This window comes from Tyto alba, unplaced genomic scaffold, assembly GCF_018691265.1.
Source record: "Tyto alba isolate M040663 unplaced genomic scaffold, T.alba_DEE_v4.0 Super-Scaffold_1, whole genome shotgun sequence".
Taxonomy (NCBI): domain Eukaryota; kingdom Metazoa; phylum Chordata; class Aves; order Strigiformes; family Tytonidae; genus Tyto; species Tyto alba.
The window spans coordinates 39,785,547-40,929,428 of record NW_024881261.1 but is presented as its reverse complement, the minus strand read 5'-3'; the positions used below and the strand labels follow the sequence as shown (position 1 = coordinate 40,929,428).

Sequence of the window (1,143,882 nt, the reverse complement as noted above, 5' to 3'; positions counted from 1 at the left end):
AAAGATTTCATTATAATCAAATTGTGCTAGGCACTGTGGATGTGTAGGCAAGTACAGCATTCAGTTCAGTGAGAACATGGGGAGCAATGATTACCAATATGTTTTGTCTTTGGAAAATACACACAGGTAGTATTCTTCAGTGAAAAATTGGTTTTGAGAGGAAAAAATAGGCAGATTTATGGCTTGTCAGCATTTAATAATATTTTTTTATTTTGTTGTATTTGCTGAACTGTTCATATCAGAAGAAGAAAAAGCCTAAAACCTATGATGCTACATTTTAATACTGTGAATTGGAATACCTCTTGAGTTACTTTTTAATTTCGAATGTTCTTTGCTTTCATTTTATGAAAGCATAAACCAAAAAATTAAAAGCTCAATATTCACATTTTTTTTTCGTTATCACTACTGCCAGCAACTTCAAAACTGAGCTCTTGCACAGGATCACTACTGTTTTCTGCCTCAGCACCTCATCAGAACACCATGGTCTGAACCCAAGTGCACTACTCCAAAAGCACATGCCATTTCCTTACTATGAGGAAGCCTGTTGTTTCAGACTCTGTGTGCTTTCATTTGTATACAAGCATATCGTCTACGGTTTTCTTTATGTCTCATAGACATACATACACAACTGGAAACCAAAATGATTTAAATACATCTGCTCCAGCAGCAACATGTGAAAGATTAGGTCTGGTGAGGAGGAAGACCTTGAACTACATGCTGTCAAACTGCTAACTATCTCCCCAGCATGTCACTTGGAGTCCTGAACGTGGAGGACTAAAGCCCGGAAGGGCTCCCGGGGCTGCCGTCAGCAGGTCTCTGGGAAGCGCTGCAGGATGCCCAGCCTCAGGCACCCTTGTTGGGACTTTGAGGGATCCACTGGCCTCTCTCACCTCTGAACTGTTCCCAAGGCAGATAGTTTCTGGTTTGTGTATCTTGGCCATACAAGGATTTTGCTGTTGTGGTTCACAGCATCAAGGAGACTTGGGAGATAAACTGATCTCTAAGGAACAGTTGTAGTATAAGTGCTAATCTGTTACAGAGCATTATATAATTAAGCCCTCTAGAAACTGGTAATTATAAAGCAAATTAAGAAAGGTACACTACAATCCTAGATAGGCTGTGTGTTTTATTTACCTGGCAAGTGGAGTTGGTTTTTTATTTATTCTTGGTAGCTGAAGGTCTGACTTGATAAAGAGTCTTCAAAATACAGATCAAAATGCATTTTTAAACAATGATAACAGAGAAGACAAGTCTTGTCCAATTAAGGATCTTAAAAAAAAAAAAAAAAAAAAAAAAAGTTATTATGGTTATTATGGCCTCTTTGAAGATATTTTCAGTTGGGTTTGGGAATTTGTGTGATTCCCCCCACCTCTGTCCCTGCCCGCTATTGAAAGATCTGAGCAACTGGAGTATAGAGGCTGTCCATAGTGAAATTAGAGATGCTTTGATTCTTTATAGCTAGAGCTACTATCAAGCAAACAGTGAAACAGCAATGTTGAATCATCGAATGCATCAAATTTTATCCTTTCAAAGTGGATGGTGGTACCTTCACTGAATCCCTAAGACATCAGTTAAGTAAAGGTTTGGGTCAGTGCAAGAGCTAGGCTAGTAACTGGAGACAAATTTTTCAGTAGTGTGATAGCACAGAAAAATATATGGAATGGCCTACCTTGAAAGTAAAAGTTTGAAAAATTTCCTTAGCTGTTTTATGTTCTGCAGTTTTCAGTGATCCTGTTGGTAATTTTATGCTAAGGGGTTATCTGATAACAACCATTTTCAACCTCCAGCCCAGATAAAACAAGATGGAGCAGGGAACAGGGCATACAGAGCCCAGCAATGTAATTCTCAAGAGTCTTTTGTCTAATATTTAATTGGCATGTGTCAAACATTTCAGCTACCTTTTAAAGCGTAAGAACATTGTTACAGGCAATCTGTGTGTAACCAGTGTAGCTTAGTGTCCTCTCTTTGGCAGTGTCCAAGAGGAAGGGGTGTAAGAGTAGATGAAACATTGAGGGGCACTTCCCTGGAGTAATCTCCCTGTAACTATTTGTGCCTCAGTTAGTTTCTGGGTTTCTTTTGAGAGATTCCCCTTCCATTTGGCCGTTAATTTGCCCGGTCTCCCTTACACTGCCCACAGCACCCTGTGGCAAAGTGTCCTGTGGCTCACCCACATGTTGTATGAAGAACCAACCCCATTTAGTTGTTCTGAATCTGTTACTTGCAGCTTTGTTGGATGCCACCTGCTTCTAGTACTGGAAGGTAAGTAAAAAAAAAAAAAAAAGGAAAACAGAAACAACACCCTATTCCCCCTTTCCATGCCATTCATGACTGTACAGGACTCTGTTGTCTCTTCCTTAGCTATCTTTCTGAAGCAGAAGGATCCTAATTTATTAATCATTGTTTGCATAGAAGACATTGCAAAACTTGAGCATCTTTTCAGTCTTTAGGTATTAAAACAGTTTTGGTTCATACTCAGTTTCATATGTCTCTACCCGCTCATTGAGGACTTCTCTGTAGAGTTCCAGAAATTCCAGATAGGACTTCTACATGTCCTGTTCATTTTTCTTTTGTAATTAAGTTCTCATTTTTTTTTTTTCATATATTATTGTAAACATCATTGTACAGTATATCAAACTTATACCAAAGATGTCCAGCTTCTTCATTTACTTTTAATTTAATGACTAGAATTTACTGAGACTGTTCCATGGGTTCATTACACTGGAAATAGAGTTAAGGCTTGTCTGTCTTGCTGTCTTCTTTACACTAGTTTGAAATGAATCATCGTGTGCCACAGTAGCATATGACAGCTGTAAAGAATCACAGATCTTGCTTGGAGCCAGAATTTATTTTAAAAAATAATCAGACAACAAAACAAACTAACACAATGTTATTTCAAGAGCTTCTTTTGTTGGTCTCTATTTTCTCTGCCCCTGTAAGACCTTCTAGCTAGAAATGTCCACAGTGTTTTAAGAAGCACTATCTGTGGACTTAACCTTCTTCTGTGAATTCTGTCCTGGGCAAGGTATATTTAAAATGGAGAGATTTGGGCCTATAAGCAGGAAATTACTTAAGTTTAGTTGTGTGATTGTCACATAGCTCTCAGTTTAAGTTGTTTCTGCACCCCAAGCTACATACAGACATTAAGGTAAAACACACAGACAACCCCATTTCCTCTACACACACACCCCAGCAGACACCATGGAGAGCCTAATGTTGCACAAAAAATGATTAAAAGTGTGATGTTAGCTGCAGAAGGGTTGTCTGCTGTGTGATTTCAGTATTAGATGATCAAGTTCACTGGAGAAGTCAGACATTTGAGCTACTTTTTAAAGTGTCTCAGATATAAACTCTGAAGTGTGTTTGCTATTGTACACTATCACCTATCCAAAATAATAAAATATAAGCTATGTAAATAGTACAGACTAATTCTAAAGGCTGATTCTCCTGGATTTTTGCCTTTCATATCTAAAAGCCTCTCTTCTTAATACTTAGAAATGGTTGTAAATTCCCCAAATGTGATTCTGCTCACAAAAAGCCAATTCTTTGACCTTTGTTTACCTTGATTTGCGAGTTTCAAAAAATGTAACCCCTCTTGAAGAATGAGATGGAAAGAGGAAGTCATTATAGCTTCTTAAGGGTTGGGGAGTTGAAGAATTCTAACAAGAACTTCAAGCCTTATTGGTTTGAAACAAATACTGTCCAACATGTGCAGTTCTGTTAGCTCCACTTAGTATAACTTAGTAATTTGGTAAGATAATATGTCAAAAGCAATGGAAGAAGTTGCTGCTGAATAATAAAAGGGAAGAAATTGCTAGTGCCCTCCAACAATGCACATGCATTTTAGGATTCTGGTCAATTCTGTCGATCAGCCCTCCTGGTGTCACCAGCAATTACCGTTTTCAAAGACAATTATTTTGGGAAAGAAAAAGTATTATTTGCAGAATTGTGGTTCCAGCATTGCGCAGCATAGGGCTGGATATGCCTGTCAAAAGCACCATGGTCCTCAGTAGTCACTGTCCCTGAAAGGCTGTCCTGGGTTTGAGTGAGTGGTGGGGTTTTTGGTGGCAGGGGAGGGGGCTACAGAGGTGGTCCCCTGTGAGGAGCTTCTCGAAGCGCCCCCAGCTCCAAGTCAGCTCCACTTCTGTTTGGGAAACTGAGCCCATCAGCTGCGCCTCTGCGAGAATGTATTGAAGAAGGGACATGGTGAGGAGCAGTGGGACTGGTGAGGAGGAGTTGCTGCAGCTGTGTGAACACCAAGGTCAGTGGAGGAATGGAGGAAGAAAGGAGGGGGGAGGTGTGCCGGAGCAGAGACCCCCCTGTATCCTGTGGGGAGACGGCAGGGCAGCCCCCCCTGCCACCCATGGAGATCTATGGTGGAGCAGACACTGATTTATGGCCTCTGCTTTTCTCCTGGATAATCAAGATTCTGTGCCCGAGGAAGGCCGGGGTCTCATGGGAAAAGGCAGCCCCGCTGCTGTAATTCAGTGCTGGGAGGATTGCAGCATGCGGGGGTGTCCCACGCCGGAGCAGCTCGGGAAGGGCTGCAGCCATGGGAGAGAATCCAGTTGGAGAAAGTTAGTGACCCATGACGGAGTGGTGTGGGGAACGCTGCGGCCCGTGGGAGGAACTCATGTTGGAGAAAGTTTGTGGAGGACTGTCTCCTGTGAAAGGGGGACCACGCTGGAGCAGGGGTAACAAGTTTTGGACACTCCCCTCACCGAAGATGAAGGAAGTGGCAGCACTGACTGCACCCCCCATTCCCTGCCCCTGTGCCTCTGGGGGAGGAGGTAGAGATATCGGGAGCAGAGCTGAGCCCGGGAAGAAGGGAGGGGTGGGGGGAAGGTGTTCTCAAGATGTAGCAATGCTTCTCACTGTCCTACTCTGTTACGTGTTGTTAGTGTCTGTAAAAAATGTATGTTCTTTTTTTCTTTCCTTAACAAGTCTGCCTTTTGCTCGTGACCATAAAGGGGGATTTTTCCCCATCCCAGTCCTATCTTGAACCCCAAGCCTGGCTCTCTGTCCCTTCTCATTGCCAGAAGAGAAGGGGGAGAGAGTGGCTGTGTGGTGGTTGTCTGCTGATCAGGCTCAAACCATGACAAAGGTATAGCCTAGTCTTTGGAGATAGCATTCCTCCAGAGGATTGTCTCATCTCCACATGCTCTTCATTGTAAAGCAGACTGATAAAACATGCTTACCCCAGACAAGATCCACACCTGTTAAAACAAGTTGTGTACAGTTCCTGAAAATATCAAAAATTGCTCATAGTGAAAGGAAGTGCATCTTCTGGGCAGCTTCAGGATGGGAAACTTCTGTTGTTTGTGTTTATACTTGTAGACAGTTATAGAGTGTTTGCTCTTAATCAGTACTTGAAAGAAGAAATTGATTTAAAAAAAAATTTCAAATGAAGTAATTAAACAGAAAGTTAAAATCAAAGTAGCAGCTCCCTTAAAGCACTGGTAGGATGAACAGGGGAATAAGAGAATACAATTAACTAAAGTACCAAACAGACAAATGTTTGATTCATTTTAGGATCAAAGAATATCTAAGCGGGCTCCATTAAAGCTGAAATATATTTACCTCTTTCTGTGGGATTACTATACTAATGCAAAAAGAATGAACAGTAATGCTTATGTGTTAAACTTAATTTCATCATCTTGAAGTGTGTCTTGCTGTAATGGTATGTTTACTCAAGATACATGCCACAAACAGAAATTATTACCTTCAAATGGGGTCAGGTCTACATCCGGTGTCTTAATGGAATTGAAGTGATTCTGTAGTTTTTCAAGAGACACTTGAAACACTATGAAAGGGTTTAGGATGTTTGTTCCTGTAAAGGAAAAAAGAATCTCTGTGAAATTTATTTTTCTTCGTGACATCAATCTACCAAAACTTTAGGTATCTGTGAAATTCAACAAGTCTTTAGTATTTTTTAAATTATTAATATTTTTAAAGATTACAAGGATGTTTTACAACTTGCTAACAGTGATTAGAACTAGTACATGAAAATAAAAAAAATGTTATTCATATATCAACGAATATTTAGTTGAATCTAATACAATATATATCTTCTTGGAGGTATAGTCCTGTTAACTTCCTAATGAACATTTAAATGAGCCTGTAAACACTCACATGCACCCACACAAACTGCCTGCTGTATTGAGTTTCATAGTCTATATTGAGCACGTACTAGATGGTTTCTTTTTCAGTATACATTTCCAGGCCAAGAAAAAAAATCTCTGCTGTTCTCTGCTTAAATCTGTAATTTTTTTTAAAGTATTCTTGTACTGGGTCAGATCAAATTCGTTCTTCAGAAAACCCACAAGGGAAAGTTAGTGTCACTTCATTTGCTGAACCTCTCCGCTGGCTCTCAAGCATGGTATAACCTCCTCGAACTTTTCTCCAAGGACTCTGCACGCTGATGTCCATCTTAAAGACCCATTTCTGTCATGCTGCCTACAGTGAATTGAATTAACTTACATCCTGCTTCTGTTCGCCTTCCTTTAACCGATATCTCATTCTCTATTGCCTTCAGATTTTTGAGCATCTTGAAATGGGGACTGTCCTTGAGGTTTGTGGAAGGCATGTGGGACAAAGCGTGTACACAGGAATTAAATGAAAGAGTTTGTGTTTGACCAATTCCTAAACAGGTGTCAAGGTTTTAGTAAAGTGGGGAGGTCTACTCGGTGTAACAATTAATTTTCTCACTGTCTCTTGAGGCACATGGTGTCTGTTCTTTCACTTCTACCATGGCCTGGATTACCACAAGAAAGAAGACTCTGGCAAGAACTCCAGAGCTGCTTGATTTGTGCTCTGTGTGCTCAGTGTTTGAATCACAGGGTTAGAGAGGATCTGAAGAGACAATTTGGATCACTGCTCTTTCTGGCAGATAGCTATCTATCTATCTAATGGAGGTTCAGTAGAATATTTGATCAGTTTGTTTGGTCTGTACCTATCCAAACCACCAGAAAGATGCCCTAATAACTAACTTAAATCCCAAGCAGTTTACAACTGTTTCTTCTGTCCTGTTCATAAGAATAGGGCGGGGAATTGTGATCCTGTTAGGATCCAGCACGCTGGAAAGACAGTACTGCCCCGCAGTCGCTGCTAACTCGCCTTCCAGGGTGAGGTCAGATGAGCTCTCGTTGCCTGTTCTGTGCCGTGGGGTATGTGTGAGCTGGTATTGCTGGTCTTCACTCTTTTTTTGAAGGCAGGATACCCGTAGCTTTGGTCGTTGGCTTGTGGATCTCAAGCACCTGTTGTAGAACTGGCTGGTAATGCTACTATCCAGTTCCTAGCCTGCACTGAGATTTGAAAGTGGTGACTAGAGTTAAACATTATGTTTTACCTGAACTCTTCTACTTAGTGGATTTAGAACTATTCTATATGTAAATCACTTCATAAGACAGAGAAGTGTGAGCTAAGGTGATTGTTACATTATTACTTATGATGCTTTTCTGCTAAATTCATTTTCATAGCTTGGCTGTGTTTAGGAGGGGATGGGTTGTTGGGTTGTTTCTTTTTTTTTTTTTTTTTTTTTTTCCCAGGTGGGTATAAGGAAAAACTTCGTCTCAGTCAGATCTTTTAATCAGTGGAATACATTGCTAAGGGGGGTGGTGCAGCCTCTATCCTTGGAGCTTTTCAAGACCAGAGTGGATAAAGGCATGAGTCCCAGTGTTTAACCACATGCAGCTGACCCTGCCATGAGAAGAAGGGTGGACTAGAAACCTTCTGAAGTCCTTTCTCAGCTGAATTACCCTATGCTCCTGTGTCTCTTACTGAGCTTATCAGCTGAGAGGTTTCTTTTCCTGCCTCTGATGGTACAGAGATGAAAGACAATACACACACACACCACACACACTCCCCCTCACCCCAGTATTTAGAAACCTATTATTACAGTGTAATATATGATCTGGTTACCAAATTCACACACAGTGTCCTCAGTGCAAGACAAATTTAAGTATATTCAACATCAAGAGAGAGATTTCTGAAGAAATTATTACTGTGAAGTGCTTCTGAACAGAAGGCGCAGGGCTGGAGGGGTTCACCTGTCCCCACAAGCCTTGTCTCCTACTAGTTTAAGGCCATCTGTCCTTTGCCAGCACTGTGCTTCAACTTCTTTCACCTTCACTCTGTATATTGAACACAGCTATATCTCTTTGCATCTGGTATTTTGCTGGGCTAAACAAGCCATTCTTTTAGTCTATTTTCATCTCTTGGGGGAGAGCCTCTAATTACCCTCCTGCCTGCCCTGGTCTGGTCCTGACTGACATCTGGGAAGCAGTTTTGCAGCTGTGTTCTAGAGAAGGTCTCACTACTGTGCTCTGTTTTCTTGTAGTTTCCAGCGTTTCACAAGAATTCCTGTGATTAGTCATTAAATGACTGACTTTGTATTTTACATTATTTTCTCTCTTTCTCCCTCCTTCTTGACCAGTTCCTTGTGTGTTTTACAGATTTACCTAATCGCCGTATTATTGGCTTCAGGTATTTTTTCACAGCAGTGTTATTTTGAATGCTTCATACAAGTCCACATGCATGAGGTCTATCACATTTCCTTTGTCTTAATTGCAAGCCAAAACATTACAGAGCTGCTGTACCCCATCAGGCTGCCCATTCAGTTTGGTGCAGCCTAGCATGCTGAATCTCACTGCTCTGTTTACCTCCGTGTTTGCGATTATGCTTTCCTACAGAATGTGTTCAAGAGCTTTGAGTATCATTGAGATAAAACTAATGGATCTGCTGTTGCTTGGTTCACCTTTTGCCCTCTCTCTGAAGTGTAAGTACGATTTCAGCTCCTTTTGAGTCAGGCAGTGCCTTAGCTCCATTTGATAGAGGCCTGTCCTGTTTCACTTGCACTTCATCTCTGTATGCTTTCATATGTTCTGGAATGGAGACTATCTGGTCCTCACAGTGTAAGCACATTAAACCCTTTGATCTGTGTTTCTTCAACAGTGGTAACCTCCATTTCAGTACTTTATTCCCATCAGACAGTGTGATTTTTACCTTAGGCTCTCCTTTTTTTTTTTTTTTTTTTCCTTACTGAAAGCCAAAGGAAAGTATTCATTCTAAAAAAAAATTTCTAAAAAATAATCCTAAATCCATTTTCACATCATCTTAATGTATTTTCTTCTTTTTATGTTATCTATTATAGGACTGAAGACACTTGTTACTATATAGAAAACATTTGATTGAGGACCATACTCAAATTATTCTTACACTTCTATTTCTAACATGTAGTTTTCTCGTGCTGCCTATTTTTCTTCTAGTATGTATCTAATATATCTTTAGGGATAATTATCATCCAGTTAGGGCTGGAGGCCTTCTGAAGAAGCTCTTTCCTATTCTTTAGAAAAAAGTTTTAAGAGGATTTTGAATTTCTGAGTTAGTTTAAGTCCTGAGGCTTCTTAGTTCATTCAGGTACTAAAGCTCTTAATTTTTCATGTTGTTGGGGGTATTTTGTGTGTGTGTGTTTATTTTATTATTTTAATTGAAAACCTTTGTTTACAGACTGTTTTTATTGTCCTTTAAATGGCCATAAGTGGAACCAACTCATGATCTCATCAGCTATTTTCCATGGTGGGTGATAACGCTAATAACTGAAAATTTAACCAAGTTAATGTTGATTAATATTGGCCTAATATATATTTCACTGTGTGCATATATTGTGTGTATTATTTTGTTGTGTCTACCTATTGTGTAAAATATATTTTGTTGTGCTGAAGCTGGTGAATTGTCTAAGGAAATAATGAGGCCCTACCACTAACCCAGACAATAACCAGACCCTGCTGTTATTACGGACCTATTTCTCCATTGTAAACCAGGGATGCTGCTCCTTCTATAACAATGCAAGAGTCCATTGCTGGTTTGCAGTAAGACCTTACAAGAGAAATAGCTACTCCTTCCCCTGATCAATATGTCTGCAGTATGCTGTATTATCCATTTGGTAAAACAACAGGCACTCAGGAGCAAACCAGCAGCAGGGCACTGATCTCTTGATGCTTTAGACTGGCTGTCTTGGAATGCCTCCTGGGTGACATTAGTGACCTCTGCCTGTATCCCATGAGATTTATAGATGTCTTCTAGGAGACTGTCTTTTACCAGACAGCGTTGTTCTGCCTGTTTTTATACTTATGTCTTCACAGTTTACCCAATAACATACTTAAAATACTACATCCCACCACCACCTTTATTTCTTCTCTTTCCTCCTTTCTGTTCTTGCATCCCCATCATGATAGACATTATCTTTCTGTTATCTGTTTCCCTGTCCTATACATTATTTCTAGTTCCTCTGTTCTGCTCCTGAAGTGCACTGCATTGGTTTACAAAAATTTTAGTTTTCTCCAGCCTTGCCCAGTGCATTATCTAAACTGAGTCTAGACCATGGAGTAATCTCATTGACCATTCCCCTTTTACTTTGGTCTCTATTAATGCTTTCTCTGTCTTTCCCCTTGTCCTTTGGTGTTCGTATTCTGTATAGTCTTGCATTACCTGAGTTTCTTCTTCCTTTAAAAAGAGTTTTAAAATCTCCCACATAATTCATAGATTAATGCTCTTTTCCAGTCTGCCAGCTTTGATTTTGGAGGGGTGAGAGACTGGCTGTTGTGCTGAGTCTGTCAGTCACAGTCCTCCTTCCTGCCTGGACATCTTGGAAGGTTCCTTGCAGAAGGAGCTGTGAGCTGTCTGTTGACCTGTGATAGCTCAAGGCCATGTTTGTCCCTCTCTAGGGACCAGAATAGTTTCTCTGAAAATCATCTGAATCCTTGTTCTGTCCATAAGATCATATTTGCTTTCCACTTCTTAGTCAAAAGGTGTTTCTAATTCTTCAGTTACCTGCTATCTTCCATGTTCTTTTATAGCTGGCATATTTTGAATACATCTTTTGTCTCTAGCTGCATACAGATTCTTCCGATCCTTTCTTCTGTGAGCATCGTCAGGCTGCATTATACCCAGTAATATATATCCACCTCTCTTAAACTTGCATGAAAAGACAATTTGATAGGACACTTTAAAAAGCTAGTTAATATTAGTCTGTGTATTTATTTGAAGGCGTTATATCCACATTTATTTGTATTGCCTATTAAAATACAGCATTTGTGAGAGTATCAGGTGAATGAGAAGCCACAGAACACTTCATTAAAAAGGAAATAAACCTCCCTGGTAACAACTTGTTGCTATTTTTCAGCTATCTGTAAGTGTTGTTTTTTTATAGCTGGGAAGATCATATTTCAACAAAGTACTAAATAGGGTTTTACAGAAGTGTTTCTGTACCCTCTGAGTTTTCTTATTATTAGGTTATGCTATTTTAGATGACAATTCAGCAAAATATTTAGTATTCTACCCTTAAATGTTATGCATGTGCTTAAATACTTTGTTGGGTTGAGTCCTTGAGGGAGAAGTTTCTACTATTAGGTAGGGCCCCAAAACTTATTACCATGGAGGAGGTTATCACTATTGAGCACATTGTGGCTTCCCAATTAGCAACAGAAATGAGATTGGAAGATACAAGCCACTATACAAACCCCCTTGTTGTGTTCCCTTTTCTGTGTTACCTCAGGCTCTGCATCAAATGCCAGAAACCTTAAATCTTGGCACATCCATAATTTTCAAGATAAGAACATGAAGCAGAAGAGAAATGTCTCTGCCACTATATGTATGAGATTGTTCCTGTAAGGTGAATAAGGAGAGGACATGGTCCTGATCCCCCAGGTTCCAGCAAGAATGCAGTGCACCCAGACGGGTGTGAGGAGGGAGATGAGGGTGACCAGAGGTCAGGACAGCTTCCAAGCCAGCCAGAGTGGGGACTCTGCAATGTGGCAAGGTGACCTCCTCGTTCACATCTTCTCCAGTCCTCCCTCAGGTTCCCATCTTCAGATGTTGAAAGTCTGCTTACATTTGAGCCTGTGGAGCTGTAGCCAACATAAAACGTGAAAGTTTGACCCAAAATGTTCACATTCATGGGAAAACATTACAATGAAGATCAATTTAAGTAACTAATTTGAATACCAGAAAAGTTTTAATGATGTCATTTCCTTTCCTCTGATTACAATAGCTGATGTACTTTCCGCATTAAAAAATACTGTGTATGCAGGTATACTGCATAAGACAGAAATGAAACTGCAGGTGAAGCATTCATGGTCCAGGAAATTATCCTACAGTTAGTGGTGCAGTACTCTCTGTTCTTCCTTATTCTATATTCTGTCTACACTGTATGTATTTCACACCGATTTTTCTCCTGTGATCATGTTGCCTCCAGTTTGAGATAACAGAGGAGCCACATGGTAGATCAGTTAGAGAGTTTGTTCAATAATTTTGCATGTACAGATAACTGTGATGTATCTTGTTTTCCCCACTGAGAACTTACTGTGTTATTCCATCCTGAATTTGTATTAAAACACGATTAATGCTCTGCAGCATGGTTTCTTACACTACCCCCAGACTCGTGTCCCTTCCAGTACTGTATTAAGCAGCATGACAAACATCTGTCACATATTGGCTCTTTCATCTTCTCTGCAGGAGGAGTGTTTGCAAAGGAGTCTTTTATTTTGGATTTGTTTTGGTCCATACCTACACATATGTGCACAGAAAGAGACATACGCACGCATGCATGGCTTGCTAAGCAGTTGTTAAAGGACATGGAATCAGCTCAGACACGCCTAATATTTAGGCTGGAAAGTGGAGATGTTTGATATGTTCTGTAGTTTCTGTGGGAGCTCGTTGTGAAGTGTTATGTTACTTTGCAAGAAATCTATGACAGAAGTGAAACAAAAATCTTTATGCCCTGTCTGCTGTATGAGAGACAGTAGTCAGGCTCACTACTTTAACCTCTTAACAATTCTGTATTTTATTTTGTTGGCCATTTTATCACTTTTTCATTAGTGCTGAGACTATAAAAGGAAGAATAAGAAGGACTATTCAATAAAATTATAGAACATTGAAAAGATCAAAGGGATATTGTTTATTGTTATCTTTCAGAGAACATACAAGGCTATAAAATTACAATGTCTTATTCTTTTGACAAAGATTGTAACAAGGACAGAAAGGCCTGTATAAATCCAGTCTTTTGACAATGACTACTAGAGTGTACAATTTAATCCATTGTTGTTGCAGCTTTTCGATTGTAATCAGTTGATTAACACCCATGAGTTTTTAGATGACTTCTAGTTTCCTTCAAGAGACCTGATATTTGTTTTGTGACTATTTCGAGGCACGTTGCAAGTGAAAAAGTGTAATGTTTTATTTATTTTACTTTAGTCGAGAGTCCAGTGAATTTATTAAGTTGAAACTACAGGATGTCTGAACTTGTCCAGGTCACTTATTTACTCTTAGCTCACAGCAGGAGCATTTCCCATACTTCATTTCCTATACCAACTGAAGCAGTGATACAGCATGATTATTTCAAGAGCCATCAAGCTCAGGCTATCTCTTTTTATGGCCTCATCGACAGCCATCTCTGGATTCTTCACATGGTATGCCAGCAGAGCTTTTGGTTATTGTTAGGGATGAGAATTAGACTGCAGAATTTGAAATGGAAGCGCAGCTGGGGGGATATTTGGGAAGTGTTGCTTTCTGCTGTCCCTGGTTCCCTTCCCAAGGCAACTGCTATTGATGAGTTGGGGAATAGACTTAGAGACTAGGTGGACACTGGGTCTAACTTAGTGAGGCTGCTCTTAAGTTTGTATAGGATCCACTTTTCTCCATCTAATTTAACTGTCTTAAATATATTCTCTTTAGTAGCTCTTTGGGTTTCTTCTAATGAGTTACAAATGCAAACAGGCACCTCCGAAGGGAGATGGCAGACGTCTGGTAGTTAGCCCATGTGATTATACAGGAACCTTAAGAAGTAGATATTTGTCTTTTAGATGGCTACCTTTAGGTGAGATGAGCACTAATGCAAAGGATGTAATACATGTCCTACTCCTTAACTTTGTAAGGACTTTGACTGAATATTTCTTGCTGTAAATTTCAAATTCAGTTTTGGCCAAAATCCATTTTGTCTGATACCTTTAAGAATGAAGTAGAGCACTCCCCTTCTTAGTAAATCTTTTATTATCTGTAATGAGAAAAATATCCCATTACTGTAATACTGCATCTTTGAATCCTGAACTCGCCAAAATTATGGTTGAATATGTAAGACTGTAGATTGTGTTGCTCAGTAGTAGAAGTAGCACAATAGGAGCCAGAACTCGGAGTCTTAGATGAAGATTCTGTTTTAAAAGCACTGAATTTAAATGTTGCTACTTACCCCAGAGAGTTTCAGAACCTGTATAAAGTAACAATCAGATATAGACCGGGGCAGACGGGAGAGTGTGAGAATGAGATAATAACCCAGTCAGCGTAGCAGGCAACAGTCAAACTGTCTGACGATTGCCCTGTGAGATTTTTGTTTGGTGAATGAGTGCTGAACAAAAAGCAATTTTAAAGACAGTCATGGCGGACGAGAACTTGGCTTTGCAGGAGATTATTTAGGAGCTTTTCTTTGGTACCACAGAGCATGTGGGGATGTCAAAGCCTTCGTGTGAAGCCGTGCCGAGTGAGCAGCGGAGGAGCTGTGGGCCACGTGGTGCAACCACTGACCTTGGGATACAGAAGGTGGCGAGAGCCGGGGCGGGAGGGGTCGACTGCCCAGTGGGGAGCCAGCCAGCGGGGCGCTGGCAGCCGGGCAGCAGCCCTGTGCCGGCCGGAATGCCGAAAGGGGCCAGGGGAGGGAAAGGGGTGAGCTGAGGTTTGACGTGGCCCCAGTGGCAAGTGGAGAGTGGGTCTTTCCAAAGGCCTTCTAGACTGACATCAAGGCAGCAGCATTACTTTTAGTAAGGTCTGAGAAGAGGCTGCTGCCATCCCTGAGACTGGATATAATGAGAACTTCAGCTGTGTGCACAGATAGGATTGGCGGGGGGGTTGTTCATTTGGTGGGTTTCAGTTTGTCTCTCCTCAGCTTTCTGAAATGGTTGATCTGATGTGTCATCTGGCTTATTGAACTTTAGTTTTCAGTGGCTTTTTGGAACTAGAATATTTAAATTAAGAGTAATTTTTTCCTGCTGCTGTTTTCTTGAACTACTTCTAATCCTCAGTTGGTCTGAAAAGATATTCACATACCTAAAATGCTGTCATTCAATAAGACAATCAAGCTTTTAATTAAGAAGATTTAAAATAAAGTTGTTTTAGAAGGCGATAGTGAAATACTCTGTATTTCTTATTTAAATCTTGTCTTTCAGATTTTTATACATGGTAAATATTATGCATTTGATCAGTATGTACAGATATAAGAAAACTGATAAATCTTTTAAAATAACCATACATACCTTTAGCATAACTCAGTATTTGCTTTAAAAATGAAATTCTAATAGCTGGCAATATAATAAAAAGGACTGTACCATCTGCTAGCTGTATATAATTATATTAAAAACATCAGTCTGTACTTGATTCAACAATTTTCAAGAGCTTGTTAACCTTTCAAATTAGATTTGTACTATCAATTATACTTAACAAGGAACTTTTTATCCATGGCTTTTATATTTCCTTAATTAGTTCCATAACTCATTTTAGGCATTTTTCTAATACAGTAATGTCATACAGTTATACAGCCCTAGCAGGATTTTCAGGGATGTCTTGTTTCATCTTCCCCCTTTTCTTTCCCCACTACCACCCTGTAACAGTTTTGTAATGACGAATGTTATCACCTCCATCTCTACTCCAATCAGCCCACACTCACTATGTGGCTCACTTGAAATATTCATATTAAATAAGTAAAGGGCCACACTTTCTGTCTCTGAGAGTACCGGTGTGAATGGGCTCTGCAGTTACCCAGCTTCAGACCGTCATCTTGAAAGAATGGATTACATGTATTCCATAATTATGTCTTGGAGCATCCCTGCCATTTCTAAAAAGGTGTGAGAAAGTCTTTTTTGCCTCTGAAACTTTCAGATAATTCTCTTCAGACAATTGTTCTCACCTTGACCCTTTAGAGGCCAAATTTAAGCACACAATGTATGTAATAACAGTTTCAGCACTACCTTAAAATGCACCAGTGGTGGATAGCTCTGTCTCCATAGCATTCATAGCAAGTCAGAGATGTAATGGGATTGGTTTCCAGAGGGCCTTTTTTACAAAAAAAATAAATGAATTGGACATGGAAATGTAGAGAGATTCTGCATCTTGCCAAAATTTTCAATTATGAAAGTGGGAAGGATCCCGCAGTTGTTGTATAGACAGTGAATGCTGTGTAGACCATTGCAGTCTGTTCAACGGAAGAGGAGGATTAATTTTCACACCAAATCATTGTTGTTAAAAATAAATCTCCTTAAAGTTTATTATTTTTAGGAGTGAAGGAAAAGCTTCTCCTAAGCCACTGTTATGATTTGGAAAAAGAGAAAGATGACATAGCATTAGAAAATGTTTTAAAAATCAAAGTGTTGCTTTATCAAAACAGAAAACGTAAATAAGTCATAGTTAATCTGGATCCAAATACTTGGATATTACAATTTCATTTCATATTTGGAAAATTCTCATCACTCTGGAGAAAAAATCTTTTTGTAGCCTCCCGCTTTTTTACACTTCATTTTACCTTATCATATTTTTTGTGTCTGTTTCCAAAATACATTTTAGAAAGTGCATGTTATATGTGAGAGTACTATACTGCAATGTTATTTTTCACTGACGTGCCTATCAAATTCACATTAACAGCATTGAGGTAGTTATATCATTTATCATAGCTTAGCCTTGCTCCTTAGCTCAGAGCTGTAGGATGGGAAAGGACAGGGAAGATAACTTCTTAAAATAGCCTTGACAGTTGTTTCTCTAGCCTGTCATTAAAGGTGTCCCCACGGGCCATATGCTAAAGTCCAGCTTGAACATTCTTTACTGTCATTTCAATCCATGATCTCTTGTTGCATCAACTGTATGTATGGAGAACAGATTATTTCTGTCTTCTTTATAGAGACATTTCATATATTTGAAAAGTGTTCTACTTCCTAGTCTGTAGGCAAGGCAGTCCCATTTCTTTCCACCTTTTTTTGTCTGTCACATTTTCTATGCTTCGGTTAATCTACGTCTTTCTCAAAGGGTGGTGCCCCAGCTTGGATGCAGTGCTCCAGCTGAGATCTCCCTGCTGAGTGAGCGGAACAGAAGAGAATTACGTGTGTTTAGCAGTCTATGCTCTTGTTATACTTTTAAGTCTGCATGGTGTTTTTCAGTAGAGTAATGCTGAGTCTTGCTCATTTTGTGACCCACACTAATTTCTGTACCCTTAGTCTGTGATGGTGACATCAGGAACAGCTGACTATCCACCAAGCTAGATAATTCTGCTTTCTTGCAGCCTATTTGCTAAAAGTTGTCATCATGTTACTAACATCCATGTTACCGAGTATTCAGTAGTGCTGGCCATAGGATGGAGCCTGCAGAACTCTGCTAGAGTCATCTCTCCACTTTTATAGGGAACCATTGATAATGAACTCCCATGTGCAGGTTTTCATGCAGCGTTCCATTTTTAAAGAGATTTTGGTTCTGTGTGTGCTGTTTTCAGTCTCCTGGCATTCCATCTCCCAGTTCTCTAGAAAGATTGTTTAGTCTAGCCAGCCTTGCAAATACGTAGGAAAGAGCTTATCAAGTCCTACTGTTTTGAAAATTTAAAACTAGGTATGCTGTAACCCATGTTTCCTCACAGAGGCTGTGAGCTTATCCTTTTGTCATTGATCTTTATTGCCCTCAGCTCTCTCTAAGGCCTGATAATTCTAACAACAACAACATTTTAAAAAAGGCTTTAAACACTTTGGCCTTCAAAATGCTGTGACCTTAAACCCATTGAAAGATAGGTTATCCAGCCTAAAAGCCTGTGGCAATTCTGTGCAGTAGCATAGAGATCATACTGCCCTGCAGAGGTAGGTAGCTTTTATGCCCACCAACAATTCAGGCTATCTGGGAGCAGGTCACTGAGTGCTGTTCCTGCTGTCCTGCTATTCCTCATTTTCCTCCTGCCTACCTGGGAAATATCAGGAAAGCAGTCCCTGATGTGTCCTTGTACAATCTCCGCCTAAACAACTCTTATTTGGTGGCTGTATATTTAAATAATGTTTAGGGGAATATGCTCAAAGGAAGAGACACATGAAACATTTCCAAGAAACTTTTAAAGGTCTACAGTGAAGTGGGGAGGAAAAAAAAAAAAAAACAAAAAGAAAAGGAAAAAAAAAAAAAAAAGAAAAAAGAAAAAAGCCCAACTGTTAATTGTTCAGTGAATGTCGCCTGTCCCTGTACTCTTGTTATTTCTCATGCTACATGGCTTTGGGTTTTTAAAAAACAATGAAGTGTTTGAAGATGGAATAATACCAAGTGTATTTAGTCATCTTTGTTTCACAGCATTGTTCCCTAAAAAGCTGCTTCAGTTCTGGATAGATCAATAGGCTGCAATACATTTTAAGTACTGTTTTAAGTGTTTTAAGCTGTACACCTTGCATCTAGTCTTGGATAACCAGCCCGCTGCAGTAAAGTAATAATTTGCAAGGTTATCCTCAGCTATTTCCAGGTATGAAACACAAGAAATGGCACCAAACTTCCAACATTGGCTGGTGCTGCTGGTGTGTTGCAAGCCAAACTGGAGCAAGTAGAACATAGTTATCCATAGTTGAGGTTTCTAGTAAACTGGCCAGCAACAAGAAATAATTTGAAGTAGAGGTATTCTTGGTCAAATGTATTTAAAGGGTTCCAGTGTTGATATTTCTGAGGTCAGCATATAGTCTTCAAAGGCAATCTGTGAATGTGAAAGATCAGTGTAATACGCAAATGCTCTTACTTTGGAAGCCAGAGGGAGCTCTGTATTAAAGTGAAAGGCTATGGTAAGAAAAACATGTATTTTACAAATGGATTGGGATGGATAAATTGGAAAATCCCAGAGTGCTAACAAATCTGTTTTTTTGCTGTGCTAAAACATAAATATATTGAAAGTTTTACTAATATGCTCTTATGCCATCTTTTTTTTCACCAAGGCTATAAAGAATATGTATAGAGAACTGAGATTGGCAGTTTCTAGTCATACAGACCTTTACTTTTATTGTACCTGTAAGTTTATTCTGGTGGATGGCTTAAATCATAGACTAGAATCATGGAATCATTTAGGATGGAAAAGTTCCTTAAGATCATCGAGTCCAACCACAAGCCTAACACTGCCAACTCCACCACTAAGCCATGATCCTAAGCATCTTCAGTGACGTCTTTAAACACCCCTGGGAATGGTGACTGAACCACTTCCAGGGGCAGCCAGTTCCAGTGCTTGACAGCCCTTTCAGAAGTGAGGAAATTTTTCATAATGTCCAATCTAAACGTCTTGAGTTCTAAACCTCAGCACAGCTTGAGGCCATTTCCTCCCATCCTATCGCTTGTTACCTGGGAGAAGAGACCAACCCCCACCTTGCTACAACCTCCTTTCTGGTAGCTGTAGAGAGCAATAAGGTCTCCCCCAGGCTTCCTTTTCTCCAGGCTAAACAACCCCATTTCTCTCAGCTGCCCCTCATAAGTCTTGTTCTCTAGACCCTAATCTCCTGATCATCTATTAATTCATCATTAAAATGGTGGGTACTGTAAGTTAGAATCACATAATGTTAAAAAATAAATAGCATACCCAAGCCTTTCAGCATTGTCTTAGTCCATACTTACCATGTTTTTTGCAAGTTAGATGAAAATCACCATGAAAATGAATCACCTGTGTGATATTTAGCTTGACTTATGGCTAGGCTAAATAATGTGTAGAACTAATGGAATTACTAAAAGCAGAAATTAAGACAAGGCTGTCTAGTACAGCAGGCAGTCTCCAATGAAAACTCCAAGTTTAGTAACGCTGACAACATATGAAACTATATGACATTATTATTTCTATTATGATTGTTAATTCCAGTAGTTTATTATTACATTTTTGTTCCCCATCTAGGTAATTTCACTTGCTTCTGACAATACAATCAATTTCACAGCAGTATTTTACAGTAAAATGTAGCTTAAGTGAAGCAAAAGGGCAACAGAGCACTGGAGACCTTCCTTAGAGGAGCCATGGTACAGAGAAAGGGAGCACATCCCTTAGGGACAGGCCCATGGCTGAAAGGGCGGGGTTCTCAGCCTGGAGCTGTGGGTATCTTCTTCATCTATTGGTACATTTCTTAAGAAGCATATCCCTAAATTGGATTTTTGTTTAACTTGGTCTCCTTCACTTGAATTCTATTGAATCATGTCTGTAGCTAAATTAAAACATTATTTTTGCATGGCATTTCAGTGCAGATTGATTATATTTGAAATACAAAATAGGGCTTTAACTTTTAGCAGCCTTAGAAATTCCACCATATTTTACTATTACAGAAATTAATAATTCACTGCTGCATTATTTAATGAAAAATTTTAGTACATTTAGTGAACAAAAACAGTCCTTGAAAGCTTGTCTGGCTTAACTTCTCTCTTCATTTTTCTCCTGCGTGACTTATATTCCTGTCATTTATATTATTTTACAACACCAATGCTGGTTTCATAAGTATTAAACACAAATGTATTTAAAATAATTTAATTTAGCTATGCCTTCTATGGAGCAAAAAGATATTTAAATGTAATAGAAAAATGTAAAAAATATTTAGTAATTTTTAGTAACTTAATATTGGTTGTTCTGTAAGAAAGTTGATGCTTCTAATCTAGATATCTGTTTCTGAAATAAAGAATTAAGGCACAGTTGTTGAAGCAGGTGGATGTGTACATGCCAGGTTCAAAAAGGAAGTGGGCATCTGTGTTTATATAAGATCAACTATCCAAATTTATTTCCAATAATGAATTTTGTTAGCAAATCAGAGATAGACTATATGAATTAAATCCAGAGCCTGTACGATAGCAGAATTATTTGTAGTCATTAAAATGGCACCAGAATTCAGATGGAATCCTTTTTGTCAATGAAATGATTATCTATCTTTTCTGCTATTAAAAAAACCCCAACAATGTTAAAGACATATTTGTGTATGAATACTGGATATAAATTGCATAGAATTTTTCAGATTGCATGCTTGCAGAAGAGTGTAAGTTCTTCCAGAAAACCTTGTAAGAGCAGCAACAGTATCTGGGATTCATGTACATCATGTTCTGGCCAGTGTTATACCTTAGTTGAAAAACAAAAATGTTACCCGTAGTTACAGTATGCAATGGGCTACTTGTAACTTTATTGTTGAAACTTCTCCTTTTGTATCTGGTATCCTGGGTACAGATTTCCTTGCTGAAAGGGCTTAGTGCCAGATCTTAATTAATTTAATTTACAAAGAGTCAAAGAGTGGAAGTGGTTCTGAGCCTTCAGGAGTTATCACCTGGAGAGTTAGAATTAATTATCCCATTATAGTATAGAGCCCCTTCTCCTAGGGTACGACCTTTAAAGATGCTCACTGGAGCACCATTCTCCTTCTGGAAGGTTATATATGAATGGAGTAAGGTCAGAAGCTAAACCAAGTGCTTGCTCAAGAGAGTCCATTTGTAGCTTCTTACCTGAAGAGGATGGTCTGAGCTCGTGTTTGTTTACATGCCCTTCAGATGCCAATGCAAGGTAATAAATCTGCTGTCTCTGGACCTAAAGAGGAACAAATAAGATGAGTAATAAACTGAGTTAATAATAAATACAAAAAGCAGGACATAAAGATAGGTTAAAATATTTCTTAAACTGGGTATTTCAACCCATTTCAGTGAGTAACTGCACAAATAAACTGTTATTCATTTTGAAGGTTAAGCTGTAATAATACCTTTAAAACACTCAAGTATAGTTTAAATGCAATCTACTATTTATGATAAAGCATTCCCAGTGTTAGACTCAACTCCTTCCCAAATTGATTATATTCTCTTTTGAGCAGAAGTAAATTTCAAGCATCTAATTCATGAAAAGTCATCCATCTTCCTTTCTGCTAGTCAGACAGCTCAATATTCCAGTTTCTTCAGAAAGTCTAACTTGCCAATGGAATGGATATTTCTTTTTCTTCAGCAGTACATGCTCTTTTTGAGTAGTTCCAAGCCTGCTCAGCATTTGTGTTGTTCGTGACAGACATTCATTTTGCAAACAAACTTGTATATGCATCAGAAATGAGAAAGAAGAACAATTAAAAATAAAAATGCCAAATTATTTATAGGGGCATTTTAAAGATTTTTAAGGATTGCTAAAGATTTTTTTTTTTTTTTAAGATTTACAGATATTTTACAAGAAGTCTACAGACAGAAAGCAATTACTGTAACCTAGGAATGCATAGTGTGAATTCATATTAATTTTTTTTTTCTTAATTAGTGATAAACAACTAGAGGTGATGGTCATGAATCTTGTTGGGAAGATATCCAGGTAATTGTTTATAAAATCCTTTTATCTTAAGTTTTAGGAAATGTCATTCTTCTTACATAACCCTGAAATAATGATACTTTATACTACAGAGTAAATTGAGTAGAAGAGTAAACAGGAGTTAACCAAGTAACTTCAAATCGCAAAATTGTTTGGTATTATGATTGAATCTATCAGTGATGTCAATCATAAAACTGGTATAACTTGTGTTTTGCAATGAACTTGGCAAGGGTACATTGTTGTCTTTCCAAACACAACAGCCAAGGAAGAAATACTGTTTTCAGATTCCTAAGTGATCTAACTCTGTATTTTTCACAGTTAAAATTGGACATCTCAGTTGGTATTTAAATTATTTACTGTCACTGAGTATGAACCAAATTCATCCTGGCTGAAAAACAAAATATGAAGACTTTCTTTCAATAAGTAATCACCTTTATTGTTATTTTCATTGTTAGAATTTCTCAAATGATAAATGAACTTGTCACCATTAAGTTGCTTCTATTTTGTTCCAGGATGCCCCAAGTGCTAATGTGATCAGTCTTTTTCCAGAGAAGTTGAAAAGATGACCTTTAAATTTTTGTTCAAGTACAGAATGCTAAGCAAAAGTCATAAAACCTCTGTACACTTCAGGTGTAAAATCGCCCAGTATAACACTCAGAGTCCAGCATTGCTGCTCCCTAGACTTGAAACATGGCTTTGTGACGCTACCCAACCAAGTGTAACATCAAAGTAATAATGCTGTAATTAAGGTGGAGGTGGCACTTTAACTTTGACTGTACATTTTTGACTGCTGATGCCATTCTTCCAAAAGCTCCCTTCAGGTTTAAAATTTCTCATCTTGTTCTGCCACTTCTAAATGTGGCTCAAAAAACATTTCTGACCCACCAGGAATTTGTTAGTGATATTTGAATGTGATTTAGATCACAGTCTAAGCCCCTGTCGGGAGTGGGGGGAGACTTAAAAACTCGGAGATAAATAGAAACTGAGACACAATTCAACACAGATTTAACTTCTGTGTCCTAGTTTCATGAATGACTCTGATGGGAAGTGGGATTGTGCTGCTAACCTTTTCTGAGAAGGAAATTAATAACATTGAAATAGGAAGTAATTCTGTAGTATGCAGTTCAAGATGGTTAATTTAGAGAATAAAGACAATTTCAGGTGGAATTTAGCAGTGATGGAGGAGGAGGAGCGAAATTCAAGTGAATGAATCCTATTACATGATGGCTGTGACTGACTAATGAGATACAAAACTAAAAGATATAAATGAATCCTAGGAGGCCTGTCAAAAATGACCAGAGATGTGCTAATGTGCCATTAGACCTCATTGGCTTAAGAAGTGATATGATTGCAGGGTGAGAAAATGGCCTTTTAAGCTGAAAGCTAGTGCTGATGAAAGTACAAAAGGCTTGGAATTGGAGTTGACTATGTTAAGACTGGATGTCAGAGTAAGCTTTGGACCATTTCTGTACCTTAAGAGCACTGGGATCCCAGAACAGCCTTCTAACCAGAAAAGGGAGAGCAAAACGAGTAATTATGCTGGTTGGTGAAGTAGCTCAGTCTGTAGAAGAAATTACGCGTGATGTGATCTTGGAGTAAGATACCTTAACGAGCCAGGTAGGAGTCCTGCTCAGTTCCAGATACCTAATTTTGGGGGAGCTGGGTTTTGTATTGGAAAATCCCTGTACATCCTTTGAGTGCCCTAAACACCACTTGTCTGGTTGTTCTGCAGGGACAGTGCAGCTCTTTTTCCCTTTGTTGTTCAGTCCCTCCAGGGCCCAGGGTTCCTTCCCGAGCTCTTCAGTAGGTTGGCTTGTAGCACACAAAACATTTTTACCAGTAAAAGTAAGGCTTAGAAGTATGTAACCTAGATAACTCTGTAACTGTGTATAGCATTTTCTATGCCTTCTGTGTTTAAGAAATGTTATTGTGCCAAAGCTTTTAAAAATACTTGATTACTATGTTCTATTAAAGGACTTCAACAATTAAGAGTTTCTATCTTAAAAAAAAAATTGTCCTGAGTAATGTTGGTTTTACAAACATCTACTTAAATATCTACTTAAAACGAATAGACCTAAAGACAGTTTGTCTTCCTTGCTGCACTCACTAATAGCAGATGTGTTTTTTCAATGGCATCACTTCTATTTGCTTGTGGAGGCTGAAAAATATCAGCATACCACAACAAAAAATTTAGGGAAGCATGTAATCCTTATATTTGGCAGTAAACCAATGATGAGCATGTTCAAAAGTATCCATTTTTATTGCTAGCCAAGACCTGTTGCTTCATGATACGAAGTGCTTCATGGTGCTTGAAGTACCAAGATTATCCTACCTTTCACCCCCACACCCAGAAAGAGAAAATAGACCTGCAATCCAGCAGAAGATTTTAATGTCAAACAGAATTGTATCTAGTCTAGCAAACAACACAGACCTTTCATTAATACAGGGATAATGGTACCAAAACCACAATGAACTGTAAAGCTTCTGCATGTTACATATGTTGCACCAAGTACAGGAAGCAATGCAGTGACCCCTGTGGAGGAGTTTTAGATTTGCAAAAGGGAAAATTTAGACTTAATATTGCTTGATACAAGTGAATTACATTACAGGTTGGTAGATACTCAGAAGGGTTTTGATTACCCTGGAAGGTTGAGCTGACCCTGTTTGCTAATTAGAAGGTAAGACTAAAGACAAGGTCATTTTGCTGAACCGGAACATTTGGTGTTAATGATGTGGCAGGATAATTTGTAATCATAATAACCATGGTGATAGAGAATGGAAAGTAGTATCATAGTAGTCAATGAGATTAAGAAAAGGTTGTAAACTGAATATGCAAAGAATCTAGAATAACGTGAAAAGCACATTTTAAGAACTTGTTATTTAGATCTTATGGTGATATTTTGGGAGATTGTGGCACATTGCTGCTTTTTTTTTTTGTTGGTAGGAACAAAGAACTCTGATTCTCTTTCTGTTTACAGAAGCTAGGGATGTAATAACTTTGGAATGATTGTTTAGACTGAAATGGATAAAAGAAAAGGAAGGGCTATCTAGGCTACAACTAATTTGACATGTAACACGTCATAGGCTATGGAATAGAATTTTCTCTTAATTACTCTTTCTATCTGAGGTCTTTGGAGGAAGTGAATTCTATTTAAAAGCGGTTAAAACTAAAACAATTGTTTTTCCAGTGGGTTTTAAATCCAAGTGACTTTTTGTATTTATAAAATTCATCTGGAAGAATTAGTTTAGAAAACAAGAGACTTTTACAGAATTGTCCACAAACCCCAATTTTATTTAAACTGAGATAACAAAATGTTAAACTGAATATAAGCTGTCTATATCACTAATACTGTTGGTGAAATTTTCTTGAACCCTGAAATGTGTATCATAATCCCTATAAATTTGAATTAAGTTTTGAAAGCATTCTGTGAAGTTAATGGAAAAGTTGGTATTCAATTCAAATAAAAACTCTTGTAGATTCTTGGAGTTATCACTTCTTTTATTTCAGGAATAGAGCAAATATGTTTCCATTGATGTCTGTGAAGCAACACTGGTCTGTAAGAGCTGGCGACATTGACCAGCTGAATCAGTCTTTAAAAAGTGAAGTCTTAGAATAACATTTCATTACTGTTTCTTTTAAGTAAAACCCTTTATGAGGCTGTAAGATCCATACAGATGGTACTAATTATGTCATTTTATTCTTTTTAAGATGTTTTTTTCCCCTAGATTTATTTTTTCACCTCTAAGCAAAACACAGAAGACTGTTATGTATAATGCACAGTCATTTAAGCAGAAAATTGTCTTAGTTAATTAATTATTGCATACACTATATCCTTGGTAACACAGTTTAGGAAAAAAAACAAAAACAAAAACAAAAACAGGCAAGCAGAAGCTTTTTTCCATAAACTCCATTCTTAAGTAACATTGCCTACTGTTTTCATTGAATTTAGGGTAGATGAAAATCCATTCAAATGAAGATAAAAGTCTCATTTTAGAACCTACTATTTGGTTAACTTGGCTGTATGTAATACATGTAAATAAAAGAATAGAATTGTAGAAAATGGCACCTCAAGAAAATTTCTGCTCCTGCCTGCAGGGAGTCAGGATCAGAGACACTTGTTTAACTTCATCTGATCTGTTGCTTCTGTGGAAGGAAACTCCCCTATTACCTCTTCTAGGACTTCATTGTTCTTATATTAACGTTATTATGTGATTTGTTTTCCTTCAAGTGAAGCTAATGTCACCGCCCCAGAAAGCAAGCAGAACAATGCACTGCTGTCACTTGTATGAGCCAGAGCGAAGGTTAGACACCTTGGTGACCAGCTGGGCACTCCCTGCCATCTCCCTTGTCTCCTTCCTTCTTGCCACCTTTTTGACCTCTCTCAGCCCAAGAAATGGCCGAGTCTTCTACACCACAGCTTCACCTTTTCTATATTAAACCAGCTTGTTTCACCCTTTTCCCAGAGCAATCAAGAGTGGTTGCAGTTTCTGTTCACTGTGTCAGTGGTCTTTCACTGCCTGCCTGCTCTGTCCTCCTCTATAGGGTGAGCAGAGACACCAGCCCTGGGACAGCACATGTGCCTTGGCCCTGAAAGCTGTTGTCATTCAAGAAGGTGGCATTGTTGGTTTTGCTGGTTTGTTTGTTTTTTTTTTTCCCCCAATACCTATTTCTCTCAGTTCCTTTAATATATGCAGAAATATAAGCAGCAGAACAGCTCAATGCCAAGCATACCACTGGCCAAAAGAGATGAGCAGCACCTGACGGATCACCAGTGAGACTCTGCTGTGCCTTCTTTGTCATATGGGATGTGCACTCCAACACCTCACACAGGATGTAGCTAGTGAGCTACCAAGTCGCTTTAACATACTTGACACACACACACATACCACTCAACATCTTGCCTGTACTTTTCCGTCCCCCACCTCATGCATCTTGGACATGTATGGAGCTATTCAAGCTTACAAATAGTGTTTGAAATAAGGTTAAGATCAAGCTATCTGCAAGCTCAGCTGAACAACATCAGCATCACTCAGCACTGCTCAGCACTGTAGCACCAGCTGATGATGGCTCTCCTGTTGTCATGTAATTTCTCTGAGGAGCTGTAGATCTTCAGTGGTAAGAGTACAGTGGATGTTACCTGCTGTATGCAGACTTAGTATCTGCTAATGAAGGTTGTGTTCCTTTAAAAGGTTTTGATACCAGACAAACATCTCCGCTGCTTGATGGCAGCGTATTGTCCTGGCTACTGTGGGTGGAGAAGATGTGTGGCAGGTGCACCCACATGATGAAAACGTGGCTTCCTGGCTGTTGAACCTTCCCTGTGCCCCTGTTCTCGGGGCTTTACAGTAATGGGGGCCCTCGGCCAACCCGGGCTGGTATTGCCCACAGGGCAGATTCGGGTGGGTACAGATGGAGCCCCTGGGGCAGCCAGTTTGAGCTCGTTCCTCCTGGGGCAGCGTGCTGTGGGTAAGGACTCTCCTCTTGGGTTGGGACACCACCCAAGGAAACTCCTCGGGGTTCCTATGGGTTGGGACACTGCCCTAAGAAGCTCCTCAAGGTTGAGAGTCCTCATTTTTTTAGGTGAATGATTGAGCGTTTTGGATTTTTGTTAAACCCTAGGAGTTTGAGTGGTTTTGTTTGTGGTTTGTGTTTTGTTCTCTCAAGGACATTTGAACCTGCTGTTTGTAAGTTTGTGGAGTGTTGGTTAATTGTGCTGAAAAATAAATTTTATTTTGATTGTTATTTGTTTATCTGAGAGTTTCTGTAACAAGATGGGATGGAATAGGATAAGGTAGGAGTGCTCCTTCCCTGGCAGCACTTGAGCATTCTTCCTTGAGGGAGGTTTGCCAGATTCTGGGCAGGATTATGCATGTAAAGGGCAACCTGCTATCTCAGCAAGAGAGAAGCTGATGGCACTGTTAGAGAAAGGGTAACTTTGCAGAAAAGCTGAAGGCAGACTTGCAACTAGACTTCAGAGAAGATAGAACATTTATTTTGATGGGCCCAGAGGGTCTTAGTGTGGTCTGTTACAGCACAGAAAGTTTCCAGAGATTGATGAAATGGGAGCAGGCCTGGAAGAAAGACTCTGTGCTGTGAGGATACAGTGGATAGCAGGGAGATTACCTAGCAAACCTTTTTTATTTCTGTTCAGTTGTTTTAGTTCGTAGCCTAATGAAACATATCACTAGAGATAACAAAGTTTTGGTGTTATTTTGGGGGTCTTGCTTGAAGGATAACGTTTAGGTCATGTCAAAGCTTTTGTCAGTTTAGGGTCACATCCTAGCCAGTGTACATAGAAAAATGTGTGCCTGACTTACCACCAAGGTATCTTCTTGTGGCTCTGCTCCTGGAGATGGCTTTTAGGTTTTTCTGGATAAAAGATGAATGCTAAACTTGATCTCATGTTCAGTTACTTGTAAATCAGAGAATCTTCTGTATGGTCACACTGGAATGGAACTACTTAAACTGCTTCAGAACACGGACAATAGCTCATCTTATGAAGGACTGTACAAGTTTGCTTTGCTTCAGATCTAATGTGTTTGGAGTTAAGCAAGTGCTTTCATTGATTGAACTGAGACCTGCACACATTTGCTGTTATCAGCAGTGGTAAATCTGGGGATTAATTTTGATCTGATGTAAGAAAGAAATCAATAATTGTCATAATCACTGACAGTTAATTACAGGTTTTAAAAGTATGGGGGTTTTAAACTATGTAAATATTTGGGTGTATGGGAGGGGAAAATACCTTCAAAATTTATGGTAGTATTTTTCCCTAGCCCTGTCAAGTCCTCTTTTTTTTTGCAAGGAGAGAAGCTGCGCCAACTGCAGATGGGCAGAAGAGAATTAAAGTTAACCTGGAACAGAAGTGGCTGTCACCAGCTAAACCTAGAGTGTTGATTTTCCTTCTACATTGGGCTCTTTGTTTGCCCTTGGGATTTATGTGTGTTATCAAGGCAGAGTGGCTTCACTGGCACCATGCCACAGAGCCCAGAGCTTGGGGGTCCTGTGTGCAGGTCTTTTGAAAGGGCCTCCAACATGGGTGCTACCTTTAGGTAGTCGTTTGGTAGCTTTACAACTTACCCTACGACTACACAGCAATTACCTGGAACAGATTATAATGCTAACACACCAAGTAATATTAAAATCACTAGTGGTTGAAAATAAAGAGTTTCAAATCATGTTTTTTAAGGCAAATACAGACATCAGCTCTTCTGCTCAGAGGCACCTGTGAAGTAAATAATGAGGAAATACATAAAGCTATACAAAAAGCAGCAAGTTACTTTTGTTGACAAATGAATTCTAGTTAAAAGTAAAAAGCTCTTAAAATGTAGCTATGGGGTGTGGTTGCTACGTTATTTTCATACGCAGTCTGGCCTTTCTCTTAAGTGCTCCTGGTAATGGCATTTACCATGACAAAGGCATTCAACAAGACTGTAGCTTTCCTAAGTGGCATACCTACAGCCTTTCCCAAATGAGTTGTGGATTGTCCTTTACTGCTATTAGTACATTAGCTGAGATAAATAGTGCTGTGTTTTCATTTGTCATCTCAGTCTACGAATGAACTGAGCAATGTTCACTGGCAGGATCTCAGTCCTGTTCAGGACTTACAGGAGTTGTCAAGTGCTTCATTATATCGAGCCCCTCCTATTTCAATTTCATTTGTATCTCAAATGCTTTCTAGAGCTGTGTAATGTATTCAGAACTTTTAAAAATACCTTTTAAAACAATGTTTGTATTATGTGCCCATGCCCAGGGGCTGGCAGCTGAAGCTGGGGGGTCTCTGTGAGAAAAGGCTGGGGCTGGCCCACTGGTGGTGCCTCTGGGGAGACAGATTTAAGAAAGGGGAAAATGCTGGAAAGAAGAGGAATGAGGAAAAAAAGTGTGAGGAGCAGCCCTTTGAGCACCAAGAGGGGAGGCTGAGGAGGTGCTCCGAACGCTCAAGCAGAGACTCCCCTGTGGCCTGTGGGGAGACCACGGTGGGGCAGGGAGAGGTGTGGGGAGAAAAGAGCGGGAGAGCGGGGCTGTTGTGGACTGACCATATCCCCCCATTCCCCACCCCCTGTACCACCTGGGTGGGGAGAGGAGTCAGGAACGGTGGAATGAAGTTGAGCTTGGGAAAGGTGGGGGCAAGGGGTGAGTAAAGTGGTTTTATTTCTCGGTTTATTGGAAATACATTAATTTTCACAAAGTCAAGTCTGTTTTGCCTGTGATTGATCAGTAAGTGATTTCCATGTCTTTAACTGGACCCACAAGCTGATTTTGTCCCCCTCTCCTGTTGACAGCTGTCCAGCCAACCAAGGTCAACTCACCACAGTTACGTAGCGCTTGCAGAACACATCCAGCTTAAAGAATGTGTGCAGTTTAGAAAAGGAAATCAAACACAACCCACAGCTTTCCAGAAGCAGGACAGATATCATTCATGCATTTTATCAATGCTTTCAAACACCAGTGACAGCTGATGTCTATGCAGTGAGTGTAAATGGCTTTGTATCTAATGCTGTGAAATAACCATAGATTTGAGTGGTAAGAGTACATCCATGCTGAATGAAAGTTCCTGAATTTGGATTTTCATCTTGGTTGTGCACACTGAAGTCTGAGGTGGTCGGAGAGAATTGTGTCACATGAAGATCATTAATTCAGCGAGAGAACAGTCTGGAGAATTGTGAAATATATATCAGTAGCACTGTGTTCCTTCGCTACAGTACCCTACAGGTCGGGAATCAAAAGATTTGACAGATTATGGGTTAGACTGAATGAGCCAAGATTTCAAATGTTCTCGGTCTAAAATTGGAGACTCAGACTTGTCATAATATGGCTACGGAGTTAAATTTGAATGCAAATATGTATGGCAATCAATTAGTGACAGTAATAAAGTTATTTCTTCGATTACAGTGAGAGTGGGTGATGCAGGCAAAGCAGAAGTGGGAGGCAGATGCAGCACTAGAGGAAGGAAAAAAGAACTCATTTGCCAAAGGTCAGGAAGACATCCCACAAAAAGTTTAGAAATTAGGGTGATTTTCCTGTGCTTAATCAAATGTAAAAAGCAGTGTTAAAAAACCCAATGTCATTTAAAAATCTTTTTGATGTGAATTTGAAACTGTGGTTTGATAGCTTCTTAACTGGCAAGATGTAGATTGCTATTTCATAGGAGATGGAGTGCAATTAGTAACTTTCCACAGCTGAAGACAGTCGACAGTAACTTTGAGGCTTTTCTGATCTTAGCTGCATCTGAAACAGTACTCTAATGTATAGTAGCCTTGCTGGTACAAAATTCCCCATAGGTCTGTCTCCACAAAGTAAATGTTTTTTACACTTGCTGGTATGTTTCTCTCACATCATCTTTGGCAGGGACCACTTGGAGTTTTCCCTTGCTCTGTATTCTGGGGAATGGTTGGTTGCCTAGGAGCATCTGTAAATTTCATCTGAAAAACTCCTGTTATGTCAGGGCCTTGGGACCTGACAATGCTTGTGATTTTGCCTGGTCTCCCAACAGGGATTTGGAGAGCATTTTTTAACCCATTGTAGGTAGATTAGAGACACATTCTGCAAACTGTTCTGGACTGAATGTCTGTTAAATGGTTTTAAGTGGATCTTACAACCATTTGCAGTCATAACCACTCGGTTTATCTTGAGCTGTACTAATATATCATCCTGATGCAATCTATATAGATCAAATAGATATCAATTTATAAAAATTTTCAGCGTTGTTCCTTGTATAGAAAAGCCATTATGCACTTAATATGTTTTAAAATTGATAATTTGGATTTACAAGTTTTCAGATTGCCTTTTGACTCAGCTATATGCTCAACTCAGAGCAATGTAAGACGCTACTACCCATCCATTTATTGTTTTCTTTACACATCTCACTAGTATGGTTCACAGTTTGGGGCCCAGAGATGTTTCTGGTTTGTCTGATGCCTATTGTTTCTTTCTATATGATGTGGCTGATTGACAGTGTTACACAATTGGAGATACAAGTTTGTGTTGACTGACTCTCAGATAGCTACCTTAATATATTTAGACTTACCAATCTACCAGTCTGTGCAGAATATGGCATCTGCTCCCATTAATTTAGTTATTCTTTATCTGATCTTTAGCACATGTTTGTAATAAATTATTTTGGCACAGTCGAAGTGCACTGAAATGCATATTAAGAGCTGGAATGAGTGGGGAGGGTAGGGACTTCATAAACCAGATTTATGGAATCACATCTCTTTGTTGGTTTTTGTTCTATACAGAAGCTAACAGAAAGTTATCTTAAATGCTAATTTTATGACATACTTCAGCAAATTCTTTTCCAAGTCCACTGATTTTGTATGATTAATCTAATCTGTTTTCTGTGTTTTAAATAAATATCCTGCAACTACAGCAACTACTAGTCTATCAGATATCAAGAAGCAGTGAGGTCAGAGACTGTTTCATCATGTCTAAGTCCAGTGCATTCATGTGTTTATTATTTTTATTAATACTTTCTTCACAGAGAGCTTTCTAAAATGCTGATTTCATTTTGATTTGTCTTCAGCCTTTGACTTCAGGCAGATAGGCTAGCGCAGAGGAAGTGAATGTACTGCAGCCCCATCCCAAAGTCTTCTTCTCTCAGGGAGACACTAGTGAAGTGTTGCTCTTCAGTGTGTGTTTGTTTAGTACTTAATCTGGATTAACAAACTAGATGCTGAGCTTCATGTTTTCTCTTAAAGGTAACACTAATAGGCTGTGTGTAGCCTTGGTGGCACAGCAAGAATGGGGAAATAAATATTTGTAGAGCTAAATGGAGATTAGAGAACACGTGTAATCATGCTAGCACTTAGAGCCCCTAACTACACGGCAAGTCTTAAAAGGTTACAAATCCAGGAGGAGCTAAAGATCTGCTCAGTAAACCGGAATGCAGAGAATGACCAAAAATACCATTCCATGGGTATGAACTAAAAGAGCAAATGTTGGGTAGAAGGGTTGTGAGCTTGAGAAGAAACATCATTGTGGACTTGCTCAAGGCTTAATTTACAAAGGAATGCTGAGCAGGACAGTTGCATTCCTGCAGAAGACACGTTACCATAGATTGATGAGGAGAAGCATAGTCTGACTGCATTCAATAAAGGTCCATTAAAGGCAAAAATAGATAAACAAAAAACCTTTTTTGGGCAAGAGGCCTTTGGAATGAAAAAAAGATAAACTTCAGTCAAACAGGGATGATGGGACAAGAGATTCTTCATGCTCTATTTTATCTCATACGTTTCAGTTCAGCAATTTGGCAATTTATTATACAGATATATCTCTCTTGTTAATTCTTAAAATTATTGCCAGAAATACTTCAAATTCTAGGTCTATAAAGAGGCTAGGATGAGTGAGTTCAGGATGCTTAAAATTTGCTGATTCTACAGAACTTTTTTTATTTAACCCTCAAAGTTGAATTCATGTGTCAGATGTTGGATTCTGGAAAGCACTCATTAAAAGTGAGTCAGAAATAATTTCTGTTTGTTTTTCCCAAATACACCTTATGTAAAAGCAATTTAATTTTTATTAAATTTAATAGTTTTTCTTTGCAACAAATCAAATGGATTGACAGGTTATCTAAATTGTTACATTTGTTTAAAAGGTCATAAACTATATTGCCCATATATATTGTGTGTAACTAGTGAAACTAAAAGACTGCATTTACCAATTTTTAGAAGTTGATCAGTGATTTTGACTGTGTGATGTAGTATAAGACTGCATGTGCTGTGTTGTAAGAACAGAATTTTCTTTAAGTGCTTCCAGTAGTTCCTGGTTCAGGGAACCTGTCGTAATGGCCTTTTGCACGGTGGATTTTTTTTATCTGTCATGTTTAATCTAGCCACATTCAAGAGAGCGAAGGAAATAAAAGTGCAGAGGGACTGTACAGTTATGTACAATGTCTCAGATGAAGGCAGTGATTCTTACTTAATTCACATCATTGCATTCATCCTCATGGTCACTAAAGGACCAGAATAAATGGTGTTTCTCCTGTCTGGAATTCTCTTTTTCTAGTGACTTGCCATTGTAGCACTTAGATAAAAACACCTGAAGCTTAAAAAACAGAGTAGGAGAATGAGTTTTTATGGTCTCTCACCCTTAAGCTGACAAACATTTATCATGGACAAGACCCACAGAGGTAATACAGCATAGCCTTAGATAAAATATCTTATGTTAGTACTGTACAGCAGTAGTACTGCTGTGTTTCCTATAGAAGCACACAATAACAAGCTAATGAATGCTCCCTTAGGTTTAACAACTGGCCAGTTGTTTTTTCATTCATTAAGAAAGTAGTAAACACTCATGTTCCTTTTATCATGTCCATTACGTAGTAGTGATGTACAATATAAAACATTTCAGTCACGTTCTTAAAAGCCTGCAACTCCAAACAAATGGTTTCATATCTTCCTTGTTTGTAATACTGCAGAAGTTCTGAAATGGTTATGTGTTAATGGGCAGTTGCTATACTTCTAAATGCAGACATGGAAGCTGCTAGCTGCATATTTAATTGATACTGATGTTTTGGCAACAAATTCTAAGTTAAATTAATAACTAATTACAATTTAAAAAAAAAAAAAAAAACAGCCTAGAAAACAAAAGCAACTTTTAAAGGTACTTTATACAAATATTTGCTTTGAAACAAAAAAATGTCTTGTTTACAGCATAAGGAGTACACACTCTAGATGTCTTCATCTATTGTTCTTTGAAATATTTACCAAAAAGTTTTCTCAAATAAATAGAAGGCTATGGGGATTTCACTGATAAATGTTGCACTACAGCCTGTTTCATGTTTGGTATTCACTGGGGAATGGGTAGCCTTCGGAAAAATTGCTGTTGTAATGCAAGAAAAAAAAAAATGGGAAGCCTTTAACAGATTAAAAATACAGAACAGAGTGGTACAATAAAAAGGAAGACATCACCCAGAGCTTGTCAAATATTCTGGTTTGGTCCCCAGAGTTTCAAATGGAAAAGACATCAAGAAAGAGCCAACCAGTGGTTAGCAATGCACATAGTAAAAATGAGTGATTTGGGATTTAGCTAAATTTGATTCCCATTTTCCCTTGTTACTCTATTGAATTCCCAGGCTTGACTATAACTTAGTATTATTGGTGGGGTTTTTTTCTACAACTTTCAATACCTAGTTCAAATATTTTACAGTGTGTATGTGTTGATCAATTGTTCTATGCTTAATTTTATTTTAAAATGCAAAACAACAGAAAAAAAAGCTTTATTTGACTCAGATTACTAATTTATCCTGTAACCAGTGTGAAACTAGTGAAAAAAGCCCAAACATTTTGGAATCAACACTATGACTACAATATTAAAGGATTAAATGGAGACTATAAATACAATATGAAGTGTTAATACTCCATATGGCATGTAATGTAAGAAGTGAAACAGTAACTGCAGAGAAGTAATGGTACTACAAGATGTGAGGCTTGTGAAATCTGGATAACTTCTTTATGCACTTAGGGATTCTCTGGGTAGAAAGATGTTCTTGCTACATAACTTTGTTTACCCAAAGTTGTGGGTCTGCACTGTATATAGAGCCTGTGTAATGTATGGGAAGAGATGCTTCCAGAGGATGATGTCAAAAAAGCAATTAGGAGCCTAGCAAATACTTGCCCTGGACCTCTGCGTAACCTGGGGAGGTCCATCTCTCCCCACTCTACCGAGAGACTGGGTAGAGTGGGGACCTGACTTCCTCCCCATCTGCTTTCCAAGGTATCACCGGGTGTGGTGGTGTATTGAGATTGCCACCCCGACTTGACGTGACACTCACCATGAGGTGAAGCTTCAATCTCACAAGCACAGCTTCTCCTCTGGGAACATCACTGGCTGTCATATGGGGGGAAAATCTGCATATTTGTACCTGCTAGTGTGAGGTCTAGCAGCCCACAGAGTACTGTTTGTGTAATGCTGTGATGTGTCTCTCCATGCCTCGATCACACTCAGGCTTCTGAAGATCCAGCTACTACTTGTCTACACTTATGTGTAACGTCACTCCTAAATGTTTCTGTGTTTGAGTACAACAGCATTGCCTACTGCTGACTGAAGTGCTGCTGGTGATGAACTCCTTCAACAGAGGTACGTAGAATAATGTAATTATATGGGTAAGCTCAAAGGAAATGTTACGTTGTATGCAAAATTATTGACCTTCCTATAACTCATGTTTAATTAGCTCTGCACTACCATTTGCCTGTCTTTCCCTGATGGCCATGGTATGTGGCAATGGAGATCAGTGGGGGCATGCCACACGCCAGTAATGCGTACGGGGCAATTGCAAAGAATGCTTGTTGATGTTTGACTGGATCTGTAACTCATGGGAATCTGGAGTTTTAGCAAGGTATCTCAGTCCTCCTGGGGGGTTGACTCCTCAGTCTCTCAGTGAAGTGAGTTTTCCTCCATTAGTGGAAGTAGTTTTCTAGACAGGACTGAAGGACTTCTCCGTTTTTGGTGAAAATAGTACAAGTTCTTCACTATGGCCTGCATCGTGGCATAAGGTTACAGCTCACTCCATTATTTCCAGCTGTATAACTGATTTTCATCTGACTTTATTGCTTATATTTAATGTTTTATAATTATAAAGTGAGTTTAGGCAATTTTCCCAACACTTTGACTGTTTTGTGTCAAGCCCATACAGCCCCCTCTGGTCAGAGAATAAGCTACAGAATTCTGTGCAGAATTCTTAGAAATATTTTCCAGGTTCTCATAGAAAGATTGACAGGGGTTTTTTTGATATTTCAATGTAATCAGTTTTTTAAAAGTAGTTTTATAAAATTGTGTTTCCTTTGCAATTCCAAATAACAAAGAGAATGGGGTTTCCTAAAGCAAAGGAGCTAATTTCTTTTTGCTTCTTAACCATTTAGCTATGAGGAATGAAAGAAGTACAAATTCAAACAGTTTTGTGGAAGAAAAAAAGAACAGTGGAATGTAGCAGCATGACAGCAATGCTAATTACATATGGAGCAGAGAAAGGGATCATGTCAAATTAGTCTCAATCACATGAATTTGAATTTTTCACTTATGTAGAATAGTGCAGTAGTGGGAGAAATACCCTGCAAGAGTATTTCTTTCAATCTGCCACTTGGAAACAAAGCTGAAGCTCTTCAGAAGTGCTTGGGTCAGGACTTACCTCTCTGAGATACCATGTTATCGCTGGATGGCTTTTATGTGTGATTAGCAGAATGGAGGGTTACAAAGAACTGCCTTCCACCATCTTTTTTCCCCTCTGAGCTTTCATACAGTTAGATATGCACACATGGATAATGTGCATATACAGCACACAGGTCCTGCTAGAGTTTCTACCAAAAAAATTGATCATGATATATTGTGATAGAAACGTTTGAATACTGTAATTTTATGGAATATAAACATAAGTCTGCGCCATACATTAAAGACTCAAGTATCCATAGGTGTACAAGATTAAAATGTAAAATAAAGATAGTATATTGTTACTATTACTGAGGTAATACTATGGGTTTAATTCTTAAGTAATTATTAAGATAGTAGCAACATAGCATTAGATGTCTTAAGAATCTGTAATTAACTTTTAGGCCTGTTTGGTTTTTTATATTCTGCCTATATATAATTTATGAGGGACATAGATTATTCCGATACTCTGGAGATCCTATGATCAATGCAGGTAAAGCTGGAGGAAGCCTCAGGAGGTCAGGTAGTTCAGTCCCCTGCCCCAGCAGGAGCAATTATACCTAAACCTTGCCTGGCAGTTAATTAGCTAGCCTGTTCTTAAAACCCTCCTGTGATTGAGATTCCACTCTCCCTTGGCAATTGATTTCAGTGCTGAACTATCTTGACAGCTAGAAAGATTTCCCTAATGTCTAAACTAAATTTCCCTTGCCGCGGTTTAACCCTTCTTGTCTTATCCTGTGAAGAATAGTTTTGTCCCTTTCCCTTGACAGCAACCTTTTGCATAATTGAAAACTGTTATCATGGAGGTTTCACATCATTTTAAATTAAAAAATCCCAGACTCTTCTGTCTTTTCTTCTGGCTCATGCTTTTTAGCTCACTGATTTTTCCTGTTGCCTTCCTCTCGGTGCTGTCTGAACGATCTGACTCACTGGCCTGCTGCGAAGCCTTAGAGAAGCCACGTCAGCGCTCAGCTTGGTGCTGTGCGTGGGGCAGGGGCCGTGCCGGGGCCGGCGGGAGCCCCCGGCGATGGGCTGGGGCAGGGGTGGCACCGGCTGGGTGCTCGGCTCTGATGGCAGAGCCACTGTGGTGGTGGGGCTGCGGGTCCTGGGCCAGGCTGCCACACCTGCTCAGGCTCTGCTGGCTCCTGCGCTTCTGCACCGCGTTTCCCGTGGCAGAGCAGCCAACGTGCCCCCTTACTGACTTCCTTAGAGCACTTGGTGATCTAAAGACAAAACGTCCTTTGAGAGGTGTCATTTTTCTCTTTACAAAACCAGGGGTCTGTAATTTACATCGCTTAATGTGACAAGCACAAATCAATCCACATACTATGCATTTTTAAAGTGTTCCAGGTTTATTATTCTACATAGTTAGGACATATTTTAAAAGCATTTATTAGGACCAAATGTTGGCAGTTAAAGAATGCCAGCCCCACTCTGTTTCATCCACATGAAAAGCAGTGATAGGTCAAGATTATTTAAGCAGGACCTCAATATGGTGAGGCCGCTTGGTTCAGTAGCACTGTTTGGGTTTGTGGCTTTTCGTCCCGAGCTCTATGTTGAGACATAAGGCCCTTTCTTTCTCTCTTTACAGAGCTGAGGTTTTCTAATGGCCTGCTGCAAGCCCGCTGAGGTCGGTGGCAGTAAGTCTCCATGATGCTTTTGCACCCCATCTATTGCTTCTTCAGTAAATCAGCTTTGGCCCATTTGTTTCATATGGAATTGAACAATCCTTGTGCACAGCAGGAACAGAAGCAAATGAGCAGAATTGAAAATCATTTTCTGATGTTTTTAGTAATTTTTTAAGATTAAAAAGTACATTAAAACCATCTTCAAGACCAAAGGGAGGACTATTTTCATTACAGGATTTATTTACAATACATATCTTTCCAACTTTGCTATTATGCTAAAAAGAGAAGTTCAGACTGACCATTAGAGTCCAAAATTCTGATTACTTGTTCTCAAAGGCTTGCTGTAAAAACGGTCACAAGCTGCTTGTCTCAGCAAGCAGGCCCCAGGAAGGCAGAATTTTGATGAAAGAGGTAGGTCTCTAACAGCTGTGGTGTTTGCACTTTCAAGAGTGATGCAGTTTTTCAAACAGGTCCATCAGCGTCTGAAGAGTCAGTGTCCACTAAAGTTCCTCTCAACTTCACCACAGCCTATGCTGGCAGTTGCATACTTTGCTGTATATATATACTCTTCTTGAGGGAATGAATAAAGGGCAGATGGGGAAGTGGGGAGAGAAGGGGAAATAAGAACAAAAAAGCCTATTCCTCAGGGAAATAATAGGGCTAAGCATTGTCTCACTATACATGTATTTTAAATATTATGAAAGACAAATTTTCCTTTTTAATTTATCCTTTTAATTTAAAATAGATCACAGATAATCCTGCTTTATTCATGCATCTGGCACATAATAGTAACAAATACATGAATTATCCCTATTTTAACCTCTGGGCTTCCCAGTTTACCCTTGCATATCTACATTTTTCAACACCTCAGCATAATTAAGCACCCCGACTGCGTAATCTGTCGAGTTGGGTAAGTGTGAGAGGACATATGGTACATTTCTCCAGGAACTGAGCTCTCCATTGCTTTTATTGTTCTGTGTCACAATCTTAATGCTTTTTTAATGGAGTTTTCAGAGGGTGAACACCATCAGCCCATTGTCTGCTATGCTCAGCATAGAGGAATGAAAAGTATATGCTTGATGGAAGCAGGGTAGAAAATTAAAGGATAGGATATTATTAAAGTATGGGAGGAAGTTTGTTGATGACATGATGATGCTTTCTGTTCTCAGGCATGACTTCTGCCAGTTTAGCAGTGATTTAGACTGAAATTATTTTTCATTATGTTCATACCAGTCGGGTGGCCTGCAGTAAGGACGTGGAACAAAGTCATTCCAGAAAAAAACATTGAAGTAGTTTATAAATAACTGAAATCACTGCATAACACATTAATAATTTGGATGATCCCTGTCATTTCACTGCATATTTTCTCACTTGGTTTTCATTGATAGGAAAATCAATGCTGACTTCTACGGACTTATGATCTAGAATATTTCACAGGAAGGCTTTATGGAACAAATCTGTTTTTAAATGAAATAATACATCTGGTTTATTTAGTCCCCTGTCCAGCAAATCACATAAGCTCTTGACTTCTGTTTGACAACTCACATATTTAAAGTTCTGCTCAAACTGCTGTGTGTTTCTGGAGTGCTGCCATACTTGGTTGAATAGATCTTTAATATATGATCAGTTCCTTTGTTTTGCCTTTTTCCTTGCTTTTCTTTCTTTTTGTCTCTTGTCCAACAAGTCTTTCCATCTTAGCTTTTTTGGTTCATTGAGCATAATACCTCAGCCCTTATGTTTGTAACGGAGCCTAACAAAACTAAAAACATTTTACATTGCTCATATATTGGATACAGGCATGTGGAAGATGAATTTACAGCAACAGGCAAGGGTTAGAATTTCAGGACACAGCTGTCTGAAAAAAAAACAGAAAGTGATTACATTTGGTACAAAATGAGCACAAGGTAAGAGAGCAAAACAGATTGCTTTTAATGGCTCCATGTAACACTTCTAGATTACACTTTAGGAAAATTCACTGCACAAGCTAGCCTTCATAGCTAAAAATCACAGGTTAATTAATCAAGCCCAACACACATACGTAAAGACATATCCATAATTCTAATACAAACCTTGACTGGAGACTGTAGGAAAACAGCAGCACTGTAGACTGGGCTTGGTAAGTCTGACACATAGTTCATTTGCTTGGGCAATTATTTGTAACTAGCAATGCCTTTGCTCTGAATCAAAACCTGACCATTTCTCAAGTGGCATCAACTTCCTTGTAAATAATTGCTGCAATGAGGCAGAGAGAGATTAGTTAAAATTTGGATTTGAAAATGAAACAACCTAAAAAAGTTACACAGGCCTTCACTTACAGACTGTATGTAGTTAACATTTACTGATGTCATAAACAAAACAGGTTTAATTAATACCAGTATAATTTTATCTATACTGGATACCAGTTCTTAAATATGAATTAGGACATTATCTACCCAAGATCTGTATTTAAGGATCTTGCTCTTTTACTAATGAAGAGATGGAAATCTCTGCTGGCTAGGCACCTCCCCTCCCCCCCAAAGGAATACTGATAGAGGGGAGAAAGTAGGTGAAGCAACACTGCAGAGGAAAGATAACAGAATATTCTGGATGTTTGCTGCAGACAGGATCAGAAGTGTTGGCTTGAAATTGCAACAGGAGAGCTTGGCTTTAGGGAAACTCTAATGATAATGGGGATAGTGACCCGCAGGAGAGGGCTGACTAGAGAAGGCAGAGAGGATGCAGTATGCCTTCAGGCAGGGACCTTTAGTGTCAGTTCTGGGACTGAATTCTTTAGGTTGTAACTGTTCTAGGACCTATGCAGAGAACATGCAAGTATGTGCACATCCATATGAATGTAAACATAGGTGGAACAGAGTTGAGTTTTAGAAATTAAATTGCATTGTTTTGTTATTCATGGACATGGCAATTTTATGTTTCTACTGTTTTCTTGTGGTTTTTGTTGCTGTAAATAGACAAGTCTACCCTTCTCCCCCAGAATACTCCCCTCTTTACCAATTAAAAGCTTCTACCATAGCTTAAATACCTCTTGAATCTATAGAAATGTTAATGCATGAATGTTTGATGACTACTTGCATATATTCATGACTGAAACATGTCGTGAATTGCTTGTTTACAGGTCTTGAACCCAGTATTATTTATTTCTCCTTCTATTCCTCTGAATAAATAAATACATTTCAGGTTGTAAGTGCAGATTCTGAAGAAAGGCACAGCAGTTTGGAAGGCCCTGCAAAACTTTTCAAAGGCATCCTGGAGTCATGTGTTGGAGTATACACATATTTGTGTTTCTTCTCCCATTACTCTCAGTTTCTGTATATTTTGAAGAAGTATGTAGGCATGGCTTTTCTATGACCTTGCTTCTGCTCTTCTGCAAGGAAAAAGAAAGTATGGAAGTTATTTCAGCAAGAAGAAATCTCCATGTGGGATATCTTTGTTGGTATTTCCCACATCTCTGAAAAGGCTATGGGACCAATTCCTAAACTAGACAAGTCTCCAGTTTGTTTTCTGTAATTGCTTGTTCAGTCTCACCTAACATAATTATCATCTAACAGCTGGCCTTGGCAAGTGCTCTGGGCTCGCTCAATAATCAATAGAAAAGAATAGGCACCTCTAGAGGATGGCTTATATTATCCTAAAGTACTTACCTAAAACTGGTGGGCTGAATCACCTCTGGTGGTATTTATGTCTTTCCATCAATTATAGCAAGAGTCTGATGACTGGCTTAAACTGGGTGATTAAAGAGATGAATCCTGCTCTCAGGTAATGTTACAAGAGGTCTGCTTCTTACAGTGTCTTATTTCTCAGCGTTGTGGAAAATCACCTTTCCTGTAGCTCAAAAATGGCTCTTTCAGATGCAGTCCACCACTCCCAGCTCTGGGTGCTGCCAGTTTCCACCCAGTCCTCCCAGCTCGCCATGAGCTGGCACCCACTTGAGCCCTGCAAGCAGTGCCCCGCACCACTGCAGCTGCTCCCCAGACCTTCAGGGGTGATGAAAAAGGAGGATACAGTGTTCCAGCTCCGATCCTGAGATACTGAGGTAGCGAAAATAAGCAGCACCATAAAGCTCCACAGTCCCATATGCTTCCCCGTATAAGTCCCAAATGCCAGAATAGACGTTTCTTTTGCATGGCAACAAGTTATGGTGTAACTTTACATCTTCACCCAGCTACTCCTCTGCTGTTTCTGGTGATCAGATTTGCTTCTCTCTTCCTCCTTCTGGACTCTCTCTTATATTCTCATGGGTTGTGTTTACAAGCTACTAGTGCAGCTTTTGAATCAAAGTGACCCTCTTCCCTAATACTATAGGTGAATTTATTCCACTTAACTGTAGCCATCTACAAGTTAGATGCTTGTTCTAACTCAGCAGTCTGCATTCCCTGATAATCAGCAGAAGAGATATCACCAGAAGACATTCAGCTTGTCTAAGTCATGTTCTGATTTGCTGGGCATGTCCGCCTATCACCTACAGAGCAAGACTGGGGTTTGGCTGGACACCTCTTACGTGGCTCTTGAGGTGAGAGTGTTGTGACCTATATGCTGATCCTTCAGGATGGAGTGAGCTGTACGGAACTTTGTCATCCCTCCCATAAGGATGTGCTAAGCTCAGAACAGAGGGTTGAGGGAAGTGGTTTCTACCCTTTTTGTCCTAATCACAGAGACACCACAAGTATCTGTGGGGAAGCTGCTGCCTGTTGGAGCAGCCACTGATGTTCCATAACTTTCAGCCTGAAGTGTACTTGAGGCTAGCAAGAAAGAGGTATGAAAAGGACTTTTGTTCCCTGTATCTTAGGTTTTCTATTCTCCTTCTCTTTGATGCAGTTCTCAAAAGATTCGTGGAAGAGCCTAGCTTTCATGTTCCACTGTTCATGAGAGTTCCGTTGGAAGGATATTTTGCTGCCCACAGTATGTTGCCCAGTAAAACGTTGTTTTCAGTGACCTACAGGAAATATAGTGACCAAAAATGGTATTGCCAAAGATGAACATCAGTTGTGTTTCTGCAAGACCGTGTTTCAAAGGTTTGTTCAGATAATTTGTTTTCAACTCATATGAGGGACAAAATATTCTCAAATGAGTTTTTCCTCACTCTGGGTTTTCTTGCAGATTTTAAAAACTGGGCATGCACATAAAAGTCAGCCAAAAGAAGTTACACAGTCCTGTGGTAGATTTATATCATCAAATATTGCCATGTACCACAGCAGTCAGTTCTTACTGGCATGTCTTGATGTTTCTGAATTTACCTGGACTGAAATAGTAAAATCAGATTTCTGAATGCATTTTGTTTCCATGTACATTGCATTATAAATCAGTTTCATTTTGTTCTTGATGTTATCCTGATGCAGAACACAGAGAAAACACTCAATAAATGAAATTGCATCTGTCTGATTCCAAAAATCGGAGTAATACTAAAAGTCTTCAGCTGGATTATATCTATTTCTGCTAGAAAGTTTTTTCAAACCTTTCCCCAATAAATTCTGACTGTTATTTTAGCACAGATAAGATAATACTCTCAAAATATGATTGCAAGAAAATCCATAAGACGGTATGACAAACCCTGTGTACATCAAGAAATTATTTTTTTCAGCAAAAACAAATATACAGTATAGTGTATGTCATCCAAATGGTAAGAGGAAGGAATTGTGTTCCATGAAGTAAAAATGTACTATCAGCAAGCTCATACATTTCTTAGTGGCATCATTGGGCTTTCTAAATTTGGACTTGGGGGATCATAAAACCCCAATCTGTGTACAGTGAATTTTCTACAGAGCAGTGCTGCATTCAAATTCTGAATATTTTCACCAGTATGTGTAATAATATATCAGTTTGTAATGTTTAAGTGACTTGGTAAGAAATAAGAGGAGGAGGATTAGCTACTAAACTTGTCAAAAATGTATTCCAAGTAAATACCAGGAGAATGGAGGAAAAAAAAAAAAAAAAAAAAAAGATTGAATTTAGTGTTTTTCCACTGCAACTGCACAGTGAGTTCTAACAGATTTACAACTTTCTTTTCTAATATGGAAGCAAAACTGTTAATCTTACCCAATATTGTACCTTGATAACTTGCACACAGAAGTATTTTCTGAGCAGCTAGCACTTTGGGTTCATGATGAGTGACATACTTCACTGTTCTGTTTGTTTTTCAGTAAATTTCTGTTTGGAAGTCAATTTATATTTATTTCATATGTCTCATCATGTATATGTGTGTATATTAAGACTGTAGTAAGTTGAGAATTCTTCCATAATAAAGGCTAAAATTGCCTTCTACTGGCATATTCTTCAATGTCTTCGCTGTTTGAAACTGATACTGTTTTTTTCAAGGGAAGAAAAGAGTATTTCTGTAAGTTCTCAAAATTTGTCAAAAATCCTATGTTTACAATCTTAATTTTATTCCATAATTTTGTCCCAGTTTAGGAAGAAAAAGAATTCAGTGTCATATAATTTCCTCCAATGTCATCTAGCTAAATCCCCTTGAGAATTGATGCTATCCCTCTGGGAGGCTAAGTGTGAAAGAAACAAGCAAAAGGGCGTAATGCTTGTTTGCATATTTCACATTTCACCAGAAATGATGTTTCTGTTGAGAATAAACTAATTTCATCTAGAATTTAATGTCTGTGTTGCTTTGCTTTTCACTTACCAACTCTCAGAGCAAAATAAGGCTGTGCCAAGGATGAGTAATTTGGCCATGTAGCCATCCTAGTTGGAGATTATAAAGGCAAAAAGACTTCTGCTTATAATCCTGTTAGATCTTCTATATAACTAGACTACAGAGCTCATGCAGGACAGTAATTGATGGCAGGCAAAATTCATTACTTGCTGGGTATGTTTACTGAGAAATCCTTTGTGGTCAGATGTGGTAAACTGTGCCTGGCTTCCTCTTGATTAATATTCTACATCTTTTGAGAGTCAATGTTGACCATAGAATATGAGGATCACTTAATTTATAAAATTCTAAATGAACAATTATTGAGTCCAAATCTGGAATTTTTAGGAGCATTGACAGGAGAACTAGCTGTAAAAATGTATGAATGTCAAGTAGAAAAAGAAGAGAAGAGGAATATTAAATGAAGTTCAAGCAATTTTGCTTGAAGTTTACCAATAAAGCATATGATAAACCTGAAAGTAATACTTCTCTCAAAAACTCATATTCCATCTCTTACACAGTTGGACCACATAGATTTGGTTGTGATTATTCTCTCTGAGTAGTGTATTCTCTGTTTAGCTAATATTTTGAATAGTATATTGTGATTGTTAGGGTCTTTCTAAAATGCATTTTTTTCAAAAGTGACCATTTTTCTTCCCTGCTGTTCATTTATAGACTCCTGGGACTGAAAGCCTCCTGTGAAGTTCATTGTGATTTCAATAGATTTGGTATTAAAGTCTCCTGTGTTTTGAGTGTTCAGGATTAAGATTCAAATACACAGGGCAAGTAAACCACAAGCAATAGTAACCTGCGAAGCTATTAAGGAAATACAGAGTTCAAATACATTGACAATTGTGTAGATACGGAAAGACTCCATCATGCCTCTGATTAATTCTAGTAAAATTACCCATTGTGCCAATTCTTGCCAATATAATAATTATTTTCTCTCCAGATAGGTTCTCTTATCAGCTATTTTTCTAGTTTGAGGAACTGGGAAAGTCATCACGTAAGTTAGATTCAAACCAGATGGCTTTTAAAAGTGTACCTCTAAAATAAAATCTTTGCTTTAAGGGAGAAAAAAACCAAACCACTTCTTGGTCTGTTTTCTCGATCTCTGACTGTTTCAAGACAAACCAGGTACTATGTATATATTTTTTTATTATTTTATTTTTAAGATTGCAGACAGACCAGCATCTGGGCTATAAACTGCGTTTCCTAGCTATTCTTTACAAACCTTGATTTATACATATTCCCCATTCCTGAGAAAGTTGCTGAAAAAGCTTTTCCAGGATGCAGTAGAAGTGCTACACTGACAGAAAATCACAAATCTCACATGGACAATGGACAGGGAGAATCTTGAAAAAAATAAAATCCTTATTGAAATATTAGAAGAAGGTTATGCCTGCACAAGAGAAGCAAGTGAAAATGAGGCTTTTAGTTCTTGAAAACATCCTCAGATTTTCCTGCGAGTTCCATTTTTCACTTTAATAGCTATGTGACATGTGCTTGGCACATCTCTCCTGTATAGGATGATTTTCCATCTTTATTTCCTGGGAAATGTCTCACTAGTGGAGTTACATTTAAGATAGATGCAATGGAATGTGGATTTGTATAATTTTGCACAAAAAAAAGGATTCAGAAAAGCTGCCTAAAATTCCTTCTGTTAAACGTCGTTTGTTGTACATTATTATTCTCTTTAAGCAGGAAACAAGTGTCTTTTTAAAAGGGGAATTTATAGCAGTGTCTCAAGCAGAGAGCGTATTGTGTTCTTTGGAGGAAGCTCAGAAGTGCTGTCTGAGCACAGTTTGGAGAAGAGGTCTTAACGGCGTTGCATTCACACAGTGTTTCTGAATTTGGCTATTTGTTCCTGTGTCTGTATTTCTAGATGTCAGTGTTATATTTGGCTAAATTACTTTCAAGTCAAAGGGTTTCTACTGCCAGGGAAGTGACTTGTTTTCCCTGTAATTCTCTCTTCAACTGGAGTGAATAGGCAAAGCCCGATGATACATCTGTGAATATACTTAAAGAAACAGAAAGTGTATTGTGGCTGCATTATTATTTTCACGTCTTTAATATTAACTTAGTACTGCCAACATAGTAATGCTTTTTCACAGCAGAAAATAATACTGAATAGTACAGAATAATTGGTGAACTGCTGAAGAAGAGCAATAGCAGCCATAGCTGTGGGGGACTTATGCCAGAAGCAAGGCCATTTGTGCAGCAGCAGATCTCATCTGTTAATAGACCACCTTTGGGGTGGTGTGTGGTAGTCAGAGGGTCTAGAGATTACAAATCCTTTGAGGAAAATTCTGTATTTGTTGCTTAAGTTTAGGAAGTTGGCATCTCATTAAATCTATTTTATTTTCTTCTGTAGGCTCTGTAGCCTCTATTTCAAATGATACTTTACAATATCTACTGGGTTAGATTAGTTTTCTTACAGCCATGACAGTCAATGTAAAATTTCTCATCACATATTACTCAGTAGAATCAGTGGCATTATCAAAGACAAAACAGTTTCAGGTAACACCATCTGTTATAGAAGCTCCTTTATGAAATTGTACCTAGCAAGTGTTTAACATGTGTGTATAGGATCTACTAAGTGTGTTCTCTATTTTTTTTTTCTTTTAAGTTTCTTGTGATCTTTTATTTGTAGCCTGGCAAAGAAAGAGATTACAGTGTTTTTCTAATGGTCTTTTAAAAAGTTGGTTAAACAACATATGCAATTACTCTGTTGGGAAATACTGCTTAATTAAAGCACAAAGTCATTCTATTATCATACGCACCTGCTGCTCATGTGGTTCATTTCTTCCAGAAATAACCAAATTACTGAACAGAGATTGTTCTATAGTTCAGCCACCTAGAATGTGTGCTTCAGTGTTTTGTCTTGTCCTCCTGCTGGTGATTCATTGTTGGCTTAAAAATAGTCACACTGCATGCAGATAGAGATCTGCTGGGACTCAGCTACCAGCTGTGAAAGAATAGTTTATCTTGACTGTTTAGGGGGGTGGGGAACCAAAGAAAAAGCCAAACCAAAAGCCGATAAAGTTTTCATAGACTTTATCTGATTATCTGTGGGGGAAAACTTGCTCTTCAGATTAGACACAAAAAATATCTACTTCCCTCACGCCATCATCCAAAAAATGTGGGAAACACAGTTTGTGAAAAAAGCCTGAAAATGCTTTAAAAAGTTGTGGCTGCTGTATAGGACTTAATATATTCTTATTATACATGTCTCTAGGATTCAGCTTTAACCACAGCTCAAGCAAAAGCACAGGCCTGAGCTTTTTGAGTGTTCTGAATCGTTTTTTTTTTTCCCCTTAAATTGCTGTTTCAGAGTATGTGGAATAAAAGAGGAATGCTGGCGTTGCAGTTGTTTCTTTGTGGAGCATTTTATCATTTGGGTTTTAGAAAATGCCAGAGTGTCTGGAGATCTTTGTAACTTCTGCAGTGTAGATGGAGATACAAAAAAAGTCAATCTAAGAGTTTATGAATTGTGTATTTAAATCAACTGATGTCAAGACATCGCTTAAGCTCCCTGAAAAGCTGTTTCAGGTTAGATTTTCTTCATAAGAAGCACACTAATTTCACTCAGCTACATATTACTTGCTTTAGCTGATAAAAATTCAATCTGTAAGGGAGGAGAGAACATTAAAAATGTCCTTTTATGGAAGACTTTAAGTTAAAGACTTAATTTTCCAGTGCATATATTTAATAGGACCTCATCTAATTACCAATCAAAGTACTGTTGACTGTTACAAAAGCAAGATTAAATGACATGAGTCACACTTTACATGGCTCTGTACCATAGAAAATATGAACACAATCTTCATTCTGATTTCTCATCAGAGATTACATAACTTTCCTCATCTATTTTTAAGAGGCCTTTCTTCTCTGCTCTTCTTTTCTATAAGAGAGAAAGTAATCAGGAACAGCAACATGAATTTCAGGTAGCGCTCGGTCCGTGACAGCTTCACTTCTCTCTGGTTTTTAATGCGTGCAGTTAAACTCTTCACAGTTCAGGCTATCACTAAACCCCACGCTGCTAGTGAAGTACGAGCGTATCTCTGGTCCCTCTTCCTCCCTTCCCCTTCAGCATCTGTGTTACGTTGGAGTGATGAAGCCAAAATTTTTAGGAAAGGTCCCCTGAAGAGCAGGAGATAGGGCTTCCCTGGGAATCAAGAAGAAAATTTCACATGTGCTGCCAAAATGGATTAGAGCCTCTGAAAATTTGTTGAGAAAGTAGTGCCGAATTTATCCTTACACTTCAGGCTGCAGCCTACTTAAGAGGAAGAAGCAACAGAAAGGTGTGGCAGATAATGAGATATGGTAGGGGAAAAACATATTCAGAATACTTGCTGCTAGCAGATGATTCAAATCCCCCACATTAGTTTTAGATGCAGGTATAGGGTGGACAAATAAATAGATAAATACCTTGCTCCCTAAATGTCTTCCAGCCTACCCTTTTTCTAGTTACATGGTATGATCGTAACTAAGCCTATAGTTACTGGAAAAACATATTTAACAAATATATCTGCCTCTCACAGAGAGGGGCCTCTAAATTCAAGGTTTTAGGTACACAAGCAAGCTAGATTTTAGGAGTTGTACAGAATGCTTTAAGTTCACTTTCCAAAGGTTGTGGCACGTAATTGTTTCATTGGTATGTGGTATTAATAAGGGCAGGAAAGTTTCTAGAAAATTAGTAGGAGTGAGATCAAATTTAGTCTGCAAATTTGAAGCGTAACACTGAAAAAAAGTATCGCGAACAAAAATAATTGAGGGAGAAAAGAGGGACAGAGAGAAATCTGATTTAATAGGAAGAAAATAACTAGTAAACTTTCTAATAGTATACTTTACTCATCAACAAACTCCAGCCAAGGATGATGCTGTACTGCTGAAGTGGAAGGTGTCAGAAAAAGCTCCAGCTTGTGATTAAATACCTATGCACGAGCTTTTCTGTGCTTTGCATTCTTTTGTACTGGACCTTGTGCCAGATCTGGTGGGCCTGAATAGAGTTTGGAAATCCAGAACAGGTTTGTATTTCGCTCTCAGGTTATCCATGAGTTCTATCACAATTTCTGAGGCTTCCTGTTGTTCAGCATGATTGATGAATAGATGTACTTGGTGTCTCCCTCCCCAGCTAACATCTCATTGTTGAAGCCATCACATGTAGGTAATGTCAATATTATGCATCCCGGCATCCTGCCTGCTGCTGACATACTACAAAATATCTGGGCAGTAGTCAGCCAGGCATCTGCATGTGTGCTAACTAGCCAAGTCATCTATTTATCCAGTGGAAAAAGTGGAATTCTTTAAAACCGAAAGTCATGCTTGAACCTTGTAATTTTCTTTCTTGTCTACAATGTTTCGTCATAAGTGCTTTAAGGGAAAATTTCATAGGCTGGATTGTGATCAGCAGAGGCCCCCTCCCTTTGAGGTACCCTGCATATGAATGAAGGCTTTCCTGGAGGAAGAAAGAATGATCATGTGCTTCAGGTGTGGAAAAGTCTGCTCAGACATCCTGAAATAGGTGGGGGATTTTAGACTTAAGTATGCAGAAATAAAGCATGAAGCCTAAACTTGCATTTAGGCTTCCTGAGTAATAAGAGGGAGAGACCGATTGACTTCCAGTATGTAGTTCATCCTATCTCTATTAGACATTTTGGAATGTAATTAAGTGACCTTTGGAAGTGCATTCCCTTCATTAGCTTTTGAGGGAGCTTTAATGAATGGCTTGGGGTAGATGCCCAGCTCTTACGTGGCAATGTTCAGTGAAGTTAAATCCACCCTCAAGCTTTCTGTAGCTGAGCTCTAAATCTGTAAGGTAAAGACTATACTTCAAAGAAGGTTCATTATTTTTGTCTGAGGTTCTCAGATGTTATGATCATGGCAGCATATAGGAATACCATATTTCAGTTCAGGTACCTTGAAAAACACCTGTTGAAATCGTTGCTTGTGATGGATACCCCAGCAAGAAAATACAGGGACAAGTATGTTTATTGTGTTCTGGAAGAACATAACAGAATTGGATAGCACTTATGGTGTGTGGTTATCATAAATCAGCTTATAGATCCATGCATCATTGTATATGTTAAATTCTTTTAAAAGTCTGTATATTGATTTTGTGGATGCCACCAAGGCTGTCTTGTTCTGTTGGTGTGACTATGACTACACTAGAAATCACTGCATGTCAAAGGAGCAAATGTGAAAAAAGGTACTAAAACAACAAAAAGTTAAGGCATAGATCATTGCTGGTTGTGCCAGGGGTAGGAAGGAGACATTGACTATGCAGACGCCAAGCATTCATACACAGAAAAATCTTTGAGCCATAACTCTTCTATGCCTTTGGCCTTGGAAGCTGGGATGCTCCAAGGCAGCGCAAGGTGCCTGTGCCAAGGTGCTGAACCTGCTCAGTTAAGAGAATTATTCTGTTTTTTGTCTGTCTTGTGCCTTCTAAACAAACCTTCTTCTCCACAAGGAGCAGGCTGAGTCACCAACCTGGAATCTTACCCAAGAATTCATCCCCAAAACACTAGGCATTTTGGATGTATTCAGCATTTAATTCCTATTGTGATGACTCTCTGGGGCAATCTTTGCATTCAGTCTTTGGGTCCTCTGCCAACTTGAATTTTCTAAGGTCTTTTGATGCATTTGTTTCTATTCTTTGCCAAAATGAAATTAGTATAAATATGAAATATATAGGGTGGCATATTCATTCATGCATTAAAGACCGCATTTCTCAATATATTTCCCCCCCTCAGCGTGTGGCTAATTCTTACCTGTGACTTTAGAGAGGACTCATTTGGGGGCACAAACCAATTCTGCACAGCCCTTTTGACCTACCGTACACCTAAACAATGTGAAAACTTGTTCTTTTTCTTCTGTCACTATTTATTGTTTCATTTCACTAGCTATAAAAGCCAGTAGTATATCAGCTTTTTCCTCTCCTTGTAAGAAAGCTGCCTAAAGCAATGTTTTAGTGCTGAAACTGGCCTGACTGATTCACAGGTTTAATGCTTTATAATTTTTGCAAGAAAGAAGTTGCTACATCATGCTACAGATTGCATTGGATTGGAGCTGTATAACAGTGCAATGTTTCTTTGTTATTCCTCTCAGTGTCAGGCTGTGTAAGTTACTGTAGAAGGAAAGCTGCCCTTAGTACATTGTGTTTGTCATGACAGTTTCTTTCCAAAACAGAGATTGGATAGTTTGTCCTGGTATTTCTGTCCTGTATCCTCTGGTGCGCATGTCTCAGGTTTGGTGGTATAGGTGATGTGCTGAACTTAAAAATGGGAGCCAGCCTGTTTCCTCAAGTTCTGTGACAGGTTTCAGAACGGCAGAGACAAACTTGACTATGAATTGGTTTTTTTCAGACTATGTATCTGGTTTAGTCCACCATGCAGGAAGCAGGTGGTATTTTACAGTCATCTATATACTGAATTTTCACATGCTGGAGACTGCATGGAAAAGCTTTGTGGATTTTGCTGTTAAATTGCGTTGAATAGAAGGCTACTGCTGCTATTTGGGAAGGCTTTTTACTCCAATCCACGGTGTTACAAAAGTGCAAGGTTCCCTGCAGCTTCGTCAGTCTATGATCCAAAGACAGTGAGTCCAACACACCTCTCATTGGTGTCAGAAGATATGAAGCATAATATACAAGCAGTAGTAGAAGAAGCACAATGTTATTCCTGGAGCAGAGATCCAAGCTCACCTGTGGTAATTGGTTTAAGTTTCTTCCAGTTATTTCAACTGAACAAGAGCCTGCAGATGAAAGTGTGTTCCTCAACATGCAGAGAACTTCAAACCCCATAACAAGGTTGAGCATTACATCTAGCTTCAGATAATTCAACCAACTTTCTCACCTTTTACTCCAACATAACTATTTCAAACCTTCCGTCGATATTAGATGACTATGTACAGCATATGATGTCAAATTTTACCTTACTGTAGATATCCAAGGTTCCCTGGCATACTTGAAGTTATTTAAAGTCAGCAGATAAGTACAATTCACCCATTAAGTCTGTGTTTCTCTTAATTCATAGAAAAAAATATTATTTCTCTTTGAAAAGGGAAAGCTCTAGCAGTGATTTATGGCACATTGACTTCACAGTTGTGTATTTGCAGTATTATCTCTTATTTAGGTAAATGTTGAATTAGAGATACATTTCTTCTTAGAGATGGGAATTACTGATTTGTTTTATGGCGTGTGATGTAGTTGTATGCAAAGCAGTCTCGAAAGGTTACATGCTCTGTGTAATAATGCTGTGAAGCTGCTTTCCCACACCTTATTTTGGCAATTCCCTCTGCCTTGCTGGTTGTGTGAGGAAGGTGATTTGTTTAAAGGCTGTGTTATGAAATACAAATGACAGGAGATAAACCACCTATCAACCTGCATGTCAGTTCCAACAAAAAGATAATCAGTTAGCCAGAACTAGGTTCATGCCTGTTGCTGTGTTGCTGGTGTGTCTGCAATGTAGTTTCTCAGGATCTAGGGGTGGACCCCTCATCTCCCACCTATCAGCTAATGAAATCCTTTCCAGTAGCACACAGGCTGCCATGGTGCATGCCAGCCTGTTTTGCACCAAGTCTGTAATCTTGTCAAAGTTTTGGGAAGTTGATCAGATTTTTGCTCCAACTTGTGTTGTCAAGCATCGATTCACCTGTTTGATTAATGCAGTGGAATGCATGTTCCTGCAGTTGCCTGTGCCCCTAAGCAGAATATCTGCTGCTGCTTCCTTCCTTTTTTTTTTTTTTTTCCTTTTTTTTGAAAATATTCTGGTGTTTTCTGGCCATTGGTACGTGTTATTTTTTTAAAAGTCTCAGCAGAAGAGTTTTATGTAAATAATCATTTATTTTACTATTTGCTTTTTTCTAAGAATCTGATGGGCAGGTTTTCTTACACATACATTTCTGATAGCTGAGTGTAGCTGTGTAAAGTCAACTGTTTTGAAAGCAAATTCAGAAATGAATTTGATTCCAAATTGAAAGATTCTTCAGTAATCTCTTGGCTTGAACATGTGCAGCCTTTTGATTAAATTAAAGGGTTTTTTTAAAAGATTATGCTGATTTTCTTGCCTTCTGCCAGGCTGGTTTATCTGAGGGCTATAAAGTCTGGAGGCTACTCTGAAGCCGGTTCAGCGTGAGGAAAAAAGAAAGGCAGTATTGTCTTTTCTTCTGTGCACGTAGATCTTTGCTTCAAAACCACCTATGGACTCGATTGCAAAAGGGGCCAATTGCTGACTACCAGAGTTAAGCTACTGAGGAGGAAAACATATATCTGAAAGGATCTCAAATTAATTGGTCCTGGTGGCTTTAATCAGAGAGGATTTCTTAAAGTGACTAAAGCCATCTCAGATCCTTTAATAAGCTTATTTGAAATCTTAAATAGGATGAGAGGAATCCAGTAAATAAATATGTTGGTAGTCTAGTGACCATCATAAAAGGAGGGAATGGATGAGCAGTAGAAAATTCAGGCCAGTCTGCTTAACTTCAATTCCTGAAAAAACACTGGCATAAATAAGCTATTTGTGAGCACCTCTGAGACAATTAACCTCTGATAGGTGATCAATAAAAGGCAACATAGTTTTGTTAAAAGCAAATTAAATTGCAGCAATCTGATTTCTTTCAATGATAACACAGAGGGCTTTCCTAGGGGAAAAGCAAATGAAGTCTGATGCTTAGATTACAGCAGACATGAAGCTCATGAAACTTCTGGCAGTGTTGCATATGGCATTCCCATAAGGAAAATAAAACATAGATAAATTAATATAAGATGGATGCAGTGTCCATACTCGGAGCAGCTGTCTGTGGTTCTCTTCTAAAATGCAAGGCCTATTATAAACATGATTCCTCCAAAGTCAAGTCTTGGATCATTTTCATGAATGACAGGTGTGCTGGAATAGATAGCACATTTATGCAGTTGCAGATAGTACTGGTTTAAAGGGGCTACAAGATTAAAATTCAGAAGGAAGTTGACAAGTTTGAAAAACTGTCTGGCCTTAAATGAGAATAGGATTCAGTGAGAAGTGTAAGCTATTACACTTGGGCAGGAGTAATCATCTGCTCAAATTCAGGTGAGGGGAAAAACAGTAAGCTACAAATGTGCAGGCAAGAATTTGGAGGGTATTATGTATCATAAACCCAGTAATGTCAGCAGAGGCAAACATCCGATGGAATGCTCAGACAGGACAGCCTAATCTGCAAGACAAGTGACATGATCTTTTCGTGCTACTCACAGTGTTTGTAAGACATCAGCTGGAGCATGCCACTTGGTTTTGGGCACTGCACACCAAGGAAAATGGATCATTTGGAAAAAATGGAGGAGAATGAGTAGAACGGTGACAGGTTTGGAAGAGTTGTTTGCTTAGTCAGGAGTGGACTGACAAAAGCCATTATAAGCCATCAAGTATGTAAAAGCTTAGTCTAAATGATATAATCTGTTCTCAGTGCCCAAAGTACATCAAATTACTAATCAGAGGCTTAAAGCTTGCAAAGGAGTTGGTGAAATCTTAATTACTTCTTCACTGAGAAGTCTTCATCAAGATTTTTAGGAACAGTATAGACAAACATTGCCCAGGAGTCATTTTGATTGTGGTCAGTCCAGTCTCAAAGCAGGCGAATAGGCCAAATGGCTTTTCAGGCATCTCCCATGTTCGATCTCTTTTAGTTGCAGAAAGACACTCATTTTCAAATACTTTATATGTACACTGAAATAGCTTATTCTAAAATCCATGTGATTGCATCCTTTCATCTCTCTTTTGTAAAAGTATAAATTCGGCTGTTAGAGTGAACATTTTTGTTTCACTTTTTATGATAGTGCTAGATGAGTTGTTCTTTTTTCTCTTTTATGCTCTTTGAAATGTTTTTTGCCAGTTTCTTTTATGCTATATTAAAATTGTTAAGTGTTTCTAAAAGCTGTGGGATTTTTAAATAATTTTTTCTCTGGTGGCTTTATCTGTGCAGGGTTTTTTTTACTTTATTTTTTTTTTCTTGTGTCAACTTTTCTGTTCTTCTAGTGGATGTGCATACTGTTTTCAGCTCCATTGGATTTCAGAAAAGGGAGGGAGCAGAGGAAAGCCAATGCATGATGTAGTGTAGACGTTTGCCCCAGCTCTTTGTGACTTTCTTTAACGATGTGTCTTACTTCACCTTCCTTCCTCCCATCTACTACTTTTCTAGGATATTGCTTTGATATGTCTCAATGTTTTTTTTAAAAAACAATGGTGACCATCATAAACTAAAGATCTTGGCACTCTTGGCTTGTCCGGAGGGTTTCTTATACTCTGAATTGCAATGGCATAGCTATCATAAAGAACAAACATTGCAGAAGTTGCTGGTGTGACTGTGAACAGTAAATGGGACAGATCCGTGACACTAGCAGTGTGCTGCAGCTGGATTAGGCTTCATACCTCACCAGCACTGAAGGAACCAGGCCTTTGTGAACTTAAACCATGAAAGGAGATGTCCAGATACAATTTCCAAGTGGGTAGAAAATGCTGATCACATACATATACTCTGAAACACTGTAAATATTATCCGACAAGGAAATTATGACAAATTCACATTTCTACTGACTCACACTGCTACTGTAATGCTTTAATAACAAAAGACTACAGTGCCCACAGTTTCCTTCCCACTGGAAATGGAATAGACTGCAGCATATGCTTTCACTGATAGAAATTAAAAGTATTCTGACATTAATTATTAACATTTAAATCACATTTTAAATATTAAATGCAAGAGAAGTCATTTTATTTCCCTGGGAAAGCTAACTGCATTCAGGGTCTAATGACAGTAAAATGAGCCTTCAGTGCTGCTAGCCTTTTCGGCTTCTTGCCCTCCCAGGGCCGCAGAGGCCCTCAGTAGATGGTAAGGTGTCCTGCCTGCAGTGGCACTGAATGTGTTTGAGCCATTCAAACATGTTCATGTCACCTAAAACATTCTACCGGTGGTGATTAGGCAAAGGATACAAAATGTTCTCCTTTTTCAAAAAGTCGGTATTCAAGATACTCCTGTGGGATATGTAAGTATTTTTTGGTGAGTGTGCTCTCCCACCGTGTGTTCTGTGGGTCTGCGAGTGCCTTTCATCACACAAGTGAAAAGGCTGCTGAGTAAAGGGCTGCAGGATGGGGAACATCGACAGTATTTGGTTTACACAGCTTTTCGTTCAATTATTTTGCTTAGTTATTTTTTTTTTTTTTTGGTAGTGAAACAACAACACTAGATGAACCCATACTGTTTCTTTCAAGATAACTAGAATTCAGTAATTCAGTTACTGTGGAGAAACCTAGTGATTCCCTGTACAATTAAAAGTCATTAGACTAAACATCTGGCATTTTAGTGCACCAAAATCAGAGACATTAGATGAACAGGATTTTAGATACTAGAGAATCTGCCAACCAGGATGGCCCTGCCCAGTCAAACCTTCTACATACTGTAGATGGAGATAAAGTCCCTGTAAAGTATGTTAAAAATATGCCGGGGAAGACAGCCTGGGTTATTCCTGCCTCTGGTAAAGGTAAACTCATGTGTGGGATTACTTTTGCCCAAGGACCTGGGTGCACTTCGTGGGTAGAGCAGAAAGACAGGGAATTCCAATGTGTGCTTCAAGGAGATTTGATTTGGGGTAAAAATAGCTGATGAATTGAACTGTATGATGTTAATTGCTAAATAACCCTGTTATTGAAGATCGTCATCACTACAGTTGGTACATATTATACTAACGACATCATATTAAGAATCACCCAGGTTAATGAGAAATGAACTTTGATAGATTCAGGACTGAATCGGTGCCCAACAACTTCCTTGAGATCAACATCTTCAGCCCGCAATCTGTGAGCATGGACCACACCAGATACAGCAGCTACGAGCACCAGATGTAGCAGAGGCTACGTGCCCTCCTCCTGCTGTGCCCAAGACCACCCGCTCCACCCACCAAACCAACGCCACATCACCCCGCCTGACTTAACAGACTGTCATGACAGTGGACCCCAAACTTATGGACTATATGAACTCACTATACATGTTGGAGGGATGGCCTAGAGCCTAAGGGAATGATATTTGTGTGTATACCTCAAAAACCAGGAAATGGTATGGTGATTCATTAGAACATACTGGGAAACGTGGAACCTGAGCATAATGTAAATGGTATGGAATAAGGGGTGGATACTGTCCTGGTTTTGGCTGGGATAGAGTTAATTTTCCTTCTTAGCAGCTGGAGTAGTGCTGTGCTTTGGATTCAGTATGGGATTTGGTATGAGAAGAATCTTGCTAATACACTGATGTTTTCAGTTGTAGCTGAGAGCTCAAAGACTCTCCAACTCCCCATGTCCTGCCTGTGCATGGGTACACAAGAAGCTGGGAGGGAGCAGAGCAAGAGCACTGGACACAAATTAGCCAGTGAAATATTCCATATCATGTAATGTTGTGCTCGGTGTATAGAGGAGGGGTGGTCGGGAAGGGAGGGCTCTCGCTTCTGGGATTGCAGTTTTGGGATCTTCACTTCTCTGGGATCACTGACCAGGAATGGGCTGGGCATCAGTGGGCAGGTGGTGAGCAATCACATTGTGCATTACCCCTTTGTATTTTATTGGAAAAAAAAAAAAAAAAATTATACTGTTTTTATCTCAACCTACGAATCTCTTTATCTTTACCCCGCCAATTCTCTCCCCCACCCCCGAGGCAGAGGAGGGTGAGTGAGTAGCTGCGTGGTGCTTGGCTGCTGGCCAGGTTTAAACTACAACAGTCACTATCTCAAAAATCATTATTGGATTAATTAAAATATGCCCACTCACAACTTGAAAAGCAGTCAGTCAGAAAAAGGAAAAAAAAAAATCTTGGTTTTGCAATTACCATAAGGCAGTATATTTAGACATCTGTAAGGTTCCAGTTTCCAACAATGCGAGCCGCCTTTTGATTTTTTGAGATAAGTACTGTTAGCAGTAAAATAAAATGTTTCTATTGGAGTTGCTTTCAGGGCAAGCATTCAGTATTCAAGTAGTTTGTATTTACCGTAACAAGTCATTCACTCATTCATTCATTTATGTAAGGGCTTTGCCATTCTATATATATTGTGAACTCCCTTGGCTTTCTTTCCAGTTTTATAAAGGACTCTTGTGAGAGGTTTCAGTGATAGCAGATACCACAGACTGCAAGGGAGCCGTTCCTTGTGTTGCCCTCACTGCAGATGAAAGCCCTTTGTAACAGATAAGGACAGAAGCAGGTAAAGCTTTATTCCTATTGGGCAAAACACTAAAAAATGTCTTCCACAACCTCAAAAAATGAGAATGGAGTTGTCTTTTAGATGTCATTTTGTTTTATAAATAAACAAATTAGGGTATTGAGTTTTCAGTATCAGCACCTAATTTGTCTTGTTTTTTCTCTATATTCAGCTAAAATAATGTAGAGCTTTCTTAGTTTAAAAGAATATCGGGTCTTGCACCCCAGACTGATATCAGGTATTTCTATTTGTGGCTTCGGATGACTGCCTACAATCCATATTCTTCAAAGTGAACTTCTGTTAACTGTAGACCCTGGTATGGCCTGCAGCATTATGGAAATATTTCTCCTTTTTTACATATTAAGGGAGCTTTTAGAGCCAGCATCACTCCCACGGGGTCTTTGCCTGTGCCTCTTTAAAGAGAATGTTTCTTGGACCATTCTGGAGATCTCTTCCCACCTTAATTGTATTGTGAAGCCAAGAGAAATTTTGCTTCAGATAGTTTCTGTCAGAAAATCTAATGAGATTGTTTGGATTGAAATTGTAAGAAGTGTTCTTGGCCTGTAAAGTAGCATTGCTGGAATTGAAGGTTGCTCGCACAGTCATTTTCCTTGGAGCAGAGCATTTTTCTGCACTTCATCACCACGTTCTCCAAAGGTTACTCTCCAGTCTTAACAGGTACCAATGTTCACATATGCAGGAGAGGAAGAAGTGCAAAGCTGCTTTCCAACTTACACTAATTAGCTAAGTGTATGTCAGATACGTGTTACCCTCACACTGCAAATAAGCTACACTGCAGCAACTGGCAAAGAGCCTTAAGAAAATCACCATTAACAAGTTCACGGTGTCTGGCATTGGTTTTCTGTTTGGTATATGGAATAAAGCCCTGAATCAATCAGTGATCAATACTGTTTTCTCCAGTTTTGTTAGATGTATCAGACTGAGCTATAAATACCCAGTGTGAATTCCCCTAGTATCATTATTTTATTTCTTTGTTTTCCAATTGCTCTAACTATCTGTGAAGGATTAGTCAGTGGAACAAGGGCTGTGACCAAAGTATCACTCTGCTAATTGGGTGTGCTGACTGTCATGCAGTGCAGTCATTACTACACGTGTTTATCCTAGCTTAATCTTGGAGTGACTTTGAGATGACAAACTGAGAGTCCTTCTCCAGTGTAAACTGTAGCCATGGAGTTAGCGCACTTGTCTGGGAAGCAGAAGACCAGTGTTTAAATCCTTGCTCCAAAAGCCTTAAGAGGGCATTTGAACCATGGGGTTGGTTGTTCATGACCTAGATGTCATGCGTCTGTGGAGAGCACTGGAGTTTCCGTGTTCATCAGGCTTCTTCTTTCCCAACTTTTATTGCTCATGTTAAATGCTCATGCTCATGTTCAGTACATGCAATTGAAATAAAACAGTGCTTTCCAATACATGCAATTGAAATAAAACAGTGCTTTGGGTGGGAGAGGGGAGGACTGGACAATGTGCTATTTCTAATGCGGATGTTTTTATGTTACCCTGGAATATTCTTAACTACAGGTGTATTTGAAAAATCATTTATTCACACAGTTGTAGTTTGAAGGGATTCAAAGTGGCTCTTTTCATGTTGCTTAAAGGGAAATACTCTATCAGCCCAGGTTCACTGAAAATTTGCTGCAGGTTCATCTGAAATGTTCATGAACCTTAGATAATTTGTCAACAAACTTGCCTTGGTTTTCAGCCATGTCACACCATTTGACACCAGCAGACTCTTGTATGTGTTTGGAGCAGACAAAAAAAAGTTTCACCCCTGTGCCCTGCTGTTTTAACTGCATTAATTAACTTAATCTGTAAACAAAGATGCTTGTAGGTGATCTCTAAATAGTCCAGCAGAGAATATGCATTAAGTGAAATAATGGAAACATAAAATGTGTGTTTTGAAGGCTTAAACACTTACAGATATTTGCATAAAAAACCTATGCAAATCCTACCCTGCAGAGTATTATTCTTACATTATTCAAGTTACAAATTCACTGTTAGATTTATTTAAGAAATTATCTGCATCACCAAAAACAACAGAGATGACAGCAAATGCACAGGTGAAGCAAAGTCTTGCAGAGAGGTGTCATGAGGGGCTGAGACTTGTAACAGGGGGAGGTGTCGGGGAGTTGCAAGGCATGACCAATGAATGTCAAGCAACACAGCCAGCCTGGCTCACCCAGTACTGTTCTTTCTGAACTCAATTTCAGAATCCAAATTGGACAGAAGAATGGGCATGTGTAGAGTAAAATGCCAGTCAAGTCAACACTGAACAACACCACAGTGTTCTGATGGGAACTGTAAACAGTATTACAAGCAACTAGTGAAAGAAAAAGAATTAGAAATCCATAATGTATGAGAGAAAACCATAACCATGACTGTCTTCTATTCAAGTTTTATGTCTAATGATAAACAACTGATTGCAAGGCGTCTTTGTATGGAAAATTACCTTCCTTGAATGAATAACTAACAAAAAGATAACCCTCTCACTGCTTCCCTTCTTTGTTCCTTATATTTCATAGTTCTCAGTTGTTTGAGGAGCTGGACCATACTTGGGGCATTTTCTCAAGAAGATGGCAAGGAGGCTAATGCAATTGTTGGATTTAATGATGGACTGTGAGCAGTGTAAATTACATGTTTTGGAGAATGTATTGGAGAAAAATAATATTCACCCTGATTCTTCAGCTGAAATGGGCAATGCTTCTTAAATTTTATGATGTTTTGCATCAGTTAAATATTTTTTGTTCTTCTCATTTAGAAATTTTAACAATCCAGTCTAAAAGAGAACTGCAACTTTCTTGTGTATCATAGAATCATAGAATTATAGGATGGTTTGTGTTGGAAGGGACCTTAAAGACCACCCAGTCCCACCCCCCCTTTAAGCCCTGGGAGGCCACTCTCAGGTCCCCCCGGAGCCTTCTCTTCTCCAGGCTGAACCGCCCCAACTCTCTCAGCCCGGCCTCCCAGGGGAGCTGCTCCAGGGCCCCGAGCGACTTTGTGAGCCGATTCCTGGCTGCTCGGACAGTTTCTCTCTATTCCTCCCAGGCTCCCTGTCCTTGCTTCCACCCTCTATAGGCTTCCTTTTTGTTTTTGAGCTCATCCAGGAGCTCCTTGTCCACCCATGCAGTCTCCTGGCCTTCTTACCCGACCTCCTCTTTGTCAGGATGCATCATTCCTGAGCTTGGGGGAGACGATGATCCTTGAATATCAACCAGCTTTCTTGGGCCCCTCTTCCTTCCAGGGCGTTATCCCACAGCACTCCGCCGAGCAGATCCCTGAAGAGGCTAAAGCCTGCTCTCCTGAAGTCCAGGGTAGCGAGCTTGCTGTGTGCCCTCCTCACTGCCCTAAGGACCTTGAACTCCACCGTTTGTGGTCACTGCAGCCAGGGCTGCCCTTGAGCTTCACAGTCCCCACCAGCCCCTCCTCATTGGTGAGGACAAGATCCAGCACAGCACCTCTCCTCATTGCCTCCTCTATCGCTTGGGTAAGGAAGTTATCAAAAATGCATTTCAGGAACCTCCTGCTGCAGTGTTTTCCCTCCAACAGATATCAAGGTGGTTGAAGTCCCCCATGAGGACTAGGGCTCATGAGAGATGTAAAAATCCATAAAGATATATAAAAAATAGACTTTTACATTTGTTTAGGAGAATGTTTATATCCCTAAAATGTATCGAGAGGTAAATGCTCAACATTTTCATAAATGTCAAAATATATTCTCTTGAGTCACTGTCAAATTCTAGTTTCATTCTTAAAAGAATTTCTGAAGGAATTATTTGGATTATTTCTTTATAATAGGAAAACTTTTTTTTTTTTCCAAAGAAGGTTTTATCAAATAGCAATCATTTTTTTTTAGCTGAAGAAAAAAAAAAAAAGGTTCTTGTGCAGATACTATGTGTAGCAAAATTGAACAGATGAGGGACCAATTCCTGAACCAGGAATGAACTGGTTTGCATCTATGCTATGCAGGGGAAGAAGCCTCTAAAACAAACTGTCCCCATCCACGCTGCACAGAATTTTGCTGTGGCCCTCCTCATGTGGTTCCAAGGTAATAATTATTATTATTTTATGTGTTTCAGTTCAGTGTCTGCAACACTGCAAGATCTATGTTGCAATCTGCCAGGATGTCCTTATGGCACAATGCTGAGCACTCGCTGCCTGTGCTGTGGTGTGGCCTGCAGACCTGCAGGAGTTTTAGGGTGTGCAGATCATATGGGAGAACGGTGCAGGGCAGAGGGACTTGAACCTCACACATTCCTGCCCATGCCACCTTTCTGGAGTGTTTCATAAGTAAACTAACACCTGAATTTGCTCAGGTGGAGTGGTGGTTGGAACAGCTTAGAGTAGGGTCAGGGACACATCAATCAGTTGCAGAGTCGAGGGTTGTGGTGTTGCAGTCACTCCCCAGCCCCTTCATTGTGTGATGTGGTTGCATCCATTAAGATTGAGACAGCAAAAGCTTTCCCAAAAAAAGTGCCTTCAAACAAGAAGTAAGGCAACCTGATAATGTCAATGAAAAAGCTGCTTTAATGTTCTTATCTCTTCCTGAAATACATGGGATACTTCTGCTTTGGTGAGTGATGACATATTTGGGGGTGGATTACAGCTTGCCAGTGTTTAAGCTCCATGGCTCAGTTACAGTTCCATGGCTTCCCATGGTTATCACACACAAAGGAAGGTGGGAACGCTGATTTTGAAACAAAGGGTTGGTATCTGCAGATGCTTCTTGCATGTGCCAAAGCAGAAAACAAATCCAGAGGCATTTTTCAACAGTTTGGCCCATAAACTTTTCAGTTTGTGAAAGCCATAGGGGATTGTGAGAGACTCTAGATTAATTATAAAAAGCTGGCATATGAGATTCAGCTTGCATAAATTTAAAGGTAATGTGCACTGGCAAAAACAATCAAAAACCTCTCATGCTGCTGAGCTTTAAAGTTTCCTGTTCCTCTGAGAATAAGAAATTCTCATTGTCACTAGTAAACTAGCAAAGTAAAAATCTCTCCAGAATATATCAACAGTAGGAAAAAGCAAAAATTAGATCTTCAATTCATTAGGGAAATGGAAAGCAATGCAGAGGAAGTTAAGATTTTATTGTCAGTGACAGTCACGAACCTTTGTTTGGAACGTGAATTCCACATTAAAAAAATACAGAAGTAAAATTCAGAAATAATTCTGAAAAGATCCAGAGGACAGCAAGGCTAATGTTGTGTTTTGAATTGCATGTAAGCACTCCTTGCAAGTCTTGTCTTAAACAGCATGAACGAAAAAGACCCTGTATTAGGAGAATCAGTCATAATTCAGTGTAATTGGTGGCAGGTAAAGTAAGATCAATTGAAGAAGTATTTCAGTAGAGTACATACAGTCAACTTGTGAAATTCACAGCCAGGTAGAGTGAGAGCTGAATGTTATAGCTGAATATTATCGCTCTTCTTAGGATAAGACTAGTGTAATTTTTATAGCCAGTAATAATATTCAGTCATGTCTATTAAGACATATAGAGAATCAAATTGAATGTAGTAGACTGTAAGTTGCTTGCCACAAGTATCAGCAAATACATTTTTTCCGTCTCTCTGTATAGGAAACGTAACACAAGTTGTCATTATCACTGACCTGTTTCCTTTTTTATTTTTCTCATCCTTTTTTCTACATCTCTGTACCCTCCGAACAGGAGATTGTTTCTCAAAGAACCTTTAAGATTTTCATGTGTCACATGATTGTGAGGGTTTTGTCCTATGAAAAATGCAGTTGTTCCTTGCCAGTTGTGAAGTGTGCATTCAGTCATGCAATGAAGGACAATTACGTTCATCTGACAGAAGGGTTGCCCTTCATTAGGTGAAACTGCCTAAATCTCCTGTTGCATCTGGTCATGCCATGGGACACAGAAGGTGCCCCAGTGACAAACCAGATGTACATGGGTACACTTCATTATATTACAAGGGAGTATTTGCATTTTCTTAGTCACGCAGAAGGGAAGGGGTACAGAGCACTTGAGAAAGGATCTGTCAAACCTACTATCTCTTCTTCATTTATGCCAGAGCCACCAGTTATAAAAAGGCCAGATGACCTCGTTTCAGCATAATTGCTCTAATGACTGCTCAGATCAGTACTATATACTATTCTACTGACACATTTTTCTGAGCTGTGGGGGAACAATGACAAGGATAAGTTCATGTTCATGTGGTTGTTTTATTTTGCTTCACATCAAAAATATCGAAAGGCAAAAAGCAAAATCATCTTCCTGAATGTGTTTATGGAGGTGGGGCTTTTGCTGCAGTAAAATTTATCTGCCTGTTGGATTTTACCATTGCTGTTCTCATAAGTATTCTAAATTACTGGAATATAGATTAGCTTTTGCACCTTCTTAAGGAATAATCTTTTCCGCAGTGAAACATGTATGTTCAGTTATTAAACCTGATGATTCTAAACTGCTGAACTTTGGGCTTGCTGGGCTTTAAAACATGTGAAGATCAAGTGGCTTTCATAAATAACTCCTTCTTAGCCCACCGTGTCTGTAGACCTGCAAATCTTGTACTTATTTTCTCTTCCCATGCAGCGTGGAGCCCTGTACAGGCTTGCTCAGAGATCCAGGAGGCTATACCTGTTTTTAGTAGACTGTTAACTTCTACCTAATCTTTGCAGTATGAAATGAAGAATCAGTAGTATTAGCTGTCATTCAACATGGCCATAGGTAGGAATGGTTCATGTAGGGAGATAATTTTTCCCTACTTCAGCTTGCTTCATATTTCCAGAGCAGTTAGGAATAACGAACAGTGAATTCATTAGCACACTTCCCACTGACTCTGTATTACATATCAATAGTAAACCCTAATGCTGAGGTGAAACCAGAATGTCTGATCTAGGTGAAAGATAAACTTGGTGACTCTTTCAGTCAGTCAGTAAGCTCAGACAGACATTCTGGTCCCAGGCTACATGAGGCTTGGAGGGATTAACTTGCACAGCAAACAGTGCGTGATAACCCTAAATCTTCACGATTGTAACTGACACTGCTTCACATTCCATACCAGCATTCAAACTCCTACCAGATTCCCCTACCTAATCACCCAGTCCCTCTTCTCAAAATTCCAGGTGCTAACAGAATAAAATATTCAGCTGAATAAAGGGATGGTAACTAGTAACATACCGAACGGGCAAGCCTGGTGTCTCAGTTGGTCACTGACCAGCGACCTTCCTTTCCAAGGGAAGTAGGAGCATTTGTGTCTGTGAACACTGGACACCATACAGCTTCATTGAGAAGGAATCAGAGTTCTTATTTTGTAGTAATGAATTATTATATAAATACTGAAAGTCATCTGCTTATGTTGTAATTTCCCCAAAGGTTTCTCCAGATAAACCGATAGTTTAAGTAAACATTTCCACAGAAACTAGGTTTTTCAACCCTAGGCCTCTCCAGGCCTTCCCGAATGACTTTAATTCACTAAAAGAAATCAAACATAGCAAAATACTTAAGTAAAAATTACCACTGTGTTTGCATTGTAATATTAAGATATCATTAAGCACAATAAGCATAATCATAGGATATAATAAAATGACATTAAAAAAATGCTGAAGAATTCTGTGGACTTCTGCTGTAGTTAACATCATGGATTAGTAACTATTCTAAAACATGCTTAAATTTGAGATTACAGAACTAAATGTACAGAAAAAAAACATTTCAAGTATAGCGGTTTGAAATAGAGTTAAACTGAGCTTGTGACCACACATTGAAACATGGACATTAACATGAAACAAAAGGAAATTTTTTTTTTTTAAGTATTTAGTACAACCCATTAATATTTTTGAGTATTTCACTAGAGTTTAAATTGTACTGAGCCATAATTACTGTGTAAATGCATATTTAAACTGAATTAACTTTGGGACAAGCTTTGGCTAAGAAATCTTCAAGCTTGAGATAAATTGAGCATATGAGTGCTTACTGCAGTGCAAAGAAATTCATCATTTTGTTTGACTAAATGTCAATTCTTTTTGAAGGATTGAAATGGTTTTAAGTTGAAATCATAAAATTAAGAGAGTGTGATTAAAAGATTTGCTGTCATCAAAATTTAGAGAAATACTTTAAGCTGAGGAATATATTTTCAGGCCAATGAACAGGGAAATGGTTGGATACTTCTCCATTCAAGTACAAATAGTATTTATGAATTATTAATTCAATCAATTCATTTGTTGTGTATTAATTTGAAGAATTATGTGGAAACACACACATTTCTTACTTCACATCATGTGAAGGCCACTGAAGAGTGTGTACTTGTCAAGGAAAATACTTCAGCAAAGAACAAAACCCGTGGAAACTTTTCTAGTTCAAGACCACAGATAAAGAAATGGAGGAGCTGAGAGAAGTCCCTAGTACCTGTCCCCTTGAATAATATTAAGCTTTTCTTTTACCCCCTTTTTCACCCTCCAGCAGAGTAATTCTACCTTGAGACCTCGTAGATTATGTGATTTCTCTCTACTCTTGCGGCCCAGGTCATCGGGAAGACAGACCAGGCAGCTCCAAAAAGGGGCTAATGGCACCAACCACTGCACCTTCATGTGCACAGGAACCCCAGTGTTCAGCAATTCAGATAGTTAAAGCAGTCTTTTTTTCTTACTGAATTATCAAATTAGCTATTTTTGCTTTATGATCTTTAATTTGGAATAGAGCCTCAATGTCTTATTCTCTTTGGTAGAAAATGCTTCAATGTCTTATGTGTTGCTCCGTAGAGTGGGAAACCCTTCACGCAATCCTGCAGCCAAAAGGCCGACAGCGAGCGAGCACCAGGAGCCCGCGATGCTGGGAAGGAGGGAGGGCGGTCCGTGTGCTGGACCAGGCACATCAGCATCTTTTCCAAGCTGAGATCAGGGCTTCTTCCTCCTGCACTGAGAGTTGTCAGCCTGTTTCTATGGTGATCTCCAAGACACTGAGGGATTTGCTGTGGTTATATAACATGTTCCAAAAAAAAATCAGCTTAACTACCAGGATCTATGAACACTGTCAGTATTTTTGAGTGTATCCTGGACATTGTGACAGTCAAAGGGTTTCATCTGCTTAACGGTGTGGGTATTTAAATAGAGAGAGAGGAAGGCGATCTGTCTGAGGTAGGCTTTCACCAGGCATACATGTCATCTGGTGACTGCTGCCTCTGGGCTTATCAACTGTAACTTGTCCTGCTGAAGGCTCTGCTACAAATCTGCGTGGAGATTTTTTTGGCGAGCACAGCTCATGCACGTTTTCTCTGATGGATATGAACCATGAAGTGTGTAATCCCCGGGTACTCCCTTTGACCTGGCGCTCTCATTCTTTTTTGCTTGCTGGATCCACAGAGTTACACACCAATCATTGGTTACATTCCAGCGTTCTCCCTATACCTTTGTCGGATGATTATTTCCCTCCCTTCTCTTCCCTTCACTTTACCAATACTTGTAATTTGATTGTAGTTTGCACTGTATTTGGGGCAGGTACTTTTTTTAAACCACGCTCTCCTTCCTCCACCTCCCTCCCTGCACACACACACCATCTGCCATTCCTGGGTTTATTTGGTTTCATGAAAATGTCATCCTTCATTTTAAGCAGACGGGCCTCTCTGATTCAGGTGGATACTGCTCTGAATTAAATGCCAGGGAGGGAAAGCGTGCTGTGCAGCCATGGGGATGTGGCAGCGTCCTGCCATGTGGCAATACATGCCACACCAATCAGTGCTACTGAAGGGGACACTTTGCAAAGCCTTCATGTCTCCTGTTGGTAACTCCCTGTTTCCCTGATCCTAGTGGTGACAGAGGAAAAGCTCAGAGAGTTCAAACCATTCATAGTTGTCACGATCTAAACTGTCAGCTAAATGCTTGGATTTTGGCTGTCTTTGAGGCCTTTCACCTCTAAAATGCTTTCTTGTTCTGCATGTCGCCCTGAGAAAGTCTGCCTGCATGTGTGAAATAAAGGGCTTGTTTTATATTAAAATGAAAATTCATCAGTGGTCATCATGGCATACACCTCACACTAAATGAACAGTGTGGCATGTTACTATTTTTAGCTGTAGTTAGAACTTCTTAACACGGATCTACCTCTATCAGATTATTAATGGGTGTTTCTAAATTGAATGATGAGTGCTTTGGAAGAGAATGAAGCAAGATCTGAGAGGAAATACAGATGGGCAGATGAGACAGGCATGTTTTCTTAAAATACAGAGACCTCCCAAGTTCTCTCTGAATGTGTCACTGGGTCAGATGGCCCACAGCCTCACTAGATACAGCTGCTCTTGTGTTCTTACTTTCTTAACAGATGCTGTATAGTAATTGTATTTCTGCTCCTTCTTCCTTACAGGTACATTTAAGCACAGCTTCAGCACTCTTTTACCAAAACTGAGGACCATTGCTGACAATAGCATTGAGCAGCTGCCATGGTGTGCCATCATAATTTAACTTTCTAAATTACTGTTTTGTACATTTAATTGAATAATCTTTTCCCTAGTTGCCTAAGAGTAAATATGCTGTATCTCTGACACAAAAGGGCAATAAATAGAGGGCCAGAAAATCGTTTGTTATTCCACATCACCTGCATTAAACATACAGTCTTAAATTAATCTCTACGCAGCCTCCCTAAGTGGTGGAAGGATAACTTTTCTAAAGGGCAATTTATCCCACATTAAAATTGTTCTCGCTAAGTCAGGTGAGTTGAGTTGCCCTTTCCATCCAGCAGTGAGCAAGTCTGAGTGAGTGGTTTTGACTGACGGTTTAATCTATAGATGGCTAAAGTAAGGCAGAATGGATCTGCTTATGGAGAGGAGTGAAATTCATAAGAGTATGCAATTGAATCCTTGAACACCTCCTTCTGGGTAAAGGTTGACCCTTGATAGTGACTGGGGAACCGGTAAAAAAAGGAAAGTCCCACTGGCATCGCTTCAGCATGGAAACAGAACCTCCTCCTCCACTGCTGGACGCAGGGGTGCATGGCAGTGGTCGGAGCTGTGGGCAGCAAGCAGCTCACCCAAGGTGAGGAAGAGCTGAGTGCCAGTGTTGAAATGCAGATGAGCAGGGAAGCGTGAGAGAGGCTTTCCACCCCTCACAGGCTGCAGCCAAATGTCTTTCCCCTCCCCTAGGCTGGCCGGTCAAACTTACTGTTGCCTTTTTCCTCTGTACCCCACACGCTATGTTTTTGTACACAGAAGAATGACCATTCCCTAAACTTCCTTGTGTTTTTCACTGGGCTTGCCTGCTCTAACCAGAATGAGCACCATTAGCAGGGGGAGATGCTAATTTTCCATGGAAACAAGTGGAAAATGAAGTTGGTTTCAAAATAATCTCTCCACATACACTTGCAGCATCTTAGTGCCTGTTGTGTTTGTTTTAGAGATGGGAAACCAGGCACAGCATGCTTAAATGACATGCTTGGTGTCATGCAGTATTAAGAGCAGGAAGCTGAGGACTTGAATCTATGCCTGTTGTCTTAGTCACAGCTTCTTCTTAGTAATTTTGTGGGTTTTGATTGAATTTTTTAAACATTAGTGGTTTTTTTTTCCTTGCAGTATATGCTTCAGCCTATGTTGTGTTTTTTCCTGTGAATGATGTGCACACATCCATGAATAATAAAATTACTCATCATTTCATAAGTAACTAGATCAGGTATTGAATATTGAAACAGGGGGATGGAATAGGATTTAGGGAAATCAGAAATTTATCAGTTGCTGGTTTTTATCATGAAGCAGAAAATGAAGTTTTTTCAAAAATGTCGTCCTTTCTGGACTGGAAAATATTTCTTTGAGTGTACGCGAACTGGATGTGTTTGCCCATAAAGACAAAATCTCCATGCATAAATCCCTCACGTGGCCAAAGAGTACTTTGCTAATACGGAGTACGTGTGCTAGCTGGGCAGGTTCCTTCCACGCCAGCGCTGCTGTGTTGGTGTCAAAAGTTTCAACTCGTGTTCAGGCAGTGAAAAAGTCATCCCTCTTAACTCATACACTGTGTTGGAAAATGCACCTACCCCGTGCAGGTCGGGCCTTAGCTTTATACAGAGACTGCATTTGGGAGCAGCTTTCCCCAGATGCTGCTCGCTCTGGTGCTGCAGCTGCTTTCTAAGTGTTTTCAGCTTCAACTAATGATAGTCATGAAAGCAAGAGGTACTTCTTCCTCCAAACTGATGTTCAACATTAAATTGGTCCTAAGTAATTATTTATATAGCAGGGTTTTTTTCATATGGCATGCTTTAACAAAGTGCAGAACAATGATACAGAGGAAAAGCAGATAGTGTTTCATTTGTGCTGTGTCTTTGTCACTACATTGGAGGATAAAAGCAATGGTGCTGTATGCCCAAGACTGCAAACAACTTTCACAGCTTGTTAAATGCTGAAAAGAAGCTTGAGAGTTTAATCATTTACAAAAGCTGTTGGGTTTATAGCAGATAAAATATTTCCTGCTACAGAACACACTGAAAATGCTCATTTTCATAATATGATAATTCAGAACCAGGAAGTTGCAGCTCCATCTTTTGATGTTATTACAGTGATGCTGAACTTTCACTGCTAACACAAACCTTTGTCACTAACCCAACTCCAGGGCATTGTCCTTGCTTTTTGCACGATGGCATTGCCTATCCACGTCATAGATATAAGGTCTGTGTGTTCCTGGTAACCAGTGGAGGAAGTTGCAGGCTTTGACCAATCTTTTGGGTTTTTTGTTTTTGTTTTTGTTTTTGTTTTTTTTCCCAAACAGGGAAATGAATACCAATTAAATATATAAAAGCTTAATTTCAGTTGTGCAGATTACTTAAGTGCAAAGACAAAGTGAGTTGTAATTAGCCACTTGAAAATAAGCACAATGGTTATGCCAGGGCCATTAACTCAGAGGTACTAGGTAACAGTTGCAGTGATTGGAGAAGAAAAATCCATGATTATGTGCATTGAGAAGTCTCAACTGACCAGATTCTGAAGTGGCATTTGCTTTTATTTGTATTGGTAATAATCATCTGCTAAAAATTACTTGTTTTCATTTTGTGTATGGTCAAGACTAATTACACTGTAGCCTTTTGACACTACTGCTGACTTTTCTTAGAGCTGGAGAATCTGGAAGAGTCTCTGTGTTTGAGCTGCTTCCCTCTGATTTAGGTTGTTCAGATGTTTGATAGAGTTGGTGCAGGATTAGTGTTCAGGCCACTATTTCTCCTCCAATTACACTGATTTCTTTATTTTTTGCTCACTTAAGACTGATTATTTTATCTCCTGCCATTATCACAAAACAGCTTTTTCTCTGTCTGACCGAATCTTGTTATTGATCCAACTTGAAAGAATAATTTTGATAGTCTCGTCTATGTATTTTGTATAATCTTTCTTTTACTGAAGTTAGGAATGTTAATCCATCTGTCATTTCAAGATTGCATTGAAAATGTTTCTCTCCACCTATATCCTTATCCCTGTGTAAGCTTAATGATGTGTAGCTACTACATTGCAGCAACTCTCTCTCCTACTTTTCCAGTTGACTAATAGCCCTGTGCCCCAAACTGCGGATGTCCCCAGGTGCCAGGGAGCTCAGCAAAAGTGGCCGGGCACACAGCATGCCATAGGAAATGTTTCACAGCTCAGAGGGAGAAACCGCTCTGGGAGCAATTCAGGACACTTTGTTTCCTATGAATTCATATTTTCAGGCAAAGCTTCTGTATCCATTAATGTCAGCTTTTTCTTCTACCTGACTCCCTGTTAGCGTAAAATTTGTACAAATGTTAATGTCGTTTGAGTCTCAACTTCTTTTTCAGTCTGGTTGGAATCAGATGACAGATTTTAAAATAAGCAGGTAGGAAATGCCAGTGCATGCACCATACGCCATGATCACACAAGCTTTGCTTCCAAACTGAGCTAAAAATGACTGCTGAAGGATAATGAGACATAATTACAGATCTGAGTGAGATCTGTCTGCATTGTTTCACTATGAATGTGGTTACTGCTAATGCACGTCTGTTTGTCTCTAATGTGGATACTATTACCAGGAAACTTCCTGTAGCAAACTACAGCTAAACTATGCGTTCACTGAGAATTGCGATGAGTGTGTTTTTTTATTGTTCAATATAATCCACCATCAAGGTAATTTGGCTTTTTTCTGCAAGTCATTAGCATAATAAATTGCCTAATATGCATCTTTTATTGTGAACTAATTCATCCTTTGAGGGGAAAAAAAAGGCAATCGCTAGTGTCAAATCCTAAATTAAAATAAGCTTGGGAGCATATTTGGCAAGATAATGCTGATGAAAGTGAGAATTTGAAATCCAGCTAAAACAAAAATCATTAGTTTAGCTGTAGCATTTACAATAAATAAGCATATTCCTTATAAACTGCCTTGTGACATTGTTCAAGTAATGAACAGATTCATTTTTCAGGTTCAATACCATGATCTCTTTGCACTTGTTGAACTGTTTTTCTCATACATCTTTGTCTTGTCAGTCTGCATAAATCTGATCTTAAATGAGAGGAGCAGTGAGGCTGTGACTTTGCATACGGCCTCTGTTCTGCTGGGCAGTTCCATCATCTTTATCAAATATACCAATTAAAAGTAAGCAACAAGGGTAAGACTGAACCAATATTTGATCACCCCTACAATTGGCAGTGCGTTACTGTAATTAATAAGAAGCCTTTCCTCCTCTGTTAATCATACCTTCCACCTTCAAAAGCTCAGCTGAGCAGCACTATCTAATGGAATACGTAATAACTCAATCACAGGGAGAGAGCTATCTCCTCAGCTGCTTCGCAGCATCTGTCACTACGTTTGCTTGATATTTGAAAATGTAAGAATACATTATAAGTGGTTGAGATATCTCATGAAAGAAATCATCATGTACAAAGCTATTAGAGCTTGTAAATAGAAGTTTCTTCTAAAGTGATCCCTGTCCTGCATTCTCTATCAAAGAGGGAATTAACATGTGTGGAAAGGCTATTTTAGCTCTTCAGTTGAATGCTTCTTCCTGGGGGATTGTTCGTCATTCCACACCCTAAGACACTCTCTTCTAGAAGAGGATGAACAATATTTCGATGCACCAGAGAAAACTGTTCTTCATCCATTCTTATTTTTAAAAAAAATTCTGCACAAAATATTGCTTTCTACTTAACTCTTAAGCAGTAATTCCTGTCACATAATAACCATCTCATTACCACATCACATACCTAAAAAGCCCATGAAACCCCAGTGCTTCAAGTTCCAGTTCATGCCACCGTTTCAAGTATAAAAAGGTATGTGCTTCCTGCTGTGTCTCTTTTTGAAAATATGTCAAAACACAGGTCATATGCCCAGGACAATTAGCAGTTTCTCGTCCTGCTGGGCCTAATACTGTATAAAGAAACACCATGCACACTGCAGACTGCACCAGGTACTTTAAACGCTATTTACATTCCTCTCCAGATGTCTGGGGGCTATTTTATTTCTATTGTCTTCCCAGAGGAAGAAAAATCCTCTTGATTAATAGCTGTCTTTTAAACAAAAAGTTCTTTAAAGATGTTACCTGCAAAGATAACAATCTCTCATTTGAAATACAAAAAAAAAAAAAAAAAAAAGGCTACTTTTCCTTCTAATACTCCCTTCCAAATTCCCCCCAAAAGCAGCAGAAAGGGTTTCAATTAAAATATTACCTTTTCACTGGTACATCCAACCTTTGGCCGATTTGGGGGTGGGGTGTAAGGGGAAGGTTGGTTGCGGCTTTGCTCCTATTCTGACCTGATTTTTTAGTAGATAAGTAAAGTTAAGCATTTTTTATGGAACCAACTGCTGATACCCGATGGTTAGTCTACAACAGCACTACTCTTTCAATGCACTTAAGTGACTCCTCCAGCTTTGCGTTTTGGAGGAGAAAAGATCACTCTTCTCATCCATTTCCACTTAGTGAGTCACCCAACTGTTACACTTCTATACACAAAATGAGAAGATGGGAAAAAAAAGCAAAAGCAAAATCTGCATGCAAAATCTGTTTGCAAGTTATACTGTTCAATAACATGACCTTCACACAGAGAGAAGAAAAACAATGTAGAGATTGTCATTAAAAAGCTTCATTAATAGAGCCAAGTGTGCCTGTGAAATGTTTTTATCAAGGTGTTCAGATGAGTTCCTGTAACTCACACTGCACCACTGCTTTTCGCCCTCACTTACCTATTTCGTACATGTAATTTTTCAAGGCATCTGTTCATCCAGACTGTCTGGCTTCGGTCTCCTCTGGGTCCTCTCAGCTTATTATTCCAGCTGGGTGGGATTTGATTTTTCTCGGTATTTTTGTCAATGAAGCCGAAGGCTTTCAGGACAGGTATTTTGTTTAACAAGACAGTTTAGCAGTGATGTCTTGCTTAAACCTGCCTCCCGGCTCTTTTGTTGCTCCTTTTTTATCCAGAGTAAATCTTACAGGTAGTCACTTCAAGATTGTTATGCAAATAAGTTCTTCATCGGTTTACAAACTCTTCAAAATAACAGTTTATTTTTTGTTGTATTTCATTTTCTTCCCTGTGTTTCAGATTTTTTCCTGAGTGACTATTCTTCATCTCTTGTCCCATGACAGACTTGTCACTGTGCATATATATAACTCTGTATACACACTATACATATAGTGTGTGTGTGTATATGTGTATACTATATATATACATCTGCTAGTCAACAACCTGCCAGACTATGAAGACTAGAGTGCATGAGTACTCTGGTCCCTGAATTTAAAGGAAATACAAGCAAATTAAACAGAGCCCAAAGGAAAAATTAATTTAAGAAAAGGAAACAAAAACCTGTAATACTTTAAATTATTTAATTCATCCAGTTTCCATTCCCTGCAATGCAATTCATGTTGACAAATTACCCTGTACATAAAAAAAAAAAAATGTCAGTTCTGTAGTGGTCACTCACCCATTAATCGCAGTTGGTTTTCTCCATATGAGAAAAAATGGATACATCAGCTTTTATAATTAGCTTTAACTCATTCCTTCTTTTTTTTTTTTTTTTTTTTTTAAATCACCCTCCAACTACAGAAAGGCAGGTATTTAAGCACTGATATAAATGCACCCTTCCTTTCAAAAAGATCTACACTTTAATATACAGTACCTGACCTTCTAATTAATTATGCTGCTCTTATACTGAGTAACTATTCCCCAAATTTCAGTGAAGAGCTGGTGTGAATATGTGATGAGACTGGCTGTATTACCCATACAGCAGAGAGGAGTCCTCCCCCTTCTTGATGAGAAAAGAGCATGAATCCAGGTGGGAGTGTGTTGCTGTTGGGAGGAATGAAACTGGATTTGTCCCCAAGAGAGATGGAGGAAAGCATGGGATGCTGTGACTGCTCTCTCCCTCTTTAACACCTTTCCTTCTGCGTGCACTCAGTCTGTTGACTTGTGTAAGGAAGCAGAGCCTAAATCCACCCTGTTAAAATCCATACAGTGGACTACTGACCATCAAACTTCTCTGTCCCAGGATGGGAGGCTTTTGGTTCTGCAGCAGTGACTGAAATCTTCCTTTGTTTCGTTTAAACTGGGAGGTGTTTGTAATGGAGGGCCGATCTTAGCAGGTTCATGGAGAACGGTGAGGTGCTTTTGTCGTTTCTGTCTCAGCAAGGGAACGGAATCTTCAACCCATGGGAGACACCTGTGGTACTACTCACCCGTACAAATTAGTTGATATAATTATGTCTGCATAATCACTGAAACAATGCCAAATTGATATTTTTAACAAGAATGGAAGCAAACTAAGGTGTTTATTCCTGTGCTGTGGAAAATGATGACACTGAGCTCGGATTAAAAAACATTTCACTGTTAGGAAAGGTTTTCATTGACAATACACAGGAGGAAAAAGTCTTTATCCAACGTTTTGACTTAATTTAAAGGAACGCTGATTCAATGTTAGTTTTACTAATAGTAAACTGAGGTGACAGTTAATCTATTGTAGCATGCAATGTAGGACAAACTTTCTCGGTGGCAGTGGCAAGAGTCATGTTCCAGTTTCTAGTACCTGATGCCATAGGCATGGCTGATGCTGTTTGGCAGGATGCTGCCTCATTTGTGGCTGAAGTTTCTAGCTTTCTTGTGCTTTTCTGGTGTGGGACCTGAAGATGATGTAGCAGGTGATGGGCACCTGCTAGACGGCTGTCACTTGTTCAAGGCCATTTAATGTTGCCCCTGGAGTGGGTTTCCAGCCTTTGCCAGCGACCTGAGTGAGGTGAGAAATCTGAGAGAGGGTCACTAATCACTTGTCCCTGATGACCTGGTACCTGTCTTGAACCCCTGGAGCCTGGTTGGCAAAGTCACCATGCTCTCACAGTTGAAAATGAGCTGTTTAGGTGTGTCGTGGTTTAAGGCATCTGATTACCACCCAGCCACTCCTTTGCTCCTTCCCCCTCGGGAATGGGGAGGAAGAAATAATAAAAAAGGCTCAGGGGTTGGGGCAAGGACAGTGAGGGCTCACTCACTAATTATGGTCATGGGCAAAAGGCATACTCAACTTGTGAAAAATCCCGGTCAGCTTAATTTGAATACCACCACCACCACTAATTTACCAATCAAAACAGAGTAGGACAGTGAGAAATACAAACACATCTTAAAAATACTTTCTCCCCCTCACACACATACACATCTTCTTCCCGGGCTCAGCTTTCTCCCAATTTCTCTCCCTCCTCCCCCACCGGTGGCACAGGGGAGCAGGAGATGGGGGTTGTGGTCAGTCCCTCACGCCTTGTCTCTGCCACTCCTTCCTCCCCAGGGGAGGACTCCTCACACTCTTCCCCTGCTCCAGCATGGGGTCCCTCCCACGGGAAACAGCCCTCCATGAACTTTCTCCAACGTGAGTCCTTCCCACGGGCTGCAGCTCTTCACAAACCACTCTAGCTTGGGTCCCTGCCGTGGGCTGCAGTCCTCCCAGCAACAGACTGCTCCAGCACGGGCTGCCCTCAGGGTCCTGCTCTCCTCTGGGCATAGACACCTCCTCTGGCTTGAGGTCCTCTATAGACTGGAGGTGGTATCTGCTCCACCAGTGACTTCAGTGCGTGCAAGGGACAGTCTGCCCTCTCACCACAGGCTTCAGTGGAGTCGTCTTCTCCTCCTCCTCCTCTCATTGACCTTGGTGTCTACAGAGGTATTTCCCTCGCTGGTTCCCCTTCTTAAATACATTATTACAGAGGCGCAGCCACCATCACTGACTGGTTTGCCCTTGGCCAGCAGTGGGTCCAACTTGGAGCCAGGAGAGCTTCTAGCAGCCTCTCACATGCCCCCCCTGTAGCCCCTCCCCTGCTACAAACACTCTCCCACACACAAACTCAATACAGTGTGGTATAATTTGAATATTGTAATGGTTTATGAAGCAGCAGGTGTTCCCCAAAATCAAGAGCCATATTGTTTACACTACACCTGTGGCTACTATCTATTTCAGTGTGTTTCAGTTTCCACATGTAAAAAAATGAGATGACAGTGCTGTATAACAACCTGTCTACCTGCTTAGAGAGCAATCTGGATTGCTTTTCAGCTCAGGGTAGGATTCTCACTCTGCTTTCTTTTGGCTGAGTGCTAATTTATCATGAAACTCAACCAAATTTCAAGCAAAACAGCCTCTTTATCAGAGCCTCGCACCCTTAGTGCAGATGCTTCTTCCCTCATTCTCCCAGCTGAAAGCTCTCGTCTCTTCTATCTGTCACACTCAGCCCTTTACAGAGAGCACCTCATGGTTTCCTGGCTGGAGCTGGTGAGGTTGTTAAAAGGCTGACCGCTGCCCAGTCCAAAACAAGCTACCTTCTTACTCATCGTATCATCTCACAGGGGTGTTGTACAAACAGATGTCATTAATATTTGAGAAGCTCTCAGATATTACATTGTGAGTGCCAGAGAAAACCCTTTGAAAAATGAATAATTCTGTCTTCAGAGCAGCATGCAATAAATAAGGCATAGAGCAGCATACTGGATCTCTAGGAGAAAGTGAAAATATGGAATTTCTGCTTATTCAGGGAGCAGTGTCCATTTGGAGAGACAGAGGGATCCTGTAGGACAAAGTGAATATTCATGTCCTGAAGACTCTTCTGGACTGCATACACACAGGAGGCGGGAGCAAATTGTCATCATACAAATAAGATGAATTCTGGCATTTTCTAACTTTTCCAGGGCTTGGATTCACTGCCTTAATAATGCTGGTTTATTACTGTTTGTATGATGGCCATGTGCACTCGGTTCCCTCTGTGGTCTTCTGTTCCCATAATGTAGTTTTGATGGAACCATTCAAGAGAGCTGTTCTCTTTCCTGTGGGCCCTGGTGGAGCCATGCTTATTATAAATGTATTTACGTAACGAATAAGGTTACTTTGGTTTGGGGTAAAAATGTTTTCTACGTCAACAAACCATTCCAGGCAGATGCCATGGTACAGCTGAGGAGCAGTTTCGTGGTACAAAGCACCATTCGCATGTGAAATGATAACTGGGGCTGTTCTGTCAGTCCTGCAGTCACATCACCTGCTCATATTTCAGGGCATCATAACTGTCAAAGTTTTACGTCTAATTACCCAGGTCTCCATAGATTGAAACGTTGGAATGTAATTAAAGGGCGAGTGCAACCCTTGGAGCGAAATGCAGGTGCAGTGTGCTAGCCAGCTGTACGGCTGGCGTGGGAAAGCTCCTGCCAGCGCCGGGCAGCTGCCGGGCAAGGAGCTCTTCTGCTGGATAACTGCCCCTGGTGACTGCTGCTCTTGCTTGGAACAGGCATGCTAACAGGCTGATGAGCAAAGCGCGCTGCACTTCCAGCCTCCGAGCCCCCCAGGAGAAAGTTGATATGTATCCTGCAGATGTAGCTTTGCACTGCGCCAAGTGCACCCTGGAGATGGAGCTGCTCGGCGGAGTTGCTTGTGTGGAAAGCGAAGGCACTTTGTGCTCTCTCCCCTCCCGTTGCAGCGGTACTGCGACAGTGTGGTTCACCACAACTTCAGGTGCGGTTTTGTCTTTTTCAGGGCCTTTCTGTATCCTTGCCCTGGCTATGTGTCTTACATATTGAATCCATCAGTAATCGTGCTTTACTTTCCATTTAACAAATTCATCCTGATCTTCCCTGTCAAAAGCCATCTGTATCTGCTCCGTAACATCTCAGGCTGAAGAGTTTCTGCCCGGTGAGACTGGCCCAGGCTAATCACATTCCACGTAGGGGAATTTGGATTTGCATTAGAAAGCAGCAGTGGTGCATCTGTTTCAAACACTGGGCCAGGAAGAAGAGGTTGAGATGTCTCTTCCCAAGAAGCAGATTCTGAAATACCTGCTTGTAAAGTTTAACTTCACTGAACAAATGCACAGGTAAAAGAGAGGCAGGCCAGTGAAATGCCACGTGCGGTACAAGGTCTGTGAGAGTACGGAGCACTTGAGCTAACTTGGAGTTAGAGGAATATCTAGTGCTTGGGGCGTGTTTTAACAATTTAGGAACTATGTGATGTTTACTACATTAAGGTAAAATTTAAGATTGATTGTCCTTCACAGTAAATAGCAGCCTAAAGTTTGCCTCAGTAACTGTTTGGCTTACACATACTGATGTTCACCAAACCAAGAAATCAGTACATGTATTTTAGAAATACTCTCACGGTGTTAAGTCACGAGCATGCAGCTATTCTGCTACAGGATTTAAGTACTATAACAGATTTTACCTAGTGTGAGATCCAGGAGAAAATTACTATTCACCTTCCGAGATGCGATTTATAACTTTCCCTTGATTTATCTGCAAGACCCATCATGTATTTTTCCCTTAGTGTCACTTGGCTAATTGAGGCGGTGTTTCCCACTCTAATATTGTATGCTGGTGTTGGGTGGAGTGGAGTTAATTTTCTTCACAGTGGCTGGTGTGGGGCTGTGGTTTGGATTTGTGCTGGGAGCAGCGCCGATAACCCGGGGATGTTTCCGTTCCTGCTGAGCAGGGCTCACACAGAGCCAAGGCCTGTTCTGCTCCTCACCCCATCCCGGCAGCGCGGGGCTGGGGGGCACAGCCGGGACAGTGACCCCAACGGACCCCGGGGACGTCCCCTAGTGTACAACGTCATGCTCAGCATGTAAACTAGGAGAGAAGTTGGGCAGGGGCTGCTGCTCAGGGACTGGCTGGGCATCGGTTGGTTGGTGGTAATCAGTTGTTTTTCATTTACATCTCTTGTCTTTTTGGGGTTTATTTCTCTCTTTTTTTTTTTTTTTTTGTTATTTTCCTTTTCATTACAATTTTTTACTAACATTTATTATTGTTATTATTGTATTTCATTTATTAAACTGTTATCTCAACCCACAGGTTTTCTCACTTCTATGCTTCCAATTCTCTTCCCCCTGATCCTGTGGGGTGGAGGTGGGGGGAGGAATGAGCAAGCAACTGTGTAGTACTTAGTTGTCAGCTGGGGTTAAACCACAACATATTGCTAATCTCTTTGGAGATGAAAAGGAGACTGAATAATATCACTTGATTATTTTTGGCCATTGCTATGGCAGGATTTTACTGCAGAAAGAAACCACCCCCATTTCTTTGCAGTTGTATTTATTAACTTGAGAAGGAGAGCAAGAACAGTATGGTCACATCTCCTGCAAATCGGGCACACTCAACAGCCAAAAATGTTATATTGATGCAGCCTGAAGTAATATCGTCATTTGGTTTGTCTCTGAAATTACCTTAACAATATTCATTGCTGTCTGTAGTCATTTAGACTTGCAGTATTACAATTAATATGATGCAATTTGAGTAGTATCTGTGAGACTTCAGTACCAGATTCACGAACCAGTAAAATAAAGAAATCTATGTTATAAAAAGTCATTAAGATACTATATTTCCTTAAGTAGATAGGCTAAATTTGCATGGGCTTGCATAGCCATTTTTCACCTCTACCGAGTGAGGATAAAACATTAACCTATCAGGCCTTATATGTGACCTTTCGGTTTTACTTGATGAAAATCACTGACATACTTTTGCAGTTTAATAGGACGAGTGCATGAGGCTAATGCTAAGCGGGTACGTAAGACTAGGGGAGGGAGGGCAGCTGTGGTTTTGGTCTGCAAAGTCTGCTTAAAGAGCGGGAAAGTGGCTAGACAGAGTAGGAGGTGCTGGAGTGGTACATACCTTGCTCACACAGCATCACTTGGGCTAGTAACTTGGAGTAGGTTTTTTACCTTTATTGTGAAATTGCTTGAGGGCCATGCATGAGTGCATGTGTACACTGCTCTGCTGCCTGTGAATGCTATGTGAAAGTTGGGGTTTAATACTGCCTGTTCTTTCTATTAACTACTTTTAAAGTTTTTAGTGTTCTGTAAGCAAGACTCAAAAAGAGAGATCAGGAGGAAGCACTTCGTCAGAGGAGGCTCCTCAGAAGGTTAGTGCAATATGCAAGAGTACCATGTTGCTGCTGGTATGATTAAAGAACTCACTTAAAGCCTGCAGAAAAAAGAAAGCAGCTTTCCCAGTTTAAAAACATCAAAAATGGAAAGAAAAAAGAGGATTAGGAAATAAAGCTGGAAGGCTGTAATAAACAGATTAAAAAAGCATAAACTTTTAGTGAACGGAAACTTGCCAAGGAAATAAACAGAAACAATAAGATTATATTAAGTGATCTGTGTGAAAAGAGTGGCCAGCAGAGAGGAGTGTGTGTGTGTGTGTGTATGTGGCAGGGGGATAAGTGAAGAGGAGAATGGAGAGAGAGAGAAATTAGAAATTAAAATCAACTTCTCTGTGTAACTCTTGTTGTCTTTAATCTTTAACACCCAGCTTTTCAATAATGTATGAGAAGCCACTGGATACTTTAAAAGTATACCATATTATCTCCCTATTAGAAAAATGATAAAACTGTAATATATATCCACAAAAATAAATTAAAAAAAAAAAAAAGAGCAGATACTACCTTACACAGTCATTCTAGTGACCATCATTGGACAACGCTGCCAAATACAGTGCCATATGCGATTTTAAATTCTCCTTCTTGTGTTGTTCTAGCTCAAAATAAGTCAGATAAATGTTAATGAAGGGCATGTTCTGTGCTAGAAAGAAATTATTCTCCTAAATTAGGAATCTTATAACAAGAGAGAATTAATAGAAACATGCCTTTGTTTATCTTAATACAAGATTGGTACAGGGCTTCTGCATATGGCAGGGTGCTCAGACTTGAATAGGTATAAAGGGGTAAGTATAATTTAATGATTTCTTTCTCCTCAGACTAGGTCTGTCATGGATTGATTATTTGACATGGTTATGATTTAGCAGCAATTTGGGATTTATTAATGGTGTGAGGTGGATCAAAAGGTTGAATTTTAGCAGCACTTAATGATTGACCAGTTTAAAGATCAACAACGTGTTGTGGTTTGAGCTCAGAGGGCAACTGAGCACCACACAGCTACTCACTCCCCCCTTCCCCCCCAGTGCTGAGAAGGAGAAAATAAATATGGGCTTGGGATTCGAGATGGGACTGGGAGGGATAAATCTGAGAAGTCTGACTTTGCCCTCGCCTTTTGTTGGCTTTGTCAGCAGATGGTCTTCAAACCTTGAGGCATCTGTGCCTGGGAAGTGTCCCAGTTCAAGGGACATGCTGGTCACAGCCCGCTGCCATCCAGGAGAGCTCAAAGGGTCTCACTTAGGGTTGCTATTTAGGGTCCGAGATAATTGACTTTCATCAGGTAGTTTTTCATTTCAGTCCAACTCAGATGACAAACTACTCTCATACTTTCCACTAGATGCACAGCCCAGAACCTGCTAGATCTTGAGGTTCTGGTATCTCCCCCTTTGGGCCACGATGAAGGTGCAGAGGTATGGGGCTGGCAGGAGGTGACTGATTGTCATTCCCATTCCCAAGTGGCAGGGGAAGCAGGAGCTGGGTGTATCAAGGGGGTGCCTTAATGCTCTGGTCTGCTGCCTTCCCCAAACCATCTTGGGTTGGTGTGTGCCCGGGGTGAGGGAATCGCACCAAGCACCGAGTGGCCCAAGAGCCAGGGGGATTTGCATTACCACAAGGCCCAGAGGGAGGGGAGAGCATCTTGAAACGCTGGTGACTGCTTGCCTCTTCAGGAAGCTCACTAAGCCATGTGCTTTAATTGAGCTGTAATGTGGCAGTGCCTAAAAAAAGCTCAGCTTGTGTGCCAGGGCACAGAGACAAATACTAACAAGATGCACTTTGCTTTGCAGCTCAAGCTTTGTTTTTTTCTACTTTGAGTACTTTGTCCTCACAATGAGTCTAAATAGCACAGAGATCTTGTTGTCCTTTTAACTACCATCTCACACAGTTCCTTCTGACTCATATCATCTTCTGCAAGAGGGTGGGGAAAAAACGGAGCAATAACTAGAGAAATGGTGCTGGTAAGTGTCTGTGTAGAAATTCTGTGGACAGAATGCTCTCACGCTCTCAATTGCTCTGTGCAGTAGAGGTAGCCCAGCACATGATAGTCTTTTTTTTCAGGTGGGTTCAACCAGGAGCCTTAGGTTTGGTGTGTGTATCCTGGATCTGTTCTCTAATCATTAATGAGTAGTGAATTAAAGCACAAGAAGTGTGAAATTCTGCAGGGTTCTACCTACTGTTGTGTGTCTCACTCTTGTGTAGGGTCAGGGTTTGGTGAAATAGTCATCATCAGTTTTCTTAGAGCTGTCAGAAAGGAAAATGGTGCAAAAGCTAGTTTTTCACCAAAGACATATTGCCTGTAAGAGGGCAGGTGGGTGGTCATCACCAAGATACCTCTCATTCTTTTTCCTCAGTTGTCTTAACCACATGGAGATGGGCTTCTTCAGTGTGACAGATTCCTGTACCTTTCCTGTCAATAGAGTTGCCTTTCCTTGTAGGAACTACGATGAAACAATCATATCCCAGTTTTTCTTTTCCTCCTCACTTTACACCTTTTTGCCAAGACATTTTTAAAAAAAAAATATTTAGCCATGCAACATGCCCTCTTCCCCTTCCAGCTTGACACCAGCAATGCTTTGGCTAAAACATCATTTAGCCCATGTTGACTGCTGCTGAAGCTACAGCTAGAATTAGGTCTTTCACAGATTTCTTTAGTAGCTCTTATTGAATGTTGGGGACAGTAACAGAGTGAAATTTTACAAGTTAGATAGCTCCTTCAGTCCATATTACATCTTTGTCCTTATGAAATAGCTGTTAGAGCTGGTATGTTGCCATCTGTTGAAGTGAACTTCCAAGTGATTAGACACTAGTGGTGTCCCCAAAAGCACACAAGGAGCTTCATTCCTTTTAGCAAATTATAGGAAAGAGAGCTCTCAATGATCATCAATTACACTAGCCTCTTTGAAGTGCAATTATATGACATTTCTGACTCATTATCAGGTAGAGGTAGTGCAGATCACACATAAGAAAGAGGAAGGAGAGAAAGTGCTTAATACAGAGTGGTGATAGCACAAGATCATCTTAAATTTTCACCTCAGGCTATTGTTTGAGGCTCTAATACAGCTGGTTTTCCCCTTGAAGGCTAGAATGTCTTTCTTATCTGCAGTCCCACGTTCACTGATTTGAATGGTGTCCTGACTAACACCCTTCTGATCCTATTGACTTCAGTCCTCCCCCAACAGAACTTTGCATCCACTTTTTAGAAGGATCAAAATGTGGCTTTTCTTACTTTATAGACACCAGGTAACTTTTCTCTTAAAATGTTGCACCATCTTACACAGTCAGCAAGTTCCACTCCTAACCTAATTAATCTACAGCCATTCTTGTACTCATGTTTGCTCAGGAAATCCATCAGGCTTTTCTGCCTCACTCATCCAGTTTTCCAATGTAAGGAATGTCCTTTGTCATGGCCCTTCTCTGATGTTTTATACCTGTAAGGTATATTATTTTATTTCTATTCGAATTAATGTTTCTTAATTTAGTGACTAGCAATTGTCTGTAAAGATTTTACCAGATTAGTCATCCAGATTACAATTGAGATTACTAATCCTAATAAAGACCAAATCAATGTCAAGAAAGTGGCAAACTGCTCCAAGTGATTTAGCAGACTATTTTAAATCAGTTGCCGGCCCAAGTTCTGGTAGTTTAGTGTCCAAATAATAAAGCAGAGCAAAAGATGTTATATTTGGTGATGGATATAACTGAGGCTATAGGAGTCTAAACTGTCTCTGGAAAAAGTTGTCTTGCACTTTGTGAGCCTTAAACCAGTCCACATAGCTGTTTGTGAGAGCATTCAGCTTTTACAGAAGAATATTATTTTTCTGTGCCATTCTTAACAGGTGCAACACAGTATTTACTTTCATGATAACAGCAAGACTCCTTGCTTAGGTGCTGATGATTGAAAGATTAATCTGGACAGTATGGCATTACTAGGACTGCTAAGCAGAGTTTCTCTAATACAGTGCCTTGCTGGCATAGCCATTAATCGAGGAATGGTGGAGAAGTAAGAGATTTTACAACCACGGCAGGGAAATCCTTTTTTCACTGAGATTATAATGTTGGTACCAAATTATTCTCTTTCACTTTGACACAGGGCATCTAAGGGAAGATTTTGGAATGCTCTTACATGAGCAAACAGGCAGAAAATACAGAGGAAACGACCCACAGAAAAAGTATTTTCTCTTCAGGCAGAGTCTATGTCATTGCATAATTAGCTAGATTACTCTCCCAGGTTAGTTTTATTTTTCTTCCAGGAAGATAAATTGACTACTTGTGCCACGAGGAGCCCCCTCATAACTCACATTAGCCTAGAAAGGCTTTAATTTCCCTTCTGGCTCACTTAATGTTCTCTGTCCCTTTCCTTTCCCACGTTATGGCCCAGCCGTTAGTTTCCACAGCCCTCCTTAGCCCAGCATCTTCACCCATATCCTTTGCTCTCTGCTTATTTTCTGTGACAGCATGTTCTGCAAAAGCTCAGCAAACCTCCTTCAGGAGCCAGGCAGCCAAGAGATCTACCGAGTGTTGCACATGACTGATTTCCCACATTTCCAAGTCTCTGGGCTGATCTATCAGAGTCAAGAACTACAGCAAGATTAAGTGCTTTGTGCAAATACCTGAGGGGATTACCCTAGCTCTACGGTGCTCATTAAATATTATAGGAAACAGATGTTGTTTAAATTATTTCACAGAGAGTAACAAAGGAGAGTGTTGTAATATTCTCGTGGATTTTCAAACCGTTTTGCCTTCCATTAATTCTCTGTCTTCTTTTTTGCTTTTGTTAGTATTAACATTTAATTCAAACCAACCTGGTAACTCCTCTTTTACATTTTTTTTCTCAGCACTTTCTAAGTACCTGATTATTTAGAAATTAAATATTTACTCTTTGGGAGAGGTTACAAACATCGAAACATTTTCCAAAATTGATTACTCTTTTTCTTCCTTAACATGACCTAAAACATTGGAGACCATGGCCTTCAGCTGTAAATTTTATCTATTCTCTACCTTCAAAATAACATCTAGGATATTGACTTTTTCATTCAAGTTTGAGGAGCCAGCATTTAAAAAATACTTCTTTGGATAATAGAGTAAATAATTGAGACAGGAACTGAGTTACTCAGTGATCAGCCAGCATAAAAACTGGATTTACAAATTGCCAGTTCTAGAATGGGAGAGATGTGATATTTACCATTTTCCTAATTGCTGTCTTTTAGTGTTTCGCCACATTCACTCGCAACACAGCATGCTTCAGTTTGTTACTGAGGGAAGCGTAATGACAAACTAGCTGTTATTAGATTCTTCCTGATGATACTCTGTTGAAATCAGTATAGTAGCAACAGGGACAAATATGGCTCAGTGGGAGGGAGAAGGAAAATTGCTTTTACCAAGAACATGTCTGTGCTAATAGAAAATTCTAAACTCAGGAAAAGTGTCTCTCTTCCTCTCTTTTTGTCAAGTTAAAAACTGTTCTCTCCTCATTTGTGATGCTTCAGTTAAATTGTGCACACATTAACATGAATTTATCTTCTCCATTTATTTACTCAAAACAGGCTTCAACTCACTGTTTAATATATTCAGTGGCATTCTTTTTTGTGTTGCACCTTGAGTTCTTGCTGGGCTTTTCTGAGCAAGACATTTTACAGCACATAACAAAAAGACAATCCCTGCCGCAGCCAGACTTTTTGTATCATTTAAATTGACCAGAATTTTTAATGTAGTTTCTTTGTGTGTCTGATGTATTTGCCTGTAAGCAGTTAATGGCTTTGCATGAGTCTTACAGCATTGCCTCTGGACTCTGGCTCGGACTGAGGTCCTGCTGAGCAAAGTGGTGCCAGCACTAGGAAAGGCAAGTGGTTTGCAGGTACAGCTGCTGTACAGCAAGCATCTCTGCTCTGCCCTGACGGCTGCATCAGGGCAGAACTCAAAGCGGGGAGGTCCGCAGATGAAAAGTGGAACCAGTGAAATTCACCCCTTTTTTACTTTTTTTTTTTTCTTTCTGCCGACAAACCAGATACCGGATTTCCAGCATGACGTATTAACTGTCTTCTTTGCTCTGGCATCTCTTGTGCAAGACAATATTGCCTTAGTCACCTGGTTCTCAGGATTTAAATGGCATGCTTTGTCATCATGGAGATTGCATGCTTATGTGGGATTTCCTGTGGTTCTTCCTTTTTGATTCATCTTCCCAGACATCGCAGAAGAGGCTATTGCCCTCTTAGTCTCATTCAATAGTTGTTACATCTCACTGTTGTTAAGAGCTAAACGTTCCAAAACCTTGAACCTGGGACCAGACCTTAGAAATTTTTTATTAACTACTTATTCATACACCCCACCACTGCATAGTGATGCCAGAAGAACCTCTTTCACTTTTAAACATGGTGACTGTGGTTTTATCCAGAAAATTAAAAGTACAGTTGACATTATATGAGACAGCCTTGTATATGCATATCCAGTGTATGACAGAGATAATAGTGGAACATAGATCGTGATCATCAGCAAGAGGCTTGAGAGGCAGGCCTGTGCAAACTCATGGAGTTCACCAAGGCCAAGGGCAAGGGCCTGCCCGTGGGTCGGGGCAATCCCCAGCACAAACCCAGGCTGGGCCCTCAGGAGTGGCTGGAGAGCAGCCCCAAGGAGAGGGGCTGGGGGGGTGGTGGGGGGAAAACTGCCCGTGAGGCAGCCCCGTGCGCTGGCAGCCCAGAACCCCCCTGCCCTGGGCTGCAGCCAGAGCAGGGGGGGCAGCAGGGCCGGGGGGATTCTCCCCCTCTGCTCCGCTCTGGGGAGACCCCCCTGCAGTGCTGGGGCCAGCTCGGGGGCCCCCAACAGCAGAAGGACCCGGAGCTGCTCGAGCGGGGCCAGAGGAGGCCACGGAGATGCTGGGGGGGCTGGAGCAGCTCCCCTGGGGGGCCGGGCTGAGAGAGTTGGGGGGTTCAGCCTGGAGAAGAGAAGGCTCCGGGGAGCCTTCGAGTGGCCTCCCAGGGCTTAAAGGGGGGACAGGAGAGGGGGGGGGACTCTGGGTCAGGGGGTGGGGGTAGGACGAGGAGTGACAGTTTTAAGCTGACAGAGGGGAGATTTAGATGAGATCTAAGGCAGAAATTGTTCCCTGTGCGGGGGGAGGCGCTGGCCCAGGGTGCCCAGAGCAGCTGTGGCTGCCCCCTCCCTGGAAGGGTTCAAGGCCAGGTTGGACGGGGCTGGGAGCCCCCTGGGCTGGGGGAAGGGGGCCCTGACCGGGGCAGGGGGGGTGGAAGTAGAGGGGCTTTAAGGGCCCTTCCAACACAAACCAGTCTGATTCTGTGATTCTATATTTTTTTAATGGCTTTAAAATTATTTTTTGAAATTAAACACAGGTAGTCATTGTTGCTATTTCACATGCAGTAGCAGTGTACAGTAAAGATGAGGATCTGAGTTAACCCAACAGGCAGACAAAAAGAGGAGACTGGTGGCAGTGAGATAGATCCTACAGAAGGAAGCAACTGGTGTCATGTTCTACCCAGTACAAGATCACCACAGACAAGTTCAAGAAAGCAGCTTCCCCTCTTCGTGTAGAAAGGGGTTTATTACTGCTGTGCTTTCTGGTAAGAGAGAGATAATAAACTCCAGTCATGTAGATCATAGGTTGATTAGGATCAGATAGAGAGGCTGTAGCATATCTAGGAGCAGGCTTTGGTTTTCGTATTGACTGCTCAGATGAACAGCCCCAGCACGCCATTTTCAGTAGCCTGCACTGAGCAAACGATTTCACATCGATAACTCCAAGAGAAGCAGTTCATCTGAAGAAGTAGTACAGTGCAAAGGCTACAGAACCAGATCCAAGGTTAACTGGGGTGTGGCATAAATTGCACCTTTCAAGCAGATAATGTAATATATGTTTGATTTACCCTAATTGAGGGCTTTCCCTGTCAGGCATAATATTATCTGCCCTTGAGTGGGTTGTTACAGGAGTCCTGGGTGGCTCTGCACCAAGGAGAGAGAGGTGGCACATCCACATGCCATCCCCACAGGGCTTGCAGGCGGGTGAGAAGGAGCCACATCTGGCTCGAGTGAGGGGTTTCAGGATTAACAATTCTGCAGGACCTAAGGCAATACACCCAGGTGCTTTGAGCAACCAGCAAATGTTTTTTTTTTTTTTTTTTTCTCTTTGTCATTTTCTACAAGAGAGAAATTTTTGCAAAGGGAATGAGAAAGACCACTCTGCAAGAATTTTTTTTTTTTAATGTTGTGACATAATTTTAAAAAACAATGTGTTCTCACGGTTTGTTTTTTACAAAAACAAAAAATAGCAAGTCACAGCAATTGGCAGATCCCTGCTGTCAGTATTTGGTGACGCCAGCACTAGCTGCAGCAGATGGAGAGATGCAAACATTCTGGAAACTTGGACAAACTGATTTTCCTGAGCGTCAGAAAATAGCACTGTTAGATGCTTCTTCTTCCTCAAGTGCAAGCTTTCTTAATAAATAACACTTTCTGAGGAAAGGAAGTTGGGATGTGTCAGTGCTTTTGGGACCAAGCCAGCTTTCTATCCAGCAAGCTGCTCTTTCTGTTGATGGTGGCTATTTATGAAGCATATGCCAGGAACATTGCAAAGGCAGCAGCAAAAGTCAGTTTACTTATAGTTAAAAGGAAGGAGTGTGTTTGCTTATTCCTCTTGCTTTAGTAATTGTAATCATTGCAGAATCTTAAAAACATGGAGGCTGAGGCTGGATAAGCATCAGGAATTACAAACCTGAGGATCTACAAGCACAGCAGCTGGATGAGAGGCACCTACATCATCAAGAAATCGCTGATGGTCATGTGTTACCACTTTAATACCACTGACATTTGCTGGTGAATTTAGGGGTGTCACAGAGATCTCACTGTACCAACAAATGTCAAGGATGTAACCACAGACCTCTGGTGTCTCAAATTGATACCACTTAAGAGTGAAGTGAATGTTGATGAACTACCATATGAAAGACAGCCTGAGAAGTCTATAAAAAACATTTGCTCTTATGGTTTCTCTAGTACCGTCCTGACTTTCTGGGAAGTTGACTGCCATTTCTATAAGATAGCAAGTATGGTGGGGGTATCAGAGAGGGCAAAATGAGGAGGTTATTGTTACTTTAACAAAAGCACCAAAAATAGACAATGTTTATAGACAATTCTGTTTGGAAACTCCTTCTCAGAGACTGTAGCATTACTTTGTTTGCTCTGTAGACCCCCAGAGATCTAACCCTAAAACCCAGGTGATTTTGGGGTTGCTGAAGGTGACCTGTTGGGTTGGAATGGAACATGATATAGGACTAAGGGAACTTGACAGACCAGACCGCTGGTTACTGGATCTGCAACGTTACATGCAGAGTCCCCTATCACAAGGAAGCACATAGGTCCTCTAATCCTAGAGTTTAGCAATAGGGAAAATGATCTGAAAGTGCTCAGATCAAACTAAGCTGGAAATATATGAGATCCTACTCAGTGGACTAATTTCAAGTGGCTAATGGCACTAGTAAAAGAATATCAGCAACCTCTGTAATATTTGCATGCGGTACTGGACTGGTTGTCTCATTCTGCGTCGTGCAGTCCCCTGGTTCATCTTTCTTAGGAACATAAATAAGTGAAAAGAGTAAAAAATCAAGGGAAAGTAAATCAGAGCTGAGGAATACTTAACTTTTCAGTAATGCCCTAAGAGAAGTGATGGAAGTCCTTAAAACTCTGTCACTAATAAAGCCTTTCTCCCATATCCAGGCAGTTCGTTTCTCAGTGTCTAGAAAAGGTGGCTTAAAATGCAGAAAAATTTGTCTCCCTCTTTCCTCTGTATCTTAATTTTCTCACCCAGCAGGGTTCTGACTCCATGAGGAAAATGAAATTCCTTGCACTGGTTAAACAGCCAGCAGCCACAGAGGATATATGGAGGATGCATGGGCTTATCTAGTCATTGCTTTCTCTTTTGGGGACCAGCCATGGACATATTTTATATTTTTTACATATAAATTTATATTATTGCCTAAAGCTCACTTTGGAGTGTGAGTATAGACTGAATAAAAGAAATATTTACATCATCATTATTAATGGAGATTACTGCTGCTTATGCAAAGTTGTTTATGCTTTCTGTTATAGAATTTATCCATGTAATGGTTCTTGTCATAAACTAAGCCATGATCCCACATGTGTTTTAATTCCTACAAACACCAGTGACAACGGGAGAAGCTCTTCTGGTTGTGTGCTCCTATCCCTACAGCCACTCCTGAAAGTGCACCAGAACGGATGTTTGCAGGGCAACCTGAGGAACCAGACAGAAGACTTAGGGAGAACCAGAAATATTCCCTCTTTTTTAAGGTTAGTTTTAACATGGACCAGTGATGGCAGGCACTGCTGCTGGAAGAATATCTGAGTCCACTGGGGTAGAATACGGAGCTTTTAGTGAGCAAATACTAGCTTTTTTTAATTCTCTCTAGTCATATTGGTGGGATTCTTATTGCTGAACTATCCGTTACATGATTCTGTATTACAGAGAAGATGAAAAATTTGCACGTTTTAATGAAACCTACATATAGAAATAATATATATGTAGGTATGTAACATATACATGATGCCTTTTCATTAACTTTGGAAAGATTATTCTCTTTTTGTTGGAGCAAATAGTGGGTTAGGGATGATCTGCCATGAACTGCTCTATGTGAATAAGATTGCTGTGGAGGAACAGTGAAAGACTTGACGGCTAATTATTATAAACTTTTGCTGAATACTGGCCAAGGTGATAAAACTTGATTGGATCTTGAAGAAAAAAAGGATGTAGGTGACCTGACTTGATGTGTCAGGACAGAACAGGCAAAGCCGCAATCCTAGGGCACTGTCAGTGAATTGTGCTGACAGTACTTCTGACTACTTCGGGCTCTTCTCTCCTGTTTGAACTTGATGTATTAACTGAGTAAGTGCCAGTGACAAGTAGAGTACTGTAGGAGGCCTATGCTGCAACTCACTCTGTTTAACATTTCTATCAGTGACCTGGAGGAGGTGAGGGAGTGCATTCTCATCATAACTGTGAATGACAATAAACTGGGGAGGTGGAGGGGTTTTACATCTTTGAGGGTTCTCAGGATTTGAGTAGGATAAAGCCCTGAGCAGCCTGGTCTGGCCCCAGAGCTGGCCCTGCCTTGAGCAGGAGATTGCCTACAGGGCCTCTCAGATCCTTTCCAACCTAAATTATCCTATGAGCCTGTGTCTCTAGATCCAGTGCTCCTGTCTTTTTAGAAAGGCTGATCTGTGCCACTAGAAATTTCCATTCTTTTCCGGTGGCTTGGTGCTCTTGTATGACACTCTGAACTGCAGCAATGTGACCTGTGGTGCTGAAATCAAGAGTAAGTTGTAAAGTAGGAGTACTGTAAGGCTTTGCTTGTCTGATGTGGAAAGCCAGAGCACAGCATTCAGAAAGGCATGCTCCCCAGGAGACAGGCTGAACCTGAAATACCCTTCCCAGGTCCTTGACAAGTAGGTTTTACAGTCTCAACTGAAGCTGATGTGGTTAAATCTGCATTTTTTTATTTTGTCCAGGGTTATGTTCCCACAGTCAGGAGCTTTTCTTAGAGAAGTTTCTGCCTCCTGCCCTCTGGGGTCTGTAGCTGCATTTCTGATGTACATAGTGTCCCCAAATGCTAAAGCTGTCATGGCACAAGAATGCGAAGAAGTTTAGAGAAAATTATTGCAGTCTTGCTCTTGAGGGTTTCAAAAACGGGGTCTGAGAAGAGGCAGGACCAGACAGCAGAAGGAGTGAGAACCAGCTTCAGCCCACCGACATTTGATAGATAGAAATATATTTACGGTTTATTTTACCTAAGAGTTGGGAAACCATAGACTATGAAGCTTGCAACTTTTTTGTGATTCTGTTCTTTACATTAATAACTTCTTTGGCTTTTTCTATTGAGTTTTATGATTAAGATCCAGTCTTAGGCTATTTTAACTTACCTCGTAGTCTCTTGTACTATTAGGTATCCTTGTTTTTGTTTAATGTTTTCTGGTATTAATGGTGAAGGTGATGTCTGCTGGTTAGCAGTGGGATAGAACAGTATCAAGATCTCAATTGTTGGTTTCTTTTTAAAATGCTTTGTGAAAAAAATTTCTTCCAGGTCAGAGAAGAGCTGTACTGTCTGGTTTGAGCAATAAACGTAAGCCAGTTTGTCTTCAGAACTTCAACTGATGTGAATCCCTAATGTTATCGGGTGTTTATGTTATTGCTCTCCAACAAATTCTTCCCAAGACACAGGAGCTGCAAACTGGACAAGACCAGAGTTGCCCTAACCTGTCTCAAATGGCAGCTGATAGCAGCCTCTGCAGAGGGATACCTGGAAAATCTCTTATGCATGCTTCTGGAAAAGCATCTACTTGGAGGCTCTTCTGCTCTGAAATAGAAGGTGAATTATTAGACAGACTAAAATTAAGAGAGCTTATGGATAATTGATGGTAAGTGTTGTGCCTGTAGAAATGTGATGAAGAGAAGGAAAAGAATATGAGAAGTATAATTTTATGTTATGTGGGGAACAGAGCAACATATCTCAGTGAAGAGTGACAATATTAAAAAATAAACAACTCATATAATCCAGCATCTTTAAGGAAAAAAATAGAGCATGAAAACTTCTCAAGACTTTGGCACATTTTCAGCATTGTCTCGAGTCACCATAAATATTTTGAGTCTATCTATGCAAATTTGAAAATATTCTTTTTTATATTCTTGGAGAATTTGCATTGAAAGGACTCCTCTGACATACGTGTTCATCCTTATCTGCATGGCTTTTGGTGCACGCAAACAAGTTGTCCCCTATGGCTGTTTAGATTTTTATAACCTCTGGGGGCTTGCTCTCCAGGAGCTCTTCTGTACTGCCTTGTGCTGTGCACTTACCTGTCTGCAGTGCTCAGGGTGAGGGAACAGAGTGGGTGTTTGTATAAATGGAGCTCTCTGTTTGCGTAGAGCTTTCAGTTGCATCTTCAAAGAGCGGTGAAGTGCATCGGATTGTGTGTTCATGCACAGATGAAATAGGCCTAGTCAACTTTTGGAAGATGCCTGCTTTATTTATTTCATGTTTAACTGTAATAAGCAATTACCTCATTTTTTGTTCAGCACTTTACCTGTCTCACGTTGATGGCAATGGCTGATCTTAAAACGTTACTAGTTCACAAGCAATTAGGGCAAAGATATATCAACAAAAGCAACTTTTTTGTGTGTTAAAAATTAGTTACAATTCAACCCAAATAGTATTAGAGAGAATGGAAAGTGTTGAGAACATGACTTTTGGTTGCTTTTCGTCAAAACTATTATACAGTCTGATTGATTTCAACTGTTGAGTGTGGTAGGACTGTCTACAAATGGCAGAATCACAAGAAAAATTAACTTCTAAAAATGCTGATTTTAGTTGCATGCACTAATTAGGAGAACAGTGAACTCTCGGGCAGATAACAAATCATGGCACATCCATCATTTCACACCTATTTGGTGAGGTACTAATGAAATTTGAACACTACACAGGTCTGGTTCTGGCCTCTGCAGTGAATCAGGCAAACACTTCAGAAACATTTATTCAGTAGCTATATTAATTCTATGTGATATCAGTTACTCCTTTAATAATGCAGCTTTATGTTTATTGTACTGGATCGCAGACCTGCTTCTGTATGCAGAATCTTTTCTCTTGCCATTTTTTCTGTTGGCAGGCCAACTTATCTGGTGCTAGTACATCACCAACCACCTGCTGTGGGCTATGTATCTGTTTTCGTAATTGCAATGAAATCATTTATGCCAAATAATGCCACATTACAACAGCATAATTTAATTTCGAGCTGTTCATTATAGTTTTATTACCCTTCAGCTTTGGCACCCTCCCAGAAAAGGACCCATGAGTAGCAGGTTAGACAGTTTCCTGAAGTGATAAAAATGCACCCCACACAGCTCGCTGCCAGGTCTTTTCTGCTGCAGAATTCTGGCATAATTGCATTTCTTGGGTACTGCTTGTGTCATGCTAAAAAACAGTAATAATAGCGGGTTTTTTTTCTTAGCCCTTCAAGTCTATATTGCAATCTCTTGCTATTCTAACTTAATCATGCTGTACTATGAAAAATAAGGGGGTTTAAGATACATTACAAATGTTGCTTACATTTGAACAGTGTGGCTTTTAACTTAAAACTTGTACAGAATTATGCTCTACAATAATAGACTCTAAGGCTAGAAGAAGTTCAGGGTGCTTTGCAATTATTCCCTAATGAGAATAGTAATGAAAGTTGAACTTGTGAGCATTTGGCTTTTTGTAGTACTTTGAATTTAATGTACCTGGTTTAAGGCATTTACTCCATTATAATTTAAGATATTACCATGCAGAATGTAGTTTATTAACCATTCCACTGTTTCTCTAAAGGTATTTACAGAAAACTTTTTACAATTAATGAAAAGCAGACATTGTAAAATGAAAATCAGAATGTAATTTATTAACCATTCCACTGTTTCTCTAAAGGTATTTACAGAAAACTTTTTACAGTTAATCAAAAGCAGACATTGTAAAAACGAAAATCAGATTTATTGCCAAGTTCATAAATGTCAAGTATACTGTTATGCAGGCTTTGTATTACTTCACTTGCAACTTTAAAGAACATTTTAAGTGATTGGAAAAAGGAAGTTTATTAAAGGCTCAGCAGGTCTTCTCTGCACTCTACTGTTATTAATGTAAATCATTGCATCATGTGATAGAGGAGCAGGCAACATGGTAGGAGCAGTTTTTAATCAGGTTTTCTCTGTGACTGCCAGTGCCTTCAGGAAGAAGGACCCTGTTTCCTCTGACAAACAAATGCAATGAGATTTCAGAAGAAAGGATAGTGCAAACTAGCCAGGGTAGTTAATTGCTGAACTTGTCTTTGAATATATCCCCATATCTTCAAGTAGCAGCTGGATGGTTAAAATATACAGACAGGTTTCCCATTCACAGACAAAATATTCCGATGTATTTCTTCCCTATAGCCAGTATCTCAGGGTGGGGAAATCTCTGCCAGAGATCTTATCAGAGATTTTGTGCATTGTTCTTTTGGTAGTAGAGTCTTGCTCTGTCTGTGGAGAAAACATTGGCCCATACCGAGGATTGCTATTGCAGCAGTTCCTCAGAGCTGCTGAGGAGCACTTGTGAAAAGGCAAAAGCTTCACATGCAGAAAATGTGTGATGTCCATGAACCTGAATGAGCAACTGTATTTCTTCCCCCGCCCCATACTGGAAGCCTTGCAGTTTGATATAGTTTAGTGCTGTGAAATGCATCTATGAATAAACCACACAGACTAACACAGTACAGTGAACTGGAGAGCAGCTCTTTGCAAAGACCGGAGAAAACAGCTGAGCATGAGAGGGGGAGCTCTGACTGTCTATAAAAAAAGCAGTTTAATGACATAACTTGGTAATGAGCCTTGTAATCTGCATGGGTATTAGAGGCTGTGGAAAAGAACTGTGACTCTGGTGGACAAAGGGAATAGTTAGAAGGTGGAGCTGGAGAAAATCAAAGCAGTTGATGAGAAACAGCATTACCTTCTAGGACAGTAGGTGTACAGCAGCTGAAGAAGTTGAAAAAAAGACTTTGGGAGATTGCTTACCTGCATTGCTACTCCATGTAACATGACCTGAAACACATATATACACCAAGGAGAGCTGAAAATAGGAGCTATAAATTTCTTACCTTGCACCATGGTCTTGCACACTGGGACACAAGTTAGCAGACAGACTTTGTGATGTTTGTAAGGAAATTCAACACTCCCAACTTTTTTCCAGTTTGTAGTTGGCTTTATCTTCAGTCCAAGATAGTTTGTAATGCTTGAGACAAAGGTTGCTTGCTTTTCTTAGGCACCACTAATATGTTCCTTTAGCTACTAAGCTAGGGAAAAATATACTAAGAAAGTTAAATTATTTTAGCACATGATCTAAACTTGAATTCTGGTTGGTAGATTTTTATTAATTCTGCCTTGATGGAGACATGATGAGGACTCAAACATGACCATAGCACAGAAGGCCCTGGGCTGGGATTCTGGCTCTGGCCTCAGCCTCTCCATGTTTCATTTTATATGTCTGTGAAATGTGAGTAAGAGCCGGCATCTGCTTTGCAAAGATGCTAGTAGATTAAAAATGTCACTGAAGAAAAGGACATTGTTCTACTGTTCATATACACTTAATTAAGTTATATAGAGGACAGAAGAAGAAAGTGAACAAGTTTTCCTCCATTTTTGTGGCTGTGACTTCTAAGCAGGGAGGACTTGGGATAGGTATAGAAGGCTAGAGAAATACTGTGATAGCTCTCCTGTGGACATTTTGGAACCTTCATCTTTGAAGGTATTTATAACTGTCTGAGAGATAAGTATAAAGGATCCTGTTCTAGAGCCAGGTATGGATTGACAAATTCTTGAAATCGGTTTTAGTCCAGCTCTTCCATGAAATACAAAGTAAGGTAAGGAGGTAAGCTGAGGAAGATAGGTAAGGAAGAAAGAATAAATATTTAGGTTAAAGACAAAGCTATAATTTCAAATGTTTGATTCCTATAGTAATGTGTGCTTTCAAAATATTGTAGTCCATAAGATGATTTTAAGTGCCTTTCTGATTTGGAAAGCCACTGATCATTTCCATTGAAGTATTAAACACAGTTATTTTCATTATCTGAGAAGCTTTATCACTAAGAGGTGTTAGCTAACACTAAGAAGTGTTAGCTAACACTTAGAAGTGTTTTGCGCTGTCAGTGCAGGGAAATCTACTTAAAGATGGAGTGAGCAGGACACATGCAAACAATCCAGATTATTTGGAACACTCTTACCATTGATTAAGCTGATAGGAAAAGCTGCTAATGGGTCAGGGAAGTAAAATGGATATTTTACTGATATTTTGCCTGTTACAGAAAAGATTCTGGCAAGTGATACATTAAGTAGTTTTTGACACTGTCATGAGAAGTCCTAGTGTGCAAGTGATAGCTGACTTCTGCACACCTTGGAACTCCTCCTACTCACAGAAGCTCCAAGGCCTGACCAAACCTGTGTCAGACTTATCAGGTTTTGCCTCAACCAAGGTGTTCACCCCTTTCTCAAACACACACAGAGCACTGCTTACAAACCAGCATTGCCAGGGATGTAAATAAAACCAGCCCTGTAGAACAGATCCATTCCTGGGACACCATTTGGTTGTTTTTCTAAATGGTGAATACCCGTATCAGCATTAGACTTGACTTGGAGTCATGATTTATCAGCAAGAATTAATTTGGTTGTGGCTTTCCACAATGCCATTCTACACCCAAGTAACTCACCTGTAGAGTCACTTTTAAATATCTAAATGGAAAGATATGAACAGGTTAGGTTTTAGTTTGAAGACTAATTTCTTCATAATTCTACCAGTTTAAGATGATATTTAGAAGATTTAAATAGGAAGTATCAAGATTTTCAGAGTTGCCCTGGGATAGAACTACAGCCCTGCAGCAAGGCCTTAGCTCCAGCACTTTCCTCTTTTACTTAGGTTCCTACAAGGAAACATACTTCGGTTGAATTCCCCTTGATACTTGTCTTGCAGTGAGAAGCTTTGAAATGTCTTACAGATTCTAGTTGTGACAAAATGGGACAATTTGGACTTTCAGTCCTTCAAGAGGTCTGTAGCATTTCAGCACCTCCTTTCATGTAAATTGACCTCAACTTCTGCGTGTGGTGGGACAGTTGACGTCACAGCCAACCCAAGCTGACTTCCAGTTTTCTCTTGGATTTTCCCCTGACTACAGTTAAATTACCTACAAAGCGAGGTGTCAGCTGAGATGAGTAGAATTGGAAGAAAATGTCTCTGGTTGTCTAAGGTACACTGCCATATTTGTAATCTGTGGATAAGCAGCAATCAGCAAAACTCACAATAAGCGGTAAGTACTCTAAATGTCATAATGAGCTCAGTCATTGAAATCTGAATGCCATTTATGTTGCCCTTTGGTAATAATTTGTGATTGCCACTCAAGAAGGCAATCATGTATCCAGTACAGCTAAAAATTCGATGCATAACCCAGGCTTTCTGTAACAGCCTGAACTGCTGTGAAGTATACTAAAAAGATCTTTGCATTCATATTTACATGGCTTACATCCATGTCACGTATTAAAAGAGAAGAGAATCTTAAATAACAGAATTTATTTGGGGAAAATGTGTGTAGATTACAGGTGTTCTTTGGAGAACTCTACAGATAATATTCTAGCTCATAAAATACATGTTACGATGCTAACAACATCTGGTCTCTTTCATGCCCACGTTCTTATGCTTTGAAGATCTTGCTAATCCAGATCTGTCATACTAAGTACCTCATTTGGAGGGATGGATTTTTTTTTATTTTTTTATTTCTTCCTCCTTTCTTTTCTAGTTATTTATTGATGACTGCTGAGGTGTTTTGGCTTGATTTTCAGACTATAACACCTTTTGTTTCTTTTCTGCCTCTAGACAGAACAATTTTTTAGTATTTTCTTATCTGCAAAATATCTTGAAAGGATATAATGCTATTAGTCTCTTTTTGGCTGCTTTTTATCCTTGTGTGTAAATGCCAATTTAATCACAAATGTAATATAAAACCATGTTTGATACTGATGGGCAGGTAAAAACATGATATTGTTGGCAGAGAGGAGAGTACATGCTTTCTTCTTCAACATAAAGGAGAAAGACAGGAAGAAGAGACTGGATGTAGCTCATTCAGTGCTGACATGAATTATTCCACTGAATATCAGTAGGTAACATGCCCTGTGCATGACACACTAAGTTGATCACGTGCTACTTCATCTGGTGGTAATGATAACCAATTGGTAAGTAAGCTTAGCATTCGAGGGGCTTTAGCAGACATATGACAGAACAAGTCCTCTAGAGAGGTATGCAGAACCAAATTACTGCACTGGTTGCTCAGCAGATGCAAAGAGAGGATGTGAGTCTAATGTTCATGCTGCAGATCTATCCCAGTCCCCCACAGTAAATGGCTAAATAGTTTTTCCAGGCCTAAATTTAAACCTTCCTCAGGGAGTGTGCAGACAGTTTGCTCAAGTGGCTCTTCTCTAGCAAGTTCATTCTCTGTTTTTTACATCATCTGTGTTAGGTAGGATCTTGGCAAGAGCTATGCATCCACCTTTGGCTCCTTTTATTCTGCAAGAGCACCACCACATAACAAAGAACATTTTGAGCTGCAGAACTTGCACGCTTCAGTGTTGCAATACCGTGTATCTAATTCTTAGGGCCATTGTTTTAAATATAGGGACATAAAGACCAGCATATAATTCATACCAACAAGACACTCAGCACAGTAGCCGGTGTTCTACAATAGCCATGATTCACAGAACCACGATATCTGGAGTACCTTCCTAAATGGTAAATACTTTTCACATGGGGGATCTCTTCTAGAGTCCTCTAACTAGTAGCTTCTTGAAAGAGCCAGTCGCAAGTGGCAAAGTGAGAGAATTTCATCTTTCCTAGTGTAACAGTTTACCAGGGGCTTTGGAAGTCTCCCAGTATCCCCATATCTCCTCTCTTGCTGCTTCCTTCCACCCAACAGCTCTTCATCATCAGATAGTGGAGTTTGGCCTCTGTAAAAATTCTTTTGGGACTTCCTGCCATTAGTTATCCAAGAATAAAACTTCCCAAGGTCTTGGAGAATGATTGACCAGATGGTTGTCAGCCTTGCACTTTTTGGGAGTCTTCAGTACCATATTTAGTAGTACTTCAGTACCTACTTTTAGGTATCTGATGCTATCTAAGACTATGCTAAAAGTTACAGAATGAAGGGGTAGTGAGCAAAAAAGGGATTCCAAAGCAGAAGAGGCAAACTGATGGCAAGGTTAAATCATCTCTGTAGGAAACAACTTGTAGAGGGTGTAAGATTTTCCCATTAATGGTCTGTTGCTTCTCTGAGAGGTAAGTGTGGACATGTCACTCCAGGGATCAGAGGGAAACTCTTTCATGCAGAAATCAAGAGTTCTTTCCCTGCAATTACAGTAAACATTTCCATGTTAGTCACTGGCAGGTCAGATGCTGTACATAGCCTTCTGTGCCCTGGTTTGGCTTAAGGATATATCAGTAGGTGGGTACATTTCAGTGTGATAAAGGTGATTCTGAATTCCTGAGTTTGATGGAGTTTATCTACTGGAACGGGTGCAGAGAGGTGAGCATTTACTCTGTTCATAGCAGTACTGTGCCATACTCAGCTGATCAGTCCCCCACACCCTGACATGTGTCAGAAAAACTGTCAAAAATAAGATTTGGAGAGCCTGGAAACAACATGAACTGGACTCTGGAGGAGTAACACGTGTATGCTGTTTGCATCTGAACAAAAAGACTGAGAGCTCATTCAAATGATTTCAGAAAGCCTACTCCTATTTTTGAAGTAACAGATTTGCTTACCATATTTACCAGTTGTTCATTCCTAGTACGACTGGGTTTTATTTTTTTATCATAAATCTTTGCAAAAAAGCCAGTCACTACACCACATATACAGCAAAAAGAAATTGTGTGTGAAAATAGGATGCCAATCTTAGAAACATAAACTTCTTCCCAGGCCACAGGGCTTCTGCACGGAGTAAACCTTATTTCATACTTTCTGGATTTTGCAAGCAGCCTTAGAAGAAAATCTGTATTCAGTAAGGGTGTAAAAGTGTGCGTCGAATCAGATGATCATAAGCCACCTACATCAGAGCAGCTTTCCTTTGCTGTGGTGGCTCTTACATATTTTGCATATATTATGTAAACATTGAGACATTGCTCAGCAAGTGAGGTAAATGTAGAAAATACAACTTGGGTACTAAGTACGACCATTTGATAATGAATTTTGTGGAGTTTTCATCCACATTATTGCAGCAAACCTCAAAAGAGACTGAATAAAGTAATTACATTTGATACTGAAAGAGAAGTATGCTGCAGTAAGGAACTATCGAAAGTGAGCTTGTAATTGTGTTTGCCCAGAGGCCTGAAAGATGCAAGATTTATAGGAAGAGATACTGAGTATCTTTTATTAGACCAGCTGATTATATCTGGAAAAAGCAGATGAGCTTTGGGTCATGCTGTCGCTTCTTCAGACAAAACAGCAGCAAACTTCAAGCCACATCTGACTGAGACAAATTTGATAGGAAAAAGATAGCTGGCTCTTGCAATAGGAAGAAACTGTTAACAGTGGAAAAGGTGATGAGCTGTGCCTCTAATTAGTATATGTGGAACAGAAAGGCATTATTAGGGGCTAAAGAATGAAGTTTGTAGTATTATAAAACTCATATTACTGTTGATTCTTGTGATTGATTTACTTTTTTAATCCAGCTGTAATTCCTAGGCTTCCAAAGCCTGTAAAGGTAAGATCTGAGAGGGCAGACAGAAAGGTAGTGACTTTGTGAAAACATTCTCCAGCTGGTCTGTGGGAGTTTCTGTTTTTAGACAATACGTGTTCCCTCTGGTTCTGCCTAGCTGTTTGTTTTCACCTATGTGCTTTCCAGGGAGGTGAGGTAGAAAATCTAAACAAGAAAATGTACTGAAATGAAGACTTTGGAAATCTACAGGTAGCAAACCAGTGCCTGTCTGTCCCTGGGATGAAGCAGTAACTGCCTGCAGGGAACAGGAGGAGCAATGCCTGCCATATAAATTGGCAGTAAAATGGATATTGATACTCAGATTTGTGGCTTAAAATCTGGGTCTTATTGGAATAGTTTTGGGTGCATGGGGTCAAGTAAAGAAGTCTGATGAATTGTCTTATTTTTTTAATCAATGTTAATTCCAAATAATTTGCTTCTTCATGGAAAAAAGCAACCAAACAAAAATCTTCTCCCCCCCCCCCCCAAAAAAAAAAAAAAAAACAAACCGAAACCAAACTGTTTGAAACAAATTCTAAGAATGAAGAATCCATGTATGAGAGCAATAGAATAGCCCCTGGCTCACTTGGCAGGGTGCATCCTTGGGATGTGAAATATTTAAGGGAATAGAGCAGGAACTCAAATATTCACCTTTCATATGCCAGCAAACATGTCTCTTATGTACTCAACAGTAGTTACTAACTTAATCTATTCTTTGAGAGAAAACATGCTGTGAAGACTCAGGATTACAGGTAGCATACGTCCCACAAGAAAAAATCTTGAAGGGAAGAATAATTGTTTGTTTGTTTGTTGGTTTTTCTTGTGTTTTGGTTTTGTTTGTTTGTCTTTTTGTTTGTTTGTTTGTTTTTAATAAAAACAATGAATTTGCTTTTTTTTCTTCAGTACTAACATGGTAGATAGTAATAGTAGAGGGACTTTCCCAGCCACAGAGATCCCAGGGAGAGGTCGGTAGCACAGCACTAGTGTGCAATGAGAAGCCTCTCCAGTGGTGTGTCTTGTCTTCTGACAGTCCAGACAGGCTTCAAAGAAGCTATTAGAAGACAGATACTTATTAGAAAGTAAAGACTTGTTTATTTGATAGTGTATTTCAAAGATTCTTTTTTTTGAGTAGTTTATATTTCTGTCTGCTAAGCATGTACGTATTTGCAAAAGCCCAAATCTGTAACTTTTTGTCTTGCTCACTGTTCATAGTCTGTTGTCCAGACCCACAAGTGTCTGTTTTCACTTTTTGCCAGTTTTGACATATCAGTTGCATTTGAAATTTATTATTCTGGGCTCAGTTTTGGATGGGTTTTACAAGCCACTAACTGTAGAGCTACTGCATGGATGTTCTTTTCAGCCTCTAAGTGCCTTAATGCAACTTGGTAGAGCTTGTAGGGTTGGGGTTCTATTACAAAAAATGCTTTACTTCTTTCATCACAGTATGCAATAGGTCGCTATTAAGTAAGAATTATGTTTTACAATGTACTGCCCAATACTGTCAAGCATAACAAAAATGCACTAAAGTAACCTGATAAATCAAGTTCACATGGCTTTATAAACTTTTTTGATTTAATTGAATTAATTATTACCTCCCATATATGTAGTAGATATTGACACACAGAATGAAAACAGTTGTCATACTCAGTCTAGGATAGAAATTAATGACTAATGTGTTCGTTAGTCATGAATGCATAGACTGCTATGGGCCAGTTTAATTTTCAGTGTGAATATTACTCATTGAAATATTTAATCCAAATAGTTTCAACACAGTATCTCCCATAGGGTTAAATATCTACCTTTGGGTATTTTACAATATACTTCTCTTCAAGCATAGTGCACTTTACCTTAAGTGAAAAAGACCAAATGTGAAAAAGGCCTTCAGTGAAAAGACCAAATCTAACTCCAAGGGAGTCAGACAGGGAGCAGAGCTTTCAGAAGCTAGGGTAAGACTGTCTCACCTATTACAAGACAAGAGAAGCATTGTGGTCTTTAAAGTTAGTTCATGTATTTTCATTTTTTCCAAGCCCTTAACCACAAGGTTCCAGAGTTGTCAGTTAATATTCAGTTAATTTAAATTATTTATTTGATCATCTAAGAGAAAAAAGGTTTGAAAACATCTAAAGGACCTTTAGGAAATGTAATTTTTTTTTTCTCCCAGAGTAATTTCCAGCTAATTTAATCTGCTGTAGATGTTTGTTGCTAAATGTCTCATAGTCACACAGAGAAGATAACCAAATCAGGGAATCTGAAGCTTTATGAAGCTTTATTCCCAATATGGCAAGGGACACTACCTTAAAAATTGATCTCCTGAGCCTATTTCAGATATAACTAGTTAAAAAACAGACAAAACAAATAAAACAAAACAAAAATATTTCTTAATATTTATCAATGATTCTGCCTTCAGCATTTAATTTTTCACTTTGGAATACTTTCCTCCTTCCATGCTAGAGTTTAAATTGATTTGTCACTACACAGAGTAGCCCTATTTAACATTTCTTTTTCTTTTTTTTTTTTTTTTTCTTTTCTTTTTTTTTTTTTTTTAAGATTAATACAGCAGTCCTGTGGAATTCTCTTTTAATTTGTTTGAAGTAATTGTCCTGGAAAATGGAGTTCTGAGTTGTAAAGTACTCAGTCTGAATCAACAGGTGAATAATACTGAACTATATTAGGAAGAGTTAAGTGTGTTTTCACTGTTGGTATGTCAAGCTGATGCTGTGACTTTTCTTTCCAAAGTGATCAGCTGTACAGATTCCCTTAGGCAGGTTGGTGGTCTGAAAGTCAAAGTTTCTCTTTGATGACAGCCTGGGAAATATCCCTCTAAAAGTATCTGTATATCAGACAGACCCTAAATGTATTCCTTTCTTTTCCACTCTTTTTCTTCATTCCAGTCTGGATTTGAATATAGGGGGAACACTGGAATGGTCTAATTGATATAAATTATTAAAATGACAGTATGTCTCCTGTATGTGGAAACTTTTTTACTTGTAACTGTCTCTCTAAGATGGTGAATTGCATTTTGGTACTGAGTTAGAAGTTACACAGCTTATCTTTGTGAATCTTCATCATCCTAGAATTCCATGTAAATCATTAAGATCCTGAATTTTCTGTGTAAGATCTGTATCCAATAAACTATTTAGTAATGAAAGCATCTAAGGACTGGAATATATAAACTGGAAATTCTGCTGGACTTTAAGATCTTTTGATTAAAAATACATATCGGGATGAAATATTAATAGAACTGTAGATTGCTGGGTACACTGTGTATGTCCTGGTGTTCTGATGGGCTGAGTATCCAGAGAACCTCTTGGATACAGTTTGTGTGGCAGATGCCCATCACATGTGAAACTTCAGCTGGGTCCTCAGCTGCTCACAGGAGGGTGGGCTCCCTTCTCCACCCGGAGTGCCTACACGCACACGATGCGCCCGCTGTGCATGGCCCCATCGCAGCCAGTCTCCTTCCTTCTGGCCAGGGCACTACCACCGGGATATCTCCACAGCCCCTAGGGAGATGGGGAAGTTACAGATCTTCCTTTGAGTACTACATTCAACACTTACTTGCAGTAAGTTCCAGTCCCTTATGTAGTCCAAGACTACAGCTTGGACTGATTCCTACTATTCCAACCTCAGGTCCATATGCTGACAGAGTTGGTTCTTTCCAAGCAGACTTCGTCATCCTCTAGTAGAGCTGTACACAGTGAGTATTTAATGCAGTAGTGTTGTAAGGGCATTAAATAGACAAGAATGAGAAAAACAAAGCATTCATACAAGCGAATGGGAGAGTTTGTGGTATTATGTTGTGTATTTACATTAAATAATAAGCTAACTTTATTCCTTGGATGTTCATTTCAGCTTCTTCCTCAAACATTCTTATTACTTGATTTTGCTTATTTTATTGTCATTCTGGTGGCAGAGGAACATGTAACAGTGCTATTGAGTGTACTGGCCTGGGTGGTCCCTCATGCTGAGAGCCTGTTGTTGAGTTTTAGTGTAATTTTTGTTTGTAGGAAGATCAAAAATAGTGGAAAAACAAAACAAAACAAAACAAAACAAAACAACCCAAACCTGTACCAGAAGGCTTACAGGTGAAACAGGAAAAGTTGTGAGCCTGCTGTAGTTATTTGATAGTAATGAAGCTCAGCAGAGGAGGAGAAGGGGATGAGGGGAGAAAGGCAAAGTAGTAGGGTGCTGTAGATCCAAATATTTTGTTCATGTTATACCTATCTGTCTATAACATGCAATTTTTGCTAGTTTTCATCCTCAACCTGTTTGTATCTATACCCAATGTAGAATTAATTACATTTTAAATTGGGAAGATATGATTTTTCTATGATGGCAGTTAATAACACAGAGTAACTCTCCCTTTTTATCCTCCAAGATGATCATCGGTATTAGAAAATTACATTCCCTGCAGGGACTGTAGATCTTCCTTCATTCATTATTTAAGTCCTTCTCTTCCTGACTTGTGTATTCATGTCTGTATTGGTTAAGCCTGGCCTGTTTCAGATTTTCTATTTGTTGTATTAGAGCAGTATGGGCATGAGATAATAAAGCTAAGTTTACATCCACTCCTCCATGTCCTCTGGCCACCATCTTTGCTCTCTCTCTCTACACAACCAGTCTCTGGGTTTATTTATAATTTCCTTTCTTCTTCTCTCTCCAAACAGTTCCTCACAGAAAGAACAAGAACTGAGAAATGTCCACAGCTGCCAGGATGTGAAAGCTTGCAAATATCTGTGTACCTATTCACTGCTCGGATTCCTGACTTAGCTCCAAAGGCTGGGGAGGCATTAGAGGTTAAGACCTGTTTCGGATCCAGTTCATAGACCAAACAACACAGTTTTTTCCTTCCCCTTTTGTTAGTGTGCAACCACCTGCTCAGTGATTAGATGCATTCTGCTCACAAAAGACAGAGGGAGTAGGTAGTCTTTGGGATACAGCACTGAGGTGGGAGGCAGGCATGTTGGATTCAGGTCTTTCTCCCCGCACTACAGAGATGCCATATTGGATCAAGTGAGGTTGCAACTGGTAGATGTTAGTGTAGTTAAAAATAATGGCACTTAAATGCCATTTTCCCAGTTCTACCTCAGGCAGGAGCTTAGAGTTAATTCCAGCCTGGAACAATGTTCTTTTATATATGATGATTACGGATGCAGATATTGCTGTGAATGAGCAGAGCTGATGCCATGAACACTTGGGAATAGACCAGTAGTTGCTTTCCAAGCTGAATATGGATTTGAGCCTCAGGATGGAATAATATGGGAGTTGATGATAAAAACTTAAGAAAAGGTCAGAGGTGGTAAACTGGAAGTCAGTTCAAATTCCATTCAATAAAGTAAAGCTTGCTAACCTGGACTTCAGGAGAGCAGTCTTTGGCCTCTTCAGGGATCTGCTCAGCAGAGTGCCGTGGCATAACACCTTGGAGGGAAGAGGGGCCCAAGAAAGCTGGTTGATATTCAGGGATCATCGTCTCCCCCAAGCTCAGGAATGATGCATCCTGACGAAGAGGAGGTCAGGTAAGAAGATCAGGAGGCTGCATGGGTGGACAAGGAGCTCCTGGATGAGCTCAAACACAAAAAGGAAGCCTATAGAGGGTGGAAGCAAGGACAGGGAGCCTGGGAGGAATAGAGAGAAACTGTCCGAGCAGCCAGGGATCAGGTTAGGAAGCCCAAAGCCCTGATAGAATTAACTCTGGCAAGGAACATCAGGGGCAACAAGAAAAGCTTCTATACATACGTCAGTGATAAAAGGAAGACTAGGGAAAATGTTACCTGGCATATGGAGACCTTGTTACCTGGTATATGGAGAAGGCTCAGGTACTCAATGACTTTTTTGCCTCAGTCCACCAGCAAGGGCTCCAGCCACACAGCCCAAGGGGCAGAAGGCAAAGGTGTGGACTTAGAGAATGAAGAACCAGCCACTGTAGGAGAAGTTCATGTTCAAGACGATCTAAGGAACCTGAAGGAGCACAAGTCCATGGGACCTGACGAGATGCATCTGCGGGTCCTGAGGGAACTGACAGATGAAGTGGCTGAGCCACTGTCCATCATATTTGGGAAGTTGTGGCAATCTGGTGAAGTTCCTGCTGACTGGAAAAAGGGAAACAGAACAACCATTTTTAAAAAGGGAAAAAAGGAAGAGCCAGGAAACAAAAGGGCAGTGAGTCTCACCTCTGTGCCCAGGAAGATCATGGAGCGGATCCTCCTGGAAACTATGCTAGGGCACATGGAAAGTAAGGAGGTGGCTGGTGACAGCCAACATGGCTTCACTAAGGGCAAATCATGCCTGAGGAATCTGGTGGCTTTCTGTGATGGGGTTACAGGGTTGGTGGATAAGGGAAGAGCAACTGATGTCATCTACCTGGATTTGTGCAAAGCATTTGACACTGTCCCGCACGACATCCTTGTCTCTAAATTGGAAAGACATGGATTTGATGGATGGATCACTGGGTGGATAAGGAAATAGCTGGATGGTCACACTCAAAGAGTTGTGGTCAATGGCTCGATGTCCAAGTGGAGAGCAGTGACGAGTGCCGTTCCTCAGGGGTCGGGGTTGGGCCCGGAGCTGTTTAACATCTTTGTTGGACTTTTTTTGCATTATTTGCTTTATTGGGAGATGGAGATCTGTGGTCTGTCTTTTAAAAATTTTTTGGTGGAAATTTAGTTTTACAGAAATTCTTCAGAAGCAGCTGATTTAGCAGGAAGTGATTAAATGGTTTAAAAGGAAGTGTCAAGAATTACATGGACTGAGGACTGGCCTTTATTGCAGTGTGGAAATAAAAGCCCATAAAATGCTGACCACCTTCTCTCTCTTCTCTTTTTTTTTGTGCAGAAAACAAAGTTAGAACTTTACTTGTTTGTCTGAAATGGAGGCAAATTCATTTGCTTTTTCTCCTGAGTATCACATTGGCTGTGCTATATAAATTTACAATACATTTTTCAGTTGTCTAAAAAAAAAAAAAAAAGAAGAACTATTTCATTTGTGTTTCATCTTAAACACAGCAGTTTTGTTTGTAACAGTACTGGCTTAGTGTTCCTATTCTCTACCAACATTAAAAAAACCTAAATCCAGATAATAAGTAGCCATAAAAATAATTCATAAAATGTATGAAAACTGTTTCAGTTGTGAAGCCCTTAACCCAATCCAAATTTGCATGCAGTGATTTGTACTTACAGGAAGATCTTTGCTCACATAGTCTGGGTAAGTAGCTATCTATGGTCATCATTTATCTGTTAAGCACAAATAGAACATTCATCTGATAAGCAATGAGGTGAAACTTTCAGCTCAAAAGTTAGACTAAGATTAGAGAGAACCTACAAAGAAATGCAAAAATAGTCTCAGTAAGGAGGAGTGAAAGAATTTAACAAACACAGACAACAGACTTGCAAGAGGACTTCAAAATTGAGATAAAGACTCATCTGAAATACTGGCAGGAGGTGATGTGGTGCACAGTCTTACACAGCTTGGATGCATGTTTTTGTCTACACAGAGTTTCAGAAGGACAGACTCAGCTAAATAATGGAGACCCTCTCTTGATAATCTGTGACTCTGAGAAGCAAGAGACAGGGCTTAGTCTCCGTCCTTTAGGATACACAGAATTCTGAACTTGGTTACACTGGCATCCTGAAGGACACATTGAAAATGCCTTTTCCACTGTATTTGTTTTTGTGAATTTTTAAAATACCTTAAGTTAACTAAATTCTAATTAATAAAAAATCTTCCCCTGTAGAAAGTTTGCCAACTAATTAGATGTATACACTTAAGTGATTGCTCAGTTTTTCTTCCGACAATAAATTATGGAGCTTTTTTTTTTTTTTCCTTTGGCTGAAAGCAGTGCATTTACTTCTGTTCTTAGAGAACATTCAGCCCTCTTTCTTGACACTCTGCCAGTGTTAGACTGATAGGATGCTTGTTTGTATCATGTGTAGGTATCTTTGGAGCTGCTTGCAAAGTTCTGTTTCTGGGAACTAAAATGTTCTAAAAATACACTAGTACAAACTTTCTTTTACTTCTTTTATTTAATGATCAGAACTTGAAAGAGCATATGCAAATATTTATGGATATGCTTTGAAGTTATGGCCTTGAATTCCATCTTAATCCCTGTTTTATCAGGTTTTGACAGGCTGGAACCTGCTCAGCACCTTACACAGGCCCTCTTTTATAGGTGCATTGCTGTGCCCATTAGCAACACACACAGGCCTGCAGGCACATACGGGTGAATGGTCATACTTATGTATGCTACAATTTGGTCTGAAAAGTTCAGCAATACAGATATAATTTGCTTATAGAAAATTAGAGGCTAAATAGGCATGTTACCCTGAAAATTACAAATACAGGAATACCTGTGTTCACACTCATGGCCTTTTTATGGGGCATCATTTCCCATGATGGCTGATAGATGATGAAGCAGAGGATGAGGAGAGTCCCCACTGACTAGTTGAATGGTCCATTCCATGGGAGAACAGCTTTTCTATATCTGTTTGTATTCAGCTCTAGTACTGAGCACAGGACTAAGGAAGCTTGTTTAACTGCAGATATTATTTAATGTCTCAAATATTTTGGCTCACCCTGATAGCTATTTTTGTCAGGTGAACTACACGTGTTCTTTAAAAAGTCTGGATTTCAAGCTGTTATGACAGTTTTAATAGTGCTGATTTGTTGTTAAATGTAGCCCTATTGCTCAGAATTCAGTACAGAGACACAAATTTATCAGAGAACTTGAGGCTGCTGTGGGTATAGAATTTTTCATCTACCAAAGAGGAAAGAAAAAAAGAAGACCATATTTCATAATAAAACAGATATTTTCTTATTCCTCTTTCATTCTTGTTTGTCATTCTCAGCTTTATCCTAGTATTCAGAATTCACAAGGCCTGTATAAGGGTGTTTATTTCTATGTACATATATGTATATGTTCTTGGTATCATACTACAGTGGCACAGTAATGTATACTAGAATCACTGCTTTGTAGAATACAGCATTCCTGGCTAGGGAAAAGAAAGAAAAACACTCATACATTTTGAATTATTGTCTGGCAAAATGAAATGAGGTTACTTGTTGCTAGAGTGCTGCTCCAAAAATCAGTGAGATAATTAAAAATTACTACCTTTTCCTGGAGCTTGAGTAATATTTAAGATCTTTTGTAAACTTCTGTGCACTACTGCTTCCTTTTGCTTTAGAAAGTAAGCTGAACATTTCAGTGAGATTGATTTTTGTAAGACATATCTCTTCTCTTGGTTAGAGTTTGGCATTTCTAGCTCTAGTCCTGGAAGAGGAGTGAAACATGTATATACAAATACATGTTAAAAAAAGCAAATGCAAACTTAAATATTTTGAGAAAAGGCTGCTGTGACACATGGGAGACACATTTGGTAGTAGCATTTAAATGAAATGGACCCTTTCCAGCTCATGGGAACCTAAGGGAGGGCTATAAATGAAGTTGTTAAGGTGGTGGGAGGAGAAGAGTGACTCCTCAAGGAGAGATTTGTACCTGAGAGAGCAGGGATATCTCCAAGAATGGAGCTGAGGAAGCATCTTGCTGCAGACTGAAGAACAGATACAGTCAACAGAAATAGAGTCTTAGATGACATTGCCAGAACTGGGGTGTGTGCTCTTGGTTTGGCCAGTAAAATTAGGAAGGGTGTGTTGCCTTAACAAGAATCTGGCATGAAAGGTCTTCTTGTGTTTCCATCAAGCCTTCTAGCAGACAAATATGAATTCTCAAAAGATGAAGTAGTTCAGTATCAATGAAGGCATGACTGGCTATTTATGGTTTGTTTGGGTAGGTGTGGCAGCCTGCCTTGTCCATGTCCTGTTTGTCCATCAGGGAGAATCTGGAGCTGGACCTACTTTTTGGTAGCTGGCTATGTATGCTGAGCAGATGATGGTCCTGTTAGTGCTTAGTTAACCTATCACAGTTTCTTCTGCATCTCTGGCAACTACTGTTGCCCAGTGGAAACCAGTTACACAAGGAAGATTTCTAAGTTCTTCAGCAAGGTCATGTAACAGTGAAATTCTTCAAATACAAAGGGATAGATAGACAGCCAAAAAAGTGCAAAAAGGAAAATTAGTACTGATTAACTTCTATTTTATAAACAGAAATTTCACATGGAGCTTTTTCCAGTTAGTAAACAATTTCAGTTCTCACCACCTACTCATTCAGCAGAACATTGTCTCTAACTGAAAGAATGTTTCACACATGGAAAAACAGTATTTGAGAAGGCAAAAAGATAGGAGCTTTCCTGGGTGAGGAGGGGGAAGATAGTATTTCATCATAATTGGAATCACGCAAAAAAATCCTCTGGAGGTGAACTGCTCCTTGTCACAGGAGTGAGAGGAAGATTTCATTTGGAGCATTGCCTGGTTGTTGTAGATTCACTGATTCCTGTCTTACGGATACTTGGTTGGTTTTGTTTTGTTTTGTTTCCTTAATTTCTCAATGGCATAGTTTTCAATACAGTTTTCTTTAAATCTGGCAAATGCAACCAGTGTTTTCAAGTGATCCTACATCTCAGAGTCCACTTCTTTGCAAAAGAAAACTGATGACAAAATTTCATACTTTGCTTTTTTGCATTTGTCATCGCAACTGTGCCTTCTCTGTTCATCCTGGTGACTAATGGCAGAGTTTAAAACTTTTGCTAATATAATTCTATGTAGATTATGATCGTATATCGTAATTCTATCTAGCAAAAGCTGTTCTGTGATAAAAGGGAATGTAGTATCATTTGTATTTACGGTCTTGTTCAAAGGAGTGATGTGAGGTTAATTTGAAGGTTAATTAGGAGAGGTTTAATCTAAAGGCAACAATTCTAATCTCCACTTTCAGATTCATGATAGAGCTCTTTTTGCTCAGCTATTCCAATAAAAGCAACATTCCTTAGAGATAAAGATCTCTGTCACAGCAAGCATTTCCATTTATTTTGAGGTAGTATAAATTCACTGGAATACTCACCTGTATGCGGATTGTAGTTGCTCTGGTTGTGCTGTGCCAACCAGACACACTAATTCCTCTTTCATGTCATCATGGAAAATAAAAATCTTGAAAGGTAACATGGGAGTCAAGTTAGTCTTTCTGACAAAGCAGCTATAGGTGAGTGTGACATATTTTGCCTTTCTGGCAACCACAACAGAATTCCCAAGGTCAGTAACAATGTCTGGTACTCTACATTTTTTTAATCAATAAATGTGAGAAATATTAATTGCTTTTAAGATTAATAGCCAATCAGCACTGTCAGTGTAACAGTCAAAGCCTGAAAAAATTATATGCCCTTTTGCTGAGTTGACCTTCATAAAGCCCAGGTTTGCCTCAAGCACCTGTGGATATTTCTGCAGTCAGGGATTAGATGGTATAATAGTTCCTTTTAGGCCACAGCAATAAATAATGTTCTAGATAGTGAAAATATAGGGCCTCCTGTAGTTCAGTAGCTACTGCTGTGCTTCCTTCTGCACGGCTGCCAGTCTTGAAGCAGCGCGATGGAAGTGGGGCCAGGAAGCCTTTTCCTAAACTTGCTTCTGGTCCTGTTACTTCATCAAGGCAGAATTAACCAGGTGCTTTTCTTCCATTCACCATTTAGGTACCTGTCTCTGCCATCTCACTCTTTTTCCTTCACTCTTCTTTGTGAGCTCTTAATGTACAGCAACAGTGAGGAAGGGAAAGGAGAGGAGAGATAAGTTCCAGAAGTGGCTGAAAGAAGTGAGAAGAAACCATCAATGGCACAGATGGAAGAGGCAGAGAAAGGGGCACGGGAGGGGGAGAAGATGCACGTGGGATGTAAATCAGAGAGCATGCAGCCAATCCATGTGCTTGGCCACACCACTGTTGCTGGGATGTTATGGCTTAATGTTCCAAGCTTTGAGGTCACCCACCAGGAGTTTCAGGCTAGGTAGTTGTGACGTTTCACATGTAATTTATGATCTTAATTCCCATATTGATTTAGTTGTTTATTGAATTGCATAATTATAGCATTAAAAAAAAAAAGTTCAATTTAGATGCTAAATCACAAAAGTCTAAGTGATGTATTCCATCAGAAATGAACAGACATCTGAATGCTGAGAAGGGTAAAGTCTGCAAAGCAGGAGGAGGAGGGACATGGCATTTTAGTTCAAGCATGTGTCTCTACTGCAGATTCCTAAAACCAGGCAGCAGGGTAAGAAGATAAAAAGATGGTACTGAGGGCTCTTAAGTCTTCAGTGGGTTCTCTAAGAGTACACTTAAAGTCAAATGGAGCACTCCAGGAAGTCAGCTGATGTAGGCAATGAGAAGAGGCTGTTTTTGAAGCATACCTTATATTTTTCACAATAGCATATTAATTCCCTTTTAGTTTTTTAGTTTCAGAAAAATATTCTAAAAGTATCTCACTGTGGACACATTGTTCTACAGGCAAGAGCTGCCCTTGCATTCTGGAAAATTCTGCTCTGTATTTAAATATTTCCTTCCCATCATCACAATTTTCATTTTTGCCTTTACTTATGTCAGCATTACGTTTTTTCACACTTTCCCTTTTTGTGTTTGGAATTATCAGCTGTGTGTATAGCTTTAATTTATACCTGTTCTTAAAAAATCAGCAAGATATGATTTTTTAGAAGCTTGTTTCTCATGTAGGGCAGAAGTGAGGATGTTGTATCTAGTATTGCTGCATGACAGTTCTTGGTAGGTGTTAATCTGTATTGATATTTGCTCTGCAAAACCATAGTAAGCCTGTGGCCTGTCAGCATGAAGCACCATGGCAAGTGGCAAGTGTACAGGCAAAGTGTTAGAAGATGTCTCTCTTCATTACAGCACTAAGGCTGTAATTTGTCTTGTCTAACTAATCAGCAGTTCACTTGTGAGAAGTGTCCTTCCTCCTCCAGGTGATACTGAAAACCCCCAAAAATCCATAAGCAGGACTTTGTCAGGCAAATCCTTTCTCTTTAGCCTTTTTTGTATTTCAGTCCAGCTCAAGTGTTTAGGTGAGCTCATAACTGCCAGAGGCTCGAACCCCCTCATACCTTCTTCCCTGCTTACACACAGCTGTTCATTTCAGTCTTGCCTACTGTTATGCCCTACTCCTAAAACCCTTACCTCTTCTGCAGCCTTGTCCTTGAAAAGACACATGCAACAGCCCAGTTACAGCATATATGTCAAAGGAATACCCCACGCCTTCCCCTGCTGAAGACAGAAACACAGTTCACTTGCTACCAAGAGCTAAAACCAGTGCCTTCATCTTTCTCCACATGCTGCTTGCCTGAGATGCTGCCCTGGGGGACATAAGCATCCCACTACAGGTGCCAAAAGGTGAAGGCCACCTTATGCCAGCAATGTCATAAGCACCATTCAGATGCCTTGGCAGAAAGGAAAGAGTGCTCCAGGGCAGAAACAGCTCCACTTGTTCTGGAATAGCAGCCGTCTCAGTTTCACATCAGATGTGTACAGTCCTGTGGCCTTTCTCAGATATGTCTGAAAACAAGAGCCTAGACAACTTGAAAAAACAGCCTAAAATCTCATTCTGACCATTTAGGTAAAGAGCATGGTCTTTCCCAGGTCCCAGGTAAGACTGTGCTCATCTCAGCATGCCATTTGTTTCCTCTTTGCCTGGAGTGTGACCGCCCTGGTAGCCCAGCACTAGTACTGCTCTGGCAGTCAGAGCTTGCCATCAGTGTCAAATGTAGGTGTGGCCCAGCCCTTCCACCCATGAAAAATCTGCACTTCTGTCTTAGAGGACTTGCCTTCATAATATGTCAATGAATGGCATTTTGATGATGGGCAAAGGCACCTTTCCAGATTAAGAAGAAATTGCTCCCCTCACACTTCCTTCCCCAAATGCACAGACAACCAGGCAAAAAAGACAGCTGCTTAATCAGCCCAAGATTTCCTCCATGTTGTAATCTACACAGGAATCTCTGGCCCTTTATCTGTAACTCTTTTCATCTTTTTCTGGTCCCTCTTTTCCTTTATTTTCCCCAGGCTCAAATGTTTCTCACATGGGAAGGGTCTTCCCTCTTTTCCTCTTAGCCTGTCATATCAATAAATAGGGCAGTGAACCGCACAAGTCTCAGAGGGGATATTCAGGCCACTCCAACTGTCGGCGCTTTGCCAAAGTGTATGAAGAGGCAGTTCACTCCTATGCCAAGTGCCAGCCAGGCTGCCAGTTGCTGAGGTTACCATAGCCATGTTCACATGTGCTGTGGCACTGTAAAGGCCCCACGTGGGATGACTTCTAGGGCTTAGGAAAAGAAAGAAACACCTCATTCATTAAAAACCAAAAGTCTGAATACGAGCAGAATTGTTTCCAGCAGGGAGGTGGCCACAGTAGTTGTGATTGCTGCATTCAGGCACTGCCATCACCAACAAAAGAGTGTAGCAAGACTTTGAGCGTGCAGCTGTGTAGCTTGGACCATCAAAACCATAGCAGGAAAATAACGGGTGGGAGAGCATGACCTCCAGGGGAAGGAGGCCCATGGAGGGGTGGGGCAGAGTGTACTGGGCAGTCAGAGCAGGTTGGAGCCCTGTCCCAGAAGTTGATGGTGGCCTCCTAGTAAACAAGCTGTGTGCTGTCACTTTGCTATGTGGTACGGCACTTAACGTTTCTGCTTTTTACTTAGTTCCAATACTTGAAGTCTTGGAGCTTGTTTTTCTTTTGAAGGTGAGAATTTTGAGAAGTACTTGATTCTGGATATCCATGTCTCTCTGTTTTCTTTCTTCGCTCAACCAAGACAGCATAGCATATTGAAATTCCTAACTGACTTTTTTTCTTCTACATTTAACTTCAGGCATATGTTTTGTATATGAGTAATAGTGAAAAATGACCATACACTCAGAAATCATTCTGGTAACTCTGATAACAGCGAAACAACAAATTTCAAGGATCATCGGCCTCTCCAAACATTCATTTTGTTAACAGACATAACAGCAAAGTAATCATCATTAGAATAGTAATTTTGTTTCAGCAACCCTTAAACTCCTGCTGTGCCACTGTATTGCCAGTCTCTGTGCTGAGTTGATGGAAGGAGAGGGTGATTCTATTAACTAAGTTTCAGAATAATTGAAGAAGGTCTTTTAAGATACAAACCTTTCTTTGATAATGGAATTTCGAAGTTGAATGGAAGCTTCAAAGGAGACACTGGGAATGCAGGGATGGCAGGATTGAGTTCTTAGTGGTGGGTAGCTCCTGACTTCGAAATATTTCCTGTAAAGATACTGGTTCCTTCTTTTCACACCAAAAATATGTCAAAACAAGAAACTTAATTTATTCAGTTCTCTTGGATGCCATATGTAGCTGTCTTTTTCATGATTTAATGTATAAACATGAGAATGCATCTTTGTCACTAAATTATATTAGCAAACACTGTCTTTTTTTTAAGTACTCCTCTGAAAATTTACTACATCTTTGGAAATCAGAACTACAGAGACTGTGTTAAAACAGTAGAGGCACTAATGTGAAATGCCTTTGGTCTTGTGTAATTTCTAGACTGAGCTGTGAAGAGTTGCCCTGTAAAGGCAGAAAACTATGGAAAGAGAAAAAGAAACTAAAAAAATTAAGAACTCTTACACTTCTATGGATTCTAGGAGCTTAGATTTCTTGTCCTACAAGTACCTTTCCTTCACACCTCTTTTGAATTAAGCAGCTGTGGAAAAGCAGCACCCCAAAATAAGAGGTTTTTGAAGTCACCTCCATGCGAGATCCACTCAGCCTTTATAATTTCTGAGAGAATGATAGAAATCTCACAGTGTCCCCAGCATATCTATTCTAGTACTTCGCTATCTTTGTGGTTAAAAACATTATTCCAGGATCTAGCCAGAGACTTCCTTTCCATCTTCGATGTCAGACTGTTGTTCTATGCTCCTGGTTGTGGAGATAAGATTATTCATCTTTGCTGTTTCCTCTTTGCAGTTGGTATATACGCAGTCAGCATTCCCCTATGATTTTTTTTTTTTTTCTTTAGGGTAAGCAACTCTAGTTCTTTTAGTCTTTCCACAATGGGTCACAATATCTAAATTTGTGTTCGTGTTCATTGGTTTGATTGTGCTCTGCTCAGCTGGTTCACATTTTTTGGACAGGCAGAATGTAAAGTAAGCACAAAATACTAACTGTATTTATCAATCCTAACTGCAGTGGAAAACTTAGCTAACAGGTAGTGTAACTTATATTGCTTTGAATGTGTCTTCCTTTTTTTGTGAAGGAATTAAATTGTTGACTCCTGTTCAATTCAGTGTTAAGACTAGTGACGGATTCTTTTCTGCAAAAATGCTTCCTTGCCAGTTGCTCATCAGTGCATATTTCGTCAGATGATTATTCTTTTTCAGGTGTAGAATTCCACAGTTCTTTTTAAACCTACTTTCCAGACTATTTCTCAAGATTTTGAGTTCTAATCACGTTCCTTATAGTAGTGATATCTGCTGGTCTTTCTGTTATTAAAACTATGTGGTTTTCATTATGACATGAATCATCGCTAACCGACTGTAGGTATGGATATTCCACTGGTGTTGCCCTCACCCTGTATTGATTCATCCAGTTAATGTTTGTCAGACTTGTTGGGAAGAAAGTCATTGGAGATGTTGTTCCTAATTTTGATCTGCTGAATCTAATATAACCCAAATATACCTACACTCAAGACAAGTTATTGGTGTGACTTGTATGCACCTGGCCATTTGTATTATATGTGTGCTCGAAACAGAGTTTATTAGAAATCTAACAAAGATTCTACTTTCCGCCACAGAATAGTGTTTAACATCTGCGTTTTAACAAAGTAGCTGTTAGAAATCTTCTACTTTATTAAATATCAACTGCCTGGCCACACATGAATATTGGAAACTGTTATTCCTCTAATTTGTATGGCTGGATTGAAAAATATATACTGATATTTTTAGTATTCTACACAAAGCTCTTCCACCATTAGCATTGATTTCAGATTTTTTACTTGTCTAGGGATTGCTAAGATTAATGAATAAACTTTGCTCTTTTGTATTACAGCTCAGTCAAATTGTATGATGGGATTAACTAAGTCAAGCAGCCACTGACCACTACGATGGTGTGTCTCTGACAAGGGTATAAAAAAAAAAAAAAAAGAAAAAAAAGAGTTTTTCTGCATGTTCAGGAAGAGAAGGGACAGTATGGAGCACTGTGTTTTGCTGAGGACAAGAAGAAACTGGTGGTGACTGTGGAAAGAACAGATGTGATGAACGTGAGAGGAGTATGACTGAAGGAAGAGATGGTTGGACACATGACACTATAAAGCAACTGACATTTTCTTTAAGAAATCACAGGGAAGAGACCAGAAGTTTTTAGAAGCTCAATAGCAATCATAAAAGTTGTTCAGTGAATAGAATGATGCTTTTAGTGATCAGGAATGCAAGATGCTTTTCTGCATACTTCCAGTATTGCAAAACTCTCGAATTTACAAACATAATAAAATGCTTTTCCTAAAAGCAAGAGGAGACAACAGTATCAGAAATAAAACATACTAAATATTTTCCTTTGGAAAGTCAGACTTCTTTTCCCTTCCTAGATGTTTCTTTTTCTGAATGTAAGCCTATATGCAGTACTCTGCATACTAGCCCACAGTTCATAATTTTTTCTCTTGTGTTACTCTTGTTTTAATACATGCCACAACAAATTAATAGTGCATTGAAACACACTGGTTACATTTTATTACTAATTTATTTTTTTTTTTTTTTTTTTCCCCTAGAGGTTCTTTTGATACATTTGCAGCCTGATCCAAATTCCTCTCTGGGCAGCCTCAGGGACCTTTCTTCTTCTCTAGATGGGGGGCAGTTTGCTGGCCAGCATGCTGGGAATCCGGCCGTGCTGCTGGTGGTGTGGGCACTGTGTGGCGTGGCTGTTCCGAGCTCTGCGGCCGGGCGTGTGCCGTGCTGCACCGGCACTGATCATGGAAGAGCTACTGCTCCCCAGACCCTGCTCTTTCTCCACTGTTCCCTCACCCTTCCTCCACTGCCCTGACCTCAGCAAATCCACCCCTGGACTTGTGGCAAGGTAGAGTAATTTAGAATTACTGCTTTTCTAGCCTTCCAGATAAAAAAAAAAAAATTATATCAAAGTTGGAGAACTTGAATCATTTTTAAAAGCTCCTTCAGATTGTCTTTAGTAGCTTATGTAACTTATGTAAGTATTACCTGATGTTTTCTTTTTGAGGAAAAGCCATTGTTATGAGAAGCCTGCCCCAGGCCAATGTCAGACAGATGAAAGCTGAATTAGTGCCTCGCAGCATTCCCACGTGTCTGCAGCAGCTGTGTTGTAAAGTAAATGGACTTGTGATAGTTAAAGACAAAATGTTGAGCTATAGAGATGTTACAGATGCAATATCTGTCAGAGACCGCTATTTCACTTCATAGAGGAACAATAATGGCGAATTCCTTATGATTTGCCTGAAGAAGAGTTGCTGTGGCAGGGAATTCAGCAGTGTCTTTTGTCAAATAGGTATATTTTAAAAGATTTTTGTGCATTGGTTGGGGAAACCAGCAAGAACGAATCTACAGAATGTGTTTAGATAATGTGTCATTATGATCACTTGGCCCCTACTGATAAATCTCAGTGGATATTTCTATTTATACACAATGAACTTTGGTTTTGCATCCAGAGCTTCATTGGCATAGTAGGGCTTCAGATCACTGCTGTGAAACTGGCTTAAACAGATATCCAAGATAGAAAGTACCAATATTTTAATGTTGAAATTCTTCTTTGAAACAGCAGGAGAGCATAATTAGTGCCAATCAAAAGTTTTATGGAAAAAAATATTGTCTCACAAATCTTGCATAGTTTTGAAGTGATTACAAGTTCAGATGATAAAAGTAATGGCGCTGACACAGTGAATTTAGACTGTTATAAAGTGTATGACTGAATGATGCATGACATCCCTTTAAGAGATCTGTTCTTAATGCTGAATACTATCTGTATTAATCTTTGTGAATATAGCATGATGGTGTGGCTGATAAATACACAGATGACAGAAACTGGTCAACTTTCAGATAAATTTATGCAGTCAGATCTAGTTCATATACTTAGATCTAGGTGATATTATATCTGTATACCTTAGAAGTTAGATTTCTTTAGGTATATCATGTCCAGTTCTTGTACCTAAGGCTATACCTCCTGACTGAGCAGGAGAAAAATTGCAAGAATGAACTATGCCCTACAGTGAACAGGAAGGAACTAGGCTTTTGTAGGTAACCTTAAAATAACAAGTCACACGCTGTGTCAAGTCACTGATAATATGAAGGAAGCTTAATGGTAGCTGGTTCTCTATTTCAGCTGGAAAAAAAAAAAAAAAAAAAAAAAAACAACCAAACCAAAACAAACCAGCAAGCCCTTCTGTCTAGAAATTGAAGTACTGAAACAAATGCAATATTTCAGTTGTGAGGAAAATTAAATATTGCATTTAATTTAAAATTAATTTATCTAGGGGTAGATCCTCCAGGAATGCTGCTGATCTTTCATAACGTCAGTCAGAAAAGATGCAGGATAGCTGATCCTGGGTGGAAAAATTAGTTAGATGGTGTATCAAAATCACTTCTAGCCTTACAACTCTCTGATGCCACAGATTATCCAACATTAAAGTGTTGCTGATGGCTTTTTGTAATGGTAAATGCACCTAATTTGATATCTTGTAATGTTTCTGATCATAGTGCTTTCAATGTAATGATCAAACCTTCAAGGGAACATTTCAAACACATTTGTGATGTGCAGAAAATAAATGCCCAAACTTTTCTTGCAGATTTTGTATTGACTGTCTTTCATTGGACATCTTGTGCTATCGGCAGGATTTTCAAATGACAAAGCAAGTTTTTGTCCGAGAGATATGTGTCAGCAGTGGGAAAATCATAACAGTTTGAAAAGATTTGAAACAAACCACTAAATTAATTGAAAAGTGGATGCTTTCTGGCTGTGAAATCTTATTACCTGCAGATCTAACTTCTCTGTATTTCGTGTAATTAAAAATTTAAAGCATAATTCTGAATTCCTAAAGAAATCATTAATAAAGCCTATTGAGCTGAACTACTGTTTCCCATGAGAAGCTGAGGTAGCCTTTAGTTGATTTTTCCATTTAATAGTTTTGTGTCCTTTCTGGGAGAATCGCTGCTTTTAAGATAGGTTTGGGGATTTTTTTGTTTGTGCCTGTCTCTGTAGGAGGGGGGTTAATACCACAGTTGAACTTTGGGTTTCCAAACATGACCAAGTAGCTAGCATTGAAAATAGCCCAGTGTGAGCAGATAGCTTTGAAGTCTCTTTGTATGGTTCTACCAACTTCTCACAAACCAGATTCAGTTGTTTTCAACTATGTACAAATATGCTGTGGTGAAATGTGGAGTCTTAATTAACAGGTTTTGTCTGTCTGCCCTGTGTTTTCTACTCTGCAACCAACAAAGCCCCCACAGAATTCATGTTATTTTTGTTTCCAGCCATTTGAGTGTTTCAGCTCTTTAGGTGCTATTCTCTCTGAGTGTTTGTAAATACCTAATGCAGCGAGATTCCATCTCAATTTAAGCCTCTAGACACTAAACCAGAGTGGGTAACAGAACCATCAAGCAGAAATAAGTTAAAACTTTATTTTGTTATAGACTGTGATGCTTTTGGCTTGTGACAGCAATGTTTTACTTGCCACAGGTGTGACAACATGATGCTTCTGAAGTTTTTTCTTCAGCAGAGTTGGAATGGAGAGGAAATAGAAAGGATTCTCCTATCCCACCTGCTGCTCCTAAATTGCTATAAACACCCTAGATTTCAAAATTTACCTTTTTTTCTCTTGATCTTCTGTAATAATGTTCTATGGCTGGAATGTAGCTTTCTTACATTGTTTCGGCTTCTAATAAGACTTGCCTCAGTCTGACTCACATCATCCCTAGCAAGTCTTCCATGACAGCTTTGCTGTTCACCTTGCTTTTACTTTGTCCTTGACAACATCTAGCCCAGTGATAATAATCCTCAAGGAAAGACATGAAGGGAGCTGAAGGAGGTTCTTGTGAAAACACGTCTGCTGAGTCAGGTGAAGTGGCTGTGAAGAAGGAACTGGCTTCCTTGTCTGCACATGGACTGTGTCCTTTGCTCCTGTTTTGCTGGCAATTCCTAAGTAAGAAGTTGAGACTGGTGTTTAAAATGTTTCATCTTTTTGCCTAGATAATATATTTCTCTTGCTGTCATAAACATGTTAGAAAAAAACATATTACTACAGCTATATTTCATACACCAATAATTGTGTTTCACTCATAAAAGTAAATTGTCATATTCTTCCTCTCTTTTCTTATATGATCAAGAAGTTGAGTGTTTGTTTAGAAGAAATAAAGGGCTCTCAGCATCCCTGAAACTCAAATCTCAGGTACATCAGAATGATCCCTCAACTATGAAGGCATTCAGAATTCAGGGGATACCTTGTCAGTTTTGCTCTTTCACTCTCTGGGGAGCACACAGTAAAGGTGAAGATGGTGTATGGCTGGAAGCAACTAAAGGGTAGGCAAGCCAGAAGCAGAGACAAAAAGGAAGACACTTGTCAGAGCACTTGAGTCAATCCTTCCTATGAAGAACAGGAACCCTTAGAAATGAAGGGGGGATGAGCAGGGAATAAGAACAAAAGTTGAATGACGTGGTTTCGGTGTGGAAGAGAGGAGGAAATTACCTTTGCAAGAAATAACGAGCAGTGTGGAGGATCCGAAGGAAAGAACTGCATACCAGGAATACAAGAAACTGTTACATGGGGAACAGAAAGTATAATAACCAAGTAATAGACTCAGTAGCGTATGAAAGCAATAGGGAATGAGAAGAAAATAATGCTTCTGTTTGTATAGAAAATGGGACACAGAAAAATAGAAGAGCACAGCAAAGAACAAAACAAAGGAACAAGCAGAGAGAGATCTCAAGTCACCCACAGCTTTTGTGTTGGTGAATTCAAGTACAAGTGAAGTGATTGCTGTGTGCTCTTAAACAGATGTGTGCTGCGGAGGAAAGAAAGCCATTCTCAGCAGTTCTATTACATTAAAGTTGCTGTCTGCTCTTCTCTGACATTTTTATGATCATGCATCAGCTGCTCCTCTAGAATGAAGAGCCAATTCTCAAGGCTCTTTTCCTCATCTTAGACCTATATTTTGGTCCCCATATGCTCACCTTCCCTTTGGTAAACTAAGTGAATGAATAGTACACAGTAGTATTTTATATCTGATATTAATTGAATGGAGAAAGTTTAGGGCACTAAAGATATTTGCAAATCCAGGATGAGTTTAATGAATAGTTCAGATGAAAAATAAGTGATGGGATGAGGCATAGGGTTGGGATTTTTTTAAAAGGTCATTTGCATTTGAGATTGACTTAACATTAGAAAAGGGATAAAAGAAACACGAAAAACTGAAGAATCTAAAGGTAGACTATTTGGGTTTAAGATAATATTGTGAGTCCAGCTAAGCAAAATTTCTTTTAATTTTTGGATTGTCTATCATCTAAAAATACAGAGATCCTGTGCTCTCACAACACTTTTCTCAAACTGTTTTCAAAACTACTGCTTCTCCAGATAGAATTCTCCATTTTGGAAGTTGGGCATCCTTTTTTTTGATATTTGTTTGACTTAATATTTGCCTATGTTATAAAGTATACTGTTTCCTTGTCCTCACCTTACGAAGTCATCCAAGATGCTCTCTACAAGTGATTCATCCACTGATATTTGCTGTTGCACCACTGTTTGTGTCAACCTCAAACTTTGTCACTAGTTATTTGGTTTTCGCCCCTCCTAGTCACTAACACAGACAACATCCAAGCTATGTAAAGTCTCCTAGTGATTCCTTTTGATTATTATGGTCTGATGGTCATCAGAACCATCTGTCCAATGTGGATGATAATAATAATTTATTTTTGAATGAATCCCAGTCACTCACTCGGAATGAAGTATGCTCACTGCATGTCACTGTTTAGGGCGGGACTCTGCATTGTGTTGCACTAGAGATCTTTGAAATGCTGTATGAACACTTTATCTATACTGCCATTACTTACTTCAGAAAAAAATAAACCATGTATATCTAAAGATTGGGGAGGGCCTTTTTTTTTTTTTTTTTTTTTTTTTTTGTGCCATTTCTTGGCTCCATGCAATTAAATTAACTTCACAGATAACTGTTTGTTGAATATTCCTAACCATCTACTCTCTCAGCACTTGCATAATAGTGAAAAATATTAAATGTGAAGCTTCTTTTCACCTTTCCTTTTCTCTTTGTCTTTTTTCTCCTCTGGCTTATACATGCTGTGTTCTTATAACACAGATCCTTAATTTGTTGCTGCAATGAATAGCATGGAAATAACACATAGTTTATGAAAACTGCTTACAGGATTTGTCCCTATTTCCTGACAGGTTGTTCCGAACTATGATGATAATGAATGATATTCTAGATTAATGATATAGCGGGAAGCTTTGTTACTACTGAAGCCAAGAGAAGCTGTTCCAGTGATCCTTCAGTGCCAGGATTTTGCTCTAAGAATTAAATTGAAACTGAAAATTAGTGTAGAGACTTGGGCAATGGCTTTTAGGATTATTTCTTTCAAAATCCTGTGTGCTAGAATCTCCCCTCAGTGCCAACAACTAAGGCAAACCATGTGTTTTATGCCAGCAGTGATTTTCAGTGCACTTTCTCTAGTTTTCAGTGCTTCGTACTCTAGGATATGTGTTATGTGTCCTATCATTTATTTAAAAACTATATATCCCGTAGAAGTTTTCTTCATGTATATGCACATCCAAGTTAGCAAATGCTTAAGTTTTTCAGCTCTCAGTATGCCACCAAAGGTATTTGTCTGTCTTGTGAGTTGAGTTGTTGGAAGTAGGAATCACTAATGTGCTACTTAAAATATATTTAAACTTTTACAAAGAATATTATATAAAAGATACTGCTGGAGATTAGGATAAATTCTTTCTGAAGTGGTTTTGAGCTAGTAATTGATGTTGAGCTTGTTTCAATAGCTCTCTTGCTTTAGAGTTCAAAATGATATTGTGTCATTTCTTTAACTTATGTTGCAAGCAACTAAATAGTTTGTTTAAATATTTTGTGTAGTTAAGCAAATAAATTTTGAACAGATAGCTTCCATTAACAAACTGATCAGAATATCAAACATGCATCCTATTTCCAGGGGTTCCAACTGTTAAAAATATGCATAACCTGAATTTTAAAGATACCATGGTTTTTTTATTATACATGAAGCTTCTTTAAATAACTATGGTAAGCCTGGAATATTTGGTGCTAAGCTGGTAATTTGTCCTTCAGAAAGGTGTGATTTATTTGTGCTAATGCTAAAAGAAAAATAAGAAGATTCCCTTCTCTTTTTCTTTTATTACACTTGGTAATTTCTGTTTTATTGCAGCTGTGAACATCATAGCTGTGGTACTCCAACACATCCCAAGTAATATTTTGGACCGCAAAGATTAAAATGAGGTCTTAACTTTGAGTGACATCCTGTTGTGGCCCTGGTGGCTAGTTAGGCAAAGCAGACCCTAAATGGCATGACCAGAAGCCATGGCCTACATGAGGACATCACACACAATTCACCATGGTGCCATCACGTAACAGACTGATTAACTGACTGAAACAGCAGATCACATGGTAGACACTTTGCTGCGTGTGCCCTGCTTTTTGTGGTTACCTTCAACGACCAGATGACTTTCTGGCTCTTAGTGAGTTATTGAAAATTTAATTTAGGATTATTTAGTGGGTTGAAAATTAATGTCTTCATGTTTGAAATCTAGCCACTGGATTTTTTCATAAAATTAAAACATCAAGAAGAGTGATCACTTAGTGTAATGCATTATAAAGCAATGTCCAGACCAGTCTAAAAATTGAAAAAGAACTTTATGCAACCCCCCGAGAAAAACAAAGGTCTAAGGAAGATTTCCTTCCAAGTTGAATATGGATACTCTGTGAAATTCGTTTACTGAAGTATATTCTGCTTATGTTGAGATATACAAAAACGTCATGGCTTAGCATGAGGGAGGGAAGGGAGAGGATACATTAATGTTCTTGACCATTGCCTGAGACTTTATAGATGAGATGCATTGGCAGGCTGAAGAAATTTGGAAAGAAAAAAGTGAGGGAGGATGCTCAATACATTAATATAAAGTATAAGGAAATGTCCTGGGTTGAGTGAGTGGTGGAGTTTTTTGGTGGCAGGGGATGGGGTTATCGGGGCAGCCCCCTGTGAGAAGCTTCTCGAAGCTCCCCCAGCTCCACGTCAGCTCCACTTCTGTTTGGGAAACTGAGCCCATCAGCTGCGCCTCTGCGATAACATATTTAAGAAGGGATGTGGTGAGGAGCAGTGGGACTGGTGAGGAGGAGTTGGGGCAGCTGCGTGAACACCAAGGTCAGTGGGGGAACGGAGGAAGAAAGGAGGGGGGAGGTGTGCCGGAGAAGAGACCCCCCTGTATCCTGTGGGGAGACAGCAGGGTGGCCCCCCCCTGCCACCCATGAAGATCTACAGTGGAGCAGACATTGATTTATGACCTGTTGCTCCTGCTCAGATGATCAAGGTTCTGTGCCCGAAGAAGGCCGGGGTCTCATGGGAAAAGGCAGCCCCACTGCTGTAATTCAGCACTGGGAGGATTGCAGCATGCGGGGGAGTCCCACGCCGGAGCAGCTTGGGAAGGGCTGCAGCCGTGGCAGAGAATCCAGTCGGAGGAAGTTAGTGACCCATGACGGAGCAGTGTGGGGAACGCTGCGGCCCATGGGAGGGACTCATGTCGGAGAAAGTTTGTGGAGGACTGTCTCCTGTGAGAGGGGGACCACGATGGAGCAGGAGGAACAAGTTTCAGACACTCCCCTAGCAGAGCTGAGCCCAGGAAGAAGGGAGGGGTGGGGGGAAGATGTTCTCAAGATGTGGCAATGCTTCTCACTGTCCTACTCTGTTATGTGTTGTTAGTGTCTGTAATAAATGTATGTTCTTTTTTTCCTTCCCCTAACGAGTCTGCCTTTTGCTCGTGATCATAAAAGGAGGATTTTTCCCCATCCCAGTCCTATCTTGAACCCCAAGCCTGGCTCTCTGTCCCTTCTCATTGCCGGAGGGGAAGGGAGAGAGAGCCGCTGCATTGTGGTTGGCTGCCAATCAGGCCTAAACCACGACAGGAAAACATAATGACAACATTAGCAAATAAATCAAATACAGATGTAGAAGTCAAGTTGCTAAACCTGCTCATTAAATATTTACAATTTACACTCAAAATTGGAAAATATGTCGACATCTCAATTTGTCTTCTTGAACAAACTGTCATACCTGGCATGATATAAAATTGATAACAAAGAATAAACGGGTCTGGAAAAGTCAATTATGCTTCTTGAATTAGTGAAAATGACACTTACTGAAAAAATGTAATGTGTCTTTAGAGTCTCTTTTTGTTTATACCTTGACCATTTTCTTTATACAGAATGATGACAATTGCATGTGCTAGGGTACAAAAAGCTTCCTAGATCTGACTTCTGGAAAAGTTCTTCATTAGCATTTTCTGCTTCTACTCCAGTGCGGAAAAGGATAAATGTGATGAACATTAGCCATGAAAGCATGAAGTCTTGTCTTGTTTCCACCTGAATACAGAAGTGAACTGCAGGAGGCTGCAATTTGTTTTGGTTTGTTAGTCATTTTTGGAATTAGATTTTTTTTTTTTTTTCAACAGGGAAGGACAAATGTTCAGATAATTAAATGCACCTTAAGATTGCATTCATAAATTTATTTATATTTGAGAGGGAGGGGAAAAAGAATTATTTAGACTGTCTGTTTTTCTTCTTTTTAAAATCAATCCCCGTTGAAGTTCACGTTTACCTGTACCAGTGCTCTTCTTCAGCCAGGATCACTGTATCTGCCACGGGATTTCCTTTCCTAATGTTATGGAAAATAAAAAGTAGTCAATGTGGAAAAAAATATAGTCACTATCAGTTGAAATTTTGGTCCTTGGTGAAAGTTGAGGGAATTACGTTTTGAAAAGGTGGGAATGTATAGAAAATATACTGGTTGTGTTTGTAAATGAAGTGGGAGATAGGTGTCCTGGAACTGATAAATTCTCCAAATACTTGTTTAACCACTTTATCTTGAGCTGTTCCTTTTCTACCACAGAGGAGAGCCCCGAAGAAGCCCCTTCCACATCGTTTCACATGGGATGTGTTGCGAACAAAACAGTCTTAAGTCAGGGAATCCCCTGCAGTCCCCACAGAGGTGCCTCCTCCTTCCCAGAGCCGCCACCAGCCATGTCCCCCTCCCCACACTCCTGATTCCCTCCTGTGCCCCTGCCAGCACCCGCCATTTTGTACCTCAGCAGCAGCACCACAAGCTCCTCTGATTGGCTGGAGCACAGAGGTGCCCTTCTCTGATTGGCTGCAGTGCCTCAGGTTGGCACCCTCTGGCAGATCATGGTGACCTCCCTCACAGCTCACGCTGTCGTTGAGGTCTCTCCGTTTATGCCCAGCACAGTACGAGATGTGCTTTGAAATAGGCTCTTCCCTCTTCAGTTCCCCTCAGCGGGGTCATGTCTGTTTGCAGAAACGACCGTGGAGATGGGGATATCACGTGTGGGCCACAGTCATCCGGTACGTCAAAAGGCAGCTCTTGCGCCTTGTTACTCCTCTCTTACCTGAGGTTGGGAGGAGGCTTTGGTTTTATTACATGGCTTTTGGCATATGGAAAGTGCATTTCTTCCAGCAGAATGATGTTTCTAATCACATTAGTTCTGTATTAAAAGTTTCTAAATTGCACTTCTTTTTCTTTTATTTAGTGGCCTGGAGTCACAAAGTTTATGTGGACAGGCATGAAACGTAAGGAGGTATCAGAATATTTTGCCTCTTATAGGTCTGTGATGTTATATTCATTACAGGTTTTATAAATCACTGAGTTCAGAAATGAGATTAATCTGATATTCAGTCCATTCTCACATGCCATTTGGCTCTTTATGCCATAGTGTCACATTTGTATTGATTTTAGTATTGACTAACTGAAAAACAGGACAATCTGAGTTGCATCATCCTCATACAGGCAATGTGATGATAATAGTAAGATAGTCTTTAAGAACAAAAATATTCACAGGGAAAATATATGCTGTGAAATAGAGTATCTTTTTGGACACTTACCAATGCATATATGCATTAATGACTTGGTGATGGTCACAGACTGTGCAAATAAGTGAGAAAAAGCAGATAATTAAAATTACTACCTCAGCAGGAAAAAGTCACAGACCTAGCTGAAAAGAACTTAATCCATAAACAGGAGCTCAGCTGGGCGTTTTAAAGGACTGCAAAGAGACAAGCAGTAGGATGAGAACAGAAAGGAGAGCAATTGGAACTCTCTCAGAAAGCAAGAAGAAAGATGAGGAAACTGTGGTGAGGGTTGTGTGGTTGGGGGGGGGAGGTTTTCTCCATTTCCATTCTGATTTGCTGTAGTGAGGGCCTTTCATTAGGACATAGAGCTCTTGCTATTGCAAATGTCTGGGTAGAAAGGAACCAAAGTAATTTAGATTTCTGAAACTATAGCTTGAGAATCTTGTTTGTCAAGCTAGGAAGGGTAAGAGAGCATAAAATAAAAGCAAGACAGACAGTTTCATTAAACTGTAGGAAGGTTGAAAAAAAAAAAAATAGACTGCAGTGGAGATTATTTAAACCTTTTGTAACAGAAATTGGCTGCAGTCAGGATGTAAATAGGCATGATCATTGTTAACAAAAAAGAAAAATGTCCGTGAAAGAGATTTTGAAGAGGAAGGTGAGAATGGCAGTATTTTGTAAAAGAGACTTTAGAAAGGAGTAAATTAAATGCTGAGAACACGAGATCTCAAGTAGAAGGGGTGAATATTTTAGACAGTTTGTCAATTTGTGATGAAAATGCTGTAGTTAGACATGGTACCCAGCTTACACTGAAGCCTAGATTTTAATTATTAAAGATACTAGATCATGCAGCTGTATAATGAAACACAACTCTTTTCAGAATAATATTGAGAGCATGTTGTAGATGTGATTCATTGGGATGAGCTGAACAGTCTAGCTCTTATGCCGAGTTTGACTAGTATGAGGTGCAGCAGCAAAGACAAGGAGTTCCCAGAAAGTGTGTGAATATTGATTTGAATCACTAATTTACCCAATCATGGAAGCATGCCTGTGAAAAAACATAGTGAGCATGTTCCAGAAGGTGTTAGTGAGGGGTTAACTAATTTTCTAATGAACAGACAGGAACCTCAGAGAATCATGTTCCTAGTTATGATCTGAAATTCTTTCTCTCCCTTTGTACTACAGAATGTTTTGCTCTAAGTCTGTAAGAATGAGGGAGATGGTAGAAGGGGAAGTAGGTTTTGCTTTCTGTTATTTGTAAAATACTAATTGGACCTTTGCCTTCAGATGTAACAGGTGACAGTGGCATCTGTACAGCCTGCCAGGATTGCCTCCTGCAGTTAGTTTCCATGCCAGTGAGCACTTTGTGTGTTGGAAAAGGCACTGTGACAGCCTAGCTCCCTGTCTCAGAGAAGCTATGCCTCTTCGATGCCCACTTCAAGTACATCCTGTTAAAAACAGTGCAAATCAAGAATATTTGAGGGGTTTTATCATACTTTATTTTTCCTGAGCAGTAACTTAAAATCCTTGAAAGTTATCATAAGCCTGGCTGATTTACAAGTAGATTTTCAAAAGGCTGTACATTCTAGTGTTTTTATTGGATCATCCAAGACAGGTCTAGGGGAATTACAAATAGAGGAGTCTAACAAGACACTTTTTTTTTTTTTTTTTTCTTATTGGCTTTCTCAAGAGCATGAAGTAGTTTTATGACATTTTCCGTCCTTCTTTCATCTTTGTCACAGGAATGGATTGGATTTTCCTTCTTCAGTAGGTTTTCCTTTTTCTTGGAGTGTATTTTCACAGACTCTTTCAGTTCTCACTGGACGTTCTCTTGCTTCCCCCACAGCTGGTGAGATACTAAATGAGGGAAGCTGGTACACTGCTGAAAGGGTGAGTCCTTCAAAATGTATCATATTGAAAAGGTCAAAACAATTCTATACAGCACTGTGGTTCAATACATACTGCAGGTATTAACATTCAGATACCTTCCACTCTAGCAAAATTGAAACAAGAGATGAAAACAATCCCTTCTCATGACAAGTATTGCTAGTGGGATGGAGGAGGGAAATAAACACTTAACTGGTTCCTGTAACTCTTTTCACATTTTCATCATTTTGTGCTTGTCTTAAAAAACAAAATCTTATTTACAATTTTTTTATTTTACTAAGTTTCTAAGTTTTAGTTTCCTAGTTAATATCTGAAATCTACTTTTTGATCTGCTAGTGATCAAAAATCAAACTTTAAATTGAACTCTTTTTTTTTCTACTTTTCTGAATGAACCAGAAAAATAAACTCAAAAATTTATATTCCTAACTACCACCCAGCCATTCTTTGTCTTCTCCTCCCCTTTCATCCCAAAAAAATACATGAAGAATTGTTTTGATGTAATTTCTTTTGATTGGTTTAGCCTTCAAAAATTAAATAAACTTTAATTTCGAATTTTCTATCTGAAACTAGTTTTTGAGACAAGATGCTTGAAATTGAAAAACTAAAATGTTTTGCTTATTTCAGACTTTTTTCAATAATTGCTTTCCAAGTGTAAAGTATTCACAAATACTTTTGATCCACCTGAAACTGCTTTTTTGGTGCTTGAGAGGCTGGTTCTGGGCTATAGCCTGCCTGGCCTATAAAGCATGATATTAATAAAGCTTAGTCAGGTGTGTTGCTGTGCTGATGTTGGGCATGTGCATCAGCTATATATTGTGTCCAGGTAGCCATGGGAACATGAATTATGAACTGCTTAGAGCAGGAGGGGAAAAAATACCTCAGTGACATGTTCAGTCTCTCTAAAACACTTTCTCATGCTCCAGCTTACCCTAGTCACTGTTTTCTGTAAATCCGTAACAGTCACAGACTTGTGGTTGATCCAGGACTTTATTTAAAAAAAAAAAAAAAAAACAACACAAACCCACGACTATATTACCATGTCTCACTTTGTCAATGCAAGTTTAATTAAAACCTTTCACCAAGTGGATTCTTGTTCAGCCAAGTAACCCTTTTCCATTCATCAGAGCTGCTTGAATAAATACAAACTGGGATTAAATTACTAAGGGTTTTATGTTACAGTATTGACTGCTGAATGTTTTTTCTTCAGCCAAGTGTTGATTTTGCAGTCCCATCTGGATCAGTTTGGGGCAATAGTCAGCGCTGTTTGAGGCAGCTAACTTAGTCGCTTTCAGCATCCTCCCCACAAACAGAGAAAGGCAGCATCTCTCATGCAGTGTGCTCTGACCCACCGAGTTAGGTGACACGAGCATGTTTAGAGCTGCACTCACAGCACAGATTGCATTCAGATAAATTGCACGGAGGTATCCAAAACATCCTGGGTTTTGGCAATCTTGCATGGGAACCTGATGCACGCGTTGCTCCAGCATGCACTGACTGAGAAATGGTCTGCAAGTGGTAGCTGTTGTCACAGGCGGATGGCTGGCTCTGCATGAGAGATAATGCACAGGTACTTGGTACTCTTACTATCCCCCACCCTGCATTAACGGTATGATTGAGTTCACAGGGACTGTTGTGAGGCGGCGGCTGCAGCGGGAGCACAACAGGCAAGGTTTTCTATCAAGCTTTCTTAGCAGCTGAAGTGTTAATTTTCACTTGAGTGTTTTGCAGAGCTATTAGGTGCATTATGACTAATTTGCAGTGTTCTCTTATGCTTATTTTAAGACTAAGAGACTGGGCTTTATATTAGTGTTTGCAATTGACAGCTTGTGAAGTTAGAGAGCAGAATGAGTTGCTGTTTAGGATAAATAGGAAGCATTATTTATAAATAAGAAGGAAGAAATTTGACAGCTGCAGTAGCATGAAGAAATCCAAGAAGGGTATATTTAATAACCTAGTGTTAGACTAACCCATTCCAACATATAATAAAATAAAGCAGGAAAAAACTTGTCAAGAGGTGCTGCTTTTCTGTGGAAGCAGCAGGTTTTGAAATTCAGGCAGGAGATCCTGAACCTCCTCCTGTACCTGAACTGTTGAAATACAACTAGCTCAGGCCTTAAATACCTGAATTTAGGTATGCTACACTGTTCTAATATGCTAGCCAAAGGCTTTCTAAACATGCTTCCACCAGGTTTGGTGTAGCAGGACTTTTCAGAGAGCAGGGAGTCCTGGTGTTCGTTGCTTGTGCCTTGAGAAGGAATGGTTGAGTGCCATAACTCTGTGTTGTGGTTTCAGGTCAGAGAGCAATTGAGCACCACACAGCTGCTCACTCCTCCCTTCTCCCCCCAGCACTGAGAAGGAGAAAAACACAGGATCAGGATTCGAGATAAGGTCAGGGCGGGGTGACTCACCTATTACAGCCACGGGCAAAAGACAGACTCATTAGGAGAATAAAAAAAAAGAACATAATTTTAATAGAGACACTAACAACAACACTTAACAGACAGAGTAGGACAGTGAGAAGCATTGCCACATCTTGAGAACACCTTCCCCCCACCCCTCCCTTCTTCCCAGGCTCAGCTCTGCTCCCGATATCTCTACCTCCTCCCCCAGCGGCGCAGGGGCAGGGAATGGGGGGTGCAGTCAGTGCTGCTGCTTCTGCCATCTGCAGTGGGGGGAGCTTCTGGAACTTCTCCCCCTGCTTCATCATGGTTCCCCTCTCACAGTAGACAGTCCACCAACTTTCTCTGACATGAGTTCCTCCCATGGGCTGCAGCGTTCCCCACACTGCTCCATCGTGGGTCACCAACTTTCTCCGACTGGATTCCCTCCCACGGCTGCAGCCCTTCCCGAGCTGCTCCGGCGTGGGACTCCCCCGCATGCTGCAATCCTCCCAGTGCCGAAATACAACAGCGGGGGCTGTTTCTCCCCACAGGGTCCTGGTCTCCTTTGGGTACATTCACCTGAGGCCATGTGGGGCCCCCCAACAGACCGCATGTCAGTGTCTGCACTACTGTACCCCTCCATGGGTGGCAGGGGGGGCCGCCCTGCCATCTCACCACAGGACATGGGGGTCTCTGCTCTGGCACACCTCCCCCCTCCTTTCCTCCTCTATTCTTCCACTGACCTCGGTGTTCACACAGGTGATGCCATTCTTCCCCACTCCTCCTCCCTTCTTAAATACATTATCACAGGGGCACAGCCACTGTCACTAATTGGCTCAGCCTTGGTGCAGAGGTGGGTCGGACTTGGAGCAGGGGGAGATTCAAGAAACTTCTCACAGGGGCCGCTGCTGTATCCCCCTCCACTGCTACCAAAACCCCACCACTCACTCGAACCCAGGACACTCTGCCGTCAAGTAATGATGAGAGAGCACTTGAACGTGTTTTTGTCATCCCACCCCAGGTTAAGCAGTCCCAATCCTGCTCCTGAACATGCATTTTGGGCACCCCATACACCAGATCTGGCGCTTCTCTAACCTTGTGCCTACCCCAACTAGTTCACTAAGCCTGCAGCTTACTAAACTGGCCCTGCTTACAGCTCTAACTCCTACCAGCGTTTAGGAAAATCCCAGCCTGAGGGAGAGGAGGCTAACATTCACCTTGTGTAAATATAAGTAGAGATTGTTTTCACACAGCCAGTCAGCGAGCAAAAGAGAAATAACTTTAATTGGGGAAATGGACAATTTGAGTGGATTTTCACTTCTGCCCACATAGCAAAATATTTACTGTCAGATCTCAGAGTGATAGCTGCATTAGGAATGTCTGTAATGAGAGCTAAAATAAATGTATTGATCTGAGGCTCATAATGAAGCCTCTTATCCATGCAGCATCTTTTCAATTAACAGAGTATATAGCATTTTAAGCTCACCAAAGGTTAAATTATATCAGACATTCAATACACATGTTTTAATTGGCTGTCTTGATTTATGATCGAGGTGGAGAATCTTGAGTTCCATTTCATGGTATAATAATGAGACCTGTCCTAAAATACTACTATTAAATTACCTTTTAGGTACTTACCGAAACTTGTCTGACTTTGGCATTAACTTATAACAAAGCATGGCATTGATTAAATATTTTAACAGTGAAAATTTTTAAGTAGCTGTAATTGCAAGCTTTTCTTTTGGTATTGGAAAGTTATCTGTTCTATGCTATTAATAACTTATTTCTATTGTAAAAGTTATGTAAATTGTCTTTCTAGTGAAAATTATTCAATATTTTTGTGGCAAGGTTAAGATTTTATAAGCAATTTAATTGATTTTGATTGATTTGCCAGTATAAAGAGGAGTATAACTAAGAGTAGCATGACTAAGAGGGGCTGGTGAGTATGCCTGAGAGACAGAAACTAAGAGGATGTTATGTGAAACTGCTTAATCTGAAACATCATTCACCTGTTCTTCTTTGAAAACAATCCCAGGAAGGGGTACATGTGAATAATTTTAGAGGATATGTGTTAATTAGAAATGACATCTGTTTGAGTCTGTGCCATTAATGAATGGCACGCTATATTTATTCCGCTTCTGGAACATTTTGTTCTCTTTGAAAGAAATTACCTCAGAAACGTAAATTGTAGATACTAGATTACCAGTCATGTTCCAGTAAGACTTACCAGCATCACCTGTCATTGTCTTTGCCCCCCTCACATAGTTTAAATCTCTCCTCTGACCCCCTTCCCATGTGAAAATACAGTCTTTTTGTCTTCATCTTTACAAGCTGTTGGCATGGATAAGGAATTCTGTAACGCCCTGTCCTGAGATCATTGCCGTGACTATTGCTGTGCCCATACTGTTTATCTTAATCATCTGATCCCTCCCCACACTTTTCACACCATCACTTCTATGGGGTTTTTTATATATAGCTGCTTTGGGAGTGCGGATTTCTGTCCTACACGATCCTTGTTCCATGTCATTCTCTCTGCATTTTGTAGTCCCCCTTTAAAACCTGTCTCTGTCTGATGTCTGCAGTTTATTGTTATCCAGCCTTGATATTGGGCTGTTAGCAAGCTGGGGCCAGTTTGAGCATAGTGAGCACTAAAATTATTCATACTTATTGCTTCTTTGCTTCATACCTCTCTCTCATCCCTTAATTTGTTTACATACTTGTCATAACTATGGATTTTGATTCTAAAAGCTCCCAGTCTATTTCCTATTTTTATTTGTTTTTACAGCACCTTCTGTTGCATTCTTTTGTGGTTATTAATGGGAACTCTGAATCAGATTTTATAACTGTTGGGATGCTGAGTCTTGAACTGTAAAACAGGCAGATTACCTTCTGTTGGGAGAAAGAGCTTGCAAGGAAAATGAAGATGCTGGGGCTTTTATGTATCTCAGATATGCTGCATACTCAAATGTTCCCTCCAACCAACAAGTACTTGCCAGGATGCTTGAGGGACTGTATAATTTCAAATTATTCAAGGGTCAGTTACCCTTACATCTGTAGCTTGATGCCCCCACATGCATTACAACTTTTAGCAGCGTGTGTAATTACCCTTCAGCAATACAAGTAATCTTTGTGATACTAAACCAAAAATTTGGTATCAAAGAAATGCAAGGTGTTCCCTGGTTCAGGTTGGCCAGCTAGCTAGCCAGACCTCTGCCTGCCTCTACTCCACCATATCTTTATCACAAATCACACAGATTGCCTTTGCTGAGTAAATTTAAAGGAGATCAGAGTTGTCCCTGCACACGGAGAATCCCTATTAAAAAAAAAAAAAAAAAAAAAAAAAAGAAAAATAAGAGAAATGTCTATTTTGGAACAAGAAGAAACAGTGCTAAAGTGTCATTCATTAGGGAAGCAACATGAAAATGTGATCTGAGACAGGAAGACAAGAAGTTGCCAAGCTGAAACAATTACAGGGAAGGAATTAAAAGTGGGATGCTGTAGGTGGAGCAGAGAAAATGCTACAAATTGACAAAAAATAAAAAGAAAAGGCTGGAAAGCAAAGGAACAGATGTCCCACTTAGCCATTCAAGAAGTTCAGTTCTTTGGCATTTAATCACTACCTCTCATATTCTCAAACACTAATTCATTATCTGTACCACCAAAATTCTCAAGTCTTCCTGTATGTTAAGTGTGTTATACATAACACTCATGTAGATGTACACTACTCTGTGAAAAAAGAAATGTAGACGTACCACTATTTACATCTTTTAAAAATTTATTTGAACACAGAATATATGCTTGCAAATGCAGAGTTAACCTCTAGCAAAAGCATGAAGAAATATGACCTTTTTGGTTATTCTAATATGACCTCAAATTCTCAGATTTCAATTCTCTTTTTCATCTGGAGAATGAAAGAAGTTTCTGTTGCTTGAGCCCATTTCACTTATATTGCTTGAATAGTAAAAAAAATTAATGTTTGCACAAGTCATTGTTAATGATGGGCTAGGAAATAAAGGAACACAAAGTAAATGTGTATTTTTTCCTATGTGAAATACCAAGTTACACATGAAAAAATGGCTGTATTTGCAAGGAATACTTGCATACAGACATGGAGACCCCAGTAACTTATATATGATAACTGTGTGTTTAACTGTAAGAGAGAGAGAAAGCATTGCATCCTGAATGCAGTGCAGGTAGCATTGGCTGATCTTGAGGCCAGATCAATAGAAACAGAAAATGTAATGGTGTGGCATGAAATGCGAGGTTATGGATTATGCTGATGTGAAGTAATGATGATGCATACCAGAATGTGGCAAATCCTGGGATGTGTTAGTATTTTCAGGGTCTCCAACTCAGGGAAGTTTCAGAAGGAAAGGCACTTTTAATGCCCAAACTGCATGCAACTACTAGGACCTCTTCCTATATGGTGCTTTTCAGAAGCCAAATTGCTGTCCACTTTGCTGTGTGCTGGTGTACGCAGCATTTTTTTTTTCTGTGTTTTTTCACCCTTTCCTCAACCCCAAATGACTCCTGTGCATTCCCTTTTTAAACTTAATTAAGCACAGTGATTTTGGTTTCACTTAAGCTATCTATGGATTTGCTAATGTAATACATTTTGTACAGCATGATTTATACAAACTTCTATGTAATCATATCTTTTGGCCACTGTCTGTTCATGAACTGGTCTTTCTGTCAGATGTTATCTCATGCTGACAGAGTAATTTGTCATATGTGTTGTGAGACAGCCAGTAAGGTAGGAAGATCTTCCTGGAAGAATGGAATCATTATAGCAGTTATAAAACTGTGTGAAATCAGCATTCACAGAGCCTTTATTAGCTAAGAAAAGACTTGATTATGGGCTACTGTTTATTTTGGGTAATGGTATTTATGCTTGGGTGACTGGGTTTTTCTCATGTAATCAAAAAAATTATCTAGAATCTCTTTTACTGAAAACATATTCCTTGTGGTTAACAGAGAGGGGAGGTAGTATAGAACTCTTTAGCAAAGCTTGTCCATATTCAATTCACTGAGGTGATCAGTCCTGGGCTGGTGAATATGAGAGGCTTTCATTCCACTGTTTTGCTTCGGAAAGGTTAAGATGCCTAAATTTCTTTGCTAGAGATCGTTGACCGGTTAGACACGCCTTTGAACGGATGCTGATTGCTCATCTGTTTTCATAAGATTTGTGCTACAGCTGGAGCTCTACTCCTGGCCTTTTCTCAGCTAGTCCATACTGAGAGCTTTTGGTGAGATCAAAACTAGATCAACAGACACCCAAGGTAAGCTTTATGTCATGGGAACAGTTGAGAAGCAATTTTTAAACTGTAAAGCAGAAGGATATTTTCAGTTTTGGAGGTGACTAGGGAGCTTCAAATAGCTTGTTTATACAGAGAAAACCCACAAAACCCTGTGTCATCCACTCAACTTTTGATAAATGTAGCTTTATCATGCTTCTCCCTAGGAGCACCTTAACAGTGACTAGGTGTTTCTCCCACCTTCCCCAATTGACTTGGTGCATTGGGAAGTTACTACTTCCACTGGAATTTATTTCCTGTACTGTGATTGTGTGTTAGAGATCAGTATGTCTGATATGGCACTTCCCATGCTTTTAGCCATAACTCTATGCTGTGACTGCTTTTGCACTAATAATGAAAAGTTTTTAAAAATCACTGTATCTTTTTATTTGCTCACTAATGCAGTTCTCTATAAATTTTATGTGTGACCTTCATCTCCATGAAGAAAGTCACAATTTTCAATGTTGCCTACCTGTTTCTCACTTCATCCAGCTCAGTGAAGCATCAGTAAACTTCAGAAAAGTTCCAGACTGATTCTTAAAAGTTCTGTAGTACAGACTTTCTCTTCTCAAAATTGCCTGCATTCAGATTTTAAGAGAAATATAACATCCGTTTCAGCTGTTACATATCATAAATTTCATATTTTATGTATTTTCTCTAGAGCCTAGTGAATTAGAGGGCGTTAACTTTGCCATCTGGGGGTACAGCTGATAATTTTACCAACTGCTGCTCAGGCTGTAGTACAGGAGTAGTGATGAAGTCTTGACATTTACAAGCTCAAACTTATTTACACATTTAACAAAAGTTTTAGCAGTGTAAAAAGTGTTTGGCAGTGGTATACAAGGTAACCTGTGCCCTTTAATGTTATTACCTCCCAAAAGCTGCCAGTCCTAAATGATTAAACGATAAAACATAACACACTGAGACAACAGCAATCACTGGAGCCATCTGTAAAAGACAGGCTTCTTGAATGTTCTTTTATTTCCCAGACATAGTTTGCTCTTTAGAATGGTTTATCAACAAGGACAGTTGAATTAGAGGTTTTCTGCTGTTCCTGGTAAAATATTTTATCTCTAGTGTGGGAGGGTTTGATTTAGGTTTTTTTGGGGGACAGTTGTAATTTGGAAGTTTATATTCCCACGTTACTAGAAGAGCTGTAACTTGAATTACCTCATCTGAAGTAAGTAGCACAACTATGGACAGACAGTTCAAACTAAAAGAGAGAAACTCTTCTGAATTCAGGAACATGCTTCTCATTCACATAAATGAACTTCCCATTCTGATAAAGTTACATTTTTTTATAGCTTTTATATAATATGAGTGTGCATTGATTATGTCCAGAAGAAGTATGTTTATGTTTCTGCTTGTGTATGATTTTGTGGCTTTCCAGTCAGAAGTATAAAACTCTGTAAAAATAAACTTTGTAAATTCTTCAAGGCATTAGGATGTTAGGATGATTATAGGTTTTCATGGAAAGTTATTTATTTGTATTGGGCTGAAAAAAAAATAGTTAGATCACTTTAGCTGGGTTTGTTGGATGAAGTGTCCAGTATTTTACTTTGTTTCTCCAATTGTTAAATATTCTGCGTTCTTAAAGTGCTGTCTCTGAAACTGAGATAATGGTCATGGCAAGGAGCAACTTTCAGTACTTATGCTGCAATCTGCTTGTTGTGGCATAGTGTAATTAGAGAGGAAACTTGCATATATTATGCATTAACACACACAGTAAAATGCAAACAAATAAATTCAAAATTTTACTGGGTGGGTACCTATGAGTCCCCACAGTCAAAAGCAGGGAATTAATTTATACCTGTACAGACTAAGAAGAAGAAGAATCATAAGAAGCATATTAGTGTCTTCTCTGCAGAAAATGGCATATATGGCTGTCAGGAGTTGAATTGGTGAATAGCATTTTAATCATAGATTGTTAGAACGGTTTGTGTTGGAAGGGCCCTTAAAGCCCCTCTAGTCCCAACCCCCCTGCCCCGGGCAGGGCCCCCTTCCCCCAGCCCAGGGGGCTCCCAGCCCCGTCCAACCTGGCCTTGAACCCTTCCAGGGAGGGGGCAGCCACAGCTGCTCTGGGCACCCTGGGCCAGCGCCTCACCCCCCGCACAGGGAACAATTTCTGCCTTACATCTCATCTAAATCTTCCCTCTGTCAGCTTAAAACCGTTACCCCTCATCCCATCCCCACCCCCTGACCCAGAGTCCCTCCCCCCCTCTCCTGTCCCCCCTTTAAGCCCTGGGAGGCCGCTCGAAGGGCTCCCCGGAGCCTTCTCTTCTCCAGGCTGAACCCCCCCAACTCTCTCAGCCCGGCCTCCCAGGGGAGCTGCTCCAGCCCCCCCAGCATCTCCGTGGCCTCCTCTGGCCCCGCTCGAGCAGCTCCGTGTCCTTCTGCTGCTGGGGGCCCCCGAGCTGGCCCCAGCACTGCAGGGGGGTCTCCCCAGAGCGGAGCAGAGGGGGAGAATCCCCTCCCTGGCCCTGCTGCCCCCCCTGCTCTGGCTGCAGCCCAGGGCACGGGGGGGTTCTGGGCTGCCAGCGCACGGGGCTGCCTCACGGGCAGTTTTCCCCCCACCAACCCCCCCAGTCCCTCTCCTCGGGGCTGCTCTCCAGCCACTCCTCGAGGGCCCAGCCTGGGTTTGTGCTGGGGATTGCCCCGACCCACGGGCAGGACCTTGCCCTTGGCCTTGCCAAACTCCATGAGGTTTGCCCGGGCCCCCCTCTCCAGCCTGCCCAGGTCCCTCTGGGTGCCACCCCTGCCCTCCAGCCTGTCCCCACACCACACAGCTCGGGGTCGTCAGTGAACTCGCTGAGGGTGCATCGATCCCACTGTCTGTGTCACCAGCAAAGATGTTAAACAGCTCCGGGCCCAACCCCGACCCCTGAGGAACGGCACTTGTTGCTGCTCTCCAGTCAGACATCGAGCCAAACATTAATGCTTTTCTGGGATTTGTTTCTGGGTAACATACTGGACTCTAGCATGTTGAATGCACTTCAGCCACTGAAGTGCTGTGAACCCTACGCCCTTTGTCATTGCAGTACAGCCTGGTTCCTGCTTTCAGTGCCCTATGACTTGTCTCTCTGAGCCATTCCTCCCAAGCTGCCACAACATCTCCTCTTTCTAGTTCCCCTCACACACCTCTCTGTCCCAAGAAGCCACGGGCACAGGCATGTCCTTTCTTATTTTTCTGTCCAGCCAGGCCTTTCCAGGTGCCTTCTGCTGGAAATGTGAGTAGAAATTGCATGTGGCTATCTCTACACCACCACCTCTTCAGGCTTCTGCCGTTTATAGTGAAGTATGTGGGTAGGTGGCAGGCAAAAGGAACATGCATGAAAATAATGAAAAAAAACCCCTTTCTCTGACAGTGTTGCTAAGCTTATCTGTTGAAGTGCTCTTCATTGAAGCACTGAACATTTAACATCACAAAGAAGTACCAAAATTCCACTCGTGGGAGATGTTATAATCCCATCTGCCAAAATATATGTTTGTTCTTTATAATTTCTCAAAGGAGAGTTTTGACTGCCAAAAACCCATTTGATCTAAATTTTCTAATACTCTTTGACATTATGCTAATTAAAACTAACTTGGTCTAATTCCACTGCTTGTGAAACAAATTGCCAAACTGACCTCAAATAAGCGTGTGTATATTTAGTAAATGTCCTTAAAATAATTAATTTTTATTGGACATGACATTACTGATTCTGAAAAATACTTTATTGAACTGTTTTGGGTTTATATTCTGTTAGAATCAATATCTGCTTGTTCATAATAATGGTACATGTGTACAGTCCTTTAGAATTGCAGTCATAAGCCTAGTACTACTGCTTCTATTAAAACAAATTGAACAAATTTGCTTTAGGAAAGAAAAAGTATAAATATAAAAACTTAGTAAAGTGTTATATGGACTAGATTAACATTTTTTTTCTTTTCATCTCAAAATCTTTATGACAAAACAGTAGAGTTCTATCAAAATAAAGGTATAGGGAAGGTATGATTAATACTGATTTCAGTAAATGCATTTCACTTCATACATGAATATAGTCTAAGAATTCAATCTGGAATAAATATTTTATCCATTTTCAGAACATTAATTCCTTTATATTTTATGAGGTAATGAAGGTGGTGAGCCACAGAGATTGTTCCTATAATGTAGAATAGTCCAGGTTCAGTTCCACAGGTGAGGAAGGGAGTCAGCTTCCACAGTCAGAAGAATCTTCTATCTGTGACAGACTGAGACAGGCTATAGCAATGCTGATTTACAGAGTCCCTGTCCTGCAATATAAATTTTGTCTCTTTCCTGCTTTTATTCTATAGTTAGATCTTAAGGCTAATGTAAGTCTTCACTTTAAAGGCAAGGTTTAAATTTCTACCACAGCGCTGTATTCTCTTGTAAGTGTGAAGTGAAAAGCAATCTATGAGATACTAATAATTTTCACTGGCTATGGCTCTGGGTGGTATCTTGCACTGGGGTCTTTGATGGCGGCTACAAAAGCAGTGCTAAGCTGGTTGAGGGGCAAAAAGCTCTTTCCTCTCTTTTGCTCAAAAATGACCCTTCAGTGCACTGGAAAGATGTGATGAAGGTGCTGATGATAGTGTTAAGACACTACTGATGATAGACTAGATTTCTGGCAAACAGATAAATTTAAATATGGTTTTCTTTCAGGAGCAAAGTCAGCATTTTCACAAAGGCTAACATCTTTGGTAGGCAAAATATTGCTTATTGCACCCCCACAAATCTGGCTCAATTTCTTTTCCTCTCCTTGAAGTGCAATGGAATAACTCCCCTTAAATGGGCAGCAAATATACATTCTATTCATACAGCTAATTGACTTTTTCTTTTGTACAGTGGTGCACTGTACAAAAGTGTTGCACTGAGCAACTGTTTTGTAGGCATACAGGGAACTTCAGTGGCCAAAAGCTAAGAAGTTAGATTACAGAATGAACAGACATAGACTCGTTTTGTAGATCTGGACAGTTAAATACACTCTTTTCTTTCCTGTTTTCTTTCTCTGTTGCTATGCTGTAAAGCACGACTTGTTTTCTCCTATGCTCGGTGGGCATGTTTTCTTGCTTACATATTTCATTTAGATATGTGATCTTCTTGGATTTAAACAGGCGTATCCAAGTGCACAGCTATATGACTGACCAGCTCAAAAACTTGACAGGCCAGGTCTTTACCTGATGTAGATCACCTGTGCATCTCAATATTTTTTTCATTTGACTAATTTTAAAGCAGAGTTATATAGAAAGAAAATTTAGGAGATGCAGAACTGTTTTAAAATGCAGTACATATGTGGCAGACTCTCTTTACTGTATTATTTGCAGTTCACTGCTCTTTTATTATAAGGACAGCCCTGGCTGCAGTTACCACAAAACAGTGGAGTTCAAGGTCCTTAGGGCAGTGAGGAGGGCACACAGCAAGCTCGCTACCCTGGACTTCAGGCTTTAGCCTCTTCAGGGATCTGCTCGGCAGAGTGCCGTGGCATAACACCTTGGAGGGAAGAGGGGCCCAAGAAAGCTGGTTGATATTCAGGCATCATCGTCTCCCCCAAGCTCAGGAATGATGCATCCTGACGAAGAGGAGGTCAGGTAAGAAGATCAGGAGGCTGCATGGGTGGACAAGGAGCTCCTGGATGAGCTCAAACACAAAAAGGAAGCCTATAGAGGGTGGAAGCAAGGACAGGGAGCCTGGGAGGAATAGAGAGAAACTGTCCGAGCAGCCAGGGATCAGGTTAGGAAGGCCAAAGCCCTGATAGAATTAACTCTGGCAAGGAACATCAGGGGCAACAAGAAAAGCTTCTATACATACGTCAGTGATAAAAGGAAGACTAGGGAAAATGTGGTCCCTCTCTGGAAGGAAATGGGAGACCTTGTTACCTGGTATATGGAGAAGGCTCAGGTACTCAATGACTTTTTTGCCTCAGTCCACCAGCAAGGGCTCCAGCCACACAGCCCAAGGGGCAGAAGGCAAAGGTGTGGACTTAGAGAATGAAGAACCAGCCACTGTAGGAGAAGTTCATGTTCAAGACGATCTAAGGAACCTGAAGGAGCACAAGTCCATGGGACCTGACGAGATGCATCTGCGGGTCCCGAGGGAACTGACAGATGAAGTGGCTGAGCCACTGTCCATCATATTTGGGAAGTTGTGGCAATCTGGTGAAGTTCCTGCTGACTGGAAAAAGGGAAACAGAACAACCATTTTTAAAAAGGGAAAAAAGGAAGAGCCAGGAAACAAAAGGGCAGTGAGTCTCACCTCTGTGCCCAGGAAGATCATGGAGCAGATCCTCCTGGAAACTATGCTAGGGCACATGGAAAGTAAGGAGGTGGCTGGTGACAGCCAACATGGCTTCACTAAGGGCAAATCGTGCCTGAGGAATCTGGTGGCTTTCTGTGATGGGGTTACAGGGTTGGTGGATAAGGGAAGAGCAACTGATGTCATCTACCTGGATTTGTGCAAAGCATTTGACACTGTCCCGCACGACATCCTTGTCTCTAAATTGGAAAGACATGGATTTGATGGATGGATCACTCAGTGGATAAGGAAATGGCTGGATGGTCACGCTCAAAGAGTTGTGGTCAATGGCTCAATGTCCAAGTGGAGAGCAGCAACAAGTGCCGTTCCTCAGGGGTCGGGGTTGGGCCCGGAGCTGTTTAACATCTTTGCTGGTGACACAGACAGTGGGATCGATGCACCCTCAGCGAGTTCACTGACGACCCCGAGCTGTGTGGTGTGGGGACACGCGGGAGGGCAGGGATGGCACCCAGAGGGACCTGGGCAGGCTGGAGAGGGGGGCCTGGGCAAACCTCATGGAGTTTGGCAAGGCCAAGGGCAAGGTCCTGCCCGTGGGCCGGGGCAATCCCCAGCACAAACCCAGGCTGGGCCCTCGAGGAGTGGCTGGAGAGCAGCCCCAAGGAGAGGGACTGGGGGGGTTGGTGGGGGGAAAACTGCCCGTGAGGCAGCCCCGTGCGCTGGCAGCCCAGAACCCCCCCGTGCCCTGGGCTGCAGCCAGAGCAGGGGGGGCAGCAGGGCCAGGGAGGGGATTCTCCCCCTCTGCTCCGCTCTGGGGAGACCCCCCTGCAGTGCTGGGGCCAGCTCGGGGGCCCCCAGCAGCAGAAGGACACGGAGCTGCTCGAGCGGGGCCAGAGGAGGCCACGGAGATGCTGGGGGGGCTGGAGCAGCTCCCCTGGGAGGCCGGGCTGAGAGAGTTGGGGGGGTTCAGCCTGGAGAAGAGAAGGCTCCGGGGAGCCCTTCGAGCGGCCTCCCAGGGCTTAAAGGGGGGACAGGAGAGGGGGGGAGGGACTCTGGGTCAGGGGGTGTGGGGATGGGATGAGGGGTGGCAGTTTTAAACTGAAGTAGAGTAGATTTAGATGAGATGTAAGGCAGAAATTGTTCCCTGTGCGGGGGGTGAGGCGCTGGCCCAGGGTGCCCAGAGCAGCTGTGGCTGCCCCCTCCCTGGAAGGGTTCAAGGCCAGGTTGGACAGGGCTGGGAGCCCCCTGGGCTGGGGGAAGGGGGCCCTGCCTGGGGCAGGGGGTGGCACTGGAGGGGCTTTAAGGTCCCTTCCAACACAAACCATTCTATGACTCTATAATTTTAAACAACCCAAAGGGTGTGAAAAGACTTCCTCGTAGATATTTCAATAAGATCAATATTGCAAAAAGGAGAGCAAAGATAATTTTTCAGGCAAATATCAGCAAAATATCCAGCAAATATCAGTAAAGTTTTCATTAGATTAACATAATATTTGAATTTTGTATATTTTTTCACATTTAATATCAAATGGCAAAATAATCTCTACATATCAAAACAATATCAGCTGTCTTGTACTAGGAAAACCACTAGGGAGAAAATAAAAAAAAATTTATTTGTTCATTTTAAAAGCGTTGTTAAAATGAGCTTTCTAAAAAACACAAAATAATATGTAAACGACCTCTGGGAGGTAGAAAAAATGTAATGTACTAGTTAAAATTTTGAACATTTTAAACTCGCATTCAAAATAAAGATTCCCGAGAAACTGTGTATACAGAAGAAATGCAGAACATGCTACATTTGAAGAAGAAATTTATTTCAGTGAGACCTGTTTTTTTAAAAAATCTTGATTTAAAATACTTCATATCTTCAAAACCTGTCTTCAATTAATCTGAACAGCAAATAAGAGAACTTAAACATCTCTGTTACCTTCCTGTTCAGCCCCACTATTTCTGCTGCAGTTGATTTGATTTGGGTACTCAGTACCCAGTTCAGCTAGCCACATAGCTAAAGCAGCGAAAGTCGGAGGAGTAGCCGGCTATCCAGCGGGCTTCCACGTGATGCTTGTTGCCAGGGAAACCACTCCCCTGGTACCCATGCACTGAACACATACGCCTCTTCAGGCGCACAGACACAGAAGCATCAGTCTATCGGTTGATGGAAAGAAAGCAAAACAGCTGCGGTGGAAACTTAATACAGAGAAGTAATTAAAGCATTTAGGTACTTCAGGTGTAAAAGTTGCCGTGTTTTTCTTAAGGAGCCCCGCCAAAGGGACTGCACTAGTGCGTTGGGAAGGGAGCTTTCACCAGCAAGCTGAAGGCCTTGGAGGAAGTTACACTGTGCTCTCCTACATAGGGATAGTTGTCAGCTCAGGCTGTACTAGTCAGTCACTCTGTTGTTTTAAATTGTATGTGTGTGGCACAGCCTCCAAAGGGAAACGGACATCACAAGGCTGTAGCTGTGCCAAAACTTACCTAAATGCCTGCATCTTTGGAAGGCATTATCCCTGCGCTAAGCACAAGCAGACATCTGACTCGTAGGTATCCCTTAAAATGTGTCCCACTGGATGGCATGACTTGCTTGTCCATAAACTATTGGCAAGGGGATCCCTCTCACTTGAGTGTGCAAGCAGTGTATTACCAATAGTAGACTTGAAAACTCTCACAAACAACTGATCCCCAGGACTCCCAATCACAAAAGATCTACGTACTACCAGCTGTGCCTCTGAGAGACGTTTTCTTCTGGTGAGTGGGTGGTTTCAAAGGCCTATGGGGGGAGATGACCTTCACTAAAAGTAAAATGTTGCAAGGGATACAAGTTTGAATGAAGTAGTCTCCTCCAAGCATTATTTAAAAACAACAGAATTTAGAAACTGAGATCTGTTTTTTTGGTTAAATACTTCCGTAGAAATGCCCATTAAGAACACAGATTAATTGCTTAATCACTGGAGAACTAGTAAGCATATTTCCCCTTCTCTGCAAGCACCTGCCTAACAGCTGATCTGAGGCCAAGGTCTAGGTATTTCTTAGTTTTCTAGCATCAAAGGAGCTGTTAGTATTTTATATTTTGTAATGAGTTGACTCAGATGATATATATCTTACATTTTTTGTATTCTATGGAACACTAAATGCCTAGTTTTGAAAATCTTCTGGAAAACATGACTGGAAGAGTAAGAGCTCTTTTGTCAGACCCAGAGCTTTACTTTTGACCAGATTATCTCACCAGACTCTTTTCAGTGAAAGAGAAGTCTTCATGTGCCCACCTGTGAAGCCGCCTAGCTCTACAGATTTTCACAAAAGGAAGAAAACAAGCTCCATTAAGCACTTCCCTGACAACTTCCTCCAAGTGAGTGATGATTTAGAATTACAAGGAAACTTGGGATAATAATTTGGGGACTGATACAGTCATTTCTGTCTTGTTTTCCATAAGATGTTCCTCTGCTTCACATGCTCCCTGTTTTTTCAGTTGTGCATATTGCATATAAAAGATGGGAGAAGGATGTATTTGGTTTTGCTGCATTGGTGTCACCCAAGCTAAGTAATTGAAGAATATTAATTTCATTATTTTGATCCAATTCTAGGTTTGATAGTTATGCTGTGCGCTTAAAACTCTCTTGGCAATTCCAGATGATTCATCTTTCTCTCACTTCTTACTAACTTTTGCATATCACTGTTGTGTATAGTAAACTTTAGCTATCTTTCTCCCATGAGGGGCTGAAAATTATTCCTGTAAGGCATGTACTTAGAAAATCCATTTGTAAAGTGCATTTGGAAAGCTCATGAATGTGTTGGGGTGGTATCGTATAAATGGAAAATTATTCATTCAGTGTGAATTTAGTTACACATTTTCTATGCAGTAGATTTCCCTCCTGGAAATAACCCATAAAGTTTCTACTGGGGGGGAGGGGAACCCACCTAAACTGGCATCTGCTTTTTTCCACGTATTCATGGAAATATGGATTACTGAATGTATTATCATTATTTTCTCACAGCATGCTATTTTTTGAATGATGTTAATACTTTGCTGATTGATAGTCAATGTAGATGGGAAGGCATTAAAAGTAAATACAACTGTTTCATTTCCCTGTCCATACATACATATTGTATTTTACCAGAAACAAATATTCCTGTAGCCTTGTTGTTTTTAAATACTACCACATTATAGTGCATGACTTGAATAATTTTTTTAGAAATATAATTTGAGCTGAGTAATTTATAAATTAAAAAATACCTATATTTATGGCCTAATAAAATTTGCTAAATTTGTTTTAGGTTTGAATATAAAATTTTGTGAGTAATCATAGAGGTAGGTGCATACCTTATATTTTGAAATGGCAGTGATTTACTGAAATACCTGTTTACATAGACAAATGTTAAAATGTGCAAAGTAATTGCCTTTGGACCTTCAGTCTTAAAAAATAACATCCTATATGAACAAAAGATAGGTCTTATTAATTCTTGTTTTTCGTGTTCACAGTCTGTGTTAGTCCTTGTTTCCAGTCTTCTCCTCTTACGAACTTCACTTCATTCTATTTTCTGTTGCATATAGGTCTTCTATATGAGTGTGAAATGTTAAAAATAAACAAACAATGGCATGCTTTCCATTTATAAATTAAATTGCCCTTTTAGCATACAACTACTCATTAGCCAGTGTGTAATTAGTTCTGCAAGAGTTAATCTAAAATCTGCATACCTTGATGCACAGTTTATTTTGTTCTTCTCAATTAATGTGTTTGTAGAGAAACTACTGCAGGCCACTGCTGGCTTATAGCAAGTCTAAACATAAAGTAACCTCCCGTGTGGATGCCCTGGGAAAAGGACACTGAGCCTTATGGGACTGGCATTTCATCTTTACCACTAAACTCTGTGGAGCTTGAAAACCTCAGTGGCCTTCTTAACAGATCCAGGACTTACCTTGCTTTATACTTACATGGGAGTCAGTATGCTGAAATAAATACCGCTCTGCCCACCTGCTTTCTGCATTGCAAACAGCTCCAGATCACCTTGAATTAGTCCCACTGAAATTATCCATAAATTTATTTCCATGAACAACGTACAGTAATTAGCTTGATTTTTTTAAGTAGGCATTTGCTATTTCAATGCTTTATTAGTAACGGATGGAAGTTACTCCTAAGGATTGGTGATGGCATGGCACTTGTGTTATTTAAGAAAACTGGTTTACTCTCTACAGTTGTCTCTATAAGTATCAAGCTGCAGACCAGAGATGTGACTGTACAACTCAGCACGGATTGCAATTCTGTTTTAAATTAAAACTATTTGAGTTTAGTATTTCTAGGCCAAAATATTTCCAACACTACTTTCAATACATAAGTACAGACAGCAACCTGTCTGAATGTCCAAAAGGATGTGCCAAATTGCTCTTTAACATCATTGCTAAATATTGGGTTGATTACTGTGCTGGCTAATTTGAAAATACCAACTTCATTTAGAACATGTGATCGATTCATTTATTTAGGGGAAAAGGAAAATTTCCCCTACTTTTGCCTTCAGGGAAGTTTCCACACTGAATGAGTACTACCCCTAATCTGCCTCCTGCCAAACCCACAAATTGCTGGAAGACTTTGAAGCAGGAAGCAAAAGGTGATCACGGGATGCCACTGAATTAATGAAAACGGAAGTGCTGTTGTAATCTTACCTGTAATGAGCCAGAGTGGTATGGAGTGAAGCAGGAATTCTTCTGTGCTAACATTGTGATCATGACAACGTCTTCTGAAACTGGTATATTTTGCCTCTTAGGGCAGGTATGGGACTGTCAGAGCTCAGGGTTCCTTTTTATTTTTTAACAGGAACTTCTGTTTCTGTCTGCATAGCTCTAAAGACAGTGATGGCTCCTTCATCCTTTCTTTCTACAGTGAGTATAAACTGCAACTTGTGTATCATAAAGCCCCCAGGGCATGAAGAGGTACATGGAAAAATTTGGTCACTGAAGTGCTCAGCACGACCAGGGAAATAGCTTCCTCGGGGGATCCTCATGCTTTTGAATGAGGCCTGGCCATGCCCTGAGCTGTCTGGATCCCAGCAGCAGTGCCAAGCTGATGCTGGCAGAGGTTCTCCCGCTTAACTGCACTTGAATGTCCTTTTTGGATGGGCTGCTGCAGTGCTCGGGATGTGTGCAGGTTGATTCTAACTTCTCACAGACCAAATGACAACCCCATGAAGGCAGAGAAGCATTTAGGATTATGAGGGCTAAAATTAACCTCTGCACCAAGCTGGCAGACTGTCTGTCAGGAAGCCCTGCAGAACATGAATATCACTTGTTCTCCCACTGGTTGGAGGACATGAACACGATTTAGTGAACAGCTGCAATGAAGAGAACAAATAAGTCTGGTAGAAAAGATTTCTGTTTGGGTTATAGAAAAACAGAAATTATTACAAAGTGGCTTAGTTACTTACAGATTAGGTTCAGTGAGTCAGTTCTTTTGCTAACATTCAACCCTACTTTACCCACTGAAGTTCAATAAGGGTAATTGATAATGGTGTTTGGCCAATGATAATCATTCAGTCCAGCGAGTTTCACTTGACGTATTTGAATCTGATCATTCAGTTGTCATTCTTTGTTAGGCAGAAAGCAAAAATTTATTTTGCTCAACACAGAGAGGCCTCAGTAAAAATTTATCATTGAAGTGTGTTAGCCCTCAGACTGAGAAGAATGTAAATGGTTATTTAAAGCCTTATTTGGTGAAATGTGGAGAGAATTAATCAGAGCAATGGAAGGTGGCCTGGAGTACTAGGAAGTACTCTCTCCTGTCCAGATGGTTGTGTCTGTAGCTATACAACAAAGGATTTTAATTTTTTTACCGAAGATATTTCAAAAGGTCTCGTGCTCAAAACAATTGTTAATTGTACCATAGCAGGCTGACTGTGTCAAACAACACCTTAGATATGCTATAAACAAAAGGTTGGCTCTATTGATACTTGAACATCCGTATCAACTTCTTTAAGGATGAGCATCTTAGTGTGGGATGGACCAAACCTGTAATGGACAGCTTTAAAATGGGATAGATTAAAACAACTTGGCAATTTGAAATGTGAAACGTATTTCCTGCCCAAGTCTGGGGTTTTTTCTGTCTCCATGGACTTTGGAGCACCGCTGATTATTTTGCCCCTTTTTTATATATTAATTTTTACTCAGGTTTTTCTACATGTGCTTTTAGTGGATAATAAATGTTTCTATTGATTTACTGAACTCAATAAACTAGATTTTGATCGACATAGCTGATGGAACTTACAGATGCTGTCAGGGAACAAGATGTTAAGCTCTTCCCAAGAAGAGCAAGACAAATGAACAGGACTGTCTTGCAGGAGTTTTCCAAGAGTGCAGAGACTGTGGAAAGCTTCCTCTGAGCTGGGCCAGTTGCCTCAGAATTAGAAATGACCATTAAATAAATTAACACTGTGAAGAGATAGGATGCAGTATGGATACTGTTGTGAGGAAGGAGAGCTGTGTAAACATTTCCCTGTTGCGAGATAGTACTGATGGACTGAGGGAAGCACTGGACTCTTCACTCTGTGTAAACTAGTATACACATGCTTCTGTGTACTAAAAAGAAAGCCAGATTCCTGGTGGAAGCATCTTCAAACTAGTATAGTTATCAGTGATTGAAGAAGCAAAGGCAACTTCGTTGAAGTATATGGGGGAGGAAGGATTTTTTTGTTGTATAAATCTTATTGAAAATATCCTGCCAGTGGCTCTTTCTGTTGAGTTTTACATTCTTCATATAGCATAATCTACATTTATTTTCTGTGTGGCATTATTAGTATTTATTTAATGTTTACACACAGTCATGGAAAAATTACTTACCATATACTTCCTTACAATATTTACATGCCTAGTTTCACTGAAGCTTATGAATGTATTTTCTTATAAGTTAACAGGGTTTTTTCCTCCTAGATAATAAAACATCACATTTCTAAATAGAGAAGATCTTCACATTTCCACACAGACTGAAACATACTGAGTCCTAATAAGTATTTGATGTTCTAGAGACATAGCTACTAGGCTTGAGTGAAAACCTAAAAAAATACATTAAATTACAGCGATGTAAATTAAAATAGATACACTGTCAGACCCGGCATGGTACAGGAAAGTAGTATGATTATTTTCAGTCTGTATAGTACAACTATAGGTTTTAGTGATTAATACAGCTAAAATAATAAAACTGAATATAACTGATGACTTTAAGCAACAAAAACCATTTCAAGAATCACAGGATGAAAAGAAGCTAGGCTAAAACGTCCTCCTCTTCAGAGGCAAACCTCACTCTTTCTCACTGTCCAACCAGATTTATTGGCTACAACACAAGTCTTTAATCAACCTAAACAAAACGGTCAATTAGCAAAGAGCTTACCACTGTATTAGAGCAGTTTTTATGAAAATGTGTTGCTCTAAAGTTTGAATCCCTATTATGTTTTGGGTTTTGGGTTTGGTTTTGTTTGTTTTTTAATTGACTTTTGAGTTCAATTTCCTGATTTTGAGTGGTTCTTCCCAATTATCCAACTTTTAGGCCTCATCACATACCCTACTTAGTTTTGGGCTAATGCTGCACTCATCATTCAGCAAGTTAGCACTGCAGTAAGAACTATTTCACTGGTGTAGTGTAAATGTCTTGCTTAATTTAAAAAATAAATAGAATAGCATGCGTTACCCATCAAGTATAATAACATGGAGGAAAATGTTTCCGAGTGAATATGCTTGCTTGTATTTCACAGTTAAGGTACTTCTCATTTTGGCTTCATGTTATCAAAAGCAAGAATCTAGGAATTGTGATATTATATCAGACTAATGGTTCCTCTCATCCAGAGTCCTGTCTCAGGCAGTTTGCTGAATCAGAGGCATTTAAGAGAGATGCAGAAAGCACCCCCTCCCTGCCCCCATGTAATTTGTCCATTCTTCCAGCTTCTACTTGGTGGTAGTTGCTTTACTTCCTGCAGCACGAGATATGTGTCCTCATGTTTACAATTTTATTATGATCTGATGTAACTTCATTTTCATATAAATGTAATTTAAACAAAAGTATTGGCTAATTTGTTTTCAAGAATGTCTTTCAGATGTGAAATCTTCGGAGTAACTTTTTGTTACATAATATTACATTCTCTTATACCACTTCCAAATTAATTGCTTCCAGTGATCCCTTGCTCTCCTGTCATGAGAATGGTATCTTGCTATGACCAGTTTTAGTTTTGTTTCTTTCATTAGCTTATGTATCTTTGTTTCCCCTCTATTTGTCTCTTCTTTTAGCTAAATATTTCTAATCTGTCATTCTTCCTTCATTATGTCTGTAATAAGTTTTGCTGCTGTATCATTTCCCCTTTTTTTTTTTTTTTTTTTTTAATAGGGAATAACCAGAATTTATGACAATAATTAAACCGTCTTGATGAGTTTAATCAGTGATGTAGAGTCTTACCAAGTCTGGAATTCTTGGAGGCAGTCAACCTTATTTAATTTCAAACATAAAAGCAAACCAAACCTCCCAGAGGACACACTTGTGGAGGAAACAGATTCAGGGAGAGCGCGCTGTGAGTTAGGCTTTCTAGCATGCTGTTCTATGGACCTATTTTTAGCACTTCACATTGAATAGAAATTGTAATAACTATTCCGGGATCAAGGACTACAATGCATGCAAACAGCCATTCCCTAACAATTTCTGTGAGTCTAAACTTACCTGAGACAGGATGAGCTGAATATTCAAATTGAGCTTGTCCAAATACCTTACTGCATTGGTGAGAGACACTGAATACTTTGGTTAGTCAAGATTCAGCCAATTCTTGACATCCAGCTTTGTAGCTCATCAATACATAATTCAAGTCTTCAAAGGTCAATCTCATAACATTGAAAATCTATATCCTCATGCTGCAAATATACAAATAACACAAATACACATTCCAGCCTTGTAAGTATCAGGGACAATGACACAGTTAGTTTAAGAAGATTCCTGAATAAAGGTTCTTCAGGGATATAGTCAGTTGTCAGTGGTAGTGATAGAAGATTCTGGAAGGCTGCGAGAAGTAGTTTCAAAATGAATTAATTCTTTAAATTGTTTTATCCACCTAAAATCCTATCTCCATTTCTCCTGATTAAGAAAAATAAATGACCTGTTTAGATTTTTGGTTTGAGCTTTTATCTCTGTTGTGCCCATATAAATCAAGGGTAACATCAGTGAGACTCTTACGCATTTATACTGATGTAAACAAAGATTAGTATTAATCTGGCCATCAATCTATAAAGGGAAAATGTCATGGGTTGTGTTTCAGATGTTTATATCAAGGGTGTTCAGCATTTAATAGTAGAGAATAGACAGCAAGTGCTTTTAAAGAATGGCTGGAGTAGACCAGACTTACTACTCCATGGTTGGGAGTGGTGTGATGAATACCAAAGATTGCTCTTCTCCCTCAGGCTAATGCGAAGCAGTCACCAGAGGAAAGACAATCACCTTTTTGGCCATTAAACGTTACACTTTTCTCAGAGTAAAGGTTATTAGCTTCATGGTCCTGGCAGAATTCCATTTTGCATAATTGTATTCTAGCTCCTTAGTTGCTTCTGTTAGTGGCTAAGGGAGTCTCCACTTCCTGTCCTAAAGAGGCAAGGAGAAACTACTGTGTGACATTTACTGCTACTGAATAATTGGCTTTGACAAAGTCTTCAGTGGAATATTTTTGGAAACCATTTCAGCTTTAATGGGATGCCCATTTGCCCATCTAAGAGATTTGTCCTGTATCTGTTAGACCTTTTATAGCTCTGCAACACTTGCTCCTTGTCTGTGAAAGTCACTTATCTGACTTTCACCTCCCTGTTAGACCAAAACACTTCAATAGATTAAAAACTTGACTTTATTCCCAGCTGTGCTTTCTCCCTTGCTTGGTGCTGAGGTCTGTGTGCTAGAAGGCGCCAGCTGTGCGCCCCACAACAGGGAGCTGTAGGACCCTGGGATTTCTTCTCACAGCTTGCTGGGCAGCTTGAAGGAAGCAGGGATTTCAAAGTTACAATCCTTTTAGGGCAGATGGAGGATCTGATATTCTTGCAGTGTTCTCCAGCTCAAGGCATTGTTCTTGCTGGTTCTTCAAGCACAAGACATTGCACTTTGTGCAGAATTGTCCCTAAGTAATAAGGGAATGCAGATTGCTACCGTCCTGATACTGTAGTATGATCTTGATTAGCTATTTCATAACTTACTTGATACTGAATATAGATGAATTCATATGGAACTGGGCAATAGTGAGTCAACCCTTTTGTCCATGAGTCCAGCACTGCACCATAGACATATAAAGATCATAAACCATTGCAATTTCCTTTATAGCTTAATATTGATACATCAAAATATCAAGAAACTGAGATTCTACTGTATCTTTTGGGAAGACCTGGTCATGATTTGGTGCTATCATACCGTAGTCACAGTTTATTTTTAATGCACCTTTTTCGAGCTTCCATCAGCGGCACAGAAGAGCAGCCTTGTCCACCCCTTTGAACCATTCACGTATTGTGATTCTGGGAGGAAGCGGTACGCTCTCTCCCCTAACAACTTCCCATGCATGCCAGAGTGGCCTTGTCTAATGAGTCTCTGTGTTAGACTGCCTGTGGTTTTCCATAAAGCAGTGCAGCAATGACATTGCATTTGCTTAAGCCAGGGGAGGGTTATTACCACAGCTGCAAGTGCCTCGTCTCTGGCATAACAGTACAGACCCTGTAGCACAGTTGTCTGTATGTGTCTTATTAGGAACGAGGGAGTAGGGCCACAAAACATGTCTAGTCTGTCCATTTATGCTTGTGTCTTTTCTCTTACAAAGTGCTTGCCTCATTTTTTTTTTCAAGATTATCAAGCTTTATTTCAATTCCTGGAAAAAATGCTGGAATAAGTTATCCATCCTTGTAAGCTCCTAGAATTACAACATCCAGAAGGGAATTGTCTCAAGGGGAAAAATCACATCCAGCTGATCTAATTTTCTCCTGAAACAGGGAAATGATTCTTGTGGATAGGGCAAACACAGTATATGTTCTTTTCTGTCTCATGGGGAACTATCCTCTAAATTAAACTACCAAAGAATAGATACAAACCTGGTTAGATAGCTGTATCTGAGAGGAGTTATCCCTAGGCCACTATCAAAAGAGTAGGGTGCTGTGCATGAGACGTGGAGAGCTTTGTGCAGGAGCCAGTTCTGTTCAGTGCTTCCATTACAGACCTGGATGATGGCATAAACAGCACACTTATTATATTTATTTGCTAGGAGAAACTGCAGTATGTTGTAAGACAAAGTGATAATAAGAAATTACTGTAGAAATTGAGTAGTTTAATGAAAAATAGGGTGAAATTAAACAGGGCATAATGTAACACTTGAGTAGGAATAACTAACTGCACAAAGATATTGGAAGGTAACTGGCCAAACAGCAGATCTGTAGAAAAGGAACTGAGGGAAACAATCAACCACAGGTTGACCAGGGATCAAAAATATTGTGCTCTTTCACAAAAAAAAAAAAATGACACTGGGGTATAAAAAGAGAAGGACACTTTGCAAGAAGTGTAAAGTGATCCTCCCAAATTACTCAGCATTGATAGTATTGTGTCTGATTTAAGGCAATCAAAAAGAAATCAGGAGGACTGAAAGTAGAATTTGAGGTGCAAATACTTACAAGACCACAATGAAAAAGAATGTGAAATGTAAAGATAACAAATACTTGATGACATTGCTGAGCAGCTAAGTGGTTTGGATCATCACTCTCTGCTACTGGTAAGAGTAGGCAAACCCTACTCAAGACTGGCTGTTTTCCAGAAACTGAGGTGCAAAATAAGGAGATACCAGAAGATAGATGCTGATTTGAAAATGCAGTAAATTGGTCCAGTTCCAGGAGCTGAACTATGAAGTAGGTGGGTTAATTAAGAAAAAAAAAAAAAGTTGATGGGGGGGTGACGTGTCCATTAAAGACAGCAACTGTACGGTTTGGGGTTCTTTTTTTAAGTTGTGAAAGTGATTCGGGGAATTAAAAACCTGTAAGATTTACACCTGGACCTGGCAAGCAGGACAAAATGTTAACTCAGAATAGCTAATAGTCCTATGAAAGGTCTAGCCAGGATGGATTCAACAAAGGCATAACTGTGCCACCCCTCTCTCCAGCCACGTAAGTAAAGTAGGGGATATAGAGGCTACACCTTAATTAATTTAGCTAAGTATTCAACAGGCCCTTCACACAGCCTCCAGAAGACTATTAAAGAGACTATCTAATCACAGTGAAGGCACAAAGGACATTTTGGGATCAGAAACTGAGTAGGAGATGAAAAGTAAGAAGGCACATTTTTGGTGAGGTTTCAGTAGGGAGAAAAATGAGAGCAGGTGTTCTTTTGTTTGATGTATTTATTAATCTCAAAATACAGATCTGTGCTGAAGCAGAAAATTTGTAAAAGTTTTGCCCTGACTTGAGCCAGAGTGGGGAATTGAAAAAAAAGACCTAAACAGAAGGGTGAATAAACAGTGTGCAATATTGGCAAATGAATTAGAAAAGGTTCAAAGGAGCAACCATACCTAGCTGCGCCTTGTGGTTACTATGGTTAAGTGATGTCAGCTCTTACAGCACAGGAGAAGAGCGCTCATGTCCTAGCACCTCTGAGGCCCCAACCCGAATAACTGTGGCCTTTGAGACAGATGACAGTCTTCATCAGAGAATAACAGACATTTCTCCTGGCCCCTAGTGGGATGGCTTCAGTGTGCTGTCTCAGTTAACACCAGCAATGCTGCTAATGCTTTGCTACAGGTATTGGTAGGCTGAAAGATCCCCTCCTGGGAGCCAAATGAGTGCTCCCAGAAAGGACAGTCTTCCTGTTCAGAAAGGATTCCTCCTACACATAATCTGGAAATGAGGTGTATGCAGGACGTGCTACAGGGCATCCACCTCTTCCAGGTGTCTCAAGGGTTCTTCCTCAGGCTGGTGTGAGGAAAGACCAGTCATGTTACAAGAAAATCTGCATGAAAAGCAATCGTACCATATTTCTGCTGTTAAATGGTTCCCGTGATTATAAACACACCCCCAACATGGGAGCAGCTACTGGCATCTTCTCACAGAAGCCACCACTACATTCCTGCCCCGCATCCCCATCAACACTTTACCACATAAACCCAGTACTGTAGCCTTTTCAATCTTACGTATTATAGTAAAGTTTTTACTTCTCCTGCTTTCCTTAATTGAAGATAGCGGCATTCTGGTGATAACTGACCACACCCAAATACTGTGCTGGACCTCATATCAAGATTTCTGAGTATTTTGGTGTAGATTATAATGACCTTAACGCTTTCTTTCACATTTGTATAAAATGTCCTCTTCAGATTACAGAAAGGAATTACATTTGGGTTACACTGGAGTAAATTCCTTGGGTAAGTGAAAATATGCTTGTTAAATTTGCACCAATTATTGTTCACATTTCACAACTCTGAGGAGTTTTGCTGCATTTAAAGGTGAGGGAGACGTGCATGCAGGTTTCTTCCCTGACCTGAATCTACCTACCTTTGGGTCTGCTAACAGAGCAATCAACAGAAATACAAAAATGCTTATGTTGAAATTTCAGCTGTGGCTGTGCTTGTGTTTCCTCCTAGGACTGTTCATTTCCCAACTGCTTAACTCAAGGGGTTAGTCCATATGCTTCAGACAGTGGAAGATAAGTGTGTCTTTCCCAGCCACTGAAAGCATAGACTATCCCAGGCATGCCCTATCAGCCTGTCAAGGCTGCTCTGGAAGATAGGAAAAAAATAACATTCAACTTATTTTGTAAAAAGTAATGTGTAGAATATTTAACAAGACAGCAAGTCTAGATATACCATATTCAGGGAGCTGCAAAGGTCAAACACCAAACAGATTTATAAACAGGGCTTCTGAAAGAGAAGAGAAAAATTTCCTGTAAATAATCCTGAAATATTTTAAAACCACTCTGAAATGTAAGAACAACGTGGAAGGCAGGTGAGGGTCAACATATTGAAATACATACTGAAACTCAGTTTCCAAAATGACTGGACAGACCCATTCTGGTGGCCAGCAAGGGGGGGGCACCACATTCAGAGTGTGATGGATAGGAACATGTTTACTCCTCTGTCATTAGATCCGGAGGGTGAAAGTTAGCTGCATGTTTCTGGGCTTTCCAGAAGGCTTGGCAGAACTGGGTAGAAAATTAGATAATGGTGGAAATTATTACTTCAGTAGGTGATCATGAGTGTTTCTAGGCATTGTTTTAAGATACTGAACACAAATTTCAAACAAGGGGTAATGTTTTTCAAAGTTCTTACATTTTATTTGCAAGTAGGTAATTTAAAAAGCTATACAAAGGTGTTTATGAACCACAGATACAGAAAAGTTCCCAACTGATAGTAAAATGATGTAAGCACTAAACTTCTATTGACTTTGAAAAGAGTATACAGGCATTTTACTTGTTTTTACTCTATGCATCCTGCATTTGTGTTTTAACTTTGTAATTCAGTTACTAGTAAGGTGTAATCACTCTTGATGGATGTGTCAACGACTAAGCCCTAAAAAAACCTGCCTAGTGCGTTGTGGAAGCTGCTAATTATTCTTAGCTCTTACTAGCTTTAGTACCAGTCACAGAGATATTCAACTCTTGACTTCAGTATTTTCTGTGTGTAAGAACAGAAACCTTACTAGTGTCAGCTGTCAAAAAAGTACACCTGATTTTGACAGCTGTCCCTAGGCACTACAGAAAAGTAGGGAAGTAATGGTCACTGATGCAAATCAGCCCTTTTCCTGGGAGAGGGATCAGTAGCTCTGAGTGGAGTGCATCCCATGTGAGATGAGCTTTCCAAAACCTCCGTTTGTGCAGTATCACATTTTGGAAAAGTGGGACTATGTGCTGTACTTGTTAAGAATCATAAGTATGTTCTTCTTTGTACAAAAGGCTTTATACTTGCTATTATCCAGTTTTGATTTCTGGTCTGAGCACAGCATATTTATTTCAGGTGATTAGAATTTACCCTTGTAAGAGACTCTGACAATGTTTTTTTAGAGGCTGAAGCACCTGTGTTGTTTTCCATGAGCCTTTGGAACTTGGCAGGGAAGAAAATCTCCAGAACCAGAGAAGAGCATTTATTACTTTACGAAATTCTGTTCAGTTCTGGCTGAGATCTAAACTTGGTAATTTCCCTTTTTAGCACCTGATTTCTTAGCAAAATGCTGGCAGTTTGTCAAAACATAAACAGTGTAACCTGGCACACTGTGCTGCTAGGAATAATGGCATCTCACACTGGCAGCGACACAGTCTCTACAGGGAACAGAGAGGAAGAGTCTTGGGTTGACTGAAATTCTAATGAAATATTGTCTTACCTATTTCAGTGATTAAACCAACAAATAACCTCAATTCCCAGTTAGGACAAAAATCTCTTCTCTTTGGCAGGTGATGTAGTTACTCTTGTTGTGTGGGGTTTGTACGCAGCTGGTGATAGGTAACTGGGAAGTGTTGTGATTTCTCTTTCCCCTGCTCTCACTTGAAGAAGATACAGGGGAAAGAGCAGCCCTCTGTTACATCCATTTTCTTGTGTTAAAAGCTGCTTCGGTTGTGGAATCAGACACACAAAATTCATGAAAAGCCAGAATGGCAGTCATCGGTGTAACCTTTTAATTCAATCTCTGTGTGCACTGGTGAGGCTGCACCTCTGGGCCCCTTGCTACAAGACACTGGGGTGCTGGAGTGTGTCCAAAGGAGGGCAACGAAGCTGGGCAAGGGTCTGGAGCGCAAGACTTATGAGGAGCAGCTGAGGAAACTGGGGTTGTTTAGCCTGGAGAAAAGGAGGCTGAGGGGAGACCTTATGGCTCTACAATCACCTGAGAGGAGGTTGTAGCAAGGTGGGGGTCGGTCTCTTCTCCCAAGTAACAAGCGATAGGATGAGAGGAAATGGCCTCAAGCTGGGCCAGGGGAGGTTTAGATTGGACATTGGGAAAAAATTTCTTCACCAAAAGGGCTGTCAAGCACTGGAACAGGCTGCCCAGGGGAGCGGTCGAGTCACCATCCCTGGAGGCGTTTAAAAGACATGGGGATGTGGTTTGGTGGTGGACTTGGCAGTGGTAGGTTAGGGGTTGGATCTGTTGATCTTAAAGGTCTTTTCCAAACTAAATGAGTCTATGATTCTATGATTTTGACATAATCTTTAGTTACAGCATTTAAGTCTCTTGCAAGCTTTCACATACTAGTATCTAGTTGTAAGTATATTTATGTGCATGTCAGGAAGATCCTCGGTTCCTGTGTAGAGATCTGAGAGTGCATGGAAAAGAGAACAATGAAGGGGATTGTTGAAAGATAAAGGATCATCCTGTGATTAAGGCAGGCGAATGAGAATTATTCTCTTTTATCCCGGTTTCTGCTGCAGTCTTTGTGCGTGATGCTGAGCAAGCCACTTCAACCAAAATACCTTTTGTGGCTACTCTCTCTTTGTCTCATCTCCTAGACCCCTCAGGCCTAATGTGCAGAAGTGCTGAGCACTCACAGCTGTGAATGAAATTGATGGGAAGGGTCGTCATTCAGCATTTCTGGAATTAAGGCAGAGTGGATTGGATATCTGGCCACGGGGAGGACAGTAGGTTCTGGGTGCAAGCCTTTCCCCTGCAAATGATTTGCAGCAGGGCCTCTGGCGTGGGTTGTTTGGGGTTTTTCTGTCTTAGTGTCTCTGCCATGTACACAGTACTTCTTGCAGTAAGTGTAAATTAATTAATGTCTGTGAGACACTCCTGGCTAAAAATTCCCCACATAACACAGGTGAAATTAATACCTTTTCTATACATAGCAGATTTTGGATGGTATTGAGAATACAGTATTCATGCAGAAGTATACTGTACAGAGTATACATGTCACACAGGTTAGACACACATGCACAGGCATCCCTGGATTAATAAATATGTGTACATTTTAAAAGATGTAGATGTAAAGATTGCTTTCTGTTGATGGTAGAAGAGTTCTGAATAACTACCTGGATTGCCTTTACAAACTTACAATTATGAGGTCTTACTAATCTTTTTTACAAGACCTCATCTACTTAGCACGTTTGATGGCTCACAGTCATCACCTGAATACACTGCTTAATGCTTTTATTTTGATGTATTTATAAATGTATTTGAAATTGATTTTTTCAGCTTGATTTCCAGAGAGAAGCTGGATAATATCTCTTTTTCCTGAACAGATGTCATTCTTAATTCAAGGGTTAAGGTGGAGAATGTTTATTAGCAAACAGGTAGAGTCATTGCCCTTTGTCCGGCTCTGTGTGAAGCTGTCAGACTAACTGGTGGAGGCTGCTTCAGCCACTCCTCACATTACATCTGGGAGTACTTTCAAATGGTTTTAATTAACTTCAGGAAGGCAGGACAGTACTCGGATGGTATTAAAGAAGAATAAATAACAATCCATAATTAAGGGTGAGAGTTGGAGTCTTAGAAGATAATGTATCTTTCTAGTGGACAATTGAATTCTGTCAGTAGAATTACTCTGGATTTATACCTGTAAATATCAGACAAGAGAATGGCCTGAAATGGGCTAGCACATAAAGGAGCTGCACCTGCTTTCACTGAAATCAATATCGAAATTTCCATTCACTTCAATAGTGCTAGGAGATGATGGATTAGGAGAACTTAATTTGGGGCTCTAGAGAATTATATTCACAACTTTAATTGTATTTAGATAAAATGCACATTGATCCTTGAACAAATTCTCTGTACAGCTTGTCATTGAAAAAAATCAGAAACCTTGCAAATGCCTCTGCACATTCTTCCTATGATTAACTGTTCTTTAAAAGAGAAAATGTAAGGATGTAATAGTAGGCATTGCCCTGTTTGCAATTACTTTGAGCAGTAAAACAGATTAAGCAGAGGCTTAAGGCATGAGCTTAGTGAATGTAGCCATATCTAAACAAACAGTGGAGAATCTGCTCTTTCACTCTGAATTTTAAGATTAAATAAATGGCAGAGTCATTTAAATCATATGTAAGCACATACAAATATTTAATTAATGGGGTCTTGACACTTTACCTTGTAATTCCCACTCTCTTATTAAAATCATCCACCAAATTTTGAAGCAGAAATTAAATCTTTTTCTAATTAAAAGCATTACTTTTCAAATACGATTGTGCACTGTGACAAGTACTTCTGAATTCTGCATTAGTACAAAAGCTCCTGAGCTCTCAAATTTGTAGGTCTTCTGTATAGGCAAACAAGATTCTCTGCAAAAATCTGTGACTCATCCAGTAATGGTGGCAAAAAAGTACCTGAGTAGTGCATCAGCTGGCTCTAACGTTGCTATATATTTTCCTCATACTCAACCTCCCTATACTTCTTGTTCTTCCCCTAGTACTTAATTTGAAGAATTTGGATGTTTAAGAAACCCGAGGGAAGGGAAGTATGGCATGAGGGGAGAGAGAATAAAAGTAACTACGCAGGTTTTCATTCACCTGTGTGCTTGCAAATGATGCTGAGGCATGAACTGTGAGTTTATTTCCTTAGTGCACATTGCCATGTACATATTTATAGGATTCCTATAAAGCACCAGGACATAACAGGGATTAAAATTCACACTCTCACCACTTTTGTAGGGGAGAAGAACATAAGGCAGCCCCATCTAAATCAATAGGAGTTTTGATTTTGACTCCAGAGAACACATGGAATGAAATTCTGGACTCAGCTGCAACTGGGGGATTTAATCTGGATTTACACAGGTGCAATTGAAAAGAAGGGGTCACAGGGTGGCTGAGCAAATTTAACTACTCCTGGCAACTGAAGGGGATGGTCCTGCACCACCTGCGTGGTCTCCTCGTTCCCGATCTGCTCAGTAATGGCTTTGCTGTTTATCTGACTCCTCAGTGATCCCACTTGGCTTGTTAAAGATGAAGAAAACTCTGCTTTTCTCTGCCAGGTTAGTTTTCTGCTGATTTAATGAGTTGAACCAGTGTGCCACAGGGTCAAGCAAAGTTGCTGCAAGGAAAAGAGCAGAAACATGTGGCTTGGGAGTTTGAGGGACTTTTCTTTTGGTAGCAGAGCCGCTTTAAATGGCTGCCATCCCCTATTCCCACTTATGTCGCTTGCTCTTGCTCTCTGTAGTTGCACCATTGCAATTGTTTGTCCACAGGGCCACTGCAAGAAATGAGATCGGGGGATTGATCCATGTTAAACTTGATGCAGAAAAAACACAGGTATTTTTAACCTCAGTCACTTCCCCATAGTAGCATGGGAGATTGACTTTTTAAGCCAGTCCTGAAGAAAGCCAACTGGACCGAACCTGTTCTCTGAGCAATGCCCTACTCATGTTCTCATGTGATCAAGTGTGCTGGGAATAGAAAGAGCACTGGGGTTGCTGAAGTCTCGAGCCAACCCAGATCTTCTGGGGATTTTACGGTTAAATAATTGTTCTTTGTATCCCATACGGAGTGGAGGAGCCTGGCCTGGTCTACTGAATTGATCATGGGCTCAAGCTAATGTTCCCCCTGTGATAAATAATAGAAGAATTTTGCTTTCGCTAAAAGTAATTAAACAATTACTTCTTAGGCTAAAGCTATTATTAGTACAATGATCCCAATTTTAAGAAAAGTAAAAGACTTTACTACTGGGAAAAGAAAAGGGGGGAATTGATCTGAGGAAACACCAACCCAACAGCCCCCCCTCCTTGGGATGCTCACCAGATGGTCCATATCAAAGGGCGGTAACTCCTTTGCAATGGGATGAGAAAGACCAGGACGGGCCAGCTCTGGTATCCCTTGTCCTTGAGGTAAGAGAGGAACTGAAACCACTGAGCCAGAAAAGACAAAGGAGCTGCAAATTGGCCCAGACTTGAAGGACAAGGTGTACATGACCACAGGACTGAAGAAAGAAGAAGATAAGATCGCAGAAGAAGCCAGGAGGCGTGCGGAAGGTGTTGAAACCGGCAGCTGGGTGGATAAAAGGGGGTTTGAAACTTAAACAATTTGGACGGAGCTGCGACTCCTCGGCCACCCCAGCGCTGCATTTGCTCTCTTACCTTAATAAAGATTCATTAATCCATATTTGGATGTGATTTGCCTTAATCTACCTATAACACCCCCAAAGACAGGGGAGAAAATTCAGTGTGTGGTTTAGGTTGTAAATCTTGAAGTAAAAAATTAATAATGTCTGATTCCACAGTCTGCTGATCCAGCCTGTTTGAGATTTTTCTTAAGATAGTTCACTACAAATCTCTTATTTACGCCCACAAAGCTCACATATTAAGGAAATACTCATATTTTAAGCAAATAAACTACTACAAGAAAGCATGCGTTCTGCTATAAGTAATATTAATTTTTACTTCATGAAAACGATTCCCCTTGTTAACTTCCCAGCCCATGCCAACAGTCCCAAACGAATCCCACTCATAGAGTTCGTAGCTGGGGCAGCTCACTACTATTTCCCTCTATTTCAATTAAGCTTGCAGTTTGTTTTTTTTTTTTTTTTTTTTTTTTTTTGTTTGGGGGGTGTGTGTGTGTGATTTTTTTTATTTATTTATTTATTTATTTCCCACCCCCCCCCCCCAAGGCAAACTGAAGTAAGTGCACGGCCTTTGTGCGCTCCTCCAAGCGGCTCAGCTTCTGAGGTTAGGAGTCACCCGCCGGCCCCACGCAGCGTGGCGCGGATCTACCGCCCCGACGGGGGGTGCCGGGGCAGAGCAGGGAAAGAGGCGGCGGCAGCATCACGGCAGCGGTTTGCGGCTGCAATTCCCCGGCCCTCCGAGCCGAGAAGGGGGCACAATCCGCCCGCGTTTGCCAGCCCTGCCGCCTCTCCCCTCCCCTCCTCGGCTGCGCTCGGCTCCCCGGGGCCCGGCGGGAGCGGAGCCGGCAGCGGGGAAGCGCTGCCCCCCCCCCCCCCCCCCCACGGCCCCGGCTGGCGGGGCGAAGGGGCACCGAGGCGGAGGTGAGGGGCGCGGAGGGTCAGGGCAGCTTCAGCTTGGAAGCCACCCGGCTTGGGGAGCCGCGGGGTGAGGAAGAGGCGGGCAGGAGGAAAGTCATCTTGCCCGGGCACCTCCCGGTTGGGGGCTGAGAGGCTCGCGGGGGGGTGAACGCTGCTTAAAGGGCGCCGTCCGGGGGAGAAGCGCTTACACGCAGTCACAGCGGCATCCCCTTTGCGGGGGGCCACCTTGCATTAAACTTCCCCCCTCCTTTTCTAATAATATCCAGCGGTCTTGAGCTGCTGAGGACTCTAGAAGTACGGTTTGAGCCCTTCTGAAGGCTGGGTTTAGTTACTAGGCTTCTAAACGAATTAGCAGGCTCATCTGAAAATCCTTGGGGAAACTCAAGATTTTATTCAGGTTCTGTGCAGAAAAGTTGTGGTTCATAAATCTGCTTTAACGTTTGGATCTGAGATGATATTGGGACAGTAAAGATTTACGTGGTCATCTTCACTGGAAAGGTCAGGAGTTATTATTTTCCTTTTAAAAAGGTTTTACAGAAAGCTGGTAGTGGTTTAGGTGATGGAGTTGCCTGCAGCAGTTTAAGGAGGGAGGAGCACAGGTAAACCCAATAGAGAGATTTGAAGGCGGGAGGGGAGGGGAGTTCGGTGTCATTAAAGAGGCAAACTCGGGGGTTGTGGTAACACTGCTTAAGGAAAGCTCTTCTCGAAGCGAGGGGCCACAAAGTGTCTGTTCTGTCCCCTCTCGGAGACGAGTAGAGGCGGGGTAAGGTAAAAAAAAAGTGAATATTTGACTTTGAAACCAGCAGTGTTTTAGCTGCTGTTCCCCTGCGAGGGGTCTTCCCCTCGCGAAATGGCTGATTGAGTTTGGAGTTTGTTTGCCGAGGAATTAAGGTATCATGCTTCTTTAAGGTAACAGGCAGAGGTTTGCCGTTGCGGGGCCTCGTGTGCTGCTGCTGCTGCAGCAGGTACAGCTCGCCACAGGTTTGCGTGGGACGTTCGCGGGGAGGCGTGAGAGCCCGCCACGCCGAGAGCGATCCGGACAGCCAGCAGGTCCCCTCGGCGCCGGTTCACCACCTGAAACTTTTTTACGCTGAATTCAGACGGGTGGTAGGCGAGCCACTCATCTAACCGGGGGAAAAAAAAAAAAAAAAAAAAAAAAAAAAAGGCCTACAGGTGGCATTTGGGGATAAGGCATCACCAGCAAATACACAGACTTGGCAGCCGATGCCGCGGCGGTCCGGAGCTGGGATCAGTAAGTGCTGAGAGGGGTTTTGGAGGGAGTTTTTCCTCCTGGTACCGCGGAGCATCTCCACGTACGGCCGCGGCGGGCAAGTGAAGGGAGCGACCCCGGCTGCGGCGGGAGGCACCGAGCGCGGAGCCCGGCGCCTTGCCCCCTCTGCCCCCCCCACTCCTTTCATACCCCCACGGGGCGGGGGGCAGCGCGGTGCCCCTCTCCCCCCCCCCCCCCCCCCAGGGCGGGGAGCAGCGCGGTGCCCCCTCTCCCGGGCGCTCCCCTCCTGGGGGCGCTCCCCTCGGCCGGGGGGAGCGGGGACGGCGGGGCCGTGGGGGAGTTGGTCGCTCAATCGCGGAGGAGAAGGAGGCTGCAGAGGGCTGGCTGCCGAGGCGGGAATGCCCGGAGCCCTCGCAAATGCTTGTGTTTTGTTGGTTTTTTTTTTTTTTTTTTTTTTTTTTTTGGGGCGATTCGCGAGGCGGGTATGAGCAGCCCCTCAGCTGCGGCGTAGCGCTTTCACCGCCCGCCTGGCTGAGCCCACGGCGCTCCCCCGGCCCCCTCCGCCGGGGGTAGGTGCGGGGAGGCGGGGGGAGGTGGGGGGGTCGGTCAGCTCCGCCGGCGTTTCCCCCCCCCCCCCCGCGAGCCCCAAAGTTTTCCTCCCGCCCCTGCGCGCCCCAGCGCAGCCGCCGCGCAGGCAGCCGCAGCCGGCGGGAGCGGCGGCAGCGCTGCCCCCCGCTCCCCCCACGGACCCGGCGGCGGACCCAGCCCCCCCCCCCCGTCCACACCGAGGCGGAAAGTTTCCCAGCGCCTGGCGGAAGGGGGTAAGTGGGGGGGGGGGGGGGGAAGGGGAAGGGGAGGTGCAGGTGAAAATGCCTCGGGGGAGGGCTGGACCTCCGCTGCCGCGGCTCGTTGGGCTGCCCCAGCCCCGAGACTCTCCCCCCCCCCCCCCCCCCTCCCCCTTCTGGGGCAGGGCTCCGGAGACTGGAGAGCCTCCTCCGGCGAGGACAAACACCCATCTATCTCCTCCCCTCCTTCCCCATCGGTCCCTGCCGCCAGGCAGAGGAGAAGCGGTGACCTCGAGTGTTGTCGTATTTGCAATGTACGGTTAATTTGAAAGGGCTAGTGGAAGAAATGCAACGTTTAGCCTTTGATATCCGCGTATGGTAATCGGTAAAATACATGAACCGGTTAGTATTCCGCGCCTGTAATACTTGGCGCGGGAGAGAGGCTGCTGTTCCATCTCATTTCCGAGCTCGTTTGGGGGGAAGCGGAGCGATGCTGGGTGCCGTGTCTGCTGCCTTTGCCCGAGTGCCTCAGCCCTTCAGGTATCGGGGAGTTCTGCGGGGCGGAGAGGGGAAGCTCCTTGCCTGGTAACGGTAAAGTAAAGCTGCGGGGAGACGCCTCCTCGGGCTCAGAAAGCCCCGGGAACGCTTTGGGAGCGGGATTGCAGCGGCGGACCGAGAGCGGCATCGGCAGGGTGACCCCCTGTCTCCCGACTCCTGGTAGGTGATGGGATTTTTAACCTTCCTCCGTGGCTGACCGGAGCCCTGTGTTCGAAATGTTGCGCTAACTTGAGAGATGCGCGGCGCAGTCAGCCCTGTGGGCTGGAGCCTGAGAAATACGAGATTGCTTTTTGGAAGGACGAGCCAGGCGTGTGGGTGGTGTCGACTGGGGGGGGCACGTACCGGGAGGGGCAGGCCCCTGCTTTCCAGCCCCTTTACGTGTTTCGGCAGTGGCCGTTAACGCCAGCTGCGTGGATGTCGATTTAGGTGGAGGTGTGTGCTGGTTGGAGGGGTGCTTAGATGCAAGGCAGTTCGCGTTGACTCATTCAGAGTCCCTCGAAGTGGGGGAGGACCCCTCCGTGTTTGCAAGGCAGGTTGCTCCCACCTCCCATCCTTAAAAGTTAAGGAGGAAACGTTTCCGTGTTTGTTCCCACCCACCCCCCTGATGGGAGGTGGCTCATGACACCTAAAACTGTCGGACTGCTCTTTGGGGTGCCTGCAGGTTAAGTATGTTTTTCACTTTGGGAACTGTTTTGCTTTCTGATGGCTGGAAACTGAAGGGGGGGGGGGGGGGGGGGAGAGAGAGAGAGATTTAAAAATAAAATCAGACGGTATAGTTGAAGTGGCAAAGGAAATGTTCTCACGATCCCACGTAGCAAGCTGGGAATGAATGCAAACTGTTCCTGCTCTGTACCTCTTCCAAATTCAGTTCTCTCTGAAAGCTGCTTTCCTCCTGCTTCCCAGCAAAGCCCAATCCACACGGCTAGCCAATCTCATAATGTAAACGGGGTGATTTTTCTCAGCCTCCTAAAGAGGCACTAGGAATGTGTTGGTACTGCAGGAGTGATAGTCTTGTCACATGCATAGCCCAGCATGTACAGTAACAGGGTGGCAATCCATCCTGCTTGAAACTTTTTGGTGTGTCACAAATTTGAGGCAGGTTGCTTCAAATCAGAGACTACTGCCTCTACCCTCTTGCTTCAGCTGCTGTTGATCTGGCAAGCCCCCTTATGCCACCCTCTGGAAGGCACAGTGACTGTAGTTGACACTTATTTTCAAGAGAAAACTGTAGACTGGTAAAGGGATAGCATCATATTAGGCTTCCTTAAGTTATTATTCAAAGTTTAATAGTGCAGCATTTCACATCTGGCTACGATAAATACTTTTTCTGTAACTTTCAAATGATAATATGTACATGTTTTTGGAAAAGTGTAAGAATGTCTAATTCCTTTGTTAAAATGGCAATAGTTACTAGAGCAACCTCCTGAATATTTTTTAATGTGAGTAATGTGCATTTTGCAGATAAAGAGTTTCAATCAGCTTTTTGGGAACATTGCTGTTGTTTACTGGTCCCCCATCTACCAACTAAGCATCGTACCCGTTGTGTAAATGTGTGTATGAGTGTCTGAAATCTGTTCTTTAGGCACTGATTTTTTTTTTTTTTTTTGTATTTTACTGGAAGTCTGAAGCACGATGTCTGTTGAGTTGCTACATTGTGTATCTGTGATGCATATGCATTTTTACTTGTAGGACAGCCCCGGGTTGTCACACATGCTGGTGTCTGTTTGCAGCGACAGGTACACTGCAGTGCTGGGTTGGGTGCATGGGAGCCGTGGAGTTCAGAAGCAGATTCAGGGACTGAATTACAGGGTATAGAACTTTACCAGGGTTGATTTAAGAGCGTGGATATCAGACAGGAGTTGGAAGTTGGCCCGAGTTCTTTTCTCTCAGTTTTAAAAATAAATCTTCCATAAGTTCATTAAGTCTTGCTGCTGGGATCTGTACACTTCAGGACGTTTGTGCTTAGTGAGACACATTTTTAAAAAGTAGGATCTTTCAGGTCTCTTGCTTCTGGCTCCTTTCCTTCTTCCCATGCTGTTAGCAGCCTGGTATGCATGAAGATTTACCACTGACCTCTGTGATTTAAGTAATTTGTGAACAACTTCAAACCCAAGGCATGATTTGTTGTTAAAACTCTTTTGCTTGTTGTTAGTAAACAGGTGAAGGAAACAAAGCCAGTAGCTTTACATTTTTCCTTTAATGGATTTAGTAAACTTTTGGAAACAACTTCACCTTAGTTAGAATGCTCTTGAACAGGAAAATGGTATGAATGTTAGCCTTCCTTTTTTTGTTTTGTTTTTCTGTTTGTGCTTGCATCAAAGCCTTTATCCAGCTAAGCATCAACATCTGAAGATAGGTCTTAGTTCAGCTGTAACGGTAAGTCTAATGTAAAACCCACTGGTCTGGCAAACCGAACCTTTTTACCCCATGAAGGTGGCTTTTGGATCTTCATCATAACTTCAAGTAAACTTAACAGACCTCTGGCAAAATGAGGCCTGGCTTTTGTGTGAACCAGCTAGTTTTCTCCCAAACTTTGAGTGCATAGCTGAAAACTGAATTAATAGCCAACTAGCCCAGTATTTAAAGCATGCAGATGGGTAACTCTGACTAGTTCAAGCTTCAGGCCTGGATCTAGCCAAATGGCTGTTTGAGATTTTAAACCAGGTTTTCTAGTTCTGTCCTATTAATAGTTTATGAATTCAGTATGTGAACCACAGAAACCAGTAAAGTGGAGCAGATTAATGCTCAAAATCCTGCAATCAGAGCTTCATATGTTAATTAAAAATAACTAATCAACTGATTGATGAAGGGAAGAAAGCACCTTGCAGGTATATACTGTTCATTTTGCTGCTACTAGAGCATTCTGCATTTGTTGACAAGAAATCTTTTGGGGAAGGATGCATTGAGTGCCTGAAAAGCTTGTAACAGTACAACAGAGCAGCCTTCTGGGGGAGAAGATGCTCCTGCAATTTTGGATGCTTACGGGGTTTACTATAAGATTTTACAATAAATACTAAGTCAGCAGTAATTGGAATTGATTTGTCTTTTGGCAGTTGGTATAATCCTGTTGGCAGTGGGTTTGTGTGTTTCCTAGCTGCTAGGATTACATGCTGTTCTTTGGTGACTTCATACCTGACTGAATTTTTTTCAAGCTGTAACACAAAAGTTAGAACAAGTATAATCTCTGGTGACAGACCAGCTATTTTGTTACCAGCTGGTGACAAAGAGCTAAAGTAAGTTAAAATACTGGTTGTTTTGTATATATAAAATCTATCTATCTGATCATTGTATGACACACATATATGTACAAAGCATATATCTTTGGGTGTGGGAAGGAGAAGGGAATTCTTTCTGGATTAACCTGGGAAGGGAAAAACCATTAGAGCGTTTGGGAAGGGTGACCTATAGCTGTAGAGTGGCTGCATTTGCTTTGGACCCCCAGAGATGCCCCTGTTGTCAGATCCTCAGCCTGGTCAGTGTGATTGTCCAGAGTCCTTGGCTGGAGTTAATGAGCTTTCCAGGAGGTGTTGGATCTCAGCAAACCCCAGCGCTGCGGAGGGGGGGACGAGCAAGGCAGCCAGCCCCCTCCCGCCCTCCAGCCTGTGTTGGAAATGCAGACGATGGTTCTAATTAGGGCTTTTTGGTTTCTTTTGGGATTTTTGGAGGAGCTTTGTCTGCTGGGTAGCTCTATCGAGGGTTTTTTTGAGGGCAGCTGATGACCAAGCAGCCTAGAGGTATATCTCCATTAGGATGCTGCAGCTGCAGTGACAGCACGGAGCAGTGGGGAGCCAGGTGCCCGCTGTGCTGGCTCATACTGGGAATAGCTACTCTGAAATAATGTGGTTACTGAGAGTTTATGTTGGTAGCACCAAGGTTAGAATCTTAGCGTAAAGATGAACAGAGGAATCTTGGGCTTTATCCTAATTTTGCTTGGAACTTCAAACAAACCAACCTTGCTGTTGTGGATGTTTGCCTCGGGAAGGGCCACGGACTGCTGTCCTCCTCCAGCTTATTTTGTCTGCCATCATGAGAATGCCCTGCAACATAGAAAGACGCAGTCTTGGTTCAAATGAATTCCCTGACATAGTGCAGTATGAAGGGCAAAGAAAGAAGAGAAACAGAGGAAAGTTGAAAGTGAAGTGTCACAAAGATTGCGGTTATCTTCTGTCACTTGTAAACTACTATATTATTTTTTTAGTTCATACGTTTCATTTTTCAACCTCAACAAACCATTCAAGATATCAGGAGAAACAACAAAGTAAAAACCCAAGGCTGACTGATAGAAACTGGTAGAAAGATTTTGGAAGGTGTTTGGGAAGGATGTAAGGAGAAAAATACTTCTGATAAAACGCCTTCAGGGGGCACCTACTTAGTGTAAAATTGAGCCCTTTCTAATGTGAAGATCATGTTTAAGCAGTAAAATGCTGTTCTTGCTGAAGTGATATAATTAGTGGGAGAAAAATACAGCCTGCTACTTTTATCAGTGCTTTTATTTATTATTTTGGTTATTAGGCAGTCGGAATTGGATAAGAATTTGTGAATAAAAAAACTTTGTTTTTCCAGAAATACACATTTCTATTAGAACAAAAGCACACCCCAAAATCAACAACAAAACACTCAGAAAACAAACAAAAAAAACTCCGTAAAAAACCCCGAACATTTTCTGTAGAAAGTGGCTTAAGACCCAGATTGTAAGACCGAACACATACATGGCCCTGTGTGAGGATCTGGGAGGGCTGTGTGAGCAGGGTTGTTAATGTGTCCATTTTACAGACTTTTATTGTGGTAGCTCGGAAGCCTTCCTGCAAAGCCAGGTTGTTGGTTGTCTCCTTTATTTCATTCGTGTCGTTCCTTGTCACATATTTTAAACAGAACAAAGATGCTTCTTCTTGGTTTCCGTTCAAATTGTGGTTCAGAGCTCAACCATTGGAGAGTGTTAGTGATTTAATCTTTTGGATGAAATGTAGAACTGCAGTCTTTTATCACTCTGTCATTAAATTTCATGTGGTGCTTTTTACAAAAATATGAATATTAATCCCAGCATGCCAGTGTAATTTGAATAGTTGATTACAGCTTTTTCTGCTTGCCTACTGTTTCCTCCCTTGCTGTATCTTAAGAAACAGTGCTGCTGTCTCAGTGCTTGCTGTCTTCCATCTGGCACTTGGTTGCATTTGGTAAAAGGGAGATAACCCTGTAGAAATTCCGGGTGTCTTGGGAGCTATCCCCCCGGAAGGCTCCACGAGCGGCGCCGGGCCGGTTCCCAGCCTCGCCGGCAGCAGCTCCGGGGCAGTGCACGGAGGTATTGATTAGCACTCTGCCATCTTGCAGCACTTGCGTGCCACCAGGTGATTGTATGATCCCAGATTTCTCTGATATCCCTCCTATATCATAGCAATGGGGGGAGCCACCCTATTTCCAAGCTAACAGTTCTATTTAAGTATAAGGGTATTACTCGAACCAGCATCTTCAAATTTTGCCGGCCAATGAGCAGCAACATAGGGATGATAACAGGCAGCATTGTGCTCTCTTCTTGCGGATCACAGTTTTAACTTCTTGTTTGTTAGGAGTATCTCCCTAGTTAAACAAATGTAATGATAACAGGTCACCGTAGCTTGCTTGCTACAAGAACTGTTAAAGCTTCACAGCAATGTTCTTTAGAGTAACGGGCAGAATGCTTTTGTGAAAGGTGTTCTTCGTGACTCTTGTGGAGAAAATCTCTTCTAAACAGCGGAATTGGTTACATCCTGTCAGAAGTAGGAGAGAGATGCTTTAAAAAAAAAAAAAAACAAAAACACGCACACACACATAAAACCCCAAACAACAAAAACCCCAACAAAAAACACTGAAAAAAACCACAAAACCAACCAAACTAAAAAAACAACACTTGAGTATTGATCTGGTTTTGGTCGGGCTTTCTTTTAACTGCATTTTGTGCATTTTCTGTACACAAGGGTATGTGTGACTATGTAACTTCAGAGTGTGGTCACTCTGGTACACAATGGTGATGAATGCGCTAAACCTCACAGATGATCCTGGCTGGGTCAGGGACAGCTATGGACGCTATTCCTCTGGGTTTCCACTAGCTCGGATCTTCTAGAATAGCTGTTTAAGCTAATCTGATTTTATTGAAATGGGGTAGCAGTAAGGCTGGCTGGGAAACAGGTCTTTGGGAGCAGTGAGTGATGGGCATGTGGAGAACAGCTGGGGAGTTTTTCAGCTGAATCTGGGAAAGGTCTTGCAAGTGCTCAGCCACCAGTTTCAGTTTGCGTAGCAGTAAAGTCACTGTGTTTCAGGTCTGTGCTAATCCACGCTTCGCTTGGCAATATCCACGTTACCTAGCTAAGCATATGAAAATAGGTACTGGTTAAATGTGATGGTTTGAATTCTTGAGTACTGTGGTAGATACTGATTCCCAAGAGTCTTCCTTGAACAGACCTGTGCTTTATCTAATAAACTGAATTTATAGCTTATGAAGATTTTTTTTGTTTGTTTGTTTTTTACACTTGGCTAATATCAAAACTTGAAATAATTTACTTGGAAATCTTTCCTGTTGTATCCAACAACAGGAAATAACTTGTGTCTGTCTTCTCTGCTGTTGTCCTCAAGCAGAGGTTGCAAATTTGAAGAAAGAAAATATTTGAGACAGCCCAATGAAAGTAATTATATTATGGTATACTTTATATTTGTTACATCTAAGCTGAGTGTAAATACAAGCTAGAACTGAAACTGGCACTTTAATGGGATTAACTATTGACAATTTAAGTGCCATGTGTATGAGAAGGAAAAATTAACAACTTGAAGCAGAAATACAATGTTGCCTTTGAATTTTGTTCTTATTTTTTAGTCTCTGTCAAAGGAAAGTGGTAGATGGGTGAGCAGAAGTTAAATGCGGTAAATGAAAACCTATATATTCTTAAAGTATTAATAATCTCTGCCCATAGCAGGGGGGTTGAAGCTAGGTGACCTTTAAGGTCCCTTCCAAACCATCCTATGATTCTATGGTAAAGAAATATTTTGATTGGCGTGTTGTAGAAACATGAAAGTCTGGGTTTAGTCTCTCTGCGCTGTAAAGGTTTGGTTTTTGTAGTATTTAAATATTCATGTGTTCGTGCAATTTTTGAGTGCCACATTGTGCAATCTATTAAGGCAATTGTTTCTTCCTTTATTGAATCAGAACGGTCTTTTGGGGGGTGGGGGAAAGCTCTGCTAAGAGAACTCCCAAACCAAATAGGAGGTGCTGTGGAAGGGTCACGGTGAACTGCAAATGAATTCTGTGTTTTGGTGTAGGTTTTACTGAAGCCTGCCTGCGTGACATGAGTGGAAGTCTTGTCTTCAATTACATAGAAGGCAAAGGCAATCTGTGATACAAGGCCACAAGTGGGATCCGGCAAATGATTTTGTGGCCTCTTCCTAAAACACCTGAAAGTAAAATTGAAAAATATCTGAGTTGTTCTGAAATGAACTATCTTGGTTTTAAGGCTTCAGAGCATTTGTAATACTGAGAATATCTTGGACTCCTTCACTTGTACAAATCGCACTTACATACCTTCTTCAGCTTTCTCTTGTCTGCTAAGGAAGGTCTCCGAATAGAGCTTGTTACCTTTGAAGAAACATTGATTGGTTTCTGAATCCATTTAGCTTATGAGAGCTTTATATTATTTAACATTCACAAATAGGATCTTTAAATCTCTCAAGAACAGTCTGAACTGCTACTCATATGTCCACTAGCATAAATTTGTTCATAATAACTATCAGAACTGCAGCAATTTTGTTAAGGAACTTTCTAGTGCTCACTCATTTTACTTAAGTTGGAGGTTTTTTTTTTCCCCTATAGGTGCCCAAATCAATCATAGTCTGCGGAATAAGATTATTGACTGTCCTTCCTTCACTTCTCTTTTTAATTTTAAAAATTTTCTTTCTTTTTTCCTACCAGGATCTGAGAGCAATGCATGTCATGAAAATGAAACTTCTGTTGGGTTTGATGTTTTTTTTCTTTCTTCAAATCAGAATTTTAACATTTAATGTGAAACAAGGTTATTTACATAAGTACTTACAAGATCTGGATGAATGCACCTGGTGAATTTCAGATGGTGGCTATATCACGGTTTTGGTTTTTTAAAACTGTAGACTCTTTAATAAAATGGGATTTATGATGGGTGAGGCATGGGGCAGAACTTGAGCTCATAAAAATCTATTTGTATTTAGAAAAACTCCAGAGAATGAGTTACTGTTAACTTCTGTTGAAAACATAGTCGCTGCTACATTTGGGAGTAGAAGCAGAGTGTACAGCCTCCAGGAATTCAGCAGCATCCTCTATCACAATATGGAATTTTGTATGGCAGCCAACATGGGAAGCAAAATAAAGGGAGGTGAAAGGCTGGTGAGGAGTGCTGTTTTTCCTTTTTGTAGCAGCTTATCTAGATTTACCTAGGGGCTTACCTGGAGAAGAGATGTTTAACAACATGGCAGCTACAGAAGGGTCAGAAAAGCTGAAGTACTGTTGCTGTGGTCTTTTTTTCGTTTAGGAAGGTGGTCTGAAGTACGCTGGTGGGATTGAAACTACTGAACAGATGGATCAGACTGTTCATGAAATTTGTAATGGGTTGAAGCTTTGTCCACTGGCACTGCAACCCACTTCCCTTTTTGCTTTATATCTTCCTGATTGTAACTTCAAAGAACAATGAAGCAGTGGAAGGTAGTGCCTAGGACTGCCTCATTGAAGGTAAAGGACAGAGGATTATTGAAATCCCTTAACTCTCTTTTTGGGTGTACAACGATCTCCCTTTGAGTCTTTGATGATTTTCCTGTTCTTATATCTTTGAAGGCAGATTAAGAAAAATAATAAAAATCTTCCAACTATTAAGGGAGTCTCAAACTAAAGGGAGCTATCCATCAGAGATATGGATGTTATGTCCTCTTGCCCTCTCACCAATTATCAAGATAGTGACAAGTTTATGACTGGGACTGTCAACCACAGAGGATGTCATCAAGGGCATGAAATTCCACGTTCTTTCTGGAGATGTCTTTGTAGAACTCCTGTGGAAGAAATTAGCAGATTATTTTGATGACACAACAGGTAGCTAAAATGTCGAGGCTAGTGCAAAATGCAGTCGGTCCTCTGTGGGGCACACACACCTAAGACAAGTTGGGGATAAGAATTTGCTTTTTGGGTAGAAAGTAATCTTTTCAGGGCAATTGCTGGACTGTTTTGAGATTCATTCTGAACTGATTTGAGGCTGGCATTGGTTGTGCCAGGGCTAGTCACTGTGTGCTGGGTGATGGTAGTGATTTGGTGAGGGCATATAGAGCTGATGGAAGAAGCATCATGTGGCTGGAAATTTTTTTGCATTCTAACTTTGTGTTTGCCAATATGGATGCTACTGTATGACTTTTCTATCTCCACTTCTTAGAGCGAAGCAAGTATTTAACTTGTGGTTAAAACCAATAGCTCCAGTTCATCTAACAACTTTTCCTGCCTCTGCACATAAATATGTCTCTGTCCCTGTGTCAGCAGCATCTTCACGTTACTGGGGCTGTTGAAATACTTGAGCTGGTCTAGGAGACATCCAGCCTCCTGAAACGAGCAGAACTGAGGACACTCAGTAGGGAGGAAGTTCCTGAGACAAGAGTAGCTAGTACTTAAGGTTCATTAAGAAATGTGGCAACTAAGGTTGTGCAGTCTTGGAAAAATGCTACCTTTCCAAGACAAAATTGCAATTAAATGGTCTCCAAAGTTTACCTGTATCTGCTTAGTGTCTGCTGGAATTCTGCTTTTTTGGTTTTAACGTGAAGCCACCTTCTGTTTCCCCTGACACTGGCACATACAAATGAATGGGTGCATATGCTCCTGATCTTTCTAAGTAGATGGGCATTTTTTTGTAATGCAAAAAAAAAAAAGAAGAAAATTCTTTTGAATTGATTGAGTATAGTTGCAGGCACAGCACACAAGTAATTCAGTATTAAGACTGTGTAGATCCATCTTGTCAACAAACATTCGTTTGCAGTTCTTACATTGCTATATATGATCTTTTACCAAAATCAATTACAGTTTAAGATTACGTGGAAAATTAATAATAATTAAATCCATCACTAAGGTTATGTTGCAAGCAGGCAGGCCGAGATCATTGCTAGTGTGCCGGTTTACTTACAGTGATACTCTTCCCCTTCCCTTCAGTCTCCTAATCAAATTTTAACGTGAGGTTTGACATTTACATGACATTCACATCTGTAGAAACACTGCTTCCTTCTCCCCATTGCTCAGTTTCCTTTGAATTAACATTATGCTCAAAGCAGCAGACTTTGAGGTGAGAGAGACTGTAAAAGGGAGCTGGTAAGAAATTATGACTGTAACACATTGGGCATGTTCTCAAGGCTGGCTACGTTTTTGTTTTTTTTTTTTTTCGCTTTCAGAGTGGTGGGGGAAAAGACTTTAATCCCCAGACTGATAGCAGTTAGCACCACAGACTTCTGTGCCACAGAAAGAGTGTGCCCCCTTTTTTGGTTGCTAGATTGTTTTTAGCATAAGTAATTTTACAGGGTTAAGGATAACATGCTGCTCATTGCTGGTATAGACTGTGTTGATGCACTGACCACAGCGGCAGGTAGTTTTCTAGCAGGAGATTTAGGAAGCCACTATTGCCCTGTGAGCGGAGCTTTCTCCCCCACACCCCTTTTCTACCCTGAGAAGAAAATGTGCCATCGCGTATTCAAATGCAGTGAGGCAAACCACAGCGTGTTCTGGTTTTAGGCTGCCTGCGGAAGCAGTTTGTTGCAGTTGGTTGTGGAATTTTTGGATGAGGCTGTGAAACTCCAGACACAGGGAGGAACTTGCAGCCTGGGATCACACCCTGTACCATGGACCAGTGCCTAATACCCTGGAGCAGCACCCCTTGGGGCCGTGCTGAGGGGTTGGTGCTGAGCAGGGGGGTGGGGGGGTTCCTTTCCCCCGGGGGAAGGACAGGGGTGGGTGATGTTGCAGCCTCACTTGCTGAGCTGCCTGGGGTGTTGGGGGGACCTTGGAAACAGAGCAGGGATGAGACATGTGTGGTGTCTTGTTCACAGCCGCTGTCGAGGTCAAGGTGCAAAAGGAGCTCCAACAGTACATCTTGTTTCATGTGTTTTTAGTTATATGACCACTCACGCATGCTTAAATGGTCTCTAGATCCCCCTAAAAGCCATGGAGAAATTTTTAGTTTTTGTTCTACACCCTCTGTTCAAATCAGAGCTGATAGATACGTACGTGCTCAGTGTACATATAAGAGTTTATTGTTTTCCTGCAAAACGGTGGCATTCCTGGGCTGATGTTGAGTTTGTTGTATGTAAAGGAACAGCTTAATACGAAAGTTTTGATATATGAAATCTGAAGTAGCCAATGAAGGAGCGTAGCTGCCCTGAGCATTACCAATACCAGGGTAAGAAGGATTAATCTGCATTACTCTCTCATACATGTATTTAAAGATTCCTTTTCAGATGTTGCTAGTTCCCCAGTCTGATTGCCACACACTGTTCTGTGGAGCTGTATGCCAGACTTGTCCTGCTGCATGTTCTTCAGTAACTGTATATATGTTTAAATCTAGTTCTTTGTTTCATCATAATGATATCATGTCTGTCAAGTAGATTTAGAAGTCGAGTAAAACAAAGTGTATCTACTTCAAAAATATGCATCCAAATGCAGATAATTAAAATCTATACATTTCACAAATGGCAGGGTCTGGAGTTGTTGGCAGGGACTTGTTCTGTGGTTAGAATGGAACCATTTAGTTGGACGTTTTGACTGGTCTATGTTATCATACTACTTTTAGAACAAATGCTAAATTCTGTGCAGCAGGTTTTTATAATGCATTTGTATTTCATCGTTTTAACATCTGTGCTTGCTGTTTTCCTTGAGTGTTACATGGAGGAAATAGTTTGAAATGGCGGACCTGTGGACAGAAAAAATTTGGTAGCCCCACTTTGCAATCTGGAGAGTGCTAGCTGACTTAAATGTAGCGGGAGAGGGTACTGTGCTTTCATTACAGGAAGGTGGTCCCTGCACGTGGGACTGCCTACAGTGGTGTTAAATGATGTGTCACAGTCATGCGGAATTGGGGGTGTGGAGGGGAACCCTACAAACACATGATTTGCTGCTGCAAGTAACCTGTTGGAAAGAAGCTTTAAATAGCTGTGTGGTACGAGTGTCTTTAATGCTGCTGAAATGATGTACGGTGTTAGAAATCATCGGGCTGGTAATGAACTGTGACAGCAACATGAACTGCAATGTGGGTATTTTGGATTAAATAAAGCATCCCAGTCTGTTTGTCCCTTTTACAATTTCAAGCAGACCATATACTTGAATTTTTGTTAGCAACTGAGAGTAAGCTTTGCTGATATGAAGATCTGCTCATATATTTTGAGGTTATTTCCCCCCCCCCCTTCCCCTCCCCCTCAATCCTATTTCAACCTGTGCATTGTTTCATTGCTGTCATTATATGGAAAAAACCAAACAAACAAAGCAACAAACTTTTTTACATTCTGTACTTGAGAAGTGTCGGAGCTTGAAGGAATGGATTATATTGTGTAATGGTATCAGTTGGGAGCTGCCGAAGCACAACTAATGAATTTTGGACTCTGAACAAATGTATAAAAAGGAACTCAAAACCTGGAAAATTGTTTTTGAAAGTTGTTAGAAACAAAAATAGCACCTTTCAACTGCAAGGCTGAGTGTTGACTCTAAGTTAGGTAGGCATGTCTAATGGCAAAAGATTGTTCATTAGCTTTTAATCTGCTTTGAGATAGCTGTGCACACTGGCTCCTTTTGAAATGGGTAGAATTAGAGAGGAGGAAGAAAAAAAAAATACTAGGAAAAACAAATTTTTTCCCTTCAAATATTTCGTTAGGTAGCGGAACAAAGTCCTGTTCCCTGTGTTCTGTGCCGTTCTCGTTTTTCAACATTATGTTGTATTGTTTTGGGTTTTTTTTTCCCAAATGTTCTATTATGTAAGGGTTATACTGCTCTTTAAAATAATGTGAGTTTTAGTTTCTTGGTTTTTCTTATAAGTACTTGAAACTGAATTTGTTCTTGGCCTTTTTTTTAAACCAAACCTCCTGCTACTTTTGCAAGAAGACTATGAAAAAGTAAATGGGAAACGTTGGACACAGCCTTTAAAATACAAACCAAAGTGTTGGCAGGGTCTTTATAAGAGATCCCTTTTTATTAGATGGCCTTCTGTGCTAGACTACCATAAATGCGTTGCTCATGGATCTGCTGTGTTCACCTGTACCTTACTCCTTATTAAGCTCTCCTTGTTTTCTGTCTCTCTTGAGTGATCATTTAGAAAACCGTTTCATCCAAGTCCTCAAATAAGTGGATTTGTTGTTAAAATTCTCACAGGTATATAATGCTTAAAGGGACCTTTTGGGTCATTGAATCTGTTGCATGCTACTGCAACTGCCGCACTGAAAATTCCATTTTGCAAAACAAAGCATGTCATGGTTAATATTCCATCTTCTCTTCTTGATGCAAGGCTGATTGTTCAAATGACTGTGCCTCTCATTTATAATCTATGCCTGTTTATGGCCCATATATTCATAATTGTTATTGTGCTAGTGTTGTCCTTTTGCTTAAGTAGTTTTCTGCCCTCTTTGGTGTCCCCTGCTTCCACAATGCATTTTGTAGAGAAAAGGGTTACATTGCATTTCACCTGTGGTTTCCCAGAGTAAGCAAACCACTCTCCTCTTGTGAGATCTGCTTCATTCCTAGCATGACCTATAAAAGGTGTGCGCTTAGGTTTCATCTGGGGGCTTGAGGATTTTCTGCGTTTAAGAACTTGTTAAATCAATGAAAAACTCAGTTTTTGAACAGTGTAGGCAGTCTGCAATTTTGCCATTTCCAAGGATTAAACCAAACATTTTTCTTAACAGCTGTTAGTGGAGAAAGGGTTGAGGGAGCATTGTCAGAGGACAGTGCCATTTAGGGAAATGCTAGGAAGAGTTGATACCCTTTCTCCCCAGTCAGCTTACAAAGTATAGGGGCTTCATGAGGAAACTGAGCAGCTCTCCTGTCCCCAACCAACCCAATCTTTCTTTTCCTCCTTGGACAAAAGAGGCAGAACTAGTGCTGCAACCTTGCTTGGTTCAGGACAGTGCAAATGTTTCTGTGCAGAACAGAGCCCGAGCTAGTGGTTTGCCCTGTGCATCCAGTCCAGCTCCATGCAAGACCAGCGTGTATATCTCATCATCCTATCGAGTCAGTAAAAAGCTGTGGGATTTGCTGATATGGGCACAGAGCCAACCGTGGCCTCATGCAAACTGTGAGTGGGTGAGCATCTCCAGAACATCTGTGGTTCTGAGCAGGCTTGTCATGGGGCCAGCCAGAGGTTGGTGTCTGTAGCGTGGGCAGGGACCCTTCCTGTTATTTGCAGTAATGTGGAATATGATTTAGAAATACTCTTGAGTCTTCAGAAAACCAGTCTGGGTCCATCGTGGCCAGGGCTGGGGCTAATCAGCCTGATGGTATCTTAATCAGCTTGTCAAAGAGCTTGTGTGTTGTGCCTTTCTTCAGGGTACTCTCTAAGCTCTTCAGGATCTGATTAGCTTTACTGGAGTATGTAGAGCCAAACTGAGTTGTGTGTACATCCAAGTAATTAAGCTCACTTAAAACCTGAAACGCATCAAGGTGGGTACATCTTAAAAGATCCAGAGGAATAAACTTGCTTTCTTGGGTGGACAACCCCTCATTTGTCTGCTTTACCTTCCCTAAGACTTCTGTGTGGGTTTTCCAGTGCTGGCTAGGGGAGCTCTGCTGTATCCCTCCTCCAGGCTTGTTCCTTTCCAATTCTATTCCTGTTTTTTCCTCAAACCAGCTCTTCCAGTTCTGGTTTTCTCTGGAATAGTTTCCCCTATGATGTTGTACCAAATATATCACTGTAGTTCTGATGGGGGTGGAGGGAGCATCACATCTGCTTTGTTTTATTGCTACCTTAGTAATATTTTTGAAAAACTGTTGTTTGCTTGATGCTTGTGGGTCTTGGGAAGCGAACTCCTCTCGTGTTTGCCAATTCTTTGTTGACCTTGTGTGTCTTTTAGCATAGTCTTCCCTTCTAAAGCTCTGTACACACGGGATACAAAATTGTAAGTTTAGTTGCTCAGATATTTTTTGCTATTTTTTCTTAATTAGAAACGTGTATTTCCTATCCTGTAATCAGTGATATCACTGTTGTTTTGAAATGTTTGAAACTACTGTAGTGACAGGATATGCAATTCATATGTTAGAATATTCTAAAGTTGTAGACAACCTGACTCTACTGTTTCAGATGTTCTGAACTTTGTCTTCCACGGAGTAATTGTATTAATTACCATCAGTGTAACCTCAATTTCTGTCTTAACTGTTCATCCTTCGTCAGAAATGCTTCCCCCAGTTTTTGATGAGCTCTATTACCTGGATTTTCTCTCTTTCTGTCACCAGGCTCCATTTCTTCTCTGGCTGTAATGCATGGCAGGAGTAATTTTTGCTGTATATTGTACTGCTCTGCCTAATGTGCAGCTGTAGCCTGACATGTAACTGAACTGACTGCTGGCAGTTTTCACTGTTTTTTTATGCTTTCTTAATCTCCGAGGGCTCTTTCAATTATTTGTAAATGCTTCTTTTAAAGTTACTGGGAGGTTTTGAAGGCAACAGCTGGATCTTGATCCAATGATTTGGGTGAGAGCTGCTCATTTACTGTGCTTCTGACCTTGGCCTTCATTTGTCCCAGGAAAAAAAAAGGGGTTGGAACTAGATGGTCGTTAAGGTCCCTTCCAATCCAAACCATTCTATGATAGGGGGTGGGGGGCCACAAATGTCTAAAAGTGATAATACGACAGAAGTGTGGGAGTATCTTGGTACATGTTCATCTAGCCTAGACTATTATATGGCTATCACAACTAATTTTGTTTCAGAAGAGTGCATCAAATAAGAGATAATAGGAATTTTAAAAGCAGGGTTCAATCAAAATAGCTTTCGCTTAATCCGTTGTACTAGAAACCATATACGGAGAACACTGCTATTTGCCCAACAATTTTGGTGATAATCTGATTTTAAAAAGCTCTTTGACAGCTGTAGCCAGATATATGCTTTCCTCTGGCTTATTACTGCTCCAGGATGGCAATTACAGCCTGGCAAATAGGACAGATTGTGGAATACAAGACCAGCAGAACCTTCATGTTTAAATTATATTACCAGTTAACAGCAGGGTTACCTCTGCACTTCTGAGCTCTTCCTCATTTATTGCTTCTAAGAGCCAAGCATTTTTACAGTCTTTTAATTTTCTATGTCTTTTTAAAACACACAAGAAGCAACAATCAGAAGGATCATTAACACCTCAGCTACGGACTAATGAGGAACAAAACTTCTGTACTGGAAATAATGATTTGCTCAGTTCCACTGTATTTCTCCCCTTTAATTTTTTTGTGTTCTCCTTTTAGCTGTGGTGGCTGTTTACTCACAGTAGACCCCAGTGAAAAGATGAACTACTGAAGATGAGTGAAACATTCCTTGCAAGGATGTTCCTGTTATTCAGGACACACTCCCTCACATGCAGTAACTTCTTTTTTTTTTTTTCTTTTTTTTTTTAAATGCTGCTACTCAGGCGTTGTTACATAGAGGTCTTTCCCTCTGCATTTTTTAAATTTCAGAAATCGCCTTCTTTTATTCAGAATATCTTTTTAATCTCTTCCTTCATAGAAGGAAAGAGCTAAATTTGAGAGTTAACTTCTATCGCCTTTTCCCTCCCCTGCGGCACTCTGAAGGTGCTTCTTTCCCAGCAGTTACCCCTTTCTAGCCTGTTCCACTTCTGAGATGAGAAAGCAGGCAGAATTTGTTGTGTATGTGGATGAATTCCCTTTATTTTTTGATAAAGCAGTTTCATGTGGGTGCTTCATCTGGATTTCTTGATTGTGAAACAGTCGTGCATTTGTTCTGACCTTCATTTTAGCTGTGTGGCATTAGGAAAACAAAAGGATATAAATTAACAATAACAGTGAATAATGCTGTCTAAATTGAAGAATAAAATGGAAGAGGATAAACCATCGGTACATGCGTTGGTAAAATGCCCTGAAATCTGCTATTTACCTTTTTTGATATATTGCATTTTCTGAGCTCTGACAAATATTTATTCCTTGAAAGCAATTTCAGATTCATTTATCGTTGAAGGGTATAACTTTACCCTATAAAGTCTCTTGTGACTAAAATATTGTTTTAGAGGAAAAACATTATAGATATATATATTTATATATATAAAAAATAACCTTAAGCTCATTCCTTACTGCTTAAACCTTTTGCTGCTGCTTTGTGAGTTTTATGAGGTATAAGTTGGAGTATAATGGTTTTATGATGTTTGTGCCAAAGCATGATCACCTGCTCCTTCTGTCTCTGCTTCCCAGTTTAATCACTTGGGTAGTTTCTTACATTCCTCATTATATGTGAATTCCAAACTGTATTAAATCATCTCTTTCCCCATTAACCTGTTTCCAAAACGTTCTTAAGTCTTAATTCTTAGCACAGGTGTATTAGTTTACCAGATGACTGAGTCTAAAGAAAATAAATATATGTAGACAACAGAGTATGAAACTAGCAAGGCACACTTTATTTTGACTTGTCAGTTGTGATTTCTACATTGTTTCATATTTAAATGCATTGCTTAAATACAGGCTCAAACTTTTTTTTTTTTAATAAAATAATTCTTATGTTTGTATCTTTTTTTTTTTTTTTCCCCAAATTGTACTGGCTTAGTTTACATAAAAATGTGTGGGTGCTGGCATATTGCAGTGTTTTGCAAACTTCTGAGAAGTAGGTAGGCAGCACTTTTAATCTCAGAACATTGTTTTTATTCCCCCCACCCTGGTGCTTCATTATGAAATAATTGCAAACTAAAGTTGCTTAGAACTGAATGCTATTTTTTTTTTAAGCATTGATTTAAGATTGGTGAGCTATCTCCCTACATTTGTCTCTACTTTAGGATGTTCCTTTCAAAAAGAATTGGAAACAGTTACGTTTCTGTAGAAACGGCTTGCTAGGTGCACAATGCCTCCACCTTCTCACATGGTTAAGAGAAAAATGATGCCTGTAATAAGAAATGTTAGAAGGGACCACAGATCAGGAAAAGGCAATATAGTGGCAAAGAAATTAAGTACAGTTTCAGAAAGTCAGATATCTTGTTAAGTCTGGGCAGAAATCAATAAGCACTTTTGAAAATGGTGGTATTGAGTATTCTATTTTGAGAAATACTTCTATCTCTGGAAAACTAGTGTAAATGACTACAGTAGAGATGCAGATGTATTTTGGAGCGACTTTTCTGGGTATGCACCCTGGGAAGTCAAGGATGTCTGTCTTGCCAGACTTCCCGAGGTGTTGCTGTGCCTGGATTTCCACCAGCCTGGTGGCACTTGGGTTCTGAGGCGGTTTCCTGGCCCAGGGCCCGTCACCCCCCCTATTGCTGCTGCTCTGCCCCAGCACGAAGTACAGGAGCTGCCCTGGAAGTGATCTGTGCCCACCATCTGCTCCCTAGCTGTTTGTCCCAAAAACACTGCATCGAGTAACTAACTGCAGGCTTTTCAGGACTGTATAACAAGGTTTACAATGTGCTTGTTGGCTAATAGGATCAACAGTGTTTCCCCTGCCTCCCCCCCCCCCCGCCCTTTAGCAGTGCTCTTCTGTTACAGAAGGACAAATGGTACTGTTTTTTCCATTTTCATTAAAGCTCAGCTGTGACTTCTGTTTTGACTTTGCACTGGGTGAGAGACGTTGAGTTTGAACCACTGAAAAAGCTGAACCTGAGATATGATACAGGGCTCTTCTCTTCCCTCTCGATTGTAGCTGCTTGTGACAAAACTGCTCTGTCTGCGGGGCTTGGCCAGTGCTGCTGTAAGTGAAAAACAGGAGAAAATCCTGGAAATCAACTGCAGCATGGTTAGCCATAACTGCATGTTTTTTGCTGTTTGATACTGCTGCAGTTGCAGCTTCTCTCTGTGTCAAGGCCAGTTCTTGCAAAGAAGTGCTTCAGGCTGGAGGAGGGGAGGGGTAAGTAGGAGGTTTTAAGTGTCTTTGGACCTCACTGCTGCTCTGAGTTCATTGTAAGAGGAATATCTACATGGTCTGCAGAAATTAAACTTGACTTGTAGTGGAAAATAAGACTGTGAATGGAACCAACTGTGCTGAAGTCAACTGAAATAGGAGTTAGACTATATGCCAAATTGTATACAGTGGGTCTCTAAATCATCACCCTAGTAAGCAGACTATAAGAAATCTTGCTTTATTGCAAGACCCACAGAAAAATGTATGTTCTCTTGCACTTGTATCAGTTAATGATACAAATCTGCTGACAGCTTGAAGTATTTTATTTGCTGTGAAAAAAATTGCTTATGTTGCACTGAGTGTCATGGTTGAATAGAAAGTAACAGGATTGTATATTATAGATGTAAATTATAGTGGAACATGCATTATTGACACACTTATATTCAAGGGATCAAGTTAACATTTCCTGTTTTTTTTTTTTTTTTTTACTGGAAGGGTAGTTGAGAGGATTTTGATCCTAAGCTTATGGATTTACATTGCCAGACAGGGTAAGATGTTGATGGGTATTGGAAGATCCTGGGATGCCACTGGTTTTAGTGGGCCCAGTTCGTGCAGCGGGAGGGGGACCAGCTTTATTCCAGGGCGCAGAGGCTTCGGGCTCAAGGGTCTTGGAGATGTGGTTTCACTTGGCTTTTTCCAGCTGTGGCAGTCAGTCCCTGTGTCTAGCTGGCTTTTTTAGTGTGGAGGGCATAATTGTTACGTTAGTTTTGCTTTTTTTGCTGTTGTTTGTTTCCCATTGTTGGGGAAAGACATGTTCTCAGATGAGCAGGTGTATATTTTCATAAACCTCAAGCATTCCTTTGTGGATGAAAGTGTTGTAAAATATCTGAAGGCTATTTTCTTTGACATAAACTTCTCTGTTTAAAGAATATGTGGAATCATTTCTTATTAGAGCTGAAGTAGATGAAGTTGTTACCATGTTCTGATGTAATGGTCTCTGTGAAACAGAAATTTGGGCCTTTTTAAATCACTTTTTGAACTTGTTTTGAGCTGTGAAACAACTCAGATTGAAGGGAAGGGAAACAAATAAACTGAAGTACCCTACCAAAAAGAAAAGATAATTTCCTACAATATCCTGAGAAATGTGTGCTAGTGTTAAGGAGTGTGTATTTAAAGGGAGTTGGCCCTTTGCCTTTGGGGTAAGGATTATGTTGTTGGTGATATGGTGTGAGAAGTTGCATTGTGCAGTGCTGCTATTAAGAACTATGTAAACCATTAATGCTAGTAAATGGTTTAGCTGATTATTGTGGGAATAGTACTTATCTTCGCAGGGAGATGCTTTTATACTAGATTGATTAGAACTTGTGCAATGTTATGGTAGAGTGAGGCAAAATAAATTCTCAGTTGATTCAGTTTTGCAAATAAATCCTGGATATAATTCTTGCTAAATTATCGATCCACTAAGTGTAATGGTTGGCATGCCAGCAGTTAATATATTCTTTTTTTTTTTTCCTTTTAAATTGCTGTTGTTCACTGCTGTCCGTGCGACTTGCATCCCTGAGGGGTGTTGCTGCTAAGATATGAATGTGAGAGAGAGATCAGATGTTCCACGGAAATTTTGGGAAGACTGGTAGCATTAATTAGCATGAAGGCCATATGCTTCTAGTCAGAAGGTCCTGTCCAGAGAATTGAAATGCCTGATCCTGAGCGGAAGAGAGAAACCATCTGGGGAGCTAACAGGGGTGTTGAATTTCACAGTTTGCAAATCGTCTTGGCCTGACCTGCTGCGTGTTGTGCAGATTTCTCTTCTACCCAGATGCTCTGTACTGAGCATCAAGACTTGAATCTGGCCGAGAGCATTTTGATCAGCAGGCCTGACAGTCCGCTGGTGACGGAGAGCAGGAACAGCCATTTAACCTGTGCTCATTCACCACGCTCATGGTGGTGAGAGTATGATACTTATTTGTCTCTTGCTTCTGGGGCCAACATGCATTTATGAGCAACCAGGGTGTTCCATGCTCTGTTTTTCACCTATGAATCCAGGCATTTTAATTTGTATTTTTTGTTACTCTTTTCAAGGCAGAGTATTGCAACTTGCCATCATTGCGGCTTTCAGAGGTGAGGGGAACTGCATTGCACAGCAGTACAGCCGCTAAGCAGAAAGAGCAAAGATGCATTTGAGCAGTTCTGTGTGTTCCCCCCAAGGTGAAGTCCTTGATTTGAGGTCAGGTTAAATCACAGCTGTGTTGGTCAAGAGACCAGAGCCTGTTCCTTTCTCCCAGTACGCAGTATTTCTGTAGTGCTGTTGGCCTGATGTTTGTGAGACATATCGGAACCTCTTTGTACTTCGGGGGACTCTGTCTATATAGGCAGTTTTATCCAGAAGCACTGAGTGGAGGTGGCTGTTAGAGAAGGGCTAGTGAAAAAATCAGTATAATTACCTGACATACAGGGTTTGTTTTTCAGTGTTTGGAGGGAATAGCTGCTCAAGGCATTGCTGTGTCGGTATTGCCAAGAATGGTGGTTGCACCTTTTGTACAGCCCAGCAGAACCTGGGCAGTGCTTCCACCATTGCCAGCTTTTATTTGTGTAATAAAAAAGTCTGTATGAAAAGTAGTTCTGTTCGTGTCTTGAAATACCATGTTGTTGTTTCACTTTGTGCCTTAATTTGCATATTTTGCATAGATTGGGGCTGGGGGAGAGGAAGCAGTAAAATATGGCTTTAAGTGAAACCACCCTGTATCACTAGCTTTCTTCATACCTTATTACTATTTGGTATGGAAGGGGGGGAGCCCTGTTAAAACAGATGAGCCTGCTAACAAATGCCCCCAGCTTCACCATTTTAAGCAATAATTAAAATCAGGATAAAGATAGTAATAGTTAAATTTACCATTAAAGGCCTTTAAAGGTGATGTGTATACCAGCACATCTGAACAATCATATCTGTGCTTTGGTGTCTGATTGGAATAGCGTGACTTTGTACATGAAGCCTTGCTGTTGTAGTTCAAGGTGAAGCACTCTTTACTGTATTGAGGCAACGTGTATTGAAAGACATCTTTCCCCTTTGCAACACCACTGAAACACAGATGGGATGGCTTAAGTAAAGCCTGAGGTGTATGTAACCCAACTGGTTAATGGTCTGTTCGTCAGTGCTCTGGAAATGATGAACAAGTGCTGTCCTGAAGGAGGATAGCTTTATCTGGAAGTGTTGAATCGCTGTTGGAAGTGCAAAATGTAGCTCAGACTTGAGCTGTGGCTGGTGCCTGCCTTATCCAGGTATGTGGCACGGGAACCAGAGGTGCTGGCTTGGACTCTGACCGGCAGATTCAAGCTGGGAATGGGAAGAGTTTGTCTGAATTCTTGCCTGATTGTTTATCCAGATTTGATGTAGTCTTAATTATTACACAGTCTCCTAATATGGAAGTTGAGGGCTCTAGATTGTTGTGCTTCTTTCCGAAAAGGTTAAGTGCTTATTTTTTGTCTTCATTTGGCCTATGATGTTCAGACAGGGAGACTAATTTGACCCTAGAGATATGAAAGGGTTGCGAAGTCTTCCTAGAACCTAGTTGGATGTTTAGATACTGAATGGTTTAGTTGCCTATATGTGATAATTTGCAAAAGATCATGAATTATGTTTCATCTGTTGGTGTATGTCACAGTATCTCGAACGTGTTGTGGGAGGCCAGTTGATTGCAGCAAAAATAACCCATCACTGGTTTACATCTACAACAATTTAGTTTGTGAAATATGTTCCAAGACAGTATTAAAGATCCTCTCTAGAGGAAGCACAGTATTTAAAACAAACAAACAAAACCCAAGCAACAACAAAACCAAATAAACCACCACAAAGCAACTCTCTTCAGCACAGTATATTGGAAGGAGAATCATCTGCCTGCACTGTTTAGTTGTTTGCCGTGCTGAAAGACCTGATATATTGTGTGTGTGTGTGTGTGTGTGTGTGTGTGTGTGTGTGTGTGTGTGTGTGAGGGAATGGATTGGCAGAGACAATAAAATAAACTCTACAAAGCTGGAGGGTCTGGGGACTTCACATACCATAATTCTATACAGCATTTTGATTGTTCTCCCCCATCACCTCATACCCTCTTTCCTTCAAGGATAAACATCTCTCTTCTCTTCTTACTTTGTTTTTCCTCTCAAGTTTTATTCTTCAGAAAGCTCTTCTCAAAAGCTGATATCAACTCTTGCAATTATTTCATAAATACATATATATTTTTTAATGTGTATATATGTATATACATATATAGTAGTATACTACAACTGGATTAATACACTACCTTGCAACTTGGAAATTTTTTGTTTATAACTGTGTTTTTTCTCATGGAGATTTCAGTTATCCAGTAATCTTATTGATGCTGAAGTGAGGCAACTTTCTGTTATGGCACCATAATCTGGTAAAGTGGTAAATAGGAACTTCACAGCTATGGCTTTTTGCACCACCAGTGGCAACTGCATTTGGTCTGGAACATATTTATTTCAGGCAATTAAGAGTTGTGGAGCAACCTGATTCCAGAACTGATAACTTATAACTTCATATTACTTTACTTTGGTGTTTAGGATATCGTTCTGAATTTTAAAAGAGATTTTCCTATCAAAATAATATTTCACATGCATGTTACTGTTCAAGAGGTAAACACTTCTTATATGTGTACATGCAGGTGTTTTGTATCTGTCTACAAATGACAGAATGACACTTAAAATTTCTGTTTCTTTGAGTTTCTTGTTTTCATAACCACTTTTTCTTCAATGTCTTTATGAATAAAGCTACCTTTCATTCTGAAATGTTGTTAGGGAAACTCAGTTACATCTTCTGGGATTCAAGATCTGTATACTGTGCTGCAAAAGAATATTTTCTTTGCTGTGGGGAGCAATATTAAATTGACCAATGTGGGGAAAGTTGTATCCGCTTTAGCAGCATGCAGATGTGGGTAAAACCTGGGTGTAGAACCTCTTGTAGCAAGAAAACTGGAGGGGTGTGTATGTGCTGAGACCAACTTATGATTTGCTAGTTTGAGCATGTCTATGGGCAATCCCTTTCTCCATCTTTGTTCTTTCAATGATAAATGATGGTTGCAGTTGCAACCTTGTGACACAGCTGCTAATTTTAAATTATAGTTCGATAGACACAGAAATTAACAGTATAAAGATCATAAGTGTGTTCCTTTCATTGCTTTCTGGTGTTTATTTGGTAACTGCAAACTTTAGTTAAATTAACTGACCAACTCGACATGCAGGAAATTGATTTAGAACTTCAATCTTCTGCTACCATGCACTGTTAACTTTGCTCTACAGCTCTTGTATTACACGATCTCATCTCTAGTCTAGCAGTGATAGACCTGCAGAGAAGAGGAAAAGCACTGTGCAAGAGATCATCAGTTCAATGAAGGCAGAAACGGTCCTGTAAATAGGCCCTTGCTATCAAGTGATGGCTGCCTCTTCATTTGCATAGAGAATACCCCTTCAGTGATGGGGATCCTGGCCAAGAGGAGGAGGGAGGATGGTAACGTAGGGGCTTAATTGTCAGCTGTACGGCTACTTGGATTTTTGGGAATCATGAGGTAACTTTCCTGGCAAGTACAAAAAATTTTAGAGCTCATTAGATGACTGGACAGACTCTTGGGCTGGGGATGAGCCAGTGGTCATGGTTCGTGTGTGTATCGGTGATTTAGGATTTGGACTGTTGAGGTGAGGCCTCGGTGGTGTGTGGCTCGGACCTCAGTAGCAACATCCTCTGAAATGCTGCCTGTGTTGCGCACAGGACCAAAGAAGTGAAAAGCAGTGGTTGAAAAATGATACCAAGAGATGGGGAGCAGGGGAAATGTCTGAAACAGGGGAGACCTGTATGGCATGTTTAGATGGCTTTGTCAAAATAGCAGTGGAACTAGCTGTTGGTGCTTAAAGAAGGCACGGAGTGAAGCATAATTGAAAAAGAAAAGTGGCAGACAGCTATTGCATGTGGAACTACATGTATTTTGGGATGAAGCACTGTCCAAGAGTGGGGTGTGTTTAAAACTTTCTTCAGTAGAAGAAAATATGGCAGATACGGTAAAACTCAAGTAGGAAATGGTGAGGTTTGAATAGAACACTGTTTAAACAGGGTATGATAAAATGGATGCTTAGTTTTAAAGACATAGCTGTCCAAGAAATAGGATGAGGAACTTAAAATGCTACAGCTGCTGCAAGGAGTCGCTGCTTGGGGAATGCCAAAAGAGAAATGGGTCTTTACCTGCCTCTGAGAAATGCAGAGGGTGCGATTTCCTAATGTTGCTGCCAGAGCTCTTCTGGCATTGACCACACCGTCCTTATTTATAGGAGTTGGAGCCAATAGGAGTTGGAGCCAAGAATCCGTAGCAGTTGGGCTTGGTATGGAACATAAAGACACAATTGAGAAAAAGGTGGCTCTTAAAGTAGTTCAGAGGTACTGGATGAAACTATAGATCAACAGGTCTTACGTCAATACTAGGCAAGCTGGTTGAAACTAGTAAGGACTAAACTAGTTGATGCATGGACGCACAGCAAAATATGGAAGAATCAATGTGACTTTCGCTTTCGTAGTGGGGAGTTGATCCTAAGGCAATTATTGAAGCCTTGTAAAGGGATCGACTAGGGCTATTAAGGAACCAAGGGGAATAACAACAGAGGGGTTTGTACTGGTAAAAGATGATTATAAAATGTAAGAAATTAAAATTTAGAAATAGAATCAACTTTCACAATGCAGAAAATTTAGTAGCAGACCTGTGATGGTCTACTATTCCTTGTTGCCTTGGAAGAAAGTAGTGCTGGTATGTTGATAATCACTATTCTAGAAAAAAAAAGATGAGCTAACTGAAGAGATACAAAAGGGCCTTGGAGTATTGAGTGGCTGGGTAATAAAAAAGCAGATGAGATTCAGTATAGATAAATGTGGAGTGATGAACACAGGAATCCTAATTTTCATATGAAATCTGGGCTCTGAACTGACTGTTATAATTCAGGAGTGAGATCTTTGTGTTAAAATAGGGAATTCTATGAACATATCAGATTGGCGCTTGGCAGCTGTCAAAAAGCTGGCTCAAGGGTTGGGAATTATTAGAAAAGGAATAGAAAACAGAAGGGAGCATTATATCACTGCATAAATCCAAACGTTGCTTGTATCTTTGCACAGCTATCATCCTTCCAATCTCAAGAAGAGTAGCAGTAGCAATGGAATCAATTCAGAGATGGATGAAAGGCGTCATTTGTATACAGAATGGTGTCTGTGCAGCACAATTAAATAGGCTTTACTTGTCAGTCTGATAAAGAAATATGGGGGAGAGGAGGAAAAGCGTGTGTTAAGAGGTCTGTGATGTTATGAGTGACATGGAGGAGGTAAGTAGAGAATTGGTGTTTCTTTTCAGAGAGGACCTGGAGGGTGTTTGATGAAACTGAAAGTTTCAAAATAGCTAAAGGAGTTAATTCTGTACACCCCATACAGGTGTGCTGTGGGGCTGTGCCGTGAGGTGGGGGGGTGCAAAGAAACTGTACTTTCCCATACACATGAAAGCAAATGGACAAATTGAAAATTCATTGAGGTAGTTAAACACAGATATTCTCTCTTGTTCAAAGCCCTTGGGCTGCAGGTTTTTGCAGCCTAGGGAATGCTGGGAAAACTTTCAATATGTGCTTGCCTTAGTCTTACCAACTCCCTTTGCCATCTCTTCTTGGTCACTTGGAAACTGGAGAAAAGGCTAGAGGGGTCTCTGGTTTGATCTGATACTGTTGCAGATTTCAAGGTCTAAATCAGTTTTAGTGAGGTGGTCCACCCCACAAATTACTTTGTTGTTAGTGTTATATGTAACTGTGGAAAGCAACATATGAGAGTAGCTCTTAACCCTGGTGCAAATGTGCCTAACATTGTTCATTGTTGATGTTGGAGCTTAAAAATGTCAGAAATAGTGATGAAGTGCATCCATTACTGCTGAGAACAAGGAATCCCAGATTTGGATTATTATTTATGCAATATTATTTGGAGTCTTAAAAGAAGAAAATACAACTGAAAATATTGTAATCTGCTTTCCCCTCCCCCTGCCTTCTCTCAGCCTCCCAGTATAGGGGTCATTTTAAAAGACATTTTAAAAACAAACAAACAAACAAAAAACAAACAACCAAAAAACCAACCAACAAATAACCTCTTAAAGAGAAAAACTTGCTCTACTTTCTCCACTTGCTTTTCATGGCTTCCCTGATTTGCTTTGGTCTTAAACTTATTCCTCATCTTAAAGTAAGATTTACATATTGGCGAGAAGAACCTATAGAAGTCTTATAGCAGCTATAGTGAGAAGGGAAGAACCTAACCCATGAACCCTTACTCAGGCTAAAACTTGAGAGCACTAATTGTGGTGGACACAATGAACTCTTAATGTCTGACTAGAGCATACTGGAAATTATTCATAGTTTGTGAAATTAAAAAGAAAAAAAATACGTTTTGAACGTGGGGAATACTGTGATAAAACCATGTAAGTTAATAAAATAAACATGGGGATGAATTATGTATTTTCACTTGGAAGATGTCTTACAGATTTTAGCAAGACAGGACACAGCAGAGGTGAATCGGTGAATCAGAACTAAAAATAATGACTTTCAGTCACCAGAGTTACGACAGTGGAACTAGCTGACAGTAAAACTTCACAGTCTGTTTGCATCATCTTCGTTTAGGTTGATTTATACTGCATCTAAGATCTTGGTTTTTTTCCCCTCTTAGAAACAGTGACCTAAATAGCAGAAGTTTAATGAGTTTCTTTCTTCTCTTAAGTGAGAAATTATGCAATAGCTGGTTCAGTCACTGCAGTAATTTCTCTTTTAGTGGTTTTGTATCAGCTATGATTTTCAGAAATCCTTCTCTTGAGTGAAATGATTCATACGCTCTTCCTGTGTGGAGAGATAGCACACAAGTGGTCTCAAGGGAATTGCTGCTGGAAGCATAGGCTTTACCAGCTCTCCACTGGCCAGCCAGTGTTGATTGGCATCGTTACCATTTTCCCAGGATAATTAGAGATGCACAGTAGGCAAAGACATATGTAGCTACCATCTGATACTGGCAGCAAGGCAACTGCAGTCTGCTTCAAATAATCTTAGTTGTATACTCATCTTAGTGAGTCACAAATGAATTTTTTTTTTTTTTTTTTTTTTTTTTTTTTTTAAATCTGCCATACCAGAATTAAAATGTGAGCACGAAAGTGTTTGCCTTAGCACTCTTTACTGGATTTGGTTTATATTTTTCCCTTTGATGTTTTTCAAACTAAAGTAACTGGGGGGGAAGTTGCTCATATTTCTTCAGTCCAAGCAGGGTGAAATGATTTTTTTCAGTGGTGTACACTCCAGTAGCAAAAGCAGAGAGCTTCCCTTATCAGGCTGGTGCATTGATCCTCAGCAGGACGCTGCAGTGAAGTCTTCTGTTTGCGCTATAATTTTAAAAATGACACCATGATTAGGAGAACAAAACAAAACCCCACAAAACAAAAAGCAAGGTGGAAATGTGAATTGGTGCTGGGAAGGTTTGACAATAAAACACAGTTTGTTAAAATTGTTCTTGTACATCATAGCTGCTATATGAAGACTGAAGTCAAGTTTTTGTGTGCATTTCTCAATTTCATGGTATGGTGTTGAAGAGTGGCTTTACGTTGATAGAAATAAAAACTCGGTTTCTACATGAGGTTTCTACTTGAGGTTCTGGCTTGAGAGTCTATAATGGTTTAATGATTTTTTTTTTTTTTTTTTTTTTTTTTTTTTAATATATTTAGTGTATCCCTTTGACCATGTTTTTCTTTGGCTTAGAAGTACCCTGTTATGAAACTAGAACTTGGCAATTCTAAAATGTTAAAGATTTATTTAGAAAAAAGGAAAAGCATCTTTCACTTATCTTGCATTTCTCCATGAGAAGATGCGAGTGTTGGATTTGCACTTGCTTTACATGTTGAGCTGTAAACTGTGGCAGAAAGAGGCTGCTCCTGAATATAGAAAAGACTTCTCTGATGCAACACAATATACAGTTCTGCCTCATTAATTGTTAAGTAAACAGTGCTTGAATGCAAATGAGAATAATCTTTTAAAACATGAGAAGTGCTCTGAGTATGTAACTCCAATAATTAGCAGTAATATCTCAGAATATTTTCCTGAGGAATACCATTCATTTGGGTGGATTTCCTAGGGTTCTTGTTTGTCAGAGTTCATCTCCATAAGCTAATACAAGGAAGGATGGCTGAAACAGGTAGCAAATGGTAGGTTCACTTCCCCAAACCTATTGAAATATTATAGTACTACTAGCTTGGCTAATTCAAAGAAATGTCTGTGGGAAGACCTCCAGGGATAGTTAATTCCATAGTAACAGTATTAAGTTTTGTAATTTTTTTTCTCAGTCTCCTAATTAAAACAGCAGGGGATCTCATGAAAATTCTTTAAAAATTTTGTTCTTGTAAATGACCTATATTTGGATTTTTTTTTTTTTTTAAAAAAAGCTTAAATTTTATTACTGTTGGGAAGGAAGAGTACAATTATGCTCTGCTTTCTTTTCTCAAATCATCCTTTTACTCTGCTGCTCACTTCCCCTGTAACATGTCACACTGCTGTAGAATTAAAAAAAAAAAAAGTTTCTGTGCCTGCTGCTAGTGAAACATCAACTGTGTGATAACATTTGTCATCAGAGGAGAGCAAGGGCTACTCTCATCCTTTTTTATTCCAGCCAGTTCAGTGTGGTGCTGCCCAACAGAGGGCCAGCTCTGTAGGAAGAGCTCAGATGTTCTCAACAAATTGAGATTTCTGTTATGAATCTTTCATTGACAAAATACATGGGGGAAATAAAAACTTGTATATGGCTTTGAGGGTCAAGACGTGGTCAGGAATCACATGAGGAATGTGAGGTTCTGTACAGAGAAAGATGGACCAATTCTGAAGGAGCTCTGTAGCCAGTGCGCTCACCTGGGCAAAAGAGCATCAAAGAACTTGGAAGCATTTGTCTTTTATTTTTCCCCCTTTGAACATGAAATGGGAGAGAGGGCAGAGTCCTTTATCAATGAGATTCTCCAGTATCATTGGTGCTAGTAGTGAGATCCCAGTAAGAGGTTTAGGTGTTTGTTTGGTTTGTTTGTTTTTTTGTTGTTTTTTTTTTTTTTTTTTTTTTTTTTTTATTCACACTAAGTGGAAAATATTTTTTCCCCCCTCCTTATACCATGTTACTGTCCCTATCCTGGAAGACAAAGTATAAAGGTGCACTGCAAACTGATGAGTGATATCCCTTAAAACTGGAAGTATTTCATACTTGAAATGTCAGGCAAAGTCTCTTGCATTGTTCAGTTGAAACTGTTTGTCATATATGACCTGGTTTTGGAGAAGTTTCAGCTGCCTACTGCTTGGTAGGGAAAAAACTGTTTAAAAAAAAAACAAACAAACAAACAAACCCCAAACCTCTCCTAATACAACTGATTTGAGGACTTCCAATATAGCAGTTACAGGCTGAATTAATAAGCTGTAATAAAAAAAAAATCTCTAACAGATTTGCTAGCATGTGATGGGTGCAGAATATGTGTGTACTTATCTTTATAGAATCAGTCCACAAACTTCTTTTCTAGAAGCAAGTAAAAATAATGAGCTTGACAGAAAAAAAGATAGATGAAGCAGATCAGGATGAACACTTCTATTGTGATACCACGTAATTAGGGACTTCACCCCCAGCTCCTTCAAACTGAGATATAGATAGATATGTGTGTGTGTAGATCGTAGAATGGTTTGTGTTGGAAGGGTCCTTAAAGCCCCCCCAGTGCCACCCCCTGCCCCAGGCAGGGCCCCCTTCCCCCAGCCCAGGGGGCTCCCAGCCCCGTCCAACCTGGCCTTGAACCCTTCCAGGGAGGGGGCAGCCACAGCTGCTCTGGGCACCCTGGGCCAGTGCCTCACCCCCCGCACAGGGAAAGATTTCTGCCTCAGATCTCACCTAAATCTGCCCTCTTTCAGTTTAAAACTGTCACCCCTCGTCCTACCCCCACCCACCTGACCCAGAGTCCCTCCCCCCCTCTCCTGCCCCCCCTTTAAGCCCTGGGAGGCCGCTCGAAGGGCCCCCCGGAGCCTTCTCTTCTCCAGGCTGAACCCCCCCAACTCTCTCAGCCCGGCCTTGTGTTCATACAGCACAGAATGCTTTGGGCTGGAAGGGACCTTTAAAGATCATCCAGTCCCAACCCCTTCCACCAGCCCCGTCCAACCTGGCCTTGAACCCTTCCAGGGAGGGGGCAGCCACAGCTGCTCTGGGCACCCTGGGCCAGCACCTCCCCACCTGCACAGGGAAGAATTTCCTCCTTATATGTAATCTAAATCTGCCCTCATTCAGTTTAAAACCACTACTCCTCATCTTATCCCTACATCCCCTGACCCAGAGTCCCTCCCCCCTTCTCCTGTCCCCCCTTTAAGCCCTGGGAGGCCACTCGAAGGGCTCCCCGGAGCCTTCTCTTCCCCAGGCTGAACGATCCCCAGCCCCTCTCCTTGGGGCTGTTCTCCAGCCACTCCTCGAGGGCCCAGCCTGGGTTTGGGCTGGGGATTGCCCCAACCCCCGGGCAGGACTCCGTGTGTGTGGAGTTAGCCTGATCCTTAAAAATTTGGGTGAGACTGTACAGAATAAGTTTAGCGTTCTAATTGTTCTCTCTGGATTCCTCTTTTGTTCTGGCTGACTGGAACTTGCTCCTGTTTAGAGTTATCTGCCTTTTTATCCCAAAGGGGGACATTGTCCTAAACTGTTTACTTGGGTAGAATAACAGACAAGCCACAAGACTTAAGCAGAAAGAGTGTTTGGTTGTTTTTTTTTTTTTTGTTGTTGTTTTTTTTTTTTTTTTTTTTTTTTGTTTTTTTGAGTGCAGGAATTAATATTAACTAACAGATACGTGGAATGGAAAACCCATCTGCAGGCTACAAGTCGGGGGGGAAAAAACCCACCAACTAAACCAAAACAAAAAAAAAAAACAGAATGGAAAAATTGAATTTTTTTTTTTTCCTATTTTCGGGTTATGAGTGTCCATTTCTTTATTTTGTGCATGCAGAACAGGGATCGGTAAAAATAGTTATTTATGGGTATGAAATTGTAAGAAATACAGAGCAATATGATAACCTTTTTTTTGGACTCTCAGCAGCTGTTTTACTCAATTGGTTGATCCAAAGTTAGACTCTGTCTTGCAGTGTATGTAGAAGATCAGTATACCATTAAATTCATTTTACCTGGCATAAAGGAAGGAGGAAATGGTTGCTGTTGCCATAGATGCAGATTTTAGCAGACAGTAGCAGAATTGTTGATGCTAGTCTCAACAGACTGAATTTGAGTTGGAGGGTGCTTTTAAATTTTCACTTGAGGTTTTGGTTTTTACTCTTAACTGAGTAGCTTTGAGGTAGGTTTGTATAGTCAAGGCCAAAACAGAGGGTTTTTTTCCCTCTTTCCTACCTCAGACCTTAATAACTATTAATTCAAGATAGTGCCACCACAATGCAGTTCCCTTTTCTTTAGATATGTACTACTGTTTGTTAAACCTTTTGTGGGAATGTACTTTCAGCTGTGCAGCCTTTTTTGTGATCAAGGGGGCACAGCAAATCTAGTAAGAAGTGAAAACATCTTCAGAGTTGAGACAAAACTTAGAGAAAAATGCTCCGAGAACGTGTCTAAAAATACACGTTCACACCCGGAGTACTTTCAGACATGCATTTGAAGTCTGGTTGTGTAGTTTCATAGGCTAGTGAATGACTTGGTTAAGGTTTTTTTTCTTTTGTGAAGATGCTTTATGGAACATCCTCACCAAGTCTTCACAAGATGGGACGTGTTGCTCATTCTCGAGACCTCATGGAATTCCTCCTGTGCATCATAACCCAAGAAGGCTTTTCTGCTCTGAAGTGCTTTCTGTCTTCTACTTTTCCATCTTCACATTTCAGGAGAGGAGAACCTCATAATTGTTTCCTTACTGAAACTGCTGTATGAAACTGAGCAAGCACATTCCACCTGAGAAATCATTTTCAGCTGCTGGAGTTGCTCTGTGCCTTTTTTTAGAGGAAAACATTTTACACAATGGTGTGACTGTGTCTAAGTAAAGTTACTGATCTAGATATATTTAAATTTTAATGACAATTACCACACCTAATTCTTTATTTTTAATAAGTGCTGTATAAGATATTTCCTGAGTTTTTCTTTACAGTAAGGCATGCAAATGTCTGACCATATCACCATGTACCAAAGTCTGAACAGATATGTTATATAAGAAAGCTATATACATTATAAATGTTTGTATGGAGTGAAGCCTTGTTTTATTTCCTCCCTCAACTGTTTTGCTGGTCTTGGCTGACATTCAGAGAAGCACTTACACATATTTCAGTTCCTTCAGATTCGGTGGAAATTATTTTCTTCTCAAGTCCTTCACTGAACCCTTATGCAGATATTTAAAATTCTTATCAAGAAACAAAAAAAAACCTTTGCATGCATTAATTCATTTATGGAGATGTTCTATACAAACTCCCTTCCTATAGGTGAAAGTAAAGGCCAGTTATCTGTAGTTCTGTGACATCAGAGTCAGTTTTTAAAATAAGTTTGTTTTTTTTTTAATGGAACATGAACATAAAAGGCAAAAATAATTTCCCATAGGTTTAAATACTTCCACAAGATCTTGTTTGGTTTTTTTATCATCTCTTTCTTCTCTTAAGAAAATCATTGTGCATGGTAACCAAATTGGATGAGGCAGATGCAATAATGGAGAACAGGATGGCTAAGGAAACTGGAGCATGCTTTCTGCCTTGCTGTGAACAGAGAGAATTAACCTCTTCCCTTCTGTGTTCAAATACGTGCACATGCGCACTTTTAAGGTGTTGCAGGGTGGGTTTTTTTTTTTTTTTTTTTTTTTTTTTTCCCCCCCCCTTTTCTGTATAATCCTTTATTTTTTGCAGAGGAGACTTCTAAAAGCCTCCGCCTTTCTTGCTCAGCCAGTGCATGTTTTCTCCTCTGCTGGTGCTGTTGTCAGGACAGTACTGGAGGCATCTGCAAATGATACAGAATCCTAAAACTGTAAAATTACACACAATCTAATCTGCTAGAGGGGGCTACTCCCCCTAAGTAAAAAAAATATTTCCAAGTTCTGTGTGGATTAAGTTGCCCTTGGCTAAATTAGTGAGATTAGTTGGGAAGTTAGTCTCATTGTCTGTTATGGCTTAGTATTTGTCGCATTTGTGGTGAAGGCAGCTTCTAGTGAGGTGTAGGAGAAGCAATTCATACATTTGCTGTCTCTCTACATAATGCATTTTTGTATGTTCTTTGCATGGAGGAAAGGTATAATGAAAGAAACAATCTTTTTCTGGAGGCAGAATTCTATTTTGCATGTAAATGGTCTGCTGTGTCCACCAAATATGTTGTGTTCATCAGCTGGCTCTTTTGCTGGAGACCTATAACGAATTCAGAGTTTGTAGAAGAAGAAATTTGCTATCTACTTTGAGACTTTTTTCACTAGGACTAGATTTTGCCTGCCTTGTGCAGAATGGAACAATCTGGAGATGCGTGCAGAGAACAAATGTGTGTATTACATGTGTGGGGTTTTTGTGGTGTGGTCTTTTTCTTGTCTTAAGTCTGGGTCTGCCTAAGCAGCATGGGGTGGGTGCAGTAAACATTTATTGTGATCCAAAGACTTTTGAAGTCATCAGGTACCAGCTGGTAGACCCCATTTTCTACTTTGTGCCTCTAGAGGATGATACAAAGTCTTAAAAATACTAAAGTCAGTAGTCTTCTGCCTTCACATGCAATTAAAACGTGCGTATAGGCACTTATGAAAGTATCAACAAGACAAGCCATATTCATCACAGGTATTAGAATGAATACCTACATGGTTTTATAAACATGTAACAATGCTAAAACTCCTAAAATTTTCAGACATGCTCACTGCTACCATGACTCTACTTCAACTGGTACCACTTGAAATTTCTGCTTCAAGCTGATCAGTCGTTCAAAACTTCCCTGCAAAACTCTGCCATTTTAAGGCCTCCTACACATGCATTTATCAGTTTCCTACTTACCTACAGGGAGGTATCTAGTTTTTACTGATGCTGGATAAATCTTCATTTTTTTGGTGACTGCCCTAAGGGCTCCAGTTATAAAGAACTTGAATTGTCCTTGTAGTCCTGTGGTAGTTTGATACCTGTTAAAGAATTCAGTTGAAATCACTGTTTTGAGAGCGTTGCTTTTACTACAAGGAAGAACTTGGAAAAAGTATCTGTTTCCTTGTGTGAAATTACAGCATCTATGAATTGCATCATACAGGCAGAATATATATGATGAACCAAAAAGTGAATAAAACTCCAGTGTTTGGGACCACTCTATATCTAAACGCTGAATGAACTGAAAACAAAACAAAGCAAAAGTGTTACTATTCTTCAGCTATCTGTGCAGAAGGAATTTACTTTCTGATTTTATTGTTTCTTAGACTTCAGTTACAGTTCAGAGATGCAATAGAAATATGGATTGGGACAATATATGGATGGTTCAGATGGAAAGTAGAAAATGGAGGATTAGTGTGTTTTAAAATGCTTTTAGAAACACTTCAGTTAATTCTTGGATCTGTATTTGTCAGCACTGAAGGGCTTAGATTTCAAATACTGGATTACTTTTTAAAACAGAAAAACTACAAAAAAAATCTCCCATGGGAATAAATGCTTGTATCTTCAGTTTGAAGTCCAAGAAAATCTATAATTTTCACAGCAAAGACCCAGACCAAAGCTGTGTATATGAAAAGAAAAACATAATTAAGAGATGTAAGCTCAATAATAATCTTTGTCCAAAATGCATTTATAATCATACTGTAGTTGGAATAGGGATAAAGTTATGGAAAGTTAACCAATGAAACCAGAATTGTTCTTCTGTTTTCAAATCAGAATTGTCTGCCCTAGCAGAAAGAATGAATCATGCTTAAAAATTTTTTATGCATATGTAAAAAAAGAGTAATTAGCATGTATAAAACAGGATCAGTGTGATTGAGAAGTAAAACATGACACTAACCACAATTTGACTGAAGCTGTTTAGCTATGCAGACTGCCAAGTGCTGTCTGCTATCCTATCAGCAGCTACTTGAAAATGGGGTTGGAATTGAAGCTTGACTCTGCCATTGCTGGAGCATCGATGTGAAATGATGCGCAGAAAAAGATTTAATGCAATGATCAGAAAACTTGTCAGAGGATGGGATGCAGGAGCATTTAAATTGTTCTTCCTTGCTTTGATGAGGCACTGAAAGGAAAATACCTGTAAGAGAAGTGAATGAGATTGGTGAAACAGATAAATGTAAGACTTTTCGAGCCAAAATATGGAATGAAAGGGAAGTAATATAGCTGATTGAAAGGAAACAGGTACCTACAGAAACAGTATTATTTGTGTGTCTGAATTATGGTAGAATCAATGTAGGCTGATTCTGTATTCTTTGCACACTAAAAAAAAAATAGACTTCATAGAAATTTTGACTGGTGAACTTAAGGTGATAAACATTTTTGCACGTTAATAGTATGACTATGAAATATCAAAACAATGACTGGGAGTAAGATAAACTTATCACTGAGTGAGGTAAAATTTGAGCTTTGTGTGGATCATCTACCCCAGGGTAGTTTTTCTTATGTATGATCTGGCTTTGGGGTACCCATCAGTAAAGGTAACCCGAGTTTGTTTCTCAAGCTTTAAAAAGGAAAAAAGGGGTGGGTGGGAAGGGAATAAGGTAACAGGGGCTGAAGCACAATGGCTGATGTTCTGTCCGTCTGCATCCTGGCTTGCTTGTGCTGAAATGGTGGTAGGGCCATAACTTCTATCTGGGGGGCCATCGTGTCGCCAGGGCAGAGAGTCAGCATTGTGTGAGTGACGCTTCCACTAGTGGGGAGTGATTCCTTTTAAACCCAAGTTTACCTTTCACTGCAGAATGAGGAAAAGTATGTCAGTTAAGGAAGAATAACTGAGAAGTTGGAAATGGTTTGAAATTGTGCCACTCACATAGAAGCCAAGTTGTCTTTGGAGAACTGTCTCCTTTTTTTGGTGCTTTACCCAAAGCAAGTGCTTAGACACGCAGAAGAGATGATGACAAGCCCGAAGTGCATCTTGCTCAGCCCTGCTGGGAGGGATAGTATTCCGTCACCACCATGGAACGGGGCAGTTGGAATAGGACTTTAAGCTGACTGCTGGTCTTAAAGCTGCAGGAAAGACTAGAAGGAGTTTTAAATTGTAAAATGTAATCCTGAAAATAGACCTTCAGGTTTGGGGCTGGGGGAAAAAAAACAATGTTATTTTTTAGTATATTTGGGAAACTTGTGTTGTTCTGTTACAGACTGCAACACGTGAGTGCCTGTCTGAGTACATTGTACAAGCTAATCTTGAAAATTTTTAACCAGTTGTTTTGGAAAAATGGGGAGAGAATCCAGGATCAGGCTTGATTACTTCTGCTTGAAAATCCAGATACAGGGAATGTGATTACGTGTTGTGTAGTGTATGTGTTGAGTTAAATCCATTTCTGGTGAGTCAGGTGGCTTATGTGATCAGCCAGCCTGGCTTGCTTATATCAGAGCCCTGTAGGGCTTCAAAGTACTTCTGGATCTGTTCAGCTTTCTGCAGCCCATCCGTTTTAGCCATCTTCTCCTTGTCTCTTTCCTTCTGCTAGTGACAGTAATTATTCTGGTACTTGGGATACTTTAGGCTTTCACAAACCATCACATTAGCTGAACACGTGTTGAGGGTCAATAGATGCTGTGACTGTGCCTCTTCGGGAAAGAGACTTCATTTTCTTTGTGGCTTTGCCCAGGACACTTTTTTGTACCTTACTCAGCCAGAATTTGTTGGGATGGAAAGTAGCGGGCAGAATTTTATAGCACTAAATAGAGAAGCTAAAAGCAAATACTCCTTTAATTATCTCCTCTAAGAAAATTCAAGATTGAATTGGATATCTGCCCTTTCTGTGTGCATGTAACCTTGATTTAATTGCGCAGCACGGGGATAGCTATGTTATACTGGTAGGCCAGCATCTATATCCCAATTCAGAACTGTACTTTTTTTTTTTTTTTCCTTTTTCCCCCCTCTGTTCCTATTGTGAAAGCTTTAAAGCTAGTTTGGGCTGTTTCTTTGCCAGCTGAATACAAAATATCACCCTTTGCCAGGGACCATCCATTGTCTTCCTGATAAGGCTCTTGTTTCTGTCTCATCTGGGGCAGAGGCAGGACTTGCTGGGAACAGCCATTAACACACTAGAGATTCTGATGATGCACACAAGTTTCTGGACATGTTGTACTATGAAGCAATGAAGGAATTTCAAAGCCAGCTAGTTTGCTCTCTCAATGCTTGTTTTTGGGTTGTTTTGTTTTGTGGGTTTTTTTGTTTTTTTTTTTTTTTTGGCATCCACATTGAAAGCAGCAGATGATTGCTACCAAATGCGTTGAGGGCTTCAAGCAGTTTTATATGTATTTAGCCCTGTGGTCATCAATTGTCAATGCAGTGAATGATCGTCCAAGGCAGTCAGCAAAAGGATCTATCAGAAGACAAGGAAGTTGAGAAAGATGACTGATTGGAAGACTTTTTCTGCATCAGCATGCAGAAGACAATTGGCAGTTACTGGAACTTCTTAACAAAGAACAATTATTAGCATTGAGCTTCTAAATCTAAATTTAAAGAGACCTTTCCCCAAAATGAGGACCAAATTAGCCTTCATTACCAAAGGTAAATTTAGTAATGTTACAACATCTAAATTTAGTCTTCCAAATAAACCATCATGCCAAAGATATGGCTTCTAGACATATGGGCGCTCATGAACACAAGATCTGCTTGGCATTTGATAGCAGATACTTCTAGTGTGATAGTAGTTACAACTGGGAATATTCCTCTGCTTCAGGTTTCTGATGAAACTTTTTCCAACTGGACACAGTGAGGACCTTTAGGAGTCCTATACTCCAGCTTAAAGCAGAATCGTTTTTGAAGTTTGAGCACAGTTGAGATGATCAGCTTGTACTTAATATAAGGAAATTTGAACCACCTAAAATAGCCAGTAGTTTCAGAGAAGGAATGAGTCTGTATCTACTCTGTCCTTCTGAAGGATTGATAAGGAGACTGATTAAAGTCCAGGAGGACTTAATCTGTGGCCTGGGCCTGAGAAATATAAAGGTGGAACGTATTATCTGTTTCTCATCCCCTTTCAGGGTCTGCTTTTTGTGCTTTGTTAGGTATTAAAGATGCTTCAACACTGCGTAAATCTATTTTGCAAAGTATTTCTTCAGTATTCTGCTGCAGGGTTTTGTTGGAACCAACATAATTGGTCATATTAATTTACAAGAAAAAGTGAGGTTGATTTTTGCCTTGTTAAGTCAAACCATAGAGCTATGCTGATGTTAAATGGTCTCTATCTTCTGGACTCTTACTTTGTATAGAAGGTATTTGAAATACCCAGTGCTAACTGCAGTATGTGCCACCCTGATTTGGCCTCTTCATATCACTAAAGATACTTGTGAAATTCTTGATCACAGTATGGATGAACCTAAAGTCCATATCTGATGTGCATTGCCACAGAGATGACAGCCTCTCTTGGGAGAAACCTATGTCTGAAGATTACAAAGATTAATCCATTACTCCTTTGATTATTTTTCCCCTTCCTTCTGAAGATGAAAAGTCAACAAACAAAAAAGTGATCAGTAACTGGTATTAGGAATTACAAGTTGTGGAGTTTTGTGTAAAACCACACATGGGTATTAGTACGTCTTCTCCTAGTAGTCCTGTCGTAGCTATTGGTACCTGAAGGACCCTCTGAAATCTTTCTAAAGAGTCTTCCCTCTTTCACTGCTGGTGTTGTCAAGTTTCTTTCTTTTTGCATGAATATTGGAAATTCAAGAGAAGTCTGTTAAGGGTTTACACTGGTCTACCTCCTTTTGCATTTATCTGAAGGATCACTTTTACCAAAGAAGTGCAATAACTTCACAGGTGGATATAGTCAGATGCTCTAACAAAATTTAACCCTTGATCAGAACACCGTTTGCCTGTGGAGCAGTATGTTAACATTTATTCCACAACAGAACGTTTCTCAGGACTGTGAAATATGCTGGCAGATCACCCGTTTTCAAGCTGTTTCTTAGCGCTGTTAGTCAGTAAAGGACATAAATCTAAGGTGATCTGATCATAGTAGTTTCCTTGGCACTGTGCTGGCAGGAAAATAAGTTGTAGAGCACCACAGGACAAGACACCAAGGTATGTATCATCTGATGCCAAGATCTCTGGCAGAATTGAGCTACATTAAGCAAGGTATCTCCTATGTGACCATATCATTCCTTGGACTTGGAGGGTTAGTGAGCTGACCTTCAGCAATGTTGCTTTTCTAGCCAGTTCTCAGTGACACATCCTCCCAAGTCATCTATAGGCACAGATGTTCGCTGGCCGCCCTCAGTAGAAGAATGCTGTTCAGCAGCCTTCCAAGGGTCTGAATTTTCAGTGGTATGGTCAAGGAAGTTTGTTTATTTTTTACAATAATCCTGTAGCTGGATAAAACTGCAAATTGTTTTACAGACTCTGAGAAGTGTTTTCATCCATCGTACCTTTATGGCATTTTAGTGAGCTCAGAGAAGATTTGTCTCACAGCTCTGACACTCTTTTTCCGTGTGTAGGCTTTTCTGCATTTTTGCTCTGTATTGTACCTAGAATTTTACAAGTTTGTAATCTGAAGGTACTATGAATAATTAGCACTTGGTGGCAGGCTCAAGCAGCTTAAAGATTTATAAACCATTACTTCTGATTTTTGTAGATTTGGGAACATTGGTTCAAAAAAATAGGTTGGATGGGTTTTTTTGTTTGATTGGTGTGGTGGTGGTTTTTTTTGTGTGTTTTTTTTTTTTTTTTTTTGTGTGTGTGTGTTTTTATGGTTATGATACCAGTTTAATGCAAATGAGTCCATCAAAGTAACAGCTGAAACTCGTCATTGTATCCAAACTAGAATTGGGCACTGGTGTCATTACAGTAATGCTACAGTTGGGATAAGTAAAAAAGAGTAATGTGAAACTAAGGAACAAAGCACATCCTCCTAAATGCTTAGTTCTGGAAGTGCAGTGAGCAAAACCTGCTTTACAGCAGCAGCTGTGTCCTTTGGTTTTGTAGTTGGAATATGTTTCACAGTTAACACTCTCCCTAAAGGTTCAGTTCTAATACAGAATGACTTGGATTTTTGTTGTTTTTTACTGTAATTACTAATTTTTCAATCTCTCTATGGTGATTTGAGACTTTTTGGTCAGGTGTTTGAATGTGTGCATCCTGCGATATACCTCATGTTCATGAGCAGCAAGTACTATTCAATAAAGTACAAAAGGGAAAAAGAAGGTTAACTATTAAAATCGTAAGGTGCTGGCAGCATCAGACTGAGTCTTTGGTTCAGAAAAATGGGTTGGTGGTGTCCTTGCTGATTTGTATCTTGTGCTGGTAGACTTAAGTTTTGTCAAACTAATATAGCTTAGAGTTGTTTTCTCCTAGCCTGGTGCCCACTTTCAGGCCAATACCACTGATCATCCTTGGTTGTATGACCCAAGACCTTCTCACATAACTATTTTGCTTATTAGCCATGTTTCCAGATGATACCTTCCTCCTGGCTTTTGAGAGCAGATGGCAAGTCAGAGATTAGCTGATTATTCCTACACTGATTAGCTGATTATTCCTACACTTGACCGGGGGGGGGACGGGGGGGGGGACGGGGGACGGGGATGGACTTCAGCACATGCTACCAAGATGTGTCTTATCTAAATAAAGCAAATGGCCCTTCTGTCTCAGAAAAATGTCTGCCATTGATAAAAGTTCATTACTTTATGAAGAGTGCCCCACATAGCTGAAGTTCAGATTTCTCTTTCACCACTGAGTGAAAAATTTTCTCTTCCTTTAGTAGTTTGAATAGGAGCTGAGAAATGCAGTTCTGCCACTTTGGTGGATACTGAGCGCTTCACAGCTCTCTGCTCTGCTGAAGTTGGGCAAATGATACAGGATTCTCTTATAAAGTGCCCTAAGATCTGTTGATGCAAGAAGCTGCACTGAGACTTTGATGAAATGGTTACTCTTCACAAAACACCTCTTTGGGTATACACATTAAGCTTTGTGTTCCAGAATAGGTAATTGGAACCGAGATCTGTTGTCAGTCCGAGTGGAAGTGTGCAACAATACTTTGCACAGGAAACGGAAGAGAAAAAATTCCTATTGATATTGATTGATCTCATGAAATGGTCAACTATGCTATTAAATTAGGAAGAATATAAACACTCTATTTTAGTACTGAGGAGAGTATGTTTAGGGCCATGCCACTTGACATGCTAAGTTACTAAGCACAAACTAATTTTTAAACTTTGACCCTGAGGTGGACTGAGTTACTGGTAGTTACTGAAGTCGGCTGGGAAGCTGGGGCTGGAGGTTAGAACTTGTGATTCTTAAAAGTACTTTCAGGTTAGTGTTCATTTTCAGCTTTTGATGGATTTATTTATGGGCCCTGAGGGGTAAAGAGAGGTTTTAAGCAAATTCAAATTCACTAATCACCTGTCATAGCTGTTCAGCAGCCGAAGAGATCACATATGTTTTGTGTGCAGTCAGTGTACTTGAGGATGGCACAAGATCTCCTGAATGAGGGTAACTTGTCCAGGAGTCTTATAAGGAGTTGCTGTTAGGATGTAATCAAAGATTAACTCGGTGCCCTACTGAGTTGTCACTGAAAGCTGAAGGAAATTTCAGAGCAGAGAACCACATGTGTTTATAATGATGGTGTGAAGTTCTCTGTGTCTATAAACTTACCTACATATGAGTGTGTCTTTCTTACTAGTTCTGTTGCCATGTTTCGTGTTTTTATTTTGATTAAAGTATTCTTTGGCTTTGCTATCATATTCAAAGACCCCAAATCTGTACTGTAATTTAGAAAATATTTCTCAATACAGGCATTGTTGACATATATAATGAATTTTCGTGAAATATTGAAGCTTTGAACTTAAATTTGAGTGGCTGTAAATAACAACGTACCAGGGACACTTCTGCCTTGTGGATATTGAGATGTGGGTTATTCCACATTGATAGTTTGAATTTCCTAAGACCCTAGAGGATGTTTATTTATAAAGACTTGGGAGTGTTTAAAGGGATTCAGACTAAAAATCAACTTTCTATTAATTTAGTTGCAACCATTGATCTTATCAAAGCTGGGAATATGAAAGATGTTGATGGCTAGAGGGAAGAAATTGGCCTCCTCTGAGGGAATGAGCAGTCTGTCGCTTGTTTTATCACAGAATTCAAACACCATAAATTCTCATGGAAGCGTTGGGTGTTCCTACTGCTGGTTCTTTCAGAAGACTGTTTATGTTGGAAGTCCAAAAATATATGAGAAATATAATACAATCCTTTTCCTGAACTGGAGAAAGAGCGTATGTACCTTCATAGATTTGGGGTGTAATGAAGATCTGAGGAACTCTCCTGTTGTGCTTTGTCTTCCTCTCTTGCTGTAACAAATTATGGGTGTTTTTCTCTCTGTCTTTAAAAACGTGTACCTGATCAACAAGAACCTGGTCTTTTGTGGGACATTTAGAGACTTAAGGACTGGGCTTTGTTAAGGCATCCATTGCAAATAACATACACTTAGATATATTAGCAGTTAAAATATGTAACGTCAATTACATTAGAGTTGTTACAGCTTGAAAAAAATAAACCAGGGGTTCTTTTGAGAGCCTTCATAGCCACTACACATCTTAAAAATAATGTCTTGTGTTGTAAAGGGAGACTGCCTCTTGGTGGCTTACAGTACTGGTCTTCAGCCCCTGTGAAAGCCCTTTCTTCCCCACAGTTTTTGGAAAAAATCTCCTCAAATATCCATGAAAACATGATTTAAATGTCTCCTTTTAACCCTTTGCCTTTGGTCTGTCACCTGCAGGAAGACTGGAATATAACGAGTACAGGTGGTAACTCATTTGTTTTTCTTCTCAGTTGGCTTGTCAAATGCTGATTGGCTTGTAATTACATTTTTGTGCTATTATTCTTTGCCTTCCCAACCAGTGGCTTTCATCCAAATTTTCACTTAATGCTCTTTATTCTGCCCATTCCTCATACTTCTGCAAATATGACTTTTTTTTCTTTGACACTTCAAAACTTGTTACTGTATAAATTTCACATAATTACAAGGTCCGTTTCATTGCATGTGTATAACTTTAATGGGGGAAAAGAAATCTTAAACTAGCGTTTGAAAATTAATTTATATTAGTCACCACATGGAATCTAAAATGTTTTAAGAATTTTCTATCTTGAAAATACAACTGTTGGTGGAGCCTATTCTTCTTGTCTGTAGTCATTTGAAACCAAGTTGGAAAAAACGTTAGATCTGAAACTTCTCTGAACTGACAAGAAAATTTTTTTCTCTTGAACTTGATGCAATTTCAGTGGTCTTCATACTTTGCCTCCTCTAGAAAAACAGTTTTTTCAATTGATGTCTATGTAAACAATCTTATTTTGTCAGGTATTACCTGATGGAAGCCCACAAGAAAGGAACCGGAGGTATGTGAGAACTAAAACAGGATTCTAAGATTTGAGATTATGTATTGGCAGAAATACGAGAAGAAAACTGATTTTTCTAGTGGGGATTTTGAACTTCAGGTTCTAAACTTGTCCCTGACTGTTAAAGTTAAAAGTTGTAACATCATATTATTTTGAAAAATCGTTTGGGGAAACTTGGGAGTAATACCATTAGGGGGCTTGTCAAGTGAATAATCAAATTACTGCGTCCCTCAGTTGATGGTAGATTTTTTTTTGCCTGTAGTCAGAGTTCCGTGAACTAGCTCAAGAGATGTGTTATGCTCCTCTGCTAAATGTATTTTATTTTATAAAAGTTATTAGTTAATAAAATCTTTCACATCTTGAAAGACTGACAAATATCAGTAGAACGTAAGACTCTGTCCATTTCTGTTCTTTCTAAATGACAGTTGTTTTTCCTGCAGAAAGTTTATGTCTTTTTCTTTAATAAAAATTATTATTCCAGTAATTCATTTCAGTAGACAATGTTGGACTCCCCTAACTGCATGTGTTCTTAATCTGAAAAAATTCAGTAAGCAAATCAATGAAATTGCTATATGAAAAAAGAAAGGAAAATAAGAAAAATGCTTTTTTTTTGTGCATGTTAGTGTGGCTTCTGTCGTGTGCTTCTCAGATTGTGTGTGCTGTGTTGCCAAAATAAAGGCTTGCTCTTCATCTGAAGACAAAGATTGATAAAGAAGCACAACGCTTTTTGTTTTAAAGTACTATTATAGGAAAGAAATGAGGAAAAAAATAAATGAAGTGCTTAACATTCTGCTAGTTCATTTAAGTACCATTTTCTTCCATGTAACTGCTGTGGACAACCATATGAAAATGACCATATTGTGTTTATACTCTCCTTAAAAATGTAATTCCACCCCCCCCCCTTTTTTTTTTTTTTTTTTTAACAACAGCAACATTTGGCTTCTTAAAAGCTTGAGTAGTTGATACTCATTATTTCTTCCATTTACTCATGGGATAAATTAGGCAAATTGAAATAGTTCAAGAGAGATTGAAACTGCCTATAATCAGGACAAACAAATGAGTAGCATGTAGTAAAGGAGCTACTGCCAGCTCTAGCTTTTCATAATATCTGATATCTCCTACTCCCCCCCTACCCCCCCTTTCTTTTCTTTTCCTTTTTGTGGCAATGGCTTGGATTCTTCTGTTTATTAATACCATTTGTGTAATGCTATCTTCGTTCACAGGGACTTTGGGCAAGGGACACTGGCATAAGCAAATCTTACACGTTTTTTTCCCAGCCACCCTCCCAAATTAAGAAGAAAACCAACAAAAAGAAAATCCCCAAACCTTTGATTGGTTTACCTAGGCAGCTTGATTAACCATGATTCTAGTGAAATTTTTTTGTGCCTAAGCAACAGCTAACTCTCTAGAAATGAAGGCACAGAATTATCTGATGAGCTTTTCTTGTTGAGCTGAACCTCAATAAATGTATGTATGTACTAAAGTAGATCAGGGGTCCTCCTCCAGGTTTTTGTGATGTTTCTGTTTTCTGTACCACCCCCCTTGGCCTCCATTTGACTTTGATGCTGGACTCATCCTTTTCCATATGTAATGGGGGCCTCTACTCCTGAACTTTGTGTTCTTTAACTTCTTTGGGGTTTGTTTTTAGGCTATGTTTGGCAGCTGGGATTTTTTTTTTTTTTTCCCCCTCCGCTGCTAACTTCTATCAGGAAGAAGCAGCACAGTCACTTGACAGTAGCTCTGTATATGCTGGTCTTTGTGCAGCACCCATCTCAAGTGTATGTCAACAGATAAAGGAGTACAAAAGCAGAAAATACCTATACACTCCTAAGTTAGGATCCTTCAAGCCTCTGCATCTGGTAGAGCGTTGATATCCCAGGGAGAGTCCTGGTGCTTGTAGTGGGATTCTTGCACTGAGAGGCAAGAATTGGATCTTGTGTCTTGTGCTTAGTATTCAGGAGTTTGTTGTTGTTCTGACATTTTAATTTGTCATTATTGTGGTCTCTATGCTTGTTCACAGGGAATAAAACCAAATATAAATCATGAGCCTCTTTGGACCTCATGATCAGCTACCAGAGCATCAGACTTATTACTGCACCAAGAGAAGTGATTAACTTACATACAGAGTGGAGATTTTTTTTTTCCTTGTCTTTTTCAGAATTAAGAGTTTCATATCATTTTAGAGCAGGCAGGATGGAGTACAAACTATGTCCTCCTTGAGAGAAAAGTCAGAACCTGGATGGTTTGGAGTTTTTAGAGGAGTGTTTTGGGGATTTTTTTTTTTTTTTTTTGTGTAGTGTTGGTTGTTTTTTTTTTTTTGTTGTGTTTTTTATTTACTTATTTTTTAAAGGAAGGGCTGAAATTTTGAACCCCCCTTCTTTGATCAGCAGACATAATGTTAGTGTGTTCTTTTGGTTTGGTGTTTTTTTTGTTTTTTTTTTTTTTTTAATCTTCTGATGCTTAAGTGAAGGTGAAATCACACATCCCATCTGTTTTCTGTGGTGTTATTCTGCAAAAATAATAGAAAACAGGTAGTAATTAGCTTTTCAAAGCTGGTAGGTAATATCTACAGTCTCTCCAGCAGATTACAAGGACTTTTTGGGATAGAGGGAATTTCCACCCTGAATTCTGTGTGCAGTTCTCATCTTGAGTCATATTTTAGACTGATACTGCATTATGGCTGTCAAGTTCTTTCTGCGGCATTTAAATTTTTGAAGGATAGGCAGCAGGAACTCTGAAGCAACGACAGAGCAAGAACACACAGTTTAACTTTTTGCTGTAGAGATGTGATCTTCCCGTAATGATGGGTGAAGGCTGCTCAGAGATTGACAGATGCTTTCAGTTAGTCCAAGGTGATAAACAAATAATCCCTGACAGGATGTTGATGCTTGTTGAGTTTCGTGGTCCTTTCTTTTGTTGTCTTCTGAGTAGAAACTTACAGACTTTCCTTTCCCTGAATGTTTTCCACTGGAGAGCTTGTGAAGGAAATTTAGAGAGTTGACTTGGTTTGGGCCTCTTTTTGGGAGGTGTCTGTGTTGTGTTCTCTGTGCCTTCAGACTCCCCGAGTCCCTCCCTGCCTCTCCTCCTCCAGGACTGCAGTTATCCCGGGGAGCACTCAGAGAGGTGAAAGAGTTGGCTCTATTGTGTAGGGTATGTTCACATTTGAAATGATTTTTGTGTGTTTGGGAATGGGGAGAAAATGTTCTGCTACTTTCAGTCTCTCTTTGGAAGAGTTCCAACCCTCTGGGGAGAGGAATGAGTGAAGGTGTACCTCAGTTTTGTTATTTGTGCCCTTCGGTTCTCCATTTCCTTAACCATACATGTGATGTTTGATTATAATTTGTTTTGGAAGATTGCAGGCTGAACTGCATTTTTTCTTGGAGGAACTGCAAAATGACACATACTTGTAGCAGCGTTTGTAACAGAAATGTCAAGTTTCATAAAGAGCAGCTCATTTGGATAGATTACAGTAAAACATACCTATTGTATCAGGTTTTAGATTTGGTCAATGCTTTTTAGCTTGAGGGAAAATAGAGAGTGCAAAGGTTCCATTAGTGACTTGTAATTATGGGTGACCTCCAGGGTGTTCAGTAAAAAGGAGTGACTTTCTAAAGACTTTCAGACATCAAAATTGCATGTTCCCTTCTGGAAATCTTGGTAAGTAAATATTGTTGGCTATTGGGAGTTTACTTTCCATGGACTTCTGAGAGCTTCAGATTTTCTGTGTGGGATCTGGTCTTTCTGTACTTTTCATTTCCTGGAGCAAAGAGGACATGGTATTTCCTGAAATGCAAAATGCAGCATGGTTACTTTAAAGTTTTCTTTGTGATATTTCTCAAAAGTACGTAGATTGATCATGGTGACCAGAGCTGGTGTTTTAAGGATGCTTGAACAGATAAAAGCTCAAGTTCTGTTCTTAATGTTCATTAATGTAAAGATCTACATCATGCATAGTTATCCAAAAGATGATCAGCAGTAGTTTCACTTAGAGGAAAATACTAGATCAGAGTGTATTACACATGTAAGTTCAAATACTAATACTTTGTAACTTGTTTGAAGGTGTAAGGACGATAGGGTTTAACTCTGCTACCTATATTTGAACAGAGACTTGTAGCTCTATAGCTTAACCTTCTAGGATGCTGACAGTTCACATCCGTTAATGGTAACTTTAGAGTTAAAGGCTTGATTTTTATTTATTTATTGAACCAGTTCTTGTAGAACAAACATCTTGTATTATCAGAGTGGGTACTGAGAAGTATATGCTGAAGGTAGGACTTGTTACAGCCAATCAAGTTACCTGGAGTGTGGCTTGTGACTTTCCTTTATGACAAGTGTAACACTGTGTAATGATTCTTTGTAACTTAATTTCCTTCCTATGCAGGATAGCTTTACTGAGGTGAAAAAACAAAGCACTGGGAGTACCAAAACAAAACAGAAACCAAAAAACCATCACACACAAAAAAAAACGACAAAAAAAAACACAAACAAAACCCCCCAAAACCTTAAAAAACCCTAACAAAAGCCCAACAAACCCATGAACCAAAACCCCAAACCACACACAAAAGAAATACCCCTCATTTACACCTAAAAATAGATATGAAAACAGTGTTGTATATGCTATCAATAGGATATCTAACTTTGAGTTGCAAAGTAAATGACATGTATTGGTAAACATAAAATGGATGATACTCTACATACATGAATTCTAATTTCTAGTGTAAGTGTAAATTCTTATACTGTTAAATTCCCAAAGAAGTTAGATTTTAGTGAAATTGTCAGCACCATGTGGAGAGAGCAAGTTTATTGTCTGTGTAGGTACGAAGAAGGACTTCTTCAGTCCTTTACCTTGGAGAGGAAATGATAAAACATTATTTTCCTTACTGAATGAGCCAGGGATTTTTTTGTCCCTAGAGGGTTTTAAAGTTATTTTTTTTTGTTTGGTTTGGTTTGTGTTTGTTTGGGGTTTTTTTAGGGTAATAATGGTGCTATAATATTTATTGTTCTTCCCTATTATCCTTGTGACTCACTATTTATATTTCAACATTATCCTTTGTTTAGCCAAGAAAAGAAGGGAAAGGATCTCTGGAAAAATAACACGGATTCAGTTGTGTATCTGTGTGTGCACAGAGCTGAGCAAGTCAGCTCAACAAGGGGCATAGAAACTTCTAAAACCAAGCATGTGATCCTAGTGGGAGATGTAAAATTACTATTTTTGAGATTTATTTATATTTTTTTCCCCACTGCTTCCATTATCAGAGGCTCGTCTGCTACTGATGTTGCATTCTTGCAGCTCCCATGCCTCAAACAGCTGAGCAAAGCAGCCGGGTGTATTAGGAGAACTGTAATGGTAAGAGTTAAAAACAGCCTTGTGAATGCACTGGCTTGTCAATGGAAGATGACTGTGTACTAGTTGTACCTTTCTTCTTGATACAGGATTACTATTCCAGCTTTATTTAGAATGACATCTTCCTTTATTAGGGTAAAGGTTGATCCCATTGCAATGCAAATGTCTAAGCCTGGAGGAGAACTAGAAGGAAAGTAATTCTCACCTGAAGAGGCTGCCCAACCTTGGGAATTAACTGAACTGCTCTTAACTGTGGTTCTGTCATCACAAAGAGACTAGAGGCAAAAACAAATGTGAGTTTATACTGTATTTTTTCACCTGCTGGCTAACAAGAGCAGAATGAAAAAGAAAAGGGTAGGGAAGGGGAAACAGCAATCTTTCTCTGGGAGGAATGCACAGAATTTTTGCTTACAACTCATCCCTGTTCTTACAGACCCCACTTACACTGTTCTCTGCATGCACAAGTATGTGCTCTCTGAAGAAGCTGTGTGGAAATCTCTTAAAAATTAAGAATCCTGAGGTAATGCTTTTTGAGGCTCTGTGTGCCTCTGACTCTTTCAGAAAAAGTGAAATCCTGTTTTGTGCTTAGGCAAAGTTAAGCAGGACTAAAAGGAATGTCAGAATTACATAGTATTTTTTTTCTCAGTGTTCCCCAGCACCTTTTCAGTTTAGCTTTTCTGCTGTCATTAAATCCTTAGGATGATGATTAAATACCACCTCATTTAATCCTTCTTTCAGAGACCAAATGGCAATAAATAAGTACTGATATAATGGACCTGGCAGAGCTTGAACACTACCAGTGTAAGTGATGGTACATGTGCTTTAATAAAAGGTTCTGGGTCCTGCACTCTCTGTGGCTGATGCTTCCAAACGGCTGGGTTTGTAGGGGTGGCCCACAGAGGTGAATGTGCTGGAGCTGACAACAGGCTCAAGGACTGAATCAAGAAGATGCTGCACAGCAAAATTCCTTACAGATGTACCTACACCTTGCTGCACCCTGGTTTAGGTCTCCAGATTTCATATTTCATTTGAATATTGGCTCAATACCCGAGGAAGGAAACAGTTCTCTGTGCATCAGTACCATCTCTTCATCATCTTGCTTTACCTAAACACAAAGGATAATAAAAGCAATCCCTTCTTGCTCATCTGAAGAAAAAATACGTTGCCCAATTTCCGCTTGTTGAGTCTGCTTGCAAAGCTTATCAAAATAACAAATATAGTATTTTTTAAGTTACTGTAAATCAAACATTGCCTTATAACAATTGATCAATATGTTTTAAAAAGACCCAACCAAACTAAACCCAAAACTTGCCATCTGCTAAGCTGTCACCCTTGTGACCAGGGTTCTCAGATTTTCTGAAGCATTCACATAAAAATGAATCAAAATATAATTATTCAATACATAAACACAGCAGCAGTTGCTGCATAGGCAAAAGGAAAATAAAAGGAACAACGGAAAGCAGCTCTTCCCAGTGCCTGCGGTGCACTTGACTTACTCTGTGTGTGGAAATCAATACCTGTGTGTATATCTGTGCATATATGTATACATATAAAAAATGTATCCAGTAGCAAGTTAGTTTCCCAGCTTCAGAAGCCTGCCTGTTTTCCCACCTGGGAGGAGTAGCTGTAGTTTGGCAGATGCGCTGCTAACAGGTGATGTGCTGTGCTGGGTTTGACCTCTGGCTGGCGTGGTGGTCGGATGGTGCCTGAAAACCCTGTGCCAGGGTTGAAGTGCTGGGTGAATTTGTGCCTGCCGCAATTCGTTACCGTCCCTCTGATTTTTCATGTTAATAGCATCTGTGTCAAAAGATGGCCTTTATCATGCTCCTGTTGCTGCTTTCCTGCATTGGATTTTCAAAACCTATGCATCTAGGCACTTAAGCTGATGTTGCATAATTGGCAGCAGAGCCACTTAGATGCCACGTACGTGAGTAGTTACAGTCAGGCAGCAAGTGTGCTTCAAAACTCCTAAAGCAGCAGGTGAGTGACCCAGAAGTGGTTTTCACCAGCTTTTGTCAATCAACTTACAGCTCAGCGCTTTCCTTCTGCAGCTCTGTTCTTGTGCTGAATTATAAGGCTGTTTTTTTCCTTTATTGTCATTTAAGTTCTTCAGCTTTTGATTTGATTTAATCAGACCCATCAGCTCACTTTCAAAACTACACAGGAGTCCCAGTGGAGCACCAAGTACAAGCATGTTAAATCCATTTGTCATTTAACTCTATCATGCATAATCGTAGAGATGATAAAGCTTGTGTTATCATAATGTATTAATGTCACTTCTGTTACTCCACTACATTTCTTTTTCTTAATTTTTTCCTGCTACATGTTTCAACTGGTTCTATCAGGGACTGCATCATGTGAAGTATGGGAAATAAATAAATCCAGTTTTTCTCTGAAATATTAAAGGTCTGCACTAAGAAGTTGTCTCTTCACAGAAATTTAGTAGTCTTATTGTAATACAAACTGATAATTTAGTCCTAGATAGTTTTGTAATTTGAATACTGAACACTTATTTCTCTGCGTAATGGTCTAATCCACCTCTTTGTTGCATCCCTTAGCACAGAGACATGCAAATATAACAATGCCCATCACTTATCCATGGGTATTGTTATAAAAGATGCTTAAAAATTGAGGTTGGGGTAGCATTTAATAAAAATGAAATAATCAAAGCCAGGTTTGACAACACAGATGCTGTTGTGTAAGTCTGTAAATTAGTCTCAAAGTAGTTATTTAAAGAATTGATACGGCATTAGGATTCTAGTTCTTGTTTTGCATAGTGAGCATTAGCTGCATATGAATAAATAACACATCTCTGCTAACACCAATATTGGTGCCTTGCTCCAGTTCGAGAGAGGAAAAAAAAAGGAATAGAAATAGTTTTGGCAGTAGAATTCACCAGTGAAAGCTATGCATATCAGTCTTTGATAAAAAGTGTGATTGTGATCCTTGTTCTGCTTTCAGTTGCTCAAGTTCATTTTTATTTTCCTTTGGGCATAATTTGAGTACTTAATTTATCTCCAGGACTCCACTGGAGTATTTCAATAGCAGACAAATTATTTGTCAGATAGCTTTTGATGGGAGCCTTTCTCTTATTACTCTCAAATGACTTCCCTGTAGGCTTTTTATATTCTTTTTAGAAAGTCCCAGGGACCAAAAGAGTGCTCTGGGATTGAGATTTACTGCTTCTTTAGCCTGGAGAGAAGCTCTCTAGGAGAAGCCTAATCTTTTCAAGAAAACTCCCAGTTGACTGAGGGTGTGGTTCCCTCCTGGTTCCTCCAGTAATTAAATTTGTAATTTTACAGCATCCAAAAAGATACAGAATATAGAGTCCTTGAACTGGGTACCAATTTGTTATTTGTGACCTGAGTTCATAGATCTTACGCTTACTGGGCTTAGTCATCGCGCCAAATCAAAAGAATTTCCCGAATGCATGAACAGTAAATGGTACCTTTAGAGCAAAGACAAAATTCTAGTCTCTTGCTGGGAGACTCGGAGAGGGGAGAGCTGAAAGCTGTTGCTGAGACCAACACAGACATCTGTGGGCTTGCTGAATTTGAATAAGTGCATCTATATTTAGTCCGTAACAACTTTATTCCTGTGCAGCCCCCACTTCAAAAGGTTTTCTGCTCTGTCAGGTAATGGAACCAACTGCACAGCGTTGTGGGCTGTGTGAGGTATTGTCTGGGCTCGAGTTCAAGGAGCTAAAGCTCGCGTCAGGCAGGAGCCTCAACGCTGCTCATCTGGAACGCAGCTTCTGCTGCTGAGGCTGTTGACGTCACCAGGTAAGGGGTTTGGCCGTTTTATAGATCTGAGACATCGCCAGATACTGTCAGATCAGTAAATAACAGCAAAGTGGTAATTAACAATTTTCATAATGCGCGGTAGAGAAGGGAGGGGAGTTCTGAGTGAAAATTAACTTCTTAAAGAGACCGTAGAGGAGCAAAGGGATTATTCTTCTGTGGGCTGCAAGACTGTAAAGGCCCAAGGGTGATACATTCTGAGGATGAGAGAAAAACTGTGGTTCAGAGACTGCAAATGTGGAGGAGGCCTTTTCCTACCATACTGGTAGGATTTCTCAGAAATTGTCCTTGGAGGATTTTGCTGTCTGAAAGATGACCCACAAATTCTTGGGTTTTTTTGTGGGTCAAAAAAAGGCAATTCTGTGTTGCTTCACAGATCTATTCCACAGGCATGATGGAGATCTGGGGGAGAAAGGGTTATGTGCGGGGACATGGATTTGCTGCTGCTTCCCTCCTTTTATTTTTTTTCTCCTCAATTCAATATAAATTTGTGAGCAGGGCCTTACCTCTAGTTATTCCCCTGGGTTGAAGCCACTGCTGGCTGTTCTCTTTTCTGCCCTGTTTGCACACCTCCATCCCTATTTCTTCCCAATTCTTTTTTTGCCTTCTGGTTCCTGGGTCTGTAGGGACTTCAGGATTGAGTTAAATTTGGGTACTGCCTGACACTTCAGGTGAGGCCAGGTCTGACCTTTAGGGTTTTTTTGTTTTGTTTTGTTTTGCTGCTTTTTTTTTTTTTTTTTTTTTTTTTTTTTTTGGCACCTAGGAATCAGGGTAGATCTGTGCTCATCTGGTTGTTCAAAAAAATATACCACGTTCACATGAGTGCAGTAGTAGTACTAAGTGTGAAATTGTTCACTTAGCTACTTGGTGGTTTTCTATGCATTTTTTGTGGGTTTGTTACCTGTAAACATCATCATTGGTAATTGTGTTTTCTCCACTACCTTGGCAGAGTTGGGGGCAGAGGAGGAGGTAGGGCAAGGTGGGAAACTGGTTCCCTGGAACAATGCTTGCATCCTTGTCTTCCTTTACAGCTGCATGTTGCAGCCTATCACAGTTTTTAATCCCTTTATGAAGTTGCAGTGCTTTTGTTTTCTAATCAGGATGGCCTGAGGTGCCAAGTAACCAAGTCTGTGATTCCCATTGAAAGGCTGCATAATGATTTATTTTGACAAGATCTATTTACCATGAAACCATGACCAGTGATGCTAATTTTACTGTCATTTTCAATTCATAATAAATGAGCCCTTATTAGCTTTTCTAGCACTTCTTACTAGAAATGCTGACAAGCCTAAAATTGCATGGCTTTCAGGTTTTGGCACATTATATTTTATTTCTCTCATCCCCTGAGACCATTCCCTCTCAGAATTGTCATATGCAACAACACTAGACCAAATGAACAAAGCCTGCTGTTGCTCAAAACTGAAGATTGCTTAGGCACAGATGTACTCAAAGTCATTACAATACAAAAAAACCCAAACTTTTTTGAAGTAGTTGATAATATCTTGGACTGAAATTACAGTTTCTGAAGACTATTCCAGCAGTTCTCTTGCCTCATGCATTTTAGGTTTTTTTTTGCAATAATGTGACATTGATACTGACTGACAAGTTTGAGTAGTGAGGCTACATCTTTTCTAAAGATTTTAAGTGCTAATATTTTGTAAACCAAATTATCTGAAAAGGCTTGTTCAGCACCTTCACTAGAGGAAAAGTTCTCCCTACTCGTTTTAAAGCGAAATTTTGATTACCAGTGCTCTTCCTGGTAGCATAATGTAACCTCTTCATTTAGCCCCTGATCCTCCCTGCTTGTGCTTAACACAGGCATTAGCATAAAACTAGTGTTACCACTAGATGGATCTGTTTCTTTAATAAGTCATTGACTACCACTTGTTAAAGAGAGAAATCTTTTAAGACTTCTCTGAGCGATGTAAAGTAGACATTATCTAACTGCTCTTCAATGACTACAGTTACTTGTAGGAGGGGCCATTAAAAACTGTTGCTTTTATTTATTCAGCAGCCTATACTACTGCTTTCCATGTATGGAACTACTAAGAGCTCTAGGATTCTGGAAAAAATAGTGGTTTGGTTTATGTATTTTTTTAATTGAGGGATCAGCACCAGTAACACCTTGCTGAAGTACTTATATGTACATCTGAAAAATTTATCAGAATTTTTCCTATGTAAACATAGGTACTTTGACCTGTGACAAATTGAAATGTTCAGTTTCAGTAAATATATGTGGTCATCAGTTTTTATTTAAGAAAAAAATAATCTATTGTCTTATAAATATTGAAAGCACATGAACATCTACTTTGTTTTACTCAAAACCATCTGAAATGGAATGGCAAGGCCATTACTAAAGCGTTTACAACAAAAGCTAGCCTTAAACAGGAAAGGCAAGGGATATTTTTAGAAGCAGGCACTTTATCAGGTCAAAGATGTGACAGTTACAATTTCTTAGAAACTTTCATACACTAAGGTAAGAAAATTAAATTTGTATTTGATGCTTTGCACTGTATCTCTATGCCAGGAGATGTAAACCAAGAGATTCTCCCTGTCCAAAACGGACTAGTTCTGACAGAGGCAAGGGAAAAGGACTTACCTAGAAAAAGGTGTCAAATGACCTGGGTTGCTGTTGGCCATGGTGGATGTTGGTTTAGAGATGTCCCTTCCAACCACTACTGCTACAGTTTTATAAAACAAATTAAAAGCATTAATAGATATCTCTTATTCCACAAGAAGGAAAATATCCCCAAACCTCCCAAAGTTTTCTAAAAGTTTTCTTCATACATAACGAGGCACAAGAGAACTATTAGATTAGATTCCAGAGAGTTATAAGTTTATTTATTGAATTGATATTTAAGTACCACTTCAACACTTTTTTTTTTTTTAACCCCTGGCCTTGAAAGACCATTCCCTGCTCTCCCTGGCAGTTTGTGCTTAGATTTCAGGTCAGCCTGTCTATAATGCTTGCCTGTTGCCAGTTCCAAACTGTACTTGTTTTATGGAATTAGTATGGCACCATCATGCAAAACGGGCAGCTTTAATCAACTGCAATGAGACATCTTATTTACCAGTGTGTCTGAACTTCACAAATTAATTAAGAGGCAATTAATTTCTACATAGGTGTTTCTCTGATGCTTATTTGCCAGAGCAGTTATACAAAATGCAAGATGCAGTTGCGCATCAGATGATGGTGGTTTTCCTCCTGGTTCTGCAGATCTTCCAGCTGCTGCCTGAGACAGGTGTCTGTCTTTTAAGATCATACTGCAAATGTGTATGAATTTTTAGAAGGCACAAGTGAAACTGATCTTTTTGTGGCATCTAAAGCAGTAAAGTGGGGAAATAAAAGAGGAGTAGATGACACTGTATTGTGTAGTGTGAACTGACCTTGAATTAGCAGTATCTTGAATAAGTACATGCTAGTTAATACAGAAGTTGTGCATGTGTGTCTAACCTGAAAGTTCTGTGCTGGGATTAAGTGCCCTTGCAAATCACGGACCTTTCATATGCATTTACTGTTCTTGAATTTTTAAGCTGTCAAACAGGTTAAAAGAATCAATAGTAGTAGCTGCTTTAATTTTTCAAACAAGCCAGAGTATTAGGATTCAAGTTACTGTTTTCTTCTATTGCTGTTTTCAAAACAACTGTTGTAACACAACTCCGATGCTGCAGAAGGGCTGACAAATTTGACTTTTGCTAGGAAATCCGTTGCAAATTAGTAACAGCACAGGTATACTCATTGCCAGTATTCATCCTGCAGTTTCTTTAGCCCAATTGCATTAACCTAGTTGCGTGTGATTACACAGGTATGTAAAGTTCATTTGGTTTACATGGTAGCCTGCAGGTGCTTTTTAGCTCACCTGGCTGCACTCTATCCAGTGTTCTTACTTGTAAACATTAAAATAGATTTTATAGGCTACTGATTTAAATCTTGCAATGGTACTTAATCAGTAATGTATGTTTGAGAGGGGGATTTTGATCAGGATTTATTAGCTTAAATTATTGTTTTCTTGTGGAAGCTTTTTGTTAAAATTTTGTAGACACTGTAGTTATTGATATCTGAAATTACTTCAGTTCATTAACAGTAATGAATAAAATAATAAAATACAACAGCATAATGATATCTAATTGCAACAAGCTAGATTACAATCTTTTATTTACAGATAGGCATAAATGAATTGTAGCAGTACAACTCAGATAATACATATTCTTCTGGATTTTGCAAAGATTTTCTGCTTTAGAAAAAAAAAACTTTTCAGCAACACATAGGTGGGTGTTTAAGTGCAGGGCATTCACTTGCACTGGCATGCTTTCTATTCTTAATTCGGCATAGGCGTAATTCTTGACTACATGTGGCTATATAGAGAGGTTGTAGTTCACTGTTTGCTTGCCCTAGCTATGGTATTTGCAAGTTGGTTTAGATGTGGGAAAGCGCTTGGTTTTTTTCCCCCTTAAATTATTTGAACTAGATGAATGTCTTCATTTAAGTGTTAAAGCTCTAATTTTAGTTACTTCTACAGCGTATAACTATGTTGGAGTTTCAGGGTGACATGTAGCAGGCAAAGGGTCTGCTATATACTTGAATGTCTATTCTATGGCATGTATGGAAGCTCCCTTGCTTTTGTGCAACATCAGTTTGAGGAGGCGCAGAAGAGCTGTCATTAAAAATGTAAGCATAGTGGTTTAGTAAAGTGCAGGTTACTGTTTAGACTGCAGACTGATTCAAGTTTGTCTCAATTGTGACATGGATTTTACATAAAGTAAGAGCCTGAGGTTTCCTCTGAAGAACCATGCCATGGTTAGAATTGTATGAAACTGCTAATTTTCACCTCACAAGTGGTGTGTAAGAATAATAATTTTCTGTCTTCAAAAACTGCTTTTACTTTCAAAAAACTCCTGTGCTTTAGCTGAAAATACTGGTCTATCTCTAGCTATGTAGTTTGCTTCCACAGAGTCGTCCAGCTATTAGCTGGAGATAAGATTCCTAATAGGCTGTTTCTCCTGATGTGGGTCTTCTCCTGTGTGTATTTTTGTTCACCTGTGATCAAGTAGACTCTTTGGCACACCCAATTTGTCACTCCATTCATATACAATTAGCATTTGTGCTGCCATTTTGCCCAGGGAGAATGATAATGTGTCAAACACTAATTACCTATCTACTGTTCCTAGGAGGTGCAAACGATGAAGCAGTAATAAAACTAGGTTTGACAGCGCTATTTAAAGTATTTTCAAAATTCCTCTGAATTTTTACTTTAAAGTCGGTTAATGATGGTATGGTCAAGACTGTCATAGGAGGATGGCATAACAGGCTTTGACTCAGTATGTCAGCTGTTAATCATCATGTCGTCTTCTGTGGGAAGAAAAAAAGACAACTATATATTTCAGTATAGTTAAAATATGCATGCCACTTTTACGGTAATACCTCATGTATCTCTAGAGGAGGTAATGAAGTTGCAAATTGTCTAATCATTCTAATGCATGCATATAGCAATTCTGTTTGGCAAATTTGCAATCAAGCCATTGATTTGGTTTAGCTAATGCTAGCTAATCATGAAGGGTTAGAATTTCAGCTGTGACTGATAGGCTCCATGAGCAGCTTTCTGTGGGTGACAGATTGGTAAAAGCAAGAAGCTGTGAGAACAATGCTGTGCTTTCCTACTTTGCACTGCAGTGTTACTGTTAAAGTTGATTTAAATGATCCTAGACCCCTGGCTGCTACCAGAGACATCTGTCTGTGAGCCTGCGATGGTGAGAATTCTGTGTTGCTTAGCCTCATGCGCATGTTCTGGGGAAGTGAAGGCCTGCCAGATGACATTCCTTGGAGATTCCCGTACAAGTACTGTCAGTCCACCAACTTCATAGGTTTTTCTTGTAGTTGGACTATAACTATGGTAAAGACCCAAGCCCTGTTCAAGTAGGTAAATGCCTGGAGCGATTGTGTTACTTTGAGTAGCTCTGTCGCGTTTCTTACAGAATGCCAAAGATTCATGGTGCTGTATAACAGCAAATCAACAAGAGAGAGAATTTACTGTGACCTTCAACATCTCTAGCTACTGTGTTTCTTAGGCTGTTTGGTTTAGCATTGTTTTAAACTGTTAAGTAACGTGTGTTCAGGAGGCTTGTGTCTGATTGGTGTGCTGACATAAAAATTCTATTAAAAGCATTGAGTTTTACTCTAGAGAAAGAATATCAATGTCCTGGAATCATCTGTTATTTTCAGTATGAAGTTGCTAACATGGAGTTAGCATCACACTTGGCACATGCATGCAAGTAGAGTTTTCAGTTCTGTAGCACTCCTCCGAGCTCCTTTGCTGCCAAGGTTTTCCCCAGATCTTGCACAAAACCCAAACTCTAATCCCCGTTCTTTTAGTTTGGCTTATCTTTTGAGTCTGCAGTAATTTTAACCTCCATTTGTGCATGATGGCTTTTCTCTGTTCTGTGGTTTCTTTTAGGAAGGCAGTTGAGGTCTCAAAACTCTTGCTCTGTAGAAGTTATGCACTGAGGCCTGAAGAAGAGAAATCCCATTTTATGGTATTCTTCAAAATGTCTGACCAATGTATTGAACCTGGTTGATTCTCCAGTACCCGTACTGATCTCAGACACATCTATATACCTTAAAAAGGAGAACTGTCTATTAGATTAATAGGCCTAGAGCTGATTTGGATACTGCAGCTTTGGCCATCAGTTAAAGCTTTTATGGGCATTGTTAGCAGCCAGTAAAAGCAGACCAGGCATAGTTTAGTTTTGAACTTGGCTTTTAGGAGGATACTGCATTTAGCAAGTAGGTAGGTATCTTTTCTGTCAGCACTCATTTGTGGCTCCCTTTAAGACTTTGTGGCTATCAGCAGCCCACAAATTTCTTACCGTAAATACTAATGAGAAATAATAGATGCTCTGAAAAGGTAAAGCCCTGGCATGTTATTCAGGTTTCTTTTTAGCTGAGGACACTTGGTGGTAGACTTCTGTGCCATGAAAAATGACAGATAAAATGTGTGTTGTCCCAATGAGTCAAAGAAATTACCCCCTTAATAATAGTAATTACACTGTGCATCTGTGATGTTCTGCATGCTTAAGACTGTAGAGATATTAGCTAATTAATCCTTTCAACACTGCTGTGCAGTTGATATAGCTGGTACTATTATCTTCCTTTTGTAAATGAAGGAAAAAATAGGTTGACTGATGTGCTTAGCAGCACAGAGCAACCTCAAACTTCAGAAGTTTATTCCACTGCACTGCAGTGCCTTGAAGGCACAAGCAAAATGGAGATGCACCTAGGAGCATCACTGCAGAGGCAGACAGTTAAAAATTCTGGCTGCTGTTGCTCTTTTTCTTCATTATTACTATTTTTTTTTTAGAACTACATTATCTACCAAAGTAGTTGGTCTTAAAATGATGGTAGAAAAGACTTTTCTTGTGGCACAAGAGCTACTAAAACAGCTACTGATGAACACAAATTCAGCTTTCAACCTTCAGCAGCGCTGGGGACTTGTAACGTGGATGTCAGCTGTGACAGGGTACACTTTGTCTGCCAGCTGCTTGGGAAATAAAAGCAGCTGTTGGTAAGTACCAACTGTGAAGCTCATTTGGTACAGAATTCATTCACGGAGTGAATGAACAATCAGTGTTGATACAGCATCTTCTGTGAAAGCAGTTGAGGTATGGTTGTCACATTAAATGTGCTGGCCACAAAAGTCAATTCTAGCTGAACTCAAGGTGGTGTTGCATAGTCTCCTAAGCAAATTAATTTCTTTCAACACTGCAGGCAGTAGATGTTTCATGTTCATCTACTGTTTGAACTCTGTAAAGGGTGTGTAGTTTAATGTAGTTACTAATATCGCACCTTGATAATCTGGTGATAAACGGGCTGTGTCTTGCATGGAGATTTCAGTTCTTATGACTAGGTTGGCTTTGGAGTCTGTCAGCTGTCTGTAAAGTCCCAACTACTCATTGCCTTCATAGCCCTAACTATATTTTTGTAAGCAGTTTTGCTGACCCAGCTCACGTGTATACAGTGTGCCAGAAAAGCTCCTGTGCAGTAGGCTAATTTCCTCTAACGCAGCCCTCCTCTGCTCTTCCAGTTCAAATGTCTTCTAAAGCCACCTGGCTGCTTCTGTTGTGCCACAGTGGTGGAACAAGGGAAACTTGAAGCACATCTGAAAGCTTGTTATGTTTGTTGGAACGACCTCCTCTGTTGCTGAGAGACAAAGCCTTCTCATTATACGTGTCTATATGGTTGGCTGATAGTTCCAAAGTTATGAATACTCTAATTGATGTTCTTGGATCTTTTTAATGGTAGCAAATAGAGACATCGCTGGCATCTTTCAGCGTCTGATTTTTCCTCCTTGACAGCCAGCACAAAATATGCTGATGTTGTGCAGTACTGTGTAATACCTCCCTTCTTGCACTTGGAGAATACTCAGCTTGCTTATGTCAGGGAATGGTGTCGAAGGAAAGAACACAGAAGAATATAGATCTGAGAGATCATCAGCCTTTGGAACCTCAGCTGATACTTTCCTACTATGCACTATCATGAACAAAGATGTTGGCCCTGACAACATTTTTAGCCTGGGTTTTCACTGCAGTCTAAAATATCTTTTCTTCCTTCTGATTTGTCAGCATCTTTTCAGTGATTTTTGACACTGTCATCCGTTTCTGATCAGTTTTCACACAGGTGTAGATATATCAAAACTCACTTACTTTGAAGGAAAATTGTGGCTGGCTATAGGAAACATACTTAAATTAGTATCTCCAGTAAGAGAGAGACTGTGGTGGGTTTGGCAGTCACTGTATTTAACTTTTCTGCCCCTGTGGGATGCGCAGCTCTGAATCAGCCATGCTTTATGCCACATCCTAACCAGTGGTCATTTCTGCATGTCAGAGAGAGCTGAGAATGCTGGTTTATGTTGAGGGAGTTTGAGGAGATGTGTAGGGGTAGTTAAAATATTGCATTAAAGAAATTCATGGGGATCGTAAGGGTAGTTGGTGATATTGCATTGAAGTGTTGGAGCAGGTCTTAGAAGTCTGGTATCCTAATTTTTCATCACTTGGAAAGCGTTAACTTCTTTTTTTAGTTAATGAGTGTGAAGGGAAATTGACTCTTGATTGAACTGCCTGTCTATTTTCATAGCTATTAACTTTGTGCTGCAGCATGTAAAGCTACCTTCACAAGCAACATTACCAAAATAACACAACCTTTAAATTGAAGCAATAAATAGTATTCATCTTTAAAATGGCACTTCTCCCTTTTCCTCAATTTCTGAATTCTTTTTAATGAATGGTCCCTTAAGCAACCTGTTTGGGTGATGAATGCCAGTGGATATAGATTAATAACAACATATGGGTGAGCGCTTCTAATATTCTTTTCCTTATGTCTGAGCTAAACTGCCTGGCCCGCTCCAACACACTGCTTTTGGATGCTGTTGTGAACAGGCATGATTTTAAAGAACTATTGAATGGGTTTGTATTGCTAATATATATATATATATATATTTTTTTTTTACTGTTACTTGAAATATTTTATTGAATTCCTCTCTAGCTTTTTGGAACTTTGAAGTTTGGGAGGTGATGGATCTGTAGGTATGTGATCTGTAAACATGTAGCAAATTTCTAGGTCTTCGAGTTCATTCTCCCCAGGTCACACTTTCTCTTGTTGAGCCTGGGTATTATTAATTACTCCCTGATTTTGGGCTGTCAGCCTTGCCACCTAGCCTCAGGTTTGCAACCCTCGCTGAGGGGTGTTGTCTGGTGTGCTGGGACACCCCAGCTGCCATCATTTCTGTATGTTATCCTAGATTATACTCCTATTAACAGGGTGTTTTCTCATGTAATTGGAAGAGTCAATTCCAGCATATGTGTGCCTTACCTAGCACTAAGAGTCTTAGTGTCTTAGTCTTTTAGCTACCCTTCCCAACAGAGCACCTCTTGTGGAGCAGTTTGCTGGATCCAAACAGAAGATAGACGCTATTTTTTTTTTAATCTCCACCCCCACCCACCCCCCCCCACTAGACCAGTCGTCTGTTTACTTCTGCAGAGCAGCCAAGCCCAGGAAAGAGCCAACACTCCCAACTGGTGGGGCTTTCAAAGTTAATTGAAAATATTAGTTAGCATTTGTTCTATTCATCATGAACCACTTTGCTAGAAAGCCTTCAAAAAAGCGAGTCTTCACATCGCTGCAGCATTTGGGGTTGTAGAATTCTGTGAAAAAATAAAGCAGGTTCAGTTTTATAGTGAGTGTTAATGTTTTGGAGGGCATAATGACCACCGACAAAGATTTATTTGGATCTAAGCTGGTCTTCACAGAGGCTGTGACCCAGCCCGGGCAGCCTCCGAGAGCTGCCTGTGAGTGCCACCGTGCTGAACACGGGGAAAAGTTTGTTCCAGAGAGAAAGCTGCTGAGCCTTCTATGCTGCTCTGACCCAGGATTTTGTCATTCACCTTTTGAAAAGTGCCCCTGTTTATAAAATTTCCTGGGTTCTGAAAAGTTTTCTAAGAGTTGTTTTAATACTAGCTGTGATACTTCTACTGTTTGTTAGGTCTGATTAGAATGCTTTTTAGCCTTTCATTGTTTCAGTGAAATACAAGATTCAAGGCTATGTGCTAATAAATAACTAGGGTTTTCTTTAGGTCTTTGTCTTCATAGACAGCGCTTTCCCCATATAACTAGGCAAATTATTTGGTTGTGCAAGGCAGTAATAACCAATATACCTTTTTCACATGCGGTGAAATTTGCCTCCACTCTGACACTCCGAATTTAAAGTAATTTTTCTCAGCCTGTGGATTTCTTTTTTCATTTTCATCCTTTCAGTATGTTATGTTGCCCATGACAATTTATATTGTTTCACATAAAAAGAGGATCTGTGTTAAAGTAATTGTTTTTTTTTTTTTTTTTTTTTTTCTAATTAGTGTAAAACAGATAATGGGTTATGTTACTGCTGGGTTGAAAGTGGGAGTAAAAGGATAAAAAGAATTCTGATTCCGAACACCTGATGTTTTTATCTAGAATTCCCTTTACACCAGTAATAATAAGCTAGTATATGTTTTGAATGTGTAGTCAAGTGGACTGATTATTTTAGGATTATAGCATTTATTATTGCATGAAAACCTTCCTTGCTTCTACCAGTAAAATTTTATGTTCTAAACTGTCAAACAAAATACTGCTATGACTACATTATGATAATGTAACCAATGTATTTTTTTACTACTCCCCAGAAGAGTATTTTTTCTTTAAAAGGAAAGATACTTTGTGTATAAAAACCCATGAGAATAGACAATAGTGGCTTGTATTCCCTAAAGCTTGTGCCTGGGGAGAGAAACACAACTTTATGTAACTAGTGCTTAACTGAGTATGAGACTAGGAGTGAGCAATGTTCACTGATCCCTTATTGGTAACAACAGAAATCTGTTTCAGTATATGAGCAGCAGAGACAGTCAGACCTATTCCTAAGCGAGGAAGCAAAAAGCAGTAATTGTAACATCATTTAAGAAGGCTTCTGGTTTTCTTCATTAAGGTAATCTTTCTATTTTACGTAGCCGTTGTTGTTAATTCTAGAGCACTGTCTTCTTTTGCTTTGCAGCCCAGAATTCGTATGAAGGGTTGTGAGCAGGGCTGCAACTTTTCTGTCAAGTAATTCATGTTGAATGGCAATTTAAAAACCGTGCAGTGAACTGAGAAGCGTACACGCAAATCTGAAGGCCAGGTTGCGTTCTACATTTCCATGTAAGGTACAGAGGGAAGGCTAGTGTGTCTCTGCGTGTAAGGCGAGGCAGCCTTTCACCTTGCTGCAAGGCATACCTCCCATCATGAAAATTTTCACATATGCTTAACCCAAGGGAGATGAGGTTTTCAGTCACGATGAAGCCATCTGAAATGTAGGCAGCGTTCTTGAAAGTGTTGATTTTGTTCTTGTTTTTCAACTTAATAATTAGACAAAATGCCTGTTGGTGCAGCTCTGCTGCCACAGGGAGAGAAAGCCTGGTTGTCCTGTCTGAAGCAGTCTGTGAGTCCTCTTAATAAAGTACCTGTTGCACGGGTACTGGGGCACCACTGCATCCAGAGAGGGAGGGGAAAGGCAGAGTTTTGTCCTGGATGCTGCCTTCTCCAGGAAAGCGATGAAGCGATCGCTCTTTCTATAGGGTATGTTTTTGACTGTTACATGACACGCTTTTATAGCCACCTATAAATACAGTTTGCTCATTCATCTAAAATCACTAATGGCTGTGATGAGGCTATGATGGACCACTCGGACCCAATGTGTTTAATTTCCCTTATCTTAACATTAAAGAAGAAATCGATGGCTTGTAAATGAGACTAAAGACAAATGTCCTGTAAACAAAACCAGTTTATGATTAACATACTTAGGTGTTGTTCTCACATTCTAATCAGACACGAATCAGAAGTTAGGCCTTAAGTGTGTGATTGTAGGAGAAATGCAAACCCTTACTTCCGATCAGTTGTTCTGTGAACAGCTTTTAGATCTTTTTGTATTAGAATTCTGTGGGATAGTTCAGAATTCACAATTCTCTAGGAAGCTGGGGCTGTGATGGTACCCTGCTTTGGAGATGTTTTCTTACCAATTTTGTGTAATAGCTCATTCCATGAGGCCAAATGTTGTCTGCTAAGAGATGAGATGTACTGATGTATTTCATTGATCTGTTGCTAAAAGTTAGAGAAATTTTTTTTTTTTTCTTTATCTGTTTTTCCCTGCAGGATCATGTTGACAACAGCTACAGAGCTTAGACTTCTTCTTGAGGGTCTTTTTTGATGTGCTGCCGCTTTGAATGGTTGCCTTAGCTAAACCAAAATACAGGTTCTTTATAATAATATCTGTACTGCTGCTGCTTTTGGAGTCCACAGCTAATCTCCTTCTAAATTTGAGGTGCCCTTTGTCACAACTACACCTTGGTGTGCACACTGGAATTTTTGTGAGTGCCACAGTGCCCCGTGTGTCGTCTGCATGCTCGGTCAACCCCACAAGTCTTAAAAGTCTTAACTGGTTGATGGAAGCCAATATCCTCCCTATTAGTGCATCATCTTTTATATCTACCCAGTATGAGTTAAAATACTGGCTTAATAAGCAACATGTTTGCCAAATAGCTAGAAAAGAAAGACAGGATTTTTGTTGGCATGGAGAGCTGGAGAGCAGTAACATGCAAAGGGGAGGAGATGGAGAGTCCTTCCTTGATAATCCAAGGTGGGGAGAATAGTGAGATACACTACAGTAAAAAAAAAAGAGGGATGGCAAATGAGCAGACAGCGCTTTGTCCTTGGTATCAAGCAAGGCATGTTGAGCCTCTCTGGGCACTCTGATCATAGCTTTTGTTTCTTGCTATACTTGCTGGGCTCTGACCCTTCACAGAAAAGCTGAGGAAATCTACAAAGATAGTCTAAGAATATTCTTTTTGAGCAGAGGAATACTTGAATGGTTTAGATTGCTGAAGAGAACTATTACGTATTATAAAAAACATGTGGTTGGTTTTGCTTTTTTAGTTCTGATGATTCAATGGCAAGCTGCTGTTGAAGAGTTACAATGTGAGTGAGCTGACACACGGTGTGCTGCTGTGAGGTGTCAGCTAGTTACTTATTTGGACTGATCACCTCAAAAACCTGAAGAGTTATTTGAGCATATATGATCTCCAGTTTTCTTGTGGCTCCACCTGAGCTACGTTTGCTTGCTATGTAAGTCCACTTAACTGTAACAGAAACTTGTAGTGGTGGCTGGGAGTTTTTTTTTAGCACATAACAGTCTTCGTTATCTCGCAGCCACTGAAGAATTGAACTGTAGTGAGAATGGTGTTTCCCTAGTTTAATGATGTGAGGAAAGACAGGGGATTGCATATAATTTTATTTGTGTTTAGCACAGTGGTTGATGAATCGCACCAGTATGCCTTTCCCATGGCTCAGACATGGGCAAGGATGTTTTGATGCAAAAACTAACTTGATGTACACTACTTTGGATAATCTTTTTGAGTTCAGCGCCTCCGACAACTGCCGACAAAACTGTTAAGTAAATCTTAGATTTTTTTTTTTAGTACTTGAAATGCATCAAAAAACTGTTCATTTATGATAAAGACTTTTTTTCCTAATTTCTTTCCTGAGCTGTCTGGTTTTTATCTTTCTAAGAAGATAACTGTCCGTACTTTCTGGTAGCAGAACTGGATTTTCTGGATTACACTGGTTTCCGTTATCTATGTCATGTACTTACCAGAGAATCTCTCCATATTTCTTGAAAGCTCTCCATTTGTGATATAATTTCAAGCAATTTGAAAGAATGAGCTATTGGCAAAGCTGTGCTATGGTGGGATTTTTTTTATGCCTCTTCTATGGAACAATTTAGAAATGGCACCTGGCCAAATTTAGCTGTGATGGCACTGAGTTTTGAGTTTTCATGTCTGAATTCCAAACAACTTTTACTGAAATATATACAGGTTTTCTAGGAATATTTGTTACCTGAAGCATAGCTACGTCAGCTATCTTGAAAACGAAATAATGATGAAAACAGTGTGCCTGTGTTTCTAATGCTGTTTTTGAATAGCACTATGAAATTCTGTTCTTTTAAGACAGATAGCAGAGACACTACCACTAAAGCGCAAAAAAAGAATTAATGCTTAATAAAAGTATTTTTCCTTTTCTGATAGTGAAGCACATAAGGTTTCTATTAAATACCCTATGAAATCAGAATAATGAGGGGACAAAAGCATGCATGAGATTCTTGAAGTTGTTAAAATCAGTATTTAGGTCCCCAGTAAAGTAATTCAAGTAATTCAAGTAATTTTTAAAATATTTCTTTCTCCATCTTGTGATAAATAATAGAAGAATTTTGCTTTTGCTAAAAGTAATTAAACAATTACTTTTATTGAGCTAGGCTAAAGCTATTATTAGTACAACAATCCCAATTTTAAGAAAAGTAAAATAATTTACTAGTGGGAAAAGAGAAGGGGGGGAGTTGATCAGAGGAAACACCAACCCAACAGCCCCCCCTCCTTGGGATGCTCACCAAATGGTCCATATCAAAGGGTGGTAACTCCTTTGCAATGGGATGAGAAAGACCAGGACGGGCCATCTCTGGTATCCCTTGTCCTTGAGATAGGAGGGGAACTGAAACCACTGAGCCAGAAAGACAAAGGAGCTGCAAATCAGCCCAGACCTGAAGGACAAGGTGTACGTGACCACAGGACTGAGTTTGCACAGAAGTGAGGGTCAACTGGTGAACACAGTGAAGAAGACTGTGAGCCTTCATCTGCAGACCCCTGCCCACGACCACCAGGGAGCACTGCGCAAGCGCGACAGGAGGAATTTGGGGTGGGGGGATATGTTAATGATTTCTCAGACCTAATTGTAATATTCCCTCCATATCCTTAGAAGTAGTGATGCATATGTATTAGAGTAGATGAATATGTGACCTTTTATACAATAAAAGGGAGCCCCTTTTTGGCTCCAGAAGGCGCACCATTGCGCCCAGCCCTGTATTCTTTGCTCCACTGACTTTGTCCCCAATAAAACTTTTTTTATCTATACGTGGGCTTGTTTCTCACAACTGGGGGCTCGTCCGGGAGGACAGAAGCCTCACCACCGTGGGGCCGGAGGGCCCTGAAGGGAAGGCGCGCCCCGCTGAGTTCAGGGGTCTCTTCGGTTCCCTCCGGCACCATCGGAGGTCGACGGTGACGATCCCGGCGGGGGACTCGTGGGCCAAAGAGGGGGTAGGGCTCCCTGGAGACCCCGTCAGCCGTTACACCTTGTGCACAAGACCCGGGCAACGAAAAGGGGACTGTAAGTAGGGCCCGGCTGGCGGGCTGGGGGGAGGACTGAAAGGTGTGTGTGTGTGAGACGCGAGGCCCAGGTCGCACTGGCGAAGCGGTTGTGGAGTCTTTGTAACCGCGGGTCCGTGCTCCCGCGAGGGGGACGGCCGGTGAAGAGACCAAGCGAGGGAAAAGGAGTGAGCGGCTCCCCCGGGAGGGAAGGGGAAACAAGACACTTCAGTTAGTCTAGTTGAGTGAACAAGAAACTAGGAGCTAGGCAGTTGAGTTCCCTGGGATTGGGAAGCAAGATACTTCAGTTAGTCTAGTTGAGTGAACAAGATACTAGGAGCTGGATAGTTGAGTTCCCAGGGTAATAGAGAGCCAAGGATTGCCATTTCCCATACAGTCCATTAGGGAAAGGCTGGGAGGATAAGAAAAAAAAAAAAAAAAAAAAAAAAGAAAATGGGACAAGAAATTACCAGGTGGTATTCCATCGGACAGTCCATTAGGAAAGAAATTATCAAATTGGGATTACAGCCCATATACCAGAGGAAAGAGTAAAATCAAGATGTTAAATTATTGTATGTTTGCATGGACTAAAGGACCTATCAGGGAAGATTCGGTGTATTGGCCAAAATATGGATCAGAAGAGGATTGGATTTGTTAACCTCTTAATATTTATGTTAATTCAAAGGAACCATTTAATCAAGAAGAAAGTGAATATGCCTCGTGTTGGAGGGGGTCATGGATTTGGGATTTTTAAATTGAAGCAGGAGGAGCAGGTTGAAAGAGGTGAAAGGGAAAGGAAGGAAAGGAGATGGGACCCTTTGGATAACTTACCCCCCCATATAACCCAGCACACCTAGAAAATCAAGGGGTGCAGCAGGAAGATGTGGGTGAGGAGGCCCCTGTTGTTAATATCAGACCTGAAACCCGGCAGCAACGAAGCGGGGAGGAATTGTTAAAGGGCTATAGAAAGGGAGCAGGGGGAGGCTCAGAGGCTGGGGTTAATCCCTTGCGGGAAGTTCCAGTGACAGGAATTTGGGGGGGTAGGATTTGTGAATGTGCTACTCACTAATGTAGAAGTGAGGGCGTATAAGAAAGAAATTAGGAAGTTATTAGAGCACCCTGTGGGGCTGTCGGAAGAGATTGATCAATTTTTGGGACCCAGTGTATACACATGGGAGGAGATGCAGTTGATTATGGGAATCCTTTTTTCCCCTGAAGAGAGACAGATGATCAGAATGGCTGGAACGTGGATATGGGAGAGAGAAAATCAGCAGGGGATACCCGGGGAACAGAAACTCCCTGTAACCCATCTGCAGTGGAATCAGAATGAACAAGAGGGGAGGAGAGATATGAGTGACTCTAGGTCATTATAATAAGAGTCTGGATGAACTCCTGAGAGAAGCACAGAAAGTATATGTTAGGAAGGATGAAGAAAAGGCTAAAACTAAAGCTAAAATTGTGATAACTACACAAGAAGCTGTTATAAATAAACACAGGGAATCTCAGAGGGGAAATCACAAATTTGAAACAAGCAAGGGAATGAAAGGGAAAGTGGGACCAAGAGGCACCACTGGCTAGGGAAATTACAAGGGAATGTTTTTATTGTGGGAAGGGGGGGGCATTATAAACAAGAATGCCCCCAGAGAATACGGGACCTGTTGGTGTTTGAAGAAACCCAACAGGATGAGGGTGGTAATCACTAGGGGTATCAGGGGCTCTACCTCCTGGGGGATATACCAACAGAAGAGCCCTTGATAAATTTGAAATTAAGACCCCAGGAGGAAGATTATGTAAAAGATACAACCTGGGCTGTAGGGGCTAAAGGCAAAGGGGTTTTCAGTCCCAGTTATAAAGAATGTGTTAATACAAGGGGAAGATCAATATGCTGTTAATGATCTGTTAATGCCAGGGGTAGGATGTAATTTGCTAGGCAGAGATTTACAAGTACAATTAGGAATAGGTGTGGTGCTGGATGAAGGAAAACTGGTGGTTAAATTACTAGAATTATGGGAGGAGAATTGGGGAGGATATTCAGGAACCAGAGCATGACTGTTTGGATTTTATAAGTTATCAAACGAAAATAAGAGAAGATCTGTTAGATGAACCTTTGCCCTATGGGGAAAAACTATTTATGGATGGGTCCTCTCGATGCGTAGAAGGGAAAAGAATATCAGGTTATGCAGTTATTGAGGGGCAGAAGATGGAAGTGTTTGAAAAGGGGAAATTACCTGCTGGGTGGTCAGCACAAGCCTGTGAACTCTGTGCCCTAAAACAGGCATTGGTATATTTGAGAGATAAGGAAGGGACAGTGGACACAGACTCAAAGTATGCATTTGGAGTGGTCCACACATTTGGAAAAATATGGGAAGGAAGAGGGCTTATAAATACAAAAGGGAAAGAGCTAGTACACGAGCGGCTGATCAGAGAAGTTTTAGAAGCACTGAAGCTCCCTACAGAAATTGCAATTGTGCATGTGAAAGGACATCAGAGGGGAGCATCGATGGAAATAAGGGGGAATAATTTAGCAGATTAAGTAGCCAGAGAAGCAGCTACAGAATCATCATCAGTAGTTTTATTGGTAGTAACACCAGGGGATTATGAGAATTTAGCCCCAAATTTCACAGAACAAGAAAAGGATATACTTAAAAATAAGGGGGGGGGGGGGGGGGGGGGGGGGGGGGGGGAAGATCCAGAAGGAAAATGGACTTTAGCAGATGGAAAGTAGATGTTAAATAAAACATGATCATGAGAAATTCTGTCATTAATACATCATAAAATACATTGGGGAACGCAATCATTTTGTGATCATTTTCTTAGACAATATGGGTGTACAGGAATATACACGGTGGCTAAACAACTAGTTGATCGATGTCTGATTTGTTAAAAAGTGAACAAAAAGCTAATGAGAAAAAGGTGACTGGGGGACAGGAGCTAGCCATACAAAGCCTCCAGGTAGACTTCACAGAGCTACCTCGAATACAAGGGTGGAAGTATTTGTTGGTATTAGTGGCTTACTTAACTCATTGGGTGGAAGCAATCCCCCACACCAAGGGCAATGGCAAGCATGGTATCCAAGGTGTTATTGGAAAACATTATCCCCAGATATGGATTAAAAGAAAGAATAGACTTGGACAGAGGAACACATTTCATTTTAAAAATTATGCAACAGCTATCTGAAGCCTTAGGGATTGAATGGGCATGGCACACCCTATGGCATCCTCAGAGTTCTGGAAGAGGAGAAAGAATGAATCAAACTTTAAAACAAACCTTGACTAAGTTAATGATTGAGACTCAGATGTTTTGGATTAAAGGCCTGCCGTTGGCCTTATGAAGGATCAATACTCAGCCACGAACAGACCTGGGAATTTCTCCCTATGAAATGATGTTTGGATTACCATATATGAGTAATGACAGGGATATTGTCACCCCTGAAGTAGGAGATCAGTATGTAAGAAAGTATGTAATAGGAATAGCTAACACTGCAATGAAACTAAGAAAGAAAGGGCTTCTGCCTCAAACACCACCATTGGATTTTAATATCCACAATGTAAAACCAGGTGATTGGGTATTGATAAAAGCAAGGAAAGATCAATCATTAACTCCCAAGTGGGAAGATCCATTTCAGGTGCTGCTGACCACCGAGACAGTGATCCAAACAAAAGAAAAGGGGTGGACTCTTGCCTCCCGAGGAAAAGGACCGGTGGAAAAGCCTTGGGAGTGGACTGTGGTACCATCAACTGATCAACTACAAGTCACTCTCAAAAGACTAAGTAAATTCATCAGGAGGGGATTGAATGACTCTTAACCAGTGGTTTGACTGGGTTTTTGACTGGGTTCAGAGGTAACACTGCGAAAATATACTTATTCATTTACTTACTTGCTGTATGGGGAACCACAAAAAAAAAAAAAAAAAATGTCAGGGAAAAGCTGGTGTTTACCGAGCATTAACTGGCAGACATGTGACAGAGTGGTTTTTGGTAATAGATTATGAGCATTTTGGATTCGATCAGGCATTGCTAGAAAATCAACCTAATAGGGTAATACCTTGTCTCGAGTGTATGTATGGATGTCGAAGTGTGGGTTTTGTGTGAGAGTGAAATGTGTCACCGGAGGTGGTATTTCTTACAGATGGAGAAAATTGTGTTATAACTGTATAGGGAAGGGTCATGAACTGTAACCTTGATTTACGGGAAAAAGAGGTTAGTCCCCATAATCTGGGATGTCCCTGAGAGTTGATGGAAGAACACTATCAGAAAGTGCCAAAAAAATTTGCTTTGCTTAGAAACAAAGGAAGAGGCTACAAAGGAGCTGCACTCGAATTGACTAACTCTTAACACACGGATTTGTTAAACAGTAGAGGGCAAGACCAGGTTAACCTCTGTGCTCGCCACCAGGAAGACTTTTATCTCAGCTGTGGGCTGCAACCCCATAGGCATGAGAGGTGGGAGTATATGTTATACTGGACCTCTGCTAATCATCCTGGTATGGTTTGCTTTAATAGTGGCAAATTCGTGCAGCAAGTGCTTTACTGTTATGTCCAACATCAGAGTGGCTTTGCTTTCCCAAAGACAGAAGGGTGGATGGAGATATTTTTAGTGGGAAGAAGAGAATCCAAGTAAGAGATGTGACAGAAGTAAAACAGCCAGTACCAAAACCGCCGAAAAGACCTATAACAGAATTTTTTACATGGTTAACCAAACATAGACAAGGTAACAATAACAGTAACACTACCAGTCAACAGTTTTCTACCCAAACCTACTTAAACAGCATGTGTCTCAGGCTGGGCCGAGGGATGTGCTCCTGGACTTTGGGGATGGGGAGGGGAAGGAGATGGTTTATGTAAGCAGGTACAACTACATGGGCACTTGAAAGAGGAACATTTACAAGGGCAAAAGATATGTAGTAAAAAGGCAAACAAAGCGAGGGCTACCAACATCAAGGCTGCATAATAAATTGCTACCCATACATAAGCACGCTCCATTGTTTTCGTGGTTTCAGAGGTACAAGAGTGAGAGCGCAAGTGGTCAACCCGCCTGGTCCATAGGGATTGGGAGTCAGGGTCCACATATGCAGCAGGAAAATGGATTTCCACGCCCCCAGTCCAAAGCGCATGTGTTGCTGGAGGGTCTCGAAAGTTCGGCTATACCCGGATGGCAAAAACAACTGCCAGGCCCGCCCAGATCTAGGCAGCACAGGCATTCTGGGTGGAAGAGAAACTTCCGCTCATTGCGCACTTGGACCTTCCTCGGTCAAGCCGCTAGCCTGGGGCTGGACTATCCCACTAATCTTACTGATCCCGCTGGATTGCAATCTTGGGAAGATGGGAGTAGGGGACGATCCTGTGTGCGCCGCCCTGCTGTTGGGATTTTTCGTTATATTGGTGGTGACCGTTGTTGCCATCACAGTATGAGAGGCAATGTCTTGTGGCTGGTGTCGGAGAAGATCACCTCCTCCCCCCAATCCTGCAAGATCACGAGGACAACTAAGACGCACTCGAAACCTTGATGAGGTGATGGAAACAGACTTACAGTTCAAAGAAGAAAATGTTATTAATCAGCGGAGTTACCACTCGGCGCATGACTGTTGTTCTTGGACTCTTTCTATCTTTCTATCGCTATTGCCCCCGTGAGCAGGGGTAACAAGAGCTCAAAGGACAATATATTTGTTTCTTATTTTCTCTCATTCTGATTGTGTCGCGTGGGACTTTGCTGGATTGTTATACAGTTAATTATTTCAGGTTCTTGTTTGCTAATAAATTGTTGATTATTGTTTACAGAGTGTCTGATAGTTCATTGCTGTATAACCCGTACGGTCGACTGTGCAGTTTGGTGCACAGCTCGAATTTGTTTAACGCCATCAGGTGAAACAGTAGTAGCAAATTGCATGTTGGTCACAACATGTTGGATTAACTGAACAAAGCAAGGAATAACACATGGCAAAAACATTAAGGCGACAACTGCACATAGCAGATAGAATAAAAGCTGTTTTACCCATGGTGCTCCGGGTAACCAAGACCATAAAACACCCTCAATGTTAGACTCAAAATGATGGGATGATCTATTAGGAACTTCCTGGTGGAAAAGATTGAATTTTTCTTCCTTTGTGCCGTCGCAGGCTTACTATTTTTGCCATGTTTAATACCTTGCTTTATACGGCTAATATCTCATGTTAACGAGGGGATGCAAATAACAGCAATGCCAGTAAACCCTGAAATGGCAGCAGTGTCTGGTGCCCACAAAGTTATGATATTAAGAAAAGAATGAGACTAAGTGTTAGTAAGCTCAAGCAAAATATGGTATTAAAAAAGAAGAGGGGTGGATTGTGATAAATAATAGAAGAATTTTGCTTTTGCTAAAAGTAATTAAACAATTACTTTTATTGAGCTAGGCTAAAGCTATTATTAGTACAACAATCCCAATTTTAAGAAAAGTAAAATAATTTACTAGTGGGAAAAGAGAAGGGGGGGAGTTGATCAGAGGAAACACCAACCCAACAGCCCCCCCCTTTTCTTTGGGATGCTCACCAGATGATCCATGTCAAAGGGTGGTAACTCCTTTGCAATGGAATGAGAAAGAACAGGATGGGCCATCTCTGGTATCTCTTGTCCCTGAGATAGGAGGGAAACTGAAACCACTGAGCCAGAAAGACAAAGGAGCTGCAAATTAGCCCAGACTTGAAGGACAAGGTGTACGTGACCACAGGACTGAGTTTGCCCAGAAGTGAGGGTCAACGAGCGAACACAGTGGAGAAGACTGAGCCTTCATCTGCAGACCCCTGCCCACGACCACCAGGGAGCACTGCGCAAGTGTGACGGGAGGAATTTGGGGTGGGGGGATATGTTAATGATTTCTCAGACCTAATTGTAATATTCCCTCCCTATCCTTAGAAGTAGCGATGCATATGTATTAGAGTAGATGAATATGTAACCTTTTATACAATAAAAGGGAGCCCCTTTGGGCTCCAGAAGGCACGCCATTGTGCCGAGCACTGTATTCTTTGCTCCACTGGCTTTGTCCTCAATAAAACTTTTTTTATATATACGTGGGCTTGTTTCTCACAATCTGTATATGCAGGTTTGTGTGTTTTGGTCTTTTTCTTCTTGGTAGAGTGGTATTTGTATTCCTTTTTTGCATGTGAAAGTGTGAGGTTTGTAGTATTTGTTTGTGTAAACTGGATCTGTCTGCATTGGAAGATACGGGCAGTGCAGCTTGCAGAGGTGTTTTTCACCTACAAGGTCTGCATTCTTCACCTGGGGTGGGAAGCCCCACCCTGCCTATTACTTCAGATAATGAGGTTTTTAGAGTGAGTTCATTCTAAAAGCACTTTACAAACTATACGGACTGTATTTTTCTGGATTGAAAACCACTCCAAGGAGAGAACAGTCATTTTGCAGCCCACATGAATTCTGTGGAGAGCTCTGGAGGCAGAAAGTTAGCACAGGAGTTGGTACCAGCTTACGGTGCTGCTAACAGGGTTCTCAGACACATACATGCCTGTGGGCAACCGGAATTCCAGAAATGGGTGCCAGAGCTTTTAACGGAATACAAGCTCTGAATATGCTAACTTTTTTTTTTTTTTTTTTTTTTTTAATGTGTTGTGAAAGTCTGTTCTTGCTGCTGTGTCCTTCAGCTGTGAGATTTCAGGTCTCAGTGCTTTCTCTGCGCGTTTCTCCCCCCGCCCCCCCCCCTTTCCAGCTTATGCCTCTTTCCCTGCTCACAGGTTAATGTGATGACTGAATGAAGTTTCATACTTCACACCTGCATCTGCACTTTCCCACTGCTTACATCAGCGCTGAAGTGGTCTTTAACTAGACTTTCCTCTATGGCTGCTCTGGGTAGGATTTAACCAGAACACATTCCCTCTTCCTGAGTGTTTTATTGCCTCATCTATATGACTGCTGGAGTCTCATCTTTATGTGAGGAAGGCTCAGACTGCTGCTCCAAGTTCTTTTAGTGCATCTGTTGTCAGGGAGTTCTCTGTGAGATTCTCAGCTTGTCTTTCAGCAGCGAATCTGGACATTTACTTTCTACTAGAAGGTCACCGCCTTGTGCTTGAAACCAGTTTGATATGTGCTGGCGCTGGGTGCACACGCTTCTGGAGGAAGCACAGACTTGTGAGGAGGTCCTGGGTACAAATCCAGTCAGGCTCTGCGTGTATTAACAGATACCCCAAGCATGGGCAACTGTCTAAATAGTCTTCCCTTCTTTTTTTTTTTTTTTTTTTTTTAAATAATTATTTATCTAGTTTTTATTAATTATCCACGCTATTCAATCATGCTTTCAGTATGAAGAGTCTTTTCCCTAGGTCTTGCTTTCAGATTATCCCTTTGGCTGCCAGCTGTAATATCAGGTGTTGAAGGGGATGCGGGTACCTGTCTCTCGTTCAGCACCCCACACCCATGGAAAACGGAGCTATTCTCCCTCTTGAGAGGCAGTGTAACTTCAACAGCCAGGGAGGCTGATGGCCCAGCACTGCTGTGTCTGATAGTGGCTAATTCAGGTCATCAGTGGGAAAAACCAAACAACAATTTGTCAGTGCCTCACAGTGATAGAGGCAGAAATCTGGGACTGCAATTATACCGCGTTGCATAGTGAAAGCCATCTTAAAAATAAGACAAAAGAGAGAGAAAAGCCAGAAGCAGCTTACAGCTGGGTGTAATCAAACAGTCTAGACAAGGTGTCTACACTGAAAAGGATAAATAATATAGGTAATTAAATATATGTATTAGCAGAGTAAACATGTCCCCACCTTCAGATCTGAGTTGATTGATCTCTTCAGTAATCTAGAGAGCACACCAGTGTCTCCTCTGTTTGTTCTCTTATTACCAACACCCATTTTGTTTTTCCTCTTATTATGAGCTGCTGTGTTTATTCTTCCATCTCTAGCACTTTGCTGCTGAAAGAAATACCAGCCTTTGCTGTGACCAATGGAGTTTTCCTCACTTGAAGTGATGTAAGCTAAAAAGACATCTTAAGTGGATCCCTGAGATTTACTGTTGGGCTGGAGAAGTCTTTCTCCAGAAGTAACCCTGGAGGGGTTGCACAGTGTGAGGCTCACCGTGGGTACGCACAGCCCCCCTGAAAGCTCTGCCTCTTGGGAGCTCCTGTTCTGCCTCCGTCTGCAGTGCAGCTCAAGTTTCAAAGTAGCGCTCTATGAATTGTGGGGCTGTAAAAGTGAAGTTCAGTAAGGTCTTTCATTAAGCTTATAATGTGATATTGTTAGCGGTCGCAATCACAAATAGAACTCACCTACACAAGGCAGATAAGCAGGCACTTCTTTATTCCAGCACTGGGGAACATGGGGGAGAGCTCCACCAAAGACGTGTTCGCCAACAGATACAAAGCACGACCTATTTATACAATTTTTCTGCAGAGTCATGGTTACATAAGATCAACAAAATTCATAAAGTTTAGTTTGACCTTAATAATGATTGTCTTTCAGTTACCTCACCTTACCTCTCTTCCTATTCTACAGAAACCATTGGGCATCTTTACTGATTGATTTGAATAGAATGGGGGGCGGGCAATGATCAGCATATTCATGCTATTTCCTGGAAATCACTATCATATACAAATGTCCCTAACGCATGTGTGGTTATGTTGGACGGGGATCCTCTGGTGCTCGTCGATAGTCTTCCTCACTGTGTCGGCTGACTGAACTCCATCCCTGCGCGTGCTCAATTCATCTTTGGCCGATGCTCATTTCTTCTTTGGCCGATCTTCCAAACCAAACCCAGGCCCTTCTGGCACCTATTGTTTTGACTCAAGATCCATAACCAGTACCCCTTGTTTTGATTCAGAGTCCCTAACGATTCGTACAGTGTTCAAGGCACACACCATACCAGCTACCTACTCCTAAGGGCCTTAGTGTGCTTTATGTTCTCATAGCTGCTATAACTCCATTTTAAATCAAAGCCATATTTTAAACTAAAATCAAAATAATATTCTAGGAGTGAGGCTATTTTGTTAAGGTAAATGAAACAATATAATGAAAAATGATGCTTTGGGTGCTTTCTGCTTCTGTTTTGTTAGTTTAAAAAAATAATTACTATCTTGACTGAACTATTGTCCTGAATGTAGGAATAAATTATGAAATAAATACAACTTGTGTTTATTATGTTGTTGTTCTGTATCTGTTACTTGTTTACCAATTATATCTTACCTCTAGGGTAATCAACTTTAAATATCCACCAATAATCTCAACATCAAATGGTACTTATCCTAGAAGTACACCCAAGTAATCCATGCACATACATTAATGGTATGCCAAAGTGTTTACTTAGATTTTAATGTGATGTTCTGTATAATTTTCACATAGATTAGATACTGCAGGAAGTTTGCATGTATTTTTTCCCTAAAAGCTACATTCAGTAATAATGGGTAGTATTTATAGCAGTTGTGGTGAATTAGGAAACTGATTGGGTGAACTACTTGATTGCTGCTCATTTAGCAGTTATGCTCCTGCCAAATCTCTCAGTGAAATTTTGCATGGAAGTTTGTGTGTTGAAATATGGCTGCACCAGCCGGGAGCATCTGAGGACAATAGGAATTGCCTCATCAGTGCTGAAGTCAAAGTAGTGTTTGCGGTGTCTGCAGTTTTAGTCGGCAAGAAATATTATTTGTTTGTAGAAGTGACTTGGCAGCCGTCTGTGCTCGAAATAGTTGTGTGTTGTTTTTAAGCCTGTGAAAAATGACAATTGTACTATTCCTCCAGGAGTAGACATTTCAGGGACAGAGATACAGTCCCACGAGTACCTTCTCAATTGTAGAACTCAAAATCTTTAAGATCCTGAAGTGTCTACAGGTGCTATTCTTCTGCTAATCTTGCATGCCAGCAGCAAGATGCATTTTTATCTCTTGTCCCAAGGTGTGACACAGGTCTTGTGTGAGGAAGGAAGTATTTCTCTGCAAGAATTTTTGGCATACTGTTCACTATCAGCTCACTTTGTGTAGCGTATGTAAGTGGATAGGGGGTTCTTTAGGATCTTGAGTGAAAGAAACAGCTAAGTCTTCTAATCTTCCTTTCAAGATGAGGTACTTTGGTCCATTTCAGAGACTGGTTTTGAAGATTCTCTTCACAAGAAGGATGTTTAAATTTTTGTTACTGTGACTTCTGAGATTATCTTTAACTCTTCTTGCCCTGCAGATGTTATGTGATATGATTGAAATGTTTTTGAGCACAATAAAATTGGCAATGTAAAAAAAAAAAATTCACAAAGAAATAAATGTTTGCATATTCTTCTGGAGGGAGTAGAAGGCTTATAAAGTGTCACAAAGTAGTATTTCTACTATGTAAAACTGATCAGAATTGCATGTATTCTGACATGCCTAGCACAATGTGGTGGAGTTACTTTTACACACTGAAAATATGTGTTCCCCTATATTATCTGTAGAAGGAAGAAGATCCTTTTTTGAATATTAAGGGAATGTTGTTTCTCTCTGTTTTACTGATGTACCCAATATCTATATAATTGATTTCTTTAAAGCTAGGTTGACTATTTTTGTAAATAAAATGAAATATCACAAAGCACAACGTACAAATTAATTGCAATATCAACACATTATGTAAACACATTTAAGCAGACAGTTAAATCAGGTTTATGGTGGGTTTCCATTGCTGCAGTTGTAGTGTAGTCAGTGTGCAGATGGATCTGGTACTCCTTTTTTTCTCTTAGCTGTAAAACCTGTAAAGGAGAAAAAGATAAAAAGAAAAAAAAAAAGAATAACAAATATTTTGTTGTGGTTTTATTGCTTAAAAGTGATGTTAGTTTTGTATTTCTTCTTCTCCATACCTGTTAGGAATAGTTCAGTGGTCACTTCTGTGCTTCACCGGTCACTTCTCAAGCTAGATACAGTCCCTGACTGCTGCTGGTGGGGGTGTCTGTCTTCCTGCCTCTTATGGAGCCACCTGGAGTTTTGCATTCTTTTTTCCCCCGACACAGGTGAGCTGTGCATTACCCAGAGCCTTGCACTTCTGGTGCCTGTGGCTTCCCCACTGAGAAGGCTTTGGACAGATGGGGACAATCTGCCTTTGGCTCGGCACCTTCACCAGGTCCACTGTTCTGCTGGCGGGCATTGGGCTGTGCTAGTAATTGCACTGGAGCTGAAAACGAGCTCGCGGGCATCTGTAGAAAAGGCAAGGGAATACATGCTTTGAGTTAATGCCTAGGGTGTCGTCTGCCCAGCAAAAGGACCTCCAGTGTATTTCTTAGGTCAGGAGAAAGGTTGTCATTACTTGGGTTGTCACAGTGTGCACTGCTGGCTTTCTCAGGCTCTTACTGTGGCATTTGAACCTAGATGTAGGTACCTTTAGGGTGAAGTACAATCAATATCAGTTCCTTATACAGACTATTAATAATACTAGCTCTGTCAAAGCTGGACTGGTATCAGTGCTGCCCACCCTGTGGACAGTGTGCATGGTGCCAAATTGCTCATCACGGCTTGCTGGCTTGGCAGATGTGGGAGGTAGTCAGGTGAAGTAGATGCACTTTGTGCTTCACGTGAGAAAGAAGGGAGTGCTTGTGTTACTGTGTGAACTAATCCTGCTAAGCACGAGGCAGTCCCGCGAGCTGCCGGGGTGCCTGCATCTGTCCCCAGGAGAGCCTGATGGGCAGAGATAACCTGATGCAATGTGACATTCTCCACTTCACTGGCACGAGCTGTTACTTTTTCACATTATGCCACACTGGTGTCCAATTGGAGGATTTGGGGATTTGAGAGCTCATCCATTAGTTCTGAGAGAGGAGGGGAAAAATAAATTTCATTACTATTTAACAAAACTTTAATAAGAAAGAATACTTTAAAACGTCCAGAAATTTGGGACTGCGAGGAAGAAAAGGATCAGAAGTATACGCCTACATTTTTTTAGTTTATATTTACTGTTTTACGTAATTAAAACAATACAGCACAGCACAACTTCTCTCCCATGCACTGCGGTGATCCCTAGCCATGCAGAGGTGGCCAGCGGTCACGGTCACCCAGGCAGAGTGTGTCCTCAGGAAGCACAGCTGCAGCACCGTGCATTCCTCCTTCCCCTCGGCCGTCTCAGCAGCAAGAGCACATAATCCTGTTAGGTTCCCTGGCTCTATCTCATGTTGATTGCAGTGTCCTTGTTTCGTCTGGCATAGAGCTATTTTTTCTCCTTAGTAGCTAGAATAGTGCTGCACTGAGGTCTGTGGTTACTGTCAGCAATCATAGCTCAGCACCGGGAGGAACAGGTTGCTTAACGGGTAACTAGTTATTTAGCGGTTACCCTGGGAAGGCTATCCAAGGGTATTGTGCAGTTTTAGGATCTGGTTCGTGATTGAATAATGAGCAGCTTGTAGTTCCTACCTATTTTTGGTGTCCAAAGAAATATGAGAGAAGGTTCAAGGTTAAAAAAGAAGAGACCTGTTAAAAAAGGAGCAGATCCTGCTATTTCTTTGAGTTTTAGTGAAAAGTAGGTGTAAAAGGTTCTTTTGGCAGTTATTTTTAGGGTACAAATTAATCCATGTGATTCTATTGTAATAGAAAAACAGTGATTAGTGAGTATGTAGTCTTTAAAAAAAAAAAAAAGTTGGTGAAAGAAATCTATAGATAGCTGTTTGGATCAATTCAGTTGTAAGAATGAAAGTAGAGTGACAATTCACTTTGCATATTTGCCAAATCGCATTGACATAATATTATAAGGAGCAGATAAAGTGAATACAAGATTAAATTTATGCTTTTGTCCAGAACACTGCAGAAATAACAACTGCTAGGTCCTGTTATTAAGTCCTGGATTAGTGAAAAGGCCATGCAGTAAAAATTGCAGGAAGGAAAACAAATGTTAAGTTACATTGAGAAAAGAGTGTGCTAATGGGTATTATGTGGCATCTCCGCATTATGTTCATGTGGGAATTGAATGTTTGTGGTTGGAATTGGAGGAGTAAAGGGTTATAATAGTGACACAAACTGCCAGTTGGGGGAGGACAAATAAACAAAGTAAGCATTTAAAAATCCTGTCATAGCTTTCATAAGAACAATGTGGCACAGTGGTTAATAGATTTTTTTTAATATGATGAAGCTATAACAGATTATTTATGTCAGTTCCTGTATCTAACTGTTTGCAGGAACCACAGTAAAACTAACAAACAGGACCACATCATGCTTACTGCTATATATATTTATAATATTTATCTCACAGCATTCTTACATGTTTTGTTTTTTTTTTTTTTTTTTTTTTTTTCTTTTTTTTTTTCAGTCCCAAACCCTTTCTTTTTCTTAGCAATTCATAAATTTTTGCTGGACAGGTGTGGGATCTGGTGCTGTTTGTGTTAGTCTGACTCAGTGCTTCTATTACCATCAGTTAATGAGTAAATAATGAGCTTAAAACATCCTTTCCCTCAGAAAAAGGAGCCATTAATATACTCCGTTGCATTATATTGATAATATGGCGGGGAGATGGTTATGTCAAAACAATTCTGCTGGTTCTCACTTTTGAAATGAAACCATTTATATAAACTGTTAATGTGACATATGTGCATGTATGTGTATATGCATGTATATGGGCTCAGGTGTGAAATTTAGTTTATTAAACATCTGGGAATGTCATCCCGTTGAAGTCAGAGTGGCTGGTGCCCTGTACAAAACCTGCAATTTTACATGCAGCTATATTTTGACATAAAACAGGCTTTTTGGTGCCATGGGTATGTTAGGAAATGGCTGGCTTCTCTGACTGGTGGTAGTTTCACAAAAAGCCAGGCTTTCATTGTGTCCTTATAGGTTCCTGTCTGGCAGCACCGTTGCTCTCCTCTCCTGGGAGCTGATGTGCCACTTTTGCTCTGGGGACTTGAAGGAAGCAGGAGGCTGTTCTTATTAGAAAAAACAGTGCCCCTAAATATGAGTTCACTGCAAGCCCTGTGCAGTTCTGAGGGAGATAGCAGCTCAGGTTTGGGAAGGTAATAAGCCCATCACTTGTTCTAATTCTGCAGGGTAATTGGTAGCTGCACGCACCCAAGTCCTAACCAAGGCTGGGATTAATGCTGGACCAGTCGTAGGTGTACAGGTTGGCATCTCTCCATTGCCAATAAGACACTCCCAGCTTTCTGCCTCCTGTTTTCACAGAGGGTACTGCAAATGAGCCCAGATAATTTGTAAAATCCAGTATCCAAACACTTTCAATTTTATCTTAATATGACACATTAAAAAGGCTGTGTTATTTATTTCTCTGAAGGTCGTGCCTGCTGTTTTCCTTGTAACCAGTCCTGTAAGTATTCTCCAAGTATAGTCATTCATCTTGTTACCTGGGCTGAGGGATACAGCAGGTTAACTGTCAATGTCATGTGCAATAATTACCTTGTGGCAGGTCGACCTAAAGGAAGAGTTTTTTGAGGGCAAATGCATGAAATTTCCCGGATTTATTGCATTTTAGAGACCCAAAGAGATTTCACTGAAAATTCTATGATCCTAAAACAAATAATTAATTAATTTTGTTATCCAGATTTTCCAAAATGAAATCTAGTGCTGGAATTTCAATATTTTTGTGGAGACTTTCAATCTGTAAAGGTATTTCCACAGGGAGAGGGTATTATGAAAAGTAACTACATATATATATATGAAGTATAAGTAACTTCTGAAAGCTGCTCAAAATTGTTTGTGTACAAGTGTTAACCAAAATCCGTGCCTGCTTTATGCTGCTGAATATTGTGGCTCTTATCCACTCAAGCATTTAAGCGGGGACAGTTTAATTTTATGTGTGTAAGCTCCGTTCAGATCCTATTAGTTCTGTAGTACTGCACATGCCAAGACATTTAGCTGTGTTTGGGCCAACAAGTCTGGAGACTCGGATCAATCGTACAAATACCACACCAGGGAAGACAACAGCTACAGGTTCATTTAAGTCACAGATTAATAATGGAAGTAAATCATGCTTAATTTTATGCAGTCTTCTGAACCAAAACTTTTGTAAATGCATTGAAACATCACTTGCTGCTTGGCTATACTAGTGTCCATAGCATCATCGGGTGGCCTTCTGTGAGTTGGTGGGCTTCTGCTCGTTTGCATTTTCCCTTATGGCAAACTACCAGCATGTTGAAGAAGAAAATCAATGATCTTATCGAGGAAACATTAGTATAGAAGTTATTGGCCCCAGACTATAATGTTAGCAAACTATAGGGAGCTGCTTTGGATATTTTTCTTATATGGCTTTTGTTAAGCTGGATGAATGCACAATACTGTGAACTTTCATGGAGCTAAATGGTGAAGTTTAAGCCTAAACTGGTATTCACTTGTAAGAAAAACTTCACCATTGTATTTTAAAATGTATATACTGTGTTTATTATGTACAAGCCAATCTAAAAGTTGCTACTGGCTACATATGTACTAGGGAAAGGTGTAACAGTTCTGCAGCAGTTCGGAGCTGCTTGGTGCATGTGGATGTTCAACTTCTAAAATATTTACTGAGATGTTGTAAATAGTTTAAAATAAGCACTTTCTTTGTATGCTTTTTCTAATAAGCTATAAAGTGACCATATTTTAACTAACAGTTTTTCAGCTCTGTTTCTGTACTTGTTTTGAAAAATAAGCTGTGCATTTTCAGGAGGCACAGTCCAAGTGCTTCCCAGAAAGGTACTGAATAAAAACTACATGAATAACCTATCTACATATGTGCTTTCAGCCCACATTCAGGGGACCTGCTACTGAATTCTATAGGGGCAGTATTTCCACATAGGGCTTTCATGCCAACAGAACCTGAATGATGGCTAAAGTGAGTTTCTTTTCTATTATTTCCGTATGAAAAGATATGTGTGTTAGGTGGATGGGAGGGAACTAGGATTACAGCAAAATATATGGAATGGTGTGAGTGGCTTTCTACTAACCAGTTACTACTCAGAGAGCAAATCCTCATGCTTATTATAGAAAATAAAACAGCAAAAAAAAAAAAAACCCAAACCACCCAAAACCCACACATACACAAGAAACAAACCCACATAAGAGAAACAATGTTAGTGTGGGAATAAGCAAGGTATTTTGACTGCCAGCATGCGTCAGGCTGCTTTTGCTGGCATGCCAGATGCCCATGATGGGGACAGTGTGTGAATGTCACTTTGAAGCACATAACCAAAATAAAACTTATTCTTTAAGCTTGGAACTGCCAAATAAAATTTTTACTTGTTTCATGAGAAGTCTCCCAAAAAAACCACAAAGGCAGCTATATCCAGTAGCACACAATGGTAATCTACAGAGATTTATTTACTTAAAATTTGCTTCAGACTAAACTTAATGTGAGTTTTTACAAATTCATATCAATTTTTATGTAGCCTGCCTCTTTGGAAAGTATTTTTTCAGAGAGAGGTAGCTTCTCTTCCTACCCAGGTTACTGCCAGCAATATGTCCGTTTTGGGAAAAGGAAGCAGGAATTGGATGAATTCTCCAGTGGAAGTGAATAGTGTTTTAGACCCATCCCATGAAGTCTTAAATTCTCTGTGCCTTCTGATGAAGATTAATGCTGATAAATGCAGGTGCAAGGACTTAAAGACTAAGGTTGAATGATGAAATTGGTTTTTTTTTTTTTTCTTCATTGTTCTCCAGAGATGTCTCATTTGCTGCTCTGGTTATACCTGGCCTCTCTAGACCTTACTGGCCTCAGCTTTGTTCTGTTTCTGTGAAACACTGTTTCTAAAGGTAGAGAGTTCTGTACCCAGTCTGCTTGTATCACCTTGCTGAAATTTGTTCTAGAAGCTCTTCTGAGGAATACAGAGATTGGATTTAAGATTGACCATCATGTGTTTCTGTTTGTTAGCTCCCTCCCTGCCTGGTCATGTTTCTTGTCTCAAAATGTATAGGAGTCATCTGGTGCATATCTGCTGAGGTCCTCTGCTGGAAACTAAAATGGAGGTCACTCATTAACTTAATTTATCTCAATCTAACCGTTGAATTTGTGCTTCCTTATGTTAAGATTCCTGGTGTCCTTCCTTAGAAGAAGAAAGACACTGGCTCAGGGCAGAGCCCTACAAGTGCTGTGGAGGGGAGAGGGATGTCCATGTTGTTTAGCATTAGCTGTTTGACTATATCTGGAAGTGCAGTTTTCTATTGCTACTTGCCCTTTCCAGCTCCAATCTCCACCTTCTTGTAAATCCAGTTGTTTCCATCAATAGAGCTAAAACTACAGTGCAAATAATTGTAGGGCCAAATTCTACTGTTACTGAGATGAAAATGGGGTTTTAGTGCAATTAAGAGTTTGCTGGAAGTAAGGCAAAGTGGTCTTCTCTTCCATTGCTGCCTTGTTCCAGTGGCTGGTTCTTAGTGCCCACAAGCATTCCAGCAAAAAGGACTCTTGGCTCTTTCTTGGGGGAAGGGTTATAACAGCTGGAACAAGGGAAAACAAGTGAGCTGGAGCCTGCACTGGGATCTGGCGGTGTAGTTAAGGGTGACAGAGGTGACAGTGAGGTGCGGAATAACGACTTTACAACCAGTAAGGTTATAAAGTAGGTATGTTTATTCAGCGCTGGGCGCACGTGGGAATAATTTCCTCCAAATTCGTGCTCACCAGGAGCCAAAAGGGGCTCCCTTTTATTGTATCAAATGTTACATATTCATTATCTATCCTAATACATATGCATCACTACTCCGAGGACAGGGAGGGAATATTACAATTAGTTCCGAGAAATCATTAACATATCCCCCCACCCCAAATTCCTCCCGTCACGCTTGCGCAGTGCTCCCTGGTGGTCGTGGGCAGGGGTCTGCAGATGAAGGCTCACAGTCTTCTTCACTGTGTTCCCTAGTTGACCCTCACTTCTGGGCAAACTCAGTCCTGTGGTCACATACACCTTGTCCTTCAAGTCTGGGCCGATTTGCAGCTCCTTTGTCTTTCTGGCTCAGTGGTTTCAGTTCCTCTCTTATCTCAAGGACAAGAGATACCAGAGATGGTCCATCTTGTCTTCCTTCCATTCAATCTCAAGGGAGTTACCTTCCTTTGATATGGATGATCGGTGGCCCATCTTGTTCTTTCTCATTCCATTGCAAAGGAGTTACCATCCTTTGATGGATGGAGGCCATCTGGTGAGCATCCCAAGAAGGGCGGGGGGATATCGGGTTAGTGTGAGCATCACCTGAAAAGGGGGGCAATCGGTTAGTGTTTCCTCAGATCAACAGTGCCTGAGCTCCTCTCCCAGTTTCTGAAAGCGATTAAAAATTACTGAGAAGCAGTCGATTCCTCAGGCCCTGCTTCATTTTTGGCTGAGTGCACCCTGACTGTTTCTCTGGCGGAGCCACAGCTGTTGAGAGTTTCTGGTCCTGTCGCATCCTGGCACTGTACCTGCGGCGTGCTGCTGGGGAAGGACTGTCCGCCGTTATCTGGGAGGTCCTCCAGCGCGGGCCTACACTGTTCCGAGAGTATTTTGGGAGGAGATGGCCTGCTTGGGGTGTTTGGATTTTTGTTGGGTTTTTTTGTTTGTTTGTTTGTTTTTTTTTTTTTTTTTTCTTTATCCCCTTCCAGAAGTTGAACCTGCAGCAAATCAAATTTGATTATGGCTTAAACTATAGACCCACTTGTCCTGTTGTTTGGATTTCCCTCTCAAGAATCAGAAGACCACAAGATAAGTTGAGCTGGCTGGTTTTGGACGACGTTATTTAAACCCACTGCTGCAGAATCATTCAAAACTTCCTGCTGTGTTTGTTCATTTTGCTTTGGTTGGAATGCTACATTCTGGTCAGGTTTGACCTCCAGATGGGGTTTAAATGGGATTTAAATGATGGGATTTCAAATTGTTCAATGAGCCTGCACCAAAGAGTAGCTCTTTCAGTAAAAAATTAAAACTCTGTGCATTTTAAATTACGTAGTAATTAAACAAAAAACAAGGCAGTGCAAAACAGAAATCACATATGATATTAGTATACAAATTTCCCATATATGTGTTTTCAGGTTATGTTGATGCTAGATGAGACTAAAAATGAACTCTGAAAGAAGTAGTCTGTACCTAGAGTGAAACATTACCTGAAAGAACGCTAACAGTGAATTTACTTTCTGGGACCATATATCTTGTGTATTTAAACTTTCAGTGAAAGCTTTGGAATATTTTCAGATAAAAATATCTGCACTTGTGTTGCAAGGTCACCATTTTGTTGTAGAATCCTTCTTTTGTTAACGTTTCTTTACTGTTAATGTAAAATTATCGTTACCTAAAGTAACAGGATTAAACTCAAGTCATCTCCGTAAGGTAAAAGTTGCATTGGTTGCTTGCGTTGTAATTAAGGTGCTGCTCTAACCTTTTGCCAGTGTAAGGCACTGACTGGTTTCTGTCTTCAGAATATCTCCTCTGGCATTTGCTTGTCATCTCATTTCCTATTAGCCCAGCAAAAGCTATGCTAAACCTGTGCTGCCTGCCACAGTTTCTAATGTTTGCTAACCCAAGTGTGACTAATGTCATTGTCACTTTTTGTCTCTAACAGTCATAGTATACTATTTCTGGTAGTATCTTTTTGATAGATAATACACTTAGCCTACTAAAAGAGTTGAAAATTAAATGATTGGATTCCAGCCATTGTATTTTTGTCTGAAGAAGGCATACTGTGCCAGGTTCATGCATCCTTCAGTGCTTTATAAGTCAATAGGACAGCTGTGGACTAAAATTATTTTTAATGAGAAGCGATGACAGAATTTGGCAAAGAAATAATGGCGAGTTAATCAGTGAAGTTCTGCATTTTTGTAGCAGTCTATTCTATGGAGTCTTAGTCAAATGATTTGAAATAGTGTTCCGAGCAAGACAGTAATAGTTCTGTATGTAGATACGGCTTTAATTGAAAGAAAACCCTAAACATCTTTTTCATTTGCACATTCATAGTTGATCATGTAGCAGAATGCCTTTACAAAGAAATTACTCATTTGGCAATGCAGGATCCATTCTTTCAGGCAATGTTATTATGTCTTGTTAGAGTTCAAATCCATTGTCCAGAGTGGGGTGTACTGCTGGGGACTCTTGCAGTCACCCTTCATTTGTGAGTACATAACTAAGGTGATGGCAATGAAGCCACTAACGCTATGCTCTAGAAAGGCAGCTGGGAGAAGGCAAGCCAGAAAAGGTACAAAATGAAAAATGCATACCTTATTTTTGTAATGACTTTGACCATCAAGTCAACAACTCTGTTTTAAATGAAGAAATGAGAAAGTCTCTTTTCATGCCATATTCAACATTAATATGAATTTCTTGTATTTTTTTGCAAACTTGCATAGGCAACTCTGAGAGGATAGTGGCAGATGAGACACACAGATAACATACTATCAAGGTCACGTATACAATTGTAGCATTATGCAGTAGTAAAAACTGCAGCTATAAGCAATATGTGATCAGAGGTTTTTGCTGAAAACAAGAAAAGGGTGAAAAACCCCCTCTGACTTCCTGCTGAATCCTCTTGCATTTGAGTTAGAAAGATGATTTTTCCATCAGCTTCCTATACCTAAAATGGTATAGCATCTGACACACTTCTTTCTTGTGCCAGCCATTTGAGAGCCAATTAAAACTGGTCAGTGCTTTACCAGAGTTGAGAAAAATACCATACATGTGCTAAGCCATTGCCAGATAATTAATAAATGAATCTGTAGCCCAGTTAAATGTATATTAGCTGAAGGAAAGGTAGAGCTCTCGTAGTCATAAAGTTTTCTTGGGTGTTTCGGTAAAGCAAATGTTATGTTTGCATTTCAAATAGTATTGCAGGAAGCCTCTCAGGTAGTGAAGAGTTGGCTTAGTGGGTAGGAAGGACTGAGGTCTTTGCTCAAAGTGGTAATATTAGGTGGGGTTACACTTTTGTAAGAGCAGTGTGTTGGATGTAGGGTGTGTGTTGGACTGCAGGGAATGGAAAGGTGTCGTGGTTTGAGCCTGGTTCGCAGCCAAACACCACGCAACTGCCCACTTCTCCCTTCTCCCTAGCCATGAGAAGGGACAAATGAGCCAGCCTTGGGATTCGAGATAGGGCCAGGAGGGGCAGATCACCCATTATGGTCACGGGCAAAAGGCAGACTCGTTAGGGGAAGGAAAAAGAACATCTCCTGCTCCATCGTGGTCCCCCTCTCACAGGAGACAGACCTCTACAAACTTGCTCTCATGTGAGTCCCTCCCACGGGCCCCAGCACTTCCTTACACTGCTCCGGTGTGGGACAACCCTGCATGCTGCAATCCTCCCAGCGCTGAATTACAGCAGCGGGGCTACCTTTTCCCACAAGACCCCGGCCTTCTTTGGGCACAGCACCTTGATTAACCAGGCAAAAAACAAAGGCCATAAATCAGTGTCTGCTCCACCGTAGATCTCCATGGGTGGCAGGGGGGGCCGCCCTGCCGTCTCACCACAGGATACAGGGGGGTCTCTGCTCCAGCACACCTCCCCCCTCCTTTCTTCCTCCGTTCTCCCACTGACCTTGGTGTTCACGCAGCTGCCCCAACTCCTCCTCACCAGTCCCACTGCACGGCACCACGTCCCTTCTTAAATACGTTCTTGCAGAGGTGCAGCTGATGGGCTCAGTTTTGGTGCAGAGGTGGAGCTGACTTGGAGCTGGGGGAGCTTCGAGAAGCTTCTCACAGGGGGCTGCCCCTATAGCCCCCTCCCCTGCCACTAAAGAAACCCCACCACTCACTCAAACCTAGGACAAAGGGACCATAACTGTTCACTGACTTTCTGCTTTTTCTTTGCAAACATGACAAATAATTATTTGCTCTGTAAAAGCAAAAGTTGTGTGTTGCATGCACTCAGAGCCACTAAAAACACTTCTGCTCGTAGATCTTGAAAAATGTGGAATGCAATGGGTGGGATGGAGTTTGTTCTAGCCCCAAAAAGAGTATCTGTCATGGGATATCTAGTGGGAAGAACGATGCCTTAAAGGGAGAAGCCTCAGCCCAGCCCAGTCCTGTAACAAGAGCCATCTCTGGTAACTGCAGTGCTGGGGGGGAGGGAGTTTTATTTGGAAAATTCCTTTGGTGGCAGAGACTGAACGAGAAACCCAAGGTGCCACTCACCTCTCAGGTCTCGCTGTTTTGATTCCACTTAGGTGATTCACCGACAGGGGTGCTGATCTCACTGTTCTTCTCGTCGTTGATTTATGCCATTCCTTTAATATCACTGGGTTCCTTGGCAGTGGAACAGCATGACACCATGCATATTCATAGCAACGTTCATTTATCAAGTGACAGCAAGGCAGATAACTCTTGGAGGAAGGTTGTGTAATAGCCACACATCTGTCCATTGCCACTAGTGCCATCCTGCTGGGAAATAAGTTGCCGAGGAAGCCTGCTAAATATCTTTGGATTGATAGCTAATGCCTACGTTCAGTGTTCCGGCTCTGCGTTGTATCTGTCCTGCACATTAGCTATACTTTTTCCTCTTTAGATTTGGTGTATATGAAAGTTATGTATGTTAGAAGTGCAGCAGCCTGTAATATGCTAAAAGTTGAACTAAGCAAATACTAATGCAGTTCGCTCCACAAATAAAGAATCATTTAAATCTGAGCTAAGATTCTAAGTTGTGACAGAAAAGCTGATAGTAATAAGATTGCCTTGTTATACACTTCAGAAATGTGTTTAAAACAGAACTAACTTGGCCATCACAGGTGACTTTCTTTTGTGATTAGAAAATGGTGTTATAAGTAAGGAGGTGAATGAGAAGGAGCTTGGAGATTGGGTAGGATATGGCAGTGGTCTTTGTAGAAAATAGGGAGAAGGAAGATGAAGTTGAGCCTGGAGGGCATCAGGGTCAAGTGTTCTTGGTCAAGGGGATGGAGTGTTATTAATATGCACTGAGCTCAAATGCAACACATGCAGGATGTGTTGTGCTGCCTCTGCAGTGAGGACAAAAATGCTGGAATTGTCAGAAGTACTATTCTGTGGTCATTGGTCTATGTTGTGTTTCAGTGTGCGGTGCAGTGGTATGATTACACCCTTCTGCCTTTGTTTAATTACCTTGCTGTAGGATTAAAAACCAGACTTCTGAAGCTTTTTTTTCCTTATGATACTTGGGGAAAGCACACCGCTTGCATAATGCTAGCTTTTCCCTAATCAATTTGAAGACTGCATTCAAAAAAGTAGTTCCCATATTGATGCTTATTTCTTTATTCTCTGTTTTCTGCTTATTCCTTATTCTCTATTCAGTCATCTCACAGGAAGTAGGACTGAGAAGTATGTTTTTGTCTTTTCAGTTTCTTCTTCATTCTCAGTACTCAGCCAGATTTCTACCAAAACATTTGGTAGTCTTCTGTATGGCGGAATATCATCAAGATGTCAAGTCTGTAATTTTTTTGATATATGTTATGCTTCTGTCCTTTGGAAAATTATGTGTTGCTGCTGTATCTCCTGGAGATTTCCAATACATTTCTCCCTGCCACCATTTAATATGGTGGTAACGCCTAATGAGGAAAATCTGCTGTTCAGCAACTCTTTTGCCTTGCTTTACAGAATCACTATTTGTGTTCCCATCTTTACACAAATACATTTGATTTTATTGCTGATAAAACTTAGTGGGTATTTTTTCAACACGTGTTCTGATTTTGGAGTTGGAGAGAGTTGATGAGGCCTAAGGTGGGTTTATCAACGTTCAGCTTATTCCTAATTTGTGCCTTCACTTCTCTTGCCTGTGCCTCACTACTGTAAATAATCACCTATTTCGCCTCTGTCACTTGCCCAAAGTAGATGGATTTATTTTTTTATGTATGGGGCTTGAATTTTTATCTGGAAGAGACTGAAAGCCATAAAGCATTTTTTTTTCCTTGTCACTTGCCCAACATCAGAAGAGAAGCGTTACAAACAAAATACATGCAAAGGTTTGATGCTGATACAACACATGTAAGATTTTCTAAAAGTGGTAAGATCATACAATCAGTGAGTGAAAGCTAGAGATGTAACACAAAGTTTCATGACATCTGCATAAGGCTAGTTTTTAAGAGTTTCATGAATATACTTGTGTCTCATTTAGTTTCCCAAATATGCTCTGGTGAGCAGCTCTGATGCACTGATAGTGATCCTGCCAGAGCTGGGTGATGTGCACAGGGTTGCAGACATCATCTCCTCATTCCATGGTCCACACTGGGAGATGAATGTTAGAATTAATTACAGTACTGAGTCTCAGTGTATGTATATATATATTTATTTGTTTTTTCACTGTTTGGTGCAAAACCATAAGATGACTTTTATTTTCCTCCCCTCAGGGCATCCTCTGGTTTGTTCTCTTTGTTGCCCTTTCTGTGTGCAAATGAGTGAATGTTCTTCTCTGACCACATGGTTGTCACCTGAGGTTATACTCAGGGACTAGACAAAATCATTAATATGTGAATTAGAGAGTTTAGATCTTCTCTGGAGCTGCAATCACGGTCTTGGTTTTTAGAACTAACATTTCTTTAACTTTAGTTTCCTATGATATTGGCTAACTCATGCTTTATTTATGTGATGTAGCTCCCAGAGCTAGACAGGAGTCAAGGGAAGGGAGAAATGAGTGATGTTTTCTGTTCCGTAAATAGAAAAGAAAGGGCTCAGTCCAGCAAGGCTAACTTATTTACATCATTCTGTCTGGAGTGCATTTCTGTAATAACAGTTTAATCTTGTATTGTTTGCAGTTTTTGTTTCCTCCCTACCCCAGAAGTGTGTCAATACGTATCGATAAATAATGTATTTAGGAAATGTGATGGTAACTGTGTCAAAGTGAAAGCCTGAAAAACGTATCACCGAATGGATGTACAGTGAATGGTGGGAACCCAAACAGGATCTCTGTGCAGGTCTGAGGTTGTAGCTCCCAGGTTTCCTCCTCGGAGATACCCAGGCTCTGAGCACTCAGAAAAAGTCCATCAATATGTGGAGCGGTACCATCCAGACGAGGGGGTAAGGCGAATCGTTTCCACATATGTGGGGAAATAACTTTACTAATTCTGGGCCTTTGTGTTTATATGGCTGTATATTGGATTATTTTTTTTTGTTTTAATTGGAAAGAAACCGCTTTATAGCTCCCCATTTCAAAAGACTGCTTTGTCTTTGCAAGAGAGGGTGAACAGTTTTAAAAGTTGTCAGAAAAGTTAAGCTCTTAAATCTTAAAGTTAAGCTCTTGTCTTAAACTCCTTAATGCAAACAGTATTCCATGTAATGGTGTGACTTTCTGCCAATTATGATACTGGGCTTATTTAAAAGTGATCCTGACATGCTCTGGAGCCTGTACCTTCTTACATTTAAGAAGTCCAGCCAGAAATTTTTCAATAATTTAAACCAAAACCATACTTTCAAATATTCTCAAGTGTCAGTAAAAAACAAGGCTTTGTTCTGTATCGCAGTCATCATTCTGAAGGTTAAAATTTCAGCTGTCTAGCAGAGCTAACAAATTAAACATAGCAAAGCAAACAAATTAAAACCATGACAACTAATGAATGGGTAGATGAAAATCATTGTATTATCACCACATCGGAACAAGTAGTTTATCTTCTTTAAATATAGTCCCTAAATTTGCATCTGCTTGTAATTTGATAATTAGCATGCTAAATTAAATGGAATACATTAACTAGTTATTTTTTTTCTCTTTAAACTGCTATTTTCCTTCTTTTTCTCTGTAAATCACATTACATTCCAATAAGTATATGTATTGGAAACCTATTTATACGGATTGGTTATTTCTGGAGTAGACTGAAGTTATTAATGAAGCAGTACCTGCTTATATGAGACATTTTAGATGAGACTAAAAGGAATTCATGCTGCAGCTACAATACTTCATTTAAAAGGTGAAGATTAATATGGAAACTATAGAAGTAGTTTACAGAAAGAGTTACTCTGTCAGATTGCATTTACGTATAACTAAATCAATAGTATGTCCTGCATTCAGAGAGGAACACAGTTTGTTAATAAATATCCATGAATAAAAATTGTAGAGCTGAAAGCTCCTATTCTGATCCAAATCAAATTACACGACATCTGTGTTCTCATCTGAACATAACAATAGCAGTCAGCCAGACTGCATATGGGTGCTAATAAGTGCTATAGAAATAATGCCTTACCAAACTTGTTGAGGCTGGGGAAAGAGCTGCTTAATAAAGTTCTTTTCATTGATAGATGAACTTCTCAACGTGATGTTAAACTTAAAAATGTGGTATTTTCATTCTTTAGTTTTCTTACTGATGATATCTCAAAATACAGTGTGGGAGCAGAACGGCTTTGTTGTCTTCCATCTTTTCTGAGGAAAAAGGATCTGTTTAAACAGCAGCAAGCTGACTGAGTTCATATAACTGTTAGAATGACCCAAAACCTGTAACATATTCTAACAGTAACTTGAAGTCCAATCTAGAACTTGTGTTTTTAGCATAGTTACAGAATTAAAAGGGAAAAGTATTGTAGGTACTTCTGTTACTTTTATGTGTCTTCTGTACCAATATATTGGAATGCACACTTACATTATTAAAATTTACAAGCTGAAATAAGAGTATAAGTTTTAGTCAAGACAGGCATTTACAATGATGGGCAAGCTGATCGTGTATCCTCGTGTTCTTACTTTGTGTATCAGCTCATGAATAGCTGCTCTTGGCAAACTGGGGCTTAACCGGTTTATCCTGTAAAACCAAGTGAGTCACCTGAAAATATTAATCTGATACGTTCAGTTTCTTGAAACCATGTTTGTAAACCATCTTGGTTTACAACTGGAAGGCTCTTTGAAAGTTCATCATCATTTTTCTCCCTCTCCAGAAGCAGGAACACTGACAGATGTTTGGCTAAATTTGCTCTTATAGAAGAGATTTGCAAACTCCCCAAGTGACTTTTACTGGGGCTGCACTGGCCTTGTGCACAGAAAGTTTTGTCTGAATTCCAACCTCAATAATCGCTCTTGAAAAATGGAGCCTGTTCTCCTGCCTGCTCTTTCCCAAAGGAGTCAGGAATGGGGCTGATTCTTCTCCTCTTCATAATAACCTTTATATGGTTGAAGACTTAAATGCCACAATTGCTGTGAGGTTTTGTTTGGTTTTTGAGAAGAAACAAACTCGGTTCTTTCAGCTCTCTTTAGTATGCTCTTTAGTTGTTATTCTTGTTGGTTTTCCTCTGAACTTTTCCAATTAATTCATATCATCTTTTGTAATGCAGTGACACAGTCTGGATGTGCATTGAAGATAAGGGGTTGTGAGTACAAGATGGAGTTTGCACTTCTGCTTACGGTGTGCAATGTTCCTGCTGGCATACGCCCAGAATGAGATGGTTTTGCCACCATATAACTGTGTCATACACACATTGAATTTGCTGCTTATAGAAAGTGCAGCATTATCCCCTTGCTATGGGGTCACTAATATATGTTTTTGTTTCTGATGGATGTAACTTTTCCTTTGTGGATCGTTGGCTGTTTGGATAGATTTTTGGCCTTTTCTTCCAGTTTCTCAAGATAGCATCAAATTTCGATCTTGTTCTCCAGAGTTATTTTTACCATTTTCATCATCATCATCTGCATATTTTTGTAAGTCTACTCTACAATTCATCTTCTAAATCATTAGTGAAGATATTAAAGAACACAGGATGTATCTCTTCAGAACTGTACTTAAAACATCCTTCAGGTTAAAAGAGAACATTTTAGAAACTGCTCTTATGCCTTTTTGCCTAATTGCGAACCTTAGTTCACTTTTTCTAAAGAAAATGTACGTCACTGGTAGAAGCCTTAGTGAAGACATTTCATATTTATGCACTAATCTAGTTACTCTGTCAGAGATGGAAATGAGGTTGGTTTGACATGATTTGCACTTGACAAATTCATGCTGGCTGTTTGCTATCCATTTATTATCCCCTGGGTGCCTGTAAATTGATTAATAATATGGTCCAGTATCTTTCTGGGTAGCAATGTTAAGCTTCCTGATCTTTAATTCCTCAAGTCTTCCTTCCTTCCATTTTTAAGATAGTCCTAGATTTGCCCTTCTCTAGTCCTTAGGGACATGTCAAGTCCTTTGTCAGTTTGAGGTTTGCTTCTGCTAATTCCTAAGATAATTAATTTTTCGCTAGCTCTACTGATTTGAATAATTCTTAATGAACTTTATATTCTGTAGCTGGATCTTTTTTTCCCCACTTTTCAGACTTGAGCTTCTAAACTATGGTTAGCTGGACTGAATACCTGGTCACGTCTTAATATTTGTGAAGAATGGCACTAAAAAGATGTAAGCATTTCATACTCCTATACAGGATTATTTATCTTCCCCGTTAAACAGTCATTAGTGCTTTCCTTTGTCTCTACTTTACCGTTCTTAAGATACTGTCATTTTGTATTTTACATCCCATGCTACTTGTGATTTATTTTATCCCTTAGACTTTTGGTTTTATGCCTTTGTGCTTGTACTGTTGTCTTCTGTGTTGGGTGGGTGGAATATCCCAGAAGGAGCAGTCCTGCTCTCCCCTGCCCTGCCACAGATTTCTGTGCCCCTTGTCTAGGTTGACTTTCAGTTGTTCGTATAACAAGACTAACTAATTCGGTTTCATTTTCTGATGGGTTTTTTGGCAGGTTCATTTTCCATCACATTGGTAAGATGATTACTTCATCCTGCAGCTGCACGATCACTAGGTCCAACACAGGAAGGGAGCAGGAATTGACGGTGCATAGTGGAGGGAAGAACAGATGGCCTGTTTGGTGGCAGCCCCCACCTAGATTGAATGTGACATGAGAATGCATAGTTATTCGCTGATGTGTTTTTGTTTTTATTTCTTTAAAAGAAAATTCTTTCTGGGTCCTTATGAAGCTGCCCCAGTATGCATACTGGGATTCCTTTCTTGAGTTGGAATTGCTCAGCTTTTCCTTAGTACAGTCCCCTCCAGGTATGGCCAACCTTTCTGCTTTCCTTCATGCCTCAGCTTGTTTCCAGTATGCCCAGAATTTTCCAAAGTCTATAGAGTCAGGAGTTTTCAACCACTGAAGCTTTATAATTGAGATAAAAAATGTTTCTCCTCCTATACACTTACAATGTAGTAAGATAATGAGGGCAACAGAATGGATTTTGACCGGTGGCAAGGAAGCATGGAGTGAAAAAAAAAAACACTGGGCCATGTGAAACTACTGTTTTTCTTCACAGCCTACAACTTTTTGAAGGTATTCATGGAGCAGTTATCAGGAGCTCACAAATGATGTACAGCAAATATGTGGTGAATAGTGTCTTTTTTTTGGTCTAGTCCTATTCAGCTTTTTAATTAATGTCTTTCCTAGTGGAGTATGCTTGCTACGTTTTTGAATATTGAGCATCGAGGAAGGAAGAGATGGAAGTGTTTTCAAAGGGTGACTTACAGTTCTGGAGGATATTCACTAGTTAAAAATAGCCTGAAATAAATATGATGTTATTAAAGAGGGATATGTGCAGTGTACTGAACTTGGGAAACATGATCCACATAAGCATTACTTGGTGAATGGCTACTAGATATCAGTTTTGGATAAAAACTTTTGGAGAAAGTAAATAAAAACTGAGGCAAGTCAGTGATCAAGCAGTTGCCAAAATCAAATGTCAGCAAAAAATATTAGAAATCTAGAAAATATGTAAGAACCGTAAGAAGTTAGGTATATAAAACTATCCTGAAAAGTAGATCTCTCTTATTTTGGCTGAGAAAGAAGTAGCAGGGGGAGAAGTTAGCTGTTCAACACAGAGGCAAGAAAAAAAGGGTGCTAAGAGTAGGCAGAGTTAAGCATGGAAATAAATGATCACAACTGTGGGATCTCCACTATAGATGTTTTCAAATATTGGACAAATAGTTGTCCAGAATGTTTTTTTTGGACATATCAAACCCTACTTTTAAAAGCAAGAAATAAATATGTGAAGGTACTTTCTATTTCTGCCATTCTTCTGGTTTTATTCTGTTGCTCTTAACTTACCCTACATGTTTTGGCAAACCTCTGTTGATTCAAATAACTTTTTCTTTTAGAATTCTATTAGTTGCTTCTTAGTTAAAATTAAATGTGAACTAGTGGGTCTCTCTCTTGGTAACTTCTTCAGCCTGTTGGGGGGAAGCGCTGTGCCCATTGTGCTCTTGGACTCATTGTGTTGGCTTGAGCCTTTTATATCATTTTTTAAGAGCAGTCTAAAACAATAGCTGTTGTCATGCCCTGCCTAGAAGATAATTCTGTTGTGTTTTCCTGCTACAAACAAATGTGCCTGCCTTGTGACACCTGGCAACATGCGTTGCTGCTGTGCCTGCCTTATGGTATAGTGGTACTCCTTCGTCCTGTTGTTATTCTTGGCAGTATTGTCATTTGTGTAATAAAATGTCAGCTGATACACGAGATGTTTATTTATCTGTTAGTCTGTTATTCTCATTCATCTCTTATGCACTTCAGTTTCTAATTTTTTCTTCTTTTTTCTCATATTCCTGTATTCCATTCTTATAGACTACATTTTCTTTCATTTACCAGTAAGCTTTCACTGAAAGTATAGAATCCTAAAAAGTAAAATAAATCTAGTCAGATTATTCTTATGCATTTTTATTCATAAATAAAACAAAATTAAATATTACAGTTTCTGGACCAGTGTATTATATAGGCAAAAATGCAAGGAAAAAGGGGAAAAGAATGAACAGAAATGGACGTAAGGCAAGCTGGTATCTGAATGATTCGTGATGAGAAACATAACTGCTTCTTGAATTTATTTACTATATGATAATTGCTGAAGCAGGAATTAAATACACTGGAATGTTCTCTTAGTGCATCCTGATTTTGTGAACAAGAGTTTCACGCTCTTGATAGCGTATAATCCAGAATTGAAGAAAGGACAGTCAGAGTTTTGCAAGTCAAATGCTGTACAAACTGTAGCTCTGAAGAATTTTATTTGTACTGGAACATGTTTCGCCTGCATAGAAATCTTTATTTTTCTCAGTCAGCCCAGTCTGGATAGTAGGAGCAGTAAATTTTAATATGTGCAAAGAGATGTTGATTTATTAGAAAATACATACTTCAAGAAAAGATACTAATATATACTTTAACCTAAGCATATCTGAAGGACATGATGGGTTGAGTGCCTGTATTACTGGAAGACATAACCCAAAACATGCTAACTGAATTTATTTTCTTTCAATTTGCATCATTTATAACATGACGGTGAGTGGTATGGCAGGATGACTTTGATGGAGATCGTGCTTCCTATTGTAGACATGCTGGAATTGATTCACTCCAAAAGTAAAACAATGGAACAATCTTCTGCATTTCAGTCCTGTGGTCAAAGATGTAGGGGACACTTTATCTAATCTTAATGATTTCTTGAGCCAGAAACTGAAAGACACGTTTGGGTTCATTGACTGTAAGCAACATATAATGGATTAACTGACAATACAGCTATATCAGAAACAGCAGCAGCATGATATATGTTTATATGAAAAGCTTTTCTTGATCTGCTGGTTATTTGGGTTTGGTTTAAAATAGTGAAATCATGCATATGAGGTTGAAAGACTCAGATAAACTGCAGCAGGTATATATAAAGTTCTGTCTGAAGTAGACTCACATGAAAATACCACTATTTAGCATTTTCCAGCTTTGCAAGTGTGCAGCTTTTTCCTCCTCCTGTTTCTCAGTTAAACATTCCAGACATTGAATAATCTCATCTCAGAACAGAATACAGGTTAGCAGTGAAAGCTTAATGTTACACCTATGGACAGCAAGTTAAGCAGTTGGGGTATCATGTTTTGTGATGTCAAGTTTCATACAGTTGGGTTCAACTGTGGTTCTTGTACCCTTCAAGACATTTTCTAGTGAGGGTGACTAGTGTTAAATATGCTTGCTTTTAGCAGGTTCTTCACTGGTTAATGCTGGGATTCACATTACTTTTTTTTTATACAAGTTGTGGGAGAAAGGAAGGTATTGTGGCTTGCTAATTTATTTGGTTTTTTTTTTTTTTTTTTTTCAAAACAGCTCAGCTTACATTCTTGTTTTACTCTAATTGCCATAAGCATGTGAACATGGAACCAGCCACTCTACTACTTATGCAACCTGTTTTTCCTCTTGCTGAGCATAGGATTAGGAATGGATTTATATCCTAAAAACAAATGTTCACAATTAAAATAGAGAGGAAAGGCTGCAGATCAGAATTGATTTTCTTCAGGTTGTATTGACAGTTCTTCAGTTAGAGAGCTTTTGTTCTAGGGTGCAGTTTGACTCATCTTTTAGATATCAACATTTCATTCTTAGGTATCCTGTGAGGTTAGCATGTCTGTGCCTCTGCATGTCAGCAGGACAGAGTTGTGAATGTTAGCTGATGTTAGAATCCGAGAGAGTTGTTATAAATATTTTATTGCTGCTCTGTTAATATTTTACCCCTATGTTATCTTTGTGTCAGTTTATCATAAGTGAAAAAAAAAAAATCATAATGGCCTCTTGTCGATGGAGTTTAGGCATTTGGTAAAGGTACAAATACGACTCACCTTTTTTTATTTTATAGCAGTGGTAATTTGTATTCATATACTTGTAAATATGTTAATATTATTCAGATTTGCTATAGCATTCTGTACTGTGATCAGGACTGCACAGTGTGTTGAGTTCATACTGCCTTTTAGCCTGGAAGGGCTTGACATTATGAGTGTCTGGGCATGGATTTCTTTTGGTGATATGGACTGGAGCAATATTTTTACAGGAACTGACTGTGACAATGATATGTCACATGCTTCAAGGATTAAAAAGAAATAGTTACTACAAAATATAAAAGTTAATGTAATGCCATGATTTTATAGCTGACGGATTACTTTTTCTGGAATGTGAGAAATACTTGGTTTGTTTTCCTACACGTTGTCAGAGTCTCCAAGGCAAAGAGGGCAGGAAAAAGGGGTGCCTTCAGAGGAGGTAGATAGCGGAGGTTAACTTACTTCTGTTGTATGATATTCTTCTTCCTTTCTGAAGGCAAGAAGGTACATAGTCTACCAAGTGAAAGCTGATGGTTAAGCTAAAGGAGAGGGGGTATATATATTTCTTCTGAGAAGCATATGTGCAACCTAAATGGATATAGGACAGGAATGTTCCTGGTCTTGGCGTGGCAGGGCACACCTGTATCTGCTGTTGGAAGGTACAAATCTTGAACAGTGTTGCTTACTGGCAAATAGTCTTCCTTTTTTTGATTGTTAGTATTTTAATAAAGTCTGTAGAATGTAAAACTGCAAAATAAAGCCAGAAGTATACATGGTTTTTATTGTGATGCTAGGTCTTGAATTTTGGCAGCAAAAATCCAGTATTCCAGGGATATGGTAGGTAGTCTTATCTTGAAGTAAAAATTTTGCTTTGAATTCATTATAAGAGGAGAATAAATGAATAATTTATTTCAGTCTGTAAAATGTATTTTGAGCTTTGTCAGCTTGTTGTTAGCCTAGAACCAAAATCTGGAAGTAGCACAACAAATGCAGTTGGATCTCATGGCCTGATTCTTTAGGCTAGCTTTCCAAATGGCAAGCTAACTCCCTTGTACCCTAAAAATAAGGAGAGGATGCTTGCATTCTAGAAATAGTAGAGCACTCAAGATTTTCTATTAACTTGATAATTCTTTTCTGTATTGAGTTACAAAGTGAAACATTCTCGCTATTAACAGAGAAATGTGTTAAGTCGAAGTGCTTTTTGAATTCCCCTTCAAATAGGCTATTGAAGCCAAAAAAATATTTGATTTGGAGGTAGCTACTGACATTTTATTTGAAAAGGAGTAATTTTTAAAATCTTGTTAGGCTAGAGGTTATTAATGCTCTTCTCTATTATAAAAACTAAACTATTTTTCTGAGATCTTACTTGGTATATATAACAGTCTTGTTCATGTCATTCAGCTGTTTCTTCAGCTAGTTAGGGATGGATTTTAGGGTTTCATGAATATAATAGCATGAATATCTGACAGTGAGTAAAGCTGAAAGATTTGTTAAGAAAAACAGTTGAAACTTTGAATCTTTTTCCACCAAGTGGGTGCTCCTCTCCCCTTCCACCGTATGTCAGTGCCACTGTTGACCTGCTGCAGCCATCCAATATTTTTCCCCATTTCTGATATATTTGAAAGTTTGAGTAGAAACTAAGGGGTATTTTCTGTGGTTCATCTCCAAGCATGTGTAAACTCAGACTTTATTTTGGTGCAAACTTTGTCATCTCACCATCCCACCCCCCTTACAGGTCACTTTATGAACACGTTATGTGGCTCAGACCTCAGGACAGATCCCCAGATAGTCCAGTAACTATTTCTTCTTAGCATTTACTTTTATCGTTTTCTAACAAGCTGCTTGGAGAGACCATTAGGGACCTTTCCTCATGTGTTATGTCAACACGGAGTTTGTAGGAAGACCGTGCTGAAACTTTTAGAAAAAATAATTAGACTCTGTCAACCACCACTCACTTGTTTTCAGGAAACTCCAAGAGATTTGAGATGCATTTTCACCTTATAAAGCTGTGCTGACTCTTCCCCATATATTGTGGTTACTAATTTCCCCATTGTCTCTGCTCTTTGCAACAGTTTCTGCTAGTTTGCCTAACTTTGGGTTAGACCTACTCATCTGTACATTCTCACATGCTTTTTTTCATACATTAGCCTCTTGTTAATGCTTTCCTGTTGGTACATCCAGAGTCTGGTTTGAAGCAAGTGGTTTAACTCCGGGTTCATAATCCAGTTTTTCCATCTCCAGGTTCTTTTGCAGTTCTCTGGTGAACAACATCTGGCCCTGCTCACTTGTTACTCATGTTGACTGTTTGATCTATAAGTTTTTATCCGTAGTGAATTGTTGTTGAGAGAAGTTCTCACATCTGTTCTCCCTACCTAGCCCTAGAGGGATTCTGATATTGGCAGTCTTTTCAAACCTCAGGTACATTTACCATTTTTGGGGGAAAGCTGTCAGAGACATTTAAGATAATAATTAAGATAGGAATGATATGATGGATTATTCCAATGTTATTTGATTTACTAATTTTGAAGGTATAACTCTTTTGAAATACTTTGAATTATCTTATTTTTAAAAGAAGAATAACGGCTTTAGACATTGAGTGTTTTGAAGGGATAACTATTTAGAAATTTAAATAGGATAATGAGACTTCTGCATCCCTTTTTCGATGCTGCAAGAAAAACAGTAGCAAAGCTGTTGGCAAGTAAAGAAATGGAATTCAGGGAGGACAGTGCGTGTTGAGTATCTGTAGAAAAAAGTCTTTGGCATTGATTAGGTTTACTAGTAGCTATTACTCCAGATGAAGATTTTTGGTCTCAGTTCTAATTGCTAACCATAATAGTCGAGCTGATAATATAAGGTCTGTGTAGCAGTGACATTTATACTTGAGTAGTACAGTAAGGTGCTACACGAGTTTCTTTTTAATTTTTACATGTTTGACATTGACTTAAAAGAGTACATGGCAAGAAAATAAATAATTTAAGCACAGAAATTTTATCTGAAATCTGATCCTTTTGCTTTTTACAGTATCACAGCAATGCTTAAATGCAGAGGTGTCTTACACAATCAAATCATCTTTTCCTAACACATGCTTTATTTAGTAGTTTGATTTTTTTTTTTCACAGTGCAAAATCAGAGAAAGTAAATCAGAATCGTAAAAGCATGAGTTTGAAAATAATGGCTTGATTATGTTGATCAGTGAAGAAGTTGCTGTGAGGAAATTACTTTACTTTTTTAAATGTTGGTGTAACACGTGTTGTCATGAAAATCACCGCTTGCCAATGCTTCTTGAATTAAAGAGTAAACTCCCCATTGGGTATCCTAGACTTTCTCATCTTTTTTTTTAAACAAACAAACAAAAAAGAAAATAAAAAGTATAGTGCTGTACAAGAGAATGTCCTTACTAAATGAAAAGGGAAAAAAAGGTCATGCATGAATCTTTACCTGAAAGTAAAATCACATCCTTTACGCAGTTTAGTTTAGAATTGCAGCCGCAGGCACAACACAGTCCATTTTTGCTTGGCAAATTCCAGCTTCAGCCCTGTAATGTAAAACATCTAAAAACTGTATATTAATTCTCCCCACCCGCATGCTTTAACTGTTGGTAATATCGACACAATATTTTTGCCTGTAAATATATTGCAAATAATCGTTGAAGAAAATATGAATCAAAAAGGTGTAAGAAGGTGTCATGATAGCTAAGCCCTTGCCATAAGTTAAAAAGGAAAACTACCAAAAAATTAATCCAAATATTAAGACAAATACGCTTGTCAAGTGGCTACCAAATGCTTCCTTATTAACTTAAAATAAGGAAAAAATAATCAACAGGAAGATCAGGCTGTAACAATGCATTGAATGAAAACACTGTCTTGCCAGATGTTGGTACCACAGCTGAAATTGGGAGTAAGTTCAATGCATCCCTGGAGTCCTAAAACGTGCCAGCAGAAAGGAAACAACCTTTTAAATTAAAAGAATATAACAGGGGTTTTCTTCACTGTAATAGTAAAGGACGTCCTCAGTCTGTGTGCTTTGTAATTTATTTCAATTGGAAGGGAGGTGGGAGGAATCTGGGATGTAATGCATGTGCACGTTCGAACCAGGTTGCAATGCATGTCAAGAAAGAAGTTTTATGGTTTTGTACCTAACAGCTTTTACCGAGGCCCAGTGAGAGCAAATGAATCTCTTGAGCTCTATACTGGTTCAAAAACCTTTCTCAAAGGTTATAGACACAGCTATTAGGGAAGGGCAGGAGGTCTTCAGAGCTGAATTTTAGTCAGCTTGTGCAGAAAGAAGACTGTGAAAATGAAGTTAGTAAGCAAGAATTAAAACCAGGCCATGTTGCTGCCTAAAATGACTCTTTGAAGTTGTTGGGAGAGAGGTGGAGGAAAGGATGGCGCCTGCAAACATTTTTGTAGTAGGAATGGGGACTTGGACCCGTTTGAAAGAAGTATTGGAACAGTGACAGCTCTCGACTTCAGGAGATACTATGTGCTTCACTGAAATCTTGACACGGCATTTGCTGGGATGTTTGTGCACGCTTCCTCTGAGCATTTCACCGTGTTTATCTGTTCAAACTGGGTGATAGGAACGTTGCTTGAGTGAATTTGTGTGTGCGCTTTAATGGTGGGGTCTTCACCCCCTTCATGAGAGGAAAGAGGAGGTTTCCTGGCAGAGTCCCTAGAGAGAAAGCACTGCTCGCTCTTTTTCTTGTGCTTCTCTTATGACCAAGACAGAAGTCTCCCCAAACCTATTAACTACTTTTTCTCCTCGAGTCCACTGCTGATTTGGAGAGTTTCCTCCATATTCTTGCAGTGCAAATGATTTTTCTCTCCCTTTTGGCCTCCAGACCCTTTCTCACAGGCCTCTTCAGGCCTGGGACTGCCTCTAAGGGTTGTTTGTATTCCTCCTCCATACTTCCACCCTGGAACAGCCTCAGGCAAGCCTGACAGCCCAAGCTCTTTCCCTGTTGTTTATTCAAGCCTTGGACAAGACATGGAGGGGAGCCGAAGCTCTGATGTTTTTGTTGGAGAGGTGCCATGAGGCACCATTCCGATTTAAGCACCCCAGGTTGTTCTGTGGACAGTTTAATATACATTAAGGTAAAAAAATTGTATCTAGGAAAAGTGTCTTACACAAAATCATTCCTATGCTTACTACACTTATGTATAACTTTCTTGTTTCTATTTTAAAAGGTCTGAATGTCAATATAGAGGAGGAAAATACTGTACTTTAGAAAATTAAAAAATTCACAGAACCAAAGAAAAGCTTAATTCTTTAAGTGGGAGGATGAGCACTAACGAAGATCTGACAGCACAGTTGTCCCAAAGAACTGTCCTGGAGCAGGTTTTTGAAAATTGAGATCAAAAGATAATCATGAGCCAAAAAGTCCCAAATTTTTCAGATATCCTTTGCTGTCTGAAGGGCTTAAGCTATTTCTAAAGCTTAGTTTCTAATCAGATTAGTAAAACTGCTGTCCAATTCCTCCAGACAAAAATCTGATGTACTGGTTTTCAGTTCTTTGTATTGGATCTAGAGTTCTGCTACCAGTATTAGGGACAGTTTTCTAGATTGTGGAAAGGATCATCAATCATTTTTTTTTCCCCTGTCCACTATGCTAAGTTTGTCATTTAACCTGACTCACGGAGATTTTCCTGAGGGAGAACTAGGTGATTGCAGCCTGTGAGACCCCTGCTACCCAGAACTGGTATGTATCCCTTGATAATACGTACATACTTTCTTCCGCCCTAGTGCATTCATACCCAACAAGAGCTGCCTGATAAAACTTGACTACAAAGCCTTTCGCCGTAGTTTGTTCCTGCTCGTTGTGGTGCACTCTGATAACTGCAGGTTGGTAGGGGAAGGTCGAGCGCGGGTCATCCCCATGTGCCTGCGGTGCTGGGGGAAGCGGAGGGCGGCAGCCAGGGCTTCGCCTTAGTAGGGGAGAGCGGGATGTTTCGGTTCCCTTGCCGAGTACAGCGTAATAAAATACAGGTGAGGTTGTGTAGAGGACTAGCTGGTATTAGCGTCTCAGGAGGGACAGGGAGCTTCTTGGCATGCAAACGTTTCTTTAATTAGGTTTCAAGGCTGTTTGGCAGCTCTCTGATTTGGATGAAGGCATACGTTCTGGAGAACCATAACTTAAGCTGCTGAAGCACTTGGATGCATTTTTTTCAAAATAAACATGAATTTGCAGTATTTCAAATCTGCCTTTGTTCTGGCAGAACATGAATTATTGTCTAGATTTTAGCAATGTAGCATGTCAAAAGGAGAGACCAGAAGGGTCCAGGGTGTTTAAAATTTTACTTTGGAAAAGGCTGTAAAACCCAATTTAAATGCTCATCGTCAGCCCTGCTGTAGAAATCCAACACAAACCCTTTCCCTCCTGGTGACTCTGACCGATCACTTTGCCTGGCCCATTGCTGGCATTTTGATACTGTCTCCCCAGCCCTTTAAATGACTTCAGATAAATTTTGGCTTCTGTGGCATTTTGAATGATGGTCTCTGTTGTTCAGTCTTCTGTTGGCATTAGAGTTAACCTTTTTTCCTGGATGAAAAAAGAAGTGTCCTTTTTTTTCTCTTTGTTAAATATGTTAATAGGATATTTATGGATAGACAGATACTATCAGTTATTTATTGTTTCAGTGGAATATTTCTTTAAATTACATTTTGGAACCTGTTTGCTAAACTGATATTTTGTCTATCAAAAGGAAACTGCTGGAAGTATGTTTGGTCTCTTTTGCAAATAATTTTTCCACCTGGTTTGTTTATTCCTTGCTCTTGAAGAGGGCCGGTGGGCTTTCCTCATTATTTGTAGACATATTTAAAGATTATGCTGATGCTGCTGCTGATGGAGTAGACAGTATGAATCATAGTGGTAATTCCTAGGGGCCTTTTCCATGAACTGTGGTCATTTTTATAGAAAGCACTGCAAACCCAGTAAGACTGTAGTATAAAATGCTCCTGGAAACTGAGCAGGTTTTACTGTTGTTTTGTTTGTTTTGTTTTTATTTTTTAATAAAACATGTGTATGTACTTAGTGAAGCATGAAGAAGGGGGAAAACAAAGTAAAAGCAAAAAGCATTGTTACATTTCATGTAATTTCTCCCGAGATCTATGGAAGAGTTCCATGGTTAAGAAATGCAGGGTTTTTTTTTTTATTATTTTTTTATTCTTTTTCTTTCTTCCTTCAATCTGAATGTTTTGAGGATTTTTTTTTTTTAATTTTTTTGTTAGGGGGTGGGGGAGACAGACATTTACCTCAATTAAAAGGAAGTGAGCCGTTATTAGTTTTAGGATTTCATGATACTTTTTTGTTTCTTTTATGATTTCCAATACTTAATATTTCTTTTCACCCTCTGCAGCAGGGTGCTTCTCGTGATAAGGCAAGCTGATGAATTTCTTTAAGGTAAACATTCCTCTGATTCCCAGCAGTCTATGGCTGCTTCTTATATAGCCCAGTGTTTCCCAGCTGTGATGTGGCATCTTTAAGTAACAAGCTTTGTATTTGTATAAATAAATATGTATCTTTGTTAAGTATATTTTGCATGTAGCCCACAGTTCAAGGAATCAGTACTTCTTCTGTGAGGTCTCATTTCTGGATTCACTGGGCACTCCTTCCTTTTTGTCTCCGTATTGGGAAGCTGTAGCGGACTGAAGGTGACCCACTGGTTTGTGTATGACAACAATATATTCTTTTTGCTCCTGAAAGAGAAGTTTGTCTTCCATTTGAGAGCTGAAAAAGTAAATCATTTGTTTTGACTGGAGAGGGAAAGTCTGCTGCTCATTGTTGCTGTACTGATGTTCTTAGCATTATACTAAGTCACGCAATTATTTTACCTTGCAGTTTTCTCTTGAATCCTCAGTTCCATGTCATAGGTTATTTGACATGAAAGTTTGGACGGTAAAACTTCAGAAAAATCTTCAGTTGAATATTTGGGGAATTGCTGAGGCATAAAAATCTGATTTAATTTTGTCAAACTTCTGATATATTTTTTTCTATGAAATTGATGTAACTTGACAGTTAATAATGTAGGTTCATTGGGATTTGGCCAGAAAAAGGTAATTTTTTTTTAGAGTGGCTTAACACAACGTTCAAAAACACTCTTTAAGATGTATAGACTCAATTTAAAGTAGGTATACAGTGTATGTTTTGGGCCTCAACAGGACTCGTGCTCACTTGGTTCATAACAAAACTGATGGAATAAGACAGTTTCTGTCCAATTTATTTTCACTGTGGCCCTTCTGTTTTTCTTCCCTCATGCATTCCTATTTTAGTTCATCTGTGGAAATAAGGCTTATGTAATTATACAGCCTCTTGTGTGCCCTTACCTGTTTTCGTTTCTCTTCCTTGCACTAACAGGTTTTGAATACGTTGAACAGTTCCAACCAGAATTGACAGAAAGGTAGAAATTTCTAAAATTGATTTACTGAGTTCTATGAGAAAAGCCATCTGGATAAAGGATGATACTGTTAGAGTCCCAGCTGATTTTAACTTTTAATCCTTGACTTTTTTTACTCTTACACATGCATCTGGTTTAGTGTCATGTAACTCATTATCAAATTTCATGCTAAATGCTCAATGAAAAATCTTTTTCTCAGTGTGAATATCACTCCCTTTTTTTTGGCAAGTCCTGAAATCGTGTTAGGATAAGGTTCTGATGTCTACCAGCAATGACAAAATCATAATGTATTAGGCTACACTTTCCAGGTTCTGTTTGGTTGCAGACACAAGTTTAATGTATTGGGTTTTTTCAGCATGAACTGTTTAGAAAAGGGAAATGAGTCCCTTGTTGCAGGAGGAGTATCAGGCCAGAGGTATACTGGGGTAAACACAGAAACCCTTGGGCTTCTGGACAGAGGACTGTTCCTGGTCAGCTTGTTGAAAGGTGTTCTCATGTTCTGTAACTGTCATCGTTTTAAGAAATCTTCCCTTCATCTTTTTGTCTCCTGAGTTATTTCCACTTGATAATGTCCTCAAGGATTCGGAGAGGGAGGGGAAAGATAAGTCTTTGTCTCATCCTTTCTTTTTAAGATGACTTGCATGGACATAAAAGCGTAATTTGGGTGTAGATCCGAGTCTCTTTCTTGGTCTGTTCCGGGTTCAGTTACATACTCTCCCTGAATGGGGCGTGAGGGAGCAAAAGAGAAGTCCTTATCACAAGTGCTGTGGTGCCTAATAGAGTTGTTCATGGGGAGAGAGGAAATCTGTGATTTTGAATGGTTCAAAATCCCCTTTACATGCATGACCCATGTACAGAAGGAAGCCTGCAGACATTCAGAGTCAGGTTGACAGAGTGATTTCTGTAGCCACAAGTATCTGACTGGAAATTGGTTTGATGACTTCATTCTTTCTTCAGTAAACAGTTAAGAGGGGAAAAAATGTCCTGCAGTACTGCTGCATTTGAACCACTGATCTAAACTGGTGGCTTATATCCCATTAGTCTCTGCTTGCTAAGTTGCTAGTTATATTTGCTCATAAGTACAAACATTGAAATAAAATATGTATGCAATCTTTTTTCCTCTCCTGTGGATCTCAGGCTTAATTAATTTAGCACTGGATTACAGGTCTCTCTTCCTCCCTTGATTTGCTGCTGTAAGAACTGTTCTTCACTGGGGAAGAAACAGGCTCAAAACGTTTGCCTGATCTTATGGATCCCAAAGGTGAAGTTAACAAGTGTAATTTATTCTTTTGGCCAGTGTAAGTTCTGTGTTTTAACTGCTTTGTTAAACCAGGGAAGTTCATATAAATGTTTCCATAGGACATCAAGTTAATTCCAACTTTGCAGGTCATAAATGCGCGACCACGGAAGCCTTTACTGCCTCTGTGGCCGTACCTGCAGTAATCACCTCTGGGAGATAATGTTATGCTTCTTCCTAACTGCTTGCCCGTGTCCCAGGCAGTGGGATATTTTTATTGCATTGAGGGAGATGGGGTTTTAATCTCCACCGTTATCTAAACAGACATTCCCTAAGCCCATTTGGGAAGGATCCTTTCTTGTGAAAGCATTGCGTCTTTTTAGGCATTGACAGTTTCAGTGGTAATAAAGTATGTCTCTGATTTTTATGATCTGTTAGACATGTTAGTCCACAAAATTTTGATTGCTGATTGTTCTGTTTTAGCAATTTTTATTGGCAGAAGTCTTTTTCACACCTTTGCACAGAGGAATTAATACTACACAATTTTCATCATTAGATGTCTGTTTTTATTGGATGATTTTGCTGCTTATGCTGAATACATGCTGCTGAAAATGTCCATTTACTGAATCTGCGGATGTTGCAACAAAGATAGGAAAAATTGTTCTAGCATATCTGAAAAATTAAGTTATTTTCTTGTAGTGATAGGTGACAAAAAATAACGTTGGATCATTTTTATAGAAATTTTCAGCCAGAAAGAACTTCAGAGGGCGGGATATAGTGAATGACAGGTCTGCTTCTGGAGTAGCCTTTAACTTTTTTTTTTTTTTGAGGAATAACTTAGGGCCCTTAGTCATACTTTTCTATAGTAAATAAAACATCTTATTTTCTGAATTTAACAGTGGTGTAGTTTTACACCAAATATAGATGATGTTGCTCTGTGCTCTTCCATTGCTTGCTCCCAGTCTTGATAAAGTCAAAAACCTATGGTGTCTTTTTATTTTATTTTTTTTTTTTTAATTTTTTTAAAATGTCCATAGCCTTACTTCTCTCTGGTTAGTTTTCCCGGAGTGTGTTGTTTGACAACTGTGTTCAGATGATGGCTCTGTTGGCTTTCTCATTGTCTTATCTATTCTGGGTTCTCACTTATTTTTAATGAAAAGTTCTGCTGTGGACAAACTCAGTGCTAAAATTCTCAGCACTTTTCCTCTTCAGCAACTTGCTAGTCTTCAAGTAACAAAAGCCAAAAGCAGATTTTGTTTTCTTCTGTTGTTACTATATGGTGTCCTGTAGCGTTGTATATCACAACTTGTTGTTTCTCACCAGTGGAGTCCTTGATAATTCCTTCTAGTGTGTTTTCAGAAAGAGAGGGAAGTTCAATATTTTCATGCTGTGTGTGGTGTTTCAGATTTTCCAGCAGTGTCTGGAGTTCCTGCCCAAGAGAAATTTTCCCCACAGGCTACAATGAGTAACTGTCAGCATTGCTTGCTACTAATGATTACATGCAAAAATTAATCTTGGAGCTGCTGTAATTTAGTTGTACTGCTGTGCACAAACCAGATGACTTAGACCTGACACAGTTTGAGATGATTCTTCAACCAAATGCTGGCTGTGGCTTTAGAAGTGAAGCAAAGCAGGCTATCCTGAAGCTATGTGTCATTCAGATGTCAGGAAAAGCTCGGTTTAGTCAGTGTGGTGGGGAATAACCACTCCACAAACCACTGCTTGAAACCCAACAGTGTGTCCAGCGAGGGCTTCAGATACACATTTCTCGGTGGCTTCTGCAGTGGGGTACGGGATGCTGTTGCTGGCCAGTGCCTGAGAAAGGTGGGTGAGAGCTGGAGTCAGCCCCAGGTAAAACTGACCCCAACTACACTGCAGACTTGTCTGCTGGTGTAATTCCCCTGCTTCCTGTGAAGAGTTAGGCCATCAAGAGGAATGTGGTCTTTCGACTCTCTGTTCTCAGATGTGCCATTGCTGTTGCTTGAAGTGACTTCAAAAATTAGAAGTAAAACTTGAATCTGTTAATCGTCTGAAATTTTCCACTGTTATCCAGATATGTGACCATGAGTACTCTATTCAACAACAATCGCTGCTGAGTACGTTTGGAGGGATCCACAGCTAAAGACTAATGAGAATACATCACCAAAAAGTATTTTAATTTGCTGATTAGTAAGATTAGGGTAAGGATCTTTCTCCAGAATAGCCTCTCACAAATAGGAAATCTGGAAACATTTTGTGAGGTGGAAATGAACACTAAAGAGGCTTTTTTATTGATGGTAGTCTTTGCACATGTGTTTAATTTTCAAATACATGTTCACTTTAGCAAAGGAGAGTAATTTTAAAGAATGAAAACTGGTTTAGATCATAGCCTTTTCTCAAAGACAGGTCTTGGTGGCACTTTGAATTTCTTTCTAAAATGCATACAATTTCTGTAACTGCTATCCCAACTAAATTCACTTCAATCTGTGAAAATTGTTAATTTCAAAGAGTTTCTAGTAGCCGTAGAATTACAGAATCCATCAGATGGACTCTTTGCTCTTCAAAAGTGTGGGTATCCATGTGCCCATCTTAAGCTTGAAAAACCTCAACCAACAACAAAAAAAAATCCCCCCAAAACAAACCCAAACAAATCACACCCCCTCAAGAAAATGATAAAGTTCTGTGCTGAAAGTAATTGGGAACTGCATGTGTATTTTTACAACATTATACTAAAGCTGATTCCTGGTGTAAACATGACTTATTTTTATTAACCGCTGATATTGAAAAACATTTTGTGGTGATTAAGATTTTGTTAATGAACTTTTGGGGTAGGTTTTTTCTAGAAAATATTAAATATTTGAAACTACTTCTTATTGGTTCATAGTATTCATGATGGCAGGGTTTATAATTATTATTTTTACTAGTATTAGTATCATTTAGCCTTGCCAAGCCTTGAAAGACAGTATGAAGGCTTTGTTCTGAAATCTGGGAGTCAGTCCAGATGTAGGGGGACCTGGGAATGCCTTACCAAATAAACTTTATAATTGAAGTAAGGAAGATACCGTGGCATTAACATGCTTTAAAATAACCTGTCATGGTTGTAATTAGAAGGTTTCCAATAAAAACGTTCTGCAGCAAGGATGTTACTTTCTCCACTGAAAGATGATACAATAAGAGCAGAGAAAGAAATACCGGGTGGACAAATTCAAAGTTTGCAGTTCTGTAGCTTTATTTTGCTGCAATTGATCAATTGGTGTGTCAAATACACCCATCTTTCTGCCTCAGGCACGACTTGTTGCTGGCACTGGCACTTACTGGGGCCAAAATGCACAGACCCTAGCAGGCTCTGCTACATGTCGGTATGGTTCTTGTACTCGCATGCTGACAAGCGTGGTGAGGTCAAGTAGAGGTATTTGAAAGATCGTTTCTGTGATGAAATTGAGAGGAAGCTCCTCGGAAGGAGGTGCCTGAGACACTTGTTCCACGCAGTAACTGGCCCTGGATCCCAGTCTCCCCAGTGGCTGGCAGGGTCCCACGAGCCCCCGAGGACCACAGCTGCACCCCCAGTGCTGGTGCAGACCCCCGGCCCCACCACCGCAACTCGCGCCTGTGCTGCGGAGCCCCCCGGTTCCTGGCCTGGGGCGCCTGGGCAGCCCCGTGCCTGCCCCTGGGGCCCGGCTGCCTCCACTTGCCTCATTTTGCAAACATAATAAAGCCTTTGCTGGTTTGCAGGCAGACGCAGCTGTACTGGGCCTGATTTGCATGGAGTGAGAGAGTTTTCTTTTATATATATTATTTTAAGGTGTGTTAGAGGTATCTCCAATCTCTTAAATTATCCATTGCTTTTGACGGATCCTAGGTGCCATAGGATGGATAAGGTGTTCAGAAAGGAAGACTTCAGTGACATGGCCTTTGGTCTGTCCAAACCTGTGTTAAAACACAGAACAGATCCTCAACTACTCTTTTATACTTGCTAGGAACCTGATCCTCAGTTTTGAGGAGTAACATTAATTAGGAAAAATGACTGTGTTGTGAGTGTGTAGCTGTGAGCTGTAGGAATGCGGGACTCGCTAAGAATAAATAATTTTTTTTTTTTTTTTTTTTTAGTAGCAGATACCACAAATGATGTGCTTCGTTGTACTCTCACTTGTAGAAATAAAGAGAACTGTGCTTTATGCTTCTCTTCCTTAGTGTTAATTCTGCTGTTTCTTAGTTTTGGTTAAATACTTTCATCACCTTTTCAGTTTTGTTAGAAATCTTGAACCCTTTTTGATTGCTGTCTAGCATAAGCATCCTTCTTATCAAAAACAAATAACCAGGACATAGAGAATATCAAACAATTTCCTCCTTAATATAGATCTGTCAGTGGTGTGTGAACAAAATCAGTGCTGTGACTGGGGTCCGCAGTTGATCTGGCAAATAGACGTATGCTGTTTAGCTGAGCAGAATTTGCTGCAGCATTAATTACTGGGATATTATAAATACTTGCCCAGTATGTATAATTACTTGCCTGATATTTGCATTATAAATACTTGCCCACTGTCAAATTCTGTTCTCAGCATATTCTGTCCATCTTCTAAGACTTTTCTAGGGAAGATCACTGAGAAGCATGTAATTTCACAATCTTCATGGTGCTGTAACTAGCCACAAAGCAGCAAGGGACTAACCCAGCAGATGAAGGGACATGGGGAACTCATGTCTGGTTGATAAGAGGCAAGGTAGCACACGTAAGGTACATCCTTTTCCTTTTTTCTCTGGGTGAAAACAGAGAGAGATAACACTTTGTATCACTGCAAGCAATAAACTTAATGGGCATTTTGACTTGTTCCTAGCCAAAGACTGCTTGGGGCAGGGGAGATTTTTGTCTTTTCAATTATTGTTTGACAGCAAGAAATGCAATGAGAAGGGGCATCTCATACTTGGAGCTCTAAAGCCACCTCTCTGTTACCCACCCAGGTGGGGCCTGTGTGACTGCCCCTAGTTATCCAAGAATTGATATTATGACTGGTCAAGCGCAAACATGAAAAGCTCCATGCTCTCTTACTTGCCCCCCCCCCCCCCCCCCCCCGTATGATGCTGGTCATGGCTGCTTGGCTGGTGTATGATTTGGGGGATGCACAGACTTGTCCTGGATCTGAAATGTGTCAGTCTGTTGTACCTGTTATTATTATCTCTTAGTCCTTCTTACTCTGTCTGACTCCACTGTTCAAGCCCTGTTGAATTACTCATGCTGGTAATGTTCTGACATAAGCAAACAGAGAAGAACATAAATAAGTGAAGAAGAATCTACTTAGCATCTAATTCACAGGAAGGCTGTGTTTCAGACTATGAAAATTGCCCTCAGCAAAGGGTAACTGTGATTATTTCACTTACTGTAGCAACAGCGAGAAACTCACTGTTAACTTCTAAAAAGTAGGCTGCTGTGTCAAAGGAGGAATAGTCACTGAAACATTTTTGTCTCGGGCATCATAGCTGGTCACTGAGAAGGATATGATTTTTTGTGCCAGGGAGGCTTGACCCTGGGCTGGTAGATGAATGTCCTTCCTCCCTGATTCTGTCAGGGGCCTTGCCCATCTCTGCTTTGGAAACATCTGAAAAGGGGTAAGACAGTGCTTTCCCAGAGGTGTATCAGACACTCTCCTTAGTCTTTCTGGAAATAACATCCTAGAAACAAAGTCAGACTTTGGGCTTAAGCTCCGTGTTTGGTGAGATGGATGTTGTTGGCTGGCAGAGGAACGCTTCTGGAGAGCGGTCTCCCTTAATTCTCTGATGTTAAATGTGTTGCTGGGATGAAGAATCTGTACCGTGTGCTCCTCTAGCTGTGTATGGGCTCAACAGTTATTTCTTTCAAAGTTCACGTGGTCAGCTACATTCCTCATCTCCTGAAACCATTCTAGACACTAGAGCAGGAAAAGATGGACAAAGTAGACACACAGGGCATTTTTGTCTGCAAACTTAACAGAACTGAGCCAGCTTGATTGGCTGGTTCTTTGCACTGAGTCTGTCTGAAGGTAAATGTCCCTTACCGTAGATACTTTCCAGGTAGATCATGCAGACGTTGTTGTACCGGGTGGTTTGTGAGCCTTTTCTTTCAAACACTACAGTGTATTCCAGCAAAAACAAGTCTGAATCTAATTTTTGCTTCAGGGATACTCATATGAGACCTTTGGGGCTCATCCTGGGTAATTTCACAAGTGACTTTATAATTCTTCCTGATATCTAATAATATGAAGGGATATTTATTAACAATTTGGTGTCTCAACCACTGCATTTCTTATGCCTTATAAAAGAATTGTGTGGAGCTCATATGCATAGCCTTGATGAACACAATGCCTGCATGGCTGAAGAATCCCAATAACTGCAAATACTTTCCCACGGAAGCAAAACAAATAAGTACTCTCATCTCTTAAAACTATTGCCCTGTAGACCTTTTTTGTAGAAAATTTTTTATTAGTACAACACTTTAAAACTTATTTTTTTAAAATATATTTTTTAATGTTTTCCTTTACTCTCTGGACTTTGGACATTGTGTTTTCTCCTTGTACAGGTAGAATGTTCTGCTACCGTTGTTTAATAGTGATTTTTAGTTTTTGTGGTTTTTTTTTTTTTTTTTTTTTTGCTGTCAAGTGAATGAGAAAGATTAAAAGAGTTATTTTGGAAATTTGCCATCTTGTTATGAAGTTTTACTTTTAACGCTACAGTGCGTTTCTGTTAATAGTGAAAAAGTTCCTTGAATAATACAGGTGCTACCATGATCCTCTGCATTTTTGTTCAGGTTAGATGTGAAAGTAGATGAAGAAGCACTGAAATATAAAGTGCTCAGGCTCCCTTAGCCTTGAAATAAATAAAAATCTGGTCATTAAAATTGAGCTTTAAAGTTCACCACAGCTGTGAGGCTGCTTGCTTGCATTCTTTCTTGCCACTTCAAAATTCCTTAGAAATTTGAACTTGAATAATGAATTTTAACAACTCTGTTAAAACTGGATTATGAATATAAATATTTGGATTTGGAAAAATAAGTATGTGTTTCTGCAATGTCAGTTAGTTGAGTTTCTCACAAGTGCCATAATCGGAGTTTCTCACAAGTGCCATAATCGGACTCTGTCTGAGATGGTAGGTTTTATTCTTCACTATAAACCATTAAACAAAACAGTTTCTCTACTTCAGCTTTTGTTTCCTGTCTCTTCCATTTGCTCCTTCCTCAGGTTCATAAAGAGAATATTTCTCTAGCTCTCAGCTGCTTTCTGCAATATTATCTGCTTCAACGCTCTTTCTTACGAAGGGTAAGAAACATAATAGTCTGTTAATAGACTGCTACATTTTGGATAATAAGGCTAAAGGCTACAGCCAGTTAAATTTGTCTGTATTTTCTCTAGTAGTCTTAAGAACAGACTTGTGTGGATGTGCATAATAATAATAAATAAAGAGCAATATCAACCTGGACTCAGAAGTGGTAGTATTTCCATATGAAGTAGTGGCAAGATCATTCCTAGGCTGGAGAGTCTGCTTTGGGTATCAACATTGTAAAAAGATAATAGAGTTGGTGCAGAAAAGAGCAACAGAAATGATTTGAGGGTGCTTGATTTGCTGCAAGAGAAAAATTGTCTTTTTCGTTCAAAGAAAAAGTCATGAAGTGTTTTAATGCAACTTCTGTCTGTGTAAGTACATACAGATTATGCGATACTAAAGGACTCTTCAGTTTAGTAGATGAAGGCATAAATAGGCCTGTTAAATGTAATCTATAGCTACAGAAACTCAGACTGCAAATAAAGCCTGAATTTTCAACAGTTATATTTAATTAATCACTGACAGAATTTACGGAAGGACATGTTACTTTCTTCACCAGCGGAAATCTTAAGAAATGAAGACATTCACTGCATCCCTCTTTCTCCCTCCCAGTGGATAATAGGAAGAAAATCTGTCCCCTGTGCTATCAAGAAGTTATTCCAGGATGGTCATAAGGAAGACTTATGCTTTAGTCATGGATACAGCTATCTTTACAAGAAATACAAAAAAAATTTGAAATATTCAATCTACTCATCAGTAGTTGGAGAAGTAGATTTTTCCCACCGTAGTCCATCTTTATTATGATGATACTTTTTAAACAGATTGTGTAGATCTTGCTTGGATCCTTTCAACCAAGTAGTTAAGGTGTTAATTTTTATGTAGTTTGAACAACAACAGAAGTTAGTAGCATATTAAAGTAGTTGTGATAAAGAAATACCAGGTAGAAAGGTTCTATTTGTATGAGATAAAACATGCTTTGTCACTGGCATAACAAAGACAGGCAGTAATCTGACCATGCCATGTATGTTCCTTTATTAATGTGATCAGAGTAGAGTCAAGCTAGTATGTGCTCAGCAGTGAATCTTGCTATTTGCTAATACTGTTCATGCAAAGGTAATATTCTTTTTCATTTCTTGCAACCTAAATCATGGGATCATTGAGGCCTTTTCTCTTCCCTCACTATTATTTAGGTCCAAAGTGTAAGGTGCCTTGTGTTGTCTACACCAAAATACTCCTTTTTTTGGAATAATTCTTACAGAGTTTGAGTTGGCCCCAGCAGCAGTCATAAATTGGAGCTTTATTGCCTGTATATGATTGCATGTATGATTGCAGGCCTGCGGCCAGAGTGATATGCGAGTCCCTTCTTAATTTTCTCTTCTTCCTTCCACAGGGTGTTGTGTCTCCTTGACCTATGGTTTCTGTCTTCTTCCCCTGCCCCCCTCTTTTTCTATGACTACGCACTGCTTTCAGGTTTTTGCCACTTGAGCAGTATTTAAGGATTCAGGTTCAGAACCTTGAGATATATGTGACTTTAACGCCAAGATACGGGCAGAAGTCAGAGCTTCTACTTCTGTAGCGTGAGGCTGGGACCAGTTCTAGGTCAGTGTTTTAGTACAGGTAAGTCTTAGTTCTGACTTCGGCTCTCCTTCTTTCCCTGCCCTCTGTGTTGAGGTACATTTTTCTGAGTTGTTATTCTTCAATGGAAGTATGATAAGATATGGAAGAATCTCATTTTGCAGTTTCTGTTGCTGAAAGCATTGTGATTGTTTGGGAGTCAGAGTGGAAGAAGGGCAGTTAAGGGAAGGAACCACCAGCAACATTTGTTTTATTTGAAATGTTTTCCAAAGTAACATTTTGAATTTAGAAAATTCTCTGATTATCAGTACTAATAGGGGATGGTTTGGGTAGGCAAGGCTGTTGATTAACAAAAAACTTGTAAGCCAAGTGGAAAGTGCATGAGCACTGTGTTCCTGACGCTCTAGTTGTGTGACTCCATACTAATGATGGAGCAGCAGTGGCTGGTGGCATTGGCATTTTAGTGGCTTTTGGAAGTATAAGATTGATTTTTCTCCTTGTTTAAGGAGCAAGGAAAGGAATCTGAGTTCCCTTGACATACCTCACATGAACATGGGACATAGTGGCTAGAGTGCATCTGGACTTGGGGAATTTGTACAAATTAGTGTTGCAAACAAAGATGGCATTGTTCAGTGTACAATAGTAAGCAAGCCGACTAAATTGTCCGTGGACAGTAAACCACATCTTGAAACATGAAGGAATGTTTGTGGGATAGGCAGATGAATAGAAAATGTGTGTGTATGAGAGGCAGACAGTATCAACACCATAGTTAAAAAGCCTGTTTCCAAAAAATACCTTAACTGCCAAAAGATCTTAATTAGAGTACACTGAATTTCAATTACTATTTGCATTTTAGCTTTCATTACCCTGCCCTTCACGGTGGTTCTTCATCTCTTTTATCCTGAATAACTGGATATAGCTTGGTCGTTCAGGGGTGTGTTGACCAGACTCCTTTGGTAACACTGGAAGAAGTGACTCCTTTTTTTTCCCTTTCTCTCAGTGAAGGGTGAGAAGTAGGCCTGATAACATAGGGCAAGAGAATCTTTGGAGAACTGATCTGAAACACTGAAAAAAATATAAAATTCATCACATGGCATACTTGGTTTAGTAACACATTGAACAGGCTTGAGAGAGATGTTTTCTTTTCAGATAAATTAATACATGTTTTGAAGGGAATGCTTGCACTAATAATGAGCTTGTAATAGGTAAATGCCTAGATGTGAATTGTGTGGGTTTTGTAGTAATTTCCCCTCCATCAAGGCATTTCAACCACCATGTCAAAAGGAAAAGTAGGAGGGAAAGAAATGACACAATTAGCAGTTAATTTAAAGTAACTAAAGTGTATTAGGCCCAGTCAAATGAACTATTTTATCTTTGTTCCTTGTTGTCTGTAATCTTGCGAGTATGAGTCATTTAAAAGCCAATCTGGCCTGGTACAGTGCGTGCTGTTTTATAGTGTTTTCTTCGTGCCAGCATGAGCATTTCCTTGTTAATGTTTCACATCTGTTCTTTGTAATTTAGTGATTATATGCAGGCCTCCGTGTCCTCCTTTTTTTATTTTAAAAGGACAATGGGAAGCTTCATTTATGTGAGATTAAATCAATGACTATGATTTATTAAAGTTTGGGCATCCTGGCCAGCTTCTTTGCTGATCTGTGTAAATGAATATTTTTAGCAGAAGATGAAAATGAGGATGGTTGGAGAAAGTCAGTAATCTACAGTTAGAATCAACTGAATGTTTTAGAATTGAGTTGGCAAATGTATACCGGAGATTTATATTGCTTTCTTATCAGACATGCTTGGTCTCCTTGCAAGCATCTCTGATGTGTTTTTGTTTTAACAAGTATTCAGAGAACAAGTTTTCGTTCTGTGGGTATCTATATTCACTCAGGCACAGGGCTTTAATTTCTAAACAAGAATATTTGCTGTTAAATAGAAATCCTACTTATAGCTGATATTATTGGCCATTCGTTTTTTTGTATGGAAAATGTAATTTCGGTGACTCATTGCATATAATAAAATGCAATACGAAACAGCTAATGACCAGAGTAAACTCTGTTCAGATGTGAAAATAAATTATTCACTGATTTTGTAAATGCTTTAAAACCTTCTCTGGCTCTGAGATGCTTAAATCAGATGACTTAATAATTATGGAGCACAGAATGAGCTTTCACGTGCTATAGAGGAGGGTTTATTATTTCTAGTAGAGTAGAACCAAGAAAAATAAATCTGGTTGTGGAGTTGATACTTTGCAATTAAAACACTACACAAGACTGGAGTCTGATTCTGACCTTTACCAAAGCTACCTGCATAACCTTCAGCAGATTCATTACACCTCTAGTCTTGGTCAACCCTGGAATTTAGATGCTGGGCCTTGAGAGCCAGGTATCCTGAAAGGGAAGGACATATATCCTCAGATAATCAGTCTCTGTTTCACATGTACTCAGTATTTATTCTTTTTCATATGCTTCTGTATTTACATGTATATACCAACCTGTTGTTGCAGACTTGGGTGTTGATGTTTTGGCCCAGGGATAACTGATGCGAACAGGGAATTATCTTCATTGACAAAAAGGGTGAGAGGATATACCAATCCAAAAGGAGTTTACACTGCATTTGGGTGAAGACTGGAGCAAGGTTGAGGGGTGTTTTGGGAGTAGCAACTAGGTATTGCGCTTGGCAGAGATTAAAGAGCAGGGCTCGGGCTTGCAGGAGTCAGACAGAATCAGTTTGGAGCACTGCTGTGTCCAAAGAGCATTTGCATGGGTCCTGCCACCATGAGTGGCAGTGGAAATCACCAGTGGAGTCACAAACCAGTTCTCCAGTGAATGCTCTCTCCAGTAGTTGAGGCTGACCAAGGCAAACAGCAAGGCTGAGTGCGATCTTTACTTTTTTTTTTTTTTCTTTTTTACATTCACAGTTTTTATATACTCACATTTCATATTGAATGCTGCAGTTGACTCACAACTGTTTTAAGCTCAAGATGGAGCGTTCTTCTCTGCTACTCTTGGATGCTACTTGATTTTCTTGCCTTTCCATCATTCTTAATGTTCTTCACTTGAAAAGCAGATACCTGTAAGGCAGTATGAGTTTAGATCAAGCATGTAATAAAACTTCAGAAAATTCTCGCAGCCTCCACACAGGCAGCCTGGGGAGCCAGAGGTACACAGACCCATGGTACATACTCTTGGTATATTGGAGCAAAGTTCCCCAGCCTAATTACAGACCATGTAGGAAAACCCACTGCCTTTTATTCATTTTGAACTGTTGTCTCATGCCCCTCTAGCTCTGATCTCGAGAGGGACAGTGAGCACCAGGTTGGGCTTTCACTTTTTCCATCTTGCTCTGGATTTGCTAGACCTCTGTCATCCCTCTTCTGATTCATCTCTCCTGACTGAAAGGTCTCACCTTTCTTGTCCTTCCTTGAAATCTTGTCTTGGGTTTAGTGAGTGGTGGGGATTTTTGGTGGCAGGGGAGGGGGGCTATAGGGGCGGCCCCCTGTGAGAAGCTTCTCGAAGCTCCCCCAGCTCCAAGTCAGCTCCACCTCTGCACCAAAACTGAGCCCATCAGCTGCGCCTCTGCGATAACGTATTTAAGAAGGGACGTGGTGAGGAGCAGTGGGACTGGTGAGGAGGAGTTGGGGCAGCTGCATGAACACCAAGGTCAGTGGAGGGACGGAGGAAGAAAGGAGGGGGGAGGTGTGCCGGAGCAGAGACCCCCCTGTATCCTGTGGGGAGACGGCAGGGCGACCCCCCCTGCCCCCCATGGAGATCTACGGTGGAGCAGACACTGATTTATGGCCTGTGCTTTTCGCCTGATGATTAAGGTGCTGTGCCCGAAGAAGGCCGGGGTCTTGTGGGAAAAGGCAGCCCCGCTGCTGTAATTCAGCGCTGGGAGGATTGCAGCATGCGGGGGAGTCCCACGCTGGAGCAGCTCGGGAAGGGCTGCAGCTGTGGGAGGGACTCCAGTTGGAGAAAAGCTGGTGACCCATGATGGAGCAGTTTGGGGAAAATTGCGGCCTGTGGGAGGAACTCATGTTGGAGAAAGTTTGTGGAGGACTGTCTGCTATGAGAGGGGGACCACACTGGAACAGGGGGAAGAAGTTCCAGCAGCTCCCCCCACCGCAGATGGAGGAAGTGGCAGCGCTGACTGCACCCCCCATTCCCTGCCCCTGCGCCCCTGGGGGAGGAGGTAGAGATATCGGGAGCAGAGCTGAGCCCGGGAAGAAGGGAGGGGTGGGGGAAGGTGTTCTCAAGATGTGGCAATGCTTCTCACTGTCCTACTCTGTTAACTGTTATTGTTAGTGTCTGTAATAAATGTATGTTATTTTTTTCTTCCCCTAACGCATCTGCCTTTTGCTCGTGCCCATAAAGGGTGATTTTTTTTCCCCATCCCAGTCCTATCTCGAACCCCAAGCCTGGCTCATCTGTCCCTTCTTATTGGCGGAAGAGAAGGGAGAGAGAGTGGCTGCGTGGTGGTTGGCTGCCGACCAGGCTCAAACCACGACAAATCTTTATGAGTCTATCATATGCTTTTTGAGGTGGGGGAAGCAGAATTATGTACAAGAAGTATGCACTGTGGGTTTTATACAGAAACACATTATTTTTTTTCCCATTGTTCTCTATTCTTTCTCTAATGATTTCAGTTTTTATTTGTCTGCTAAGGAATATGAGCTGAATTTAGCATAGAACTAATAGTTGCAGCCCTGCATTATCATTCCTGCATATTAATATGCAGCACAGTGTCCATCATTTTGTATGTAAAGCCAAGATTTTTCTTCCCCGGGTACATCACTCTACATTTATCCTGTTGCGTTCCATCGATCATTTTGATTGCACCGTCACTGTAACATGGAAGGTCCATCTGCAGATCTTCATGGGTGGTCCTCATCTTTACCATCCTAACTATCTTAGTATCATCCACAGAATGTCACCTTCCTAGTCACTCTTTTCCCAGACTAATTATGAATATGTTGTACGGCACAGCTCCTAGCTTGGCTGTCTGCAAGACTCCCTTGGAAAGCTGACTCTCCTATGAAAATTTTGACCATTTAATCCTGCCTTCTGTTTCCTGTCGTTATAACCAATTATTTATCCATGCAAAGACCCTAACTTTTCACCAGTATTCTTTCAGTTTCCAGGAATGGAAGCATTCTTGACTTTTGTGGAGGGACTCAGATGGAGAGTTGCTGAAAACTATCTGGCTCATAAGAATACAGTTCTTTGTATTATAGATGTAAGAGAAATTTTTATTTAGTGATTATGGCTTCCTTTAAAATATCCAGTATGCTAGGGATATAATAGCTTCTGGTTTATTGTATTTTAAGCTCTAATACGTCTTGATTTCATCATGGTTTTAGGTTTTATGATTACAATAAAAAGGGTCTTGTAAAATTATTTTTATCTGTAATACACATTTCCATTTATAGAGGGACCGCTGACATCCTCCAATGTTAGGTACAGTAGTCTCATATGAAAGGGATTTAATTTTGTTTCTTAGCCAAGTCATCACATTAGATATACAGTGCACATACTTCTTCTATTCATGATATTTAATTTTTTTTTATACCCAAGCTGACATTTAGATAGAAAGAATAAATTTACTTGGCTATTTCTCAATATCCTATGAGAGCTACATCAAGAATCATATTTGAAGTACTGACATTTCCAGCAACAATAGCTGTATTGTAAGCCCACTGGATATGTTGACAAAATCAAATTTTATTAGGAAAATATGTATAAAAATTATTTGTAATAAAAGCAGGGAAAGGGAGGGACATTAGCAAAGTACTGTCAATCCCAAGCATTCAGAAGCTATATTAAATCTGGCATTTCTCTGCTGATTGACTATGTCATAGCTAATGCTGGAGAAATGCCAGAAAATTATTTGAAATCTCTTTTTGAATCTGAAATGTGCAGGCACCAGTCAGAGGATTCCTTGAAGACAGTAAGCAGAAAAGCTGTCTGTGCAGCAGACAGAGCGAACATCATTCTTAGCACTGGTATATTTTTAGATTCAACCTGGCGAATAGACTCACTATAGAATATATTAATTGCTGGCATAGTCAGAACTATTGAAAAACTCTAGGTTTCCAGCCATGATTAAGGGTGATTTCAATAATCTTTACTTTGATTATTGCTTTCAGAAATGTTTTATCAGTAAAATTCAGTCAAATAACATGTCAGAGGTAAACTATCTCTTTCTTTGCACCCAGTTGACTTTATAAAGTGTTCATGATCTGACTAAACACAAGTATTGTCAAAAACATACGTGATAAACTGGGTACGTGGGCTAATAGGAAGGGTTTGGTTTTTTAAACAGCTCCCACCTGTGGTGTTGCTCCGAATAAAAAGCATGGAAGTCAATGAACTGCCAGATTAAAGAGAACAAACTTGTCAGGAGGCATAGCATCCTCAGTTTTCCCTGCTCAGCATCTGTGGTGCCTGTGCTCTGTTTACCAGCCATCACTGACTCAGCTGACAAATAGAAGATCACGTAGTACCTGTTGTTGCTTGGAATTAACCATTGGAAGATACTTCTTTAATATTTTGTGTACTTGTTCGCACTGACAGCTAAATTTAGCACAAAATGTGGGGTGGGGAGTTACCTACAGAAAAGTCCAATATTTATTTTGATTCATTGCGACTTGGATGAAAAGTTTCAATATCAAGAGGTATGATGGGCAACTTTGTGAGCTTGCAAGAGGCTAAGTATTTTGGGTTTGGTTTTATTTTGAAATGTGATTTTTTCATTTTACTTTTTATTCTGGCTCCAGGTTAAACTCTTTTTGAACTAAATTAGGAGTAGAAAACATATTAACAATGTTAAAGTTCAAATTCAAGTAGAATACAATAAAAATTGTGGAGTCCGACTTCTAGATTTCCATAGAAACTTTAACTGACATAACTTTGGTGTTCTGTGTTGTATGTGGAACACAAAATCTGTTAGGCAATACATTTAACAAGAAAACCAGAGAAAATACTGAATATACTTGTGGTGCATTTCATGCTGTTCTTGAAAACTTAATTTTTACTTGTCTCGATGTTTTTCAGATGGTCAGGTAGCAAAACAAATCAAGCATATGTATATAAGTCATCCTGTGTCTCTGTGTGCTCTTTGGAAACACTGTAATTTATTGCTGTTTGTGAAGCAGAAAATCTGTGGGATGTCTAATGTATGGTTCTCAGAATGCAATTCTGTTGAGTGGCAGGAAGAGAAGGTAGCTGGTTATGCCACTTCGGAAGTGTACGTACCTTCACAGCCCTTGATTTGAGTTTGTCTGTAAAATAGTTATATGACTGAGCTTAATTCATCAGTATCTCAAAGCTTATTCTGTAAGGCATTTCAGTATTCTTCAAAGAAATGTCTGAAATTTTTAAACATAAAATAGATGATGTACAATGGACTTATATTAAAATACAACCAGGTATTCAGATGTAAAATTTATTGAAAACCAGTTACACCTGAAAATCCTTTGCCTCTGCCTGTATACCAAATACCAAAGTAAAATTTATTTTTCACACAATTAAGCAACACTCCACACACATACAAACAGCATGTTCAAATATCTGAGAGGAGAAAAAACTATCACTACCCAAACTCCTAGAGTTTAACGACAACCCAAAATGCTCAGTCACTCACCTAAAAAAAAAAAAAAAATACTCTCAACCTTGAGGAACTTCTTAGGGCAGCATCCCAACCCTTAGGAACCCAGATGAGTTTCCTTGGGGCATCCCAACCCAAGGGGAGAGTCCTTACCCACAGCACGCTGTCCCAGGAGGGATGAGCTCAAACTGGCTGCCCCAGGGGACTCAGTTTGAACCCAGCCAAATCTGCCCTGTGGGCAATACCAGCCCCTGTTGTTGAAGGACCCCAATTATTGTAAAGCCCTGAGAACAAGGGCACGGGAAAGGTTCAACAGCCAGGAAGCCACATTTTCATCATGTGGGTGCACCTGCCACACTGCCTTAACTTAATAGGTCCTGGAGTTGGTTATTTTTAAATCGTACCCAACTAGTCTAGAGCAAACCCACTATCATTAAGCATTTAAAGACTATGAAAATCTTGGTAAGTTTATGGGATAAATGATAGTGGCATTATCTGCTCTATTTGAAGGACAGGTCTGTGATAGATCACTTTAAGCAGACATGGGGCATTTAACTGTTTTCCTAATGTCTCCTATTCCACACAAAGAAACAGCAACAGGACTGCAGATCCTGAAAAAAGTGGGCTGTAGAAAGCTTTCTTCGTCGCTTTAAGACTTTTAAATATATCAGCTCATGGCATTATTGTGGTCTGACTTAATACCTGCATCAAGGCAATATGAAAACACAATATGCTTTTACTACTGCTACAAGTTATATATTTCCAAACAGCATGTTTTTATATAGGTCTTGGTGACACTGGAAGAGATTGACAGGAAGAGGTAGAAATAAGTCACAGCCTGCCTATTATGTGCATCCCATATTTCAACCCAAATGGTCAGGCTGATGTTAGAGAGCTTTGTCAGTGTCTTGGTGATGCCCACCCTGTTATTTTCTTTTTCTTTCTTGTTTGCTTTTTTAGTACTGGTGTTTTGTGGATGTCTTTTGGTTGTGTAATTAAGAAAATAGTAATTTTCAACAGATACCTTCGAAAGCTTACAATATTGGCCTGGTTTTCAAATCTCTGCTGGGGCCAAAATTTGAACCATTTGAACCTCACATACGTACTTTCATAATACATGATGTGTTTTGAGGAATTTCAGAATTTTCCTGATGAAAACGTTGCTAGTAATATCTATTTTTAGAAGGGTGGAAGTTAGGAAGACTATTCCAATGTGTAACAGTCCTGTGAACAGTATTTTTCTTCAAGGGGTAGGTCATAGCTATAGTCCTGGAGTTAAAATGGAAGAGGTAACATAATGGATCTGCCTAGTCCCATCTGCAGCTGGCTGCTGTTTACTGCATTACCTGCTCCCTTTCTGCAACCTTCAGTTTCACATCATCTCCATTTTGGCAATTATTAACTAGATCATTTCAACATATACTAATTCTAGCTAACTATTTCAGCTCTATCAGCTGACAATATAGCTCCTGTTGGTGAATTGTTAAAAAAAAAAATATCCATTGCTGTAGTTGCACTGAATGGTACTGGAAGCCAAACATTAATAAAGTTTATATATTCCTTTTTGCGTTTTTGGGGAATTAAATGTCTGTGGTGCAATATTGATGAAGAAGCCTGTATCATAGTAGGAAGAAACTGAAATCTGTAGTTGGTATAAATGCATAATGTTAATTAAGAAATCAAGTATGCAGATTTGGCTCACCTCTAAAGAAAAACAGATTGTTTGGCATTTTTCTGTTAATGAAGAATTTTACATTAAGATGAAAAAAGACTTGGCGTGCAGCAGATGTATTAGTAATGAGATGCAGGCAGAATTCTGGGGGGAAGATTTCTTGCCAGAACACACACTTGAAGAGGAGAACAAATAGGAGATACAGTAATTGAGTCAGAAAACTCTGCTCCTTTCAAAGGTTTCTTTCCATGTCACTGCTGCTCTTTGTTTGGATTTGGATACTGTCACCCAGACTCTCCTTTCGATCTGTGCTCATGTATTTTCTTCCATCTTCAAACCTGCACAGCCAGTGCTAGTATGGCACCAGAGGGAGCCGGGTTGCACTTTCAAGCCTTGGATGAGGTTTGTTCGGGAGCTCGGTCTTCAGTCTTTCGTGTTCAAGCACAAACTAGACACCTCTTCAGAGTTCCTGGTGTAAATCAGCTCAGTCTCCACCTGTCATACCTTTCCCAGATCGTGCTACCCTAACCAATACTTCCTAGCACTGCGTTTCAGTGACTGGGCAGACAGTTGTGCACATACTTTATTTACATTTCTTCCTCCTTCCCTGTTTACTTGATCCTTCTCTTTTTGAAAAGTTAATTATCCTAGTTGTTCTCATTGAGTTTCGCTTTTTCCATGTGTTCAAGTATCTTGCAGGCACCTTTAGGAGGCTGACTATAAGGAAATTGTCTGGATGGGTCCATCTTAAAGTTACAGGCTTTGTTTATTTCTCATGTTAACATATTTCTGAGCAGCATAACAATCATTTGTTCAACTCTCAGTAAATCACTCCGTAAAGTTGTTTTCCTGATTTGAAAACAACCCTGGATTTCTACCCAAATGAGTTTCATGCATTCGCATTATGAAACTTACATTCCTTTTTCCAGTTGATAATGCCTGAGAAAATAAATCAATTAAAGGTTACTGAAGTTCTGAAGTGTGTAATTCTGTTATAACTGAATCCAGGAGTGTCACCAGGCGTAATGAGATGATTTGTCTCTACCAGTATTAGGGTTGTTTTTTGTACTTTATATTCATTAAACTTTTACTTAAAAGTTGCCCAAACTATAGTGCATTTTCCCATAGGAAACATTAAAATAAGTAACTTCATACAAGAAAAAGAACTTCTGGTGTTTGGACTATATTTTATTTTGTATACTTCTAACCAGTTGTTAGGAAACATGCTCTTCGATGAACCTTGGCAATCCCAATCCTTAAATTTTAGAGTTTTAATTTGGTTTCAGCCAGTTTTTAATGTATGTAGTAGTTTTGTAATGTAAGAACTATCAAAAAATAAGTCTAATTAGTATGTGGAAAGCTAATTAATATGCATGTAATGAAAAATTCTATACTATATTTATTTAGGATCCAAATATACCTGAACCCATTGGTTAATTTATGTTTTGGGAACCCCACTCTGCAAAGTTTATCGTGTTTCAATTAAACACAGGCCTGGTTTTTTTTTTGTGTTTTTTTTTTTTTTTTTGTTTTTTTGTTTTTTTTTTCCACCCCCACCACCCTCTTTTTTCCCTCTTGAGTGCTATGAAGTGATTTTTGTTAATTTTTTATTCTCCCTTCTAGGACAAATGACCCCATGTTTAATTATTTTTTTTTTCCCCCTAATATCTCACATGATTTCAGCAATCTGTATTAATTAACTGAAGCCCTTTATATCCTGAACATGTATTTGATGGAGATCTGAAAGGATCTGACAGATTGTAATTTGCGTCTTAGTTGTATAGCAATATTTGGTGGTTTTCTGAAGATCGCACCTTCTGGATTTAGTTGATTACATGAGAATCTACTTAGATCTCTGGGAAGTTGAGCAGTGAATCTAAAAGATTATGTGAAACTGAGAAATTCTCAGTGTTTCCCCCAAAGAGACAGGAGTTGCGTGTCCTCGCATCTCAGAGCGCTGGTGGAGTCTGTAGTGCTGGTGGTTATAGGCTGAGCTTTAGATTTGTTTTGCTAGGATTTAAAGGTATCCAGTTGCTTTTAGGTTTTCTGTCTTCTATAGACTATTTCTATATTAGAGAACCAGGTACTGCATTAAAGAAATAAGCTAGTGACTTACTGTTAGTAAAAATTATTAAAATGAGGTAGTAAATACTTGTCAGATATGCAGTCAAATAGCTGTTGCTCTTATGTCAACTGAAAAACAGATTCCCAGGCCTTTTGTAATTGTGAATGTACTACAATTATGTCATCCCTTTCATTGAGAAAGACCAAGCTTCTAGCATCCTTCCCCTCTTCACGGATGTAATCCGTTAGCCATTGCTCTTATGAAAACTTCGGAACCTTTGCACTTTGTAGACTGCTCTACTCTTTTTTTTTTTGTTTGTTTGTTTTTTTTTTTGTTTTTTTTTTTTTTTTTTTTTTTTTTTTCCCTCCTGCCTAAATTCCCCAAATTTCTTGCTCTAGGGTGAGTATTCTAGCACTTTCTTGAACGCTTCCTTGTTGAACTAAGACCTACAGATAAAGAAGAAAAGGTGGATCAGTTGGGGAAGTCTGGTTGGGTGAAAATAGGGAAGGAGAAAAATTTTTTTAATAAATGCCTTAGTGTTACAGCTTCTTTCCTCCCTCACACACATGTGCATACACGCATATTTCTTTGGAAAACAGAAGAAAAGCATGTCTCCATGTAGATTTAAATAGAGAAAATGCCTGGAATCCAGTGTTCCTGGAAAAAGTAATTCAATGTCTCAATTTTTTCATATGTTTGTTGAATTATAGGATACTTTCAGATACTTTGTGTCAGGAAGAAAGCTCGGAAGGTCTCTGTTTCTCCTAATTCTTTCCCTTCTCTTTGTTTTATTTCTTACAGATAAATTTAATAAGGCAATTTGATAGTCCTGCAATTTGAGAATCATAATTGACTTGATCTTGTCTTTCATTTTTTTTTAATTGATTTTCCTCTCTAATACTGCTTTTCTCCTCCAGTCCTTGACATATTTCTAAGAGTTCTTAACTTAAAATTTTTTATTAATGTTAGCATACTTGAGCAGTGGAAGATTGCCAGAGGAACAGTGGGCTAAAAGTCACTTGTCTGGAGAAAAGGTTCTGTGCAATTTGCGTTAGTTTTTATTTTTCATAGCACTGATAGCCAGAGGAGGATATTGGTGAATATTTTTTATGGAAAGTAAGTCTTGGAGAGTCATCCTTTTCTGGGAGGAATCTTTATCTTTGAACTGTAAAACATTTGACAAAGAGGTGATACATGCCTGTATATGTACGTGCGCATTTTGTACAAAGGCTATAATCAAAGAATTTTTTTAAGTTAGGGATTCAAACACTCAGAAGTTCTGGATGTGCCATTACTTTTTTATTCCCTCTTTGGTGCTGAGCCTAAGACAAGAGCCTTTTAAAGCAAGAAACGTGATACCAGATGGTTTCATGTTAAATATGTACTTCAGACATTAATTCATTATATTATAGATTTCACCAATAACTATAAATCTGATGTTCCCAACACCTTGACTGTGAGACTTCACTTCTTAAATGTTCTTTTACTGTATCTTTTTGTAGGTAAATTTAAGAAGCTTTAGAAAAGTTCTACTACATACTGCTGGATGTATTTAGGAGAAGGATCAGTTTTCTCGTGAACTGTTGTTGAACTTCATGATTATTAGAATTTTAAACATATGAACAGTGGTTGAGGGATATCGTGTGTTATTCAAGTGGCTCCAATTTTCTTTGCATCAAACAAGCGGGGATTATTATTCTTCAACACCAGCTCCTTAAACTAGCATCTTAACTCCATGACAGAGAATTAAAGAACTAATTCCTGAATATTTACTGAAGGTTTATAGCAGTTTTAAAGTATTTGTGGATCTGAAGTAATTTGGAAGCTGGTACTTCTTTCAGGCACGATTTCCTGCACGGTTGAAAGAGCTCTACTGTTCTACCCTTCTTCCCTACCAGCAAAACTCATTATGGGTTGTGTTCCTAAGGTTTTCAGCTATAACACTGCAGTTTTCTTTCTCTCCTCATTTAGACTGAGGCTTTGTTCTTACTTACCTATGAAAAGAATGTTGCAAATCAATTTTTTTTTTTTTTTAAAGAAAAAGTGATTGAAAAAGATATTAATTGGCCCAGCTCATCCTCTGCTTCTGCATTTGTTTGTGCAGCAGCTCTGTGCTCAGCTCAAGGCTTCCGTGCCCACCGCAGCTGCCTGGGCTGGCAAAGCCCACTGTAGCGGCCGGGGAAGGGGCTGCTGCTCACTCTGAGCGGTGCCTCCCACGGTAGCATCCTGACATGGAAACAAACAGCACTCCAGTGGTAGTGTTTTGTAAAATAGATTGGAAGTCGTGATGGCTATTGGTTCAGCATACTGGGTACGTGTTCTTCACTTGCAGACCATATGATGCGTAGATGTGATTAGACTCACTTGATAGACTGGGTGTATGTTAGTTCATCATTGAATTTGCTGTAATCCCTTCTGGTGGTTTTGAAGTGTGGCTAAAACTTCCCTGTTTATGTCTACGAAGACCACAGATGTGCCCCACTGTGCCTTTTGCCTGTGGTATGTGGGTGAAGAACAATGGCTTAGTAGAAATTATCAGCTGTGCATTAATTGGACATTAGAAATGTATTAAAGTATGTTTCACTAAATTTTTCTGGGATGAAATTATTACTATTTCAAGATGCATATTTTTTCAGATATTTTAAAGAAATTTTAACTCATAATTATCATATTTTTATTACCGGCTTCATTGAAAAAGAATAATATTTAAACAGAAGTCTTGCACTCTTTCTTTTCTTCAGTATTTTTGAAATGTCTCCACAAAATGATCTTTATTTAAAGTGCATTTTGTTCAGATGAGAATATACAAGAAATGTTCCCATTGTGTTTTCTGTATTCTGATGTAAGCTGTTGGACATCAGTTTACTATCAGTTGGGGTTTACTGAAGAAACACAGGTTTTTAAGTTATAATTAATGCAAAGTAGTAAGAGTTTAGGAGTGTTTTTCACATCTGAAAAACAGTGCACTATTTTTCTTTTTCTAGAACAACTACAGGGATTTTCATGAGATCTTACTGCCAGTCTAAAAAGTCTAAAAAGAGAAGAGATTTGGTTGGGGGACAATGGGGGCAAAGTCCTTTATTTGGTCTTCGGAGTAACGACTCTTTTGCAAGGCACTCCCCTTGGAATCATTCAGGCTAACAAGCTCTGTGCTGAGCATCTGCTCTGTGTCCACCTTACACAGTACAATTCCTTATCGGATACCAGATCTTGCTTTCTCTTCTGAGTTTTATTCTCTTTTCTGAAGTTTTTTATGCTTTTAAAGCAGTTTTTCAGCAATGACCTGAATTCACAGATTGTCGTATTTCTCCAGAATGCTTTGCTTGATCCTGTCCAGCTTTCGTTGATTTCTCACACGGGCAGCGTGGTTGGGATGTATGAAGCTGAGCACCCTGAGCTGTGTCCATGTGCCCTGGCTTTATTCTGACTTTCTCTTTCACAGAGCTGATGCACGGGCTTCTTACTGGCTCAGCTACAAGTAACATGCTGAATACTGCGGAGAGAGAGTGAAGGAATTGAGCTGCTCTGTGGATAATGCATTGGATTCTTCTGCACACACGTAGAATAAGGTCCAGCTAGCAAGCCAGAAGCGAAGAAGTCACAGAAGAAGAATGCTCAGAGAAGCCAAAGGGATATAGTACGTTCAGCTGGAGTTTTTATTGGAAGCCATATCAGTCCAGGATTGAAAGGTGAGATTTCCTGTGGGTTTTTTTTTGTTTAATTTTTGGTTTATCTGTTAGATTCAGGGAAGACATTTTTCAAAAAAAAAAAAAAAAAACAAAAACAAAAAACAAAACAAAACCCTGCAAAACAAACAATTGGTGATTTGTCTTTAGTACAGATAGAAACATAAATACATAATTTAATACATAAAGATAAATACATATCGTTATGAAAGTTATCTGAAGAAGCACGCACGTTCATTTGCTTTAGTTTGGTCACTTAGAATTTTGCTTTAGGGCAGTTCTAATGATCAAATGTCCTTGGAACAAAAATTTCCAAGGAGGCGACTCTTACCTGACAGCTTAGTGAGGAGAACTGGAGAGGTGCAGAGACTGAATAAAATGCTTGAAAACTGGAGGCAGACTGGAATGACATGAATGGAGCATGACAAAATCCTTGGTTAGGAGGCTGAAATCAGACAAATACAGAATAGAAACAGAGAGTAAGAATGATGTATTGGAAAAATAACTTCAAGATGAAGTCAGTTATCCCATTACTTGATGCTTTTAAATCAAAATTATGTAGTTTTCAACAAATACCACCATGGGGCTAGCTAAGACATCCTTAGCTGTGGTTTGCAGGGGATGTCCAAACAGATGAAAGTAGAGTTCCCTTCTTGCCATTTGTTACCTTGTTCGAAGCTGATAGAAAGCGTTATTTAGATGGTTTAACTTGTGGTGTATAAACGTAGAGCTGGCAATTAGAGGTGGGGAGGAAGGCCACGGTAAGGAAAGAGGAACCGTTGCGAAGACAGTGTGAATTGTCTTACGTGCATTAGAAACGTTGTTCCTCTTGTTATGTTTTAAGCGGGCAGTACCTGATGGTGGAAGGCACAGCATGTCGAAAGGGAGAGGGAAAAGGGCAGAGAAGAACACCAGATAGAAACACAGTGCTAGGAATGGCACCATTCTGAGATGTTGACCTGTATCTGCATTTCACTGGTAAAATAATCTTTTTCTGGAACCACTGACAAAAGGTAGGTGTTTCATGTTATGTAACTTTCTAAGTGTGGCATTTAAATAATTGCTCATCAGGTGGTTGCCTGAAAGGCTGCTAATGCTGCTCTGTGGGGAATATGTGTTATTAAATGTTATAAAAGATTTATGGTTTCTGTTCTTGATAATCTCAGTAGTACAACCTGAGATTTATTTGTGGTATAATCTAAAACTTGATGTAATTAATTTCAGTGCATAAGATTACTATATTCACATCTATTTCCCTTATCAGTCAACCTGATTAATTAACTTTCATGCTATTGATTCTCTGTGGGGCATCTAAATATATACAAATGACAACACAAAGATGTTTCTTTTAATTTTTTTTTTTTAAATTCTTTTAGCACACTCTCTCTTCATTGATATTTTTTTCTGCTAGGGTTTGCCCCATGATCCTGTTAGGTCTAGCTTTTAGAGAAGAAAAGTTCCACAGATGTTTTTATGATTGTACTTGCACTTTCAGTTACAAAGGGTAATGTATTAGTAGTAAACTGACTGATATGTGGAAGAGTAGAACAGCAACACCTCAACATCATCAACTAATGAAAGCTTGTCTATGAAATCTAACAAGTTGATCCTATTTTCTGATAGGTTAATGTACTAGGTACTATGTACACAGTATATTTAATTTATATGGAGGAAACAGGGTTAGAATGTGCTTAGTTAGAAAGTTTTAGCCTACGTTTTATGTCACTGTTTTAGCAGCATGTCTTAACGTTCATTTGCAAAGTCAAGTGGCAACACAGAAAAACAGAAAATTCAAACTGAAGAGGCTAATCTTTATTAATAGTTTACATCTAAATTAATTTTGTAAAGACTGACTAGGATTAAACTGTATCAAGGCTATATTTGTTGGGCAAAATTAAAACCCCCAAGGAATTTTGAGAACCTACTGAGGTTTTTCTAATTAGCATTACAGGTTTTTTTCCTCTTCTAAGTTTAAATATTATGCATAGCATTAAGAAATAGGAAAATTTAAAAACACTTATTATGTTAAGCAGTACGTATCGACTCACACTAAAATATGCAAAAGATCATTCTGTATTCTTTTACAAAGAGAAAGCTATTCTCATGAGCTTTCATTCTACGTATTTGGTTCTTAAATCAGAATAAAATTTCCCAGTTGTTTCACTGGATTGGATGCTACTCTTAGATATTTTTTTAAAAAATATTTTAAACCTAATTTTTATGAGAAGCATTTTTCTCTCCAGTTATTCAGTTCATTACTGAATGGATAGTACTTGCCTGTCTCTATTTGTAGATAATAAATAGCACATCTATTTAGATGATCAAACCCAGGATGTTAAGGGAAATGCTTGAGTCTTCACAAATGTGCTTTAGGAGCTGGGACTGAACTTTCCAGAATTTGCATTTGTAAGCAGCATGACCCCTACCAAGATTTTGACCATTTTGTTGAGACAGAAGATCTTGGTCCGTAGCTGCCATCTGAGAGCAAAGAGATAAGTTTCCAGAAATACCATCTTACTGGCTGTATCTTTCTGCATAAGTTACAGATCTGGATCCGTTCTTTTCTGGCAATACTTTGTCAATGTCCTAAGAGTGGGCAATCCCCTTTAGTTTTGTATCTTTTTTTTTTTTTTTTTTTTTTTTTCCTCTCCCTTTACATAATAATAAAAAAAACAAAGCAAAACATTTTTTCAGTCTCCTGATCTTACCACTTGGGGCTACTTTCTCCTCCTTTATCCAGTTTACAAAAAAAAAAAAAACAAACAAACCACAAAACACAACCACCAACATAAAAAACCTTGGTACAAAACAAAACACAACCACTACCAAAAGAATACCCTGGTTTCTCACCCCAACATCCTAACCAGTTATGCAAGAACAATTCTGTGGGTTTTAAGTCATTTTAGCTAGTTGTATTTTCAGTCTGCTTTGAGCTGAATAGCTCTGTATTTCAAGGTTACCCTGTTTTCATGCATTGTTTAAGAATGGAGTAAAAAACCGCAAACCCTGTGTATATGTTGAATCTGCTTTTATCTTTCATTTTTGGACTTGGTGAGAGAGGACTGCCTAGAGTCTCAGACACCTGCTGCTTTTTATTTCTGTGGAAATGCAAAGTGCAGGAGTGGGCTCAGCAGCACGGGGGTGGCTTGGCCTGCAGACACGCTGCTGGCGGTTGTGCTGTGTTGGGTACAGTCTCTTGGGTCCTTATTTTCTGATCAGTTTGCAGCATTGCAAGCAAGATGCGGTGAAGTATCTGCCTGGGTGTGTTGCAGGAGGCTGAGGGTCCTCAGGGCTCACTCAGGTCTGGTTTCAAGAACACAGTGTTAATGCTGTTTCTTTGTGGGGTGAAACTGTAAAGAGTGTCTTGCTTTAGGTTATGTTCATTAGGGAAAAGCAAAGGGGTTTGTGGATATGGTAAATGTTTCTGAAGACCGGAGGACTGTAAGTGGATGAAGGCTTCACAACAAACCACAAGAAACCAAATCCAAGGTGGATTTTGAGTAAAGGTCTTCCTAACTCTTTTCCTTCTGTTTCTTTTTTCGTTATGATTAACATACCTAAATAGATTTTTTCCTCAATATAAGACGCTTTCCCAGCAATATGGGTTAAGTTGTCATGGCAAATCAGTATTTGTATGAAGTGTCTCTGAACTATTTTTTCCTTCTTCTGGGCATTCCTTGCAGAATGTATGGGTGAGTCTGTTTAGTTTTATGCTTTTTTGTGATGACATTTTTAGTGCCAGGACTTCTGGGTTACATCACAGGTGTTCCAAAAAGATCTTTCAGGTGGACTTATTGTTGGTACTGCTCTGGTTTATTAGCACACCAGTGCAAGTAAAAATGATACTTCAGAAATTGAGAGTTGTAGCAAATTCCTAGAATAATTCTTTTCCCAAGTGCTTTGCCGTGTATCCTTATACAGTTTATGCCACACCAAAAAAAAGGTGAAAAGCCATTATGTTAATCTCTAAAATGAAGCATTATTATAATAAATATCCTTCTTATAAACTTGCTGTTGATGCTGGTTTTCAGTCATGTAAATAAGATGGTTTTCTTATGCTGTGCTCAACCATACTGTTTTTAAAGCCAGATGGATTGTTGTGTTGCGTTAGCGCTACCAGTGATTAGCACTTCAGTCACGGGGGAGGTTTGTAGCAGGAGTTTTATGAAATAAAATAATTATATTTTCACCTTTCTGGTATCTTCCGTATCTAAAGTTCTGTCACGTGGAATCCCTCTCCCTTACATTCATGTTTATATCAGAGTTCAACAAGAATTTCAACTTCTTTTGCGGGTGCATTAAGCTCCCATTTAGTTGGTGGAAAATCTTTGTGCACACCCTAGGGTATTCCTGTCCTGTCATTTCTAGTGTGACTTAGCTAATATAGGTTGTACTTGTAGTGATGGCAGAAATATGGAAACTCTTATTTAATGTATTTGGTGACCTGTGGTTTATGTTTGATTTTATACCACTGTTTGTGGGTATTGCAAGAGCTTTCTCATGATGCTCTCTCTCTTCTCTTGCTCCCTGACTATAGTAGTAAGCTGTGGGGCGTAAAAATTTCCTGGTGCTTCATTTATATGTAGGAACTTGTTTAGTGTGGAACAGGTGCCACCTGTATGCTCAGCATTCTGGTTTTGTTCTCAAGTAACACTTCCATAAAATTTGTGTCTGAGGAAGTACCTCCACAGCTGAACTAGAGTCTGGTTGGTGGTCTGGTTGGTGTGGTGGGGTGGTCCTCACTGCACAGCAGATACTTTTATGGTTAATTTGCATAGAACTACTGCATTATTTTTCATCCTTTCCCAGATGCTTTTTTTAATCTCAGTTCTACTCTACCAAATGTAGTAAATGAATTCCAAAACTCACAGTCACTGTTTTCTTCCATCCTCAAAATAAAAGCCATCACTTATACTTGAGGTCACAAGTAGCAGCAAAATTAACCTCTTCCTACTTATTTAGCACAGACTGATCTCATGGCTAGAGATGGCTGTTCATCTTCTACCTTCAACCAGTTTCAAGTTCTAATTAAAAAAAAAAAAGTTTTTTTTTTTACAGTATTTAAACAGAAAAATCTGTTATGAATACTGGCCCTTTTACATGCTTGAGTAATGTAGTTTCATCTTTAGTTGGTTATAAAACCTTGTATTGGAGAAAGCATCCCAAGTAGTGGGTGATAATCTATTAGTACTACATTTCTGCATTTACTAGCATGTGGATTGCACACCTCTTTTCTTTCTTTCTTTTTTTTTTTTTTTTTTTCTTTCCACAAAGCTGGCAATCACTTTAGATTTACGTACAGATTTCCTGGAAACTTCTTATTTCTTAGCAATGGCACCTATGCTGACGTGCAGAAGCTTGATTTGAATCAATAAATTTAATGAGTAGTAAGATTAATTTTCCCAGCACTCCAAAATCTTTTGGCAGTTGCATTAAACTTTCAAATCTCATATAAATTTCTCAAGCAAATTTATTTAGTGGACTCCACTTATGGCTCCCTTGGATAATATAAGAATTTAATAAAAACATGCTTCAGAAAAAAGGAGGGGTGGTGAAGCAACAGGTGACCAGTGCCACCCAACCCAAAGTCATAGGATCAGCAAAATGCTGTCAGCTGTACATGGTTTCTAATGTGCTTCATTTGGAAAGAGAACATTTAGTGAACTCACTTTAGGGGATGGGAATATTTTTGTGTCATTTCTCTTTTGTCTATGAACAATAAGTTGTTTAATCTTTGCTTTAAGGAAACTTGCTGTATCATGCAGAAAAAGAGTCAGGTATAACCAGATAAAGTGGCACTGCAAAAACTGATAAAGATTTCATCTTTCAGATTTTTCAAGGATTGCTTTCTCTTTCAGACAGCTGAAAATTATTAACTGTTATCCAGTCTGAAACCATCAGATCTTGACCGAATCACAATAACTCAGTCTTTCCATTTTTAGTTTAAGGCCATGGGTGCTTCTTGAGTTGTACAGGAAAGACAAGTAGATCTTTCTCAGTTGAAAAAAAAATACGCACGTGTGGATGAGTTGGTTTGACAATATGCTGTTTTGCATGTGTAAAATAATCAGTAGCAGGAGGGAATATTCAAAATTCTGCTTTAGCAGCTGAGGTGTTTAAATAATGGATTTAGCATTACTTACTGTATGAAAAAAGATTAGATGCCAATAGCTCTGAAGTTTTACAGTTGCCTGTATGATACCTAAATTATCAAGAACAGTTGCTGCTTCTGTTCCCTTGTAATAATACTCATGCTTTAGGAGGGAAGATTATTTACCCATTTTTGACAACAAAAGAATTGTATTTAGCATAAGAAGAGTATTGTGGAAAAATACTGGCTCTGTATTAGCTGAAGGTAATTGTGCTCACTGTGGCCTGGCCTATCATGAAGATATTTCCTGTTTTTTCCAGTGAATGACACTGTTCATTACATGGGAGATAAAAGTTAAAATTCAAACCTGAAGCCATCCCAAGAAGTTAGGTAATTGAGCAGTCAGTTTGTGGTGGAATAGGCAGTGACATAAGCCAACAGTACGTAGGCGGTTATTACCACTGTGCAATAAACTGCTTAGTCCAAGTATCTTTTTCCAACTGAAGATAATCTGAGGTTTGGTGTTAATTAGCTGTCATGTTCTGTTGCTGTAATCACATGCACATACTTTATCTGTTTACATACATATCCACCTATATGTATATTTGCTTTCATTTGCACTGCGTATTTATATTTTATTTGCGTTAATTTTAATTTCCTTTGTTTATGTACTGTTCAACTAACTCTATGCATCTCAGAGGTTGAAAATCGTTGAAGTTTTATGCATTCCTTCAAGTCTGGCATTCAGGCCATAGTAGTTCCCAGATTACTGCAAGGAATTTATTACATCTTAGTATCTCCAAAAGGATATTGTGTGCATTTCTTCCGCGTAGTTACTGTGGTATACTATAATCAGAAAGTTAACATATGCAATATGAATAGAATAATCCTCATGCTTATTGTTATTTGATTGTTGATGCTTCCTTGTGGAAGGAGTGGGCAACCTGATAGCCTTTGATTTATTTAGTTATTTTGCCTGAAAAATGTATACTGGATATCTGTTTGTTCTGCCCATGTACAAGTCTCTCTGAATTTGCCCAAACCAGCTTAGAGGTAAGGTTTCTCCTTGGTACTTTATAGAACTTGAAGGGCTGTTGGACATAGGTTATTGTCTGTCTGTGACACAACAGGTTGTCCATTAAGGCATTTTTTTCTAATTCAGTCAGTAGGTTTTCACTATTAATAAATGAATAAATAATTTTTTAAAATCACTTTAACAACAAACTGCCCTTAGCCTAAGGAGTGTCAAATTTTTTTAATCTGTGAAACCAGTTATACCTGTAAACTTTCAACTGTATGCGGTGTCTCTTAGAAGCAGTCAAAGCATTCTGTGAGGATATCCACTAGCAGATTTCTTGAGAAAACAATAACCACCTCTTCCTCTCTGATTTAAGGTAAAAAGAGGATTTTTGTACAAAAATCTAGCCTCAGTAGACTGTCAGAGACTTAAAGGCACTATTTTTTGTCTGTTGTAGAATATAGTGATACAGCTTTTCCAGATCTCATAATGACCACATCTAGTATGTCTGTCCCAATTTGAGCCGCTAACATTGTGTGGATCCTCTTGTTTTAAATGGCTTATTGGGCACCAAACAGTGGAGATTTTTGAGAAGGATTCTGTATCAAGAACTTTTGGCCAAATTCCTCACCAGTGTTTTTTGAAAAAGTTAGGCAGCTGGGACTTCAGCAGAGAAATCCTAACATGGGAAATAAATGATTAGGAAGTAGGAAACAGATGTGAAAAGTCTAGGATCAGTCCACATGAAGGAAGGACTTCACTACTGGAGTGCCATCAGGATCTCTGATGTTCATGATATTAATGAATGACCTGGAAAATAGGCTTGATGGGGAGACGAGGAAAATTTAGTAATGCTATTACGTTGTATAAGGGGTACTAAAGATGAGAGCTGACAAGGAAAATCCACAGAAGACCCTGCAAGAGTGATTGCCATTAAAATACTGAATGAAATTCCATGTAATTAATTGGCAAAAGATGCATGTGTGAGAATAATAATTGGAACTTCATCTCTGAGCTGATTGTTAGCATTTGTGAGCAAGAGTTTAAACTTGCAAGAAAGAGGTCTGTGAAAAATGTCTGGACAATGTTTATCAGTCGGTAAATTAAAAAGTTGTCATGAAGATGGTAGATAGTTGTTCACTGCTGCTTTGAGTCTAAGAACCAGGTGACCTCAGCTGAAGCTTGCAAGAACCAGGGCTCAGTGGAAACAGGAGGGGTAATTTTTTTACCGCACTGGTGTTTGAGCTGTGGGACACACTTCTAGGGGATGTTGTGGGTGCTGGAAGTTCACACAGGCCAAAGAGCAGAGCAGATGTGTGTTTAGGGGAGCTATCCATTGCAAGTTATGGAGCAACTGAACTGAATGTGGCTTGGCAACTGCCTGATCTGGAAATGGTTGGACATGGAGAAAGGTTTGAGGATGCGTGTGTTCTCTTTTCTTATGCTACTCCCTTGGCTTGTGCTTTTGTCATGGTCAGAAGCAAAGAACTGCCCTACCCCCCACGACTGCTCCAGTATGGCCTTTTTAATTTCTGGCATTGTGCCATGTGTTGCCATAGGATCTGTATGAGTGGGAGTAGGGATAAAATTCCTTAATGCCAATTACCCATCTCAGCAGCAAAGGCATTTTTATTACTTTAATCCAGCTCCCGAAAAGAAATTAGAGCTCTGTTGGGATGGATGTGCATGTTGGATTTTTCTGTGCAAAGGAAAGCTTAAATAGGATGAGCTAACCAGAGGAATCAAGCTCCATGGATGAAGACTTAAGCTAACTATCTCTTCTGCTTATTTGTCTGCAGTTTATAGGAAGGGATTTTGACTGATGATTAATCTGTCTCCATGAGTATTCACTATAGCCATATGTCTGAGCAGGAGTGCTTGCTACCTTTCTGATGTTTGTCCCAAATGTCAGGCTGGTGTTTGCAGTTTGACATATACCTGAAGGTAATCTGAAGCTTATATAGGTAGATTGATTCTCCTGAACAACAGGGAAGTCAGTCTCATTTAGAAAATGTCATTCATCTCATTTAGATTTGCAGAATCAGGATTATGCTCTGTTGTTTGACATTGCAAAAAAAAACCAAGGATTGCTTACTCCTTAAAGGTTAAACCTCTTTACTACTGAATGAATTAATCTTTTTGATGGCTTTATACAATCTTTCAGACATGACATAAGACCCTTGTGGATCAGTGAAACGGTAAATCTTTCACTGGCGTTAGCATCAGGTGTTCTCAGATCATGTTTAGGTATAGTTGGAAGCTTTTGCATTCTCTGTCTGGCTCCATCTCTGTGGACTGAGCTCACTGCTCTTTGAGAGCTGGACTTCTTGACAGGGAACTCTCCAGCTACAGCTACTCCCCATCAACTCAGAAAGAGCTAGGTTGTATGGCAAAGTTTCCGGAGAAATGGTATTCTCTATGGCAGATGTTTTACATACTGTTGCCTTCTGTGTTTTGTTTGTTTGTAGATGGGTTGATGAATCTTGTCTTTCTAGCCCTTTTCTTATAGATGCTTCCTTAACAGAGAATACGATTTTCCAGTGGAAAATGGGGAGGAACGTACTTTGCTGAGAATTGATCTGATTTGCCATAAATTAGGATATTTTTCAGCTCATTCCACAAATACTGAATTCTCCGTTGTTGCCGGAGCTGTGAATCTGGTTTGTTTTCTGGGGCCTTAAGTCAAGGACTGCATTTCCCTTCAAGATTTTGAGTGCAAGGTCCATGTTGGCAGCTGCATGCTGGCTGCAGGGCAGGAAAGGCTGTTGAGCCGTGTGGGCTGGCCATAGGAACGGCTGTGAAATGGTGTCACATCCCTAGGGAGGCAGAGGAACACTTACTAAAGATACATTAGAAAGGTTGTTGATTTTTCTTAAATGTTAACTTCTCTAATGCTCGTGGGTCTGCTCTCCAGAAAATCATGACTTTTGGAGTAGTTATTATATTTAGAAGGAAACAGAAATTTCAGACTTTGTTCAGTTTAAGTGCAAGTCTTCCCTTCCGGGTCTGACTCGTAGAAAGTCTCTTGGTATATGTTTCAGAGCAATTCTGGATGAAATGTCTGGCCCAGGAGATACTCTTAGACCAATTTAGCATTTTCATGCCCAAATCACACCCATATCACCATTTCTGTTTCATTGAGGAAATAAAAAAGAAATAAATTTTATATTCAATATACTTAATTTTATAAATAAGACAGTGCTTTTTTTATATACTTCAGACCTGTCTTGTTGTATCAGAAAGATGGTTAAATGGCAGCCTAAAGGAAGTCCCTTAAGCGGGAAGATTTTTTCCATCTATTTAAATGCAAGCAGAATGTCAACATAAGAAATAGCCATTATGTGCAATAATGGTGTAAATCCTGTTGCTGTCCTTACAGCTGTCTTGGCATATTGCTGAGAAGAGTAGATACATTTCCTGCAGAATACTTAACAAGAGATTGTATGAAATGCTTAAGAAATGTGCATCAATATGGGTTCTAAATGCTGCAGTTAGGTCAGTTAGTATCAAGTTGGAATACGAAAAATGAGATTTTATTCAGAAGTACTTGTATCAGCGGACATTGCGTTACTACTTTCTGAAAACAAATTACCTATTAAAAAAAATTCTGAATAAGAACATTTCTGTACATAGTTCTGTTTCGGTGTAGCAGAATTTTCCCCTTCAGAAGCACTGTTGAAATTGCTGTTGTTTTGAAAAGCCTTTAAGGCTTTTTCTGAGATTCCTTGTCTGAATGGATAAGGATTGTATGTCTAACGGTTCTTCATTTATATACAGAAAGCTTGTGTTCCCAGATCTTATACAAACCCCTGACTTTGAGAACATCAACCTAAATCTCTTTGTCGCTTCACTTTGGGGAGAAAAGAGAGGGCAAAGGAGCAGAGTCTATGGCATGTAGCTTTCATTTTCAGATAAACAGCTTGTACCCAGACATAGCCTAAGTTACAGGCTGTCCACTGGTTTAACACCACACTCACCTCCCAGTCAGACACTTCAGAAGAGCGCACCTTTAGAAGTCAGGCAACAGACTCACCTGGGCTTCAAGAATTTTGAACAGGTTCTGGGTTTTTTGGGTTTCTGTCTTGAATTTCCTCTTGCTTGTAAATGTCTAGGACTTAGGCAGGCCCAGAGCATAGAGGCCAGAGTCCCTGCTTACTGTGAGAAATGTGCTGGTTTACTTGCAGCATAGGAGACAGGTGCCACGTTCTTGAGAGCCTTGGAGCTGGGAGCAGGCTGGGAGTCATATACCTCTGCCTGCCTGCAGGTTGATGTTTGGAAAATGGGCAGTGTATAAAGGGATGAGGCAGGAGAATAAAGCAGTCAAAAACTGCATGTATTTTAAGCATGCAAGATCAAATGATTGGCTGATATCCTGCAGGCTACTGCAATGTCAATTTGTGCTCATTGATAACTTCTACTCAGTTGTTGGAGACAAGGTGGGTGAGGGAATGAAGGTCTGACAAGAGGGTCAAAGTTATCAATTCAATTTCTTGGTAGATTATCACAAATGTTCTTAAATTATCCATGTGTAATTGATCAGAATTGCAATGATGGTCTTGCTATTTGTTAGTCCGTGCCTCCTAAAAGTAGCATGTGCTTGAACTAAGATTAGACTATTGCATTCAGTTCCCAACTCAACCATAAACTTAATTCTATAATAAACAGTTTTCTCAGTCTGCCCTGTGTCCCGGTCTCTTTCTGTAAAATGGGAAGAACAGTTCTTTATTTCATGGGATTGCTGTAAATACAGAAGTTATAAAAATTTGTGATATATCCTGTTCTTGTAATGATAGAGTTGAAGAAAAGCGTTATTTAATCAATATGTTAAATTCTGGCAGTGCAAGAGATAAAAGGTTACGTATTCCTTATTTTGTGCATCTTGAGCTTGCAATCCAATTTGTGAAGAGCTATTAATAGCCACGTGTGTACTTCATATCTAATACTTCATATTAGATGTGACTTATGCCTTGTCTATCTGTCTCACAGTCTGCTTTCTACAGTTGTTTTCTACAAAAAAAGCTGTCATATGATGATCCAGCAGGCAGCGTAGTTCAGTTCTAATGTTGCTGGCAAGGAAGAAATACAAAAAGCCCTTTATATTACTTGTGTTTTCAAGGTAAGAAAATATACAATTGTGCCAATGTCAACAATTCTCGGTATCATACAAAAAGCTGAAGTAGAATACTGTTATGAGTAATATATAAACAGGCAAGAACAGCCTCTCAGACATCTTTTTTAGATTGTTGCCTTTGTGTTTACACTGGAATTGTTGCTTTGTTGTGGTATCTGTGTGGTCCTATGTAGCTTTAAAGTGTAAAAGCAGTGTGCTGCTTTTGGCTGGGATAGAGTTAGTTTTCTTCACGCTGTGGGGCTGTGGTTTGGATTTGTGCTGGGAGCAGCGCCGATAACCCGGGGATGTTTCCATTCCTGCTGAGCAGGGCTCGCACAGAGCCAAGGCCTGTTCTGCTCCTCACCCCACCCCAGCAGCGCGGGGCTGGGGGGCACAGCCGGGACAGTGACCCCAACGGACCCCGGGGACATCCCATAGTGTACAACGTCATGCTCAGCCTGTAGAGCTGGGGGAAGGAGAAAGGAGCGGGGGGACGTTCGGAGCGATGGCGTTTCCCTTCCCCAGCGACTGTTACGCGGGCTGGAGCCCGGCTGGCCTGGGGACGGCTGAGCCCCTGCCTGCCCCTGGGAAGCGGGGGTGAATTCCTTACTTTGCTCTGCTTGTGCGGGCGCGGCTTTCGCTTGAACTGTTCAACTGTCTTTATCTCAACCCACGCGTTTTGTCGCTTTTACCCTTCCGATTCTCTCCCCTGTCTCACCTGGGGGGAGTGAGCGAGCGGCTGGCGGGGGCCTGAGCTGCCAGCTGGGGTCAAACCATGACAGGCAGAAAGATTCAGGTAAAGAAATCACTTTTCTATGTAGTGTTTGCATTATAGCTTGCAGTTCAAAGGAGGTTTTGCAGTGATTTACTGTCTCTGTTACTTTATTTTTCCTTCTGTATAAAACCTTTGGTTAAGAGAAGTATATGGACTGTCACATATTTGTAAAGTTTTGTGTAGAGTGTTCTTGTAATGAGAATGTTAAATGCTTTGCTCCCACTAGGCTGTGCTCCACAAGGAGATAGGCACAAAGTTTGCATTTTACTGGAATAAGTGACCTTTCACGTACACAACCAAATTATCATGAAAGCAAGTAATGAAAACAGGGACCTGAAGGATTTCAGCTATTTTTAGAGGAGGATATTGTGGTAAGAATAGGGAAAATATGAATAAGAAAAGAAGAATCTGTAAAAATATGTCTTATTTGTGTAGTTTGGGCTAGTCAATATCTAGTATGCATAGAAGAATCTGCATATATTTAGTATGCTTTTGTATCTTCTACAGGCAACTTCAGAGGCCTTGAATTTTCATTTTTACATTGGAATGAAAAGAAAAAAAGAATATACTTAATGGAGAAAAACTAGTAAAGGTCAGAGAGAACAGAAATATTTGCACCAGGTGTGCCCTGTAGCACTGAGGCTTACAGCACTGTCTGTGGGTGGGATAAAACCAGCATCACAGCTCAAGTAAGGCAGGGGAGTAAGTTTAACCAGTGTCATACTGTTATTAAAGGTGATGCTGTGGCTCTAATATCCTGGTCAGAAAGATTTCCGTTCTTAAAATTGTTGTGTAACACACCATAGAACATACAATGGTGAAAGAAAATGTATCGCTATTAGAAAGGCAAATGTTAGATGGTCCCTGCCAAATTTATTTGATGTATGGTTTTAAGAAGTCTAGGCCAAATTATGTGCTACTTCATGGGGTTAATCTGTAAGTGTAAAGCAGTCTTTAGTTCTTTTCTTGATGATTTCTTGTTGACTTTAGAGTCGATTTCCTTTCACTAGTGGCCTAGTTAATACTTCACTTGCTTCTGGTTCAGATGTGCTGATTGCCAAGGTCATGATTTTTATCGGAAGTCCAGAGGTAATGGGAATTTCATAGCAATTTTAATCACTTTTTTTCCTCAAGTGATTTTTTTGATTTCTTTATTGCTGTCATCAAGACAATGTATATTCTGACATCCACTTTAGACCAAGTAAATGACATCTTTATAATCACCAAAGGTAGTAATGGGTACATTAATTTTTCAGTGAACAGTTGGAGGAGATGAAGTGACAGTATTCAGCTGTGCCAGATTTCTTCTGGTATCCAACCATTTGCTTTTACTTTCCCTTAGGTTGACTGTGACTTTCTGGTACAAACTGAGTGCTTGGTTAATTAAATTCATTGAAATGCTCAATTTCTAAAATAGTAAACCAGAATTTGTGCATTGCTGAGAAGGCAGACAGATGTGATTCAATTTCTAAAACTAACTTTGCATCACAAAAAGTGCCTTAAAATATATTGTATTGTAATCTCATGAGTGTATGTTCCTATCCAGTGTGGCTGGTAGGGCAAAATGTTTCAAACCCTGTTGATGATAGGCAGCCACAGAACAGTAAGTTGTGAGTGTGTTTGGAAGAAGAGATTTAATTGTTGGTGCAAATAAGATATATGGCTGTTGCTAGAAGAAATGCTTCTAAAGAAATACAGTAAATAATACGTGGACACTGAAATGATGATATCTTATTCACAATCCAGACGTGATATGGTGATATTTCCAAACATGCCTATATGTTATGTATACATAGCAATCGTGGTATTCCACTGAGAATTGGCTTTGCCTTTGCCTTTTCTCCCAAGTGAAATTTACCACCAAAGTCAGATTTTTTTAGTGATACTGTAGTTGCTCCTTTCTGAATGTCTTTGTCTTTCTGTCAATTTGTGTATGTATAAACTATCAGCAGTGGACAACCTTGCCTTTATTTAAGGTCACAATTGCTTTATATTTGTAGCCTTCAAATTCTTGGATACTTTCACGGCTAGCCTTCAGAATTTTTTTCCTTTTTTTTAATTCTTTACCTTATTTGTTTGTTTAAAAATTTTCAATGCAGAAGTAAAGAATAAAGCACGTTTTCTTTACATTTATCAAATGTTACATGCATGAGCAATGTGTCAGTGCTCTAAAGGCTGGGATGGCTTAAATTTTAAAGTTTGAAATTAAATATAAAATGTTTTTTGGGATGGGTGCATGGACAACCACACTTAGACAATTAGATTTGATTTAACTGAGTCATAACTAACATAAACAAAGACACAAACTTCACAATATAGTAAGAACATTTTAAAAAAATAAAAGGTGTTGAGTATGTATGCATTGTCAGATACTTTAGTTGGGGACATTGCTCTGGGTAGGAAACTGATGTGATTAAGAAAAAGTAAGCATCAAATATGGATTTCCAAGGAGGGAAAAAAAACATGGACTCTCCAAACAACAAATGTATCATAAACACCAGGGTGTTGTAATGTATTGGAAACATGATAGGTTATCATACTTTAAGGATTATATTACATTATAAGGTACACGTTTAAGATCATACGTATGTATTTTTTCTTAAATAATGCTTCATTATATTCAATTCACTTCTTGGCAGATCATCTCTCAAGGGATATGCCTGCTATCATTTATTCCTAATAGCTTGTCTTCTGTAATGCAGCTATTATCTTAAGGACAGAGCATTAATCGAGCAGCTGTATAATATCTGATGTCATGCTGGGCTTTTTGTTTTCTCCAAACTGTGACCTCTTCCACAATAGATGGAGCACCTTTGTACTTCAATTGTATTGTTCATGACTCTTCTCTAAGCCACCTACACTTTTTTCCTGCTGAGATTCTCAGAATCATAGAATATCTCAAGTTGTAAGGAACCCATAAAGATCATAGAGTGCCACTCACTGCTCCTCGCAGGACTACCTAAATCAAAATTGGATGACTGCGAGTGTCATCCACATGCACCTTGAACTCTGGCAGTCTTGGTGCCGTGACCATTACTTTCCTGGGGAGCCTGTTCCAGTGACTGACCAGTGAAGAACGTTTTCCTAATGTCCAGCCTGAACTTTGCCCTGACGCAGCTCCATTCCATTTCCTCGTCTCCTATTGCTGGTCACCAGAGAGAGGAGATCAGCAACTCCCGCTCTGCTTCCCCTTGAGGAGGGTGTAGACCATGATGAGGGCACCCCTCAGCTTCCTCTTCTCCAAGCTGAACCACCCAAGCGACCCAACTCCTCCTCATAAGTCTTGCCCACAAGACCTTTCACTGTTTTGGTCACCCTCCTCTGGACACATTCTCATAGTTTGTTGTCCTTCTTCTTGAGGCACCCAAAACTGCATACAGAACTTGAGGTGGGGCCACACCAGTGCTGTGTAGAGTGGGACAATTGCCTCCCTCAACCAGCTAGCCATGGTGTGCTTGTTCTTGATTTCCACCAATGTGGAAGGTAATGCTTGATCTCTGTAAGTTGTGTTGACTGCCCAGTACTTGTGTTCCCACTAATTTTTCTTGCAGTTGTTGATGTTTGTTCCTTTAAGCTGGTGATTCTTGGCATATAATTGCTTTAGTTTGCTCATTGCCCTCACTTCCTCTGTTAGTCATCATCCTGCCTCCAAGAAATATTAGTCACTCAAATGACTGGTAAAGTTTTGTAATCTGGTGAAAACAGGCTATTATTAGTGGATATATGGGACAAATGGTATTTCTCTCTTATAAATTTCTGATGTTTCAATTCATAATGGTTTTTGTTTGTTTGTAATTCAAGGAAGATAGAGAAATTAATTTATGATTCCTCTTTCGGATAGGAAGAAGAAAACCTGCAGTTTCTTGGTATCACCTAGCCTAATCCTTTATAGGTAATTGACAGTTGAAGCTTATCTTTTCTGTAGGCCTTCAGTGGCTCTGCAGCATAGGTTACACTGCACAGAAGAGGGAAGCCCAAAAATGGCATACAAACTTTCTTTCTGGAGAACAGTTCCTATTAAGGATTTTAGAAAAAGGAAAAATATTTGAAAAAAGATTCTGACAAAATTTTGAGAAGATAATGCAGCCAGTCCTGAGGTCAAAGGTGTACCGTGACTGATAGAAATGAGCTTACTGAGTAGAAGCAACAGGATTCAGATATGTAAGTGCTCCATATATGGCTATTAGAATATTTTTTTTTTTCTAGATAAAGATCTAATTCTGTTTGTTATTTTAATGTCTATGAAAACACAGAGGAAACGATGAAAAACTTGACAGATGAAAAATATTTTTGGGTATAGTACAGGATTCACATTGGTATAAACAAGTTGTTCTTTGGGCAAGGGTGAAGCCTGGAGATCCAAGTCTCAGAGTACATCACTCCAACTCATTCCTCTTCCATATTCTATGACAGAGTAGCTTGATGACATTCAAATGTGTTAAATACCGTCTGCTATCAATGTGACTTCAGAGTAAAAATATAGCTGGGAGCTTTTTTTGGATGTTTTTCCCATTTTGTGCTAGACAGTCTAATAATAAACACCCCAATGAACAAACAGTTCTGTGCTTCTGTTAGGCAGAATGAAAGGGGAACAGATTTCAAGCCCATAGAAACTGGATTTCCTGAACCTACCAATGAGAAAAAGTGCTATTACAAATATGCATTGTGCAGTCGAGAAAGATATGCTGATAATCAGGTTTGCTTTCCAATTATAAATAATTTTATTTGATAGTGCAGAGGAAATAGTGAAGGGAGTGCGTACGCCTCCCAGGGTGAAAGGAGAGTTCTTTGGTAACCACCTATTGTAGCAGTAGGAAATCTCCTTGGCTTCCAAGAGTAGTGACCTGGAATGGATAGCTCTAATTCCCGCTTTCAGAAATGCACTGGTAACTTAAACAGTCCTAGTTGTGCTTATTGAAGCATTTGCAATTGCAGGAAATGCTTGTCAAAAGCTTGTAAGTTGTTACTGCTTATAGAGCTTAAATTATTTAACGCACAAAGTTTATCTTCTTCCCTCAAGACTAGAGCTGCAAAAGTACTTTCACAGGGTTTCGCTTTTTATTATTTTTTTCAACTTTGCATAGCTTTTAGTACGTGAATCAGAATAGCCATTAAATAAGTGAAGTCGTTTTTCAGAGAGAAATTTTATTAGTAAAAAGAAATTAATGCCACATACTTCTTTGTCTAAAACAGATGAAGCTGAAAACCTTCTAGAGCACTCATAAAGTTGTTAGATTTTTCCTCCTTTCTAAGCATAAATCTTTAGTGAACCATTGAAGTGTCTAATGTCAGAGTTTGATATAGAGATGTGTCTGTGAGGAAGTCAGGATATTTTTCCTGTCAAAATCTCGGGTTTTGCCCCCTGTAACCTGTTTTCTAACCCCCTTCCTTCCCTTGTTCAGGAATTGCTTACCAAATTCCAGCCGAGACCATTGGTTGGTAGAGCTGCCAGTGTGTGTCCCCAAGGCTGTAATCAGGTTGATTGAACCAATTACAGTAATGCACGATAATTAAAAATCCAGTAGGACTTTTCAGTCTTTCCCCTAAGTATGTCAGGATTTACACCTCAGGGATTTTTTTAATTAATATTAGTTGGTACTTTTATTTCAACATAAAGACTGAGCATTTTTGAGCCAGTAACTATGGAATACCACAAATTTGAACCTCCTTGGTGACATTTTTTATGATTTAAGTTTTCAATTATGAGCGCGCTACAGAAAGCAAAGGGATTTGCCATAAAACACTGTTGGAATCTAGCTGGGTTCAAATACATTTTAGAAGCTTAAGCCCCAAACTTAAGAAAGGTCGATAAAATCTGTTCCTAGAGATTTTTGTGTCGAACACACTGGAAAAGAAACTTCTTGTTTCTCATAACATGAAAAAAGTTTCTACAGAATTCTTCTCCCTTCTTCAATACTCCCCAAATGATAGATTTTGTTAATATTATTAAACACGTGACAAACACATGGTCACTCAGTATGTATATACGTATGTCATTGGTTCAGAAAAAGCAGTAGCTAGTGTTTTCTCAGCAGCTAAGTCATTTTATAAATGATATAGAAAGCCACTGATTTATTTTAACTGATAGTTGAAAGTAATAGAAGGGGAGGAGAAAGGGCTAGGAAACTGAGTTGCTGCTTTGTAGCAGGAGGTATACTAGGGTGAGTGGAAGTCTGTCGTACAAACCAAGGCTGGTCTTGTGTTTTGTTTGACTCCAGGGCTGACCTGCCCTTTCCGCAAACACCAAATGTGAGTGTATGTGTGAAGACTGAGCTGGGTAAGAGATGAAAGCTATAAGTTGGTGTGTGCTGTGTACATTTAGTTTCAGAAGTTTGAAATGTGCTGATCTGGGAGCTCCAGAGGGCCCAAGAGCAGTCAGAGTACTTTTATCTTTGACTTATGCTCTTAATGGAGAATATTCCTGTCTGGTGCTGCTTTAGAATGACCCACAAACAATATCAATAAATTTTTAAATTGCATTGAGACAGTGGTTTGGGGAGGCAACTTACAGTATTTCGTTGATGATTTAGCACACTCCAATCTGGCTTCACTATATCTCCAAAATGAGTGTATAATTATATGTAAAGGAATGAAATAAGGTGTGTTTCAAGTTAGAAGTTGCAAATAATATGGCTTTGTTTTTCTTGCATGTGTGTTAGTCTTCCATAATCACTCACATAGTGCTTTTTTTTCCTTCATGGAACACTTGTCCTAGCACAGAGTGGATAGGTTTTATCTCCCTGTTGCATGCTCTGTTTTGATTGGGTTGTGGATTGTACCTTGTTTACTGTATGCTACTAAAACACTACTTGTGAGATTAAACGATTTACTTATGGACTTTCCTATATTGATTATCTCTGTGTTAGCTTATGTTTTACACAGGCTGAGTGATTTTTGGTTTTGTTGTTTGTTGTTAATATCCTTATGAATAAAGAAAATAATTTTCTCAGTTTAGAGCCCAATATGAGGCTCTTAAGATTTGATAGTTAAGGGTACTCTGTGCCCTCTCTCTTCTCAGGCCCTTTTTGCCCTTTCTCTCCTCATTCCGTCCCCCTGCCCCTCTAACGCCATGTACATACGTGTTCTAAGCTGTCTGTAACTCTCCTTCTCTTCTCATCCAGTACCAAATTTAATGCCTCAGTTTGTTTCAAAATCTTTCCTTCTAACATACAGCTTTTTGTCTGCTGCATTCATTTAATACACCTTCTTTTCCTGTCTGGTGTGGCTGCCAGTGAAGGAGTTTTCACTGAGGACAGGAGACATGTCTTTATTTTCATTTCTAGTTGTGGCCTGCTGTGTAACTTCAGGGGAAATCCTGGCAAAATATGCATGAAAATGTATCAGCATACCAGCATGGTCCTAATCTTTGGAGATTTTAGCTAAGTTTTATGTTAACTTTTTTCAGCACCTGTTCACTTTGGAGGTGCTGTTGTTTTGTTTTGATTTTTAATAGACATGTGTCTCTTGTCGCAATCAGGTTTTCATGAGGTAGGGAACATTTCCTCAACATAAGGTGCATTTTTGTTCAAAGCCTGTGCTTTGAGAGTGGAAGAACCTCTCATTGAAACATTGTTTCTTGCAATTCCGAATGTAAAATATGATACTTCACAACTGCTGGGGATTTGAAACAACTCCACAAAAGGAATTTGATCTATTTGAAGTTTTATGAACCTCTTTTTAGTGTCCAGGAACCAAGAGTGCTTTTTCTCCAGAGTATAATGGTAAGGGGGTACAAAAATTATGCTTATACAAAACATTTTGTCTTTTGCCTGTGAAAAAGGGGTCAATCTCAAGTCTCAAAATTGTTCTAGTTGAATGGCCTGGACATTCCAGTCATAATAAGAGCTGCTGGGTGCTGCCTGGTTTTGAAGATATGATTCCTAGCTGCCTATTGATTGAGTCTAATACATGCTCAGTTAAGAAGAATATTTAAAATTCTCTTTGAGAAAAGAGGCCGTTTCAGCTTAAATGCCCAATGCTCAGCAGGAACTTAAAGGTAATGGGAAGAGCTTTCCTTTTTCTTTCTGATGTTTTTTGTTGTCTTCTCTGTTTCATGGTAGCAAAGATACATTGTACTATAGAAAAATGAAAATCAACTTTGCAGTTGCTGAAACACTTCTTCTTAAATGATTAAATGACATAGAACATTCTCTCCAGTGCCTCTCTGAATACCGATGACCCCTGTTAAAATAGTTACCAAGTTATTCTTCTGAGTTGCATAACCTACATAGTCATGTTAAAACAGCTCTATAATTAACTTCATTTTTATTAGTCAGGCTCTGTAAGTTCAGAAGGATTTATGGCTGAACGCAGTTACACAAAGCTCTAGATTGGAGGCATATGTCTTCCATTCGACTCCTGCAAATCTCACTGTGGTCTAAAATTGGACTAGCAGAGTGGAAGTTTAAAGGCACTTGTGAAGGTTGTTTGAGAGATTAAATAAAGTGTAACGCTAAGCAGGATTGAGATGGGTTTGTAACAGGTTTTATAAGGCAATAGGGGCTTTAAAATATGAAGAGGAGTTTTGATAATTTCCATATTTCTCTTCAGATGAGAAGGATTTCTATATTTTCCTCAGGAAAATATTATTAAGTCATCCCTAGGGCCTTCTTATCACTCTCCAACCTCCAAATTTAAGAGATGTTTTTTAGTACTTAACTTATTATAAGCATATGACAAGTTCTCATAAGTTCTAGAGGAAAAAAAAGTTCCGTTCCTCAGTCTTGTGGTAAAATCTTTATGGTGATTGTGTGAGAAAAGAGGGGTCTTTTTGTAATACAGAGAGTGGTCTGTTTCCCTAATAGGCATTGCACAAAGGATGTAATCTCAGTGAACATTTTTTTTACTAGTTCAGGTGTTAGCTTGAAGCTGTGAAGTCAACCGTATTTCACAGTAGCTGTATTTTCACAGTATTTCACAGATTCAGCTGTTTGTGAGCAGCTCTGTAACTCCAAGGGAGCCGTGTCCATGCATGCTGGCAGCATTCCCTTTTCCCCCTGAATGGCCACCAGCAAATGGTTCCGAGGAAGAAGGATGATGTTCAATGACTTCACCTTCTTCAGTTTGATGTCTGTAGGGGCTGTCCTTGACAGATACCTCAGTTAGTGCTCAATAAGTAAATAAGCAGGTAAACAGGGATAAACCAAGTTTTGTGCTAGTTAAACTATTTGATTTCTAGGGCTGCTTTTTTCAGAAAACACTGACAGGCTACAAATCTTATCAGGCAGTTTTGCCTAACTCATCTAAGTTCAGAGAATAAATTTTGGAGAAGATGAAAAAGCATTTGCAAATGGGCACTTTGCCACAAAGTCTGGTTCAGTGCTAGAGGAACACTACCTTATAGCAGAACTATTATAATCACTAGTACAAAGCCATCTTGCTCTCTCTGTGCTTTTACATCTTCATTTGCTCTTCTCAAGCCAGGCCATTCCTAGGATGCTGTTTCAGTGTAGAAGTTGTTTATTTGTATGAAACAAAATGATAACCTGTTTCTGAGACCACAAAAAATATTTTTCATTCCTCTTAGTACAAGATTAGACTGAAAATATCTTCATGTTTATTTTCATTATTATCACAGAATTGTCATTCCAGTTGTCATGAAGTTGTTACTAATTAGCAGTTGTCTCCTCTGTTCCCCTGAGAGCTTTTCCTTCAAGTGTAAGCAAGGTTTTCATCTTAAAAAAATTCTCATGAGAGATTTTTGGATGCAGAAATTTCTCTGTGAAGGGGAGTTATGTACATTAAGCAAGTACGAGGTGGCATTGCCCTTGAAAAATTCATCAGAGATTCCTGAATGGAGAGGCTGGGTAGATTTATTCCCCTTTGGGCATCTCCATACTCAATGTACTGGCATGTGTGTGAATGATATACATATTGACTGCCTTCTACATTCACTGTTAATTTGACCTGCAGAACTCTGACATCTACTATCACTTGTTGAAGATTCAGTATTTTTGCTGCAAGAAGGGACAAATTTCTACCACAATGAGAAAAAGCAACATGAGTAAAAGAATAATGTGTCCATCAACTACAAAACCTTAATGTCTTGTACTGTTGGTCCTCACGATAATAATGTTAGTCATCTGTCTAGTTTTAATGAGTAATTTGTGCTGTCTTCTGGATTCATGGGAGAGACCGCTTAAAGCAAGTAAATCCTTGAATTATGGCTTCAGCTCTAGCTAATGTTTTGCTCATACTATACGTGAAATATGCTCACATAGTAGGAGTAAAAGGAGAAATGGGGAAGTGTTCAAGAGAAATAATTAAAAGAACAAAGGAGAAAAAAGATTTTTTTTAAAAAACTCCCATCCCTTCATTGAGAGCATTTATACCTACTGAAGCCAGATATGGAAATTCCTTTTATTTTATTTTTGCTTGTTTGTATTGATTCTGTTCTGATTTTGTAACAGTAAAAGTGTAAAGTCAAAATGTCTATTTAGCTTCTCCAATGCAAAATTCTGTGCAGTATTCCATGTAGTCCTACAGAAGTGGAACTGGAGAAAGTTAGTTCCCCTGTCTTCTGTTTTCCTCCATTGAGGTGAGGAAGACACACAGGAAAATGTATGTGTTTACTTTGGTAAAAATACCATAATCAAATCTGTTTTTTTTACATTTCCAATTTCCTTGCATGCATGGGATATGTCCCCATTGTAGCATGTTTTCAGATACTGTCATTTTCTTGATGAAAAATTAGTTGTAAGAAGTTGTCAGACTTGGTATGTGCAAAAATGCTGTCTGTAAGAACAAGTAAGGGATAGTTGTAGATGGCTACTAGTCTCTGAGCTGACTGGATTGGGTACGAATGGGGATTGCAGCATGAACCCAAATGTACTTGAGAGAAGAAAAAAATAACAAATGGAAGTCATACAGTAGAGATTAAAATACTTAGCGTCTGGTGCTCTCATTCAGTATCAAAAGTGACTGTGAGGAACAGGATGTCTCTAGCTTCGCTGATGCCAGGACACAGGTCTAAATACTAGATTTCTACGTTTGTGAAATCTAATGACATTCCTGAAGGTCATTATTCCAATGCGAAGCTGCTGGAAAAGCAGCTGCTTGCACGGCGCTTTCTAATGGTGATGTCCTTTAAAATAAAGCCTTGAGCCCTCAGTGACCTCTGCATGGTGTCACAGGTGAAATCTCTCAGAAATTATGGCATCTGGATATTCCTGTGCCCATGGGGAAAATATAGAATAGAAATCATAACTTCTCTATTGGGGTCTCTAAAAGTTTCCAGGAAACAACTTTCATGGAGACATCTTCAGCTTTGTTTCTATATAAGGACAGATTTATACATCATATACGTATAGAAGTATCAAGTAGCGGTCTTAATGAGTAGTTATTCTTTGATACTAGCAATTGTTTTAGTGGAAGGGGTGGGGGTAGTGGTAAAGGGGAGAAAAAGAAAATCCAAGAACTTTCAGAGAGTATTGGTTCTCTAAAGTCAGACCTGATGTAATGGACTATAAGTAAAATTCCTCATAACACAATATCAATAGCTCCTCCTCAGACCATCCCCAAATAATCATTCAGGCTTGTTCAAATATTTTATTGAAGCATAAAGGAAATTTTAAACTTTCTTATAATAGAGATCACAAACAAGCTAAAGGCCTGCTAATATAAATAACACACAGTATTGTTATATTGATTCTGACTGCCTTTGCTACACCCACCGCTGTCCCCTATCCTTTAGCAATTTTCGGGGACAGATAACTAATTTTGCTGAGATCCTTCCACTGAAATGGCAATTTCACAGCTCCATCTTGGGACAGTCATGAGTGTGATCAGATTTTCAATCTGCAAACACTTATTGATTTGTGTTCTAAAAACTTCCCGAGAAATCCCACGTGGGCAAAGAATTTCTCTGAATTCTATCATCCTCTCTTACAAGTTCTTCAAAGGAATAGTTATCTTATAAATAACACTGTAGTGGTATGTTCTTGAGAGAATATGTAATTCAATTACCTGAGCTGGAGTGCAGATATTACATTAGGTTTAAAATGACGCATAAAAATAGATTATCTTCCTATATTTAGGATATATACACGTTATATAATTAAAAACATATGCATCTTCCTCGGTTGTTGTGTGGGCTTTGTTTAATAATTGGACGGTTGATGGTATTTTAGGGCTTTTATTCTGGTATCAGTTAATACAGATACAGCTTGTATTAGAAAGCCATTTAGCAACAAAGAAATGTATATTGGGCAAAAGGTGTGATAAATTTTTAAGTATTAATTTATATATACAAAATTTTCTATACTCCTTAAGAAATATGATGGAATAGGCCATTAGAGTGTGATATAGCATTCTACGAATAAAATGGTCCCTCGCTTTCTCACAGAACACAGTGCAGTCTGGTTTAGTTTGTCTCTCTCTTTATACACCAGAATACTTAATCTTAAATCCTGAATATGTGATTGCATTAATCCTGATGATGGATTCCATTAAATAAACACGTGAGTGAAAATGTGAATTAAGACTAGAATTGGGTTTGCTCATTTTCACTGAATATCAGGTGCACTATGTACATTTTTTTCTGAGACCTCCACTGTAAGATGCTGGGCAGTATCCTTGTTCAACTCAGAGCATCACTCCAGGAGGTGAAATGACAGCCATTCTCAGAGAGGTTTTGAGCTGTATGGATTGGTTTAATATTTTGCTGTTAGTATTCAAAGGGCAATTTGGTCTTGGAGCCATGTCTGTCTGCAGGGATTATTGCCCGAGCTCCCTGAGGGATAAAAACAACTTTAAACAGTGAGGAGTGGTTTTGCCAAACAGGGCAAGTCCTTGTGATATGCTTGGGAGAAGGTTTTGTGATGTGAGTTGCTAGAGGGAGTGAAGAAGGGTCTGGGTTGGAATATTTTGTTTGTCTTGTTTGTTGTGTGTTTGTTTTGCTCTCAGAGAAAGTTAAAATTGTATGCAAGTCTGAGTAGGGGAGACCTGACAGCAAACCTGAGCACTTCAGGTGTAAAATTCTGCTAACAGTTCACTGAGAGAGATTTGGATTATGCTGAAAAACATCAATTGTGACATGTTAATATCTTAACACAGAAACAACTTGGCGACTGTGATGTGTGTGTGGGTGTCATGTAGTCAGAGTTTTGCTTCAGTGTCACCCCAGTCCACCAGCATGCACCGGACGAGATTGATTTTTAACAGAGGGAGGAAACAAAATGCTCTTGTGATTCAATGTTCCATCCTTTGTCTTCGCTAGATGTTTCCTCAGTTGATCTTATTCATATACTTTGTGTGGTGTGGGGTACCAAAAACTAAGTCAGAAGAGCTCTTAACAGATGAGGAAAATTGAATGTGGAGCTTAAAAAATAGTCAGCTTTGAGCAATGGATGATTTGATTTTGAAGTTTTGTAGAACTCTTCTGAGGATAAAAGAATTTGGTAACTTAAAAAAGGTCTTTCTTCAAAAAAACTTTTCCAGTTTTGAAGTGATGGGAAGATGCAATTCCAGAAAAGCTCTGAGGAAAGTAAATTTTCTTGTGGTTCTAAGATATCACGCAGAAGGCCACAGGTGACTGAAATACAAGGGTAGATGATGCCTTTGCATGGGATATGAGTATCAGTTGGAGGGCAGAGGTCAGGGGTTTTATTTCTTCTGCACAGAAGACACTCAGACATAGAACAAATACTGTCTGAATTGATGTGAGGAAAAAGATCACGAGAGGAAGTGATAAAAATGGCATTTTTTTGATCATTGCACCTCTGGTTTTGAATCTAAGACAATGCAATTATCTGGGTTAAAAGCTGAAATTCAGAGCTGCCCTGCTTTGTTACTAGTACAAGGGCAGCAAGTGCACAAAAGTAGTAAAACTACTAAGCGAGATGAACAGCAGAAGACGGGGAAACCAGAGCCCTCTCTGAAGTTTGCCTTATTTTGATGTCAAGCAGCAATCGCAGCTGCTGCCTTAGGTTCCTCTACATTATCCTGTAAATATGTGTGAGAGATTCCTGGTTCGTTATCAGTCCCTCTGCGATGTGCATCCTCAAACCTGTATACTCTGTACCTTTGAAGTTATTCAACGTTGTGGAAAGTATAGTTATTACAGGATCTTTGTCTTACTCTAAGTCAGATAGCTATGGCACAGTGGTGGCTTTGGACCTGTCTTGTATTTACTTTGATCATTTGGGTCAAGTTATCTTTCTTAGTACTTTTAAATGGAAATTTTGTAAGCAGAGGTTCTGCTGCACTGAGAGCATCACTGCAGTTTTTGTTCACCATAAATTCTGTCAAGTAACTGGGGAAACCTTTTGAAAACAAAGCATTTAAAAAGGAAGAATTGTAATAGTTAAGATTAATCTAAATCTTAATCATATATATGTGTGTGACTCACACAGTTTATAGCTTGTAAAGCTAGTCTGGATGTGGCATCAGTCTATATGTATTCAGGAAAGACTGTGTTTCTCTTTGCACTGCAGAAAACTAAAAGCAGTTATTGTGGCTGTGAACCTGAGCTAATAAGCTCTGTGGAGTGGTGAATTTTATCACCAAAATCATGAACTGTGGTGATCGTTTCTGCAATTTTTGATGGGCTTGCCAAGCAAAGCAAGCTCTTGTCTGCCTGCAGCATATTCCCTTTATTTCTATAGTCTGCAAGATGAGTATTAACCACTCTATTTATAGTCACATCTGCAAAGCATGCAAGTTTTGATAACATTTTAAATGCTTGAAATGTCTTTTAATTCTCAGCGGAGAAATAATAAGGAAAATACCAACACATAGTGTTTTATGACTTTCTGATTATCAGTTTGACAAACATGTTTAGTCTTCAGAGAAGTATCTCTCTTGCCTCCTTTCCCCGTGATTGCTCTGCCAAACAATACCTCCAACCTTAAGAATAGAATTTGACTGACAAATTGAATATTTTGCTTCTGTGTAGATTTAGTAACAAACAAATAGTAGCTGAACTAGGATGAAATTTAAAGGCAAAAGGACACAAAAATGTGATAGATTCTGGTCTTTTCAAAGGGATTGTTCATTATTTGCTTGACGTAAACCGTTGCATTTTCTGAATCTTTTGATAGTTTCTGCCTACCTCAGTATTTAGACCTTCTTTCCTTGTTGGGCAAAGTATGCATGTGATACATTGTTTATTGTGAACCTATTGTGGCTTTCAGTTCTCCCTTTTTCCTTTTGTGTCCAAACACTCTTTGGGATTTGATTTACATTTTTATTAATGTTATTAATTCAGTATTGTTTAAAAAAGCTTAAATGGATGTACAAGAGATTCATGTGGTACCACAGTTTAAGGAAAATTTGAGAAGTTTGAGCATTACTAGTGTAGTGTGTGTATCTACTATTAAATTTAGGACTCTTCTAAATTAAGTTTCTTAATTAATTTCTCCTCAGCTTGAAAGATTGTGCTGAACAGCAGGTCTCCTAGCTATGTTAACTTCTTTTAAAGACTGCTCATATGTAGCAATTTGCTCATTACATTTTCGTATTTCTTGGATATTAAACACTAGCTGGTCCTTTCTGTTTGCACCTTTGTAGCTGACCACGTGTTACAAGCCTATATGAGAAGCATTTATGCTTTTTTTAACATGGTTAAAATTAACTTTTAACACACTTAACAAATCACTGATGTTGCATCTTTTCACAGTTGACTGACTGCATCTTTTCATACTTCACTTCAGTGTACAATACTGTTGTACAATACTGTTGTTTTATGTACTAAAATCCCTGATCTGTGTAGTGTGCTAGTATTTTTTCCCCTGAACTTTACAGGTGTAAGCACAAACTTTATTGATCAGTCCTCATACTTTAGTAGTTTTATTTAATGTGCACTGCTGACTAAGGTATATACCTTAGGAGAGCCCTTTGTGTGTTTTAGATTTTAACTACAATTGATGTAACTGCTAGTCATGCTTTAAGGGTTTATTATTTTACTGTATTGTATTTTCATAAATACATAATTCAATGTACCTTTAATATTTTAAGAATTTAACTCAGACTCAAATAAAAAGAAACATATACAGGTTTCATTAACCCGCAGTTCTAGCTTGCACCATGATATGAGTGGTGGTTTTGAATGAAGTAAATACAATTTTGATATAATAAATAGGAGTACATCACAGGGTTTTACAACTGCCAACAAAAGTTTTGTGTTACAGTGCATTTGATGCAAATAAAATGAAATCATAGACAGGGTATAAATAAAAACTTAGAGATTCTGTAAACCACAAATATGTGTGTGTAAATAGTAGAGGTTTGATAGATAACACCCAACAGTGTTCTCATCTGTATCACTTATCTCTTGCTGCAGAGACTAGGAAATGTGGCCAAAAAGTTCACCTAGTAGCTTCCCTTGAATATTTTTTTCAAAAGGAGCTCAACATGGATGAAGTCTGTGGCCACGTAAGCGTGTTGTGTCTTTACTCATTTTCACAGTTTGAAATAGCTTCTAAAAATTCTTATCTTAGTTCTTACAAATGCAGTAGGCAAGCTTGGCAACTCAGCACTGTGATGTTTTTATTGTTCCTAAATCTGAGAGTAGCAAACATGATATGAAAAAGGATTTCAAATCTTAACTAATTTTCATGCCAAACTCACAAGATAGTATTTTGCTAATGGCTGGAGGTCACAAAAGTAAAAATGTAATCGTTCATTTAGGATCTAGGTGCTGTGATAAAGTGTGTGTTGTTTTGTGCTTATTGCAAGTGCTTGGTAAGAATATTTGTTATGTGAGATCTAACAAACTGATGAAGTTCCTAATTATTAATTCTGTACTTTTAATTGCTTTGTAATGGCGTGATAAGTATGCAGTTGTCTCTTTGCTTCAAGGACCCAGCTTGATGTGCTAAGTTACTTCATATTTGGATTTATCTTAGTTTTAGATGATAATAATGTGCTATGATCTGCTCATACTGGTAAACAAAATATAATTTCATTGCTACTGGCAGTCATGCATCTTTACTGCAAAGGGAAATTGGCCAGCCACATTGTACAATCTACAATTACATACTCTCTTACCCTGTTTTGTAAATATTGTAGGCATTTCTTTAATTGTCACTTGGGCCTTTTCCAGCTTCTCTTCCTGTACAAACATCATCTTTAGTTTTGACTGGAAGTTGGAGGGACTTTGCAGAAAGCAGTTTTAAGGAAGACCTTCACAACACAGAATAATTCATAATCTCGCCAGCTTCTAGGAAGAGTGCTATAGTAGTGAAAAACTAAGGACGGGAGTAAGAATAATTTGGGTAGAAAGGAGCCTGAGGAAGGCTCAGTCTGCTCTCCTGCTCAGCACAGGGCCAGCTTTGGGGTCAGACCAGGCTGTTCAGGGCTTTATCCAGTTGGGTCCTGATAAACTCTGAGGACAGAAACTTTACAGCCTCACTGGCAACCTGCAACACCACTTGCCTCTCCTCAAGGGGAAAAGTCTCACAGGGTTGCTGCCCAGCACATATCTCCAGCCTGTAGGAGAATATCCTTTTCCAGTGACATTAAAAACAAAGTCTCTCTCTAGCAATAGGTTATTCCTACAGTTCAGGTAGTGAAGAAGTGACATTCACTTTTAAAAAAGTCTTCAAAAACTAGCATTGAATCTTTTGTATCCTGGGATATTTTTGTTCAGAAAATCATTATTTGCATTGAGGGTATATAACTATTTCTGGAGCTGCAAGATGTGTTATATTTATTTCAGTGCAAACATATTGAACTGTTCAGTGTCTTGAAGGTTGGAAGAGTATTTCCAGACAGGGGTTACTCAGAGAATAGAAAGGCGGTGATAACCCTCCACAAGTATCTTTAATGATATGCATATCATCTCTGTCAGTGTTTGCTTGGAGTAGCTGCAGGATGAATGTCTGTATTAAGTCTCAGTGTGCATGTGAGATTGTTTTAATACCGCTTTTCAAAAAGACTTGTTTGCCATTTGGTATGCAGCATGATCTGGGTAACTTGGAAACACCTCAGTGCTATGAAGCATTCTTACTAAAGTAGTAACATAAATGAAACAGAAAAACCCATACCTCTTTTCCCTTCCAAATAGAAGGCCACTCTTTATTAGGTGGTGACCTCTGAGTGATTTACAGAAGCACTTCAATTAGTGAACTTCAGCTCCGGTGATTTCCTTTCCACCTGGTTTTCTGGATGGGCCTGAGTAACTGCAGAACACCTGAAGGAACTGCAAGACAAGAAATGAAAAGCATTAAAGAAAAAAAGTTTCAAATTAATAGAGGAACCAGCATTTGAAAGTAATCCATAAAAAGGTGTTGATTACATGTATATTACTAACAGTCCTTTGGTCCAATGAGGTGTTTTGAAGGACTTAAATAATTGAAGAATCCTGCTACTCTTCTTGGGTTATTTCAACTCACTTGTTGCTTCTACCCTCTACCAGCCCCCAAACATATGGTGGATTTTCTTTTGAAATGGCTGTCTGTGATTTTATCTGCTTCTGCAAACTGCTTCCATTACCATGTACAGTGATGAATTGCTACTAGAAACCCCATAAAATGTGAGGAGAATGTTTTAGCCTAATGTCTTCATAGTTCATGTAACAATGACTTCTGTGAATATATATATATATATATATATTTTTTTTTTTTTTAATTTTGTGACTTATTACCTCATATCTGATAAAAACTCAGACTGTGGTCTGTAGAGCAATATGTTCAGCACTGGGTGAACAGGCAAGAAGGATGTAGTGGTGCTCAAAGCTGCTACCTGCAGTTAATTAAGTAGCAGTGGAGGTGCACGTTGAAGGTCACCCTGCTCTTCCTTAGAAGAATGAACATTGACCATAAAGTTTTTAAAGCTAGGAAGAAGTGCCTCACTCAGTAAGAACTCAGAGAATTGAAAATGAAGGATGAAAAGGAAGTCTTTTTGTATTGTAGCCAATGTGTCTGATAGGCCTTATCCAGTACTTGGTCAAATAACGCTTTATTTAGCATCCTCTTTAAGAAGTCTGGATTAATTGGTCTGAATAGTCTGATTCTACTCTCCCCATTACTGTAGATCATCCTGTCACCATCAAATGGGCTGTTGAATTCAATTCTGCTCACTTAATGTCTTTCATAATTGTAACTGTGCATCATTCTAGCCTGAATACTGCCTCTTGTTTTTAATATCAGCTGCAAGCGTGAAGAGGATCAGTTTCTTCTTGGTAAACAAAATGATAAACTAATGAGGTCATGGAAACTGTAGCCTCTGCATGCATGTGCTGACTTGGCCTGGGTCCTGTCACAGGTTTCCATTTAAAACTGTTATACCACAGAAGTTTTCTGTGGTATGCATAGAAGTTGTGAGCACAGGACTTGACCTGTGTGTTCTGCAGGTACTTCTGAATCGTTTTCTAGTATGTATTACTGTGGCATGCTGAAAGTACTGCTTCTCTAAAGCTCCAGAGGGATGTATTTGTCCAGGCCATCTGGTAAGAAAATTACTACCATAAATATGCTAGTGTAATTTATGTGAGATTTCAATAAGTCATTATCATTGCGGATGATGAACCTGCATTTTGTGGAACACCATCTTGATATTTGTAAGCAACTAATCTAAATGTTCCCCAATTTGCAGTTAGTCTTACAGTTGTTAGTGGTTCTGTGCTGTACTGTGAAGTCCTGCTTCAGTAACACAGCTTCATCTAATCTTCTGTCCGCCTTTAAGGATTCACTGTAACTGTAAAGTTGAGTTGTTAAAAAGCAGCAGCCAGTGGGTTATATTGTACAGCATGGAAGAGACTTGTTGAAGTTACCTGAATAACATTGTGTGCTTTCACAATCCTTTACTTCATCAAAAGTCTCCTTGCTAAAAATACATGAGTTGACTTATCAGTGTCTGTCTTCAAATTAAGAATGCATAATAACATAATACTATAATAACTGACTGTCTCAGAAAGCTGTGTTTACACCTTGCTCTCATCAGAACCTTGCTGGACCAGTCTAATCTCTGGATTTGTCCCTAAGATTGTACTTTTAGCAAAATAAAAATTAAAAAAAAAAAAAAAACAAAACAAAACAAAAAACAACACAAAAACAAAAAACCAACCAAACAAACAAACAAAAAAAAAAAACTGAAAAACAAAACCAAACCACATTTAAAAGTGAGCTTTTGTATGTGCAAGCACAGGTCATATTAGTCTAAATCTTCACTTTGCAAATTCTTGCAATGTGAGACAGGATAATAAAAGACTGTATTGTTATAAAATGTATATATACTAACCAGTACTCTGTAGCTCATATTTATTATGCCATATGTGCAGAGTTGTTTCCCCCTGCAGATACTAATTTAATACAGTAAGGATTTTTGTTTTGTTTTTTCTTTTTCTTAGAAATGTCTGTTGGACGGCCTTGTAAAATTGACTGCAAATATTGTGTGGCACATTGAGAGACATCAGGCTTAAAAAGAGCCCCTCCCAGTCAGAAGGAAAATTTAATTTCAAAAGTTTTTTTCATGACTTTTTAAATTCAGGCATACAAAGAAATTTGTCAATGAAAAGCAAAATATGGGTGATTATGTAGGTATTTTCTAAGAGCATGAGCAACGCTGTCAGTGTAGAAACGGGAAATGATAAGGCGAATCAAGGTATTAAATTGTTCACCAGCTTTTTGCATGACTTGGTGTTAGCTGAAGCTCAGTGCAGTGCCCAACCAAACATGTGCACCTGCGTGCATCTTTAAAGATGGAACTGGTGAGGACAAAGCACGAGGTATTTTATTAAGTTCATTGATACTGTGGTAAGCCCACAGCTCCTTATCAGCAGCCAAAGACTGTATTCCTTGCTTTGGGAAATTTAACATATTGCCCCATTCTGGCAAAGGAATTTATGGGCTTGAGTGGGAGAATGTAGTCTTTGGGAGAAGGTCATTTTGGGAGAAGGTTATAGGATTTGGCAGACATCCAACACTGTATCCTAAAAATATTAATGGTAAAACAGTAAGTGATGTGAGATGTATTGGAAATACTGGTATAAATACCTTGTCAAGACTTGATTTTGGAAAAGGAGGTGTATTTTATGTGGGCAATTTGAAAAAAAAAAAAAAAAAATCTTCTGTATGCTATGGATATGGACATGTATGTTTACAGATTTAATAGATCTCCTAGTGATATCATATCCCTGTGGAATCAGCAACTTACACAACAGTACCCGATTTAAAATAACTGCAGGATAGTCACTTGTACTGAAATGAGTGTGTTTATCTTTTTGTGTACTAATTGCTTCACTTAAGAAAAATATCGGGACTTAGAGCAACATATATGCCATTCAGAGCCTCACAATCCCAATTTGTCTGTCTGTTTCCTGTCTCAGTGGATTTCAGACAAAATTTCCCTGGTTTTGTGCTGTGCTAATGGAAGAAGTGAAATTGAATCTACTATAATTTATCTGCCAAACAAGATGAGTTTTCTATCAGTACCGTACAGTATCGTTATGCTTCATGTAATGCCTCAGAGGAACAGACTGACCTTACTCGATTCTGAATAAGAATGGCTAAACCAAACTCATATAAAATGCTTTTTAATTTCCATGTGCTGCTTTCAATTCTTGACCCTTGTTCATGTATTTTGACAGAGGCTAAATTTGACAGCCACTGGGAGCATGTGGGTAAGTGAGTGTTTTCATGGACATGCAAATTCAGCCACCCTTTTGGTTATATTTTAGTTCAGTTTTGTAGTTAAGATCAGGCACTGTTTTGTAAATGTACACATGACTAAAAAAAGCACAGCCTGCACCCAATACAGATAAACACATCACAAACAGCAAGGGAGACCATAGGACACGTTTGCAATAATAACTGTCATGCTCTGCGTGAGTTAATCAGATTCATTTCTGATTCCTAATCTCTTGGTCTCAACCCCCAGTTAGGTGGAACAAGGCGAGGGATGACTGAGGAGTCAAGTGCTGCTGATTTGCACTGAAGGAGCAGTGCATTTCATACCACTGTTATAACAGGTCATACTGAGCGGAACTGGAAATAACCTTGCAGCAGAAGTCCTTTTTGGAGTACCTGCAAATGAGATCCCTTAATTCTGTATTTTTCAGGGACCCTTCTCAGACAGATTTTTTTTGTGTGTGTGTGTGTGTGTTAGTTCTTCAGGTCATAAAACCAGAAAGGGTTTTTTAATAGATCCATCTTGAATTGGTGCTCTAATGCCTTCATTTCAGAGGATTGCTTTCTGTCTGGAGATGTGCTTCGCCAGGATCAGGGTAGGTTACTGACTAATTGGAAAGCTCTTGCCCAACTACAGGGATTTGGGTATAGGTTTTGTTGTATTATTGTTTGTACATGAAAGAATTACAAATGTCTGCCACACCATAACAAAGAGAAGAAAATTAGAAGTTGCATGTGTTGACCCTTGGGACTACTTTTGATGTTAATAGCACCCACCCTCGTTTTGATGGTGCTCAGCTGGGTGGGATGAGCTAGTGTCCTCCCTTCCTCATTCCCTCTGTGTCAGCACAGGTACAGGAATATCTGTCTTCTGCAGCACCAAAGGGGTTTAAACAAACCAGTATTAAACAAAAATCTGTTAGAGGAGTGATCATCTGACCTAGAAAGGGCACTTGATATGGCAATGTTAGGTTGAAGCATTGGTACCTCAACTTGGTATTTCTACAAACTTTGCTGTTTCTTGCATCAGTCCCCCTTAGCCACCGTGAAGTCCCATCCTGCCTCACGTCACGGACACTTCTGTCACTTCTCCCACTGTTATCACCTATGGCAGGCAATTTTTCTTGTCATGACTCAAAGTTTCTCACATCCTGTTCAGTGAGAGAAACCTCAGGCAGGAGTTGGCTCAGCAGCTTCATTTCTCTGCTACCCTAAGAGCTTTGTCTCTGGGGTGCTTCTTCATTGCTGCCTTGTAGGGCTGAGGCAAAACCCTATTTTTTTCCTGCCTTTTTCTTGCTTTAACTTCTCTGTTTACATGTCTGTAGTTTCACTTGCTTCTCAATTCCTTACTGGCCCTTCTAAATATTGATCTAAATACAACAGAGCTGGAGGAATACAACTACACAATTGGTTTTTCTGAAGGTTCTGAATAAATTAGAGAAAGAAACTTGACTTTGCTAGCCAGCATGTTCAGTGGGAACATAGGTTAAAACCATTTTGATCACAGGTATGGCTTATATGGATTTTATGTTAAAAATCTTGAAACCTACCAGGCAAACATCATCTTTTTATGCTCCCTATTCTTCTTGTCATCGGAATGTTGTTATCTAGAAGCTGTTGCCAATAAAGGATTGTTAGGACCAATGCACTATCAAATTGACATTTGAGTAATTACAACAGACAAACCCAGAATTGATTGTTGTAGTGGTTTGCACTCAGGAGATCATAGTTCCTTGGGGGACTATTCATGGCAGCAGTTGGAAATTGATGTGGGTAGGTTGTCACTTTATTTTTGGATCGCCTTTTCACATTGTATATGGATAATGTTTATTTTAGCTACATTGATTTTAAGGTATTTGGAAAATGTTGGTGCTTTGATGCAAACTGGTTGTTCGAACATGGCATGTAGTAGTGAAATGCAGTCATCCAATATGTGTGTTACCTATTTTAAAGACCACAACATTGAGGAATTGTATTTTAATATTTTTAAATGACAGTGCCTGATCTTAGGGCATAATATAAAAGAGAGGATCAACCTCAACAGTGAAATTTACTTTTTCTACAACCAAAGTAATTTTCTTAACTTGATGACACTTTTATTTTCTGAATACAGTCCCTTGGACTATATTTGTTGAAATGAATTCAAACAGAAGATAGCAGAGCTTAATTGCAGTTGCACAGCAGCTGTGGGGCAGTAGAAAGGTATGGTGTCTTCCCTTTATTGTTCCTCTAAAAGCTATAAGGAAACTGCAAAACTATATGTGGGATTGTATTAAAAATACTGACAAGGTTTTCTGTATCCACTTTCTGTATCCCAATTTCATGATGTTTAAAGAAAGTATCTCACTTTTGAAGGAAACACTCATGCCAGTATGCTGGCATGCAACTACCAGGAGAGGCTTAAGAATTTTCTTGGGCTATCCCATTACACTATTACAAATAATAATCTCCATTTTTGCCCTTTTGAAGAAAAATACCATCTTTTCTTACAAACTGCTACTCTGCATTTTTTCTGAAATATGTTAAGTATTTTTGGGGTGCTGTTGCTCTCATCTTCTAGAAGAGTTTTATTTAATGTTGTTTACATCCACAAATAACGTACTTGAAAATATTCTGCTTTTCCACTGTCACGGCGAAAAAAAATGTTTAATTTTGACACCTCGGTCAAATTAGTAGAACAATTTAAACACACAACAAAAGAAAACAAATACTTGCTACACAAGGACTGTCCTTTTTGCTGAATTATGAGGAGATGGATGGAATGTCAGTTATTATTCACATTCAGCAATTTGGTAAGAACAATGTATGATTTTGTTACCTTGACTTCAGGTTACTTTGCTGACCTTTTATGGGTCATCCTCAATTTAGCTGGAAACTAAACATGTTGAAAAATGTAGTATCTCCTATGTTAATATGAGAAATTGTATGGCAGGCATGTTAGATCATTGCTCTGTGATTTTTGGAAGTTGATCTCTAAAGCCGGAGGAGGTCAGGGCCTATCTGAGCAGTAGTCTGTGCCATACAGTGGTGACTGTGACAAGAAGACATACTTTAACCAGAATTGTCTCGTTAAAAATAAAAGGGTAGTTCATTCTCCATGATCAGCCTCAACCTTCAAATTGTCTTTCTCTACTGGTCCTGAAAATTGCTTTTGTGTATTTGATCTGAAAAGCATTCTTTCCAGGACTCCCATCTTGCTTTAGACAGAATATATGAGGATAGTGACTTTTATACTTTCATTTCCAATCTACTTTATACCCTCACTAATACATATTGGCATTTAATCTAAGTCTGTTCCTCTTTCTGCGCTATATGACCTGACTTACCACAAGCAGACAGAAGGATTGGGACTTGAGCAACAAAGCCTCAAAGTAATGTCCATGAGCATCCCAGTTTCTTTCCTGGTTAATCACTTTAGATTTACTAAAGTAACCTATAAAATGTCCCTTGCCATTCCTCTTCTGGTACAGAGCGGGTGTTATTTTGTGGTTATGGCAGTCATCTATGTGGTGTATAAATAGATTACTGAAAGGATTGAATATCGGTAGATGCTATGGCTTTTGATTTGAAGGTGAATATTCTGTATCTGCAAATATTTTTAACTGTATAAAATGAATAATATATGAAAGGAAATTAAATTGCATTCTAAGATGCAGGGGCTATGCGTCTCAAGAACCTTTAAAGAAGTGTAATACTATATTTAGGTTCTGTGGTAGCCAGGTGAATAAAGCTGTAAGATGCAAACTTTGTGACATTTCAGTAATTGAATTATTTAACTATTGATTGATTTTTGTAATCCTGCTTGCATTTTATTTGATTTTTTTTTTCCTCTTTTGTCAATGTGGTAGTCACTGTAAATGGTTCTTAGGCCTTCATTGTCAAACAGGAACACTGCTGTTCGAAGTAAAGACTAGGAAAAACAGGAGATGATGTTGAAATACAAAGGGCACTTAGACAATTGCACTGTTGTATTCCATTGCCATTTTGGTTTGTTTTTTGTTGGGCTTTTTGCGGCAATCAGTGAAGTATAATTAACGTCTTCAAGCAAGTTGAGAAAATGAGCACCTTTTATATGCCTCAGAATGAAAGGTCTTCAACCACCTGGTGGTGGGTTACAGAGGACATTGTCAAGGCTTTTCTCATCTGAGAACAGACACAGGTTAAATGAGAAATTCCAGGTAGATGTAATGAAAAAAAAAAAAAAAAAAAATCCATCAGAAGAGTGGTTAAATACTGGGAAAAGGGCCCAGACAAGCTGAAGAAACTCCATCCTTGGAGATTTTCAAGCTGAGCTGGGCAAGGCCCTGAGCAACCTATTCAGGTTGAACTGTATTGAGCAGGACGTTGGGCTAGGTGATCATTAAGACACAAAGAAAACGATTAATTCAACACAAGGTTTCTTCTGGACAGTGTGTTAGTTATAATGTTGGCATTGTGTACAGCTAGCATGTGGATGTTGTGTGTCTGCTAATTAATAGTTTCCTTCTAAATATTTGTCCTAGATTCAAAACTATTCTCTCAATGTAGAGGACAGCGTGAAATGGGCAGTGAGATAACAGAGTAATTTGTGTGTCTGTTAAATTGATATCAAGTCCCTGGAGACAGTGCATACCTAACGCAGTACAGTTGGTGACTGGGACCTGAAATACCACCAAGAAAAAATGTTTATAGTAACTCAGGATTCTAAGGGCAGGTAACTGTGAAAAATTATGTACCCTTCCTCAATATTTTAAAATGCAGTTTTGAAGATAGCATGAGAACCTGCATCTAACTTCTTGTTTGAGCTAAATTAACATAACATCTGTTTATCACAGTTGAAGATCTGGCCCTGTATTGCCTAACATGGTCTGATGAGCAGCAGGCCACTGGAGCAGAAAATTAATGCCATTGTGTCAATCTCAGCCAGCAATGGAGAAAAAGCAAATGGTCAACACAGACTCTTGAATTCCCAAGTTTCTTTCATGAGGGTGCATTAGATAACCACACGGGCTTTTTACACATCCCTTTTGGGAGGGGAAGACATTTATGATAGATTAAAATATGACTTTCACTTCCCCTTTAGTGGGAGTGAGATAAGGTTTATATATATAATATTGAAAGAATGGTTTTCACCACAATACAGCACAAAAACTTCTTGAGGTTCTGAAATGATTGAAAAATAAAATAATTGCAATGTGCTTCCCTTTTGTAGATATCTAAAATAGCCTTTCCACTACCAATTCCTGTAATGTAAATAAAATCAGTTACTACAGTTGTGCTAAGCCTGTCATTGAACTTAAATATTGTGTGTGGCATAGAAATTAAAATGCTACTGTTGCTGTTGTTTACGCGCAGGTTTATCTGCTCAAATTAACTAATCGTTCATAATATTGGTGTAGCATTCGTGTGTAACTGGTGAACAGGAAATGCAGAAAACTCCATTTTGTGGGTGATGCCCGGTGTTTGTTCTTTGAAGACCTAAGGGTTTTGGTGGGTTATACTGTGTAATTCTGTAGTTAATCTTAAAGCAGCTATGACTGAGTTGGCAACATACAGGAACACAGTGATTTTTAAAGTTTATTTTAAAAAAATCCACAAATAACCTTGAAGGTTTAGAAGTAAGAGGGGATTGCACTTGAGCTAAGTATCAGCAGTAGTGAAACAGAAATATTTTTCTGTGCGTTGAACTTTTCACTCAAATTCTGAATCCTTTTATGTAGGGTGATATGCTTCAAAGTTTTTGTAATGGAAAGATAATTGGAATGGAAGAAGTGCTTCAAGATTAAATTAATTCCTTTAACCTGGTGTGTGAATATTGTTGGGTCAGCAGCTTGATATCAGATTTGGAGGAGGGTTAAATTTTACTAAAAAGATGCAAATGCATTTTTAGCATGAATTCTATAGTTATGATAAATTTTGTCACTTGGCATATATTTATTTTTATAAAATAGTGAGTGCAGATAGGCAGGCCTCTGCAAATGTTGACTAAGTTTGAGTGGAGATCTTTCCATTTATTTTTCTATTTTCTTTTATGTTTATGCTGGCATTTCACTCAACTGTAAACAGAAAATCTTTCATTTTGAAAGTAGTTTCTAACTTAGATTAACTGTCCATGAAATTTATAAATTGGAGTTCTGTGAATAACTTTTTCCACATTCCACATACTCCTTACATATTGCCCTTTTTGGCCATTTAAATTGAAAGATGACTGTAGGGACCAATACAAATAAGATGGGAACAATTATTCATTAGCTTGCATTAGTTCTACTGCATATTGTTTTTCTTCTCTATTCTCTTCTTCTCTGTACTTTCCTTAAGCCTTACAGGGAAGAAGGAACGTGCCCAGACTGGAGTAGGGCACTTGTTAAGGGGTTCTTAAAGAAAAATATTCATATAGCAAGTTCATATTTTTTGTTTCTGAACCTTTTTCTTGCCTGTATTTCTTTTAGCTTTTCACAACCATACAGTTACCTTCAGATATCCTTACTAATTGAAAAAGGTAATTCCTGGGATAAGTAGCATGTTAAGATTTCTCTTTCTCTACCATAAGGACCCTACTTTTCACTGATTATTGGGGTTTTTTTTATATACAAAAGTATGAAGTGTGTGTGACAAGAGACCTGTGTCTAAGTACCCTGCAGAAGTTACTGATTCAGAGACTCAGAAGTATTATATCTAGGTTAATTTTATTTTAATTTTACTTCTACTGGAAAGTAGTTTGTGGAAAGGATACAGCAATTGAAGGAAGTATTCTGTATATAGCTGTGGTGATAGTAAAGGGGTTTCTCTGGGGAGAGTGTGGAAATAAAAGTCAGCATTGTATGTATTTTCCTCTAAAACTAATTTCTGACTAACTCCTTATTTTGCTAGAGTTGACCTTCTGTTATGAATGAATGACACATTTGGATTAATAAAAGTATAAACACACACTGTCCACTTGATTTTTGTAGTTATATTAACAGAATCTTGGCAACCTAGTTAAAATGTTATAACGAAATGAAGCATATAGCTTTTAATCAGTTAAAACGCGTGAAACATACTCTGAGTTCTCTGTAATGCTAACTGGCTACAATGAGGGGCAGTGGATTTTCTAAGTGAGAACTGTCCTGGTGCTGTGAATTGGTGCGTGAGAAGTCAAACCTTTTAGTTGTAGATTTATTTTTCACAGTTAGGATTGGAGAAATCATTATCTGTAACAGAACAGGAATTGAATTAACATACCTTTTGGATTAGATAGGCCGTTAAGTAACAGAAGTATATTTAAGGAAAACGCTTGAAATATACAATAAGACTTGAATTTTTAATATGCTTATTTGAATAAAAATAAAGGATTTTATTTTTATCGACTTGTTTGCTTTTAAGATTTTCACATGTGACAACTCCTTTGGGTATATTTTAGATTTTTAAGTGTTTATTTTGCTGGCACTCATCTTCCCAAATATTGAGGTATAGCGGAGGAGAGCACAGGGTATAGTAGAGAGAGATTGCACAGAGACCCAATCTATTTCCCTACTTCAAAAAAGACCTTTAAATTCTAAGTAGGAAAAACTATGAATGTCGATTTGGAAATGGAGAAAAGATGTCTATCTTACTGCTTGCTCTGTAGATGGTCAACATTTGGCAGCAGGGCCACGCAGCGCTGTGGCAGTGTAATATCATGGTGTTTCTGCCTCCCAAACCTGAGGCCTGGGGTAGTGCCTGGCAGCTGCAGGCACTATGGAGGGCAGATCCAGTGCGTTCCAAAATGGGGAGCTCAGGGCAGTCTGGGCACTCTGCTTATTTTGTCTTTTTGCCAACTTAGAAGAAGTAGATTTCTTGGAAGTGTTTGCAAGGTTATTTTAACTTCCCAGTTAAAATATAGGGTATTATATTTGAATGTGTAAACGTGCAATGGGTGTAAAAGACTGGCCTTGGTGTCATAAATCTACAGTGTGAAAATACCTGTTTTCTGTGTTCTGTGACAGCACTTCTGGAACACATCCTGCTGTAATGAATGAGGAACAAGTTTCATATAGCTGACCTTTAAAACAAACTTTATTACTGGAGCTGCTGTTATTTTCTAGAGTGAAGTACGTTGTGATAACTTAAATCTCTTTCCCACCTTTTGCTGTTTGTGATTTAGTATTATGGGTCATTTTAATGCTTACATAATTTTTCTACTTGTATCTGCTTAGAAGCCAAATGGGATGAAAGTATGATTCATTAGTGCTCTCAAGTATGAGACTCAAAATATTGTACATAATTAATTTCATGTGAATGCCAGAAACTTGGAAGTTTGAATGTGTTAATTATACATAAAACATCTTTCATTTAACTCAGTAAATGTCAGGTGACCCAGATGTTGCTGGCTTCCTGAACAATCTCAGGGCATAAAGACCAGAACATTCTAGAGAAAATGGGCACTTTGGCGCTGAGAGACTTCTGCTTTCCATAAAAATACAAATATTCAGTGTGTTCTGGAGTCCCAGAATGACATGTATTGTACTATGCCTGGGTCTAAAGGCAGTCTCCCTCAGTGCATCTCAAAAAGTACCAGTGGAATTTAATTACTTTCTGCTCTACTGCCTTATCCAAATGCTTTAGTCTGTCATTTTTGGTAGCTGGTGAAGTGGGCATTTCTTCATCATTTTGTTCAGGTTACTAAGGCTCGGTTGTGCTTTTGCATGCAGTTTATGCAGTTCTCCTGATTTCCAAGCTGCAGGGAATGTACTTTGTTCTGGAGGCATTGCAGCATATCATATTTCTTAACCTAGGTGTAGTTTTCCATGACCTCTTAAGGGTGCCTCTTCTTCAGAAGGCACTAGGGAAACAGCCTGTTGTGTTTAAGAAATGGAGCTTTACTGAAAAATGATAGGTTAGCTGTTGCTTTGAGCAGTTGAACCTTGAACAGGGCAGCACCATGGGACTGAGGAGGCAGCAGAGGCAGCAAAGATAAGGAGAACGTGTGAGTGTTTGCCATTAAAAAGCCTGGGCTAAGCCTGTGTGGGAGGTTTTAACCCTGAGCTTCTTGAAGACTGTTGAGCCTGGAGCTCCACTGTCATCTCAGATCTACTTGCTGTTGCTTTAGGCATAAGAAAAATAGTTATTTTGTTAATATCCTTGGGGCAGCACAATTCAATTTTGTCTGTACTGTTGACCAGCATTATGCCTGTCCTGGATAAAACATTGTTTGTTCTGAAATAAAAATTATTAGAAATTGCAGAGGTTATTTAATTAGCTTTTTAAATACCAGGAAATAAAGACTGTATGTTTTACAACCCTCTTGAGTAAAACGAACATCGGTGAAAGTAAATGTGCAAGCCGTGATCCACTTTTAGTATATTCACAGTCACAAGGTGAGAAATCTCACGGGGTCAACGACTGTATTCTAATTCTAGAACATACAATTGACACTTCAGAAATGTGTTTTAATTTTTACCTTTTCTTGCTGCAGAATTTTGCAGGAGGCTGTACATACCAGATGAAGTTGCTGAGGAGTGAGACATGATGATGCTCAGAGTATGGATTTTAATCCTCAGAAAAACCCCAAAACCTAAAAATTTGGCTGTTTTGTATCCAAAGTTTGTACATTATCATTTAGTCCTGTAACATGTCTTTGCTTTAGAAGTTGTGTATATATAAAATAGACATTATTGTAGTTTTAAACTACATATATAAAATTGTGTCTCATGCTGCTGCTGGAGAAAATTTAGGAAAATACCACAGAGTATTCTTGTTGTACAGAAAAACATGTAATTATGTGAAACAAGAATTCCAAGGAATAAAACTGATTCCCTATTAGGCTTCCACATTGACCACCACCACATTGCCAAACAGGGAGCAGTAAAGCTGCCCCACAAGGTCACTGGTGGGACCAGGAAAGACCCAGAAACATGCGGTAGAAAAGTGAATTCCAGATTTCTGCATCTGCCTACTGGCCTTGCCAAGCAATGCCGTGTGAAAGATGGAAATTGGATTTGAGTTGAACCCCTTATTTTTTTTTTTATTTATTTTTTTTTTTTGAGAAAGAGAAATTACACCACTGCTTAAAGAATCAATATCAAGCTAATCCTAAAAATTATACAGGTTAACCAGTACAATTGAATTTCAAATTTTAGTGCTGTTTTGGGGGAAAGCTTGTTTCTCCAGTTCTGAACATAGAGGAAAATTGTTGGGACGATGCAGAGACTGAGGAGAGAATAATCCAATGCTGAGGTTGGAGTTAAGTTGAAGCTGAAGTTAACAACTTCTAGTTTTAAGATCCCTCAGTATCTTCAAAGTGGTATTAAACAGGATTTTAGAGAGGTTAAAAAGCAACAAGCAAGTACTGAATGCAAAGGGTCCTTTTCCTGGAGCAGAAATTTTAAGGCTTTATGTTAAATTTTTCTCTCTAGAATACGGATAATGACTACATCACTCTTATATTCCCTATCCTTATTTTTTTCCTTAATCACCCATTGCTAACTGTGGCTAATGAGATGCCCCTCAGCAAGATGAAACTTCTGCATGGTCCACTACAGCTGCTCTTACATGCAACAAACACATTTTAATCCTAGGTGTGCTTAGGTTTAGGCACCCCAGAGATGTCTGGATCCACTTGTCACTTTGATTTTTAGAATTAAACCTAAGCAGAGAGCTCAAAGTAGAATACATGATAGAAGCATTTATCTCCCGTCATGACTGTCTCCACCTTCGCATGTGACAAAATTGCAACCCTTATTCACATAGTAATTCTTAGTACTGTTTCTTTTGTTGATGCAGATGGACTGTTCTAAGGAAACATTTTGTCCATAGTAATTTGTCCCATCTTTTTTTTCCTCACATACTATGTTGTACTGGGAAATCTTTTGGTTCAGAGTTAAGAGTAAATGTTCTGAATTTTAAAGACTATCTGTTCACTTAACAATAAAAGCATTGTTATTAAAATATCTGGCAGCAACAATATATCATATATAGCTTTTGTGGTACTTATTTAATACAATAAAATGCATCAATTACATCTTAATAGATCACTGGCTTTGTGGACATAGAAATATTTTATAGTGGACTGTAATTCTGTAATTTTTGTTCATATACATGAGCTGCCACATATTTGCTTTGCACAGTCATTTTTCATGTACCCTTTACAAGCAGTCCACAAATGCCCATGCATTTTCAAGAACTGTAGTAAATGGTTGTTACGGTATTGTGTCATTTAGAGTGGTATAATTGTTCTGAAAGCAGTAACTGTTGATTAAGAAAAAGTAAATAAAGTGTTGCTCAACCATTTCTGCCATGGAACTGCCCAGGAAAGAAGGCCTGCTGGGCAGTAAACCCTGTAAGGCATGCCAGCAAGTTTCCCCAAAACAGCATCCTGGCATTTTGGCTAGCAGCCAGTAGCTGTTGCCCGATATTCCATTTCTTTCTACTAAACATTTTTCAGTGCAATATTACAGCCTCTGAAAAGCCTGAAAGATAAGCACCAATTAACAACTGTTTTCTAGACTCTGTAACAGCATGCAATAGTTGTGTTTCTTAATCTTCAGTTTTGTTACTGTATTATGACCGTAGAGTACTTGGTCTTATTACAGCATTTTTCCCTAAATAGAAGTCAAATTCCTTCTTTAGAAGCAAATATAAAATTAAAAACAAAACAAAAAAACCCCAACAAACGAAAGAAAGCAATAGAGGACACACAAAAGTAGTATGCTTTGTATTTGACTGTGTTACATTTTGCTGCTGCTCTGACACTGTCTGGAGTCCTGATATTCCTTTTCTTCAAAAACAGCACATGGATTTTAGGGTTGCAGCTACTTTAAGTAAGCTTTGTTGCCTCCTCTTCCTCTACTGAAGATTCAGGGGAGGTGTTAAAGGTATATATGCATCAATTTTTTACTGTATATTATTAGTATTTTTGGCTACTGAAAGTCTGTCAGTGCATATATGAATGGAAACTGTTGCTGCCTTGGCATGGAAATAGATGTTACATTAACTAGTTCATTCTGTGCTTATGTAACTTCCTGAGAGTGTGATAAATAATGGAAGAATTTTGCTTTCGCTGAAAGTAATTAAACAATTACTTTTATTGAATTAGGCTGAAGCTATTATTAGTACAATGATACAAATTTTAAGAAAAGTAAAATAATTTACTAGTGGGAAAAGAGAAGAGAAGGGGGATTGATCAGAGGAAACAACAACCCAACAGCCCCCCTTTTTCCTTTGGGATGCTCACCAGATGGTCCATATCAAAGGGTGGTAACTCCTTTGCAATGGGATGAGAAAGAACATGATGGGCCATCTCTGGTATCTCCTGTTCTTGAGATAAGAGAGGAACTGGAGCCACTGAGCCATAAAGACAAAGGAACTACAAATCAGCCCAGACTTGAAGGACAAGGTGTACGTGACCACAGGACTGAGTTTGCGCAGAAATAAGGGTCAACGAGCGAACACAGTGGAGAAGACTGAGCCTTCATCTGCAGACCCCTGCCCATGACCACCAGGGAGCACTGCGCAAGTGCGACGGGAGGAATTTGGGGTGGGGGGATATGTTAATGATTTCTCGGAACTAATTGTAATATTCCCTCCCTGTCCTTGGAGTAGTGATGCATATGTATTAGAGTAGATGAATATGTAACCATTTATACAATAAAAGGGAGCCCCTTTGGCTCCAGAAGGCACGCCATTGCGCCCAGCGCTGTATTCTTTGCTCCACTGACTTTGTCCCCAGTAAAACTTTTTTTATATATACGTGGGCTTGTTTCTCACAAGAGGACTGAGAACCAATGCTACCCCTCTATGCTGCCTCTTAAAATTGGTTGCAATAAGTCAGGAGCTGGGTCAATACCTACTTTTTTTTTCCCTTGAACTGTACCCTTATGAAGCTCCTTACTTAAATGATTCAATAAAGCAAGAAAAGAACCACAATCCTCCTCCTGTCCCCTAAAAAAGAGGAAGAGGTAGGATTGTTCTGCATCTTCACAGTTAAAAACCCCATGGTAGCCCTGCTACCTTGATGTAGATTAGTATTGCATATAAAGCACTGTTTTCTGACTAAGCTTCATCTCGACCAAACTGCAGTCTAGACATGGCTGGATTTTGCAGCAAGCAATATCTTGTACAGTCATAAGTACAAAGTACTCTTAACAGTTTCTGATGGGGTACATGAGGTTTAGAAGAGTCCAAGCAGCAAGTGAGCAGGAAAGGAATTTATAGATTACTAAATCCAATGGAATAAAAATAGTCAGCAGAATGGAAAGAAAAAGAAAAGCACGGGAAATAGGTGAGTGAGGGGGGAATATAGATGCTGCAAAAGGGAAGTCCTGAAATTACTTTCTGAAATTGAAATCATACCTGGACAAATGATTTTAAAAATTTCTTGTCTTAAAAGTTTGGTTTGGGATTTTTTTTGTTGCTGTCTTTTTTTTTTTTTTTTTTTTTAATATTAATGGATTAGCTATGTTTCTGTTTCCATCTTTATTTCCATACTGCAGCGTTTGGTTTGTTTTTCAGCTTTACTCTTTGATCCTAATTAGCGTCTAAGATTTGTCCTCATTCAGCCTTTACAATTCTAAGTTAATTGGGCCAGATTCTTCATTTAGTTTTACTTGGCTGGATAACAATGAGGTGTGACTTTTGAGTCCCTCCATGGTCATCATGCAAATTAGCACTGTTGCACTGATACTAGTGGAGTAATTTTATCACTGAAGTGATTCTTTAGACTTGCACGTTGTACAAAGAGAGCCTCTAGCTCTTTGTGATCTCTTTCTTTTGCCATACTCCTGTTTTCTTGGAGCCAGTAAATATCTGTATTTTCTATCTAGCAAAAATGCTCTTTTATAGTTCTAAATTCTTCCTTGAGTACACTGCCATCAGGAAACCAACCTCAGGGCTGACGAGCCAAATGCAGTCAGCGGGGCTGTGAGAGTTCCAGTGTGAGTGCTTTCTTCGGTTTTACAGCAATAACCCTTCTGTGTCTTTGTGTCTTGTTATCTGAACTGTGCTGTCTGGTAGGGAACGCTCTTGAGGCTAACTCCCTGTATTTTCTGTATGATGAAATGCTTTGCATTTACTAGCCTGTGTAAGTACAGATCAGAAATTTCTTAATGTTTATCCTTGAATGAAGGTGTTGTGTAGGGAACAAAGACAGATGTATTCTCTTTTCTCTGACACTTGATAACTCTCTGTTCTAAGAACATCCAAGTTTGGTAGTTAGACTGTGAATGTATAGCTCAGATGCTAGGAATAACATAGCATTATTGCAAAATGAATGAAAATATAAACAGATTGCTTCTCTAGGAGTGCAGGTCATTACCAAATAGAAGGATTGAGTGTGAATCAAAAATTTTTTTTGTTTTAGTTTTTTTTTTTTTTAAGAAGTAAACTTGTTTTGCTAGTCCGTGGCAGCTGGCACTTCTCTTATGACTGATTAGAGTCTTTAATATATAGGTGGAATTCCTCATTTTTAATACATCTAGATTTTGATGTAAAAAACGTGTGTGTGTGTATATACATATGTAGTCTATGTTTAAATAATAGAAACCCAGTAATGTAACAGCTATAAAATACAAGCAGACTAAAGCTTCAGCCTTTTTCCCTGTCAGTCTCAATATACTTTCTATATATGGGTTATGTCAGTGTGCACAAAGAGGTGCAATTTGTATGTTGCCTGAGGGTTATGCCTCTTGCTGCAGTGGTTCTGCACCCTTGTAACAACACTGGCTCGTGCCTGTTTTTATATAAATAGACGAGCAAGTGTGATGGGTGGTGGTGTGACTGGGTGAGACAGCGTCCCAAGGCCAGGTGGGTGTGTGGCACTGCACGGAAGATGAGCAGTTCCTGGGGCAGCAAGCGTGCAGGTCCTTGGGGCAGGAGGGCTGCGCTAGCGCGGCCCGCACGGGTGGAGAACGTTTGCCATATTGCATTTTGCACGAGTTGGTACTGCTGCACATTGCCCAGATGTGCTGTGTCAAACGTTTAATGGTTTCTCACAGTGTCGTCTATAGATTCTGTTCCAACATGAGGCCATCAGGCAGCTGCCCTTCCAGCTAGCTGTGCCAGATAATTCTTCTGCACGTTAATCAAGATGGCCTTAAGCTGAGTAGGCCGTTTTGTTCCTGTGTTTCCTACCGTGAGGTTGTTTTGAAGATGCTGCTTCAGACTACCTTATGGCTCTCTCACACACATTTATACTTCTGCCAACAAGTTTCATTTTTTTTAGCTTAGTTTGTTTGCCCTTCACGCAGTTGGTGTAGGTAGAGAGTAACAATCTCTTGGCCTTCGTTTATCCAGATGTAAGAAGTTAAGCCCATTCTGCCTTGTTTTGTGAAACAGTCTCTAGGTATTTCTCCTTCCCTAATTCTGTATACTTGTCTTCACCTCCCGTGCACTCAGAAAAGATTAATTTCAAGAACATAAGCAGGACAAGAGGTCGTTTTGAAGGTAAGACCTCATGTGTTACTCCTCAGGATCTCAGCAGTCTTCTAGATCGACCTGAAACCAGGCAAAACAAACTTTGCAAAAAGAAGCAGAAAAGCTCATGATTAAAAAAGCATTTTAAAAATGGCTCACATGTAATCAGTTTGTGAAAATAAGATACTAAATTGTAAAATCTTTTGTGCAGTTGGCAAGTCTTGCTATGTGTGTGAAGTAACATGTAAGTTTATGGCATTTGAGTTACAATTTAAAGGTTTTTTTTAATGAGAAAAATGTAGAGTACTATATTTAACTGTTGTACAAGATCCAGAAATAGCTGAAGCTGCTCTAATTGGGTTTTACTTTATCAATCATAATTTTATCATATAGACTATTTTAGTTTTGTTTTTTCTTTTTTCATTCAGTGGTAAATTTAGATTGATTTTTCTGTGAACTATTTTGTTTCACCAAAAGTCACTGTTAGTCTTAGGCATTAGGACCATGTGGTCATTCCAGAAGCATTTTCCTCTTTTCCCCTGGACTGATCCTTTGCCTCTCCACTGGTAAATAATGGATTTATGGAATCCAGAGTGAGAGCAATTGGTCTGAGATACAAGAGGCACTTTCTGACTTGATATTTGATGTTACTGCGAAATAGGTTAGATTGAGCCTCTGCTGATCTGACTCAGAAAGTTAACTTTTTCTGTTCTTGCAATGTTTGTGTGGTTTTTCCACTGCCTGTCATTAGCTGATAACAGAGCACTCTGTACTGCTAATGAGATGTTTCTAGGCTAGCTAGTCATCTGTTTGTGAGACTCAGGCTCAGGAAATAAGAGCCAAAGTTAGGGGTTTCAGTACACTATAATAATCTTTATTTTTTTTATCAGCTATTTGAAATGTATCAAGACAAGATACACTTTTGTAAACTCCTGATGTCATAAAATTTTCAACTTTCCTCTGGCATAATAAGCATTCAAATATACAACAAGAGTATTTACATCTGACACTTTGGATGCTTCTGCAGACCATGTTCTTCAGTCTGTGGGGACTTGCCCGTGACTGCAAGCAGTTCAGAGAGCATGTGCTCATAAGCTCAGTGCAGCAGCTTTTTCTTGGCCTTGTCAGAAGGGATGCTCCCGCTGCTCCACGGAGCTGGCTCCAACATTGTGATGAACCTCAGTGCTCCTTGCGCTTGTGCTGGGTTGGAATTTAGCTTACTGCTAGTCCCTCTCTTCAGGCATGCTTTGAACTGGTGCGCTCTTGGTTTGGTGTGTAGTGTGATACCTATAATTAATATATAAGAGTAAATATTTTAATGAATGCAGTGAATCTTCATGAAAGCATCGACTCAGAAGATAGGAAATACCACTTGTTTGACAGCTGATCTTACAAATGTGCAGTGCTGTTACGCTGAATGGTTTTATAAGCATTTTGTTCAGCCCCTGAAAATGACAGTTTGATCCTATACCTAGCCTTTTTCTAGTGTCTGTGGTATAAATCACGTGCTGTAACTCAGAATACATTCTGCAATAGGTTTTTGAGGAAGAAGAGTGGAGCCTTCAACATGTGTAACGATAAGTTGTTGCTTAATATGTAGTCTGTTACTGTAAAGATAATATTCTGTTGTCTTATGGGCTATGTTTGTCACTCAGTAGTGACACACCGTGCTCTGATGCAGAGACGACTTCAGATCTCACAGTTCCATAGAACTGTTGCTCGTTTCATCTGAAAATTGCAAAATGTGCTGTACATGAAGCAGGAGGCCTCAGAAAGCATGTCTGTCAAAGCTCCCAAACACTGCACTAGAAAAATGGGCTCTCCCCCTCCTCCAGTGCTGCAGCCCCGTTACTGATGGCAGGCAGCTGGCCTAGCCCAGACCACTCTGTTATTTCTGCTTCTGCATTCCTTTGTTCTTGAGTTGTAGAAGCTCAGAAAAGCGAGTAAATTCAGCATGCGACAGCGTTAGTCACTTTGGAAACTGGGACACTTCTAACAGGCTGTTGAAAACAGCAAAATCTTTATTGATCTTACTGTCCTCTGTGCTCTGTTTCTAGTCTGTCTGGTGGCTCCCCAGGCACTGGGAAGATCAGCTGTGGTGGTGAGCATTACAGAAAAGCTCAGGAGGGAGTGTCTGATTTAGCACGGCAGTTTCTCAGTGTTCTGCAGGGAACAAAATGTAGAATCACACTTTAAACCAGAAAATATATTAGGCTGATTCGTAACCTGGTTCGGTCCAACCTGTAAAATTTTTGAGGAAGAGGTCCCATGGGAAAGGTACTATGCAGTCTCACCTTATATCACAGAAAACACACCTGAAAGGGCCAAAATAAGGTTGGACGAGCCAACTTTTTCTGACAGTACACCTCAAGAGTTGACGTTTTAGCCTTATTTGTGTTTTTGTAAGTCATGTATGCACTCAGAATCAACTTCAGTGTTTTAACAGTCATTGCTAAGTGCATCTAGAAAACTAATCAATGTCTTTTTGCATTTAGAAAAATTGCAAAATAAGTGGATTCATAATTTTAGTTAAGTTTCATTGTTTAAGTATAGTTTTCTTTTACTTACTGTTTTGGAATTACATGATAGGGATATACCGGATTTAACACCTATGATGAAAATCCTTAATAAGATTTTTGTTTGTTTGTTTGTTTAAATTCTGTTGTAGGCTTCAATGATGAAATGAAAAATTGGCAGTCTTGTTCAAGAATTTTCATGCTAAAATTTCAAATCTTTGCTGTCTGATATTAATGCTGAAATGTGGTTGCTCAAGCAGTTTATATTTAAGCAGGCTTTTTAGGTGGTGTTTTATTTTTTTGTACATGAGGAGCAATGAGTTGGTACTAAAAGTCTAGTCACAAGGCTGAGATGGATTACTCCTAAAGCAATCAAAAATACGTCTGCCTGAATATGAATCTTCCGTAGAATCTGGATCCTCTTTTACAGAACTCCTGCCTGGCCAATCATTCCTTATTCTAAACTGCTACAGATTATTAATCTGATTAAATAAATTTATTTTTAAATCTACCTCTTGGATTTTAATCTGGGTTAAATCAAAACCTAGTCCACAACAATATCTGTGACAAAAGTTCAATTTTTAAATTGTTATATAGAAACTTTTCGCATATATTTCTGAAATTACTACTTTAATGACTCTTGCTAAAATAGTTTCACTAACTAATTTTCATACTGCATTAATTTGCCGCAATTGAGAGACGGGACACAGCTTGATGCAAGCAGAATGTCAATTTTATTATGATTCTTCACATACTTTTATACTAGTTCCTAGATAGCGTGTTACAAACTAATTGGTTTCTTTGAAGCATGCCAAAGACTTATTGGCTTACATTCTACATTAGGCATTCAGAGATTAGCTAATGCTAAAGGCTTTTTTCTAAACTTTTTCTTTCTAATTGCAACAATCCTACCTACAAAAACAATAACTCCCAGTTACAGGACATCTGTTCCACAGCACCTAATCTTAACACAAACACCAAGTCAGCACCCCCTGTTCCTCCTACATGAAGTTCTTATCCTTCCCAAGGCCTGTGGCCGGCAAGTTCCAGCACATCTCCTTCTATCAATTGTGCAGTGCTGGGGGTTTTGCTGAGAGCAGCGAAACCCTGCCCCACATCTCCCCCTTCCTGTTGCACAATAAGAACTCTTTTTATGGAGCGTGCTATCAGTCCTTGTAAGCATTGCAACAAGCATGGCAAAAAAAGTAACAAGAGAACAAAGACGGCCAAAGCATATACACAAGACCCAGGGTTCACAGGTTTTACATAAAGCACAAGTGATTTTCACAACTGGTGTTTCTTTACACTGGTTCATACAGTTCTTCCTTGCTTGCAGCGTTCAGTCCCCATTGTCTTGTTCCTCCCTCGGAAGGTTCACCAGTTTGTTGCTTGAAGGGCTGGTCCGAAGGATGATCGGAATTCTCACCAGATGATTGTGGTAGGGATTCACGGAAAGGTCGTGCACTCTTTGCTGGGATCCATCGAGGGCCTTTCTCTGCTGTTGCTGGGCAAAGACTTGAGGCACTGCTGCTTCCCTCCATGGGGGTTGGAACATCAGCTGCGGTATTTGTGTCTGCAAGTGTCGCTGCCCTGCGCTTCGTGATCGTTTTCCCTGTATCGGTTGTCCCTGGAAATCATACTTAGATCGACATTGATTAGCGTAATGACGCCCTTTTCGGCATCTGGGACAAATCCCAGGAGCCTGGGGCCTAGCACCAGTATTGGCAGCTAAGCAATTCCTTTTCAGATGGCCGGGTTTGCCACAACCATAACAGTTCCCTGGCCCTGTCGGGCCGCGCATGGCCGCGAAAGCAGCAGCCATGGCCTCAAATTTATGATCCACAGTACCAATTCTATTACAAGCCTCTATCATCTCAACCAATGTAGGATTTGGATTCGGGAGAGATTTCAATAACTTTTTACAGTCTGCATTATCATTTTCAATGGCTAGCTTTAACAGTGGGATTTCCTGCGCCGCCGTATTATCTACCTGGCGCTCCAAAGCCTGTTTCAATCTATCAATAAACTGCATATAAGGTTCTCGAGATTCCTGGGTAATGGTGGTAAAGGCTTTTTGCGGCTTTTGTAGGTCTGGGATTTTGAAAAAAGCCCTTCTCGCTTCCTCATGAGTTGCCTCAAGAGCCTCCCGTGGGATATCTCGGGCTTGAGCTACTGGGTCAGAGTGCTGACCTGTGCCAGTAAGGTGCTCGATAGTCACTGCAGCCAGAGCTGCATTGCCGTGACCTACATAGGTCGCAAGGAGCTCCTGGAGCCCCCCCCTCCAATGTGACTCCCATAAGGTGTACTGTGTTGGAGTCAATAACAGTTGCGCTAGAGATTTTAAATCATGCGGGGTCATTACATAAGTATCAAAAACAGAAGACAACAGACTTGCAAAATACGGGGAAGAAAGCCCATGCTCAGTAACACTATGACGCAGCTCCTTAACTACCGGAAAAGATAAGGCCTCCCACTGCTCCCCCAGCCCTTGATAAATCACAGGGGACACTGTAGATTTTGCGATCTCCAGCTCTCCTTCCTTTAGGGCTTGTTGCCTTATGTTAGCCCATACATCACGTGGGGCGGGGGGGTAGAGGTCTGGCTCCTTTTCAGAGTCCACCGGCCCTGGATCAAAGGAGTCTTCTTCCGGGGGGTACCCCGCGGCACACACTTCCGAAGGTTCGGGGGATTTTTTGTTTTCCAGCAGCATCGGAGGTGCTGCGGGAGAGCTCCCCTCCTTCTCTGCTTTATCTTTAGGACTTTCCTCCTGGGCTTTTAAAGTCTCAAAAATACTTCTCCACCATGGAAGCATGCGCTGCGCTTCGGCATCCCCCATCGTCGCAGCATCCCATAATTTTACCCCGACATCATCCCACAGTTCCCGTGTAAAGATAATAGATGCAGTCACAGTGGGTATTTTTACTTGCACCCATTTAAGCATTGCCTTAAGATCAGGCCCAGAAACATTCTTCCCGTGTTTTTGGAGAAGAGTTTTCATGAGCTCATATACGTCTCTCTCTGAGGAAGACATCTGGCTTCCCATGTTTCCCACAGCTCACCTCTCTACTCCGGAGGGATTTCGTGCCGGCCGGCTCTTGCTTCCTTTCAGCAGCTCATTCAACGTCCTGTGGGACTCACAGCATGCCACGCAGATAGGTGGTTGTTGAATTCAGGAATTACTTCGTTCCCTGTTTAATCACGTTGTTTTGTCCCAAATCACGTTGCTTTATCCCGAATCACGTCGGGGTCACCAATTTGCCGCGATTGAGAGACGGGACACAGCTTGATGCAAGCAGAATGTCAATTTTATTATGATTCTTCACATACTTTTATACTAGTTCCTAGATAGCGTGTTACAAACTAATTGGTTTCTTTGAAGCATGCCAAAGATTTATTGGCTTACATTCTACATTAGGCATTCAGAGATTAGCTAATGCTAAAGGCTTTTTTCTAAACTTTTTCTTTCTAATTGCAACAATCCTACCTACAAAAACAATAACTCCCAGTTACAGGACATCTGTTCCGCAGTGCCTAATCTTAACACAAACACCAAGTCAGCACCCCCTGTTCCTCCTACATGAAGTTCTTATCTTATCCTTCCCAAGGCCTGTGGCCGGCAAGTTCCAGCACATCTCCTTCTATCAATTGTGCAGTGCTGGGGGTTTTGCTGAGAGCAGCCAAACCCTGCGCCACATTAATTCATGTTCCAAGCTAAGATTTTTTGAACAGATGCATATGTTTCCCACTAGATATTGTTTTAAAGTGTTTTCTTCCCTCCCCCCCCCCCCCCCCCCAGATTGTCTTGCTCTTCATCAACTGAGTTGCCTTGATCTGAATAACTGCAGTTATTCTTAACACTGACCCTTCTTCTTCTGTAAAGGAGTACCAAAGTCCTCTCTGAGGAAGGATGTGTATTCTAAGATACTCAGAATAAGATGTTCAGCCTAAGAGACAGAATTAAACATAAGCTACTTCACGCGTGCTGCTTTTGCCAACACTGTCAATGTTTAGGTGCCTTCGAACTTCAAACAAAAGAAAAAAAGGATTTCTGAGAAAGAAATTGTTTATGTGGTGAAATCTACTGGTGTTGGACATAGCTGAAGTGATATTCGGTTGGTAAAAGAAGTAGAAAGAAGATCCTAATCCAGGTCTCAATGCACGAGAGCAGACAAGCAGTGTGGGAAGGTGAGACCTGTGGGACTGGTGGTGTGAAAGCTTCAGAGTTTTCCTGTTGCAGTTGTCCTCAAAGCTATATTTTGCTGTGTAACCAGGATTGGCCATGGCATGGCTGGGTGACATTTCCTTAACATAGTTTCTGTTTCTCACCAGTGACCTGTAGGAAACACCTTTTGATGAAGTATAACCCCGGAGTTTATTTAAATCCTGCTGTTTGTTGTAGGATGACTTCTGCACCCTGTGGTTCTGTAGCTGCAGTAGGCTGCCTGTCCCTACTTCCTCTTGTCCCTGTAAGCCCCCGCTCCCTCCCCCCCCATTCTAGCCATACCTTTCTGTCTCCTTTCTTTGTATCAGTGTGAAAACAGACCATGAGGCTGTCCCTCTGTCTTGAAATAGAGCATTGTCGCCTGATCCCTCCTTGTGTCTGCCTTGCTTGATTTTTCTACTTGACTTCTCATTTTTAGGGCAGTCTGGCAGGTTTTGGGGTCTGGTGGTCTGTTGAGAGAACAGACTTGTGAGAAATTGGGAAAGATTTTAGTCCTACAGCTGAACTTATGTGGAGTATAAATAGAAGCATAAAGTAACAAGATAGCTGCTGTATTTTCCAGGCTTTCTGGATGTAGTTTCAAAAGTCAGTTTTAAGTCACATGTATGTGAATAGCTTAAACTAATTTATTTCAAGAATTTTCTAATACTAAAGTCTGTATTACCCTCTCTGGTTTTGCCTGTCTGATAAAGAGTTTATTCAAACAAAACTCAAATTGACACTTTCTCCGAGCATCTACTTTTATTGTTGCTGTCCCCCTTGTTGTGACAAGCTCTCTTGTATACTTAACTATGCTGGTGATGACAAAACACTAGCTGCGTTGACCTCTATAATTTCTGTCAAAGTTCCCAAATCTTTTTTCTTTCAGTTGTTATTTTACTACCATTTAGTAACTCATTATTTCCATAATCTCTACTTTTGGTGCCCTGCTGGCACCAACAGCTGACAAAGGTCCACAAGTGCCCAGATATGTGTAACAGATAAGACATTTTGTGACGAGTCCTCTCCTCCTGACCTCACCTAGCAAGTGATTTTTAGCAATGGAAAGTGGAATTTTAGCAGTGTGGTCCTCCAAGAAGTACTCTATGATTTGTTGAGACAATGCAGGTGCACTAAAATACTTCTTGTGTACGGAGTATTTTGTATTTGCTCAGTTGTGGGACCAAGTAAAATGGAGCATTACCAGTTACCATCAGAGCTTCACCCTGTGCTGCATTTGTATTTCATGGGGAGGTTCTTCAGTTGGTGGTACAGAAATGTTGCTACTGCAGGAGCACCTTTGGTGCCTGAGTTAGAGAAATGGTTGGGAACAGCCTGGTGGTCACCATCTCATTTCTAACAATAAGAGATGAGAGGCAAATTCAGGCTTGGAGTCTTCCTTGGTGTCTTTCTTCTTGTCCTGGAAAAGATCAGGAGAGAAAACACCTTTGTGTTTCTGGTGGGGAAGGCCCTCTGAGCCCATGTACCAGAACACAGAGTGGAGCAACAGGAGATCCTGTTTTCCCCTGCTGTTACTGGAAACTCCTACATGCTCCACATCATGCAGTGTTACTGAGGGCAGGAGTATAAGATCAGGTAAGAATAATCCTGTTGGGATTCATTTAGAAGGACATCAATAAAATCCTCCATCAGCTCTAAAAGCACCAGGAAAAGGTGGTTCTACACAGTTGAATTAGGGAATTCCAGAGGAAATTTCTATTTCATTTCCTACAGCCTTATCCCTTTCTGTTCTTAAAGGCATAGAGAAAATAACAGCCTCTCTTAGACCTTCTTCAAAACAACAAAGAAGAAAATAGAAACCTTTAGAGTGGAATGTGCTCTGCAACCTAAGTATTGACTGCAAACAGGTGTTTGGGTTTTTTTCCTGGCATAGCCAATAATTTCAGAAATCAATGTCCGGAAAAACGTGTAAAGGACTTTGATAAAGAATATGCTGCTATCTTTGTACCGATACCAGTCAACACTGTGTTTTAAAACATTTTGTCTAATTCAGAATATTAAAAGATGACATACTTATTCTGTTTATTATGAAGAATAAAAAGGAAATTAAAAGATCTCTTGAAAGATTTTTGAGCCCTTTACAATTGCTCCTGTTTCTGCCAAGGGTTAAAAAACCCCAAAATAATGATAAAGCTGCTAAAATGATATACAGATCTTATGTGAGGCATGACTGATACATAGTCTGTTTGGTTAGCAATGTTAGATATGTATGGATGTCTTGCTGTTTAATCATTCAGATTATGTCTGTCTTGTGAAAACAAAATTGCTCAGTTTAAGTCCAGTTACAAATAACAAAAGTTTGTGAAATCTCAGTCATTTTTGAGAAGCCTGCTACACTGATTACAGTAAGATTCTGCTATTAGCTTCAGAATAATCACACAGGCAACAAAACATTGAAGGGTACTGCAACCCAGTAGTCCTTGCGTTCATAAATCTTTATTTCAGAGGCAGTGTGGCAACATGGATGGTTTGATTACTTTGCAAAGAAAAGCGGAGCTTAAGGAAAAGAACTTAATGACATCAAACAGAGGACTTGTTATTGAGTGTCTTAGAAAGAATCCTGGCAGCAGCAGATGTGGGATGATTTACCAGAGCTTTATCAGCTAACTTGTTTGACTGCTGGCTAATGTATAATATAGTGAGTGCAAATGGCGTGCAACACTAAGAGAATGTTTTCCCTTTGTCTTCGAGCAGAAAGCATAATTCCATAATAGCTTAGCACAGAAATATAGCAAGCTCTGTTCCTTAGAATGTGCACGTCCAACTCCTCTATGGCAGTAGATTTTTGTGTGTGCATCTGCCTAACTGGGTTACAAAAGGGTAATATTTATGTCAGATCAAAACAAAAAGAAGCCTTTTCTCCAGGCAGTGGGTACTGATTTTACCCTTGTCAACATTCACTCTGGGGCTCTCCTTATTTTAAAAATGTAAAGAAAACGCTATCCCATCCAGAATCAACTTTGTTTTGAAGTTGACTTGAGAATTGCAAAAGGCTTTCAAAATCTTGCTAGGCTAAACCTGAAGCCAGAACTGGGAGGAAATACATTGTTTCACTAGCTCAGCACAATTAAGATAAAGGGAATAACTAAAAATCAAACCATCAGTCTCTGGTAGCATTGAAAACAACTCTGTCGTCACCACCATTTTTCTGCAATTTCTTCATTATTCATTTTTTGATATGTTGCATTTTATGTTGCTAAGTACACAGAAAAATGGAGTTCAGATCATAACTGGTTTTCTTAGTCCTTTGGGGAGAGTATAAGCTTTGCCAGTGATCATCCCCACTTCCTCTCTTTTTGGCTTGTCTGTCTATGAATGACCTCTTTTCTCGCAGATAGTTTAGTTTTCACTTAGGTAGTATGAATGAGAACAGTTAGAAATTAATTCTGCAAGTGTTCACATGAGCCAGGAACTTTTTAGGATGGGTAACATCTAAGTTTCTTGAGAGCAGTAGGGTAAGCATTCACTTCTGTAGCCATAATTAAGTTATTAGCTTACTCTGCTGGAGGAACTGATCTGTTGTGAGGCAATAAACAGAACTGCTGTTTAGATCTATAAATTTATATCTAAACTTACACCTGTCATTTTCAATGATTTATAGATATGCTTTCAAACATTATCTGGACTTTCAGGGATCCTTGAGTGTTTGTGTCTAAGTATTAGATTTTAGGAGCGTACCTATAACCATGTTAGCCTCTTCCTTTCATCATGTGGTTTTTTGTTTGTTTTGTTTTGTTTTGTTTTGTTTGTTTGGGTTTTTTTATTGGTTTAGGGTTTTTTTTTTTTGTGTTTTGTTTTTGTTTTGTTTTTTAATATATATTGATGTTGAAAACTTTGGAAGATTTCCATCTATTATAATTAAAAAGTCAGGTACTAAATTAGTCTGCATCATGCTGCAAAACTAATTCCAGAGAGTCATCTCTAATGATGGGGGAATACTTCTTGCATGATTAGATAGCTTCAGGCACAGAGGAAAAACCCTTTAATTAGCTTGGGAAAGATAAGTTGCTGTGTCTGACTCATTGCAAGGTACTTCGACTACTTGTCTTTGGTTGCAGGTGCTGCTAATGCTGAAAAAAATATGTTGTAGAAAATTTTCAGGAATTATTTTCCTTAAAAAAAAAAAAAAAAAAAAGAAAAGAACAAGACCGAATTATTTCCTTAATTCAAGTTGGTTTTGTTTTTGTTTTTGTTTTTTTTTTTTTTTTTCCCATTATGTTAATGTATATGTACGTTAACTCAACTTTGAACATCAAAATTGCCTCTTTCTATCAGTGATGGCTAAACTGACTTCCTGTCATCTATTCTCAAAATAATCATTATAGTTATTCTTATTATTTGATTGTTAACAATAGAACATACTAATTTCAGAAATAGTGTTGGCCATTGAGAGCAGCCCATCTGTTAACTTTTTTACTTCAGTATATGTTTCCCAGTAACTTTGTTTGCTTTAAACAAAATCTTTCTCACCACATCAGTGACATTCTTCAGTCCTTGCAATCTCTTAGGATTGGGACTCTCTGCTTTAAGAATTTAAACAAATAGTTCCCTTTTTAGGGTTGTTTTTTTTTTTTTCTTTTAAAAAGCAGTGCAAGAGCAAGGTAGGAATACTCATCAATTCAGAGCTTCCTATGAAGTTTTATATGCACTGCTTAAAACATAAATCAGTCAGAAATGTATCATTCAGAAATCATTGCCACTTAAATGAATATATATCCTTTATATGAGCTAGACATGAAAAGCCCTGAAGGCAAGAAAAGATGCCTTTGGAAGAGCTTGATTAGGTACGTGGGCTTGCAGTACAATGTGTTTACTAAAATCGGTATGTATAACAGTGAGTTTTACAAATGCCTTCAGTCAACCTTATGACATACTCGATCTTTAACATTTTTAAGGTAGTCTGACAACACAGACATGCTGTTAGACCTATTTTTTTATCTGTGTCGCTTATTTCGTACAGTAGAGTGATAGCTGTACTTATTTTTTACGACCATTATCATAGTTTACTTTTTGATTGTATTGTGTCTGAATACAGAGAAATAAATTGAGCCTGGTAAGAAGAGCAAAGAAGACAGGCAGTAACGACCAGTTTTAAGAAACTGCTGGACCAAATACTTACAGGGAGTTAATGGAAAATAAAGGAGCTTTGAGACATTCTTTTCTTGGAATGTCCCACCGATACACCTGCTTTTCTGCCAGGGGCAGAGTACACAAGATTCAAGGGGCTTTTTAGCCATCTGACCTGTGGATGGGTCTGCTTCCCAGAACGCTTTGGGTAGAGATCCACTGAAGGGCTCCACTACTCAGCCCATACTAAGGTGATTCTCAGGCTTTCCAGGTGGGCATCGTTCTCTGTGACCAAATCTTGTCATGATTATTAACTCCCTTGATTATACGGACAGATAATACTAGGAAAGAGAGTGCAGAAAATCAGTCCCTTGCTACTTACTATATCCTGGAGAGGTTACTACTGTAGTGAGGTGCAAGAGTGATGAAAATATCAGAAGAAGCATAGGATTTCAGGCAAGGGATGCTTGGTGTGGTATAAAGTTGTAAACAGCTGTGCTGTGCTTTCTTTGGAAACTCAGGCTTGTATGTTTATTAGCTATGCAGCAGAGCGCTACTAAGTGTTCTTGCCCAGGTACTGGCGTCTGCAGTGACAGTGGTGGGAGCTGCCAATATTTATTGTGCCAGCTTGTGACCTTGCAGTGCTCTGTGTATAATGTAGAGCTAGTACTTGTCTAATATTGTACTGTCTAATGCAGTTTGGGAGTCCCTCTTCCAGGTGATTTTGACATGCTAGGAGCAACAGGATTAATTCTTGCCTGAGCAGGACAAGCAGGAACTGGAACAGTTTCCTCAGGTGGTTTAAGTATGCTCTTGGAAATTGTCCTGGTTCCCAACCATTTCAGACTCAGGATACTGGAAATTATTTATAAGACCACCATGCATCAGGGACACGCATCACGGAATCTTTATTTAAAGTACTGCTAGTTCTCCAGTTTGCAGTGTGGTAAGTGGAAGCATCAGCATCCTGAGGTCATCTCTGCATCCTCAGGATTGACATGTCCTGCTTTCAACATTGTGTAATTACTGTTCAGGAGTTGAACTACTTAGTTTTCTGTATTACATACCCAGTGAAGGGATGACTTTTATTACTGCCTCAAGAGCTGGTTATTTCATGTGTGGATAGTTACATTCATGGAGTTTTTGAGAGACCTGTTCAGTCACTGCCTTTGCTCTAACAAGTTTTGTTTCTTCTATCCACACATGAGATTGTCTTTCGTGATGAAAGGGAAAGAATATAAGCTGTGCTTAAAGGATGTAAAAGGGCTGGTTTATATTTTTATTTTTCTAATCCAATGTGCAGTGAAAATTTTTTCTTATAAAATGTCGCATTTCCTTATCCCCTCTTACAATTTCACTTCGCTTAGGCCATTCTGCATACCACATTATTCACAAATCTAAAACAATGGGGGGAAAGGAGTCTGCTGGGTTTTAACTGTTACTCATCTTTCAGGGATTTGTAAAATGTTTCAGAGTCACTTTAGTTCAAGTAGGCACTTCCAAAAATTTAAAAGAGGCTCTGTACTTATCTCTGTACAGTGACACTGGTCTGGGGAGAGTTCCATTTTTAATTCCTACACTATTTTGTTTCCTACAAGGTTTTAATGTTCTTATTTGTAGCTACAAACAAATACGTTTTTCTCTAGAACATGATTGACCTAAAATAGACTATTTTAATCTCATCAGGAAAAAAAGTTTCAATATTTAGGGTCTTTAATTAATTTGGTGATTAGCTTATTAGACTGACTTAGGTGACTGTACACTGGTAAACAATGGTAATAGCTAAAGGAAAGAAAGGTGATCCTGAGGTCCCCATAGTACCTGCAGTGTAAGTTCTCAGAAGGTTTTAGTAGAAAATGTTAATTTTATTTTGCAGCTAAAATTAACTACAACTGTGAAAATTATGGCCAACTTCTTTGGATATTGTTTGCCCTAGTTTAATAAAAAGCTTTGGCTTTTAGTTTTGGAAACTGTTTTTTACTTTCCACTTTGCAGCAAACCAGATAATGAAATGAGAGGCATCTATTCTGCAGTTGATTAGAACTGGCTGATTTAGCATTTGTTAGTGTAGTACTGTTTTGGTTTGGTTTGGGTTTTTTTTTTGTCACCATGATAGAAATCCCATTGTTAAAACATTTAAAGGAGAAGCCATTTTAATGTGTAAACTAGGGTATTTGCAATTTTCTGAAACACATCAAGAAAGAACACACAAGAGACCTGTGTTCCTCAGTTGTTCAAAGACAGGCTCTCCTTTCACCCAGGGAACTGTTGATCAGTAAAACCAGCTGGCAAAGAGTAAGTGTTAATGGGGAGAGTCTGAAGCAACTGTTCTGCAGGTGAGCAGGGCTGAAATGCAAGGTATGTGATTTGTGACCCCCCAGAGAGCAGGAACCTTCTGCTCCTGTGTCTTGTGGAGCTGAAGGGATGAACTGAAGAGTATCTGGAGAAGACCAAGGAAGCCAGAAAACAGGGATCTTCTGTGCAACAAGCTGTGGTAACTTAGTTTTAGATAGTGATGCCTGCAGAAAATGGGATTTTAAGGGATTAAATTCTCTTCAGATGTCAGACTCATTCTTTATATGGAACAATAAATCCACCTCTTGGTGGTTAAGGCCCCTACTCCAGGCTTAGAGATCAGGGTGGCAGCAGATATGAATGGGATGTGACTGATGGGAATAGGAGGCTTGTACCTCGATTAAATTGTAATGAAAGTTCCTTCCTATAACTTAATGTGTAGTTCCTGTTGCTGTTTCAGTATCCTACTGTTGCATTAAGAATTGCATGGAGAAAATATGGTTACCTTAGGATAACTGCTCCATTTTCCCTTTTCTTTGGTATTTGCCTTTCTCTGTTTGACCTCTGAAGGCCCGTGCCTCAACTGAAACTGCTCTGCTCCTTTTCTTCTACAGATAATACTCCTTCCTCTTTTTTCTGTTAAGAGCATCTGTGAACAATGAACAAGTTGGAAAATCTAAGTTGTGCTAATAATAAATCAAAGACTCTAGAGAAGTCTTGGCTAATCAAGATATTGTATGTTATTACTGAAAGCTAGATCTGGTGAGCCTTTATAGGGTTTGGAACTGGAATGGCAATTCAAAATTAATAACTTTGTATTACAGAGTGTCTTCATATAGTTTCTTCCGCAATTTATTCTTCCAAATATAATTCTAAACAATTGACTCTACATTTTGCCTCGGTTTGCAGATGACCCCTTTGTCAATGTCTTGGGATGATGGTAGACTCCAGGCACATGTCCCTGTATCAGTTAAACTTGTTATTTTCCTGCAGTTTTATTTCCATCAGGTTTCTTACAGGCAATCCTTCCCAGCCCTTTAATATCCCCAACAAGTAACAAGGAAGCAAGCTAACTTGAGTCATTCTGTTTCAGCCTGGGCATTGTTTGTCTTTAGCAGCAAGACAGGATGAGCTGTGGAGGGGACAAGGTTTCTTCTTATGTCTCCGAGCATCTGCCCAGGCACCTACAGGAGAAACCTTGAAGCTCTCCAGAAGTCTTGAAGTCAAAGTTATCATGATTACAGCTTGCTCTGCTCTAATGTTTTTACTATTAATAGTGTGCACCAAGTGCAGCTTGTTGCCATTAGTGCACCGATGTTCATTTTGGTTTTTGTATTTTACCCTTACCAGCAGTTCATAGCGTTGTGCTCGGTAGAACACCAGTAACAAAGTTAGCCAGAGACACATTGTTGATGGATTTATTGTTTTTCCCCCAGTGTAATGTGCTGTGTGATTAGAGATGATACCATATGTGGAAACCCACATTATTTTAAAATGTAAATAAATAGAGTGGTTCTGAAGAAACAAAGGTAGCAATTCAGAGTTCCAACAATATGAGGAAAATGTGTAAAACCAGCACTGATAAAGAACAATTTCTCCCCAAAAGTGAACAGTCCATGCTTGTACTTTCAAATATTTATTCTGTTAAGACTGAATGATATCTAGTAATCCACTACCATTGGGGTACAATGGATATACATCTCTTCATTGGTTTTGCCACTGGGGTACAATGACTATGTGGTTCTTGGTTTTGATTGCAAGATAAAGAATAAGAAGAAATCTGTGGTGAAACAAATTATGTTTCAACTGACTTCTATTATTAATATTTATATATTTTTGCTATGTGAGAGGAGCAGTATAGTGATTTTACTAATAGGGATGAGCATCTCTCAGTGTGAATCTTGGGGAACCTGGTTTTACTGCTATTATTGATGGCAAAATAGGAAAAAAATGGCACAATGCCGCAAGGGTTGTACTGATTCTAGACTTGCTATCTATTTAATGTTTATTTAAAATTTATGTTTGTATCAGAAATTAATATGATGACATAAAAATTAGAGATGATTAGGTGAACTCTTATGCTGGTTATGAAAAATTCAGAAATAGCTTCAGGCATAGTAAGCAACATCATTATATTCATGTAAAATATTTTACTATCATTAAAAATTAAAGTACATTCCAAATGTTATTTAAGCTCCTAGAGAAAAAGAAAAAACAACCAAACAAAACAAAACCAAAATATTTCAATTAGTTTGAGTTATTGTTTTGTTTTGAAATTAATTGTTACCTACACACATAGGTATTTACAGAGAATTTGGCTGATCTCAGAGAAAATACTGCACAAAAAATATTACCAAGCTTGGAGTGAAATACTGGCGTTTGTATTACCCTTTTTCTCCTCCCTCTGCAATTCTTAATATGAATTTCTTTTATTAATTGTCAGAAACCACTATAAAGCAGTGATGCACAGCTCCTACTAATTTTGTTTTCCTCAGATACTGTATCGTTGTTTTCACTTGAAATAAAACAAACTGTGCTTGGTAGAAATACCTGAGATGCACAGATTAGAGTGATTGTCCTGGGAACATTTTATAAGTCTTTGAAAGTTTATCATAAACTTGCTGTACTTCAGTTTCCTCATGTGGACTGTGAAAACATGTTACTTTCCTGCCCTTCACAGGAACCATGAGAATGAAACCATGTCTAGGCAGAAGGTATCAGGGATAATGAGGCCACACACAAAATTGCCATATAACGTTTTTTGTGAGATTCCTTTGCGTTCACACACACACAATTATGAAATCAGCTTTTCATTCTTATATTCTGAATTTGATGTTTTGCATTCCTCTTTGTTTATATTACTCTGACTATTGCTTACATGACTCTTCAGGAGCAGCAAGCTACCCCTTTTAGCAAGTATTAGAACAAAACGGTGTCAGGATCCAACAATACATCACTTGCCTTGCTGCATGTAACTATTTTCCCATAGCAATGTCCCCTTTGCACTGGGGCAGAGCCAGAGGAGGGAGAGCTGCTGCCAGATGAGGTGGTTGAGATTTGCAGGGTGTCACTATGACTTTTAAACAGATAGCAGTGCCAGTGAGGGAGTGAAAATTGTGCTATAGACTCTTCACTTACCTGCAGGTGGGGATGTACTTCGCTGCAGTTTCTTGTTAGCAGGCTGTGCATTAAGGTAGACAACGTTGCTGCTTTTTTTTTTTTTTCAGGCAAATCCATTTTTGGCAGAGTTCAGAAAGCTGAAGGAAAGGCAGTCGTGAGGGTCAGTTGCTAATTAATCTGCCATCCAGGTGAACACATTATCCCTTAGCTGCTCTGATGCTGGGATAGGGTTAATTTTCTTCCTAGTCCCTGGTACAGTTTTGGATTTACTGTGATAATAATGCTGATAACACACTGATGTTTTAGTTGTTGCTAAGTAGCAATTATCCTAAGGATTTTCCAGTTTCCCATGCACTGCCAGCGAGGAGGTGCAGAAGGAGCTGGGAGGGAGCATGGCCAGGAGAGCCGACCCGAACTAACCAGAGGGATATTCCATATTCCATACCATAGAATGTCATACTCAGTATAGAAACTGGAGGGGGGGGGGGGGGGGCCTGAGTTAGCTGGGAGGGGTGGGTCACTGCTCAGGCATTAGTCAGTGGGGTGATGAGCAACTGCATTGTTCATCCCTTGTCTTTTCTTGTTTTTTCTTTTTCTCTTTCTTTTTGTTGTATTCATTTTAATTACTGTTATTATTATTATTACTATATTGTTGTTATTCCTATATTTTAATTTATTTTAGTTATTACACTGTTATTCTCTCAACCCACAAGTTTTACTTCTTTTTCCATTCTCCTCCTTACCCCATGGGGAGTGGGGAGGAGTGAGCAAGCGGCTGCGCGGGGCTTAGCTGCTGGCTGGCGTTAAACCACGACAACTCCAAATCTTCAGGCAAAATTTAAGTTTCTTTTCCATCAGGCTGATCGCCCCATTCATAATTTTACCTTTTAAAAGGGGAATGTGGTGAGCCATCTCCATGGTGCACTCGGTCGTTAGCCTCCGCAGGAAGCAGGAGGTGGCTGAAGGTGGAGGAGTGATCCAGAATGTTCTGGAACAATCCGGACTTGCCGGGGGTGGGTTGGACTGACATTGCTCCTGGCAGCCAATGAGGGAGCACCTCAGGGAGAGGCGGGCCAATCACAGCCTGCGTTGCCCCCACATGCTGCCTGTGGGACGGCCCTGGAGGCAGCCCCGGCCATGAGGGGAGCGGGTTTGGGGGACGCCCAGGGGTGGTGGAGAGGGGCAGGAGTGGTACGTGTGAGGGTGCTAGGGTGAGGGAAGCAAAGGGCCATCTCGGAAAGTTTGGCCTGCCGCTGTTGGGGGAGAGATCGAGGACCTCTGAGAGACTGAGGATGGAGGAAGCTGCTGTGTGGTGAGCTGCTGAAGCCGGCATTTCAGCTGGCCCAGGTGACCCCTTGTAATGCGAGGGGTGTGTGTGGGTACAAAGGAGTATCTAAGAATATGCTATGTGATATCAGGGTTCATAAAGATGCAAATTTGTTTGAATCCCCCCTTCGCACTGCATCTTTTTAACCCTTGACAGTTGATGAAGAAATACTCTCAAAGAACATATCAACTTAAATGTAGGAGCTTTATGTTATCTAGGTTTATGCAAACACTTTTGGTATATTGCAGATGTGTGTTTGCCTTGGGTATCTTGTTTATTTATTTGTTTATTTAATGTTTATGCAAAAGCAAAACAAGCCCTGCTTCTTGTTTCTTACACAGGTACTATTCAGCCGCCTCATAAATGCAGCCATTGCACTTCAGGAGATGAGTGCCATGATATTCCTACTCTGTCATACTGCTGTTTTTTCTTTGGAATTGCAGTCTAAGAAAAGCTATATGACTGTGGTTGTGTGTGAATAGATAGAAGTTCTTTAGCCCTGGAAATCCTCCTATCATTAAGTTCCCAGTTTGAAAATTTTTTGAGCTTTAGTCATATATACCTGCTTGTTCTGTGTTTCTGGGCTTTGCTTAATTCAAACTCTCTTGGTTACTACAACATTAAATATTGTCTATGTGCTTATGAATGTATAAAATAGTGGAAGAAATAGAATTATGACAGTGATGCATGGATGGATTTTTGAAATCATACACAAGCACAAGTAACCATCAATCTGTTCATGCAACATTTTTTAGATTTATTGAGCCTACTTACCGAAAACGTTAAAGGTACTCATGTTACCATAAAAAAGTATATTTTAAATCACTGTGTGTGAGCTGACATAGCTGTGCTTGTTTTGTTAGTGTTGGTTGTGGTCAAATGACTTCAGAAAATAAATATTTTGGAGTATATTCCCTCTGTTGCCAAAGTCAAGGCTGTTACTTGAGGGGTAGGAGGTAGAATGCATTTAAAGGAATTAGTTATAAATCAAACTACTTTCTCTAGAAAGCTTTGATTTATGAATGTAAAATTAACTCTTCCAAACTCAATGTAATTTACCTCAAATATGGGAATTTTCAAAAAAGAAAAATGAAATGTATTCACACTGTGCACTCAAGGTAAAATTTTGATGCAGTATTAATCAATAACAATGTCTTTTAGGATGATGGGGACGTAATTCAACAGATACATTTGGAACAGCTGTCATTCTTCTGGCTGACAGAGGGACCACGAAAAAAGGTAAGAAAAACTTGTTCTTTTAACAGGAAAGCGTGTTTTAAATCTATCTATTTTTCTTCTCTACTAGCTTAATAATACAAAAATGCATGTTAGGAGCTTAGATGGAGAAATATTGAATGGATAAAGCATGTAAAGATTAAACTGTGTAACTGGTTTTGTATAATATTAAAGAAAGTTAGTGTAGTAGTTTATTAAAATAGGAGTCTCCAGCTATAAAAAATGTGTTGTTTCTTCTCTTATGCTTGTACAAAAAATAGTTCTACAATCTGGGATAGATTTATTATTCTTCATTGATTGCCTCATTCTCTTGGAGGACATTTCTGGCAATAAAGCAGTAGACCTGTCACATCCATCAGGATGTGTCAGAGATCTGTCAGGTCTATGGCTCTTTTTGAACTTTGCTGTTTCAGAAAAATGTAGCTGAGCATTATAGGCAGAGGTTTGACATTTCCAAGATGAAAATCAATCTTCTTTTATGTGGTGTTTCTCAAACAAGACTTACACTTTGATTGCACAAGTAGTGGTTTCACCTGTTTGGGGGTACAACATGGACACAAAATAATTTGGGTAACAGATTTGACAGGTGTTCTGTAATGAATATAAATTGAAGAAATTATGATATAAGAGGTACTCAAAGAAGATGTCAAATCAAACATTGATCTGCTGTTGTCACAAATATGAACTTAAAGGTATGAGCTTGTATTTCTTTTTAAAGCTGGGGATTAACAAGGTAAACAAGCCTGTTGCAAAGTAGAATACCACATTTAGAAGGAAATAAAAGTGAGTAAGAGCTGTTAAAATCCATTGCTAGAAGTATGACAAACAATGAGATGTCCTAAATGTCTAGGAGGGGAGGTCAGATGAAGCACTATTGTAACTGATGGACACTGGACTTGAAAATTAATGTAAAATATGTTCAAGCAGTTTTTTAAATTGTAAAATACATTGAAACAAAGGAAACCATCATGTCAGCACAGGTCCTTCTCCAGCTGTCTAGCATCTCAGCTTTTACTTATCCATTGTGGTATTACTGGAGACAAGCCACAGATATGATGGTTGTTTGCTCATGGCTGTATCTAGAGACAACAGAAGTCTAAAAAAGGCAGCAAGGAGCCATAAACAGCCAGACAGGCACAAATAGTAACATGCTAAGAGCGTGATGTAAAGCATTTTGATGTTGGGTTGCTGCCCAGTGAAGATGCTTGGAAATAATGAACAAAGCTGTGGTCTTGTTCTGTTATTGGCCGTGTTCAGGTAAATAGTCATCAGAAAAATAAATAAGAAAAATATGTTTTGATACTTAAATACCCCTTCCAATAACAAGAAGCATGGAAATTCCCAGGTAGTTGCCATTTTTGTTCCAGAGTGTAACCGTGTCAGATGAAGAATTGCCTTGGTATGTATATGTCTATGTTGATGCTTTCAGCTGGCTTTTGATTTTGATAGAAATGTACCTTCATTACAGACACATGGTATATTTAAAACAATATTAAGATAGTCAAGCAGCATTAAGAAAAAGAACCACAGAGAAAGCAAAAGGAAGTAAGTCAGAGGCAGGGTTCAGATTTACTGTAATCAGTCATAGATACAGGCATGAATTGAGTGATTGTTCTCTGTAAAAAAATAAATGAAAGAAGTCTATATGAATGTAGCACTGAAATGTCATACAGTATTCTAAATTTTTAAAGTTTTTTTTAATCCACACTGAGTAAAGGCAATCATTCTTGAAATGTTTCTGTAATGTCAAATGTCAAGACCATTCTGTAGACCTATTGCTATACAGCTATACCGATTTTGCATTGAGAAACATGTTTTTGTGTGTCTGCATAGCTCACAAAGATAGAGAGATTTTCTTTAAATATTTTTAAATACCAGTTCAAGAGAAATAGTAATTCTAAAATATATAAAAGATATATATTTATTGAAATATGTTATATCGAGGAAATACAGAATGTAACGGAGGTTTTATTGGTTTTTTTTTTTTTCAAAACACTTAGGAAGCCTTTTTGGTACCTTCTGTTGTACAGTGTCTGGTGGTATTATTGTTATAACAGTACCTATTTAAATCAGGAGTTTTCAGGCTGGTAGTTTCTCATTTTTGTCACCAGAATATGCACTGATTTTCCACACAAATGATAATGTGTCAGCCACAAAATAATGACTCAATTTTGTTACGAAGTTTAGCAATGCATGAAGTGCATAATTAGAGGAGGAATGGTTTCGTACCTTTAAGTTTCTAACAATTGTTTCATTCAGGACAGCAGCAAAACTCCCTAGAGCACACAAATAGTCTCAGAGTTTAAATAAAATGACATCCAAGATGGACTGATAATTTCTCATCCCTATAGTTACTGATAATAACTTGGAGAAAGAGATATTAGCTATTTCCAAGCTAAAGGCACTGAAAGAAAAAAAATCCATTCCATTCCAGAGTAGACACCATTAACACAGATTGCCTTCAGCCCATTAAGCCTCACCACTGAGATGTTTTAAACAAGTGTTTGTTTCTAAAAGCTATGGAAGCTAGGGAATTAAAAACCACCTTAGTTTTAAAAGCGTGTTTTCTGAGCCTTAATAAAATGACACTTTGTCTTAATTTTGTGTCTTCACTCTTGCAGGAAATTAGAGGACTAGCTTCTTCCTGCAGAACTTTGGTTTTTCAAGCTTCAGGCTCAATTTGGCAGACTATATTGCTCAGATTAGCTTGTAAATGAATTATTTGTTTCTAAAGTACAACTGATATCAACTTGCATACAAAGGCTTAGAATATGAACATATCTCTCCTTCGCTTCTGTAATTACATGATGGTTGCTCTTGTCAAGATGCATATTTCCTCAGAAACTTAATTGATGTTACTGAGTTTCTCAAACTGCAATGTATCATCATTAAGTGTAATTTAGAATGGCCTTTTTTCTCTCCTCTAATCTGCTAAATTGCAATCTTGATCTTATTTAGGGCTAGAATGCTCTCAAAAATCATTTAACCCTTGTGGGTGTATAGTGACAATGCCAAGTCTGGATGAAGATGATGTCATTAAAATATCTGATTTCTTTATGGTTATTTAATTGATATGAAATGATATTTTCAAGTGAGGCCTGTGTACTGATAACATGAGAGAGGTTTTTATGGGATCCCAGTTTTGGTGGGAATCTTCTGCTCCTCTGCAGGGTTACCTGCTGGTCCAGCCCAAAGTCAGGTTGGGAGGAGGATTCAGCTTCAGCACACAACTTCAAATAAAGCATGAAATTGTCTGTCAAACTTGAGAGATGTTCGCTGTCTATTGCACCCACAGACCCATGCTTTGAGCCCAAATAGTGCCTGTGGAAATCATATATTTTGGCAGGTGTTAAAGTAATTTTACAAAGGTAGCTTTCACATGTTGCAAGACAAGTGTCAGCATTATTAATATTAATACTATTCATATGTATTGTGGGTCATGTGATGCTTCAACTTTTCCTGTTGCTGAAGAAGCTGAACATGGATGCTCTGGGTGTCTGTGTACCTAATGCACTACAATGCTGTGTAGTGCTGTGCTGACACCCCAAAGTCAGCCAGAGCTTTGAAGGGATCTGCCTAGGCCTTCTCATTAAAGTGAGTTTCTCAAAGATGACTGCAATGCTTTTAAACACAAAGTAAAGACAGGTTTTGGTAGAATAAAAGCTTGAGTGCTTAGCTTTTCTTGATGAGCAAGAAAAACAAAAGTTAAAAAAAAAAATCCAGGACTGCATATTATAGATGAAAAAGGGGGTAAAGACTAAGCAAGACCAGATATGTCACACTGTTTAGACACTGCATCGTTAAAAGAGCAAGTGGTAGGACTGACTACAGAATATTGGTATTTAGGTATTCTTTTCCCTAATCTATTTTGTTGGCCAACAGCTCCTCCTCAAACCCCAGTGTAAACACTTTACTCCTAGTTCTAGAAAAGTCTCTTGATGTGACTAAAATCCATTACAGCTTTGCTCCATGCTGGTGCATGAAGACCTTCTGTTGCTTTTAAGAGCAGCTGTTGGTCCTGAGCAAAGCCCACCTGACATAGATTATTAACATTAGTAGATGCTGAACTGTAAGAATATGTTAAAGAGCAACTACATTTTAGGAACAGAGTGGCATTTTTTCCTGTATTTTTTTACGTGTATTTGCATTCCAGATGAGTCCAACGAGCCATTTGTAGAGACACAGGAAAATTATGCAGGTCCTTGCTGCAGTCTGTGCTATGAAACCTCTACTTACGTTGCTGCATCATAATTAGCCAGCTCGAAAGAGGCTGCCATTAAGATGTGTTTAACACGTAGATAAATAAATGCACAAACCTGTTCCACATCTTCTGTTCATTTTGATACCAAAACTAAAATAATGATAGTGAAAATTGATTTAATCTTTTGCATGAAGAAATTAATTTGAATATTCTGAGCATAGTTCATCTTAATTTCTTCTGAAATTTCTTTTGAATGTTATTTCAGAGACTGTGTGACATGAAAATTAATGTTTGACACATTTTGACACTGTGATCAGAGCTCTTAGTTTTGCAGTATGTCTGTGTGGCAGAGATGAAAACAAGATGCTGGTTTCAAACCAGGAACCAGTAGCGGTTGGGTCAGCTAGACTCTGGCGTAGATACTTCTGTCTGTGTGCTGACCCTGTGGTCTCCAAGTCCTTACCTGGGGTAAGAAAAGAAAGCATGGGGTAGGCAGTTGTTTTTTCTGTTTGGTTTGAGTTGGTTTGGTTTGCGTTGTTTAGCTAAGGGGATTCTTTCATTAACTCAGTGTTAGTCGTTTGAATTTATTCAGTTGAATACGAAGCGGTAAGGTTGCAGGACTGCGTCCTTGTCCTATGTGTTTCTTTAACTAGTAGAGTGTAATTATTTTACATTGGAAGGTATTAATAGCTCTAAGTGAGAGCACTTTAATGTCAGGACAGTTTTACAGACTTTAATGCCAGCTGGCATGATGTGTGCCATGTGTTCATGTTGAATGGAGAGAAGAATGGAATTGTTCATCAGTGAGCTGGCTGAGGAGTAGAAGCCTCCAACCAACACAGTAGTTTGAGAAGAGGAACTGCTGTATTAATAACAACACAGCTTTCCTCTGAGGGTTGATTGTCAGTGGGATCTAGGGCATTGTTAGGTTGCAGATTTAAGAAGATAATCAGAAACAAAAGATGAAGAATCCGGCAGAGAGCAATGGTAAGGTTGGCAGGACTCCTTGACAGCTCTTAAGTACCTTGTCAAGGAAACAACCTTGGAAATTGTAAGGAAGCTGGTAACTATTCTTCTATTTGCTTTTTGTGCAGTGGAGCAGCATTTCTGTGCCTTCATGGACTGGCTGGTGTCAGTGTGATTTGTTCATGGTCAAGTTTCTTCCTTGTGGAAGTAATCAGGGATGGGCCTCAAATTGGCTTATAGGTTAGAGTAGCACTTACCTAAAGGTAAGCTTTCTAGTTGTTTTTATCTGATAAAATAGGCCTCCTGGTTGAGTGACATCCATGAGTGTTTGCTCTTTTCTAATTTTTCACTCACATTTGCGAAGTGCAGGATATACACTAAAATAATATCTGTGCAACTTTCCTCTCCCAAATTATACCCCCTCCCACATGTGCCTTTAATCACTGCTTAAGACCTAACCCCTTTTGTCCTTGATAAAATTGCATTAATTACTCGTATTCATGTACTCACTTTGCTAATGAAACAGAATCAATTTTCTTCATGTTATTGCAAAGCATTCTGTGACAAAGTGAAATACATGATCTGTAGTATTTACATCATTATACCAGCTCTTTGAAACCACAGGCTTAAGCAGCAGGGGTGTTCTTCAGTTGCTGTGGGTGCGTTAATGCCTTGAGGATTGCAAATAGAGGATGTTTTCACATCCTGTACTGACACAGATTTGCTGACGGAAATGTGTAGTGTAGGCCAGTTGCTTGCTCAGAAACAGCACTGTTACCCTTGGAGTTCAGCTGGGAGAGTGCTACTATGGGGTGTGGGGCAGTGAGGTCCCCTTGCTGCTCTGCCAGGACCGCTTCCTACCTGTTGCAAACAGGGCGGAGCATCCTCCCCAGCTGCTGCCAGCCTGTTATGATTTTCCTTTATTTGCCCAGAAGAGTGTTTCTGCAACAGTTCCATCTTATTCCTCTTGTATTTGTGTTCATGGGATGGTTTTGTGGCTGCTTATGTGTCCAAAGCACAACAGCAGAGCTAGTGAGGAAGGAGGAGTGTATTCCGATTGCCCCAGTGGTGTTTTAGACCAAAAGGGGTGGATCATTATGAACAACCGAAAGCTTGACTGCCTTATTAGCTTGTTCTTGGAGAAGATTTGAATGGTACAGTAGATTGTGGAAATGGTGTGCATCTATAGCTGTGCTTCTGTGGTAATGATCAGTTTGGCTTTCAGAACTGAAAACAGGTAGTGTTTTTTCTTTTTTAAAAAAAACAAAATAAACAGTTCCAGAAATGAGATTAGTAGTAAAATCCTAAAAAGGTTTTTCCTGTTTCTTTAAAGTAGAGAGACACATACTTTCTTGGGTTATTTTCAGCTTTACATTTTAATAATCTCTTGATTTTCCTTGAGTTTTCTTTAGGGTTCAGTATTGCCAGGGAATAGCAGACAAGTCAGATGTGTACATGTTGACAAGCATTCAGTATGACACACTGCAATAGTTTACACTTAAAACAAACCTGTGGATAAATGTGTCTTTCTTTTTTTTTTTTTCTTTTTTTTTTTTTTTTTTTTAAGTTCCTCACAGTTCTATGTCTCTGTAAAACTTTATTTTTTCACATGTCCCCAGTTGTATGAGTAGTGTATGTAGTTAGCTCATTTTTTGGAGGGCATTCCTGCATATGCTGCATATAGAATACTGCCCGTGTAATTATAGACTGGTTACATGGCATAGTAGATGCACTTTTCCCTCTCTTCTTATAACCCAACAGATTTATGTAATTAGACCTTTAAAAAAATCCTGTGTGTAACGCCTGTAATAAGTGTTTCTGATTCTTTCAAGTTTACAAGGACATGGCATGACAGTGTAAGTCACTCTGTCTTTAGACTTCTTAAATTTGGATATAAATTTTGTGTGCTGTGCATAAGATCTGTTAAATAATGCACAGGTACTGCAGAATATTAATTTCTCTGCTTAGTTGCTTACTCATTTGATCCTACCAACCTGAAGGCTTCATGGAAGCCACACCGAGGTCCTTGCTCCCTAACAGTTTTCTGTTCATTGCATACAATGTGCTTTGTAAGAGCAATGCCATTCTAATGACAGGGAGCAGTTGGCACCTCAGGCCTATTCCTGATGTTTTACAGTAACAGCTATGGGTCAGTACAGACATGGTTTCATTCAAAACGTTCCCTCAGCTGTGTCCCACTGTGTATTTCTGAGTTGACAGATAAAAGGTTCTGAGTGCTGTGTCCATCCTCAGTTTTGAACAACACCTAATTGTACAAGCACATGGAAGACTGACAGGCTGGGCGAGCCCAACGTACTCAATTGTTACCCAGTGGCTGTAGGATCTACAAAAAAATAAATTGTTTTTCCTGTGAGAAAATGGATGTATGAAACTTGTGTTTGAAAGTCAGAACTTTGTGGGCAAAATGTCCTAAATTCTTTGGACAAATATCATACCAAGGCAAATTCACAGACAAATCTAGGGAAAAAAATTATGAAATTTAACCACTAGGGTAGTTAAGGTGTTGAGTGAAACTGATATTCCCTTCATTACAATGTCTTGCAGTAGAGCCTAAAATAGTACTGATGGTATAAACTCTCAGACTCTCTGTCCTAGTATCTTAGAGAAGGACTTAAAAATTACTTTAGTCCCAACTTTATTTATAAAGGACAAACAAGAGAAACAACTTCTTCAGTGCTTGTGATATGATTTGAAATTTTCTGGATCGCCTCAGCTTAAACTTTACTGATTTTCACATCTGTGATATCAGAGATGCAAAAAGGCACCTCATCCTCCACATTTGTGTTACATCGTGTGCCCTGACATAAACTGTCTGCATTTGATTTAATTTCTGCTCCTTATGGTTGATCTGATGTGTGACTGTGTGTGAAACTGCTGGTACACAATGTCTGCACAAGGGTAGGCAACCCTCCTACCAAATTTCTCCAATTTAGACAAATTTATGTGCCCTAAGAAGTAAAAGTTATAAATAGTAGACTAAATCTTAGCACATACTGAATCTGTACAACTCCTAAGTGATCCTAGTGATCAGGCTACTGGAAATACTGCTTTTATGAACAAGCATTTACTTTAATTTCTGAGGTAATCAGCTAATTGTGCCTAGCAAAGCGATGTTGTTAGAAGCATGATTTCACAAGGGCTCTAATTACTGTGTGCTGTATGGTGAGCAAGAGGGATATTACATGTAATGCTAAAATCACTTATTCATAAATTAATGTTATCTATTAAAAATAAGCTAGTGTTTTAAGAAAGCTGATTGCCAATACATTCAGTGGTAATACGGTGCTTGAACAGTAGTAACAGTCATACAATTTTTTTTAATTAAGACTCTAATTCAGTTGGGTTTTTTCCATTTGAGCAATTTGCTTCATATTTAAGGTTAAACTTCACATGAATATGGTAGCTCTTTATGTGATTCTACATTTGTCATGTTTTCTGTTTGCATTTCTTTATTTCCCTTGTATCACAGACACAAAGCCAAGCCAAAACCCAACATAAATATCATTCGCTCTTCTTTTTAACAAAGGGGTGAGAGAGTATAATAGAGGAAAACTTGCTGCAGTAATAACTTCCATTCTTTTGAATTTGCTGATGCTTTTTGAACTTAAATAATTTAAATATTTATTTTAATTGTTAGTATAATATTTAATAGTTTTAAAAATTTTAATCTACGTGGGCATTACAGTTATTCTCCCAACATTTATAGTCCTTTACATATACAGCATCATTACTCCATGGTCTGCTTTTCACAAAGTATGGTGGGACACAAACTGTGTCTGTGGAGAACTGAGTTGAGTGCTTGTGAAGAACTTCATTCAGCCAAGTACTAACTGCAGCAATCCTTATGTGGGAACATTCATTAATATGAATGATGAAATTTTACACCATTTTCAAAGTACATTATTTACTTTTACTGTGTATGAAAAATATCCATCTTTAATCAAACTACACATTATCTTTTGGTTTAAGCAAAAAACTTGTTAGAAGATGAGATAGAGATTGGAAAGAAGATTATTAAAAAAAACCTATTCAGCAACAGTCCACATGCACATTTAAGAACAGGCTGCAGTTCAGAACCCAGTAAATCTTGACTCTTATCGTGTTAAGCCTGGCAACAATTAGATTTACAGGCAAGGGGTGGAAGACAGTTGCCAAGATCAAGAAAAAAAAACCATTAAGTAAAAAGTAGTGGTATATACAATATTATACTAAAAATATGATGTCAGGGCATAAAAGGGCAAGCATGTGATGCTGGTGTATGAACATAGAGACTGAAGCAAGTATGAAATAATGAAAGTAATAAAAACAGACATAACCCATCCTAAAAAAAAGCAACACTGAAAACTTGGTTGAGAAGTGTACTGCCTTGGTTCATGGAGTTGTCTGTGGACAAAACATTCAACTCCAATACCTGAAACTGAAAATAAGAGGAGAAATACCTGATACCTAGTTATGCAACTTTTTCTTTTTTTCTTTTAAAATGGGGGCAATGCAGCTTAAAATCTTTTACCCCAAAACTATTTTCTATTGCAACATGGAGGTAGGGAAGTTCAAGTGCAAGTAACTTCTATCGATGTATGGGTAATGAGTTCATTACCAATTTCGCCTAAAGATGCAGTGTGTGTGTGTAAGTAAAATCTATATGTGCTTAATTATGTCATCTTGATTATAGGATTGTATACATGAGTATTTTTGAAGAGAAAACTAAATGCCATCTTTAGGCAGAAACTCTCTATTTAGGTAGAAACTGTAACTGCTGTCACCAGGTATGTTTTGTTTTCAGTGAAGAGCACCGAACTAGCAGATTATAGTCTGCTGTATCAATCTGAAATAGAAGGATCAGAAACTTTAAACAATTTTTGTACCACAAAAAAGCTTTATGAGTAAAACAGCTTGAAAAAAAAAGGAAGTTAAGTAGGCTTAATGCTTGATAACATGTGGGCCTGCTCCTTCTTTCCCCTGGGAACTGCTTTTAAGCTGAGGCAGTAGCACTGCCCCAGACTCTGCTGCCTCCCAGTCATGTTCCTCTGCAATTCTGACCTGCACCCCCAAACGCTGCGCTCAGGAGTATTCTTCTTCCCTACTTTTTAGGGTATCAAATGTGGCCATACAGCCAGCTTTGTGTTTCGATTTTACTGTTTTACCTATGACTTTATATATCTTGACTCTATTTAAATGTTTTAAAACATTAACATAAAGATATGTAAATCTTAGAGTAGTCATTGAAATAGATATTGAAAAATTAAGAGGTTCGCCTAGTAATATACAATTGTCTTGCTGACCTACGAATTCCAGTGGCTGCTCATGCATGCATTCTCTACTCCTGCTTTCTTTCCCTGTTTGGTGTGTTTTGTTTGTTGTTTTTAAACTGTGATTTATTTCTGGAAAATCTATTTTGTAAAAGCTGTGCTACATTTCCCTTTATCATCTCATGACATTTAGCACATGTGGGTGTAGACATTAGTGTGAGTCAGCTTTATTAACTCACAAAATTTTATCTATCTTGGGCTATTTTGGTTATTTAAGAGCTCAGTTTTGAAGGAAATAAAATGATTACAGGAGTGTCTGGGGATTCAAAGAAATGAGAGACAAGTAACTAGTCTTTTTGGATAAAGCCTGAAAATGACTCAAAATAGTTTGTCAGAAACCTATTAAAATTACTGCATTTGATGGATCTTATGATTTTGGTGACCTGTCTCTCTATGCCTGAATGTCAGTTGGCATTACAGCGTCAGGAAGGAGACTGGGTAGTATGTACCTTCATCATATAAACAACTTGCGTATTTATTTATTTATTTTTAAATTGACTGCTTAAGCTTACTTTCTTTTTTCAGTATTTATAATGTTATATTTTAAATTTAATATCTTCTTTTGAGTCTATAATACTTTTTATTTACCTCTGGAATTCTCGTTCTTCTTCCTATTTCATTTCTACATCTGATTGTCTCATGACCTCAGACACTTATGTGAGGTTTTTTGTCTCGCAGAGTCTTCACTCCTGCGGAGAGTGAACTTTTGCACATGAACTCATGGAAAAACATTCTGAGGAGAAACAAGAATTCTAGTATTCCTCCATTGCTTAATACTGTTAACAAGGCCTGTATTTTATTAAATCACACACAAGTTATTAGTACCTACATACAAAACTGTGTGTTGAGGTTTGTGTATGTATATTGATTTAAAAAAAAAAAAAATTGGTTCCACACAAAATATATCTTTAAAACAGGAACATCACATTAATTTGGAACTGAACTGCAGAAAGATATGATGTTCTAAACTGTCCTGAACCCTGAAGTCTACAGAAAATGTCCTTTTTCCTCTAATGAACGAAGAACAGTCTCAGCACCGCTCTGCTTTGTAGTGCAGTCATGGCAACGTGCACATTTGGCATGCAATGCCCTTTACTTGCTTGTCTTGGTGTCAGAGGAATGAGGTCTAGATGTGGCTGCTCCGTCATGCAAATCTGATAAACTCTTAGTTGATCGCTAGGAAACTGTAAAGCACAGTCTGCAGTGGCATGGGAGAGGTTGTCTAATAGTTTCAGCAGGTCACAAATGCTTATTATAATCCATCTGAGATGCTGCTGGTTTGTGCATTAATCTCCTCTGAAACATTTAAAAATCTTCAGTGTAAAGCTAACCTTCCAACCATAAGCTGATCTGCTGTAGGTTTCCCGAGTCCACAAAAGTGTTTCTGATAGATGAGATTTGTAATGTTAACTAGCAGGATTTGGAGATTTTTAAATGCTTAGACAGAAGCTGGAAGCAAGAATGGGAAATTCCTGGCTCAGAAGAAAATCTTTAGAAAGTAGTGAGCAAAAGACTATGAATGATTATACTGAAAGCCTCCAAATACTTTAAAACATCACATTTGCAATTGGTTCAATAGCTAAATTATTTATGATTAGCAGTGGCCATACAGGATGAATAGTATGTTACTGGAAAGATTGTAACTGAATCCAAAATACTCATCTTTTGATAATATATGCTCAGTTATCTGCTGACCTTTAAGGTCTGCGTTAAGGGACAGTTTAGTATTCTGAATGTCAGTTTGGGAGTCACAAACCATGAGAAACACTTACCTAGTAGCCTGATCGGGGAGTAGCATCGGTGACTAGAAAGCAAGATTATTTCAGGCCTTCTAAAAATAAATGTTATACAGTAATTGTTTTATAAATAAGAAAGTACTGCTTGCTTTTGGAAGAACTTTACGAATAGCCTACACTTTTCTCAGTGTACTCTCATATGCTTAAACAGGCACATAGGCTGTCAGGCTCTTACACTTTTGCTGTGGTGTACTGTAGATGCAGCTTTATGGACAAGTTCAAAATTGTCCTCCTTGATACTGAGTCTCTTCCAGAGAAAAGTGAACAGTCACTGGGACTTGTGAAAAAAAAAGTGTAGCAGATGACCTCAGAGCTTGGATTGTACTGATTTTTGTGTGTTCTTTTTAAAGCCTAAAAATATTGCAAATACAATTTTGATATTCATTAAATAGTGTTGTAGCAAGTCCTAAAATACTTTTCCTGCTAGTTTCCTGCTATAATTGTATGTGAATCCCAGCTTTCATTAAAAAATGTAAGCAAGACTGCAAGCCTCATGGCTGCAGAGAAAAGTGTAACAAAGCTTTAAATGTTTAAGTCCAAAAGGCTTAACAGAAGAAGGAAAAGCAAAAATCCCAATCTGTTTTTAAGTACCTGAGTATTTTTCCTGAAGAATCATAATCTTTTTGTGATCTGTCATGTGAGATTTGAACACCTGGAGTTAGTAGTACTAAGGGAAAGACCAAAGGAATATGAAAGGCGGAGGGACAGGGTACATAAAATCAGAATATATGATGACAGTAACAGACTACAATTAGGTAAAAAGGTAAAATATCCGTAGTTGATGCACAACTAACTTGTGCTGCTTCAGACACCAATGGTCCTAAAAAGTGACACAGAGCTGGAAAAGCTTCATGCAGAAATGTAAAATGTAGCAGTTAATGTAATAAAAATGAACAAAATACCTGCAAGTATTGGTTGTATCTTGTTTTGAATCACAAGCTGCAGATGAGGCAGTGTTTTCAGAAGGTGTCAAAATGTGGAAGAAAGATCTGAAAAGATAACCAAAGGGTGTTTTCTTTTATTTTGGGAAAAAGTAAAGAAAAAAATTTCAGAAACGCTTTCCTGCGGCAATGAAAGTTTGTGAGGCTGATCTTTATAATTCAAAGTTGTTTGCATGGAGTTTGCAGCATTAATGGATGCCATTGTTGATAGTCTAAACTGTTGCCTAAGTTGCTTCTGGGAACAAAACCAAAAAAGTGTTAATATATATCTTCTTGTACAAAGGTAATATAGAAATAGCAGTAGACATATCCATTTTTAATAGCAGTTAAGCAGGCTAAATAAAGCTTTATAAGAACAAAGTTAGAATGAAATTAAGGAGTTTGGGATTATTTTATATGGCTTGACAGAAATGTCAGTTCAGTGTTGGTTGTCTATCAAAAATGTAACCAATGTCAGGGACTATTTGGGAAGATGGAGAATGCATCAGAGTGCATCTCTGCTTTGTGAAGTTCATGTTTGTTTTTAGACTCGATGAGATTGTAAGAAGTTCAGAAAAAGGAAGTGGGGTTAATCAAAATCATAGAATGGCTTCTGTGTACAGAATGGATGTGTCAGGTTCTTCAGGCTGGTAAAGTGACAATTCAGTGCATATACAGTGGAAGTTCATAAGTTATGGACAGCACAAGAGGGAGTGATTGTTGCTCGTGTCTTACAAGGCAAGCTGGGGTTTGCAGATTCAGAACAAAGAAAAGGAGGTGATTCTTGACACAATGAGCTGGGACTTTGCTGGCTTGCGTTTATGGGGATGTAAGTAGAAATTGCATATGATTATGGAAGAAAAAAATCATTAGAAGTTAAATATGTAAAAACTGCCTCTGGACCAACATGTCAGTGAGCTGCAAACTTTTGGAAGCTGGGAGCTTGTTTAGGTGAAACAGAAAGAATTTTCTAGCAAGAAATTTTCATTGAAATAATTCTCACTTTATTAGCTGTGGTCAGAATCTGAGTCACCTAAGCAGTAGAAGAAAACTAAGCGAAAAACTGACTTAGTCCTTTATGGAGGGGTTGCTTAGAGGAAAATGTATATGTAAGGCAAATGGGTAAATAAAAAAGCTGTAGCTAAATAACAGAGTAGATGGAGTAATAGAAAAAAGTAATTTGTATTTTGAATGTAAACCTTGAAATCAACAGTAAATTAGGAATGTTTGTTTAAATGACAAATGTTGATCCTAGATCAAGGTGATAGTTGTTGTCCCCTCCCCGCCCTAAAAAAAAAAAAAGAAAAGAAAAAAAAAAAAAGGTTAAACAAAATATTACTTGAAGTAAAGCAGACAGTGTTGGACTTATGCACCCATGAATTTCTTTGGCTTATGCATTTGTATGCCTTGGGAAATCTTTTGCTTTTGTGATAATCAGTGTAGCACCCAAAGTGTTTGTTGGATTGCATTGCCTGCTCCAGAATGTCACCTTACTGTAGAAAAGGTACAAATCAGTAAAACATGGGTAGTGGCTAGTGTGGATGCCTCCTTGTTGAAGATGTGAATAGTAGCCACAGCTGTAATGTTAAAATGCAAGGGCACCTCCTTATTATCAAATTTGGAAACTAGAGGATTTTCCCTCAGGCCTGGAGAGCAACAGCCACTAAAGACCCAGGGTGAGAAATCCAGATGTAGCAACTCCAGGGAGACCTCTTTCCATCATGCCCAGTAATGTATTTTCCTCTAGAAAAGAAGTTTCCAAAATCCCAGTATAAGCCTCTGCCAAACTGTAGAACCAGTGATGTGATTTTTTCTTTCTTTTTCCACCTTGCCTTTACTGATCTGAGAAAAAGCTTTTCCCTCTTTGGTTTAACTTGAAACTTGATCCATTAGGGAAGAATTTGGCTGCACAAATCTGTCTCCAGGTTTGAGGGCAGCTCCACAGTGGAAAGTACAAAGAACAAAGTAGGAAAAAGTATCAGTGGGTTTCTGACCCTGCAGTTCATTGTGAGGAGTAGTGTCAAAGTAGCAAGCATCCAAAGGCAGAGGAGTAGCTTTATCCAGCACTGGTGCATAAGGCAGGTGACTTTTAACAGAGATACTGGTATTTATTTTCATGGTTCCAGCAGGGAGGAGCTGTGCCATGCACGGGGCCTGATGTCAGAGGGACTGTGTGGGGACTCCTGTATGCACGCAACTGTACCCTGTGCCTGTTCCAGACAAACTTGTCCTTGCCTGACAGGCCACTTGGCTGCCTCGGGAAGCACCGCTGGAATTGGAGATCTCTTGTCAAGCAGTCTTTGCAAAACTGTGCTCTCCCTTTCACTTGGGAGTGTTTTGAGTCATCAAATACTGACAAGCAGTCTTTTGGCTCCAGCCAGCTAGTGTGAAGTTTGGTGGGACTATTGATAGATAATATGAAAATGATGTGCTTTTCATTCTGCTGAACAGTGGTGGGATTTGGGTATTATTGTACAGAGGATCTGTGAAGCTGCTGGACATGTTTTCTTGCTGCTTCCATATTCCAGTTGAAGTGTTAGGAACAGCTAAACCTGCTCAAAGACTTCAGTGGATGTGCAGTCATCACATGGAAGCATTGTTACATCCAGTTGTGGTGGTGTGAACACACAATCCAAGGGTAAAAATGCCCAAGCAGTGAATACATGAGAAGAAAAGGTGAGTATTTTTGCAGGAAAGCCTCTTAAAATCAGTGCTTGATTTGGTGAACTTTTAGACACAAGTAAGAAGTGGTAGACATAAACATTAGGTCAGTCACAAGTGTCTTAACAGTAGAGTGGTGGTACTCTGGGTGAAAGAAGCAGTCAAGACTAAGGCTACAGTAGCAGCAGCAAACTGGCTCTTGCTGTGCGGGACACGCTGGAGTGTATGATAAAAAGTTTCACATATATAAGCACTCTTGAGTTTGAATCTCCCACTTCAAAGGTGGGTTGTCTCTGTGTGCTTGTTGACATGTCAAAAGGATTCTAGGAAATGATGTGAAGAACAGTAGCTGCCATAATATTAAGATTTTGGCCCATGGAGAAGATAGGAAATTCAGCATTAGAATTTACTTTATTCTCAAGCTAACTCTCTGTTCTCTTATTTTGCACACAGGCTTTAAGGCTTAAGGGATGACATTTTCAGCTAATGTAAATTCACATAGTTCACTTAAAGCTTTGATGATTTACTAAGGATCAGCTGTTATATGAACCAGACTCAGAATTTTTTGGCTTTTGGGAGCCATGTCACAGCCTTATCATTTCTTACCATCATGTTTTGTATGTAGAATTCTGTTTCTCAGGGAAACTCATGTGTAAACATACCAATTTAAACTCTCAGATTCTCACAAACTGTTACTTCAATATGTGGTACAAGGAGCTGAGTTTATATACTGACTTTGTTGACGTCTCAGGATTATTTGGTGGTGCTGTAGATGAGATTATTGGGCTGCACATTATGAAGATTTACTACTAATTATGTGTAAATAATAGGACATTAGTGGGTATGCTGACTGCAGCACATATTTTCTAAAAGATAAGTACGATTTTTTCAGCTTTATATAGTTTCATTTCATTGCTCTTCCCAAAACATTGTTAAACTGATATGTTAATACCTTTAAAACATCACAGCAACTCAGATTGCATATTCTAAACTTTATGTTCATCTCATAGGATTATAACTTAAAAATATTGGCAACATCTAACTTGAATATAGACATACCTAGTTCTGTTTATATTCTGTAAAGCTCAGTGGGCTCTAGAAAAGCAAAGCATAAGAAATGTGTAATTCAGTAGGTTTTAAAGTTAAGACCATTAGAATGAGCATATACAAGCTTAACTAGCTTGCTTTTTTACTTTCTTTTTTTTTTAATTTGTCCAAAACCTTGATTGATAAAGGCTTCTCATCTTGAGAAAACTTGCTTAAACTGTAGGATAGGCTGTGGATGCATGAATGATTTCCAACACCTTGCAGATATAATAAAAAAAAAAATAATTTACTTGTTCCCCAACCCAAATATTTTCTGTTTTCCTTTTGTTTCTTTCCACCCTGCTTCTTTTTATCTATTAACACAGACTAGAGTAGTCACCACAGGTCTATTGCACAAAGGTTTAGGCTGCTTTCTGATTGTGAAGATAAAAATTGTTTCTCATGGAGATTTTGTGTAGCAGTGTGTTGTAAATTGTCCTGATGAAATGTGCTTTGGGGCACTGAATATGTTTTGAATGAGCTGACCAAGGGGATCTGGTCTGTATCTACACAGCTCAAGGTTGAGGTGGTCTCATCCTGCCAAGAAACTTCCAGTATGTTGATTCCAATCCAACCAGACAAACAAACCCCACATTTCTGGCTTTCATTTCTTCTTGGTCTTGTGATTGTGTAGGAGGAGAAGGCTCGGGGGAGCCCTTCGAGCGGCCTCCCAGGGCTTAAAGGGGGGACAGGAACGGTGGGGAGGGACTCTGGATCAGGGGGTGAAGGTAGGATTGAGGGGTAATGGTTTTATATGGGAAGAGGGTGGATTTAGATTAGATCTAAGGGAGAAATTCTTCCCTGTGTGGGGGGTGAGGTGCTGGCCCAGGGTGCCCAGAGCAGCTGTGGCTGCCCCCTCCCTGGAAGGGTTCAAGGCCAGGTTGGACGGGGCTGGGAGCCCCCTGGGCTGGGGGAATGGGGCCCTGCCCGGGGCAGGGGGTGGCACTGGGGGGGGGATTTAAGGGCCCTTCCAAACCAAACTAGTCTCACTTCAAGAAGAAAAAGGAATTTTCACTTGGATAGATCTCCTCAGATAAAATGTGAATCTGTTTTTTTGGTGTTGTTGGGGAGATGGTGTGTGTGTGTGCCTGGAAGGGAATCACTTGGTGTCAGTTTGTCTCTCTGCAGAAATTTGCTAGTGTGATCTGCATTAATGATCTTGAAGAAGATGAATAATTTATCTCTTTTCTCAACACATGACAGCATGGCACTCGTAAAACTTTATAGAACTGTCAGTAGCTTTGACAGGACTCTTTGGAGGTTATTTTTTGCAACGGTGACCACACTGTTAATATGATCTCTGGGAGGAGGGTTGTTTAAAGAGTCACTAATTCTGTTTCCTGGTGCCTTCATAATAAGATGGTGGCAAGGAAGAACAGAGTGTGGTATAATTTCCTCCAGTGAACTAATTGTCTTGAAAAACATGATGGTTTTATGCTATTTGTTGGAATCATCAGTTAGGGCTTTTGCCAAAATCAAGTGGAATAGTCTGAAAGAGCTGGTTTATGTCTCTATTTCTTTAGAATAGAAACCTTGACTTTACTATTGCTCAGTAATGTTATCACTGGTAGCTACAAAGGGTTAGAGTGCTTTGAAAGTGTTATCCTGAGCAAGTGGTGAGTATGAAAAAAGGAATTACTTGCTTAGTGTAATCGAGCACCCATGTTCAGTTCTTCCTTTTTAAGAACACGTACAAGACCACAGCAAAACGCACTCAAGGCCCCTCACAAGCTAGGGCATTATGCTAGCAGCACGTGGAAGTTTTGATCAGTTTGACCTTTTAGGATATTACTTGTGTAATATCAGTAATTTAAAAGAGTCTTAGAAGCTAGTATGAAAAAGTTGATCTGTTGAGAACTTTTAGGATTTTAATTAGTGAAAGCAATAAGCCCCCTGCTACGAAGACACCTTTTTTTTTTAACAAAAAAAAAAAAAAGCATGATGATGACTGATTTATTACATGGCTTTGTATATTTTACAGGTTTTCCAATACTACCTTTCATTGCTAACCCCAGAAATGTGCACGGCTGCTCAGAGACAGAAAATACATGCAAGCTATAAATATTTTTTAAGTCTTTCGTTGCTTTATTATTTAAATGGTAGTAATTTAGGACTGTAGGTCAAATACATCCAGTTGTAACCTCTGTCTGTTCACTACTCCCTGGAGTTGGTGTAACAGGCTATAACTACCTTCCTTTCAATTAATCCAGCAAAGTGTATGGTACTTACATTTCAATCAGAATGGACAGGTCAGTATTTAACACCTCTGGGCCCAGTCTGAGGGACTCTTTCTTCTTAATCAAGTTCTTGCTTCTGCAAAGTCAATAAAAATTTGGTAGTACAAACCACTTTACAAATTACAGTTGAATGTTAATCCTGAGAAGTAAAATTCCATAATACTCTCCAATAATTTCCTAATGTGAGATAATTAATGTTTAGACATGCCTGCCATTCACATGGCATAAAGATGGCTTGGAGACCCACATCAAGACTTCTGTCATCGCAAAGAGCTGTTATGTAGTTATTAAAATCCAAAGCAGCTTTCTCAAGAGGTCAAGCCTGTGAGCTCACTGTTGATTCACATGACTGACAATGATGTGCAAACAAAGAGAAGTCACACAGATCAATCCTTAATCACTGCAAAATCTGAGAAAGCAGAATAAGTGATCTCTAAAAGCATTTTTGTTTAAAAAAAAAGTGTTAAATACACTGCTATATTTGTTTGTCTTGTGTTAGAAAGTCTTGATTAGGTAGGGAAACTGGATCGCTCCTCATAATGTGTTTTCTTACTTAGCCAGTTACAGGCAACAGAAGAAATCAAAGCAGTGTGATGATGTATGCTGAAGATGAGCTTTTTGTATATGCCCACACTTTAAAATATTTTGTCATTTATATGAAACTGATTCAAAAATTAATTCAATGCCTTCATGCCAAAAAAATGTGGAAAGCAATCTCTATCTAGAGTGTCTTATAATACAGAACTACAGCTTTGTCTGCCCTTCTGTCTACATTGCATATTAGATTTGGGGCTGAGTCTGTGTCTGTCTTCTCCTTACTTTTCCATTTTAAGTACTTAGGCCCAGACTGCATCTTCCCCTAAATTTGATCTAGAAACTCTCTGGTCCCTAAGGCTTGAGGTGAGCCAACTCACCATGCCAAAACTGAAGTTTGCAGTGTGTGAATGATGGATGAGTCACCCCGTGCCATTTCTCAGCTGTCAGTAGTCATCTAGCCATGCTTGGACCCATACAGTTAGCGTGCCTTTCTCTTCCATGGCCAGCAGGGATCAGCAAACAGGACTGCTTCCAAACAGAGACTAATCCTCATCCTTTTGGCTCCTATGGAAATTATCATAGTCACACTGATTCGGAATAGGAGACTCTAACAAACAGATGCTCTCAGAGGGGAATCAGTCTTGTTCTGATGTATTTGTCCGTGGAGCATAGCCCTGTTTCCAGGGGACTTCATGCTGAGGGAAATCCTAGAGTCAGACTCCTAATGAATTAGTTTATAGCAGTGGTTGAACTGTAGTTTTTTAAAAAATGGGGAAAAAAAAACAAAACAAAACAAAACAACAGGTCGGGGAGGAAGATGAATCATGACCCTGGTCTTCATTTAAGGGGTAGGCAGCTTCGCAGTCCCGAATGGGACCAATGGGCAGATGTACAGTGACAGACCCTTATGCAAATAACTGTGCAGTGCTGGTCTCTCCAGTACTGGCCTGGCTACAAGAGCTTAAAGCCTTTCTGGTAGCAGTGTTGGATCCTGGTACTTGAGTAGCTTTTGCAGGTATTTTTTTTCCTCACAGTGCTGGAAGTTACACATACTGCACCTCTTTGCAAAGCTGGTGATGGTTTCCTCAGGTGCTGATGAAATGCTGTAATATGTGTGCACTCTGGCATTGAATTCCAGCTCTATCCACTTACAGTAGAAGTGACATCAATTTCTCTATGGCTATACTACCTGAGCTTATCTGCCCAAACTCTCCCAGTGGATCTGGTACTCTTCCCAGGTTTTGTTGATGCCTTACATCCAGTTTCTTTCCTCACTCTTTTTATGATAGTTTCCTTGAAGAATTTCTTGATTCTCTTAGAACAGGCAGCTCTTAAACTTATGATTTTTGAGAAGGCTTCAATAATTTCCTCTGATTCTGCATACCAATTTGAATTGCTTTGTTCTTGATTGAAAGGCTGTGTACTACTTTGCCTTTGCATATTATCTTTTTATTTGCATTCCCATTTCCTACTCTCTGTTTACATTAACTTTGTAGCTCAGTCCTGCAGAGATTTAGGACCTATTGGCTTCTAGGTCATCATGCTTGTCACACTAGATTACAAGAAGCATGATTATGCCACAACTGGGACTGATTTTCCTAGCAGCATTTCCATTTATAGGAGCAGAATGGTGATTTGAAATACGAACTCATCTGATAAGTAACTAATTCCATGTTTCTTTTATATAACATTGATCTACAATGCATATCTATCTAGAATCCTCTTTTCTATTAGCATCAGGGAATGATGTTATCATTATTTTTCAATAAGGATGGTATAATGTTTTGGTATTCTTAATGTATAAACTAAGTTAAATCTAAAAAACCTCAGATAGATACTGGATTGAGAACAGTATACTCTTATATCTGCTGTGCTGTCAGCCAGCCATTTTCTGGGTTTTATCCTCTCTTTCAACCACCTGAGAAATAGCTGGGGAGAACCACTCTTCGTGTGGACTTTCTCTGCTAGGGTCATACAGAACAAGCCTGATTTCATCTCTGGTGGTGCTGCAGATATTTCTCAACTGTTTCCTGTTGCCTCTTTGCTGTTTGAGGTTATAACTGGTCAGTTTCTGGCATCTCCTTATCTATAATTCCTGCCGTGGTTTTCTGTAGCCTTAGGTAACTATCATGGCCTGTAGCAGCAGTAAAGTCCTGGGCTTTTGGCCAAGTTTTTATTATTGTTATGAACTGTTAATAACTTTCCATTTTCAACGGTACAAGGAGGAGGCATACTCTTAAGTCTTTTCCATCTACAGCTTCTCTGTCTTTGTTTTCTTCTGAAAACACTTTTTTTTTCTCATGATCTTTTGTTCGTGTGTAACGGTCTTATTCTGTTGGACTCAGTCATAATTATGTGCTGTGTCTTGCACTCTTCCACCCCCTCACTGTGTTCAAATGCCTTTTTCAAAAGATAAATGAAAAATATTTATTAAGATTTACAGAAGACATGTTCAAAGAACCAGCTCGAGGGTAAATTAGAAGTCTAACTCACAACCTCTGTCCTTACAGTTTTTTCAGCTGTTACTAATTCCTTGGATTTCTGTAAGTGAAATCCTAATTTACTTCAAGAACATTTTTGTTCAAGATGTTTCCAAAACAATCGAAATGGAGGATTATTAGGAAGAAGACCTTAAGGCAAACGCAGGACAGCACCCTGTTGTATAATATCCAGCCTGAATTTCGAACTAGCTATTAGGGTTATACTTCAGTAGACATTATTTGTGCATCTAGATATTGGCCTTTTTAATACCATTTAAAGACCTTTTTGTATGGTTTAATTTCTCTTATTGCTTGTTGATAACTGTCCAGGTTAGGAAACTCTCAGAAATCTGTAATTTAACCCTTCATTCATGCACAAAATCTCCCATTGATTTCAGTTAGACTTAAACCCCATGGAGTTCTTCTGACTTTGACATTTTATATCAGCTTATATACCTAAAATTTGAAATCAACTGACTTAATACCTCTATAATGTATAAAGAAATTGATTTATAAAAAAATTTATTTAAAAAAAAAAAAAAAAAAAGTGCTGATCCTGATCATCTGTTGCATCATCTTGGTTATGTTATGTTATTAGGAAATACAAACCATCAGCAACCTGGAACACAGAAACTATCAACCAAGTCAGATCAAATGTCCGGGTAACACCAGAGTTCCCTCAGCAGCAGCCACTACCAGTTGCTTTGAGAAGAGGCATGCATATTGCCATCCTTTTCCAGACTATTCTTCAGACTTTCAGCAGTTTTTGACTTGGGCATGTTTTGAGCCAGAGCTAGTGCCTGGTTATTAGGAGACTTTCTTCCCATAAATTTACCCAGTTGCTTTTTGAGACTGCATAAACTTACAGTATCCACAATATCCTACATCAAAAATTTCTCCAGCTTAGTGGCATGATAAGTGAGGAACTGTCAATTTTTGTTTCTTTTGAATCTGGCGCCTTGTAATTTCATTTGATACCATTTGAAGTTGTTTTTTTTTTAATAACAGAAAATCCTGGAGTAGGACAAAAACATTTGTGTTCTGAATACATCTACCAAACAAAAGGAGAGGTTACTATTGTGTAGTAGTCAGTGTCAATTGGAGAAGGCAAGGACCTGTTGTGGCCTAGTCTTTTTTGTGGTGACTTACTTGTTTATAGACATCTTTTGTATTTCCTCTCAGTTGTCCTTTGCCAGCTTGACGAGTGCTGGTGCATGCGGCCATCCTTTCTCTGTGAGCTGTTTCATTCTTTTGATTAGCGCCTGCCATCCTTCCTGGAATCTCCGTCCCTTTGTACACTGATTCTATTGTTCACCATTATTCCTACCAATTTACCTGGTGCAGACAGGAGACATAATGATCTGTAGCTGTCTTGGTGTCTCTGAAGCCTTTGAAAGTGAATTGATATCATATTTGCCACCTTTAAGTTCTTTGACGCAGAAGCATTTTGAAGTAAGGGATTATAAATGGTAATTGAGTGTTTCACCAGTGAGGTCTGAGAAATATTGCGTACTGTCTGGCTCTGGTGATTTGTTATCAGCTAACTTTTTTTGTTCATTCTGTAGCCCCTTTGGCCAGAAGTTAGGATAAATCCTTTGCAAAGTCACCTGTAAAGAAGGATGCTTGCTTTCCCAAACTTCCCCGTGTCAAATGTACGTGCAAAAACATTATTTTGTGAACTTCTTTTCTGTGGTTTGATTGTCTGTTAGCTCTATAGGCTCCTTGGCAAGCTTTTTTGCTCACGATCTGTTTGAAAAAAGATTAATGAACTTTTCTGCAAATACAGTTTTGCAACTTTTAATTGCCTTGCTTTATTGTGTGTTTATTTGTAAATGATGAGAGTTCACGAGCCTTTCTGTTTTTCTCCTAGGAGCACTAGTTTCTTTTTATTTTCAGAGTTGGGATTTTCCGTTTCTATTATTTCTTTCTTTTAATAGGCATTGTTAAGCATTTAATACAAGTGCATACCTAGACATACAGAATTGAAACTCATAGTAACTTCATACGCCTTGAATCATATTCATTCTGACTACAGTGGATTCTTTGTATTTAAGGCTACTACGGGGGTGCTCAAGTTTTAATTTATCTTAGAGATTGATGGTAGCTAGCAAAACAGATGGAAAACCTACTGGTTTTCCCTACTGGCTGAAGTTAAGGAGTAAGAGTCTAAATCCTTACTTCTGTTCAAGGGAGCTGTGAAAATTGCATCAAGGGAAATGCTGATTGGATATTGCACAAAAAAACTTGCAATGGAGGCAGTGAGGCACTGAGACCAGGTTGTTCAGAGGGGATGTGAGATCACCAGCTTGGGGTTTAATCTGGTTTAAACCATCTGGACACCCTGAGCAGCCCGATTTGATGCTGAAGTTGGTCCCGCTTCAGGACTGAAGGGGGATTGGCTGAGAGATGCCCTGGGGTCCCTTGCAGCCTGCACCGCGCTGTGATTCAGGAGTGTCCTGAACAACGATTCCTGAAGAGACTAGGAGACAGATTGTATCCTAACGCTTGTTAAAGTCCAGATAGGTGACTTGATTGCTGAACCTGAGGCTTTCTGATCCTTAGATAATATTGTCTAGGAGCCAGTTTTCTTGTGTACTATGGGGGTTAGAAACGCTACTTCTCTGGAGAGACAGCTGTTCAATTTATGGTCTGGGTTTTCAGCTACTAGTGCACCTTGCCAGCAGGGTATTTGTTTCTTCATAATAATTACCCTGAAGTAAGGAAAGAAGAGTAGTTTCTTAACTGCATCAGTGCTATATAATGCTCATACTGAAATATTTAACAGCTGTTCCGACATAATGCTTTTCACTCTGATATGGAACTAGATTCTAGATATGAATTTTGTGATTGTAGTCTTCAGTATTTCAAATGCTTTTGCATTATTCCATGTGCAAGTGACTTCTGTGGGTGTTTGGGAATAGCAAGGAGGTCCTGTTCAGGTATGAAGTTTAGTGGGCTCCCTTTTTAACTCAGGGATAATGGATGATCACATCAGCCCAGAATAAGGAATTAGAATTTGTACAGTGTTTATTAATTCTCCCCTCTATTCAAGTAGCGTGAATAAAAGATTAATATGAAAATGCATCTTTGTGGTAAGATGAACTCAGGTAACTGAACGTATCTCTGCTAGCTGCCATCTCCCCATGCCACAAAACTTGTCATTCCCTAGCCAGCAGAGAGTCCAACTGTCAGACTTATCAAGTGCCCAGAGCACCTCTGAATCCTTCGCACTAGGTGTCCCACACACCTCTGGAATATAAATTATCCCATCCGCGTGTATTGCTCAGAGTGACTTCGTATTACCAGTCCTTGTAAAGCTAGAATTGCTGCAGAGGAACCCCTCCCCTGCCTGCTGCAGTGGCCTGTATTGCTAAAGGATTGTGCTAGATGGTCCCTCTTAGCAAACTTGCCAGATTCTTTCAAGTCTAGGGGAAGGAATGGCTGGAAATTACATGGTTTCCTCTTTCCCAAAGGAATCAGCTGAAGGAGAAGGAGGCCCTTTGCCAAAAGGCTGGGAAAGGGAAGAGATCCCACACCACACCACAAGGATGGGTGTTGTACTCCTCTATAGGTCTGTAAATAAGAGCTGCTGGAGAAGGAGGGAATGCAGGACCTATATTCAGAACCAAACAGCGGAAAATGAGTTTTTTTCCCAAGGCTAGCTGAATGCAGCATGAGCTGAAGCTGGTAGGGTCTGTGGAGGTCTCAGCTTGTGAGCTACCCAGTGGATGCTGGCTGGGCATGCGGGTACTCTGGTGCTGCTGGAAAGCTGCAGTATTTGGTGTCCTGAGCTGCCATTTCAAAGACCAAGTTCAGTGTGCTAGTTTGCTCTGGATTTCAGCAGTGGCAAAAAGGTAAGTGACTGTATCTCCGAGTGTCTCCAGCTCTGGGTTGTCTGACTGCTCCAGTTCAGTGGTAATATTGTGGTAGTTTCTGCCAAGTGTGAAATTTCACCCTGTGCTTAGTTGCATGCTTCTGAGTGTAATAACAGAAGCAATTGATGTGCGTTAAAACAATACTTTGGTAACTCTTCTCCCATATTCATCTAGTGTGACTTATTTCAGTCAGCTGATAAGATTATTTTCTTGTCTAGGGGAGTATTTATATCCTTTTTCATTGGTAAACAAACAAACAAAAAGTTAAAGTACAAGTCCTCCTGTAAAGACAGAAGCAAGGTTTACAAAATCACCCCTGGTTTTCTTTTCTCTTCATGTTACTATTTTCCCTTTGCCCCCCAGTTTAATCAACTGGATTTTTTTTCCCATTCTTTTTTGAGTACCTGTCTCTTTCTATTTATTTGCACAAGATTTCTTTTCCCATTTTCCTTGTTCTGTATCTGCTCCAGTGTGTTATCAGCTGTGTCACCTAGGCCATCTCCATGGTTCTTTCCAGCTTGTGTTACTCTGGCCACGGTCTGGCACGCTGAGGTTTCATTGTGCTTAACAATTTAAGTTGAATCGCAAATCATTATTCCTCTATGACACATTCCTGAATGTAGGCAACTGGGGAGCATTTTAGAGAAACATAAAGATAGTAGATAAACCTGCAGATGATCAGTCCTGCCAAGGATACAGTTGTGTTGTTGGGATTTTTGCTAACATGGCAGCAGAATTGCAAGCAAGTGCATGCTGTAGTGGTCAAAAGAGAAGTAGGAACTCCCATGGAAATTGCATAAGAGTCTTCTGTAATTAAAACAAAAGTAATCCAAAGAAAAATTGTGACTTAAAATTTGTGATTTCTTTCTGTCACAGCTTTTGGATTAACTCTTTGGGGTTTTTTATTAGTATTGGAGGAATAAACAATAACTCAAGATTTTTTTATAACTCTGATTTCCTGGAGGAAATCTGCTATTAATTCCTGATTTTACAAGGTTGGGTGAACATACACGAATCCTATTTTGAAACAGATGATTCGCTAGCTTCAGACAGTCTTAAATATTGGGTTTTTTTATTTTTGAGGGAAAGGGAATTGAAGCTCAGCAGTCAGCATTGAGTTGCTAATAGCAGTATTCAAAATCGTTATAGATTATTTGTAAGTCTAAAGGTGTTATTGTTTGTTTAAATACTAACAGGCTCTTGGCAGGGCGTAGGGGTTGCTGGACATGTCTTGCCTTATCAGTGAAGCTACTGCAGAAATTGTTCTGTCATTGGAAATTCTCCTGATTGGCACTTCCTCATTTAATGGCTCTCCGGAGATGGGTGGCTCTCAGTCCTCAAGCCGTTCTTAGCCTGCAGAATGACAAATCAATTTTATTACTATGCACTGTAACAGAAAATGCTAATAGCGGAATATTTGGAACAAAGATGAGAAAGGAAATAGAGGACTAGTGTGCTATGTACTAACTTTTTTAGTTGTTATCCCAGTAATTAATTCTTTCTTTGTTTTGTTTCTTGATTCTGTGTTAAAAAAGACCCACACTTTTTCATGTTTGATAATAGCATCACGACTGAAAATGGCATTCTCCACCTATTCAGTTCTGTTCTTCCATCCATTGTAACTTTTTTCTTTTGATTAAACAACAATTAAGACAAGTATCATCACAGAACTGACAGCCATTTCATAGAAGAAAATAAGAGCAACTGTATATTTTTGTGTTGAGCAGGAAACAATGATACCTACTTTCTTCATACCTGATTCCCCCTCACGCAACAAATAGCAACCTCCATGACTAGTGTGGAAGATACATTGCTGTCACATTCTTCTCTTGAGCGAAATAGCTTCCACTCTTTGTTCACCTCTCAGAGCATGGTTTCCTGAGAAGTCACGCTGTTGTGGGCACTCTTGCGTGAGGACACCCCTCACACGTGTGCCTCAGGCTGTACACAGATAAGTGAGAAAATAGTAACTGCTGAAGGGCCAGGACAGTGGAACACTACAGAACACCTGAGTGGTTGTTTCTTCTTTTAAGAGTATCAGATCTGTGGTGTACCAACAAAGGGCTTTTTCCAGAGGAAAGAAGGGCTGGACAAAGCCCCCAGCAAGGTTGTTCTTTCCCTGGTTTTACCTTGCCACGCCAGGCTCATGTTGCCCTCCTCTGCGGGAGCAGATACAAGGTCAGAGCCCCCTGTTCAGTTTGTGCCTACATGGGGATGTGTGTAGTTGTACGATGGCTGTTAGCCAGATCACGTACACAGAGAAGAATAAGAGATGTTCTATCAAATCATTTTTCAGGGAAAGCATAAGGGTTTTTAAAATTTTTCTATGACAGGCTAAAAATGGGCACACGATCAATGTTTTTCATTACTGACTATATGAAAAACTGGGATTAAAACTTTGCAGCTTCAAATAAAGACAGAAAATGCATCCACAAAATTAGATACTCTTGAAAAAGTTTCATTTTGGCTCAATCAACAAGTTGGGTTTTATTCAAAAATTAAATGTTTCAAATCTTTTGAGAATTATCCAATTCCTTTTAAATATGTAGTCTAATTCTGCAATTAGTACTTTGGCATTTATTTTCATTTAATAAATGCCAAATGTTCTCAAATTTAATAAATGCCAAATGTTCTCAAATTTCATATGGCAAATACACACACACACACACACACATATATATATAAAAGTATTTGATTAATTAATAAAATAAGAAGTAGGTAAAAGGCTTTTAAAACTCAAAGCTAAATTTGACCTGAATTTTTTGAAACAGTTTTGGTCTATCCATTTCTATTATCAGTTTATAGCCATTTCTAGCTCTGTGAACCAAAACCATCTTGTTCAACTGAACCATCAAAACATGAATCAAATACTGTTTTATTTTTTTTTAAATAGAAGCAAAAGAGGAACAGGAGAAGAAATGCTATTGCTGTAATTTTTCACTGTTACGTAAGAGATACTTCTTTGCAGTTGGAATAGCTGCACATATATGTAGGTAGGTAGTTACAGGTGAAAGGAAAAGTAAGAGAACACAGTCCTATGTAATGTCAGTTAGAGGAAAAAACTGGATTCATTAGTCAGAAAATACTCTGTTGAGAGAAATTAGTTTTCTTCTGCTATAAGAGAAGAATGAGAAGCCTTTTTAAGTAGTCTCTGAGGTCTGTTTTGTCTACAGGCTACTACAGTTTTACTACAATATGCAAAGGAAGGCAATACATGTAATTTTTTGATTTAAATGGATCGGAGACTCCTCAGAGCCAAATGTTCATTTTTAATAATTTTACTGATTAAGGTGGTATCTAGAGCTCTGCACTGAGACCAAGTGTTGAGCAAGCCTATAGTAAAAGTCACTGCAGCAAAATCTGTGTCTTGTCAGTATGAGCAAGTCAGAAAACTGTTTTTAAATGAGCATAAATCATAAAGGCCTATAAGCAGATTATGATGGGTATAATATATTGGAAACACGTCACTGGTTTATGAGGCAAGGAGTTTGTGGGACTTGAAAGAGTAATACAATAACCGGGGATGCAGCAATGGAGTAGAACAATCGTGTAGCTACCTAAGAGTTGTCTGTAATTTACATATGAAGTGTGTGTATCCTTTGGCTGTTTGTGAATAATTGAGAGTTTTTAAGGCTACACAAAATTGTATATTCTGCTTTTTAATGATATTAGTACAGCTTTATAATTTTTTTTTTCAGCTTTATACTATTCTTCGTCTTGCACAGAATTTATCTTTCCCAGTATCTTCTTTTTTTGCTCCCACTGAAATTAAGTTTTCATTTTGTTATGGTTATCTCCATTCAATGGCAGGACTCTTGAAATACTTGCAGTATTCAGAAGTACTTGACTAATTATTACCAATTATGGGTTTTTTCCTTTGAAAAGACTGAGAGAACCTCAGGAATCTCTAGGAACATGAAATTTTGACTGCCTTTACTGTAAGTAAACACACCACACACTTCCTTGTGGAAAAGCAAGCTCAGTCTGAGTGGTGGTTAGGATTTTTACCCAACTGTTGTTTTTGAGAGACTGTTCCAGAAACATGTTCCTCTGATGAGTAAAAATCTATTTTAAATTTCATTGTAGATTCATTCAGGGTAATAATTTTTAATGGAGCCAACACTGTGTGTTTTCCATGTTATGTGAATAATGAAATTATAAACCATGGTTGCTCTGCCCTCATTTGTGGTCCAGACCCAACCCAGAGCTGACAGCTATAAAAGGCCTTCATATATTCAATATGCATTTCACTTTAATTTAGCAGGTGTTTTGTGTGTAGGTCTACTTGATCCTTGGTTATTGGTTTTAAACCACTTACAAGTAAGAGGTTAGCAACAAAGCAATTCGGTAAGCTGTGGATAATAAAGGAATACTATTACAATCCTAACAACATTAAGTGATTTGTGACTACATGTAGTGTAGTAGAGTATGATATTATTCCATTTTGAATCACACTGAGAACGTTCTAAATTTTCCACAATCACATATGAGATAAACTTGGGAGGGTTTCAGTACCTAACAAATCAAATTACTATGTTCAAACAACTGGCTCAACTTTTGGAGCCAAAAAGCTCCCCTTTTGCCACCTGAAACATGTGGCCATTCAGCCTTCAACAAATCTTGTCTAAATGAAGAATGAGAGAGCCTGAAAGGGGGATCTTTATTTGGAAAATTAAACATTTGTTGTTGATTGGACCTTTGTATTAATTTGCATTATTTTAGACAGCTAAATAGTTCTGATTATTTAAAATAGTAGTCTGTGGAATATTTATAAACCCAGTGAGGATAGAAGAATGAGCTTTACTGTCTTCTTTCATGTTGACTATTTGGTAAAAATTCCAGATGTATTTAATGCAGAAGATACCATTAAATTGGTGGAAGTTGTGTGGCCTTTTATAAAGTAATCCAAGAGCAGATGCCAGTCTGACTTTGATACCTGGGGATCGTTACAGACCCATGCACCATAGGCCTTTGAAGATCAAAATGCTGTTAATTACTTAACTTGTGCATGTAATATTTAAGGTGTCAACACAAAATACAAAGCAAAGCTACTAACATTTTGAGATTGATGCTAGGCTAAGATAGCTTCATTTTATCTGATCTTTCTCCAAAGCTTTTGGGAAACAAAATTGCTAGGCATTTAATTTGACATTCTGAAAGAGTAATTTAAAAAAAAAAAAAGATGTGTATTAGGATCCAATTTTGAGAAACTGAGTTTTAAATGAATTATGAAGGACATGAAAATTTTTAGCAAATGTTTTTGCAGTATCACAGATCTTATGTGGTTACTCAGTAAAAAGTGAAGTGTTCATATTTGCGTTGTACTCATTTTTAATAAAAGAAATCACTAAAAATTTGAAAAAATGAACTGGACTGTTTCAGGGCCAGAGATTGGCATATATCTAAGCATAGTACAAAAAAAAACAACTAAGAAACAAGACTTTCTTTACATTTTTAAAGCAGAAAACATGGCCTGCGTTAACATTTTGATAACTACATATATGCAGAATTACCTGAAAGCACTAGTTCCTGCATGGTGAGGTGAAATAAGATTGTGAGATATTACTCAGAGGAGGTTAATTTTGGGTGTTAATTTGGCTTAAGTAACAGGAGTGCTATGTATTTTTATGACAAACTGAGTGATCACTTCTTCCCGGTAGCAGATAGTTTGCAGTGTGTTTCCTTTTACTTTAGGATTACTCCTTAATTTCCAAGGAAAAAAAGGAGAAAGATGTCTGATAATCACTGAACTTCCTCAAGGTGGATTGAATTTATAGTTCCAATCATCTTATTACTGTTAAACTCTTGCTATCTTGGACCTACTTGCACATGAATAGGAGTTTGTAGGCCTGTAGAGTTGGAGGAATTTGTATCTGGATCCTTTCTGTTGTATTTTTATCATTTAGGAAAAAAAAAAAAATGTCAAGGTAGCAATGGGAAAGCAAAGAATGTCGGATAAGCATTTCTGGGGTTTGCAGTTTGTAGGATGCTGAAATGTACCAAAAGGAAGACTGGGCTGTTACTTTTCATCCTCAAGTCCTATTTTGGTGCATTATGTATGAAGTAGAGAACACCTTTCCCTCTATTTTTTTGTGTGGCTATAATCAGATCAGTACATGTGCTTCAAACGTGGAAAACTCTCCAAGGGCATGAAGGTCACAAGAAGTTTTGGACTGCTTGTTCAGGAGGTGCATTGGAGAGCAGAACAGGATCAATTTAAGGAGCACTAGAGTGCAGTTGTGATTCACTCTGACAGCAGTGAAATGCCAACTGTGCTGAGAAAAGTTAAAAAAGCTGGCTAACACATGGGTTATCATAACTGGTGGGTGGCAGGATACAATATAATGCATGTATTAGTACTGCAGTAATTCTGTTTAAGTTTGAATTGGAGAAAAGCAGTCTGCATGTGTTTATGTGGAGGGAAGGACTGTAGAACAGCATATTTATCCATAATGTCCAGGCACATCTAAAAGCAATACCACTCCGTGTGCTCAGCAGCAGGTTTTGAACATGTGGGGAAAGTTTGCATTAATAGGAAGCATTCCCTGGGTTCTGTGTCTGCTGCCTCTGTGTGAAGCCAATTGAAGCTTAGCAGAGAAAGGTCAAGCTAAGAGAGGCTGGAGAAAGCCTTTTTGATTCATCAGCTGTGTAGGAATTGGAGGTGCGTGCTGTGAGACACTGCAGGTGTCAGTATCTGTGCCACCGGGTCCAAAGCACTAATTGTATAATGGCTCTTCAGGGCCGTCTTCACGTGGGTTGGGAATGCTGACTGCGGATTTTTTAGGTATTTGTATATAAACTACTGTGACTTTTAGCACACGTATGAATCAGAGAGGATTGGGTAGCGGGAGAAGTGTAACAGTTTAGAAATGCAAGACATCTTGCTACAAATAGATTTTTTTTTTTTTTTTCCCCCTGTATCTTTGATACGATAGGACAAGCTGAACCGCAGGAAGGAAGTTTAATGTTACATGGTGTGAAAAAATTTCCAACAGTAAAGACTGGAAAACACCAGAGTAGATTCTCATGTAACATCTGGGAGTCTCTATCTGTAATAATAAGTTTAATTACTCTATCATGAAATCTGGATAAACCTTGGAATAGGTACCAGACGATCTGTTGACACCCCTTCTGACCACGTTAACAAAGTGTGACTTCATATGATGAACCTGTAGTTGGGCAATCAGTCAGTGCCAGGAGAGCACTGGTGAGCTATAGGGATTCTTTTTCTTTTAAATCTCTCACTATCTTGACTTTTCTTTGAGAACTTCAATAGCCTTATGCTCTGAGTGGAGAAAACATTGGTCACATATGACCAAGGACTCTGAATATGAATTCAGAGATACGAGATACGAGAACTGATGTCCTCTGCTCAAACATGATGTTGCAGTTGAGCTTTTGGAGAACAAGACCTGCCATCAGCAAGGAAGTTTTCCACTTAATATGTGTCCCCTGGTAGCGCTGTGTTGATAGACTAGGAACAACAGACTTCTAAGCAGCGCAGTGGAGAGGCATGCACTTTGTGCTTGCAGGGCTGGGGATTCAAGCTTCAATTAAGTGTCATACAGGTATTGGTTACACCTAGTGATGTATTCCAGCAAGACTATATATATTCAGTTTCTCTCTTAGAATAGGTTTTGGAGTTCAGAGGACACACAGAGCTCTGGAGAAATGGTATGTCCACCATTTCTTACCAAGGGATTTCCCATCCCATTACATGTTAGCGGTTCTGTGATTGTCATTTACAATAAGAAAACCGGCTACAATTCTCTGCCCAAATCTGGCTTCACTTCTCGTTTTATTTCCACCCTGGTCATAAAGCAAGAAATGCCTTTGGAGAGGTTTTTCAGCAGCCGGCTTTGCTGGAAGTGCATGGTCTGCAGAAGGACGCCTCACTCCCTGTTTTCCCAGCTGGTGGCATCTCCTGCCCCTGAGCTTCTGGCATGTGTTCCGTGTATCCAGACGTCGCAGGAGACGGATGTCGGTTTTGTATTCTCACCAAGTACTCAGAGTTACTTAAAGTCCCTGCAGTAGGAATAGCTAAATGGAGGATAAATTGGAAGCCCTGCAGCTGCTGTTTTGTGCAGTAAGCTAAGCAGCCTTGAGCTTCAGTGGCTGGCTGCCTGATCCTCCTTTTGCCCCCTAGAAACACGCTGAATTAGATGGAGGTCGTGGTGCCCGTGTGTTCGGCGTGAGGCTGGCTCTTCCTGGCCCCATGTCAGAGCCACGGGCCCTGCTGCTGGCTTCCCTCCACGCCAGGCTCCGCGGAGAGGCTCAGCAGTTTGGCAGCACCTCGGGTGCGGAGGAGCTGGGGCTGGCCCACGTCCTCCTGCTGCAGGAGGGAGACGCGGCCCTCCCCAGCTACGGCGCCTGCTGCCGGCCCTCCTTCATCACCCCGTTGCCGTGCATGTGAGGGGAAAGGATGCATGGAATCAAGCCCGAAGGGCGTGGGGAATGGCAAGGGTGCCCGGCCTTGCCCTGCGGCCTTCCACCAGCAGCAGGATTCCACTAGCTGAGAGGCTTTCCAAGGCAAATTGTTTTGGTAGTGTATTTTATTTGCATATTACTTGATGGTTATATGTATTTACATTTAGTTGCATTTACTTGATAGAGGTTTTTTGTTACTTAAGGGAGATATTCTTTCACCCACTAAATTGCAAAATAACATTTTGTTAGGTGTGTTGCATGTCTGTTATTAAAATCCTGAAGTGCTGGTAGCAGGACGCTCCCTGTTATAATTTACAAGGAAGCAAGCAATTAAGTTTTACCCATTTTTCAACAATGTGAGCTGTTATTAATGTCTTTTGAGACTTGGACAAAAAGCAAAGAGGATTTTCACCTTTTGGCTTTCTTTTCTTCCTCCTGTCATTGTTCTGATCATTAGAAGCTACATTTATTCTTATGTTCTTTACTTTTAATTTCTCCTGCCCACAGCTGAAAATACTCTCTTGATTTTTGTGAACAGCTGGTAGGATTTCTACAACAAGCTAGGACTACTATTGCTTCTACAACAAGAAGCTAGGACTTCTTGTCAGGCTTAAAAAAGATGAGTAATTTTGATCTTTGGGATGTTTCTTTTCTTGCTGGTGACTCAGAGGAATAGTGCCTCCTTAGGCCTTTTTCTCTTAGATGTTTGATTGTCCCTCTAATAGGCATGTAAGGGGTGGTCAGAGAATACCTGCTTTAGCCTTGCTACAAAGCTGCAGGTTAAACTACAGTCTTAAGCATCTGTAGTGTGCTGTAAGCAGTGAGCCTCAAATCTCCTTCGATTGAGAACTGATTCTACAGCAAGCTTTCTGATGGTTATTGCCATCTTTTCCCAGCAGAAAGGGTCTCTTAATATCAAAGGTGGTGGCCATAATCCTACCAGAAAGCAGCCAGAAAAACGTGTCCTGTTTCTCTTCTGGGTAATAATATGGATCGGGTTCTCTGAGCCCCTAGCCGTGTCAGTTGGCCACTTGTGTAGTAGGAGAGGATCAGCTGAGTGAAGCAGTTGATGAAGAGGACCCAACTTTCATACTGTACGTGTTTTTCGAGGTGTTCTGCGAGCAGATGGCCTGTAGTGGTTGGAGCGTTTAGTTCCTTTAGTCGTGGGGAGGACCGTTCAGTTTAGCTGCATCTGAAGGCAGTCCAGTTTGTGCGCTGCGAGACTCCATGTGTGCCGCGAGCAGAAGCACGGTGCGTGGATGCGCTCCTGGTCTGAACTAAAATACTCCCAGTGTTGTGCTGTTCAGATGAACTAGGTTGAGCTGTTGGAGACAGCTGTTAATTAAGTGAGTTTAAAATGCTGATCTGGTTCAGGTTAAATCACAGTAAGCTTTCTGGTCATTGGAAGTAAATGGAAAGGCAACAGGCAAAAAAAACCGAGAAAACAACCGCAAAGTACTGTCCTGCACAAGCTGGGCAATTTGAACCTCCATTTTATGAAACACTGTGGCATTAATTGGGAATATTTGCATCTGTGAAGCTAAAAATTCTGACAGGTTTTTGCAAAGTAAAGGGAAAAGTACTCACTGTCTTGAGCATCGGGTCTTTAAAGAGGAGCTAAAGTTATCCAGCCAATAATTCCTGTGTAAACGAATAAGTAATTAAAACAATTCCTGTTGAAGCTGTATCTGTTTTTTTTTTTTTTCTTTCTTCCTTTTCTCTGGCAGACTCCTGAGAAATTATTAATATTCCCCACTGTTTTCAAAGTTTACATTAGAAACAGTCCAGGATATTGCAGGAGGATGTACCTCAATTGAAAATATTGATTTTTTTTCTTTCATGCTTTTAACAGGCATTTCCTTTTCTTAATGTTATAACTTAGTGGAATGAGAAGGTTTTAAAGGGAAGGGTTTTATGGTTTTGTTATTTGTTTTTTTTTTTGGTGTTTGTTTTTTTTTGTTTTTTTTTTTTTGTTTGTTTGTTTGTTTTTTTTTTTTGTTGTTTTGTTTTTTTGTTTTTTTTTTTTTTTACATTGCTTAACATTTCTAGGCATTTCAAGAGCACTGAAGCATATTTTCCCATGCAGACATGGCATTGCTGTCAAACCGAGAGGGGCAGTGGCTGGAGTGACTGGCTCAGTTATCATGGAACTTAAAGTTGATTTAATAAAGGTACCCATTTTCCTTTATGAGGTCTGTGCCTATATTATTTGACTTGACAAGTTCTTCATCATTTTTTGTGGTTTTGCATCCCCTTCGAGATGCAGTTCCCCAATTCCATGTGGAAAATTGTCAGGTAGCATCTGGTTAAATGAAGCTGACAAGTGTGTTCTGTCAGTTTTAGTTTTAGTAACTTAAGATGTGAAGAAGTCAGGCTTTTGTATGGATGATAGCATCTACAGGATTCTTTTTTCTGTCTTACATAGATTCATTTAAGAAGCCCAATCTTTCTCTGGCATGGCTTCTGGCTTTAGGTGAGAGATTTTACTTTTTAATAGTTTTCATTTTGGTTTGTTGTGTTCAGAAATTGGTGAGTACAAAGCGAATATCTCTGGGCTGTATTACACATTCTAGAAAAACAGGGGATTTTAATATCGCATTAGAAACCTACAAATTCGTCTATGAAAAATTAATAATTTTGTGCTGAGTTATTAGAAATTGCAATGTATGATATTAAATCCTAAAGTATTTGGTATTCTGAGGAAGACTTTCATCGGTGTATCTTTTATTGTCCTAACTCAACAAAAAACTGTGCTTAAATTTTAAGGATTTCAGTGGTCTTCTCAGGACTATCTTTGTACTGAAACTAATAAAAAAACATTTTGATGTTTGGTCTCGGCCTGCTTTTAGATCAGGGTACCTTGTGCATCGTAACTTTGTTATTCAGTTATTTGCACCCAGAAAAGTATTATACCAAGCTTAAAAAGGAGTCTCTGTAAAGCAGACACACACAGTATTAAGTAACATTTAAATAAAAAGAAAGAATGGCATGTAAATATTATTTATTTAGTAAAGAAGATAGGTGGCTGAAAATGCATGAAATATGGGATAAAATTCTACAGATGTTTGAAGAAACCATATCACTCAGACCATTCCCAGTGGTGTCAGTGAGTAGGTAGTGCTGCTTATGTTTTGAAGTGGGATTCTGTGTCCCCTGTGGAGCCTGTGCGTCTGTTCCCTTAGCTGTGCCTGCTCACACTCTGCTGACAGGGCACATGGTGCTTCAGTTACCCCATTACTGCTTTGTGTAATGAAGGGCAGATTTCATACGCCAGTGAAGAATGCTCGGTGATGCCCTTGATCTCCTTACCATGGATCAGGATTTTCTCTAATTGCTATATTTAACTAGAGCCCTCCAATGTTTGTTTTGTGTAGTTGATCTGACAAATATTTATGGCAATTGATTTACTTAGCAAATCACAGAATCGCCAAGCTTGGTAGGCACCTCTGGAGATGACCAATGGAATCCTCCTCCTCAAGGAGGGTCACCTGGAGCACATTGCCCAAGACCACATCCAGTTGGGTTTTGAGCATCTTCAAGGATTGGGACTCCACAATCAGTCTGGACAACTTGTTCGAGTGTTCGGTCATCCTTACAGCAAAAATATGTATTCTTCTGTTCAATTGTACTTGCTTGTATTTTAAGTTGTGCCTGTTGCCTCTTGTCCTTACCTGATAGACATTTAAAAAAGCAATGTAAGAACATCCACATAATGTGCATTTAGAGGTACAGGAATTTGAAATGCTTTCAACTCTGGAATTCGTAGTAATGATACTGTAAACAAGATTTTATTTTACTAAGATTTACTTGGGCTTGGGATTTTTGTTGTTTGTTGGGGTTTTTTTCTATGAAACACTCTAATCCAAACTATTTCAAATGGCAAGGAGAACAACTTGGATGTAACATTGTGCTATTTATAATCAAAGGGCTCTGTTAGCCTGTTTAATGCACTAAGTCCATTAGTGGTTTCATATGGCAAGTTGTAAGAGCACAGTTTTTGTTCTTTCTCTGGTAGTCTGTACCCCAGCCTGCTTTTAAATGTGCTCAGTGGTATACACAGTGTTTTAAGAATGCAACGAAGGCACTAATTTCTTAAACAACAAGGGAAATAATTCAAGGACATTTACTCACTTTGTATATGTGCATGTATGCTTGAGGCGAGTGCTGTAACCTGTTTGTGTGTGTTTGGGCACACCTGATGCACTGTAGGAGCAAAGAACAAATTTTCTCCTCTGTGAATGTATTTTGCAGTCACATGGTTGCATTATTGCGTGGATTGTTTTTCCCCTACTTCTCACTGTCGGTATTAGGCATTCTCAGTTGAGACTGATGCAGTTTGCTACTTGTACCTCAGTCTTTATAACCCTGGCCTACATCTGTATCACAGATACGAGTAATAACATCACAACTGAACGTACCTGTGCTATGAGCACTGAAGGAATAGAGCTGGGAAGACTGAAGGATACTGGACACCTGTCCACCTAGGTAAGATGTGTTAAGTCATTAAGCAATGAATTTTTGATGCCAGCCTGAATTTTAGCTTCTATTCCTTATGTTTTTAACAAAACCATTAATTTCAATTATTTTCAATTTTTTTTTTTTTTGTGGAATGTTTTCAACTTTACAAATATTGTATAGCTCTGAGATTAGCCTGAGTTATTGCCAGATCTTGTCAAGTGCAATCCTGTATAATTGCAAAACAGGCTAATCAGTCTTTAACACTTAATCAACCCCTTTCAGTGAAATGCATAGTAACAAGGTGCTGAAAAAAGACACTTTTGATGTTTTATATGAAAGACATTTGGAATGGTTCAGTGTCATCTCATAGAGACATAAGCTTGCGTGGGTATCTGATGTGTGCAGGAAGGCCCACTGACAGTTGCACAAAGTGTCATAGAAATGTCAGAACTGAACAAGTTTGTTAGCATCAGGGCTGCACAGCAGGAGATCCAATTTTTAGTAGTTATTGCCTGCAGAAAGAAAAGGTGGGGGTCAGAAATCCATCAAAGTTTTCTATTCTCTAGTCTTAAGAATCTAAAAATATTAAATGGAACTGGCCTGTCTGATCTCTGCTTACTCTCCCAGAGAAGACAATAACCATCAAATACTAAAACACTAATAAAGCAAAAATCCTTTCAAATCTTAGAGGAATGATTTTCCTGTTTTCTAGTTCTTATTAGGACTAAGAACATATTCTTACCAAAGTTAACATCACCACCTATTAACAGTATAGATTACTAGTAGTATAGCTGCAATGTAAATAACATTATTCACCTGAATGTTCAGAGTTCCCAAGGCATATGACACATCTATGATAACATTATCGTTCCCTTCTCTTCAGGTTATATCTTAATCAATGCAGATTCATTTTTGTCTCCATGCTCACATTAAGGGGAGAATTTTAGTTGAAAGTGTGCTGTATATGGTAGGATCACATTATAGAAATGTCTTATAGATGGGATTGTCAATACATGGAAAAATGATAACCAAGGCTGCACACAGACTTTCTCTTTTTCAACTGTTATGCCAGTTAAGACATGTGTGTGTCTGTCTCCTGGGGGATGTCATCTTCACAAACACACGCTCCAATTTCTTTTAGTCACTTCAGTTAGCTTAAACAGTGAAAGATCACAGGATTGTAGAATAACTTTGTTTGAAAGGGACCTCTGGAGGGGATTGACTCCAGTCTTTGCCTGGAGCAGATCTAATTAGATCAGGTTGCCAGGGCCTTCTGCAGTTGGGTCTGGAACAACTCTATAATGGCCTGAGTTAATCTAGTTGGTCTTGAAGCAAAGCCAGGAGTGCTCATTCTTCTCACTGCAGAACTGTGGGAGTCTTAGCTCACAGATGACAAGTGGTGAGAAGCGCCAGGGGAGGTGATACGTAGCCCCACCGCAGCTGCACCCTGAGAGTTACATGCTAAATTGCCTTTGGAAATGGTTCAGAGCCTGCACACCTGCTGCTTCAGCTGAGGCCAGGCAGATGCAGTGTAAGGCAGGCAGTTTCCACGGCTCAAACTCACATGCTGCAGAAAATTCTGTATAAACTCTGTTAATTTACTAACAAATGTATGTTCTCAGCTTTGCTGGAAGCAGTAGCAACCTCTTCTTAGTTTCCTTTGTGTTTCTGAATGACAACTGTTGACCACTACCTACCTATGAGACTTCCTATCTCATGATGATTTTGTGTAGAAATCTCTGCTTTACACTCTTTCCAAAGTGTTCACTCTTTGTCTGTATTTAGGAATGAATATACTGAATTTTGCTTTTGGAAGGTGAATGCCCAGTGAGGTTGAGGTGAAACAGTAGTTGGGGAGAAAGTTGCAGTAAACAAAAACATGACTGATCACTTCTCCTGATGAGACTGACAACTGCAATAGGCACAGTACAGGTCACGGTTGCTGGTGAAGTTAAGGACTGTTGGTGCTCTTGTCCGACAGGGCTATAAAATAAGCCAGGAAGAGTGATTTTAACTCGGTAGAGGTGATTTGGTCTTTATTGCTATCTCAGATGTTTAAGTTGTACAGAATACACAGAAATAATGCTTATTTTTTATTAAATTTCTCTAATGTAGAATGCTCAGCTCCAGATAGCAATATCCTGGGTTTATAGTTGCCCTAAGTACAGTTTCCTATGTACTTAACAATTCAGGTGCACTCTTCAGCTTAAGAAGTAAAATTTTGAATCTTGGGCCACCCAACATGATGAGTAAAAATATTGCTTAGAATATTTACTTAATAATTTCATATAACCTGGGTCATTTAATGTATGCACTCAGTTTATTGAAGTAAATACTGTAGACTGGAGTTGTAAAAGAAGAATGAAGCTGACATCATCAAAGAATGATTGCATTAAACTAAATCAGTGATTAAAAAAAGAAGTCTATACCTGTTAGAGGGACTGCCGTGCCAACCTTTTCCAACATAGTACTAGTATATAGTCTTCAATACACAACTGAAGTATTTAGGGACATCTGTTTACCTATTTTAGCACATACAGAAACTGCACAAAGTGTCAATTTGTGAAGCAAAACCATTTGGTTGAAGCAGAAAAACTCATAAAACCATCTCCCTGTTTTATATGCTTATGTTATCATCCTTTTGCCACATGCTTTTTGGTTCCACATTATTAATGTTGGAGAACATACCTCCTACTTTACACAAGATGCTATCATGTTATAGCAGTTGTGGGTACGCAATTCTCATTTTTTGGCAATCATAGATCATGTATAAATTAATTTAAATGTAAATGTATGTCAAATAAGGATGTACTAACTCTCATTCTGCATATTTTAAAGAACTGCTGGCATCAACAGACACAACCAGCATAAACAGATTTCTTTCTTTGGCTATCTTGACTATAAGAAGTTTAAATGTATCTTCATCTTCTAGCATCAGGTGACAGCTATCTCTGGTTATGTGGTAACTACTTTTGCGTTCTGTCCTGAGTTGAATGAATGGTGGAGTTTTTTGGTGGCAGGGGAGGGGGATATTGGGGCGGCCCCCTGTGAGAAGCTTCTCGAAGCTCCCCCAGCTCCACGTCAGCTCCACTTCTGTTTGGGAAATTGAGCCAATCGGCTGCGCCTCTGCGATAACATATTTAAGAAGGGATGTGGTGAGGAGCAGTGGGACTGGTGAGGAGGAGTTGCTGCAGCTGCATGAACACCAAGGTCAGTGGGGGAACGGAGGAAGAAAGGAGGGGGGAGGTGTGCTGGAGCAGAGACCCCCCTGTATCCTGTGGGGAGACAGCAGGGTGGCCCCCCCCTGCCACCCATGGAGATCTACGGTGGAGCAGACACTGATTTATGGCCTGTTGCTCCTGCTCTGATGATCAAGGTTCTGTGCCCGAAGAAGGCTGGGGTCTCATGGGAAAAGGCAGCCCCCGCTGCTGTAATTCAGTGCTGGGAGGATTGCAGCATGCGGGGGAGTCCCACGCCGGAGCAGCTCGGGAAGGGCTGCAGCCGTGGGAGGGAATCCAGTTGGAGGAAGTTAGTGACCCATGATGGAGCAGTGTGGGGAACGCTGCGGCCCATGGGAGGGACTCATGTTGGAGAAAGTTTGTGGAGGACTGTCTGCTGTGAGAGGGGGACCACGATGGAGCAGGAGGAACAAGTTTCGGACACTCCCCTCACCGAAGATGAAGGAAGTGGCAGCACTGACTGCACCCCCCATTCCTGCCCCTGCGCCACTGGGGGAGGAGGTAGAGATATCGGGAGCAGAGCTGAGCCCGTAAAGAAGGGAGGGGTGGGGGGAAGGTGTTCTCAAGATGTGGCAATGCTTCTCACTGTCTTACTCTGTTATGTGTTGTTAGTGTCTGTAATAAATGTATGTTCTTTTTTTCTTCCCCTAACGAGTCTGCCTTTTGCTCGTGATCATAAAAGGGGGATTTTTTCCCCATCCCAGTCCTATCTTGAACCCCAAGCCTGGCTCTCTGTCCCTTCTCATTGCCGGAGGGGAAGGGAGAGAGAGCTGCTACATTGTGGTTGGCTGCCAATCAGGCCTAAACCACGACACGTTCATTTTCCAGTGGTCTCTTAAAGGTTGTCTTGTCACATTCAGTAATGGATAAAGTGTGGACAGGGTCTTGAGAATACTCAGTGTACAGAATCAATTAGATTTGGCTACCTGTGCTGGAGCTCACTGCTGTCACCTTCTCAGCTAGCTCCACTGGCTTTGGAGAGATGACTCGAGACACAAGGTGCTGCTCAGTTTGAGAAGAGCTTTGGCAGAACTTGTCCTTCTGTAAATGCTGCGGTTGAGATTTTAGACAGTTCAGTACTTAGCAGCAGCGCTGGAGCAGTACTAGCGTTTGTAGGCAGAACTGAGCTTGCTATGGTAATGTTATACCGAGAAAGAGTGGTTTTATATTATTTAGGTTGTTATTTTGGTTGTTGAGAGATGCATGTTTGTGTGATGTAAAGCCTCAAAACCAATTCTCACATACTGTGTTAATTTGGGCATGTGTTTATCGTATTTTACTGGCTCTGCTGTAAGGAAGCATACAAATAACACAGAAAGAGTTCATCTATCCATCTACATTTGACTTACTGGCGTTAAATGAAAAACTTGCTTCCTCCTGCGTTTGCAATGACGTGACAGTGTCCCCTGGTGGTGAGATGGATGGCGTTCGCCCAGATTTGCAGCTTTTCTCATTTCCCCACCCCCAATCCCCCCTTCCCTTTTTTAATTGGAAGGAATTGTGGCATACCTGCAAGTATTTTAATTGCTAGTAATGATTTATAGAATAATGTTATAGTATGGATATCTTCTAGATTTGAGAGGATGGTGTATATATCTAGGACTCCTGTAATTATCAAGACATACAGTTGTTCTACCTAAAACCATGTAGCACTTCACATACAGAGATGGAAAGAAGGATGTTTCCCTTCTTAAATAAGCAACATGTCCCTGTACTCTGCAGGAGGTGTAGCATAATACATGATTTTACAGCCCATTCCTAATGAGCTCACAGTGGCAGTACGCCACAAAGCCACTCAGTTATCAGATCAGATGGAGACAGCCCCTCGGTAGGTCTTCCAGGCACCCACATCGTGCCATTCCTGCACTCACTGGGCCATACATTCTATCTCACTCCTTCCCTTTCTCTTAGTAGTCTTACAAATCAGGTTTTTTTGTGTTGCACGCTGGAAAATCTTAAGTGTAATTAGTAGAAAGTGCCCTTATCCACAGTAGCCTACTGACTAATATGTACGGCAGAGACAAGCTTTTTAAAGGCATTTTAAGTAACATTCTTCTATGTATTCTACACCTGTGATGCATCTGCACCGGTGAAGTTTCAGAAGAATGAGTGCTGGAACTTGCAGTATGTGGTAGATTTCACTATGTTTCTCAAGCTGTTTTCACCACATGCCTCTTAAACAAAACAGAACAAAAAAGCTTTAAAGTTGGCTAGACTGAATTTTTAGTTAACTAAGAATCAGATCCTGTGAAGTAGCATTTCACAGACAGGTGTTACAGCTGATGACCACATCAAATGTGGATATGCAACGGAAGCTGGGAATCCTTTTTATAAAGGTGCATGAAACGCACTAAACAGAAGTGTGACTCTTGTGCTATGAACAGATGAATGTATTTATATTTGTTTATAGACTACTGAGATTGAAGCCAGGAAATATTGGCAAAATTATTACATAATTGAGCATTAAATGATCAAAGTATAACCTTCTGGTGCTAAAAGCTATTAATCTATTAAATGGGAGTGGAGTGTCATTATCTTTTCCCCAATATGTGCGTGTGTGCTAGAGAGAGCTGCAAGCCAGAGTCTTTATCTCCAAGTGCCCTTGACCTGTAGGGCTCAGCATTAGGTCTGCAATGTCTAATGCACTCTCCATTTTAATGTAAGGATGGCTTCATCTCTCAAGATTAAGGAATATTAATTGATTCACTGTGTCAGTGTATAAATGACTGCTTCAAGAAAGGAGTGCAATTTTGAATAGTAATAGCAAAATGCAGTTAATCTAGAACCAAGAAAAAACAGAAAGTAGCTTTTTTTTCAAAGGAACAATGATCCTTTTATTTTGGCAAGTGTTTTTCATTGAAACTCTTAGGGAGAAGGTTTGGGGGTTTTATGTTGTGAATGATACTCTGTTTTTGTAAACTAATATTACGGGGGAAAGGTTCAACAAGCACTCCAGATATTTGAGTTGACTGCAAATAAAAATGGTTTCTGACTAAATGTGTAACTTGTATTGAAATCTTAACTCTACCTAAACCAGTGTAAAACCAGTAAATCAGAACTGACTTCATCTTAATTTTCGCTGTTGTGTCTAACCCTATACTTCACTTACTGTGAAGAATACTATTTGTTCTTAGATTATATATGGAATGTATGTGATAAATGTTGAAGCTGCGGTATCTAGGCACAGCATTGGAAAGGCTGTGGGATAGAGCACAGGGAATTTTCACACTTGGTTGGATCTGTGTGGGCAGACTCCTGCAAATACAGAAGTCAGCTGCCATTCTGTGTTCATATAGAAATTGTTTTTTCTCTGTCAAAGATGTGGAGTGTGCCAGTATAACCTGGCATTTTCAGATGCAAGCATTTGCCTAGATAGTAGTCTTTGCATGCATGGATAATGGAATTACTGAAACTAAAGAATACTATGCTTTCATCAAAATTATACTGAAAAGTCTCCCTTCTGTAATTACACTGTGGGTAAAATCCCAAATGGGACAGTAGTCATTGTTGGATAACTGTGTATTTGTTGTAAAACACCACAAAAAGAAAGGTAATTCACTAGCAGTGACATCCACTGTGAAAATTACTGAAATTGGAAGTGAACTTTAGGGAAAAAATAGAGGCAGGCAACTTTAGAGGAGAGATGCGTGCTGAGTGTCCATGCCTGATGTTCAGTTTGGAGAATTTTCCCCACTGGGTTGAATTTGATATTTGAAAATCAGTAGGGAAAAGACCCAAACCTCTCCAGGTCTGGAAATAGTTTCAGTCAACATCCACTATATTTTACTAGAAAATCAAGACATTTTATAGTAAGAATTAAATCTCGGACTGAGAGTAATAACGTGTTGGAGATGGCTGATCCTCTGACATGAGCTACTCATTAGCAACATCTGGGCCCTAACATGTTCCATCTGTTGGTTGAGAGGTAAGTCACATTTTACTTCATTTGCCCCTTACACTGTACCTGCCGTGGAATTCAGAGTAAACGATGTTCTTCTCTACTTTAATCTCTACTATTTTTGCTCTCTCTGCAGTCCAGTCTTACAGAGAATTGGCCTATTCTGTTATGATCCTCTGCTGTCTGCTATGAGAGCTTGTCCTTTCTGGCAGTGCCCTGTTCTTCCCTATCTAGACCAGCACAGTGGTTGACTTTGACGGTATATACTCCTAATGAACATATATTTGGACTTTTCACTCACTGAATGCTGGGTTGTTTTTCAACCTCAAGGGAAAACTTCTAAGTTGGAGTGATATTTGTTGGAATTAAAGACAATTTTGTAGTTATTGTCTGGGAAAATTTCAGATTATAGCTGTTACAAATGAAAGCATGAATCCTGTAAGGAAATTTTCAAAAATGGATAGAGATTTCTCACAGGTAAATACTTTCAGGACCTAACTGCTTTTTCTATCCTAGAAAACGTTCCCCTTAATTTTCAGCTACACAGCTGAATTGTTGAGAAATGTTGTGTTTAGCTATTACACAGCTTCTGTCTTGGAAGATGCGATAGCATTTTTTATCTGAACAGTATCTCACCCAACCATGGATGAGTGCAGTTGTAGTTTGGATACTTCAACAGCTTGATTTTCTGTACAAAAATAGAAAATGTCTGATATGGAAATGTTGCTTACAAACACAGCTAGTCTGATTTATGAGTTTTCTGAACATCTATTTACTCTGCTATGAAAACATGCCAATTAGCTGTAGTGACACAAAATATTTTAAGCCATAATACATAAAACAAACCATGCACACTGGTGGTTTGACGTATATGTTTTCTAATTTCTTATAAATAACAAACACACTTACGCTGTGGTTAGAGAAGAGCCAGAGGTCAAATCTGGACCCAGGTTTCACATTTGGCCATTTAAAGTACAGTGGGACAAATGAAAATGGTAGAATGGGATCCCAAATGTCAAGGAACTGAGAATCTACGTGGGATTTTGTTTACCTCTCAATCTCACCCCTAAAATTTCATGTTCAGGTAGTGAATCCTCCTCCATTCTCTCCTTGATCTTTGTTGTTAGCCCATCCTTTCATTCTGGAAGAAAAGCAAAAGGAATGTTTTACAGAAACACTTTATTTCTCAACATTAATTTACCACTTTTCTCCTCTTGCATCACATCATTTGGTTCTCAGAAATTCCGTGATTCTACGTAATTTCTGTTGGTTTTCTAATAATACCTTGCTTGGGAATATATGAAAGTAAGACAACCTGGAGAAAAGACGGCAGGTTGTCATCTGTGCTGCATAAGGCATTGGTTATGCATGAACTGGGGCGCTGCAGCCTGAACACTAAGAGCCTCAGGGTCTCACTGGGCAACTTGCAGGATGAAAACTGTAGGAGCGATTCAGAAGAGTTGCTGGTATGAAATATTAGTGGCCTGAAATACCCCAGGCTGGCCAGGAGTCGGTGTGTCTCAGAAGTCCTCTTCAAGTTTTATCCAGGTGCAGTATCACCTACCAGCTGCCAGGGATCCAGCAGGTGCTGGAGTTGGGTACTGCTGTTGCAGGATCCTTTTGCTCCTGTTGTGCCTTGCATGCCATCTGCTCGTACCCTTGCCAGCTCAATAAACTAACTTTCCACCTGCTTTGTGCTATCAGTGTCATGCAAAACAAGCGGATCAGATGTAGAAGCTTGCTCTGTCTGTGGTAGTAATTCTAATTTATTTCAGCTCACTGAAAGAGGGTAGGGAAAACAAAGCAGCATGGATTCACTGAAATGAAAGGAATTGTTAATCAGAATAATAAGCTTCCTAAATTCCAGAATAAAGAGAACATAGTTTAGATAACAGACTATGGATAGATAATAATCAGGTAATTCCTTCCCCATCGCATATTGGAGGAAATTGGTCCAAGAAAATAAGTTTTAAATAGATAATTGGTCTTAAGTTTCATTGCAAATCTGTAAATCCTGGAGAAACAAGCAGAATAACCCAGAGCGATGTTTTAGCTGCCTGCGTGACACCCTCACCCATACAGCAAAGTTGTGAGAGGGAAACATCAGGAGTAATATTAATAACAGCAGGGGGAAAAGCTTTTAAAGTCTACTGGGTCTCAGCACTAATAATGTGAGAATTTCTGCTTTTTATGTGTATAACTTCATAAACAGCACAGTAATGTTCATTTATTACTGTGAAGTGGTTCAAAACACAACCTATAGAAACTAAGATGAAAATTGCCTTGGTGAATAAGAATACATTATTGCTTTCAGGTATCTTTTAAAATCTGAACCTCAAAAGTTAATCATGGTTAACAAAGAAGCTAAACATTAATGCTGTCACCAGAATAACTGACTTTTGACATATAGATCTTTTAGGAGATTAATTGTGTTATTCAGCCAACATAAATATTCTGTGCCAAAAATAGCATGCAGTTAAAATGGAAAATAATTAAATGATCAATATGTGATCCAGAAATGTCTCATGTTTTATTTTTAATCTTGCAAATGGTTCATATGAATTCAGCCAAACAGCAGAACTGCTTCAGGAGACATTCTGTGGTGTCACTTTGCAATTCAAGGCAAGGACTGACGTTTTAGTTGGAAAGTTAGAGGGAGAAAACCACTGAGAACTCAGCTGCACTTTTTCAGTGATTGAAGAACATAAACTGACAAAATAATGTATAAAATAAAATCATCGATAGTTTTGAGGTAACCCTATATCAAACTGATTTAAATTAATTCCTAAATTCTGGAACTTGGAAAAGTGGATTAAACATATATGTGCAGGCCATTCAAAAGTTTGATTTCTAGTAATGAAAGCATGGATATTTAATAAACTAGCACAGCTTTTTAAATGACTGTTTTTCTTGGAGACATAATAGTTAAGCAACACACGCGTTTTTTCTTACTAATTTAAACTATGTCTTCATATGAATGGATTACACGTATTATGGTATAGATTGTCAACGCTGGTGACCTTTTGCTCTCATTGCTCTCATTTGATCTGGTGTTTTCAGTCACCTTCAGGTATGCCTCAAGGGCTGCTTCTACAATATTCAACTAATTAGACCTACAATATTAAACTAATTAGACTAATTAGAATTAAACTAATCAAACCATGTTTCTGACAAAGAAACTGGTACTCTGGAAATGTTAAATCCTGTCTAGTAACATCACAGAGTCGTTTAGTTTGGAAAGACCTTTAAGATCATCGAGTCCAACCCCTAACCTACCACTGCCAAGTCCACCACCAAACCACATCCCTAAGCACCACATCTCCATGTCTTTTAAACGCCTCCAGGGATGGTGACTCACCCACCACCCTGGGCAGCCTGTTCCAGTGCTTTACAGCCCTTCCCGTGAGGAAATTTTTCTTAATGTCCAATCTAAACCTTCCCTGGTGCAACTTGAGGCCTTTTCCTCTCAACCTATCACTTGTTACTTGGGAAAAGAGACCTATGTTTTCCTCAGGATCCAGGAAAACCATTTCTTTCTTAGGTGTTATGTGTGTGTGTATGTTCTATTAGTATTGTGGGATTTGTCCAAATCAGGGGATGAAGTGACCGGATTAACTTCACTTACCTGCAGCATCATATTAATTTCCATTATGGCAATACCACCAAGGTAGGTGGCCTCTCCTACCTTGCAACTGCAGTAAGTCGAGTTAGAGGCTTGATACTTGATAGCATGTTGAACCATAGTAATATTCTATCTTGGGTTGGTTTGCCTTGACGTTATAATAGGTTCCAAGCTGGAAGCACACCTAAATTTTCCTCTGTGTGTGTCTATACTTTTTTGACTGTGTCTTTTTCTCGGTATTCTTCCAGGAGGATTTGAATCTTTTACTTATTTGAAATTTGTGAAAGAAACACCCATGTGGACTATTTTCTTATTATCAGCAAAAACCTTGTAGAGTTTCAGTACTGCAAGCGTGGCTCGGTGGTTTTTAGTATTATTCTCTCATTTTGGCCAATGTTAGTATATTGCTGCTGTCTTTCAAAGAAACGTAGCTTTGCTATTTCGTAGAAAATGTACCATTAAATTGCAGATGTCATGGATGAAAGCACTGTAACTGCAAGAAAAGAGATTTGACATGCAAATATGATAGGACCTAATTCCATTCTTGCTGAAGTCAATGGGAATGGGAGCAAACTCAGGATGCTGAAGTTAAAAATGTAAAGACCTTGCCCTTTAATCAGAAACTCATGCTATTCTTCTGAAGCCAGTTAGATTTACAAAGTAGCATTACTTAGAAGTTATGAGTTTCAATTACTCATCTAATTAAGTTCAATACAGTATTGCAGTCACCTTTTGCTGTTTTAAATGCAGCAGGGGTCTGGTCCTGACAAGCAGGGAGCACTCTCCACTACCCTGGTGTTTCAGGGCTCCAAGGTGGGTCTCGCTAGGGGTGGCAGCGGGGTTCCCAGTCCTGCGTTTGGCCACTTGAGACCTTTAGTCATTTCCTAGAGGAACAAAACGTAAAGATGGTTCACTGATTTATGTAGGAATCTCCAGTTGTGTTTCACAGCTGCTTCCAGATGATACTTTCAGCTTACGACTGCGTAAAGCAAAGTGGTAGCATCTTTTTTTACAGTTGACTTTTTTCTGTAATGGATTATTTTCAGGCAGTTGCTTAGATCGCTACACAATGCGTGTTCCTTATGCAGGTGTGCATAAGTCATCTATACGTTTAAATACAGAAGAATTTCTTTTGTGTATTATAGATCGTTTGGTACTTGATTTTAGAATGTATCTGTTTTACTTAAATACATAAAAGTATGAAGCTGTGTTGTTGCATTCTGGTACATGTCAATGCAGCCATTGTTTGGGAAAATGATGTTATCAAAGCTTTAGAAAGCAGTTGCAATAAAACAAAAATGAGTTTTTAATTGAAAGGTATTGTTTCTTAGGGCAGCTCTGCAAGTTTAGCAAAGTGTTTGTATTGTAGATATTACTTTGTGAGGGGGCAAAATGCTTTCACTTACAAAGGGTATTTGAATCAAGTAAAGTCAGTACAATTTTGAGGTAAGTTTTCATACATCACACAAAGTCTTGCACATGCAAATTAATGACATTGCTCTTTTAAAGATGCTGAGCTTTTACTGAAGCCTTTTAGTCATAAAAACCTCACTTGGACAAATTTCCCAAATCAGTTTTAAGCCTGCAGTGTATTTGCTACCAGAGACAGATAGGGTTTTCTCTCCCAAGAAAGTTAAGCACTGCTTAGAACACTGATAAAATTTACAGACCTCTTCTGAAGGAGCCTGGGATATACTTTGAGGCCTAAGATACACATTCTTCCGCTGCTTTCAACCTCCTTTTCTCCTCAACAGTCCTTTTATTCAATTCTCCGCAACAGCCTGATACATCCTGTGCATTCCTGGCAAGATACAGCAGTCTTATAGGAGACACAGTTTGATTTGTCTCACTTGTCTACAGGGTATTAAAGCTGAGGCTGTTGCTGCAATGTGCTGGGCACTTCTGAAACACAATACTGTCAAGGAAATCTGCCACTGTTAGGTCATACATTTCACTTCAGATATTATATGTAAGAACCTTTGTTTGTTCAAGTTTCTCTAAATTTTGTCCTAAGTCTTTTCCATCAAGTGAGCAATATGTTTTAATTTTACTAAATTAGTTCTTCTAGTGTATTTTTTTGTTTTCACCACCTGAAAAAGTGACTATTTGGGGAAAAAAAGAAAAAATTTCCAAATGTAGTAAGGGTTTAGTTACAAGTTAAAAAATGAGGGTTTGCTGAATTACAGATACACAGTTTCTGCCAGCATAACCAGTTTGGTTGATTTGGAGTTGACCTTTGTGGAAAAACAATCCAAAGGCTGTAAAATGAATAGGTGGTGTGGATTTTCTCCTTCCACACTTGGATGTGACTGTGAAATGTTTCTGTTTGCCTTTGCATACCATGGCATTTCCATTTTCGTAAAAATGCGAGCCTGTTCCAGTTCTTCCCAGAGGTGAATCCTGGTCAGGGGGCAGAAGCCTTGCTGAAGAAACTGGATTTGTGGTGGCACTGTGTGAAAGCGCCTGCCGTGGCTGAGCCGGCCCGTGGAGGAGGTGCTGAGTGATGCTGTTTCCTTCTGCGCTTCGGAGCAGTGCATCCATTTTAAACTATGGAAAATAGGGACTATAACTGTGGCAGTACTGCGTATTAATTAATAGGGTTCTCTCTGCTCCAGCTGAAAGCCTGTTATATTTACTCCCAGTTTTGTCAGTGATCGGTTGGCACACTGTATAGAAAATTAATGACCGTCTCTGTACATACTAACTTGTAAGTTCCTGGTCAAAGAAGGGGTTTGGTAAATAATAGTTTCCTGAGGGGAGAAATAAAATAAGATTTGCTTCACAAATTTAAACTCATTATGCATATTTGAAATTATCCCAAAAATGTGCTTGGAATTTTTATTTCAAAATGGCTTGCTTACTAAAACAGATAAAATTTTCAGATTCATAAACCTGCCACTAAATATTAAAATGCGCTTTTGAAAGAATATAAGCTAAAGAAACTTTTGATGGGATCTCAAACAGGCAGCATTTTTGAATGTCATGGATGATCAAGAATATAACAACACTGAGTTTTTCATTTTGAGATTATGAAATTTTCTCTACTTTTTTTTTTTTATATATATATATATATACCTAAGTGAAGAGAGATTTGACTGAGCTTTGAAATGCATCACATAAAATTCAGCGATATTTGTATACTTCTATCTTTAAATTACTTCCCTCCCTTGTTCTTTGTATGAAAGAGGGATGCAGATCTGCAGCAGGTTTTCCCCACTGCCAGTGAACCAAACTCCGTTTGCACCCTCTGGCCCGATGAAGTGTCTGTGATTTCAGAGGTGGCTGTTGGGCTGCTCCTGAGGGGGTGTTTACAATACAAATAATTAAAGTCTTCCTAACAGGAGTCACTCATAAAAGCTAGTCTTCCAGCATTTGGTTGTCGCTGTCAGTAACAAATGCTTTTTAGGAGAATGAAGGAAAATACACTCATTTACAGCAAAACAACTGGAAGTATATTTTAGCAATATGAGCAGGAGCTTGGGGTTGGGAACCAGCACCAGTGTGGAGCCCCAGCGAAGGGCCGTGCCCCCGTGAAGGAGGATGTGTGAGCTCCACCTCCCGTGGTGGGCAACGGCCCGTGGCACCCCCGGTGCGATGGAGTAAAACGCTGCATCACCCGAGAGAAACCGGCTCCTCTCAGCACCAGGGCTGGGGCTTTTATCCCTCCTCTGCAGAGCGTTGGGTGGGAGAGGCCTTCCTGCCACAGCTCAGGACACCTGTGGGCTTCAGGAAGACGTTTTAGCACACGCGGTTGAGCTGAGTCAGGAGAAGTTTTTTGTTTCGCCCTCTTTTGCCTTGCCTTTTACAGCAAGGAAGGTGACAGATCTGCTGTGAAGACTTGCTGTAGAATCCCAAGGAGTAATCTGTCTGGCAAGCTTTTGACTGGCTTACTCCTCTGGAAAGAGGAGGATACAATATTTTTGTCTGAACTGAAAAGGAGCTTGTCTTGAGCAGGACATTTTTTGCCTTGTATGTATCCAACTCTAAGTAACACTTTGAAATCTTTCTCTCTATGAAAACAAAATGTAGTTGGCTGGCGGATTTTGTTTTAAGCTGTCAGAGGGTGCATGGTCTAAATTCTCACACCCTACTTGTTCTCGTAGCCTCAGCAGAATCCCCCACAGTACTGTATTTTCTACCAAGCCTCCTCTATTACACAAGTAAACTGTGGTTCCCTGAGATCCTCTGGGTATATCACCATCAGGGTCAGCACCTCTTAGTGTTTCTAGAAGAATGTTGGCTAAAATGAATTGTGGCAAAACACCTGGCATGGATGTCATTTTGATCACCTTGATATTTAGTATGTTTTGTGCAGCTCCAAGATTTCAAGTGCTCTCTTCCCTTTCTGTAATTGAAGCCAATAAGAAGAAATACTGGGTGTGGTTTTTTTCTTTCACTTTTTATTCTTTTTTACTTTTCCATTTTACTGTGCAGTAACAACCTGCTATTCCAGTATTCTTTTTTTTTTTTTTTTTTTTTTTTTGCCTTGTATGTGTTTGTGGGTTTTGGTTTCTTTTCTTTTTTCTCCTCCCAGCATAACCTTTGGTGAATGTGGCTGCTGTATCAGGGCTATATGCCTATAACAGATAATAATAGACATTAACAGTGTACGTACTCTCATTTGTGTGAACAGGTTTGACAAACATAGTTGAATTGTGAGTGGATACTGAAATGCAAAGGGAATACAGAAATGCTTATAATTAAGGATGTTTACGTATGTTTTCAGAAATCCAATTTACTAATTAGCTGGAAAGCCCACACCATTTTTTTATTTAAAGCACAGAAAATAATTCATACTAAGTGAGGCAGATCTGAAAGACATTGTAGACTGCTCACCATTGTGCAGTTGTACATTTAGCAATGTATCACAATATGTTGCTCTCATAAGACATCAGCCTAATTACTTTCCAAAAGGCAGTCAAGGATGTTTGAGACATCTTCTGGTTTGACATCCATGATGAGTTTTGAAAGACAGAATTGCAGATAATGTCAAGAAAAAAATGTATCTTTTCATTCTAATCTTCCTATTTCTCCATGGGGGGTGCGTTCTTCCCCAGCATCTTGTCACTGTCGTTTAATGAATGCAAAGAGTCTGATGTCTCGCTTGACAGTGTAACGGTGGCAGTGGAGCTGTGCAGCCAGCTTCAGGGAGGAACTGAAGTGTGAGAGCTGGTCTTCCTTCAGCGCTGACCCCCATTACTACAGACAACATGACAGCCTGTAGCGGTGGGTTTCCCTACTCTAAACCTTGTTGACCACAAGGCTTTTTATTGTCCCTGAGGATATTTTTTTTTATTCTTGTCCTGCTGTCTTTTTTGAGGCCTGGTTACTATAAAAGAAAAATTATTATAATAAAAGATACCCTTTTTAACACAAACCCCCTAACAGAAGTGCTGTTTCCTTACATCAAGAAGTTACTAATTGACTAGCAGAATAAAGTACTGCATGAAGAAAATATAAGTAGGAGTTTTGACAGTAAGGTAAATTGCAAGTAAATTATTGCATGTTAATCAAGACACTGTGCTAATAAAGTTGAATTCAAGTGCACTTAATAATGCTTAAGTAAAATTACCTTAATTTTATACTTTCTGCATGTATTTAATAGTTTCTTCACACAGCTTGGATGTGGTCCATGTGATTTTGAAGTATGCTGCTTTGGTTTTAATTGGGTCTGTGTTGTTGTTTGCTTGTCTGTTTGGTTTGATGCGCTGCCTCAGTGTTCTGCGATTAATTTGGCAGTGAGTAGAGTCCTGTTTTCTGAATTTGTAGCTGGCAGAAGTGACGGCTGCACAACTGTAAAGTTAGTGATCAGGCTGACCTTGGGGACACCCAGGAGGCCAGCTTCATCTTGTTAATTAGGCCTGGGGGGGAAGGGAAGCATACCCCGATGGCACAACTTCCATTCCTAATGCTTGTCCCGTGCTGTGGCTTTATTTACAGGTGAACCTTTATGTCTGGGGAGCGAGTGGGCAGGCAGGGGAGACAACTAGAGGAAAACCTCATCTTTCCAGATTGCAAACACTACTAATAAACATCTCCCATCCTTCCTCCTGTCCCCTCAGTTCTGTCTCTGAAGCCAGTTAAGCCTCCAAAATTTGCATTTCTTCCTGTGTGTCAAGCTGATAGCTAGAGACGGGGCAATGTCACGGTGCTTTGAAGGGCAGCTGCTACGCAGTGGTGATGGTGGCTGGGCCTGCTCGCAGCAGGACTCTCTTTCTTCCACGCTGGGTCCGAGGGTGTCGTGGTTCTGACCCAGGGCGACCCAGCAACACGCAATCAGAGCTGGTTGAAGTGTTCACCTTTCCCTACAGGTCTCAGCTGTGACGTAGCAGAGCCCGTGCATGGCTGCTGTTGTGGGATCAGAGCCTGACCCATCTTACAGGACAGACCCTGTTGTAGGCAGTGCGCTGCCAGAAGCACAAGTTACACCAGTGAGGGAAAAACATCGTTTCTGCTAACTACTTCCAGTCTTGGTTCTTAGGATTGCAGGAAGTGCAGCAGTATTTTAGGCAGTAATAAGGATGTTCAAGAAGCTGTGGTCCTTTGTATATTTTGTGCGCTTGACCTTTTAGCAATGGCAAATAGAGTAAGGCTTTTTTTATAAAATACGTATCTCGGCAGTCCTTGACCTGGGCTCAATAAATGAAAATGTGCTAGCAGAGCTATATCCCCACAGGATCAGGAGAGGGACATCGTAAGCGAAGGATAAAATAAAGAGAAAAGTACTAGTACTTGTGCTAGAGAATAGCACAGCAGAAGCTACCTTCAGGCTGTAAAAGTTACGCTTCTTATCAAAGACTTTATGCTTGGTGGATAGAGGGTATTGCCTGTCCCTCTGACTGCGAGTGGATGGTTGTGTTGGATCCAGCACTGCCTGGGCTATGTAGTGACGCAGGTCTCATCACCATGGTATCCTTCATTTTCAGCTGTTGTTATTATCTACAGTTTAGATCGGACAGATTTTTCATCATCGTTTAGCAGGATTTGAATCAGGCCGTACACTGGCAGTCTGTGAATCGGCACGTGGGGACAAGGTGTCCTGCAGTGCCGTGGACTGCTTGTCTGCTGAGGAGCGCTGCCCACCTCTCCTGCGCCCAGTCGCTTAATACTCTGCCAGCCCAGGGTTCCTGGGGCTCTGGTCTTCAGCCTTTGGTTTAAAGAATCAGAGATGTTGTTGTATATAATTTAAATGCTTTGTTAAAAGTATATGGTATTTCAGGAGTACTGAATTGGAATGAAGTCAGACAAATTACCCTAGTGTTTTAAACTTCGGATATTAACAGGTCAAATTAAAAATATCTGCATAATTTCTTTTGTTATGTACCCTCATAAGTTTACATCTTGCCTTTGCAAATAAGGAGTAATAATACTTCTTTCTCTTTCTTCATGAGAAACAACCTGTAGTAACACAGCCAGCTTTAACGAGGGCTCATAAAAGTATGCCTTTTCTTCACAGTGTTTCCCTCCAGGAATCTTCTATCGATTATTCTGTAGACAAAAGAGGAAACTAAAGAGCTGCCTTGCAAGAGTATTGTACAACAGAAGGAGACTTAAGGGAGATCCTGAATGCAGTTTTATGAATATGAACAGAAGCGGGGGTGCTTGGTTCTTCATACACTTGAAATCAATAAATGCAGTTCATAAATTGAGGAGCACCCACTCCATCCAAAAATATAAAATCAGCTGCAAAATTGAAATTCAATGATTATTTCCTTTTTAACATTTATGTTGCTTAAAACTGGTTCAGCAGTGTAATAGTAACAAGGTTCTACAGTATATTTAGTTTAAAACTGACAATGCTTTATAAAATTATTCTGTATTTAGGCCTGCAGCTGTTGCTGGAAAAACTAGCATTGTATTTTGGACAGAGATAAATCTTTTCTGTGCAGGACCACTGTGTTCAGAGGAGTGCATAGTTTCTAAAAACAGATCTGGGAAATAAACAGAAATATTTGGAAGCCTATGATGACAGGAAAAGAAAACACCATGATGTATTTAGGAAGAATTCTGCTATGTGGGCTTTTGTCAGGACCTACAATATGGTTTGTAATTTTAAATTTTTCCTTAAGCTACCTGTGTGTTTGTGTAATTCTTTCTCAGAGTTGGATTGTTGTTTGGAGAATTGTGTTTTAGAGGATGTAGCCAATAAAAATGGCATTGAAGTTTGTTACTAGAAAGTTACTTTAACAGCACTTGTGAGAGGTTGGTGGTTTTATGGAGTTTTCTTTCTTTCTTTCTGCAAAATAGGTAGCAGCTGGTTAAAACGAGGTGAGTGCATAAAGTATATTGGAAACTTTGGGTTTCTTGTCAGCTATTGACTCATTGCAGTCATGCTTTTTTCCTGGGTCTCTTTGAAATATATGGATTTATTAGCATGTTTGTATTTGGAAAGCTGAACTCTAACACATGCAGTTTTCACCATGAAGGTTACACGTGTTAAGCTTAGGAGACATACCCTGTGTTGTGATAGTCCTTTCTAGTCATGTTTGTTGTTTCACAACAAAATGTTTATCTTGCAAAAAAAGAGGCCCAAGTGGGCAAAAGTATAGCTACATTGCAGGAAAAAGTGGCAAATATAAGGGGATGGGAAGGTTGTCACACCCACTTTATTTTTGCAGGAGTAGTTCAGGATGTATTTTCTTTCCCTGTCAGTATAGGAACAATTTGTTTCATTTCTTTCGTCTTAAATATTGTGAAGAAATGAAAGCTGTTGGGAAAATTTTGAGTAGACATCTGAAGGACAATTCAGCTTTGACAGTTACCCTATTTGAATCATTCACTCTTAAAGGTTCTAATCTTTTTTTTTTTTTTCCTTTTTTTTTTTTTTTTTTAAGACAGAACGCTTACCTATTTTCTGATGTTTTCTCACACACAGCAAAACAGAAAAGATTGCTTTTGAGTGAAAGCCATGACAACCAAATACCTGCCATCATAAAACCAGCCTCTAGCCAAAACAAAGGAGGAGGTTTTGTACATTTGCTTTAAACACATATTGCTTCTTCCATTCCCTTTTTCTTGCCTCAGTAGAAGACTTCTCTTTATAGTCATAAGGACATAGTCAAATTGAAACATTGGAGATGGTTTCCTTGACAAGGGTATGGGAGCTGTGCCACTAAATCCCTTCAGGAAACTGAACTCGTCTTCTACTTTCTGGGTGAGAGCTCTGATATTCTTATTTTTACCCTGTAGCAAGGCTCAGGAGCAGCAATGCTTTAAGAGAAAATATCAAATACCAGTGCATTTTCTGTAGAGCCTGATTGTAGTGCTACATGGTAAACTTTCTAAAGGCAGGATTGGTCATCTCGAGGAGACATACAAGGATCTCAATTTTTGCTTCTCCAGGGCTTATATGTGAGCGCTGAGCTTTTTAGCTCAGTCACAACTGATGTGTCCCAAGGCATGGGAAAGTCGTATAGCTGTAGGCAACAAAAGGAGTTTGAAATAAAATAATGTGCTTATGAAACACAGGCGTGTGTGGCTGCTGCCTAGCTCTTACCAGGAGCTTTCAGGAAATCAGTTTTGGGTTTACCTTCCTCCTGCTACATACTTCTGTGAACCTGACCCTTAATGAAATGTTTTACAAGTGTCCTACTTACCACAGCATTTTTGTTCCTTGCTCCTGGCAAGTTGCAGTGTTTTGAAACTGGGGACCTCGATGGACCTTCCATACAGCCCTCCAGGTGACTTTACATGTATTTGCTGAGGCAGATAACACTAGCACTTTACCAGACATAAATAAAATTTCCTAATTTTTACAGTGGGCAAGCAATCAGGGATGATACAAGAGAACATCCCTGAAGCCTTATCTCTGTCAGAGCTAGCAAAAGATTCCAGATATCTTGCTTTTCTTCTATTGCAATGGTTGTCTTTAAACGTGGCCTTCTAGTGTACCTGCATAGAACTTACATCCATGAACTTGTAATATTTCCTTTTGATATAGAAGAAAACATTTGTAAGAATGATTACTTGAAATGTTTTATGCTATTGCTAAATTAAATCACAGGAGTCTGAGATTATTTACTGATCTCATTGAAAATAGAAATACTGTAGTTTAGGGATTCTCTGTTAAAAATGAAACAAGCTATAGAGCACGGACTGTGAAGGAACTACAATACCTACTGTTTTCAGTCCATGGAAATGCTGTAATAAGTCTATTCAATGCAGCAGTGACTGCAGGTGAGTGCTGACACGTGCGAACACTTAATTCTCTGAATAGACTACCCTAGAAAACTAGTGGAGGAGGAGAAAGGCTGCTTGTACTATTTGTTCATTTCAAGGCAATTTTATTTTTATTGGTTTAGTGTTATGAACTGTTTAACAACTTTGGTAAAGACTGGGCCATGTTAGTGGTATATTGGTGATCAGCTCTATGAAAATACTTTCCAGTGTGCTTCCTGGCCTCAAGCCTGATTGTAGCATCAAGACTCTGCATTTTAGCTGTACACTGCCTGTGTTTCTGCAAGATGATCTTTTGACAGTATTATTCCAACTTCTGATTTGCATGCCTTGATTTGGTTGGCTTTAAAATGGAGAGAGGCTTTTAAGAGATAGTACTGAGCATCAATTTCTGTATGTTTTTTCTTCAGCTGGGTGCATCCATTTGAAGCTCTTTAAGTTGAATGTGAACAATTAACACAGCATAGATAGCTTTGAGTGCATTTCTGATCTGCTGGTTGAGGCAAACTTTTACACTAAAGATGACAGCCATGGAATTTTAGCCAGCTGTTTCCCAGCATGAAATTTTCTTGTGGATCTCTTTCAGTAGCACACAGCATCTGTTGCATTTTAAAGGTGAAACTTCAATTCTGTTTGCTTTGTTGGCCTGTCATATGAAACGTTATTCTATGTGCCCTAATGAATGTAGTTAATATTTTATAGCTTTGTTTACCTATACTATCAAGCTTCAAGAGTGGAGTTGGAAATGTTATAAACCAGTGGAGGAAGCATGCATTTTAAATGGCTAATTGCAGTCATTTTGCAGTTTCTATCTTACAGCAAACCTTCCTTACCAACACTCTGCTCCATAACAGCCTTTAAACTTTTAATAAGCATGCGTAGCAAAGAAGCTGTATTTTGTGTGATTTGCTGTGTGTGCTCAGAACCATATATCCGCAGATGACAAGCTTGGAAAGCAACGCACTCCTTACTATAAGTAAAAAACAAATGCAAACCCCCATGATTATGACTCATCAGGTAAACCTATTCCAAGAATGTGTGTTACCTGAAATCAGAAAATAAGCTGTCCCAATATCACGTACCGGAATAAATGAACAATGAACTAGTTCAACGGAATGTTTTTCTATGACTGAAAGAAGGCTTTTCGTAATTGTCAGTGCCACAGAGGAGGCCATTGCGAGTTGTATTGTATCTGTTTAGTACAGAGGAAATAACCTAGTAAGTGATGTGTCTGAAAACTGGGAGGTGGGTAAGGGGGTGTCCAGAGTTACACTACTTAGCTTTCTTTGTTGAGATCCCTACATGACTTCAGTCATAGCTATTCAGTTTGTCTTCATATGTTTATGTCCATATTTTTGTAAAGGATAAATAAGCCACAGAGTATTTTACCAAAACATGTACAGATACGGCTTTCTGCACTGGCAGGTTTCCATATAAACTGTATTGATGATTTTAAAGCGGAGCTGAGACCAGGTGTTAAATTGACCCTGCCTGAAAAAATGCCTGCAACATTATTCTATTGAAGTGACAAAAGAGAGCTGATGTTATAGCTCACAGCATTGATCACATGAGCAGCTGGCGTTAGGAGCACACTTCCTGGGTTCAGTATAGAAAAGTTCAGCAGGTCATTGTCAAAACTTGACAAGGCGAAGCTAAGTCACCAAATGTACGAGAACTTGAAAAAAACCAAACATGTAATGACAGCCGTGCTCTGAAAAATAAATGACTGCGGACTGCGACATGAGAATTATTTTTTAAAGTTAGTTTTTAAATCATTATATTATTTACTGGGACAGTATTACTTAAAATAACCTTCTCTATCTTATTTCTGTAAATACATTTGTTTAAGTTAGACTAGGTATGCTGGGTATTGAAGAAAAAGTTTTCACATTTATGATCTTGTAAGTTTGCTGGATGCTTGTGTCTCATGGCTTTTCTGCATAGTTTGTGCGGTTCGCTGTCTCCCTGAGGTGTTTTCATTACTACACGTGTGAAAGTAAGTTATTTAGGAAAACCCAGCCTACAAAACCAGATTGATACAAAAGCAGGTTTAATTGATTTAATTTTTTCCTTTAGTTTTTTAGAAAATCAGGAGATTCCAGATTCAGAACGTTCTCTCAGGGGAGTATTATATACCCCCAGCTCATGAGGAAGATCCAGGTATTCTGATACATTTGTGTGGTTCCCTGACAAATTAAGAGCATGTAAAATCAAGATTTTATTATTTTAAATTTATTACTTTCAGAGTTAAAAACAAATTGTCAAATTTGAACTGAATGTAATAACTGCAATATTTAGGTGTCTCTGCACTGGAGACTGCAGTATTAAATGAGAACTACTCAAGCAAAAGAAAAGTGTAGAAGACATCCCTGCCTGATCTCCTGCAGGCAACTTACACTGTGCTCCTCTGGCGTTACCTTTGCTGCCACACTGTCAACCCCTCAGGAAATGGCAATGAAAACCTGTACTTCATCGCCACTCCTGTTCGGTAAATTGAACGTATTACTTGCATATGGTCACCTGTGATGACCGCTAACGGCTACTAGTGAAATTCTGAACACTGCTGTTTTCCTTATTATTCCTCTGTAGTCATTATACACCATTGTTCCCCACTTGTGCGTCCCCCCAGACTCCGGCATGTGTGGGAAGTGCAGAGCCTGGAAGAGAGATGCTGAGAGCAGAAAGGACTGTTGGTGTCAGCAGGGCTAAGACACCACAGGAAGATTCCAGTATTTAGGTTACACGAGACAGTTTATCAGCAAGCCATCCAGCTCTTGATAAAATATTTTTTTTTATGCTAATGTTTCATGAGCCATTGCTTTTTTACCCTCTCTTTTATAGTAAGAGTTTGTAAGCTTGAGATTTGAAATAAATAGCATTTTTTTTTAATGTCATTCCTTAAGGCTCTGAAAAGCTACAGGAGGAATAGGTCCCACAATCCGTATTAACAGGAGTAGAACATAACAGTTTACGTTCTGTTCAATAACTGGGAAATACTGGAATGGGCTGTCTGGATGAGTGGAAGTGTACTCGCATATGTGGATTTTATTTCATCTGACAATTTTTACTTCTCTAAGGAGAAGCTTATAATCCTTAGAGCTGGATTGGTGTTGCATTCTTGAAGAGGAGAGAAATAGCAGAGGAAAACAGTAACTTTTTAATGATTTTTTGCCTTGTGTTAGGTCATTTCTTGTCGTGAGGTTTTTCAGAAAGTGTTCAGCCAAAGCTGTTAATGCTGTCTCTGATACTCGCTCTGCTTCTTTCTTTCTTGAGTGTGCAGCCTTTGCTTCATCCTCCTCTCCATGTATCTTTTTTTACTAATAGATCTTTTAAACATTACGCAGTGTCACAAAAAAATTAGAAAATTTGGCAGCTTTAGCCCCATCAAATGTCATTTCTGCTCAGTTTTGAAGAAAGATGGCAGTCATGGTAGGAGAAAAACATCAAAACTAACAGTCCTGCAATGGTATTGACACCTTGTTTTATGATAAAGTTAGTCAAGCTTTAGTTTTAGATTGTGAAAGCTCTGTGTGTGTTGTACAGTGACAAGGAACTATATTGGAAATGAGAGGTATGTGACCACCAGAAGCAAAGAAAGAGATGAAAAGAAGCATCAGTAGAGTTAAATCATATTTAAACTTACGTTTCAGGTTGATAGTGCATGGACAACTACTCCAGAGGAGACCCCCTGGAGTGGGTATTTGTATGCATAATACAAAACAGGAGCTTTGTTAACAGGAGAAAGAGATGCAAGACATGCATGGTCTGTAGCTAATAAGGCAGTTTTTAGCATGATAGAAGGAAATTGGAGTCATATTTAACTGATTAGAATTCCATGAATAAACTTCTGTGTTGCATACAGTGATAAATAAGTAAAATCTCCAAATGTGAACTGCTGTGAAAACGTGTATAGACAGCTGTTGTTCCAGATGCCTAAAATGGCTTAACCATTGAATGTCTTTTTATAACCTTATCATTGCTATTGTTTGCAGAGCTGTCACTTAGAATCAAGGGCACTAAATCAAAAGCCAGGATACTCTATGAACAGGTGATTGGCTTTTCAAACGAGCATGACGTAGAGAGCAGTACACTAATTAGAAAATCCAGTGTGTTTCTTCAAGGAAACCTTCAGAAACCTTGCTGAAAACCTTCAGAAAACAGGCACTATTAAAATGTCCCTTTGTATAACTGGGTTAAGAAACCTGGTTGTGATTGTAGATCTTGAGATTATGTAAATTAGACTCCCAGCTTTTTAAAACACAACCAGCAATTGCTTTTCGGTTTTGTTCCTTTCAGTGAGGTCTTTGTGCATGTGCAGTTAGGGGGGGAGGCAGAAAAGAGGATTTTGCTTAACAGCGGGAAGAGAAGGAGAAGAATTGGAGGGAGAAAATACCTCTGATTTCTGTTATTGGGAAGAAGTACCAGCTGCTATGAAAACAGAGTTACTGTTTTGAAGGGGATAACTCATTTCTGACTCATCGTTTGTATGGTCATGCACAAAATGCAGGTGGTTTAGCTAGAACCTCTCTGAGCAGTGAGATGGACTGGATGACGTTCCAGCACCTCTTTTGTAATATGATAGGCTCTTGCTGGTGTGAGGGGTGATGGAATTGCACGTAAGGAAGTAACTGCCTCCATGATGAAAATTTACCACAGTGGAACATAGGCGGATTTGAATCCCAGAAAACACAGTAAAATAGAGAGCAGGTAGTTATTCAGAAATCCCAACAGCACAGCCCTTGCCTCCCCAGTGTGATCATTGTTTGTGTTGTGAACAGGGACATAATGCCAAGCTAGAGGATCCTCAATCTTTAAGCCTACGTACCTGCATGCGCTGTCATACACTACAGCAAATCCTAAAGTTATCTAGCTACACTAGGTCTGCACTGTGCTTGAACTAGTCAGGAGAAAATACTTAGCCTAGATCCCTGTAAGCTCAGGTGTTCCAGGAGTGGTATAGATGCAGACTGAAAGAAAGCTTTTATGGGAGGAAAAGCTACAGGAGGTAAAAAAAAACCTTATTCACATTGACAAAAGCAGGAAATTAATTCTAGGTTCTTTTTAAAGATAGTTGCTTGGATCTCCTTCCAAGGCTTTGGCTACTTGAAGTCATCCCAACAAGGAATTATTAGACCACAGAAGCCAGGAGAAGCTTAAATGTTAAATGCAGACGAACGGTTACAGACACCTCTGTGTCCGGTCACCTTTGTAAAAGCATCTCAGTGAGGGTCGGATAGGTATCTTCCCTGATGTGGAAGGCCCTTGCCCTAAGTGGGAGAAAGGAAGAGTTGTTTTCAGAACCAGAGGCCCAAAGTTCCTGTGTTCCCCTTTCCTGTCTGTGAAATATTCAGAGAAATGGAAATACTTAAATGCAGTTGTTAGGATGTTTGAAAAGGAAACTGGTACCAGGACCTCCTGTTTCCTCATAGTAGCTTCTATAGACCAGTACACAGATGGATAAAAAGGTCATTTAGCAATAGTATAATTTTCAATGTAATTGTAAAACTTATTTTTCTTCTAAATGCATTTACTTACAACGCTTCTATCGATTTTATATAGTCTTCTACTTACCACCACCTCAATAGCCAAGTCTGCCCTGCAAACATGCAAAGACAAAAATGTTTGCCAGCAGCTCTTGAAGGGAAACAGTTTTAGATCAAATGTTTTATTAATATATCCTGCATAGCTAAACATATTTTTATATTAGGGGAAACTATGGGAAAGCTAGGACTGGAAAAGAAATAACTTTGTCATTAGTTGGAGAACAACATATACCTTAATGTTTCTTGTTAAACAGTCTCAGTGTTTCAGTTTCTCACAGACATGCTTATAGAAAATGGGTGAATGATAAAAAGTCTTGTGGAATACCACAAAAGACATCTGTTACAGTAGTACTAGTAATTAAGTTTGAAAAGGGTGTTTTATTTCATTTTAGATGTGAGAAACTAAGGAGAGGGAACTCTAGGAGGTTTATATCAGGAAATACCTTCAGTGAAGGAGAATCTGCAATTGTCACAGTACGTTGTACTTCTTTTTTGTTTTACTCATAGAGTAGGTAAAAGTTTTTTTAATTAGCAGCATTCAAAATGAGTAAAAGTAGACTTCAATTAATGAAATAAATTTATTATTTCAGATCCTAATCAGTAAACCTTTTACAGAGAATTCATCATGTTACACTTGTTCATGGTTAACAATTGTAGCAATTGTATTTTGATTTAAAACTATAAAAAGGGAGTTGAGATTTGGCGTTTAGGATACACAAGTTTTGGAGGCCAAGGTTATCACTGATTTTGTGTGAATGCATATATGCATTGGGAAATCACCAAGAATTTTTATTTCTCATTCTTGTTTTTTGGTATTTCAGTAATGATTGGGAAAATACATAAACACTCCACCTGCATTTCACATCAGATATTTTCCAATAAAGATGTCAAAGAAATGGTTTTGAGTAACTTCAATACATAATGAAGTTACTGAAACAATGGGTGTAAAGTGAATGAATGTGAGAAACAACTGGAAATTAAGAAAAATGTGTTGAAGTAATTTCAGGAAAAAAAATGGCAGAAAGAAACATGACAGCATTGATAATACACATAGTGATTATTAGGAAAATAATGAATTGTGCTTCTGTTTTTAGTGTTCATTAAAAACATCATGAGTACAGAGCCTCTATCAGACTTTTCTTGAGAAATGTGCTGACCCATCAGTGCTGTGTTTTGTGGAACTATCGTCCTGCCCCCTTACAATCTGTTGGCAGTGGCAAGGTTTCTCGGTGAGCTGCTTGTGTATGCCACTCTTCACCCTCCGTGGATGGCAGTACATGATGGAACTTCACCTCCACATACTTTCACATTTCTTTATCCATAACGCACACATTTCCAGCAAAGGCTCCAAATGGGTTACTCTGAATAATCAACTTGTTAAAATAAAACAAGTGGACTCCAATGAAGAGTCAGATGTTGATATTGGCAACATCCTTGTATGCACTCACCTCAACTTTGGAAGAAATGAGTTAAAAAAAAAAAAAAAAAAAAGAGAGATGTGTTTATATTTAATACCCCCAAGTTCTTCCGCATCTTGCACCTCGAACACAAAAGAGACTATAAGTGTCAAACAAATAGCCTGACAATTAGCAGTGTTTGGTCACTTTTCTGAGGTAGGATGAGCTGTCATGTGGACCAGTGGATGTCCTTCAAGGTTTCTGCTGATAAAACAGTAAGTGCTGTGTCCTGTTCTAGGGCTTAGGTGTTACCATGTGCTGTGGCTCATGTTTGTCTCACACCTTTTAAGGTGAGATGCCCAAATCAGTGCATCTCTTTTCTCTCTCTTTTGAGATTTTTAGATGATATTGCTTATTACCTGCAGTATGTATCCAGCTAACAATTCCATTTGGTGGAGGGGCTCTGTCTTGTAACACTACAGCTGTTTGCAACCCCTGTTCCACAGTGCAGAAGTATGCCAGGTCAGTTGTGATGCTCCTGCACTTGGTGCTGGGGCCTCTCACCTACCTCTCTCTTCTTTTTTTCTCCTTTACATCGCCCCCGCCCCCCCAATTCCCAAACAATTATTTATACATCTAGTATGTGGTGTACCATTCTCATACTTTTACGTGATGTTTAGGAAAGTATATCCAGAACATCTGGTATTTCTTGGTTTTATATTAGCTGCAGCAGAAGAGAAGAGTATTTCTTCTCCCAAGGCTGGCATGGGCAAATAGCAGCACATGGGATGTGAGCAGTTTCTGTGAAATGTGTCTTCCTGTAAATGAAGCTGTGAGTTCTTCACAGCTAGGGACACACACCAAATACCAGGTACTGAGTGTCCTTGTTGGTGTTTGCTAACCTACGTGTGTAGACACCTATGTTGTATTCTCATGGGATTTCATTTTGATTTCCAGCAATTATAGTACATCACATCTCCTTCCTTGTGGGATTTTGGATTCCATGTAATCAGCATGTTTGAACACTGTCCATCTTCCACTGTTTGAGCCGAGTGCCTTTCATTTTGGTCAGTAAACTTTACCAAGGTTTAGTTCTCCACTGTCTACTCATTTTCTCTGAGAAATTAGATTTTGTCTGTCATCAAGTTTTCTTTATATTTCTGATATCAATTATTTGCTCGTTAGCTTTATATTTCCTATGTTTATATTTTGTGTTTATATTTTCTGTTTGAATCATCACTGATATGTTCCCTAGTTTTTTTATACACTGAGAGCATTATTTGGAGCAAATTTCTTTGACCGAGTATGTTCTTAGCCACTTTGACTGAATTAAAAGGAAATTCCGGAAATAGCAAATTCTTTAGCAAAACCACTCTAAAGATACAGTTCCCAAACCCCAGCCTCCAGTACCTCATATCTGCAACTCATCTGCTTCTCTTAGAATTAGAGAAAGCAAAGAAGAAAGATTGGATGTAAAGAACAAAGTACTCCTGGAATTTGTTTTTTCTTCCTCTGTTTTACTTTAAAAGTGGAAGTGTCTTTTATGTGGGTTGTATTCATACCAACTGAGGACATTGGCGTAAGTCAGAATTAACTAAAGGGATCAAATCGCATTGTGTGTGGAGGGGACAAGAATTTCTTTAGGTCAGAGATAAAAACATGTTTATAACTTGCAAGCTAAGAACAGGAAGGAGAGTTTCCAGGCATCTGTGAGACCTACCACCTCAGAAGCATATTCAGTGTAAGGAAAGCCTTCAAGGAATTGAAAATTAGATTTATCAGTTTTTTGTTTTTTTTTTTTTTTTTTTGTTTTGTTTTTTTTGTTTGTTTTTTTTTGTTGTTGTTGTTTTTTTTTTTTTTGTTTGTTTGTTTGTTTTTTTTTTTTTTTTAATAAAAGAAAGAAAAAAGTGGTATTTTTGGGTGCTGGAAAATGCTGATCTCCAAAGCAAATGGAAGAGAAACAAACTTTTTAGCCCTGTACATCCAGAGAGAGCAAGGGGAACAATGGAAAGGTCAGAAGCTGGTGGAGGTAAATATAATTGGAAATACCCAAAGCACGACACATTGCATAGACGGTTTTGTCTCTCTGTAGATCTACTGCATTTGGACTTCAGAAAATACTTCGTATGTTCTCACACGAGGAATTATTAATAAAACTACAAAAGATAACGATTGAGTATTGTTCAGGGAGTAGGAAGCTGGCTTGGAGCAGTGATAGCAGCAGTGTGATATGAACCAAACTTCCAGAAGTGAAAAAGGTTGCTTGAAAATAGAGAAAATAGTCCATTAGCTGTGGAAATTATGAGCAGGTCATCACAGAAATGAACTTTTGCAAACAGCCTTTGAGGAGGGTCTGGGGAAAGCATAGGCACAAAAATTGTTCCTGTGTTTTCATATATAGCTTGATAAATTTAGGAAGTGTTTAACTGCTGACTGGTGAGTAGTGGCAGGGGATTGCACAAGGAGTCCTGGGAGGTCTATTGCAATCCTTTATTCCCTGCCTGTCCTCTTTGGGATGAGGCATTGGCTGTTCCTGTTCACAGACACTTGGCAGTCTTTTATACTCTGTCATGTAGTGACTTACCCTGAAAACCACAGGAAAAATGAGGATGCTGTCCATTATATTTGCTGATAACCAGATTTGGATATTGCAATGCTGCTGATTAGTTCAATACTAAAGCATGGTAGGAACAAAGACATGTTCTTGTTATGCTGACCTGGAAATATATTTAAAAGGTGACAATTCTTTTGATTAAAAAACAAAACCAAAACAAAACAAAGAAGCAAAAAAACAACAACAAACAAACAATTACCACCCACCCACAAAAAAAAAAAAAAAAAAAAAAGAAAAAAACACCAAAAAACTATCACAAGAAGAAAACCTGTTACATTTAGAATATACTTTTCCCTGTATCCAAATAGGCGTCTATTAATTTCAGGAACAATTTGACTCAGAGAACACAGGACTTCTAAAAACATGGAGACAACGGAAGCCTGAACTCAATTTCCATGGAAGCTAATGGAAAAATTTTTGGGAACATCTTGTTAGGTCCTAGAAAAGTGAAAATGATAAGATAAAATAAGGCAATTCAGTGGTCCCACTGGGGGAAGATCATAATCTCTGTAAAGATAAGGGTATTCATTCTCACTTGTATTTATTTTATGAAATGTACTGAATAATTTTCTTACTTGATATCATACATGATAGTCAAATATAAAGAAGTTATTGGGCTACTGGGGAAGAGCAAGAGCTGCCTGCATCTTTTGATACAGTTCAGAAAATTCATATGCATTCTGTTTTAAGAAAAATGAATCATAGATTATTTTGTCCCTTTCTACAAATATCCCAGAGAATAGAAAAGTGACATATTTGAATATTTTGTGTACATACAGAACCATTTTTTTAGGCTGCAATAAAGGAAATATATTCTGGGCCCGCCGTGTGCCATAGATATGTATTGTTATAGGATGTATGACTTCCCTCAGTATGGCATTTTTCCCCTCAGTATTGACTACATGCCGGTATCTCTTCCTATCAAAAGGTCATTCTTCATGTACAGAGGTGCGACATGGATCTTAGGGTAGAGAAGATTGAGCAGTTTTGTCTTTTACTGTCCTCCAAACCAGAAAACACTGAGCTGCAGCCTGTCCTGTTGGGTTGTGTTCTCTACAGAGGCGTGCAGCCATTGACAGCAGTGCTGGGCACGGCTTCCTTCTGTTTTGGCCATCCATTCAGAGAAAAATACATAATTGCTTGTAGGATAGGTCATTTCAAAACCTCAACACACCACCACTTGTTTTTCAGTCAGTTGCTTTTTCTGAAAACATTCACATTGATCTTGTCCCTTCTCTTCCAGGATTTGGTCCACATCAGTTTCCACTTGATCTCTCTTTTTTGTATCGCTAGGAGGTAATTCCTAATCTTTTGTTAAATGTCTCAGTCCACAAACCTCTAAATACTTTTGCTTGTCCTTTGCTGCACTTTCAAAGTCTTTGTAATGTTCTTTTGATCATTGTAGTATTTAGTAGGCTAAAATATTATGTTATTGATACATATCCTCCTGCTGGGAGAAGTCAAATGTGCCAGTTATTTGGGAAAACTAGAGACTCCAGTTAGCTATACACAGTGAGACACTATTTTCTCTCCATTTATTTTCCTACTTGACACTAAATTTTCAATGGAGATTTTGTTCCTGTTTCTACTGTTTAACTGCAGTACAGTTACATTGGAGAAGGATTTTCTCTTGTCTTCCGTGTGTTAACAGGCCTGAGAAGATTTAAAGGAAAGTTTTCCATTGCACAGCTGTTCTCATTCATGCCTTTATATTGCCATCTCTATGGTTTTCCAGTCTGTATCTCTTACTTGCTCTTTGGTGTGGTTCTATCCAACTCCCCACAAGGATTGCTTGTTTTTATTGTTACGGGAACTCTTAGAGAAGTAGGTATGTTTAAGTTACCTCATTATATTGTCCTAATCTTTACTCACGTCTGGGATTCGAGGGTTACGTTTTTTTGTTTCCCAGTAGATTTCACATGGGTAATAATTATTGCAAGTCACTGTGTGTGACATGATGTTGCTTTAGATTTAATTGAACTTTTTAAAATCCTGTATTAGGACAGTAGGCTTTCAGATGATTTTTCATGTGATGCATGAAAAATGTATATTCAATAAGGCATAAAATTACTCAAACAGGGTCAGTTACTGAGTGCGTTAACCTGGGACATCAGCTAAGTTTCACATTTATAGCATTTAAAATAGTATATGTAAAGACTACATTTAATAACGTGTGTTTTCATACAATATATATGTCATTGGGGGGATTTATAGGAATTGAGGCACTCTAATACAGAGTTGATTTTCTCTCGAGGGAAAAGCTTTAGTCCATGTTATGTTGTGTATTTTATGTCTTCATTATTTTCATGAGCAATGGCAGTCTTTTACCTAGTGGAAGAAAGTATTTGGTCAAGGCACTTCATAAAGTTTGTAAGTTCTGGTTATGTGGTATGCCTTTGATTTATGGTAGAGATCAGATTAGCTAACTTCTTTTGAATCTTTCTTTTTTTTTTTTGTGATTGTGTCTCCATTAATCACTTTTTGGGAGAGATGAAAGTTACTTCTTAGAGTGACTGTCTCTTGAAGGTAGTAGTTACAAAAAACCCACTCAACTTGTTTTCCTCAGTTACAGGAGTTACTTTGTCTTTTTCTTATTGACTGTCCGCAATTAAAACCAAAATGGATGGCTGAGAGCTGTATTTGCAGGTCAGATAAATGAACTGCCTCCCCTGGGGACACTGTGGTTTTAGTTGGACGATAACTGCTATCAAGGTTATTAAAGATTAGAATTTTTTTGTATAACCGAATTTTGCTGTTTATGGCAACACATATGCCAGCAGTAGGTTGTGCCTACTTTGCTGAATTGTAGACTATTTGCTTAATTTCATATGTGTGAAGTTTATAAAGGTTGTGAAGTATATTTAGTTATTTAAAAAATGCACATACTGAGAAAATGGCAAAGGGAAAATAAACTTGACTGCTATTAGCTTTTGCCTCCTCTCAGTACCTTTCTCTTACCCATGTGCTTGGCATTTTTAGAGCTACTTAGATAGAAAAGTTTCTCTGTATTGCATTCATGTCCTCACTGCGTGTGCACTCTGTGACTGTTCCCTTGGAGGGTATTGTTGGAAAATGTCTAAGCCAAATATTCTCCTCTTCCTTTTCTGGAGTGAATGTTTTCATATAGCATAGAAAATGAGGCTAAGATGTGTTTGATACTTTATTTTGTGAGAAAAGACAAGTGAACAGGCAGTCTCCAGTATCATGATCTGCTGTTATAGAAGAGAGTAACCCAACTAATAAGAAATTTCTTATACAAAGGACATTTGAGCTGGCTCATTAGAATAAGCCTGAACTACATGTGTGTCATAGCAGTTGATTCACAAGCTTCAGAATCCTTTTTTAAGACTCCTGTATGTGAGTATTTGTGCCAAGCTATGTAATAAATCAAGGACAAAAAGGTTTAGATCGGTTTTACAAAACCACTCTTCACAGGAAGCAAGTTATCTGAAGAAAGCTGTTCCATTATGCACTTAAATAGCTATGACATTAATAATTATGTCGTTAATACTATGACATTAGTAATTTTTATCATCATGTAATCCTTTTTAATCTCTCTGCTACAAGATGCAAGAATTAAAAGCAATCAGACTCACTGTTTCCTAATGCATTTTCAGAGATGATTGGTTTTTAGATGATGTGCAGAAGTCAGTCCTATCAACTAATTAATACCAGATTTGTGAGCAAGTTTAGTTGTCTTCTCATTTTCAGTTTATCATACAGTGTCAGGTTTTTCCATGTTGCAATTCTTTTTAATTTAGGTCCTTGCCTTGTCCTGCTCTGTCAGGTGTTCTCGGTGGAAGATTCAAAATCGTGGTTTGCATACTGTTGGCTTAACAGTGTGAACTTGTTATCTTTGTGTCCTCCAGCTGTCATCATGGTACTAGTTGGATTGAATTACCCTGGGATTAGCTGTGGTATCCTTACAGAGTTGTAGCTGTTGTGTTAGGAGGATATTGGGGGGCTCAAAGAGAAGGGTAAAATAACTGCTGTTCTGCCTGAATCCTATCTGTGTGGCTAGAGAAAGTCTGTATGTCTGTCCTGTGCTCCTCACAGGGCAAACGGAGCATTTTCTAGTAAGCATGGATCTTCTCCTGACTGGTAGTAATTAAGTGGCAGATGGGTTTGTTGATGGTCTTAAAAATGGTTAAATAAAAGCATTGTGTTAAAAGGGTGATGTTATCAAGGACAAAGAGTTTATAAAATTTAACAGATGTGGGTTTAATTGTGTGGCACCATCTTAGAGCTATACTGGAGGACATTTGTAGATAATACTAAGGCAAATGAGTGCATGCATTGTAAGCATATGGGTGTAGAGATAAGGCTTGATTTGCATATTTCTTTCATTTCAGTTTCCTTGTTTTCAAAAGTTGCATTTGAGGACAAACACAACACTACTTTTGTATCAGCTAAGTTACTTGCCATTTGGTTTTTAAAGTATTTTCGTAGAAATTAAAAAGCTGTTTGAGGGATGGAATGACTATTTAAGTAATTGCATTTACAATTATAGTTTTCAGTAGAGATGTGACTGTAGCTGAGTGAAAAATCACGTCTGAGTCTGGCTGCTTCCTTTTGCTAGAGCACCGCTCCCTGCAGCAGGGTGCAGTTGTCTGCAACGTGCAACTCCAGTTTCCCAGTCTACACCCTCCTCCTCATTAAGCTGTAAGCATTTTTGGATGACCACTCATCTGCAAATTGGCTACTTACTATCTGGTGTCCTTTGCTCCTGTGTACATGTCTCACCAGCAACAGTGCATGGAGAGCCTCAGACTTCAAAGCGAAGTCCCTTGGGCTGTGTAGTGGCCAAGGGCCCAACACTTCTCTGTGCCTTCAAACCAGCTTCCTTTCAAATCGGAACATTTCCAGCACAGCCAAACCTCCTCAGTTGCTTCCTTCGCCCTTCCTATTTACTACTTAGCCTTTTCTTCTCTATCAGCCAGTTTCCTCAGGGCCCACACACTTTGCACGTACCTTAGGATATTTATTTCCTGGCCATTTAAGAAGAAAATGGATTTTTTCTTTGAAATCAGTGCGGATCCTGTCTTGTGGGCAGTAAGAAGGTGACAGATCAGTCTTCACATAATCCACAGTGCAGGAAAGGTCAGGACCATGAAATGCAAGGCTGCTGTGGGGTGAGGCTGTCGGAAAACTAGAGGTGGACACAGACCAGTTCCCAGAGGAGATGGAATAGGTACATAGACTCCATGAGAAGCAAAGACACTGTTATTCCTCACAAATCCTAAGCACTAAATGTGTGTCTGACTGTGGAGCTTCAGTTGTTACCGTACTATGTTTAAGTGGTGTGTTTTCTAAATGCATAGCAAGTGCTGTCCTCTGGGAGAGAAAACCAGCAAATAGGTGAGTCGCATTCATGGAGAGCGTCCTCAGTCTTTGTGTTTGATGCGGACATAAAGCCTCCTTGCAATGTTGCACAATTAAAAGGATCACAAGAGAGATGAAGAATAACATTAGCAAAGTTTTGCTCCATCCAGACTGTGTTCCAGAATTATCCAGATACTTTCATTTACTTCTTTGAACAGTGCCTCCAAATGAAAAGGGATTTTATAGCTGATGCAAATAAAAGAAGGAGAAGGAAACAAAGCATGAATGTGCAGTATGGCATGAAAGGCGTAATTGTCCTTGACATTGTTGCAGTTGATAGAAGACAAAAGTAAGATGTTAACAAAGGTGGGCCCTGGTTGTGCTGGAAGTAACATGAAGGAGGAGTGTAAAATTAAGCTGTGGCTGTGAGCTAAGCTATTCGAAATGACAGCTCTCAGAGACTGACACCTCACTGCAGGGGAAGAAGTACTTAAGAGTATGTATTAAAAAGAAAAAGTAATTTATATTGTACAGATGAATATATGTTGCTGTGCTATTATACTTGCTCTTCTGAAGGGATACATATCTAACAAAGCTTACAGAGTGTGCCAGGAAAAAAGAAAGATTTACTACCAATTTAACGTGACATATGGCCACCTTTCACTTCTCTGAAAATTTACACGTTAGTTAACAGATAAAACTGTCATACTTGGCTTTTAACATTAAAAGCACGGTCTTTAGGAAAAGAGCATACTCTCGCAAATTGCAGACAGTCTAAGAATAAGACCTCAAGATTTTATGTGATTTGGCATATATAGTAAGTTGAGTTGTCTAATAAACTGTAGCAATTCATCATCTACTTTGGAAGTCTGAAGTTTAGTAGGTAGTCATATAGTATGTCTTTTGGTGCCTAGACTACCTCAGGAAAAAAAAAAATCATAGATTTTGGAGGGGAAAGGGGATTATGGCTTGATTTATTTGGCAACAAAATTGACCATAAAACTACTTTTACTGTGCTCAGGGGACCAAGGCATAGAGATGTCATATTGAGTAATAACATCAGGATAATATCAAGGTCTTTGGTCATCTTACTGGTTTCACACAGGTGAAGCCACAGATATAAAACACTTGATACCAGAGGAATAGGATATTTCATGTGGATAATAAACACCTAGGAAAATTAATGATCTGTCTGGCTAAAAAGATAAGCCCTGAGTCACAGTAAGTGAGAGCACTGGAGGGAGAGTCAGCTACATGCATTTAACTGTTTTAGTGCTGTCCAAAGTATCACTTGTTATCAGGTAAAGTGTGGTTTGTACATGATATATTCCTATATAAGAGCCAGTGCTGCATCAGAGGAATGCCCTTCAGTCTGCTGAGTGCTTCCTAATTGCAATAGTTAATGAAAAAAGTGTGTTTGTTGTAAGCATCTCTTTTCCCTAGTACCTATTCTAATGCCAAAGTTAGAAATGTCATTTTTCTAACTGTAGTACCTAGTGGCAGTTGTCTGCATCCGCCTGTGGTTAGTAATACACTGAGAATCTACTACTTACAAAGCGATCGGTAATTGAGGTTCCCTGATTTTTGTTTGGCTCCACACTGAGGTGCACAGGATTTTACAGCAAAATCAAGGTGATGTTGAGCTTGACTGTAGCTGTGGGCACTCAGTCCCTCTTACCCTACTCGTGCTGTGTGAGAAATGTGCAGCACTTGGAAGCACCACCCCTTAGGAGGTAGTGGCAGCAGAACCCATTGCTATTACTGACACCAATACATTTAAAACTGACTTTAGCAAAATCTATCCTGAAGAAAAAGGCAATTCAGATTGCTGGGTTTGTTTCCGATTATTTTTTTTTCTTTGCTTGAAAGGCCTTGCTGCCCTGCTTTGCAACAGATCATAGCTCATGGTTTTATGGGGACTCTCCCCACGTCCAGTAGGATTGAGTTCAGCAAAGCATTCAAATGTGCACTTAACTGCAAGCACACGCTTGAATCCTGCTGAGGACAAAACTGTGAATGAACTAATAAGCACATGGTGGAGTAGGGAAGACATGGGGTGCATGCCCTGAGCACTGTTAAATATCTGCTTAAGTACTCTGCTAACCTGACAGGATATTTTACAACAGAAACTGAATTAAGTGCGAGGTGGACGAAGGGCAATTTGCAACTCTAGCCAGAAAACGTCTAGTTTTTTCTTCTATACAAATTTTATTATATTCACACTGTAGGATGCAACACACATGGGAGGAAAATGGAGCAAACTTCTCTGTGGGTACAAAGCACGCTGCAGGCAAGCAGCTTTAAACGGTACATGTTTTCAAGTGGGTCTGTCAACTTCTTTGATCCTGCGATGCAAATTTCAGAAAATGAAACACTGAGGTTGGAGGGAGGAGAGAGGAGAGGGAAGGCAGCAGACGCTGGGTTTGTGCATGTGATCAGCAATATGCAGAGCAAAGATCACTGCGGATCCACGGCGCTTGAGTTAGGTGTGGAAGCAATGCAACTATTTAGCTGTTAGGCCAGTGGATTTTTCTTCTGGTTCATTGTGGCAACCAGAATTAGTTTAATTGGCTTTAAATGGCCTTGGAGTAGAGGCAAGTATGTCCTCTCCAGTAAATATTTCAGATTCATTTTAAAAGAGAAAAAAAATCTGCAAGCAGTTAAAAACAACCTCCTGAGGCTTGGGGTGACTCAGTGAATGATGAATCTGTCCTGTGGAGATAGGGCCAAAATATGGGCCCAGCAAAGGAGAGGGAAGAAGACAAAACTGGTGTGCATGCATACTCTCACTCAACAGGAAATGTATATGCTATTCCTACCCTCTTTAAAAATGAAAATGGTTGAACCAAACTTTAATATCATGTGAGTGGGGAGAGGGCTATAAACAGAGATTTTTCAAATCCAAACACAATTTTAGTGTCGTAGTTGGGAAGATTGGGAAGAAAAAACCAAAGCATAACAAGAGTTGGTTTAGAAACATAGAAATGCAATCTGTACTCACCATGGATTGCACTCTAATTTATGGCACGTATTTTATCAGAAATGTGTGAATATACATTTCAAGAAAAGTTTCCATGAGGTCTGACCATTCTGATATTCCTGATACTAAATCCTGTAGAAGGCAAATTTGTAAACTGTTCGAATATTTGCATTTTTAATACCTCATTGCATTTTATGAGTTACAGTTAATGCTTTCATATTTTTTATCATTTTATTTGGTCTGTAAATGCATAGTTGTAATAGCAAAACTGCAATCTACAGCTGTTCTCTCACAGAGAAATTTTTCAAGAATAGCTAGTAACTATTTTCCCCAAACTCTAATTATAAAATTTATAGCAAATTGCTGATAAATGTGTGTAACATATAAATGATAGATTATGGTGGGGTATGAATGCAAACAAGTTATGAAAACACTAGCACATCTTGTCAATAGACTGTTTAAAAAATAAATATCTATAATCAAGCAGATATGCATACATATAAACATGAAATTTTTCACAAAATTTAGTAGTACGGAAGTATTCCATTGTCCAGGGATCAGATAAAATTAAAATTCCCAGATGAAGTGGAGAGGCACTGCTGTGATTACGTATTTGTGCCTGACAAATGCAGTACAACAGTGCATCTAATCACAGACTGGTTTGTGTTGGAAGGGAACTTAGAGTCCCCCCAGTGCCCCCCCCTGCCCCGGGCAGGGCCCCCTTCCCCCAGCCCAGGGGGCTCCCAGCCCCGTCCAACCTGGCCTTGAACCCTTCCAGGGAGGGGGCAGCCACAGCTGCTCTGGGCACCCTGGGCCAGCGCCTCACCCCCCGCACAGGGAAGGATTTCTGCCTTACATCTCATCTAAATCTGCCCTCTTTCAGTTTAAAACCACTACTCCTCATCTTATCCCTACATCCCCTGACCCAGAGTCCCCCCCCCCCCCCTCCTGCCCCCCCTTTAAGCCCTGGGAGGCCGCTCGAAGGGCTCCCCGGAGCCTTCTCTTCTCCAGGCTGAACCCCCCCAACTCTCTCAGCCCGGCCCCCCAGGGGAGCTGCTCCAGCCCCCCCAGCATCTTTGTGGCCTCCTCTGGCCCTGCTCGAGCAGCTCCATGTCCTTGGATATGAATTTATTTGCTGCAGTTTTACTTTCTCTACACAACCCATGTATACATTGCAGTGTTAGTGTATAAAACAGAGAAGACCCTCCAAACTGTTGTCTTAATACATGTTTTTGAGGAAGTTTTGGTATATAAGTTATCGAACCAAGCTCTCAAAGATTGTTTAAGAAAAAATACTAGGCTGAGTGAATCAAAAAGATATGTAGTAAGCAGGGAGGAAAAGTCAATTTATGATCCAGAGCCACCTCCGTTGGTAGAAGAAAAAAGTAAAACACAGATAGAGCTCTGGCAAATTTCCACTCTAGGAACAGCAAATAAGATGGCTTTTGGACAAGAAAAGAGAAATAAGATAGTCTCCCCTATCAAATAAAGCAATCTATTGCTAGCTGTTTTCCACTGGCTTTAACAAAAAGCAAACTCAAAATCAGAGTGAACAAAAAGTTCAAGGTCGTAAGAGGAGAAGGATGTAGGATGCTCATATTTAGTCAAGAGAAGTCAATAAGTTGGTCAGTTTTGCTGGATGGTTGTGAACTCAGAGAGGGGTACATGAGAGTTCCCGATCTGATTCTTTTGGCAATAAACCTGATTTAGCAATGGGGTATTTTTTCTTAATGTCATAAGTGCCAGATCATGGTAAATAATTTTTCAATGTGGAGATCTGCTTGCAAAAAATGTGTAAATTCTAATTGGCCTTAGAGTTTACTAAAGTACTTGAATATGGATTATTGAGAATGATTTGATAGATTTGCTTGAGTCATTCAAATTCCAGCAATGCTCTTCAAAAGTTTCCATAGTGCATAGTCTGCTATTATTTCATTTATTTGTATTCTTCTAGAAAGCCATTGGTGGTTTGGGGATTGTTTAATTCCTTTGTTATGTTGGGGAGAAAAAAAGCTTTTGCCATTAGCATTTGGTTAATTTTGAAGGTATACAGAAGATGAAGCCAAAAGTCCTACATTATAGTGGAGAACTATAAAAGAGATTGCCCCTTCCTTCTATAGCTTTCCATGGATCATAGTAAAAGTGTTGAATCATAATATGTGAAAAAACCCACAATCTTCTCTCCCCAAACCTATATGTATGTATGTTTTCTTACTTCTTCATTTCACTGTGACTCCTGAAACAGCATGTTCACAAGTACCCATGTCTCAATAGTATGTGTGGTTTAGGTTGTCAGATCTAAGATTATGAGATGGATTAAAGACCTCATTTTTCTTAAATGCCGGCTGAGGTGATAACAGAATCTACTTCAGTGAGACACTTTCAGTTGTGTCCCAAGGCTCATTACTTTAGTGCTTTTAATGCCAAACATAACTAGAGCAATGAGGTGGGATTTTTGTTCTCTCTGTGACGAGATAAAATGGCTGAAGGATGAAGCTGGTCAGTGTAGTCTGTGCTTTCGGACTTGGAACTTTTCTAAGCCACATAATTTCCTCCTTGTAAACTTCTTGTCACCATAGTGGCAGTGGGTAACAATTGCTTTAAAAAGATAACTTGTTATTCAGGTTGCTTTAAAAGTTAAATGACATTTATTCATTATGTTATGTTTCACAAATTTAAGAACTAAACCCATATTCTCTTCAAAATAATCATTTTTATTGTGCCAGGTATATACTACCTCATATATGTATGAATTCAATTTTCGTCCAGTTTTCTGTTTTTTTTTTAAAAGAAAAAAAAAAAAAAAGATTAAGAGTCACTTGAAATTACATGCAGAGAAATTAACTGTAAATCTTTGCTATTACAGTGAATTAAGATTACCAAATGACCACCTTAGACAATTTTTATGCAGTTGTTTTTATGTGGTTATTGCAGAGACTGCAACTGCCACTTGAAGAAGGAATTTGAAATGCTCATCTCTTTCTTTAGACTGAAAGTGATGCTTTACACGGGATAGCTGAGTTCTCCAGTAAATTCCAGCAGGTAGCAAGGTCAATGAGATCTTTCCAGTGGAGAAACGCAGGAATATTCAGTGTGTCTGGACAGTATATTTGGAGAAAACGCAAGTCCCTCTGCTTAAAATTTGTCAGATTTCAAAGTGCTTTCAATCTGAAAGGGAGTGTCTGTATCTTCAGCTGGTTTAAATCACTGAATAGGCACTCAATGCAGTCCAGCTTTGTTGATTTTACATTAGGTGACCTTTGCAATTCCTCATATTATAGTAATATAGTTACAGAAGAAAATCATGATTTAAATAGACTAGGTAGGGAATAATCAATCGCTTGCTAGTCTGCCTTGAACTCATTGTATTAGAGTGGGGATAACCTACTGGGACACAGAGCAGAAGAGGTTATCTGATATTTTCTGCCGTTTTATTATCCATTAGCAGCCACAGGCTAAGGTCACTAGTGTCCAAACACAGATCTGAGAAACTCAGAAGAGTTTATAATCTAAGACCGGAGATGAGAAGTGGATTCAAGAAATCTCAGGATGGGGTTCATTGCTGTGGTAGGCAGTCTCAGCAGCCGGCACCTGCCTGGTGGTTTTTGCAGACTCCCTGACAATGGAGATTATTAGGAGGGTTTTGATCTCTCAGACTCTATATTAAATGTCACTGTGAAGAAGCTTATATTGCCAAATTGTTCATGGTATATTTACTTTCCAGTGTCTTCAGTTTTTCAGTCTGGCAGAAGCTTTCATGAAACTTGAGTTAATTTCAAATACATTGTTTCTAATTCGGTACTCTGGAGCCAGTATTAATATTTCATGTCCTACATGATAAAGACCTTTAGTTACCATAATTTGACTGATGGCACGTACACATTAGGCAGAGTTGCAGCTAGGAGAATAACTTTCTGCTTCTCAGAGACTGTATTAATTTTCAGTAAGTAGTATTTTCAATATTTATGTCTCTGCAGGAATAAGTCATACCACTTTATTCAGTGTGAAGTCCATCTCACAAACAGCAACACAAAACAAATGCATCACCCATAGAGACCTCGAGCAATGGACACAACAGCAGAACTGCACAGCTTTAGAGAGAATCCAGCCCTGAGATTGAATGCATTTGTGTAATGTGTAAATGTTGCCCTCGATTTTTATTGGTCTCAGTCCAGTCCTTGGGATTTTTCTTTCCTTCCATGTTTTCCCTAGAGGCTTCGATTCCAATAAAGGGTATTTTGTTTCACTCACACAGCCACTCAGTGAGCGTGACATACTTCATTTCAACAGAAAAAACAGCATTTTGTTTGGGTGTGTCAGACTTGCATACATGATTAGCTTGAGCTTTTCTAGTAAGCACAAAAGAAGATCATAGAATTCTAAAAGCTGTTGTCACGTATGACTTCCTTGTTGCCCAGGGAAAACACCGTTGTTTGAAGGAACAGCAAGAAGTTATGTGTATGATCAAACACAGTTCCCAGTTCTAAAGTTTATTAAACTGGATTTACAATGCTATAATCTTGAGAAATCATTTCTGATCATCACTGAGCATACATCTGTATTATCTTGCAGAGGTGTGCGATTACAGCTTGCACAGGCAAGCACTTATGCTTCTCACAGAATAACCTGCAACTGTAAGAAGCTCAGGCTGAACCCGAAGACTGCTGTTACAGCTATATCAGCCTTAGGGTCGGCTGCAGCAAATTTAAACCTACTTCCAGCATCTACCTGCATTGTGGATTAGAGTGCAGACGTCCTAAAATAGCAGTAAGATTGGGTCCTAACTTCTGATATGTGAGCAGACTGGAATCCTTTCCTCATAGTAGGGCCTTCTCTGTGCTTTGGACTGTCAGAGACAGGTAATTGCTGGGGTGCACAGGTCCTACCCAGGCCCCTGGCAGTGTGGGGCATTTGCTTCTGTTGTTACTTCAAGAGGGACTCGGTTGCTTGCCGGGCCATTTTGAGGAATAATACACATTACTTGATGCCTTACGGGCAGAGTGATCTGGTTACATTACTGGCAATGACCTTCATGTACAAGACCTTCTAACTTGCACCTCTCTCCATTAAAATATGCCTTTGGATTGCCTAAAAAAATAGCTAGTGTGTGTCAAACAAAGAACCGACAGTGAAGATTAACTAAGAGAGGTGAAACAATCCCTGTCAGTCATAGCATGTTTTTGTTCCACATCTCATCCTTCTGTTGTTCTCTAAGCAAAGGCTGAAACATCCTGTCCAGTTTGTTAGTTCAGTCAAGATTAAGTTTTGCATCTGTGAAAATTTTTCTTTGCTTCCTGCATCCAGGCACTGGAGCAGTGAGACTGGAGCACTGAGAGTGCTGCCCATGCTGCTGTCTCGGGCAATAGCCAGAAACTTGGCTGCTCACCTGAGCAGTGTTGCCAGCTGCTGGGTTTTCCCTGCAACTTTAGTGTTTCTTTCAAGTCAGAACTCCTTAATTCCTAATGTATATCTCAATTTGTATGTCTGCTTATTCTAACGTTCATATGGTTATTCCCAGCATGTTTCCACAGAACAAACTGCTTTACTGGGAGCTAGTATTTCTGCAGTAAACTATAATAAAGGGAGTTTAGATTCAGCTTGACATGGGATTACTTTAAGTAATTTTGGAATTCTTTTTGCCTTGTTTAAATGTTTTGTTTTTTTTTTTTTTTTTTTTAAATAATAGACCTACTTCCAGTAAGTAAACTCTCACTCACTGTTTTCTCTAACAGTGAGTTAGAGGTTCTCTAACAGACTGCCTTTTCTACTTCTCTAATTGACATGTATTTAAATTAAAAATTGGATTCATTCTTGTTAACAGCATTTCAGAGATATGCATTTACACTACAATTATGCAAGAAGTAATGCATAGCATTTTTAATTGTCTACAAACCCAAAATTCTAGTTTTTCAAAACAGATAAAACCTTCGAAAACATGAACGATAAAAGTTTAGAACCAAGAACATAAAGCAATAAAAATGTATAATTAAATAAATAGCACTTAGGAAAGAATTTCATATTTGAGCCAGGCATCATAATTTTTAAAGACCGGAGAGGTTTGAGCCTAGAAGGCATTTTGCATACACTAAGTAAATCTTTCCCTCTTTTTTAGGAAATACTGGTACTTGCTCTGCATGAGATCATTGAGCACATCACTGAGCTGTAGGCACTTCCCTGTGGTTTCTGGATCGGGCCAGAGCCCCCCAGCTTCCTGGGCTTCCAATGGAGTGAAGTAAGATCCTTCAGAGCATCGTTCAGAGTGAGAGCCTGACTTACCTTAGGGTGGGACTAGTGTCATGGGCTGAAAAGCAGGGGGACAAGATCGTTTAGATGGAGGGTCATGGATTGTCTGGTTCTTCAACATATTTTTATTGAGATGTAGGGATTGAGGATGGTAATTCCTCTTGCCATGGCACTGTGGTCTCTCCATTCCTCGAGGTGGTTGGAGCAGCTGAGTACCTACTGATGAAGAGGAGAAGGCATTGAGTATGACCTCCGTAACGTGAACCAGAAGCACAGGAGCCTTTTAATGTGCCAGATGAGCTCTTACGTAGGGAAGAAGGTGGTGAGGAGCATTGCTGCGCTCCAAGAAGAGCAAGGCAGATACCTCTGGCATCTGTCAGGCAGCAGGATGTTAAAGCATCTTGCTGCTTTTTTTTGGTGGTGCTTGCATTTCTCAGGTAATCAAGTTTTGAAGTGTAAAATTCCCATAAGAAGTTACAAGCAGAATGGAAATTATAGAAGGTCAGAGGCAATGCAATCTCTTGCGGTTTGTTCTACACATCATTTACTTTCCTTGATATATAGGCCATGCTTTCAAATGAGTTTTCCCCATGCTAGTTTTTAAAGAGAGAAGTTTATTTTCTGATCATGAAATTAAGTTTGAAGCATTTTCTGCTTGCTAATGAGATGAAACTTGTTTTACCTTTCCCCTCCTGGTGAGTACATGTAGCCAGAGGCCTTGCTAAGTGCCAATAGACTCGGTTCTTAATTTCAGCGAATTCAACAGCTTCAGAATGGTGATATGCTGTGGTAAGAGCCTTTACTGAAATATGAGGAATTTAATTGTATTAAGTTCTCACCTCATTAGATATGTTGCAGAATTTACCAGAAGTAAATGCTCTTTTCCTGGTTTCATAGTATATTCGGTGGTTAGCTTGCTGTAAGGGTTTTAATATTTTAGTTAGAACATATATATATTTTTATACATCTGTAGTAAAATGATATAGTATGTATAATTAATTATTCCTGTTCAGAGGTTCTCTTTGCATTCTTAGGTTTATTGTAGGGATGTGTAAAAAAAATTTTATTATAGTCACTAGCACTGATTTTTATTTTTATCTGTAATGCATGTTCATATTAAAGAAGGGAGTATAAACATTCCAATGCTAGTTACAACTACTACTTTCTTTTTTGAAGTTAAAACCTAGGAATCTTGAAGAATTGGTTTGTCTGAAGAAAGTAGGAAGAAAAGTTCACTAGCTATTAAGGACCAGAGTCCTTTCTCATGCCAAATTAGCAGTTCTCCATCCTTTCATCCCTACATTTGAAATTATCCCCCAAAAGTTTGGCCTGCTCTCCTTGTCATTATACTATTTGTTTTTTTGACTGAGGAAGCATACTCCCTGAACCCCTGAAATGTTGAAGGTGACACAGGTAAGTTGTCTTCCGTGCAGGAGCCCAGTTGTTTGCATCAGGACGCGTAGTCCAAGTTACTGTAGTTTGGTGGATGAAAGTCCTCGGGGGCAGGAGCCCACTGCCCACGAGAGCTGATAGGAAGACTGAGGTGAACATATCCCATGGGGATGCTCAGGAAAGGGGAGGAGTCAGGCAGTACAGCAGAAGAATATCTCCTTTCTACAAAATCTTAACAAATTATGTGAGAAAGGTGATGAAGTCCTGTAAGTTGCTTGGAGTCAGGCTTGAAGTGGAAGGTCTGAGGGCAGCTCTGCCACATAGCTGAAGAGACATGAGCAGAAGCAATTACAGGAATTGTACAGTTTACTATAAGATAATTCCTATGCAACTTAATAAAGTTGTAGCAAATTAAGGTATCTATTACTCTGTCATCCACAGAACAATAACATCATTCACCTGGGTGAGCAAGGTAGAGTAGACTGATAGCACGTGTCACTGTTTTTCTTCCGATGGTATTTCATTTCTCATGGGAAATGTTGCAGTATTAGTGTCCTCATCCCTTTATGTACACTTTTGATTGCTGTTTAGTTCATTTATAGGTGAGGATTGAAGCTCTGCTCTAAATATTAATACATTTTTCAGAATTCTCTCAACAGGTATAACGAACTTTGCTTCTAAGCCAGCTCAATGGTAGTAATGAACTAGTAGTAATGGACAGTAGTAGCTCTTGGAGTTGGACTTAGGGCTTAGAAGTTCCTGAATTGCTGGATGGGCTACTGTGTTTGGCAGCGGCCATTGCTTTGAAGAGGCATGACCACAGTCATCTTTTTCTTTTTTTTTGCCTAGTGGAAGCTGAAAATAGAAAGAATATGTGTATTTTCAAAGAGAAACATGGAATAGAGGGTCTAATCTTGTTGCAGGTTTTCTCTAGTCTTTTCTGACTGTGTCCTTCTTCCCTCCGGAGAGAAATTCAAGGCACTAAATCTGTTCACAGGGTTTTCTTTCTCTCTCTCGTTTTGACAGGGTGTTCAAGCATTCGACATAATTCCTGCTCTTGTTCAGTCTTTTTGGAATGTTAGTGATGCATTGATGTATCCTGGTTTTATTTTGCCTATTGGCTTTGGCTGGCTGTTTTCCTGGTGTGAAAAGTGAGACATATGGACATAAGCTTTGTAGTAGAGTATGAACTGTGGTTGGATCTATCAAGCATAATCAGAAATGCTGTTGCCTTTCCTGATAGTCCAAACCATGTAGGTTTATTAATTTCTTGCCCATGTTCATAGCTTAGTTAACTTTCCAGCTTCTTTTATCACAGTTGTGATAAAATTTGTTGTCTGTTGGGGTGTTTGCCCACTAACCACCGGCTGGGAAGATTTGTTTTTTCTTAACATCTCCTGTCTGTGCTACTGAAATGAATACTACAGAGGAAATGCTGGAAAGGGCAGAGATGTCCCTTTGTGAACATTTCTCTGGAAAGTAAAAGATTTATAGCAAAAGAGGATAGTATCCAGGCTGCAAGACTTTAAGCCTGTAATAAAGACTTTGATATAAGTGCGAGTGAAAGGATAATCTGATCCCAGGATTTCTGGGCTAATGTGGAATATGTGGATCCCTATATCCACACTGCTCTAAGCTGTGCTAATACAAAAGGCTGCTCCCTGACCTGGAGAAGTTCTCCTTGCATGATTTATATGTGATCTATCTGAAAAAAATATAGTGTGTTGGATCTGTGTGTGTGTGGGGGGGGTATTGGTAGCAGGGGAGAGGGCTACAGCGGTGGCTCCTAGGTGATGCTCAGTTGCCCTCTGAGCTCAAACCACAACACACAGGGACATTTTGAAAACACAGGGCCAGTATATTTCCTGTCCTGCATTTGGTTTCTTCTGCATGTTACCGCTACAATTTTGACTCCTACAGCATTTGTCAGATGGACAGCTGAAGTTTATCATACAGGATGTTTCTGTTAGTTCAAACCAGAGCTGAGCTATTACATTTTCTAATATTGTCTGTTGAGAACCAGACCTGTTGAACTACCTAGGTATCACTGCTAAACCAAGAAAGGTGGCAGAATTGCTAATCTGAAGTTTGCTCTTCGTCTTTATTAGATATAGATTGCCCTATGGGCCTATTGCCTTAGTTATAATGAGATGCTGTGGAAAAGGGAAGAGAAGTTTATAGAGGGGAGAAATTATAATCCTATTTTCTCCCATTATTTTTCTTGTCTTCTGTTCCGCCTTTCTCACACACTCATCCTAAACTGATAGTATAGTATGCTTTCTGCAAGGTTAAACAACAGATCTTCCAAAAGCAGTCTCCTGTCATGTGTTATCTGGAAACTCTATGTCTCTTTTAATTGATAATTACATGTTTGATTTTAAAAAAATAGGAATTGTTATATGTTTTTTGTTCTGTGGCAAGAAGTATAAAGGAGGATTTTAAGGCCTGAAACACCCATTGGCCTATTTAAAATTCTGCTATTGTAGTAGTTGAGGAAGAATTGTTTAAGATAGCACACGAGACAAGAGCTTCTTTATAGTTTTCTAAAATAAAAGCTTTTCTTTATTTGGAAGGTAGAACCATCTAAATAAAATCCTCATCTGTAATGGGCAATTCCAGGGATGCTGGCACAAGTGACAGATCTGAGGGACTGTCACACTAAGTACTCAAGTGTCTTCCATGTGGAAATTCAATCTTCTGTGAACTGCCATTCCATGCTATAGAAAGCTTTTTCTTTTTTTGAGATTGATGATTGTTAAAGATCATGGTAATGGTGAATGGTTGGTTGACCTGCCTGTATAATTCATGGCTTTCGCTTACACTGGATAACCTAAGTTGGCTGTCTGTAAATCAAATTGTGTTTTGATAAAGTGAGCATTTTTTCAAACTGATAATGTGTGTAAATGAACATCATGAAATCTCCATTTAGGCCAATCCAGTCGTCTTCTTAGAGGTTATTTTTTTAAAAAAGAACAATATTTATTCAGTCAGGTCACATTGAACCACACTGAACATTTGTAAGTCTATTGTTCCTTTCCACAAATTCTTATAATAAGGATTTTCCACATCTTATGCTGAAGATTAATAATTTGAGGGATGTTGCATACTTTAATATACTGACTACTTTTACAGAATTACTAACAAAACCCATCTCTGAATTTTCAGAGAATTTCCTAGTAGACCTGTTGAATGGGCTTCAAAGGTTATAGCAGAAATCGGGAATAGTCCCTAGCTAGGTTGCACTTAATAAATATATATATATTGGCATCATCAGCTATGGTCTTGTTTCTTGGAGGAAGACTTGACAGTGGTAATTAATTCTCTGACTAACCTGTCCCTGAATTCCAAGTTACAGGAGCTGCAATTTTTCTCCTTTTTTTAATTTTTTTTTTTTTTTTTTTAGAAGAAGAATCCTATTTAGTTATGGTTGACCTTTGTTACTTCCTTATAGCAGAAGTTATTTGAGAGCCAAGTTTTATTTGGAGCTAATGTATTTGATGTGTTGATAGGAGAAATTTATAAGGAAGCTTTGAAAAGGCTGTATAAAAATGATGGATCTGAAACCATTTGAGGAATTTGCTGGTGCATTCTGCTGTAGGTATTTTAAGGCTGTAAGTGACAGTGTTTGATTCAATCTGTTTTCCTTAGCTGGTAGAACTGAACACCCATATTTAGGACCCTATGATTGAGCACCCTATGACAGAGTCCCACTTGCATTGGTTTTAGGTTGTTTATTGTTCCTTGGTCTTCATCTCACACCTTTTCACATTTAAGGATGAACTGGTTGTGCAATGCTGGTAATATTGCCGTACCTTACTTTATTATTATTAAAAACAACATGGTGTCACAAGTTTATATAGGGCTTTTTCTTATAAATAAGAAATGTTTGCTTCCCTGAAGGGATCAAATTATTTACATATTTTCAATGTGTGTATATGGTATTAAGTAAGCATGTCACATACCTTCATATAATGGAAGCGAAATGCCATTGAGTTGTGTGATGCTGCTTCTGGAAAGTTGCTGGAGCTCTAGAAACCTCATTTCATCCAGCTGACTGCTTCAATCTTAGCCACAAATCCAGAGTTGAGAGGTGCAGTTATTTTCCTGTCCATCCCTTCCCTTTCCAGCAGCCGCATAAAGGCTTTTTTTACCATAACTTAATTTTGGATTTAGGTGAGTGTCTTATTCCAACCAGTAGAACATTTCAGATAGTGAAGGTATATTTATACTTGGTGTATGGAAACTTGACATGCATTCTTTACAATACAAAAGTGACTCAAAATAAGAGTACTGGTGATGTCCAGACCAATGCCTTGTCCAATATTTGTCTCACTGCAGAAGCAGATGTGATAGTGTTGTGCAGCTGTGCCAAAGACAGACATAGCTCCTCACTAACATAGGGGAGTATAAGTATCTTTGGCTATTTTACTACATGGAATTAGTGCTTCATAGTGACAAGTACAATAAAAATGCTCATAAAGTACTTTCCATGTAGGAATTAAAAAACTACTCCCTCCAGAAGAAACAAAACAAAACAACTTCCTTCTGCAAAGATAGATGCCCATGTTTTAATCCTAGAAACACTGAATAAAAAAGCTATTTTACAGACCTTTATTTGGTTTAACATTTTAATATTTAAAGATTTGTTTTAAAGCTGCTGTGTTACTAATGTATTAAAATGCCAACCTCCACATTCAGCATTCTGAACTGTTCATCATCTCTTTGCACACTGAAAAAAGAGTTTGCCACTACTATTCCTGTTGCTTTTTATAGAAGAATACAACTCTCAGCATTTTCTGTTGTTTTACTTTAAGGACAGTTCATAACATGCTGTGTGGTGTGGGGACAGGCTGGAGGGCAGGGATGGCACCCAGAGGGACCTGGCCAGGCTGGAGAGGGGGGCCCGGGCAAACCTCATGGAGTTCAACAAGGCCAAGGGCAAGGGCCTGCCCGTGGGTCGGGGCAATCCCCAGCACAAACCCAGGCTGGGCCCTCGAGGAGTGGCTGGAGAGCAGCCCCAAGGAGAGGGACTGGGGGGGTTGGTGGGGGGAAAACTGCCCGTGAGGCAGCCCCGTGCGCTGGCAGCCCAGAACCCCCCCGTGCCCTGGGCTGCAGCCAGAGCAGGGGGGGCAGCAGGGCCAGGGAGGGGATTCTCCCCCTCTGCTCCGCTCTGGGGAGACCCCCCTGCAGTGCTGGGGCCAGCTCGGGGGCCCCCAACAGCAGAAGGACCCGGAGCTGCTCGAGCGGGGCCAGAGGAGGCCACGGAGATGCTGGGGGGGCTGGAGCAGCTCCCCTGGGGGGCCGGGCTGAGAGAGTTGGGGGGGTTCAGCCTGGAGAAGAGAAGGCTCCGGGGAGCCCTTCGAGCGGCCTCCCAGGGCTTAAAGGGGGGACAGGAGAGGTGGGGGGGGACTCTGGGTCAGGGGGTGGGGATGGGATGAGGGGTGATGGTTTTATACTGCCAGAAGGCAGATTTAGATGAGATGTAAGGCAGAAATTGTTCCCTGTGCGGGGGGTGAGGCGCTGGCCCAGGGTGCCCAGAGCAGCTGTGGCTGCCCCCTCCCTGGAAGGGTTCAAGGCCAGGTTGGACGGGGCTGGGAGCCCCCTGGGCTGGGGGAAGGGGGCCCTGCCCGGGGCAGGGGGTGGCAGTGGGGGGGATTTAAGTTCCCTTCCAACACAAACCATTCCATGATTCTCTCAAAGCTGGGTTCACCACCTCCAGAAAGTTCTCTTCAGAGATGCTTTCCTTGTATGTAAAGGGGCAAAATTTTACAAAAGCAGCACATTGTCATCTTTTCTTTGTGTGATTTGCTAGCATCAAATCAGTTTCTTCTCAGGAATGCAAAATAAAGTTTCTTCCCTTATGACTTTTTCAATTGCATGTGCCAGTTTGTGTTCATTCATGTCCTTGGGCCTTAACACTGGCCTTGGGGAGTTGTCAGACCCATGAACCTGCTGACCTCAGCTCACCTTGCACTTGTTTGAGAATGTGCAACGTCCAAAGCTGGCTGACACTTAAGCGTGTCCTCCTACAAAGACTTGACTATCTATTAGTTCCATTGCACTCCCTATGTGTGGTGTGATGTTACTATTTATGTCCCACCATAATGGCATCTGCAGAAATGGTCAAGTTACTGCATATACAGAGTGCCAAAGATGACTCCTGTCTCCAGTATTAACCATTGGTTGCTGTTTAGACAGGATCTGCATTTAAGTTTCTTCTGGGTGTGTTCAAGCAAAGGAATACTTTATTTCTGTAGCATTCCATACCAGCTGTGAAGTGTGTTTTAGACTTCTAACATAGCTGTATCATTAGTTTTAAAGGCTGTATAAATTCTTATTTTGTAAGAGTACTCATAGCTCTGAGACCTTTCTGCCCATGTGCAATTCTAGCCTTTGCTTAATTTGCTCCCTGCTGGCCTTACCACTGTGATAGATGGCAAGGAGATAGTGTCAGAAGGCTCCGGAAATCATTTGTTTCTAAATTTCTTTATCAGAGTGGAACATCTTTAGTGTTTGGATCCAATACTCATTTTTTTTCCTTTGAGAAAAAGATAAGTTTTGAGTATACCACATGTAATTCTCAGTGTCTGCTGCTAAAAGACTTCTCAACAAACAGATGTGTGCAATTAAAGGATGTCTCCTTACCTTTGGACTTACGTGATGCTGAGGAGATGTATTTGCTGTTCCCGTGGGCTGCAAGGGCAGCAAATACTTCTGACCTTTCCTTAAACAGCAGCTGGTGATGCCAGCTCTGAGCGTGTGGCTGGGTTTCTCTTCTGACCTGTTCTCAGCAGGCCCTGAAATCCTGCCGAGAGCATATCGCTCATCCTGACAGCAGCAGTCCGTTGCCCCAGTCTGTGTGTGAGGGAGGTCACAGAGACCCTTCAGATAAGAAAAGATGGCAAGGTCCAAGGGCTCACCCTGTGGAATTACAACTGAGCTAAAAAATGTTTTAATATTGACTTCTTAATGACTTGAAATTCCAAGGAGAGTTGAAAGATTTCTGAAATCCCCCAAACAAGAAGGTGTGTTGGACATGGATGTCAACACCTCGGGCTCATATTCTGCCTTCATTTTACATGTAGAAATACAAAAGAGGTTAATTTTGATCACAATTTGAATATGGTTCTGTACAAGATACACGAATGAATAATAGGGTTTTTTTGTTTTGTTTACATGGAAGAATTAAATTTCTTGTGACCTTCTGAGTAGAGAAAATTACTTAGGTGAGTCTTGTGCTCATTTCATCCCTCAAAAATATTACCAATTTATTTAATTAAAAGTCTGTATCATTGTTAGAACAACTTAGATTTCTTTTACAAGTGAGGGAAATTGGAATGAAAACAAATGTGAGATTGAAATAAGCACCTGTGAGTGAGTCAGCAGGGTGACATATTTTCAAGGAAGGATAGGTTTGAATAGCAAAACCTACAGAAGGAATAAAGCAGGCAAGTCATATCTAGCTGTAATACTTTTTTACCCTACAGTCACTTCAAGAGAAAGTTGTCTCTCTTGTTCTGTTAACACAACCTTATGTTAAACACACTGCTATGTTAACGCAATCAGTTTAAGAAAAAGTTGTCTCGCCTGTTAGGTGGAAGGTTGGACACTAATACTCTGCTTTCTGATCCGCTGATTTTGTAGTTTGCCCTTAGGCAGAATGTAAGATATTCCAGCTTTGGCAGCCCAGGTGAGGTGGGTTCAAGCCTACAACAGCGTCCCTGAAGCTGACACTGAACAGCGCTTTACAGCACTCCCAATTTGTAAGAGCTGCTTTTGGACTGCTGCACATTTTGTTTCCATGCACAGAGGTATCTCATACAACCAGTCAAATTTTATGTTCCTTTTGCAGCAATTGGCTTTGTCTCAGTCTTTTGTGCAGTAAGATTGTAGACCACATGGACCCTATTAATCTCATCAGTGTGCTTTACACTCTCTTCTTTAAATGATTTTTTGCCAAAAAACCCTTCTAACTTTCTCAGTCTTCCTGAGCACAAGAAAGGGTACGGGATACTACAATCTGCCAACAGTTAGGAGAAAACCACAAAGCATAAATAAAGTAGGCAAATTTAAGATGGATGTCATAAAAGACAAATTTATATTTTACAGGTTCTGTAAATGTTTTGTCTTTCCTGTGGCTAGCACTTTTATACAGAGATGTTATTTTTTAAACTAATAGCAAGTACCAAGCTTAGTAGACTTTAAAAAAACCTCATGCTTCTGTGAATCAGCCTTTTCTACATTCACATTTTTCTATCCCAGTACATCCAGGAGAAGATAAGATGTGACAGTTGGTTCGGAGTGGAATGGGAAATAGTGTCTGTCTAGTGTGGCTTCCTGAAGATGAATATTCTCTAAATAAGTAATAAAGCTGAAATGGCTGTAACTTGCTGTCATGAGTCTGGTTATTGATAGTTTCTGCCACGTGAGCTTAGATTTTGCTGTCTTCATATTGAAATGGTTATTGCCATAGGGGTTTTGTTTTTTTTTTTTTTTTTTTTTGTAGATTTTTAGATGGTTTTGTTTGTTTATTTTGATTGCTAAACTTGACTATTACTTGTCTTTCATTTGGAAGAGTTGCTGTTTCTGACAAGTCTTGGTAAAAGTTATAACAACTAACGCTGAGTTAAACTCATGTGCTTCTATAGGCTGTTATACTGAGTCTTTAAAAACTCCATGAGCATTATCCTGACAGGGTAGTTATTTCTTATTACAGTGTACTCCAAGACAAGAGTTGACATTACAGTTTAAGAGAGGTTATTATAATTTACTGCATCATATATAACTTTGCTAAGCAAAATATTTGTCTATAAATAATGACATTTGGCTTTCTGTGGTGCTGAACCAATGACAAATAATAATAGCTGTCCTTTTGTTTGCAAAAATTTTTTTCATGCCTTCAATTTTTTTATGAAGCTTATCCCAATTTGTCTCCTTCCTCAGCTACTTGGAATAATTAGTTCTAAAGCTTTATGTAAAACCAAGTACAGCTGTGACCTCCATTCTTGATCAGCTTCCTGACACTGCCCTCTTTTTTTACTTAAGGAAAAACATGTGTGTGAATGTATCTGCATAAACATTAGTTAAATATTGCAGTTGTAGATTCCTCCCCCCGCCCCAACCCGTTGCTATGCAGCTGATAAAGTGAGCAGGCGTTTCAGACAACCCCAGGTCGCAGCATCCCCAGGCAGTCTTTGCTTCAGGCTCATTTACATGCTGTAGGGAAAAAAATAATAAAAATGTAAAAGTAAGTAAAAGCTGGAAGAGAGCAGTGGCGGTGTTTAACATCCTAATAACAGACAGGGCTGGACCCAAGCATTAGAAACGCTTTATATGCATTAAATGAAAATCATATATCTGTATTTGGTTGATGGCCAGCAATAAGAATGGGAACTTCTTATGCTGGTACCTGTTATCCATTTAAATATAAGGTGTTGTCGTGGTTTAGGCCTGGTTGGCAGCCAACCACAATGCAGCAGCTCTCTCTCCCTTCCCCTCTGGCAATGAGAAGGGACAGAGAGCCAGGCTTGGGGTTCGAGATAGGACTGGGATGGGGGAAAATCCCCCTTTTATGGTCATGAGCAAAAGGCAGACTTGTTAGGGGAAGAAAAAAAAGAACATACATTTATTACAGACAGTAACAACACATAACAGAGTAGGACAGTGAGAAGCATTGCCACATCTTGAGAACACCTTCCCCCCACCCCTCCCTTCTTCCCGGGCTCAGCTCTGCTCCCGATATCTCTACCTCCTCCCCCAGTGGTGCAGGGACAGGGAATGGGGGGTGCAGTCAGCGCTGCCACTTTCTTCATCTTCGGTGAGGGGAGTGTCCAGAACTTGTTCCTCCTGCTCCATCGTGGTCCCCCTCTCACAGGAGACAGTCCTCCACAAACTTTCTCCAACATGAATTCCTCCCATGGGCCACAGCGTTCCCCACACTGCTCCGTCATGGGTCACTAACTTCCTCCGACTGGATTCCCTCCCACGGCTGCAGCCCTTCCCGAGCTGCTCCGGTGTGGGACACCCCCACATGCTGCAATCCTCCCAGCGCTGAATTACAGCAGCGGGGCTGCCTTTTCCCATGAGACCCTGGCCTTCTTCGGGCACAGCACCTTGATCAGCAAGCAGAAGCCACAGGCAATAAATCAATGTCTGCTCCACCGTAGATCTCCATGGGTGGCAGGGGGGTCAGCCCTGCCGTCTCACCACAGGATACAGGGGGGTCTCTGCTCTGGCACACCTCCCCCCTCCTTTCTTCCTCCGTTCCTCCACTGACCTTGGTGTTCATGCAGCTGCCCCAACTCCTCCTCACCAGTCCCACTGCCCGTCACCACGTCCCTTCTTAAATACATTATGGCAGAGGCACAACTGATGGGCTCAATTTCCCAAACAGAAGTGGAGCTGACGTGGAGCTGGGGGAGCTTCGAGAAACTTCTCACAGGAGGCCTCCCCGATAGCCCCCTCCCCTGCCACCAAAAAACTCCACCACTCACTCAACCCAGGACAGGTGTGTGTATCACCATTCAGGATCTTCAGCTAAATATATTAAATAATAAAAGGGGAGAGGCAGACATCTTTTGCTAGAAAAGTCTGGGAAAAACAAAAGGTGTATGAGTAGAGCATGTGCCTTTTGTCTTGTGCTCTGTTGAAGTGGCTATGCAGTGACCAAAAGTGCGTAGGGCATCAGGTGCCATCTGTATTACTTTACCTTTTTCCCTCTCGATTGATGTTTTGGGATGATTGGTCTACATAGGAGCACAGCAAATAAGAAGTAATAATTTCAGGTTAATGAAATAGAAGTTTCTAATGTCATTGCTGAATCAGTTGTCTTGGCAGCTTTATCATAGCTGCTTCATTTCTGAGCGGCGGCAGAGTCACAGCTGGGTGAAGAACAACATTTTGGGTTGTGTTGTGGTGCCCCAAGAAGCCAGAAGTGCCATTCGTTGCCTTCTGTTTTCGCCAAAGCAAAAAGTTACTGAAAGGATTGACTACACTCTTGCCCCCTGGAAAATAATATCCATGTAAATAGTGGTGCTGGTACTCAGTGCTGTTGCACTGAGTGTTAGGTCCAGCCTCGTTGCCTTCAGTGCTACTGGTTCTTCCTGCTTGTTTCAGTGCTTTTATACTCTTTCTCATCCTACTGACATTAATAATAATGGCACTGAAAGAGGAAGGAGCAATTTGAGAGCAGGATTACAAGTGAGCACAGCAGTGATAAGCTTCTGGACATACTCGCTCCTCAGAGTTGGAGCTGGGGATCAGTAGGGTGAAACACAGGTCACATTCAGTTCTTGCACAGAAGAGCTGTGCCAGCTGCAGAGTGTTGGGAGAGAAGGAGGAGACGCCAAAAGCAGAAAAGCTGGCCTGTTAGGGTGGAAGAGGAGGAGGGCTTCATTGCAGTCTAAGGATTCAGGGCTGATGCCTTCTTCTTTGTGCGTCCCTGGGAGTCGTGATGCCACAGGCAGTCCTGAAGTAAGGGTCAGTCTGAGCCTGTGGTTCCTCGTCGCTGTCAGATGGTAGCATATCCCTTCTCTGGCATCTGGGAGAGCAAGCAGGTTTATGGTGCTGTACCTGGTGCGAATTGGTGAGGAGGAACAAATCTGCATTTGGACACGTCACAAGTTGAACAGCAGTCTGTAAGGTATCTACATACTAGGGTTTGTTTAAGAACCTAATGACATTAGAGTTTTTATCCTACTTGATTATCTCACACACTTACCCCTGTGAGCCACCCTTAGCCCAGTATCATGTTTATTAGCTCTTGGCTATCCTTCAGTTCAGGCAGCTCATGGGAATCTTGGGCAGAAAGTCATTTGTTCACACTCTGTAGTTGCACTGTTACCAGCCCTGAGCATTACCAGCCACCGTCCCTGGGCACCCCATAATGTTTGTCTTCATGGATCTCTCCCCACCTCTAGGTTCTTCCTGCGCTGCCTGCATCTTTCCTTTAGCCAGGATGATTGTCACGTTCTTTCCAGGGCCCAAACCCTTGGTTTTCCTGGCCTGAACAGGCTATGTGCAAAGCACACATGATCAGCTTTTAATCTGTGGTTCCATCTCACCTCTCGTTATTAATAGGAGGATTCAGGACATGTTGACTTTGTTTAATCACAGTGTTATCAAAATTTACCAGCCCTTACTGATACAGATAGCAAGTTAAAAGGCATCTGCTTGGGAGTCAAAAGTTCCGTTTCACTTTCATGCACACCCCCACACAATTATGTGCTGGCTGTCAGTATGCACTATTTAAACTATTTGAAGGACCTCATGCTGCTACGTGTACAAATATACTGAGAGCTGCCGCTATCTTGTGGCACTGTTTTATTTTCCTTTGCCCACTGTTGCACAGCCTAGATGGAGCCCATTCAACAAGTGGGCATAGTTAATTAGCTGGGGTATAATTCTTCTTATACTGGACAGTTTGCCAGCCTGTGTACAATCTTGTAACAAATTGTACCTTTTAGAGTAATATGATTTCTTTGCATTGGTGGGTCAATTCCAGGCTGATTCCCTCTGGCTTAATGGAGCATGGGAACACTCTTGAAGCGCTTGGCTGACAAAAGGGGAAGATGGATGTGTTGTGGCAGAAACCACTGTTGTTGCAAGAGAAGCTCAGACTGTCCCTGGTCTTTTTCTTCCTGCCCTTCTCAGCCCCTGCTAGGACAATGGGAAGCTGTTCTTCAGTGCTGGAGCACTTGGGCTGTGCTCTGGGGCTGAGTTAAAATCCAGGTGGCTTTTGGCATTTGTCATTCAATCTGAGCGAGAGTTTCAGACCCACTGCCTTCCCTTATCAACTTGGGTTTGTCTATCTGCTGTAGTTTGGAAGTGCTGATGGTTGCCCTTTCAGTACACTCCACAGGGCCAGGACTGGCAGTGCAGGTTGAGACATAGGAAAAGAATGAATGGATGAAGAGCAGATGACCACAGACCACGTGGCTGCCAGAGCACTCCAGAAACGTGGTGACCAGGAATTTGGAAAGTTTTAAGTGAGAATTGTATCTGTTTGGGAAGGCAATTGTTGCTGGCAAAAAGGAGCAAATGTGCAAGTTAATTTATATGGCATTACTGAGGAAGGATAAAACAGTGGTGAGACTCTCTTTAGACACGGAGTACTTGCTGATGCTAGGACACACCGTCTAAACTTCATGGTGTGCCCCACACTCCTGATCCCTTGATGCTGTAGCCTGGAGAGCCTTTCTGAGCACCCTGTAGCTCCTTGCATGCTCTGGATTTTCCATCCAAAGGGAACTAGATTGGGAAGAGAATTGAATGCAGTTGTGTGCAGTGTTGTGCACCTGGGAGCCAGGAGGTGCCCTTGGCCCTCCAGATTTAGCTCTTGAGAAGAGTAATATTTTGGAAGAACAGGAGCCTACGAAGCTGAAACAAATCTTGTGTTTGATGCTGTACTTGCTGAAGAAAATATGTAAATCTTCTGAGACTGTGAAACAAGACTGTCTATGGTGAGAATACGGCAATGGTAGAGGATCAGTCTGTCTGTGCTTGGTGTAGATTGATGTATACTACAAAAAGTTAAATATGGTTTCTTGATTCTCATTGCACCTATCTAGAAATAATTTTACCGAGGGATGTGTTTGATTTTACATGTGATCTCACAGTGAACACGTATACAGTTAGGAATGACATACCAACTATGGTGATGACACATAATAAGACTGTTTGGTGTGAGTTTTGCTGAAGAGTATAATTTTAAGCACATTATATAGCAGCCAAGGTAGTTGCAATCTAATGATTATGTGGAAAATGTCACAATTCAGCAGCCAAACAGTCAAATTCAGAAAGCTCTTTGGCACCACTAAATTTTGATTGTTCAGAATGGGCATCATCACCTGCTGAAATGTTAATTTAAAAGACATTGCCTCGCTTTACAGGCACTGTTGCTAAAATATACACATGTGCAGAAATACATCATGATGACTATTTTTACCTTCTCTGCTTGCAAAGGGATGTGTATACATGTCTGTGACAAAAACAGATGGGAAGAAAGTACAACAGTGTCTTCTGGTGTTTTCCACTGTCCAAGAGGCGACGATGATCTCCAGGTCTCATCAAACCTCAATTAATCAGCTATTCTCTGGATTTTAAGTAAGGACCAACCCACAGAGAACAGAAGATACCTTGAGTCTTTTCCACAGAATGGAGGGAAAATAAAGATGGTCAGTCATTCCAAAGGCTCTAGCAGGATGGGTTGTAGCAAAACGACTGGCTAAACAGCATTGGGTATAGTAGTGGTACTTGGAAAATCCAACTCTGAACCTGAGAGCTCCTCATACATACACACTCTAACAGGAGTCACTTACATACCTTTCCCTGTAAAGCGGAGATATTACTGTAACTGGCTCTGTAAGAAGTGACCACCAAATGCTACAAAAAGGTGAGTTGCCCTGCTGCAGCATGTTCTGTGTGTTGTTTGTCAGGCCAGGCGGGGAGGGAGGTGCTTCTGCTGCTGGTTTGCACTTGCCATCGCCTCCTCTCTCAGGACATACTCACATCTGAAGTAACGGTGGTTACTGCACTACACGGACACGTAACTCTGTCACTGGAGCCTGTGGTGTTTCTTAACTCCCTTTTTGTTACCAATTCATGTAGTTTCAGCAGCTCTAGAAGGTTTGACCAGCCTGCTCTGAGGCAAGAAAAGCATGCTGTCATGTCACAAACATGTGCATTGAACTTCCTGACTTTAGTGGAAGTCTGCACCAAGTTAACATGCCCATGGCAATTTCACATCCAGTGCCAAAGAGTTAATGGCAGGCTGCTTTTCTAGCTAGCCGTTTCTCTTTCTTCTGCCATTTACTTTGGATTCACTAGAATTTTTGCTTTTGAACAATACAGCAATATCTGAAACGATATCATCAAAATCTGTCTGTATCTATCTGTCACTGATGTGCCAGGCCTGATATTATAGAGCAGGATTATCAAAATTAAAAGTTACGGTCAGGATTTGAACTGTGAATAAACTTTGCTTAAGTACATCCAAGTTCTAGAGAGATGATGTTTTATACCAGTACCACAGGAAACCCAGTGTTTCCTTGTAAGTTGTGAGACAGCAGTCTCAAGCTGGCCCTTCAGAGGTAGAGCTGGAGAACAACTCCCAGCTATAGAGACCTTAAAAGAAAGGATCTAGTAGTCTTTTTATATCAGTGCTTTTACTTTGCATTGTACTGCTTTTATTATAGTATTCAATAAAAATTTCCATGCAGCGTATTTTCAGTAAAATAAAATGTGAGGAGTTAAAAGTTCCTGTCAACTTGTGTTCACAGTGACTAGACACTTCCCAGATCATTGGTATTCATGTGTGTTTCAAACTGCAGTTTTGTATATTGTAATAATATCATCTTGAAATACGCCTTAATTTTGGTATGTAATAACTCTGAGAAATACTTGGTGAAAAATATGTTCTATCATTAGAGGTTGATAGTTTATAAAATGAATACTACTTCCATAGTAATCGCTGATATATTTAAATAGGTGATATGGCTCCATGTTCAATTATATTGAAACACTTACCCTGAAACACTATAGGTCAGCTGGGAACATTAGTGCCTATTTGCGTTTCTTTCAGGATGGCCCAGTCAGTCACTTTGATATGCAGTATTAACACTTCTCTTGGTTGGAGCCTGGTTGGCAGCCAAACACCACGCAGCCGCTCACTCCTCCCTTCTCTTCCAGTGATGAGCAGGGACAAAGGAGCCAGGCTTGGGGTTTGAGATAGGACTGGGAGGGGCAGATCAACCATTGTGGTCACGGGCAAAAGGCAGACTTTTTCGGGGAAGAAAAAAAGAACATACACTTATTACAGACACTAACAACAACACTCAGCAGAGTAGGACAGTGAAAAGCGTTGCCACATCTTGAGAACACCTTCCCCCCACCCCTCCCTTCTTCCCGGGCTCAGCTCTGCTCCCGATATCTCTACCTCCTCCCCCAGTGGCGCAGGGGCAGGGAATGGGGGGTGCAGTCAGTGCTGCTGCTTCTGCCATCTGCGGTGGGGGGAGCTTCTGGAACTTCTCCCCCTGCTCCAGCATGGTCTCACTGTCACAGCAGACAGTCCTCCACAAACTTTCTCCAACATGAGTCCCTCCCATGGCTGCAGCCCTTCCCGAGCTGCTCTGGCTGGGACACCCCCGCATGCTGCAATCCTCCCAGCGCTGGACTACAACAGCAGGGGCTGCTTCTTCTCACAGGGTCCTGGCTGCCTTTGGGCACAGTCACCTTGATCATCCAGGCAAAAAGCACAGGCCATAAATCAGTGTCTGCTCCACCGTAGATCTCCATGGGTGGCAGGGGGGGCCACCCTGCCGTCTCCCCACAGGATACAGGGGGGTCTCTGCTCCGGCACACCTCCCCCCTCCTTTCTTCCTCCGTTCCCCCACTGACCTTGGTGTTCACGCAGCTGCCCCAACTCCTCCTCACCAGTCCCACTGCTCCTCACCACGTCTCTTCTTAAATACGTTCTCGCAGAGGTGCAGCTGATGGGCTCAGTTTTGGTGCAGAGGTGGAGCTGACTTGGAGCTGGGGGAGCTTTGAGAAGCTTCTCACAGGGGGCCACTCCTATAGTCCCCTCCCCTGCCACCAAAAAACCCCACCACTCACTCAAACCCAGGACAAGCTGTTACTGATTGAATAGCATCTCTGCATACAATTGCATCTGCTGTGAAAACCTGGAATGCTTTATTTGGCCTTGTTCAATGTTGTTCAGTAATTGCTAAACTGAAGGTTGAATGGGAGTTCAGTTTTAGAAGTAGGAAAGGGGAATATTAATAGTACTGTTTTATTTGGTTATTTTTCATAGCTATAGTTTTAGGTTAGTATATAATCACTTTTTAAAGTGTGATTCCAAAAGTTGCATTTATTAATGTTCTACTGCTGCTGCAATGTAGAGTGTATATGAAGTCACTCAGTGGTAGTGTATCTAAACTGAGTTTAGCGTTCAGCACTAAAGGCAGATTGTTCATCAAACTGGATGCAAATTTACTTTGCTGGCCAAAGCTCCATGTTCCTTCTCCTCACCAGCAGTCCTGCAAGTCAGCTGTATGCAAATAAATATTGTTCATCACCTGGCCTGACACACATTTCATAACCTTACACAGACAGTCCTCATTTATAGATATTTTTCCTAAATTGTATTTCTGCCTGATTTCCTATGTGTTTGATGTTTGTCGTGGTTTGGGCCTGGTTGGCAGCCAACCACAATGCAGCAGCTCTCTCTCCCTTCCCCTCCGGCAATGAGAAGGGACAGAGAGCCAGGCTTGGGGTTCGAGATAGGACTGGGATGGGGAGAAAATTCCCCTTTATGGTCATGAGCAAAAGGCAGACTCGTTAGGGGAAGGAAAAAAGAACATATATTTATTACAGACACTAACAACACATAACAGAGTAGGACAGTGAGAAGCATTGCCACATCTTGAGAACACCTTCCCCCCACCCCTCCCTTCTTCCCGGGCTCAGCTCTGCTCCCGATATCTCTACCTCCTCCCCCAGCGGCGCAGGGGCAGGGAATGGGGGGTGCAGTCAGCGCTGTCACTTCCCTTACCTTCGGTGAGGGGAGTGTCCAGAACTTGTTCCTCCTGCTCCATCGTGGTCCCCCTCTCACAGCAGACAGTCCTCCACAAACTTTCTCTGACATGAATTCCTCCCATGGGCCACAGCGTTCCCCACACTGCTCCGTCATGGGTCACTAACTTCCTCCGACTGGATTCCCTCCCACGGCTGCAGCCCTTCCCGAGCTGCTCCGGTGTGGGACTTCCCTGCATGCTGCAATCCTCCCAGTGCTGAATTACAGCAGCAGGGCTACCTGTTCCCATGAGACCCCGGCCTTCTTCGGGCACAGCACCTTGATCAGTAAGCAGGAGCCACAGGCCATAAATCAGTGTCTGCTCCACCGTAGATCTCCATGGGTGGCAGGGGAGGCCGCCCTGCCATCTCACCACAGGATACAGGGGGGTCTCTGCTCCGTCACACCCCCCCCCTCCTTTCTTCCTCCGTTCCTCCACTGACCTTGGGGTTCACGCAGCTGCAGCAACTCCTCCTCACCAGTCCCACTGCTCCTCACCACGTCCCTTCTTCAATACGTTATCGCAGAGGCGCACCTGATTGGCTCAATTTCCAAACAGAAGTGGAGCTGACGTGGAGCTGGGGGAGCTTCGAGAAGCTTCTCACAGGGGGCCTCCCCGATAGCCCCCTCCCCTGCCACCAAAAAACTCCACCATTCATTCAACCCAGGACAAATCCAAAGTGCAAAAGCTGCTGACTCTTGAAACCTTCTCATCCTAGGCAAACCCATATGGCCCCTGAATGGCATCTCATTGCTCATTCTCATTACTGGTAACTGGAGAAACTGGCCGCTACCTGTCCTTGGCAACTGCTTGGAGTGGCTGCCTGGAAGCGGTGGTGTCTGAAAACACAGGTTAGGTACCATCTAGTGCCTGTAACACAGGATAGGAGGGAAAGAGTCTTACTGCTAAAGTCCAGTAAAAAAATAAACAGGACTTAATGGGCTGAAATGGCTTAGGAAAAGCTGATGGAATATTATGGTTGGGGAGGCAGTATAGATTCATTAGTCTTAGAAAACAAGCAGCTTTGCCAGCCATCAGTACATTTGATACCACCAGAAATCCCCTGCTGAGTAGATGGGCTTACTGCCGAGATCCAAGCTTACTGTGCTTCAAAATAGAAAATGCGCTTGGGAACAAGGGAGGTGATTTCTTTTTTGCCCAAAGGACATGTTAAGATTTCAGGCTCTCTTTAGGTGCAGATAGCAGATTCCTAACAAATCATACTTTGGGAAAAAACAGTGCCAAATTTCTGTGCATCCCTAAGAAGTGTAATCCAGGTCAATTTAAAGGTGGAAGCAATTTATCGCTGGCTTTTGCACCACAGGGTAGTGGTATCTGGCCCTATCATTCCTGCATTCCCCTGAGGTAGCAGAATCAGTGTTGGTGAGGTGCAATGATATACGTGTGTTTTGCACACCTGTGAAGGGCTGCCTTTGTGAACCACTGGGACCAGAGGAATTGCTGCAGCAGAGTGACAATGGTCCCTCAGCCTCTCTGTCAGGGTTGGGTTGGTCTGCAAGGCACCACGTGTTGGAGAGGCAGTTTGTTGTGGTAGTTTAGCGTGTTTACCATCTCTCTAACTGCCTTATTCCAGCTGTGAGAAAATTTGAATATACCAAGGGAGCAGTGACTATACTTTGTGGCTAATTTCACTCATCACATACACTGCATCATAACCTCAGTACTGGGCTATTGGCTGAAACCCAAAGGATGCTGAATCTTTGTTTGACATCAGTCTCTGACTACGGCAGACAGAAATGCCAGTCCTGAGGTTTTTTTTAGCAATGCTGAAGGTAGAAGTTTCAAGAAGTTTCTTTGCTGTGTCTGCTGGAGGAAATAAAACAATGCCGCAACAAACCCTAAGATACAGATTAATGTTCATGAACTGAGAAGGAACACAAAAGTTACTTATCTAAGTTAGTCCTCGATTCTGAACTTCCTTCAGTCCTCTACCGAGGTCACAGAAGAAGATACAATGCCAGAGCAAGGATAGGAATGAAATCTCTACTCTCCCTTTTCCAATCCTAAGGTAAACAAAATGTGCTGCTGCAAGGAAAGAAGAGATGGCAGAGGAAGGACTTGAGGATATAATGCTGTTGTCTGGTGGCTCTTTCTTACAGCCAGACACACAAAAAAAGTGTGACAGCATTGTGTTAACTTGCAGTTACCCTGCCTTCTGCTCACTGAAAGCTTTTTCTTCCAGCGTTCCTTAATAGAGAAATTGTAATAGCTTCTTGCAGTCAGCAGTATTTCTCTGCAGGAGATGTGGTGAGACTTTCAGTTTCCAGAATAAACAAGCAACTTTTATGTATGTGACCAAGGCCATTATCAGAAGACTTTGAGGCTAGGAAGGTGGAGAAAGGGTTGTGAAGATATGCTTGATGAAACTCAGTCATTTATGTCACCATATATTTAACATAATTGTTCCTGAAGGCTGTGAAAACCCTGAATTATTTCATATCAAGTTTACTCATTATATAGGTTATTGGTAGTGCCACGTTTAATTTGCTGGAAATAAAAGTGCTGTGAGAAAAGATGTAGTTTTCACATTCATGTAATCTTGATTTGTATCATGGATATATAAATACATATATAAAAATTGCAGTGCAAGCATTGACTAAGAGCCTTAGATACTTCTTGACACAGTGTAAACACCTTGTGTGACCTCAGTAGCATGTTTTTTAATCAAAATGTCCTACAAGTACAAGCTTTTAGTTCCAATTACCTATATTTTCAACATCTTACTTGAAAATACATAAAAGAAAATAGAAATTGGAACCTTGTTTTGCAGTCCTTGGTAATCTGAAAGCTTTTGTAAAGCTGATGATGAGTGTGACCAAAGAGAAAACAGATGAAGTTGGAAAGACTGTATGCACACATCCTTTTGTCTTCCATTGCATTATGGCATCATTCTTAGATTTTGTTGGATTTTAAGACCACTCAACAGACAGCATTATAAAATTGAGGATGCTTTTACTTTAGTGTTTCATTTGCATGCTTTCTGACCTCCCAAACTTCCTCTTTCAGTATATCTATCGCAATGTGATTTTTGAGGGGGTTCTTGTATTTTCCTCTGTGCTGTGTGATCTCTCCTCATCTTGGTTCAATGATGCAGTAGGTCATATTTGCTGCAGTTCCTTTTCTTTCATCATAAACCAATTTGAAGCGCAGCAGAGACCCCGGAGTGCCTGTGGGATTGTGTAAACAGAGCTTTGTGCAGTGCGGAGAGCTCGGGGCACAGGGGGCAGCTCCTTCCCTCGCCCTCAAATCCTCAAGCAGTGCGAGGCTGAGAAACCCGAGCGGTGAGGGGGGCTCGGTGTCAGCCCTGCCACTCGTTCCCCTCGGGTCCCTCCTGGCACTGCAGTTTTGGGTTGAGATATCTTGCAACTGAAAGACTTGGAGCATTGCTCTAAAGCAGTAGGGCTGAAAATGAATGAGCAAATATTATCTAAGGCATCATCTTCTGGAAGTAATTACCTCCTGATTCTATTAGGAGTCAGCTGTGAAATACTGGTTTTAATGTTAAGATCTTTGGGCATATTCATTTGTCCTCCCTGAAATAATACCTAATAACAGTAGCAGTCCAAACCTGAAATCACTGAAGGAGGAGTGATCAAATGCATTAACTAGTTAGAAACCCATTTCTTCATAGCTATTAAGTTATAATAATTAGATATATTTAATGTTTTTGCTGGCTCTAAAACATTTTCTGTCTAAGGAGGCTTGCCCTTCATGTCTTTGCAAAGTTCCTAACTGACCTCTGTCCACTTGAAGTTCAGTGTATCAACACGTTTTTGTGGCTGGGAAGGCTGTAGTTGTGTGGCAGGTAATTAAATATCATTAATGGGAAGGTTGCTTAAGGTTCATGTATGCCATAATTCCACACTATCTTGCCCATGCAGACATTTGCCCTGCAAGATATTGAAAATTTTACGGTGTTCCTCTCTAGGAGTCAACCACTGTGAGTGAGTTATGTGTTCATTTCTGCAGGGGAGAACGAACAACATTAGTGTGACTTTGGATAGCACTTTCATTTTCAGAATGACGTATCCTTATCTTTTGAAGTTTCTTCTGTACAGATCTTTGAAGCGTATGTGAAACCATTCAGATTGTGTTTTATAATACACCTTTGTGAAAACAAATGTTTGTAAACATCTCTCGCTTTTAAGGCTGTAAGAAGTAAGCTACTGCACATGTTATAGCCACTGTATTACTTATAGGTCCTGCTGTCTTCCCCTTTTATCTTCTTACTTTTACCCCAGCTCTTATACATTGTTTTGGCTCAGATTGGTAAAGACTCTTGCATGCACAGAGGAAGTTGGGTGTAGAAAAAGTGTGTGCAAAAGGAAATCTAGGGATCCTGGAATTAGGTGGGTGCTGATATTACTTATTTTCACTCATAGGCTACTGATGAGAATTAAATTGAGGTCAGACCTGGGCATAAAGATGTATTTGATATTGTTGGTGTTGAGAGTATATACAATTAATGCCTGACCTTGGCCTGTTTCCAAGCAGCAGAGCAGATAGCATTATCTTTGCGGGTTCAGCAGTGAAAGCTGCTCTCCTGCTCCAGCACCTGAGGGGGAGAAAAACATTTTCAAAAGATGCCTACCGACTGTGCAAACAGGTTAGTGGGAGGCTTCTTGGGTCTGTCATTCATAACATTATCATGGTGTATCCTGTTTGTTTTATCCTTCAGCTCCCAGTTTCTGAAATCTTTCCCTCTGGTAGCCGTAAACTTAGCCCTAAGTGATTAGCTTTCTCATTTCCAGCCTCAGTGGAATCATTTCTGCTTCATAGCCGTTTGTTATTGTGCGAAATAAACAGAAAAGGTGAGCTTGAGTAGCACCTCCTCTTCTGTGATATTTATTCCAGGAATATTTATAGCCAGCAGCCGTATACAGTGTCGGACTTGTGATACTCTTACAATAGAGGGGCACTTTTCCCCATCTTTTCAAAAGCCTCTGGCATACCTCTTTCAATACAAGTGCAGTGTTTCTGAGTGTGTGTAGTCAGCACAATGATATAATTTCTCTTTATATCCTTTCCTCATACATCCTAGAATTATGTCTGCCTTTCTCCGTGTCACAGTAGGTGCAAGTTCACGGTCAGCCTGATATTGTCTAATTTACCCAAACAATTACCTCACATAAAACATGCTTAATGCAGGAGTATCATTCATCAAAATATACAGTGATATTGGTACAAAACTGAATCCTTACACTTATGACCTCTTTCACATCCTTTTTGCTAGTCATGTATACCTTTGTTAGTGTATTATTCTTATATATTTTGAAAGATCAGGTGCAAAGCATTGAAGCTGTGGAGCACCATTGCAAAATAGAGCTTCACAGGTTTCTGTGTTTCAGAATTTATTTGCCAATTGTAGGTTATTTCCCTGGACAAATTACTATTTTTCAAATATAAAATATGCTCTTTTTTCTTCATATAGAAATTATTTAAGTGTAAATCACATTATGACTATTACTAACAGTGCACTGTTAACCCTAGAGAATAGGTGAGGCTTCTTGCCCCGCAAACTGTTAAGTCCATGGAGAAATGATGTGGAGTGCCATAGGGGTATACTCCCAAAGGTTATATTGCACAAATCCTGTTGCTTAACAGTCAGTTGATATGCTTATCTCCCACACGTTGCTTAGAAAACATACCCGTGAGTTCAGTCAGAAGCGTACAGGGTGTTTTGAACTATTGAGACTTTAAAGTAAGTCTATATTGTGGCTAGTAGAAGGCTGTTACATATCATCAGGCTGAGACAGCAACACTTCCATCTTAAAAACTAACACAGGAAAACCTCCCCAAATCAGAAAAGCTTTTAGATCGCACCTTTCTGTGAGAAGTAACAGAAGAATTTTGCTTTCACTAAAAGTAATTAAACAATTACTTTTATTGAGTTAGGCTAAATCTGTTATTAGTGTTGCTAAAATTATAACAGTTAAGCCTTTTTTGATCCCAAGTTAGGCATATGGTTGGGAACTTGGATTGGTGGGCTGGGGAGGAATGCAAGCCAGCAGAAAAGGGTTAAACGAAGAACTCCTGATGAAGAGGAACCTGGACTTCACACACACCCCCCAACCCCCCCAAAGGGCAGTGGAAGAGTACTGAGGCAGCCTCGGACCAAGCAAGAAAAAGGAACTGTGCAGGTGCGAAGAGGAGAAACCCCACCATTTTCACTCGACCAGTGAAATCTCCTGGTGGCTCTATAAAAAGAAGCCCCCGTTGGGGCAGGTTGTGCCACTGCGCCCAGTGCTGTATTCTTTGCCCCACTGACTTTGTCCCCAGTAAAACATTTTTTTAATATCCGCGAGCTGGTTTCTCACATTTCTGACACAAGTCTTCATGTTGATGCAGAAACCGGTTTATCCACTGAAAATCACGTCTTTCCTTGCTTGCTAAGCGGGACAGAAGAGGCAGTTTGAAGCCGGGGTGCAGGTTTTCCCAGGAAGCGGGGGATGTGGTCCTGCTGGTCGCCCTGCGAGCGCGCGGCTCTGTTGGGCCCATCTGCGGCCTCCTCCGGAGCGGCAGCGAGGGCAGGGCGGTGGGCACTGCCCCTGGCTCCAGGGCCACATGCGGAAAGCCTAATGGAGAGTAGCCGTCAGCAAGGTACAGTTGTCACGCTTGCCTGAATGTGAGTTCTGTTTTTCTTTGCGTCTATCTTCCTCGTGCTCCCCCACACAAAGCTGCCCCTGCGTCGGTACGAGTCGGTGACATTAAATCTGACGCTGTGTGATTGTGCAGAAAAAGAAAGGCATGAGATCGCATCTGTAAGTTGACAACACTATTGTTTGCGTTATACCCGTGTCAAACATTTTAAAACTGAACTCTGGTTTGAATTATAAGGCTCACACTGCTGTAGAATAGTTTGGGGTTGTTTGTGTTTGTTTTTGTCTTTTTTTTTTCTTCTTCTTGTTAGAAAATCATGGTATTTATCTATCAGAATGTTATACCTTTGTAAAGAACACATCTTGCCAGCTGGTATAATTTGCATGGTAGTTTTTCCCATTTCAAGGCTCATGCTGTTTATGCGAGAATATACTTTAAAGTTGTAATTTGATATGGGCTTGTTTTTATCTCACTGTTAAGATATGACTTTGGTTTGGGAAGGTTTGCTCTCCATCTCCACTTTATGAGCTAATACAATATTCAGATACTGTGTGGAACCTGTATTTCAATTTGGCTCATCATTTGAAGAAATAAAGAAAATATTCAGTGCTGTATAAACAAATAATTTAAATTCTGCTAGGCCTTATGTCAAGGCGAGAAGGTATTAGGAGTGCGGAGTTTAAAAAGCAAACCCTGAATTACTTACAGTTTTTCGTAGTCTCCAAAGTAGCTTTGTGAAAATATTGAGGAAATTGCAATAATGCAGGATGCTGGTCTTGAAGAGTAAACCTGGAGAATTTGGAGAACCAAGATACATAGGGAAGCCCTTGGTGCACAGTGCATGGAGGAACAGAGTTGCTTTTGTGCTGCTCAGACAGGACTTTGGTCATGCGGTTTTATTCAAGATTTTTTTAGTCTTTGTAGATTTGTGTTAAAAAAATTCTGTATTTTTAGGTTTTTTGAGTGTGATTTTCTTAGTATAGCCTCTTTTATGTAAGTTGTTCTTGATAAGAAACAGATTAATAGAAGAGCTTTCAAGATATGAGAATGAAATGACTTGTTTGTTTTAGACTTGTAATCATTCTAAGTGATGGTTTTATGGTCATAACTGATTTGCAGGCTTTAATGATCATAATATGCAATCATACCTTGCAGCATTTTATGTATGAATCCTTCTCTGTTTCCTGCTTGGTATATCAGCACATTTAATGTGGTTGTATTTTTCATGGTTTAATTAAAACTATTAATTAACATGATTTCATATTGCTAGTTCTGGCAGCCTGCGGATAGATGTAACAAGGACCAAATCATTGTCTTCTGAGAATGCTGAAATTTACAGTAAAATTTGTTCATCCAGTCACAGCCCAGGTGATTTGTGGGATTTTGAAAGCCAGTACGTGTCTTTCTTCAGTATCAGTTGTAGGCATTTTGTAAAATTACTTTGGTATGTCATGTGGGCAATGAGTATTCTGTTTCGCTGAAAAATAAGATTAATATTTTTCCTTCTGAATTAGTGAGGAGAAGCAGCCCAAATTACTTCCTGTCTATAAAGTATTAATTTGTTACAAACCAAATAAGGAGTGTGAAAATCCCTGAGGTATCCCAGCTGCATGCTTGGTTTCCAATTCCACTACATGACGACTTAAAGAAAAAAAATAATTAATCAAATTCATATAATGTTATTTTATTAATTTGAGATGTGGAAGTAATTTAAGTTCTTTTATGTCGAGACCACTTTGACTCAGTAGATGTGTATCTAGATTTCCTGTTTCAAATGGAAACAGAAATAATACATAGCCTTAGCCTAAAAGGTTTTATTTCCTAATGATGAACATGCCAATTTGAAGCATTAGATTTCATTGCTGATGGGGAAGTGGGCAAGCCAGATGAAGTATTCCTTGCTGCAGATAAGGCAGCAGAAATTTCAGCCTTTATTAGTTCAATAAATAATCTTTGTTATGTTGATTGAGTGTCTTTGCTGTAGAGTATGACTTAAGCTGTCATTTAGTTATATTAATTAAATCTGGTCTGATACTGTATGCAGTAGTTCCATAGGATTCACCTCCTGAGTGTTTGCCCGTCAAATATTCTGGCTGAGCATGCTGGGACCTCTGGGAAGGTCAGTCATGGACACAGGAAACGGGGGATGAGGGAACAGGGGAAGTTTGGGGGTATGAGGGAGGGAAGCGATGTGGTGCCCCCAGGTCCTGTACTAGGGCCAGGCCTGAGTCACTTTGAAAGTACATCACAAGTACTCATGCTGGGACACAGTTGGGGAGGTTGGATCTTCTGGAAGCTTCATGGGAAAAGAGGTGAGAGAGCAGCAGTGGCAAAGGGCTTGTGTAAGGCGTCCAGATGCCTCAGGCTGAGTGGCTGCAGGGACCTTAGGGTGGAACTGAAATGCTGGCAAGCATTTCTGAACAATCAGGAGGATGGAGAAAAATGCCCCTTATTGAATTGAACAAGTCTGTTTAACTGTGGCCTCTAGAATGAAAACACCAAGATCATCCAGACTTTAAAGTAATTTTGATTTTTTTATTTTTAATTAAAATGTCTATATGACATCCAGATGTCCATGAAAAGTAATGCTATTACAGAACCTCAGTAGCTTTAATATAATTATTCCTTGCCTGTAGCAAAGGCTTAGAGTCACACTGTGAGTTGGTAAGAGAGACTTCACAGGAAAAGTGTCCTTTTTGACTAGTCTACCCATTGTTACATCAGTCAAAGCCAGATTTTTTACATTATAGTCAATGTCCTTAAATTTTTGCCCCTTAGCCTGCTAAAGAGCAGTTTTATTTCATTGTTCAATGCTGCAATAAGGGAAAAAAAATAATAAAGTAATTGCCGTGGTTTGAGCTCAGGGCGCAACTGAGCACCACACAGCTGCTCACTTCCCACTTCCCCCCTCCCAGCAATGAGAAGGGGCAGATGAGCCAGGCTTGGGATTGGAGACAGGACCGGGAGGGGCAGATCACCCATTATGGTCATCAGCAAAAGACAGACTCTTTAGGGGGAGAAGAAAAGAAAACAGATATATTACAGACATTAACAACAACAACAACACTTAACAGACAGAGTAGGACAGCGTGAAGCATTGCCACATCTTGAGAACACCTTCCCCCCACCCCTTCCTTCTTCCCGGGCTCAGCTCTGCTCCCGATATCTCTACCTCCTCCCCCAGTGGCGCAGGGGCAGGGAATGGGGGTGCAGTCAGTGCTGCTGCTTCTGCCATCTGCGGTGGGGGCAGCTTCTGGAATTTCTCCCCCTGCTCCTGCGTGGTCCCCCTCTCACAGCAGACAGTCCTCCACAAACTTTCTCCAACATGAGTTCCTCCCACAGGCCGCAATTTTCCCCACACTGCTCCATTGTGGGTCACCAGCTTTTCTCCAACTGGAGTCCCTCCCACGGCTGCAGCCCTTCCCGAGCTGCTCCGGCGTGGGACGCCCCCACATGCTGCAATCCTCCCAGCGCTGAATTACAGCAGCGGGGGCTGCTTCTTCCCACAGGGTCCTGTCTGCCTTTGCCACAGACACCTTAACTGGCCATGTGGGGCCCCCCAACAGACTGTATATCAGTGTCTGCTCCACCGTAGATCTCCATGGGTGGCAGGGGGGGCCGCCCTGCCGTCTCACCACAGGATACAGGGGGGTCTCTGCTCCGGCACACCTCCCCCCTCCTTTCTTCCTCCGTTCCTCCACTGACCTTGGTGTTCACGCAGCTGCCCCAACTCCTCCTCACCAGTCCCACTGCTCCTCACCACGTCCCTTCTTAAATACGATATCGCAGAGGCACAGCCGATTGGCTCAATTTCCCAATCAGAAGTGGAGCTGACGTGGAGCTGGGGGAGCTTCGAGAAGCTTCTCACAGGGAGCCGCCCCGATAGCCCCCTCCCCTGCCACCAAAAAACTCCACCACTCACTCAAACCCAGGACAGTAATAAACATGTTAACACTGGCCACTGAATTCTTGAATTTTGAAAAATCTCATTTGTAGCTGAGCTAAAGGTTCTGGATATTAGGGGTTTCTTCATTTGTTGCTTGTGGCTAAGGCAGGCCGGTATGCATTCATGTGTAGCTAGCAAAAGGTGTGTATTTTGATGTTATCTTACTCTTCTGCTTCTTGTCCTGCAAAGGATAGTGAGTTCTGAAAGACTTTTCACAGACTTAATGAGTGATTTAACAATAGGAAACTTAACAGTTACATTACCAAAATCTAGTTACTTTATATGGGAAGACTCTCTGATTTAACTAATGAAATACTTTTCTCTGCATTTGATTTCATTATTTATTTTGTTAAGTATGAGGAGAGGAAAGAGGTCTACACAAGGGTCATCATAGTCCATTTTTTAGTTTAGATAGGGATGGTATCAGAGGATCTGTTTTTCCAAAGATAAATATTTTAAAATATTGTTTATTATATATAGATAATAATATACAATATATACTATACTAGATATTATTTAACTTTTAAGTAGTGTGAACATCATGTTTGCTAACAAGAAACAATTCATTGGAAGAAAATAAGTTAGCACAGTTGGGTCATAAAACAGTTTCCCCCAGTGTGGCATAAGAAGAAATTATACTTCTCATAGATAGCAGAAAAGTAGCACTGCACACAAATGAGATCAATTAAAGGGGGATGCATGAAAGCAATGGAATTAGTATAAAAATATGCTTTGCTGAACATCTAATTGCTACATGCAAAAAAAATTAGAACATTCATTCTGAATTTGTTCTGAATCCAGATACAGGCAAACCTGCTAAGATGGGAAAAACTGCAACCTTCCTATTCGTTCTCTGAACTAAGTGCCTGAGTTTTTCACATATATTCATACTTCCTTCAGCATCGTTTTCAGAAATGATTCCTCTCTCCATCTTTAACTTCATTTCCAAGATGGAGTCATAAGCAATTTGATGATTTGACTGGAGCAGTGGTTGTATTTTTGAATGCGAGCAGATGATAACGCTGAGACAAAAATCTCACCCCGCACAAAGTCTCAAATGTTGGCTGCCTGTTTGGAATAGAAGTGTAATTACCATTGGTAGGGACTGTTTTCTACATGATTGCTTTCTTTGATTGGTTTTCCTTCTTATTCAAACAAGCATTCAGTTTTTATTATGCTTCAAATTCATATTTACTCTTGAATTAAAAAAAAAAAATATATAGTTTTCTTGTTAAAATTCCTCTTGTTCATCCTTTTGTCCACTGGGACTTGCCATTTCCTTTCCTGGATGTTTTCCTGCTTCTATTATTTAATCATAAAATAAATAGAATTTTAGTTAGAAAATATCAGATGTATTAGCAATGAAGGTAGTTACTTTTCTGGAATGAAATCCTGTAATGAATGGACAGAAAGGAGAGAAAATCTATCTAATGACTTTGTTGTAGACCTTCTTTGTCATTTGCCATAGATTGAGGCAGGTTTCTCTTCTTATGGATGAACTGAAAACTGACCTCGACAAATGCATTTGTATTTTCAGGATTTTGCCAGCATCAACAAGGTCAAAACTGAACATGAGGCATCGTTAATCTGATGCCCAGCAGAATTAATGGAAAAGTTGTTTCTCCTCCTGGTTATCTAGTAGCAGGGCAAAAATCTTAATTTTTAGTATTCTGCTAACAGGGGAGATCAGAGAATTTAACACTGAGATTACCTACCCACCAAAATTGGAACAATTAAAAGAAAATAACTTTTTTTGAAAAACCCGTAGCATTCTTGAGATTCATACAGGTATTATGAATCCTCAAGAAAATTACTTATGAAGTGGTACTGTAGATTTATGATATGGCTGGGTGCATCCATCTGGTTCTCAGCACAGGGATGGGTAGCCACCGGCCCTCTTTTACCTAGCGTTCTGTATTGCTTTTCCTCTTGTCACAGAAACATTGCAAATGAAGCAGTAGTACAAAAATGTCTTGAAGCAAAAATATTTCCTCTGTACAACTAGATCTGTAGAATAAAAGCAAAGAAGCAGAAAAACCATAGCAACGATCTTAAAAAAAAAAATAAGAATCTTTGTCTTATAAAATGAATGGATAATTTCCCCAATTTCTCTCTTCATCACCAGACTAGGATTTTATGTGAGCAGATCTAAGTCCTTTCTGTTTAAATGGATCCCCTCCTGATTCAGTGTTTCAGTTTCAGTATTCTTCTGCTGGCCTGATCAGAGGCAAGAAAAGCACACGCTGTGCCAAAGGGGATTCTGTGAGGATCAAGGACCAAGACCCAAGTTGCACTGTGATTAAACAGGATCCTCAGCTGTTTGGTAGAGGATGCACAAGATCTGCATCCCCCAGCACAACTGCCCAACTGTCTTTCTGCTGCCCAGATCTCCAGGCAATTCAGATAGATAGTTGCTCCTTGTTTATATTGTGTCCTCTGGGCAGTAGTCTGCTGTCTCACTGATTTTAAAAAAACCTTTGCAGACACAGCAAGATGCTCTTTCATCCTTGAGCAGTACTATTAGTGGTCTACATTCCATTGAAGAGTGTGCTGGGTTAGAAGGGCTATTGGCAAGATACTGTTCTTTGGTCTTTGTAACCACTGAAAACAAAATCAAAACAATCTTGGAAGGTAAGTATATATATGGAGATGATTTTGTGCAGTAGCAAAGCAGGCACTGAGCATACAGCTGATCTTCACCGTTGTTCCTGTGTGCTGCGCAGTAGTTTCTGTTGGTGTGAACTCTGCCTTCAGTGTAGAGTTGTGTGTGTGTAACAATTGCTGCGTTTGTTCCTTTAAGATGACTAGATTTGGGGATTTTATGTGTAGATGGGACTGTTGTGAGATTGCCTTTTTTTTGTTTAACCCTGGCTGTAGTGTTGCACCAAAACCCTGTGGTTTTTGGTCAACAGGAATATGTAACCTAGTGAACCTGTTCACAATGAAGATATTCGTACAGATTTTACATTGTATAATAGTGTTTTGGCTCTTTCTTCCCAGTTCTCTATTTTAACATTCAAGCAGTCTCTTACACTGCCTCCTCAGCTTTGTGCTTGCAGAAACAATGTGTTCAGAAAGCAGCACTTGGCACATAATATTACATTTTCTTTAAGAAGAAACCTCCTTATAATCCTTGTTTGTGCATAAGGCTGTTTGCTTGTGAGTTGGCATTGCCGGGAGGGTATGAAGACGTCACCTTCATGTGTATGAATGAATGTTTTTTTTCCCCTGGAAGTGGTGCTGGTAAAAGGGAAGCATTGGTGGTGACTACTCAAGTTCTTCTGCATTGCAGCATATTCCTGTAGTCAGAGAACATGAGTAGGGTATAACCTCCTGTATTGGTATGCGTATTTGGATCCAGGAGCAAGTGAATTGAAGGGGGAGGAGAAGAGTTTTGTTTGCTTTTACTTTGAGTGATTTATTTAAAGTAACCCTGATGAATTATACAATATTACAACCTTTAGGTCTTCAGTTGTCCTTGTCTTTAAAATAAATTAAAATTCTTGATGGAAGCATATGATGGTCCTTGGCTGCAAAAACAACTCCCACAAACCAATATCCCACTGGAGGGTCCAGGATCTCTGCTTCCTGATTTCTTTGGACTTGCTACCTCTGTGAAGATAAACGACCAAAACTCGCCAGCGACACTCTGGACAAGCAATGCCCTGACTTCTCCTTTGTGCCCTTGGGCTTTGAAGGTGTCACTAGCCTGAGGACAGGCCATGTAGCCCAGCATAACCCCCCTGGGTTTGCCTCTGCTTCTGTTCTTTAAAGAACTCTAGTTTGTATGATCTGTGTTCAAATGGATGAATGTCCTTTCACCAGCAGGATATTACGTCTCGGGGGGAAAAGTAGCTGCTGGTGAAGATTTGTCTGAGCCAGGAGATAGTATACCAAATCACAGTGAGGGATTAAATGGGTCTGTTGATACCAAGGGGTAAACCTTGTGGGTAAGGCTTGACAAAGGATACCAACATCAATTGATCCTGAAGCGCATAATGTTGTTGGGTTTTTTTTTATTTCCAGGTCTGTGATCAGTCCCTTCTGACTTCATTCTTTCCCCTAAAATACAGTACAAAAATGCCATATTGAACAGTGTGACACTAGACAATTCAGATTATGAACCCCAAAATGTCATCAAACGTCAGTTTATCAGTGAATTAAGAATCAGATATGGTGATGTTAAATACCATTCAATGATTGCTTAGCCCTGAAGGGGCTGAGGGGCACTAGAAGAAAAAAATGTAATGCTAGATGTGCCGTACTTTTGTTAGTTTTGTGAAATTTCAGAGATTAAGCGGAGAAGAATCTTTGTCACAGCATGAGGTTCTCCCGAAGGGTAGGATAACAGATAATCCCTTCATACTAAAGCTATATATTTCGGCTACAACAGCAATCAAAGTAAAGCCATGAGAGCCTGTAAAAATCTGCCTGAAGGCCAAGCTCTCTCTGGGCACTACGGAAGGCAGTTTCAAAGTTGATATAACAAGATCAATTCCCTCTTTTTCTAAAAACTGCATGTTGGATGTTGGGTGTCTTCTGATGTTCTCAGTAACTCTGTTCTGAGTGGAGCTCTCTTGAGATGTTGCCTTCTTTAGGATCTGTGTTTAAAACAAGATTAATAAATAGAAAAACTCTTTGGATGATGTTGGTGTGTTTGAGGAGTGTTGGGGTTGTTCATTATTATTTTATTTTTTAGTGGTAGTGTTAAGCTACAGGTGACAGCTCAGGTAGCTGTTTTGCAGGCACAAGCATCTACTGATCTGCTGGAAACGAAGAGAGGGAGTATACAAGTCGATTACACTTACAAGTTGTAAAATAGTTTGTTACTCTGAACTTCCTTTTGGCCTTTGTCAGGCGAGCAGAGCAAAAATGCATAATTATGTGTCATGTGAACAGCCAATAGCGGCTGTTCAATTTTTAGTCTTCCGCCTGGGCTCTCGTCTGTAGCTGCATGAGTTCTGGCTCACCACTAAAAGCATATTTTACATGAAGATGGGTGAGGATTTCTTATTTGATCCTTTTTGCTAGGTTAGGGAGGAAACCTCCAAGTGAGGGACTGTTGCAGCAGTGGTAACTTTTGAAGCTGGCTGATCCATTTAAGCAATTTCACACTCACAGCATATCTTGACAGACTTCATTCAGCAGTCTCTGGAAGACTGTGTGGCGTGTTGTTGCATGCATCAGAGAATGTGTGGGTGACTGTGTTCCTACGATAGGTCTAAATACTTCAGCATAACTATGCAATTTTAGAAAGGAAAGATGAAACAACACTACTTTAATCTCCCTTTTGCTATGCCTTATTTTACTCTTGCTTTTCAGTTGTGAGGTCTCCTCCTGACAGTCAGGAGCCATTTCAGTCATATATTACCGTATGACCTCCCTTGAGATGTGACTTCTTATTTTTCTTGTCATGTGCAGCCATAACATCGACATTGTTAGGCTTTTTACAGAAACAGATTTTTGAAGTTTAAACTACTTTCAAGATACTTTTAAAGATTTGCTTTTACATATGCATTTTCACAGAAAAAAATGACTTAAGTTTGTACCAAATAAGGGACAGGACAGGTAAAATGCTGTGCAACTTCTGCTATACATCTCAAATTTAAAGAGCTCTTAGTGATGATGGCAAGTTCTAAAATGTTTGTAAATAAATACCATGATGGAGATGAGTGATCTATCGATGGGTGGCCACATTTCCATGTAATGTCAGGTTTTCCTTTGGGAACCACCTGCTTTGTGGTATAGTCCTCCCTAGTGTTTGCTGTGCTCTGCTTGTGTGTCCTGGTTTGAGTGAGTGAGGGGATTATAGTGGCAGGGGAGGGGGCTATAGGGGCATCCTCTGTGAGAAGCTTCTCGAAGCTCCCCCAGCTCCAAGTCAGCTCCACTTCTGTTTGGGAAATTGAGACAATCAGCTGCGCCTCTGCGAGAACTTATTTAAGAAGGGACGTGGTGAGGAGCAGTGGGACTGGTGAGGAGGAGTTGCTGCAGCTGTGTGAACACCAAGGTCAGTGGAGGAACGGAGGAAGAAAGGAGGGGGGAGGTGTGCCGGAGCAGAGACCCCCCTGTATCCTGTGGGGAGACGGCAGGGCGGCCCCCCCTGCCACCCATGGAGATCTACAGTGGAGCAGACATTGATTTATGGCCTGTGGTTTTTGCCTGGTTGATCAAGGTGCTGTGCCCGAAGAAGGCCAGGGTCTTGTGGGAACAGGTAGGCTCGCTGCTGTAATTTAGTGCTGGGAGGTTTGCAGCATGCGGGGGTGTCCCACGCCAGAGCAGCTCGGGAAGGGCTGCAGCCGTGGGAGGGAATCCAGTCGGAGGAAGTTAGTGACCCATGACGGAGCAGTGTGGGGAACGCTGTGGCCCATGGGAGGAATTCATGTCAGAGAAAGTTTGTGGAGGACTGTCTTCTGTGAGAGGGGGACCACGATGGAGCAGGAGGAACAAGTTCTGGACACTCCCCTCACCGAAGGTAAGGGAAGTGACAGCGCTGACTGCACCCCCCATTCCCTGCCCCTGCGCCGCTGGGGGAGGAGGTAGAGATATCGGGAGCAGAGCTGAGCCCGGGAAGAAGGGAGGGGTGGGGGGAAGGTGTTCTCAAGATGTCGCAATGCTTCTCACTGTCCTACTCTGAGGAGATTGATGACATGGACTCCGATATCCAAATCGAAGACGCCTTATTAATCAGTAAGCTGCATTTTTATCCCCCTAAAAAGCTGTCCATGCCCCCAAGATAAATGCTTATTGATTAACATTTAATTGGTCATTACCCTCTGTCCATAATAGACCAGACAACTCATTGGCTACAAGTAAGTTACTGCTATCCTAAGCCTATTGGTTAATTAAATCTTACAAGCACAAGCACAACATCTTATACAGTTTTAGCTCAAGGATGATAACTTTCCATTGTTTAAGAAATGCCCAGATGTTTTCCGTTAACCGTAGCCTGGCATGTTTTCTTCAGACAAAGCTCAGCATCCTTATCTTGTTTTTCTACATTCTTGTTTGCTGCTCCCAAGGCTTCTGGCCAACCAAGGTCAAGATGGCCTCATCATTCACCAGCTGTACAGCACTCTCAGTTCTTCTTCCCAGCCATCCTGCTACACTACTCTGTTAAGTGTTGTTAGTGTCTGTAATAAATGTAAGTTCTTTTTTTCTTCCCCTAAGGAGTCTGCCTTTTTCCCTTGACCATAATGGGTGACCTGCCCCTCCTGGTCTTATCTCGAATCCCAAGCCTGGCTCATCTGCCCCTTCTTATCGCTAGAAGAGAAGGGAGGAGTGAGCGGCTGTGTGGTGTTTGGCTGTTGACCAGGCTCAAACCAGGACAATATGTCATGTCTTTCCTACTTACTCCCTTGCTCCTTTGTTTGATTTCTTTGCTTTTCTTTTTCTCTCTCAACCTTTAAAACCATGCTACCTCCCTGGAGTCTTCTGGTTGTTGGACTTGCTTGTCTTTCAAGTCCGTGCTCAGAAAGGTGTAGAAGCACCTTTCACCCTCTTGACTGAGCTCTGTGACTTGTGAGAAGCGTTGTCTTGTGCACAGCACAGTATGGAGAGCTCGGGAGGGTTTTCCCCTCTTGCTTTCCAGGGAAGAAGAAAGGTGATTCTTAGTCCCACGAGCTCTAACGTGTGTGTGCATGTGTTCGGAGGAAGAGTAATGAAATGTACTGCTTCAGTAGTTGACCTCCAAGATTTACATGCATCACTTGAATGCAGGGAGTTGTGTTCCTTTACGTCCAATGAAACATTTGTAACAGCTGCGTGTAAGGGAAAAAACAAGTAACAGAAAGAAAATCTCTTAATGCCCTAGCTATTCTATTTTTAACCTTTAGTTGCTACATAGCCATCAGCAAAGTACTGAAAGATGTAATACCTACCAACTGAGAAAAAAATTGCAAACGTGGTTCTAGACAATGTCTATGTACTTAGAACATATTAGTGCCAAGTCCTGACCTAGCATTACCTGCTAAATAAGAAAACAGTAGCAATAAAGTTGCGCAGAAGAGGAAAGAAGCACTTTTTTGACCAAGTGCTTGTAACAGTCTTATTATTTAGTCAGTATATTGAAATGTCACACCAGCATGTTCATTTGTGGGCAGTGAATTTCTGGAATAAGCAATTAGGTATGTGCTTTGATCCTGGGGGTTTGTGATAGCCAGGGTGGGTCTGTGCTTAATGCCCCAGAAGGTGTCTGGGAGCAAGATAGGAGGTCACAGCTGAGCTGCACAAATATATATATGTCTCCTGGCTGAGCTGCATCCACCCCTGGCACATATAGGTGCTAGGTAGAGCTTTTATTTGAAGAGTATATTCTTCTCATGTGTTTGTGTTTGCCTGAGCCGTGTAGGGAGATTCTTTCCACACTGCTGAGTGTCACCAGGAAGGTCCCCTTTCAGATTGAAGTCTGCTCTCTTTTTGCTTTTCTGCAGCATTACACATTCTTCCTCATCCTGTGCTTCAAAGGCAATGGGAACCAGCCCAGCACCCAGCTGTGTTCCGCCCTCAGGGCACCCTTACGACACCTTTGCTGTTCTTCAGTGGAGGCTTTTTATCCCTATGATGTGGGAAGCATGGAGGTGGCTGGGGCACTCTCACCTTTGAAAATCACAGACGGGTACTTTAAGGGTTGTTTCTAAGGGCATGGATGGAGATTCTGGGAGGAAATTTAGCCTGAACTGAGTGACAGCTAGGGTCAGGGTGGAGCAGCCAGCTTTGGGCCACTCTGCACAAACCTTTTCCTGTGTTCACAAAAGACATACGTGAGGCATGTGGTTTCATTGCTCCAGGAGTACCCCAGTGAACTGTGGTGCAGATTTCATATGATTGCATCACTTGGTGTCCTTTGGTACCTCCCTTCCTGCCCTCTCATGTGACATCTTACTGCTTAGACAGAATAAAAATGTTCCTAATTCCTCATTCTGCAGAAAACCAGAACCAGTAGGTTTAGAAGGAAGAAGAGTCCTGGGAAAAAAAGTCAGCTCAGTAATGTTTCAAGTATAAAACATGCTGCAACTGGTGATTTTTTAAAGAGGTTGCACAGCGTAGAAACCTCCCTGTAAAGCCAGTCCCAACCTCATTTTTATTAAGTGATCTTCAGCCTTTCATCTTCCAGAGTTTGTGTGTGAATTCTGTTAAGGCATCACTGGAGTAAAACCCAGTGGATTGCAAAAGTAAATAATTAGCAAAGGGATAAATTATACAGAGGTGCTTACATTCAGGCATAAAACTTCATCTTTGCAAATACCTTGTGTGGAGGGAAAATCTAAAATAAAGATTAGGACAAAAGTACCACTCTATCAACTGTTAAATAAGTGCCATGATGCTGAGAAGTCGTATCAGCTCGGCCATCTCAAAATCCTTCTGCTAGGATTTATAGCTGAACAGTTCATTTTTTTAAACTTTTTTTCTCTATTCAGTAAAATATCTATCTTAAGGTATTTTTAAATTCAGATTTGTTACCAGGTAAGAGTATAATGCATATGGCACTTGTTTTCCAAAAGATGAAGTATTGAATAGTATATTCTCCAAATATTTAATTAAATGCTTCCTCTCATTGTGAGAAGCATTGGAAATATAATCAGAGTTTCTTCACTGATTTAAGGAGATGATGCAAGGGTCCAAGGAGGAATAGATAAGGTTTGAAAAATAATTAGAGAGACGATTCGTATTCAAGTCACTAGACTAATGAAATTCTCCCTAAAGCATCTGTGGAAATGTCCAGAACAGTCTCTGAACTGTTCCCATGACCCATACCTGAGACTTACAGGTGACAGGAGAGGTCCCAGAGGACTGACAAGGGAAATTTCCTTGCATAAATAGCTGGTTTAGTAGATGAGAACAGAGCAAGGATTACAGTTTTTTTCAAGTTAAGTCGTTCTTTTAAAAGTTTACCACATGCTGTTCTCATAAGCGAACATTGGAAGTATAATCTAGGGTAAATCACCAGTAACGTGGTCATAGCTGAATGTGAAACCATTGTCTTGCGTGCAGGCTGCCTCACAGAAAAGTGTTTTCAAGTCTGTTGTGAGGTTGTGATAACTATTAAGTGTGAGACTGTCATGTTTAATTTTTTTCTTCATTGATTTGTGCGATATCATAAAGATGAGAATTGGAAAGTCGCAGACACAGCAGCTTCAGAAAGATTTGAAAGCATTTTGACAAGGACAAAATTATAATTTTAAATGATGTTGACACATAAAGAAATGATCTGAAATAATTAAAATTTAATTTAGTCACGACAAGTGCTAGGCAATACCAAAGAGAGAATGAATGGCTATGCATAACTAATATGACTTAAAAAGGCCTAAAGAGGGGCAGTTGGATGGAGCGGCCTTGTGTGAGGAGGCACTGAATGGATTTGGACTGTTCAGCCTGAGAGGTGCAGCCGAGGGGTGGCCCTCATGGAGGGGTATGAGCTTCAAAGTGGGGAAAAGTGGTTACAGGCAATTTATTAATTCTTTCTCATAGTACAAGAAGTAGGTTTAGAATATATTAAATGAAATTCTCCAGTAGCAGATTTAAAGGAAGCAAATGGAGTGCTTTCCCATGCAGCGGTTAGCACGTGGACCTCGCTGCCACGGAGTGTGGCGGATGGCAAAAGCTGAGGTGGGTTCAAGATGCAATTTGACAACTTCACGGGGGAAGAATTGTCCCGTGACCTCACCAGGCACAGGTACGGCCTCTGGCTCAGTAAGTCCTAAAGCAGCGTTTTTTTAGCCACTCTCGGGGCTGGGCTTCTCGGCTGGACAGTTACTGACTGGAGCTTTGTACGCCAGTCCTCTGGCTCAGCATCACTTCAGAAACAAGGTCTCTCCACTACTAAATTCCTATGACCATCTGCTGTTTTTGAGACATTTATGTTCCTCGTGCTGATCTGTACAAGCCCACTGAAATCAGTGACAATTTTTCTCTATAGCTAAGGTAAGAAAAAATATATGCGAAGTCTTTTTAGGCTAGTTGCCATGAAAACATTTTCATGACTGCTTTTATCGTGCAATAAATCACCCATAAAAGAGAATAGCAGATTAATTTAATTAATTTGATTTAATCCCAATAGTGTATTGTTCTATTAAGCAATGCTGTGGCACAATTAAGAGTTGTAACTGATTAAATACTTTATAACTGCAGAGCTATTAATTAATACTAAATTACAATAAAATTAACAAAGCAACATAAACAAGCCACATAAATCTTCTAGAATGACAGTGATAATGCATCAGCTAAAAAGCTGCTTATGTAAACCATTTCTTAAAGGGTTTGATTGCTGATATTAGTATTTATATAACAAGATAATTGCAAAAATGAAAATAGGGCCAGAAGCCCATTCCTTATGATTTTTCAATTCAAAAGACTCCTTTGATGAGAAACATGTTTTTTTAAGCTGGATATTCTTAAATGAGTGTCAAAACAGTCCTTGAACACAACCTTATAGTATGCAGGGAAAAATCTAAAAAGTGAGACTTAATGTCAGCTTCAAGATCCCCTCTGGATTTGACACTTGTTTGTCTTATTTGAATACAGATCTGAACAACTCATGAATTGCTAAGCTTTAATTTGAGTGTGATGTATTAATGCTACAGCTCAGATTCTGTTCTCATTTACAGGAATGTCAGGAAATATACGAAATTATTTGCATGCTTAAATAATTCGGGGGATTGGATGGTTCACAAACTCTGGGAATCCCACAGGTATTCATTTATCATTGTGCATTGAGTGGAGAGATACAAAATACTTGCTATCAAAGTGCAGGACTACAAGGACCGGTGACAATATGAGATATAGAAATATTTTTGAACTTTTTCAGACCTGGGATCAAATCTGATTAAGACCAAATACGTTACAGTAATTTGAAACAAGTTTTAGCAGTACCTGAGAACACCTAGCAGAAAGATTGCCAAGGATTGTACCACTGCTCAGGCCTTGCAATTTTGTTCTATAGGAGGCAATGTACAAATTCCTCCAAATATATCTCTTTTTTAATGGCATTTTGGAACCTACTGAAAATTAAAATCAATTAGTTCAATTATCTTGCAAACAGAAGCTCTAAATAAGTTATTAAAATTTACTCTAAACCCTAAAAATTTAATTTGCTGTTAAATTGTACTTTAAGCATCAAAATTGTACAAAATAGGTACCTTGTGTAAGTATGAGTTGAAGCCCAAATGTCTTAGTCAGCAGGCTGCTAAAAAAAAGTTTGTTACAAATATCAAAATACCTTAGACTTCTGGTTTCAATATCTGGGGAAGGTTTGGGGATTTTTAGTGTGTTTTAATACATCAGTGTGATTAGTCTTTAATTAATCATCAGTTTCCATCCTGTCTTCTTGGGTGTGCAGTTCGTGGACACACAGTGAGTATAAGGGAACATGCAAATGCATTTGCTACAGCGTGGGTACTCCTCCGGAGACACGTGTGGGAATTTTTATGCATAAACATAACTGCATGTGCATGATCCTTAACATGAATGGGCTCGTAGACACCCGTTTGCTTTCGAGTACCAAAGTTTTTGCAGATGAAGATATTGTCTTGAACGGTAAAGGGCATGAGTTTATGATTTTGTCTTTAGTTACGTTTATCAGTGGGCAGGGGGCTGGTGGAGAAGAAAGAGCTAGGAACATATGTGTTTAGAAACACAGATCTATGCATTGCTGAAGGTTGCCTTGAATAGTTCAATGTAAGTGGGAGAAATATTAACCAAGCCGAACACAGACTAAAACGGGCTAAGATAAATATTCCACAGACTGGGGGATGAAAGACTGTGGGAGCTTTTATTCCAAAATATGCTGCTGAAACATTCCTGAACCTTAGTAAGATGGAAAGTAGGAGGGAGATTTCAGGCGGAAAGGGATGAGTGTGAAAAAAAAAAAATGGAGGAGCAACCACTTGTTTAAGTAGCTCAGTGTAATTACTTCATACAAGTTTGTGTCATCCCTATTTAAGAATTCTTCCCAGGCTAGGGGAAAGCACAGAGTGTGAGCGAGGGATTGTGTCTGGGACTGTAACAGCGATCACCCATCTGCTGCTTCTGCCCAGGTTCGTGATGTGGAGTGTGTGGCTGAAACCACAACATTATTTTTATGGTCTAGGAGCAGCTGCAGCGCTCTGTTTGCTTAGACAAAATCCTAAATCCTTTCCTGCTTCATGCAGATTTTGCATTTGGCATCTCTTGCTGTCAGTTTGTAATTGCAGAATACATGGATCTGTTTGAACTCTGACGCTGGTGCAGACTTCACTTCCCTCGAGGACCAAGATGTTCAGATGCACATTGGGGGGTACCCCGTCTTTCCTGAGTGGAAAGGCTGTTACCCAGTTTCTCCTTGGTTGTGTTTGCTGAGAAGGTCAACCTGCTGTTCTTCACCACCCTCACTGCATTCCCACCCCCACAAACCTCACGACTGGGAGTTTTTCTGAAACCATTTTTTTTTTTTTTTTTTGGCCAAATGAACCACAGTCTGTCACTTACACTTGTTTCGCTGTGATTGAAGCAGATTGGAGCGCAAGCCGGTGGCCCGGGCTCCCAGCAGGGCTGGGGGAGTGGGTGCCTCCCTGCGCCAGAACAGCACCCAGGAGCAGCTGGACGTAGGCTGGGAGACGTGTGGGCCCCGGCTGCTTTTTTGGCATAGCTGGAGCTGGGTGAGGACATATTTGCCATTGATCTCTAGCTCTGGGTTTCTCTCCAACTTCCCTTCTTGATGAATAAGAGCTTTTCATGGGAAGGGCCTGGCACCATGGTTTTTGCTTTTATAAAGAAGTCAGTATTAACTGAGCTAAAGCCTTTTCAGCCAGAATAAGTGAAAGAAAGATAAAAGGTATTTTCTACATTTCTCTCCTCATGTCAGTCCATTCAGACAATCTCACATGTTGAAGGATCCATCTGTTTCATGCTTGAAGACATCCTCTGAAAGGAATAAGATTTTGGGAGGGGCCCCAAAGAAGCGGGAGGAGCAGGGCAGCGTTCCTGTGTTAGCTGAATGCCATATCCTGTAATACTCAGCAAAGAAAATTTTGTGAAAGCTCTCAGTTTGCCTGCTGAGTGATGTGAGGGCAAAAGAAGAGACTGGGGAAATAGGAGACCTTCTCTCTGCTGGGCTGTAGTGGTATTGGTACTTCATGCATTCCCACAGCACGGTTACAAGCAATTTCTTGAACTCTGCACTGCAGATGTAGTACCTGAGGAGGAGGTGGTAGGCTGCTGGCTGGGCTCCGAGGGATGCTTTTTGGCTGGAGCCTGGTATAGTGTGACCAGAGACCGTAGGGGAGGAATTCCCCTCAGTTGCTTGGGAAATGCCTTTTTGGAGAATCTGTACTTCAAGCTTCGGCTGTAGAAAATGAAGGATTTTTTTTTTTTTTTTTTTAATACTTTAAAAAAAACAAGAGAGTTTACATGCAAACTCACACCTTATAGTTATTTTATGTCTCTCTCTGTAGGGGAGTGGTCAGGGCACATGAGAAATACTGTCTTGGAAACAAGCTGTGCAAGTGGGGTAGTAGAAAAACAGAAAATACAAGTCAAGGAAAGGTCCTATGAGCAAGCCAGGAGAAACCAGGACTGGGAGGGGGTATAATGGAGATTCTTCTGTAAGAACTAGTGATGATCAGCTGAGAGAAACCAAAGGAGAGACAAACTATTGATAAAGAGTGTGTATATATGTGTATATATTTCGATTGTCCATCCTTTAGGTGTCTAAGCAGCATTTTGAATGTAATGACATTCTGCACGCTTTTCTAAGGTTTTCTCTGAACATTTTATTGTCTTTTCCTCTATCATGTTTCTAAAACAATTCAAATTGTCAATCTTTTAAATTACCAATTCATCGCAGGGCTGTCATAGGCAACAGATTGCAGCGGTGAATCGGTGTAATCTGCTGTTTGAGTTTCGAACACCTCATGCTTCAAATTTTCAAAAATCTGAAAAGTTCTGTGCCCAGGTTTACTCCTTTTTCCGTTTATGTCTGTTTTAATAGAAAGCCACTCTGGACTCAGAGATTCCACACTGCTAGCTTGTCCCAGAGCCAGCATCATCACATTGTTCTTAAGAAAGGGTCTGTGTGGAGATGACTTGTCCCTCTCCCATCACTCCCAACTCACCTCCCAGTAGGTGTAGTGTCAGAATGGGGTTTCTGCAGAGCTGAGGTCTGGTCTTCTCACAGCACTACCTGCATGAGTGTCGGGCTTCAGAATGTGCTGAAGTTAAAAACATTGAGTCTGGCAGCTGAGGTGAATAGACAGCCCAGTGCCGTAGCTGTAAAGACATCCAGGGGTTTCACAGATGAGCTGGGTAGGACTAGGACAAAGAACACTCAATGACTCTTCTGACTAGGGTCTACTCCTGGTATTCCCTGCTTCACCACAGGCCAGTGTAAGGGATGAGCCATGCCTTGAGCTGGATTTTCTGCTTGTACTGAGGACCTGTTTTCAAGATATCTGCGCGGGCTTCATCTAAGCTGACATACCAACATTTTTCCAAACCATGCTTCTTGTTTCTGTTGCATCCAAATGGAGCAATTCTTAGATATTTCTGTCTTTTAGTCTGATGTGATTTGTAATGTTATCCTTAGTGATTTCTATCGCAAGTGCTAGGTATGATGGAATATGGATGTTGGTTTTCAAAGTTATTTTATTTATACAATTTTTTAAAATGCATTTTATTATACATTGAGTCAGCTGGTCAAAGCAAGCAATACCTGAAGAATTGAGGTCTGAGGCAGTATAAAATGGTACAAAGACAGATGAGGAATATGGAACAGGCACAGAGTTGTTTTGTTTATTCTATAGAAGGAACAAACATGCAATCCCTGTTGAACTATAAAAATCCTTTTTCTGAGGCACTGTGAAGTTCTGAGTGACCTGCACTTAGGAAAAAATTCACAAAGACTTTTTAAAAACTATTTTGGAGGTTTTATTTTATTATAAGCAGTGAATTCTTGAAACATACTTTGCATGCAGTTGAGTTATATAGCAAGTTTGTGTGGCAGAGAGTACAGAAAAAAAAATCATAATTGAGATTATGATTTTGGAATTTGGTCACTGTTCTTGTGTTCAGTCAACCAGGTTCCACCAGCTGTATGAGACCATCATTTACATGCATTATAAACAGAGTCTGACATATATGAAATGTATAGAGAAAGGAAGAAATACTGCTAAAACAAATCACTTTCTTTGACTCTAGTTTACTTTCTCTGCCAAGAAAAATATGACTGAGTTGATTTTCCAGAAAAAAGACTGCAGTAAATCAAGTTTTCATTGCTCCAATTTGACAACAAAACTTAAAATAAAAATGCCAGAGTAATACTCTTTACATGTTATTAGTAGTTGATGGAGACTTTTGGAAGATGGTATTTTTCTAAGAGATTTTAGAAACACCACCTGTAAGTTTTACTTACTAGGAAGTACGCATATTGATTGACAAACCTGGAACAGGTAAGATTAATTAGCTGTAGAGGATATTGTTGCATTTGTATTTTTGCTGATGAAAACTTTTAGTTAATGTACTTTTCAGGCAAAATCAAACCCCACTTCTTCGGGAGAGTAGAAAAAATGTTGACATGCAAGGCAGTTCTGCTCCCCCCACCCTAGTGCTACTTAGTGACTTTTGGTTAATGAGTTTTCCTTGTAAGCAGCTAAAAAATAAGTAGTGATTAATCTCTGCAGGAAGCAAATTATGTGAATATTTGAAGAGCTGTTCAGCGTTCTGGCTCTTGTGTCTGTCTGCTTTCTAGGCTTGGTCATACTCTGGTAACCCCCCTGCCCAGTCCAAGTTCCTGCTCGTGGTTTCCTGATCTGCCCATCTGACTCCTTGTTTGAACCCCCCTGACCTTTTTATGGCAAAGAATTTTTGATTTTGTGAATTTTAAGACCAGTTCTACTTCAGTTCTATTTGGTGTGCCTTGACTTTATCCCGGTCGCTGCTTCCTCTGGTACCTGGTTTTCATCCCCAAACCTGGTTGCAGCTTATTTTTAACCACTGGCTACAACTGTCAGCATTTGGCTGTATATCAGTCTTTGGAAACATACTGCCAGTCTTCAGCAGGACACACCTAGGGAATTGCCAGATCTGGCAATTAAAACTGAGTGAGGGCAGGTGCACAAAGAGCAGCGAGTCCTTCAACACTAACTAAAATATAACCAACTTCACTGGATCAAAGTCTTGGCCACTGCAAACTCATAATGTCAGCATACCAGGAGAGTCAGCAGATATCTGCTGCAAAAGGTCAAGAACCCATTTCAGGAAAACTGAGAAATGAATCCTTTATATATACTTGAATTCTAGCAGTTGTACTTTCCCGACAATTCCTTCAGTCTTCAGAAAATGAAAAATTCTAAGCATCTGGGCAGAACTACAGGCTGAGCCTGACCTTCAGGGATTTCACATTGCTTGTGGGTGATCTTGGGAACAGAGACCTCTTCACCCTTCTTCTTCCCAAACTTGGCCTTTTTCCTCTCCTTTAGCTGAAATATTTTGTTGTATTATTAAGAAAGGAGGAGAAGGCTGTCCTCAGAAACAAGGATCTTAGAAATATACCAAGAAATATTTCAGATTTAGTGACAGGAGTTGTTTGTCAAGCAGTAATCAATTGTAGAAGTTCAGCGAGTGTTGAATTACAGCCTTGAAAATGTACTTAGCACAATATTTTGATATTTGGGTCAATTCAGAGTGTTTCGGTGCATATGAATGAGGTACCTTTTCGAGGAAGCTAAACCAGAAGCCTTGTTCCAGTAGGCACAAAACTCTCTGCCCCTCCTAATCAGGGTGTGAGAGTTCCAATGAGTTACTGATCCTTCACATACCTTTGAACCACACGTATGGTGGGGATGTAAAATCCAAAGCAAAACCTCAAATTAGAGGTTGTATAGATGACATGGCTACAGCACTACCTGCTTTCATCTGCTTCTCTTGCACCAAATCACAGGCTGATGTAATAGCCACAGTCCATAGCTGTGTTTTTATCTTCTAATGCCATAGAAAACTCAGAGCTTAAGTATCTGTCCTTTTTTTTTTTTAATATTAAAATCCTTAACAATCACAATCTAAGCAGCCTGTTTTTTTGTAAAATAACATACAGAACTAAAAGCCCTTGATGATTAGAGGAAAAGTGTTCTACAGTGTGTGAACTACACACAGCATGGTGCATCTTCATTACAGAAATGCAAAATGATGATCATTTATCATAAAATCTGCTGACAATTGGCATTAATCTCTTTGTAAAGCAAGGAGTAAACTCAGTTTCTATAGCAATGCAATTCATTTTGTTCCTCTCTCTCTACTACATGCATGAAAGAATGGGCATTCTCTGGCCAAACAAATTGCAGCCTTAATGCTGTGGATATTTGGGGGTGAAATATATAATTATTTTGGTAGAATGTCAAATCAGTGGTAACCATGGTGTTGGTAGAACATGCCTGTATTTCATACAGAGCAGTGCACATGCTCAATGAGCAGCTATTCTCCTATCTTCAATTTTATACCAACTCCATTTGAAGGAAAGAATCGGAGTTCTTTCAGGAGTAAGTTTCAGTAATGTTTGTATACTGGAAATGATTTTTTTTTCCTTGAAAAATACAGTAGAATTGTATGATGTCTTCAGAAATATGAACAAATATTTGTTGTAATGAACTGCATGCTGTTTATTCCTTATGTTTAGTTGTACTTTTTTTCTTTTTGTGTCTGTATATATATGTGTGTATGTGTGTGTGTATATATATGTAATAGAGAGAAATTATTCAGTCAAGCAGACCAGTTCTGGGGAAAAGTTACGTACTCCCAGACATGTATGGTGTCTTGTTAATGAAGCTTACCAATTTTTATTTTAAAAGATCAATTCTGAAAGCTAATAAAATACCATATTTTTTCCCCTTATGTGTTACTTTGTTTGAAGTCAGCACAACATCCATGAAATTCCACAAATTTCCATCAGCCTTAAAAGCTGTGAGTTATTTTATAAATCTGACTACCCAACCTACCACCTATTTGTTCCACCTCAGAACAAACCGGTTTCAGTTATTGCAAAGCAAACCACACATACCTAAATATACCTGCTTTCTGCTTTAAGAGCACAGCAAGCTGGCTAACTCAAATATAACAAATAGCTTCAGTGCTGTCAGTTAACAGCCCTGAGAATAAGTTTTGTTCTTTTATTGGTTAAGTTATAGCTCTTTGCATATTCCAGACAATTGGGCCCTATTATGTAGATAACTTACAAATACTGAAGTAAAAGAGAAAGGAGCAACCTGCAAAATGTCTTTGCTTCATGTGAAACTGGCCGAAGATAATGCTGACAGATGCTGTCTTAGGGCAAGACCTGGAATTTTGCTGAAAGAGAGAGGTGAAATGAGCCCAGCAACTGTATGATTAATTTTTAAAGCCAACCAATAACAACTTACAACGTCCGCCCCAAAGTAAAAGATCCTGTTCCAATGCAGTTTCAAACTCGGAGGGGAAAAGCGGGAGCGTAGCCGGTGACCTCCCAGTTTCCCCAGTGGGTTCCCAATGCCCCTGCCCCACACTGTGCCAGGCCTCATGGCGTTAGGAGCCCAGGGGTCTCTGCCCCATGCCCCCCAGAAGGCACCTCCTTGGCAGAGGTCCTTGTACGCTTCCCCGTGGAACTGAGGAAGGTGAAACCTCCAACCCTGACAGTCTGTGCCTGGAGACCCAAATGCTTCTTGAATCCCTCAACTTCTATGGGCATTCCAAGTTTCCCTGTGGCACAGTTTCCCCTGGGTAAACACTGGAGAAACAGCCCCCAAAATACTACTACACCTACCAGTTGTGTTCTGCATCCCCGGGAGAACTGACACGCACAGAGCGAAGGGCTGTAAAGCACCAGCCAGAGATTTTACTGTTAAATATTGTACGTTGGGGAAGGACAGGGAATATATTTGAGTCTAAACAAATTACAGATAAGTGCCTGATAGATATGTTTTAGGGTAGATATTTTATAAGAATAAAAGTTTTTATGCATTTTTCCTTGGTTTCTGAGTTGACAGCCTTCATGAAACTATGTAAACTAATGAAAACCTCAGGCATTGTTTTCTTGTTATTTTTCTTACTCAAAGCTGCCTTTATCAGGAATAAAGTAGCAGATATCAAAAGCTATGCATTCTGCTTTTCTGTATTTGTTTGGAAGGCTGAAACTATTTTAATAAAGGATAAATATGTGATATTAATTGCTCTTCTTAATCACTAATTAAAATACAAACTATTATTCATCTTCTATTTTCTGCTTTCCAGGTAATCAACATATAATCTCAACAACTATGACTGAGAAGTGCAATTAAGGTAACATATTTTCCTTTTTAATATGGGCATGCTTGTGGTGAAAGTGATTTCCAAAATATTCTCTCCAATAATCCACTTAATAACCTCCATTTCTTGAGGCTGAGTTCACTTCTGGATGGGTTGGTTTGTTCATTTACTGCTTTGTCCACTGGCCTTCCTGAAAACTAGATCGTTTTTTCCTTATATTCCTTATCTTTTAGTTTTGTGCTTTTAAATTTAGTAACAATGTTTTAAGATGTTTGTAAAGACTTATATGCTGGGAATAATGCTTGCATGATATATGTGTGACTGAAGGTCATGTATGAAATATTCACTCAGAAATGGTGTAGGGAAATGATAGAAAATTTGTCTTTTGGAATGATGATTGCTGCACACTCCGTGTCACTAAGAATTTAATTATTGATTTGAATCACAAGATGGAAATTGGCTCAGCAACTCTGTTGTACCACAGGGAAAAGATGGTTGGTTTTGTTGGAACAACACATATAACCAGAGTTACCTCTCTTCAAGTCATGTTTTACCTTGCAAATTTCTAGCTGGGACTTCAAACAAAGAATATCGAGATTAGGAGAAGGTACAAATATGTCTGGTTCTTTTTCCTTAGCAAGTTCCACTGAACTCAGATGGCAATGTAAACTTCAATGAAAAAAATATTTTCTTTCCTATGAAAGCTAGAGATAAAGAATGAACAAGGTAGCACACTAGTGCTATCAGATTAAAAATGTAATGAACAGCATTAAACAGTTGTTCTAAAACGACATGAACTAATTCTTGCCAAAGCAGTTACGGTGTCAGTATTTCCAGTCCTGTTCTAAATGCTCCACTATTGGTCTAATATTGCTACTGAAGTAGTAAAATCATCCTGGAATACTAAATGACCCGTCTCCTTTCTGTTGGGAGTTTCTGTTGTTGAGTCTGCATGATTTATTTGAGTGTGAGTAGAGGACAGGAAAGCTCTTATTTTTGTTAGTTACCTGCTTCATAGAAACGGAACACATTACTTTCCCGCTTTTGCCTCCGGTCACCAGAAGTCTACTAGCAAAACCTCTTAACATTTAGTTCAGTCCATCAGAGGATAATGCACTCTGACTGGTGAATACTAACATATATGCAAAAAAAGCAAAAAAGAAATCCTGAAAAGCACATGCAAATTAGGTTATTTTAACACCATGTAATGTCTTAGGACAGGTTTTGAACGGAGAGTAATCAAGAACATCAGTGTAAGTGAAAAGTGGGATAAACTGCAAAATTGTAATGAGAAGGTGGTTTTGTCAGACTAACTTCATGTTCACTCTCTCAGCGAAAGAAACATCTCAGACTACAGTAATGGAATGGACTTCAGCTATCTAGATTTATAGGAAGCATTCATTCGGTACAGTTCCCAAAGGAAATTATTATTTAAAGTGGAGATGGTTCAGATTAATACAGGAATTATAAGAAGCTGGTTTAGGCAGATAAGGAGCTGGGAAAAGAGGGGACTGTGATGGGATGTACTGAGAGGTGAGTTCCCAGGTTGCCAGAGAGTTGTTAGAAGTATTCATAAGGGACAGGTCTTTTGACCAGTCCTCTGTAATACTTACTTTAGTAACCTTGGCACAAGGTCTTTGATACAGTTTTTTAAACTCCTGTAATGCAGCAAAGGACAGGAGTATTATATGGAACAATTTTGTTGACTTTGTGGATTAGTGTAGCAAAGACAGGATAAAATTTAATAATAATAAGCGCACTGCCATTCTGTTAGGGACTGATGGTGGGGGCGGGGTGTGCTATAAACAAGGAGTTTCAGCATATGGAAATTCAACTTCTTTAAAAAAAAGTGTTTCGTTGTAGCACATAGCTGAAGCTTTCATAATCTACATAATTTTCATGAACACCTGCTTACCAGAGAGTTGCAATTTACTCTAATTAGTTTAGAGCCTAGGTATTAAAATTCTATAAATTCTGATAGAATCTCAGATTTTAAGTATCAACTTCCAAACCTTATTCTGTAAAGGCCGGAGTGGCTGCAGGTGTGAACCTCAACCGTGCATTAGGAGTAGGAAGTTGCCAGACTACCAAGGAGTAGCTTACTGCAGCATCTGAAAGAATTGATCTTCATATAACCAGCCCATCTGCCTCCTCCGCTCCAAAAATCCCCAAACAAACCAAAAACCTGGAAAGAAGCCAGTGAAGATCTCAGGCACTAAGTGAGCAGTCATGTTACTTGGAGGTAAGAAACCTCAAAGGTTGCAGAAGCTCAGCCACAGCCCTCCCCAGTGAAATACAGGCCATGCTGTACTCTACGGCTGACCCTCTGAGGAGTAGTGATTAAAGCCAAAAGGATCAGGAAGCAGTACTTTATTACTGTACAATTAAGAATCTGCGCTTCCATCAGATAAAAAGAATGCTCTACAGATCAAGAAAAAAACTGGTCAAAAGATACAAGACAGAAGGTAGCACTAACTGTTTTTCTGAGTGAGAGGATGAATAGCAGTAGGGTCTCAAACGAATATGTGCTTAAACCTGTGAAAATCAACTGGTAAATGAACTGGAAAAGATGACAGTGTGTGCTGATGATGCTTTTATTCAGAGCAGTGGAGTGCTGACTGTGAAAAACCGAAGAAGGATTGTGCAAAACAAAGTGCTCGGGCAAGGCAATGGGAGGTGGAATTCGCTGGAGGTGGATGCAAAGGGAAGAAGACAAAAATCCCACACATGAGGTGATGAATGCTGAGCTGACCGTTGCCGCTCACTGACCAAAATGTTGGGCATAGACAGAGCTGTAGAATATAAAAACATGCCTCTCTGAGAATGCTAACTTTAATTTTGAAAATGTTAACTTTAGTGTCAATAGTGGTTATAAAAGCAAGCAGTGTAATGGGAAGGGTACCAAAAATATCCTGAAAATGGCACATTGCTACTGTGTACAGTGTACAGTTCCGTTTCTCCATCTCAAGAAGGTATAGCAGGAGCTAGGAATGTTTGGAGGATGGAAAGCGTGATGCAGATTTCTTCCAGGGAAGGATTAAATAGCATAGCCTTCCTTGGCATGGAAAAGAGGCAGGTCTGAACAACTCCCTGGGGGCTGCCGAGAGGGAGCGGGGGCCCGCTGGGCGTTCTCATTCCCAGGGCCAGAGGTAGGGAGTGAAATCCGAGGGGGGTAAGTGCACAGCACGTACAAGGGGAGGCTCTCCTGGCAGGTGGTGGTTATTGTGGTGTCCGAGTTACGGCGGGAGGTAGGTGCTGGCCTTACACATGGGTGCAGAGAGCAGTGGGACAGACTTACGGAAGGAAAGGGCCTGAAAAACAGGGAGAGTTTACTTTTTGTTCAGGAAGGGAGTGAACTGCAAGTGTTTGGGGGTCAGGTGGGAGGTTTGGGAAATTCTCCCCTGGGATGGATAGCTCTGCTCTTCTTTAGGGGCTGCTACTGACAGGGAGGGACTGCTGGGCTTGATGGGCCCTCCTGTGAAGGGCTGTTCTTGGTTTGTTACGGGGCTTAAAACAAGAGGACCAAAGGACCCCTGTTGATGGAGCTGCTAAAAAAACCAAAACTGCTGAAAGGGATTTCAGGCTGTGCCTAGCAAGTAGGAGCAGGGAAGTGTTGGCCCAGTTGTACAAAGCTCATTAAAACCATCGTATGTGGTTTGGTTACTTATCATCAGAGGAAGATCTGTTTAAGTTTAGAGAGGTGTAGAGGGGAATAAGTAATTCCATGGTGTGCCTCTATACCTCCCTGTTACAGAACTGATTGGGATTTACTTGCTTTTGTAGCAAAATGAAGAGATGTTTACTTTTAAAAATACATTGGGGGTTCAAATATGAGTGAGGGAATAGAACATAATAATACTGATAGAAAACCCAGTGGGTTTAAGTGTCTCTTGAGTATATTTAAACTGGAAATTAGAAAAAGACTTGTTAACCGGAGTGATGAGTGAAATTCTAGAAGGGCTTTCCAAACACAGCTGGGATACAAACCCACTGTTTTTTCAAGATGAAGTTTATGGGAGGGATGAGATTACTGAGTGGAAGTGCACCTGCAGTTCTCAATAACAGCTTGCGATACCGGGAGTTGGGCACTCAATTTGTGGGTGCCCCCAAGCTTTGAAGGAAACAGATTTGAACCGTCTGTCATTTGTATTTATTGTTGCATGGTAATACTGCATTTGATTGTTCCTCTGCCCTAGCACTTCACATGTTGCTTCGGGTAACCAGGAGGACCTCTTTGCCTCAATGCTTACTTGATTCCTGAGATGTTTCCTTTCCTCCAACATAGTTGGACTCATCTTGTAGGGGCTTACGGATGTTTTCATGGAATGTATTCAGCCACCTCAGAGTGCTACAACATCAGTTGTACTCTCCCCTAACCTCCTCCACTGTTCCTGTCATATACTATAATTTCTGAGACTTTCCAGCTCATCTCCTAAAGATCATAATTTGATCAAGGTGTGTGTTTTAGAAGAATGTTACTTTATGGCATGCAGTAAATGGAGAGAGTAGACTATGACATCCTGCAGGACACTTTGCTCTTAACATTTATTATATCATTCCTTGCAGTGAGTGGAGATCCGTGACCCAGGTGGTCCTTTCCAAGCCTGTGTTCTGGTGCATGCACTGAATTCGTCAGCTGGATTCAAAGCCTATGCACTTAGCATTTATCTGAAAGTAGCTGAAGAGCTGTCTTCCCTCAGAGGATAAATCTCTTGCATCTGCACTTCCACTCCTGCCAACTCCGGAAGCACACAACTGGCTTTGGAGCGCACAGGCGTATGCGAGATGGCAGTGCAGAAGCTGAACTGTAATGCCAGCAGTAAATCTGCTGCTACCTTAACAAGGACAGCAGAAACAAAATAATGCATGCAGTTCTGTGCATAATCCATCAGCTACGTATAGATTACAGTGGCTCTTCAGAGCTACTCTTAAAACACAGAAATTAAAAAAATCTGGCATGGAAGACCTTGCCTGGAACATACCTGCACGTGCTGTCATCTCCTGTGGCAAACCATAATAATAGTAAAGATACAGTATGCTAATAGTAAATTTATAGTAAGGATATTTGGCATTGGGTAACAAATCCTCAGGCTTATACTTGTAGAAACCCATGCTGCTGTATTTTTACTGGTATAGTTAGCAGTGGAAGATAGAGATAAATCAGTACTGCTTATCCGCAGCCTGCTCATACCTTCATGTTGCTCTGTGGACATCCCTAGATGAATGAATCCTTCTAACAGAAAGGTAGATCGTGATACTTTGATGCAGGAGGCTGAATTTATGTTCATGACACAATAATGTTAGATATGTTAGGATCTAAAATATTTGGAGCCATATACAGCATAGATGCTTGAAGTGTCAAAGTATATTCTGTCATTTTAAAGCATCTTAATTACATAAATAATCTTGTGGATATCTCTTACTCAAGTAAAAGGGTTAGATGAAAGAATATAAAAGGCAGATTAAAAGATGGCTATGGATATGGGACCCCTAGTCATCTGAATGAACACATTTTCATAGACTTGTTTTTAAAACAGGTTTAGAGCAGTGGAAAATACTTCCTTATCATGAGGTCTGTTATTGCAAATGCAGTGTTAACATTTTTGTCAGGACCAAAAAAGTCATGAGGACTTGAAACTAGTATTTTATTATTTACAGTGAAAGGAAGCTCTAGTATTATGAGTTGATTCTGGGGATTTTAAAAAAACAAACAGAAAACTGTACACATGTAATAAATTGAAAAATTGTGTCACTATTAGCTTACATATAATAGGACCCTAAAGGACAGATGTTCTGGGAGAACAGATACCCATTAGAATATGATTGAAGGGGGAGATTTTGAAATGTAGCCAGAACCTACAGATGGAAACTTTAAATAAATAAAAATCAACTTATAAGTAGCCAGTATAAATAATGCAGGGAATGCATAATATGTTTTCGATTGTTCAAACCAGCAAACAAACATGCTTCTGCATTCTAAACAATTTGCAACTGATGGAGCAGCTTTGCAATGAGTTTAGCTGAAAGGGAATTGAAGCCAGCCAGCCTCCTGGGCATTTGCAAAAGTAATGTGAGGACTCCAGTAAAGAGCAAAGACTTTCATTTGCAGAATTTGTTTTTTGAACAGAATTTCAATTTTTGAGATTTGTTTTTCCTCTCTGGTAACTGTAACAAGAATTAATTTTGGGATGCTCCATCCTAGTTGAATCCTTTAGCCTATTTTGAAGGTAAAGGAGAAAGGAGGGGGAGAAGGACATTGCATGTATGAGTGTATGAAGTGATAAAAGATAGGTAAAAGGAGTCATCCCAGAAACAGCTTTAGCTACCGTATGGCACTAACTTTAGGCTTTTAGAGAACCATTGTGAAGATACATGTTTCCTGTTCTGTTATCTGTGTAGTGTCCATGTTGCTGGACACATACAGCACTAGCCTGGCGGTCCACTGTTTTCAGCCAAGGACATTGTTTCTTAACAAAGGAAGTTTTATTGGCAGAGTAAGATGAACAAAGACAGAGTCTCCTTTTGAGAGTGGCCCCTACAATGTACTGCTGAGTCACAGGTACCATCATTGCCCACAGAGAGCAGGGTGAGAGCTTTGCTAAGAAAAGTCACACATCAGAATAGTTTTAGGGATTATTCATTCTAAGAAACCAACAGCAAAACTCAGGAGAATATTAATGTCAGAGCAACAACCGATACAGTTTTCCCTTAGAAAAGAAACACAGAGTAGCTAGAGTTGATTTAATTGTGCTGATGGTGAAACAGGAAACTGTGAACACGTTAGCAGAAGCTTAGTATGTCAAAATTGCCTGCTGTATGAAATATATGAAATATGCAATATTGTCTGCTATATGAAGTGAAATAATTTAGCATTGGACACCAAGGACCAGAAGCCTTGTATGAAGACAGACAAAATTGTGGTTTTCCCAGCAAATACCCTTCTTTTGAACATGAATGCAACTAGCCAGTTGTGTGGCAACTTCCCACAAGAAAGAGATGATTTTCAACAAGTTTTCATAGTGAATCTATTAAGTATTCCATTAGGAGAAAAATGGTCTAACTATCTCTATTCCTGCTACCTTCAGAGCTGCCCATCTCTTAATTTTAGAGCAGGGCCATGCCTGTTGCCACCATTGGCTGTAAATCTAGTCCCACAGCCCCTTCCATATGAAATCCTCAAAGCATTCCTGCACTAGCAACATTTCCCATTAGCAAAACCTGGCATCCCCAAACCTCCTCAGTTTAACCCTTAACCCAGGAGCACCTTGTGGGTTCACTAAAAAATGTAATCTGCTTTCCTGGTGCGGACTGAATTGCTGAACCCTAATTCTTGTCTTTCAGCTGCCATGCTCTGAAGCAGTAGCCCTGCAGCAGCCCAGGTGGCCTTTGCCTTCCCAGTGGCCATGGGACACAGCCTACCTCACTCTGGAGTACTTACCTGTAGCCCGACCAAGTTCTTAAAATGCAGCCAGGCAATGCTAACCTTAACGGTGCTTCCAGCTCTAATCCCAGTTTAACTCGGTGACTTCTTTTATATCTCCCCCTATATGTAGTCAGGTAGGCTGCCTTCACAGGACATTCCTTCCCTGATTATAATCTTTCATTTTTTTATATACAGTATATCCATAGGAAGGCATAAAAGTAATTTGCATTATAGCATTATGGTATTTCTATACTATTTTCCATTCCCTTAATGTCTTGCTTGCATTTTTGCAACACAGCTGTGCAGTTATACGTTACCCAGAAAATACCTATATAAGTTAAATTTCATCTCTTCCATATTATTCCAGGGGTAAAGTACTGAAATCAGAGAAACTGATTTAGAAATCCATGTTATTAAATAAATGTTTACTGATAAACATCCTGATAGGGTTTTGATGCAAGAGTGACGTTGCTGGCAAAAGTGTCATAAACCAAGAATTCACATTAATTAACAGAGACGGGAGCAGACTTTGCATTGCCATATGCTAAAAATCAGTGCAAAATGAAGAAGTTATTTTAAACAACGTGCAGCTCATTTGTGAAACCTCGTATCTGGTGAATTTGTCTGGCTTTTTTTAAAAAAGTTTCCATATTACTGGGAAAAAAAAATTAACATGCATAATTGAACTAACTTGATTTAAAAAAAGGCTGTGCCTTTTTTTTTTGTAGTTTCTGGCAATTTGTCTGGTCTGGGAATCGGTTTTGCCACCATGTCCTATTCTGCTAGTTGCTCCTGAGCACATGCATGCTCTCTTTTATAAGGAATGCTTTAGCAGAATACAGACTAGGAGTACCAGGTAACTGTCCAGTTTTTGTTTTGTTTTGTTTTTAACAGAATTCCTACTTCCACAAGATTTCAGTATTCTTTATGGCAAACCTTGCTACACTTAAGCTTCCTATGTGAGTGGAGCAGGATGTTGAGATCTCCCTTTGTGCTGCCCATTTATGATAGTAGTAGCCAGACCGATACTTTCAAGAAAGCTTTAAGTTAAAACTGCCCTTTGTTACAACAATAATGGCTTCATTCTTCAGAAGCTAAGAATATTTTTATTAATTTTGCAGCAGTACCTGTATTGCTACTGTTTCTTCACTGAAAGTGGAGAACCACAATGATGGTTCTTGCATGTTAGAAATACTGTGTTCCTGCAGTGCTGTCATCTTACTGTTGGTGGATGCACTTGCATCTGTCTCTCCAACTAACCATGGAGCTTGACTTCTCCAGCCACAAACTTAGCTTATTTTCACAGTGATCCTCTATATTTTCTGTACTAAAACAGTGCCATAAGGAAGAAAACCTTGGTTACATGGTTGAACAAATAGCATCACAGCGGTAGCCAGCCAGCCAGCAGCATCAGCAGATAAAGTTTATTAGATATCTCTTCTTGAAGAGTTTATATTCTTATACATGATAATCTGAGTTTGCTAATAGGCCACATATTTATGCATTTCACACTCATTCATGTACACCAATGCTACAAACACACGCTTTCTCACATAAATAGGATCATTATTTGAAGCTAATCCAGTTTACAGATATTCTCAGTTAAGCAACAGCAGGTCTAATTTGAATAGTCAAACTGGAAACCTCACACATTCATTAGCCTTTCATCAGTATTGTCTGGGTTCTGTTCAGAAGCTGAACTAATATAAGGCTCTTCCACTAACCTGGATCTTTCCTCCTAAATGTGCTATGTAGTTTTACAGACAGATAGCCCCAACCTCCATTTTATGGTTGCCTTTGCCATAATGTCACTTAACTACTTCCCCAAAGGGATGTTTTATTAATTATTGGGGTTTCCAAGAAGAGAAGTGAGACAGAGAGATACTAAAGAAGGTATCTTTTAAAGAACATTTAAAATTAGTGGAAAACAGGTGCCAGTAAGAGAAATTCCTACATGGAAGTTAGAGTCTGCCTTAGTGGATTTTGCAGTTTTGACTTCCTCAAGAAAAGTTGGCACCCAAACCTGGGCTTGCTGCCTGAGATACGGACTGCCTGAATAAATGGGCACTCGTCCTTTGAGCTTGATGCTATTACATTACTGAGTTTGTTCTCTGTATATATTTCTGTCTGCACTTCAACAAAATTAGTTCTTTTGAATGTTTTTATTTAATTTAGTATGAGGTCCTGACTTTTCTTGGTTGAAATCTTCAATGATTCTTTCTGTTAATACTAAGTCCTCCCTAACTTAAGAGTAAAATATTTCCATGATAAGAATAAATAACACAAACACTGACCTTTCAGTCCCAAGCAGAGTGTCTGCTTAAGAACTTCACAGCTTCTTGCCTCAGTGCAGATTGACATTTGCAAGGTTGCTAAGCTGGTTATTTGGATGTAAATCAACATGGAAGGAAAACCAGACTCAATAGTTATGATACCAGAGTCCACTTTTTCTCTGTTTAATTTAATACAATGGATAGTGTATCACATAAATTCACCATTAATGTGTAATTTAAATGATGGCTGATGTTATGTATCAGCGTGGAGATGTGAAAAGGGAGAGAGTTAAAATATTGAAAAATCTACATTTAATAAAGAGGAAAAAATGGCTATCAGGGGGTTTGCTAATTACACCTTAAAGCATATTTGCTACCAACTGTCTATGTGGATAGTATTTTAGGGATTAGAAGCAGGCCTTTGAATATGAGTCACTGTGAATTCTAATCAAGATGTGCTAGCATCTGATATAGAAAATTGAAAAAAAACTAAGGTGTGGGGGTTTTTTCGTTTTTTTGTTTTGTTTTTTTTTTTTTTGTTTTTTTTTTTTTTTGTTTTTTTGTTTTTTGGTTTTTTTTTTTTTTTATTATTAACACTGCCCTTTGAAGATCCTGCATCTTTTCATATGCTTTTCTGATAGCCAGAAAGGTCAGTGGTTTGCTCTGACCAGCCATAGCAACAAGCAAAACTGCCTGCATTCCTTGTTCTTAATTTAGCCTAGGCTTCTTTCAAGTCTTCCACAAATCTGTAGAAATTTGTTCTTGGCATAACCAGGATCACTGGTGCACACCTATCATGGCTTCAGCTTAATGGTAGTTTTAATGTAGGAGCAGGACAGCTAAGGAACCAGAGAACTTTGCAAGAAGCTATTGCACATGGGCACAGTGGAAACCGTAAAGCGGCAAAGTCTTGTATGACATTGAGATGAGGAGAGGAACACGAAACCCCAACCTTCCTGACAGTGCTGGTTCCCTGAGATTTGAACAGATCTGTCGTCTGTATCGAGACACTCAACAGTGCTGGCATAGGCTTTGCTAGTGGAAGTATCAATGCGTGAGAGCGATGTTTCAAACTTCACGGTCACTGAAAGAGCCTTCAGCACCAAGACCTACAGTGTCATTAGGAGTATCACAAGTCTGACTGATTCGCCTCCCAAGCTTGATGTGTTATGGCAGTGTGGCCCTACTGCACAACCTTGTATTCTATTATTCTCCGTCTTGCTGGTAGTAGATCTTCTTTTTGGAGATACAGTCAAATTGTTATGCCACGACCGATGTTCTGGGCAAATAAAACTGTTTATTTAGAGGTTTATTCTATGCTCTGACACTCAGGGTCCAGTGACTAATTCAGAGTGGGTGTTTCATTACATGTGACCGTTTATAAAATCATACTGACTGTGTAAGACCCACTGCTTCGGAATTCTCTATGGTCACTGCAAACCCTGCTTTTGCAACCACATTTTGCCTTCATTGATCTGCTCAACAAACTTTTAATCCTTTCATGGATAGGGCTCAGAAAACACACTCCTGGTCTTCTGGTATTACACGTTCTTAAGCACATACAGACCAGTCTGTACTGGGAGTTGTCCCAAATCAAGCTGAAGCTGAGACAGAGGATACTGTTTTTCTTGCATCCCAGAAGACTTTGAACATGGTATTTCCAAAATGGAGTATTTTGAAAGATAGGAGTGCTAGCCTTTCACTTTCCTTGGCAATGCAGAGTGTTGCTTGAACATGACAGGCAATTTACTGTTATGATTGATAACCCTTTTCCCATGCTCTGCTCCTGGGTTGTATGTGTGAGAACATTGCCCTTGGTGACTTTGCTGCCTGTCCATCTGCAGGAGTTAGCAGTGACGGCCTGGCCTGCAACACAGACTTTTCATGGATGAAGCCTTCAGACTCAGCTCCCTCTTCAAACTTTTTTGGAGTGTCATCTCAAACTGCTTTCATGTTATTTGCTGCAGCATGACGGTGTGTGTTCTGGGCTTCGTCCCTTCACAAAGTGAGTGATGCCAGGCTCTGGCAAGGCCACCTTGCATGTCCTTCCATAAGGATGGGTATTGAGGAGGTCATACCCTAAATTAATTCCAGAGGTAGCCCTGAACTTTTACCGAGACTGATCCATTACTTACTAGCCCTTGTCTTGAAACTACTATTAATGACAGAAAAAAAGCAGCACAGTACTTAGTACACTTGCTAAATACACATTAGGCCCACCTGGGACATTCCCACACTTTTATTTATCCAGTCTGTCCCCACCTCAAACCTGGAACTCTTTATTAAATTTATAAAAAAAGAGCCTTACAGAGTACATGTATATTCTTCTGCTTTAAAATTATTGGCAAGCCTCCGTCCTAAATATTGAAGCAAAACCAACACCATCTCCTTCAGTCTCTTGAGACCTGAAAGTCAGCAGAGTGAAACAGCCCACTGCCTTTTATTAGATGTTATACTCTTGACAGCCAAGTCAAATGCCAAGCTTGGGAGAGCAGTAATTCAATTCTTAACTGGGTAATACACTGAATGTGTCGTTCCTGTCCTCCAGAGAAACATGTGACCTCTATAGTGAGGTCCATCTTAAAATAAGAGGTACCTCCTTGGTAGTCACTAGTTTTTCAGGGTAATGTTGGCAGTGTCTGAACCGCCCCTCCAGCACTGTTTCATTTTTCAGAGTCTTCAGCAATATGGTTTAGGAACTGGGGAATAAATGAGAGTCCATATCTATGCTATACTCAGCGAGACAATAGGCACATAGTTGCTATGAAGGCAACTCAGAAAGAAAATAAAGAGAAAAGTGATAAAGAGAAGAGAACAGTCATTTTATCACTGTTTTGTTTGTTGGGTATTTTTGTTGTGGTTTTGTTTTTTTGTTTTTTTTTTTTTTTGTTTGTTTGTTTGGTTTTTTTTTGTTGTTTTGGTTTTTTTTTTTTTGTTTTTTTTGTTTTTTTTTTTTTGTATGGGAAAACTAGCCTTTAAGCAAGCTAATGTACTTAATTACTTCACTGTGGTTTGAAGAGTTGCTGCCCTAAACGTTTTTCCTCCACCTTGAGTGAAGTCATCTTTAGTATATGCAGTAATTAATTGCCTTAAAGCATAAAGATACTCTCTTCCTAGTCCACCTGGATGTATGGGGATGGTGCATGCATGCCGTATCTTCATGCTAAGTTTTTTGAACTTGAGCTAAAAGCTTCATCCTTCTAGTGTGCAGCAATTCAGTGAAACCTCCTTCATCCTTTGTGCAGGAAACAGTGCTATGGAGCGAGAGAGTATCTTATTCTCCTGTGCTGTATGGAGGATGGACCAACATGCAGCCTTTAAAAGCAAGCAGAGCTCAGACAATTACATTGAGATTAGAGGAAGATAACCACGAAGACCTGCTTTAGCCACTAACCTTTGGTGGGCTGAAATAAAGTATATCTTAATTGTGTTTTTGCTATGCAAACTATGTCAAAACACTTCAAGTTGCTACTTCCTTATTTTCAATGTACAAATTGTTTTTACTATACCAATATATTACTTTTGCAAGCAGAAACTAGTCTACATCATATTTGATTTTTTTCAGCACAGCCTTTAATGATCAGGTTGTGGCATCGGGCTTCCTAATTGGAACACTTTCAAAGGTGAATCTTTATTATGGTCCAAACAGCCTTCAGAGGTGAATCAGAAATCATAGAACTGCAAATACAAGAGACACATCATGTTCAGGAGCTTGCTTGTTCTCCTGGTGACAATTTTCCATGTATATTTTTTTTTTTTTAACTCTAATTGAAATTTGAAAACAAGATGACTTTCTAACATCAGCATATTTTGCTTAAGTGCACAAATTAATGTTATAATGGATGATACTGTCTTTAAAATACTAGCTTATTTCTAGTGGGAAAGACTTTAAATTTAATTTCACTATCATGTAGATTAAGGGTTTGGGGTCCAAACAGGTGCCAAGAGTTAGCCAATTTATTTCATGAAGTTAAAATTTCCACCCTTCTTTTTGGTAGTTTGTTAGTTACTCTAGGGATTCAATGCAAGCGTTCTGAAAGAGCACTAAAGTCTACTGAAAGTGAGTCTATGCAGTGAGGAAAAACCTCATCTTCTGCTTTTGAAAAGTAAATAAACAAACACAACTAAAGGCAAAAGATAACAACGCAACTGTTTTAAGGATCGACAGACTGACCAAGAGACAAGGACACAATGTGCTGAAATATGATTAGTTAATTTACATATTTGTAAATTTATAAGTAAAACCAAACTACATTAATTCAGCTCCCATCCATATGGAAATGCCTTGAAATCTTTTACTTTACAAGTTAATAAGGCAGGGGAGGTTTGCTGTCGGCCTGCAGAGATGGGGCTGAGCAGAAGCAGGGCTGTGGGTGTCTGCAGCAGGGAGCAGCTCGAGGGGAGGCAGCGAGCTCATTCTGCTCTGCCCTTGGCCTTCCAGGCTTGTGAGTGCCGGCTGGGCTGCACTGCTCCGGCTGCACACAGGCAGGGCTTGCTGAGTATGCAGGAGGAAAATAAGGAATGGTTGTTAAGGATGAGAGATGAAATTAATTGGTGACAGGCAGGAGAGAGGAGGGTGTGTACCGACCAAGCGGTGAGAAGTAGATGCTTGCGATGATAGAAGTCAGGTCCTGCTCTGTCATGACTGCGAATTGGATTGTTTCTTCACTTTACCTTAGATTGCAGCTGTGTTATGAGGATTACAGACCCATCAGATATCAAGTGCTAGTCATATAATATTAATTTAAAAGACCTTGGTGTTTCTAAGGATCGTATAATGTCCACTGAATGTAAACCCCTGGAGTAACTCTACTGTACAAGCTCAGCTTCAGAGGACAAAAACTGCTCAGACAATGAAAGCAGTTGATGTAGTTGTCCATGAACTGTGTGTTCATCATTTCAGAGCACCTCCTAAGCCATCTGCACCTAATCATTGTAAGAATATTTCCACAGCCTGAATTGTGATTGTCAATGGGAAACATTGACATGAAAGAACTTAAGCCACCTGCTTAAAATGTGTAACTGCTTGCTGTTGTAAGCAGCTTATTAAAACTGCATTGCATGTCTTCCTCTAGGATTGGAACCAGAATTCAACTAGGCGATGAGATTTAAAGAGAAATAAGTTATCGCAAAAACACTATGCAAGAAGTAAAACCTTCAATCTCTCATCTTCATTTTTTTTTTCCTGAAGAAACACATAATATCAACCATTCTAACACAAACTGGATATGCATGTCCTTAATTTAACGTCTCGTTCAGCATGTCCCTCCTTTTCCCCTTCAGGTCTCTCAGGAGCTTTTGAAATGTTAAAAGGTGAAGTAGACCAAAAACAATACACGAACAGAAAACACTTTAAAAAAAATCAATAGGTAAAGACATCTTTGCTGTTGGAGGTGACAAAGAGCAATTGGAAGACTATATTTTCCATGCATCTGCTAGCCTTATTGGAAGGGTCTGCTGTGATGTATTGTGCTGGTTTTAGAATAAACTATAATTTTATCTGAACAGATAAAGCTGTTCTGCACCAATTGTAATTTTTTCTTACATACTTGGAATAAAAGAAGGTAGGATCACTGTTGTGGAAGCTCTCAAATAAACAAATAACAATCAATTAATCAACACTCTGCAAACATACAAATGGCGGGTTCACATGTCTGAGAGGAGAATAGAACTATCACTAACCAAACTCCAAGGGTTTAACAACAAGCCAAACCCCTCAATCACTGACCTAAGTGTCCTGGGTTGAATGAATGGTAGATTTTTTTGGTGGCAGGGGAGGGGGCTATTGGGGCGGCCCCCTGTGAGAAGCTTCTCGAAGCTCCCCCAGCTCCACGTCAGCTCCACTTCTGTTTGGGAAATTGAGCCCATCAGCTGTGCCTCTGCCATAATGTATTTAAGAAGGGACGTGGTGACGGGCAGTCAGACTGGTGAGGAGTTGCTGCAGCTGCATGAACCCCAAGGTCAGTGGAGGAACGGAGGAAGAAAGGAGGGGGGAGGTGTGCCGGAGCAGAGACCCCCCTGTATCCTGTGGTGAGACGGCAGGGCGGCCCCCCCCTGCCACCCATGGAGATCTACGGTGGAGCAGACATTGATTTATGGCCTGTGGCTCCTGCTTGCTGATCAAGGTGCTGTACCCGAAGAAGGCCGGGATCTCATGGGAAAAGGTAGCCCCGCTACTGTAATTCAGTGCTGGGAGGATTGCAGCATGTGGGGGAGTCCCACGCCGGAGCAGCTCGGGAAGGGCTGCAGCCATGGGAGAGAATCCAGTCAGAGGAAGTTAGTGACCCATGATGGAGCAGTGTGGGGAACGCTGCGGCCCATGGGAGGAATTCAAGTCAGAGAAAGTTTGTGGAGGACTGTCTACTGTGAGAGGGGGACCACGATGGAGCAGGAGGAACAAGTTCTGGACACTCCCCTCACCGAAGATGAAGGAAAGTGGCAGCACTGACTGCACCCCCCATTCCCTGCCCCTGCGCCGCTGGGGGAGGAGGTAGAGATATCGGGAGCAGATCTGAGCCCGGGAAGAAGGGAGGGGTGGGGGGAAGGTGTTCTCAAGATGTGGCAATGCTTCTCACTGTCCTACTCTGTTATGTGTTGTTAGTGTCTGTAATAAATGTATGTTCTTTTTTTTTCTTCCCCTAACGAGTCTGCCTTTTGCTCGTGACCATAAAGGGGAATTTTCTCCCCATCCCAGTCCTATCTTGAACCCCAAGCCTGGCTCTCTGTCCCTTCTCATTGCCGGAGGGGATGGGAGAGAGAGCTGCTGCACTGTGGTTGGCTGCCAACCAGGCCCAAACCACGACACTAAGAAATGAGGACTCTCAACCTTGAGGAGCTTCTTAGGGCAGTGTCCCAACCCATAGGAACCCCAAGGAGTTTCCTTGGGTGGTGTCCCAACCCAAGAGGGGAGTCCTTACCCACAGCACGCTGCCCCAGGAGGGACGAGCTCAAACTGGCTGCCCCAGGGGCTCCATCTGTACCCACCCGAATCTGCCCTGTGGGCAATACCAGCCCGGGTTGGCTGAGGGCCCCAATTACTGTAAAGCCCCAAGAACAGGGGCACAGGGAAGGTTCAACAGCCAGGAAGCCACGTTTTCATCATGTAGGCGCACCTGCCGCAATCACTGCTGAGGTAAATGTGATGGCGTCTCATAGGCATAAAAGTGGTCTGGCCCACCAGCCTCTCTGTAGATTGGCAGCAATGCTGCTCTTATCATCTTAACCCTTCTGGCTTCTTGCCTCTTTGCCATCTTCTTGATTGTCCCTTCCTTCCCTGCCATCAGCTTCAGCAGGACCTCTGAGGAGACCTAAGTAAGTTGAAAGGGAGAGAGCGTTGAAAACAAAAGTCAGTTAGGTCTCTTAGTATAGAGTTTAAAATAATTTACTGATGTATTCTTACATTTTGTCAGTTTCACCTAAATCAAGAGGTATTATATGTATTGAGTTGAACCAATGTGGCAGAACTGAGTCAATTGTAATTCCAGTGGATGTGCAATTTATATTTCTTGTTCCCTTTTTCACACACAGGTGTAAATTTTGGTCACTATCATATTTGAAAAACTGCAACAACAGTGTTGGGCTTTCTTGGACATAGCCAGGTCATTTCAAGTGAATGTCCTGCTGCTTTGGCAAGCTCTGAAAGCCAACTGCATGCTTAGGGTGTGTCTCCCATGCCTGGGAAGGTCAGTAGGAGCTGCTTGCTCTTGTGGAGCCAGGGGAAACAGCAGCTGAGCTCTGTGTGCCAATTTAAGAAATGAAGCCAAACTAGAATATAACCAGGGGCTAAAATTAAGGTATGTGTAAATAATTCCAGCTTGGACAAACCAAGAAGGTCGTTCTGTTTACTTATTTTGACACAGGTGTTGCAAATATGATCTGAAGTGGTGTTATAGCACACTGCGGGCAAACTGGGGTTTCCTGGTAATTCAGCTAGGTAAGGCCATTACGGCTGGCTTGTATCTCTTTGAAGGCTCTGTTGTATTCAGGTTGGCAGTCTGTTTTCTTCTGCTATTCCCAATGACTTTTCTTTGTAAATAATTCCTCTTTATAACACACTTTAGTGAATGTGATGATTGTTCTTAGATCTTTGTTATTCTTGCAGTCCTTGCTCACTGGTTGCATTTTAGAAATCTCATAATACTCCCTTTGTTCTTGAACATGCCTCTGTCTGCATATGTAAGTGCAGTGTCCAGAACTGGACAGATTGTCTCACTGGGAAACACCAGTCCAGAACACTGCCAGAATTCCTTACTGTTCCTCACAGACAGTATTCCAGCCAGGCTTCAGGATTACATTGCCGCACTGAGTTGTGATCCTCTGGATAGTCGTTCTGTTCAGTGTCAAACAAGTCTATCCCCACTTTAACATTTGACTTCTTCTTACATGCAGTACGTTGTACTTGTCCTTCTTCACTTGCCATCTGTGACACTGGGTCTCCCACATGGTTTCTGGTTCAGGAAAATATCTAACATATTATGACAAAATAAGAGCAGAAATCTGAATCCAACTAAGTTAAATTCTTGTAGTTTTAAATGGTGAAATGCCTCCAATTGGGTGCCATCTTTGTTCTCTTTCTTTCTGTTAATCTATGATAATATTTTCTGTTAATTATCCTCTGTTTTCTAGTTGAAGAAAAATAGACTAAGAATGAGCTTCCCCCCCCCAAAAAAAAAATCTCCCTGAGCAGAATTCATTTAAATACATCTCAGCACTGTTAAAGCTCCTAAGAACCAGCTTCTTAAAGACATTGGGCCACTCCGGATGCCAGTTTGGAGAGAAATGGGAAATTGCATTTGTGTCTGGAACTGTGGTAAAATCAGCTGGGGTGAGTCCAGAGTCAGGCAGTGATCAAATTACCGTGCTTTTCCTCTGAGATTAGTATGTGGAAGTCTTTCAAAGAAGAAAGTAAGGCTGATTATAACAGTGCCTATGTGCTACATTTGTAGCATTTGCGATGAACAAGTGCTTTTTAAAAGCAATGTATGCTAATTGTAGAAATGGTCTTGGTGGGAAAAAGAAAAAAAATGAAAAGAAAAAAAAAGGAAAAAAAAAAGAGGTTGTTTTTCAGTAAAAATCCCACCCTTAGAGCAAATAAAAAATGAAGAACAGCTAAAGATTATGTTGGAAGAGAAAAGAGGGGGAAAAGATAGTGAAAAAAATCTGAATATGAATCAAAAGTGCCATTGTGATAGGGAAAACAGCTAAAGTCATAGTCCTGATGTACGAATGGAGCATAGTCTGCAATGAGGACCTGATCAGGGCAGTGCATTTCAGCAAAGCTCTGGGCCAGCTGCAGGGTCTCAGAAGAAAACAGTAAAAGCAACCAGACATCTAGCAAATACGGCCTGCAGTGATAAATTGATATTATTTAGTATGAATACCAAGAAAGGAAAATTTGAAAATACTCTTCTACTACATGATAGGCTACTTCAAAGAAGATAGTTTATTCTTTTTATCCACAATGGATGGCGTAAAATTAATGGATGTAAATTACAATAAGGAAGTTTTGTATTAGACATTTGGGGAAACGGGACATTAACAGTTCAAGTAGTGAATAAGTTGCCTGAGACAAATGTAGAATATCCCATATTGTGGATATACTTAAGTTAAATATCTCTCCAAAGACTTAAACACTGATCAGGAATGAAAGAAAGATCTGATCGTGTCTTGGAGCAGGAAATGGATCTGATGACTTGCTGAAGTTCCAGGCAACCTGGTGATTGCTTTGAGATCATTAAAATGGAAGAATTGACCCTACTTACGTCTTAACATACCCAAGCCAGCACTGAGCATAGAAAGGAAAAGAGTAACTGTGTAACTGAGAAGAAAAAAAAGCTGATGCTACCCAAAAGAACAGTTGAAGCAGAAGGTAGGCAGACAAAGGGACACCAGTAGTCCAGTGTTTGGATAAGCTGAGATTTTCTTCATGCAGAGGACATCACCAGGTTACTCAGTAGTACACACGTACCCATAGAATTTTGAATACAAATATGCAGGGATTTTGCATTCAACTGTAAATCATAGTGTATGAAGACAGAAGTTCATTTTGTTCCAATTAAAGTTTTAAGACAGAAGTGCTGATGGGGGAATGAAGTCTTCCTCTGTTCCCATTAAGTTAACTTGTATTTTCCAGGTTTTTATTTCTATTTTTAATGAGCATAATGGCTATGCTTACCAGGAGCTTCTCAATGTACTTGCTAATGAGAGAAAGAAAATAGATTTGGGATTGTTTTTAGAAATCTTTGGATTTGAATGTTTCTATTTCCAAGTGGCTTACGTCCTTCTCTGTATTAACAGATTCACAGAAGCCTTTCTAATTTGACAGTGACCTAAGTAGCCAAACTGTTTTCTGCTGCTATGCAATTTTATTCCTATAGTATTTTTTTTTTTTACCAATTTTTCTGCATAACCAAATATGCAAGACATTTGAGGGGAAAGATAGTGAAATGGAGCAAATACCTCTGAGTTTTGTCAGCTGCTAGTTTTGCTTTGTAAGAGGAGCTCTGTAGCAGGGACTCTTCTCAGATGAACAAGCCTGGGAGGGGTTGGGGAGAAGGCGGGAACTTGTGACTAGGCATGAAACTGTCTTTCTGCAGCTCTCTAAGCAAATGACTTAGGGTGGAAATTGTGTTGCAAACAGGAATAACAGCTGCCAAAAATACTGACCCATGCAGAAGAAGATAAAGATCAGGATGGGGTTTACTCCTTGGGATGCTGAGCAGCAGCATGATCAGAAAAGTGCTAACTTTGGGGAGGAGGAAGCTTGGCTAAGCATGCTGCAATGGGAGGGCTTGTGTGCTGTAGTGTGTGCCTGGTGGCTTTCTAGCTGGCACCACAGAGGTCCTCACTTCTGTACTGGACCTAATTTTTTCCCATGATTTTGTTTGCGTGATTTCTGTTCTTCAGAGTTATAATCCCGATCTTGCATAAATTTCAATAATTCGTTTTTTTAACAGGTAGAAATCCTAACTCGGCATATTCTCACTCTTGCTAGAAGAGGCTTTCCCTTCTCTTCTTCCCAAACAGTGCAGACACAAGATAACATGTATAGTATGAGTGTCTGGAAGGGGCAAGGCAGGTGAAGCAAAGCCTGTGATGGCCCAGTGCCTTCAGCTGCAAGCACCTATACTGATAATGTTTTGTAGCAAGCCATGGCTGCACCTAGGTTTGTGGTTTTGCACAAAATGGTGTCTTTGTTTGAGACATATACTTTTATCTTTACTTCTTTGGTTAAAATGAAAACCTCAGTTGCATGAATGCTGGAATGAATTTCAACACGGCGTTTGGATTACTTCCAGAGGAGCAAACCATAAGCAAATAGTTTCTTTAAAGAATCTGTCTTCTCTTAGTTTGTATTCAATTAGATGGTTATTTTCCCATGGGAGAGATGGAAAAGGTTCGTTCTCTCTGCTGCTTGTCTGGCTGCTCTCCTTAATCCTGTTGTAGAGGGCGCTTTAATTCTACCTAGGCAGTTTGTTTGTTTTGTTGAAGCCTATCTACCTGGTGTAGGGAGTTACTGGCTCACACCTGAGCAAAAAGGTTTTTGTCTGCAAGCATGTAATTGAGATTACACACCAGCAGAAGCATTCTTCATTGTGCTTTTAAGACGCCTGCTCCTCTTCCAGTTTGCAGTAATGGTGCATCTTCACTGTGGGGAAGGGCAGGGCGCTACTCCTGCGCCTCTTTCATGATTTCCAGATTTAGATGTGCTCTTCATCTCAGTAACAGTGTTACACTTGTTCTAAGAATGCAACCTGTATGTGATTTAGATTACAACTGAGACATGCTATGTCTGTAATGAGAAAGTCTGATTGGGATTCATTACTCAGGATGACACTGGCCTTCCTGCTCGAGCAGGGGATTCAGCCTCTCATCCATTTCTTAGTCTTTGTGGTTGGGAGGTAAGAATTTCTCAAGCTGTCTGAAAGGTGGACTTCAATTTAATCTTTTTGAAGATCAGTTCTGTGCAACTGAGCAATCAGTATAAAGGCTGAATAGTAAAAGAGAAGCAACCTCCTGCCAAATGGGCATACAACCCAGCTAGTGTGACGAGTGCCATGTAGCCTATTTTAGCTTAAAAGAATAAAAATACTGCTTCTGAAAGATCCTGAACTGTCAGTGCTTTCATGTGCAAAAAACATATATTCCTTAACGATGTTCACTGTCATTCTCTGGGTGGATGCAGCTGTAGGCATCTTTACTGACTGATGAAGATGTAACAATATTTATGATCTGCACAGTGCCATTTTCATCCAAAGCTACTACTCCAAGGCCTTGCCACACATCTGTTTCTTTGTCTTGCTCCTATTTGAATCATGATATTTTCTTACTTTTTGTCATTGTTTTTGCACCTATGTTTTATTTTCTGTTTTGATTTCTTCTCACTTTCTTGCTCTGTCTTACCATTTCCTCCTACAGAAGGGAGAAGTCCACAGGTAGAGCACCATCACCAAAAGTGGATTTCTCCCAGAAGAGAGGTTCCTCTAGGCTCCATCGGTAGTACAACATGCTACTGCCCCCACCTGCCTGTGACACACAGATATCTATATGATGGATGATAGCAAAATTATTTAGTTGCAGTCTGTCAAAAGAGCATGAATAACATTTTCCCAATTTTTCATTCCTATAGACTATTGCTCTGTGACACTGAAGCAAACTGCTGGAGTATGAAGAAGGCTCAGAAGTTCATGTAAGTGTGCATCTTCACAAATGTGAATTGCAAAAGCAGCCATTAGCTCTCTAGCCCTTTTAAATATGAGGGAATTGATACAACAAGAAACACTGATGAAAAGGGGATGAGAAGATTGCAGGGGCAGGAAAAAGATAAAAATTCACAAACAAGGTTAAAACCATGCAATAGCAAAGAGCAAATTGCCGATTCTGACTTCTTGAGGGCAGTGGCAATTTATAACAGCAGTGAATCACCCAGGAGTCTAGAAAGAATGACAGTGCATTGCTGACTTGCTGTTCTTGGTTTCTCTGTTTTTTTGGAGAGGGTTTTCATTCAGCAGGTGTCAGGGCACAGCAAGGACCGGTGGCTTGCCAGGGGAGGCCGGGGCAGCTCACTGTTCCCCACCCTAACGGATGCAAGACACGAGGCCTTTAAATGTAGTAGTACCCTCAGGGCCCTGGCACCATGTTTTATCACACAAATTTTCAAGCATTATTTTGTTGTGCTCTCACTTCCTGGTGTTTTCAGATGCGTTTGCAGATCTGGGGGCTGATGGGGTCCATCTGTCAGAGAAGGGGAAGAGCATCCTCAGCCACAGGCTTGCCAAGCTGGTAAAGAGGGCTTTAAATTAAAGCTGCCAGGGGAGGTGAACCTCAATCCATCCCACTCCTACCAGTTTGATGCCAGTGTCAGCAACAGATGCCCAGAGCCTGGAGAGGGATCACAGGTCAGCAGGAGAGCACCTGAAGAGCAGCACAAAGGAATTTCATCAGTAAGTCAGCTTCATCAGGGGCCCAACTTAAATACCGCTCTGCAAACGCACCTAGCACAGGGGATAAACGAGAGGAGCTGGAGTCATACACATGCCTGCAGAGCTGCGATTTTATTGGCATCACAGAGATGTGGTGGGATGGCTTCTGTGCCTGGAGTGTTGGAATGGAAGGGCACAGGCTCTTTAGGAAGGACAGGCAGGGGAGACAAGGAGGGGGCTTACCTGCTATGTGCAGGGAGCTCTGGCTGGGGATGTGTGAGGAGTCAACTGAGAGCTTATGGGTCAGGATTAAAAGGAGAGCAGGGATGGGAGACATTATAGTGGGGGTCTGCTACAGGGGTCCCCGGGTGGGGAATGGGAGAAATAAGAACCGCCCACCACAAGAGATCAAGTTTGAGACCATGTAAGGAACCTGAAGGTGCACAAGTCCATGGGACCTGATGAGATGCATCCACAAGTCCTGAGGGAACTGGCCCGTGAAGTGACAAAGCCACTGCCTATCATATTTGAGAAGTTGTGGCAATCTGGTGAAGTTCCTGCTGACTCGCAAAAGGGGAACAGAAGGACTGTTTTTGAAAAGGGAAAAAAGGAAGAGCAAGGAAACAACAGGGCAGTGAGTCTCACCTCTGTGCCCAGGAAGATCATGGAGCAGATCCTCCTGGAAACTATGCTAGGGCACATGGAAAGTAAGGAGGTGGCTGGTGACAGCCAACATGGCTTCACTAAGGGCAAATCGTGCCTGAGGAATCTGGTGGCTTTCTGTGATGGGGTTACAGGGTTGGTGGATCATCTACCTGGATTTGTGCAAAGCATTTGACACTGTCCCACACGACATCCTTGTCTCTAAATTGGAAAGACATGGATTTGATGGATGGATCACTGGGTGGATAAGGAAATGGCTGGATGGTCACACTCAAAGAGTTGTGGTCAATGGCTCAATGTCTGACTGGAGAGCAGCAACAAGTGCTGTTCCTCAGGGGTTGGGGTTGGGCCCGGAGCTGTTTAACATCTTTGCTGGTGACACGGACAGTGGGATCGATGCACCCTCAGTGAGTTCACTGACGACCCCGAGCTGTGTGGTGTGGGGACAGGCTGGGGGCAGGGGTGGCACCCAGAGGGACCTGGGCAGGCTGGAGAGGGGGGCCCGGGCAAACCTCATGGAGTTCAGCAAGGCCAAGGGCAAGGTCCTGCCCGTGGGTCGGGGCAATCCCCAGCACAAACCCAGGCTGGGCCCTCGAGGAGTGGCTGGAGAGCAGCCCCAAGGAGAGGGGCTGGGGGGGTTGGTGGGGGGAAAACTGCCCGTGAGGCAGCCCCGTGCGCTCGCAGCCCAGAACCCACCCGTGCCCTGGGCTGCAGGCAGAGCAGGGGGGGCAGCAGGGCCGGGGGGGGATTCTCCCCCTCTGCTCCGCTCTGGGGAGACCCCCCTGCAGTGCTGGGGCCAGCTCGGGGGCCCCCAACAGCAGAAGGACCCAGAGCTGCTCGAGCGGGGCCAGAGGAGGCCACGGAGATGCTGGGGGGGCTGGAGCAGCTCCCCTGGGGGGCCGGGCTGAGAGAGTTGGGGGGTTCAGCCTGGAGAAGAGAAGGCTCCGGGGAGCCCTTCGAGCGGCCTCCCAGGGCTTAAAGGGGGGACAGGAGAGGGGGGGAGGGACTCTGGGTCAGGGGGTGGGGATGGGATGAGGGTTCATGGGTTTAAACTGAGAGAGGGCAGATTTAGATGAGATGTAAGGCAGAAATTGTTCCCTGTGTGGGGGGTGAGGCGCTGGCCCAGGGTGCCCAGAGCAGCTGTGGCTGCCCCCTCTCTGGAAGGGTTCAAGGCCAGGTTGGATGGGGCTGGGAGCCCCCTGGGCTGGGGGAAGGGGGCCCTGCCTGGGGCAGGGGGGGGCGCTGGGGGGGCTTTAAGGGCCCTTCCAACACAAACCAGTCTGTTTCCATAATCTATTCTGCATTCCAAAAATAAGCATGGCATTAATTTGAGTCGTGTACAGCTCTCCCTGGGGTAATTGCATAGCCAATTTCAGAATTGTGCAAGGTTTACAAAGCCATAAGAAGTTGCTATGAGCATAGATGAAATTCTATAATCATACGGGCTGGTGCTGTATTGATTGATGGTCTTATGTGCAAGATAAGAAAAAGTATACTGTATCTACTGTAATGCTTTTGTCTGCTGTTCCTAATTTAAGTTTTATCCCAGATTTTATACTTTCTATCAGTAATGAGTTAATTGTATGTGACACAGTCAAATGTACAATAAAGTTATTAGCAGTATGCTTGATTCTGCATCCCATACATGCAAACCAAGGAGGAATTATCTAAGATGCTACTTTCTGGTCTAGGTCCTGGTTGTTTTGGTATTTACTTGAACATTAATGTTATAATGTTGTATATTGGGTAAACAGCTTTATTCAACTATATTTTCCCTTTTTCTCGGCATAATGTGGCTTTCCATGGTGGTGGTGGGGGGGAATCTTCTTTGCCCATGATCAGCATGGAAATCAGCTGGCCTGCTGCATATTTTATCTTAGGTGCAAGAAAGTGATTCCTGTTTGAAAAAAGGAAATCACATGGGAAGCATGCTGCTGCAAAGCCTATCAGTGCAATCTGCCAGAAAGCATAGGATTTGGGCTTGGAAAAATCCCATTGCAGTAATCCATTAATCCATAGAATTACCTGGAAGGTTTTCAATACAAAGAATTCATTAAACAAGATCCCAATTTTTGAATTTGTATTTCACATTTATGGCTATTTCTAGTACTTTATTTTCTTTTATTCACTGCCCTCTAGAGGTCTTGCAAATGAAGTTAGACTAAGGGAAAATAAGGTTGCAGCAGTGACTGTCTCTGGCTGGTGCTGCTACACACTGCCTTATACAATATTTTAAAATAACTGTATAGATCCTCCTAGAGCTAAATGCTGTTTTCCACACGCACTAGGAAGAGAAAAAATATTTACGGAGGGAGAAGTTGGGGTTTTAATATAGTGAATGAGGAGTGCCAGCTTTTATGAGGACAAAAGCAACTATATGACATTCCTCTACAAGAACCTACCTGCTTTATTACCACTGATATGATTTATGGCATAAAGTTATCAGTGCATCAAATTTTTGTCCATTTACCCCTTTTTAATATGTTCTCATTAAAAACATTTTCAGGGAGAGATCATCTTTCTAGAACAACTACAGAAATGCTTCTGAACCTAAAAGTGTTGCTCTTAGTAATGGAATGGGTAAGGCCCAGTGCGCCTACGGCTTCATGTCTCCCGGTCGGGCTCTGGGTGCCCTTGCGAGGTGTTTCCCTCTCTCGGAGAGTCAGAATGACTGTCTCTTCAATGGGCTTCCCTTATGTTTGATGAACATGAAGTGTAACTTGCAGCACATCCCCTTGCGGGGATGTTCAGGAATCACTCTCCTTTATCTGGCTGCCTGTTTTCATGAAGTGATTTGCATCTTAATAGCTTGTATACTGCTATCAAAGACTTTTTTTGGGAAGGACAAAAAGGCAGTGGCATAGTATGATTATGTGAACCTTGCTTCTTGGAGAGGCCCAGCTGAAAATAGAAAAGTTGTCTCCAAAATATGTCAAGACTTCAGTTCAAGCTTCGCTGCACTGGCTCTTGGTATCGATCTGAGAAATGAATATAAATTAATATTTAGCTCTTTCATCCTTTTTTTCACTGGCAGTTATCATGCGTATCGCTTAGCAGAGATGCCTGCAATTGCATTGCTTAGCCAATTAAGCTTGTGGGCTTTGTGTTTTATTGAGGAAGACTATTCTCTACTTCTCCAAGCATGCTTCTGTGAGATATTTTCTAAGATGCTGTGTTTTACCTTTCAAGTGAAGCAAATTAAACTTGGTTGGAGCAACCCCGGTGTCCTCCCCTGGCCAAGGAAGGCCAGCCCCCGGGCAGAGCATCCTTTGGCAGGGCCCTGCCCTGGCACAGGGGCTGCTACTGTGCAGGTGACCAGCGAGGAGCCTGCTGGGGACCTTTCTCCGTGGACTGAAGGGTGATGTAGGTTGAAACCGTCAGTGCTGGGGACTCGGCATCTACCCAACGTGTACAAGAGGTTTTGTGCAGACTGGCTCTAGCCCGGTCCTCTGCAGTGGCTGGCCCTCAGCAGCTGGAACAGCCACAGCATTCCTGGATTTCAGAGTTTTATCCTTCAGGAATCCAGGTTTTGTGTTCCCAGACCTCTCTGCAGTGCACACCAGTGTGCTGTAAAGTGGGGATGATGAGGACAGTCACTTCAGAAGTGCAAGTCTGACCTGAACTGTAGCACTCTTCCAGAGACACCTCTGATGTATCAGTTTCTCTGTTGTCAACAGAAGAATAAGATTAATCATGGATCTCTGATGCAGTAATTATGTAGCCTCTGTAGATTTATATGTGATACTTATCTCCATGATTTGTCTCTGTGTACATCCATAAATTTATTTTCCCTGTTCAAGATACAGTTATAGATAGTTTTATAGACTTTGCAATTTGAACTTTAGTTAAATTGTATCTCAGCACTGGGCCATGCCTCCCCAAAGTGAATTTGGTCCTAAATTATACCCCCTAAAGGAGAGAAATCTTGTCAACTATCACAGTTGTATAGTGGCAGAAGTAAAGCCACAGAGATAACTAGAGCTGGCTCTGTTCACTATTGCTCGCTGCCTAAATGGGCACCCACTATTAGTTAGCAGGTTTTGAAACTTAGCTATGGATGACGGAAAATGACTTTACATAGATCTGCAACTTTGCGTTCTTCTTCTGAATTTTCCAGTTGATTGGGGATTTGGTGTATCACAGAAGAATTTGTCTTTTTTGATATTAACATCTTGAAGCGCAAATAAGCCATTGCCAATTGATGAGACTTGTGAGATTTCAACAGGAAGGAGCGCTGAAGCATTTGCCGTGTTACAGGAGTTTATGGTCACAGAAATTAGTGTAAGGAAAGTGTAAAATACCTAGGGGGAGTTACTCCAAATAACTATAGATAATAATAATATGAAAAAATACAACGATCAAGTGGGTACATTTAGGATGCAGACAGATACAGGAGAGAGATCTGTGCTCGTGAGTAGTAGAGCCTTTGGGAGAATGGGAAAAGGATTTTCGTTCTTTTCTTCAGTGTCCTCCCAGATGCCAGATCTTTTCTTTAGCATCTGCTGTTGGAAGATGCTCGACTGGCATACTGTTTGCTTGGCTTCTTGGTTTCTCCTCTGCCTGACCCCATCTACTGACAGCACCAGAGAGGATTGGCTCCCAAATTCTGGTACTGCTTTATGGTGCCTTCTTGAAGCCCCATTTGCATGCCTGGGCTTCCCACTGCCAGTTAGGAACGTGCTGTCTTCTTCCAAATGATGACCATCCCAATATTTGGCAAGAAATGTTGTTCATTTGTTTATTTGTTTGTTTTTATTGCTGCACAAATGTAGTCAAGTTTCCCAATGGCAAATGAGAGGTGGATAATTTTGTTATGTGTTAACATCAGTGTGAAAGGGTCTACCAATAACATATCAGCTTTAAGCCAGAGCAGGACAAAACAGCTAGTATCTGTTAATCGCAGGCTATTTGATTTTTGGATCAAGACTTACTGTTGCAGATAACAGAGGAAGGTTTAATTTTGTTCGTATTTTCCCCTGATAATTGTCTCAGTTGAGGTACCTTTTCCACAAATATATTGTTCATAACATTAACTATACCTTCAGATGGCTTTCCTAGACAACACCTCTGCATGCCTATATGTAATGACAGGGTACTATAAAACAGAATGTTTCCGTTAAAAGATATAACAGAGGTAGATTAAAAGCAGTTGCCATCCGCTGATCACTCAGCTCACGAAGAACTTCACCACACAGCTGCAAAGTAGTGCCAGGCAGTTTGTGGCCAGTTTTCGGTCAGTTGGACCATCGCTGTCATTGCAACAAGCTGATAACTTGTCAATGATGTCCTGACACTGCCTCTTTGGGCCTTACGTGTGTACCTGTGCCCTGGCGTGGCTGCTGACTTCACAGGTGCCTATAATAGAGACAAGGCCGTTGCTGTGTACCTTGACAGAATGTGATAGGTGCCTTGGAATGACGCATAGCATCTCTGTCTTCATTTATCAGTTTCTTGACATGTGCTTATATAGGATTTGCAAAAGAAAGGGTCATGATTTCATATAGATCTGTGTATTTATGCATTGAAATGAAGTGCATCAAGAAAATACAGTTCTCCAAAATTCCTAAACTCTTGGAACTGTAATTCCTTACTGAGTCTGTGTTTAGTATGAAAACATACTAAACAGCTCTAGCAGTGCCTAGCTCACTTGGCCATTGATGCTTGTTTTGGTTTGTTTTGTAGTTGCTGCTTAAGGCTCTAATTAATATGTAAATATGCAGTTAGCTACATCTCAGCTGAGGTTATTCAGGATGTACAGAAGTGAATCTACAGGCACGGGGAGGAGAGGTCTCCCTATGACAGCCACAAATATCATCCAGGCAGGTGTGACCAGAAGCCTAGATTAGCAGGTGAATGTTCAGCTGTGTGGGTGCTGGGCGACAGCAGGTATCAGGACATTTGCTTGGACTCTCATTTATTCTCAACAGTTGTATGGTCAGAAATTAAAAAGCTCCCAGTACTGGAGCTGAAATATAATGAGATTATATTTGAATAACCTGTTTCTCTTTCATTACCATTTAAAAGATGTACTTTTCTGTCAGTTCTCTTTGATTGGTATTTAAAAATGCTACTGGATTGTTTACCTTGATGGAGACCAAGATAATTCTTAGACTGCTTGAATGGCTTAAGTATTTGGAACAATTTCTCAGAGCTGAATATTGGCTGAATTGATTTGTCTAGAATCAAAAGACAGTTTTAATTTTTACTTAAATGGGAGCAGAATTCCAGCGAGGTTGATTTTGTCACAAGTCAGATTTTCTGCTCCCTGATTTAGCCCCTCCTTTGCGTGTGGCTCCAGTGAACCCAGCTCTCACTGATTCCCCGGTAGTTGTTCAGGTGTTAAGAGCCTTGGCTGTGATTGACAATTAAATTGTCAGTACTTGCAACATTGGTAACTTTTATGGTTATTAACAATTCAGTGGAGATTACCAAACTGGAATGGGGTATTTCCTGCAATTTGAGAACCTTCTTATGATTCTTGCTCTGGGGGAACAGGCCTGAGTGCATGCTTTCCCTGCTCTCAGTACCCCCAGCAGCAGCTCAAACTGCTTAAGTTGCATTTGGCAGAGTTTTGATATGAAAGCCCAGCATTTGAATAGCATCATTCCTGGCTGCTTTCACGTGATGCTGTGGAAATGTTTGGGGGGGGGGGTTGTAATTTTTTGTTTTGGTTTGTTTTTTTGGGGGGGTGTTTTGTTTTGTTTTGTTTTGTTTTTAAGAAAGGATTTCATTTTTAATGTGGTAGGAATTTAGTAGGAATCCCTGTGCTCCCAGAGACAGACCCGCAGGTGCTGGAGGCACTGGGAGGGGGAGGCTGGAGGACCCGGGAAGCTGTGGTCCAGCAGCAGCCTGTCTGTGCATTCCCAGCCCTCGGCACGGTTGTCTCCAGAGCCCCCAAGAGCTGTTGGATGCTGTTGCACATAGCAGAGAGCCCAGCCTGCCTCCCTGCGTGACAGTGGGTCTTTTGGTGTCAGTGACCGAGGAGCAAAGTTGCTTTCTCCAGAGAGGCACCATACTTATTAACAGCAAAGCAGCAAGGTGAGTGGTCCTAGCACCTGTTGAGCTGAGAACCAAATCCTGCTGGATTTTGGCCAGTTCGAGGCCTGCGTGGTTTTGGAGATTCAGGCCTCGTGGCACCCATCACTTGTTCCTGTGTGCTCTCAACAGCAGCAGCAGCTCTGAAGGGGCTGCGTGGTGCCGTGGGCTTAACAGGAAATGAGGGACATCCAGGTGAAACCTTTCGGGTTGTTTTAGATTATAAAACAGAGTTAGTAATATCTCCAGGATGAAAATGTCACAGATGTTTCCAGACCCATAGGTTACTTGGACACTTCATTCTGCAACCTTTGTTTCAGGTGCTGCTAACTGCAAATGTTCAGGCCAGCCTCAAATGTGCAAGTGTGCAGAAATCCCTGGCTGTGCTGAGCTGCAGATGCTCAGCATTTTAGTTTAGGGCGGGATATTTTCATAACTCTGCAATGTTATTACTCAGGCTAAGTGGCTGTTAGGTGAGGCAGGTAGCTTAGAAGAGATACAGCCATCTGCTGCTGCATTTCTGTCTGGTGTCTTAGAAGTTTTCGTGTCTCCTGCACCAAGAAAATTCCCTGTGGTACACAGTAGTAACACCACGTTATCCCCAGGTGGCAACATAAATTTGGAAGTACAATGTCACAGAAACTGTTCCATCCAGGTGTTCTCCATTAATAACTATTTGTCAAAAAATGTTATAGAAAGAGCATGGAGTATTCAGAAATTTAAGAAAGCACGTAGTTTCAAAGTATAAATCAGGCATATAATCGTTTACTTACATGACATGAAAAATGTATGCAGTGATGAACAACCATTACTTAAAAGCATTCAGTATTAAATTGAAATGGAAAGATGTCATGTCTTCACTGAAGCTCAGTGGCATGCTTGTGGTGGTGGTACTATAGAAATACAGTTTAAGTCTTGGTGTGGCAAGGAGCACTGGGATGAGAGGGCAAGGTGTTTCTCAAATGCTGTTCTATTGCTAGTTAGATACGGAAGATTCATGCAGCTGAGGACAGGGAAGATCTGAGGACATATTGCTGGGATTAGAAGAATGGTAAAATGGAATTAAGCCTACATTTGAGTGGAACTCAGAGGAGTACATTTATGTAAAGAGAGGCGGTGATGTGCTCTGGCTGCACCATTTTGCAGGACCAGATGGGCTGGGGTGTGTGCAAAGTCCATTGCACTGCACTAATGCAGAGCCACCGGGGTTGCTCCTTTTTTATTTGAACATAATGCACATAGCTGTGCTCATACAGCCATTTTGGCAGCCTCATATCCATACAAATCGGAAGGCATGACTGGTGATACAGTGCTCTTTGCTCTGCTGGCAGTTACAGGAGCGAGGGCTGGCAAACGGAGCAGTGGGAAGATGAGTTCACCCAAGGTCTTTATCAGCTGTTCCAGCCTGTTGGTCCTTTGCAAGTGAGATCCTCCTGCTCACCTCCCCACCCAGACCCCCAGTGCACTGCCAGGAGGGCCTCAGGGCTATTGTCACCCCAAAATCTTTCCTCTGGCACAGCCTGGTTTACTCTTCTGTTACGGTTCATGAATATCAAGACTATTCTTCTATCCACCCTACAGCGTCTTTGAATTTGATTCAAAGCCTGGAAGGATAGTGCAGAATTGTCTTTGTGTTATTGGAAAGCTGGGGAAGATAAGCTATTCAGAAATTTAGACTAGCAGTAGGCTTTTACTGCATATCAGTTTGTCTAAACATGCCTCCAGAGATGAGCAGTGCTCAAATGCATAAAGCAATGTTTTCTGCAGACTGTTCCAAATCAAGGGATAGGGATGGGACAGACAAGTACTGAGGTGCGATACACGTTTTCTGGGTTCCTTGCTGTGTGCTTTGGCAGTTGATATGAAATACTACTTTACTGAATTTTTTTTTTTTTTTTTAAAAAAAAAAAGTAGTAATTCTTCAGGTTTTTTTCTTTTTTTTTTTTTTTTTTTTTTTTCTCTGAATTTTGGTATCTCAAGTTTAAGCAGAGAAATAGCAACAAATTGCTTTTTAAGGAGAAGCTTTAAAAAAGAATGGACCAAAATCAGAGCACTGTGAAGATTATAGCCCTTTTCATTTTATTTCATTATGCTATTTAGGGTTCTTTCTCAGTATATATGTATGAACAGGAGAGACACTACAAGTGTATGGCCCGAGGAAGAATGGTGTTGGGTATAAAAATTAATATGCTGAACTAGCTGGCTTTTCTTTATACCTTTTGCCACCTGCTGCTTTACACATCTGTTTTGGTGACCTGGCATGCAGTGTTAAAACTATCCCAACTTAGATTTGTCCAGCAAAGCCAAAAATAATTTAAACGTGAATGTTCATACTTGGGAGAGAATCTGAGAAGTCTTAAGCATTCAGATTTTGCAGGCAGAAGTATCTGAAAGAAGGGAAAGTTTCATCAGCTTAGTCTGTCTTCTGAACTTCGTCAAATCAAAGTCTTGAAAGTTTTCTTTGAATGAGGATGGAAAAGCCATTGCTGGAAGGCAGGAGGCCTATGATGGGAGATAAAAAGGAGCAGCATGAGCTGGGGAGTTTGTATATTGGTTCTGTGCTTTTTACTGGGTTTAGGCTGCTGGATGTATTTAGCTTGGTTAATTACCAGTATAAAATAAAGTCATGGGATAAAGATAGCATCCTTAGATGTTAATTAAGAAATAGTATTTGTCAGATCTTTTAACGTAATGAGACAGTGACATCACAAATACTCTATTCACTGTTTGAAGAAAATTGCACAGAACAGGGGTAGGAGGCGTCAGCGAGTCTGGTTATCTTTGAGTGTTACAGCAATTCCTAATAAACCCTTGGGGTTGATTAAGCGGTGCTATTTCAGCCCAACCCATCCTCCTGTTTTGGTTGGTTTGCTGGAGCATTTTGTTTGGGTCATTAACATCTCTGTCCCATTGCTTTCTCAGTTGCACAGCTACCCTATGTATCATGCTAATAGTCCAAGAAACCTGTCTTTCAACCCCAAGGTGATCCCAGCTGTTTGAGCAGAGTAACGATTTTAAATGAATTAAAATAGTTAAGCAAGTTCAATAGTTTATTTTGTGCATAAGTATTAATGACTTGGGGAAAAAAAAAAAAAAAAAAGAAAAAACAAAAGACCAGAGAGAGAGAATGGGAAAGAGCTTGTAATTCTACTAACAGATGACAAACACATTCAGTGTAGTCCTTGGAGTGAAACTTCTGACTCCCTCAATTTAATAAAGAACTCAAAAAACTGTGACTGTAATTCTGTAGTGCACAATTCATTGGCATTAGAATTTAATATGCATTCAGTTTATTCTTTTTTGTACCTGTGAACCACAAAGTATGTTGTTTGTGATGGATATGAAAGAACCTCTGTATCTCCTCATAGCAGAGCATTTCTTTCAGTAATTATTATGAGGCAGTCAACAAGGGTGTGTAGGTTTTAGGGGGCAAGTTTATTTCTTTTATTTTATTTTTAGTTTCTTTTTGCATTGTTTTAGTTACTTAAAAAAAATACAAAACAAAACTGAATGCAGCACAGTTATAACAGATGTAACAAAATATTTTGTGTCTGTGGCATATTTTTTCTGAACATTTTTCTCATACCACGTGCCTGTCTCTGTACAACAGAATGTAGCTCAGGAACTATGTTGTTTAAAATAATTCTTTATTGAAGTAGAATATTTATTTTGCAAGTTGGCAAAAACCTGCTTCTTCTGTTGCATCTTGAATTGCATAGCCATTGTTTTCCACACCAAGAAGCTTTCAGAAGTGCCAGCAGGATGAATTATTTCAGGCAATTATTAATGGATGGGGCAGTCTGAGCAACTAGACAAAGCTTTGGACTGGTTTCAGTTGCCAACTCGGCCAGCACTGGCCCACTGCAGGGACTCTGCACATCACAGCGTTTCTCCGGACCTCATTTTTTGCAGTTCCTGCAATCTCAGAAATTGTTCTTGTTTGAAAAACACTATTTAAAAAGAAAGCATTGCTAATCGTAAGTGCAACATTCAGAGCAATACAAATGGCTGTTTATTATGTTTTGACAGCTCACTGTGACCCAGATGTTTTAAGCTCTTAATGATGTTTAGGTGAAGACTGTGCTCTGTTTATCATACATTCCCATTACAGATAGTACTTGTGTTGTGAGTCTTAGCAGTATAGCCAGCGTCAGCACAAAAATGATTTTTTTTTTCTCTGCAGCTAAAGATGGGACAGTGTAATTTTGCTCTTTATACACCTGTTCTTCAGATAAATATTTAACTTAATCCCCAGGTTTGTTCATGCAGAAAGAAGGTTGGATTGGATTGGGTCCTCTTTTCTCCTGTCCCAATTACTCCCCTCTCACTGACTGTGTTCTCTTGCTCCAGTGTTTTATAAATCCATTGTGTGTCGATCTATCAGGTATTTCCAAGATGCAATGAAAATTTAAAGCCTCAAACAGAAATCTGAGTTTTAATTAATAAACTATTTCAGACCTACTATTCGCCAGTAAAATCCATGATGTCCTACTAGTGACAGTTACTTTAGGTAGGTTAAGGAAGGAAGGGAAAAGGCAAAGAAAACTTGAACAACGTGTAGCCAACTTGATAGTTTTAGTAAATCAAGAAAATTGTTTCTTGATGTTGACATTTAGTGTGCTTAATAATTCTTTACCAGAAATTACAAGGAACAATTTCCTGTAGGCCAGTGTTGAGTTCTCTAATTTATTATTGTTAATGAGTATTTTATTTTAATTTTTCATGTTGAACACCTGAGCACATGTTGGAATATGGATTAAGTTACAGCAGCGTCCTGTGCTGGCTCTCTTCAAATTCCCCTTTCATTCTGGCTGAATCTGTGCAAACTTTCACATTCAGTGTTTGGGGAAAATTGTGTGGCAGCTGAGGCAGCTGCCTCGCTTAAAAAACAAACCAAACCACCTCATGCAGGAGGAAGGTAGGGGGTTGCCTTGTTGTATATAATGTATTGCTTTTTCTAATGTGGGGTAATTAATCTGTGCACTTGCTGGTATGGGGGGGAGAAAAAACCAAAGGGGTCAAGGTGCTGCGTGGTTACGCCCCAGGAACTGGAGTCACAGAGCCACGGCAGCGTGGGGGGCCGGGGCCAGGCCAGCGGAGCGGCCTTGTCTGTGATAAAGACCTGAAGAACAAAATGCTCTGGGATTATTGTTTTCAGAGGCCTTGGCCTTTCCTAGGTCTGATCCATTAACCTCTGCTGTCTTCCCAAAAGCAAACTTCCTCCCAGGTATATATTAAAGGCCTAATATAGAAGTAATAACCATGATGTATTTAACGTGTTTATCTTCCTGGTCCAATACAGATTATGAAATCAGTATTTATCTGCAGGTCTTCCCTTATATCTCTCACTATTTAAAAAAAAAAAAAAATTTCCTGATGGTATGTTAGGCTTTTTCAACCTTTCAGTCTCCCTATGGCTTAACATATTAAACAACCTATTCCCTGCGCCCCTTCCTGAGCTCCCCAGAGTAAAAGCCTGGCTATTTGAATCAAACCAGTGGAAATTAGGTAGGCAGGAGAACCTATAGTGAACTGGATTAAACTTTGTATCTTTTAAAATATTATGCAGTGTTTCTTTCTTTTAGATATAAATGTGGGGATTCCCTTCCTAGCCTTTGTTTGCAGTTTTGGAATTGTATATCGGTGCCAGGGGCCTTTCATACTCAGAGAGACTGTGAACAAACGATCTGATCAAGCAAAGGTTAGAGCTAAGGGTTTGTTTCTTGGAGGTCCCTTCCTGTTGCAGTTCCGTGAAAGACAAAGATTTCAGTCCAAGGTTTTCACTCATGAGCTTTATTTTACAAAGTGAGCAGACCTTTAGTTGCCTTTTTTTTTTTTCCCCCCTCTATTGACCTCACTTGCTATGTTTGTAAAATACGTGAGTAAGCACAATCTGTGGTCATTAACTGCAAAATGTAGGCAACACATCAGACGAGCTCATTATTTGGTGCTTTATTTTATATTCTACTACACTAATAAACCACATCATTGCTCAATTTTACATATGTCTGGCTCTCACTGAGACAAAAGTTGGGGCCTATGTTGAGTAAGGTTTATACTATGTAGCTCAAAATTGATGAAATAAATGGTGAGAAAGTCATATATACCAAACCCTTTCTCTAAGAAAAAGACTAAGTTCATTCTTTGATATTTTAATTTTGCATATAAACCAAAGCTTTCACTTTCATGTGCAATACTGCTCAAATGTTGCTCACTGCTAATAAACTCTTTCAGTAAATAGATTGCTGCTGCTGATATTATTTAATTTTACCCCCATAAAGTGGTTTTTTTTTTTTTTTTTTTTTTTTTAGTTATGTAACAAGACATCAAAGAGGCATGACACAGAGTTTTCCTTCCTCAGAGAATAAATACCAAATTTTTCTTTGAAGCTGGAATCAAAGCTGGAGTCTGCAACTGATTTGAGAAATAGGAAAGACAGGTATCCTGCATGAAAGTAAAATCACAGTTCTGGTGTTGACAGATACATATTTTTTTAAATACTTGCATTTCCCTTCCTTGTGATTCTCATCTGATGGAAGCCAGTTTTATTCACCCCAGTCAGACAGGGTTTTCAGCTAATGGATTTCTTTGTTTGCATTGCAAAGGAAATTCAGATAGATTGAGTAGCGATAGGATCCATTCTAACACATCAGCTTTAACACACAAAGGAAAAAAACAATGTAAATAATAGAACCTAAGACCTAATTTTAGAATCTAAAATCATGTTGGGAAGTGCTTGATCAACCTAGAAGATTTCCCTTGGACACTAAAGAAAACGATGCATCTGGAAAATCTGTCTGACCACACTTTTTGGAGAGTGGCAGTTTTGTGCTGTCTTGGTGAAAATTCTCAAGCTAAAATTTCCAGCAGAAATGGCTGTGGAAAGCAGCTTTCCCACTGTCTGTATTCTCTTGTGAAAGTATTGGGTGAAGCACAGTCCTTGAAAAACATCCATATCTAAATGAGAAAAAAGTGCTTTTCTTTTGGCGTTAATATAAGACCATTGCATTGATAAATATGGTGAAATATGTATTTTTATGAGATGATTGCATTTGTTTAGTATATTTTGTTTTGAACTCACTGATGAAAGTAGCAGTTTTGCTGGTGGATAACAATGCATCCACCAGTTCCGGACAAACAGAATTGGAAACAGCTACACTTTTTCAGAATTGAACTTTAATAATGCCAAGATACTGTGACACTTCTGCATATTCTTCTAAATATTGAAAAATACATTAATATTTCCTTGGTGGCATCCCAAATCTTTGCCTTAACAATATATGTAATCCCAAACTCTCCAGATATAAAAGAGAAATATAAACTCTGGCCTTTTATTTGTTACCGTTAGCTGTTAGCCCTGAGATTGCAAGGGCTTCCTGTTGCTTTATTGTCTCAGTGGTTTTTGTATTACTTAGTGCCGTGGTGATTTTTATGCTGCAATTTTTGCCTCAGATTCCCTAGTCCTCCCCTCCTTTTAGCCTAACTGTGGTTACCAGTTGTATAAATCAAAATAAAATACAGCTGCAGGCTTGCTTACAGCATTATAAGTACTTTTTGGCTTGTTATGGCTGTATTTTGCCTTTCCTAGGATTAAGAGTCAACATCACCACTTCTGCTATTTCTTTCAAAAAAGAGAGATTTGAAAAAGCCCCTTGGGCTTCCCTTTCAGTCACAGGTTACACGCTGGGAGCAGTGCTGGGGAGAATGCAAGTTGCCTACACCTCCCACTTTCCATCTTCCTCCCCGTGTCTGAGAGCAGACCTGAAGAAGGCTCAACCTCAAGCTTCAGACGAGTTGAAGGAAAGTCATGAGTACTGTGACGACAACCTGTGGATGCCAGTGTGGCTGAAACAGCCCTATGACAGCCGGTAGAAATATGTACAAATTTGTCTAAGCTTCTCGTGGCAAAAGATGTGTTTATTTATAGCAGCAGAGCGTTATATCGTTCAGGCAGGCCAAGTCAGTAAGGAGTACCCCACAACACGCTCATCTATTGCCTCCCCAAGTGTTGTGTCTACCTCCCCCAGACTACGGAGTGTACTGCTGCCTCTGCCCTGCATTTGCAGTGCTCTCCTGGGGAGAGTGAAGCCTGGCAAATGCAGCTTTAGATCTCACAGCTCTTCTCTCACAGGTTTTGCGTAGTTTCCACATCCATTTTTGGACTTCTGACCCTCTGAAAGCAAATAATTATAGTATTCAGGTTTCTTTGTTATAGATGATTAAGTCGTTTGGGATATCAGATGGAAGGGTTCATTCATGTAATTCTGTTTTAATTAAAATTAAAAAAGCTTCACTTTAGCAAATCATGATTTTATAGCAGTGCCACAGTTATGTTCATACTAGGGTATACTTTTTTACTCTGGTTACAGGAAGATGTTTAATGACAAAGTCTTGCCCTGTTGATGTCTAAAGAGAGCCTCTTTTTATTTTGTAAGTAGAACATCTAATTTATTCTGTGCTGAATTTCCACTGTTGGACTTAAAAAATAACGTGGGAAGGCTTTTTAAGTCCATTACATCATGCTGGTGATAGGTCTATTAGAGTTATACACACTTTCATTTTAGCCATGTATGCTGGTAGGTAGAGAAGCAAATAGTCCTTGCACAACTTATACCTTGGTAGAAAGTGGAAGGATGCATATACTAGAGGACTATTCTAGACAGATTATGACCCTTGATTTTGCTTTTCAAATCTATTTATTCCCTCTGAAGCTGTGGAGGAGGCTTTTCTAGTGGGAGTGGATGTCTTGATAAGAATGTAAAAAATATTGAGCACAGAAATAATAGCAAGGGTTATGTATGTTCTGTGGCTGTTTAGGAAGGATAGTTTCTATTCTAAGGGAAATAGTAGCATTTTTTAAAGCACTTTTTTCATCTTATTTATATGATATTTTATTTATTTGCCTAGTGCCTATAGTTTTCCCTAGATTTATAGATGCTTGCACAGTTAGTTGTTTGCTTTAATCTACAGTCTTCTAAATAGGAGACATTTCCATCTTCAGTGGAAAGCCAAAAAGCCCCATTTTCACATAATGAGGAGGTTTGGTGCAGACAGCAATGCACAGCCGAAAAATAGAACCTAGAGCTTTCCATCAGATGTAATGAAAAGTCTGAGCCACGTTATCAAAATCATCTGATTTTTTAGCTTGGTTTGGCTTCTTGGTGCTCTCAGTGTGCACACTAGCTTAAAATTGCTAGAGGGGTTTTTGCTCCCAGCTCTTTGAGAGCAGGAGGAGGTGAAGTGGTACTGGGAGGGCTCCTGTAGGCACCAGGGAGAGGAGCAAAACAGGCTGCAGACCTTAACATACATGTGAAAGGTAGTGTGTGACGGGAGAGAAGGGTTGACTTTGCTGGAGCCTGGGTCAGATTTGGAGAAGACACTTGTGTGACAGTGAGATGGCTTGCATCCAAAAACACAGAAATTACAAAAGAGCAGGTGGTGCTCCAATGAAGTTTTAAAACTACATTTTAAGGGACAAAATCAAGCACACTAAGCAAAGAGCAAGTAAGAAATGCATACGTGGATGAGGAGGACAGATATAAAAGGGCTGTATTCATTGTAATGGAAATGAGTTGTTGCAGGTTTGATTTCTGATTTATGAATATTAATTTTGAAGAAAGATGAAAAGATGAATGAGGCGCAGTCACATATCCCCACAAATGGGAAAAATTTAGCAAGGAAATAGGAAACAGTGTAAGAAGAAAATACATTTTGAACTAGTTAATTAAAATCTAGCTAGAAGGCAGTAAAAGGGCAATGGATCATGAATGGTCAGCAGAGGAGTCCCAGCCTATTAGTACTCATTCAGAGGGCTCAGTCCTCCTGATCTCCAAACAAAGGGCTTGTCCCTTGACACCAAAGAAGTGTCAGGCCATCCCTGCATTTCTCAGTTATCAGTGAAACTGAGAAAGCAGAGGTGGGTAAAGGTGATAAAGCAGGATTTTACATGAAAAACGTTTTTGTGTTCTGAAGAGAAAGCATAGTATGTTGAAAGGTGATTGAAATATTTGACCAAGAAGGGACAAATTTTCAAGGGATAATGGGGAATGCACCCTGGTAGTGATACATAATAGCACACAAGTGGTTGAACTGTAATATTAAAATGTAGTTGCCTTTTAGCTGCATATATACTTTAATTAATAAGAAAGAACAAAGTTAGACATGAAGTATAACAGAAATTTTTTGTGGTGTGAAGGCGAGAGTCTCTGGAAGCAATGGCCACAACCAGTGGAGAAAGGAGACCAGAATTTGGGAATTCCAGACATGTGCACACTTCTGTGGACTGGAGGCGGGGGACACAAAGGACACAAGACACTGTGTCTCAAGGACACAAAGCAGTTATTAAAAGACAGAAATGGAGGGCAGGAATAATAGTTTTCAGTACGGAGGATGGCTGCCTGTCAATTCCCACAGGATCTTATGCTCCTCTGAAGTTTGCTGTTGATGCCAAATCTTTTAGGGTAGCGATGGCAGAAGACATTTTTGGTGCTGGGCATCTGTGTGAGGAAACAGTGAATGCCATGGTATTCAGTGCACATAAAACAGTGAACTGTTGCTGCCCTGAAATAACGTGTGGATTAAGATGGGTATTTTTGTTTTAGCTAAAAATTACGGTTAAGTGTTCTTTGACAGTCAAGAAAGTAAAATCAAACATTGAGTCTTCTGGAAAAAGAACAGAAAGCAAAATAGAAAGCATAGTGGCAGTCAGATGTGCATGTGGTGTGGTTTTGGTCACTCAACTCAAAGGGAGTTATTGAAGACCTGTTGAAGGTAGAGAGCAGTTGCAACAAAGATGATCAAAACTGTGGAAGGGTTTTCAAGGAATGACATCAGAGGCTGCCACCCTTGAGTACGGAAAAGTGAAAACTGAATGCTATATGACAGAGAAGCATAAAATCTTGAATACAAGAGTTAGGGAGCGCACAGTCAACCTAGAAGATAAAATGCCAGGGTAAAAATAAACAAGAGAGTCATCCCTCCCATGTCTGTAGTTACTTTGCAGAGCTCCTTGCCTTGAAAGTTGCCATCCAGGTTGGACTTCAGAAAGTGCTTGGATGGTATCATGAAGGGAAAATCCATCATGGGCCCATAACCGTGAGAATACAACCTCAGAGTCTGGAAAACTTATTAACAAATTGTTGGAGATTATTTCTAAGAGGAACCACTATGTACTTTCCTGTTCTTACTCTCTTCCCTGGGCTTGTACTGTAGGTTCCCGGCAAGGACACAGCGTGATTAGGCAGAGCTCTCCTCTGAGCTCATTTCTGAGGAAATGAGTTTCTGCATTTATGTTTTAATAGAGCAATTGATGAAAATAAATGTAGTATATACAAGTTCTGAATCTTAACCAAGCATCTTCAAGCTATAGCTTAAATTTATCTTTTGTGTTGTAGGGAAATGAACATGTTGTTAGCAGTCGAATCTATAAAATGATTGTAATTTGAAAAAGGAGAGGATTTGTTTAGTAGAAGATTGGGATTAAAGCAAGGAATGCTTCAGTACAGTAGCTCAAAGCCTGTACAGTATGGTAGGGAAGACTGCTGCAGTGATTAGAAATTAATTTAGGAAAATATCAAGGACTGAACATTGTGAAATAGTGCAAGATAAAAAGTATAGTAATGAAGTGACGGTGGACTTCTTTTGATTAGACTGGGACATGTTTAGCAGTGGTAGAACACTGTCTCACCAGGGATGCCTCTGGCTGCTTCTCTGAACAACTTTGTATCATCCCTAGTTTCAAAGTAACATACATTTTCTGTTGATATTTAATTGACAGAGGTATGAATATAAAGTAACAGTGAGAGAGTGTATAAAATTATTTGGATAATCTGATATTTTAGGCTAAGTTTCTGATGGCCTGTGTTGGAAGATTTAATTTAATAATCATAATTCCATTAACACAAGAGAATGCTACAGATAAAAAAAAAATACTGACTATGAAAAAACTCAGCCACAACTGTCTGAAATCTTTTTAAAGTACCTTGCAGTGGGGTCAAACAGAAAAGAAGCTGCTGAAAATCGAGAAGATTGATGAGAATTAGTTGTCCCACTACTTGGAGAACATCATGTGGAGATGACAAGTACTGGGATAAGATGAGGAGAATAAACTCTGTCTGTGTGTTTTGGGCATGAAAACCAATTAGTGGTGAGAGTAAGGAGATGAGCTGGAGTCAGAGAGTGAAAAAAATACGTATAATCAGCTTGGGAGGCAGAACTATTTTTGAAAAATCTTCATGCATGAAACTAAAGACTGTAGTAGAAGGTGGGGATTAATGTGCTGTGTGGTGGGTGATTTGTACTGCTTGACTGTTGAAGGACACATCTTTACTGACTTTCTGAAATTTTCTCTGCGTGTCATTTCTGACAGGTCTATATCACACTTCTGATCTTTGGCCCTTTCAGCCCTTTCTGTGATTAAGAAATACCTATGGTTGCTCTAGGGGAGATCGATGAGTATATGATGAGTAGTTTAGCCAGGAAGATTCACTTTTTGTCAACTAAAATATGGTCTGAGAGTTACCTCATTGGGATACTTGGCTAGCGACCAAATACAACTAGTCAAGTACTGGAGTAATGGCAGAGAACATGACAAATCTATGCATCGAAACGCTCCACCACTTAAGCAGCTCTGCATTTAATTAAGCCTAGCCACTTACAAACAGGATAAGGGTTATAAAAATGCAAAAAAGAAAAGGGTTAGTTTTCTTTCATAAGATCTCACAGAAAAGTACAGAACAGTAAAATATTGTTTTCCCAAAATATTCAATAGCACATGAGTATTCCTTGTTCTTTGAATTGTTTTTTCTTGTTTTCTTTTTTTCTCTGAGCTTTTATGTTTATGACATAACTATCTAGTTTTTAAAGTTACCTTAATATATAAACACAAAGATAAAAGCCTTCTGAATAGTAGGAAAACATACCCTTTTTATATAAAACAAAGATGGAACTAAATGTTAGATTTGCTTACAGAAAAAAGTTGTGCAACCTGGGTTTAAATTTTTGATACGATGGTCATGTATGCTTAAATATACACTGCTTGCACAGTACTGCTCTTCTCACCCCTCTGGCCAGGGCTTTCCATGTCTTCCATTGCACTGGCAACTTGGTGTGGAAGAGCTGCCTGGCAAAATTAAAATTTCAGCTGATTGAAATAATAGCTGTATTCTTGGCAGAACCGTTAAACAGGATTTCTAGAGAATAAGGCATTACTTGACAGAATGAAGAAGAAAAATCAGAAAAAAAATCTTTGGGGTGGGGAATGGCTCTGTTCATGGGCTATGCCAGTAACATGCAGAACATCTATTCTGTACAAGCAAGAGCAGAATAATTTTCTGGAGAAATATCTCTATCAATAGCTACAAAACAGTTCCTTATTACTTGGACCTGGAGCTTTCTTAAATTCAGAGATATTGTAAAGGCAGAATTATTTGCCTTTGCACATTTCAAATAATTAATTTCTAAAGAATTATTTCATGATACTGAGATTCGGCTCTTGTGGATGGTGCTGATTGTTTTGAATAATGTACAAGATGGTTCTATTTTTCAATATTGTCTTTGACAGACTAATACTTAATTTAAATTCTCAGTCAATGAAGATCTGATATTATTTTAGCAAAGTTATTTCCCTTAATTGTCTTTGTGTTGTAATTTGACTTTTATAACTTTATTTTAAAAAGTTATAAACCCTCTGTATCTAAATAGATTTCTAATGTTAATTTTACTTTATGAAAAGGAAGTAATCGAACGTGAAGTTTCTAAGTTAATGCTTTCAGTCATTGAGATCTTTACAGTGGTGAGAACTTGTTGTTATTCTTGTATAGCATTTCACATAGTTATGAAAAATGAGAAGTGATTGTTGCTACCTTGTTCCTAATGGGGCTTCTGCCAGCACTGCTGTTGGCAATCATGATGCTGACGGAAGCATCTGGGAGGCCAAGAATTAAACAGACATGGAGAGCAAAATTGACACCTTGAGAGGACATGGCAACTTGGGATTGGAAATTTAAAATCTTATCAAGTTGCCCTCCTTAGCACATGCTTCCATTAAGTCTTGGTTTTATACTGTAAGTCTTAGAGCCATGAAATACCTTTTTCTGTGTTCACACAGGGATGAGCATAAGGGGGTCCACACTTCTCACTTAGTTATACAGTTCATTGACTCCTCTGCCCTGCAAGTTGTCACTGGTTACCTGTAGATCCACCTGATCACTTTGGGGGTAGAAATAAAGGATTGTGTATGGGTGAGGCAGCAGAACTTACCCTTGCTCCATGAATTTGTACTCATCAACAACTGCAATGTGTTCTAGTCTACCACCGGTCAACACAGACTTGTTAAACCATCTAATATGGTATATGATGCAACTTTTGAAATGACATGAAGTTGTTCCTCTTAACCAAATTCCATGCACATAAGCAGGAGAAATGTAGATAAATAAAAATGGAAACACATTCTGAGCCTGGACTAAACTAGACATGGGAGATCCCAGGAATGAAAAGATCTTTTCTATAAAATTTGACCATTGGTTGAGATTTTAGTCTTTGTTACTTAAATTTGGTTATGTAAACCTCAGATACTGACAGCATGTTGAAAAGAAGCTTTTAATCCATATTTCTTTCTTATTTACATTTATACATTGTCCGTCAAAGCACATGAATTCATTACTAAGAAGAAAAACATCCTGCAAACATACCAAGGCATCTTATGCTCTTTAATTTACTAAGCTATTGGCTTTAATTAATTATTTTTACTGTCTCCATAATATTCTCAAATACAAACACTAAACTGAAGAGTCTGGACTTTCAAAGGTTTTTCAGTAGTGCTAGAACAGTCCACTAAAAACATGGTATATAATTTGAATGCAGGTTTTCTTCCCTGTATTGCATATCTACTGACCACATACCTTCTAAGAACTAAGCCATCTATTTTGGTATAAATGCAATGGCATCAGTGATGAATATTGTTTTTATCAGATATTCAGAAGAAATAAATGCTAAGCTCCCTATTTCTGAAGTGAAACAAGAACTCCACTAAATATATGTGAAAAGAGATACAGAAAAATGCAAGGGTGCCACCGTAGCTGAAACCTGCAGAAACTTAGAGAAGCAACCAGAGACAAATATATATGTGTATGTATGTATGTATGCTACTGTTGTGATAATTCAATAAAAGAGAACAACTTTACTTGGGAAGTTGTTAGAAACAACCCTCAATTTAAATTCTTGCAGGTGGCATGGATACAATTTGAAGGCGTCATATAGAATGTTCTGAACATGCTAACTATCAAAAGAGAGATGAGAAAATCCAGAAGGAATCTTCCCTGGCTAAAAGCAGGGAATGGATAGTTGCTAGAAATACAAGAGGTCTTGAGCAAGCTTGGGCTGTGTCCAAGTGTGGAAAATAGAAAAGATCGATACCTGGCAGATTAAACAGTAAGGCATGCCAAGAATGAATTGGAAGAACAATTTGAAGAAGGCATGAGAGCTAATAAATTCTTTTGCAAGCATGCCAGGTGGGAAAAGCTGGCCACAGAGCTGGTAAGATGAGTAATAGAGGCACAAAAGGAATAGGCAGAGAAAATAAGGCCAGAACAGGAAACCCGAATGAATATTTTGCATCTGTATCCCTATGGAGAATTTTGAGCAGGTTGCCAAGCTGGTTTTCTGTAGGTGAGTCCTTCCTTAAAACCATATTGCAGTTCTTCGGAGCTGTCAAGTCTGTGGACAAAGAAATGTGGCTGAATTTCAAAGCATGTTGAGTGTGGTTCCCAGGCAAAGGCTCCAAGACAAAGTGGGCTGCTGTGAAGTAAAAGGGAAGGTCTGCACATTGATAAATGATGGATAAATGGTAGGAATTTGGCAGCTGTTGTCTTTCCTTCTGACATACCTTCTGGAAAATCAACTTAATCTGCTCATCTAAGTGCATGTACATGTTGATATCTCTGACTGGAAGCACTGCTAAGCACCATCGTTAGCTGATTTTCACCTTCAAACTGCCTTTTAGCTGAATCACTCTTATTTTGCTTTCTAGATAATGCTGTTTCTGAATTCTCTCTCCTCACTCCAGGTTTACATACTTGGCTATAGGTTGCCTGCAAGCTGTTAGTAAATCCAGAAGTATTGGGTATTTTTACTGCACATGAATATGTTAATAATCTAGCACCAGACAACCTGCTTGCTAATTGCTCTTATTATGACTCTGCCACTGTTGATTCTTAGATAGTTACTGAAAAATGTAAAGAAAATAGTGTGTGTGAACTGCTGCAAGGATGAAAAAAAAGTGCAGAACTTTTTATTTACTTACACTGTAGCATTTGCTGTGGGATACATTACTGGGAAGTGTTTTGAAAACCAGAATGATAGGCAGTATGCATCAACGTACAACACAGTTTATATTTTCAAAACATTGTGAAAATTTGTGGGATTTTTTAAAAATTAAATTACACTTTATACTAAATTTTGCATAGTTTTTATATGCATGTATGTGCAAAGACAGTTCAATCTCTTTACCCTATTCTTAAACTCTCTGTGTGGCTTGAAAACATTTGTCAGCTTTAGGACAAAATAGTGTAAGTGTGAAAGATAGCATCAAGAGTCAGCCTTTTTCATGCATACCATAAACCACAATGAACACATTTTATCATAATAAACATATTACTTAGCATTCAATTCCAGATCTTCTGTTTCAGTAGGAATGGTAATATTTTGACCTGGAGGTCTGACAGCATTAGACTGACTTGATTGTTAGCCTTACCCATTAACACATGATGGAGTGCCGTGTTCCTCACACTCCGTGTACCTCCAAGCACGATGCCAATTATTTTCACTGGCAAGCTGTCACCTGGCAGGGTGACTCTACTTGTGCAATTTTCCCTGAAGTATATGAAACTAAATGATGCAAAAACAAGGCAGGACGTGTTTTATTTAGAATGATTGGTTTAGGTGTTCCTGTATGAAAATGATTCTCAGGGAAAGTGTACTTCAGGGACTACCTATTTAAACAGGCAAAAGAAAGCCTGACTTGGGATGGAAAAAGCAAAGGGTTCAAGTCAATTTGTTACATGTTACCTTGGGTTTCTTGTGTTGTTTCATTTTACAACATTCTCTTGCTGCATGTGCTTTCTCCTGTTTTCTAGCTTACAGCTGTTCCTTGTCACCTCTTCAGTTTTGCAGGTAGCAAAAAATGCATACTACAAACAATTTAGATTTAACCTAGTGGCAGCAGACATTGTTCCCCAGAAATAACTAGTATGAGTCATGAAAATTTTCTATTTTTAACTCAATCCATTACAAAACCTCAGTCTTCTTTTATGACCAATGTGTGGTCATGTGCCATGTGAACTTCCAATTATATTTGCTTTCATAAATATCTGTAAATGCATTTTAGGAAATGCTCTAGGTTTTGCCATTTTATGGTAGCTGGTAGTGTTTGGTTAAAAGGGTGAGGAAGCAACTTGGTTTACAAAGAGCGCAGTCATCTTCACGCTTGCATTTTAGCATTAGCTTCCTTTTTTAACGTTGTAGGCTACAACAGCATACCAGGCTAATGTACAGACATCTCGTAGTTCTCATGCCTGTTCTGGATTTCCCAGGTGATGGCCAGAGATAATTTTCCCCCACCCACTTAATTACAGTGAATTTCATTTTCACCACTGAAAACCAGGGAGGACGCATGTTTCTGTCTCAGTGGAATGGTATTAACTTTTGTGTTTTGAGACCATGAATGTGGATGTCATTTGTAAGATGAAACATAGATAATGTCAAGGTCTAATTAATAGAAATCTAACCATTAACTTAAGTAATGTATACTAGAGGTTAACAAATTATGGCAGCTATTTGTTAGCATCAGATTTGCAAGAGCCTTCATTAGGAGCCTTTATGGTCATAAACTGAAACAAGGAGGATCCTACTGGATCTGAGGAGAAAAAAAAAAATCCACTTGGTTCACCCTGAGGACAGTTAGGCACTGGATGTCCATCCTTGGAAGATTTTACAATTGCTTGGAGAGGGGCCTGGGCTCCTGGTGTCAATAGGGACCCTGCCGTGAGCAGGGACATTGGACTAGAGTCTTCTGAGGTCCCTGAAAAGCAACTGTGGGAGAGGGAACATATCAGGCACATTGTGCATCAAATTTATGGTATTTTGGTTTGCTGACCACAAGAATTCTTCTTTATCTGAGCAGTAAGTTTCTTTGCATTAGTTATTATTGCAGCAAGCTTCATTGTGGTAGTTACACACATGCATGCTTTTCTTACCTTTGTTCAGGAAAAATACCATAACACATAAGGTGCACAAAACTGACCTTTAGTGTTTACTCTCCAATATACCTCCCAAAAAAAAGGAAAAGTTTTTTTTTTCCTTTTTTTTTTTTTTTTTCTCAAGGACTAAAAATATAACTGGTACTGTCTCAGCAAACTTGATAAGAAGGTAAAAGCAGTAATTAATAAAATGCTCTTTTGCTGTGTTTCTTTTCATCTCAGCATACAGTCTTTCAATCTGCTGCCTTTTTTTGGATTGCAAAAAAAAAAAGAAAATTATTGGCAGTGAAAGTTGTTATTAAAGATACTTAGAATTAGAAATTCTTTTCAGTGTCTAGAATTGTAAAAGTGAGACACTAAAGTGCAGGGGAAGTTCACATCAAACAGTGCATGTGGAAAAACTCTCCAACACCTGCACTAATCACGTAATACTAATCCTACTAGGTGTTCAGATTTTCTTTGCTTTTGAAGGACCACAGGGCTTGAAGTTGAAGAACTTCCTCCAGAAGTGAGGCAACATTAATAACTATAAAGCAGCTTTCTGGTAAGGGAATTCGGACAGTTGTCTGCCTGGCTCTGCTCTGCAGGGATTTTTCTTTTTTCCCCTTGTTTGTTTGTTTAGTTGTGTTTCAAACCTGCCTTTCCAGAGACCCCGCCTGCATCAGCTCGACACCAGTATACTGCAGCATATTTTATTAAAGGCCTGCTTTGGATTGAGATTCTTTAGATACAGAACTCGTGTCACATTGTGAAAGGGAGTTTGATGTTTGGAGCTGGATGCTGTCACTCTGTGATTCTCTGTGGTGGCTTGGTGCTTTCTGGATGAATCTCAAGGCTGCATTTCCTTAAAATGATGCAAGTGGATTAGAGAAACATAACATAAAAGGGCAACTTTTGGGGGCAATTCATTGAGATAATCAAGTAAAAGTTTATTTGCCTTAAATGGGAGGGGCTACAGAAATGGTATTTTGCAATATTTCTTAAATCATCAAAGTGTTTCTTCTGCAAACTGAACCCAATTTATTAGTTTTCTTGCCACGCTATATAGTTTATTATTTTTCCCAGATATCAGAGGGAAAAGTTCTTTGCAAATCAGGGTGGGTAGACGAAGACTTCCTTTAACAGAGTACCTTATCTGTCATTGTGTGAAATGGGTGAACCAAACACATTTTTGTAGTTTGTCTTGTATTGTTCCAAGTTTTTGCACTTTGAATTATTTGTAAAGCAACTTCAGCTACACAAATACCCTCAATACCAATGAACACACGCAAATGCTGTTAAATATCCAAGGCAATTAAATCAAGTTACCTACCATGCATGTTGTGGTACTTCTAATAATCATAGCTAAACAAGTTTTCTAATGAAAATACTGAATTAATATTACTGAAAGCACTACAGCAAAAAGGACTGTATTTTTTTTAGTAAAAAAATGAGAAACCAGTTTCTTGCATTATAAATACATTTGTAGTTTATTATAGGTAACAGTGAACCCTTAGCGTTTAACCTGGGTTATTGAAAAACACCCATGAATGCGTATACAGTGCTACATCAGGAAGGGAGTGTAGAGAACAAATACGACACAAAAATTGTAGGACACATTTATATTACTGCCTGTATTAATTTGGATAGGGAAATGAGAAAAGTTTAGATGACTTGGATAAAGTAAGTTTTTCATATTTGTTCTTACATATATCCTCCTTCTATGGGGGATTAAATTGGAAATTGTTTTGAGGAAAACAGTAGCAATGCTTCCCCCTCAGCAGCTTTCAGTAATGTAAAAGACATTGAAAACTCTGAGGCAGTAAGATACAGCCAGCCCTATTCCAGATTCTGGTGTTAATAAGTGTTTTACCAAGAGACAGCTAGGTAAAAATTGTTGACGTTTATAATTCACAGTGTAAATTGTAAGCAGTATTTATTAATGTATTTAGGAAATTCGGTTTTCTGTCAAGAATAAATTATTTTTATGTAAAGATAAAGCCCATCTTTTAAGACTGAAGGATTGCTTGTGGAAAAGTTCCTTATTTTCTCATTTGCCTTTAATTAGGCAAATATAAAAAGTAGGGCTTTAGTAACATACTGCGATTGAAGTTGGGAAAAGTAACCTAAATTGACATTGCACAAAAATGTTGCAGGTTTTTTTTCTCTCTCTAGATCTCTTTAGATCTTAAAATACCTGCATTCCTACATATTGCAAAATTCTTTGTGAATTTAGCTGTGAATCACTCTTTCTCTAAATTATTCAGGCTGCATAATGAATATGAGAGTAAAATCAAGCTGGAATCACAGTCTGTGTGAAATGCAGAAATTCACTCAACAGTTAGAGTCCAATATAACTGTTAAGCAGGTATTCTTTATCCGCAGCGCTGGGCAGCACTGGGGATTGTACCACCACAAGTACTCCAACGGATTGGAAAAATCACAGAGAATATATGCTGTGAGATTATACATATTCAGCAAATTTCTTAGAACTAATCTACATATACATAAGTTTTCCTAGAATTTATCTACATACTCCGAGCATGCCTGGTAAAATTAGAGTAAGGGTCTTTTCCCCCTCTGGTGGTTGTTCATAGTCTTCCTCACAGTGTCCGATGATTGAACTTTGGTCTTCCTTTGTCCATACTTGGTCATGTAATTAGCTCATCTGTTTTTCTGTCTTGTGATGCTCCAAGAAGGTCAGTTTTTAATTAAGTTGCAGGTATTTATCTTGACACTGGCATTTTAGGCCCCTGTTATTGGGGAGGTGTGGGGGGGTGGTGTACTCAGGAAGCTTAATGAACCATCTCAAGGCCCACTGAAATTTCCTCAGATAACAGTTACACATTTCAAAACATGCTGTCACATTTCTGACTGAAGTATGAAAGGAAGAAAATAATAACACAAGTGAAACATACTGACCAACTAAGATTCTACTGAAAACAAGTTCTCTGCTCTGAACAAGGGGAGTAATTTGGGCCTTCTCTCATGTGCTGTATTTGAAGTGTATGTGACTAGTTCATCTAACCAATGCAGTCTGAACTTTAAGCACATAATCCATTTACGTATATATCGACAACCCTGTAATAGTTAATTATCAAATTATCCAGTTAGGAAGCAAACACATATGTTACCATTTTTTACAGTCTTCAAATATTTTAGGCCATCTTTTAGCAAATATTTGACATCAGATCTTATTTTCACGAATTACTTAAAAAAAAAAAAATAAAATCAGATTCCTCTGGTGTTTTTCTGCTGCAGGATGAGCAGAGGTCCTTGGGCCATTCCCTGCCACTGGCTGCTTTCCTTGGCTGTCAGAAGCTCCATGAGGCCTCTCCTGTGCCCCAAACCCAATCTGTGCCAGTACAACAGCCTGGCTGCCTACAGGATTTACTCCCTGGCTGCCCTGCAGCAGCTGATGGCTGTGAAACTCTTACCTCTGGAAGGAAACACAACGTCTTAGCCCATAGTAAGATAAGAGCATTAATGGCATCATGTGGAGATTATAGACAACAAATAGGGGCTCCTCTTGCATATAGGTTTTTAAACTAGTGCAAAAATCCTGCCCTAGCAGAAACCAGGGAGTCATCCCAAAGCCTCAGGTAAAGTTACAGGAGTTAAAATTTTGTTTCCTGAGTTTAAAGGGTAAATTATCACACAATTATTATTTTCTTTATGTTCGTTTAAGATTCTTCCCCAGTGCCCATACTGAAGTGACAGAATCACTGTACACCACGTTGTTTTTCACACACTGTGGACTTTTTTACACGTGCTGATTGTCTTGAAAACTGCCTCATTGGGCCTGTAAGAAAGCCTGGAGAAAGAAAGGCCCTGTTTTGTTTTGTTTTCTGCAGACAGGTACTAAGAACTAATAATAGCTGTTAAAGTATCTCCTTCCTTCTCTTTCATTAAAAGAAGATTGAGGCCAGGCTTAGATCAGTTAACAGGAGACATTAGCAAATGAGTTGGTACAGAAGGTCCATGTAAAAGGTTTTTGGGGCTGTGAAGTCTTGCAGCAATTTCAGGATTGTACTATGCAAAGGAAAGATATTCTAAAATGCTGATAAAGTTTTTTGTACAAGGAACTCTTCAGTAATCTGTACCATGTACATGGGGTTTTTTTCAGTGTTTTAGAATCAGTGCTGAAGCTTCTAAAGCCTTTTGTATTGGGCATAAAAGCAAAGGAAGAAATCTGCCATGCTAGTGCCTGTAATCCCCGAGTCTGTGTGGGATATTAGTGCTTGCTGGTTTGTATATGAAGAGAAGTAAGGAAAATTAACTACAGATTCTGTACTTCCCTTCCAGCCTGCTGAATCTATCCTGCTGATCTTTATTAACTGGCCTCCAAAAATGCAGAGTACTAAATACCTCCAAATTCTTCTAAAATGCTGTTCCCATTTAAGAAAAAGAGAAGTTACCTCTGTGCTAAGTGACTGAAGGAGCACATGGTGTGAATTAGGAGCATCTCCTTTGGAGTCGTCATTGATTGTAAGAGGCCCTAAGGCTGTGTCAGGTGATGGTTGTGCAAGCTGTTGGCTCTGATCTGGGTATTACCGGAGCGATGAAATTCCTGCTGAGAGGTAGGACTGGCACAGAGGCTGCTCCCTTAAAAGCAAAGCTCAAAAGTAATGGGGCCACCTGTTGCAGAGTTTGATTTTGGCCAGAGATGATGAAAAAGGCAGTGTATTCAGGGTTTCTTCACATAGAAGTGTCTCTGCTTTTTCGGCTTTTTGCTCAAGGTACACAGAATTTATTATTGTTGTAAGTAAATAGGTGGCATAAATAGCTACATAGTTTATGTCTGCTTTTTTGTCCTCATGAGTGACTGCAAGGTCTTCAAAGCTGCAACTTTTAAAGAAAGGAGCAGTAATTATAAATCAGAAAAACATCTGTTTCTATTGCTATTTCAAGGTAAAATGTATCTTGGAATCCGAACTCTGTATTAATATTTGTGACCTTGATTTGTCAGCCATTTGTACAAATGAGATTTTACCCATGATCTAGCCTTTTTTTAAGCCTTGCTCAAAACCCCTGCTTAACCCATCCAGGCCACAGCTTATCCCTGCCCTAAGGGCCCAGGGTTTATTTGACGCTGAAGGTGCTTCTGAAAGCTCAGGAATGCTTGCTTATCCTGTGGCCTCCTGGGAGGCAAAGCTAAATGAGCTCTGAAATAAGAGGCTATGGGAAATTTTCAGTAGCAGGCATTAATGTTCTCTAGGCCATATGGATTTTCTCAAAAAAGTGAGCATTTAGTGGCTGTAGGGAAATAAAGTTCCCAAGTTAAAGTGCTCTTTTAGCAAACCTTCAGCAGCCACAGAGCCACTTCTGGACCTTTCTCAAGTCCCCAGGACAGTTATCAGGGTGCCTTTCTCTTGGAGGGGCGCTATCTTATCAAGACTATCTCTGTATTTCCTGTTCTTAAGAATATTTATTTCTCATGTTATATTCAATCCTACAATAGAGATTTTGTTGTTACTCGGTGAATGTTGCTGTCACTGTATCCTGAAAACCACCTGCCCCCCAGTTCCTATCTGTGCCAGTTTATATGATTACATATAACTATACCCAAGGGCTCATCCCAAGACAAGACAGTGACTCATTCTTTCCTCTTATAAATAGCATCCAGAAAGCTGAATAGAGGAAGTAAACAATGAACATAAGTATTATAAAATGCTCCCATTCTTCACAAGTTAATTTTAGAGGAAAATCGGAATTTGTTCATGGTTTAAAAAGACCTCTGTCCTCATTATTAGTATTATTATTATTGCTACAACTGTTTTTACACAATGCCTTAGATTTATAGGGTTTATTTTTGGACCAAATAAAAAGATGTAAATTGAAAGTTAATGTTCGTAACAGGATTGTTTTAAGATCCCTACACGGGGATGCTGCATTTCTTTGAAAACACAAAGAATTTCTTAGAAGATTGTTTTCTTTTCTTCTCTTATTTTCTTTTCTTTTGGAGGGGATGGCAGTGAGGAATGGGGAGACTGCCAAGGTGTTTGCACATCAGGTTTCATAAACCAATTCTCATTGCATGTTAGGACCTAAAAAATAGTATGCACATTCAGACACTGCCAAAAGAAGGGAGACTCAATTTCTGCAGAATTTCAGCTGGTCCTTAAAGCAAGCAGAGGAGTGAACGTGAGAGTCTTGGTCAGGTCTCAGGGCATACATACATGTATACCCCCCAGCCCCTCCAGGCTCTCAGTAACTTACTCTTTTCCAGCTGTGGCAAACTATTTGTGTCCTTTTTTTTTTTAATCTCATTTCACTTTGATGGATACCATTTCTGTCTCTCTTGATCACCCGCATTTTATGTTGTGAAGACACAAGTTTTGAATCCTCCCCAAAACAACTTCTTATTCTCTAGGGGGAAAAAAGTCAACTTTCATTCTTCACTGTGACTGTCTTTGATTTGTGAAACCGATTGGTCCATAAAACAGCACCATGGAAGAAAATTTGATGGTTTCCAGGTAATGAACAGCAAAGCTATGAGCAAGTTAACTGGCGATAGGTAATATAAATCATGCAATCAAAACAGCCAAAGTTTTTGGTGGAGCTGGTGAGGCAGCATATCATCACTGGGCAAGGTTGATTGCTCTTGCAAGGGAGAGAAAACAGTTATTTTTTTTATGCTGAACAAAAGTTAGCTATCTGTAATGACAGCAGCTGTCACAAAAGGACTGACCCGGGCGTGCATGTAAGAAGGAAGATCTCTGTTTAAAGTGTACTTGTGGGTGCCACTATGGCAAAGGTAATTCCCAGGGGGAAGGGGACAGGAGGAAAAACCTGCCCTTGTCATGCCATATTCTAGAATGGGAATGTGGCACTTCTTATATATAAAAAAAAAGAAGAAGATTGTCATAATCAAGTGTAACAGCTTAGAATAACATGTCATAATGTAAGTTCTGCTATAGTAAAAATTATACGTAGATCTTAGCTGAAGTGTACTACTTCAGTGCTTATCATCCTGAAAATTCACTTCCTGATTGAAATTTTTCATTACTCAACCTAAAAGTGAATTAGGGGGGAGAGGTAGTTACATTTTTTTCTGAACTACCAAAATAGTGTATCTCCCCAGTATAAATGAATGTCCCTAGTAAAACCAGCTGAACTCTAACATGTTGCTTTGCAAAGAAAAGGCTCTTGTATCACTTACTTTTGTGAGAATTTTTTTGTTGTTTTTGAAGAAATTAAAATATTTCTTCCCTCTCCCTTACAAAAAGTGTGTGGGTATTTAGAAATAAGGGCTTCTATCATGAATGGATGTATGTTTGTACTTTATATATGCATTATTTCTCGTTTGTATCAATTTATACTCAGAAGGATCTCCACTTCCTAGTATTATTCTAATCTAAAATTAATAACATTTAGTTGTACTGAATGTAAATGTTGGATATCCAACTTGTATAAATCATAAAATGAAGTGCTGTTCTCCCTTGAAAATTAGGTACAGATCACAGAATTATCGCAGATGTTTCTGTTTGACAATTATATGTACCTCTGTGGTTCAAAAAGGTAGATGTGACATTTTAGCCAAACACGTGAAAGGTAAGACGGTGACTTTGTGTCAAAACTGTTTGCTTCTGGATGTATAACAATAGAGTATTTATTTCTGGATAATTATAATTCAGTACAATGCAAACAAAATCTCAATTTTCCTTCATTAATGAGCTGCTGTCTCATCATATGAGGATTGGTAACAATCTGATATTTGAGATCAGTTATAATTATCAGCAAGAATGCAAAACAGTTCCATTGCTTCACATTTTGAGTTTATTGAATATGATTTGTCATTATTCTTAATCTGCTATCAGACACAACGGGTAATAGATGAGCAGAGCAGCAGAGAAATTTGCAGGATCATCTGTTTTCTTTTGTAGCTCAGCTGGTTTTACTGTTCAGTGTTTGACGTTGACCCGCTAGTGTCATGGCCATAATAGATACAACTAAGTCTAGAAAGTATGTCATTTAGATAAATTCCTCTGTTTTGAACTGCATATTGTGGGCATTAAAATGATTACCATTGTGCCCTGGCCTAACTCTATTCCAGTATTATTATTAGATTTACCTGGAGCATATGCTCAGATGGGTTGAGCGGGAGGGAGTGTCGCCCTGTACGCATCCCTTAGGAAGTGCAGTTCCTGCTTTCTGCAAGAGCACTGTTTTCAGCCTCAATTCACCTTGTGCTCAGGGCATGGCCCACTCATGGGTTATTAAACTCTCCACAGTAGTTTTTGTTTGGGTTTTTTTAGTTTTGTTTGTTTGTTTGTTTGTTTGTTTTTTTATTTGGAGAGAAAGAAGGTGGGACAGGAGGCATTCTGAATCAGCTGCACACGTGAACCTGACATCCAACACCAAGTGTGCCTTTTGTTTTTTTGCACTGTTTAGGTAGCAGGGTAAGCTCTCAGGTGATGAAAAGCCTTTACACCACCAAGTAGTAAGTGATATACCTAGGATCTTCGCTGCGGGGTTGTTTTTCTTTTTTAGTTTTCCTTTTTTTCCCTGGATGTTTTTCAATACATGGTTGAAAATGATCTTCTAAAGTAATCTGCTGCTGTTAGCAGGTAGCTAGTGGTGAACACTAGGGACAGGACAGAGTCTGGTCAGAGCTCAGCCATCCCTCTGGTTTCTTACTGAACTGTTTTCCTTTCTGAGGGAGCAGCTGCATAGTAATGACTTTATGTGCTCATAAAGCATTGCCCTGAAGTCCATTTGCAGACAGAATGTTTTCACCAAGCTAGACTGTGAGCATTAATTCATTTACATCAGGATCTCATCCGATCCAGTCTGGGTCAGTGGAAGGGAATGAAGTGTGATGTTGATTCCAGGAGTAAATCTGAGTCTCCTACCCAGCAGTCACAGCTCTTCAGGACGAGCTCTCTCCATCTATTTCCCCAGAGTGTGAAAACACTTGGAATCTGTGCTGAAAAAAGGGATGTGGGATCCCTGACCTCCCTTAGTCAGATATGGGGCTGCTTCCAGAAGCTGGCATACTTGTGGCAGGAGTTCAGTCTCTGTAGATACTTCTGCCCAGGGGCTATGAATCACAGGAGGTAAAAGTGCACTGGGAATGTAATATATGGGAACAGCACACTCTGAAGGATAGTGTGTATTTGTCTGTGGAAAAACATGGATGTAGGAAAGCTAACAGACAGCTGACAGTCAGGTTTAGAAATTGTGTATGTTTTGAAAAACCTGTTTGGGAAGTAGGGTACCGGTGGAGAGATAAAGAGAGAAATGACAGCAAGGTAGAAGTGGATTCCACTGGAAGTGGATTCAGGATGTGACTGTTGAGACCTCAGCAGCTGAAAGAAGTCATCCAAGAGCCCCTCAAAAGAGTCAGTGAGGGGAAGAGTGCACAAGAAAGGAGGTAGGGACAGCCAAGAGGGTGACATGGAAAGAGGATGGGAGGAGAAAGAGAGAAGCGGATTGTCCAAGTACCCGGGGAGGAAACAGCAGAGCAGAAAAGAAAGAGGTTCCAGGAAAGAAGAGGTTCTCGAGAGACAGGAGGAGGAAGTGAGTGAGGCGTAGGAACTGGTGGGGGTGGGCACGGAGGAAATAAGGGGAGTGGCAAGAAAGGAGGAATAGATATGCATCGTTGAGACTTGGAACTAGTTGAAAGATTGGTGCAGATGTACAGAGAATGGAGAAAGAAGAGTTAACAATAAGAGAAAATACCAGGAGAGCTGGAAAGAAAGAAGACAGTAGGGATAAGAAAGGATTAAGCTTAAAGCAGGGGAGCTGTTTTGACCAAGACAAATTATGTGATCATAATTAGCATTTAGAAGAGAGAGAGAAAAGGCATTGTTGACATCTGGACCATGTTTTGAATTACATTTTCATGATAAAATATAAATATGAATTTAAAAAGTGCATTACAAAACTGTGTTCTCCATCTATCCACTTGCATTTTGCAATTATAACAGGAGAGGGAAGGAAGAGTTTGAAGAGGACAGCATAGTCATTCTGCAAGTAAATTTGTAGCAGTGGCTTCATACATACGGTGACGTGGGAGAAAGCAGAAATAAGGGCAAATGGATGTTGAGAACTACCACTGCTGGTAAAGCATCTGCACAGGTTTCTTCCTTCCTTTTGTTGTCTCATCTAAAAAGAACTAACAAGGATGTTTCTAAACAGTTATCCTCTATTAGCACAACCTATGTAACGGTTGCAGATACTGAGGTTTCAGTCAGAAAATCACCAAAGCTTAAGAAGAACCTGCCTTCCTCTGACTCCTTTACTAGGCTCAGCATATACCTGGAGACCAATTTTTCTTAAGTGGAGAAGCGGTTCTTAGCTGAAGAATTTGATTCAGTCAAACACTGATGGTGCTTACTGCTGTGCTTTTCTCTGGAGGTGTTTCATCCAGCTGTGGAATACTTCAACATAAAAATTAGGGATGGGGTAGAGAGCAACACATGAAGATGGAAAAGGGATAAGGGGGTTAACTGCAAAAGATTTTAAACGAGAATGTTAATCATATCAGTCTTTTCTGTATTATACTTAAAAACCCCCTGCAGGTCCATCTGAAATATTTTATCTTATTTCCTGTAAGACCTGAATCAACATAAAAATGAATTTAGGGAATACTTAAAGGTATTCTTAATCCACTTTTGTTCTTTTCAATATACTTTAAATATGTTTCCATTAACTGTCACAATATTGCACAGTGTTGCTACTTCTACGAGCTACTTGACCCTTGCTCAAAGTCTATCACATAATAATGCATTAACATAGAAATGATTCTGAGAGGTGAAGTTGGAGGCATTGAGTGGTTACAATCTTCCTTCGTCAACTGGATAAGAAATGTGAGGAAAAATATTATATATACACATTGTGCATTCTTTCTACTGCACGGTATCTATCCAAACAATCAAGAATTTTCAACAGTAAATAAATAACAGCTATGCAGAGCATTTTAAAAAGCAAATACTGCCAATTTTAGAAAAGAATCTGAAAACCTGGCAGTTCACTGCTCTGTGATTTGTCACGGGTGCTATGGAGAATCCAGAATGCCTGATTCCTTTTTGCTCCTCCTAGCTCAAGTCAATGCGCTCCAGCCACGTGCACAATAAGCTCACTGGCATTAGAAAGGTGATTATTTGCTCCCTGCTCACTTATTGTATGTGCTTCAGCATCATAAAAAATGGCAGTGCTGCCATTGTGTTGAACTGATGTCAAAGGCTCCTTTTTTCTTTAATCCTCAAGAGTCTGATATTAGCAGAGACACAGAATTGCAGAACTGTGAACTCCTGGTTTTATTTTAAGACTCTCACCCTAAATATTCACGCTTACTCAGAGAAGAAAAAGTAAAGCAAAACACTGTGATCCAAAGGTGGAAACCAAAAGAGCAGCCTCTGAGACATGCCAGTTGGTGCTTTTTTGAGATGCTGATAAAAGTGCATTGAAACTCACCCTTTGCCCAGAAATGAGAAAAAGGGGTTTGGAGAAAAGTGGGTAATTCTCCTCTCCTGCTGGTTCTCTGGCAGGTGTGTGGGATGGGATATTTGAAGTTTGTGTGTGTGTATTTGGGCAAAGAAGCACTTCTTTGCCGTCATCTTTTTATTGGAAGCTCTCAGTGATAATTTAAGTCTTCTCTGTCTTCTGAGGGAGAAACAGACTGGGAAAAGGGGAAGAACTGAAGTAGGGGAAGAAGTGGAGAAGGTGTGGACAAAGTCTAAAAGGGAGAGCTCAAGCTTCTGTTCAAGTAAGAGAATGGATACCCCTGCCAAGTGATGCCTGCGGACTTTAGGAACAAGCCTTCATCTAGAAGAGTCAAGGATTCAGGAGGGCAAATACTCCTTTGAATTTCAGGAAAATCTTCATTTTGTGTTGAAGAACAAAAAAATGATCTAAATTTTCTGCCTCTGACCATTTTTCATGGAGTTTCAAGACCTTCTATTTAGAGGAACAGTGCTCAGCATTCCTTGGAGAGCAGTTGCATAAGGACACCACAAAAGGAGAGGGGAGGGATTTGTGACTGTAGGTTTGTTACTGACAACAAGTAACCGCATGATCATTGTGTTAATCGGGGCAAATACACATGGCATTGGTGGTAGGTGGTCTGGGAACTAATTCACAGTCAGAGATTGGTGGCCTTAGTTCACCTCCTCTGATACTTTGGGTGCAGATAGCAATAATGAATGGGTAATTGTCCTGGTTTGAGTGAGTGGTGGGGTTTTTGGTAGCAGGGGAGGGGGCTATAGGGGCGGCTCCCTGTGAGAAGGTTCTCGAAGCTCCCCCAGCTCCACCTCTGCACCAAAACTGAGCCCATCAGCTGCGCCTCTGCGATAACGTATTTAAGAAGGGACGTGGTGAGGAGCAGTGGGACTGGTGAGGAGGAGTTGCTGCAGCTGCGCGAACACCAAGGTCAGTGGAGGAACGGAGGAAGAAAGGAGGGGGGAGGTGTGCTGGAGCAGAGACTCCCCTGTATCCTGTGGTGAGACGGCAGGGCAGACCCCCCCTGCCACCCATGGAGATCTACGGTGGAGCAGACACTGATTTATGGCCTGTGCTTTTTGCCTGGATGGTCAAGGTGCTGTGCCCAAAGAAGGCCGGGGTCTCATAGGAAAAGGCAGCCCCGCTGCTGTAATTCAGCGCTGGGAGGATTTCAGCATGTGGGGGTGTCCCACGCCGGAGCAGCTCGGGAAGGGCTGCAGCTGTGGGAGGGAATCCAGTCGGAGGAAGTTGGTGACCCACGACGGAGCAGTGTGGGGAACGCTGCGGCCCATGGGAGGGACTCACGTCTTAGAAAGTTTGTGGAGGACTGTCTGCTGTGAGAGGGGGACCACGATGGAGCAGGAGGAACAAGTTTCGGAGACTCCCCTCACCGAAGATGAAGGAAGTGGCAGCACTGACTGCACCCCCCATTCCCTGCCCCTGCGCCACTGGGGGAGGAGGTAGAGATATCGGGAGCAGAGCTGAGCCCAGGAAGAAGGGAGGGGTGGGGGGAAGGTGTTCTCAAGATGTGGCAATGCTTCTCACTGTCCTACTCTGTTACGTGTTGTTAGTGTCTGTAATAAATGTATGTTCTTTTTTTTCTTCCCCTAACACATCTGCCTCTTGCTCGTGCCCATAAAGGGTGATTTTTTTCCCCATCGCAGTCCAATCTCCAACCCCAAGCCTGGCTCATATGTCCCTTCTTATTGCCAGAAGGGAAGGGAGAGAGAGTGTGTTTTTTCTCTAGAAAGATGATTTAGAAAGAAACAAAACACTCTAGCAGTAGCGTTTAGGACCTGGGCGACTCTAAGGATCTCCTTCTCTAATGTGTGGGAATTAGCCCAGACTCACAAGGAACTAGCATGCAGTTGATTGAGAGTCCTCAGTTAACTTGGAGGTATGTGGTATATAGAACTATGAGAATAAAGCGGTTTTTGTTTGAAGTGGAATTCAAATGACAATCCAACCACAAGTGTCAGTGCTGGAACAGAGGTTGCCATTGTGTCCTGGGGAAAATCAATGCAGGTTGGATAGCAAAAAGTACTACTTTTTTTTTTTTTTTTTTTTGGTAAATCTTCAGTATGTAGTAACTACTGATCAAGGTCTGTGTGGTGAACTGTGAAAACAAGAATAATATAAACCATTGTGTAGTAGTTTACTAAAAGTAAATGCACTGGATACTTTACTGTACATAGAGTATGCTATGCTGTAGTGCTCTCTGATGCTCAAGCAGGGCTTTAAAGCAGCGTTTTCAAAGAGAGACTTCTACCTTTCAAAAAATTTAGTTGTGGTAAACTATTAGAGAATAACCATGTGAGGAATACATTTTCAGGTAGTGAAAAGCATTGAGTGTGGCAGTTGGAAACTGAGCAAAGGATGGGAGAAGGTACCAGAAACCAGAAACAAATATGCCAAAAAGTCCTAGTGAAATTTTTGGTTTATTGCTGGAGCAATTAGGGAAATCTCCCAGACAGAATTATGGTTTTTAAAAAATTGATAGTTGAGGAGATGTCAGATCTCTCATAAGAACTAATATTTGGATATAAAATACTCATTTCTTCCACAGGGCAGTTCATTTTGTGTGGTGCATTTTTCTGTCCTTTTATTGCTGGAGGATGAGCAAATCATTTAAGTATTTTTTGTTTGTTTCCCCTGCTCCTGCTTTCAGCTCACCTAGTGAGAAGGAATCAGAACGCAACTCCAATCAAGTTGGGTTTAAGTGGGACAGGAGTAAAACAGTCTTCATCTGTAGCTCAGCCGCTTACCTCCTCATTGCCGTAGTAGTGAGTGGAGGTCAGGCCACCACTCGGACATGGTGGTTGTGAAGCTGTAGGTTTCACGCTTTGGTGAACAGTTGTTCACGGAAGAAAACTGTTTTCAAAGCTGATATTTTTTTGCCTGCTTGTTGACAGTAACTGAAGGGCATAGGCATGTGAACTGCAGAGATACTTCTAGGACAAGACCATGGCATTTGGAGGTCACAGTGGGTTGTCACTATTGTGTTACCAAAGAGAGCTCTTCAGACACACCTCTGGCAGCCATTATATTCAGAGAGAGAATTATAATTCCTATTTATTGGCTGACTGTAGCTTTAGTAGTTTGGCACTGTCTTGTGCTTGATGTGCTTGTTTGGTTTTCCAAATTTGGGTAGGCTTCAAATGGTCAAAAGGGGTGCTTCTAAGCTTTGAGAGCTGCTAAACTCTTACACCACCAAGTAAAATGTACACACGTACTAGGCACTTTGTAATATATGTATGTGTGTGTGTATATATATATATATGCATAATTTTATATTTGTATTTATATACATGTATGTGTAGAGATACGTATTTGCTACGTGCCTCTGCCCCTTTCAAATATTAAGTGAATTTTAACCCATCTGCATCTTCTGGGCTCCCTGGATCCTAACCGGAACCTCGCGTGAGATAGTGAGCCTCTCTAGGATGTGCTGGCCCTAAAAGCTCGGAGCTGTGGCTAGGATGACACCATGCCTGATTTTATGAACCTTGCACCCGGGCAGCTGCCGTTAGCCTCTGCACTGCCCTGGGCAGCCTGCTAGGCTCCGGAGTCCCTTCACTGTGCTCTGCAAACATGACACCAGATGCCACAACACAGTGACCCCGGAGAAGGAGGAGCATACCAGGGCAGCATCCTCTGAGTCAGGGCTGAGGGAGGGGGAGCTTTGTGCCCACCCACTGGACTGCTGCTTTAGGGATAGATTTTTATCCTCTTTCTTCCAAGGGTTAAGCAGAGCTCATATTTTCTCTTTAAAACATGCCAGTGGAAGGGGATTCTGTCCCAGGACTTTCTCTGCATTTTGCATTAAACAGCCTGATCACCAGGCTACAGAGGAGTTACCTCCTAATCTGGCTTTACAGCCCACTAAAACCTGCTTTGCTAGCAGGGATTCAGCAGCAGAGGTGAGGAGCGTCTCTGCCAGAATTGTTACTATCCTGGTGCCTAGAGCGTTTTCCTGCAAAACAGAAGTGGTATTGTCTTGTTTTTTTTTCTGGTCTTGAAGGACTTGAGTTTGGTTTCATTTCCTGTGTGGAGGATGATAGCCACCTCCATGCCTTCTCTGGCTGAGTTTTTATAGAAACCTGTAGTAATAATTTTGCGAAGGGTGTGGGATGTGAGAGTGAGGTCATAGGATATGATGTGTAGGGAAGCCTATACAGCTGGGCTCTTAGTCTCTGGATTTCACTTGGCTTAAGGTGGAAAATGTTATGTTTCTCAGCCTTGGTGGGGCTAAAACAGTTCTGAGTCTTCACAGAGATGGAGCTTGAGACAGCTGGGAAATGTGAAGGTCAAAATGCAGCACCAGCTGTGGTCTCCCAGCAGCACAGAGTTACGATGTGAAGGAGGGGCATTTCAAGTCTGTGGGTTTGGTTTAGGCACTAACAGTTCCACATATTTCCCTGAAATCTTGTCTCAATTCAGCACTGCCAGCCTGGCCACATTCTACTGTGTTGCACTGGGGGCTCTTCCTTCTGCTCCCCCAGCGAGCCTCGCAGCGGTGAAGAATCAGGGTCTCGTCCATACCAGGCTGTGAGCACGTGTACGCTGGCCGAGTCCCGGTCTGTGCAAAGCCCCCGCGTGTGTTCACAGAGTCCTTTTCCTGGCAGTTTTGTGCAGGTATTCTGAGGACCTGCACCAAAACGGCTCCTCACACATCAAGCATGATTTCCTTGGCAGGACAAGGTGGGGTTGTGCCCAAAATGTTGCCTTTACAGTAAGAATTCCAGGTTACATCATCATTAGCTGTGCTGGACTTTAGATGAGAAGTTACTGTGCTGGTTCCATCTACTTAAACCTCCTTGTTCTTTAAATAGGTGTCCTTGGCCAGCTTTTCTCACTCCGTTAATCCTAGCACAGATGAACCGGCATGAATATAAATGTTTATGGCAGTCTTCACAGCTGCATACGGAATATATCTGATTGTTTGCATATAGTCAGTGCTGTGGCTTTGTAATTTGATGCTCTATAAAGAGTTTTAGATAATCTTTCTGAAAGGAGCTGTGTAAATGCAGATACAATTAGCTTTATGATTTTCTTTTTTTTTTTTTTTTTTTTTTGGAAACATATCTTTTAATAAAGCACTGGAGCACAGAATAACGATTTCCTGTGATTTTCATTCACATAATATTTATAGTGCTACAGAACAAATGAGCCGTTGAAAAGGGAGAAAAATTAATACTATGAATGAACTTGCCTTGAGACGAATTTGTGATAAAATTATAAATCTAACAAACTTCAGTAAACCAATTGCTGCTCCTCCTGGATTTGTCAATATGAAAGCTCAATGGGATTTGATATAATCCCTCCCTGTGAACAGATGGGCAGATTGCAGGTCTCTGCAGAACACGTTCCAGCCTTCCCAGTTCCTTCCACAGTTGGCTGCGGTCGTGTTTCTTTACACCTTGCCTCTCGGTGACAAAAACACTGAAAAAAGTATGAGCAGAATCACTTAGGATGTTTGTGATGTGCCTCTGTGCAAATTGTGGTTAGTTTTCTTTTTACCATCTAGTACTTCAAATCTCTTCACATGCAAGAAGGATGGCCTTTTTTGAATGCCTGGTGGCACATTAAAATGGGCCTGCTAGTTTTACTGTAGTTAAGAGGTGGTCAGCATTTTATTATAGACTCCTGTTTGCAGGGAATTACAGGACAGCCAATTTTTTTACTCTGGGTTCAAACCAACTAAATTGAAAATAAAAGAACTAAGCCAGGAGCAATTTTTAATTCTCCTTCCTCCCTGAAATCAGTTTGATCAGAGTTGTTGAGTTGCCATCTGCATTTTCTGCCTTCTAGAGCAGCAGACTTTCTGCTTTTCAGGAAGATAGTAAAAATGTTGCATTGGGTCATAGATAAAATGATTCTGTACTTTGTCTAGTGTAATTCCAACAGCCGCCTTATGCTGCTTACACTGATCCTTATGTTGCAAAACATTACAGTGGAAAGCTGCAAGTAGTTTCGTTTGCCTCAGCTAAACTACACAAAATCTTAAAATCATGAATATTTTTAACTGTTTGGAACAGTTATGGTCTTGCTTTTAACTGGAAATATGTATGTTGGTAACTTTAAGACTTCATCCAACATTTGTTTTCTAAGTAGTAGCTACTGTTTCTCAACTATATTTAGCAATTACTCAACAATGAAAGAACTGGTCGCCTGCTTATATGAGTATGTAACTTGGAGGAAAAACTTGGAATGATAGCAAATTTGTTGGCAGGGACCATGGGAGGTCTGTGGTACACCCTCCTGCTCAGAGCAGGGCCTGCTCTGGGGTCAGACCAGGCTCTTGAGGGCTTTGTCCGGTTTGAAAACCTGTGTGTTGAATCTGTGTGTGTGTGGCGGGGTTTTGCTACTGGGGAGGGTGCTACAGCGGTGGCCCCTGGAGAAGCTTCTGGAAGCTCTCCTGGCTCCAAGTTGGACCTGCTTGTGGCCAAGGCTGAGCCAATTAGCAAGGGTGCTTGTTTCTCTGTGATAACATATTTAAGAATGGGAACCTGGGAGGAGGAGTGGGAGTTGTGAAGGAGACACCTCTGCAAACACCGAGGTCAGCTGAAGAAAGGAGGAGTGAGGGGAAATACCTCTGCAAACACTGAGATGCCCCCCTGCAGCCTGTGGAGGTCCATGATGGAGCAGATGCCACCTGCAGCCCACGGAGGAGCCCACGGTGGAGCAGATGCCACCTGCAGCCTGTGGAGGAGCCCACGGTGGAGCAGATGCTGCCTGCAGCCCCTGGAGGAGCCCACGGTGGAGCAGGGGGCTGTGCCCGAAGAAGGCCGGGACTCTGAGGGCAGCTCGTGCTGGAGCAGCCTGTTGCTGGGAGGGCTGCAGCCCACAGAGGGACCCGTCCTGGAGCTGTCTGGGAAGAGCTGCAGCCCGTGGGATGGACTCACATAGGAGAAAGGGCTGTCTCCTGTGAGAGGGACCCCACCTTGGAGCTGGGGAAGAGTATGAGGAGTCCTCCCCGCAAGGAGGAAGGAGCAGTGGGACTGACCGCAACCCCCATCCCCTGCCCCCCTGCACTGCTGGCAGGGTGGAGGGAGAGAAATCAGGAGCAAAGCTGATCATGGGAAGAAGGGAGGGATAGGGGAAATGTGGTTGTAAGATACGGGTTGTATTTCTCACTGTCCTACTCTGGTAAATCAGTGGTGGTGATGTTCAACTTAAATTGATGTTCTTTTTCTTCTCCAATCAAGTCTGTCTTTTGCCCGTGACCATAATGGGTGAGTCACCCCTCCCTGTCCTTGTCTCTATCCCTGAGCCTTTTGTTGTTTATTCTCTTCCCCATCCCTGACGGGAAGGGGGAATCTGAGCAGCTGCATGGTGCTCAGGTGCCCTTTGGGCTCAAACCATGACAGCCTCACTGGCAACCTGCTGCACCGCTTTCCTCTGCTCTTGGGGGAAGGTTATTCCCCATATCCTTATGTCATTGTTTCAGCTTATGCCTGTTGTCTCTCCTCCTGCCACACCTGAGCCCCATCATTCAACCAGTTTTTTAGTTCACCCATTTAAATTGTGCCATCCTCACTTGGATACAAAAACGAGGTGGAAGACAGTGCTGAAAGTCTTAGGAAAGTCAAGAGAAAGGACAGCTACTGTCCCCTCATCCACTTTTTATCACTTTACTATTTCTGTTATTTTATCACTGTTAAGTTGGTCAGGCATGATTTAGCTTCGGTAAATCCAGGCTGACTGAGCCCAATCACCTTCTTCTCCTTTGTATGCCCAGAAATGTGTTTTGGGAGGACAGGCTCCATAATTTCCAATGATCTCCATGTCATATAAAGTGTTTAAAATAGCTGGAAGATGAGAAGTAACTTTATACAAGTATATATTTTAAAAGGCTCAGCTGAAGAGCCTGTTGTATCCACATAAAACTGTGAGGAGAGTCAGAGCCGTGCAGTAAGTCAGAAGGTCTGTCTGTCTGGGGCAGTGGTGGTTGAAGGTGCGTTCCTAGGAGAGGTACACCCTCCTGGACGGGGTGGGTGAGGATAGGGTCAGCGAAGGACAAGCAAGGCTTTAGTGGGACCTTAGCTCCAGCTTTTTACAAAAGCAGAATTTATTTCCCAGACTCCTTATCCCCAAACGCAGAAGAATACACCTCTGAGTCTGGCAATATTGTATTTTTATCTTCTCCATGCTGCACTATAACTGTGTAAATACATTTCAAGAAGACTTCGGCATGCTCATCAGTTGATTGCAGGGAAAACCCTCTGCGAAATGATGACCTTGTATATGTTTTGGACGTATTCATTGGTGAAATACAGGATCCTCACAGAAGGTAAAGAAATTAATGAGCACCTTTCAAGTCAGTCATCATTCTTTTTGTCAGATTTTCACACTTCCAAAATAACTTCCTTATGCGAAGCACTCAAGTATTGTAGACCATAAGGTGAATTAGTTGCTTCTGATAACGTTCTGAGAAAATGTGAAAGTAAGAACAATACTATTCTTGTGGTGTATAAAATATTTAATAGACATGTCTGTGATGAAGCAAGAAGTCCTTTCTCTCACTCTGTGGCAGTTCCTCTTCTTGCCTGTAGGAAGGCTTTTGTTGTTGGGGAAAGAAAAATTCTGGCTCAAAGATCCTGTACTGTTGATTTAATGGGAACTTGTCTTGATGTTTCGAGAACACGTGAGCACTGGATACTGTTACAGAAGTATATGTTTGTGGCTTATGCTATGGACAGGTGTGTGTCACAGGAAAGCTCAAGCTTACTAAGAGATGGTAGAACAAACTCAATGCACACATCTACTCTGGGAAAGAGTGATTACCCTGCTTTTTACTGTATATACACATCAGGTTTCGGTTGGTTGGTTTTTGTTTTTTTGTTGTGGGGGGCTTTTTGTGTTTGTTTGGTTTTTTTTTTTTTTTTTTTTTTGGGGGGGTGGTTGTTTGTTTTGTTTTGTTTGGTTTCTTTTTTTTTTTTTTTTTTTTAAGTTTCGATGTTCTGGTATCAATAATACTCTTGGTCTCATAGGACAACAAAAATGCTCATTCTGATTAATCTCAATTATAGTTCTGTGAGTTTCTTTTGAGGGAAATTAAGATTTGAACTCTTATTGCTACGTAGGGCTTGTGTATGGGAACCAGTGTCATTAGACAGTTTTGCAATAATTCTGTATATTTTATTTTAAAAGAGCTGATGAGCAAGTTTAGTCCTAGTACAAGTTTTCAAGTAACTGATGTGCTATGGTATTATTTCACACAGGTTATTTCACCATATAAATCTTTTGTCATGAGCTTGTACTTAGTCTCACCCTGTACCCTGACAAAAAATACTCTTATTTTGAAAAAATTGCACTTTTTTTGTAAGAGGGACAACAATACAGTAGGAAATGGGCCCAGAACCTCTGAAGTTATTTTGCTTTGTCCACAAAAGCCTTTTAGAAGGTAACAGCCAGCTTTTATTTCCAGGCTAGTCATATTTAACTGGTGCCCATCCCTTGCCGAGAAGGTCCGAAGCACCATCACAGCATTCTCTCCATTTCACAGCAAGTTCTGTAAGTGCACTTCTCTGGCTTCTGCTGGAACTTGCAGCCACAGACGTTACTGTTTAAAGCTAAGCCCAAATTCAGGCAGGTTTACAGATGTAGGCTCTGGGGAGGGTTGGTGCTCGGTGTGAAAACCCACCTGTTCTTATTAATGATTCAACTTTTAATAAACTTGATTAGATTCCTGTGCAGTCTCATATGATTTGCATTGTGAGTCTGTGCAGGCTTTTTTGCAAGTGGGAGTTTCAGTGAATGCTGTTTGAATTTAATGAAGATAAATGAAAGGCTGAAGTATTTTTCAAAAGATGGTGCCGTCTTACATTTTAGCCAATCGCATCGGGCACCGTTATTTCGGGCAATGTAGACTTAAGTAGCAGCGTGGCTGTGTTGAGAAGGGCTTCAAAGAGATTACTCCTGTCCTGTCAAATGAGCTCATAAACAAGCGTGAAGATGCTGAGCCGAGGGGAAGAGCCAGCACGGAGCTGTGGGGGAGGCTGACGGGGCGGGCGGGCGGCAAGCCCCTCACACCAGCTGTCCCTGGGGACCGGCTGCAGCCGGGGAGGGGGGCGGTGGCCCCCGCATCCCTGCCCGGCAGTCCCCGCATCCCCCAGCGGGCCCCGCATCCCCCGGCGGTCCCCGCATCCCCCGGCGGGCCCCGCATCCCCCGGCAGTCCCCGCATCCCTGCCCGGAGGTCCCCGCATCCCCCGGCAGTCCCCGCATCCCTGCCCGGCGGTCCCCGCATCCCTGCCCGGCGGTCCCTCGCTCCCTCGCTCCCTCGCTCCCTCCCTCCCTCGCTCCCTCGCTCCCTCGCTCCCTCCCTCCCTCCCTCCCTCCCTCCCTCCCTCCCTCCCTCCCTCCCTCCCTCCCTCCCTCCCTCCCTCCCTCCCTCCCTCCCTCCCTCCCTCCCTCCTTCCCTGCCCGGCGGTGCCGGGGAGCTGCAGGCAGAGGGCAGGCAGGGCCCTCCCGGAGCCCGCCGCCGGCCGTTCGGGCAACCGAAGCGCTTGGGATGCGGAGGAGAAGGTGGAGAACGATTGTGGGTGTCTTGGTCTGAGATGCGAAGGTATTTATTTACTTATTTATTTTCTCGTCAGTACTGCTCCTCCGGTTCTTTCTCTGCCAGATGCGTGCGTCGCACGGGAATCGCTGCCGCTCTGGGTTTTAGCAGGTTTCTTGTGGAAGCTGAGACTGGTGAGCTGCTGTTACTCTGTGTACAGACCTGCTGGGGAAAATTGCTGCATAACCCCAAACAACAAACTTTGAACTACGAGGTCAGGCTGGATTTTCTTCTTGCTTTTCTTTCCCTAGGAATTAAGTCAAGGTAAAATTGCCTCCCAGAACTAATAGTTTATTCACCTGTTTAGAAAAATCTGGCACCATGAACCCCTCATTCCATTAGAATTAGAGCGGGGGGAGCCAGTAAAAAAAAAAATAGCTGTTTTTCTATTTAGGCAGAATGTGCTTTGTGAAACTGAAGTCAGTGTCTTTCCTATCAGTGTGGTTTCCCTGCAGTGAAATAGAAAAGATCTTAACACTTGCTTTTCAATTATTTGTGCTGGAAATTAATGTTTGTTGGGAAGTATAGCTTCCACAACTGTACCCTTCCTTGGAGGAATTTATTTTCAGAGAATTGCTCGTAACAGGCTAACATGCCAAGCAGCACTTTAGCTAATTTTTGCAGTTTTTAGAGTTGAGGCTTAGTAAACTTATGAGCTTGTACATGGCTAATTTGTTGATATGCGTCTAAACTTGGTGCAGTAGCAACTGCTCTGTTAGTACTTTCTGTTAGCCTCTCTCTCCTTCATCCCCTTTTCCTTACACCACAGTTAACCTTCAATTTTAAAAGAAGTCAACTTTTTTTTTTTTTTTTTGGTTATACTTTGAATATCCTTAATATTTAACTCTTCTTACTGGATAGCAGGGTTTTTTTTTATCAATTCCTTGTGTGTTACTTTGGCTGCTTGGTATTATTTTAGTAGTTACTGTTGTTGGATTTCTACATTTTCTTTGCCCAACATTCATTGAAACACTATCAATGTATAGACATTGCTTTAAGTAAGAAAAAAGAGGTACATTGTAGTGATTACTGAATTCCATTTAATATGGAGATGTATAAACAAGTTTATTATACTTCACATATGAATTGAAGACAAAAGGGATATGTGTGTGTGTGTATATACGTATACACAAGAAGGAAGCCTATATTTGAAGTGCTATATTGTTACAAGAGGATAACAGGTTCCCATGTAAGGTTAACTCTAGGTCCACGTTTCATTACTTCTAATAAAGTGAGCTGATTGGTGGAGCTGGTAAGCTAATAGTATAGGAGATATCATAAATAATTAATGGTATTAATATTAATGCATTGTGGACTTTTACAGGACTGAGTCTTGCTTTAGAGAGTTTGAGACTTTGTGTATGAATTCTCAGTTACTCTTATCTGAATGTAACTATTGCTTTTGGTTTTCTTTTCCTGGGGAGGCTGAAGAATGGTTAGCCAGGGGTTATTTGATGCATTTTATCTGTCGGTGTTAGTACTCAGGTTTCAGGAACCTAATCCCCATGGCTTTGCAGTTACAACCCTATGAAATAAGAGTGCAATTTAATGAGAGGACGGCTCCGCTTAACGATGAAGTGCTCCTCTCTCAGCAGCTGTACTGAGCTGCTGAAGCAAGAAAGTTAGCCCCCATTGCTCTGCTTCACACCTTACCCTTGGAGAGTGAATATGCAGACTGTAAAGAAGTTTCGGGCTGGATATCTTCTTTATGGTTTTCTACTTGTGCTAAATCACTGTTTGGAATAATTGTATTGTCACCTTGTGTCATATTTGCTCAGGTGTAATAGCTTTGCCAGAAAGGCAGTCGCCTGTAAAATTGTGGTGCAAAGTTTTTAATGTTCTTTGTAAAGGTGGAGAGGGTTGTTAGATGCATTTTTTTTTTCTTAAAAAAAAAAAAAAAATATATATATATATATATATATATTCTATTTTGTTTGGGGTTTTTTGGTTGTTTTTTCATTTTTTTTTGTATGAGCTTGCTGATTTACTGGTGTATGGGACTCTGATGATAACATCTTTTTTATGAATAGTAGACAGGTTTTTATGCTGAAGAAACATTTGCTCACAAATACTTTCAAATAACATGAAATGAATGAAATTTAAGATGTTAAGATTAAAAAATAAAATTAAGTGGCCATGCTGGGTTCTGGTCTTTACTTGCTGTACATCTAAACTGTTGCAAGGGTTAGAGGTATAAAGTAAGAATTGATTCCTTGTGTGCTGCAGGCCTTGGTTTGAGATGTCCAGTTCAACAAAAGAAACTTCATTTCTGCTTTTAAAATTGTGTGTGTTATTAATTTTTTGCATATGAATGTCCATTATCCACAAGCACCATCTTTAAAAAAAAGAAAATAAAAAAGCCAATTTTCACAAAGAGTGGACTTATGAAGGACATCTGTGTAGTTTAATATTAATACTGAACTCTCAGGGCTGAGATGTGCTAGCGCTGACATTTGTAGACAGTTTTAGCACCATTTGCTAGAAGTTCATAATTTTAAATGTGTATTAGGAGCTTCAGATTGGAAAAGACCATCTGTATCTCCAACTGTGGTTCTTGCCTACTGCAGCCTTAATACCATACAGTCACAGGAGTACTTACTGAGCCCCATCTGAAAACAAGGGTATGGCTGGGTTTTTTTGTTCTTCTGTCACTGGTGCTTCCTTGGAAATCTGGAGCTCCTGACACTCAGATCCTTCCCCTGATTTCCAGAGTAAATCCAGTCATTTTTTTCCAGTTTCTTTGCTGTCTTTTTTGAGTACCTTTTTTATCTGAAATTCATCCTTTACCAGGGCAATCAAAATGGTGTGTGGCATTCATTTTTATACACTACTAGTCTTTTGTTCAGGGGTACCATTGCTTTCTTGTGCCTGTTGGAAATATGTCCATCCCGGAACCAAGTATCACATTTGCCTTTTTGCACCTGGATCACATTTATGGTTTATAATTATGTTGTAATTAAAGAAAATTCCCTGGTCTTCCTCCTTTGCAGTTTTCACTGGGAAGTGCACAGCATACCAGGAAATGTCTTGTACTCCCTGAGTGCAGGACCTTGAGGTGTGCCTTCCTGAATTTGTCCTGTTTCTGTTACTTCAGTTCTTCAGATCATCTAGTTATTTCTGTGTAATATCTATGTATTCTTTTCCAATATCTGTATCCCCGCTGTATTATGTGCTATCAACCTCTTCTGAATACTATTGACAGAGTTATTGGTTGAAATGTTTAATAAGATCAGTTCCAAGACTGATTTTTAAGACCCTCTAATAATCACTTAAGTTTTCAGGACTTCTGATGTTGTCTCCCCTTGAACCAGATGCTTACCTACCTCTAAATTCCTCTGCTAGTTGCAGCTTAACTAACAGTTTCCCATGTGACACTGCTGAATACTCTTCTAAAATCCAGATTAATGAGATCTACGGAATTTGGAGAGTGTTATCTGATGAAGTAATCTCTTAGGTTAGTCTGTCACAAGCTACCTTCTGTTAAGCCCATAATAAATTTGTTCACATTTTCCAGTGCTTTCATGTCTTTAGAAGGAGATTTGAAGGGAAGCACACTTGGTCTCTGTGCCACTGAAGTAAGTTTTACAGGCTTGTAGAAAATTCTTCTCTTTTTCTTTAACCGTGAATAATTTATTTTCTACTCTTTAATTGTATGCAGTATCCTAGTTAAAAGAAACGTCTTAGTGATGTTCAATTTTGTATGCTGTTTATTTCAAAACTCTGGGTTTGACTGTTTCATGGCCCCTGGAGTTTTTATTTCACTTTATAATTTCCTCTTTTGTATGCCTTTTTTTTTTTTTTTTTTTTCATTCACCATTCACCCCTTTCCTCTCATAGAATACATTAATGAGCTTACTTAAATTACGGTCAAAAATTTCCTTCAGTACTTAGATTATCCTTCCCAAAATACCCTTCTTGCCACACAGGAACCCAAGTTGTTCTTTCCCTGTTCCTTCCCTATTTAGAGCATCCAACAAGCTCTATAAAACTATAAAACCTAGAAAATACTGTGTTTGGACTTTGAGAACTGCGTGGGATTCTGTTATACCAATTCTCACTATTTTTTCTTTTCTCGATCTCTTTGTTGTGTCTGGTTTTAGGCTTTTTAAAAACCTGTATGTTTTCATTAAGAGCCTTCTAATGCTAGAGAGAGCTAACTGTTAGGTCATTCATACAGAATAAAATGGCAAGTCTTTCTTCTTGAAAGTCTTTCTCTTGTTCTTCCTTCCTTGGAATACTGATACCTGGGATATGAAGATTTCTAGGTCTTCATATTCAAATAGCTGAGCTCCTCGATTCAGTTGATTTTTCTAGTTAGTTCCCTTAATTTCTTTTGTCAAAACAAATGCTGATAACTCTTAATTAAAAAATCTGCTTTCTTTTGTTCTTCTGTGTTGTTTAATCAGCTTATTACCATTCAAATCCAGTTTATTTTCTGAGTGAACTCTCGAAATCGAGTGTGAATTAACCTTCTCTCATATAGATACAAAGGTTATCCACTGAATCAATCATGTATGAGAGTATACAAATGACACTGCTATTAGTATTCTTTGCTTTTTGTATCAGGAAAATTAAATCCTCCAATAGTGGCACAGTTTTTATACAGTTCTCACTTCTCTTAACAACAATAGAGCAATCTATGTGTTGCTTCAAGGTTTACGGTACTACAGCAGTCAAATGCAATTTGACTGGATCAGCTTTTCCCAGAGTAATTTTGATCGAAACCAGTATTGAAGTTTAACATATGGTGCTCTTCTGGCTTTATATCTCTGTCTCCTTTGGAGAATATCTTCTCTGCTCATGTCCGGAGAAATAATAAGATTGAGTTAGCTGGTTGCACCAATGTCTTGTCACCCAGGTTCCTGGCATTTGTATGCAGACAGTTATTTTCTACTAGCTGCTCTTTGCACCCCAAGAGAACCAACTACAGTTAATGGAAGAACTCTGCCCCAAATTAGGCCAGACATGGTAACAGCATCAGTCTTTCAACCCTGTCATAAACTATGGCTACCGCACTTTGTTATAATAAGCTGAATAGTCAGAGTGGTTATTTCATTGAGAGACCACAATGGATGTAGAAGTTGTTAGCTTTGTCCTGACAAAGCAGAGGCATTCCTTGTAAGGCATTCCTTCAAATGTCACCAGTGCTGTTTTCTGTTCCATCTGTAGAGAAGATATTTAAGACCTTCTTTTCTCCAGCATAGGGTGATCACAAACTGGGTATACATCATACTGTTTCACAGCTACAACACGGTGATGCTAGAAAGCCAGCAGACATATTCAAACCCAAAGCTTGTCCTTTGCAATAATTCAGAACCTGATGTGAAGTCCACTGAAGATGGTATTTCTAAGGTCCAAATCTTTGCTTTAGTGCTTCCGGGTGACACAGCTTTACACGTGCACTACTGTTGTGCTCGTAGCTAATTGAGTGCGAGCTCACTCTCTCCCTCTCGCTCTCCAGACACATATGTAATGTGTATGTACATATACATATGTACTACTGTCCCATCTTCAGGTATTCAGGGTATGTGCTTCAGCAGCCGGTATATCTTTGCTCCAGTCCTTCTTTCGGTGGTGTCCCGTTTGTTTTAATGTAAGTTCCACTTTACTGAGTAGACCTTCTCTTTCACTGAGCAGTAGCAATCAGCTAAATTGGTCTGTAGGTTGTGTACATTCCCTGAATCCCAGCCATGGGATTTCTGTCTTCTGGTAGAAGAGTTTGGCAGGGGGGAAGTTTCAGGCAGAGGGGTTTTACTACGCTTCTGGTGTCATTGCAAAGTGCTTCCATGGTTTTAAGCTGTGAAGATGCATGCTGGATCTGCTGGTCCTGGGAAAGTGGACTCTGATTACAAGTTAGCAGACGGTAAAAATTGGAGAAGTCACTGTACTCCCACTTTGAGAACAGTCATAATCACAGCTCTCACAGACCGAGGAACAGCCAAATAAAACAGCTGCTGTTTGACACAATAGGTCAGAAGCTGATGATGGGCTATAGAGCTGTTCTTGGTCCATAAATTTATGTCCTTGGTTCATAAATAACCGACACTTGATTTTAATTTGGTGATGTACTTTCATACTGTATCCTTCCTTTAGCAGTTTTGTAATGACTTTCCAGCACAGTTGATGCTTTGGGGACTCCTGCTCAACCTACTGATCATTTGCTTTAGAAATACTGTGTATTGGGAATAACTCTATATTAACCACCACTTCTGTGTCTCAAGTTCAGTTTTCTGCATGCTTAGCTGCATCCTGAGCAGGGAGTGTAGTGCTGCACCTCTGAAATCACTGTTAAGCAAATAGGCTCACTACATCATGCTGGCTTAGATTCCTTGTAAATCAGTTAAAAAACTCTCCAGGGCTGTTCTTGCTGAGTAGATAGCATGTTGGATAGCTTACTGTTCCTGGTCTACAGTCACAAAAATAGGTGAATTATGGTACACCTGACCTACTTCTGAAGTCATGAACCTCGTAGGAAATGAGCTAGACAAAATCCTCTCTCTGTTTCCATTCTTTTGAACCAAATATGCAGTGAAGTGGTCACCAAGCTGTTGCTTGTGGTGGAGCTGATTCATCCTGAGGTGGGCCAGGAGTATAGCTACTAGATACCCTGTGCAACGTTGAATTGATTCATCCTTGTCAGGGCAGCTGTGGATGGATGTAGAAGTTTTGTTTGTCCTGAGCAAAATGTAAGAGCTGCAACTTGCCAAACGATGAATGTTGTGAGGCCTTGACAGGTGAGATGCTCTGTATAGCATACTTCACAGCAAACTAATGTGTCGGGGGGTATGAGAAAGATGGTATGCTGATGGCATGATGTGGTTGCTCGCGTTGACAGCCCTCTCTTTTTCAGATGTGGTGAAATTTGTGCTAGCTTGATACAAAGTGCCCTGCTGTGCCCAGTGGAAGCGAGATGTGAATGCCCTAGTCTGCTTCTGCTCGACCATTAGAGCCTTGTTTACTTTGTGCTGTCGTAACCCTTCAATCCCATGCACTGTCCAGTTTGTTTTCTAAATAGCTAAGGTGGGCCTTGGTGTTGCTTCTGAAAGCGAACCTTTATGCTACACATACAGCTTGAAATTCAGCCAGAAGTCTAGTATACTTGCTTGCCCCAAGCGTACCTGGAAACAAGTAAAGAAGACGTGCTTCTCTGTTAACCTTGACTCCTGTTCTTTGTTCCTGGACGGTTCTGACTTACTTGAATGTTGAACACAGCATAGGCAATGCTTTCCTTAAAGTTAGGGAGCAGGATAAGAAATTATGGCCCTGTAACTTAAAATTTAATAGCTTAGAATCTCCCAGATTTCCCAGCATCAGCTGGAAAGTGGAGTCCACATTGCAATTTATGAGCCGTGGTAGACCATCGTTATTACTACACTTGTTTCAGCTGATGAGTTGCACACTAGACATAGCTCAAGGCTGCTGCTAGTGCTTACAGAGCTCTCCAGAGAAAAGATGATTGATTGATCCAAGGCATAGCAATGTTTTGGCCTTGGATCAACAGCAGAGACCTGAGAATGAAACACGAACTGTCCTATGTGTGGACCTGTTGCTTATCTTTTGGTATAACTTCTTTCTTTTTCCCTACTCAGATTGACTTAGCTCAGTGCAAAACACTTTCATGTAGTATACCTCGGAGAGGTTTCTGTTCAGATAGTTTTAGCCCCAGTTAAATGCTGTTTTGTCCTCTCTATTATATGAAACTGCTCTGTTCATTTGCAAGTGGTTTTTAGACCCACTGTTCAATAAAGCCAGACAGAGCAGTGTTGCATTAACTGGAATGCTGCCTGGCTGGAGTTTTTGCTGTTGTAGAGACCACTCTTGGTTGAGATTTGCACAGTGGGGTCTGTGAGACTCCCTGCAAATGGATGTTTTGTTCTCCGGCCTGTGCCTTGAATCGTTGCCACAGCCGCTGTGTTCCGCCTGCATCCTCCCCCGGGACAGCCTCTGCACCATGCCATGGGAAGAGTTGGAGGCCTTCAAAAGGGTTGGTTTGTCCTGCAACAGGAGCTGAGGCAGCTGTAGCAATTTCCGGGCACTGCACACATCCAGGTGATGTAAGAAGGCAGTAATGAGGCCCCAGAGGTCAGTGCTGTCAGGTGAACCCCCTCCAGTTCCTGTCCTTGTTTCTCTTCTTCTTCTCTGCTAGCCTAAAAATGGGACAATGCCTCACATTCCTTTTTCTCCACAGTCTTTTCTTGGAAGGCTCATGAAAATAGACGGCTACCTCTCAACAGATCCAAACTAGCACCATGTTTGCTGTGAGCGCGGGTATCAGCAATGTCTGCTGGTACTCCTTATACTGAGGGACACTTGGAGCTGCTTGTTCTTCCCATCAAGGCCTCCTCCCTGCAGTTCAAAGAGCTATTCTCCCTGGTAGGGGTGGTCGCCCTCTTCAAAGTGGGATTGCTCCTTGTCTTAGTGGGCACTGCTTCCCAGGCATCTTGTCAACCTCCGTCTGCACCCCTCTTCAGCAGCAAGACCATCTCTTTTAGATCCTGGTCTGGGTCTTAATAGCCTTGCTGAGGGGGACTGGCTTTACCCCTCTGGGTTGAGTGCAGCAGCTCCTTGATACTCATGTGGGATCACAGTGAGTTGTAGCAGAGCTGAAAGGGAACTTCTGTGCCTTCACCTCACTGGCACCTGCACTGCCCTGTGTGGGTACAGGGTTTGTAGTGTTTTCTGCAGCTTGCCTTCGGGATCCCCTTGGGATTGCCCTCAGCATCCCCTGGGGTAGCTCCTGTCCTTGTTCCTGCTCTGGGCACAGTCAGGCCTCTCCCAGACATCAGGTACCAACACTTGAACAGGTTTCACAGCGGTACCAGCTGTGCTTTGTAGAGCACCCAAGTGCTTTCTGGGGGTCAGGGAGCACCAGAGGCTCCACCGTGGCTTGTGCATGGTTGTGTGAAGCTTGAGCATCATTGATAGCCCAGTCAAATGACTAAATCTTGCTTTGCACAATTTGAAGTGGCTCTTGTATCGCAAGTCAGCCTCTTGGTTTCTTTCTTAGGGCAAACATTTACATATAACCCCTGAAAAATGTGACTTAACTTCAGCGGACTCAAGGGAATGCAGAATTTGTAAGCAGTAGCAGTGCTGATGCAGTTTTTGGTTCGCAAACATCTGGGGTGTCAGTAGATATGCACAGGGAATTAGACAAATATGAGTGCCTGATGGGGAGTAAAGAAAGGTTTCTGTACTTACTATCTCACCACACAACCTACATGATTGTTATGAAATGAACTGATGAGAGATATTACTTCTCCCACCATCATTAGGATGCAAGTGTTTTCTGAATGTGCCAGATGTTTGGCTTTCATTATCTGGAAGTTTCTTTCATTTCCAACCCTAGTGAAAGGGAAGCTTGAGCACGTCCAGCAGAATTATAAACAGTTTCCTGTACGAACAAAGAAAGCAGCATACTTAATGAACTGCATCATGGTAATAGTAAGTCCAGCTAATGAATGCTTTCCCTGTTATTTTAGAGGGGTGGCCGAGTGACATTTTTCTGATTCTGGATCACTGAATCCGTATGGATTATTTGTCTGAGAAAGGCTTCCTTTTATTTTAATATTTGGAAGGAGTTTATTCAATACCCTGTACTTTAGAGTCAGCTTTCTGAGTTGTTCAGGATACCCTTATATTCAAAGCTGGCTATAAGGGTATGACCTGTAAGATGCTAGCAGTTGAAAAAAAGGTATATTTTCTAACAGTTTTTTGTATTTATTCTGGAGAAATACAGTGACTATTTTTTCAAAGCACTATAATACCAACTCCAGTAACATTTTTTGGAAGTATTAGCTTGTGTAGAAGGAGGAATTTCTGAACTTTAGGTTGTAACTGGCAAGTTAAGACTTGCACGTTCAATACTGCTCGTGCAAAACCATGGTAGGCTCTCTTGACTCCATGTGATAAGACAGTCACTGTTACCAGAATATTCCCAAAATATGTTTTCATACTACTGGACTGCTAGGGATATGTGTATATCATTTGATTTTTAAGGATTGAATAAATGGTTTTTGGAGCATTGAGATGCACTTCGATAGACAGAATATCACTGCACCAGGTGGAACAGGTTTGTTCTTTCCAGTGGTAGAAGAGGAGAGAATTCATTTTGCGTGATATTCTCTGAAAATATTTTCTTCAGCCAGGACCCCTAGATGGGGGGGGGGGGGTTTGTCTGCATTTCTTTAGCATTTAATGCTTGCATAACTGATCTGGAAGTGATCTGTACTGCAGCTCAAGTGTGATTCATTACTTTTTCCAATGATTGGAGCCAAGATCCTACTGGAAGTAGTTACAACTAACGGGAAGACCAGAGTCAATGGCCTCTTGGTTCAAATGCAAGTTGCATCTTGTAATAGATGAACCTTTAGGGCTGTCCTTTGGTTTTTCTTCAGAGTTATATTCTTCCAGTCTAGAGGTGAGAATATGACCCAAGCCTCTTCCTGATGCTAGAAGCAAGGAGATTATCATTAGTGGCACTAGTTACTCACATGGGCTTTGTGAAGAGTGAGATCGTTTGAGATACTGTGCGTGTTAGCTGAACAGGACACTATGCATTTTCAACAGGAGGAGGGGATGGCACGGCTTCAAATGCTCTTTAAAAACATTCTCCCCCCCCCCATTTTGCCAGCATTGTTTTGTCTACACTGTGCTTTAGAGAGCTCATTTTCTTTCAGGAGCAGGGAAATGCGCTGGTATTTTTGTGTTAGCTATATGGCAGAGGTATGTAGGGAGCTGCCATTTTCATGTTGCCAGCTCCGCCTGTGATTTCTCACTGTGCTCTTCTACGATGGCAAAGGGAACTCAGAGGTGGCAAGATCCATCTCTCCAAAAGCAAACTCTAGGGGATCAGTGTACCCATTCATTGCATCTTTGAGGAAAGACCAGGTGGAATTACTGCAGTGCTGCACCATTTCTCCCTGAATAACTGGAGGGAATTAACAGCACCTTGAAATCTAATGTATCAAAAAATGATGGGGCCTCCAGCAGTATGAATGTAGAAATCTTATCTGTGTCTGTCTCATAAATCAGAGCTTCTGGAACTGTTCTGTGCAGAATCCAGATCAGCTCCTCAGTATCTTGGACTAGGTTCATTAAGCAATATGACATTTTAATGCAGTCCAGCGGTTTTTCATTCTTTTGATCAGATTAGATATGAGACAGTGGACTGATGAAGATCAGTTTGGTCTGTACACCATTGCAAGTGCTGGACATACATACCGCATTTTCCATGGACTTGGTGTGCTTGCTTTTCAGAAGGTTCTTAGTTTCTATTAGTTATGACCTCAAATTCTCTTTTGTCGAGAAGCTGATATTTGAGAAAAGGATCTGGTATATTTTTTTTTCTTCATATTTTCCTGAAGAGTGCTGTGCAAGGATTTGAGAACATGAAGGGAGGGGCAATAGGTATGAAAGGAATGGGAAGAATATGCAAAGATAAGGAGGAGGAGGAGGATATGGAGGATGACGAGGGGGAGAAAGAGAAGTAAAACCTGTGAATAAACACAAAAGCAGGCTGGGCCAGATGAATGCATTTTATTCCTCCACAAGAATGCTGTGAGGAGAGCTGCACAGTGTTTGGCTCTGGGTGGCTGCTGGAAGCTAGATAGGAATTACCCTTAATTGGAATGATTTTGTTTCATAATCTGTTTTGAAAATGCCAGGAAAGCCAGAGAGTTCTTGCTATGCTATGGAACAATATATTGTATATTTAATGCAATTTCTTTGAATGTGTTGACTATGTTAATATAAGAAGTGGAAAGTTCATTCAATGTTTAGTGTCTAATATGTATAATACATGCTTATGTGTTTCCTTCTGTCTGCGGATAACTGAAAAAGGGGGGGGGTTATTCTCAAACAGGTTTGAAATGTATCTGTGCTATTGACCCAAATCAGCTGACTTTGAGTACTCTAGTGATGTCTAAGTATTGGAGTTAAAATATGTGAGATATATATATATATATATATTTTTTCAGAAATAGCAAATGTTTTTTAAAATATGCTATTTGTAGATATATGAATTAATTTTCCTTTATATACAGCCCGGCTGAAATAAGAAAGAACCTACGCAAAACATTTGGGTTCACTCATGCCTTAAAAAGAGAATAGCTTCTCCAGGGAATTACAAAAAGCATGAAGACATTCATTGTTGTACCCATCTCTCTCTTGAGAAGTGTGATATACCCACTGGGTTTTTTGACTGGTTAGTGCCATGCGATCGCTGCCTCTTACTCACTCCTTCTAACAGTTTCTTCATCTGGTTCTTGGACCTCTACACTACTCTCTCTCTAGAGAAGAATTTGGGAATTGGAGTGTGCTTTGTGTTTGGTGGAAGGAGAATTTATTACCAGTTGCAAGTAAGAAATTGATCATATTTTCTCTCAGGAGTTTTGGAAAGAGGAGGGTTGCATTCTGCATGTTGCTACTAATAAGTCCTATAAAATTCCAGGAACACTGTACCTCTTGCAAAATGTGAATTACAGGAAGTAATAACATCCGTTGCTCTCCAGAAGAGGATTCTGGAGCAATTACTTATATTTCTTTAAAAAGTCTTTCCCCTTTTGCTCAATTACTAACACTAAAATATCATTAAATAGACAAATCCCTTGAAATACAACACAATGATTTGTAGTGATACTGAGGGTTTGAGGATATATAGGAATAACTATGAGCTTAGAGGGGAGGAAGAGCCAATAAAATTGCAAGTTTTTCTTACATGCCATGCACTTGAAATACATTTCTGGATTACAGTTAATTATTCATATTCAGTGATCAATATTTTATAAAATAAATATAGAAAAGGTGGTGCTTTAGCAAGTGTTTGAGAGGCCAACTAAATTTAAGAACAAAACCCCAGCTTCTTTCTCATAATGAAGACAGTAATAGTATTTCATAAGTAATTGTAGAGAAGGGATGCAGGTTTTTTTGCTCAGATGTTTTACATTAACAGAAGTTATGAGCACACTTTACTATTATTGGTTTAAAATGACATAATATGTACCTCAAAATGTAGAATGTAGTTTCTTCTGTGATAAGTGCTCTTGTAAGCCTGTTACTGCATGTATTGTGCTTAAGGATTTTTTAGGGTTTGGGGAGGGGGGAAGAGGTTGAGGGTTCCTGTTGTTGTTCAAAGGGTAGGTCTAGGATAAGTGACTGGCCCCATGAGTCTCTCAAAGCTATTACACTACCCTGAATCATTTCACTTCCTGTACTCAAGAGATAAGGCATTGCTCCCAACGTAACTTTTTATTATTGCAGCTATTGACATTTTGTCTAACACAGACAGCAAACTGAAGAATCACACTCTTCCTGGCCAGATGTGACTGAATATGTCTTCTTTTTTAAGGAGTCCTGTGCAATTGTTTTCAATGTCAATAAATTAAAAATTCGCTACGAAGCGAGTAACTACAGGTTGCTGATCCTAAAGTTTTAGAGAGCCTCTGGCCTTTCAATAGAAATAGCAGTCCTGCACTTTGAAAGCACATGTCTTCTCAGGCTTTATGGCATTACGTATATGTTAATGGCTTTTGTGTCCCAGCATCCTGTCTTGTCTCATCCAAACTCTGTTTTGTGCTAGTGTGACTCACGATAAGATTCTTTCTCTTCCATCTCTGCATTTTTGATACGTTATTAATTTTTCTTTTTGGATTCGTAAGGTTTTTGAAATGCAACTAAATACTTCATCCTTCATAGGAATGGGAATGCCTCCTTGCTTGTTTCCAGCATGGGAGTTGTGTGTATGAACTTTCAGCTGGAAGGGTAATGTTTTGTACACATCTGCAATGTTTGTGTGGTGGTTTCATCAGAGAACTTTCCCTGGTTGTTAAAGAAATGGCCTGGAGTTACATGCATGGATATTTATGGGGGATGGTAGTGGCACTAAGTCCATAAACTGTCCAGACCGAAAGTCTTGGTTTTTTGTGTTGACGTGTGGAAAACAGACTCCACAATCTGATAGATTGTAAAGTAGGTATGTTTATTCAGCGCTGGGCACACAGGGGATCACGCCTCCAAATATGTGCTCCCATGTGGCACCATTGCCTTAGATTTATAGAGCAAATGATTACATATTCATAATATTTCGCAATACGCCTATACATATGCATCACCTATCCCCGCTTCGTATTAAAATTAGCATTTCCATGGTCTCCTCCCAGTTGAGTCTGCACAGTGAGTTCCTTTGGTCCTGGGCAGGGGTCGTGAAGGACTGAGCGGTGGTCGTGGGAGGAAGTATCTCCTCTTCCTCAGTGCTGAACTTTTCACCCCGAATTCCTGCGCAGTCTCTGTCACCCCCCTGGACCCGCAGAGCAGGTTTGTGCCGTTGTGGGGTAATCTTCCTTACTCAGGGGTGGAGGAGGCTTTTTACTTAAACAAGAGATAGTGGTCCATCAACACAAACACCTTGTACAAGCTAGGCAAACTCTTATCTCGACTATTTCCCTCCTCATCCCCTTCTTGCTATTCCCACATTAACCCTTACATCCCCTGTTCCTATCTAGGCCCTGTATCAGTGTGTATGTTCTTTTGTTGTTGTTATTTTCAGAATTTTAATGGAAATAATGCATATTCTTATGATGGCTTTAGTAGAACATGTACATACAATGCCATCCATGGCTGGCACTGATGTGCCTACTTCTTTCTTCCTTCGCTTCTTTTCTTCTCCAAAGCAGCTGAGGATGGGAATGCTTTGGCAGGTGGCCCAGGGGAGGAGCTGGCGTTTGTATTTCTGAGGTAGTGCCTGGGGATGATAAGAACGTTTGAGGTTTTAAGAGTTGAGTGGAAACTGGAATCAGTCAAGGTGACAGCTAAGTGGATGGTCTTCATTTGTTGTTGTTCCCGCAGTTGCTTGCTTGCTCCTTACTAAAATTAGCAAGACATGCTGATGAAGGAGATGCAGCATGGCAATATCTTCTTGAAGCAATAACCTGTAGTGGCAAGTCATGCTTTCAGCCTGCCTGTACATGTGGGGTGGGAAAACAGTGCTGGGTAGAAATGGGGGTTGGAAGAAGTTTTTTTAAGTGTGATGAAGACAAATCAGTGCTTTGCAAACACACCTTTTCAGGCCAATTTAAAATACTTCAATGGTGTCTGTTGTTCAAAACGCACCTCCCGTAGGCTGCTTAGCTTCCACTAACTGGTGCTTCTCAATGGAAGAATGTCCCAGTTGAGCATTCTTATTTATCTCTTTTTATAGACAAGGGGAATGTGTACTCCAGCTGTAAATGACAAGCTTAATCAATCTGAGTATGCCATTTATCTAATTACAATCAGAGATTTTTAGGTAATCCTTTAAATTAGATCAGAAGTCATTTTGGTTTACAGCTTGATGATTTCTTTCAAATAGTTTTGTTTTCCTGCCTAGAAAAATGAGGTGTTCTTTTGCCTCACGTCCTGCTTTCAGATAGTCCCATTGCAATTTCATGCTCTGCAGCTTCTGAGAAAATTTGATATATATTTTTAAGGCAATATGTGTTGTTGAAAGCACTGTGTTCTGTATATACATGAAGTTACTGAGTAAATCTTGTATACAGATGTTGCCAAGTGGCTTTGTGACTTAGAGGGGAAGAAGTAGATTGTTAAATCCTTGTTATATACCTGTTAGGTTTATTCAGCAATCTGTGAGAAGCTCATTTGGAAATGCTTCTGTTCTTTAATGCTCTCTTTTATCATTCCCTGTTCCATGTGGTTTCTGCTTTTGCATGAAAATTATTTTGGTGAACTTAATCTGCCTCTCTCCACCCTCTCCCCCAAGATGAGAAGGGTGCAGCAAGGACAGCAACACTGATGCTACCTACCCTTTTATCTTGCTTTCCCCTCTCTTTCCTTTGCTCTGCACAGCCCAAGTTCTATTTCTGAGGTGGTTTGAAGCTCAAACAACAGCTATTGCTTCCTTTCAGGATTTCAGTGCTCTGTGCAGTTCATGCAATATACAGTAGACTCCTATTTATAGAAAAGCTATTTTTCATGGCTTGCTCTGAGTGCAAATTGCACTTCCAATTAAGCACTACAGATCTCCTATACCATCCACCTGTGTTCCCCATTGTGCCTCTAAAATCTGCTCTCGGTGGTCGGTTAGTGACAGTCATACCTCTGGGTTTCTACATGTGAGTTGGCTACATTCATAGTAACGTAAAATTCAAATTCCAGCACAGAGGCTCCTTCCTTTGGTTACTTTAATTCCATTTTTATATTTGACACTTTTTTTTTTTTTTAATTTTTGTTTTTACATCCAAAAATGAGTGCTGCTGTAAGTGCGCTGTATCACAGTTGCTAATCACATACGGTGCCTGCAGTTGTGAATCCTCCCACTGGGTACTCCTCTTCCCCCTAATTCTGATTAGTATTCAAATACTACTGCAAGAAGCCAGCATTCCCCCCAGCTCTGCACACTCAGGTCACAAAAGCAAGCTCACTTCTCCTTGCTTATTTCTCAGACAGTGGGGTTTGCATTTAAAAAGAGGATAAATAAATAAATAAACAAACAAACCCCATCAATGCTTGCTGTTGCTACAGTGTTTTCTTTTCGAAGTGAGAGTGCTTGCACATCTTTGGGGTCTCTTACCCAATCTATTGGTAACAAATGGAACATTTCTTTGTTTTGTTACTGGTTTGGGCTTTTGTTTTGGGGTGTTTTGGCTTTTATTGGGCTTTGTTTGATCAGGTGCTGATGCCACATATGAAACTAAATCCTGTTTTGTCAGTAATTTTTGTTGAAGATCTAGGGGCTTGCAAGCATGTGTTTATTTTGGGGTTTCTGAGACCACTGAGCAGTTAAGTACATACTAATTTTGGACTGGATGTTCAAAGATCTCTTTTCATGAGGGATGAACATATTGTGAGGGATGCCTTCATGTTCCCTGGAGTGTTTGCAGTTGGTGGTTTGTAAATTCTCGAATTCTCTTTCCACAGGATCCCTTTCATTAGTCTGTCATGAGTACAAGACTTGAAAAACTGGGTAAGGGAGATTAGCTCCCCTCCTATCTCAGCCATTTCCCGCTGCTGAGAGTGACACCAGCTGCAGTGACCTGGGGATGCCACCGAGAGGCCACTCACTATTTTCCTTGCCTGGGGCTATATTGGTTTGTAATTCTGTATATTCTGTGTGAAAACAAATTTGCAAAGGCATGGGGCAGTTCCTGAAGATAGGCAGGACTTGACGCTTCACCAGGTGTATTTATTAGATGCAGTCTGATGGTGCAGTGCTGAGCTTCAGGTGCTGCTCAGCTGTTGCCAGTTGGATGACTGGTGTCGTTGCTGCAAAGTGCTTTGCAGCTGTGGGTGAGCCAAACCATTGTAGTGCCATTAATTTCACTCCTGATTTTGCCTTTTCAAAATATCAGGGTTTTTTTGACTGCATTCCTGTATCATGACTGGCTGATGCTGATACAAACTGCACATTGTAATTCATCATTTTAGAGACTGTCAGAGTCTTCATTACCAAATACCACCTTCATTTTTTCCTTGACTGACCCAGCCCCAAGCCCCTGTTGATCATTGCCCGGTAGGTGGGGATACAGCTGCATTTAGCTTTGGATTCTTTACAAGTATTCTACGTTAATCATAAGTGTTTAAAACTTTCCCATTTTGAAGTTTTGTTTTGTGTTTTTTTTTTGTTTTGTTTTGTTTTGTTTTTTTTTTTAAACTACAGTCATTTAACAGGCTGCCACTGTCTTCGTTTTAGGCACTGATGTGGAAAACATGTTTTAAAACCTAGCTATGCTTTGTGAATGGCAGCAACCTCAATTTACGACTCTTATTAGTAAGACTGCACAGGCAGTTTTAGTCTATAGAGTGAGATGGGCAATACTGCTTAATCAGTTGTTCCATAAATTAATCAAGGCTTAAACTTTCCTCATTCTTGATATATTGCATTTAATAATCCCATTAATTCTCAGAGGTTAGGAAGAAACAAATTACAGGGTTTCAAGATTTACAGTTTTGGCATTTACAGTCTGGAAATCCTGCTTTCCATTCTTGCATTTTTGGCAGAATTTTTAACCTCTAAAAACTCAACAATTCTAAGTCATGCACTGACAAATTCAAAATAAAACCCAAATTTCCCCAGGGGATCTCATAAGGACTCTTTTGGTGCTCTTGTCTGGTGTCTGAGCTCTTAAGGTCCACCAGCTGCTTCTAAGCATTTTTAATATGTCGCTACTCAGAAACACCAATAATGCCAATATCAGCATTTTCATGAAGGTCTAAAAGTTCCAGAACTCCCAGAAAATGGGCCTGATTCTCATGAAAACCTCAGCAGCAGTTATCTAAGAAAATCAGAAACTGCTGCATGGATATTGTGTAGGCATTCTTGGGAAATCCAGGTAAAATTGCTTTGTGCATGTTTTCCACTGGAATAAATGTATGGGCTTTACTTGCAGAACAATTAACCTCTTGAACTATGGCAATGTTATCCAGCATGGATTAGGCGACAAATAACACAACAGAGCCAAACAGGCAATACTTGGGTTTTTTTATATAGTAAATGTGGTTGAGGGAAAAGGTGAAAATTGTTCCCTCAGCCTTTTGCCACAGAGTGTTTGAGAGGGAAACAGGAGGTCTGTACAAACGTATAACGAAGCTTCACTTCAACTCAGGCAGTTTAAGGTCTCTGACTTCATGTGGGAGTGAAGTGGCAGACAGGTGATATGCTTATGAGTGAATTAATCTTGAAAATTTAAATGTTGCTATTTGTCATAGCAGTTATCTTGTCTCCTCGATATAAAACCAACAAGATGCTTTAAAAGACTGCGGGGCAAGACAGAGGGTGAATTTAAAGATAAAGTTGCCCTCCATGTCTTCTAATACTGCTGAAGCAGCATTCAAGTTCTGTGTTTCACAGACATCCCTCCATTTTTTGGACAATTTGTTTGGTTTTTTGTCTGCTGATAGTTGATTCTTCTGGTTCCCAATCAAACTTTCTTGATCAGTTCCTGCAGGTTTTAATTTTTTTTTTTTTTTTAAACTCACATAGCTTATAAAAAATTAATTTCTGTATTTCATACTACAAACATAGTTGCTTCTTGGCCACGTGAAACCTAGAGCCATTGGAATGTGTGCAGAAATTCTGTAATCACTTTGGGGCAATTGTATTACTGAATCCCAAACTGCGGTTAGGACGGGACTGAGCAGTGACTACAACAAACAAACCTGAAGTGTGGATTTGCATCCCCCAGAGATGAACCTGCTGAGCCACTGAGCAGATACCAGCGCTTGCCACGGAGTGGGGTCTAAATACCCGAAGTGGGGGAATGATATGTCTCTGTGGCAGCTACACTCTCCTCCTCTTCCCCTGCCCCCACCAAAAAAAAAAAAAAAAACAAAAAAAACAAACCAACAAGCCCAAACTGCCTCGTGTGGTCTGTAAGGCTTGATGGGGCATTGATATTTGGCACTGAAGAAGGGAGAATAAACTCTGACTGTTTAACATTGCAAGAAAGCTTCTTAAAGCCAGAGTCAGAAACTGGGAAACCTGGATTCCTGCTGCTATGAGGAAATGTGAGGGGTTTTTTTAAAACTCTTGAAGGCTTGGTTTCTGGTGAAGTGTGGGGTTTGCTAGTGGCTGTAATGGGCAAGAGACAAGAAAGAAGTGGTAGCCTTTAAAAAGGGATTCTGGCTTTTAATTTTGTGTGTGAGAAAATTGGGGCATGGAGAATTTATATATATGGGTTTTTTTTAAGTGAAGTTTTAAACACTGCTATGTTTACCTGAGTTGGAATTAGTCATTTGTTTGTTTTTTTGTTTTTTTTTTTTTTTTTTTTGTTTTGTTTTGTTTTTTTGTTTTTTTTTTTTGGTTTTTTTTTTTTTTTTGGTTTTTTTTTTTTTTTTAGAGAAGACTAGGATTTCTGGCTACAGACTACTTGCAATGTAGATATGAATTATTTATTTTCTTTAGAAAGCTTTTAAGATCTGCTGTATTATTTGTTATTCTAGCATTTAGTAGTCAGATTTTTGAATACAAATGTAAAGATGATGTAACAGCCTACTTTAATTTGCATTTAGAATTTATAAATGTTGCTTGAGAAACTGTTAAAAAAAAAAAAGGAAACAGCAAACTTTTTTCAGTCTTTCTGCTCCCAACTTGAAATAGTATAGCACAGACTTCAGAGTGGTATGGATCAACTTTTAATGAGCAAAATGGGATTGTTTTCAAACTTTTTTTAAAATTTGAATTGCAAGCAATCGTCGTATGTTTTTGATTTTTTTTTTTTTGTGTTTAAATTGGAGAACTGTAGGAGCAATTAAACGATACCTTTTCTTTAGTTCTTGATGTGCCTATCTCATGTAGCTATTGTAAAATTTGGGTATTGGAGCAAGCATGGGGATGTTTCTTTATGGAGCGCTTGTACAAATAATGTAGAAAAATTAAGAGATATATTAAAGTGGATCTCTGACGACTGATTTTTCTGCTTACAGTTTTTAATTAATAAAAAAATTGGCTCCAAGCCAAATCACTGCATCCTGTGAAAAGTATTTTCTCCAGACTTAGCCGATATTTAGTTTATTGTTTTTTCCCCATATTTGATGGAGAAAGATGAAGCTTTGATGGTTCTTATAGGATGATAATAGCTGGAACTTGGGTATTTGGGATTGGTGGAACTTTCCTTTCCCTGGATTGTGGCAGGGGCTGGATAAGCCTCTGGTCCTCAGGCTTCACCTCTGTATAGGTGGGTACTGTGGAGACTGGCCTTGCTGAAAACATCAGTGTGTATGCAGGTGTTATGGGCATTTCTACTTGTATTTTACATATTTGCCAAGTCCGGAGATCATTAGGGTCTCATTCCATTACAAGTTGAATCACCAGCAAAGACCTTGCTGACTGCAGTGACTATTTTCTCTGTGTACACACATTTTATACGTGCACACACAGATGTATATTAAGCACACAAGCTTGTAGGAGTGTACACACAGGGCCAGGTGTTGGTCGTGTTGCCACTAGTCCAATTATATGTGTATAACCTTCTTTGACCTCACAGCGTTGTCGGATGTAGAAGTATCTTCTTTCAGAGGGTTTTTTTTCAGGAGTAAAGGCTTCAGCAACTTGGTTACTTCAGTTCCTTGAAAAGGAAGAGCAACTTCAACTGAACTTATATTGAACTTAAATTGAACATGATGAGAACACCAAGATAGTGGGTGTAACATGCAAGAAGATACACTTCAGCTGACAGTACCTCCATCCTGTTTTTCTTAAGCCTTGAAGCTATCTTTGCTGTTTTGAACAAGTGACATAGAGCCTGATGCGGGTAAGGAGGAGTGGTGCGAAAGAGGTGCCCTTAAAATGGCCATCTTCTGTTTGGGTGCTTCTTATGGCCTACAGTTCCTCACAGGCACCTGCCAATAGCCAGCGTTTAAGCCTTTTGCGTGTAAGGGTGGGAGGTGGGCAGGGCAGCTGGCCAGTGGCACCTTCTGTTCCGTATGAGGTCACGCGTCCCCTTCCGTGGGAGGTCACGCTCAGCCGTGAAAAAGGGCGGGAAGGAGGTGCTGCCCAGGTGGCTGTTGGGACGGCCTCTGTCTGTGGGGTGGTGGTTGGCAAGCTGCCATGCTTCACTCGGTGGGGTTCGGTTTGTTTTCTTCTCTCTCTATCTTTCACCTGATAAAACACCTTCATCTCAATTCCTGAGTTTTCTCACTCGTTTTCTTTATATTTTGTCCTGCCCTGCTGAAGCGGGGGAGGCACTGACTCGTAGTTAGTTCTTTGTCTTCTTAACTAGACCTGATACCAATATGAAGTGTAACTTACACATTTCTGTATTAAAATCTTCTTAGGGCTTTTAATTTTTGTATCTGTTATAGTGCTAGCTGAATGTAATTCAAGCTTTAGAAGTGCCAGACTCTTCAGAAATGAAATAGTAGCACATGCATCTCTGTGTAACCTGCACGTGTATAAATTACCCAAAAGTACGGCAGTGTAATTCCTTTGTTTAGTTCTGAAGTTTTCTCAAAGAGCACCATAGGTGACTGTTGGAAACATGGGTTTACTAAAGGAGATGGAAGAATTTGTGTAAGTGATTAGGTGAGTCTGAGATAAAATACATGTGAACTCACATGAAAATGTTTCCTGGAAGTAGTTTTCAAACCTGCAACTGTCAATATGACTAGCAAGAGATGACAAGAGAATAGCAGAAAATCTGTATATACATTGTCTAAAATACTGTGTAACGTTCAGAAGGAAGTGCAATCTGTTTAGTATAACCTCTGCATATGTATGTTTATAACCTTGCCACAGTGCTGTGGCAGAAGCCCGGGGCTGTGCCTGTAAGCAGAGTGGGTGATGACAGTGTCTGCTTGCAGCTTAGTCTGAGAGCCCTGAGAGTACCTTGTCTGGGAAGGTGGTGGGCAGCTGAAGTTGGGCTGGGTTTCTGCATGACTACTTTGCTTTGAAAGTGAAAAAATAGCTGGCTACTTTTACACTGTACCATCTGCTGGTTTATCATCGTTTGCCAAAGGTTTAGTCTGTGTTCTAGGCGAACTCACAATACATAGTCTTGAGTAGTTGATATATATGGTTTTATCTTCAGATTTCATAACTGTTAGCCTAAAGCTGCCATGCATATTAAAAAAAAATACAATAAATTAATTCAGAATTATTATTCTTATTGTGAACAGAGCTTTATTTTGTTCTTGTGGGTTTAAGTGTATGTATGTTCACCCTTATTTCTCCAAACAACAACTTTGTTTACGCTTTCCATTTCTCATGCAGAAATTATTGCTTTGTTCTAGACAAACTTTATTAGTCTTCAGAAGGACATGGAATTTATTGAACTGACTTTTTTGTTCTGTTCTTTTAGATTGTATTTTAAGGTATTGTCTTCCAGTTCCCTTGCATTTTTATTCATTTGCCTTTTACTTGATATTTGTGCGATAGCATCAATATTGTCAAAGTCAGTAGATGGGCAGCTTGATGTATTTAAGCCTTGGCTTCAAGTTGTTGGAGTCTTCACCATGTTAGCTTATTTGTATACTTTTTTTAAAGATACAAAACCCAAACACTTGATGCTCCTTTCCTTCTGAGCATGTTTTTTTAATAGCTTACTGAAGTGCAGTAGCTGGGTTGAGGGATATTAATAATAACATATCCTTAGGTGACCTCAAAAGGTTGTCTTTAATCCCATTCTGGAGACAAGTCAGAGGTGCAATTTGTGGCTGCAGAACTCAGTGGAACTCAAGTGCTGCCTTTTTGTAGAGGTAAGGAGGCACCTGGAGCTGAAGAGCTGCTGTGCTGATCATTGCCTCAACAGATGTGAGCACCTGGCTCTTGTGTTTCCTTCAGTGACCTTTCTCATTGCCTAATATTTCCCCAGATGTATGTGTGTTTCCCCGACTTTTAATTGCTCCATTGCCTCTAGGCAGTGGCTTTGGAACTGTGGGGCACTGCAGCTGCAGAAGAGTTGAGAGGTGGCTGGCCCAGACCTGTGCTGAGACAAGAGTGGGAAAGCAAGAGCTTAGGTCTCATCACATCAACTTTGGGCAAGCAAGGCAGAATGATGAAGGTGGAGAGCTGCTCAGCTCAGGATTGGTTTTATTTTTCTCTCTTTCATGGAAAAGACACTGTTGGGTCTTGGTCGTTAGACTTCTTTGTTGGCAGCCCAGATAACTACTATTCCAAAGGGGCCAAAGGAAGAGCACACAGCTGTAATGAGTGTCACTTCTGCTTCCTGCACATGGAGAATCATGTGGTGGGTGAGCAGTGCTGTGGGGTGAACAGCCTGGAAATTGTGGTACTTTTAAATACCCAGTATTCCTTGGGCATGCCTCAGACTCTACTGTGCCTCATATTCTTCCTGTAAGTAGGTTGAGATTTCATACTACTGCTCTTCTATCAAATGTCACTGAAGCCAAGATGCTTAGAGCCTTACAGATGCTGCTTTCAGGTGCAATTTTTGCAGGCAAGAGTCTGTAGGCTGTGCAGGTTGGTCTGAAATGTTGAAATTTGGGAACTTAAAGGCTGCTTTTTCTAGCCCAATGTAATTTGGGGAAAGATGAGTTAATCAACAGCAGTAGCAGGAAAGCGTGGGGTGATGGCTGTTCACATGGTACTTCTGGTGACAAGAAGGGGATGATTTGCTAGCGTCTTCATTATCTGTGATGTGACACACTTTGCTGTTGGGATTTGCTTCTTAGTTTGGATGCACTGAACTGTTCCTTAGAGCTGGGGTGTGGCCTGTGTGTTCATAGCTGTGCTAGAATTTCCTGAGCTGTCTCCTTCAGTGCTAGCATGTCTGCAGCAACACAGGTTCAGTCACTAGGGCTTCAGACAAGTTGGTTTATGCCTTTTGTTTTCTTATAATATTTGTTACTCTCCTGGGTTAGCTCTGCAACTTAAGATTTCTCTGTTTTCTTCACCAAATACTTGCCACTGATTTGGAAATGGAGTGTCAATTATGTCTGCTTTGGTTTATGATGCAAAATGTGCATTGAAATACTGTTCTCTAACGAGATAAACTGGGACATGTATGAGGCTGTAAATGAAATTTGAAAACCAGAAGAGTATAGCTAGGACATGTGTATGGGTTCACCCTTCCCCCTCCAGCATTCTCATAAAAAACGAATTAGTATCTTTAAGAAATAACATAATTTGCCTTTTAAAAAAAAAATCTTCAAATACTTTGTTACTTTAATCAGTGGGTTGGTTTTTGTGGTCTTACACATTGTGAAAAGAAAATACCCGTGCAGTAGTTGTCTTTAGGTTTATGCAAAATAAAATCAGTTGGATCTGCTGATTTATATCTCATGCAACTAGGCTAAAGTGTAATAATCGTCATACTGCAAACTGTATAGCAGTGCCAGCCAGGATTTGTTGTTTGGCTCTTCTTTCCTGTGAAAAGAAGGTACTGCTGTAGAAAAGGCAGAACTAAAATACCATTTGATTTTTTTTCCAGCTTACATCTGTGTTGTTTTTTAACACAATTTTAATGACTCACTGTTGCAAATATCACCTCGTAGCTTCAACATGAAATATAAGAATGCTGAAAATGTGTTTCTGCTTATCTGGTTTTAAGTTGGTTCCATGTTTAGGCAGGGGTGTTTAGGAAGTGTTATGTGAAGGTACAGATAATTTTATTTCCAAAGTCTCTAGTATCAGGGGAACCTTTGAAGTGGATATCCCTTCTACCTGTAAAAATGGATGTAATGCTTCCTTCTTATCACAGATTCACTTGGCTGTTCTTCGGGATTCTTGTTGCACTGCTTCTACAGCATTGATCTTTCTGTATTTTCAATACAGTTGTTCAGGGGTTTTTTTGTTTGGTTGTTTTTTTCTGTTTTTGTAGTTATGTCATACCCAGCAGCTGTCCTGTTACAGTATTTTTTTCCAGTATCTTAATTTTACTATAAATATTTATTCTTTTAATTGAGTTGCTGCTTGAATTCTAGTCCCGATTTCCTTGTGAAGAGTATCTGCCTAAGTATGCGTTTGTCTTATGTTACTTACTGCTTGCCATGGTGGTTCTGCTTCTGTGAGCTCTCAGCCATGTGGATGCTTCCTGCTTCAGGTCTCGGGTTAAAGTTGTTCTGTAAGTCTCATCCCATTGCTGTCCTTGGTCATGTGGATCTGTTGTCCCTGATCCAAAAAACTTAAGACTGTCTTGCTTTAAGGCTCCTGGCTTGTATGAACTTTACCAGTTAAGGTGACTTTTGAGAAAAGGGAAAAACAGGAGGGGAGGAAAATGTACGGGGATTATTTTTAGGAACATCCCATCCCTTGAAAAATCAAGTGACCACCAATGCAGAAGTATGTGTGTTAACCTCAGGTTAATCCATGCTCATCTACCATGTTTTGTCTGTGCAACAAGAGGAACAGTTGTGTTTTTGATCATGTCTGATTTTGTTCACTGCACAAAGGAAAGAGCAGAGAAAGATAGAGGAGCCCAAACTTTTATTAATTTTCATAAAAGAAAATGTATAACCCACACTCCTGAGAGATGCTTCTGAGGGCTTGTTTGCTGTTTCTGTAGATAATACACAAATTAACCAGCGATGATGAGTGAAATGAACAAGTACATAATACACTCATTGCAGTGTAGGAGATCTTGGCCAGGAAGTGATCCTGTTTTCTCTTCATCGAAAGCACATCTCTTTGAGAAGGACAACAGTTTGCATATGAAATGGATTGTTGCTTGTGGAAGGGGTTACGATCTGTTCCTCCCTTGTATTTCTGTTCTTGGCTTGTTGTGAGTGTACAGAGCAGATATGAGTGTGTGTTTTGCATTTCATTAGAAACCCCAAAACATCAGTGGCTTTATATATTGGATTTTCAATTAATGTGTTGTGATATATTACATGTAGTGATACTTGCAAAAAAAGTGAGGAAGAATTCATGTTTCCAAAGCTCTTCTTTTTGCAGATGGGGAAAACTCAACTAACATAAACATTAAAAGTTTTAGAGCTATGATTATTTAGTTAAGAGCTCTTCAAATGCAGACCATCATCTAACATCCACAAACATTTGCTGCCAAGAGAAAGCTGTTTTCTTTGAATTTTGCTGGTCAAAAATGCCATATGAATAATCTCTCTCACCTCTCAGTGATTCTTAAGATAGCGAAATGGAGAGATACAGAAGGTGCATTGTAAGGGGGAGATGAAATGGGAGACTAAATGGAGGGCATTATTCTTTTACGGGGGGGTGTGTGTGTGCGCGTGTGTGTGTCTGGTTCTTGGTATTATGCGTGTGTACGCTTGCTTGTGTTGCAGTTGAGAACTTGGGGCAGGGGGGGAGTATTTCTCCTTAGTTGCCTAATGAGTGTTTACCCCAGTGAAGACACAACAACAATCTGTGACCTGAAAAATAGTGTTGTTGTCACATCTTTGAAGTGCAAAATACACTGCTTACAGTTAATATAGACATGTAACTTGTTGTGAGGGAGAGAAAGATTCCTGGCAACAAATACATTTATTAATTTCAGTGGTTTTAGTTTTCTTGCAGCCTTTGGGTTTGATTTGGTGTGTTTGTGACAGTGTTTGGTTGTTTATATTCATAAACTGCTTAACTGGAAATGCATTCAGACAGCCTAAATTATCTTGGAGTCCCTGAGCGTTGTGTGATGGTGGTGGTTTCTCTAAATTTGCGACCTATCTCCTTGCTGTCCTCACTAGTTAATGCTCATCAGGAGAGTTGTCTTCCCTTTTCCTGATATTCCTTATCTTCCTCAGGACTCCTGCACCTTGGTGGAGAATATACCCCTATAGTAGGAACCCAGATTGTAGGATACTTCTGCGACAGTTTGATTTCTGTACCTCCAGAGCAAGTGAATTCAAATTCATCCACTTGACTAGAAGTCCTAACAAGGAAAGTTCTGTTTATTCCACAAGGTGAAGAGTTATGTGACTGCAAAGCTACAAAAAACAAATTGAGAAAACACAACCTTATGATATGCCTGACCTTCATCTCTGTTGTCTTGTACCTATCACTTTGAATTTCTTAGTGTCATGTTTGTCTGTGAAAACGCAGAAAATAGCTCACTTTCACTACAAGCCTCTGGATACTCAAAATTTTGCATTCTTTCTTAAAAGAAAGCTTTTCTGGTTCTTCGGTTCTTCCCTCCTGCAAGCATCCAGCTTTTGGATTCATACTGAATATGACTGAGTATGTTAAATTTTCTTTCTGTTTTTTCTTTTTTTTTTTTTTTTTTTTTTTTTCCAGTTTTTCTCTACTCTTGTGCTTTGAGAGGCAGATTTAAAACACATGGGATGTTTTCCCTCTCCTGGGAACTTCTTTGAATGTGTTGTGCTATTCTGTGTATATTTGGGCAAAACTGGTTCGTAGTAGCAGACATCTACAATTCATATGACATTGGATGAGCCAGTTTAGATTAAAATGCTTCTGGACACGAATGTTTTGTGATGAAATATCTGTACCTGTACCCTGATGTGTGTTTAGAAAGCATGTCAATAGTTGCTAAATACACAGTAACAGTGTATTAGGGGGGAATATATAGAGTGGTGAAAACAAGGAGTCTTGAGCTGCGGATTATAGCTGCTGAGAGGACAGTTCCCCTTTCTTTGCTCTTTATCTGTGTCAAAAGTTTGTGTGGCTTTTGCTTTCTGGGTTCCCCCGCGCTACCGTTCCTGCCTTCCTGCAGCGTTCATGATGCTTTCTGCGTTGGACAGCTCCTTCTGCAGCACCTTGTGGCTTCCATCGCACCTCGGTGGCTCTTGGGGGGGCAAGGGAGAGGCTGAATGAAATTCTGGTTCTTTACCTGGCACCCCCCAAATCAACAGAGAGTAGCCTGTGGGCCCCCTCTGTTCTGTGCATTGCTTTTTGCTCCCTTTTGGTTTCGCTGGTCAGAAGGCAAGTTCTGCATTTCCGAATGGAGAGGCATCTCTCCTGGCCCTTCAAAGTAAACAGAGTAGACAAGTAAACTACTAGTTCATTTTGGTGATTGAAGGATTGGTAGCTTTGGTGGCAGAGGAGATACAGTAACATCTTTCCATGGCTTCACCCTGGATCTCTCTACAACAGAGCCAGCAATTTATTTTTAGCTTGTATTACTAAGAGACAGTGCTGAAAATTGTGCCTTGGTTTTCTACCCCTTCCTCCTCCCACAAGTTAACCTTAACCATGTTATTTCTGTTAATTCCCGGACTGTAATTACTGAAGAGCTGAATTCTGGTGGCTGTTACAGTCTATCCTGGTAACCTCTAATGGAAGACAGGGGGAACCTAGCTTTTATTACTGAAGTGCGAAGTACTCTGTTATAATCACTGATTGCCTGTAATTTATCTGCTTCATCCAGTTTCAAGCAGCTCTGGTTAAACGTTCTCCAGGTGAAGTATATTGTAAAAATCAAATAATTAGGAAGATTGAGTGGTTTTGCTGCAACTCTTGTTTGCCAAACTCATCATCAGTCTGTTGAGATGAGGAGAAACTGGAAATTGGGCCATCTAAATTGGATGGTTTGTGCATATGAAAAGGATGAAGAACCAGATGGAGTGAGCAAATTGTGTGTTGGAAGTTCCTTGTGTATACCTGTGACTTTTACAGCATTGTAGCTCTTATTCAGAGTCTCTGAAGTTTAAACTGAGATAAAATTATATTATAAAACTAAAGCTTTAAAAATAAGTGCTATGGAACACCAATGCACTTCACACAAGTAGAAAGAAAAGTAATACGAAAAAAAAAAAAAAGAGAGACAATTACTGATTTTCATGGTATCATTTTTGATCCAGGCTGGTTTGTGTCCCTCCTTGCTGCCATTGGGTAGAGCTCGGCTCAGCTGCTGTGTCGGCACTGTAACAGCACCTTGTGCACAGGGGTTTTGGTCCGGGCAGCGTTGGTGTGCTGGGCATCGCTGCGTGGAGCAGCATGGAAACGGTGAGGGGCAAAACCGGAGCCGGCGTCTGTTGTGGCCTGTGAGCCAGGATACCAAAACAAGGAATGCAAACGTTATTATCTGGACTCTGGTAAATTCTTTTCTGATGCTAATAATTCTAATAAAGACTGCTCTTTTAAAAATTCATTACTTTTATTTGGAACCAGTTTTTAGTGCTAGAAGGCCTTTATTTTGTTACACATTTGACTGCAGTAATATAAGGGCTACAAGTTAAAATTGTTAACAGTTGAAACTGCAAACAAGCTGTAAATATTTTACTGAAGGTAATCAACCATGGAAATAAATCACCAAGGGATGTTATGAATTTCCTGTTGCTTTGAAACTATTCCTAACTAGAAATCTTTTTAAAACATCTTATGCTTGAGCTGCAGCTAGTTGAAGTTACTGTGGACATTCCTTAGTCAAATAAAGTTGCCTGTGTTGTGAATGACGGGAGTGCAATGTTCTGTGTGGTGTTAAAATGTGAGCATGTAAAATAAATAAACAGTTGCTGATTGGCTTTGGGTTTGGGAAAGTGCTTCTGGCTGTGCACTCAGGAGTGCTGGTGTTGCTGTACCTGGACGTATGGGATAAGGAAGGTGATTTAATGGCACATGTGTTATGTTAGAGGCTTAATCCTAGGAGCAATAAGTTTTAGATTCGATTTTTTTTTTGTTTGTTTTTGTTTTTTGTTTTTTTTTTTTTTTTTTTTTTTTTTGTGTGTCTGTGTGCTGGGGAGGGGCAGGGTATATTTGTATAAGATAAAAAAAAGATTTAGGTGAGAAATTAAATTGTCGGGGTGCTATGAGGAACAGACAGGCCAATTAGTGCCCTCTAGGCCCTGACAGAAATGTGGGGAGGATGCACTTTTAAAAGTATGTGGATGGAATCATGTTCATGTCTTCATAAATGTCAAATGATGCTGCTGTCCCTAGTGACTTGTAAAAGGATTTGCTTCTGATATCTGCAGTGTTGCCATACGACCACCGCTTTGCTGCTTGCAACAGTCTGTGCTCAGGAGACATATAACTGCCTTCTTAGCCGCACTTGCAAACAAGTTCTCATTCTTTCATTTCAGGAGGGGTTTTCTTTCGCTGTGATGACAGAATACACTATATGTAAAAAGAGTTCTAAAAGTGATTTGTTTTGGAAAAAGTTATTTGTGTAGTCTGTGTTGGCTTGCTTCTGTTCTTTACACAGGACACTAGGGAATTAATAAATTGAATACAATATTGAATTGCAAGTGGAGTCTTGATTTAGAGGGGAAAAATAGCACACTGTTTGGGTGATAGAGGTCACAAGCAGTGTTTTTACTTTTAAATGTTGATTAGTTAATCATTCTTTTAAAATGATGTTGCATACATGTTTAGGAGTAGATTATGAACAGCTTGCCAACATCAGTTTAATATTTGTTTCATAATTTCTCAGAAGGGATATCAAATGAAAGAATTTTGTTGACTGAACTATTGAAGGATATTCATCATACACTTGAAATACATTATTACGCATATCTATCTTAAGTCATATATTCATCAACTACAAGTGGATTGTTCCTCTTACATGTTGGCTTATTTAATAAAAATTATCGTAGAAATCTGTTGTGGTTTGAGCCTACTCAGCATCTAAATGCCACACAGTTGCTCACCCACCCTTCCCCCACTTGGGAATGGGGAGGGAATCAGAGGGGCAAAGGGAGACTCGTGGGTTGAGATAAAAACAGTTTAATAACAGTAACAGAATAATACACTGACAGCAGTACCAACGGGTGATGTACCATACAGCTGCTCACCACCCGCCGACCGACACCCGCCTGCTCCCAGCCAGTGATCCCAAACACCAAGGCCCCACAGTAACACTCCCAGAAGTAGCAGCCTCTCCGGGCCCTCTCCTGCCTTTATATAGTGAGCACAAGGTCACGTGACATGGACTATCAGCCAATCCGGGCCCAGCCCTCCAGCTGTGCTCCCCCCGCCCCCGCACACAGGTGAGGGCACTGGGACCTGGGGAGCCCCTGGGGTCTCAGTGTGCTAGAGCACTCCTCCCACTGCCAAACCAACGGGAACTCTATACCAGCCCCAACCAGGATCCACCCCTTATTCCATATCATTTTACATTATGCTCACGTTCCATATTTCTAATACATTATTGTTATTTACAATACTCTTCCTTGGTCAAAGACATACTCATACAGATGTCATTTCCTCAGTCCATGGTCCATCATTGCAGGATGTATCATGAGTTGACTTGGTCCATAGCTTTAGGTTCCATCTGTCATAACAGTCCCTTCAGGCAGGAGCAATGCTCAGTCAGTAGGGCAGAGGTGTCCTTGGACCTGACAGGAGGATGGCATGCAGTCTCTGTTGCAGCTGGAGCTGGTGGCTGATGCATCTGATGGTGTCTGTATTCACAGTCTGCGGCAGTCGCTGGGCATCAGTTGCTGGAGCCAGTCCTATTTTCATCCAAGTTCATGTTTGCCATAACAAAGCATTGGTAGGGTGGTGTGGTGACTAATCTAATACAGCTTATTGGCTATTTTCACCTAACATTAAGTCCCCTTGAGGTACACATCGGACTTCCCCATCCTTCTGCATTACCCACCAAGTGCACCCGGGTCCTTGGGCAAAGGTAATCCCACATATGGGCTTACCTTTACCTGAAGGAGGTATAACCCAGACGGTCTTCCCCAGCATGTTTTTAGGGTGCACTACTGGGACTCTGTCTCCATCTACAATATGCAGAATGTTTGACTGCGCAGGGCCAGCCTGGTTGGCAGATCCTCTAGTATTGACTAACCAGGTGGCTTCTGCTAAATGTGTGTCCCAATGCTTAAAAGTTCTGCCTCCCATTGCTCTCAGCATGATCTTTAGTAGCCCATTATACCGCTCAATTTTCCCGGAGGCCAGGGCATGATAGGGGATATGATATATCCACTCCATGCCATGTTCTTTTGCCCAGGTGTTTATAAGATTTCGAAAATGTGTACCATTATCTGACTCAATTCTGTCTGGGGTGCCATGCCGCCACAGGACTTGTTTTTCAAGGCCCAGAAGAGTGTTCCGAGCAGTGGCATGGGGCACAGCATATGTTTCCAGCCATCCGGTAGTTGCTTCTACCATTGTGAGCACATAACGCTTACCATGCCTAGTTTGTGGGAGCGTAATGTAATCAATCTGCCAAGCCTCCCCGTATCTATACTTTAACCACCTCTCTCCATACCAAAGAGGTTTTAACCGCTTGGCCTGCCTGATTGCAGCACATTTCTCACATTCATGGATAACCTGTGATATAATGTCCACCCCTCGGTCACGAGCCCATCTGTATGTTGCGTCTCTTCCTTGATGGCCCGAGGAGTCATGGGCCCAACAAGCCATAAATTTTTTGCCCTTATGCTTCCAGTCCAGATCTACTTGGGCCACCTTAATCTTTGCAGCCTGGTCCACCTGGTGGTTGTTTTGATGTTCTTCCGTTGCTCGATTTTTGGGTATATGAGCATCTACGTGGCGTACTTTCACAACCAAGTTCTCTATTTGAACAGCAATATCTTGCCACAAATCAGCAGCCCAGATGGGTTTGCCTCTACGCTGCCAACCACTCTGTTTCCACTGCCGCAACCACCCCCACAGGGCATTTGTCACCATCCATGAATCAGTGTAGAGATAAAGGACTGGCCATTTTTCTTGCTCGGCCATACTTAAGGCCAGCTGGATGACTTTCACCTCTGCAAATTGACTGGACTCACCCTCTCCTTCAACAGCTTCTGCGACCCGATGTGTGGGGCTCCACAAAGCAGCCTTCCACTTCCGATGTTTCCCTACAATGAGACAGGACCCGTTGGTAAACAAGGCATATCGCTTCTCATTATCCAGTAGCTCATTATATGGCGGTGCCTCTTCAGCTCGGGTCACCTCTTCCTCTGGTGACATTCCAAAGTCTTTGTTCTCTGGCCAATTTGTAATTACTTCTAGTATTCCTGGGCGGTTGGCATTTCCTATTCAAGCCCGCTGTGTGATGAGTGCGACCCACTTACTCCACGTAGCATCAGTTGCATGATGTGTTGAGGGGACCCTCTCTTTGAACATCCAGCCCAGTACCGGCAGTTGGAGTGCCAAGAGGAGCTGTGCTTCTGTACCAATCACTTCTGAAGCAGCTCGGACCCCATCATATGCTGCCAGTATCTTTTTTTAGTTGGAGTATAACGGGCTTCAGATCCTCTATATCCTCGACTCCAGAATCCCAGGGGTCGACCCCGGGTCTCCCCTGGTGCCCTCTGCCAAAGACTCCAGGTAGGGCCATTCTCCCCGGCTGCAGTGTAGAGCACATTTTTAACATCATGTCCTGCCTGAACTGTCCCAAGAGCTACAGCATGAACGATTTCTTGTTTAATTTGTTCAAAAGCTTGCTTTTGTTCAGGGCCCCATAAAAAGTCATTTTTCTTTCGAGTCACTCGATAAAGAGGGCTTACGATCTGACTGTAATTTGGAATATGCATTCTCCAGAAGCCTATCACACCTAAGAAAGCTTGTACTTCCTTTCTGCTGGTTGGTGGAGACATAGCTGTTATTTTATTAATCACATCCATTGGAATCTGACAAAGTCCACCTTGCCATTTGATTCCTAAAAACTGAATCTCCTGTGCAGGGCCCTTGACTTTACCCCATTTTATGGTGAAGCCAGCTCTCAAAAGAATTTTAACTATTTTCACTCCCTTCTCAAAAACCTCTTCTGCTGTATTCCCCCATATAATGATGTCATCAATGTATTGTAAATGTTCTGGAGCTTCACCCTGTTCCAGTGCAGTCTGGATCAGTCCATGGCAAATAGTGGGACTGTGTTTCCACCCGTGGGGCAGTCTGTTCCAGGTGTATTGGACACCCCTCCAGGTGAAAGCAAACTGTGGCCTGCATTCTGCTGCCAGAGGGATGGAGAAAAAGGCATTGGCGATATCAATGGTGGCGTACCACTTGGCTGCCTTTGACTCCAATTCATACTGAAGCTGCAGCATGTCTAGCACAGCAGCACTTAACGGTGGTGTGACTTCATTCAGGCCCCAATAGTCCACTGTCAGTCTCCACTCTCCATTAGACTTCCGCACTGGCCATATGGGGCTGTTGAAGGGTGAGTGAGTCTTGCTGATCACCCCTTGGCTCTCGAGTTGATGAATCAGTTGGTGGATGGGAACTACAGAGTCTCTGTTGGTGCGATATTGCTGTCGGTGCACAGTCGTGGTAGTGATCGGCACCTGTTGCTCCTCAACCTTCAGCAGTCCCACAACAGAAGGATCCTCTGAGAGCCCTGGCAGAGTGGACAGCTGTTTAATTTCTTCTGTCTCCAAGGCAGCTATACCAAAAGCCCACCGGTACCCTTTTGGGTCCTTAAAATACCCTGTCCGGAGATAATCTATTCCAAGAATACAGGGAGCTTCCGGGCCAGTTACAACAGGGTGGTTTTGCCACTCATTTCCAGTTAGGCTCACCTCAGCCTCCACCACAGTCAGCTGTTGAGAACCTCCTGTCACTCCTGAGATACAGATAGCCTCTGTTCCTTGGAAGTTCGACGGCATCAGGGTGCACTGGGCACCAGTGTCCACCAAAGCCTTATGCTCCTGGGGGTCCAATGTGCCAGGCCATCGAATCCACACAGTCCAGTAAACACGATTGTCCCTCTCCTCCACCTGGCTGGAGGCAGGGCCCCTCTAATGCTGCTCATAGTATCCATTGTTGATGAAGGGGTTAGTGCGGTCTGTGCGAACCTCGGTCTCATCCTGGTTACTCACTTCTTGTAAGTACAACTCGGAAGTTCTCCTCATAGGATCAGGAGCAAAGTCAATTCTTCTACGCTGTTTGGGTAACTGATTAGTTGAGACTGGAGCAGCACTTATCCTGGAAGAAACTTGATTTGTAGCCATTCTTCCTTCCAACTCTTGAACCCGCTCTCTTAGAACGTAGGTGGGTTTCCCGTCCCATTTCCTCATACCTTCTCCATGGTCGCGCAGGTAATACCATAGGTTCCCCTGTGGTGTATACTGTCTCGCTTGAATAGGAAGTCGTTTGCTCCTGATAGCCGAGACCTTATTCTGTGGAGGTGGAGAGTAGGACATGTTCTCTTTAAGTTGTTGGACTTCTTGTGACAGTTTCTCCACAGCCGCGACGATGGAATAAGAGAGACTTTCTTCGTAGTGCCGGAGTCAGTGAGCCAAGTCATCCATAGTTGGTCCCTCTTCGTCTCTCCAGTCAAATACTGCTAGTGCATTCGAATGTGAAGATGGAGCACTCCGTATAAACTTCCGCCACATGGGCCGGGTGCATTGGACTTCATCTGGGTCTGTGGGTAGCCACGCATCGTCTGGATCATAATAAACCATCTCCCACACAGCCAGTTCCCTCAGGTATTGGATGCCTCTCTCCATGGCAGTCCACTTACTTAGATGACATGTAAGATCTTCCTTGAAGGGATATCTGTCCCTCACGCCTGACAGTAGTCGTCTCCAAAGGCTGAGCATTTGTGTCTTTCTTCTAATAATCTTGTCAATGCCTGCGTCCCTGGACAGGGATCCCAGTTGCCTGGCTTCTCTACCTTCTAATTCCACACTGTTGGCCCCGCTATCCCAGCATCGGAGCAGCCAGGTAAGGAGGTGTTCGCCTGGATGGTGGCTGAAATCCTTTCTCATGTCTCGTAGTTCACTCAGGGATAGAGATCGGGTGATTACCACTGGCTCTGCCTCCTCCTCCTGTTCTTGTGAGGGCCCTGGTTCACCATCATCTTTTACAATGCGAGGAGATTTTTTAGTGTATTTCTTCTTCTGTATGGGAGCAATTGATACTGTTGTGGATTGATGCTCCAGTTCACCCGCAGTACTTATCGTAGGGGTTGGATTGGCTGCAGTGTCTGTCGCCTGAGTTGGAGTGGCTGCAGTGCCTGGTGGGGGTGTCAGAGTGGTTGCAGTGCCAGTTGTTTTGCTCGCAGATGCCAAGACATCTTCCTTTTGAGGATACTGCATAGTGGCAAGCAGGGTTCGGTAGGCATGGGCCAGGCCCCAGCATGTTGCAATGATCTGCATCTCTCTTGAGGTGTTAGGATGACAGTACACCTTTTCTAAATATTTTACTAATTTCTCAGGATCCCGCACTTGTTCTGGGGTAAAGTTCTAAAACATTGGAGGTCCCCACTGTCCTAAGTACTTGCCCATGCTACCCCACACTCCCAGCCACTCATAACTCTGCAACCCTGGGGTAGGCCTCTGGGTGGTATTCAGAAAAAGTTGCTTAACCCGAAACAGAACCTGAACCACATTCAGGAACACTACAGCTTCCAGAAATAAGACAACAACGTTAATATGAGCATTCCATGGATATTCAGAGTTCTCAGCATTCTCAAGTATACTTGCAAGTAGCTTGGAGAAGGGGAAGATGGAAAAAGGTATCTCCCCCTTCAGTGGGCTTTTCAAGGAGAAAAGGTGGAGGGTATAGTTACTAACCCACTCCAGTAGGTGCCCCATAACTCCCAGGACCGAAGATTTTATAATGCCATAAATTAGAGTTACTTAATACAGCAAGGCAAAAATCTTAATCCAATTCCCACGAGTAATAAGCAACAACATGGGGACAACATATGGTAAGTAATGTGATGTATAACACAACTGCAGTAACAAAACCCATGATTTTAGGAACCAAGCAAATGACATTATAACAGGATGGGCAGTTGGCATTATAACAAACTTGATAGTACCCACAGATCAAATCTGTTATTATCTCAACCCTTCGTGCCCCACATTCGGCGCCAAAAAAGGACTGTTGTGGTTTGAGCCTACTCAGCAGCTAAATGCCACACAGTTGCTCACCCACCCTTCCCCCACTTGGGAATGGGGAGGGAATCAGAGGGGCAAAGGGAGACTCGTGGGTTGAGATAAAAACAGTTTAATAACAGTAACAGAATAATACACTGACAGCAGTACCAACGGGTGATGTACCATACAGCTGCTCACCACCCGCCGACCAACAACCGCCTGCTCCCAGCCAGTGATCCCAAACACAAAGGTCCCACAGCAACACTCCCAGAAGTGGCAGCCTCTGCCAGCCCTCTCCTGCCTTTATATAGTGAGCACAAGGTCACATGACATGGACTATCAGCCAATCCGGGCCCAGCCCTCCAGCTGTGCTCCCCCTGCCCCCGCGCACAGGTGAGGACACTAGGACCTGGGGAGCCCCTGGGGTCTCAGTGTGCTGCAGCACTCCTTCAGCTACTAAAACAAACAGGAACTCTATACCAGCCCGAACCAGGAGTCTTCAGTAGAAGAATAGGATTGTTTTGGTGTAACTAAGTCACAATTTGAAAGCTTATGGAAAAAACCCCACAATCCAGAATATTGTTTTATTGTAAAGTTACATTAATATACCTCTGAAAGGTGGTGCAAAGCCCGAAGTAACATCAACCTCATCATCATAATGTTGTAATATGTCATGGTTTGAGCCTGGTCGGCAGCCAAACACCACGCAGCCACTCACACCTCCCTTCTTTTCCAGCAAATGAGCCAGGCTTGGGGTTTGAGATAGGATGGGGAGGGGCAGATCACCCATTATGGTCACGGGCAAAAGGCAGACTCGTTAAGGGAAGAAAAAAAAGAGCATGATTTATTACAGACACTAACAACACTCAACAGAGTAGGACAGTGAGAAGCATTGCCACATCTTGAGAACACCTTCCCCCCACCCCTCCCTTCTTCCCGGGCTCAGCTCTGCTCCCGATATCTCTACCTCCTCCCCCAGCGGTGCAGGGACAGGGAATGGGGGGTGCAGTCAGCGCTGCTGCTTCTGTCATCTGCTGTGGGGGGAGCTTCTGGAACTTCTCCCCCTGCTCCATCGTGGTCCCCCTCTCGTAGCACACAGTCCTCCACAAACTTTCTCTGACATGAGTCCCTCCCACAGGCCGCAGCATTCCCCACACCGTTCCATTGTGGGTCACCAACTTTCTCCGACTGGATTCTCTCCCACGGCTGCAGCCCTTCCCGAGCTGCTCCAGCGTGGGACTCCCCTGCATGCTGCAATCCTCCCAGCGCTGAATTACAGCAGCAGGGTTGCCTTTTCCCACAAGACCCCAGCCTTCTTCAGGCACAGCACCTTGATCATCCACGCGGAAGCCACAGGCCATAAATAGTGTCTGCTCCACCGTAGATCTCCATGGGTGGCAGGGGGGGCCGCCCTGCCGTCTCCCCACAGGATACAGGGGGGTCTCTGCTCCAGCACACCTGCCCCCCTCCTTTCTTCCTCCGTTCCTCCACTGACCTTGGTGTTCACGCAGCTGCAGCAACTCCTCCTCACCAGTCCCACTGCTCATCACCACGTCCCTTCTTAAATACGTTCTCGCAGAGGCGCAGCTGATGGGCTCAGTTTTGGTGCAGAGGTGGAGCTGACTTGGAGCTGGGGGAGCTTCGAGAAGCTTTTCACAGGGGGCCACCCCTGTAGCCCCCTCCCCTGCTACCAAAAACCCCGCCACTCAGTCAAACCCAGGACACAATTCTCTTTGACATCTGCAGGAAACCGTTAGTTACAAACCATGAGACTTTTAATGGAACTTCCTTAGTACTCAGGAGATTACCAATGGCTATCAAAAACTAAAATAGGAGCCTCTTTTTACAGTATTAGCAAAATGAAGGAAAAGATTTTGGCGTGTTGTGTGTCATGCTACAAGCACTCGGTTGGCTCTGCACATGCCACTCTGAATTGCAGCAGAACCTATGGAATAAGCTTTTTGAAGGGAGTCATTGGCCTAAAGCTAATTCCATGTAAAGAAAAGTTTGAGGTGGTACATGGTTAGTGATTCTGGTGGAGGACAAAGAGGAGACCTGCATTTTTCTCATAGTGGCTGTGAGTCTTAATTTCTTGCTCAGACCTATATAGGACTGGGTTGTGTCCCCGTGGTGACTGCTGCTGGCAGGCAGATGACAACTCTCTCCAACTGAAGAGAGACCACAGAGGGCACATGTGTTTCAATGAAGCTACTCATTTTTTCTCCTTTGCCCACACTTTATTTTTGTTTGAGCTTTACTTGGCTGTTTTCCCTTGCATACTTGTGCGTGAAGTACTGCCAGAATTACAAGGAAAATGGATGGATTTGGCTGCCTTGTGACACCCTGCTCTGCAGTTTTTCTCACCACTTGACAGTTGAATATATATTGAATGTCACAGAGCATGGCCAGGAAGGGTGATACAATCCATTCCCGGGAAGGGAGCCGGTTGCACTGTTACAAATATAATTGCCACCAATCTTTATGATGAAAATAAGCAAAGCCACATTTGCTGACTATCCAGTCTTTCCTGCCAGTTCTTACCGAATCATCAACTTTTGAAAGAGCAATAAAAATTGTGCAAAGATCGAACTTTCACAGATAATCAGCTTCAAATATGACAGTTGTCTTCTCTATTCCCTTATCTTTGAGGCTAGATAGAGGCGTGTCTGAATTGTTGACTTTTCCACTGCTTTGGAATGAGTCGTGGCCAGAATTCAAAGTGAAATGGTTAGAAGCAGGGTATTTAGTTTTTCAAATCATTTTTTTGAGGGAAGTGATATTATTTTAGACAGCTTCCTGGCCTTTGGCCAATAGGTTGCGCCTTGGGAAGGTGTAAGAGCAACCTGTACCGTGTAATTGGACCCAACTGTCGCTGCTTGGGCATCACATGTTTGAAGGATCATCTCAGCATGGTTCTTTCACATGCTCTTACACCACTGTGAGAGGGAAACCTCTCACATTTTCACTACCTGCCTCTTTCTCATGATGTTTGTTAACGAATCTTTCTGCACTGGACAACATAATACTCAATAGCTGCTCAAAGGAAAGCTGTATGTCCAGTCTCTGCCTCTCTCTAGGGTTGTCACCGGTTAAGATTTTATAAACACTTTTGTGGCTGTCTCCTGAGATTGTATTTGTTGCTTGTCAAATTAAAATTAGGTTCCTGCCTTGTAGTGAGAAAACTTACTTGATTTATTTATTGTTGTTGTTGTTGTTTTTTGTTTGTTTGGTTGTTTTTGTTGTTTTTTTTTTTTTAACTCTGAATTTTTAGAGTGCTATCTATGAGCTAGCTCAGAAGACAAGTGAAGTTCACTGTATCAAAGATAAGTGTGTAGCATACTTGGTTCTGCAGTTGCTGGTGTGGGGTAAAATAGGAAGGGAGGAAGAAAAAGGGCAAAATTAATTATACTTTGGAAAGTGAAGTGCTGACTGTAGCTAGGGAATAAGCATTGTATGGGGAAGGTAAATGGAATCTCATCTCAAGAAAAACTGGATTAAAGCTATAATATGTGTAAGGACAAGTTCTTTAAGAAGTACAGTGATCACGATCAATTGCTGTTGGCTAATGGGAACCGTGAATAGTTATGTCTTATGACTAGTCTGGAGAAATTATTTGTAAACATCTAGTGGGAAGTAACTGTGAATGCAGAAGAGAGGTATTTGTTTCAGTTTCTTTCAGGTCTGTCATTCAGTGTCTACTTACCTCTGAGGTATATTTGTAAGTAAAGAAATCAAATGGTATGTTCACCTTCCAGCTGTACATGTTACTTGGGGGTGCCTGAATGGTAGTTCTGGGGTTATTACTTGAGCCTGAAAGTCACATTTTAAATTCCTTATGCTCTGAAATCGCAGAAATGTGTGTTTCCATCTTAGAATGAGTAATATTTCTCTGAATGGTTTATTGTTGCTATTCTGGATTTTTTTCATAACCATAGATTGCAGACTCTAGTAAATAGTCTTTTCTATTTACCCTTGTTTCGTTGAACAAGGATGATTCTGCTGCTGCAAGCTTGCAGTATTTTATCATCATGTGGTATCAGAGAGCAGTGTCAGATCCTTTATCTCCATGTTTTTCGTGAGACAAGGAAAGAGCTACTAATTTTTTGAGCAGACTGTCTGAACACTTCTCTTGTCCTTGCTCATTGTGTCCACAGAGATTCAAAGCAGCATCGCTGTATCAAGCGGGCCAGACTGGCGGTGGATTAGAACAAAGTGAGTTACATTTTCTTAATTGGTTCAGATGATTCAGCCTGGAACATGAATCACACTGGACAGCGATTTGGATGTTTCTAGGGTAGTAAGAGCCAAGTAATTTTAGTTTGCCCCAGAGGCTAAATTGATGTACAGATCAAGTTCAATTAAAATTTTTATCACACTCCAAACATTCATTTTTCTTGTTCTGACAGTTTTATTTACTGTGTGCCCAAAAGGTCTGCCACCACTGACCACCTGACATCCTGTCAAGAGCCTTAAGGCAGCACCTAGTTGACACGTGCTTTGTATAAAAGTGTGTATGGATGGACCATTTGCTTTTTGATTATCGTAAATTAAATGATGTTGCTGGTGTCCCTGTCCCCCTGAAAGCTGGTTAATAAGAAACACTGTAGATCTGGACTTACCTTGAGTTTTCAGGGCAAAGAGCTTTTGGACCTTGTGGACCGTAACATGTTACAGGTTCTCGTTGTGTTGCTTGGTGTCCATCACTTGCAAACCTAGGCCACTTGCCTCTGAAAGAAAACATTTTTAATCATCCTGATAATTAAAAACATCGGAATTTTTTATTTTCTGGTATTCATTTCAGTACAAAAACTTGCTGCATATTGGACACGTGGAATTCCAAATGTTTGAGCTTTTGTTTCTTCTTTATACTGGTATGTATTGTTGAACTGTGTATAAAACTTCGTGGAAAGATTTCTTGATTTGTTTTGCACATCTAAAATTTCTCCCAGGATGGAGATGTTTACTTGATACTGTGCAGCAGACTTTCAATAGTGTGCAACTATGTGCTTAAATGAGAGACACAAGGATGTACTTGTGGCTCAGAGGAAGCTGATTCTGGCTGGGGACAGGTGGAGGTGCAAGTAGATCAACTTCTGCTTCTCTGAAATTCTGAGTAAAGACTCCATTCTCCAGTGTTTTGACCATGAACCTATCTTCTTGCTCCTGATATGTTAGCGATGTCAGTCCAGTCACCAACATGGAGTGAATGTGATCAGTTAAAAGAAATCTCAGTGGCAGACATCTCACTTGAGAGGGGCAGGTAACAAATGTAGCCCAATAGCAAGGCCAGAGTATTACACTTTCCAGTTTTCACTCTTTATACTGTCTATGTCCATACACCTGATTTCTGCTAATTTTTGTGTTTAGATTGCACACTTGCCTGTGGCAGAATAGTTTGTCAGGGCTTGTTTTCCAAGCAGGTTGCAACACTTTTTTTGCTTAGCACAGATAAGTGATGTCCATGATAAAACTTTTAATTTCTAATGTTGTTTCATACAATTTGGGGGAAACTTACGTTTCTTTGGTTTAAGTGAGGCAAAGTTTGGGGGTTTTCCCTCATTTCTCACTAGTGCAGAGTTTAGTTTAACCTGTTGTTCTTGAATTAATTAAAGTTCAAAGCCTGTTTTCAAGTGATGTGGAGAGCTTAGATGAGCCTTATATTGCACCCTTCCAAATGTGAGTGCATGCTGCTGGAGATTAAAATGCTATATTAAGAGACTGATTAAAACATAAAATTAAATTGCATATCATAATTTTAGTTCCAGGTTTAGATTAATTAAAAGCTAAATTGCCTATAACACCTTCCACTTTTGATACTTCACTGCCTTACCGTATGATCAGGTGAAACTGCAAGGCTTCAACTGAACACGCTTGTACATGAACAATGAGAATTAAATAGTGAAGTTTAGGTACTGGTTGGTTGGAATTACAACAGATAAGTGGTTATGATAAATATCTTTTGTTTTGTATTACCATCAAAGTTGTTTTAAAGAAGAAAGAAGCATCCTGAATGAAGAGTTCGAAGGAATTCTGATGATTTAACCAGTAAAATTTTATGGATAAAACTGTTTTGGAAATGCTAGTACTTGCTTTTAGAGAATCAGAATTCTCAAATTGCTGTAATACTTCACTGTTTCCCTTACTGTCTAGATTAAATGTCCTATTCAAAGTTTCTCTTGGCTATTATCTGTTATGCTATGAGCTTGGATATCCTAATTTTAAAATTCCAAATCATATAGATTAGACCATCAAGAGAGACTATTAAACAGTTTTCAAGATGTTGAGTGATCTTGAAAATGAACATTAAGGGATTTTACTGCATATGCTGATGATGCAAATTTTGCTGGGGATTCGTGTGTGTGTATGTGTGTATATGTGTATGTATAAATAGATGTAAAAGGCAGTACATATTTGGCCAGAGCTACACTGAGCACATTTTGCTGACAGCTGAAGACTTGTGCTTTATTATTATTTATTTTGGGACTTAGTCCTTCTCATTAAAGACTTTGGGTAAAATGCTAACATATCTAGAGCTTCATGTCAGGTTACTTTTACAATGATGGACTTCATGGATGATAGGACCCAGTTTGCAATGGTTCAGTCTGTAGGGAGGAGGACCCTGTCCCTTGTGGCTTTTGTTTAAGAATCCCTAATATGAAGATAATTAATCTGTTTACTGAAGTTTGTTCCTCTTATGCTGTGCTTTTCTTCCTTAGAATATGTAGTTGGCAAGCTGTTCTCCAGATTTATCACGTGTGCTTAAAATCTTCTGAGGAACAAAATTAAGACATTTTTCCTTAAATGCTACACTGTCCTTGAAGCCTGGGGCTTTGCAGCAGACAGCTCTGAGTAGAAATGGATGAAGAGTTTTTCTCTGGTTCTGCTCTAGCTTTCAGCAAATTTTAATTTTCCTTCACTTCAGATAAGAAATGGGGTGTATCCTACTGTGAGGTGGAAGAGAGTAGCAGAACCAGAGAAAATAGTTCTGAAAGCATTTGAAGATCAATTTTTTAAGCCGCTCGAGTATTCCAGATACTGTGGGGTTTTTTGAAATCCAGTTTGCTCACATAAATGCTGGAATTCTGAAGTTTTGCTGGCTTTCATTGTCCCTAGGGAATAAACTACTGTTGTATTGCAGAATTATTGAGGCAGAAATTTATGGGAAACGTGATTTATACAGGGGACTTCAGGCTGTCAGGGAGGGGGAGGGATTCAAGCCATGGGAAACCGCTGGCTTGTAGAAACACCCATTCTGTTTCTCCTGGACGTTTGTGTGATTGCAGTGAAATGATCCCCCCCAACATGTGGGAGGCTGTGCTCTTGAAGCTAGCAGCTCTCTGTCAGTTGACTCTTTATCTGCCCAGCAGCAAATAGGTAATGAAGCGGCTACTAATGTGTAATACATTGCCCTTCTGGAGCTCTGTAATCAAGGAGAGGAATCTTTCTTCCAGTACTTTGCTCATCCATAAGAATGAAATAGTTTTTCTGTTATTACATATTATTAGATTATGCTAGATGATTAATTTAGTAACTAACAGTATCAATCACGCTGTTTTCCTGGCTGTTATCTATTGAATTAAAACCGAGCTTCTAACAAACAGTTATGCTTCTTATTATTGACGTAACAGACGTTTCATTTACTGGTGTTATAAATTACCTTCTGGTGTTACTTTGGGAAGTGTGTCGGACTGACAGTAATTAAGCAGTAATTGGTATACAAAGGCAGGAAATGTTCCCAGTAGCTAACTATTCTGTTAGAAAATAATTTCATTTATGCTATGGTATTTCAGCAGCTCTGACCAATTTCCATTTTATTATGTGCCATATGTCTGTGCTGCAGAACTTTGAATTTGGTTTATGAAATGCAGTTGTTCTGCTTTATTAAATGGTGATTTTAAAAGTACCTTTTCTCCTCACCAGTATATATAAATACACTTATCTGCCTCCCAAGAGTATTGCTCTCTCACCTAACGTTCTGCGTGGCTTTTGCATTCCTCATCTCTTGTTAAAGTAAATTATTTTTGAAGGAGAAGAGGGATATGGTAAAAGAGCATGGTCACTCTAGTTTTCTATATTGTTCTTGAAGGGCAAGTTTTTTTCAGAAATCAGACATGAAGAGTCAAGGTGATGGCAACAGCTTAGCTTCAACGTGGTTTTGAAGGTGGCTTAATTGCCTGCCTTCAGGTTGGCATACAAATAAGTTATAATCAGCAGCTCCTTCTGCAGATCCACGTACAAATCTGACACAGTATTTTGTTCCTTCTTTCTTATGCGTTCTGCCTGCTTTTTTTTTTTTTTTTTTTTTTTTTTAGTGTTTGTTCTACGAAGCCAGTCTCAGCTGCATTTGCATGCAATCCTGACTAAGTGCTTCCTATAAGCGGGGTATCAAGGGTTATTGCTCTTGGGGAGCGTGGGTGTTAAAACGGCTCCCCTGTAGAGAGACAAATGATTGGTATCCATTGAGGTATATCCTAATGATCTTTTACTGTTTTAAGGTGACTTAGAAGTCTTTCTACACAAAAACTTTTCTTATTGTTGCATTCCAGCGATGTGTAAGCCTGATACAGAGATTTAGCTTAACAGCTATTTGAAATGATTAGATACAGACATATCATTTTTTTTTTTTTTTCTCTGCATTTCCATTGCTATGAATGAGGTCTCTTGGTGGGTAGGGAAAAGACGAGTATCTTGTCCCACCTCTGTCTTGGACAGCTAGAGTACTTTCTGTGCTACTTGAAGATTAGAGTAAATGGAGGAATGATTTATCAGGGAAAGGTTAGAGAGGTGAGTTAATGGAAGAGTTGAAAGGGTGATGGCAAGAGCAATGAGCTGGTGTTTAAACAGCGCTGGGTCATGGACCAGGCAGGAATGTAGTAACTGACTCCTGACCTGAGTTAAGGTCACATTCACATGATCACAGAAAAGCTACAACTAGCAAAAAATACTGTTGCTTTTTCCACAGCTGGGTAGAGATTTTTAAGTTGTGATGCACTGTTTCTTTCCTGATTACCATTTGACACATCAGTGTAGCAGCAAAGACTGACAGAACTATGAATGTTCACCTGGTAGCAAACAACTAATGGAAGTTGTTTTGTGGTTTGATGGTTTTTTTGGTTGACTGGTTTTGGCTTTTTTCCCCTCTGTCCTAGAAGTGTAAGGTATGACTCTAGTCTGGGTTCTGGCCTACAGCGGTGGCAAACATAGTTCACATGACAGCTGGGATTTGCCTTTTCCCCCTGTGTTTAAGCAGTGATAGTGATGTGTTGACAGTTTCTCTTTTTTCCTGAATATTTGGGCTTTCTAAAAAGACTTTTCATTGTCTCCACTGAAGCATAGGAGGTAGAAAAACATTTTGTTCATTATCCCTTGGAATTAGTCTCCCATTTTTTTCCCCATTGTTAAGATTTCATGAAATCCAGGCCAAATTCAGCATAGGTCTAATTTCAGATGTATAAATAATTTCTCTGTGGAGAATAACTAAGTAGACTAAGACTCTCAGCCTGGAAGAGGAATGACAGAACAGGGATGTGATGGAGGTGTATAATCGTGACTGAAGGAGAGCAAGGGTAGATAGTTCCCATCTAGTCCAATGCAAGCACTGAGGCATCATCACATGAAAGTAGATGCTACAGGTCTTTTCTGTAACTTATTTCTTTATTTTGTCTTCCTAATTATCTTCCCACTGATCTTTTTCTTTGGAGATAAAGCAGCTATGCCTGATCAGCCATAGGTTTGTCTAGACTGATTACCTTTTGTCTTCATAAGGGTGAAAAAAAAAATGATATGTATGTTAACTCTTCAAAGGTGATTTTATTTTTTTTTTTTTGTTAGTGTTTACATAGCCAGTATGAAAACTTGTTCTCCTTTGAATGTAAGAAAAAGGGTATTGCTGCTTATCGTATTGTGGGATTGATGGTGGTGTGTTTTAGTTACTCTAAAAATTAAGTGGTAGCTGTATACCTCTGTTTCTTCACTGTGTTTCCTTTGACTGCCCTGTGTTTAGTATTTCCTCCCTAAGTGTATTTATTTGGGGGGAAGAAGGAGAATACATAAGGAAAAAGTGCAGGGTGGATTTTGTTCTGATTTTATTTTCTGAAAAATTAATATTGGGAAACTTTAATTAAGACCATGGGTTTAATCTAGGGAACTGCCTTTTATAAGGACAAATATGTCAATGCGTAAAGACTTCAAAACTCCTGGGTTTGCCCTCCTACATTTTCAATACAGATGTGCAGTGAATGGCAAAGTGCTTCTTAATCACATGCTCAAAGTACTTACACTCCATAAGGTCTTCCCTACTTCTTTTACAAAGAAAATACTTTGAAAATAGTGAAGAAATCTACAGGAACTTGTTAAATTTGTTTTGAAGGCTACCAGGTTTTGTCAGATGTTACAAATGAATATCTTTCCTTCATCTGCTTTCCTGTAGCAATACTTTGCCTGTATGTTGTGAATACAATGCAGGTTTTTGTTCTTAAAACAAAATACTTTCCTCAAACTACTGAATTTAGTCTCAAGATCTTTTCTTGTTGCCACTGACACATGATCAGTTTTACCAACACAGGTTGCTGTGGAAGAAGGTGGAGAATTGAAATGCGATGCAAAATTGGACAGACTGATTTTTTTGGTTTTTTTTTGAAGGGAAAGTGCCATACTACTTTTGCAGGTCACAAGTAATCAGCACGTCAGTTCTTTGTCTCATCTACAAATGTCAGCTCCCCGCTGCGGGCAGTTGCCCTGCAGCAAGGCGTGGAGCAGGAGCTGAGCCAGAGCATCCTCACCAGTAAGTATTCCTCCAGCTGTCAGCCGGAGGGATCCTGAGGTTCCCAGATCCTTGAGAAGGGTGCTGTAGGCCCATTGCTCCCCAGGTGAAACTTCTTTTGATCCAAATCTTTGCCTTGCGAGGTTGCCTAAGCAAGCTGATTCCCAGAGTTCGTTGTTTTTATAGGTTAAGGCATATTTTAGTACGAACAGAATGTTAACACAAAGATTATAAATGAACTTAATTCTTTGCAGTAGATGAAATATTTCACTGTTTTCCATGGAACTTGCCCTTTCCCTCCCCCCAAAATCAGGATTCTCAGGTTGTATTTATGTATTTGTGAGCTCCCTTAGTGGAAAGGTTATGTTTGGACACCTCTACACAAGGAGGAGTGTCTGTTGCCTTCAAACTCAATTCCCTTATACTTGAGGCCAGAATTGCTTATATCAGTGCATTGGCATGTAACTTTTCTGTGTTTGCACAAAACTCATTTATGTTCTAGTGTCTCCACCTGTAACGCTTTTAAAGATGTAGCCTTTTTCTACTGTAAACTAAACCAAGCGTTATATTTCCAGCAATACAAAGTGTTCCCACTGGCAAAATACTGTAAAAGTGTACTCCATCACAAAGCATAATTTCACAGATTTTTTTGCAGTAAGTAATATTGGACTGTTTATTCTGTAGTGTTTCTTGCTGTTGTCCTGAACTGTTGTTTTTTCAAGTGTTTTTAATTCTGAAATTTAAGAAGTACCACATGATGAAGTGTTCTTCGTGCTTTTAAATATTTTTATTGTATTTTATATGCGTTACAAGAGTGAAAGTGTAGGTAGTATCTTTTGAGATCACTTAGCTGCGAAAAGAATGAAGCAGGAAAAGGAATGATGATAACAGGGTTTTTATTTTAAAGCAGGAACAATAAGTTTTCTTCAGTGCAGTCTGCATTTTGCCCAATACTGGATAAGCCTAGCTTTCTTCCCATTATATGAGCTTACGAATCCTTTGCTGCTTCTGTTTGTAATTCCTGAACCATTTCTAGTAGTTCCGTACACCTACTGAGAGGATTAAGTAAGTGTGCTTTTTGTGTTGTCTTTTTTGGTGAAAGCAGGGAAAGGATACTTGTTATGATCATGATTTACCACTTCTATTACTTAAGCCTTTTTAAGATGACGTGTGTGTGATGCCCCTGCTGACAAGAGAGCTAGCAGCGGCTCACGCGGCCTCTGCTGCCTTAGTGCGGTTGGTGAATCTTCCACACGTTCGCTTGCTGCCTGCCATTTCCCTTCACATGTGGCATTAGTGGTACTGGGAGACAGTTACGGCCAAAAATCAGGGGCGACACAGGGCCAGTGGGTCTGGCTGGATATCTGACAAGTGCGAGGCAGGGGTGTGTAGCAGGATGGCTGGGAAGAAGAACTGAGAGTGCTGTACAGCTGGTGAATGATGAGGCCATCTTGACCTTGGTCGGCCAGAAGCCTTGGGAGCAGCAAACAAGAATGTAGAAAAACAAGATAAGGATGCTGAGCTGTGTCTGAAGAAATCATGCTAAGCGACAGTTGAAGGAAAACATCTGGTCATTTCTTAAACAGTGGAAAGTTTCTACCTTGAGCTAAAAGTGTATAGAACATTGTGTTTGTGCTTGTAAGATTTAATTAACCAGTAGGTTTAGGATAGCAGTAACTAACTTGCAGCCAATGAATTGTCTGGTGTATTATGGACAGGGGGTAATGACCAATCAAATGTTGACAAGTATTGTTAGAGAATGTATAATTGTAGAAGAATTGTTGACAATAAATGACTTTGGCAATGACTTCGGCAATGACTTTGGCCACGACTTCGACTTTGGCAATGACTTCAGCTTTGATTTCAATGCCAAACTCTCGACCTCTTATTTACACCCACCCGGAGTCCCGTCTCTCAATCACCGTCAGTGGTGGGCGTCAGGGGTGGGTCCAGAGACAGTGAAAATACAGTGTCCATCGACGTGGCCACACTGATGTGGCTTTTGTTCAGCTTGTGACAAAGAAGCACTTTAAAGGATAAACTCCTTTTAATAACTTCAGAAATCCTGCTTTTAGAAGGGCGGTGGAGACTTAAAGGCTTGTGGTGAAAGAGTATGCTGTGAGGAGGTGCCAGACCTGCGTCTGTCCCCGGTAGGTCAGGTGTGGGAAGCGTGCTGCCCCAGCAACACAGAGCTGCCGTGTGGGATTCGCCATGCCAGAGAGATGCTGCCTCTCTCCTTCCTCCTGGATTTTGGGTATGTGGTCTGTCTGTGTTATGAGATACCTGCTGTGTTCCAAAGAAACTTTCTGAATAAAAAATACCAAAAACAAACAAACAAACAAAACCCTGAAACAGCAAACAAACCCAAACCACTGAGGAATGTTCATCTTGAGAGTTCATTACTACTGGGCACTGGGTGGTAAATGGTAAAGCTCAGGACTTTTCAGTCAAGCCTGATCCCTGCTAACTGCTTATTACAGTCTCTTCTGACCTCAGTGAACTTGCAGATAGGCAAGATGAAAATCCACAGTGATCATTATAAGAGCATGTTTTGGGGTATGTTGAAATGAGGGTTCAAACATAGGTGAAAACAACAATTTTTGGAAGTAAAGCCAATAAATTTGCTTTATTTTACATATATATATATATACACATATATATATATACTTTTTTCTTTTTTTTTTTTTTTTTTTTTAATGTAAGAGGCTCTTATCTCTAGCATAAAATTTGTAGTAGCTGGTTGATACTAAGTCATGTATTCTCCGTTACCTCCTCTGAAGTAAGAATTCAGTTTGAATTGTTTTTCAGAGATCCCACCTTTTTATTGTGTTCTACAGTTCAGCTGTTATGGTTATGTTTGTTCATGGCAAACTGAAATTAGTATGTAATACAAAAGTTATGGTCAAATACTTAATTGACTTTAAAGATTATACAAAACTTTCTCATGTAATAAGAGTGGACCTGATGTCCTGCCACAAAACAAAATTACTCTCTGTGTTTTGGGATGTTCAGATTTGGGTTTTAGAAACTTTAAACTGGATCCAGTTGCACAAGTGATTGAAATTATGAGTATGAAGGTATTTATGTGGAGTTGTTTTGCATAATGAGAAGGGAGTAAGCTATTGGGGGAGAGATAGTAATGATCCAGCCCATAAAGAGTATGCTTATGAAAAAAAATTCATTAAATACTCCAGCAGATCAGTAAATCCTTCAGCTGCCTTTTCCAGTACAGTTATATAGCTTATGTTCCTCTGGATGGAATTCAACTCCTGTTTCTTGCCTCCTCCCACCAACTTGACATTTTGCTAAATCAATTTATTGCATGGCAGAGCCTGCAAACAATACCTTCCAAAGCATTAAAGATCTGATCTATTTAGAGAAGACCTTTTCTGTTTATATCCTAAATATGCTGTCAACTGATTGTTTGATTGGGGCGTAGCTTGTCCCCTTTAATCTCTTGCAAATTCACTCCAGTGACAGGTTCAGCTTCCTGAGCTTGTCTAAGCTGGTATTTCCTTTACCTTAAAAATGGTTTTCTGTGCTCTGGTGTCTTTTTTCCTAACGACAGAGTGACCTTACTTGGACCCAGCTGGCTAGTGCAGTGGCAGGACTCCATAACTCTTGGTAATTGGATTGGTATCATAGCTCTTCTGTGTTAGTGATCCTTAAAGAGGAAAAATAATCTTTTAATAAACACCCATTTCTATGGAATTCATCTTAAGGGAACAGAAGGGAAAGGGAGCAATGAATATTAATTGATTACAGTTGAAACAGATAGGACCAGGATTTGGGGGTTTGGTGAAAAATGAGGAGGTAAGATGTGATGAGTGTAGCACGTAGCGTTGGGAAACTTTTGTGCTCTTGAACTCCTTTGGCTATATTAAGCAGGTTAATTCTCTGAATTTTGTACTCTGTAAGTATTCTTGTAAGATGATGCCGGTAGTTCCTTATCTGAGCCCAGTTCTGAACTTGAAGTGATTGAATGCCTGTTTTTCCTATAAAGAATGCAAGATATCTACCCCAAAATACAGTGATTACTCTTGGAGCGATGATTACCCCTTTAAAAAGTTTAGAATTATAATTATTAATTTGAATTGAAAAGAAAAACATAGAGCAGTCATTAAGAAATAGAGTAGTCTACTGTTGAGTCATTTTTTTTGTTCCTAATGAATTTGAGAATTATATATGTCCTTAAGCTTCCAGTTTGGATCAAAGCTGGTAAAATCTCATGAACAGAATACTTCTGAAAACCTTTTATTCAAATAGTAGTTAATATTTTTTGCTAATATTTTTCATACTGAACAGTCTGTTCCTCAGCAGACTTTGAGGAATACTTAAGTTTGGGGGGAATCAGAACAAAAAGGACAAATTTTTAAATGTGTATTTTAAAAATCAGTTCAGTCACAAATTATTTTTCTAAGCAATTACAATTACACTGAATGTGGAGCACAGTTCCAAAGAGCAGCTGTGTTGCATAGATGAATTTCCTATGTCTTTCCATTCTAAAACTGAGTGGTTTGCAGTGGGGATTACTCAAACAGCACCTGTATGTAACAGTAGAAGACTAGGATGTCTTCTGAATAATAGTTCATTTCATATTCAAATGTAGTAAAAATTGCAGCACTAAATTGTCTTTCAGTTGGGGAAAGACCTTTCCCTGTGAGTGCGTGTTTGGAAGAGAGATTTATGTTGAAGGGCACAAAAGAAACAATAGGGTTTTATTTCTAAAAGATCCTGCAAGAGGACTATAGCACAGAAACCAACCTACATTTGCATAACTTTTCAGTCCCCTGAGGTTTTCCTGATGGGACATCTGCTGAACCAGGTTTTGCAATCTGCCTGCATCAGATGTGTTTTCAGATATACGTAGTATTTATGTTTGCATACCAACTGATACCTAAAAATATATATATTTGCATTTTTGCCTCTCTGCATTTGTTCTGAGAAAGGTATAAATAATGATTTAAGCACTGGGTAAATGGCGCGTGCATAAAAGATTTGAGGAGAAATTCAGCAGAACTTTGCAAACACTTGAAAACTGCAAGAGTGTAAAAGGCTCTCTATAAAGATGTCTCAAGAGATTAATTTCAATAAAAGGATAATATTTTTTAGAGCCATGATTGAGATTGCCTGCTCTAAAGTGATTTATAGCTACCCAAGTTAAATGTAGATGTATGTTGTTCTAGGACAAGTCTGCTTGTCGGTGGGTATTCTGAAGAGTTGCTGCCTTCCGACCTGAGTAGGTTTCCCTTATAAGTGGACTGTGAGGAGGTTTAGCCAAAGCTGAGTCTTCGTGACCTTTTTTCAGCGTTCAATTCAAAGCATTATTGCTCTCATTCTTATTTTGATTTCTTTCCTTTCCCCTCAGCCTTTCAAAGGGGGGTGGCAAAAAGATGAAATCCTGGTGTATAGTGGCACAGTTATTTAACACCATCAATCCAATTACATTACTGAAACTCTTTCTTTAAAAAAATCTGATCTCAGCAAGTTTAAAACCACCTAATGCCTTCAAGGTGCAGTTTGTGAGAGAGCACTGATAATTCAAACTTCAGCAATGGGGTAAGGCTGTACAGCAACATTCATGTCATTACTGTGATGTCCTCCACTTAGTTGTGCCACCTAAGGTTGACTGTGTCCTCAGGACAAGTTGCAGTGCTACTGTCACGGATCCTATTTTGTGTAATATCTCACAGGTCTCTGTCGGTACTACATCCATATAGACTGTGCCATGATTTTGATGGCTTGCCTCTAAGAGAAAACTCCATATTGTTATAATGATATTTTGTCTTGAAGGAGATTTTCTCAATTTCCTCTCTTGGGGAGGAATACCTCACATCACAGTTGTTCTACAAATCAGGAGCTAGCTCCAGGAAAAAGTTCATGTCACTGCAGTAACACATCTGTGTGTTCAAGCAAAACACAGTTTCCTAATCGAATGAGCCCTGGCACCAAAGAAAAGATCTCTGTCTTACGGGAAGGCAGTCTGGGTCTTTGGGGAACTGATGGTGTAGCTAATCTGTGTATCTACCTGCTAGCCAAGAAAAGACCTTCACAGTTACTTTCAAGTTTAACTTTAAGCTGTGTGTTGAGGAGAAGTGCTAGACTGTGTGCTATAAATGCTACTCTAGCACCTGTTGACTTGGAGTTGATCTTGAAATTATATATATATATAGGACAGAAAAAAAAATCTAACCAGTTCCAACTTCAGAAGCATTGGTGTTAAAATCTTGTGGGGCCTGCCTTGGTGGATGTAGTTAGGCTGGGCACTGGAGGCTAGAGGAGGATTTACAGGGCTGCTGGTCCAGCTCTCCAGGCATGCTCCGCTCTGTTCTTGAGGCAGATAAAGATGCTCTGGCCTTCAGAAGTCTACCATGAAAAGAGAGCTGCTGCTCAGCACTCCTGGGGAATCCCCTTTGGAAAAAACACCATATAGTAGCAAAAATAGGAAATCTACTCTGGAGAAGGAGAGCAGACAAAAATGTCATCATCTTACTCCAATACTTGTTTTGGGAAGAAAATGGCAATGTGGTCTCTGTGGAGTTGGAGCTACCTACTCCATGAAGTCAGAAGTGCTGCCTGGGGAGCAGATATTCATCAGTGCATTAGGATGGATTGTGCTTACAAGGCAGTACTGCTACCTGGGACCTTCTGTCTCTCTAATTTCTCATTATTGTGTGATAATGGAGTTGTGCAAGTGTAGGGGCTTCAGCAGGTGCAACTTTATGCAAGAGCAATGCCATAAGCCCTGATTTTGGCATCTCAAGGTATTGGATTTCTGTCATCAGCACGGACTGTAAAAAAACATGTATAACTTGCCACCGGGAAACTGCTTAAAATGGAATTATGCATTTCAAAGAGAAAATAGTCTCATTGCTCACAGTATTGCCTTTGCTTGTTGAAGACTAAGTCAAAGTATGGATGGTTTCTTTTTACTTGCTCTGCTGTATTTCATTTAGTGGATTTTAATCTCTCCTCTCTTAGGCTGGAAACCCATTTTTCCTCCAGCTTTGTAGCATCACACTGGAGTAAGAGAGTCAAATACGAAAACTGTAATTTTTCCTTGAATGGAAACAGAAGAGATTGGTCAGATCATTTAATTTCATTAAATATTTGTTTTGTAGAATAAAGACTGTGTTTTGAGACCACCTTCCTCTGAAAGACTGTTTGAGTGAGAAAGAGGTATCAGAGGAGCCTCTCTGGGATGTGTTCTCACTTGCAGTTGTGCTACTAACTACAGCTGGTCTGAGTCAGGGTACTGTTGAAACAGCTGGATTTGAGCCCAAGTTTCCCCAAAAGCTGGCTGCTTTATGCTCACATATGGTACCTTCAGTCTTCTCTGTTGTCTGCTGAGGGCCAAAGTGATGGAAGTAGAGAAAAAGGGGTGAAGTGAAGGAAATTCCTTACTCCAGACAGTTTCTTTAGCTTGGAACAAGTGTAGAGAAGTGTGAGGAAACTCATGCTTCATTTATGAATTTTATATGCTTTACTAAATTTGTAACACGCAGCTGGGCAGCGGAAGTTCAAACATATGAATTTGCAGCTGAATTAAGCTGTTCATCTGTTATGTTCAGCGTATAATCCTCTGTTACTGCATGTTTTGGAGAAAGTAAAAAGTACCCCTGAACCATGCTCCTGAGGTGAGCTGTATAGCACTGCAGGGTATTCTCTCTCGGATCCTGCAGGTAGTTTGCAAAAGCCCTGAAGCATAGAATATCCTTGCCTTAACCTGCATAGGTAAAAATATTATTGCTTGGAAAAGTAGCTTAACTGGGAGTAGAATCAGTTGCTCTTTCTGTCCTGATGACTAGCTGAACAAGCCAAATGTTTAGTTCCTATGAAAAAGATACCTTTGGATTTATTCTTGCTTTTATTTTTGTCTGTATTCCTGTAGTATAGAAATATTACGGTGTCGAGTGAAAAATTTGATACTACAGCTGTTTTAGTAACCAAGACTTCAGTCAATATCTGTAATGTCTCTTTTTTTTGCGATGAGTAATCCTTTGGCTTCTTCCTCAGAGGCAGGGGTTGTTTTTTTGGGTTTCTTGTTCTGTTTGAGAAGGGGTTAGGTCCTCACAGCTGTCTTAAAGACAGTTGAGCTGTCCTTCTTGAGACCTTTTCTTTCTCTGGAATATCTTTCTGAAATTATGGCAGCAAAACCAGTGTTTAATGCTCTAGGGGCTTTCTATTGTCCTTTATAATGTCATTATAATTTAGGTCCTATTTCTATCTCTTCTAATGCTCCCAAGCATTTTGTTTACTTTAGCTCAGTACCCATCAAACTATGGAAGCTCTCTATACTGCCTCCTCTGAGAGGAAAATAGCTAAAAAAATGACAAATTCAGAATCCCTATTTGCATACATGAATATCTTACGTGTCCCAATGTGCATTTTTATCCAAATGGAAATTCATTTCCCAAGCTATTGCTCAGGTACTAAATGCATTTAAAACCTCATAGAGCTGCTCACAATCCTCTGTGGTTGTTAATAACCACAGCTGAACTCCGTGGATTCAGCAGACTTTCACAGTCGGCACTTCTTTATTTCACGCTACTTCACTGACTCCAGTACCGACACCTACACCTCCTTCATCCAACAGTAGTAAACCATGTGGGCCAGTTCATCTGGTCTGTTATCTCTTAGTTTTCTGTTGTGTTTACAACTAAATGTCTGATTAAAATTTTGTTTCCCACAGTTCAGTCTTTTACCTTGGACAGCTAATCTCATATACCATGGCTGCTTTCCCTTCTAAAGCATCCCAGAGCAATGTCTCTCTTTACACGCTTTGATACAAGACCAACCTAAAAAACCCGAGGGAGGAGCATAAAAGTATCCCTTAATCCCAGGAGTGTTGCCAATCCCATCAAATACCTGCCTGCGTTGAAGGGTACCTCTCTTCTGATATTAAATGAAGACTGTTCTCTAATTTTATCTTTAGGGTGAATGTTTTCTGTAATTCTGTGTTTATGTTCTTGCTGCTGGGGCCTTTTTTGTACCTTATCATCCTCTTAGCCTCAGGATACACTGCAGGGAGGAAGAAGGCACCAGGAGTGGCTATGTCCCATTTGGCACTATTTAACCATAATTCCTGTACAGGTTATCTTTTTGAGGAAAACTATATGAACGCATCTTTCTCTTGCTTCAGAGATGTCTCTGGGCCATGTCCAGAACCACATTCTCTCGCCTCTAGAAAAAAATCATGACTCCTGAGTCCATTCCCCTTTCCTCGTTGTCATCTGACTTCAGCAGCGAGTAGGACTCTGTGCTTTGTGTGTCACCAATTCTGAGCTGTCTGCTTGTTTGGGAATGTTAACAGTTGCACTGGTTGTCTTTCAGGTTCACCACTGTCATATTCCTAGCTAGTAAGATTACTTCTGTAAGTGTTGTGGTCAGAGCAATTTCCAAGATGGATTGTCATTACTTGTAATAAGGCAAGATACTGCCTAGCTGTCCATCATGAGCTTGTGTACGTATTTTCTTCCACCTGAGTGACCCAGGTACCAATCTGCTCACATGTCCTTTTCTGCTTGTGAGGGTCAGCAAGTTTTTATATTGGGGCCACTGCTGCTGAACCTTGGGTCAAGTTATATTACTCCAGGTAAAAGAGGTTATCTTCGCCCCTGCTTTCTAAAGCTCGGTTTATTATCTGACGACTGAACTTGTGATGATATCCTAGCAGGTATGTGTTGACTCATTCATATGCTCCATGGAGGTCAGTGAGTGTCAAAGTTGTGCTGGCTGTTTCCAGACCATAATCAGCTTTACCAGTTCAGCTTAATGACTTTTAACACCGATTTTTGTGGAATCCATGGAAATGTCAGCTCAATAACAATGTAAATATCAAGTAGGACACCGGAAGTGAGTAGGAGAAGGAGAGAACTTTATTGGGTGCCTGTTGACATATATGGGCTGTCCACATCTTGAATGCTGTCTGCATCTCCAAAAGCGTTTATTGCTTTTGCCCGTTCTCCCACAGCTGGCCAGTCAGAGACAAAATGGTGGGGCTAGATGACCTTGTATGGGTGTAAGGATGCTGTTAGTTTAAAGACTGTCAAACAACAAGGTTGTTTTTTCCTTTATGAGATGTTATAGAAAATTGTCTCAACGATCTTATTCACTTTGACATCTTTTGAAATTTGAGAATAGCATAGCCTTGTTTTTAAGTATTACTGTGACTGATGCATTATTACTGTGTTGTTAAAACAGAATCTGTGAAAACTCTTTTTTTGGTAGTATGTAGTGCTCTTGAATTTCTTTTAAGTATCTTATTTTTACTTGAATATTTCAGTAGTTGGCAAAAAATGAGTATTTGTAAACCCATTTTGGCTCAATTCTTTGTCTTCTGGCAATTACCGCTAATACAGTACCTATGAGTTAAGTATCCGAATAAACTATTGGGTGTCTTGTGTTCAATAAAACTGCTTAACCTATTCCAAGGTACGCGCTGCACTTACACTAAAGAAATTTGCTGGAGTACTTTCAAAAGTTGCAGTGAGGTCCTCATTTTTCATCACTTCCCATGTGGCTGTGTTCTGTTCTGGCCACCTCAAAGTTTGCTTGCGGTGGTGAGTTATTGCCTCTATAGCACAACGTTGTGCAACAAGGTGCAGTGTTCTTCCATGGATGACGTTGGGTTTCTTACAGGAATGCAAGAATATTTCCCTTTTCCCCACTGAAGGCACGCAGCAGCTTTGGTAGGCTCCCTATCGCCAGCTGTCCCTGACTGAGTGCCCTGTGCACATCAAAACGTCACAATACGTGGGCACATACACCCCAACTCTGCAACGTGTGAATCACCGGCAGATGCAGTTGAACAAAGAAGCTGATAAATGCAAGATCAATTCCTCTATTCATTAGTGCGCATAAACACTTTTCAAATTCTTGAAGGTTGGAAGAGAAGGATTTGCTTGAAAGACGCAGAGACTAAGTGTCTCAGAATACCCAAAGAAAACTGGACATGTGAGAGAACTATCTGTTCTTTGGTTTAAGGCAAGCAGGAATATGCAAAATCCAGGAAATCTAAGAAGTAAAGTGCTGAGTGTTGGGGCTTGATGATGCAGTACTGAGGGGTACAGGTATCTGAAGAAATAGGGGTTCTGGAGATGGATATATGTACTTGTCAAAGGGCTAAATGATGATTGGAGTGATGAGGAGGTTTAGAAGGTGATATGGGTAGAGGGAGATGGGTAAATGCAGAGAGGGAGGTGATCGCAGCTTCTGTGAAGGGAAAGAATAAATAGGTGAAAACAGGAGCAAATACTTAACTGCCTCCTTTCCCTCATGGCCAACAAGCTCAGAAAGCAATCAAAGTATAATCAAAACAAGTAATCACATCTAATTATGCTCTTATTGCCGATTAAGGAGTGGTAAGAGTAATTTTTAAAGGTAAGATCCCCCCAAATACTGGGAAGAAAAATCATGGAGAAGAGGAGTGAAAGAGAGTACTTGAGGATTGATAGACTTGATGTCAGATATGGAAAAGCTTGGAGAGTGGAGGGGCATATGAGAGAGCATGGAGCAGAGCTGGAGGTTTGGAAGAGGCTGTATAGGAGTGGTGATGAAAAGCGAGTTTGATGTGCAGAACTAGCACCTGACAGAGTGAAGGAGGTGGAGGAAGACAAGGCAGGACTCTGTTGTGTTTGGATTGCTTCTAGGTGGGAGCAGAAGGAGGCTGAAGGGCAGGCCCTAGTGAGCATAGGAAAAAGTAGCGCTATGCAGGGCTTGAAACAGGATGGGTAATTAGCAGCAGATACGTGGTGAAAATAATAGAGCTCTTGGAGGTGACTTCATGAGCAGACTCTCAAATCCAGCTGTCCAGGCTGACAAGGCTTCCCAACAAAACTGTGGTGATATATGAGAGGTCTAAAGGTAACAGTCATGCAACTGAATATATGAGGTTGTTTGATATCTTGAAACCTCCTTGTCTACTTGGCTTATGGTTTAAATAATTCATTGACTTAGGTGCTGATAAATGCCTAGCAGAATATGGTAACGCATAATGCATCGAGTGACCTAGTGAACAAGGAACTGATAAACATGAAACTTGCTATTTGTGGCACTTTTTTAGCAAAGAAACATCAATTCTTTGTTAAATAGCTTAATTTATGATGAGCTATGCTGAAGAATTTGGTCTCTGGAGAGTCCAGAAACGGACTCTCTCCTGTAGTCAGCTGTGACTGGAGGTAAAAGCCACCCTTGGAATGTCAGCGGTTTATTAGAGGTTAATAGCAGGTAGGCACTGGTGGGAGAAGCTGGTACTGAGTATCCCAAGGGTGTGAAGGAAGACAGGCTGCACCGAATCCTTCATCTGTACCATGATGGGAGGCACGTTAGCTTTTGGAGGACTCTGTAATGCTGTTGTCCCACTGCTACCAGCAACTGCTGCTGGATGTCTCAGGCAGGAGAGTGTGTAGCCGAGTGCCCTGCTCAGCAATATGGAGGGGGATGGAGTTACTCCAACAGGTAGCAACAGTGGAGGACTTTGGTGGTTTTTTTTCCGTTTAACCCTCAGTCACAGAGCGTAAAACCAAGCTTCCAGTGTGAGACAGCCTGTTGAGCTGTGCAGCCTCCCCGGGTCCTGCCCAGGAACACGGTTGCTGGGAGCTGCGTTAGGCAGGGCACTGCACAGACCTCTCAGGGACCCTTCCTGGTGGGTGTCTTTACCAAGATTTGTCATAAATCGTAATTACAGGTCATTCAAGAATAAACTGCTTTAGAGTGTTAAGTGGAAAATTTTCTTTTCAGAGAAATAAATTACAACAGAAGACACCTCTAAACCTTCTTAAACTTTCTTTACTTAGTCTGTAAGTTAGAGGGCAGACGTGCAATTCCTCTGATCACTATTCGGCTTAATCAGCCCTGCTATTTGTAACCCATCCTAACTTCAAAAGCTAGGACTATTTGTAAAGCTTCTGGCCCAGTAATGTGTAATAACACAACCTTCAACTTGACATGGAAATAGCTGAATATAATGTCTGCTAAGTGTGTGTGTGGGCACATGTGTATATGCACATGTGTGTATATTTATATGTGTGCATGTTAATTCTGAAATATCATTTAATTGAACTATTTTAACAGAGATAATTAAAAAACCTGTAATTACTCCAGGATGTGTTTAACATGACTTCTGATGTCTGATGACTAACAGGCTCATTTTTAGAAAAGTAGACTTTGCTTTGACAAGTTTGATGTATTTATTTTTCAAAATTTATATAAAAATTCTCTCTGAGAAGAAGAGCTGCAGCATATAAATTCTACTTGAGAAAATGTAGTTTTCTTCAATAAAATAAATTCACTTAACATAGGTTTGGACATTTCCACTGCCATAATGCAAGTCATTTTTTAAGCCTTGATATTTTGAGACAGTTACTCGTTTCCTACATCGAGCACTCAGAAGGACTCTTGACAGAATAGTTCCTGGCATCGAGGGAGGCTCACACCTATAGTGGTGTCTGCCTGGTCTAGCAGGAAGCAGGGGGGAGAAAGTCAAGGGTAGAGCTGGGTAGATTTGGATGTTTTGACTTTAGTGAGTATTTAAGGGTAGGATCGTCTTTAAGGAATCAGTCACCTTGGGAAAGATGAACAAATACCTAGACCCAGAAATTAAATTCTTCAAATGGTGCTCACTGAGCCGTTTTAACAGGGTCGACACTTTTTGAGGGTGCTACATAGTACAACTGCTCACTGGACACTCCTGCCGAGGGCTCGGTTCGTTGTGTGGCAGCAGCTGCAGCTGCCCTCGGAAGGTCCTTTTCGGAGCTGGGCGGCAGCGTGTCCCTCCTGCCGCTGGCCGGTGGCAGAGCGGAGAGCTGGCCGTCCCCCAGCCTCGCTGCTTTTAGCTGCTTTTGCTATTTGCTGCTGTTCATGGCAACCCCTCTCTCCCAGCTTTTTCTTCCTCCTCGGAGTTCATATGTTGTGCTCCTATGAGGATCTCTTAGCTTGTTGAGATCTTGGGTGGGAGCTGGGAAAAACCTGAACTTTCAAAGTATTGGGGATTTCAGAAATCCAGCATTCTTTCCACTGCAGTGATACCAAGATCTTCCTTAGTTTTCACTTTAGAAAACCTCGGATTCTCTCCTCTCTATTAAGTAAACCCAATGAATGATGCTTGGAGAGAAACAGCTCTGGCAAGGGAGAAATTGAGACATTTCTGGGATATCATCCAATACTTGTCTTGCAGTAAAAACAATGAAACTGATCTTTTACTTGCTAATTTTATATCAAAATATATTTTCATTATTAACCAGCAAAATAGCCTGCGCTTTAATGTATAATTTAAGGTTGGTGTGTGTATTTTGTAAAGACAAAGTTTATTGAAGAACTAACTTAACTACTTCCGACTAATGCAGATTATATTTCTTTTAATGTTTTTACGTTAAGCAGCTAATGTTGCTTTTTAAATGAAGTCTTCTCACACTGATATAAGGGGGTTTAGGATATCTTTCCCCTCTCCCCTTTCTGAAGCCACTGTCTGCAAAGTAGGAGTTTCATGTGTACAGTGTGATGCAGTCCGAACTTACAAACTTCTCTTGATTAAGCACTCAAAGCCTTCTGTGAGATCAATGTTTTGTAGGCTAAGTCCATGCAGAGGGGTTAGGAAACTGAATATCTAATAATGCATTAAAATTAGGATTTGTAGACAGGAACGAATTGTCTACCCTGTTTACCCACCCATGATTAAGAGGCTGTAATACTCTTAATCCATCTAGTAGCTGGATTACTTTGTAAAAATACAGAAAATAAATCAAGCAGTCACAACTAGCGATAGAAGGAGGAAACAAAAGTCTTTCTCCACCCCTACCTCAATTATTCTAGAAAAGCTTTCTTCTAATTTTGGTAGTATATTTGATATTTCTCTGTGTAAACCTACATATACTTAGCAATCTTCCTTTTTTTCTGTGGGAATTAGCAGCATGCTACATCAAGTGTTATAGTGCATTTATAGTACGTTCTGTTGGCAGAGGGATTGGAAAAGTGCTCTCAAGATGTCACCGACTGTGAATCAGGCCATATGCACACTGACTACCATCACTGTATAGAGATGGAAAAGAAAGAGCTTCATTATTGATGGAGTGTAGGAAAATACCAGCTACTTTGCCTTGAAGTACAGAGTATTGAAATAAACTCAAGAATTTCTGCATTGAGGTACAAATGACTCTAAAATTCTTCATATTACTGAAAGGTTTTATCCAAGGATAGGAGAATAACAAAATCCATAGCAGTTGTGCTAACTCTGTAGTGTGAAAAGCCTATAGCTAATATAATAGGAGTTAAACACATCCAAGAGTCCATATTTATGTATAAAGTGCTCAAGCAGTGTTAGTGAAATAAAAACTGCAGGAGAGTTCCAGTTTTTGGAACATCCAAAATTGGAGGAAGGGTTGTGTTTGCACTGTGAATTATTCACTATGACCCCAGTACAGCCAAATATTTGCTCATGCTTGAATTCTTCTTCAGGAAAGCATTTAAACATTTATTTGACTTTGATAAACAGAGTTATTCACACTTGCTGCTGATTTAGAGCCATAAGTAGCTTACATGGCTTCAATTCAAAGGTAAAGTTTTACTTGCCTGGCTCTTCTCTTGGTGGTGAGTAGGTGCTTAGGTGGGCTCAGCAGCTGCCTGGGAAGCTCTGTGGCTGGGTGTGGGAGTTCGGGCTGCCAGTTAGCCATCTGGGATGCCCCGAACTACCTGGAGTGATCCCTGAGCTCATGAGCTGGAATTCTCTCTATATATATATATATTTTTTTTTTTTAATTTTAATTTTTTTCTGGTTAAGCCTAAAGCAGGGGTGTTTCCCAGCACTGCAGCTTTCCGGCTGTGCTCCACCATCCATTTAGGCTCAGGACCCAGCTAGTCAGAAGCCAACCCCCTCTGAGGTATGTCAAGTGGCTGCCAGGTCCCAGCACCGAGCCCTGCGGCCCGTGTCCCACCTGCTCGGGCGTGGAAGTGCCGCGGCACCGGGAGCCACCGGGACCGGGAGCGGGTAGGCGCGCTCCTGTGCCTAACCGCATGAGGACGGATGTCAGGGGAGATGTAGCTGCGTGCCATATGCAGTGACATTTGTTAAGAATGGCATTGAGACAAACCAGAGGGTTTTTTTGGTGTGTTCTTGTGTTTAAATAATATTTTAGATGTTTTTTTTCCTTATGTTGACAGTTCAACGTAATTGTTTCATCATCAAAAATAAAACATTTGGAACATATAGTTTAATGGACCGTAGCTTTAACCAAGCCAGGAACACTGTCAGACTGTAAAGCAAATTCATCTCCTTTTTGGCTTCTGTAAGAGACTTTTTTCTTCCTGTTTCTACTGTCATTTCTGATTTATTATGGCACCAGTTCTCCAGAATAAACATTTGCACTACAGAGACTTCCTGGTTTTGTGTCTACAATCTCTAAAAGAGTTCGTCTGATCAATAATAATATAGATCAGTCTTATAATAAAACTGTCCATTATATTTTTTTCCTGTGTTTAAACAATTCAGTTACATATACTTTTAAAGATATGTATACTTTTAAAGATTTAGCACAATTGTAATATACAAAGAGCAACACCGCTAAGCAAAACATGTAATTTCTGATGCTTGACAGAGTTCTGGCTGGTTGTGTAAATTAATAACATACATATAAATAGATATTTAATACTTTTTTTAAAATGCTATATTTTCCAACCATGGCAGTTTGACAGGAGCTGTTGTTTTTGACATATATATTAAATGGCAAATATTTATTTACCCATCTACTCAATTATTGTGTAGTTAATGATTTCTCTTCAACTATGCCCTTTCTGCCCTTACAATGGGTTTGAAGCCCTGACAGAGTGTTCACCTCACAGTTGTTTTCAGATTTGCTGCTAATGGTAAGAAAACACTTAAAGAAATCATTGCTCTGTGACTGTTCATGTCATGTGGCACTACTGAATTCCATGTTTCAGGTGAAATCAGGTGTGTATAGGCCCGTTCTGTTCTGAAAAAGCCTGTGGCCTCTGGCTTGCTGCAAACTCAGTCCAAAATTTAGATTTTTGTCCGATTCACATTGAATAGTTTCAAGTGTTTACAGAAAATACCATGTTCTGCTGCAATTTAAGCTCTACTTTTGGGTCAGGAGTTTATCAGAGACCAATGTGGACAATGTGTGCAAGGGTTTGGGTATTTGTACACTAGTTTTTCATTCTCTGTTATCTCCTAACCATGTCAATGACTCTTTTTTTTTTTTTCCTCTCTTGCCTATCTTTCTCTAAGGGGTTGACTTTTATAAAGACTCAGTTCCATTCAACACATGGCATTAGACTGTGTTAGCATATATGCAATTTCAAAAAAAAATTCTTATAACTTCAGTTTTTATTTCTGTACCAAGAACAATTCTGTATGGGTATTTAAAAATATTTTTTACCCCGGCCATGCATGTTTATTTATTTTGGCTGAGTCCATGTTTCCCTCCTCAGCTTCAAATGAATGCAGCATTTTAAGTACTATAATAACACTTGATCTTAAAGTAAATAAGTATTTAAGGTTACTGTAATATCATTGGGCCTTAAATATATTCAGGGTGCTTGGATGTAATAACTCATATTTGATATTTTGACGGGTTTTTATTCACTTAAAATTTGTTAAAGTGCCTCTTATATAGATGTCTTAATAACTAGTTGGAGTTTTGGCTGATTCAGTAGCTACACTGGCAAGAGGGGAAGGAAAAAAAAAAGGCCAGAAGTGAGATGAGGAGGCATGATTGCTCCTTGGAGTGTGATTATGCCAGTTTGCTGCAGCCAAGCTGTAAACATCGCCCGTGATCGGCTGCTGCTGCTGCTCCTCTGGGAAAATCTGTGCATGTTTTCGTTTCTCAGTACACCTGTACAGTCAAACAGGGAACACTTTGGAGAGAACATTATTGAATTTTTTTTTGTTTTTTTAAATGCAGACGTGCCAGGAAGTGAAGTTCCCCTCAACTTCAATTCTTTTTATTTTTCATTTGAAGTTTTTTGTGCTTGAGTGTATAACTTCTGTTGTCCATGAAAACATCAAACTTTAAAATTCTGCTGTAGCAAAATTAGAATATTTTTCAGGAAATTACCGAGTCTTGTAGACATATTGTATGTTCTTACTTCACAGATCTTCTTTCTATCAACAATTCATAATCGTCCTTTGCCCTGTCAGACTGTGCATCCAGAGTTCAACACTTTTTCTTACAGATTGTCTACATTTGGGGACTTTGTAATAACTTGTGATTCGTGACGAGTTACTTCTGAGTTAGAAGAATCTGTTTAATTTAAGAATATTTTTGCTTTCTACACTTCATACCAGTTTTTTCTGGTACAAATTGGAGGAAAAAGGGGGGCCAACAATTCTGTTGTATTACAGTTGCACAGAAATGCTTATTCTTAGAGCAGCAGTGTTGCTATCCTCGTGGTTTACTTGACATCTCATCAAAATCAAAAATAAATCTGCCAGGATTCTGTCCTAAAATTTCTCCAGAGTAGACTCAACTCAATTATGTCAGCTGAGCTCTGAATAACTTTCTAAAATAGAACATCGTGATTGGAAATCTGGATTTTTTTTTCCAAGGTTGTAAAATGAAATATCAGAGGACTCTAAAGTGTGTATGTGCACTTCTTTCTAGGTCTTAAAACACGTGTAATGGGCATATGGATGTGATCTTTCTTAGACTGACCTGAAGAAACTAAGATAGTCTCCTGAATCACTTGTTTCTGTTTTTGAGGTGTAAAAGGTTGGAAGCACTTGACAGCAAATGCTGCCTAATGTAATAACACTGTCTGCTAAAACTGAAAAAGTGACAGATCCCAATTCTTTTAGGATCTCCTCTTAATGTGGGTGGAAAAACTGGTGAAATATTGAGGAGTTCACATCCTCAAAAGTTCCCAGGAGGTCTTAACAAAGTCTAACAATGGCACTGAATTCATCTGAATCCATTTGGGCAGTGTGGAAACACTCAGCCTTTATTTAAAAGTTGTCAACTACAGTATATTATGGTGGCAGTAATTTCTGTTCTTTGAAGGTACCATTGCAAAATCCAGAAAGACTTCTGAATTGGCTAAGTGGAAATTCAAGTGACTGTAATCAAATGAGCATTTTGAGAAGTAGAAAGAAGGGAAAAGCCCCTTCTGAGCAACACTGACAAACTGATGGGTTCTTCAAGGAAGGGATTTGTTTTTTGGTTTTTTTTTTTTTTTTTTTTTTTTTTTCTTTTCTGAAGAAAGAACTAGCTGCTCTTTTTCTCTATGGGTATCATACTTGTCAAGGTATTGGTAATATACTTAATGAGCTTGTAGCTTCCTTTTCTTTGCTGTGTAGCAAGCTTTTAAATATTTTTTTTCTTATGGATAGTGGGATCTTTGCTAACAATTCTGGTCTCCTCACATGTATAGGAATAATAAGCCCTTTAGGAAGGCTTTGAAATACTCATTTGAGCTGTCTCTGCTGGAGTTATGTGCAGAAACTACTGTAGAAGTGCCAGTGGAAGAGAAGGAGGAGAGAGGAGGAAGGTGGATGCTTTTGAATGGTTCATAGATACTGTTGCGTGACTTGAATTCATTAATTCCTGTAACCTTGAGCTGTTTTGTCAAGGCTGATGTTTGTCTAGCTGAAATGAAAATGAACAGTCCCATGAGATTTTCACCACTGCTTCAATTAGACGCAGGCTGCCTCCTTGTTTGATGTATAATATTTAAGTTCTTTCTGAAATTGCTGCCTATTGCAGCGAAATACCTGTTGTGACCTACTGCTGCTGAGCAGGGTGGGTGGGAAGAGTGCTGCTGGAATGGAGATGGAGAGAGGAAAAGCCTCTCTCCAGCTTTAATCCCTGAACGAAAAGCGGAGCAGTGTGTATGGTGTAGGATTTTAAATGTTTTTGCTGCTCCCCTTTGTTTTTAAAGCATTGTTTGTAATAGCGAATGTTGGTATTACAATCCACTGGGAGGCAAAAAGTCAAATGTGATCCGTGTCTTTGCAAAGAAAAAAAAGAACTTGGTTTGCTGCATAAGGGAACCTAATAGATCCCACCCATGCAAGTTGCCCTGGAAGCAGGCTGAGTATATACAGTGTCAACCACCTAGGAACTTTAAATATTTAAATAAATATGGGCCACTCAATCAGGTTTATTAAATTTCACTACTTGCTTTCCTTACCCATTTGAAAGAAAACAGTTTTTCCTCCAGAACTCTTGACACATACTTGTGTTTTGGTTTTGTTTTGTTTTGTTTTGTTTTGTTTTTTTGTTTTGTTCTGTGTGTTGTTGTTGTTTTGGGGTTTTGGTTTTGTTTTTGTTTGTTTGGTTTTTTTTTGTTTTTTTTTTTTTTTTTTTTTAAGAGGAACAGTTTAAGTCATAGCACTGCTTCCTTCAGATTAACCAAAATGTTATGAAACTATCACCTATTTCTGTCAGTTGGAAACCCAGCCTACTTGTGGCTCAGGTAACTCTTGAGGGTGATCTAAAAGGATGGTTTTATGCCCAAAGTAGATACACTCTTTTTGTGTTGTGTGAATTAGATGCTGTCTATGCATTTGAGTTTTCTGTGAGCTCAGTTCGTGGAAGGAAAATGAGAGCACGTCTTCAATAATGTCTCGCTGACAGAGGATCAGATGGTGTTAATGCTGAGGCTGTTAAGTGGGGGGTAATAGTCTGATTGTTTGACTTGGAATGAAATACAGCAGTTTTTGTAACCATGATAGAAAGTTATAAGCAGAAAGTGGCAATGAAATCTGAGTCAAGTGCTTTGCTGGGGAAAATTGACGGCACTTAAACCCTTTTTATACAATACCTTGTTTTTATACTGCTGTAAGTCTCTCATTTTCATGCTCTGTTGCTAGGAAGTCCATTGTATTTGTCACAGTATTTTTAAATGTGAAGGAATATTTTTAAATAATTCAGTTCTAGGCTACAGAAGTATGCTAACTCTCTTCATTGGAGCCATAAAACAGAGCATTAGATAACTTTTTAATACAACTCTAAGTATGCTCTGGAGTTCATCCAGACCTGTCTTGGCCAGTTTATTCTCCTGGTTTTTTTGGTGGTTGTTGGTTTTTGTTTGTTTGTTTGTGTTGTACATGTGGGGGCTTTGTTTGTTTTTCCTCCTTTGCTGGGCATGAACACACAGTCTGTCTCTGAAGGTGGCCATCTAGGGAGGTAGCTCATGTTTTTCCTGGGACTGGTTCTGCTGGGCAACGTCTTTGAAACTGGCTCCCTGCTGACTTTTGCAGCTGAGAACTGGTTTTAATAAGCAGAATTTCTCTGATACAGTCACTTCTCCAGAGTGCTTTAAAGAATAAGGCTAAAGCAGGAAGGATAGCATAAATACTTTATTGTATGGAAATTATGGAAATCAGACCTGATTTAAGCAAGAAACTTGCATTTTCTTTACTTGGAGGCCTGTGCATACATGATTATCAAGTTAATGAGTACATATATATGTATTGATGGTAATGGGATTAACTTTGATTGTTTTAAGAGAAACAATGTTGTACTCTTACAGACTATATATACCCTGTGTAGTTACACATACATAGTTACCTGTGAAGTCATTTGTAAATGCTCACCTTTGTGTAGGTTGATTGACTAATGAGTGTATCAAATCTTTCTTTTTCAGATCTGCCTTGAGTGAAGTTTGACAAAAAATGTTACAGCGGTTTTGTCTCTGGAAATGCTTAGCTGTAGGGGTTGCAGTTGCTACTATCTTAGCAGGTTGTGTGGCCCAGAATGATGAAGGTAAGGCTTTTGCCGTGGGGGCGTAGCTGTGGGAGGGATTGGGATGATTCTGTGACTTCATTTTAATTTCCCCTCCCCCCCCCCCAATTATTACTTGAAAAAGCCGTTTGATACTTGGTAGGAAAGAGAGGTCACAAAAAGATAAATCGGGGTATGTTTCATGATTTTAAGCATCTGATGATGATGATTCTTTACAAAGCTGTCGATTTACCAGGCAAGATAAATCTTAAATTATGCTTATTCAGTATTGGACTCTAGCATTAAAATTTGTTTTCTCTTACTCATTGAACAAATACTTTACCTTGCTTTATTTGTAAATTGACAGTTACAGCACTCGGAACAGGAGTTTGAGAGAGAATTATTAATGGGCTGTATACATATCGGATGAAAAAATTGAGAAAATATGCACAATGAAGGTCTACTAGAGAAACAATACTTCAGAAATACTGAGATGTGGCACCAGTAGCTCATCCTCACAACATCTTTTGTTGAATTTAATTAAGAGATAACAGAAATGTATTCTGCCAATTATCTGTAGTAATAAAAAATTACAGACCTAGATAACTGATTACGATTTAATCTTTTGCACAATTTAAAGTAGTTGAAGAGCTGAGTTTGACAGACTTGTTCTTAAATACTCCTAAAAAGAGTGAGGAAGATAAGTAAAAACTGAGTACGGTTTCAGAATGTCTTTAATGAAGTTGATCATGATAAGTGGCACTTAAACCTTCCATGTAGGTAAGCTGTAATGGTACATGCTTATGACTTAATCTTGCAGCTGGATTTTCTTTCAGAAAGCTCTATTTTGGCAGTTATGAAGTACAGTAGTTTTGCTTTCATGAGAAGTCTTCAATCCTACTTGAATTTTGCTTAGGTTTTTTTGATACCGAGTAGAAAGTACATTTTTCTTGCTCATTTATTGTTCTCCAAACGTCCTTTTCATTCTCTTCCATCCCCCAGCCCAATCCTCCATTGTATTTGATGTCTGTAATACAGAAGAAAACTAATTTAATTTTATCAGTTTTTATATGCTGTCATTATAGCTGTCACACATGACACTGAAGTGAAGTGTATGAGCTGCTCATATTTCAGATACTTGATCTATGCTTGGATACAATTAGCTTGCTTTTTAATCATTTATTCTAGCAGAGGAGTGGGGCCATTAAGCTTTGCAACGCTGGACTTGGTGATGGTTGTCAAGAGGTCTTTGATCAGCAAAATGCTAGATTTGTGGGAGGAGAGGCTGTAGGGGTGTCCCCTGGGCTGCTGGAGAGCATTGGGAGTAAGTTGAAGAGAGGGGAGGGAAGCAGGATGACAGGACTGCACGGGGCTGTGTCTGTGGTGGGGTCACAAAAAGAGAGCACCCGTGGTAGGCTGAAAATATAAAATAATACTTTTTACTGTGACCTTGTTTGTACTCATGCAGGCAACATCATAACATTCAACCTAAAAGACGTCTTTGATCAAAATAACATTGTGAATTTCAGTTGAAGAGCAATTTCTAGTTACACTTGAATGATGCTGAAGTGTGCAAAACACATGGCACAGATGCCCCAGAAAGTATAGTAGTAGACAGTTTGATATTTCAAAATAGGAAAACAGATTCCTCAGGTTTCAATTTTTTTTTTTTTTTTTTTTTTTTCTATTTCTTACATGACAAACTTCCATGTTAATTAATGCCCCTATCTCAAAAAGTATGCAGATTGTACCTTTTTGCTACAAGTGATTCAGAGGAAGAGAAAGGTCCTTGTCCACAGTTATATATAGAGCTATCATTCCTTAATGATAGTGGGACTGAAAATGTATAGGAACTTCCTTACTTAAAATGGCTTTAAACATGTACTTGCGGTTAGTGATCTGTTTTTCATAAAACTGTTTGTTACCTGATGGGATTGTGTGGTAGGAGAGAATCTGTGCAACTTCTTCCCTTGTGTGTCAGGAGTTATTGTGAGCAGGTGAAAACTGCATCACGGACAGACAGCAGTGGCAGCAGAAACTCAGCTAATTGGATTTCTTTTTGTTTTTTAAATTGCTTTGCACCACTTTGGCTTTTTATTTGCTTCCTACATTGAAAGCTTGCAATAATTCTATGAAAACCTGTCAATAAAACTTTAATTTATCTCACTAGGAAATGGAGAAGACCTGAAAATACAGAATATGTTAAAGTCACATCTAAATCTTGTGGATGACTTAGGAATATACCTACTTCAAATATCCACAGCTTTGGAAACTGGTCAGACAATATTGGGGTTTTACAGACTTTCTTTTAGTGCATTAACTTAGATTCTTGAAATGTTGTGTTTTCTGTCTAAGCCAGTGTTTCAGATGAATTTACAAGGATCCCTGCTAGTCTGGCCACATGATATTCCTTCTGGGGACTTTTTGTGTGTGTGCTTGGGTGCTTTTGTTTTGTTTTGTTTGTTTGTTTGTTTATCCTGGCTCATGCCATTTTGTTACATACAGAACCCAAACTTGTTTTTATCCTTAATGATAATGTTCTCTTTTATAGTCTGAACCGAGGAGCTTTGCTTTTCCTTGTATATAAATTCGATGCATATAGCCAAGAGTAATGATACTTCACTGGGAGGAAAAGTTCAGAAATGCTGTTGCTTGAGGAACATACAGTACCCTGATACAAACTCAAGAATGAACTGATTTCCCCCTCCAGCCCCATTTTCGGGAAAGGGTGAATTTAGCTGAAAGTAATTCTAATATCTTCAAGGTACTTCATATAAATTCCATAATGCTATAATAGAGGAAAAAAAATATTACGGAAATTAATTTAAGCCAGGGGTAGGGTACTGGTTATGTAACAACTGCCATCCAGTTAATGAGGCAGTGCTTATAAAAACGATTACTTTGAAATATGTTTCTTGCCCCTAAATAGAAAACTATGTTCTGTACTTACATGACTGCAGAGAAGTACTTTTTTATAATTTGCAATAACAAAACTTGTAATCTAACGTATAAAATATAAAAGATGCATTCTTTTAGCAATTGCAATTTAAAAACAGTGTAGTTATTTTAACAGCAAAACAATCATGACTACAAGTAGGAAAAATCAATTATGGCAGAAATTATAACCTTTTTCTTTGCATCTAGCATACAAATTATTTTTTCATGGTTGTAGCTGTACATGATTAGTTAGTTGCATGCGCCTCTTACTGCATTTTGCTCCATTAGCTCATATTTTCTCTATTTCAGGTCTTTTTGCTTGACCTCCTGAGTCATCAGATATTCCCCATCCACAGCAATTAATGATGTTACAAAGTAGCCTTAAAAACTTTATCAAGGACTGCCTTGGAAATAGTTAGGCTGCTTTCTTCCTATAGTTATTAGAAAACATCCCCAGAAACTCATTTGTTTGTTTGGCTCAATGCCATTGTCTCATAGAAATGAGACAATGTATTCATGGCTAGCTGATAGTCCCTACCTAATCTTTCAGTTCAGGTAATGTGTTTTCAGCACTGGTGTTTCTGCTCTCCAGCCAAAGGAACATTTAGAGAGCAATAATTCCCCTTTTTGGTTTTTACTTGTGAAACCAAACAACCATATTTATGTAGGCTGCCCTTGCAAAGTAGGTTCTCCTTTCCCTCATGATTATAGAGTCACAGAGTGGTTTGTGTTGGAAGGGCCCTTAAAGCCCCCCCAGTGCCCCCCCCTGCCCCGGGCAGGGCCCCCTTCCCCCAGCCCAGGGGGCTCCCAGCCCCGTCCAACCTGGCCTTGAACCCTTCCAGGGAGGGGGCAGCCACAGCTGCTCTGGGCACCCTGGGCCAGCGCCTCACCCCCCGCACAGGGAAAGATTTCTGCCTTACATCTCATCTAAATCTTCCCTCTTCCAGTTTAAAACCATCACCCCTCATCCTATCCCCACCCCCTGACCCAGATTCCCCCCCCCCCCTTCTCTTGTCCCCCCCTTTAAGCCCTGGGAGGCCGCTCGAAGGGCTCCCTGGAGCCTTCTCTTCTCCAGGCTGAACCCCCCCAACTCTCTCAGCCCGGCCCCCCAGGGGAGCTGCTCCAGCCCCCCCAGCATCTCCGTGGCCTCCTCTGGCCCCGCTCGAGCAGCTCCGGGTCCTTCTGCTGTTGGGGGCCCCCGAGCTGGCCCCAGCACTGCAGGGGGGTCTCCCCAGAGCGGAGCAGAGGGGGAGATCCTGGTAGTCCTGCTTTGTCCCTCTATTGGCAAAATTCCGCTCCTGAACATGGTTGCTGGCATTTGTATTTTGTGTCCAGGTAACATCCTGACAGTTCTTTATGATGCCAGCTGTGCTTTATTGTCTCTCTTGGAGTTATTTCACTCACTAAAGTCTGTTTCGTGCATTGGTGGCTGGCGGTTGTGCTGTAAAGACACAGCTCTGTCTTTTTCTCTTGTCATCTGTAACTGATAAGCACAGGCCTTTAGGGTTTTTTTTTTTTTCACAGCGACGTTTTTGTCAGTGGTGTCTAAGTAACATGCAAAACAATGTCAAATTTGTGCTCAAGTTTTGTTTCAAATTGTGCAACTAACAAATTTGTATCCTGCATAACTTGTTCCAAGTGTTCAGTGAGCTGAAGTTTCAGTCATACATTACTACTCATTTGTAGACAACTCTCTCACCTTTGAGGACAAAATACCCATCTGAACTAAATCTACTTGTCACCTTGTTTTAGCCAGCAATCTTCAGGTGGTACTTACAATTTTCATACTAATCCAACCTTTCCAGCTTAACCAGTTCCTGTTGGAAGTATATAAAATCTATTGATGAAATGCAAATACTTTACATCTGCTGTAGTCCCTTTGTATTAAAAAACTAAACCCACCATAAATTATTTAAAAACCATTTCTGTTGTTAGAGTTATCACATTAGTCTCAATGTATTGTTGATGAACACATTCAGTGTTTTCTTCCAATGATATCTTTATGGTACTCTTGCTCAATCATATACAGTCCCAGAATAAATGTAAGACTGTTGGTGAATGGGCAATGTATTTTTTTCTTGTAGGTTTTTAATTTGTTTTTTGTTTTTTAAGTAAGAAATCTGGTTTTACAATTTCTGCTGCCTCTAGTTTGCTCTTGTCCAAGCAGGGGAAAGACTGCAAAGATTTACTATGTTTCCAGTAATATTTTAGCTTAAGTAAAAGTAGAAATGTGTGTTATAGCCTTGCAATATGTGAAATTAGGTCAACTACATTCTCCTTTATTTTTTCAGTGCTACTCTATGAAATTCAGAGGCAAACTCTCAAGCTGAAAGAAGCAATGAGGAGGAAGGTAGAAACTCAGATGCAACTCAGTTTCTTTTTTCTTCTTTTTTTTTTTTTTTTTTTTAATCCAATGTATGTGACTAGAAGAAAGACTTTAGCAGCGATCTTTTTGTCAGTAGAGAGGGCTGCTGAATTGAAAAGATGTCTATGTGCACTTTCATGCCACACCAAACCTATCTGGTAAAAATGATAATTTGACAGTTAACAGATTTAATAGGCATCAGCATTTAGACTTAGTATATACGTCATGAAGGATATAGCTGCGAATTTGGGAGTGCCCGTAATTTATTCCTTACTCTTAAAAGATGAAAGAAAGGCAGAATAATTCCACTCACTGTTTAAAACCAAAAGAAAACCAAAAGCAAACCTAGAAGATCCACCAACAAAAGTTGCAATGATTCCATTTCTAGGATTTTCAGAAGTATTTAATGGGATTGTGAATTGTAGTGATCTGTTTAATAAGATGACATCTTTGAAAGATTTTTGAAGATAGTAATTTGCTGAGGCTACTTCTAACCTGAAGTTGACTTGTTTTGCCTTTTTTTTTTTTAGTACACAAATGAATAAAAGATTTGAGAAGTCCCTTAGGTTTCACTTGAAGATTTTTAGCTCTAAAACAAGAATACTGACAGGAGTCCTCAATTAATACACCTGGAGACGAGACCATCTTGGTCCTTATGTTACCTCATAATGCAAGTGCAAATTTGGGTTGTGTTTTGGGGAGTTCTTGAGGGGCAGGAGGGGAAAAACTGGGCTTGCAAAGGCTGCATTTGTTCCCCTGCACAACTTGACACTTGCTGTCACCTATCTCCATACATCTCAGCTGACTCAGGGACTTGTTATACCACACTCATGTAACATCCAAAAATGTCAATGCTTGAATTCCACTTGCATTTGGTATGGAACCAGTACTTAGGTTGTAAAATTTGGCAAAGTAAGAATGATTTATTTTGATTTTTTAACTTTTTTTTTTTTTTTTTTAAATGTATGGGTGAATTTGGACTTGACACTGAAGTATTATGATAGTATCCTCTAATCTTCTACTTTCAGACAAACTTCCTTACTTTTGACTACCCTAACCTGTTGAATGGGAGAGGTGCTGTTGACATCTGCACTGTGGAATCTGTATCTGTTACTGACGGCTCAGTGGGTTTTGTTTCATTCTGACCTCCTAGTTGGGTCTTTTCTCAGAGTATAGGAGTTGGTAGCAGGAGTGTCTCTGCAGGACAAAGATTTCAGGCTTGGGAAGCTTGAAGGAATACGTATTAGCATTTTCACTGCAGTCTAACCTACCATGCAGATGGAGAGAAAAAAACCAAACATAATCTTATTTTGGTTGAAATATAAGATGGATATTGCTTTTTGTCCTTAAGCTAATGAAGGCCCTTGAAGGACTGGATCTACCTGGTGGTTTTTTTGTGGGGGAGGACAGAATTATCTGGGATAAAATATGGAGCAATTGAGGAAATAACTGACTTGAGTGGGAATTGGTGGAAAACTGGCATTGCAAGGTATTGCACGTACCTTGCATCAACGTTGTATGCACTACGGTTGTGTTGAACATAAAGCACCTTTACCTTGGATGCAAAGCTGGCTGTGTGGGAAGCTGCCCAAGGCAGCAGATCGCTGGGTGAGCCTGACTGTCTGCCTGGCTGTGCTGACGGAGCTGCTTGAGAAATGAACTCCTCCAGCACCACCCTGCTACTATTTTTCCTGCTACAACTGAGAGAGGGGTGCGTGGGGGGTGGCTGGTTTAAAAGTAGAGTAGAGGCAGGCCTATTTTATGTCAACATTAAGGGTTTTGGCCTTTAGTGTCAGATGAACAGAAACTCAGATTCCTGACTCCTCTTGCATGTAAAAAAAACAAAAAACAAAAACAAAAAAACAAAAAAAAAAAACAAAAAAAAAAGAAAACAAAAAACCAAAAAAACAAACAAACAAAAAAAAACCCAAACAAACAAACAAAAAAAAAACCAACAAAAAACTCAAATCAAAACCAAACTACTACGTTAGCAACTAGAGCTCACTGGATTTATTTTCTATTGGCTCAATCAGCTGAGCTGACTCCTCTACGGCTGTGTAACTGCTGGATCTGCAGCAGGGGCGGGCGAGACCATGTCTGGAAGGGTTTAAAGCAGCTTCCAGGTTAGCCATAATATAAAACTGTATCCTCACTGGATTCTTAAGCTAAAACACAGACTCTGTGAGGCATGTGGGCCAGGCAGGAAGAAACACATCTCTTGCCAACTTCAGTGCTTAGAAGGTGTTGAACTAATTGAGATTAATTCCCTCTATAGTTAGTGCTGGCATCTGAAATGAAATAAACTTGAGGCTAAGCAGAAGGTTTACTTATCCAAATATGTATTTCACTTCATAAGCATTAAGCAGACATTTTTTTACCAGGATCTAGGGAACAGCCATTTAAATGGTCATTATCATTACCCTGAGCTGCAGATTGTTTATTTTAAAAGTGTTTTCCGATGGAAAACACAACTGTGCAATTCACTTGCCACCAGGTTTGTTCAGGCATAAGCTCCTTCAGATGTTTTTCTGCTGCATGGGGCCCCCTCTATTAGTTACTGTTTTATTCAGCCTAACAGAGTCTTATACTACAAAAATTGGAGAACTAAAGTGCCTTGCAAATCACTTTAAGAGGCTACTTTAAAAATAAAATAGTTTTACATCTTGATATATTACGCTTGGGCAGGAAATTAACTCAGGAAAATGCATATTTGAATACTTGTAGCTCATTTATCATTTCCCAAGCCCTATACTGTACATATCCAGTGAAAGAAGAGAAATGCAAACAGGTGCTTGCCTAAGGGCTGCCTGGGAAAGCCTCTGTTCTTCAGAACAGAAGTAATTTGTTTGTTTTATGGAAACTTGCTGCTTTTGGTTGGGAGCTCTGGCACTTGGCTCTGCAGTAACCCTAAAGGGAAAAGAGGTTTGATGTCTTTGAACTGTCCTTCAGCCATTAGTTCCTCTGAAGGGTTTAGTTCTTCATAGTGTAACTGATGGAATGTCTTGAAGTGCCACTAGCAGTACTTTGAGTCTGCAGAAGATCAGTTTCCCTTTGGCAGGAAGAGAGTTAGATTAGTGAAGTACAGGCATCGGAAAAAAGGTTGATCTTAGTTAATGTGCAAATTTCAGCCCTCCAGTCTCCTGGCAGAAGTGACCGAGTACCCTACGTGCTCACTGTGATGGTGCTGGGATGGATGAGGCAGGGTGCCACTTGTTGAATAGCGACGAATCACAGATCCCGACATCCTCGGAGCAACCTAACTGTGGGATCAAGCTAGGAGTGAGCCTCTTCTAGGCACCGCCCTGCCCGGCCTTACTCTCGGGTGCACGAGGTGGTGTGTGTTGGGTTGCCTGGTTGCAAGCACTGATGTTCTTTGACTCACCTAGGGCTTGGCTGGCCTGAGCCATCCCTTGGTGTGAGAAAGCTGTGAATACCGAGCTGGTGCTTCTCCTCCAAGGGATAGGTGCCCTTTCTTAAGGCGAGATTTGTGTCTGGGAGGGGAGGGTCTGGTGCAGAGAAAGCACAAACCCACGTGAAGCACACTGGCACAGCTTGTGTCCCCTTTGTAAGAGTGGCTTGGACTTTGGGACTTTAATAGAATAAATGATAACTCCAGTGATACTGGGCAGGGCTAAAAATCAGCAACAGTTGTGTCTGTGTGTACATATGTTGGTTTGTAGCCATGGAGCGTGTGTGTTGAGCAGAGCTAACCCCTGTGCTGGTCATTCTTGTGCTTTAATGGCAATGTTTGAAAGAGTCTTGAATGGAAAGATGTATCTCTGTAACTTCATTTGACAACGTAGTGTTTTCACATAGAATTACAGTAGGGGAGTCAGATTTTCTAGAATAACTATCTGTGATCTCCATCTCATGTCCAGATTTCACAGAACAAATTTACCACTTCCATTGAAACTAATTCCTTTTAGCTAAGAGAGACGGTGCACTGGCATACTGTGAATAGGACACTCCTTTTGCCGAAGTGGTAGATTTCTCACTTAATTTGAGGGGGATGAGGTAGGATTTTTGTGTATTGCTGGGTACAGAGGGTTATACTGTAACTGCTCTGTATGTTTATTCTGCAGTAAAGGTCTTCAGTCATGAATATTCTGAATCTAATTGAAAACATGCATACATTAACATGAAGTATGTATACACATGTGCATTTTGCATCTCTGTTCTAAGTAGCCTATAGACAGTGAAGGCAATAACCTTTCCTGCTTAGAGCTTGGTTTAGGTCTACTGACATCTTCCCCTCTGGATCTGAGTTACCTGCTGAAGTCTCCCTTATGCATACATGTACATTCCTAATTTCAATCTAAACAGAATCCACTTGCTGCAGATGGGACACTGCCAATTTAACCAATTTAATTCTTCAATACACTATTCAAAGCAATCTTGGGTGTTTTTTTGTTTGTATTTTGTTTGTTTTTTGTTTGTTTGTTTTTGGTTTTTTTTTTTCTTTGTTTGTTTTGTTTTATTTTGTTTTTTTCTGTAGTTCTTTGTGTTCTGACATTGTTCCCCAGAAGAGAAACTCCACCTGCACTAATCCAGTAAATCTGTCTCTCGATTACCTGCTGAATTGCTGCAACGCTTCCAGCTGGATCAGCGGAACTTGCTTGTTTCATTTTATTTCGGTTTTCTCTTAAGCATAAACACATTTGCAGATCAGTAAGCTGCTAGATTTGGTAGCAAGATAGCTCATACTAATTGACTGTATTTCTTTACTAGGAGGCCCTTAATAAGAAAAAATGAAAATATTTTGACTTGGCTATATATCGAAATAACTTTGGAGGTAATCAGACTTTGAAATTGTTTTTGAAGAGCAATAACTAGACTAGTCTGACTTTCGAAATAACAGATATACTACAAATGACAGCATTTAAAATCTGCCAGTGTCCCTTAGTGCAATATTATTCATATCATGGTCCACCATTTATTTACATTGCCTACTCAGTTTTTATTTTTATTGGAAATATTGTGCTGACTTGTTCGTATTCACATACTGTATACGTAGCAATAGTTTGGAAACTGGGAACTCCTAGGTGTGTCATGGGAGGCTAGTAATCTTTTTTTACAGTAAGAAGTATGACTGCAGCAGACTATTTGTGTCAACACAAAAGCGTTGAGCTACTCAGGGTTAAGCTAGGTTATAGGAAGCCTGCAAACACAGATGGGTTACAACAGGTTTTCCACTGCATGTTTAGTTGGTTTGTGAACCCACATTATGGCTTAGAAATACAGTATCCATAGTACAATTATTTTTTTCTTTACTGAAGCTCCTTTTCAGACTCTTTCTAAGCCTGTTTTCTTAAGATGAAGCAATAGGTGCCTGAGCTATGAGGAAATGCCAAAGTTACGGTGTTCTCTGCTGTAGACTTCATTGCAGTCACGGGACATATGAGGAATGGGATGAGGTATAAGTTGAAACACAGAAATATTTTCTGAGTAGAAACATAGGTTTCCAGAATCCATTAATTTACCCTTTTAAAGCTTCTTTAAAGTCAGTGGGTGGAGAGAAACACACATTTGTTCCTTCTTCTTTCTCCAGACTTTCCCTTCTTTCTGCTGGCTACGTGTGCACACCCTCTTTCATGCTCAGTGTTCTGTAAATACCCATTTTTGTGCATTATAATGTCCTCTCCCTTATCTTTGGAGTTCCCTGTTCTGCCGCTAAACTTTGTTGCTAGCTTGGCAAGCTGTGTATTCCTTCGGTTCCTATGCATCACTGTCCCTCCCCTGTCATATTACTTTCCAAATTCTCATAACCTTTCTCCTCATCTCAGTCCAGCAGCAGGAATTATTTTTTGAATGCCTATATGAGACTGTCATATGTTGACAAATAAACTGTGATAGAAACTACCTCACTGTTGCTGCTGTGCTTCAATTTAATCTCTTTTTGATGAGAAGTATCTGTTTAAAACAAGACACAGGAATGTCAACTTGATCAAAACTGTATTTTATTACAATTTGATTTTCACGTAACAAGAACTGGCTCATAGCTGTGTCATTTAGAGCACAGATCTGTGCCTTACGAATTACAGATTTGTTTTTGAATCACTTCAAATGCACAGTTTTGCTTCAGTTCAATTAATTTATATATTGGGAGTGACATTCTTAACTGCATCAATAACAAACATAAGTTTTCTGTTTTATTATGTGGCAAAGGACATGACTTAACAGTGGGTTACTGCAAGAATACCTCAAATTACAGTAGCAATAACTATGAAGTTTTAAGTAGTTAGTATGGAAAAAGATCAGTAATGTTGTAATTATAAGTTGTCCTGAAAAAATGAAGTGTGAAATCTTTTTTCAGAGCAGATCTTGACTTTCTTGCTGAATATTTAGTAAGTATGGACTCCTACTTAGGAAGGCTTTAAATAGGGGTCTGGGTTTTTCAGCGCTTCTAGAAGGTCTGAACTTCTGCAGAGTCTGAATTCATGCCCCAGACAGAAGCATCTCTGCTGTAGCATGTGCCGTGGGAGCTGAGGCATGTGTTTGGGCAATAATTGTAAAGGATGAGCTCTCACAGCTCATTTTAATGCATTCATTTTACAGTAATCATTTTCAGATTAGGGGATCATTACTGTTCAGCTGTTGTCTATCATTAAATATAGACAGTGTTTTTCTAGTGGTTTTTTTTTGACTAAAGCTCATGTAAACTCTGTCAATTGCTAGGGATTTATATGGAATGCCTGTGGTGAGGAAATATCTGGGGTTTTGAACCTAAAACCACAAACAACCACCAAACCCTCGCCCCCAAACTGAGCACCCGTGTCCTCTTTTCTGCAAATACTGCTATATTTTTTGAACAAACTGCAGTTTGTAACTCTGTTGGCCTATAGGGTCTTTGGCTTTTGATATTTTGCAACAGGTAAGACAATGACATCAATATTTAATGTGAACTTAATAGACCAAATAGAACGGACTCGGAAGGATTTTTGTCTTGAAGACTTTTGCCCCCATGCACAGCTGTGATCACTGGTTTTCCTCCCAGGAAAATACCCTCTCTCTCACCTGTTCTAGGGAATCTCCGTTGAAAGATAAGAAATTTTTTTAGATGATGAAAACTTCTGGGTAAACAGAAGAAAGCAATAGATGGATTTTTTTTTTAAAAAAAAAAAAAAAAAAAAGGAGAAAGGTCAAGGCTCTTACTGAGTTAGTTTTAAAAAAGTAGTCTGAGAAAAATCTGTTCTTTACTGCAGTCTTTCTAAGACAGTGTATTGAGGCATGGCAAGCCTTAAATTGGTGTGGAGATGAATAGTTTATATCGGTAGGCTACAATGAGCAGAAATCAAATATTTAAATAACGTCAAGTTATTGTGATGCATCTAGTTAAACCTGATTGCAAAGTGAAGTGCTGAGGAGGTGGAAAAGGAATCAAGGGAGAGAAATTGTATTCTCAAATTGGATTTACAGATAAATGGGCTTTCTGTGCAATTGAAGGCCGAACAGATCTAGTCAGAATTACCCTAAAAAGCTGATTTTCACAGAAGGATGGGTGTTGTGCTATGATTTTGAGTGTCTTTACCTACAATGCTATTTCAGTTTTCTTTTCTGAAGTCAGTAATGATAAACATTATTGCTTCCCATTTTAGCAACATCTAAAAGGGCTTTCTATTCAAGGTATTGCAAACTGTTAGGCATTTTTAAACATATAGCTACAGAGTAGTACATAGCTTACATTTTTTGCTTTGATTGATCCTATACCATAATATCATAGTTTTAGTCACTGATTTTTAAGTTGCCGATTAGTTTGCCTGCAATATTGATGTAACATTAAATACTTGATTTATTTGTCCCTTAAAATAGGTCAGATCCTGCTCTGGGGTATTATCTCTTGAGAAAAACAAGTTTATCACCAAAATAATGATTTTTCTTCTTCATTTGCTAGAATGAGCTGTTTGTATCTACTCAATTATACTGACAAGGAGAGTTTTCTGTTAGTAGTATCATCTTGTTTTGGAAGGTCATTAGTTTGAGCAGCTACATATAATTCTGTTACTGCCAAGTGGTTCCCTGACTTTAAGGATATATAATGGGACAGGAGTTAATTATTTGACCTGCTGTGCAAGTCTTGCATGAGACTAATTTCATGGCTTGTTTCTAAATGGAGTTGTTTATACAGATTTTTTTGTTGGGTCCTAAAGAGGAACATACGGTTGTAAGCTGGTAGCAACTTCCTTAGTTAACAGTTTCATCCAAACCTCTGGGTGGTCCAGACTTAAAACATCTGTTATTGCCTGATGTTGCATTGATGTTGCTGGAGATGGTAGTGTTGTTGTTTTCTTTATAACTGGTTGGCCAATTCTGATCATGTTTCTTGATAAATAGCTGGGCTTTTTTTTTGGTTGCAAGTGGACAACGCAGCACAAAAATTAATTACTCAGAAAAAGCCAAACAGATCAAACCACAAACCAAAAACATAGTAAGTTTTGAAAGATTTCAGAAAAAACATCAAAGGAAAGGAGTGGACTGTGTCTCTTCCATACAGTATAGCTGATAAAGATACTGGACGATGGAACAGTTGATGTGTTACGTTGTTATGAGTTTATGGTGATTATATTGTTCTCTCCCATCTTGTTTCATAGAAACAATAGGTTTTACTCATCTTTGCAAATAATTCTTGACTCAGACTTTTTCCCCCCCCCATAAAATTGGGATTCTGCCAGGTAAATCATTGTAATACTTAATGTGATTCTGTGATGATGGCTAGTATTAGATGAAGTTGCAGTAAATGACACCTTTCAAAAATCTCCATAAATTGTCCCTCTGTTTATTTGGTAGTAACAGTGATGTACAATAGGACACCTGACTGTAAATTGGGGAGCTCCAAATAAACCTCACTTGCAGCGTTGGCCTGTTCTGTGAACAGGCTCACCCAGCGTCAGCAGTTGTGCAATATGAGGGCAGTTCATGCCCCCTCGCCTTGTCAGTGCGGGGAGAAATTAATCCCCTCTAAACTGAAATGTGTCCCACTTCTTGGAAGATGGGGGAGTAGTTCCCTGTAGCTGGTGCTTGTTAGGATGACTACTTTAGAATATAGAATGAGGTTTACAGCACTATTGCTGCTTGTAATTCCATGGTATCTGGTGGTTTATCTTGAGGTTTTTAGATGTATAAACATGAAAAACAGTATCTTCAAGCTTGTATCATGGTTTTCTCCAAAGTTTGGCTTTGAAATTCTAGTAAGAGATGCTAAAGGACTTTATGAGCCATCGGCATAGACCACTTTGTTTAGTAATGCAAAGTTTCAAAGACACAAGTCAGAAACTTCAGCTCTGTTTCCTTTTCTTCTGTGCATTTTTTTTTCCTTTTATTTTGACCTTACAAGTTTTTCTTTCCTGCTTTTTATTGCAAAATTATTTGAAAAAAATCTGGGCACTGTTCTTTATTAGCTTTCTAGCAACTTGATTTTTTTTTTTTTTTTTTTTTTTAATAAAGTGTTTCATGCTAAATACAAAACAGAAGTATTTATCAATGCAGATCGGGAATTTTCTGGTAAGAGACTATAGACAGACATTTGTGATGTTTCCCTACTGAGAAGCATTTTAATGGTTATTTGAACTATTTTTCCTGCTTGGTTACAGTATAGAAGTTGCTAAGGTAGAAAAAAATCTTTGTTTTTTAATTTTTTTAACTTGTAAAAAACATTTTATTTGGTAAGTATTGTTTTGTTAAATGAGAGGTGGAAGTCTGAATTTTTTCATGTGTGTAAGTACATTTTGTGAACTGTCTGTTCCATTGACCCTTTGCTAGTTGTTTTTGTGGTGGAAGAAAAAAATGCACTTCTACATCATTTGTATTTGAACATGCCGTATATCTGTTATTTTACAACATAGGCAACTGTAGCAAATTTTCATAACCTTAAATTTATTTCAGTAGCAGACATCAATCAAAAATGTTATTTTATGTTTTTTGTTTACAGAGATTGTGTTTACTGTTTCTTCTTCATGAAAATGCCACATTCTAGAAGATAGGTTTCTTATGAGACGTTCCCAAAGTATGCTTGTCCTGATAGGAAATCTATTCCCATTCAATTAAATGCAATTCCTGCTAAGCATAGTGATACAGTATGTGAAGAAAATGTTTTCAGTTGACAGAGATAGGGTTAGGAGCATTAACTTTCTCCTATTTGTATGTTAGTGGCATGTTTTCTGTGGGGAAAAGGCAAAACAAAACCACCCAAAAACCTGCATCCTCTTTGCTTGTCTGTGTAACAACATAGTATCTTCTGCAAAACTCGTGCTGCTTCTACATGTGCAATGTGGTTTGGGAATACTAGAGTTTTTCTTCAGAAATGCTCTGGGATAATTTCTGGGTGAACAGGTAATGAAGGAGAAACTTGAATTCACCATAGAGAACTGAAGAAGTCATAAAGTGTAGCTCTGAAGCTGTGGTATTTCATCTTTCTGGGCTGTATTAGTTACAGGTTAACACTGTAAAGCTAAAGACAAGCCCAAACATTTGTTTTGTTTTCTGGTGCTGTTAAAATTATGAGCTGCTGTAAAATTTAGAACTTAACTATCAATTTTTTGTTATTGGCGGGAGAAGGGCGGGTGGTGGTGTGAAGTTGAATGATTTTTAAAGTGAACATTTACCGGTAGTTTAGAAAAAAATGAGAAATACCTTGGCACTGAGTTCACATGGAGATTGAGGATTTTACAGCCACAAAAAATAGCAATCTACTTTGCTTTCAGTAGGCTGTAGCTGCTCTTTGAAATCTCTCTGGCAGTGTCTCGAAGGTACACCACTGATGTCCATTTTTCAAATCCCAAGTGCACAACCTGCAGGAAAGCAATATTATTTTTCATTTAATGAGCTTTAGCACACGAGCAATTAAGAAGATGTAATTGAATGAAGATAATCAGGAAGACACAGGAGCTTGCCTCTGGGATGCTGCTCAAGTCAAGTGCTCCTCATATCTACAATTTTATCTGGTTAGTTAATAAAACCAATAGGTATAGTAGCACAGGCTAGTGGTTTTGCAGCTCCAGGGGCTTAGCAGTTTTGTTTTGTTTTGTCCTCAAGCCTTAGTTTTTTTATTCTGCTAAAGAGGTAGTGATTAACAGGTGATGAGAGTCTCTGCTGGCTAGTAACATTCCAGGTGCTCAAAGAACATGGTGGAGAATACTGTATTTTAAATGTCTTTGAATTGCTAAGTATAGGAACTGCAGATAAAGCCAGACATTTACAGGCATGATCTCCACACAGCTCCATATAATCAGCGAACCTGTTGTTGTCTGATAATTAAAATAGTTCTGAACATACTGACATGGAAAGATAAAGTTGAGTGAATGGCTTCAGATAAATGACTGTTTTCTTCATTATCCAGAAGTAAACCTGTAATGAACCAGAATCTTACCAAAAAAGAAATAATTTTCTACTTAAAGAACATAAAAAAAAATCATACATAGGAAATAATAGTAAAGAAATCCCATAGCTGTGCTCAGCTGTTTTCTTACAGTCCTTGTGGGTAGAACCTTTGTATAATTAAGTACTAGATGTATGAAAAGAAAATGTCTTATCTGCTTGTTCTTCCAGTGTAATCAATGGCTTGGGATTTATTTTCAATTGTGTATCTGGATAATACAAATTTAATCAACCTCTCCATTACAGTCAGCTTAGGTACGGCTGTAGTAGCAGCTGAGTACTTTTGTGTCAGGTGTGCTACTTTATCAGTGCCTGCGTGCTAGATAAAATCAAAAAATGGGGCTGAATGGGATTAGGAAGGGAATGGGTTTTGGCACTACTAAACGCTAAGAATGTATTTAAAACCTGCAGAAATACCTGTGCAACTGCTGTCTCATCTGCAGGATTATTTTCAATGTTGTCTCATAGAGGGAAATTTGACAGCTCCCCCATGTCCTTGTATTTCCAGTTATAGAGATGAAATTGAGTCCAGCCTGGAGACATCACTTCTGCCTTCCTGCTGATGGCTTCTAGAAGTCTGTGCGTCCAAATAATTACTATATTTTTGTAATTTAAGAAAAAAACATGTTGTCTTTGCTGCCCATCCTTGTTGTAAAACTTCCCTGAATATGCGCTTGGATTGGACTGATTTAACAAGTACACCTACTAATGCTTGTCCTTTCTAGGCAAGTGCTGTTTTGAGAAGTGTTTGTGTGTACGTAGGTATTCGGAGGGGAAAGAAGGATCACTGATGGGCAGAAGCTGATATTCCTTTGGCACTTGTAGTTTTTCAGAGGAGCCGAAACACTGAGGAGAGCTGTACCTTTACAAGAACAGATGATCAACCTTAATTTCTGCCATGAAATAGTATTTGTTTTTTGAAATTTTGATAGTCTTTGCAATAAGAAGCCGAACTTGCATTTTATGTTAATTTACCTATACTCTTTAATAGCACCAGGACCAGATTTGTTAACTGCTTTTATGGCATTTTTTTGCTGTTTGGTATCTTGGGAAGCACTGATCTAAGGAAACCAGATGCCCCCCCCCCCCCTCAGGAAACGTTGCACCTGGGGGTTGAGACATGCCCTTCTTCTCTTAAGATTGCTTGTTGGGACATGGCCTGTGTTTGTCGGGACATGCCCTGTGTTTTGTTAAGACCTGCCATTTATCTGATAACATGGGAGTTGCGAGGGGAGGGTCAGCGCTGGGGGCTTGGGGTGGGGGATATTTTAAGGTTTTCTTGGAACTAATTGTAATATTCCCTTCCTATTCCTGAAATTGTGGTACATTTGTAACATTCTGCGTAATAAAAATGAGCCGCTTTTGGCTCCAAGCGGCTTGTGCATTCGGAGGAATTTATTCCCCCGTGCGCCCAGCGCTGAATAAACACACCTATTGTATAACCTTCCTGGTTCTAAAGTCATGGTTCCATGCCTCAGCACAAGGGTACCACCATATTTTTTCCATGTCTTTAACTCTCCCAGAGATTAGCGACAGACAGAGAGAGATTTTGACAGTAATCCCTAGGTACTTTAAGGTGTTTATTCTTGAAACTGTTTTCCATAGTAAGTAAAAATTGAGAAGTAAATATTTCGAGGGTTTGGAGTCATATTGCAAGGGATATGAAATGTCTCTTTCAATGCAGTAGAAAAGTATCAACTCTTCTTGCAATTTATCTGTTGTGTGATGATGAAGGTTTCAGACAGCAGATGTACCATGCTTGGACTTCATTTTCACTAGTGTTATTAAAAAAAAAAAAAACCACACACACAAAAAACCATCCTGTTTAAAGTGTATAAGTTTCTGGAATAAGTCTTTTTGTGTTTAGAGATTGGAGAACCCACGCACCAGCACCAGCTGCCTTTCTTGGCTTTAACACTGTGATTTGGGGTTCCTTGGCACATTTTGGGAATCCTCTCCAGGCAGGTGCCTGCGACCACCATCTACTGAAGGGTGCTGAGTCAAACAGTCCTTAGTGTCATCCTGTACTTCTTTCCTCCCATACTTGCTTTACAGGGGAGATACCTAAAAATCCTTAAATTTATTAATGTAAAGCTTAAATTGATTCAAGGACAAAGGCTATAACTACTTTGCATTTACCAGACCATTTTTGAGCTAATAGGGCCCAAGCATTCCAAACACAAGTATAAGGAAATTCTGGCAGGAGTAGCAGATGATGCCATAGATATATTCTTTCATCTCAGATTGTAGTTTGCTTGTTAAATAGATGCTTTTAAAAAGAGGCTTAAGTTACACCTTTACGCTTTTCACCAAAAGGTTTTTTCTAAAATACATTTTGAAGAAAATACTAACTTTGCACATAAGCTTTGTATTCTGCCCTCTGCCTTGTGTTTTTTCGGACAAATTGTGTTTAGAGTTGGGAGATGTTTTGTGAATTTACCTGAAAACGTGAAATAAACTGTGGGACCAGGAAACCAAAGTACAACTCATATAAGAATGGGTATGATTATCATTGTAGGTAGGAAGCATTTTAATTTTAAAATTAAGATGGTATCATCTTTTGCTCAACAAAATAGGTATCAACAAAGTGCATCTAACCAGAAGAAAAACAAGTAACTCTTTGTAGCTATTCCACATTAAAGTCCTTATTGCTTTTATAATTAACTTGGGTTCAGCCTGTTTTGACATGGTCTAGATCTATGATGGGCAGAAAGCAGTTCAGACTTCAATTATTGAATCCATTGGACCATAATTTATTAAACAGATTCTTCAAAGGATGACACTTCCTATGAAGTCTTACTACTTTGCATTTTTCATGGATGAGGAACATGCAAATGGATGTGACTCAGTAAGGTGGCGTGTAAGATGCCTTAACGTTTTTGTGGGGATGGGATATGAGCTTCTGTCTGTGACGTGGAAGCCTGCCTTCTGTTCACAGCTCTGAACCTTTCCACCCAGGCTGTCGGGGCAGTGTTTTCCAGATCCGTGGCTGATTAGTTTTTTCATCTGTGAATGTGTGTCAACATCCTGTGTGCAAAATAAGTGAACTTTATGAAGCCACATAAATTTAATTGTAAGCAGTAAGTTCATTACGTGCTATTTCCTGGATATGCTGCTACATGTTTGCTTGGAAATATACTTAAAAAACTGATTTTGGCCATTTTTATGGCCGCCTTAGGTTTTTTTTAGTCACTAATATTGGATTCAATGTTTTCTACTCAAAATACCTAAATCTTTCTGCTTTCAAAACCAAAGCACAGTGTCTGTCTTACTTCAAGACAGTGCTCAATTGTAATTAAATCGTAATTTAGTTACGACAAATCATCAGGGTCTGTATTTTAAATGTGAAAACATTCAGGTCGGTCCTCAGTTGTGCTGAAGTTCGTTTATGGAGGGACAGAGTAGGAGGATGCTCTGGTGTGTGCTAGGTAAGCCGGTGGTGTCCCATGACTGTAGGACGTGGCAGCTTGTCATCCCAGAACAGGGCACCATTGCCACGGTGAAGGAGGGACAAAATTTATATTGCGCTGTTGTAATTGAGATGCAGTTGAGGAAGCCTGTTTTGACTGACTAATTTTAGCAGCATTTGAGCGAGTACTCAAGGAACTGAAAGACTAGCGTGTATTTTAAGGCTAAGAGTTGTCTTGCTGCCCCTCATTTCTGTGAAGGGCGCAGCAGGGTATTGCTTTACCGAGCAACAAAGCGACTTTCTCACCTTCTGTCTCTGCTGCTTGATGTCTTGATTAAATTACAGGATGATGTTGATCAACACTGACTTCATTAGAGATGTCATGAGAAGGATATTTATAGGCACAATATGTAGATGTTCACAAAATTTCTAGGTAATTACCTGGAACATAAACAATCCTAGAACTGGCAGATTAATGAACGTGGCCTGGATTTGGTGGAGGTGGGCGTGGGTTACCTGCTGTAGATTTGGCACATCTGGTATCAAGTGGAAATTTCTTGAACTATTTAAATGTTTACAGCAGCTAGTGCTGCATGGCAGAGGTGACTTTAGAGGACCAAAACAGCTTCTTGTTGTTCTACCACCGAGGGTAGAATGTAGACTCTGACAGCTTGACTCTTGGGTTTTGCTTGATAACATGCGAATGTTGCTGATGTTTATGATGGGGAATGGGGGTGTGTGTGCTATAATCTTAAAAATCCAAAGAGGATTTGAGCTTTTTTCTAGTCTATAAAGTGCTGCTATTTAAAGGAAGTAGCAGAAACCATAGTCTCAAGAATACGGTTCAATGTTATTCACATACAGTAATGTAATATTCTAAAATTTTACATCTGCCTTAAAAATGAAAATATTCCAGTGTCTATAGCAACATTTCATGAAGGTTTTTATTTCTAAATTTAATCTTAAACTTCCTTTTAATGCTTCTTTATTTAGTCTTAGCTAATCTCAGTGAGTCATCTGGAAGACAGACTTAGGTTTGCCATGTCTGTTGTGTACAAAAAGAGTCCTGGACTGAAATGGGAGAAACTGTTCAGGGGAAGATGAGAAGCCCAACAATTAAATGTGGTTTCAGTGGCAATGAATCTTGAGCCTAAAGTCTGAAAGTCACAAATTTACCCTCTAGTAACAGGGAAAGGCTAAATATTGTTAGCTTATCTATATGCAGTTTAGTTGTCTCCTCTCCTATGTTTCAGTTGATAAATACTAATCCCTTTTTACTTGCATGTAAAGAAGTTTCAACAGTATGAAAGGTTACAAGTATCTCCAACTGCTTTTTCAGCGTTGTTTGTACCAGTAGTTAAATGTCTGCTTTTATACAGCAGTTAAAATTGCTGTAACTTTAAAATTTGCTTATAGCACCCGGATTCAGTTTAATTCCAATTATTAAATATTTTTTCATCTTCCTGCATGAAATTTTTGTCTTGAATGCATCACACAGGTAGCAGGGGAAAATGCAATTTCAAAAATATTGAAAACAGCATGAAATTTTAATGCTCAGTGCATAGTAATGGTTAAAAGCAGGTTGAGTCAACCTCTGAAGTTTAAGCATTTCTGAAGATATTATAGCTATTCTTGAGCCATCCACTGCATTTTAATGGCCTTAAAAATTACTTTTGGTAATAGCAATTTTAGGTGCTACTTGGCATAGTATCATATTTTTATGTGTTTTACAGTGTTTTCAGGCACGAGTATGATTTTAAAGACTCTGTCAACTCCAAAACTGCTTGTAAAACGGAAAGTTATTTCAATCTAGAAGAATATTGCCTGAAAGACGGATGATACTGCATTTTTCTAAAGCTGTAAAAGTAAAATAGCAATCCACACTACTTGCAGGGCAATTTTCACATACCGAACCCTTTATAGATATTATATCTGTAAAGAAAAGAGTTGGAAGAATGGAAAAATAAAACTACAGAATAAATCAGCTGTGCAGGTTGCATATTCTGTAGAAAAGCATGTTTGCTGAGGCTGTGGGAACAAGTGCTTACAATAATACTCTTTATTTGGTTTATGTCCCTTTTGCACTTGATTATCCATCAGCCTCTTTTTGTCCAGTTAAAAACAAAACTAAACCCAGGTTCAGCTAAAATCACATTTTAATTTTTAGCTCATTGTTCACTCGATTCTTTGAATTTCTGAGCTGTGAATTTTAGAGTAGTGCTTAACTGAGCCACTCTGAATCAAAGCACAGAAATTCAGTGTACGTTTGAGAAGTATTGCAAATGTGTTTGAATCAAACTCAAGTTCGCTGTTGTTCCTTCCCAGTTTCCACAATTAGAGATGTCCATCAGGAAGAGCTGAAAGTGGTCTGTGAAAGCCCTTCTTATGCTATTTTCAATACAGAGCAATTGTAGTACAAGCCTGCTAATGTAAAGGTTATGCCAAGCTTATCCTAAATTGCACAGCTGTAGTTCTGAATTCAGTCACACAGGAAACAAGACAGGACATTTTCCCCTTAAATTGGGTTGCTTAGTTACTCAATTTACATGTATGGTTCTATGTAGCTCTTTATTAGGAACCTTGTTCTGTAAATCAAGATGTTTAGAGAGACTCTTTCATGGGTTTTTTCTGTGAGTGTTTCCCCTGAATGAGTGCTGGAAGTACAAAACGTGGAGGTAAGTATAAAGTCTTTCAAAGGACTGTTTACATAATGAGCAATTAAGGCATTTCTGAGAACAAAATGCATCTGAAAACAGAAATACATTTTCCAGCAGATTTAAACGTGAGGTGCTTTAATGTCAGTCGATGCCACAGTCTGTTAGAATTTCAGTTCTTGCATCTCCAATTCAAATAAAACGGAGAACACATTATTGCTCCCCCTGCACGTTGCAAACTCCCAAGAGTTTTGCTGGGAATTTCAATCCATAAGACCCATGGGCTTCAGGTTTTACTCTACTAATTGATACTCTGATTTGTGAACCACCTAGTCCTCTTTCTTGGGAGCTTGTGGCATCTCCAGCCACCCCAGTGGGTCAGAACGCACCCGCGTGACACTTGCTGTTCTGGCAACATTTTAGTAAATCAATTAGTCCAGGTGTCTTAGCTTTGTTTCATCAGACATCATTGGTGGGGTGCATGCACAAGCTGTCTTTAATTTCCAGTCAGTGATCAGGCAGAAATCATAGATCTGGTTTTTTTATTAATGCCTTCTCATTAATTTCTGACTTAAAATGGCAACAGTAGGCAACTTGGGCTTGAGGACTGAATTTAGTGGTTCTTGCTGTATATCTCTAAGACATTTATGCAAATGTTTTACGTGCTTAACAGTGAAGAAGAAATGGGGAAAAAGGGATTTAAATACTTTGACTTACTGAACCCTTTTTCACAAGCTCTTCTTTATTTCTTTCTCAACATAGATGGAAAAGGTCAGAGTTGAAGAAAAGAGTGTGCTTGAAATTAAGACTACTGCTTAATGCCTACTGGTCTCACTGAACTATGAAGCGCTGCTGCATGTTGAGTGTTTACTTTGTTTTACTCTCACTAGAGCAAAAATAAGATTCATATAAATGCAGAGAGGAAGAAACAAAACTTCTAAAAGGGCTAGACTTTAGGTCTGCCATAGGTACTAGAAAACTCCCCTCTGTTCATCTAGGCTTTTCTCTAACTCTTCTCCCACTCTTCTGGCTCTGAAAAGTAGTTTTGGCTTGCTTGCTGTGTCAGGGGTTTTTTATAGTACCAAATGACTTGTGAGTGTTTCATTCTTCTAGAGGTTGACTTCCCAGCAGTTGGTGTTGAACTACCCAAGGTTTTCTCTCTAATTGCATGTATATCAAATAAAGTGGCTTTCGTGCCTCCTTCGGTGCAGAGCAGAGGTAGGCAGCTGGGCCTGTAACACCGATGGTCGGAGGAGTCAGGCGTGCGTTAGGCTCTGGTCGGACGGTCGCTTCACGAAGGGCGGGCGTGGGTCGAGGTGTCAGAGCCTCCCCTCTCACTTCCCAGTCGGTTGTTACCACTTTGTCGTCAGCTACTGTTCTTCAAGCAGTCAAGCCAAACTAAAAGAGTGCACACGGTCACCTCCTGGGCTGCGGGACAAAATGAGCTGGCTTAGTTCAAATGTCGATGTGCTCTGCTTTGCCAGGTCAGCAACAGAGATGATGCTTCCTCCAGCCAGGAGGCGGTGATTCCTTAAACTGCCACGGTATTTTGGATAAATATAGTATGGTCTATGTGGTGTAAGCCTAAAAACTACTGCTTGTGTTCTTCTATATTAGTTTTAAAGAGGGGTTAAGCTGACTGGTTCTGTATGTTGTTAACATGTCTTATTGTTACATTTGCACACTTGGATTAAAAATTATCTCGGTGCCACTGGTGGTGATTGAGGCATTAGCAAGGCTCTCTGCCTAGAGGCTCCAGAGTTGCAACTGGCCACAAATGACATTGTTTAAAGATGCCAACCCATTTTAATAGGAATTCTTCTGTATTACCATTTCTGTTATTCATAGCACATAGTCACTTAAGTGGATGAGAATCCTGAACTCACTTCAAATTAGTGTTTGCTGCAATATTTAGGGGTAATGAAATGGGATTTTTAAGTCATAGAGGGTGTAGAGGGTCAGTAGGGAGTGGTTGGATACTGTTTCTTCCTTCACCACAGCGACTTGGTACCACCTGAACAAGCAGTGACTAGGTTCAAAATAAGCTTGCTCTAAGATGTTGTAGGTGCTACACACTTTCATGGAGTCAGGAAGAGTTTAGACAAATTAACAGGAAAAAAAAAAAATCAGTGAAAAGTTAATACCGTATTCTTGGAATATTGCTTTTGTAGGCTGTGCTTGAAAATAGGTTTGAGTTTTCCTGTTGAACAAATACGTCTTTATTCAGTGCGTCAGAGGTGTCAGGCCTTAATTCTGTCCTCTGAGTTCAGAGCTTTACCAGGGAAGCTGTTGTCAGTGTGATGCATGTCACCTGTCAAAATGTTTTCAGCTTGGATTACGTGTAGTGGCAAATACCGAGTAATTGTTAAGTTTAATATTCTGAACTTCACTACTACAACAAAAGTGGCTGGAACGTGAATACAGAGTAATTGCACTGACTTGGGGAGAAGCCCTAGGTAAGTAAAGGACTGATGCTGTAGTAGAGCCTTCTACAATTCCTGATGAAGTTTAGAGTCTGATCTTTGTTCCAGTGACAAATTAAAGAATGAAATTTGGTTCTGCCAACAAATAAAATAATTTCCTTCAGTAGGTAATGAGTAGAATTTTTTTTTTATTTAAAAAGTCAGGCTGCGTATCTGCTAGGAACTGAACCAGTTTCTTAGATTGCTTGTTGTACTCCCTATGACTGTTTGCTTAAATAAAACCAAACAAAACTACTTATCTGAGTATATAAAAGCAAAGCTGAATATGTTAAAATGTAAAATATATTCAAGTAATGATTGGGTGTTTCTGAAGTAGATGGAAGAAGAGTTGGTGATTACCATGTTGAAGTGGATCGTTTTTCCGTTTTCATTTCAGGAGCGCTTGCTTAGGAGGAAGTGACAGTTATTTCACAGAATAATGTCCCCAGAAAGGTTCAGGTTGGCTCTGTTTCAGATGAGTGATGTGTTGTATTCTCTGCAGGGCAGCTCACTATTTTTTTTTTTTTTTGGGGGGGGGGTCAGGGTAAAACTCTTTGGCATGGTAAGACTAAGTTACTGAACTTTTCTTAAAGTTGTGCTCTGTTACTGGGAACACAAATCCCCTCTCAAGTGTTGTGGGAGACCTTTTTTTGGTTATAGTCACTTAAATTTATAAGGCTTTGTAGGGCAAGCCATTTTTATTATTAAACGTTAATAATAATAAATTTAATTTAATAATAAATGCAGCTGATGTGATTGCGTGCCTTGTATGATTTAATGATCAGAACAGCCAACTTCAGACGCTGCTCTCCCAATTAATTCAAATGTTTTATTTAGCTGGAATTAATGGATATATGAAGTATGAATGGTTATTTTGGGTTTCCAAGTAACTGCGTTCAGTAGAGGGATGTTCCATGCAATCCTTGATCACTGTGACTGCCTCTAACTTCATGTCTTCATTGTCAGACAGCTGCTAAATGTGTGTGAGGCTACAGCTGGCTTTGCAAGTGGGTGACTGTGGGGCTTATTGGCAATGTTGTTAAGGAGGATATTTGCAGAGGCTTCTGTAGCCTCGTAAACTCCATCTACTGTCAGCAGCGAAGAGGTTCATCCCTCAAGTGCTTCAGAGCACAAGGCCAGTTTGTAAGGTCCTTTGAAACATCTTTGTGGAGGAGCTGGTCCCTCGGGAGGAGCAGGAGAAAGAGCCCCCTGGCAGAGAGGGGCTGTGGGGATGCACTTGGCCCTTGGGATGGTGGAGATGAAGAGAGGAGAGCTCGGGAGCGAAAGCACACTGCCGTTATTCGCAAACCCCCGGCTTGTCGCGGGACTGGCTCCACTCAGGTGTCTTCCGGTTGCATGTCAGTTCCCTACACTTGAAGTTTCTTAATAGCTAATTCAATAATATTTGGTTTCATTTTTATAGATGTTGCTATTTACTTTAGCTGTGAGGTTGAAATAGAGAGAAGTCCTCTAAGTAATGTAACTGTTGGATGGGAGGTGGCTCTGCAAGGGCAAGAGTGAGGTAAAATGATCAGGCAACTCTCCGTCAGTAGAGTCCGGGATTATTCAAGTTGTTTGTTTTGGCTCAGGCTCTTTGACCTTGCTGAGCATCTTACCTAGAACAATGATTGAGGGTTTCCTCTGAGCTATCTCATTAAAAATAATTAGAAATTAAAATAATGAAAATCAGCCATCAGAAACCAAATGGATCTGAGCCATGTAACTGTTCCATGAAGTTTGTTAAATAGATTTTTCACTTTGCTCCCAAGGAGACAGGCCCGTTATTTATCTGCCTTTGCCTTGATCATATAATTGAAAAGCAAACGCACTAGTTAGATGAAACAGTGAAGTTAATGACAGGAACAAAAATGCTTTTCTGGAAGCTTTTAGGAAAGATTTCATAGCTTGTTGTTTTATTTACTAAGTTTTATTTGCCTGATGCCTACTGTCTTTTCTGTAAGGTGCCTGAGGGGAGGGCACTGCTGCGTCATGATTACATTTACCAGTGCTGCTGCTTAAACATAAAACACATCCTGAAAACTGTAGATAGGGAAGCTCATTTATGCAGTGCCTTTTCTGCTTTGCTTAAAGTGTGTTCAATTTAGGATGATTTGACTTCCGTGACTACACCATTATGCCCAGGAGTTTCAAGGACACCTTGCTTTTTTTTTTTTTTTTTTTTTTTTTTTTTTTTTGTTGTTGTTGTTGTTGAGAAAGCTGGAACAAATAAATGTAGAACAAAGAGAGCAGGGTTCAGCATGTGGCTTCTCCCTGGGCTTCCAGCAGAGCGGGGCATCCTTCCAGCCCCCGGCTTCCAGCGGCAAGGCAGGTCGGCGGGCTGGTCCCTGCCGCTGCTGCGGCCTGCTCCCCTCTGCCTGGGGACCGGGTGATGGAAGGAAACCGTCCTCTCTTAGCAACTGCTGCCGTTTTATTACAAAATTTGAATTGTTACTTTAGGTGCATGTCAGTATCCTGGTAATAATCTGCAGCGTGAAATTGGAATAGGTAAAATGTCTAATAGATCAGTACAGAGGCCCACAGTCAGACATAGGGCACTTTAAAACAAAAGAACAGGAAAGTAAAGGCTTATGTAAATATTTCCTTCATAAATTGCCTTCGCAGAAGCTATCTATGCTTGTTTATGTTGAATAAAGCAACCTCTTACTGCTGAAATAATTTCTGTTGAGGAACATTTAAATAAAACTTGAGAAAAACTGAGCCCGTCTCATAATATCGCTGAGGAACATTTCATGTAATCCCTTTCATAAGCAAATAAAAGTATGTTTCAAAAATGCTGAAGTTGCATTTCTGTGCCGTTCCTGCTGTGGAATAGTGTTCTGGGGTCTAATTTTTCTGCCAGTCAGAAAAAAAAAAATAGTTCAGGCTAGAAACATATTTTTACTTTTAAAATTTCTGGGCAGCATGCAGCCATTTCTCCTTTGCACTCATAGTGTTCTTTGCACACGTATTGCTCTCTAGTTCATGTAACTCATTTTTCCTCCTTGGTATTTACTCAGGTGTATTTCTAGAGAGCTTTCATTTTCCTAGACTAAATAATTCAAACCTCTGTTATCTTTATAGGGTGGACTCTCCATCCTCCTGATGATGGGAATAACCTTTCTGTGCACCTGGCTCAGTCTAAAGATCTTTTTTTGTTCATGTATCCAGTATTTCCCCCCAGGTCTGGCTGGTGCCTGGTGATGCAACACAGGGCTTGAGCTTATTGCTTATGGAGATCTTATTGCTGTTGCTTATTGACTGCATTTTGTAAGGGAAAAAAAAAACAAAAACAAAACCAAGCTATCCCTCATGTATTTACAACATGCAACTTGTCTTTGAGTTTTTTATTTAAAAGTATAGTTTCCCATTGAATTTGAAATTTGTGTAAGACTACAATTTAAAATTTATCTGTTAAGTGTATGGTGATGAATGTGAAGCTAAATAAGCCTGTGGCATTATTAGGTTTGGTCTTTGAGAAAGGGAGGGAGGGCTGACAGGCATCTTAAAGCAATATGATATTTAGTTAGTACTGACATGGTTGAAATTTATATGAAATAATCTGTAAACTCTTATCTATGCAATAAAATTACATGTTTCTTCAGAAACTTTTTATTAGTGCTGTGGGGGTAATCTGTAGCAAGATTTCTATTACACATCCTGTTATTTTGTTTTGTTTTGTTTTTTTCTCCCCTAGCTGTAGAAATAGTTTTGGCTACTTCTCTAATCTTTTCTTTTAATTCAAATTTATCTCACGATAAATTTTATTGCTTCACCTGCTCACACTTGCAGTATATTTTCTGCAAATTGCTGAATTTAACTGTATAGTCTGCTTTTTCTCTGAGAGTCTCTATATCCAAATTTCAATGCTGAACATTCATTTTAAACATACCATATAACTGCTTTGATTATAATGCTGGAAATCTTGATGAGTTTGATGGAAAACCAATCCTGTGAAAAGGCTGCTAAGATGTGATTGACATGTAATTTTGATAATTTGCTTATTGAAGAATAGAACTAGGGGTTGGCCTGATTTGGGTGAACTTTTCATTGAGACACCCAGGAAGGAGAAAACATCATTATGGAAACATAGTTAATGGGGGGAAAAGCTCATTCAGTTTTCAAAAAAACCATGATAATTCTTTTGGTAAGGCATATTATCGTGGCTTAAGAACCAGCACACACACGCAATTTTTAGAATTGAAAATAGTCCCTGCTTTGGGTTTCTTTTTGGCTGTATGTGTGGCAATCGTGGCTCAGTGGTGCATAGCAGGTCCATGCATGGAAACAAAGTGTTGGTAGAAGTTTGTATTGATGAGTTTCATTGCCCTAACAGATAATTTGTTGAAGGGTTATTCAGTTAGCCAAGCCCTGAACTTCTAGAAAACTAATGCATGTCTCTGGAAAAGGTTACTGTTGTGTCTGTTACGGTCCTGTTATTTTGATAGCATCCGGTGAAAAAAAAAATAAGAGCAGGAAAAAAAAATCCTTATTTCATGTAGATATGCAAACGTTGTTTATCTTCCCAGATGACACATTCATAGGAAACTGCAGATGAGCTGTTTGCTCTGTTAATGCTTTCAAAACAAAAAGCTTTACAATTATCAATAGAAAGTACTCCATTTTTATGTATCAAACAAGATCATATAAGAATAAAAGGAATAAGTACATAGAATTTGTTCATTAAATAGTTTGATTTGGACTGCTTAGGAGAGCAAACCATATGGGTTTGTGAAACTCTACAAGCACTGTCACTGATGTAAGGAAGGAGAGTGACTGGGTACCCACACAAGCTCTCTTTATTTAACCTTCAGAGAAAGGTTTGCCTGTTTGTCTTTTTATATGAAAAAAAGAAAAGCAATTACGATGTGACTGTATTATCATTATTATTAATTCAGGTGTTGTTCAGGCTGTCCAAGATGTTAAGTATTAACAGCCTCAAGGAATGCTGGGCTTTCAGTCTTTGCCCTGGTGTTAGGTCTTGCAGTTGAACTCATTGGCTGAATAAGCAAAGCTGTTGCTAGCAGAAATTACCATGCCGCGGAGATGTCCTTTAGAGTCTTCGCCTAAACAGAGATCTGAATGAATGTGTTGCTGTTTTGATCTTCCTTCCTAGGTGTTGTCTGTGCTGGAGTAATTATAGTCTGTAATTAGCTGCAGTGCAATTCTTTTGAAGTCGATGAATGTGTAATTTTTGCCATAAGCTGGGAAGTAGCATTTTACCTCAGCTTGCTCTTGTGTTTAATTTACAGATGATTTTCTGTTGGGATTTTTGTGTGAAGCGTTTAGACCTCTCAAAAAAACAAAAGCAGTGATATTCCAGCATTTCTTTCCTTGGCTAGAAATTAATTAGAAGCTGCCATTTCTTACAAATGGGATGTAGCCATCCACACAGCTGGGGCTGTGTCAGGAGGATCAGAGGAGCATCTAAATGTCTTTAAAAATGTGGATTGCAATCTCATATACAGTTCTCCATGGTGAAATGGAAAGGAGAATGGTTGTCTCTTATCATGCTGTTTCAGTGGTACTGTGAGGCTCTTTGAAAATGAAAAGTGCTTCCTAATTAACTTTTATTTCTGTGTGCATTAAAGAGGTAATATTTTTCTTCTATTTAGTGTAGAAAACCAAATTGTTCACAGAGTACAGTCATCACATGTAGTATACGTGCTTTTATATATTTTAAGACTACCCCTATGCATTTGCTACCTCTGCATGTACTGCTTTATATCTTTGAACCTATCTTTTGAGTAAACCAACCAAATCTTACTTATTTTCTTTCGTTATTCTGCTCTGCTTCCATTGATGACTCTAAACTTTTGACTCCAGACTGGCAATATGAGGGTAAGATGGCAAAACGTAACTTCCTGAACATTGCTCGTCTGTTTTTAACTTTTATTTTCCTTAGAACGTTATTAAAATTCTGTTCACTCTCTTTAATTAGATCCTTTTGTTGCAATTAAATTCAAATTATGTTTGTTTCTGTTGTGAAGCTTTGATTACGATTTATACCTTTTAGTCATTCCTCTGTTATTTCTTTTGGTTTAAGTTACCATCATATTATCTCTGTCCTGAAGGACTGCTCCTTCACTGTGATGCCTGGTGGTATCTCTAGAGCAAGACACGAACAATTTTATAGTGTAGCTGTCAAACTGTATTGTGGTGGTATGGGACAGCGATTTGGGAGGGTGTGTTCCTGACATGGAAAGGAAGGCTCACATAAGAGAGAACAGAACAAACCATATTAAGGTTTTGCTGTTTAAGTGTTTGTTGTAAATATGGATCAGCATCTGAGATGTTAAATCCTTTGTCTTCAGATTCTTTAAAAATCTTTATAAAGCGTTATAAAGTTTATATGAGTAAGGGATAAGCAAACATATCAGATATTGATCTTCAGTGAGTGTAACTTAGCTAGCAGTTGTAGCCTGTACCTACATAATATTTAAGTGAATACTTGTCCTCAGTATACTGAATATGCTGACTTGTTTTAAAGAACAGGAACAAAACCCTCAAGATCCTTCTTCTGGAATTAGAAATAACTTCTCTTTTCATCTTTATAGATTGCAAACTGGCCAGAACAGGTCCTCCAGCCACAATAGTTCCTATTGATGAAGAAAGTCGGAACGGTGAGTGCCTCTCGCTTCCCCGCGACGCCCCTCGGGTGCCCCCACGTTAGCTGATCGGGGTGTGGAGGTGCCTGTGGGGGATGGCAGTGGGGACCCTCTCCTTCAGCTTTGCAGACTGGTCTCTGAAAACCTGTTAACGGGGATTGCAGGTGGAAAGGTGCCACTGATCCAAAATGCTGAGAGGTGTCATTTCTTCCTGAACATTATGTATTTTGAGGACTTTGGTCTTTGACTCCAGGCAGTTCTTGTGTATATGCATTTAGTTTTAACAAATATTTAGACCACAATTATTTGCAATACAGCAGTGGTTCAGCTCCCCCGTTGCTAATATATCAGCTTACTTTTTACTGCCTGACTCCTTACGTCAGTATGTAACCAGAGGACAAAGTTCTGGTCAGACTTTGTTTTTGTTTTTAATGTGGTTAGGTAAAGCTGAAGCTTTCTTTCTCTGAAGCTTGATAAAAGTGTTAACATTGCTTTCTTCTGGGTTTCACGTGCAGCTTTTAGAAGGTTGCTTGTTGGTTCACTCTAAGTTTAATAACTTGAGGTTTTGGACACCTCTGAAATGGCAGAACTTGCTTGCATGTAGTCATGGAAACTTCAAAAGAAAATGTCTTTCTTTTTTTATTCTCCTGTCAAATCATACAGTTCTTGAATTGTTGATCTCTAGTCTCAGCATTGCATTTATGCAGCATACTGTAATGTGGCTTACCCTGTTAGAGTCAGTGCTTTGTGCAGGTGGCTGTTACTCCTGATATTAAGTTACTACTCTTTCCTGATTTTTATTTTGTGATTTATTTTTTTTTTTTTAACCTCATAAGCTAGGCGTAGTTGTGTGTTGAATGTGGTTATGATTAATCATATATGGGTGCTTGAAATGGTGAACAAAGTCCAGGTGGTGCTGATGGAACCTCTCTGCTGTTATCCTCGGGGGAACTGCTTGCTGTTGGAGTTACTCAAGGTCAGATGGATAAAAGTATGCAGGTTTTGCCGGTAAGAGAACCAAAAAAATATTGTTAATACACCTGTGTGCTAAAGAACTCTGATAGTTATTGCTGGACTAGCTTTTAAAAACAGGTTGTTTTCTTCTCCCTGTGCTGATTTTTCTTGCAACCGTGTCTGCTGAAAAAATGATGATTGGTCTCAGTAAAATGAAATTCCCCTGGTAATCGTGTCCACATGCAGAGCAGGACTCTCTTTTTTCTGTTTGTTTTGGTTTTGGTAGTGCAGCCTGAGTGCCATAGAAGTAACTTACACAATGCTATATTAATTTAAGCAGAAAGCTGTATCATGCTTATATCAAATGAAAAAAAAAAAAAAAAAAAAAAAAAAAAACCAAACACAAAAACAACCAAAAAAACCCCCCAAAAAACACAAGTATTTTTTTTCCTTTCAGGGTGTTTGATCACAACATCCATGATAGGCCTTACTCTTTAATAGCAGAACTTCCGTGTGTAATCTGTGCTGCAATATTAGTCAACTATCATTAAAATAGTTTGGTATATATAGTACCTAAATAGTTCAAGGGTCTGGAATCAATACTATGTTTTTTTCTTTATCTTTTTTCAATGTATGTACTATAGAAGGAGTCTTGGGGTTTGATGCTAATGAAATAATGGTATCTGTATCACCTTGTTGAGAAGGTGTCAAGTATTCTCAATTATGAATAGGCAGTACTGGCATGTTTTTTTATTCTTATGTGCTAGCAGCACTCAAATTACTTATCTGGAGAATGCAGTAGGAACAGCAGCCAAAACTGAGGCTAGATGCTGACCATAGAGTCATTTGAAATATAAACAAAAATTTAGAAAAATTAAAAGCTTGCAGCTCTCTAATTGAATGGCATAATAAGCTTTATTTCTCAGATTTTTTAATGCTTGATTCAGTGTTTTCTAAAAACTAGAAAAATAAAATTTCTGTTCAAATGTAACTGGTCTTGCAAGAAAGATGGTTGAGTATTGTGGGGAGAGGTGTGAATTTTCCTAAAAGCTCTGCATGTGTCTGCAAGGATTTGATTTATTTATTTCGCTACGAATTCTTATGAACCACTAACTCCCCATTAAAGAAGTCAAATGGGAAGTAGAAACTTCAATTTGCATTGTAGTTAATGGAAGCAACACACCTCATGTGCAAGTCACAATATGTGTTAAACAAATGAATCTCCTGGGAAGCCAGCTCCTGAGTTGAAATGTCCTTAAACCTTTGCTGTCTTTGTTGAAGTGGTAAGTTGTATCCTCCCTGCTACCACGTCTGAGTGAAATTAATGAAAGTTAAACCTCCGTACAGAGTGGAGGTTCAGCAATTGAGTCAATGCTACTACTTGTGTATTTCATATGATTTTTTTTTCCATAAGTCTTGCTTAAATTGAATATATATATTTAAAATAGAAATATAGTCACAGGAAAGGATGTGGAGCAGCAGGTTTTATTTTCCAGCCTGTGTCTGCACCCTTCCAGATGTTTTCAGGTTCAGGGCAGATGCTTTAGCTTGCTTCAGTGGAATTTGGATCCATGGCGAATGATGGGTATTGTTGTAACTGAACGTGTGTGAGTGCATGCCTCTGTGCAAACGTGCGCGTGCACACACTTATATCAGGGAATTAGAAGAGTAACAGATAAGGTAACAGGTTGTTACTTGGATGCTTCCTGCATCTGGTTTTGTTTGTTTTTGTTTGTTTGTTTGTTTGTGTCTTTTTTGTTTGTTTGGTTGGTTGGTTGGTTTGGTTTGGTTTGTTTTTTTTTCTTATTTTGTCTGGCTTTTTTTTGTGGTCAAGTTCACATGTTCACAGCAGATGTTTGCAAGTAGTATCTGGCTACACCATCAGTGTGGCAAAATGTTAATACACTATAGTTATGTTCTTTTAATATGCTGGTGTTTAGATTCTAGGCAAGCCACTGCTGAGTACACTTCCATTTGCGTGACACTTTGTTTTGGCAATGGTATCAAATTTGTGCCCTTGTCTAGTTTCTTTCCGTGTTGTACACTACAGCTACATCTTGAAATGACCAGTGAAAGAAGCAGACAGGGAGCTGATTCATCACCAGTAGGGCCTGAGTTAGATTTACAGAATGACCCCTGTTAGACTCAATAGAAATGGTTTGGTCACCAGAGCTCATCTCTTGTAACCTTTCATCCTTCCTGTGCCTTAGAAGATGAATCTGTATAAATGCTAAAGGGTTATAAATAAGTCAAAACAGCTTTGCCACCAAAAAACCTTTGTAAAAATCTTGAGAAGGGAACAAACAGAGGATATGAAGGATAATAAGGAAGGTCAGCTGGAGCGGTGTGTTGTAGTAAAAAAATGTTATAATTCTGGGTTTTCATATATTGGAGCTTTGGTACAAGGACTGGATGTTGCTGTGTTATAGAGCATACAGCCTGAGACTAAAAATCATGGATATTGATGCCAGGATCAAGGAGAGTAAGTGTATTTACTGTGTGTGTGAATTCACTAGAATATTTTATCAAAAATTCTTTCAAATCTTTTGCCATTCAGTGTCAAAATGGGCATTATGTAGTTGTTAAAAGTGATAGCAAGACTGTAGTGATAGAGATTTGGATGATATGCAGATTATATATTACAGAACATTTCCAATGACCGAACAAACTTTGTATTGGAATTGCCAAGAGATGCAGAGAAACAATCTGCCTATTTTTGTTAGAATATATATAAATACGTCTCTAGATCACTGAAAGTCTGAAATCTAATCAGGTTATTTTAATTCCTTGCACTGCACTGCAGCTTTCAAAGGTCTGCTGTTGATGTGGGACTGTCTCTTCTAAGCTTTTGGAGCGAAGATCTCAAAACAATAACTGAGTTAACACCTCTGTGTGACATTTGATTTAATCCAGTACACATATTCATCGCATTCTGGCAACTGAATAAACAAAAAATCCTGCTCTTTAGAAGTATATCTTTAGTTCCACTGTGTTGAATGTTTCTTCTAAGTATACTGAGTTCAGGAATTCCTAATTCACAAATGTCTGGAGACTAGAAAATCTCAGGTAATAAAAATACTTTACAAAATAACTATTCCTTGTTTTCATAGTCAGACACACAGTTACCATGTCTGACCTTTAAAGATCTCCTTGAGAGATCAGCATAGATTTAGGATTTGACAGTTTCCCATCATTGGAATAATGCATCTTTATGTCAAGTAATTTAGGTACAATAGTATGTTAGATTATGGTTGTGTTCCTGTGAAGAAACCTGGAAGGGGTGAACTTTACATTTCTTAAGGTACAAATGAATTATTTTTCTTCATTTTTGCTTTATTTAATGGAATGGATGAGAGGACTTGATCATAATAATAGCAAAATTTAATTATTCTAGATGTATGGGATCTTTTGTACAGGCAGAGAGTTATTTTCACCCATGGATATTTTTTCATTACTGAATTTGAGACTTGGTCTTAAATTATTTTAAAGACTAAATGAATGACTTTTTCGTGCTTCAGACTTTTTCATTGCAACTGTACCCCAGGTTTTTGGGGGCCTTCATGTAGAGCTGCCTGTGCTTCTTTTCCATACGATGAGCATACTGAAATGCTAAAAGGCTTTGAATCTTTAAAAGGGGTTTTTAATGGAAAGGAAACTATTGGGAATGACTTCTAAGAGAGACAAAATTGAAATCTACTAGACATGACGGATTAAAATAGAATTTGGGAAGAAAACGCAGAGGTTGGGGTGAGGGAGCAAGCAGGCTGCGGTGTCGCAGGCGGCATCTTGGCATGATGTTGGGTGACCTCATGTACAACGGGGGTGCACAGACAGAATAGCTGTACCTCTGCTTGGTATTTGGCTTTGTGTTTTCTGTCAGGATAGCTACAAGTTAATAGAATATGGGCAAGTACTATTAAAATTTTAGCAGATACTTGTTTGGGGGATAAGCTATATACGTGGCTAATAGCCAGTATGCTAGCCAGGTGCCAACACAGAGATCAGCGTTACTCTGAACGATCTACCCCAGTGCAAAGAGTAATATGAGCTGCTGTCTTGGTAGTGCATTCATAACAAAAACTCTGTAGTTATGAATATTTTGTTTGTGTTCTTGCCTACCCTAGGTAAATCCATAAATGTTCTCCTTTTGATTATATTTTTGTTTCTTTTTACTTCTCCCTCCCTGCCCCTGATGGTATAGAGTGCTAATGAATAGTTGGACCATCTTCACAAATTACATGATCTCTCCCTCCTCTCCATACATAAAGCTCAGTGCTCACTAGGGGTGTTTGGTATTTATGCAAACACAGGTAAGTGTGGGAATAAGCTTTTGTGGCTGTAGGTGGGTTTGGTATTATTTTTATATCTTTGCTGCCAAGATAGCAGGAAGATGTAATCTTTTGTCAGCCTGAGTTCCTGGGGAGGCAGGGGACGTGTGATCACTCAACAAATCCCCATCAATAACACCCTGCAGTGAGGGATTAAATTTGGAAATAGAGCACAAATATGCAGGAAACCAGGCTGTGGCTTTTTTTTTTTTTTTTTTCCCCACTACTACTGGACCGATTTATTTCCAGTTTAATTGTATGTAATGGTGGAAGAATGGACCTGATTACTAAGGCACATTGACAATGTCCTACGAACTTCCATGCTATGCCGAACTGTTTTAACTTGTTTTTCAAGGGCAATCGACAAGGATTGAGGAAAACGTCTCTAGAGGCACAAAATCTGTAGCCTCTCTTCTGAGATGGGCTGAAGTGTACTAATACATTTCCTGCAGACTTAGTGTGTGGTGGCTTCTGAGCAGCCATTACTTAATAAAATTTTCAGTGACTACTGGTGTGGGCTGGAATTGAACTAATGAGCTTTAAAGATTAAGGGTGCTGCTATCCATCTCCTGTGTGGATCCATATGCTGATTCCAATCTGACTGCTTTAAGACGTTTTGGCTAAGGGGAAAAATTGATTTAGCAAAATACCACTTTCTGATTTGGAAAGTTGCTGTGGTTGAATACAGGTGTACTGAGAACAGCGTTTCTTAAGAGTTGCAGCTCTGTGGTCTTTTCCTACTTTTTCCTTTTGTTTCAGAAAAAGGGTGAATTAATGATTTCAAGGATGAGAAGGTGCTTCAGCATCTTAATTTCTTCAAATATATCTTTCCTACAGAAATTATGTCTGATACTATTGCTGTTTGAAAATCCTTTTATCTCAGATTTTTTTTTTTGGTTTTGCAGTTGAATTTTGAATGTGCCACCAAGGCTGTATAATTGGTTTAAAATACAATGTAACATTTTTTTAAAAGTTCAAAAGTCCACTTCAAGTCCACCCAACTCATTTCGGTTATTGAAACCCAGCGTGTTTTTTGAACAGATACTCAGATTTAACTGTAAGAGGTGTTATTTTACATCCTGAGAGTTGCTGAGTTCTAAATAGTGGCAGTAAAACCTGCAGCAATTAGTCTAGGTTTTTGGCCCTGTACAGCCTTAGCACGGAGAGCAGTCTGAGATGTGACAAACATGTAAAGGAGTTTGAACTTGTTTGCGCCCTACATGTTCCTGTAACTGTCTTTATATGTGTATGGTGAATGTACAAACCCAGAGAAGTTAGAAGACTGTTCTGTAAAATTTTGCAAAGTCATGTACAACTATATAAAAGCTCACATTTATTTTATATACCGACAAGTAAAACAGCGCATCTCAAGCCCCTGCTTTCCCCTTTTTTATTAGGAAAAGAAGCCGTAGGAAGGAAGGGAGGTAGTGCCCACCTCATGGTAGAGTAGCAGGCTATCCCAGGGACATATCACCGGCAGAAGGAAACAGTCTAAGCCTGGTGAAATAGCTGTGTCCATGGAAGGTTTCCATGTGGAGCATACAGATTCACATGTCTGTAAGCCTATTAAGTCTTTCTATCATGTGTAAGGTTCACTCCTTTGACTTACTGCACTGTTTGAAGTAGCTCTCTTTTTGCCGGGAGTGAAATCATAGAATCCCAGGTTGGAAGGGACCTCAAGGATCCTCTGGTCCAACCTTTCTTGGCAAAAGCGTGGTCTAGACAAGATGGCCCAGCACCCTGTCCAGCAGAATCTTAAAGTTGTCCAGTGTGATGGGTCAGTTGACACCAACAGGGGGAAAAAAGTTGTAAGATGAGCTGAAGACAGCCTTGTGTACTCAGCACCTGAACAAGATTAAAAGCTATTCTGTGGGGATTAACGGGACTGAAATAGAGCAGAGCTTTCAGCCTGAGCTCTGGGTGTCTTGCTGCAGGAGGGAGGACTTGATTTTCTTTTAAGCTGTACAGATGCTAGCATGTTTCATAGAGGTGTTAGAATTTATAGAGTTGTAAATTCTTGTGAGTTATAGTTTACAGCCCTTATGAACCTCTCAATCTTTGATTTTAAAACAGTGTGATTTTACCAATTCCTGTCATTCAAAAATCATCTTTATGTAGCATTGTGAAAGAAAACTAATCTTAATTTTAGTATTTCAAGTGATTCTAAGAAAAATGTCTCACAAGTCTGGAATGTTTGTGTGGATGTGAAAAGGGAAAAGAGACCAAGCTCTTATGTACTGTAATTTTGTATTGATTTTTCTTAAGTTCCCCATAAATGCAGTTTGAGGACTCTGCATTTAACTTTTTCTTGGTGTACAATTTATTTTGTAGCAATTAAAAATTACATTACTATAATGGAAAAAAAAAATATTAGCTTATATGTTGTTATCATTCCTGTGAAATGTTTCCAGGGAGAAACTGCTTCAGCTGGTTTGCAGTCTTAAGTTATACAACTGTCTATATGCCTGTGTGTCCACACATAGATTTTCCTTGTATCTGTAGACAATCTTACAGCTTCCTAAAGTATTTGTGAACCGTTTTCGCCAGCTGTGGAAAGTATTCCTTTTCAAAAATACCTTCAGCGATGTGGAATCCGTTTTCTGTAGCAATGGAGATGTGGTATGTTGTGTATATATACGATAAAGTGTAAGTTAAAGTGTTGTAGACAATAAATAAATCTTCAAATGAAATATTATCTTGCTGTCCAAGGGGAAGAGAAAGTTCAATCAACTTTGCTTCTAAACCACCCACTTTTCTTCGATTGTAAAATTAATTGCTCTTACTGTACAGATACTGCCACTTTCTCAGGTCCCATGAGTACATCTGAGAATGCTTAAATAAGTGTAGATACTTGTCGGCCGAGGATTGCAGTTCAGTCTAGTGATATTGGTTAGCTACTAATGCAATCAAGATGACTAATATGATTGTAGCGTTGAGCATCAGTAGTCTTTTGCTGAATTTGTATGTGCTGATGCTAATTTTCGATACTGGGTCTGTGCAACATTAGATTAGCCAGCAATACAAATCTGATCTGGATCACTCCCAGGCACACAATAACATTTTGTCCGATTAGGGCACGCGGTATGGAATTTATTCCGGCTGTGTGGTTTTATGTGGGAAGAAAGGTGCTACATTAGATGTAGTATCTGCCAGATTAAGTAACTTCTGATAGGAGGAGTTACCTTTTCAGATGTTTTGGACAAATTTTAACAAGAGGAGTGAATTTATATTGATTTGTGTCTGCCTTGGTGGCTGCACAGTGCTAGGGCTGCTACCAACGGCTGAAGACGAAAATTACCACACTTCAGAGTGCTGCACAATTCAACCCCATCTTCCCACACCTGGAGTGATTTGAGAGCCCAGGTGTTTCATGTAGACACTTCTCTAAGTCATCCAGACGAACAACTGTTACTTGGGCTGTTTTAGGTTGACTCTAGATGTGGCTCTGAAGAGACAGGCAGCCCCTGAGGCCACCTGAAAAGAAAACCCACAGCTTGGCGTTCACAGGCCTGGCAAGTACTGGCTCTAGCTCTGGAACGTTCAGGGTGTTCCTGTGCCATTTAGGAGTGCAGTAATTAGACCTGGAAAAAGGGGTTAGTCTGGGCAATAGAAATCCCCAGGGAACAATGTACAATCCAGGGAAGTTTCAGCAGTAGCATCAGAAAGGGACTTGCTGACAACTGCTGTGCTCTTTGGCTTTGTGGTGGGAAGTGTGTGGGGGGATGCAAGAGTATCGAGAGGGACCCAATTGTAGCTGACTTGGATTATTCTTCTGGCAGAACGTTACTTCACGCTTGGATTTCCTGAATGCTCTGGTCCAAGTACTGTTCTCAGATTTCTTCTTAATGGAGGAAAATTGGCTAATATGCCACAGCTTAATAATGTACTTTTAGACTATTCGTCACTTTCTGTCATGACTTGCAATACTTGGTTGCTAGAGATACAAATTTCCTTCTTTTGTATTCAGAGATACGGCAAATTAAGACTAAGGCTTATTTGGTCTTAATCAGCTGTCCCAAGAATCATTATTAAATGCACCAACAGAAATATTATCACAGCATAACAAATTTATATTTCAAGAAAGGGTAAATTGCCTGGAAGAGTATAGGCTTAGGGTCAAACAGATGAAGGGTAAGTGTAAGAACTAGAAGTTAGAAAATTTTCATAAATGTCTTCAACAAGATGGAATTTTTTTGTTGTTGTAACCTGTATTTGTGGTTTTCCTCCTGTTCTCCATGTTAGCAGCTGGCTCATACAAGTCCGTGCTCAAGTCTCTGTCTTAAGTTGTTTAAATCAAAATGTAAACTAAGGCAAGAAAGTATCACTTCTTAGCTGACAATTTGATTTAGTTTATAAATTCATGAGATGGGCAAAGAGGCCTAAATTTATGGAAATAATTTTTGTTTAATTTATGCTTGTTTGTTCATTTCCATTCTGGTATTATACATTCTTAGGATTTTGGTATTAACGATTTAATTGAAAAGTCATGAATCAATTTGGCGTCTAATGCTATTTTTATACCACAGATTTAAATTCACACTCACATGTTTTTCATAGAGGACAAATGTGTAAAGACTGAAGCAGCTGTAAAATAGATGAGCTTATTATTTCACTTCTATTCATGAGCACAGACATCAGCAGTGGCCAGTATTTAAGCAGAGCTTTTATTAAAGATCTGTACAATTCTCCTTTTTCAGTAATTTTTTTAAATTATGTCTTTTAAGAAAAAAAACAAAGTGCCAAAAAGCAGGAGATAATTTGGGGTGGAAGTAGGGGAGAAAAGAAGTTGCCCTTTCCGAAACTGATTAATTTCTTTTTAGGGATAGAAAATACAGTCATTAATTTATAGAGTTGGAATTATGTAAAAAGTTTTTGTGCTGTCAGCCGTTAAGAAAAATATCCTAACCTGGTATTGGTATTCTTGTGGGAAAGTAAAATAGATGTCTTTAAATTACCTTTGGGGACAGGAGGTTTTTTTCCCCTTATTTGCATCATCAACTGACCCATCTACGCCTGGAGGTTTTCAGGAGTTGTATGTAGTCACCGAAGCTGCTTGCTTTCCCACTGTGTTGTCTGTGCGCACGTTCAGGTGTCCTGTCTTGGCTCAAGTTGGATCTGCTGAAATCTTTCTTGTGCTGACAACTTGTAACTGTCTGAGTGTGCCCACGGGCACTAATTCCACTGCAAGCTATTGAATTTGTTCACTAAATACTGAATTTCTGTAGGAATAAGTAGCAGATCAGGTAAGACCGCAGGTCTTCCAAGTATTAATGTTTAAAATGACAAAAATTGGGAATTCAGCTCCATTTTGTGATAGGTATAATTTTTGTGAATAATGATTATGCTCTGTAATGCCAAGGCCTTTTCAAAATGTATTTGAGATTTACTTTTTTTATTGGAAATTCTCCTCAGAGTGATTTAAAAGTTTTCTGAACAGCTCATCTTTGGCAGTTTGAGTGTTCAGAATAAATTATTCAAATTATAATACTCGATCCATTCATATTCCCAGGTTGTCAGTTTACCTTTGCAAATGAAGAACTCCATATTTCAACAATTTATTTCTATCATATAATTTTGAAACACTGAATGTCATTTTTCTAGCAATATTCTTTGACTGTCTTCTCCTTTACAGTTCCAGTATTGCAGTGCAAGAATAGGAGTATTTAATATGCTCTAAACCTTCTCAAAATCAGTTTTCCTTCAGGGAGTGGGAGGTGACTCTTATGATCAATCCTCCAGTAGTAATTGCCAGAACTGTTATGTTGTGCTTTCTAAATGTTTTGGTATTGCTTTATTTTTGGAGTTACTGCTTATTAACTAACATGTATACCCACAGGAGATTATTTCTGTTCCTTGCAAGCAAAGAGGGGGCACTGGTGAACTTTGAAAGCAACTTGTTTTGAAAGCTTTGCTCACAGTGCGTTCAAAACATAAGCAGAATGTCTGTCCATAACATGATTTTTAATACAGAATATTGTGTTTACGAACTATGTGTGGAGTTGCGTATTTTGCTTCTTTTTGACATGGCCAAAAGTGGGTACCATGGAAGTCCTTTTAGAAGCAAGAGTAGCATGTATGGGTCAGCCCAGTGAGTTAGATGATGCATTTAAATCTGCCTTATTGTCACCAAGTGATACTAGTTTTACTGGCATGACTTAAAATTAATTCTTGCCAAGTTCTCCTTTTGTGAAACCTTTCCTTTTGTGGAAACATGATTTACATCTGGCGCGCTGCTCATATGGAAGAAAATCTCTTCCCCGGAGCATGTCACTGTCATTGTAATGGATATCTATTACTGTTGCACTGCCCACCACCAAGTCAGCCGTTCTTGTTTTATATTCGCCGCTGACTGTTCCTATAAGCAACTGTCTTACCCTGATGTGGGAATTGGTGGCATTTATGTGAATGCCAAGGCAAACGAGTGGCAGAGCCAGGAATAGATTTAAGCATCTGGTAGCAGGAGGCAGGGAGGGGGAGAGAAATATTTTTGCTGAGTTTCACAAAAGTATGAAACGGAGTCCAAAGCAGTAATATAGGGTTCATAGGTATGGGTGAGTCTGCCTCAGCCACCTTCTAGGAAAGATCAAACCTGGGTCTGTTCTGAATGTCCCAGCTGGCCTTGCCCTAGACAATGTGAATATAGGGACTACCATGGAGATCTCGCAGTGTCGAGAGCTCAGGTCTCCTCTTATGCCACTAGCAGAGGTCTGCCACTGATGTTGGAGCAAATGGATCTTCTTTTGCCTTTTGGGCAAGGGTCTGTTGTGTGTGCTCGATGCCAAATGATAGGGTTCCTACCCTGCAGCTCTGAATCCATTCTTCCTGCTTCATTTAGCTCTTTTGAGCTCTATATTGGACAGGTGCTCTTGGTCCTAAAAGCCCTGGCTCTGTTGGCTCCTCTGCGCTTGAGATACTCTATCCCAGATTCTGTCCCAGAATCATCTGGGCTGACCTGCTCCAGCTCTGTTGAGCTGAACCAACTCAGCTCGCACAACGTTCACCTCTTGTTCAACTCAGTCCTGTATGTGGTAATAGCATACTACCCATTTCTGTATACTTTTGATTTCCAATATTTAAAGCTAATCCTATGTTGAGCATAAATTGATTTTTGTTTTTTCATACCCAAGCGAACTAAGATGGATTTGGACTTTTCAGACACTGCAGCTATTATGTCATCTTATTGCTAATACTGTCCAGAAATATTTTCACTCAGCTGGAAGTGTTCATTTGATGGAATCAGAATGATCCATGTGTTTAAATTCTGATGGTGGCTTGGGACACGCCATTGACTGCACATACTGGAGATGATGACCAGAGGAAACCCTTGAGAGTGAGGTCTGCTCTGAATAAAGGGCTTTGCTCATCAGTAGGGTCCTCTGTTCTGCTTCACATCATGTCTTACACTGATTAAGTCTTATTAAGGTCCTGTCAGAAGGATGTGAAGATTTTTACAACTCATGTTGGTGCTGTAACATTTTTGTGTGTAGAAGACTTCAGCCTTCAAGATTGTTAGATAGACAATTGTGAGGATTATTTACAGCTATAGAGATAGTATTTCTGTGGGAATGCTTGTGGAAAGAGTAATTTAGTAAAATTGCTGGTTTACCAATTTTTATTTCTAATTTTTCTTTTCTGAATACAGCTCTTTTGTAGTTGAGTGTTTGGTATTTGGGTTTGGTTGGTTGGTTGTTTTTTTTTTTTGTTTGGTTTGGGTTGGTTTTTTTTCTGTTTGGTTTCTTTTTTTTTTTTTTTTTATAATAGCTGTCATAGTTTAATTAGCATGGTTCATAATTTTTTTAATGTATTTTTATTCTAAGCTCACTTCCTCACCTACCCCAGGTAACTTATTTAAAAGAGAAAATGATCTGGCTGTTGTAGAGGTATAGTAAAAATTCTCTCTAATCTATGAAAATACGTATTTTGGTTGCATACAATAAGTCTCTTGAAATAGTATTTTTAACAGTTGGTTTCAAATCTTGTTTCCATGGTAGTAAAGATAGGTAAGATATTCAATGCCTTTTCAACTGTTTTACTATCTCTTATTTTTAGGAGTCGTTCTGATATGCCTTCAAAGAGTAAAATGAGTTTTTCTTTGGTAGGGTTTTTTTTTTGTTTGTTTGTTGTTTTTTTTTTTGCTTTTAATGTGCTGTTCCAGAGCCCAACACTGGGCTGTACTGCCTGTGGCATAGGTGGGGAGCAGGGCTGGGAACTGCCATCAGGCCCGGCAGCGCGGGCTCAGCCTGGAGCCAGCAGCTGGATTTACGGTAGACTCGGTTAAATCTTGGCTTGGGAATCTCTTTGCTGTAAATGACTTGGATGCATCCCAGAATACTTAAGTATGGAGAGCCAGTGTCACTTAGTGGAAGTTACGTTTGTGGATAGGTGTCTAAAAAGCTGCTCTTTTTGAGAGGTGAAGCGTGTTGCGTTTGTGAGCCTACTTGGTTTTGGTGATGCTCAGGGGGTCTGAGCCACTTCAGTTCTTTTCAAAGTCCAGTTATCACCAGGTGATAAGTTTAACAGAGTGATGGGATCACAGATTGGTCTCCTTTCTCTTCTATGTCAAAAAAATTCACTACTTCACCTTGTTGGAAAATCAAGTGCTTTATCAAAATGCACAAAACTAAACTAAAAGTGACAGCTCACTAAGCAAAAGGACTGTGGAGCTACTGAAAGAGGGAAGAAGAAAGGTTTGGCAGCAAGTCCCATTGCAGTAACCACAGCATATGTCCTTTCCAACAGTGTTCATTTTTGGCTGGCATACCAGATTTGGAAAAAAAAAAAAAAAAAAAATTATGCCCAGGCCCTTCTTGAGCGATCCAGAAAATCTTTTAATTATCTGTAGGGCTTAAGGTTAGAGTGCTTGCAGGCCTGCTCCTCTTGCTTCTCCCGAGGAGCCCCAGTTGACATGGTTTCTTCTTGCCATGCACCCTGTGGAAAGCTCATCATGTTCAGTTGCTGTTAGCAAGGTGGACATAGTCCTCCTCACTCGCTATCCACACAACTCAGCGTGATGAGGAGGATCGTGTCCAGGTAGAGGTACCCTCCCTACTTTACTCATTAACGCAACAGAATATTGAGAATCTACAGAAAATTCAGTAAATGGGAAATTGAGTCACTGTGTCTCCTTTAGGAGATGCTCGAGGACCTTTGGAAGTCTGTACCCCAGAACAAAATTCCCATTACTTTTCTGAGAGGCTTTGTATAAACGAGGCATGCTTTTGAAATTTTACCTGCTTTTAAGGAAACCTCAACTAAATTTTTATTTAGAATGATGATAAACCCCCAATACTTTTCCACAGCTGAATGAGAAGGTACGGCTTTGCATCTCTCATTCTTCAACACATGCCTGAAAGGGCTAAAGTGGCATGAAACTGAACCAGGTGAGTAACGAGCTGTTCTCAATACTTTCATAAGCATTAATACCTTTTTAAAAGGGGAGAAAAAAACAAAACAAAACAAAACACCCTTCTAAATGGTCATGCCCTAGCTTCCTTTAATTACATTTATTTTGCTTCAGTCTTGAGAAGACAGATAACTGTACAGCAACTCAGGGTATATTTTTCTGCCTCACATTCCCTGTGTTTTTAAGCAGGTTGCTCTGAAAACATCAGTATTTTTAGCTTTATCCCAACTTTGAAACACTAATAAAAATAACACTTAAGTTATTACTTGTTTTGAACAGCAGAGTGCTTGTAACAATAAAAGAATTCAGTAAATGATGGATTTCAAAGCTTTGCTTGGCTCAAACATAAATTAAATTTGTTGGTTTTTGTTACATAGTCTTATGTGAAAACTCCTTGTATACTTTCAGATTTTCAAAGTCATGTTAATCAAGCCAAATGTTATCCTCCACAGCTCTGATCTTTTTCTTCTTTATTCACTCACCATTTTTCATCATTACCATGGTATTCTACATTTTATCCTTCTGATGCAACTGTTTAGGAAAATACTGCCTGATTAAAATAAATCAAGTGTCAACCTTCGGGCTACCTGCCTCTAATTTATACCATTAGCACATTCCTAGTGATAATCTTCTTCCTCTGATAAGCCCGTCCTTCCTTCTGTAGCTGTTTTGGGGAGCAGTGGTCAACTGTATGGTCTGAAGGAACAAGATTTTTTTGATCAGATATTTGCTGAGGGAGTAGAGCTGCTGTTAGCTGTGAACTCTGAAATGCTTTTATGCTGTTTTTCATCATGAGCCTGGGCTGTTTTACGACCCAACTTGATTCACTGCCCCTTGGGAAAGAGTTCTTTTGTGTATAAACCAGGTATTTTATTATTGTTTTTGGTATCAGAGTGGAGGGGCCATGGCTGTGTGGCTGAATGTGTTCAGAATAAAAAAAGATGCTGAACTTCTACAGAGTGTGAGGTTTGTAAGGCATATTTTTTTTTCCTTTGCTTAATTATTTTATGCCAAGTTCTAAATCAGCCCAAATGTATATTAGTTCTTTTCAGAAGAATAATTATATGTGGCTGCTGCCAGGCATTAAGTTTTATTTTTCAGGATGGTTTATGAGACCAATGAAAAATCTGGCAAATAGTGCTTCTGAAATGCACTACTGAGCATTTGTGTTGGGCCTATTATTTTGTCACTGTCACAACAAGGTGAGGTTTAAAAGAGCAATTCTGTGATAAATTATCTTCCATACAAGGAATTAATAGTTTTTGAAAAGGGCATCCCTGAGGAAACTGGCAGCTGAGAGAACCACCTAACTTTTCCAGCGTGTCTGTGTGTTTTCACAGATTTTCTCGTTTGTTCTTTTATTTTCGATTATTGGTGCTGTGACCGTTCACATGCAGCTCCCCACCCTGTCTTTTCTGCACCCGAGACCTTCTGCAGTCCCACGCAGTGTACGGAGGGCTGGGGCAGGAGGGTGCTGTGCTGGCAAACCTGGCAGCCTGGCGCGTAGCTCGCCTGCGGCTCCATCCCCGTCTCTGGTTGTTTCTGGTAGATAATCCCCATCACGCCGGTTCCCTCTCCTCCTTGGGCTTTCACCTCTTTGCTCACTCTCTAACGCCTCTTGTGTCCCTTTCCTTTCACAAGCAAAAATCTTACTAGGTCCTTCTGGGATTGCTTTTCCTAGTTACGCTTTCTCTCTGCAGTTGATTGTTGAATGTCCCAATTTCTTTTTAACTTCTGGAGCCTGTAGGTTGCTCCTCGTATCTGTCTGTCAAAGGTCACTTTTATCAATTTCAATTTCCAGAATTAACTCTGCTTACCCCACAGACTAAAGGCTCATGGGGAATTCAGTTCTGGCTTTGCCTTAATCTCTTCTTTATTCAGTCTACCAGAGATCATTATTCATCCCTTGACTTGATTCTCTTTTTGCACTATGTTGATGTAGCTTCCAGGGTTTTCTTTTTTTTTTTTTTTTTTTTTTTTTTCCCCACTCTAATTATTCTGTGGTTTAAATCTGTTGCTTTGAAGTGATAGAAATTTCAAAGAAGAAATTAAAATATGAAATTTGCCTTTCTTAAGGAAATATTTAGTGGGTTTCACCTGACTTTACTGATTCTTTGCCACTTCTTTAAAAAAAAAACCAACCAACCAAACCTTAAATCAATGGAGATCTGTTTTCCTTTTATCCTTCCCATTAGCTTTATTTTCCTTTTTCTGGCCTGTTACTTTTAATGCATTCATTCAGCTTCATTTCCTTTTTTTCTTTTCCCAAAATGCTGTAAGCATACACTGTCATTTTATATATCCCTAGGCTCTTCCTTATAATTTTGCACTCAGCTTCAGATGTGTGCTAGTTGTGTGCATTAAAACAGGAGAAATTTGGAGGAGTACAGCTGAAGTCATGTGTCTATGAAACACATCCTTTGGGTACCGTTGAGTGCCATATAAGTGAAAATTCTTTTGAAGCTCAGGATTGCTGTTCTTTAGTAAATATGCATGCGGATTTCTACAAAAAGATTAAACATGGGTTATTAATTTGAAAATACAAGTAAGAAAAAAGAAACTGAACAGGTACTAATACTCTGATTTCTCTTTTCATTCCACTACTTTTCCTACTTTAAAATTGTTTTTCTTTATGAATTTGTTCTTCAATGCAGCTTAGTGTAATTCTGTCTTGATGCCACAACTCCCTTTTATTAGTGAAACAGTCATGACTGAAAGCATGAAAGATGAGCTGTTGGGCAGCCTTACAGACTGAGGTGGTACCTGGGTTTTGTTAGCTTTTCAAGGGTGTTAGGCACATAAGCCAGACGGACAGTTGTCAGTTTATAGATGAAGTTGCCTTCAGGCTATGAAAAATACCGGTAACAAGTCTCTAGCTAGTACAAACCAAGGCAGTTCACCAGCTGCATAGGTTTTCTGAGAAATATCATGATTTATGGAGCCAAAATATTTGCGAGTGTATGATGAGGTGAATGAGTAATTAATGTAATTGTATTTACTATTTAAAGACTGTATAGATTGTGGGGAGACACTTCCTCTTTCTAGAAAGGTTCATCCATGAGAGAGCAAACATCCAAAATGTTTTTGTCCCTTTCCCAAGGACTTCAGTGGTTACAGTATTTTAACAGATTAACTTTTTTCTTATGCTTGGCCTGAAGAATATTTATTATCCTTTTATCACTGGACCTTTTCTTGAGTATCAGATTTGGAAACCTGTTTGGTAATATTGGCTCTTGATAAGATGTGAGCCCTTGCGTACATGCTGCTAGGAAGTAGCTTTCTGGACCAGATTTTTTTTTTTTTCCCAGCTCCTCTAATAACTTTACCGGGTAAGTTATTGCTTTAGCTTTTAGTCTAACAGAAGACAGTGAAAGAAGCTATGACTTGTTGAAGGTGAAATTAAGCTTACTCCTGCTTTGTGAAGTTGGCGTTGTTTTGAACAGGGGCTTGGACTAGACGGCCTCTGGCAATCCCTTCAAAACTTACTCATTCTATCATCCTGGGCATACACAAAACACTGCCTTGTTAGCAAGCAGGATCATTTGTTTGTAGTGCAAATTTATTTGAATTGTTTGCTTCTTCTGGGGGCATAATGTTCTACAGTCTCCGTTGTTGATCATTAAGGAAAAGAGAAATAAATGAGATGGTGTGCTCAATGTCCAGTTGCTATTTACTTTCCTCTTTTACCAACAGCTGTAAGGAAGTCATATTCATTTTTTCCTTCTCATTGTTCATAATTTGTTAAGACTGAAATTGGTCTAATATTGAGAGATATTAAACTTTAGTTTCTGTAAATATCACTGAACATGGTATTTCCTGTTTTATCTAGGGTTTCTTGAAAATCTCTGGATCAAGGTCTTATTTAGAGAGACAAGCTGCTAGTATGTTAAATGACCAGGGGTGTCCCAGGGGAAATTCTGGGTTTTCTGTGCAGTAGCATCCAACTTTACGCACCCCGTGGCTGTTAACATTTTTGGGACATCGGAGAATAAACTTCTCTGGGATTGTAGAGGGCAATTGGAAATCGTTCATCTTTGCCCCCTCATTACAAATCAGAGCGAATCATTTTTCATTCCTGAGGTAGATAAGCATTGAAGTACTGACTCAAAAAGAAAAAGAACAAGATAATGACTGTGGAAATAATTGTCATTAAAGATCATTGCAGTTCTAGGACCTTCCGTGATGACACTGCATGCAGCTCCCTCCCCAAGGGAAAGGGAAAGTGTTTTGTGCATGAGATGAAGTGCTTGCCTGGGGGTCACAGAGGGCTTCGTGATGGCCTATTGGCCTGTCAGTTTGACACTTAGATTGAAATAAAAAGGTGCAGTTGACTTTACATAGCATCTTGCATTGAATTAGCTTCTGCTAGTTTGATTTGTATAACTCTCTCTATTTCTGATTTATAGCTCATTATTCTTAGCTAGACAGGAATTGCAGCTTGAGAAAAGAAAATGGGAGCAAAAGGTGCCAAAAGAGGACTGCCAGCACTCCCTTAGAAATGTAAAGGAATTTCAGTAACAGCCACCTTGCTGGATGATGAGTTTTCTAGGTAATTGAAAAAATTACCAAGTGCAGTCATTCTTAAATCACTTTGAATATAAATGCTGTTTTCTCACTTAAAAGCACAGTTGAGGATGGTTCTTTATTAAAGGCAATTCTGACTGACTGGAAGCCTTGCAGTTGCAAGTGGTGGCTACCGGAGAAAAGACGGCACTCTCCTTTTTCAGTCCTGACTCAAAACCATTTTCTATAATGATTTTTTTTTTTTTTTTTTATGTTCTTATTTATTCATCTAATGCTGCTCAGAAAAGCTTTGGGGAAGTAGTCAAGAACCTGAGCCCTCTATATGCATATTTTTCTAAGTATTTGGCCTGTTGCTATGTTAATGCAGGACATTCATACGAGATTTGGAATGATACATGCTGTGGGTATCTGGGATCAGCAGCTTCCAGGCAAAAATCATTATAAATTCAGGACATTTTGTTTTATTTGAACTGGATGGTAAACTACAATATCAAAAGGGATGGGACAAGCTGAATTCAGTGTCTGGGATGTTCTTTATCACAGTGGAGAAGAGCTGGTATTTGAAAGGCTTCAGGATTATGAATGTTGGTACAGCTCTTCAGCTCAGTTTATATTCATAGGTCAGTATTTAATCACTATGATTTTTATTATTTTTTCTAGTATAAATAACACTATTTTAGGAAATCTTTTTATTTTTTTAAAATGAGGGGCTAAAAATGAACCGGCTAGATAAATGAAAAACACTTGGGATGTAGATGGGAAATGGAGAAGGGGGTCAATCAAGAAAGGCAGCTTTGATTCAAGACATCAGAAAGTGAGAGCTATCAAAATCTAGTTGACTCGGACATCAAAGTATATATTAAAAAGCAAAATACTTTTCAGCAAAGAGAAGAAGAAGTATAAATGAAATGGGATGTCTATGCTTCAGGGAGAGAGTAAAGGTTAAAGATGGTCTCAGCTATTGACTCAAAACCTAAATGCACACTTTGTCTTGGTTGTAATTAAGGAGGATCATGCTGAAATGGAGGGCAAGGACAGGACAGCTGATGAAAAGGTATGGAAGCAATGGAAGTGTCTGCATTTAGGTGGAACGAAAATCAGTGAGCTGTCTGTCCTCAAAACAGGAGGACCAGGAAGGAAAGCAGATAATTTTCATCCCACAATAGTGAAAGAGCTGATGCATGACATCACAGATGAGACGATGAGGATTTTAATAAATCTTTTGAGCTTGGCAACAGTATATGATTAGAAAATATATTGGCATATGTATTGGCTGAACAATAACAAATATAACATATTATTCTAAGAAACAGAAATTATTCAGGACCTGATTTCAATAGTACATGAGAAAATGTAGAAGCATGCCAATAAATACAATCTAGGTAAAATTAATATACTGCTTCATACCAGATGTGGCATCTGTCGATGTCTTCCTAGAACAGAAATTACAGTTTTAAAAAAGTCAGGTTACGTGCATGATCATGGATGGGCAAGAAAATTGTTGCAGAATCAACAGCCACCACTGTTGTTCAAGGGAGAAGGATCACCCAGAGCAAATCATCAGAGGTGTGGTTTGGGGCCAGTCATTTTTAGCAACGCCACCCACAGCAGCAAAACCCCACACATCTAGGCTGTCCTCTTACTTAGTGTGAGACACAATTTCATCCAGTCATTTCTGTAAGAAACCTGAAATTATTGGTTGAAAGAGCATCTAGTTTACATGGGGGAACTCGACAGATGGCAGCTCACTCTGCTACTTTGCAACTTAGGATATCAAACCTTATTAATAAGATATATTCATAAGTATCAGAACTTATTTGGTCTTTTAATAAAAAAAATATAATTCCAACCCTGTTGGCTGGAAATCATCTGACTACAACAGCATTAGGCAAACCTTGATTCTCCCAATCAGGCCACTACATCTTGGATTGCCTCGCTGCTGTCTTCAAGGCTGCTCTGCAGAAGAGATCAGCCTTTTATCTTGAGTGGGTACAGACTCCTTAAGTGAACGTATTCCTTTTTGTTAATGACAACGAGAGAAGTCTCCTCTGATTGCTCTGCCATCTCTGGAGTTTATAGGAGCGATTTTGTATTGCCACAATTGAAGTGTTTCTGTGAAGCAGGTGAACTTTTCCCTGGAGCTTACTGTTCATCTTCCTGTGACAATAATGAGTCCACATGGTGTCGTGTTAGGCTAAACAAGAAGAGGAAGACTTATCTCTGTGAGATTTACACACCGCTTACCTGTGTGAATTACGTGGTGTAGGTTTCGGGCTCTGTTCAGACAGTTGTCTGTGGCTGGGATCTGAATGGTGTCAAGGTGGAGCCTGTTTCAGGTTTTCTCAGCATGGCTTTACTTAATTCCAAGTAGTTTGCTCTGATGTTTGAAAGCTGAACCCTGCTTATCTCCAGAAGCATCTAGTCACTGTATCAGTGTAATTTTACCAGTCAGTTACACTTGTTATGTAGCTCTTCTCTATATTGCATGGGAACTTCTTTGGGTGATGACAGGCACACTTTACAGCAGTAAGCAAATAGATGTGAAGTTTTACCTACACAGAGGAGCAACTGAAGAGAACGGGTTTGTTTTCTGACAGTACACTCTGCAAATTTTTAAAACTCTGTTAGGTGATTGATGCAATTTAATTTGTCTAGATTGAGAGGAATAAGATAATCTTAGCAATGTACTTCAGGCCTGGGCATAAACTGTGATTGATCGAATGGTCTGCAAGAACTACAGGATCTTTTACTCCAGAGCTTGGCACTCTCCAGCATGGCTGTTGAGTAGCCTGGGCTATTCAGTGTGGTGTATGCGCTGATATATGCGTTTCCTCTATCTTTGGTTTTGGCTAAAGAGGTCTTTCAGGTAAAACAGGATTGGGCTTTGCTAGGTGAGCCATGAAGTACAAGTGTCAGACCTCCTGCAGCTCTGTGTTGAGAACAAGAACCCAAACTCTGTTTCCAGATCCTTTAGCAACTAATTTGAAGCAAAATTTGAAATAGTTATCTTTCAGGGTTAGAACTGAATGAGTTTTTTGCTGAGTATATCTTATCTTATAATAAGAAGTTGCCCACTGAAGGGAGTAAAAATAGGTGACCAGAGGGTTGATGTTTATGATGATGATGTTCTACACACTCATGTGTTCCCACTGGCACTTCTTTTCTGTGAGAAAGAAAAAGCATTTTTTGTTTTGTTTTCTAAATCAGATAAGTAAAAGTCGATTTGTCAGTGGTTTTGGCTTTGCATACTTTACTGAAGGAATTTTCTGGATGTTTGGTTTCTTTTTCCTTGACCTATTTAGAACATATATTAAGACTGCTTTCACAACTTAGAGGCTATTTCTCAATAGGACCTTACACCTTCAGTGGGATGTTGGTGTTCATATATCTAAAGGCAAGAGCCCTTGAAGTCACATGCTGCTTGTCCTTACCTTCGTTTGTCCGCAAAAGAGTGCACTTTGCAGATAATTTCTCCTGCTTCTCTTGTAAAAGCAAGGCCCTTGCAGAAGGGCCTTGAAAGAAGAAAATCATATGTCTTTCCCACAACATTTAACTGTTACAACATTTAAAAGTTACATTGGATTTTTGCTAGACTACGAATGCAAAGGTATCTGTGTTTTTCTCTAACCTGCATGTGCAGCAAAAACTGTCAGATCTTGGGTGCGGTTTTCGCTCGGTAGCCACAGGCTGTGTTTTAGCAGGACTCCTCATACCTTTGTGCCTGCTGCAGGCTGCTGGAAAGGAATGCCTGCGTATTTGGCATGAGGTGCTTGGGGATGACTGCCCCGGGTTATTAAAACCCTTTCAAGTACAGCTCAAGTAACATCAGTGTCATCAGCTCGTAATGTATTAACACGTTAAATTTGCAAAGCTACCATATGGAGTTTGTCTCACTCTTGTATTAAGCATTAATGCTCCTGTGGAAGTCTCACAAGGCAATGTTGTCTTTGGAAGTGTAGTTCCTCAGTCAACAGGGACTCTGAGATGCCCCTCCAGGCACTTAATTAATCTCAGGGTTAAGAAACTATTTATCTTTAAGATGGGTTGTCAACGTGTGTGTTTGCTACCCCCTGCCTCTCCCACAGAGTGCCCCCACTTTTAAGCATCTGAGAGGAGCTGGAAGAGAAGGATGTGCTCCTCTTCTTTTGTAGTGTAGCTTGAAGGTGGGCCTGAGGGATACTGCTACCATTATTAAAAATAAAAGCAAACCCAACCAAACAACACAAAAAACAAACTAAGAAAAAAACCCAGTAAAAGTGGACTGCAGTATGTATGTCCATAAGAAGAACGTATGTTTAAACAGTGCATGGTTACAGAACTTTCAGTTTATTGAGATGTTATTTTTTTTCCCCCACTGGAATATCATGTGATACTAATTCTAACTACTTTCTTCTATTGAGTTTTTTTTTTTATTAACAGCATTTCATGATAAACCATAGGTTTTCAGCTGTCTTTAGCATAATGTCAAACTGTGCAAAAAGGCACTTAAAAAGCACCTTTCTTTGACCAGACTCTGCAACTGGAGCACATGCTTTGTTAAGGTCCCTACAGACTACTGCTTGTAATACATTAAGTGTTAAAGATCTGGAAATTATATTTCTTGCCTGTTGTTGAAAGATCTCTCATGCATTATTTATCAAACAGTAGGTGAAGACCTCAACCTTTTTATGATAATTGATAGTGGTTAGAATACAAGATTACAAACAGTTCCTGAGCACCAGTAAATGCCATCATGGACCACACAGACCTCAACATGAAAAATCTGCAGCGCTTGTCGCTGTGTGAGCTGCTGCATCCCTGCTCTCAGCAATTCCTTTGCTTATGACAGGTTTCTGCTCCAAACCGCCCAAGTCCTCCTCGTATTTGGACACAGTTGATACCTGCTTGGAGTTGAGATGTCAAAAAATGTAGCCGCTAAATTGTACTGTCAGTTTAGGAAGGTTAAGTACAACTTCTGTTAGTAAATTTTAGCAGTTTCTAAACAGACTAAGGGATTGAGTGGTTATGAAGTGTGAAGTTGTAGGATTTCTGATTTTCAGTATCAGTTGTTTTGAAAAAAGACAAACATTGTAGGAGACTGAGGAAAAAAATAACTTTATACTCATGAACTGTTAATTCAGTTTGATAGAGCTGAAGCAGCTACATATTGATGCCTCATTATTTTTAAATTGAATAAGGGTTTCCTTTCATTAATTCTTTATTCTGTAGACAGATGGGAAATGGTAGTTGCTTTTTTTCAAGGGCAATTTCGCCCAACTGGCAGTACATTGAAACTTAGGGTTTTTTTTTTACTATTGGAATATGGCATGGTACAGTTGGGGGAAAAAAAAAAAAAGAAAAGATACTTTAATTTGAAAAAAATATGCTGCCTTGTTTTTATTTTATTTCTTCATAATCTGTGGCAAGATCTATGTTAGTTTGCAGTTTGGATAGTTGTATATCTGCAGACATGCCTGATAGGTGTCAGATGCAAATATCTCAAATTAAAAGGCAATTTTTATGTGTCAGTTATAGGTCAGAACAGTGAAACAGTCTGAAGAAGATCATTGTAAAACAGACAGGTTGATCCTCACTTGAGCTCATGGCTGTAGTGGCTGTGCTTCCCCTGATGCCGGGGGAAGAGCTGCCCCAGGCTTGGGCTGGGCTGGGAAGAGTTTGGTTCCTGGGATTGTGGAGAAATGTGTAAACTGGGAGTGGGCAACCTGCTTTTTCTGGGTCAAATATAGTTTATGACTTAATTTCATATAACCAAGGGCTGTTTTTTTGTGTTTGTTGGTTTGGTTTGGTTTGATTTTTTTTTTTTTTTAAAGTTATGGAATAAAGTATGGAATAAATACCCATTTGTCCAAGAAAAGATAGAAGTGAGTGCTATTCTTTGACCTGCAAATGGTGTTGAAAAGATCTCTTCATCCCCTAGTAAAGAATGCTCTCCGAGCAGCCAATTTAAGCCAAAGTCAGAACAGTCCAGGCGGTTATTTTTTATCTTCCTTTTGGCTTCTAGTTCTTCTTTTGTCTTCTACCTTGTTAAGTATCTCATATCTTGTGTATGCTGCATTGGTAAACTTTATAATACATTGAAAACACATATTTGCTCTTACTTCAGTACTGATTTGCACTGTCCTTCTCACTCAGCAGCTAGGCATAGCCCTGAAACTTTTTGTACCATTTCTAATAGCTCTAATAAGCATTTAAGCAGGATGAGCAACGTGACAACTGTGGAATAGCTCCATGTATTTTATGAGTTCTAAATGTCGGTCCAATTTTTTGTATGTGACTGCTGTCTGTTAGGTTAAACCAACAGAAATGTAGAGGAAAGAAAAAGCTATGAGTCGAGATAAGCCTCTTGCCCTTTCCTGCCTTATCCCATCAAAGACATCAGGGTATTAACAAAGGAGAATGCTCTTCCTGCTCAAGTCAAAAAATAAACCTTACTGGTAGATGACTGCAAGGATGAGACTGGGAACTGGAAAATCGAAAATTGCTATAGTTGGCTGAATAGATTATAAAGTTGCTGTAACCTTCTTGTCTCTCAGGGTGCGTGAATGTCCTCACATGGTGCAGGTTTCATTTTTCCATACAGCCTTTAACAACATTTTTGTTGATGAACAGTCCATTCAGGTTGTTGATAAACTGCTTGAAGAGTTAAATATTCCAATTTTAGAGGAAAATACACCCTTCTTGTTCTCATGGTGATAATCCAGTCTTGCTGGACTCTTGTTTTCCACAGCAAAAACTGTTTCTGGCCTGATGCCTTAAGGTAGAGCAAGCCTGATCAGATCATTCCTCAATCTCTGCTTGATGAAATCAAAAGTAGGAGTTTGAAAGCATTTCTTACAATGCTGATTCTCCAGTTTGGTCACTGGTCTGCTCTTTTCTCTGAGCCCTCTCGGACTCGGAATTGTTTTAATTTTGGGAGTTACGGACTACGGACCCAATGTTCCCCCTTGGCTGTGCCAATACCAAATGCAGTGGTAACAGAACGCTGCTGGCATCGTCATACTTCTCTTGGCCACTGCGGACCGCATCAGCCCTTGTGGGCAATGTCCTGTCTCCAGCAGTGGGTACAGGACAGATATTGGAGGAAAAACAGGCAGGTGATGAGCCTAAATGGTATTTGCCCTGAGTACGCTCCAAGTCTGCAACTATTTTCATCTCAAAAGGAAAGAGTAGCTGAGGGGCTCTGCAGCGTCTTGCTGGTGGGCAGGCCCTGGTCAGCACACTCTGCATTTCCAGAGCATTTCCAGATCTGGACCTGTGTTTTTACATGTGGCTAATGCAGTGATTTCCTTCTGGTTGCATTTTGAGACTTTTCAACTAAGTAGCTCTTAATCCATTTAATTTCCATCCAGTTTATTTTCATAGTTTTGTAATCAGCGGTCTGTGTGGTATGAGGCCATGGAAGTTTAAACTTAGTAAGTTGCACTTCATTTCTTGTCCAGGCTTGTAATTTAGTTAAGAATAATATAAAGTTGATTATTAGTGTTTTCCATAACCCCGTATTAAATAGGCATAATTCTATTTTACCCCTGTAGCATGCATTGAATCTCATATATGTGCTTGCATTATGTTTCCTGGGATCAACATTCAAATGTTGTGTGTGTCTACTGGGTTTAAAGAACGACACAAGATTTGCTTTCCCTGTGTTTCAGGACTATTGACAAGTGATGTGAATGCTCACAGCTAGCTCTTCTGAAACACCTCCATGGCCGCATTCTGGGACCAGAGGCACAAAGACATCAACACTTGATTGACATTGTCCTCTGTTACAATGTAAATAATAAGTGTTTTGTCATCATCTTGTGACCAAATCACCTTTTTCTGCTAAAAAATTGAGATATATTTAATGAGTGCTTATGACTTTTCAGTCCTGTGGACAGAGGTATTAAGCAACACCAGGGTTCAGATTTTTTGCCTTCTATAAAACATAACAAAGCAGTATCTCGAAGCTGCTTTCAGGGGCTTAACTTGGCTAGTCACAGGTTACTCCTGAGGTCTTTTGTTTCTCTCCTTGGTGTTGTGAAGTGTTCTATCTGTCTTGCATTAGTTTCTTTGTCTCCATTAGCATTCAGTGGCTTCCGTTTGCTGGAGTGTTTTTCTTTGTCTCCTTTGCCTGTGCTGATCAAGTTGGCTTTGGTTTTTTTTTAGCTGATTGCTCCATTGAGAGTATTGAGTTGATGGGTTACATGCCTGTATAACCTCTTACATTTAAGTGGAAAATACATCTTACTGTTTTGATGAGAGGTGTCTGTTACTCTGCTGCTGATTACAGGTGCCCAGGGGAAGACTGTGCTTGCTTCGCCACCAGAAGTCTTTAAGGGCTTGCTGATGATGTGCGTTGACACAAGTTCACAAGTTAACTTAGATCAAATGGGTTTTACCTCACCAGCAAAAGCATGGTGGTATGTTGAGGCCCACATATTGCCAGAAAGGGACAAGTTTCTCCAAATTTCCCATCACTCCCTTTCTGGGCAATAGCTGAGATGGGTGATCAGTGGCTTCTGCCAGAGCAGGTACTTCCCCACATTACTACATTTCTGTTTAAAAATGAAGGTGAAGGAAACTTTAAGGTTATGGTCACATAGAGATGTTTGGCGATCAGGTTTTGTGGCAGTCAATGTAAAGCATCTTACACCTATATGTCTTTTAAATTTGACCTTCTAACACTTTTTTTTTTTTTTTTTTTGTGAGCAGGATCATGACTAAGATAGGAAAACCTTAGCAGCAGTTTGACAAACGGTTTAAAGAGTTGCACTCTTTAAACTTTGTGAAAACACAACTCTGACACCGAAAAGGATACAGAGCCAAAGAAGACAAAGGCAGCTAACCGAGTGTGACAGCCCTGTCCTCTTTCTGGTCATCCCTTGTCAGTGAAAGATACAGCTGAATTAGAAATGACTAATGGAGATTGTTAGAAGTGTGGGAAAAAATCAATAGCAATGTATATTAAAAATTTTTAGATTCTTGAAGTACAAAGAGATGATGACATGCTGAAGGCATCGGAAAGGTAAATAAATGGATGTGGTGTGCCATGGACACCACTGTCCATATGAATGAGGTCTCCACTGAATGCAGAAGCAGCCTAGGGCAGCCTGCACCGGTACAGATGTCTGCATTGTTGCTGATGAATAAATCAAGGTGAGATGCATCTCCTCTCACTTCAAACTGCAGAGGTACCTCAGTGGCAGGGGTAGTTAAGGCTGCCCAGTCCGTAGGATGAAAATGTAGCTGGAATTGGTACTGTCATCATTCCCTTCTGGTGAGGCCTTTCTCCATCTCACTTACCGACGTAAACTGCTAATTGCAACAAGTAATCCACAGTGATGTTGTAGTTAATGGGAAGGAGAGAGACCCAAACAGCCACAGTTCCTGATGCTGGTGGCTATCTGCCAGGGCATCCTGTCCCCAGGAGTGGGCAAACCCAGTTCTGCTGCTGTGTGTGATGGGGGAACAACAGTGTTGCAGATGAAGGGCTGCTGAAGGGTATATAATGGCAGGAATGTCTGAGGTGGTTTTTTGTTTTTGTTTTGTTTTGTTTTGTTTTGTTTTGTTTTTCCTAATGGTTTCTACTGTTTTGTTTTGTTTTTTATTTGACCTCTGTTAAATTCTGGAGTGGTTCTTTCACAGAATCTGATTGCAGTTCCAGGGTCTGATGCCTGAGTGGAAATTGCTTGCTTGGAGCCCAGCGTATCTGTATTAAGCTAGAGTTCCCCACCCCAGTATGTATGTATCTATATTTGTGTGTGTTGACTATATACCCTGCAGAAGACTATTCTTTCTTTTCTTTTGTTACTTTGGAAGTGACATTCCTCATTGGTACTGTGTCAGCCAGAGTGACAGAGATTAAGGTTTCTTTTGAAGGTGGTGGTAGATTTTCATTTCACCAGGGAGAGGATTCATCCAAACGCCTCATCTTCTAATGCTTTAATGTCTTTGTGACCTTGATGTTAATCACCCTCTTTAGAAGTCTTCTATACAGTATATTTCCAGTGTAGGTGGATTTCTAGCTGTGCTAAAACCTGTTGGGAAACAGCAAAGTGAACCCTGGTGATGGCTGGAGCCCGTCTGACTCTGGAAGCAGAGTGGGACAGTGGTCCTTTCCAAGCATTTGCAGTGTAGATGTTGACTCATCCCTTTATCAAGTCTTGTGCCTTTCTCAGAGCCTCAGTAGGTCATTACCACTGTTTTGAGCAGATGATGTACTCTTTCTTGCACTGCATAGTACGCCACGCTGCTCTGAAGGAGAGGCGAGGTTTGAGGGTGCATCTTCCATGGGTATTTAAGGGAGAACTCTCCAGTTGTCAGGGGAGGGATGAGCACACTTGGTATATGGGCGTACATGGAGACATGTACTGAAGTGTACTGGTTAATGGCAAGAAAGTGGTTTGTCTCTTGGGATGTTCATTTGATTTATTTCCAACTGGAGACAAGTAAAAACTCTTGATTTGGGTTAGCAAACTCTCGATTGTGGTCTCACTGACTGGCTGAATGAGCAACAACTGAATAGCCACAACAGAAAGAAAGAGAAGTTCATAAGTAGTATGGGGGTACCAGTACTGGTAGAGAAAAAAATACATGTAGCACAATTGACATTAAATGAAAGTAATAACAATAATGGGGGAAACGAACAAGAAAGAGAACTTGGACTTTAAATGTGAAGTAAATGCATGAATACAGAATAGGAAATTTTCCAATTTAAATCAAGAGCTGTATTTTGAAACTCAAAGTTGACAGTTCATTAGTACAGAAATGTAGCAAGCTGTTGGCATACCAGTGTTTAAATTCCTGCTGTGCTAAATGGATCTTTTTGTCTTGTTTGAAAAACTCCTCTTCCTCTTTGATTTGTATGCACTTGAAGGCCCAGAGACATTTGGTATTATCTTGTGCTTGCAAGGACAAAGTTAATTTCCAGCTGGTCGTAATATAATTCACTTTATCCGTATTAATCTATATCAATCAAATTTAGTAACTTCCTTTATGAGAAATATTTATGCCTGCTCAGAACACATCCAGTTAAAATTGATTGCATCTTAATTGGATCCAGTATGAAATATTTTTTTCCTGGTAGGAGCATCATGGGAGTGTTAAAAGGAGAGAAGATAGAGAAAGTTCTCTGTAGCGATATTTAAATATCATTTAAAGTTGTGGTTGTGAGAATAACAACATCAGAGTTGCTGTCTGTATTGCTTAGGGCAGTGACCAAACTTCTTCCATAAGTGCTAGTACTTAGCCAGCAGTATTACAGGATTGCAAGGTGAAAGGGCATCCGGAGCTCAGTCCTCATGTAGTGTGGAAGAATGCTTGCCATTTAATGTTGTTCTCAAAGCCAGCTCCATTTCGTGATTAGTTTTTGATTTACAAGCTTCTTTGCTAACCCCCTGTTGCTAGAGAAAATGGAGCGGGCTGCTTGCGGCTCAAAGGATTTAGGTTCAAGTCTGAGAGTGCTACCCTTTTGTGACCTACCCATCATTACCGGCAGAGTGAGAGCTAGGAATTACTTTCTTTGAAGCCATGATGCATTGTCCAAGATTTCTCTGGTAAATATTCTTCCAGCAAATTGAGAGGCACGTTATTATTGTTTGGTGCAGAGCACGCAGGAATAAGCCATTACCCGTGTGATCTTCAAAATTGCTGTCAAAATGAACTCTCAGAAACTCGGCGAGGAGACTGCTGTGGAAAGAGCCACATTGCCAAAGTATACTCGGTGATAAGACTTGGACTTTGTGCCATAGTAAAAGATAGAGGAATTAGAAAAGAAAGGAAAAGCTGTGGGTAATACTCCTTTGTGCACCCAGTCTGAGCTCCTTGAACCAAGTATAACCGTAATAAAAGGGGATGAGTGACCTGAAATAGCAGGGACAGCTTCAGGCTCTGCATCTCTCTGCCACTGATCTAGTGGAAAATGTCTAAAAAAGAGGTGACAAAATTGAGCAAGCTGGTAGTCATGCATTTCAGATACTTTAAGCTTCTGGAGACTAGGGGAAAACTGCCTTTTTTTCTCAGTCATATATAATTGCCATGTACATTCATTGGCTGGCATGTACTACATGGCGAGTTGATATTACATAAAGACTAAACACGGTATATTTTCATTGAAGTCTATTTTTACAAATAAAACAAGTTAAGTAACCAGGAGGTAAATAACGTGCTCAGCAGTGCCTCCAGGTTTTCATGGAGTTTCATGGCTCCTTTTAATAGTCACTGTTTAAGATGGATTTTCATTTAAGTTAAAATGCCATTTCAAGTGAGAAGTCTGTAGGGAACTGGAGGAATGAATGGCTTTGACAAATGAGCAGTTTGAGGGAATTCATCTTCTGTGGAGGAGATCATTGAAACTTGGCTTTCATTTACAGGGATAAGGTAGAATTTGATTAACTTAAGGTAGAAAACAATGAAGAAGTGCCTTGGGAAGTAAGATTTTATTCCAATTAGACCAGCCGAACAACCAGACCAAGACGAAATATGCAGGTTTTTATGTTAATGCTTGAAGTCTTAAAAACTATAGTAGCATACTGAAATCTGTGTGCTTTGGACATCTGACATTACTGTTGTAACATGCATTAGAAACTTGCTGCAAGGTAGAGAGCTGATGGGATTCTTACAGCAAGAGCAAATGAGATGAGAGTAACGAGGTGTGTTGTTCCCAGGGAAGCCTTAAAGAAAACACAGATTTGTAAAAGGGAAACGAGGAACCAAATGCAATAGCATCTCCATAGGCTGCAGAATCATGCCTGAAAGGGAAAAGCTGAATATTTGTGCCTTATCTACCGACTGGGCAACCTGGGAGGCTGAGAAGAGGTGAGATGCAGTGTGGTGGGGGGGGCAGGCTATGGCTAGCTGCACGGAGCTGGGGCCTGTGGCCATTCTGGGCAGGTTTGTCAGTGTCCCACCTCTCAATATTGACTTTAATGAACTTTAATGGTATCCTCATAGAAACAAATAGTCATTTATGTCTGTAAGGTAATAAATGGTAGGGAAAGCTCTGTTTTTCCTAGCCGGAGAACTAGGAGTCATTGTAAGCAATTACTAGGTTGCATGATTACGCAAGGAAAACATTTCTGTGGTGCCTCGTCAAACTGTGACAAGTGTTTGAAATGTGAGCAGGCTCAAGAAAGGAATCGCCATCATGGAAAAATGTATATCCGGACCCTTTTTAAGTTCCCTGTAATATGATGGCCCAGCTACACTTTCTGGCTCTGGATTTTTCTAAACTGATGTTTGTAGGAGCCTGGAAAGTACAACAAAGAATTTTCCTCTGCACTTTGTGAACAAGTCAGATATTGTCTTAATATTCACTACTAATTGCCGTTGAAGAAAGGCTGTTGGGACAGATTTGTTTGACCTGGCCATAACCTGACCATGCAAAGGAGCCTCAGGTGTTGGTGGGGTCCACGTGTCTGACCTTGCCCTGGGCCCGCTATGGGACCTTGCTGTGAAGAGGGGAAGCTCTGAGGTAAGTAGAAGCCGACTGCTCACTTAGATCTGTTGAACGGACCAACAAAAAAGTCTGCAGCCTCCTTATAAAGAGTTGAAGAAGGGAAAAAGCAGGAAGGAATAGAGGGCAAAGTGCTCAGCTAGGGAAAAAAAAAAAAGTCTGTTTAACACTGCTGGTATGGATTTTTTTTTTTTTTTAATATTTTCAAGGGGGAACATAAATGCAAGGTTTGAGAATATGAAAATGTACTAAAAACCATAAGTAGGAGCTGTTGCAGTACATCAAAGTATGTGTGGTAACTTTCTGCTGGAAATGAATGAGTACATCACAGAAAGTTTCTAGCAATATCAAGATAAAGCCAAATAATCATAGCTGCCATAGTCAAGACTCGGGATTACTCCAAGATAGATGTATAAATCTAGCATAATTATGCCCCAGAACCACCTGCTAGTCACTTCTATAACACCGTGGTAAAATTCATGCTTCTGGCAAGCTTCCTTTTTCCCTTCTACTTACGATGAAAATGAACTGTTTGTTGAATAAAGACAACCACCCTTCTATCTTGACAGAAAATGTGGTCAACTGCCACAGCTGGGCAGTTAATTTTAAGCTCTAAATAGACAATGAGCAATTGGCTGTTGTTAAATGTATAAAATATTAAAGTATATACAGTATCTTTTAACTTCACAGAATGTGTAGTTGAAATCATTAGCTTAACTGCCCTGGTGAAATGATGTAATTCATGTGAAGTTTTTGTATTATTTACTGTCTAGGAGTTTTACAATGGATAAAATAACGGCATTTGTTGGGCATTGATGCATTCACTAGTAGGACAGAAAAGGTGCTCTGCACACCTGACAGCTTCTTATTTCTAGGCATTTACATGCAGTGAGCTCTGGCCACATTGTTCTATATTACACAAGTCCTGAGGTAATTCCTAACGGTATATATTTTGCCTTTTACAAGATGAGAGTACCCCTGCACTTGAACAAAAATAAGGTTGTGAAAATAGTGTATTGCTTCATAGCTGTAAGTATGGATTTTTTTTTTTTTCACTCCTTAAGAAGGACCTGGCTCATATGTCCAAGTTAATCTGTGGCACAGTATTATGAAGTTTTACCTTCGATTCATAGTAAATACATTAAAGGTGTCTGAGCAAAGACTGAGCCTTCTGAGATAGCTCAATTTAAAAAGCCCCGATATGGGTGGATTAGAAGAGCAACCCTGGCTCTGTGAGGAGAAGCAGTAGTCCTGCCTGGCCCTGGCCCCTGCTCTCTGTGCCTCCGGCCAAACGTGCAGAGGGACGGCATGGCCTGGCAGGCATTGGTGTGTGCCAGCTGATGGCCCGTACAGAAGGGTTATTGCCTTGTAATTTCTGCATTTTGTCATGGTTTGAGCCTGGTTGGCAGCCAAACACCACACAGCCGCTCACTCCCCTTTCTCTTCCGGCAATAAGAAGGGACAGATGAGCCAGGCTTGGGGTTTGAGATAGGACCAGGAGGGGAAAATCACCCTTTATCCTCATGGGCAAAAGGCAAACTCATTAGGGGAAGAAAAAAAAGAATGTACATTTATTACAGACACTAACAACACGTAACAGAGTAGGACAGTGATAAGCATTGCCACATCTTGAGAACAGCTTCCCCCCACCCCTCCCAATATCTCTACCTCCTCCCCCAGTGGTGCAGGGGCAGGGAATGGGGGGTGCAGTCAGTGCTGCTGCTTCTGACATCTGCGGTGGGGGGAACTGCTGGAACTTCTTCCCCCTGCTCCATCGTGGTCCCCCTCTCACAGCAGACAGTCCTCCACAAACTTTCTCCGACGTGAGTCCCTCCCACAGGGCACAGTGTTCCCCACACTGCTCCATTGTGGGTCACCAACTTTCTCCAACTGGAGTCCCTCCCACGGCTGCAGCCTTTCCCGAGCTGCTCCGGTGTGGGTCACCCCTGCATGCTGCAATCCTCCCAGCACTGAATTACAGCAGCGGGGCTGCCTTTTTCCACAAGACCCCAGCCTTCTTCAGGCACAGCACCTTGATCAACAAAGCAGAAGCCACAGGCCATAAATCAGTGTCTGCTCCACCGTAGATCTCCATGGGTGGCAGGGGAGGCCGCCCTGCCGTCTCCCCACAGGATACAGGGGGGTCTCTGCTCCGGCACACCTCCCCCCTCCTTTCTTCCTCCGTTCCTCCACTGACCTTGGTGTTCATGCAGCTGCCCCAACTCCTCCTCACCAGTCCCACTGCTTCTCACTACGTCCCTTCTTCAATACGTTCTTGCAGAGGCGCAGCTGATGGGCTCAGTTGTGGTGCAGAGGTGGAGCTGACTTGGAGCTGGGGGAGCTTCGAGAAGCTTCTCACAGGGGGCCGCCCCTATAGCCCCCTCCCCTGCTATCAAAAACCCCATGACTCACTCAAACCCATGACACATTTGAAACACGTTAGCGGTTCCTTTTTGCTTGTCAGAATAGCAGAGGATATTGCCCATGTTCACTTTCATAACTTCTCTTTGAGGTAAGTATCTGATGGATGAGGAAGATGCTGCTGAGCCTTTATGTTTGTGAAGAATGGGTAGGGGCAGAGACAGAAAGATATGTGTGGTGTCTCTGTTTCCATGTTTGAAAATAAAATAATTTTTTTCTTTTTCTATATCACAAGACAAAGGGAGAGGTTTTAAGTAAATATATACGGGGATAGGGAGAGCAGGCTGCAGGAAAAAAAAAATAAAATAGGAGAAGCATATGCTTTGAGGAAGCACCGTAAGAAAACAATAGTAAAGGGCATCAAGTAAATGATCCTCTTGGAACTCTTCATTACATCTGAAAGTGTTGTTGAAAGAGTAGTCAGACCTACAGAAGGGCAAGATTTTATCTGGACATTTGTGAAAGCAGTTGACAATGAGCAAGGGGCATCTGGCAAGCTGGACAGAGAGGCACAAGTGAGAAAGATGCTTTTTTTTTTTTTTTTTTCGTAATGAAAAAGTCTCAATTAGGATAGAAGAGCAGGTGGCCGGTATATTGCTCATCTACAGACTCAAGGTCACAGCTGCTGTGGTTTATAATATTGACTTGAAAAGCCGTGGTACATCTTGGTTGTGTTCAGGTGATTCCCCTAGTAAGATTGCTTCACCCTGTGTAACAGGAGCGTGGATAACCACATCTGCGTGCCAGCCTGCCACTGCCAAAGGGCTTCATGGGAAAAGAGCATCTTTGTAGGTTTACTATTGCATTTTTGGTTTAACTCAGTTAAAAGTGACTCCAAAGAAAGCCATCTGCAGAGAAAGCGGACTTCATTTGTTCAATTGCTGGTAGAATTTCTTGCTTTGAGCTGGATGGAGTCTTCACTGAAAAAGCTGCTCTCTGCGATTGCATTTTCCTTTTGCTTTCCATACAGCTGAGCATGGAGCCAAATCTCCAATTTATTGTGGAGCATTTTTTTGGGTACTGCAGCAACTGCTGGCATGGGAAATTCTTTAACCCATGGATTGTCTGTCTGATTTAGAAGTTTCAATTAAACAGGCCAGTTAACTCCACAGCAAATAAGACAGACGAGTTCAAAAGAGGCAGGATAAATTATTCTTGTTGGACATTTTTACCCGAGCAAAAGACCCAGAGCTGAATAAAGCAGTTGGAAGAACGTTTCCCTGGGGAGTCTGTGGCAGACAGTAGCAAAGATCTCTTTGCAAGCACTGCTATCACAGACATAGTGAGATTAAGAGTGACAGGGAGAATTAGATGATTTTTCTGTGAATAATGGTTTTTTTCTATGTGCGGGTAGAATTTGACAACTGTTTTGTCCAAAAGAAAAACTCCAACTGAACTTTTCATATAGTATTGTAAGAATTTTCAATTGAAAGTGATGTGAAATCTGAAAATAACTTGTTTCTTTTGCCCTTGCACTGAAGAAAAGAAAAACAAAGAAACCAGAAACCACAGCAAACTTTCAACAGTCAGAATGGCATATTCTTATTTTGAGATTCCAAAGCAAGCTCCTCTCCTTTCCCTCTGTGCTGCTTTTGGCTGGAGTAGAGTTAGTTTTCTTCACAGTGGCTGGTGTGGGGCTGTGGTTTGGATTTGTGCTGGGAGCAGTGCTGATAACCCGGGGATGTTTCCGTTCCTGCTGAGCAGGGCTCGCACAGAGCCAAGGCCTGTTCTGCTCCTCACCCCACCCCGGCAGCGCGGGGCTGGGGGGCACAGCCGGGACAGTGACCCCAACGGACCCCGGGGACGTCCCAGACCATTTGGCATCATGCTCAGCACATAAACTAGAGTAGAGGGGAGGTTGGCAGCAGGGGTAGGGTGCTGCTTGGGCACTAGCTGGGCATCTGTTGGTTAGTAGGGAGCAATTGTTTTCATTTACATTGCTTGTTTTTCTAAGGTTTTGTTTCTCTCTGTTGTTTTCCTTTTCTTTACAATTTATTATTATTACTATTATTTTATTTCAATTGTTAAACTGCTCTAATCTCAGCCCACAAGTTTTCTCAGTCTTATCCTTCCAGTTCTATTCTTCCCATCCTGCTGCTTAGTTGCCAGCTGGGATTAAACCACAACAGTCCTTTTTGGCACCCAACGTGGTTCTTGAAGGGTTTGAGATAGTAACAGATTGACCAGAGTGTATTAAACGGGATTTATGCCTATATGTATATTTATATACAATTGCTGGTCCTGATATCGATTCATCTGTTATTGGTATTAGTTTATCTGATCTGTGCCATGCTCTTTTTTTTTTTGCTGTACATGTTAAAGATTGGTGTTGGCTTTTGCAGTTTGCTGTGCTCTGTAGTGATCAGTGATGTTTTGCCTGGGAAAACTGTTATTAAGACACTGACCTTGAGCTTAATCTGGTATTTGGTCTCTGTCCTGAAGCCATTACTGTACTTCTGGTACCATCTCATGGAGACAATTAACAATTATACTTGTTCCTCTGAGAGGTTTTTTTGTGGAGGAAATACAGAATGGCACCTTCTCTACCTTCTTCTGTGATGTTTTCTCCCTCATTACATTAACTTCTCAGTATCTTGAACATCCTTGGGTAGTTAAAATACTTCTATTGTTATTTCTTAGGAATATTGCATCAGTTTTGTCCAAAGTTAACAAGCAATTTAGGAATATGACCCAGGCTCCGTGACAGGATGGTCATGGGTGGCACGGCATGTGGGATAATATGGAGTGGTATCTAGAGAACTTCTCACTTCCAGTGGTCTGGGATTTCACTCCTGAACAGTTACAAGATCCTGATGAAGTGATAGAATGCTTGGGGGAAAAAAAAAAAGATATCATGTCTATTCCAAAGAGGCACAACTTACTGCACTGTGCTGGGACCTGGCCAATATCTACCACACACTGCTCGGTATTATGCAGCACCCTCAGGGAGAAGAGAGGGAAAACAAACCAACAGACGGTATGGTTAAACCAGACACTATGTCAGTCACCCCTATACCTAAAAAGAAACAGTGGAAGCAGAAGTCAGGTTGTTTAGTAAGGGATGAGAGAGCAGGAGAAAAAATCAGAGGAGTAAGCCTGTTCCACAGCAGAGCAGCCACAAGAACAGGAGGAGGAAGAGGCAGGAATTGTAAATGAAACAGAAACGACCTGATCCTTAACCCTGAGTGATCTGTGAGATACATGAAAAGATTTTAGCTGTCAACCAGGTGATCTAATTCTCAGCCGCTGGGATATTGGAGCCAGTAGTCAGGCATTAGAGTGCAAGGAAGCGTGGCAGCTGGTATCCCTTGCTAAGGATAAGGCCATTGACAAAGGGATTGGAAAGAAGGCAGGAGTCCTCAGTCTTTGGTGGCAACTCCTGTCAAGTGTGAAGGCCAAGTTATCCCTTCGAGGAAGAACTTGAAAATTTCTGAAGTGAATGGACCAACACCGAGTGAGGTATCCAGTATCTGAGGGAATTAGCCATGGTGGAAGTGATCTATAGCAACCTGGATGACAACTGGCCATCCAAAGACTTGGATGAAATCCAGCGCACATGGCCCATGTAGCAAAATTTGTATGAAATGCACTGACGTCCCACACCAACAGCCTGGCAATAATAAGCTGGACAGGCACAGAGACACCAACTACAGATGAACTGGCCAGACAACAAGGAGAAAAAGAAGATAGTTTTGCTGCCTCCATGTGGGCCTGTGACTTGGCTGTGGGCAGACTGACCCCAAAAATATCCAAGAAAAGGGTAGGTCTTCCTCATGTGCTCCAACCAAGGGCTCCTAAAAGTCAGCCTTCTTCTGTCCAAGGGAGCGGTTACCGGTGGCACACGCCACAAACAACCCTGTGGTTCTTCCTGCGTGACTAAGGGGACGACTTGAGAAAGTGGGATGGTGAACCTACATGGAGACTAGAAGCTTGGGTACAAGAACTGCAAGGAAAAACAACAGCCAAAAAGCATCCATCCAGGAAAATTACTGTTGCACTGTCTACTCTGTTGGGCAGAGTAGAAGGGCTGATCATACTTTTGACCCCGACGAAGTTCTCAGATAATGAGATTATTAGTAATAAACTATGTTATTACTTCCTCTATATGCCTTCCAGTCAAGTCAAGTCACGTAAATTTATTTGTGTAAATGTTGATTTTTCTCATCTCATTCCTAAACGTGCTTTTCAGGTCAGTTCTAAGTCGAACAAGTTATTTCATCTTTGCAGGGCTGATCAAGAGCTTTTCTTCCAGGCTTCTGATGATGGGATCAATTTTCTGCCCAAATCCACAAATGTCCATTATGGAAATAGCTTTTCATGGCACATTGCAACCACTACTCAACTACCAAGATGTTTTAATTATTCAATACTTATTTAAATTTTTTGGAAGTGCACTGATGATATTTTTGGCAATTTTTTATTTCATCCCACCACTCTCTTTTCTGAAAACCACATTGACAGTATTGTTCTAAATGATGTCTTTATACATGTCTTACCAAGACGGAGGCATGATCGTCTTCCATTACTACTAAAATGTTTGGAAGTCAAGATGTCAAGATCTTACCTGGAGTAAAATTTGTTCCTAGCTCCATTTGGAATATGAGAGGTATCTGTCACCAGCAACAGGGCTTACAAATGTTTAAAACGTTGAAATACTTTTTTTTTTTTTTTTAGCTGCTACTATTCAGTTGCTCACTTGTGATCTGAATGGGAAATGCTGTCATTAAATCTTCAGTAAAGGCACACAGCTGAATTGTTTGGGGGGAGTTAAATGCTCGGTTTCAATATTGCGTCTTGGTTTCATTTGCACGTCCAGTAAAACAGTTTTAAAAACGCAGAGGTCAGTAGCCAAGTGTGGACTGTGAACATTGTAATTAATGAGAAGAGCCAGTGGTGTGAGAAGATGAGGTGGAGCGCGGCAGAGCTCGTCCTGCAGGTGAGGCAGCAGCAAGGGGCTTGGTTCCGTAGGACAGCAGCCCCTTCCCGGCTCCCGATGTGCGGAGCGGGAGCGTCTCTGCAGCGCCTGGACCAGAAGCTGATCTCAAACAGAAACCGAACTGTGGGGCTGCTGGCATCGAAGATACCCAGGGAGAGACGTGCGTGGCAAATAAGGACCACAGAGAATCACACACCGAAGGAGAAAAATGGTAGGGATGGTCGTACTAGTCAGATTTTACTCTTGAGTTTTGGACCACCAAGTAGAAATACTTTTGGGGTTAAAGCAAAATTTCAGAATATAGTTTGTTTCAGAAGCTAAACAAGAAGGCTTGGAACAAAGTTAATGCTTTGTATTGAGTGCGACTCTGCCTAGTCCCTGAGGTCAGTTCTTAATTTCCCATAATGGAGTAGTTTTTTTCTATAGTAATATTCATCTAAGCAACATACCAGTTAGATTTTAAGCCTCTCTATTTTATTGCAAGAATGTAGTGGAAATGGCAATAAAAAGTGGGGAAAAAAAAAAAAAAGCTGAAGGTTTTAAATGTCCATAAATAATTACCTCTAACATTGTTTATTTGCCTATGTCATCATCTATTATTGTGCTTCTCAAATTACACTGGTTTTCCCTTGGGATACTCTGACCTCTTCAAGGATAGTCTTATGCAAACTGAGAAAAAGATGAAACAGAGTATCATTTGTAGCAATGTGTCAAAATGGAAACAGGCACTGAATATTCAATGCTGACTGCTCGGGGGTAGGCAAATTCGTTTAGATGACATGGTAATGATGCTGCAGGAAAGAAGAATTAGGGGGAAGAGGGCAGTCTTGTAAAAATAAAATTTATGGCTGAGTATATTGTTATCTTTTCCTCTCAGAGAAAAATAATGCACTTCATTTCATAAATTTTTTTCCATTCGTAGCTGTTTATTTTATGTGCTTGGCAGGTAAGTAAGAGGGAAAGTAGTACAGTTTATTAAGAGATAGTTTAATATACTGCACAACAGTATAGTTCACCGAGAGAAAGGATTATAGATTTATGATACTGTTACCATAACCAATGTCATCAACACAGCGCTTGACTGGCAAATGGTTTCCAACTGAGAAGCTTGTCCGGGTTGCCACCAGCTCCTTCCCTGCTTTTTTTTTTTTTTTTTTTTTCTTTTGGGGCGAGGGGGGGAGGCAGGTTCCCTGGGCTTCCTGCCCTTCCCAGGGCTGGCCGGGGGGTCGTGGCCCCAGGCCCTGCTCTGCTCCCCCCGTGCCGTGGCAGGCCGCAGCGCTTCCCTGCAGCTCAGGGCCAGGGTCTGTGCCACTGCCGGCGCTCGACCTCGGTTCTCCACTCTGTTTGTTTGGGGTCGGACTAGAACTCCAAAGATGTAATTTGCACGTAGCCGTAAGAAATTATTCTGGTAAGAAAGGACAACAGAGAGAAGTACTTCTTTTGTTACATCGGGTAGGTATTAATAACTTGCTGACTCCAATATTAAAAAAAAAAAAATCTAGGTTTTAGTTTATGTCAAAGCTAGTAGATTTGTGCTTGGTTTAAAAAGAATAATTTTGGAAAACAGAATGTAGCAATAATGATGCTACATCAGTTATCACATTACTCCCAACATCTGTCTGCATTTATTTCTGGTTAGCAGTCTATCAGGGGAATTAGCCATAAATGGGAAATAAAATACACCAGCCTTCAGGCCCGCCTCACCATTCACGTCTGCGTATGCTGTCTTGTAACTCTGGAGCTCCCAGTCCTTGTGAGGTTACCAAATTATGGTTTGAATGAAATTGCTCAAAAGGTCTCAGAATGATCGACTCTAAGCGGCCTGTATAGATTGTTTCGTATTACCACATGAATTTTCTGTCTCGGTGCGTTGTTAGCTACATGAAATGGCTTTACTTTATTTACACATAAAAAAAAGCAAAGTCAGAACCTACCAGGTAAATGAGGTAAACATTCTCATCCCTTGAGTATAGAAGCAGTCATGCAGAGCAACGCCTTTGACCCCAGTGCAGTAGTTTTCAGAATTCTTTACTGTAACATTTGATCTCTTATTTCTGGGATTACATAAGTAACTGACGGCTGTAGATGTTGAAGGTCTTACTAACTTATAAGAAAATGTAGTACCAAAAAAGCCTTCTGGTGTTCTGTGACTTGTTTCAACAAGTAAATAACAGGCATGCTTTAAGGGATGTAATGAAAGAAAGGACCTTTCTGTCAACACTGTTATGTCTTTAGGTAGTAAACCGTATATTTTTTCTTATAAGCTCATGGCATTCAGAGTCAAAATGGACCTTAAAAATGTCTCTCACGACCTAGATACTACAGATGATTAAATTAACATTTACCTCTGTATTGCAGGGCTTATATGATAGTATAATAACAATAATAATAACACCAACAACAATAACAATATTATTATCATTGTTATTATTATTATTAATAATATATAAAAAATACTTTCAAGGGATAATACCTATTTGTAACATTGCATTTAACAGCACTACGCTTATTACATTACACTTGTGTTTTCTTAACCTTGGTGATTTATTTCAAAATTTAATTTCAAACTTTTTTGGTTCCTCAATGGTACCTTTTCAGCATTTGGGCAGGGTTCTCATACCGTTGTCCTCTAACTCTGCCTTTCATAACTGATACTTCCATCTACGGGCCATGCTCATCAGAGGGATCAGGTAAGTTCTTGTTCTTCTTTCCTGTACTCAGACTGATTTGGATCTTTCAGTGCATTCTTATGTAGTAATACTTAGGCACTAGCATTAGCTTTTTTCCTTACTGGATATCCTTTCCCATTTATCAGCTTCTTAACAAGCAGACATGAGAACTACAGTTACTTTTGCAGTTTGAAGCTAAGCAGTGCTGTGCAGGGTTAAACTGACATCGCTGTTTGTGCTGCTTCTGGATGAGATGGAGTTAGTTTTCTTCACGGTGTGGGGCTGTGGTTTGGATTTGTGCTGGGAGCAGTGCTGATAACCCGGGGATGTTTCCGTTCCTGCTGAGCAGGGCTCGCACAGAGCCAAGGCCTGTTCTGCTCCTCACCCCACCCCAGCAGCGCGGGGCTGGGGGGCACAGCCGGGACAGTGACCCCAACGGACCCCGGGGACGTCCCACAGTGTACAACGTCATGCTCAGCCTGTAGAGCTGGGGGAAGGAGAAAGGAGCGGGGGGACGTTCGGAGCGATAGCGTTTCCCTTCCCCAGCGACTGTTACGCGGGCTGGAGCCCGGCTGGCCTGGGGACGGCTGAGCCCCTGCCTGCCCCTGGGAAGCGGGGGTGAATTCCTTGCTTTGCTCTGCTTGTGCGGGCGCGGCTTTCGCTTGAACTGTTCAACTGTCTTTATCTCAACCCACGCGTTTTGTCGCTTTTACCCTTCCGATTCTCTCCCCTGTCTCACCTGGGGTGGGTGAGCGAGCGGCTGGCGGGGGCCTGAGCTGCCAGCTGGGGTCAAACCACAACACTGTTTCTTCCATCTTTTCCCTTGATAATGTGTCTAAGGATAACACAGTTTTGATTTATGATTTGAGAGGACAAGCAGAGTAGCTTGTCTACAGTGATTTGTGAGAATTTGTCAGAAGCAATGCACTCCAAGGACCATCTCATTTTGTAACTGTTGACTACATCTCCTGTTTTTTAGATACTTCCCATTTGTATCAAGAAGCCTTTGAACACTTTGGGTCTGCTTCCTGTGAAAAAACTGCAAGCTTAAGATTTAGAGTAACTGAAGATTCTACGCATTAGTTTGTAGCTGCTTAGAGAAGTTACTATTTAAAAATACCTCTTTAATTTATTAACAGTTCTTCATCACATGTGAGAAAGCAATAAAAATTACAATTTATTGAATATGTGTGTGGTTTAATAGGCTGGATATTTAGTAGGTTCAGATGTTTTACATTTGTAGATGAGCAGAGGTATATTTTTAGATAATAAATATTTTCTTGTAAGGAAGTACATTTAATATCATATGAGCTGTTTGCTTTCTAAAAGCTTATTAATAATTTTCTTTAAAAATGTTATTACAATGTCAAAGGGAATGCAAATCAATACTTAACATTTCTGAGTAGAGTGTGATAAGTACACCCTCTTATTTATAACTTTTTCTTGAGTTAGGTTTGAACAACTGGATGGATCTTATTTTGCTTGGCCTCTTTAAACAGGCACAACCACGTCCACGTTATTGTTCCACACGGGGAGCAGAATGGAAACCAAATACTGGTCAGACAGTGACTCTTCTGCCCCAAGGAAGAGGTAAAATGGTGATTAGCTAGGCAGAGCTGTTCAAACTAAAATTTGTTTGGAAGCATTAATGTTTCTTAAGTGACCTTCTTCACTTCTTTGATCTAGAAATTCAAAATGCCAGAAAAAACAACTTCGTTATTGTCATGCATAAAATATCAGCAATTATGAAAGGGTTTGACTAGGAAGCTTCATGATGAGGTGCAGTTGCAATTACAGGTAAAATGGTTAGGCAAGCAGGGGACTGATTCCGTGGTGCTGTTTGCAGCTCCTCGTGCACCACGACTGCGCTTCCCTCTTAGAGGAAGAACTGATTTTGGAGCAGTTTCTGCACTAGTTGGTGAATTGCTTGATTTATTTGGCCAATAAAAGTGTGGCTTATGGAAGATGTGTGAGACATAGCTGTCCTATTCTGTGTCCACTTACCATCTCTGCATCTCTGTTGGGTTAGAGATCTTTATACTTATGCAGTTACAGCTGGATCCAGGTCTGAGAATAAAGTCAAGCCTAAACTTCATATAGAACTTTAAGCATTTCTCCCACATTGCTTCAAGCATTGCCTTTGAAAGCTAGAGAACACGGGGAAGTGAATTATATAGATATAGAAAACATAGTAACCACTTACCAGCACTGACTATTAGTCTCCAGTGCTCAGGTCTGTGCTACAGCACTGTTTAAAATAGTAAAAGATTACTAAGCTTATGTGGAAAGGTTGGAAAGTGGGTCAATTCTTACTCTTTACTCCCTCTTGCTAGTGTCAGTGTCACTTGCCTTCCAGCAATTTGCTTGGTAAATAAACATTGTTGATGCTTCATTAGCATTTGAGATACTTATTTTCATCCTTATTGGATATCAGCCATTTACAAAGCAGTTTGACATCTATTTTATTGTGGTTTTTTTTTTCTATGCAAACAAAGAACTTTTACAACAAAATAAAGGAGATGCAAATGATCTGTTGCTAAACTTGACAGGTTTTTTGATTTAAAGTTGTTAGGCTCTATGTTCCTATTCTCAATTAGCTTTGAAATATTCTTACATACTCTGCTGTTTAATACTTCTGTCAAAAGAAAGGAAGAGATTGCAGCATGTGTTCAGGAAAGGCACAAACCAGGAAATACTGCTGAAAGAAATACTCAGCTGCGCAAATAATTTTCTCCTACAGTGTCTTGCTGGAATTGCTTGGTGTAAAGATAAAAGCATGCTGTGTTTGAGAAAGTATCAGAACATCTCATTAGGTTTCTGAGATTATTTTTTTTGTTTCCATTGGAAGCTCTTATTTTGGCCCAAGTTATTTTTGTTTAAAGAAAAGAAATCCAAAAAAGTAGGTGCTTTTGTTTTCATAGTTCAGAACAAATATTGTGAGAATATGAGGAAAATGAGCAAGTGAAGGAGATTTTGCTAAAAGCTTGATTTCCCCAGGCTTGAAGTATTAACAGATTTTGAGGGCTACCAAAACCAAGCTTTACCTGCAAACGCTGACAATAAACTGTACAAGATCATAATTAGATTGGATGCAAAACAATAACTGTATAAGAGCTGTGGCAGTTATCAATTACTGTTAATATTCTGCAATCTTGATGGCCTGCATGGATTCCTCCATAGTTAGGTTGGTTCTACTTCCAAAAAGTGTTAATTCTGTACCCACCGTCTCTTCTTTTGTAGGTTTTCTGCAAAAAGTGGTATTAAATGTGTTACCCATTTGTCCCAAATTATTTGGGCCTTAGTAGGAATACATGCTGTGTAGGTATCTTCTGCTGACACATTATTTTCTGGCACGACATCTGCCACAAGCACGGGTTGTTCTGTATATATTTGCCCTTTGTCATTAATTTTATCTCCTCATGTCCCCTGCCATAGGAAGGCAACGTGTGAGAGGGGCTCCCGAGATATGTGCTCCAGTTGCCGTAGCCAAGGCTTTGCCTCTGCAGAAGAGATGGTCTCCTCAACCCCAATCCCTTGTTTCTCACAACACCCCTAGGAACACTCTTTGAGATTTTGAGCCATATTCTACATTTGGTTGAAACGGACACAGGGGTTTTGAAATTATTATGGAGAAATCTGAGAGCGGAGGGACATTGATTTAATGTGGCCAACTGCCCTTTAAGAGCAGACCGAAAACCAAGCAGGGGCTAGCGTAAGGGAAAGTTTGGTGCTTTACAGAACAGAAAGGGAATATTTTTCTATTTCCTATTTCCCTCTTGCTGTGTTTATTCTTGTTGTGGTTTGGGCCTGGTTGGCAGCCAACCACCACGCAGCGGCTCTCTCTCCCTTCCCCTCTGGCAATGAGAAGGGACAGGGAGACAGGCTTGGGGTTCGAGATTGGACTGGGATGGGGAAAAAATTCCCCTTTATGATCACGAGCAAAAGGCAGACACATTAGGGGAAGAAAAAAAGAACATACATTTATTACAGACACTAACAACACATAACAGAGTAGGACAGTGAGAAGCATTGCCACATCTTGAGAACACCTTCCCCCCACCCCTCCCTTCTTCCCGGGCTCAGCTCTGCTCCCGATATCTCTACCTCCTCCCCCAGTGGCGCAGGGGCAGGGAATGGGGGGTGCAGGCAGTGCTGCCACTTCCTTTATCTTCGGTGGGGGGAGTTTCTGGAACTTCTTCCCCCTGCTCCAGCGTGGTCATCCTCTCACAGGAGACAGTCCTCCACAAACTTTCTCTGACATGAGTTCCTCCCATGGGCCGCAGCGTTCCCCACACTGCTCCATTGTGGGTCACCAACTTTCTCCAACTGGATTCCCTCCCACGGCTGCAGCCCTTCCCGAGCTGCTCTGGCGTGGGACTCCCCCACATGCTGCAATCCTCCCAGTGATGAACTACAACAGCAGAGTTGCCTTTTCCCACGAGACCCCAGCCTTCTTCAGGCACAGCACCTTGATCAACAAAGCAGAAGTCACAGGCCATAAATCAGTGTCTGCTCCACCGTAGATCTCCATGGGTGGCAGGGGGGGCCGCCCTGCCGTCTCCCCACAGGATACACGGGGGTCTCTGCTCCAGCACACCTTCCCCCTCCTTTCTTCCTCCGTTCCTCCACTGACCTTGGTGTTCACGCAGCTGCCCCAACTCCTCCTCACCAGTCCCACTGCTCCTCACCACGTCCCTTCTTAAATACGTTCTCGCAGAGGTGCAGCTGATGGGCTCAGTTGTGGTGCAGAGGTGGAGCTGACTTGGAGCTGGGGGAGCTTCGAGAAGCTTCTCACAGGGGGCTGCCCCTATAGCCCCCTCCCCTGCCACCAAAAAACCCCACCACTCACTCAACCCAGGGCAATTCTACAGGAAACAAGTGTGTCTGAGGGGGAACCTGGGAAGGACATGTAGCAGTAAGCGCTGCGAAAATACTGAGCAGGGACACTAAGTAAATAGTTCACTTCCAGTTGTTTGGACAGAATACTGCTGTAGCTCCACTTTATATGTCAATGTGATTGCATAATCCTACAGTATTAATCTCTCACGAAAAAATTAAACATTTTTTAGTATTTTTTGTTAGCATCTCAGATTTCAGACATATATTGTTGACAGCAATAACCTCTTACGCTGAAATCATGAGTGAAATTATGCTCTCAAAGGTTCACATGATTTTCCTTGAAATGTGTGCAGTAACTGTATAAATCTTATTTAAAAAATTAACAGAATCATAGAATCACTTAGGTTGGAAAAGACCCTTAAGATCAACAGATCCAACCCCTAACCTACCACTGCCAAGTCCACCACCAAACCACATCCCTAAGCACCACATCTCCATGTCTTTTAAGCACCTCCAGGGATGGTGACTCGACCGCTCCCCTGGGCAGCCTGTTCCAGTGCTTGACAGCCCTTTTGGTGAAGAAATTTTTTCCCAATGTCCAATCTAAACCTCCCCTGGCCCAGCTTGAGGCCATTTCCTCTCATCCTATCGCTTGTTACTTGGGAGAAGAGACCGACCCCCACCTTGCTACAACCTCCTCTCAGGTGATTGTAGAGCGATAAGGTCTCCCCTCAGCCTCCTTTTTTCCAGGCTAAACAACCCCAGTTTCCTCAGCTGCTCCTCATAAGTCTTGCGCTCCAGACCCTTGCCCAGCTTCGTTGCCCTCCTTTGGACACACTGCAGCACCCCAGTGTCTTGTAGCAAGGGGCCCAGAGGTGCAGCCTCACCAGTGAGGGGGAACGATCCCTTCCCTAGTCCTGCTGGCCACACTATTTCTGATACAGGAATCAACAAATCCGTAGAAATATTCCTTATTCTGCATTATTAAAACACATGATATTTTGCAATAGGAGGAAAAAAGTGGAGTGCTAGGAACTCTACACTGAATATCTCACTTGGCATGAGAGAGGATCAAAGCATCAGGCTGGTTGCTCCCCCCAGGCCTTTCAGCAACTGAGCATTTGTTGGTGTTCTGTGTCCTGTCTGCCTGCAAAGATGCTAAAATCAAGATACCATCTCAGTGTGAAGTCCTGATATGCAACAGCCTTCTCCTATGAGACTTCCAGGCTGTAAAAGTCAAACCGATACAGAATTACTCTTTTAATGTATTTATCCTGAAAAATGTGTGCCTGATTATATTTTTGTATAGAAATTTAATTTTCATTGTCATGCTTAGAACTCTGTCCTTTGAAATGGATATTCTTTGCCACATTTGCTAAATGTGGGATGCCAGTATAATTGTTTTCTAGTAATACAATTAAGTTGTATGAGGCTATTTATTATCTTTGTCACTCTAGCCAAACACTTCACAAAGTTTAAAGAGGAGCTAGCCATTTATTCAGTGGTAATAACACATGGTATTAGCCCTTAGCTGTGCAGGCTAAACCAATGCATCATTTACAGTTTTTTAAAAGTGCATTTGTACTTCTCTTTTACCCACAGACTTTTTTTTTTTTTTTTTTTTTTTCTCTGCACTGACCAAACAAACCAGACAAGTTATTCAGTACTTTCTCCCCAAACCCCCACCTCATGTTGGTAGCTGAATTTGATATTTTACACTGTAGAATTAGTGATTAAAATATGCTCTTCAATGCTGGGCACATGGTAATTCTGAAAACTGCTTTTTATTTGAAAATGAGAACTTAGAGTAGTTTTTTATGTTTACAGTTACAGTAGAGCCTCCAATTCATGTATCCCTGTATCTTCCACCCTGAAACAGGGATCTTCTAGTATTTGCTTACAGGTATTTCTCTGTCGTGCCTCTCAAGACATAATGAAAAAGCTTCATCTTAAAGAGGTTTTTTTTGACATTCTTTGTTCTTCTAAATTAGGCAAATACGACTCAAATATAACAGAAGCAGTTGGGGGTGAGACAGGGAGGCGTTCAAGCCACCTGTGTACAGATCTAAGTAGATCATCCAAAACCCACCAACTTCAGCTTTTCTGCAGACTCATTTTGCCTTCTGGGCTTTTTCTTCCTCTGCTTTGTTTTGGTACATTTGCAAAGCACCTGTACGGGGATGCTGGGGTGTACAAGTGGAACCAGATCATCCTGTTACCGCAGTCCGGTGTGTGAAGCTGTATTTTCTCTCTTGTACTCATACATTGTTTTTTTGCAAGCATGACGAGGTCTTGGTGGGCAATAATTATGCTGTAGGTTTCTTGCAGTTAGAGCTGTGGTTTCACAGCTACAGCTCAGTATCCTCTCTCTCACCAGCAAACTTACGTGTAACTACCCAGAGGTGCCTTTTTAGCAACTTGCAGAAGATTGGGAACATGGTATTGAAAGTTAACGGCGCGGGGCTTCCTGAAAGCTATCAACTGCTTTACTTGCAGATTTGTTTAATATTCAAAAACAATTATTTTTTTCAACATCCATATAATTAGAAATTCTCTTAAACGGTGACATTTTCAATAAAGGATTTACTTGTGCATATGAGCCCCCAGAGAGCTGTAGTTCAGAGGTGGGAAAGTGATGACAGGCTCTGGAAGAGACTGGCGATTAGCTTTGCAGTGATACCTTATCAGAGCAGAGTGGGGAGGCTGGAGAGCGGCTAGCTTCTCTCACCTGTGAAGATAATTGCAGTAAGCATAAGATTGTTTCAAAGGCAGTCTCAAAGGTGCGTAGAAAGAGTAACATCAGATAAATTTGTTGGTTGCTATAAGGGTTTTGCCAGGGAAAATAGTCTGTATCTGTGTGGGCATGTGTGGCACTTGCCACACATTTAATTATAACGTGCACATAAGCCTGGATTATGCAGCCCATGGGAATTTATTTAAGAAAATGGATACTTAGAGGATTTAGGGTGCACAGAGGGCTTTTCCTCCTCTCTGCTTGCCCTGAGGTGCAATTTTCAAAATTTACGGCAGTACCCAAACCTCCAAGTCACGCTGGCCCACGCGGGATTAAGGTATGCACACAGGCTGGCAAGCCATCAATAGAATTTATTTTGAGAAGTTAACCCTCCCCATCTGGCGATTACTGTCCCTCAGCTGCAAGGCAGGAGCCAGCACTTTGCAATGCCTAAGGTATTGCACCTTACCTCAGGCAGATATTTTATTTGACTGCATTAAATTGATTACTCATAATCATGTGCTTGGTTAAGCTACTTTCTTGGCTTCGCCTTGAGGGCTCTTTGCCTTCCTCAGCTGCCATGGTGTGGTGTCTTCTGTGTTAATGAGAAATAATCCCTCTGGTTTGTAATTTGTGTTTGCAGAAGCAATGGGAAATATTTCTGGTTGTTGAAATTTACTTTCTTTCTGGAATTGCTAAAACAGCTTTTCAGTAGTTTTACGCTCCTGTTGCTTCTCTTTAACAAGTCTAAAATAAATAATTTGCAATGGGCTTTTACACAGTACTGTGGTTTTTAAAAAGATATGTTGGTTTCTTCTCAAAAGTTTGTCTTAGGGAAAAGTTGCATTTACTTGCCATGGCAGGGCTCAGCTCCCTTCCCATCCGAAGGCATAGATTGCTCCTCTGGTTATACAGCAACTAACTCCTTACAAAACCACCAAAAAAGTTTCTTTCATGTGTATTAAACTCCTGGATTTTGCAAAAGGAATGATTCTGGGAAGTTATTAGATGAGATAGAGACAGAAGCTCTACTCTGCCATTACTTTAGACACAAAGAAAAACATATGTGAAGAAGAGCAGTGAGAGAACATTGAAGGTTTTGAATAATGGTGAACAGTGTTTGGGAGTGAGTACTGATGCTGCCCACGCTTCTGTTGCCTCTGAAATCACTGCTGTAGAAAGAGCAGCTTGTGTGGTTCTGGTGGCTGAAAAGGCGACTGAAAGGTTCTCCTGGACGTCAGATGTATTCAAGTGGTGCTTTTGCCTTGTAAGCTTGTGTTTGAATAAGTGAAAAAATATGCGAGTAAGTTGAAAAGACCATCAGAGTTACTTTAAGGTATTCTCTCTGGGAAGTTTTAATGGTACAAGTAAGGAGTAAAATTATACAGTTTGTACTTCTGTAGTTTTCCCTACGTTTTGAATGACTGCAAAGTAGCAGTTAAAATCCCCCGTTCCTCTGAGCGCTTACTGGCTATAGCAGCCTACAGGCTAGTATAGAAGTAAACCAGAAATTATGTGCTAAAAGTTTGGATGGCAAAAGTTTGAATTATATTATTCTTATTTTTATTTCAAAAATAAGTCAGCATTCTGCTAACTTGATTTTTAAATTCCATCATACACATTTTATGCTACCTCTGATGCTTGAATAGCAGCCTGGCCTTGAGCAGTTGATTGTTAAACGGTCCCAGTTAAGCTGAGTGAAATCAGTCACTTCAGTGCCTGGTTAGTGGAATCTGTTAGTAGAGCACCTGAATGCCTTGGACACGATTTGTCAAAAAAATGATGCGGGGGTGGGGGGGGGGGGGGGGGAAATGTATATTTTCAGGTGTGACTTTTTGCTAAGGACTTTTTTGTTGTGCTGGAACAGGTAGCAGACGTTGCGTGAGGAGGCAGCACTTGCACAGGGTGAGCGCTGGTTGCGCAGGCCCAACGCAGGGATGTGCTGCGCAGGAGCCGGGAGACAGGAGGATGTTTTCGGGTGGGATTCATCAGAGCGTCCCAGTGGCAGGGGAGTGGTGAGATGCACGGGAATCCTGCCACTAGCCTTCTCGTAGAAGGATTTTGTACGCTAACAGGTTCCGAGTTTTCTTCTCGCTTTTCTCCTGGACTTGGTCAGTGTAAGCGTGTCCCAGTTCTCTCTGGTTTGTGTTCCTAGAGAAGCTCTGTCCTCATAGTCATTTCATAATCCCAGTTTTGACCCTGGAGATTCCCAGCTGTGATCCCGAGCAGGCAACGTGGGGAGATGGATGATGTGCTCCCGAGCTGGGGGCTGGTGCGTGAGCAAGATGCCCTGGGGAGCAGGGTGAAGTTCCAGCGTGCTCAGAGGTGATGGCATTTTCTAATACCATCATTGCTAAATTCCCAAGTCCTGTTCGGAACATGTGTGAATTGTGTTTTATTCAGCAGCTTGCACATGGGCAAATTTTCACAGGGTGACAAAAGCACATCCCTGATGGGATTCAACACTTCGCTTCATTTCAAATTCCTGCTCTGAAAAAGATAATCTAGAACTATTAAAAGGTGCAAGAGGTTTTTTTTCAGCTGAATTTGTTGTTAAAAATTACTGTCTTAAGACAACACCTTTGTTTTATGAAGAAGTAATCTCAGACAGTTAAATTTTGTGAGTTTTTTAGCAGTATTATAGCACGAAGCTTGGCTGAGGCTGAAGTCAGGTGATACCAATCATGCATGTATATAATCATTAATATGTTTTATCATTTCAATGACTTTTTTTTTACTTCATTACATGCTGAGGCTTTTTCCTCTTAGGATTTGCTGCAAATGCTTGATAAAGGAAATGCCTGAAGTTTTCATTTCCGTAGGGCATACAATAGAACAGCAAAAACTTAGTGAATCACAAGTCTAATATTTTATTCTAACTCATCTTTTCTTTTTTAAGAGAGCTTTCAGATTACAAGCAAAATCAATTGCCATGAGCTCTCTGTCAGCCTCCTCCAGATGTTTGTTTTCCATTCACTTGATGACTTTTTCCTTATGGTAAGACCTGCTCAGACAGCCTTTTAGTGAGTGTGATTTCCCTTTGGAAAAGGAGTAGGTCTGTCTGAAGGGGAAAAAAAAAGAAAAATCAATCATCATTTGCAAAGTAAGTGATGAAAAGGTTAAAAACCTGATTCTCATGTTATACTTGTAAGGTGGATATGTCCTTGCTGCTTCCTTGACACCCAAGTCAGGGAAGTCAGAAATAATCGACTGTCTCTGGGGAATAGTGGGGCTTTAACAGGTTTGGATTTTCCCTCAATAACTGAAATACTGCTGCTTAAAATTATTTTTTGAATGTAGCATTTTAGTGGCATTAAGGATTTGAGTTATGAAGAAGCCAGTGCTTGGTTGCAGAGGCAACAAAACTGCTTGGAACTTGCTTTTGAATGTCCTCAAAGAGGAAAAAAAAGTTCTAGGTGGGATGTAGTTCCAAGTATTCCTGGTTGTCTTAGTTTTCTATTGGTAAGTCTGCAAACACAACCATGAGTCAGTACCAGTGACAATAAATCAGCAAGATTTTGTGTGTTTTGGTGTAATGAGAAAAAAAACAGCTTGGAAGGTTGTTAGACTGATATTTGTATCAGTCTGTCCATTGTAATCCATCACTCTTTCTGCATGCTATCGAAATTGCCTGATTCTGTATTCTATTCCTCAACCAGTGGTGTGACTCTTTTTCTTAATCACTCGTGTCAGTTTTTTTTTGGAATTCTGATTCCTTACATCAACCTAATTCATGAAGGTTTAGACACAATTGTAGGTTACAAGTGGTCTTGTAGATTTCTGTGAGTAATAAAGTCCTTTTTGTATGCTTTTTTCTTCTGTAATAGAACAATTCACAGTAAAAGAAAGTATTTCTCTCTCCCCACAAAAAGAAAATGCTTTCTCTGTCCTCATAGAAGGGGAGTGCTAGGCAGCAGTGCATAGAAAGCTTAAGTGATTTAAAAAAAAAAAAGAAGTGCACCCTTCCTCCAAAACCAGACTATTACAGATTAGTAAAGAATGAATATCAAAGGCAGAAGCTCCTTTTCCTCTGTCCTGCTGTTGAGCTCTCCTGGCATTTGCCATTTGAGGTAGTTCCTCCTTCATTTGCTACTGCTGAGGCACCACAAGAAATTCCTTCATTCTCTGAAAAATTGCATCTCCCACTTTTCTAAATAGACAAGTTTTCCAAGAGAGTGTTGATTTTCTTCTGCCTGTTAGAAAGTCCAGCATGCCCTTGGCCCGTTCTGCTCCACTCCAGACCTCAGGGATTCTTTTTGCTTCTGAAAATAGGACAGAATTTGTAGCAAGAGTGCAGTGAGATTGAATTATTGTTTAACAAGACTTTTATTCAAATCTAGTTAAAGATACAAATTGAGGTCTGTGGTAATTCTTTTCTGCCTGGATGACATTTGATGGGAGCTCTTTCCTGCATTTCCGACACACTCGCCTTTTCAGTCCCCTTTCTCGAGGCTCAGGTTGCAATGTCTGTGGCTTTCCAACATCTGCAGCTGGGAGACTAGAGCTGAACCCAGACAAAGCAGTCGCTCTGGGGCATAATTTTGGAAAATGTGGATTTAATTACTCTGCCTTTGTTATTGAATGGAGTGCACCAAAAAAATCCAGGTTTGCTGGCGATGCTCTTTTCTTTTCCCAGGTTACTTACCTGCAGAAAGTAGCACAAGCAGATAGGGAGGATGGATAAGCATCAGTAAGTTGTCATTTTTTGCCTTCTTTATAAGAAGAAAACAGATAGATGTGGCTGTTACAGTGCACAGAAGATGCCTAGGAAATATTAAAAAAAAAATACGCAGATAGCCATAAGCAATGTTTAAGTAGGCCTTTTATAATATTAATAATTCAGCTGTAGAGCAGAGTGTTATAGGCTCTGCCTGCTCCTCTTGGAACAGTATGCAAACAGGCCCTAGGATGGCTCCAAATTAAGGTGAAAACATTCAAGTCATATCATTCACATCTTCAGTGGCCACTGCCTGATCACAGTGTTCCCAAATAAATGCTTGATCTGTTTCATTATTTCTAAGTCCTTGAGTGTTTAAAGTGTAAATTAGACTTTTCTAAACAGAGAGTCAATAAACCCCAATGTTGATTTGCTCGAGTAATGGCTAAAGGAGTTGGAAAGCAAACAAGATTTACAAACCCAGTTTTTCATATATATTCGGGATCTGACACACTCTGAAATGTGTCCAAGAACTCAAAAACAGATTACTGAATATGCAGTCTTCCCGAGGAAATGTGATGAATGGATAGCTGCCCTGCCCTCCATCTCCAGGCGTTGTATGCTGAAACACTCATTTTAATAAAACAGTTTGCATTAGGATTTCCCCAGCGAAAGACACCCCCCCACGCACATGCCTGCTTCCTTAATATCAGCTTTGCTTGCCTGTATCGAGAGCTCAAGTCCCACCCTATTTGTGCAATCCCAGAGATACATTTTAGGTTAATTTTGAAATATGGGTTTCTATTTTGAGAGGCAAACCTAGCGAAAGCTTGGTATTTCCTGAGTGACAACATTCTGTATCTTCAAATAAGTATTTTTTCTAGATTCAGAATGAAAACTGTTTTGGTTTTTTTTTTTTTTTTTTTCAGTTTTCTGTAGAATGGAAATAGAAATACGGTATCTTCTCAGAAAAAATATAAATGCAACAGAACAACCAGACTTTCTGATTGACACGCATCTTGTGCATAAAGGCACTGATGCCCAGGTGGCAAGTATTGGTCAAGGAGGAGGAACCAGAGGACCTTTGCTTCACATGGATCTTCCAAGATTCTGAGGCTTATCTGAAGGGGAGGAACCAGGAAACTCTAATTGCTCCAACTTAGCTGTTTCCTCCTACATGGAGTTTTGGGGACTTGCAGCTTCTCCCATGGGGCAGCAGGAACCCAAAAGCCTGACGAGCCCTGGCTGCAGCCCTTCTCACTGCTTCCCCTGCCCTGCAGCTCAGGAGCCACGGGCTCACCCTGGACATCCCCGTGCTCCTGGGGGGATTTTGGGGTCAAGTTTGGCATTTGAGCTGGTTCAAGGTGACACCAGAGGTGTCAGCTCAGACTCCTCTTTGTTCTTGTTGTACGTAGGCACCGAGAGCCTGATCTTGTGTTCCCAGCAACCAAGAAAGTAAAAAATGAGGCACATCCCTGGTGAAAACCTGTTTGCATTGCAGCAACATTTGTCAAACCTGACAGATAGTGACTATTTACAGGAACTTAAAGATAGTTTTATCAGAAAATTTTCAATCGGGGATCTGGAGAGGAAACAGAAAGACTGCAAATACAAACTTTATCACACATGGTCTGTAGTTGCCTTACCAAAAAAAAAAAAAAAAAAGTCACTATATTTGGCACTAAGTTAATTCAGGAACACTTTCAGGTTTCAGCAGAAAGAGTTTTTTAAGTTGCATTTCTTTCAACCTATATGTGCAAATTTTCATCTCATTAAAGGACTTGTCAGTGTGCACTATAAGTGCTGCTGGTTTTAGTTTCTGCTTTTAAAATCTGGCACAGTTGCACTCAGTATGAACGGTTGCAGATGCAGTTTGAGTGAGTTCAGAGAAAGAGATAGAGCCTGTTAACCTGAGGAAGGATTTGGGAAGAGAAAGCCCGAAGTTAAAGAAGGTGAACATAAATTTAAAGGCATGCACTTGGACTTTTGCATTGAATGCGATGTCACGGATTTGGGCTAGATGAACAAGAAACTGGGCGATGGAAACTGCGGTGTGCTTGCAGGTGAGGATGTCTGCTCATAGGTTTGGAGAAGGAAGGTACCAGGGAGGTGTATTTTGCAGGTGGTCCTTTGTAGTCATGCGCACAGGTCGTGAGAAAATACTGTGTCTTTCTGCTGACTGCGGGTGCCACTGATCCCATTTGCTGCACAAAACATGTTTCCTCCCCAAAAATGCTTTGCAGGTAGAACTTGTGACTGGATTCGTAGATGCTGGGGCTTCCCTGGCACATGGCATAAAACTGGGACTCAGTTGTGTCTGCGTGGTGACTTTGCTGTGTCTGGGATGTGTGCGTCTGTCTTAATTACAAGGAGCTTGACTGCAATACACAGACATAGCAAGTGAAATCAGAAATGTGTGGTGCTAGGAAATAGCTGGTACACGTGTCCTGAGCTTCCACTAATGTCTCTGTAGTCACACAGCTAAAATTGGTATTGCTTTGTCCCAGCTTGGTACCTACTTGGCAGATGAAGAGTAAATACAACATTTATTAATGTTTATTAATATGGTCTCAATAAAATAAAACAGGTCAGAAATAGACATGATACTGGTTTTGAGATAATATATTTAAATGGAAAGGCCTGGATATCCCTGGGAACATGACTCCTTTTAAGTGCAAATCATTTTGTTTGCAGGTACCTAACATAATAATCGATGCACATAATCAGAGCATTTGTGTTCCCAGGAGCTTGGTTCTGGCTGGGAACATACACGAACTTTGTTAATATGCATACTTTTTCCCGCAAAGTACCAAAATAAAACCAGGTATTTTCAACATGGCAAAGTGTAATAAGCTTACCCTCAGAAGTGATAATTTTCAGTGCAAAAGCTAGGTGGTAGAATTAAGTATTGTGGCAGGAAATGTCCATTACTTCGGGGTAATTTCTACCTTGTGAATCGTGTCAGAACATTGCTGTTTCAGAACCTGGAATTGTGTAAAGTTTCCTGCTCTTGTTACCCCTTGCACTCCGGGGTTGCCCTGGGCTGGTTCTCCCTCATCTCTGAGTGTTCAGTAAGGCAAAGAATAACTTCCCAGTTGTGACTTTCATAAACTGGGCCAGATCCAGGAAAAGGTCAACTATGTGAATGGAAGTAAATGCTGCTGATGTTTCTCTCTGTCTCTCGGAATGTTAACAGGATCAGAGAATAAAGAACTGTCAGTCCATTCCTCTGGCTCCAAATTGCAGGGTTTGGAGGCTTTTTTTCTGATGAAACTTTGATCTATTCCTAAGACATCCAGCACTAGACATCCAGCGCTGGAGGTCTCCTCTTCTTAGAAGCCTCATGATCTTTCCTGGTTTTTATGTCTGACTCTTCTTGCAGTTCCTGAATCCAGGGCTACCAACTATCAGCCTACTGTTTTCACTATCTCACTTGTCTTTCTAATCTTCAACTAGTTCTTGAGTTAATTTGCTTTGCTTTTAGGTGGGGACACTGTGTTTGCTCTTGTTTCTGCTATACAGCGTTGTTGTCCCTCTTTATGTCACCTTTTTCCTCACATCATTTCAAAAGCATTTTCCCTCTTCACCTGATCCTGATGAAATACAGGGATAATTCTAACGCTGGTTTTTATTTCTTGCAAAAGAGTTTCTCTAAGTACAGTAAACCTTATGGGAAACTTAATGGTGACCATGCACTTCCTTTATCAAGGGATGTGTACCTGCAGGAAGTTTCTCTAATTCCATATAGTTTCATCCCTGAAAAGCTTAACTCAAAGTCATTGCATTCTGCCTGTTTATGCATATCCTCCTTCTTGCTGTTGTTGTATTCTGTGTCTTAAAATCAAAATCACCTTCAAGAACTGCTGTTGCCAAGATCTTCTGGGAAATGAGACAAGAAACAAAGTGTTTGCTGGAATAGCCCGAAGACTTTTTATCTCACCACTGACTGTAGTATGTTCATTTTTATTACGTCTGTGCTGTCTGGTAAGAAGAGGAATGTTTTGTTTTTTAAATGTTCCCAGAAATTTTAGCCTGTGTATTTTTTGTCTTGAAAGCCTTTCCATTGTATGTGTGGGTACTTTATAAGGTAACATTTTTGTTAATGGTAATTTTCTTTGTGCCTGTACGTGTTGTCGGGTATGAGAGCACTCATCTGGGAATATTTTTTTCAAGAATCAGCAGCTTTTTGTATAGATAATGGAAAATCTTATGTCAACTTTAGCAATCTGATTCTGGTTCTGTCTGCTACAATAAAAAATAAAGAAGGAATCCCACAATTCAGGGTCTCTCAAAATTTTATTTCAGTAGACATTCTACCCTTGTGGGGTTGCCAGAGACTCAAGAAACGACTTGGCAGATGAGCAGGCGGTCTGGCAGCTGGGGAGGCTGCTAAAAGCCCCTGGACTGGGGGGCTCCTACTGGCTGCCCCACTGCCAGCAATCCTAACCTCCCCTCCAGATGGTCAGAGAACTTCTGCTGCCCTCAATAGTCATGTCTGCTGACTTGGAGAGAGGTCAGATTATTCGATTTTCTCCAGCTTGCAGGTCAATATGTTTCAAACGTATGCATAGTTAGCTATTTAAAAATAGTCCCTTGAGCAAAATGTGATTGATGCCTTCTCAATGTATGCACTTGTAAGCTTTTGAAGAAGACCCTGTGTGCTCTGTAAATGCCTCAGATGTGTTTTTTACCTGTAAAGCCAATAAGCTCGAAGACAAGGGAGATCTGGGAGCAAGGAGCACATGGAGGAGGGAGCTGTTAGTCACTTTGAGATGTAGATCTGTCCTGGACATTGCCTGTTAGCCCCTCCTGCAACCAGAATACCAGTCTAGATGGGTCTTTAGTCTGACCTTGTATACATATTTGCATATGCAATTATACACTAAAAAAAAATAAATAAATCTGATTAAGTATGACTGAAATTTTTTCACCTTAAAAAAAATCCTGTGTAAGTTATGTTTTACGGGGGTTGAATTTTTAGTAGTAATTCAGCGTGCAAACCTTTAGATATGTTTTGAGTGACTGCATTTGCCTTCTGTATCATTCAGAGTTAGAACAGGTTCAAAAGAGTTCACAAATGTTAAGGAATATAGAAAATATTCCCAGAAGGAGAATTTTTTGAAGACTGAAATAGAAAAGAAATGATCCCCTGTAGGAGAAAGACATTCAGTTCTCACCTGTCTCCTGCAGACTTGTTTTGCTTCAGCACTTGCAATGCAGAGTGTTGTCAGACATCTAGTAAAGGACTCTGCAGACTGTAGTCTGATCCCATAAAGACATTCCCATGGTCCGGTGTTGCAAAAATACTGCTAAACGTAGAGAAAAGCTGCCTTTGATGTTTAGAGGCTCTGTTCAATGATGTCGGCGCTGGTCCCCTGTGCTGAGTGAAAGGGAGGGCACCATGTGAGAAGTGGAAAGCTTTGGATGGAGGGGGGGTGATGGAGGTGTGCTGCTGTCGGGGACGTGGGTGGGCAGGCACAGCAAAGTGCATCTCGTGAGCTGGGGACAGGAAGAGAAATGAAATGTTGGAAAGGCCTCATGTAAAGGGTCCTTCTGCTAACGCCCTTTTTGATTTAAGGCCTCGTAAATGTGGCCCCTGGGAGGAGGGGGTTGGAAGCAGCCAGTGTAGCCATGGCTGCGGTGCTCTGGGGAGGGAGCTGCATCTCTTTTCAATTTACCTTAGGATGCTGCTCTAATAATTGGGGTAGGACTCTGGATTTTGCTCTGTGTAGCTTGTCACGGTATGGTGGAAAAATGTAGTCTGTTGAGATCCAACAAATGCAGTTAATTTTTTGGTAGAAGTACTGGGTTCTGTTGAGGCATGGAAAAGTAAAACAATGTTGTGATAAAAATCAACAAACCCGAGTCAGTTCTTGGACAGCGGCATGCTTTACCTACTTGACTGAGGTTTCTAAGAGGCTTTCTGTCAGAAATGCTTGCAGAATACAAGAGCAATGGCAGTGGCCTCAGCATGGGGCCTGGTGGTGACCTTCCCTCAGTAAACATTAATGGAGGAACAAGAGGACCCTTCTGTGAACCCACCAATTATCCTGCTGCTGCAACCCCCTGCATTAAAAAAAAAAAAAAAAAAAAAAAAAAAAAAAATTAAAAAATACAAAGTTGTTTTTGAAAAAGGCTTTCTGAAAAACTTTTTTGTGTTTTCCCGTTTTTAAGCCTTTAGAATTCATTGTTTTCAGTTTTTTCTCTTAACTATGCAAGGAAGGATGGGGTGCTTGTTTTTGTCTGAGATGCTTCTCTGATGTTGTAATTTTACATGATGGGGCTTTGTGCAGAATAACATATGACCTGGGACTTAGGGTAAACTTGAAACTTGTAAACTTTGTCCCCAGGCAGACCGATGGGCTCCCCAGTCCTTAGCAACGTTTGTGCTAGGACAGTATAGTCTCTGCAGCCTGAGTACTTTCTCCCTGTATCCCTGCTCTGTCCTCTGGATTTTTAAAAACTCTGCTCCTCTCAGTGCTGCCCAGTGACCCAAACTCTCTGCCTCACTGCTTCCTCTTTGCCCTCTGCTTTTTCCTGGGTATCCATCTCTGCCTTTCCACAGCCACTCTTTATCTCTTGCACATCTTAAAAGGGGGATGGGGGAATTAACAAAAAATTTAATCTAGGTTTATACACTTAGGAAGGCAAGTACTGAATATTTAGTGAATTTAGTAGTTAGCATTTGACCATCGCGCTTTCCTCTCCTGGTTTCTTTTAATCCTTATTTGTTATGTTTTGATGTAGAGTATACATGCTGTGGGTCAGCTTTTTCGAAGTCACATATGAGTTTCAGCCTGGGGCAGGAGTCTTTAGTGCTAGGTCTGTCTTTATGCTGGCTGGGAAGCACTCAAACAAGAAAATGGGTCACCTTCACTTAGAGCGGACCCAAACTGGTGCTGTACACTACCTTAAAGACTGATCTTTTCCCCGTAGTACACAAATCCTTACAGTGGCTCAAGGTGGGAAGGCATAAGGTCCATGTGGGAAGACTGGGAATAAAAGCCTTAAATGTGAACTTGTCAGACTCCTAGTTTGGGCAAAATAATGGGCTGGTTTTAGCTATGCTCTGTAATTGCTTGGAGGCTGTGGCTGCACGCAGTGCAGGGCTGGAGAAGACAGGCCAGGATGGCAGGGAAACAAACTTGAAACAACCTTGGAAACTTCTCAGAGATCCTTACTGATGATATGAGGACAGGGAGTGGGAAGTATGTAATCCAAGAAGTGGCTTTGTAGAATTACCCCATTTTTGTTTATGAACCTGCAGCATGGGTCGAACGAAGTTCATGATAATGCTGAGAATTTACTTTTGCAATAAGGTTTTAATTTTCCATTGATTTCTAATTTATTGCTATTTAATCCATCCTATTCTACAGACATACACCTTCAGATGTAGAAAAATAAGTTTGTGATCCAGGTTTAACTGTGAAAACTCTGTAGAATATCAAAGAAAGCAACTACCATTTCAACTGATCCATCTAATGCCTTTGTATAAGAAAATAATCCCCATTTTCAAATTGCTTTACAATCAGTGGCAGGCAGAGGAAAGCAGTACAGAGATACAGGTGTGGGTTGTTTTTTGTTTTTGTTTTTTTTTTTTTTTTTTGTTTTTGTTTTGTTTTTTTTTTTTTTTTAATGCACATTTGCTCCATCTGAAAGAAAACTGGTGTATTACACACTGTATAAACATTGCTCAGGAGTCACCGAGTAGAGGAGAAGCTATCGGGTGCGTGCAGGTGGAACTTGGGTTCGGCAGCACGTTCCCATGGTCCTGAGCAGGCAGAGGTGGGACTGGCACGTGGAGACCTTCCTGCACCTCTGACCTCCCTCTGCCTGCTTTGGTTTCTTCAACTTGACCAACAGAAGACGCAAGTGCAGAGGCACTGCTGGGAGTGCCGTTCGCCCTTTGGCAGAAGGTTTATAACCACTTGGTCGATCTGGCATGGGGTTTCCCAGTTCCAGTAAATGTGCCCACCTGGACGTCGGGCCCAGCTGCATCTCACTGTCACCACCACCAAGTCCAAGCTTGCCAGCCTGCTGCTCTCCAGAGGTGCTAACTTCAACGGCTCTTTACAAAGCAGAATTTTCTAATTTCTTTAGGGTCCCTATTCTCACTGTCTTTGCTGGCTTGGTTTTAATTTTTCAATACACTAGGTGTGAAGAACCCCCACTGCTTTAGAGTGCAGAAGTTCTGATTTTCCTTCCATCTATTGAGAAATATCCGTACTTGCCCTTACTGCAGCTCAAAGAGTTAGAGACTGTGTGTATGTGTATATATATATGCCTTTTAAGTACCAATTTTTCTTTTCACTTGTCTTTTAGACAAGTGAATAAGTAATATGTTATGCTGCTCATTTAATGTACCATGCCTTTATGAGTACAGTGCATAGGATATCTGATTCTTTCCTTAAGTCACCTCTTCCAGATGGGTGCCATGCATAACGCTCCCAGGCAAAATACCACCGGCTGAAAAATTCACAACTGGTGTTCCAGGGTTAGGAAATACCGTGTATGTTTAATATAAATTCCCCGACATGTTATTTGGACTTGTTATACAGACTTGATTAATATGCTGAGATAAAACATATGTTCTGTGTGAACAGCAGAATATTATTTTTTTAATTATATTTAGTCTTTTTGTACATCATACAGCAGAAGCAGCTGCAACAGCAGAGGTGGATCATGCCATTGCAGGTGGTTTTGTCTTTTCATCAACTTTGAAAGTAAGAGTAACAAGATTTAGACTGTTCTTGAAGGAAGGGTAAGTGTGTTTGGGTGATAAAAAAATTTCAGGGCTATGTACTTCTGCTTTGGCTTCAGACACACTTCCCTTCAGGCTGTGGCTTCAGCCTCTGAGTGCTCAGGTGCTGCTGGGATCTCTCACAATTTTACACGCTGAGCACAGCCATGCAGCACTGAGCACGTGGAAGGCTACCCGCTGTTGTGTACAGGAGTCTTGCGAGGGTAAGATCTGTCCAATTTGTGTTTCACGTGTCTGCAGAAATACAGCTTGCTTAATTGGTTGCAGTGAGGTACATCTCCTCAATGTCGCTGGGACCGACCACCCACGATGTGTTGAGCCCTTGCCTTTGCCTGGTGCACCCCTCTAGTAGTGTCACTGGGGAGGTGGAACATGCTCCACATGCCCTGAGCCCAGTGACTGCAAAAAGAGAAACTATGAATGCCTTTTCATTCCTGAAAGCGCTGCAGGTACCATTCTGCTAGAATCCTGTTTTCTGATTCATGTGCCAGCATAAGGGTTATTCCCAGACCAGTTGTAAATCACTCACTCTTTAAAAAAGGGTTCCGCCAAAACATTCAACTAAAATAACCCCAAATTGTGTCTAAATCATTTAATAAGTGAGTCCTTACTGAGTCCTGCATGTCTGCTGTCTTTAGTAGAGCATAAACTGCAAATTCCATATTTCATGGCTTTTGTACCCAAGTCCCTCGTAATGCCCCTCCCATAGAAAGACCACCTTCTTCAGGGACTGATCTGTAAAAACAAACTCTTCTCTGTTATTCCAGACTAATGAAGTTTTTCAGCTTCTGGATTCCTCTCAAAGGAATAGCCTAGTGTAGAAGTATTGCTCTAGTATTTACAGTGCTCCATAATTTTTATTTTTGTTGTCTTGTTTTGTAGCTACCTGTTGAATAATTCCCAGCTCAGATAACATTTCTGACTAAATGTCATTATTTTCAGAAAAATGGTGTTACACCTGAAAAGAAAGATCTTTCCTCTCTTGTACAGTCTGTTGGTTTCTGGCTTTGTTTGTTGTTTTTTACCCAACAACTTGCTTCACTTTGATGCCCTGAGGCTTACTCTGTACTAATGCCTTGAAAATCTGTATGGTCTTTCCCCAAGACATCTCGGTCAGCAATCAGGCTTCAGTGAAGGTGGGAAAGCAGCCAAATTTTGGCCTCCACAGAAGATGAATTGCTGCTTAAAATCTACTTTTGTTGGTGTGCAGTCTAACTCTCACATAAGTCTTTTTTTAATTAGCCAGGAAAAATACCACTAATTGTAGTCCCTGGTGTCCTTTTTCAATGGCTTGTGCACACAGAACAGAAGTGCAGTGAACAATGCTGAAATACGATCGAACATTTGGGCATTTGAGTGTAACTTCCTAGAATCTGGGTACAAGAAACGCGCATCAACATGGAGCACCTCTCTCCTCACCGTGAGTGGCAGCGTCCTGTTCAGCTGCCCTCAGCAGACTTTGACCGCCACCTCATCCCCCCCACACTGTAAAATTGAACTTTCAGTATAATTACAGAAGAAGGAATGTAACTTTTATAACAAGGTAAAAAATTTCACTTCAGTTAAAGCACTGTTTGACCTTCTGTTTGTGTAAAAAATTACAAAAGCGAAGTGTTTCAACTTATTGCATTAGTCAACTGCAAATGTCAAGGGATGCGTTTGCTTTTGTGGTCGCATGTATGGAGAGTTAATCCAAACTGTTGATGCAGTCACATTGAGCTGCGTGTATTTAGATTTACTGCTAGCAGGTTACCTCCCTAGCATTTTAGGCCAAGGACAGAGGTAGGATGTAAGGAACAAAATGATAGATATCTAAAGGGGGAGAAAAAAAAAAAGACCCTCAATGTCAGATTCTTTGTAAGTTGGAATAATACTTTTAAGGATGACTATTAAAAGGCTTATTTGCAAACTACTGTCTCTTGAAGAGAGAGTACAAGTGCTTCATGAATATCTGAAGAAAAAAACAGTCCATTTTTAAGAACAAAAAAATCACTGTATCAAAACAAACCAAATCAAAGTGTTTTGTTAAATCAAGCAGATATCTGTTATAGAGTGCAACAGAGGAAAGTCAAATGAGATGCAGAATTCAGAGCAGTGAAGTCAGTTAAGTAGCAGTGGGTTACTAGAGACTGTATGAAGATCGTCATCACATCAAGATTTTAAGCCGATTAAATATTTTTTTTATGTATGTAATATCAAGAATTTATTGTCAGGTTCATTAAAAATTAAAGTTGTTTGAGCTCTTTAGCCCTTGCAGAAGGCTGAGTTTGGCAGAAGTCAGCCTTCTAGAAACTGGTCAAGGGAGGCCGAAGTCTCCTTGGATGAAGAGCAGCAAACCATGGTGTACGTAGTCTATGCCAAACCAAAGCTGCCTGCAAATGCCAGGTCGTAAAATATTGGGTGTGCGTCACTGTAAGGACACCGTTACAACCACTGTTGACTTGTTTTGCAGCACCTTCCCCTTTATGTAGATGTTTAAAATTATACTTCCATTTTTTTTTGCAATCTTTAACATGTGGAAAGTGCTGCTGGTATTAAGGCCCTTGTATCTTGCCACTTCCAAATGCGCACTGTGCTGTGAGGAAATTTATACGTGCCTTTGAGGGTATGTATTTTTTCCTCTGATTATTTGTATGTAGTTCGTGGAAGGGTAATCGCTACCTTCACAGGGGCATGGCCCTGTGGACTACTCTATCAGCAGTCTGAGCTCCACCACAATTATCAGCCTAATTCCTTTAGCGTTGTATCTGTTGGATTTCTCTACAGGCAGTCTGACTGTGAAGTCCAAAAGTAATTTCTCTTTGCTACTGTCACTTCAATCAAGACCTACTAATGTTAGATTATATTCATAATCTTTAGTTTTGTAGAAACCAGGGACCAGTTTTCATTATAGGACAATCTTTCTTTTTTAAAACAATTTTCTGAGGAGAAAATTAACCCTCTTTATATGTCACAATTGCTTAAGCATCTGGAAGCGTTGTACTGGTTGGCAGCTGTGGCAGCTCTGTGTCCTTGTAATTTGTGCTGTGGTGCCCCTTTGCTTCTCAGGTGTTTACTAGTCTTCAACATGGGAGAGAAGACAAAAGCTGCTGCTGCCTTTCCCCTCCCCTATTTCCTAATTACCCGTTGCAGTCTGTTTTTCTGCTACTTTCACGACCCTCTCCTATTCCCTTTTCTGTGTTATTTGATTCCTTCAGTTGCCCCAATTCTTCCATTCCTTAAGCTCCTCCTTTTCCCAGCAAGAATCTGCACTTGCAATATTTTCTATAAACACCACCTTACAGATTTGCTACATGCAGGTGGCCCTTCCTAAAATGCCTAGTACTGTGCTGTTTACAGGTAGAAATTGGGGATTTTTATTTCCCTTGAGAGCCGTTTGAATGGAGGTGTAGAACCTTCTCTTGAGATTAGTGCTGGTGAAGATGTAGCCAGAACTTAGACTTTGACTTCAGGTCTGAACAAGAAGACTAGAAAAAAAGCCAGATCGACTGAAGCCATCAGGGTGATTGTAGTGTTTGTTATCTTGCGTCTGTTTTTCAGGGAGGCTTTTCATGGGGCACCTTTTGTTCAGATGACCTCAAATTTGGATTGCTGACCTTCCTTTGCATCATCATTGAGGCACAATAATGAGGGCAATGCACAGAAGCTGGTAGATTTTGTAGATTTTAGAGGAATTGATGACTAGACATAGATACTTTGAATTGTCACAGAGCTTTTCCTGGTGAAATCCTCTTTACGTTAAAATTAGTGGTGGTCTCCCAAAGGCTATATGCCATTGTGAGCTACTTGGTCAGAGTATGATTGTACAGACAGTATTGCACAAGAAATTGTGCTGATAGCCAGAAAACACGTGGGTAGCAACTGTGTTTCTCATGCGGCTAAAAGGGTATTGCTCCTCTAACTTGAAATCCATCTTTTGTGCAAAGTTACGGACATTTGGCAGCGTTTTTTTCCTGTCATCTCTACTGTGTTCTAAAAAGTAGTTTCAAAATAAGTGATTGGAAAAACCTTATTGTGGTGTTTTCCTCAATAGGACTGTAAACCAGTTTGCTGTGGTTAAGACCAGTAATTAGCTTTACTGTTTCATCCCAAAAAAGCATTGGCCCAACTCAGAACTGCTCCCCCCAGATGAATAGATATGAATATGTATATGTGTATATATATACAAATATACATATATATATGAATATATATATATGTATGTATATGTGTGTGTATATATACACACACATACACACAGAGTAGCTGCTGTTACAAAGTGAAGGTGCATAGAAATGTTACTCTGCATTTTGGAATAAATTATTTGGCTCTTAATACAGGAGGTTATGTGATGAATACTTTTTAACTAATTTAGATGTTCTGCAGCTAGTGACGTTCACAGATTTTTTTCATAACTGTTGATGAACTTCAGCTAAGATCATTTATTTTAATATTTCAGTGTGAAGAAAACTGGGTAGTGTTAATTTTTCAGAAAAATGAAATCTTAGAGAAGTGTTTATAAATACTGTGCACGCAAATCTGAGGCACCGGAGTGCAACGTTTAGGGTAGTTAGTAAGGCTTGACATTTGGGAAGTAAGTTGGAGTGTTTTACACAGGAAATGATGTACATCGTGGGTACTGTGAACTGACTAATAGAGCTGTTGGGTGAGACTTCCAACTGACAACATGGGACAAGAAAAGAAAAAAAGCATGTTATGTATGTTGAATAGATGGCTGGTCCTAATTAAGTGCTGCCTTTGTCTTGGTAGACATATTATTCAGATCTTTATGCTGCCATATAGTTTTTTGTTGCAGAGCAACTCAAGGTATAAAACCTCTTTTTTCCTGGAGAGCTTTATGTAACTGTTCTTTTTTTCCCCTCACCTTGATGTGTCACTCTTGCTGTAGAAAATTTATTCCGGTTTTGGTTGTTATTTCAGTGCTTTCATTTGTTTGAGATGAGATTGGGTGATGGATGCTCAATGGAGAAAAAACTCATAGTGTTAAATATATAGCTGTATATGATGGGTTTCATCATCAACTTAAATTATTGAGCATTGCGAGTGCTTCTTCTGGTATTGTCTGAAATAGCATCAGTGTCAGAGACAGTTCTTCATTACAGATAATAAGGTTCAGACTTTTTAAGCATCACTCAAAGCAGAAAATACCAGAAACCCTAGTTAGAAAACAGTATTTTTATTGTTGCGGTTATTAGGAAAATACATTAAAATGTAGGTGCCCATATAAATTTCTCCCTCGTGTGTATATTGCTTTTGCAGGCACTATCCTGGTGGACAATATGCTGATCAAAGGGACAGCAGGAGGGCCAGACCCCACCATTGAACTCTCCTTAAAGGACAACGTAGATTACTGGGTGATCCTCGATCCTATCAAGCAGACGTTATACCTAAATAGCACTGGCCGAGTTCTGGACAGAGATGTAAGTTTGGGGTTTGCTGTTTGTTTTCTTTTCTCCCCATAGACATTAAGTTCTAAACTTGTGTATGCTTATAGGAAGGCTGTAAACATGAGACTTGCTAGAATATATTAGCTGCATCTATCTATTGTCCCCAGATGGATGTGAACAGAGTTGATTTGATTCTTTATTAGGACTTATTGGGAACATGCAGAGACTTAACCGTGTATACAATTATATGTGGATGAACACAACAGTAAAGACCGAACAAATGGATGTGTGGGTTGGCAGAAATACATGTATTAAACCAAAACTGACTTGTTTACTGAATTAAAAACATTTTTATTCTGGTTTGCTACTTTTTTCTGAAAGAAGTGCTAGTCACCTCGTGTCCCCTGACACTTACTAAAAGCCTACTTCAGCCCTGAACATTGACTTATGAGATGTGGGAGCAAGCAAAGGAATTGTGAATATTATAATTCACTTATAAAGCTTGACATATTTCATTGAGAATGTGCTAGTTCAGATTTGTGTGGTATGCTCGTTCCTAATAGCATTCATGAAATATTGTCAGGCTGTTTGATTTTTATAAAAAGAAAGATTAAAAACACACACACAAAAAATAAGAGTGTTCTCATTTATGCTAATTCCACTGAAGGGAAATACTTCAAAAATAGAGACATTTTCTCACGGTGTTATGGCATTGCTGCAGTTCATAAGAATGTGAAAGGAAAATTGACTCAAAAGTGACTGTAATCAACATGGAAAGAGTGCTTTAAAGATCAGAAGTTTTCCTTGGAGTCTATGAAAGTTTGTTTTGTATCAGCTTGATTGATTAATTTGTCTTCTCCCTGTGTTTTGAGATCTATTCCTAAGTACCAGAAACAACATGCAAATTCTTCTTCATTTCCATTTTTAGTTTAAAAGAGCTAATTGAATTCAGCTGTTCTTAATTTAGTTTTAATTCACAAACTGCTTTCATATGTGAAGCAAAGGCGTGCAGTACAAAACACAGCAGAACAGATACGGTGGCAAAAGACTTCTCGGTGCATTGGCAAAGAGTCGGCATTTCCTCAGGTGCAGATGGCCGGCTGCCTTTGAGGGGACAGGCAGGCGCTGGAATGTGTTTGGCTTTTCAGTTTTATTTTTAAGTCAGAGCAAAAAGCGAGAGCCCCTAATAGGAGGTGAGGCTTTAGAACCACTCTAAGAAACGCAGGGTCAATCCTTCATCAGCCCATGCAAGTCTCCATATCCATACGGCATTAGGGAAAAAACCTAATTCCTGTTAGATCAGTGCTAATTCTTTTTTCAGTGCCCCTTTTACTGACACTTTTCTCTCTAAAGGTTCCTTCTGAGCTGCTTTACCTAAATCTAACTAGAACCTTTACCAAAGCAACCTTGTCAAATTATTTGATTTCGGACATTAGTAACAGTCTAACTAAGCTCACAAATGCTGCACATTATTACGAACATATATGGACACTTTACAGTGATGTTCTTTGCAGGAAATAGACCTAAGTCACAAGGAAACAAATGGAGGGGGTGTATATTTTCTTAATTATATATAGGTAATATTGGTTACCATAGGTAATATGGGTATTTAAGGGGTCATTTCCTCATTTTTTACTATGAACCGTAACACTTCTTACCTCTAGTACTGTAGTGCTGGGTAAAATTACTTATTTGTGTTTACGCTTACTGGGATATGAAAAAACCCCTGAGATTTAAGGTAATTGAGATCTTGGGTGAGAGCCCCACGGTAGCTGTCTTCTGTGGTCTCAATGAATTACTGTGAGTCACAAGCCAAAGAAAATGCAAGCAGCCCACAAAAACCCCACTGGCTGAGTAAAAAAGTAAAGTTTGTCATAGACTTGATTAATACGGCTCTTACCTAAAGACTGTTTCCAGCCTTCAGAACCAGATCTATACTAACCCCTAAAATACAAAATCATTCAAGAGTGTGTGTGGTTTCTTTTTTTCTTTTAACAAAAAAAAGCAAACTATTTTTATCATCTTTCAAGTTAAAACCATGTGAAACTTAGTAGTACCGATAAAATTTGGGGCTTTATTAAGTTGAACGTAAAATTCAATTTTTTATTACAGAACAAAAATTGTAGTCTCTGATTCACAAATGGTGCATATACAATTGCATTCAATATATTTGGATACTCTTCCCATTTTTCTCTCTCATGTGCCCACTTGTCAACTCCCTGCTGATTCACTTAGCCTGATCCTGTTCTTATTTTATTGCTTTTCTTGAAAGAAAATCTTGTTAGATCCCACTGATTGATTTTACTAAGAATGACAGTATGTTTTCCAAACAAAATCAGATAAAAAGAAAATTCCAGACTTTTCTTCCAAAACTTTAAGTACTTAGGAAGGATGAATAACAATAAATCAGAACGGAAGGTAAAAGGAACTGCTAAGAGGTGTTGGGATAATTTGTCCCCATTATCATAAACAATTTGCTACATTATGCCATTATATATTTACATTTATTGTCTATAAATGCCTAGATTGATGAGTATTTGACCTGATTTCAAATCTAAGCACTGACCCAGCAGAAATTGTATGTATGTGAAAGTAGTGTTGGTCCTGTACTCCTCATATTATGCCAAAGGTGACAAACTGATTTTTTCCATGTTCTTGTGAAAAAGGTCAAATCCAGAACACGATATATTTACATATCTATCATTACCACTAATTATGTTTTATTTGGGCGTTGCTAATAAATCTAGATACATTCAGTAGCATTTGAAGTTTATTAAAGGTGGCCTAAAAATTCTTGGATCTTTTGAAGAGAATGCCAGTTTGAAAAATTTACGGAAATTATACTGTCAGAGGCTTAATTTAAGTTACAGATGATATTTGGTGTGTTCCTACGTGGGGTAAAAGTTCCAGAGATAAAAGTAGAACCGTATCATAGATGGATGCAGATTTTTACAGCAACAAGAATGGACTTTTTGTTAAAATCTCATGCTGTACTTCATCGCAGAGAAAGCTGAGTGTAAGTGTGTAGGGGAGAACAGCTATTTCACGTAAGATATCAGCACCGCTGTAAAGCCCCCTTGTTTTCCCAAATCTTCTGTCTCTTAAAAACTGGTTAGTGCCAAAGGCTGAATGGTGAAGAAAGCCATGTGGTTCTAAAATCCATTATAGCAAAAATGGAAAAAAATCAATCAATCAAAGAAATTGTAGCATTTAGAGTGAAAGCATAATTATGTAGATATATAATTATGCTATAATTGTAAGTACTGGAATCTCAATATAAAAACCTGTTTGCGTTCACTGTACAGAATAGTATAGCATAGACATCTTTAAATTACATTTTTGAGTTGTTTACTTTCTTGAAGAATATGAGGTTGATAAATACAGATTTTTTTCATTTTGTCCCTTCCCATGGTTTCTCGCTCTCTGCTGAGTGTTAGATACAAAATCAAAATGGACTTGCTGTCAATATTTTATATGCCGGGCTGTTGCTTCAAATATGTAAATTGGCACTTGCCATGGTGAGAACATTGTGAATAGAAGTCATGCTGGAATGCTGTATTTCTGTAGCAGTCTCTCTGAAATTCCATTTTGACCAAAGGTGTCTTTTCCTTTATTCTTCTGAAAATTGGTTTATTAACTCAGGTGAGTAGCAGTAGCCTTTCCAGCTTAGATTTCTTTATCCATTCATCAAGTTTGGGAATTATTTTTATTTGACTATTATGATGTTCACTGGAGTAAAAACAACAGGACTTCAGATTGTCTACACTTAAAGGTGACCAAGTTGTTTCTAAATTGCTTGGTAAATGTAGGTGGTAGCATATTGAATTTAGTTCTGACTTGACCTTTCAATTCCAATATTAATAAACCAAAGGTTAAAATGTGTGACATTTTCTAGGTATCTTTCAATAATCACAAGATGTTCAAAAGATGTGCATTTTTTTTTCCCCGTTGCTTTTCTCAAGGGAAGTGTGAAAGACTAATCATGCCGGGGATTTTTATTTCTGTGTTAGCACGTACAGCTGGCAAAGCTCAGTCTGCAAAAAACAACTTGGAAACATGTTAGTCTACTTAAAATCTTGCCAGCACGAGTTGTAGCGAGGACAGTCTCAGAGAAGCTTTTTAATTCAGATATAGAACATTAAACATAACACAGGCAGGGTGATGGGCTATAAGTGAACCTAAGCAGTATTAAGATCAGTGGAAAAATTAACTGTTACTTCAGATTTTGACTACGTATTATAAAAATGTATTTTCACTTGCAGCCGCCAATGTCCATTCAGTCCATTGTGGTGCAAGTCCAGTGTGTTAACAAAAAGGTCGGCACCGTTATCAACCACGAAGTACGGATTGTGGTGAGAGACAGGAACGATAACTCCCCTCAGTTCCAGCAGGAGCAATACTATGTGGCAGTAAATGAGGTCAGAACCGCTTACCTTTTTTCTCTTTCTCATTTGGGTGGTGTCATTGCTAAGTGGCAGCTTTCAGTTCTTCCATTTCTCATTTGAAAACCTGGTAAATTCAGTTGTTTTTAAATCCCTCCCGTTTGTGTCACGTTAGAAAAACACAGCACAGAGTACAACTCAGGTTTTAGCATGTAAGCTGTTCTTCCTTTTTCTTAATGAATATGAAGGCAAGCACGCTTTTCATCAGGATGCTTGTAACATCGCAGAAGACGTTGGAATCTGAAGCTCCATCTCGATGAGCACAGCATTGGTTTCTGTTAAATTTACAGAGTGTTTTACTGCCTTATGCAGTTGTATCAGCAAACATGGAGGCAAACCAAATGTATCTGAGAAACAAATGTAAAGCAAATAGTTCAAAAGGTTTTTTTAACCGTATTGAAGCTTGGCAAAGTGCAATTTTGGTTTATTGCTGTTTCTCTTTATTAAATGATGTCGCTGAACGGAAATCTTTTGCTTTACTTTTTTTGTGGATTAGATAGCTGTGGATTGGACTTCCCTGTATTGTTTGAAGGAAAAAAAAATATTTCTTTCTTGAGCTGGTACAACTTCATTTAACTTTATATTTACATTTTTTTATTCTCTTAGGGATTGAATTGAATAATCTGCTAATAACCAGTACAAGGGATCTGTGTTTTCAGTAAGTTAGTATGCCAGGGCTTTACTAATAAGAAGTGGAAGTGTGAACTTGCTCATAACTTGTAACCATACTACTGTCACTGGTGCTTGCACAAAGCATTAGCTGGAATTTCCACACATACTATTTAATCCATCTGCACATAGACAGATACACAGCTCCCTCGCTAACCAGCTTGACAGTGTGTGCGCTTTGTAGGTGTAATATCTCCCAAAAGCATCGTGCTTCCTGTTCGTGTCTATTGTAAGGAAATCCTTGACAAATGTGTCTCAACCTTGCAATTACCCCTAAATGTTTTTTTTGTTTTGTTTTTTTGTTTTTTTTTGTTTTAAGAGGGTGAAGTCTAGGGCTAAGATTCTCCCAAGTAGTCAAAACTATTATATAATTATTGTCACCTGTAATACAAGACAAATAACTTTAGCTAGATTTTGCTTTAATAGGTAGTTTTTCAATCTCAGAAATGCCGAGGGGGAAAATTATATTTTGGTGGAATAGAATGTTTTTTATGTCAAGTACTTTTTATATTTGAACTGTCCACACCATACAAAAATTAATTTGTAAAAGAAGCTGAGGGTAGTTGGAATGCCAACATAAATCCTAGTTTCACACGTGTCTTTTCCATTTGCACATCAAAAGACATGGCTTAAAATTAAGCCTGTGTTTTTCCAGAAGTCTTAGAATGAGATTAATTTGCTAGGTTAACGTCTTGGTTTGTACCAAAACGTATGTCAAATGTTATACTTTATTGGTTAGAAAAGGAGGATTTCCATGCTAAGTTAGACCAAAACCTCCTCTAGTCCCAGTGTATTTTCTCTGTCAGTGGCCCTTGCAGACGCTCAAGTAAGAGCTTAAGGATCGGGAAACATGAAATGGTGCTGTTCTAGAGAACTCACTGAAGCTCCAGTCACTTGCAGTTGTAAAATATGTTAGACCAAGGTGTATGGAATAGCTCTTGACCAATTTTTGACTTTCCACTTGCTTGTGAACATGGATATATTAAAATTATTATTACAAGAAATATTGACTAATCTGTATCTAACTTTTCCATGTTGTCACAGGCATCTGTCACAGCATCAGAAGTTGCGTGGTTGTAAGTTCAGAAATACCAGGGTATCATTTACTTTGTTTCCAAAGCCACCCTTCAGTTTCAGGAGTAGAGAATTTTATCACACCTATTTGCTAATGCCTCAGTGTTTCAGAGTGGTAATACTCCCTTTGGTCTCCCTTCTCCCATCTCTAAATTCTTCCTCGAGTGCACGAGCATGAAGAGAGCAAATTCCATGCCTTAAGCCAAATTTCCCAAATCCTTCAAAATATGTGCACTTATTAATCTGGAAACTACATGGTCTCTCTTATGAAAAAGCCATGGGTCCTCCTTTCCTTCCTTACTCAAGGTGTTGTATTCATCAACTTTTTTCATCATGTCATCATACCATAATTTCTCACTCTACTGCTTCCAATATCTTAATCTGGATCTTAAAAATCCTCAAAAATCTCTATACACACATACTGTCTGTAGAATTTGGATCTATTCTGCATATTGTCAAGCAATCCTTAGGGATTTAAGTGTTTTCTTCTGTCATTCACACACTTGTAGATACAGAAGAGCCCTGGCTACAGTGATGCAAAATTAAAATGTGCAGAGAAATTAAAGTTCCCCACCAGCACATGTGTGGTTTCAAAATGTATCTCCTGCATCTAAGTATAAAAATTATCAATACATGTTTCTTGAGGAAATACTTTTTTTCAGGAGGATCTTAATTGTTCTATTAAAAGTATTCTCCTACATAGCTGCAGCATGATTGTTCTCATACTTGTAATGTTGATGGAGCCTGTGATGTCTGTTTGACTTGGTGGCTTAGCTTTGAGTGACAATGCTGCTATTTATATTAAGTTACAGTTAAAACTGTTTTCAATGTTTAGTTTAAAGTATAAAGTAGAATGTGTGTTTCCCTAAAATAATTCTGTGATTTTTAAGCAAAGTGCTATTATCTGAGCATTTATAAACGAAGTAGCTAATTAGAGTTAATAGGAAAACCCCACCCTGCTGCTTTTTTTTTTTTTTTTTGGCGGGGGTTGGGGGAAAGCAAGCAAAGGAAATGCCCTACATCTGTATGTGTGTACATCTATATTTACATGCACACTTGTGTGTATACGTATATATGTACAGTCTCCATTCTCTCTGGTCCTCAGTAGTCATAGCAGGGGGCTAGTGCAGGCACAAAATAGCTATCTGCTTAAAATTAACTGGCATTTTGTGCATAAGCTGTAGTCAAGAAGCTGAGGTTGTAATTAAACTATTGACTTTTTATAGTTGTTTGGGTTTTGAAACACATTTGGGACATAATTCAGACAACTCCGAAGTAGTGCTGTTCCAACATCTGAAGTAACTCAGCTGATCATCACTCTTGGGCTGCTGCAACTCTGTGCAAGCACTAGGGCAGAAATGGGCTCTTTTCCTTCATGTCATGAATGCCCCTGCCCTGTAAAGAGTGTGGGTTTTCAGGTATTTATCTCTATTTCAGTCCTTTTCCCTTTCCTTCTCCCTTGCTGCTGGGGTACCCGTGCGTGTGAGGCTGGGAGCACTGTCAGAGTCCGTAGCAGGCTCTGGCATCACCGAGAGCTCAGTGCAGCACAAGCACGGAAGCCCTGCACAGGGGTGCTACCATTTAGGAGCAAGTGTCCCTTTTCCCTTTCTAACGCTTTGTAAAGATAAAGAATGTGAGGGTCTCAGCCAAAAGCAAACCCAGCTACTATCCACAGCATTAAAAATATTGCCATAGGCGTAAAAATAAGTTAAGGTTGATGTTATTGTTTTAATCATAATTAAAAATGCTCCACAGGGTTATTTCCTTTGTTTTGTGTGTTTATATTTTTAATTACATGAAAATGTCACGTCATTTTTCGTTTACAAAAAATCCTGACAAAATTACATTAGCCTTGGGCTAAATTTGACCATATGTTATTACTGACTTAAAGATACAAGTTACTGCAGTGTATTAAAGCAAAAGCTCTATAGTTAGGTTGAAATTCAAGGAAATTGTGCCACTCAGTGACCCACAGGCAAATCTATAGTGTTGCCACAATGGTTTTAAATATATATAGTCTAATACAAGGACTAGAAACTAAAATCTTGTACTGCTGAGGCAAAACTGTGGTTGTCTGTGTTTTCTGTTAAACACAACTTATCTTGACAAATTTTATCTCAGTCAACTACAACTCAGAATTACAGTTGTAGTTCTGAGCTGTAATTAGAGATAAAGTTGTAGCATTGCCTGGGTTTTATAAGACTGACTTTTTTTGTATTAGTTTTCACAGAAGCCTTACCCGAGTCCTACAGAGGTGTTGGTAAGCTCAGGAGCATTTAATAACAGATTTTGTTTGGAAATGGTAGAGGAGTTATTAGAATACTCTTTGAAAACAGTATTACTTTTTCAGTCATACATAAGCTTGTAGCTGCTTGTAAACCAAAATTTTAGAGCTGGTTTGGTTTTTGGTTTGGGGAGAGGTTTTACCCCTCCTTAAGTTGGCAGAGATGGGAATCCTTTGCAAAATGAGTGTGTTTCCTAAACTTCTGTCATCTTAAAACTTTGGCTTTGGGCTGTTGAGAATTATAACTTGTGCTGAATTTTCATTTCTTCTAGTGTAATTATTCATATCTCTTTCCTTGTGGTATTGAAATAATTAATCTCTGCAGGTAGACATCATCAAAAGAATATTAGCTCAGAATGATTAACTGTAAATCTTACTTTGCTCTGCTGTTCAGGGCCACTGTGAAAAATTATTCATTTTTAACTTTGTAAATAGGCAATAATAGGAAAATTTATTCTCAAAATGTTTTATGGAAGTGTTGAATGTTCCTGTCTGCATCTAGACTTCTAATAGGCATAAATCATGTTGAAGGAAATTTTTAAGCATTACAGCTGTTGGCTGTGGAAGAATAAGATTTATTGTGTGCATTTCTTCTCTATTTGTTTAACTGCATTCTTTTGAAATCTTACTTGTTTCTTGTCATTGTGGTTCTTTTTCACCACATTGAATTACCACAGATTTTTATCCTCAGACAGTCACTAACACTCATAATTTTTTTCTTTACAATTCCTAACATTTTATCTTGCGTTAAGTAAGGCCCTCTGTGTGATCAGTTTGCTACATAACTTCAGCCCCTTTCTGTAGGAGATATTACAGTTTAATATGGAGAAACAAAATTCCTCTCCAAGGTATTTGCTGAAGTAGGCATGTCTAGCGGGAAGGAGACAAGTGGGGCTGTAGAAATAGTTAAAGCAACATTTCCTGGAGCTGCTTTTGGGTCCTTCTGAAAGGTGGCAAAGAAGGGAGCCTGGAACACCTTCACAGATGTATTTTCAGCTCCCTCATCTCCCAGAAGACTTGGTGGTGGAAGATTTTTCAGAGAATGAACCGAGTTGGAAACTGTGGGCAAAAGGGTGCTGTGCAGAATCTCTTTGCTACAGGCTTTTACATAGCCATGGTGTGGGGTGGTTTTAACTCTAGATAAGTCTTCACTGCCTGGAGAATGTGTGCATCTAGTGAAGAATGAATTTGATCACTGCTTTGAGACATTATTTATATTATATAGTATATAATACAAAACGACCTCGATGTTCTGGTTTTCGCCAGTGCCAAAGCTCTGATGAACCAGTTTGTTTTGCTTGCACACACATGTATTCAAATGGCATGCCCATTTTATGTCTGTGTGAGATGAAACCCAGTCTTTCAGCCTGCTCTTTTAGCTTTTGGATACGTGTTTTAGATACCTTCATAACAGGCATTTAGAAAAGCATGCCTTTCATTCCATGTTACCTGTCTTTCTTCCTAGGAATGCAGTTCCTCACAGGCTGTTCACATAATAAGTAATCCTTATTTAAACAAGAACAGTGGGATTATTCATGTTGATAAAGAACAGTGTACATGTATTATACATATATAACACACATCCTTCACGTGTGAGCATGTGTGCAGGCCCAGCCCTTCCTGAGCCTCTCGACAGCAGTGCAGGTACCCAGTTAGGCCAGTCTCACCAGCTGGGATGTTGCCCTGGAGCTCTGTCCTCTCCCTTTGCAGGACGTGACATTACAGTGTCCGGCAATACAAACACCTCCTTGGGTGTCTGTCAGCGCTTGGGCTGTTCTGATGTGCCAGGATTTTTCTTAAGAGAGATCTGTTGTTTGACCTCCAGTGGTAACGAGAACATGCGGGTGTTGAGTGGCGAGTGCTGGAGAACGTGTAGGCAAGGAATGTGGCATTTGGCAGCATGCTCCACACCCTGCTCTCCACCCTGCCATGCCTGTGGTGTCTTCAGAACTGCTCCTCTCTGCTTCTTCTGGAAGCACTGCTGCTTTTTTTCTGTTTTGATAGCAGTAGCGTGGGAGATTTCCATAGCATGCCAACCCCTGGCAAGCCAACGCGGTGCCTGGCTCTTTCCACTAATGAGACTGTATCTTTTAACCAATGATTAATTTGTTAAACTCTTTTATTTAGTGTTGTACTGGCTGTCCATGCCCAGGTCGGGGCTGAAGGGTCTCTGTGAGGAGTGTCAGGGCATGGCCCAGCCCCTCAGCCAGGCCATCGGTGCCCCAGGGAAAAGGGTTTAAGAAAGGGGAAAGTGCCGTGTGGCAGCAAGAAGTGAGGGAGAAATTGTGAGGAGGAGAGGAGGCGGGAGTGAAGGAGTGAAGATGAACCATGGGAAAAGGAGTGGGATAGGGGAAGGTGCTGTTTTGTCTTCGTTTGTCACCATTCAAACATATTTGTAATTGGCAGTACGTGAAATTAATTTTCCCCAAGTCGAGTCTATTCTGCCTGTGAGGGTAATGGGTAAGTGATCTCTCTGTCTCGACCCTTGAGCATGTTCATCTCATTTTCCTTCCCTGTGATGTTGAGGAGTGAGGTGAGAGGGCACCTGGGTGGGTGTATGGCAGCCGAACAAGGGCAGCCCACTATTTTAGTAGGGGAAAAAATACTACAAACCCTCCTGTAAATTTTCCAAATTGGTTTTCAGGTTGATTTGGTCTTCTGTCCCCTTACAAAAACATGAGAGCGCCTCTTCTCCCCTACACATGCACTTTGTCATTAGCCAGTAAGTTTTCTTTGGTTTATGACAGTTGACTCTGATTTTGTACTGTCAAGCCAGGCTCATGTTTCTGAGATGATTGCTCTCCTGAATTCTTGAAAGGCTGCTGCTGTACCAGAGGTACAAGGCAGAGACTTTCTGTGCGGTAATTATCTCACAATTAGTAGACGTGAGGGAACAGTCAACTTCCTACACCCACATGTGACACTTGTACTATCTATACCAGTAGTAAGGAAGTCAAGTTTATAGCAAAACATAAACATACCACATACTTATGTGGCATAAGTTTAGATAATGTGAGTAAGTATTGTAAACTAAGACCCACCTGTTTTATCATAAAAAAAAAGGCTTTGAATTGTGTTTTTTATTTCAAAGATTCAGTATTCTCATTGCTGAAAATATTTCTCGGAGAACTCTGTCAGCCATTAAACTCTTAAAGTAATTAGCAGCTTTATAAATAAAACAGGGCAAGGAACTATGACTATCAGAGGAAATGGGCAGTTATGTGCTTTGTGGTGTGAACTACAAAATATGAAAGTGAAATTGCATCCACATTTGCAACAAATGTTAGAATGACTCTTTGTCCTTTGCCACCCTCCCTTTATAGAGCATTTCAAACCTTTTTAGACCCCATAGGTTTAAAGATGTGCAACAACTTAATGTAAAATTTGGAGGAAAGACGAGGGGTCAGTGGGTCTCTGTGAATTCAGGGGCCAAAAATTTGGGTGTCATGAGAGCAGAAGAAGGAAACATAGCTGGGAGCAATGTCTATGTTGAATCCAGAACTGTTCATTTGTTTTTCTGTTTGGGGTTGATTACTCACCAAGTTTTCTGAATATTAAAATTCGGAAATGATGACTCTCAAGAAATCAGTTGGACTTTTGTCCTTGATCTGAATGGGTCTTGATTTCATGCTGTTTATCTACTCTAGGATAATTATAAATTGATTCATTTTCAAAATATAATTTTATGGGTATTCAATTACTGCCAACAAAATATTGGAGAAACAGCATCATTCTTGTGTTTGTTTAAAGCCATAAAGCTCTCTGGATGTCTGTGTTTGCTTGTAATAATATTTATCTGGTGCTTTTCACATTGTCATGAAGACACTATTAAATAAGTTCTATTTACTTCTGTAGCTCATCTTTATTTTCCTTCCTGAGTCTGAAAAAGTAGCTTTTATTTTTTTAATCTATTTATATTTATTTCATGAATTCTTTAAGTTTTAAGACTTTTTTTTTATCTTCATATTTTTAAAAACAAATGAGGGTCTGTCCTGATGCAGACAATCTGTGTAATAAATATGGAAATTGGTTTCACTTTGTATGTGACACTTGGCATAAGTTAAAGTAGAATCTGAGTACATTGTGTCTATGTAGTTGCTTGTACATGAAGTTTGAGACCAAACAAAAGGGATGAAAAAATGTGAACCTTGCATTATAGACCAGAGCTATGGGGGGGGGGGGGGTGGGGTGGGGGTGGGGAAATAAAAAAAAGACCTTGCAAACAGTTTTTTAATTGTTTCTTGTATACTTTAAGATTTTAATGGGTATCTGTCCTTCTCTGTTCTTGAAGTTAACTCCAGTTGGAACAACCATCTTTACAGGATTTTCTGGAAACAATGGTGCTATTGACATTGATGATGGTCCGAACGGACAGATAGAGTATGTCATCCAGTACAATCCTGATGACAAGGTAAATGCATTTAGCTTGTTTGTTTGTTTGTTTCTTGAAACAGCAAATGAACATGAGGTTACTGTTAGACTTCATAAAGAAATGCTTTCCTTCGTGGTGTAGAATATCCTCTCTGCCTATGAGGCTTGCTTGTCCTGTAAACAGCTGAATTTACCTTCCCTTTCATTGCCATGCTGTTAGCAGCTGGATTTCTTCAGTATTAATCACTAATAATCCCCTGTCTTCTCCAGTGCTGTTCACACACTTCATCTTGGCTTTGGCATGCCTTTTCAGTCCATGATAGGTAGTTGTGTATTTACTCCTATACATTTACATCTAATAGATTCACAGCTAAGAAATATTCATAGGCATGGCTAAGGTACTGTCAAAAGAGACACTGTGACTTTTCTCATTATGTCATTTATATTTAAAGATCACTGTTTTAAACATCAGAGGGTTTTATATTATTGAAACAAAACACTAGTGAACCCTACCTATTATCTTTGCAAACAGCTGCCTTTAGAGACAATAAGTTTAAAGTACTAAAATAAATTCTCTTTAGGGTCAGATGTGTGCACTTCTCTATTATAACAAGGTTTTGCACATGGGCGATTTGTGTGAAGTGTCTGTTGGCATTTTTGTAGCAAATTCAAATTAATTTTAGCAATTCTTTTTTGCAAACCAGGCTATCTTCTGACATGGGCTAAGAGCACAGTTACTGTTGATCAGCTGGTATGAATTTGTTAAGCAGGATAACCTTATTTTGTGTTCATCCCAAAGATGATGCAGATGTTAAAGGGGGGGGGGGGGGGGGGGGGCGGAAGGGCGGGGCTTGGGAGACAGGTGGCAAGGAGAAGGAATAGAACATATAGACTTAGTAAGCTCTTACTGAAATTCCATACTTAAGGGGAATTTGAGCAGGAAGAGTTTTATGAGAAAACAGCAATCTGATTTCCAGTTTAATTAGAAGTGTAGGTACATGATTTTTGATTCAATTTGCACCATTTAAACTGTACACCTCATAAAGGCTTTAGTTCTATTTCCATTGAAGTCAACAAGAGTTTAAATATCTACCAAATTACACTTAGTGCTTATACTTTTTAGGCAGTAGAATTTTGTAGAACAGTGACAGTACCAAGGAATAATTCAGTATGAACTAATGATATAAGACTACTTTTTTACTTTTCACTGGAGTAATGGTTGATTTTTGCATAGCTACATGCTGAGACATAATATTTACTTACTATATCTACATATTTTGAGGACAGAGATTGTTTCTTGAAAAACTATGCAGCACCTTTAAGCCACAATGTTTTCTGGAGAACATTGTTTTGCAAAGAGGCAATGTCTTTTTGACAGATGTGGAATTGTGATGTCAGGTTTTTGGGAGGTAAGGAATTTTCTGACTTTGTATGTTGTGTATATTTGTACTGATTTAATTTTTGAAGTGCTTGCAGTTGTTTCTTAGCGATTAAATTGATTGGGCAGACTTAAGCAATCCCTTGAGTTATGACACTTCAGTGAAACTATTTAAATGAATAAAATTATTAGTGCACAATGTGTGGGTTCATCGTGTTACATTCTCAGCTGTTCTTTGTACTGGTGGCTTGTATGACTGAAGAGTTTCTCTCCTAAACTTTATATAAACACTGGCAAGGATTTTGTATGGAAATAGTGAGTACTAAAATGTTATGCTAACATCATCTTTTAACTGTTTTCATGATGGAAGTGTTATAAATAAATGCTATTCCACTACCACAAGTATTTGAAAGGAAACAAAAGGCAGGAGGGAGTGGAAGGAATGGACAGGCAGTTTCAGATTTGGAAAAAAAACAACCAACCAAACCAACCCAAACTTTGAGTTTTTCTCTCCACTCTTTTTTTTTCCTACCCTTAACATAGTACTTAACAAAACCAGCTCAAATAATGTCTTCTGTTTCAATTAAGACTATGAAAAATGTTGGCACTGAGAAAATACTTCTTCCAGAAATGACTTCTTCCAGGTAACTTTAGAAAATTGAAAGTGTTTTAAAAAAATTAAAGATTTTAGCATACACTGAATATGTTGGTATGCTGAAAACAAATTAAAAAACTCCTTAAAATACTATTTCTGTTAAAATATATTGCACCACAGTGAAATATAAGAGCTGCTTTCTATTTAATTTACTATTAAACCATGGCATTGTATTGTTCAAAGGCATCCTGGGAAATCATTCTAAAAGCATCTCCCACAACCACATTAGCCTCAAGTTCAGCAGAGGGGTTCATCTAACCACTAGTGGAAGGACATTATAGCATGCCTAAGTGGTTTGGTCTGATGTTTTGCCACAGGAAGAGATAAAAAACATTTCCTAAAACTTTTCCTCTCTTACTCAGTGAAACTTATTCTCCCAGTGACTGTGAAGAACAGTGAGGGATTTCCCTGGTTGGAACAAATTCTGTGGAGTATTTAGTTGCTTTATTGCATCTTTGCCTTAAGACTTTTGTATTCCAGATCAGATAACTCCGATTCTTTCATCTATAGATAGCCTTTATGTGCTCTACCTAGTAATGCATTTTGTGCGTGTGGTTGACAGAGATGACTTCTCATCATTGTAAGCTGCTTCATCTCAGCTGTCAACTTGCCAGAAAGTTACTGCATAATATCTGCTAGAAGCACATTTTCTTCTTTATCCTGGGAAACAACTGTACTAGGCTCAGAAATGATGTATACAGCTTAGAATGAAATATTTCTACTTTTCTACTTCTGGGATCCCCCTATATTGTGTGATGAAGATCCCCGCAGTGTTGTTTGACACCAGTGACGTAGTCTTCTGCCTTATAAAATTCTGACTGATGATAGCTCCTAAGTTTCACTGGAGACTGATTTAGGCATTTGAAAAACAAGAGGTGTTATTCTAGAAATTCAATTTAACTTAATTATTTTGTTGTTTAATTAGGAAGGTATATAAAAGCCAGGTAGAAAAATGAATGCAAAGCATCCTTGACACAGGTCTGGGATCTAGCTATCATGCAAAGGAATGCCATAAAACTTTTATTAGCAGTTAAAAGCTAATGATCAAGTCAATTAACTTGCTAAAAAGATTCTGTCTGTTAATGCAGAGTGAGTTGTGAGATGTCTGAGGGCTCTTTTTATACCTGAAGGTTATTAAGACAAATGCATGCTCAAACCAAGTTCCAGACTCCCTCCTTACTAGCTACTGACTCCCTATTTACTAGCTGTTTTACTGAGATTCATTGTATTGTGTTTGGTGAGGATTCAAACAAATGTTTCTAGTTCATCTGGAGTTAGAGATTATGCATAATGCTGCACCGATTTTTCACATACCATCTCTCAGCGGAGTAAACAAAATTGTTATCCTGGTGACTTTCCCCATTTCAAATTTGCTGGCCTATATTCAAGGGCCAACAAACGCTCTAAGTTATGAAGACTGCTGTACAGAAGTGTTTTGTTATCTCCATTTTGAAGTGAGAATAGAACTAGATTTCTTCTCTTGAAGTAAGCAGTTGACGAAGCGATGTCTTGATATTCCTGACTTCCAGCATGTGCTGGCTCATTTCAATGTTGGATGGAATTGCAACTGAGGTGTGATGTTGTTGTGCGCATCTTTTAATTGCCTTGGAGTTTCATTACAGTTTGGTTTGCAGCAGAAATAAATGGAGTTTGCAGAGGGATCACAGGACTGATCTGACGTGGTACCTTTAGGAGCTGTGGCACAAACTTAATTCTGGAAGTTAAGCTTTAAATCACCACTGAACAATTTCATTTCTGTGCTGTGTTGGAGCAAAAGGGGACTCCAGATATAGGCGATTTGGGAAGAGGTCAAAGTTTTTTGCTGAAATTGTGCTGATCCTTCCTAACAGTTCAGATTGTGCAGTTCACTAAAGTGCATCCTCATGCCGAGATCTGCCAAGGAAAAGGCAGTTATTTTGAGAGTGCCTTGGCTGATCCTCAGCTGCAGAGTCTTTTCCAGCAGGTTTTGGCCTTTTAAACTGCAGATAAATGGGCTAAAGCAGTCAGGAGAATCTTCCTCCTGAATTAGAAGTGACCCATGTGTGTGTTTATGTGTGCATACGTACATACATGGCATCATCCTGTACAGCAGTCAAAGATGCTGCCACATTTGCATAGTTCACAACCTGCTTGCTTGTTTGTGCAAATACCATTGAAAGGAAGAGAGAGGAGGGTCAAAAGTAGTGAACCATGCTTGGTTCTTCCTTCCTCCAACACTAAGAGTCTGTTCTAGTTTCCTGTTGTGCCTCCATATAAATACTGTAATTGATTTTTTTTTTTTTTTTTTTTTTTAGTGGGAACTATGTATTTTTTATCCAAAAATATGAGTGCCAAACAGACATAACCAAACATTGTCTCCAGTTATTTAGCAGAGTCTGCGATGTACTTTCCAGTCCTGTTTTCCTGCACACCACAAATATCTGCAATGTGGTGAATTTAACAATCATTATCATTTATTTGCTGAAAACCCCCGGCAATTTTAGCAGATGTTTCAACTTTTAGAGGAAAAAGGCCTTGTTATTTTATCTGAAGAAAAAATAGTACTGTGTATATCTGCAGCATTTTCTGTGGATTTTGGAATATAGTATTGCTGTTACCCATTCAACATACTCAAATGTGAACTGTATTCTGCATTGGTAGATTGAAGCATGGAAAGATTTTTTTGATGTGATTAATTTGATAGTAGAACTGGACCCAGATCTCACATCAGAAACCTGTGTCTGTGCCTGCAATGCTCCTCCCAAATGGGTTATTAGTCAGAGCGAAGGGGTGTGAACCCCAGCACTACCCTCCTGCCATTCAGTGCCACAGCTTTATAATCTGCATCTGCTTGAGCAAATATGCAGGACAAATTGAATTTCACCTGATTTACCCCAAAACCTGAATTTACTAATGTATAAGCAGGTGCATAGCTGCCACTGTGAACTGGTACCTAAGTGTGTAGTATTGATATTTGCTGCACGTTGACTCCTTCATGAAAGCCTGAAAAAAGAGAAGATAAGTACAGTGATGTGGATTTCCTCATCTCTAATACTTGATACTTTCTATATGAGTGAGAAAAAAAAATAGATGAAGGCAAACCAAGTTGTAGAAACTGAAGACCTGAAATCTCAGCTGACAAATAGGGAAAGCTTTGTGGAACACACCACAGCAAATGCCGTATGGCAAATCTGCAAGCAGCAAGATAGTTAGACTTCAGTTTGTGGTTGGAAGTAATCATGTATATGCAGAGAATCAGAGAATTCTGTTATGTACAGATAATTTATTGTGGAGTTCTTATGGAGTAAATTGAGTGGGGAGAAAACATAGAAATCTTCAAAATCTCTTCTCTGGAAAGCATATGCAGTTTTGTTATGCCATCTAATTGATCATCTCATTGTGGCCTATATGAAATGTGTTTTAACTTTGAAGCATCTTCAATTTTATTGTACTGTTTTAACTTTTGCAGACTTCCAACAGGACCTTTGATATTCCCCTCACTTTGTCCGGAGCAGTAGTTCTACGGGAAAGACTAAATTATGAAGAAAAGACTCGTTATTTTGTCATTGTTCAAGCAAATGTAAGTATAGATCTCTTCATGGCCATTTATGCCACTGATTTAGGTGGGGTTTTAGTTTGCAGATTTAGATTTTTTCCAAGGAAAGGAAAAGTCTTGCTGAAATACCGGGTCTGATGATGCTCTTCTCTTAAAGATTGTCTTATTTAAGATTCATCCATGTTGTGGAAAGCTTCAACATTATTACTGGTTAAAAAAGCTTGCTCAGTGTGTGTAACAAGACTTTTTGGCACAAGGAACAAGTTGCAAATTTGAAGTACCGGCCATGCAGAAAAGTGCATTCTAGTGTCACTAAGTGTTCATTTTCTAACAAATCTAGCGATGCTAATTTGATCTCAAATGAGTTTAATGGATACAATTTAGGTGTATCCTTCAGGTTTAAAATGCATTTTACTATAAAGTAAATGCAAGTCATTGTGCAAGCATACATAAAGGTTTTTACAGAGTGGCTGGCAGTGGATAAATGCATACTGAGAAGAAAAGTGATTTTTAAACTATACCTAATATATCTGTCATCAGAGGAGTCTTTTGTCACCCTTGAGGGCTGTGAAAACTTTTTTCCCCTTTTTGTCCTTCTGATAATAGCTGAAGTGAAAACTTTTCCTCTGTTGTTTACCTCTGTTGTGATACTACTTCATTTATGGGTAAATGCGAATGCTCTGAAGCAACTCTAGATAGCTTGCTGCTGAATTCACACATTTATATCCCTGTCATTTTTCTGACACAGAATTGTAGATACATTTTACAATCCACTTTCCTACACGTTTTGCAGCATGTTCAGCATTCCCCCAAGAGAAGATAGGCTGTGGGGGTGTCTCAGTGTTTTTTGAACTTAAGTATATCTAAAGATGCTTCCTGGCTGTTAGAACAAGTTGTTTTACCTGGGTAAGGCAGCTTGCTGATCTCTCAAACAGGGATACGGGAAGGCTCAGAACTGATTCTCCTCGTGGTTTCGTCAGTATTTTATTCCGCAGATCACCACTGTGTATTTGCAGTTCTTCTCCCCTCGTGCCGGAGCTGTGAGTCTCAGGAGACATGGTGCTCCTAGGAAAGTGTCTGGGGGGGAGTTGAGCAGGTCACTTTTTTCCAGAGGAAGCCTCGCCTGCAGCGTGACAGGCTTCCCTCCTCACGCAACGTGATGGCGCGGCTGGTGAAGGCACGGCTTGGCGTGCGCCCTGGCTCTGCTGCAAAGTTGCGATATACCTCCTCACGCAGCAAATGGGTCGCCTTCGTGGGACTGGGTGGGGGACTAGAGCTGTGCTGATAGCGTCTGTATCGTGTTCATGTGTAACGGGGCAGCTTGCATGATTGAAATATCTTACAAGGCCATGGGTCTTCTGGAACATTCCCACACAGGAACTGAGCTCACTGATGTTGTGAGTGCTCACAGGTGAGAAACTAGATCTCAAAGAAAGGCTCTAATAAATAGCCCAGCTTTTTTAGGAGTTTGTCCCATGCATCCTTTTTTTGTTTTGTTTTTTTTTTTTTTCTCTTCCATTTTACAAAATATCGCAGGCTGTATTTAACCCTCTCTATTGTATGTACTGTGCATTCATTCTTTTATTCCACTGATTATATCAGCAGTGATAGTGTCTTGTCCTTGCATCCTGAAGGTACTACATGAAATGTGTATGTGCTTTGATCCATTAGTACTTAAAGGCACATATTGGGGGAATGTAAAAAGTTTAGTTGATTATGAAGGCTGCCTCTTGTAACTGGTATTGGTTTTCATAATTGATCGTGAAGAAAGCTGAATTCAGAAATTCCTGTATTTAGTAACTGTAAATATAAAGTGGTTCCAAGAACTGAGTTGACTGCAAAATAGGAAAAAAAAATATGTACCCAGTGTGATTTAGAGCAATGACCTGTTCCTCTTACAGAGATGATGATATTAAACAGCATAAATACTTGAAAAATACATTTTTTTTTCTTTTCCTGCCAATGTTATCCTGGGGAATGAGGGCAAGACTTAGCTAATGGCCCATATTCCCTCTGCAAGATTTTATTTTTATAAAGAAAAGACATCTCTGCAGTTTCTCCATGAAAATAGAAATATTTCTGACTGTTTTAAAAAAAAATTGGATAGTCATGCTGTTTCTTCACTACAATAACAAAAGAAGAAAGAGAAGGTGAACTATTGCTAGTGTGTACATTGTTCAGTGGAAAAAAATAATCTGGGTGGTCCCCACATTTCAGGAAAGTGTAGCTTTATTTTGTATCATCTGGAGAGAAAAAAAGGAGGCTATAAAGAAGTTGCAATACTCAGTGGTGTTTTGTTTACACAAAGATTTAAAAAAAAAAAAAAAAAAAAAAAAGAAAAAAAAGCCAAGCCATAATACATTGAAAAGAGCCTGTCGTGCAGCACGGAGACATTTTTGGGATGCAGCATTGTAGCTGCTTTATTGTAGACAAAAGTGTTCTTCAGCCTTCTAAAACATAAGCAATGTAACTCAGTCTCTAGACAAATCATCTTTCCACGTGAACTACAGTTTGAAGATCTTAGATCAATCTCATTGCTGTCCTCTGGCTGGGTTATTTTTTGGTTTTTTGAGGTGGGGGAAGGGAGGTACTAAATCTTCCTGAAATTGTGGCAGGCAGAGGTGGATGGATCGTTACAGTCCAGGGCCTCTCCTCTGTCCATTAGAAAAGAAGTAGTTACTGCTTATGCTTTCCATTTCTGTAAGTGAAAGTTGTTTTACTTATAGATAGGATTAGGTAGAGCTACACAAGGCAGCATAAGAGTGTATTTAAGATTATACGTAATGTATGAGGCACTTTTTACCTCATACAAATATGGTGCATTTTTATAGATTTAACAAGATGTATCTTCATTTCACACATTTCCTGAGAGTTTATTTCTCATAACTGTATTCTTTCTGAGTGATAGATGTCTCACAATATTTCCTAATTCAAGAGGTAAACTTTTACCTCTTAATTGTATTTCTGAGCCTTTAAGGCTTTAAGCCTTTGAGGCTCAAGTTCCTGTAATTAGCTATTTTTTTGAGCCTGGATAATTATGGTGCTTGTACGTTTTGCCCTTAGCTTTAACTTTCAACTTTTTTGTAGATTCTGAATTCAGAAAGTCTCTCCAAATGTAACTTGTTTGCTCCACAGGACCGAGCCCAAAATCTTCATGAGCGAAGGACAAGTACAACCACCCTGACAGTGGACGTGCTCGATGGGGATGATTTGGGACCAATGTTTCTTCCTTGTGTCTTGGTGAATAATACTCGTGACTGTAGACCTCTCACCTACCAAGCGAGCGTGCCAGAGCTGACCGATCCTGTAAGTACTCTCGATTTTTTTGCAAGTTTTCCATGTTTGTTTTGCAAGCAACTGTCATCTTTTTCTGTTAATGCAATTGAGAACTGTAACTAGAAAGGACACATATGCGTTATGGCATGGTTTATGTGCTAAGCAAAGTAAAACCAAGGTAAAATATGGTGAAATTTTAACTTTGATACAGTGTCAAAGTGCTCATTCACTACAAGGACTGAGTCTTGCTGAAATTTGGTAAATTGTGGAATTGCTTCTCCTGATCTGTCCATGTTTTGCTCTCAAAATATCCTGAAGAATCACTTTTGAGAAGGGACTTGACATGTTACTCCATTCAGGATTGTTACAGACCTTAGGAGAAAGATTTTTGGAAGTGGAAGCATTAGTCACTAGTCCCTGAAAATAATATTTGTTGCTATTACCAGGTTTTGATCAAGAAGCACTGAAGAGCAATGTGTGTTTATCCCATGTAGATGCTTGTACTATGTCAGTTGATAGATCAGTCAGAATAGGGATAAAGGTCGGCACAGGGCTTGTTTCACACTAGAATGTACACAGTGAATCACAAAAGGAGGAGGTGAGTACTTTATCATTTCTCAGTGCAAGGTAGTGCCAACTCCCCTCCCTTACACGAGAGCTGCTGCTTGGTATAATGGAGGTGTGCATCTCTGGCGGGTGAAAGAGAAATGTGAATTTCTTAATTGATATTGATATATGACCTTTGATTCATATATTTAAGAATATAAAAAGGAAGAACCAATCGAATCACTAGGTATTGCCCCACCTGCTTAACACTGACATTAAGATGACATTAAGATAATATTAAGTATTGACATTAAGATCATAACTTCCCTTGTTCATTGCAGGATGTACTCTCAGTCCTGCTTCCTCTGACCAAGGGGACAGGGAGGTTGAGGCTGAAAGTGTGGAGGTTCCTGTTATTCTCTGCCTTATTTGTCTTGCTGTCCTGTGCCTTGTAGTCTTTTCCCATCCCACATGTTATGGTGTCCTCCTTTCTCTGGCCTCAGGGGTCCTGCTGCAAATATGCTTCAGCTGGGTCACCAAGCACTTCCACCACCATGCTTGAGTGATTCAGGTGATGCTGTGGGTGAGTTTCAAAATCTCTCATAGTTATTTTATCCATTTTAGGACCAGCTGAAATTGTGTCTAATATACAGCGTTGATCAGTTGCTTTTTCCCAGGTTAACAGTACAGGCTCTAATTTAATAACCAGTTCAATCTCAAACAGGTAAGACAGGGCTTATTGTAATCAAGATCAGTGTGACTAGTGTGCCTTCTGAATAAGGGAGGGCTAGCACAAGTTTCAGGGGGGTGGTGTAAGTCTATCTGGACCCGTTGGACAACTTCTGGGAGAAGACTGGGTCTTACAGAGACTGTGCAGCTCCAAGGGGTGATTTCTCTCTTCTGGACAGTCTTCCTAACAACTGCAGCCTGATTTGTAAATTGTAGCAAGACTGGAGCCTTGATACTCAGCTTGTAACTGAACCAAATTGGTTATGAAAGGGAAGGGGAGAAATGTTCCATATTTAACTTTGTTATATTGATGTACACATCTCTCATTTTTGTTCCCCATATCCCCCCACACACCCCTTAGTATTTGATAACCCTTTGTAACTGTGTTGTCTGTTTTGGACTTGGTGAATAAATGCTTTTACTTTCAATTTTACATTAATTTGCTTTGGGCTTAGTTTCATTTTAAGGAAACTGGGCAACCACAAGCTACTCTCCAGTTGAGTATGTGGCCCCATCAGGGTTACCAGGGCACCCAAACTATGCAGGACGACAGAGTACGACCGCATTTTATCTTCACAGATCTGACAGAATTCCTGGTGGAGAGGCAGGTGACACAGAAGTTATTAATAACTGGTGTTTGGTTATTATCTGTTTTGTTTTTCTGTTTATCTTAAGGTATAATGCAAAGCGTAGAGTTTTCCTTATACAGCTCTCACAGGTGAAAAGAATCCAGCTGTGTCTCCATTCCTGCAGTTGGTCAGGCCCATATGCTGTGTTGGAAGACAAAGCAGTGTCTGACACGGAGGGTATCTAGGCTAGGGAAAATCTGACCAGTGGTTAGGGTGCAGAGTTGCAAAATGTATTTGTTTAACTTCATAAGCTACAATCTGTTCAGGTGTCAGCTTTTTCTGTTTGTTTTTTTACGTCAAACTGCACCTTGAGAAATATGATCTGTGAAATGAGAAACTGGTTTGCTGATAAACGACCAGCTATTTGCTGTTTATCTATTTGTAGTGCTGTAGAAGTTTTGATAAATGTAAGTGGAAGAAGGATGTTTGAACTCAAAGTTTTACCTTGGTACCTCAGATATTTACTTGACTTCTAAATGATAATTCCTTTAGAAGATATGGATGGTGCCTGAAGAGATTCAGCTAGTAAACACATATATTAAATATTTGCCCTGCAAAGAGCAGTGTGATAAAGTGCAGAGAAGCCTGGGCTGTCTGGAGTGGCCAGGGGATGGCAGTGGACTCAGGTGATGCTCTGATCTGACAAAACAGCCTGGACAGAGAAGCTTGTTCAGAGATAGGTTGGAGGTTTCTGCATAATCTGAAACCGTTGCATTGCGCCACGTAGACAAGACCCATCTGAGTCCATAATGCTGTAAGGATTTACAATGTCAGGTTATGTAGAATCTGATAGTAACCAGTATACTGCTCAGAATGATTTCTCTGAAGTTACTTGCACCAGTTGTTTTTTTGGTTTTGTTTTTGTTTTTTTTTTTTTTTTTTTGAGATTAAAATTTACTACGCTGTAAGTATTGAACCTCTGGTGTGTGTAGCAGACCCTGGATTTTTGCTGGTTTTTTTTTTTTTTTTTTTTTTTTTGTTTTTTTTTTTTTTTTTTTTAATGGCAGCCACTACATAGGCTAAAGGACTATTTTTAGTCTAACATAATAATTTTCCTTTATTTGCTTTTTGATTTTTCAATGAACATGAGAAGCAATATTAAAGAATCTAGAACAAATTTGAAGTATGAATTATTCAAAAGCAGTAGCTTAAAAAAGAAGTCTTGCTTTACAGGGCAAGATGTCTACTCAGCAGACCCCTAAAGTAAAGCATTTAATGTAACTGGTAAGAATAATCTTTTTGTTCAGTCCTGCGCAATTATTTATCTTTAGTTGACATCTGTCCATGAATTTATTGAGGTAAAAATAGTTTTTCCTTTCCAAGCTTCTTTTCCTTAGCTGCTGTAGAACAGTTGGATAAATTGGCAATGAAGAATCTATACAGCATGTGCTTTGTTTATGGTGTTTATAGTGGAGATGGAAGAGGCCAGCAAAATTACTGGATCTCTTTGTTATCAGAGAAGCAATTAATTTTCCTGAAGAACAGTATCAAGGTTTCCACTATGCTTTCTAAGAGTTGATCAGATTCATGGCAATATTAGTAATATTATTAAATCTGCTCCAGGTTGGGCAGAGTGCTGTATAATTACAGTTGAGATACTTGTAAATCCTGTTTTGCGTTTCTGCCATTTGCACAGACAGTGTAAATGCCCCCAGAGCTGCAGCCCTGCCGAGCAGAGCCGAAGGTTACCTGATGGTCCCCGCTGGGTGCACGTACAGCATGAAAAGTTGCGGCAGCCCCTTCTGGGTCAGCCGGGTGCTGCCCGTATCCACCCGAGCTCTGCCACAAGGTGCAGCGCTCTTCGTTGCCTGCTTTCGTGAGTGTCACTTCTGCAGAGCCACCAATGAGCTACTGCAATTCGTTGCTCTGATGGCCCTTACTAGGTCTAGGATCACAGCTAAGGTAGTGTAAACATCAGTGTCTCTGATATCAAACGCCTGTGAGGTGCCATTGTAGAAGAGGCAGAAGTTCACAGTTTGGAGTAAATCTTGGATGTTTTTATAGCGCATTAGTTCTTCTGAAGGCTTTATCCTGTGGTAGGTGAGTGGTAAGTAAGATCTAAACTGCCTTGTCGCTGCCAAAGCCCAGACAAAACTAAATTAACAGCCGGTAATCCCCACCTTCAATTACATATTTTTTCCCAGGGCAGTAATTTGCTTGTGGAGTGCTACCTGTTGAGTCTGAATCAGTGCCCATGGCAGTGATGGTGTAAACACACCAGGAGGGAAAAATAAAGCAATCTACTGAGTTTTGAGTCCTCTAAAAATCTTTGCAAAACCTGTCTTGCTAAAAAGACACCAAAGCCCGATATAAGATGGCATTCAAAGTGATTGTTTGAAGTTCTGTCTCATAATGCACGTGCAGATCCTTTGACTTCATTTCCTTTAGGCCAGCGCAAAGTACAGCTTTGGTGATGGCTCCCAATGAGCTGGCATAAACTTTTCAAAATTCAAGTTCCATAAGCTAAATATATTGCCTTATAATAAAAGGAAAAGTAGTGTATTTGCTAGATGAAAGGAGTCATATATGATCCTCCTGTGTCCGCTAATTGGTCCTCATACTTCTGCATGTATGTTCTAATTGCTGCCATCCTACTTTCTCTCTGGAAAGGAATTTACTATTGTTAGCTAAATTTTAGTTTCTAAAAAAAAACGTGTTGTTTGTTGGTTGGGTGGTGGTGGTTGTTGTTGTTACATAGTTTTATATCTGCCTTAGTGTTTCTGTGTCTGATTAAATCTAGTAAGTAATTTTTTTCTCCGTTATTTCAGGAAGACTGCAATAAATTATCATTTATTATCAGGATGTGCGAGTCAGCAAATGGAATGAAAAAAATAAGACCTTATGAATATCTCATAATATTGGAAAGATAATTTCTCCTCCATCTTTCCCCTTCACTCTGTTTCCGTCATGCTCATTCTCTGAAGTGAGAAATTAACTTTTGTCCATTTCTATACTCAATTTTTTTCCATCATCATACACAGAAGAAAAGCCAGTTAGCAGTTAAATGTAAATTAGGTTTATTTAATCAGTTGCTGGACTAGTTTTGCAACAAACTGATTCATTATCAGGTTCCATAGGGTAATTATCAGTCCACATGAACACTAATATAATCCATGACACCTGTCAGGCTTTCTTTGTACTAATTCAAGATTCACCACTTGAAATACCTAGCTGTATTATGAGACACTGCTTATGAATGCACCACTGATGTATCTTTCTACACAGAAAGTATTTCTTTTTGAACTAATTACCCTCAATATCCTTAGGAGTTCTTTCAGCAGGGACCTTACAAAGTTTGTAGGCCCAGCTGCCCTGTTGAGCATACACTCAAGGAGATGGGTCTGAACAGAGAACTGCTAGATGAGAGGCTAAAAAAAAAAAAAAAAAAAAAAAAGATTAAAAAGATTCTCCAAGGAACAATACAGTTGAGGAGGGTAAAAAAAGACACTGACCAGCAGGAAGTGTCCTTAGAAGCCCTCAGGCTTTTATTAGCACAGAGGGCCTCTTTAGGTAGATTAGTTTGGATACAGGGCAAGAAAACTGAACTTTTAAGAGGTGGTATTGTAATCCTGCTGGCTAAAAGCCTTGCTTGGTCAGTCAGGGAGCGAGTGCTCCCTGAAGAGCGCTGCACGCATCCTGTAACAGATAGTTTTGAAACTGTGGAAATTGCAGACTTTTGACGGTAAGGTGAAATGGAACACTTCAGCTCTACAATCACAGAAATCAAGAGTTACAATCATTTTTTATTGTGAAGTTTAGGTCATTATATATTCTATGTTTAAAACTGAGCACAGTCTTTTCTGGTCACTTCAACTAACTTTTGTTTGTTTGTTTGTTTACAAGGAGGAAGGTTTTGAATACTTTATGCAAGGGACAAAAATGTTCATTGACTTTCATATATGCAAAGCATAATAAACCATCATAGTATCACAAGTTGTGGCTACACAGTAAATGCATCAAATCCTCAGTGTATCTTGACAGAAAGTACATCCTACTTGGAATCCAGAATCGCTCGAAGAGTTCCCAGTTCGCAGTCAAAATTGTGTTTTGCATCAGACTGATAGTTATGTCAAAAATGACAGGTGCTTTTTAAAACTCACATTTTATCTTTTAATTTCTTGCTGAAACTCTTAAGGGCAATCACAATAGTTTTTCCCCCAGCCATATCCCATTCCCCTGCAGCATTCCACCTCAGCATCATAGGCTGACGTACTGTAGCGGCTGCTGTAAAATAACATTCCTACCACCTTTCCCAGTGTATTGCTGTTTAGCAGTTATTTACAGTTATTGTTTTGGGAATTGGGGACTGACCCTTTACGGTACTTTCTGGGCACCATCACCTATTGCAGTAGGGAGGCCCTGGGATGTGGAGGGAATGAGTTATTCCAGGGTGTGAGAAATGGAAATGCCATAGGAGGCAGCTGAGGTTACAGCAGTACAAGAAAGGCTAGATTTATTGCAGTGGAGAAGAAAAAAGGAGTTTGGTGGAGGGCTGAAGTAATTTGATTAGTGGATGGGGTTGGTGTTGGGAACACAGGACACTTCATAAGTAAACAGGCTTAATCAGCTCTATACAGATCAGTTCTATGCTTATTATTGATTCTTTCTAATGTAATTTCATTGCAGTTTCTTTCTAACTGGCTGTACAAATCCCAATTATTTCCAAACATAAAACCTTCTGGAAATTTTCTTATACAGATACATGAATATAAAACTTGCTGTAAAACAAGTAGCGTCTGAAACTTCTGGAAACATCATCTCCCCATCTTAGTTATAACAGCAGGTATTAGTCAAAGAATAGGGTTCATAAAAAATTTCTTTTTTTAGTGTTTTTCTTTGTTTTTGGTTGGTTTGTTGTTCCTTTAATTTATAGTTTTTGCTGTGGAAAATACCTACCCACAGAAGACATTTTATCCAGGTATCTACCATGCAAACTAAAACCAAATAACCTTCTCAGAGGTTCGGGAGAAACTTGCTAGTTTGGCCTGAGCTTCTGTACAGATGCTAAGTAAGATTTTTGTGGCACGGAAGGACACAGTCTTCATAATTTGGCAAATTTAAAAATTAACCTGAGTTGAAATGAATATGTGTGGTTAAATCAGCTTTAATAAAACCTTTCAACATGTCGGGCAGCTGTCTCTTTTACCTGTGTGAAGAGTAAGATCTCATAGAATAGCAGGAATACTTACCCCTGATGAAAGTGGTTTCTTTCTTGCCTTTTCTTGTAAGCCTGACTGCTTAAAGTCAGATGTGCAGGGGGCTCAATTTATCCCTGCTGATAGTCAAACTGCATAAAACTAACAAATCAGGTTAGAGTACCAGTTTTTCTTGCCAAATATTTTTTTTTTTCTTGGTTAGATATGGTACATTTAAAACTGCAAATGTTCATGGATAATTTAAGAAGTTGTTAGTTTCAGAAGCATCTGTATCTCAATATGCCTTTTTTTTTTTCCCCTTTGCCTTATTTTTACTAAGATTTGAAATTTTTTATTGAAATATGGTAAAAGAGGTTTGCCAGCCTTTGGCTTACTTTGCTTTTGTAGTTTTACGAACTATGCTTGTGGTTTAGTTACATCAAGCATCAGGAAATTATCTGTGATTTAATTTGTTTCTAATTATTAATTTTTCAGCAAAACAGACGGTGTCCAATTTTGGGGATTGATGCTAAATGCTCTTGTAGGGGATGGTATTTACACTTCATCCTGGAATTAGACCATGACTGAGCACAATTATGTCCATTGGCATAATTGAATGTTTAAAGTGTGGTTTGGGTTTGTAGCTTCCAGAGAAAATAGAGCATTCATCATTAGGAGAACTGCATGTTTCTCTTTATACGAGTATTTTTGGTGAGGAAAGAAGTGACTGTGTTTGAATGGGCAGTGTCCAGCTCTGCAGAGGTGCCTGACATTTAGACTTTTGCAGAAGTTGGAGGTATGCTGGGGCGCTTGAGGTTGGCTGTTTAGAGAGACACATCTCACTGCGTAGCCCAGTAGATATGCTCTGTCTCCCTCGAGTAGAATTTTTTTGTTGTTTTCCCACTCTGTCTGTCACTTTATCCCTTCCTATGTTAGAAACTGATCTTAGCTTTAAATTCAGATGTGATTTTCTCAGTAGTCAATACATGGGAACGCGGCAAATTCCTTAGTAACTGTGCTGTGTTTATCATTAACTGCATTCATGTTGTCTGATGATCCCTCTTATATTTACCAATAATGAACACATGCGTTCTTTGTGTCTCATGGTTTCAGGCCTTGATAGGAAACAGAAATAAGCATAAGTATGCTTCAGTTTTTAAAAAATGTTTAGTTGAAAAGATAAACATCTAACAGCTCATATTTCAGAGTTTCTATACAGTCTATAAACCAAATGATTAAAGGTAAAAACTTGTATTTTGTTTAACATTTCTGCATCCATTCTCTGCTGAATGTAGTAGCTTCAGAGCATAGAAAATCAGGCCCCTTGTACTTTATAGTCTAGGCTGTTAACTTTTTGGTTTTACTGTATACACATGTTGTCCAGGTTTCTGTATGAACTCATATTTAATATCCTAATAATTTTGCCTTTTCTTCACAAATACTACTGTGTGTGAGTAAATGTTAGGCAAAATACCACTGGCAAATCATAATTTGCTACTAAAAGGTTTACGTACTTTCTTATCTGTATGTTAGAAAGTTTATTTAGAAAAGACTGCAATGGGTGTTAATTAGACTAAAATCTCTGGTGAAAGATAGCACGTGTTATCAACTGTTGGGCTGTAAAATGAATGAGTTCCTGTGCATTTACTAGCCAAAAATTATTTGGTAGACAGGGCAATAGTATCACTTCAGCTGTACTGCAAGAACTAACCAGAGAAATGATTTAAAAATAGGGGCTGTATATATGAGTTCTTGGGTTGTTGCTTGTTCAGTACATTAGAAAAGAATCTCTCTCGTGTCTTAGACTTTGAATAGTCCTTTTGCTGAAAGAAGAGCAAATTAACCCATTTTTCAGGTATTAATTAGAAATTTAGGCAAAACCTGAAACTCAGATTAGGAAAAGGAAAATGAAGATTGATTTTCATGACACGTATGCAGTTGTCGGTGTATTTTGTGTTGAAAAAGGCAAATTGTTATGGCCAAGTTATTTGCAGTATAGTTGAGCAGCAGATAGCAATTTTTCTAATTAAATTTAAGCATAGATGCATGATGAACTGATAGGCAATCTTTAATTGCTTCGGAAGTCGGAAAGCAATTCAAAAGCAGTGATAAAATCCTCTCCTGGGTGCAGTTTCCCCTTCAAAGTTTACGGATAAACTTTTCATCTGCATTTTTTTCACTCTTTTCACTCTAATTTCAGCCATACAGAGGTCATCAGATTGATATTAGGTTCAAGGTAGTGGACAATGTTGAACAAGCAGTAATGTTCACAGTAGATTTACTAGCATAGGCTTTTTTATAATTTGATACCAGTGATTTTGAGTTAACTCTATGGAAATTATTCTTTCAGCAGAGTCAAAATGGACAGCTTTGATAAGTGATTGATTATCTGCTAATGCATGATAAGGAGTCATAAAAGGTGCTTTAAGACTTCTGTTATAATTTTTCCCTATCTTTTTCCATTTCTGTGATTAGTTGTCTGTCTCCCATATGCAACCTCTTGATAAGTAGAGCCTTTTTTTTTAAAGGAAATGTCACTGAAAAGTAGTGAAGCACAAAAAGGTTAAAATTACAAAGACGTGATGTTACAGGTAATTAATTTTTATGTATTTGGGAGTATACCAAGATGGCATGGCTAATTAAAAAGAATTGTCAGTGCAATTGCCTGTAACTTTAATATGTGAATACATGAACCTGAGAATTGTTTTCTATAATCTCTTAGCAGGCAGGCAGGCAAGCACTTCAACTTGCTTGATATATTGATCAGGCAGGACAGTCACTGTTCAATATCTAAGATTAACTTGTGATTTTAAATATAGATATATTTCAGATAGAGGAGAAGTTGTCTGCTTTTCACTTCAAGAACAAACAAAACCGTGCTTTTAACTTGTAAAATATAATGAATATTTAAAGAAACCAGATGTCTCAGTTATTGAAAACACCATTTCTGGTTGAGAAAATTATAGCAAGGCTGCAGAGTAAATAAATATAGTCTGAAGGATACTTTCCTGGTGGTGATTTTAACCAAGCTGCATTTCAGAAATAGAATTGATGTCTATGGGTAGGAATAAAGTGATCTGTCACAGTTAATTCTGAGTGCAGGAAACTTGCTTTAAATGGGGGGATCACTACGGTGGAGATCTTGCCTGGTATGTTTGGTACCTACTGGAAAGGTGGGGATAGAATAGTGGATTTAATTGAAAGATAGAACGGGAAGACACATGGAATTTTTTATAATATGAAAAAATAATTCATTCAGCATGATTTACATGCTTTAGGTTTTCACTAATAGCAATGTTTCTTAAATTGCACAAGAGGAGGTTTTAAGGGGAAAAAGGATCAAGCTTGACTGAAAACTGAGAAGTTTTGGACACAAATTAAATAGGATAAGAAAAATATATTTGCAGATCATCTATGAAGTTATGTTTGGAGTGAGAGAAACATTTTGTTCATAGCTAGGACTGGGCTATCGAGTGACCCACGGCACACAGTGGCTCTGGGGTTCCCTCACTGGCCCGGGAGGAGCAGGAACTCTGACAGCTCACCAGAGACCTTGTCTGGGCTGGATATTTGGCGCATGGCGAAACCAGGCACATTTTCTAGGTATTTATCAAGCTGTAAAGTGAAATTTTAGAGACTTAATCTCAGATCTGATTCCTTTACTTATCAAGAGTAAGGGGGGAATGAACTGGTAAAAATGACTGATTTTATCATATACATAATTTTCTTCTTTTTTCCAAATATGGAAATGTTACATTAATTGCCTGATATTTATTATCATGGTTAGTAACTTACTGGGAACGCTAATGGGAAAATACTCAATTCTTATAGCTTTTTCAGATGTTAAGAAGAAAAAGGGTCCTGATTTTGCTTAGAAGAAATAACTGTGGAGCTGTAATTAGAAGTCATTTCCTTTCAGAAATGAAGATGATCTGCTTTGATTCAAATTTTGGTCTGACACATCAGCCACATAACTCAAATACATAAAATGAGGTTGCCAGTGTGCCTGGCTGGGTTTCATGTATGCGGTAGTACAGGTTCACTAGCATAAACCACCTTCTTGTTGCGTGGCAGAACCAATGCCAGAAATCTGTTGAATTAATGAAGTACAAAAAGTGCCAAGCACCTTAGTCTTAATCAAAAAGGTTTTGCTGTTTCATCCTATTGTATTCTTTGTTCATTCTCTAGTTTTCATTTTAAAGTTTTTTAGAAAGAAGAAGAAAAAAACCCCGCCTGCCTCATAACAAAGAAGACTTTAGCATTGTGTGTGAGATCTCGCAGCTTACAGAACTAATTACAAGGACAGTAAAAAAAGTGCAATTCCTTACTTTTGCGAGGTATCCCACAACCTGGGGCTTGAAACTGTTTTGCTTTCTGTGACGTCATTAAGGGATTTCAGATAGGAAGTGATTGAGCCTTTCTCTCCTCAAAAATGAGAACTTCAGTAGAGGAAAAAGTGGCTGAGAAAGTACCATCCCTGTCTCGTTCTGAGCTCTGTATCTCGAATATCCAATCTTGTGTGATTTAATTGCTGTCTTGGATATTTACCATGGCAAAAAAGCCATTTTCACATTATACATGTCTGGTTTCTGTTTCATAAAACTGTGTTTGTTATGGTGTGAAGTGAAGCTGTTGTCTAAGAGGAAGCGTATGTATTAATTTATTTGATCCTTAAATGTCATTTAGAAACATTTAAGGGTTTTAATTGTAGACATATAGACAAAATACATTTGAGGTGATGTGTTATCAGTCTACTTCATTTCAGAAAAATTCTCATCTATGTCATAACACTGATCCTTGTAGAGAGAAATATAATTTCAATATTTGGGCTATCCAGTGTAACTGGATAAACTTGGGCTGCTCTACCTGGTTTTTCAGTTGTCCCCGGACTTTTAAGGCTAACTTGGGAGTTTCCTTGGTCCATTGCAGTCTGTGGTACTGGTGTGCCCTTGCCTTCTGCTTTTTGTCATGTTCCCAAGGCAGCATTTGCCCTTGAGGGGCCAGCGGCCTTCTCAGCTGTGCCGTCCACGTTGGGCTCACACCAGGGAGGGATCAGCCGAAGGAGCCTTGCTGTCCCAGTCCAGCAGCTCAGTTTTTCCCCAGTGCCCTGACCCCCCCTGCCCCGTGTAAAACATGATGAAGCCAGGGAATGTGTTGTGCCAAGACAGAGAGCATTTCCCTGCTTCCAGCAGTGGGCTTACACAACGCAGCGTGAGGGATGGAGGGGCAGCCCAGCATCACCACTACCAGTACAATTATGTTTGCCTCTACTCTGTGTTATTGATGATGCTTCTGTGGAAAACCTAGCTTAAATCCTAGCAGTCTTTTTCCTCTAGAGTGTGAGGAAATTCATGTGAGCTGCAACGCCCTCTTCTGAAACAGGAAAACATGGTTAGTCTGCATTTGGCTCTTCATCAGTATCTCCGGCAGTACAGCAGGGCTCAAGTTTAAAGCAGCTTGTAGGGCTAGGTAGGTAGGAGTTTGCTTTGTGAATAATTCCTGCTTTTTGTTCTGGAAGAGTATTGGGATTTGAGAAAAGCAGCATTTAAAGGTAAAATTTCACTAGATGGTAAAAAGATGTGAGGGTGAGCTCATAGATGAACTATCTGAGCATTGCAGACTGTGTGTATGCGTGAACAAATATGAACGATCTGCACAACTGCACAAACTTGTTGAAAATGAAAGCATCAGAAGGAATCACCTAGGAAAACAATTTTTTTTCCCTGTAATCTTCGATGTAAAAGTGGCATTAATGTCATTGTTAATGTTATCATTAAAGCAGCATAATAAAGTGGTTATAGTAATGCTGATACAGAATTTGTAGCTGGCTCTGGGCACAGAATGTCTACCTAGAATTATCTCTTGGCAGGGTGGCAAACTTTAATGAGAAAAGGACAGTGGTGGGTACAGTTTGAGGAAGTCGGGTGTTAGGCAGTTACAGCTGACATTCCCATGCCTGAACTAGAGAAGTGCCCATTTAGTTGCAAGTAAAATAAAAAATATCAATAAAGGAAACATAAATGTTTCTTCTCAGAGCTGAGAATGGTGGGCCATAGTGGTGTTTTGCTAAAACCAAAAGCTGAAGTGTTTGTATCAGCCTGACTTGACAGGAACACTGCTTGACTGCAGATTCAATACTTCTGAAATTTCCTCTCCTTTGAGACTTTTGACCTTACTTGTTCCTCTAGGTGAGAAAATGGCTCTACCAAAGCAAAGTTCTCTGAAAGAAGATGCTAAATGTGTAAATAAGTAAACTATCCAAAACATTATCTATGTGGAAAATGAATCAGTCGAGACACAAATGATCTGGGTGAAATACTAACCTATTCATTTCTCTATTTCCTTTTTTTGAATTTTAAATAAGTTACTGTTTTGCTATGGGATTTTTTTTTTTTTTTTTGGTCTAGTTTCATACAGTTTAATATAAGAAAGGTCCCACCAGTGGTACTGGTTATACTTCCCCAAAGGGTTCTCTCATGTCACAATTAGAAGTGCTGTCTTAAAAATTAATGATGGAGAGTAAAAATTAATGATGGAGCCTATGATATATACTATATATACACTATATAAAATATACTGTATATATAATGTTTATATAATATTTAGTATAATAGTTATTGATTAAATTTTCTGTAGGCATAAAGAAGCTGTCAGCCTCCTCTCCTCAACAATATCAAGTAAAATTAAGTGTTTGCAAACTCAGCTCAAATTAGCAATTGTTGACACAGTTGACAACTGTATTCCTTTTTCCTCTCTGTGAAAAATATGCATTTAAAAGGAAACAAAATGGGGTTAATATTTCACACACTTCTGTATTGTACTGAAATTACTCTTAGAAGTAATAAAAGAAAAATCTCTAGTCATTACGGCAGTGTTACAGTGATCTTTAAATATTTATATTTTTTGTGAATCTGTGCCAAGCAGAAGTAGGTGAGTTTGTCCTGGGTTTTACAACTTGCTTTTCTGTAGCCATTCTCTTGCCTCATTCTGAATCTTGAACAGAAACGATAATTAGAAACCTACCATCAAGAATTTGAAAGATAATCAAGGAAATAGACTTCATAGTTTGTATGGAAAAAAGTGCAGTGTCAAAAAGGGAATGTTTATTGTTCTTTAATCACAGTCATCACATTGGAACAAGTAGAGCCTCCAGATTGAATTCTTGCTTTTGCCTGAATTGCACAGGAGATTATACCTGGATGCCAAGGCAGGAGGCCCATTGCATAATGCATTTCGTTTAGACTCCAACACAGATGCTCTGTTGGAGACATTTCTTATAAAACATGTCAGATACAGAAAAAGCAATTTAGTAAGCACTGTGATCAGATCCTGATGAAATTCAATTCTTTTTTGGACCTGCTGTTCCTGGAAGACATCATTGATAAAAATAGTCTCTATTTTCCTCTTTGTTCTGATTCATTATGCTATCTTGCTGCTCTTTCAAAATATTTTTTCCCCCCTGAAAGGTGGCTTGTTTTTACAAATAAATGAAAGGAATTGTGGTTTTTGACAGCTTAGTCTGTTAACAACATGATCTGTCAGGATATATGAATTTTAGAGTTTTCATTTTAGTAAACTGCATAAACATTGGACACAACAGAAAACTAAGAACACAGCAACTTTGGATTATAGTGAACAATCAAATAAGGTGCTAAAAGCTATTTGACAACTATGGTGCTGAATTTAGGAAGTTAGGTCCCTTTTTAGTAATCAAACTCCTGTCTTAGTTTTTCCCATCAGTTAGTGAAACACTTTTTGTACCCCCAGAGAAGACATGACAGGTTAGTTCACACACATCAACTGCATAAATAATCTGCTGTTGCTTTTTATGAGTGGCTTTTAGAAATTAAGGTGAAATTCTTAAAAATAAATAAATAGAAAAACTCTTTATTTTAAACTTGCAGATCAACCCCCCCATTATTATTACTTTCTGCATATACCTATGTTTGAACTGAACAATTTTTAACAATGATTTCATAATACCAGTTTTACTATCTGCTGTTAATAGTTAAATTCCCCTGGGTCGACTGTTATAACACAGTTCCTGTTTTACTAGTGTACTAGTGCTATTGATAAAAGCACCCTTTCACCAAAGTGCTACACAGCGAAGCTGATCTCCAGGAATGCTGCTCAGTGCTGCTCGTATTTAATTTTCGTATCGAGTCTGAACATTTCGCACAATCTGGTTGGACTCTGCAACATCATCTGGTGTTTAGAAGTACCATTTTAACAGAGTATGAACCTTCAGATGTATGTACAGTGTTGCTAGCAACTAATAAGTATTGATTAGGTGAATTGGCTGCAAATCTCTAGGGTTGAGCAATGCAGATTTTGAATGAGTTGGTTTCCTCATGTAGGTTTGTCCTTTCTTGGGCAGCAGTTTTGAGGCACAGAATTTTTGCTGTATGAAGCTATTTAGCTCCTGTGGCAATTTGATCAGAACAATTTTCTGCAGAGGATTTACCCTCCGTTCTCTGTTTTAGCTTCACAGTGTGTTTCAAATCTGTGCCTGGGGTTTTCTTCCTCTCTTTCTGTGCTGGCTTTCAGTTAAGATCTTAGCCCCAAAGTTTGGTGGTATGTGTTGTGTCAAAGCGGAGGGTCAGAAGATCCCATTCACCCTGTATTTCTATACATCTTTGTATCACATTAGCCCTCAAAGGGTAGCATAGGAAATTGTGCGAACTCCTGATGCGAGGCACTGCCTCTCCCTGTGTTTGCTCACTGATCAAAGGGAGCATCTGTAGGGACTTGTAGCTATCAATAGGAAGGCAAGAAGAGAGGGAGAATGGTGAAATCCTGCAAATAGGTTTGACATGACATACTCAATCTGATTAATGACAAGTTTTTGGCAGTGTCTTCTGCTGAATGAACTTTTCTAGGGTGTTTCTTGCTTTTTGGATTTATTTCACTTGTGGTTGGATAACTCTGTGGAAATATTTTCTGCATTTTACTGACATGCAAGTAAGTACTTTATGATGGATTTGTGTTCATTACTGTTTTGTCACAGCCCTTGTTGTACTGGCAAAGCATCTGAAGCAGCAGCAAGAAATGATGTTGGAATGGCTTTGCAATTCTTCCTGCTGTTTTAGTACTCTGTGTTGGCAATAGTGTAGGCATTTCAGCACAGCATGGATATAACTTAGCTAATTTCCAATTTACAGCTTTTATTCTAATCTCGCGTGTTTCTCGAGAAAGCACAAGGACAACCAGTGTAACCATAATGATTCATCAATTCATCAAAAACTTTGTTGGTTTAATATTGTAGGGCTCCCTTTGAAGGGGTTCCGGATGTCAGCACGGGGTAATGTATGTTGCTTTAGTAATATTTTTTATCTGGCAAAAAGCTTCTCACCCTTGTTTGCATAGAAATGAGAGTTCTGCTGTCATGATCAGTAAATTCATCAGCTAAGCTATGAGTGTGATGTGCATTGAAGGCCTTCAGGCTTTATTTGAAGTCCATTGGGCACAGTTACAGCTTCCTAACTAAGAAAGCTGAGAAAAATAATAGATTTCAGGGTTGAAAATGAATGGTAGAATGAAGTGTCTTGTGTTAACTAATTGTGCTAATATTGACCACCCTGTTCTGATAAAATACCCATATCTGTATTGCTTTAGACTGTGAGAGAAACCCGAGAAAAAATGATGGTTAAATGCAATGCATTGTTTTCTTTACGAATATTTTGTGTTGTCAGTAAGAGTTATTATTCTGAAATACTCTACAATTCTCAGCACTTCCTAGAAAATAACATGCTACACACCAAAACGTGGGGAAAGAAAAGAATGCTGCATCTCTATGGTCATACAATTTGGATGTTGCAAAGCATCACGTACATCTTCCTTAGTTTTGTTCAAAGCAGTAGAGGCTATAAATTGTCAAACACAAGAAATGGCCTGTGTGTTTTAGTGGTTTGATCTAGTCTGCCAAACTCTTTTTATATGTTTTAACTTGACAACAGAGGGGCAGGGAACTCTGGTCTTATTTCCTTGAAAATATTTGAGCCACCTAGTCGGTGCAGAATTCAGTTCCTTGTGCCCTTGGCCTCGACTTTTATAGTTGAACCGCACTTGGTGCCACCAGTCAATAAAAATACTGGTGTTCCTTGGGGGTGGCGGTGCATGCTGCTTGAGTTGAAGGCAGCACAGGGCCTCGTGGAGCGATGGCTCATCTGGAAGCGGCATCCAGGGAAGCAGGGATTGCTGGCAGCTGGGAAAAGGTGGGGCAAGGCATTGGGTTTGCTTGCGGGGGTTGATGAGGGATGGGGGGGTGGGCTAGGGGGGTGGTAGAGGGTCGCTGCTGTGATGCTTAGTAAATGCGAAGACTGAGAAGAGGTGAAAGGGAGAAGTGCTTGGAAATGTAGAGAAAAAGGTGACTTTTTATCATCTGTTGCCAATTGAGTGACATAATGTCATCGGTCTTCTAGTGTGGGAAGCAATCGCTGTTGTAACGCTGTCAGTTAGGTTGATGCAGATCAAAACACTTATTTGCCATCAGCTGAGAAAGTATCTTTCTTAACCTCCCCACCAAATTAATGCATATAATAATCTGATGAATCTGAATAAATTAGAATAAACTAGTATTTAGGAATTAGATATGCTTTTTCACAATTGAATATGTGTTCTTATGTTCTCAGGGAAAAAAGCCTGGGGAGATGTTTCAGGTTTTTTAATATTAGACAATTTATTGAACTCCTTACAGAAAATGCTTAATTGTTCAGTGTTAATCATCTTATAAATGTCCTTCATGCCTCCATGGAACAAATCGCATATATGTATACAAGTGCCTTAGAGCTCCTAGGACAATTGAATAGGTAACACAGGGTTTACTATGACTTAGGAAATTACTTTACAAGAATATCAATTTATTTGGTGAGACTGTGATTAAGAATGGGTTTTCACAGCCATGTTAGTAATGTAATCTATTGGGTAAAGGTCAGTTAACTGTGAGTCTGCCTAAGAAATGCCACCACAAACCAGCTGGTAGGTAGAAATATTAATATAAGTGAACATTCCTTTTTATGGTGGATTGTTGGTCAAGGCACTGTGATGGATCTTATTTTGGTCAACCTGGAATAATGCATATTTTCATGATGTTCCTCCTTTTTAAAATCTATTTTTTAGCAGTCGCATATGTCTTAATAACGTAGTCTTCCATGTGAATTAGTGGCTAGAAAATGTCTCACTGTGTTTGAACACAATAATAAATTCTCAAGATGTAGGTTTTGTACCTTCTGTTAGTGGATTTCATGCAGGCTAATAGGCGTAGGAGCGCTATGGGTGGAAAGCTCGCCTTGGGGAATCTAAACAAAAGGTTGGGAACTCTTCATATGGTTTTATCTTTCACGGCAGTTGGTAATGTTTATTTCTGGCTGTATAGCGGCCCTCACCACTGGCTCCCAGGAGCATCTCAAGGCAGGCAGCTGGGAGCTGAAGTGACTGTGAATCATCAAAGCAGCATCGCCCCAGTTTGTGAACCTATGTCTGGTTCATGGTCTTTTGTCTTCAGTCATGGAAAGGGCAGTTCTTATTAATGAATTGCCTGCTCAAATCCAGGTAGTGTCCTAGTTCAGTAAGGTTAACTGTGTTTCAGTTTCCTAGAACACAATCATTTTTATGGTAATAAGGAAAAAAACAAACAAACCCCAACAAAATAAAATTAAAACATACAAAAAAACAGCTCTGTGAAGAAAATCACCTTGTTATTCTAACTCCAAAAATGTTCCATTTTCTCTCTTTTCCTTCATATCTTCCCTAGAGGAAGAAGTTCTCTGTAAATAGATATGGCTGAGAAATTTAGCTTTGCATCTCAGGTAGACCATGGAAAAGATAGAAAATATTTTTTTTTTTTTTTTTTTAAATCAGAGCTATCCTCAGGATCAGCTGTGCAACAGTTATTATGGTCCCTTGCCTTTAAGAAAAAATAAATCTCTAAACTCATAACTGTTAGCAAATACCAATCAGTGTTTTTTTTCTTCTCTCATTTAATGCTCAGTACTTGATAGAATCAGTGCCTTCACTGAGCTTATGGCAACTTGAATTCAGCATAGCACTGTGTGTGATACAGCGTGGGTAGCTAATTTGAAATCCTAAATTATTGTTCAGTCTTGCAGTTAGGTTCTGGTACTTCATGATTCTGCTTATAGTTATTTAGTAACAAACAGACAATACTGAGAGAATAGCATTAGATGCAAGGAGAACTGAGTTACTGACCTGAGAGGTTTTAAGTCACTTAAAAGCTACTATTTAATAATGCATGAAGTTGGTATATTCTGGGGAGGTATGTGGGTAAAACTATGGATATGCAGCATTAAGTTCAGCTTTCACTCCTAAGACATTGAACTGTTTTTTATTCCATTAACTTTGAGTGTTTCTGACCTGCATGGCTTGAAAAATCAGTAATATGAGCTCCAAGTGAACATAAAAAGAAAGGAAAGCATTTCTGTTGGGAAAGTACATGAGCTCCCTGAAGTCTCTCTTCTTTTGTTTATTACTCTTTGTTTAGCAAAAATGACCCTCTGGGTTTTTCGGTGACATGCTGGGTTTAAACCATTAGCAGTTTTTTCCCAGAGGTTCAAGGTTCAAGGTGATACCTTCCAACTTTGTGCAGTGCTGAGAAACAATATTTTACCCCCCAAAAGTGGATGAGAAGAATCTCAGGAGAGGAGGATGCTGAGGGGTGTCATAACTAAGGAAGGAAGAGGAGGCAGGCAGCAGTCATTTGAACAATCAATCAGAAGTGTCTGCCTAAGACAAAACCCCTCAGTTTCAGTTTTTAATCAAATAACTGAGTTATTACAATTAACACGATGTTTTACATATCTTTCAATAGAAAGTCTGGCAGTCACGGACATTTTAAAATGTTTTAAATAAAATAATGTACATGCAGAATCTTTGGAAAATACGTAACTTTAAAAATAGTCACTTTTGTTCTGTTACGCTTGAAAACACAAGATGCATTCTCAGCATCTCAGTTGTAAATTTACTTTGAATTGTTCCATGCTGTATTTCATTCACCATGTGATGGTGAAAAAAGCACATGTTTGTACGCAGATGCCTAGAGATACTGTTTGGATTATTGAATGCAACTGCAATACTAAATTTATGAATCTCCATTTTAATAAATAAATTAAAAAATCACTTCTTTCTTTTCCTCACTATCCTTAGTAGGAGCGTAAAACACTCTTGCATGAATGCATGCAGAAGTTTACGGCTCCCTTTGCAAGTTTTGGAACTAGTCAATGATTTGTGGTTTAAAGATCTTTTGCTGTAGATTTTAAATGTATTTTTCAGATGAGAAAAAATAGGAAAATTTCTGCATGTTATCTTATTATTCTCATATTTATTATCATGTTGTTATCCTACTTAGACATCTGTATTCTAGCCACATGTCACCATTTGCAATAGAGATATGAACTGACCGAGTTTCACTGCATTATGAAGGTGTGTGTGCTGAAACAGAAAAGCAGGCGGAGAAGGAAACATCAGAGACAGGCTCAGATGTGGTAGTGGTAGTCAGTTCCTGAATAAAAGCAGAAAGAATTTTAGTGGTTGAAGTACATTCAAAGATGTAAGCAGGAGTACTGGTGTCTGGAAGCTCAGTTTCTCTCCTCTCCAGGGAAATGCAGCTTTTGCCTTTCTACTGAATGAACAGAATTGTTTAAAACAGACCTGGCTCCGTTATTGGTTTGTCTTCTGAAGAGAAACAATTTGCAGCCAAATTTTGGCTAGCCACACAGGTCAAAGAGCAAGTCATAAAAAGAGCTCGGCAAATTAATATAAGTGTTTTCCAGCTACACTGAGTGCATTAAGATAAACCCTTTGAATGAATATTTGCAGCTGTGGGTTTTTTCTTTTTCAAGACCTTTCGATTTTCTAACAGTAACTTCAGATAATTTCCAGTCTTCTTTCCCATCTTCTTTTCCCACGGGAAACATGACAGAAACTCGATGATGATGCTTTTTGAAGTGTGTGTTATTTGGTGACTGGAGTTGCTGAATGGCACTGGTTTATGACATTTGTGAATAAACATTTCATTATTCATTTCATAAAGAATTATGAGAGATCTTTTTATTGAAAAGAGCTGAGGGAAGGATTCCCAGTGCTCTGTCTTCACAGCCCATAAGCAGTCAAATCTTGTTTGTTTTCATGGAAAAGGAGGATAATCTTGACTTATCACTCTCCCAAACATAGCTGAGAAGATTTCTCCGCATAAGAGTACAGAGAGTTTAAGTTGGTGTTTTTTTCCTAAAAGGACCGCGTATTTTGAAGGAAAAATGTGAAAAAACTTGGGGCACTTTATTAAGTCTGCTGCCTTCAGTGCTTAAAATTGCAGTCTCTTGCAGGTGACCCTCATCCTCTCTACTCTGAAGAACTGGGTATAATCTGTCATTCTTCTTGCTGTGCTCTCCCCTGCTTTTCTGAGGTCACATAGGAGCGAGCCAGGCAGCTCCGATACTAGCACAGATCCCTGAAGGTCTCCCCTTTCTCCCTACGGGAACTGAAATCTTACTCCTGCTCTGCCTCATGTCTCTTAACCTAACTGTTTCTGGGTACACAGGTCTTTGTTCGTTTTCGGTTGAGGACAGATTTCCTTAAGAGTATTTTTTAAGGGAGCTTGTCAAAGCTGGCAGGAGGTCTACATCGTACCAAAGGGTTCTGTGGAAGCCACGTGCTGGCGATTCCTGCAGGGAACCACGCTACGTTTGAGGGGCTGGATTTCCCTTCGCAGGAAACCAAACTTTCACTGGTGCATTGTATTTATGTGTTTGCTCTGAGAGTTACTGAATCATCTACTAATTTTTCCTAACACAAGCCTCAGGCTTCATGGTGGTATTCGCCTGGGTGGCCTTGGGACCATTTTAATTTTGGTACTACTTTTGCCACCTCAGGTTCTAGAGCACTTTTAAGCATGAAATTACATAGCTCAGCAAGTTCATAGGATTCGCTCTTGCCTTCCTTTAGAAACCCATCTGCTCTTGGCCTCATGTTATTCTTCATTTGGCTCGTTCAGTCCATAATGTCTCTGAATGCTATGTTTTTTTGCTGGACGTGTGAAGCTTCCTGCGTGGAGAAGGTGCTGGCATGGGGTTCCCATCAGAGTCCTTTCAGGATGAACACAAAAGAAGAAAAAAACCTTAGATTTTGTGCTACTACCTTATTCTCTCTGAGCTTTTTTTGGATTTTTTTTTTTTTTTTTGCCTTGATCATCTCTTGGCCCTGCAGACTCCCTGGCAGGCTTCCTGTCACAATTCTGTTTGAAGAAGGATTTAGTTTTTAAAATGTGTTAATACTTGTGTTAATGTTTGCAAGTTGGGGTTTGTTTTGGTTTGTTTTTGGGGGGGGGTTGGGTTTTTTTGGCCTGCCTCGTTCTGCAATACTGAAGCACCTGGAACTCTATTAATACTAAACCCGATAACTAAGAAATCTCTTCCCTAATGGGGAAAAGTAAATAAATTACTGCATGTTTTACCTTAGAACTGACAGGTTCTCCTTGTTTGTTTGTTTTTTAATCACCTGCTTCTGCAAGAGCTTGTGAACCCTTTTATGTTCTTCAATTGGAAGTGGCTGGTTTTTGAAGGCTGTCTATTTATTCTGAGTGAGTTCCCTGCACTGCTGTGTAGCTGTGCTGACCTGCCTTGCCCTTTCTCAAGCCTATCTCCCTAAAAACCCATTATGCTTTTTCTTTGCCTCCAGCTGAGTGTCCTTAAGCAGTCATGGGCCCCACAAACATTCCGCTCTTTCAGTAATTTTGTTTTCCCTTCCTTTTAATGAGCTTCCATCCTTTCATGAAGCTCTCCTTTGAGGTGGAGAATGAGAGTGACGGGGTTTTTTTTTGTCTTTTGCAAGGGTGTTGGATCTAATACCCAACGGTGGCTGTCACAGACCCCGCTTTGTAACATTTGCCCACTCCGCAGAGCTGCGAGGAGGCTCCACCTCCTCTGCTTAAGTCAGGAGCCACCTTCTATCTCTGTGTGACCATGTCCTCTCTCTCAAAGGGCCAAGCAAAGCCTCCTCAGTTCTCCGAACCTCCTGGTGAGGATGGCAGTGGGTACTGTATCGTCACAGTCTTCTGGTCTCTCGCAACAGCTGCTAACCGTGCTATGCAGAACAGTTTTGGGGGCAGGACTGGGAGGGAGATGGGCTCCGGGGAGCAGCCTGGGGTCCCTTGAGCCCTGACGGCTTTGCTGCCCAGCAGCACCACGTTAGTGGGACCTGTGGGATGCTGAAAGCCCCCATTGGTGCCTTTTATATTTGAAAGCACTCAGGAAGGAAAGAAATATCCCTATGTAATAATCATAGTTTTTACTGCTATTGATCAAAGCATGTTTTGACCACAGATTTTTTAAAATAATTATTTTTCATAAAAGGTATATGTACGCCTTCTGAAACAATCCTACATGTGCTTTTATAAATTTATTAGCATACTTAATAACTGCTTTTTTGTGCAGTTATGTTTTCATAGTTCTATTCTAATTTAAGTTTAAATGAAAAAGAGATTTGCATTATCTATGGATTATTAAAACAATATGAAGGTACCTTTAGCTTTTCTTCAAGGCACATCAGCCTATTTAATTCAAAACAGCTTTAAATGTCCCCTACGCATTCCAGGGGATTGTGACTGATCTTGTTGCATGATATTTTCTAGTTTACAAGTAGCCTGTTTCAGGGTGTGTACAGTACCTAGAAGAACAACTTACATGGAATAAAGATGTAATGGATTTCACGTTTCATTTTTAGTTTTCTTATACTTCTTTGTTTTCTTATACAACTTGCCTCTGTTCAATTGATTGCTTTCCTTCTGAGGAATCAGTGTAATGGTGACAGCGTGAGATAAAATATCTATTGTTCAAGTAGAACCTGTTTAATTTCACATGCAGTGTTTCTAAAGGCAACTCTCGAGCTTCTCCTTGAATTGGAAAGCAAAGCACGTGTCCTTGCTATCTGAGTTATATATCTAACAATTATTATTTTAGTCTAGTTTTGGTGGTTGGGTGCAGCTGTCAGCTCATTATTGACAAGGCTAGATCCATCGCTGTTATTCTAGTGTAGACTCAGCTTGGCCTGCAGTATTGTAACGGTGAATTTAAAACCTAGCCAGCAAATGAGACTGATTTTGTTGTGGGCATGTTTTTAACTATAGTGTAGACTTGTCTGAGTGTGCTTTGATTGATTTGTAAATTTAAAAATAGCATTTTAGTCTTGGACAGTTTTGTGCATAATCTTAACTCTCAGCATGTAACTTTTATGCAGTCCTAAAGCATTTTAAAAATTCAAACATATGTCAAATATATCTTCTTCTCTCTTTCTTTATGTCTATTTTGAGCTCGTCTCCCTCATTACACTTTTAAGAGTTTAATTTTTTAAGGAGTCAGAAGTGGAAACAGGCATGTGACAAAGGACCTTGCCTGCTCATTGGGAACTGTGGAAAAAGCCATGAGCCAGAGAGGCAGAGTGGGGAGGTCCCAGTCCCGTGTTGGTAGGCAGATGCTCTGCACCCAAAGCCGAGAGCTGTGTAACCATGTGTGGCTGCGAGCCCTGGCTCGTGAGCCTGGAAAAGCCTTCTCAGGCCTCTCTGACCTGCAGGAAATGACTTCTGGGTGGGCAAACCGTGGGCAGAATAGCTCATGTTATTGCAGATGGCCATGTGGCTACCTATCCAAAATTACAGGAGGGGTTATTAACTCTCCCTGCTCACAAACTGCCTTACATCCATTCCTGTCTTGGTCTCCTCCTCCTGGCTCACCTCTTTTCCCTCTAGAATTATTGACAGGCATCACTAAAGCTCTTGCAGATTTCTTCCAGATTTCAGCAGGAGAATTTCTAAAGGCTGTGCCAAAACTTGGCCAAGTGTGGACTTGTCTCATTCTTATTCCTACGCTGAATTTCAAGTTCCTTCTTGCAGAACGTGGAGCGTTAGAGCTTTCCAAAGCAGAGGCTGCCAGGACTAGTCATATGTGGAAAAAAGGCGTCTTGTTTTTCATAGAGGTTATAAAACATTTTTGCCAAGCAAGTAAAAGTTCCAAGAAGGGGATAGAGAAGACTGGTGCACATACGTGCATGGAGTAGCTACATTTCTAGTTGATTAAGCAGCCAAGGTTACTGAAACTGTTCTTTTAGAGTTGGGAATGGCAGCTCTGGAGTTACCATGGAAGACTGCGTCAGCATGGGAAAACTTTAGAAAATATTCAAAGCAACAGTGAAGGCCAAGTGCCATTAGTAGGTACAGGAGTGCTGTTAGGTTGGTAGGTAAAGAAAAGGGCATACAAATACTGAGCAAGATGAAAGCCTGTGAATGCTTTTTCTGTTTCCATGTTTGGCGTGTGAGATCACTCCACTTCTGGATAATGGTGTGAATTACTGCAGTGTCCAGCCATACTTTTCAAATATACCTATCCTTGAAATGTCTGAACCTTGGCTTGAATTTCTTTTGCAGTATATATTCATGTATCACAGCCGCTCTAGCTCCTAATGGTTCTCAAATTCAATTTGTTTTTATTTCCTTTTTTGAAGCATTTGCTGTATTTCACTGCTATGATAATGTCTGAAATGCCTAATTCAAGGGACTATTTATAGAAGCATAGTCCAGCATTTGCTTGAAAATTTGTGAGCTTCCTTTCCTTGAAGACACTATTGTAGTATAAGATGTATCTCAAATAAAAGAGATTGCTGTAGAAATATATATGTTGCCTGCTTAATTTTGATTTCAAAATAGACTGTGTGTGCTGTAAGTATTCTCTTAAATATAAGGCTTTTTTCTCCTGCAATTTCAGCAAATATCCTTTTCAGTGAGATGTTTTTTGTGTTAAACCTGAAGATCTGCCTACTGGCTTTCTGATTTTTCTGTTTCAAATCTATCTGATTTTTCCTTTCAGGAAGATGTGAATCCCATCAGTGTCACTCCACCCATACAAGCCATAGATCAGGACCAAAACATCCAGCCTCCTTCTGATCGACCGGGAATCCTCTATTCCATCCTAGTTGGTTGGTGTCTGCTACTCTTGCTATCACTCACAATCAGTTGCTTTATTGTGACCAGCCAGAAAAAAAGACTGACTGGGAGTGTGGAAACCTAATAAAAACTCATATTGTGGTTAGTGGGATGTTTGAAATCATTGTTCTACCTATTTACGTTTTGTTGCAATTTAGAAGCTTATTATTTATTATTATTTATTCAGATTAAATTCAGGAATGTCTGGTTTAGAAAATAGAGGAACACAGCAAGCAAAAGGAGAGAGTCTTGTCTGTGCTCATAGCTATGCTGCAATGCATTTTTCACTCATAGGTGCAGAGGCACAATAAAAGATACTGGAAAAAAAAAAAAAAAAAAAAGGCAGTTAGACCAGGTTTCATTCCCAAAGTTTTCTGGCACAGAGAAACCTAAAGGGTCTTACTGCAGCCACCTTTAGTTTTGCTGCCTGTGAGCTTGCATGCTTTCCCTTGTAATTTGGTGCTTGGTTGGTTTCCTATCCTGTTTTCTGGCCAAAGAGGAGTGCAGTTCTAGAAGGAGTTCAGAGAATAGCCACTTTTCTGGGACATGTCCTATATTCTGCTATATTGGGTTTTTTTCCTGCTACTTTCCTGTGTTTGGAATTTCTTTCCAGTTGCTTAGCTTGTATGATTTAATAGTGGAAAGGCCTAAGGCAGTGGTTTGCAGTTGCAGTCCTCCACCTTCCCTGCTCTTCTTAAAACACAGTTGTAGTAATTTCTGTGTCCTGTGACTAGCATGGGACTTGAAAGTTGTATGTTTTGTAGAATCACATCTTCCTCATGCTTGCTGTGGTAAACTCCAGCTACATGGCTTTCTTGCCCTTGGAGAGGTGGAAGATTTTAATGAGCAGATCACGTAGTTTTGCTTGCTATAAAAACAAAACCGCTTATGTATATTATAGTTCAGTTGTGAAAGGGAAAAAATAGTAGGTTTGGTGGTATGATGCGTCTGTCATTTTAAAAACCATGTTAAGAGGGTACAATTAAATGGCTTCTGTACCTGGTACCATTGTACTGAATGTGCAAATCCTGAGCTCTGTGTGCAGAAGGCAGGTGCCTGAACCCGCTCTGTGCCAACAGATTGGTCTTGAGGCATTTCCAGGGCTCTGCTCCCAGGACCGTGGCAGACTTCAGCATCCTCTAAGAAAAGAAATCAAATGCTGTTTGGAGAGCCGTGAAGGAAGCTAGGTTCCTTCAGGCTGTAACTGGATTCAAATCTGGCAGACCAAGGGATGCATTGTTGTCAACTAGTCCTCTTCCAGCAAAACTGTTTTGTAAGGAGATGTGTAAATACTTGCAGAGTACATAATACTAGATGGTTTTATGTTTGAAAATTGGCTGGCCTTATTTATGAATTCTGCTATTGACAGTTAATGCCCTAGTGCCACATTTAGACCATTTTTTTTTTAAGTTCTTTGCATAACTTGCGAAGTTCTTCAGGAGAGAACTTACTAAAAACTGTGTCTCATTAACCTTTGATATTTTGAATGTTTGAATGACTGTTTTGACCTCGAAGAAATAATTCATAAAGATGTACTATAGCAATTTGGGGTTTTTTTAGGGATTTTTCAATGAAAAGGCTATCTCTTTTTTTTTTTTTTTTTTTTTTTTTTTTCCTTTGCCATTGTCTTCAGTAGGATTTCTTTTTAGATTTTAAGTCTGTCTTCATCTTTGCCATCATGCAGTGCTGTTTATATTTAGCCTTTACCTCAGAAAATATTAAATAGTTCCACAGGAAACAGTCCTTGCAGATATTTCTTGTTATATGGATTTTTCCCTTGCTTTTAGATCTAAATGTAGTAGTTCTTTATGTCTTTGGATACGTCTTTTTTTTTAAACACTGGAAGGTCTGAACTATGCCCATAGAATGAGAGAATAAGCTACTTACTGAATATGAGAGTGATTTTGAGTTTCATTTGATTTGACCGAGTTCTAATTTGGTTCTTCTTTTACCCTGCTTTCTCCCTCCCACTACGCACCTGTACAAGTCAAGTCCTGGCATATGCTTTGGGCACTATAGAAGTTATATATGAAATCTGCACATCTTTCTCAGTGTCTTTACGGTCTACTGTAAAGGCATATTGCTTTTAATGAAGCCTGTCCTCGCTGCAGCAAAAATTTGCCTCTACTTGATGTGGCTTCCTAATCTCATCCTTAAGTGCCCATAATGATCTCTGCCTGTCATGCTTTCAAACTAATCAGCTTTTCAGGTGATCGGGTAAATGCCTCAGCAGTGCTTTCCTCAAAGCAAAAGATCACTATCTTTCCCAAGAGGAGGGTACAAGTGAACCTCTCCAGTTCCAACAACAGGTTCAGCCACGGTTCATTGAAAAGGTGTTAGACTCACTCGATGAGGTAACGATAAATGCCTGTGCAAGTCTTGGTACACATTCACCTGAGTATAGCACAGCTGAAGACAAAAGTAACTTGAGAAATGAAGAAATAGCTCAAGTGTGTTATTATCCTTTTTTTTTTTTTTTTTGCTTTCCTTCTCATTCTGACCTCCGAATGAAGTCCTCTCAAGGGATATATCAAGATGTCTAAATGTACTTGTTCAAGTAGTTATGGACTGATACTGATAAGACGATAGAAAATTGGGTCTTAAATATTCTTGAGGGTCATCCTGAGATAAGTTACAGCATAGTACTACCGGGATTCTTGTCTTCTATTTAAAGTATTGGCTAAAGTACATGATGAAAGAACTGCCTTCCCAAGTACAATAAAGTACTTCAGAGAAGAAGATTGAACTGGGCCATACTGTAATATTTCATTTCTTATAAAATGCCTGATATCTTTACGTTTGGACACATGATGTTTAGAAATGTTTTTTCACGCACTAATTTTTCCAATCCTTCCTTGGCTTTCAGGAATGTTAATATATTTGGGTCATTGCAATAGAGTCACCTATAGTGTCTGGCGTATGCAAGTGTATAAGAAAGCCCCCTCCCTTTGCATGCAGTTTGTGTGCAATAAAAAGGGGGTAGAAGCCAGTTGCCCTTATCTCATCGGCAGTCTCACCCTATTTTTTTCCTTACTGCTAACTGAATCACAGCCCTGTGTTACTCTTGTATTTACTGCTCAGCCCTGTTGGAAGGTTTTTCCTTAGCTATTTTTATTAGTAATTTTAAGGCTTTCTTTTTTCTGGGGCTGGTCCTTGGGAAAAAGAAATTTTTCCCTTAAATCATCACCTTCTGTTTTTGACGCTGGAAGTATGTCTGTGATTCTGCTGCCAATTTTGGATGATTAAGTGTTCTATTTGTTTGATATTTAAATGAAGAGTTGAAAAACCACAACTACATATTGGGGGGGTTTCTCTCCAGTCCTGTGAGCTCCCCGATATATTTGCCTGGCAGGCAACGTGCTCCACCAAAGCCCTCCTCTGGCTCCAAGAAAAGCAAACCTAAGAGTGCTCTTGTGGGCATTTCCCTCTGCTGTAAGATTATCAAGGTAAAAGAGATCACGTTCCCTCTTCCATCTGTTAGCTTGCTGCTTCTGTTGCCTGGGCCAAAAGAGTGTGACCAGAGGTCAGTTGAGCACTCAGTGCTCATTTTTGGTGGGCACAGTGCCATCTCATCTCCACCTGCCACCCTTTGTGTGCTGTCCTCTTGTCTCAAGGGGCCGTACGGACCCACTGGTGTGTGCTGGCCCATCACCTTTTGACACCCTAGACCTCTCCAGACACAGCGACCAGGTGAATTTCTGGAGGCAGGAGACTTGGAGCTCGTCCACAGAGCTTTAGACCTCTCTGCTTTTCCTGGATTGCATCTTCTTGCAGGTTGAACTCTCACGCGAGAGACTCTCAGTGTAGGGGTGATACGTACAGTTCTCCGGCTGGTAGTGCTTGTCTGTAATATGCAGACGACACATTTTGAAGACACACAGTTACAGTTACAGTGGGAAATTCCTCCTTTCTGGAAGCAGATCAGGCAACAGTGTGGACTGAGGGTTGCTCTGCTCTGTCGAAATACAAATATTTTTGTGTATGCAGAAGAAAATTTCTCTGTTCCTGGAAAACTTTACTTTCAGAATTTAAGGTGTCCTGGAGTTTGAACCCTTCCTGTGGTAGGCAGCAGCTGAGCAGGCATCACTGGCAATCCAGCTTTACTATACTCTAAACTCTAAATTTTACTTTGCTGATTATCCTCCTTGCTGTATCTTCCTCTGTTACCTGGTGGTTGGTTTTCCTTTTTTCTTTTTTTTTTTTTTTCCCCTTGGATTCTTTCCTGATATCCTTACACAATATTGTAGCTTCATCTTCCCTGCTCTAGATTACTTTGTGCCTCTTAGCCTCTTACAGCTGTCTCTAGCCTCCCCTACGTAATATGTTCTCCTTCAGGGAATCTCTTGTTTTCTACTTTCTTGGTGCTTTTGCATTTAGTTCTTCATTTCTTGCTTTTTTTCTTAGCTTCAACATCAGCCTTTGTGATGTGCATCCTCCTAAGATTACAGCAATCTGTTACCTGCCAAAAGCTTGGAGCTCTTGCTGGATGCCTACTGCTCTTAAAAAAAAATTAGATCAGTTAATTAGGAGCTGAAATTAAAAGGCGGAGGGTGTGGGGGGGAAGAACTTCGAGCTAGAAACTCTGCATTTATGTTGGTGGTATAATAGAAAAAATAATCCACAGTGGTGGTTCTTGTTACCACTCTCTGGGTCTATGGCATAAATGTATACAGAGATAGTCACAGAATACGTACAGTGTGTATGTGTATATATGTACACACAATCTATATCTAGCAAATAGTTGTCATTTGATGAGTTGCAAATTAAATAACTGCACATGAGTTTGGACAGTCATCTGTAGCCTGGGGTAGCTACTGCCTTTCTAAAAGCAGTTTCTAATCATTCCACTGGAAAGGTGAACGAACAGCAGCATCATTTATCAGAAAAGTGGTGGGGTTTTGTGTTGAGTCTTATGCCCTGTAAGACTGGATTGAGGATTTGGCATGGCAATATTTGTCCTGCTCTCATGGCTGCTTTAAGATATTGCAACTCATGGGCTCAGAGGACTTACCAGGGCATTTATACCATCAGCCGAGAGTGCTTTCTGCCTCTCAGCTGCTACACAGGACTATTCCTAGACCTAAAATGATTTGAGAGCTTAGACTTGTAATCAGTATTTTGGTTTCTTTTGATACTTTTAGTAACACTGATAAACTGTGAGATGCCAGAGTTCATGCTGTTTCTAAACACTTTGGCTTCCTGAGCCCTGCTCTGTTCAGATTTGTGCTCTTGTATCTTCCCAGCTGAGAGTCAGGCTGGCTCAGGGAAAGCCAGACAGTTAAAGCAAAACAAACTAGGATAAGACATAAAGACTGGAGAAAGTGGATACAGTTTTCTGCCATGCAGATGAGGAGAGAACATCCCTTTGTCTTTTAAAAAAAGAAAAAAAGCTATAGCCTCTGTACCCTGATAGGCAAGAGACTCTTGCTGAACAGTATGGCATATGCTCATTGCTTCATTCTGCCCTGGCAATTAATGCTCCATCATTGCTACTTTTTTTTATACTTTTTTGGGGAATCATGTGTCTTGAAATTACTGTAGGTTAATTCTTACCTCCTCCTGTGTCAGGCTAGAGCTTTTTGGCTTGAGCACAGTAGCGTGGGAACGTTCTTGGGCTAGCCAGCCCAGGGGCCAGGCACAGCAAGGTCATGGCTGTCTCCATCCTTTGCACAGCCCTTGCTGAATCTCCATGAGGTCACAAATCTGTTCAGGCTCTGACTGCTTCTGTTTTAGCTGGGTTGGAGAGTATCCTGGAAACTCACAGCCATGAAGACCCTATTTACTGCTGGCAATGAATGGAAGCTATTAGATGAGGTTTCATCTGATGCTTCCTCCCTGATGAGAAACTTCTTTTCTGAGAAGGATTTCTAAAATAACGTATCTGTTGTGATTATTTATGTATATGTTCTTAATAATGCATTAAAGAGCTTGGCCATAGGTGCAACAGTGGGCTACAAGAACTAAAGTATCTAAAATGTGCATTTTAAATTGCAAATGTGAGCAGTAGCATGACTATCCTAATTTAGTGGTAACATCTTTGTCACATGACCTCATTGCGTATTTTCTTTGTATAAATGGGTGCACTCAAAAAATGGTTCAGTGTTCTTTGCTTTCTGACTAATGTCAGCGTATGTCTGGAAATACCTCAGGGGAAAAGTACTTAAAAGCCTGAGAGAGAAAATCTCAGTGGTATGTGTTTAGCAAGTTGGGTTTCAGGAATGTGGTGGATTAGAAGTGGAAGATGATTTGCTGTAAAAGCTCGTTTCTCCATATGTGCTCTTATCTAATTAGATTTATACATATCTCCTGGAGGCTGAGAAGCAGAATTTCTACCGGCTGCAGGTGTGGTTGGGCTCCTGTTGTTATCAAGTACTTGGGGATTTCCAGTTGAGAAGAATTTTCATGGTTTGGGAGAGTAGGGAAATAATGATAATATTAAATGCTTGGTGTTAGTAGTATCCTTAAGCTCCATGTACACATGATGCAATATTTTATCCATATAATTAGCAGGATTAGGTTTTGTTCCCTTGATGACTAATGAGCAAAATAAATATATTGTTTAACTAAATCTTTCAGAAACAGCATTTGTTCAAACCTCAATATCTTCTTTACAGGTACTCCTGAGGATTATCCACAGTATTTCCATATGAATATCACAACAGCTGAACTGACACTCCTGAAGCCAATAAACAGGGATACACACCAGAAGTTTGACTTGGTTATAAAGGTAATTTTGGCCTCATTTGTATTTCCATATGCTTTTGAAAACTGCTTAGTAGTCAAAATCTCTATAGAAAATGTGGGGTGGGATTGCTTGTCTTTTCTGGGTTCTTTTTTCTTTTTCAGCCCGTCAGGCATCATCATTTAGCACAATCATGGGGAAGAAGGGCGTGAAGTATTTTTGAAAAGGGAATAAATCATGGTAGAGTTCTAGCATTTCATGTTATATTGATACTGTATGAACAAACTAAGTGCCACTTGTACATTTGCTTTTTCACAAACTCAGTTGTCCTGAGAATGCATTTGGTTTATATTTCTCATTTTCTCCAGTTCACAGCCCATGCTAGATAATGATGCAGATACAAATAATTGTCTGAGTACTGAATATTGGGAACAAGGAGAACAAAAAATCATCTCCACGTCTTGTAGCAAAGTTTGCATGGTTTTGGTTTTGGTTTTGTGTTCAGGGAGTATTAAAAAAAAAAAAAAAAAGAAAAAAGGAAGCTCACTCCAGAGCTCTGCTACTTAATAAATATCAACTGATCTCATTCAGCTCCTATTGCTGGGAAAAGGCACTTCAGTGGGGTTGGTCTTTTCAAATCCTACCACTGATCATGGCTTCCTTCCTCTTTTGTACATACTGCTTTGTACTTAGTTTTACTGACTCGATAACAGTCTGCAGTTCTTCATAGCTGAGCCAAGTGATCGAACCACAGATCAGTTAGTTGCAAAGAGTGTGTCTTTACAGAAAATCTCAAAATGTGTCTTCATCTGGTTACTGAGTCCCAGGTTTTGCAAATATAAACTATTTTCAGTATTTGCTGTTTTCTTTGCTCATTTGAGGAATAAGAGGGAAAGAATAGGAGGTGATGATAATCACTATCTAATTGCTAAACTTGTTAAATGGCGTAAGCTGTTAATTTTACTTTGAACAAAATTGTACAAAGCTGTAAGCTTTGCAGGTGAAATTTGCATGAATTGACTGCAAAAGTCAGTTCAGTAAAAACAGTCTCTAATGAGAATAGAGCAGAGTTACGTTTGGTTCTTTTGGAGACAGTCTGGAGTTGTCCCTAGTTGTTGGCTAATGACACAGAAAATTGTATAGGTTTTGCTGTATTTATTGGTAAGCAGAGGAGCAAATAAAAGAGAGAGGAATCACAGTAGTCTCTTTTAAAGTAGTAGGTCACTTGTGTGTTTATCAGTGTATTTCATGTAGAATAAAGAGTGAGCTTTCCAAACTGCAACATGTCTTAACACAGGGATGTCATAAAGCTCATGCTGTTTGCTAGTATTATTTAATCTTCTTCCAAATACAAGGGTTGCACTTGTATGGTACGCATTATTTATTTGCCTCTCCTACTCCCCTAATTTTTTGGGTGGGTTTTAGTGGTGGCACTGGCAGCATTCAGTCCCCTGGAGAGGAGCAGTTCCTTCTATGCTGGCCTACAAACCTCTTTGAAATCATGTGCCATAGTTCTGCTAGTTCCCAGCCTCAATGCTCTTGGCCTGTCATGCAGTCAGACCAAAATGCTTGCTATTCCTCAGGGAGAATCTGAGTAGGATTTTTTTTTTTTTTTTTTTTTTTTTTTTTTTTTTCCTTCAGAGCAGAAGCAAAAAGCAATCTTTCAGTCATTTGGGAGTGGGGGGAGCATAGATGCACATTTCTGCTCTTGAAATAAGGAGGGATGAAGGAACATATACAAATACGGTGTGACAGAGCGACCTGGGTCCTCACTGTGTCAGTGCCGGTGCGTGGCTGTGGCTAGTACCTGTGTAACTTATAGGAATTTTTTTTTTCTTTTTTTTTTTTTTTTTTTAATGTTAACTCTGAGCATTTATTAAGCACAGGAGAGCTAGGGACAGATTTGCAGTCTCCCTCTGTGCATCTCAGAGAAGGCAGCAGTTTCTCTGGGAAAATGGTAAGAAGTTTATTATCAACATACAGGTCCTTTCTTCTGTGGGATATAACTATGTGTTATATTCCTCAGAATATAACTGTGTATAGTAAGACAGAAGATGAAACAAAATTTTGGCTTATAGGAATTTTGAATAGCTCAATACCTTTTTAAATACTTGTGATAATTTCCTACCTCAGTTGATTATGTATGCATCAAACCTTGTATATGCTTAGAGTGAGATACTCTGTGGTTGGATTCTTTTATAATAACCTGTCTTTGAGCTTACTTCCTGTTGCGAAGTTCTGCTGTCACTGGGACAGATGAAGAAACTTGGGTGAATTAACAGCTAAATAAATATGCTAAGAAGTTACAGGTCAATGCCCTGTAGTGCTTTGTTTGTTTTGTTGTTGTTGTTGTTGTTAAAATTCAGCAGCCATATGTAGTAGCACAGTACATCAATTAAAAAAATCAGTTACACTGATCTGGTACCACATTCTGTGTGCCTAAATATCAAGCTCTATTGTTAATGGAAATGCTAATAGGCTGATAGGTTGATATTGCTGTGTTACATGTGCAGTCAAGGGAATAATAAGGAAAATTATCAGTCTCAGAGCATGATAATATGTCACCTGCTAGAAGTTTTAATGCTGTGTTGTTCAGGAACCTTTTGAACTGGTATAATGTCTCAGGCTTGTATGCATCAAATCAGATTCTTGCATTGTACCTTCTCAAGTTTGCATTTCTTGCAGTGTTGAAGTTGTTGCATCTGATTCTATTTTATCTGAAGGGTTGCAATGTGTGATGTTTCCCTTTAAACAGAAAATACGCTATTTTTGCAGGACTCACTAAATTTAATCTTTAAAATATTCCCTTTGATATCAGAAGATCTTTTTTTTTTTTTTTTTTTTTTTTCCTGCCAAAATATTATGGAAAACAGTGAAATGGAAAAGGTGGTTAAGCTAATACATGAATATTAGAATGCATGAAGTAAGGCAGACAGGAAATTGGTGCACTCATCTGTGGTATAAAAACTGCATTGCTGATAAATGTCGAATTCTCAAATAGCTAGACAATGGAAAAAGCTGAACTTCTTAATAAGAAATGCTGGTTTTCAGCCTGTTGCTATCTCCAGGAGATATGTGATGATAAGCAAGGAGGCAAACTTGTTGGCTCTCTAAGGGTAGCTCCTGTCACTTCCATTCCTTGCAAAGCAACAGGGACTTTTACAAAAGAACATGTATTTTTTTGTGTATCCCATTGAAATTTCCATGTGGCAACTGCAAGGCTGTCACAAGAAGCATGTAGATTTTAGAGCCTTTAAACTGAAAGAGCTTTCCTGTGTGAATAATTTTGTAATGAAAAACAGTATATATGAGACCCAAAATGTGTAAGGCTGTGAACATTATGAATCATATTTGTTCTTTCCCTTTACTTACCGTTACAAAAGATTTTCCCCACCCCGTAATACTGATTCCTTTTCTGAAATCAATCACTGCTTTTATAGTATGTTTTAAGTCTAAACACATATCTGTGTTGCTTAAAGATTTGTGTCCATAAAGGCAGGGACCTGCATGTCTCTGTGGAGACAGAGTGATCTCCTCTAGAGCAGACAGTCCTGCTTTGCACAAGGTAGTTGCTGGAGAAATCCAACCAAAGCTACAGTGAGAGGGAGCACGCTCTCAGCAACTTCAAAAGCTAAATAATAATTACATCTCTGATCGGCAGGCTTGCTGAAGCATCTCCTGAGATTTTCAAGGAAATAATGTATTAAAACTACATTTCCTTAACATTGTCACTACAGTAGCCATCTTTCTTCTGGAGGACAGTGATTTGTAGCAGGAAGACATATAATCTGCTTAGTCCTCAATAAAGTTAACTTCATGTCTGCTATCTCCTTGCTTGTAGAAGGGGATATAGCTGCTTGAATAAAATGGCAGCAGCTTTGATCACCTTTCTGGAAAAAACATGACCATTGCAATGTGGACATGAGAGTATGTTCTTGTTAATAGCGCTAAAAAGTGTCAGTGAGTTTCTATTTTTTTTTTTTTTTTTTTGAAGCATGTATATCATGAAACAAATAGAAGAATTAATCAAACTGAGGCACTTTGATCCTCTCCTGTTTAAACGTTGGTTATTTATCAATCAGACAAAATCTAACCTGGCAGTTCTACTAAAATCAATTTGCAAAATGGATGGACTACTGAAGGCTAGATGTGCTTACATAGTCAACGTAATACTAATGAACGGAAGTGCTACACTACAGAGGAATTTACGACACTTCTAAAAGACCAGATTTTGATAAAATTACTCATGCTGAGCGGTAATTTAATTCATAGGTACTCGCATGGCTTTCGGAGTAGGCTGAGGCTGAGGAGCTACACTACCATAGGGACTGTCAGTCCGGCTCAGAGAATGCATATGTGGAGATCTGGGGGAGAAGTTGTCACTCGCAAATCATAAAGACATTTTGCTTTATAAAATACTTCAATCCATCATGACTTCTTAGATTATTTCAGTGTCTTGTAAAGCAAAAAGTGATCCTCCTATAAATAAATAAATAGCTGTGTTATTTACTGTGATTACAGAAATTTTGTTAATTCTGTTAAGACTTAAGGTAGTCCTACTGAAAATAAGAATAGTAATAGAGAATAAAAGGAGGTAGGGAAAGTGTTTTCTTAGCAACGTTGCATAACTGGTTGATAATACAAAGCAGAAGTCAGCTCTGGTTCTTCAAACATCAATATTGTAGTGGATTGGTATCCAATAAGTAAGGAAGAATCACGAATTTTGTTCGTTCAGGATTGCTATAAAACCTGTAGGACTTGCAACAGAAAAAAAGACTGGAAGTATTTTGAGGCTAATGAAGTATAGGTATACCTTTCACTTTATGATTATAGCTCTCTAGGCTGCATTATTTACCTAGAACAATCAATACCTAAAATTTTCTTCAGTGTAAAGAAAATGCATGCCTCACATTCAAAATCAGGATAGGAATTTTATTTCTCTTGGAAGAATTGATTTTCCATTTTTAATGGCACAGGGATACTTGTGTTAATGATGAAAAATACTTTAAATATTATAACATGAGGTGGAAAAATAGAGGAATGTTTTGTTAATCTCATGCGGACACCTGTGTACTGGGGAAATTAAATTTATAATGTAGTTTTAGAATAGGTTTTCATACAGCCTGTATAGTTAATTCTTAACCACTGTCTGTTGTATTTGATTGTGTTTGTGCCATTGGGAAATTGGGAAGGATTAATGTAAATTGGACATCTCAATAAAAACTCCAATTAGATTCAGAAAAAGATAAAGGAGGGACAAAATAAGTTTCCCAGCTTCAAATAACATTTGTAGCCTGACTTTTCATTGGATCTGAGAGTTTTACAGCTCTTAGGGAATAGACTCTTACAAAAAGAATTGTTTTGTGTCTCAGTTGCCTGGTATTTTTGGTGCCTTCCCAACAGTGTTGGTAACAGAAGTGTACTTTGACACCATGCCATAGCTGTGCAAAATATTTTGGAGAATATCCTTACAGAATATTTTCCATGTCTTATGTATCTGTCTCAAAAACCTGTTATCCTCAGGTGGTGTTTCAGTCAGACTGTCATTAACCTCATGACAGATAATGCCATAGAAACAATTCTGTAGTGGGATTGCATTTCCTTGTTGTTTAGGCAGTAGCAGAAGGTCAACGCCGTGTGTCAGAGTTGAACGGGCTGTTCGAAATTCCAGTGTTACAAGAAAATTGGCTTGGGGTCCCATTCTGCAAGAAGTGGTGTTGAACTTCCCAGCAGTAATATCTACTCTGTTTACTCTTCAGGCTTGAATGTTAGAATGGAGTGTGATTTCCAATTTTTAGAAGGCTTCCCCCTGCTGAATTGGCTGTGGCATTTATATAGGCTGTGACTAGGCACAGGAGGTTTTAATAAATCAGTTGAACTTGCTTTGAGTATGCTTGTAGAGCCCGAGTATTAGCCCGACCAAATCCCATGTTAATGAAGGAAGATTGTGATGTGAAGTTTGGCTACAAATACAAAGCTCTGTCCACTGGTGCACGCATTTGATTACACAAATACTGTAGTGTTACTGGCATGGCATGAATTTGTAGGTCTGTTCTCCTGCCTGTCCCAAGAAACCACCTGGGAGCTGGAAAGGCCACTTTTCCTTTCTGATGGAGGTGCTTTGGATCAGAGAGATGCTCCTAGTATGTGTACTGGCTGTTCCAGTATAATTAAGCTCTTTGCAATGTGCATGATTTTCCTGGATATGGATCTCAGCAGAAATAGCAGAAAGCAATGCTCCCCTACTACTCACACTGGAGGTTAATTGGTTTCTCTGTTCCTGTTGGGAACTTCATTGATCTCTCCTGTCCATTGCTCTGGAGGCTGTTGAAAGCTTATTGCATTATATGAAAAGAAGGCATAGCTTCAGCAAGTCTCAGGATCAAACAGTCGTTTGTCAGTGGACAAAGGTACACTTTGAAGGCAGAAAGTAAAGTGTATATATGGCATGTTTTGTATGATCTATTCATTGAACAAAGAGTGTTTTGTGTTCAGAGTGGAAGTACAGGGAGACTTGGTGAGGATGCTTTGCCACCCACTAGCAGGTGCAGAGGGCAAGGCTAAATGACCAGTTTTAAAATTCGGGTAGGTCACTGAGCACAGCACTAGGCTGAGACCCTTTGCTTTTTAAGAAACCTGGGAATGATCACAGTGGTTGAAACACTAAAATAAAACAGCTTATTATGATCCCGGGCTATTACAGAATCCTAAAATTGCTGAGATTGGTGGACTTCTCTGGATATTGTCCAGTCCAACGCCCCTGCTCAGGTTTGAGGTGGAGTGGATGTTGAATATCTTCAAGGCTGGAAACTCCACAGCCTCTCTGGGCAACCTGGTCCACTGTTTGACTACTCTCAGATTAAAAGAGTTTTTTCTTATGTTTAAATGCAGTAACTTGCATTTCATTTTTTTTTTTTTTTTAACCCACAACTGGTCCCAGCATTCCAGATGTGTCTCACCAGTGCTAAGCAACACTCGATCCACTGGTAATGCTTTTCCTAATGCAGCACAGGTTTGCTGAAAGGACATTTTGCTCAATTCATCCACCAGGACCCCAATGTCCTTCTCTGCAAAGCTGCTTTCAAGTTGGTTGGCCCCTAACATGTATGGATGCCTGGGATTATCTCTCTCCAGGTGTAGGACTTGGCATTTTCCTTTTTTTTTTTTGAACTTCATGAGACTCTTATCTGTCCATTTCTGCAGCATGTCAAGGTCCCTTTGCATGGCAACATACCCATCAGGTGAATCAGCCACGCCTCCCAGTTTTGTATCACCTCCAAACTTGCTAAGGGTGCACTTGGTCCCATCAACTGCGTCATTAATAAAGATGTTAAACAGTGGTGGCACCACTATCGACCCCTGGCTATACCTCTATTAACTGGCCTCCAGCTGGGCTTCGTGCTGTGGGACTGGAACACTGTGTACCCAGCAATTCAGCCAGGTTTCAATCCACCTCATTGTCCATCTATCTTAGTCAATACTTCACCAGTTGGTTTATGAGATCATATGGAGACAGTGACAAAAGCATTATTCATGTCAAGATAAATAATATCCACTGTTCTCCCCATACCCACCAAGCCATTCATCTCATTGTAGAGGACTATCAGGGTGGTCAAACATGAATTGCCCTGCATAAACCCACTCTGACAACTCTCAACCTCCTCCTTGTCCTTCGTGTTTGGAAATGGTTCCCAGATAATTTGCTCCACCATGACCTTCTCTAGCATTGTGGTGAGGTGGACTGGTCTGTAGTTCCCTGGATCTTCCTTTTTGCCTTTCTTGAACATATAAGTGACCTTTGTTTCCTTCTAGGCCTCAAGAACCTCTCTTAATTGCCACTAAGCTTTCAAATGAAGTGGAGAAGGGTCTTGCAGTGACATCAGTTGGAGTGCATCCCATCAGGTCCCCTAGGTTCATATATGTTGAGTTTGTTTAAATATATACCTACCCTGATCTTCCTCTGTCTCCCTTGCTCCAGACTTTTCTGTGGGTCTCAGGGGTGGAGAATACTGGAGGCCGATCTTACCTGTAGAGACCGAGGAGATGACAACATTGAGTATGGCAACCTTTTTCATGGCCCCTGTCACTCTGTCCCACTCAGCAGCAGGCCTATGTTTTCCCTAGTCTTCCTTTTGCTGCTGCTGAACCTGTAGAAGCCTTTCTTGTTGCCATTCAGTTCCAGGTGTGCTTTGGCTTTTCTAAACCTTCACATTAACCCTAACCTGCATGCTCAGACAGTGTTTCTATAGTCCTCCTGTGACACCTGTCCCTGCTTCCAATTCTTGCAGGCTTCCTTTGCTTATGTTTGAGTTTTCTCACGAGCTCCTTGCTTATACACTCAGGCCTGCTGACAACTTTCCTTGTTTTTCTCTTTGTCAAGATGGACCGTTTTTGGACTTGGAGAAGGTGATTTTTGAAAGTCAACCAATTCTCCTGCACCCTGCTTTTCTTCAAGGCCATATCCAATGGGATCCTGCTAATTAGATTCCTGAGTTAGGTCAAAATTTGCTCTTGTGCTGTGTGCATTAGTGTACAGACTCTTTAGGGGGCACTTCCCAGCAAGGCTATGAGAGCTTTAGCTATAGTACTGTCCTACTGGAATTCCCTTTTTTATGTATGTGTGACGGTGGTGCCCCTTCAACCCTGCCTTAATGATTATGGGGTCCCTCCTGCTCATGCTTTGGTGGCTAGCCTGGGTCCACCACTTACTCACTTGGTTTTTAGTTGTCATCTCCTTGCCATGGCTGGCATAGATGCTGTTGCCCTACCTCCACTATTCTGGTAGTGAAGATGAGGATTGACTGTGGAATTGTGGAAGGACTTTGCAAGACCAAATGAGTCAGTGGTAAAATGGCTGATAAAATAAGGCATAGCTTAAAAATAAAGTGAAACAAGTCAGAAAAGATCATCCTAGCCTTATACAGAAAACAATACATTCTGGCTTGACTTGGAAATGAAATCTTGGCATTATAACTCATAACTGGGTGTGAAGGTTGGCTTATGATCTGTGGATGTTGGGAAAAAAAAAGAAGAAAAAAAAGGCAAATTGAACATTAGAAAGCATTAGGAAAAATAGGGAACAGATCAGAGAATCCAGGCTGTATATGTGTCTTGACCACAGTTCACAGCTCTGGTCTTGATCACCAGAAGGACAGAGCAGAACTGAAACAGGTTCATATCAGGTAAGGAAGGAAGAAGACATGATAAAATACAGTGTCACAGTTCTGAGAGTGAAGAGGAATCAATACTTCACTGTCTCCTGCCATGCAAGGGCTAGGAGTTACCAAATGAAACAAGTAGGTGGCAAGTTTAAAACAGACAAAATAAGGTTCTTCTTCATCTAATATAGTTTGTCTGCTTTGACAGGCAGAGATGTGGAGCTGAAAGTTGACATGGGCTCAAGGGGAGACAAGGCTGGCTCATGGAAGAAAAATCTATTGATATAAAGAGAAATCCAGGGTAGTCTGAGCTGCTTACACTCTTCTCTAGGATTCTGTCTTTGGCTGCAGCTGCAACCATGATTTTGCACTGGACGGATTATTGATCTGATCTAGTACAATTGTTTTTATGATGTTCTGCTATGAGTTTCAGAAGAACACAATGCTAGCAGGCAATGAGATGATATGCATCCATTGAGTCTCACTAGACCGGAAATTCCTGGACTGCTGTTACAAAAATGGTCCAAAGCCAATGGTTTTTGAGATTTAAAAAGTCCTGTATTATCTAAATTTTTTCACCAGTTCAGAAACTTCATATTTGCAATGTTCAGTAGGTTTCTGTAACAATGTCAGCCTCCCACTCTTCTCATCCTGTTTTGAACTCTTGGCTCCATGCATCTGTTGACCATTATTTGTTATCTTTGTTCAGGGTAGTTCTAATTTTCCCCTCTTCCATCTTAAAGAATGTATTTTCTTGCATTTAAGAAGATTTGAGCTTATTCTTTGCTCTTCTAAATTTTAAAATGATGCAAATATGGATTTCAGTCTTAAGAGTAATACCTCATTTATTTAGTTTGATCTATATGATAAAGACTTATTAGTTTGAAGTAGATGTCTGGGATGAAGCAGTTGAGAAGTCTGAGAAAACTGCACAGTGATTGCTATTGAATAGCTGTCTAGAAAGTAACCTATGTGTTAAAAAGCTCTTCTTCCTAATTATTGGTGTTTTCTCTCAAATTTCTCGAGTACCATGTGGAAAGTAAAGTATAGACCCATGATAAGTATGTTTTTTCCAAAAAAAATTTTGCCCTCGTTCTGGAACTCATTTGGTTTTCTGTCTCTTTTTCGAAATGCAACTGAAGATAGTCTCTGATGTTCCTGCACAACAGTCGAGATGTATCAGCTGTAATGGGAAACAGGGTGATTGCTCTGCCTCATTATAGAACATGAACCGAACAAATGAGAGTGTTTCTGTACTCATGGTGACTGATCAGAAAAAGAACGGAAGAAATATATTTTTATTAAACAGTTACTCGATTCACTTCCTGACAATGACGAAATCCTCAAAATCATTAGTTCGGTTGAACTGCTGTGCATCTCCTGTAGGTATTAAGTACAATAACTGGTTTATAAATTGGCTTTTCAAATGTTCATCCCTTACGTGAACTCAGTATTCAGTTGCTTCTCTTGGCTTATCACTGTCACAAAAGCATAACTAGTCCAAATAGTCTAGAAATTTCTGTTCTCTTTGAGGTGACCTTTTTTTCTGTCTTTTGTGTAATACAGTGATGTAGATCTAAAACTGCAAATCTGAGTGCAGAGACGGGTTTTGTGTTTGTGAATAAGGTGAGAAAAAATAAGGGTGCAGGAAAACCAAACCCTTTCCTATACATCAATAAAATGTGTCTTCATAGCAGTATTTCTCCAAAGTTACCACATTCATGTTGAAAAGAGCAAGTTTTTCCCTTGTTAGCAGCATCTCAGCATGGTAAATGTTTTTCCTGCCTTTAGAGCATTGTCACAGATACCCATTAGAAAGCCCAGTGATTGTGAGTTAAGATTGACCCCAAATTGTGTGTCATCACTCACAGAGCAATGAAAATGTTAAAAACCAGAAGTGGTAAATTCTGTAATGGTTTTATTTACCGAAATAGCTGTATTTCCTTTCTGCAGTAAATACACATTTTTTAAATTTAAAACTTAAACATCTATCACTTAAATCTTGGCATAATGACTTCATAGTTGGCATTTTCTTTAACTGAAGGGAAGAAAGAAGAGTTTAATCATTTGGAAAGTTGGGCAGCTGTAAGCATTACTGTTCACTGCACTACAGCATCATAAAGCCTTGCTCATATGGAAGTCACCCTTGATACATGAATAAAATAAATGTATGTTTTGGTATGTTGTTTTGTTTTGTTTTTTTTTTTTTTTAAGCATAGTGTCTAGACACGTTACGTGCCAGTTTCATTTCGCTGTCACATCACAAGCTCCACTAATGGTAAAGTCAAATTTCTTCTGTGTTCTAAAGATACTCTCTGTTTCTTGTCCTTAAGCCAATTTTCAAACCATTTCAATAGTTCTTTCCTTGTGCTGTACTTTCTGACCTTATAAAATAATCCACTGTGTGATATACAATCCTAAAGCTTACCCTAAATCTAGATAAATTATATCCCTAGTTTCACTCTTCTCCTCCCAGTTCAGTTATGCACTTAAATGTAGTGACTTTGTCAGACCTGACCTTCCCTCTCTGTATCTGTGCTGACTGCCCCTTTTTTTTTTAAATTACATTGGTTTAAATACTATATAATGTTTCAAACTTCTTTGCAGCTTGAAGTCAAGTTTAAGTTTGAGTGTCTGAAGTTCCTGGGCTCTTTTCTTGTTCTTATATTAAATAGAAAATGTGAAGTAGCTTGCCTAAAGTTCTCCAGTACTACAGCTCCTTCAGTGAGCTATCAAATGTGTCTGCCAGAGGCTTTTCCTTCCTTCTTTTATTGTATCTCCTGAAATGCTAGGGTGTAATCAATGGCAGGGGAAGCTCAGAGGATTTTGGTGTTCTTTAGAAAGGAGATGAGTGCAAGACTGGAAGTAATTATGGTAACTGGATTTGGCATTATGGTTCTCGTGGGGATGGTTGTGAAAGGGTAACTGGACTGAAAACGTGACACAACGTATAGGATACACAAAGATGGTTGTTCAGTCAGGCAGTGGTATCTATGAGAGAGTCTCTACTAGCCTGCTAGGGCTTCTGTCCACTTTGTTTTGCTTGGTATTTTCTGGCAGTGGCGGTTAGTGTAATTCTTTTTACAGCATGCTTAAATGGATGCATCAGTTCTAAACGCAGCATTAACTTCCGATAGCAGAACAACATTCTCAGTTACCTTTCAGAAAAACCAAAGCTCACTTTTTAGATATATTGTGAACCTTCTTCAGGTAGCATTCTATTTCTTTTTTTGCCTTCTGCGAATATTTAAATATCTAGGATGCAGTGGCATTTTTTTTAATGAGACTGTATGCAGGATGGTGCAGATATTTTTCAAGCTTTGTCTCAGTCTTAAGTGAAACAGTTCTGTGTTAGACTATAGGTATTATTATCACTGAATTGGAGGAAATAAAAGGCATAGTGTTCTTCTATGCAATTATTTCCAAGTAAGCCATGATTTTTGAATGTCATATAAAAAAATAATAAGTCTAGCCATAGAATAAAAATTCAAAGTTATATTTATCCACCAAAGAAATTTTTCATCTACTTTATGCATTCCATGAGTGATAACAAAATTAAGTTCAAGTATGTTGTTGTGACTTAATGCATTTCGCATACTCCGTCTGCAGGGAAAAAGTAATTATTTGATCACATTTTTAAAGAAACAATAACCCAAAGCTAGCCTGGTTAGTATAGGTATAACAGGCTTAGGCTACAGAAGCACAAGGAGAATAATGCCTAAAATCCATTTTGTTGAATAAAAGTATTAAGTTGCTCAGGGAATTAAGAGGATTGTGATAGGATAGAGAAAATCCCTTTAGGACCCAGCTGTAATTTGGAAAACTGTGGTTGTGGAGAAGACAAGACTGGTGGCACTAATTTAAGCAAACCCTTTGGTCAAGCAGCGCATGAAAATGTTCATTTTAATGGGCTGATCGGTTGCATGGGTTCCAAGAAAAATTCTTGGGGCTGATTTTCACCTAGTCTATTTTCACCACTAGTATTTATTCTTTTAGTTTTGCACCTTTTTTTAGGTTTCAGACATTATTGTCCCAGTTATTTATTAGATGGTGATAACTTACCTTCATTTTTTGGGTCAGGAGGTCTGTGATAAGTTGTATTGTCATTTTAGACAGTACTTCCAATCTTTTCACCCTTGTGGTAAACAGAGCATGTCTATTTTAACTGGATCAGAAAGGCAATATCTGATTTTTAAAAATTGCCAGCAACATGCTGTTATGTGGGTAGTTACATGTGCCAGTTTTACCACCAAATCAAGAAAACCACAGAACAAGAAGAATATGGGAATACTTAGTGCTGCTGCTTAGAATATGCCCATATTCCTTTTTGTCAGTGTAGTGAGTTTTTTCCCAGATCTAAAGATTGCCCATGTGTACATGTGCTAGAAGGGGGCGTTTTCCGGAGGGAAGTTTAGAGACTTTCAGGCTTGATAAAGGTTGCATGCAAAAGGAAGAAGAAAAATTTCTGAACCTGAGTTTCTTGAAGCTTGACTTTTACACCAAGGAAGGAATGATCCCTGTGAGGAAATATTTAAATCAGCAATGATGAAATGCCAGTCTGCTCCCCAGAGTGTTTCTATATTTTCTCAAATAGCTATTTAATGTAGACATCCCAGCAGCCAGAGGGATAAATAAAATGGAAGCCTTATAGTCAATCTGCTCTATAATGGTCTTTAGGGGAGATATTTCAAGGTAACATATCCAAAATTTCATTTCAACAGGATTTCTTGTAAAATTCATTCACTGTTCCCTCCACCCTAAAAAAATCTTGTCCATTCTTAACAATGTCACTTCTGTCCAAGTGCTAGGTGATGGGCAAGTGTCGTCTTGTCATATTGACCAGATGAGATCTTTTGGAGGAAGGGTAAGCATCATCATCATGAGTGCTGTTGAAATACTTAAAAGGTCTCCACAGTTTCTTCTCGGTTTAGTCACCACTACAGTTGCAGACTATATGAAATGATGCTGTTAAATAGCTAACAGAGAAATCTGTTTCCAGTGTGAGTGCCTTTGCTCAGACCCCTCCTGAAGTTTACCAGGGGTGGTTCACACTGGGCAGCTGCCTGCAGCACCGCTCATCAGCACCGGGCTCTTGTGCAATCCTGTGGATCTGCTGCTTCTGGAGGAAATGTCCACCTACCTTTGCTTTCCTTAAGTCTCTGAGACCTCCTTGTAGATCAATTTGCAGGTCTCACCCCTATCCTTCCACACTGCATGTATATATAGCCTGTCACCTGAAGAAGAAAAGTTACTTATGTCCCAACTGTTGTTAAGATGCATTAAGTTCATGTTTATCCCTGTGCACCACTTTCCCCTCAGCTCCACTTGCTCATCCTCCTGTTGGGATTGGAGGGTGGAGAGAAAGAAGCATATTTTTCATTTTTATTGATGCTGGAACTGCCTGTGAAGAGTGGGCATGTAACATGCCCATTACTGGTGCTGATACTGCCAGAAATGCACCAGCTGATGGTGTTTGCAGGTATGTACCTTGCAATTTTTATCATAAAACAGTGCGTCATGAAGAAATATATTTACAAGGAAGTGACGCACCTTCTCTGGACTTGCAACAGGCCTGGATGAGGGATGAAGGTTGCTTTACCCAGAGGAGCATTTCTCTACATGTGCAGAAACATGCTGAAAAGCATTGCATGAAGAGAAAAGCCCAGGCATCCTGTAATTCAGACTCTGTCGGTGCTATGCAGTAGCTGAGCAGGGACACTGAGAGCTAGAGCTTTGGATTTAGGCCCCTGTATTTCACCTACAGTCAGCTCTGTACTCTGAAGTTATTCTTGTGGATCTGTTTCTTAGCCTTTCCTCTTTACCAGCTATGTGGAGTTAAGATGCCTGCATGAGTACTGAAGCCATAAAGAACAGAAAAGAAAGCCAGGATATTTCCCTGTAAGACTGACAGATAGCAAATGCCATAGTACCTTACTGTAACCTTAAGGATGTGACAGTAAAATTGTGCTGCCTTCCATGTAGCAACCAGGTTTTTTGAGAATCTGTCCATGCAGCCAAGTCTGTTATTGCTCTATAGGCAAGAGCTTCCTATATGCAGCAGTGATTGGATGTCAGGAATTTGTTGACCCAACATTATGGTAGTCGTAGTTGGCAAAGGCTGACAGAAATCCAGTTTAAAGAATCTTGAGCTGAATATTTTGAATGAAGATAATCTGAATTTGACATATGCCACCATTACCTTCACTGGATGCTGAGAAAGACCTTTAAAGCGTAATGGGCAGAGCCTGGGAACAGGCAGGGTAATCCTTATAACAGTGCTACTTCTGGTTTTGTAGGTGGGTTTTGAATGCATGATGGAAGGGTGCTGAGAGAAGTTTTAGCTGTGTTGGAAGAGGTGGGAACCATCTTCCCAGGAAGTCAAAGCTGTGAATTAACTGCTCAGAAATATCAGCTGGAATGGGGAGGCAGGGACCCACTGCATTGCTTCAGGCCAGTGGCTGGAGAGGATTCAGGAACAGAAGCGAGAGGCTGATGAGGTAAAACAGAATCAAAGCTGAAAAGAGAAAAGGTATCTTCTGTATGGCAGGTTAGGTAAAGTTGTGCAGTCTGTGTCTGGCTGCTCTGCCGAATACTTGAGCCATAACCACGAGGGTTGCTAGGAGTTGTTGGGGGCTTTTTCTGTTTTTTTTTTTTTTGTTTTTTTTTTTTTTTTTTTTGTTTTGTTTTTTGTTTGCTTTTCTTTTTATTTCTAATTAGCCTATTGAAATTCAGTGGGGAAATCAACTCTGAGGTCCTGTGGAGAAGCAGCAACATGGAAGTGTCTTGGATAAACTGCGAACGGTTTGGTTTTCTTGCATCTTATGACAGGCTTTCTGGACTACATAGTCCTGAAGTGTTGTACAAGGGCGCGGTGTAAAAATTACATTCCTTGATTCCATAGAGAAATAGGAACCCTGAGTTAAAGCAAAGGTGACTGTGTTTTGCTCTCCATTAGACGATTCTCTGAGACAAGACTATACTGCTTTGCACAGTGGGAGATAACATGGTGAACCTGGGGTGTGTGGGATGGAGAAGAGAGGTGCTTCCAGCTCTGAATACTGCCAATAGCCTGCTAAGTCTTCTTTGCCCCCAGCATTCCTTGGCAGCTGTGCCCCCCCCGGACTGTCCGGGTGTCCTCACCATGGGTCTGTCCAGCTCTCCTGTGCTTTTCCCTCTTCCAGTGGCAATGAGCACAGGGAGCAGAGATGGTGCAGCAGGAGCACCAGAGCATTGCCTACACATCAGTGTCCATCTGGAGGTTGTTCTGTTGCCAAAGGTTAGTTTATCTCACAAAACAGATCCCTGCTAGTTCAACAGGAAAGAAAATTCCGTATTTTTCTTCATTTTCCTGAAGATTCAGGGAGTCTGCTGCATTTCTTTCTCCTTTTGGGGGGGAACTGTTTTGTCTAATGCTTTGAATAAGTGATCTTCATGTTCTTTCTGTATAGAACATTTCTTCATGTTGGTAACCCACTCAGATGCTCATCACTCATTGTACAATATCTCTGGTGAGACTGGTTTCCTGTCATCTTCCATAAGGGTAACATTATGTATTGGCCACTACAAATATAAGCATTCTGTAAACTGCATGTAAATACTGAACACTGCAGTTACACTGTTGAAGAAGCAGATTACATAACAAACATAGCTAAACATCTTTGATTTGCGAATTGGAACATTTCACATTATTTTGTCCTGTTTTTTCCCTTAGGTGCACTTAACTGCTTAACCAAAGAGTAGTTGCAAGAGCATAATTCTGTGCTGCTTTTTGTGTATCCTGAGGGTACTGTGAAGGTACCTGCTGTTCTCTCATAGGTAGTGTTCCTAACAATGTGAAAGTCTAAAGTCTTCATTGCCATGTGTGTCACTGTGATGAAGGCTTCATTGCACACTTTTTCACTTTATTAGTGCCTACTTATGATGGTATATCTTCAATCTAACTGTCTAGCCAGCTTCAGTGCAGACTGCTCTTTTCACTGAAGAACCATGAAGCCCATTTAAGTTCATATAATATCCTTGGGTTTATTTGAAAGATCACTCATTGTTTTGACAGCGAAGCATGTTCTTCTGGGGACTAGAACTGTAATGCTTTGTGTCCTTGTGGTTTGAGCCCAGAGGGCAACTGAGCACCATGCAGATGCACACTCCCCCCTTCCCCCTCAGGGATGGGAAGGAGAAAATAGGGCAGAAAGCTTGGGAATCAAGATATGGGCAGGGAGGGATGGCTCACCCATTATGGTCACCAGCAAAAGACAGATTCTTTAGGGGAAGAAAAAGAACGTCTCTAATTCAAACACTAACAACAACACTTAACAGACAGTGTAGGACAGTGAGAAGCATTGTCACATCTTGAGAACATCTTCCCCCCACCCCTCCCTTCTTCCCGGGCCCAGCTCTGCTCCCAATATCTCTAGTTCCCCTCACCAGCAGCTCAGGGGGCAGGGAGTTGGGGGTGCAGTCAGTCCCGTTGCTCTTTCCTCCTCAGGGGGAGAACTCCTCACATTCCTCCCCTGCTCCAGCATGGCCCCTTTCTCACAGGAGACAGTCCTCCATGAACTTCCTATGATGTGAGTCCCTCTCATGGGCCACAGCATTTCCCAAACTGCTCTGGTGTGCGTCCCTCCTGCGTGTTGCAGTCCTCCCAACACTGAACAACAACTCTGAACTACAACTTCTTCCCTCAGAGTCCCGGCCTTCTTTGAGTGCAGCCCTCTGCTCCGGCGTGGGGTCCTCCACGGGCTGCAGGGCACAGCCTGCCCTCTCACCACGGGCTGCAGGGGGGTCTCTGCTCCGGCCAACCTCCCGCCCTTCCTCCTCCTTCCTTCCACTGACCTCGGTGTTTGCAGAGGTGTCCTCCTCACAACTCCCACTCCTCCTCCCAGTTTCCCCTTCTTAAATATGTTATCACAGAGGCGCAGCCACTGGTCACTAATTGGCTCAGCCCTGGCCAGAGGCGGGTCTGACTTGGAGCTGGAGGAGCTTCGAGAAGCTTCTCACAGGGGCCACTGCTGTAGCCCCCTCCCCTGCTACCAAAAACCTCCATCACACACACAAACCCAGCAGTCTGGAATACCAGTGGCTTCCTTTTTGAAAGAAATGTAAATTGTCTATTCTTTGTGCTCCAAATATGTGCTAGGAAGCAGAGACTCTCAACCTGTGGCCAGCAAGACCAAGCAAGTGTTTAACAGACCAGTATGAGGAAAAAATGTTTTCACTAACAGCAGTGAATAGCTGGAACAACTTTATATATAACTTCATCCCTTAAAAAGCCCACTGTAACACAAAGAAAAAAACTCAAAGCCACCAACCCCTACCAAAAAAAAAAAAAAAGAAACAAAACAAAACAAACCAAAATGAGACAAAATGAAATAAAAAACACCAAAAAACCCACCGCACCCCAAAAAATCCAAGGAAGAGTTAAGGAATAGAGGAATGCAGCAAGAATTGACAATATTACAGGTATTGTGTATTTTTGGAGAATTGTGAAGGATATGCATCAAAGGTACAAGATCTGCTCCTAGCCATAGGTTTATGCAAGATATGGAAACAAATTAATTTCACATATTTTATATTAAATTCCTTGTATCAAACAAAAGAAAAAAGTGGTTGTTAGAGAAAATGATTTCTTTACAAAAAAGTTGTTTGAAAGTGAGTATTTGACACTAGCATCTTACAAATTTTTTCCTTAGCTTTTCATTTGCTTTGTTGGACCCATCATTATGTGTAAAGTCCAAAAGGAAAAAGAACACTTATTTGTATTTTCCAGTGGCTTAAAACAGAACAGTTTTGGAAGAGGCCTTGTAAGGAAATTAACGTTTTGCTCTCCCTTCCAGATTTCAGCTAAATATTTCCAAAGAGAGGGAAAGCTTGTATCTTTCTGCTCTTACAAATATTAGATCTGGGGTTTTTTAACATGTAAATGTGTAGTATAAGGATCAAAAAATAGATAGTCTTCTCTATGGAGGTTTTTTTAATCCTTTGTATTGGTCAAAGAAATTTCAATGTAAAGCAGTAGCACTAGTCTGTAAAACTGATTAAAAGTGAGCTTCATGACAGTCTCACAAGTAGGTAGATTGAATTAGAAAAGCAGAAATTTTACAGATCTACTAAAAAAGCATTAAAGAGGAAGGTACACTGCGAGTCGTTTAGAATTTCAGCACTTCTTTTTGTTAAAAAACACTTTTCTCTCTCTTACCGGAGGTGCTTTGCAATTTGCTCTGCAGTTGTAAAAGGAGATTCTTTTTGAGTAGGAAATAGTGTTAGGTGCAAAGGGCTCAGACACTGCTGTACCTGCTTCTGCCTGGCTCTTGAAGGGGAATTTTGGGTCCCGACGTTGGCACTGAGGTTTGCTGTCTTTGTACCTGTCTCACCTCCTGTGCCTCAGCACCCAACCCTGAGAGCTAAGCTCTGGTGCTTTGGGGATTTCCAGTCCTACCCTGGTACACTGATTTCTAGATTACTTCTGGTAAGGAGGCACTTTTGTTGGTGGTTTCCAACGCTTGTTTCTTTTTTCCTAAATATAAAGGTCTTTGGAAACAAAACTTAATTAAATGGCAAAAGAGGTGAGCTGGATGTGGTGGTTTTCACATGGCAGCCTTGCAGATGAGCGTTTGCTAAGGAAGTGGGAGTGTGGAGTTGAGTTGCGTCCTGGTGCTGCGAGAAAAGCTTGTTGCTAGCAACAAGCAGTTGGGAAGTACCTGTGACTTTTCTGAGCGATTAGCTGCCTAATTCTGTCCAATTCTCAAATGGGAAGGCCGAAGTTAATTATTTTGACCAGCGTACCCGACCTGGTGAACAAGAAGGAAAGCATCTGCAAGGTTGAAGTGCTTTTGAGTTGATGTGCCCACTGAGGAAGAAATCCTTTTTATTGTAATTGTGGTTTCCAGGGCCTAAACTTTGAAGTCCAATCTTAGGAGCACACATTCTTCTTTGTATTTGACCATATGTAATTTAGAGCACTGTCTTTTCCTTAGAAAGACCCTGAAGTACTGTGGTGATGATGTAGTAAACACCCTGCACAGATGAGTATTTCCTCTTTTAACCCAGGATGGGTTCTGTGCCCACTTACGCTTTAAAACAAGGCCACTATTGCAGCAGTTCAAGCTGTTAAAAAGATTGGGACCCTCTGTTCTTTGCATTTTCCTTTTTCTAGAATCTCTTGTAGCAGTTGCAAGGAACATCAAGATTTGTTATAAAGAAACTTGTAGCAGTTGTGTGTAAACTTTTTACTGTGAAGAGTCCTATTGAAATGGAACAGTGTATTTAATGATGCTTACCCATAGATTTGCTTATAAAATAGAATTAGATCAGCATGTATCTTGTTCATACAATGGACTTTTTTCTGAGTTTTTTTTTTTTTCCTGTTTTCAGTACATTAACTTTGGCAAAACTTCTCTATATCAGGATATTTTTGAAGTTTCATCCTCTGGGTCAGTAGCCAGAGTACTTCCAAGTAATTTTAGTGATGTTAGTTTTTACACATGAAGTTTATTTTCATTCAGTGGAGCATCAATTCCAAAGTACGTCTTACTTCTGTAAATTATGTTCAGCTTTTGGGAGTCACTTATCCAGTCTCTAATGATATTGCCAGCTACTACTATATCGGATTTGAAATACGTTGCCATTAACTTCCACAGGACCAGGATTTCTCCAGGATGTTGGAGTACTGCTCTGCTGAATGAAATTCAATGCAATTGTAAGGTTTCTAACTAAATGATAATAAAACCGACATATGTGAGTCTCTTACAGTGACAGGTGTGAAGGCAGACTTTCTCAGTTAATGCAAATCTCTTTAAAATTAGTTGGCATCACTCAGAAACATCCGTCTTTTTGGGTGGACTGGAGCCTGGTATACTATTTTCCTGTTACATGCTTTATTTGAATATGAATAATTGAAGCTGTCTGAAAAAAAAAAAAAAAACCAAAAAAAAACCAAAAAAAAAACAACAAAACCATACTTAATATGTTAGTAATTATTTGAGGCAATTATGGGTTTGATCACTGCTATTATCCTGTGTCCTAGAAGCACATAAGAGCAGCAGTAGATAAATATGTTACCTCCTGCACCCTGGTAACTGGAATCTTAATGTGCCAGTGAATTAACTAGCAGAACTCCCAATTTCTTCAAGAGAGTTTTGTCTCATTAACAAAAATTAATCTCCTAGGAAAAGCCTTATTATTTTCACATACTAGCACCTGCTTATTTAAATCTACTTGCTGGAGCTGACCTTATCCTCGTGAGTCAGAAAATAGCCATGTACAAGCATTTAGGTTGGTGGATGCTTTTAAATCTGCACCAGTATCGCTGTTGCCCATCTCTTGGTCAAGAGTAATGCTGATGTATTTTAAAGAGGAAAATACATCTACCCTAAGAACTGAGTGTATTGCATGAGTTTCTTATGAATTACTAAAGGTGTCATCACCTACTTTCTTCAAAAGAACAATTTTGTTGTTTATACTTCTTTTTACTTGAAATGGAAGTTTTTATCATCAACAAAATACTACTGTTGCTTGGTAAACAAAGCAAAGCTTTATACAGAATTAACATTTTGCAGATTTAAAAAAAAAAAAAAAAAAGAGTGTCTAAAGAAGAAATTAAAAATAACTGGTTGATGAAATTAAAATGGCGTGTTTCCAAAAGAAGGCTCCTCAGAAGTTGGTTTTGAAAAATGAGGAATTATCTGTTTTGAAATGGGGAAAATACCAGAATGAAAATAAAACCTCTGCAAACAGAAAGTACTGTTAGCAACAATAATTTAGTTACTCTTCTCTCTCTTCTGAAGTATTTTTACACCTGAGAAGTTTATTGCACAGTACGCTTCCCACATCTGCACAAAGGTAATGGTGCACTACCATCGCAGTCCCAGGGTCATTGTGCTCACAGATTTTGGCAATGAATTTTGGCATAGGAATGGGAAAACGTCTCACACTACCCTCCTATTGCTCTAATGCAAGGACATGTGCAGGATTATAGTTAAAATGGGTTTGGTCTTTATAAGTTAAAGAACAAATTACTTGTTGTCTTCTACTTTCCTTGTTTATTGACTTCAATTGATCGTAGGTAGTAAAATAAATAAAACCCCCCAAGCAACATCATACATTTATACTGGAGTAGCACACTGGAATGTTTTTATGTTTAGGAAGTTTTTGAAATAAGAATAAATGAGGTGTAACTGCAGCAGCAAGTAAATCTTGGCAGGTGAGGCGCTGCCACTGAAAAGTAGAGGTTATTAATTGAAGTAAGGAATTTTGCTTGACAACCAAAAATAGGGAAAACTGAAATTAAGATCCCACTCATCTAACACTAAAAAAGATGGATGTGGGGGGCGGGGGAGAAAGAGTCATATCGAGGGCAATATGCTCTTCCAGTAATCTGTAGCAAGTACCATATGTCCACGTGTACTGTTGTCATCTCTTGGTTTTAACTCTTTTGCTGGTGGTGTGGGTGTAGGTTCTGTTGTACTATCAGCAGTTCCTAGGTTTTTTTCATCCTCTGAATGGTTTTTCTGAAACTCTTAGTACTGATAGTTTAAGGAACTGTGTTTGCATGTGGTGCTGTATAGCTTTGAGTTTCATTGTTACTGTTATTATGGAAAGTTTTTTTGTTCTCCTATCCTTGCTAATTTTTGTTTGGTATGTCTTTTTTTCATGATGCTAAGTTTCAGAATAGGGCAATCTGTGCAATGTTATTCATTTTTATAACTGGACTGTAGTTCTTAAATATACATATAAGCCAACACCAATTAGTAATGGTTTGTAGTTTTACTTGGCTGACAGCCTTTGACAAATGAGGTGATTTTTTAGGCTGAACAAGACAATGGCCATCCTCTTCCTGCCTTTGCCAATCTGCATATAGAAGTCCTCGATGAGAACAATCAGAGTCCTTACTTCACAAGATCTACATATGAGGGCTTCATCCTTGAATCCTCCCCAGTGGGAACGACCATTTCTGATAACCAGAATCTGACTTCTCCACTACAAATCATAGTGTTGGACAACGATGTGGAAGAGGTATGTTTTGTTTTTTTATACTGTTATACTGGTGTTTACATATTAGTGATTTTTTCCTTTTTTTTTTTTTTTTTTTCTGAGACAAAACTAATTTGATCAATGAAAAAAAAAAATTGTTACATTTTACATTTTCTTTTTTGTTTTCATTCTGAGTTCAAATAGTGCGTCTGAACTGAAAAACTAATATGTATTTTACTCAGCTCTCCTTAAAATGGTGCTCTATTAGAGATGATGAATGTTTAGTGCAAAGAAGAAAAAAAAAATATGATTTGTGAGAAGGATGAATCTGCCACATGGTGTGGGGAAATGGGAGAGAAACTCAAAGTAGAAGGAAGTAGCAGTTTGAACAAACCAGGAAGAAGAGGAATATGAGGGCAGGAGGCTAAAAGTTCAATCCATTCTTTGCTCTGCCTGGATTTTGATACTAACATTACTCATAGTAAAAATTGGGCATCTTCAAAAGAATAGTAACCAAGTAGTAATAATACTTCGTCTCTAGGGCTAATGTTTCTTCTGTTTTCACCAAAGTTATTACTATTATGTGGTTTTTGATAATGTTTCTTTTTCCTCTAATTACTGTTGTCTCTCCAGTTGTCCCCTTTGTTCTTTTTTTGTTCCTGTTCTTCTGTTACCTTACTACCTTCAGATATGTAAAAAACCCTAAGTTTTAGGCATAGGTTTTGTGGTAATATTTATACTATATGCCAGTACTCTTTAACGAAGTTCTTAACCCGATAGTCTGAAAATAGTCTTCTGTTTTTGAAAGTTTCACTTCTGATATGAGCAAATTCAGTATTTTTGAGAAACCTAAGAGGTCATTGTCACTGAAAGATGCTTTTTGCATCCACTGTCTGCATGAGAGTGATTTATTGTCCTAAGAAGCTATTTTAAAGCCCCAACTCATGCAGAATGTCTACTTCCTATGCATTAAAATAACTCAGTCAGTATACAGGCATTCATAAAAATGGATTGGAAGGCAACTGGGAAATGGTTGTTGGATCCAGCTTTCTTAGGGGCTGGATAAGATATGGAACAAATGCATGTGGCAGTCATCAGTAAGTATTGCTGATGGTTTGTATTCCTTGTGAAATAATCTTGTTCAACATTGCTTTTGTTAAAAGCAAAGCAGTTTTCTGGTTTGGTCAAATTAACGGGATCTTGTAGGTTGGTTAATCTAGGAATAAGAAAGGTGTGCAGGCATCCAGTATGTGCTTATATTTACAATACGCTGTCTGACTGTGTTGTGTAAAATCTATTTGTGTAATATGTGCCTGAACATAATGGAAAGCAAATCATATGAGTTAGTGTCCACGGTTCTAAGTCATTTTTAAGCTATTTTAAGGGAATTTCTCAGAATGCTGCCTTTAGTTCTATGATCTTTCTATTTATTAAACAAAACAAAAAAAATGGGGATATTTTTAGATGGTTTTAGCCTAAGCGAATTGCTGTCTATTTTGTTTTATCTACACCTTAATGAAAGTATTAGAAAAACCCTCTGGTTCGAATATGCCTTGGTGCATATCTGTCTGTTACAGACATGTGGAATTTTGGGGCACTACTTACGCCTACTTTATAACACACATGACTGCATATTAACTTTACAAAAATGGAAAGAGAGGCTATTAATCACCTGGAGAGTGGAAGACTGAAACCAAGCAAGCCTGTCTGTGAGACTGATAGACTTGCACATTAAATAGGCATGGTCTGAAACTCGGAATAGGGGGTTTGGCAAGCTGGAGAGCTTGTTGTGAACTGTTTCTGCCTGGGTTGCTACACAGCCAGTTTGGGCAATGGACAGCTAAAAATAGTACAGACATCTCACTGTTAATCCACAGTGTGCTGCTGAGGTTTCTCTATCTGCAAGTCCACTGATGTTCCAGGGACTGAGTTATTTGCCCTCAAGGCTTTGTAGCTGCAATGACCTAGGAAAATCCTACTGTGCCTACAAAGCCCAGAGTGGTAAAAGAAGTTGTGGGCAGGGCTGCTGAGGGCAGGGCTGCTGAGGGAAGGGTTGCTGAGGGAAGGGCTGAAACTGTTGTGCTTGAAATATTTCAAAACAACTGTTTTAATGAAAGGTAATTCAGTGCCCCAGTTCAGACACTTAAATTTATGTGGCAGTTTTCCATGCTGTTATTTTTTGGGGACTATCTCCTATTTCCTAGTAGATGGTATTTTTACACTAGAGGAACAACAGAAAGAATTTGGACTTCATTAACCTACAGAGGTTTTTCAAGTTGTAGTTAATAGTGCTCTGATTAACCTTTCCCTGGCAGTTGCAGAACTCTACTGACAAGATGTCAAAGGCAGATTTGGTAATACAAGGTTCTTTGATATAACTACGTATTAGATCGTATGCAAGACTGAAAATTAAGTTTACTTTGAACTGTTAAATCCTGAATTTGGGCTAACTCTTTGAACAAATCATGTAACTACCAGGTAGCCAGTATAGCACATGATATTTGTATACTCTCAAACTACAAATATTTAATTTCAAAAATGTCTGCATGGAAGGGTAGTTTTTTTCCTTTAGTATAAACAACATCATGAGGTTTGTAAGGTAGTCCTGGTATTTATGTTCCCCACCAAAAGTGCTTTCTGTTACTGATTCTGTCAGTATAAATTCAATACCTCAAGTTTTAAGGGGGGATCTGAAATTCCTAGCAGTTTGACCTTAGGGCTCCACATTTTATCTTTGTGTCTTCTCTGTAGTACATCAGCCTGTCCCCATGAAGTTATCTCAATATTTGGATATTGAATAGAGCAGTTCATGAATATGTGTGTTTGCCTACACTAGAAATTTCAACGTAAGCATAGCCCAAATATTTATAGTTTTAATTACATCACTAGTAATAATAAATTCTGTCCAATCTGCAGCAGATATTTCAGTTGGGAGCACTAACATAACTTAAATAATCTGCATCCAAAGATCATGAATAACAAGTTTATCATTCAGCTTTAGGCAGATAATTAGAAGTTGTTAAACATTTTTGTGTCTCAGTACAAATAGACCTGAAATTTCATATCCACAGGAAATGACCATTCAAGGGCTCAAAAGTATTTCTTAGTGAACTTAACACTTGGTTGGTTTACATCATGTTTTTATTTTCATTGGATAATGAATAACAGGAGCTTGGTTAAGTTGGTGAAAATCTAGTTCAGTCATTACCCAAAATGAGACCAAGCCAAAAGTTTCCCAGTGTATTATTTTTGTTTAATATTGAAAAAGTGTAATATTTTAATGTTGAGTGATGAATAACTTCCAAGGATTTCTAGACTGGAAAATAATGTGGCATAAAGACTTAATTTTGACACCCCACCCTATCCCCCCGAAAAGAAGACAAAATAATTAAAATCTCTGGCCCTGCTGGGATGTGATGCCATGTGCTGGGGAAGATGGGCTGTGGTGGAACCTGGCCAGTGGTCTTTGTGTTCTGTCCTTCTCCTTGCTGCTGGGATGGCTCTGTTCCTGCAAGGCCACTTTCCTTAGGCATGGTGGGATGAGGGCCAGCGGCACGGCCATCAGTGCTCACTACCAAGCCTGGGAGATACATGGCTGTTAGCAGTCGCAGTGACGAAGAAAACTGAGCTACACAAAGTAGATAAGCGGGCACTTCTTTATTCCAGCACTGGGGAACACGGGGGATAGCTCCACCAAAAAGATATTCACCAACAGGTGCAAAGCACAACATATTTATATACTTTTTCAGCAGAGTCATGGTTACGTAAGATTCTTTACACAAAAATGCATAGAATGCTCACTTCTCAATTTGATCTTTATAATGATTGGCTTTATCAACTCCCTCACCTTCTTCATACTTCTAAGTAATCATTGGTTAACCTCACTGATTGTAATCCTTAATATTAAAATCAAAGAAGGGAGGGTAGTGATTAGCATATTCATGTTATTTCCTGGAAATCATTATCATATGCAAACGTCTCTAACGCATGCTTGGTTGTATTGGACTGGGGTCCTCTGGTGGTCGTCAGTAGTCTTCCTCACTGTGTCTGCAGATTGAACTTCATCTTGTGCACGCTCATTTCATCCTTTGGTTGATCTCCCAAACCAAGGCCAGTTCCTTCTGGTACCCATTGTTTTAATTCAGAGTCCGTAACTATTTCCATAGCAATCGAGGCAAACACAATACTAGTTCCTCATTCCTAAGGTCTTAACATATCCTATGTTCTTATAGCTACTATAACTCTGTATCACCCATATAACCAAAAATCAAAATCATAGTCTAAAATTCAAGCTATTTCATTAGGGTATTTGTGAATTATAACATGGGAAGGGAAGGGTTGCTCTATCTCAGCAACCTGAACTACTCAGGGAACCTGGTGCCAGTTTCTGTGACTGCATCAGTCTTTCTCACTTGCATGCTTTGTTGATGCTTAAGGCCAACAAGTTCTGATCCATCAGGTCTGACAGAGGTGATGTGTCCTCTCTCTTCTCAGAATGCTGTAGACTTATCTCAGGACATATAGAGCTCTGCCTGCAGCCACGGGGATGACAATCCACCTCATCCTTGGGTGGAAGTCTTCTGTGCAATTCCCTGTTTCTTTGGCATCCCCTGGCTCATGACACCACAGCTCTTTCCAGTTCTGTGAAATGATGCAGGTATAACATGGATGTGAGGGGGTTGTTGCGGAAACTCTCAAATAAATAACAATCAAAGTGAAATTTATTTTTCAGCACAATTAACCAACACTCCACAAACATACAAATGACCGGTTCAAATGTCCGTGAGAGGAGAACAAAACACAAACCACAAACAAAACCACACAAACTCCTAGGGTTTAACACCAACCCAAAATGCTCAATCACTCACCTAAAAAAATGAGGACTCTCAACCTTGAGGAGCTTCTTAGGGCAGTGTCCCAACCCATAGGAACCCCGAGGAGTTTCCTTGGGTGGTGTCCCAACCCAAGAGGAGAGTCCTTACCCACAGCACACTGCCCCAGGAGGGACGAGCTCAAACTGGCTGCCCCAGGGGCTCCATCTGTACCCACCCGAATCTGCCCTGTGGGCAATACCAGCCCGGGTTGGCCAAGGGCCCCCATTACTGTAAAGCCCCGAGAACAGGGGCACAGGGAAGGTTCAACAGCCAGGAAGCCACGTTTTCACTGAGTGGGTGCACCTAACTGTGTGTTAATACATGTGTCAGTGATTCGTGTACTGTTTATAACCTGTTATGGACATGAGAATTCCAGCAGAGTAAGACTGAGAGTGCAGCACTTGCATATAACTCATACATAAAATGGCCAAAAAACCTAAAATGACAGGTACCTTCTCGCTGGGACTAGATGGTATCTCAGGGTGTGTTAGTAAGCATAGATAATGCTTATTAACTTCTGCAGGTTTTAATGTTCTGATGGCTTCATTGTTTCTTAGTAAATTAATGTATTTAGTAAGTTGGGATTGCTGATGACAAGTTGACATACATCCTCTACGTGATTGTGCATGTTAGTTTTGAATAGTGACACTGGCTAAGTATAATATTTTCAGTCTTCTACTTGACAAGTCAGTTGAGATTGTATTTCATATTAAAATAACTACCTGTTCTCAGATAAATGCATGAATTAAGTGGTCATCTTAACTGTGTATCTTAAGAAAAAAACAAACCACACATTCTAAATTTAAACCTGTGGGAATTATAATGGAGTCCTGCTACAAACCTTCCAAAAATAAATTTATAGATGTGACATTGCAAACAGACCTTTAACTAGAGCAGCACTGCCAAGTGCTGATATAATTAAGTGGTCTGTTTAAATGGCATAAATTAAATTAAGCCACACGAGTACCCTAAGACCTGAGTAAACCAAAGCTGAGATGAGGAATTTAAACAGTATGATCTGATAGCTGTTTACATAAGGCTTCCCAAGCCACTTGCTTGCTTACTCTTTGGCTTCCGTGGGAGAGTACTAATTGCCTCTACTCCGGTGGTTAGGGTTGGTGAAAAAGGTACACAGTAACTGCCTTACTGCCCTGAATGCCAAATCTTGTTGAATTTCTCTTAAAAAAAAATAGAGAGAAATAAACCCCAGGATTTAACTTCCAAGTTGAAAGTAGCTAATCAACATTCATATCTGTCCTGGTTTGAGCCCAGAGGGCAAGTGAGCACCATGCTGCTGCTCATTCCCCCCTTCCCCCTCAGGGATGGGAAGGAGAAAATTAGGCAAAAGGCTTGGGAATCGAGATAAGGACAGAGAGGAGTAGCTCACCCATTATGAACACCAGCAGAAGACAGACTCCTTAGGGGAAGAAAAAGAACATCAATTTAATTCAAACACTGACAAGAACATTTAACAGAGTGGAACAGTGAGAAGCATTGCCACTCTTAAAAACACCTCCCCTCACCCCTCCTTTCTTCCAGCGCTCAGCTCTGCTCCCAATTTCTCTACCTTCTCCTCCACAGCGGTGCAGAGGAGCAGGGGATGGGGGTTGTGGTAAGTCTGCCACTCCTTCCTCAGGGGGAGGACTCCTCATACTTTGCCCCTGCTCCAGCGTGGTGTTCCTCTCACAGGAGAAAGCCCTCCATGAACTTTCTCCAACCTGAGTCCTCCCAACAAGATGCAGCTGTTCCCACACAGCCCCAGCATGTGTCACCCCTGCACGTTGCAGTCCTCCCGGCACCGAACTACAACAGCGGAAGCTTCTTCCCTTGGAGTCCCGGCCTTCTTCAGGCGCAGCCCCCTGCTCCAGCGTGGGGTCCTCCACGGGCTGCAGGGCACAGCCTGCCCTCTCACCACGGGCTGCAGGGGGGTCTCTGCTCCGGCCAACCTCCCGCCCTTCCTCCTCCTTCCTTCCACTGACCTCGGTGTTTGCAGAGGTGTCCTCCTCACAACTCCCACTCCTCCTCCCAGTTTCCCCTTCTTAAATATGTTATCACAGAGGCGCAGCCACTGGTCACTAATTGGCTCAGCCCTGGCCAGAGGCGGGTCTGACTTGGAGCTGGAGGAGCTTCGAGAAGCTTCTCACAGGGGCCACTGCTGTAGCCCCCTCCACGCTACCACACACACACAAACCCAGCACAACATCCATTAGATATTACTCAACTACCAAGGTGTTTGCCAATACCACATGCAGTGTCTTGAATAAACCCGGGGTGTAAAGTAATTTGCGCGTTGCTCGTTAGAACACAAAACTGATGCTATGCTTCTAAAGTGTTCCAGCATGTGTTTGAAGGCATTTAATGTGTCCCAGCACGCACTCAGAAAAGCACCTATGCAGTAATCCTGATGCTTCTGTGGATGCCTGCAGCCCAGTGCAGCATCCCTGGGCAATGGAGTATGGCGCAGGTCAGTTATCACCACAGGTTCCTCTCCAGATCCTTTTCTGCCAAGCCAGTCTCTTGGTTTATGCTTCCATTGAAGTCCAACTAAGTAGACGGTTGCTCAACATCCGTGTTCCCAGAGAACTTGTGGGAAATTTTGAAGAATGATTATTTTTACATAAAGGTGTCTCAGTAGCACCCCGAGAAGACAGTGCAAATAATAGATAAAATAACTTTTAAATGTAACTACAAATGCAGGTTATGGATTTTCAATGATATATCCAGATAAGGAAAAATAATTAATTTTTTTATTCAGGAGTACTGAAGCATTTTAAATATTGAAGCATTTTTCTCTGGTATTTGCCTGATTGCTTATATCTTTCACTGTTATTGTTTGAACTTGTTTTGCAACCAGTGTTCTCTCGAGATGAGAGTTCTCATAACACTGCTATCCCTGTATAGCACTTCTGTGGCACTCTAATAGTCACATTATAAAATAATAATTCAGGAAATATTCTTCCGAAATGTAACAGCTCATTACTACCATTATTGAAACAAACAAAAGGGAAAGGCGAAGCAAAAAGGTTGCTTCTCTTTCTTTAGGATTCATAAAGATAGCTTTTTTTTTTCTTTTGTGAGTCTTTCTCCTTAAGAAGGAAAAATAAAAATCTTAACATTGAATCACTACCATAGCATTTTATTTCTTCCTTTATTTGTAGGATAAACATCTAATGTTTTCTGCCTTCTGAAGCTGTTCTTTCTCTCTTTGAGTACCTTGGAGTCTTCAAGGAATTTAGTTTTTGTATATCTGATCTGTTGTAAACAAATGCTATTGCTAACTAGTGGAAGCGCTGAAGATGCTGATATTTGTTTCTTGCCCCAGGAGTGGCTCATTTGTATGAGGAACAGAAGATTATTTTTTCAAAACTTTTCTGTTGGCTTATCATTCAGGGAGGGGTATGGCCCTTTGTGCCTCAACTTGAAAAAGTCTGAAAAGTGTTGTAGCACTTTTTAGTGCCTGACTTTGTAGTCATGCTCATGCCTCAGCCCTTGCTTTATGCAGGGACTGGAGAGGTTTTGCTGGTGACTGAAAGAATTCAGAATTAAAGCAGAGCTCAGCATCCATCCTGGTTCTCTTCTTAGTCTTTTGACATCTTTTCCTTCAAAGTGGAGATGACATAAATGGTGAAGATCTTTTTCATTATTATTTTAAATTGTACAATAAAGTGATATCTAAATGAACTCACTTGAAAGAGAAGAAATGTTTGAGAAAAAATTATTCATAGGGTGTCCTGGGCAAAGTCATCTTAGACTGGTTTACCTCCCTCAGTTTTTCAGCAGTCACTCAGAATTTAGGCTTGCTTTGTTCTCCTCCTTGGTCTCTGCGTAGTTTTACAACTGAAGCCAGCACAAAGACTTCTCGGGAAGCTGTGCTTCGAGTTATTTTTTCGATATCTAATGGTAATATTAAAGATGCAGGAAATTCACTCCAGATGCTGTGTCTTCCTTGGATATTCCATCCAAGCTACTGTGAACCTGAAGGAACTGGATCTCAACAGGCCCTGCAGAACTCATCTCACACAAGTTAGAGAAAAGCAATGAGGTGAGTGCCAACACAGTCTGATTGCCAACCCCTTGTCAGTGGGACTGTAATCTCACTTGCTTCACTTCTCCAAGACTGTGAATCTCAGATTTTTCCAGTGAAAGACATGAGTGGTAGAGATTTTCTATTTTAACTCAGGACTGAGGAGGGAAATGTTGGAAACATCTCTACAACAAAACAACACTCTTCCAGGGGCGTTTCAGTTCTGATCCTCCTCCACATGAAGAAAGCTGGAAAACCAAGATGTGTCATTAGATTATCTTTGTTATCGCTGCAGCTTTTTGGAGACAAGCCTGTGCTAGCAATCAGGAAGCCTAAGCAGTTCTGATACTCTGAGCTTGTTCTGGATACCTTGGAGAATTTAAAAGACAAATATATTCCCTCTAAAAAGTCCTTGGGTGTTGAAAGACGTGTGGAGTGTGTCATTGTCTGCTCATTCTTGAGAATATCATGTAATTTTGGTTTAATCTTAGTAAATTGTAGAAAACTGTTTGCTTTAGAAAGAGTTTGTAAGCCCCTGTGGGAGGAAAGGAGCAGCAGAAATGTAACATTCATGTCCACGCCGGCTTTCAAACTTTCAGGAACTTCTCCAGAGATTTTCAAGCAGATCAAATTCAAACCCAGTCTTTGTTTATTAAGAGTGCATTGGAGCACTTTCTGCATCTCATTTTATTGTATTTTTGTCTGTAATAATTTTTCCCCAAATGTACTGCTTTTATGATGTCCATCAGTATCAACTTTGTGTTTCTTGTATTCATTTTGTATCGTGCTTTTATTTGTAGCTTGCACCAGGTGCTATTCCTGTAGGTATTGGATATTATGTTTGCAAAATGACTTTATGTTTTAATTGTGTCATTTATTTATTTATGTATTTTTTTATTTCCCCCCATCCTTCATTTTTCTCTGTCCTGCCATTGTTTGGGACTGGGACTGTCACTTGTTTTGTGAAGACCGTAAAGAGCCTTTTAATCACATTGGACCAAATTCATTTAGGGCATAAGGTTGTGCTGTGGTCGTGCTGTTATTGCTTTATGTCCATTAAATAATTATATGTTTTGATAGAAAACATAAGTATTACGAAAAGTGTTTTTTTAATTTCAAAAATGCCTACTGGTCAGTTTGAAGTATGTAAACCATATCAGGTTTGAACTGCATGCTTGAAATGGTCCTTGCAGGATGCATGTATACACTTGTGTGGATTCTGGTTGTTTTCTACTTAAAATTACATGCTAAACAATTTATCAGAAACCACAATGCTTAGGACCAGGCCCCAAAATAAAAGAATAGTGCAAAAAAATAAAGTATTAGAAACAGTGTTAACAGCATAGATGGATTGATTCCCACAATATCTCCCACATAAAATGTTCACAGCTAAGGTGAGCAGACTTCTTTCAGTATCAAATGCAATAAAAGTGTAAAAGGTCAAGGTTAAGGAAATAAATTGCTTTGTAGGTCCGACATGCATGGAAGGTAGTAGAAATAGGCATTGATTTCAGTAAAGGCGATTTAACTTACACATTAGGATAAAATTTCTAATACAAGAATAGCCAAGGAATAGGATAGATTACTTCGGGAGCATGTGGAATCTCCATCATTGTTTTTTCTCAAGAACAAATTAGGAAAAAAATACTGTTTATTAGTGTTCAAAATGGCATGACAAGCAAGAACTGTAACAGCTAACCAGGGTTTTTGTAAATTAAATTTTGTACTGACTTTATAGTATCAAAACAGTGAACAATTATTGGCAATTACCTTCTGTAATTTTTCATGGAAAAAAAAGAGATTGCCATTTGCATTGCTAGCTGTAAAACAAATTTTAATTTTATTGAAAGCTGGCATAGTTGCAGAAAAGCTTTAGGCAATAGGAAACTGCTCATTTGGAACACTTTGATATTTCTTTCATGTATCTTTCAGCAACTGAAATGGTTTCTTATTTAAATAGTATAATTTTAGCCCTCCAAAATGTGTGCTTTAGAGTATTTTGGATTTTTAAAATAAGTTTCTTTTTCTCCTTCTGTTGTACTAATCTGTCCTCATAGTTGTTCATTATGACACTTAGTGCATGTCAGAGTTAGCTCGTGTTCATGCCTGCTGTACTGTAGGGATTGGTGAATGTTCCAGTGGTCTCTCTTCTTTTTTCACTTCTGTAGGAATGACAATAATCACAGGGTAGGAGTTAACTTTCTAGAAGTGTTTTGGATTCAGGTTGAAAAAATGTTCAGAGAAGAAGAATGTAATGCTAATTTTTGGATGATTTGTTGAATTCATCTATTTCTTGACTGCATTTTGTGTCCTATCCTATATGGGGTGGGTTCTGAAGAATTATGCTGGAAAGTAGCTGGTAAAAACAATTTCCAAGTTATGTCTTGTGCAGCCACTGGATTTTCTATTACGTTTTATTTATGGTGGTAGTTAGTCCTCTGGTTCCTCACCTCCACATTATTTGGGGCAGTTCAAAACAGGGTTTTGTGCGACTTGTCTCCCAGCTTTTGTATTTTGCCCAATCACATTTGCATTCCTCTTTTGTAACCTCGCCTCACATAACAGAAATAAACTAAATAACTAATGACCGAGAGTAGCACATTAAGTCAGGTTAAATTAACCAGACTACATACAAGGACACAGAACTGTTTGTTGGAATACTGCAGGCAATAAAAGGTAATATAGTTTATTTTAAAATTTAACTGTAATGTAGAGTTATCCTTGCAGTCTAATCAGTTTAATAACTCAATAACATCTTTAAAGAGATGGAGGGAGAGGTTGAGATGTTTCATCCTGGTCACGATTCATGTTCCTGTCCTTTCAACAGCACAGACATCCCAGAAAAGTGCCTTAATTTGTGGGACTTTTCAGAACCACCAGGGCATACAGAGCTTAAAAGCCCTTTTTGCCTGCCCTGTGCTGGCATCCAGCAGACGGCAGGGTTAGGACTGAAGGCTAGATGGCCCTTTCACTGTGTTGTATCCATCTGCTAAATTCCCACTGGAAGGAACTGGCTGGAGGTTCTGGACTCTAATTAATCTGCTCTATTCCCTGTGAATACAGTGATAACTTCTGATCTGTCCATGGCAGAAAATCCCTCCCCTTCTCTGATAGCTGGGATTCCATTTCCCCCAAATAAATTTCAGTCTTTCTCCCAAGGGAACATTTAATTCTTCTTCCCTGCACTCTTATAACCTGCCAGCCATGCAAGGAGAGAGGATGGAGATGGACGGATGAGTTCCCGAGTGGTTGCTCAGGATCCCTCGTGTGGCATCACCCTCTCGCTGTGTCCTCGCGTGATTTTGCATGCAGCATTAGAACTGCAGCACCACTCTTGGTGCTCGCCCACTGATACACTGAGGTACCCAGGCCTGAAACCTGTGTGCCCAGCGGGCTACCCAGGGAAGTCAAGAGTAACAAATTTGCAATGCCCCGACCTGCTTTTTATTTTTCCACTTTACCTTAAAATGTTACTTCCTATTGAAATTTATACTGCAGTTTCTTTACTGTTGTTTTCACTTCAGCTGAGGGATTCATAATTCTGCATCAATATATCTTGATTATTTTCAACACATAAAGAGAATCTATGAACATCATCTATTAACGATATGCTTCAACACATATTACTATCTTTTTTCATTGCATCAACCCAACTGTTTTATTGCTTCATTAATCAAGATAAGTTTTGTTTTGTTTTTAATATGGATGAATACAAATGCTTGAATCTTGTTTCTTATATTGGTAATTTATATTTGGCTTAAAAATTATTGTTTTAATGGAAAAAAAAATCATCATTTAAAACTAGCAGCTACAGGTATTTGTTTACCATTGGGTTTACTTACTCTATAGGTTAAAGTGTATTTTTAACACATTCTTCATCAAGAAGATTAGATTTTTAGATCAGCAGTTCTTTACATTTTCATGTTTTTTTTTTTTTTTTTACAGTTTTGTAGATTCGGTTAGTCACAGTATTTGTACTTTCTGCTTATTTAGGTTTCAACTAAAACAAGCACTTGCATAGAGTAATTGGAAAGTTAATGGTATATATGAATTTATAATAAAATGCTTTTTTTTATAATATTGTTTCAAGAACAAGGATCCCCAGCTCCATCTCTTTCTGAACGATTATAATACATTTTTCACTGTGACTCCAACTGGCATCACCCGCTACCTCACCCTGCTGCAGCCTGTTGACAGAGAAGTCCAGCAGTTTTACACCTTCTCGGTAAGCTAAATGCTCTTGGACATGACACCGGTCATGGCCTTTCCGCTTTGCTTTAGTACAAAATAAAGAAGCAGGCTAACATAAACCACAGCCAGCTGTATTAAAAAAAAAAAAAAAAAAAAAAAAAAAAATTTAAAAAAGCTTAAATGTATTTAATACTCCCTTAGGTATTTCCCAGTCTGTGAGTAACTGTCTTAAAAGCCCTAAAGTAATTTGCAATTGTGCTGTAGGGAAACCCTGTTCTTTTGCAGGGGTTCCCAGCCAATGCCTCTGTATTTTCTGTCCATTCAGCATTTGAAAGTAGAGCTCTGATTTCCTCCATGGAGTAAAAAGGCTTCTAGCTCTTTACCTCTCACCTTAAAATGCCGTCTTTGAGGTTCAGCATACGTATAGCAGCTCCTGTGTGTGGCCATGCCCAGGTGAGAATGTTGGTGTTAGACAGGTTCGTGAGCTGTTGTGGCCAAGCCCTGCTGCTCGAGGGTGTTCAGTGCAAGCTGGGGACGGGCTTTGCCCTTCCAGCCATGGCCTGTAGCTCACATCCCAGCCCCAAACCCGGGAAACAGTTACTCCCTTTCATTTCTCCCTCTAATCTGACGCAGTCTGTCTTTTAAAGGCATTGGTTCATTTTGCTTTTGCCCTGAGTCTTGCACACTGCACACTCAAGATCGGCTGAAGACTCCTGTAATAAGGGCAGACAAAAATAAATGCTGATTTTTAGTTGTCATACTGTGTTTTCTCATAGTTGGAATTGTATTAAGAACAAGCCATTAAAATATGTTCCTGTTCTGTTTTTTTTTTACCCTGAAGATGACAGCTTCTGATGGTGTACAGGAGAGTGTCCCGGTGACAGTCAATATTGTGGTGATTGATGCAAATGATAATACCCCAACCTTCTCCAATATATCATACGACGTCAAGGTTTATACAGATATGAAGCCTGGGGAAGGCATTATAAAGGTAATTTCAGGTCTTTTTTTTAGCTTTGTTAAGTCACTCTTTGTTAGCAGTAGATGGTCTTGTTAATACAAATTGAAAATGCACTGAAAGCAGCTAGAAATGAAGCTTGTTGTATCTCCATCTGCTTCATTAGTTACATAGCTATTTAAAAGTTGCTAATACCACATGATAAGCCTATCAGACATATAGCTGTAGTTCAGCTGTTTGATCTGAAGTTTTACAAATCCTCTCCATCTGAAAAATCTCAAAAGACAAAAATATTCTCCTGTACTAGTGGGATATTGAAATAAAACATTTTGGGAGAATGGGTAAATAATTCCGTAGAACATGACCGTGTCGTAAAACCTTTTGGTTTTTACAGGAGTCGAAGTCAGTTGTTTGTAGAGCAAATGATCAGTGAAAAATGTGTTGAACACAGGCCCAGAGAGGGAAGCAGTTCTAATTAAAGTTTCCAAGCACTGATTTACGTGTCAGTGCAGTCTGGAGGTGAATCCTGGTTGCACCGAAGTTAATGTAAAAAAGGCTTTTTTGGGTAGTAATTCTTCTAAGGTCACAGCCATGCTTCTGAGTGCTTCCAGTCTAGATGGATGAGAAGACAAGATGCTGTTAGTAGGCATTCAAGGATGGTAGAAGGCAGTGGTAGTATTGGGAAAAAAAATAATTTATCAGCTGACTTAATAAAATACTATTTTCTGAAATATAACCAATTAAGCATTTGGAGGATTATGGTATTATGAGAGAGTTCAGTGTCTGTTCCGGCATATCACCATTTGAGTTGTGTTGACTTACTGCATTTACTATCTTCAGATCTCCGTTAATGTTATTCTTGTCTTTTAATCAGTCTGGGCTACAAGTGCTTAAATGGTTTGGTGAGAGCCATGGAGACATTTTCAGCAAGATTTGAGGGAAGGATAAAAGTTTTAAACGTAATTCACTTTCTTGAAGGTTTGTACAAGGCTGAGTGGGAGGGGGAAAAAAAAAAAAAAAAGAGACCAAATAAAGGGAGACCAAATACTGTTGTCCTGAATGAGCAAAAGGTGGGTAGAGCTCAGAAACTGTACAGGTAGAGAATCAGAAGCTGTATTTGCAACATCTCACAAACTCCTAACTCCCCGTATAAACATGTGGATTTTGTAAGTACAATAAATTCACTTGATAGTTAAGGTACAGAGATATATACAAAGCTGAAAAAATGTAAATCCAGGTTTTTTTCCTAAAGCACAAGCAGTCTACTCAAAAAATAAATCATTAGGGTTGTCACATGGCCTTTGTTGTACCAGGGGTCAGGCAAAGTAGTTGTGCAATGGATTTAACGTATCTGAGTATCTAAATGGTTTTTTGTCTTAAAGGTGCATGTGCCAGGAAACATGAGGCAGAAGATGTTGCTAAATGAGATTGCAGTATGTGTGAAAAGAATAGTTTCAGTACCCAAAGTTGCCCTTAAGGATGCTCTGAGCTGCCTGAGTTGTGTTTATGAGAGTTGGGATGATGTAGAACAGCTACTGTGCTTTTCTAGAACAGCTGCAATGCTTAAGTACTTCTGTGTTCAAAGAGACTGTGATGTTCTGAGGGTTTATACTTTCTGATATTTCAACTGCAAATATTTTCAGACCCTGGAGGCGTGCAAAAAGCAGGAGTACAAATTCCTTAGTAAATTGTTCGATTGGGGAAAATGCAAGAGGGTGACTCTGCAAAGCCATCGGTGTTAGCCTGTGCCATCAGAGTTATCTTAGTGGGCACAAAATTGCTTTTTTGTGAGCAGGTTTGGTCTGAGAGACTATTATGTTCCTGCTCCTCCGCCACCCACCCCAGAAGTTACCTTTTGCCTTCTCACACTGATGCTGTGTAACTGCTTGTATAAAGAGCAGTGATCGGATCAATGAAATTATGCAGATTAGAAACAGTAGAAGGACGAAAAAGCCTAAGGGTAGAAATGGTAAGAAGAAAAGTTCAGATGTAAATATTGTGCAGAGCATCTGAATTTAGCTGATGCCTGAAGTAGATCTGGAACAGGTCCCTTCTAGAATGACATGGTGAGGTTGGAAATGAGTAGTGAGGAAGTCAGGCCTTCAACTTGCCTTTGCTAAAAATTAAAATTATTTTGGAAAATGTAGGAATTCCAAGAGTGAGGTTTTTTCCTTTCTCCATATTTCTGTCAGCAAGGTCAACACGTGGTTACTTTCAGACTATGCGAGTTTATAATGTGGTCAGAGATGGAGGGTAGAAAATTCTGGATGTTTTGGAAGAAGGTTTGTTTTTCAATAATCTTATGTTGCCAGATGATCTGAGTTTATAAATTTACTGACATAAAAGAAGGCTGAGTTACCTTGAGATTTATGCATACTGTGACAATGCCAGTAATCTCAGGTTGCTGGGGTATTTGGGAAATTCCTCACCTCGTTATTTTGCCCAGGCTGCAGACGCCAAGTCTATCATTCAGTGTTATATGAGTGTGAGGAATAGGATTTGTCTTGTGTAGTTATGAGTCGCCACCAAGTCTGTGGTGCCACAAATACCCATGGGTTTCCTTAGGCCAGGGAGGTGGGTGTTATTTTCTCAAATAGAAAACAGACCTTTTTTTTTTTTTTTTTTTTTTTTTTTTTGACTGTTAATAGAGTGATTTTGATAATATCGTATTCTCTGTATGTGGAAACTCCTCTTGTAACCTTATCTCATCATTGGTTTAAGAGTCTTTGAGATTCTCTGCTGTGAGATGATGATCAGCTGTGATAGTTCCCAGAGGAAAATGACCCAGGTCAGATATGATTAGTCTGTAAAAACTACTTCCTCTAATCAGAGAAAGTAGGTTACAAAAAGAACAGTGATCTCAGTGAATCTGTACAATCTCATAATCATTTACACATAAGCACTGGCTTCTACTTACCTCTCAGACTTATAAGAAAGTATTTCTTTTACGAAGCATGTCATCTTCCTACAAAAATGTAAATTTCTAGCATAGCAGTGTAAGTGCTCTCAAATAGTTGTCACTTTGCTGTTATTATCCTGGGGGTAATAAGAGATTAAGATTTTCTTTTTTTCTGAGTGCAGTTGCATGAAAATGTACAAATAATTCCAGTTTGTATTTGCTTGTTGTCCCATTTTGTGGGAAATTATTTTGAATTTACACCTGGGAAGAAACCCCAAACATATTAGTTAATCATTGTGTTTGCTGTCTGGTGCACTCTTAAAAAAAGAAGTAAATTAAAAAATCCTTAGACTCTGCCTGAAAATCACCACAAAGAACAGGGAAAAAAAAAAAAAATATTACAAGTGCAATTCAGGGTTTTTTTCCCATTTTTTTTCCCCCCTTGGTGGTTAGAGCAAGGCATTTCCCTTCTTTCCCAGTTGCCTTTAAAAGAACTGAGCAAAACAGTGGAAACAAATCTGTGTGCTACTGAGTTTCATTGGTTTGATCTGGGAGCCGGGTGGTGGTGGGTAATCTGCCTTTTGCCTTCGGGTTGTACGTTTTAGCTGCAGCTTTGCATGGCTGCTTAGGTATTTTTCAGAAAGCTGGAGGATATCATGACCAAGGAGCTTGTCCCCTTTAGATGAATGATCTCCCTCCACTTTCTGGGGATACAGAGCGGAGCATGAAATCTGCGCCCTGACTTCTTGGCCGGGGGTGGCAGTACCATTGGGGTGTTGAAAACAGAATTGGTTTGGGAAGTTTGTACTTCAGTTGTCTACTCTGAGTACTTGTGAGATTGTTGGAGGCCTTGGTTGAGGAGATTATTTTCTCAGTTAAGCTTAAATATTTGTATATTCCGTCTCTTTCAGCTTGAGAATTTCTTACCTCATTTTTCCTTCTGCTTTTATAGGTATTTTATCATGCTCCCTGAGAGACACAATAGCTGGTCTAGAAATCTGTCATTTAAAACAGTTAAATGTGGGGGGAAGTAATAATAATCACTAGAAAGACTGATTAATATTAAACCTATTAAAGTACTTAATTCCATCTTTTTTATATTATAATAATTTTGCTATCCTGTTTTCCACTTTTCTATTAGTACTTTTCTTCCTGTGATTCAGATTTCTAAACTAGTTACGCATTGGTAGTTGGAGTATGCAGTTGTAATTGCAATAATATTTCACATAAGTAATTTAAATCCACTCTGTTTCTTTAGACATCTCTCGTTTCTATATGCAGCATAAACTATGCAGGGCACAGAGAATACTGAGCAAGAAAATGAGAGCGGTGAGAAGGGACAGAGGATGGCAAAAAACATTACCCACTTAAGACTTTGTGGAAATTTGCCTGAAGGTCAAAGACTGCCTTGGCCCCTGAAGAGATTTTGTGTATGTTCTCTTTACAGAAAAACTTGTGAACTGGCCTTAAGAAGTATATGCTGTTCTTACTCTGCTTTAAATGCATGAAACCAAAAGGACTTATTTTAATTTATCTGTGTATCTTAATTTCTACCTTATTTCCTGTTGCAGAGGTATGACCCATGTTCAAGGGCTCTCTGATAAGAACAATTAAATAACTCCATGATTGAAAATGGAAAATAAGCTATGCAATGAATTGGTGTGTTACCTGTTCACCTTGTGTGAGCTGAAACAATACTGCCTAAAATGACCAGTGCAAGTTAATTTGGAGGTCCTGCCCCAGATCCTAGTTATGCAGAGCACTTGCCATCACACATCGTGGCATAAATGGCCATCATGCTGAAGGTCAGAAGTGAAAGCAAAAAGATAAAACATGGTAAAACTGCAGGCAGTAAAGATTCTGTCACTTACCTGTTGCTCACAGAAGAATTCATCTTGAGCAGTAACAGTACTTTCTGTTGTACATGGGGGCAAATTTTACTTAGAGCCATTAAATAAATACTCCTGGGACTGTTTTGCTGTTACCTCAAATGTGGCCTCTCAGAGCTGGATCACTTTGTCTCTCTTCGTTCCCTGCACACACGCACATGTGACTCAAGCCATCCTTGCATACAGACACATACTAAATTATATATTAGAGACATGTTTGCATATTTGCAGTGTGGCATGTGTTCACGGTTTACAGCTCTTAAACATGCATCCTGCTATAAAGCCACAGAACAATTTAGAAGAAATCTTTGTAAAAGTCATCTCCAAACCACATTTAATGTTTTATTTATGTGGTTATTTGCAACCCTTTGCCTTCAGTCCATCAGCATATTAATTTCCATCTACAAAGTAAACATTATTAGCAGAAACAGAAAACAGAACTGGGTTATGTTTGCATTGCTCAGTAAATGTACCTACATACGCAAGTAAAAATAATGAGTAGAGACTTAATCTGAAGATACTGAAACGGTATTTTGACCTACTCTGTTAGTGTTACATTTTGTTGCTTCGGGCTCAGGATAACCTCCATCACAATCCAGTTCACCCCCGGCACACAGAACCTCGTGACTGCTTTTCCTAGTGCAACCACTGGCTGAGTTGTCCTGCTGAGCCCCTGAGGGATGAGGAGGTCTGCCATCTAAGTTCTGGCAGCCCAGCGCTCTTCACTGGTGTGCTGCTCCCGAGAGCAGCCGAACCATTTCCTTGACACTGTTCTACAACTGGAATGTGCACTGAGTGTGGCTCAGGAGCCTGACTGGAACACTCATTTCAGGGACAGCCGTTGGGAGGGGAACCGGGGTGACTCACAGTTTCTGCAGGATTCCCTTTAGGTCAGGATGAGTCAGACCAACTTTGCTGAACTGTTTAATTGGTTGAAAAATATAGGGCTACTGGAAAGGCTGGTTTAATCACTTTCTCTGTTCAGGGCAAGGTCACTAAGAGTGTTGCTGCAGAGAGGTTGGGGGTCAGATGTTGAAGCCCAGTTTTCTCCAAGTATAAAAGTGACCAAGGATGTGTCTTTGTAAGCTGTAAGGCCATCATTGTAAATCTCCTTTTCCTTCCAAGAAAACCACTTCTTGCTGCAGCAGAATAGGCACCTATTTTCCAAAACTTTCAATAGATGAAATGATAATATAATGACGCTGATATGCTGGATGCAAAAACTTTCTTAGAAAAGTAAAATAAATCTTGTTTTGTACTTACTTCTCTATATTTTAGACCATGATTCTCAAATCTTGTTAAATAATAAGTTCTATCAGTCTGGGACAGCTGCAGACAGAATTTATATAATCATATGTTAAGGCACCTGTTAAACTTTAATTCCATTTAATGCTGGGTTTGATTCCTGCTTATGCCCCCTCAAACGTTATTCAAATCACTTAGCTTTTCAAGCATTCAGTATTTGTAAGTTTAATTAACTTATTAATTTGTGTACATGTGTAGTCACTTAATTTCTTTTTTCATGTTGTCACAGTAAAAACTGGCCTTGTTCCAGATCCTGTCATTAAATACTTAGAACCTTGTATTTTGCATAAAGCCTTTATTTATCTTTTTGTGTGTGCTACTTCTGAAGTTCAGTAGAAAAGGTTATTACAGCACTTTTCTTAACTATGTCACTTGGTTTGATAGTTACTCGTTGCAAGAATAATGAACACATTCGGTTGTGTATAGAAACTATAGAATGAGTGATTAAAGAAGCGGAGTTTGAGAGGGATTTAAGCTCCAAGCTCTAGGAGGGTGCAGAAAGTCAATTTTATATGCTGAGTTTTGGTGTGTTGAGACTGACCATTGCAAATTAATATATTGATATATTAAGACATCATATAGGTGGAATGCAAAGCACATTCCAAAAGTACAGTCTTCCGGGGATGGCTTTTTCAGAATTTCAAAAGAAAAAGGTAGAATGAGAAATGAGATAGATATGTTCTCAAAAAATAACACACGGATTTGGTTTTTTGAACTTCTAAGAGGAGATGATCTCTGTTTCAAGATTTTTTGAGGTATTTCAAGTGTTTATCCTGTGTTCAATATACAGTATGTCTCAAAATACTATAGGAGGATGAATTAAGAAGATTTGTTCATTCTAACACAACAGTGATCAGTTTGCATTGTTGGAGGGAAGCATCTATGACAAAGAAATTAAAATAAAATCAGTTTAGATAGATTAAATACTTCTGTGTTGGAAATTTGCTTTGGATCACTGTGCTGTGTGTGAAAGAAGTGGAACACTGATTACTTCAGGAGAAAATTAACTAACATGTTTTTCAGTCGATGAATACTGTGTACAACCTATTCCATCTTAAAAACGTAGGTCCTCCATAAAGTATCTCAGTCCCTAAAAGCAGTAGTAGCTTGTACTCCTAGCAAAGAAGGTAAACCCCACTTTTATTAACAGCCTTAAATCACTTATCTTTTAGCGTTTCAGCTAATTTATTCTGTTTAAGCTACTGTGGCCTTAGTTCTTGGGTTTTGAGCAAGTTTTTGAATTTTTACATTAAATTTTGTATTTCGCTGAGCCTGTGTGCATAAAGAATCAAGATTATGCTATAAATCCCCAAGTTTTTCACATACTCCCCTAGGTGTTTAATGTTGTATGCAAATGGGATTAACTTGAATATTACAGCTTTGGGCTTTATTCTTCATCTCCTTTCTTGTTCTAGTTGCTAGATTTGGTTTCTCCTCTTCCTGTTCTTTAGCTATCCATGGGCAAAGGTGATTTGAAAGTTGCAGGTAGAGCTCTGAAAGGCTGTGACCTGCTGAAGGTTGACTGTGATGTTATATTGATTTATAGATTACATTATATCCTAACGTAGCAGAGACTTCAGTGAGTTCCTCCAGCTGTCTGCAATGCTGTCAACTGAGAGTGTCGCAGGAATGAGAAGAGGGTTTCTGGCAGGCAGACATTTAGCCTGCTGTGTTGGCTAGCCCTGCCTGAGATAATGTCTGTTGATCCTGCTGTTGGCTTCGCAGTCATCACTAAGGTTTTGTGTCATCATGTGTTATCCTTCTATCCTGGACTTGCAATCCTACGTGCAGTGCTGTCCACTGGCACGAGCGTTTGTGTCAAGAAAACCAAAGCAGATAGGTCAGCAGAGACCTTTCAAGAAGCTGCATGCCTGTTCTGTTTTTTTCATCCTCACTTTAGGAGTCCTGCAGGGAATCATTTCTGAGGTTGGGATTTCTTACCGCTTTGTGTATCCCGGGGGGGGCTCTGCTTCTGTACCTGCTGGTTCCCCTTGCCCTTTCCCACCTCCAACTGCTCGGTGGCAGCTGGGAGCAGCAGGAGCCCATTGTGCCATCCTTCCCTCTCATTTCCACTCCACCGGTGCTAGTACCGGGCAGCTGGGTGCACAGGCAGTGCCACCACTGCCTGCTGTGGCCTCCTAGATGTTCCAGTACTGCTCATCCCACTTCATGTCATCCCGTGCGCTGTTTGAGGTAACAGATAGTCATATAAAATTAAGAGCCAACTGAGAAACCGGGGTGTCTATCAGCAAAATAACCCCTATGGGAAGAAGAAATTCACCTTAGAAAGTCCAGAGGTATTGGTGCAGTTTGGTGATGCCTCGGTGATTCAACCTGTAACAGAATGCTGTGCTGCTTTTTGTTTTCTGAAGATGGTGATAATTAAGATGTAATTTTAATCCTAGTAGTGCAAGTCAAGTGATTGGCACTGTGGGCAGTTTGCTGTCTATGTCGTATATAGAATAACTTGTGTTGTATGTGTTGTATAAGGAAGAGGAGAGGTGAAAGGGCTTAGCTAGGACATGGGGCTGTCAACTGGTGTGACTGAGGTATGGATGCATATTTCTGACTGGGTTATGTCAGGGGTTTGCTTTGAAATCTCAGATTGCTAGTTATTTGCTTTATCGCATGGCAGTCAAGAGTCATTGGTACCTGACACTTGGCTAAAAGCAAGCAAATATGATTACCGAGCCATGTTTTCTGGCCATGTGTGTAGATGTTTGATTTAGCATGGCATGCTACAGAAGTGGGATAACCCCGTTGCCCTTCCTCGAGGCAAGATAACACCCCCCGTCATTTCATTACATTCATCATTATAGCTTCGTTCTAAAATATTAGGCCTTAGATTTTCTCATGCTCAGAATCAAAATTGTACAATTATATAGAAAAACACTACATGCGAGAGTAACCACAGTCCCAGTAGAGAGATGGTGCAGAGGCAACCTAGTACAGAAGTAGGTTCCCCCTTGCATTTCTCACGGCTGTGAGATGGCCCCTGCAAGCACAGCCTTTCAGGGAGGTGGTGGTACGTTGCCATGTGAAATGGGCCTTGCACGTCTGTGATGTGCCTGGTTGCGTTTCCTACGCGTGTGTCCATGTGGGAACAGCTGCCATTTCCCTTCCACTCGCCTGCCTATACGAGACATGCAGGCGTGAGTAATGCAAGCGTTGTTCTCCAGTTCCACACAACGAGGGCTTGTAATGCAAGGTCTGGTTATTAGAATTGCGGGCAGTAACAAAGCTGTTACTTTGAAAAGTGTAGAAAGGAACGGGTACTTTTAGTAATTAAATACGATCCTCTCGTTACATTTGCAAAACAATAAGCATCTTCTTCCTCCCTTCCCCCTTTATAGGAAGTGTTATAAATTCCAGTCCACAGAGAGTAAACTTGGTCTTCATTAGTTTTCTTATTTGGTATCTTAAAATAATTTGCTTGTGATCATAGGTAAGCAGTTTTTTTCTGCTTTGTGATGTTTTTACACATATTATATTTCATTTAAATGGTGTCCTTGTTGTACAGTAATTAGAAATTACTGCATATGTTACAGGTGTTCAAGTTATCCCACTACTTCCTCTACCCCTACTGAGTTGCCTTACAAAAAACTATTAAAATGCAGCACTGAACCATGCATGCTGACATTCTGGTTTTGAATTGCAGCTCACTGCTGTAGATGCGGACGAGGGACCCAATGGACAGATAGTATATGAAATTTTGGCTGGGGATAAGGGAGACTTCATCATCAATGACCGAACAGGCCTTATCACCATTGCTCCAGGAGTTGTATTGTCAGTGGGGCGATCCTATGCTCTCACTGTCAAAGCATCTGATAGTGCTCCTCCTGCGGAGAGAAGGTAATTCATCTTATAATGAAACTAATTGTTAATCAGTGCTTAGCAGTGCGTAAGAAGTGTGGCACACCCTTACATCTATAACTTTGCACTGGAATACAATTCAATGTGTTCTGCTTGGCGTAAGGATCACATTTTGGAAAAGTGTCATATTAGAAGTCTTTCACTTTTTGTTCCTTATTTATCTTTCCCTTACAGTACACTGTTTTCACTGTTTCATTTGCTTGCAGTGGTCTACTTGTTGAAAGTTCACATGTTGTGCAGTCATTGTGCATGCCCATTTGTTAAGAGAAATTGAAGTAAGGAAGAAAGCAAGTGAGTAGAGAGATACTTTTTGTTCAGAACTCAGCTTTCTGTGGTGCAGAAAAGATCAGAAGTAGCCTGGTTGCTAAGCTGGAGACCTTCTCTCCAGGTATAGGGTGTGGAAAGTCATCAAGAGTTGGCGTGCTGTGGACATACTCGACAAGCTGTGCCAACGGTGAGCAGTCCCCCTGCTAAGACCTACATTCTCACCAGCAGAATTATTTCTGTTCTCTACCAGATGATAAAGAAGAGCAGCCTGCAAATTTAGTGTGGTTAGAATAGGGTGCTTTCATGTTAAAAAAAAAAAAAAAAAAAAAGTATTGAGTCCCACTTACCTGTTTCTTTTGAGTTTGTGTTTTGCATACGGCAATTGTGCACAAATGTCATTTCATTAAGGTGTAGGGGAGGGTACACAAAAAGTGGCTCTCATGTCCTGGGCCTGGTATTGATCATGTGACAACCTCATTTACCAAAGAGGATGACAGAGAAGAACAGTAGTTTCCAGCATTTCAATCTCCCAGAACTTTTTCTGTTTTCCTCAAATGGGGAATGAAAGAAGGAAATATAACATAGAAGTGAAATTTCACTCATTCTTCAGGACCTGCTGCTTCTATCATGTCTCCAAAAAAGCAGCTCAGACTCTCGTACACATATTCTATAATTACGTTTTCCAATCACTGAAGTATTCAGATTGTTAGATTGTTCTTAAAACTATTATCTAGCAACACAGTCTTCTGGTTGAATTTTCTTCTCCTTTCCCTCTTGCTTGCTTTCTTGATAAACCCTCTCTTAACGTAGCTGATAGTAGGCTCTTAGTAGTGCTGGGGAGAAGGTTGTGGAGTATTATGCACTTGCTTTTGTCTAGTACTACCATAGTATTAAAGTGGAGGACAAAAATAAAAAATGCCACTTCAGAGAGCTTCAGAATCCAGTGGTGTGGCCCCAGCAACAGTAGCCCCTACAATATAGCTTTGATTGCTATCAGCTCCTTTTATGTTTGAGAAATCTTTATATTTTCTAAAAAGATATACTTCTGATGATGTATGTTGGGAGCATCTGCTTCCGCCTCCAAAAATGTCTTTATTGCAATAATCTTCAAAAGTGGAAAAGCTCCTTTCTTGTTGTTTATGCTTGTCTCCCCTTTTGTGGAATTACAGCATGTGATTTGCTTCACAGCTTTTAATGTGTGTTCAAAAAACCACTCCATCTAGGCAGTGGTGGGTGGCCCCGGGGCCAGCTTGGCCTTGACCTGAGGTGTATTTGGCGCCCAGAGCTGTTTTTACTGTGTCTGTGAAGGTTAAAGAAAATGAGGGGGAGGGCCACTGGAGCTTCAGCGAGGTGATGCAGAGAAAGAACGTGGACAACTCTTACTGCCTGGTAAGGGACATTCGGATAAAAAGATTTTGCTGACTTTCTGACGTTCTTTCTGTAAGTCTGGGAAACCAGAAATGGTGGTTGAAATAGCCTCTTGTCATTTTATATAAAGAAGAGCCGGGCAGAGCTCACGTGAGCTACAGCTCTGAGATCTTTAAAACTGTCCTTTTGCATCTCCTTAGTTCCCTCCTTCCAGCTGTGAGGTGGTTAGTATCTTGCAGTTGGGGTATTACAAACTTCTTGCTCCTTCTAATGCAAAGTTGTCACGTTGTGTTAGGTGGTTCATGTTGCCTTGCTGGAGGCAGTAACCAGTATTTGAGACTTCTAGGAACGGGCTAGGTCTAGCCAGCCATTACCTATCTGTGCAGGCAGGAGGATGTGTGCACTGTAAAAAAAAATTAAATAAAGGATTTTGATGTAGTTCCAAACATCAGGCATTTTTTTCCAAAGCTGGATTCTGCTGCAGGCCATAGCAGGCTAACTGTAGTTATGTGTAAACTGGTGGGCTTTCATTTATCCCCTTGCTATGCACAAAGCAAGACCAAACTACTCAACCTGGTTTTGGAACTGTAGCTCTGTAGCCTTTGTGAGCAGAAATTTAAACTGAAATGCTTTCTCTGTTAGCTTTTTTGCATAATAGGACACATTAGATTATTGGCGGGTGACTATGCATGAAACAAAGTATTTTTCTGAGTATTATTAAAGTTTCTATCTATAGCAGGCATCATTAATGTAAGTTCTTGAGGTATATTTAAGTGTACTTAGATACTTCAAGTATATTTATGTTTATACAAAGTATTAAAGTTTAAAGATGGTGTTTAGTCTTTTAGAACAGAAGTTATAGGAAAGCATGTAGTGATTAGCATTGAAAAAAACGAGAAGAACATTTGTACAGTCAGTGCCATTTGAGACCTTAGCCTTTTCAACACTGACCTCAGATTGCTGTACAGTGGAAGAATGTCACTTAGTGACAACAGCAATCTGCTCGGTCAAGTCCAACCTAGAAACAACCTGCTCACGAGATTATTATTCCACATAGCGGAAAGGTACACTTTCTCTCTGACTTGCACATGCAGATTGTTCAGATAAAGGTATATTGGTCTACATGTATATAAATATATATAAAAGAGTGTGTACTTGTATATATATATGAAAATATAGTTGTATGTGAAAAGCACACAGAATTAAAGCAGAGATGGGGATGCAATCTTAGTGGCTTGTTGATCATGCTTTCCTTGTGTTGCCATTTAGCTGGAGTGGTGTAGAAGCCGTATTTCCATGCTTGTGTGAGCTTGTGAGCACTATGCAGTTCCTGAGCTCTGTTCTGTTCTCAGTGTATTCACCTGTCCCTGCAGCGTTAAACACCAGCTGCAGTTGTTGGAAGGCTCAGCTCTGCCTCCTTTCCTTTCCCATGCCAAAGTAGATTTTGCTAGCCACTTAAATGGCTGTATATAACACACACAAAATGAATAGTTTAAAATTGCAAAGCGCTAATCAAAAATAGATTGGAAATTTTTAAAAGTAGCCTTTTAATATTATAGTACGTGTAGTTTGCAGACTACTAGTGCTTTACGTTTCTGATCTTATCTTAAAGATATGAAGAAAATTTGCTTACTGTTGTGGTGAACAGAAACCATTTTTTAGTGCTTGACAGACAATAAATCAGCTTGTGTATTATTAAGATGTAGCAGGATCAGTAAAAAAATTATACAGAACAATGTATTTTTATTGAATACTCAGCAGTGGAAGAAAAATGCACAGTAAACCACAACTGTTTGGATGTGTATATCATACACAGACAGCAGCTATCCCGAGAAAATATGCAGCCCCAGTGCCCAAGTGATATTTTGTCTGCTAATTCATTGTGTTTGTTGTTGAGCATTTGGTGATGTTTTTTTTTTTTACTCCAACAGTGTAAATGTGGAACATCAATTCAGAAAGATTTAGTGGGATATGAGGGAGCAATTTAAAATAGACAAGAAGAGAGGAAACTGTAGCTTATAAGGAGGTAATCTACACTGAATGGTCACCTCTAGTTGTAATTGTCCCTCTTCCCCTGATTACACAGGTTTTGTTTATATCCACTGAGTCAGTAATCTGCAAATTCAGCTTCTTAAATGCTCAAGGATGTGATAGATGGGAAGACTCTTATCATTCACTGATGCACTTCAGTGCAAGTTAGGCACTTGTTTAGAGTTTGATTAAATCAAATAAGGACCTGGCTATTATATTCAAAGCAGTAAGATCCTCACCTCCTGTATTTGTAGGTGGACACAAATCCAGCACTTGCTCCAGAGAGACACGGCAAGGCAGCATCCGCAGCATCGCTGTCCGTGGGAAGCTCGGGCTTGCCCTGGACTAGCTGGTAGACAGGGTTTTGGGACACAGATGGGTGTTTGCTAGGCTGTCATGACATGGCTAGTGGAAGAGCAGCTGAATATTTAAGGCTCGTTAGAGACAACTTGAATATATTGTTAATATATAGGCAGTGGGTTGACCTTGGCCAGCCTAGATACCCTTCCAGCCACTCTCTCCCTCTCCCTCCTCATCAGGATGGGGGACAAGATAGGGTGAGAAAGCTCATGGGTTGAGGTAAAGACCAGGAGGTCACTCTACCAGTTACTGTTACAGGCAAAACAGACATGACTTGGGGAAAATTAATTTAATTTACTGCCAATTAAAATGCGTTTAGATGGTAATAAATAAAGACAAAACCGAAATCAGCAACTTCCACCAACTCCCGTTTTTTTCTCAGGCTCGATTTCACTCCCTCATTTCCAGCTCCTCTACTACCTCTGAGTAGAGCACGGGGTGGGGAACTGGGGTTACGGTCAGTCCCCAGGAGCCCCACTCTGCTGTTCCTTCCTCCCCACACCCCTCCCTGTCCCACCGATGTCTCCCCACGGGCTGCAGGGGAGTCTCTGATCTGCCCGGAGAACCTCTTCCTCTTCCTCTTCCTCCTCTCCTCCTCCTCAGTGCTCTCAAGGCTGTTCCTCACATTATTTTTCCCTCACTCTTCTCCTGTATTTCCCCTTTCCCCAGCTGCTCCGAGCTGGCCGAAACGCGTGGCTGAGCTGGGAAAGGTGGGACTCACGGGGCTGGGTTGAATCCCTTCCTCGTGGGCTGTGGGATGGGGGCTGCGTGTGTGGATGCGTCCCTAGGGATGGAGCTCCTTCTGCAGCAGTCATCTGCGGGTGGGATTTGTCCTTCTGGGCAGCGGTGTTTGTGGTTCGTTATCTTGGAGCATGGTCTGCGTCCAGCATGGCCTAAAAAGTAGCTACCGGTCGTGGTGTTGCAGCGATAGTCTGCCCAGCTCCGATCTGTGTCGTGGAGTTATAAAACCTGCTGGCAAAGGGTGGTGGGAAACATCTGTAACACAGCTTGGTCAGAATCCTTCACAGCTAATTAAAAGTATCGATCAGTGACGTGTCGTTTTGGTATTTAATGAACTCTTACCAGTTAACACAGAAGGTATTTCAGCTGTAAGATATCTGGTAATTTCTCATAGGAGTCTCTCAAAATGTTCTGAGTTTGCCAGCCTTGCAAGAAGCAGCTCATTGTGTGTTTAGGCTTTCTTCCCCCACCTCCCCCTAAAAAATCGGGACAAAATTTGGGACAAATCCCTTTGCCCTGAAGCAGCTTCTTTCCTGCAGCCCTAAAGCCTGAGATTTACCAACTTTGTCAAAGGAAGCAGGTGGAGGAAATCTGCGCCTGCAGTTGTAACACTTGCTTTCCTCAGGATTTTGTTCTGGGGTAGGGGCACTGTTTTAATGTATGGGAGAGAAGGCAGATGGGATAACTGAGCAAAGATACGAGAGAAATGTCCATTTAAGTCAGATGTGAAATCTCTTTCAACTTCAGGCAGGCTTTCGTCTCCCTTTCTCAATTTGGAGCAGTTGAGTAACAAGTGTGTCTACAGCGTGGGTTTTGCAGGGAGTGTCGTGAGTGCCAGGGTTCCCAAGAAGAGCTTGAAGACTGGAATGCAAGTATATTTGCAGTATATTTGGGTTAGGGGTTCAATACAGTTGAAGGGTTTGCCAGGTTTCCTTGGTGGGTTTTGTAGTCTCCTGTACTGCTGTGGTTCGCTAGGCTGAAGTGGGCTTGGATTTCTTTGTGTGAACAACAGTATTGATGCAGCTTATTAGAGAGTTGTGTACATCAGTCTTCTCCCAGCAATATCCTCTCCGTCAACGTTTTCTCTTCCCTCTCTTTCAAAGAAAGGTAGCAAACCAAAAAACAGCAGGGATGCTCCAGGGGTGGATATTATGTATGGCAGGAGCAGTTACAACCTCAGAATTTGTCACGCTCTTCTAGAAGACACGGTATCACCAGGGGATTATGAGTCTTCGTTGTACGTGGAGTGTGCACTGATGTCTTACTGCCTTGTTTTCAAAGAACGCTTGGGCTACTTGCAAAGAAATTATTTAGCTTTTCTTCTGTTAATGTGGCAGTCTGCTTTATTTTTGATACAGAATGAAAAATACATCCTGAAGCTTGTAAAGGAGCAAAGGGATGTTGTTAGAGCTAGGGAACACACAGTGTATAAAATAGACATTGTTGGTTGCCTTGTGTTTGTTGATTTATTGATTTTGATTGGCTTTGACTTTTTTTTTTTTTTTTTTTTCCCTTGAATTGCAGGAGCTCTATTACTACTGTTTACATTGAGGTCCTTCCGCCCAACAACCAGAGTCCTCCCCGCTTTCCCCAGCAGATGTACAGCCTTGAAGTCAGTGAGGCCATGAGAGTTGGGGCCATTTTGTTAAACCTGCAGGTACAGATGCTTCCTTGTAAGCCTTTACCATGTTCCTTCTGTTTGTGCCCATGCCATGCAGAACCCAGTCCTTGCATACAGGGGGAAAGGACAGTTATAGTGATTGAAAATGATTTAATTACCATGAATAGTACCTTTTACATCGACCATATAGGAAAAGTGCTTGCTTGGATATTTCTGTAACTTACTTTTTGTGTTAAATGTGCGAAAAGGTACTACTGGCTGCATAAGGGACTGAAGTATATGAGAAAAAAATTCCATGAATGGCTCAAAACTTGAAAGACCTGTGTTTTCTTAATGTTAAAATCTTTCTATATATTTGCCAGCAAATCAGAGATGCTTAGGACCTTCCACACCTAATTCACATGGAATTTCAGCAAGTTTTTTGGCACTCAGCCTTCTTTAAGCTGTTGGTTTTGAAAAGCATCTGAAGATATTTACTCCCCTTGGTGTATGTAACGACTGCTGTTAACAGGCTAACAAAAAGCAGAGGTTCCTCTACTACCTGACCACCCAGAGTAGCTCTGCAAGTGGGAGCAGTGAAAGCACATTAGTCCAGTGTTGCTTATAATAATTCTGCATTGACGTAGTTTGTAGATCCAGGCTGCTTCTCTGTGTGCTGCTGCATGGTTAATATATCATCTCTCTCCTAGCTTATTTACTGTTCCCAAAGCTTTTGCTGCATTGTGTTCTGTCCACTCCTTGAAAGCCAGCTGTGCAAAATAGATAAATTACAACTCTTTAGATGTTTTTTGGGGGATCTTATTAACATTATGAAATCATTATGGCCTCAAGTCTAAGGCAATAAACTCAGTACAGCATGCTCTCCTGAGCATGGTTCCTGTAAATATTATAGCATTATTCAGACTTCAAATAAAGCCATTCAAAGGAAGAAGACTGGAGATACTTGATCTAAACAGAAACTATAGAGAGCAATAGCCTTATCTGCTTTAAGTCAGTGTAGCTCTATTGAAGTCTGTTGAACTCAGTGGAATTAGACAGGTCAGTTCATATCAGCTGAAGTGTGTGCCTCTGTGTGTTTTGCACGTTCAGTAAATGCATGAGAAAAAAAAAAAATCCAAACCAAAGTGTGTGAAATAGAGGAACTCTAATTGAGTCACTGATGCGGGTGAATGGGTAAGTTTCTATTAAAATCATTAGCTGATGAAAGATTAAGATTATTATGGATGGTTAAACTGATACAGTCACCTGTCCTGAGGAAGGGTGACTCATTTAGCTCAGTGCTGAAAAATAACTTCTGGCATGTCTTTAATGCCTGCAGTGAGTTCAGAATTGCAGAGCCATGCTGTTCAGGAGCCTTCTCCTCACTGGTAGGGAGAGTCTTGGTTTTGGAAACCCCAAAGAGTAATGGGAGCCAGGAGCACGCTGAGAAACAGAAACATTTCTATTTACTCGACCGGTGCTGGAATATATGGCTGAAATCCTGAATGATCTTTGAAGGCAAAAAATTATTAGCAGGTTTTAGTATTTAAGGATTTTACACAATTTAAATATGCTTAGAAAGTGACCCTCGTTGTTGGAATGATCTGTCTGCTTTAATGTTTCACTAAACCCCAAACATTTTACCTAGATTTTGTTTTTCTTTCCAAATGATCTTGGTAAGGTATGCTGAGTAAATCTGTGAGAGACAGCCTGTGCCAGGCAGGGAGGGGAGGAGCAGAATGGTCATGCCAGCTACTCTCCTCCTAGCCAGGATGCTGGTGAGTGTTTTGGTGATAGAGCAGTGGGTGTTCTCTTGCTACGTGCCCAAGATCCCCAGAAATGATGAGTTACTGTGTTTGGGAAAGAGTGAAATGCATCAGTTAGCTTTAAGAGCTTCAGAAATGCATAGAAAATATTGTCTTCTTACTGTTACTGCAGTGTAGCTTTATATTACCAGTATATTATGCATGACTTGAATTCAGCTAAACAATTTCTGTTTATGAAAAATACTTAATTATTAAATCACAAGTATGCATGGCTCCATCGCTTGGGGATTAGTCAGAGGCTGTATTTCTTGTCGGACTGGTGGTCCTGGACCTGAAATGCAGATGCATTGTCTTTACAGGGGAAGTTCCACTGCCTCATTCTGCATTAATACACCCATTCTGCATTAATACACCCATCTGTATTAAAGGACTTTTATTGTGTGGAGTATATTTCTGTCTTCATCTTTTTTTATGCCCTGTGTAAAATTGGCCAGGACATTTTGAACATTCATAAACTGAGTATTTAAGCATGTAAAATCTTGTGCTGTCTTTGCCAGGCAAACAGAAAGTTACCAATTAGTCATCTTGGGTTTTTTTTTGTGGAATTTTAACAATAGCTTAAGGTGTTGCATGTGTTCTATAGGTAATATGGAATATTAACAGATCTCAAGTATTTCACAAATGTTTTCATGTGTAGATTTTCACACTGTCTTTTTCTTTCATTACCAATACATTAAGTGGTTCGGACTTAATGTGTGTTTTGGTTGATGCAGTACGGTTAAGAGGTTATGCCTTTATGGCGACTCCCTCTTAATATTTTCTTTAGTGTTGCATACAGCATGAAGATTACAAAAATGGGGAGAGAGCGAGCAAGTTTTTTTAAATATTCCCGAATTAGCAAATCTGAAGATCTGCAAAACATCAGTGTCAATAACAGTGCAAATGCGGATGTTTTAAATTTGCCTATTAGACTTTAAAACATGTGTTCGAGAAATAAAATTTACTTTCTCCTTTTCCATTAAAATTTTTCATGCAGGTGATTGAAGGTTATATTTTTTTCATATACTATTATTTATTTTATAATGTACCCAGTTGATTGTGACTGGTATTTTAATTAACAGCATTTGAGATTAAGTAATACAATATTAAATGATCTCCACAGTGTTAATTTGTAAATAAACCTTAGAGTTTATTGCTTGCCTGGGAGGCATTTATTGCTTCATGTTCTGCCAACCATTATTAATTAAAATATGCAAATAGTGTAATTTTTCTGGGAGTCTGGAAAACAAATAGGACCGTTATCACGGTCCGGTTATGTGCTGAACAAGGAAGCAACATGAAATCATTGTGTACAATTTATGAAGTCACTGTGTACAATGAATCTGGAAAACAGTAGGTATGGATTACTCTTTTCTCATGTGCAAGTCTTCAGTGGTTTTCTTATGTACATGATAACTTGCTGTTCTTTGGTTTTAAAGAAAACAAAGGTTTTTTAAAACAGTGGTGAACTTCTTCCCCTGATTTTTTAAGTATGTTGATTGAAAGGTACATTTTCTTTGAATGTAAGGAGAAAATGAAATTAACTAGAACCGTCTTTTATTTTCTGTCATTTTGAAAGTCTCCTGACTTGTATGTATGTAGTCCATAAACTTGGTATTGCTCTTAAATGTGAGGTGAGGGCAGGATCCCCTGCAGGTAAGGTAAAAAGAATACAAAGGACCACTAAGGATAGAAGCAACAATGTGATTCTGATGATCTATGATAGTCTTCAGAGGTGCCAACTACTCAGATTTTCTGTATCCAGTATTTGCGTAGTTTCATGTTCTTGGCTAACAATTTTTCACATGTCTTGACTGAGTCAGGTCCTGACCGTTCATATCTTCAGCATAAGAATTTTTGAATTCTACTCACACCCTCTGATGTACTGGCACCTCCTGTCACTCAGTGCCATTTGTGGATTTTATAAACAAATTTCCTATTCTGTCACTGATGTTGTTAGTGAAAATATTGATCAATATTGGAAGAAATATACACGCCTTTGCAGAATTTAGTGAATACTAAATGCAATCCCCTGCTGTCCAACCTTAATTTTTATGATCAGTTTTATTCTTGCTAAATCTCATTTTCCATTTGGAGACCATGTTGTCTAAATTCATTTCTGAAAATGTCACATAAGACAGTGTGAAAAGCCTTGCTATGGCTAAGATGCATTATTACATCCACAGCTTTTCCCCTATTTACATGACCCGTTGTCCTGTTGTAGAAGAAGATTAGATTGCTTCGACATACTTTGTTCTTGAGAAATTTAGCTCTGTGTTATCCATCTCCATATTGTCATCGCAGGTACTTACAGATAATTTGATTGTTTGTGGTTTTCTGGGAATTGAGCTCTACCTGTCTGGTCTGTGATTTCCTGGCTCGTTCCTCTGTGAAAGATGTACTTTGTGTTTGCCCTTCAGCACGTTTGTCCTCTGTGAGTTTTCAAAGAAAACCGCTAATGGCTTTGAGATTGCTTCAGCCCATGTTTTTATACACTAGGATGAATTTCATCAGGCTTTAATTTCAGTAGATGATTTGAAGATACTTTATTTATGTACATTTTCTCTGCCTTATTCTTTCTCTATTCTCATCTGAGATTTTACTTTTTTGTTGCCACAGTTAATTTTGTTTGCTGCTTGGTTGCAGCTGAAATGCAAGAAGTGTTAGCTCTTTGACCTTCTCAGCATCATCCTTTCTGCTTTCACACTGTGGCAAGGTGCCACGCTCCTCCAGTTTCCTCTGTAATTTAAAGATTTCTTTGTTATCCTTTGTATTCTTTTCTGTTTCTGTTAGAGTCTTGCCTCAACATTTTCAGACTTTTTCCTCTTACAACTGTGCTTGCTTTTTCTTTATTATTGGTCTCCTTCATCTGACTTAGCCACTATTTTCTATATGCTTCCTTTGGTTAAAACAAGTTGGTTTCTTACCAGATTCCCCGTGCTGCCTGCACAATGTAGTAGTTTGTGCTTCTGTTCTTCATGTTGGAGAGTGTGTGTGTTTTTGTGTTTTCCTTTTTTTGGTCTTAAGAACTGCTTTTTAGATAGTCTAAAGATACACAGTCCTTGACTCTGGTCTACAGCAAACACTTACAGAAAATAGATAAGAAAAAGGGTGGTTGTTGAAAGAAGAGAAAAACAAAAAATACCCTTCCCTTATCTTCTTTTTATCTCAACCTGTCTCCTAGTAAATCCTATCTGCCCTTCTTTGAACTTGTTGGTTGGGCTTCTTGCAATTCTCATAGCAGTGTCTTTATTGTTTTTCCTGTGATAACATGATTAATCACTTTGGATTTTGACTGCTAAATCGTTATAACTGTCAGATAGTTTGGGAGACAGTTTGGTAGACAGTATTTTCTCTGAAAAACACCTGACAGTCTTTTTGGGGAAACAGTGTGTGTACCCTTGACAAAAATAACAATTATATGGTGTATTTATGGCCATTTTTGGAAGTAGATTAGCCAGAGTGTAACTTCAAAAGTATTTTCTTCAACTTCTGAAAAGCCTTTTTGTGATCGAGAAGGTGGAATATACTTGTTTTGGTGCTATTAATAGCCCTTCTCAAAGGTCTAGTCCTGATCTTCATCCCCCAAAAGCAAATTATAATGGAGGGCACGTGCTGCAATGTCTACACTGCTCAATGGAGCATCAACTAAAGGACTGGGATTCTGGTAAACTAACAGAAAGAAGAATCTGGATAAAAAGTGGAAATGAAGAATAGGAACAAAGAAAAGAAAAAAGTTTCAGTCTAATCAGTCTGTAGATTCACAAAAATGAAAGTAATTTAATAAAGCCTGAATTTTATACTTGTGATGCTGTGTGGTTATGTGCAGTATAATTTGAAAGTGTATTGAGGATATTGCCATTTCTCTGTGGCATAAGAATTCTGATATGCTACAGCTTTATCTTAAGTATTCCATCTGTAATTACCACTGTTGCCTTATAAATAGAGAGATTAGGGTTATTCCTGTACATAGAAATAGAGAGATTAGCGTTATTTCTGTAGATAACTTTAATAGAATTTTGGGGGTTAATTTTCCAGTTTATAAACTGAAGGAAATAGAAGAAAGCGTTGTAACTGACTTCATTTTATCCTCTTTTTTCCTACAGGCTTTTGATAGAGAAGGTGACCCTATAAGATACCTCATTCAGAATGGAGATCCTCAACAAGTTTTTAATCTCTCCCAAAGGTAAGTGGAAAACCCTTAGAAAATAGACTTGCAACTTTTCAGTGAAGTGTATATGTGGGCTGAGAGCGAAAGAAAAGACTTGTAATCAGACATATTCAGCTGTTCCTTAGATTGGCTCTTAGACGTTAATGAGAGCTTTGTGAATGATATTGCACTCCAGAGTTTTTCACAGGGGACTATTTATTTATTTTAAACACTTTAGTAGGTAAAACTCACTGAGGTGGAAACATTCTATTTAAAAGAGTGGCCAGGGATTAATTAAAAACCTTATACTTGTCAGCTCTTGACTAATGACAGGGACAATTTTTGCTTCAGTTTCCTGCCTTCAAGTGTTTTAGTCTGTAGTGGAAAGTCTTTTGAGCATTGTTTTAAAACCTCTTCTTTTCCTTAAATTAACTACCAATTTAAGTAGAGTTAGAAAGGGAGGGTATATTATGAATTTATAAACACCACATAGGTCTGTGCCTGTCCCACCACCTCCTTCTTTACTTTACCCAAGCAGCTACTATTTATGGTTCAAAGTATCTTTTTTTTCGTTGCAGGAAGAAGGGGGGGTGATGAGCTGACTTCCCATGGTAGATGATGGGATGAAAGTAACCTGGGGCTTATTTGTTCATGATGCGGGTATAATTGCAAAAAATTGTTCTAATTCGGTGTGAGGGAGTTTGCACTGAAAGAGATCTGTATATTGCGAGTGAGCTCTAGGTTACTCACCGTGATAAATCTCCTACATATGGAGAATCAAATCACTTATGGAACATTGTGAAAAAAGCCTTTGAAGATCCCAAGAGATGCTGATGCTGTTATCCACCAAGATCGATGGGCCCTGTAATAACAGCGACTTGTCAAGCAAGGAAAGGAACAGCTTAGGGAGAGGAGACTTCCATTTTGGTGGCAGGAGCAAGAAACGATGTTGGGCTGCTGTTTTTATTCATCTCTTAGGGCTGGAGTTTTCAGTGGAAGGTGTACTTTGTTCATCAGCTCAGAGGGAGCGCTAGGAGTCGGAGCTCCACAGAGTGCAGATTGTGGGGTTTTCTGCACAAGTGATGCTAGGAATCCTCCCCTTAACGTAGAGAAACTTTGTCTGCCCCACTCCCTGACCTTTAGGATTCGAATAATGAGGAGTGTGCCTGGCTATGTGAGATGCTCCAAAGGGCGGTTACTCAGTGGGTAGTTGTTTTGTGTAGTTGGTGCTTATCACAGTGCTGTTCACATCTCACCATAAAAATCCTGATAGTTAGAGAGACTTTAAAAAACAAGTGCAAATTCAGGCCAAATTCTGGCCTGCCAAACCTGTGGCATGAAGGCATTCTTGAAGTCAGAACCTAGGCAGCTCCTGTTTTGTCCAGGTTTGGATGTAAACAGCGTGGCGATAGCCAGAAGTCAAGCTCTTAAAGGTGGCGTGTGGCTTCACAGCTGTGAATTCAGTCTGAAACAAATGAGAAATCTCTAATGTGCTCTCCGAAGGCTGCAGGCACAGCACACCCCGACGTGTCCAGGGACAGGGACAGTGTTGCAGCAGTTGCGGGTGTCACCTCCCAGGGCCTGTCAGGGTGGCTGGGAGCCCTGCTCCATCCCACCCAGCCTCCGGGGCCCAGCACGGGCAGCCTGACACCCCCCAGAACACCCCCCCACGTGTATCTGAGCAGCACAGCACACCGAGGGTTTCAGCACAAACTCAGGCATGTGTTTGTCTTTTTGATCTGTTGCCTCTTGGTAAAAAGGAGAGCGCTTTGAAGTGTTCTCTCCTTCTTGCTCTCCTTGCATCTGTATTCCTGGAAATTCTATGTGCAAAGTTTTCTTCAGCCTTTTGCACTTTTTTTTTTTTTTTTTTTTTTTTTTTCCTAGATGCTGAAATGTCTTGGTAGCAGATTAAAGTAGGATTAGTATTAAACAAAGCATATAGTTAATGTGAGTGGCATATTAAGGCTACAGAAACTTATCTCAGTGTTACGTAAATACATTTTTAGATACTTTAAGGCCAAGGTGGAGACCATGAACATGATTCTCTCTCTTCCTTTTTCTCATCTGGATCATTTTCTTGCATCATGAAGCATGTCAGTTAACCCCTGTGTAATTCCCCAATTGGCGGCATGAGTACTGAATATTACCAGTTTTACATTTACCTGCTAGATCTCTTTCATCCTCAGTCTGAGGATTGTGAGATGGTTTTGTTCTTTCTTCTTTGGCAATACAACCTGAGCATGATCGGTAGTAATTTGGTACCTCCATACGTTCCCCAGGGAAAGTGATGATTAAAAGCTGGGGTATTAGATGAGCACGAGTACATCTGAATCCTTGAGTAAAACACACAGGAGTTTTTATAAATTAGCCTGTCTCTTGAATGGTGTTCATCTATTGAAATGGAGACCGTAGAATGCAATTGTTCAAGCAGTAGGAAAGAGGAGATAAAAAAAGCAATATGAAAGTGCAAAAATATTGGAGAAATTTGAATGGATACATGCAGCTAAAGGTCAATGTTAGGAAAACAGAATTTGTTGTCAATATTTTATTCTTAGCTCCACTTTGATTTTTTTTTTTTATTTTTTTTTTTTTTTTTTTTGTGAATTAATACTTTACCACATAGTGGTTTATGTTTTATTCACTATTCCTTTCCTAAAAAATTCTTCTGTTCATGTTTTATTGCAGTGTCTTGAACAAATGCTGAAAAATATATATGATCTGTTATGAGAGCCAATTGATTTGCAGAAACACTTGCAAGGAAGAGAATTGTTGAAATACAGAGCATGGTTTAGCATTTTGTGTCAGTTGCTAATATATCTGATTCTCCTACAGCCCTCAAAGGAAATTAATGACTTTCTCTGTCACATCACTGCTGTTTCAAAATCTGCTATTTATACATTATAAAAAGTTTAGCTTAAAAGTTAAATGGTCTTTAGTAACATGACAATAACCTTAATTGAGCTCAGCTGAATATTCCCTAGCAGAAGACCGTACATGAGACTGGAAGCAAAAATGAGATACACAGTGTTATTAATTTGTCACACACAAATTACAGGATAGGTTGCTGAAAAGCCCACCGCTTTTACACTCATTGCCTTCTTGTGGGCCATGTATGTATTCAAAGCTAAGAATTTATTGTTAGTCTAATTAAAGTCTTAATAGTCTAATCAAATGATTATTAGTAATCCAGTTTTCATTATGCTAATGAAAATAGCTAAAATTGCTTATATATTTATGTTTTTGTATGTGTATATATGTAAGTATAAAATATGTATAATATAATTTATTTTATGTATATATTTAACTAATATTTGTATATGTAGAATCATATATATGTATATATAAATATATTTTATTGCTATATAGTGCTACCTATATTCATATTACTAAATACATGACTAGGTATAAAAAACCATATGTAAACATATACACAAACTTTCTAACTTCTGTCCCTTGCTCTGGTGTTACACTTTACCCTTCCACTTTCCCTTTGGGCTCTCAGGGCAATAATTTCCTCTGGAGCAAGGGGGTGAGTCCTCAGCATCTGAAGTCCTGCCCTGGGAGGAGGAGTATGATGCTGATGGTTTCATCCTTCTCAATCTTGGATTCATTTGGAGTCATTTTTATGTTGGTTGACACACTCCATACCACGCTTTTCTTTATTTCCCCCCATCTGTGTCTAAGTCTGTCTTACATCTGAACTTGTACTTCATGTGGTCTCTTTTCCATATGAGGATACTTTTTTATTATTCTTTGTTACCTCAAACTGGTTTTGGGCAGCTCCTAAGGATGTGTTTCTTTACCAGTAGCAGGGCACTGGTGAGGTGTTTGTAGCCCAGGGGCTGTGGTGTCATTCGGTGCCTGAACTTTCACTACACTAGAGGCCATGCCTGTACTGCTCCATACATAATTCAACCTCCGCACAATAACCACGTTATAGCTACCTATTAGTTACAAAAGATAGATATATAAAAATAGGCATCCCACTACAAAATTGTAGAAAAGCAAGCAAAACCTAAACTGACATTGGTATCGGGTACCTGCTCATTAGATAATTGCTTTTTAAAGCTAAAGCCATCCCCTGAGAAGGCCTAGGCAGGTCCATGCAGAGAAGCATGACAGATCGCGAGTCCTTGTTGTAGCTCGGCGCAACGCTTGGCACAAGGCATGTCAGCTCCACATTTACTGGGTTACAAAACTATGCACAATATTCATGTGTCCCCCTGGTTTTTACCAAACTCCAGAAAAGTATTTTAGGTACAATGAAGTTACTAGCTTTTCCTTTTTTGAGGAAGCAAAAATGACACGTACCTGTGTTTTAGTTATGTAGCAATGAAGCAAACTGAATGTAGCTTCTCCTGAAATATTCTTTTCTTTGATTACTGAGCTTGGTTATTATTTTACCTACTGGCCTTTCAATCCTAAGGGACAGTTATGCTCCCACTCACTGTTTCCACATATTTCTGTAGTATTTATCTGAAGAAATTACTTTCAGTAATGGCTTGTCAGTATGTCAGTATTTGTCTCTGCTGAAAACAGTGTTGGAAAAAATCTTGGCCTGAAACCAGCTTGTTGAGGTCTTCTCTGAGAGCAAGAAGTTACAGCAGAAACTGCAGAAATTTATAATCTCAAAGGGAAAAAAGATCATTAGGTACAGATTATATATATCAAAGTGTTCTGAAGAAGTACAGCTACTGAAACCTTATAGTTTGGTGGGACTTTTTGGTTTTGTTTGGTTTGGGTTTGGCTTTTTTTGTTTGTTTATTTTAATAAGAGCTCTTGCTGAGTAAGTAGATGTTTAGGTTCTTAGGTTCTAAACATAAAATGTAAGCTCAACCAGTAAAGTTTATACTTGCACCTGACAAGTGTTTGTGTCTGATATGCCCATTAAAAATGGAATAACGTATGGAAAGTCGCAGCATATACCAAGATCCCAGCCTGTGTGGATTTGGCACTGCAAGATCATATGCTGACACTTTTGAAGGAGTTTCATGGGAGGAGCTGCTTAGCCAGGCAACAAGAGGATAAATATCATCCTGGATCCATGTTTAGTGGTGCATATTTATTAAATAGCCTGTGAATGGGGTGGCTTTTGAGATCTCAATTTGTTACATACTTGATTACATTCCAGTAGACATCAAAAACCTGTAAATGAAAGGCAGAACTTCAGGGATGCTCACAGAAGTACCACTTTGCCAGTTCAGTTAAGGAGAGTTTAGCTTGCTTAGACAAGATTGTCAACTCAACAGTACTTTTCTGACGCTTCTTATTATAAAAGTAATGAGTTCATGGTGGGATCTTGTCCCTTTGTTGCTACAGCACACCTTCAGGTGACTTCTAGACTTCTGCATGAAGAAATCAGGTCATCCTAGAGACAAAATCTAGGTTGTTTTATTTGTCAGAGGTTACAGCAATTTGCAATGCTTTCAACTAGCATTTTTGTAAAATTTTATTTGGTGTATTTTTTCTGTATGTGGCTTCCAAGCAGCCCTTCCTTTGTCGTCTATTTTGAATGGGCATCCATAATCACAATATTCTGATTCATTTTCCCCAACTTTTGTGCCTATGTTAATATTTTATTATTAGGGAATATGGTGTATCTGTGCTTGCGCTGAAAGGGCATTAGCTCATTGCAGAACTTTTACTGCAGTTACTCAACATGCAAGTTAGTAGCCTTTCCCTATAAAACTCTGAGGACACTCATGCTTCAGGCCATGCATGTCGCATTCCCAGAGTTTACTGCTGCAATCCTGTCAGAGATACGGGGACTCCTCTGAAATTAATAGACTGTGATTCTCTCTTCTCATTTATTATAGCAGCGCAGCTTTCTAACAGATGAGGGTCCTCTGTCCAGTGTAGGTCTATCTTTTGTACAATCCTGTAGATCACTAGGTTGTTATTTTAATCCTCAATTATACATGTATTGAAGTGGAAAGCATTAGAAATTGGCTCATCTTTTTTATTAGCATTCACCTACACAAAATATGCTTGCATTTGTAATAAAGCCTAAAAGCTTATTAGTTTGCTTAAAGGGGAACATTTGTGTAACACAAAGTAGTGGAACAAAAGTGCTTGTAGATATCTTAAAACTGTGGTGATAACATTTTATGTTTTTGTTTTATTACTAGTTCTGGACTACTAGCCTTAGGAAAGCCCTTGGACAGAGAAAGCACTGATCGCTATATTCTGATTGTTACAGCCTCGGATGGCAGACCAGATGGGGTGAGTTTCCTGTGAAAGTTTAAGAAAATGGGCTGTTATGGTATGTAGTTAGGCACTTGAAGTAGTCTAATTGTAGTATCTTTTATATGGGTCTTGATCAAATATGTCTGTTATCTGCAACAATTTTCCTTTTATCTCAAAAACGTTTGTGTAGATAAAGCTGGTGTATCACTGGGGTAATGTCCTTTGATCTTGAAACAAAGTGACCTCATTGCTATTTCTGCCTTTTTGTTCTTCAACAAGAACCAATGCAGTCAAGGTTTTGTGTTATTCAGATATGTGCATCTTCTTGCTATTTCTTCTCCTTGCTATTAAATAACCAGTCTTCCTTCTTACCTTCTCCTAAAGATCTGTTACATGGGCAATTATATTATAGATTTGTACTTTATCTAGTCAAATGCATTGAACTTTTTTCAGAATTGACAGATGAAAGCACTGTCCAGCTTCAATTTTTTTAAGCTCTCAAGAAAAATCTGGAAAAGTGCCCATGCCACTTCTCTTGAAAAAATAAAACTTTTTTATGGGGAGGTATTTCTAAGTCTCCTGTGTCTGCATTGATCAACCATGCATTGACCCCACAACCAAACCAACAGACTACTGCTCACATTTATGTTTAGTATAACAAAATTATGATTTTCAAGTTCCACATTTAAAAATTGAGCCCTATTTAAGGATATGTATTTATTTGTCAAGCAGATGGAACGGAATTAGTTTTTCTGAAAGTTTGCAGCAATCCCAACAGGGGGGATTTGCCACAGCTGGATTGTACACGGTACATGGGAGTGCAGCAGTTCTGGTGTGGATCTCTGTGCCACGGAGGAGAACTCTCTGTGTATCTGACCTTAAAATTACAGTGGATAAGGGCAGATCTAAAATAATATAGCCACATTATCTGGGCTATTCTAGGAGGCAGTGTTCAGCTTTCAGATTGAAACAGAGAAATCTTTGACAGTTTGCTATGGAGCAATTAAGAAAACTCTGTGGTTTGGACCCTTGCTCGCCTTGTCTTCACCACAGCAGAAGAAAATCTGATGTACTATTTCTGTGGCATGCTCTTTTCCCTATTTTACCTTCTTCAGCTTATAAGGCTTGCCTTCCTTCTCAGTATTTACTTGGATTTTTTTTTTTTTCCCAAAGTACTGAGAAGTTTTTAGAGCCTTTATACAATTCTGTGGCAGTATGAAGTAACTATAACAGAGCCTACACCCTCTCCATTAAAAATCTGGTTACAGTTATCTTCACTAATGCATCTCAATATTTGTAATTTCTTTACTTGTGAGCTACTCTTCATTCTTGATAGCTGTGAGTTCAATTGTTTTCATCTCTAACTTCCAGCTGAGAAATATGAAAATTTAGATAAAAGACTTGCATTCTGCTTCAGATGATGCTATGCTGCTGAAATACTATCTGGGGCATAGAAAGCTACTGAAAAGATATTTCCTCTTAGATATTCATTCTCTTTGTCCTGGAACTTAACTGGACATCTGATCTGTTTTAACACTCAGAAGAGAATAGTTGCTTTTAAATAGAAATCCAGTTAATCATGGCATGCTGCTTTACATAAAATAGTTGTACGTAAGGTGGGAGATGGCTTTTGAAGCTCAACTTTTTAAAATCACCAAAAATAAACTCTGGAGGGCTTCATTAGTATTGTGTCTGAACTATACTGGTGCAGCATGGTCTACCTGTCCAAATACCTAGAGCCCAAAGGTCTGTTGTAATATCAGTGAAAGGTATCAACCTTATAATTTTTCAGTAAGCATAACAGTTCTTACTAGTACAACAGGTACTTGACAAGCAGAAAGACAAGCAAAACAGCATCAGGTCACTTGACTCTGGTACTGAATGCTCTTGATGAAGGGTGTTGTTATGTTGTTGTTGCTGTAACAACAACATAGACTTAAAAAAATCCATGCCCTCACTACCTCATTATCTGCTTTCCTCCCTCAATACCACATGTTTTTCTCCAGGAGTTTTTTATCTGCAGGTGTGTGTTAGTTGTTCTCACAATGAAATGTGGTCACACCTTCTAGCTTGTGTGTGTTCTCTTTACTGCTGCTTGATTTGGGCTCTTCATCAATATCTCTTACCTGGCTGTAGCTGTTTTTTTCTGTTACAATACTTCCTGCCAGTAGTGGGGCACCTTTCATCTTAGATTTTTCATACTCGATAAGCTGACTTGACTGCTCTTGCACCCCAAGCTTCTGGTGATAGTACATGAAATTAAGGGATCAGGAGTTGGCCAGGCTGTATAACTTTCTTGGCTTTTATTTTACAAACAAATAGATGAAACAGGGCAGCTCAGCCTATTAAATCTCCATGCCTTTTCCATGCCAGGAAACAGTGGCTTTGTCTAATTTGCCAGGCTCCCTTGTGTCTTTGCACAACTGCTTTGATTTTCAGCTCTTTTGGACTTACTCTCTGCTATTTGACAGGCTCCTCCTGAAAACTGTTCTAAGGACATGGATGCTTGTTTCAACAAGTCAGTGAAATTTCATGGAGGACCTTTTCTTTTTGACTGCTTTATACCAGAAAGCAATGGTGTCTCTTTAGGAAAAAAAAAAAATTCCTACAATTACAAAACTACTGCTCCCCAAACTAATTTACCTGCTGCTTGTCATCAAAGTTTGTTTTTTTGAACAATTCTATTAGTGCCTGCAGAAAACCAGTTATCTGATTGAAGAACTAGTTTCAGTTTCGCTAAAATCACAAAGTTAATTCCACAGGCAGGTGCAACTTAATTTAAATGACATTAGCATATTTTAGCTAGGAACATATAAAAACTAATTCCTTTCCATCCAACATGGGCTGTTTGAAACCAGCTATTACAGTCAAAGTAAGCTTTTGTATTTTGTAAAGCCTTTTCTGTACTTGTTTGTTTCTTTAAAATTTGAAAGGAATTGAAAGGAAAAAGACTTTATTAGTGTGTTTGGTATGTGGGGTGGTGGTGGTGTTGATTTCTTTTAACTAGAACTTTCCTCTTCAGTTACAACGTAAAAACTTGGGATTTGTACATTTTTGTAGTTAGATTTTATGAACAACAGTCATAGGGTCACAAGATGATTCAGGTTGTGTAGGATCTCATGAGGTGATATAGTTTGAGCCTGTTCCTCAAGCACGGTCGGGTATGGTTGCACTGACAATTTAACTGTGGAGCAGATTATTTAATTCATAGCTCTCAAGTATAAAGATGCATAAAAAGCCATGTTAGTAGCCTCACATAGTGGCAAAAATAAAACTTTTTTATTGATGTTTCATACTTATCTGAGGAAGTTCAGTCTTTGTAATTTCAGCCAGTGAATCTGCTTCAGGAATTGTGAACAATACTCAAGACATTTCAATATCAATAATATTTTTCAGCTGAACTCTGTTGTGAACAAAGATTTTTAGCTGTTATAGGTTTCAAAAGGACATAACTTTGGCTCATTTAATTTTTAAATAATAGTGTATAAAATGCTGCATTTTAGATGGAATACTTCAGATGGAAAACATTCCCATGCTTTGCAATTACTGAAGCTTTCAGAATGAAATTTATCCCATGCTGCTTTAAAAGATGTTTGTCTCAAGGTGATGACTCTCTTGTCTGTTCAGCATTGTTCTCATAAAACTAAGATAAGTAGTATCTCTCCATGGAGGTAAGTAAGGCTCCTTAGGTGGGTGAAGCCTGTATTTCAGGATTGAGACAGCAGCCTCTGGGATCGGCTCACCTGAAGGAGACAGGAAGGAAGGGCCGGAAAGGTTCATCATCCTTCCTACCTTTAACACTGATCCAATTCACGCGCTGATTACCATCTCCAGCCTTGACAGGGTCTTCTTTGGCCCAGGGAGACATGCCGAAGTGGATCTTTCTTTCCACTTTGGGTATCTCCAGGAGTTTGGAGGTCAGCACATGGGGCAGCAGGACACTCCCCACACGTGATCACACTTCTGCTTGGGGTACAGCAGATCCAGCATCACTTTCTTGGGGAGGAACATTTCCTCCGAGTACTTTTCCCGTAATCAAGGTGGTACAGATCATTACCTTTCTAAACCCACAAGTTACTGGATGCCTGATCTTCTAGGAAATGAAACTGCCCTCCACATCTGTGTGCCCTGCCTGCTCCACTCTGCTGTAAACTCCATGGGACATTAGACTAGTGCACAGTATACAGTGTGGTATCGGCCCTCTATTTTATCCCATGTGCTCTAGAGAAAACTAACTGTTCCCCATCATCACCTGTGAAGTCTCTTGAACACATTTTTGAGTTTGAAAAGTCTGTAGTCCCACACGCCTTAAATTTTTTGTGTTTTAATGTTTTTGTTTTTTTTTTTTTTTTTTCCTGCTCCTTTTTCTGTCTCATTAATAAAGGCTCTAAGAGACTTTTAACAATGTTGCTATGGCACTAAGTAGTTGAGGTTTCTGTATTCTAAGCCCCAAGGCTTATTTAGCTTCCTAATGTTGTGTGGTGAAAGTCATGTTGACGCCTTTTGACTTTTGGGGACTGTTTCTTCCATCAAAATGAATACAGACCTACTTCTGCCTTCACCAAGCAATACGGCTTTCCATTTAGTGGTGTGGCCTGGCTGACACCATTTCATCATTTTTGCCTGCTTTATAATGCTCTTGATTGTTTAAATTGCTCGACTGTGCTTCCCAAGTTATTGTTGTTCAGTTACAACCTGGAGCATTAACAGGCTTACGGTTTTTCTCTGACCTTGGAATAACATGACCTACCACCCATCACTGTTAACAATACAACACAACAAACAATTAGGTATGCATTAATTGAGTAGTCAGGAAAATATTTTTATTTCCCCAGTAATGAGACTTCGTTGTAGATGGGCAGAAGAATGACGCATGAATGCAAAAATATATCAAGCTCAAATTGTTTTCACAAATTGTGGTGTGTTTGGATGGGATTTCAAGGCAAGAATTCACATCTCTGCATTTTAGAGGGAGAAGTTAGAAATAAATATGCATGACTTTTGTGAGAAGAAAGAAAAAGCCTTCTGTGCTATTTATTTTTGGCTTGGGTGAGTGTGCATCTGTCAGTTCATTTATATAGCTAAAACAGGAAGCTGCATTGTATTGTCTTAGTGCGTATTGTGTGATTTAAGCGGAATTCAAACTTCCAAATACAATTGCGTAGTCCTGAAAATATTCACCCAGGACTTCAGAAACATGTTTCTGCCCATGTCTTGGCAAAACAGAGCAGCTCAGTGCCTGGTTTATAAAGCCATTTGGGAGTTAGTAATTAGGTATTCTTAAAAATTGTCAGTCATCCAAGGGGTGTTCCCAACCTCCCAGGCAGCTACAGCCTTCCTTTTTAATATGGCTGAAGGAGAGCAACAACACTGATGTCCCTTGTCAAAGTCACTTTGTGGTGTCAGGGGATCAGATTCTTTTCTATGTTGTAGAAGACCCAACCACCAGGCCACTGAACTACTTTGGAAGTCCAGAAGAAGCTGATGGCCATCTGCTCTTTGTAAGTTGTGCTGTTCAGGGTATAGTCCAGCATTCACTGGACAGGAAAGATCAGAGGAGACCTAGCTCTGGGAGGGTTTCTCTGAAAGCCATGAATCCAAGATCTTGCCCATTAATCTCAGACCGTGCCCATTTCTTCTGCGGTGAACACTTCATCAAAAAATCAGAATAATTTTAGCATTGCAGACCCCAAAACTGGTTTGGGGCCACATTTCCTGAGGAGACAGAGGCACCATCAGGCAACCCTTAGAAAGGCATCTGAGAGAGAACTGTTTTCTTAGCAGGCTGGGTTGGCTCAGAGCGGCTGGGTGCTGCACGCAGGGATTGAATTGGCATTTTTGAAGACATCATAAGTATTTTTTTCTTCTGTGCTTTCTATATGTGGTTCTGGGTACCCAGCACTGTATTCCAAATTCCATTCTGATGTCTGATGCATAAAAGTGAGACACTGCAATGTTTAACCTTTCAGTGTGGCTAAAACGTTCATGGGTTTGCACTGTACTCAGTACAGGAGCTTTAATCAGTGGGGCTGAGAATTTAGAAGCTCTGAAAACCGTATTCCTGGCTGCAGTATGCAGAAGGATGGTATTCACAGGTGTCATGGTAGTCTCTCTGCCACAACAATGCCCTCAGAAAGACCAACAGTTGGAAACTAGTGTTTGCTCACCTTGTGATCTAGCTAATTAATCGCCACAGGCTGTAAATTAAAGTACAATAAATACCACTGTATAAAGATATGTCGGAGCAGGTCAGCCCAAGAGTCTCTCTGTCTTGGGGGCCTTGAAGCACATGGGTGTGCTTTGTGTACGCAGATCCCATGCCATGTTCCTCCTTACTGTCTCGGTTTTGGTTGGAGCAGACCCAACATTTCAAGAGGGTATTCATCCACTGGGTGAACCAGAAGTAGCCTTATTTCAGTGCATTGTGTTTCATCACATAAGTTAGACTTGGGTATTTCAGTCATCTTAGATCATTAATAATTTAGAGCATCTGTCTCCCGTGACACTTGAATTAATTACCTTCCTTAGAGCAAACAGGTAGCACTAAATCAAGGTAATTTAGACAAAGATTTGCTACTTGAATAGAATACAGAGAATTAATTAATTACAGTAAATTTTCTGTTACTCCTGAAGATATTACCTGTGTTTGCTCCAGATCAGTTCCGTTATCTATCAAGACTAAAGCATGACCACCTCTTTTAGCAAATACTCACTGAACAGAGATTTTGCATACAAAAAGGCTTGTATTGAAAAAAGGTTCTACTTAATTGACCTTTTTGTAATCAGTAAAACAAGACTACCAAAAAAAAATAATTAATGGCATCTGTTCATACTGTGGAACTTTAATACTACATTAATGTAGCACATTTATTTTGATCTGTTGGTGCAGTGGGAAGGAATAGTTCTTAAATATATGAAAAGGAACAATATAAACAGATACATGATTTTGTACTTCCTCCTCTAAAGAACTCCTCCTCAAATCATTATCTTTTCAACAATACAAACTGTAACTAAAGAGAAACACTGCCTACTACTATTTTCCTGACAAGTTATATACTTTGTATGAGAAATCCTTAAAAATTTCAGCTGATCTGTAAATTTCAGTTTGCACAAGAAGAACTTGTCCAGACAGATTTCCTTTTCTGTGAGAAGGCTTTTTTCTGTGCATCAGCTTTTCTATTAGGGCAAGCTTTAGGGGACTCCTAAACTTTCAATGTTTGTGCAACTTTTCAGCTTGCATTAATAATATTCCTCATGCAGGCTTTGATTTCAAATACTGTCAAGGAAAGAGTGATTTAAGTAATCCTCATAAAGAAATAAGATTGATCACAGTTTTCAATCAAAGATTTTGAACAGATTGTAATTCCGATTTGAAAGACAATTTTCAATTATTTTAAAGTGAGAAACAGTTCTGCACCAAGGATTATCGAATCATTTTATATCCCAAAATAAATAAGCTTAAGCAGAACTATGTTAAAATACATCTTGCAGCTGAGTTCACAATAATAGTAACGCATAGTGTAACATAGAGTATACATTATGTTATTTTGTATATTCAGTAATACCACAGTCATGACAGCAAATACCATGGTCATGAATTCTAGTTAGACTGGAAAATATAAGTTGGGCAGACTGTTTCTCGGCCAGCACTGTATGTGCAAAGTCAGAGAACTCAAGAGCAGACACACAAAGTTCCTTGCCCTGAACTCCTCTGTAGCTGTGCATGCCTTTCAGATAAATCTTGCAGGTTAGCAGAAACCTCTGTTCTTTTGATAACTGCAGTGAGGTCTCTAGTCCCAAGTAAATAGATAACCCATGCCAGAAGGAGAGGAACATTGCAGCTGAAGGCTCTGGCAGCCCTCATTCCTCACCTGTTTTGAAGTTCTCAGGTTTGGTTTATGATACAAAGACATCGGTAGAGATGCCACAGCTTTACCCATTTGTGATTAAGACACTGAATACATGAGCTTTTAGTTTAGCTGCAGACCCATTTTTCCACAGCTTTGTCTCTGCCAGGCTGCATGACTGACGGAGCCTGCTTTGCACGCTAGCCTCTGTGTTAGGTGATATGCAGCACACAGTATGCTCTAAATGAGGGTTGTTTAGCCTGAGCTATATAGCTTGGGATATAAGCTACCAGCTACGGCTGGTTCATCCATTAGAAACACTCATGTTTCATTCCTGTGATACTGAGATCTGGTTGGACAGTAGATCAATACTCTTTTCCTTCCACAAATAGACACACAGGGTTGGAGCCCTGACTGTTACATGGCCAGTGACTGGCGTAACAGTGGAGACCTATCCCATCAGTCCCATGTATCTGTCAAGGGCATTTCTTGCATTTAATGATTTTCTCTTCCTTTCCCTCTGAAGTTCTCATCTTTTATATTTTCTTTCTGAATGTGAGAGGTTTTAGTTTTGGGCAGTTTGCTTTGGGGTTTATTTTTGTGTGCTTGACAGCTTTTTACTTTGTGTCCTCTCCAGTCTTTTCCTGATCTTTTCTCATTAGTGTAACTATTGTCAAGCTCCAACCTTGTCTTTCCCTTCATCCTCAGTCTCTTCTCTTTCTTAAATTTCTCTGCAGCCCAGCTGGCCATTTCTTCTTTGTAACTTGGAGAGTTGTAGAAGGTCGGTAGATACCACTTTTAAAGTTCTCATGCCCTACATGGGAAGGAAGCAAGGTCTGAAAATGCATGAGGCTTGGAACCTTGCTGATAGGAACAGACCAGAAAAGAATAACCTGCTCCCCCTATCCCATGGCCCAGAGGATGTTTTGTTGTGATTAGGCAGCTTCTGTGCATTCCAAAAGGTTAATGACCAAGGCCGTAACCAGTTGTGCGTATTTACTTATCACTTTTTCCAACTTTCGCACTTGATTGTCGTCCTCTGTTACCAATCAATATTAGATTCCCATTAGCAACGTCACTCTCCAGGCTGTTGCTCTCCTGCAGCACTGAGCTTGGACAGCATGGCAATTTAACTGTTATATAGTTCATGTATATTTTATCTTGGTCCTTATCACTACCAATATCTTAAGATCCTTTTTTCCTGTTTGGTAAAGAATAGCTATTATTTCGGATATCATAATTTAAGTGTGGTTTTCCTGAACTGAATATAGATAAGTCCTGATATGTAGATCAGAAGCATTATTTACGGTTTCTTTTTTGATCAAATAAGGCCTTGGGCTCTGCATCCGATCTTATTATTTGCAAACTAGTTATATCTAGAGATGATAGCATTTGTCTTAGTGTTTGTCTAAATTAATAAACTTGCTTGACATCAGAGCTAAGAATGTTTCCTCTCCAAGGCATAGAATGTTCTCACCAATTCTGAACTTCAATTTAAATGGCAAGATACAAATAAAATAAGTCACAAGTGAAATTTCCTTCAAATTTATCATCCATAACATTTATCTGGACCTGGCATACTTAGGACAAAAGATGTTTGCGGAGGTGCTGTAAATGTTACATTTATTGTTTAGGGAAGAATTATATATGTAAGAATTATTTTAATGGCCATAAGAAAGCTATAAATTGCAGCTGATGATCTCTTGTTTGACTTTTGTTTATTATAAAAGAGAAGTAAACATGTTTTGCTTCAGTAATAAATAGGAAGTGCCTGATACAAGGCTGAACTACTTTTTTCTCCTGCACGCATTTCCAGTAATATCTTCAACACTCTTTTCCAAACCGTACTTGACAAATCTTTTGTAGAAATGCTTAGTTTTAAAACAGCCAAGGCAGTTTTTTATGCTTACTGTACTATCCTGGTATTTGCATGAGGAGTATCCATTCGGTTGTTATACAAAACCAGTTGCAAATTAGGTCTCTCCCATTAGTTTGGGGAACCACTCAAGTTTGTTTAAGGACTTTTAGTGGTAATTAAACATATATCAAAAGTTTTAGTGAAACAGCAGCTCTGTTTCATGAAAGGGTGCTGTTTTACTGGCTCTTTTAGGATGCTCTACATAATGCTGCAACTTTTCATAGTTCCTTAAGAAATTTGTGAAACTATTTGCTTTCATTCTGAAGCACGTAATGAACAAAATAGCATATATACTATCAAAGGGGAAACTTAAAAGATTCTAGCTGCAACTGATTTTCTTCAAACATCATATTTTTCTCTCTTTTCCCCAAGCTTTGCAAGGAAAAATCTGTTTCATGCTGCCTGTAATTCCAAGCATGGACTTAATTTTGCTCTGCCAGGTGCAGGTCACTTGCAGTGGTACAAGACCAGAGCCAAAGAGGACAGTAATGTTGTAGGGAGCTGGGATGTAGGTTCCAGATACATGTTACAGCACTTGAATATGAGAAATATTAAATATTTTTTTTTTTTTTTTTGATCTGGAAGCTATGAGATGTGCGATGCATCTATCTTTGGGCTTTGTTGTTTATTTGTTTTGGGTTTTTTATCCCACTAACAAACCAAGAGAGCTGGCTTTGCAGAAGTTAGTGGGCACCCAGTTGGAACTTGTCTTTAACTATAGCTGTTGCTGCTTTGATAGTCAAAGGCAAGAATTGCGTTTATAGCTCCTCATGCTCTTCATTACTGACTTAAAAAATTTGATGTGATGAGTTGTGACAAAGTTAAAAGCATTATCACCTCTCTGTCTGCTTTCTGGGGGTTTCTGTGGTGGAAGAATAAGCTAGTGACATAGAAAATGAAGTGGGATATATGTGACAGTGGGAGCGATCTCAGGCAGTTGAAAATGGTAATAAGAAATGATAGGCTTCTCTAGCGGTACAAGATACTGAGCTTCATACAAAATATAGTGTCCCTTTCTCAGTGTGTTTACTTTTATCCTCTCTGCAGTGCACTTCTTATCTCCAAAGCATGCATTCACTATCTGTGGTCCTTCTCGCCTCTTGACTCGTGTGCCAAATACTTACTTGGCTGCTGTAAGAAAGGATATGACGCACAATCTACTTGTTTTCTTTTTTTCTGTTTCAGTGACAGACTGAAAGGAGGTTATGGCTAACCCTGAACATAACTTCTAAGCAATGATTATTTAGTCAGTGTGATTTTAGTGTTGCTGCTGACTTTTTACATTATCCACAGAACAGATGATCATGGTGTTACCAATACCGCTCTGTGCTGCAGTTCTGAATAAGCCACTGTAATTTATTCTAGTTGTCTAATAAAGGCTATTTCAGAATAGTAAGCCGGTCTTAAGCTGTGGGTTGCAGATAGCTTAAGCAAATCTTTGGAGCCTTCTAATGGGGATATTAAAATGTTGATTTAGTAGTCTTTGATTATAGTAGTTTCTGACTTTAATGGCAGAAATGATGCTGTTCTATGCAACTCAAAGAAATAAAGGTAGCCAACTGACTACCATTTCATGTAGAAGGTTGGCATTGCTACATCGGCTGGATAACAAATGTTTCCTGCATTCAGATGAAACAGCAAGGTTTTTGAGTATTCCCATATTCTTCCTCAGTTTCAGAATTTGTTGTTACTGATTTAAAGGAAGAAAACACAGGGGCGTTGCTACTAACCCAGAGTTTGTTTTGAATGCTTCTCTTGGTGATTCTGCCACTGAATTAATCTACTTTTGATAATTTGCTAAATTGTGGCTAATACAAAAATTAGGATTATTTGAAATATTGACCTTATTACTGGATCTTATTTTAGTACCCTCAGATGTTTAGGAAGAGCAGAAGACTTAATTTTATAAAAACATTTTCCTGTTTGGCATCTGAATAAAAAATTATTCCTTTGCAAAAATATCGTGAATATTGCTTTTTTAATTCATAAATGAAAGTTTAAGTATGACTTGAGACTCAGTAACAAGTAGAGCACTATCCTGTGTGCCTGTTGGCTGACAGGTAAGGTAGGATGCTTAAGATGAGTAAAAGTATTACTATCAATTTTTGAAAAACACCAAAAATTCTTAGATAACAGAAGAGTTGGGAAACAGCTCCATATGTCTCTTCTCCTTACCTCCTTCTCTCCCTTCTTATAGAGTCCCTACAAAACTTAATTTTTTCTTGCAAAACTAAGCCAAACAAAACCTCCTCATTTTTTCCAACTCTTGTTCGTCTGACCTGGAATCAATGACAAGTCCTATCCTACATTAGAGAATAACCTGTAGAATAACTCCAGAAAGCTTTCACCATGCCCAAGTCAGACTGGTAGTTGACTTACGGTGTTTTTCAGGTAACCTCTATCTAATGACGTAAAGGCAGCAAAAACTTGATTCTTTATGTTCCTACCGAGGGAGCGCTGAGACCAGGTTCCCAGTACCCGTCTACGATGTGAAGACAAGCTAGAGCGCTGTGTATAGCAAACACTTTTGTTTCATCACGCTGAACTGCTCTCGTTTTTGTCCTCATGGGGAGAAGCTATTCCCTGTGGCCAGTCTGAACTTCTCTTCTTTCAGTTTACACTCGTTTTCTCTCCTGATGCTGCCCAGGTGTGGTCTTCTGAGGGCTGAGCAGAGGGGAAAGTCCCTGCCCCGGGTGTCCAGGCTGGCCCCTGTCCCTGTGGCCCCGGGTCGCTGCCCGGACACGCCACGGCTCCTGCTCCGCTCGTGACACCCACGGGCCCGTCCCATGGAGCCGCTGCTGGCCGGGCCGGCCCTGACCCGGGTCCCCGAGAGGGGCTTGTCCTTCCCAGGGGCAGGCCTGGGCTTTTCTCCTTGCTCAGTTCCACAGGGCCCCTGCGGGCCCCTTCCGCAGCTGGCTGCGGCCCTGCCGCACGGCAGCCCTGCCCTCCAGCGAGCTGACTGCTACCGCCAGCGTCGTGTCACCTGCAAACGTGAGGAGTGTGTGCTTCATTACCTCCTCCACATCACCGATAAGGATGCTAAGGAGGATCTTAAATTTCATCTTAAAACCCAGGTTATATTAAGCAGAGCTCAGCCTTCCCTGCTGCCTCCACTGTCTCCTCTTAGGTGAACCTGAGTCTCCTTTGATACTTCAAATGATCCCGTCTGGATTTATTCCAGTAATTCAGTAAGCTCTGTATTTCTAATAACGTTCTAATGATTTGGTTTCAAGAAGGCTGGAAGAGAAGTTCCCTTTTCTGTTCAAGACATAAAAGTATTACTGCAGGGTCATGTTGTTAATAGCATGCTTCCATAGCAGAGGGTTGCTTGGGTATAGGAAATCACTGTTGTTTAGAAGTGCTCACAAGAGTTCCTCATAATGTGTCGCTATGTTTATCTAAAATGAGTATGTGAGCCTCTCTCCCACCCCTCATTGGCATGCATTTATGTACAAAAGTTAGACCTGTAAATATTTCACAACAGCAATTTTACTTTCAGCGCTTGATTCAGGAGTTATCAGATGCAAAGGCATGTTTCGGTGGCTGTTCTGAGAGCTGCTGTGGGTTGATTCAGCAACAACAGAAGTAAACATGCTGCAGAATATCAGACACATCCTGTTAAAATTCTCTTGAAGAGAAAATAAATATTTTCAAAATTAGAATTACTCACTGTCTTAAGCCAACGCTTTTTATGCCATATTTCTCTCAGTTTATTAAACTTAAGAGGTTTTATTACCCTGTATTCTGTGGAATCAAGTTAGCTTTGGAAGATTGATTTACATTCAGTGTGCACTGCACATCAGAGCAAACGTTCTGCAGTATGTTTTGTGTTGACAATGATGCATAAATTGTAAAGTACTTTTTCCTTATATAAATTGAATTTGGGAATGGCAGTTTCAGAAACAATTAGCAAATAACTGAGCATAAGCAAATATAAGAAGCCAGCCTGAAAGCATCTTTGTGTGTGTTTGTTCCAAAATATTTAATTCTCGTTACTTTTTAAGTATTAAGTAGTTATTGTATGGTGCTTGTTGTGGAACAGATCTGTTTTCTGCATATGCCTCCATGCCAAAAATTGTAGAAAATCTCTCACTCTGAAAGAGCTGTATTATGCATGGATATTATTTATGCCACTTGTGTGTGTTTGGGATCTGCTCTTTGCTGTGCCGGTATCGAGAGGGATTGCTAAGGAAGCCTGCTGCCCCAGGTAGCACCACAGTGAATATGTGGGACACAGTGCAAATGCACCAGCCACATCTATAGCCATGAAAAGAGGAGGCTGACTCCAATACCAGTGACCAGGCCGCTTGCCAAGCCTCAGGATTTGGAAGGTGAAGGAGACTGACCTGTTATAGGATCTCTCCTGTAGAGAGCAAGTTATCAGATTGAACTGGCCTGGCAACACAGCAATGAAAGTATGACCAAATACTATTAAGATGGTGAGTACATTAGTCATCCCTTGCAGGTGCTTTTCCCATGTTGCAGATACAAGGAACTTGCCCCTTAATAAAAATTAGACAATGCTCTGTATTTATTGTGGGCAGTTACTGTGGGGACCTGTGAGGGTGTAAAACTGCTTGAGGTTTGTTACATGGGATGTACAGCACCAGAAGATGTTTCAGAAAAAGTATATAAAGATGCAGGTTTTCATTCAGACTTCTGTGGTTTTTTTGTTTGTTTGTTTTGTTTTGTGTTTTTGTGTTTTTTTGTTTTTGTTTTTTTTTTTTTTTTTTTTTTTTTTGTTGTTGTTGGTGGTTTTTAAGGGAAGGATGGCTACAGGTTTCTTTATGAAACTTGTGAGGTGTCGCTTTCTAACAGGTTGGTTAGTGTTGTGCCTAAAGCAAGGAACTTTTTCAGGGGTTACATCTACACTGTGTAACTGCTGTGACTGTAATGTCATACAGATGTCCCCCAATATAGCTTGATGCAAAGTAGTTCAGTATCAGAAGGCATCTAGATACAGCACAGGAAAGGTGATTTAATATACCGTGTTTGATTTAACACTGCACTTCACAGCATCAGTGGCTGCAGCATAGACATCATTACAAATAGTACTGTCACTGGGGCTGGGAGAACAGTACAGAACAGAGCCTGGACAACCAGAACTGGCAATCTGCAGCAATAAGGCATCAGTGTTTCTTTTCAGAATCTGTTGCCCTCGGTATACTTGTCTAACAGGCTGTATTTATAGAATAAGATAGCTTTATTTTATTTTCATATGACGTGAATGAAACACTGGAGGAGGCACTCCTAGACTAATGACACCGCGTTGTGACACCAGGTTAGCCTGCCCATCTGCTGCTCCAGCACATCAGCATCACTTCACGCCGCTAGTGTATCAGTGTGTGCCCTGCTCCCGGGGAAGACGCTGCAGCCTCCCTGCAATGTCTGTGCCCGTGCTCCTCAGTTCTTGTCGTGAGAGACTTTCCTCCTGCATCACTTCAATCTTCCTTATGGTGGTTTTTGCCTAGCAGTGCTTGTGTTCTCGCTGGTGCATGAAGAATACTGTTCATTCCTTCTCTTTGCAACCCGTGTCACAGGTCACAGAAACTTGCATTATTAGCCACAGCTCTTCTGTAGTTACATTTATAGGGTATAAAACAAAAACATGGTTTTGTTGCTCTTGCCACAATGTTTAAATTCATGAGGCTCAAACTGAGGCATTTCACCTCAATGTGAAACTGCTAAACTTGAGAAACAGAGAAGTTAAGAGGTGCCCATGCTTAAGCATATTTTGAAATAACTAACTGAAAGATGGAGCTGGTGTTAGATGATGTATCTGTTTCTGTCACAGTCTTAAACTGTAATAAACCCGAAGTTCACAGTGGTACTTGCTGATGTGCTGGATTTGAATTTATGGCATAAAAGTATCTCTGATAGGAAAGGTGTTAGCATTTGTTGAATTGATTTAAAATACACTAATGTATTAATTACAGTTATATGTACAATAACGTGGTGGTTTGTGTCTGAAAAACTCTGTATATAGGACCAGTGAAAGGGGATCTGTCTCAAGCTGTGAATATCTGCAAACAAAATGTTTCATTCTCAATTGCATTGATTTGGATAGAAAATTTCAGGAGGGAGCACAGATGTGTTTTGTTGAAATATTATGTATGTTAAATGTATTTAATTATGCTGTTCCCACTAGGCACCTCTCTGTATGTTAAAGTTGATGTGCTAATGCTTAATAGCACATCAGCGTCATGAGGGTGAAGGATGATACAAAGATCTCTGAGTAAAGGCCAGCTGAGCTCACCACGGAGCTGTGGTGGCACAATTGTGCCAGCGAAGCGGCTGACTAACCATCTAAGCTAATCATCACAGTAGCATATTTTGATTAGTAAAATCAGTAATTTCTTTCCAAATGTATAGTTCTGGCAAGTTTTGATATTTCCAGCTTTTTCCCCCCAGTTAGAATGGAAGATCCTTAAAATACCATATAAGAAAAAAGATATCTGATGTCCTTTGTGCATCCCTGATACATTTTTCAGTCTCAAGCCTGTTTTGTCTTACAAGAAAAAAAGGTAAAAATAAACTCTTCAAATGAATAATGTTTCCTGTTTCACAAAAACATGGAAAAAAATCAATAAATTGTTTACCTGTGATTCTGTATTGGGTGGTTCTAATGCCTAGCAGTAAGGTTGCTAATCTGTTGTCACCTGTGAAATTGTAAAATAATTTGTTCATAATGTTATCTTTCTCTATAGACCTCAACTGCTACCGTTAATATAGTGGTGACAGATGTAAATGACAACGCACCAGTTTTTGATATGTTTCTACCTAGAAACCTGTCTGTAGTGGAAGAGGAAGCCAATGCTTTTGTTGGTCAAGTAAGGGTAAGTTATTACCTGTGCAGAGTTAAATTGTTTATTACCCAAACTGTCTGGACTATTAGGAGAGAGCACAAAATAATTGTACTGTAGAAGAAGTCACATCAAATGTCTTAGATTTAAATGCAAACTGTCTATTCTCAGATGCATTTATAAGAAAGTCATCTTTTGGGCTTTAAAATAAAGAATTTATTTTCTTCTCTATACTTAATAGCTGAAAAGGCTTTTTCATTAAAAAAAAAAAAAACACGTTAAAAAGCTATATTTGAAGACACACCACTGTAAAAGCTTGCTTATAACAGATTTACAGTGTTACAATGTTGTTGCCATGTTTTTCGACTCTTACTGATTTCTATTAAAATATTTTTCTAACATACTGAACAAGTGACGCATGTCTGTATAAAACTGTCATGCATATAGAAAATTCTAAGGCCATAAAGGGGAAAAAGTTATGCTGTTGACTGAAATAATTGATTACCTGTCATAAAAATAGATGGTTCTTGGGGTTTTGCTAATTTGAGTGATTTGAAAACATGTAAATTTTTAGAACATATATGAGACTTCTGGACTACCAAATGCAGATTCAGTCGGTTGGAGCATACATCACTTTTTTTGGCAAAGTCAGTTTTTCAGAACATCAGGTGAAAGTAGGAAGTATGAATTGGGGTTTTTTTAGCTCACAGTTGAATATAATGTTTCATATTTTGTTCAGGGATGGGATAGCACAACGGTTGGATGCAGTGTGAGCTGTAGGTAAAAGAATTTGAAAGCATGATTTTTCATGAATTTAGGTGAAAAATTGGCCTTTCTTTCCTGTAGCAACCATATCAGTAGAAAATGGGAGCTCCTTGACTGCTGCATTAGCAGTACCTTTGGAAAGAATAGGACATTTGGGTTGCATGGGAACCATATTGGGTAGCATATAATCATAATAACCACATTTCTTTCCAACTTCATGTTATTCAGTAAGACATCCATCAGTGTTTCTTCTTTATCATCTTTCTTGTTAATTTTGTGTTCTTTCTGAGTGAACATCAGTTGTTTTCTGGTATTTATAAATTGAAAAAATGCTTCATTGGGATAGGTTTGTGCTTCCTTCCGATTCTGTTCCTTATTCACAGAGTTTGATTTCGTTCAAGTTATACTTTAGGTTTTGTAGGCTTCTTCAGTACAGTTTCATTTGCACTTATACTGACTTGATTCTACATATGTTTATGCTCTGCTTGCTGTATAACCTGGTATCATTAAAGGTGGGTACTGCTCCGAAACTGTCCAAGCTCAGGTGTAATTTTAAAGGGAAATAACATTTGTCAGCATTGATGAAGATTACAGTTTTCATAAAGCTTGATTTTGTTATGGTAGACTGACATATCAGCCATATCAAAGGCTATTTTAAGGCCTTGCACATATAGAAATTAGGATCCCTGCAATTAAATCAGTTTCCAAACATTGGTAAGTTATTGCTTTGGATTTTATCACTGTGTTCATCTTATGTGGTCATTTTTCATTTTGCATCCTAAAATGCATAGACATGGTATTTTAAATCAGTACCAAATATCTTTAAAATACATTTTGTATTTTGCTGGGTGCCCTCAAGGTGCAATAATCTTCTCAAACACTGGACTGGGTCTATTTTTAGCTTAGATGGAACTATAAAATAAACCAAGTTATTGCAACAGAACCCTTCTATCTTATAAATTAGTATAATTTCTAAGTTGTGTTGAAATGAAAATATTTAATGAAGCCTTGGGGTAGCTGTAGTAGTTGTGGAATGACAGAAATGGGCTACATCATTTATTGTCATGTTTATCACCAGTCCTGATTCCCAGTCTCTGGATGGAAAAAGGTTTTTCTTTATAGCACGAATACTGGATGTAGTTTCTACTTTTTCATACTCACAAATGCAGATAGATAGTATAAAAAAGTGCGTTCTGGGCATTTGGAATTTTTTCTGGTTTCAGTGAGGTTATTGAAATAAGGATAATGAACATTTAGGTGTAGCTATGTTGTTTGAGGATATCCTTCTTTTAAAAACTGAAATAGCTTTTGTTGTGTTGTTGTCCTTCATAATATATTAGAACCACAGTAGGTATGGGAGAGATTTCTATGGGAATAAATTTTGTATAAAGGCTGTAATGTGGTTAAAATGTAAAGGCCTATTTTAGATGAAAATAGACTGGTAGAAGAAGGTAGCCCTTAATGTGTCACGTGTTTTCACTACCAAGAATTAAGCTGCTGACTGGCAAGCCTGCCTTTCAAAATGTCTTTTACTGTATTCATTTCAAACAGAAACCCCAAATCCACCAAAGTAAGCAGTGATAATGATGACTGGAAAGAAAATAAATGGGTTCTGTGGTGTCCCTTTCCCTTTTGAATGTTGGCTTCCCATTTTGCACGGGGAAAATATAGCAAGAGATTTTTATCTTAAGACCTAAGAAAATATGGGCCCTGCTGCTCCTTGAGGCAGAGGACCCAGTGATGGGAAGATACGGGAAAAGGTGCGCAACTACTTTGATGCTTCAGGTTTTTTTGCTGGTAAGTTTTGGTATCAAGATCATCAGCTGCCTGAGCCCAGTGTCAGTCTAGGGGAGGAAATCACCACCCACAGTAGAAGAAGATGAAGTTATGGGCTGCTTCAGGAAATAAGACATAAGCAATGACCTGGATGCTGAAGGATTGACCAAACAACCTCCAGAGGTCCCTCCCAACTGAACTTACTTTGTTTCTAATCTATTTGAATGTTTTTTATAGTGAAATCCATTATTTTATTCATGAAAGATCCACCAAAGCCAATTATTATATGGTTTGATGATTAGCAGCAGCTACTATTTTTTATTTTTTAATTTTTTTTTTTTTCAATTGCCAGTTCCCATGATAGTAACGCTGGTAGATTTGGGGATATATTCTGTGATGTCATTAAATAGAAAGGTAAGCCTGTAACAAATATATCAAAAGGTTAGAAATAGTCTAGATGACACGTGAACAGCTATTGAAATCCTTTCCCCATTCCTGACTTTCTGTATGGGCTTTCTCTTTCTTTCCTCTCCTGAAACTGCAAAACTTCATGTCTCTTGTCTGCTCATCTATTCTAAACAAGGGATGAACCACTTTCACACCCTCCTTTTGTTCCCTCTCCTCTAATGCAGGTAAGGCTATAAGCAATTTGGGGTATAAAACAATTAGGTCAAACACTCCCATGAGTAACTCCTGCCACAGACAAGAGATTTCTGTGCTCTCCTTTGTTTTGGGTGGGAAAGTTGGACTTAAAAAGGGATTCCCGTAAGGGCTTAGGTAATGTTTGGGAATTTGTTTCCCAAGGAGATGTAGAATAAGGGCAATGAAGGATTTTCTGTCAAATTGGGGAGGGCTTGTTTCAGGCAGGGAGGCAATATTCACCCTCTGAAGAGCTCTTGCTTTCTGCCACTGTCTTTGTCTGCCAGCTGGAGTCCCTGAGGGCACTGGCATATAGGAGTGAGGATTTGAGGAGCGTACTGAAGATTAAAAGAACAAAAGCTAGGAAGGATAAGACTGGAAGTGTAGCGGATGTATTTCAAATCCCTTTTATTTTACACAGTGTTGTCTAAATTGGGGCAGTTGGAGGTATATTAGATTCCCTGCTGTTCTTTCATGTCTGATCATGGGGATCGCCCGGCAAGGCAGGAGGAGGATTGCTGCATGAAGTTCTCTACGAACAGGAAACAAAAGCTTCAAATGGGAAACTTGAAATTCAGGCACCGTATTGTCTGTTGCAGTCTAAAACAGCTGAGGTCTGACTGAAGATAGGTCGTCTGAATGATTTGCATTGTACAGTGTACTATTTATCAATACCAGGTGCAGAGGAGGTAAAAAATAAAATGGGGATCAATATATCGACTGCAAAATCTGCAAACAGGTTTGTGTTCTTGTTTAGCAAAAGACAGTCTCAAGTAGTTTGTTACAGACTTTGAAACTGCAGCCTGTGGTTAAAGAAGAAGCCGTTGACCTGATGGGGCCCAGGAGAGGAAGCAAATCACTCGACTGAAGTTTTTATTCATCTGTTTTTTATATTTACCCAGTTTCTTTCACACACCCCCATCATTTGTTTATTGTAGGCATATTTTTCTGTCACTGTTCAGCAGTGTTTGAAATCTCCAACATGAACGTGTTGGTATCAGGGAGGAGACAGTGACATGAAAGGAAATGAGCAGGAAAATACAGATAAAGAATTACATGGCAGTGGCCAAACCAACCCATAATCGGATGTTCAAGTATCACGGGCCTTAGATCTTCCCTGAAATGGAGACTGTATAAATAAGTTCCAATACTGAAAGTTTGCAAACCATGTGTGTAATACCTCTGTCATCTTCTTTTTTTTAAAATGGAAAAAGAAATGCTTAAAGAAAGTAACTTGCTCTTTAGGATGGAACTATTCCACCTATTGGACAAGCAAGCTTTGGAGGACTGTCTTTGATTGTACTGTACAATGGAAATATTTTCTATTTACATAAAAAATGTAAATTCATACCTGTGGTATATATCCAGCAGCATCTGTCCACTACAGAACAAAGCAAGGGAACACTTTAAGACAAGTGAGAGAGACAGCCTATATGGCACCAGTCTACTGATTCTAGACATTTTCTTTTAATGGCATCAAAGCACATGACTGTGTATTTCTGTATTCAGGAAAACTGCTTCAAATGCTGATGAGGTATTGTATTACAAGATTTTATTGTAAAAAGTCTAGAAAGGAATCTCACTTTACCTAAATCACCACTGTCATGTTTTCTGTGTGAAGGTTCATAGAACAGGGTATAATTTCCCACAGCCTACACTGTAGATTACACCTTACCTGTATTAAAAATACCGGTTTCTGAAATTAAATTCTCTAGTCTCCTGTATCTTTAGACAACTTGTGGGAAAATTAGAGGTGGAGGAAAAATGACAAGACCAGAAAAAAAGGGAGATTTATTGGCAGGATAAGACAGTTTATGAGGTAAAGGAATTAAGCATTTGCAGAAGAGTAAAATCATGACCTCTGAAGTAAATCTCAAATACCTAAAGTGAGTTCACTGCTGGTCACTCTGGTGAGTACACCAGAGCACTGCCCACTGCATAATACAGTACCTAACAACATCTTTCGAATTCATCTAATATATGTAAAGCCAAAATGAGCAGCTAGGATTATAAAGTCAGAATCCATAGAAAATTAATCCAAATCTAAAATTGGAGAATCATAACATGGCAGATGGACCACAAGCAGAGAAAATTCAGACTTTCGTATTTGGTTGCAATATGTGCACCTGTATCGCTAATATATCTGTTAGGATTTAGTGGTATGACTACCACCGTGCCTGAGTGTGTAGGAATGAGGTGTGACTTTCCAGGGTAAAATAGCTCTTAAACTGTTATCCTTGAGCTTCTGTTTGTGCTCATTTCTGTAACTTCCGTGTAGTTTCTTGTAAGGGATTGGATCATCACGAGGTCATTTTGAGAGGACTTCTGTGGTGTCATTTCCTTGCAAGGTTATTAGGAAAGTTGTCTACATGGTAGGTCAGAGAGGCCTTTAGTTATCTCCCTTAAGATCCTCTCAGAGATGCTGCTGACATAAAGATTTTCATAGTTTCATGTCGGACAAGACATGCGGAGGGGAGAATATTCCCAGTAGGGCTCAAGTCCTGTTACAAGTGCTTTTATTCTTGCTTCTTGCCCAGCATCAGTTTTGTCAGCCCCTATTACCTGATCCGGATGGAAGAATTGCCTTTCATCTTTTGGGCGTGCATGACGGGACCGGCTCACGTCAGCTTGGCTGAACGCTACTTTTAACATTGTGTACAGTAGAGATGCTGGGATCTGCTTTTTGATTAACCTAAGTGGTACGCTCCTTGCTTTCCTCCAAATTATAAGTCTTGGGGAATATCTTCTTTCTGACCTGGAAGGGGAGATATAAGAAGGATGAGAAATGCAGAAAATGGTGACTTCTATGAATAGTGTCCACTATATATTTTAACTTAATTTTATCTTTCCTCTCATAGTCTCTCAGATTTTATAATTAGCTGTCACAGTAATTATTAAAGGCTGCATCTCTACTTAGACAGTGAGAAGTGAAATGACAGCCCTTGCTCAAGTCGATGTCGTCCTCTCACGTGCTTCTAGTTGGATTTTCACCTGCATGTTAACAAGCAAATTCCTTCAGCCTCTTAATACACAATAGACGTTTCAAGTTCAAACGAGTGGCACAAGAAGAAACAGATGTGGTCATAGATTTGTGCAATTTTATTTCCATTTTAGACCAGCAGTGCTAGTCAGGATTAGCTTCTTTCTGCTGACACCCTAAGGGTTTGTATAATTCCTGGAGGGTATTTCGCAGTGTGCAGCTGCAGCCACACTCCCTCTGCTTCACAGCGGTTCCTCGAACTTAGGTGAGCTTAAGACACAGATCAAATAGGTTTAAAAAGCTCCTTGCCACCCATTACATGTACTAAATCGGATGACTTTTTAAACTAAATGAATTTCAAAAGCTGTGCTGTCTTTTCTGCTTCCAATATTTTATTTGTGCATTAATTTACAACTTTGTCTTCAGAGTAATAACATTTGTGCTTTAATGCAGTGGAGATTTTGACACTTGTTATCAGAGAAACATTTCAACCGTTTTCACTTTCACAGCAGTTGATTGTTGAGAGTCCAAGGATTTTTGTATGAAAAGAATTCTTATTTTTTGTCTGCCTGATACCTTGCATCCCAGTGTGCTTTTAAGCCCTTTCACCTATTTCAACCTGATGTCATACTAAATCTTCTGAACTGCGGGTTTCACATCTCTAATACATGCCCATTTAGTATTTTGATGGCTGATTCTGTTTATTTAGATTTGGCTGTTCAGAATTCTGTTGCTGGGATAAGAAATCATGGTTTTCCTGAGCTTACAAATGAGAATGGTTTATATTGGGCCTGCTAACTTTTGACTGCAGTCTCTCATTATAGATGTTGTTCTGTGGCTTGAGCAATTGTCTGGATTAGTGATTCCTTTTTTGAAGACTGTCTGGTAGATGGAGAAGTTGGGGAGTTTCGCTGTGATACGTCAGGTGTCTTTGTTCTAATATTCAGACCTTGTGCCCTTGATATCTGTAATTGATATAAGGAAACTGATTTCCTTTAAGTATTATTCTGTGAACAAGAGAAGACAACAGAACACAACCAGAGCGTTTTAAGAGTCTAACCAGTGAGATAAGTAGTGTCAAATCCAAATATTGTCTGTTATGTTCCAGCTCATATTCTATTTCTGATGTTCTTTAATTAGGTGGGTTTATAAGGAGAGCCAGCAGTCTAGAGAAATGACAAAAATAACTTTTAAATAGATTAACATATTAGAGAAATGTTTGGGAGCCCAGCTAATTGTGCATATTTAAAACAATATATTTCATATGTGATTTAGAAAGCTTTGGGTTTTATTTTTGCTAGTATGTATATTCACTGGTTTCATCTCTGAATTGTTTGATCATATCATTGCCAAAGAACATACTCATCATAAAATCAAAATTTCTAATCATTGTTCAATTAAAAACAGGCAGTGCAAATCTCTAAATTTAGGATTTGGTTGCGTGCCAGACTGAAGAAAGCTTGTCTATTTTGAAGTGTTACAGTGTGATTAACTTTTGTAGGAGGTTCACCAGTGTCGTGCTTTAGGCCTGATTGGCAGCCAACCACAATGCAGCAGCTCTCTCTCCCTTCCCCTCCGGCAATGAGAAGGGACAGAGAGCCAGGCTTGGGGTTCGAGATAGGACTGGGATGGGGAAAAATCCCCCTTTATGATCACGAGCAAAAGGCAGACTCGTTAGGGGAAGAAAAAAACCATACATTTATTACAGACACTAAAAACACATAACAGAGTAGGACAGTGAGAAGCATTGCCACATCTTGAGAACACCTTCCCCCCACCCCTCCCTTCTTCCCGGGCTCAGCTCTGCTCCCGATATCTCTACCTCCTCCCCCAGTGGCGCAGGGGCAGGGAATGGGGGGTGCAGTCAGCACTGCCACTTCCTTCATCTTCGGTGAAGGGAGTGTCCAAAACTTGTTCCTCGTGCTCCAGAGTGGTCCCCCTCTCACAGGAGACAGTCCTCCACAAACTTTCTCCGACTTGAATTCCTCCCACGGGCCGCAGCGTTCCCCACACTGCTCCGTCATGGGTCACCAACTTTCTCTGACTGGATTCCCTCCCACGGCTGCAGCCCTTCCCGAGCTGCTCCGGCGTGGGACTCCCCCGCATGCTGCAATCCTCCCAGTGCTGAATTACAGCAGCGGGGCTGCCTTTTCCCATGAGACCCCGGCCTTCTTCGGGCACAGAACCTTGATCAACCAGGCAAAAAACAAAGGCCATAAATCAGTGTCTTCTCCACCGTAGATCTCCATGGGTGGCAGGGGGGGGCCGCCCTGCCATCTCCCCACAGGATACAGGGGGGTCTCTGCTCCGGCACACCTCCCCCCTCCTTTCTTCCTCCGTTCCTCCACTGACCTTGGTGTTCACGCAGCTGCAGCAGCTCCTCCTCACCAGTCCCACTGCCCGTCAACACGTCCCTTCTTAAATACGTTATCACAGAGGCGCAGCTGATGGGCTCAATTTCCCAAACAGAAGTGGAGCTGACTTGGAGCTGGGGGAGGTTCGAGAAGCTTCTCACAGGGGGCCGCCCCGATAGCCCCCTCCCCTGCCACCAAAAAACTCCACCACTCACTCAACCCAGGACAACCAGACCACTAAATCATGGGTTTGCAGCCATGAGCTTTCTGATTTTCATTTATTTTAATATACATTTGTTTGCAGTGTTTAACTGTTCTCACTATGCATTTTTCTTTAGAGTCACATTAAATTGTTTTCCAGACTAACCCTCCTGATGCACTGCAATTATCATGGACTATATAAGTAATTATCAAAGGTTCTCCTATCTTGTATACTGGCTAAAATAGGTCAGTATTTGAAAATTTCCCATGTGTTACCTTTACGTGAACAAATTACTCTAAGTATAGTTATGAGACAAATTATAAGCTGGTTTGACTTGGTAGTTCAATAAGATACTTCTTCTTTTGAAAAGTTCCTGGAGGAGATACACAAAACCTGTAGTATTTTTCAAATGCATGTGTGCTTAAGGCATTAATTTGTTCTCTTAAAGAAGTAGGACTTGCCTTGAAATTTCATGATAGCCAAAACTTGAGGGTGCTGCCTCCGAATTTTGTTTCAGCCTCTCGAATTTTTTTAGAACAGCTACACCCCATTGGACTTCCCCAGCCACTGACAGATCACTGAATTTGCCACCTGATATTACAATTTCCAATTTTATTTTATATTCTTTATATATCTTTCTTCATCAAGTAATTTTGTGCAAGCCAGTAATTCAGAACATATAAGATTTATCACACATTGTAACGAAGCCTCTGTCTCTGGCAGTGTAACATTAAGTTTTGTGGCATTTCAGAAATCATATAGCAGAATTAAGTAAATTAAAAAGCCTTGTGCATGCTTGTGGTTGAGCATGAACACAGAGTAAAAGCATTATATCATTGCTTATCTGAAACTTGTACAGAACCTTCAGTCCTCTAATCCTACAAGTCTGTAAAAGAATTTTTTTTTCTTTATATGAATAACATAATTTAAATGTCAGTTTTATGGGAAATTCTGCAGAAATTAACTCTTGTAGGTTTTGGGGCTGCAGGGGAGTATTGCAACTATCTGGAACAGGCATACAGCAATGCCGTGTATGCTTAGGAGTGTGATTTATTAATCTAACTGTGTGATGCAAGAGAAAAGTGTGTGCAAAACTGCCAACAGCAGTGGGAGGTCAAAACTATTTCCTTGTTTCCTTACTTCTTTTGATGTTATTTTGAGTGTAGCTAACAGAAATCTTTCAAAACTGTTGGTATTTTCTAATCTTTTCCTTTACTTAGAGCACATAAATGAAATAGAGGCATGAAAGACTGTGTAATAGCCAGCAAAAAGAAATGGAAGAGAGGAAAAGCCTTTTGGAATTTTGGGAAAAAGAAAAATTCTGAATTTTTATGGATGACTGATTTTCCTTTCTTAAAATATTTTCAAATATGTCAGAAGCTTTTCAAATATCTGTGGCCTCTTAATGCATCTGGGAGATGTTAATTTTGTCCTATGAGCACAAACAGTAATCTCCCTGAAAAGTAAGTACAAAATCCAATTTCTCACTCCCACCCACACTTTATTTGCTATTTGACACAATTGAGGGGCTTGTGAATCTTTTAAATAATACTAATACTAATACTACTAATAATAACAACAATAATAACAATAATAACAATAACAATAATAAACCCATCAAAATGATAATAATAATAATCATCATCATCATCATCATCATCATGTTATCTTCCATGAAAACAATAACCCATCTCCTACCAACAGCATCCTTTGTATCCTCCAGCACAATTTCCATCCCTCCCTCGAGCTGCAGTCTTTGCTGCAGCACTGGAGAGGCTGTTGGAGATCAGGACCTTTTGTTGGGGTGAGTGGAGATCATGGAGAACTTCTGTCCCTGAAGACAACCCGAAGGAAAATTTAATCTGGAGGAGGTTGGGTTGGTGGCAAATTGATCCCTAAGAAGTGTTTCAACTTGCAGCTTTAATGAAGGGTTACCTGTCATGTTTGTCTCTGCTTTATAGACAAGTATGAATAACAACACACTGCCTTATTTTGCTGTTTTCCAGCTCCAGCAGTCCAAGCATAAATCTTCAATTAACCTGCTTAAATCCTGTTACCGATTGTCAGCAAGAGTTGTGGATATTAGTAGGAGGTTTCTTTTGAAAAGAATGATAATGATATAATTAATACTGTTGACATTTAAGCAGTTGTCATTATATTTCAGAGTTAATGATCCTTCAAGAGATATTTTGGTAATTCAGTTCTCCCAGAATTGTGTTTTCAAGCTGTTTGAGATGGAGGAAGATAATTCGTCACTCTGGAACACTGTTGGATTATATTCATGAGGGCTTCTGAGTAATGTTAAAGCATAGTTGATAATGCAAATTTTAACTTACCACAATAGCTAAAGGTTGTCACCTTGTAGATTCCTCAGTATATAGCTATCCTCAGTAAGCGTGGGACGTATTATCTGGGAAATAAAGATCCATTTACATCCCTAGATTTTCAGGTTTGTTTTATCATGTAGTGCTTTATAAGTTAGCCCCATAAGAGATGGAGATGAAAGTAGTCATGTAGATCTGAGGAGTTGCAAGAATAACAGTAGTTATCAGTGACTCTTCAGAGGAACATGCTTTTCCTAATTCTGAATAAACATAATGAAATGGGAGAGGTAGAAACATGCACCTTATCTTTCTGCATCTCTTGCAACATTGGGAAGAGGAGCCAGTCAGCAAGGGATTATTTTGTTTCTTTTTTTTTTTTTTTTTTTTTTTAATCTAATTTATACTCCTGCAGATGCTCTCAGTTTAAAGAAAATAGATTACCTTAGACCTAGGTAAAGCAGGCTGCTCTATCCTGACAAAATCCCATTTGGTTAGGCCACACTGACTTAGGTGAATTTATGAGCTCTTCAGCTATGTAACACTGATGTAGTAAATTTGCCTATCAGGCTGCTTGAACCAGTTTCGGTAAGAACAGAGGAAAACCTCTGAGCGTGCAGAGGGATAGTTCTGAATTTTTCTTTTACCCACAATAGCAAAATCGGCTTAGTTTCCTATCCAGACTTACCAAGTGTGTTGCATGGGATTGCAGGTGATCACACACCTGCCTGTGTTGGCAGATCATGGGGGTAACACGATGGGTGGGAGCTCGGGGGTTGCAGCAGTGCTCGTGTGATGGCTGAGAGTGCCTCAGGCTCCATTGCTCTCTTGCTTGTTACCCGGCTCTGCCTCTACAGGCACTTGAACTGATACTTTCCTTCCCTCAGAGAGCTGTAAGGGTGAGGAGAAGGAGGACTTGGGTTAAAGCTGGATGCAACAAAAAAATCTATCAGGAAAAGAAGGCAGAAATGAGTAGGTTCTTTCTTCAGTTGTCTGGTCTTGATATCCCACTGTGTCGAGGGAAATGAGAGTGATCGTCTTGGGAAACGTGGATTATCACTTGTGCTGCCGTCAACTTTGACAGCTTTGGCTTATTGTGGGGGGAACAAATGTGTTCTGCACATATCCTACGCATACACGCAAGATCAGATGTGTAGGGGTGTGAAGCTAGAGTGAGACAGAGACTGCACTATAAGTAACAGAAAGAAATCTGGCCAATTTTGATCTCCATGTTTGCCTTGATCTTTTTTACTCCTAATGGACCTTACCTAATAGAATAAACTATTAAGAATAACAGTGTAGCCCAGAGAAAAACAATATCTGTGATTTGTACTTCATTGTTACAGCTGCAAACGGACAAGAGAACTGGTTGCTGGAAAGATCCCAGAGCTGCCATCCTTTCATACCTCCTAGTAGATAGATTTGGGGAGCAATTGGAGAAAGCACTGGCTAGAAAAGTCAGAAGCAGATGGCAAAAACATCAGGGAGAGGTTCTTGATCTGAATTTGTAGCGTGTTGTGGCTCAAATTAGAGGAGCTTACTCCTTTAGTACTCTGTGTCTGTTTCTGGAAAGGCTGACATGGCCAGTTATGCCCACGAAGCCTGAATTCATACCTGCAATGCCTTGTGCAGAAGCTCAGACAGAGCCTGGAGCATCATAATCCCAGGGCCACCACACTTTACCTGATGTGAAACAAGCGTGAGACTCGCTGTGGTCTGGGATTGGCATGGGTTGGCTGGCTGGCTGAGGACGGACAGCTCAGAAATTAGTTGGGGAGCAGATAACCTCCAGGGAACACAGAGAAGGGGTGTGAGGAGAGGACACGTACACCGCAAACAGCTCTCCTCCTGTGAGTGCTCATCTGGTTATGCAGATGGTGTACCCCCATGCAGCTCCTGCAGTTGGATATTTTTTCATCCTTATTCATATCCAGTGGGTGGTCATATGCAAGTCTTCCCCTCCGTGTAGTAGAGATGACAGAAGCAGCGTGTGCGGCTCTGTCTCTCAGATCCTCTCAGCCATTTATGGTGCTGGAGGAAATTCTCACCAGCTCCAGGGTTTGAGATGCAGTGACACTATTGTCCTGCCTTGGGATCTTTTCCATTACTTTTTAAATTGTCCTCTTTTTGCTGGTTCCCTCTTCTTGTTTGTTTGGGTTTTTTTGTTTTTGTTTTTTTTTTTTTTTTTGTTCTCAGTTTCTATGGTGTCTGTCTCCCCTGCGGCCTTTGAGGGCTGTTGCCTACAGCAATCACGCCTGCTGTTCCTGCTGCCTCGACAAAACCTGCATTTCTTGTATGAGCAACATCTGCAAGGCTGTGAAGAGATTTCTGCCTGTAAATAGATCTGTAGCTCCTTTTAAGACCTGCTATCATCTGGTGGCCCTTTGCCAACTAATGCTTCAAGACTCTCGCCGTGCTTCTTATGTGCAAATCAGTGATGATAAGTTGTTGGGCGTAGGAATGTGCTATTGCCTCCTTTTAGTCCTGCCATAGTCTCCTTGGCTTTGTCTTTGGGCCTTTCCTTGACACTCAGGTAATATAGAAATGAAACATTTGCTTGCTTCTTTCCACCTCTGGTAACTGTATAACCAGGTAATTCAGCTCAGTGTTGGTAATGAGCAAATATTATTAAATTTACTGAGATGTTGCTGGCTTCTGTTTTAAGGGTAGTGATAAAGCAGGGCTGGATTTTGCAGTAGGACGTTCTGAAAGCCCAGCTCCTCATGCAGACTTAGGGTGCATGCATGCCAGCTTGTACCTGGCGACAGAGTGCGGGGTTGAAATTGGGATGACTTGAAGACATCCGTTTTGATACAAATCAATAGCTACAAACAGGAACAGATAGTAACCATTCCACCAGCAAGTCCTTTGAGTACTTCTCCATGGAGCTGTTGCCCACAGGCTCCGAGAAGCCCTGTGAAATGATTTTCATGTGGAAAGAGATAATTTTGTATACCCTTCAGATAGGATTCTTTTAGAAAAGAGATTAAACGCCTTTTCTTTCATATCCATAAAGAGTACATTATCTCTTTTCAAGTTTTTAGTGATAAAATGTTAATTAATGGAGATCTTAAACTGTAGAAGTGATATCATTTGGTAAAATAATAGCATTTTCTTTAAGGCAGGAAAAGAAGTGGGGACAGGGAAAGGCTGTTGTGGGATATAAAAGCCCCTCTGCTGTGTGATAGGCGAGTCTGGCGAGGAGAAGGCAGCCCCTGGCACGGGCTTGGCAGCCACCACAGATGACATTCTGGCCTTTGCAAGTCTCTTGGGGTCACAAAGGCCAGGTAGGTTGGATAGTGCTTGTACAGCTTGTTGAAACTTGTCAGCTTTGCCCTTCTCCTCAGCGGCTGTGCGTGGTGTTCACCGAAGATGGGTAACACGAAGCGCTGCCCAAGCAATGGGATGGCAGCTTTGTAAATAGGCAGTAGTCACCTGCTGTAATGCCACAGATAGAGCAGGAAGTTTGGAGAGAAGCTGTTTTGTTTTGTTTTGTTTTGTTTTTTTATCTAATAGATGATCAGGGAATCCATATGGTAGAAATTTTAGTGGACAAAGTGCAGCAAACTTGTTTGAGGGTTCAGACAGAGCATCCTTCTGAAATTTGAATTTGCCCCATGTTGTGGAAGCACAGGACTAAGATACATAAAAATGCACAATGCTAAGGCTTGTCTTCACGTGTCTTTGGTTGAATTCTCACCAGTATTATGGTGGTACTGTAACAATTAATTTGATTTAATAATGATGATTTGCCTGCTATTCTGCATGGAAACAAATCAGTCCTGCAGAATGTGGAAAAGATGTTCATGCCCAAGGATGTACACAAATGAGTTTACAACATACATAGTCGTGTTTTTAGGAACGTGACTGTAAAGCCTGACATCTATTTGAAAGTAATTTTACTTTCCTAAAAAAATAGGTTTGTCTATTTAAAAACATACTTCCAAATTAATCTTAAATTAAAATGTTACCTGGTTTATTCTCATAATTTCCAATGGTAGTAGTATTTCAGATTACTCTTGGAGATTTTAAAGGGTTTTTTTGGTTGGCTTTTAACTCTGTCTGTTTAGTATCAATTAATTGCTATGATATGGCTTTGGCTTAAATTAGAGGCTAAGTATGAGGACTGACCTCACACGAGTGTTGGAGATTAAGTCTTGTGAAGGTGAATAGTGCTGCTAGTGTCTTATCCAGAAACTCTGTGACTTACTCTGCATTTCCTGTGCTTTGCTTTTCTTTCGATGAGGCTAAGTGTCTGTTACTGTATATTTTAAACTTTTCTCCTTGATTAGCTTTCTGTTGATTTTCCAGTACAACATCTAGGAGGTCTTTCTGCCCCAAATCAGTTATTTCTATGGAGGAAATAGAATCGATTGTAAACTAAGCAAATCAACCATACGTTGAAAGATGTCAATTAAAAGGAAGTGTTATCCATAGACTGGTCATTATTAAGTTGTAGTCATTGCTGCTTAGCACATTGATGTAATTCAGGGGGAAAGCACAGTGAAATTTCTTTTATTAACAATTTTAATTAACTTTTAATTGATTTCTAAGAAGATAAATCGTTTCATTACAAAGTCTTACAATGAATTCCTTCACTGGAATTAAGCATTCATGAAAACTTACTGACAATTGTTCTGATAACAAAACATGAAAATCTCTTATGATCTTCCCAGATGTCTGTAGCCTCATTTAGGAAGTCAAATAAATGAAAATACCTTGCTCGCATAATGCCCTTTGTCTAATTTACATAATGTTATTCAATATGGCATAATTTAATTAAGAGGAAGAAAAATAACAGGTCAGCATCCAGATTATGTTGAGGGCCTGGTAGCTCTAGAGAAACATATGAATTTTGTCCATCCCTACAAGATCAGTTTATGTAATAGAAAGAATTATTTGGCTGATACTGAAATTTGAGACATGGTTCAGTATGTGAGAACAAAGATATCAACTGTACAAAATCTAAACAGTTTTCTGTTGTAATCACCTGCCTCTTTTGTGTGTGGAAGAATAAGGATGAAACATGATAGCGTTTTGTTTTGAAGAGCACAGTAAACAAACTATGGAAAACTAAGTAGTTCTTCAGAGAGCAATGATGAAGATATGACTAAATGTAACAAACACGTTAAGTGAAATGAAAATTTCTAACTAGTGTGTCCATTCTAGCTATCTGCTGACTGCATCTGGGCATATACTCCATAATGATGTGAGCAGCAGTGAAACACCAGAAACAGTGTAAAATAAAAAAATTCCCCTCAGACACAACCTCACACTGAAGATACTTCAGCATTAGAAGTATCTGAGGGCCTGACTTTAAAGGCACCTAGTTTGTTCTTCTGCTTACGTGCACAGCTGTCCAAGGCTGAGCAACTAAATGTGTATCTTCTCCTGAAGTCCAGTTGGGATCCAGTAAACCTATCTTCTGTCACTGCAAAGTAAGAGATTTTGGCCTGCGGGATATTTTATCTTCAGCAAAACATCAGAGGGAGACAAGCTGCTGTAAACAAGAAATGCTGAATTTCACGCAAGCATTAATACTCTGTAGAATATTTCCCTAGCTTGCTTTGTTGCTCCCATGTAGGTATGTCCCTTGTATTTACAATGAGCATTAAAACATGGCACTTCTTTCTTTTTCTTTAGGCTACAGACGCAGATGCTGGTGTTAATGGTCAAGTTCATTACAGTTTGGCAAACTTCAACAATCTTTTCCGAATCACATCAAATGGTAGCATTTATACGGCAGTTAAACTGAACCGAGAAGTAAGGGACTATTATGAACTTATTGTTGAAGCAACAGATGGAGCTGTGGATCCCCGTCGTTCAACACTAACTTTAGCGATCAAGGTGCTGGATATTGATGACAACAGCCCTGTTTTTACTAATGCTTCATACACTGTCTGTGTGCCAGAAAATCTACCACCAGGCACTGTCTTCCTGCAAATAGAGGTAAGAAAGCATTATGGAGTGAAGGAGATGTTTTGTAAATGTTCTGCAATACTAAGCGTGTTCTTATTTAACTTGTCAGTGAGACTGCAGTGAAAGGTTGAAAACTGGAGGCGGGGGGGAAGTTATAATACCTAAAAGACTGAAAAATGCATGACCTTTAGACATTTTTGAAGCTGAGATTGATTTGGAAATAAGAGCAATTGTTAATAAACAAACAAACAACAAAACCTACACTACTATTGTAATTTCCTGGAATATTTTCCTACACATTTAAAGTGCTTTTGATTTGTTTTTGAAAGCTTATTATATTGCTTCTACATGTTTACATTAGTAGGAAAAAAGATCTTTATCTCAGCTGATTTAGACATTTAAGTCAAACCTAGATGTGTAACCTCACCTTATAGGTAATGGAGATAAATAGTTGCTTCCAGAAGCAATTCATCCAATACCAAGATCATCATCTGAGATAGCTGGGGTAAAGTGGGGACCTGGCTGCGTTGTCTTCTCTTCACTGACTGTAAAAGATACTTAGAGAACTGAGAGTTAATTGTTCAAGGATGAACTAGATCTCTAAAGACAGCTGCGATTCTCTTCCTGCAAGCAGTCTATATATCCTCCTGATGTTTTGTTCAGCACCCTTTAATGGGGAGAATCTGTCCTGAGACAATTTCAACAAGCATGATTTTCTCTGAACCTGACTGCAGATAGTTCTAATGTCAAATTACAGATAAAGCAATCGCACAATATTCCTTATCCTGATGTAAATTAATATTCTTTGTCCAAATACTGGAATTAAATAAAAACAGACCATGCTGCCATATGAGGGTGAGGTCAGACGTCTGCTTAGCCTAGTGTCCTCTCCTTGGCAGTGGCAGGTGCCCAGGGAAGAGAACAAGAACAGAGTGAGCTTCCAGTGACTGCTGCTCAGAATATTGTGCTCGTTTCCTGTGGTGGGTGTCTCTGTATTGTATAACCTTAAGTGGATTTGCCTTCCTTGTGTTTGTGCAATGGTATTAATTATATCAAATACTATTAGAATAACATAATGAAATTAAGTTTCTTTGCAGTAGCTTGCTTTTTTATGTCCCTTAAATCTAGTAGGGACATTTTATCAAAATTGATTTTTTTTGTTTGCTTTGCACTTTTTTTTTTTTTTTTTTCCTGTATGTCATGCTCTAGGCAAAGGATGTTGATCTTGGTGCTGATGTTAACTATCGAATACGGACACAGGAAGTGGAAGCATTAGAGCATTTTGCACTGAACAAATATACAGGCGAGCTATCGCTTTTGAAGTCCTTGGATTATGAAGCATTCACTGACAGAGAAGCAAGCTTCACCTTTCTTGTGGAAGCTTTTGATAGCAAGGGCACTATGCCTCCTGGTCTCGCTACTGTCACAGTGAGAGTAAAGGTAAGAGGAATAACTTGTCAGTTGATTGCATCCTCTGCTATTTGTTATAAAATACTTCATCAACTCTTACAGGTGTCCTGATGAAACACCAGAGCATGGTAGCAGTATGTCTGCTTTTCTGCTTTTTCACTTGTGTGAAGCCACTGCCTTTTTCTGACAGCAACATGTTCGCTTAAACATACACTTTAAAACAGCTGTAGTTACTTTGCTAAATGCAATTACGTAGTTAGATCTTGGTTGTAGATTCATGAAGTACAAGAATACATGAGACACACATAAACGTTTAGTCCTTTAGAATCCCTGAAAGGTTGAAATAAATACCTAATGGAATTGTTTGCCAAAATGACACCATCATGTTTCAGTTAAAGCTCTCATAAATTGTAATTTTATGAACCATTCAGGTGTACTGAGTGCTGATGTGACACACCACATCCTATATTTCAGAGTCTGCTGCTTGAAAATACAGAGCCGCAAAGGAACAAGCTTATTTAGTGGTCTTGCACAATTAATTGTTTTCATGCAGCGAGTTACAGCATCACCTCTGGGTTTCAGTTGCCTCACTACTAATATGGGGATAATGGTATTCTGTTTGGTAATGATCCACAAATGAAAAGCATTTGTAGCTGAAACATTAGCACTTACCCATCATAACTTGGTTGATGTATTCATGTTCAAGAGGAGAGGATATTTTAGATGCTCTAAATCATGTCTCCTTGCATTTACAAGGTGCAGTTCTGGAGCCAGTCGGGTCAGTCCTTTCTTGCAGCTGCTTCATTTTTGTTGATTTTGTCAGTGAAGAACTGTGAGCTGTGGGAAAGAGAAGAGTTTAATTACTCATATTTTAGCTAAAAAGCAAAAATTGTAGCAGGAACAAAAGCGTAGCTCACAAATATGAATTTCATGTCTGACAACTTCAGTTTAAATGTAAGTCTGTGGAAAGTATTTAGCATATATGAATCAGTCTTGGGTTTGGTTTACTGTGTATCTGCAGATGCTATGAATTGCCACATGATTTTGAGTAATTCTGTTTGTCAGTCTCTACTGAGCTCAGAATTATTTTAGGGAGAGTAAATGTCTCCGGTTATTATCTTTGATGACAACGTAAGAAGGCGTCTACAATACCTCTCTGTCTCTGCCAGATTTCTCAGACTGAGATGCGGGTCACCTATTTCCTAATAGTTTGTTCTCTTCCCTGGCAGTTTCCAAGTCAATCAAAGAAAAACATAGTTTTTTACATCATTCCCTGAGCCTTCTCTGTTATACTTTTAAGGAAGTTGCTCAAACTTGATTTTACCCCAAAAGAAACTTTTTCCCAGCACAGGGACTTTTTGAAAGAATTAAGTGTTTGGGCGAGCTTGGGTATTTTTGTTGGATTTTTTTCAAGGTACTTGTTTTCAAATAGGAATGTATTCAGAGAAAAGCTGTAGTCTGCACCACAGGGCTGACCCAGCTGTACGATTGTGTGTTTGTATTGTATTCGTTAATGACAGGGATTAATTAATTAATGACAGGAGAGCAATACAGTCCAACTTGGTGGTCGTAGTGTAACAGCAGCTTGTGTGTTGTCAAAGGAGGTGGTGTGGGAATAGGGAGTTTAAGAAGGGGATTAGTAGGATCAAAAAATAGGTTTCTTGTTTTCCTGGAAACTCTACCCACACATGAACAGCAAAAGAGGAGCATGATGATACTTGTTTGGAAAGGCAGTATGTGAGAGACTGGAATTCAGGGCTGGAGCCAAGAGTAACAATTTCTGCAGTAGAAGGTGTTAGGCTGGGGACAGAATGGGGCCTGAAAGTCAGGACAAGCAGCTTATATTTTAAATGAGAAAGAAAAAAATTCAAAGGGATTATTGAGTATTGTCATAGGTTCAGGTTGACTTTTGCAACGGATCAGTGGACATAGTTAAGTATTATATATATTGCTAGGATTAAGATAATGCTTGGGTTCCAGCTTTGAGTGACAGGTAAAGCAGTAGTTTTTTGAGTGGCTGTTGAGAGAATGGGGGAGGGTTCGTGGAAATAAAACATTTTTAGTGTTTCATTTTGTTGGGCAGATGTCATTAATGAGTTAAACGTCAGATAGTAGAAATTTAGAACCTTGGCCACACGAGATGCCTGGAATAGAAAGAATGGTTTCACTTGAGGTTGTAGATGAACTTTCCAGATACAGAATTTACAGGGGGCAAGAGGAGGGGAAGGTAGAGATTGAAAACAAAGCCTTGTGCTACCCCTGTGTGAGAGGAGAAAGATCCACATGAGAACACCTTGAATGGTTGATTCAAGAGACAGAGCAGCAGGAGAGGGGTGCAACATCTTGGATGCCAAGTGAAAGCAAGATGAAGATCAGGCCTCAGCTGTGGAAAGAAATACAGAAGTAAAAAGTGCATTGTTTGGCTTTGTTCTTACCGGAAAAAGACTGATATTCCCCCTTGTTCTGAAGCGGGGAGAGCTGATGTGCCTTCGCCGGGGGTGAAAAGTTCTCAGGAGCACAGAGGTGAAGTTCCCATGAGGACAGAGGTGGTGTACACCTTGTAGAGGGCCATCGGCACCGCATCCTGGTGATCTGACAGAGGGAACTGGTTCCTGTCCAGCAGCCCAGTGACGGTGTTTACGGGGCACTGAATTGGCCCCGAGGTCGTGAATGCATGATGACATATATAACATGTGTTACGTAGTGGTCTAGAGCCTCGCACATAGTGTGTTGCCAGATTTCCACCCAGGCTTTTCTTCCTCTGCAAACTTAACCACAGTCCGAGCTGCTGCTCTGGGGCATGGCTAAATAGATAACTCCCAATGAGCATGTTCACTGTTTCACTGGAGTAATTTGTAATTTTTTGTTGACCAATGAAGATGCCTGCCCAGGGAATTGAAGGGGTTCTCACGATTTCTGCCAGACCATCTTCCAGATGAGAGCTTGTGTTCAGGGACAAGGTGCTCCTTGGTCTGGGGATGTCCATCTCGCCACCTTGGCTCTGGAGGAGCTCTTCCCTCCTGCTCAGCCTGGCTTTTGCTTCTACTCTGGGACCAGGAACTGGATGTGTGTTTCCTCGTAGTAGTAAGTGTGCTTTCACTTCATTTAGAAGATATTATTAGAGTAGTTATTTTAGTATAGCATTTGTGACCCCAAATAGGAAATAAATCAAGTGCCGATAAACTGTAGGCCCTAACCTAACAGTTGTGCAGATTGCGGTCTTTAAAGACACAAAATTGAACTAGAGAAAGCCAGAAGCAAGCATTAAGGCAATAGTGGGTCCAAGCATGGAGTTAATGTAACTGTTGAGGATTCGGTCCCTATAATCCTCAGAGCATTATTTTTATTACAGAGGTCTCCAAGTCCTTTTGGGCTTATGCTGCTCTGTTAACATTTGTCATTTTCCACAGTCTAGCTCTTAACTGAAAGCATTGTAATTTTTACTGTGTAATAGGATTCTGTTAGCCAATTATGGACAATGTCTGATGGTGTCACATATCATTTATGTGATATAAAACTGAATGTGCAGCAGTGTGGTATACCCATAATCACACAGCTCTTTGTGGCTAGGAGGAAGGTGGATACACACAGTGATTTTCTTTAGACTCTCGCTTTCAGCCTTTGGCATGACAAGTTACAAATAGTTTGTATTAACCTTCCCTGAACTTGATCAAAACACAGATCGCATAGCAGAATACTCACTGCAGAAAAAATAACGTAATCTGTTACCTGCACCTCCGTATTGAGATACATTATTGGCCTCTGCTGCAGCCAAATGGCCCTTTGCATCGAATGGATGTGTTACAGCTCTTCCACTGAAGAAAGCCAAAGGTAAACTAATGAATTGTTGCATCCTTTTTAGTATTACTGAGGAGGAATAATATAAGTGGCATTGATTTCTTCTTGCCAGAAAGATGCAAACCACCTAAAAAAGACATAGATTTTTCTTTTTTTCCCCCTACTTCTAAGATTCCTCTCGCTGCTTTCGTAACTTTTCACCATAACCTGAAAGTAGTAATTAGTCATCTTGTCTGGGGACAGCATAGGAGATTGCACAAGTGTTGATCCAGAATAAGCAGAGATCTGATCTGTACCCAAGAACACAAAACTTTTTATTTTTTCCAGGTTTTATATATATGTGTGTGTGTGTATATACGTAATTTTATATATATAAAATATACATATAATTATACAGGTTAGGCATAGTAAATTTTATTAGTCTTGAAAAAAGGGATAAAAACCTTAGCAACTCCAAGAAACAATTTGTATGCTATTTTTCAGTGGTTTGCCACTGTCGAGGCATAATTTCTCTCACCATGAGAACAGCAGAGATTTGCATTCACTCAGTGTCAGAGAGGGCTGAGTTGTTTGCTAAGAGTGCCTGCAGTGCCTGTTGTAGTACACACAAGCATCCTCTCACAATATAAATGTTTCCCAGCATTGGAAGGAGTGAAATCATTACTGTTCCAATGGTGTGCTTATTATTAGGATTTAGCATTTGGAAACAATTACTATGGTAATTGTTAACAGAATCAGGACTAACCTTTTTTCAAGTTTATATTGCCGTTAAATGAGTAATGTGTTCTTAAATACATAAGAATTTCTGTATCATGGGGCCTGTGAGGTACTTGCATATTTTATGCTGTGTCCTCTTCTTATTACCGGCATTAATTTTGTATTACTTTATGTCTCTCTCTTGTTTGTTATAATTGCTTTTTCTCCTCCTTCTGAGTTCTGAGATTGGTTTTCTTTTTAGTTTTTGAAGTAGAGAATGTAGTATAATGAAGCCATTATCTCTGGCCAATGATTCAAAGTGATAGAGCAACAAGAATAAATAAACCCAGATCTATATGTTTCTAGAAATGCAATATTATGAGGCTGCCATCCAAATATTTCGTCTAATTCCTACCATGCCTTAATCCCAGTGAACTGTTATAAACATTATACAATGAATTTCCAAATTTAGTGAAAGCAACTATAGCCGTGAGCATCAATATACATATTGCTATCATCAGAGAGTACACAAACTGCAACTGTCAGACTCGTTTTTCAAGAGAAGCATGCCATTGAGAAGTTAGAAGGCATCATACGCTTTAGATCATGCATTATATGTGTTGCTTGGTATTTATTGTGGGGGTGAATTCGAGTCTTTCATAATCACTATGCTAAGTCTTCCCTTCCTTGGGAGCTTTGCCTAAAAGAAACAAACCATGAAGAAATGTGTAAAAGCCGAGTCTCTGTCCCTGGGCTGGTTGCTCTGAGTGCCCCGTCATCAACGCGACCGCTCATGCGGGCCGTCGCGTTCCAGTCGGACGCAAACGGCATGACCTTGGCTGTAATGATGCCGTAGGAGTGCAGAGCTCCATCCTGCTTACACAAGAAAGCGCCTTTTCTTCTTCTGACAACTTAAACCTCAAACCGGAATGAGGAGAAATAGACTTTGTTTGATTTTCTAGGGTGGGAGGGTTAGAAGCAGCTGCATGTTTGTGGATGAATCACCCTCTCAAACCAAATAGTCGGAGCCAGCTGTAAAGCAAAAAAAAAAAATAAAGGTGTATTGGAGGAAGTATGCAGGCACCCAGCATTTGAGACAGCTGGAACAAAATGTTACAGCAGGACCCTCTCCTCTCACAGAGCACGTCAACTGTACTTCTGCAGAGAGCTGGGGAGAGAGTGGCTTTAACCTCCATAAAATGCTTCAATTATCACTCGGAGAGAATGGAAGTGGGATCCACAGGCTGTCATTAGGGAGCAGGGGGGACACTGTGGTTCAAACCCTGCTCCGCCAGATGTTTAAATAGCCAGGCGTTTGTGTGGCTGCCACTGCTTTCTCTTCCTGCAGGTATTTAGTAGAAATTCACTCCAGTCTTGTTTCTAATGAGCAGGTGAGCAGTAATACATCATTGCTTCATTATGGTGGGATTTCGTGTTATGGTGAGATTTAATTACAATAATAATGAAGATTTTCTGCCAGAAATTATACGGATAACGAAGGACATGGAAGATAAAAGTCATTAATGAATCAAAGTTGAACACGTCATCAGTTTCTAATGTTTCTAAAATAAAACTTATGTTTTTTCAATAAATTAACATCCATGAAGTTAATCCTTTCTAACATGTAATGAAAACCATTTCCCGTTTAAAGAATAACAGAGCAGTCCAGCACAGCAGCAGCACATAAGTTACAGGAAGGTTAAAAAAATGAGCTATATTGCCTCCAAAATGTAACTGCTTGTTTATCTCTTTTCTAGTGGCATTAATGGAATAACGGGCATGGTGTTGGACTACAGTGCCAGTAAACAGATGGGGTTTTTTTCAATCTCAACTTATCTGTTCAATCATCTGCTAGTCATTTATTGCCTCGTATATTCCACTATGAATATTGTCCCTTAATTTATATTATGAGCTACTTTAGGGCTTGCTGAGCACTAAATATGAAGAAGAGGCAGTTACACCATGTTAACAAGACTCTATTTTGTATAGCTTCAAAGAACCCTGTGTAAGGAAGCACTGCACCCAATTACAGACAGAATTCAAAGTGCCACTTCATACAGTTTGTCAAATTATCTTGTCAGCATCATCACAAAGATTTTGAACTTGCTCCTCAAAGTTACTCAGCACTGCTTGATTTTCTAACCTCAGTCCTTCGGAATTAGTCACTGTGGTTGATACATAAATCTAAAAGATATTTCAAACACTTGTGGCAAAGCTAGGAGTTGTTTTCAAGTTGTGGCTCACTGCAGTGGATTTAATGTAAATGTAAAATTGAACTGATACCTTGGCAAATCAAACTGTAGGCTCACAAAGAAAGGTTTGCTTGCAAACTTTGTTGTGTAGCTCAGAGGATGAATGTACTGGTGAGATGCATGAACCTTAAAGGAGAATGTGTGGTATGTGTTTATTATAAGAGGCCAAGAGATTACATAAGGAATGGAAAGAGACTTCAAGTTCTTGATACTCCAATATCTGGTGGAATTAGGTACTTTTATATACATATATTTTACATATATATTATACTGATATATATCTTTTTAATATATTTATATTATTTATTCTGTATTATTTATAGGTATTTATAATATATTTATTCTCTATATAATCTTTATTTTTACATATATATAAAAATGTGTATATATGGACTGGTATCCTGTGGCATCACTGAAACAGGACTGAGGGCCCCGACTGGGCTGAAATGGGGTCCTGGGCCCAGGGCAGAGTGTTGGGGGGCCTAGGTGAGACTGGTCCAGGCCATTAAGTGCTATGGATGCCCTTAGGGCCATGATATCTCTTGGCCTTCAGGTTTTTTTTTCATTCTGCTTCTTTAGTAATGAAATATCTTTGTTTTTTTTTTTTTTTTTTTTTTTTTTTAAATAAGGTGTTGAATGACATGTTTCTATGGTTAAAGAATGAACAAGAGGAATAGTGATTTTCAGGTACAGTGATACCAAAACACCCCTTGCCTTTCTGTAGAAGAGTGTCATGGATATAGTAGAGGAATGTTAAATGTGCCCTTGGAAGTCCCCAAACAGCAGGGGATTATTAAACACTTGGAGGCAGCTCAGATGGGAAGCCACCAGCTCCAGTAATGTGCACGTAGACTTAAGTGGCAGATGTTCAAAACAAAATGACAGCAGAAACTTACAGCTACATATCTGTAGTTGTAGAAAAAGATTGGGAAGGTTTGAAAATTTCAGTGTGTGACATATGCTAAGCTTTGAAGTAAATCTTTTTACTTTCTCCCTCTGTGGAATTACGTTATATACATTTAACATCAGTGGAAGGAGGGATTGCTTTAAAAATATTTTTTTTTCTTATTTATTACACTTGTGATAAAAGCCAGCAGAGTGCAACAGGAGCTGTAAATGCCTAATATGCATTTATTAGCTCAGATGCTGTTCAGTCATACTATTTTATATAGCAAGGGAATGTGAATTTCTATTTAGATATAGTTGACTAGAAACCTTGGTATCAGCAGGTGTAATCAGAGTGCAGTCCTACAGTGGTAGGAAAAGCACATGGATGTACTTACAAACTCTTTATGTAAGCATTTACAAACTAAGGAAATGTAATATTTGAGAAGCTAACAAACCTTAATGAGTGGGGTTTTTTTCAACAGGTCAGAAACAGGAGAGTAAAACATTTCCTCAGACTTTTAGAATCTTTACGGTAGGATGCGTTCTGCTAAGTAGTTGAGGAGAGAGGCAAGATGAAAGAAAAGCTTTGTGTAAAATTGAATTTGTAATGCTGGCTCCCCAGGTAGGCATCTCTACACACGTACTCTATTGATAGTGGTAAAAATCAACTAAACAGTGTGATTCTCTTAGTGAATCTCTAGGTAAATCAATAGGATATATGTTTTTGGTGTTGTTTGACAGGGATTTGTCCCTCTGGGACTGTTCAGCAGATTAATAGCTAGATTTTACTGCCATGGAATTACAGCCATTTTAATAAAAAATCAATACTTGATTATAATTAGGTCACAGGAGTTAAAAAAATCAGACTGATTTTAAAAGCTGCGAACCCCCCCAAAACCTAGATGGCTAGATGTAAAAAAGTCTAAGCCAACAGGTTGGTTTCGGTGGGAGTTGGAGGAGGAGAGGCTTCGCTCCCATTTGCTAGGGCTGCCCTCTAGTGCGCTGCAAGCTAAAGGCAGCGAGTTTTTCAGTGCAGCAACAGGGTTCCCTTTGTAGGATAAAAGGGCATTTGCACAAATTATTATGCTTGATGTAGATATAGGTGTGCATACATAAATACATGTATGTACACGTAAATGTATATCAAATACATTGGGGTGTCATCTGGAGTTGGTTTTGTTTGCGTGGAGATAGATGGTAAAGAATTGGTTTTCCTCTTAATTTTTCTCCTACAAACCAAGATTTTTACCAAAGCGTGTTTTCAAAAAAAATGTTTTATTCTTTTGAAAGACTTTAGGTTAGTGGTAATATTCAAAGCAGACAAGCCTGTCACTCACAGTACTGTTGCATGTTATCAATTGCAACACGGTAGCCCTCATGAGCTGGAGCTGGAGCTCCCTGGAGTGAGACGGGGCTGTATCCTGCGCTCATCACAGCAGCCAGCAGGAAGGAGCCGTAATCCCGCTGTGTCAGGCTCCTTCCCACGGGCAGGACCTTCCAAATATCCTGGAACCGCTTTAGCAACTCTTGGTGCAGTTGACCTTCCCAGGCTTTGCTGCTCGGGTTGCGTTTGTGAAGCGTGGGGTTTCATTTTCATACTCAAGTCTCGAACCGTGGGGCGGTGGATCTGCAGGATGCCCTGCGAAGTCACAGGGGAACACCGGGACTGCCCCAGCTGGCGACTAAGAGTGTTGTAGGTCCTGGTGACTCTCGGATCCAGGAGCTGGCAAGAGGCCGAGCGCGGGTAGGGGTAGCCTCTGCGTGTACGCGGATCCGGGCTGGCTCTGCCGCACTGCACGCACGCCAGACAGAGTTAAGGGGCCGTGAGGGTGCGAGGAAGGAGGCAGATGTTTCAATCCAAGTTGTGTGTTTCCCAGGTTAGTGAATGAGGAGGAAGAGGGGCTATTTCACCCTAATGTTAACTGCCTATATTCTTAACTTAGTGGAGTACAAGCATTAAAGGTCTCTTGGTGTCCCCATAAATCAAAAACATATTCAAGTCTACTGAAGTCCATTTAAGTTTACAAGTTAATTTTATGCTGGGAACGCTGTACTGCACGTATTTTTCTTCTGCTCTAGTTGTATATTGCCCTCCCACGTTAGCGGTCACCGCCTGTCTGAGGAGCACCTAGTTTAGTAACAGTGCATTAAAGCTAGTGACTGTCTTAATCATTTTTAAATTACATATTGATTTCCTCCCTAATGCCTTTCCTCCCCCATGCTTTCTTTCTCCTCATTGGCATTCCTAGATAACTATCTTAGTTCACCAACACTTTTGTTCAGCATTTTCATAAACTTTGCAGACAGGTCAATATTTGTTTCCTACAAACCTTTTTCTAAGTAGCAACTCTTTAAATTTTGTGAATGAGATGTGTCTTGTGCAGAGGGTAAGGCACTTGGCCAGGAAGTGGGATCATTCACATGCTAAGGGTGACTTTTGAGTTAACAAATGAGTCAAGAAATCTCTGGATACACCTTCATTTGCTTTTGAAGGTACAGATGTGGATTCTCAGGAACGATGGTATTTGAGCATCTCTTCCATACTGTGCTTTCTTCATGCTTGATTCTTAATCTTTGTGCCAGGGAAGGATGTAAGGCTGTGTCTTGTTTGCTTTTATGTGCTGCCCAGAGTGAGCATTGTGGAACGAAACCAAACAAAAAGTGGTAGATAAAGAGCATCTCTGATAAGGAAAAACTTTGGGGTTTTTATACTTTGACTTTCACTCCGTTTTGCAAACAAAGTTGTATAAAAATATAATAAATCTGAAATCTAGATGAGCAGTGACACAAAGGTGGTTTTGTATTTATATCTAAATATGTGGCTGCTGTCACCTTACTGACAAAATACACAGCCCAATTACCTTAAAGTGAGATATACAGTGAATTAATTACCTATATTTTCCTTTTCCATATTTTTGTGTATGCCTGATAGTTAATAGCAGCCTGGATTTGTGTGACTGAAGTGATGAACTGTGAACAGTTGTGAGATGCTGCAGTTTGGCCACAAGAGCATGCGTAGGATTATGCCCCAGATTTAAAAGGTGATGGCAATACTTCTTGCTGCCACTTTGTGGAAGGTTACTACTGCGCTCCTATGTCGCATCTATTTCTACGCCAAGTGTTTTAAGTGGAAGCTATGACGTATAGAGTAATATTCAGTTATTTAGCCATGCAAAAACATGTCTATGTCTTTGGTCTCCAGCAATAACAGAAGCCCAGCACTTTCTCTAAATAGTCCCTCTGTGATAAAAAGCAGAAATCTCTGTATCTGTCAGGGATTGCTGAAAACTACTCACTGTTAAGTCCACTTTGATGAAAAGAAGAGGATTGGGGACCTTGGCTACAGAGGCACGGGTTTAGGGGGTGGGATGAGGTGGATCATGCCCATGATCTCTTGAGCTATTCACAGAATGTACAGAGTGTGCTTTCTTTCTGTCCTCTAACAAAGTCAGATCTGGACTGTATTCCATCCTTGGTGGTGATGTTTTCTGCCAGAAAATCAATAGCTTCTTTTTGCAACCTTTTGGATACCTTTAAGTGCCCATAATATGTAAAGACAGATTATACCAGTCGAAGGAGATGGTAATATGTGAATTTCTCCAACATGTCTCTAATAAAATCTCAACTTCCTCTGTCAGGAATTGCCTGGATAAGTTGTTTCTTCCTACCACATCTGAACCAAGACTTTTACTAGAAGAAACAAAGCATTACAACCAAAAAAAAGCTCATTTCCATGTCATCTGTATGTTTTGCATGTTAAACCTCCTGTCTGCAAAAATCCCCATTCTGCTTGTAGCAGTTATCCATCATAGACATTTGCGATGAGTTCCTGAGACTTGATCAGCTGTCTGTAGTGACAGTCTTGCTCTCTGAAGTGCACTTACTGCAGCTGCATAATGCGAAGACCTGTGGTGATTCTTCTGAGGAACTTCTATTTTGTTAAAAGTGGAAACATTTAATCTTGAACTCTGCTATAAAAAAAAAAAAAAAAAAAATTAGTGGCTGCTTTAGAATTTAGGAAGAGATGAGCCAGGAGGAAAGGCATGTGGAGCTGTTCTGTCTAGTTATGACTGAAACATTTGGTGCCTATTCGGTCGGCTCTGCTGAGGTTTATGAGGCACAGCCATGCATAAAGCTTGTCTTAGAGGAAAGATAAGTTAGAGAGACAGAAGGCTTTCTGTGTCCTACTTTATGCTTTGCTTTGTATTCCTGCGTATTTTGTACTTATCCATGTATCTTGAAAAATAGGTGTGTTAAGTAGGATGACCTAGTAATTTTCTATAGCAGAGGATGTAGTGTATCATCTTTGAACAGGATTACATTTTCCAATACCTTAAGTCACAGATTTTCAGGCGCTAAGGTCACATAAAGGTATTCGAAAGATAACAAAAACATCACACAGTGATTCTCCCCACCCCCCAGCGAGCAAACAGCAGAGTGTGATCTCTTTCAGCTACACCAAAGAAAAAGGACCAGATACAGCTGTGGATTTGCAGGTGCAGAGAGAAGTACAGAGGTACAGAGAGAGATGGATTCAAAATAAACAAATAAGTACAGATAAAAGGCTGGGTGATTTCCTGGAGGTGATCCTAAGCATCCTGATCATGGGAAGCAAAAGCTAAAATTAAAAAAGAAAAAATAAAATGAAAAGTTACCATAAGCATAGTATTGGGTCATTACCCCAGATGGAGACTTCATGTGGAAGAACAGAAGGTGTCTTCTCTGCGTGTATTCAGTTTTTAAAAGGTTATGTATCTCACTGGAAAAATTTTAGGGTTTATGAACCAAAACAGTTCCAAATGCACTGATTTACAGACTTGTAAGACCTATGCATGTAGTGTCATATCACATTTCTCCTATCATACTGGAGATTATTTTTAATTTTCCATGCCTAGGATTTTTATATTCATAACTACCTTGTGTCTGCTTAAAATAAAGAAATTCCCTGTCTTTTCTTTGACGTAGAATGGCTGTGAATGGAGTCTTACCCTGTGAGATTGCTGTATGATGTTGGTTTCTTGCCACAGTGATACAGTGCTCCAGAACTGAGTTTCTGGGGGCACAGTGGAACAGGGATAGCTTATTTTACAAGCACGATGTCACTTTGAAGATTCATGAGAAACAAGATTGTTTATGTAAAATAGTCTTGGGTATTAAATTTGCAGATTAAGGAAGTTATTTTCTTGCAAACAGGTCAAGAAATTGAAATAATAAGATTCAATGCCTGCAATTCCATGCAGAAATGCTAATCTGTTTAAATTTGAATGTTTTGTTTTTTTTTTTTTTCCAAAATGTTTTCATTTGAATGCCCTCCTAGTTTGAATTGCCTAGTAGTCACTTTTTGATGATCCAGTTGTCTCTTTGAAAATCTAAAAATCAGAGAAAAAGCATTTCCAGTGCCTTGAAGAAGTGAATTGCAGACCTTTCAGGAGAAAAAAAATGCATTAATTATTCAGGCATTAACTACGTAGACTTGTAACAGTGTTGTGGCGGGGTTTTCATATAGAGGTTCATTATACTGTTGTTTCCTCTGATGAGGTAGGACAAATGTTTTAAATGATTGTGTGATATAGCGTGCTGGCCGGTATCAGCATATTGCATTTGCAGCACAGAGAGCTGTGACAGCAGGTAGAGGCATCAGTATATAAACTTTAAGTAGCTGTGTTTGCGTGGGTTACCTAAGAGCTGTTTGACATCTGTATTTCCCCAGAGCTCAGGCACACATTCTGCTTTAAGGGGAAAAAGTCTGCTCTTCATTTGTGGATCAGTAAAGCCACTCTTGCATACTGAAGGCATATCATGCTTCTGATTTGTTCTGAAAAAGAAACAGAAAATTTAATATATGTTATCCAGATGTGCAAAACCATGGAAGTAGTACTATGCAAAAATAAATAAATCTATTCTCAGCAGAGTTCAAGCTAGGGAGGTGGCTCTCCAGAAAAAGAAAAACAAAACAAAACAAAACAAAACAAAAACCTGGAAATCAGTTTTATTGGTGGAATAAAGATTGTGATTTAGAGATGTACACTTAATTTTCTGAAAGGAACATACAGGTAAGTGTTCTCTGAGAGAATTTTGACAAAGGATTATTTTCTGACAACTTATGACAGTCAGGATCAATGCCTTCTTAATAACCTGTGAAGCTGGTTGAGGTGCTAAATGCTTGTGGCTCCTGATGCGTGGGGCACCATGTCACCGAGAGCCACGTGCATCCGACTGCTGCCTCTACTTTAGCGCCAGTTTGCACAATCCCATGCAGCCTGGTGTTGGGGTGAGGCTACATCTTTCACACAAGGGCTTACCCAGGAAGGTATATATACATATGTGCACACATATATAAGTGTGAAAGTACATGGATGTGCATACACACACTACTACATCAATGAAATTGGGCTTAACTCAAGCCTTTGAAGCTCTTTTTTTTTACAACGTACATATCAGTCTGAAGAACACCATCTTCAGCTCTCATGAGGTGCTGATACTAATACGACATTATATTTTCCGTTCATTTATTGCATATTAGAGATAACAAGCACTGTCAAGCCACAGCAGCTCATTCATTTCAGAAAATTAGCAAAACCGTGTTGTGGCCAGCTGCTTGAGAAGCAGGTTTCTTGGAAATTTCTGCTTCATTTACTTGTGAGACTATGTGTTTTTGTCCAGGATTTCCTTCTGTTGATCTGTGTCACATTAATATTTTTTTTGGAAACTTTGGCATCTTCCCCTTGTGTGCTACTTTTATGCGGTGGTAATGGAATTGAGAGCCAAGAGAGACTGCGTTGCAAATAGGCTTCCTAATGAGGAAGGAGTGATTGGGTGGAGTTTGAAAAAACAGTTGTGAATGCATCTATAATTTTGTTTGAACTTCAGAACTAAACTCTTAATTATGTTTTGCAGGATATGAATGATTACGCTCCAGTATTTAGCAAAAAGCTCTACAGGGGAATGGTTGCTCCTGATGCAGCCAAGGGCACTGTTATCACTACCGTTTCAGCTGAGGATGAAGATCCTCCGGTAAGCAAAAAGGTTTTGTTAATATTCTGCAGTCAGGAGGGACAAATCTTTAGCCCTCCTAAGTGACCTAACTCTCTTAACGACAAAGGTGATTACTGTGAGTTTCACAGAGGAGTAACTTGTGCATTTTTTTACGTCAGCCTGTCCTTTGTCGTTCTGGTCAGGGGCTGCATTTGCAATGACTGTTCCTGAGGCTGGCAAATCAGTGATATGGCTCTTCTCTGTCAGGAAGGTTTTTGGAAAGCTCTTTATCTGACTTCACAGTGGAGATGAATAAGAGGAATGGGCAGGGAGGGAAGCCGTGCCTGTCTTTGGTACAGTTCCACAGCTTAAAAAGGGAGCAAACCACAACTTTGTCGCCCTCTTGACTTGGCAGTCACCGTGCGTTTCCAGTCGGAGACATCCCAGGGCCACGCGGAGCTGCACAGCTCGCCAGCCCGACCTATTGGGTGTGCAGTGTTTGGACCAAGTGCACCTGCTTTGGGGATAAAGTTTATTTCTTCCACTGGCTTTTAATCGCTGTTCCCTGGTGAAGCGCTTGATTGACAGAACTGGGCACGCATTTTTGGCCTGTTAGCTATTCTGAAGGGTAATATCAATTTTTGTAATCAGAGGTTGATGAACATTGGTGACCAGATGATACGCTGAGGACAATAAAAGCCAAAGATGCTCTGCCAGCCAGGTTTAATTTTTAATTGTTAGTGTTTGGCATATTAAGGAGAACAATCCTCAGGGGAAAGAGTTCAGAGAGAATGTGCCGTGCACATTAAAAGCTGATGGCAGTGCTATGACACGAATCAACTGTAGCTTAGCTAAATATGCTACACAGTAATTTAGTTACCACCCAAGGAGAGAAATGCTAAAGCAGTGTTTCTGTAAGGACAGTCCTGCTATTCCCTTCTAAAAAATCCTAAGACACAAAGGTAACTAAATTCCCTGCAGGCAATACATATCAATGGGGTATTACTGAACTTGGAGGCATTTAAGGTACTTTATAACAGCTGCAGATCTAGACTATTGTTTGTTTAAAGCATACAGAAGACAGTAGGTTCATCAAATAGGTGATGAATAGCAGTAGTTACCGATTAATAGTGCGACAGAGTGTTTAAGGAACGCAGCAGCAGAGGACATAGACATTAACTGAACAGTAAACAAAAGAAATACAGAGATGTGCTTTAATGGCTAAACTCGGGCAATTTGAAGGGGAGTATATGAGATGTTGGTGCCTGATTTTGAATGCTCTGCTTTCAGAACGGAGCCCGAGGTGTGCGTTAGGCTCCTTCTGCAGAGCGCAGGCGCATTAGAGTAGGGTCCCAAACAGCCAACACGTTAATCACAAATCTGCTTAATTAAAAGCAGAATAGTCAGCCCATGTATGTGTTAGACTGATCAGCAGAGACAAGTCAGAATTTCTGGTGTCTTGCTTTAGAGATGCTTCTAAAAATGCACAGCCTAGGACTGTTCTCTTCATGACAGGCACCTACACTCTCCTTCAAAGGCACATCTGGGTGTACTCACAGCTTTTAGCATGCAGCAGGAGAAAGATGACGTCATGGTAGTGCCTGCTCTCCTCCCTTTGCATCTTGCTATATTAATCTTGCTAGGAAGAGCTTTTCCATGGGATGTTAGAGTCCTAGGCTGCCTTCCTTCTGCTGACTGAAGGGTTCAAACCTTTAGCTCTATTTCCATGTAAAATATGTTAACTGCCGGGAAAGAGGCTGGCCAGAGTTCCTGACAGAGGTTTTTGTAAGCACTCATATTTTTGTGGCCTACCTACACTCTTGCTCCCACTGCGTTTTTGCTCTGTGGAAGTCTAGTGCTTTTGTCTGACCTCCTTCACTGTTCCTCGGGGCATACCAGGCCTAGGTTTCCACCATCATCTGGCCACTGTTTAAAACAGTGATTTGCAGGGGAAAGTAGGCTTGATTGCTCAGACCTCGTAGTTATTTGCTGGAATGCCATTTTTAAATTGATTTAAGACTATTTGATTCTACCCCGTGAATGACTTACTGCCACATTTCATGAATGTCTTACTTTTCGATGTGTTAGGTGCAATAACCTGGGGATTACAGAATGGAAATTGAGATCAAAGTAGGGAAAGTTTCTGGGTGGCATTAGAAGCCTGCAAAGGGTTATGTTTACCCTATGTATTGCACAAAAGTGTTAGTTCATTTTCCTAGCAATTTTCCTGAATAAAGCACTTGTACTGCTGGAGTACTACCACCAAATTAGTAAACCTCGCCTGCACATAAATGGGCCTGAATTGAATTCACCGTTTCAGGGAGTTCAGCAGGTGCTGCTTAGCTGGGGAAGATTCTCTGTTGCTCTCCCCAGGCATGACTTGGGAACCAGGGAGGTAGGAAACACCATTTCCCTTCAAGAGCTCTCATCCTCAGCAGTTAGCAGCACATAATTCACAAGGAAACCCTCTGCCCACATCACAAGCGGGGACGCTTCAGGGTGATCTGCCAGTGGAGAACGAGGAAAACTGGTTGTGCACAACTGTTGAAAATGTGCAATTTTTTGATTGCCACAGTAGAAATCTAAAATATTAAGTTAATTAGTCACAGTCCTATGGAGCTGTCTCTGTCCCTTGCACCGGTATGTGTTTGTTCCTAGCAGGTTTATCATACTGACCTTTGAGAAAGTCTATGGAAAAGGATATTAAGGATCAATGAAACTGGGCAAGAAGATGAATTTCTGTTCTCTGGAAATTTTGACATAAATGGGTTAGCGAGGACAGAAAAAGAATAATTGTTCATTGGTGCTAGAGAATCACTTTTTAACTTGGTTTTTGTGCAGCTTTTATTTAATAGTATCTGTTGCCTTACAAGATATTTTGGTCTCGATAAAGTATTTGCCCATTCTGATATAAGCTCCATTTTATAATCCCAGGACTTAACATGTCTCAGATGTCACTGAGATACTGGAGGAAACAAAATAGCTCAGAAACTGATTAACATATATTTATAACAATTCTTATTCCTGTGGCATCAGGATTTCCTAATGCAAAGTTATTTCAACTTTTCATTTAAACAAACCCAAACCCTTTTGAACTCTCTCCTTTTCTAACATTTCCGTAGCTATCACTTGAACAGATAAATGTGGAAACTGGACATGGGTGAGCTGGCGTGCTGTTTCGTACAGTGGGTAATAGTGGTCATCTCTGGGTGGTATAAGAACAGCAGAATAAAAGCCTGACTAAAGTGCTTAGGTCTCCCAGATTCCTTTCTTGCAATATCCTCATGTATTTATATGGATTTATGGATTTATTTGATATAGTTTTGAATGTTTTATATTTGAAAGATGTGAGGATCTCTTCTACTTCTGTGGAGAAATTGATGTACATGCAAGAGAGAGGTCAAAATCACTGAACGTGGGATCCTGTTTATTACCAGTATTCCCAGGCATAAATGCATATGACAGTAATGTTAAGATAATGTTCTTCAAAATCAACTGTTGCATTTCTTTGATTTTTATGAAGACTTAAAAATGAAGTTTCCCTTTGGCATTTAATGAATACAATAGCCATAAAGTTAGCCAGCTATGGAGGAAAGCTTTTAAAATAGTTTTTGAAAGTTGGTATTTTATTTCAAACTAATGGCTCATAGTCCTTACATTTAAAATACAAAAGAAGGTAGAGAAAACTATCAGGCATAAATGGCTTGCTTTCTTTTTCTGACTGAGACAACCTGTTTAGATGTTTTGTGCTACTGGCAAATCTGTGTTTATTTGGAGCTGGCTTTGACATTAAGTGGTGTCACAAAATATTTGTTATGAATTCACTAGAAATTGTTTTAAAAAACACACAACCTTTTCTCTGTTCAGCAAGAGTACCTTCCTCTAAACTTGCCCTAAGGGAAAGAATATTCTCAGTTATCATCATCACTATTTCAGTTGTGCGTTTTGGGTTTTTTAACCTGGTGGAATCTTATTTGCACAGTACTAATATATCTGTTTTATCAGTTCAAGAAAATAAATATGTATTTATTAAGAAAATAATTGTGGCTTTAAAATATGCCTGATTATCAGGGCAGGTCTAATAAAAGCCTAACTAATTTGAAGTTTCCAAGCCTGAATTTTTCTGTTGTCCTTTTATAAGTAATGTAGACTATTCCCCTGTCAACATTAAACTCAGCCCAAAACAGAAGTGAAGCTAGATTTTTTTCATCATCTGCAATAAAAGCTTTTCAGACCTAATCAGCTCTTCAGAGACTGCCCACTCCCTTCAGCAAATCCCAGCTTTGCTCTGCATTTTATGAGATGGTATGAGAATCCAAATTGAAATGCTCAGCACCTGCGTGTGATTTCTCTGCAGAAAAGGCAAATTTGAATTTTTCAGCAGCAAAAGAGCAGGTTTGGGATAAGAAGGAAGTGTTGAATGGTGACAGTGGAGTTCGGCTCTCCATTTCACCCCACAGGCACCATCCTCAGCCTGTTCCTCCTTTGACCTGCTGGACTGGGACTATTGTGGTGTTGCCCTGTTGTTCCTACTACTCCCTCAACTGCAAAGGTGACAGCAGCAGTTACAGGCATGTAAGTGGTAGAAAAAAATTCCATGTCACGAAAGTCAACCTTAATAAATCATCATCTGTAACAAAGGATAGGGTTATTTTACCTACTGTGTTACTTTTTGACTCTGGAAGTGCGCATTCAGTAATGTTCCTGAGAAAAACTCATGGATTTATCTGTGGCTTTTGACTTCTAAAGGGCAAGTCATAAATATAAATGCAAGCATTAAATGATCAGCGAGGGTGGCATGGGTACAAACGATGAGAGGCTGAGAGAAACCTGTAACATAGATCTTTCTGGTTTACAGTAGCAGTGTGTATCCTAAGTGATTTAGAAACATACAGCATTTAGGTGTGGAAGTACCATGAGTGGGTATGATACACTTTCAAAAAAGGTCAGAAGGGGTAGGAGTGAGCTTTTACTCGTAAATGAGGTACTGTTTGATCCATTTGATCCATTGGAGATGTAGATTAAAGGCTGTCTTGTTCTTTAAAAAGACTCACCCCATCAAATCTCCATGCAGGAAATTATTTGCAACTCAGTGTATCTTACATGTCTGAATGTGTATACCTGTAAACAAATGAATGTCTGAGTCAGGATGAAAATGTGTAATTTTCTTAATTTAACTAATGCCTAAAACATTACGTCATCATTAGAATGCAACTGTTGATAATAGAATTGGTTTGGTTGCAAACCCCCATGGATGTCTGGTTACTATTAACAGTTACTAAATTAAAACAAAAATTTTCCATGTTACATTCATATGCTTCCAAGTAGGTATTTTGTTATATTTTTATTTTGACCTGTGCATTTCAACATGGTCAAAAAACCTTGGCCAGAAGGCGTAAGAGATCTCTTAATAGTTACTCCTTCAGGTCCTTAGTGAAATGTCAGTTAAAACATAGAAACCAGTGCTTTTCACTAAAGGCCAGAGCAGGATTTGAAGGGCTATCTTGAGCAAATGTCAGTTTAAATTCTTACTAGTTTCTCCTTTCTTCTCCTTTCTTTTCCAGTTTGAATTCACTTTTTGCAGTGAGTGAGAATATAAATTTTGTTTCAGAAGTTACTTTTATATTTGTTAAAAAAGCTCTAAATTGAAATACCGGTCTGGTCACTGAAATCTGGTAAATTTTTTATGGTTTACATGGTTTACATGTGTTTTATGAAATACAGTAAATCAACATGTTGTCCTTTGGTGTATTGGAAGAAGCCACAGTATATTTTTCTACAGTTTTAAAATAGTTATATGGCATCTGATTTTTCAGATTACTTATTACATCTTATAGTTGCTCATCCTGTCTTTCCCCAAAGAGCTTACATCTAATTCCAGACACACTACATGTAAAGGGTAAGAAAATACTAAGCAGAAAACAACGAAAACAGGCCAAGGGAGACAGAGGGAATTATGATAATAGAGTAGAGCCATGGTTATATGGCTGCAAAGGAGAATCTTGAGCGCAGCTTCAGTACTTTCTAAAGAACTGGTAAACCTTGCTAAAATAAACATCTTCGATTTTAAAATCATTGCAATTGAAATTGTTGAGACAGTTGAGCACACTTTCCATTTAGCGTTTGAATAATCCCTTCAAGGTCTAAGTACTCGTGTATTAAAAATATTTGGTTGTGCAGAGATCTGAAAGAAAAGAGTGAGGTAGCTTTTAGACCAGCTGAGAAAAGGTGTGCTGATTGCACGGGGGGTAGTCATGACGAAGCAGAGGGGTGAGGCACCACAGCCACTGTGGAAACTGGGCTAAAAGGGTGATAACACTGGGTGAGGGGGCTGCACCGTGTAAGTGGGAAACAGCAGAGACAGTTGCGTGGTGAGGGTTTCCCTCACTTGTATCATCTTGAGTTTTCTTCCCAGAAGTGTTGCCCAGCTGGAGCTCAAGGACTTTGTCTATTTATCTGGGGTTTCTCAGTATGTAGGAGTGGAGAAGTTCAGGCTGTTGGACATCGTGGTGAGGTGTCGTGTTGAGGGCAGCTCTGGATCCCTGCGCAGTGAAGCTGTGCCTCCAAAGCGCGCCCAGACTCCCGAGCACCGGGTGTGTGGAGTCACTCACGCAGGCTTCATTGTACCGGTGCTGCCAGAGTTGCCCCAGGGAGTCCCAGATGGGTTTGACTTGCTGGATACAGTGTGAACAGGCATCTGAGTAATCCCAGACACAAGTACGATAAAACTGAGACACAGTTGTTTTTTTTTTTTTTTTTTTTTTTTTTTCCTCCACTGTAAACCCCTTGCTTTCTTTCCTGGAAGAACTCCGTTGGCCCTATTGGAGTTTAATTTCCCCACCGACTCATCTGGGTTGAAGGCAGTGATCTGACCAAAAGACAAGGTCAAAAATGGTGAAAGGTGCCATCCGGGTACGCTGTGTGAGGTGCATAACTTTGCAAGGGTTTGCCGTGGCTGGGAAACCACAGAAACACTGCATCTATGCCAGACGTGCCAGAGATGATTCTAGCAGCAAAGGTAGATGTGATAATATCCTATAGAAAAATATTTATTTAAAGTGCTGCTTTGCTTTAGCTAAGCAAATGTATGCAGCTTTGGTTTCTCTCAGAGATATCTTCAAGTCTTTACAGGAGAGATACCTGGAGCCCCTGAAGCCTGGATAAAGTCAGTAGATGACACTCTCACCTACACTTCAGAATTTTATTACCACAATCTTTAGTATCCCCAGCCATCATCTATTGCCATCTATTCTTTGGGCAAATAGAAGATCCTTTGTGGCTGAAGAAATCTGAGTCCTGTATGAGGGTTGGTACAGATGCATAAATCCTCCAAATTCAATGTTGATCAGCTGCTGAGAGAGTCCTCAAGACTATTTATAATATTTCCCCTCTCAGTGCTCAGTTTGAGAGCTTAGCTCTCAAAGAGTGACAAGTGGCCTTCCCCAAAGCAGAGCTTCTTAAAATGCTTCAAGAGTAGCAAGTGGAAATGGGTGGAACCAGTGTCTAGACACCGCTTGGGCCATCTGGGTGAGTCACCACTTTGCTTTTAAACTGCCTCCCTCTTGCTGCCTTTCCATTCTCTTGTCTTGGGTTTTGATTTGACTTAAACTAAAAATAAATGCAAACCCATATTGTACATGGCCACACACACACACGCAGAAAAGCATGGTATCTTTGTTTCCTGCACAAGCAAATGTATAGTCTGAATTAAAATGACAGAGGCAGTCACTTCAGGAGCAAGAGAAAGGAAGGCTAAGAGACTCTTGTGGCTCTGTGGAATGGTCAAACCAAATGCACAGCAGAGCAATGGTTTGCTTTGAAACTTTAAAGGTCAAACTTCATTGGTCTCAAGGCTGGGAAGGTTTTGCTGATGAGGAAGAGCTTTAAGCCTGGTTTATTTCCTATTATGTACCAAAGTTTACAAACCTGCATTTTAAATGAGACAATTGCATGTGGAGGGATTTCTATGGTGGTTGTTTTTTTGCTTGGCAAAGGGGCTACCTGTGATTTATGTTCAGCAGGCCTGCGCAGGGGGCTGCACGCCTACCTATGTTACTCAAGGACACCTGAGATGATCTTTAGAGAGAAGGAAGAGAGTTTTCTTCACTGTGAACAGTTTATTCTCTATTGAAGTGGTGTGTTAATGAAAGATGTCAGATGATTATGAATATGTTCTCAAAGCTCTTAACCCTCCAAATATTTTGAAAGAAAAGCAACGTGAGCTACTTGATAGATGCTTAGCTTGCTTGCTCTTTGTATCAGAAGGTGAATATGCCCAGGACTGATATAACTTGAGGTGTTTGCTTTTCCTGCATATGCCTTTTTTTGGTATTGTTTACGACTGTAAGAACTGGAATATTTCTTCCATGGGCAATTCCTCTTAATATTCTGATTTTGTTCATTTGAAATGTCAATAGAAACAGATGCAGAACACTAATTTTAACGAGCAGCCAGCTTCCAGAGCTCCAGAACATCCAATTTCATGGCTTATCCAATCTCATCACACCTTGTATGGTTCTTGTTCAATGGAGCCCTTTTGTCAAATAAAGAGTAATTGTCTTTATTGTTTTACAGGCACCCAGTAAAAGTAAGATGTTAACAGGTACCTAATTAGAGATTTCACAGATATTTAATTGGAGATAAAAGCATTTTCCGGCAGTCCAAGTCTTGATCTTTTAAAAACTATTACTATTGGATTTCATAGTGTCTGCTGGAGATTTGTATATGGGAAGCATGCTGCAAATTCAATGAGTTCTTAAAGTAATTTTATCTCATGGCTTTAAAAGTTCATGCTCTTTTTGTGTTCAGCTTGTTATAGTTAATAATTCAGAATTTTCAGATTTAGTAATTCAGAATTTCAGGCCCTCTTGTTGAGTTACATTCTAAAGAATGAAATCCTTCAAATTTTAGAGTTTATGTAAATGAATTCAGGATGAACACACACGAGTGCACCATTCACAACCCCTAGCCAGTATAAGACCCACCAAAATCACTCAGCTGTTCTGTGGTCTGCCCCACCTCTAATGGTTACTTTACTTTGAGTGTGTTAACAAAGAACATGTGCAGCCACCTGTAAATTTTGTTTTTAGCATCACTTCCCAATTTTTTTTCATAGCATTAACGTGCCAAAATTAACCTTAGTGAACTCTTCACAATGGGAATTGTTCAGATTTGCATTGAAATCTACAGATAGAGAGAATTTATGAAACTCCTTACCAGTTTCACATTTTATCTGCAATACCTTTGGAAGTTTGCTGACTTCAGTCAGAAAGTGACATTGAGTACAAAGACACTTGGTAAATAATTCTGTATTCATTATGCCACCGTTCCATACTAGTACTTAGGGGTAAAATCCAGGTCATTTGCCAGATGCACATCTGGGATCTTCACGAGTAGACTGCACATGGAAGCAAAATGCATGTTTTCCCACTCTTTCGCAGGCCAGATCATTCTGGTTTTGTACGTCTGTTACCCCTTTGGGTAGCAGAAGTAAGGATTCCGAGCTTCCGTTTGAATTGCTTGCAGAAATACACATGAAAACATACAGAAGTTATTGTTGCATTACACTTCCCACCATTTTTCCTGGCTTTATTGCATTACGATTTCTCCACAACCTGTCTAAGCCCGTCGAGCGTTATCTCAACAGTGCACGTGTGCGCCCTCCCCAGCCTCTTTCCCTGGGGCCTCCGTGTGCAGCCTGATCACCTAACAGAAATGTCAGGGACGTTTTCATACCTGTCAGCTGTGCCACAAATGAACGTCGTCTCCCCAAAGCAAACGGAAACCTAAGGAATTACGCAGCAATAAAGGAAATAATTGCGGTTGGATGAGCTTTAGCTCTAAGTTTCTTATTAGTCTTGAACTCTCAGGAAAACTTTGATTTGAGAAAATGAATGTGGTTCCTGCCAAGTACAATCCCTGCTCTGTGGTTTACTTGAGAATATTACCTGCTGTATTTGAATTTTGCTGTAGACATAGGAATGCATCTAAATTAATTTAGAACAGAGGTGAAAGATGATTAATATTTGAGATAATTAAAACTTGCTTCTAAATAGATTTCCCTGGGAAATCTCTCTAGAGATTTTTCTAATTACATTGGTGCCAAAATACAGTAAATAAAAAATAAATCCCTGTTTTGTTCTTTTCAGAAATGACAGGAGAAAAGTGTACTTGATAGTCATATCAGGAACAATAACCTGATGAGATTTTTGTTTATTTAATAACAAATTACCTAGTGTGTGCAGGTTTAATGATGATGAGAGCTTTTAGTCTTCCAAGCAAATGTGAGTACCATTACTCCGAAACCAAATAGAGTGGATTTCAGCAGGTAATTTCCTCTTAATTATAATGTTGAAGAAAAATGACTGAATCAGAGAACGCCAGGGGGAAAGATGTATAATCACCTCTGTTATGCTATGATCTCTGAAATTTCTCATGTTTTCAAGGATTTGCACTCTTTAGTGTGCATCATCCTGTAAAGTACTTTTAACTATTAACACAGTCTTTCATATCTAACTTCACTGAACACCAAAATACACCTGGCAGACCCAGTTCTGAATTATTAGAAGTGCGGACGCTGGCTTGCCAGCGGCGCTGCAGTGGTCTACTGCCTAATAAACCCTTCCTGGGCTGGATTTCCTTGGAGGGCTCCGAGGGGCAACAGCCTCGTCGCTGCTGCAGGTAAAATCAGCCAGAGGAGCAGGGGTGCAGGTCTCCCCAGGAACTCAGAGCATGTCTTGCTTGCATCCAGCCCTGCTTCTTTACATGCAAGGTGTTTCGTGCACAGGTTCTGTGGGAAGGAAGGCTGAGGTGCCCTGCCTGCCTTGTCCTCGGTCTTACTCTTTTGGTATTAGACTTAAGTATTCTTGTTCTTTTAACAGCTGTAAAATTGATACCACCAATTAAATTCTTACAAGCTACTTTTACTTTTTAATCCAAATAAGTATTCTTCACTGAAGGTTCACTTTTCTTGCACTGAAGTATGGTTTATTCATTGATTAGTCCTACTACTCATCAGAAGTTAATGTGGCAAAATCTGACACCATGTTCTACAGCTCTGTAGCATGCATTAGCATGATGTAAAATACCTGTGCTAAATCCATTACAGTACAGCTTTTAGTTTAGACTATGTATTTTGACTGAGCTATTTCAGTGCGCTTTTGTTGTATCAACAAAATGTTGATATGATTTAGTGAGCTTAAACCACTTTTGCAGCTGTTTCTGTTGCTGTTCACAAAAGTAAATGCCCTGTTTCCTTGTAGTTAGTAGCTGACATGGTACATTGAATATATTCTCAATAACAGCAAAGCTGCTTTGTGTCCACATTACTGAATACAGATGAAAATTACCAATTCGCTATGCATGAAACTGTGGTCTGTGATGGTTTGTCTGTTTAAATGCAGTGTAAAGGTCAAAACCAAATCTGAGGTCTAGACTCAGAGGCATTAAGAAACTGAAATCATACATCTGAGTTTTTAAGTGCTTCACTGAAGCTAGTCCTAGATATATTTAGCAAATAACGTCTGAATTTTGTGAAGTGTCCCAAGTGTCAGTATATCCCAGTAACACAGACTCTGATCTGCTGAAAGATAGTTATTCAGACATCAGTGTGCAAAAAACCCCTTTCTTTGCTTTAAACCCCTTTGATCCCCCTTTTTTCTCACAGTTCTCTAGTACATAGTTCCTATTCTTACTGGCTTCACTGCTTTAGTGATCTGCTGCTACATCGCCTTTTATCTTTGAAGACAGTGGACTGCTATCAATACTAGTGAAGGGGGACTCGCTCGCTGTGAATGGAAGTAACCTGTTAGAATTTAATGTCTCCCAGACATCCTCTGTAACCAGTCGATGGTGCGATTCATCTCATCCAAAAAGAGGTTGGGTGACTCCCACCAGAAGCCTCTGATGCTTTTAAGTGAGATGGGTGCCGGGATCCTGCCCGCCGCTACCAGAGAAGCTCCTCTGGGCGCAGGCGGGAAAGCTTTCTGGGGAAAGCGGCCCTTGCAGCAGGGCCTGGGGTGCCACCGGGGAGCGGTGGGACTGTGGAGGTCCCAGGGACAAGAGTGGCCACCCATTTTGCTCTCTGGGACTCGACACATCACACAGATCAGCACAAGCTGCCCGGGCCCTCCCGTCTCTCCGGTGTGGGAGCAGCTGCCGCTCGGGCTGCGCTTACAGGGGTGATGCTACTCCACCTCCTCTGAAGGTCCCTGGAGGATGACTGCTGGAATGAGATCGCTGGAACAGAATGGATGCTTCAAAACACTTAATTCTTCACGACAGATGTTATTTATTTAGGCAGCTGGTGCTAAAACAGTTAAATCAGGTAAATAGCCTTCTATTAGAAAATACTGAGTTACTGATCTGAAAAATTCATCTATTATACCCTCTGGCAATGCTTCTTCCGATTCCCCTTGTAATTTGTTATTTTTGGGTGCATATACATGCAGTCAATTTGTGACACATACATGGGCTGTCTGTGCTTGTTCCTTGTCATTGGAACAGGGGTGGAAGAGCAGGGAGGGTGAATTACGAGACTACTTAAAATCCGTTTGCAAAACTGCGTTTTCTGTTTCCACTGAGATGACGAATGTGTTCTCCTTTTTATTTTCTAACACGGTCTTTAGAGCCAGCACGGGTGTGAGCTATTAGATGGTTGTGCCAAAATTGCTAGGCCTGCATAGGTCAGCCACAGAGAGAGCATGCTTTGGAATATGTTTGGAAGCGCTGCAGGCCCTGTAATCTCCGTGTTTTACTTCTTAGAGATGAGGATTTTGAAAGGCATTCAATTCTTCAACACTCAACTTTGGTGAAAAGTAAAACCTTCAGATGCTGCTGTTCAATTTGTATGTAAACCAACCCATTTAGGCTGTGTCCTGGTTTTGCCCGGGCAACCTGGAGCCATTTTAATTTTGTTGCCTGTAAAAGAGAGAGACGTGAATGTCACATAAGCTGGACTGTCCAGTATGCAGAAGTATGGTCCAACTTTTCAGAAAATAATATAACACACATCTTCCCTTCTTCAGCAACAAGACACTGCAACTTTCAGGACATGCGGAATATGTGTTGGAGATTATAGAGTATTTATAAGTTTCTTGAACTTCTCAATGGAGTCTTTATAACATGTCAAAATATTTTTGAAATGTATATTAACCAACCTTAAGTTGTGCTCATCTTCTGTTACTTAAACATTTTGATAGCTACAAACCAGACCACTGCTTCCATCTGTATTTATATAGATGGTTTTTTCAGCTCTCTTCTTTCCAAACCTCTGGTCATTTTTCTTACTGGATCTCTCAGGTGTCACTGTAAGATATTTTGGGGGGGGGGGGGGGAACAGGGGGGGTGGCTTAGTAAGAAACCCAGGTCTGAGGAAGGCAAACTCCAAGTTTTGGTTTTGATGGTCTGTTTACCAATGCTGCATTTTAATCCATTACTAACTTCATGAGATGCGTAAAAATGCAAAAATATGCAAGTTGCTTTGTTTTTGTCTTACAGGGCACACCAGCAAGTCGAGTCCGATACAAAGTAGATGTTGTCCAGTTCCCTTACAGCGCCAGCATTTTTGATGTGGAGGAAAACTCGGGACGTGTAGTAACCCGAGTAAACCTGAATGAAGAGCCAAGTACAGTGTTTAAGGTATGAACTCGTATAACTGTATATTGTCAGGAAATGTTGCCTCCGTGTGATGGAATTCCTTTTATCTTAGTGTTTCTCTGTGTTGCTTTATATTGCATAGAAAAATGTGAATTTTTTGTTTTGTCTGTTTCTTTACTTCATTAATTTCTTCCTGGCACATGTTTTGTGCCTTTTTGATTTCAGAAACTTCTTGAATGGATGTGATTGCTACTGCTAGGAGGGCAGAAAGAAGAGGGAGGCACTGAAGGAAACTTTAGTTTTTGAAAGTTGCCTTGCTGGTCTCTGTTTTCAATATGGCTGTCAGCATAGGAATTTTGTGAGAACTTTGTAAGAATGGTGAGATATCTTGTAGAGAAAGTTACTGCGCAGTTGGGTAGTTTGGGACTTCCTATTCACAAATGTTGTGATGTAAAAACATTGGCTTTTAGGAGACTTAAATTACTATTGTGTTGTTATTGTTCCCGAAGAATCTCAAGTGTAGTTAGTGTGGAGTAAGTTATGATTTTAATAAAAAATATTGGGACATCTCTCCTCTCTTAAATCCATGAGTGGAGGGGGTAGTTGAAAATGAAAATTAGAGTGTGTCAGTAGGCAAAAAAAATGTATCTATAATATGTGGGGGTTTATATGTAATTTCCCTACTTGGAAACCGCCCACCTTCTGTATGGTCATTAAGATGTGTTTTGTTTCTTCTTTCTGTTATTTGTATTTGAAAGGAGGATTAAAGAGAGGTTTATCTGGATACTTTTCCATTATAAGGAATAAAGTGGTGCACTGCACTAAGAATTGGAAAACATCAAGTGCTACTGTGAGCTTGGGTAGCATTGAAATTCTGTCACTGGTTTAGGAACTTAAGACAATGCTAACTTGAGTTCTTTCAGTTTTTAACTAACGTAGTAAAACTCAAAGGGGAAGAGAGTTATCTCTTGGGTAATATCACCAGAGTGTAGCTTTCCTGCTGTTGCACTTCTTATTTTACTACTCAGTAATTATTTTGTGTGGCTGCTATCTGAAGCTGTGATACATGCAAGTGATGTGCACATGGACAGGGAGCATTTCTAACTGAAGGCTGCTCTATATTAGGGCAGTCCAATGGTAAGTTTAGCAGAGCGTTACTTTTCAGAAAATATGGATAGTTCTGGAAGAAGCGCAGAAAAGACTCCAGAAATCAGTGATGTGAAGACTTTGAGTTGGTATTTACATCTAGACCATTGGGACTGTATCTTCTACCGAATCTTCTGTGCATTTTTCCAGTCAATTTTTAACACACTCATACTTCCTGAAATTGCGATATCTTGCACTGTTGAATTCCTTAATATATTGGCAGAAAAAAATGCCTTCTTTTGTTTTAAGCTGTCTCTTCACCGACCTATTTTGAGAATAGCTTGGACTCGCAGAAATGAGTTGAAAACCCTTTGCTAGAATAAGGTGCTGACCTGCTCCATCTAGTGACCTCCTGAAATAACGACAAATTTGGAGAGAGAGGAAACTGGAAAAACTGTCCATTACTCTGTTTTCAGTGGGCTGGTCTCTCATCCTTTTGCTAGCAGATAGTTTACTTTCAAGTGAAAGCTGAAAACAGGTGAACCTATTTGTCCCATCAGACAGGTACAGATTAAAGAAAGAAATAGACATGAGTAAAGATAGATGAACAAAAGATTTATAATAATCCGTCTTTGGAGAAGGTCATCTGGTCTTGCCCATGTTTTAGTATACCGAAGATCTCTTTTCTAAGAGGATTTTTTTGGAGGGGAGGTAATGTTATTTTTTTTTTTTTGTTTTGATATTAAACCTCAGTTTTAAATATTAATGTCAGCAACACAGAATTCCTACCTAGCACTTTTTCTGTTTTATTGGGAGTTATAGGTGTTTTTTCAATAAAAATTACTCCACTGCATAAATGTAGAATTGAACTATATACCATTAAAGAAGCTGAAATTGATTCTGGAGTTCTGAGTAAGAACAACCCATGATTAGATGTGAAGGGAATCCTCTGACAAATGTTGTTGAAGCTGGCAATGTGGTTTGGAGGGGTATTTGTAGAAGACTGTGTATTTGAATTCCAGTTTACTGTATTCCTGTAAGTTTTCTAGCAGACGGTTCAGCTTTTGGATGACTGTCACCTTTTTTCCTCTACATTTCATTCTTACACAATGTATGCTTTGCAGTCAAATAAAATCTCATCTGACTTGTTAGACCCTGAAAATACAAGAAGTATTGTTGCAAGTCAACATAAAAAATGTTCTGGCCTATACTAAGAGAGTGGTTTTCTGTATTGTTTATAGCTAGTGGTCATTGCGTATGATGATGGGGATCCTGTGAAGTTCAACACCACTACCGTAGAAATTTGTGTGCTGCAGCCTTCAGTAATTCCACGGTTTACGCAGGATGAATACAGGTAAAGCATTTATTCATCCACATTACAGCTGCTCTTTTTAAAATTGCAATAAATTCCTGTTTTAAAGCTACTCTGAGAAACATGGGCTACAAAAATACTGTCAGCGTGGAAGTGCTTCCCCTGAATATACCTCAACTTTCAACTTTACCTTCAACTTTACCAGCAACCTTCTGCTCTTCACTTCGGCTCACAGAAGGAAATAAGACGCAAAAATAAGGTTTGAACCAAAGCACCAAAAACCTGGTGTACTTAGAGCTGATAATGTATTTACTGACATTAACTCTTCTTTTGGAAATAAACTGGACGCTGTTCTGAGGAGAGAGCAGTCAGCACTCAAGTCCACCAGAAGTACGACTGTGGGAAATTACACGCAGGACTTTTTTGCAGCACTCCTGTTTGACAAAGTTAGGGTGCCAAAATACTTTAGAGTTGCGTCTTTCTCTTAGCCACAAGTTATTTGGCAGCCAGCCATTCCCTAATCATATCAGGTAGTGGTGCAATTTTACTCTCCTAACAGGTTGTCTCCAACTGAAAAGGCCTGGGCGATAGGCGACAGTGACGGTGAGGAGAGGTTTGTTTGAAATTATCCTCTCATAAGCTGTTGAAAATGTCAGTTGTGGATAAACAACAAATTCTGTAGATTGAAATTGTATCTGAGGTCACCAGAGCTCTAGGTTAAGTTTCCTCCAGGCTCTTTGAGTGTTTTTTCATCCTGTACACCACTGATGTGAGACATGAGAGAATTCAGACTTGACCTCTTTGGCATTAGAAGTGCAGATGATAGTTATTACTACAGAGCCATGATTCGATAAAGCTTACCCTCTGATAACTTAATAAAATCAACCCCATTTTCTTAAAATTAAGTTAAAAAACCACAACAACAAAAAACTGGTGCATAGGCTGATCAGTTTGTTAAATTTTGTTATAGAGAATGCATTCATGAATGGTTTCTGATGTTTGTATTGTAATAGGAAGTAATAGGATGAATGCACACAGCCTCCTGGTATCAAGAAGCTATAGCCTTGCTGCAATATGTGCTCTTGATTCAAATGTAGCGACATAATCGGTATCAAGAATATAATGGGTTAAGTACTGCAGAAAATCAGAAATTGGATGGAACACTATTGGCTTCAGTAGACCCTAATGAGAGGACTTGCTCACCTATTTTAAATGGTCTAGAGAAAAATTCATGATGTGCATTCTGTTTTTCCTCATGATAAGGGTATTAGCAGTTTGAAGGAATGCCTTAGAGAAAATGAAAAACGGCGCAATACTAATTTTGTATTTAATGTTGAAACAGAAATAAGAAATTTGAAAGAGCAGTGCAGAATTGCAAACTTTTTGTGATAGTGCAAATGATAATCCATTGCTGAAGGAATTTTCTTCAGAAATTACTCCTGCTGCTCCCTATATTTTATTAGTTACCTTCAAATGTATGAAGTGTAGTTTAGTTAATGTAGCAAAAAGTAGACCTTTAAAGAAAAATGTTTCCATTTGTTTCTGTAATTTCAGATACCATGTGAATGCTTGCGATTTCTGAATAATACCTAACGCCTTTCTGTAATAGACTTAACCTTCTGTGTTGCTATTTCCAAGAAAAAATTGAACGGGTCCTGTTTGTGTAGCTGTGAGGGAAAAAAATCTGTAGCTGTGTTTAATGGAAATGCATCAAAATATGGTAATTATGAGACCTTTCCAAGATATTCCACATTTTGGGTAAATTATAGAAGCTAATTTTCCTAGGCTCGGGAGCCAACCAGGGGGCTGGAGCCGCGGAAGAGACTCTTCATTGCTAGGGCCATACTTAGTAATGCACTTTGTTTCCTTTTCCTTTTATAACTTTATTCCAAATGAGCTTCATCTGTAAGGAGCTTGTCCTTGAGCCTCATCTGGTGATGAATGCGATCCCAAGCAGCGTGTTTTGGGAGAGGCCACAGTGCTAGACCGCTGGGGCGGAATCCAGCAGGAATACTGGGAGCGTGGTGTGGTCCACCTCTGCCATGCAGAAGAGGTATCTGCAGTTCTCACGTCAACCAACACAGAGTCTTTGTTTGCAGGATTGTGAGAAGAGGCTTTAAGGTTGAGGAGCACAGGCAGAGTTTGCATTGCCTTCTGAAAAACGAACCGAGCTCACGCTTCCTGAGGCCACCTTGAGCTCCGGTTTTATCCCAGGAGATGAGAACTTTATTTCACTACAGTGATGAAAGCTTACAGTAAGAAGTGGCTCATATCCCCTAATAACCTTAGTCTGCAACTGAATAACCCCTGTTATCTTCTCCTCTTTGCGAACTCATCAGGATTAGCTGAATAGCCTAGTTTCTCTTTCCAAAGAAATAGCACTACTCCATTCTTGGTAAATTCCTTGATGTATACCATCTAAAAAAACTCTGAAAATCTTCTGGGGGCAGCAAAGGCAGTTACTCATTTCCTTCAATGTCAGAAATTAAATGAAAACAACCCCATAACTTTCTGATTCAGCTCTGAGACTCTCTCAAACATGTTGGAGCAGGACTACTTTTGATTCCTCAGGTTTTCAGGGACTGTCACACTCTGCAAACTGCACGTCATGTTTGGTTTCTTGACAGCAATGCAAGCTGAAACTGGCAGGTTTCATATAACCTTATTTTTCAGTTGACAAAGTCTATCTTTAGGGTAAATGTCAGCACGGAGTAATGGTGCTGCTTGTGAAATGATAAACTGTAGGATGTGGATACTAGTATTTCTGAAGGATTGAGAATTAGTGGCTTTAGAGTGGATTAGTATTGATCTTTGCTTGTGTAATTACCATAATCTGGATGGTTCCAGCATTGTTTTCTAGCTGTTTTACAAACTTCATTTCTGTGTATTTAGAAGAAGGTCACAGTTGAACAGCTTTACAGAATAAAGGTGCCTGCGCAGTTGCAGCATGTATTACAAATCAGAAATAAATACAAAAAATAGGAGAGAGGGGCCCAGATGGCATGATCAAAAAGGCATAGCCGTGCTAGGCAGATAGGGAGATGAAAGTGCAACTCTGCCTTGAGCTGCTGGTCTGACAGCTCCCAGCTCTCTGCTCTGTCAGAAGTACACCAGGGTCTCTGCTTGGACTCCTGTTCATACTAAGGGAGGCTTTGATTGATTCGCGTCCACATCTTAAAGTGACTTCTGCAGGAGTCAGCAGTCACAACAAGAGGCAGAGATTTGCGTTTTACTCACCGGCTCTGCCTCTGCATTAATTCATAATTTGGGGCAAATTAAGTGATCCCTTTTTCCCTCCATCATCTTTGTTTGGATGGTAAATTATACTGGAGACTTCTAAATGCTGCTGCGCTATACATACAAAACAGGAAAGGGAAGCTCAGAGCTCTGAGAACCATATAAATACAACACGGAACAGTTGCTTTCTGACAAGTGAGTGGTAAAATCCAGTTCCTTCCTAATGGCTGAGGTAGATGGCCACTGAAGTACATCAGAAAGGTATCTGCTGCAACCAAGCAACTCTTTTGGTGGGACCTGGCAAGTCGAGGCCAAGCACTCCAGCCGCCTGGGTGCAGCATGCTTCGGGACGTTCCTCCTCCACGCGCTCCCACCCTGTTAGCAGCAGAGCAGCTCCGGCCGGTGGGTCGGGAGGATCTGGCCCTGCAGCTTGTGAGGTGCCACCCCGGGGGCTTGCAGGCCGTTAGCAAGGGCCACATAGTCCGTGCCTAGTGCTCCTTGCCCGTGACCATCTCCTGGGGACACCAGTGCACTGCAGCTCCCGCAGATACCTCTCCAGCGCATCCTTAGACGTGAGCCTAGCTGCTTTCACCACACCTGAGCTGGCACTGCAGGCGATCCCAGTGCTCCTGGATCTTCGTTTTGGAGCCGCCGAGTTGAGCAGCGTTAGCGATGCGGATACTTCTCTGCTTGGATCCTTGTCTGTCCTTGTCGTGGATATTAAACAGGACTTTGAGAGAGCTGACAGCAGCTGACAGTCCCTGCGAAATAAAGTGTTTTCCAAACCAAGCATTGTTCACTTGTTCCACAAAAACGCAAAGTGTGAAGAGGCAAAAATCAGAAAGAATCAAAGGCCTCGAACACGCAGACATTTAATTGTAGACGGCTAGTCCACCTCGGAGCCCACTTGAACTTTTGCTGCCAGGGAAGGACGCTGCTGCTGCTGCTCTCCTCGCTGCATCTTCCTGCAGGTGCTGGGCACAACAAGGGCCTGAGGAAAGGGGTGCCAGCCACACGGCACGTGAGACTTACTGCATCTCTGTCCAAAACAGGCTGTGGCCATTTGCACAGTTTATTAAGGTTTTGAATGCTGACTTTGATCTCATTCTGCTTAGTGCTGGCAAAACAGCCATGTCTCTGGCAATAAATCACTTGCTTGGGAAAATCAAATCAGCTGTTTGGAGTGCTCCTTTACCAAGCTATTATTTCTCTTGTCCTGACGGCTCCACCCAGCTCACATCTTGATTGAACTCCAAAGCAAGAAAACGATCCAGAATTTTCCATTTCTTCCAAAAAAGTAATGGCAGCACTTTCATTTCTTAATTAATGGATCATAATTAGTAGCACTATGGAACAGTGGGGACCAGATGTGAAGTGAACCTCAGATGAATATAAAGAGATTTTATTTTTTTTTTAGCAAGCCTGTCCTCTTTTTGAATATGTTCTCATTTTAAAAAAGTAAAAGCTCGACGGGACTTGGGATCTTTTTCTTGTTTTGTTAATTAATAAATATCACGTCCTCTGCAACTAGAAGGTCATTGCTAATAGCAATGTGCTGCTGTAGCAGGAAATGAAATGTTAACCTAAAGCAGCATCATTGGTTCCTAATTATTGCCTGTGGGCACATTAAACAGGTGTTCAGCCATTTCATAGCAGAAAAAGGAAAATACGGGAAACTTTTAGCTTCTGTTAGTATTGCATTATAGGTCCCCAACCTGTTTGTAAAGATGTGTCCAGTTGTACGGTAATCTGAAGTTTGGTTCTAATTTATGAGGAAATATAGGAAATTGTGAATTTGAGGCTATTACTTGATGTAAATGTAGTGTGGCGTTTTATTTCTCTACTAGCAACAACACTCTACCGTGAAAATGTGTTCTGGTTAAAAAGTGAGATTTTGTGACATGTGGAGCTCTTGCTCACTCAGTGGAAGATAGGATGTAATGTTTTCCACTTAATTAAATCCATCAATACTGTAGGCAGATATCATCCAAGTGAGTAGCTATGTATCATAGGATTTCACAAAACAAAATTATGGAGGCAATTGGAAGTGTTGTTCCAAGAGGCTTTTGCCAGTTCTCTGGTTTACTGCTCTTTAGTCAGTTACTCTCATTGTGAAATAGGTAATGTGGAATCCTGCACAGTGGCTGTGAGGGTATGGGTGGCATTTCACATTGGAAATATCTCTAATTCGGAGCTTCCTTCAAAAAGGTGCCATTTGGCACTGAACAGCATCTACAGTGTTGTGAGTGTCTGCGGCCTTGTAGAAACAGCTGTGCTTTTCTGATTATGAGTATCCTACTAATTCAGTTATCCTTCTTTACAGTGCATGAGAGAAAAATACAAATATTAAGAGAAGTTAGTTATTCCAGGGAGAGGAACAGCTCACTCTGTATGTGTCTTAAAAAATCAGGAGTGCTAAGTTCTGTTCAGAAGTGAAGACAGCAGCTGAGAATGTCCTTTGTTCAAACCAAGAGCAGAACAGGGGAAATAAACCCAAACCATAGACAACAAGGATTTGGAGGTGAAGGGAACATTTTTGGGTTGTAGGCAACAGTGAGATTACCAAAGCTATTTTCTCACTGATTAACTTATTTGTCTATGACATGTTTCTATGAGAAGTAATTTTTGAAGGTGTAAGTTGTTTACTGTAAGTGAAATTGCATTATTCAGGGAATGGGCATGCTTCCTAAATGAAACCACATGCTGAAGTGTCAGGATATAAACTTCTGCCTTAGATGCAGGTGGGTTTTCACCAGGCTGCTTATGAGCTGTATTTCTTTAAGCTCCTCTTTACTTTTTTGTTTTCTGTTTGGAGCTCACTGCCATTTTAAGTAGCTCTCAGTTTGGGGTTCATTTCCCCTTTCTTGTAACAGGAGCGTGCAGGATTTTAGTTTTCTCCCTCAAAAGTAGTTTATTTAACAGTGGTGGATTTAGAGCATCCATTTGGGTACTCCTTTTCCCAGGATATTCAAGTCTTACCACTGCTGCTCCTGCCTTTCCCATAATGGAATTTACATTTACATGTTATGAATGAAAGACATGAGAGAGAGAAGTGAAATACCACTCTCAACATTTTGGTTGCAGCATTTCTGAGGTGGGAGGAAAAATACATCAATGTTTTTCTCAAATTGAATCTAGAGGAATGATGCATGGGTTCCAAACAAGCATTTTTAAATTACCTCACATGTCAATGGCAGCTTGGCTTCAGGAAAACACGTGTGATGTTGCCTTTGGAATGGATGTTTTATGGTGGTGGTCTCCTGGTACTTATTTGGTTTGTAATAAGAAATAAAAAAGCACACTTTAGTGTGTGGTTATAAAAGTTAGGATATTAAATTATTTCTACAGTAGATACTGAAGCATGGTTTGCCATTGCAAAATTAGTGAACAAGTTAGCAGACGAATACAGTGTAGCAGAAGGATCACCTTTTTTTTTTTTTTTTTTTTTTTTCTGGTTTTCCTCGTTTTAGTAGTGCTACACTGCATTTTATTAAAATCTTCTACTTTTTACCAAATGAAAAGGAAATTCTAATTTTATGTTGCCTTTTTTTTTTTTTTTTTTTTTTAATTAAATATTATGATGAAATGAATCTAGCTGCATGTTACCTGGTTATCCCAGAAGAGGTACGCGCAGGGTCCAGGTCCGTGCAGGGAATCTGCCTTGCTGTGCTTGGTGAGGATGAGGGTCAGAGCTTTCAACACCACGTTGCGGTTTAATGAAATGTAGAACTAAGTCACTCTGGGAATGTGAATATGAAACAGAAATAATACACAACTGTGGTATTAAACCTTCTTTCAGTAGCATATTATGAGAGCCTAAAGCCACAGCGTTATCCTTGGTCTTAGAATTGATCCTATCAATACCTGTCTTGTCCAATTCAAGTATGTGAGAGTGTCCTACATTGTGCTTGATGAGAATTCTTTTTCTCTTTTTTTCTTCTGCACTAATCCTGACAGAAATTTTCATGTCTTCATGTCTTTAGCTTTAATTTAGGAAGATTGGTGGGATGACACAAGCGCATCGTGCCTGATGACAGAGAGTTCACAGTTACAAAATCCAACATTTGGTTTAAACAATAATAGGTTATGACAGGGGTTCACTGTAACAGTGTCCAGACTCCCTTGTTTTCTGTTTTAGAGATAAATACCATTAAAAGGTCAGCATGTCTTGAGCCAATTCGAGAATTGAGACAGAAAGTGAGAATATTAAGTACAGCAAGGAATACCTGATTCTTTTCAGGACACTTGGAGATAAACTGCTTGAAAACTACATCTAATTAAGAAGAAAGTATCATTTTCCAGAAAAAAGGAATCACTGTCTGTGACAAACTGTTCAGATTGTTACAGTTGCACTTACTGGAAACTGAAAATTTGAGCTGTTGATCAATTATTGCTCTGAAATGTGGCTAGGTCCTTCTTTTTTTTGAGGGCGCACGGAAAGCCAATATAGTCCAAATGCATTGGTGAAAGGATTAGAAGAGCTGCCATCATGATGTTTACTTCTTGCTTTCTTGTTTCTTTGCTTTTTGTTTAGCTGCACCAGTTAGTAACTTGTACATTTTTTTGTCACATATTTACAAACTCAGCTGCATAAACAGACCAATGTAAGAGTTTTTATTTGTAGAGCTTTTATTAGCTATTTTAGTTTCCATATAACTTCACTGTTAGCTCCCTTCATTTTAGACACTCTAGTGTTCTGTCTATACTTTTCTCCAGAAAAATACATTAATTCAGTTGTTTTTAATGTCTTACATAACTTCTCTTTAATAGAAAGCATCAGACAGACAAAAAGCCTAATGAAGTCACTTCGCTTGAGGAGTTGGATGAAGAGAGTGAGGGCAGGAATGGGTACGCTGCACAGAAACATGTTCAGATAGAAGAGGGTGGAATAGCTTCAGGTAAAATACCCTTGAAGGTTAAAAGTAGCTAAGGCCAAAACATTCTAAGAAGGTGTAATGTGAGGGAAGGCAGGGAGACAATTTTATCAGGAGGAGTCCAAATGACATTTTAATCAATTTGAGCTAAGAATCTTAGCAATGTAATTAAACAAAAATAAATTAAAAAAAAATTAAGTTCCAAGGTACACTTATGGGCCTCCGTGAACTAAAACATAATCCACAGAATACAGTCAGCTGAAGTGTCTAATACAGAGTACATACACATCACACTATAAAACTTCAATACTGAACCGGTTTTCCAATTTATTATTGGGTTTGCAGGTTTAAAATTTAATTTTTGATTAAATCTCTTGTTCAGTTTGTTGGAGATAGAAGGGTTTCATGGTGAATTTAAAGCAGATTGAATATCAGGGAAATTGAAAAATGGATGAGAATCTGACATGTTTAGCAAAGGGAAAAAAGGAACAGAAAAGAGAGGAAAAGTTAAAATTTCACTTTGGACATCAAAAATAGTTACGCCCTGCAATGTATTTGATATGTGTTCAGTCTCCATTTCCTCCTCTGATCAAGATATGGATAACTGAGATATAGCAAATTAAAATACATTATTATTTTACAATTTGTGTCCTAATTGTGACCAACCTAAATTGCACATTGCTGTAACGGTTGCAGAAAAGTATCACGTGAATGAACGAAACATTGGTATAGAAATATATTTATTTTGTCATGGTCAAAAGATGGTTTTGCAAAAGAAAGTGTTTGGGATGAAAAATTAAGGCTATGGGTAGAAAGTTGCAGCGAGGCGGCTGTAGTGTGTGTTAATTGCTGTTTACCCTGTTTCACCCTGTCATGGTTTGAGCCTGGTCGGCAACCAACCCCCGCAGCTGGTCACCCTCCCTTCCCCCTCCCCACCTGGGAATGGGGAGGGGATTAGAGGGGTGAAGGGAGACTCACAGGCTGAGATAGGAACAGATTAATAATGGCAATAAAATGAGAACAATGATGATGATGATAGGAAAAAAATAAATACATAAACAGGCAATGCACAATGTAATTGCTCCCCACCCACTAACCAATCCCCAGCCCGTTCCCGGCCAGCGACCCCGAGATACTAAGATCCCACAATCGCAATCCCGGAAGCGAGAGAGAGAGAACTCCTTCCCAACCACCCCTCCTCTATATAGTGAGCATGACGTTCCATGATATGGAATATTTCACTGGCCAGTTTGGGTCAGGTGCTGTGGCCGTGCTCCCTCCCTGCTCCCTGTGCCCTGGCGCACGGGCAGGACATGGAGAGTCGGAGAGTCCTTGAAGTCTCAGTAGCAGCTGAAAACATCAGTGTGCTATCAGCATTCTTCCCATACCAAACCCAAAGCTAAATCCAAAACACAGCACTCATCTAGTCCCTGAAAAGGAATATTAACTCTATTTCAGCCCAAACCAGGACACACCCTAAGATATATAGGGTGCAGGTGGATTATCACGTTAATGCATGGAGCCTTCTTACATTCGGTGGCTTCTTACATTCAGTGACAGTATGTGGATACCCATGCATGTAGGTACTGGGGTGGGGGGATATTAAAAATCACATATTTGGGCAGGTGTTTTGTTCAGAAGCTCGGCAAGTCACAGTTCCGTTTATTTTGAGCAAGCCAGCACTGGGCTGTGGGGCAACGGCGTGCCAGTCCCAGGCAGGTGACAGTGACAGAACTGTGCTGGCGGGGAAATTACTGTATTGGCAGTTGCACTCCGAGGCTCGGTAAGGTGTTGCAAACATTATCAGGCAAAAATACCTGCAGACACTCTGAATCTTAATCGCCTGTTGAAGTCACAGCTGTAACTTTGCCTGTCACCATGCTGATGGTTTTCTAAGCCTTCTCTGGGTAGCTTGGGCTGGATTGCACTGCTTTGCTAGTGTCACGTCTTCTCACAAAAATAACCAGCCTTTATCATCCAGTAATGCAAAGTTAATGCATAAAAATGTTCTTGCCCATCCCCTAAAATGACTTCAAGTGGTATGTCTACCACTTACTAATAAAAAAAAAAAAAAAAAGCGCTGCTCTTGTAGAACTTAGTCATTCAAAAATTGGAAAATAATGAACTTATCCCCCAAGAAAGCTTATTAGAGCTTGTAATGCAGGATAAAGAACAGTCTATTTTCAGCTGAATACCATAGTCTTTTGCCTGTTCACTTCTGCAGAATTCAGTAAAATGTTCTTAAGAGACCAGCTGTATGTTTTAATTCAGCTGATGCATTGCTCCCGTTGAACCTGATCACCCTAGTTAAATCAGGGAAATGAAATCAATACTGGGGTGGTCCTCTGTCCACTCCCTCTGTAGCCTCTCATGGCAAACTCAAAAGCCGCTTGCTAATTGTTACTGATTTGTCAATTCATTGAATTCAGCTATGTCAGAGGGGAAGTTACAAGGCCATTTCTATTAAAGGAATGTACTGAAAGTGTGCTTCAGACGAAGTGTAGGCTTCGTCATGAGGGTTTCTGTTCGAATTATATACCTTTAAAAGAGCAAGAAAACAACAACAACATAAAAAATGATCTTTGTTGTCCTCACTGGCCTGCATCTCTGACCTCATCAGAAGAGCTACAGCTCGAAGTGCTTTCAGATTTGGCAGCCTTTTTCTCCTGTCTCTAGGATTAACCTTTGCATTTGTAACATGCACATTAATAAGCATTTTATAAAACTGGTTTTGCAGCTTAATAAATCAGGTACCAATAATGCATTTTATTTCTAGTGCTGATAGCACACTAGAGGCAGAAGTGTGGGAGGCTGAATGATCTGCTCTGTGCATGTGTGTCTGAGTAAAAATGAACTTACCATCGTGTTTTTCTGCAAAAAAATCAGGTCAGTGTTTCAGTACAGTCACTATTACGTGATCCAGTGCGGCTCAGCCTGGAACAGTATTTTCTCCCCATTATTTGTACAGTGGAAGGCCTCAGGATACTCAGAAGAATGGAAACTTCACCATGCCAAGTGAGATGCAGTGTTCTAATTTAAGACAGACTGGGCCCTCCACAGGAAGCAAAACAAAATGAGTAAACAAAGCAATGGAAGATGTTACAAGAAGGGAAGGAACAATGGATCTCAGCCCTATGGGCCATGGATATGGTTTGCATTTGCCATCTTTTTTACAGGTGCTGGAACCTGGAGCATGAGCGGTCAAGCCAGCAATAAGGTGCCATAACTGGATTAAGCTGAGAGCAAGAACTCAGGAAGAGCAAAAGAAGTATAACCCTTAGGGCAAAGTAAGGGAGTAGTCTGAGAATCTAGGGTCAGGGTGAAGGCAGTCTGAATAGCAGCTCGAGGGAAGAGGCAGAAGTATAGGTAAACTTCTGTCCAACATTCACGTAGGCAGAAGGCAGTTGCTGCACAAAGGTGCAAAACACAAAGACAAGTACATCATCTCCAGGGCAAGAGGTCATGTAATAGGCATCTTCACCCAAACTACCTGGGTCTCCTCTTTTTTTTTTTTTTTTAAAAAAAAAAAAAAAAAAAAAGCAAAACAAAACAATAATGAATTATTTAGCTGCTGAAATTTTTAAACTTAATTCTGTATATCCGGTGTCATTATCTAGAACTTTTTCTAGGATGTTTAATATTCATCCCAAAGGAGATGTTTGTAGGACAGAAAACAAAGTCAGATTGTTGGTCTCTTGGGGTGTGATGGCAAAGGTTTGGGTTCAATAGTTAGGACTGCAACCTGGGGTTCCAGCTTTCTGTGCTTAGAATGGGAAAATGTGTTATGGGGTGAAGTATTTGAAAAATACCTGGAGGATAAAAGAGGGAAGTCATAAAATATTCTCTGAAATGAAAGCAGGTGTAGATTTGGTCCAGAACTTTGAAGATCAGTGCACAACTGAAATACTCCTTAAAGTCTACTCCTATTTAGGGACCTATCTCAACATACCCTCATCTGTCTTTTATTCTGCTATATACAAAATAAGTTTAATTTTTTCTAGTGGAAAATATCTGGATATTGATAGCTTTAATAAAGATTGCCTTTATGGATGAGTGCAAAAATGTCCTTTCACATTTATTTTTTCAGTCGTGTGAATAGTTTTAAGCATGAATTCAGCCTTTATTTGCTGTGATGAAAATCTGAACGTTTGATTTGAGATTAACTCAAGTCTCGCTCCTTGTTGGAATTGTTTAGATTGCCATTTTAAATACATTAGCACAGACTATTCATTCATTCTGAAGTAGTTATAGTTTCCTTGAAAAAACAGCATCTCAAAATGTTACTCATAACATTTTCTGAGGAGATAGCGTTTGAACAATAGAAGAGGAGTGAAGTAACTCTTTGCTGCATCTCAGGAGGGAAACTAAGTATTTATACCTGATGAAACTATGCTGAAATGAGATGCTCAGTTTTCAGTGTTTGTAGGGTACAAAGAACATGAGATACCCATGTGTTAGCAGTGTAATCTTTTTTTCTTTTTCTGACTTGACATGAATTGGTGCTCAGTGAGTCAGAAACAATTTACTGAATGCTTAAAAGATGTGTATGTGTACTTGGGTTGCAGTTGATTTCCTGAAAAGCAGCTTGGCTTTTAGTGTTGAAACGGGTTGGCAGGAAAACTTTTGGATCTTTCTGAAGAGTAGAAATTTCTGTGGAGGAGGTTTTAAAGTGCTTGCTGTTTACACGATAGAGGTTTCTCCGTGAATTCATTTTTCCTGTGTGCATATCTGAGTTTTCTTAGGAGACGCAAGTAATATAAAGGAGCTATTACATTCTAAATTTTACTTGCAGATTATCAGTCTGTGGTGGTTCTTGTGTTTCTGTTATTTTCTACTTATTATTCCTTGCTTTTCCGTTTCTCATCTCAAAGAACCATTATATCTTTATATTGTCACCTCTTGTCAATTAGACTTCTTTTTTTTTGCATTTGCAGAGGCAAAGGTTAAACCTTTGCCTTTTTAATATGTCTTTCTGTAATAACAGATCCTCTCACTTTGTCAGCCTAATAGACGGATGAAACTGCTAACCTGCAGTATAAGTTTCAGTGATCTGCTTTTCAAGCGACTGGAAGATAACACAAATACTTTTGTTCAATTCTGCAGACCCCCGCCAGTGAGTGAAAACGCACCAAAAGGAACTGTGGTTGTAGTTGTTACAGCAGCTGCCTTGAACCAGACAATTGTATATTCAATTATTTCAGGAAATGAAGAGGGTAAGTACTAATATTTTGGTCTTAGTGGTTATGCTGAGCCTAGTGCATGAATCAGAAGCCTACAAGAAACAGTGATTAGAAATAAAGCTGCTGAGGTGAAATCCCACCTCATCTGTACAAGCAGGGGGGACTGCCATTATCAAGCCCTTAGAGATCAGCTAAAGATCAGATTACTTAGCAGAATTACAGTAAGAATTAAAATACAATGACATTCTCAGTGATGTGAAAATTCACATTGGTGCCACATGGTGTGAATCCATGGAGTACTGAAATAGAATATAAATAGCTTCAATGGAGTTGTACTTCATGCTTAGAAATCTGTTTTAAGGCATTATAGACTTTACCATGCTGTAGCCACAACTATTAGAGCCTGATATTTAAACAAAACATCATTCCTGTGTTTGCATCCTTCTCGGGTACTCTCCATGATCCACCTTGAAATCTCAAAGGCAAACTACACTAAATTATTTGGAGGGATGGGGACAAATTCCCCATCCTATCCTCCGTTTCGAATGGGCTGTTTGTCTTGTCTGCTCTTGCCAATGTGTCCTCAGGTTGGCTATTCCAGTAGCAGGTCAGGTTCAGGTGCTGTGCTCCCCTGAAGACAACTTCAAAGAGGAGTTACGTGGGCTTTTAGAGGCCTGAGGGAGGGATGGGAACAACTTTCTGAAGAGAGTGTCAGAGAATAATGTCATCACCAAAACGGAAGCACTTAGGCATTAAAAAGAAAGTGTTTATGTGTCTTAGAAAGTTACTTCTGTTTTTGCTGGATTTCAGGTGTGTTTGCTATTAATAACAAAACAGGCGTGATCTCACTTAAAAAGCCTCTGGATTATGAAACTGTGAAAAGTTACGAGCTTCGAGTTCAAGCAGACTCCTTACAAGTGGTACGATCCAACCTGCGTGTCCCTTCCAAAAGTAAGTTTAAAAATCCTTATTTTAAATTATTATTTTTTTTTAAATATACATATGTATTGTTATTTTTGGAGGATATTGATAACTGCACTCTAGCTAGTGGCCTTCTTCTGTTATCAGGAATACAGCGGTGATGATGGTACGAGAGAAGCAGAGAATGCATTTGTGGATCTCTGTGCTTGCCTTCCGTACACGGAGCTGATCAGCCTTGAGTTAAATCCTCACAAATCATGTCAGTGTTACAGAGTTGCAGGTCCCACTGATACAGGCAAAAGTCGTGTTTGTATAGAAGCAGAGAGTTGAAAGCACGAATTGGAACATTTTCAGTGTGATTAGGGGTTTTTGTGATGGAATGTCACAGTTACTTTTTCGTGAACATACTGTACATCCCAAATACAGACTTCCCCCCTGCTGGGCTGGTAACATCGCAGCAAATGTTGGGATGCTGCCAAAAGGAATGGGGAACAGACACACAGCAAGGGTGACAGGAAGAAAACGACTCCTTCGGCACCCCAGAGGGTCTGTGTGGAGTTTCTTGCAACCCTGACCGAGAGCAAATGGGAGGCAATGCCCTGCTGTGCCAAACGCAAAAGGTTCTTTGCAGCATCTCTAGGCAGAAAGTAGTTTATTTACAAACTGGTTTGCTTTGGCTCTGTCTCATGGGAAGGGTTTTCTTTTTCCCTGTAAAGGTTTTCTTTTTCTAATAAAAGTAATTTGAAAGGTCTTTCGATGATTGTTATCACCTTCCCTGTGAGGAAAAGGTCTGGGAAGTCTGGCTTTCAAGCATCTGGTTCACTCAGTGTCCTATCCCATCCTATACAACCATATTTAAGACACAGCCTGGCCCTAATTAAAAAAACAAACCTTGTAACAAAAAGTATATAGGTACATGTTTTTATACAGACTGTGTTTGTTGTCTTTTTTTTGTTTGTTTTTTTTTTTTTTTTTTTTTTTCTGTATTTTTGTCTCTGTGGGTCTCATTTTTTCCCTGCTCTAGCTAAGGAGCATCATGAGTGCAATGAAAATAAGCCCAGGGTGGTGGACTATTGCACTGAGAAAAGGGCAGTGAGGAATTGAACCTTTGTTTAAAGCCTATGAAAGTATTACCTCCTTTCAATTTCAAATTGAATATAAGTTTATTTTAAATCATTTTTCTGCCATCACAGTCACTCCAGTACGAGCTGCGGGCCAGATCTGTCGCAAGTGTCTGGAGCTTTTTTCTTCTCTGCACTTCCACCACTGTTAATCGTAGAGCAAATCTTTTAACACTGGAAAACAGGAGGCTCGTCCTGACCAAAAACACCCTCATGAATGAATAGGTTGAGGGGAAAACTTCAGCCTCCTTCATTTACAGATGTCTGTCCAAGAGGTGCTGCTCTACCATCTCATTGCCTTCACCCTTGTGTGAGCTGAGGAATCCCCAGGAGGCCAGGCTTTGGGTACCTGGTGTTTACTGATGGGTGTGGATAATGCATTCAAAAAAGGACATTGTGTTAGCATTTTGAAGCCATGAAATACAAATGGAGTTCAAATTTACTTCAGACTTGAGTTTTATGCCAAAAACCTATATTTAGTTACTTGACAATCCAGGGAAGACAGGCAGGGGAGAGATCATAAGCAAAATGCTGGTACCAGACTGTTCCTAAACGTCAGTGAGATTTGGGCACCTAACAACATGTGTACATAATAAAACCTTCTTACATTTTTTGGAAGCCCCTGGTGGTATAATGGGCAATTTTAGTTCGAGTGTATCTTTTAAAGCATTACTGGCAGTATGGTGCTGCCACGGACTTTGTTTTGATCTCTGTTCCCAAGCTCTGCACGGCAAGCTAAGGACAAAAAAAATTCCATCGGTCTTTCATCTGTCACTGATGCCAGACTGTCACCTTTCCACCTGCCCTGAGATAATTCATTGTGCCTCTGCCCAGGCACAGAGAGCAGCGGGCAAATTAAGACTCAGAGCACAGTGTGATCCCTTTTTCTCCTTTGCTGCAGGGAGAAGTGAGCTGTGTCAGCTTTTCTGCCTTTGCTACTCACTCTGGGTTCTCTGGCTGGCGTGTTGGCAGGCAGAGAGCTGAAGTGCCATCCCCTTATTGTCAAAGGTGACAAAATTGTTCCATTACCAGACAGAGACTTTCCCACGCTGCAGATTGTGATCCATAGAGTTAACAGTCTGAGGGCTACAGAGGAAGGGCCACCTGTAACTAACTGGACTGATTCTGCTGTCCTTTTTCTGTAATTAGTCTTCTAACTGTTGTTCTGATGGCTCCGATAATAGCCATGAATATTAGGAAACCCATCTCTAGTTTATTTCAGTGCCAGTTTGGTGCATGTGCCTAAGCGTATTATGTATAGATTAGAGATAAAAATTCAGATTTTTCAGGATAGTAATTTAAACAGAGTGCAAGTTGGTTTCTTCTGTAAAAAGATAGTACTGTAGAACCTGACTGTGATACTGAAATTGGTACTTCATGAAAATTTGCTTACAGATTTTGAAAGTTCTTAAAGATATTACACTTAATGGGCTTAAGTGTTTGGGAACATGCCATAAAATTGGGTGATAGACTATAGCCTCAGACATTGCACAGGGGGTGGCAGTTAAAATACATTCATCCAGCTTTCCAATAATACCCACATAACCAGCAGAAGATTTTTGGAAATTGAGCATGTATTAGCACAGATGATTCTTCTTTCTTATGAAAGAATTGAGCGTGTATGTTGTGTAACACATAGGGATTAGAAGTGGTCAGAAGTTTACCTGTATTAACGGCAATGTAAGATTCTGTGTGCTGTTATAGTCACCATTGATGTTATTTCTGGAGAGGGAGAGAAAGAGAGCTAGTGCCCGATGACGGCGTTTCTTTGTGTCTGGGAGAAGTCCAGTTAAGGTTATACCCTGTAAAATGTGGCCAGACCATACGCAGCAAAGAGATAAGGCTTCCGTGCAGCATACAGCTTTTTTCAAATCCTTCTCTGATGTGGATGAACAGACAAGGGAGTCAGCAGTTTCCAGCAGAGGTTTTTTGGCAGACCCCTCTGGTCAGGGAAGCAGTGGCCCCTGTATCCCTCGTCAGACTCACAGTGTGCACTAGAGCAGTTCTCCTGACTGGGCAGCAGTTTTAAAAAGGTGATGGCTGAATTATTTTATCCAGGGATACTTGATAGTGACTCGAGTTTGAATTTGGTCCAGTTTAAAGGAAGACATGCACTTGCTGTATGTGTTTGGAACTCCATGAGTATACAGCATGTATTAGGTTTTGAACATGCACCGTGCTGGATGGATAGCTAAAGAATTTGGTAGATATATATTTTTAAAATACTTTACAAGTATCTGGCTAACTAAATCACTTATGTCTTTGTAATAGAGATTCCTTGACCTCTAGGTTTAATTCCTACATTTTTATGATGTATGTCTTTCCATTTTCTCAGCACCTTTTTCTTTCTTGATGAGTTTTAATCAGGTTAAATACTACTTCCATGTTTCGGGGCACTGAATTGATGAACTACAGTGGAAAGAGATGAGACAGAATTAATGCAGCACTCCGGACTTTGGTGACATTCAAATGATGAACCGCTTTGGAGATAGGTGACTTTGAATGCACTTCTGTAGAATTATGTGACATTGAATTAGTGCACTGCTCTGACACTCAATGGCAATGAGTTGCTGCCAGTTCTGGTGTCAGATACCACTGAATCGGTGACATGTTCTGGAATTTGTTGGCAGTGAATTGATGACCTACTCTGGAGATGCAATGATGAAACCTTCTGGAGCTAGATAACACAGCACTGATGGACTGCTCAGCCACAAAACAATACTGAATTTTACAGAGCTCAGAAGCTAGGTACCAAATTGTTTTTAACTGTGTGCTATTATAGAAGATAATTATATAGATGTAGGAGTTTGAATTTTTATCTGTGCAGTGGAAAAGTGGATGATATTGCATTGAGTGTAACTAAGCTTGTCATTCAGTGATAGTGCCAACTGATAGCGTAGTAATAACCAAATAAATAAATGAGGAGAGAAAGTAAATTGAGATGTCCTTTGGAGTATGAGAATATAAAGTCGGTGACTTAAACCGTTTTTTAAAATGTGATGCTAAATCATGCAAAATCACACTTACTCTCAGCAGAATTGAACTCCTTAAATAAGTTACTTTAACTGAAACTTTATAATACAAAATTGCAGTGCATTTTTACCTCCTTTGAATGGAACAAGAGTTAGGTTTTCTGGTGACAGTGAATTTAAAAGGTTGGAATTCTGACTTGTGGAATCAGCAACTGGTGATGCTGAGCTTTGAAAGACCTTCAGAATTAATGGACTTCCCCAGTTTGGTTAAATGTAGCAGCGTGGGGTTTTTTTCTGTCTGCTCTTTGCTTCTTAGATTGTCTGTCACAATAGACCATAGTCCAGTGGTAGACCATAGGTCAAATTGGGATTGTGATTATTAGCTTCTAAATAGAAACTTTCAGTTCTCCCTCAGTGGATAAGAAGAGAGAAAAAGAGAGAAAGAGAGAGAAGAAGGCAGGAAGGCAGGAAGGAAGGAAAGGAAGGAAGGCAGGAAGGCAGGAAGGAAGGCAGGAAGGCAGGCAGGAAGGCAGGCAGGCAGGCAGGAAGGCAGGCAGGCAGGCAGGAAGGCAGGCAGGAAGGCAGGCAGGCAGGAAGGCAGGAAGGAAGGCAGGCAGGCAGGCAGGCAGGAAGGCAGGAAGGCAGGAAGGCAGGAAGGCAGGAAGGAAGGCAGGAAGGCAGGAAGGCAGGAAGGCAGGAAGGCAGGAAGGAAGGCAGGAAGGCAGGAAGGCAGGAAGGAAGGCAGGAAGGCAGGAAGGAAGGCAGGAAGGCAGGAAGGAAGGCAGGAAGGAAGGCAGGAAGGAAGGCAGGAAGGAAGGCAGGAAGGCAGGAAGGCAGGAAGGCAGGAAGGCAGGAAGGAAGGAAGGAAGGAAGGAAGGAAGGAAGGAAGGAAGGAAGGAAGGAAGGAAGGAAGGAAGGAAGGAAGGAAGGAAGGAAGGAAGGAAGGAAGGAAGGAAGGAAGGAAGGAAGGAAGGAAGGAAGGAAGGAAGGAAGGAAGGAAGGAAGGAAGGAAGGAAGGAAGGAAGGCAGGAAGGAAGGAAGGCAGGAAGGAAGGAAGGCAGGAAGGCAGGAAGGAAGGCAGGAAGGCAGGAAGGCAGGAAGGCAGGAAGGCAGGAAGGAAGGAAGGAAGGAAGGAAGGAAGGAAGGAAGGAAGGAAGGAAGGAAGGAAGGAAGGAAGGAAGGAAGGAAGGAAGGAAGGAAGGAAGGAAGGAAGGAAGGAAGGAAGGAAGGAAGGAAGGAAGGAAGGAAGGAAGGAAGGAAGGAAGGAAGGAAGGGAGGGAGGGAGGGAGGGAGGGAGGGAGGGAGGGAGGGAGGGAGGGAGGGAGGGAGGGAGGGAGGGAGGGAGGGAGGGAGGGAGGGAGGGAGGGAGGGAGGGAGGGAGGGAGGGAGGGAGGAAGAACTTATATTTAAGGGGAACATCACAAAACCGTGTGTGACGGGATGTGTTCTGCAGTTGGAAGGTGCTGCTCTATAATCTATCACAGAGTGAGCCGCTCCTTCCTCCCAGAAAGAGTTGTGAATTAGTGAGCTGAAGAGGATGTATCATTACATTTAATCATTTACTAAACCAGAAGTACTTCTTGAACAGGAACAGGAGAAGCATCATCTTTTGCCCCATTTGAGCAGTGTCAGCTATTCACAAAGTTTTCGTCTGCATCTTGCTGTCCTGCAGTTTGACACCCAGGGAAATGCGGTCAGAGCGATAACCTTGTTGTGGCCAGAAAGGTGGGACAAGAGGAAGCAGGAGGGTTTGTGGGAAACCAGAGCGGGCAGCGAAGACAAAGTGCTGCCTAAACCCAGTAAGAAAGAGCAGTGGAGAGGTAGAGACAGGAAGGGGTGAAGAGAGGTTTTTGCCACCAAAGTAAGCATGGTCCCAGGTTTATGACTGAAAGCATTAGCGGGCATCTGGTCCCTGTGCCAGAGAGATGAAGCATGCACTGTGGTGGGAGATGCTGTGATCTGGAGAGAAGGGTGTATTTACAAGAGTAACCAGACTTTACAAGAGAGCCAGAATATGTTTTCTTTTGAACACCATGGACAAAAGGGCCCTCCAGATTCCTTGGAGTACAGAAGTGGAGGATTCAGTCTTGTGTTTTCCAGTGTTCACAGTTCCCACCATCTGAAAAGAGCATGTCTTTTCATTCCCCGACTCGGCACACACGACCCTTCCAGCCTGCCGCCGCGCTCTCGCTTGATGAGCTGTTGCCGACAGCGGTTGTCATTTGCTCTCTTACCATCATTTATCGTTGCTGTCTGTGCGCAGCTTTGCCTGCCCTCCGTGGCTGCTCAGCAAGGGAGCCTCCGGGCTGTTCCCATGTCTGCCTCCAAATGGACATGGATGCAAACAGATTGTCTAAAAATTAAACCTTACAGGCGAAGGTGTTACCAGTTGGCACAGCGCCGCATGAAAGGTTTGTCTTCATCAGAAGTAATCTGTGCTAACAGCTTCTTGCTCCATCAGTTGTTGAGAGGAAAGCCAGAGGGAGTATTTTTGACTGCAGGTTGCTCCACTGTAGATTTTGTCTTGTTTTGACTGTCTCTAAGACCGCCTGTGAGATGCCTCTGCTTCCCAAGTAAGTCATGTTCTCATGGCAAGGGTGAACAGAGGAGTTTCTTGTGTCATGGACTTGTAAATGTAGTGGAATTCTCCCCGACATCCCTGATCTTGTCACCTGCATCTTCATTAGGAAATTGCTGACATCGCTTGTAGTCCCACTGTCATCTCTCCCACGTCCTCTTTTTTATTTTTGCTTACGCTCTTGCTGACATGACTGGCTCTAATTAAAGAGCAGGGAAGGGAAGAGCAGCAAGTGCGTATTTCACAGTCCTAGAGATGCAAGAATAATGACAGAATTGCATGGTTGGTTTTACTGGTTTTTAAGAGGAATTAAAAAGAAATAAAAAGCACAGCAAACAATGAATTTGTTATTTTTTACAGTTGTGCTTGCACTGGCTTGATAAGCAGATTTATTTTTTAGAAATGGCAAGTGCCATCTATGTATTTGCATCCAGCCTGCTAGAAGTGAGAAATAAACAAAGATATCCCTCCAAACTTTCACGGGTGCTACAGAATTCAGAGTAGCAGGAATTTTTATTAAAAATCAATTTAGAAGTGGAATTCAACAAGCAAGAAGTAAAGTACCTCAGGAGTGTTACACCAGCGGAAAGGGGAATATGCTTCCACATTTTTTCATTTCAATCAGGTGTGCTAAATATTACATTCATTGCCAGGTGTGAATAGGTGATCTTGGTAGAGATGTTTTTTATTTTGGTATTGAAAGATTTTTAAACAAAAACACACTTTTCAATTTATTATTTACAGGTTTTATTCATTCAAACTATTTTTTGCCTTTGGCACAGCCTCAAGCAAGAAGTGGTGCATACTGATTCCCCAGATGCGTGCAGAGGCACTGTCCTGAGGAGGGTTATTTCTGTTCTCAAATTGCTGCTGTAATCCCATCTGTGAGGCAGGGCTTTGCTGGGGGTGTTGGAGGGTAAAGGAACAGTTCTGTGTCTCCCTGTAATGTTTTTGTTTTTCTAATCACAAAATAAACCTTTGGGAATCCTAAAATGAAAAAGGATAAAACTAGTATTGCGACCAAAATTCTGCAACTGCTCCACACTAATTGGGAATGATGGTTTTACAAAGCTAAGTATGGAAATGAATTCTGTATCCCTGCATTATTGACTTTTCAAGTAGCCTTACAATTTTAGTTTCAGACATGTTGCAAAAGTTTGTGCCGATGGTGTGTTGTAAGTTGGCTGCCATACCAGTCCCTGCATCCAGGAGACATGACAGATGGACAAAATCTGCTGCAGAGCTGTGAAGCTGCCTTTGCTGCCACACAGCTCTGGGGTAGTTTCCCTGAAAGCCACTGGAACAAACTTCAAATTTCTCTGGGCAACATAGCAATGTATTTTAGAGAGACTGCGTAAAATGTGAGCCCCCTTTCAATTAATTAACTGGTAGAAAAAGATGGTTTAGATTTATTTAAATGAGACCTTGGAACAATGCTGTTCCAAATATGTTGCTGTTTACATCTCGTTGAAGCTTCTTTTTGCACTGTTCATCAGCTACAGCATGTGATGAGCTTCTTCAGGGTTTATGGGCACATGCTGATTTAGATCAAAATGCCACTGAAAAACATTCAGTACTGATTCCTATTTGGTTCTGCCAAATTTAGTAAGGCGAGATTGAACGCAGCTGCAGAACAGTTTAGTTCACCTGCCAAAGCACAAAGTCTGCTCGACAGACTTGTAAGATGGTAGTAAAGCAAAGTGCTCTTGAACCCTGACAAATTACAGTTCTCGTTCCCCATTTGATGAGAAAGAACTTTTAAGAGAGAAGAATCTGCTGTTACCTACTGCAGAACAAATAGCCACTGCTTAAGCTAGACGTGATTTTTTTATGTTAAAATTATCGATGCATGAAGAGCAGCTGTATCAATGGCTGGTTTGGCATTTTATAGAAGACAAGTGCAGTATCACTGGCTAAAGTGCAATGTAAAACAAATCTGGTAACGCTCAAAAGCATAGCTGATGCTGTCCTGGTGTTCAAAAAGCATGGCTTTAGTTCAATTTAATTTCTGCAGTCTGGCGAAAAACTACAGGCTCACATGAATCAGGTGCATTATTAGCCCTACTTGGATAAGAAGTGATGCTGGAAAAGAGTTTTCAACAAGCGTGTGTGGGAAAAACCCCTGGAAATGCTAGTACACGCTAGTCCTGACCAACTCCCTGGAGTTTTTATCGTTGTTTTTGTTTTCCGTGTTTGTCATTCATGATCTATTAGATTTATGTGTTTCAGAGGATCCTCAGGTTTCCTTTATAGAAGTTTTCAGGATGTTTTCACTCTGCTTGAGCAAATCACAAAAGCTGAAAGGCCGCCTAGTCTTGGCAGCGATTATTTAGCTGGAGCTGGATCAGTGCATGCAATATGCTTGATTCCTACAAGCTGAAGGTGCCTTAAAATCTGCTGCAGTTGTGTGTATACTCTGTGCACGGCAGCTCATCCCGGGCGGGTCTAGAAGGGAGAAGCCAAATGGGACACAGGAGACCTTGCAGGAGATTGTGGTGCAGAAACTTCCTTTATGTTGTATTGTCTGGGAGACTGACTTGACCTTCATGGCAGTTGAACTAACTGGTGTGAAAAATCCAGATGATAAATGTGTGTTAGCAAGAAAAATGTGCAGTAAAAGTAAAGAAACTGTTTGCCTATCAAATATTACCTGCATACTTTGTGTGCAGAGAAGCACTTCCCTTACAGCTGAAGGAAGGCAGTGGTAGCACTCAGTCAGTTTTTTTCTCTGTTCTTTTTGGCCACCTTGGCAGTCTTGTGCTGCTTTGTCCATGGAAAGATGCTTTTTATTCTTTCACCTGGCCAGCTATTAAGGTAGCTCAGTCACAGTAATAAGAATTATACTTTGATTGCGTGAGGTCCCACAGGAAGTACCGTGGAGGAGTAAATTCTGGTTTTAACTCCTGGAATCTATGAAAAGTAATGTACCCGGAGCTGAATTCTAGACGTAGAACACCAGAGAAGCAAGGTTTTACATACGTGGGGATACAAAATTTCCCCTCTGGAGTGTAAATATTGGTGTCCTCTGGTGTTCACTGTCCTACCTGCACGAGAGTATCTGTATCAAACAGTATGCATTATACAGTAGATGCTGTTGCCTCCCTTCAGGTACCAGAAAACAGGACTAGAGCCGCGTGTGAACAATATCTAGAACGAGCATTAACGAACTTGGCATATGAAGGAAAAAAGAGTCTAATTCCAGAGTCGAAACCAGACTCTGTCAACACATGCTCAGGCTGGGTGGCCTTTTGCTTCGGGCAGGGCGCTGGAGGTGCCACGTTCCCCTCCATCTTGCAGAACAAATTAAATCCAAACTGTGTATAAATTCAGGCAGTAATATAAAATGAAGGTATGTGTTTTGTTTAACGTTAATGATGCTCATGCTAGTCTGTATATGTGCAGGGTATTTCATTTGCTTTGTGCTTAATGTAATAACTTTAATTTCCCATTTTCAAAGCATTGAACCGTCACTAAGCAAATCAGCATTTTGGCAGCTCAGAGAACTACCAGCAAATTAAACAAATGTTTTTGAGCAAATTGCAAAGCAAACTTTGCACGAGGCTAAGCAACCCTACCAAAACCATCTCGAAATGATGAAGATAGTGAGCACTATGCAAAAGATGTTTCATTTGCATTAGAGAGAGCTAGTGCAGGTTAGTAAACGCCTAGTCCTGCCAGCACGGAACGGGTTACAATTAGGATCTTCCCTACAGCAGTAAACTGGTGCCAGCCATTGATACAACTGTTTAGTAGCTCAGCAGGGCAAGGTCACTTCCAGATGTTGCCTGTAATCCTGCTTTGATTGCCGCCCTCCCTAAAGGGTGTAACTGCAGTGAAAAAGCCTGTCTGGGAATCTCATGGTTTTTCCAACAGGGCTGCAGTTTCTAACTGTAACTTAATATTGCAGCCAGAAACCTTAAGGATCCGGTTTAACAAGAGAGAGATTTGACTATTCATAGGGCCTCACAATACCTCTTTGACTGAAGTTTTTCTTCACTGTAATAAATAATGCAGTCAAGGTAAAAACCGTTCTTTTAAAATTAACATAAGCAATCTAGAGATGATTACAAATAGACCTTTATGTCCACATTACGTGCATTCAGATGTTGGATTATGGCTTTTTTTTTTTCACATCTGTGATTTTCCCAGGAAGTAGCAGCACCTACAAGTTATTTAACATACCTGCACAGATCAGTGTGGAAGGTGAAAAACTGATTATACCTCTGAGAAAATGTAATTTCCTTTTTTTCTTTCCTTTCTCTTTTTTTTTTTTTTTTTTTTTTAATTTTCCTTTCTCTCTGTACTAAAACATTGGATAGCACTTTAAATGTTTTTCTCAGATTTTGGTTATTTTTATGAAGTCCTCGTTTGTTTCCCATCAGTTGGACCATCAGATAGACAGAATATCTTAGCTGACTTTGGCAGTCTAAGAGATATTCTGGGTTTTAATTTTTTTGTCCCCTAAAGGTGCAGCTACGGAGCTCTTTCTAAATGAGACTGCATTTTGAAGCTAACTCAGCATGGCACCTGTGCAACATTTAAATTACCCTGGCACTGCAACAAGCTGGGAAAACCAACTCAGAAATGAGGCAGTTTATCACTTGAAAATGTGGTTTTAATGAACTGGTATCATCACTTCCAGCAATCTTTCTGGATTATACAATTCTGAAAGAGACAAACAGATGTTGGTACAGATTACTGTGCAGTTGAGTCTTTTTTGCACTAGGTCCATAGTTTTTGCTGGATGTTTTTTCCTCGCAGAAGGAGAGAGATGTTTATTGTTCAATGGGGTGGATCAGTAACTGTTTAATAAAACACAACTTAACGGTGGTACTCTGCTTGAAGATGGGTTGAACCTCTAAGGCGGGAAGTAATACTTCTTGAGTGCCTGTGGACCAGGCCAGGTTTGTGATAAAGACAGGCTTAGGCATGCATTCAGTTAACACAGCAAATACATTAGGTGTTGAAGCTGCTTAGCCGTTGCTATTGTATGACCATTTGTGAGATTACAGACACGATGGCAGAATCACCCACTAAGTATTTGCATGGGAGTTAGTAACAACTAAAATATATAAAGCAAGCTGCATGTGAAGTGGAAAAAGGCTGCCGTTTGCAACATAACTACTGGCGTACATCACCTGTTCATTACCTCTTTACAACACTTGTGAGAATTTAAGGTGATCAAAATCTGTGTAACTAAAGTACTATTTATGTAAAGTAATATTACATGAGTAATATTCTTACTCATGCTTTTCTATTTATTTGAAAAATTAGTTACAGATCTTTTCTTATATTTTCCCCAAATTGCTTGCTTTCCAAAGCAAGCCATAGCAGCTTTTTGCTTCCAGGCAAATCCAGATAGACGTAATAACAAAGTGCAGCTGTAGAGATAACGGGAATTATTTTCAATAAAGGTATAAATTTGAGGTCCAAGTTAAATCAAGATTCCTTCAGAAAAAAATGGCAAATGCAGAAACAATAAAGGTAGATTTTTTTTTTAAAAAAAGGCACGAAATCTCTTGACTTCCTTCAAGTTCGTACTTTTCATACCAAGTGTGCTATTATTTCTAATGTATTTATTTTTTACAGTATCATTCATGCACTTATTTTACATCATCTGTTTGGACTGTAAATGTATGAACTCCAGTAGGTGAGAAAGATTTATTTCAAAATGTTCTACATATACCTTTCATTCCCTCTTTTAGGTAATACAGCCAAGGTGTTTATTGAAGTGAAGGATGAAAATGACCATGCACCTGTCTTTACCAAAAAACTGTACATTGGAGGAGTGTCTGAAGATGCCAGAATGTTTTCTTCTGTGCTTAAAGTTAAGGTAAGACTGAAATTTTGAAAATAACATTAATTTGCAGTGGGAAAATATTTACTTACCAGTTTGATTTTTCACAGGAGGTTATGAAATATGTTTCTTCTAAAACTGCTTGAGCTTCTCAGACACTAGCAGTAATTTCCATTTGATTTCTTCTTATAAACAAGTATAGTGAGCACAGATTGGGGAAACCTTATGATGTCAGTGTTTGAATATGAATATGAGGGTGATAGTTTCCATTTGTGCGTGTATGACTGATATGCATTGGCACAGTATTCCAGCAGTTACTGATGCATGGTCAATTTTGAGCTTAAATAACAGGTTTTATTTCTATTGATTTGTTTGTACTCATTTTTCATTTGACAATTTGTAGCTATCATTTTAGATATGTTAATATTTAGAGGATTCTTTTATGCTCAACACTAGTTTTTACCTTAAATTTTTCTGACTACTACTTTGGCAGCAGCATGTTTATTTATGCTTTAAAAAGGAAAGAGCATTTTCTGTTTCAGGGCAGCAAAGCAATTTCAGGTCTGTGCACTGTGAGGCAAATTGTGAGCAAAATTGACTGTGGGGGGTTTGTTGTTTTTATTTCTTTTTTTTTTTTTTAAAAATATAGTTCAGGGAAAGCTCATATATAGAATGTAATTAGCATCAGACATAAAAATAGCTTATAAAAAAATCTGTTTTTTTATAAAATGCTTTGTGATTCAGTCTCTTGTGCTAGAGAAAGCTTGAGTTGCCAGGACTTTTCAGGTTTCCTCTGCCTTTATTTTGTTACCTCAGCAGGCCTCCTGCATCTTTTTTCACCTTAAGTGTTAGTGGAATAACTTTGAAGTTGCTGATTCTAGCTTATGCATAAAAGGGCACAGAAATATGACCTTTTAAGAGTTTTACTTTGACCTCATGATGTGTTTAGAGCACCAGGAATGAAATAGAGAATATCAGAGCTTATTAAAGTTGTCCCTTAGTTTTTTGTTTCATGTCAGTCTTTCCCGAAGTAAGCCCAGAAACGGCAGAAAAGTGGGAAATTGTTAAGCACTGACTATTGCCTCTGCAGATTAAGTTTGTTTAGTTTCTGAACTAGTCCAGAGTATTTGATTTTTTCTCATTTTTTTATACAACCTGCAGGGTAATTTGGGGAATCGGATCAGCTGGCAGATCAAAGTCAGTGCTACTTCTCAGATAGCATTATTAGGAGGACACTGAGTAGTTAGAAAAGAAGTAGAAATCCTGAATGAAAGGGAAGGTGTAGGGAGGAATTATGGTGAGAGGAGATGAAAGATGCACCTTGGTAACCGGAAAGAGTGATTAGCCCAGAAAGATTGTTGAAAATGTGTGTTTGCTTATTTCTACTTTATCAGTCATGAAGTCTGAGTTCAGTCTTTGAAAACAAAGCGAATAAAAGTCATCTAGCATGTGCAATGCCTATGTTTAAAGATTTATTTCTATGCAAGTAAAGAAATTGTAAAGTGAGCAGTAAAGCAACATTGCGTGTTGGAAATAATAGATTCAGAAAAAAGCACTGCAAAATTTCCTGTTATCAATTTCTTTTCCTCCATTTTCTGTGCTGAAGTTTTAAAGCACACCGGATTTCTATGCTATATAAAATAGATAGTGACATATAACCAAATGTCTGCTCAATTCAATGGAAAGCAAATCCTGGATGCACAAATTAAAGAAGTGGTGGTAGTGTTGCTGTTAGAATGATCTGAGACCATAATTGAGAAGAGTTTTGAAGGTAGGGGTAGTATTTTTGTTAACGTCTTTTTTTTCCCTGACATTTTTTTACTGGTTATTGCTTCTAGCTACGAATTTTAAACTAAAGCTCTAACACACTCAAAAATAGAAGACTGGAAATTGTATCAAATCCATGAACCTTAGAAGTGCTGAAGATAACTGTCCTGTACAAGGGTACTGGGGTAGATAATACTGAATAGCAAAGTCACTTAGGTAAAGGAGTGTTGTGTGTGTGAAAGTGAATGAAACACAAGACATGAATGTAAAATTACATTTTGAGTTGACCATACAAAATGTGAATAGGCTGTGAAACCCTACCCAGTTTTCAAAGAGGCATTCCTGATTTCTTAGGCACAGATATTCATGTGTGTCAATCAAGGGGATAAGAAAGTGTGTGAGAAAGAACAGGTGTACAGGTAGGAGATATCTGGGGGTGAAGAGGGGAATCTGCTTTTACCCTTCAGAAACATTTGACTCGGAAAAGGCGATCAGAGGACAGAAAAGGAATATCAAAGGAGGGCACAGAAGAAATTATAATTTTATGTCTCTAACCCGTTCCTGTTAAAACATAGGACAGAATTCTCCCTGACTTTGCTGACAGGCAAAATGGAAGTTGATAGCATCAAACATAACTGTGTGCTTAGTTAAAGTAAAATTAGAAACTGTTAAGAAGTGCTTATTGCAGAAAATTGGGCTACAATTTATTGTTCTAGCACCAAGCATTTTCATCAGTTGGTGCTAGTTAGATCATTTTCTGTCCTTTAGGAAAAAAAGTGCTCTGTTAGTTAAATACTATACCCATTCCAATTAGTGTTAAGAAGAATCAATCAAGTGAATGTCTCTTCTTCAAGAGTTCAGGTGAGCAGATTTAAATGAGTAGCTTTCCAAGTTGAAATTTTAAAGAACATTAATAAAGTACACGCATAGTTTGAAGTGTAGAAATTATTTTTATTCTAATGGGGAAGCTAAGGAGGAGTTTTAAATGCATTTGCTTTCATTTTCTTCATTCATTAGTAGTTGCTAAATTTTTTAATGGCATCTGAGTAATTTTGAAAAGAAACTGAAATTCTCAGCATAATCTCATTCTTCCTGTCACTGACAACAACTTTGATGATCCTTGAACATGGGGTATTGACTATTATACTATATATTTTTTACAACTGAAAGCTGTTAAACTGCATAATACAGATTGTTGAAATCATTGTTACTGAAAATCATAGTGAACCAACATTTTCTAATTGTGAATAGTGTCACATTATTTGTCACAGCAATGCCATACAGTCACCATTGTAGAAAAGTATACAACACTTCCTGCACACTGGGACCCAAACTTGCCATTTTTTCCCCTGTACTTCAAGGAGATAGCAGCAATAAATAGGTACTAAATGTGTAGAAGTGACATTAACTTTTTAATTGGTTTCTTATGTACATTCCATTATCCTGAGGGAAGGAGACAGTCTTTATTTTAAATTGAAGTGTAAGGTTGTTGTTACCAAAAAAAGAACGGACTCTAATTAAGCCATTGTTTTCCTTATATTAAACAAAACTAGGCATTCTAGAGGTACAACAGGGACTCTGTTGATTAACTCCTATCTTCTTTGGTTTCTCTCTTTATTTTTATCTGTAGATTTTTCTTGAAAACCTGAAAGTCAGACACTTCTGTTAGTAGTGGATGATTTGGATAGCCGGGCCAGTTGTTTGAAAATTTCCAGTGCACCTTTTCTTTGTCACTCTGTGTGTGTGTGTATGTTTAATACCAGCTCCTACTCATCACTCTCCGAGGCCCTTATTTTTATATCCCTTCATGTGAATATCCAGGCTTCCCGTGACCTATGTCAGTTCCTCTGTCTGTGGACAGGGCTAATATAAGTCATAGCATCAATTGTACCAGGGCATCTACGGTGCTGTCGATATGTAGAGGCTGCTGTCAAGGTTTAGTTCTCTAAGTGAGGTGAGATGCTTAAGAAATTGCAAGTGGGAGGGGATAAACTGAAGTCTGGAAAATAGTAGGGCATATTAAAAGATAAATGAGGACAACCCAATTCAGTGAAGGGAGAATAAGAAGGAAAAAAATAGCCTTTGATCAGAGGTGAGATAGGAGCCATCTTCTGCTTTTATATCATAAAAATGCAACTCAAGTTAATGGTGATATATTTCTCATGACTCTTTCATCAATTGTGTAACTGTTACATACCATAAAGATGGTATAGATCATGGCAAGGGATATTTAAGTCATAAATTAAGATAATTCACATTGTGAGCACCTACATTTACTTTCTCATGTGAAAGTGATAAAATATGGCAAAGGTCTTCTCTTTTGAGGTGAACCTACTTTCACAAGTGTTGGAAGCATTAAGGGCAGGCAACCATTTGGCACTCTATTTGATTACCCTCATATAGTAGCAAAAAGTTTTGTACAACATGACTTTTATAGCACAATATAGTAGTTAACCATATTTTAGCAGACTTTCAGAGAAAATAAATCACTTTCATTAATTATTTTTTTATATTTCAATCACAAATGTGTGTTTAATTTGCCTCGATGAGTACAATAAAAATTCCCCAACAAGGGCCTTCTGGCAGGCTGACAGAGGATGCTCTTTCTGGAAGTCCTAATTTTGGAAACACCAGCACTGGCTCCGTTAGTGAGAAATGCCTTTTTTTAGAGTGGCAGAAGGAGATACTGTTGGTTGAAAATAAGGGTCAGATTTATTGCAAGAAGTTAGTCATTGCTGGTTTATTTATATTGAAAGCAAAGTGGTGGTTTAAGTACATAATATCTGAGGTTACAACTCATCATCTGGGTAACTATATCTTCTTCAGCCTTTTACATCTGAAGGTCAGGGTCTGGAATTCCATGTTAAGCCCAAGTGCCAGATAGGGGTTTGGTTTCTGTTACCGTTTGTCCATTTTTGAGGAGAGTATCATCATGACAGAAAATCAAGACTCATCTTGAAACTTCTTTCTCCTAAAAGCTCAAGGTCAAAGCTGTGTGTGGCTTTAGCAGAGGGTTTGAATGAACACCACGCAGTTCTTTATTATGTTCAGGTATCCTCACTTTCAGCTTCCTGAACTTTGCAACATGTTCCTGAGCTGAGCTTGAGAGGCCGGGAGGGAGATCATATTGACACGGCTCAGTCTGGTGAAACTTTGGGACAGCGTTACGAGTGGACAGGTCATCTTGGGCACCGTGGAGCTGTTTTAATGTGGTGCTTTAACCCAGTTCCTGTTGTCTGAAGAGAGGTTGGAGCAGTCCCGTGCCAACAGGTTTGCTTTCTCCAGTCACTGCGGATGGGATAACCATGGGAGAAGATCAAAGGATGGGTGGGCTGATTGCAGTGATGGGAATGGCTGATATTTAGATACCGATATGGCTCCTGCAGTTAGGTGTGGTTTACAGGGTATGTCTGCTTTTATTTGGCACTGCTGTAATTAAATTAGTTAAGCATAATAATCACAGTGGCAGGCACTTGCCAGTAGTCCTCATTTAGCAAGAGTTTAAGCTAATATCATTTTTCCTTTTTACCAAATGGGAGACAGAAAAGTTGAGCTGAGAGAGGTTGATTAGGAAGTACTAATTGTAGGTGGTTACCAGAGTAGATACTAAAGACGTCCAAAAATCATTTTATAATTGGATAGAAATTCACTGTCTTTATTTTAGGGAGTATGTGCGTTACATCAAGCAAGAAACAATTAAGTTTTTAAAAATTGATCTAGTTTTGCAACAGGTTAAAAAGAAAAATAGTCTGAAATGTCAGAACAGCATTGGTGTTGCTACCAAGAGGCGCTGATATCGCAGGATAGGCTTAACAGCTGTGCCTATGCCCTGATTCTCACCCCGAGGTGATCCCTACCCCACCAAGATCCACCGTGGCCTCTTCCAGCGGATGCCCAGGCCAAGGGATGCGTGACAGTGCTGGCGGCTCTCTTCCCAGCCCTGCCCCTGCCTTTTCCCAGAGCAAAGCAGGGGGCTGTGCAGGGCAATTTCTGCTCAGGTTTTGCCCTGGGTCACCAGTGCCCTGCTGACACTCCCTTAAGCTGTAGGCAGATCCCCAGTTCCATCTCATTTTGGCATTTAATAAGTTATTCTCAGCTACCTCTCTTCCTCTGTGCAGTGTTATTGGCACATAAGATGGGCTTAATGTTGCTGGGTGTAATTTATATAAAAATAAGATGGCAAACTTTACAGCCCTAGGCAAAAATTACAGCTTTGACATTAAAAAAAAACAAACCCACAACACAGTTAGTTCCTCTTTAACAGTACTTAATGATTTGCTGTAGTCATTAGTTTTTAATATAGAAGTTTATGTAAATCATTTTTAGATAAATTCCTCACAAATGTACTGCTGAATGTTTGTATGTTTAACTTCAGTTGGTTAAGTCATTCTGTACTCTGTGGCTTGAACAAAAGTTCACTTCTCTCCTCAAAGCACATTTCTTCCCCTCTTGAAAAATATTTTGTAAAGCACCCCAGTCATGGCAGTAATTCTGACATACAGCCTGATGAGTAGCAACAAGAGTAAGAAATAATCTAACTGCAATGGGCCAAACACGGAAAAAAATGCAGGGTGAGAAGAAAACTAGTACTGAGTACATCATCTTACAAGCAAATTGAATTTGGAGACAAGTAGGCCGGTAAAATATTGGATGAACACTTCTCTCATCATCAAAACAGTCACATATGTGACTATGGCAAACACTAGAGATTGCTTCTTCCAGCTCTGTAAGGTGCAGCAATTTTGCTGGCAGCAGCAACCACTCTCTTGAATATATTCCTTTGAATATAAAATCCTTTTAGAATAGGGTAATGTGTTGTCTTGCTCTAGAATTTTAGGAAGATTACTGTAAGTAGGTAAAAGGGAAGCTTGAGCTCAGAAAAATGCCACAAATCATTATCAAAAAGTTACTTTTAATTAGAGTTAATTTGAATAATGATTTGCCATATGAGTCATTCTAAATCAATATGATTGTTGTAAGGCTAGTGTCCTCTGAAAGCTGTTAACTGCTAATGTCTCTAAGAAAGATATGAAGAATATATTTATTCAAATGGCACTTTTTAACTGAGGCTTTAGTCTTTGCATCTTGAAGACCATGTTTATATTGCTAATGGCTCAGCAGGAAATGTGGAGCTGTGATAAATACCATTTCTCTGGAAATGATAGCTGAGGCCGATTACCGCATCTCAAATCTACGGGCAGTTTCACACAGTTGTCTCTTTAGTCCTACTCGTTTCCCCCAAAGATACCCAATGCACAGATGAGATCTTTTGCATCCAGGTTGATGTTTTGATGCAAGACCAAAGGGTAATCAGGAGCCAGTGTGGTTGGACAGTCGCAGAACACCTTCACCGCTGGTTATTTGGGTTTCCCTTGCACTCTGCAACCATCACTCTGGGCCTGCAGTGGTGGGACAGCTGGAAGAGCAGTCTGCATAATCGCTTTAATTACAGTTCTGGTGGTGCTCAGAAAAAGGGTTCAGATGTTGGACAGTCCTGATGGGGATTGGTGTTATGATAGCCTTTTATGTTCTCTCCCCTTTTCTGCAATTCTCTTTTTTCCCCAGAATTTTCAATGTATGTAGGAGCCCATTTCCATGATTAAAGGCCTTTTCATGCTTTTTTAATGAATATGTTAATTAAAAGCAGATGTAATACTCATAACTACTAATTTATTAATTTTGTGGTTTGAGATTTACTTTGCATTTCATTATATTAGAATTAGTTGTTTTGCTTTGCCACTGGTATTTTCATATAACTCTTCGGTTTCCCCTCAGAATTGGAACAAGGCTTCTTTTAGCCACATATACAATATTTTCAATCTGCTCTGTAAAAGCAAAACCAAAATCAACACAATCTTTAGGGAAATTACTAGCGGGAATTGACTTTTCACTATAATGGTGTGTTATTAGCCCTTTCTTTTTGAACATTTTCTTTCACAGTAGTAATATCTCCAGTTTTGTGTATTGAAGTGCATTTAAATGAGGAAATATCAGAGGTCCTAATTCTAGTAAAGAAAATGAGAGTTGTTTTTTTTTTTTTTTTTTATGAATTACTCCTCAGTTTATGAAGGTATTTTTGTACTGAAAATGTTTGCAGAAAAGGAAGCTTGCCAAAATAAATGCCAGTGAATCAAAGTCTCTGGAAGTGACTGACCTGTATTTGATCGAATTGGTTCTAATACGAAGCCAGCAGAGAGGCTTGATGATGATAATAGGAGCCAGCGGAGTCTGAAATGCAGTTACATCCTGAAGGAAACTTGATTCTTACAATATGGGTGCTCAAATTTTCATTCAGACCTTTTTTGTATTTTGTGCCCTTTTCTGACAGGCTTCATAATGCAACTTCAGCCTTTATTACTGTTTGTACATCGTAATATACAGAACAGCAAAATAAAACAAAGTGTTTTATGCTACAGGTTTTTACCCTAATGACACAGAGACGAGCAGGAATTACTCTTTACCTAACTGTAATCCTTGAAAGCAATCTATTTTAGTGGCTGCGTACTAATCTAAAGCAACTGATAAAATACATGTCTAAAATTCCTGGGTATGGGTATGTGTTACCTATGGAGAGAATACCGGAGTTACTTTTTTCCCCAGATGGATTTATCCATGTTAAATCTCTGGTTATTTTCTATTCATTCCTATAACCTCCAGATTTCTTTCGGTATTTCCCTTTTCCTTGGGATGACAACTTCAGAGTGGCAAGCTCTATAAAAGTGAGATTCAACCCTAGGCACCTTGAGACAGCTTTCTGCTGTGAAAGACAGTGTTCCCTTCTGTAATTTCGTTTTTGCATGTACACAAGAGAACAACTTCTGTGTAAAAATTGACTGCTTTGCCAGACATAATCTTTTATTAGTTAAAATACGATTTATGAATCACAGAGTAATCCGTAGGGAGAAAACATACTTGGTAGAAGTACAAATCTACTTTGAAGCGTCTTTGCAGTGACAACAGCACACCCTCAAACACGCACATCTGCTATAACATCTGGCCTCTGACAGGAAGCTGCTTGCCCTGCCAAGAATAATATTACAGTAGTTCCAAGCACACAGGTAATTTCTTTCAAAGAACGTATCTCTAAGGTAGTATGGTGGTTGCTAAACTTTTTACTATAAGAAACAATACTACAGTTTGGTGCAGTGTTCAGGAAAACTACTACCCTTTGTAATTTTTTTTTAAATGTAATATTAGATTATTTCAGTTACTATGTGTCGTGGTTTAGGCCTGATTGACAGCCAACCACAATGTAGCAGCTCTCTCTCCCTTCCCCTCCGGTAATGAGAAGGGACAGAGAGCCAGGCTTGGGGTTCAAGATAGGACTGGGATGGGGGAAAATCCCCCTTTTATGATCACGAGCAAAAGGCAGACTCGTTAGAGGAAGAAAAAAAGAACATACATTTATTACAGACACTAAAAACACATAACAGAGTAGGACAGTGAGAAGCATTGCCACATCTTGAGAACACCTTCCCCCCACCCCTCCCTTCTTCCCGGGCTCAGCTCTGCTCCCGATATCTCTACCTCCTCCCCCAGGGGAGCAGGGGCAGGGAATGGGGGGTGCAGTCAGTGCTGCTGCTTCTGCCATCTGCGGTGGGGGGAGCTGCTGGAACTTCTTCCCCCTGCTCCAGCGTGGTCCCCCTGTCACAGCAGACAGTCCTCCACAAACTTTCTCCGACATGAGTCCCTCCCATGGGCCGCAGCGTTCCCCACACTGCTCCGTCATGGGTCACTAACTTCCTCCGACTGGATTCCCTCCCACGGCTGCAGCCCTTCCCGAGCTGCTCCAGCGTGGGACACCCCCACATGCTGCAATCCTCCCAGTGCTGAATTACAGCAGCGGGGCTGCCTTTTCCCATGAGACCCCGGCCTTCTTCGGGCACAGAACCTTGATCATCCGAGCAGGAACGACAGGCCACAAATCAATGTCTGCTCCACCGTAGATCTCCATGGGTGGCAGGGGGGGCCGCCCTGCCGTCTCACCACAGGATACAGGGGGGTCTCTGCTCCGGCACACCTCCCCCCTCCTTTCTTCCTCCGTTCCTCCACTGACCTTGGTGTTCATGCAGCTGCCCCAACTCCTCCTCACCAGTCCCACTGCCCATCACCACGTCCCTTCTTAAATATGTTATCGCAGAGGCGCAGCCGATTGGCTCAATTTCCCAAACAGAAGTGGAGCTGACGTGGAGCTGGGGGAGCTTCGAGAAGCTTCTCACAGGGGGCCGCCCCGATAGCCCCCTCCCCTGCCACCAAAAACTCCACCACTCACTCAACCCAGGACACTATGTTACTTTCTAATATTTTTAAGACTGCTAGTCCTGCACATGCCTTCCAGAGTAAAATACCTCCTATAGGGGCTGGAAGTGGGGAGTATTCCTGGAGCGTTCGCAGTGCTGGATCACTTCCACCCCATGGCAGATCAGCTGCGTGGGCTGCGCTCCCTCCCAGCATACACACATAAACTGACCGTATTGAGCACTAACTGCTATCGACATAGCAGCAAAATGCTCTAAACCTAATGTTTCTAACTTTTTGTTTTGTTTTGTTTTTTCAAAATACAAGTTTCAGAACAGCTCTTATTCAGCCTTTTTTCCCCATGAGACAGCCTATCAAAATTCAGCCCTGTTTCCACACCTTGGATTTTCTGACACCATTGGAGGACCGAGTGAAAAATTTTCATTCATTTTTTTTTTTTCCTAACTGTCCTGGGTTGAGTGAGTGGTGGAGTTTAATGTCTTGGGTTGAGTGAGTGGTGGGGATTTTGGTAGCAGGGGAGGGGGCTATAGGGGTGGCCCCCTGTGAGAAGCTTCTCGAAGCTCCTCCAGCTCAAAGTCAGCTCCATCTCTGCACCAAAACTGAGCCCATCAGCTGCACCTCTGCGATAACGTATTTAAGAAGGGACGTGGTGAGGAGCAGTGGGACTTATGAGGAGGAGTTGGGGCAGCTGCGTGAACACCAAGGTCAGTGGGGGAACAGAGGAAGAAAGGAGGGGGGAGGTGTGCCGGAGCAGAGACCCCCCTGTATCCTGTGGGGAGACGGCAGGGCGGCCCCTCCCTGCCACCCATGGAGATCTACGGTGGAGCAGACACTGATTTATGGCCTTTGTTTTTTGCCTGGTTGATCAAGGTGCTGTGCCCAACGAAGGCCGGGGTCTTGTAGAAAAGGCAGCCCCGCTGCTGTAATTCAGCACTGGGAGGATTGCAGCATGCAGGGGTGTCCCACGCCGGAGCAGCTCGGGAAGGGCTGCAGCTGTGGGAGGGACTCCAGCTGGAGAAAGTTGGTGACCTGTGACGGAGCAGTGTGGGGAACGCTGCGGCCCATGGGAGGGACTCATGTTGGAGAAAGTTTGTGGAGGACTGTCTCCTGTGAGAGAGGGACCACAATGAAGCAGGGGGAGAAGTTCCAGCAGCTCCCCCCACCGCAGATGGCAGAAGCAGCAGCACTGACTGCACTCCCCATTTCCTGCCCCTGCGCCACTGGGGGAGGAGGTAGAGATATCGGGAGCAGAGCTGAGCCCGGGAAGAAGGGAGGGGTGGAGGGAAGGTATTCTCAAGATGTGGCAATGCTTCTCACTGTCCTACACTGTTACATGTTGTTAGTGTCTGTAATAAATGTATGCTCTTTTTTTTTCTTCCCCTAATGCGTCTGCCTCTTGCTCGTGCCCATAAAGGGTGATTTTTCCCCATCCCAGTCCTATCTTGAACCCCAAGCCTGGCTCATCTGTCCCTTCTTATTGCCAGAAGAGAAGGAGAAAGAGTGGCTGCGTGGTGGTTGGCAGCCGACCAGGCTCAAACCATGACACCAACTACTTGTATTTCTCAGAAGTTTCCATGGAGCTGTGGTTTACTTGGAGTGGGCTAGGCGGTGATCAACAATCTGCTTAGCAGGGTCCATTCTTTCCCTTTTTGTTGTAGTACCTTTGTAAGTATGCCTAACAAGTGATGCATTTAAAGCAAAAATGAATTAATCTTTGGTTCCATGCAGCCCTCATGAGAGGTGATTATTTTACATTTCTCAAGCCCGCACATTTCCACAGGGAATATCTCAGTGTGAAGCGCCACGACGTGGTCGCACAACCACAGCGTTATGGTAGGGTGCTTATCCCCTCACCTGGAGGGACTTGTAAAATCCACGCCATGTGGCAATAACACTCAGATATTGTCACCAAAATTGCCAGTGGCTTGTCTGGGATGAGCATTAAAATCTTCATTAACCATAACTCCTGAAGCTATTGCATAATCATCACACGATTACAGTTTTTATCGTTATCAGCGTGAGCTAAATTCAAACTGGCTGCTTAGAGTTAAATGCAATTGTTAATTTTAAATGTTTTCCAGGCTCTCTAGCAGGGTCACCCTTAATCATGAGCCTGAGGATGCTAGCAGGGCATGTAAAATGAATGGGACTGGGCTGTTGGGTTTTTTTCCTTCTTCCTAGCAGATGGCAGGTTCAACTGTTTCCAATCACTTTCTGGCACATAAAATAGCTTTTAGAACAAGACCATTTTTGCCGATAGGAATTTACAGATTGTTGAATATTTTCAGTTCTGAAGCCACATCTGCCATTGTACTGTTTTTAGAGGCGGTTTTACTTTGTGATTTACAGACAGTTAAGCTGGTAAGTTTGTTGTAGCTATTGCAGTTTTCCTCTTTTTGTTTCTATATTTCTTCACTACGGTGCTCTTTTACAGTTACCTGTTTCTAGCACTTTTGAACTCATGGTCATCAGCTTGTTTTTGTTACAGACTGCTTCAGAAATTTGTAGCTTTGCATCTTTTGGCATCTGCTCCTCAAATTTAACCTCTTTTACAGACCTCTTTCCACCAAATTCTCAGCTGTGAAATATTTGGACAGCCTTTGAGGACAGCTGCTCTGTGAGGTGCTCACATGCAACCCAAGTCTTGTGTTAATTAGTGACACCGGTTACATCAGAAAAAACATTTGTACTAGGACAGACTGTAACTGGTTACAGAGGCACCACTAAAGGGATGCCTATCGCTCCTAGTTTTCAACACATCTATTTTTGTCTCTTGTCTTCCAGGCATGCAGCTTGGCTCAGCTATAGTGTATCCTATATATTTCCATACTTGAGCTAATGCTTTTTTCCCTCTCAGTCCTCCTAAAGGTGAAACCCAAACTCAACAGAAAGTACCCTTCTGTTTCCTCTCTGTTTTAAGGCGACTGATGTTTTAAATCCCTTTTTGTTGGCAGCAGAGGAACTGTACCCTTCACCTGGTTGCTGCTGCAGTGCTGGGCTGAAATAGACATTGCTTATCTGAGAGCAAGCCCAGCACTGACAGCGGCCGTCTCTTTGATGCCTCTGCAGTGCCAGGAATTTTAACGTTTCTGATGACTTGCTGAGAGCTGTGCTGGCAGTCCTTGGGTAGGAGATGTAGTCACCAAGAAAGCTTGGCTTGTTGGTCTTTTTGCTCCAAGAAAGACGGCTGCCAATGAAATTATAAAAAAATAACTGTTAATGACTTGGCGGTAAATGCCCTCAGTGTTAGGGCCTAGAGCAGCATATTTCAGCTGATACCTGGCTGGTGTAATGTGCTTTTGTGGTGGGGTTAGGGAGCACCCCAACAGTGGCACCTCTTCCTCCATGGGAGGGGACATGTAAAGGCTGGAGGCAGCACACAGTGATGCCAAGGAAATTCCATTTGTGTGGGCACGCTTATGCTCAGTTACAGGAAGGCTGAGTTTGGCCTGGTAATTCCTAAAATCATACATATTTATCAGTATTCAATCATAGCAGAATTTAGGAGACATCTGTATTTCTTGCACATAACAAAAGGGAGATATACTGCTGTAATATTAAGATTAAGTATAGCTCTATCTCTTCTTTGACAGTCATAATGCAACTCTTGAGGTATCGTATATCTCTTCCTAATGAAGTGTCAAAAATATTTACCTTCAGGACAAATTACAAGAATAGCAAACATCTTTACTCTGTACTAAAGAAGTTGGTACATTAATGTCAGCAGCTCACAAGCTCTCTCTGGTGGTCCTGCAAAGATGAACGTGGCACTGAATGTTGTTGGGTTTGATCAAAGTATAGTGGTGAAAGGTGGGGGGGATGGAAACGGCAAGTTAAAGTATTTGAAATTGGAATCTGATGATTTTTTCGAGTTCCTCAGGCTGTTTTGCACCTGAATTTGTTCATCTGTGTGTAGATGGTTTCTGGGATGGAAATGGCCTGAACTGTAATGATGCTGGGGCCATCGGTTTCTCTGGAGTGCAGCTGAGTTCCCAGAACTTCTGAAAATTAACTCATAGCCTGTCTACCAACGTTGGGCATCTGAATTGCAGAATTTTAGAGGCTGCATGCTTAAAGTTTCAAAATGCCTCTTTCAATTGAGTTTCATGCATTAAACTCAGCTGCAAGACTTACCATGCCATTACTTCTACACTTTCAAAAAGGCTGACTTTATTTAATGTCTGTGACTGCAAAACTGATACCCTAGTTTGGATCCAAATTTTATTTGTCCTCACTTGTACACACATACAAGTGTGAAATACCGAAGGTGAAATTGATTTCTGTTGTTACTGAAACAAACCAATATTAAAAGTCATCTCTTTCTATAGAGAGGGAATTTGCTAATATTAAAAAAATGATAGGCTTATGGCCCAGCTGAACCAATCTAATAAATCCATTTTAACAAAGAAATTGGCTTTTTATTGAAAGGGCGTAACGCTGATCTCACAGGGCTCCTCCAGAGAGCCTTTGACAGTTAGCTGGGCAGTCACTATAAATCCTGTCTCTCCTGAAGACCCCAAAGGAGCCAAATCAGATATTGCTCTCCTGCCTGCTGCTGTGTGCCTCGTGCCAGAACACATGTGTGGGATTACAAGAATGACTTCTTTTTTTTCCCCATCTCCATTACCAACTTGCAAAGTTGAGCGTGGGTAAGCCAGTGGGTTTTGCCAGACTGTATTGTTCATGGCTTTAAACTGAGCTGTGTTGTACAAGCGGTACTTGCCTGGTCTTAGATGCATGCACACAGTGATTTGTTAGGTATGAGGCAAGGAAGTGATTATTTTAAAAAATTAGCTGCTCTGCATCACCATATGAAATAATTTTCAGAGAGGTGTCTTTCTTGCCTCTCACGTCGCCCATAGGTGGTCTTCTGGCTGGTTTGTACCAAATACTATCTTTCACAAATTCAAGTATCCCATGCTACTACAGGCAGAGGCTTCCTGATTTCATCTTCGGGTATGTGGAGGATCTAAATCTCTTTCAACATGTTGACGAAATTGATCCCAAGAGCACCCAGAGAAGCCACTTTGAATGCTTTTTCAAGGATTTTTTATTTCTGTTATACTGTTTTTAAATATTTCTTTAAGAGTAATTTTAGTAGTAATATTATAGTAATAGTAATCACATGGAATTTTTTAGTTGTAATTTTAAGATTTGCTTTGCATTTGGTTAAAAACAGGTGCCTGAAGTGAAATATCTGATTTTCATATGCATAGGGAGTGCGTGTGCCCAGGCAGGGGCTGAGGGGTCTCTGGGAGGAGGGGCTGGGGCTGCCATGGGCTGAGCACAGCCCCTTCTAGCAGCCCCATGGACAGGCATGGCTGAGGTTTTGTTTCTCACCATCCAAATGAGTTTTTTATGTCAGTAAATTAAATTAATTTTCTTCAAGATGGGTCTGTTTTATCCGTGACAGTGATCGGTAAGTGAGCTCCCTGTCCTTATCTCAACCCACAAACTTTTTAGTCTGAATTTCTCCCCATCCTGTTGGGGAGGGGGAGACATTTAGCTCTCAAATAGTGATGAGTGTTAGCGCTTGCATATCAACCTGATTTTTAGGTACAGCCGCTTTCTCGCTTCCTTGTGCCATATAGCATGCTTTCACATTTATTTGTTCCTTCAACAATTTACTTGTCAAAAATGAGCCTAGTCCTGAAAACCCACCTGTCAAGCTCCTGTCTGCTGGCTCCGTGATGTTCCAGGGTTGTATTTATCCATGCCAGTTGGATAGCAGAAGTGCTCTGGAAAAGCTCACTGATATCTTTACCTTTTGACTGATAGAACAGGGTAAATTTTAGAAAGCTTTTAACCTTCTCCATCTTTCCTAAAAATGCTAATAAAGGGGTTTGAGATCACCCAAGGGGTAGTAATCGTGGTTTTAAAAGCCTTAAAAAGAGCTATAGAACTGGAGAACAAAAACACTTTAACACATTTTATATTTATGCTTTTCGTAGCCAAGCCAGATAAAGCTTTGTCAATTTAGAGGAAAACAAACCATTTACAAAGGATGCAAGGACCGTTTTAAACAGTTCTGTCCCTGTGATGAGTGGCAGCCAGTGTCACTGTGGGTGCTAATCTTTTGGGCGGCTCTGCAGCACAAAGGTGTGCTGTATGAAACACGGTTGCTACCTCTAGCTAAACCAGCCCAGATGTTATCGCTTGAGCACTGTGTCCTTGTATTTGCTCCATCTGGTCTGGTAGCGGTTGGCGTAGCATGGAAAGCACCCTACAGCTTTGAGTACCTGGATCATTCATCTGCTATGGGTATTTCTTGATGGTGTGCAATGCAACCAATGTGCTCCACGGATTCACTTGTAACATCTCACTGGTGTTCCCTGAAAATGATCAGAAAATAAAGACAAAATAGGAGTTAGTAAAAGTTTCCACCTTATAGATCTTGTTCATTTATGGTGACTAAACAGTTAATGATGATTAATGGCCATCTATTAAAGGCTTAATGACCTTGCACAGATAATGCTTTTTTAGATGGCAGTGACATATCATAGTAAACAACTCTTCACGCTGCCATGAACCCCGCCTAGGTTGTGATTATTGGGTTTGGTATTAAGTCCTGGGGAAGTATGGATTTTACACAAAGACCTTCACCTTTTTGAAGTTAAGGGTGGTTTTTGGCCAACGTTAGCTAAGGCCAGGGGCTTAAGAAGTTGTGCCGATATTTTGACATGCTAAGAGATGCTGAAATGTCCCAGATGCTGAGGCAGTGCCCAAGTCTAATGAGCGGTCAAAGGTACAGGCAGTAATTAGCTACCATCTCCCTGACCCCTTCTGAAATGGAGCACATGAAGGCATTGTAAGGGTCCTCAAAAGCAGTCCCATCTGAGTATGAGTGCCGCCTTCTGAACTGGAGATGATTTGTGCAGAGGAGTAGGTCTGGCGAGGCCGGAACAGGGCTGCACAGGGTTGTCAGGCACAAGGTGGGTGGGATAGGATGCCAGGACTGCCTCCGAGCTCGGCAGCCGTTCAGCAGCGGGAAGATGCCAGGGCAGCTTTGTGTCCTGTGCTGCATCTGCACGGCAGCTCCACGGTGCAGCATTGCAGGAATGCCACTCGATCCTTTTTTTTTTTTTTTTTTTTTTTTTTTTTTTTTAATAAAAAAGGCTTAAATGACTCCAGAAATATATGTGCTCAATCAGTGAGGGTACAAAGTATCTCTAACAGGAGGGAGGACATTCTTGTGTCAGTTTGTGAATGCATTGCTGTGGGGGTTTTTTTCTTTGATATTTAATTGTCAACATGAATTTGACAGTGGAGGTTTCTCAGAATTAAACTGCTCTTACCTGTTCAGTTTGTTGCAGACTTGGAAAGTCCATTTATATTTTTCTTCTTTTTTAGTTTTTTCTTTTTTTTTTTTTTTTTTTTTTTTTTTGGAGCAGTTTAATGCCAACACAGGAGAAAGAAATTGCTGGAAAAGCAAAACTGTATGCAGCAAAATTAAATGAACCATTTAAAGTAATAGCACTATCTGCTCTCTGGTATCTAATGTTTTAAATGTCAGAGTAGAAGAAATTTGCTGGACCAATATGCAACTTTAAATAAAGGACAAGATTAATGATTATTTGCATGCATATTTACCTTATTTACCTCTTCTTGTTTTCTTTTTCTTATTAGGCTGATGATAAAGACACTGGGAATTACAGTGCCATGCAATACAGACTCATCATTCCTCCAATCAAGGATGGTAAAGAAGGTTTTGTGATTGAAGCTTACACAGGGCTAATAAAAACAGCTATGCTGTTCAAAAATATGAGAAGATCCTATTTCAAGTTTCAGGTCATTGCAACTGATGATTATGGAAAAGGACTGAGCAGCAAAGCAGACGTACTTGTAAGTACCAGCCAGGCATTATCTTTATGGAATAATTCTTGAGGAAGTTCAAACACTACATAAAGTTTAATTCCAGGCAGACCTGTAGGAAGGCCATAAACTGTGTGTACTTAATATTTTTTAATTCATTGAAATAAAGCTTTTTAAAAAAAAAAAAAAAAATCAGAAGCTTTTATGACCGTATGAAATGTGTTCATGTTTTGTGCAGAGATACTGATCTCAGTTACCACACTAGACATGATGTTCCGTGTTTTATTTATTCAATGAGCCATTGTTAATGGTTCAATTTAGATTCTAATTGTTTGCATTAAACGTGGACCTAAGTTATGTTCTGGCTGTTCTGAACCCAGATGGCAGCAAAAAAAGTGCTTAGTTTGTGCATTACAAGTATAAGGCAGATCGCATCTGTGTCGTAGGACACCAGCATTTACAGATCATGTCCACCTATTCTCTAAAGGCAGCAAGGTGCAGCCAGCTCCTGTAGCAAAGCTGTGAAGCAGGGATTGCATGGCATTAAACCCCAGTCAATAAGCCAAGCTGAAAGCTTGCTAGCTTGGGCTGGACTCTGTGTTAACATGAGCTTTTGGGTCAGAGTTAGATCTGGTGTTTCTTGCAGTACAGGTAAATATCTGAGCAAATAGTCTCTAAAAGGTAGGAGTTGACTTACTGGAGAAAGCCAAGGTTGCCGTGTGTTAGTTGCTTGTGTCTGGAAGGGAGATGCAAGGAATAATTTTGGGCTGAGACTGTACTTCAGGTTTTCAGGGAAGAAACATTTCAAAACTGGCACCAGCTTTAGGCCTTGAGCTCATGGTTTTGTGCTGAGTAAAGGACATTGACTTAGTCTAGTCACAGAAACCATCAAAGCTAAATTTCTTTAAAGCCCATATAACTTGATGGATTGGATTAATATTAGCATAATGTTGTAGGGATGGAGTGCATTATCTAGTTCATGGGAACACTGTCAAGTGATACAGATGATAGCCATAATACTTGGTATATTGAGTTATGCAAGAATTCAGCAAATAAACATAATGTATGATGTCCTCATGCTTGACCTCCCAAAATGATAGGGCATTCTCATACAATTTATGCAGTAATAGTATATTAAAATATAGACAGAAGGTATCGACATTAAAATTAGAAAGTGAAGTATGTCTCATTAATTTATAGAGGTATCTTTAGGTTGTCTGAACAAATGATGAGCAGTACACTCAGTGTTTTTGAGCAAGGCATGAAAGCTTAGAGTAGCCGTAGATACAGTTGCAAACTGAAACCATCCCACCATGGAAGTTTAGGTTTGCACTGAGCATGATCCATATGGGAAGGTCCTTTCTAACTAGACTAAGCTGCTCCTGGGCTTCATGATTTGAACAGAATTTGTCTTGTTGTCACTGTGGTGTCAGGTGCTCAAACTGGGAGGTGTTACTCCTTTCAGTACAAGCTCAAGGAGTGCACATAGATAAGGGAAATGAATTTAATTACTCATGCAAAGGAATCAGATGTGGGGAAGAAGATAGGTTTGTACTGGGAGGAGGTCTAGGAGGTCTTAGTTCCTCAACTTAGTGCTGGTTTTAGTAATTGAAAAATTAAAGCCTTTACAAATGGGGATAGCAAGCAAGTTAATGTTACTATGGAAACCTTAACTTCTTCTTGATTTTTGTTCGACACACTCATTTTACTAAAGGTTATCATGAATGTTTATTCGTATTTTTGTATACGAACAAATAGTCATAATTGTGATTCCTTGAATATCAAAAGAGCCATTGCATTTTTTAAAGTGTTGCATTTACGCAGTACTCAGTACAGAGGTGCACAGTGGTTGCTAGAATTGGCTAATGTAGTTAATTCTATTAAACTGTTCATTGCTCTAGAGCTCCTTTCAATGATCTTAGTCTAAAATTTATTTTAGGTGCATTATAATTCTGGTTTTATTACACAGAAGTCTGTACATGCTGATCAGTGCATCTGATGACATTTCAAGAAATATTTAAAGTTGAATTAAGCTTCAAAGCTGGTGAATCCATGTTTGATGTGAAAGTGCCTATATGGACACGAGCCAAGTTTTAAGAAATGTTTTACTTCCTCCACCAATATGGGAAGTAACTGTTCCTTTCACAACCTAGGGGGAGGTTGGCTGTGCTAGTAAAGAGAGTGCTGTTACAAAATGAAAACATTTAAAAGGGAGGGAAAAGCATGCAATCATTTCACTGGAAGGCAGCCTTTTCTTAGGATAAAAGTAAGTTGTGGAGACTAGATCGGATGTGAAGCAGAGTTTACCAACTCTGCTGAATTTGATGTATATCAGTAGTCCCTTGTGCACACTGATGGTCCAACCTTCTGTGGAGAAACAGAAGAGTTACATTGCTTTTGTAGTAGAAAATGCTAATGAGAGAGAATTGAGAGATTTGTTCTGACATTAGCCTGTTCTTTGGGGGAATGCTGCAATTTTATTTATTTAATTATTTATTTTACAACAAAGCACACAAGTATTGAGGGTATTAGACACACTTTTTTCTGACCTTTTAAAGAAAAAAGTTCAGCTGCAAAATATACATGTTTATGTAGAGTTTTATGCGATATAGAAGAAGTTAAAAAAATTGGAGATTAAAATAAAAGCTTTCACTGATAGCTTCAAAGTAATTGAACAATTTCCTTCTTGATTTTCTAACAACATATCATTGATTCAGTTGAATTAATCTTGTATTTGCATTTACCTTGGTGCAAATAGCAAATCTCCAAGGTTGGGTTTTCCTGTCAAGTCATCAAAAATACCAAAATGCTCATAAGTAATTTTGAATATGGCACATGGGAGATCCATGATTCTGTAAGTAAAGTCTAAACTATGAAAAACAGGTTTCATAGTCCCCACCTTAAAAATCTGTAATTCTGATGCAGTCCTGTAATTACAGTTTTAGTTAAATCTTTGTCTGCTGTTTATTGGTTTTGGCTGCCAAGCAAAGCAAGATTTCCCAGCTCTCTTATTTGGAAATAAAATGAGAAATGTGTACATCAGGGCATGGCTGTGAAGGCAGGAAAGTAATTATTCTATTCTTTTTATATGGGGACGATATTATGCATGGGAGTGCCAATTGAATTTCACTCTTTTGTTTCCAGGTCTCTGTGGTCAATCAGTTGGATATGCAAGTCATCGTCTCTAATGTTCCTCCCACCCTTGTGGAACAAAACAAAGATCAACTCATAGGGTAATACATTTATTTAGTCTACAAATATTAGACAATTCACTGGTTTTGTGTTTAGATTCAGCAAGGAGTGCTCCCCCTATACCACGATCTCCTTTTCTGCCAAAAGACTTGAAAATGAGCAGGCGGGTATTTTGATGGGGAGCACAAGTGGCTGAGTGACAACACTGGCCCCCCCAAACCCACATTTTGCCCCTCCTCTGGAGAAGGCAGAGGTACAGCACTTCTTTGATTGCACATTTGCTCACTTCACAGGCTGAAATTTGGTTTAGAGATGCCCCTAATACAGGCCATAGTGGAGCCTCCAAACACTGAGCACAGAAACCACATCTATCAAAATCCAGGATGTAAAGGAAAGCGACCTCCAAAAGGCAGTGTGCCTCAGTGAGCTGTACTGCTTCACTGCGATTTTATTTGGGTGACGTAGCTGTTAGGGAAAGCAGAATTTAGAAAATTTATGCTGGTACAATTAATACCACTAATATCATTAAAGAAAATTTTAATTGAAAAAAAATGGTAGCAGGCTGTCATTATTCAGGCCTAGCAAGTGAAAAACATTGCGATGAGGGGGACGGGCAATTGGAAACATGAATGCTTTGAGATAACAGTGAAGTATTTTATTGTACTGGAAGCCAACTAAAATCCTTTTGGTCCAATATGTTTTAATAGCACTCATAGACCACAACATCATCAGCTTCCAGGAGTTAGGTTATCACTTCTAGCTTCTTTTTGTAAGGTAAGGACAATTTTCTGTACTTTGCAGCATATAACCATGAATTAAACAATATGGGAAAGAAAATACAATAGGAAATAGTTTTAAAACAATCTCTGTATTCTTCTGTCACTTTAATCAGTGATGAATGGCATTTCTCAGATTTCAGCAGGTCTCTTCCATCCTGACTGTTGTCATACCTTTACTTCTCCATGGAAATTGAAATTCCTTAGGGTTGGTGATATAATAACTCACTGAAAAAGAAGGGTCTTGTCTCTAAATGGCCCGTGACTTCCCTGGACTAGGAAAAAATATTGATGGGTTGCTTCTGAACATTTAGGAGGTGTTCCCCTTTTCTCTCTCTGTTTTGAGCCAGCTGTAAGTTAGCTCTGATAGAGTCTAATGTCAGAAACACTAATTAAGTTGTTCAGGCGGTAGTCTGTGCTCACAGGGACTCCGTTTCCTAGAGCTAAGAATAATAAAGGAGTCTGCTTGCTAAAAACTTCAGATCTAGCTCTCCAAAAGTGTCAGGTGTTGGTGTTGACTGGGGAGACAAAGAGCAATGCATCTTTTAGTGACAGTAATAGGGAAAGTTTGCTTCTGCTTTGCTAAGCCCTCAAGTTCACCTTAACGTGCTGCACTGTACAAATTTTTCTTCACACGGTAATTTGTAGCCTTCCTGGGCTTCTGTTTTCTTGAGTGGAGAAGATGAACATGTGTTTTGTACCAGGCATTTCTACCTGTTGTAGAGTAGATCTCAGGCTTAAATTTGACTTAGGCTGTGTTTGAGATCCTCCCAGTTTTGGACTGTCCTGGAGCCAAAGGAGCCACCAGCAAAATACAGACAGCTCTTACAGAAGGTGGTTTGAAACCAGGGTGGAACAAGCCTGGCTGGAATGAAGAGTGTCAGCTGCATGACACATGTGTCATGGGACTGAGAGCACGAGTGCTGAAAGGGGTGGCAGGGCAAGAGCGGCAAGAGCAGATAGCGTCTTACCCTTTCACCACCCCTCCAAAAATCTCCTTTTGCGAATGCTGGAGCATCTTGTTTCCAGCCCCCAGCAGATCTCAGCAGTGTTCAGTGCCTCAACAATAAATTGTACCGTAACCATACCCTCACTCCTCTCCTTCGAGGCCCAGAGGAATAGCTGGCATATCCTGCCACAGTCTTGGAAAATGGCCCAGAGCTGATTCCTCACTCTGTGCTCCAAAAAACTCTTTTCTGCCAGGTTGGAATCCTTGTTTCACGCTGCTCTGGCCCTTGTGCGTAGAAGTCACTGACAGATATGTAAATATTTCATAGTGAATTAAGATTTTGAATGAGTATAAAAAAAAAAAAAAAAAAAAAAAACAACAAACCATGGCCAGGTTTTGAATTCTAAAAATTAACTTGGGAAGCCTTTACCCTCATGAACACCATGAGGCCGGCAAATGAGTATAGCATAAAATTTCACTTCTAAGGATAAGCTTTTAAGGACAACCTTTAGATTGCATTAGTTTGTTTGAAAATTGTCACATTCTTTACTGAAAATATTTGCAGAGAGCAAAATTTCGGGAAATAATTTTGCATATGTGTACTTGTCTGTTTCACATAGAAATGTATTTATTTCACTGCCATCTTCAAATTTCTTGCATTTCCTTCTTAAATTTTAAAATTATGCTATCTCCCTGTTTTTATAAAAGCTTTAATAATTCATGCAGGACACAAAAACAAAATAATAGGAATCTGTGATTTTTCATGTGCTATACAGATGATATAACGACAGGCAAAGGGAAAACAAATAATTTGGAGACCTTCTCAGGCTAAAGTACTTCTCCCTAAAGAGGTTTCTGAGCTATTTTAAATAATGCAGTAATTTATAAAATTAGAACAGTTTGTATAATTCATTAACAGATAAAAAGACTATATCAATAACTAAATTAATCACTACAGAGGTTATTTAGCTCTTTCTCCTCTCATTTTGGCACTGGAGTGATAGTAAATATTAAACTCTGAAAATTTAACATTTAACCACCAATTGCAATAGTTGGTGATGGGGAACGTTGGAGAAGTGGGTAGTTGGGTCATATTTGAAATTATTGTGATTTTTTGCAATAAAAAAAATAGTGATTTAAACAACTTCAGAGAACCAAGTTATAACAGATTCTCCCCAGGTGCCTGTAATTTTCACTAGAGAGTAGATACAAGGTATTAAGAAATACATAAATCAGTTCTTAAGCACTGGAAAGGCTTGCTCAGCATAGCCCAAGATGTATGATGGTTAATGGTCCAAATAAAGGAAGCATACCATAGAAGAAAAGATTTAAAACTTCACTGTCTGTTTGGCTTAGGAGTTTGGACTTTTTGAGGGATATGATGGATGTGTCCTCAGCTGACATTTCTGATAGTGTCGTGATCCTTTCCAGTCGTTCAGTAAGCACCTTGGTTTTCCTCCAACTACTTTAATTTCATCAACAAGCTTTTCATATCCTCCAGACTGCACATCATTGTCAGATTTGCCATTTCTCTCACCCGCTGTAATTATGTCTGTTCAGATGGGTCCATTTATGTCTGCTACAGAAGATGACAGAGAAAATGGAGTGAGGCTTAGTGGAAAATTCAGTGCATGTTCCTCTCTTTCAGAAAACTTGGTGAAGGCAGATGACACAGTGTGCTTTAAATACGGCAATGTTTGTGAGTGCTTACTCATTGGGAAGGAACAGCATTTCAGCTAGAATAAAATAGCCAACTTCATGCTCAGAGCATTTATTTCTTCAGTTTTCATGTGACTGAAACTTAAACCTCTAGCTAAAACCAGATACACCACATTGCCAAGAGAGACCTGTGTCATCCCATGGGTAATAGAAATGTCTTGTGAATTAAACTCCTCTGTACACACTTCTATAGTTGGCAAATCATTTTCTCTGAAATGCAAGAATAGAGTGGCTCAAAATGAGAGTGCTTTGATGAAATACTCCATAAACATTCCTCTTGAAAAGGTTGGTTTTGCCCTACATCTTGCACACCCTACAAAATGGAGATAATACTGCTTAGGGAACTCTTTTCTCCCAAAGTGGAGCTAGCCAAAACCAATTGGGCATCATTTTCAATGTTAATGTTAATGGTTTTTGCATTGTGTGCACTTTCTGAGCCAATCAGGTGGGTAAAGAAAACACATTTAGCTGCACTTGGATTGCTCTGCAGTTGTTAAAGAATGGATTGAGAATTGTCTTCTTGCTTTCAAAAATCATACGAGGTGTCCCACGTTCTTCTTTCCTCCTTGCAGTGAAAAGTGAGCGTGGGAAGAATGGAGCTTCTTTTCTGTCCATATGAAGGAAATCTCCTCATGGTGGTGTAGGAATCTTTCACTGGAAAACAGGGTCTGATGGAATCACCTCATACTGCTAATAAGTGTGCATAGATGCAACAATAGATAATTGCTTTGTTATTTAATAATAAACTGTGAAATAAATATAAATATTTAAACACTGAAATAATTACTTCCCACATCAAGATGTTTCTCTAGTCACCTGTATTTTCAGTGTGGTCTTGGTGGTGATTCCCTTTTTAATATTTTGACCTCATAACAGGCAAGTCACTGTGACTATATTACTGCAAAGGTAGAGATCCCAAAATTCAGGTACTAGTTGCATACCATGGGCTTTTGAGCCTGACTTCTCTGTGTGCTGCCCTAGCATTTTTTGTTCTCCTGGGCTGAGGAATTTAGGTGTGTGCAACCCCCTGGCCAGACGTGCCTCTGGAAGTGGAATCCAAGTGCAGATGGGCAACCTTGACAGGATGGAAAAGAGGACCTGTGCAAGCCTCATGGAGTTCAGCAAGGCCAAGGGCAAGGGCCTGCCCGTGGGCCAGGGCAATCCCCAGCACAAACCCAGGCTGGGCCCTCGAGGAGTGGCTGGAGAGCAGCCCCAAGGAGAGGGGCTGGGGGGGTTGGTGGGGGGAAAACTGCCCGTGAGGCAGCCCCGTGCGCTGGCAGCCCAGAACCCACCCGTGCCCTGGGCTGCAGCCAGAGCAGGGGGGGCAGCAGGGCCAGGGAGGGGATTCTCCCCCTCTGCTCCGCTCTGGGGAGACCCCCCTGCAGTGCTGGGGCCAGCTCGGGGGCCCCCAACAGCAGAAGGACCCGGAGCTGCTCGAGCGGGGCCAGAGGAGGCCACGGAGATGCTGGGGGGGCTGGAGCAGCTCCCCTGGGGGGCCGGGCTGAGAGAGTTGGGGGGGTTCAGCCTGGAGAAGAGAAGGCTCCGGGGAGCCCTTCGAGCGGCCTCCCAGGGCTTAAAGGGGGGACAGGAAAGGCGGGGAGGGACTCTGGGTCAGAGGGAGTAGGGATAGGATGAGGGGGGATGGTTTTAAACTGAAAGAGGGCAGATTTAGATGAGATCTAAGGCAGAAATTGTTCCCTGTGCGGGGGGTGAGGCGCTGGCCCAGGGTGCCCAGAGCAGCTGTGGCTGCCCCCTCCCTGGAAGGGTTCAAGGCCAGGTTGGACGGGGCTGGGAGCCCCCTGGGCTGGGGGAAGGGGGCCCTGCCCGGGGCAGGGGGGTGGCACTGGAGGGGCTTTGAGGGCCCTTCCAACTTAAACCAGTCTGTGATTGTATGCTCTTGGGTAGCAACCTTATCTGTCTTCTGGATGTTCATGTGCATTATGTATACGTTGATGCAGGTGATTTCCTACTTGCCAAGACAGGATTACTGGAAATAACACACGTGATAACTCCAGGGAACTTTTCTTCATGTGTAGTTTGGCCTATTATAGGCTACAATCTTTTGATACCTCAGTGCATATAAAAGAATGGGAGAGTTCCATAGTTAAAGAAAATCCACACTCAAACCTCTAATGCAATGTAGAAGTGACCAGGCAGGTTTTTTACTAGAAAATCCAAAGCTGTTCCTTGGAGATATATCGAGTCAGTGTTTTGGAATACAAACGTTCAGCCTGCTAGCTCAATAGTTTGCATATATGAAGTTGACTGCAATCATTTCTCAAAGGAGTGTCTGCTCTGCTTTACTATATAGAAACTGTGGTCCACATAAAAGAAATATCATAATATATACTACAGCGATATATAATTGCTATAAATTACATATCACAATATACATCACATGTACATTGTACTTCATACATAATTTTATGTATAATCATAGTCTATGAGATAATATATTTGGCATTGGAATGCACAGCCCTCTCTTTAGGGAAATGTTTCAGAACATGGATGATTTCCCTTCAGTTATGTTTTGCTATTGACAATATGGCAAACGGTGTTTTCTAATCTCTGTTGCATGAGCCAGTCGGTGGCATTTAAAAGGGACAGCTGACATGAGTGCAGTACATGGCACTTGTGCATATCGTTGTATTTTATTTCTTTGCTCCCACTTCCTTTTTTGTTAGAATGTCGGTGTGTTCAGTAATTGGGAGGATGAGCGAATACCTCTGAAATGTCGCATTTTTATCAAGATGTCGCTATGTGTAATGAAATGAGATCTTATGGGGCATCACTGGGATTCCAGCATTCTTGGTACTTGTAGGAAAGGCAGATGCAGCTGCCCCATGGATGGGCTGCCCTAGAGGTGCTGGCTGGGAAATACAGCGCCTCTGAAAGCACTCTTGACTGTACTGATATAGTCAACCTTAGTGCACTAGCGTTTTTTCTGCTCCTCAGCCCATGAATTAGTAGAAAATTAACACCTCTCCTGCTGGATGTAGTTGCAGTATATAAATCACTCAGACCTGTTAGTTTTCACATAGATGAAGTACCATTCTGTTACTGGCTTTATGATTTTTGTCATGTAATTATTGAATTAAGCCTAATTACAAGTGACTGGGCTTCTTGCATATTTGGGTGGTGGCAGTGAACTTGCTGTCAAGCACTCTTCACAGCTAGCAATTACTTTCCTCCCCATTACCAAATGTTCTTTAGTCACAGGTGCTGCTATAGCTGCCTTGTTCTGTGCCCCAGTGCTCTCTGACGCTGTTATATGGGTTCATTTTGCTCCTGGCCCCTTGGTCCACCCCCTTTCTGCCTTTTTCCCTTTCACTTCTTTGTGCTGTATTGTTTAATTTTAAATTAAATTGCAAAATTAGCAAATAAATAAATTATGAGATTAGAGGGGCATTTCCCACCAACTGGCTACATTGTATTTCTTATCCACCCTACGTTTGGCTTTGCTTGGAGGATGCATGTCCTGTAATACAGTGTTTAATAGAGCCCATTCCATTTCTTAACAGATCTTAGCCTCCCTCCGCTGTAATCAGGATGATTAACAGCAGTAGGCTACCTTTATTGAGTTAGGTAATAGAGACCAAAGCTTATTCAACTCCAGCTTTTCCTCTTGCTACTTCCGCTGCCATCTGGGAAGCACTGGTTCAGCGATCTCCCCCCTCCTCTCAATAATACCAAACGTTGTTCTGTTAATGTATTTTCTATGAAGCACTATAATGCAGTGCATGGCTTCTCAGATAAAGCTGTAAAGTTCTGCTTTATTCTGAAATTGCTTACTGTTGCAGTAAAAACCCTTTTGTGCTGAGATCTGAAGATGTGTCTCTGGGTCAAAGTCAAGATGTCTCTGTATTAATCTTCGGGAGAATGTAGCATAGTGTTCCTTCTGCAACTGGGAAAAATGATACTGAAATAAAAAGTTGGAGTGTGTATAGGTTTTTTGGAGGACAGGATTACACACAATGAGCACAAAAACAAAAAAAAAGTAACTTTAGCAATATGTAGGAAATCAAATTTCCTTTATGGCGTGCAATCCAATATGCTTTTATAGGATTAAGATAAGTAGGTATTAAGACATTGTCTCTGACTTGTTTTCTAAATAATTTATATGTTATCATGCAGAGTAAATTGGCTTAGTGGTGCTCCTTCCTGCTAGGCACATGCCCTGTGCATGATACAAAAGTAGAAATAATCTTTGACAAAAGCCTGTTTTATAAAGAAGGAATAGACTTAGGCTTGAAAGAAACCCCAGTTCTGGCTCTTTTATTCTACATTGCAGCACAAAGCAGGCTGACTTAGCTGACTGGTAAGGGTTTCTTGAGTTGTGCTGGCAGCAACAAAGCAGTTTGGCGCTTCTCAGGAGACCACAGAAGTAGTGTGACCTTCCCTGTGATGTATATATGTTGTAATAAGGCATCTGGGAGCTGGGGCCCAAGCACATCACCCCTCCAAAGCTAATGCTAACTGCACCAGGAGGGGCTGGAACTGGTCCTTATCTAGTTGTGAAAGTACAGCTGAAAATCCAGCAGTTTAGTTGTCAATTATTAACCTTGCAAAAGATCAACAGAGACAGAATTTGGCTGAAGTTGAGCAAAATTGAGCAGGTGTACTCAGATTAAATGAAACACTTGAAAAGTCTCTATTGATGTGTACCAGCAGAGCTGAATACTCTCATCTGTGCATTGTTGCCAAATTTGCTTGTGCTTTCAAATGGAGGCTAAATTTTCAAACTTCAGTGCACGAGCCGAAAGTTACGCAGGATATCCGGTCTTCAACACCTGTAGCTCCAAGTCTATGGTACCAGTTATTTCAGAGTCCTAAAAGAAAGAGTGAATTTTTTTTTTATTTTTTTTTTTTCTTTATGTGCTCTAGAAACATGGTAGGCTATCAAATTACTAGAGAACTGAAACAGTTTTTTTTCCCCATAGAATTTTCTTCTAAGAAAATTGTGCGTGAATTACATTCAGGTGCTGGTGACGATCTGAAATGATCTGCAGGTTGAATTGTTTCTTTTGTTTGTGTGCTGATTCAGAGGATATGCATACAACTTAGCAATTCGGCCTGAGGGTATAAAACTACCGGAATGTTGCAGTGCTCTTCTGGGCCTTGTCATGCATCTTCTCTGCCAGGGACACCGGAGGGTTAGTGAACCTTGCTGCTGACTTACCAAGTCTTGTCACGATGACTGTTAGTCTGGTTGAGTAGCCACTGCAGCTGGGCTCTCGAGCAGCTGATTCCGTATCTCATATTTTGAGAGGAATTAACTGAACTTTCACATTAGTTTCCAGAGGATCTTCTAAGTAGACTTTTGCGTCTTTCCCAGTAGCAGGATCTCTCCCATCCTGGGGCACGCGTCTGGCATGCCGGATTCCTGCAGCTGTAGGGAGGAAGCAGCACGATGCTGTGCTGCCAGGGTGCACCCCTCAATTCAACCCTGTGCTCAGCAGGGTCTTCTCTGCCTTAACGGGGTGCAGCACCCTCCGTCCTGCCGTGAGGCTTGATGCCTCAGGTGCACACATCAGCTCGTGGACGTAGCGCTGAGTGCGGCCCTGGAACGCGGCGCCTTGTCCCAGATGCTGGGTTTGGGTCTGCTGCTTTCCAAAATGTTCTGGGAGGCAGAATGTCACCGGCCAAGGGACAGCTCAACAACCCAACACACCTCTGTTTTTTTGCCTTTCCATTTGTTCTGCATCTAAAGATGAAAAAAATCATCTCTGAGTTTTCAGGATATTTTGGGCCACATTATTTCCTCAATGACAACGAAAATCTTCTTGTCCTTCATTTCATCTCACTGGTGTCACTGATGGGAATTCGGAAGGCGATGGTAATAAAGATGCACTGGGAGGAATTTCTGTTCATTACATTATGTCTGCAGAGCCAAATGGAGTTAGAGCAGTAGGCAAATCCCATCGCCTCTTAAGCTGCTGATTCTACCGCTCACTGCACCACTGTTGGGAGGATGTCAATCACCCTCATTGCATTAAGAAATGACAGACAAATTTTAAGCTAACTTTGGCTGATAAACACAGCAGAACTGCAGATGCTGTTGTTACTTAAAGTATTCATTTTAATGGTTGGTTCTTGTGAGTAGTACTACAAGCAGGTGGCCACTGTCCGTGGAGTTTTAAAACACTGCAGTGTTTTCAGCATCACAAGTTCAGCTGAATGACTTTTAAAATAACTTTATGGATAACTAACCTATTTTTAAGTGCATTCTTTAATTGCTACTTTTCAGTCCTCAGTGCATTTTTATGATATATTTCAACCTAAACGTGCAATTTGTGTGTTTCAGATGAAATATTACTGTCATTCCACTGCACTTCGTGGTGTTTCTTGCCATGTCAGTTAAAGCCAATGGCTGCAATGTACGTATTTCTTATAGTCAGAAAGTAACATGCTATTTGTTCTTCAATTTTAATCATGTTTTAGACAAAGGTATTCTCAAAGGCAATGAATTCCAGTAGAAGCCATGCCAGGAATTTCTGAGAAAAGGGAATGTTGTTACCAATTCCGCTAAAAGTGACCCTACATTATAACTTTCCAACCTTACAAGGTGTTTCTGTTTGGGGTGAAATAATAGTTCTGTGCAAGGAAGCAAAAGCATTTCCCCCTGCAGCAATGGAAGATGACTGCATACTAATTAGGGAGGTGGATCTTTTACATATTGGTCTATATGAATCCTTATGCAAAACACCATTCTAAAGATGGTTATGGTTTCATGTAGTCATTTATATTCCCATACTGTTTGGAGGGGGTTTTATAGTAATCTGCATAGCCCAGATTTGTTCTGTCAAGTTTTACCTGGGAGAATTATTGTTGCTGAGATGTCTGTGGCAGGTTATCGCCTTAGCTGCCAGTTAAGTGTGTGCCAGAAGCAGAGATGAGTAGAATTTACCATATCTGCAAACAACAGGACTGTTGTTTAGAGGACACCAGTCAACTAGCAACGTGTCAGACAATCTATAGTTTTATTTCCCCTACAAAAATGGCTCTGCACTAAGAGTATATATTCGCTTCTAGGTAGAACCTGCGTGTAACAGACTTGGATTTTTCAAACTCTTAGAGAAAAGCTTCTATTGTAAGGGCATGCTAAACTTTCTCAGAACAGAGAAACTGTATGGATAAATGTGAATCAGTGGTCTTGAAAAATTATGTGATGGTGATACTGCTTTGACAGCATTATTTTTCTTTGGAAATCTTGTGTCAGGAAAAAAAACAACAGCAAAATGTAACCTCAGCAGCTGCAAAAGATTTTGTTTAAAACAACAAGTGACTTCTTAAAGTCACTGATGTCCTTTTTAATGAGATTTGTCTTTCTCTGCACCCTAGTGCAACCTTGATATATCAGGCAGCATGTTCCCTCTCATTCCCTTGCTTTTGCCTCCTAAGTCGGCTATTGCTTTTTGATTTGATACTCTGATCACATAAGTTAACCCAGGAAATCTTGTATTTTCCCATAACTCATAGTTCTGATGGAGTGTTCAGACTTCCAGCTTCTCTTGCTCATTTCTCCACACTTCTTTGCCCTTGTATCCAGTATTGATGACAGTTGCTTTTATGCCTCTGTTTATAAAACTCTTTTTGAGCTCCAACTGAACCCTTCTCAGCACCGGTCTGGAAAACCCATCACGCCATTAGCAAGTCGGTGTGCAAAGACTCTCTTCCCATTTTCTCTGAGATGCACTCAGTCCTTGCCCTACAGCCATGGCTAAAGCTCTTCTGACGGCAGCATCTGAACAGCATTCTGTTTTCTTTCTGTCTCCACCCATTCTTGCGAGAGTTGGGGTCCCCACCATCTCAGCTGCCAGCCCCAGCTACGGGCGTGATGGGAGCTCCAGCTCTCCCTGTTGCACACAGAATTTGAAGGCCATCCAGCTGAGCTGTAATACTTCTAAACCTCCTTTTTTTTATTGGACACACAGTACTGCAGATACAGGGCAGCAGTCTGCTCCGGGAACTCAGCAAATGTCACGGGCCCCACTAGAGTAGTGGACCAGACAAGGAGGAAGGAAAATAATATATTCTCTTAAAACTTTATTAAGGCCTTGTCCTTTCTAAAGCAGCTTGTTAGAGCACTAGAGAGTTATGCTTATAACTTTCCATAATCTCTCCATGTCTGAGGTACAGGTGTGCTTGCTGTCTGTGCAGAAGCTTCTCAGGTGCTCAGCGAGGTCCTTTCCCCATCCGTTTGGTGCCCCTGCAGGCATGCTGAGGCATTTCAACCTGGCATAGGCATGACTTTTGTGTTTTATTGTTTGGAGGGACATTCTGCAAACAGCCATTCTCCCCTCACCTTTTTGAATATTTGAGGAAAAACATCACATTGTAAGACTTCTACTGTAAACAGTTCTGCATGGAAAACTGTAGAAAAAGACGAGATTTTGAATTTAGAACAAAAGCTTCCAAAAGCGCACACCAAAATGTGGACATTCAGTTGCCAAAAAAAAAAAAAAAAAGAATATTCATTAATAAAGTTTAAGAAAACTGGACACATTACAAGAATTAATAAAATGACCAGTAAATGTCATCTTCTGTAATAAATTTTAATTCCCCGGAATTACATTTATCTTGTGTATTGACACATTGCAATTCATATACATATCTGCAGAGCGAGCCATTCTGTGCTCTGGCAGCTTGTAATGAATCCTTCTCTTTGGAAAAAAAGACAGATTTGGTTTGGTTTATTGTTGTTACGCCCTTGTTATCTCAGTCATAGCTGCTGCTGAATTCTATCAACCTGTCTTTCTTCTCCTTATAGAACTTCTGCAGTTTATTTTATTCTTTTTCCTGTGGTAAACATGTCAGCTCAGTATTCCAACTTTCTTGGGGCTGTAAAACTTGATCATGCCTTTTGGAGTAGCAGGTGTTCTGGCACCTGATATGTTGTGCTATATTGGAGGGCCAGATGAAATATCCCACCAAAAATGGTTGAAGTGGTTGTTTCTGTGGGTGAAAATTTATTGTATGCAACCTGTGTAAGGCTGGAATTGAAAAGTTCTGAAATCATATAGCTTAATAAAAGGATGACAGGGTTTTTTTTTTGTGAAATAGAGATGGTGTTTCCCATGAGCCATTTAAAACTCAACTGATGTCATAAATACAAAGAGCTAGACTTAAAGACACTATTTCTGATGACCTCTCCTAACACTGCTAAGCTTTTCCCAAGAGTTCAGCATTTAAGAGGTTATATAGGAGCAGAGATTTTTTAAAAGTGCTCTGAAGGTTACCATCATTCTAAGCCTGTGGGTTTTGTCTATTAGTATCTCATTTGGGCTGTTGTCAATCTTGATCAGCACAAATAAATCACTGCAGCTTTTTGGCTCTCATCTTTAGGATTTTGGAACGCTATGTCCAAGATCAGATTCCCGGTGCAACGGTCGTGGTAGAATCCATCGGTGCGCGGAGGTTTGGGGATGGGTACTCTGAAGAGGATTACACCAAGTCTGACCTCATGGTCTACGCAATTGACCCACAAACAAATAGAGCTATAATGAGGAACGAACTTTTTAAGTAAGTATGTTATTTCTTGCTCTTGCCATACTTCAATGGACTGTTTTGAAGCACGTTGCTCTGTCTCTGTTAGCAAGTGGTTCAGAATGACAGAAAAAAATCTATTGAAGCAGTTGGTGCATGCCAACCTACCCTATGTGCAGCTTGGGAGTTTACAGCTTTACTAGGTTCAGTCCATTCTGTTGAGCTGAATGGCCCCAGTACCTATGGTTTAGACATTGTCACCACGACAGCTTGCCATACGTTTGGTCCACCCTGTGAAGGAGCTTCCAGTTTAAAATCCTCTGAAAGAATTTACTTTCTATGTACCCAAACCTCTCTGTGATCTCCAAGCAAGGGCTTTGGTGCTCCAGTCGTTGACCTTCAGGCTTTTTGTAGTTTCCATTTGGAGCATGTCTCTTTCTCTTTACTTTTTTGTTGAAACTGAAGAAGGGGAAGGAAGAGAGGTGGTGTGCACCTAGTCTGAAGCACAGACATTGGGGCATGACCCAGGTGTATATCTACATGCAGGAAATCAGTAGGGCCTACAGGTGCCCAGTGGGCTGAGCAGACAGGTCTGCATGGGCCCGTCCCACCAGCTGCTAGAGGAGATGGAGAACAGCAGTAGACAGACCACTTATATTCATGATTTGACGTTTTTTTGCCTTTTCAATCGACTTCCAAATTAGCAGTTAAATTCCAGTGTCACGTAAAACATAATAGACGGCGTTTTATTGACTGATGATACTCAACAGCATGTTGCCAGTGAACGGGCCAGCCCTGGTCACTGCAGCAGAGGGGTTTGCTAGGATCCCACTCTGCCTGGGATTTTGCACCTTAGCAGAGCTCCGGTGGAATATCGCTCTGGCACACTACTGCTTTGGGGGCCAGCGGGTAACTCCGCTCTCCACCTGCAAAGAAGAGAAGCCAGACGTTACATGGGTAAGGAAATGAAATTAAAGTAATCTCTTTACATGGTTTTTCTGAGTCATCACTAGTGCCAAGTAGGTTCCAAGACAAAATTAGTATCTCAACCCATTCAGCTACCAATGTATCAATAAAGCCATAGAAACATTTTGTTAGAAACTGTATTTTTTGTGTTTCAGCCTTCTAATGATTCAGAACAATTAAAATGCAAATCAGGCTCTTCTTCTAGAGCAGCCACTATCTTTTGAGGTTTTCTGCATGTGTTTCACCTTTCTGTTTGCTTTCTATCTCGGTGGAAACTGGACCAGACTGTTCCATGACGGTATAAAGCAGCATGTCAGTCAGCAGCCTAAAAAACAAATGGCTGTGAGCCATCTCAGTGGACTGTGATTGTCAAGGGGCTTGTTCTCCCGAGCTCTTAATTTAGTGCAGGTGAATTATAGTATACTAAAGCTCTACATATATTCAGAATTTATAGGTTGGAAGAGATCAGTGTGGTCAGTCTGACCTAGTATAATAAAGACTATAGGAACTCCCAGAATTTAATTCTGCTTTGATCATGTCTTTCAGAAAAGCAACTGCTCAAGAAAAATCCAATCAACGACAACCTTTGTGTTGTTATTGCAGGGTAATTTTTTTTACTGTCAAAAATTAAGCCTTTTTTCTTTTTTTTAAATTTGTCTAGATAAAGTCACAGAGTTGTATTATAACTGTGGATGCTAGATTGAAGCATCCAATTGGTGCTTTTAGTTTCTGGTTCCCACCAGGGTCTAGGCTTATGATCACATCATCCTCTTAAAGTCTTTTCTTTAGAAGTTCCTTGATATCTGCACTCTGGGCCATGTTTTAATTCTTTTAATCACTTACAGTTTCCTCGTAACCCTCTCAAGTCTTACAGCATCACTTTCTGAACTAGGAATATAAAAAGCAGGTACAGTTTAGCAGTGGTAGCTTTCACAGCCATGGCAATACAGCCTCCTTCCTTCTGGTGGCTGTTTTTTGTTTGTAGGTGTCTCCATGGTCATAATCTTTTTACGTCTTAGTGATGCAGTGGGAGTTTGTGTTCACTTGTCCACTACCAGAGCTGCTGATCGGTCCCCGAATGGGGTCTCTGTGATTTTGTTCTCAATTTTATTCAAGAGTAGAAGTGGAAATTAAGGAAACCTGGCAGGGAGCCAGCAGATATCCCTGATAGATAACCATTTTCCTTTCTCTCTAAGGAAAAGTGCCAGTAAATCTGCTTGCAGTTCTCCTCTAAGTGACCTTTGCACCCCAACCCGCTCCCCAAACTAGTCTCAATAAAATGTATCTTACTGCCTTACACCCAGACTATCTGGTGATCCCTCTTTATTATTACTTTACCACTTCTACGGTTTGTAAATTCATTGAGGTCTGTGTTTTCTTCCACTCATAGCCAGTTTAGAGAATCGTCAAAGTGGGATCTCATTAGAAATGCTCAAGGTCAGAAAATTAGTAGGACCTTGATGACAGTTGAAAATTCTGACACCCTTTTAACTCATCACTTTGGAAAGCTCTCTGCAAACCTACTATTAGTATATGAAAGTGAGCTAGTATCTGTATGTGGAAGCAGTGAGCTCCTTAAACTCCTTAAAAAGAATCTTTTTCTGATGCAGACCCTCTTCATGGTCAGAAAATGTGTCCCTCTTCATTTTGGTGTCCTTTGAAAATGTAGGAATGTCTTTTTAGGGATGTTTGTGTGTCCAGTGAAATACACAGAATGGAATAGAGTTAAGATAGGTTAAAAATCAGTTTATCAAACGTGAATGGAAGATTATTCATTTACCTGGTCTGCAACCTCATTAAAATGCTCCATGTACCTGCATACTCAGTTTTTCAGTTTTTTTTTTTCCTTCTCTCCTTTTTTTTTTTTTTTTTTTTTTTTTTTTTCCCCTTTTCTCTTTTCTATCTTCAAAAGTTTTTAAATATTTAAATCAGCAAAATCCCAGGGAATTCTTTCCTGGCTTTAGGGTAGAGGTGAGTAAGTGTCAGCTTACTGAAGTAAGGAGAAAAATGAATTGAGAGTTTTGTAGCTTGACATCTGAAGTTAACAAATTTTGGCGAGCAGGTGCATGAAACTCAGGAGATTTGGCTCAGCTCAGGTGCTTACCCAGATCTAAAAAGAAATTCCTTCTGTGACCGTCTTTTCTGGAGTTTTGATCTTTAGAGAGATGGCTCAATGTTCTTCCTGTCCCAGCCACAGGACACTGTAGCAATGGTTGTCCCTTCATTGGGAAGAGATTGCCAAGAGTCACAACCATCCTTCTGCCAGCCAGGAACCTGCTTCGGATCCTATCAGAAAAGAGATCAATTGGAGAAAGGACCTTTTAATAAGCTGGATATGATGGAGGAGAAAGATTAGAAAGTCAGAAAGTGATGGAACCCCCTCTTTTAAAAACTTAATTATCAATAAGGAATATAAACTTAGCCAAGGTATTTTCCAAATGTTGAGAAATTTCATGATGTACACAGAAGAGAGAGCTGTACCAACAGCACAGATTTAGCACGTGAATTCTGTCAGTTGTGATTTTAATACAACTTACAAAACTGTGTATTGGAAGATACCGGTGGCTTTTCTTAAATGGACTTTTTAGGAACACCTTGCTGTGTTTCTGCTTATAAAAGGTAGTGAAGGCCCTGACTTTAACAGAGTTTATGCTAAGCCTGTCACTGAAAACAATTATTGGCAAACGTCTTTTAAGGAATGTGGGGGTAAGTTGAGGACAGAGTGAAGCAGAGTGACCTGTTCCCTTGTTGCAGGTGGAGTTGTGCTGGGATACAGACAAATATCACTGGTGACTCATCCTGGTTGGTGCTGGCAGCCAGGCACAAGTCAGAGCAGTGGTGGGGTCCCAAAGGTGCTTGGCTTTGCCCTGGAGCAGGGAGGAAAGGATAGTCAAGGCAGCTAGTGGCCATCAGCACCTGAGCAAAGTCCTACTCATGACCAGCTGCATTTCTACAAGAAATAAACTCCACTAAACCAAAGCTAATGTTTGAGGCTCCCAAAATCACCTCCGGGAAATATCCCTCCAGTACATCAGGTCGTGTCCAACAGCCATTTATGAAATTAAGAGGTATAAGGAAATGCAGTGTGCTCTGGATGTGCTGGATTAATGCTGATGTGCAACAACGGCGGTGCAGGCACAGACTGTGCCGTACTCCCTACCAGGATATTTTGAATGGGCTGGCTCACATCCAGAAGTCCCAAACGAATAGCCCAATCCCACATACTTGCGTAAAAGCAAAATGTTTGGCTGGAAAACAAGGACATGATTTAGAAGTTAGGGACATAACAGCTGCACTGTGTTAGTCACTGCCACCTGGGGAAAACCCATGGGTCTTTCAAGACATGCTGATTTTCTCCGTATCCTGTGCTATGTAAGATGGATACGCAATGAGAGATTCATACTTTTCCTTAAGACTGTTATGACTGATTACTTGACATTTTTATTAATCCAGAATCTGGTAACACCAAAAAAATGGGTCTGAATAGTAACTGTGCTTTGTTATTTCCTCCCTCTACCACAAACTCCTAAAAGTGGGCTTTAAGGCCACTTGGATAATTTTACAGACTGAAATGATTATTCTCCTTTTTTATCTTTTATATAAAAGAGGGTTTGATTTATTGGAGCATAAAAACCAGTTGAATCCAGAAAATTTCTCCTGCATATATTAAGTGGAAAATGTCCACCATTAAAAATAAAATCCTTACCCTGTCTGAATCTTTTGCACAACGTGTCACGTTTCATCATGAAGTAAATGTGCACAGTTGAGTTACGAACCTGTTAAAATATGGTTTGTCAAGAAAATGCTAACAGAATTTTAACTGAGAGATTGTTAAAATCGTCCAGAGATTTAATGCTGTCCTACTTGAATGCTTTTGCCAACTCAAAGGATGTGTAACATGCACCAGTGACATCTAGTGTACACCGAAAGAATTAGTGGTCCTTTTATACTCCCTTTATGTCTTGTGAACCATCGGAGCAGGTCCTTAAGCTGTGAAAAGGATTTTTGCTCAAATACCAAAGAAATGTTTTCTGGGAGAAATCAAGGAATTAGTTGTGAATATCAGCAGAGTATACTAATACAGAGGGAAATTATTCTTCAAAACACCTTGGGTTGCTTCTTCTGAGAGGGTGGGTCTGTGTGCAAGCAGCCACTGCTTTTCTTTGCAGTTAATATCATGAAACCAGCACCATCTCATCATTCGGGATTAATTGTCCTGCATGGTATGAGATCTAGCTAATACGTTACACACGGGTCACAGTGCATTCTCCCCAAAGTTCCAAAAAAAAAACAGGGACAAACAATGCCATGGGGGTTTATCAGTAAGTTAATTTGAGAGAAAATCAATTGTAAGAAAGTAATACCCTTTAAGAAATGGTCTTTTAGGAGTGGAATTTCTGTCTCATGATCAGACTAAGGAAATAAAAGCTATTTCAGACTTTTTTTAGACATTCAGAGTTTATATGCAGAAATTCTTTCAGAATATTACTTTAGCTGTTGTTTTTCAGGTATATTTTATCTTACTTGACTTTCTTTCTTCAGGAGAAAGAATGTATATGTAACAGTTTGGGGTTCTGCTGTAGCTAAGAGCCAGCAGGCTCTTCCTCCATGCTAATGGGTGCCTCTTCCTTTGATCTTTATAGCTGGATCCTACTACTCGGCAGCTTGTGACACAGTTAATCCTCACTTCAAAAGTGATTCAAGAATTTTTATTTTCCTTTGGAAGTTAAATCTTTGGCCAATATACTTTTTCAAACTCCTGAAGTAAATTTCTTTAACAAACATACTGTTTGCTCTCAAGACGTGATCCAATAGAAAATTTTCAGCTGAATGGGAAAGGAGATCTTTTGATTAGGGTTTGCATTTGGCTACTTGTTTTTGAACTGTCAGTTATCAGCTCAGATACTGAATTTTTTCCACTGCATTTGCTTTTTCAGAGACTGTTACAGCCCTTTCCTTGGTAGCTGTGTTGTTCCAGGTTCCTCTCGTAGGTGATGCACCAATGAAACGGACGTTGTTGTAGGTTGCAAGCAGTGACAGCAGCAGCATGTCGTTCCTGCTTAGCTGGCACCCCAGTTTTGCCTAAGACCTAACTCTGTCTCCACAGTGTGCCTTGTAGGCCTGCTTGAAGCCAGTGTTTTCGTGATAGCTGTATAGATAGCCTATTGTTCCTGTAATTAGTAATGTTAGTCAAGACCCTTCTGGTATCTGGCAGTGTTTGGAGAATCCCTGAAGTTTAAATTACAGTTTATTATGAACATCTAGTGTTTTTCCTTTTAGGAGAGGTGTGAAGCTCCAGAAGAAATGGCCTGCATCTTCCCAAAAAAATAAAAAGAGGAGGCAGTTTACAGTAATCTCTGCCTGTCATCTTTTGTGACCTCCAATCTGACTTTAAGAAAACGAGTACAGATGATGTAGCATTTTCTAAAATGTTATTGTTTTCCTTGTTGCAATTCTCCTGCATCTCTCAGGAATGTTGCTACAGTTTCCACCCAAAAATTGCCGTGATGAAGAGGATGCTGTCAGGTAGCATGAAGCCAGCGAATAAACTCCCTCAGCACTGTGCCAAGTGTTGAGAGGGCACATCCTTCAGCTACTCTGGTGTTCACTCCCAATGCAGATGAGTTCATCTGATCATTGCCCTTCTGTGTTTTCCTCTTGCCGTCAAACAGGCATGCTGTAAGAGGAAAGTCTTACTCAAATAATTCAATGCATACTACCAGCACTAAAACCTAAGAAAACAGCAGAGACGCAGAGGCTAACTAGACAGAGCAGATGCGAGGATGAGGCTCCGAACTGGGGGGAAGGGGTCAGGGATTAAGAAAAGCTTGCTTTTTCCAAATCCTTTTTCTTTTTAATATTGAAAGGGAAGTCAAAAGGGAACAAAGCGTATGCTACCTCTGCAGCTGAAGAATTTCCATAAGAAGCTGAAGAAAGTCCTCTAAAAATGACCTGCTTTTAGAGGAGCATCAAGTTGATCTTTAGGCCAGAGCGGTCTTTAGGTATGTGTGCAGGAGGGTTAGTTAATCCTCCACAACAGACCACTGAAGGAAAAAGCACAAAGCCAGCTGTTTGCCATGCTGCTCTCAATGGCAGGGAGAACTTTTTGCCCCTAGAAATGAGGATAAGCTTCATCTCACCTCTCCTTTTCAGTGTTTAAACGGTGTTCTGGCATTAAGTACATTGGAGTTATCACTGACATAGGGATTACAGGGAATGAGTAATATTCTTAAATCCATAAAGAACAGGTATGTGCTTTATCAGACCATGGTTATTAACCCTACAACTATGCAGTGATTCACACACCGTTAATGAACCTGGCTGTAACAGTGTTCTTTTGTGACACTGAAGGTTCCTGGACGGCAAACTGCTGGATATCAACAAAGACTTTCAGCCGTACCTGGGGCAGGGGGGACGCATCCTGGAGATCCGCACCCCAGACGTGGTCGCGAACGTCAAGAAGCAGGCACAAGCTGTAGGCTTCACGGAGGGCGCGTTACTTGCTCTGGCCGTCATCATCTTCCTTTGCTGTATGCCAGCTATTTTAATAGTTATGGTCAGCTACAAACAGTAAGTACTGCTCCTCCTTTTTGTGGTAGCAACGTTGTGGTAGGGATGCTACATTTCATAGCAGAACCGCTTTGAAAATTACCCTTCATTGCAAGGAAATGATTATATTATTATTAAGGGAAGTAGCTTTAATTTCCCTCTCACCACAAGAGCTGGTCAATGTTTGATGTGGGCTGTGCGTGAAAAGAGAAAATGCATGGGAAGTGCATCTTGCAATACTTTCTAAAGTCGTGGCGCAGTAACTGTTTTAGATTATGTGCCAAAACACAAGATGAAAAGCCAGATGTTTGAAATGCAAGTGTAGATTCAGAGCTGAGTTCCATGCCAAAAAAAAAAAAAAAAAAAGAAAAAAAAAAAAAAAAAAAAAAAACCACAAAAAAACCCGAAGGGAAAAGGTGCTGTTTCAATAAATGAATCAAAAATCAAATTGTGTAGCTTGGGCAAAATAAGAGGACACATTTTTTTTTTTTGTTTAAATCCTAAAATACTCAGAGTTTTATTTTTTCCTTAGCTGTATGCTTCTTAATTGTGAACGTTTCATGAAGAAGTGATTTTGTGCCGTTTTAGCGCTATCTAAAGCAGCATACACCAGAGAGAACCTTCTTGATATTTCCACTCACCTCTCATAGACACAAGAGGTTTAAGTAATTGGGCTAAGAGACTAATTAAAGGATCAACATCACTAGCAAGTTCCCCTCAACTAAGCCTTTTCAGGTCTACTCATTTAAAATCAATGCATTTGGACTTAAAGGCTGCGTATTTATTCTTTGATTTCTTCCCATGGAAGATTTCTAATTCCAGATGCATGCTCTGTGCACTCAGATCATTACAAAATCAAAATATAAATATTTCTGTGCATCTTCCCTGGTAAATGGCTATATTCAACTTCTGTATATATCAGTCTGTACCTCCATATCTTCCTATCTTCATTTTAAAATCGATGAATTAGCTGGAACATAATATGCCCTCATTGTGGGAAGCCTCTGCTCCACAGCACCAGGGAGGAAGGAGTTCCTAGAGCCCTGCTGGATTTTTTTTGTTTGGTGGTTTTTCTTTTTTGTTTGTTTTGTTTCCACGGGAAATGCTTTGGCATCTGCTCCCTTCGTTGTGTTGAGGGCAATGAAGTGTCAGTGCCTCTGCAGACTCCTGCTGCAGTGTTGCATCGGCCTGTGGGAGGAGAGGGCATGGAAGAGCTGATGCACATGTATTACAGTAAAGCAATTACAAGCTGAATGCTGCAGTAGGTGTAATGTGGCACGTTACTCCCGGTGAGATTTAAAGTGTGCATTTTTCCTTTCTGCACTGCAGTTAGGAGTTAGCAAAGCTCTGTGTTAGTCATCATTTAAAAAGCGAATCCTACATGGAAAACCAGCAGCCTGCCTGAGCGTGCTTTCCTCAGTGATGCCAGAAAGACAGCGAAGGGTAGCCATTGCTTGATGGTTGCTGCACATTCTTATATTTACATCCCAGTTTCTCCAAACAATTTGGGTCAAAGGGAAAAGTCCTGTTAAATGAGTTTGAAAGAACTTGCGAAACTTGGGATGGCAGCGCATCTCAAAGCTGCTTTACTTCTCCCAGAATTGTGGATAAAATTTGCTTCCAGTGGAATACTACTGAACCATTTCACCCTACAATTAGGTGGTGGTTGATGTTACCTGAATTGCCTGTTTCTTTAAGAAATCTAGTAGCGCTATTTTTCCTAAACATCTGTTAATTTATCAAAAGATTATCAATCTCTTTTAAGAGCTTTAAGGAATCTGCCTAACTTAAATTCATAAAAAAAAAAAAAAATTGTTGTCTAGAAATATGACTTGGAGTTGGACTTATAGCAGACCAATGTGAATAAACTATACTTTATGGAAAAGATATCGCTGAAGAGTGCCAAAGAAAATAAAAGGAATTTTAGTGTTAATACCAACACCAAAAGCTATCCTGAGCCTTATGGTTTCTTTTTGCATTACAGCCTTTTTTCTCCTTTTCAGAAAGAGTTGTAGTATTTTTCCTGATAACATTCCGGTGGAGTTGGTGCTCCAGTCTGCCACTGAGTGTAGAGATTATAGCAGGATAAATGTAACTGTCATACTCACAGCACATACAATGGAAATGTTAAGAATTTCTTACTGTTTTTTGTGCTCAGTAGATCCATTTTTCAGTGCCTTCCCAATCAGTGTTCAGCTTGCTAAATTTTGTAAAAATTATAGTTACTGAGAACTCATTTAATTTATAAAATTATCACTGTCAAAGTGCAGCTCAGTGCCTACATTTACGACCTGTAAATAAGCCAGAAACTATTATTCTTTTCTATTAAATAGTGTCTTTGAAATACACTATCCAGTACAACCCCATAAGGTAACTATACGTAATATATTATTTACTAATCATAAAATACCAGTATCCTCTAAACAGCAACCAAAAATAACACTCCTTCATTATTGAAGATGTTTCCTATGGCATTCTTGAAACATGTTAAAATGAGAAAACAGTTATAAAACCGCATTGCTAGGAGTCTACCTGTTAAAGAAATATCATGAGGTCTATTAATATTTTTATGCTTTGTTCTTTTCTGTCTGTGTGTGTAGCAGGGAGAGGTTTTCTGTAAGCCCAAAGCAGTTTTCTCTGCTCTAATTCATATTTATGCTGACTGCAAAATTGTTTCAAGAGTATCACAAATAGCAGCTAAATACTGTTCAGTTCTAGAAATTACGATTCTTTAAACATGTCATTAACTATGTAATTTTATGTGTGGAATAATTAAGTAGCATCTAGTTTGTAACTCCTATTAGGTTCACTGTTTAGGACAACTGTTGCAAACGGAATTCATTTAACCTTCCTTTTTATCTCTTTATCTCTTTTTGCATAACAAAACAGATTCAAAGAGTAAGTACTTATTTTCAGCTTTGTTTCTAAGAGTTTGTATAGGAATACTGGCAGCCTACCAGTCTTTATTTTTAAGAAGAATGGGTACTGATCATTCAGTAAGAGTTGCTTCCTATACTTCAACTTGCTCCTGATCACCTTGTATGGCAAGGTTAAAAGTTACTTATATGGCTACTCAGCGTATTTTATTATTGCATGTTAGCACACATTAAAGATGCTGTGGTTCAGGACATTGCCTGTTAGTAAATATTTCCACGTGTGTGGTATTCCTCAGGCAAGCAAGTGCATGTCAGACAAGAGAGCGTAGAGAGACTTCCCTAGGAAAGGTCATCGGGTATCAACCCCCCTCAAAACCAAAGCAGGGTCAATTGGTCACATCACCTCAGTGGCGCTCCCTCAGTTACACACAGGAGGGACCACAGGTTTTGTTTTCTAGGTAGAAAACAGAAATTTGTCTCATAGTGAATTAGCCCAATAAAAAATAAATTTTTCAGCAAACCTGTTCGTTGAGACAGAAATTTCCCAGCCGATTGTAATGAGAAAGGAGTTGTAAATGATACCTTAATCTTTGCCAGAGGCTTTTTTTTTTTGTGTGTGTGTGTGTTTAAAATTACAGTTTCTTGGCACTTGAATGAAGCACTTGATCACAGAGCTTCCTCTCCCCACTGTTAGTCTTGTGGTGTCAAAGCCAGCACACACGTTACTGCCTGGGGAATACCTGCCGTGTCGGTGATGTACAGCTGGTCAGGAGGTTTCCGTCCAGGGGGAGCTCTGGGATTCCACCAAGAGACAAGAAGTAACAGAAAACTGAAAAAGACAGGAAAAGATTACCACGTTATTACTTTTCTTTGAAGACAGAGTGCAGGGATGTTTTGAAAACTGCAGGGAAAAAAAAGAAATAGACAATTTTACATCTCGGCTTATGTTAGACTGTTTCTAATGAGTATTTCTCCTTCTCTATGCGGCTTACCAAAGGCGACAGGCCGAATGTGCAAAGACTGCAAGAATCCAGATGGCTTTACCAGCAGGCAAACCATCAAGCGCCCCTGCCAATAACCTCTATGAAGAGCTTGGTGATAGCACCATGTAAGTATTCCTTGTGATACATCAACAAAATTGTTAGTGATCGGAGTCATGGTTCACTTTCCAGGGATAATGCCTCATGAAGTCAATGTCAAAAAGGCTTTTCTTCATGAAGAGGTCTTTCCCCAGCTGCTTGGGGTTCTCAAGCAGGCAAAAAATAAATAGCACAACTCTGTACAGAGAGAAAAAACAATTTAACCTCCTAATGGGGATTTCTTGTAGTGCATGGGAGAATCTTTAACAGGTTTTAAGTTGGCAAAAAAACAGGGTATAACAAGGTGGGGTTTTTTTCTAGAGCAAGAGCCTACAGCAGGCCATTGCTACCAGGGTGAGCCAGAACTGAGCTCTTTTAGTGCCTTTGTAAATCCAGGCCAGCATGCCACTTTTTTCAAAGCTGTTGACTAAACACCTCCTATGAAATTGTTGCCCCGGAGTCCCCATTTGCTATAGTAAGGAGTGTTCTGTTGGGTAAAGTTGGGGGGGGGGATGTTGTTCTAAATTTGAAACTGAATGTTGAAATTAAAGATAAAGGAACTACCAAAATAGAGAAACCCCTGGCAGCTCAATGAATATATCTTTTACCTACTGCATGCTTATGAAATAATGCTATTGCAAAGATGACTACCTTTTCACGCTTCTGTGAATCTGAAGTTTATGGGCTCCAACAGCAATTTAACTCTCAGTATGAAAACATTGCAGTGGAGAATAGCCAATTAATATTTGTATCATACTGGGGGGTTTTGTTGATAAGCTTGCCACACTTCTATGTTTATACTGTAAAACCAAATAACGCTGAAGAACATAGCATTAATAATATGTTTGGAGGCAGGCAGAGAGAGCTGCTGTTGTTGTTGAGGATTGCCCAACTTCTGCTCTATTTTCCATCATTATTTGTTTTGCTCAGAAAGTTGAAATTTTCCAGATGCTGTGATTGAATTTATAAAACGTTAAGGGGGCATGACAGGGCGTATCACTGCTACTTTAACTCTCGGCCATCTGAGTGCAGTCTCTGCGTTTGAAATAATTCCAGAGCTTGAGCTTTTCTGGGTAAATAGAGGAGCTATACTTGAAGCAAGAATAGCTTCTCCTAACTGCTGAATTTCCTCCCATGACTTTTGCCTCTGTGAAGTGATACTGCTTGGGCAAAAAAGGAGAAAAAATGTATGTTCGACAGTAGCATATAGTCATATTTTTGAATATGAGCACTTCTGCTTGTGAACTACATGAGATCACATCTTTACACTTATACATACAGTGAGGTGTCCAGATAGATAAAATTCCCGTTTCCTTTTCATTTAACTCAATTTCTACTGAAATTAATGATTCACTACTTCTAATTTTACTGGTAGTGATATGAAGTTGATTATCTGTGGGAACTGGATATCCCAATGGATGAATCTGAATTTTGTATTGATGAATACCTTATGCTAAACCCAGAGCAAGCCTCATTGTGCTGGGTCTTTACCTGCAAAGATTTTTTGTTTGCTTTAGTACTGCAATATATGGGGGCAAATTTACAGATTTGCAGTATTGACTTTGAGACTTAGATTTACGTTCCTTGTGACTAAAATTACTTTTCATTGCACCAAAAAAGATGCCATATTTGGAATATTTTCTTTCGGATGTCTTTGCTTACATTTAAGATATTCATCGTGCTAAGGAAAGGGTTAAATATAGACTGGTAAAAATCCTTACAAGATAAATGAAAATCATTGGGATTCTAAAGAAAATAACACGTTTCAATAAAAATAATTACAAAATATATATATATATTTTTTTTTCCTGTCAAATATTTGATTTCAAGGCACTAAGGCACTGGTATACCTTAGGAAATTATTATTTGGGAAATAACTTTTATTAACATTTTTCATGAATTTGAGTACAATATTTCCTGTCTTTAGTTGTCCTAAGACAGTCGTCTTTCATTTGCAGTGCTGCCTTGTGTCTTGTTTTCTTAATTTGGTGTTTATAGCAAATGAAATGGAACTAAGCTCTTTAGTTTTAAATCTGCCTTGTCTCATAATTTTCATTTTTCTCTGTCTTTGGATACATAGGCATCAGTAAGTAAACTCATTTCATTGTCTTAATATTTGCGGCTAGTAGAAACGCTAGTTAATTTTCCTTCAAGTAATTCCCATTAAACCTTGCAATCTGAAACTCATCTTTTATTTGTCCATTGATCAAGCACAGGAAAGACATTTACTGTGAAGTTTCAATACTTCTATGCTTCTTTACCCTTTTCTTGAAAGTAGAGATGAAGTATGATTGCTGAACTTGAATGGTATTATTTCTAAAGCCAAATAGTCCTACTACCTTAAAAGAAAAAACAAACCAAACCAACACTGAGTGCATGCACAGAGGTTTGCTTTCAGTTCATGGACCTAAGATCTCACATTTGGGTGCAAGCAAAACCTTTCTTTTCTGCTATCTACAATTCCTTGCAAGGCAGGTCCACTTCTTTGAGTTTACAGAAATGTGCTTCAAACTCCTGAGCTGACGTTTCTCATTGATTAAAATATGTATACACAGAAACAGAAAAAGATTGCAGGATAACCTCGCCCTTGAGAGGCGTCATGAAAAGTGAAGAAGGATCTGAGAAGCTTTCGAAATAATCTGTTCCAGTAGCATAAAGGTTATGTCATCTCGCATGAGCCTTCTACTGGAGGGTTTCCTTCAAGTTCAGAATCATTTTTCTCCCCTCTAAATAGGTTGAGGGTGCTTGACCAACCTCAAGTTACACTGCTTTAGGATAAAGAATTAGTGTGTTATTAGTGTGTAGTCAGTTATTTTGCATACAGTTGTATTCTGCCCAAAGACAACCCTTAGGCATACTGGTTTTTGGAGAACTGCAGTGCTTGAGCAGAGTTTATTCACTGGTATAACCCTTCATGGCTTTGCTGGGTGTTATTTGCAAATGGGAGAGCAATCCCCGTACTCGGCGCAGTGATTCCTCTCATTGGTCTCCTCCAGACCCTCTGACCATTAGGAAGCTGTAGTTTCTCTGTGTGGGTGATCTCCCAGCCAAAACAAGAAGCAGGAGTTAAGCAGCAAATGTGTTTCATTACTAAATACAGACCTTCGGGGAACTCTTATGTATTAAATAACTTAGAGGAGATTTAATGGTTTTTAATTAACTCCTATCCAGTATCTAGTTATTTAAATTTCTCTTCCAGTTTTGCTAGGGAGTACCAGAGGTTAAATTTCCATTAATTTAGATCTGGTAGTATTTCCTGACATATGAAAAAACAACACAAAACCAGATGGAACAATCCAACCAAGAGGTCTAAAACGTCATCTTCCAACATTCACATAATCATGGAAAATGTAATTTTTCCCCTATTCCTCTGTTATTAAAACCTAACCCTTTTTTATCTAAATTCTAAAGAATATGACTCAAATTTTGGTCGAGACAAGACTTGGAATTTTTAACTCAGTAGGTTTTGTGAAAATATGGGACAGGTCTATGTCACTAAAAATAGTTTTACATGTTGTTTTGATTTGTGTGTGTGCACAGAAGTCATTGCTACTCATGCTATACTTCAGCTGCAGTTGCCTAACTGCAGAAAATAGGAAGGATTGAAGTACGGCATTCAAAATGTGCAATACAAGCATTAGGCAGAAGCACTGAAGCTGTGAATCGTACAAAAGTGAAATTCAGTCTTTATACCCTGTTTCTACCATAGTGTCCCCTTATACCATCATGTTCTCACCATAGCCTGTCTTATAGATGTATTTAATATTTCTAAGGGATTTCTAGAGCAGGTGTCCCTTTTAAGACTGGGACTTTTATTTTTGCATCCCCATGCTGGACAGCACATCTGTTTAGATACAGTAGATGTGTATATAGCAGCAATGGAAACGCATTTTGATTCGATCTCGTTGCTGATGAGGGTGATCCTCTCATTGGAAGGATAAGGGTTTTAATTTTACCTCTATCTGACACTGGCCAATATCTTAAATTTGTCACAGGTTAGAGGGAAATAAATGTATTTTCAGCCTCAGGTGAGCATTGTTTAAAATAGGGCTCTAGGGGCACATTTTTCTAGCAGGCAGTTTGAGGATATTGATTTTTAAAATGCTGCTTATCTTAAAATCTGCTCAGAAGTTTGTGGTATTAAAAAGATTTGAGGAAGGTAGGTTAATAAGGCACACAGGTGCTAGGTGAATTCCAGAAAATGGTGAGACCTCCCGCTTTTGGTGCAGAAATTCAATGTAATCCAACTACAGGGATTTTACGTTTGGTTTATCGTGGTACAGAGATGAAAATCAAATACCTATTTGTACTTTTGAGTCAGTATATATACCATAAATACAAGAAACAATGACCAGCTTGGTAATTCTTTAAGAATCAGTGTCAGGAGGACTGTCTGAGTCAGGTGCGCCCAGGTCCACCTCTGACCCCTCCTGGGCCTGGGCCACGGTTTCAGGCTTACCATCTGCTCGAACCTGAGTTCCAATTTTGGGTATGACCTATGGCCAGTCCTTAAAAGGAAATACAGGCACACTTAAAGTCTGCCTAATCATACATTAAATAACCTGTCTTATAGAATAGCAGAGTTTTGGTGCACAATTATTATAGAATAGGTTTAAAGTAAAAATCCCTGTGAATATTCTGTGTTGGCTGTGCACAGTATGACACAATGCCACTGCCAATTGGAATGTTGGACACACAATTATACATGCATACAGTATGCATACCATGAATCCGTATTATTTCACAGAGAAATTGTATCGCTTAACTATGTAACATTGGTGTTTTGTGTCACTGGGGAGATAGGGTACAGTATTGACCGATACTTTTGAAATCTAAGGGTTTTTTTTTAAGAAGAGGTTAACTTATTTTTGAAGGTGCTGAATAGCTGAAAACCTGTTTTACTTTTTCTTCCTCCTCAAGTCCTTCTCCCTTAAAGAAGATGTAAAAGTAAATGTCTTGCCCAGTAGCCTAGTAAATGTGATCTTTCTGCTGGACAGTAGTAGTTTGCTAGAAATAATTTAATGGCTCTGATTCATATCACAAGTTCTTTTTTTTTCTCTCTCATAAGTATCTATGTCCATGCATGTTTCCTCACATGTGATTATCTTCTTTTCTTTCAAGTCTTTTTCTTCTCTACCATTTCCAACAAAGCAGGGGAAAAAAGTCAGTCTTAGAAGAAGGAGACCGTCAGAGAGTTATAAGCAGCTTTGCTTCCCGTGCTATTGAGGCTCACAAGCAATCTAATATCAATGGATCACTGAACAATAATCTCCCCAAATCTTCAAGTAACATTACTTTTTTATCTGATGAGAACCCATTAACTACTCAAAACCCATTGTACGTGGAAGGTGTCACTCAAAGTCCCACTGCTGCTGGGTTTCTACGGAAAAGAAACGATACTCTAGATGCTCTTTCTCCTTCAAGACTAGTCTTGAGAGATGCCTCTGTGGGAGGCGGTCACCGTGCGTGGACAGTACCAGCTCACGTGACAACGAGACACGCGCCTGACTCTCCGAGTAGGCCAGTTATCATGGACCCTGTTCAGTGGCAACCGGAGAGACTGGAAGCAGAGAATGAAGGAACTGAAAATCAGCATAGCAGTGTTGATATTAGCAGGCCACTACTTCAAAAAGTAAGCGGCCCCAAGCTAACTGTAAAAGAGAAAGCAAGACAGTTTGAGCAGCAGGCTTTGCAGGAAAGGAAGCAAGAGAAGTCTCCTGATGGGAAATCCATCCGATTGCCATCACACAGAGTCTGTTTCCAAGAAGGAGAGAACGTGCTAGAGCAGTCTCCTAAAAGTGTGGTTGCTTCTTCTTGCCTTCGCTCTTCTCCTCTGTCTTCTCCAACACCTTGTGCTGATGTAGTTGAGCCGGAGGCCTCAGCGGTCCCCTCTGTAATCATCACTCACCAGGACTATCCTGAAGAACTTTCTCCTCCACCAACTCGCAAGCCAACTCCTCCGTCTTTTAGGATAAAGAAATCAGTTTGCCAAAGTTTTATAGCTCCTCAGACCAAAGAAGTTATAGAAAACATTCCAGATCCACCTAAAATTCCCCCACCCCCACCTCCACTGCCACCACCTCCACCACCACCACCACTTCCATCCCCTCTTCTGTTGCCCCCACATCCTCCGCCTCTGCCTCCAGTTTGTCTTTCTTCTTCATCTCCACTTAGCACCCAGCACCTCTCCCCTGCCAAGCATTCAAAATCCCCTGCCAAACAGCCAGCTGTACTGCCACCGGCCACAGTGCCAGAGCCTCCTCCCCATAGGGAGCTGAAAGGTATTCTTAAAAACATTCAGAATTTAGCTGCAATCGAAAAGTCTGTGGCCAACATGTACAGCCAAATAGACAAAAACCATGTTCTGCCCAAGCACATTTCTAAGCTCAAACCAGTTGCAACACCAGAGCTGCCAACTCCAGGAGTTGTGGCTGAGCACAACCAGCAGAATGGCAACCTGGGCTCTGTTGTGGAGGAGCTTGAGAAATGCTTCCCATCTCAGTCGACAGCACTGTAATATTTATGGTTGGATATTTTCTGCATGTAACATTGAGATGACTCTAATGCAGCACATGGTATCTGCCTCAGACTGTCTAGAAATTCAGACTTTTTCCCTTTCTCTGCTGTATATCACTACTTATTCAGCCCTAATCCCAAAGTGAGAGACGTTGTCTTTCCCGTTTGCTCGGAAAATTGTAATGTATAATAATTCTACAAGTTGTTTCCTCAGAGCTACATCTTACTGTTTGATGATCCTGGTTCCTAGTCCATTTATCAAAAATTCTTGGGGAAAACTGTCCATTTTTACCCAGGGTTCGGTCATAGATGGCAGAGGACTTGATACTGCTTTATGTTAAGCAGCCTTCACTGTAGGTAATTTCTGTAAGCAGAGTGATTTTTCTGCTGCTGTAATTGGAATCTCTTGCTTTGCCCATAAAATGTACCACCTGGGAGGAATCTTACTGCCAAATATTGGATGTCACAGAAAGCAAGGAGTGGTAGTAAGCAAGCTCGGCAATAGCGAGCCGGAGTTATTGCAGTAATGCATCTTCGTATCCCGTGGTAGATGACGCAGCGCGCTGCTATGCTGGCATGCTTTCTTTCAGCCCGTGTTTGCAACTCAAGTCAGAAAAAGGGTTTTGTCTTGATTTGTCAGTAAAACTGGCTCTCTTCCCCCCTGTTACCTATGTTCTGCCTTCCATTGCATTTTTTATACTGTAACTGCATGTTAAAGGTTCTTATTTTGTAAATTTCTTTAACGTACAAAGCATTTGTTTGGTTTTTATTTTGCATGTGCCTGTTGTTGGTGTCTCTCTTCAACCTTCATGCTAGTTTGCCATGAGCTTTACAGCTGAAACATCTCGCTTATCTCAAATTGTAATAAAGTCACTCTGATTAGTGTCACCAAGTGGGGATTGTTCATGTACTTGTAAAAATCCATGTCATATGGATTTACTTACTGGCTTTTTTGCTCACAGTCATCTAAATCAGACCTTTACATCAAATGTGTCAATTATAGTAAATTAGCTTGTCCTTTGCAAAAAAAATGGTAAGTAAAAGCAGTTTTGGCATTTAAATCAATGTTAGTTTGGTGCAACTTTCAAATTTCCTCTTTTTTTTTTTGGCCCAAATTCAAAATATTTGTGTTTAATATAAAAATTTTTAAAAACATGTTGGCAAAGGCAGATATTACATAATGAAGAAAAACTAAAACTCCAGTTCAGTACCAAATGTAATTCTGAGCAAAAAGGTAATTAATTATTTATCAGACTGTCTAGAGATACTGGGCATTTCCACGGTGCTTGGCTTTTTCTCTTTTCTCTTTTCTCTTTTCTCTTTTGTTTTAAATCTGCAGTTAGGACATGCATGGATGCTTCAGTTGGAAACTGCTGAAGGTAGTTTCTCTTTCTTTGTCCCAGAGCCAAACTCCATGAACGCCATCACACAAGTTTCTCTGACACATCAGAATTTTTCTTTACTTAAAACTCTTGTTGGGCTAGACTGTAGTTCCAAGACATGTGTAGTAGCTAAATGCGTGAGAGAAATGATTATTGATCATAGCGTTTTTGCTGTAACAGAATCTGTATCATTTACGAGATACACACGTGTAGAATCCCTGCCGATGATGCTAAATTCTCCAAGAGTGGCACGACTGCAGTACCAGCAGCAAATTGTCAAAGTTCAGCAGCTACTAGGTAGAGAAACTTTTAAGATTTTAGAGCCAGAATCAGAAGATGGCCTACGTGCTTACTTGCTTCTGTGTGTCAGCAATGGGCCAGGCATGGAGACAGCGGGACAGGGGAAAGCGTGCGGAGATGAGCATGAGAAATGGTTGCGCTAGGCATGGTAAGAGTCGATCGACCCTAAGACAGAGATCTGGATTTAAGTAATCAAATCCCACTTTAGAGCTTGTAGACCCATAACAGATGCTTTTGTGAAGTTCGTTACATCACTAGTGAAATATTAGACAAATACAACCTGATTTTGCATTGTCCAGTGTCATGTAACAAAGCTGCAGGTGTTTATTAATTCACAGCATAAACTCCAAAGGTTTTGTCTGGCTACAGTTATTTGTGATATTCCTTAAGCAGAAAGAGTAGACAATCACACAGGATCTCCATTTTCAATATTTAGTTTCATCAGTCTCAGAGGAGTCTGGGGGGTAATGGGAATCAGTTCTTCACTAATGAGGAACACCTATGTTCTCATTCTGGAAACCTTTATTAAGTTGGAAAGCTTATGAAATCTAGTTTCATTTTGCCTGGAATTAATTTTACCTTTGTTCTCCTGTTGGTTCTTTGAATAGCCTTTGTAAAAAAAAAAAAAAAAAAAAAAGCAAAAACAAAACCAAAACACATTCAATTACACTGGGGAAGAAACTGTACCCATAGCATGTATTTTTAACTTAATCTGGGGAAATTCTGTCCCACTGAGATATCTGGATGCTGCTACAGTTCTGCAGCACTAGCAAGTATTACAACCAGTATAGTAGCTGGTAAGAAGTTGAGCATATACATGCTTACTGACCCCTCTTCAGGTTGTCTGATTTGGTTAATTAGGGTCAGATGTGACCCTGGATATATCGCTTATCTTTTCATCATCAGCTTGACTGGGTTGAGTTCTGAGCAGGAGCAGAGATTGCAGTTGGAGAGCTCTTCTTTGCAAACCCGTTTGCAAAGCTGAAATCGAGCAGTAGCGTATCATAACTCATCGCCCTTCCAGATTCTCTCTCCTCAGTACCAGTTACGAACTGCAGGAAACCTCCATTTTAAGCGTCAGGACAAACTGATAAACCATCGCCTTCCCCAAGTAGTATCTGTAGTATTTGGGGTTTATGATGCTTTTGCTTTTCATATGAAAACAGATGTAATGTATGCAATAGCAAAAGCCTGCTGGGATACCCGTAATTGGGAAAATTGTTGCTTTAGGCAAATCACAGTTCCATTAACCTATGTTAGGAATACAGACCTGTGAAAGGTTGGAACATTTGCTACATGTAAATTCATTCTTGTTTTATCTTTCATGTTGAGTACCAGCACTGTATACCAGCTGTCATTTTCCTACATCATCATAGGCACTATGTCCTTGCTTCCCATTTTGCACTGAAGATTTCTCTTTGACCGCAGTGAAGTCTGGCTGATAATGTTTATCCAGAAGCAATTCCTCCCTCGGTAGAGAGCTTTAATTCCTTCCTGGAAACAAATGATGTTGTTTTGACAGAATAGATCCTTGTGCTGTACTGAGTGAATGGGTATTTTTTGTCTTTTGGGGATTTTTTTTTTTCTTCTAATCATGGCCACAGAAAACTATAAGAGGAGTATAACATCTCTCAAAACACAGTGTGGTGCTATTTTTAAGAAAGTTGAATTTCAAATTTAATTAGTATTACTTATGTTATGCTTTTAATCTGCAGTATAGTGACTGCTCGAGAGCAATTAAGAGTAATAGGCTTACTTATCCTCTGTGCAACACGAGACCTTCTTTATCTGAAGATTGTTGTAGGCGATATGGAAGCTAAATAGTGTTCCTCAATTGGGCTTTGAAAAGTCACGGATCATCTTTTGATGATAAATCTTCATTTCAGTTGTTCATTAGTTTTATATTATATGGGCAACAGCATTAATTTAATGCTGATAATCAATTCCATGTGCTGAATATTAATAGAAAACTTTATAGAGGGTGATATTAAAGTATTAAAAGGACTTCTACTCTGTTCTTTATTATTTACTCAAGTGTAATTAAAGAATTTCCCTAGACTGCTGTATGTGTACTAAGTTAAGGTCAACGTTATTTTGAGCATTTACCCTTTCCTTCTTAAAAAAAAAAAAAAAAAAAAAAAAACAGGCTTATCCTTAATAATCATGCTAAGACCTCACTTGCTGTTCCCTAGTTTTGTCTAAACCGTTTTAATTTTCTGGCACAAAATGAGAAAATAGAGAACTTGATAGACATAAGTGCATATGAATGGCTCCAAGAAAATGAATTAAAACAACAAAAAATTTCCGATGAGATCAAAAGCACAAAGCCTGTGGCAAAATAATCACAGATAGCAAAAATAATTTAACTCCCCCCTGTCGAGCAAGTGCTAGGAAATGTGTCATTTTAATAATAATGTTGTTACAAGAAATTAGTGATCGAAGCTCCAGGCCAGTTTGAGTCTCAAGTGGGTAGAGAAGTGCAGAAGTAGAAGATAAACTGTCTGACTGGTTAAGCAGAGGCGTGGAACAGGGGAGTCTCTCTGTGGATGGTGTCTGTGGGTCTGGGAGCCGGCAGAGGTGGTGGCGGGGCAGAACCTCTCTGGGGAGCGCAAGGAAAGCCACGCACAGCATTCACCCCCTTTCCCTTTGCAGAGTTCCACTGGGTGCACTGGCTCTCTGGCTTTTGGGGATTGGGGATTTCTTCTCATTCATTTGCAATCTAAAGCAAGAAAAGATGCCAAAGATTCACTAGCCTTTCTCATGCAACAATTCCTATGTCCAGAGAAAATCTAAAGAAAAACATATTTTGTGTTGTAGATATGTATTTCTTTTCTTGCTAGTAATATTTCTAATTACATTATCTGTTCACCTCTCTTCAGAAACAATGGCAATTTGCACCTTTATATAGTCTCACAGAAGTATACTAATATTTTTTTTTCTCTTTTTCTGACTTCTAGGAGAGGATATGCACAGCAAGAGGTAAGGCTGTTCCCCAATTACGTTGAAAATATTAATTACATCAACATACCTTTCCCATACAGCCTGTGTTGTGAAACTCATGGCTAGTGAATGTTTTAGAGGCCAGAGACATAAAGAGGCTCAAAAAGTTCATGAGGCATAGATTCACAGCGAGGGGCCACTAACCATCAGCCCTGAGCTAGGAGACTGCAGCTTGAAAAAACGCCGAAAACTTCCCCGGGATGTCCCCCCGGGGCTTGCTGTGTTTTCTTACGGCACGGCTCAGCCCTGCCGCTGCCCGCTGCCGCGGAACAGGCACCCCGCCACACACCCCTGCGCTGCCATGCACCGCCGTCGCTTGTTCGGGCGGCATCTTGCTCTCCAGCGATGCACAGCACCGAGAGTTGTCCTTCAGAAATCTGAAGGAGCTCGTGTCGTCATTGGAAAGCTCTCCCAAATACATTTCTACCATGAAGACCGATGCTTACTGCTGAGAGCTTGATCACTTTTACTAATCTTAAGGCGTGAATCTGGAGCCTACCGCTCCTTGCTCAGTAGTGTTTTATAAATTGCAAGCTTTCTGTTGTTCTGCTCTGACTTCTCCTCCTTTACAGTGCTGATCCGTGTCTCTTAATTCAGATACAGAACTTCCCCATCTCTCAGGGCTTCGTTTTGAGCACAAAACTTGGCTGAAATAGTGCCACCGGCTTTTGGGAGGAGTGTGAGGACAGTGGTACTGATTTTCCTGAGTAAATCTGATCCCAATTTACAAAACAGCAAGTGATGTGCATCGGTCTGTCATTTGCAGAAAACAGGCCCTGAAGAGTAATTAATATCATGACTGCCAAAAATGGCCCGTGTTTAGCTGTAACACACCCGGGAGGAGCCATATCGTCCTGTCGGTCCTCTCTCTGCAGCCTCCCGGGGTCTTTTCCCTCCAGTCAGCATGCTTTTCTCACTGCATGCCGCATACGGAATGAAATCACACATAAGCTGTAGAGAAAGCAAGTGAGATAATCCCTCACTGTCGCATTGGTATTATGAATTAAAGTGTGTTGTGGCTGCAAGGTAGTTAAAAGCCACAGAAGTATATAAATATAGATAGAGAATGAAAGCGATGGTATTGCAGTAGAATCTTGGGTAAGAAATCTAATCACTTCAGGTTTTTAAGAGCTGAATCACACACTTTACTGCAGATTCCCATAGATTTGCTTTCTACCTGTTGTGGATAATTTTTCGTCTGCCTTTATCTCCCTGCTGTCTCCAACATACACCACACAATAGTTCTCTTGGGCTCTGACGGAAGTTCTTGAGTTAAATAATTTAGAGAATCAGCACATAAACTGGGAGTTTTATTTTATATTAGGCAAAAGAAATAGCGGACTGTAGAGTGATTATATTACATTAGGGGGCTAGCAGTGTTCTACTTCTCACTGAGTATGGAAGTACCCAGATGACTGCGTACAAAAGCCCCTGAAGGATCTGTGGTTTTAGGATCTCTTTCCAATCTTAACTCAAACACAAATGACCTGCACTTTCATTGTTTCTGCCTAATTAATCCCTTTTTAATTTTCTTTTGTAGCAACAGCAGTTGCTGAGACCTTCTCTTCTCAGACCAGAGGTACTGCTCTTTTTAATTTCTTAATTGTTCTAGAACTTGTTATTGGCTTTTACATAATTTCCTAATAAAAATGTGGTCTGTCTTAGTTAATATTTTTCCCCCGACTCTTTCAGATGAAAAGGAAAGTCCTCACACTGTTACTCTATTTATATTGTTTTAATTAAATACCTTCAATGTACTGTGTCTCAGTATTTTCCCCTTGAGCATCTTCTAGTTGCTCCCGCGGACTTCATCAGACAGACTGAAAGCTTTCCTAGTTTCATCTCCAGATTCACAGACAGAATAATTTCCTCGCTGCCCAACCGCAACCTATGTTTTCAGATGACAGCCAACTGATAATTAATGATTGTACCTAGAGATGAACTAAGCAGTTGGCCTGCCAAGGTAATGAAAGCATTAACATACTGCTGTGAAGAGCAAATGCCTCTTTGGATTATAAACCCAGTAATTTCAATTTCAAATCTGTTAGACCCAATATCATTTCCAGAATAAGCAATAGAGCAAATGTAGCTTCTGTGAGATGTTGCTATCGATGGTACTTTTGTGGTAGACAACGGTGATCGTTTGTGCAGTCATTCTAAGTAATTACGGTGAAGTGCTCTGACACAACTTTAAATTCGTTGGGCGGGAGAAGAAGCTCTGGGTGAGACAGCAGGGACATGCCCCAGCCCGAGCCCTGGTGCTCTGCAGCGCTGCGGTTCAGAGGAGTTGCAGGGCGGCCTGACCCCGCTGTGCGAAAGGAGCTTAAGGGCACGCTGGTGCTTTTGTGGGCTACGGACAAGGACTTTGCTTAGTCTTATGCTGCTCATGATTGTTGATGGTTGAGAAAACGTTTGAAAAATAGACCTGACAAACAGTGGAAGTAAAATAGCCCTGATCTTTCAATGCAGCTTTTTCCTTTGAGAGGCGCGGAGTGTTTGCTGTGAGTCTGGTTTACTGAATGAGGTTTTTGTACGAGGTAAGCGAGACGGTGTCCCACACCAGAACAGCCTCTGCATTTAGATGATTTAGAACAGTCACTCCCAGGGAATATCCCAGGGAATACACCAGAGAAAGAGTCATTTAAAGCTTGGCTTAAAGTTGGCTTCTCAGTATGGTTCGTGGCGGTTGTCAGTGTTCCTCAAATGATTATCTTTTTTTACTTGCTTGTTTGCACTTTAAGCTGCTGTTGCTTGTGCCTTTTTCATCAGTCTTTACTGTGTATAACTGTTTGCATTCAGTCAGTGTTTCTCTTTTGACAGGAGTTAAGTATGGAGTCTGGAATTGATCCAGGGCAGGAGTACTATGGGCAAGATTACTACAGTTATGAGCATGGGTATATTTTCATTTTTCATATATATTTCTGAAAATGCTGCCTTTCCAGGTCGGTGATGTTTACTATTACAGCATCTCATCTGTAGACTTCCTTTCACCTCAGGATTACTTTAATCTTTGTGTCCACAAAGGCATTCACTGACAGCAAAACTCTTTTTATAAGTTAAGGGGGCATCATATAACTCCCTGCTTCTTTAGGAATCTAATTATTACGCTTGCAGGGTGTATATCCTATCTATCATGCTGGTTTTATATTCACTTTCTTAATTTGCATATTTATGCTGTCTAGGAAATTAATTTCCATCATCTCCTCCCCTTTTTTGGCTCACCAGCCTGAGTTCAGTGACTGATACTTTCTGCTTGCAGTTCCCAGCCAGCGTCTGCTTTTTCACATTTATGTAGAAAAACATCATCCTGCGTTGTTTCTGATAATGCCCATCTGACTGCAAGCACTTCAGGGGTTATTGCTGTTCCTACAAGCTCACAGGGATTCTCCAGAACTGATCCCAGGGAACCTGCTCTTTCATTCCCTAATAATAAAAAAAGATCCCCCCCAAAAATCAGGTACCTGGGAAGAAGCTCATTACACTTGGGGTATTCTTGACTGATCCCAGAGACATCACAATTCGTGTCGCCCTCCAGTCGTAACGGGCTCATGGCCAGTTGCGATAGGAAGAGGTTTTGATTTGAGTTACCGCTGAGGAAAAAAAAAGAATTATGATCTTCTTAAAGATAGAGAGAAAAGAGAGCAAAGGAGTTCTTGTCCTTTCGGGATGCGAATGTGTGCATTTGTTGCTGTGTGTGGAGACACACGTGAACACATTGGTGAGCATTCTGAAGAGATGATGGTGTTTTTCTTGCCAGGTATGAACTGCCTCAGTACGGGAGCCGCCGCCGATTGCTGTCCCCTTCAGGGATGTACGACGAGTACGGGGAAGTCGTGGCGGAGAGTGACGGTGGCTACTACTATAGTCCGCATGGACCAACAGCGGAAGAGGTGAGCGTCTCTGGTGTGTTGATGCTGTTCCTGCAACAGGAGGGACCATTAACGCTTGTCAAATGTATTTTGTAATTGATTGGAATATTGTGTTCTGTATAGACCAAGGAAGTGGCTCTTCCAACACTAATCATTGTTTGCCCTTCTGGTGACCGGTAAATTTTGTGTCAGCGCCTCTTTCCCCTTTTCTAGAAAGAAAAAGAAATCACAAAGTTTCATTTAATATCCACATCTATCTCAATATAGATTTCTAGTTCCAAATAAAATCCACGTAGCCTTAGGTGATTCCATTTTATATTATTAACCAAATGGGGTATTACGAACATTCATCCTATAACTGGTGATTGCCACTGAGAAAAGCAGTCACCTACACTCATTTATCGAAAAGTTCACAATGGAATGTAAAGAAATTTTAAAATGTCATTGGCAGCCAGAAGAAAGTTGACGTAAATGTTCCTCTTTTTTTAAAGTCTAATTTTCAGAAATACTAGACTCTTAATCCATCACATGGGTTTTAATTAAATGAGAAGAGATAACATTTCTGAGCTGGTATTTTTCCCTGGTGCAGAGTAAGGTAGTTGTGCACTTGCAGCCTCTTCTAGAAGTAAAACTTCCCCCATAACTTTGGTAGAGAGCTATTCTAAAACAGGTAAGTTAGCGTTGATGCTGGGAAGAGATGTTGCATTTGTTCCTACTGACTTATTTTAGGGTACAAGTTTTCACATTAACTATCTTTCAAATTGTAATCAAGTTCCGTTTTCATAATTTGCAGGGGATGAGTCAAGGCAGAGGTCCTCCAAGCAGTGATATAAGCCAGAGAGCAGGGCCTCAAATAGAAGGTAGACCTTTAGGTGGTGGGATGGATCTAAGACATGTTCCTGGAAGAGCATATAGGACCAGCCAGGGAAAAAGGAAACTAAAATCAGTGATGCATTTAAGTCGTGTATCAGTCAGTACTCACAAACCAGTAGGAAGAACTGAGTCTGCCCGTTCTCCGTGGAAGAAAGCAAAGATATTCCCGATGATTCTGCAGAAAGTGAAAGGTGGTAGGAAAGATTCCAGTTATGCCAAGTTGATGTCAGCTCGCCGAGTGGACGCAGAAAAAAGCATGGTTATCAGGGGAAGCTACTTCCAGAAAGTGACAGATGACAGACCTTCGATGAGAAAACTAAATCAAGTGTTAAAACGCATTAGTGTCTCCAGCAAATTTCAAGAGCCTATTAGCAAAGACTTGGCGCGTCCAAGAGGAGAAGAAGAGGAAGAATATGAAGGAGATGAAGCAAAATCAGGAGTTTCAATAAGTATCACAGCAGAGAGCGAACATGAGGATAGCGATTATGAGAAGAAGAAAAAGAAGAGGAGAAAACGTCCTTCAGATGTATCATCCATGAAGAGTAGTAGCTCTGGTTCAGAGTCAGAAGATAAAGACTACTTGAAAGTAACTCTGGACCAGGATGAAGCCACTGAAAGTACTGTGGACTCAGATGAAGAAACTGGGCACGATTTGGAGGATTCTGATGAAGACTCTGGATCCAGCTCTAGCAGTGAATCGGAGGAGGACTCATCTGAAGAGGATGATGATGAGGAAGACTCTGAGAGTGATGAAGATGGTAGCCAGTCAAATAGCTCGTCTACACAAAGTTCATACAGTAAATCAGGGACTAGTGAGTCCAGCAGTAGAAGAAGCACTGAAAAGTCCAGTGGAAAAAGTAAGCGAGGTAGCTCTCATGGCAGAGCGAGGCAATGCAGCCAGGGATCAAATACTAACTCTAATGCATCAGGTAGTGACATGAGCTACAGGAAAACTTCAGGATCCAGCTATAAGAGCAAAACCTCCTCTGCCAGCCTTGAAATAGATGACACGATAGAAGAGGTGTCAGAAGAAGATGAACAAGCAGATGTGGAGCGAGCCAGCACGAGCCCCCGTGAGAGAGCAGATAACTCAAATAAGGCAGTTTCTAAAACATCTGCCAAAGCAAAACCAGCTGCTACTGGAGACAAGAAGGGAAAATCAGCTAGTAAGGGTGAGGATGGCATCGATGAAAGCGCAGAAGAGGTTGATACAGATGGTAGTGACAGGGAGGAAACTACTGATAAGAATCCATCTTCTTGCCTAGAAAGTGAAATCAGTGTTACTTCTAAAGGTACTAAAGGGACAAAATACGCACCTAGTGCCACTTCTGGTAAATCTGCTACTTCCCCTGATACTAAAATGAAAGGAAAGAAAACAAGAAAAAAGATGTCCCAGGAAAACAGTCAGTCTCAGTCAGATGAGACCCTGGATACTGCCATTACGGAGTCAGAGGCTACTGGTGATTCTACATCCTTTTAAAAAGGAGTGACAGTAGGTGGATGCTTTGCAATAAGGAGTGACCTTGTTTGCTGTGCCTTCTGTGTGGTCTTTCCTAAGCAATACACACTTGACTAGAGACAGCCAAAAAGAAAATATCAAAGCTTATTTCTTCAGCATTTGAACTCTATGTGCTGTCTTAAGGATAGAACTGTAGAAAACCAAACTAATATAATTCCTCTGAGAGATTGCTCAGGTATACTTTGTGCTGGATATATAAAGATTAATTTTCATTGAGCAGTGTCAGGAAGTACTTCTTTTTCTCTGCTAATTTCAATAACATAGTTAAAGAGGCATTGTGTTGATTCTGAGATTTAATCCTTTTTTGCATTTTGTGCATTGTGAAGCAAAGTGACATTGCATTTTGCATTAGCTGTGTCGGTTAGCTTGATGAACCTGATGGCACAAACCTGTTAAGGGCCCTATGTTCACACAGGTTACATCTGTCACAAAATGGAGCACTCGCAGGAAGGAAAAGGGGCAAAACATAGAATTCAGTAAAGAATGGGAATGTTTATGAGGATGAAAAGACTCAGAAGTCATACATGGTTTCACCTTATGTTCCTCTACCGTACAACATTTTCTACTCTACAAATGAGTTCTCTGCTGTAAACATTGGCCCTATTTGCAGGGAGGACAACTGAAATTGCAGCAAAGCATCACTCCCAAAACTGCAGAGTATTACTAGCAGAGCTGGGATTAAACTGTTTCCTGATCATGAGATTCAGGTTTCAGGTGCCACTGATGTACGAGACAGGAGTGCAGAGGCAGGTGTACAAAGTGAGCTTGGTCAGAGAAGGAAGTGGATTACATTTTCCAGCTTCTGCCTTTCCCAGCTAAGAGTACAATGGTTTTTTATATTTTTTTTTGTACATTTATTTAAAAGTTTGAGATGTGTAACAGCAAAGTATGGCTGAAGGTAACCGTCACTTATGTTCTATATTTTGGTATCTGCCTGTTAAAATTCATTAACCTCTGCTATCTGATGTCATCCCGTAGAGGAGCCTCGTAGCCCTTTCATTAACACAGTTCCTCTCAGAGTGATCGCGGTTGCGTAAGCAAGATTTCTGTTATTGACACCGCAAGTGGCCTTTGTGTTTCGTGTAAGGATCAACCTCTGCATGATGTACTGCCTGATGGAGCTCTTACCCGTGCTGCCAGCACACAGACTGTGCGAGCTCTGTATACACACAAGCTGTCTGTACTTTGTATCAAAAGCCACAGAGCTGTTTCTCGACCGCTGGATTTATCCAGATAAGCCATAAAAAGCCTAAATAAAATTAAAGCTTTGAGCCAGTATTGGATTAGTCTTGTGAGCGAGTTCTTGAAAGCTAGTACAAATTCTGCCATATGTACCAAAGCTGGGCCAGGGAGTCTCTGTTGGGGGAGAGAAAAATGTTTGAATTTATAAGCTACTTGAGCCTTCTGTGGAATTACCCTTGCAGAAGAATTGGTGTTGAGCTGCAAAGCATGATGCTAACTTTTCAAGTACTCTCCTTAATTCCAGTTGAAATGTGAACTAGATTTATGATCACTTACCTAATTTTTTGTATTCCAAAGAAGCACAAAGTTGTAACTGCACACAGTGTTTTAATGTAAATCCCATTTAAACTAATGAGTCTTTTCATCCACCTGAGTATATCTGTGTGAAGAAAATTGTATGTCTTTATCAGGAAGAAAAGAATATAGGCATCTAAGTAATTTATGCAAAGTGTAACTTCTCAAAAGCTTAAGAGTAATCACCACCCATTTGTACCTTGCATGATTTTCTTTTTTCTAAAAACTAGCTTTTCTTGTGTGCATGTGTATGTATTGCAGTGGGACACAGCTGTAATAGTATCTGCTGCCTCAGTGAAATAACAGTGTTTACATTAATAGTTTAAGAATGATAGGGGCTTGTTTCAGCGTACTGCAAGGGGGGGCATTTATTTTAAAAATATCAATTATAAATTAAAATAAGTAATGGGCTTTGTGTAATCACTATTAGTACAAAGTCACAGCAACATAAAAGTTGCTTGCATTAAGTCTTCAAATATATATATATATATATATATATATATATATATATATATATATAATATAAAGTCTCATTTCTCCACCATCTTCCATGTAATAGCAAGGCATATTCATTGATTCCACTAGATTGGAACTGGCACAAAGCCTTAGATCAAGCTTTTCTTTTTTTCACCAGACAATTTTGCCAACGTCATGCCTGAGATTTTCCCTTATGTAGGTCCCGAGATCTTTCTCTGTTTGATGTGTTGTGCATGTAAAACAGACCTGGTCAATACCATTTCTGCACTGAATTTACAATGTAGTAGTATTCTGGAAGAAAACTTCTAAGGCCTTCCTAGCATTTGCCCATTAGTACAGTAGTTTCTTAGAAGTATCACTCAATGGCTTCATCATCAGTGCCTTCGAGTTTCTGTTAGAAGGGGTTATTAATCCAGTTGGTTTTTTTCTCTGTTTGCAAGACAGACTGAGACATTGGTTTGTCAAAATACAACTGGCTTACCAATACTGCGATTTACAGAAGTTTTCTTTCAGGAAGTAATGTCTCCATGCTCAGAATTCTCCAAAGAATGTGCATTTGGACTTGCTGGGAGCACAGCTGAATGCATCTTTAGCAAATAAAAACCCACCAACCCAAATTTGTTCCAAACCTAAAGAAAAACATCACGTGTTTTATACCCTCTGTCTAACTCACATTATGCAGTTAATGAACTGAAATGAATTTATCTATCTTAAAACTTTTCAGTGCAAATAATTGGTTGCGTGTTCAAGCATTAGGTATATATGATGGGGGCACACAGTGGTCATCAAACCAATCAAGAAATATCTGTGTACAACCTAAAAGGAAGGGTACAAAAGACCAAGTTAATAAAAATTCATATGAGTGTCTAGATAAAAGGCAAGATAAATAACAGGTAGAAAAGGGGCAGGAAAATGTAAGAAATAGCGCCGAGATTTAACGACATTTCTATTTGTTGTCAAACAGTGGGCCAGAAAGAAAAGGATCAAGTTGGTAGTTGACCCAGAGTATGAGACCAGCTCCACAGGAGAAGACAGCGCTCCCGATTCCAGCCAGAGGAACCGCCTCAATAACCCGAACACTCAAAACAACATCAATGGTAACGTCTACATTGCACAGAATGGCTCTGTTGTCAGAACCCGTCGTGTTTGCCTTGGTAATAATTTAAAAGTCACATCTCCAGTGAGGCTGGGGAAACAATTCAAGAAACTGGACAAGCTTGCAGTGACACACGAGGAGAATGTCCCACTGAACACATTGTCAAAGGGACCATCTTCTAGTGATAAAATGAACACAAGACCTTGCAGTGTCTCATTTGCTTCCTCTACTATAGGGGCTGAAAATATAGTAACAAAGCCAGGGGGCTCCAAAATGAAAAGCACAGAAGAGCAGGCATCGGTTGTTGATAATGAGGATGTCAAAGAGCCCTTGGAGTCACACAGTGAACACACACAGTCAGATGAAGAGGAGCTCTGGATGGGCCCTTGGAACAACCTTCACATACCAATGACAAAACTGTGATTTTTTTTTTTTATTATTATTTTAATTTTTACTTCAGTTTATAATAAACTGCGCTTTTTATTGTCACTACGGAAAATGTATTAAATTTGTATTGTGCACATACATTGTATACTACAAACGACACGCTTTAAAGTTTAAAAACAAAATTTGCACTCACATTTGTACCAATTAATTGTCCTCCCCCAACAACTATTTTGACAGGCTCCCATTTCACTAAACAATACTTCATTTAAATTAATTAGGTTTTTTGGATCTTGATTTATTGTTTAATAAACAGTAAACTACTAATAAATGCACAGCAACATTTGGTTAACTTTTCAGACAGTTCTATACATGCCTAGCTTGTTTTTCTGTATGGTACTTGTGGCTATACTGTTTAGATTTGGAAATTGTCTATTTATGTTCAAAATTTATATTCAGAGCTCTTGATTCTGAACTCAGAGTAATAAATTAAAAATAAATCCATGAAAGTCAATGGAGCAAATCCTCGGCTGGCTTAAATTTGAGTAACAATACCAAAGTTGATAGCGATTTACCAGTTTATGCAAACAGAGGATCTCGCTTAACTCCCAGCTAGCAAACTTATGTAAGAGTGGAATCGGAGTTTATAAGAGTATAAGTGGAATAGAAGATTAAATAAGATAAAAACTTCAAAGAGGAAGGAAATGTGTAGCAATTAATCTTATTCAGAGTTACCTGGCCGTGGTTTGTTCATTTTCATTTGTAAATTAGCTCATTCCAATTTTCTTCTCCAGACAATTTTTCATCTTTTCATCTCTTCCCACATCAGTTCTGTTTTCTTCTTTATACGGTCTTTAGCTCTGGTTTTTATGGTCCATCAATAATTGTCATCCAATGGCTATATTCCTCCGAAATAAACCAGGATGATACACGAGTCTGTGTGATAGAAATAGGCATTAAAGAGTAATTAATAGGAAGGGGATGGATACATTTTCAAGCCCAGCTAACTGTTGGGTTAAATGGTACAATCACCATTCCACTCCAATAGTGTTGAACATAAACCTGCTAAAAAGACAAATGGATCGTGGTGGAGAGGATAAAAAGTGAATATTTTACAAGACTAATAGACATAAACAGATCTGTGAAGGGCAAAGAGTGTCAGAACACACACAGAGTATTGTTTCAAAAACTTTAAGCATTACTTGTAAAATACACTACATAAATTTTGGCACCCACTTATAATTTCTATTTGTACCTCAAAGGAGTACGTGTGTTGTGTAACAACTTGAATAAGGAGCTGAGAAATGCCACTGTTCATAGTCACCAATGCCTAAAAGATATGAGCAATACAGAGCAAAGTATTTTCCTCCAATGTGATGTAGGAACAAAAAAAAGAAGATGCATGTTGACATGAGAAAAGTGCCCTGTTCTCTAGTACACAAATCTTTTTTCAGGATAAGATCAAACTAGTTGTGAGAACTATATGGATCCCTGTCGAAAGATAGGAAGAGTCGACAGGTAAATGCGTGCCATGAATATGGAAATGATTGGCATCACCGTTCTTTCCCTGTCGCTGTAGTTGAAGTTTCACCACAAGATCTGTCTGACGATGGCTCCTGGTTCTGCCCTGGCAGTAAATACTACTGTGATAGTGTTTGTTTTCCCCTTGCACAGGTTCTCCTCCACAGATTCCTCTTTATGTCTGTCTTTGGAAGCTGTTTGCATGTTATGCCAATGTAAATGTGACATTTCTGTCAAATACCTCCTTTTCAAGCTGAGGTTTCCGACCAAATATTTTGAGAGATGGTGCTTGTTTTTAGGCATGAGAAATGCAATGTAGTCTACCATGCAAGGAGAAAAGAAAAAAAAAAAAAAAAATATGACCGGGTACTTCTTTCTCCTAACTCTTTTATCTTGGCATATTTGCACTTGGTACCTAACAAAAAATAGCTGTTTGGAGTTTAGCTGGAGTCTGAACATACAGATAAGAATGATGAAACTAAAAAACCACACAAACTAGTCTTTGGAATAACTAGTAAAATGTTATATTTTAATCCTGTTTAAGATACTGTTATTATTTCACTACATCATTTTTATTGCAAGATCTGTCAGCAGTTCGGCTCTTACTAAATACTTTTATAAAGTCATATGCTTTTTAGAGAAACATTTTCTCCCAGCTGCTCTCAGTTTTCTGAAGGGAAACAGAATGGTTTCTTCATCTAGAGACTCACAGCTTTAGCTCTAGCTCTGTGCAGGATTGCCAGGCCTAACACTGGTGGCCAGTGGTGCTGTGCATGCTTATCAAAGACAAAAGCCATCAATACCATCTCCTTTGTGCTGTCCAGACGCTCCAAACTTTTCCCACAAGAGCATAAGAAATTTCCCTTCTCCAGCAATGGGTGAGGTTTATGTAAAATCTAGCTTGGTTTTAGTTAAACTCATAGTGACTTTCAAAATCTTGAATACTGTTGGCAAAGAGAGGGCTTTGTGAAATCTTTCACAGGTGCAGAAGATTGGGTGGGTATTTTTTCTTTTTTATTTTCTGGAGATGCCATACTGTAAATTAATACATATTTTAGACTGTGAGCAGGCAGTGGGTGCCAGACCCAACAGCAGTAACAGTACAGACAAACAGAGTAAAAAAGGTCACTTCTACTTTTCCTTTGGGAAGTGTAATATTAGCGTGGCTTTGGAGGATACAGTAAGTGAAATATCTGGGTCTTTAGATATAATTTGCAGCTATTTAACCACTGAAATTTGTAAAGCTGATGCAAGGCACGAGCATTTTCCCCTGGGTGGCAGAACTGCACACTGGCTGACTGATCAAGGGTGATAATCATTGCTCCTGACATTGATTTAATTTGTACACTCCTCCAAGCAGGCACTGATGGTTTTGTGGTTTAGTATGGCATCTGCTACATTTTCAGTATATGCAAAATTGAAATGGCCAACTGTGTGGCGGTAGAAGGACAGTGTAATGCCCACTGTGAGGCAGAACAGGGAATGTCAGGAGAAAAATAGAAACTTTTGTCTTTTCGCCTTTGTTTATGTACATACTACTGTGAGCAAGACCGTAAAGAAAGCCCTGCAGATCTGTCGGGGGCCTCTCAGGGAGCTTAAAATATGAAAGCATTAATGGTAGGTAGACCTTGCACCCAGGATTTTCATGAGTCGGTGTGGGGGAAAGGGCAATGTGGTGGTGGTGGGTGACGTGCGTGTCCGTCTTGCTGCCTTCTGCTGACTGAGTGGTGCTGCAGCACGATCGTTCAGCATCCCCCCTGCCCCTGTTTCAGTCCTTCCAGAACCTGGTTATGTAGCTGAAAAACTTTCACAGTCAGCAAAATGGGGAAGAGATTGGGAAAAAAAAAAAAAAAAAAAAAAAAGAAAATCAGAGCTTTCAGCCATGGGAGAACAGCACCAATCTCTGACATAAATTTCAGCTTACATGGTGGAAAAACACGTCGGGGAACAGGGTATTTTGGGCCAGTCGCAACTATGAACACCCTTTCTGGAAAGTGTCACACCCTCCCAAGGGAACACAGCTTGATATTTTAAAATGGATCACAGCCACAGAGGTTCTGGGTTTTTGTGGTGGCCATGCCTGGGTTGCTTCTGTGTGATGATCTCAGTGGTTGGGACGTGGCTTGCCCTTTCTACATCTGATTGCCTCTAGTAAATGCCTGTTGTATCTCAAAACTTCACAGTTAAGTATATTTTAAAGCTGGTGGATGGTGATCAATCCTTCTCACCTTGTCAGATTTATAATTGTGCTGCAAATGGGGGTATACATTTCAATTCTTCCTCATCAAGCCCTACTTCATGGCTGTGCAAAGCCAGAAATAAAAAGAGCAGCAGCTTTCTGCTGCTCAGCACACGCTTGTTTGCTGACCCTTCAAATGCTGCATGCAGAAATGGTAACTTTAAGTTACCATTGGCCGTCACATTGTTTAGAGTCTGAGAAAGACTTGCATTTATTGTGAAGTATTGATAAACCTTAAGGTTTGGTAAACCCAAGGAGTGGTGCAGTTTATCAAATGAATTTTGAAAGCAGCTGGTTCTCAAAAGCCCGTTAAATGAGTACTGAGGAATATTACTTTTTTTTTATTTATTTATTACTGGAAGAAGAGAGTGTCAGTAATTTCACTGTTCAGACTAGGAGCACTAAGCCCAGCTGATCAAATGATAAAGCTGTAGCACAGGCTTGGATCAATAGTGCAGCAACAACATGAACAGAGTCAGGTAATTCACTCGTAGCGTAACAAACCCGAAGCTTTCAGGGCGGCACCAGCCTGGATGGCTGGAATGCAGTTTATCTTTCTGGCACTGATTGTTGCTTTTTAGCAGTACATGGTAAAATGATATTGCTTCTTTTGAGAGCCTCCCAACACAAGCAACGCCAACCCTGCAGACTGACTGCACATTGTTAAGCAATGCACTAAATTGTCTGCGATGCTGCCGTAATACCCAGAATGAGTTGCAGCATCCCGAGGCGTGTTTGCCTGTCCCCATATGGATGCCACAGAAATATATAGGTGGCTGTGGCGTTCGGGAATCAATGCCATTTGGCTCTGTCTAAGCAGCCAGCATGGGGTGACCAGGCTTGGGGAGACCACGCTGGAGTTCGGCAGGAGGGGATGCAAGCTCCCAGTCCCAGTTGTATGGAGAGGGCTACTTGGAAGTAGTAAGAGGTCCTAGCCTGAGGATCCTTAAGCAGTATGCTCTCAACTTAGCAAAGAAGCCGCAGTTTCCTCGGAGAGCTGGGGGAACCATGTTGAGCTGTTCAGGCGGCAAATCCACTGGGGCACCGTGGAAAGAAACCTGGAGGCTCTTGGAGTTACCGTCCTTTGCGTAGGCCTGGAGGTTTTAACCAGTCTTGGGATTTCAGGAGGTCCCGCTGAAACTCCAGCACTGGGCAGGCCGACTGTGCTTGGAGCGGGTAATAGTTGGGACATTGTTTGTGCTGCATTCAGAAGCGTGTTTGTGGAAGGGACAGTGTCTGTACAGTGGCCCTTTTGCGGTTCTTGAAAGAGCAAGGACAAGATCCTGGGTCAAACTGTTAAAAGTCTTCCTCTTCACCCCCAAAGCTCTGCTGAAATGCTTCAAGAATAGAAAACATCATCACCTTTTTAGGGCAACAAAGGTAAAAATAGCCTTTTTTAGTGCATGCTGCTCCAGAGTTGGTTCTCTGCTCCCAGAAGACTGGGCATGGTACCTGGCAAAGTCAAACAGGAAGGCAGGTAATCTCATTGCAGCAGTTATCAGAAACTTTGCAAGTGCCTGTTCCCAGGAGAGGTGTTTCTGGCAGCCCTGTGGGTGCTACAGAAGTCCAGTCAGAGGGGTCTGGGGAGATTTTTTGGGGAGCCAGGGACAGAACACATAGAGAAGGGCAGCTTTGGTGAAGAACAAGAACTGAATGTTGTGTTACACTGGGGACAGGTTTAGTTTTGTTTCAAGAGTTTAGGGAGAACATGAGCTTCTATACTGATAACACCACAGAACTGTGATGTACATCAGTGTTGCAGAGATGGTTAGTTAACAGCTCACTGGTGAAATCCATCATTGGTTCTCCTCAGCACTTAGTGGGTGCATCATCCCTCTGGCTGCCCATAGACTGTCTTTTGAGGCATATAAACGAGGCAAGTTTCCATTTCAGAGGGCGGTGGTCTCTTAAGGGTTTGGCACCCTGCAGCCAGGCGTCTCGTAGACGCGCTCCCTGCAGCTCGGTAATTTTCTGCCGGTCGGGTGGGTTGGAGCTGTGCTGGGATTTCATTCATGCCGGCGTCAAGCCCAGCCTCTCCCAGGTGCTGCGTTGTGTATCACGCTCCCCTTTGGCAGGCCGGGCCATTCCTGTGGAGCTGCTGGCAGGGTATGTGCTGTGTGATGTGCATAGGTGGTCCCCAGCCGTGCCCTGCTGCACCGCAGCAGTGGGTCACTGGTTTTTGTGAGAAAATGTGGCAAAACCGGAGTGTTGAGCACTGCTGTGGTTTAGCCGCTACTCACCGGGGTAATGCTTTAGATTGTCCTTAATGCCGGTGTTGAAGGCCCACAGGAGAGTTTAGAGAAACTCTACTTTGCCATGATTATTTTTAGTATCTAAGAAAGAATTTCTTATTTCCTCAATAAAGGTCACCAAGGGAAATTGTATTAAGGTCATTATTTAATCTGATTAATTTTTCACAGGTAGGAAGATTATTATTTTTTCATGTATTACATTTTAGAAATTAGACCTAGACAGCATCTCCTTAAGAGCATTCACAAAGAGCTATTTTATTCTAACTTGTTATCTCAGAAATTGTGGTAAGAGGCTGTTTTAATGAAAAAGGAAAGTGCAATTTTCAAATACGTAAAATATTAAGCAGGGTCTGCCCTGATTTAGTGTTACAAAAAGCTACTGCAGCATGCTAGTCCTAGGAAGAGGCAATAAACAAAATGGTGAATGCTGATTAATCACCACTGTTTAAATGAGGCACACAAAGTATAAGAATGCAGTAAACTACAAAACTTAATACCATCATCAAGCCAAGTGAGAATAGTAAATATTTGTCTCTCTCACCTGTTTAATTTACTGATACATGTTTTTCCCTTGCAGATTGAAAAATCCGCATAGTTATACTATCAATATGCGTAAATAAATGAAGTATGAGGATTCAAATTCTGAGCAGACATCAGGGCACAGGGTGGCCTGCGGGCACCTTGAAAGACCTTCACAATGTGGTGAAACACTGGTTGTGGGTGGGATTGTTAAGGCCAAGTGGGTTAGAAGCACGGGAAGGGAGCAGAATTGGTGCTCCTGGCTCTCTGGTTCAGAAGCGACACTTGGCTCAGCCACTGGCTCTTTCTTTTCCTTAAAAAAGGTGACCAAGGGTGGGAGAGACGGGACTGCACAGTGCGTGGAGAGATACTCACTCCAGCATGGGTGCCAGAGTGCAGCCACGCTGAGCATTGTGCTGCCCACCCTCATTATCCTGCAGAGATGACAAATTACAGTTCCTTTTTTTTCCTGGACTTACAGAATAGCTGTGCCCTTGTTTGCTTGCAGGGGATTTGCTTTCTTTGTGCACTTACACACGTGTATCTGCACACACACATGCACCCACCTGTCCATCCTTCTCGATCCGTAAGTGCATAGCTATGACACAGACTATTAAATAAAATAGATCTCCCTGTTAAAACAAGGTAATGGCCAAGGAGAAGACTAGTGTAAATGACAGATGGAAATTCTGATTAAAAAAATGAATATATGTTAAAGGGGCAGGATGGGGAAGAAAGAGAGAAATGAAGAAGCATGCAGCACTCGTGATCGCGATGCAATACTGTGGCCTCCAGAGCCGGGCCCCCCCTTGCTGGGTGGGTGCCATGGCTGTGACTGGCACCCAGAGCCCGAGGTGCCTGCGTGCTGCCTGCACCCATGGGCGTGAGGTGCAGCCCCCACTGAAGCTGAAGCACCTTTCTGATGGCACTGTGAAGGTAATACAGCTAAGAGCTTCTTGTGCCAAATGGGTTTGGGTTAGCAGGAGGCAAAGCGCTCGGCTGTAGTCTCTGCAAAAACAAGCAGAAAAGTCACACTGATTTCAGCAGCTGCTTTTTATGACACAGCTTTCCAGCATCCCTAATAACCCTCATGTCCTCAAACTAATGAAGATGTAGTCACTAAAAGAAAAAAAAAAAAAAAAAAAAAAAAAAAGACAGCAAATCTTCTAAGGTTTAAAAACAAAGCTGCAAGTACAATGAAACACCCCATCTGCTGCTGCTGCAGGACGCGTCACCTTGATTTCTTGTGTTTCCTTCCCAGCATCCATTCACCTGGCATGTTGCATAAGAAATCAGGTGAGGGCAAGATTTGCTTTTAGGAATTTGGGGAGGGTGTTGTAGAAATTAATTAATCCTAGGCTGGGATGTGTGTTCATCTGAGTGCTGCTATCTTAGCCTCCATAGAAAATATGCTCAATTGTTACGGTTTGGGGGCAATAAAATCTAATAAATCAAACAAGACAGCAGCTGGAACTACAGTCCTCCTAAGGTCCACTTAAGAGCAGAGACTTTGCTGGTAGTCAAGCACACCACCTTGCTGTTGGCAGTACCCTGAGCACATGTAAGCGCAAAACTTCAGCTGCTACAGGTGGATGGGTGTACCTTTTCCTCATTTATGACCTTCTTTTGCTGATCTATAGACTGTCTTTAAAAAAATAATAAAACCAAACCAAACCAGAAAGGGACAGGGGGCAGTATGGTCTCGATACTTAAGACCTGGAGTAGTCAGGCACATAATGCTGCAGATGGGCTCTAATGGGATAGTACCGACCTTAAGTCCTTCTTGAGGAAGCTTCCTACTTTGGCCAAAAAAAAAAAAAAAAAAGTGTTCAATTGCTGATTAAAATCAAATTAAAATAAAAGGCTGTTAAAGTGATGTAATCTTTGAAATGCAGTAGCTGACATAGCACTGCAGTTTCTGAGCATGGCTGATGTTAAAATCAAAGGATGCTCAGTGAACGTGCACACTGACAGTGCCTCCATATGAGAAAACTCCCTGCACTGCAGTGACATGATTTCTGTCTGATGGCAAGCGTGTTACAGGAACATATCATCCAAGAAGAGAGATGTTTTAGGAAGTAATAAAAAATATTCCTCCGATGCTTGTTGTTGCTGCTGCTGAAATGCAGGTTTTGAGTTGCATTTAAAAAATGAGGGAGTGGGTCCCTTGAATAAAGCACAGAAGAACAGACCATCAAGGGACAAACCAATTCTTACATTGACTTGACAAACAGGACTTCTGTGAGGCCGTTTCATATCAGAGCATGGCCTCAGCTCTTATTACTGATACATATTTTAGAAGTTTTAATAACAAATGAAAAGGTTTGTAACTAGTGGAATATGGAGCTTTCCTTTTATTCAAGCAGCAAAATACTACATGGATTTATAAAAGGAGACAATCTTTATGAATGCACTGAAATAACCACAAGAAACACTGTAATATAGGACTTGGTTTGAAGTGCTTTTTTTATAGTAAGCTCATTGTGGAAGCTATTCACAACTGGTCTTTTTCAGGCATAGCTAGCTTGAGCCATGTTAGTTCTGTGTTGCAGAGTTCAGGGCTTAAGGCCATATTCCTTTCAAGTGTAAATATGTAACTCCCTTGACTTGATTCCCCACTGCAGGTCCCACTCTTGTTTTCACACTTGCCTTTTGACCGGTTGTTTTAGGGGCATCAATTCAGTGCTGTTTCTATGAAGGTGGGTTTAAAAGCAGATCATCTCTGTTGAATGCTAGAACTGCGACATGGGAATACTGGTTAGTGCTAGTAAAGAAGCCTGGCTACAGCATGTGTTAGAGGAACAAGCTGACTTTTCAGTGAAAGGTGTCTTTCCAAGGAAGGTTCACCATCCAAGGCAGTCTTCTCTCTGTCTTTTTTGCAAACAACTTCTGCAGCAGGATTTGCGTGGAAGGAGTGTTTGGCCTTTCCTAGCTTCTTTCTCTATTCATGTAAATATGAAGTAGAAAAACGACATCTCTGCCACGACCCGTCTGATGATGGCCAATTATTTTGACTATTTCTGGTTACTGATACATGCTGGGCTGTGCCTTGACTTCTAACGACTGTCAGGGATACCTCCAGGAGCTCTTCCTGTACTTGTACCTATCGATTCAGAGTTCAGCGTCTTTCAGGTAGTGTTTGCATTGCTTTTCCCTATATGTATTTCCTTGCATTTATCTCTGATGAAAGTCAGCTGCCTCCCTTTTTTTGCCCATTCATTCAGTTCTGTGAGGTTTCTCTGGAGTACTTTAGCATCGTTGTAGCATTTGACTATCCAAAACAACTGGTTTATTTGTATTTGTTTGGTTTGGGTTTGTTGGTTTGCTTGTTTGCTTGTGTGGTTTGTTTAAATATGTTCCATAACATGGTGTGAAAAAGCATTTGGTGGACAGGTAATCTGTGTTGTTGCTGGTGACAGTAACATTTATATGTATTTGAACAGTAATGTGTGAGTTCAGCTGCTCTTTAATCCCTCTCCATCTTTCTAGGAAAAGTAATATTAATATATAAATGATAAAATAACATGTCTGTTCAGGTAGGTAGTGTTGGGGAGATCTTATTTACAGTTGAATACAGCTCTGTGTGGCTAAACTGAAGAGGAAAATATAATCCTCAAACCAAGCAGGGAAAAACTGAGGCAACAGAAGGTATGGAGATTAGGAGCTAGAGCCTCGTGTACCCCTGGAAGTGACTTTGCTTAAATGGTCTAATGCAGTTATTGTAAAAACTACATACACAGTAATGTAGTTTGATTATTTTTTCTTTTACAAATATCATGCTGTTGTTAAAAGCTCAGCCTAAGCAAGCATTCTGCTGATGACCCTACTTGTATAGACTATCATGCTAACGTTGCCAGTTTTAGCCTGTGAATTTACTGATTTGCAAACCAGATGCAGTGGATTCGTTCTCTTTCCTTCTCTACGTTATAATAAGTGTTGCAGATTTATCTCTTGAAAAAGGAATAGAAAAGTTTTTCAGTTTTACAGTCTTGCTTAATAACATGTTTCCAGACTCTTTCTAGCTGAATCCAGAGAAAGGAGTGTTAGTTTTGATCTTATAATATCACTAAAATCACCAAAACCGACCAAACAAAAAGATTTCTTACAGTAGCACTTCTCATTAATTTTAAATTTCAGAGGCACACTGAAAAAACACTCCTGTATCATAATCACTACCATTGCTTCTCCTTCAGTGCCCAAGCCACTTCTTATTTCCTCCCATGAAAAAAACATTTGGTTTTCAGAAATATTGTTCCTACTGACTTCCTTCTTCATCACTTCTAAGGCATGGTTCTGTGGTGCCTTTCTATACTGCATTACACATTAACTTTCCATTGACCTTAATCTTGCCAGATTGCACTAAAAAGCTTTGGTTTTGTGACATGGCACAGACATCTGAAGTCTGGCCAACATTTTAACTAGCTGCTGCCGATTGCCCTTACTTTCAGGAATTCAATTTCTTTCCTAAGTGATTGCTTTGCTTACAGATTTGACTGTGCTCTTTATATTTGGCAAAGACCCCTATTATCTGTAGTCATGCCTGTATCTTGTGGGAAGTGCTCACCCTCTGCACTGCAGCATCAGTACACCAATGTGCATATATAGCCGGTCCTGCCCAGAGGCCTGGTCAAAATTAGTCCATCAGCAATTAGTTCTCCAACAGTTGTAAGGTACTAATTAGCTCTTCTAAGATTTGAGGACATATTTTTTTTTTTCTTTTTTTTTTCTAATGTACTTGCTACTCTCTTGTTTTCAGTTTTAATTCCCATGGAAACAACACTTACGTGACTGCAGTGTCCACCCACCTGTCCCTCCTGCTCTGAAAAATTTCTGAGCCAAGTGACCAATTTTATCCAAATTTGAAGGAGCGTTAGCAGTCTCCAAATTAATTAAGTTTCCCCAAGTTTCAGGACAATTGACAGCTGGGTAGAGGAAAGTGAAAAGCAAATGAATGCTTCTATGCCCCCAGAGGAAGGCAAGAATTCAGTCATTACCCATTCAGTTGGCCACAAGCAGATGGCCAGCCAGGATGCACCAGATTCTTCCATGACTGCTGGGGGTGTCCTGGTGGTCTTGGGACACCTGATGTGGCTGTGGTGCGGGTGGCAGAGGGATGGATGAGAGAAATCCAAATACTTTCTTTGCTTATGGTGCAAGTTGCTTGCTTTGCCTACTGTTGTACTCAGCTGAGATTTTAAAAGACATTAAAGAGCCAGTCACCATTTTCTGATAGGTGCATCTGCCATGAGATGCAAATGCACTTGTTGCTGTTGTACTTTAACTAACAGAACATTTCAAGCACTGTCCTCCAACATAGACTTAAAAACCTTTGACTTCTAGTTTCAGTAAATGTTTAGACGGTATCACAGGAATTTAATATGTTGAGTAAGAACAATTATTTGCTCACTGTTGTGGTTTGGGTCTGGTCAGCAGCCAACCACAATGCAGAGTCTCTCTCTCCTTTCTCTTCCGGCAATGAGAAGGGACAGATGAGCCAGGCTTGGGGTTTGAGATAGGACTGGGGTGAGAAAAAATCCCCCTTTATGATCATGAGCAAAAGGCAGACTCGTTAGAGGAAGAAAAAAAGAACATACATTTATTACAGACACTAACAACACATAACAGAGTAGGACAGTGAGAAGCATTGCCACATCTTGAGAACACCTTCCCCCCACCCCTCCCTTCTTCCCGGGCTCAGCTCTGCTCCCGATATCTCTACCTCCTCCCCCAGGGGCGCAGGGGCAGGGAATGGGGGGTGCAGTCAGTGCTGCTGCTTCTGCCATCTGCGGTGGGGGGAGCTGCTGGAACTTCTTCCCCCTGCTCCATCGTGGTCCCCCTCTCACAGCAGACAGTCCTCCACAAACTTTCTCCAACATGAGTCCCTCCCACGGGCCGCAGCGTTCCCCACACTGCTCCGTCATGGGTCACTAACTTCCTCCGACTGGATTCCCTCCCACGGCTGCAGCCCTTCCCGAGCTGCTCCGGCGTGGGACACCCCTGCATGCTGCAATCCTCCCAGTGCTGAATTACAGCAGCGGGGCTGCCTTTTCCCACAAGACCCCGGCCCTCTTCGGGCACAGCACCTTGATCAACCAGGCAAAAAACAAAGGCCATAAATCAGTGTCTACTCCACCATAGATCTCCATGGGTGGCAGGGGGGGCCGCCCTGCCGTCTCACCACAGGATACAGGGGGGTCTCTGCTGCGTCACACCCCCCCCCTCCTTTCTTCCTCTGTTCCTCCACTGACCTTGGTGTTCACGCAGCTGCCCCAACGCCTCCTCACCAGTCCCACTGCTCCTCACCACGTCCCTTCTTAAATACGTTCTCGCAGAGGCGCAGCTGATGGGCTCAGTTGTGGTGCAGAGGTGGAGCTGACTTGGAGCTGGGGGAGCTTCAAGAAGTTTCTCACAGGGGGCCACCCCTATAGCCCCCTCCCCTGCCACCAAAAAACTCCACCACTCACTCAACCCAGGACACTAACTTATTATGAGAATTATAGCAGTTGTATAATACAATTTTTTTCCCAGTAAAATGAAGTTCTAACTAGAATGATAATGGCTCTTTGAGGAAGAGTAATTGTGAGGTCACCTACAACTTTGTTTGAATAGGCAGTTAATTCTCAGTTTCATTTTAGTCGCTATCTTCTGTGACTTTCACCATAAACCCACAGCCTCTCACTAAATGTAGTTTTACAATAATACACTTTCAGTTAGATAGATACTCAAGGTTTCTTTTGCACTTTAGCAAAGAAAGTCTACCATTCAGAATGATATTTATTACCCTGTTATATTCACTTCCTAAAAGTTAAAGGGAACAGAGCCCATGGATTTTTTTAAATCTTGATTTTCAGTGTATCATCTTACGTGAAATCTAAATGATGATAAACCTTACAATGTGTGCTGTATCTGAGGTAGAAAGTGATGTATACAGCTGTGCAATATCAAGCTTTCATGGTAGCTGAGTATTAGGGAGAGGTACAGGAAACCATGGTTAAATATGTGCATGTTAACAGAAACCTTAAAGCTGTGCTTTCGTTCTTCTTCTGGCAGTTTGTAATGTGTTACTCCAAGGCAGGTGTTGACTCCATGGATGGCTCAAGTTCACCAGCACAGGGCCACACACCTCTTCTCTCCCTTCAGGCACTCTTCTATGCTGTATTCCCCTTTTCTCCTGCTCTGCTGCCCAGTCCCCAACCCGCAGCCCGCGCCCTGTCTCGCTTCTCTGCACCCTCTGCCCGTGCCACTGTCTCTCTTCTCCCACCCGGTGTGCACCGCTGAAGAGGTGCCTTGGCAGCCCAGCAGGTTCTCCCAGCCCTGGAATATAACCAGAGGTTTCAATGGGTGGTCAGGTTTTTTGTTTGTAATTCCTATCACCTGGTGGAATGACAGTTTCTTAAATTCCACTCTGTTAAGAAAAGTTAATAGGATATTTGCAACGTGCAACGTGCAGTATAAAACCAGGATCTGAACGGAGCCAGAACAGCAGTTGGACATGAACATAAACTGATACTTGTTAATGAATTTTGCAGATTAACAGCTCCTGCAGGCTTAAAAATGTAAATCCTAAAATGCTCTATGCACATTCAGCTGCAGAACTGATTTATTCATCCTTTCCCTTCTCTTTGAAATGATTTTTGCTCTGTAAAGTTGTAGAAGACTCCCCCTTGTGGTATATGCCATAAAAGCAACAGGCAGGACTGATTTTATCTGGTCTAGTTTTCCCCTCTGGTCTGCAAGCTAAATGTAGAGCTCTCAGATCAGAAGCATTAACAAATCAAAGTGTGCCCTGACTTTTTCCTGAGGAGCTTTGAAATTGGTATTAGAACACCAGAAAGTAAAGACATTAAGACTGATTTTCTTCCATTTATCGCAGCTCTAAATTCACAGCTTGTCAACTGGGGGCTTCATCACAGCTTCTGCAAAACGTAGTACTGCAGAGGTGAGTGCAGAGGGTGAGAAAGCTGCAAAGAAGGCATTTTGCAGGGTTTTCATCAAGTCTGAAAAGATGAAGTGGGGGGAGAGGAAACAAATCAGTGCGTCTGCGCTTCCAGAAATCCCAGTGGTGCTGGGAAAGTTCACAGCCATTCAGTGTGGCTGCCAGCACTGAACTCGCCCCTTGATCTTCTGGGAAAAGACACAGCATCTCTTCTTCTGGCCACGGCCACTTGCCTTCTCCTCTCCAAGGTATTCAGATTTGTTTTTATTGAAGTGTACAAAAGTCTGAGCACTGCGTGGGATGCTGTATGGAACCGAGAATTATCATTGGCGTGCTCTTCATCTTACAGTGCATTTTCTGCTTTACTCCTCCACTCTGGGTGTGTTAATAACTGTAGCCACTAATGAGCTGCTCAGGGCACTTATGCATTGTGGGCTGCTCCATCTCCCTCACAGAACAGAGGGCTTTCTTGAGCTCACAGTGGTTTTATTGGTAATAAATCTAGTTCTGATTGCCAGGTGACTCTGTCCCCAGCACAAGTGTGATTTCATTCAGCTCCAGATGGTAGGGAGTAGGAACCATATTTTTTGTAGCATGTTTTTAAGGCTGAATTAGTGTTTAGGCCATCTTACCTGCTGATGAAAAGAATTCCTCTCTCCTTTGAGGACTCACACCATGCTCTTCTTTCTTTTTTTTTTCTTTCTCTTTTTTTTTTTTTTTTTTTTTTTTTTTTTTTTTTTTTTTCGGTTGTGTCAGCTGCTGCTCCTGTGTCCATTTGTTCTCTCTGCACAGTGAAGGAGGAATTCATAGCTTAGAGGCTTGACACCCTGCAACTTTGATGCAGCAGCATTTCTAATTAAAACCCGGTTTGACAGTAACTGTTTCCTGCAGTGTGGGAGAAAACAAAAAATGAGGCCCAAACTACACAAGAATTCTGCACTTTTAAGTAGGGTGGTCTTTAAAGGGGATGTCCTTTCCATTAAACCAAGGACAGTCATCCACTTCGGTCCGAGGTTTGGCCACACAGACTCTCTGGAAGTATTTAAGGGCTATAAACATTACCAACTCACCAAACACTCAGTTGCTTTTGAGGCTTTGCCCTCGCCCCTGTAATGGTCCCTGGTCCCTCCCTTCACCTGGGACCAAGGACAATTTATCACACGGCATGGGGTGGGGAGGACATTCTGTCTGATGTGCTCTGGTGACCAGGAGAAAGCCGCAGTTTGGATGATTTCTAGTGGAGTGAGTGTACCCAGGGGTGCCCGAGAGCACATGGATACCCAGCCTAAACTCCTTGTGGGAATAGCAGGGGCATCAGACATGGCTTGCCTGGGCCAGCTAAAAAAGGGAAGTCTATAACAAGTAATGCTTTCCCCTTTATGGGAAAAGTTCTTCCATGGGATGTCTCAGGTTGGGCATGTAATGGTCCCGTATCTTCTTCCTATCTGCCTCCCTGATCTGGGTACCATAAGAACTACTCAACTAACATTTCTTGCTTTCTCCATCTTGTCAACCTCCCATTTGAAAAAAAAACAAAAACAAAAACAAAAACAAAAACAAACCCAAACCAAACAAACCCCCCCCCAAAACAACCAACCAAACAAAAAATTTATTTGTTGGGCTGCACTCAGAAATTAAATAAAGGCTTTGCTCATTTATCTGCAGTGTGCAGAAAATTTTGCATCTTCTTTGATGCAAAATTGTCAAAAAGGTTTAAGAGCGGGAAGAGAGGGAAAGACAGAGATGAGACACTGCACAGTTGTCTGTGATACCATAGAAAACTCTTCATTTTAAGTTTGCCTGCACTGAAAAGGGGATTTGTGTGTGTGTATATGCTTGACCAGTTTCCAGATCTGATATGCAAAATGGATGGAGCCTTTTTCACCTTCTATCACCACCCCATTCTTACTGCAGGTCAGTGCAGAGCAGCAGCTCAGTCTCTCCTTTTCTCTGTGTGAGGACACAGGTGACAGTCTCCAGATACCCAACAGTCTTTCTTACAGCCCAAGCTATTTGGCTTGATATGGGGGAAAAGGGACAAAATTAGTGCCCTGTGAGAGAACCGAATACCAGACTATCTGTGCTAACGCTCCCTTCTCCAGGAAACAGCTAATTTGGCATTTGGTTACATGACATAATTTTGTTGTGACAAGAGTTGTATTCAAGCCAGCAGTACTTAGAACCACTTTTAAAATTATCATTGACTTTTCTATGTGCCTTCAAGTCTATTCCCTGTATTATAGGCTTATTTAATTGAATGAGAAGGTGCCGAAAAGGGTGTGTGTATTCATTTGTTAAATACACTGGACTCCTCACCTCTGTGTTTGCATTGTTCCGGTTCATTATCCGTGAAGCTACAGTAGACAAGAGCTGGGTGAATAGCTACTGATCAGCTCATCTGAAGGCAGGAAGCCCATTCTCAAAAGGATGTAGATGAACTAAACTAGAGCCGATGAGAGGCCTAACTCGGAAATTATATTGCACAACCTCCTACTCTGAAACCGCTTGGCCCCGAAGGCCGGCAGCCTCAGTAAGCAGCTCCCTTGGGTTTTGGCAAGGTTCCCTAGGTACCTCTTTGCATGGGCAGAAAGCGTTTTCTTGGGGCACATGCCCAGAGGCTGAGCCCAAAGGCAGCTCAGGACCCCCTTGGGTTGCTGTTTCAGGGCATGTGTAACAAGGGGAAGGGCCCAGATCCTGTGAGGATGAGGAGTCTGTGACACTGTGAGGCCAGCGTCTTTCAAGGTGAGGGAAGAGAAGTGCAAATTTTTCTTTTCTTTTTTTTTTTTTTTTTTTTTAAAAAAAAAAGCTTTCTTTGGGGATATAGTCAGTTTTGGAAGTTGAAGTAGCCTTTAGACAAAGCAGCAAGGTTCAAGATTCATTGCATTGGGTAGCTGAGGGGTTACTTACACCCCACACCCTATTTCTGAGCCCTCCTTTGCACAGCTTAATAGTGGTGTAAAATCAAAACAGTAAAGCAAGTCAGTTCATAAAAAAAGGGTGGGGGTTTGCTGGTGGTGGGGGTTAGATTTGGCCAGCCATAAACCTTGTGGGAAAAGAGAAGAGTGAGGGTTTTTTTCGGTTCAGTTTAGGAGTCTCTTAATGGCCAGGAATTGGAAGGTTTCTGAGCTGTCTTCCGCCAGTGTCGCTGGATGTGTTTTTGTGCAGTCTGAGTAGGGCCCAGAAGATGTCACCACAGGACAGTAGGAAAGCAGAGCCTCAAGTCCTCTTAAAAACAGAGAGGACAGCGCTAGATTTATGCAATAATCAGCCCAGGCAACCTCTAGGGTTTCTGTTGTTGGATTTATACTTAGAAAAGTGTCGTTTGTTTTTTTGTTTTTTTTTTTTTTTTTTTTAATACTCAGATGAATATTGATGCAATCATGGTAAGAGAAAAGACAAAAATGTGGTGGTAGTTGCAACACTTTTTTACATGGAGGATTTTTTTGGTAAAGATTTTCATTCTCAAATAGATATTTATAAGCAACTTACAGGACAAAACTGAAGACTATTTTTGAACAGTCACAAAAGAAGTCATGGGAAAAAACTCACTTTTCTCCATAAAAGGAGTGGTCAGATGGTCAAATGAGTGGGTTTATGAAAAACAAGCGGTGTCCTGCTCTTGTTTTTGCATTGCTCTGGAGCTATTCCTCTCATTTCCTCTTCCCTGACATAAGTTTAACAAGTTTCTAATTTTTACTTGAAAGCTAAAGAATAATTTTTTAAAAACATAACAATGATGTGCAAATAAATAAAGCAACGTTTTCTTTTGCAAAGTCAGCATATTTAAAAAAATGATGCAAATAAGTATATCCATGATGTGTCAAAGCAATCCGCCTGGGACTGTCACAGGCATCCACAAAGGCTTTATAAGATCTGCAGCTGTATGCTTGGATGTATTTTAGTTGCTTGCACTTACTTAACTCCTGAGTCTCCAATGTAGTCCACCGGGAGATCAGAGTGTAAAACTCACACTATCCAGTCCCTTGCAAAAATTACCATGAGTATTCATAATAGCTTCAAGAAGCTTTGCCCTCTTCTTCCTGTAGAAAATCCCAGTCACTACAATATTTCCCAATAAATTATGTTTCTTATTTGCCAGGAGTAATAAGACTTTGATCACAGTAATGGAAGAAATCTATATGCTATGTTATGTGCTAAAAGAAAGGGGTATCTTGCACTTTGATCCTAACGCTACGACCGTGAATCCCCTTTTTCAAGTTTGCACATCAAAACTGTCACAACACTTCAGTTACAGTAGAAAAGATTAAGATCTATCCATGCTATGGTCCCTTGGCTGCCTCCAACAAAGCTTATCCCCACTCTGCAGGCCATAACAAAAGCAGTCTGCCTTCATGCTGGGTGACTTGGGTTCTTACAACTCCCAGCTGCCGCCTGTTTCTCCACCTCATTCCTCCGAGGCATCACCGTCCTTTGGGTCACATTGCTACACGACCTGATTTCTGAAATGTGTGCCCTTCGCTGGTGCTCTTTCTTTGAATAAAAATATATCTCAAGAGAAGCTGCTCAATATAGGACAGCTCAAAGCAAATTACTTCTCAGGCAGTTGCAAAACTTGCCAACATCAGACAGACTGTTCCCTGGGCTTCGAGTCACACACATGAGGTGCAGGGACTATTATTTAATAACACATGCTTTGTAAATGGACAAAGTTGTCAGCTTTTCTTTAAGTTCCTTTTTAAAAGTTATTTACCTGTTGATTTATTTTCTTTTAAGCCATAGCAAAGTCACATTTTTTTTTTCTTGCAAGCTCTAGCAATACAGCAGGGAGAGAGTCCCAAGGGAAGGAATTTTTTTTCCTTCCAGTGTTTAGGCCTGAGACTAATACCTTTGGCATATAACTTTTCCTATTTTGTGGCGTGCATTGTCAGCTGAGTTTTGAGACCCCACCGAAGTATCAGTTCACTGTGGTGACTCTAATTTAAGACTAAGCCAGTGCTGCAAGCAGACTTCATCATGAGCCCCTGTGCTGGCCTGGGGCTGCGCTCAGCCTTTATGGGAAGGTCAGGGGCGTCCTGGACCCACGTGCTGTCCAAATAGCAGGTCTCCAGGATATATTGCAGCTGTGCAAATAAATTCACAGGTATCAGCTAAGGAACCATCTCTGGCAGGAAGGGACAGAGAGATACAGTTCTTGATAGAAGTGAAATTATTTACTGTCTCATTTTATACCCCGATGAGTGAAGTCATTACTCTGAGACCACCTCTCTTCTCGGGTGGGTGCAGACAGTAATGCACAAGCTCCGTCTACCCTCAGTGCCTGCATGCCCTCCCTCCAGAAATTCGTGGCCAACCTAGCACATCTCTGTTTGGCAGTCGGGATGGGATAATAAGGGCAAAATAAACTGTCTAATGAGCTTGCTGATTGATGCTGCCGCCTTCTGTGGCCCGTAGGCAGCACTGACCAATACGCACTGTAGCCAAAATGAAACCCAGACAAAAGTTGGAGAATAGGATGAATATATCTGGGTTTCTAGATGTTTATCCCTTCCATACTGTAGTACTGTTCCAGACACTTTGACAAACACTCTTGAGAACTCATGCTCCAAAATCCAGCTTTTCATGCAAACAATCATTGGGGTTTGTATCATAAAGTTTATACTTTCTAAAAAAGTGATGTGTTGCATTATATTTGACTTTTTTTTTTTTTCCTGTACGATTAATTACCTTTAAAGAATGTACATTTTCCTTTTACCTTTTTCATTGTAAGTGAACCATTGCCTCTTCGAAAATCTTTGCAAATGTTTGTCTTATTTTTTTTGAGTGTTTTTTTTTATTATTATGATTTTCTACCTAGCTAGCATAAACTGAAGAAAAAAAACCAAAAAAAAAAAAAAAAAAAAAAAAACAAAAACCAAAACACAAATAGTCATAAAAGGGTGAATATTTTGAACTGGAAGATGAATGTAGCAGGTGAAAAATAAGATAACTCAGTCACATAGTTAAAAGCTGTCTTCTGTGTTGAATAAGAAAATCAGTTGTTTCAACTACCTGGCTTTTGAAATAGTTCTCTGATAATTGCTACTACAGAGTTCAGTTTTTAGATTCATTGTAATTTTAACTTGTGTTTCAATACTATACTTCCATTCTGTGCTGTCAGCATCTTTACTGACTTTATAGTGTAACTAATAACCATCTTCCTAACCCTTTCTTTGTACCTAAAATAGTGCAGTCACAACGTCATCACACTAGATGGCAATGATGTCCACAGAGAAGGAAAACAGACTTTAGTATCAAGTTCTGCAGAGGAACTGAGTTGAGAGATTTCACCCCCTCAGGGTTTTATACTGGCTAGGGAAATCAAGGTTGAAGAATAAGGTGACAGTGATTTACATAGAAGAACTTACCAAATGTGTATGTGAAATGCGTGTATGAGGACAGCACAGGTATTATTTCCAGGGCTGGTTCCATTTTGAACACTGTTGATGTCAGAGAAATAAAGGAAACCCATACCTTAAAAACTGAATACCAATGTCTAATACTGCAGTGGATGAGCAAAACTACAGTATAATTTCCTTTCAGCACATTGTTTCCATAATTTTCCTTCAAGCCTTGTCTTGGATATGTGCTTTCTGTCTTGCTTCATCCTTAATTTTCTTTCTTAATTGAACCATACACCTGAAAATCCAGAAATCAATATTTTAGGAAAAAGAAAGGGGAGCGGGGAGGGGGAAAAGCCTTTTATCTGTTTGAAATCTACAAGTCATTTGCCTAGTTGTGTCTTTAAGGGCAGCAATGTCACAGAAGTGAAATTTCCTTGGGAGCGTGTACTTTGCAATGTGTTGCTTTTGCTGGAAAATGGATCTAAACAATAATCTGCCCTTGTGATTTTGTACACATATACATATTTACACACATACATGTGTATATTTGTAAGCGTACATATACATGTGTATGTATAGATGGGTAACATGACCATGTGTATTTTTATTAACCCACAGTTTGGATTTAGGTAAAACTTAAAAGCCTTTTCCCCCCCTCCCCACGTCAGCCCAGCGCAGAAGACTCATGTGCCTCTCTCAGGCTTTATTTTGAAGACATTTTGGAGCGCATTGTCCCTATGATCCCTTGGCTTTTCCAGCACTGTGAGTAGCTTCTGGCTCCTTTCCCTTCCCTGGCAGCAAATCCGCCTCGGAGCACTTGCTGTCAGCTGGTGTTTTCTGGGAAAGCCCCTCTTGGCCACCCCTGCCGCCGCACATCACCGAGACTGGAAGGGAGAAAAGGGGCAGCACCGTCAGCCCCCTCCCCAGCAAGACGGGTGGCAGGAGCTCCCTTTCTACCGGCTGCCCCAGTTTAAAAGGCCAAAGCTGTCCAGGCAAGACCAAAGCCTGTGAGGGTGGGCTGTTGGCGCTGGCCCGGGTGGGTCCTGGCACATGCCAGTGCTCACTACTGCTCTCTGGTTCTCTCTTCTGCTGGGCTAAGGAGACCCAGCCTTTAGACACCAAGCAGTTTACCCCGCGTAACTCCAGTGTAACGGGGAGGTTTGCTGGAGGTACAGACTGCAGCATGCACCTCTGCCGCTTGGTTAATGGCCTCGTCTGCCCTCCAAATGCTGAGCGGACCATCTCCAGAGTGCCAGGGACTTCCTTCCCCAGCTGGTGAGTGAGAAGGCAATGACCTTTTGGGAGAAGAGCTGGGAAAGCTTGGCAATTGCAAGGCTGAGGTGCCAAGCTCGGGGGGTTTATTTCCTCATTAGAAGGGCAGCTGTGTGAATGCTCATCCGGCTCCAGTGGGTGCAGGTCTGTCTGCCCACGAGGACCCAGCTCAGCGGGGCTCTGCTGCTGAGCCGAGCTGTCTTTGGCAAAGATAAGCAAGTACACGCAAAGACACCTTGCACTGCCATGTATTTAAAAAAAATACACTTTTCAAGAATGAGTTCCTTCTAGTTTCATGTAATTGACTTTTTCCTTACTGAAATGAGCATCCTGCCTTACACTGCCAGATCGCTAGTCCTCCCACCACAGCAAAAAGCAACATTCTGACATCGTACATTGCCTATCTGCCCAAATCTAAATACTTTGTTTTTAAAGTTCATTTGAAATTAAACATTTGTTTTGGAAATACAGGGTGTCAGAAAAGGTAAGTGGGATTTATCTCTAAATCTTGTTATTTTTTTTCAAGATCTTGACAATGGACCTTTTGCTATTGACTTAAAGACATTACAGACTAGCCCCAAACTTTCCAAACAGAGACTCTACTGCCAATAAATTGTACTGTATTTTCTTACTTAAGGGCATTTCTTACACTTATTGTGGGAATTCAAAAGGTTATATATAGGACTGGGAGCTATACAAACAGACTGATGTTTGCAATGTAAATGTTTACCCTACAATCCGACCTGTTCTTGCCTCTTGCCTATGGTGCTGTTATTAGCTAGTCTGGTTAGATATTTTTAGTTTTCCTGTTTACATAGCATCTTCATACACTTTAAATTTATCCATTCATTTTTGACATGGAAAATTTTATCAATAAAAAAATATTGGGGAGGAAGACTTTAATATTATTTGGAGAAAGTATTTTAAAGATGTGAGAGATTTAAACTGTATCTCCTAAGGTTATAAAGTTGCTTGCAAATTTTAAGGAAATTTAAATCACCAGAGCTGATTTCTGTTAAATTTTATCATGCTGGAGAAGTTTTTGAGAAGTACAGAAAAAATAATATTTAAAAAGTTGAACAGGTTGGTTGATGAATATCAAAGATTAATATAGGCCGGTTGACTTGACTATGTGTCTGAGCCTGGATATTAGAAAGATACAGCAAGATGCGATCAGTGAAAGATTTAAGACAACGTAATTAATGTCATTTTGTGAAAAGTAATTCTTGAGAGGCAAATATGAAATCTATTCTGATGGGGTCAAAAATTTAATCAATAAAATTATCTTTCAGTAGTGGGGCTGCAAAATCATTTGCAGCACTCAATTACAGTCACAGAAAAGAGAATATAATATGTTATTAAATCGAGGCTAGACCGCTTAGGAAAGTGAACAGTACAGTTCCAACAGGAGTCAGACTCTGATGTTGGTGAGTTAAGTCCTGCAGCAGACAGCCTCGGTGAGCCACAGTCTGTTCTGCCCGTCTGTTCTGCCCTTCGAGTCTCAGAGGCGATTTAGGCAGATTACTTCTAAAGCTATTCATGTAGACACAGAAAAAGAAAAGCATTGCCAACCCCAGTAACTGTAGATCATAGGCTGTTAATAGCCTTTTCGGGAGGCTTCAAGGTTGCAGTGATACTGGGGTGTTGGTTTTTTCTCCCTGCTGAAAGGCTGATGTTTACTTTTTGTTTTGTTTTGTTTTGTTTTGTTTTGTTTTGTTTTGTTTTTAAGAACAGTGAAAATCTAACACCGTTGTCATTACCTCATTAACCCTAGTCCCAACAAATTCATGAGGGTTTGCAGCACTGAAAGAAACATTTTCTATCAAATATGGAGCCTCTGCATACTTCTTACCACAATGTACACATTAATCAGTGTAATTGCACTTCACTGTAATTATACTGATTAATGCGTACATCCGTGGTAAGAAGCACACAGAGTTAGAAATACTGATGCTAAATTGCTTGGTGCTGCCTTCAGGACAGCGTACATATGGAAAACCCAGGATTGGAGACTAAAGAGAGGATCCTAACTAGGCAGTGCATGAAGGAGAAGAGAGATATCTCCTCGTGTAGCTGCGCTGTGGACGAGGAGCAGCAACGAAACGCTGTGAGTGCACAGGAATGCCAGGGAAGGTGAGGAGAGGCTTTGAGTCACTCATCCTAACCCCTGGGACAGATCGCACTGGAAATAAACAGCAGGGTCTGACTTGTCGGGAGGGCTCTGCAGGAAACCTGCCGTCGAGGTTTGCCAGGGAGAACCTGCCTTGCTGTGAACTGGAGTCAGGCTCCGTGTCCGGGCTGCGAATGGTATAAAACATCCGACTTTCAGCCGCACAGGCGGTGCGGCACGCTCTCGCGTGACAGCATTCCCTTTGCCTGCTGTTTGTCCCGCCGGGGAAATAGGGTCAGGCTTCCTCACTCCTACAGAGGCATCCTTTTCGCGGGGTCTCCGCAAAAGTGAGAATAAGTCTTGATCTTGGGCAAAGTGTGACAAGCTGTGCTGATAGCTGCCAGCTCCTTATCAGTGTCGTAAATGTGATCAGCCCTTGATCAATGTTTTAGGCCTCCCGAGGGTGGTTACAAGTTCCCAGAGAGGCATTTTCCCCTTTCTACAGTTAGAATTAAATTCATAGCTTTAAAGTAGAGTAATGTTATTTAATCCTGGGCTAACGCCCCTTGATGCCTATTTACCTGGCAATAACACACCCTCTATGTGTCTTGATCACAAGGGTGCTGATCTGAATCATTCAAATAGTCATTTAAAAGAGTTAACTCCCGATAATATAAGGCACTGCAAGGCAGCTGTTGCAATTTGGAAATCATCCTAAGTCTTCAGTATGAGGGACAAGATAAATGTTTTTTCCCTTTCCCAGGGCCTCTGTTGTGGCATTAAACCATGGGTTTGATTTTATTCATTGTGTTCTGGCATATTTGGTGCAAAATGGTGTCCGACCTTTTTTCATAACTGGTTTTAGGATAACTCTCCTGAATTCACCTTTTATCACCAGATGTGCAGGTTGGCAGCATGGTGGCTTCCTTTGCAAGGAGTGGACGAGGCAGAATTTGAAGTAACATTTTTGAGAATCAACGAAGCATTTCATAGGTGGTTATTTCTCTGGCTCTTCTCAGTTTCAGTGCTAATTTATATAATGAATTATTTGGTTATTTTGAAATTGCAACTAATCCTGTAAAAAAAATGAGGGATTCTGTTATGCTTTACCCCAATTAAAAAATGGAACAACAGGTATAAATTATATAAACCAACTAGTAATTTATCGTTGAAAATAATTTATGAAGAAATTAACACAGTCAAGCCAGAATTGCATTCTCTTCCCAGAAGATACTCACTCTATCAGTTACCCTGTAAAGTTATTGAAATCAGAAATGAGGTAAATCTGCCATTGCTTAGATGGAATTGAACATTTATAAAATACAATGCTTTCAGCAGCAGGGGAAGAAAGGTTTTAGAGAGGGCTAAATAGCTTGCAGGAGCGTTACTGAATAAATTTACTCTGTCCAAAAAGAGTGCATTTTGTGCCAGATATTTTGAAACCAGGTCTAATTAAGATTTAGCAGAATAGCCTATATCCAAGTGCACCAAATGCTGTTGAACTGGCATGAGTGATAGCTTGTTTCCATGTCATGTGTCAGGGAACTAGAACAAATCTGTTACAGAGGCAGAGTGAAAATTAAAGAAGTGGAAGGAAAACTTGCCCTGTCCTGTCACTTAGGTCTATAAGCACTAGCAAAAGCCAAAGAGGAACATCTCACACAGGATAAAACCATCCCAACGTGAAAAGTGTTTGAAAAAATGACTAGAGGCTTCAGTGAACATCCCTCACCCGCATCTGCAGAGATTTAATTTACTTCTGGTGCCAGAGACGGTGAAAATGGTTTGCACTAAGAGGTGCAGCTAGCTTCTGACTTGGGGCTTATGTATGGAAAGTTATGGTTTGTAAAAGCTGTTTACAGTCTTCAACTGGAATCTACTGAAAGGTCCAGAAGGCTGCATGTTGCACCTTTTTGTACTGAGGCTGAATGTGGTGAAACTAAAACTGTGGGGTCACAAAATTTCAACTCTATACAGAGCCAAAAGGGTAGGAAAGGCCACGTTTTCAGATGTTGCAATTCTCTGTAAACAAATATTTCAAGGGTTCCCTATTATCACATGTATCGAATGCAACATAAAGCAGCAGTCTAAGTGCTGTTATTGTTCTGTGGACTCATACTATACTAGGTAAAAACACAATGCGTTGTGTGGAATTGCTTGTTATGTGTAATATCCCTGTACAAAAGAGATATTAGTGTGATGTAGATCACATGGCCTTCTTTGGTGAGCTCTCTAATTTCTTTATTACAGACCAAATATTGTGGGCGTCAAGACATTGGTCTGTTGTGTAGACAAGCTGGTGTGCCGGTAACTTCTGGCTCTCGAAAACAAACACAAAACTCCCACTGCGGAGTAGAAGCCTGGAGACTGTACTTCAGGGCCAGGAGTCAAGTCCAGCAGCACTCAAATTCAGGAGCAGATCCAAGGAATTTAAACGAATTAGCAAGGTCAGAAAAGGCAGGGCTCCCAGAGGACATGCCTTGGAAATGTCAGTTAACCCACATCATCATGAACATTATTACAAGTAACGGCTGCTGCATTCTACTGTAATTGTATACTGTATTTTGGAAATATTGGAGATTTTGTTCAGTCAGACCTGGATATCAGGATAAGCTAAGCAGTATATTAACTTTCAAGAAAAATTAAATTCTGCAATGAGAATTGGATTGACGGTGATTTGAATGCAACTGATAAATTTCTTGGTGTGGATTTGGGAATATCGTGTGTAGACTCATGTTCTCAGGTATCGCTTCTGTAAGACGTGCATAAGCAACTTTTTAATATGAAGGAATTACTCTTTTCTAGACCTTTGGTTGATTCTTCTTGTGAAAATACTACCCCTTAGGAGCTTTCTTGCACTAGCACTTGTTAATGTATATTTCTGTTGTTTGGAATTTTTATGTCTTCAATAAAACTGAAGTGGTTGATAGACTTAAAGCCACCTAGTAAATTTAAAGCCTGAGAAAAATTTAAGCAGAAAGAGTAGAATAAAATTCTTCTCCAAAACAGTGTGATGTAAACTCTGATTTGGGCTGTATTGAGGTTTATCTCCAAATTAGTACGTGCTGAGACTATTATCAGAGTCCAGACATAAAGCTAGCATATCTATGAAGATTAGTGGGTGAAGCTTTCTGTCCTGAGTAAAGTTCAGAGCCTGAAGTTTCACACCTAATTCTCATGCTGGTTTGCTCAGAACAAACTCCTCCTTCCCCTGGGAAAAGAAGTTTGAAGGTTAAATGAGAAATTAGGACAAGATAAATGTATCATTGAGTTACCTAAGCACACAGGGTGACTTGTAAATGCCAAGGAAAAATGTGTTAGGGAAGAGGAAAGCAATAGGAATTCAGAATCAAACTGCTGATGTGTTAAACTTAATCTAGGATGAACTTCTCTTAAGTGGTAGTAGTAGATATTCCACTTTGTGAATCTCTCTCCTAGGATGCAGGAAAAAAAAAAAAAAAAACAGATGCATAGACCTGTCTAGGACCTACCTGATAGTGATTTGTACAGTTCAGGTTCGTATTTGGCTTCTTAGGAACAGTGTCTAGCAGTTCTACTGCTGTCTGGTATTTTAGATTGCTGCTGGGTGAAGATCAGGTTCTCTTCAAATGTGTCTTTAGTTTTAGGGCAGGTATCCCATCATCCCAGCTGGGTTTAGAGATTTTTTTTTTTTTTTTTTGAGAATGCTTGTTCTAGTTCATATACTGTAGGAACAAAGACCTGGCCTGGAAAACAGTGGCTGGAAAATACCAGCAGCTGCTTACAGGCAAAAGGCTGGATATCATCACTACCCCAAGCAAGTAACGGACAAGAGCTGTCTGTAGCACTCCGTTCACATTTCCAGGAGACACTAAAGAGTCAAAATGCATGTGGAGTTGCAAAGTTACATGGCAGTTTGATAGCAGGTCACATGAAGGAACCGTCCCACCCTTTCTGCTGGTTCACTGGTTTTTGGTGAACTACTTTGGAAAACATGCTTTAAAGTATGGACTTGCGCTTGACGGTGGTGGTATTAGGGCGTTGGTCTGGAATTCTTTCTCAGTTTAGTGCCAGGCACTGAAAATAATTTCAGTTTTCTCTTAAAAATGGTCTTGTTTTCTGTAAAACCCATTTCTTTAAGAGACTAGTAAAAAAGGAATGAGTTTACAGGGTCTGGCTCCATTTCTGCAAAAGCTCCGTTTTAACCTTAGTGGTATTTCCAGAAAAAGACAGTAGAGGGGGCTCGTGAAATACATATGCTTTTTATTTCTGCAGTAAAAAAACGAATGTCTTAATTTTTCTGCTGCTGGGGTGGAGGAAGGTGCTGAAATTGTTTTTCAGGCAGACAGTGCAGCACCACTGTAGACTGGAAGCTAAGCATAATTTTGAGAGGATGCCAAGTAAGATCTACTATGAGAAGAATCCTGAGGCACTCGATGAAGTTAACTTTGGGTTATGTTTATTTTTTGGTTTCAATGTATGGAGTATATGTGGGACATGAAGTGACCTCAGTTTCTTCACTGTGCAGCTTGCAGTTCTAGATTCAACAGAATGAGCCTTTGGATTGGTTTTTCATATTTTATCATCTTGGCAAAAATTTCAGTCTATTTTCAAATAATCCCAAATTATGACAATGTCCCTCTATGCAGAGATATGACCAAATAGAGGATTTCTCATGATAATGACCCAGTCTTAAATGTGACAAAAATGTAGAAGGGGTTGGAAAGGTGAGTCAACAATGAAAAAGAGCCATATGGGCAAAATAACCCGGATGGCAATATATATCATTATGAGACTGTAATACACACACATAAGCAAATTCTTTGAGTGAGAAGTTGTTTCTTATTTAATCAAAAATTATATGTTTTTCTATGTTTTAGGGTTCATTTTCTTTTTTTTTTTTTTTTTTTTTTTTTTCGTGCTTAATGTGTCAGCATGCTTGCTCTTGATAGGACAAAGTATCATGAATACTAGGAACAGAAAAACAGTCCCACTGTAGTAAACCAGTGTTGTTCTAAATGTTTCATATATGACAGCATTTTGTTCTTTGCAATTTATGTTTTAAGCATCTAACAGAAGTGCTCTAAAAGCTATCAGTTGCACTATTTCAGGGCCTGGTATGTCAGTGTACATGGGACACTAAAATATCACAGGATTAGCACATAACTTGTAAACAAAATGAATATACTGTTGACTCAGAACAGTATTGCAAACAGTAGGACATAATACAACATTGATTAAATATGTGCTTAACCGTTCTCTTAATGTTTACTCTGCTGTTGAACATATTAGAAAGGTGAACAGATTTCTTTTTAACTTGAGGTTTTTCTCAGTGAGACACATTTGTTATTCAATATGCCATCTTCTGACATGACTTAACTGTTGACAGGAATGACCTTCAATTTGCTGTCAGTGACACTGTATTGAACCTTGGTCAATATTCCCTTGTAGACACATGGTCGTAAGCGGTGTGTGGTGTGTTTAGTTCCACAGTTCCCTTCCATAATAGCAATGACATAATAACCATTGCACTACTGGAACTATAATGTATTTTTTTTCTCCAGGTAATTGAATTCATATGGATTTTGGACTCATGTCCTGTAGGAAACCACAAACACAAGGTGCTGAAAAATCCTCTGCAAAGCTAAGGAATGAAAGTGGACCTTTACAGAATAGAGCTTTTGCTGAAATGTTGTGTACTGAAAAGCATACTACAGATGTTCATTGTTAATGGCATTTAGATGATATCTGAATAAACCCCTTTACCCCCATCCTGCCCCCCACCCCTCTCAGTAAAATAGCCGAACAGGGTGAGTTTTTCCATGCAAAGAACTACAGTCCTGTTGTGTTTATGTGTGTCTGATGCAAAGTAATAGTTCCTGGGGACTGTGGAAATGTATCAAAACCTGTTACAAGCCTGTTGTTAATAAAGGTACCTCATTCTCAACACCTATTTTGTCCAAAGTACTTTGTCAGTAAAATATCAGGTAGGTATAAACTGCCTCCCCCTTAATTCTTCAGAGACCAAGTGCTGTCAAGTATAAATGTTGTTCACAAATCCTTGACAGAAAGTTTGTGTTGTAGTAAGAAAGCTTTTTTACTGCAGAATAAATAAGCATGTGTGTATATAGAAGGGCTCAATCATGCTCAAAAGATGCACTGTCTCTGTCAGGCCTTGTATAAACCTGAGCAACATGAGGGGTTGTCTGCTGACTCTGGAGTGAGACTTGAGGTGTATTATTGATGGCTGTTCCCCTTCTTTTTTAATAGGAGTATTGTCTGTTGTAATGTTCATGTGAATTATTTGTTTTGGGTTTGGATTTTGTATGTTATTGTCAGAAGGAGGCAACTAGAGCAGTACTGTGAGCAACTGAGGTGGGGGCAAGAGCAGATGTCCTGACCATGTATTGGCTGCTGAAGAAAAGCAACCTCCAGCACCTGTCCTGTGCCCTCTGCCTTCTCATCATGTAGTAATTTTTCTAAGTACATGTTTTTTTTTTCCATTTTCTTTCATTTTTAACCAGTTTCCTCATAGTCCAGGTCCTGTATACCTAGTACACCTGTTAGCCACAGCCTCAACTCTAACTTGTTCTCCTTCTGGAATAGCAGGTCCCAAAGATGCAGTAAATCCTCTTCCACCTTTCCTTAACTTGTCAGTATATGAACAGACTTCAGGAACTGCATTATTGGGGCTGACCTAAGACCTGTCCGCTCCCAAGGGTGATCCTGAACAAAAACCTGGAATTGGGTAGATTAGGGATCTTCTGATCTTTTGTTCCTCCATACTGAATTTCATTCTGTCTGGAATGACAGACAGTGTCACTCCAGTGGCTGGAGACAAGAAGTCCAGAAGTGCAAACAGCCAAGTATTGAAGTCTAGCTTATATGTTCAAATCTGATGGAAGGTTTGGCAGAAGGGTGCTGTGCTGCTTTACAGCTCATCTCAGCCCCGTGTTGCTCTGTGCGGCGATGCAGACAGGACAGAATATCCTTGCATCTCCTGAGATGTGCCTGGTGCAGAAACCAAGCGTACAGCTCTTCACTGCTTTTTGCAGCTTTACTGCAAATTAGGTTTACCTTGAGGTTGTAATGAAATTGTTCCATTTGTTCCTCATACTTTGATCTGTGGCCTATGTTGAAGAGTGAAGTAGCTGGGCTAGGAAAAGGTGTTTTACTGGCGGCAAAAATCCTCTGGGAGCTGGCTAAGCAAATTCAGGACTATAGCAGAGCTGCCAAAACTGACATGTCATCCTAAATTGTAGAAATCTTCAAGTTATCAAGGCTTCTGAGATCTTAAATATCGATCAGAGGTAGAATAGAACCCTTCAAAACTTTCCCTTTCCTTCTTTTTTTTTTTTTTTTTTTTTTTAAATAAGAAGCAATAAATTATTCAGTCACTTCTTGTTGAAAGAAAAGGGTTCATCTCAAACCCTGATGCTTAACCCTGTTACTTTTGTTTTCTGTGTCAAGCATAGAGCAGTTACAAATTCTTTTGCTTTGGGGAATGGGAAAGCAAGAAATAAAGTAAAAGTATATTGTAGTAAGTAAACTTCATGTAAGTAAGCGGAACGTGAAAAGCAGAATTATGAATGACAAACCATTTCCCATACAAAGAAAACTTTGATCAAAATAAATTGAATTACTTCAGTATTTGTTGCAGCAACTTTACAAATTGATGTATTTTCATACTGAACTAGTTTTTTTTCCTTATGCCAAGTGCTTTATGTGAGGGCTAGCGCCAGCACAAATCTTTCTGTCTTTGGGCTGCTGCAAGCCACAGATGTTACCTGCAAGACCAGAGATCAGTCTATAGGAGTCTAAAGTCTATTAAATCTACAGAGGGGGGTTGGGAGGGAGAGAGAGGAGAAAAAAATGATAACTACAGCTGCAAAGACAAGACTGTACTCCATTTTTGCATTTTTGCATTTTTTCACATTTCCATTTTTGACCTTGAGCTGTGTTTTTATCTATGTGATTTTGTTTTAAACTATTACTGTTACTTTTCCTCCTTTTTTCCTGATAAATACAGAACGTTACCACCACATGGCCTCTAACAGAAATCAAACTGGCCAGTCCAGATTTTTATAACCACAGCAAAATTAAACTTTAGGGTGTACTATTTTTTAGGTCCTTGCAGAGACTGGAGGATGTGATGGGAGATGCCTCTTCTCAAGACTGTACAACTCCAGTTTTAGTTGGGCAAAAGAAACTGCCAACTTAAATGGTTCACCTAAATGTCTCACCTAATTAAATACCTCAATATCTGAATGGAAATCCTTTTCTACCCCAAATCAATATGATTTATAGGGGGAGCTAAGAAAAAGGAACCGAACTGGATATTTGTAATGAGAAGAAAAAAATCCCTCCTGTCTTCTTTCCATGAAAAGGAAAAAGAACCCCAAACCATTAGCCCAAGTCTTGCCGAATTTACAGTTACTGGAAGCAGCTGAGTGGTTGGACAAGTTGGAGCTGGATTAATGAGAAGAGTACAAGTGGGCTTATTGGCGCAGAGGTCCATACTGCAATGGAGCGTTCACATGAATCACTGGGTGAAATGTCTCCTGCAGTCCTTGACATAAGTCTTTCATGTTGAGGTACTTCCAGTTAAGTGGCTCATTAATGATGCATCTTTTGCATCATCAGATTCCCTCAGGAGTTGTCTCAAATTTCCCCTCATGTTTGTTGGCTTATGCACAGCACTATCCTTCTAAGTCCTTGGCATCTGTCCCTTGTATGTAATTATGTAGAAATTAATCTCCATGTATCTGAATAGCTCATTTCCCAGATTAACATGAGGGCTGCTTGCATTTTTATTAATAAAGCACCTAGATTTATCAAACAACTCTGCAAGGAACAGGCGCATAAACTTCAATGTGTAAATAATATGCTAATATTCTAGCTGTCTGGTCTACAGTCAGATCTTGGAATGCAAATGCTTTCTTTTTTTCTGTGAAGACAGCAAATGCTACATGTTTTCCACTATGTAAAGGGCCTTAGTTAACATTAATCAAAATTGCTTATCAGCTGCAAAACACACTTCTAGATGTGCATCTCCAGGGCAGCCCAAAGCCAAATGGGTGACAGGCTTCTAATAGATATCTCATGAAACCCTGTTCCGCCGGCACTTGTCTTTGTTAAAGCTAAACTGTAGTCCATGTTCTCGTCCCGTGATACAGGGTGTGATATGTGTGGGCTGGTCTTAGAAACTGGGACTCCTTCATGCTAGAGGAAAAACAGGAGCAAGAAAGCAATGCAAATATGCACACATGCAAGTCTTTTTCCCACAGATCCTTGAACTTTTAGGTTTTGTTTTGTTTTGGTTTGGTTTTTTTTGCAAGACTGTAAAAAGCTCGCTTAAAAGAAGCAAGCAGTCAAATCTACACTGACGTTTCTGCAGAAGTCTGATGTCCCATGGTGCTGTGCCCACTCCATCTGAGGAAATGTGCATTTCCAGTGGTATATACTCTTACTAAGGTAACAACTGGAGCCTGTACTAATACAGTAGGTTGGCTTCTCTATAGACAGCAGAACAGAAGGTGGGTCAGGGAATGGGCTAGAAGTCAGCAGTGAGACTGCTCCACAAGGAGCTAGTTTTGCACTTGGGGCTGAAAATATGTAATCCATAAACTACTTCAAACTGTATATATAAAAATGTGAAGTTCCAACAGATTCTATTGATAACGTTCTAAGCAATGGCTTCCTTTTACTTTCCATGCAGCAGAGAGTTAGCTGTGTTAACAAAATGTGAACTGGATGTATTTAAAAGCTGCCTCCCTGTTCGAGTGATTTGGTTCATGTGAGAATAGACCTCCATGTGTTTGGGAAGGTTGGGCAGCCAGCAGCAGAGAAACGACAGCCTAGACTGGTTGGTTGGTGAGCCTCACATCAGTCCCTAGAAAAGTACATCCTCATGCCTCCCACTTCCAAATATTTTAAGAGCAAGAGGGTAATCAAGGATCCATTTGCCAAGAGAGAATTGTGCCTGACAAAAAAGGATTGCCTTCTCTGATGAAATGACTGGTTATAAGGTTGAGGGGAGAGCAACAGACACAGACTACCTTGCTATTCAGAAAGGCTTTTGACAGGATCCATCACAGCATTCTTCTTGGGAAGCTGTAGAAGGTATGGGCTTGAAGAACAGCTATCCAGATGGGCTGAAAGTTGCCTGAGCTGCCAGGCTTGAAGAGTAGGGATGACGGGCCAGATGTCCAGCTAGCTGTTGGTTAAGAGTGAAGTACCCCAAGAGTTGATTCTGGGGCTGATGTCATTCAATATCTTCATCAACAACCTGGATGATGAAACAAATTGCCCTCATGGCAATTATTAGGTTGTCCTTCATATATGTGTACTAGTTAGTAATAGAACCTGTGAGGCTGATGTATTTTCTGGTGGTAGACTTGCGATTTTTGTTAGTGCTGCGTTTTGCAATACATGACCTTCTGTGAAGCTGTAGAAAACTTTTCAATACAGTGAGTTTAGTTGCCAGTATCAGAATCAAAAAGGCACCCTGGTAAAGTAATATGTGGGACCTTACTAAGTGCAGTTCCATAAGCAACGTAAAAACCTATGAACAAGGTGAAGCACTCCAGCCACAAGAGACATTTAATTATTTCAGTAAATCTTATAAATTAGAGTTGCTGGAGCAGTTTAATACCTTCATGCAATATATAAATTATATTACAATGCAATTCTCTTCCCAAACTATGGCATTTTGAAATAGATCCACTTTCTCATTTTGGTATAATTTTCCAGAATAGCGGCTTAATTCATGGTTTCTGCTGAGAGGTCTTTTGCTCATACAACACCTTCAAATACAAGCTAGAGGACTAAAATCTATTAAAAAATGCGTTTTGTTTTGTTTTTTTTTTGTTTTTTTTTTTTTTTTTTTCCCTGATATAATGTCTTAAATTCTGAACTAATTATGTGGCTGGAAATATGCTGTGATCTCACATAGAATAATTTTCTAGGTGAAAGGACAAAAATAGTAGCTTAATTTTGGTGGTCCCTGAGGAGGGCAAAAGTCAAATATTGTTTCCAATACAGAGTTTAAAGCTTTTGTGGCATTAATTAAAAGCATGCTTTGTGGCTGTTATCTGTTGAAGGGCTTAGAACTTGCAGTGCCTAATAAAGTGCTCTAAAAAGAAATTACTTCAATTATGTGTCACGGATGCTGGTTCTCATGTACAGGTTTGTGTTCTCATGATGCTTGTTTTGTAAGAATGTAATACATTATGGCAATACTAAGAAAAAATATACTCTCATGGCTTCCAGTCCTTTTCAACTCAAGGAACCTCCTGAGCCCCATATTCTTAGCATTCTGAGTGCTAGGAAGCTTGATGAACTTTTCCTCCATATTTGTGTACATCACCCCCTTGACACATGTGAACTGTTCACATCCAGGATGTCTTGTGGCAAGGAATGATAAGGTTTAACTAAGTATTGTATGAAAAAAAATACATTCTCATGTGTGTTCTTGAACCTGCCACCTGCCTAGCATCATTTGATAACCCCCCAGGTCTTGTGCTGGAATAGGCAGGCAGTAGCCAGCCCCTATTCAGCCTCTTCTTGCTACTCGTGTTTTTACAGATATCTGTTGCTCTCCTGTATCATCTTTTCTAGATGAGAAAGTCCTGATTTATGCAGTCATTCTTTGTGTGAAGGAATTGGCTCTTCAAAACACTGGTCATCCTTGTTGTCCCTCCTTGGAAATTTTTCCAGTATTGGTCAATCTTGTTGAGGATGGGAAAGAAGGACCAGAACTGCAAAAATTATCCAAGCTCTGGACAAAACATGGATTTAGACAGCATCATAATGAAGTTCTCTGATTTTTTAAGAATGCTGAATGATTACTGGTGTTTGATGACTGTGCACCGAGCTGATGTGTTTGTTAAATATCCTGCCTAATCCTAAAATCTCATTCTTGAATCAAAATAGACAGGACGTTCCCCATCATTGTATCTGTGAAGTTAGGGCTGTTTTTCCATTTATGTCACTTTACAACGGAGTTGATCTGTCATGTTAATATGTTATTACTCAGTCCTGTAGGTTCTCCTGCAGTTCTTCACAATCTGCTCTTCTCTTTACTAACTTGAATAACATAATCACTAGACTTTGTGAGTTACTATCTTTTCCATGTTGTTTGTAAATACCTTTCCCCATATACTTCAGTGTGGCTAGTGGTTACCGCCAAGCAGCCAAACGTGTTGGTTGTTTTGTGGTAGAAAAACTGTAATTGCTGAAGAATGATGGAACTGCTTCTGATTTAACCATGGGACTGTGTTGCGAGTGTGTTTGCTAGGTCATTGCTGTTGATTTTGGACATTACACCCATTACCTCAGGTCCACTATCTTACCCACAGCAGTGAGACTGGGGCTGCTGTTTCAGGATCCCCCCCAGATAGTCTGCAGTTTGATTCCTTGCTCATAACCCCCAGTCCAGGCAGTGCATACACTGGGAGCCTGTCTCTGCTTCTTGGCAGAGAGCTGCTGACCACCGGCTTCTGCTTTCTTTGGTTTTTACTAATTCTCCTACTTCAGTCGCCATGGTTTTTAATCAGTCTCAAATGAATTACTGTGGAAATGCTTGGGTAAGCTTCTGCTCAGCGTTTGGCATGCTTCTGACAGCACTTGCCCAGCCAGCCTGGATTGGGCTTACTTTTATCACTTCAGGCTTATGTATGATCAAACAAAATTTCATTGAAGTTGCCTGTATAATTCTGCTTAGAAACGGTTTTCTGTGGAATACAAAATGGTCTTCTGTTAATAATTTCTATGTGAAATACACAAAGATACCTTACAGAAACCCAAATTCCTGATACAAGTTCATTTAAAAACCTAATTTAATGCCTTCAGTGTAATTGGAAGAATATCAGTCATTAATAAAAACACAAACCAGAAAGAAATTTGATTCTGCATTGGTATTTGCAAGGTAGAAAGCTATGAGGTTTGGAAGAAGTCCTACCAGCCTGATATCTCATCCGCAGCAATGGCCAGTAGTGGTTTTCAAGAAAGAACCTAAAGAACGTGCTATTCTCCTGCTATTTTTTTTTTTTTTTTTTTTTTTTTTGCCACGAGTAGAGGTAGTTTTGCAACATTCATCCAACATCCTCTAGGCAGAGGGATGCGTACACATGCAGAACCTCTGTGCAGCAGTTGGTCAGGGTTGGCTCCAGGGTGCCTTGGGATGAGCTGGCTGTACTGCCCATGTGCTGCACAGCTGGGACTTCCCATGTGCAGGAGTTGGCACCCAGAGCCGATGCATCCTGAGTGCCCCGGGTTTGCTCGGCATGCGTAGGCCGTCTGTACAGCATGTGGGCAGCAGATGCTGCATGGCTGGTCAGTGCCGGGCATGCACCGTCCACGTGTGCTCTGCGCAGCGGGCTGCTCTGGGGGCACTGCTGATCACCTTGGTCATCTGAATGTCTCCAGCCCACAACCTGCATATGGACAAAACAGCCTTTGGGAAAGATGATGTCTCCCAAGGAATCGATAATGCAGGATATGCTTAGCAATAAAAGAGTTTTTAAATAGCCACTACGGCTACATTTCTGGTGCATCCCAAAGTTTGGGACTAATCTCTCTTCCCTTGAAGCCAGGGCCAAAAATCACACTTGTTTCTACCGAAGCAGTCATTGGGATCCCTTTCTGCTTCCACCAAAAATCCTGCTGCCAGTACATGTGAGAGGAATAGGACAGTAGGGAAGGGTGATGTGAAATGAAACCAGCACCTGCTTAAATCATGGCAGTCATGCCAGCAGCTTGTCTGGAGTCAAGACTTTGGCCATGGAATTGAATTCTTCCAGTGCTGAATTTCCATTCTGCTGACAGTGAAGAGGAATGAATAAAATCATTGAATTCACTGTCTATAGGAGTAGGTGCAGCTCATTTCTTTGCTGCAGTTGCTCTTTGTCTTGGGTAGCTCCCCTATTGTTAAGAAAAATCAGTCTAGATGCATCTAACTCATAAGGGTTCCATGAGGCTTGCAAACATATCTGAGGTACTCACAGCTGCTGAAGTGCTTTTGATTGACAATACCACTTTCATGTAATTCTTCCGTGTTTCCTTTTGTATTGTTTTCAATTACAGTAATTTCAGCTGAGCTGTCTACAATCAGAAACTATGGAAATTGAATACAGAAAGAAGTAGTATTTCAAGGAAGAGTAAGTATAGCAGTGTCATTTTTTTTCCTAGAGAAAGGATATAGATTTCTCAAGACCAGCTCTGTATTCTCAGTTTAACTGGCAGACAGGAAATGTTTTTTCTTCCTTTAGGTCCCAAAGGATGTTTCTTTGTTAGAAAGCCAAACCTCCATTTCCTCTATTTCTTGTAACCGATAGCAAACCTGGTGAACATAGAGTAGACTTGGCACCAAATGCCTGAACTTGTAGCCTATTTCTTTTACAAACCAATTTCGTTTGAACATTGGAAGTCTGCCTTTGTTTTCTGCTAGATAACTTGGTAGGCAACTAATTGATTTTCTTGTGGCCAGATGCTGGAGCCTACGCTGATGTTAATGAGACTTCACTTACACAGACAGTCTCAATGAGGTTAACAGCAACCCGTGTGTGCATGGAAGTCCCTGATGCAGCTGTTTTATGCTGAGAAATGTGAGCAGGGACTTGGTCTCAGTCCCCGCTTTGACCTGCCACAAATTCCCCCTTTCTTCCCCAGGATCCTGTGCATACACTGAATATGGCTGCACTATATAATGCATACATAAAGGTACCCAAGCTAGCTTTGGTAACAAAACCAATAGCTATGTACAGCCACAAACCTGCTTTTAAGAGGCCTAATTGTAGTTTGGGTGGCAGAGCATGCTGTCCAAATTGCTGCGCAGCTAACACATGGACCCACGTCCTGTTAAGTGGCAGGATGGAAATTTCAAGAGCATTTTGAAACAAATCAGTCTCGTAGCGATTAAAAAGCTGTGACCACAGCCAGGTGGTTAGGTTAAGCTGGGTATCAAGGATGCTGAGTAAGTGTGGCGTGATGATTTGGAGCAGGTACTATGCCGCTGAGAGGGCTGGAGAAGTATTGCAAGGATATACAGAAGTACCATCTTGAACAGCTCAAAACTGAGACGCAACAGCAAACAGCACTGGAAGTCCAGCTTCTGGCTGTTCCAGGCACATAGCTGTCAGCTGGAGGACTGCAGGAGCAGAAGCCTCACATGGCTGAAGCTGACCTCACGTTTGTAGATGCAAGGCTCTAAGGATCAACTGTGCTTGTTTATTTTTCTGTATAGAGCTTAGGAACCTTGGTTGCTGGAGTCCACCATCTCTGCAAACTAGTCTGAGTTAGTATCTGCAACATCACCTCTTTGCTGTCTTTTGTATTTTCAGTGGATGATTTTTCTTTACTTACTTCAGATCAGGACAAAATACCCATGTGCTTTAAAGGATTGCTGCCTAGTGAGGTTCCATGATTCTGAACTCCAGTGTAAAGTTTCTCAGCCATGAGGCTCTCCTTTGCAGAACTGCTGAGATTATTTTCATTACAATGAAATGTAAATTTGTTTGGTTTTGTGCCTGCACCTCTGAACTGCTTCTGCAGTGGTTTGTCTGACCACACAATTGTAGAGACCAGACAGAGACAAGGCAGGCTTCAGCTATTTGATTGTCACCCAGCTGGCAATATTAATGTTTAAGTTGGGTTTGGGGAGTTTTCCAGCTGATAAGTATGTTTATATGTCTGAGTTTGATCATTCTAGACTGATAGTTGTGTTTAATTATGGGTAAAATGTTACCTGAACAACCAGTTGCATACTTTCACTACATGCATAAGTTCATGTTTTATTGGTGAATTTGCCACATTGTTTAAAATGTTGCTTGTCCTTGATGCATGAAGCACAAGGAGAATGGCAAATTTAGGAAGTTCCTTATAACAAGCATACAAATGAAAGTTAAGAACTCATAAAGGACCAAATTATAGGCTAGAATTGTGATAGTTAGATATCTTAATAAAAAAAATATTTGTTCTGCTTGCAAACAGCCTTCAGGAACATTTTAAAAGATTATATGTGAAGACAATATTTTCAGAAATAAGTACTGTGCTTTCTTAGAGGAAACTATAGCAGTGAAGGAGCACAGGGAAAAATAAAAACATTCCTCCCCCCCCCAAAAAAAAACAAACCAAAAAAAAACCCCCAAAACATACAAGAAGCAGGGCTACTATGTTGCCTGACTTGAATTGTATGCTTATCTTGAGGTTAAATTTGGTCTTGATAGTCAGTTCTGCGATGAAGTAATTTGCCATAGCACTCTGTTGCACTACCATTCAAAGAAGGCAATGAGGCTTTTTGACTGGCGTAGTCCAGCTTTTATAAAACGGGAGGCTAAAATCATAACTTTATTCAAGCCATTAATACATTCCAACTGTCTTAACTGGCAAGAAAAATAATATAAATTTTAATAAACTTGAAAAAAAATAGTTTTATGGTATGAGATGTGTATTCTGAAAACACATGTAGATAACTACTGGTCAGTTTTCTTGTAAACATTTTATATGACATTAACTGCTGTCTAACTTTGACAAGATGCAGTGGTTAGCACCTACCTGTTTTGTCCAATGCTGAGACACCAAGGTTCTTTTAGGTCGTGTTCCCAACAAGAACTTATTTTGTCCATTTGTCTCCAACTGCATATTCTTTGTAAAATCGTAACAGCAGGATGTGGTTAGAACATCATACACGGTATTACAGCTCTTAACAACAAGGCTTTTCCAGGAAGGGATGTTGAAGACTTGTCTGATACAGTGCTTGCAACCATGCCCCATCAAAAATACTGACATCTCGTCAGACTGGATGTCTGCAGTTAGCTTACCAACTACAGGAGAGGAGCAGTGAGGATGTATGAATTGATGGTCTTCACAACTATTCTCACTGGTCTTCAATAAAGCCCCTTGACCTTTACTGGGAAGTTATGCCATAAAGTGCTTTGGTTTCAGTAAAACAAACAAACAAAAAAGCCGCAACTAAACACCCCATCAGTCTACCATTAATTTAATTGAAGCAAAGCAATGGAACTGTACTTCTCTGATAGAAAATATGGACTGTGATCTTGTTGCTACTGCACAAAGTGAATGTCACCTATTTGCAAAGTAGTTCTTCCTACATGTTGATGGCTGGCTGTGCCACTGAATTATTTTTAAATGGGATCTATTTTAAACGCAATCCCCTTCCTTAATTTCCTCCTAATTAGTCTTCTATAGACATTATGTAGGTCACTGGTCCCTCAAGACAGAGACTACTTGCTGCAGGAAGGATAAATAGGAGTCCAAGGTTTGTTCACAGGCTTCACAAATCTGTATTGCTCTCCAGAGGGTTGGTTCTCGCTCTTTCTCATTCATTTGAAAAAAAAAAAAAAAAAAAAAAAAAAAAAATTGGTCCAAAGCAACCTTGCAAAACATAAGGTAAATGCAACCAGCTCAGATCTCAGATATCTGAATCTGTGAAGAAGCTAAAACCAGGTCCCAGAAATTAGCTGGGATTCACATGCCAGTTTTGTGATGTCTTTGGCATCTTCTGAACAGAAATACTGCTCAGAAGACTTCCAACTAGTGTTGCCCAAAGCAGAGGGTAAAGCAGAGTTCATTGGGCATTATGCTGAAGACAGACTATCTGACATGTAAACTCGCAATGCATGTGGAGTGGAAGGTCTTAATGATGCACTGACACTTCTCTGAACTGGGGCTCGGGGTGCAGTTGCTGGTGGTTTGGGAAGCATTGCCGTGGTCCTGTTAGGGTTCTGTGAGAAGCTTTCTTTGCTTAGGCTTAATCCATATTATAGGGCTGAGATCTAAGAAAACGAAATGACAGATAAAGCATCCCATTGCGTCACTTCAGCTGAGTTTTACTTTGTTACAAAAAGTCTTTTAAATGAAGAAACTTATCAGAGAATTATATTGGAAAGAACCAATTATTTGGTTGCTGTAGATGCATGAGATGGACCTTGGTGCTTTCTGCATTCACCCAGGAACCTCGCTTAACTTGTGGAAGCCATATCCTGTGAGAAATCAGTCCTCATTCAAGAAGTGTTTGGGCAGTGCTTGGCGTGCAGGAGAGCTGATGGAGCTGACAGGAGCGTGACTAGAATGTGTGTGTGTTTATACAGCTTGTGCTTATCATGAGGGAGAACTTTCCTTCCGTACAATAACACCCCAGTGGACGCTGCTCTGCTGATGTACGGAGGTTTGCTGTTTCCTCTTCATTATGTGGTCACTCTGCCCTAGGGGCAGAGACAAGATCCTGAGCTACATGGACCTCACCAGGCCCGCTATGGCCATCCATGTGGGTGCCTCCTGCGTGGCACAGGGAGAGTAGCTCAGAGAAAATCAATGTGTTTGCTATACGCCTGACCCAGATACTGATGGGAAGAAAAAAATCTTTGAGGTTTTACTATGCACACTGGTGTTTTTCTTTCCATAGAGAGCAGCGGTGAGCCAAAGAGGCAACCACTTCAGCAGTCGCAATACAAGTCACAGTCAGTCACCAATGGCAACAGGTCTCTTGTTGATGAAGAAGCCCTTTTCCTGGTTCTGATGACCAACTATAATATATAAATCTCCAATCTAATATTTTCCTCTTCCCCATTCGTCAGATGAACTGTAGGTTTCAATAGCTACTTAAGATCCTGTGGTTGAAATAGGATCCAGAGGTGTGTGTGTTTATACTTACCAGCTGCCATAGTAAAAGCTCTGTGGTTTGATGGTCCAATTTAGTATAAATCACCACTTTAATGCTCAATGATATATTACAGTGAGACATCATCCTTTGAGAAGAGTCTTTGTGGCTGTTATGGTACAGTGATGAAGCCAAAAATGCTTGCTGCTCTGAATAAGGATCATTATTAAGGTAGACTGGCCTATTACTGTGTTCTACCAACCCTTGCAATCTATAACATCCTTTCACCAATCCTTGTTTAGACTGCAGGCCTTAAAGCTACATATTTCTCATTTGCTGTACCAGACTCTCATGTAAGCTTAGCACAAATGCTCTGTGCTGCTTCTTCAGAGCTGGTAATTGGTGCCATGGCTTGGTCCTTCTATTTTGCAAGAAAATCATGGTGCATCATGTACTTGCAGATCCAGTTTGGGAAGGGGGTGGTGGTGAAAAACTCATTTGTTCCTTTTGAAGTAGATTTTATATTTCTGCCCCATGTGCCATTTTTCATGTGCTGTAACAGCTGGATTTCCAAACAGACATTGTGGAGCCTGGTTTGTCTAACAACTTTTAAATGAGAGTTTCCAAATGTTTCAGGCAGGAAGGCTGTTAGGAATGCTCCCAGGAAAACAAGAAACTTAACCTACTTCTGCTGTGTGGAATCACTATTTCCAGAGGTGCTGAGGCTTGTCAGATAAGACTTCTGTGTGTTTTTCTATTTAGGAGCTAATTCAAGTTTAGCTGCATCCATCACTAAAACTGTCAATAGTGTCTCTGTTGTCATGATGCCTAAAGATGTGCATGAAGATCCCACGTGACAATTTATTCCTGTCGTTTGAGTATGAGGCAAAGTGTTTAAGTGAGAGAGAGAGAAGAAAAATAGATGAAGTCCGGGAAAAGAAAATTGAGGTGTTTCTGTAAAGCTTGCGGAGGTGATGAATGCTGTTGATGTAATATGCAAACAGCAAAACAAGTGGTTTGGCAGCCGCTGCAAAGCAATTTACCTTGTTGACCAATATCACCTCAGTTGCATTTCTGTGCTCCTTTTATTGGCTTGGACACTCCTGCGGTTCCTAGTCTCTACCTCTGTGCCTGGGTTGGCCGGGAAAGCTTTGTTTCTGTTGGTGCTTTAAAAATGGTGTCACACAAGTTACTGAAGGTAATAGCAGCTCCATCACAGCTTTCAGGTTCTCTGTGGGAATGCATAATCTCCTGCCCATTGCTGTGGAGCATGTATGACAGTAGCAACGAGGCTCTGAGATCCCCTGGGATTCTCCCAACCCGCTCTGGTTTGGGTGGGTGTCAGTTAGTTATGTTAGTCAAACACTGAGAGGACATTGTTGTTAGCCTGGACTTCAGGACACAGAACAAGTGAGAGCCCTCAGTTTGATCCAGGTTTCACTGAAGACAGCTCAAACACTGATGTGGTCCCATCTGCCATGGCTTCTGGCTGGGCTGCGTACTCTATAGCATACAAGTGCTAAAAGCTATGATAGCAGGATGGAACCATAGCTCTGTGGGAGCTGTACCCAATTTGTAGCACAAAAGCTGCAACACAACACTCAGAATGTGACCAGTCATGTCTTGGATGCAGACACTGCTCTGACGTGCCATTAGAAACGGTGGCAGGCAGCTCTAACCACCACCATCAGTCTGAGAGGGTGAGATAGCATCCACATGGTGAAAATGTCAGTCCTGTTGAAACCCTTGTAGCAGCAAAAAGCTTCACGTGCGCTGTAAGATGTTAAGCACTGGCAGAAATATCATAAAGTTCCCTCAGTCCCTGCCCGCAGCGACGATGCTGTTTGGGGCCTGGACTAAAGTGACAGGGCTCTTGGTGCTCTGGGACCTGGGAAGCTTGAGCAGGCCCTTGAAATACCCCCCACAGGTACATGATGCTGCACTTCAGCCCCTGACACCCCTTTTTTTAGAGCTAGGGGCAGCTCCAGCCTCTCTCACTCAAGATCACCCTAACTCTGAACGGCAGCCCGTGGTTGGTAGCTATTGGTACTCAGCTGTCCCTGTTCTGTGGGCTTTGGGGGACCTGCATGAGTAATAATTAGTCACCTGAGTTGCCCAAATGACTGTGAGTCAGGTGAGAACAGTTGTATTTAATCTGGAAGGCCACCCCTTATCTGATGAGGAGAGCAGGAGAAAAGGATTGGGTAAAAATTGCTGGATGCTGTTAAAAAGGATGGAAGCAGCAAGCACCAAATATTGTGCACCTCAGTGAGTACTGGCTCTCAATATGAAAGTACCAGCTGGAGAAGGTTAATTTTGACCTTTGGATTTTGGTTCTTAGTGTTTCCTCAGTGTGGATATTTACACTTGGGTAAGACAAATCAAAATGAATATTTGATGCGATTTGGTGGGGGCACAATGCTGACTTGCAAAAGCCAGATCTACACTTCAGAATTTTCTGTGGTGTTGACCATACGGGGGAAAAAGCATAGATGTTATAGGTGTTTGTTTCCTTGTTATTGTTGCTTTCCATTGTTACATGTGGCCAGGAAGATTGTTCCAGCTGTGCTCTACAAGGGTTTTAATGGCCCTGTGACCAACTGAGACAGGCTATCTGTTTTGATAGATCTCAGGAGTGATCTTTGACACAACTGATCACTTTTTCTGTTTGATTGATAGGTGTACATGATAATAATGTGTCGGCCTGGTTAAGCCTTATCTCAGTGGAGACTATTCACTTGGCTAATTCTGGTCGATATGAAGCACGCTCCCTTTCCTGTGGTATGCCATCAGCATTTTGTGTATTTGCATTGTTATTGTAGCAATGGTAGGCTGTCTCTTAATAGGAATATTAAGTCACTGTAAAACTATGCGTGTCTTAAAGAACAAATAGGTGTGCTTAGATTTTTAAGCTAAGGTTAAGAGTGGGAAAGTATAGTTAAATCTTTCTCAATAACAACTATTTTGCATTTTAGTTGGTGAGTCCTAAGTGTATTTCAGACTAATTATTTCAAAATATGCTTGCTCACAGCTATAGGCTAGCTGTGTAATGACACACAAATACTCCAAACTTAACAAATCTGGTCTTTTAAGCCTGTGAAATCACATAGATCACAGAAATGCTTGATAGGAAACAATTAATTAATTCTAATAGTAAATTAAATTGGAATAGAGCTTCCTGATTTGCAGCAAAGAGCTCATTGTCTTCAGTCTACTAAACCTCTCTTAATTTTATGCCCCTCTCTAAATTTTACAGTGGAGAACAGGAGCAGGTCTGGATTTTGTAGCTTGAAAAACCTCCCTCTCCTCTTTATCTCTGTCTCCTTCAGTACTTTCTTCTGATATCCTGGATTGTACTTAAGTGATTGTCGTACTCTGTCTGCAATGCAGAAGAGTCCGTGGTGTCTGGTTTTCCACTTAATGGCTCGCTTTACTCCTGTACCTCTTTGCAACCTTATGCAGTTTTCTGCTTTTAGAGCAATGCTCTGGTTTGGTTCTTCTAAGGTGCAATAAGCTATTTCAAAAGGGCACACTTTGGACTGTTTCCCCTTGCATTAATTTGAAAATAATTGTCTTATTTTTTATATTTTCTGAGACTTGTTTTCTTCCCCTTGCTTTTTCCTGGGTGAGGAAGTATTTGTAAAACCACCGCTTTAATTCTGTCTTTCCATGTTGTAGTGACAAAAGAGATAGGCTGCACTGATGTCACAAAGTATCACTGAGGGAATTATTAGTACCTTGGTATCACATCTGTAAATACCAGTCAAATTCTGGCAGAGGTGTATTTCTTCTTGAAAATGCCATGTGGTAAAATGTTAAAACTGTCGGTGATTCAGAACAAACTCTTCACTGTAGCAAGTGTGATTGGAAGGATACTTGCGTGATTAGAACAAGTAGCTTGGGAAAACACCTTTTGAAATCATCCCTCAAAGGCACCTTGCTGCCCGCTCTCTGCAGCCTGCTTGAGAAGAAAGAAATAATCAGTAATTCCATGGGAATGTTAGGCTGCCCATCTGCACGCTCTTAACCTCTACACTTTGCTGTACCCCTATGCTTCCCTTCTTCCTAGCAAGCCTGGCTTTTGCTTCATTTCAGAGCTAGGTATACTTTGCAAGAGAAAATCCTAATTGTTGATAGTAGGCTCAGAGTTGGCTTTAGCAAAGAAAGGCAGGAAGGTAAACTGCAGTATTTGCCTATGGTTGAAGAGATGAGCTGGCTGCTCTGAGGGTAGGCTGAGCTGCTAATCCTTCCCTCTTGCTTGTACAGGCCTATGCTAAGATGCCTTTGGGCTGGATTTGAAGGAAGGCTGATTCACTAGAAACATTTGCTCCCATGTTCTTGTTTTCCAAGCAACCATACCTTGTAGCGTGTCCCACGTTCCTAAATTTAGACAAGAAGTAAAGGAAAGTTTAAACAGGCAGTGTTATGGTGAACTGGAGAATCAAGGAATAACCTTCCTAGGGTCATAGCTGGATGTGGTGCTGGGGACGCGTTTTTCAGTGACGTTGTATTTTTAGCGTAACTTCACAGCATCCCCTGCTCAGTGTTTCTGTTATGGAAGCTGCTCACGCCACCTCCTTGCTTCTTTGACTGTACCCTGTCTGCACCTCTCTTGGCAAGTGCCCAGGTCATTTTGGTAACATCTGTTCATCTCTGACATAGTGTTGGCTTTGCAAATCTACAAAGGGATTCACTGTTTTAATGAGAGAGTTTGTACAGTTTTTATATATGTAGAAATACTCAGTGGAGGGGAGCTAAACCTAACTTTCAAAGTATCGGAAGGGCAGCTTCTACTGTGAGTGCTGGACTGCTCACATGAAGCTAGGTGATGGAGCATCAAGAAGGAAAAACAACCTAGGGTTACCTGTAATTCTCTACACGTGTCCTTCTCATTCTCAGATCTTTTCAAGCCAAGGTAATAAATTGTCTCGAAAATGTGGTACTATCATGAATCCACTAAAATGTCAGTAAGTGTGGAGTGTACAATATCTGCCACTACATACCTCCTGACAATATGCAACCCAGCTCTCCTGTTTGCAGCCCATAAGAAGGAACCTGAGTGCAAATCCAAGCCTGGGGTGAGGCCACCCCTTCTTGAGCCAGCTCAGGGCACAGCGGGAGACTCTGTTGGCTGGGCCACCCCTGCACAAGACCGCCCATCCTACTTGTACAGCAGGAGCTGACTCAGAACATGGTCTCATTTTTCTGACTCATCCTTTCATCTGAAGGGGTAGATTGATCTTTGTAGGAGGAGAAGGTAGGGGACTGGTGGAGGTCTGCTGGTGTAGACCTCAAAGAAAGATAAGAGCAAGTGATGGGAAGGGAGCTTTCCTCCTCCCTTGTGCTTTTAACCCCAGGACCCCCTCCTTGCCTGCTCTGCATCCTCCAGGACACATTCTGCTGCTGCAGAAGCAAAATCCAACCTTGTCCCCTGGGGCTGAGATGCCTTGAGTGCTGAAGTCTCCTTTGCCTGCCAAGGACACTGTCCCACATCATAGCCTCTGTCTGGGGTGTGACTCTGCATGGGCATAGGTATTTCCCTGTTGTGTGGTAAAATTTAAACACTGGGAATATAGTATTACATAAGAAAGAGAGCTGGGAAGGGACCTCCCATGGTTGGTAAGTCCATCCCCTTGCCCGAAGTCAAGAATGATTGCAGCTAAGCCATTCCTGTGAGGTTCTTGCATCATCTTAGTTGCAGAAGACTTGTAACCTTTCTGGACACTCTCCCCCTACTTACTTCTCTGTTAACCTTTCTGTTACTTCTTCACTCATCCTCTGGATCTGCAGTGGATAAGTTACCTGTTTCCTTGTGACCTGCAGTGGCTTTTTATCAATTTGAAGATGGTTATTTTGCATCTCCTCTGTCTACTCCTTCTCCAGGTATCCTGGAATGGATGTCTGATTATTCCAGAGGGATGCTGCAGGAGTGACTCTCTGGACTCACTTCAGCCAGTTCCTACCTTTCTGGAAGGGTGTTGTGCACTAGAGGATGCTGTGCTCTGGCAGAGGCCTCCCTGGTGGAGTGTGAAAGTATGTGGTAGAACATAACCTCCTAGCTGAAAGTTAAGCTGCTCTGCTCAGGAGAGTAATGGACTACTTTTAGTTGTTTGGGGGTTTTTTTGTGTTTTTTTTTTTTTTCTTTTGTTTTGGCAGAAGGCAGACAAGTCATTGTGATTTTTACTTAAGGCAGCTTCATGTAAAATCTTATTCCTCCTGCTGTTAGACATGAATCCATCCCTGATGCCATTGATCCACCTTCAGCAGCGTGGATGTTTTGGTCAAAGAGATTCAGGCACTGTAATGTCTCTGTTGTTGTCAGGATGTCTCCTTGAGGTGCTTCAAGGGGGGGTGCTCCTGTTCTTGATGTGATCTAAGCCTTTCTTCTCCCCAAAGCACAGGGCTGGTTTAACACTTGCTGACAGTTCTGAGATGAATTATTTTTTGCTTGTACATTATCCATAGACTGTAATCGGTGTTGCTGTTTATTATGCAGCTGAACTCTTCCCTGGCTGCAAAACTCTTCTTCCCACACACAAATCTTGTAGTAGAAGACAAAAACATTCTTTATAATGCTGTCATGAACATGAACAAAGCAGTTCTCTTACTGCCACCCTGAAGTGCTGAGCAGTGAATTTCTATCAGCTGAAATTCCCCTAACTTAAATTTGTATTTGTTCATTAAAGCTGCATATAGGATCACAGCGCTTTGCTCTCTCAGAATGGAGCCTTCTTTTTAACCCTAACATGCCACAGAATTTATCATACACAAGAAACACTATTTCTATGCAAACTTCTGCTTTCATTTCTTTTCCATTCTTTCTTGTGAGTTTTTCCCATGATGTTTATACTGTGCCTATTATACAAACATCTGAATAATTCCTTGGTTTACAATTGTCAGGCTGTATTGGAACTTAAGCCTTCCTGTGGGGCTAGGTATTCCTCTAGCCTGCATGCAGACTGGGTAGGAGCAAAGCAAAGGAAGGCTAGTGGGGCTTGCAGGTGATTCCATGAATCTTGCCTGGCTACTAACTTGGCCCTCCTAGGGGAAGGGCAGGTACAGTTAATAAACTATGTTTGAGGAGGCGGTTACGGCCCGGAAAGATGCAAAAGGTGACCCTGATGGAAGTTTTTGAATGAACGTAATTCTCATATAATCTCCCATGTTGTAAAATGTTGTTCATGTTCACAAAGACTTAATAAGAATGAATGACCAAACCCACATTATTATACTGAAATGCTTACATATTGTCCAGAAACCACCTCTTGCTGACAATCTCATTTTCTTTGTGCTTCTAATAAGCCTAGTGATCTGGATTTTCTCCCAGACATTTTCAGTAAACAATAAATATAGGTTTTATTTTCTCTAGCTGTGCCATGTAGGATTAAATAAGACACTGTATTTGTGCATCCATTTATAAGTGTTAGCTTCCCTCATCTTCTAGTGCTTTTATAAATAGCAAAGAGCAAACATGTTTTTAATGTTTCTTTACAATAACCAACAACATTTTTACCTCTGTTATAGCAAGTTAGAAGCTTTCATCAAAATATCTATAAGCAGAAAGGTGGAAACATTTACTGCCTGGCTGCTGGGAGTGTGCATGCATACAGATGATTCAGCTGAATGCTTGTAAAAATGTACACATAATTGCTCAACCTAATAATGAAATTTATGGGACAGTGAATGAAATACTTCGCTGTGTTCTAGAATATGTTTATGATAGCCTTCAGGAACCACAACTTCAGTTATATTAGAATATTTTTCTGACAAGCCATAGCTTCTTTTAAGCCAAAGGCATGCTATTACAAAAGGAAGATAGCCTTTGATTTAAAAATACATAGGACAAGATTTGGACATGATTTCATTTGCACTTGGGATCTGCTCGCAAATGACCTCTGCATGCTATGTCTTATGAATAAAATCTCTGTTTCTTCAAAGGCTTCTGTGCACATGTAGTAAATTTTTTTGAATGCTCTGTGTGTACCAGAAAGAGAGGCTGATTGTGCGAGGCTATCAAAGAGTAAACCACTTGAGGCAGTGGACCAGCAGAAATGTGTGAAAGTGAGCCTGTCTTGGTTTGTTGATGGGGAAGAATTAATGTGCCATGGCACCTCTAGGAGGGGAGAAGTTGGTCATGAGGTTGATATGGTTGGTATCAAACTGGGAGTTACATGGAAAGTTGAGACAAATGCCAGAAAGCCTTGGGCAAGGAATGGAAAATAAGCATCCTGAGCAAGGTTAGGAACGAGAAACCGAGCTGTAAAAATGCAGTTGTTCAGAAAATGAGCATGATGCAGAAAAGGCTGGACTTCTGTAGTGGTGAGGATCCTCTGCACGACGAATGCGCTGGGGAGAGGAGGAAGCAGAAACTGGGAAGTATGAATGGGGAGGTGTGGTTGTGTCTTGTTTTGGGATTAGTGTTCTTCAGGTTATTCAGTGAGGAGCAATTACATCTCTATTTCCTTTAACCTGATAGATGCCTCAAGCAGGTAAGATGTCACAACTACAAGGGCTGACTGAGACAGGAGAAAAATTGTTAATATGAAAGGAATCTAATGACTCTACACTAGGACCATGGAAGTCCTATAGTGAAAGGTGTCTGCCTCCTCAGTCCTCTCTCAAATTTCTATCCTACTGTTGCCCTTCCCAGGGTAGGAAGGATGCTTGAGTCCTCCTCCCCAATGCAACAAAAGTCAGTTTTGTCCCATGTTGTTGGAAAGCTCAGGACTGCTTCTGCCGAAGGGGCTTCAGATTTATCTGTCACTAATCAGGTATGATGACTCTTCTGGGAGATCATGGACCCCTTCAAACTCTGCGTCCTCAGGAGACCACCCTGGGAACTTCACGTTTGTATATATTTAGCTCTAGAAAGTCTTGTCTTGCAAAACAAGATTTTTACCAAGAAAGGTGATAGAAATAGAATTGGAACACAGTCAGGAATACTTTGACATAATGGTAGCCTGAAGAGATAAGATACGTGAAATGCTTCTATAATTTTATGCACATATTTAAGAGAGGATTACTAATGGATTTGAAAGAGGATTTCTGACTTAAGCAGACATGATTTCTTTCGCTAAAGATTTCTGATATGCTACCATTAATATTTCACTTTATTTTTAGACAAAACAATGGCATAGCTAGGCAGCTAGTCTGTAATTATTTGTAAAAGTGATAGCAAATGCAGTCAATCAACAGCTCAGAGAAGAGCCATTTGGCATGCCACTGGAAAGATGGTGAGGTAGTACCGTACTGATTTCCTTGAGACATATGGGTTATGACACTAAGTGGATACTAAAAAGCACAAATCATGAAAAATATTCTTTGCTGCACTCACCATATTTTTTTTCCCCCTTAATCTAACATGTCACGACACTGCCTGTGCATTGATGTGCACTGTTGTCGTGGTTTGAGCCTTGTCAGCAGCCAAACACCATGCAGCCACTCTCTCCCCCTTCTCTTCCAACAATGAGAAGGGACAGATGAGCCAGGCTTGGGGTTTGAGATAGGACTGGGATGGGGAAAAAAAAAAATCACCCTTTATGGGCACGAGCAAAAGGTAGACATATTAGGGGAAGGAAAAAAGAACATACATTTATTACAGACCCTAACAATAACACTTAAAGTAGGACAGTGAGAAGCATTGCCACATCTTGAGAACACCTTCCCCCCACCCCTCCCTTCTTCCCGGGCTCAGCTCTGCTCCCGATATCTCTACCTCCTCCCCCAGTGGCGCAGGGGCAGGGAATGGGGGGTGCAGTCAGTGCTGCTGCTTCTGCCATCTGCGGTGGGGGGAGCTGCTGGAACTTCTTCCCCCTGCTCCAGCATGGTCCCCCTCTCACAGGAGACAGTTCTCCACAAACTTTCTCTGTTGTGAGTCCTTCCCACAGGCCACAGCGTTTCCTTACACTGCTCCGTCATGGATCACCAACTTTCTCCAACTGGATTCGCTGCCACAGCTGCAGCCCCTCCCAAGCTGCTCCGGCGTGGGACTCCCCCGCATGCTGCAATCCTCCCAGCGCTGAATTACAGCAGCGGGGCTGCCTTTTCCCACAAGATCCCAGCCTTCTTTGGGCACAGCACCTTGATCAACAGGCGGAAAACAAAGGCCATAAATCAGTGTCTGCTCCACCGTAGATCAACATGGGTGGCAGGGGGGGCTACCCTGCCATCTCCCCACAGGATACAGGGGGGTCTCTGCTCCAGCGCACCTCCCCCCTCCTTTCTTCCTCCATTCCTCCACTGACCTTGGTGTTCACGCAGCTGCCCCAGCTCCTCCTCACCAGTCCCACTGCTCCTCACCACATCCCTTCTTAAATACGTTCTCACAGAGGCGCAGCTGATGGGCTCAGTTGTGGTGCAGAGGTGGAGCTGACTTGGAGCTGGGGGAGCTTCGAGAAGCTTCTCACAGGGGGCAGCCCCTGTGGCCCCTTCCCCTGCTACCAAAAAACCCCACCACTCACTCAAACAGAGGACAACTGTCCAAGCGGTTGTATTTCCATTGCTAGCCCTATGAGTCTGGGGGAAAAAGGACTGGACCACTCCAACCTCTTACCTCTCTTTGCAAGCAAAACGTTCCTCTCGGTGAACCCGGACTTGTAGCAGCAGAAATGTACATATGCTCTCCCTCCATTTGCATTTTAATCATATCTGGAAAACAAAACTTCAAATAACACTTCACACAATCTATCTTCAATAATTAAATGAATAATTTTTATGTGTTGTTAAAAGATATGAGGAATCTAATTTTAAATCCAATTTCAGCTGGCCCATGCTTGCTTTTAGTGTCCCTCTGGTGCTTGCTTATCTGTTTTAAAAGTTGGTGAAATTCTGTTGGATTTCTTATTTTTTTTCCCTCTCTCTATTTTACTCTTGGGTATTTTTCTGACACTGTCTTAAAAAGGAACGGTGCAGAGGACCACAGTGTAATCCTATTGATTTCAGTGAAACACTTGAACTATCTCAGAATCGCTGCTTTTAATGGTAAAAGGGAATACTGATGGATAAAGCTGTAAGTTTGGTGTGTTCCATAGTGCTGTGCCTAGTGATGGGGAAAAAGGCGACTGAATATACAATATTGCTTTCTGTAGATACACATTTTATATCTTCGTAGAGCAGATTCAGTGCTGCTTCTCTTTCTATTGAGAACCACACGTGACTGTCAAGCACGTGTGTTTGATCTTTACATCATGCCTGCAGAAAGCAGTGTTGATGTTCAGTGCTCCACTGAGAGATGGAGAAGGAAGGAGTCAGAAATGACTCCTTCAAAAGATTTTATTGCCAGCAAAAAGGGAAACTAGTGGGACAGTGTGTCATGTTTTTGGACTAAACTGCTGTTGTCTCAATGGGTATTAGTGTAGGAAACGGTGGAGAAGGGGACAGTAGCACACTTGTACACACCCTACAGCAAAAGCAGTTGATGTGGTTGGTATTAGGGAGGGAGATAGTGCAAGATCATTTTGGTTAAATAACTGAAAACTTGTCAAATCACTGAACTTGCACAAATAATAAAGTGAAAGAGGCCAGCTGGGCAGCTGAGAGTTGAATACGAACAAGATCCTTGTACTTAGCTGGAGGTATTTCTCATGTCTAAGTTTGATTCACACAGTAGAGAGAATGGTGCCAAATTGGTGCGAGGGTTGCTGTAAGCACATCGTACTATCTGTGAGGTCTTGCAGTGTGCATTTTCCTTTGGTGTGCCTGCTTGAAGCAATGAGCCAAGTAAAACTTTCCTGGAACCGCTTCCCAGCACGCAGAGCTCACTGCCAGCACACTGAGGTGCTTGATAAAGCAGCTGAATTTCAGGTGGGAGGCAGGGGAAGGTCTTTTCTTCTAAATATATCTCGATCCTTCTGATCGGACTTTGATTGTGGGACCCCAAACTCGGTGATGAAATACCCACTCTTAGCGTGTTGAAAGCTCTGTATGCTCAGAATTAAGCCCTCAGCCTCATCGTGGTGGTTTTGGGTGGTGAAGTGTAAGGTCTTGGCTCATAGTATAGCCAGTGGAGAGACTGGGGCACCACAGGGTGATATGTGGGGAGCTGTTTAAAGCTGGCTGTGGGAAATGGAGTGGAGCTGAGCTCTGCCCCATCCCAGATGCTTTTGGGTGCTTGTTCTGAGGTTGCATATTGGACAGCGCGGAATCAGAGCCCACAATTCTCTAATAACCACTGCTAAATGAGCAAAGCTCTCCAGTTTCATAGCAGAGCTGCCAGAGGATTGAGCACCAACTCCCTTAATACTGTAGTTTAATTAGTAAAGCAGGGGCTCACGATTGTAGATGTGAAGGTTCAATTCACTTGTAGGTTTGAGTCTTTGCTAGTTGTTGTCATCAGGGAGCCACCGACTGTTGTTTGGGGCACCCATAGTGGTTTCTGCACACGATGGGACACGCAGTTTAGAGTTACTAGCAGTTCTAATTTTCTGGCTCTAAGACTTTTTGCCTTCCTGTCGCTTGCAAGCAGGAACCACTGTTGTACCTCCCATCACCTATGGGGAACTGAAGGTCAGATCCTACTTTCTAGGTGCTAGTTGCCAGGCTTTTTGGCTGTAGCCAGCTGTATTGCTGATTGGAGAGTGGACAGGGCTGCCCTGCCTGTCTTCCCCTAAGACCTGTCAGCTTGTGACAAGGGAATGATAGTGGTAAAATGATTCAGGTGGGGATGCCACTACTTTTTTTGGACTGCAATAGCATCTCGGTGGGAGCTGCGTGCCGTGGCCGGGGAGGTGGGTGACCTGTCCCATCGCAAGCCCCACTGTGCAGCAGTGTGAGTTCATACAGCTTGTGTGCTTGCCAGGCTGCTCTCCTGCGAGCACAGCTTTGAAGCAAGAGATCTGGTTCTTGCCCTGAGCCTAAGTCACTTTTCAAATCACGCTTCAGAGTCCCAAGTTATATAGAGAGAACAGTTTTGTTGGCTGGATAAAATCTCAAAATGCCCATGTATGAGTCCCCTTATTTTGTGCTGCCCCCCAGCACACTGCTGCTTTCAAGAAATTGCAAAGAATATGGGCTCGTATGCTGATTGTTTCCATATCTTATGATACGAAAGGAGAAAAACAGGGAAAAAAATATCATCCTGTGTTTCATCTAGGGGACAGGTGAGGAGAAGGAAAACTCCCCCTAAAAAAAGGGAAAAAGCACTACCAAAATTCAACTGTGTAGAAACTACCTCTGTCAGTTTGCTGAAGGGGTTGATTGGAACCACCCAAATTTTGCTACATGTGCAGTTGTATGAAACACTGTGAAAAAAATGGTGCAAAAAATGCAAGTGCAGAGTTTTCTTGAGTGTTTTCAGTCTATAGAGAAAGTGCAGCTTGCACGGGGCAAAACTATCTGGTCACTTAAAGCCTAGCTTAAAGAGTGAGTAGTTTTAGTACATCAGAGCAGTCTCCTCATGCTCTAAAAAATAAAAACAAACTTTGGGAAGCAACTGGGAAAAGCTGGTGTTTAATAATTCCTGGATATGGAGCTACTACTCCAGAACTTGCAGCTCTCAGAGTCTTGATATGTGGAATCAGACAGGTAATGGGAAGTCCTCTAGAAAAACTTTGCCTTGTTTGTAGTTTTTGTTGTTTGATGTGGGCACAGACAGGATGTGACATGACAACACAGCTCCCCTCCTCCCCAAAAAAATATAAAGTACTATTTTAGTCCTCTAAAACTCCTGAAATAAAAGATTTAGGAGGACGGAGTTGTACATTTTGATCACCCTCCACACCTTTTCTTGTGCTGCTTCTGGCCACAGCCACAAAGTCTGCAGTGGAGAGTGTGCAGCAGCACATGAAATGTGGATGAAAAGACTGGCTCTAGAGAGGTGAACAACAAGCAGGAGGGAAAGATGAGAGTGAGGGGAGAAATAAAAGGAAAAGGTGTGAGAGACAGGCTAGTGGGGGCAGAAAGTGGAGTTAAAAATGGGCAAAATTGTCAGAGACTGAAGGGTCTGTTTCACTGAAGAGGGCTGAGAGGGAAAACTTGAGCCAGGTAGAAATCTTTGTAATAGATGTTATTTTACCTTCCAGCTGTTCTCACCAGTAAATACACAGTTATAGGCAGACAGATGAAATAAAGGCTCCATCGGCTGCTGGGGTTCCTGCCAATCCATTCTGAGCATCTCTGGGGAGTAGAGATTTACAGTCTGATGTGTGTGAGGAATGAGATGAGAACAATAAATAGCTTGGTTTTGTCTCTGATTGAAGTTAGTATAAAATGCTGGCCCAGACATGTCAGACTAGTGCAACTCATGATGCTGTTTAGACCCACTTTTGTTTTCACGTTTAATTGTTTGATAAAGCAGCAGGATGCTTATGGAAGCTTAAGAAGCTTCCAGAGAGGGCTCTGGCAAACTATACAATCCTGGATGTGAACTAGAAAACCTGAGAGAGGTTTTTATGTAAAAAATTTAGTGTTACAATACCTACTTTCCTTCTTTTATATCTTACATCATTTCTGACTTCTGAAAGCTGTCTCGCTGTGTTAATTTGCTTGGTGTGAGTGTGCCAGCAGATCAGAGTACTCAAAGGATTAAATATCTGTACTTGATGCTTAGCAGGCAAGTGAGATTTGTGAGCTAGTAACTTGTTTACACTGAGTTCCCTTTTGGGCAACGTCAGGCTCCAGGACTGCCAATCTGGCACCTTTTGGGAGCTCCATATTAACAAAACCAGAAACTCGCTTTTGAGCACAAACACATACTTAATAGAATAATCCTTAATTTCAGGGCCTCTCTGAGACGTGGGATCTTTGTCTGCATTCCTTTGACAAAAGAAAATTGAGGGTTTGTTTTTTTGTTTTGCTGTGTTTTTGACTAGGGCTCCACTAATTAAGTAGCAATTTAGTTGCTTACACTTTGAAGTTTCATTCATTACCTGTCCTGTGTTAAGTCAACAAAAGGCTACATCTAAGGCAGTGAGTCTCAGGCCATCACTTTTTTGGCTGCCTAATTAAATGTAATTACTTTATTTTGTGCCAGGGTTCATACTTGTAACATTGCCTTGTAATAATTTAAATTGCATGTATGCTGCAGGGGGACTGTTTGACGCCAGAGAGGAGACGATCCTGCTGTCCTTCCTTGCAATAGCACGCAAGTCAAAAGTACAGAGATGTCATTTTCCTACCTACTTATTAGCTGCCCTACAGGAGAATCACCAGTAAGGCACTCATTTTATAGGGACAGGATGTATAACGGACCCACCATTGTGCCTAAAAATAGCCTGCATTCGGGACATGCTGGTATTAGCCAAAGAGGGAATCCTGGACATTTAAAAGTGAGTGACCTTCCCGTGGCACATGAGCTTTGCATCCATCCTCCATTATTTTATAATTATGACAGATCAGAAGCATTACGCTGCCACTCATTATCTCTTTAGAGGGATTTGAAGAATTACTGTCCTCTTGACAAGCAAAATACTGCTTCTATTTGAGATCAAGCAGCAAACAGCCCTCAAACAGAAAAATCACCTGCATTTCATTTTTCCCCTCATGCATTAGGAAAAAGATTGTTTCGGAAAGAGTAAATGAGTAGCCCAGTGCAGTTAATGAGCTCTGGTAAAGCTCCCTGACCCATGGAGTAAGACAAGTGAGTCCAAATTTTGAGTCAGACTTTAATGATTAATAATATGGTAAATCTAGTCTCACTAGCACTAATAATAGGGGTCACCTTTGGTTCTTTGTTGGCCACTGAAATGAGCGCATCTTCGTGGCATGTGGGAGCCCTCCCTTCTTGTCAATGGTGCCAGCAGGTCTACAGTGAAGCAGTTAAAACTAATGTGAGATCTTAAGTCTCTCAAGCTGCATTCAAGTTTAAAGGGGGGGGGCGGGGGGGTTAGCGGAGAGAAGCCAAACAACTTCTGGCTTTCTAAGGGCTAGATAATTTGTGGAGTGTTTGGAGGAACATCACAAAGAATGCAAATGGAAAAACAATTAATCAATTTAATGTAAAAGACAGATGGGACTGTTTCTTTCCAGAAACAATGTCATATCAGTATTTGGGTACAAACAGGAAGCAGGAGTTCATTTATAGTGTATTTGGTTCAATATAAAATGTCTCGGTAGGGCATTGACTATATTTTTATCAGAGTTTTGTGAGGGGCAGCAAGATAAAAATTGAAAGTGCATGTATTTGCTGTGGGGTTTTGGTTTGGTTGGGTTGTTTGCTGGGTTTTGGTTTGGTTTTGTTGTTTGGTGTGGTGTATTTTTTTGTTTGTTTGTTTGTTTTTTTTAATACTGTTAAGAAAACCTGATTCCTGCTACATATTGTTTCAATTTAAACACCTTTGGAGATTCAAGTGCTGGCTATTCCTGAGCAAATTCTTTATCTTGCTGAGTGTTCTTGGCGTTCAGCCCACTAATTTTATCCTACCTGTGACAGCACAGTTCACTTGCAGAAAATGATGGGAGATATTGGGAAAATGTTTGCTCTTTGATTATGGTAGTAGGTCATCAGGATTTTAGTCTGTTTCTTAATTGATGGGATTATGGGGAGGGAGGACTATATGTTCAGTTGATCCTCTTTTGTTTAGGACTGCATTCTATGTCGTATCAAGAGAATATTTTATATGTGGGATGAGGATGTGCATCTCCACAGATCAGGCTAGACAGCGTGAGGAGCATTTCAGTTTTGCCCCAGTAGGTACATCACCTAAACCATATCATTTACTTTTCTCTTTTAACTTACATTTACACCCACTTTACAGCCCTGTTTGCCATCATATGGTGACATAAGCTTCTTGAAATAGGGAGCCTATCAGTCTGTGTTTGATTTTAGATGTAGGGATATCATTAATGATTAACTTCCATTGAATATCAATTTAAATAAGCTCCATTTAGGACATTCATTTAGAATGTTCCAAAAACAGAGTTCTCAGAATCAGTCTTCCTTAGCAGGCTCACATAACCTAGTTCATTTGAGGATGAGGTAAACAAGATTGTGATAATACAGGCAAAAAGTCTTTATGGACACCCACTGCAGAGTATCAGAAGCGTGCTTTGCAGGTAACTAGTGGTTGGTTGGAGAGGAAGATACAGCCATGCCTACTACTGATGAAAAAGCTTGAAACACATGGAAAATGCTCCTGCTCAAATTCTGCCTGTCGTGAAGCCCTCTCCATGTTCTGCTGGCAGTGCCAAGGAGATTAAACTCAGTGTTAAAGGAGTAGTGGAGGGTTATCTTCCTAGCTAAGTGTGTACTACCTCTTAAACCATGGTCCACAGCTAGGTGTGTCTGCCCCTACAGAGAATATGGGCCATGGAAATTCAGTGACAGAAGTAGAGCTTGTGATCTGCAGTGGCACCCCTCACGTACAGCAGGCTGAGATGGTCTATCTTCCCTCCTCAGATGGGCTGTATTAAATGAACAGGCAGGTGGTAGAGCTATTTAAAGGCAAAGAAATGACGAAAAGCTGAGAGCTCTGTGGTTCCTTCTCCAAACTGTAAGAGACTTGTATTAGGAGATACTGAGGTTGTCCCCATCTTACCTCCACATTTTTTGCTTCTTGCGTTGCCAAGGTTCAGGGCATCCAAGTCTGGCTGTGTCCTGATAGAGAATTACAACAGAGAAGAATTTGTGAATTGTATAATGGAGGCTAAAAACAAAGAAAGAAACCATGTGGGTGAGTGTCATGAACTGGCCCTTCTCTGGCTTTGCAGAGAATGACAAGTATGACCCAAGTCACTAAGCAAATATGCAGCATATTTAAAAACCCCCAAAACAAACATAGAAGTGTCAGCTTGCTTAAACCAGTGCACAGCAATGCATATTTTACTATATATTTGAGTAACACTCGTGTTCCAGTTTGCTTCCTACCAGATGGTTTCAAGCCCACCTTCTTCTTGTAGTGCTCTCGGTGAGCTCTTGCAGGATGACTGGCAGAGTTTCTTTTCCAAACTGAAGAATCTCAGTCTGCACTGTCCTTCCTTGTTCTGGAGCTGTTCTGTATTTTTGGCAAGACTGCTCTGTCTTACACCCTCCTGGCACTACCTCTTAGAGCCTTTCTTGAGATGAGGAGACGATCATATCAAGGTTGTGGGTAAACCATGGATGGACTTGTCAGCATAATGATGTTTGTTTCATCTGCTGTTTCCTTCCTAATAGTTCCTAAAGTTTGAGTTGCTTTTTGACGTCTGATGAACACTGAGATGATGCTTTCGTGGACCTCTTGACTATAACATCAAGATTTGGCAATGGTCAGCTCAGCTCTCGCTATTTCTGTGTATGCAGCTAGATTTTTATTTTTTTTTCCCTTATGCATCATTTTACACATATCAATGTTGAACTTGATCTGACATTTTATTGCCCAGCTTTTCAGTTTCACATGGCCCTTCAACAATTCTTATCAGTCATTATTATTATCTTAAATTGCCAAGTGTCATTAGCAGACTTAATCATCTCTCTGCTCAGGTAATTTTGTTAGTGTGTTGAATAAGGTTAACCATTCAAATATAGTCAGGGCAAGTCAGTTTGCACAGAAACTATTTCTGAGATGGTTCTTGCACTGGGTGTAAGTACCGTTTGGCTACCTTAATGCTACTTGGATTATTACCCACCATTACATTTGAAAGAGTTGTTTGGACCCAGCATCAATCTTGTAAGGCCCTAAGAAATCTCTTGACCAGCTGTGATCCTGTTGCTCTCAAAGAGATTTGAATGGATTTGGGAAAAGCAGTCACATTGTCTCCCTCTGATAGATTTCTGGGCTGTGTATAGATGAGCTGTGAAGCCAACATCCAGACCTTTCTTTGGCAGGAGCCAATGAGGCTCAACTTGAACATCAAAAATACCAAAACAAAATACTTCCAGCCCCTGTGTCCTGTTATCAACAGATGGTATTGATAGGCTGCTCCACAGTAAAACAACAAAGGTCTAACCAGGATCTTTAACAAATTGCCAGCGGGGAGGAGGGGAGGGAGGATAAAGGAAGAAGAAAGATGGTGCCTTTAAATAGAAAGGAAGGAAAGGGAAAAGATAATACTTAGTTTTATAATAGTGCTGGGGCCAGCAAGAAAAAGACTCTATCCTATTGGAGACCCACAAATGGCAGCAGAGTAGGAGAGTGAGGAGAGGAATGGAATTGCTCACAAAATTTTGAAGCCTTTCCAGTATTAGAAATCTTGAATGATATCTAGGGAGCACCACACCACTTGGCAACAAGTATAATGTAGGTTAATTCAGTTTTCTTGTACATACCACAAATTTCCCCAGATCTGTTGTTGCTACACTCAGTCTCAAAAGGGGAACTATATTTTTTACAGAATGGTCATTTAAAAGTAACTTTATCTTTCTACCAACTCAAGACAGGACCAGGTAAGGGTACCTGGTCTTGAGAATACAGAAAGCAGTGCTACTGGGAAATCTGACTTAAGAACTTGACAATTAAGGAGGGACTGTGCTCTAGACCAGGCTTATCTGATGCTTTGAACATCGTATATCTGTGAGGAGCCAGTGGGGTGCCTGTGAAGGCAAGTTAAGTCCCACATTTTTTGAGTTCTTTGAGGGAACCCCACTGCTCTGTGTGTCCTGACTCCTAGTTCATACATATTTTGAAAAAATGTTTGGCAATTAAAGGCACTGTGAGATGAGAGTGAAAGTATTTACATGGTGAGTAATTAGTTAAAAGACAGGAAAAATTGATCAGGGGTAAGTAACCAGCTTTCAGAAAGGAGAGAAATCACCAGCGGGTGGTGTGAGGATTTGTTCAACGTTCGGTGTGCTGAGAAATGAGCAGGAGAACCATATGGTGACAAAATCTGTTGATGATACAAAGCTTTTAAGGGGAATAGGCTTGGGGAGCAACTACAATGGGCTGCAAATGGACATTGAGACTAAATGGCTTATGTGACAAGACATACAATTCAGCAAAAGTGGAGGTACAGGAGAGGGTAGGGGAAGTGCACCTACAGCTCTTTCTGCCTCAGTTTTAACTAATAGTGCCATGAAACCCCTGGTTGAGTGCAGTAGCAGTTGAAGGAGGAAATCAAATGTCAGGAGTGGAGATGACTAACACTATGAATCTATTGTAGGCTGGTGTAGAGCAGTCCATGAGGTTCTGATCCCCTCATTCCTGAAAGGATGTGGACAACTGGGAAAAGCCAAGAGAAGGTTGATGGGATAATCAGAGGTCTGGCATGATCTCTGCATGAGAAATGACTAAATAAAGAGGATTCATCAGCCTGGAAAAACACTCAGAAGGGTATGATAGAATTATATGAAACAGGGAATGTTGCAAAGGGGGTGATTGCAGACCAATTGTTCAATGGCAACATAATTTTTTTTTTTTTAATTCCTTTTCCCTTTGTAACCAGGTTTCCAAGTTCTTATCAAGATCTCCAAGTTTGGTCTTAGTCTGCCAGTATCTTTTGCCTGTGAGTGATGGCACTGCAGAGTCGAATAGATTGCAAGTAAACAGCTGGTATGTCTATCTGTAAGTGTTTTAAGGTTCGGTGCATACGTTAAAAACCCATTATCTGAAATACTGTCTATACTTTTATGCAGCAGAATATCAATCTCAGAGAAGTTGCAGAAGTACCTAATATTGAATTTTCTTGCATTTAAATTTGAATTATAATGATATACTGTTGTGGCTTTGCATTTTACAATACAACTCTAAAAATACTACACAAATACTTTAAGATACTTTCCGTATGATTGTAATGTCTGTCTTGGCAAATGGTGTGCGTTATAAAGATATATTGTAGCTGTATTAAAGGTACATGTTACACCAAAAAAAAATCTCATTAAAAACAGATGATATATTAATTATAAATGCATGTTCTTTTTGAAAACTGAAATTGCTCTTAACGCACCTATCAAAAAAGTTCAAGTAACAAATCCTTTTTTTACTTGTGTATTCTATCCCCCTTATCTATGGGGGGGAGGCGGAAATTGAAACAGTATAGGGGTTCAAGCTGTAATGCGGTTTTCTTGAAGCTTTCAAATACTTAAATGCTGCAAATCAGATTTTGGTGTGCTGCATAAGCAACTCTGTATTCTCTCTCTCTGAATAGCTTTTGCATCTCAAATTTACTATTGCATGTCAGAATAGCTTCTTAAGGGAGGGGGGTGTGTGTGTATATAAGAACAAGGTGATGCATGGAGATCTGAGGAGAAATTCTGAAGAGTAGGTAAGTATTTTAACTACACAGTCTGGAGGTTGTGATCATTTAAAAATATGTCTGGGGGGGGTTATAAAGAACCTACTTCGAGTATAAGGTAACACTAGTAAACAATGGTTAGCAGAACTGATGAAAATATTGAGTCCATTTAAGCTGCAAGAGAATCCTTTGAAATCCAAGAAATGTATAATAAGGGTTGCTGTAAAAGTGGGATGAGAACATGCCAGATTTCCTCTTAGGCAAATGCTTCATTCCCAGTCAGACAGACTGGATATTCAACATCTGAAATAAAAAGTGTCTTCATAAGCCACCATCGTACCTACCTCACTCTGTCTCTCCATGGAACTGATTCTGTCATATGCCACATGTGTTCAGTGAGGTGGTTTCTCCTTATTCAAACCCCTTCCTTGATCCGTGATACTCTGAATTCATTATTCTTTGCTCCGATGAACTGTAATCATCAGATTCTTGATTTCTCTTGTTTTGATTGCAGTTTTCTGTGTCATCCTACGGCACTGTAAATGCTGCTGTTTTCTCTCTTGGTGTCTCTTGGGCTATCTTACCACCTCTGTGCCTCAGACACTTCCATCTTTAATGTTACTGACCAAATTATTCTTTCAGCCCTGTTTTGTAATGCATTTTTTTTTAGCCTTTGAGGTTTTTGCACTTTGTCTGTGACACAAGGCCTGATTCATGCACTCCCACTCTCTCTGCCATATGTGTTTCATGTTCTACTCTGAACTCCTCCATTATGTCCATAGTGCCATCCAGGACCGCTTGTCATCTTCTTCTTGGTAGGATATTAAAAAAAAAAAAGTAGGTCAGTTTGTCAGTTTGCTTAGAACGTTTCCTCGGAATTTATCTTTCAAGCTGTGTTTAGATTTTCATGGGTGTGAAAAGCTGTGCCTGATGACTGCAGGCCTGGCCTGTTTCTTAGGCAATCTCTGACCAAATTTTATTGCAGAATGATGCAAACATTTATAAGATACTCCATTTTATAAACAGTAGAAAGGACAGAGAAGACTTACTGTAAACTGAGCCAGAACAGAATGCAGGCCATTCAACTATTCACTGCATGTTTTTGCTGTCATCTTCTCATTTCAGTTAATCTCTGGAAAACGAGGTGTTGCAGCAGTAGTTACACGCTTGATTGCTGTGTGAGTGTATGCATGGCCAATATTTCTGTCGTTGCACTGGGGTAGCTACTGCAGTTAATTAGCCACTACTGTGCTTTGTTGCTTGGGCAGCTGCTGGGGACAGTTAGTGATGGCATTGCTCTAGGCTGAGAGGGAAGTGGGGAAAGAGGCTGTTCCAGTAAGTGCCTTGCCTCCTGTTTGTAGCTTGGCCCATTGCATCTTGCCAGACACACAGACTCCTCCAAGTACTTTCACAATCATCTCTTGTCTCCTCAATTACCACTTCCTCCTCCCCCTGCCTCTCTCTTCCGTTTGACCTTCTGGTAATTCCTCCGGCGCTAGTTCAAAACGGTGCAGTAGGCTATACTACCCCTTCCAATTAAAGATAGAAGTATGTGGCACATTAGAAGTTACCTAACAAGCCTCTAAAAGCCCCTCAAATGAGAGCCCACAGTCTTATTGATCTTGCTTGACCCATTTTGAATCGCAATGTCTGTAGGCTGCAGCTGTCTGTCATAGCAATTTCAGGTTTTTGGAACTTTGCTGTTGCTTTGCTTTTTTACTTCATGCTGTCAGCCAGGACTAGTAGGCTTATACTTCCAGATTTAGGCACAGACTGATTTCCCAGGTTCATCTATTACACTTGGGATTTATTTTTAATTCATAATGACCATTTGATGTAATGATCAGCAATCAAAGAATATGCAATTATCACTCTTGCAAACTTTCCTGTGTCTCGGTAATTAAACCAACAAATTAGTTAAAGGCTCCAATGCGGAAGAAGATTGGTAGACTGTGGTCAAGACACACATTTACGGATTTTTCCCTTAAGCTGCTTTTCTTGAGGAAGCTTTGATAAAGACCATATGATATCAATTATCATTAACTCTGTGTGGTTTCTCTGCGTTTGGAGCTCTCAGACATTAGTAGACAGGAGCCCTGTGCTAAGTCTTTAATGTATAACTGGTATTTATGCTGCATAGCCTATTCTCATTTTGATTTGTCAGCTGACATTTGAAAGGGAAGATTTGAGACAATTTATATGCGCAGGCTGTGGCCTGTTGTGCTGAGTGACACTTCCTCCTCTGATCTGATTTGACAGAGAGCTATTCTAACAGCAGCAACAACATATTTTAAATGCCAAATTCAAAAACAAACATTTTAATTATACCTTGTGTTCAGTTACTGCCTGAAAAAATTGAAGGATGCGTTTTGCTAAGGTGCCACTGCCTGAGCTTGACAACAAAGTCAGAGTGATTTAATAAACTGATTTAAGTCCCCTATTCAGAGAGTCCACACTCATATAAAGTCCCTAAACATCAAAGTCTCTCTTGTCTTGAGCTCTGTTCTACAGTCCATCAGTGTGAGCCTTCCTTCACAGGCAGCAGAAGGAATTCAGCAAACATGTAGATGTGATTCATTCTTAAGATCTTCAAATATGTGGATGAGTCACTGATAAGTACATGTAAGTTGTGCTGACCAGATTTAGAGTGCAGCAACCAGCACTGGAAATTACAGGATGTAGCTGGGAACAGATGAGGGAGCCTGAAAACTCTTATAATTGAGGAAGTACATATGAAAATCCACAACAGCCCAGTGTTTGTTTCACTGAGAGGGGGGGAGAAAGCCTACATAATTCATTTTACTAGGATTTACAGACAAGTTTAAGCCTGATAGTTCACAACTCTTTGCTACTTTTTCAGTTTGGGCCTCTCAACAATTTTGGAAAACAAAACAAAAAAACCCAAAACCACAAAATCCCTACCCCCCGACCCCTCCCCCCCCCAAAAAAAAACCACCCAAACAAACAAAAAAACAAACCAAAACAAAGAACCAGTCCTGAAAAATCTTTATTCTGTAACTTTTTGGAAGTTGAAAGGCTGCATGTGATTGGCAATGTTGGGTCATAAGTTAGCTGAGCTTTATGTCCATGTCTGATCTGCATGCTGTGAGCTGAGGGGATTGAAGGACTGTAGCATGGATGTGGATAACCAGGAGGCAGATATGTCTTAAGAAATTATATTTTCATTATATTTTGATTTCTTTTTTTTTTTTTTTTTTTAGTAACCGGTAGAGTTAGATCATAAAAACTGAGGGAACTTCATAAATTTTCTCTTGATGTTTTGTTTGTGGCAAAGCCCCTGGGCTGCTGCTTTATTTCATGTTTAAGAACACCATGATTTCAGAGACAGGGAAGGGGGAATTATATTTGAACACACCACCTGCTCTCCGGTAACGTTCTTCAACCGCAAAGTGAAAAAGTGTGCAGCATTTTATACCCTTGTTGGTAGAGGGATCAACTTTTGACTCCCGAGAAAAATTTGGAAACTTCAGATGATACTTCTATAGATTATTTCAGTCGGCTTGAATGACAGCTACATGATGTTGTTACCGTCTACTATTTGTCTTTCTTAGCACATCATTTTGAGGCAGTCCTATGCTACGCTAGGCCTTGTGTCACATTTTACTTAGGGCTTTTGTTCTGTTCATCTAAAGCTTGTGTGGCTTGCTTTTTTTAAAAGCTACAGGAGTCAGCATGAAGTAGTACAGGTGGTGTCATAACCTAAAACTTCTGTATGTTTTGCAGCTACTAAATACGCAACAATCCAGCCTGTCAAACAGCCAAATTCCTGCTTGATGTCAGCACACAACAGGGCTCCACCTGCACATCAGGCCTGGACTTGACCTTGTGATTTTTCACACTGATTCATCAGAAGGTTATTTGGCTGGGATGTTGCTATAATCATGGTGAAACTGGAAAATCTTATGCTGTTCAATCACTTTTAACCACCTACTCTTGTAACTATAGATGAGCAAACATCCTCAGGGACAGCATGACAGGGATGCAGTTTCCCATGGCTATCGAGAAGAATGAAGTGGGTTCCAGTTTTTGTCAGAAAGTTTCAGGAATTTGGGGCTATTCGATGCTACAAACAACAATATCAATTCACCAGGTTTTAAAAATACTATCACTTTTTTGTTAGACGCCATTTAAAACCATGGTGCTGTCTTAATGTTTTCTATTTTTCAACACTTTCAGTCCTTTTTTTCCATAGCCATCACTTCATGATATTCTGAACACCTCAGTGTTCAGCTTGGGTATTTGCACTTTAACTTCAGATGTCTAATAGCTCTTGCTTAGTTGATTAGAAATGCTTATCCTATGCTCAATTTCTGAAATTTTTCTCAACCAAAGGTAGTGGGAGCATAGACAGGCACAGATTTACATTTTTTTTCCCCCAGATTTGCCAGACTGCATTAAATAGAAATGTGAGAATCCTTATTTCTTCTGTGAAACTCTAATATTTGCAGCGTCCTTTGACCCAGGCAAGATATAAGCCCATGACACACAGTGTAAACTTCATAGATTACAGGTTTCTGTAGTGACCTCTGATGTTATTGAACAACAAAGCCTAGGGTTTTTTACTTGAGTTATTGCTAATTTCAAACTTCAGACTATCCGCATTAAATTTAACATCCTGGCACATAAAGGGCTGGTTTAATACAAGACTTTCATCCCTCCAAGGGAGTGGCCTTACAAAATGATGCTAAATTCAAGATGGGACTGAGCTGAGTGGTTGGTCCCAAGGGTGTCTTCAGCAAGAGGTCTCTTCACAAATAGAGCCCGAGCGTGTTGCTATCTGATTAGATGACTCAGGCTTTTTGTAAAACCTCTCCCAGGTAATGATATCACCAGATCAAAGAGTGAGTGGCAGCATAGCAGTAGAAGAAATGGAGAGAGGTAGAGGGAAAAAAAAGAGGCTTTCACCAGCCACTTCAAAACTGCTCCATCTTATAAGAAGTGTGAGGGGCAGCTCAAAAGAAAACCCAGGCAGGAGAGATTAAAATTTTCACTGGCAATCTGAAAACAGGAGAGTTTGGAATGCATGTCCGTGTTAAACAGAGGCTGGCCCCTGGCATAAATACAGTCCTTGCTTAACCAAACCTAGCTAAGAAAAGCTTGCGGTGCTCAAGACGTGCAATTTCTGAGCATGGTTAGTGTTGTAGTGAGAGCCACCAAAGAAACAAAAATTTAAATACATTGCAACAGCAGAAATGTTGTGTTTTGATTGAGTAGTTTTTGCTATTGCCAAGGATTTGAATTAATAGAAATAAATAATTTCCCATCAAAGCTTTTCATGAATTACCCCAGTCTTTCCATTTTAATAGAAGATTAAGGCGTGGAAATGTTCTTGTATCAGTCTTGCACCACTACTGATACTGTGTTTAGTGAAGCTAGGAATTAATTATATTTACTGAGGTACATCTTGACCATTCGTTGAGCTTTTTGTTATTGCTGCATTTTACTAATCTTCCTCAGCAAAATATGCTGGAATTACATTTGCTTACCCTTTGTCTAGGCTTTTACCGTTTACACAGATCCATCTCCAAACTAAATATTATTCATGCCCTGTAAAGCCTTCAAAGCAATATTCTTAATCTGCTGGGATTATGCAATGAAAATTGAATAGGTTACTGATATTCATAGTGATCCCATCACCTCTGCTTCTTAAGCTAAAACCTATTGGGATATATCCTGCAATGCCCTTTTCTCAATTTTCAGGTTCTCATGAAACAATACTTAAAAGGATGTGGGGGTTAACTTTAAAAATCCCATTAGTAAACTGGATTAGCACCCTGACAGTGTGTGGCCCTGAAGCAGATACTAGGAAGCTAAAACTAAGGTGCTGCTTTAAAGACTCTTGTAGAGAAAGCATGCCCTCAAAATTCTCTTCACTGGCACAGACCATCTTTCCCTGCCTTGCTGTGTGACTGTGTGTTAGGACAGAGTCGTGACCAGCTGCACAGCAACTGTACTGTGCATTTCATTGCATCTACAGCTCGGCCAGCCCTGCACAGCTTGCACTCTGGAAGCCACAAAAAAAAAAAAAAAAACAACAACCCAGCTCAATGCAGTTTTGTTTGCCTTCTTTTAAAATAAATTATTCAAAAAACCCACCACCCTATGAGGAGTGATTAATTAATTGGTAATGTGAATACCATCTGAATAAAACCTAGGCAAAAAGCTTCCAGTAGAGGGAGTGACCAAATTAAAAATCCCATCTGAACTGTCTCTGAATTATATGTTGCTGGTAAACATTTTTACTCAAGTGTATGTGCCCTGGGAAGCAGGGAACTATCTTAAGCAGGGTTGTGTTTTACAGAGCCTCGTGCACGAGGCTGACAGTCATACTCCCACCTGTAAGACAATGCAATTCAAATAGTGACATTTAAATATGTGAACAGGATTAAGAAGTTTTTCTTCTCTGCAGTTCCTGCACTGTGGCTGCTGTCACCCATGTCTACAGCTCTGCATTGCAATAGTCAGTATGTCACAGGCATGCATGACACTAATCACGCTGCCTTTCCATTTGAAAGAAATCCAAAAATCCCAGCTTTGATCCTCAAAACCCTCACTGACCTGAAGTCCAAATATGAGTCATACCAGCTTCTCCTTCTAGAAAAATATGCTGATTAATCAAAAGGATTAAAAGATTGGTTAGCTTTTAGGTTGCACCTAAAACACTGGTAACAACATCTTTGAGGTACCTGTGTATTTCCCCGATGATGAGACCGCTTTCAAAATCCATACACAGTGACCCAGACATACGCACCTAAAAATTACTGTCTTCTTCAAAGGCAGCTCTGAAAAAGTAGTCCTAACCGGGGTGATGATGAAACATAAAAATCCCTTCCTCTTCCTCCCATCACATTTCAGGAGTTTTTTTGGTTGTTTATTGTTTTTTTTGTTTTGTTTTGTGTTTTTTTGTTTGTTTGTTTTGGGTTTTTTTCCATAAAGTCTTTTTACATAGAGCCTGAGTGTTCTGAGCTGGGATCTTTATGTTACAAGGCATCAGTCAGCGGAGGTAGTTTCAGAAGTATCTCTACAGATGCTCACTGAACAGTTCAGAGCAGTATCAAAACCTGTCCTAATATAAAAAATAGCATGTATTCTATTTAAAAATGTAATTAGAAAGGCAGTGTTTGGGGATGCTAGGGAAATGCTGCACTTAAGAAGAGGATTGGGGGTAGTGGGGGAGAGGAGAGAGACCCACCTAGAAAAGATCTTCCAGTGCTGAGTTTAAATATAGTTTTTGATAGACAACTAGCTTTTTAAATGATCCCTTACCTTTATACTTTCTTGCAGCTTTCAAATGTAGTTTTTCTTTTTGTACCCAAGATGAACTGTGTGCAAAGTAGTAGTCCCATTTCAGGTGAATTTTTAAGTTCTATAAACTTCATAATTGTAGCACACAAACACTTTTTTCCCAAAGACAAACAATATAATATCCTCTGGGGAAAACAAGAGGTCTCCAAGTTTAGAAAACAGGCTGGAGTGATCATTAGTGAAGCACAATTTCATGGCAGGAAGTCGGCTTGGATCCCGTCTATGTATCCCAGACATTTTATGGTCTGGATACAGAAAGCTCATATGGTGAATGTTGGGGTTTTTAACAGCCATATTTTGGGCCCATAAAATAACCAACTACAACAGTTAATTTTCACCCACACACCCAAATTGCTAGTTGGTATCACAATTTCAGTCCCCTGACACCCCTTACACAAACATACACTATTCACCACCAAAAAAAGTAAAACCAGGAGGGTAGTCTTTGGGGATTGCAATGGAAGTTAAAAAAACACACATACCATACACACAAAAACGAGCAGCAGATGACTGATTATACCTTCCAGCAAGTCGCAGAAGGAAACAGTTTAAAGAATGTGTTGCCTCACAGCTCTTCCATCACTCCATCACCTCCCTGTCCTTTTCCTTTCCTTTCTGCTCTGGTCTCTGTCGTCCTCCTTTCATAAGCTGTTGTAGCCCAGAGCAGAATCAGCATCTTCCATGAGTACCAACAACTTTAAAGTTCCCTTTAACTCTTTCCAAAACGGCTCCGTGTGTTTTAGCAGGAAATACAACAGGTAGGTTGCTACTGTGTTGTTTTGTATTGTGAGAAAATGTAAGCAGGTGGCTAGATTATCATCTACTCATCCTAATGAGCACTTAGTTCTACTTAAAATACTGCTACACCGCAGGAGAAAGAAATGGTGATCCTCTAGCTCACTGGAAAATGAACAGCATGACCAAGCTAAATTGTGAAACACATTAAAGGTTGTTGGTCATTCAGTTCAGCAAAAATAAAGGAAAAAAAAAAAAAAAAAAAAAAAAAAAGAAAAAGGAGTGAACATTTATTAATGTAGACATATTATCTTAAGATGGCTGAAGGATTTGGCTCCTAAATCCCACTAGAAGTTAGTTAGAAGTAAGTCCCAAGTCCCAGAGGTGGTTTGGAAAAGCTTGTTTAGTGTAAGTTTATTTTCAGCAGAGGTATGTACAAATATGTATCTTGAAGTAGAATCCTCTTGTTAGGAAGATGTGGGTGATTAGGGATGCCTGAAGGATGTAAACTTTTTAGGGAGAGGGGTATTATTTGATAGATTATAGCTAGCTACTCAGGAACTTAAACTGGGTTGAAATGAAAATGGAAGTTTTCAGGGGTGCTATAGGTCTTCCTGAGATGTATGAAATACTGGGCTAAGCATTGAGAGCAGGATGCTGGCTCAGCAGGTTCTAAAACAAGGAAAATGGGCAACGGACTTGAAAGGTGCAGATTTATAGACCAGTCCTGCGTTTACAGATTGAATTACATAGATGATTTAAGGGGCCCTTTCTCTTACCTTTTTAGGTCCTGAGCATGGGAAAATTATATTAGGAATTGAAAGAGTTCAAAGGTACTGGAAAAACTAGCTGTAAAATGCAGATTTAAAGATGGCCAAGCCACTCCAGCCAGCCACATCACCTTTCTGTCTGCCTCATCTAATCAATCCTGCCCAAAACAAGCTACATATTGTAATGCGTTGCATCTCCTTTTACTGTGTGTTCAGACTGGTTGTCATCTTCCACCCAGCTAAGCCAGAGGGGAGCTCAGTGCACAGCTTGTAAACACAATTCCTTTGGAGTCTGCATGGGAGAGGTGGTGTTTTTCCTGAAGCCACGTCCTGGCAACTTCTCTCCTTAAATTAATTCCATAGCATCATTTCATAGTTTCTAATAAAAAAGAAGACGGCTTCCTTACGGCCTTCCTAGGCAAGAGAACGTATGAGAGAAGCTGTAATCCTTTTGACCTTTCCCTGCCAGCAGATGTTTTAACCTGCTGAGGGACTCCAATCATGTTTCCTGGGTGGATCTTGCCTATACCCCACGCTTCAGTGTCCAGAGGTTGTCTCTCCTGGAACCTTGCCTCACGATCCCACGGCATCCTTCATCTGGGGTCCCCAGATTCGCCTCACACTATGGCTCTTTGCAAAACCTTGGCCTGGTCACCAAATTTCTTCACTTGCTTGGTTTGTATCTGTCTGCAGTCTTCTAGCCTCAGTCAGTGCCTCCCACGAGTGGTGTCTGGATTATGCCCTAACAGCATGTTTCTCGCTGTTTACCTGAATGTGGGATGTGCTGCAGTAACTCTCAACAACATCCTGGCCTAGAGGATCTTTTACTGAAAATACATGTATTACAGGTACTAGTGCTGCTGGTGAGCCAGGGGCAGGAGGGGATTTGCAGCTCCCTTAGCATCAGCTCTTTGATGTATTTTTGGGATGGCAAAAGCTGCTGCTTGAGAACATTTGAGAAACACCACCTCAGATCGATGTGCCTTTCGGCACTGGTTCAGTGGATGACTTTCACTGGTACTGCTTTAAAAGTCTTTAGTAGGGTTTTTGCTCTTCCTAATAATTCTGATGAAGTCCCATGTAATATGTCAAAGATAAAGCATGTAGGTTTTCCGGACTGCTACATTTTTCAGGTAGTGGTGGTTTTAAGAGAAGGGTTATGGCCATCCTGAGTTCAAATAGAATAAATTATAGAATATCCAGATCTCAAAACATGACAGCTTTGTGAGGTACAATGAATGTCTGACTTCACATATGCATGGAAATTCGCACTGTAGACCTATTATTCTAGCATGTCGGGGAGAATAGTGAGAAAATAGCTGTGAACCTCACTCATCAAGGTTATGGCTTACACTTTCTATGAAAATTATTATTTATTTACAGTCTTACATATATTCCTTTGGGGCCTGAAATCCATGTCTGAAAGATAGAAGAGCTGAAATGTTGTTGTCTGACATGCAGAGCTCTCTTTTTTGAAATGTGATATATATAGCAAATTTCAGTTTTAAATATGTAACAATAGCAACAACACTCTTGAACTAACTGTTTACACCATTGCGGAAAACAGAGAACTCCTGCCATTTATCACTCAGCTTGAACCGATACTTCTACATTTCAGAGTCTTGGTTTGGGGCAAACATTTTCTGGCTTTAATTTTCAAAGATTTTATTTTATTTCTGATCAAAGTGAAACAAAATGAGCCACAATGAACTTAGCCAATATAGCACTACTAGAACTAGTTTCCAGATAGCTCATTTTCATCTTCTGTAAATCAAATTACAATGGGTAGCCTTATTGTGTGGTTTGTGTGATTGCAAGAGAATTTAAAAGCAAACTTCAACACTCAGCAAATTCATGGAAATGCAGTGACAAACTTACTGAGCTAAAAGCAGCCAGAGAATGTTGAACATGGGAGACTGCAGTCTAACAGAGCGCAGCTGGCAGCCTTAGTTTAATGATTCATCTTAATAATTACCATGGAAAATTAAAAGATTTAATCCGCCTATTAAATGATGCCTTCCCAGCATTTGATGTTCTCTTCTAAGGCAATAGCAATTAATACAACGAAGTGAAATCTGAACCACAGTGGTGAACCACTGAAATACTGGCTCGGGTCAGGAAGTACCACCGTGCATTAGGAAAAGCTTTGGAATCGCAAATATTGGATGGAGTTGTTTTTTTAAGAATTACACCTCTGATGCATAATGTGCAGCACTAATCTAAATTTGAAGGGCCATAATCTGCCATGAACTCCACCATCATCAGCTCTCTGTAAGTTATCTTACATGCTGGAGTAGTGTCAACTGGCAGCGGCAGAATGCGTACCTGCATCAGCACAACTGAAAAAGAATTTATGTTCAGTGTTTGGCTGCTGTTTCTGTTCTGATGTCCACAAAATGCTATATACAAATGGCTGCCTGAACATTCAGTGCTCCTAAGTGCAAACGAAACATGTTTTTCCACAGGCAATATTTTGGATTGTCTTGCTTACCAGTTCTAAAATTCCCATCAAAAACTGTGCTAAAAGTTGGTATTTGGATTAGAACAAATTTTTCAACCTTGCAGCGGCTTTAAAAGGCAATCCTACATGTAATTCATAAAGTAAATCAGATGTAGCCTCAGATTTTGGTTAGTTTTCCTTCTCATATATGGGTAGTATCACAACTAACACTGTAGATATATATTCAGTCCATCAGGTTGGTTCCTGCTGGAGGAGCGTGTTCAACTGTTTTAAGCAACCATATTTTACACTTCCATAGGCCAGGCTAGTAGTATAAAAATGATGGTGACTCCCATTTTTAAAATGAATCTTTACACGCTTGCTATGAGTCTTCCCAGAGACCTTTGCGCACCTTTTTCTACCAAAACTAGAACAATCTGATCTTTTATCGAAAAAAAAAAAGAAAAACTTAGGTTAATCCTGATCAGCAGTATCACCTTTGCAACAGTTTTCCTCCCAGAACTGCAAGGGCTGTAGCTGAGAAAGCGCTTCCCAGCCTAGAGGCTTTGAGTGCAGAGCGTGGGTCCGGCTGGCCTGGCCCAAGAGCTCATTGCCGACATGGGAGATGTGAGCCGGGCTACAAGGGAGCGTGTTTGCAGGCAACAAGACAGTTGTGTGCAACCCTTAGCCCAGGGAGCTGCTAAGCTATGGAGTGCCGAAAGCAGGGAGAGCAGCCCAGGGAAAGACTGGTGCTAAAATTGCTGGCTGCGCTTTATTGAGGCCTTTGGTTCTGGGGACAGTCTGAAACAGGGCTGGGACAGATGATTTGGGAGGGCTGCCTTGGTACAGCTGTCCCCATATTGTGTTCAGTGTGCGACATTCAGCAGGTGTGGACTTCCCATGCTTCCTAAATCCTGTTTGTGCAAGCTTCTCTGACACTGGGGAGAAACAACCAAGCCAGATAAAAACCACCCACCCAGGGATATTTAATCCCCTGTGATATTTCAGAAGCCCAGGTCCTGCCGGGGTGAAAATTGCAGGGCACGCTTTAGGTAGTGGTGTGCAGAACTCAATTTTTTGTAATGTAAGCAGGAAAAGTCATGATCCGGTGAGTTGAACCAGACAGCAGCTTTTTCCTTGCTGAGGGCAGATGACTGTCTCTCTCCTATGCTGTTGTTCTTAATATCTACCACAGGGAGCAACCTAATCTGGAGTTGGCTCCTTTTTGAGCATAAAACTCAATCTAACAAAGTTTTAACAAGTATCTTCTGAACAGAATCATTGGATTAAGTAGGCTCTTCTACCTGCTTGCTCCTCCCCTCTTCCTCACACCCTTCCTCCTACTGTTCCATCCCACAGCACATCCCTGCCCCACTGTACCCAAACGTGTACCAGGAGACTCCCCTGAAAACTAACCCATTTTCTCTTCTGGACAATTATTCCACCAGACAGGTTCCCTAGGCTGGCAGCGCTCTGGGAAACTTCTTGTGGAGGGTTTTGCGTGGGGCTGGGAATGACAAGATGCTTTAGCAGTTTTGCTGACAAATGTTTTAGCCCAGTCGAAGCAGCGTGACCTGGGCAAGCTATGAGCATAGGGGTGCCTGCCTGGCGTCTCCCCGGCTCTCTTGTGTGCGAGAGAAGGTCTGCAGAGCAGTGAGAAACACATTTTTTGAACTTTTCCCAGTATGTAGGCTGTGCCACTTCAGAACTTTCAGAACTAAAAACACTAAAGGGAAAAAAACCCTCCCTTTTTATAGCCTACTGTCTCGTTGAAAGTGATTTATGAAATGAAGCTTCCTGCCCACCCAGTACACAGAACAAATACAGACAGTGCTTTGAAATAACTACAGTACTATGCTATTTTCAGTAATATTTAGCTCAGACTTAGCCAAGAAAGCCCACTAAGCTTAGCAGACAGACATAAAAAGAAACACTCTTTCTGCATTTTTGTGTGCGCATGCATCTATTTTAGGTTTTACTCCTCTTTTCTCCAGTTGCATAGCTGACTATCAATGCAGCAAGTCCCAGCTCAGGAAAATGCTTTAAACCCACTTCTCAACACAAGTAACAGCTCTTGAGCACACACCTAATTTTAAGTGCCTTAATAAACCTAAGCATATGCTTACATATATGCTTACATTGAGATACCTTTTTTTTTTTTTTACCATAATGAAACTTGTTGAATTCATTCACTTCAATAACAGTGGAAAATATTGTCGTCCAAGTACTTGCACAGTTTGATTATATTTTGTGTATGAGTGTTTGGGAAGTACTTTTACCTTTTCTATGACTATGAGGATTTACGGTGTCACAAGATTATTACAGCTGGCATTGGAAGTGCAGTTGAGGAAGAAGCTCTCGCTGACACTGTCTTGGCCATCACCTACTATATTTTCTTTACGCCACTTTCTTCCCTATCTGCAAACTTTGAGCTGTAACTTGTTTTCACAATTACATTTAGGAGAAAAGATGAAAATAAGCCTACCCAGTCACTCAGGTCTGTCAAGTCCATTTCTCCTGCCTTCAGCACTGGGTGCCTAGGGAGGACTATAAAACCAGACTGAGCGTACAGTGATATGCTCTTCCCCAGTGATTTGGAGATTGAAGGATTTATTGAGTCTGCAATGTTATTTTTGCACTAGGTGGATTTTTATTTGAAACAGTCTAGTGATTCTGAATGCGTGCAGAGCTCAAGCATCCACTCCTGTAACAAGGAGTTTCACAGTTTAATGGGATGCAGTATGAAAAAGCATCTCCTTGGCTTGTTTTGAACTTGCTGTCTCCTGGTTCTGTGTGACATTGCTTGGTTTTGTAGCATGAGACAGTAGATTACAGTTCCTCTTCTCCATGCCACCCAAGCATTCACAGAGCACTTTGTCATCTCCTGCCCTCCCAGGTATTTGTTTTCCTCATTAAGAGTCCTCCTTCCTGCAGGAAACTCTCGCTTGAGTAGTTCTGTTGGCACCAATGAAGATGCTTGCAGGATCACAGCATTACTCAAGACCAAGAGAGCAGCACTTGATTTAGGTATTGTGGGTGCTGTCTGCATTGGGATATCTGGATCCTTAATGTAATCCAGTGTTTGTCATAATTCTGTGGAAGTAGAAGGTCCTGCCGCTTGGGTTTCTACTCTGAGATTTGTGGGATACATCTGCATTTCAGTTTCAAACTGCTCCACCATGATAGTAGCATCTCACATAAACCTATGAAATATCTGTAAAACTTCTCAGATTTTTCTCAATTCACCACCCCCACTCCCACCACCGTTTTCTAATTTTCCTGGTTCGAGTTCCTTTTGTTATTCTGACCAAGTTCTGGGATCTATCGCACTGATGAAAGAGACGTCAGCAACGCAAAACTATCTAGAAATCTCATCATGTTCAAAACACAGTAAGAAAGGTCTCTCTTCTTGGTGTTCCCACGCTGTTAACACGTGGTTTTCTTATTGTGGTTTACTTTATAGATCAAAACCATGTGCTGTATTAGGAAATGCTGTGGAAGGTCCGTTTCTCATGATAGTTTATCAGATGAGATCCTTTAGAACATACATTAAAAATACATCAAACAAAATCATTATTATAGCTTGCTATCTCATTTTAAGGGAATGATAGGAAAGCACCATCAGTGATAAGGACTTGGACTTTGTGGCTGTGTTGCCATGTAAGCAGATAAACTCCCCTACCCAAACAGGTCTCCAAAGAAATCTTATAAAAACATATTTTAAAATGAGAAATAACATGTCAGTTTAGTTTAATAACGTATTACTCAGTTACACAGTCAGATTTAAAAAATGCTGAGACTCTACTAGATAGACAAATGAGTAGTAGTATTTAATATACATCCTACCAATGACAGCACATGTCACAGTTTATTCTTTCGTGGTCAACTAAGGTAAACTTTTTGATGTGCTTTTTTCTCGTTTAAAACCCGTTTGGGATGTTTGTGTCTTACAGTCCTAAGACCTGAGATGGTGTATGTCTTTTGCTGCTCTTAGAGAGGATACAAATTTCAAAGCTCTGTTCTGCAAAATTGCCAAGGTATAATGGGATGCTTGGTTCCTTACCAAAGACTAAGACACCGAGTTGCAGACTTTCTGATACGTCACTCAGTGAGATGCATTGCTCCTTTTATATAGCTGCTCTTCTTTCTTCTCCTAATTCAGGAGAGACTTCGACCCAGCATTTTCTGTCATGCATTAGTAACTCTGAAAACATGTTTACTTAAGTACAAAACCACATTAGCTCAGCATTATTGTATGCCTCCAACACACATAAATTACAATATATTGTGGGGTAGGAACTTTGATCAACAAAAGCCCACACTGAATTAACTTGGAGGTGGGGAGGAGGGTTGGAACAGTAAATGCTCCTTGTCTCCTTTTCCTCTCACCCCTGCAATTCTCACTGCCAGTCAGTCTTTCTTATTGCTCACTACGTCTGCACTGCAGGCTACAAAAAAAGAAAGCACTAGCAATAGTAGCCCTAGGAAAATCATGCTATATCATGAAACTAATCTCCTTCTCTAAGATTCATTTTCATACACTGAATCTCAAGTGTCACTTTGTAGAAAATCCTCCCTTGTTCTTCCCACCATCACGTGTCTCACCCTATCAGCACTGGGGTTCTGGAGTAGAAAAGCAGCTTGGAGAAGGAAAAATGCTATAGAGAGACACCTGCAAAAATGTAACTTGTAGCCAAGATGTCTTCCCTCCATTTTTACAGGGATCTTGTACAGCGGTAGAGACAATTATTTAGCCTGGGCAGTCAGGAAGGTGCTGTTCACATATGCTGCTGTTGTTAGAGGATGCAGATGGTGAAGGGTGACCTCAGTCCCCAGACAGGGCAGCAGCAAGGGCACTGCCCACCTCCTGCCACTGGAGATGCCAAGGGCCTGTGCTGGCCAGTCCTCCTGCTCACAGCAGGACAGCCTCTGACATGTGGGCAGGGCTGAGACACAAAACCAGCCGGCTTCTTCCTTACGCACCCAGTATGAGATGTTTTGCAGGTCAACAAGTCTAGAAAGCATGTTTCCCCCTTGCCCCCCTCCCTGATAAAAGGAAGAACACACATCCTCCCACTCCTATGCTATTTTTCTCTGACAGCTCTGCTCATCCCCTTTTGGAGGACCTTTTGACCACTGTTACGTGCGGCACTGAAAGACCTGGTATGCGGCTGCTCTCAAGTTGATTCCATTGCCATTGATGTCAGCACCAGAAAGCATGCAAGAAACGGTCTCACTGACTGGGTTCGATTTCAAGACTGAGGAACCAACATCACTTCCACTGCACCTAGAAGAAGCTTTGCTCCTGGTGCAAATGGAAGCAGGAATGAGTCCTTACTAGTATTTGAAGTGTTAACTGATTTTGCTGATTAGACAGCATGATACACTGTTTTTTAGCAACTAAGTAAAAGCACAGATTCTTCCTGTGCCAAGTATTTGAGTTTTTGTTTAGTATTTGTTTGTAAGCATAGAAATCTAAAGCCATAAAGTTTGAGAAACTTTACACTCAAAGTAAGGAACTTGCTCATCTATTTATATATACACAAGTATACAGAGCATGGCATGATAGTTTGACTCTGATACTAGCATGTTTTCTGTATTATTCTTCACTTGTTTTTAGCAAGTTAGAACATCCTCCAAGCCTTAGGCTGTATCTTGTGCTGTACATGTTTAAGAACCATGTACAATAAGAAATTGATACTGCTGTTGTATGCAACTTTGTCCTTTTAAAGAGTTTGGATCCTGCAAGTAAGTGATGTATGTCTTGTCCAGCAATCCACCCTTGTTGCAATAATCCTGAAAAAAATCTTTCCTTCAATTTATTACAAAAATGTGTATTACAAGTATGAAGTTTAGCAACGTGTGAAAGCAGAGAGGAAGAATACTGAGAATATTTTTACACTTGTACTCATCAGACATCACATCCCTTTCCTTGCTACATCTGCTCTACAATTTGTAGTTCAATTTATTGTGAAAACTAAGCTACTTTAAACAATAAAAATAGCATGACACTTTACAAAAATGATCACTGGAGATTATCAGTATGTCCCTGGATGTCACCTAGCTTGAAGGTGTCATCTCTCTAGCTCCAGAAGATTTAGAAGTGGCCCCAAAGTTAATGAAAGGAGGATGGGTTCACTGCAACTCCCCAGGGCAATGTACCAGTGCGAAGTGAGCAGTAACTAGTTCAGCAGTCTTATAGAGCACTACCTACAGCCCATGGGACCTTTGGCAGCACATCAGCCCGTATGCTACTCCACTCCCTCATAGCTAGTATGTGGGGGCGTCAGTAGGGAGTGAAGACATGGGTTTTGTCCTTGCATAACACTTGTACGGTGAAACGTCAGATCAATAGTGAAAAATAGCAAGTGAAATTTGTATAATGGTATCCCTGTATACACTGTAGGCTCCACTGAATGTACCTTACGCAAGAAACAAGATGAAGATCTGGCTCAGATGAAGCCCAAGGAGCTTTTTCCTATTAAATAAAATATTTATGTCTATGCAAATTAGCATTAAAGAAATATATAGATTCCGTAACACCTGCAAGGAACTGCTGAGACATGTTCAGATATTTCCTATGCTGCACATTTTATTTCTGTGTTCCTCAAGGCTGTCCTAAGAATCGATAATTATAGTTCATGAGCTAATTCACAACAGTTACAGCAATTATAGGTATTATAGCTGCCATTAATTTTTATTATTTAATATAACCAAGTAGCTGATAAGGGACTTAAATTTTGCTTTATGTTAAACTGCCATGCCATATTATCGTTGTCATGTTATTATGCACATATTAATAAGCAAAAAAGAACTAGAGAATTTAAGAAGCTTTTCTCCAGAACTCAGGTAATTTACAACTCACAAGGAAACTACCCATGTTTGTTAAGGAGTGTCATGTAGTTTATCTTTTCTCTGATCAGAAAAAGGCAGATTAATTTACTTAAAGTCACCGTAAAGGTCACATCCTGGGTAACAAACTGGTCATGACAACACTTCTAATTTTTAGAGAAGAATTCAAGCTGGTGCTGCTCATGGAATTCTACATACTCATACAGGCACCCTTTTCTAAGCCTTCTAGTGCATTTGAAATTAATTCTTGGTACAGTGACACAGCTCTTGTAATAACAGAATAGAACGTATATGGTTTGATTAGTGTCTACAGAAACCATCTAGCAGCATCAATTAATGCAATAACTTACATTCACTCTATTCAGATCATCTGTGTTCAGTTCCATTGAGTTGTCTTGTGCTTTTGCAGGCCTCCCAGTATGATGTGTAGCTCTAAATAATCTAAGATGGCACATTCCCAGCAATTCATCACAAGTACAGCAGGGTTCCTAAATCGGAGTTCAGATATCACACTTGTCATGCATAAACTTACTGGAAGGAGTTTGCCAAACAAACACAAATAAAACAGTGTCTGCTGTCAACTGCTGTCAGAAGTTACTACTAATCCAGACAGGGCTTTGCTTTAACCTGATGAGGTACAGGGGGAACTGGGCTCAAGTACACCACACTTTTCTGATTTCCTTGTTAAAGCCAAGGGAGCCCTTAGGAATGCCATCTGAGACATAAGAAAATGCTGTTCTCCCATCAGCTGCCCATCAGGGTGCTGTCACTGGAAATCCTCTTTATGGCAAGCACATGAGCCCAGCCACTTCTAAGGTCCATTCACAGTATCTGGGGAGGTGCACTTGATCACAAATTCATCTAACCCTTTTTGAACCTGCTGGTGCTGCATCCAGTGGCAACAAGTACCAGGAAGTTCTCATCTGGCTGGCACTGTAAACTGAGCTGTGGGTTCAGAAAACCATCAGCATTAACTCTGGGATGTTTTCTGACTGTAACTTCCAGTTCAGAGCTCAGCATTAGCAGAGTAGGCTCTGGTTTTTGTCCTTAAATACATTGCTTATGTTTATCTATACTAACACACTTCTACCTCCTTTTTACCCTTTCACTCTAGGGTGAAAGATCCTAATGGAGTTTGTCACTGTCAGAAAAGCCTTTGACTAACCAGAAGAGCTCAGTGTCACCCACAAGCCTGGAAATTTTGCTGCTTGCTTCCCTCCCCAGTCATTACTAGGACTGGCTTTATCACACAGCCCTTCCCTCTAGCTGTCTGGCACAGCAGCGGTTTGCAGTGACACCGCGGCTAGGGGTTTTGTAGTCTCACAGCTAAATTCCTTCAAGGCTTTCAAGTGATGCCATTCAATCCTGGGGTTTAATCACATCTGTCTAGTGTAGCCCAAACTGACCTTGCTCCGCTGACCAGTCTCCACTGCAGAGCATGCTTGTAACATCTCCAGTACTTTCAGGAGGAGAGGGTGACCCAGTTACTATTTTGTCTGGCACAGCCTGATTACCCCCAAGTGTCCCTTTACACCTTTCTCACCGAGTGGTCCTACTGATTCCCAGGCTGCCTTTCTGATTTTGAGGAATGCAAGAGTGTTTACCATCAGCTTGATCACCCTTCCCAAGGTGGTCTACAGATTGTTCCAGCCCTCCACATGTTTTGCTAGCACTTGGTGATCCTCATTCTTTCCTTAGCTTCCCTGCTAAACCATACAGCAGCTTCTTAGACTACTTTTCTTGAGTTGCAGCACAGGCTTTACTTGAGCTTATAACCCAGTAAACATCGAGCAGCTTCCAGTTTTCTTGTAGGCCTCCTTGTACCCTTCAGACCCATGGCCACACAGAATTCTATACAGCATGCCCCTAACACTCCCGGACACTCAGCAGCCTGACAACATCTTCCACCGATTATCCTCCCTCCACCAGGTCTGCAAGCCCCACTGTACCAGGGCTATCATCTCCCATTAGGTATCGCAGTTCCCTCGTCTTATCTGTCTGGCTTCTTGCACTGGCAAGGTCTGCCCTTACCCCTTCCCTTAATGCTGTATGTCCTAAAGCAGGCAGTTTGATTTGTCATTGCTGTTCATGGCAGTTGTGTTGCTCATACCTGCCCCGGCCTTTCTGGGGCATGCTAAACATCAGACATATTCCTTGACAGGCCAAAAGAGGAGTTCCTATGAGCCTGCCAGGTTTTCCCTGGCTTCTCACCAAGATAATCCTCCACAGCCATCCCCAGTGCCAGCACCCAGGCCTGGGGCAGTTACAGTGCAGCTTATTCCCCCTGCCCCAAAGGCTCTCAGCCCTCCTCCCTGCCCCACTCCTCAGCCAAGCACCAGGCTCCAGTGCTCGCTGGACACTGAGAGGGACAACCAGAGAGATAATGCTAACCATGGGGCTCCTGCCTGGCAGTCAGCACTCAACCATCAACATATCCCTGCTTCCCACCATGCCATCAGCATCCACAGGGTCCCCAGATCCCCCAAACCCAACTCAGCACTCCATTGTCTCAGTACCCCTCATTTAGCAGACATTACAACCCACTCACTGGCTCTCCTGGGGCCAACAACTGACCCTCCTGCATCATTCATGCCCCATCCTGACCCTAAAGGTCCCTCTAGTACAGGAGGAGGATGCTGTTTTCAAGGGAAAAACATGATTTCCTCCTCCTCACCAGCACAGTCACCTCCTGGCCCCAGGCTCCCCCTTTTCAGCATAGCAGGGGACACGCATGGCCAGGACTGCCCTGCAACAGCCACCAAGGCCACAGCAAGGGAGTTCAAAGACCATCTGGTCTGCAGCTGCCCAAGCACCCTGGTCCCAAGAGAGCAACCCCATCCTCAGGGCCCAGAGCATCTCAATCCCAAGCCTCAACTGGTAACCACCCACATTGATCTCTGTGCAAGAACCCAGGGGCTTCCCACTCTATTGTTGAACCAATATCTCTGTTCTGAGCTCTGATTATTTTTTAACATTTAAAAGTTCATATTAATTCATTTTCCCCTTTGAGAAAGGGATTAAGCTATCAGCTGGCCTTTTTTCTATCCTTATTACACTAGCAACAAAACAAGATCTGGCTTTGCTGAAACAAACCCACATGCAAGTGCATGGGAAGAAATTAGCTGACCTGAAGCCCACAGCCTTTCCCTACAAGCCATAGCTACTAACCAGTACATCCCCTCAAACCAAACTGATGCAAAGCACCTCAGGTTAAGGAGCTACCACCCTTTTATTTTCTCCTGGATTGGAGGAAATCCCACTCCCTTGGAAGGATGAAGGCATCACATGACACAGCCTCCACTGCCCAATTAAATAATCAGCAAATTCAGCTGGCCCTTGCAAAGTCCCACACGCTCACCTGGCCTAGAGCTGCAGCCACCCCCACTGATCACACTGACCCCACGCTCCCAACATTACTCACCTAAAAGAGCCAGCCCTCTTCCTTTGCCTGCCTTTCCTGAGTGTCTCCTGGGCTCCTCTGCCTACACCCCTTGCCTACTTTGGTGACCCTTGTTTTACCCTTAGACCTGTCTGCACCTGTCTGACTGCCCAGCATAAAAGCCTCTGTGGTGGTGTTCTCTGTGAAGTCAATCAATGAAACTTTCTTCTATTTCAAACATTGGGGCCCCTGTAGCGCACTTGCCTTTCCCTGGCTGCTGGGTGTGGCACGTGAGCAGGCACAGCCCACACCAGCAGTCACGGTGGGGCACTAGCATCCTCGTTCATTCCCTGCACACTATCCCAGCCAATATTTTATCAACGGCTGCTGGTGAGCCACGGGGACTGCTACTAAGACAAACTTTAGTCAGAGGGTGTCATGATCCACCTGCTGTCAAATTCACCTCATGACTGCTGGATTCTGATAGTTGCCCCAGATGAGTGATGCCATATGATGAGTGAAAATATATTTTTTCATATCTTTTAGTAAATGTGCAGCCAAACAAGAGCTTCACATCTATGCCTCTGTGATCTTGGGTTTGCGTCGCAGGCTGAAGAGGTAACCATCAATTTTATGGTGCCTGTGCACACACTGCAACTCCGAGCCAATGGGGCCAGCATTGTTGAGAACAAAAGGTAGACAGAATTGACTTATACACATGCCTGTCTTCTCTGACACAGATCTGTCTTCCATCACATTGCTTTATATAGTCTTGAAAAGAGCAGATGAGGCTACAGAAGCTGTCAAGTTCTGTCAGCTTGCTTAGCAACTTTCAGACACTTGCTTAACTGATAATACGCAATGCCTTAGGCTAACCAATACAGATGCAGGTGCTAGACCCCACCTTTTTCATTAATTTCCTTGTCTGTGACCTGTATGTATTTATATAGGCTATATATACTGTACTAAGATTGAGCTGTATTGTGTCAGAACTGCAAATCTGTTGTGAAGTTGAACAGCACCTGCTTGACACCTGGTCAGAGTGATAGACCAGAGCTTTAAAGTTCAGTAGGGAACAAAATAGCTCCTAGAAAGATGTTGTGCTAAAAGGGAATCAAGAGAAAGATCAAATAAAAAGTAGAATCAAAATATTCTCTCTGTTAAGGTCCACCCATCTCAGCCTATTTTGTTCTAGCAGTTCCATAAGTGAAATTTCACTTTGGAAATACAGCTGCTGTAGTTTTGTTTAACAACAGTACTGCTTTGGGCAGCAGCTCCGTCACTGAACACTGCTGGGTATTATGTAGCTTGAGTGAACACAGCTGCCTCACCCCAAATATTTACAGCTAAGCAGACAGATCTGTGCAACTAAACATATTGAACAGAGCTGATGTGTGGTAAATGAAGCAGTTGTCATTTCTCTGTCTGGTCTCATTTGTGCCTGGAGATTCCCTGTCCCTATTCCAACCTTTGACATGATCCAGGGACTCACTGAAGTAGAGCCAATGGGGATAGCATGACCAGGGACAGCCCCAGCCTCGGGGACATCGGGCTTCTCTGTGGGGCTGGGCTGAGGCCAGGCATAGACAAGTCATGGTTCAGGATGCAGATCAACGGGTCCAGAGCCAGGATGGTGGGTTGACCCTGGCCAGCAAACAAATACTACCCTACCTTTTACTCATTCTCCTCTCCCAGGGCATAGGGGAGAATTGAAGGGGAAAAGACTCATGGATCGGGATAATGACAGCTTAATAAGAAAAGCAAAAGCTGTGCATGCAAGTAAAGCAAGAAGATGAGTTTAGTCACTCTTTCCCATCAGCAGGCAGATTTTCAGCCACTTGCTGGGAAGCAAGGCCTCGGCATTTGTAGTGGTTGCTTGGGAAGACAAACACCGTAACAATGAATGTGTCCTGCCTTCTTTCTGTGAGCTTTTACTGCTCAGTACAATGTTATACAGTACGGGATATCGCTTTGGTCAATTTGGGTCAACTCTCCCAGTTGTGTTTCCTCCACGCTCCTGCCCACACACAGCCTACTGACTTTGGAGTGGGGAGGAGAAAGAAAGCCTTGACACTGTGAAAACCCTACTCAGCAGTATCCAAAACACTGTTGTGTTGCCAGCACTGTTGTAGCCATAAATGCAAAGCAGGGCTCCATAGGGGTTGCTATGGAGAAAGTCAACATCATAACCCCATCCATTCAGGTCCAGTAGAATCTCTACCCCTTATCCCATATATCATTTGCACTTTGCACCATGCTCAGGTCCCACATTAGCTATACATCTAAGTATCCTCTGACACTTACAGGTGATGTGATACACCCAATCAGTGCTGTGTTTCTTGGCCCAGGAGCCTATGAGGTTATTTCTGTAATTAGTCCCATCATGTAACTCAATTCTTTCTGGGGTACCATGTCACCACAGAACTTGCCTTTCAAGGCCTAGAATGCTGGTTTGGGTGGTGGTATGGTTTACATGTTTCTGGCCACCAAGTAGTCACGTCCACCATGGTTGCCTTGGCAGGTTTGTGTCAGCTATCCAGCATAGTCCATTTGCCAGACCTCACCACGTCAATATCCCAGCCACAACCCTCTATTCCAGGGAGACTTTACTCATGTGAATCACTTGATTGTGGCACATGTTTCGCATTCACAGATAACATGTGTGATGACTTCAGTAGCCAGGTCCATTGCTTGATCATGAGCCCATCTGTATATTTCGTGTATCTCGAGATGTCCCAATGATTCATCAGCCCACAGAGCTACCAGTAACTCATCATTACATTCCCAGTCCAGGTACACCTGACCCACTTCAATTCTGGTAGCCTGGTCCACCTGCTCATTGTTTTGATGTTCTTTGGTAGTGCAGGTTTTTTGGCATATGAGTGTCTACACGACATATTGTTACAACAGTGTTTTCTACCTAGGCAGTGATGTCTTGCCACAGTTCAGCAGCTCATATGAATTTACTTCTGCATTAGCAGTTGGTCTGATTCTATTGCTGGAGTCACCCCCGCAGGACATTTGCCACCCTTTCATAAATCAATACAGAGATAGAGTACTGGCCACTTCACTCGTTCAGCAATCTCAAGGCCAGCTGAATGGTTTTCACCTCTGCAAACTGACTTAACTCACTGCCTTCTTTAGGAGCTTTGATGGCTTGTTGTGTGGACTCCACACAGCAGTTTTCCAGTTCCAATGGTTTCCTGTAACATGACAGGATCTGTCACTAACCAGAGCACAGTGCCTTTTACCTCCTGATAACTCATTTTATGGTGGAACCTCTTGGCCATGAGTCACCTCCTTGAGCAATGTCCTGACGTCCCTGCCTTCCATCCAGTCCATGATCTCTTCCAGGATTCCTGGGTAGTTGGGTTTCCCCATTTGAACCCATTGTGTGATCAACACTACTCACTTACTCCATGTAGTGTTGGTTGCATGATATGTAGAAGGGACCAGGAACACCCAGTGCAGCACTGGCAATCATGGTGCCAAGAGCTGTGCTTCTCTTCCAACAGCTTCTGAAGTGACTCAACCTCCCCTCATATGCTGCTAGTATCTTTTTTTCAGTCAGGATGTAGTGCACTTCAGATCCTCAATAACCCAGCTCCGAAACCCTAGAGGTCAACCTTGGATTTCTCCAGGTGTTTTCTGCCAGAGGCTTCAGGTGAGCCTATGCTCCTGGATGAAATAAGGAGCATGTTTTGCATGGCTTTGCACTCTGGAGGGCACCAGGGGTCCTCCAAGTGGAGACCAGTGATGAGTGGTGTTCCTCGGGAGCCGGGGTTCGGCCCGGCATTGTTTAATGACTTTGTTGGTGACACGGACAGTGGAATCGATGCACCCTCAGTGAGTTCACTGATGGCACCAAGCTGTGTGGAACAGGGACAGGCTGGAGGGCAGGGATGGCACCCAGAGGGACCTGGCCAGGCTGGAGAGGGGGGCCCGGGCAAACCTCATGAAGTTCAACAAGGCCAAGGGCAAGGTCCTGCCTGTGGGTTGGGGCAATCCCCAGCACAAACCCAGGCTGGGCCCTCGAGGAGTGGCTGGAGAGCAGCCCCAAGGAGAGGGACTGGGGGGGGTTGGTGGGGGGAAAACTGCCCGTGAGGCAGCCCCGTGCGTTCGCAGCCCAGAACCCACCCGTGCCCTGGGCTGCAGCCAGAGCAGGGGGGGAAGCAGGGCCAGGGAGGGGATTCTCCCCCTCTGCTCCGCTCTGGGGAGACCCCCCTGCAATGCTGGGGCCAGCTCGGGGGCCCCCAACAGCAGAAGGACACGGAGCTGCTCGAGCGGGGCCAGAGGAGGCCACGGAGATGCTGGGGGGGCTGGAGCAGCTCCCCTGGGGGGCCGGGCTGAGAGAGTTGGGGGAGTTCAGCCTGGAGAAGAGAAGGCTCCGGGGAGCCCTTCGAGCGGCCTCCCAGGGCTTAAAGGGGGGACAGGAGAGGTGGGGAGGGACTCTGGGTCAGAGGGAGTAGGGATAGGATGAGGGGTGATGGTTTTAAACTGAAAGAGGGCAGATTTAGATGAGATCTAAGGCAGAAATTGTTCCCTGTGCGGGGGGTGAGGCGCTGGCCCAGGGTGCCCAGAGCAGCTGTGGCTGCCCCCTCCCTGGAAGGGTTCAAGGCCAGGTTGGACGGGGCTGGGAGCCCCCTGGGCTGGGGGAAGGGGGCCCTTCCCAGAGCAGGGAGTGGCACTGGAGGGGCTTTAAGGTCCCTTCCAACCCAAACCATTCTGTGATTATATGATCTTGCATTCACATTCAACAGGAGCTGCCTCCTGAGTAGTTTTTACACCTCTTGGGTGATTTCCCTCACTCCCTGCTGCTTTGCTGAAGGACGAGCTTTCTGATCAAACCCTTCTTCCTTCTCTTCCTCCCTTAATAATCAATTCTACAGACCTGTCGAACACAGCATCCAGTGTTTCTTTTTGACTTCAGTAGATGATATTTGGTTCCATGGCGATAACAGGATCAAACGGTTTATGTTAGGATGTGCCAGAACCTGTGCAAAAAAAAAGCCAACCATCTCAGTCCCAGGGGAGACAAAGGAGTTGTGATCCCAGCTTTCATTGTTGAGCACCATGTCATATGTTGTTGGCTATCTTTTTGGTCAGTTTGGGTCACCTCTGTTGACTGTGTCCCCACCCAGCCCTCTCTCAACCCCATCCTACTGATTTTGGAGCTGCAGGAGCAAGAGAAAGCCTTGACACTGTGCAAGCACTGCTGGTGTGTTACCAGCACTGTTTTAGCTGCAGAGGCAAAGCACAACACTATACAGGCTGCTAGGAAGAACCTTAACTTCATAACTCCGTGACAGTAGCCACAGTACCACCAGGCATAGGCTGGAGCAAGCACTAGAGCCTCAAGTTAGTAGTAGGTCCATGGGATGGGGTCATCCCTGGGTGAGACCCTCCTACAATACCATCTCCAGCCTTTGTCCAAAGTCACCAGCGGAAGGGGACAGGTCTCAGTGAGCCCTGGACCCAGGCAGCCAGAGCTCCAGGAGATGCAGATGCTCTGAGGACCCTTACACTAACCAAGGCAAACTCACTGGTGAGTTGAGCTGGCCTCGGTCTCAGCCCAAGTTATAATGTTGTTATAAGGAGACGTGAAATGATGAGCAATTTTCAGTAGGTGCTGTGGTCCCACTGCCATGAGCTACTAACTACTGTGATGTCTTCGAGTATAACATGTCAAGCATAGAGTGTTGAAGAATCACCTGCTAATGGCACTGAAGTCACCAACTAATAGTGAAATTGATAATTATTACTTATTAATAAGTGATAAAATTATTATTAATAAAGTGAAATTATTAAATAGTGCAGGAAAAAGTGAAATTGTAATTTCACTGCGATGCACAGAGTTTTGGTTTCTTTCTTCAGCCATTTCCCAACCTTCACAACGTGTCCATGGTGGGAATGCTGCTGAGCAGAGGGCTGTGGAGTGAAAGCCTCAGTTAGGACTGAGCTCATAGAAAACAAACCCTTCTCACTCACATGCAAATCCAGACCGGCTTTTTTGTTTTTCCCCTCAGTAATACTGAAAACATATTTCACAGGTCTGTCTTTTCCACAGAAATTAGTGACTGTTCCCTGTGTGCTGCTGACCCTGCAGACCAGTTTCCCCTAACTACTGTAATCATTCTGCTGCTTCTTCCCCTGCTCCCCCACTTGATGATGCCCACACATACTGGAATGGCAATGTGTTAGTCTTCTACCTTAAGAAGATTATCCTTTTCTTCTGTTTATCTTACAACTTAGGGAAGAAATCTATTATAGTTCCATGTTTGCATCTTAGATATTGGGCCACAGCAGGCTGTGCTCTAGAAGAAGAGCTCTGTAGGGAGGGAAAATGGAAATTAGGACCAAGCTACCGAATACTCACTGTTACACTGCATGTGGTTGTAAAGCTTAGCCAAGACCAAGGTAATATGAGTAAGCATGTTATGCCAATAGGGACATGTAAACTTTTTTTAATCAAGTAGCAGGTCAACAATATATAATGAGGACCATTTCTGAATGTTATTAAAACTTTACTGTATTATTTACTTACAGTATATATCACCTACTACTTTATTATGAGCCCAGAATATGGACTACAGAATATATCCTAAAACTTCATAAGGTCATAGGCTTACAGAAGAATTCAGGTCCAAATGCAGACTCAAGGCAGGGCTCACTTTTTGTCCAGCAACATCCTAAAATCCTTGCTAGCTGAGTTGCTCCCTGGCCAGTGGTACTTTGGTGGTGCATGGGGTTGGTCTTTGCTATTTTTTTGGTGAGGTTCATGGAGCTCTCTCTGGCCCATTCCTGAAGCTAGCTGTGGTCCTGCTGAATGACAACCCTGCCTTCCAGAACCTCAGTTTCTCTGCATGGCTTGGCATCACCCACAAATTCAGTGAAGGTATTCTTCAGCCTATCATCTGAGTTGTTGAAGAGGTTAACCAGTACTGCCCCCAGCACTGACCCTTGAAGAATTCCACACCAACCACCCACAAAATGTACTTCAAACAGTTGACAGCCCCCCGCTTTTGAGCCTGGAAATCTAGCCACTGTTTCCCTCACCTTATAGGCCACTCATCTAGTACATAGCTATCAGCTGGGCTGACAGCATACTGAGGCAGCTTGTCCTGAAAGGCTGGTGTGGTGGGTTGACCTTGGCCAACTGTCAGACACCCACCCAGCTTCTCTCTCTCCCTCCTCAAGAGGACAGGGAAGAAAGTAAAATGAAAAAGCTCATGTGTTGAGATAAGGACAGGGAGATCACTTACTAATTAACATCACAGATAAAAAAGGCTTGACTTGAGAAAATTAATTTAATTTATTGACAATTACAATAGATTTAGATGATGCCAAACAAAGACAAAACACCACCTCTCCTCACCGCTCACCCCCTCCTTTTTCCAGACTCAATTTCATTCTTTCATTCCTAACTCCTCTTTTTCTCCTCCAGCCCGAGCAGTGCAGGGGTGGGTGGGGAGTGTGGGTGAGGTTACAGACAGTCCAGAATGGTTTGTCTCTGTTGCTCGTTCCTCCTCACACTTTTCCTCTGCTCCAGCGTGTGTCCTTCCCATGGTCTGCAGTCCTTCAGGGAATATCTGCCTGGCCTGGTGTGGGATTCTCCACATGCTTCAATGTATATATCTGCTCCAGCATGGTCTTGTCACAATCTGGAGAGATCTTCCATTATCTTTTTCAGTATAAGAATTAGTCAATATCCCAATTCCTAGAAGTATGTGGTTCCTTTCCAGCGGTATTTTGAATCCTGCAGAAATGAATGCATCCTTAAATAAGAGATGCCCACAATTACTTCTCATTCACAAATGGTTAGGAATTGCCACAGTGGGCAGACTAAACATCCGTTGTGCTCAGTGTCCAGTCTGTGGTGTGTAGGGGAGGATTTTTATGGTAAGAGAAAAGCAGAAAATTTTGTACAGCCTTCAGAATACCGGCAGTTGTGCTTTGTAGGGTGAAATGCAATACTAATGTCGCCCAGAAAAGAAAAAATAAGTAATAGGGTAGTAGGAAGGAAAAGGGGTCTATGAATATTAGTTTTATCCTATTATAGAACCACATGGGAAATGCAAAACCAAGGTGAGATTTCTATTTGAAGGAATAGAAATTTCTTCACATTTCTTCAAGATGAGGCATTCTCAAAATGTGTTCATCATTTATAAAACTGAATACTTAATAACCAGAAAACTGGGTGGTAGAATGAAAACAATGAATTCACATAGCCTGATAGCAGTGTTTAAGTTTTGTCTTTTGTAGGTTGGGCCAGAACCACAGAACACTTGAGGTGGGAAGGGACCTCTGGAAATCATCTTGTCCTCTGCTCAAGCAGTGCCACGTTGAACAGGTTGCTCAGGACCATGTCCACTTGGGTTTTGAACATCTTCAAGGATGGAGACACCACGACATCCCTGGGTGATATATGTCAGTGTTCGGTCACTCTCACAATAGAAGTGTTTCGTGATGTTCAGGTGGAATGTCCTGTGGTTCCGTTTGTGCCCATTGCCTCTTGTTCTGTCACTGGGCATCACTGAGAAGAGCCTGGCTCTATCTTCTTTGCACCCTCCCTTCAGTTATTTATAGACATTGATAAGATGCCCCCTGAGCCTTCTTTTCTCCAGGATGAACAGTCCCAGCTCTCTCAGACTCTCCTCATATTGTCTTTATCTTAGCCAATGAGTTTTCTCACTTTTACCTTTCCGATTTTCTCCCCCATCGCACTGGGAGGGAGCAGCTATGTGGGCCTTAGCTGCCAGCAAGGGTTAAACCACAACAGCTGTCCCCTACTGTACTCAGAGACATTGACTACAGCCAGCAGAAAAATGCTCTACTGAGCTCTGCTTCATCTTAAAAGATGACCACTGGACAAGGTAGTTCCCCCAGTGTACAAACATCCTTCTCGCATCTGGGGAAACTGGTTAAGGTTAATTTTTTGCCTAAGGAGACTTCAATGGACCTGTTTTTCCTCATCATCACTTATAGGTATAGGCAACTTCATCATGTCTTCCTCATTTTTCCCCTTCTCTTAAAAAGAATAAAGCATTTTCTGCCTTCAGAAGTGTGCTGGAGCAGGGCTGAAGAGCCTGTACCACAGTAACAGAAGAAGTCCTGAGTTACAGCTGCTATCAGAAAGTATTTTGCACAGTAACATTTTGGTAAAGTAATGCAGTCCTACACCAGAACCCAGATAGATACCCAAATAATATATGATTGCGGTGTTGAGCATTGTAGCAGTCAGGCTCCTTATAGGGCCGAAACTGAGCTTTTCCTGAAAAGCTTTTCCAAGAGCTGTTTCCTGAAAGTGCTGGCAGAGAAACAGCTCATGGTGATGGTGAGAGAAGACCACTGGCAGTGAGTGCTTTCAGAAGGGGGATGTGATGGGACCGGCTCACAGCTTTTTTCAGAATCAAACATCCAACTCTCTGGACCACTTATGCCTGCAATTTTTTTGGAAAGATATTGCATTGCATTGCAAAGTGTTTTTAAAGTGCAGGTCCCAGCTCCCTAAGCAAATTGGTTTCTAACTCGGAGTGTGCCCTTCAGTGACTGCTGCGAAGGTAATTGATAATCTGTGGGACTGCCACACAAACCCAATTAGAAGTTGCTCATCCAGACTGTGGCCCATTTCCTGGGGCCTCAGCCCAGCAAGTGGTGACATTGGATCATTCTCTACCACTGTCTTATCCCTGACCCGTGCAGTTCACATCCTTAGTTTTAGTATACTAAAGGGTTAAACATCATTAGGGTTGTTGAGTCCATTAAGTCTCTGACTGAGCAAAGCACTTAAATAAGCATGCACTTAGCTAGTTTGGTTATCCTGAACAATCCTTACCTACCCAAACAATCCCCTAGCAAAGCAAGTAAGCCAGAATTCACAGGATATAACCTCCTTTTACCATTTGCAGGAAGAGTATTAAGTGGTTTCACATAAGCTTTTTCTGGTGTGACTTTGTACCCACATTTATAAACACTTCTGAACAATGAAATAATTGGAATAGGTTGAAAGGTTTGAGATAAGCTAGTCTAAGTCTTTGGGATTCAGGAGCTATGCTGGGATAAAACCCCTTGAATACATACATCTAGAAAAATGTGCAAATAGCCGTGACCACAGGCCCGTCTTCAAAGTCAGGGAAGGATTTTGTTTCCTACACACACAAGATAATGAGAATCCTCCTTCCTTTGCCCAGGGTCAGTGAATGTTGTCTGTCCCAGACTCAAAAAGCGAGATGGTGACCAAGAAAGTTATGTGTCCGAACCTGCCCTCAGGCAAGATCAGCCTGTTCTCAAAGACTGCAATCCCCCACCTCTGCTGGGCAGTTCCTGGGCTTCAGGGTCTTATAGACGGTGTTTCCTACTGACCTGGAGCCTCCTTGTCTCAGGACAATCCCACCATAATCCATCCACTATGATCATAACCCAACAGTGGTCTCATCAGCTTTTCAGCACCCTTTTCCAGGTCCCTCGCCTTGGTAGCATTTTCAGTCGCTCTTCAATAAAGATGAATCTCTTAATTTTATTTTTGTGGAGTAAGTGTATGGGATGGTTTTATTTAATATTTTGAAAGCAAAAAAACAACTCCTTGTACAATTCTTGGCCAAACATATGTAAAGTCACATGACCTGGAATATTTTTGTCCTGACACATTTTTATGTGACAACGGGTAGCAAATATTTGAGAACGCACTCTAAGCTGGACAGAAGCAATACAGCACTCCAGTCCCTCCTCTGTTCTTAAATGATGAAATCTTGCATTAAGCCAATGATGCTGAATTTGTTTAGAGTGTGGGTAGGTAAAAGCACTCAAGTGCTTATACAGTGTAGTCTTTTATATTTGTAATGCCGCAAAAGACACTGCAAAAACATCTGACCAGAAATATGCTGTTCTGTGCTTTCATGATCTGATTCCCTTTTGTTTATTAATTGTATTTGAAATTCAGGTCCTCATCTGTGCTTCTGAAGTTGCTCCAGCATCAGAGAGGAGGCTCCAGACATGCGATGATGGGGAAAGATCACAACCTGGTCAGAATGACAGCTCTGTACCAAGGATGGCTGACAGCTCTTCAAGTTAAGCAGCAGACCTTGGCTATTGGCAAACCATGGGTACTGCACATTCTAGTATCCCATGGCCTCACTAGACAAATTCTCTCCCTTTGTATGTCTCTAAACAGCCAAGCAGTATTTTTTGGATTTGGCCTTATCTACAAATTACAAACCAAGTTTGGACCTGGAAGAAGATAATATATTGCCATGGGTTTCAGCAAAATTATTCCTAGCTTGTCCAGCTCTTAATTTAGTTCCTCTTGATTATAGCATTAATAATTTCATCAATGAGGCTAATTAGTTCAGAGACTAAACAATTTGCAGAGAAACCAATGCCTTCATCAAAATGAGAATAGCTCTCCTGGAGGTGATCTGGTCAGCTGATTATACTGAGGCTCCATGACTTCAGAGAAGATCAGGTGATGGGCAGTGAACTCTATGGCACATTTTAATTCTCCTTGTGGCCTTTGCCTTTGTGAGCTTTGTTATTTTATGGGACTTTCCTGTCCTGCTGCTGGGATCCTTATCAGTTATTGCTTGTGTCATGCAGGATAAAGGAGTTGTTTCTGTTTAGCAAAAAAAATAATTCTTGGACAGTACTATATGGGAGTGCTTCTGCAAAGTGCCCCACTTTCTGGATTTTTCCTCTGCCTTTGACAGCAGGAAGGTATTTGAGTTATCTGCAGTGACTAGCCCCTGTATCCTGGAGACCCTGAAACAAGGAAATAATACTATGGATTAGAAATTCCACCTCAGTAACCTGTCAAGACTTATCCCATTGTACTGAGGCTTCTAAAATGGAAGCACTGATCATTTAGGCTGTTTGACAGGGTATTGTCTAAGCCAGTTGCTTGGTATAAAGCAAAGAAAATAGCTGATGGGGTTGAGAGAAATGTCAAGTGTATTAAAGTGTATTTTTTTTGTCTTTATTTCACCAAAATTTTATGTGCCCAGTTAGCATTTTGCAGCATACAAAGATAGGAAAAATATTGTTAGAGGTGGGACCAAAGACAGAGTGGTATGGCCATGAGACCACATTTAGCCCAGACTCCCCTCCAATATCATTAGCAAAAAGCAGCAAGTTACAATACTGTGGGCTAAGCTGGTTTACCAAAAACGTAACCCTAGTCCTGCCTTCAACCACACACTCCAGGCTCAACCTACCCCACCCTGCCTGTCACAGTTCACGCCCCTGGAAATTTGTCCATAGCTCTGGAGCTGACAAAATATCCTGAGCCTCTACAGCACATGAGGGATCACTGAAGTGTGGGAGATACGTGGCCATGAGCCCTCTGTCTCAGTCTGTAGCCATTTTAATAGTGGTGTGCCATTCTTTGGTATTTGTAAGAAAAAAAAAAAATGTGTCCTCTCAGTTACTCAGAGCAGACCAGTTTGCTGTGCTTACCAGACATTATGGGGAACATCTCCTGCCTCTAGAGCTGCACCAGGGCTGTGGAGCCAGTGAAGGAAAATATTGCCCAGGGTTCCTGCTTAAAATAAATTAATTTTTCAGTGTGTTTTAGCTAATTTTATGTGTTTGGAATTCGTATTTCATTGTAGCCAGTTGAGGAAGAAGTATCAACAATTATGTTCCTTTTCAATATAGTCATAATTATGTGCACTTTAGTGTCCTTTACAGGGTCAGAGTAGTATCTGGGGACTTCATATGCATGAGACTCAGCCTCACAGTCTTTAACAAAATTTTACAAGACCCCTTTTTTGTTTCTTACAGTCTCCATGTGCTTATGGGAAAATTTTTATGAATTCTTTTGTTATGCTATTGGTACTCTAGGTAAAATGTGTGTATTATTATGCAAAGTAACCTGCAGATATTTGGGAATTTTCTGTATTCGGTAGTCCCATGCATCTCCGGATGTCATTTATCAAAACCAGATGTTCTTTATATCACTATGTCTTGTATCAATGTCTATTTAAAGTTAAATTGAGAGCAACCAAAGCCAAAGAAGCATGCTTTGATTTAAATAAATCAAAGCATATCACAGTCATAGCAATTAATAATCCAGGACTGGAGCAAACATGAAGAGTAGGAGAAATCCATTCAGACAGAATTGGTTTTGTTTCTTGCTGTTTTTTTAAAGTTTATTAGAAGCAGCAAGTCTTTGATTAAACTAGATCAACTTCCACAAAAATCCCTCTGTAACAATAGGTATTAAGAGACTCAATCCCGGCAGCCTGAGCAAACAGCCTGTATAAATCAAGACTGGGGTTTTGATTATAATGGTCCTTTATTTTTGACAGGTCACAGAAAGCAATTCTTCACTTGAATCATTCTCAGCATTAAATGCGAAAGCCCCTGCTAATGATACAGGATGAGGTCTTGAGCTGTAATTATGTTACTTGCATCGTGTATCAGGCAGAGATATTAATGAACCACAACTCAAGTAATTATAGCTGCAGGAGAGGGAGCCTTGGATTATGAGACAAACTCCAAATTGTGCTGGAGCAGCAAAATCAATGTCTGGTTTTATTTCTGTTAAAGTCAGTTAGTATTTTGTGTGCCTTCAACTGGAGAGCATCTTCTTCACATCTTCTCCAGCACACATTTACCACAGTACCAATTCTGGTCTGATCAAATGCTGTTGACTGAAGAGGCATCACTGGAGGAGCCAAAACTTCAGAAACATTTTTGGGAAATGCTGAAAGAGTGTCCTATTGAGAGAGCCCCAGTCTCCAACACAGATGTAAGGGAATCACTGGAGAAGAAAGTTACTGGTGAAAAATAGCAGATAATTCATCTTTATGTTTAGAGTAGGTGAGAAAGTCTCACCAAACTTTTAATCTCTTTCTACTGAAAAATATTGCTGTAATAGTAGAAAGTAATCAGCACATTTCTAAGGAGAAAACACATTTTCTTACTGAAAAGCTAAAATGGGTATTTGTTCTGTGAAACTCTACAGTGGTAATTCCATTTTCCTGTAGGTGCAATTATTATGGAACTATGAATATGTATATTTTTAGGTACTTGTGAACATTTCCCAATGACTTGAAAGAATGGTACGGCACCACTGACATATTATCAATACACTTGAAGGCCAGCATAGGAAAGACATTATGTCCACAGGCCAAAATCCTGCCCTCTGCTGCATGCAGACAAGAAGGGCTCAACAGGATGCGAGTCAGCATGCAGAAAGAGATGTGTAGGCATTAAGCAACAGGCTTGTCACATTTTCTGCAAGCAGTAGGCTCATCTTATTTCCTATGACACACTCTTTCTTTGCCTTTCTTTCCTTCACCAGCTGTAGCCCAATCTGCTCATTCTGAATATCGGAAAAAAAAAGTTTTGTGTTTTCAGCTCAGTCAGAAGCTCTTACAAAAGCTCAGGTGTTAGAATATTGGTGAAAGCATCATTATAAACCTAGAAAAAAAGTATTACAGTCAGAATCTTTTTTTCCATCCAAAATGTATTTTTGAGTTTATCTGATATATGGCCATTGAAAAAGCCAGAAAAATGGGGGATTTCCCCTGTTTTCACATTTTTTTTTTTTTAAATGCTTCACTTTCTCTTCCAAAAGGACTTTTCTACCCGATGCCAGATCCAAGGACAAGTCATAATCTTGACTGACAAGCACTGCCCCCTCCTCTTCTTTAACAGCAGCTCTTTGCTCAGCTGCAGAGCCAGCGCTGAATCGTTGGGAACGTGAGCCATGAGGTAAAGTGTTGGTAAGGTTTAGGGATAAGCTTGTTACATCCATACCCACTAAAACAGAAATTAAAATGATTAAAGAGAGTATAGCTGCACTTTGTTTCACTAATGACCAAAGAGGCAAATCTGGGACATTTATTTGTTCTCCCCTTACCACTGGGACGATAGTGCCTCGCTCTATCAGAGATTTCAGCCATTCAGGAGCTGCCGTGATGTCGCGTCTCTCGACACAGCGCGTGCCGTCACGCGGCGTGGGCCGGTGCACATGGTCTGTCGGCTCTCCAATGACCGCGCAGGCACCCAAGGGGACGGGGGAGCAGCCAGCAGCTTTTCTTCTCTTTTCAGCAGACGCTCAGAGGTCTGGTCCTTATTATCTTCTGAAGAAAGGGCACAGGTTTCTGCAAGCAACTTGAGCTCGTATCAGCACCGAGATCACAGCACATGATGTAACTGGTCAGTTCAGAAAGACAAATTGGCTTGAAGAGGAAAATGAATGCAATGCTTCGACCCTCTGGCTTAATTGCTTTCTGCTCCCATCGACAGGCTGGGGTTTGGCAGGCAAAACATGAAGCGAGGCAAATGGAGACGCTTCAAGTGAGGGGAGGACGTAGCCCCGTCTAAGCCAAGAGATGATATATTGCTTGCAGAGATGACTGTGAAAACAACGGCGCCTAAATAAAGCTGTGAATCATCCCCCTGTCTCATACCACTTCCACTGGAGTGGCTTGCCTTTTGAAAAAATGTGGCAGACCCTTTGATTGCAAACATTGTAAATAAAGATGTCAGTCCCGGCGACTCTTTGGACAGACTATAGGTAAGTGCGTAAATGTACCCCCCAACTCCGTTGGGGTGTCTGCTCCCTTGCAGTGGTACATCAAATTAAAGTGAAGAAATATCTTGATCCTTGGTCCAGTTCTGATGCCTTCCAGATCCTGAAATGGCTGATAATTTTCTGGGCAGAAAAAAACCCAAACATGTCACATTTGCCTTGATTAATGGTTGATGCTGAATACAAGTGCCATTGGTGGCGTGATTAGGGGTAGGTTTTAGAGTCACACCAGGTGCCTTGAGGGCTTGTGGTGCAGGCTCTCAAACCAGGAGAAATCCATGAAGGAAAATCCATGAGGTTAACTGAGCCAGCCCTGGTTGAACCAGGGGAACCTGATGCACATTCCTTTTTTGGTGGATATATTGAGTAAAAAAAAAAAAAAAAATATCCTTAAAGGCTTAGCATGCATGTTTGTTTTTCCCATTTTTCTTCATGAAATGTAACTCCCAGATACGTGAGCTCATCTTTAGTTAAATTACTTGGAATATTTGGGTGATGAAACAGGGCAGTGGATGTACCCCATAGCTCCAGTCTGCTCAATCTTACCTAGTCACTGAAACCAAAATGCAGTTTGCTTTGTGTTTCACCTATATTATGAAAAACAAGATGGGGGGGTAGGGAGAGGAGGGGCAGGGAGAAGCAAGTTAAAAACCTAGAGAACCAGTGAAGTGAAAAACATGCATTTTACAAAGTATGGGGGGAAACGGATGTTGATACCTAGAGCACCTATTTGTGCTGCTGTGCACTTTGAGGTGTTCTACTTTCCCTGAGGTAGAAAAATATGTTTGTTTTTTTGTAAACTGTGTACCTTGGACAAAACCAATATGATGTGAAATGGTGGTCAAATATACTTTTCTACCATAAATTAGCAAGCAAACTCTGAACCTGAAACAGATTTTGCCAAATTTACAAAACCTCAAATACTGTGAAGCTTGCCACCTCTAACTTGAGCTCCAAGATCTTTGAATAGTGCAACATAAGCCTGAGATCTGGGGAAGATGACTATTTACTGAATATATGAGAGATATAATCAGTGTGAACTTTTGACATCCTTCATTAGCTATGAAGTTTCAAGAATAAAAAATGCAGAAGAAATGTTTGAGCATTGGCCTGTCGACAGAGATTTGGCTGAGTTTGCAGGCTCTGTAAGTGTGAAAATCCTAGAAGCCCCTAAGGAACTTTAAGTTAGTGCTACAAAACATCTAGCTCAGGCTTTAAGAAATCACAGCCTTAGCAGTACACCAGTAAAATCCAGCAAGCTGATAGAAAACTAAAGACACTGCAAATAGGTATAACTATAAAGTTACTGCCTCCTGTCTTTGATAACAGTACAGTCACACTTGATGCAAGAGAGAGTAAAGTAACACACCCATGGTTCACATGGGGCCATGCTTATGTAGGCGCAACGGCAAGATAGATGTGGTATATCCTCTTTAGCAAGCGTTTTACCCCTAGGCTTTCTTGCTTTTCACGTGGGGCAGTTAGATGTTTTTTGATGTTCTGTGAATTCATTGGTGGAAGTCAACAGAGACTTTATTTCTCCCTTTACTTCACTGGAGGAATATCAAAAAGGAATGGAAAAATTTGTTAATCACAGACCAATTCCCCTATAGGTCTTACTTTACATGGCATGAAGGACTTGATGGTTTGGAAGAAATGAGAGGCTGCTTTTGGGTTGTTTGAAAACACGTTGACTGTCACTGTGAAGTCTAGCCCAGGACTTGCTATTTAAACGTGCTCTTTTTACGTGACTTACAAAATCTCTACACATTCACCGGACAAGAGATCAAGCTTTTGGCAGCAGAGAACTGCAGGTAGAAGATATCTAAGAGTTTGACAGCGGCTAATTGGTGATCTTCATTTAAAACTTGATCAAAGATACAATTTAGAATAAATAGATTGTTACAGCAAAGCCATAAAATTCAAGGAATGGTGCCCCGAAGAGGTGCAAGGGATGAGCCAGTCTCTCAATAGTTTCTTAAACCACTTATCATGCTACTAATCTAATTTTACGAAAAAGCTGTTTGCTTTCAAATTCTTTTCAAAGCATAGCAGACTATGGATGCTTAAAAATTTGTTCCGATGTTAACATTAAGAAAAAGAATTTTTAAATAAAGCTTTAATCATGATAGATATTGGAAAATAAGTCATAGCAAAAAAGCCAGCATTGTGTGTTCTGTCCACTCTCACAAATTGTGTGTTTTTCCAACTGTTACCTGTAGTTGGATTTTGTTGTCCCCATTTAAGCCATTCGATCGCTGAGCTGAAATATCCTGGCATGTGAAACCCTGGCCATGTTTATCCTTATGCCAGTAATACAAAAGGGTATGTAGAATGTGTGTAGGAGAGTCTTCAGAGACATGGAATGGTTCAAGCGGTGCCACAGCACTAAAGGATGGAAGATCAGGGACCACCTGTAGGACTTTTCTTCTATCCCTCCCGTTTTCCTTCTGAGTGTCAAGAGCAATGAATTAGTGTAACTTGACAGTTTGGAGAGTAAATTGGCAGAATGACGGCTCACATCTTTGTTGAACATTGCCTCTGTAGCAGAGGGAAAATGTGTGATATAACAGTCAATGTGAATGAGCACAGGAGGAATTTAATATATGTGACTCCATCTTTTGGCAAGTTATTTCTTGCAGCAGTGAAATAAATACTGCACAGTTACAGGCTCATTGACTTCTTTTATCACCAGTAAAAAAGGCAAAGCTGTGGCCTGAGTTAAATTTTCTTTGCATCTCTACTTCCAGGAAAAAAAAAAAAACAAAAAAACAAACTTGCTGCTTTCAGGGATTAAATAAAGGCATTACACCTAGAGTAAGAGAATGCATTATTTTTTCCAAGTAATTTACTGAAGTTTTGACATACACATATTATCCTGTTGAAATGTTGAGTAGGAAAGTAAAATGGGGAGCACATCAGAAAAAAAAAAAAAAAAAAAAGTTAAATTTTGCTGAGGGCTTAACTTTTCAGAATTGCACAAACAGAACTTACATGGCGTTGCATTTAAAAACAAACAAACAAACAAAAGTGGAGAAGCAGAAGCATATTATTAATTCTCACTTGGGTTTGCTTATATCTCAAAACAGAAGAAAGATGTTGATCAAATAGGAAGCTTTCAGCTTGCTTCCATCTTTCTCAGTGGAAAGGACAGAACTTTGCTCCTGTGAGATTAGAGCAGATTTAACCAGGTTAAAATCTTATTAAACCTGTGAAGAGTGTCACCAAAGCTATGGCTGGAACTGCATCTGTTGCCAACGACCTTCTTAGCATCAAATGTTTTTCAAAGGCACTACTAGGAATAGAAAAGAAGAAAAGGAAGCAAAGCTTTGCACCCTGAGCTCTGAGATAGGGTACGTGTGTTCTCAAATACTCAACATTTTTTTATATAAAGCCTCTACAGCTTGGACACTACATCCAGCATCGTCAACACGATACATGGTGAGTGTCCTCATACCAAATACCCTTGGAAGACTGTGGGAAAGCTTCTTTATGAAGGAGGTTCGTCAGGAGAGAGTGGTGGGTGCTCAGAAAGGCTGCCATTTGCTCTGAGGCTGACTTTCTCAGGTTCCCTCTAGCGTCACTGCCAAGAGAAAAGAGAATATGACAGAAATCCTTTCTCTGCAGCACATCTGGTTGTAGCTACACTGCTTTATAATATACGATATTGGTATTGTAAAATGATGTGATTTCCCATGTGTTGGGAAAAAAAAATAGGCAAACAAACAAAATAAAATCCAATCGCACAAAATTCCTTCCTCTCTAAATTTCTCTCCAGAGCATGGAGATGATCTGCATGGGAGATAATTAGAAGCGTGCATTGCGTGAGCCGTGATGTTGTGCAACTGCTTCCCTTGGTGTAAGACTAAATAAGGAGAGGTTATTTTTTATTATTGCTGTTATTTACAGGACAAACCACACCTATTGTACAAATGGCATCTTTTTCTGAAAAGCTGGAGCAGCCTGACAAGCTGTTTCCTTGTTTCCTTCTGTATTGACAGCAATGAGCAGCAGAGAGCAGACCTTCCTGCAGCCCAACAAGCCCTAAGCAGCTCTTGCTCCATCCTGGCACACAGCAAGAACATGCAACACCTGAGTGCTGGGGGAAATGGAACACTTGAGCTTATTTTAAAAGTCTTTTACCAAGGATTGGAGTTTGCTAATCGCTTTGCTTCTTTCCCTCATAGGGTTTTCATCAAAATTTCACCGACTGAGGACAGCAGCATCTCATCTCGTATAAACAGGCACATCCAGCATGTCATATTTTCCCTTGCCACCCAGCTTCAGTTTAATGAAGCTGACATGTTTTCAATTAGTTTTAAACTCCACATTAGAAAATATAACCATATATTTCAAGTTACACCTAAAATTCAAACTGGAATCCTGTTCACAGCAGTGTGATTGGCTTTGATTTCTTCCCCGTAACTCATTTCCTTTTTTCCCAGCAGTCTGTCCTGCTGTTCCTTGAAGCCCAACATTGTTCCAATGCACCAGGAGAAGTGCAATGGTTTTACATGCTTTTCTTTATCTTCTTGATTTGTTTTATGTGATGTCCAGGCAAATTACTGCCTTGCAAGTCACTGGTGCTTCATTTCTAAACTCTGGTCATGCTCATGGCAGGTTACGTACTCCAAAGCCATTTCCCAGGTTTGTGGAGCACATCATTGCTCTTCTCCTCCTCCTTAAGATGGTGAAGCAGAGGAGGATGTGGAAGGACAGGCTCCTCTTTGTGCCATTTTACTAGAATTTATATAGTGTCTCAGCCAGAGCCTATCGCTCAGCCTTAGGGTTGGAGGTCCTTCAAGACTGTTCAAGGCTGCCATGAGAACGGGTGTTCATGCAAGGAGGGGTCTGAAAAGTACTAGGCACCAACCAGAGCTACCCCACAGGTTTTTCCAGAGCTTTTTACTGGACATAAGCATCTAAAACCTGCCTGTATACCTCCTGTGGGGTCATGCACTAGACCTCCTCACCCCGCACCCACCTCCTTCAGTGTCCTGAATGTGGTGAGGCGTGGTAGTACCCAGCTCCCCGTCTCTCCCCAAAGAGATGCCATCAGGGTTCCTTTTTCAAGGTGACAAAGGGACTGAAGCCTGCAGTGTGCTGACTGCTTTTTGAAGCAGCCACAGCATTTCATCCCCCCGTCACCTCATAGGAGGGTGAGTGCGTTGTGCCAGAGCCTGAGGACCAGAGCAAGCAGCAGAATAAAAGCATCCCCCCCTCCTCAGCAAGCAATCCCATACTGGCCACCGAAGAAAAAGGGAGAGGCATAACTATGCTAGTGATCCCACAAACTCCCTCCCTGTCTGAGCGAGTGAATCCTGCCTTTAAATCAAGGCTTCCACCAGCGAGCTCCCCGCCGGATGTTGCTAGACACCGCTCCTTAATGAGACTGACGTGTATTTTTAATGTGGTAATCTTCTGGCTCTGGCAATTGTACAGACACCGAGACTACAAAAGAGTCACTTCAATGCAATGAGCTGCCAGTGAGCCTCATGTCAAAAAGCCACTCTGCCACAGGGACGAAGACATTGCAAATAAACACTTCTGGGGAACTCTCTCTCCTTAAATAACACATTTATAGAGCATCCAGATGTTGATTTAACACTTAACGATTGTGGGAGAAAACAAAGCATGAAGAGCTGTGTTCAGTTTGGTTTGTGCTTTTTTTTCCTCTCCTTGATCTCATATATTGAGTAAATACAAATAGATATGGTCTAAAAAAAGTATAGGACATCCATATATATGTATGTGTGCTAAGATAATTATTGGTCCCTGATAATAGCTGGGTCCTGAGAGGATGGAGGTGGGAGGATGACCCTGTGAGAAGTCTGCTCTGCAACACTCCGAGACATGACTTTGCTTTGCTCTGGCACAGTCTCAGTGAACCCCTCGTACCCAATTTATTTCCAGATTGGTTGCAAGAAGCACAAGGGGAAGCAGGGGGAAACAACCCCCAAAACCTTGGTAATGAGCCTCAAAAGGTCCTAAAAGGAGATTTAAAAACTGAGGAGCAGGAACCAGACAAAGTCTTACGGCTTCGACTGGGGCTTTGCAAACAGCTCTGTGCGCTCGCCTGGTCCTTCAAGGGGATCAATTCTGCCTTTGCAATCGAAGCGTCCCAGAAGGTCGAGGACCATTTGAAAATTGAGAACGTGGACCCACCACTTCATTCCCAGGGTCTGACCACCACGTCAAGCTGGGCAAGCCTGCCGGGCAGCCGGGCATGGGTGAGGACAGGGACACCTCCCCACGCCTCAGCAGCTCCATCCAGAAAAACCTGCGAACGCTTCGGAAAAGCTCATTACGGTCACACGAACCGCTCTGAGCGAGAGACGTGTTTGGAAGTGAGGGGAAAGAGCTTGTGTTTTAATGAGTCATTTCACAGCGAGATTTATGTAGAGGAAATCTGGCTGCTTAATCCAGACTTCCTCCTGGCATAACCTATTTTTTGCTCACTGTTGTTCTCCTCGCTTCCTTTGTTCCTCGAGTGGGGGGGAGCCTTCAGCATCCTACACAGCTCTGCCATCGGAGAGGCAAGAGCAGTTCCAGCTGTTGCTGCTGGATATCAGGCCGCCTTCCCGCTCCTCTCGGGAGCCAGGGCAGACTCACAGCTTCCCCAAGCCTCCCCTGGTGCTTTCATTGGATCCTGCAGTTTCATAGTGTACAGTCTCCCCCTAAAGCATCATTAATGCTGAGCAATGGATATTTCTATATGGGAAGAAGCGAGAAAACAAATAGTGGATAGCATTTTGTAAGTCTGGTTCCGGGCATCCATGGCCCAAAGAGTCTGCAGGAGTGTGAATATTCTCAGCCGGTGTAAAGTCATTAAACTGAGAATCACGGCCGGGATGCTTGTAGGACTGTATTGAAAACAGAAACCACAAGCTTAGATTAACACAGGGCTTGCAGCAGGATGGGGCAACTCCGTTAATATGGGGTGACCACAGGAGGCTGATGCACTATTCCAGATTAAATCACAGTAATGAAACGTGGTCCACAAGCACTGGTGTCCTCCAGGGATGACAGCACTAGGCACTTCCAAAAGGCAAAACTAGTTTTTGAGGCAGCAGTACTACCTCTACCATCGAGCTGCAGGGATGTACACCGAAATTTTGCCCCCATGTGAAACTGCTCTGTGCTATCACCACATAAAACCTATTTTGCAGACAAGAACTGAAAGGGTGGTGACCGTGTTGCTAAATTCAGCTATTTTGGGCTAGCTCTAGAGGGAAAGGAGGATCCTGGTTCCCTGCCCTGAGGGATCCTGGCAAGTTTGTCACAAAAGAGTCTCTGGATGAAATAGAGACCCTTCTCCTGAGCCCAGGGTGTCTGGGGAGGGGGGATTTTGGATCACATCTGAAGTGCCTGCGGCATTTAGGCCTCCTTAGGTAAGGTAGGAGGTTGGCAATTTTCAAGATCAGTGTTTGGGGTTCAGTTTTAGGAACTAAGACCCATTTTCAAGCTGGTTTTAACTTTTTGATTGCTCTTTGCAGTAGGTGCTATGTCCCTGGGGACACATGGGAACACATGGACTCATCCACTTGAGTTTTGCTAAAAGAAAGAGCCTGAAACTTGAGCAACACTTTGGAAATCTGAGGCCAGTTTTGAAGAGCTATGGGGATGCTGTGTTTGAAGGAAAAAATCACAGTTCCCATATCTTCGGTGTTAACCATCCTATATATTCTACAGCCGAGCAAGTGATGACTGAGCCCTCCCCACATCTGGCTTGATTCTACCTTTCCCTTTCCACCCTGACCTTCGGGATGCTGCCAGGCACCCACAGCACCTGCAAGGCTATGACCAATTGAAGGAAGCTATGATGGGTTTGGGGATGGGGGGTTTTATGCCCTTCATTCTGGCAACTTTTCTTCCTTCCTTTCCCCAAAACATCCAGGCTATTTAGGAGCCGTGGCTTGCTTTACGTGGCGAGACATTAGGGAAGGTGTATACATAGAGCAGAGGTTGAATTGTTTGGTTTTGGTTTGGGGTGACTGGTTCTCGGGGCGGAGGCGGATTCACACAAGTCAGAGCCTTGCCTTTCCCTCCACACACAACACCCAACACCACCCACCGAGCCTCAGTGATCTGAAATCCCATCCTCTGGTACCTCGTCCCTCATCCTTCCAGCCAGCCTTGCCACCGTCCCCTGATCTGAAGGCATCAGCACTGCTCCTGCCCAACGCTGGGTCACGCCCAGCTCCTCTGCTCTCTGCACCTCTCTTTACTGCATCCTGAAAGTGTGCACATTTGGAAAGTTTAACTTGTGCCCCCTTGCATAATACATATTTTCTGGCCTGAGTTTCCCTTTTCCCATGGCTAACACACTGTCTCTGAATTCTCCATCTCCCAGTTGTGCTACATTACTGCCTTTACTTTTCCCATCCCCTGGCCTGCAACCGACTGGCTGGCTCTTCTCTGAATCAGGTTGTTTGCTTTCCTTAAATCCTCATCCTCTGAAAAAAGTCGAAGCATGATGATTATTTCAGGGCCTGCCATAAGTGACAGAAACAATTTAATGAAATGCCTCTTGCAAAGACTTCCTGCAAAGCATCCCTGCACACATGCTGCTCTGACCATTTGTTTTAAAAAATAATGCTTAATAATACAGAGTTAATACCTGAACTGAGGTCACGCTCCCCATGCAACATCCCCACCATAAAATTCAGCAGATAGGCTCTATCTCTTTTTTTTTTTTTTTTTTTTTTTTTCTTGTAGGAAACTATTATAACCTAGCTGCAAAATCTGCCCTGGAGTCTGGCAGAGTGGAACAAGGAGCCGTCGCTTAAAAATCAATTCATGGTGGTCTCGAGCTATGTTTTTGTTCTGGCACATTAAACAGAATGAAGACATATGTCTGAATTTAAGACATCCTTTTGGTTCCCTGTATACACAAGCCAGCCGAGAAATTTGAACTATTTCAAAGCACTAGGAAAAAGAATTGTAGACACATCCTTTGTTTAGGCATATATTTTTAATTATCCTGCCTTTTAATATTCCTCTCCATTTGAGTATAATCAGAGAAAATAGATCCTGCTGGGCATTGTCATGCTTAATAAAAGTAAGACTGAACATCTGCAAATTTGGCGACAGTGTGGCGCATATGATGCACCAGCGGCTGAGCTGCATTCTTGTGTAATTATAACACCACATGCAGCTGTAATAGTGTAATTCTCTGTTTACATTAGTTCTAGCACTTATCCTAAACTCCGTTGGGTCGGGGTGCTAAGCATTTGCAAACTGGTAGTGTTTTTCTCCTACCGAAGAAAGCTGAAAGGACAGGACTGTCCTTTCAGTGAGATACCAGGATCGGGGGAGAAACTTGTGCAAAGTTGGAGCCTGTGCAAAGCAGGGATGGTGTCGCCAAAATTAGTGCTGTTAGAATTAAACCAGTGAAAGTGAGAGCAGACTTCAGGCTTTCTCTCTTCCTAATTTTTTTTTTTTTTTTTTTTTTTTGGCAATGCAAACCCCACATCCAGCAGCTGCTGAAGCACACGCTTCACCGTGTATTCTGCAAGTTGCACCGCTGCCCCCAGGGAAAACACAGTTTTGCCCCCATCTAACCCTTTGCAGGATGGGCCATCCCACCCTTCTGCAGAGCTGGAAGTCAGATGAACTCCTCTGAGAGATCAATGCACGTGGGCACGTGTGGGAGAGAAAGCAGGGAAAGTCTTCGCCTGGCGGGCAGCTCTTTGCCTTCTGCATGCTTCACCTCCCGCCCAGCTGTTGTGCTCAGCCCTTCCAGGGTTGGGGAATAGGGAAAGCAGTCACCAGGGAAAAGTGACCAAGGAAAGGGAGCAAAATGCACATTGACATGTGTCCAGCCCTGGTAGACATGCAAAGCTTTCAGGAAATATAAGCCTCTCCCTGAAGCACACCTTGCTTTACCATCAGCCTTCCCCACACCAGCACTTCTCCAAGAAAAAGAACTGAATTTAGACCTGTCAGCTGGCTAATTGAGCCTGGGATTGTTACAGATGTGTTCTGCTCTTGTACATCCAAAATCTTGCTTGTTTCTGTCTTGGTTGTTTCTGTCTGAAAGCACTTTGGTACCTAACTTAGCTTCCACAGCTGTATTGTTTGGATTTCCCACTGAACACAACAGCTCTGTGTCTGCAGTCGTGTGTGTCCCAGCATCAGCCTGCTCACAGGAACTAATACAAGGTTGGTGATGCTGTAGGTGTGCCACCAACTTGGCCCCAGTTAGAGGACTGGGAGGGAGTGGGTGAAGGATGGGACAGACCTCTGATGCTCTGAACTGTTTTGGGGGACAAGGATGATCTCCCCTTCCTGCCCTAAATCAGGCCCCTGCAGTAGTGATAGGAGGTGATAATTTTTACACAGCATCGTAAGTTAATCT

At 40.2% G+C, this 1,143,882-nt stretch overlaps 2 protein-coding genes across 15 annotated transcripts; one reads left to right on the top strand and one right to left on the bottom strand.

Annotated features, from left to right (window-relative positions):
• Window positions 1–172,561: 172,561 nt before the first annotated feature.
• PCDH15 (protocadherin related 15) lies at window positions 172,562–1,034,667 on the top strand. 14 transcript variants are annotated; one of them, XM_042793586.1, is made up of 44 exons: window positions 172,562–173,000; window positions 308,838–309,084; window positions 309,926–310,094; window positions 378,695–378,772; window positions 417,673–417,770; window positions 512,536–512,583; window positions 534,875–534,934; window positions 653,054–653,172; window positions 684,882–684,947; window positions 753,850–754,010; window positions 758,240–758,395; window positions 766,738–766,857; window positions 772,299–772,409; window positions 775,521–775,691; window positions 801,570–801,678; window positions 808,300–808,412; window positions 831,329–831,535; window positions 844,482–844,616; window positions 845,424–845,573; window positions 855,292–855,485; window positions 861,798–861,930; window positions 867,785–867,864; window positions 873,957–874,050; window positions 890,487–890,615; window positions 907,263–907,568; window positions 908,748–908,978; window positions 923,480–923,596; window positions 937,055–937,195; window positions 939,481–939,593; window positions 952,766–952,875; window positions 953,653–953,793; window positions 966,140–966,267; window positions 983,884–984,099; window positions 987,214–987,302; window positions 1,000,051–1,000,227; window positions 1,007,509–1,007,727; window positions 1,011,580–1,011,690; window positions 1,022,817–1,022,838; window positions 1,024,400–1,024,438; window positions 1,025,680–1,025,753; window positions 1,026,617–1,026,749; window positions 1,027,522–1,028,962; window positions 1,031,664–1,031,683; window positions 1,032,098–1,034,667. In XM_042793586.1, the coding sequence occupies exons 8-44, from the start codon at window positions 653,082–653,084 to the stop codon at window positions 1,032,650–1,032,652; spliced, it is 6,603 nt and encodes a 2,200-aa protein (XP_042649520.1). In that variant the 5' UTR covers window positions 172,562–173,000; window positions 308,838–309,084; window positions 309,926–310,094; window positions 378,695–378,772; window positions 417,673–417,770; window positions 512,536–512,583; window positions 534,875–534,934; window positions 653,054–653,081; the 3' UTR covers window positions 1,032,653–1,034,667. The 14 variants fall into 14 exon arrangements, 13 of the variants coding, with proteins under 13 accessions (XP_042649520.1, XP_042648996.1, XP_042649434.1 ...); XM_042793062.1 differs by lacking the exons at window positions 417,673–417,770; window positions 1,031,664–1,031,683; window positions 1,032,098–1,034,667 and adding exons at window positions 684,151–684,165; window positions 1,010,596–1,010,604 and having other exon boundaries at window positions 1,027,522–1,029,081; XM_042793500.1 differs by lacking the exons at window positions 172,562–173,000; window positions 308,838–309,084; window positions 309,926–310,094; ... (3 more) ...; window positions 534,875–534,934; window positions 1,031,664–1,031,683 and adding exons at window positions 583,434–583,611; window positions 684,151–684,165; window positions 1,010,596–1,010,604 and having other exon boundaries at window positions 1,027,522–1,027,540; window positions 1,027,574–1,027,588; window positions 1,032,098–1,032,245.
• On the bottom strand, window positions 612,812–619,578 carry LOC122154923. The gene is made up of 4 exons (XM_042808260.1): window positions 619,222–619,578; window positions 618,814–618,984; window positions 616,651–616,722; window positions 612,812–612,949 (listed from the first exon to the last, which is right to left on the bottom strand). The coding sequence occupies exons 1-4, from the start codon at window positions 619,576–619,578 to the stop codon at window positions 612,812–612,814; spliced, it is 738 nt and encodes a 245-aa protein (XP_042664194.1).
• Window positions 1,034,668–1,143,882: the final 109,215 nt, after the last annotated feature.

Coding starts and splice junctions, on each gene's coding strand:
- LOC122154923 (XM_042808260.1), bottom strand. CDS start 619,578: ATGAGAAAGGATTTCAGCCACCATCCAGGCGAACACCTCCTTACCTGG. Junction 618,985..619,221: donor TACCCACAGACCCAGATGAA/GTCCAATGCACC, acceptor CCACCTCCACAG/AATAAGGTCTCGGCTATCAG. Junction 616,723..618,813: donor AAGAGTTGGAAGGAAGAATG/GCTACAAATCAA, acceptor GTCTCATTGTAG/GGAAACATCGGAAGTGGAAG.
- PCDH15 (XM_042793586.1), top strand. CDS start 653,082: ATGTTACAGCGGTTTTGTCTCTGGAAATGCTTAGCTGTAGGGGTTGCA. Junction 939,594..952,765: donor TTTACGCAGGATGAATACAG/GTAAAGCATTTA, acceptor TCAATTCTGCAG/ACCCCCGCCAGTGAGTGAAA. Junction 1,007,728..1,011,579: donor GTTATGGTCAGCTACAAACA/GTAAGTACTGCT, acceptor GGCTTACCAAAG/GCGACAGGCCGAATGTGCAA.